Genomic DNA, 1,056,611 nt, shown 5'->3' on the forward strand with positions numbered 1-1,056,611 from the left:
CCATTGGAATGCCATTTTCAGAGAGTTTTCATCCCAGACTCTCCGAGGGTGGCAGGCTCTTGCATCAGCCCTAGGACATGTGTCCTCTAGCAGTCAGGTTGTTAGGCAGGCACCTGTCTATCAATTTGTTGTTTTTCTTCTCAGTTTTCCGGTAAGACTGCCCCGAGCTCTTCAATGTTTTCTTTGCTTTTGTTTACATTAAGTGTATGACGCGGGATGGGCTTCGTAGGCTGGTTGGGGGTATTACAGCTTCCCAGGAAGAGGAGAAGCCTAGGGAAGAAGCCCAATTCTTGCCAGCACGTGGTGGGCGCAGGCGCCCACAAATACTTAGGAATAAATGAATGCAGAAGTGAGTGCATGAATGGGTGAGTGGACACGAAGCTTTCAAGGTGGGTGCAGGGAGGTGGGGGTGTGAAGGGCCATCGAGGCCACCCTGCGACCCCTGGCCCCCAGGCTATCCCGCGACGCGCGTCCACGCCGACCAGCGGAAGGTGCCCAGCCTGTGGGGGCGGGGCGAGCTAGCCGCGAGGACGCGCCCGCGGTGGGGCGGGGCTAAGAGGACGGGCCGGGAGCAGCGGAGCGGCGAGGCCAGGCCGCGGGGAGGGGCGGGGCCAGGCCGCGGGGAGGGGCGGGGCCACGGGGTGCGCCGGGCGGAAGGGGCGGGGAGAGGGCGGAAGGGGCGGGGAGAGGGCGGGCCCGGCGCGCGGTAGCGCGGACCCTTCAGTGCACAATGGCCAGAGCCCGCGGCGGAGCCCCAGCCCCACCCAGTGCGGAGCGCGCCGCGAGCCCCGCCGCAAGCTGAGCGCCTCCGCCCGCCAGGCGCGCCGGCGCCGGGCCATGTACTCGGGGAACCGCAGCGGCGGCCAGGGCTACTGGGACGGCGGCGGGGCCGCGGGCGCTGAGGGGCCGGCGCCGGCGGGGACACTGAGCCCCGCGCCGCTCTTCAGCCCCGGCACCTACGAGCGCCTGGCGCTGCTGCTGGGCTCCATTGGGCTGCTGGGCGTCGGCAACAACCTGCTGGTGCTCGTCCTCTACTACAAGTTCCAGCGGCTCCGCACTCCCACTCACCTCCTCCTGGTCAACATCAGCCTCAGCGACCTGCTGGTGTCCCTCTTTGGGGTCACCTTTACCTTCGTGTCCTGCCTGAGGAACGGCTGGGTGTGGGACACCGTGGGCTGCGTGTGGGACGGGTTTAGCGGCAGCCTCTTCGGTGAGTTGGACTGGGAGGAGAAGGCAGCCTCCCCTCTGCAAACTTCCACTCCCCACCCCGCTGCCCGCTCCGTGCGTCCGCCCCCCAGCCCGCCCCGCACCGCTTCCCGCTCGGCCCCGCGCCCCCCGCCCGACACCGCCCTGCTCCCCGCTGGCCTCCTCAACGCTGCTCGACCCCAACCGCATGGCGGGTGCCTTCCTCTTCCTCCGTCCCCTCCCGCCCCCACGCTGTCCAGGACTCCATTCCTGTGACATCTGCCCCCCACGTTGACCCCAAACCCCAGCCCGTCTCGTTTCTTCTCATTTGTTTTTACCTCCTAAGATCACTCAACAAGGCACGAAACCACGGCTTTTTACACCTTGAGGAAAGAGACGAGGGCCTGTAGAGTGAAGAGATTCAAGAAAAAAAGTGATTAACTCGTGAAAGTTGGAGGGAGTGATGAGATTACATTCATATACTACTATTTGTTTCCTAAAATGAGAGTAGAAAACTAAAATAGCAATGTGTAAAAAAAAAAAAAATTCTCATTAGTACTTGTAAACCTTTGAATGCTTTCTAGGGAGTGAGACAGTTTCATTCAGCTCCTCAGAATGCAAATTGGCATGTGCCCTGTAAGCTGTTTTTACTATTTTCCTTCTTATAGATGGGTTCCAGCACACCAGAATCTCGGGTGAGATTACAAATGGCTCAGCCAATACCATCTCAGGTGAACAAATACTGTAATTAGCTCTGCAGTCGGTAGATCTCATTAAAGTAGAACTTGATTGTTGAAGATTTATTTTGACAATACTCCTATTATGGAAGATTTAAGTTTCACTGAGACATGACGTTTTGAAGGATGATCAACAACTCAGCAAATCATTGAAGGAAGCGTAGGAAAGAAATTATTTTTTGTGTGCCTCAGGAATTTCATTTGTAGGGAGATTTGAAATAGAAATGTGTATTTCTCAAGGCTTAAAGTTCCTTTTTTAAATCCTGAAATCCGTTGATACTTTATTGCTTTAATCTTGGTAGGTTTGGGAGAACAAAATCTTTGTAGAATTATCAAAAATATTTTCTTATTCAGTAACCTCTATGCTATGACAAACCCAAATATTAAATTTGTAATGATTCATTTTTTGGTGTTTTGAAGGAGATAAGAAAATAGATTTTATTTCATTGCTTCAGAGGTTATAATATTTTCCTCCCTGCCCCTCATAAGCTTTAATCTGATAATTTCATTGAACAAACATTTGAAATTTAGGGAGGGGACTGCAAGTGTATGTAGGCTGTGGTATGGATGGCTATGGGATTACACTCCTTACATTAATTAAAAAATACCTATCAGGCAGTTTCTTCGGCAATGCTAAGAAGGTTATTCAAGCCCAAGCCTAAAGTATCATCAGTAGTGTTCTCCAGGGTAGTCAACAGGTGTTTGTTCACAGACATCAAAGTTCTTTTTTCCTTGAAGTGCCTTTTCTGTGCTGGAAAATTCTGTTTTCATGCCCGGGAGTTTGAACACAAGGTTGTACTGAGTTCTTTATAAGTGCTAGCTGTCATCCACCCTCTTCCTCACCTCTTTCCTCTGCTGATCCCACCCTCCTGTGTCTCCTAGTCACTTCTGCCTTCCTGTTTTTCTTCTTCACCATCCCTCCTAGGGTCCCAGCCCAGTGATTTTCTAAGTTCACTTAGATTTTTGCCTGAGGGCTGCCCTATTTTTCAGGGCATTTAGTGCTTTCAACCATGACTTTCTCCCTGTTTTTAATGTAGAGGTGGAAACCCTGAGATAAGAGATTCAGAGACTTACTTAAGCCCTGGGGGGCAAGTTAGTGGTGAAGTTACTACAGAGTGTAAAAAGTTTTTAGCAAAGATGATTTCTTTGCCTGGAGTAAATTCCAGAGTTTGTGCTTCTAGATCCAGGTTAAGAATGAAGAAAAGGAGGGCACTTCCTGAGTTATCCCTGAGCAAGAACTACCTAACAGTGGAGTACTGAAGGGGAGGAAGTTAAAAATGAGGGAGGTAGCTTCTTGATGCAGAGGCTTTTGGAGAGGCTTGCCCTATCTGTTGGAAAGACCATTGGCCTGATGGCACAAGAGTGGATCCTGTTCCTGATCCTGCACCTCATGCATTGTGTGGGCTTTCTCAAGTCACTTAATCTCTCCAGCCATCAGTTCTCTCTTCTCTATTATTGGGTAATTCAGCTTAATGCTCTGTAAGGCCATCCTACTTGCTTTGCATTTTGATGACCCCTTTGATATCTGTAGGTTAGAACGTGCCTGATCTTAGCGCTTGTTGATTGTGTCTTCTGCTCCTACTCCTACCCTGAGCCCTATCTTTCTAAGCCAAGAAGCAGCATGTACTATGATTACACCTCTTCAGATACCATCATAGATTCAGTCTCCGTCTTCACACCCTGCTGGAAGAAGCAGAATAAGTAATTCAGACATACTTATATTTATACTTGAGTGGGCCAGGCAACTGCTGCATTCTGTACTTAGTTCCTGGCTTCTTAGGGAATGCCAAAAATGAGTGGAATCCTTGATATTTTTGAGACAGAGGCTTTGACTAGACAGGACTGTTAGGATTGCCATTTTAGTTAAACTAAAGGTCAGTGCCCTACGCAATTTAATCTAAGTTCCAATTGAATGGCTTGTTTTACCAATATCCAGGATTATTAGTCATCTTGGGCTAGACAGGTACAGCTTGTACTGATTTATATTTCAGTAGGTTTAACAGTAGTGAAAACCAGAGCTCAAAACTGTGCAATGATGAATATTAGAAAGTTTAGCAGTATTGTGTATATAATGCTTTAGCGTAAAGACTTTCAGGTGAGTATGCTCTTCAGCACCTTGGCCGTTCTACCTCTGGCCACACAGGGCATCACACAGATGTCTTCCGCACATGGAACGTAACCAGCATTATGCTCAAAGTTAACAAGAGAACCTTTTTTTTTTTTTTTTTTTTTTTTTTTAACTTCCCCTTCAAAAATAAGAACAAACAGTGTTAGTCTTGGCAGAGGATGTTTAGATAGACCTTTTGCTTGGGATGCAGAGATTCAGGGTTGCAGAGACAGTGGCAAAATGCAAGCATCACTGTATTCAAATGTTAGAAGTAGGTATTATTTATGTTAAGATATTTTAATATGAAATCAGAAGTTTTCATTTTTTACTTATACTTACACACTTTTTTTCTTTTTTACTTATATGCATGTGTACATTCATATACATATTTTTAATGCATTTTCCTCCTCAGGCCTATTATGAGCCTAAATATTTTTAAATGGCCAGTTGTTTTACTGAATTAATCCTTTTGTAATAATCTGACTAAGTAATTGAGTAGAAATAGTCTCATGTTGCTACCATGAGATCCTAAGGGTGGTTGTGGCATGGAAAGGTCTTATATTCAGCTGTTCTGGAATCACACATAGACGGTAATGGCCACAGAAATATTTTTAATCATGGCAGTATGCACATAGTGTATAATCTGTTTCTATAAACAATGGAGCCACGTGTTCCTTTTAGTCTAAGCTCACAGCTGTGTATAGATTTATTCACATGATAGTTTTCTTAAAAGCTAAAGTTAGAGAATTGTATTATGTTATTTCTTCTTTATTTTTGTGGAACATTGTGTTCATTCTCTATTACTATGTTGCCTGATTCTTGGGAGGGCTGTTATGTCTCTATTGTCCATTTTCAAGAAATTAGAAAATATGTGAGAAAGCATTTAAGACATGCTTTAGTAGAGGTTTATGTCCAAATAAGAAGTCACACTCCAATGGATTGTCATTGTTGCATGAAATTATTTTTCTCTTATATTGTTTACAATGTATTCTTTCTTGAATTTTCTTCTTTCAGAGAAGAGTTCCAGTCACAAATGCATATATGATGCATTTTGACATTTACTGCTAAGATGAAATGCAGAAATGAAACCACACATCCATTTTAGTATTCTCAGATGTGATTAGATGTACTTGCTCATGTTTTTATGCTACTGACTTATAAGAAAAAAAATATTTTAAAAGGGTAACCATTAAACAGCTAGGACCTGCAACTTCAGTGCTTCTGGGATAACTGGAACATCAGAAGGACAGATTTTATTACAGCGTAATCACACCTCATTTCTTTCATCAGCAGTTGTCACCAGACGCTGTTACTTCCTAGAATGGCGGACAATCTTCCCACAGAGTTTGATGTGGTTATAATAGGGACAGGTTTGCCTGAATCCATCCTTGCAGCTGCATGTTCAAGAAGTGGTCAGAGGGTTCTGCATATTGATTCAAGAAGTTACTATGGAGGAAACTGGGCTAGTTTCAGCTTTTCAGGATTGCTATCCTGGTTGAAGGAGTATCAGCAAAACAATGACACTGGGGAAGAAAGTACTGTTGCATGGCAGGACCTGATCCATGAAACAGAAGAAGCCATCACTCTTCGCAAGAAGGATGAAACTATTCAACACACAGAAGCTTTTTGCTACGCCAGTCAGGATATGGAGGACAACGTTGAAGAGATTGGTGCTCTGCAGAAAAATCCTTCTTCGGGGGTGTCTAATAACTTCACTGAAGTTTTGGATTCTGCATTGCCCGAAGAAAGCCAGTCATCATATTTTGATAGCGACGAAATGCCTGCCAAACACACTCAGAAAAGTGATACAGAGATTTCACTAGAAGTAACTGATGTAGAGGAATCAGTGGAGAAGGAAAAGTATTGTGGAGATAAAACTTGTATGCACACAGTTTCAGATAAAGATGGAGATAAAGATGAAAACAAATCTACAGTAGAAGATAATGCCGATGAACCAATTAGAAATAGGATTACTTACTCTCAAATAGTTAAAGAAGGCAGGAGGTTTAATATTGATTTGGTATCAAAACTGCTGTATTCTCAAGGATTGCTAATTGATCTTTTAATCAAATCAGATGTTAGTCGTTATGTAGAATTTAAAAATGTCACTAGGATTCTTGCATTTCGGGAAGGAAAGGTAGAACAAGTGCCTTGTTCCAGAGCAGATGTCTTTAATAGCAAGGAACTCACCATGGTTGAAAAGAGGATGCTAATGAAATTTCTCACATTTTGTTTAGAGTATGAACAACGTCCTGATGAATACCAAGCTTTCAGGCAGTGTTCATTTTCAGAATATTTAAAAACTAAAAAACTAACTCCCAACCTTCAACATTTTGTTCTGCACTCAATTGCAATGACATCAGAATCTTCCTGCACTACAATAGATGGTCTTAACGCAACTAAAAACTTCCTTCAGTGTCTCGGACGGTTTGGCAACACTCCGTTTTTATTTCCCTTGTATGGCCAAGGAGAAATTCCCCAGGGTTTCTGTAGGATGTGTGCAGTTTTTGGTGGAATCTATTGTCTTCGTCATAAAGTACAATGCTTTGTAGTCGACAAAGAATCTGGACGATGTAAAGCAATTATAGATAACTTTGGTCAAAGAATAAATGCTAAATATTTTATTGTGGAAGACAGTTACCTTTCTGAGGAAACATGCTCAAATGTGCAGTATAAGCAGATCTCTAGGGCAGTACTCATTACAGATCAGTCTATACTAAAGACAGATTCAGATCAGCAGACTTCCATTCTGATAGTTCCTCCCACAGAGCCAGGAGCTTGTGCTGTACGGGTCACAGAATTATGTTCTTCAACCATGACATGCATGAAGGACACCTATCTGGTACATTTGACATGTTCATCTTCTAAAACAGCAAGAGAAGACTTAGAATCAGTGGTGAAGAAATTATTCACTCCGTATACTGAAACAGAAATAAACGAGGAAGAACTTACAAAGCCAAGACTCTTGTGGGCTCTTTATTTTAATATGAGAGATTCCTCGGGAATCAGCAGAAGCTCATATAATGGCTTGCCTTCCAATGTTTATGTCTGCTCTGGGCCTGACTGTGGCCTGGGAAATGAGCATGCTGTCAAGCAAGCTGAAACACTTTTCCAGGAGATCTTTCCAACTGAAGAATTCTGCCCTCCACCTCCAAATCCAGAAGACATTATCTTTGATGGTGATGATAAGCAGCCAGACGCTCCTGGAACCAATAATATAATAATGGCCAAACTAGAATCCTCTGATGAAAGCAAAAACCTAGAAAGCCCAGAGAAGCATCTTCGAAATTAGAAAAGAGCAATCTGGAAATGCTGTTTTGGACCTCCTTCATGGCATCAGAATTTTCTCATTTAAAGGACAGTTTCCCATATGAGTAATTAGAAGTGGTTATATATGATGAATGCTATGCAGATGTTGTCTTTAACTCTCAGACATTCAGCGTTGAATATCTTTGTTAACCTATCAATGAGTGATTTATTGATTATTGAACATTTTGTTTAGAATGGGCTACATGACCCAGAATCTTAAAACAGAGTTAGCTTTATTTTAGTATTGGGTATGTATGTAAGAGTTCCATATTAGCAACTCAGCTTAAAGTAATGTATTTGCTAATGATCTTCAGATTTTATGTTTGTCTACAGAATAATTAGTAATACCCAAGTAATATTTTAATTACTTTTGCAGCTATTACAGTTGCTGCGGCCTGTTCGAATAGTGAAACACACACAAATGGTAAATTGTGTGGATCTTTTGCATATAATATAAATGTATAGACATGGTGGTAGGAATAGCAATTAATACAAATGCCAATATGATAATAAAATACATTTGTCTATAATCGTTAAAAGATTAGCTTTGCATGATCCTTTATTCACTGTGAAGGTCTGAAGTTTATAATACCCACTTGACCCTTGTAACTGATGAGGCAATAATGCCACCACAGTGTTCTAATTTACAAAAAGAATTGGAGTTCAATTAGTGGTTGAAAACCTCATTTTGGGGAGGTTGATTGCAAAGGAAATTTGAAAGATGAGATTTATTCTTATTTAATATGTCAGAAAATTTCTGCAGTCCTGCTCTGGCACTTAAAAGAGCTTCCAACAAGTAACTTAGACCAAAAGGAAAAATGAAGTGCCCTAGGAGAAGATACTTCAGAAGGGCTGCTCTGAAATTTCTAAGGAGGAATTCTTAGGAATTCCTAAGGAGAAACAGAGTGAGGCCTTTTTAACCTGGGATTACAGATAGTTATAAAACCCTCTATAAATAGATTACCCAAGGTTTTTCAGTGAGAATGAAACATACCACCTTGTTGGCTCTACCACTTTAATTAATATCACTATAACATAACTGATAGGAATGAATCAGGGGAGGATTTACCATGTCCTTTCGGTTGTGTCCCACTTAACAAATTGTGAAGTAACAACCTTCTGTAATCTCTCTTGCCTCTTAGCTGTTATCCAGAGTATAGAAACTTTTTTTCTCCCAGAGCCACCCAACGTCATAAAACTGGTAGTACTCTAATGGTGAAAACCTGTGGAGCTGTCAGAAGACATGAACTTGCTTTTCCTCTAGTCCAGTTTCCATTCTTCAGAGAATGATGATCCCTGTGACAGTTTTTGCTCTGAAATAGTATTTATCATGTGCTTGGTACCTAGTATTATGCTTTCTCATGACAGTTTCTCAACAGTCCTGTGAGGCAGATTTGCATATACCTTCTGTATTAGTCTCGTGCTGTTGATAAAGACACACCTGAGATGATAATTTATAAAGAAAAAGGTTTAATGGACTTACAGTTCCATGTGGCTGGGGAGGCCTCACAATCATGGTGGAAGGTGAAAGGCATGTCTTACATGGCGGTGGACAAGAGAGAATGAGAACTAAGTGAAAAGGGAAACCCCTTTTAAAACCATCAGATATCGTGAGACTTATTTACTACCATGAGAACAGTATGGGGGAAACAACCCCATGATTCACTTATCTCCCACCAGGTTCCTCCCACAACACGTGGGAATTATAGGAGCTACAATTCAAGATGAGATTTGAGTGGGGACACAGCCAAACCATATCACCTTCAAAGAAGAAATAAGAGAATTATTAGTAATTTGCTTAGAATCTGGTATGTGGAAGAGCCAACATGGGGACCCAGCCTTCTGTGATTCTAAAACCTTTGATCTTTCTACTAACATTCACTGTTAGAAGAGTGTAGGCGCTGCAGGAGAAAGAGAAAGTGCCCACGAAAATTAGTCTGGCATTGCCGGGGGTAAAAAGCACACACTGGTCCTGCAGCTTACTGAATCAGAGAAATGTGAAGATAAGATGAACTAGGCAAACCTATTTTAGAGCATGGATCTCGAAGCAGAATTTGGCTAAATTTTAACAAAATGTTCTTCAGTAACACATCTCTTGATCTGAAGATTCTGTTAACAAAAAATATTATCAGGCCAAAATTTGTTCGGAATACACTAATTTTTGCTCCTCTATATGTGAGGAAAATGAGACTAGACAGATTTAAGTAATTGACAACTTACTTAAAGTAGCAAAGTCATGGATTGTATTGACTTTTAAAAATATAGTAAAGTCATATTTAAACTTTATCCTAAAGTTTAAATCTAACAAAACAACTGAAATACTTGAAATAGACCTATAAAATAGTAATTAAAATGAGAAATACATAAGATGATAAATAAAATGAAGGTGAAAGTATTCCAGATCTACTGAAAAGATTTTCAATATCACAGATTATTCATAAGAAATTGAGAAAAGGAACAATCAGAAGTTGCAAAAGATGGTATAGCCGAATATAATGGAAATAGGAAAAATTAGTCCAAAATAAAGGTTGACTTAGAAATGAAGAAAATGAATATATTTCTTAATACAAAATAAGTGGGAAATGAGAAGTTATACCAATAAAAAGCATTTAAAAATTTAGGGGATATTGTAACCCAGTATAATTTTCTGACAGGTTGGACTTTGACCCTAATGGACTTATTGGTGAACTTTTTCAAATGTTTAAATAATGTCTATCCATGTATCATGAGAGACAATATGCTTCAAATTGTCTTTTGAGGCAAACATGTTCTCAATACTAAAAGACATTTTTAGAAGGATTTTATTCTCAACAGATGCAAAATGCAAAATAAAATATTGGCAAACAATACAGCAACAAATAATTTACTATCACTCAGGAGTATAAGGCTGGTGTTAAGCAGAACAGCCATTAAATCAGCATCAAAAGAACAAATAGTAAAAATCCAAAGTATTAACTACAGATAACGTTTCAAAAATTCATCATTCACTGTTGATTTAATTATTTCTCTGGCAATGATTTAATAGACTTCTCGGAGTCTGTTAAGTACTTAAACCAAGAACTACCATTATTCCTACTGGGAAAACATAAACATTTCTCAAGTGGAAAGTAAACAGTGTTGGCACCATTTTTATATATGGTTAAAGAGACCTGTCATTGCAATAAAAGCCAGCATTCACAAAATGAGGAAGATAAGGAAAGTAGCATAAATATTTTCTATTAACGTGGCTTTACAACTGCTAAAACTTATAGTATAAAAATTTACTAACAAAGACTAATTCAAAAAGTTGCAGGATATACAATTTTTAAAAATCTCATTTCTACATCTTAGCAGTGACAAACTGCAGTGTAAAAAGTGTGTTTGGTTATTAATATATATGAGACTCCTAAAGAAAGTTATATGACTACATTGAGATAAATTAAGACAGATGCCTAAATAGAAGCAAGTTTAAAGAGCTATATTTTTAAACATGAGGAAACTCCCATGGGAGCTATGCTCGTGTAATGGAAAAGTAGTACATGGGGAGATAGGGAGTTTTTTGAAAACCAGAATTACAGTTCTCATTTCACTACTTACCAGTTGTATACTCTTGGGAAAGTCACTCCTAGTATCTATTTCACCATCTACAGAAGAGAAATACTTCACAGAATTATTGTGAGGATTGTTAGATAATGTGTTTTAAAATATAAAGCTACATCCAAAGGAATGCCAATATGTGACATTAGTATGAAATTTACTACAGTTCCATTTAACATTCCAACTGGTTGCTGTGTGGAATATGGCATAATTGTAATAAATTATTTAGGAAAGCAAGCAAAGATGTAAGTTTTTTTTAATTTAGGGGGAAAAAATGGGAGCCTTGCTCTCCAAATTCTTAAAACATGCTATTAAGCAACCTTTCTGCATATTCTGTGGTGCCAAGTAGAAAGTTTAGCTAAAACTAATAAGCCAATGGAAAGAAAGAAATATTAATAACTGCTGGTGGAAAGACTAAGCTAGATGTCAGTGTGGAAAGATTAGATCCACTTAACATGTGATATTCCAAATGAATTAAAATGTTAAGTATAAAAAAAATAAAGACTACGAGTCTCACACCAATAGTGGTATAAAGGAACTTCATGGCAATTGGCAAGATAGATCAACTAAGAGAAAAAATTTTAAATGTGTAGTAAATAGGAAAAAGACAAAACAAGATGGAATTTAAAAGAAGCTATTTGCATTACACATGGATGCACTCAGTTTTTGTAAAACTGTATGCATATCCATAAGGGTTTGTACTCTTAGGCAAATTTATAAAGAGATCATGTATAAATGATATAAAAAATCAATTTGAATGGTATTCAAATTTCCTAATATTAAAAATGCAGCTTTGACTTAGTTCATGCTATTGTATTAGCAAAATTGTTTTAATTGCATGTGTCCTCATAGCAGCGGCATTGTATATTAGTAGCCTTTAAAGAGAACTATGTAGAAGACTATAAAAAGGGCTTTATAACTGATCTTTTGACATGCTCACTTTGAGTGGCATATGCCCAGGAAAATATTTAAAAGAAAGAAAAGCTATTTGTACAAAGTTTTCTAGCAATTCCACTCAGATAACTTTAAGGGGAAAAAAAGCCCAACGATTGGGAAATGGTTAAGTAAATTTTGGTGTATTGCTAGTGCTATCACAGAATGTTATATAGCCATTCAATAATATTGATATATGTAAAACTGTATGCAAAAAAGTGAGATTCAAAAATGTTAATAAGAACATAAATTGTGTTTACTGATACATGTGAAAATTTAGGTCGACATTGAAAAGAATCAGAAGATAACATGTAATTAACTTCAGTTTAACATTAGGGGTTCTTTATTTTTCTTCTGTTAAATATTGATGTATGCAATAAAAAATAAAAGATTAATTGGTAAAGTGGTTTACTGAACTGGTGAGAAAATTACTGATTTCTTAGAAGTTTCTAAAATTCTATTTTAAATTAAAATATACATTTCTAGGTGTTAAAGTCAAAAAAGATCATCTTCAAATATGTGTGGCAGAAAGTTTTACAAATCTTGGTGGGAAGGAATTCTTGGTCAAGATGGACTTCATAATTTATTTTTTCTTAGTTGATCACCATTAAGGAATAGTAATAGAAATATTAGTAATACATTCTAGGACATCAGCATGAAGACGTCATATACTAATTAAAGTATGCCCCTAAATGCAAACATGTCACTTGGGAATCTTAAAAACCGTGGAGATGAAAGTTGGATTCATAGACGTGACCGAACCTGGTTTGCAGAGAGACCTGTGCGAAGGCCAGATCTTGGGGGACTGAGGATGCAACAGACCCTTTCTTCCAGTCAGCGTGAGAGATCCAAATCGAGGTGATTTAATTTAATAAGCATCCATTGAACACCTACTGTGGGTTATGAATTGGCATTATTCTGGGAAATTAGAGAGATAAAAATAAGTGCTCTGTACCTGACAAACATTGTGTTGGAATGTTTTCCTTAAGGTAAGGTACCTTTTACCTTAATGAGCATTTAAGACATTTTTTACCCATCTCACTCCCCACTGTAACTAGCACTTCCTGTTTCCTGGCAAAAGAAAAAACAAAACAGAAGTCTCTGCCTTGTGCACGGCATCCCTTTTAAAAGGTGGCAAAACTTACTACACAGTTGAAAACAGGTGGCTTAAAGGTTAAAAGCCGAATCATTTAACACTCTCCGAAATCTATTTCGGATGACATTAAGTGAGTTAAGTTTTTCACATTAATCAGAAACTTTTTCTTTTGCGTGGGGAAGGAGCCAAGAGGAGCTCTAGGGGATTGGGTCTAGAAGCCCAGGACATCAAGGGCTTAGGGAGAGGAAGTATAAAGAAATTAGATCATAAAGTTTCAATACCAAGAAATTCTGATTAAGATTAATTTTATTTGCCTTCATCTTGATGGATCAAGTGAAAGGCATGCTCCTATTGCATAGAGGTGGCTGCTTCCTCTGAAGATTTTCAGATTTTTATTTTAGTATTTTTACCTTCATTATAAAGAGGCATTTGTAGTGTAGTTCATTTCCTTTTAACCAGCAACCAACTGTATTCACATTTCAACAGCAGGGGACACAGTACTTCCAGCTTTCTGTAAGGCATGAACAGTACAAAAGCTGAGTGATTAACCTGAAAGAATTTGGCTATAACAAAAATATATGACAACAGTTCTGCTCCAGCATTTGTAGGAATGCTTTTCTCTTGACAACTACATTTTCTTACGTGATCCTCAGGACAACTGTGTAAGGTAAGAAAGGGCAGGTATTTATACCAGTTTTTTTGTAGATAAAACCTGAAGGAGTTAAGTGACTTGCCTCGACTCTCCTACTTTGTATTGAGACCCATTAATGAGAAATGAAATGCTACTGTTTCGCTTTGCTTGCATCTCAAGAGTGATTTATTACATGTAAGAGTATGTAACACATAAAGCACTATTTAAAAAGTGGTGGCTTCTGGAACTTTAGATTGGCTTTTCAACAAATAGCAAAATAATCCTATAAATTACAGTTTTTATAATTATAATAAACGGGCCAACTGCGATTGAAAGAGAAGGGAGTTAAGTTCACTCCTGAAATCAGAAAAACGATTTCTTTGTTCTGATATGTCAAGAGCTTAAAATCTTTATGTATAATACCTTCATTGGTCCCTGCTGGTGTCCTGTGATTCTTGGCATTTGCTTGTTGCTAAATATATATTTAATTCTACTACACTCTGGACAACTATTTAATATTAATAAAGGCATACACATCAGAGGAATGACTGGATTCAGAGGTGCAGGGTTGACAAAGTGTAGCAGGAAGATGAATACCTGATTATAATTCAGTCAGAATGAGATACATATTTAGGCATTTTATAGTTTAATCCTTGAGGATACTAGTACAGTGTGTTTTATGCCAGTTCTTTTTATTACACATCATATAATTAAAGCCCTTGAGTCCTCTATTTCTGCTCATTTGAGACTCTTACTTGTTCCGTATTCATCTCTGACATAAAAATAAATATTACCCAGTGTGGGGAAACTTTATTTTTTATCATTACTATAAGTTAATTTTACTATATTTGTAAGTTAAGTTTACAGTTAAAGCTTGTGTAACCATTGCAGTATTTTACCAGCTGTAAAGGAAAAATTTGGGGGAATCTGTTGGCTGAGGAGGTGCTTGGAGTCTTGTTTTTAGGCAATTAATAATACAGTTAATTTCCTAAAATGATTTAAGTGAAGTATTATGGAGAAATGAGCTGTACATTGTTCTGTTCTCATTTTATAAATACATAACATTATTTGTAATGACCCCTGCTGTTGAAACATAAGTACCAACCAGATACTAAAAGTAAAAAGCAAAAGACAAGAATTGCACTGGAAATAGTTTGTCAGGAGATTGTAATCTCCTTTCAAACAAAGACCGTGTGTATGGTCCCTCTGCATTCCCTAGAATTGCCTACATTTCACAGGTATCCCCACAACGATTTGCTAATTGAAAGACCAGCTAGCAGTTTCCAGTGGCTCTTTTCTTCCATGTCATCCTCTTGCCTGCACACTGTTCTAGGTTCCAACCTGAGGAACAGAGGACCACTAGGACCCATCTCTGGTAAAATATATCACAATCATAGTCCTGGCTTCTTGTATTATTAGTACAGATCATTAGTTTTAGGGTAAGCCTATATGAGTCAATAAAGCTACTTAAAAATAGTACACATTTAAATATAAGAGGTTCCATCTAAATAATTCTGCTAATTTTCTCCCATTAAGGCAGTGATTCTTAAACCAGAGTGTCTGGCCTTGTATTGGCAAAGTGTGGGGACATTCTGGTTTTCACATCTGGGAATCAGATGCTACTGGCATTTAGTGGGTCGAGGGCAGGGGTGTTGTTCAACATTCTGCAATGTGCAGGTCAGCTCCCTCTTAACAAAGAATTATCCAGCCCCAAATACCGATAAGTGCCAAGTTGAGAAAAACTGCACTAGAGCAAGTGTTGAATATTCATAAGGAGTCTGCTTGCCTCAGGTTTTCTGACCTGTATCAGTGCTCCTTCAACAGGGTCATTGTTGATGGGAACTGCTGTCTTTGCTGCTTCCATGTAGATCCCCCAGTTCCCCGCTCCCTTCCCTCACCAATCCACAGGGGCTTCCTTCTGGTGGTTTATTATAACACAGATTCCAAGACAAACGTCTGAGAATTCGAGAATATTTTTCATCCTGCCCCAGTTCGGTATAGGTAGAAATTTGCAAATTTTGGTATTTTTAAAATAATTTTATCCAGAAATACAGTTCCTCTGCAAAGCAATTATATTAATAGAAATGAGAGGTAATCTTTCTATGCATGGCAACTACCTCAAAATCAATGTAAAAATATTTTAGCATACTGTTTTTGGAAGGGGTGCTATTCACTTGACAGACTATTGGCAAATTAATCAAATTACACATATATAACAATATTATGGCTTCAGAGAAGCCTATTCAAGACTAAATAAACCATCCATAATTGTACACACATTTGCACTCACTGGTGGTTCACCAAACAATGAGATAGGCAGCAGCTTGGCATTTTGTAGATGGGTGTTAACTGTAGAAAATACTTAATTGCAATGGAATGAGTCAGTATGCTTAATGCAGATAAGAACTTTAACTAGACACTGCCAAGTGAAGCATAGGGTTCACTACAATGTAATATTTATTGAGCATGAACCTTGTCCCAGTTTCTGTGCTAGACTCTGGGATACAGAGATGAAATTGTAACTAACACTTAGCACTAACTGGATGCCAAGTACTGCTCTGCATGGTTGCTATATTTATTTTAGGTTATCCTCATAAAAACCCAATTGGGTAGGTATTTTATTATCCCCATTTGCAGATGGGTAGACAGACAATGTGAAGACAAAGAGCTTGACCAAGATCACACAGCTGGTAAGTGGTAGAAGTGGGCTTCAAACCCAGACAGTTTGATTCCATAACCCCCAAGCTTAGTGCACATGATATACTGAGATGTGATGTGGTGCCTTCAGAGGTGTCCGCTGAAGTCCAGGAACACTAGTAACTGCTTACGTGCCAGGAACTGTTCTGATTTCTTCACACGTTTTATCTGAATTTTTAAAGCAACTCTGTGAGGTAGGTATTAATGTTTCCATATGTAGATGAGAAATAAGGCTCAGTAATTCTCTGAAAGTCAGAATCTGTAAGTAGTGGAACGCTCAAGCCATTGGGCCTGACTGATGCACAATTAACCACTATATTAATCAGGCTGTGGTCATTTCTGCAGTATATAAACAGAGTAGTCCTACTAGGGAAATCTAGGAATGCGTCAAAAAAGAAAAGGTGTTTCTGCTTGGCCCTGGTGGTTGAGAAGGATTCCTGTGGGCTGATATGAGGAACAACACCCTACGTAGGAAGAATAGCAGAAACAGGCATGGAGGCATTGAGGACACAGTCTGCATGGCTGGAGCATGGAGTGCCTGACCTGGCATGGGGAGTCAGGACAGGTGGAAGAGGGTCCACAGTGTCCGGAGCATGGAGTACCTGGCCTGGCGTGGAGAGGTAGGACAGGTGGAAGAGGGTCCACAGTGTCTGTAACCTTGAATAGCTTGCTAAGATTTGGGGGCTTTTATTCAGTGGATGAGGTACTGTGGAAGGTTTTTCTTGATAAGACTTATGTTTCAAAGGTTAGCCTGGTGACAATGGAGAGGATGCTGGGAAAAAGGTGTGGATACTGGAGGCAAGGGACTGGCAAGGAGGAAGAATGTGATAAGGCCTGGATAGGGCAGAGCAAAGGGAATGAAAGAGGCAGAGAACAATTTGAAGACAGAAATACAGGATCTGGAAAATGTCTACATTACAAGTTAGGTAGAGAAGGAAAGGAATCGAGAATGTCTAAAATTTCAGCTTTGGTGTCTGAATGTATGTAATTCATTTAACTGGAAACAGGGTTTGAGGAAAAGCAAATGGATTTAGTTTTGGTCATACAGGGTGATCAGTAGATGGCTCTGGAAGATCTTGGAGGGCTTTGTATGCCATTCTAGGGAATTCTGACTACTTTATCCTAGCGGAGAAGCACCTAATGGTATTAAATAAGGAAACAGATTGCATTTGCTTATCTTTGTGTCCATGTGGAAGATGAATCGAGGAGAGGCAAGAATGGAGAAGGTTGATCAGACAGAAAGCTATTAAAATAGTTTGGCAAGAGATGGTGAGAGTCTGAATTAGGGCGATAGTAGTCAGGACAACAAACGACAGATTTGAGAACTGTTGAGATAAATTAGCCTGACTTAGTGATTGACTGAGTGGGAGTACTGCAAAAATTGAAGAGAAATCAGAAGAAAATTAATAACTGTGGACTTGGTAATGCAAACATGGTGCCCTGCCTGATTTGGCATAGTAACTCCCACCCCTGGATTAGTCCTCAGCCAGAAAGAGTTCTTTTTTTTTTTTTTTTTTTTTTAAGATTTCTAGGTATAGACTCTTTAAAAAAAAACAAACTTCCTGGGCTTCTGAAAGCTCAGGGATTTGAGTCAGAGCGTGCCAGTACTTTGATTGCCAGGGAGTCTGTCCAAATACAAAGAAACTAAGCCAGTGATGGGAGGAGAGAGCCGAAGCCCTGATGACATTGCTTCAGGCCCCTGGATGACGCGGCCCATATATTTCTACTGGACACTATGCTTGAAGCCAGTACCACTTTGGACTTGCCAGTTACATAAGATTACCCACTTACTTGCTCCTTAAAGGGAAAAAACATACGGTATAGAAATAGCAGATGATGCAGAAGAGAGAAGTGTTATAGAAGCCAAGAGGAATTTCAACAAAAGCGTGGGCCAAAGTGTTAACATTGCAAAGAGGCTGGGTGAAACCAATGTTTTAGCAATTGATTTATCAATTGATGAAATTCTAGAACAATGGTTTTAAACTGAAGAGTGCTAATGAATTGAATGGGCACCTCTTTAAAATGTGGATCACCAGGCAGCACTCCTGCATTCTGGGCCAGTAGGTACACAGAGGACTATTGTAATCGATTGCTGGGTGAGTGGTGGGTTGTCCTGCATTGTGACATAAATAAGAGGGAATCAAACAAGTGTCAGAATGAGATTTAATTTCTCTCCTGGTGAGTATTTTGGCAAGTTATATGAAAGCATTAAAATTTTGCACACCTTCTTACCTAACAATTATATTGTCAAGAATTTAACCTAAGGAGATAATCATGAATGCATATAAATATATAGCTACACTGATTATAATGTCCATAGCTAACACTTAGTGTGTACCATATGCCAAGTACTGTGATAAGAGCTTTATGCATATTAATGAACTCTATTTTTGTCTCAACTCCATGAGGTAGTTAGATATATCAGTACTCCATTTTACATTTAGAAAATTAAAGCACCAGGAGATTAATTTGTTCAAGGTCACACAAAAAGTGGAGGATATGGAACCTAAACCAGTGCCCTTGATCACTGTGTCTCACTCTCTGTCCCCACAGCACTGTTAGAAGAGTGAAACATTGAAATAAATTCAAAAGTCCACAGTTTGAAGCCTGAGAGAGCACATATTCCAGAAATCAGCATACCACCAAGCAAATCATTCAGGACCTACACCCTGGAAACACTCTTTACCCTGCCTCTCCCCAGAAGATGATCAGAACTGATCCCATAGTACCTTACATCCCTGTGAAAATCAGTTGATGCCAGAAGGGAAAACCTCTCCAGTTGGCCATGCCTGGGCTCACATCTCTTTATGACCCATTATATTTATTGATCTGTTCCAATCCTGAGCTTCCACTGGATCCTCCCTTCATGAGCAGTACACTTCCCTGTAACTTCAACATCTTTGAACATTTCTCTGCCTCCTTACTTTAACTTAACCCTGGCTGCCCCCAAGAACCCTACTTTCGCACCTGTCCCAGCTGTGTTTTCCTTAACACCAGGTATACCCCAGGACCAGGTAGTAGAATAGGTGACTCATTAAGTATCACTGCAGCTTCTGAAGCATTACTCCCTCATTCTATAAAACCCTTTGCTTCATCAACACTCTCCCAAGGTGAGGTTGCAAAATTGAACTCACGTTTGTCACACAGATGTGCAGGGAACATAAAACTTTAGCTGTCACCTCTCGTTCACAGGCTTAACTCTCCTTTCTGGATCATTCCCATCAGTTGACAAGCCGAGTCACCATCCCCAGTTGTCCCTTGACTTATGACTGTCTGTATTCTTTCTTCAAAGAGCCAGTCTTCTGATTGTCTACTACTTGCACCTCCATATCCTTAGTTAATTTGATTTGTAATTTACTTAAAAGCTTTTAAATACAGAAAAATGCGAAGAATAATACAATAAGGGTCCATGTATCTACTACCCATTGAGCAAAGACCGGTATTTCTATATTTGTTTTAATCTAAGTAATTAAAATATTGCAGATAAAATTCACATCTATGTATTTCCTCCATTCCATTTTACCTCCTTCCCCCAGAGGTCACCATCAGGGATTTAAGGTGAATCCAAGCAGTGCTTCCATCCTTTTGTTCACAGTTTATTTACACATTTTTCCCTTTTGACGGAGGTCCATTTCCTGTTTTTCACTATAATATGATAAACAATGCTTCAGAGTATATCTTTATAACATTTCTTCCTGCCCAATATGCACAGAGTTTCTCTAGGGTCATGCTGTCTAATGTGATAACTGCTAGTCACATGTGTCTCCTGAGCTCTTGAAATGTAGCTAGTTTATACTAAGATATAAGTGTAAAATATTAATTATATTTCCAAGACTTCGTATGAGAAAAATATAAAATATCTCAATAATTTCATATTGATTACAAATTGAAATAATATTTTGCATATATTAATGTGTTAGTTCAAGCTGCTATAACAAAATACCCTAAAGTGGGTGGCTTGTAAACACAGAAATTGATATTTCACAGTTCTGGAGGTTAGAAGTCTGAGATCAGGGTACCAGCATGGTTGGGTTCTGGGGAGGGCCCTCTTCCAGGTTAGCGTGCTTACTTGTGTTATCCTCACATGGCAGAAAGAGAACTAGAGTTAGCTCCGTGGCCTCTTATAACAGCACTACTTCCATCCACGAGGGCTCTGCCTTCATGGCCTAATCACCTTCCAAAGATGTCACCTCATACCATCACTTTGAGGGTTAGGGTTTCAGCACATGCATTTGGGGGGCCACAAACATCCAGTCCATACCAGTTGGGTAAAATAAAATATGTTATTAAAGTTAATTGCATCTGTATCTTTTTACCTTTTAAATATTTAAATAATGTTTGTGGCTCACATATTTCTACTGAACAATGCTGCTCTAGGGTTTATAATTAAACCTGAAATTGCTAGGCACGTACATGCTGGGCAAATTTTCAGATTGATTATTTTCAACTTCCCTCAGTCCCACCCCTTTATTTAACACCCCCACCCTCCCACCCCGCCCCACCCCCTCCCCCACCCCGTATTCCCCAGTACTTGGTGAACTTTCCTCTGTCTGGGTTCCTCTGGCACTTAACATCTGTATGTCTCATTTGGCATTTCAAATATGCAATTTTGTATTTTAGTTTGTTCTTTCATATTGCGTTTTCCCCTTTACATCAAGGACCATATTTTACGACTTTGCTTCTCCAGAACTAAGCTCAGGGCCCTATACGTTAGAGCCACTCAAATATTTAAAGAAGATTTAGACACGCCGGTCTGGTGACTGTCTGCTGTTAGGCTGTGATTTGTCCTGGAACAATTTTATCTGATTTACTTAGAATATGCCACAAGTTTCTTGTACAGCCAGGCTTCTGCTCTCCATAATGTGAGAGAATTCCCTAAGAAGTAACATCAGTCTGTTTCATGATGAAACTGCCCATGTCTCCCCAACAAGCTTCTCACTTCGTGATGGGTCTGGAGTCTAGGGAACTGGTGAGGCCAGGGTGAACCTCAAGGGCATTTAGTTAGATTTTCAAGAACTTTTCATATGACATCACTTTCAGCCATTTTATGATATGCTGCATCATGTTCTATAAAATATGGCATTATTATAGTTTATTGGACTATAAGAAGCAGCAGAATTGCAAAAGACAAGGAGATAGGTAAAGAGGAATAAAAGCTAGAAATGAGTAAAGTACAGAAATCAGAGCTGCCTATATAAGCTAGAAAAGATGCCCTTTCCTCAGGGCTGGCTCAGCCTGGTACCCGGACATCCATACTGACTCTCTCAACTAGGGAGTTTTGTGCATAACATTGTCTTTGGTGTCCTGTGCAGTACTGTTTTGTGAAATGTTAACGCAAATGAATGGTTCAGTTCTTATGTTGGGGCAATTTCCAAATTCCTAATATGCAGCCACTGAGCAGCAGATAGGGACAAAGGCAAGCAAGTTTTAGAGCCCAGTATGAAACAACCAGAAGGTTTTCCTGAAAGTTCTCAAGTTCCAAAGGATGAAAGAGTGTTGATGTAGAAAGATCTGTGAAGAATGAAGGATTTCACACATAAAAGGCACCATAGCACTGAATTGTAAGTATGTACTATTTCCTTGCCTGGAGTGATCCTTAATTATATCTGAAATATATATATATATATAAACTAGCCTGCCCACTGGAGGCTTGAGGCATATCTCTTTATTCTCTTTCTTAAAGATGTAGGAGAATTCTTAGATAAGATGAATTAAGCAAAAATAAATAAATACAAAAGTGGGTATGCAAAAAAAAAAAAAAAAATGATACAATGAGAAAAGAAGAAAGCCTTAAACCACTGAAACCCTAGCATGCACATGAAAGTCTTCTCATTGAACAGAACTATCATAGAACATTAAGGTCCTTAAATATATTCCCAATTCTGTGCGGCCTGGACAAAGAGACACAGAATGATGGTATTGTTGCTTTGCTAAAAACGATGGAGGTGCGCACGGACCAGAAATGGGCTGGCTGCGGAATCCGTCAGAGACAGGAGAGGGGGCCACCCCTCTGCGCTGCACCTCTTGGTGTGGGATTGAGACTGAAGGCTTCAGAGGCATCTGGAGTGGTTTCTTGTGCTCCTGCACCAGTGATGGGAATTGAGGAAAACCTGGGAAATGAGCAAATAGTCATAGAGATTATATTAAAGGAAATCTGATCTTAATCTTGACCCATCGTTCTGAAAGTCAGTTAGAATCATCCGTGGTAACTTTTAAACTTACAGATATTCAGGTTCTGTCCCAGGCCTGCTGGATCAAGTATTTTCAAGGGCAGAGCCTTGGAATCAGCATTTTAAACCATCTCCTCAGGAGTTTTGTATGTAGCTATTTCAAAAGCTGGCATTTGGAAACAGCATTCTTATTAAGGGAAAGAGACACGCTGCTCTGATCCGGAAGGTGTTAAATTGAACATCAAAGAGATGAGTTAAATTCATGTTAACCCCAATTTGTCAGTGTGGAAGAGAAGCTTGAAATAGCAGAATGTGAATGGGTCTGGGAACTAGCCTTGTTCTAACACCTACTTTGTGGTCTTGGGGAAAATATCTCATATTTGTAAAGTTTCCTTCTCCCACCTTCTTTTTTTTATTTTTATTTTTATTTTTAGTTCTTCGTTACTTGACATTCTCAGATCAGGATGACTAAGACTTCCAAGGAAATGAGATTTTTCTTGCCTGTCCAAATTGTTACACACTGGTCACCTACACGGGTTTTGCTTTATACTCCAACGCCTCCACCTCACAAGTTTGTTTTCAACTTAAAGCATTTTGCCCAAGTATAGAACTGCACAGGCTATATAGCAATTATGTTTTTCCTTAGCACGTTATATATGACAAGCTGCTTCTCTCATTCTCCTCATATGGTCCTGAGGTGTCATATCACATTTTCTGGTTGATTAATTACTCACACACAATTATAGTGGAGAGTGTGATATTCATTCTTGAGAGAAGAGTCCCACTCGCCCTCTGTGTTGCTGTGCTCTCCATTTGCATCAGCAGCAGGGTAATAGAAAATGACTTAAATGGAATCAGTGTTGTTATCACCTGCTCTAAAACCTAAACCCTGAGCTCCCTTGAGAGCTTTGTAAATTATAAATGATGGAATGAAGGTTTAATTCAGTGCCTCTGAGATTCCCTCGTATTTTTCATTTGCTCTTCTGGGACATCGGATTTTTTTCATTTGCTGTCAGGTTAATAATCTAGGAAGGAACACTTAGAAACTAGACTCATCACTGCGGGTCACAGAGCTATTCCACAATTTATTCATGTGTTGAATGTTTTCATAGAATTAAAAAGACCTCAAGCTTCGCCATTGCTGAGAAACAACTTGCTTTGTGTAATCTTTTTGGGGAAAATCCAAATAGAGCTCCACACTAGCAGTCAGAAGATCTGGGTTCTCATTCAAACAGAACCTTCCTAGTCTTGTGACCTTAGGCTAGTCACGGATATCAGCCCCTTTTCTCACACTCTCATCAAATGGGGACGATGAGACTTTCCTGCCTGACATGTCTGGAAAGATCTAATTAGAAAAATACATTAAAAAGTACTTTTGAAAATTATAAAATATCATATGAAATAAAGTTATTATAATGTATTATTTCGATTAGAGAATAAGAGATGATAAATCTAACAGGATTATCATTTGAATTTATAACACTCATAAAAATGAATATTTTATAGATTTTTAATGGCCAAAAATTATCATGTAAGTACTGTCAAATCATATTTTTTGTTGAAAAAGTGATCCTTTAGGTAAAAATAGCAGGGAGTTGGCCTTGTTTTACGTTCTTCTAACCTGTGTATTGCTAGTTCCCTGAGGAAAAAAAAAATTTTTCATTGAAATGTCACTATGGCTGTTTCTAAGCAACATTTCACCTGAGTGTTTGGTTAATTACAGGGATGACCATGTTTACTCCAGCATTTTTCCTTGTTATTTGGGAAGAAACATGGTCATGTGTATATAACTTTTATGAGCAACAAATACATAATAATCCCTTGTACTATTCTCGGTGCCAAAATGATGTCAAAATACAAAGACATACTTAAGTATGTCATACTTAAATTTACAATTTAATTGGAGAGGTAAGACATAAGTACACAGAATTGTACCAAAATATAGTATGTAGGAAATGGCAACCATGAAGATAGTCTGCTTGTGTTGTGGATGGACAGAGTGAGGTATGCACTAAGGAAGTTATAAATGGTGAAAGAGAAAGTTGACTAGGTAGTGCAAGAAATACACAGAGTTTCTTAATAGCCAGCATGCTATGCAAAGGGAGCTTTGCAGGTCATTATTCCAGAAAGGGCTTTGTGAAAGTAATAAGGTGATTATCTTAGCACACGTTCCCCGCATATAAAGCCTAAGGCAAAGCATATATGCTAATGCTTTATTGGGGAGCATAATCCCAGGGAATCAAAAGTAAGGGAACAGAGGAAGAGACAGGGAAAGGAGGAGGCCAAATCTTAGAAACAGGATGCACCACCGGGCTGGCCACAGCGGGTCACTGGGTCTTGCAGGACATCTTCAGAGAGACTACCTGATACTAGTGCAGCTTGAAACAACCCACGGGATGAGAGGAGAGTGCAAGCAATCTAATCTCTGGCTTCTTCCTGTCTCCTGGCCATTGGTCCGACTCTGCTCCACGAGGTGTTAATGTCCGTTTGCCTCTAGGTTGGATCAGCCAGCTTCAGGCAGCCACTAGGGAAGCCAGAGCCTCCGTGGGTCCAGTGCAGCAAGGCACTATCTGCATGCAGGTATGCAATGGTGGTGACAGTGGCAGCAGCTGAAGCTTGGTAACTATAGTCATAGAGCCACCGCTGCTGGGAAGCAAGGCAAATAGGGCACACAGTTGGGAGTAGGAGCTTGTGAGTGGGGTCACGGAGATCTGGGATGGCACATGAATAGAGTCCAGTCAATGATTAATCTGGTATGTGGTGCCCAGGAGAATGACAAAGGCTGTACAAACAAAAGAAATTTTAATCATAGATGGATGACAGCAATCATTTATGGAATATGAACTTGCACTAGAATAGTGGGAATGGTATGAGGCACAGAAACGAATTTAGAAATGTTTCCCAAGAAAGGCTTTCTGTTTGTTTTAAAAGCAAATATGAGATAGGGGAGAGAGGAATGGGAAAACTAAGCAAAACAATGTGTTCCTAAAGTGGATCAGAGTCTGATGCAGTTTTCTTGAGCATACTGTGGTAGGTTATCATAAAACCTAGACTGCTGTGTTCACAAAATAATTTTAAGTGTTGGAAACAAAGTGTATGCCTCCCATTTCATCTGTGGTACCACACTTCACACTTTTATTCTATGAGTGCAGTTGATTTAGGATTAGAATTTAGAATTCTCAGTTCCTGTTAAGTGCTTTAATCCAACTTTTTGTTGTTGTTGTTGTTTGCTTTTTAGACTTTGGCCCCACTGTGCTTATGTTTGTTATTCTTCTGAACCTTAATTAATTTCACAGAGAAGTTACTTTACATTCAAACTGTTTTTTCCCACTCAGCCCATAGACTCTGGTCATACTGGATATTTCTTGGGTCTCTTAGTGTAATAATGATCCTTTTTTGCATTGTTAACCATCTTGTTCAATATCCTTTCCTGACGAGCAGAGGCATAAGTGTGGAAAAAGTTCTAATGAGGTCCTATTCCAAAATAGGGCACTCCTTTTCCTTGGTTATGGTTTGTGGAGCTTAAGCAATTATTGGGGGGAAACAAATGCCTAAAGCTTTGTCAAATCAGAGGCAAGTCAAAGAGTCTAAGGCTAGGATATCTGTCCAAATGGGACTATAGGCAGAAAAGAAGCCAAGTTTGAAGCCAGAATGGTCAGACAACAAGGGGAGCCGATATTAAAAGAACCAAAGATAACAGAGGGGAGATAAGCCTGGCACGATTTCCAAGCTACGCACAGGGGCCTAACGTAGCCTAGGAGGAGATGCTCATGGCGAAAAATGTCCGTATGTTTTAACAACTGTCAACTATTTGCCCCATGTACCCTATTTTTTAAAAAGTCACTAAATTTAATAGAAAAAAAATGCAATGCATGTGACATACCAGTGAAGGATAGCATGAGTGAACACAATGGAAACAACAGTGCAGCATTTTAAACTGTGACCAGTTAGCCACGGACCACAGCATGTGGCCTGCCTCATTCAATCGTTCTCTTCTGGTAGTTCACTGGCCCTCTCTTAAGGGGGCTCTCAGTTTTAAATGCACTGCAAGCATTTGGGTAGCTATGACACACAATGGTCAGAAATAAATTTCTAAATAAGTTGATTACATGAAATCATAATTTGTTTGTTTGTTTTTTTAAATTTTGAGACGGAGTCTCACTCTGTTGCCCAGGCTGGAGTGCATTGGCATGATCTCGGCTGACTGCAACCTCCACCTCGTGGATTCCAGTGATTCTTCTGCGTCAGCCTCACAAGTAGCTGGGACTACAGGTGCGCACCACCAAGCCCAGCTAATTTTTGTATTTTTAGTAGAAACAGGGTTTCACCATGTTAGCCAGGCTGGTCTCAAACTCCTGACCTCAGGTGATCTGCCTGCCTTGGCCTCCCAAAGTGCTGGGATTACAGGCATGAGCCACCACACCGGACCCGAAATCTTAATTTTTTAACCCATGGAAAGGGTTTTAACTTTGATGTTGTGCTGGGTTTCCTTTGAAACTGAGTCATTGTGCACGAAATATGAAGACTACTGAACATGAAAAATTTAATAGAATGCAGTTTCCACATCCTGATGTGGAAAACATATATAATAAATAAAAACCAACCACCACTTTGGTTGTTCTAGCAAACTGCTTTTATTGGTCAGATGGAAATCACTCATTCTAACAGCTGAGAGATATTCAAATGAAGGTAGTCTTTCATTTTCTCTAAAATTCTTCAATTTAAGAATATTGAGTTTAAAAAAATGACTTCTTCTGATATCAAAGGTAGACATGGTTACAGAACATGTGTAGCAGACAATGGATTAAATATGCTTTCTGTAGAGACTCTACATCACTAATTAAAATTTTTGATAATTCTCAAAGAAGAATTAGAAAACAAGTATAGCACAGCATGGACTTTGGAAGCAGACTGTGTGATTCGAGTCTTGGCTCTTTTATTTTTTAGCTTGTGACCTTGGCAAATGACTAAACCATTATTGCCTCAGTTTCTTCATCTGTAAAATGGGAATCGTAATTATAATTTCCACATGTCTCACAGAGTTGTTATGAAGATTAAATGAGATAACACAGGTAAACTGCTTAGAACAGTCCCTGACTCATAGTAAGTACTCTCTATAAGTGTTAGTGGGCTGAAATTACTATTGTTAATTAAATAAAAAGGAGAAAGGAAACTTCCTCAACAAATAAGCAATATAAACAAGATTTCAAAGAATTGGTTACCTGCTTAAAAGAACAAACTTTTTCAGGCATATTAAATATACTGGTTTTCTTTAATATTGTTTAATATGAGTAGATATTATAGGAGCAACAGGATGGTATGCCCACTGCATGGTAACAGCCATGACTGAGTGGGTGCTGAGTGAGGAGATGGGAGGAGACCCTAAAATTCATCTCCCTGAGGAGTTCTGGGCTGGGATTTTTAAGGGGACCATGAGGAGAAAGGGGATGGGAAACTGGGGCCATTGATTGGTTGGGTTACAGGGGATGAAATCATCAGGATGTGGAAACTGCATTCTTTGGTGAGTCAGCTTCTCGTGGGATCCTTCAGGCAAGCTGATGTCAGTAGTTTCACTGGTACGTAGGACCTGAAAGAGTATCTCAAATGGAAAACTTAACATTATATAATGTTCAAGCTGTTATCCATAGAGCAGTTAAGGGGAACTATAATTTTGTCACAGGGTCTACATGATTCTGGGACAAAAGGCAAACAGCTATGAGGAAGCAGGTCAGAGAGCAAGCTGACCTCATAATCCATGCTGAATGTACCACAGGCTTGGTTTATTTTACATTCCCCTTGTCCTTTTTTCCTTGATTAATTTTATAAAGCTTCTAGGGATGGTTTCATAAAGACCACTACTTAGTAAAGTAGTATCTTTATTAAGCAATCTTCATAGAGTTTTGTTTCCATTACTATCTGTGAACAAAAATAGTTAAACTGCATCTTTTAAAATTTCTAAAAATCGATATATTTTTGAATGAGCAAAATTTTCATTAATTTGAGAAAAATGCATCCACTTAGTTTGGAAGATTTTACTGTGTGCTCATCCACCCAGCCAACTCTGAAGACCACAGGTCAGGTATTTACAGTTGCCCTATTTTATAGGTAGAGACTTTGAAACACAGTCCACCCAGATATTGTTCAAAATGATCCAGAGAATCTATGATGACATGTTATCCCCTAATCATCTTCACTTCCAAATTTACTTCTCTCCCATTTCTTTTCTAAGTCAATGCAACATCAGCTATTAATTATAACAAACCAGTAACCCAAGACTTCCTTTGATTCTTCTTCATTCACTCCCACAACCAACAAAGATTAACTTCCTTAAATATGGTGGACCTTCCTCGTCTCTCCTTCCCTAGTGCCACTGCATCAGTTTCATTCCTCATCACAGTAACCATATTTCTTCACTAGGTTTCCCTAGAACCAGGCTTGGCTCACAATCCATTTTCCTCATTGCAGCCCAAGGGAACTTCCCATAAGGAAAACCTCCAAAAGCAAAATCAAAAGAAAATAAAATTCTCTAGAATTGTATAGTAATGGAAGTGAACAAAGACAGCTTAATGGCTCCTTAGAGCCCTTGGGACACATTCCAAGCTCCACGCATGGCATTTAAGGGTTTTCCTAGGAGAGTCTTCAGTCTTTTCATTCTCTGTTTAGAACTCCGTCCTACCATTTTGAATTATTTGCAGGCACCCAAAGGGTGCAAGCTCTATCAGATTTCCATGTATTTACATAAGCTGTTTTCTCTTCCTGGAATAGGATAAGAGGATTGGCTGTCACTTTTCCATCATTTTTTTTTTTTTTGGCCTTGTTAAAGTGTGCTTAAGCTTTAAGACTCGCTCAGGTGGTACCTACTTCCCACAGAAAATCTCCTGAGTTGGGTATTCCTCCTCCCACTATAGGCAGAGTTTCTCCTTCTACCTCCTTCTCTGGATTGTGTGCTCCTTGAAGGCATGGGTTTTGTCATAGTAACCTTTTCATACAACAGATAAGGATTGACAGGTCTGGGTCATGGCCTTTATCGAAGCACGCTCTTCTGTTTAGTGTGAACTTGCTTACCCCAGTCTAGATACTTGAACTATAAATAAGCTATTCAATGTGGCCATCTAGTGGCCAAAGTGAGAAAATAACTGCATTATTGGGTAGTTGTACATTGATAGACACACCTTGTATTAATATTTAAGCTCCAGAGTTGTATTGATATTTAACCTCCAGAGCCCTGTCCACTCCCATGCCTTCCACTCACTTTCTACTACTTAAAGCAATTTTGCTCCCAGATATTCAACTATTCAGTAATAATAATAATACCTTATGCATTACAACTTTACTAAACATTTAATACACCCACACACCCACACAATGAGACAGCATTTTGGTACTATTATCTCAATTTTACTGGTGAGCAAATTGAGATTCTGGGATGTTAATTAATTTTCCCATGGTCACATAGTAATTATGTGAAAAAAAGTAAAATTGATCTGAAGTCAGACGACTTATTCATTAGGTAATATGGAGAAAACTGGAATTGAATACAGGACTTTTGGCCTCAAACATGTTTCTCTATTATTGAATTTATCACATTGTTTTATAGTAGTTTACTTCTCTGTTTATAATTCATCTTTTTTTCTTATTGCCTAGCACAGTGCCTGACACACAGTATGTGTACGACACGTGTTTGTTGATAAATATTGCAAATGAGTGTATAATCATTAAGTTATAGCGGAAAGAACTATTTGACTCAAATTGATGCACAGAGTAGACATTTAAATAAATATTTTCACTTCTGTGCTTTTATACATACTGTATCCTTGGCCTTGAAATATCCTCCCTCTTGTCAACTTGATAAAATTCTCCTGTTCATCAATTCAAATGTTGCTTTCCCTTAAAACCTTCCCCAGTGTTTCCCCAGGCAGAGATAAGTACTTCCTCCATTGCATTCTCCAGCTCCCCGACACAGCTTTGTTTAACTCTTATCACATTCCTGTAATTATTTGTTTACACATCTGTCTTCTCCAGACTGTGAGATCTTTGGCAGCAATTCAGGCAGAAGGAACAGCAGTATCAAAGCTGCCAGCTCTGAGTGAACATGCTGGGCAGTTTGCAGCCTGGGCATGGTGTGTATCCCGATGCAGCAAGCTTAGGCAAAGCCTAATGATATGCCAACGAGATTTGATTTTACAGACTGCTGTCTTCAAATCCGCTGGGGGGTACATAAGCCCTTTCCAATGGTTCCAATTCTGAAATGTTTATATTACACAATTCTTTAAACTTAAGACAAAAAACGTAGATGTCACAGTTTAAATATGGTTGTATACATAGTTTTTCAAAATTCTATTAGGGAAAACAGTAAGAAAAAGACAGAATATCCCTGCTGTGGACCATGGACAGCCATGGATCAGCTTTGCGCCATCCCCTGTAGTGACTGACCTTCCCATCTCTTGGTCCTGGCTCCACACCCAGAGTCCAAGGCACTATTGCAATAATTCAAGGAGGCTTCAACTAGAAATGCCCATTTCATTCCCTTTCATTCCTTAACACCTATTCCATCTTTTATGACCCAACTTAAGCTTTATCTCTGAATGAAGCCAGTAGTCCACTGGGATTTTACTTTTTCTGGATTGTTTTTGCACCATAACTTTGACATATGATCACATATCATCTTACATTGTTCTCTAATATTGTGTGTGATATAAAAATACAGTATTGCAGTCTTCTTGAGGGTAGGGACAACGTGTCTCTGGTTTCTCCAAAAGACCTACTCAGCACAGTGATAGGCACATACCTGATCCATCTGCAGCTTTGCAGCAAAGGCACAGACATCACTTTACCACTGGTAGAATTTGTGGAGAGGTAGAAGTCACCCTTTAGTGGCAGCAGGTGGTATTAAGACAAAATCACAGGATTTAGAGTAAGTCTTGGGTTCTCAAAACTGTCTCCACCACCTGTTGGTGGAGACATCAATTCCTTAACCCTTGGAGCCACAGACCTTCTTTCCAAAAGAGTGCATATCATATGTGGAGTGATGATCATGGGACCTGGTGTATAACCAGCACCCAGTTTGCAGCACTCGTCATTCCCATTGCTTTTCAGTGTTCACGGAAATGGATGCACCATTTGAAGTAGAATTTGGTTGTCTTCCTCATATCTGCTCATATACCATGTAGTTTTTATTTCTGTTAATAAGGCTCAACATCAGTTAAAGGTCTAAAGTAGTTGTAAGACAGTCCTTTCATTCTCATCCTCCTGGTGGAGTGTTGTGGGAATCAAATAGAATACAGCAATTAATTCCAACTCAAGACCAAAATTTGTTAGTAAATAAAGCATTGATGGGAGAAGGGCCGCATATTTTGCAAGGAAGATGTAGATTAGATCATTTCAGTTGGGTTACCCTCGAAGGCTAAGTCAGTCTGACTAACGCTGCCACTCAGTTATATGCTCGTGCTATCAGGGAGGACTTAGGAAATACAAAGTTTGCTAGATCTGTACTAACATGTCATGGTACATAACAACTGAAATCAGGCACCTGAAACTCATTGTGCTTGCTAAGACACAGGCTTGATCAAAATCGATATTAGTAAATGTTAAAGTCTCTTTGACCAAAATAACCAGAAGGAAAATGTTACTAACCTCTTGCACCCTGACTTATCACACTGGAGTGTGATATCAGGCTGGAGTGCAGTGGCACAATCTCGGCTCACTGCAACCTCTGTCTCCAAGGTTCAAGCAGTTCTCCTGTCTCAGCCTCCAAGTAGCTGGGATTACAGATGCATGCCACCATGCCTGTCTAATTTTTGTATTTTTAGTAGAGATGGGTTTTCACCATGTTGGCCAGGCTGGTCTTGAACTCCTGACCTCAGGTTGTCTGCCCACCTCAGCCTCCCAAAGTGTTGGGATTATAGGTGTGAGCCACCACGCCCAGCCTTATACTATTATTCTCTGAAGTATTTTCTTCCACTCGATTCCAAAACCCAATCTTCTTCCGGTCACTTGAGTATTTAGTAAATATTCGCTTATTAATTCAAAGAACATTTATTGGATGCCATGTGTGTGAGACACCGGGAATAATACTGCTCCCCACCCTCCAACTCCCACAGAAGAACAAACCTGCCATGGAATAAATGAATATTAACTATGTTATGCCAATTGCTTTCTGAGTCCAACACCTCTGTATTTCATACTTACTAACTGCAGAATCACAAAATGTTAAAATATGAAGGGATTTTTAATTTTATGAAAACAAAAAGGTCTAAGAGATTGTTTGATTTGTTGAAAGTTACAGAGCTATTTCATGGGGAGCTGGGACTTGCCTCCAGGCCTCTTAACCTGTTTGCCGCCCACACCCTTTTCTCCCTTACTTCTCAGAAGACCAGTCTTCTTTTCATTCTTCATTTGAACTGCTTTTCTTTCAATCTCTCTGCGTCCACTCATTCAACAAATGTTTATGCTCCAGGAAGCTCACGATTTTATTGTCTTCCCCACATCTGTTCATACACCTTGTGGTTTTTACTTCAGTTCATGTAATCACTCGCTATTCCTTAGGCAGGTCAGAAACCTCCAAGTTATTTAATTTATTTATTTATTTATTTATTTATTTATTTATTTGTTTATTTTGAATCAGAGTCTCACTCTTGTTGCCCAGGCTGGAGTGCAATGGCACGAACTCGGCTCACTGCAACCTCCGCCTCCCTGGTTCATACGATTTTCCTGCCTCAGCCTCCCAAGTAGCCAGGATTACAAGCTTCTGCCACCACGCCCAGCTAATATTTTGTATTTTTAGTAGAGACAGGGTTTCGCCATGTTGGCCAGGCTGGTCTTAAACTCCTGACCTCAGGTGATCCACCCGCCTTGGCCTCTCAAAGTGCTGAGATTACAGGTATGAGCCACCGTGCCCAGCCAAAAACCTCAAAGTTACTTTTAACTCCTCTCTCCCCTCACGCCTCACATTTGATAAGTAGATAGATTCTGTTGATACCAGTTGCTAAATGTTTCTGGAATCCAGACTTTGTTGTTCATGCCTTTTAATGTCATCCTAGTTGAGGTCCCATCATGTGTTGCCTGCTGTTGCAATAGCCTTCAAGCTGGTTTCCATGGCCTCCAATCGTGTTTTAAATTCTCTACTACTGCTAGAATGAGCATCCACTACTGAATAAAAAGGAGGAGGAGGAAAAGGGGAATCTAATTGTGTAAAAGGGACAAGAGAGTAATAGATTTATAATTTACTATTTCATTGAGGAAAAGGTTAAAACCAAAAAAAATTAAAATAACAAAAACGTTAGCTAGAAATTAAAAGCCTTTGTCAGTGTGGCTCTCTCTAAATTTCTCTTTCCATCTCCTGTGAGCCCTGACATCTTTGAATCATCGTTTATAGACCTCTTTGTGTCCTTTTACATCTCCATGCTCTGGTACATATTTCTTCACTCTTCCTGGAATGTGCTTCTGCCTTGTGTGCAAATGCTTCCCTTTCTGTGTCTCCAATCCATTGTGTGGCAGTTGTAGCATTCACACATTGCATGGTCATTGTCAGTGTTTACAGACGTACATTCCCTTCAGACATCTAGAGTTCTGTCTCTTAGTCACCATTGGCCATCCACTGCACAGTGCCTGGCACATAGTAGGTGCTTGTTAAGTGAGTACCTTACTCTCTGAACGTGACAGAGAAGTATGCAAACAGTATCATTAAAGTGGACTTGTTGCAAAATAGCAATATACATGAAGACCACGGAAGCCCAGAAGACCCCCCCGGCCCTTGTCAGCAATCCTTGCATGTGAACAGTTTGTATGCTAACATCTGCTGGTAGTAGGCAGGTTACGGCAGTCCTCTGCATCATTTTACTGCGACTTCATTCAGTTTGAGCTTTTGCAACCCCCTTTGACTTTATCTCTAATAGCTGAGTCACAGACAGCCAAGAGAAGGTAAACTAAAAGAGACACTTGCTCTAGTGACTCTCCCTTACTCGTTCTGGAATTTCTCTTCAGGAGAAACATTAATACAATAGCGGCATCTTTGGGGTGGGGCTGATTTAGGGCTTTTAATTTTTGTCTAATCTTTTTGTAATCTGCATGGCATTTTCCATTTTATTATTATTATTATTTTTTTTTTTGAGTCAAGGTCTGGCTCTATTGCCCAGGCTGGTGTGCAGTGGCGCGATCTCAGCTTACTGCAACCTCGACCTCTCTGGGCTCAAGCAACCCTCCTGCCTCAGCCTCCTGAGTAGCTGCCACCACAGGTGTGTGGCACCACATCTGGCTAATTTTTGTATTTTTTGTAAGACAGGGCTTGCCATGTTGTCCAGGCTGCTCTCGAACTCCTAGGCTCAAGCAATCCTCCCACTTCAGCCTTGCAAAGTGTTAGGATTACAGGCGTGAGCCACTGACTGCCCTTCTATGGTTCCTTTTATGGATAACTGTTTTCAGTAGAATTTCCTTGGGACTATAAGACACTATTACTCTTGGCTTTGAGAGCACTCTATCAGTCTCAGATACTCTGTAAGGTATTTCCAGTGGAGAATGTATCACGTCTCTTATGCCTGGTTTCCCCCTGCACCATGCTATACTTCTCCACTTTCTCTTCTTGCAGGAATTGTTGCCATTGCCACCCTAACCGTGCTGGCCTATGAACGTTACATTCGCGTGGTCCATGCCAGAGTGATCAATTTTTCCTGGGCCTGGAGGGCCATTACCTACATCTGGCTCTACTCACTGGCATGGGCAGGAGCACCTCTCCTGGGCTGGAACAGGTACATCCTGGACGTACACGGACTAGGCTGCACTGTGGACTGGAAATCCAAGGATGCCAACGATTCCTCCTTTGTGCTTTTCTTATTTCTTGGCTGCCTGGTGGTGCCCCTGGGTGTCATAGCCCATTGCTATGGCCATATTCTGTATTCCATTCGAATGGTGAGTTGAAGACTACAGATGCCCCCCTCCTAAACCACATCCAGGGTAGAAAATTTTGTGTGGAAAATAATGAAAGTCTTCCTATGTCATCAGTAGTTGCCCAGAGGTAGAGCAGTTCTAGGGGACTTCCCATCTGGTTGAATTTTATGCTATGAGTCACTTTCTGGAAAGATCAATGCAGAATAGCATTTACTCTCTCTCCATCCCTCTCTCAACCAAAAGAAGGAAAGAAAAAGCTTCTGACTGGCAAAATCAGCAACCAAAAAACCCTACATTACCCAACACTCTTAAAATTTAAGAATTTAAAAAAGGGAATTCAACACTTCCCATAACTTTGTTTATTCAAAAGTCATATGAATTTGACTAGAGAACAGCACAGATGTTTTGTTTGGCAATCACACCAGAGTCATAAAGGGTAAGAACTGACCACAAACAATTTCACGTTGTGCCAACAAGAACTTTCCAGTTTGAACTCAAACCCAGTGTGGAGCAGGCTCCACTTCCCAGTCTCTGGCTTTGGCCATGGATGTTTCCTTCCTCATTCACTGATTCTTCCAATTCTGTTCTCTGCTTCCGTCTCTAGTCTCTTGCTCACTCCGTCAAACCCTTCTAACTTTCATCTTTTAAAAATCAGACTCAGCTACATGCATCACTTTAAATCATTTGTTTCTACATTCTTCACACATGCCAACTTTGTTAAAGACAAAATCCCTAGATCAGTTCAATCATCTATTTTCTCCATGCCTGTAGTCAAACTGCAAGGAGGAGCTGGAAAAAAAACAAAACACATCTGTCTACACTTAGATGTCCTCTCAGCCTTGTTCTAGCAACCTTTCTATCCCTGTATGTGTGGTCTACTGTCTCCACACTGTGACTATTACACAGCCTCATTTCTCATTTTAATTTCTTACCCTACTGTCTCCTCTCATTCTTTTTTTTATTTTATTATTATTATAAGTTTTAGGGTACATGTGCACAACGTGCAGGTTTGTTACATATGTATACATGTGCCATGTTGGTGTGCTGCACCCATTAACTCGTCATTTAGCATTAGGTATATCTCCTAATGCTATCCCTCCCCCATTCCCCCACAACAGTCCCCGGTGTGTGATGTTCCCCTTCCTGTGTCCATGTGTTCTCATTGTTCAGTTCCCACCTATGAGTGAGAACATGCGGTGTTTGGTTTTTTGTTCTTGCGATAGTTTGCTGAGAATGATGGTTTCCAGTTTCATCCATGTCCCTACAAAGGACATGAACTCATCATTTTTTATGGCTGCATAGTATTCCATGGTGTATATGTGCCACATTTTCTTAATCCAGTCTGTCATTGTTGGACATTTGGGTTGGTTCCAAGTCTTTGCTATTGTGAATAGTGCCTCAATAAACATACGTGTGCATGTGTCTTTATAGCAGCATGATTTATAATCCTTTGGGTATATACCCAGTAATGGGATGGCTGGGTCAAATGGTATTTCTAGTTCTAGATCCCCGAGGAATTGCCACACTGACTTCCACAATGGTTGAACTAGTTTACAGTCCCACCAACAGTGTAAAAGTGTTCCTATTTCTCCACATCCTCTCCAGCACCTGTTGTTTCCTGACTTTTTAATGATCGCCATTCTAACTGGTATGAGACGGTATCTCATTGTGGTTTTGACTTGCATTTCTCTGATGGCCAGTGATGACGAGCATTTTTTCATGTGTTTTTTGGCTGGATAAATGTCTTCTTTTGAGAATTGTCTGTTCATATCCTTTGCCCACTTTTTGATGGGGTAGTTTGTTTTTTTCTTGTAAATTTGTTGAGTTCATTGTAGATTCTGGATATTAGCCCTTTGTCAGATGAGTAGATTGCAAAAATTTTCTCCCATTCTGTAGGTTGCCTGTTCACTCTGATGGTAGTTTCTTTTGCTGTGCAGAACCTCTTTAGTTTAATTAGATCCCATTTGTCAATTTTGGCTTTTGTTGCCATTGCTTTTGGTGTTTTAGACATGAAGTCCTTGCCCATGCCTATGTCCTGAATGGTATTGCCTAGGTTTTCTTCTAGGGTTTTTATGGTTTTAGGTCTAACATGTAAGTCTTTAATCCATCTTGAATTAATTTTTGTATAAGGTATAAGGAAGGGATCCAGTTTCAGCTTTCTACATATGGCTAGCCAGTTTTCCCAGCACCATTTATTAAATAGGGAATCCTTTCCCCATATCTTGTTTTTGTCAGGTTTGTCAAAGATCAGATAGTTGTAGATATGCAGCATTATTTCTGAGGGCTCTGTTCTGTTCCATTGGTCTATATCTCTGTTTTGGTACCAGTACCATGCTGTTTTGGTTACTGTAGCCTTGTAGTATAGGTCAAAGTCAGGTAGCGTGATGCCTCCAGCTTTGTTCTTTTGGCTTAGGATTGACTTGGCGATGCAGGCTCTTTTTTGGTTCCATATGAACTTTAAAGTAGTTTTTTCCAATTCTGTGAAGAAAGTCATTGGTAGCTTGATGGGGATGGCATTGAATCTATAAATTACCTTGGGCAGTATGGCCATTTTCACGATATTGATTCTTTCTACCCATGAGCATGGAATGTTCTTCCATTTGTTTGTATCCTCTTTTATTTCATTGAGCAGTGGTTTGTAGTTCTCCTTGAAGAGGTCCTTCACATCCCTTGTAAGTTGGATTCCTAGGTATTTTATTCTCTTTGAAGCAATTGTGAATGGGAGTTCACTCATGATTTGGCTCTCTGTTTGTCTGTTATTGGTGTATAAGAATGCTTGTGATTTTTGTACATTGATTTTGTATCCTGAGACTTTGCTGAAGTTGCTTATCAGCTTAAGGAGATTTTGGGCTGAGACAATGGGGTTTTCTAGATATACAATCATGTTATCTGCAAACAGGGACAATTTGACTTCCTCTTTTCCTAATTGATGCCCTTTATTTCCTTCTCCTGCCTGATTGCCCTGGCCAGAACTTCCAACACTATGTTGAATAGGAGTGGTGAGAGAGGGCATCCCTGTCTTGTGCCAGTTTTCAATGGGAATGCTTCCAGTTTTTGCCCATTCAGTATGATATTGGCTGTGGGTTTGTCATAGATAGCTCTTATTATTTTGAGATATGTCCCACCAATACCTAATTTACTGAGAGTTTTTAGCATGAAGGGTTGTTGAATTTTGTCAAAGGCCTTTTCTGCATCTATTAAGATAATCATGTGGTTTTTGTCTTTGGTTCTGTTTATATGCTGGATTACATTTATTGATTTGCATATGTTGAACCAGCCTTGCATCCGAGGGATGAAGCCCACTTGATCATGGTGGGTAAGCTTTTTGATGTGCTGCTGGATTCGGTTTGCCAGTATTTTACTGAGGATTTTTGCATCAATGTTCATCAAGGATATTGGTCTAAAATTCTCTTTTTTGGTTGTGTCTCTGCCAGGCTTTGGTATCAGGATGATGCTGGCCTCATAAAATGAGTTAGGGAGGATTCCCTCTTTTTCTATTGATTGGAATAGTTTCAGAAGGAATGGTAGCAGCTCCTCCTTGTACCTCTGGTAGAATTCGGCTGTGAATCCATCTGGTCCTGGACTTTTTTTCGTTGGTAAGCTATTGATTATTGCCTCAATTTCAGAGCCTGTTATTGGTCTATTCAGAGATTCAACTTCTTCCTGGTTTAGTCTTGGGAGGATGTATGTGTCGAGGAATTTATCCATTTCTTCTAGATTTTCTAGTTTATTTGCATAGAGGTGTTTATAGTATTCTCTGACGGTAGTTTGTATTTCTGTGAGATCGGTGGTGATATCCCCTTTATAATTTTTTATTGCGTCTATTTGATTCTTCTCTCTTTTCTTCTTTATTAGTCTTGCTAGCGGTCTATCAATTTTGTTGATCTTTTCAAAAAAGCCAGCTCCTGGGTTCGTTAATTTTTTGAAGGGTTTTTTTGTGTCTCTATTTCCTTCAGTTCTGCTCTGATCTTAGTTATTTCTTGCCTTCTGCTAGCTTTTGAATGTGTTTGCTCTTGCTTTTCTAATTCTTTTAATTGTGATGTTAGGGTGTCAATTTTAGATCTTTCCTGCTTTCTCTTGTGGGCATTTAGTGCTATAAATTTCCCTCTACACACTGCTTTGAATGTGTCCCAGAGATTCTGGTATGTTGTGTCTTTGTTCTCATTGGTTTCAAAGAACATCTTTATTTCTGCCTTCATTTTGTTGTGTACTCAGTAGTCATTCAGGAGCAGGTTGTTCAGTTTCCATGTAGTTGAGCGGTTTTGAGTGAGTTTCTTAATCCTGAGTTTGGTTGCACTGTGGTCTGAAAGACAGTTTTTTATAATTTCTGTTTTTTCACATTTGCTGATGTTTCCTCTCATTCTTACCAAATAAGCCTGCTTCTGATTTATCAGACAAAACAAAGCCATTATCAAGGGTTCCTTTGACTCCTTACCTCTCTTTACAGAAACCACTGATTCTTAGGACTCTCTCTTCAGTTACAGGGTGACAGGAGAGGTCTCCCAGGACCAACTCGATTCTGTATTCTGATTGCTCCCCCACCCCCTTCCATGCCCCAGAGACACTTCTTAATAATTTTCTCTTTCACTTTTATCTTCACACTCTCCCTTACCACTGGCCCTTTCCCTTTAGCATTTTACCAGGCTATTTTTTTTTAAATCACAATCTACTCTCACCTCCCTCTAGCTATCACTTTATTTTTCTCCTTTTTGTCACTGCTAACTCAAAGAACCATTGGTGACTCTTGGTGCCACATTGTCACTCACTAACCATTCATTTACCCAATATTTATTGAGCATATAAAATGTGCCAATTTCTTGCTGTTATAGACTGAATGTTTGTGTCCCTCTCAGATTCCTATGTGGAATCTCTAACCACCGATGTGACAGTATTTGGGGATGGGGCCTTGGGAGGTAATTAGGGTCAGAGGAGGTCATGAGGATGGGGCTCTGGTCTGATGGGATTAGGGGATTAGTGTCCTTGTAAGAAGAGACACCAGAAAGCTTGCTCTCTCTCTCTCTCTCTTTCTATCTCTCTCTCTGTCTCTCTTTCTGTCTTCCCACGTATGCATAAATAAGAGATCATGGAAGCACACAGTGAGATAACAGTCAAGAGAGGAGGCCTCAGAATGATACCTACCTTGCCAGCTACTCTACCTGGGACTTCCCAGCCTCCAGAACTATGAGAAATACATTTCTGTTGTAGTTCAGGGAGTTGGTAGTTTAGTAAGTTTATCTAGCATTCAGTCCTCAACTTAAGGCAAACTGGTGACTCCTTCCTCTACCACACTGCCACTAATACAGCCCTCATTTCAGGTCACTGATGAGCTCCCAGATATGTGATCCCATGGACACATTTTTATTCCTTTCTAGTATCCTCAGCGTTTGAGACTATTGGCAACTTCTACTTTCTTGTGATGGTCTCCTGCCATCGATTCTAGGGCGCCTTTCTCTGCTGTCTTTGTTGCTGACTCTCTGGCCCCATCTTCTTATCTCTTCCAAGGGCTTCTCTTCTTTGGGCCTCCCCAGCATCCTATGTTTAGCTCTTGTTCCATGCTACACACTGGCCTCGGGTGGTCTTTCATACTGCCAGGATTTCTCCTTCTGACACAAGCTTGATAACATCTCCATTTCCAGTTCAGATCTTTCTTCCAGCCTCTAACAGATCCTTGTAGTCAATTGCCTATTGAACACCTCCACTTGGATGGTCCACAGACTCATCAAATTTAACAAATGTAAAGATTAATTTGTCATATTTTCCCTAAAATCTTCTGCTCCTCTATTTGCTTTCTCATTGAATAGTCATCATTCTTAGCTACCAAGACCAGAAATTAGAGAGTAATCTTTGACTATGTGTCATCCATGTCTCCCCCAACACACAACTATTGATCAGTTCTTATCCATGCCACTTAAATGTTTTTTTGTTTTGTTTTGTTTTTGTTTGTTTTGTTTTGAGACAAAGTTTCACTCTTATTGCCCAGGCTGGAGTGCAATGGCGGAATCTCGGCTCACTGCAACCTCTGCCTCACAGGTTCAAGCAATTCTTCTGCCTCAGCCTCCTGGGTAGCTGGGATTACAGGTGCCCACCACCATGCCCGGCTAATTTTTAAAATATTTTTAGTAGAGATGGGGTTTCACCATGTTGGCCAGGCTGGTTTCGAACTCCTGACCTCATGATCTGCCTGCCTTGGCCTCCCAAAGTGCTAGGATTACAGGTGTGAGCCACTGCGCCCAGCCCTATATTTTTTGGTGTATCCAGTTTTTCCTCTCCCACTGCCACAGACTCAGTTAAAAAAAAAAAAAAAAAAAAAAAAAAAAAAAAAAAAAACTTAGTTCTCCTTTTTAAAATTTTTGCTTTCCTCTATTCCATTCTTTGCACACTGCCATCAGAGTAGTTGTTCTCAAATATTACCTTCAGAAGTTCCACTGTCTTTGTGATTAAAAATAAAGCCCCTGGGTGCGGCCGGCAGGTCCTGTATGGCATCTCCTGTCTACCCGTCCAGCCTCGTTTCTTGACACTCCCCTCTTCTTGCCACCTCAGGATGCGGCCATTGGTAATATTTCCTGTTTTCAGAAACTGACTTGTTATTTTGCCTCTTGTCCTAGCACACTTTCTTTCTCTGGAACATTCTGACTCTCCTCTTTACTTGACTAATTCCTCCTTCCCTCAGAAGGCTAACAGCATGATTTTCTTGCTCTAACCCACCCTCAGAACCAGTTACCCATCCCGTGTACCACCGTATCCTCCCTGTTTACCTCCCTCGTGGCTTCTACCCGCTCAGTGCGCATCATCCTCAGCAAATAGTGAATTCCTCAAGAGCAGAGACCGGGTCTTATGTATTTTCTCACCTGTGACTGGAACAGTGTCTGCATGTGATCAGTGACTGTTTTTGGAATGAGTTACAAGCAGAGGGCATAGAAAGGGGAAGACAGGAGAAGGGGTGAAAGTGTGAAGAGATTTGACTTTAGCTGCTACCTAAACAGAGAGCTCACTGAAAGTAATTTGCCTCAGTTTCCTTATTCAGAGAGAGGTGTCTCATAACAATGATGGAGACATAGCTACACACTTGAGAATGAAGATTCACAGTGAAATTCTTTGAAAATCTACAGATGTCTTGGATTAAGGAGCACTAGGCACCAGCCATTTATACAGCCAGAGAACAATTTGATAGAGAATTCTGAAGAATTTTTTTAGCTGGTTCATTCTTTAGGACAAATTTGTGCTTGTGCCAATCATTTCAAAATTGCTTAATCCATAGCAATTTTGAAAACTATCCTCAAATGAATGAATAAAGAGGGTAAGACATGAAATCGAGTTTTTTATTTGGAAAATATTTAATGAGCAGAATGAAGGAATAGAAAGTAATGAAAGAAAGAGGCCTGAAAAAGATAAATAAAAAATAATCATGAAAACTTTCATATATAAACCCAAATAATCTAAAACATTAGTCAAGATCTTCTCTTTATCCCAAAGAGGAACTGGGGACGTATAGACCAACATTTATTTAAATTAATTTCTCCAGCATGCATGTAATTCCAAGATGGATAAATGTGTGCTCTGCTTTCATAAATGGCGAGAGGGGATAAAGACTGACCTGCCCAGAAAATGGTACAGATAAAACGATTGGACCTAAATACTGGAGGTTTGGGAGGCAGATAACTGAGATGTGGTTATGTTACTTGTTAATTGAAACTCTGAAGAGTCAATAATGATTCCAAGTATCCTATAGTATCATAAATGTATATATACATACAAATGTGTTAGTCTCACATCTAGTTCAAATATAAATAAGTACTTAACCTCAAAAACAACCCCACAAAGTCATACGCGTGGAAACGGAACTCAAGTTCTGTTAATTCTAATAGGTTTTTTGTTTTAACCTCCTTTCTTCTTTACTCTTAGAGGTTATTGACTTGCTCAGTATCACACTGTGAGCAAAAGTGGTGAATCTGGGATATAAACTTAGATCTTCTAATTCCAAATCTAGAGCTTTTATCGAAACCCCACAGCCTTCCTATAAACTTTAGGGAAGCTCCCCCAAAATGATGTTTTGAAAACAGAAAAATATTCTATCCCATTAAATAAAACAGTTTCTTTTAAAATAGAATTGCACACACAGAATAGTAGTATTCGGTTGGTGCAAAAGTAATTGTGGTTTTTGCCGTTAAAGGTAAACCTTTAAAGGTAACCTTATTTAAAGGTAAATTATTTACCTTTCTGCACACCAAAAATAAGTTCCTAAATAAAAAATAGTTATCTCTGAACATTGTAATAAGTTATGCTAATTTTACTACAAAAATACAAATACTTTATATATTGATTTTTTAAAGTAATTGGCATACTGGTAAAGGAATATTATTTACCTTTAAATAAGGTTACCTTCAAAGGTTTACCTTTAATGGCAAAAACCACAATTACTTTTGCACCAAACTAATGCCAGAAATTTAGAACCCACTCTTCCCCACACATAGTCTCTCTACCCTAAAAAAATCAACGATTTAAATTTTTCCTATTTCTCTCTATTCTTTGCTAATCTGAATACATGATTTTGATAAGAATATAATTTCTTAAATATAATTTTGGATATCAGTAATTTGAGAATTTTAATTAAAATATATTTCTAAATACTCTAAGCATATGTTCTAAATGATTTCTTTGGAAATTCTTTCTCTTAATTTTTATGATAATGCTAGAACTAAAAGGTACACTTAGAGTTCATTGAAACACAGTAAATTTCCCGGCATAAAGTAATCAATGCTAAGTATTAACTATATGCTAACTACTTTAAAAAATCAATATATAAAGTATTTGTATTTTGTAGTATAATTCGTATAACTTATTACAATGTTTAGAGAGAACTATTTTTATTTAGGAACATGTTTTTGGTATGCAGAAATATTCTTTGCCTGTGTATTATTATGACACATTTATAATAACAGGAGAAACAGCAAAAAGAAACTTATATTCAAGAAACTCAAAGAACTTTCAGACTGTACATCATTACTCCTCCATCCCTTTAATGGGAACAGACTGTGAGTAGACAGGCTGATTTTAGAGGAAGGAGTTTTACCAAGTGCTGTTCTCTGCAAGTGAGCCCCTCATGAAGCCAATCACAAACAAATTTCTCCTGAAATTCTACTTTATAGTCATTAGCAGTGAATTGAAAAGCTGGTTTTCAGTAAGAATTCACTTGGGGATTAAGTGCTCATCAAGGCCAGCTGCAGGCTTAATCATGCAGAACACCTGACATGACATGGGCATGCGGTCTGATTTGAGAACTCGAGGACTAACACTCTAGAGTTTCCAGGATGGTGGGGAAAGTCTTTCCATTTGATCATGACTCTTTCAGGCTGTCTTTTAGAGGCTTGAAGATCTAGGCAAAATAATTTTATTCTTATTAAGTAAATTAGAGAACATTAAAAAAACACTGAAGGATGTAGGAGGCTATGTAGCTCAACCACCCTATGTTGTGAGTGGGGAGACTGAGGCCCGGCAAGGTTAAAGCTGGACTCAGCTACGAGTCTCAGATCAGAAGTCAGCCTGCCAAGGTGCCATTCAGTTCTCTTTCCATTTAGGTGGGGCCAAGAATGATGTCTGAATATCTGTTATAAAAACAACAAAAGAAAGCCTTCTTTTGTTTTTTTAAGACTTTTCCTTTCTTTCTCCTTTCTGCAGCTTCGTTGTGTGGAAGATCTTCAGACAATTCAAGTGATCAAGATTTTAAAATATGAAAAGAAACTGGCCAAAATGTGCTTTTTAATGATATTCACCTTCCTGGTCTGTTGGATGCCTTATATCGTGATCTGCTTCTTGGTGGTTAATGGTCATGGCCGCCTGGTCACTCCAACAATATCTATTGTTTCGTACCTCTTTGCTAAATCGAACACTGTATACAATCCAGTGATTTATGTCTTCATGATCAGAAAGGTAAGCTTTGCAATTAACTGATTGTTTTCACCCTGGGGATAGAGTTGGAAATGACAGTGTAATACTTTTACAGAGGTGATTCAGAGTCGCTTCAATTAAAAAAAAACAAGAATTTTGTAGGAATGTAAAGGGATCTGGAAGAAATGTAGAATATTTCCAAAGAAAATCATAACAATTCTAAGAACTACCCATAGGGATTCACACTTGTTAGGTAGAATTCTAGTAAAATTAATATTTAATTCATCAGAAAATAGTTTATGCCTAGTAATAACAGCTACCATGTTAATAATACATTTAAAATTCCTACTGTACCAAACAAGTTACAAGCAAGTCACAAACAAGTTACAAGCCAGTTTACAAAACTCCACAAAATAGGCACTAATATTATTCTTTGTTTTATTTATGGGTTATGAATAGGTTCAGAGAAGTTAAATAACTTGCCCAATCCAGGAAGTAGTGGTGCTAGGATTTGAACCTAGTTTGCTCAAATCCACAAATCCAGTGCTTATAACTCCTCACTTGGGGTTATAGATACTTGTAGCAATTGGGCTGGGTTGTTATTCACATGCCATAGCAAATGTCTAGCCTAAATTAATTTGGTTCAAGAAACTTCCTGGGCCTGGTGTGGTGGCTCAAGCCAGTAAACCCAGCACTTTGGGATGCTGAGGCAGAAGGATTGCTTGAGCTAAGAGTTCAAGACCAACCTGGGCAACATAATGAGACGCCCCTCTCTCAAAAAAAAAAAAAGAAAAAAAATTAGCTGGGCGTGGTGGCATGTGCCTTAGTCGCAGCTACTCAGGAGCCCGAGATGAAAGGATCTCTTGAGCCCAGGAGGTCAAGGCTGCAGTGACCCATGATCGCGCCAGTGCATTCCAGCCTGGGCGACAGAGCGAGACCCTGTCTCAAAAAGAAGAGGAACTTCTTTATCATCTGTTTCTGTAGCTGAAAGGTTTTGGCTTGATGGCTATGAGTCATGGCTAGGAGAGCCCACAAAATGATTATTATAAAGCTGAGCCTCTAAGTTTCAGAGAATTTAAAAGTTAAAGATAATGCTTAATTACTCCATTGGAATTTTAAAGATAACAGGTCATAATAATAACAGGCAATAATAATCACAGTGACTTCTACTACTCAAGAATGTGGAAGAAGAGGGCACTTTTGTAATAACCTTATTATGTTCAGTGCTAAATCTCTCTGCCTCTTCTTTTGCCTTTCCTTTTCTTTGAATATTATTGGCTTACACTCTCCATAAACTCACTTTCACGTGCCTTAATCTCCTCTGACAGTGTTTCTTTCCCTTTTCTGTTGCCTTCAATTGGTCTATTTCCTTTAACCCAGAGATTTTAAACTTTGGAGTCCGTAGGACCTAAACATTCCTTGAGTTGGCCTCAGAAGAGCCATTGAAACCCCGGAAATTGTTTATAACAATTTTTTAGTATGCACACATGTGAATTTTTCTAGTGAGATGGTTTATAACTTTAATTTTCTATCAGAGGATAAGATATCTTAGGGACCACCCTCTCAACAGACAAAATTAAAATACATAACTAACAATTATTTGTTGCACTGTTTCTCTCAGCCAATGGGCTATAAATTAGTGCTTCTAGAACTTTAATGTGCATTCCCCACACCTGGAAATCTTGTAATAAATGAATATTCTCCTTCAGTATGTATGGTTGCCCAATATTCTGCATGTCTAACAAGCTCCCACATGGTCCCGATGTTTCTGGTTCTTAAGGGCATACTTTAAACAGGAAGTCTAAAAGATACAAGCAAAAACAAATAAATAAAAACAACAGTCCTTGTCCTCAAAGAGCTTACCATTTATATGGAAAAACATTTTTTGGCATACATACTCTATTTAACCTTTATAGTAATCTATCTTTAACACTTAACCAAACAATGGTTTAGTGAATAAAGTCTCAAACAAATATTTTTATTTTTTAAATTTTTGAATCAGATAGAAAAAATAAATATTTTTAAATGTGAGTATAAACTAAATGCTAACTTGCGTAAGATTGGAGCTCAAAGAAGACATTATCAGGCAGTGTCAGCTGTAAAACAAAACAAAACAAAAAACAAACAGAAAAGACAGAAATCAATGTAGCTATTTATTATATTTATAATTGGTGTTTCCTGATCTGAGAAAGTCCATATATTCAACATTTATTTCGCTCTAAATAATGGGATAACAATTACATTAACTTTTGATTTATGTTTTACTGGTCATGATGAACCGACTACTATAACAAGCAACCCCAACATTTCAGTGAATTAATACGGAGTTTATTGCTCATTCAGGTCACAGTTCAGTCTAATAATGTATTGGGTGGAGGAGAGAGGATCTGTCCTATGCAGTCATTTAGGGATCTAGGTTCCTGCCACTGTGTGATATTATGATCTTTAGGCGTTGGCCTCCCAGGTTCTTGTAGAGAGGAACAGCAGAGAGGAGAAGCCAAAAGGAGGCCAACAAATATTATTCGATCTTGTACCCAGGACACGGAGAAGAATTATGTTTGTTGACGACATTAGTGCTGTCTGCTATAGTATTTTTTTCCCCAACTGATTAGTAATTTCGATAGAAAAAAAAAAAAATTCTTCACCTAATTAAAGAGACATTAGCAAGTACACCAGGCTGTAAACCCTGCCAGGAAGAGCCTTGTCTGTTTTTGTTGCTTACGGTAAAAAATCTCTAATTATAGCACAGTGGCTGTCACCTAGTAGATGCCCACTGAATATTTGTGGACTGACTTAATGTTCAAAGTCTCTTAATAGTTGTACCTGCCTTCATAGAATATGTGTGCAGATTGAAGCTTGGAGGATTACAAGGTATTGAAATGGTTCTACATATTCCGGTTAATAAGAATTAGAATGAATAAAAGACAAAAAACTCTGGGGTGATTTAGGTAGATCTGAGCATGACCACATAACCCCACATCCACACCTACTAACAAACAAAAAACAACTTAAATTCAGCTCAACTGATTTCCTTGAATGTTAATCCAGATCAGTGCCCAACTTTTACTTAATATTCCACTTTATTTTTTCTCTGCTCAGTTTCGAAGATCCCTTTTGCAGCTCCTGTGCCTCCGACTGCTGAGGTGCCAGCGGCCTGCTAAAGACCTACCAGCAGCTGGAAGTGAAATGCAGATCAGACCCATTGTGATGTCACAGAAAGATGGGGACAGGCCAAAGAAAAAAGTGACTTTCAACTCTTCTTCCATCATTTTTATCATCACCAGTGATGAATCACTGTCAGTTGACGACAGCGACAAAACCAATGGGTCCAAAGTTGATGTAATCCAAGTTCGTCCTTTGTAGGAATGAAGAATGGCAACGAAAGATGGGGCCTTAAATTGGATGCCACTTTTAGACTTCCATCATAAGAAGTGTCTGGGATACCCGTTCTATGTAATATCAATAGAACTTTGTGGTCCAGCAGGAAATCCGAATTGCCCATGTGCTCTTGGGCCTCAGGAAGAGGTTGAACAAAAACAAATTCTTTTAATTCAACGGGTGCTTTACATAATGAAAAAACCACTTGTGGCACACGATGGGCATCTAACATCATCATCTTCTAATGTGTTGGGGATTTTCATTTCAAATATATTTTTTAAATTACTCTATTTTCCAAAACACGTAATACATTTTTCTCGAAAATACCTTACTGTAAAAATAACTGTCACATACACATGTGTGAAGTAGCTAGAACATACTGAATTTTTTTTGTACTGTTGGACTCTATTCAGTGTCATGTCCTATATCTGATCAAGTTATCAAGGAGATAATTCTAGAATGAAAAAGAAAATCCCTTGTTGGAAACAAAAGACGTTTTATATGTGCAGTATGACAAAGAGGAGTTTCAGAGACAACTTTGAATCCTTGTCAGCCTGGAGACCAGCACCAGAGGAATCTACAAGGCAAACTCCCATATATTTGCTTCCCCCAAATTGCTGCCCCTACAGACTCAAAGCTCTTTTTCTTTGTTTTGTTGTTTCTCTAAAAATTTACTGTTCCTTGCCGATGCTATACAAGCCAGGGAGTTCTAAGACGCCAGCTCTTTGAGATTTGCTCATTCCCCTGTATTTCCACCTGTATTTCCCACATATATATTATATATACCTGCTAATAAACTTATGTTTGCTTTTCTCTTGTTAACCTGTCTTTTGTTATAGGGGCCCCAGCCAAGGAACCTAAAGTGGGTAGAAGGAAAAATTATTTTGTCTTTCCCTACAAACTAAACATGGATTATTAGAACTCAAGGATTTCACTGACAATATAGAAAAGAAACACTGAATCATTTTATTTTATTGCCCAATTTTTATTTCTTATATGACTCTAGTGTTTCATCTTCATAATTAATCATGTTTGAAGGACTTCTCTGTGACTTAGCAGCCTGTTAAAGAAGGATGAACCAAAGAAAACATTTTCACTAAATGTGCTTTTAAAAATCAAGTGTATTGCTGGTTCTGCTGCAGTATGTAGTCGAAGAATAAATTAGTAAATTGCTTCTGAGGGTCTGAAATTGAATAAAATAATGCCTTTGTATTTCTACAAAAGTTGTCTCCCCTTGTTTCCTTTCCACTCTTGCATATGTAGACATTTAATTTATGAATAAAACCCTTTCCTGTCCTTCACTTAGTATGATATTAATAGCCTTTTTCTTATCTTTAGAGGGTAACTCTGGGCTGGCAGCGGTGGCTCACAACTCTAATCCCTTTACTTTGGGAGGCTGAGGTGGGCAGATCACATGAGGCCAGGAGTTTGAGACTGGCCTGGGCAGCATGGCAAGACCCGGTCTCTACTGAAAAATACCAAAAAATTAGCTGGGTATGGTAGCCCCAGGTATTTGGGAGGCGGAAGTGGGAGGATTGCTTGAGCCCAGGAGGCAGAGGCTGCAGTGAACCAAGATCTCACCACTGCACTCCAGCCTGGACAACAGAGTGAGACCTGATCTCTAAATACATAAATAAATAGAGATAGATAGATTAGATAGATAGATAGATAGATAGATAGATAGATAGATAGATAGATAGACAGATGATAAACAGATAGATGATAACACTTGTATTTGAAGATGGGGAAAATAAAATGAGTTCATTTCGTAAGTCTCTGGAACTCCCCTGAATTCCTTATTTACATTTCTGGTTTTATCTAGTAAGTCTGAGCCCTGTGGTTAGGTGAGTTCCATTCAGGTAATGAAAAGTGCAGTTAACATGCCAGGTAAGTTGTGATTTTTAGTCCCAGGTGTTGAGTCAATGCTACTGTGAGTCCTATTGTGTCTTTTAAAGAAAAGGCATGATTACTGTCTTCCCTGAGGCATCTAGGGCCTTACTTTCTGAGAAGTGAAAGATCTTAGTCATTGCACTTTTATAGTTAGAATGACTCAACCTGAGTGTGTATAATGTAGGGAAGCTGCATGTTTCAACTTTTAAAATATTCCCCCCACCAGTAATTGCAGTTAACATACAGAGATATTCTACATTCAGTTTAATTACAAGCAGACCACTGTCTTCCACTAGTGAATCAAATATGGCAATGGAAACTTTTTTTTCATGCTTAATTTTGGTCACAGAGAATCATGCATTTGCTACCTCAAAACCTTTCTATCACCTGCTAATGAGATTGGAAATTTGTTCTAGGGAGTCCATGGCCTTTGCGGGGAAACATGTTGTATTCCAGAAGTGAGCTATCCAGTTCCATGGTCTTCTCAAGCGGAGGAAAGGTCGTGGTGACATGTAGTGCATAAGTAGGTAGGTGCTGCTGATGGCTATCAGTGATCCCAAGAAAAAGAGTCCTTTGTTTATCACCTGTAAGACAGCAAGAACTCTCATTTCATTTGTCCAGAGATTAAGATCTGAAAATAGAGTTCATTTTTTAACAACAAAGGGGTAAACAATGTCCTCTTTGTTCTTTAACGTGAAACAACAATTTAATTGCATGACCACCAGATCAGGAATTGATAAGATCAAGATAAAGTCAAGGATTGGGAGCCTCCCTTCTCCCTCTCTCCCAAGAAACTCATGAATCCAGGTCTTCTGTATGAAAAAAATTTAGCAGTTAGCTTTTGTCCAGCCATTAAAAAACCTTTGCAGTTTAGAAAAAGAGCTGTGAATTCTTAGAAGAGTACTGCTGTGCTGGGGCCACACATCATTCATTCCTTCTCAGAAGCTTCCCAAAAGTCTCCAGGAGAAGAGTGGTGGCCTGGTGGCCTCTGTGACTAAGACTCACATGGAGACTAAACACCAGCTGTAAACAGTGGCCTGAGGCTCATTCCAGCCTGAGTCAGGTGCTTTCCCATGGCATCCGGGCCTATTCCTATCCCCGCACTTACTGTCCTGCACTCTAACTGCCTGCTGGTATCTTTTCCCCTTTTAGACTTTCAGCTCCTTAAAGGTGGGGGCCCTGTTTTATTCATCTTGTAGAGATAAACCTTGATTTCTTCCAATCCATTCTCCATATAGACATCTTTCTAAAATCCATAACTGAGTCTGTCGGCCTCCCTGGACTCCCTGTTTCTCTCAAGATAATATTCCAGGTGTTTAAAGCCCTGCCTCCACCCTCTGATCATTCTCACACACTAGTGCTGCCTTCCAGCTCCACTGAAATATGTTTCTCATGTGTCTTCCACCTTCCCCTGTCCTGGCCCCTCCTGTTCTCCTTGGGGGCAGTTTATCCCTCTCCAGTGCAACTGTCTCTATCCCCCACTAGCCTCTGAGCTTTGTGAAAGGTGTGAGCTGGTCGTGTTCATCACCATGCCAGCTCAGTGCTATGTACTAAATAAAACTCTCTGCTGAATAAATGACGTTGTAAAATCCCCAAAGTAGAAGACTAGGGAATCAGAATTCCATTTAATGGCATCTCTAGGCCAACTGCCCAAAATGAATGTATTATAGCATTCCATTGGAATAGGTCTTTTAAAAGTGATTCAGTTCTGTCTAATTTTACAAATTAAACTCATAAGAATATTGCACAAAGCAAAAATCAAGAACAGTACATCTTGCTAAAATAAAGTAAAAAGTTGAGAAATATTAGCATCAGTTTCTTTCTTGAGATTCTTCCCTTCAAAAGCTCTCTTTGCCACCTCCTTGTAATGTTGTTCAGTAAGCACTGTTCCCTCTCTGTACTCAGGACAGTTTCTGTTTGGAAGGCAAACAGTTGGTGTCTGTCCCGTTATTTCTGTATTTGTCGGAAACAAACATAATCATAATACGATGACATTTCAACACATCACATTAAAAAATAAATAAAATGTAATCTGTTCCAACCTTTTTTTGCCAATGCCAACGCTGCACAGCCTCATGGTACCTTATTCTGGAAAAAGTGACCTGCAGGGAAGTTTAAAAAGTATTCTTGTGTATTCTTTAACACCTAAACAGAAAATCAAAATGAGGAAAAGTCTTCAGTCCAGACCTTACCATTGTATAGAGAGGGATAAAGGTTGATGGCATAATAGCATGAAGAAATCTCTCCATGTTCTTCTGAAAAATGAACCAGCTTGAGTTGACATGTGCTCGCATCTGCAATAATGAGAGTCTTAAAGAATGCTTTTGAACAAATACAGTTATTTCTCACTGCGACTTAGTATTATTCTTCATTCCCACTCATCGCAATGCCAAACACAAAGTAGTCAAATAATTTTTTGTTTCCATAATGTCATTCCCAATCCATTTTGGTAAATGTTGGTCATATAGGATGTTGCCTCGAAAATGTATGGCAATTACACGAAACCTGCTAGAGAAGTTTATTTTGCTCAGGGGTCAATAGAGGAAGTCGATTTCAGCAGAGGGTTTGTTTAACCAGATCTGCAGGCAATCTGTGAGCTCAAAGATCTGTCTAATTTTCTGTTGCTTCCTGGTTGGTTTGTAATATTGCTTACGGCAAAAAGAGATTGTTTAAAGCTATGTTTGTCAGGACCTACTCTTTTTTTTAGGACAGATACTGTGTCGTAGCCATCCTGTTTTTAAAGGAGAAGACAAGATACATCAATAAAGCCTCCAATATCTTGTAGGACATCCTCTACCACATCTGATGCAGTTTTGCTCAAGCTGAAGTCCAGTTTCTTTCTGTCTTCAGGAGAGATGGCAAATAGCTGGTCACTCTGCTTTAAATTTATCTTGTAAATCCTTTCGTTTTATTATTTTAAAACAATAATCACAATCACTTACCATGAGCTTTACATGTGACTGGTTCAAAATGGAATTAATGTGTTTTTCTTCAAAGTACTAATCTTCCTGAACATGAATTTCTTTTTGGTATTATGCATTTTTTTTTTTTAGTGCATAAGTTTCCAAAGGATAATCAATGCTACTCTACATATGCAAGTTATAATATTATGAGTGAAAAGGCCATTCAACATTTCTTAGATTTTCTAAATATGTTGACACATCTGAAAGTTGTATTTTCATTAAATTAACATATTGCTAAATGTCTAAGATAAAAGCATGTGAATTATCAGAGGTTTTGTTACCTCCTAAATGTCCTTAAAGTGTAGATAGAGATAAAGTGTGTTGGTCATTGCCACTGGCCAGAGTCACAATCCACCCAGGTCTAAGGAATGCTATATGTGTGTGTGTTTTCTTATCTGTAGGTATTCTTATATAACATGCATGAGATGGGGGCTGAAGCAAAGAAAAAGAAAAGAACACTTGTTAGAATATCAGTGAACCATCTCATGGAATAAAGCCAAACCTTCTCACTCACCTCTATGTAATTGTACATGGATAGGTCTGAAATCGCGTGATCATCTGGGATTCTCAATCTTGAGAATGCAGGAAGACACAAACCTGTAAGTTAAATAATAACATCTTTCCAAAACCTTCTATAAAAATGTGCTGAACTCTACACAGGTCAAATTAAATGGTATGTTTACTACCAATGCTCTCGCTAATTTTTGTAAACTATAAATAACCATTCTGTATAACCAACAATCTATGACTATCGATAATACACATAGAGCATTTCCTGTTGTGATTAAATAAAAATTACAACAAAGTTAATCTATAGTATTGCTTTATCTTTATTCTCTAGTGCCCCAAACCAGCGTTGACAGTGTGTTCTTATGCATAAACCCTCTATCCACCTCCAACGTCATGTGTAGACCAGTCACACGAGCCCTAGGAAAGGAGGAAACAAAATATCTCTGGCTCCTGAGCATCTGAGAGAGATGACTGGGAAATAACCAAAAAAAAAAAAAAGATGAGAAAATTTGTCCTGGAACTCTATAATCTCTTCAGGCCCAGGCATCAGCGTTCTTGGACTTTCTAAAACACCACAGCAAACATATACTATGAACTTACTTTACGGTAGGCTTTTTTTTTTCTTTTTAAAACTTTATAGAAATTATTCAATGTTCACAACTCTGAAGTTGAGAGTATCATCCCCACTATACAGATGAAAAAGAACGGAGGCTTTAGAAAGATGAAGTGATTTGCTCAAGATCACACAGTTAATAAGTTGGCAAGTCAGGACTTGAAACTGGGTGTAAGTTTAAGGCCAGTTCTCTAGTCTATCCTTTACCTGAAACAAGTGTAAAATCAGAGGTGGCCTTTGAAAGCACGTGATGCTGGGAAGCAGGAAAAGGTTATCCAGTTCTTAGGCTGTTGTTTGCACCTTCTTTTATATATGTAATATACAAACCCTCCATCCACTTCCACGGTGATGTGCAAACCAATCACACCAGGGCTAGGAAGGAAGGGAGGGAACAAAATGCCTCTGGCTCCTGAGTATTTGACACAGATGACTGAAAAATAATGGAAAAAAAAAAAAGAATTTATGCCGGGCACGGTGGCTCAAGCCTATAATCCCAGCACTTTGGGAGGCAGAGGCGGCTGGATCACTTGAGGTCAGGAGTTCGAGACCAGCCTGGCCAACATGACGAAACCCCGTCTCTACTAAAAATACAAAAATTAGCCGGGTGTGGTGGTGTATGCCTGTAATCCCAGCTACTCTGGAGCCTGAGGCAGGAGAATCGCTTCAACCCAGGAGGCGGAAGTTGCAGTGAGCCAAGATTGAGGCCACTGAACTTCAGCCTGGGCAATGGAGTGACTCCAACTCAAAAAAAAAAAGTATTAGATGCAATCTTTGATAGGGCAAAAAACACTGGAGCTTCTAAGTGTTTCTGAGGATGTGTTGAAGGGTGAATGTCCCCAACCCTCGGTCCATGGCCTGTTAGGAACCGGGCCGCACAGCAGGAGGTGAGTGGCAGTTGAGACCGCATTACCGCCCAAGCTCCGCCTCCTGTCAGATCAGCAGTGGCATTAGTTTCTCATAGGAGGGTGAACCCTATTGTGAACTGCACAGACGAGGCATGTAGCTTGCACGCTCCTTATGAGAATCTAACTAATGCCTGAAGATCAGAGCAGGAACAGTTTCATCCTGAAACCTTCTCCCCCCACCCCGTCTGTGGAAACATTGTCTTCCATGAAACCCGTCCCTGGTGCCAAAACGTTGGGACTGCTGCTAGGAGACGCAGGCGGAGGGTGTTACCTAGGTTGAAAAGGGAGAGAAAGCAGCGTATCTCTGCCAAGCATGGGAACTCTGAGCTTTTATCTTTGAGTGAATCACTTCATGGACCTCCGCATAGCAACTTCAAAAGAAACTATGTTTCTTTTTCTGGGTGCTAGTTGTTGCTATGGGAGAACGGTGGCATAGACTGTTAGTAGAAAAATATGTAATCCTGGGGAGATAATATACATTATACATCACAGGTTTGTGATCATTGAGGATCAGAAATAAGCCCATAATTAGTCAGAAGGGCTAGTCCATGTCCAGTTGAGAAATTGACCTTACTTACTAAGGTCATTATTGAATTTATCCATTAACTCATCAAATACCAAGCAGTCTTCAAAGCCCTGAAACAAGAAAAAAAAAATGAGAAATAAGAAACTAGAAATAATAATAATAATAATAAACCCTTATTATTGATTTTGAACAGATCTTCCATTGGTGAAGATAATTCATAGACTGTTTATCCTCAACTAGTACATAGCAGTTGAGTTGTCACATGGTATTGAATTATGGTTAAAAATGACCATCGGGCCTGGGCGTGATGGCTCACACCTGTAATCCCAGCACTTTGGGAGGCCGAGGTGAGTGGATCGCTTGAGCTCAGGAGTTTGAGATCAGCCTGGGCAACATGATGAGACGCCGTATCTACTAAAAATACAAAAAAATAGCTGGATGTAGTGGTGTGTGCCTGTGGCCCCAGCTACTCAGGAGGCTGAAGTGACAGGATCACTTGAACCTGGGAGATGGAGTTTGCAGTGATCCGAGATTGCTCCACTGCACTCCAGCCTGGGTGACAGAGCGAGACCCTGTCTCAAAAAAAAAAAAAACAAAAAACAAAAAAAAAACCCATAGACTTCATGCTTGGAGGTGTTATCTTTGTCCAATTTACATATATATGATACAGTGATTTGAAATTTGACCAAGATTTTACATTACTGTTTTAATTTTGATAGATTCCATTACTTCTTTGAGAAGAAGAAATCATTATATTGCTCTACCATAAGTTTTAGAATTATATTTAAACTCATTCAAGTCTTTAAGATTCACATTTAGAGCAATTTAATGATAGGATAAAACTACTTACATATTAATTTAGTTCCTATAACTCAAGATTAAAGCAATATTAAGAAGTCCACAAAATTAGTAATGTACTATGCTAAATACAGAGAGGATGGAGAATTGAAAACAACGTTTCCTGTTTCCTAGGAATTCAAGCTACAGCTTTAGAGGTAGTATAAAGATTTTTTTCTTTTTGTTCTTTTTTTTTTATTTTAGATGGAGTCTTGCTCTGTTGTTCAGGCTGGAGTGCAGTGGCGCGATCTCAGCTCACTTCAATCTCCACCTGCTAGGTTCAAATGATTCTCCTTCCTTAGCTTCCCAAGTAGCCAGGATTACAGGCGTGCACCACCACTCCCAGCTAATTTTTGTATTTTTATAGAGATGGCATTTTACCACATTGGCCAGACTGGTCTCAAACTCTTGACCTCAAGTGATCTGCCCGGCTCAGCCTCCCAAAGCAGAGGAGGAATTACAAGCACGAGCCACTGTGCCCGGCCTAAAGATATTTTTTAAATAAAATAAAATATTTTTCACATCAATTATAAAGATTACATCTGAAACAAGCAGATTTATTTGTCAAATCAATTATATAGTCTCAATACTATAGAAGTGAGAGATACCATATGGGGCTGAGAAAACAGTTTTATATTCTTTTGTTTAAGTTAATTCATTTACTCTTCACAACTCTCTGAGGTAGACACCATTAAAATTCCAATTTAATTTAATTTCATTATTAATTAATTAATTAATTAATTTTGAAATGCATCTTGGTCTGTCACCCAGGCACGAGTACAGTGGCACAATCTCGGCTCACTGCAACCTCCACCTGCCAGGTTCAAGCGATTCTCCTGCCTCAGCCTCCCAAGTAGTTGGGACTACAGGCACCCAACACCACACCTGGCTAATTTTTTTTTTTTTTGTATTTTCAGTAGAGATGGGGTTTCACCATGTTGACCAGGCTGGTCCCAACCTTCTGACCTCAAGTGATCCAGCTGCCTCAGTCTCCCAAAGTGCTGAGATTACAGGCGTGAGCCACCACACCTGGCCTAAAATTCCAATTTTATAGATAAGAAAGTAAAGATAAGGTAAGTAAATTGCACAAGAATATATTTGCAGTAAATTCTGGAGCCAGGATTTAAAACCAAGTATTCTAATGCCAGGTCCTGGGCACTTATCCACTGTGCCACATTAATGTCTTATGTTTTTATAAAACAAAATGTTTGCCACTGCTTCTTGGAGAATATAATTGATTAGATTCAAAAGCTATTTTTACTTGGAATATATGCCAATAACCAAAATAATATATGATTAATGATTATGAAGTTATTAGCACATACACACACACACACACACCCACACACACACACAAATTAGTTTAGGATTCCTTGAAATGAATGTTCAACTTTTAAACACTATTGCTTTTCTGAATTCTTTTTCTAGCCAAAATAGTAACATTTCCATGAAGGCAGCAGTGCTCAACATTTAATCAGCTCATAGTTTTACTTAACCTTGTCAATCAGGTTTCGCTTTCCTTTGGAGAGAAAAAGTAGAAAAGAAAGAGATCCTTGAGGAATCGCCACACTGTCTTCCACAATGGTAGAACTAGTTTACACTCCCACCAACAGTGTGAAAGTGTTCCTATTTCTCCACATCCTCTCCAGCACCTGTTGTTTCCTGACTTTTTAACAATCACCTTTCTAACTGGTGTGAGATGGTATCTCGTTGTGGTTTTGATTTACATTTCTCTGATGGCCAGTGATGATGAGTTGCAAGGACAGAAAACCAAACACCGCATGTTCTCACTCATAGGTGGGAATTGAACAATGAGAACACTTGGATACAGGGTGGTGAACATCACACACCGGGGCCTGTCATGGGGGGGGGGAATGGGGGAGGGATAGCATTAGGAGAAATACCTAATATAAATGACGAGTTAATGGGTGCAGCACACCAACATGGCACACGTATACATATGTAGCCTTTTAATAAACCTAAGAACTTCAATAAATAAGAATCTTTTGAAATAACTTTTTTAAAAAATAAAATAATTATTTGATAGCACAACAGGGTAACTGTAGTCAATAATAACTATACATTTTAAAGTAACTTAAAGAGTGTAATTGGATTGTTTGCAACTCAATGGATAAATGCTTGAGGGGATGGATACCCCATTCTCCATGATGTGCTTATTTCACATTGCATGCCTGTATCAAAACATCTCACGTACGTTATAATATACACACTTACTATGTACCCACAAAAATTAAAAATTAAAAACATAAATAAATACGTCTTTAACATTTAAAAAAAAAAACCTGCACATTGTGCACGTGTACCCTAGAACTTAAAGTATAATAAAAAAGAAAAATAAATAAAAGAGATAATTTTTGATTATTTTCTTTCTTTGAGGCTAATGTTACATATTTATGCATAGCACCTAGAAAAAATATATTTAAAAAATTAAGTCTTGAATTGTTGATAGCCAAGTTTTCAAATTTTGAGCTATTGGTACATTTTTTCTAACTGAACAGAATACTATATGGTCAGCCACATATACCCAAGTTCTGGATATATGGATTCAGTCAAGTTTGGATTGGAAGTATTTTTTAAAAAACAATAAAAAATAATGCAACAAAAAAGAATACAAATAAAAATACAGTATAACAGTTATATACATGGCATTTATATTGTATTAAGTATATGTATTATAAGTAATCTAGAGATGATTTTAAGTACCTGGGACCCTCTTCTTCAACTCTAAGCAGTGCAGCTTGGGGAAAATCTCCCTTCACTTGGGGAAAGGAGAAGAAAAAGTATAGAGGTCTTTGTCTTACTACTTAGTTAGGTACCAGCTAAGCCACAATAAAGTAAAGCACCAAGTAGTTTCCTGAAGCCCCTGATTCCAGGCCTTATCTCCTGGATGGCATTTCTAGACTCACCCTGGGCCAGAAGGGAATTTTCTGCCTTGAAGGTGATGACTGAGTCCTGGCAGGGTTCACCACCTGCTAACTAAAGAGCCCTTGGGCCTTGAATAAACATCAGTGGTAGCCAGGCAGTAGTCATCATGGGCTTTAGGCAAGACACAGTACTGTGCTAGCTTCAGGTATGACCCAGCACAGTGCCAGCTGTGGTGACCACAGGAGTGCTTGTGTCACTCCTCCCCCAACTCCAGGCAGCCCAGCATGGGGAGAAAAACTCCTTGTGGCTCAAGGAACAAAAGAGAAGAGACTGAGATACTTTGCCTAGTAACCCAAGGAATTCTTCCTCTAGGAAAATGCTTCATTTAGAAGCATCATTGTGCCTCTAGGACTTGGCAAGAGTTGTAGCATTCCTGGGCTTAGGGCACTTCCTAATACTGATACAGCTGCAGTGACCATAAGCTTAGATTACAACACTCATTCCCCTTGGAATACCTGGAAAGCTATCTCAAGAAGGACAGGTACAAACAAGCCCAGACTGTGAAGACAAAATAGACAAAGTAGACACCTAATTCTTCAACGCCCAGATGTCAACAAACATCCACAAGCATCAAGAACATCCAAGGAACATGACCTTACCAAACGAACTAAATAAGGCACCAGTGACCAATCGTGGAGTGACAAAGATATATGACCTTTCAAATAGAGAATTCAAAATGCTCGTCTTGCAGAAGTTCAACAAACGTCAAGATAATACAGAGAAGGAATTCAGAATTGTATCAGATAAATTTAACAAAGATATTGAAATAATTTTTAAAAATCAAGCAGACATTTTGGAGCTGAAAAATTCAGTTGAAAAGTGCATCAGAGTCTCTCAATAGCAGAATTGATCAAACAAGAAAAAATTAGTGAGCTGGAAGGCAGGCTATATAAAAATACAGTCAGAGGGAAACAATAAGAATAAAAAAGAATTAAGCATACATATAAGATCAAGGAAATAGCCTGACAAGGGCAAATCTAATAGTTATTGGCCTTAAAGAGAACGTATATAGAGAGAGACATCAGGGTAGAAAGTTTATTTGAAGAAATAATAATGAAAACTTCCAAAACCTAGAGAAAGATATGAATATCCAGCTACAAGAAGATCATAAAACACTAAACAGATTCAAGCCAAATAAGGCTACATCAAGGCATATATTAATAAAACTCTCAAAGGTCAAGGATAAAGAAAGGATCCTGAAAGCGACAAGTAAAAATAAGCAAATAACACAAAAGGAGCTTCAAAATGTCTGGCAGCAGACTTTGCAGCAGAAACCTTATAGGACAAAAGAGAACGGATTGGCATATTCAAAATGCTAAAAGAATAAAAGCTTCCAATTTAGAATATTGTATGCAGCAAAATTATTCTACAAACATGAAGGAGAAATATGTTCACAGACAAACAAAAGCTGAGCGATTTCATCAACTCCAGATCCGTCTTACAAGAAATACTCAAGGCAGATCTTCAGTATGAAAGAAAAGGATGTTAACAAATGAGAAAAAAAAAATCACCTGAAGGTATCTAATTCACTGGTAATAGTAAGTATACAGACAAATACAATATACTATTAACACTGTAACTGCAGTATGTACATATCTTTAGTAGAAGGATCAAAAGACACATTTATCAAAATTAATAATTACAAGAACTTTTTAGAGATAGTATAAAAAGATATATAGAGAGACAGCAAAACGTCAAAATGCCAGGGGGATGGAGTTAAAGTGTAGAGTTGTTTAGTTTTCTCTTTGCTTGTTTGTCTTTTCTTTTCTTTTCTTTTCTCTTTTTTTCTTTTTTCTTTCTTTTTCTTTATAACCAGGGTTAAGTTGTCATCAGTTTAAAATACTTCGTTGTAAGATGTTATTTGCAAGCCTCATGGTAACCACAAAACAAAACCCTATGATAAGTACACAAAAAATAATAAGCAAAAACTTAGAACATACTACCAGAGAATATCACTTTCACACAAAGGAAAACAAGAAGGAAGAAGAAGAAGAGGACCAAAAAAACAACCAGAAAAGAAGTAACAGTATGGCAGCAGTAAGTCCATACCTATCATTAATAATACTGAAACTAAATGGAATAAATTCCCTAATAACAATACATAGAGCAGTTGAATGTATAATAAGATAAGACTCAACTATATGCTGCCTACAAGAAATTCACATCACCTATAAAGACACACATCGACTGAAAATAAAGGGATGGAAAAAGATATTCCAAGCAAATGGAAATCATAAAAGAGCAGGAGTTGCTATACTTATATGAGATAAAATGGATTTCAAGACAAAAACTCTAAAAACAAACAAATGAGTTCATTGTATAATGACAAAAAGGTCAATTCAGTAAGAGAATATAACTGTAAATATCTATGCATCTAACACAGAAGCACCCAGATATAGAAAGCAAATGTTATTAGAACAAAGAGAGTGATAGACCCCAATACAATAATAGCTGTGTACTTAACACCCCAGTTTCACCTTTGGACAGATCATCAAGACATAAAATAAAGAAACAGTATGTAAGAAATGGACATAATATGTATTTACAGAACATATTATCCAAAAAAGGCAGAATACATGTTTTTTTCCTTAGCACATGAAACATTCTCAAAGATAGATTGTATGTTAGGTCACAAAAAAAATCTCAAAAAAATTGTAAAAATTGAAATCACATCAAGTATCTTTTCTGACCACAATGAGATGAAACTAGAAATAAATAAGAGAAATTTTGTAAATTATACAAACACATGGAAATTAAACAATATGCTTCTGAATGACCACTGGGTCAATGAAGAAATTGACCAATGAGGGAATTTAAAGATTTCTTGAAACAAATGAAAATGGAAACAGAACATACCAAAACCTATGGGATACAGCCAAAGCAGTACTAAAGTTGAAGTGTATAGCAATACATACCTACATCAAAAAAGTAGAAAAACTTCAAATAAACAAGCTAACAATTGTACCCTAAAGAGCTAGAAAAGCAAGAGCAAACTGAATCCAAAATTAGTTGAAGAAAAAAAAAAATCTTTCCCCCTAAGACAGTGAATTGGAGGCAATGTTAGCATGCCTCTCCCACTTGGGAAGATAAAATATGGTGTAGGGATATGTAGAGATATATGTAGAGAATATGTAGAGATACGCACTGTGAACTTTTTTCCAGGAGGCAACACAGGAACTTAACAGGAAAATGGAAGGAAACCATAAGACCCTTTAAAAGAAGAGATAGGCTGCAACCTATACTATAAGCCATGTGAAAAATTGTAAGTCATCAAAGTGTGAGAGGGTGAGAGCCTGCCTCCAGGATATAAATCCCCACTGGGGAACCTGGCAATCCAGCCCATGGGGGAAGGCATTAACCCTACCAAGCACTGGAACTGATTTAGTGAGCAGTGGGGGAATTATAAAAGCAGGAGCAGCAGCTGGAAGAGACTTTTGGGCATTCCCGGTCTCCAGTACAGACCAAGGGAGGTTATTCCTGATGCCACATCACTGGGAACCTCATGGAAGTCTGCAAGCTAACTCAGGCAGCAGTCACAGGTTGAGAGAAGCTCCCAACTAAAATCTGTGATATAATCTCGAGTGGGGATGAACTCTCTTGGCCAGAACTGGGAGGTGAATGGGAAGTGTGCTACAGCCACGAGTGCAGAAGCTAGGTGCCCTGGATTTGTGGGTGGACTGGGAGGGGAGTGGCCTGAAAGTCACGGTTGCTGTCTCTGAGGAGAAGGCTTATGGCCTAGGACAGTTTTGAGCATAGACTTCCCGGAACTTAGCTAGCTATTGCCAGCAGAACACTGTGGGTGTAAAACCTGCCTTGCCAAGCGCGTGGAAGCTGGGTGGAGCTTACTGCCGCCTGCTACTCCCTAATTGCTGGGCAGACTCTTCAGTGAAGCAGAGGCAGTTGTCCTCATCCCTGAATCATCACCCTAGTGGCCAGAGAACTGTCTCCTGGCCCCCACAGGGAATGCTGTTTGCATGGATGTGCCCAACGCAACTCTGACCTGGCTTCACCCCTCCACCTACCCTGGTAGCTTAACACAAAGGACAGAAACTTTTGGGAGCTTTATAACCCTGCCCGTCACGTAATAAACCAGAGTACCTCCCCGAGGTAACATAAGGCAAGCAGAAATCCCACTGCTACCACCACAGCTGGTGCTCTTTTGCAAGTACCACCACCTGGCAGAAGCCAACTGACATAGTCCATTACAGCATCTGCAGGTAGAATAACCTGCACCCAGGAAGGAGAAAATTTGTGTGTGACCTCAGCTATCACTATGATATGGTTTGGCTGTGTCCCCACCCAAATCTCATCTTGAATTGTATCTCCCATAATTCCCAAGTGTTGTGGGAGGGACTTGGTGGGAGATAATTGAATCATGGGGGCAGTTTCCCTCATACAGTTCTCGTGGTAGTGAATAAGTCTCATGAGATCTGATGGTTTTATAAGAGGGAAAGCCTTTCACTTGGTTCTCACTCTTCTCTTGTCTGCTACCATGTGAGAAGTACCTTTCACCTTCCACCATAATTGTGAGGCCTCCCCAGCCATACGAAACTGTGCATCCATCAAACCTCTTTTTCTTTATAAATTACCCAATCTTGGGTATGTCTTTATCTGCAGCATGAAAATGAATTAATACACACCATTACCTGAACCTCCCTGGCTAACCAGGAAGTCCTAAGTCTGTCCACATGACCAGTTAATTACTCCTACAACCAGCATATGAAATAGCCAACACACTAAGCCTATTTATAGCCAAAGAATCACAGAGTCTATGTCACTCCCCTCCATCTGAGCTGGTACTGGTACCCACTGCTGGAAGACTTAAGGACAGGTCACATTACTGGATCCCTTGCAGACATTCTCCACAGTGGCCTCAAGTGTGGCAGCCCCACTGTCTGGCTGGACCTAGAGGAGCAACAGCATTCACAGTAGTCTAGCTCTCAGGGACTTCTATTCCCAGGGGAAAGAGGAGTGTACCCCATCAATGAAACATGCCATGGGACAAAAGAATCTGGAGAGCAGGCCTTGAGTCCCAGATCTTTCTGCTTGTGGGAAGTTTATTTCATCAGTCATGTTTGCAGTGCTGGGCTCAGCAAGAAAAGTCTGCAGTTCTAACCCAATAGTCAAACAGCCCTGGTGCTCATGAAGAGTCCTGGAGAAGAGGACTTCTTTTCCTCCTCATCCACCACTGCAAACACAGTGGGGATGGGGCTTCTCCCATGGAAGTTTGGTAAGAGTGCCCTATAGACTGCCATTCTGGGACACTTCAGGGTGACTGCAGCCCCACATGAAGGAGCACCCTTCAGGCTCAGGCTTGCACAAAAGGTAGAGTCACAGCTCTTCTCTACTTGGAAAGTCAACATTCCTGCAGATGGAAAGAGTTGCCTGTCTGATTTGAATAGCCGGAACACTGGGTCAGGGATGTATCTGGGAGGTGGATCACTTTCCGGCTGGCCTGGCAGGGGAGGCCAGAAGGAAAGGGGGAGGAGAGGTGGCTTCCACCCTTTCCCCTGAAAAGACATCAGTGTGTTTCACTGAGAACTCCCCTAACCACCTCTGTCAAGGCTGGGGCCTCTGCCCATCATTTCATATTGCATTTACCCACCTGCTTTAGCCATAAGTAGTTTCTGCCCAGGGACTCCTTCTCTACTGTCCTGAAATCTGAACTATTCAGCCCAGTAAATAAAATACTGGGGAAAAAATAAATAAATAAATAAGTGCACAACATGGGAAACGAGATGAGCTTCAAAATATCTCTACCAGTCCAACCCCATAGGAGACAGTGAACTTGTACACACACCAAGCACATTGCTACTACAAGCAGCATCTGAGAAAGCTAGTCATCAAACAAAGACTCTCCATAACCAAGGAACCCACAGAGTCTTCAACTCTGAAAGCACCAAGAGCTGAATTAGGCTACAATAAACTATAACCATTAACATCACATCCTTAACAGGGTAAAAAGGAAATTAAAGAAAAACACAGTTGAATCAAAAATAAATTTAAAAATAATTAGAAGAAATAGTCTATCCAAATTAGAAGGAACCAGAAAAAATAATTCTGGTAATACGACAAAACAGGGTTCTATAACAACCCCAAAAGATCACACTGGCTTTCCAGCAATGGATCCACACCAAGATGAAATCTTTGAAATACCAGATAAAGATGTCAAAACATTATTAAGTTACTCAAGAAGATGCCAGAGAAAGGTGAAAAACAACATGAAGAAATTTAAAACATTCAGAATATGAATGAAAAATTTTCTAAAGAGATAGATATTTTACAGAAAAACCAATCAGAATTTCTAGAAATGGAAGACAAATTTAAGGAGTTACAAAATGCAGTGGAGCATTTTAATAACAATAGGCTAGAGAAAGTAGAAGAAAGAATTTCAGAGCTCAAAGACAAGGCTTTTGAATTAACCCAATCAGACAAAAATAAAGAAAATATAATCAAAAGAAATGAACAAAGCCTCAAAGAAATATGGGATTATGTAAAATGGCCAAATCTAAGAATAATTGATGTTCCAGAGGGAGAAGAGAAAGTAAAAAGTTTGGAAACTAATTTAAAGGAATACTTTTCTGACCCTGCTACAGATTGAGATATGTAAATACAAGAAGCTCAAAGAAGTCCTGGGAGATTCATTACAAAAAGAACATCACCAAGGTGTATAGTGATCAAGCTATCTAAAGTCAACATGAAGGAAATAATTCTAAGAGCAGTGAGGCAAAAGCATCAGGTAACTTACAAAGGAAAACTAATGCAGACTTCTCAGCAGAAATCTTACAAGTCAGCAAGGACTGGGGTCCTGTCTTCAGCCTCCTTAAAAAGAATAACTGTCACCCAAGAATTTTATATCCAGCAAAACTTAGTTTCATAAATGAAGGAGAGATAAAGTCATTTTCAGACAAATGCTGAGGGAATTTTTTACTACCTAACAAGCCATACAAGAAATGCTAAAAGGAGCTCTAAATCTTGAAACAAAAGGTTGATATTCACCAGTATAGAAACTCTTGAAAATATAAAACTCACAGAGCCTATAAAACATAATACAATGAAGAAAACAAAGTATCTAGGTAACAATTAACATGATGACTGAAACAGCACCTCACATCTCAATACTAACGCTGAACGTAAATGGTCTAAATGATCCTCTTAAAAAATGTAGATTGTCAGGATGGATAAAAACATCAGAAACCAAGTGTCTGCTGTCTTCAAGAGACTCACCTAACACGTAAGGACTCATACAAACTCAAGGTAGAGGGGTGTAAAAAGATACTCCATGCAAATGGAAGCTGAAAGCAAGCAGGGGTAGCTATTATATCAGATAAAACAGACTTTAAAACAACAGTAAAAAAAAAAAAAGACAAAGAAGGCCATTACATAATGATAAAAGGATTGATCCCACAAGTAGATATTACAATCCTAAATTTATAGGCATCTAACACTGGAGCTCCTAAATTTATAAAACAATTACTACCAAATCTAAGAAATTAGATAGAAAACAACACAGTAATAGTGGGGACTTTAATGCTCCATTGAGACAAAAGTCTCAATGATCTGTCTAGTGCTGTCAATGGAATTAACCACACTCTAGAAAATATAGATCTAACAGATATTTACAGAACATTCTATCCAAGAACTGCAGAATGTACATTCTTCTCATCAGCACATGGAACATTCTTCAAGATAAACCATATTGTAGGTCATAAAACAAGTCTCAATAAATTTTTAAAAATCAAAATCATATCCAGTTATCTTTTCAGCCCACAGTGGAAAATTAACTCAAGATTAATTCCAAAAGGAAATCTCTAAACTATACAAGTACATGGAAATTAAACAATCTTCTCTTGAATGATTTTGGGGTTAACAATGAAATCAACATGGAAATTTAAAAATCCTTTGAAATGAATGATAATAGTGACACAACGTATCAAAACCTCTGGGTTACAGCAAAAACAATGCTGAAAGGAAAGTTTATAGCATTAAATGCCTACATCAAAAAGATCACAAAAATCTTTTTGTGATTGACAACATCATGTTACATCTCAAGGAACTAGAGAAACAAGAACAAACTAAACCCAAAGTCAGCAGAAGAAAATAAATAACAAAGATCAGAGGAGAACTAAATGAATTTGAAACAAAAAAATACAAAAGATCAACAAGACAAAAAGTTGATTCTTTGAAAAGAGAATCAAAATCAATAGACCATTAGCTAATAGACCAGATGCACTAAAATCTCAGACTTCACCACTATATAATTCGTTCATGTAACCAAAAACCACTTGTACCCCAAAAGCTATTGAAATAAAATATATACATTAATTTAAAAACAAAATAATCTCAATAGGGATTTTCAAAAGTTTCTTTAAAGAATAATAAAGATCAGAGCAAAAATGAAGTTGAGGCTAAAATATAATACAAAAGATCAATGAAACAAAAAGTTGGTTTTTTAAAAAGATAAACAAAATCAACAAACCTTTAGCTAGACACAGAAAAGGGAGAGAAGACTCAAATAAATAAAATCAGAGGTAAAAATGGAGACACTGATACCACAGAAACTCAAAGGATCATTAGAGACTATTATGAGCAACTATATGCCAATATATTTGAAAACCTAGAAGAAATGAATAAAGTCCTAGACACACACCAACTTACCAAGATTGAATCATAAAGAAGTTCAAAACCTGAATAGACCATTCACAAGTAACAAGATAGAAACAGTAATAAAAAGCTTCCCATCAAAGAAAAGTCTGGGACCTGATGGCTTCACTGCTGAATTCTACAAAACATTTAAAAAGGAAATAATATTGGCCGGGCGTGGTGGCTCACGCCTGTAATCTCAGCACTTTAGGAGGCTGAGGTGGGCGGATCATGAGGTGAAGAGATCGAGACCCTCCTGGCCAACATGGTGAAACCCCATCTCTACTAAAAATACAAAAATTAGCTGGGCGTAGGGGTGCATGCCTGTAGTACCAGCTACTGGGGAGGCTGAGGCAGGAGAATCGCTTAAACCCGGGAGGTGGAGGTTGCAGTGGGCAGAGATCATGCCACTGCACGCCAGACTGGCAACAGAGCGAGACTCCATCTCAAAAAAAAAAAAAAAAAAAAAAAAAAAGGAACTAATATAAATTCTACTCAAATTATTCCAAAACATTGAGGAGGAATACTTCCAAACCAATTCTAAGAGGCCAGCCTTACCATAATACCAAAACTAGACAAAGACATAACAAAAAAAGGAAACTACAAGTCAATATCTCTGATAAACATAGATGCAAAGATTATCAACAAAATGCAAGCAAACCAAATTCAATAACACATTAAAACTCAGTCATTATGATTAAGCAGGATTCATCCCAGGGTAGCAAGGATGGTTCAACAAATACAAATCAATAAAAGTGATACATCATATCAACAGAATGAAAGACAAAAACCATATGATCATTTCAATTGATGCTGAAAAAGCATTCTGTAGAATTCAACATCCCTTCATGATAAACATTCTCAAAAAACTGGGTATAGAAGGAATATATCTCCACATGATAAAAGCTGTATATGACAACCCCACAGCTAGTATCATACAAAATGAGGAAAAACTGAAAATCTTTCCTTTCCTCTAAAATATGGAACAAGACAAGGATGACAATTTTCACCCTTTTTTATGCGATATAGTACTGGAAGACCTAGCCAGAGCATTTAGACAAGAGAAAGAAATAAAGAACATCCAAATTGGAAAGGAAGAAGTCAAATTATCCTAGTTTGCAGAAAATATGACCTTATGTTTACAAAAACCTAAAGACTCCCCCCAAAACACTATTAGAACTGATAAACAAATTTAGTAAAGTTACAGGATACAAAATCAACATACAAAAATAAATAGCAATTCTATATGCCAAGAGCAAACAATCTGAAAAAGAAACCAGGAAGGTAATCCCATTTACAACAGTTACAAATAAAATAAGATACCCAGGAATTAACCAGAGAAGTGAAAGATCTCTACAATGAAAACTATAAAACATTGATAAAGAAATTGAAGAGGACACAAAAAATGGAAAGATATTCCATGCTCATGGATTGGAAGGATCAATATTGTTAAAATGTCCATATTACCCAAGGCAATCTACAGACTTAATGCAATACCTGTAAAAATACCAGTGTCATTCTTCACAGAAATAGAAAGAATAATCCTAAAATTTATAAGAAATCACAAAAGACCCAGAATAGCCAAAGCCATCCTAAGCAAAAAGAACAAAACTGGAGGCATCACATTACCTGACTTCAAATTATACTACAAAGCTAAAGTAACCAAAACATCATGGTACTGGCATAAAGACAGACACATTGACCAATGGAACAGAATAGAGAACCCAGTAATATATCCACATTCAATTTTAGCAAAGGTGCCAAGAACATGTACTGGGGAAAAGACAGTCTCTTCAATAAATGGTGCTGAGAAAACCAGATATCCATATGCAGAAGAATGAAACCAGACCACTATCTTTCACCATATACAAAAATAAAATGAAAGTGGATTAAAGACAAATCTAAGACCAGAAACTATGAAACTAGTAGAGGAAAACATTGAAGAAACAGTCCAAGACAGTGGTCTGGGCGAAGATTTTCTAAGCAAGACCTCAAAAACACAGGCAGCCAAAGAAAAAAACAGACGCATAGACCTTTGGAACAGAATAGAGAACTTGGAAATAAATAGGACAAATGGGATTGCATCAAGCTAAAAAAGTTTCTGCAAAGCAAAAGAAACAATTAACAAAGTGAAGAGGCATCCCACAGAACAAAGTAAAATATTTGCAAACTATCCATCTGACAACGGATTAATAATCAGAATATATAAGAAGCTCAAATAACTCAGTCAGAAAATAACGAATAATCCAATTTAAAAATTGATATTTTAAAATTGATAAAATCTGAGTAGGCATTTCTCAAAAGAAGATAATAATATCTGATTACTAAAATAATAAAATAATAAAAGTAATATCTGTGTAGGCATTTCTCAAAAGAAGACATACAAATGGCCAGTGGGTATATGAAAAATTGCTAAACTTCACTAATTATCAGAGAAATGCAAATCAAATCTACAATGAAATATTATCTCACTTCAGTTATAATAGCTTTGATCTGAAAGACAAGTAATAACGAATGCTGGTGAGAATGTAGACAAAAGGGAACTCTCCTTTGGTGGAAATATAAATTAGTACAACCACTATGGAGAACAGCATGGAGGTTCCTCAACAAACTACAAATAAAACTACCATATGTGGCAGCAATCCCACTGCTGGGTAAATATCCAAAAAGAAAGAACGTCAGTATATTGAAGAGATATCTGCACGCCCATGTTTATTGTAGCACTATTCACAATAGCAAAGATATGGAATCAACCTAAGTGTCCATCAATGGATGAATGGATAAGGAAAATGTAGTACATATTCACAATGGAATATTACTCAGCTATAAAAAAAGAATGAAATGCCATCATTTGCAACAACATGGATGGAACCAGAAGACGTTAGTGAAATAAACCAGGCACAAAAAGAAAATGATCACATTATTTTTTACTCATATGAGGGAGCTAAAAAAATTAAACTTATGGAGCTAGAATGATGCTCCCCAGAGACTGGGAATGGTAGTAGGGTGGCAGTGTAAAGTGGAGATAGTTAATGGATACAAAAATAGTTAGATAGAATGAATAAGATCAAGTATTTGACATCACAATAGGGTGAATGGGGTTAACAATAATTTATTATATATTTTTAAATAACTAAAAGAGAGGAATTGGGGTGTTTCTAATACAAAGAAATGATAAATGCTTGAGGTGACAGGTGTTTCTAATACAAAGAAATGATAAATGCTTGAGGTGACAGATACCCCAATTACCCTGATATGGTCATATACATTGTATGCCTGAATCAAAATATTGCATGTATCACATAAATATATAAAACTAGTATATATCCATAATAATTAAAAATTTTTTTTAAAATTACATGTAAAAATGGATACGGGAGATTCTCTGTAGGTTATATACAAAAACTATGCCATTTTACACCAGGAACATGAGCATCCATGGATTTTTGTATCCTCAGGGGTCCTGGAGCTGATCCCTTGGTGATACCAAGGGATGAGTGCATTATGCTTTCTGCTTTTTTCTACTATGGATTACTGGATTGATTAATCCAAATTCTGATTAGAGTTGGTGATCAATCTAGCTACACAGCTGGTATGATTGCTGAATTGATTGTGCTTTCAGGGATTATTTGGGGATAGTCTTAGACATATTTTTTATGTAAGACTTGTTAGCTGAGACTGACCCAGAAGTATTTCAGGGACTTACCTAGGGAAAAAGAACTTACCGCATTCATTCCTTGCCCAAAAAACGGCACTATAGCATGAGCTGCATCTCCCAGCAGTACACAGTGAGATTTAAAGTGAAATGAAGAGCACTTTACAGATATCATGGGCTGAGCAGGCAACAGGAAGAAATCTTGCACTAGAAGTTTCCTTCAAAGGAAAATAATCCAAATATAAAGACATCAAATTAGGTATTAAATCCTGCTAAATTCTTTCAGATTTACTAAATTAACTATCACGAAATTTTGTTGAAAAATACACAAGAATGCCAAGAAGAAAACAGAAAAGGAAAAAACTGAAGTTTTTCCAGTCCTAAAATTCCATTATTCTAATTACCTTCTTGGTCTGCAACAATGTTAATCACATTAAAAATAAAAGTTTGGCTGCATTTGAATAATTTAAATATTTCTGTATCATACATTATTAAAACTTTGTTATCATGCACCTGGCCATGAGATTTTCAAATACAGCAGTGTATTTTAGGTTTCCATAAAAGATTGAGCAAATGCTACTGTGCATTTGATTAGAAGACAATAAACCAAAATTGAAATTAATGTGAATCTTTTTGTATTTGGAAATAGATAACAGTAATAAAACTAGCATTTGGGGGATGGGAATAATTTGGTCAAATGGTACAAACTTTAAGTTAGGAAGAATAAATTCAAGAGATTTGTTGTACAACATGGTGCTTACAATAAAAAACAAACAAAAAACCTAATATTTGTAAAGCATCTGTAGAAGTGTTGAGGAAGCTCTAAGTAGACAAATAGTACCTAGCTTCAAGAATCTTAAATCTGGCTGGAAAGGCAAAAGATAGCCATGAAACCAATTTGAAAGCACCTAAGGGCTAATTCTGGTGTGCAGAGATTTCTCTTCACAGTTGGAGAAGGAGGGATCCATAGAGACTAAATTAGTCTTCAGGAAAGAAAGTGACTAGCAATTTTTAAAAGACCTGCTATGGGCCAGCAGTGGGTTATCCCTTTTACATAATTAGCTCATTTAATTTTCACAAATGCCCTATGGTAGATACCCACTTTAAAGGTGAAACTCAGGGAGGTAAGGGGCAGAAGCAGTATGAAAATCTTGCTCTGCTATAGACTGAATGTTTATGCTCCCCTAACATTCGTATGTTGGAATCCTAATCTCCAATGTGATGGTATTTGGAGATGGGGCCTCTGGGTGGTGATTAGGTCTTGGGAGTGGACCCCCCATTAGTGGGATTAGTGCTTTTATAAAAGGGACCCCAGAGAGATCCCATGCCCCTTCCAGCATGTGAAGACACAGCAAAAAGACTGTCATCTATGAACCAAAAAGTGGGGCGTCACCAGACACCGAATCTGCTAGTGCCTTGATCTTACACTTCTCAGCCTTTAGAACTGTGAGCAATACATTTCTGTCATGTAGAAGCCACCGAGTCTATGGTAGTTTTATTATGGCTCACTGAACTGACTAAGGCATACTCTCTGTAGCATTGCACTGCCTTCATGAAGACATCATTGGAGGTGTCTAGATAGACAACTTAATATGTGCTAAGCCTTGTGCTGAATGATTTATAGACATGATCTCATTTAGTCCTCATAACAACCCTTTGGGATAGGTTCTATTATTTATCAACCTTTTCCCATGAGTGGAATATGGGAAAGCTTACATGTCTAGTAAGTGTAGGATCCAAGACCTGAGGCTGCCGGATGTATCTGCTGTGCCAAAGATTTGTGTATCTACCAGTAGAAAAAAGTTCAGCCAGTTCCTGTGGCCCGCCAAGCCCCAAGGAGCCTGAGGAGCCTGCATAAGTTGCACAAAAGCCTCAGGACATTGGTGGCTCATCTTTCCTGGAGGAACTGACCACAACAAGGGTGTTTTTCAGAATTCCTGCTCACAGCACAATATCCACTTAGACTTTTGCTCTAACGTAGGTTTCTGTCCAGGTTACTGCAAGATCCATCATGTTTAACCCAAACTGAAATCAGGTGCATAACCTTTATTTGAATTTGGAATAATTCAAACAAATGGAGCAAAAGGCACATCTTTCAACTTACTCTCCAATTAGAGGGATGGCATCCGGAAAGTATTTCTGGAAGAAATCTACCACATCATTACTGGTTAGAAGTTTTTCAAACTCTTCAAAGGGCATGAACAAAGTACATGTGAATGATTTGTTCTGTGAGAAGAAGAGAAACAGAGTGAGAGGGGATACGGGGCCAAGTGATGCTGGCACTGTAGGTGGGTCCCAAAATCACAAGACTTCTTGCTGTGACCAGGGAGCTTTTGGAAGGAATGTCCAAGCAGACAGGAAAGGCAGTGTCACTTTGTTCCCCTGCTCCCAAAGAAAAGCTCTGCCAAGTCCCAGGGGTGCTCTCCAGCTTCTTTGATTATTCGGACAATTTCTATATTGTAAACTCTCTATTTTCACACAGCAAATACTACACTCTTTTTTTTTTTTTTTTTTTTTTTTGAGATAAAGTCTCACTCTGTTGCCCAGGCTGGAGTTCCGTGGGGCGATCTGAGCTCACTGCAAACTCTGCCTCCCGGGTTCAAACGATTCTCCTGCCTCGGCCTCCTGAGTAGCTGGGATTACAGGCACGCACCACCATACCCGGCTAATTTTTTGTATTTTTAGTAAAGACGGAGTTTCTCCATGTTGGGCAGGTTGTTCTGGAACTCCTGACCTCAGGTGATCCACCCACCTTGGCCTCGCAAAGTGCTGGGATTACAGGCATGAGCCACCACGCCCAGCCTACACTCTTTAAATTACTAGTAGGTTGGTTAGATTTGACATCTCTTTTTATTCCTTTTAGGATAGTATTACTAGGCCCTGGATCCCAGGACAGATACCAACAGAAGGAAAAGGACCCCAACCAGAGAAACAGCTGTATCTACCTAGGAAAAAAGTCTCTAGGGTCTAATGAAAGAAAAGCCATGCTCTCTTTTTTTTTTGAAACAGGGTCTTGCTTTGTTGTCCAGGCTGGAATGCAATGGGATGATCATGGCTTACTGCAGCCTCCATCTTCGGGGCTCAAGCAATCCTCCCACCTCAGCCTCCTGAGTAGTTGGGGATGTGCGTGTCACCATGCCTGGCATTTCTTTTTTTTTTTTTTTTTTTTTTTTTAGTAGAGGCAAGGTCTTGCTATGTAGGCCACACCAGTCTTGAACTCCTGAGCTCAAGCAATCCTCCCGCTTTGGCCTCCCAAAGTGCTGGGATTACAGGTGTGAGCCACTGCACCCATCCCCATGTTCTCTTTTGATAATGCATATTCCAGTGTACTACAGACCTTAAAGGCTGAATCGCTTCCTAATAGATAACCTGAATCTCTTTGGCTTTACTGGGAGGGCCATTTCCTCCTAAATTGTCTTTGGTGGAGATGACAGGCACCACCACACATAAACTCTTCTTATCCATTCATGTAAGTTAAATCTCCTTTCCAAAGTAAATAATTGGAAATCCTTCAGATTTTTCCTCAATAATCCCAAAGTTTCAAAACTATAATCACTAAATAGATTAAACAATGAAGAGATCAATTAGGTATATACATTCTAAGTACAAATGTAAGTAATAAACAACATTAATTACAAATGCAAAATTACAGTTGATAAAAAATTCTATACTACCATGTTAGGAAGTGCAATCATCATAAAGGTATTTCTAGGCCAAATATGCAGATAATTAGGTTCCATGGCATACTGCAGAAAAAAGAATATATGATTGATTAGTGCATTCATATAGCAAACCTATAAAACGGACTCAGCTTTATAATAGTTTCCACAGTAATTAAAACCAGTAGCATCTACACGATGATATGCACATCTGTTGCTACATAAAATGAAGTTGTCTTAGAAAACACTTTGTGTTCTGTCTTTATAAACTCAACCTTAGGTAGGTTTTTGATACCAGGTGTAATTCAAGATTTCAGAATACGTGCATGTGTGTGTATATGTAAGGAAAAAGACAGAGAGAGATAGAACATCATATGTTCTCAAATCTTGAATCATACCTGGTATAATTATACCTGGTATATATGTACACACACATGCACATATCTAGATGTGTACATGTGTATATATGCACACATATATAAAGTATGCACATACATTATATATATTTATGTAATTTTTTTTTACTTTATATTTTGCCTTATTTCAGAACTTATCTATACTGGACAGAAAGGTCTTACATTTAAATTTCATGAGCCAAACCAAAATTTTAGAAACAAGCTTCTTATCATTTGTTTCCTATAACATAAATAATAGAGAAGAGTCATCTCTTTAGTGGGTCCTCTGTAATTACTATTAATACAATAACAGCCTGAATAAGTATTAATTGCTTGGGTAGATCAATTGACCAAAAGACCCAAGTGACCCACATTTTTGAAGGTTCCCAGGGGTATTATATACATAGAAATATGCAATCAATTTTCCACTTATTTCAAATTTGTATTATTTTCTACAGATGTTTTGAGAGCACCTTCCATGTATAGCTTACATAGTAAGAATACCGAAAAAACAGCATAGTCTTGGAGCTAACATTATTACACTGTATCATAGTTATTTGTGTCTTAGGTGAAGGGACTGTGTCTTCCTTGTTTTTTTAGCCTCAGACTCCCAAAGAAAGCCCAACACACAGACACAGAAATGAGTACGTGCATAACTCGTGACCTTACAGAGCAATCCAATAGGCAAGAGGAATACATATGAAAAGCGATTACTTCACTTTGACAGTAATACTAGTGGTAGAAAGCCATTTACCCAATCTCTTGCCCCCACTCCAACCATCAGAAGAGTGCAAGTGTCTATTTCATACATTACATTAAGAACAAAAGAAAAAAAAGACACAAAGAAAAATAGAGAAATTCTCACAAAGACTGTTTTTGGGCCATGTCAAAATGTTCCCATGTCTGAGTCACATTGCTATGCCTAAACAATGTTCTTAAAAGAGTGGAGATATTTTTTAAAACCATCAATTATTACTATTTATTATGTATACCTAGAAAATAAAGGGCTTTCTTAAATCTACTTTAGCAAGCACAGTTCTTCTTAAGTCTGGAACAATTTTTCAACAGAATTCTGTGATCCTGTATCCAGAGTTATCAGATTCTGGGCCATGAGAACAGAAGCTATCTGAAAACCAGGACAATAAGCACTAAAAAATTCGCGAATACATTTTGACCATGAAGATGAAACAGAAAGGTAATGAAATGTGAAACTATGGATTTTACTGGCGGATATTTAGTGTTTAACAACAGTATCCCATATTGACTAGCTATTTTACACTTGTCTGGATTTCAGAGGATAGATTAAATCAGCATCTTAAAAATGTATGCTTTATATGCAAATCAAGTATTTAATGTTGTTTGCACATCCATACTTATAAGCCAGTATCCTTATTGTTTCTGTTAGCATTTTTTTCCTTAACAAGTTCCTATACTTATTTGCTTATGACAACATGAAAAAATTACATACCACTTATTTGCCTCCAGTCACATATGGTTTAACCAGGAAATGAGAAAAACAATAGAAATCACTTTACAACAATTTTCTAGTCTTTTTATTTAATAACTATTATTTGATTTAATTATGCTTATAAGAATACTGGATTCTCAGTATACTGAAGGATTCATCATCAACCTGTTTTTTTCTTCCAAGAGAACATAGACAAATATTATTCAAATCCTTTATGTGTTTCCAGTAGGAGGGTTGTAACTTCCCCCTTCCCTTCCCTTCCCTTCTCCTTCCTTCCATCCTTCCTTCCTTCCTTCCTTCCTTCCTTCCTTCTTTCAAGACAGGATTGGGCTATGTTGCTCAGGATAGAGTGCAGTGGCATGATCTCGGCTCACTGCAGCCTTGACCTCCCAGGCTCAAGCAATCCTTCCACCTCAGCCTCCCAAGTAGCTGGGATCACAGGCGTGTGCCACCATCCCTGGCTAATTTTTGTATTTTTTACAGAGACAGAGTCTCCCTATGTTGCCCAGGTTGGTCTTGATCTCTTGGGTTCAAGTGATCCTCCTGCCTTGGCCTCCCAAATTGCTGGGATTACAAGCACGAGCCACTGTGCCCAGACGGCTCCTTTCTTTTTCACTCCAGAAAGCATATCAAAAAAGAAAGGACTGAGAATTGTGTTATTAAAAAGATACCCATGCATCCAATTTATTATTAATTACAAAGTTCTTGTGATAGGCCTCAAAATGGATCAAGACAAGCTGCTGAGAATCACTGCATTAGAATATGCATTTGCGCTCATGCAACAAGGGTTGTGGGAAGGGGTTGAGAAAGGGCAAGGACTTACATCTCCGTTCTTAGGTGAAATAGTCAACTCCATGTACCCATGAGGAATGTACTGCTGACTGTAATCAAAGCGAGGTTTCTTCATCAGGTGAGATCTGACAGTTGAATAGGCTCCATCACATCCTACAATGAGGTCACAAGTGACATCTTTGGGAACTTTGTCAGATCTGAAAAATAGAACAAAACATCCAAAAGAAAAATATGTCTAGTGGTGAAAATGATGATGTACCTCTGGGTATGAGAAGTAGTGGCTCCACAGATAACTTAGAAAGCTCACTTTTACATGTTTGACTTGGAGCTTTGAGTTAATAGACGTAACATTTAGATGAAAACACTTGTCCCAGTCGTTAAGTTTGCTTATGAGAATAGCACAGCACCATACTGATTCATAAAGACGTGGTAGACCACAGACGTGTGACAGGATTTGAGATTTCTGCATGAAGGAGGAGAATCTTGAAAACAGGGCAAGTGTTCCAAGTGTACGAATGAATGTATGAACAACCACAGGATTTTCTAAGAACAATACATTTGGCTTGAGCACAGGTATTAGAAGAAAAGCTTAAGAAAAGAATACAAGGTAGGGAGAGAAAGGAAGAGGAAAAGAAGAGAATCTTGAATGTTAAGATAAAAGATTTTAAAACATTATTCTGACAAAAAGGAAACTGAAATTATCTATTAGGGGAATGATGTGTGAAGAGTTGCAATTTAAGAAAACTTCCTTGGCAGTTTGAAGAGAAGGCAGAATGCCAAAGGGAGCAGAAAACACGGATGAGGTGATGGCAACACATTATATTACATGTGCAGGGATGAGAGCCTGACGTACTGTCCTGCAGCTAGAAGGAGGAAGACAGACTCTGAAGCCAGTAGAAAGTAGGAGAGACTGGGGAGTGTTGTACATTTAATGGGAGAGGACAGGGGAAAGAACACATCATGAATGATTCTAATTCTTCAGGCATTAGTTCTGGGGAAGTCAGGAATGGGATGTGATTTGGGAGAGGTAGGTGATCAAGGTTTTAGATATGTTTGAGATAATGGCAAGATGTTCCAGCAAGGATGTTTGATGAGAAGTTAACATAAATTGATTTGAGCTTCTATAAGGATTTAGAACGAAGAAAGAGGCTTGGACTGGAAATGTTCATCTTAGAGATGTGGTTGTTGAACCCATGAGTGTGGATCCATAGCATATCGCAAGAGTGGGATATGAGGCTTGGAACCTTAGAGGAAATAGAATCATCCAAGGAAAGGCAGAGAAATAGCACCTGGAAAGAGAACAGGAGGAGAGCAGTGGAGGGTCACATATATTTGAGAGAAGAGAGAGTTTGAAGCACATTAGAGTCACCAGTGTGGAATACAGTACAGTAGAAAGGTGAGCGAGTGTGAGAATTAAGAATTATTGGCATTGGTGTTCAGATGGCCACCAGGGCCTATTTGCAATCTAAAATTCCTTGAATCTAGAAACTATTTGGATGATCCTTTCAATAATCTTTTAACTCTTTCAAAAGAGCCAAAGAACAAAGTTTATGGATACAATTCTCCACTCCCAGCTTTCACCTCCGAAGTCCAAAACCTGACCCATAGTTACCCAAGCACTGTGATCATTCTTTCCTCTGGATTACATTTCAACAGCCTGTGGTTAAAGTGCATTTTCACATTGGGGTATTTCTCAGCAGCTGAGGAAATGGAGAAAGAGGCAGACAGAAATGAAATCTCAATTCTTACTTCACTTAATCAAATTGAAATATTAATTGTTTTCTGGGAACAGTATGGTAGAGAATTTTATTCATAACAATGTAAAAATAAGTTCACTTAAATGGTAATTTGACAACTGTTTGGTAACGATTTCAGTATAATCTGGTAGTAAAACAGATGAATAAAAATCAATTATCCTCATCTCAAAAAGAAAACATCCAACTGATTCCATTGTGCAAACTCTTGCATTGCTGTAATTATTAGCACCCTGGGAAAGAAGCAAGCATCACATATTTAAGGAGTCGCCTCTAATCCGAGGCTTTGTTGTGATTGGAAATATTCAGTCAAACTCCTTTCCTCATATTATGCATGTCTCTATATCTCTTTTTAGCTAGTTTTCTGGAATTCTGATTGAAGTTGTCACAAATAGAGATTGTTGATTTTAAATCTCTTTGAAATCAAACACTGGAATAGTTAGGGGGAAAATGAGTAAGAAGCTTTGAAACCTCTCAATAAACTGAAACAAATTATTTTCGTAATTTTCTGTTTTGCCTGCTAGCACTCTAGAGAATTGAGTGAATTTCAATTTATGAACTATTAATTATGTCCTTGTTACAACAGTAAAATATAATTTTGTCCCTATTAATGCTCATGTATTCATCTATAAATATAGCCTATTTATTGTTCTTAAAGCTATAAATCAGAATACAGGTGTTACAGCTGGAATAGACCTCAGAGATGATTTAGCTCAAAATCCTTCATCTTAAAAAGGGAGTAGCTAAGATTCTGGAAGTAAAGGTAAAATGCCTGAGATCACACAAAGTGAAAAAATTAAGGACCAAACTCATCAAGTTGTATACATTAATTATGTATAGTTTTTTGTATGTCAAAATTAAATAAAAAGAATGTTGAATTTGAAAAAAATGGGGAAAATAAGGCAGAAGTTCTATTCCTGCCTATACTTATCTCCCTTCTTCATCTCAATCTTGTCTTATTTTACTCTTTTTTGTTTCAGTTTGATTTGGGGTTTGAAGATTTTAACTTTCTTGCAAAATCTGAGAGACCCTAAACCAAAGAAATTCATCTATGTATAAGAAGTAGTTTGGCAAATAACTTTCAAGTAATCAGAATTGACCTGATATACCAAGGATATATTTTAGAAACATAACATGTGTTTGTGAAATAAGCTTTTTAAAAAATTATGTTTATTTTTTACGTAAGTGTATAGTATTACATCCTAAATAATTTTCTGTAGAACGTTAGTCCTGGGATATACTCCCTAAAAAAACTGTCCCATTGCCAAAGATTAGAGTAATGCTGAATACTTTGTCTTGGGCTGTGCTGCCCTGGTGTCCAGCCACATGTAGTGTTTGAGTGCTTGGAGTGTGGCTATCCTAAATTGAGATTTGTTGCCTGCATTGGATTTTGGCAAAGTAGAACAAAAAGCGTATATAAAAAGAATGACAGTGAATAAGTTTCTGATATTGATTACATATTGAAATAATATTTTGGATATATTAGGTTAAAATATCTTTTTTTTTTTTTGAGACAGAGTTTCACTCTTGTCGCCCAGGATGGAGTACAATGGTGTGATCTCAGCTCACTGCAGCCTCCGCCTTCAGGAATCCAGAGATTCTCCTGGCTCAGCCTCCTGAGTAGCTGGGATTACAGGTGCCCACCAACACGCCCAGCTAATTTTTATATTTTTAGTAGAGATGGGGTTTCACCATGTTGACCAGGCTGGTCTCCAACTCCTAGCCTCAGGTGATCCACCCCCCTTCGGCCTCCCAAAGTGCTGGGATTACAGGCGTGAGCCACTGGGCCTGGCCTAGGTTAAAATATCTTATTAAACATAATACCACGTGCTTCTTTTTTTTTTTTTTAACATGGTTAGCATAAATTTGAAAAGTATACACATGCCTGGTATTTGTGGCCACATGTTGGACTGTGCTGCTCTGGAAGATCCGCAATGCAGACCAAGAATATAATAAAAGCCCCGAGAAGTACTATAAGAAAAAAGACTGAAAACTTGTTTAATGCAGGATTTGTCAAACTTATTTGGCCACACATCCTTTGTCTGTTTGCTTTGGCTTAATAATTATTAACATCTCACAGAATAGCGGATGAACCGTGAAACAATCCCGCATGAAATGCCAACGTAGGGAAATCATGTAGCAACAATGTTTTCAGAGAGAAGGTTGTGCAGCTGGGGAGAAATGAGCATTTACAATTGATTAAATGTGTGGAATGAAAACCTCCCACATTTGATGCCTCGTAAAGAAAGAATGAACTACATATGCCCAACAAAGTTTAAGAGTGAAGAGATTCAGCATTCATTTTATTGATGTATTTATGGCATTTATGAAATTGTGTGCCATGCAGCACATTCCTAGTGAAAGACAATTTGGGGAACTTCTGGTGTGTACACCAAGATTGTACCTTTCCCATGTTTTAAGTTCCTTAGTATTAGCAGATGTTTCATATATAATATTGGAGGCAGAAGTCATAATAATTAAAAGCATGGACTTTGGAATAAACAGACTCAAATTTAAATCCAGATTCTACCACTTATTAACAGTGTGATCCAAGCTCTCTAAGCCTCCATTTCACCATCTATAAAATGGAAATAAAAGTAATTTCCCCCTCATAGAGTTGTTGGAAGGGTTATGCAAATCTATGCATGTAAAACACTTAAGATAGAGCTTTGTGCTTCGATGAATGTTTGCTATTATTCTTATCTTGATAAATTAAGAGGATTTTTGAAAGACGGTGTCATAGGTCTGCTATACTGCTTTTTGTAAAAGCTGTTTATGGAGTTTTCTTGTTGTTTTGTTTTGATTTTTTTAGAGTTGACATGTTGCTCTGTGGCCCAGGGCTGGAATGCAGTGGTGCAATTATACTCCTGGGCTCAAGCCATCCTCCCTCCTCAGCCTACCAAGGTGCTGGGATTACAGATGTGAGCCACCGCACCCGGCTGGTTCATTTGCTTTCTTGAGATCAACCTGAATATACCTAGAAAACTGGCTCCACTCCACCCATCTACCCATCCAAAAGGCAGTCTGACAAATATAACTAAAGAAATACAATTAATAATAATACTAAACTCTCTTTCTTGTATCTGGTGAATCAACTAAAGTGAAATTCCTCATAGCCCTCCTCCTCCCAGTTCAATCCCATTAGATTCAATTACATTCAGTAGATATATTGAGGAGATTGTGGAGAAACAAAGATAAATCATGTACAGCCCCTGTTTAAAAATCAGAGTCTACTGGGCTCCAGCACGAGGGACTAGTTTAAAAGATAGTAGAAATATTAAGTGGCATGCTTTGCTGGGGATAAATCTGTTTAATACAAATGCTGAAGGGAGGAAAAGCAACTACAACGTAGGCTTAAACTTAGTAAGGGATACATGGAGTGTGACTGGATCGACTATGCAAGCTACAGATTTAATTTGTAATCCAGTGGCTTTTCCTTGAATAGGTAGGCTTTTTTTAGTTACACAAATTCAAAACTTCAGGGTTATATTTTACACCTTTCTCTTTCTCAACTTTCTATATCCCCTATCGATTTGTTCTCTTACACATATCATGAATCTACACTCTACTCTCCAGCCACATTACTATAGCTTTATTCTTGGTTCCTTCTGTGCCCAGAGATTATGGAAACGCCTTGAAGATTGCAACTCTTTCTCAGCCTTCACACTATGGCTTTTCATCTCTCTAAAAGACAAATCTTTATTATTATTATTATTGTTGTTATTATTATTATTATTTTATTATTGGGACTGAGTCTCGCTCTGTCACCCAGGCTGGAGTGCAGTGGCATGATCTTGGCTTACTGCAACCTCTGCCTCCTGGTTTCAAGCAATTCTCCTGCCTCAGCCTCCCGAGTAGCTGGGATTACAGGCATGTGCCACCACACTCAGCTAATTTTTTTTTCTTTTTGTATTTTTAGTAGAGACAGGGTTTCACCATATTGGCCAGGCTGGTCTCGAACTCCTGACCTTGTGATCCGCCTGCCTTGGCCTCCCAATGTGCTGGGATTACAGGCGTAAGCCACCACGCCTGGCCCAAAAGGCAAATCTAATTGTGTCACTTTGCAAATTGTTTGAGTTTGTCTATCGTTCCATTAGAGTGTGAGTTCTTCAGCGTGAACACTCATTCACTCAGTGCCTAGCAGACCATGGGGATTCAGTATATGTTGAACAAATGATTTCAATTCAGAGAATTGTCAGTGAAGTGGGTGCTAGCACCTGTAATCCCAGCTACTCTGGAGTCTGAGGTAGGAGAATCACTTGAGCCAGGAGTTCAAGACCAACCTGGACAACATAGAAAGACTCTGCCTTTAAAAAAAATTAAAAAAATTGGTCGTATGTGGTAGCATGTTCCTGTAGTCCCAGCTTCTTGGGTGGCCAAGGTGGGAAGATAGCTTGAGCACAGGATTTCGAAGTTACAGTGAGCCATGACTGCACCACTGCATGCCAGTCTGGGTGACAGCAAGACTTCGTCTCTAAAAACTTTAGGCAATTGATATTTTCAAGAAGGATTTTGTTTATTTATTTCTTTTTTTGAGACAGGGTCTCACTCTGTTGCCCAGGCTGGGAGTGCAGTGGCACAATCACATCACTCATATTTCACTGTAGCCTCGACCTCCCTGGCTCAAGTGATCCTTCCGCCTCAGGCTCTTGAGTAGCTGGGACTATAGGTACATGCTTCTACACCCAGCTAATTTTTTATTCTTTGTAGAGATAGCTTCTCTCCATGTTGCCCAGGCTGGTCTCAAATTCCTGGGCTCAAGCGATCCTGGCCTCAGCCTCTCAGAGTGCTGGGATTACAGGCATGAGCTATCATACCTAGCTTCAAGAAGGACTTTGTAATGTACATAGTCTTGCTCTTCATAACCCATAAAAAGGAGCAGCAAACAAATCCAATAAATCATACGACAAGATTAGTGTCATGTGCTTTACTCAAAATGACAACTGGTGAATCAAAGCATTAGACTTACCAGTCAATAGATCCTTGTTTAGATTTTCTCTGCTTACAGAAAGAATATACTGCAAGAAAAGTAGAGTAGGATACTGTTTGTTTCTGGTGAATGGACAAATATAATTCTAAGTTATTCACTCAGCAATAAAACATATTTATTATTTAGCAGAGGGTTGCAAGCTTAGTTTTATAACCATTTCACTAAGTGAACTTTGTTTTTTTTTTTTGTTTAAAAAAGAACACTTTAACCAAACACATATAATACAATATCCAAGTTTACACTTAGGCTTATTCAAAGTTTAATACTTTAAAAATCAAATCCTTCTCTTGTAGCTAAAATATAATTTTCATCAAGAGAGTTCTGTTTTAAAAACACATCATAAATTTAATATTTTCAGCTTAGGTCTCCAAATTTAGCTCTTAGAAAAACTTCAGTCATGACAGTATCACTAGAATAAAAGTGCTATTTCCTGAAGAGACAACTTTGAAGGCTTTCATTTCAATGTAAAAGGTGTGAGTGCGTGTGTGTGTGCACACACGTGTGCGTGCATGTGCGTGTGTGTGTGTGTGTTGGTTGTGGTAGAGATGAAGATTGATAGGAATAGGACCAGTCCTTGCATGGAACATGTGTTGGTTGTTTCTGACTTTATAGGACAATTCAGCAAAGCTGACCCTCCCTTGAGGCAAGGTAGGCACAGTGCCTACGGGCCTACAATACTTTTTTATTTTATTTTTTTGAAACAGAGTCTTGCTCTGTTGCCCAGTTTGGAGTGCAATGGCGAGATCTCAGCTCACTGCAACCTCCACCTTCCTGATTCAAGTGATTCTCCTGCCTCAGCTTCCCAAGTAGCTGGGATTACAGGTGCCTGCCACCACACTCAGCTAATTTTTTTATTTTTTATTTTTGGTATTTTTAGTAGAAATGGGGTTTTGCCAGGATGGCCAGCCTGGTCTCAAACTCCTAACCTCAGGCAATCCACTGACCTTGGCCACCTAAAGTGCTGGGATTACAGGGATGAGCCACAGCGCCCAGCCACTTTTTTCCTCCTGATTTAAAAATAAACTAAAATCAAAACATTTTTATGGACTCTTAAAAGTATTGTAAAAATGTTTTGATTTTAGTTTATTTTTAAATCAGGAGGAAAAAAGTGGCCGGGCGCTGTGGCTCATCCCTGTAATCCCAGCACTTTGTGAGGCTGAGACAGGCCGATCACTTGAGGTCAGGAGTTTAAAACCAGCCTGGCCAACATGGAGAAACCCCGCCTCTACTAAAAATACAAAAACAAGCCGGGCGTGGTGGCACATGCCTGTAGTCACAGGAAGCTGAGGCAGGAGAACTGCTTGAACCCGAGAGGCAGAAGTTGCAGTGAGCCAAGATCGCGTTACTGCACTTCAGCCTGGATGACAGAGTGAGTGAGACTCTGTCTTGAAAGAAAGAAAGGAAGGAAGGAAGGAAGGAAGGAAGACGAGGGAAGGAGGGAGGGAGGGAGGGAGGGAGGAAGGAAGGAAGGAAGGACGGACGGAAGGAAGGAAGGAAAGAAAAGTATTATACAATAAAAAATATGTAATAATAAATCCAGCCTGAATTTTATTAATCTTTATACCAATGAACCCATAAAATCTAATTTTTAATATTTATCATTTTTCTAGAAAAGGAGCCCATGGAGGCCAAAGTGCCCACCTGGGGCCCATTAAAGTCATAATGCAAGCTGGTAATTCAGGGTGAATCTATTCTTTAAAACTTTAAAGCATATAATTTTCCAAATTATGGGATATAACAAATATTTTTAACACATATATACTAATTTATAAATCTTCACCTCATCCAAAAATAGAAGTATACATTGACAGCTAAATCTATACTTGGTGTAAAAATGACTTGGTTAGTGGCAATGACTGAAGAGGAAATTCCGGTCTTTGTATAATTTAAAATGAACAGAAACATCTTCATTCTCTGCCTCAAAGCTAAGTTATTAATAGACTGTATTTCAACAGAAATCAAACTTGCTATTTAAATTATGTTAGGAAACATTCAAATTATAAAGGTTTTTTAATTTTTAATTTTTTTTAAATTTTTGAGACAGGGTCTTGCTGTTCCCCAGGCTGGAGTGTAGTGGCGTGATCATGGCTCACTGCAGCCTCAACCTCCCAGGCTCAAGCGATCTTCCCACCTTAGTCTCCCAAGTAGCTGGGACTACAGGTGCATGCCACCATGCCCGGCTAATTTTTAAATTTTTTTATAGATACACAGTCTTGCCATGTTGCCCAGGCTGGTTTTGAACTCCTGGGCTCAAGCAATCCACCTACCTTGGCCTCCCAAAGTTCTGGGATTACAGGTGTCAGCCACTGTGCTTGGCCCAAATTATGAAGATTAATTTACATGGGGAAAATATTTTCTTTCCACATCAGTCATCTGGGAGCTGACAGACTTGTCAGCCCTACAGGAACACCAGAATGTCCCTTTCTAGTCTACTCCATATCTTTGGACAGTATTATATCATAACTAAATATTTGAGTCATTCCCATCAAGTCTTACTTCTCCAATATTTATTCTACAAGATTGGTCTGATGAAGAATAAATAAGAATAAACAAGTCAAGCGCTATAAAGTGGCCTCTATAACCAAAAAGATAATAGTAAAACCTAAAAAAGTTTAGATACATCCTTTGGAGACCTGTAAGACATTAGTTGTAGTACTGACTACCTCAGACATATTAGGAAAAAAAAGTTTATTTTCTCTATTCTCAATGCCTTCAAATGAGAATGTTTTCTGCTAAGGGGGAGCCATTTCTCTATTTTGAGCATAAGAGGTTAGGATTAAGAACTGAGGAACTCTGACCTGCTCTGTATATTAGGGAATATTTTGACAGTTTCCAGGGCAATTTGGGGAGAAGATGGGAGGACCCAGCAAGACAAGAAGAATCTGGACATCACATTGGAGAAAGTTCAAAAGAAAAAACAGCTGAAGGAGGGAGGCCAGGGAAGGGAGTCCGAAAGGATTTTGGAGGTCAAAATTTGCAGGTTAGAGATTTCTAAATCATTGCCCGTGCCATCCACAAGGAGGTCTCTTCATGACCCGTAGGTCTTCAACACACTCATGCATCTTTTGAGCGAGTGTTGTCTGTGGGAATTGGTGGAGGAGGTATATTTCAAATCCGGACCAACATGGTACATGGCCAATACCAAGTGAGAGGGAGTGGGGTACCAAGAGGCAAAGGAGGCCGAGAGAAGGTGGGCTCCTCAAGGATGTGAAGAAATCCCGGAGTCATGGGAATGGCTCTGTGCTCCCACAGGCTGTGGAACTGACCAGGTAAAGCAATTTTATGCAGTTCTTAAAGGGCAAGGAGGCCGCCATATTTAACTGAGATACAAAAGTGACGGTAAAGAAAAACTGAAGTATGTGGGGCCCCTGTAAATTTTGCATAAACTCGGTTCTTAAGAATTGAGAAGTAGCAGGAATGATGCGGGAGGGGCCGTTTCCTCCTTGTAATGCGTTGAAGGCCACAAAATGGGAACTCACATCAACGCTTTCACTCTCTTGGGGAATGTATGCACGCTCTTTCTCTCTCTCTCTCACACACACACACTCACACTCACACACACACAGACAAGGTGGTGGGGGTGATGGTGTCAGCTCCAAGTCCCTCTCCTCATTTAGCTTTTCTGATATTTGAACCGTATCTTATCTATGGATACATTATTGGTTCAGTCTCTGAAGCGGGGGCGGCTATGATGAGTTGGCCTTCCTCAGGACATTCCCTGTTAATACAAGTGAACAGTGAGACGATTACGTTGATTTCACTCTCAATTCAGTGAAAGAAGTAAACACCCGGAAGCTCGTTAGAAATGTTGAACCTCCGCCTCCATCCCAGTCCTAATGAATCAGAATCTTCATTTTAACAGGATCCCAGGTGAGTTTGAGAAGCACAGGTCTAGTTTCAATGAGAGCTCTGCTGAGGGTCAGAGACTTAGAAGAATATGAATCTCACTCTGACTCTGCACTTCATAAAAGGAGGCATAGCTGGTTAAAAATAAAGCAAGTTAGAGTTTTTCTCCTGTCGATGGATGTTTGGTGCATTCATTTTCTCTCAAGAAACAGAATCAGAAGGTCTAATTAGATAAAATACAAATACATATTTCCCCCTGTTCTGTGTGTTACTGTGTGAAAGATAAGGAAAACACAGAGCAGGATAATGAGTCTCCTTTCATAAACTCTCCATCTTCATCTGGCCTCTGTTGTTTTAGAAATCATGTAGTACTGAAAGCATTTCTGGATCATTCCATACATTCTATTATAAGCCCAATTTTGAGCAAGAGGGTGAGTTAGGGAAGGGCAACAGCATCATGAAACCTTCTAGATTGTTCTTGTACATTATGCTTGATGACAAATAAGATAGTCATCTTCTCTATCTAATTGAAAAGGAGAAAAGAAGGAAAGGCTGTCCCAGGTAGCAGGGCAGTGCAAAGGCAAGAAATGACACAATAAGAGCAGTAACAGCTAATTCTTCTTGAATGTTCTGGGCTGGAGCTTGTTTTGAGTATCTCCTCTGAATAAACTTGCTAACTAGTATCTGTATTCCTGGGGTCTAGACTGAGCCAAGCAATGTCAGAGATAGGGCTGGAGAGAGAGGGGCCATCAAGCAAGAGGCAAGTTCCAGACGTTGACTTCCTTATAATCAATGCACAATGATCTCAGGGGTAAACCTACCTGAGACTTTGTCCCATAGGGAATTGTAGACTTTTTTCCTGAAAGAGAGTGGATCATTCTTGCTCTCATGGGAATACCTTGGGATACAATCTGAAATGAAGCCAGAAATATTGACTTCAATGACAGTAACATGGCATTATGCAAGAAATATAGAAGCTGATTTTTAAATGTAATTTCATATATTCTCCAAGAAATTTTAAAAATTGTGAAAGATCATAGAAGCCCAACGTGGTAGAAACTCCTTCAATGAAAATGGTGGTCCTGAAGCTCTTAGAACCAGCTTAAAATTTATCTGATCTAAATCAAATATCACAGATTGAGGAAAGTGATTTGTTGTTACAGAGGTTAAGTAATTTTCTCATCATGACAAAAAGGGAGATTATGAGGAGTAAAACCCAGGGCTCCTAACATTCAATGCAAAGTGTTTTCTTACACATGGCTGCTGCTATCTGGGAGAAAATAATAGGAATGCAAATAGCACTCATATTTACTTGTATTATCAGCTCAAAGACACATTGTCACTGAAAGTAGTATCAAGAAAAATACATCTATCACGTCTGTTTATATTACCAAGTGACACGTAGACGGTGAAAAGTTCTACAACATTAAGCTCCTATGATGAAAATCTACTATAGGCCCACCATTCTTTATCCAAACTCATGGGGCTTGATGGTTTCAGAATTCAGAATTTTTCAATTTTAGAAAGTAGTGTAGTACACATATGCTGGATATCACATAAACCCAACCCATAATCAAACACAAAATTTCTGTAGCAAAACATATTTATGCTAAATGATATTTTTAAAAGACTACAAAGAGTCTCATGTCAGGTCAGGTTTTGCTACTCAATGAACGATGAGAAGCTTTCTATTTTCAGAGTTTTTTTGGAGTATAGAGTTGTAGATAAGAGATTATGGGCCTGTGCAACTGAAAAAAAAGGAATTTGGCTCCTTTTATCCTGGATGCCATCTTGACTCTCACTTTCTACAGGCAGTGATGCACCATCCTGTTGAGAAGCAATCAGTATTGGAAGCAGTATTGGAAGCAATCATCCAGTTGCAGGGTCCCCCTCGGGTGCCTCGAGTGTCCAATATTCACCCTCTTGCCAAATTTCGAATTTTAAAAGCTTTAGTAGAATGAGTTTTCATGCAGAGATTCTTGGTATTAAATGGTACTTTTTAAGCCAGGATGAAATCAAATCCACGCAATTGTTGAAAAATACCAGGCATTATCTTCCGTAAGAAAGACACATTAAGTACCTGATCTTCCAGGCCAACAGCTTTCAAGGCTTGTCGTCCTCTATGAGAAAGGGCTAAGTTAATGCTTCTTCCACGTGTGAAGTTAGCCACTCGAGTATCTGAGACATTGGAAGCAGACTCCATGTTACACACACTTTATATACTAGTCCAGGATGAGCAAAATTACTGCACCTGGACAATTGGTTCATTCAGAACCAAATTAAAGAACTTCATAGCTCTTCTAAAGAAAATGCTAATAGCAGTAAATTTATGTTAAATTAAATTTAGATAGTTGGTGTTTTTTTTAAAAAAAATATTTTTTTAAAAAAATTGTTTTATTAAAGAAACTTTTTAAGTTCAGAAAATCTAAAGAAAAATAAGTCAAAGAATTAGAACCACATCCTGCAATTAATTCTTTCTCTTTCCTTTTCTTTCTTTCTTCCTTTCTTTCTTTCTTTTTTCTTTTTTTCTCTCTCTCTCTCTCTGTCTCTCTTTGTCTCTCTCTGTCTCTCTCTCTTTCTTTCTTTCTTTCTTCTTTGGGTCTTGCTTTTTCACCCAGGCTGGAGCGCAGTGGCACGATCTCACTTCACTGCAACCTCTGCCTCCTGGGTTCAAGCAATCTTCCTACCACACACCACCACACCAGGCTAATTCTTGTATTTTTTGTAGAGTTGGGGTTTTGCCATGTTGCCCAGGCTGGTCTCAAACTCCTGGCCTCAAGCGATTCACCTGCCCTGGCCTCCCAAAGTGCCGGGAGCCACTGTGCCCAGCCTTCATCCTGCATTTTTCACCATGGACGTACCTTCCCTAGCTTCATATACATCAATCTGGAAATTCCTCTTTGCAAGAAAGCATGCTTGTAATGAGCCAACCTAGAAATTTAAACAAAATTAAATATTTATCTGATTCCACAAATATAAGGAATTTTTAGCAGCAAAATGAAACATCATGTATGGCTATATTGTACTAGCCTCACATCTCATGTGGTCATATTTTACTAGCCTTATTTATCACATTGATTTACTCAATTTCTACTGAAAAGTATCAGTGGCAAAAATAGCAATATTTATTCAAGATTAAGTAATATAATTTTAGAAGTAGTTTTTTTTTTTTTACTTTTTTATAGTGAGGTAATTTTCAAACAGAAAAAACATAAACATATATATCTTACGGAATAATTAGAAAGCAATTCTTTATAACCTTATATCCCTTATAACCACTACTCTGGTCAAAACGTAGAATAGCGTCATTCCTCCAAAACTACCCCCACCTCCTCCCCAGTTACAGTCCCCTTCCTCTCACATAGACGTAAACATTATTCTGACTTTTGTGATAACCCATTCTTGCTTTTTTATATTTTAGCCTTTAGGTGTACATATTTCTAAGCAATATACTTTAATCTTACCCATTAAAATTTTTTTTAAAGTTTTTTTGGAGAGATGGGGTGTCACTATGTTGCCCAGGCTGGTCTCAAACTCCTGGGCTCAAGTGATTGTCCCACCTTGGCCTCTCAAAGTGCTAGAATTATAGGCAAGAGCCACTGTGCCCAGCCATTTACCCATTTTTTTTTTTTTTTTACCATATCGTTAGAATCACACTGTGTGTGTGTGTGTGTGTGTGTATGTGTTTAGTTTGTTTGTTTTTGCATCTTGCTTCTTTAAGGCAACATTATGGGATTCATTTACATGATTACATGTAAACTTAAGGTCATCTTTTTTTTATTACTGTATGATTCTTCATTAAATAAAAGATCACAGATTATCTATCCTACTGTCAAAGGACACTTGAGTTGTTTCTGGTCTGGGAATATGTTAACAATGCTTCAAAGAACACTTTCTTGTGGGTGCAGGAATTCTGGTACATATATGATGATTTTTTTTGAGGGTTCTATACATGGAAGTGGGATATCTGGTCAAAAGTTTATGTACCTTCACTTTTATGATGCCAAACTGTTTCAAAATTTGGTCGTAATGTGTTTTCCCACCAGCAGCTTCTGAGAATTTATCTTTGCCAGCACTTGATGTTCTCAAACTTTTCATTATTGTGGAGTGGAAGGGTGGGAGCTGGTAAGTTGGAGAGGAATATAGTTTTACTTTGCATATGCTTAATTACTAAAGAAGTTGAGCAGTTTTGTTTTTTTTGTTTTGTTTTGTTTGTTTGTTTGTTTTTTGAGACAGAGTCTCACTCTGTCACCCAGGCTGGAGTGCAGTGAGCTCTTTTTCATATATTGATTGGCTGTTTGGATCTCCTCTTTCACCAAATGTCTGTTTAGGTCTTTTGCCCATTTTCTGTTGGGTTGCCTATCTTTTTTCTTTTCTTTCTTTTTCTTTTTTTTTAGTTGTTCATAGAGTCTGAATATAGAGTCTTTGTCATTTTTAAATATTAAAAATATCTTCTTCCATTCTGTGCCTTGCTTCTTAAATGCTATAGTCTATTTTGAGGATGAGAAGCTGTTTATTTTAATGTAACCATATTCATCAATCTTTTGCTTTATTATTAATGCAATTACAATTGTCATTTTATTTTTAATGCAATTACAAATGTCTTGTTCAAGAGATCTTTGCCTATTCTGAGATCATAAAGAATTTTTTCTGATCTATTGTCTTCTTCAAGCTTTAGAGTGTTGCCCTCCCAGTAGCTTTATATAGGCTGTGGTAGTTTACTACCTCATCACTAGCAACTTGTATTTGGCAAAGTCATCTGTATATAATTATCACACTTGAATTTTCAACAGTAGTCAACACCGTTAACTAGACCTTCTGGAAACAGTAACCTTCTCTCATTTTTTGGTTTTCTTCATACGTCTCTGGCCAGTCCCACTTTTCCTCTGTCACCATTGCAAAGACAGACAAATATTGGAGTTTCTCAAATCTACATCCAAGTCTGTCTTCTCCACCCATGATTATGTGAAAATTTATATCTCCTATCCAGATCTGTGCTTTGAGCTCATGCATACAAATGTTTAAGTGATATAGCTTCTTGTATGTCTCAAAGCACCTCAAAATCAACAGATCCAAATTGAAACTTGCGATCATCGACTCCCATCTCATCAACTCTCTCCACATATTCCCTATGTAAGTGAATGATATGCCATCCATCCAGTTGCTCAAACTAGAAAGCTAGGAGTCACCATCTCTGCTTGATACTCCAGTCCCAGTTCTGCCAATTCTACCTTACAATGTTTTTCCATCTACCCATCTCTTTTCATTTTCACCTTTCTGCCTCTAGTTACTGGAATCATTATGCTTAACTAATATCAAATTTTCTGTGTATTCTACCAGCATTCATTTTGGCTCTTTCCAATTTATTTTCTGCAAGCAGTCATTTAGGGTGATGGTGTAATAGGTCATTTGAACTAATACCTCTACTGAGAGGAAAAGGAGACGCAGAGAGATGACCTGGCATTTGGAGCCATGCCTACAGGCATCTACAAATGCAAGAGAGGCTGAGGACTTCAGCAGAACTTTTGACAGACTCATGAAACTAGAAGTACAAAATTTGGAGTCTGGGACACTCCTGCACCCCTTGCTCAGGAGGGCAGGTTCTGATAAACCCCTTAGGTTTTAGATCAGGACCCTAAACAGGTACATCCCAGGAGAAGGGCACTGGAAGGAAACCAATGATCCAAGGGCCTGTCTGGAAATCAGCTCTAGTCCTGATCAGATTGCATTAATTTTTGATTGCTGGTAATCACAGCCACCCAACAGAAACAAACATAAATCCTCTCTGGATAAAAATGACATCACCATAGGCCTCAGATTTTCCCCACATTTTAAAATATACAAATCCGATCATGTCACCCTTCTGCCCCAGCCTTGCTATCCTTCTTTTAGCCGTCGTATTCGCCATGCTGCCTCTTGCTGAGGGGTTTAGCATGTATTATATCCATGGCCAGAAATGTTATCTTTCTTCTTTACATAGTAAACTTCCATTCATCCTCCAGGTCTCCACTCAGCTTCACTCTCTAAAAAAAGATTTCCTGGGCCACCCTACCTCAAATCCTGCAATTACGAGTTCTCACAGCATTTTGAACTTTATCTTTGGGGTAAATTGCATCCTTCCAACTTCATATGTTCAAGTCCTAACCCCCAGTACCATAAGAATGTTACATTATTTGGAGATAGGATCTTAATATAGGTAATCAAGTTAAGATGATATCATTAGGGTGGGCCTTAGTCCAATATGACTTGTGTCTTTATAAAAAAGAGAATCAGACATGCATTGAGAAAAGATGATGTGAAGAGACACAGAGAGAAGACTTCCATCTACAAGCTATGGAGTGGGACTCGGAACAGATCTTTCCCTCACAGCTCTCGGAAGGAACCAACCCTGCCAACACCTTGATTTTGGACTTCTAGCACCAGAACTGTGAGACAAGACATTTCTGTTTCTTGAGCTACCTGGTTTGTGGTAATTTATTTATTTTGGCAAGCCTAGAAAACTAATACAAAGAGCTTACAACAACAGAAAATTTACATCTTTAGAGTGATTCTATAATCAATATCTGTCTATCCTTCTAAGCTATCAACAGGTTTTGCTCACCATTTTATTCCTAGCATCTACCATTGTGTTTGTAACATAGTAAGTGCTTCATATATATTTGTTCAGTGTATAAATAATGGTAGAGATTACATTTTTAAGTAAAGTTTGTAACCAAGTGAAGCCAAAATTTATTGAGTGCCTACCAAACATAACTTAATCTGCTAAATTTTAGGGACTCAAAGGTTACCAAGATAAGTCCTTGTGCCCAGTAAACACCCTATTTAGTAAAAAGAGACAAACACATAAATGTATCAATGCTTAATGAACCACTTTTGAGTATGGAGGCCCACTTCTTACATTAAAAATTTGCAGATTATTTTATATTATTTGAATTTCTAACATGGATTGTTTAAAAATGTATAATAAATTTAGTCACAAATCATCTACATATACTTTAAAAATAATTATGTGTTTAAGTCATATAATTTTATCCTACTTGCTCAAAATTTTGTATGCATATTATTTCACAGACCCCTTGCAAAATAGCTCTGGGCTCACAGGTAAAAATCAATGTAAAAAACAAAAAGAATAAGTCAATTTCTAGAAAACACACACGAAAAAGATTAATTTTTTCTTGACAAATGTGGCAAATTGTATTTTTCAAAGATGGTCATGATGATATCCTTTATCCTACGTACTCTTCTCCAGTGTGATCTTGATACTCCTTCATCAACACATGGGGTTTATTTCTACAGTCTCTTAAATCTAGAAGGGCCTGTGGTAGCTTTGATCAAAAAAAAATGCAGTAGAAGTTACCCTTGAGCCATTTCCAAGCATAGTCCTTAACTGGTCCAGATGCTTCTGCTTCTTTCTTTTAGGAAGTCAATTATCACAAAAGACAACAGGGTCAGGAGAGTTGGAATGAAGACACAGGAGGTTCATTTATTAGATTGGTGCAAAAGGAATCACGGTTTTTACCATTAACCGCAATTACTTTTGCATCAACCTAATAGAAATGAGTCTCTCTTACTGAGAAAACAGGTAGGGAGAAAGACAAGTAGGACACTAAAGCCACAATATAAAAAGCAAGTGATCAGTGAAAATCTAATGTAGGGAAATGGCCTAAAAGGAGAGATACTGGTATTCAGAAGCAAGAAATCCATTCATCCATCTCCTAAAAATTCAACCACAGTAAAGGAGCTACAATATATAATGCTGCAAACAAAGCTCTCAGTGACTGTGTTGGAATAAGATCAGCTCTAAGCCAATGATGGGCCAATGGTCTGGTTGCATGGGTTTGTCATGTTCCTTTTCTTTGATGAAAATTGATTCCAGGATCTCAGAGGAGGAGGGCTGACCAAGGTGGAGATTCTGCCTCAATCCTTCTAAGGTTGGAAGATGCCAATTCATACCTTTCCAACACTTAAATGTTTGCCAACTAAACATGTATTAATGGTTTTTATGGGAGAATAAGGGATCTCGGGTAGTGTGGGCACAGTAAGATTAAATCTAACTTAGGTTCATGAAAATATTAAGGGCTAGAGAAGATGAGACCTAATGGAATCTCCTACACATTGCTTGTAATTATCTTTTCAAGTGGGATATTCACATATTGAACAAACCAGCAATTCCTCTTAAAGGCATATACACAAGAGAAACCTTTGCTATATGTATATTGGGTGACATGTGCCAGGTTGTTCAGTGTAGTACCTTTCGTAACTAAAATAGACAAACAAAAAAGCAGGGAATAGCCCAAATGACTTCAGAGAGGAATGAATGAACACATTATGGCATATTCACACAGTGAAATATGATATGAATATATTAGCAAGACTATAAGTGAAAAAATAAGACTCAGATAATTTTATACTGCATGATACAAAATAAAAACAATCAGGACTAAACTATAGACATATGAAAATATATAATTTTTGAAACACATAAGTAGTATTCATATGTACATGTATGTATGAGATAAATATGTAAATAATAAATGATAAAACTATATATAAAAAGGCAAGGGAGTGATAAATAAGATTTGGCATAATGCTTCTAATGGGTGGGGGTGAAGTACAGAGTTGATGAAGTCACTGGCAATCTATCACTTCTTGTGTTGAGTAGTAGATTCATGGCTGCTTATTATTATTATTATTAATAAACAAACAAGGAAGTAAAAGTGTTTTCTCCAAGACCAGTCATAATAGTGTGTAATGAAATAAAGCTTGTATAAATATGATCCCAATTCTGTGTAACAGAGGTTCAAATAAATTTAAAGAAAAAATACAATGGTAGATGTTACGTCAGTTCAGCCAGAAGGGGTAGTAATGTGCATGGCTGACAATATAGCTTTCAGACTGTAATTTTCTTTCCCTTCTCACTTTCTGTAAAAAGTGCTTAATTGGGAATAACTGTCAGTGCCATCTTGAGTTGTTATGCTGGCAGGAAGGACTAAGACATAAATACGTAAGTGGAAAGAAAATGTGGTGTGTAAAGCATGCTAAGTGTACCACAAACTCTTGGTTAAGGCACAGCTGGGTTCCTGAGCATAAATAGCGAAGGAGGATAGCACAGGAGAGAAGAAATTGGGCAGGGTTAGACAGCTGGGAGAAACAAAACGATTTTTTGATTCTGGTTCTGAGGGTAAAGCCTTAATAGAGACAGGACTGTTCCCAGTAAGGACATGAACAATTATGAAAAGTTTCTGTATTTGTTCTGAAGCACCAAACGTTCACGATAGTGAGATGTTTGCTCACAAAATAATTTTGCAAATTAAACATTTTATGAATAACCAGTCTAGCCTGTTTGTGTGTACAAGACTCTGAGGGCATTCCTTGGTTACACAATTATGGATTTACCCAATGTATCATTATCTTGCTTTTCCACTTTCTTCTTCTATCTCTTCATACTTCCTTATTTACAGCTCATGTGCTGTGTAGGGATGCCTAACCTACCACTTAAAAATATTATTTGAATATTTCCTTTCTATAAATGCTGAGATATGCTTCTCCAGTCTTCCGTTGCTGAGCTTTTCTGTCAGTTCCCATGTGACCCCTCTAGCAGCAATTGTTCAAGTAGCCAATGATCATGAGAAAACTGTAAACCATTTAAATTTATAAATGTTGACCCTTGAATCTTACATTGAACTGATAAGCAACAAAAAAATAAAAAGAAAGAAGGAAAGGGAAAAACTGTGATCCTATTAGGAAGAGGAAACAGGATTATAAAAATTCCATACATTTTATGTCTTTTGATATAATATGTTTGAAATTAATCTAATAGTGCAATATTAAACATGTGTCAACTACTTTTGACTTAATGAAGCATATAACACCTTCCCTAATCCTTAAGAATCATGAATGTTTCTGAGTTTTCTGTCTATCTAACTTTTAAAAAGCTTGTTAATAGTGTTTGAAATCCATATTTGGTCATGAAACTATAGTTTGATGTCTCAAGAATTTGATCTTTGGGTATAGATCAAATGCAATGAGAAGAAGCAGACTGTTAACTCTACTTACAATGCAATAAGCACATCAGTGTCTTCATACTTTGTTAGTAAATATTACATCTTCCAGAATTGCATATGTTATGCCAAATATTGTTTTATTATTTAATCCTTACCCTGAGTTCTCTAATCTGTGTCATCTGGAATTGGTCTCTAAAGCCAAGCAGTGGTCTTGATTTTCCCTCTTATGAGAAGGTGAGTGATGCACATTCCTGCATGCTTTTAAGAAAATTTATGACTTTTACTCTAGTCTTGATCTTTGTCCTGAACTCCATCTGTGACTACTGAACCTGTCTATAGGCATCTCCCTCTCAACATAGCTAAAATTTGACTTATTCCCATTCCTCAACCTTCTCATTCTCCTTCTTCTGTATTCTGTATTCCATAAACTTTCTTCCTCCTTATATATTTCATATCTTAGAGAAGAGCAATTGCACTCACTAATTCACCCAACCAGGATAGCTCAGTGAATATTTAACACCCCTCTCTACCTACCAGTACACATGAAATTAGGCAATATGTCCTATTGATTGTTCCTCTTCAGTCTCTCTCACAACAGATCTTCTGCTACCCACAGCCCTGTCCTTACATGGGGCCCTCATTAGCTTTTACGGGCTACTGCAACAGTTTTCTAATAACCCTCTTTCCCCAGTCTGTATGCATTCAATCTGTACTCTGCACTAGAACTAGTCATCTTCTTTTTATTTTCTTTTTAGACAGGGTCTTGTTCTGTCACCCAGGCAGGCATGCAAGGCTGAGATCATAGTTCACTGCAACCTTGAACTCCTTGGCCTCCCAAGTAGCTGTGATTACAGGTGTGCTGCTATGCATGGCTAATTTTTTAAATTTTTGTAGAGACGGGATCTTGCTATGTTTCCAAGGCTGGTCTCAAACCCCTGGGTTCATGTGATCCTTCTGCCTCGGCCTCCCAAAGTGCTGAGATTATAGGCATGAGCCATCATGCCCAATCACTAATTATCTTCTAAATCAGACATTGAATGATTGTTTTTGTCTTACAGTTGTTTATTAGCTCCTCATCATTTCAGGATAAAATTCCAAATTTTCAACATGACATAATAGATTCTTACATGTGATCCCGACCTCTTTCTCCAGTTCATTATGCACTATTCTCATGCACTATCTCATGCACTATTCTCTTGCACCATCTGTAATAGGCATACTAAATTTACTATATGTTTTCTGAATATGCCATGCACTTTTATTCTTCCATGCCTTTGAATACTATCCTTCCCTGCCTTATATTCAGTTTTTGGAAAATGTCTACCTTTCCTTTAAGACTCCTATCCTCAGTGTAGTTTTTCCTGATACCTCTACTCCTCCAAAAGACTTGTTTGCCTTTTCTTCTGTAATTATGTATATTTACATATATATATGTATATAGATGTGTTTTAATGTCTCAAGTACATTGAATTATTTATTTATAGTCTTGTCTGACTTCCACCAGGTAGTAAATTCCCAGAGAGGAATAATATTTGTATGGCTTGTATTTTGTCTATCTTTTTATCTCTGATACAAACCACAAATTCTAATGAATTAGAAAATACAGGTAAATGTGAAGAAAAAAGTAATTTCTCACAATTTGACCATCAATGGCAACCAATATTAACATTTTCTATGTATATAAAATACATGATATTTCTTTTCAAAATGATAACAGGTTGTATATTTTCTTTCATAATTTCTTTAAAAAAAATGAAAAGTGTACCCTAAATACATTTCCATGTCAAAAGATGTCTGAAGTAAAAGTATTTAATACTTGCATTACATTTTATTGTAGGCAGTGTGCTTGTATTTGGATATTCAAGTTATTTTAATTCTTTAGCATTATGGACGATTATATGATGCATACATGTTTCTTTTGATAAAATCTCACTAATGAAAGGGCCCACCAAAGGGCAATTTTGAATAAAAGGGATTGAAACACCAGCCAATTCTGAGCTCCACACCCTCTTTCTATGTGCCCCGTTGGCTCCTGGGCCTTATTACTAGTGGGGGAATGGAGTAAGGATAACGGGGGAATGAGAAAACAAAGAGGGAAAGAAGAGAGTCTGAAGTGAGCTGGGGAAAGAATATTGATGGTCTAGAGTGTAAGAGGAGCCTGCTCAATCTTCCTTTGTCTTGCTTTTGGAATAACTGCAAAGCACATGAAAGAGATTCAGATTGAGTGGGGAAAGATCATTTCAGAAGGTTTTGTTGCGAGTTTTGAATACACTCCAGATTTGATGTTTTTGAGAGCCCACATTAGATTCTATTTGCTTTTAATTTCTCATTGGCTGAAGGACAGTTGTTTCTCTGAATGCAATGCCATGCTTAGGCCAACTTCAAGGGTGAAGTAGCTATTGCTGCTTTCTGGAAATCTTTTTTTTTGTTTTGTTTTGTTTTGTTTTTGAGATGGAGTCTCACTCCGTTGCCCAGGCTGGAATGCAGTGGCACGATCTCAGCTCACTGCAACCTTTGCCTCCCAGGTTCAAGAAATTCTCCTGCCTCAGCCTCCTGAGTAACTGGGACTACAGGCACACACTGCCATGCCTGGCTAATTTTTTTGTGTTTTAGTAGAGATGGGGTTTCATCATGTTGCCCAGACTGGTCTCGAACTCTTGAACTCAGGCAATCCACCCACCTCGGACTCCCAAAGTGCTAGGATTACAGGCCTGAGCCACCGTGCCCAGCCAAATCCCCACTATTTTTAAGACTACAGATGTGTATATTTTCAAGTTGTTTTCCAAGAAAAAAATACCGGCTTATATTACCATCAACAGTGTATGAGGGTGCTCTTTTTCTTTGAGTGGACAGATAGAGGACTAGATGAATGCATGAGTGAATATAGACAGAAGGGAAATAATCTGAGAGTATTTGGGAGGAGAATGGGCCAAATGAGAAGGAATGAAAGACACACTCTTTGCAGGCACTTAACAAAGTTTGGAGCTGTCTAAAGTTGTTGGTTCCATTCCAGGTACTTCCCACCAGATAGCAAATGAAGGAATCTCTGAGGGATGAATTCCCTGAGGTGAGAGTGGGATTTATGAGGCACAGCCACAAAGAAATCCATTCCACCTCTGTTTTTAGAAGGTGCTAGATATGGGCCACTAATGAGAGTTTTTCATACTTAAGAAGGCTCAGAGCCTATGAAATAGAAAACTGAAACCCAGGGCTAACATGGTGAGGCCCACCAAACAGCCTGCCTTGCTTGCTTTTTATTGCTTCCTTCTAGTTGATCTCAAAGCCCATATAGCTAAAAGTCATGTAGGCAAACAATATACATCTAATCTGTCACTAGCTTCCTTATAGACAATGTCTCTGGCATGTATGTCACTATGGTAATAGTTGCTTAAAGTTTTTGTTTTTGTTTTTGTTTTCAGGAACTAGGCAGGCAGCTCTTACCCAGTATAAACTACTTGAAAGAGACCACCAACCCTCTTTCTACCTCCCCCATTGACTCCTGGGCCTTATTACTATGAAGTAAGGATAATAGGAGAATGAGAAAGCAGATAGAAGAAGGAAAGAAGAGAGTTGCAGACCCTTCAATTGGGCCTGCAAAAATGCCCAAGAAGTGACTTTCTGATACCAGAAGGCCAAAAACTTCACCTTCAGAGCATGCTAATGCCACCATTTTCCGAACATGTGTCCTATGAAGAGTAGTGAACCTTGATTATGCATGCTCAGACTCCTATTCATTTTTCCCCACTGCTAATCACCTTTCCCCACACCTTAGGCCACCCCGCTTCTTTGCCCCATAAATATCTCTAAGCCCTATCTTCAGAGAGGTGGATTTGAAAGCTGTTCTCCCATCTCCTTGCTGGGCTGTCCTGTGAATAAAATCTTCTCTTTACTGCAAAACTTGTTGATATGGTTTGGTTGTGTCCCCACCCAAATCTCATCTTGAATTGTAGCTCCCATAATCCTCATGTGTTGTGAGAGGGACCCAGTGGGAGGTAATTGAATCATGGGATCGGGTCTTTCCCAGGCTGTTCTCATGATAGTGAATGAGTTTCATGAAATCTGATAATTTTATAAAGGAGAGTTCCCCTGCATGCCCTCTCTTGCCTGCCACCATGTAAGACATGTCTTTTGCCTTTCACCATCATCATGAGACCTCCCCAGTCACGTGGAACTGTGAGTCCATTAAACCTCTTTTTCTTTATAAATTGCCCAGTCTCAGGTAGGTCTTTATCAGCAGCATGAAAACGGATTAATACACTTGTTATCTCAGTAACCGAGTTACTGCATGCTGGGCAGAACAAGCCTGGTTTGGTATCAAAACAAGAGTAGAGCGAATAGAGCTTAGTTTATTTTCATATTGATAAAATAATAACAATAAAGGTTAACAGTAATTATGTTTTTTTCATGGTATAGTTCATTAATATTTGCAAAAAGTAAAAAGTATGCACTTGAATCAAATTCTATGTAGACCTCAACCCAGGATTATAAGCCATTTGATGGTTCATATGCACTGAGGACGTTTACCTCAGAGAAAGTGAAAATTCTGGGTGACATTTGATTTCTTTTTTTAGAAACGAGTAGGTTGAGAACAAAGCTAGAGATCTGTGAGCGAGAAAGTGTGAAAAAGAAGCAGTAGAATTTTAGTGTTAAAAAACTAGCAATCTAGTTTTAGCCCAAGAGGAAGAAACTGAGACCCATAGGGTAAGATTTCCTGAGCGTTCAGCTGGTTGCAAACTCTGCTATTCCCAGTCTCCTCACTGAATGACGCTTTTTCCATCCCATGAAGCTGAGTGAAGAGTAAGTGGTGAGGTGGAAAAATCCTAAGAAGAACAGAACAGAAACACCATTTGGGGACAGTTTGGCATCAATACCATTTTGAGCCTATAAATCCATGACAGGATTTAACATCTATAGCTGTGAGACATAAACCCTCATAGAGTCAAGGTCAAGTTGCCTCAAAATCAATTTCATCAGGAGAGGCCACTGACTTGACTTGAATTCCAGGGGGCAGGGCACAATTATCAACAATAAGTCAAAACATGTACAAATCTCCTCACCCTCTAAATACTACTAAATGGAGAACTTTGCTGGGTCAAACATAGGCAGAGTAGATCACAAAACTCTCTACATTGGGGTTTCTTTTTTGAAGAAAGGAACAGAATAAATATTTGAATGATATCCTAAAATACATCTCCAAAATACGTGCTAGAATAGTGGACATACATTGCAACAGCAGGAGACAGCTGAGACTGGAATGCTTAATAGCCCTCTCAGCCAAGGCTCTTGGCTTCAGTCAAAAAATGATGTCTTGAGTAGCTTTAGCTGTCACTGAAATGGTGCCTTTTTGCTCTGATCACTTTCGTCATATCTGTAAACACTGAAGACAGTTATCAAAAGCAGTATTTTCTGAGTCTCAAGGACTGAATTCAGACGTGGATTAAGGACGTCTGTTTAGGTTAGATGGCCTTTGTTTACTTCTCTGGCTTGTCTACTTCTCTCTCCCTTCATAAAGAAAAGAAAACGTATCACTCTAACATGAAGTAAGGCAGTTTGTATGGCAGTTTTTTTGTAATGTAGGTTTTTTTTGAAATGATGTGCTAGAATTGAAAAGCTACACCTGTAGAACTCCTTCCAGCATGCAAAATTGAGATTATTTTCCAAATCCTTTTTTAAGTTACTCACTGAAAGGACTACATTCCTCATGACATAATTGTGTTAAAAAAAACCATTTAAAAATTTCCCATAACTTCTAAAAGAGTGATTCTCCACTTTGTTCTGAAATCAAACTCATGCACAGAAAATATTTTAGTGTGGTTCACATTATAAGGCACTGGGAAACCTTTATAAAGGTAGAAGGAGCCAAAGATAAAATAATCTTTAGACCTACGAAGTAAAAAGCTTCTATGGGGAATAAACTATGCATAACAAAATTTTAATAGAAGGCAGAATTTGATAATAACAAACAAAGCCCTGTGGGCATTTAAAGAGAGGAGAAGCCTTCACAGGTTGATTGTCCTGCAATTACCTTCTGGAACTAGCAGGAGGTAATCCCATTGGCTAGAGAAGGGATGGGGGAGTTGTAATTCACACAAGGAGGAAAATATCAGTCAATACAGTGGTTTTTCTAAATATTTAGGTCAATGTTCTTGAAATGCTATTTTAACATCTTTTCCCACTCGTTTTTCAATATTTAAACTTTACCTGGTTTATGATTATAGTTTAGCTTCTTTTACCTTTTGTTTCTCATTAGGAGTTTCTTTACTGATTTGTTGATCTCTTTGACTGAACATGTCTTCAAAGAAAGGAAATCAATTGGTTTAACCCAAGATCAGAAGATCACTACATCAGAGCAAGAACAACTTCTTAGGGTGGCTTTTCATTAGACAAGGTTACTAGACATGGTAAGCTACCACTGATAAGAACTGAGGGAAGTTCACTATATTTTTTGGACATCTAAGTAAAAGTTCTCAACTGTCATTTTTTTTTCTAGGGGCCGGGGAGAGCCTTTAATGTGTTAGACAGTGTAAGGTACTGGGATATGGTTTATGGAAAGGATGAGGTAGGAAGGGAGGGTGGAAAAAAAACAGAAGAAGATGGGCAAAAATGTAATCTTGTCCTCTATGTAAAGACATTAACCTTCTTGAATTGCTCTATTTAGTCAATACTTTTAAAAATAATTTTCTCAATATTCAAACATGCATCTGTCATTATTTTTTCACCTTTATATCATTAAGTTTTCTCATTCCTCTCATTTATTCATCCACCGAATACATAATGTTAGGCATAATTCCAGCCTCTGGAATACATTGGTTAATAAGAGTTTATATCCTAGTTGGAGTAAATATCTAAGAAACAGGTTAAAAAAAAAAAAAAAACCCAAAGTGTGTAATTTCCAATACTGGTAGATAAGATTAACGAATAAAAAGGGAAAGGGGTGAAGCCAGAAAGGCAGACAGGCTCAGTTCAGACAAGACCTTTGGTAAAGAATTTGGGTTTTATTTTATTTGTAATGGGAGACCATTGGAAGATTTTAAGCAGGGGATGATAATGATCAGACTCATGTTTTAAAAGGATGTTTCTGGCTGTGGTGTGTAGTACGGACTGTAAGAGAACAGGAGTTAAAGCTGGGAGACTAATTTGGAGCTTGTTGCAGGAATAAGGATGGCGGATGATAATGGCTTGGGCCAGGATGGTTGTAATGGCTAGAATTTAAATGTATTTTGGATATAGAGCCTCAAGGCTTACTGATGGAGTGAAAGAAGAATAAGCGTTTGCACAAAATGACAAAAGGAATCAAACATGATGCCTAAGCATGGACTTGAGCAATAGGATGGATAGAATTCTTTTGCGGAGGAATTTTAGTTGCTTCCTAATACACAAGTAGTAATTTTTGTCTCCTATTTTCCAGCATATGTATGATGTGGTTACATGATGACGATCTCATGTTATTCAGGGAGAAATCCATGGATGACACCCACATTTTTATGCCCCCCAAAACCATATATCCAATCGCATATTTGTTATCTCTCCCTTGGATTTCTAAGAGACAATTTTTAAAATGAGACATCACTGCTGTCACCTTAGTCCAAGTCTTGAACTAAGGTAACAGCCTTCTAACTGGTCTATCTTGTCTTCTTAAAATGTTCCTAGTCATTCTCCACATAATGGTCCAAGGGACCTTTTAAAATCACAACTTAATTTCCTGCCTAAAATCCTCCAATCGTTTCCCATTGTAATTTGAACAAAATCTGATCTTCTTGCCTGGACCTCTAAGATCCTACAAGATCTGGCTCTGTCAGCTTCTCTGGCCTCATCAGCTACTCTTCTCTGGCCTCATGCAGTTCCTGCCTTTCTTTCTGCTCCTTGAACTTGGGCAGCTCATTATTGCCCGAGGGTTTCTCTTCCCGCTGTTCCCTCTGCCTGAAATGCTCTTTCTCAAGATCTTCACGTAGTTAGTTCTATCTGATCATTCAGGTCTCCGGTCACATGTCCCTTCAGCAGAGCGGCTGTCCCTGACCACATTCTAAACAGGTACTCCCAAAGATACTCTCTACAGCATTACCCTGTTTTCATTTCTTTCATAGTGCTTCTCTTTAACTGAAATTATCTTATTTGTTTTCTTCTTCCTTGTCTTTTTCTTCTCTGGAATTCTCACCCTTGCATCCCTACTATCTAAAACAATATTGGTACATAGTAAGTAATCAGATTTTGTTGAACACATGAATTCTCATTTTGTGCAACATTTTGATAGGACAGATTGGACACAAGCCTAGTATGAAGCAGTGATGACACATGTCCCAACCAGTGACCGACACATCATGTGATAGCATTTCTAAATGAAAATTTAGAATCAGAAATGTTAAAAGAACTGTTCTAGCACTTTGGGGAAAAGACACTAAGGAAGGCAGAACAAAAGACAGCATATACTGTATAAGTACATGTGTGGCATAAAATATACCATCTATATTCAGCCTAGAACAGTGTTACATACACCCTCAATAAATTTTTTGTTGAGTGGATATATGAATAATTAATGAAAAGTCTCCAAATGATTTGACCAAAGGTGATAGGGAAATGATTTAACCTTGACTAATTGGGATGTTTGTATTCTGAAACAGAAATTCTGCTGAGAGGGGAAAAAGCAAAGTTGAATCGAAGCAGACCCATGTTAAACAGAATTACCTTTGGCACCATAACTATGAAAGCAGAGAGTGACCTCTCCTTCCATCTTGCTAGGTGTGGGGCAAGTCCCAGCACCTTTATGTCACTTGCTCAGTGAGAGGTGAACACCTCACTCCACTGCCTTAGGTGCTCCACTGGAAGAGTCAAATAAGTCAGGCGACCACATAAATCTTATTCCAAATTACTCATATAACTAGTGAACATTCAACATGATACTTTGATGTTAGCTTCATGTTTCTTGACCTTTTTATTCTCATTAGACAGCATTAACTGAGTTATTCAACAAAGCGGGACAAATGTTTTTATTAAAATGAATATTGAGACTAATTCCTGTTTCTAAAAACATAGCCAATTTGGGGATAAAATCAAATTCAATTTGCATTATTTTTGCTTTTTAACAAATCCTAAACCAAAATGATGAGGGAAAACAAAAACCTTTGTATTTAATAGCTATAAAATACCTTTCCTGAAAAAGAACAGATTAAAACTCATACTATATTAAATCTATGAAAATAAAAATATTTTAAAAATAAACAAAATAGCTGTATTTAAATATCAGAGTTTTCACAAGAAAATTAACAATTTGCAGAAGTGACAAATAATAATCATTACGAGTAATAATAGTTAATATAATACCACCAACAATAGTAATCCATCTGAAAATTCTTACCAAGCCACCACCAATGACCGCTACTTTTTTCCTTTGAATGACAGATGAGTCCATAACTGCTGAAGTATTTTTCGCAATTATTGTTGCTTCTGTCACTGAGTGACACTGATTTGTGTCTCTCCTACACACTGATTTCTCTGAGTTTTTATACCGCCCCAAGCCCAGTGCATTTATGAGCCAGAGGCAATGTTTAGTCAGGGCTAATTTCCCTTGACAGTGTTAACCCATTGGTTGGCCAAAGTACAATCAGCTCAGCTCTAAGAAAAAATAAATTCATTACAATAACCAAATTTTTTAAAAAATCCATCCAATTGGAGACACTCTATTTTTTCTGTCTTCTGTGTAAGACACGGAAATTTTTAAGCAGTCTTATGGCTTTTCTTCTTCTTTTTCTACAGCATATATTCTTAGTTTCATTTTCATTCATGATTAACCATGAATGGAACCCTTCTCATCTGAAGTCCGAAAACATCTTATACCTCCCTTAGAGAGTAAGATGACATGGTTTCATAATTCATCTGTGGATCATTTTTGTGATTAAGACCAATCAAAAATTTCATCTAAAGGGTCCTCATGGATTGTTTTTAACAGGCTCTACCAGGGAAAATTTTTTGCAAGGTCTTAATATTCTCCTGATCAACATTTTGAATTGTGTAACTGACCATACTTCCCCTTTTTCTTTTTCAGCCCAGATGCTAGAAAATTTAGAATCTAATTTTAGAATTGAAAATTTAGAGTCTAATTACCACTAGGGGAGATGACTGACACAATGCTTCTGTAAACTCATTCCTGACTTCATATTATCTATTCACTTTTTTGTCTTTTTCACTTCATTTTAAATGTTATACTTTTGTGCATGCTTTGCGAATTGCAGTTGTTTTCTGGAACATGATGTGGTGTAATGTAAAATAAGAACATAAATGAAGTTGTTTCTTCACTTCCTGTTAAGCACATAAAGAATTCAGAACGTTTTTTCCCCCTGGTTAGGAACTGGAGTTAAATGGCATTCAATAGTGACCCCTTGTGGATAAGCATGATTAGGTATTTTATTTATTTTGAATACGTAACACATTAACATGGTATGAAATTAAAAAGACACAAAAGAGTACACAGTGAATAGTAATCCTGCTAACCTTGATCCTTGGCCACCTTTTCCTCCTGCCCAAAGACAACAACTGTTTTGGTGTGTGGGTTACCGTATTCTTCTACATGTTGATTATGTCTTTCTTGTTCTTTCCTTGTTTTCTATCTTCTCCCTCTCTCTCTCTCCTTTTCTCTCTCTCTTTCTCTCACTCCTTTTCTCTCATTCCCTTCCTTCCTTTCTTTTTAAACATACATTTAAAAACTTTTTCCACACCATATTTCTCACTTTTCAACACATAGCTTGAGAATTCTTCAATATCAATATGTAAAGAACTGTATCATTGTTAAAAAATCTTTTAAAAATTATGAACTATAACATAAATGAACAGTATAATAAGTTACTGTAAAGCAAGTATCCATGTAACTACCATTTAGGTGCAGACAGAGAATATCGCCAGAATCCCAGAAGTCTAACGTGCCCTGTGTTAATCACCCCTCCTTCATAGAGGTAACTGCCATACCAACTTTCTTTGCTTTTACGTATAATTGTACCATCATAGATGCATCCCTAGAATAGTTTAGTGTTGACTTTTTTGAACTTTCCTATAAATGAACTTGTATGGTTTATTTTTTTACAACTTGCTTCTTTTTCTCAATATTATATCTCTTAAGATCCATTTGTGTTGTTGCATGTTTTTCCAGTTCATTCATTTTTATCATCATATATTATTTATCCATTGTACTGTTGATGGACATTTGGGGTGTTTCCAAATTTTTAATATCATGAATAATGGTGTTGCCATAAACAGTCTTGTGTATACAATGTCGTGTACATATGTATGGGTATCTCTAGGTTTCACATGCTGTTTATGCTTTTTTTTTTTTTTTTTTTTTTTGAGATGGAGTCTCACTCTGTCACCCAGGCTGGAGTGCAATGGTGCAATCTCGGCTCACTGCAACTTCTGCCTCCCAGGTTCAAGTGATTCTCCTGCCTCAGCCTCCCGAGTAGCTGGGATTACAGGTGTCTGCTACCCTGCCTAGCTAATTTTTGTATATTTTTGGTAGAGACGGGGTTTCACCATGTTGACTAGGCTGGTCTCGAACTCCTGGCCTCACGTGGTCCACCCGCCTCGACTTCCCAAAGTGCTGGAATTACAGATGGGAGCGACTGCGCCCGGCCATGTTTATGCATATTTTTAAGCTTTCTGAATAAACGAAAGTTACATTCCAAAGTAGTGCATTAGCTTTTACTTGATGCAATGTGTAAAATTTCTCTTCTGCTGTATCCTCACCAATGTATGTATTGCCAAGAATTTTTAATTTTTGCCGGTCTGGTAGAAGTGCTTTATATTTCATTGTTCTTTTAATTTGCAGTCCTTTGATTATTAATGGAGTTGAGCACATTTTTACCTGTTCATTCACAACTTATTTTTCTTCTTCTGTATAGATAGTGTTAATTTTTTTGCAGGGGTGGGTGGGAAGTTTTTTTCCTTTTTTGAGTCCCATTGCATATGAACTTTAGTATTTAGATATGTCGCAAATAACATTTCATTCACTCTGTGGCTTGCCTTTTTGCTTTCCTAGTGGAATATTTTTCATTTAATACATTCTCTTCCCTTGTGGTTAGAGTTTTTCATGTCATGTTTTATCACTTTTTTTGGTATAATCTTGAGGTCATGAGGATATTCTTCCATGTTGTCTTCTAAAATACTTATAATTTACCTTTCATTTTTAGGTCTATGATCAACATGGAGTTAGTTTTTTTGTTTTTGGAATGCTGTGATATAGATGTCAAAATTTTATTTGTTTTCCAAATGAATACCCAATATTCCCCTGTACCAATAAATGAAGACTTTCCTTTTCCTGCATTGCCTTCGATGTAGGTCCAGTGTTCATATATGTGTGGGTCTCGTTCCAGGTTTCTATTCCATTTCATTCCATATAGTCTATACTGCCCATACCATACCTACTAATGCCAGTTCCAAAGCCAAATTACAATAGCTTTAATACAATCTTTAATGTCTTCATCAACTCACTCACCTTGTCCCTCATTAATAATGTATTGACTATTCTTGGTGCTTTGTATTTCCATCTGTTTTAGAATCAGCCTGTTAATTCCGTTTTAAAAATCCCTAAAATAAAAATATGGTTGGGATTTTTGACTGGGATTGCTTCGAAGTTATACATCTGGAAAGAATAACTATTTGGACTACTGTGTCTTTCCATTCAGAATATGATATGCCCCTCACCGCCATCTGCTTGTCATCTCCAAGGTTTACAAAGTTATATTCTTTCCCTGTAGAGGTTTGATCCCCTATTATTATGTTTAGGTAATTCATTTTTTAAATTTTATTGTAAATAATATCTTTTATTTTATTTTCTACTCTTAATAGTATTTAGAAACACATTATTTTCCATTTTGTGAGCTTGTATCCAGCAGCATTGCAAAAGTTGTTAATTCTATTAATTTTGTCTGTAGATTTTTTTGATTTTTCTTTTCACCCAATCACAACGATAGTCCGTCCTTCCTCCCTTCCTTCCTTCCTTCCTTCCTTCCTTCTTCCTTTTTGTCTTTCTTTCCTATTGACTGAATGGTGGATTTTTCTCTCCACCACAATCATGGTAGTTTCTCTCTCTCTCTTTTTTTTTTTTTTCTCTCTCTCTCTCCCCGCTGCTACTGACCGATTGAATGATTTCCTTCTGTGCTGGCTAGTACCTCCAGTACAGGGTGGAATAGAGGTTTATTTCTTAAGTTCCAAATGCATGGGACATCCTAGTTTTCTTATTGTTATTGGTTTTTAGCAAAATTCCAGTGAGGCCAGCTAATATGTGCTATAGATTTTCAAACATGTGAAACTGGTTAAGACTCACTGTATGGCCATAAAGTGGTAAATTTGTGTGAGTGCTTTGTGTGTACTTGAAATATATATATATATATTCTGAAATTAGTGTATATATTTTCCTATACATATCCATTAGGTCAAGTTTATTAATCATGTGTTCAAAACTTTTGTATTCTCGCTAACTTTTGGTGTACTTGTTTTGTCAGTTACTGAAAAAGGTATGTTAAATAATCTCACGCTGTGATTGGTATTTGTCTGTTTCTTCAGCATTGCTATCTATATGGAACAATCCACATTTAAAGCTGCTATCCATTACTAGTAAACTAAAGCTTTTATTATTATGAAGCAAATAATTATTTTTGCCTTAAAGTTTATTTGATAGTACTATTAGCTTTTACATTTAGGTTAGCATTTACATATTATATCATTTCCAACCTTTTGGTTTCAACTTTCTTTTATTCTTATGTGGCCTTTGTAAACAGCATTCTGTTGAACATTTTAAAGTCCAGTCTAGTCTTTAATCTTTATCTTTTAACTTGAGTCTTCAGCTTTCTGTCGTTTCACTAAGATGTATCTGTACAAAAATTTATTTTTATAGATCCTAGCAGGAAATCATTGGGTTGCTTAAGTAGAGATTGGTTTCTTCCCTTGTCTCTTATCCTTTTATCTGTATTTTCATTGCTTGTCCTTTTGTGCTTCACTATGGATAGTTATTTTAATGCATTACGTATTTTAACATATTATTCAATTTCCCAATTCTTTTTTCTGCTGTCTAGTCAGCTGATAAACTCATCCATTATGTTCTTAACTTTGATTATTGTAATTGTTTAGTTCTGGAATTTTTATTTTATTTTTCATATGTACTACAATATTTTTAGTTTCCAGCACCCTTGCCAAAATCCTCAAGCTTATGTTTATTACTTAACATAATAAACATGAATGTCTTATGGTCTGTGTCTGATAATTTCTACTGTGGCTTTGTTTTGATGGTTATTTATCTTTTATAGATACTTATGTCATCTAATTTCCCTGTGAGCATTTTAAACTTTGAGTGCTCAAAATGGTAGTTGAAAAAAAAACAAAAAACAATTTGTAAGTAGTTTGAGGCTTCAGGCATCAGTGTACTGCTTTAGAGAAGATTTATTTTTGCTTCTGCTTTGTGCTTATGGGTGATTCAGCACTCACTCCGTGTGCAATATCAGTGAGGTCTGTCTTAGGAATAGCTGTTCCTTTGGTATCTACATAGCCCATATGGGACAAAACTAGAGATCGTCATGCTACTTGCTCTCTTTAAGCCTAGAAGTTCAAAAGCCTTTTCCACAACACATGACACATTTCATTTTCAATGTTATTCATCTGAAAGATGAACTCTCATGGAAGTACTAATATTAGCAGTTTGGGCACAGATAAGATAGCCTGAAGTTTACATACAATTCCCTGCTTAATAGCTAGAAACTTACCCTTCTGCTTTGACTCAAAGAAGCACACATATTAATACTATATTATCTGAGAAAAAAAGTATTGCACCTGCTTTACTTATTTTTAAAATAAATTTCAAATTTTGATACTTTAACTCCTATGTATAACAAATTGTGACCCACCTCACAAATCATCTGACTAAAACAGTGTTTTATGACATTAAAACTGACTATAAGGATGCTGATAACTATTGTTCTATGATGTTTCTACATCACTTATTAAGTGGGTCAAATAATTCTCCATTTATGGGCCAAAAAATTATGTCATGTCAATAGTTGAGATAAAAGAGATTAATAATGAATCATGAAGTCTATGCAGCATGTAAACAATATGCTAATAGACTGATAAGTAATGATTATTATTACTTTTATAGTAAGTCCCGGTTTTCTCAGTTCATTCTTAGAATAGATAATTTTGTTATTACCTCTCAGAAATGTCCTCAATTTCTGTTATAGGGAGAGTCAGTAATAAATGACTGTTTCTCCAAAAAAGTGACAATTTTCATATCTCATGTTGCTTTTTTTTTTGACAATCCAAACTAAATGAAACTTAAATTGATAGATATATTTTATTTTTTAACTTTATTTTATCTTATTTTAACTTTTAGGTTCAGGGATACATCTGCAGGTTTGTTATTTGGGTAAACTTGTGTCACAGGGGTTTGTTGTGCAGATTATTTCATCCCTCAGGTACTAAACCTAGTACCCAATAGCTATTTTTTCTGAGCCTCTCCCTCCTCCCATCCTCCACGTTCAAGTAGGCCCCAGTGTCTGTTGTTCCCCTCTTTGTATCCGTGTGTTCTCATAATTTAGGTCCCACTTATAAGTGAGAACATGCAGTATTTGATTTTCTCTTCCTACGTTAGTTTGCTAAGGATAATGGCCTCCCCAGATCTATCCATGTTCCTGCAAAGGACATGAGCTCATGTTTTTTTATGGATGCACTGTATTCCATGGTGTAAATGCACCATATTTTCTTTATCCAATCTGCCACTGATGGGTTGATTCCATGTCTCTGGATAGCTACATTTTATAATATCTGAATAATTTGAATTTGATGATCTTTGAGTTGGAAGAGGAAGGAAGAGGTAATCAACTTTTGTATAAGATTAGGCAGGAGAAAACAGATCTCAGTAGAATGATCCAGTTGATAACTTTTAGAAATTGTAGGATAACATGAGAGTCCAGAGTGCCTGAAAGAGAAAGGGCAGCAAAAGCTTGAACAAAGCTTAATTATTTTAAACTTACAATTTTGACCATGGCTACTTATCCCTCTGTTCTTCCTAAAAGTCAGGTAGAAAGCATTGTGTTGGAGGAGCCTCAGGAAGGTTCAAAATCACAATAACTTCTTTCTTTGGATGATGTTCTTGAGGGACAGAAGAACTGATAGACTAGCTTCCCCCATTCTCTGAGCCTGAAGAACTTGAGACTGTAGGATAAGTAGGGATTTATAGGGCAATTTGTGTCAATAGCAGTAAGCAATTCATCCTCATTGGGATTCAGCTATTTGTTAATCCCTAAAACTGGCACTTTTACAATACAATGACTCCAAGAGGAGAATATTTTACATCAGACACTGAATATTTCCACTTTACACATATTTATATATTTAACAAATCAGCATTATTGGAAATAATAAACATTTATGAAAAGAAATTAAAATTTAGCAAAGGATTAATTAAAACAATATTTACTCCGATGTTTTCATCATTCTCAGACTGTTGAAATTGACAGAATATTATCTCCCTTTGACGACATCGGCTTGCTCAACAATTGTTTATTCGTTTAACCAAGTCCTTTGTACTTGCAGCTGTCTGCCTAGAATACTCTTCTATCATTGTATAGCTGGCTCTCATTGCTTAGTTCTCAGCTCAGATACAATATCCTTAGCTTGATCACCTTATCTAAAAGAAGCAACCTCTCAATCATTCTCTAAACGTCTTATTTGTTTCCTTTATTGTGTTCACTATTCTAGGAAACTACCAGGCTTATTAGTTTACTTGTTTTATTAAACAAATATATATTGGTGAAAGTAAAAAGAGAGGAAAGTGAATGGATTCAAGACATAAGTTTGTGGTAAAATGACCAGGATCTGCTGGTAAATTTGGCATAGTGTACGCATATGTTTGGGAAATGGGGGCAGAGTTCAGCAATCAACGAAGACTTGCAGGTTTCTAGCTTGACTAACTGGTAGTAGTTTATTGAGGATGAAAGACTAGGGCGGGGTGCCAACTAAGATTTATCATTTAGGGTATATTAAGTTTGAGATGTGAGTATTGAGTTAGATAGAGATACTAAGCACACAGTTGGAAATGTAAATCTGGAGCTTGGAGAAACCTAGGTTGGAAAAATAAGTTTGGCATCATCAGTATATCAACATAAAGATGGTACTGAAAATCATGGGAATGAAGATTTCACCTACGGAAAGATAACTGATTGAGAAGATAGTTAAGAAAGGGAATAGCATGCATAATTCAATACCATTTACATAAAAATTTAAACTGCACCAAACAACTGTACAAATTTTACAAGAATACATCTAAACAAAAGGATACAAAATAAACACATTATAATAGTTTTCTAGGGGTTTGAAAGGAGAAAGGGTATAGGAGAATAAGAAGCTAAGTGAGGCTAAGCTATGAGGATTCAAAGTCATAAGAACCATATAATGGACTTTGGGGACTCAAGGGGAAGGATGGGAGGGGTGAGGGATGAAAAACTTACACATTGGGTACAGTGTACACTGCTTAGGTGATGGGTGCAACAAAATCTCAGAAATCACCACTAAAAAACTTATCCATGTAGCCAAAAGCCACCTGTTCCCCCAAAACTACTGAAATAAAAAAAGAGAGTAAGAATATGAATAGAAAATAGGAATAGAAATGAAATACTTAAATAAAACAAGAATGGATCTTATACTCCACAACATGTCATAAGGTCAGTGTATTTACTCAACACTCTGTACCTGAGGTCCCACTATATTTTCTAAAATGAATTAAAGAGGAAAGACTATTTAGGAGTGAGCCCTGAGGCCCTTCCCTATTTATAAGTGAAAATCTGTCAAAGAACAGTGTGAAGGAGTAGGTAGTGAAACAAAGTGGAAGTTTGGGAGAGGGAAATAAGGAGAGTTTGATATTTCAAAGAGCGAGAAAGAGGTATTTCCAAGGAGAAGGGGTGTCAATTGTGTCAATGCTGCTGCAAACATAGGAAACTAATTGTTCATTGTATTTGCACCTTGCAGGTCACTGGTGACCCTGGAAAGGGCAGTATCAATGGAGTGACATGTACTGAAGGCAGATTGTAATAGGATGAAGAAAGAATGAGAAGTGAAGTGAAGATGGTGATCAAATATGTCCTGGAAATGAGGAGGGAGTTGAAGTGGGATGCAAAGTCAGAGCAGCTTTTGTTTGTTTTTAACATGAGAGCTGAGACAGCAAAGTTACAGTATTAACTTATTCTATGGGTCAATTAAGAGAAATAACCAGACGAAGTAAGAAAAAGAGTGGGTAGTGTCTTTGAGGGGTAATGGAATCCAGCACATTGAGGAATTGATGTTTTTCTGGAGAATTGAGAGAGAGGTTGGTTAACTTTTTGAGTTGGTAATTTTAGTGTTTTGCAAAGTTTCTGTATGTGCACTTAGTCTTAGGAATAAAAAAGTTCTGCAAGACATCCAACCTAAACAGTCATCACCCTTGCTACCTCTCCGCCACTTACCCTTGCACAGAGGCATCCCTTCCAGTTCCTGGGTATATACTTCCACATCTCTAAAGATTACCTGTTGGTTTTTGTTTCTGTCTGTCCAGTTTATGGTTTTAGGTATTAGATCATGACTTCTCACTACTGAAGACGAAGATTAATGTTTTTTCTTCACCGTGTCTGAATCTCTCCAAACTTCCACATTCTTTCCATCTCCCTATCCTTTCAGTATAGTTACATCAACATTTCAGTTAGATCAATATTCAACGTTTGATTTATTATAACTATGGCCATTCAAATTTGATAATGATTATTTTTCCTTTCCTGCAAAATACAACTATCTTTATTTGTCAGTTTAATAACTGTCATGGTTTTTCCCTTTGGTTACTTTTCTAAGACTTATCATAAATTTAACCCTCAAACTCTCCCCCAATCAGCTAAATTCCTTCTCAATATATTCAAGGCATTAGCAATTTTATCTTTTTGAGTAAATCTATTCCAGAGGCTGTGACCTGCTTCCATCTGAGATGGTTGCTCTCTAAGGTAAGTGCACAGCTGTCATAGCCTCCTCCAGGCAATATGCCACATCTGTCTCTTGTGTTGAAGACCGTATTTTCTAAGTCCGTAATTTCCTCTTCCTTTGTTTACTCCTAGTTACGGTGGAGCACTTACTTGAGGCATTTTCTTGAAAAGTGTAGAAAAGAAGTAAATTTTTTGACATCTTGATCATGTGAAAACATTTTAATTCTCTTCACACACTTGATTTCTCTGGGTATAGAATATAAAGTTGGAAATAATTTTCCTTCAACAATTTGAAGACATCATTCAACTGTTGTCTGGCTTCCGATATTGTTGTTGTGAAGTCTAAGGATTTCTAGTCCTTTGCTTATTTATTTTTCTCTCTGAAAGATTCCAATCTCTTCTCTTTGCCCTTGGTATTCTAACGTTTCTTGTTGACATAACTCATTCTGGCTAGTTCATATCTGCTAGTTCTACAATATTTTTTTTGAATTTATTTTTTTAAGGTTTATTCCATTTTTTCCTAATGTTTCCCCTGCATTATTCACATGTTGGACATACTGAACTGTTTCTCTAATTTTATTTACTTCTTTTATTTTCCTTCTCTTTGAATGTTTGCTCTACTTTCTGGGAGACTTTTATGGCTGTATCTTGCAAACTTTCTATTAAGCTTCCTCTAGGAAACCCTCTGGTAATCTCCCAGGCTGGGAGGTATCCTAAATTAGAATTTGAAAAAGTCTTTATTTTGAATAAGGAGAACATTTTGATTGATACGATTTGAACCTTGCAATCAATTTTGTCAGCCAGGTGTTGAGATTTAGAACACAGGCAAGAAAAAACCATTGCACTTTTCCCTTGTCCCTCAGCAGGACACCAATCACATCCCCTACCTTAAACAGAAAGCAAAGTAAAACAAACAAGAACAAACCAGGCAAGTATCAACAAGAAGAAAGCAGGTCAATATTATTATCAGACAAGTCCAAAGTTAAAAAAAACACCCAAACTCTAAGCAAAGTAAAAACATTATTTCAAATAGACAACATAAGTCATTCTAAAATGAAGATGTCTAGCCTTTATTAATTTAAAGGCTTTATGTACATTTTATTACTAATTAATAAAAATAAATTAGCTAAGTTAACATTTCCCAAATTTTAGTCATTTATATAGCATCTTCATATTATACTGAATATTTTACTTCAAACAAAATGAATAATTAAAAATGGAACTTTATATTACTGCTGCAGATAGAAAATCAGTTTCACTAATAAATCGAAGTAAAACACACAAATAAATACTTGGATGTTCCTGGGCATCAATTTTTCTCTTCTATGTACAGGAATAATAATAGGACCTATCTCATAGGGTTGTTTTTGAGTGTTCCAAGAATTAATACATGTAAAGTGCTTTGAAATATTCTAGAACATAATATGTGTCATAGGTGATTTTCAAAAGGGATTAAAATAACCTATTTATAAAAAGGCTATTAATTTGGGTTACAGTTAAACTGTATGGTAGGAATAAGAGACATGCTCGAAAGAAAATGAAACAAAAAATAAAATAAAACGAGAAATGTACATCAGGCAAATAATAGCCAATACAAAATTGGTAGAGAAATATCAATATTTAAAAAGTTTAAAATGACAAGCAACAATAACAATAAAGAGGGGCACTATCCAATGAAGAAAGAGATGATCTATGAAGAAATGATAAACATATGTTCATTAAAGAATTTTGTGTAATAGCAAAGAAAAATGTTCTTTATTAAGAAACTGGATAAATAAAATATTTCGTATTCATGTGATCCAATATGATTAATTTTAAAAGATCATGGCTATATCTTAAAAGCATAGAGTTCAATTATACAACAGTAAAACTTTAAAGTAAAATATTAAAACCATTGTTTGTATATTAGTGTACGAAGCAAAAAATACACAGAACTGAAAGGATGCATCAAAATAATGATATACACAATAATGATACCTGCTGGGAAGGTGGAGAACAAAAACAAAATGTCATTCCATTATTAGCAATGTTGTAAAGAATTTGCATTCAGTTTTCTAGTGTGTTTTGATTGTAGTTCAACTATTACAATCTCATTTGAATTTTTATATTTTAAATATGTGTCAAATTTATAAGTCACAAAATAACATAATGTTACCAAAAGGTTTGGCAAGTTTATAAGTTTGACTCATAAATTTGGCTTTGCAGGTTCTGGACTTTTGATTTTAAGAACATCCGATCGCTCTCTCTTTACTGTCATCTGGTTCCAAGCAATAGAAAAGAGAAAAGTTAAAACTGTGGTTCGATGCAATTTTATATCAATTCCTGCTCTTCTGTAATCAACTATTATACTAAAACAATATGCCTTTAATTTGAAAATGTATAAATTAGCTATGCAAAAAACTGGGAGAACTATATGCAAATAATAAAAATTCCGAGGTTCCCTACAATTGTGTACATCTTCCACAATACATTAAAAAAAAAAAAGAGTTCTGAGGGTACAGGCTAAGAAGAGAAAGGAAACTGTAGAGATCTCAGAATGATAAGTTAAAAGAAATAAGTAAGTATCTTATTTTTCAGTTGTGGGATTATGAATAATTACTATTTCATTATCTACACTTTGCTGCACTTCCCAAAAATTCTACACAGAAGATACAATCTGGAAGAAACGAAAAAGGATTTCAGTAGCAAGAACGTGTAATGAGTGATTACATGATAAATAAAAGAATAAATATTTCTTTCTAGGCTATTTCACCAACCAAACACGACCTGATTCACCAGCTAATACTCCCGCCTTCTAACAGCCACACGTAAAAAATCAGACCGGCTCCAAGAATAACCTGAGCCTTCTTTCCCATAATTCCCTTCTTTCTAGTTTCCCATGAATCCGAGGGCCTTACACCCCACACTACTACTAGAAAGTTAACCCGCCCCCTCATTCTTTACTGGTCATTCACGATTGGTCCCGTCCCACCTGTTGGTGTGAGGCTGTTGATTGGATAAGACGGAGGCCGGTGGGCGGAACGGCTTCTGACAGCCGGCGTGGAGGCGTGGCCACAGCCGCCCAGAAATTCTACCCAGGCTGCCTCAGCACCATGTACCGAGCACTTCGGCTCCTCGCGCGCTCGCGTCGTCTCGTGCGGGCTCCAGCCTCAGCCTTAGCTTCGGCTCCCGGCTTGGGTGGCGCGGCTGTGCCCTCGTTTTGGCCCCCGAACGCGGCTCGAATGGTGAGCGCTGTTGCCATCCCCCGACCTCCCCGCAGTGACCTTCAGCCCTCCTGCCTGCCGACCCGGGCGCCCGCGGCTTGGCGGGAGAGATTCCCCGGGCGTCCGGGCCGCGCCAGACTCTGGGCTCAGCGCCCGCGCCGGCGTGGCTGGCCTCCCGGCCTCGGGACGCCTCTTCCAGCGCAGGGATGGAGCCGCAGCCCGGGAGAGCGCTTGGGGAGGGACGGCGGCTGTCAGAGAGGGTCCTACTGGGCTCGCTCCCGGCGCCTCCTCGGAGCCGTCCATGGCGGGCCGAGGCCGGGGCGTTTTGGGGTAACTTCGCTGCTGCTGGCGCGCAGGCCCCCAGCCGTGGGGCGCTGCTCTCAAGGACAGTGCCGGCGTGGGCGGAGGGTGCCGGGAGAGGGGCAGCTCCCGCACCGTCCTGCCCCGTAGCTGGGCCTTGCTGGCCGGACACTGGCCGTCTGTGCATCTAGTGGTTTCTGAACTGTGGTTTTTTCCCCAAGGGGCACTGCACTGCTTTCAGGCCCTCCAGGTGGGGTAGAAGCTTCTTCGAAGATTTTACTTCTTTTGAAATTGCATGTTCAGTTTGTTAGGCTGACTATGGTTTCACCCGTAACTTTTGTAAAACTCTTCAATTCCGAATACCGCGGGCATAGAATTCTGAAGCATGTTTGAGCAGATTGGCTAGGAGCTGAATCAGTACTTTTTATTCAGAAAGACAGCTAAGAACTTAAAGATCCAAGTTCAGGTTATGACATGCTTACGTAAGTCCTTTTGCTCTTTAGAGTGTCACCTTTAGTAATGCAGGCTTTTAAAAAGCTTTAAATACATATGTATATTGTTAGGAAACGTTTGAGAAATGATAGTTGAAGAGTAACAGTTGTGCACTCTGGTGTAGCATGAGGTTTGCAGTCTAAGAGATGTGATTTCAAATCTTGCTCTGCTTCTTCTTTGAGACTTTGGGCAGGTTGTCTTTGTGCCTCGGTTTCCGTATGCAAAGTTGAAATACTTAACAGCTACTCAGCAAAACTGCACATGTGAAAATACCATGTAGTGAGTGCTCATTAAATAAATGCTCCATCTAGGGTATTTCAAAGGGCCAATACTTTTTCTGGACTGTAAACTTGAAGATAATTTGATTGGGTCACTATACCTACGATATACCACTATACTACAGAATCAGAGATGTTTTGTATTCCTCGAACTCCCTGCTCGAATAATTTTAGGGCATTTTAAAACCTTTACATACTTTTAAATTTATTTATTATTCATTTAGTGTTTTGTAAAGGGAAGCAGACTGGAGAACATCTGAATCTATCCTGTTGATGCAAATGTCAAAAAATAGCACTACCTTGCTCTTAGAATTGTAATGTTAGCTAAAATCAGATGGAGGTAGTTTTTGTTTTTTCTAGTTCTGATATTTTTTGCCCTCTAACCATTCTCAGGTCCAAAATCTCTGTTGGTTTTGTTAAAAGTTCTTCCTGTTGCTAATGTTGAGAGTTTCACATAACCCTAGATGCCCTAAGTTACCTTTTATTTAAAAGAACACATACAAATTCATTCAATAGTAAGATACTGTTTATTGAGTGCCTTCCACTATCAGGCCCTGTAAATAAGACAGTCCCTATGGGGATAGGGTTTTACAGACAGTGTTTTATTCTTGTGTTTAGGGGAGATTAAATAAGCAAAGCAGTTAAATAAGCAAATAAATCACACATGAATAATTCGTGTGATCATTAATTATTAAAAATGCATTAAAATGTGCATTGAGAATGAGAATATTTAACAGGCAGACCAGCTGTGATACTGACTTGGTAGCATGATGGCATATATATAAATAGTGTTTATATATATAAATAATGTTTATACGTTTCTCATATAAATGAATATACATATGTAATATATATGAATAATGTTTATATATAAATAATGTTTATAAATTTCAAATCATCATTCTTAGACCATTTTCAAAAGTTCCCAGTAAAATAAGCATTAAACTAAGTACATTGAATTGGCCAAATCTTGACCAGTAATAAGCATACTCTTGAAATGGAAAAGATTACTATTTGTATTTCAAAGTCTTTATGTTTATCACCAGCATAGTATATTAGTTCTACAATCTGTCTTTAACGCCTGAATTAATAAGTTTGTGTGACAAAGAGCTCTCAAGGAAAGACCTGAAAGTGAGGAAGAGAATGAGAATCCAAATAGTATTTTTTTGTCTTTGTGATACTTATTCAGGTTTCTTTCTCTTTAACAGCTGATAAGATGCAATTACTTTTGATCCTGGGTTTCTTTTCAGCTTGTAACAGTGTTGTATTCTTGTCTTTAGGCAAGCCAAAATTCCTTCCGGATAGAATATGATACCTTTGGTGAACTAAAGGTGCCAAATGATAAGTATTATGGCGCCCAGACGGTGAGATCTACGATGAACTTTAAGATTGGAGGTGTGACAGAACGCATGCCAGTAAGTGGCATTTGTGGAAATGTTGGCTTATTTTGGATGAAGTAGGCTGTATTCATGACTCACTTTACTTTATAAATAAATATTTTTCAGAGTTAAAATGTAAAGTTATTAGAAAAGATGGCTTCATGAGTAATAAGATGTTCTCTTTCACTAAAATGTTAAAGAAGTTTTTGAAGTTTTAGCATGCTATTATTTTGAGCCATCGCTTTGAATATTTTGGATTTTTTAAAAATTTAAGGCCGGGCACAGTGGCTTATGCCTGTAATCCCAGCACTTTGGGAGGCCGAGGTGGGCAGATCACGAGGTCAAGAGATCGAGACCATCCTGGCCAACATGGTGAAACTCCGTCTGTACTAAAAATACAAAAATTAGCCGGGCACGGTGGCACGTGCCTGTAGTCCCAGTTACTCGGGAGGCTGAGACAGGAGAATTGCTTGAACCTGGGAGACAGAGGTTGCAGTGAGCTGAGATCGCACCACTGCACTCCAGCCTGGCGACAGAGTGAGACTCAAGTCTCAAAAAAAAAAAAAAATTTAATTTTAAGTTCCGGGATACACGTGCAGGATATGCAGGTTTGTTGCATAGGTAAATGTGTGCCATGGTGGTTTGCTGCACCCCTCAACCCAACACCTAGATATTAAAACACCACATTAGTTATTCATTCTGCTGCTCCCCCTCCCCCCACAGGCCCCTGTGTGCTTCCCCTCCTTATGTCCATGTGTTCTCATTGTTCAGTTCCGACTTACAAGTGAGAACATTCGGGTTTGGTTTTCTGTTTCTCTGTTAGTTTGCTGAGGGTCACAGCTTCTAGCTCCATCCATATCTCTGCAAAGGACATGATCTCATTCTTTTTTATGGCTGCATAGTATTCCATGGTGGATATGTACAACTTTATCCTTTATTGATGGACATTTGGGTTGATTTCATGTCTTTGCTATTGTGAATAGTTATTTTGGATTTTTATTTGACAGAACTAAATGATTGTCTTTTCATTCTTGCTGGGTATTTACAGATTTTTACTAGGATTTTACAGTTTGTAAACATTTTTATTTCAATACTCATTCTTTTTTCCCCCACTAATTTAAAACTGGGATTTTTTAAAATTACACTTTGTATTTTGGTTTCAGTTTCCTAAAAAGTATATAGTACACAAACACATCGAAGTATTACTCTTAACCATGTCTGACATATAATAGATAATATATAAGTATTTATTCAATTCCATATGAATGATTAAATGATAGAACTTTCTACCACATTCAATTAAATTTAAGATGCCATCAATTAGAAGATGCACCAATAGGCACCACTAAGAAAGAAAAATGCTACCAATTAAGGTTGTGACTTACCATTGATTACAAGATACATCTTGATTTCAGAGATGTTAAAGTGTGAAAAGTATTGAGAAATGCATAACATATTCTACGGGAGCCCAACCGGAGTATGAAAAATAATCAATGCAGGATAGGCTAGTAAGCCTAGAAGTAGCCAGGCTTCATCCCGTAAGATATTGTTTAACACTTATCTTATAAATATGCTTTTATTTTCAGTAATTTTAAGTCATTCCTAAGCCTTCAAGACTGCCTCTTGACAGGTATATAGAACTTTACAACAGGCAGCTGAATCTTTGATGAGAATATCTTTGTCATTGCCATCTACAGCCTTCTTGGTGGTGAGGTAAACATAGTTTGACTATGTGGTTGGGTGAAAAAGGGTAGTGACCAATCCTAAAATAATCTCATTTTATTCAACTCCAGAGACTAAGGAGGAGGTCAGCCCCAGCCAGTGTTGGTGGGAGTGAGCATGGCTGCCGTTTTCACTGATCTGTGTCACCAGCATGTTTTGTAGTTCTGGTGGGGCGTGATTCCTGCTGCTGCTCCAGAGACAGCACAACCATTGGGATTGCACACCTGTGAAAGGCAGACACCTGGGGTCTTGATTTTGTCATATTTCCTGAACTTTATTACATGTAAAACAGTCTGTATGTACTCTAAACTGAGTAGTATGATTAAACTCAATCCTTTTTACTTGAGGTCCAGAGGAAAACAAAGCTAAAAAAGATTATGAACATCTAAGGTGACCTGTCTTTTCTTTCTAGTGATACATTTTGCCATTTTATGGTGTTCGTTGAACCTCTTCCTGCTGTGAATGACCCTTTTTTATTTTTATAGTCTGTAAACACTGGGGGTCATTCACTCCATTCAGATGGCCAGCGTTGATTGGCATTCACCTTTGCCCTTGGTAGTGGTTCAGCCCACTACCGCAGTGTTTGTTACTGTGGAGATTTAAATTCCCATTTGTTTTCATATTTAAAGTTTTGAAGTTTCTAATCCTGTGTGCCATCTGTCCCCATTTCGTTTGAGTAAAACATTTCTAATGTTTTAATTTTAGTTACTTAAAATTGAAATTTAAAATTTTCTGGTTTTCCTTTTCTATTTGCCCCTCAGCTTATACTTACTCTGGTCCAGGTTTATGTTTTTAATGTGTCTTATTTCTTACTTTTCTTTGTTTTTTCTACTTTGATTCCAGAGATGACAGGTTCTCTCTTATACATTCATCATTCTCTTCCTTTCTTCCCTTTCTCCCTTCTGCTCTTTCCCCATTCAAACCTGGTGTGGGATCTGTACAACAAACTGTATTATTAATTTTGACAAGAACTCACAATTAACTTGTCTTATAAAAACTAGGTTTTCATTTCAGTTTATCCTTTTCAAGCTTGATGAGGTGATTTGGGATAGACAATGAAAAGATCTGCACTAACGGGGTTTTATATGTATCGGAAGCTGTCACCTTTAGGTCTGGAGAATCTTGGATTTAAAAAAATAATTCTTCTGAGAGAAATGTCCAGGGAGTTACTGAGTATTAAGGCTTTACTAGCTAAGTAGAATAGATTGCTTTTTGGCCTTGGGGTGAAATGATAACCCAGTCAGTAACTGGTAGTCTCATACTGATTGGCAGTTAAATATATCCCTTATTTGTTTATTTTTTTAAGAGGGGAAGGAAACAATTATAATGTAACGTGGGATCCAGTGAGAAAATAATGGCTCTTGCTGGTGAAAAGATTGAGTACTATTTGTTTTTATTTATAGTATATGAAATAAACACATATAATTTATTGTGTGTATTTGTGCATAGGATTGTATACATGTGAATATGTGTGTATATGTATATGTATGTAGGAGACATACACACATATATATATGAAGAGTCAATGTATTTGTTTTTATTTGGTTCCTTAAACAAATAGATCTATGATAATGTTGATTCTTGGTTCATGAATTCCTGTCTATAATCTTTCTCTATAACCTAAACATTTTAGAGCTATAGTGTTGCTGTTTTATTTCATTGTTTTATGTATAGCTTTTGCATCCTCCAAAATAATAAACTTCCATGCTTAAGTAAAATTGCAAATTTGAAATATTTTTCTGATTAATTTTAGACCCCAGTTATTAAAGCTTTTGGCATCTTGAAGCGAGCAGCCGCTGAAGTAAACCAGGATTATGGTCTTGATCCAAAGATTGCTAATGCAATAATGAAGGCAGCAGATGAGGTAGGAGGTGCTAAGTGTGTTTACTTAATAACATCAGACCCATGCCATACTCTGGATGACAATATGCTCTGGCAGAAGGAAAGGGGAACTGTGAATTCTTGAATTAATGAATTTCAGGGGAGGGTGGTAGCATTATTTTTAGTGATGATATAGTGCTTAAAATGTTACATTGTGACAAAATTTCTGGATGATTTTATACCTTTTGTTTTTAAGCCTTTTGACTTTCCTTAATTTATATAGTTTTAAGAAAATTTTTTGAAAAGATATCATTTGAACTTTACTTGATTTTTTATTTTATATATAAATCTTTTTAAAACCAGTTGATTATTTGATAGTGCATATTGAGAATGTAATTTTACTAATATGCTAATAACATTGTCTTAAAGAAGCAATCAGAGGTAACAGAACTGTATGTATAGTATTGTTAATTACAGCACTATTTATAATAATGAAAACAAATTAGACAATATGTAACTATAATAGCTAGTTATATAAATTATATTTATATGGTAAATTATAGAAAATTACTTTTTTGAAGATTGGCATGAACAAAGCCTAGCCTATGAGAAATAGGGAGGAAAGTTTGCAAAAATATATGTATTTTACGATCCTAATTTTGTTTAGGAAAAAATGAACAGGAAATGTGTGTTTCTCACACACACACACACACACACACACACCCCCCCCTCATTGCATGAGATAGAGACTGGGGATGCCAACATGCTAATAGTCATAATTACTGAGCAGTAGAACTATAGTGACTGTTTTACTTTTTTCAGTTCTCAAAATTTTCTACGCTAATCACATATTTTTATATAATTAGAAAAAAGTTTTATTTTAAAGTGGACCAGTTGTTCAAGGTAATAGATTTCTCAAGTGCATTCTGATTTTTTAAGCTAAAATCATTCCAGAAGATTGTTAACCACCCACATTTTACAAAGCACACCATCCAAAAACTAACACATAAGCTGAAAGTATAAAAATACAACAAAAATAGGGGCAAATCTGGGCAGTGTTTATTTCTACATTTGGTGATTACTGCTCATTGGACATCTGTGCAATGAAGTAGCTATTAGTGAACTCACATTTTCAAGTCACTAGCTCATTATCATGCTGACTCTGGCAATAACATCTGTTGGATATTCCTGCTGAGCACCAGCAACAAATATATCTAAAGACTAAACGTATTTGCCAGCCCTAACAGGTGGCCCTCTATTAGAGGAGGCAGTTGGAGAAAAATAAGAAAGATAGCTCTGATTCCCTTTTCATTTGAAACCAGTGAATTGTCATACCATTCACTATAGATAATATTTCACTTTTTAAAGTATCTGTGGTTGGAGCAAGTGATGCTTCAGAAGCTTAGATATGTGGGTCAACTGTATTCAGACTCTGGCATAATCAGCAGGTCATTTAGCATATGAAAACAATGAACATATTTAAAATAGTTTTATAAATGGAACTTAATTATGGTTGACTAAAATAGTGGAATGAATATTATTTCCTTTTTTAAAATACTCATTTTTAACATTTTTTCTGCAGGTAGCTGAAGGTAAATTAAATGATCATTTTCCTCTTGTGGTATGGCAGACTGGATCAGGAACTCAGACAAATATGAATGTAAATGAAGTCATTAGCAATAGAGCAATTGAAATGTTAGGAGGTGAACTTGGCAGCAAGATACCTGTGCATCCCAATGATCATGTTAATAAAAGCCAGGTCAGTATGTGAGCTTTGCTTTTTTTTTTGTTATAAATTGAAAAGCATACCTGAGATTTTTCTTGTAAAAGAAGCGTTCACTTTTTGACAAGAAGAGTTCATTATTTAATGGATAAGGCTTCTTATGGTTCTTATTTCTTTAAGGAATCTTGGCTTTATGTTTCAATCCTTATAAAAATTACTTTTAGGACACCTGAATTTAGTATATGTTTTTTTTTATTGTTTAAAACTCTATTTTGAAATAATTTTAGATTAATAAGGGAATTGCAAAGATAGTTCAAATAGTTTCTATATCCTTTCACTCAGCTTCCCTTAATGTTAACATTTATGTAACCATGGTACATTTATCAAAACTAAGAAATTAACATAGATACAGTACTCTTAGCTAAACAACAGACTTAAAAAAAAAAAAACTGAGGCTTTCCTCAGTTTTTCCACTCACGTTCTTTTTCAGGATCCAATCAATGCTATACATTACATTTAGTCACATGTCCCCTTAGTTTCTTCCAATCTGTGACAGTTTCTTGGTCTTTTGCGATTGTCTTAGTCCTTTGGGGCTGCAGTAACAAAATACAATAGACTGAGTGGCTTATAAACAATAGAAGTTAATTTGTCACAGTTCTGGCAGCTAGAAGTCCGAGGTCAGGCCACTGGCCAATTCATTGGCTTGGTGGGGGCCCACTTTTTGGTTTGTAGATGGCCATCTTTTCTGTGTCCTCACATGGTGGAAGGGACAAAGGAGCTCTCTGGGGTCTCTTCATAAGGACACTACTTCCATTCATGAGAGCTTTACCCTATGAACTAATCACCTTGCAAAGCCGCATCTCCTAATACTATTACCCTAGAGGTTAGGATTTCACATAGCAGTGACCTTGACACTTTGAAAGCAGTGGTCAGGTATTTTGTAGAATGTCCCTCAATTCTGGTGTGTCTGATGTTTTCTCATTAGACTGAGACTTTTGAATTTTTGAGAAAACTATCACAGAAATAAAGGGCCCTTCTCATTGCGTCATATCAGGGGTTCATGATAGCAACATGACTTTTACTGGTGATGTTAACCTTAATCACTTGGTTAAGCTGGTAACTTGCCACTTTTCTCTATGGTAAAATTATAATTTTTCCTCTTCTATGCCCTGTTCGTTAGAAATAGGTCACTAAACCCTGCCTGCATTCCAGGCACTGTATTTCAGTTTCTAGAGAGAGGAGTATCAAAAAGTTTTTGGGCTTACATTAAAATCACTGTAGTAATTAATAGCGCTACCTTGAGGCTAGGCAAACATCTTCTTTTTCGTTAAACTTTTTCCCACTATTTTTAGCATTCATCAGGGAATCTTGTCTACAGCAGTTACTGCTGTGGTATTTTAATAGTGATTTTCAGTTTTCTTTATTCGTTCTACATTTGTTAGTTGAATTTTTCTGCAAGGAAGATTTGTTCTCTCTGTCCCATTTATTTATTTATTCAATTATTTGTGTATATCAGTATGGATTCATGGTTATTTATTTTATTCTTCAGGTTATAATCCCATACTTTTGTTTATATTGTTGCTTAAATTCTTTCAGCTCAGGGAACCCAATTCATTTGGCTCTTGTGTCCTTTTAGGCATGCCACCATCCTTTTACTTTTCTTAAGTGTGTTCTGACTTTCTGGTATTTTAAGATGCTCCAAGCTCATTGTCTTGTATTGTTTCTGCCCCAGCCCTAGAAACAGCCATTTTTCAAGGAACTGTTGGAGAATTTTTATTGGAAAATGATATTTAGAAACTGAGATCTGGGTGCTAGCTATAATTTAATATATTTTTAAGTAGTAAGGAAGAAGTTTTTTTCATATACATTCATTGTATAAGGGATTTTCCCAATCTAATACTTGCCTTTATGAATTTATGTTTTGTGTATACTGAAGTCTGAAGTCTGCCTCAGAAAGGTAGAGTTATAGATGAAACGTGATTGGCTACATGTTGATAATTATGTAAACTATTTTAATTCAGGTGACAGGTACATAAGTGTTTATTATACCATTCATCCTACTTCTTTTGTAAGTACTTTATATTTTGCATAGTAAACGTCAAAATATATAAATAACGTATCTTTTTAAATGACAGTATACTTTTACATATATCTGTGTGTGTGCGTGTATGTGTGTGTGTGTGTGTGTGTGTGTGTATTTAGAGATGGTGCTTCACTCTGTCACCCAGGCTGGAGTGCAGTAGAGTGAGCATAGCTCACTGCAGCCTCGAAATGCTGAGCTCCAGGGATCCTCATGCCTTAGCTTCCTGAGCAACTGGGACCACAGGCATGCACCGCCATGCCTGGCTAACTTTAAAAATTTTTTTAGAGACAGAATATTGCTCTGTGTTGCCCAGGCTGGTCTTAAACTCCTTGCCTCGATTGATCCTCCTGCCTCAGCCTCCGAAAGTGCTGAGGTTATAGGCATGAGCCACTGCACCCAGCTTGATATTATGTTTTAAAAGTATAGGGTCAACAGTTGAGGAAAGAGCACTGAGTGTATACTACCTGGTTAGGTCTCAGGTTTGCCAGTTGCTAAATATTTTGGCATTTATACAGTCTCTTTGAGGGCTTGGCTTTCCTATTTTTAAAGTGGTAATATACCTCACAGAATTTTTCTAAACTTAATAAAGAGCTGTTTATGAAAGACTGTATGCACTGTATAATTGTAAGATATTCAATTATAAGATTTTATAAGAATATATAATTCAATAATTGATGTAATTTGATATAAGATATTCAACTACATTGAAGGTACTACTGCTGTCTTCAAGTGTAGTTGTTAACAATACTTCTCTGTATTTTGCTGTCATTTATTAGCAGGCAGATATAATATGTATTCTATATAATACGTAATACATTCAGTATACTTAATGTGTATAATACAATTCTGAGTATGTGTTAGAAACCAGGATGCTGCTTATTTGGTTCTATAATAACTTACCTATGACATGCCACACATAAATGTAACTGAGCTGGGTTTTGAGTAGTTAGTTGGAGAGTTTTTTAATTGAGAAGTTTAATTCAGAAGTTTGTTTTTCTTGCCTCTGATTTAACATTTTATATTTCTTTTGAAAAATTTCCAACAGAGCTCAAATGATACTTTTCCCACAGCAATGCACATTGCTGCTGCAATAGAAGTTCATGAAGTACTGTTACCAGGACTACAGAAGTTACATGATGCTCTTGATGCAAAATCCAAAGAGTTTGAGCAGATCATCAAGATTGGACGTACTCATACTCAGGATGCTGTTCCACTTACTCTTGGGCAGGTATAGGAGTTTGACTAATTTTATTCAATTTAGAGCTTGGTACAAATGGCCAATGTGTCATCCTTGAAATCCTTGAAAGGCCAAATTTGTAACCGTCAACTTCAGTGACAGAAGTTGTTCTGTTCAACCAATCAGTAATTTTCATTGACATCCACTTAGAAGAAAAGCAGAGTGTACTGGCTGTAAGTCAGATTCAGTCAGACTGCTCGGGTTCAAATCTTAGCTTTGCCGTGTACAAGCTACAGGACCATAGGAAAATCATTTAGCCTTTCTGTGCCTCAGTTTTCTGAGCTACAAAATGAGGAAAATAATTTCTCTTTCATAGCATAGTTGTGAAGCTCTAATAAGTTGATTTATGTAGAGTGCTTAGAAGCATGCCTGGCACACGTAAGTACCCGTTAACGTTAGCTCCCATCATCACCACCGTCATCGCTGTCATCTCCATCAGTATCATCATGGTTTTTCTTTTGTCTTTCTTACCTAAATTAGTAGATTATTTAAAATTTAATCTTAAAGTGATTAAATAAGGTAGATATTTTTAAGATGGATCTGGCCGCATGTGAAGGAGATACTACTCTCTTCTCCAAGATATTAGAAAGCATTTTCATGTTTCTTTTTCAATGCCTTAAGGAATATCTAATAGTATACATTGTGAAGGAAATGTAAAGAAATACAAGGAATGACTTTTGTCTTAGTAAACTCACACTCCAACTGGGGTAGCTTAATTTCCTTATGGAAGGAATGAGAAAAACTTGAAATGAGTAATTGAAAAACAAATGATGGGACTAAATTGAACTCACTGGATTGAGTTGCTTCTTAAGGCTGTGTCTCATTTCTCTTTGCATCATTAGTACTTAGGACCATGCATAATTTCTAAGGAGGACCAGTATGTGTGTTTTGAAACTTTTGAATATTCCTCAAGTTTCTAATTTTAACCTTTTTTTGGTGTTGAAAACCACAATACTAAATACCGTTTGGGCCATGACTCAGCCTCCTGTGTAAAATCATCATTCTTCCTGTTAAGACAGAAAATTATATTTTTCTGTTTGACTTTATCAGAAGCATTTATACTTGCTTTTATTGGGATTGTCTTTTGAGTTTGTGCATTGTTCCCTGTCAAAGTGTATTTTATAAGTGAATCTATCTAGTGTGTTTGTTTGTGTGTGTATACATACAGTCATGTGTTGCTTAACAATGGGGATATGTTCTGAAAAATGCATCCTTTGTCAATTTCATAGTTGTGTGAACATCACAGAGTATACTCACACAAACCTAGATGGTATAGCCTTCTATACACCCAGGCTATATGGCATAGCCTTTTCCTCCTAGGCTACAAATCTGTGCAGCATGTTATTGCATGGGATACAATAGGCAATCGTAACACAATGGTAAGTATTTGTGTATCTAAACATATCTAAATGTAGAAAAGGTACAGTAAAAATATGGCTTTATAATCTTAGGGTCCCACTGTTCATGTGATCTTTCGTTGGCTGAAACATCATTATGTGGTGCATGACTGTATATGAATGATGTTACATCAAATGCATCAGGTCTACCTATAATGAGTTATATCTTTTGAAATGTTTTCTTTAGAACAGTATGGCTTCCTATCACTGAAGGTTTTTTACTGTTTTCAGGCAGGAAAAAAGGATAGATTTAGTGTAACCATGTATCTTGGCTTGCCCAGTGAACTCCCAGTTTATGCCTTTTGTTTCTGCGTAACTATTAATAGAGCCCTTTCTGTGTTCAACACATACATTGTGTGGTTGCCGTAATTAGGGCCTGTCACAATTTGGAGCCAGCGTTGGCACTGGCACATCGATGCTGCGATCCGACTCCACTGTTACCTCCTGTTCTTTTTGGAAGGTCCTTGAATGCAAACTGTTACCTTCCTGTGCTATTCAGTGAGTCGTTAGTTTCCCAAGTCTCTGTAGAATGTCTTCATATTTCCTGTAAGGTTTACGCACTGAAATTGTATGGAGAATATTTCTATGTTTGCATTTTTTGGGGGGAGATGAGTTACTATTTTTTCTTCTACCAAAGTTGTCTGAGACATCCCCCAAAAATAAGAAATCACTTCAGTTTCTTTAGTAGACTGCAAGTAAACCAATAATTTAGTGTAGTAAAGTTGTTCTTTTTAAAGTGTATTTCCTGTGCTGTTTTTCTTTGCTTCCTGTTAAAAGACTAGATTATAATAAATAGGCTGCATGTTATCATGGCATTGTCGTACCTTATGGTTCTATAAACCCTCATCCTTCCGTATACTTTGCTCATCATAAGATTTGAAGTAGTATAAATAAAACTTGATTAGCTTGTAATTTAGTATTCTGAAAGACATTTTAAAAAATTTCTATTTAATGCAGTTAGAGTAACTTGTAAGCTATTAGGAATTACTTATTCTTACCTTAATTTTCTTTTCTTTTCAGGAATTTAGTGGTTATGTTCAACAAGTAAAATATGCAATGACAAGAATAAAAGCTGCTATGCCAAGAATCTATGAGCTCGCAGCTGGAGGCACTGCTGTTGGTACAGGTTTAAATACTAGAATTGGCTTTGCAGAAAAGGTTGCTGCAAAAGTGGCTGCACTTACAGGTTAGTGATCACATGAATGATTTCTCATTTTCATTTCTCATTATACGTGGTCTGTATATTTTCTGAGTGTTCCTGTCTTGAATTCTTGTGAATTTAAAGTTAGAAATGATATTTTTCCATCAAACATGTGTTTTAAGTCGTTTCTGAAGTTATAATGTTAATTATTTGCCTTTTAAAAAATGTTCCATATAGGAGTTTATACAGCATGCCATTAAAATCTACCAGTGTTAGCTTTGTTTACTAGTTAGTTTTCAATTATTTTCCCTTTAAACTTTTGAATAGCAGTTTTCAAAATAGGCAGAAAAAAACTGAGCGTTGAGTAAGTTATTTGAATAGTAAATATGTTGTAGACAGACTTAATTTCTTTTTTTTCCTATGTCATGCTGTGATAATTCTTTGAATTATTGACCTTTTTTAACTATGTCTTTCCTTTAGTAGAGAGAGTACTATACTTTAGATAATGATAACTGTTATTAGGGTCAAGTTGTCATCTTCAGAACTCTTATTAAGATGTAGATGTTACCAGACGGTTAGGATAGAGATAATTATACACTGCACATGATAGCTTACCAGCTGATTTGTCTTTAAACCATATTTTAATAGAAAAGAACTCTACTTTTAGGGTTTGGCAAATGTAGATTTATAAAATTTTTAACATGGGGGTTAACTGAGAACATCTAACTCATTTTAGCACCCTGTTTTTACAGGGGATCTTGTGGGCTCCTGGCTAGGGGAGAGGATGAAGCACAGTAAAGTGGACAAAGAAACTTTAAAAAATTGTATTGGGGCCAGACATGGTGGCTCACACCTGTAATCCTAGCACTTTGGGAGGCCAAGGTGAGCAGTTCACTTGAGGTCAGGAGTTCGAGACCAGCCTGGCCAACATGGCAAAACCCTGTCTCTAGTAAAAATTTTAAAAAATTAGCCGGGCATGGTGGCGGGCGCCTGTAACCCCAGCTACTCGGGAGACTGAGGCAGGAGAATCGCTTGAACCCTGGAGGAGGAGGTTGCAACAAGCCGAGATTGTACCACTGCCCTCCAGCCTGGCTAACAGAGCAAGACTCTGTCTCAAAAAAAAAAAAAAAAGTATTAGGAAAGAAGTGCGGAATAAACTAGAATGAATTCCCATATACTTTTTACTCAAGCATAGTCAGGCGTCATATATGTGTGTTTGCAGTAGGATTGTGTTTTTTCTTTCAGTACATTTATTGTACTTGTTATTTCACCTTTTAAATGTAGTGCCTGGCTAAGCACAGTGGAATTACACACCTGTAATTCCAGCACTTCGGGAGACCAAGGTGGGTGGATCGCTTGAGCCTAGGAGTTTGAGACCAGCCTGGGCAACATGGCGAAACCCCATCTCTACTAAAAATTAAAGAATTAGCTGGGCGTGGTGGTGTGCACCTGTAGTCTTAGCTACTCTGGAGGCTGAGGTGGGAGGATTCCCTGAGCCATGGAGGTTGAGGCTACAGTGAGCTGTGATTGAGCCACACTGCATTCCAGCCTGGGCAACAGAGTGAGACTCTGTCTGAAAAAACTTAAAAAACTTTCTACTCCTTTAGGACTTCTTTTAAAAATGTAGACAAAATTTGAGTCTTAAGTAAACATTTTTTTCTGAAGTACAATTTTTATTTTTTCATATATTGGAACTTTCTGTTTAACTTGCTAATAGTAGAAAAATGTTTAATTTAACTTGTTCACCCATATAGGATATTTTTTCTTTTCTTTAGGCTTGCCTTTTGTCACTGCTCCAAATAAATTTGAAGCTCTGGCTGCTCATGACGCTCTGGTTGAGCTCAGTGGAGCCATGAACACTACTGCCTGCAGTCTGATGAAGATAGCAAATGATATTCGATTTTTGGGTTCTGGTCCTCGGTCAGGTCTCGGAGAATTGATCTTGCCTGAAAATGAACCAGGAAGCAGTATCATGCCAGGTAATCACATAGCTAGTAAATGTTGGAGCTAGAACTTGACTAGGTCCTAGGCATTCTTAGCTATGGAACATGTCTCTTTTTGTTTAAAGTTATCCCAAAGCTGGATACGCAAGGCACGCTGTTTGAGCATGTCTGTGGTCCTCTGATCAGGACTTCTGGGCACATCACGTAACAAGATAGGAAAAAAGAGTCTGACTTAGCAGCAAGTATTTTGAATCCCACATTAGAAAATGTAGAACAGGCTGTTAAAGTGATCAGCATGGGTTGAATAAAAAGAAGTCATACCAAACTTCACTTATTTTTTGCATTGCGTTATGTGACTGTTAGATATAGCGAGTGACACAACAGTGTATGTCTGGATTTCAGCAAGTCATTTGATAGATTCGCATGATAGTCATTGATTCCAGTGGAGAAGCGTGGGCAGTGCTGGCAGATGAATGTAGCTGGGTGAACAGTGACATTTCAGAAGTGACTAATGAAGTGACTTCAGTCTAGAAGAATATATTGGTAACAAGCTGAAGGGCTCTGCCCTTCAACACTTTACTGGTGACTGAGGGTGAAGGAAGAGAATACATGCTAATCATATTAGCAGTTAACAGAGTTGAGATAGCAATACTGTGGATGACAGAACTGAGATCCATAAAGGCCATTGTAGCTTGGGCTAAAACTGACAAGGTAACTTTTAATAGTGGGAAAGAAAGGCCTGACTCTAGATTTTTATAAAAATTATGGATCTGTAGAATAAGAAGGGATGAAATTTTGTTTTAAAGTATTTCATGTTGAAAAATGATGTAAGGGTTTAGTTGATTGCAAATCCAGGGTGATTGCCAAAAGAAAGAGAAATGGGGAGTCACAGATAAAGGAAATAATCCACCCAATAATCTTTCCAGTGTGTTAACTTGTACTGGTCAGAGGAATCTGGGTTGTTTGATTCAAACTTGGAGCTTGTCCAAGGAGTATGAACAGGGTAGTGGGGTTCCAGAGACTCATGTGATAAATAGGAAAATTTTAGCTTAGCATCACCTTCCCCTAGGAAGCCTCCCAAGTGTTAGTGAAGGGTCACTTTTATAAGTGTTCTGATAGCAGCATGCCCTTCTCTGTATTTACCCCTTATAATTGCCAGCTCTTTCTCCCTAGCCTCTAAGTTCTGCGAGGGCAGGGCCTGCATCTTTCTTATTCACTGTTGTATATTGAGTGCCTGGCTCCATAAATATGTATAGAATGAATGAAAATTATGAAGGCGGAGAACTATGTATAATGTGTAGTTGTGGCTACTCGTTAGCCTTTGAATGATTCAGTTTGTGGCTATCCATCCCGCCTTCCTTGGTTGATTTGTTTCATTAAATTACACTGATGGTTGGGCCTTGCTTTATTGTATATCTTACTCTATTTAATGAAATTAGACTTCTTTATTCTCCTGATTATTTGCATAAATTCTAGTCTTACTCTGTCATTGGTGGTTTTCTTGAAGGCAAGGTGAACCCTACTCAATGTGAAGCAATGACCATGGTTGCAGCCCAAGTCATGGGGAACCATGTTGCTGTCACTGTTGGAGGCAGCAATGGACATTTTGAGTTGAATGTTTTCAAGCCAATGATGGTAAGCTTTAAATCTGATTTTTAATGTTTTTTGACCAAAGGCTTATTATCTTGGTTTTGTATTTCATAAAGACTTCTAATGATTCCACAGTGGGTAGCTGGGTGACATAAGTAGCAGTTGGAAGTCAAGCATTTATGAAGTTACCAGAATAACCCTAGATAATAGAAATTAGTTGACTTTTAACCTAAGCAATTTGATGTTTTTTTAATAGCCCCAGTTTAAGAAAAATAAAACGCCTCCCTACAAGCCTGTCTCCTTCTCATGCTGCTGCTTTCTTCTTCAAATTCAGTCTTCTTGAAAGGATAACACATACTCACTTTCATTTATGCTATAGTCACCACAGCCCAGCATGGCCCCCTCCACGCTTGAATTATTCTCCCAGTCATTGGTGACTACCTCAGTCCAGCTGCCATTGCACAGTTACTTCTTCCCTTACTAATAGTTGATGTTGACTGTCCCTCCTTGAAACATTCTTCATCCCTGCTTGCTTGAACATTTTTTCACCAGTTCTCTTTCTGCCCCCTGTCAGACTTTCTTTCATTTACCTTTCCACATACTTGAAAACATTGTGTCCATCCAAACTGTTCTTTTTCTTTCATCTTTACAAAGATCGTTAGATGCATCGCGTCATTTCTCATCAGTTTCCTCAGCTTCAGATAGTGGAGCTGTTGCCATAATTTAGAGTCCTTCATTTGGACAAAGTGTTATAGCTAAAGTATAGTAGGGGCTTACTTTCTCTTGGAATCTGTTGTAAATTCTAATTTTAATTTTATAAGAATATGCAAATGACAAATATTGAGTATATTTAATATATTCACTAAATATTTATTGAGTACCATTTTCTATCAGGCACTGTACTGGATGCATAATAGAAACAGAGCAATGAAAAGACAGATTTCTTGCTCTCATGGAATGTATATTCTAGTGGTAAATAAAAACACAGGCCAGAGCAGAATTCAGACTGTTAAAATTTTGCTCTCAGGTCAGATTCCAAACAGTTAACATGAGATACCCAGCATTTATAGGTGCATAACAATAAATGGCTTGTTAATCTTTTTAAAATTTTATTTTTAATGTAAAATAAAGATAATCAAAATTTGCCTTATTACAAGGTCATTAGTAGCAAATTAAAACTTAGATTATGTGTCTTAGAGTCCATTGTTGGAAGTCTAGTTTTCAGACTGTGGAGTTTTAGACCAGAGGATATTAGGATGTGGATATATCTTAATAAATATTGGAAATGTTGCCCAAAAAAAAAGAGCCAAAACAAGCTAATTGATTTTATACTGTTTTTTAATATTATATGAAAAGTTATTTTACAGTGACTGGAGTATTTGTTAAAGCATAGAAAACCTAGAAATTTGGTGATCATTAGATTTTGCCTTGACTTTACTAATTGCCTCACACTCATGCTGAACTTTCGAACCTCTGCATCTTTGCTCCTCTTCCTTCTGCGTGGAAGATTCTTTTTCCTTCTCTGGCCAAGTCCTCTCCATAAAATAGAATTTCACCAGTTCCAACAACTGGAGTTAATTTCTCTTTCTCTATGGTCGCTAACACTTCAGACCTCTGTTCTAAATACTTGCTATGGGCTATTTTGTGTTTTAGTCATTTGTATTTATGTCTTTTTCACCTTTTTTAGATTTCTGTGCCTTCAAATGTTCATGATTTCTTTCACATTTGTTTCCTTGGGTATAGTGCCTTAAAATTTGTAGGAGATCTATATGTTTATTGAATTGTATATTTACTAACAACCAGAAAATAATATGTTATTGGACAAAAAACATGTTGCCTTAGTAATGTCTCTCTCTCTCTCTCTCTCTGTCACTTACTCAAAGATTAAAAATGTGTTACACTCAGCCAGGCTGCTGGGGGATGCTTCAGTTTCCTTTACAGAAAACTGCGTGGTGGGAATCCAGGCCAATACAGAAAGGATCAACAAGCTGATGAATGAGTCTCTAATGTTGGTGACAGCTCTCAATCCTCATATAGGTAAGTGTTTAAGGAATAATAATATCATTTTGAATGCAAAATTAAAAAGCTAAAACATTTTTAAGAGACAAGTGGATCAATGTTTGAGAACAGCGAATTTCTTTTGAATATGGTTTTAGTAAAATCTCAAAATATTTGAAACCATGTGGAAAGATACTATATAACTTGTATGGTGTCATAGTTCTTTCAAAACTTGATCTATTATGCCTCATTTTATTTGAAATGTATTGAGAAGTAGTAGTTCAAACTTATTTTAATTTTAATGGAATTCAGATGCCAAATATTCTATGCAGACCATTGGGGAAGGTTGGAAATCATCATTCTCAGTAAACTATCGCAAGAACAAAAAACCAAACACCGCATATTCTCACTCATAGGTGGGAATTGAACAATGAGAACACATGGACACAGGAAGGGGAACATCACACTCTGGGGACTGTTGTGGGGTGGGGGGAGGGGGGAGGGATAGCATTGGGAGATATACCTAATGCTAGATGACGATTTGGTGGGTGCAGCGCACCAGCATGGCACATGTATACATATGTAACTTACCTGCACATTGCGCACATGTACCATAAAACCTAAAGTATAATAATAATAATAATAATAATAATAAAAGAAAAAAAAAAAAGAAGAAAAAAAATAAATAAATAAAGTGTCTTTGCCCAAAAAAAAAAAAAAAAAAAAAAAAAAAAAAAAAAAAAGACCTTCAGTGGGTAGTGTCACTAGGTGGCACTGCTGATTAGCGACATTGAATGAACTCATTTTTCTACCTTCCCTAGATCTCTACAATGCTTTAATTTTGTTGTTTTATTCAATTCAGAAATGGAAAGTTACAATTAAAAGAAAAAGTTTATGTATTCATTGCTTATAGTGAAAGGGAGGAAGGAAAGTGCAAATATTTTGTCTAAAACCATGCTATTGTATTATAAGTCTTTTTTGGAACTGTAAATATTTCATTATGTAGAATCAAACGTACAGATTTGGGTAGTAGACTGACCATAGAGATCCCCATTAAATAAACTGTTTACACTTTTGTAGATTTTGAGGCATTATGTTGCAGTATATTATGATGTGTTAAAAGCCTTTTACCCATTCTTCCTTTCTGCTAAGCAGAGGTTAATATATTTTCTGACTTTCTATTATAGAACAAGTTATGATTCACTTATTTGGCATAATATGGTTATTGCTTCTTCTATAATCTTGAACTTTCAAGGCAAATTTTATATTCCTGGTTTCACATCAAGCTATAATTTCAGTGTTTTAAAATTAGAGCTCACTTGACTCTTTTAGGTAGCTCTGAGCCCAGTATGATATCAGTTTTTTGGTATGGCATTGAGATTGGTAATAATGTTTGATCCATTTAAAATTATGGTACATCAACTACATCTGGAAAAACACAAAGGGGAACCCAGAGGCTCGTGTGAGCAGTTTTCATCAGATCTTTACTTCAGAATGTGTTGCCAAAACTTTTAAATTAGAGGTGTCTCCTAAAGTTGAATGATTGGTAAATCTTTATTGGAATCAACTTATTGTGACATAAAAAGAATTGTTAGAGGCCATATGAGAATGAGATGGGTCAACACCACCTCACTAGTTGACTTGGTGTGAGCCTTACAACCCTCTGAATCATGGGTTCCCTATATTCTCATTATGGACCAGGCTGGTTGCCAATAATGTCTTGTTGGACTTGACAACTGAAATGCTTAGACTTTAAAGCCATTATTAAAATAAAAGTACTGGATATATATTGATCTCAAGAGTTTAACATGCAAATTCTTTCTCAAAGCATTTCTGCTTTAAGAAAGATGCCCTTTTCAGTAAATGGCATCAATAAATGCCCTTTCAGATCAATAAATGCCCTTTTCAACATATTTAGCATTCACAAATTCAGTTAAGTAATAAAAGTAACTATGCCCATGCTTTCTTTTATAGCTGATTAATAATTGCATATTGACACATGCCATCTTGTTGATGATGTATACTGCCTCAGCAAGCTTCTTCCTTTTGGTCATATTTCTCTGATCTTGTTTTTTTTCTCCCTCATTGGTTTCATTTTCATTCCTGCTTTTTCTTCTTGACTAAATATATATATGTTAAGACAAGACAGCTTGCAGAACTGCCCTGCCCCCACTTTTATTAATTTGAAAAGCAAATAACTCTGAAGTAAACAGTATGCCTGTGATCTTTTGTGCAGTCTGTATTTCTGCCCAGACTCCCCATTTGTGTCCCTGTAACGTCTGGGAAGAGGCCAGGGTATAGAAGACATTGCAGTGGAGAGCCACATAGAGAAGAGCCACTGGAAGCAGCTCTGGAGGCACCTCTCCCCAGGCCCTGCCTGCCCCTGCCTCACTGCGAGGACTTCTGCCCTCTCAGCCACTCACCACAGTTGCCAGACGTGCAGTGCTATATTTTCTGCTGGACTGGAGCATTTAGCTTGTTAATGTTTCTTTAGAAAGATAATTGTTTCTAGTTAAACATGTTGTTTGAAAAATATACCCAGATGTATATTTTTATGTCTTGGTGCTATAATTTCTACTTTTTTCCCCTTCAAAGTATCTAAGTTAGTGGAAAATTTCAACTTAGGAACAAATCTTTTGGAGAAAGTGAGGTATGTTTAAGTGTTTATTTCTTAAGAAAAGTAAATGTTCTATGTAAAAAATGATTATTGAGATAATCACTGTTAACTATTTTTAAAAACAAAAAAATGTCACTTAAGAGGCCCATATAGCATCAATATCAAGTAAACAATTATGTCACCTTTTGCTTTAGGAAACCAAATATCACTACTAACCCATATGTCATCTTTTTATTTTTTCTTCAGGGTATGACAAGGCAGCAAAGATTGCTAAGACAGCACACAAAAATGGATCAACCTTAAAGGAAACTGCTATTGAACTTGGCTATCTCACAGCAGAGCAGTTTGACGAATGGGTAAAACCTAAGGACATGCTGGGTCCAAAGTGATTTAAATAAATTTATAATGAAAATAAACATGTATAAAATTTAAAAAAACAGACTCCCATTTCTTAAAAATGGATAAGTTTGAAAGGAAACTGCTATTGAACTTAAGTATCTCTAGCAGAGCAATTTGATCAGTATATAAAACCCTAGGATGTGCTAGGTCTGAGGTGGATTAAACAAGTGTAAAATAAAATACATTTATAAAATAAAAAGGAAAACAGACTTAAATTTTCTCCTATGTTAATTGACTTGTATTATAGTTGAATCCATGATATTTGTGCATGTTGTCTTTGTGACTTCATAAGTTACCAATTTCTAAAGGGTTTTAATTTTGGAGGTTATTGGTGGTTTAAAAAATTGCCCGATTATATCTTATTATTTCATTCCCAAACCATGTCCTTAGCCGTCTTTTATTTTCCTTTGATTTGGAGACACAGTGACCAAGCCCTTCTGAGTGGAGATGTGTATATGTGTGTGTGTGTGTGCGTGTGTGTGTGTGTGCGTGTGTGTGTGATAGAATAGGTTAAGAAAATTGGGACATACATATCCTGTGTGTTAAACACACACCTATCCCTCCAACCTTGTTTCTGTTACCAAAGAGGGACCAGATCAAGGCCAGGCGTGGTGGGTCAAGGACACTGACTTTAGGAGACTGTGCTTTGGGAAACTGAGGCAGAAAGATCATTTGAGCCTAGGAGTTTGAGACCAGCCTAGGCAACATAGTGAGATCCCTATCTCTACAAAAAATAAAACAAAAATTAGGCAGGCTTGGTAGTGTGTGCCTGTAATCCCAGCTACTCAGGAAGCTAAGGTGGTAGGATTCCTTGAGCCCAGGAAGTTGAGGCTGCAGTGAGCCAAGATTGCACCCCTATACTCCAGCCTGGGTGACAGAGTGAGACCCTGTCTCAAAAAAGCAACAAAAAGACTGGGTTAAGAATTACAGGACAAGGGTTAGAAAGATAAAGGGAGCAGGCAGGAAGATTGGAAAGAAAGGAAAGATGTCCTGAAAGTGAGTCTTGTTCATCATCTCAAGTGCTGAGATTCTTTAGCAGAAATTCATTTGAAACAACCTTAGGGGATTTTGAATTAGCAGTTACAGGGAGATGCAGAATAGGGTGACCCAAATCCAAAGCTAAGGAATGTATTTAAAATAGAACCAACCTCTACTATGCAGGGAGTTGGAACAGGTATTTGGTTTATTTTTTCTTCTACCTCGTATAATAAATAACAGGATCATAAGAGGAACTCTCATTAACTAAAACATCTCATCTGTAAGTATTACTCTATCAGGAAAATTTAAAAAAATGGGATATTTACCTCCTAATATTCTTGGGAAATCAGTCACATTAACACCAGCTCCTCTGTCGTAGTTTGAAGTAGTTGCTTTATACAGAATTTAAAAGTGTAATTTAAAAAGTTCTAGAAACATTGTGATGAAAGGTGAAATTTATATTTTTCTAATTTCTTAAGCGTGAATGGTCACTATTAAAAGGGGGTTCAAACTTTGAAAAATGAACTATAGAGAACCTATAGGATCCACTTTTTAGCTCATGCAATACTGTTTCTGCCAGTGTTTTTCAGAGGGTGATGCGATGATGCTTGTGTAGCTTGCTTTAAAACAAAGCATACTTTCCCTTGGCCCATTCTGTTTGGTTTTTTTTAGAAAAAGATTTTTATTGGAAAATAAAATCAATTAGACTGCATAGCTGTGCCTGGACCCCAACAACCAGACTGGCAACTGATCTGTAGTTGTGAAACAATTTATCCACTATGATGCTGAATGTTTTGCCTTAGCAGGCATTCTCAGTCTAAATAGGCTGTCATTTGAGGGTCACTAGAAACACAATGACTTATGTAATAAAGATTACAGCAGATCAAGTTCCTAGCCTCAGACAGTCTTTGCACAGCTGTCTGATGTATCCCAGCATATTACAGGGCATCATGGAATCCTTTGAGTTGGCAGTCATCTTTGTGTGATGTTAGTGAAGTGAAACTGCTTTATGATGCAATCTAAATAAGGCTTTTAGAATTCCCTGTTGGAGGGTTGTTCTGAAAGTCAACTTCCATGTTTTTTCACTAGGGGCAATTTTGTCTCCCAGGGGACATTTGGGAATGTCTGGAGACATGTTTGGTTGTCATCACAGAGGAGGGGGGTGCTACTGGCTTTAATTGGACAGAAGCCAGAGATGCCGCTAAACGTTAATGCACAGGAGAGCCCCCCCCACCCCCCGCCCACAACAAAGACTTTTCTGGCTCAAGATATCAATAATGCCAAGATTGAGAAACTTAAAACCAAAAGTATGTCTCTGTAAATGCCATTCAGTTAGGCTTCACTCCTTGTAGGGAGAGTAGGGACAGGAGAGTAGGGACTGTCCTGGAGTTGCTGTGACTTTATTCATTGAAATTCTAAGGTGTCTTAGAAATGAGCAAGAACAAGCAAGTGAAATATTAGCTATCATGGTGCTCATGTCTTAGAATGACTTATTCCCAGCAGATTTGTGCCAGATAAGCTCCATGGGGGTCAACGCCTTGAAAAATGTCATGCTAAAGATGGAGACAAAGATCATTCATGGATCCCTGTAAGCAAACCTGAAGGACCAGGGGCTTTCTTGAGCAGACAGATTTCAAATGGGGAAAGTCTTGGGATTTATGAATGAACTGGTTGGTCTGGGACTACACCCAACTCCACACACAAGTAGCAGGGCATTCATAGAAAGCAACCAGCCAAATTTACTCTTCTTTTTAATGGTTCAGTTCGGTAACAAAAAAAAAAGGAAAAAACATACATACATATATACATACACAAAATTTTTTGAGAATATTTCATTCTCAAGATTATGCTTTTGTGCATGGCTGTGTTTTACTTTTCTTCCTCTTCATTGTGCTTTTGGTCTTTGCAGCAGAAAGAAATCTGGGAGAGACAAATGTAATAACAGAAAAAGGGTGGTATTATAAAGACAAGATTAAAACTGGTAAAGTGAATTATTTTTCTTTTTGGAGTAAATTTATTGAATTGGCCACCCAGCAATTAACTTTTGAGCAATTGATGTAGAGCTTCCACATGCAATCTGGGTTAGGAGAAAGAAACTGGCTGATTATCGTCTGCCATTTATGATGTTAAGAAGCGGAGCGCTGAGGTCATCTGTGTCGGGCCAGGTAGGTGAGAGACCCTTGTATTGGTATCTTCTGATCATCCTGGAGATACCTGCTGAGATTTCACCTTGCTTTTCAGGGCTTTCCCTAAAAGACTAACATTAGGCTCCCAGCCACAGGCCAGGGTGCTCAGACAGGTACCACAACAGCTCGTTCCATCCCCGCTGTTGTTTCAGCATCAAACATAAGCCTTTGGAACCAGAGCATGAGAAGCCCTGGGTCCTTACGGTTAAGAGATAGAAGAGGAGATATGGCTCCTACAGCAAACATTGCTCTCTCATAGATGAGCCTTCTCTTAAGAACTTGGGGTCATGCATGCTTAATTGGGCCTTAATCTTAATCAGGTGAGGAAGTGAATTTAGAAAGCCGAGTTCTTGATGAGAGCTACATGTTTTCATCAGTAACCCAGGGTGATTCATTATATCAAGACTTTTAGACACGGGTGAGATTCGAAGGTGAAAAGAATGGCCAAGGAAGAGGCAGAAGGGAGGTGAGAGATAACCACTGAAGGAGAGAGACGCGGCCATGGAGGTTAAATTGGAGTGGCTCATATTCTAGATGCTAAGGGAAGACGGGGAAAGAGCTGGTAGATTGGCTAATCCCAGCACTTTGGGAGGCTGAGGTGGTAGAATCGCTTGAGCCTAGGAGTTCAAGACCAGCCTGGGCAACATCTCCATTTGTAGAGACCCCATCTCTACAAATAATTTTAAAAATTAGCCGGGCATGGTGGCTCATGCCTGTGGTCCCGGCCACTTGGGAAGCTGAGGTAGGAGGATTGCCTGAGCCTGGGAGGTCAAGGCTATAGAGAGGCATGATCGTAACACTGCACCGCAACCCAGGCAACAGAATGAGTGAGACTGTCTCAGAAAACAAAAACAAAAGCTGGTAGATCCAGTGGACTTAAATTCCACCTCTACTGCCTACTAGTTATGATTTGGGGCACCACTTTAGGCCTATAAACCTGTTTCCTTGTCCTCACAATAGAGCTATGGGTACATATTTCATACTCATATTCCTAAGTTCCTATGTATATCTAAAGTACTCAGCACAATGTCTGCCCCAGTTAGCTTTCAATTCCCTGGAGACAGTGGGCAAAATTGCTAAATGCTAAATTGATTTTAAGAGGGTGAAACAGGTAAAATGGGATTAGGCCATTTTTTTTTTCTTCAAGAAGAGACTATATAATTCTTCAAGAGAATTATAGTTATATTACTTAATGATATAATTTATCATCCAAACTTGAAGCCTTTGAAGAATAAAAAAGAATAATTCAAGTTGTATAATTTTTAAAACTTATTGACCAAAAAATTGGTTTTATCACATTAGTGGTGCTCTAAATAGTGCTGCTCAAAAGCTAATTTCAAAAATAATTATCTCCAGGTTGAGGTGGGAGGGTTGCTTGAGCCCAGGAGTTGGAGGCTGCCGTGAGCTATGATCACATCACTGCATTCCGACCTGGGTGACAGAAGGAGACCTTGTCTCTAAAAATAACAACAAAAAACACCAGTTTTCTCTCCAATCGGGCCTTAATATTTTCACTTCTTCCATAAAACTGCCTACAATCTTCTTTAAGTTGCATTTATGGTTAATAAATGTAAAATGTTGATATTTTCAATGAACTCCTCTGTAGACTACAATATTTTTAATTGGGCAATTAGTCTCTCTACAGTTGCTGATGTACCTGAAAACCTCAGAGAAAATTCTACTAAATGAAAGATACTTTCAGTACCATTTTTTGTGCTGAAATGTATAAATAACTTAATATTTTCTTTTTGCTTCCACTCAGACTAACTTAACTTGATAACTAAAAAAAAAAACAACAACAAAAAAAAAACAAAAAAACCCCAGAACTTGTCAAATAAAGTGTTCCTATTTATGGTTAATTTGCCATATTGAAATGCTGCAAAATTGTAGGGCTTCTTAAGTGATTCTATTCCAATAGAGAACACAAATTTGCACAACATTACAAGTCAGAATTTCATCAAATAATTTTTCTCAAACGTAGAAATTTTTCAAGTTAAATCTCATGCGTGATTTGACCTCTCATCATTTACTTTGTTCAGTTCTTGTTTTTGTTGAGACAGATTTCAATGTCTTCCTGTTTGCAAGCTTTTTCTCAATCATTGCAATTCAAATTTAAGAGATAAAAAACCCCTGAAATTTTGGTACTACATTTGTTAAATACCTAGATTAAAGATTTCCAACTGTGTTAGTTTCCTGTGGCTACCATACACATCACCACAAATTTGATGGCTTAAAACAACAGAAATTTATCATCTCACAGTCCTGGAGGCCAAAAGGCTGAAATCAGTTGCACAGGGCTGGTGCTTGCGGCAATCCTTCACCCATGTCTCTATCACTCCAGTCTCTGATCTCATGGTCACATTGCCTCCTCCTCTTCTGCCTGTGTCAAATTTTCCTCTGTCTCCCTTATAAGAATAAGGACACATGTGATGGCATTTAGGGTCCACTAGGATAATACAGGACAATTGCCCAGTCTCAAGATCCTTAATCACATCTGTGAAGTCCTTTTTGGCCATATAAAGTAACATTCACAATTTTTAGGAGTTACGACTTATGTATCTTTGACAGCCATTATTTAGCCTGATACACTAAATAATATTAAACAAATTACTGCTGGGCACCGTGGCTCACGTCTATAATCCTAGCACTTTGGAAGGCTGAGGTGGGTGAGTTGCCTGAGTTCAGGAGTTCGAGACCAGCCTGGGCAACATGGTGAAACCCCCATCTCTACTAAAATACAAAAAATTACTTGGGCAAGGTGGTGTGCACCTGTAGTCAGCTACTTGGGAGGCTGAGGCACAATAATTGCTTGAACCCAGGAGGCAGAAGTTGCAGTGAGCCGAGATTGCACCACTGTACTCCAGTCTGGGCAACAGAGCAAGACTCTGTCTCAAAAAAACAAAACAAAACAAAACAAAAAAACCCCACAAAACGAAAATTTAGAAGATACATTCACAAAACTATTCCACTGTAGGATGCTTAAGATGTTATGAAGTAATTCTAAAAGCTGGAGGAAATGTGTGTACCACCAACCTATTTTATTTTTGACATCAGCTTTATCACAAAGCTTTTTGATTCAGTTACTCTAAAATTGTATATAAAAATAGTGATACACGTTGACAAAGACAGTCTCTATTTCAACTGGGAAAATATCACAGTTTGTTTGAATTGTTTGGACCACAACCAGTTCCAAATACACTTTTGTTCCACTGGCTTCTTAATTTAGTAAAAACATTGCTTTTACAACAACTGTGTGCTCCACCAAAATAAGTCTCTATATTACTTCTATATCAAATTACTTTATCTTCAGTATCTTCAGTGTTGAAGTTTTTAATAGAACTTAACAATAACATTCACGATATTGTTTCACCTTCAACACCTCAACAAAAATAACTTCTAGATATTACTGGAAATAATTGACTTTCTGTTTGAAACGTGATGACTGATATAAAGATGGCATTATTTAACTCTTCTACTAATGAGTAAAACATCATGAATTAGACCATGAACAGGACATGTATTTGTAGTCTAAAAGCTGACATAAAAGGGCAGAGCCTCGCCTTGCTTGACCCTGGCTGGGAGTGTGCACGTCAAATGGCCCGCGTTTCTTGGCACTCTGTGCAGTTCACAAATGACTGCAAAAGCGCCAGAAATACTGATTTCGGGGTAACATTTTTGTGAGTAAGTGAATTAGCAAATATGGAATCTGCAAATTTTGATGATTGATTGTATTACTGAGCTCTTTTCTAAGAAACAGGTATAAATTGATGGTGCTACTAGCAATTGTATGAGGATTCTTTTTCAGCCAACGATTATCATTGTCATTTCAAAAAATTGCTGAACTAAAATTTTAAGTACCTTACGGTTTTATTTGAATTTCTTTGATTACTATCGTAGTGACAAATTATTTACCTATTTATCAGTCATTTATTTTTCTATAAATTTCCTGTTCCTCAACTTTATTTTTCTCTTAGGATGTTAGTGTTTTTATATGCATTTGAATGAATTTTGTATGTGTCAAGTTCATAGACCCTATGACATATTTCATGTAAATATTTCTTTCCCAGTTTTCTGTTTGCCTTATAACTGGGTGTGCAGAATGTTTTGGCATGCAGAAAATTTGCATTTTTTGTAGCATCCTCAAATCCATCAGATTTTTCCTTCAGCTCTTTCATGATATTTGGAAAGAAAGGAAAGAGGCAGGTCTTTAGCTTGAAGGACTAGGAAAGTCCAGGAAAGTTTTATTCCTGCTTATTTTCTCTCTTCCTTTCCTTTCTTCCTTCCTTTCTTCCTTCTCTTCCTTTTTTAAAAAGATACTAAATGCTGAACTTTTTATTGACAAAGAGACTTGAAGTGAAAATACACCGAAGAGAGAAGAGAAGGGATGTTTGGTGGAGTATGTCCCAGAAGAAACAAGAATGATTACCACAGAGAACTTAACTTCAATTCAGCAAGAAGCATGACTTTTATTTTAAACTGGGGATGCTGAAGTAAGGATCAATGAAGTGACCTAAGGATAGGTATTTTATTATCTTCTGTAGTTGCTGTGCCTCAGAGAGCCTGGAGTGTGGAGGGTGCTCAACAGTTCTTCAGTAGCTGACATTTGGAGGCATAGCTGGGATCATAATCAAGAACTCTCTTCTTGGGAGGCTGAGGTAGGAGAATCGCTTGAACCTGGGAGGGGGAGGTTGCAGTGAGCTGAGATCTTGCCACTGCACTCCAGCCTGGGTGACAGAGTAAGACTCTGTCTCAAAACAAACCAAAAAAACCTCTCTTATTACACCTTTTCTTTCTTTCTTTTTTTTAATGTACTACAATGAACTTTTAGTTTCTTTGAGTACCATGCCTTACCAGTACACATCTGAAAGAGTATTTTTCTGGTTGAAACAACATAATAATAGACAGGTACACCTTTAGCCCAGTGATACGAAGAGTCTTGGTCTCTATTGTTATCTCCTAAAATTTTCTTTGGAAATCAAGAATGAAGGAAAACACTTCTATTTAGGCCATGTCTGCTCAATGGCAGAAAGTTAACTGCCTTTCCTGTCAGAAACTAACTTAAAGGACTTTAATTTTGTGTTGAAAACTGTATTGAAGACTGAATTGCTGAGAAAACCGCAACCCAGAATTTTTGTGGATCAAGCCAGATTGACTTATCATACCAACCAATGCTTTGTGGTGTACAGGGAGGATGCTTGTTTGAATAAAACTTGTATGTTCTTGTGATTGTCAGACCAACCAGTGAAGGTGATATAAATGGTCGCCTTCTCACAATAGTAGCTAAAGATGTGTTAATTTTTTTTTTTTTTTTTTTTTGAGACGGAGTCTCGCTCTGTCGCCCAGGCTAGAGTGCAGTGGCGTGATCTTGGCTCACTGCAACTCCACCTCCCGGGTTCAAGCAATTCCCCTGCCTCAGCCTCCTGAGTAGCTGGGATTACAGGTGCATGCCACCAAGCCCAGCTAATTTTTATATTTTTAGTACAGATGGGGTTTCACCGTGTTGGTCAGGCTGGTCTCGCACTCCTGACCTCATGATCCAAGATGTGTTAATTTTAGTTAGAACAACTTCAAATACATTTCACAGTTTTTACAAGGTGGAAAGTGCTTTACCAGAAAGTATCTCAATAGAGAATTGGTTTTTGTTTGCTTTTTAAAACACTGATGCATTAATCAAGAAAATTGTCAGGGTAATTTACAAATTTTTTATTTTTGATGATACAGCTATATATGGTTTCATCTGGTGTGTGAGTAAACACACAAAACAAAAATACAGGTTTAGAGTTACACTTTGTAGTCATCTTTTTAGGGGGAAAGAAAAATTAAACCAAAAACGTTTCTTACACCAAAATAATCTTAAATGAAATTAGATGAATTTTAATTCTACTTGGGATGAGATGACAATAAACTAAATCCTTCTGATTTTGTTATTTTTGGTTATATTTATAATTATCATTATTCAGATTCAATTTATTTAGTGTATTTTCTGGCATCCATTTCTATTAAAGATTAAGAATTCTGCTTCAAGGACTGAATTATATATCTTGCCAAAATGTAATTTTGATTATAATATTTATCTTGTATATCCAGTGACAGATATGTTTGAATAAAAAGCACCTGTAACAGTAATTCTCACCCTAGTTGTTGGAGAGGGACACACTAGAATCTCTTTGGGAACTTTTAAAACATTGATACTGAGCTTCACTTGTCGTGAATTAAGTCAGAATTTCTGAGGGGAGGGACCAGCTACTGGCATTTTTATAAAAAGCTCCCCAAGTGATTTTTATGTGGTGTAGCCAGGACTGGGAACCAGAAATCTGTGTAACACAATGGTAATTTTTTAATACATAAATTAGCAGTTCACTATATTCAAGATAAAATGGTAACCATTTTTGGTACATCTCATGAATGTACATTGTATCATTCTTGTTATGAAGCTATTTAGATCATCTGGGCAGAATTTCACATTGTCAGTCTCTTCTGTTCTTTTAAGTTCTCTAGTTATTTCTCCATTATTTCCTTGAAGTCTTAAAAAAACTTTGATTATTAAGAAGGAAAATCTTCATTGCCATTTTATCCTAATAATCAAACATTTGTTTCAAAAGTGATTTTCCTGTATCACTAACAGTCTTGTGGTGAGAATAGTAAGATCATAATTTCCTGGAGTTTTGTGTTATTTTCCCCAAAATAATAAAGCCCTCCTTCAACATACATACTGTTAGCAAATATTCTCTACTGACATTCTGATTTTAATGTAAGCAATATTTGACTTTATACTTTCATAATCATTGGATGGAATTTTATTGATTATTCATCAATATCCCTTTCAACATTCCCCAATCCTAAATGAGCATGCATTTCAGAAAATTACCTAACTGTATAAGTTCAAAAACTAAAACACAGTAAATATATCACATAAGATTTCCTATTCTGTGTAATTGTCCTTGGCATTGAACTTCCTGCCTATGACTTTAGGATATACTAAGAAGTCTAGGAAGACAACCTGAGCTGAAAACTAGAGTGTGTGTTTGTGTCTGGGTTGCTTTCATTAAATTATGGAACATTTCTCTTTCTCAATTTCTTTGAACTGAAAAACTGGATTAAAGACTTCCTGTCACCTAACTTCAGTTTTTTTTTTCCCAGCTATAAGACTAACACCTTAGTGTTTGCCTCACTGACCAACCACTTTTTAAATTTTGATTCGTTTTATTAAACTTTTTATTTTGACCTATTTTCGACATACAGAAAAGTTGGAAAAATTGTACGAAAAATTCCTTTATGTCTCACCAGCTTACTTACCCTTATATGAACATCTTACATAACCATAGCACAATGGTCAAGAACAGAAAACTAACATCAGTATAATATTAATTACAGATGTTTTCCCAAATTTCACCGATTTTTCCATTATCATCCTTTCTCTGTTCCAAGGTCCTACCTGTGATCCTACATTGCATTTAGTTAATTCTCCTTAGTCTCTTCCTGTCTGTAACAGTTTTTCAGCCCTTGGTTATCTTTTATCACTTGACACTTATGAAGAGTATTGATCTGTTGTTTTGTTTTAGAGATGAGGTCTTGCTGTGGTGCCCAGGCTGGAGTTCAGTGACTAGTCACAGGCGTGATCATAGCTCACTGCAGCCTCAAACTCCTGGCCTCAAGACATCTTCCTGCCTCAGCCTCCAAAGTAGCTGGGACCACAGAGTGCAACATGTCTGGCTGGATCAGTTGTTCTATAGAATGTCTGTCAATTTGAATTATTCTGATACTTTCTCATAATTGGAATGAAGTTACAGATTTTTGGCAAGAATACCACAGAAATGATGTTGTGGTGTCCTCAGGGCATCATACTAAGGGGTTGATAATCTCTGTGTCTTATCATTGATATTTACTTTGATTGCTTTGGTTAAGTGGGTGTCTGCCATGTTTTTTACTGTAAAGTTAACATTTTTCCCTTTGTAGTTAGTATGTATCTTAGGGAAATATGTTGAAACTGTGCAAAATCTATTCTCAAACTTTCAGCCACAAATTTTTGCATCCGTGAGAGTACCTTATCTGTCTGTGACAGTTACTATTGTGGTAGTTGCCTAATGGCGATTATGGTTTTTTATCTTCTACATTTATTTAAATTCTACTATGAGGAAGAGCCATTTCTTTCCCTGTTTGTTTGCTAATTTTATTATTTATAACAATTTGGAACCATAGATATTTATTTTATTCTATGTGTTCAGTACTACCATTATTTACTTTGTGACTCAATTTGCTCTAACATTAGCCAGTCAAGTGGGCACTTGTGCTTAAACAAGCCTTAATTATTTTTTATTTTTATTGATTTTTTTTTAGTGTTTCCTTTATTTTCTGGGACCATAAGATGTTCTTTACTTTCTATTCCTATGACCTCCAAACATTTCCAAAATAGGACTGATCCCATGAGGCACTCTATGAACTTTGAAGTGGTAAGCTAATGAGTTCATGTGACTGGTAGTATCTACTCTGTGAATTAGTTCACTTCTATGTCGCAAGCTACACAATTGTCAAATAAGAATCACCTGTGCCTACTACTGTTCCATACTAGTCGTGGCTGAATATTTGCCAAATACCACACACAAATGAAAAACAATAAGCTGACTTCATGCTTTTGCTTGGGGAATTGTATGTATGTTGTGTGTGTCTTCAAGTGAACCAAGGAAATTTTAGATTGTTGTAGATGCTTCGAGGGATATGGGGGCTGATTTTTTAAAAAGCAATACAGGACCACAAGGTGGCAATAGCACAGATAAGCTTTATTTCCCTTTGACAGGTTTGCATGCAGGAGAAGTCCCTCATAGCAGGAGAAGTCCCTCAGAGCATGAGGTCTTCCAGAGTTTAAAGTACGGGAAGCCACCACTCAGAAAGAGTGGAGGGCAAGGGGACTTCCAGGGAAGAGGGAAATTTGATAGAGGGCTATGTGTCTAGATAACGTCATTAGCAGCATGGCAAGAGTCTGACTCAGACAGCTCCAAAGGGCAGCAGCAGCTTGGGGTCTTTAGGGCCCAGAACTTATCTATTGCTAGCAGATGTTTGGTGCAGTTTTACTGAGTACACAATACAGACAGGCTCTAAGTGGCTACAAATATGCTTATTTAGACTATCTGCTTATTTGGACCGATCTAACAATTGGATGTGTAAAAATTTGAATTTGGAGCTGTCAGATTTTTGAGTTAGTGGGTCTCTGCCTGCAGTGAAGAAATAAACAATCTAGGGCCCAATACACAGATGCCATTGTTGACTCATTTATATAACATTCATAAAGTAGCACTATGATTTTTCATGCTACATTAACTCTCAGTTTCAGGAATGTAATGAATGATTATTAAAGGTGAGCTGGATGGCTGAGCAGCTTGTCAATCTTGATTTACACAGTAAGAATGATACATTATTAGCATAGGACTATTATAGAAGTAAGACCTTAAAACCTGCGTTACAATTCTATTCCTCCCAGCATGTGGGCATCCAATGAGAAGCTGAAGATGGCATGCAAATCCTGATAATCTACTCACTCCATATCCAAGGGGACTTGGGGAGAATCTGAGGTGGCACCTGTGGTGGAGTGGACAATGTTGGACTTGGAGTTCAAAGTCATCTCCAGATCCTGATACTGTTATTTGCTTGTCCCATGACCCATAGGTAGAGGATTTAGTTCTGTAAAGCCAGTCTTCTCTGCAAAATGGGAATAGAACTGTCTAACTCACATGGTTATTGTTGGTGCTAAAACAATACCAACAACATTACATCCTGAGTCCCGGAACATAAATGCTACCCAGAATGAACTTTTATAGATTGTTTATAGTCAGTGTGATGACATAGTAGATGCTCTCCCTACCTGATGTGACTGGAATGGTGTGGAGACAGCCACTCTGCAACGTTGACTCAAAGATCCACTACATTATAGTGCTCCAAGAAGATACGGAACACATGTATTTTGTCTACTTCTGAATATCCAAGATTTTACCGGGTACCTGACATACAGTAAGTGCTATATAAAGACATTATTTGAACAACTTCTTTGAGAAAACCTCAGTTGAACGCATTTATGGAAGATAAGTTCTAGACATCTATGTACAACATTGTGCCTAGAGTCAGCAATGCTATGTTGTGCACTTGAAAATTTGTTAAGAGGATAGATCTCATGTTAAGTGTTCTCATCAAACAATCCCTGATAAATGCAAATATCTATTAAATCATTAATGTCTTGGTTTATAGTAATCAATCAAATTAACTTCACTTAGCAGTATCCTAAGGGAATGGGGCATAATTTTGATGAAAGGAGGTTTAGAGCATGGGATATTGTTGAGTAATGAGAGCATGGCTAAGGTGCTGGGGCAGGTGGTCGCCAAACAGCCAGTAGGGAGTCAGAAGAGGTTAAATGCACTGGGAGGGAAACACTCAAACCTAAGAGAGGGCTTATGAATATGGTCACTTAAAACAAACACGGACAACTTCCTAAGGATGAGTTCTGTGCCTATACAACTTTTCATGTAAATGAAGCTCTAAATGAAGCTCTATCTTGCTGGGGATAATATATGATGGAATTAATTGTATCTTGGACATGGTTCATATTTCCTAGAGGTGCTATAGAAAGGGATAGACAAGGCCGGGCGCAGTGGCTCACGGCTGTAATCCCAGCACTTTGGGAGGCCGAGGGGGGTGGATCACGAGGTCAGGAGATCGAGACCATCCTGGCTAACATGGTAAAAGCCCGTCTCTACTAAAAAAATACAAAAAATTAGCTGGGCGTGGTGGCAGGCGCCTGTAATCCCAGCTACTTGGGAGGCTGAGGCAGGAGAATGGCATGAACCTGGGAGGTGGAGCTTGCAGTGAGCCAAGATCACACCACTGTACTCCAGTCTGGGTGACAGGGCAAGACTCCGTCTCAAAAAAAAAAAAAAAAAAAAAAAAAAAAAGCATGAGAAAGGGATAGACACCCATTTTTGCAGACTGCACAACCCAGTTATCTCTGAAGGCTGGACAGTCTTCGGACAGCTGCTGTGTGCGGACAGCAGCACAGGAAAAGGAAGACAGAGGAGAGGGAGTGGAGGATGGTAAGTGACAGACACACGGATCCAGGGAAGAAGAAGAGAAGCAGTGAAAAGAGAGATAAAGAGAAAAATGAGACACCTGCAATGCTGAGAGTTGATGTCATTTGTTTCCAGAGCTCCTAATTGACTCAAAAACTTCTCGGTATAGGCCAAAGTCCTCATGACACTTTTTTTTTCCTATCTTTCCTACTCACAAATCTCAACATTTGTCTTTGAAAGGTACTCATCTACTTCTCAAATATTGTACTTACAGATAGAAGTCTTTAGAATCTGCATACTATTTTGTGTCTCAGCCACCAAAAAAAAAAAAAATTATGGAGACTAATTGGGCAAATTGAGGATATCAACGCCAGAAGAAACAATGTATTTTGACAAGAAAAATTGGTTGGCAAATGTTAAGGTTTTTATGAGTAATCACAATGATTCTTTAAGTAATTATAATTTGTTCCACACTCTGTCACAGTTGTTTTGATTGTGGCTTTTTATTAGTGAATAAAGTTATTTAGTTGTCCTTATTTTTAGGAGGAGATTCACAGTATTGAAATATTTCAAATACCAATGATGTTAAATTTCTTGAATATTTTCCCTTTCTACTGTCTGATGAGTCATTGGACTATCATTCTGTCCCAAGAACATTATAGTGACACCAGTCTTAGTCACAAAATCATTACTGTCATAAAGTGGGGGGACAGGATATGGGAAGAAATCTACACAATGAGACAAACCTGGCTTAATCTTACAGTTGCAATTATTACCCACATTTTTAAAGCAAATTTATTTTGAAGTAAATTTTCAAATTTCCCAATGCTAAATTGCCTGTCATTAGCTTGTCTCCAGATGAATGAAGTCTTGGGGCTGCAGGGATAAGTAGTTTGGATGCTGTGGTTTCATAATTGAATTTTCTTTTTATAAGCATGGAGAATGAGGATTAGGAGTATTATTCTGCAGGAACTGAGTGCAGCCATTGATGTAAGCCCAGATGTGCTCTGTTGTACCATAGAAACATAAAGATAGAGCACCTCTGCAGGCTATGTGGTTCAGTCCCTAGCTGAAGTATAAAACTCATAATAATAATGCTCTTATAAACTTTCACATGGAGGAGACAGACACTGAATATTGGTTGATTAGTAAGGCATTTGCATTGGTAAAGCATTGCATACTGTTGAAAAGTCTAAATAAAAGATCTGTTTTCAAATATAAATAAAATAGTTCATGTGTAAGAAGATAGGATACATAAGAAATGATATATGTAAGAAATATAAATAATCAAAAGTTGCTGTGTAAGAATTAAAGCAGGTAGCTTTCCTAGTGATGTTACAACACATCAAAATATAACACAATATTGTGACTTTCACTTTTCAGTGTGACAACGAATTACAAGTGGAACAACACATAGAACCGACTGTTTTTTCCTCTATTTCACAGAACTGGGATGGCCGAGGATTTGATAATAGGTAAGAAAGATGACCTGAATGGTCAATGCTGTAAACTTCTCTCCTTTATTAATAAACAAATTCAAACTCAGAGATACTGGTGAATAATATCTATGCTATTTAACAAACATTCTTTCAACAATTAGTATTTAGTCTTTACTTTGTCTTTGGCTTTCCATTAGGCCTAAGGTTCAAGAGAGAAAAGAGACAGCCTCGATCTAAAGTCTAAATGATTGGTCAGGGAATTATGGGACACAAAAACAGTGAGGAGAAAATATTCTTGGCAAAGAATACACTAATAGTGATTTTCACATTTCCCTGCAGTGTCTCTATTTACTCATAGGTAAAATTGTTGTTTGGAAAAATCCTCAAATAGGTCATCCTTCTGCTGGACCCACATTTAACTGTTCAAAATAACTGATCTTTGTTGGCTTTATTAAACTATCAAGTATCAAAATTCCACAACTTTTCAGCAGAGCTTGCTGCTTCCATCTTCTTCGTACAGGGATTATTTTCTTATTTCTCTCTAAATTGTTTTGGTGATCTAAGGTCATTTACTCTGACTTTGTCACTAAGCAATATCTTCTGCTGGCACAGAAAATCATTCTTATGGAAACTTCTCTTTCTTCTTATCAGTCAAAATGTGCTTCCTTTAATCTTTTACTTCAGGCCTATTTTTCATCATGCTGTCTTTCCCTGGAAATTTTCCTTTATTTGAGGGGGACAGGTGGTAGGCACAGAAGCCAGTCATACTTGCTTTAAAATGGACCCAACCATTACTAAGAATAGCATTCATTGACGAACAACAACTATTAAAATGCCTGTTCTGTGACAGGCACTGTGCTAGGGACTGGGTCTGCACACACAAATTATACATGATCCCTGTTCTTGGGTCTAGTGGTGTAGGAAAGGTCACCAATAATCAGAAAAATGTGCAAAAAAAGTGTGATAAGGCATTGTGAGTGTCATAAAGAATATGGAAGGTTGAAGGTAGGCACAAATTGAGGGGTCAATTTTGGGTAGTGTTTATTAGGGCTTCATGGGAGTAGTGACTCTTGGGCTTACTGGAGTTTGAAAAGATGGACAGAAAATGAGTGGGACAAAGTATCACCTGTCCGTATCTTGCTACCCATTTGTAGAGCTTTTTAGATATGCATAGAAGACAAGACAAGGCAAGTTTATTTTCCCCTCAATTGTTCGAAATTTATTGCCTTATCTATGTGCAATTTGGTGAACTTCCATGTGCGCTTGAAAAAAAAAAAAAGCAGTGTGGTGATTCCTCAAAAAATGAAAAACAGAATTACCATTGGACCCAGCAATCCCATTACTGGATATAAATCCCCTAAAATACAAATCATTCTACCAGAAAGCCACTTGCATGAGTATGTTCATGGCCGCACTATTCATAATAGCAAAGACCTAGAATCAACCTAAATTCCTATCAATGATACACTGGATAAAGAAAATGTGGTACATAAATGCTATGGAATACTATGCAGCCATAAAAAAGAACGAGATCATCCATCTCTATCCTTTGCAACAAATGGAGCTGGAGGCCATTATCCTAAGTAAACTAACGCAGAAACAGAAAACAAAATATTGCATGTTCTCACTTATAAATGGGAGCTAAACGACAAGAACACATGGACACAGAGGGCAACAACAGATGCTAGGGTCTACTTGAGGGTGGAGGGTGGGAGGAGAAAGAGGATCAGATGAAATGCCTATCAGGTACTATGCTTAGTACATGGATGAGGAAATAATCTATATATCAAACCCCCATAACGCAAGTTTACCTATATACCATACCTAAGGCACATGTACCCTGAACCTTAAGCAAAAGTTAAAAGAAAAAAAAACTTTAAAAAGTGTGTTCTACTGTAATTGGATGTAGTGTTCTGGAAATGTTGGTCAGGTCAAGTTGGTTAATAACAGTATTTGGACCTTTCATCTATTCTTGTCTACTTTATTTGTTCAAGATTTTAGTTTCCAACTTTGATTATGAATTTATTTCTTCCTTTAGTTTTCTCAATTTTTTTTGTCATAAGTGTTTAAACTATATTATTATGTGCATTAGAGTTGTATGTCTTCTTGATGAATTTCTCCTTTGCTTATTATCAAACATCCCATTTATCTCTTGTAATATTCTTTGTCTTGAAGTCTATTCCAGCTTTCTTATTTTCTGCATGGTATATTTTTTTCCATTCTTATACCTTCTAACTTATTTGTATTATTTGATTCAAAGAGCATGTCTTGTAGGCAACATATAGATGCATCCTCCTTTTTTGAATTAGATACTCTCTGCCTTTACATTAGTGTTTTAGTTCACTTATATGCATTGTAACTATTGATATGGCATGGTTTAATTCTTCCATCTCACTGTTTTTTAAATTTCTCTTTTCTGTTTTTTGTTCCTCTGTTTTTCATTTCTTGTGTGCTTTCGGATTGTTTGGATATTTTAGCATCTCGTGGTATTTCTTCCGCTGACTTGTTACCTATGTCTCCCCCTGTGTTTGTAATGGCTGCTCTGGGGCTAATAATATGCATCTTTAATCTATCAAAGTCTCTTTAGAATCAGTATCTACCACTTCACACTTCTCACCTGACACTTCCTACTTCATATTACTCATTTCTCACCTCACTTCTACCACTATGCACTTCCCATTTTTCACTTCCCAAATAAAGCAACCTTAGAAGAGTGTAACTCAATGTAATTTCCCTATGCTTCATGCTATGTCTTAAATTTTACTTCTACATGTATCATAAATCTCACCTTGATATAAACAGTGAATTGCCTTTTAAGAAATTGTCTTTTAAGATAATAAGGAAACAGCTTTTTGTGATATTAATCAATTTATTGACTATGACGGGCACTTTCCTTTATTTCCTGTAGATTTAACTTTTCATCTTCTATCATTTCTTTTCAGTCTCAAGAACATTCTTTAGCATTTCTTGTAAGTTTCTTGGTGATGAATTTTTTCAGCATTTGTTTATCTGAAAATGTGTTTATTTTACCTTCAGTTTTGAAATTTTTTTTTTTTTGACAGAGTCTTGCTCTGTTACCCAGGCTGGAGTGGAGGGGTGCAATCATGGTTCACTGCAGCCTTGACCTCCTGGGCGCAAGTGATCCCCCCGCCTCACCCTCCCAAGTAGCTGAGACTACAGGTGCACGCCACCATGCTTGGCTAATTTTTCTTTTCTTTTTCTTTTTTTGCTTTTTGTAAAGATGAGGTTTCACAATGTTGCCCAGGCTGGTCTTGAACTCCTGGGCTCGAGATCTGCCTGTCTCTGCCTCCCAAAGTGCTGCGATTACAGGCATGAGCTACCACACCTGGCCAATATTTTTTATGGTTATAGAATTCTGAGTTAGCATCTATTTCTTCTGGTACCTATTTAAAGTGTACAATTGAATAGTTTCCTCCTTCTTGATGCCTGGTCCTTTTTTGTATATGTGGTTAGCAAATATTTTTTCCCAATGTGTAGCTTATCTTCTCATCCTCTAAGTACGGTCTTTAGCACGGCAAAAGTTTTTTTTTATTTTCTTTTATTGTAATTATTATTATTATTATTATTATACTTTAGGTTTTATGGTACATGTGCCCAATGTGCAGGTAAGTTACATATGTATACATGTGCCATGCTGGTGCACTGCACCCACCAACTCGTCATCTAGCATTAGGTATATCTCCCAATGTTATCCCTCCCCCCTCCCCCCAACCCACAACAGTCCCTGAAGTGTGATGTTCCCCTACGGCAAAAGTTTTAACTTTTGATGAAGCCCAATTTATAAAGGATTCTTTTTATGAGTTGTGCTTGTGAGTTGTGCTTCTTTATGAGTTGTGCTTGTGTCAAATCCAAGCACACTTTGCCTAGTGCTAGATCCCAATTCCAATGATATTCTCTTATTTTTAAAATATTTTTATCGTTTATGTTTTACATTTAAATCTATGGTCTATTTTAAGTTAAATTTTTTTTTTTTTTTTTTTTTTTGAGATGGAGTCTCACTTTGTCACCCATGCTGGAGTGCAGTGGCGTGATATCTCAGCTCACTGCAAGATCTTCCTCCTGGGTTCACACCATTCTCCTGCCTCAGCCTCCCGAGTAGCTGGGACTACAGGCACCCATGACCACGCCCAGCTAATTTTTTTTGTATTTTTAGTAGAGATGGGGTTTCACCATGTTAGCTAGGATGGTCTTGATCTCCTGACCTCGTGATCCGTCCACCTCAGCCTCCCAAAGTGCTGGGATTACAGGCGTGAGCCACCGTGCCCAGTTGAGTTAATGTTTGTACAAGGTGTGATGTTTAGCTTAAGGTTCTTGTTTTTGCTTATGGATGTTCAATGTTCAATTGCTTTAGCACCATTTGTAGGACAGACTATCCGTTTGAACTGCTTTAACCCTTTGTCAAAAATCAGTTGAGCTTGTTTTCATGGGTCTATTTATGGATTCTCTATTCTGTTCCATTGATCTATGTGTCTTTCCTTCCACGAATACCATACTGCCTTGTTTACTGTAGGTATCTTCTAAGGCTTAATATCAGGTAGAATGGCTCCTCCTGCCTTACTCTTCTTTGTCTAGATTGTTTTAGCTACTCCAGAGTGTGTGACCTTTCATATAAATTTTATTTTATTTTGTTTTATTTATTTATTTATTTATTTATTTATTTATTTGAGATAGAGTTTCACTCTTGTTGCCCAGGCAGAAGTGCAATGGCACGATCTCGGCTCACTGCAACCTCCACCTCCAGGGTTCAAGCTATTCTCTTGCCTCAGCCTCCTGAGTAGCTGGGACTACAGGCGCCCCCCACCACACCCAGCTAATTTTTTTGTATTTTTAGTAGAGACAGGGTTTCACCATGTTGGCCAGACTGGTCTCGAACTCCTGACCTCAGGTGATCTGCCCACCTCGACCTCCCAAATTGCTGGGATTACAGGAATGAGCCACCATGCCAACCAAGCCTCATATAAATTTTAGAATAAATTTTTCTCTGTGCACAAAACACCTTACTGGGATTTTATAAAAATTGCATTAAATCTATAGATAAATTTTGGCAGAATTGATACATTTACTGTTGTCTTCCAATGCTTGGAATTGGTATATGTCTACATTTATTAAAGTGTTCTTTGATTTCTTTCATCAACATCTTGTAATTTACATCATGAGATCCTGCACATGTTTTGTTAAATGTATACTTAAGTATTTCATTTTCTTTGTAATCAATTATAAATAGTATTGTATTTGTAGTTTCAGTTTCTGCATGTTCATTGTTAGCATGTAAAATGTGATTAATATTTGTGTGTGTATGTGTTGATCTTGTCTCCTGTAACCCTGCCGAATGTGTTCTATTTTGAACATGATGAGTATAAGGGTTTTGGGGAAATTCAGGTGAAGATGTTCTACAGAAAATTAGATATGTGTAAGCTTGATACTTGCTCAGGGTTGGGGAGAGAGATTTGAGGATCAGTCATATGTAGGTGGTAACAAAAACCAAAAAAAGTGGAAGAGGTTGCCTGGAGATTGCACCAGGAGAAGAGAAGCCCAGAGCTTCCTGGGAGCACACGCATCAGAGAGTCAGGTCAGAGGAGCCAGCAAAGAGCTGATAGAGACCAGAGAGGAGTGGAAGAACACTGAGAAAAAGTGGCATCTTAGAAAGCAAATGGAAAGAGGGTTTTAAGAGAAAGGAATTTTCAACAGTATTGGATTCCTCAGAAAGTATACGTATTAGTCTATTCTCACACTGCTAATAAAGACATACCTGAGACTGGGTAATTTATAAAGGAAAGACATTTCATGGACTCACAGTTCCACATGGCTGGGGAGGCCTCACAATCATGGCGGAAGTCAAAGGAGGAGCAAAGTCACGTCTTGCATGGCAACAGGCAAGAGAGAGAGCATGTGCAGGGGAACTCCCCTTTATAAAACCATCAGATCTCATGAGACTTATTCATTATCATGAGAACAGCAAGGTAAAGACCCCGTCCCCATGAATCAATTACCTCCCACCAGGTCCCTTCCACGACACGTGGGTATTACAGGAGCTACAATATGAGATTTGGGTGGGGACACAGCCAAACATTATCAGTGTAGACTTAAAATATTAGCACTTAATATAGTTTATTGAATTTGACAAATATGACCTTAAATGACCCCAGAAAACACAGTTTCAGTGTGCATGTAAGTGCAGCAGATGTGGGTAGAGTAGAAATAATAAGCCATTATTTTGAGGACCTTAGTTGCCAAAGGAAGGAAAGTGATAGGGCAGGAACACAATTTAGCATGGGCTAAAAAGAGAATATGGTGAGACGTGAGTATAATGTCCTTACAGGGAAGGAACCAACCAGTGGATACTGAATGGTTAAACACAGAAAGATGGGAGTCAGATAGGGAGGGAAATGGGAGAAGGAGGAATGTTGTGGGGAGACAGGCAGGAAATATGAGGGCAAAGATCAAGAAGGAGGAAGGAGACAGGAAGGAGAGGAGGAAGAGGTGGAGAAAGTAAAGGCAGTTGCCAGGCACAGTAACTGATGGCGAACGGAGACGCGAGGGTGACTGTTCAAAAGCTCAGCAGAGGAATAACCCTTGGAAAAACCCTTTCTCTGTGATTAGTGCAAAAGTGGTGGGGCTGGATGCAGAATAGGCAAATTTGTTTCGATAAATATGAAAAACTGTGGAATTTCTCACCTGCTAAGATGAAAGAATTATCTCTGTGAAAGAGACATCTTGGTCATGAGGCTCTGGGGCTGCCCTGGGGAAATTGGTTTGAGAAGAGTGGCAAAATTTTAGAAAACTTGCTGAGGAGGATGGGAAAAGGACAAAATAGGAGATGCCAAATATTTCAGAGGAGTCATGACAGCCCAAGTGAGGTTGAGTTCTATGATACTACTGTGGCGCTGATATGAACCGTGCACAGTGCAGTGAAGGAGATGCTTTTCTTGAGCTGAGGTTGGAAGGTAGGGTAACATCGTGGGGCTGGGTGATTCAGCCATGGGAGTGGTGATCATGGCGGTTGGGGTGGTGGTGATGGGTTGTTGGTTGTTGGTGGTGATGGTGGTGTTTTTCATTTTTAAAGAAATTTTGTTGGTAGTATTAGACAACAGTTGCTAGTGATTGGTAGTAATGATCATAAAGGAGTTACTGATTATACAAAATGTGTAAGGTGGTTGGAGTCAACAAGATTAATGAATCCAGTTAGATAGTAAGGTGACTAAGTAAATCAATTGCATCCATTCTGCACAGCTAATAAAGAATAGCCAGGCTTTGTGCTCTCAATTTCTAGGCTAACTTTGATCCCAGAGAGCTAAAACAGTCTTTTTGTGGACAAAAGCCTAACAAAGAAAAGCAGAGAGGTGGGACTAAACCACCCCAAAGATGAATCTTATACAGATCCTTGTTTTCCAAGATCTAGACCTCTTAAAGAATTAATATAGTTTGTCCCAGAGGAGAGGGGCTCCAGGCTTGCTTCTTAGGGGGAAGAAGATGGAAGGGCCCCCACCAACTCAGAGTTTTCCAGATCTGAAGACTTAGGTCAAAGAGAAGGGTGAGAGGACCCAGAAAGTACGTAGGCAACTCGGTCAGCTTAACTATAGTCTCTGGAGCTCTGGAAAGAATCCCAGTGGCTGAGCTTGGCACAGGGAAATGAAGCCAGAGGGGCAAGGAAGAGGCAACTGCCTTAGGATGAAGGCCAGTGCACACCATCATTTTTCTGAGCTTCACTTTAAAAAAAGAAAATTAAGTAGTAAAATATCTACTATAATTTCTGTTGTTTTACTTGCTTTTAATTACCTTTCATAAATAATTGAAATAATCTCAAACAATATTACTCACATAGTCGTATTTGATACATAATATTTTGATTCATGGGTATTCGAAGCTGCCTAAGAAATAAGCCATATGTCCTTAGTTTTATTTTATAACCAAGAAATATGTGTAAAATGAAACCCCAGCTCACCGCTGACCTCCATCTGCATCTGCAGGGTTGGTGGTGGGAAGGAGGTGGTATATGCACTTTCACTTTGCTCCATCAAACAGGAGGTCCACATTCCCACCCCCGTATCTGCAGACTGGTGGTGTCAGATGTCTAGATTAACATTACTTTGGGCTTTGAATAATCTTATTTTTGGTATTATTTTGTTGCAATATTTTAGTTTTAGGTGGATTCAGAAGTAATCAACATTTTAATTTACTAAAGAGCTTTAGAAACTGTTAAAATAAAAGTCCTCATCGAAACTCTACAAAGAACAGTTAGTGCTATTCTATGTAAATTGCACATAGAGAGATTGAAAAAGACCCCCAAAGACAGGCTATCTAGAAAAAAACTCGCCATTTAATCCAATTAAACAATTAGTTCACTTGATCAGTTTTCATTGTTTTTCAGGAAATTGACTGAACCTGCCAACTGCTTTGGCCTTTTTGTAGATATACTATTATGACATATAAGATGGAACTTTTTACCTGTTTATGTGCATGCACGTCTCAGAATTCTTTCCATTTTTTGTGTATAGATAAATTGTTAATGAGCAAGTATTGTTTTACTTAGTTCTGATTATTAAGGTTAGCAGATAAAGTTGGAGGGAGGAAAATAATTTATCTGACTGGTTAAGTCTCTACTTAATATTATAAGAAGTTTTTTGATGCTTGAGAAAATCTTATCTAAATCAATATTATTTTACAATAGAGAAAACAAATTTTTAAAATTTAGATATTTTATTTTTATTTGTAATGGAAATTTCTGATTCTGATAAAAATTATTTACGGATTTTTATTTGTGAATGATTTATACCACTTTGTGACTTATTTAAAATGTTTTTACTTACCGTGAAAAATTTGAAAATTAAAATATATAGAACTGTAAACATTCAACCATAAGAAAACCAACAACCCAGCTAAAAAGTGGGCAAAGGCCTGGACAGACACCTCAACATAGAAGATACACAGATGGAAAATTATGAAAAGATGCTCAACATCATATAGTACCATCATTAGAGAATCACAAACTGAAACAACAATGAAATACCACTGCATACCTATTAGAATGGTGGAAATACAAAACATTGACACACCAGATGCTGGTAAGGATGTGGAGCAACAGGAACTGTGATTCATTGCCAGTGGAAATGCAGAATGGTACAGACACATTGGAAGACAGTTTGGCAGTTTCTTACAAAGCTAAACGTAATGATTTCCATGTGGTCCAGTAATTGCACTCTTTCATGTTTATCCAAATCAATTGAAAACTTATGTCTACACAAAAGTCTGCACACAGATGTTCACAGCAGCTTTATTCCTAATTTCCAAAAATTGGAAACAACCAAGATGTCCTTCAGTAGGATACACAAACTCTAGTACATCTATGCAATGGAATATTATTTAATGACAAAAAGAAATGAGCTATCAAGGCATGCAAAGACTCGGGACAATCTTAAATGCACATTGCTAAGTAAAGGAAGCCAGTCTGAAAATACCACATACTATATGAATCCAACTATATGTCATTCTGGAAAAGGCAGAACTATGAAGACAGCAAAAGGATCAGTGGTTTCCCAGGTTTTGTGGGGAGGAAGGGACAAATAGGCTGAGCACAAGTGTATTTTTATGGAGTGAGACTACTCTGTATGATACTGTAGTAGTGGATACAGGACATCTTTAAAAACCCATAGAATGTATAGCACCAAGAGTGAACTGTAATGTAAACTATAGACTTTAATGATAATATGTCAACATTAGCTCATCAATTGTAACAAATGTACCACACTAATGCAACATGTTAATTAGGGCAAACAATGGGCATGGGAGAGAGGGGTATATGGAAACTCTGTACTTTCTGCTCAATTTTTCTGTAAAATTAAAACTGCTCTAAAAATAGAGCAGTTTAATATTTTAATTAAAAATATAGATAAGTTCATGGAATATAAATGGATTATATTAATGGATTTTCACAAAGTAAATACTATAGAATCATTAACTATAGACTAAGCTTAATATAGAAGACTTACTATAGAATAAGCAGCTAATTAAAGGAGGTGATCAAAGCTATTGAGCTTGGCATGGCTCTTGATATCATCTGAGAGTAAGAATAAAATATCTTGGCCAGGCGCAGTGGCTCACACCTGTAATCTCAGCACTTTGGGAGGCTGAGGCGGGTGGATCACCTGAAGTCAGGAGTTCGAGACCAGCCTGACCAATATGGTGAAACCCCATCTCTACTAAAAATACAAAAACTAGCTAGGCGTGGTGGCATGTGCATGTAATCCCAGCTACTCGGGAAGCTGAGACAGGAGAATTGCTTGAACCTGGGAGGTGGAGGTTGCAGTGAGCCAAGATTGCGCCACTGCACTCCAGCCTGGGTGACAGAGGGAGACTCCATATGGAAAAAAAAAAAAAAAAAAAGAATAAAATATCTTGCCTGGATAAGCTTCCAATTTATTTAAGAACAATGAAAATTTTTATTACCACATTTTCTCAATTCTAAGATTTAAAAATATATTTTTTAAGATTAAAATTATATACATTTACAATTAAAAATACGTTATTTAGCATGTCTACAATTGTATGCATTTTACAATCAATGGCATTTTATAATTGGCAACTTTTTTTTCTTAGTGGTACATAAAATATATGACATCCTGGAATTCAATAAAATGTGTCTGCTTCTTGTAGTCTCTTAGAAGCGAGCTTTTTCTTCCAACTTAAAGAGAGCTGTTCAAAGATCTGGGAGAGCAGGCTCCTAGTCTTGGCCCTCTCATTAACTGGGTGTTGACCTTGGCCATGGCCGTTAACTGTTCTGATTCCAAGTTTCATTATCTGTAAAATGGTAGAAGTTAAAAAATCCCTTAGGTTCTCACCAACTCAGCATTTGAATCTAGGCCACCTTGGTAGAGTAGGGCAGGGACGGTGCTGGGGTCACACAAATGAAATTGAATTGCTCTTCTCTCTCTGTGAAGCACCTGGGCTGTTTCCAAATAGAAAATGCAGCTTAGTGATTGTTGTGAGCAAGAAATGTCCCAGCCAAGCTTAGTGAGGAAATAGCAGCAGAATTGCAGGACTCGGGCTCTGCAATCGCACATTTTATATATTTGGCACCACCTCGGACTTTCATATGAATAGAAACCAAAGACTTTTTAGTTTTTGAAAGTAAAATGCTTCAGATTTGATTTGCCTCTGAATTATACTTAGGAATATGGGAAAATTAGCTAAATCTCCAAGACACCCTCCAACCCTCCATCTGCCTGCTCACCCCCGTGCCTCCTCAACACCTTCTGTGCGCCTATTCCACCAGCAGTGCCCACTGGCTTTTGTTCCCATGGGCATCTCCCCAAGGCTCCAGTCTCTGCATACAGGTCTGTAGCCACAAACTACCTTCACCACGCAAAACCACTGTAGACTCCATCCTTCTGAATACTCCATGTAAGCTTGCGAATTACACTCCAAACACAACACAGTAGCTAATGTCATAAGCCAGTGAGCCACATTTAGGGCTGATTTTGAAAGCCTGGGTTTTATGTTTCCAATAGTTGTGATTCGTGAGCAAATTAATAGACCCAGAAGGGCTGCTAATCTTTGCTTCTTGCCTGTATGAGCATGTTGTCAATAACGTAACTATATTATTTGTTAATGATAATCATGTATTTTGTTATGGTAATGAACAATTGTTCTTTCAGATGAACTCCACAAGGTCATTAGTTTAGTCTTTAATTTTGCCTAAATCTGTTCATTAAGTGGCCAGAGTTATCTCTACAAATCAATCAGTTCACCCATCACTGAAACCTAACAGCTGTCTATGTGACACAGAACTGTTGTTTACTTTGCTGGGATGCTGTCTCCCCACAGTTCTGGCCAGAAATGAAGATGAGTAACATAATGAATAGGCATCAAAAGAGGAAATTTGGGACAATTTAAATTGTACCACTTTTGCTTTGCTGAATTGCCCACGTATGGTGTGACACAAAAATTAATACATGATTTGAAATACCAAAGACATGAAAGCCTGCCATTTGCTTTCTTATCGGAACTTGAGGATAGATACACAGATTTGCCTTCTTCTTCAGCTTATTATTATTATTTTTATAAATCTCATGCTTATTACTATCTTGGTGTTTGGAGGACAATAGATATTGAGGAAAGCTATTTATTTATTATTTCTACTTTCAGATCTCCCACACTCCTAGCCCTTGACAGTTTAAACAGATAAAATATGATCACTCACTTCTCTCTAATTTTCATTCTTTCTTTCCCATCATCTGGTCCATATCCATAATTACTCTCTTAGATTCAGATAATTACAGAGATTTCAATAAGCATGTCATGATATTTGTGCATTCACAACAACCCAAATCAATTTGATAACAGCATTCAATAAATATGTTAAGCATCAACTAGTAAACTGGCTACCAGAATTGCTTCTCCGAGTTTTTTTTCTAGCATGCTTGCCACTGAGTAAAATACATAGAAATTACTTTTCAGCAAGGTGGTGGCATGAGGAAAAAACATTTTTGTTTCTCCTCTCAAATTTTCCCTTAAATGACCAGTAAAATATGCAAATATATTTTTAAAACAGCTGAAAACTAGAGATGAATATCATCCATGCACTATACATTTTGGTTTGGAGGAAAGCTAACCTGATTGTCTGCTTTCCAGAGATCGGAATGTTAAGGAAGTCAACGAGAAGAAAGCCTTGAAGAGTTCCCTGACAAGTTAGAAAGTTCAAGAACTGGAGGCAGAATTGGGCCCTGAGGCTTTAAGCTCCCCCTTAACATTTCCCACCAACAATATTTGGACTGCACTAGTAAGCCCATAGGTCCCCCATTTTCTCCTGTTTCATGGGGCCTAGGAAGTAGAGAGCAGATATAGTTCAAATTTGCTCCTTAAAACTCGGGAGACTACGAGGAGAAAAATGACAGGGACTTCTCTCTAGTGACCTGACAATATTGGTGGCATAGACAAATGTGCACTAAAGGAGAATCTATCATTAATGTTCTCTATTCCATGCCGCAGGCTATTAGATAATGAAAATCGTTTGAATCTGTAGACTGTCCAGTAAATAGTTGGGACTGGGACTGAAATAATTCATCCTAATTCCTGCTTGACTCAAAATTTCACCATGAGATGAGTTAAACTGAAATATTGTAGGATCTATGAAAATATGCAGTTCACATAAAATGGATCACTGAAAAATAATTATATCCACTGCCTTCTTCTGAAGAAGAGTGTCTGCCTGATTGAGAAAAGAAATTCTGACTCCTAACAAAATGATGAACTCATTGCATGTATGGTTTTACAATAAGTATTGGTGGAGTGAAGATGTGTTTAGGACAGGACGGATTACATGGAGATGAAAAGCACAAATATTGAAAAACAAAAGGTGGTTAGAACATAGGCAAACTAAAAACTATGAATTTATTAATTATAGATAATAGGGAAAGAAACCAAGTTAGTCTTCCCTCTCTGATGTAAGAATTAGGAAAAAAAAAACTATAGAACCTCTGAGGCAGAAACAGTTTCCAAATCACAGTCTATATAGCAGTATATGAAAAAGACAAGAGCATAGACATTGTTTCCAAAAAGAAAGGGGGCAAAAATATGATAACTGGTCTAACTTAAACATATCGTTTTGACAGTGTAAATGGATTACATTCCATGACTACAGAAAAATTTTCAAATCGGTTAAAAACAAAACCAAATAGCCCCAAATCCCATACTATATTGCTTATAAGAAATAAACCTAAAATAAGGAAAATGAGCTGTTAAAGGTCACAGATTTATTAGATAAACACAACATTTTAAACAGCAGGGACTTTGATATTAGTATACCTATATTCATCCTTTTTATTACTATTCATTCATTTTCATTATTATATACCTCCTATGTGCCAGGCAATTTTCTAGGTGCTGGGGATATAACTGAATGAAACAGAGCAAGTTGCAACTCTAATTGAGCTTGCTTTAATGGAGAGATATTAAACAAATAATTACATAATATAAAGTTAAATAATGATACATGCTACAAAGAAAACTAAAAGAGAGAGGGACTGAAGCCAGCTGTTTCAGAAGGGTATGCTTCTCTGAGGACATGACATTTGTTCAGGGACCTGAATGGAATGAAGAAGAGCCGTGCAGTTACTTGGGGTTGCTTCAGTGATGCTCTAGAATTTTACTTCTCAAAGTATGGTCTGTAGTATGTTTGTTCCAGTTAGTGGTGAGGAGGTTGCAATTTCCTCAGAACGCAAACCAGCTCCATCATGAAGGACACTGTTCACTGCAGCTGACATTTTTCTCTTTTATTGCAAGACTTTCTTGATGAAGGAAGCACTGTGTTCATTTGCACTCTGGCTCTTGCTCTTTTTTTGTTTGTTTGTTTCTCAAGAAAAAGTCTCGCTCTGTCACCCAGGCTGGAGTGCAGTGGCGCGATCTCGGCTCACTGCAACCTCCACCTCCTGGGTTCAAGTGATTCTCCTGCCTCTGCCTCCCGAGTAGCTGGGACTACAGGCATGTGCCACCATGCCCGGCTAATTTTTTTTTGTATTTTTAGTAGAGACGGGGTTTCACCACATTGGCCAGGCTGCTCTTGAACTCCTGACCTCGTGATCCTCCCACTTTGGCTTCCCAAAATGCTGGGATTACAGGCATGAGCCACCATGCACGGCCTGGCTCTTGCCTTTCATCTGGTTGCACTTTGAGTAACTCTGGTAGACAGAGGGAACAAAGTGCAAAAGCTTGAGGCAAAAGCATAGTCAGCATATCAGGCAAAACAGATCAAGTAGACAAAGCTAAATAATATTTGGCTTAACAATAGTCAATCATTAATGAAATAATCGTTTGACTTAGTTAATTGTCTTAATTGTGTAAATAATTAGAAAGAGTCCTTTCAGAGATATTAACATCAAAAATCTGTAAAGATCTCCCTCCCAAAGTCACAACTTCTCTCTCTCTCTCTCTCTCATCTCTCTAATTTCCAACTAGAAATCTCCACTTTGATGTGTAATAAGCATAAAAAGCATAATGTGCTCCAAACTCAAGTCCTGATTCTGATCTTCCACACCTTGCCCTTCCGCAAGGTCCTGGTCACCATGTTGGTCCTGGTCACCATCTTCCCTTGCACATATTGTTGCCGTAGATTCCCAAATGGCCTCTGTGCTTCTGTCCTTGGTCTTTCTCTAGCCTATTCTCCACGTAGAATCAAGAGTAGATCTTTTAAATTGTTAGTCAGATCATAGCACTACTACTCAAAATGCTTGTTAGTTTTCCATCTCATTCAGAGTAAAAGCTGAAGTCTTTACAATAGCCCACAAGCCCTGTGTGACCTAGAACACACTGCCTCTCTGATTTTATCTCATATCCCGTGCTTACTATCTTCCAGCCACTTCAGCCTCTTTGCTCTTTTGTGAACACCCCGAACGCACATCTCAGGGGCTTTGCACTTGTTAGTGGTCTCTATGACTGCTTTTAGGTCTGATATGTTTTGAGTCTGTGTCCCTGCCCAAATCTCATGTCCAATTGTAATCTCCAACGTTGGAGGTAGGGCCTGGTGGAAGGTGATTATCCAATCATGGGGAGAGTTTCTCCTGAATGGTTTAACACCTTCTCCCTTGGTGCAGTTCCTATGATAGTGAGTGAATTCCTGTGAGAGCTGGTTGTTTAAAAGTGTGTAGCACTTCTCCTTCCCTCTCTCTCTTCCTTCTGCTCTGCCCACGTAAAATGTGCCTGCTTCCCCTTTGCTTTCCACCATGATTGTAAGTTTCCTGAGGCCTCCCCAGAAGCAAAAGCCACCATGTTTCCTGTACAGCCTGCAGAACTGTGAGCCAATTAAATCTCTTTTCTTTATAAATTGCCCAGTCTCAGGTATTTCTTTATAGCAGTGCAAGAACAGACTAATACAAGGTCTATGGTGTTCACGAAATCTTATCTGATTACCATATTTACAATACCAACTCATCCCCAAGCCCAGATACCTCTTCTTACAGTGGTGCCCCCTTATCCACTAAGGGTTTTGGTTTCCATGATTTCAGTTACCTGCAGTCAACTGTGGTCTGAAAATAGTAAATGAAAAATTTTAGAAATAAAGAATTCAGGCCAGGCGCAGTGGCTCACACCTGCAATCCCAATACTTTGGGAGGCCAAAGCAGGTAGATTGCTTGAGCTCATGAGTTCGAGACCAGCCTGGGCAACATGGCAAAACCCTGTCTCTACAAAAAATACAAAAATTAGCCTTGTGTGGTGGCATGCAACTGTAGTCCCACCTACTTGGGGGGCTGAGGTGGGAGGATTGCTTGAGCCTAGAAGGTTGACGCTGCAGTGAGCCGAGATTGCACCACTGTACTCCAGCCTGGGCAACAGAGCAAGACCCTGTCTCAACAAAGAAAGAAGAAATAAACAATGCATAAGTTTTAAATTTTGTGCCGTTCTGTGCAGCATGATGAAACTCACACTTTTCTGCTTTGTCCCCCCAGGATGTGAACCATCCCTTTGTCCAGTGTGTTCACGATGTCTATGTTACCTGTCCATTAGTCACTTCATAGTTGTCTGGGTTGTCAGACTGACTTCACATTATTGTAGTGATTGTGGTAAGTTATCCTTATTTTACTTCATGATGTCCCCAAAGTGCAACAGTAGTGATGCCGACAATCAGCACATGCCAAAGAGAAGCCATAAATTGCTTCTATTAAGTGAAAAAGAGAAAGTCTTCGACTTAAGGAAAGAAAAGAAATTGTGGCTGGGCATGGTGGCTCACGTCTGCAATCCCAGCACCCGAGGCGGGTGGATCACTTGAGGTCGGGAGTTGGAGACCAGCCTGACCAACATGGAGAAACCCCGTCTCTACCAAAAGTACAAAATTAGCCAGGCGTGGTGGTGCATGCCTGTAATCCCAGCTACTTGGGTGGCTGAGGCAGGAGAATCACTTTAGCCCAGGAGGCAGAGGTTGCAGTGAGCCGAGATCGTGCCATTGCACTCCAGCCTGGGCAACAAAAGTGAAACTCCATCTCAAAAAAAAAAAAAAAAAAAAGAAAAAAAGAGAAAAAGAAAAAAAGAAAAGTAATTGTATGGTAAATCTTATCAAGTTTATCATATAATAAACTTATCACAGGTACATATGTGTAGGAGAAAACAGAATATATATATATATAGGGCTCAACACTATCCACAGTTTCGGGCATCCACTGTGGGTCTTGGAATGTAACCACCGTGGATAGGGGGCACTACTGTACTTTGCTTTACTTTTCTCCAAAGCACTTCATATCATTTGACATTTATTTTTTCCTTATCTGTCTCCCACCCACTCCCCTAATAGGGTAATGGTTCATGGAAGAGAAAGCTTGTTCTTATTTTATCTCCAGCACGAAGAGTGAGCTCGATATATATTGATATATGGGTATTTGTTTAATAGATGAATACAAGAATAAAATCATACTTAGAATTCTAAGACTAAAGATAGAATAAAATGTGTAGCTTTCCTCTGTCAAGTGAAAAAACAAATCTGGACTTAAGTCAAGAGACAGTCCATTCATAAATTCTATTGCAAAAGGAAGAGGGTCACTATTGCCTTACGGAGAATGCTCTGACCATAGCCTCCGCAAGTGTCTCAAAGCTCAGGCAGAAAAGGGATTCTCTTGTTTATTGTTTTTTTTTTTTTGAGACAGAGTCCCACTCTGTCATCCAGGCTGGAGTGCAGTGGCGCAATCTCGGCTCACTGCAATCTCTGACTCCCACATTCAAGTGATTCTCCTGCCTCAGTCTCCCAAGTAGCTGGGTTTACAGGCACACACAACCACGCCCGGCTAAATTTTTTTGTATTTTTAGTAGAAACGGGGTTTCACCATGTTAGCCAGGCTGGTCTTGAACTCCTGACCTCAGGTGATCCACTGACCTGGGCCTCCCAAAGTGTTGAGATTACAGGCGTGAGCCACTGTGCCCAGCTAAGGGCTTCTCTATTTATATGAAGGAGTAGAGAACACTAGAGAGGAGTGGCTGTGCGGGAGTGGGATGAGCAGGTGGTGTGAAAAGACAATTTGAACAGGGAAGGATCACTGAGGAGAGATGTTCTGTGTTTTAGTGCTTGCTTAAGCTCAGGGGCTAGCCAAAGTTCAATGGCCTGGGGGTGGGAGAGAAGCCTCATTAAGTTTGAACAAGTTAAGTTGATGAGCAATTTGTTCAGATTAGTCAGTGAGGACCAAAGAATGAAAATTTGGAGGGTTGGCTTAGTCTGTTCAAGCTGCCATAACAAAATACCATAGACTCGGTGGCTTATAAACAACAAAAACTTATTGCTCACAGTGCTGGAGGCTGTGAAGTCCAAGATCAAGGCATCTGTAGGATTGGTGTCTTGTGAGGGCCAGCTTTCTCATGGACAGCACCTTCTTGCTGTATCCTCACATGGCTTAAGGAGCAAGGCAGCTCCCTGGGGCCTTTTTAAAATCACTAATTCCATACATAAGAGCTCCAATCTTATGACCTAACCACCTCCCAAGGCCCCACTTCCTGATACCATCACCTCGGGGGTTAGGATTTCAACATATGAATTTGGAAGGACATAAACTTTCAGACCCTAGGAGGGGTTGTGTCTGGCTTCATCATAGGTTCTCAAGGAGATCATCCATGAGTCTTCTCCAAGTCACATGGGGAAGGGTGGCTCTGCCTGGAACACAAAAGGACAGGAAGGATTTCTTGACCATTACTGTTTTCCACATTGTTAGCCCATAGGGGGTCGGTCACAGTGAGGTCATACACCAACTTCAAGACTGGAGAATGGCAGCTGTGGGGACCATCACTGAGCTGTTTCTTCTGCCACAATGTGTTGTCAACAACAGACTTCACAAAGAGATCATTCCCCATCAACCCATTCACATGTCTCTTAACTGTTAGAGTTATGTCCTCCATCTGCTGTCAGTGTGCCTCCATCTGCTGTCCAGCTCACAGAGTCTTGAATCTCATGTTGTCACTGTTCCTCTGGGTCATTGAAACAGAGATTAAAGGTGGTTCAATAGGGAAAGTTAGAATGTATGGTTCTTACTTTATTCACTGTTCTGCCAACCAATATAATATGATATTACTAGAGATGAAACAGAAATGATTTCACTTATAAATAATTTACTATCCTCAAAGAAGGTTAGAATTAAGTTGATTATGTTTTCTTTCATTTAAATAGCTTGCTCTGGGAGCCTGTTATGTTTCCTAGACTTACTCTGGTCCTGAATTCCAGTATTCTGTAGATCTTATTAAATACATAAATCTTGTTTATTCTAAGGCACTGCTTTATGTGAACAAACCACCTCAAGTTCTTACTCTGATTTTAAAGGACAAGAACTTTAGGGAATACTAGAATATATTGGTCTTACCTGGAAAATGCTAACATTTGTAGCAGAAGGGCCTCAGAGAGCCCACACTCAGCAACCCAGATAATGTCCAAGTTCTCTATTTATAGAGAAAAATCTCAGGGTACTAGCCCTAGGAACATTTTTTCTCAGGTGTCCCTGTGATAATCCTAAGGTATGAAGAAAAGTAAGGTAGTCCCACAAAACAAAGGTTAAATTGAAATGGTTTCATACTCTAGCACTGAAAATAACTGTTTTTCAACAAACTGTAAAAAATAGTGCCTTACATTTGTCTGGAATTTATACTTTACAATATGCTTTTAAATATACCATGTCATTAAACTTCACAACAATTTGGCAAGAAAGAAATGATAATTTCCATTTTGTTGATGAGTAATAAAAGCTATTATCTATTTCACACTTACTTCTTGCCAGGCACCATGGTGAGCACTTACTCGATCCTTGCAACACTCTTATGACGTATGTGCTATCATTGTCCTTGTAATACATACATTGAAAGTGAGGCTCAGGAAATTTGAAGATTTTGCCTAAGGTTAGGCAATAAGTAAGTAACAGAGTAGAAATTTGAACATGTTTTTCCAACTCATAATGCTCTAAACCAGTGGTCTTCACACTATTTTGGCCACACAATTTTTAAATTATCTATGTACCACTGTATTACCATGTACATTAACATATATACAAAAATAGACATTGAAAAAGAGAACAAGATAAAAATGCAAATAGAAATATAAGTTATTTCTTCTCATACTCTAATAGAATATCTTCTACATCCCATAAACTTAATCTTGCAATGATGACTCTTCTAAGTTATTACCCTCTGTGGACTGTGCAAATGGCAACCAAATTTCAACTTGAGTTTTGGAGGGAACGTTCAAACCATAGCACCCTTCACAGTCTGAGGTTATTACCGTTGAGAGGGGTAGGTCTTTGAAACCAGGCTTGGGATTCTAGCCAAGAGCATGATATGAAATGTGATATAGAATGTGGTGGTTTGAGGCTGACCAAGAGGCAGTAGAGTGGCATTGGAAAGGATCTGGAGTTATCAGAGGAGAGTGGAGGGTCTCACTGAATCCTTTATTGATTGTGTGATTATGGACAAGTTGCCAGGACACAATGGGCTTTGGTGTCCTAATCTGTACCACGTTAAGAGGTGAGACCATAAAGAGGTGATTAGGCAGATCCTCTCATGAATGAATTAATACCATTATTATGGGAGCAGGTTAATTGTCATGGGAGGGGGTTCCCCATAAATGGGTGAGTTGGCCCAATTTTCTCTCTCTTGCAAGTCTTGCAAGCTTGCTTCCTCTTCCGTTCTTCTGGTATAGGATGACACTTGCCAGATGCCAGCATCATGCTCTTGGACTTCCAGCCTCCAGAACTGTGAGCCAAATACACTTTTTTTTTTTTCATTACTCAGTCTATGGTATTCTGTTATAGCAGTAGAAAATGGACTAAGACAGAGTATGAGAAATGAGTGCTCTAGCTATTGTAATTGTTTGGATGACTCAGGCCCAAATCCTCTTTAATCCCAATTTTTCTTGACAGAGAACATCTGCTTTCATTGGACAATTGTTACCACCCCCGGCTCACTTGATGCCATAGAGGGCTGCCTGTTTCTCACAATTCAACTTAGATGTATTTTCTTTTCTCTTTTTCTTTCTTTCTTTTTCTTTTTTTTTTTTTTTTTTTTTGAGACAGCATTTCACTCTTGTCACCCATGCTGGAGTGCAATGGTGCGATCTTGGCTCACTGCAACCTCCACCTCCCGGGTTCAAGAGATTCTCCTGCCTCAGCCTTCTGAGTAGCTAGGATTACCAGTGCCTGCCACCATGCTCAGCTAATTTTTGTATTTTTAGTAGAGACAGAGTTTTACCACTTTGCCCAGGCTGGTCTTGAACTCCTGATCTCAGGTTATCTTCCTGCCTCGGCCTCCAAAGTGTTGGGATTACAGGCGTGAGCCACCACGCACGGCCTATTTTCTTTACTGGAGTTTGCATTTGACTGTACTCACATTTGGTGTCTGGACACTCCAAAATTTAATATTTATCACTTTACTTGGCATTTGTTTTATTTTTTGCTAACTTCCAATGATTCTGTGAGTTCACTTTAATATGAACAATACAAACTGTTGCTCTAATCATTTATAAATTCAAACAATGTCATTGTGCCAAACATTGTAGATATCCTCACCATACAAGATTTATTATGTCTGGCCCTGAGTGCTTACCTGTTTTGTGGTCAAAGGTAGCACAGTAAGGTTGCCAGGAGGTGAAGTCTCCATGTGTGGGATGAGATGGAGTTGGAAGCCTGGTATAGTGTTTCTCCCAGAAGGGAGTATGAGCCTGAACAAGTAATGTCTCATCACTAAGTGTCCTCAGCAAGAGTCCTCCAAGGACTACTGTGCAAACACAGAAAAGGGAAAGTGAATCCCAAAGGTACAGGACTCTGGAAAGCCACCAAGGGGAGTAATTGCTTTATTGAGCATTTCATTCCAGGGACTCAAAACCTTTACCTTTAAGAGTTATTTTAAAACTCCCCAGCCCTAGCCATTTATTTTATAAAAAGCAGTTCACTTTCACCAAATATAGTACAAGACAGATTATAACAGAAATTATATCACCATTTCTTCCACTTTGTTTGCCTCAAAGAGAAGCCTATCAAGGACAAGGAAGTCAGTGCTGTTACAAATAATTTGATTTGATTTGATCTTACTTATTAAGCAGACATATATGAAGCAGGCATGCATGAAATCAGCTGCATTACAACCCCAGAAGTGGTTTTGTGTTCACTGTATTGAAGTTGACACAAAGCACAGCATTTAACTCCCTGATCTCATCTACTTGAGACTGATACTGAGACTTCAGGTGGACTAGACACATCAGATAAGGATAAAAATAAGTATCTGGCATCAATCTAGAATAGGACTGGGGTCTCTGGGTGGCTAGACTGATGCTCTCCCCATTTGGCAGCACTGCCCTCCTATAGGGCATTATGATTGGATCACTTTTGAAAGATGTGTCAGGGGTCCTTCAGTGATGAAATCTTTAATAGGAATGACAAAGACTAGATACCTCACTTAGCTTCTTTAAGTGATCTCTGAGGGAAGCTAGAGAAAAGGTTCTTAAAAGCTGCCACACCTCTGTAGCCCAGAAAGGAAATTTTCATATTTACTTGTTTAGAGAAACCAACTCCAGTCATCTACAGTGCTTTCTTTCTTTCTGACCCTTGGAAAAATGTTATTTGCCACATTTTAGCTCATACTGCTGGCCTAAGTGATAATGACCACAAGATAATATGTGATCTCCCTGAATAGTATCTGAGATAACATCCACCCTCCCTTGCTTTATTTCCCCCTGAACTTCACAGCTGATATATTATGTCTTTATATGCCTCTGCTTGTTTTCTGTCTCCCAGTGGGATATAAGTGCCTCAACAGCAGGGCCCTGGTCTAGCTTATCAGCCGTTGTGTTCTCAGTTCATAGAACCCTGCATGGCCTGGTAATTGTTGGTTGGTTGAACAAATAAGCAAAGCAACAGACGAACAGATGACTATCTTGCACAAAGGCTAATTCTATTAAATTCTTACCAAGGAGGTCTTACCAACAGCATATAGCCAAGGTCATCACATGTCATTTTGCTTAGAGTTGCAGATTCTAAGAATCTTACAAAACAAAAAACAACAACACAAAAAACCCTTTGTTTAAGACAATCAAAGATTGCCTTTCACAAACCAGAGCTACTATATTTGTGATCCTTCATTCACCTGAGGACATTTATTTGCATGCATATAACACGGCGTAGGCCCTTTTTAGTATGGTCAGAGTGATCCTGAATCCACAGAATGACCTTCCCATGTTCCGGATGTCAAGGTTCCCCAGGAAGAGTCAATTTTATCTGGATGACAGTGTGTTCAGCACAGTAGCATCCCAGGTTTTCCAGAAAGCCCTTCAGGAAAAGCTATTTCCATCATGTTTTAAGCAAACACTTTTTTAGCCATGAAATGAAGACCCACCTCATGCTACTTCAAGTAATGGTGTGTATAGGGAGGAAGGGAGTGGTGGTTGTTGTAATAATATATACACAGGGGAGCTCAGGGAAATCTGGACAGCCAAGCCTGGAAAGTGGTGGTTCCGTATTGAAGGCAACTGCAACAGCAAAGTGGTGAATTTGCTCAGTCTCAGTGGCTTGCCACATGCCTGCTTCTCACGCATCTCTATTAGCACTCTCTCAATTGTAGATCTTTATATGGATCTTGAGATAGGTGACTTCTATCTACCTTATAGTTTCTGCTTATTCGTTGTTTGTGTTCCCACGTAACTCCAGCTCACACAGGTTTCTCATGACCCCTCCAGCCTCTACAACAGAACCTTTTCATGAAAATGCAGCGGGTCCTAGCATAACTTTGTTTCATTTTAACATTGGAAGAAAAAAATAGATTCCCATCTGGGACCACTCTCTGTGTGAAGTTTACACATTCTCCGCATGTCTGTAAGGGTTTGCTCTGGATACTCGGGTTTCCTCTCACATCATGGAGTGAAACGGTGTGTTTATGTGGTCCCAGTGTGAGTGAGAGTGGGTGTGTGTGTGTGAGTGTACCCTGCAATGGGATGGTGTCCTGTCCTGAGCTGGTTCTGGCCTTGAGTCCTGAGCTGCTGGGATGGGCTGCACAGCCACCCATGACCCTGAACTGGAATGAATGGGTTGGAAAATGAGTAAATGAGTAAACGTAAATCATTGCCAAATAAAAATGTGCAAAGTATACAATAATCATACAAAGGCACAACAATAAAGGATGCAGCAATAAAGCACTCAGTGAGCCACCATATGTGTGATTGTTGGTTTTTTAAGCCACGTGGTGCCTGGGGGTGCTCCTTATGATTTTAGCTGTGAAAACATTTATTCCTTGACTGAAACTACCTATGACTGCCTTCACTCACTGATTCCAGAAATTGGGTAAATAATTATCTTACTTGTTTTTATTGATCTTTCTTAAATGTGTGTGTACATTTATTTCAAGGTTTAATATTAGAAGTATTTTCAGTCTTTTGTTAGAGGTTTGGTAATGTTTTTGTGACCAGAAATGTCATAGAAACTTAACTCTTTTTTTATATTAATTAGCCTATGGTAAAATTGGTTTTATTATCATTTTGCTTAAAGTCAGTTTCCAAGAACCTATCCACTACATTAATTGAGGACTTACTATGCACAAACTAAAATTAAAAGGCTTAATTATTCCTCTTAAAAATAAGAAAAGAGATTTTCCTCTCTTCCTTTTTCTTTAAGCATTTACCTTAGAAAACTTCTAGTTGTAAGTATTTTCTTCTCCCTTTGAAATGTATTTAAATCCTTTTGAAGATTAACTAGGACTTTCCTCAGCTTTGTTATCCTGGAATGTCTTTCCCAAGGACCTGGCAGCCATCTCTTTGAAATGTAAACATCAAAGGACTTAGCACCCCCATCTCCCAGTTTCTGCGTCAGGGTAGAAGTCTGACTTCAGTGAGTATCTTGCTCCAAGTTGCAAAACTGCCTCCCAATATAAGACATGAGAAGTTGGTTTCTTCCTTTGGATAAAGCCAATTAGCTAATACAGGTGGTCAGCCCCATGCCTAGGTAAAGTTAGGATGAACTTTGTGTGACAGTTGGTGCTGTCAAGTCCTCTTATTTGAGGACCAGTTATTGCTTACCTTGAAAACACATACGTAATGGATTGTGGCTGCTTGGCTATATAAAAATGTGAGATTTCTTTCTGTCTTTGCAATCTCCTAGTGGTGCACATTACATTCTGGTTTAATGCTATTAAATAATTTATGGAAGTCTGTAGGTTTGGATTGAGCTTCTGCACTCGGCCTCAACAGACCAAACCAAAATGGAGTCATTCATGCTAAGCGCCACATAATCAAACAAGAGATTCACAGCAACGAGTCAGAAAGGGCTCAGCCAACCTGAGCCAGCACTATAGGAAAGAATGAAAGTAACCTAAAGTAATCTGATGTTAACCAATCCACTTTTTTGTCTTATTCTGTTTCCTTATTCTGCAAGATAGCACCTTACAAAAACCAACTGTTCCACCTTACCCAACAGAGCTTCCTCTATTTTTAGACAGGATGCTGCCTGATTCATTAATTGCTAATAAAAGCCAATTCAATCTTTAAACTAAATTTGTTGAAGTTCTGTTTTTTGCCAATACTTATTCAATAATAAAAGTGATATTTTTTCCCCCTTCAACTATCTTTAGGGAGAAGATTTCTCAGTAGAGCAAGCTTTTCAATCTATAAACTGGCTGCCAGTAGATGAAGTACCCTCTCCCTCTCCCTGTCCAATGTGTGAGGCCAGAGGTGAAGTAGGATCTTCTGTACCGTACATGGTGCTAAAGACTGCTCACTAGTAGGTATTGTGTTGTGAGCTGAGTGACTCTCTATATGAACATTTATGGAAAAATAAGGAATATAATGATGCTGGTTGGTTGCTCCTAATGTTACTGGATGTGTGGTGGAAAAAAAAGAAATAAGTTCAGTTCAGGGAGTTGAATTCCCAGGTGAAGAATCACAAATGACCTAAGAGCTTCCAGGTGTGCCCCGAAGGACAACCTTATCTCCAATAGTTACAGGGCTGAAAAAGCTGAAAGCTGAATGCAGAACCTTATCTGATGATTGGCTAAATTACAGCACAAGTTGAAATCCCAGCCTCCCAGGGTGTCTACTGTTAAAGTGAGGGCATTGATTGGGAAAGAATGGGATCCTGTAATTTGAGATGGGGCCATGTGGGAAGACCCTGATGAACCTGGAGATACTGAGCCCCTAAATTCTGATGAATCTTCTTTGCCAGAGGGAGATATCTCCCCAGCCCCAGTAGAAGAGGCCTCCCCAGCTCTACTGACAGCAGCCTCCCCAGTGTCAGTGGTATTGGCCTGTCCACCTCTGTCTGAGGGGTTTAACCCTGCATTGCTTAAGGAAATGATAATGGCCTTCCCTGAGAGAACTGCCATGCAAGACAATTCTGATTCGCTACAGGACTCACCATGACCACTCCTCTTTGCTTCTAGACCTATAACTGGACTCAAGTCCCAGCAGGGCCCTAAAGGTGAGGTACAAAGTATGACCCATAACAGGGTGCACTGAATTCCAAAAGAACTACTTGGGGTTATTAGTTCTTATAAGCAGAAATCCAGGAAACATGTATGGGAATTATGGATGTGGAACATGTGTGGGAATTAAGGGTGTGGAACAGTGGTAGAAGGAACATAAAATTGGAGCAGGTTGAATTTATTGATATGGGCTCAGAAAGCAGAGATTCTGCGTTCAGTGTTGTGGCTTGGCAGAAAGGGCTCTAACTGGTTGCATGAAGCAAAGATGAAAAGATGGTCCACCATAAATGAATTGGAAAAGCCTGACCTCCCTTAGTTTAATAGAGAGGCAGAAATTCAAAGGCTAAAGGAGACTGGAAGATTGGAGTGGATTTGTCATTTACCTTACTCATCTATGCTGGAAGGGTCCAGAAGACATACCTTTCACCAATACTTTGAGAAATACTTTGAATAAATAAATAAATAAATGTTGAGGGGATACCCAGCATCTTTGTCGAGCTTTGTGGTTGCTCTTTTTTGTAGGCCCCACCTTACAATGGGAACCACAGTCATTCAGCTGGAAAACCTAAATGCAATGGGAATAATTAGATCCCAGAATATGGCAGGAGTCAAGTGGTGGCGGTGGCACTTAACCACCAAAGGCAAAGTGGGCATGGTTATTATAATGAACAGCAGAGTCAAAGCAGCAACCAGAATAGTCTGACTCCAGGAGATGTATGGTGTTGGCCAGTTAATCATGATGTTTCTCAAAGTGAAATAGATAGGAAGCCTACTAAATTCTTAATTGATCTGTATAAGCAGAACATTTCTAGGCCAAAAAACAAAAGTCTAACTCAAATCATAAAAACAGAGAGATGTGGCCCCTCAATCAATTCCCAGATGAGCCAGTTTATAGACCTGGAACCCCATGAGTGAAGGGGAGGTTAGGTCCCCTGGAAGAACCACAGCATAATACTAAAAATTTATACTGTTAAATCTTTCTCCTATCCTTCTTCAAAGGGACCTATGGCCTTTTACAAGGATAACTGTACACTGGGGAAAAGCAAATAATCAGACCTTTTGGGTCTACTGGACACTGGCTTTGTCTATCCACTGATTACAGGAGACCTAAAACATCACAGTGGTCTTCTCATTAGAGTAGGGGCTTGTGGAAGTCAGATGATCAATAAAATTTTAGCTCAGATTTGTCTCACAGTGAGTCCAATGGGTCCTTGAACCTATCCTGTGTTTTTTTTTCCTCCAGTTCTGGAATGCATAATTAAAATAGACATATTTAGCAGCAGGCAGAATTCCTCCATTCATTCCCTGACCTGTGAAGTGAGGGCTATTATAATAGAAAAGGCCAAATTGAAGTCATTAGAACTACCTCTACTTAGAAAAATAGCAAATCAGAAGCAATTCTACATGCAGAAATTAGTGCTACTCTCAGAAACTTAAAAGATGCAGGCATGGTGATTTCCACCATATTTCCATTCAACTATCCTGTTTGGCCTATGACAGACAGGTCTTGGAGAAAAACAGTGGATTATCATAAACCTAACCAAGTAGTGACTCCAATTGCAGATTCTGTACCAGATATGGTTCCATTTATTGAGAAAATCAACTATCTCCTGGCACTGATATGCAGCTATTGATCTGGGAAATGGCTTTTTCATCATCCCTGTCCATGGGAACCAGCAGAAGGGACCAGAAAAGCAGTTTGCTTTTAGTTGGCAAGGCCGGCAACATTCTTTCACTCTCCTACCTCGAGGGTATGTCAACTCTACAGTTCTATGTCATAATTTAGTTTTCATGGATCTTGATCACCTTTCTCTCCCACAAGATATCACACTGGCCCATTACATTAATCACATTTTGCTGATTGGACCTGGTGAATGAGAATTAGCAACCACTCTAGACTTATTGATAAGAACTTTAAGTGTCAGAAGTTGGGAAATAAATCTGACAAAAATTCAAGGGCTTTCTAACTCAATGCAATTTCTATGTGTCCAATGGTGTGGGGCATATGGAGATATCCCTTCTAAGGTGAAGGTTAAATTGTTGCATCTGGCACCACCTGCAACCAAGGAAGAGACACAGCACATATTGGGCCTCTTTGGATTTTGGAGGCAACATATTCCACATTTGGGTGTGTTTTGCTGAGCCATTTACAAAATGACCTGAAAAGCTTCTAGTTTTGACTGCAGCCTAGAACAAAGCAAGGCTCTGCAATAGGTCCAGGTTACTGTGCAAACTGCTCTGCTACTTGAGTCATAAGATTTAACATATCCAATAATGCTTGATATATTAGTGGTGAACTGAGATGCTGTTTGAAGCCTTTGGCAGGTCCATATAAGTGTATTGGAGTGCAGGCCTTTAGGATTTTTGAGCAAGTCCCTGCCATCATCTTCTGCAAATAACTACTTTTTTTTTTTTCTTGAGAGACAGTTCTTGGCCTGCTACTGGGCATCAGTAGAAACTGAATGTTCAACCATGTGGCACCAAGTTATCATGTGACACCAAGTTACCATGTGACTTGAGCTGCCCATAATAAACTGGGTGTTATCTGACCACCAAGCCATAAAGTTAGGCATGCACGCAGCACTTCATCTTCAATGGAAGTGGTATATATGTGATCCAGCTCTAACAGTCTCTGAAGGCATAAGTACCTTACGTGAAGAAGTTGCCCAATTGCCCATGATCCTCCCTTCTGCTACACTGCTTTCTCTCTCCCAGACTGTACCTATGGCTTCATGGAGAGTTCCCCATGATCAGTTGGCAGAGGAACAGAAGAATTAGGCCTGGTTTACAGATGTTTCTGCATGATATGCAGCACCACCCAGAAGTGGACAGCTATAGCACTACAACCACTCTCTGGGACACTCCTGAAGGACAGTCATGAAGGGAACTCCTCACAGTGGACAAAAATTCGGGCAGTGCACCTGGTTGTTCCCTTTGCTTAGAGGGAGAAATGGCAAGATGTGTGATTAAATACTAATGTATAGGCTGTAGCCAGTGGTGGTTTGGCTGGATGGTCAGGAACTTGGAAGGAACTTAATTGGAAAATTGGTGACAAATAAATTTAGGAGAGAGAAATGTGGATGATGTCTCCAAATCAGCAAAACTTGTGAAGATATTTATATTTCATGTGAATGATCACCAAAAGTGACCACAGCAGAGGAGAACTTTAATAATCAAGTAGATATGATGACCCTTTCTGTGAATGCCACTCAGCCTCTTTCCCCAGCCACTCCTGTCATTGCCCAATGGGTTTATGACCAAAGTGTCCGTGGTGGCAGACATGGAGGTTATTCACAGGATCAGAAACATGGACTTTCACTCCCAAGGCTGACCTAGCTATGGCCACTGCTAAAGGTCCAATCTGCCAGTAGCAGAGACCAACACTGAGCCTCCACTGTGGCACCATCCCTAGGTGATCAGCCAGCTACCTGGGGTCATGTTTATTACATTGGCCTGCTTCCATTATGAAAGGGCCAGTGTTTTGTTCGGGAATAGATACTTCTCTTTGCCTTCCCTGTACACAGTGCTTTTGCCAAAACTACCATCTGTGGACTTACAGAATGCTTTATCCACCATCATGGCATTCCACACAGCATTGCGTGTGATTAAGGAACTCACTCCACAGCAAAAGAAGTGCAGCAATAAATGCACGCTCATGTAATTCACTGGTTTAACCATGTTCCCCACTATTCTGAAGCAGATGGCTTGATAAAATGCTGCAATACCTTTGTGAAGAGTCAGATATAGTGCCAGTTAGGTGGCAATACCTTGAGTGCTGGGGCAAGGTTCTCTGTGCTCTAAGTCAGTGTCCAATATTTGGTGTTGTCTCTTCCATAGACTGGATTCATGGGTCGAAGAATCAAAGGGTGGAAATGGAAGTGGAACCACTCACCATTACCCTTAGTGACAAGCTAGCAAAATTTTTGCTTCCCATTCCTATGACTTTATACTCTGCCAGCCTAAAGGTCTGCTAAAGGAGAAATGCTTTCACCAGGAGACATAATGATGATTCCATTGAACTGAAAGTTAAGACTGCTGCCCAGTCAGTTTGGGCTCCTCCTGGTTTTCAGTCAACAGGTAAAGAATGGAAGTATGGTATTGACTGAGGTGATTGATTCAGACCACCAAGAGGAATTGGACTATTATTCCATAATGGAGACAGAGAAGAGTATGTCCAGAAAACAGGAGATCCTTCAGGTATCTTTTAGTGTCACCATGCGCTGTGATTATGGTTAATACAAAACTATAACAACTCAATGACCAGGACTCAAGGGCTACTAATGACCAGGCCCTTCATATTTGGATCACACTGCCAGGTGAAAAACCATGACCAGCTGAGGTGTTTGCTGAAGGCAAAGGGAATACAGAATAAATAGTAGAAGAAGGTATTTATAAATACCAGCTAAGAATAAGTGACCAGTTACAGAAATGAGGGCTATAACTGCCATGAGTATTTTCTCCTTGTTTTGTAATGAATATATTTGTGTGGATATATATGTATATATATATTATATTTGAATATATATGGAATATATATTATATATTATAAATTAATTTATATACATATAAGCAAATATTTTTCACTCTCTTATTCCCTTATGTAACATAAGATGCATTGACTTTATATCATAGTATTTAAGTATTATTAATCTTACATAGAAGTAAAGTTATAAGATATCAAGGGGAAGAGTTAACATCACTCAAATACTTTACCTCCTCTTCTGGGGAAGGGATTAGTGTGTTTTCAGTTGTATGCAGGATAGTTGTATCACGTTAGGCAGAATTATGACCCTGTTAGTGTCTTTAATTGAAGATTAAGTATGATTTAAAAAGATGTGTATGGGTTGATTGATAAGAGGTGGAATTGTGGTAGTCATTTTATGTGTCAACCTGACTGGACTAGGGGATGCCCAGGTAGCTGGCAGAACATAATTTCCAGGTGTGTTTGTGAAGGTGTTTCCAGAAAAGATTAGCATTTGAATCAGACTGAGTATAGAAGATCACCCTCACCAATGTGAGTAGGTACCATCCAATTTATTGAGAATACAAATAGAACAAAACTTCAGAAGAATACATTTTCTCTTTCCTTATGGAGCCGAGACCTTAATCTTCTCTCTTCTTTTTTCTTCTTGCTCTGTCACCCAGACTGGAGTGCAGTGGCGCAACCTCAGCTCACTGCAACCTCTGCCTCTTGGGTTCATTCTTGTGGCTCATCCTCCTGAGTAGCTGGGACTACAGGCACACACCACCATGTCTAGCTAATTTTTGTATTTTTAGTAGAGACAGGGTTTCACCATGTTGGCCAAGCTGGTCTCAAACTCCTGACCTCAATGGATCTGCCAGCCTCAGCCTCCCAAAATGCTGGGATTACAGGTGTGAGCCACCGCACCTGGCCTATTCATCTTCTGTTAACATGAGTGTTCGTGGTTCTTGGGCCTTTAGACTCAGATCAGGACTTATACCATCAGTACCTCCACTCTTGGGCCTTTGAACTCAGACTAAATTACATCATTGGCTTTCTTTGTTTGCTGGCTTGCAGACATCAGATTCTGGAACTTCTTGGCCTCCATTGTCCCATGAGCCAATTCCTATATTAACTCTCTCTCTCTCAACTCTAGAGAGAGAGTCTGTTTCTCTAGAATTCTGTGGAGAATTCTTGCTAACGCAGCATTTTAAGAATTTAAACACGATCATGCTTCTGTAGCAGAAAAATCCTGAGATTCTTTCCTTTGATGGCAGAGATTCAAAGTAGTTCAGTTCCACTGCACAGCTGTGACCACTGGGCTTTGTGAAGTCTCTCTCTCTAGAGAAACTTCATGCAGTTTCATAAAATTACTTTTGTCTTCAGGATGGAGGTTTATTGGTTCTCTGTACAACTGGGAAATCATCCCTTTTGGACTATGGAGAGTCTTGATTAGCCCTTCCAAATTAGTTTTTCCTTCTTCTGTTGTAAGTTTTAATCAGTACAGTTTGCCAGACATAAGGCAATATATCCAGAAACTAGAATGCCACAAGTCTTTGCAGATAGCCATTTCCCAGGGAGCATATAATTTCTCACTTCATCTTATAAAGGAAAATGGTAGAGGAATGGAAACAAACATGTATTTAGACTTACTATGTTCCCAGTCCTTTGTGAGGGGTTTCATATGGAGCATTTCACTGAATATCAGCAACACTTTTATGATGTAGATGACATTTTTGAAAGGCCACTTGAAGCTCAAAGAGACTGAATAACTTGCCCAAAGGTAACATTGTATGAAGTGATGAGACTTGGATTTGAATCTAGCTCTGACTCCAAATGGTTGCTTTTTGTATTATAGCTGGTGGCTATCTACTCTTCTCCAATGAGACTTGAGCTAAAACCAGGACTGAAATGACGCTAAATTCATGAGATTAATGTTAATGCAGTAGAATCACTCCTTTGCTATCTACAGGAGGAGATAGTATTAGTCTGTTCTCACACTGCTAATAAAGACATACCTGAGACTAGGTAATTTATACAGGAAAGAGGTTTAATTGATTCACAGTTCCACATGGATGGGGAAGCCTCACAATCATGGCGGAAGGTGAATGAGGAGCAAAGTTACGTCTTACATGACAGCAGGCAAGACAGCTTGTGCAGGGGAACTCCCATTTATAAAACCATCATCTCTCATGAGACTTATTCATTACCATGAGAACAGTATGGGGAAAACCACCCCCATGATTCAATTATCTCCACCTGGTCCTACACTTGACACATGGGAATTATTACAATTCAAGGTGAGATTTGGGTAGGGACACAGCCAAACTATATCACCCAGTATAAACCACCCAGCTCTAGTTTTGCTTCTGTGATGGAGAAACTATTTCCAAACATTCCTCTGGGTGTATATTCTCCCATATTAATACATTTTTTATTTTTACTCTCTCTCTCTGTAGTCTTTTCTACCATTAAAGCAAATCAGTGACATTTATTGTCATAGTGAAAGGCAGATAGATATATCTGAAGTCCATAGGGCAGGAGAGAAAAAGGTGATCCCTGGGAATATTACTTCTGGACAGGAAGGGGAAGTAGAAATTCTTCCTGGGTTATAGGGCAGGGACTGGATCCTTCAGCAACCACGTGTTCAGCCCTCAGGAGTTATATACCAAGCTGAGGAGGACAGGAACCAGTGAGAAGAAACAGAGGCTCTTCTACAATGCTGAGAGACTCCATAAATTTCCATGTGCACTCACATCTATGGGGAAAGATAAGGAAGGCAGATACTTTGGAGGAAAGAAACACTATAGGTAAGAAGTTAAAACTTAGATTGTGAGATATGAAATGCTATTTACCAGAAAAAATAAAATGACCTTATACAGGAAAATTCCAAGATTTCTTACCAGCTGCTATAAGTGAGGATAGGGCCTCCAGATTAGGATAAGAGAAATTATAGAAAGAGGAAAAGTCTACATTTGTAACTTTTCCTCTTTCTATAATTAATTAATAAACCATAGTAAATTAATACACTATAAATAAATCCTTCATTTATAGTGTATTAAATAAATCCTTCATTTATGGTGTATTAATTTTAGATAAAGCTGTGCTTTCATAACTCATTGTTTTGAGTTATTAATAATGGCTCCTCTTAAAATACAATGAGATTTTATGGGAGGCATTGAATGTAAAGCTATGCTAAGTATCAAGACCATGATATGAATCTGGTTATTGTGGCTCATCTCATGTACCTAGAGAGACCTGCAAGGATACAGAAGATACTGATATCATAGTGTCATGGTCTGTGGGATAAATCCCTGATGAGAGAAGACAGGACTAGGAAAAACTCTGTTTTATAGAAACCTAAGTCAAGGCCCAAAAAGTGGACACCTGGGCCTTGGGTGCTTGGGAAAGGCTGCAGAGAGGACAGGGAAAGGTGTGCCAGGGGGTGGGGTTGGGGGAGGGACCTGCAAGCAAACTTCTCCTTAGCTCATCATGATATTGCAAAAATGTGTGAATTTTGGCTCCAGACAAATCTGAGATTAGATTCTCCCTGGCCACTGGTGCCTGGTGCCTCTGGACAAACTCATCTGCATAAAGGGAGAGCATTGCTTGAGGATGTTGTGAGAATTAAATGAGAAAACATTTGTTAAATGCCCAACACTATGCTTGTCACATGGTAGCTACTGTGCCCATAACTGTCGATTTTAATGTCTGAAAGTGAGGGCTACACTAATTTGCTCTGGAGGTTTCCCTGAGCAGATGGCAAATAAGAAGTGTCAGAAAATGAATGATACACTGTGTGTCACGGGTGGCCCAGAAGCATGTGGTGGCACGTGTGGTTTATATCTCTTTATGAGTGTTCTGAGTCACTCTGAGCCCAAATGACAGCTGTGTGTAAGCAATTCCTGCTGGCAGGCTTGCTGGTCTAGAAAGCCAAACAGCAACAACAATGCCCACCCCCCAACTGAAAAATAATTCCCCAAACCTCATTACCATTTGGACTTGTTAGCTTTGTACCTTTCTGTAAAGATGATTTGATTTGTGGCTCCTCCAACTGATTTAACTATGGCTTTGCCAGTCCGTCCTTTCTATTAAGTTAGAGCAAAAATCTTTCAAGTGTCAGCCAGGGGAATCCATCTGGAGTTCTGGAGGTCCTGGCAGCACTAATTGGGAGAAAAGAGGAATGCATGTTTCTTCCTGAGACTGTGACTTAGTCCACTGGTGTTGCTGTAACAAAATACCTGATACTGGGTGAGTTATAAAGAACAGAAATTCATTTCTCACAGTTCTGGAGGCTGGGAGTTCAAGGTCATGGTGCCTGCATTCAGTTCTGGTAAGGGCGGCTCTCTGCTTCCAAGATGGTGCTTTGTTGCTGCGTATGGCAGAAGGACAAAAGAGACCTAAGTTAGCTTCCTCCATCCCTGTTACAAGGCACTAATCCGTTCATGAGAGCAGATCCCTCATGACTCAATCACTTCCCCATAGGCCCCATCTTTTAATACTACAACAACGAGGATGACATTTTACCATAAATTTTGAAAGACAGGCAAATTCAAACCATAGCATTCTGCCCCAGTCTCCCCTAAATTTGTGTCCTTCTCACATGTGAAATACATTCATTCCATTCCAATAGCCCCCCAAATTTTTACTTATTCCAGCATCAACTTAAAAATCTATGTCCAAATTCTAAACTAAATATCATCTAAAATATCATCTAAATCAGGTACAGATGAAACTTGTGGTATGATTTCTTTGATTCAAATTCCTTCTCCAGCTGTGAGCCTGTGAAATAAAGCAAGGTACTTTTAATATACAGTAGCGGGACAGGCATCAGATAGACATTCCCATTCTAAGAAAAAGTAATGGAAAGGCAGAAAGGGGTAATAGATCCTGAGTAAGTCTAAAACTCAACAAGGCAAACAACATTCAATCTTGAGGCCTGAGCATAATATTCTTTGACTCCATGTCCCTTATTCCAGACACACTGGGGCAGGGATTGGGTCCCCAAGACTCCAGGGGATCCTATTCCCATGGATTGTCTGAGCTCAGCTCATGCTGAAGCTGTTATGGGTTAGAGTCAAGTGCCTGTGGCTCCCCAAGGCTGTCACTGAACACTGGTGGCCCTACATGTCTCAGATCTCACAGGTCACTCCAACCTCACGCCTCTGCTGGGCATTGCTCTGGTGGGAATTTTCAGTGGCAGTCTTCTCCTGGTAGAAGTTCTCTGCCTATTCTCCAAGGCTCTCCAAGGCATCTTTTGAAATCTAGATGGAGGTAGCCATGCTTCTACAGCTCATGAACTCTGTGTGCCTGCAGAGTTAGCATCTCATGGATGCCACCATGTAATACAGCTTGTATCCTTCTGAGTGGCTTGAGCAACAGCTAGGGCAGCCAAGAAATGCTGCACCAGAATGCAGGGAGCAGAGATTTGAGATGGCCCTGGGCAGTGAGGCCACAGGCACCTTGGTCCCTCTTTTGAAACTGTTCTGCCCACAAGGCCATGGCACTTTGGGCCTGTGACAGTAGGGTATTCACAAAGATTTCAGAAATGCCTTTGGGATCATTCTTCCATTGTCTCGGTGAATAGCACCTGGCTTCCTTCTATCCATACTAACCTCCATTTCAAACAGTTGCTTAGCCACATCCTTAATAGTCACTCCAAAACACACTTTCTCATTCTTTACATGGCCAGGCTGAGAATTTTCCAAATCTTTAAGTTGTGTTTCCATTTTGATAATAAATTCCATCTTTAATTAAGTTCTCTCTTTTTGCATTTTTCTATAAGTAGTCAAGAGAAGCCATGCAGCACTCGGAGTCGTTTCATCAAATATTCTAGTCCATCGTCCTTAGATTCTGCCTTCCACAGAGTACCAGACATGGATAAAATTCAGCCAAGTTATTTGCCACTTTATAACAAGAATGGCCTTTCCTCCAGTTTCCTATAAGATATTCCTCATTTTCAAATAAAACCTCAGCAGAATGGACTTTACTGTCCATATTTCTACCAACATTCTGATCACGACCACTTAGAAAATCTCTAAGAAGATTTAGGCTCTTCCTACAGCTCTCTTCTTCTAAGCCCTCATTAGAATTGCCCTTCATTCACAACAGTCTAGGCTTTTTCTAGCACGTACCTTCAAACACTTTCGGCCTGTATGCATTACCCACTTTCAAAGCTGCTCCACATTTCCAGGTGTTTGCTAGATAACACCCCACTTCTGGTACCAGTATCTGTCTTGATCACACATTCAAAGCACAGAACTGTGATTTACTCTTCTATCAGAACCCTTTGTTCTACCACTTATTTCCTGTTTGGAAGTGAAAGAAGTAGACCAGACTGGAATGTAAAACTTCGAGTTTATGAGAAAGGGTGATTTGGATTTTCTTCTCGTGCATATGTAACCCAAATATCTCTGACTCTCTGTGCATTTACACTTGCTGTTGCTCTTGCCAGCACCTGATTTAGGTAAAGTTTTAGCTGTTGTCCCATCCTAAATGCCCATCTCTTCTGTCCACTGCATACTCCCCCACCCCCACCCGTATTTATGTCTCAAAGCAGTCAGAGTATTGGAATTTTTTTTTAAGTTCGAAAGAGGAAATTGAAGAAGGACATTGCACAAAATATTCCAGTTTTGCTCTTTATTTAAAGTTGCTTTCCACATGGCAGTTGCCCAATTTCTTTCTCTTTTCATTGTTCCTCTTCCTTACCATAAACCTCCTACTCATTCACTTGAGACCATGAACTCCAAGTTTTCCTCTCTCTTCTAAATCAAACTCCCCAACTACTAGCATATACACCTAGAAAAGAGCATCTCTAGCATGCCTTGGTTTCTCTTATAAGTGTATTTTAAATTTTTTATTTATATTATTCTTTCTATGTAATAAATGCTAGTCAAATTAGAAAGAGAAAATAGGCAGCTATGTGATAAATACAGACCAATATAAACTGCTGGAAAAGCCTACCATCTATGTTAGAAAAGTGCTTGCAAAAATAAATGCTGTTTTGAGTGGAAAATGCAGCTCTATAAAGGAATCACTTCTCAGTTAAAGGATCAGAGTTGAAGGTTGCCAAGGTTAGGTCTTGGGATGAATACACCCAGAGGAGAAGCCTGTCCTTCAGGCCAAGGCATTCACACGTTTCAACTTCCAGGAGAATTGACTGATTGATATGGTGAGGGGACAGGAATAGAAGCTTGATACTATTGCCTCAAGTCTGGACAACTCTGTGGTGCCATTTATATGCCTGTCTGCCCATGGGATCAGGCTGGGGTTACACTTTAGGTGAAACTACATCTTTACTGAACTTCTTTCCTCTGCCCAATCCTTTGTCTCTCATTTCTTTAGAAGGTCTTTTTGAGGAGGATCCCACAATAAATCACAGCACAAGAGTCCCCATCTCAGACTTCTGGGAAACACAATCTAAGACACTTGCTGTGGTATATGCAGAGTGATGGAGTGGCCAGCCAGCTGGGCTGTGACTTATTGGTCAGTGGTCAGCTCCTTGCAATTTTTCCCTTGTGGTTGTGGTTTTTACTACTAGATTGATGGTTATATGTGGTATATTGCAAAAATGACCACCACTTTCTCTCTTTACTTCATGAGATGGCATCTACTTGTCTATTTATTGAGTTTGGACTGGCCAAGTGACTTGTTTTAACTAATGAGATATTAGCAAACAAGGAAGTTTGGAAAAGCATGCGCACATTGAGCTTGCTCTTTTGCTGTTCTTGGAACCCAGAGCTACTATGTGAGGCTAACCTGCTGGATGAGAGGCACAAGCCCATTATCCCCATTGTCTCCAGAAGCAAAGCTGTTCAACTAAACAGCACTGTACCTTAGATACATGAGGAAGCTGAGATCAGCAGAACCATGTAGTCCAAATTGCTGACCCATAGAATCATGAGCTAAATGAATGTTTATTATATGAAACCACTAAATTTTGTTTGTTAGGTAGCATATGCTGATTGATACAGTATAATAAGTTGGATGGATTATATTCTTTTATGCATTTTTGCAGATAGCTACTTTAGGCTCAAATTGCTGCCATGCAAATATATGGAACATGATGTATGCATTAAAAATATAAGCACGCACACACACACACACACACATATATATGCTGCAAAAATGTCTTTTTAAATCAATGTGCTTTCTTGATATTTAGACAGATAAATGTTGGAATTACCACTAACTTACATAATAGGTAAACAATTTATATGGCAGAATGAAGGAAAAAAATCTTACATTTATTGAGTGCTTTCTGAGTGTTAGGAGTCCCCATCTTAGACTTCTGGGAAACACAGTCTAAGACACTTGCTGTGGTATATGCATAGTGATTGAGTGGTCAGCTGGGCTGTGACTTAAGGGTCAGTAGTCACATTCATGTAATCCTTCCTTTGTGGTTGTGGTTTTTACTACTAGATTGATGGTTACATAATGTATATTGCAAAAATGACCACCACTTTTCGAGACTACCATCACTTGTGATGGCGAATGACTTCTTGCGAGATCTGGATGTTTAAAAGTGTGAAGCACCTTGCTCTCTCCTGCTCCTGCTTTTGCCATGTGGCATGCCTGCTCCCCCTTATCCTTCTGCCATGTTATTATTTGGATCTGAGTCCCCGTCCAAATCTCATATCAAATTGGAATCCCCAGTGTTGGAGGTGGGGCCTGGTGGGAGATGATTGGACCATTGGGGCAGTTTCTCATGGTTTAACACCATTTTCCTTGGTGCTGTCATCATGATAGTGATGAGATCTGGTTGTTTAGAAGTGTGTACCACCACGCCCCCTTCCTTCAGCTCCAGTCATGTGAAGTTCTGTCTCTCCCTTTGCCTTCACCATGATTGTAAGTTTCCTGAGGCCTCCCCAGAAGCCAAGCAGATGCTGCCATGCTTCATGTACAGCCTGCAGAACTGTGAGCCAATGAAACCTCTTTTCTTTAGAAATTACCCAGTTTCAGGTATTTTTTACAGCAATGTGAGAACAGACTAATATATGCCATGACTGTAAATTTCCTGACGCCTCCTCAGAAGCCAAGCAGATGTCAGCATTATGCTTCCTGTATAGTCTACAGAACCATGAGTCAATTAAAACTCTTTTTTTAATAAATTACTCAGTCTCAGGTATTTCTTTATAGCAATGCAAGAATGACTTAATACACATGGTCAGTTAGTTATATCTATTTTTACAAAAGAGGAAACTAATGCTCAGAGAAGGAATGTAATTTGCCCAAGGTGTAGATAGCAAATGGATTTGAAGGTAAGTTTGCTTCACTTCAAAGACTATCATCAGGCACCTCCTGGAAATGTAGGCTTCTTGTCACAGTATGTACCTTTCAAAACAGTATGGTTGGACAAATCTATGCATATGATTTAATATTCTTTTAATCTTGGCCTCCAAGTCTTATATGGAGCTTCAGATCCATAAGAAATTTCTGAGCAATTATTATTTCCACATTTCAGTTTAGAACAGCATTTCCCAGTTTTTATATTAGGGGACAGACTTCTAAATTTTCAAATATGCCCTTCAGATGTCTGTCTTCTAAACTATATCCTCCAGCATAAACTATGTCCTCAATACAATCTATTACATTTTATACAAATATTTCTGCTGCACCTCTTTGTGTCCTTTGTGTCCTAAGCTCTGGAGAGGCAAAGAAGAATAAAATAGTCTATTCTTTCAAGGAGCTCTCATTTTAGTGAAGGCAAAAAATATACACATTTTTTAAAACCAAATAAAACTCATAAATTAAATATGGAAGTGTTAAATGGAATACTAAAACTAGTCTGGTGAGTGAAGGGGTAAAGTGATCAGAAAGTTTTCTTGGAGGAGGAGATATCTAAACTAAGTCTCAAAGGAGTTCACCTGGCTGGGTGGGGTTGAGTGGGGTTAAGTGAGTACAGTAGACAAGGGTCAATAAATACTGTAATGTATAAACTCTCAAAGTTCAGTAGCCAACATAGTAAAGGTTTATTTGTTGTTTATGTTAGAGTTTGATGCAGAGGTTTCTGTTGAGAGGATGGGTGTGAGACTCTGTCCCTAAAGTCATTGAGAGATCAAGGCTGACAGATGGTCTACATCTTTGGCACAGACACCTTCTGATGTCTCATTGACATCCAGTAGGGAGAGAAGACAGGTTGTAGAGGGAACATGTGCATCTTAACCTCTTCCCTATGCATCACTTCTTTGAAGGCTGCATTGGTGAGCCTAACCACATGGCCTGACCATGAGGATGGGGACTTTGTTTTGCTAACTGCTGTATTCCCTGCAAAAGGAGCAGTAAACACATTAAATGCACAAGAAATGTTTGTCAAATTTATTTGTGATTGAATGTATCTTTGCACTATTAGTACAGCATCCACCACACAGTGCCATTCTATAAATATTTGTAGAAATAAAGTATACTTTTCTATCTTTTCTTTTTACCTATGTTAAAAATTATTAAATTGTACTAAAAATCTAACACACTGGAATATATGAACTTCTCAGTTATGAACCCAAGAATTATGACAGGTTAGAAAAATTCTGGGAAATATTTGTTTGTATGGGCACCAAAGTGGAACTGTAGCTCTATCAGCAATAGAATCCTTCCTTCTCTCTCTTTCTTCCTCCCTCCCTCCCCACCACTCTTTCTCTCTCTTCCTCCTTTCCTTTCTTCCATTTCTATAGACCTGAACATATCCCATAGTGCTTCTGTCCTATGTGTTTGGGGGAATACAGAGATTTGCCGGACACAGCTTTTGCTTTACGAAAGGAATCTAGACACATCACCAAGAACAAGAACACAAGGCAAGCAGTGACAAACACCACATTAGAGCCATAGATAGAACCACCCACTTGCCTAGTCTATGTGGCTGAAGAGGGGCTGGCTCTAAAACACCTCCCACATCAGCTGTACCTTTTCCCCATCTGGAGTATCTGGTACACCTACAGTTCAGGTGCCACACTCCACTTCTAGTTCCAGTGAGAAGAAAGTGGCAGAGGAGATGACTGGGTGAAAGCCTTCTACAGGCAAAGCCATAATTTTCACATCAACATCTTACACTTCCAAAGGGATGTTTCTTGTCATAAATATGTATCTGAAAGCAATACTTCTCATAAACAATCTTCTTGGTTGCCAGGCCCAAGGATTAGAATTGCACATATCAGAAGGACAATTTTCACTCTCCCTTTAAAAAGCAAATTAACTATAATGCATATAAATAGCTGTTCCCACAGAGGCAGCTGAGTTTGGAGGACATAGTACCAGCAGGGGTTATTGATATTTTTATGTGATCAGGGAAACTGCCTTAAACAAACATTGCTTCCTAGTGAGATATTCATCAGTCAAGCCGTCAAGTCAAAAAAGCCCAAGTTCTCGAGAACCTTGTATTACATGTTTCATGCACGTCCATGTGAAGAAACCACCAAACAGACTTTGTGTGAGCAATAAAGCTTTTAATCACCTGGGTGCAGGCGGGCTGAGTCTGAAAAGAGAGTCAGCAAAGGGAGATGGGGTGGGGCCGTTTTATAGGATTTGGGTAGGTAAAGGAAAAAGGGGGGATGTTCTCTGGCAGGCAGGAGTGGGGGTCACAAGGTGCTCAGTAGGGGAGCTTTTGAGCCAGGATGAACCAGGAGAAGGAATTTCACAAGATAATGCCATCAGTTAAGGCAGGGACAGGCCATTTTCATTTCTTTTGTGGTGGAATGTCATCAGTTAAGGCAGGAACCGGCCATCTGGATGTGTACGTGCAGGTCACAGGGGATATGATGGCTTAGCTTGGGCTCAGAGGCCTGACATTCCTGTTTTCTTATATTAATAAGAAAAGTAAAATGAAATAGTGGTAAAGTGTTGGGACGGCAAAAATTTTGGGGGATGGTATGGAGAGATAATGGGCGATGTTTCTCAGGGCTGCTTCGAGTGGGATTAGGGGTGGCGTGGGAACATAGAGTGGGAGAGATTAAGCTGAAGGAAGATTTTGTGGTAAGGGGTGATATTGTGGGGTTGTTACAAGAAACATTTGTCATTTAGAATTATTGGTGATGGCCTGGATACAGTTTTGTGTGAACTGAAAAACTAAACGGAATAAGAGAAGGAGAAAAACAGGTATTAAAGGACTAAGAATTGGGAGGACCTAGGACATCTAATTAGAGAGTGCCTAAGGAGGTTCAGCATAGCTTTGCCAGCAAAGATTATTTATTTACTTTAAGAGTTAAGAATGGCGGTTTGGGGATAGCACCAGGAGATATCAGCTGTGATGGCTTGGAGAAACAGTGTAAACTGGCAGTGTAAACAAGAGCAGGGCATGTATGAGTAGTTGAGAATGGTGAATAGGAGTATGACTAGACAGAAGACAGTAGGGATGACAAGTTTTTTGGGGCACAGTCCAAGTTGGTCTGGTGTCTGGAATGAGACTGGGACCTAAGAAAAAGGAGCATCTATACGGGAGCTCAAATGGGCTGTACCTTGTAGCATTCTGAGGACAAGCCTGAATTCTGAGAAGGGAAAGTGGTAAAAATATTGTCCATTCCTTTTTAAGTTGGTGGCTGAGCTTGGTGAGGTGTGTTTTTAAAAGACCTTTAGTCTGTTCTACTTTTCCTGAAGACTGAGGACTGCAAGGGATATAAAGGTTTCATGTGAATACCAAGAGTCTGAAAAACTGCTTGGCTGATTTGACTAATAAAAGCTGGTCTGTTATCAGACTGTATAGAGGTGGGAAGGCTAAACTGAGGAATTATGTCTGACAGAAGGGAAGAAATGACTGCGGTGGCCTTCTCAGACCCTGTAGGAAAGGCCTGTACCTATCCAGTGAAAGTGTCTACTTAGACTAAGAGGTATTTTAGTTTTTCTGACTCGGGGCATGTTGAGTAAAGCTAATTTTCCAGTCCAGGGCGGGGGAAAATCCCCGAGCTTGATGTGTAGGGAAGGGAGGGGGCCTGAATAATCCCTGAGGAGTAGTAGAATAGCAGGTGGAACACTGAGAAATTATTTCCTTGTGGATAGATTTCTACCATGGAAAGGAAACGAGAGATTTTAAGAGGCGGGTTAGTGGCTTGTACTATAGCATAGCCTGCCTTTGCTGCTGTGTGGCAATTAGGCCTGGTGGAACTGCCATCAATAAAACAAGTGTGATCAGGGTGAGGAACAGGGAAGAAGGAAATGTGGGGAAATGGGGTGAACGTCAGGTGGATCAGAGAGATGCAGTCATGAGGGTCAGGTGTGGTATCAGGAATAATGTGGGAGGCCGGATTGAAGTCCTGGCCAGGAACAATGGTAATTGTGGGAGACTCAACAAAGAGTGAGTACAGCTGAAGGAGCTGGGGAGCAGAAAGTATATGCGTCAGGTGTGAGGAAGAAAATAGATTTTGGATATTATGAGAGCTATAGAGAGTGAGTTGAGCATAGTTTGTGATTTTAAGGGCCTCTAAAAGTATTAGGGCGGCAGCAGCCACTGCATGGAGACATAATGGCCAGCTTAAAACAGTGAGGTCAAGTTATTTGGACAAAATGGCTACAGGACACGATCCCGGTCCTGTAGTATCCCAGCTGTGTGTAATGAAAAGGGTTGGGATGAGTCAGGGAGAGCTAGGATGGGGGCAGTCTCTAAAGCTGTCTTCAAGAAACAGAAAGAGGAGTGGGGAAAGGATTTAGAATATATGGGGTCAGCTAGGTTTCCTTTTGTGAGTTTATATAATGGTTTTGTTAGGATGGCAAAACCAGGTATCCAAAGGCGAAAGTATCCAACCATGCCCAGGAAGGAAAGGAGTTGTTGTTCTGTAGAAGGGGTTGGGGTTTGAGAGACTAGTCGGACATGATCGGCAGGGAGAGCATGTGTGTTTTTATGAGAATTATGCTGAGATAGGTAACAGATGAGGAAGAAATTTGGGCTTAACTGAAGTAACGGGGGCTGTCTGTGAAGCCTTGAGGCAGTACAGCCCAGGTAATTTGCTGAGCCTGACGGGTGTCAGGGTCAGTCCAAGTGAAAGTGAAGAGAGGCTGGGATGACAGGTGCAAAGGAATAGTAAAGAAAGCACATTTGAGATCCAGAACAGAATAATGGATTGTGGAGGGAGGTATTGAGGACAGGAGAATATATGGGTTTGGCACCATGGGGTGGATAGGCAAAACAATTTGGTTGATAAGGCATAGATCCTGAACTAACTTGTAAGGTTTGTCTGGTTTTAGGACAGGTACAATGGGGGAATTGTAAGGAGAGTTTATGGGCTTTAAAAGGCCATGCTGTAGCAGGAGAGTGATAACAGGCTTTAATCCTTTCAAAGCATGCTGTGGATGGGATATTGGCATTGAGCGGGGTAAGGGTGATTAGGTTTTAATGAGATGGTAAGGGGTGCATGATCGGTCGCCAAGGAGGGAGTAGAGGTATCTTATACTTGTTGGTTAAGGTTGGGGGATACAAGAGGAGGATGCAAAGGAGGCTTTGGATTGGGAAGAAGGGTGGCAAAGAGATGTAGCTGTAATCCAGGAATTGTCAGGCAAGCAGATAATTTAGTTAAAGTGTCTCAGCCTAATAAGGGAACTGGGCAGGTGGGGATAACTAAAAGGAGTGCTTAAAAGAGTATTTTCTAAGTTGGCACCAGAGTTGGGGAGCTTTAAGAGGTTTAGAAGCCTGGCTGTCAATACCCACAACAGTTATGGAGGCAAGGGAAACAGGCCCTTGAAAAGAAGGTAATGTGGAGTGGGTAGCCTCCGTATTGATTAAGAAGGGGACGGACTTACCCTCCACTGTGAGAGTTACCTAAAGCTTGGCGTCCATGATGGTCTACAGGGCTTCTGAGGTGATCAGGCAGTGTCAGTCTTCAGCTGCTAAGCTGAGAAGATCTGGGAAGGAGTCAGTCAGAGAGCCTTGGGCCAGAGTTCCTGGGGCTCTGGGAGTGGCTGCCAGGTGAGTTGAACAGTCCGATTTCCAGTGGGGTCCCACACAGATGGGACATGGCTTAGGAGGAATCCCAGGCTGTGGGCATTCCTTGGCCTGGTGGCCAGATTTCTGGCACTTGTAGCAAGCGTTCTGGAGGAATGCACGGCCACTGTGGTTTAGGCGTTTGGAAGTTCTTGTGTGCTGGAGATGTGGCTGGGGTTTGTCTCACAGTGGAGGCAAGGAATTGCAACTCAGAAATATGTTGCTACTTGGCTGCCTCTACTCTATTATTGTACACCTTGAAGGCGAGGTTAATTAAGTCCTGTTGTGGGGTTTGAGGGCCAGAATCTCATTTTTGGAATTTTATTTAATGTCAGGAGCAGATTGGGTAATAAAATATATATTGAGAATAAGACAGCCTTTTGACTTTTTAGGGTCTAGGGCTGTAAAGCGTCTCAGGTTTGCTGCCAAACAAGCCATGAACTGGGCTGGATTTTTATATTTGATGAAAAACAGCCTAAACGCTATCTGATTTGGGATAAAGAGAAAGGAGCATTAACCTTGACTATGCCTTTAGCTCCAGCCACCTTTTTAAGAGTAAATTGCTGGGCAGGCGGGGGAGGGCTAGTCACTGAATGAAACTGTAAGCCGGACCAGGTGTGAGGAGGGGAGGTGATAAAAGGATTATAGGGTGGAGGAGTGGAGGCTGAGGAAGAATTGGGACCTAGCTCAGCCTGGCAAGGAGGGGAGAGATCAGATGGGTCTCTAGAAAAGGAAGATTAGAAAGACTCAGCGACACTTGGGGTTGGGACTGAGGGGACAGGCGGGAGGGAAAGAAGGAAGATTTGGGACGAGTTGCCTTGGGAACAGAGACTAGGGAGGGACTGATGTGTAGAAGAATGCCTGGACGTCAGGCACCTCAGACCATTTGCCCATTTTAGGACAAGAATTATTTAGATCTTGTAGGATGGAAAAAATGGAAGTGCCGTTTTCTGGCTATTTGGAACTACTGTCGAGTTTGTATTGGGGTCAAGCGGCATTGTAGAAGAAAATAAGGCATTTAGGTTTTAGGTCAGGTGTGAGTTGAAGAGGTTTTAAGTTCTTGAGAATGCAGGCTAAGGGAGAAGAAGGAGGAATGGAGGGTGGAAGGTTGCCCATAGTGAAGGAAGCAAGCCCAGAGAAAAGAGAGAGTAGAGACATGGAGGGAAGGGGTTCAGGGGTTCTTACCCTCCAGAAAAGTGGGAAAGGGGTTGGGGTGTGGAAATAAGGGGTTGGGGTACAGAGATAAGATGTCAGCACGCAGAAATAAGGGATTGGGGCGCAGAGATAAGAGATTGGGGTGCAGAAATAAGGGATCAGGGTACAGAGATAAGAGGTTGGGGCATGGAAATAAGGGATTGGGGTGCAGAGATAAGAGGTTGGGACACAGAAATAAGGGATTGGGGCACAGATAAGAGGTCGGGGCACAGAAATAAGGGATTGGGGGTTCTTGCCCCCTAGAAAAGCGGGACTTGCCACTAAGGGTGAAGGAGAAGGGGTTGAGGGGTTCTTGCCCCTCCCCCAGAAAAGCAGAGAAGGGGTAGAGACATGGAGAGAAGGGGTTGGGGTACTTACCCCTCCCCCAGAAAAGCAGGACTTGCCACTAAGGGTGAAGGACCAAGGCAGGCAGCCCTGTGTGGTCTGACACCTCTGAAACATGGGTGAATAATCAGAGAGGCGTCCCTGCAATGATTAAACACCAAGGGAAGGCTGCCTTCCCAGTCCGTGACTGGTGCCGGAGTTTTGGGTCCATGGATAAAACATGTCTCCTTTGTCTCTACCAGAAAATGAAAGGATTGAAATTAAGAGAAGGGAGAGATTGAAGTGTGGTGCCAAGATTGAAAGGAAAAAGAGGTTGAGGGATAGTGAGGGAGGCTGGAGAAGAGAGTAAAAAGAGGCCGCTTACCGGATTTGAAATTGGTGAGATGTTTCTTGGGCTGGTCAGTCTGAGGACCTGAGGTTGTAGGTGGATCTTTCTCATGGAGCAAAGAACAGGAGGACAGGGGATTGATTCCCATGGGAGGTCCCCTGATCCAAGTCACGGTACCAAATTTCATGTGCATCTGTGTGAAGAGACCACCAAACAGGATTTGTGTGAGCAATAAAGCTTTTAATCACCTGGGTGCAGGTGGGCTGAGTCTGAAAAGAGAGTCAGCAAAGGGAGATGGGGTGGGCTGTTTTATAGGATTTGGGTTGGTAAAGGAAAAAGGGGGGTTGTTCTCCAGCGGGCAGGAGTGGGGGTCACAAGGTGCTCAGTGTGGGGGCTTTTGAGCCAGAATGAGCCAGGAGAAGGAATTTCACAAGACAATGTCATCAGTTAAGGCAGGAACAGGCCATTTTCACTTCTTTTGTGGTAGAATGTCATCAGTTAAGGCAGGAACTGGCCATCTGGATGTGTACGTGCCAGTCACAGGGGATATGATGGCTTAGCTTGGGCTCAGAGGCCTGACACATGGATCATGAAATTCTTCAGTGACTTGAGGAATATGATGTACTTGTAGTTCTGGGAATTTATACTCTGTAACAAGTAGTACAGGGCCCATTTATGGTTCCCAAGAGCACCAAGGTTAATGTCAAGTTAATGTCATTAGAAAAAAATAAACAAGACTCCCACATTTATTTTTTATGAATAAAGGCAGTTTCATCAGTAAGACAATAAGGACAGAAAACGTATCTCACTGACATATTAGTTGAGTGGTTGTCTGCATTTTTAATTTCTAAGAAACTCAGAAAGAACATGGAATATCTTCAATTTTGATTATTCAGATAGCTGTAGGGGAGTCAAAACTCCACCTCCGTCCTCTTTGGGTTCTGGCTGGACCCTAAAGTTCAATCGGTATAGACAGATTAACAGGAGAAAAGCATACAAATTTATTTAATACAAGTTTTACATGGCACAGAAGCCCTCATAAGGAAATAAAGACCCCAAAATGCATCTAGAGCCACTCACTTGTATACTGAATTGGACAACGAACACTGTTGCAAAATGTAATAAGGCAAAGGGGCTTCAGCTAGGGTAGTTAATTGGGTAAAGAAGCGACTAAGAATATAAGGGTTAGTTTAACAAGGTCAGCTTGTGGAGCTCTCTCTTGGCTTCAACTTTCTGTTCTCGATGATAAGAGCGTTGCTTTTATAGGGAGCTCATCTTTCACATGGGAATGGTGCCTCCTGCTTTTAAGAAACACAAAAATGGTCAGAGAGATTTTTTTGCACCTACTGTTTTTTAAGTACCTTGAACAGCAATAATCATGATGCCAGAGCAGCATATTTTGGGGATGGTGTATTCTTAACTCCTTCATCACCAAAAACTACATTTCAAGCATTTCAAAGAGGATCTTCATTGTTTTCATCTCTAGCCTCTTTCTACTCTTCCAACTGAGTTGTTTGACTTCTATTTTTATGATGTTATTGTTTTCACTATGTGAGCCAAATTATTGGTGTCACTCATGAAAAGCCATCTAAATGGCATTTATTTACTTTAATGCTGATAGGAAATACAAATAGTAATCTGGCTGAAAAGACATATGTCTGTTTTCCTGCAAACTGTTGTATAATAATGGTCAATTGGGAGGCAATGGGTAAACTGCAGTCATTCCTTCAAGAAACCCAACCTGCCTTCCATGGACATACTTAGCAAAAGCAGTAAGAGCTGCCCATTCCTTGAACCTCTGGCTCCTGTGACTCTAAGATAATTCTTCCTGGAACTTGTTTCTCAGTTGTCCTCTAATCCAGGATACTGTTGAGATGCCCCTGAAGGTTCCTTAATAAACAGTCTAAAGGTACTCATTTTATTAGGATTAGAAAGTGAATCTACATTTTAGGAGCCAGGCTAAGTAATGACAAACATTCAGAGTCATATTTTTCATCTATTAGAATGACAACATTCTAGGTTATGTGGCGATTCAGAGACCTGAATCTGAATTTCCATTCTGCCACTTAACAGCTCTCTGACTTTGGACGTCTTGCTAAACTGCTCTGGGTTTCATTCAGGTGCTGACTTTTAAAGTAAAGAAAAGAATGTTTTCCTTTTTGACTTCAAAGTATTTTTTATGATAAGAAATAAGATAACGAATGTAAAAATGACATTTAAGCTATAAAAAGCTATAAACTATTATTAAGATAATCCAATAAATAGGGTGAATGGATTATTGCTTATGTTTACATCTGTGTGGTGATAAATCCTATCTGCTCTATATTTTTAAAATAACTAAGACTAGATAAAACAAACGACAATACCTTTTTGTCCCCATTATTTTTAGCTCCAGAAGTATGTTGATTTGGAAGCAAATCAACTTGATGCTTATTAGATCTCAATGACTGCTTGCTGTGTTAAAGTGGCTTGGGATAAAACTTGAGTTAATACTACTCAAGATTTCTCTTCCTCTCAAGAAAGAGAAGATGATCATTTTCAGAGACTGCACATTTGGAGACAATGTCTTGCCTCTTCATTAAAAGCTTGGACAAAATTTTCATAGACTTTGTGTTCAGAAAGCACAGATGCACAGACATTATGAGGACAAATAAGTGTCTTTCACTGAAGAGAGCCTTTAGTGTGTCTCAATAAACTTCCTCAGTAAATTAATTTAATAACATTAATATATAGATTCCTACATGAGATCAACAAAGTGACTTTTTGAAAAATGAAAAGAATCAAATTTGGTCTACATTCCTCTAAATGATGAATTTTACTAACTTTTAGTTACTGAAATAACCAGTTTTGGGGTATCAGATAACTTCAGTCAGAATATAAATTTGGTAGAGCAAAGATCTGGCTCTTGACAAAGTAGGATAAACAAAGATACAAGCTCTTTAAAAAGAGGTCATTATATCCAGAAGATACTTGCATTCATATGTTTCTCACAGTACTATTTACAATATCAAAAATAAGAATCAGCCTAAGGGTCCATCAACCATCAACGGATGACTGGGAAAAAAATGTCATATAGGTGGCTGACAAGATGGCCGTATAGGAAGAGATCCCGTCTGCAGCTCCCAGGAAGATCAACGCAGAAGGAAGGTGATTTCTGCATTTCCAACTGAGGTACCTGGCTCATTTAATCGGGACTCGTTAGACAGTGGGTGCAGCCCCCAGAGGGTGAGCCAAAGCAAACCCAGGAAGTGCCAGGGGTCGGGGAACTCCCTCCCATGGCCAAGGGAAGCCATGAGGGACTGTGCCATGAGGAACGGTGCGTTCCAGCCCAGATACTATGCTTTTGCCATGGTCTTTGCAACCTGCAGACCAGCAGATTCCCTCGGGTGCCTACACCACCAGACCCCTGGGTTTCAAGCACAAAACTGGGCAGCCGTTTGGGCAGACACCAAGCTAGCTGCAGGAGTTTTTTTTCATACCTCAGTGGCACCTGGAATGTGAGACAGAACCATTCACCACCTTGGAAAGGGGACTGAAGCCTGGGAGCCAAGTGGTGTAGCTCAGTGGATCCCACCCTGATGGAGCCCAGCAAGCTAAGATCCACTGGCTTGAAATTCTCGCTGCCAGCATAGCAGTCTGAAGTTGACCTGGGATGCTTTAGCTAGGTGGGGGGAGGGGCATCTGCCATTACTGAGGCTTGAATAGGCTGTTTTCCCCTCACAGTGTAAACAAAGCTGCCAGAAAGTTCAAACTGGGTGGAGCCCACCAGCTGGGCAAAGCCGCTGTAGCCAGACTGGCTTTCTAGATTCCTCCTCTCTGGGAAGAGCATCTCTGAAAGAAAGGCAGCAGCCCCAGTCAGGGGCTTATAGATAAAACTCCCATCTCCCTGGGACAGGGAGCCGCCACACCTGGCGGCTGTGGGCACAGCTTCAGCAGACTTAAAGGTTCCTGCCTGCTGGCTCTGAAGAGAGCAGCATATCTCCCAGCACAGCGCTCGAGCTCTGCTAAGGGACAGACTGCCTCCTCAAGTGGATCCCTGACCCCCATGCCTCCTGACTGGGAGACACCTCCCAGCAGGGGTCGACAGACACCTCATACAGGAGAGCTCTGGCTGATATCTGGCAGGTGCCCTTCTGAAACGAAACTTCCAGAGGAAGTTTCCAGAGGAAGGAACAGGCAGCAATCTTTGCTGTTCTGCAGCCTCCGCTGGTGATACCCAGGCAAACAGGGTCTGGAGTGGACCTCCAGCAAACTCCAGCAGACCTGCAGCAGAGAGGCCTGACTGTTAGAAGGAAAACTAACAAACAGAAAGGAATAGCATCAACATCAACAAAAAGGACGTTAACACAAAAACGCCATCTGAAGATCACCAACATCAAAGACCAAAGGTAGATAAATCCATGAAGATGAGGAAAAACCAGCTCAAAAAGGCTGAAAATTCCAAAAACCAGAACGCCTCTTATACTCCAAAGGATTACAACTCATCGCCAGCAAGGGAACAAAACTGGATGGAGAATGAGTTTGACGAATTGACAGAAGTAGGCTTCAGAAGGTGGGTAATCAGAAACTCCTCTGAGCTAAAGGAGCATATTCTAACCCAGTGCAAGGAAGCTAAGAACCTTGAAAAAAGGTTAGAGAAATTGCTAACTAGAATAACCAGAATAGAGAAGAACATAAATAACCTGATGGAGCTGAAAAACACAGCATGAGAACTTCGTGAAGCATACACAAGTATCAATAGCCGAATTGAACAAGCAGAAGAAAGAATATCAGAGATTGAAGATCAACTGAATGAAATAAAGTGGGCAGATAAGATTAGAGAAAAAAGTGAAAAAGAACAAACAAAACCTCCGAGAAATATGGGAACTATGTGAAAAGGAGAACCTATGTTTGGCTGGTGTAATATAAAGTGATGGGGAGAATGGAACCAAGTTGGAAAACACTCTTCAGGATATTATCCAGGAGAACTTCCCCAACCTAGCAAGATAGGCCAACATTCAATTCAGGAAATACAAAGAACAGCACAAAGATACTGCTTGAGAAGAGCAACCCCAAGACACATAATCATCAGATTCACCAAGGTTGAAATGAAGGAAAAAATGTTAAGTGCAGCCAGAGAGAAAGGTCGGGTTACCCACAAAGGGAAGCCCATCAGACTAACAGTGGATCTCTCTGCAGAAACTCTACAAGCCAGAAGAGAGTGAGGGCCAATATTCAACATTCTTAAAGAAAATAATTTTCAACCCAGAATTTCATATCCTGCCAAACTAAGCTTAGTAAGCGGAGGAGAAATAAAATCCTTTACAGACAAGCAAATGTTGAGAGATTTTGTCACCACCAGGCCTGCCTTACAAGAGCACCTGAAGGGAGCACTAAATACAGAAAGGAAAAACTGGTACCAGCTACTGTAAAAATATAACAAATTGTAAAGACCATTGACACTATGAAGAAACTGCAACAACTAATGGGCAAAATAACCAGCTAACATCATAATGACAGGATCAAATTCACACATAACAATATTAACCTTAAATGTAAACAGACTAAATGCCCCAAGTAAAAGACACAGACTAGCAAATGGGATAAAGAGTCAAGACCAATCAGTATGTTGTATTCAGGAGACTCATTTCATGTGCAAAGACACACATAGGTTCAAAATAAATGGATAGAGGAAGATTTACCAAGCAGATGAAAAAAAAAAAAAAAAAGGCAGGGGTTGCAATCCTAGTCTCTGATAAAACAGACTTTAAACCAACAAAGGTCAAAAAAGACAAAGAAGGCCATTACATAATGGTAAAGGGATCAATGCAACAAGAAGAGCTAACTATCCTAAATATATATGCACTCAATACAGGAGCACCCAGATTCATAAAGCAAGTTCTCAGAGACCTACAAAGAGACCTAGACTCCCACACAATAATAGTGGGAGATTTTAACACCCCACTGTCAATATTAGACAGATAAACAAGAAAAAAAATTAACAAAGATATTCGGGACCTGAACTCAGCTCTGGACCAAGCAGACCTAATAGACATCTACAGAACTCTCCACCCTAAATCAACAGAATATACATTCTTCTCAGCACCACATCACACTTATTCTAAAATTGACCACATAATTGGAAGTAAAATACTCCTCAGTAAATGCAAAAGAAGGGAAACCATAACAAACAGTCTCTCAGATCACAGTGCAATCAAATTAGAACTCAGTATTAACTCACCCAAAACCTCACAACTATATGGAAACTGGACAACCTGCTCCTGAATGACTACTGGGTAAATAACAAAATTAAGGCAGGAATAAGTAAGTTCTTTGAAACCAATGAGAACAAAGACACAACATACCAGAATCTCTGGGACACAGTTAAAGCAGTGTTTAGAGGGAAATTTACAGAACTAAATGCCCATGGGAGAAAGTGAGAAAGACCTAAATTTATACCCTAACATCACAATTAAAAGAACTAGAGAAGCAAGAGCAAACTAATTCAAAAACTAGCAGAAGACAAGAAATAACTAAGATCAGAGCAGAACTGAAGGAGATAGAGACACAAAAAATGCTTCAAAAAAATCAGTGAATCCAGGAGCTGTTTTTTTGAAAAGATTAACAAAATTGACCACTAGCCAGACTAATAAAGAAGAAAAGAGGGAAGAATCAAATAGACACAATAAGAAATAAAGGGGATATCACCACTGATCCCACAGAAATACAAACTACCATCAGAGAATACTATAAACACCTCTACACAAATAAACTAGAAAACCTAGAAGAAATGGATAAATTACTGGACACATACAGCTTCCCAAGATTAAACCAGGAAGAAGTCAAATCCCCAAATAGACTAATAACAGTTCTGAATTGAGGCAGTAATTAATAGCCTACCAACAAGCCCAGGACCAGATGGATTTACAGCCGAATTCTACCAGAGGTGAAAAGAGGAGCTGGTACCATTCCTTCTGAAACTATTCCAAACAATAGAAAAAGAGACTCCTCGCTAACTCATTTTATGAGACCAGCATTATCCTGATACTAAAACCTGGCAGAGACACAACAAAAAAAGAAAATATCCAGCCAATATCCCTGATGAACATCAATGCGAAAATCCTCAGTAAAATACTGGCAAACAGAATCCAGGAGCACATCAAAAAGCTTATCCATCACAATCAAGTCAGCTTCATCCATAGGATGCAAGGCTGGTTCAACCTACACAAATCAATAAATCTATCACATAAACAGAACCAATAACAAAAACCACATGATACTCTCAATAAACTAGGTATTGATGGGACATATCTCAAAATACTAAGAGCTATTTATGACAAAAACACAACGAATATCATACTGAATGGGCAAAACCTGGAAGCATTCCATTTGAAAACCAGCACAAGGCAAGGATGCCTTCTCTCACCACTCCTATTTAACATGGTATTGAAAGTTCTAGCCAGGGCAATCAGGCAAGAGAAAGAAATAAAAGGTATTCAAATAGGAAGAGAAGAAGTCAAATTGTCTCTGTTTGCAGATGACATGATTGTATATTTAGAAAACCCCATTGTCTCAGCCCCAAATCCCCTTAAGCTGGCAAGCAACTTTGGAAAAGTCTCAGGATACAAAATCAATGTGCAAAAATCACAAGCATTCCTTTACACCAATAATAGACAAACAGAGAGCCAAATCATGAGTGAACTCCCATTCACAATTGCTACAAAGAGAAAAAAATACCTAGGAATACAACTTACAAGGGATGTGAAGGACCTCTTCAAGGAGAACTACAAACTACTGCTCATGGAAATAAGAGAGGACACAAACAAATGGAAATACATTCCATGCTCATGGAAAGGAAGAATCAATATCCTGAAAATGGCCATACTGTTCAAAGTAATTTATAGATTCAGTGCTATCCCCATCAAGCTACCATTGACTTCTTCACAGAATTAGAAAAAACTACTTTAAATTTCACGTGGAACCAAAAAAGAGCCTGTATAGCCAAGACAATACTAAGCAAAAAGAATAAAGCTGGAGGCATCACGCTACCTGACTTCAAACTCTACTACAAGGCTACAGTAACCAAAACAGCATGGTACTGGTACCAAAACAGAGATATAGACCAGTGGAACAGAACAGAGGCCTCAGAAATAATGCCACACATCTATGACCATCTGATCTTTGACAAACCTGACAAAAACAAGCAATGGGGAAAGGATTCTCTATTTAATAAATGGTGCTGGGAAAACTGGCTAGCCATATGCAGAAAACTGAAACTGGACCCCTTCCTTACACCTTATACAAAAATTAACTCAAGATGGATTAAAGACTTAAATGTAAGACCTAAAACCATAAAAACCCTAGAAGAAAACCTAGACAATACCATTCAGGACATAGGTCCTGGCAAAGACTTCATGACTAATTCACCAAAAGCAATGGCAACAAAAACCAAAACTGACAAATTGGATCTAATTAAACTAAAGAGCTTCTGCACAGCAAAAGAAACTATCATCAGAGTGAACAGGCAACCTACAGAATGGGAGAAAATTTTTGCAATCTATCCATCTGACAAAGGGCTAATATGCAGAATCTACAAGAGACTTAAACAAATTTACAAGAAGAAAACCCCGTCAAAAAGTGGGTGAACGATATGAACAGACACTTCTCAAAAGAAGATATTTATGTGGCCAAGAAACACATGAAAAAAAAGCTCATCATCACTGGTCATTAGAGAAATGCAAATCAAATCCACTATGAGATACCATCCCACGCCAATTAGAATGGTGATCATTAAAAAGTCAGGAAACAACAGATGCTGGAGAGGATGTGGAGAAATAGGAAAGTTTGTACACTGTTGGTGGGAGTGTAAATTAGTTCAACCATTGTGGAAGACAGTGTGGTGATTCCTCAAGGATCTAGAATCAGAAATACCATTTGACCCAGCAATCCCATTACTGGGTATACACCCAAAAGATTATAAATCATTCTACCATAAAGACACATGCACACGTATGTTTATTGCAGCACTATTCACAATAGCAAAGACTTGGAACCAACCCAAATGCCCATCAATGATAGACTGGATAAAGAAAATGTGGCACATATATCCTATGGAATACTATGCAGCTGTAAAAAAGGATGAGTTCATGTCCTTTGTGGGGACATGGATGAAGCTGGAAACCATCATTCTCAGCAAACTAACATAGGAACAGAAAACCAAACATTGCATGTTCTCAGTCATAAGTGGGAGTTGAACATTCAGAACACATGGACACAGGGAGGGGAACATCACACACTGGGGCCTGTCAGGGGATGGTGGGCTAGAGGAGGGATAGCATTAGGAGAACTACCTAATGTAGATGACGGGTTGATGGGTTCAGCAAACCACCATGGCACGTGTATACCTATGTAACAAACCTGCACGTTCTGTACATGTATCCCATAACTTAAAGTATGTTTTAAAAAGTGCTTTTTGGTACCCAAGGTCCGGAGGCGGCCGAGGTGGCAGGTGACTGGCATATCAGCACTGCCCGGAGTGTGCACACACCTGGCCGGGCTGTCAGTGCTGGGGCTTGGCCCCAACCCTGCTCCGAGATCCAAGCAGGCACCAGGAGTGGGGAGAGGCTAGGCGGCGGGAGCAGATACCCACGAGCCTGCAAGGGCAAGGGGGGCCCCCTGGGCCCCTGAGGGTGCAGAGTGCAGAGACTCCCGGGTCCTGCACCTGGGAGGGTGGGATCCCACCTGCTCCGTGGAGCATTCAGGCAGCTCCGGTCAAGTCTCCTCACAGCCTGGGGCAGGGGCTCCAGGTCCTCACTGCACCCGGGTGGCACCTGGGGAAGGGATGATGTCGCCACAAGTTCTTCCTGTGGCCCTGCCACTCGGGGGTGGCCCGGGGCTTTCTCTCACCCTGCTAGCAGCCCTGCCCAGCGGGAAAGCCTCCGGAGTAGATTGCGGGCCCCAGGCCCAGACTTCGACAGCGTCAGGCTCGGCGATCACTCCGATGCGGGGCAGACCCTGCAGTCCCGCGCAGAGCCTCCTTCCGAGGCGCAGGAACACGGTGCCATCGGCCGGGTGGGCGCGGTGGCCTGGCCGCCGGCTGGGTCCCCGAAGCGGGTGCCGCTTCCTCTTCCTGCCTCTGCCCCGAAGCCCGGCCCCAGCTCCAGGTCCCAGGCCTGGCCCCCCACACTCCATGTGCAAGTGCGGCACCGCCCCAGGCCCGGCTCCCCCTGAAGTCCCCTGGAGGCTCGCCCCTCCGTGCCCGACTGCCCTGCTACCCCGCTGGCAGGTGACTCAGCCCGGCCCCATGACTGCAGCCCCCAGGGCGGCGGGCTCCGGAGACGGTCTGCTCCCTCCGTACACCCTCCCCGCAGCGGCGGAGGGCGACAACGGTGGCAAGTGGCCAGAGTCCGGAGTGGAGAAGGCTCCGGGCCTGGAGGGGTGGGTGGGGAGTCCCGCTAGGTGGGATCCACCCTGCTGCAGAGGGTGGCGGAGGTGTAGTCAACTGCCTTGGGGACACGGCGCACAGGGGACGCGTGGCACAGGGGTCCCACTGCCGCCACTGCTGCTCCTACAGCCGCTCCTGCCGCCACGGCTTGTACCTTTCCGCTGCAGCCGGCGCGATGGCAGCGGCCGCTCAGGACTGCCTGCTGCTGCCATATCAATATGACCCAGTCATTTCACTTCTAGGTGTCTAGAAGGGAAACGAAAGTACTTTTTCACAAAAAGACGTTAATGCTTCTAGCAGCATTATTCATAATAGCCAAAAACTGGAAACAAATGTACAGTAGTGGTTAACTAGATAAACAAATCTAGCTAATTTTACAATGAAAGATTATTTGGCAATGACAGAACAACTAATACATGCCATGAAAATGATGATACTCAGATACATGCTAAATTAAAAAGGCATGTGGAAAATAGGAAATACTGTATGATTGCATTCATATATAATGTCCCCCAAAGGCAAATAAATATATAGAGACGGAAGGCAGATCAGTGGTTACCTGAGTATGTGGTCAAAAGGGAGATTGACTCCAAATGAACACAGGGAACTTTTAGGTAGATGATACAAACGTTCTAAAATCAGATTTTTGTGATGGCCGTGCAACTATAAATTTACTAAAAATCATTAAATTGTGCAGTGCAGTGGGTGAATTTTATGGTATGTAAATTCTACCTCAATAAAGTTATATATACATTAAAAAAAAACAGTAAGGGGTAGTGAGTAGGTGAGGCAGAATAGATGAAACAAAATTGACATTGTATTTACAATTGTTGAAGCTGGCTGATTTATAACAGGGGCCCATTCTACTAATTCTTCTACATTTATGCATGCCTGAATATTTTCATAATGAAAAAGTTTATTAGAATTTAATACTAAAAATTGATAAAAGCATTGGGAGTGGTGGCTCACACCTGGAATCTCAGCACTTTGGTAAATTAAGGCAGAGGAATCTCTTGAGCCCAGGAGTTTGCGACCAGCCTGGCAATATAGTGAAACCCCATCTCTATATTAGAAAAAAAAAAATTAGCCGGGTATCATGGCACTCACCTATGATCCCAGCTACTCCAGAGGCTGAGGCGGAAGGATCAGTGAGCTCAGGTGTTAGAGGCTGCAGTGAGCTGTGATCGCACCATTGCAATCCAGCCTAGGTGACAGAGTAAGACCCTGTCTCAAAACCAAACAACAACAACAAAAAAAAACAACCACATAAGCCTGACTTTCCACCTTCTGCTGTCTAAAGTGTAACTACCTATCTTTAAAGAGACACAATAGCAGCCCTCGAGTGTCTCATTACATAAATCCACCATGAGTTAACAAAGCCAATTCAGTTTCACAAATTTTGATTGAGCATCAATGAAAGGCAGGGTTTTGTCTTGATGCTTTACATGTTTTTATTTCTTTGTTTCTTCATTGGTTGAAGCAGGTATTCATGTTGTTGTTTTAAATTTCATGATTTTTGCTCTTTTTCCCTGAACTTTTATTATTGTCAATAGCATAAATTTAGAAACATTCTGTTCTATCTCTTTCTCTAGATTATCTGCTCTTCCTGCATTTTGTCTGTAAATAATAGAAAATTTTACCTCTGTAATTCAAAACATCTAATGACTAAGTAAAATACTTTGTGATGTGGTAAGATAATTAGGTTTTGAAAAAAGTAATGAGTAACATGAAGCGATGTCCAGTAGAGGCAGTAATTCATTGCTACCTTCTAACAACAAGGTCTCACTTTGTAAAGCTGATTTACTCTATCTTAAGACGACCTGGGTGAATTCTGCCCATCAAAGGGCAATATACTCACTGAAGTAGCCAGTCCTAATTCTTGCTTCACCTATTTGAAAATCTTGAATGGAATAGAAAGAATGAGAAACAGTTTTAGAATGTTTTATATTACCTGCTACCTGTGAAAATAGAATCACCTATAATAAGACATTTGGGATATTGCATGCATAGACTTCATAGAGATAATGTATTTGGGGAAGGTGGTTAGAACCAACGGAAGGCTAAATTATTTCTCTTGACAGTCCCTATTGATTACCTGGCCCCAAATGGTAGTAACTTCTGGAATTTAGGTACAATGTCAGAAAAATTAACATAAATTAAACATACTAACTCTCTATAACCAAACATAAAAGATAAAATTATGAAAGCTTCCAAAAGCTTATAAAAGGCATGGGAGAATCTCTGAAACATTTATCAAAAACAGCTCAGGTGTTCCTGAAATTTCCACCCCTCTTACAGTACCTGTCAAAGAACAGGGGCTTAGAACTGAATGTTGAATTTATCAGCATTAACAAAGACTAATGTAAGATAAACTGTTAGCCTATTAATGATGTTATGCCTCAGGCTATAAGAATATACAAGTATTGTGATATGTTTAATCAAGGACAAAGAAAATTAAAGAGTGTATGTGTGTGCATATGTGTGTGTGTGTGTGTATCTAGTGACTAAAAAAAAGACACCATCCCTAAGAGATATGAGAATTTATGTTACTAGAAAAGTGGACTACATAGTAAACTAGGAAAAATATTCAGGTTACCTCACAACCTAGATGAAATGTCTTCCAAGACTCTCTTAATCTCTTTGCTTTATTTCACCAAATAACCATCTGATTATTTAATCTGTATGGAAAAATCTTCTAACTTAGAAGGTACAAGGCAACACATACAAGCACATTGGTCATTGAAAAGACAGCTTCCATTAAAAATTAAAATTGAAATTCTGCTTTGTAGATCAGTATTTGTTCTCAATTTAGCCAGCATTAGTTGTGTGACCTTGAGAAAATCAATTCTCTATGAAGAAAATCAATTTTTTCTCTTGTACAATTACAACATGAAATTCAGTCAGTATTCCCCCAACTGTCCCTCTCACAACAAAAGTCTTAGCAAAGGGGCCAATCTATTAGAACAACTGGACATCCACCTGCAGTAGTGTGACTATTCTGTAACTATTCTATATGATACTGTAATGGTAAATACATGTTATTATGCAACTGACAGAACCCATAGAATGTACAACCCAAAGAGTGAACCCTAATGTAAACTATGAAATTTGAGTTAATAATAATGCATCAATCTTGGCTCATCAATTGTAACAAATGTACCACACTAATGCAAAATGTTAATAATAGGGGGAAGCTAGGGGTGGTGGAAGGTTAAGAAGATATATGAGGCTGGGTGCGGTAGCTCATGCCTGTAATCCCAGTACTTTGGGAGGCTGAGGCGGGCAGATCATTTGAGGTCGGGAGTTTGAGACCAGCTTGGCCAACATAGTGAAAACCCATCTCTATTAAAAATACAAAAATTAGCCTGGCGGTAGTGGCACACACCTGTAATCCCAGCTACTCAGGAGGCTGAGGCAGGAGAATCGCTTGAGCCTGGGAGGTGGAGGTTGCAGTGAATGGAGATCGCACCACTGCACTCCAATTGGGGGTGACAGAGTGAGACCTGTCTCAAAAAAAAAAAAAAGAAGAAGATATATGAGAACTCTGTTCTTTTTGTCCAAACTTTCTGTAAATCTAAAACTGCACATACACACACTATTAATTTTTTTAAAAGGTGCTCAATGTAAAAAGAATTTTATGGCCAAGTAATTTTTGGAGACACTTCCTATAGTTTGTGATTTTCTTTGTGATTCATATAGAATACCAGGTATGACTGGAAAATTCTGCAGTAAAAGAAGTATGCTTAATATTATTCATCCTAGCATTTCCTAAACTTATCTGGTCATGGACATTTTTCCCCCAAGGGAAAATGATTAACATCCTGGGGAACCAGTGTTTCAGGAGCATTCTTAGATTCTTTCCAAATCTGGAAGTCTGGTTTTGTCTGTATTATGAACTTCTTTAGCAGAAATCAGACATCTCCAAATGATTCTATGGAATCAAAATGAGAGCCAGACTGTAGGCCCCAGTGGCTCCAGGAGAGCATATTGGTGCCGTGTGAACTGTATTAGTCTGTTTTCACGCTGCTGATAAAGACATACCTGAGATTGGGCAATTTAAAAAAGAAAGAGGTTTAATGGACTCACAGTTCCACGTGGCTGGGGAGGCCTCACAATCATGGCAGAAGGTGAAAGACACGTCTCACATGGCGGCAACCAAGAGAAGAGAGCTTGTGTGGGGAAACTCCCCTTTATAAAACCATCAGATCTCATGAGACTTATTCACTAACATGAGAACAACATGGGAAAGACCTACCCCCATGATTCAATTACCTTTCACTGGGTCCCTTCCACAACAATGGGAATTGTTGGAACTACAATTCATGATGAGATTTGGGTGGGGACACAGCCAAACCATATCATGAGCCCTACCTTTTCAGCATGCCCGTGCCTAGTTTTACCACCTCCAAGAGCACCAAGTTTATAATTTCGTAAATGCCTTTAAGATAACTTAACAGGTCAGCTACTTATTAAAATATGAAAGATGTCACATTCATATCTAAGGTAAAGAAATCTAGTAGCAGTCCACATATCCCATTGGTTTTTTAAAAATTTGAGAGAATTTCTCAATCAAAATCACTCCTAATGGGGAAGTTGAGAGGTCAAAGCTGGTGCTGCTGTTTGCATGAAAGGTGGGCAGCACGGCTGTGCATCTTGAGAGCATTTGCTCAATAAACACTCATTTACTGACTTGCTGTTGATTGTTCATTGTGTTCATATAAACAGTGAAGCACTGGTTTAAACTTACACTAGCACATTTTTTCACTTCAATTTTTATTCTGGCTTCAGAGTATGCAGTAATACTCCCTCTGACTCAAGGAAGAGGAGAGGTGATATTCCCCAGTCCTGCCTCTTCCCCCCCGCCACCCCCGCCCACAATTTTCCCAAGCTGAAAGCTTCCTTTAGAAATAGCAGCAGAGTGTCAGTCAAGGCAAAAGTCCCCAGGTGTCCAGAGAAGGCCCTGGCATGACCATGGTGGCTTCTGTTCATTCTGTGCAGGACTTTTTTTTTTTTTTTTTTGAGACGGAGTCCTGCTCTGTCACCCAGGCTGGAGTGCAGTGGCGCGATCTCAGCTCACTGCAACCTCCGCCTCCCAGGTTCAAGTGATTCTCCTGCCTCAGCTTCCCGAGTAGCTGGGATTACAGGCGCCTGCCACTGCGCCTGGCTGATTTTTGTATTTTTAGTAGAGATGGGATTTCACCATGTTGGCCAGGCTGGTCTCGAACTCCTGACCTCAGGTGATCCGTCTGCCTTGGCCTCCCAAAGTGTTTGGATTACAGGCATGAGCCACCGCACCCGGCCTCTGTGCAGGACTTTTAGGGGACTTCCAGAAGCACTTTATGGCATCCTATCCTTTCAGACCAGCCATAGGACATAGCCACTTGGCCACTGGTAATGGCCTTCACCAAGTCCATGTTCCCTCTAGCCATTTCCAACCTTCTTGTGCTTGATCTCTTTATCCTTCTAATCCTTTCATTTAGTACTTGGCTTTTGACTCCAGGTTCAGGCTGTTTTTGCTTTGATATGTTGACTTACGTGTCCATGGTTCTCACCCTCCAGCACTCTCCACTGGCATCTTGTCCATGCCTGGTCTCTGACTCCATCCACCATAATCATGGGTAAGAGGTGCTCTTTTCATTTATCCTCATTCTCAAGTATGCCCACTGGCCAGAGCCTCCAGCAAAGAACTAGAAAATATTTGATACCTGCCTTATCAACTTTCCCCCAGTCTCCTGCACAATTTCCTGTGTAGAGAGGTTTAAGGATCCACTATGGAGCTTTGCAAATTGAAGCCTGACAAGGGCTGAGAGACAAAAGGAGAAACTCACAGTTATCATGTGCCTGTTGCACCAAAAGCTGTGTTTGTTTTTCATTGAATACTTATAACACCGCCGTTTCACAAAGGAGATAACTGAAGCTCACAGAAATTGACTTAACTCTTCCATAGCTAGCAAGGGGCAGAACTACAATTTGAACATCACTGTAGTTGATTCCCAAGCCTATTTCTTCTCTCTCTATCTCAGTGCCTCATTAGAACACTTAATTCTAATATATAGACATATGGTCCAAAGTATAGAGAAGCAAATATAATTAAACTTACGTTTCACATTATTTTTGTTACCGCTTAATAAATGATCATGAATATTGGGCATATTCTTTCCTTTCCTCATTCATTCACTCAACAAATATCTATTAACTACTAACTATATGTCAGGCACTATTGAACTAAGCACTTAGAATACCTCAATGAAAAGCATGGCAGAAATGCCTGCAAAGCTCACATTCTAGTGTGTGAGGAATAGAAAATAAGCAATAAACACAATAATAAAAAAGAAAATTGTATAGTATATTGAAAAGTGATAAATGGACTGGAGAGCAGAAATAGAGCAGAGAACGGTGTGGGTTAGGAGGTGATTCTGTCTCTAAACAGAGTGGTGATTGAGAAGATGTCATTTGAACAAAGACTTGGTGGAAGACTTCCCAAGGACATTGGTGTGACTGGAGGAGAGTGAGCCATGTGTGCTAGGGGGAGGGACGGTGAGTAATACAGAGACACCGGCCTGTGAAGGCCTTTGAAAGGGCTTTTTCTTTTACTTTACTAAAATAGGGAGCCACTAAGTGTGCTTGAGCAAAAGAGAGATGGATGTAATTTAAAAGGATTGCTGCACTGAGAACAGACTGGGATTGTCTGAACATCTAATTTATGGTTGCACATTCACTGTATCTCATTAGGTTAAGATTACAGAGAATTTAACAAGATCAAGATAATGGCAAAAGTTCATTATGCTGAGATGGGCCACGGAGAAGAGCTGGCTCTAAGTTAAGCCTGGAATTAATGTAGTGATGGATGTAGGATCCAAGGAAAAGAACAGTAATTAGGAAAGAAAAGTGTGGCCTCTGATTGGGGAATCTCAATTTATAATCTCAGCCTGTCTTTTCAGTTTGATTTCCTGGATGTACATCTCTCTTTTCTCCAACTTGTGGAAAGAGTTCAGCTTAAGAAATGAAATTTTCTCCAAAGATTTCATTTTTAGTTACACATTTAAATTCCAATATAAGTGACCAAAAGGAATACCACTTTGGGCCCAATTCATATTTTCTAAGCAGATGCCATTAGTTACATGAAAGTCTTTCGATATCTGCTGATTGATTCTCTTGTAGTCACTGTTTTCCTTCTCTTTTCACTTAACTAGTTTCACTTAAAGAATCCGACATAAGATGAATAGAATCACTTTCCAAATAAATCTGAGAATTTTCTCTCTTGTCCTCTTTCGATCGTGCCGGTTCCCTTTCCTTCAACTTAGAATTCAGAGAGTGAAATAAGAGATGTTTCTCTCTTGAATAGCCAGACGTATTGCTTTGATGCTAGTTTCCCTCTTATTTAAATGATGAATCTTGTTTATATTTTTTGTGTGTGTGTGTGTGTTTGCTAATTTATTTTAATTATTTAGCAATAACCAAACATACTCCTGCCTCTTTTATAAAGAATTGCATAAAATTGCAATTTAACAGATAAAGCTTGAATAATGATCACCTGGATTGTTGATTAAAGTACCCGAAAGAAATAAAACCAAATTCAAAAGAACATCCTATTATTCACCTTCTATTTCATGCCGACTCAACATTCAAATATTCCCAGATAATGTAGTAACTGACCCTCAAAAAAAGCTTATGATTTTATTATTATTATTATTATTCTACTTTAGGCTCTATGGTACATATGCGCAACGTGCAGGTAAGTTACATATGTATACATGTGCCATGCTGGTGCGCTGCACCCACTAACTCGTCATTTAGCATTAGGTATATCTCCCAATGCTATCCCTCTCCCCTCCCCCCACCCCACAACAGTCCCCAGAGTGTGATGTTCCCCTTCCTGTGACCATGTGTTCTCATTGTTCAATTCCCACCTATGAGTGAGAACATGCAGTGTTTGGTTTTTTGTTCTTGCGATAGTTTACTGAGAATGATGATTTCCAATTTCATCCATGTCCCTACAAAGGACATGAACTCATCATTTTTTATGGCTGCATAGTATTCCATGGCGTATATGTGCCACATTTTCTTAATCCAGTCTATCATTGTTGGACATTTGGGTTGGTTCCAAGTCTTTGCTATTGTGAATAATGCCGCAATAAACATACGTGTGCATGTGTCTTTATAGCAGCATGATTTATAGTCCTTTGGGTATATACCCAGTGATGGGATGGCTGGGTCGAATGGAATTTCTAGTTCTAGATCCCTGAGGAATCGCCACACTGACTTCCACAAGGGTTGAACTAGTTTACAGTCCCACCAACAGTGTAAAATTGTTCCTGTTTCTCCACATCCTCTCCAGCACCTGTTGTTTCCTGACTTTTTAATGATTGCCATTCTAACTGGTGTGAGATGGTATCTCATTGTGGTTTTGATTTGCATTTCTCTGATGGCCAGTGATGGTGAGCATTTTTTCATGTGTTTTTTGGCTGCATAAATGTCTTCTTTTGAGAAGTGTCTGTTCATGTCCTTCACCCACTTTTTGATGGGGTTGTTTGTTTTTTTCTTGTAAATTTGTTGGAGTTCATTGTAGATTCTGGATATTAGCCCTTTGTCAGATGAGTAGGTTGCAAAAATTTTCTCCCATTTTGTAGGTTGCCTGTTCACTCTGATGGTGTTTCCTTTGCTGTGCAGAAGCTCTTTAGTTTAATTAGATCCCATTTGTCAATTTTGGCTTTTGTTGCCATTGCTTTTGGTGTTTTAGACATGAAGTCCTTGCCCATGCCTATGTCCTGAATGGTAATGCCTAGGTTTTCTTCTAGGGTTTTTATGGTTTTAGGTCTAACGTTTAAGTCTTTAATCCATCTTGAATTGATTTTTGTATAAGGTGTAAGGAAGGGATCCAGTTTCAGCTTTCTACATAGGGCTAGCCAGTTTTCCCAGCACCATTTATTAAATAGGGAATCCTTTCCCCATTGCTTGTTTTTCTCAGGTTTGTCAAAGATCAGATAGTTGTAGATATGTGGCATTATTTCTGATGGCTCTGTTCTGTTCCATTGATCTATATCTCTGTTTTGGTACCAGTATCATGCTGTTTTGGTTACTGTAGCCTTGTAGTATAGTTTGAAGTCAGGTATTGTGATGCCTCCAGCTTTGTTCTTTTGGCTTAGGATTGACTTGGCGATGTGGGCTCTTTTTTGGTTCCATATGAACTTTAAAGTAGTTTTTTCCAATTCTGTGAAGAAAGTCATTGGTAGCTTGATGGGGATGGCATTGAATCTGTAAATTACCTTGGGCAGTATGGCCATTTTCACGATATTGATTCTTCCTACCCATGAGCATGGAATGTTCTTCCATTTGTTTGTATCCTCTTTTATTTCCTTGAGCAGTGGTTTGTAGTTCTCCTTGAAGAGGTCCTTCACATCCCTTGTAAGTTGGATTCCTAGGTATTTTATTCTCTTTGAAGCAATTGTGAATGGGAGTTCACTCATGATTTGGCTCTCTGTTTGTCTGTTATTGGTGTATAAGAATGCTTGTGATTTTTGTACATTGATTTTGTATCCTGAGACTTTGCTGAAGTTGCTTATCAGCTTAAGGAGATTTTGGGCTGAGACAATGGGGTTTTCTAGATATACAATCATGTCATCTGCAAACAGGGACAATTTGACTTCCTGTTTTCCTAATTGATGCCCTTTATTTCCTTCTCCTGCCTAATTGCCCTGGCCAGAACTTCCAACACTATGTTGAATAGAAGTGGTGAGAGAGGGCATCCCTGTCTTGTGCCAGTTTTCAAAGGGAATGCTTCCAGTTTTTGCCCATTCAGTATGATATTGGCTGTGGGTTTGTCATAGATAGCTCTTATTATTTTGAGATACGTCCCATCAATACCTAATTTATTGAGAGTTTTTAGCATGAAGGGTTGTTGAATTTTGTCAAAGGCCTTTTCTGCATCTATTGAGATAATCATGTGGTTTTTGTCTTTGGTTCTGTTTATATGCTGGATTACATTTATTGATTTGCGTATATTGAACCAGCCTTGCATCCCAGGGATGAAGCCCACTTGATCATGGTGGATAAGCTTTTTGATGTGCTGCTGGATTCTGTTTGCCAGTATTTTATTGAGGATTTTTGCATCAATGTTCATCAAGGATATTGGTCTAAAATTCTCTTTTTTTGTTGTGTCTCTGCCAGGCTTTGGTATCAGGATGATGCTGGCCTCATAAAATGAGTTAGGGAGGATTCCCTCTTTTTCTATTGATTGGAATAGTTTCAGAAGGAATGGTACCAGCTCCTCCTTGTACCTCTGGTAGAATTCGGCTGTGAACCCATCTGGTCCTGGACTTTTTTTGGTTGGTAAGCTATTGATTATTGCCACAATTTCAGCTCCTGTTATTGGTCTATTCAGAGATTCAACTTTTTCCTGGTTTAGTCTTGGGAGGGTGTATGTGTTGAGGAATTTATCCATTTCTTCTAGATTTTCTAGTTTATTTGCATAGAGGTGTTTGTAGTATTCTCTGATGGTAGTTTGTATTTCTGTGGGATCGGTGGTCATATCCCCTTTATCATTTTTTATTGCATCTATTTGATTCTTCTCTCTTTTTTTCTTTATTAATCTTGCTAGTGGTCTATCAATTTTGCTGATCCTTTCAAAAAACCAGCTCCTGGATTCATTAATTTTTTCAAGGGTTTTTTGTGTCTCTATTTCCTTCAGTTCTGCTCTGATTTTAGTTATTTCTTGCCTTCTGCTAGCTTTTGAATGTGTTTGCTCTTGCTTTTCTAGTTCTTTTAATTGTAATGTTAGGGTGTCAATTTTGGATCTTTCCTGCTTTCTCTTGTGGGCATTTAGTGCTATAAATTTCCCTCTACACACTGCTTTGAATGTACCCAGAGATTCTGGTATGTTGTGTCTTGGTTCTCGTTGGTTTCAAAGAACATCTTTATTTCTGCCTTCATTTCGTTGTGTACCCAGTAGTCATTCAGGAGCAGGTTGTTCAGTTTCCATGTAGTTGAGAGGTTTTGAGTGAGATTCTTATCCTGAGTTCTAGCTTGATTGCACTGTGATCTGAGAGATAGTCTGTTATAATTTCTGTTCTTTTACATTTATTGAGGAGAGCTTTACTTCCAAGTATGTGGTCAATTTTGGAATAGGTGTGGTGTGGTGCTGAAAAAAATGTATATTCTGTTGATTTGGGGTGGAGAGTTCTGTAGATGTCTATTAGGTCCACTTGGTGCAGAGCTGAGTTCAATTCCTGGGTATCCTTGTGACTTTCTGTCTCGTTGATCTGTCTAATGTTGACAGTGGGGTGTTAAAGTCTCCCATTGTTAATGTGTGGGAGTCTAAGTCTCTTTGTAGGTCACTCAGGACTTGCTTTATGAATCTGGGTGCTCCTGTATTGGGTGCATATATATTTAGGATAGTTAGCTCTTCTTGTTGAATTAATCCCTTTACCATTATGTAATGTCCTTCTTTGTCTCTTTTGATCTTTGTTGGTTTAAGGTCTGTTTTATCAGAGACTAGGATTGCAACCCCTGCCTTTTTTTGTTTTCCATTTGTTTGGTAGTTCTTCCTCCATCCTTTTATTTTGAGCCTATGTGTGTCTCTGCACGTGAGATGGGTTTCTTGAATACAGCACACTGATGGGTCTTGAGTCTTTATCCAATTTGCCAGTCTGTGTCTTTTAATTGGAGCATTTAGTCCATTTACATTTAAAGTTAATATTGTTATGTGTGCATTTGATCCTGTCATTATGATGTTAGCTGGTTATTTTGCTCGTTAGTTGATGCAGTCTCTTCCTAGTCTCGATGGTCTTTACATTTTGGCATGATTTTGCAGTGGCTGGTACCGGTTGTGCCTTTCCATGTTTAGCGCTTCCTTCAGGAGCTCTTTTAGGGCAGGCCTGGTGGTGAGAAAATCTCTCAGCATTTGCTTGTCTGTAAAGTATTTTATTTCTCCTTCGCTTATGAAGCTTAGTTTGGCTGGATATGAAATTCTGGGTTGAAAATTCTTTTCTTTAAGAATGTTGAATATTGGCCCCCACTCTCTTCTGGCTTGTAGGGTTTCTGCCGAGAGATCCGCTGTTAGTCTGATGGGCTTCCCTTTGATGGTAACCTGACCTTTCTCTCTGGCTGCCCTTAACATTTTTTCCTTCATTTCAACTTTGGTGAATCTGACAATTATGTGTCTTGGAGTTGCTCTTCTCGAGGAGTATCTTTGTGGCGTTCTCTGTATTTCCTGAATCTGAATGTTGGCCTGCCTTGCTAGATTGAGGAAGTTCTCCTGGATAATATCCTGCAGAGTGTTTTCCAACTTGTTTCCATTCTCCCCGTCACTTTCAGATACACCAATCAGACGTAGATTTGGTCTTTTCACATAGTCCCACATTTCTTGAAGGCTTTGCTCGTTTCTTTTTATTCTTTTTTCTCTAAACTTCCCTTCTCACTTCATTTCATTCATTTCATCTTCCAGGGCTGATACCCTTTCTTCCATTTGATCGCATCAGCTCCTGAGCTTCTGCATTCTTCACGTAGTTCTCGAGCCTTGGTTTTCAGCTCCATCAGCTCCTTTAAGCACTTCTCTGTATTGGTTATTCTAGTCATACATTCTTCTAAATTTTTTTCAAAGTTTTCAACTTCTTTGCCTTTGGTTTGAATATCCTCCCATAGCTCGGAGTAATTTGATCGTCTGAAGCCTTCTTCTCTCAGCTCGTCAAAGTCATTCTCCATCCAGCTTTGTTCCGTTGCTGGTGAGGAACTGCGTTCCTTTGGAGGAGGAGAGGTACTCTGGTTTTTAGAGTTACCAGTTTTTCTGCTCTGTTTTTTCCCCATCTTTGTGGTTTTATCTACTTTTGGTCTTTGATGATGGTGATGTACAGATGGGTTTTTGGTGTGGATGTCCTTTCTGTTAGTTTTCCTTCTAACAGACAGGACCCTCAGCTGCAGGTCTGTTGGAGTACCTGGCCGGCCGTGTGAGGTGTCAGTCTGCCCCTGCTGGGGGGTGCCTCCCAGTTAGGCTGCTCGGGGGTCAGGGGTCAGGGACCCACTTGAGGAGGCAGTCTGCCCCTTCTCAGATCTTCAGCTGCGTGCTGGGAGAACCACTGCTCTCCTCAAAGCTGTTAGACAGGGACATTTAAGTCTGCAGAGGTTACTGCTGTCTTTTTGTTTGTCTGTGCCCTGCCCCCAGAGGTGGAGCCTACAGAGGCAGGCAGGCCTCCTTGAGCTGTGGTGGGCTCCACCCAGCTGGAGCTTCCCGGCTGCTTTGTTTACCTAAGCGAGCCTGGGCAATGGCGGGCGCCCCTCCCCCAGCCTCACTGCTGCCTTGCTGTTTGATCTCAGACTGCTGTGGTAGCAATCAGCGAGACTCCGTGGGCGTAGGACCCTCTGAGCCAGGTGCGGGCTATAATCTCCTGGGGCACCGTTTCCTAAGCCCATTGGAAAAGCACAGTATTTGGGTGGGAGTGGCCTGATTTTCCAGGTGCCGTCTGTCACCCCTGGAAAGGGAACTCCCTGACCCCTTGCGCTTCCCAAGTGAGGCAATGCCTCGCCCCTGCTTCGGCTGGCGCACGGTGCACTCACCCACTGACCTGCACCCACTGTCTGGCACTCCCTATTGAGATGAACCCGGTACCTCAGATGGAAATGCAGAAATCACCCATCTTCTGCGTCGCTCACGCTGGGAGCTGTAGACCGGAGCTGTTCCTATTTGGCCATCTTGGCTCCTCCTCCTATATTTATTAAATATAAATTAAAAATATGTTTAATGAGCACCCATTACATTTAAATCACCACGTTGGAGATTGAAGTATGAACATGAGCCAGGGACTGTGACACACATTATAGTCCCAGCTACTTGTGAGGCTGAGGTAAGAGGATTGCTTCAGCTCAGGAGTTCAAGGCCAGCCTGAGCAACAGAGAAAAAAGCCATCAAAAAAAAAAAAAAGAAAGAAAAGAAAAGAAATATGAACATTGGCAGGCATACCCTCTGAGTTCAAAGAGCTCAAAAGCCAGTGGTAATCTCACGCCAGTGGGAACTTTGTCACTGGACTCTAGTTAAAGGGATTTTCTAATTATTTAACCTATAGCATGGTCCTGCAGAATTAACTGAATATGAAAGGAGCATTAACCACCTCTCCTTATTGCACCGGTATTAAGAAATAGGTGAAATAAGACTTTAGAAATATTTACATGTCTAGATACATTATTGCTTGGAGTCACCTTTCACTCTTGGTGACTTTTTTTTAACAAGATCATCCTGATCTTGTAAAATCCTACTGGAATTTCAACTTGCAGGACTATCTTATATATTTGAATGATTTATGAATAAACCCAGTACATACAAATCCATATTTAAGTAATAATTCAATAACTAATCATTCATTTTTCCAAAAGATTCATAAATGAATACTCTGAGACAAGATCTTCTTAAGCATTAAAAAATATGATTCAACCCTTTAAATATTCATAATGGACACACTCCTCTCTAGGGATACAGGTATTAGAGAGAGGTATAGTTATACCTGGGATATAGTATTAACTCCTATTAGCTCGGCAAAGTCAAAAGATAACAGCATTGAAATTGAAGATTCTATGAATATAAAATCCGTATCACAGAGACTGAAGGCAGTGCATTGTATCATATAGAGGCAGACAAGGAGAAATTCATTGTTCTTCCTCAAGGGCACACTGCGAAGAAAAAGGAGCTGTACTTTTCCACTTCCTCCAACAAAAGGGACAGCTTTTAGATGATACTGTATTTTCTTAAGGTCTCTCCTATTTTCTGTGATTATGTTCATTTTTGTGTATGAAATAGATAAACATACTTGTGGTAAATGTTACTAATGTATAATTTTATCTATTTGCATCTATTATCTCTCTTTGTGTATATATACAGCATAAAAACTCTGTTCAAGATATGTATTTTACCCAGAAATCTATCCATTTCTAATTCTAGCCCACACTGCAATCTAGTGTTGTAACACATACATCACTTCAAAAGTGAAAGATGATTATGGGTCTCTTCCACTTTTCCATATATCACATTTTAGGGCACTTCAACAAATGAAATGGCAAAGCCACTGTTGCTGTCTTAGAGACTGCAGGAAATAAGCACGCCATGTACGGGCATGCACGCACACACACCCCTCTGCCTTCTTCAAGTTTATCATCAATTGATGAGACAAAAACTAAATACGTGATCTAATCGCTTGACAAGGCTAGATTCAGATAAAGCTGCTCTGTCTGCAAAAAAAACAGAAGACACAGGGCACAGCAGGTGAGAGCAGGTGCCTGGATGTCTTGGTATTTCCAAGTAGCAATACCCTCAAACCAGTTTTATCACCAGTGTCCAGAAGCAGACACTTCCCTTTCCTCTTTTTCATGCTTTTACTTCATTTGGAAGGAAACAACCCTGCCTAGCTCCTTCTCTGAAAAATCCACCTGCAAGTCCAGGCGTCTGTGGAGCTAGTGCCCCTCAGGTGTCTGTGTCTTCAACACACTCGGCTCCAGGGCCCTTGCGACCAGCATGACTCAGCCCTGAATAAAGGTATGCCTCCCTGCAGACTTCCAGCCCGGCTTGGACCCCTCAGGATGTGAGAGGTCACGAAATGCTCACAATGCATCAACTTCCTTTATCCCGTGAATGCCACACATCGTCTTTTAACTGAAGGGAATTGTAGGGGAAAAACAGTAACAAAATATTTAAACCAAGAGAGAGTGCCTCGTTTCCAAAGAGAGCAGGTGTCACAATTTTAGAGGACCTGGTCTCTCAGCCTCCACCAAGGGCACTGCTGAATGGGTCCCCAAGGTGAGGCAAGTGAAAAAACCCATTTGACTTACCTGTAAGAATCCCATCAACCACCTCAGTCAGATCCCCGGGCACTACTTGGGTCCTGAAGCTATGATCTTACTATGGTGATGTAGTGGCCTGAAGGAGCATTTGGCAGTGATGACACAGCCTTGGCTCTGAGATGAGGCATATGGCTCGGGAGAGCCTGACTCATTATTTTCTGATAATGTTTACATGTTAAACCGTCGACTCAGATCTAAAATATCACACGCTCTGTGGTGGCATCTGCATGTGATTGTAACTCAGTACTGGAGCTGTGGCTCCATACCAAGACAACCAGAAGGACACAGCTGCTTGCCACATGGGAACCACTATGCCACAGCTGTGCCATGACTACAGGCACCTGGACTTGCACTGTAGTTCTCCTTTTGGTCCTCTGTGGTGCAGTTTTACCTCAATAATAGATTAAATGATTAAAGTGGTTAAATAATAAAAAGGACCGACTTCTGTGTCACTCGGATCTAGGTTCAAATCTCAGCTCCACAGCTCAGCAAATGTGAGAACCTGAGCAAAGTACCTAGGCTCTGAGCCTCAATTTACTCATCATAAAATGGGGATGATAATATACCCATATCTTATCATATACCCATATATATCATAGTCGCATCCCATATCAATATTATGAGGAATAAATTAGATCATGTACCCAAGCTAGTCTTCATGGACAATATCATGATTGGAGTGTAAGAAATGATAGAATTATCAGTGGCAAATCTGCATTCAAACACCTTTCTGTGAGCTGGGTTATAGGGCACTGTATTCTGGCAGATTTACTTAGTAGCTGCAGCTGAATGCATTATACCTGAAGTAGACTTTCTACCTGAAAGAGGATGCAGCAAATAAGATTCTAAAATGTGGAATTGGCTGAGTGGAAGAGGTGGGGCTTTGGATAGTGAGGTCTCAGGTATTTCAGGCTACAAATCTGGTGACTCTTATGTGGTGGCCGAACATTTGGTCAGATTGTCACCCGCTGTTCTTTGGGATACAGACCGTGTGCCGTGGCAGCTTTGCTATTAGGATAAATAGTGGAAAAAATTCAGAACCCTGGCATATGGCTATAGATTTTTTTTTTTTTTTTTCTGAAGGAGTGGTCTGTACTTAGATCCAAGTTAGCCAGTCTGCAAGTGGAAATGAGAGATCAATGCCTTACCTGTGGCCTGCATTCTAAATTCACTGAAAATCCTATATTTTGGGTACTGCTGAGTTTTAAAAAAGAAATTTTTTCCTACTAAACTGAGCAGACAAGGACAGTGACAGGAAGTCTGCAGCCTTCATAGATTGGTAACTTAAGACTTTTCTATCCAGGCTCTTAGGATTTCTTTAGACAAATGCACATTGGCATTACACTTTCTATCTCTCTATCATTATTTTGAATGACCTCAAGGCATTGGCCATTAAGCTATGGAATAGAGGACTGGGAAAAACCCAGAGATCAGTAGGTGTATTAGTTTGTTCTCACGCTGCTAATAAAGACATACCTGGGACTGGGTAATTTATAAAGAAAAGGAGATTTAATGAACTCACAGTTCTACATGGCTGGAGAGGCCTCACAATCATGGCAGAAGGCAAAGGAGAAGCAAAGTCACATCTTAAATGGTGGCAGGAAAGAGAACATGTGCAGGGGAACTCCCCTTCATAAAACCTCAGATCTCGTGAGACTTATTCACTATCACGAGAACAACAAGGGAAATCCTGCCCTCATGATTCAGTTACCTCTCACCGGGTCCCTCCCACAACACATGGGAATTATGGTAGCTACAGTATAAGATGACATTTGGATGGGGACACAGCCAAATCATATCAAAAGGTAAAGGAAAGGAATCTTCCAGCTAAACACCATGTCTAAGTGAAATCTTAGTCTGTGGTTATTTGCGTATGGAATTAATTGAGAAATTATTCCAACACTGGAAATTCTGTAAACTTTTGAGGACATTGTATTGCCGGAGGCTAATAAGAGCCTGTCATTGTTAAACCTCTAAGGTTATTCCTTACCTCAAATTAAGACCAATAGGAAGTGGGCCAAAAATATCTGTGGCTTCAAAGGAAGTGATCTTCTATAATATCCATTTCATATGTGGCCATGGATGAAAACAGACAAGGAATAATCTCCCCAAAAGCAGGATGGGAGGATGCCAGAATGGGTAACCGAGGATAGCACCCCTGACAGAGCACAGGAGTCTTGAGTTTTCCTGCCTGGCAATGTTTGGTGTTGACTTTGGCACTGTCTCTCCTATGTGACTTCCGTTGTTCTCCTTTCTGAACAGGGGTTAGTATTGCTCCGAATTAAATATTAAATAATGGTTGAAAAGGAGCAGGATAAGTGCATTATTAGTAGGTGCAGCCAGGTAGCCAGGTAGCATTTGCTTCATTTACCTGTCCTTCATCCTTTCTCTCTTCTTTTTCTTCTTTTTTTTCTGTTCTGGAATTAAAATTTGCTTGGGTGCAGAGTAGTCATCCTGGAGATCATTAAAACAGAAGCCACATGCTAAGGATGATGGAGGAGAAGCAAGCTAGAAAGAATCTGGTTCCAGATGACTTCCTTGAGTAGTTTCATCAGCTCTGGACTGACTCTTAACTTCTAGATTCCTTGCCATCTAAAACATTTTTAGTTCCCTGAAGTTGAATTTTTGTGTAAATACCTGTTCGTGACCAAATTCTAACAAACCATGGCTTGGTTGCCAAGTAAAATCAGAGGTCGTGAAAAAGAGAAGAAGGTCAAATATTCTTATTTTGGGAAGCAGTAACTGAATTGATGGAGATGGCAGTGTGGTAGTACAGGAGGCAAATGTGAGGTTTAGAAGGTAGAGGGTATGGTGCCTAGACAAGTTGAGGAGGCAGAAGAATGTGACCGTGTCTGGGGTCAAAATGGCAATTGAGAGGCAGGAATGATGGTCAAAAGGATAGATAAGGCCAAGGAGGGGGCAGTAATGCTCTCTTAGCTAAAAGACCCTCAGGGCAGACTAGGACCTGTCTCCAGCAAGACACACTCTACTGTAGCTCAGCTCCATTCTAGCAAACATCCCTTAGTGCAAGTTGGCAACCATAGATGGAAGAGTCAGAAGGACAACTCCCTCACCTTCCTGTTATCCTGTGTAGAAGCATGTCTGAGTTGATGTGCAGCTGATCGTATCATGGGCCTCCTGTTCTGTCTTTTTGCTGAACAAGCATGAGAACAGTCATTCATAGTGAAGAACCATCTGGGTTTAGGCTTGGGTGCCTGCTGTTGAGAGGAGCTGTCTGGGTATGCATTTGTTTCTCACTTCTGGTAAATTAGAGAAAAGTTAGGCTTAGGGATTCAGGGAAGCCACTATCCAGGCCTCCAAAATCATCCACAGTTAAACCTGTTTGGCTCTTCTCAGCCTGGGAAGCCATTTATTTGTCTTTCATACATTTTTTGATTTGCTAATTGCATTTCTGTTGATCAGATGCACTATTAGGAATAGAGTCTCTTTGCCTAATGAAGCTATAATGAAATTCTAGTCAAGAAAAGCAACAGCATCTTAGTTACCTATATAAATATCTGAATCATTTTATTGGTCTCTCTAATGTTTCCTGATTTCTGTTCTTGCATTTTAAGAAACTGCAAAGAAAGAAGCCCTCTCAGACATAGCAGTCATCCCAGCCTCAAGTGGACCTAAATTTGGAATGCCTGAAATTGAAAGCTCCGATAATGGATTTGCTCAAATCAAGGAGAATAAAGTCCTTCCTCCTGGCATGAATAAAAATGATCGCAACCTTTAATTTAAGTGGCATGCACTGGATTTTGTAATTTTCCACCCGCCTTTAATCTACTGGAAAGAAAACACAAAATGATGTAAGAAAATGGGAAAATCTGCCCATTGATATTACATCACCCTTTTGCTTCTGTATTAGCCACAGTTCTCTAGAGAAACAGAACCAATAGGATATAGACATATAGGGAGACATAGATATATATAGAGAGATAAATGTAGACATATAGATGTCATATGTGTCATAAATATATAAATATATATGAATATTTTTAGATTTGATGAACATATTAATTAAATTAAAATATTTTAAATTTTAGATACTATATATATATATATATATAGAGAGAGAGAGAGAGAGATTGAGATTTATTGTAGAAAATTGGCTCACACAAGCTAGAGGGCCAAGAGAGCCAATGACATAGTTCTGTCTGAAACCCAAGTCTTAAAACCCAGGAAGAGCCAATGTTTTAATTCAAGTCTAAGAACAGGAGGAAACCAATGTCTCAGCTTGAAGGCAGTTAGTCAGAAGGAGTTCCCCCATTCTCAACCTTCTCGTTCTATTCAAACCTTCAACTAACTGAATGAGGCCCATTCACGTAAGGGAGGGCTGTCTGCTTTACTCAGTCCACTGTAAATGTTCACTGCATGCAGAAACAGCCTCACAGACACACCCAGAATAAAGTTCAACTAAATATCTGGCCACCTCATGGCCCAGTCAAGTTGATACATAAAATTAGCCATCACACCTTAACTGAGATTGAAAAGTAGATGTTTATAGCCTAGATCTAGCTCAGAAGTCAGTGTTTTTAAAAATTGTTTTAAATTACTTGTTGTCAAACCAGTGGATCAGAGACTACCAGGAACACATCTGTAGTGAAAAAAAAAATAGTTTTACTTATATTGTTTCAGAAAGAGTGGTCTCACTTTGGGGAAACCCCAGGAGCATTTCAGGAGGGAGTTGTTAAAGGGGTCTTTTAGCGTTGGGGCTTATGTTAGATGATTTGAGGAGGGATTAGGACACAGAGACTAGTATTAGATTTCAGACTGCTAAGAAGATAGGAGGTGAATCAGACCACCTCCTTCCCATAGCAGGTCTGGGATCACATATGTACTGATTCTTAATTTTTCTACTCACTTTATCTAGTATTTCTTGCTAATCAGCCCAAACTTCTATCTTTACAAAACGTTTTTGGCTGAGCGCGGTGGCTCATGCCTGTTAATCCCAGCACTTTGGGAGGCCAAGGCGGGCGGATCACGAGATCAGGAGATCGAGACCATCCTGGCTAACACGGCAAAACCCCGTCTCTACTAAAAATACAAAAAATTAACCGGGCGAGGTGGCGGGTGCCTGTAGTCCCAGCTACTTGGGAGGCTGAGGCAGGAGAATGGTGTGAACCTGGGAGGCCGAGCTTGCAGTAAGCCAAGATTGTGGCACTCTACTCCAGCCTGGGTGACAGAGCGAGACTCAGTCAAAAAAAAAAAAAAAAACAAAAAAAAACACAAAAACGTTTTTAGGACAAACCTTCTATACTTTCCAAGATAGATTGTATCTTCCTTTACTTATACTAAGAAGGTAGGTCAATGCAGAGATTGGGTATCTGAATGAGTTTTATCTAAGAGATGAGAGTATTAAAGTCGGTTTAGGGGTATTGTTATGGAAGAATTACCCACTCACACTGGTGACGTTAGTCAGAAGAGGGGGATATTGAGTCATGTTTGTGTCACAGGGTGGCCTTATCTGTCTTTCTCTAAATATGGCTATGGAGTGACCTTATCTATGTGTTGTTTTGAGCATTATTTGTGATCTTTTGGGAACATTGTTGTCTGGTTGTCAGCAGAGCCATTTTTCACTTTCTCATTACCAATATTTAAAAATCGAGGGAATTTTGCCTAAAATATGGACTTGTCTTCTCTTGAAAACATTTAAAATATTGGGCTATGTTGGGCTTTTATTTCCAGATGATTCTAATAGGCTATCTCATCTCCAGTTTGTCCTAGATCTTACCCACTTATTATTATTTGATACCAGACATACTCCGTTCTTTTATGATACCTTCCAGGCATTTGTAGACATATGCATTTTCAATCTCTGGTGTAGGTGATGAGTTAATCACAGATTTGGAATGGCCTGGGCCTTTCCAATTATTAAAAATGTTCATTTTTCATAATTTCTTCACAGTTATTAAAATGAAAGCATTTACCATCATTTAACTAAATCATTATACATTAAATTTTGGTCTATCTTACTTGGGGAAAGTAAAATGAAACCTCAAAACATCATATATCATATTTCAATGGACTGATCAGTCTATAAGTGGCTCAGCTGATTTACGTTAAATTTAAACGACAGTAAACTAAAATACTCCTTGTCTCTTTCTAGCTAAACCTCATAGAATGTCTATAACTTGTCTATCAGTGGGACTCTTTAGTATGAGTGACAGAATAATCTCACTCAAACTAGCTTAAACCAAAATAATTTATCGACTTTCATAACTGGAAAGCTAAGGGTAAGATTCATCTGTACAGCTTGATTCAGGCACATAAATAGAGCCATCTGTGACTGTGATCTGTTCTATCTCTCGTCTGGTCTCTATTATGTTGGTTTTAGTCTCAAGCTTTGCATGGAAGTGGCATGGCTCCCAAAATCTACATTCTTACATGCTTAACAGCCATGGAAAGAAGGACTTCTCTTTTACGAAGTGAGTGAAGGAACGTTCTTGGTCTGAATACCATTGGTCCAATTTGGCTAAGATGTTCATCCTTGAAATAATCATCTTGCAAATAATAGAATATAATAATTGTCTCAACTCTGTTTCTTACACCTGGTCCTGGAACTGCAGGTGGTCAGCCCCGCCCACTGATACAGCAGTGGATCTCGAAACAAAAGCTAGAGTACTAGTAATGGAAAAAGGTGAATGGCAGGAGAGAACTTCAAACAATAAATATTCGGGATTCTCATGCAATAAATATCTATTGCAACTTGATAAGGTCACCACCTTTTAAGAGTCTGATCTTCATTTTGATAGGTTCAGAAACAGTATTTGCAGACATGATCACGCCATTGGTTTTAAATCCCTGTAAACCTATTGGAAACTGATTTGTGTATTTGCCTCAGGCTTCCTAGGAAGCAGACTCTGAAATAGAGACTTGTGTGCAAGAAATTTACTGAAGAATTATCTCAACACATTTGCAGAGGAGTGAAGAAAGTAAGAGTGGGAAGAAAAAAAAGTTTGAATGTAATGAAGTCACCAAAAAAGGTCTTTAGCTGGTGTTACGGGAAGCTGTGGATCAAGGATGCTCTTTTATGAATGGGGGCTAAGCAATTATATTCTCCTCTTAGCTGTAGGTTTCCCAGAAAAGAGGTGGGAAGGGTGACTGTCTTCCGATAAAAGAAAATCTCAAAGAATGACTTCGCTGGGAGATGCCAGCTGTCAACATTCCTGGCAACTGGGAGAATGACTGCTTTGGTTTTGCTGTGGAGGGCAGGTCTTGGTAGCATGCCACAGCATCCACTGCAATAACGTATGACTCCATCCCAGACATGTATCTGGTAAGGGAAAACAAATACGGCTGGGTGCAGTCACTCACTCCTGTAATCTTAGCACTTTGGGAAGCCAAGGTGGGAGGATCGCTTGAGCTCTGGAGTTTGAGATCAGCCTGGGCAATACAGTAAGACCCCATCTCTAAAAAGAGAAACATAGTCAAGTGTGGCGGTGCATGTCTGTAGTCCCAGCTACTCGGGAGATGGAGAGGTGGGAGGATCACTTGAGCCTAGGAGGTCGAGGCTACAGTGAGCCGTGATTGGGCCACTGCACTCCAGCCTGAGTGACAGAGCAAGACCTTGTCTCAAAAGAAACAAAGAAAGAAAATAAAAGAAATACTTAACGTCAGTTCATCAGATAATGCTATTCAAAGAATGAAAGTCTTTCCTGGAGAATAAAATAACTATCAAAAACTCACTTGGTGAGTAAGGCAGTAAAATAGAGTGGAGCATGTGCTTTAAAGGAGCTATCTCTCTATAGCCTTGGAATGTCTTTGCCTCCACCACATAAATACACCTGGCCATAAGGCAGAGCAGAAAGCTCACATCCTGTGGAGGTGACTCAGACAACCTCCATCCCACAGCAAGTCTGGGATCACGTATATACTGATTCTTAATTTTTCTACTCACTGTATCTAGTACTTCTTGTTAATCACCTGAAACTTTACAAAATGTTCTCATGACAAAAATTCTATACTTTACAAGATACATCTTATCTTCCTTTACTTATACTAATGGAATGCCTTTCTCTTTAGGAAGGCAACTGAGGGGTTTCTCACAAAGCTTTAAGAAGCACCCCCTTCTCATCACCAACACTGACAAATTAAATCTCACTTTGTCTAGCTAATTCATCTGTTTATGTGAATTCCTTTTAGTCCAGCCAAAGACTCATTGCAACCTTGTCTTCCCAGTCATGTGATCTCATGAAATTATCTAACCTTTCAAATTCTCAATGTTCTCATCTATAAAATGAAGTTTATAGAATATAGTCTTTAAGACGGTTTCTAGAATTCTAGGATCCTAACGTTCTACGATCCTTTTTCTTTCATTTACTTATGATAAAAATGAAACAAATCCAGTGATTCATATGATCACTGGATCCATATAATCACAGCATTCAAATGTTCTGTCAGTCAGGGGCTCACTAGGAGACAGAACAGAAAATTCAAATCTCTGCTAGTACACAGATGTCAGTGGTAATGTACAAATACAGAGTCCCAACAACATAGTTATAACTGGATCAATTACCCTGTTTAAAAATTTCAGGTAGATAAACCACTTGTGTATTTCTCATAAAATCTGTAAATTGGATTGGAAAATAAATTTGATCCTCCAAACTGAGGCCATTTCTTAATGCCAACAGTATGTCACATGTCTTTCATGTCACAGGCAAAGTAATTTATGATTTATAGAAATAGGCTTTTGGCTGTTATGAATCAGAGACTCGAGTTCTAACTCTATCTGGCCCTGTTCTAAATGTTTTATGTGTATAATCTTACTTAACCCTTATAACAACTCTAAATTTACAAATGAGTAAACTAAAGCTCAGATTAAATGATTTTCCCAAGATCCTAAGTGGTAGAGTTGGAATTCAAACCCAGGAATTCCAACTCCAGAAACTATTTGCTAAACTTCTTCATAGAGCTACGCCAAAACTGAGTCATAAAACTATTTATTTCTCTTCCTAAATAAGAGACAAAAAGAGAATGATAGTACATATTGTTAGAATACCAGAAATATATTTTCACACCCATTATATGTAAATGAAAATTTATCTTGTAATTTTCTTTTTGTAAACAATTTTCATCTTTCTAATATGTATATACTCAAACCTTATGATATATACATTACAAAGATAGTTTGATGTCTGGGTATCTCTTCGCTTTTTGGAAGTTGCACAATCTTTAGTTTTTAAGTTCTCAATTCAATTTACCCATCTCATCACTTCTATGAATGTATTAACGAACTTGCCAAAAAATCAGCAGTATCTGCAAAATATTAGACACTGCTGGATGGTAGAAATACAAAAGCAAACATAACACATCCTCTTCCGTCAAAGAGCTCATCGTTCAGTAGGGGATGCAGACAAATAAGTAATTACAATCTAATGGGATGAACACTACTATATTATATCTGTATGTACATGTTGCTATGAGACAACAGCTATTAGATCTAACTCTGCTTGAAGTGGGATGTAGGCAGACAGAAAAGATTTCACACAGTAAATATTTAGTGGGTACCTACCGTGTTCCAGATACTATGCAGAGGGCTGTAAGTACAGTAAAGATGAGATGGCCCTGAGAGAGCTTATCATCCGTAAAAGATAAGGAGGGGTTTGTTAGATAGACGTTGGCTAGTGACATTCCTAGCAATGGAATAATAATGTGCTAAGATAGGAGACATTAATTTGTTCAGAAAACTCCAATAATTTCAGTGCACCTGGGAGAGGGGCAGAAGGTGAAAATAAAAAGATAGGAGGAGGCTAAATTATAAAAATTCCTGAATGAGTGAATGATGTACTGTAAAAGATAAAGAGCATTTGAAGTATTTTATTTTGGGTTGTAATGTAATCAAATTTTTATTTTATGAAGATAGTTCTAGCATCTGTGGAAATGGATTACAGACAAATTAGAAACTATTATGTATGTTAATTTTTGAGTTAAGAGTTTGGACTAAGGCATGAGCAGTGGAGGGAAATTTCAAGAGATCTTCTAGAAGTAGAATTAAAGAGACTTGGTGTCCAACATATGGGAGGAGATCACAAATGAAGGCTGAAGGTGATTATTGGGGTTTCTAGGTAATTAGTGGTACCACTAATAAAGACAATGGAATTAATTAAAGACAAGAGAATACAGGACCAGGTAGATTTGGTGTGGAGGAGAAAACAATTATGTTTTGTACATATCAAACTTGAAGTACCTGCTAGATATTATAATGCCAGAAAGTAGTTGGATGCATGGATCTGAAACTCAGGAAGCTGGAGCTGAGATATATAGATTTATAACACATCAACAGAAGACTGAAGAAAGGAGGAGATTGGGATTACTCAGGGAGAGTGTTTAGAAATTTTAGAGGGAGACTAGCATGGTGCCTGGGGTACACCAACATTTTGAACGTTATTGGGCAAAGGAAGCCAATGGGAAAGACAGGCAGGTAAAAAGAGTAGCACTTTAAAGACAAGAGAAGGAAGTGTTTTAGACAGGAGAGTGTGGACAATAATGTCAACAGTTGCAGAGAAGTGAAGTAAAATAAAAACAAGAAGTAGTTTTTAGATTCAGCACCTTGATGATTGAAATAGTTTTCAGCATGGATAGGAAGATACATTTTAAAAGCCAGGTGGATTGAGGAATGAATAAAAGATGAACAAAGGGTGTGTGTAGGTTGACTTTTCCAGAAGCTTGGTGTCTTAGTCCCTTTTGTGCTGCTATAACTGAATATCACAGACTGAGTAATTTATAGTGAACAAAAACTTGTTGGCTTACAGTTCTGGAGGCTGGGAAGTCCGAGATCAAGGCACCAGCAGGTCTGCCAACTCTGACTCCAAGATAGTGCCTCCAATGCTACATCCTCCAGAGGGGAGGAAAGCTTCGCTTTCACGTGGCAGAAGATGAAAATGCAAACAGAGAAAGGGGGCTAAACTCACAGAGCTGAACTCACACTTTTTAAAGGGTATTAAGACAGCAGAGCCCTCATGGACTAATCACTTAAAGGTTCCACCTTTTAATACTGTTGCAATGGAAACTAAATTTCTACATGAGTTTTGGAGGGGAGAAACATTCAAGCCAAAGCACTTGGCTATTAAGAATAAAGACAGGCTAGCTAGAGGCGCTCTTATGGCAGAAGGCTAACATTTTTTTAGTGTGTTTGTTTGCTTTGTTAATTTTGTTACAGGTGGGGAAGAAGTGAGCATGTTTGTATACAGACAGGGTAAAGCCATGGAGAGCAAGTTCCTAAGAGCTTGTGGGAAGATTTATGGAGTAGAAACAAAATGGAGACAGGAGATAATGAAATGTAAAGAATAGCCAGAGGAAATAGCTCTCTGGTTCTCAAGTCTGGCTGTGCATTAGATGCATTTGGAAAACTTTCACAGAACAACAATGCTGAGACCCTGCTCTAGGCCAATGAAATCAAAATTGTTGTGAATGGGACCCAAGCATGAATATTCTCTAAAAGTTCTCCAGATGACTTCAGTATATAGCTAGAACTTCCTCAAACAAATAAGACATATCTAACCTTATCAGCAATGTTGATGGGTGAGGAATATTTTCAAGGCTAGAATATCAGGAAAGGAGATTGAGATGACCCACTTCCAATTCTGGGCCTTTATTTTTATATTTCTTCCTGGCATCTGACAAGTTACAGAAGTAAGATATACTGGACTTGAAATGAGTCCAGAGAGGTGCAACAGTGGTGACCAAAAAGGTGGAAGTCTGTTAGGGTCCAGATTTCAAGAAATTGAATTAATTTGTCCAGATGAGAAGACTGAAGAGGCATTTAGTTACAGCCATTGAGGAGTGAACAGATTTTGTCAAGGGAAGTAGAATATCTGTTCACCCTATTCAATGAGGCCAGGACAAAGGGGAAATGACTTATAATTCAGCAAGATGCTAATTAAATACTAAAAATCTCTGGTCATGTATATGAGCTTTGAAGTGATGGGAAGTATGTCTGAAGATATTTTCTTTAGAAAATACAGACAATGTAGATATGGAAATGGATTAAGTGAATTCTAGAAATCTTTTTGATCCTTTGGAAAACTTTTATATTGACATTATCTCACAAACTTCCTATCTTTTCTGTGAGAAAAATGACAGGCTCTAATTCCTTCACCACATTCCACCAACACACACACACACACACACACACACACACATACACACATGCAGAAAGGAAGCTAAAACCAAACCAAATGACCGATATTTAAGACTTATATCAGTTATGAATATATTTGCTTATAGGGCAGCAAAATATGTGACTGCAGGTGATATGGTTTGGATTTGTGTCCTCACCCAAATCTTATGTCTAATTGTAATCTCCAATATCGGAGGAGGGGCCTGGTGGGGGGTGATGGATTTCTCTCTTGCTGTTCTCATAATAGTGAGTGAGTTCTTGTGAGATCTGCTTGTTTGAAAGTGTGTAGCTCCTCCCGCTTCTCTCTCTTCCTCCTGCTCCACCCACGGAGGATGAATCTCCTTCCCCTTGGCCTTCCGCCATGTCTCCTCAGCCATGCTTCCTGTACAGCCTGCAGAACCGTGAGCCAATTAAACCTCTTTTCTTTATAAATTACCCAGTCTCAGGTAGTTCTCTGTAGCAATGCAAGAATGGACTAATACACTAGTGATTTAACACATAAAAGTTTTTCACAGAATAAGATCATTGAAGGCAAGTAGCTGTTAGTGTTGGCTCAATGGCTCAACAATGGCAAGACCAGAAACCTCTGTGACTTATTTGGCATTTATCCTTCCTCCCCATGCTCATTCCCTTGGGTTGCAAGATGGCCATTCCACCTCTTGGTGTCAACCCACTTTCAAAGCTAGGAGAGAAAAGTACAAGGGCCTCTCTTCGGGCTGCAACTTTTCTTCTTTAGGAGAAAAACAAAAGCCTCTCAAAACCTCCCTCAGGCTTCCACTAAGGGCTCACTGGCAGAGATTTATGGTTGCTTATGCAACATTTATTTTCCCACAGTCTCCAATAGGAACCCAAGTTTATTTGGGGTGTCACTGTGCTCAGCATAGTGACTACATTTTCAGCTATCTTTGTGTCTAGGGGTTGTCAATGACATGGCATGGAACTTCTTGAGTGTGGCTCTCAGGAAAGTTCTTTAGGAGCTGGCTGGAACATAGCTTTCTTGTCCTTCAGTTGTTATTCCCTGTCCCAGTCCCCTGAGTCCTGCCTGTAATGTGGTATCATGGCTGGGGCCCCAGCTGACTTCCTTTTTTTTGAGATGGAGTTTTGCACTTGTTGCCCAGGCTGGAGTACAGTGGCGTGATCTCCACTCACTGCAACCTCTGCCTCCTGGGTTCAAGTGATTCTCCAGCCTCAGCCTCCCGAGTAGCTAGGATTACAAGCGCCCACCACCACACCCGGGTAATTTTGTATTTTTAGTAGCGATGGGATTTCACTATGTTGGACAGGCTGGTCTCAAACTCCTGACCTCAGGTGATCAGCCTGCCTTGGCCTCCCAAAATGTTGGGATTACAGGTGTGAGCCACTGCTCCCAGTCCAGATTTTCTTACTCAGTCACAGGCAGTGGGGGATCACCAGAGTGGTCTCTTTCACTTTCTGGCAGAATACTGAGCAGAAATGTCTCCTCGGGCAACCCCATTCCAAAGAGAAATAGATAAGCATGTGTCTGGATGGCACATTCACAGTTTTTTATCCCATGCTTACCACCCTTGATTGGTGAGTGAGAAGCCAGAGGTGGCTCACTGCGGAGCTCCCTTCACAAGGAGGGAGGCACCAAGAGCAGAGGAGAAGCATTCGTTCACCAACCTCTCGAGTTTTTTATTTTCTAAACCCACAAGGCTTAAAAACTCAGTGCATGAATGACCATCTCCAGGAAGAAAATCAGTGGCTTTTTAGGACAGTTGTGTTCTCAGCACTGTCCCTTTGTGCATCCTCTTAGGATCATGGGTGGACAGTTTATTATTTAACTTCAAGGGAGTTTGAAATGAACCAGAACAAATCGTTAATCAAATGAGTTCTAAACCCACATTCTAAGGCAGAAAATCCATTCCCTATTCTGTATTCTATTCCCTGCTCTACTTGCTACCCCAAACCATGCCCAGCCATATCTTCAAACAGACTTTTGAAGTTCTACAGTAAGACTGGATGACAACATTATCACACTTTAATGACAAAATGTCAACAAAGGGATGTCTTACGTATGGATATAACTTCCCTTCCATTATCACATTTGCAGGGCATAATTAAAGCTGATAGATTCCTTTCCCTTGCCCTGATAAGTGAAAAACCAAGAAAATAAAAGCCAAAAGTCCCTTTTCTCCAACCACTTATTCTGCTCTGCCTCAGCTAGATGGGCTTCAGGCAAGGTTGGGACAGCCTCGGCAGCTGTAAGCCAACTTGTCTCTTACTGAACTCAATCCTTTAAAGCCTCAGAAACTACATTAGTTTTACATCAGTTCTTCGATGTACCTACTTATTAAAGAGGACAAAAAGCTAATAATAATAGTAATATCTAGTCACTAATTCTGTTCTAGACATTTTTCTATGTATTATGCTATTTAACTATAACTACATTAACTCTTTACATAGTGTTATTCTCATTTTTGATGAAAAAAAAATTGAAGCCTGGAAATTAAGGAACTTGCCCAAGATGCTTCAACTGGTTTAGGAACAAGCCAAGACATAAGTGCAGGAAGTTCCGAAGTCCACTCTTCTGCTGCCCACCTCCAAATTTAGAAACAAGAATCCCCAATTCGGAGAAGAGTTAATCCAGACAAAATTATTTTCTGAGAACTCCATTCTCAGCGTTGTCTAAGACCAGGGAAAATGCTCAACAGTTTCTAAAGAAAAGAAGGTAGGTGGAGGAAACAATTTCAAATTTTGCCCTTTTCATACATCCCAGTTGTTTAGAGCCCAAACTGGTAAATTTAAACTGAGTTGGAAGAAATTACCCATCAAGTGTTTAATTTTGGTCCAAGGCATTTACCATGACTGAAGTTGGGACAGATAGACCTCCGTGCATGCCATTTTTCTCTCTCAGCAAGAGTAGCATTTGAGGCATTGCTACATTTATGCAAAGTTGAGCAATTTGCCAGGGTGACCATCAAGTAACCAGGTCTTATTTGAAGTGCTTTTATTACTATTTTGCCTATTCCCTAGGTCTTCATTTTCATTTCCTTTCGGAAGCCCATGGTTTTGAGCATAATGCTGACCTAGGGGTGGGCTCTGCTCAGTGGTCTGGCCTCATTGGGGTGTCTCTGGTCACTCATCACATGCTGCTGCCACTCCTCTCTCTATGGAGTTAAGTCTGTGAATCCCACCTGCCGTGCAACAGTTTTTCCTCATCCCCTGTCTTTCATTTCCACTGGAGAATAAATGGCTCAGCAGCTGCTGTAGATGATTTCAAAGTTCTGGAGTATAACAAGGACCAAATTTTCTGCTGTGTTGCTTCAATAACCCAGGCTCTAAGTAGAACTTCCTTCTGCTATGCCTTTTCTTGCAGGAGTGGGAGACAGCTCTGGCATTTCTCGTTTCTTTTTACAACCAATCCAGTTTTTGTAATGGTTTAACTTACTGCTTTAATCTGTCCCTTTCTTTCTCTAAAACTCACAGGCCCTTCTTAGCACAGAAAGTACCTGAATGCCCCTCAGATGACTACACCTCCTTGCAATTCATTCAGCAACTCTTCAAGTATTTTAAAACTTTAGCCTTTGGACAAGCTACATGTATTCAAGGCTATCCATTCCTGCTTTAATGGAGATAGAATTTATTGGTTATTTTAGTGCAGTAATGCAGAACTAGGAAGGTACTAATTATCTCAAACAGTGTGTGACATTCTTAAAAAACACTCACAGCCCCCTTTTAGCATAGAAAATATCTGAATGCCCCCAAGATGACTACACCTCCTTGAAATTCATTCAGCAACTCTTCAAGTATTTTAAAACATAAGCCTTTGGACAAGCTACGTATATCCAAGGCTATCCAATGAGCAAAATCATTCAAGTTTGCTCCTTGATCCAGAAAATAGGATAGACTATGGGCAGCCAGATCTTGCATTTTTCACCTAGGTTTGACATTAATAATTTAAAGGCAAGGTCTCCCTCGTGTCTTGAGCATACCTGGAGTGCAGCTGCCTCAAAATTTAAAAAACAATAATTATTATTTTTTGCCCACTAATGCCTTAACAGGCTGAGTATGTAAAGGTTCTCTTTATCCTAAAATGGAATCCTTACCTCAGCTACAACTGCTTAGAAAAATCATACCTTCTAGTTTAAGGTCAAGCTGCGGTGACTAACACCCCACAGCACACGGTATTTTTCCTGAGGCATTTGTACTGTTTTTCCAAAGCTCTCGTACTTGCAGCTCTGTCTCTATAGAGACAGCCACTCACTGTGGACAAAGTTGCCATAAGCTGATGTAAACCACCAAGGTGAAAAATCCCATATGGCTGTGCCTGAAGCCTAAAGCTTCTACCTTGGTAAGGTCAGCTGAAAGCTAAATAAATACCGAGTTGTAGGCAAGAGCTGTGTGGCTCAAGGTAGCCTCTCTAGGTTGTCAAGGTCAAAGCTATGTGCTTACTGAAGTCTAAATTCCTGTATCCTGGCCTAAAGTAAAGACTCACCATGTGGTATTTCAGTCTCATTCTCAGATTTCTGGCCCAGTATGATGGATACTGAACAGAGTATCTTCTCTCCTGTCCAACTGAGAACCAATTAAACCAATTGAGAGGAAAAAATAGGGTCTATGGGAAACACACATCAGTTTTGTGAAGCTATTATTTATAATATGGCATAAACCTGTGGTCTTCTAATAATGAGTTACAGCAACTTTCGCCTTTACAAACCATGCTGGTCCACTGCAGTTCCCACTCCTAAATCAAAAGGGACAGACCTCTGTCACCGTATGGCAGGAAGTAGTGGAAATTCCTGGCTCCTACAAACAGAACTCAAAGAAAAAGGAAAGAGGGAGGGGCTGGCGCAAACACCTTCCTTATGTCCCAAATTCACCAATTAAATGAAGGGACTTTTCCTTTTTTGGGAAGGAGTGAGTGTTACACCAAGGAAACCCCTTCCCAGGGGAAGGAAATATTAGGCTCAGACAATTAGGTAACATGTGCAAGATCGTAGCATTAGGTAGTATTAATGCTGGATTCTGAATCTGGGCTGAACCACTCCAAAGCCACTGTACATTGAGGCCTCTAAGAAATAGCTGATCACCAACTCCTTTGTACAGCTCTGTTTCTTGCAGATACCACTCTTACTACACCTGTTATGGCACTCTGCTATAGTTGTTCCTGACATGGCTCACTATCCTACCAGGAAGAGACTGTGACTTTAACATCTTGGTATCTCCAATCCTGCAATAGTGCATGACATGTAGTAAGAATTCAATACAGGCTTGTTGAGCCCAACTAGACTGAACTATTGTCTTTAGAAGAAACTCATGAGTGTTCTGTTCTTGAAATCACTGCATAATAAATTATCCCTCAAAGTAGAAGCTTAAAATAACCATTCTATTTTCCTTATGATTTTGTGAGTCAATAATTCTGGAAGAGTGAGGTGAGGCTGTTCTTGCTTGCAGTCTCTCTCTCTTTTTTTTTTTTTTTTTTTTTTTTTGAGATGGAGTCTCGTTCTGTCGCCCAGGCTGGAGTGCAGTGGTGAGATCTTGGCTCACTGCAAGCTCTGCCTCCCGGGTTCATGCTATTCTCCTGCCTCAGCCTCCCGAGTAGCTGGGACTACAGGCGCCCACCACCACGCCCAGATATTTTTTTGTATTTTTAGTACAGACAGGGTTTCACTGTGTTAGTCAGGATGGTCTCGATCTCCTGACCTTGTGATCTGCCCACCTTGGCCTCCCAAAGTGCTGGGATTACAGGTATGAGCCACCGCACCTGGCCTGAAGTCTCTTGGGTAATTGTAGTCCGATGTTGACTACAGTCATTTGAGGGCTTGACTGGGATGGCCATCCAAGATGGTGCTCTCACGTGGCTGGCAGTTGATACTGTCTGTAGGATGGATGGAACTCAGCTGGGACTGTCAACAGAACTGCTGCCTCTTCAGCCTGGTGTTCTCTGCATAGCCAGACATCATCCCTGGTGGCTGGTGTTCCCCAGCAAGCATCTCAAGAGAACCAGGAGGAAACTGCAAGGCTTTCTCTGGCCTGGCACTAAAAGTCACACAACCTTGGATGTCACTTCCACTGCATTTTATTGATATGAGTTAGTCACTAAGATCAGCCCAGATTCAAGATGAGAAGAGATAGCCCCTACCTTTCGATTAGAGCAATGTCAACAAATTTGCGGACAAGATTTGAAATTCCCACATGACCTTTCCCATCAATTTTACTGCCTTCTCTCTCCCTCGCCCCCTTATAGGCAATCCATAATTTATACCCCTTGTGTTCCATTCCTCTTTCAACTGATAAATGAAATTTTTCTTAACTAATTCAGTGAACACTGACGAATGAATATGTTGCTTCTTTAAAGCAAAATATTAGAGAGGAATTTCAGAACTCAAAGAACAGCTTGAATAGTTCTTAATTTTTAAGAACAATGCTTTGTGAAGAATATGTTTTTGAAAAGACAAGCTGACAGGACTGAAATCACACAGGATGTAGCTAACTACATGTAGAAATGTCAAAATATGGGGATTATGTCCTAAGTACACAGAATTATACAAAGTTGGGCCTTAGAATATCAAATGCAATTGAACAATTGCCAGCTTTAATGGAGATAGAATTTATTGGTTATTTTAATGCAGTAATGCAGACCCAGGAAGGTACTAATTATCTCAAACAGTGTGTGACATTCTCAAAAAACATATTTTAACTTGAAAAATATATGCCCTATGATACTCTTCAGAAGAGAAAACTCTGGGGAGAGGGGAGCACAGTAAGAGAATGATATTTGAGATCACTATGATGGTTTGTTTAGGTTGTTTGCTAACCAGGAGCAAAGGATACTAGGACTGAGATCATACTCAGTGAAAGGAGCAAGATGCTATTTTGGAAAGTGGAAAAAGTAACATTTTAATATAAAACGGGTGTCTATAAACTTTCCATTTTTGGCAATGTATCAGAGATTATCTCTATATAAAACTTCCTAGTAGAAAACTAATAAAAGTATACAAAACATCTGCTTCAGGGAATTTTTTTTTTTTTTTTGAGACAGAGTCTCTCTCTGTCTACCAGGCTGGAGTGCAGTGGTGAGATCTCAGCTCACTACAACCTCCATCTCCCAGGTTCAAGTGATTCTGATGCCTCAGCCTCCCAAGTAGCTGGGATTACAGGCATGTGCCACCACGCCCCGCTACTTTTTGTATTTTTAGTAGAGATGAGGTTTCACCATCTTGGCCAGGCTGGTCTCAAACTCCTGGTCTCGAGTGATCTGCCTGCGGTGGCCTCCCAAAGTGCTGGGATTACAGGCGTGAGCCACCATGCCCAGCCTTGTTTTGGGGAAACATTTTTGGTTGAAATATAATCTATATGCAGAAAAGTTCAACAACTGTAAATCTATTGCTCTAAAGCTTTTACAATTGGTATTTTGAATATAATACCATGATCAAGAATAGGATTGACATCCTTGAAGGCTCTCTCGTGCCTCTTTCAAGCTACTATTCCCCCGAAAGTTTGCTACCATTCTGACTCCTACAGCCAGAAGTCAGTTTTACTTGCTTTTGAACTTTACATGTGAGAATGTTGTAGTATGAGCCCTTCTGTGTTTGGCTTCTTTTGTAAATGTTGTGAAGTACAACGTTAATGTATTTATTTTCACTGCTGTATAATATTGTAATGAATGAACATGCTTCCCATTATTTTTTCATACTATTGTTGATAGGTTTTTTGGATTCTTTTCAATTTAGGACAGTGGTTTTCTTTTCAATTTAGGACAGTGGGATGATTTTCCTGCCCCCAGGGGATATTTGGCAATGTCTGGAAACATGTTTGGTTGTAATGACTGGGGGATGCTACTGGAAGCTAGTGAATAGAGGCCAACGATGATGCCAATCATCCTATAAAGCACAGGAAATCCCCCACAACAAAAATTATTCAATCCAGTGTGTCAATAGTGCTGTGGTCGAGAAACCTAGTTTAGGACAATTCCAGTAATCCTACCACAAACACCGTTGTATGTGTTTTTTGGTGAATTATATATGCATTTCTCTTGGATGCATACTTAGAAATATAATTTCTGGGTAATAGAATAGGCACATGTTCAGCTTTAGAATATATGGCCAAACAGTTTTCCAAAAAGATTTTACCATTTTACACTCACCACCACCGGTATAGGAGGGTTTCAGTTGCCCTACATCCATCCACCCCAACTTACGAATTTTGGCATTCTGGTGGTTGTATAATCATATCTCTTTGTGATTTAATTTTCATTTTCATGATGACAAACAACAATGAACACTTTTTCATATGATTACTGGCCATTTAAATATCTCCTTTTGTGAAACGCCTATTCAAGTATTTAGCCCAATTTTCTGGAGGGTTGTTTGATGTTTGCTTATTAATTTGCAGGATTTATTTATACATTTTTTATATGTGTCCAGACCCAAGATTTCTCTCTCCACGTCACAATGCGCCCATAGATATGCAACCTGGAAGTGCAAGGAGCTGCCACCGTTTTGGGTGAAAATTTGACCACTGGGGGACAGAAATTGATGGATTAATAGTTACCCTTTTTATCCCACCCTGGACAAACATTCTGAAAGCCTGTTATGTGTTTACACAGCCAGTCCTATTGAATTGAGCAACCAGTTGCCCATATCAGAGGCCAATTCAATAATTTATCCTTTAACTTCAAAATGAAACATCTTTCTAGACTTTCCTGATAAATGATCTGTTCAGATTCAGAGTTTGGGATACCACAAAACTACAGGTGCTGTTTTTAAGCTGATCTTGATGGATCATTTAAACAACAAAGTTCTTGTCTCTCTGAGAAGAGGTCTCAAGAAATCCAACTATGTCACAACCTTTGAGGGAATATAATATTAATATGTGGAAGGAATGGATGCTAGTGATTATCTTGCCTGCCTGCAATGTTCATGTCAGAAGCTCTCTCACACCTGTCTGCCTCTGGAACTCAGCTTATCCCAGGTTGAATTGCTCTAAACATCATACAATATTTTGTAAATAAAGAGCCCAACTTCGTTCACCTCTAATTTCCATGCATTAACAGATAACTTTAAGTATGTATTTGCCATATTTATAACACTGTGCTAAAACCTTTATATATAGATCAGCAAATCCTCACACACAAAATAGTAAGTCTATCATTAGCCTCATTTGACAGGTGAGAAAATTGCACATAGCAGTTTAGCAACTCACCCAAGATTACGTAGCTCGAGTGTGTTGAAACACATTTGTGGGTTTTTGGTTCAAAATTCCTGTTTGATTAATTGCAACGTTCCACTGCTTCACTTTGATCATAGTTCTCAATCCAAACATCATATATTGGTTGCCGATAGCACATGACATAATTTCAAGTCCCTGGATATCGCCACTGTGTTGTTCCTTAAGGCTGCTTCTCAGTGTTTTCCTATTCATGAGGAGGAGGAGGAGGAAGAAGAAGAGAAGGAGAAGGACAATGAATCACCTAGTTTGGCTTCCCTTATAAAATACAAAGTAGGGAAACTGGGGAAAAAAGTGTCTTCCAGTCCACTTCGAGAGGAACAGATGGCTCAAGCTTATAAGGAGCTAGGCAAACACAACTAGGAAACTGGAGCCTGGTCCTAAGCATACAGTGGGCTAATAAAAGAAAACAAACATTTAGTAACCAGCACTGAATGAGATAACAAGAAAAATAATCACAGCTATAATCACAGGGCTTAAAGCAAGCCGGGGAGAGCATAAAGGGAATGTCATCCATATAGCACTGTGGTTGTCTTCCTATTTTCTCATCCTGAGAATGTTTAATTTGCTTTATTCTTACTGACTGACTCGATGAAGGCAGAGATTAAAGTGGAAAGACCATGGGCTTTGGGGCTGCACATACTTGAGTTTAAAATCAGACTTTGCCATTTACCAGCTGTATGTCTTTGGGGACATTGCTTGATCTCTGAGGCTCAATTTTCTCATCAGGAAAATGAGATGGATAGAACAGCGTCTTTCAGGGATTTTGTGAATGTAGGTGTCTGGGATGGGTTTTCTGGGAAACGTGATGAGATGGCAATTTGCACGTAAGAGTTTTATTGAGCTGTTCTCAATATTGACACCTGCAAGGGGAGGGGAAAATTAAGGCTTGTTATGCAATGACAGTGGAAACCTCATCTGATGCTGTAAGAGCTCTGGAGATGAGATGAGCCCTCAGGATAATCCTGCCTGTGGCCAAGCCTTTATGCTTTTCCACTATGGATCAGACATTGGATGTGAGCTGCTTCCAGGGAGGCCGTGTGACCTTGGGCTGGGTGGCTCTCCTTAGCTTAAGCAGATTCCCTGAGAGCTGATTCCCCAAGGGCTTGGGGAATGAGTGTTTCAGTTTTGAAGGGGGATCTAGGCAGTGCCCCACAGTGTCCACTAGAGCAGGTATGCCCCCCACTGCATGATTCAGTAGATACCTCCTTACCTTACCTCTCCTTCTCAGAGCCTTGTGCTTTTCCTTAAGATGTTGTAATTGGACTTCAAGCTTCCACTGTCGGGGTCCATCCTTGGCTTCCTCTGTCTTCTTGGTCCCAGCCCCAGCTTCCTTCTCTGCTAGTCTTTCAGGCAAGACCCAGCCAGTCAGTTCAGAGACTTTGAGAGTTTCCTGAAAGCTACCAGCTTTTCGAGCTCAGGTTCTAGAGTTATTTATCTTGGACGTCTTTGTCCATTACTATTCATCTCTGCTTAGTCTAGATACTGGAGCTTAATCTCCAAATGTGAATCTGGCTCAAATCTGAAAAATTGCCAATCACCAGACAGTTCAGGTAGAAGCCGACAAAGGAAGCCCCACTGAAAGTGTTGGTATGAAGGTCAGGGCCTTTCCCATGATGGGTGGGTGGGAATAATTACCTAGCTGCCACAAGGTGCTTCCCACGTAGCCTGGAGGATGATTGAGTTTTATTTTGTATGATATGCAAACCCTTCCAAAGCATCAGTGCTGGCTTTGATTGGTAGCAGCTAATATTTATTGAGCCCTAGTCATGGGTCACGTGCTGGGCTAAGTGGTCCACGTGGATTATGCCACCTTGTTCTCACTGCAACCTGATGAGGTTCCCATGTGGAGGGCTGTATTTTCTCCATTTTGTAACTGAGAAAACTGAAGCTTTGAAATGATTTATTTATTAAGGGTCAATGTACTTTGAATCCAGGCAGTATGACTCTTAACATCTATGCATAAATTATGGTCTAAGGCACTGGGAGAGGTGCAGAATCCATACCTGCTCCCTTAGATCCAGGAATGACCCCTTTGTGTTAAGGAGGAGCCATGGGGTTTGTAGTGGATTGAATAGTGTACGCTCAAATTTATGTCCATCTGAAAGCTTAGAGTGTGATCTAATTGGAAATAGGGTATTTTCAGATATGATTTAAGATGCAGTCATCCAGGATGTAGGTTGAGCCCCAAATCCAGTGACTGGTGTTCTTAAAAGATTAGTGGAGGACACAGAGAAATAGGCAGGAGGGAAGACCATATGAGATAAAGGCAGAGGCTGGAGCGAGGCAGCCACAAGCTAAGAAAGGCCTGGGACCACCAGAAGCTGAAAACAGCGTTCTTCCCTAAAGACCAGAAAACGTATGACCCTGCTTAACCTTGGATTTCAGACTTCTATGTTCCAGAACTGTGCAAGAATAAGTTTCTGTCGTCTTAAACCACCATATTTGCAGTCATTTGTTATGGCAGACTTAGGAAATTAATAATAAGGTAAATAGAAATGGCTAAACTGGGAACCATTGGCTTTCTTGTTCTCAGGGCCAATTTCTTCTACAAAATGAAGCTTTCAGTCTACATGACCTTGAGGAGCCCTTCACCTTTGATCCTAAATCGTGCCATTCCCTAACACAATCTTGGTGCCAGCTATTCTATTTGTCACATTCGTTAAGACCAGGCAGTTACCCAGCTCCTACATATGCCTTTTTAAAATGGCTTTTCTCCCACAAAAATCTTAAATAAAATGCAGTCTAAAGTGACTTCAATTTTGAAAGTACCCTTCATTCGTTCTTGCTGTTTGCTCACCTCCCGAGCCAGGCACTTAGAGCACAAATGACAGCATCAGAGGTTAATGCGAGCATTTAGATTTGCCTGAATTAGTCATTTTTTTTCCCAATGGCCTGTGTCAGTAATGTCTAGGCCCTAGAGAGAACGTGTCTCTCAGAAGTGGAGGATCATATTAATCACCTGAAAAAGGCTGAAAAAGTGCAGCACTTTTTACAGCAGAGACAATGCCTGTGTGATTGGTTTCCTTTAAACTTTCAAAAGACAAGGCTGGGACTAACATCTTCTCATCATGGAAACAGCAAAGTTGAAACAATATAAAGCAGTTTTTTACCCCTAAAGTTCTTTGCTCCTTGGTCATTTCAAAACTGGATCTAGTCATGGATCATGTTCCTTCCCTTTGGAGATCCTTTTAAGATGCCCATGGCGGAATCCTAAAGACAACAGGAAATTGAAGCAAAGAAAGGTTAATTAACTTGCTCAAGTTCACCCAGACAAAAAGTAAAGGAGCTAGATCCAAACTTAATGAGGTCTGACTCCAAATTTCTGTCTCCCAGGCTGGAGTGCGGTGGCGCGATCTCAGCTCACTGCAAGCTCCACCTCCCGGGTTCTCGCCATTCTCCTGCCTCAGCCTCCCGAGTAGCTGGGATTACAGGTGCCCGCCACCACGCCCAGCTAATTTTTTGTATTTTTAGTAGAGACGGGGTTTCACCTTGTTAGCCAGGCTGGTTTTGATCTCCTGACCTTGTGATCCGCCCGCCTCAGCCTCCCAAAGTGCTGGGATTTCAGGCGTGAGCCACCGCGCCTGGCCCAAGGTGTGGGTTCTTAATCCCTACCCTACTTCCACGGTATCTCCATTCGCAGAATGGAGTAGCTGGAAGTAAGAACAAAGAAAATGAAACCAGTTAAGACACTGTTGTAATTGTTATATTGTTTATTTCAAAAAAATTCACACTGGATTAAAGTAGGAGTAGCACCGTAAAGGGAGTGGATTGCAATATTAGGAAGAGAGAAGTTAGACATGGAAATGAATTTGATGTAGAAGATGCAGGAGATAGAGGGTTGAGATAGATGACACCTGCATCGTGTCTTGGTAAATGAGTATATGATGGTGGTAGTCACTTACATAAGGAACACAGGAGGAGGGATATGTTTGGGTACAGATCGTGGATTCAGTTTTGGACATGCCAGTTGTACCTCTATTCCTGTGGAGGTGTTCAGTAGACAGTTGTCTAAATGGTAAATGTATTAATCCCTCCTGTTTTTGCATTTCTTCAGATTTGCTTGGTTACTCCCACCTTCCAAGCACTTGGCCACTTCCTTGGTGGACAGCCCCAACTGTTGCCACCCTGACTGTCAACAATACTTGCAGTCTCAGCCACTTCTAGAGAAGACCAGGCTCTTGCATGTTCCATTATCCCCAGCACAGAGAAAGTCACTGCAGTTCTGGCCTCCAAATCTGGCCTAAATGGAACCAGTGGCTCTGGCTTCTCCCGTCACTTCTGGACTCATAAAGAGCCACCCTGGGAGATAAGCTGTCCAGTCTCCCAAATCCTGGAACACAGTGAAGTAAACATTCTATGTGGTGAAATTTGACTGATAAAAGATGAAGAGAGGCAGTAGATCTATTTTCCTTTCTTCTTCACTGTTGACTGTTTCACAGCACAGTGATGCTAGCATTCTGCCTGGAGACATCCTGTGTGAGAGAACAAAAGAGCTGCCCTTTCCTGGAGGCTGTAGCCAACTTCGATGTGTAAAACTTAATATTTGTTTCCCCTATTTTTCTTTTCCTTTCATTCTAGATTCCTGGATTGTGCCTCCTACCTAAACAAAGCATTAGCTTACAGCTTTTTCCTTTGATTCTGTTTTCCAGGGAAATTAGGTTATGACAATGTGTACAAGGAATGGCTCCAGAAAGCAGATTCTCAGCATGGGGTTTTGAGAGTGGTTTTCCTGTCTGTCTAAAGGCAATAAAAAGCTGGAGTAAGTGTGATGGCAAAACCCCTCTGGCATAGAGAACATGACACATACTAAAGCTTTCACATTTGTTTAATTGGGCAAGGTGCGGGTGAAAGGGAAGGAGATGAGAGACCAAGTGAGCACCGCGCTAGATTGATATAAGGGCAAGAATAATGGTAAGAGTTGTAGTATGGGGTGAGTATTTTTGACAGTACTGAAGATCTTACAAAAATATAAAAAACAGTAAGTTCAGAGTAGTTAACTGCCAACTTAAGGAATACTGTACAGTTAGAGATTTCTGTGGCAGCTTTAAAGGAAAGTATTGTCATCTGCAGCCTGAGGGCACGCTCTGTTGAAATTTCAGATTTACGATCTGATTATAAGTGTGGCTGAATTGCAAAGGAGGCTGAATGCATAGCTTTGACAAGTTTCCTATGTCAAAGTCAAGGCCCTGATAGGAAAATAGTAGACCCCAAGACCTGGCATGGAGACATTGGGAAGACTAGCCTAAATCTCAAACCTATAAATTAACTCCAAGTAGTTCTGGCAGGAAAAGCAACTTTCCTCCCCTTGCCGAAGAAGAATAGATTTTCCTTGACTGGAAACTGTACAAAACCTGATATAAATGAGGTCACTTGCAATATGATTTTAGGTCCCAAGCTCCACTCTCTCGACATCTCATTGACTTCAGGCCAATAAACAGGGTCAGACCTTAGCACAGCCTGAGCAAGGAAATACAACCTCTGTTTCAGAAAAAAAAGTAGCCAAAATATGCCAAAGGAATTGCAGGGCAAGACTAACATGTACCAGCAGAAAGTGGGAGAATATGTGTGAAAGGGAATACTGAGGATGTTAGACTTGGTGGTGAGCATGCTGGAGCATGATGAATAGAGATGAGTTTATTGACATGGGAAGGACTCACTCATGGCTTGGGATTTAATATTTTTCTCTGGAAAGACACATGTGTAGGATATAAACCTGGTGAATATTCATGATCCTGGCATATTCGTGAAATTAAGCTATAACACCTGCCTGAAACTGGGTCTTAAATTTTGTTGGAACAGCTTGAAGCATGGACATGGCAATGGGCTAGAATTAATAGGATGGAGATGCCAGAATCTCCTTGGCCTAAGATTGAGGAAAGAGTCAGATGGCTCATGAATGTGGAGTGTTAGGATGGATTTGTATGTAAAACCCAAAACCCACCACTTGGCAGTTTCCCAAGGAAAGTCAGTGGAGGCTCCTTTCACCAAGGCAATCAAGAATGTGCTGGCAAAGGAGGGGAGGAACCAGGGTCTTTCCAAACCTTGGTGGTGCTTTCTTCTGAGGCCAGGCTTGAGAGTGGAAGATGCTGGCATGGAACTGGCTTCCTTTCTATCAATGGGTGTGATAGAATTCTGGAAAGTCAGAGACCATGTTTAGCATTTGACTCCCAGAAGTGAAGTAAATATATGTATTAATTATATATTGCTAAATGCATTTATTAATTCTAATGGCTTGTGAATTCATTTGTATTTACATATATAATCATATTGTCTGTACATAATGAGAGGCATATTCCTTCCTTTCTCATCCTTTTATATATGTTTTTTCTTTTTGTTGCCTTATTGCTTTGACTTGGACCTTTCTTACAAGGGTAATGTCTTCATCTCACTTGTGATCTTAGAAGAAAATATTTTGATATTTCATAATTAACTATGATGTTTGTTGTAGATTTTTTGTAGGTGTATCTTTTCAGGTTTAAGGAAGTTCCTTCTCTTCCTAGTTTGCTGAATTTTTCTTCTTATTATTACTATTATCATCATTATTATTCATGGATGTTGGAATTTTAATTATTTTTCTGACTTTACCAAAATCATTTAATTTTTCTTTTTTCTGTTAATGTAGTGAATTATCTTGATTGCTTTTTGAATTTCAAAACACCTTTACATTCCTGTAATAAACCCAATATTTTTGTGATATATTTTTGTTTCGTATCACTGGACTTTATTTTCCTATTTTGTTTAAGATTTGATATCTAGGCCAGGCATGGTGGCTCATGGCTGTAATCCCAGCACTTTGAGAGGCCAACGCTGGTGGGTCATCTGAGGCCAGGAGTTCAAAATCAGCCTGGCCAACATGGTGAAACCCTGTCTCTACTAAAAATACAAAAAAATTAGCCAGGTGTGGTGGCAGGTGCCTGTAATCCCAGCTACTCAGGAGGCGGAGGCAGGAGAATCGCTTGAACCTGGGAGGCAGAGGTTGCAGTAAGCTGAGATTGTACCACCGCACTCCAGCCTGGATGAGAGAGCGAGAGTCTGTCTCAAAAAAAAAAAAAAAAAAAAAAAAATTGATATCTATCCATGAGAAACACTGACCCTAACTTTCCTTTCTAGTAATGTCTTTGTCAGATTTTGGTATTCAGTTAATGCTGACCTCAAAAAAGTGGGGGGGAGGGGGTATTTTCCTTTTATTCTAATCTCTGAAAGGTTTTGTGTGAGATTGGCATTATTATGGCAATCCATATTTATGCCTTAAATATGGCATATCCGTATTTGATGGAGTTTGGCTGTGTCCCCACCCAAATTTTATCTTGAATTCCCACATGTTGCGGGAAGGACCCCTTGGGAAGTAATTGAATATGGGGGCAGGTCTTTCCCATGCTGTTCTCATGATAGTGAATAAGTCTCATGAGATCTGTTGATTTTTAAAAATGGAAGTCTCCCTGCACAAGCTGCCATCCATGTATATGTGACTTGCTCTCCTTGTCTTCTGCCATGATTGTGAGGATTCCCCAGCCACATGGAACTGTACATCCAGTTAAATCTTTTTCCTTTGTAAATTGCTCAGTCTCAGGTATCAGCAGTGTGAAAATGGACTAATAGAATAAGGATATTTGGAAAACATCATCAATAAAACCATCTACATCTGTGTATTTCTTCTGAGAAAAATTTTAATAACGAGTTCAATTTTAGTAATGGTTTTATGATTGTGGCTGTTATTTTCCAAGGACTGTTTTCAATTCATTGTCAAATTTATTAGGTTTAAACTGTTAATAATATACTATTATTTTATTGTCCATAAGATCTGTAGTAATGTTTTCTTTTTTATTCCTGATATTGGTAATTCATGTTTTGTCTCCTTTTTCTTTTTTCTTTTTGCATCGGTCTTACTAGAGGCTCTTCAGGTTTTTTGTTTTGTTTTGTTTCCAAGACAGAGTGTCATTCTGTCACCAAGGCTAGAGTGTAGTGGCAGGATCTTGGCACACTGCAACCTTCACCTCCTGGGTTCAAGTGATTCTCCTGCCTCAGCATCCTGAGTAGCTGGGACTACACGTGTGCACCACCACGCCTGGCTAATTTTTGTATTTTTGGTAGAGATGGGGTTTTGCCATGTTGGCCAGGCTGGTCTCAAACTCCTGGCCTCAAGCCAATCCTCCTGCCTCAGCCTCTCAAAGTGCTGGTATTACAGACACGAGCCACCATGCCTGGCCAGACCCTGTAGTTTGAATTGTATTTTCTTTCTGTTGTATATTGGATTTCATTTTATTGATTTTAGCTCTTAAATTAATTAATTAATTTTGAGACAGGGTCTCTTTCTGTCACCCAGGCTGGAGTGCAGTGGTGAAATCATGGCTTACTGCAGCCTCAACCTTCCAGATCAAGTGATCCTCCCACCTTGGCCTCCCAAGTCGCTTGGACCACAGGAGCATGCCACCATGCCTAGCTAATTTTTTGTATTTTTTTTAGAGATGGGTTTTTGTCATGTTGCCCAGGCTGGTCTTGAACTCCTGGGCTCAAGTAATCCTCCTGCCTTGACCTCCCAAAGTATTGGGATTACAGGCTTGAGCCACCACACCCAGCCTATTTATTATTTATTTGTTTTGATTTGTTATTTTTTCTATTTATTGTAATAAATTCTTAGATTATTTTCTGGCTTTGTTTTTTGGTATATTTAAATACACATGTATTTAATGTATATTTAAATACATATATTTAGATCTACATATTTTCCTTCTGCAGGCACTGTTTCTGCTTTATTTCACAAGTTTTGTCGTATTCTATTTTCATTGAAGTTAAATTCAGAATATTTTCTGATATTCATTTTAATTTCTTTTTTGAATTATATGTTATTTAGAAGTATGTTGATTGATATTCTTAATATTTGGAGATTTCCAGTTGTCTTTTTAAAAATGACTTTTATCTTTATTGTATAATTACAGAAATAATCTCAATTATTTCAGTTTTTTGAAATGTGCCAAGTCTTGCTTTCTGATGCAGCATATGAAGAGTTTTGGTAAATGCATACGTGTATTCTCTCATTCTTGAGTATGGTGTTATCTGTATGTGAAGCATGTAATGTTCACACTTTCCATATTGTTACTCTTATTTTATTTCTTAATTCTAGCACTTATAAAAAGGAATGTGTTAAAATCTCCCAATTTGATTAAGGATTTCCATATTTAGTTTAATTGTCCTTTATTGTAATGTGTTTGTGTGGTTTTGATGCTAGAGTAATGCTGGTCTCATAGAATGAGTTAGGAAGTATTCCTCTGCTTCTATTTTTTGGACTATATTGTAGATAATCAATAGCATCTATTTTTAAAATATATTGTAGAATTTACTGGTCAAACTATATGGGCTTGGTTGCACTCTATTTGGAGGGTTATACATTGTTGATGCAACTTCATTAATAAATACAAGCCTATTCTGCCTGTAATCCCAGCACTTTGGGAGGCCGAGGCAGGCAGATCATGAGGTCAGGAGATCGAGACTATCCTGGCTAACACGGTGAAACGCTGTCTCTACTAAAAATACAAAAAATTAGCTGGGCGCGGTGGTGGGCACCTGTAGTCCCAGCTGCTCGGGAGGCTGAGGCAGGAGAATGGCGTGAACCCTGGAGGCAGAGCTTGCAGTGAGCCAAGATCGTGCCAGTATACTTCAGCCTGGGTGACAGAGCAAGACTCTGTCTCAAAAAAATAATACATAAATAAATAAATAAATAAAATAAATACAGGCCTATTCAGATGATCTATTTCTTCTTGTATGAGTTTTAGTAGATTGTTTCTTTCAAATAATTGTTTCATTTGTGGGCTTAGAATTGTTCATAATATTCCTTTATTATCTTTTTAAAATATTTGTGGCACCAATAGTGATGGTCCCCCTTTCATTTCTGATATTAGAAATTTGTGTCCTCTCTTTTTGTGGTTAGCTTGGTTAGACGTTTTTCAATTTTGGTTTTGTTGTTTTTCTCTATTAATTTCCTATTTTCAATTTCACTGATTTCTGCTTTGATATTTACTATTTTTCTTCTGTTTACTTTGGATTTAATATGCTCTCCTTTTTCTTATTTCCCAAAGTGAAAACTTAGGTAATGATTTTTAGATCTTCTTTTCTAATACGTACATTCAGTGCTATAAATTTTCCTCTAATCCCTGCTTTTGCTGCATTCCACAAATGCTGATAATTTGCATTCTCATTTTCACTTAGTCCAAAATACCTTTAAACTTCTCTTGAGGGATTTTCTTTGGCCTGTGTGTTATTCATATGTGGGTTGTTTAACCTCCAAATATTTTGGGATTTTCTAGCTCCCATTCTGTTATTTTCATTGTGGTCTGAAAGAATACTTTGGGTAATTTCTATTCTTTTAAATTTGGGAAGGTGTGTTTTATGGACCAGGATGTGATCTACTTTGATGAATGTCCCACATGAGTTTGAAAAGAATGTGTATCTGCTGTTGTTGGATGAAATATTCTGTAAACATCAATTAGATCCAGTTGATTGATGATGCTGTTTGGTTCAACTCCATTCTTATTAATTTTCTGCCTGCTGGATCTGTTATTTATGGGTAGAGGGGTATAAAAGTTGTAACTATAATAATGGACTTTTCTATTTCTCCTTGCTATTCTCTCAGTTTTTGTTTTATGCTGTTTGATGCTGTCTTGATAGGTGCATATATATTAAAAATTGTTATGTCTTCTTGGAGAAGAGAACATAAGAGTATCATTATGTGATGCCTCCCTTTATCCCTTATAATTTTCCTTGCTCTGAAAACTGCTTTGTCTGAAATTAATATAGCTACTCCAGTTTTTTTTGATTTGTGTTAATACAGTATATCTTTTCCCATCCCTTTTTCATTGTACTCTACAAGTATCTTCCATCCTTTTCTATATTTCCTATTCATTTTCATCTCAGTGTTTTTATTTGATTATTTTCTGTAGATATGTCTTTCAGTTCAATAATCTTGCCTTCTGCCATGTTAAAACTGCTGTTAACACCCCCGTTAAAATTCTTAACTTTAGTTATTTTATTGATCTGTTATAAAATGTAATTTTTAAATAAACTGCAATTCTCTGAAAAAAGTCTTCATCTTTTAATCCATTTTCTCCATATGCCTATGTTCTTGCACATGCTAGTTACTTTCAAATCCTTGTTTGCTAATTTACTATCTCGATTGCTTTTGGATCTGTTTATTGTCTTTTTTACCTCTCTTGGCTTACGATAATATGTTCTTGTCTCTTGGCATGCTTAGTAAATGTTTTTACTTAAAGGTAGATGTTATATATAAAAAAAATTGTGGAGACTCCAGTTAATATTTCTCCAGCGGCATTATGTTTTCTCTCTGCTGGGCATATACAGAGGGGCTTGTAATTTAACCCCAGAAGCTGTGCTGAATCAAAACTATGTTTTATTTATTTATTTTTCCGACATATGCATGTTTTACTTTTTGAAAAGTTCTGTCTTCCTTTGGTTCATCTACAATCCTGGGATATATTGTTAGTGTTTTCTTCTGTTCACTGAGGGTCTTACCCTCGGCAAATCCTGAACTCAAATTTGTATATCGATATCACAGTAGGACTGCAGAAAGCAATGCTTTGCATTTAGGATGACTTCTGCTGAGTTGTATAGCCTCCCAAGTCATGCAGCTTCAGAAATTGGCAGATTCTTTAGAGAGAACAATGGCTCTCCCCCAGGATCAACCTTCTACTCTTCCTCTTTCACTGAAATGTTGCCTCCTTAAATTTCCAATTATATCTCTTTAGTTCTGTGAGACTTTCACACTCTCTGGTTTCTGTCCTCCAGCTGTGGCCCTCTGCTTGGGAAAAGTTCACATTCTCAGCCTCTTAGTTTGCAAATAGAGTTGACAAACATCCTCAGTTGCAAAGTAAAGCTGCCGAACATCAGCTTACGTTTCTGCAGTTTTTTTACTTTCCAGAATCTTGGCTTCTTTAATGTCTGCTCATTTTGTTACCAGAAAGGGCTACCAATCCAGACCCCAAGAGAGGGTTCTTGGATCTTACGCAAGAAAGAATTTGAGGCGAGTCCACAGAGTAAAGTGAAAGCAAGTTTATTAAGAAAGTAAATGAATATCCTGGCTAGCATGGTGAAACCCCGTCTCTACTAAAAATACAAAAAAATTAGCCAGGCCTGGTGGCAGGCGCCTGTAGTCCCAGCTACTCGGGAGGCTGAGGTAGTAGAATGGAGTGAATCTGGGAGGCGGACCTTGCAGTCAGCCAAGATGGCACCACTGCACTCCAGCCTGGGCGACAGAGCGAGACTCCATCTCCAAAAACAAACACACAAACAAAAGAAAATAAATGAATAAAAGAATGGCTACTCCATAGGCAGAGCAGCCTCAAAGGCTGCTGGCTGTCCATTTTTGTGATTGTTTCTTGATTATATACAAGAAATAAACAATAATAAATAATAAACAAGGGGTGGATTATTCATGATTCCCCTTTTTAGACCATATAGGGTAACTTCCTGACGTTGCCATGGCAGTTACCATGGCGTTACCATGGCAGTTGCCATGGTAAATTGTCATGGCACTGGTAGGAGTGTAGCAGTGAGGATGACCAGAGGTCACTCTTGTCACCATCTTGGTTTTGGTGGATTTTGGTGAGCTTCTTTACTGCAACCTGTTTTATCAGCAAGGTCTTTATGAGCTGTATCTTGTGGCAATCTCCTATCTCATCCTGTGACTTAGAATGCCTTAACCATCTGGGAATGCAGCCCAGTAGGTCTCAGCCTTATTTTATCCAGCCTCTATTCAAGATGGAGTTGTTCTTCTTCTAATGCCTCTGACACTTTGGCAACTGTCTCATGCCATTAAATATTTTGAAAATTTTATTGCATTTTTCTAGTAATTCTCATAGGGACTATGAGTCTGCTGCAAACTACTCTATCTAATGCGGCAACAGAAATCCAGGTTATCCTTGTTTGAAGTGAAAAATGTCCATCTAGGATGTTTTCAAGAAGACCTTTGTGTTTCCTAAGGACCAAGAAAGCACACTTGAGCATGAATGGTGAAGTAGTTCACTTAAGAAAGGAAAGTGATCTCAGACTCTGAGTCCAAGGAAAACTGTTTTGAGTAAAAGGAGAAAGAGCTACATAACACATGGACTAGATATTAAAATACTGTAAATTTTAATAATACCAAATGAATGACATGAAACTTCAAAACTTGTAATAGCCTCATTATTTTTGCTTGTATTATGAAACCCCTTTGAAATATAAGAATAAGTGTTGTTTAAATGTGTAGACTCCTTTGGACTATCGATATAGGAGGGGATCCCACAAGACAGTGTAAAGGATCAGGCAGGAAATATTAATGGTCTCACCCTACTGAGTCCTTTGGGACATGGGGATAGCAGTAGAATGTTACTTCAGAGAAGTGGCAAGAATCCAACTGGAGAAGCCTCCCATTAGGAGAGCTCACTTAGGTTTCCTGCTGCTCCATAGGTAATGCCTTTTAAGAGTGTTTATCTTATAAAGACATTTACAGGTAAGGTAGTGCAAAGGAAAACCTCTGTGATGATGGAATTTTTGGTACTCGGTAGCCCTTCAAATTTCTCTTGGTATATGTAAGGATAGCTTTGCTCACTGGTCTTAAGAATTTGTGTTTTTGGTTACATATGGGAGTGGGAGATGGATCTGATTTGATGCCATGACTGACACCTGCTCTTACTTCCCCTAGGTGGAAAGAAGTGAATTTATGGTCCCTTGCTTCTCTTCCATTTCCCTTCACCAATGGAAACTCTCTTTTCTGGTTTCCTTCACCAGGAAAAAGTATAGTCCTAAATGACCGAAATAGCTCTCGGTGTCAGATTAATGGATGATTTTAATGCCATTGCCTTGAGAAAAACAATTTCCGGCTTTTAAAATATGAGTAAATGAGAGAGCTACTGGAGACTGGTTTTGGGGACGGGGGATAGGTGGAGGGGAAACTCAGCATGATTGAAGTCCATTTGTAGATTTAAAATTCTTGTTGCTGAATGTATAAGCCTAAAAGTTACTCAGAAGCAATCCCAGGCCGGGAGTGGTGGCTCACGCCTGTAATCCCAGCATTTTGGGAGGCTGAGGTGGGCAGATCATAAGGTCAGGAGTTCGAGACCAGCCTGACCAACATGGTGAAACCCTGTCTCTACTAAAAATACAAACATTAGCCAGGCATGGTGGCAGGCGTCTGTAATCCCAGCTACTCAGGGGCTGAGGCAGGAGAATCGCTTGAACCCAGGAGGCAGAGGTTGCAGTGAACTAAGATCGTGCCACTGCACTCCAGCCTGGGCAACAGAGCAAGACTCTATCCAAAAAAAAAAGAGGCAATCCCAATATTCAGAATTCATTATCAGCTGCTGCCTAGTGTATCAAATGCATACATTCCACTGGTTTCCATTGGTTCCATTGTTTTCCATTGAATTTTTGTTAATGATTTTGTGGTAGTTTCTGGGAAACCTGAAGGCAAAAACACAAATGTGAGGCAAACTCATTATTACTCCAAGAAAAATACCTCAACATTCTCATCTTGTGAAAGCAGCTTAGTGAAATTATCTTCTTACAACTAGACCACAGGATAAATACTTCTGAAATTTTGTAGGTTGACTTTAGCTTTGTGTACCTTAGTTAAAATAAATTTTGTGGTAATTTATTTCCAATCACTTAGTTATCAATAGAATTTTTAAAATGATTTGAGATGACTACTTCCTTAAAATTTATCTAAAACTCCCATTTATTTAACAATTGAAGATAGTAGGCCAAAAATAGTTAAACACCTTACCAAAAGATACACAGCTGGTTTGTGATTGGTGGAGAGGCTGGGAACCAGAAAGCTGTGTTTGGGGTTTTCCACTCTATATCACCTGGCCTGTGACACCAGCTCTCGGGTGGCTACGTAAGTTTCTACCTCTTCTATCAGCTTCTTGTTTTTCCCTAATTTTATGTTCTTAATAGCCTCTTGGACTAATTCTGCCATATGCTGTAAGTGACTCAAATTGATAACACTATTTTATTCAGAAGAATTCCTAGAGATGATACCTTGTTGTATAATTTTTTGAAGAAATACTTTGCTCTCATATTTAATAATTTGCAACAAAACATGTGGAAAACTGTCCTGTGGAGATATTCCATGTCACCCTGTCACTCGCTCAGCTACCCAATTCAGCTCCCTATGGGCTACCTGTGTTATTAGATTCTCATGTAGCTTTGCAAATGTATTTTATGAATATACAAGGAAATAAATTTTATATATTCTTTTAATGCCCTTTTTAGTAACAACTTTTATTGTGACAATAAAGACCTCCAATGTCAATGTCTGATACCAAGGTACTTTTGCTCGTGGGTCTGTGGATTGACTGTGACTCTGCTGGGTTCAGTGGGAATCAGCTGGGCTCAGTTGTGTTCAAGTCAGGTCTACTCCACCTGTTTTTTCTGGGATCCAAACTGAGGGAGCAGCAGCTACGTGGTCATGCTCATCTCATAACAGATGGTGAGGGTGCCCTAGGGACTAGCAAATGCACGTGCTGCTTCTAAATCCTTTCCTTGCAATTAGCACACTCTCATTTCTACTTGCATGTCATTGTTTAAAGCAGATCACATGGCCCAGTCAAGAGTTAATGGGGTAGAGAAGCATATTCCTCCCACAGCGTAGTTGGAGGAGTGACTATTTGATGGCTAATGATGCTGATTATTAACCTAGTATGGGCTTACAAACTGTATACTCTGCACTTTTGTTTAACATATCTTGGAGATATTTGTCTGTTAGTATATAAACACTTAAAATTTTTAAATAACTGTACAGTATTTCATTTTATGGATGTCTATGATGTAACTCATCAGTTCTCTATTGATGGACATTTTGATCATATGTAGCACTTCGCTATTACAAATATTACTGCAATGAGTAATATCATACATATATCATTTTGCATAAATGCAAGTTCTATCTGCAAAATAAATTCCTTGAAGTTGAATTGTTGGCTCCAAAGACAAATATTTAATTTTGCTAAATATTGCAAAGTTCTTCTCTGTAGACATTGTATCCATACACATCTCCAATAGCAGTATGGGAAAGGGTTTATATCACCACATTTTTGCCAACTCTCTGTGTTACCCAGCTTTGAATCTTTTCCAGTCTGGTGGAAAATAACGTAGTGTTGATGTTGTCACTCTTTTTATTTTGTTTTGTTTTTTAACCACAGTTACGTTGGCATATAATTCACTTATCATAAAATTTACCATTTCTAACATGTACGTCTCAGTAGGTCTTAGAATATTCACAGTACGGGCAACCATCACCACGATAAATTACAGAGCACTTTCATCACCCCAAAAGTAATCCTGTACTCATATTAGTCATTTTTCCTTCTCGCTCCCCCTATCCCTCAGCAGCCATGAGTTTACTTTTTTCTCTAAGAATTTGCAGAGTCTGGAGATGTCATCATAATTGGAATGAAATATCGTGGGTTTTTTCACTTTGCATACTGTTTTCAAGGTCCATCTATTGAACCTCATCGTGGCACGTATCAGTACTTTATTCCTTTATGTTACTAATTTTTCATTATATGAACATACAGCATTTTATTTCTTCATTCATCAATTGGTGGACACAGGTTGTTTCCACTTTTTGGCTATTATGGATAATGCTTCTCTGAACATCTGTAAACAAGTTTATGTGGACATACACTTTCATTTCTCTTGGATAGATACCTAGATGTGGAATTCTGGGTCATTTATTAATTCCATGTCCAACAATTTGAAGAACCAATGCACCGTATTCCAGAATGGAAGCACAATTTTATAATCGCTCAGCAATATATTAAGGTTCCAATTTTTTCACATCTTCACCAATACTTTTTAATTTCAGACATCCTAGAGGATGCAAAGTTTTATCTCACAGTGGCTTTGATTTGCATTTCTCTAGACCTAATCATTTTCATATCTTTCCTCGTGCTTATTGGCCATTGACATAGCTTCTTTGGCAAATACCTATACCTCACTTTTTAGTTGAATTATTTGTCTTTTCATTGTTTAATTGTAAAAGTTGTTTTATATTCTTTTTTGTTTGTTTGTTTGTTTGAGATGGAGTCTCGCTCTGTCGCCCAGGCTGGAGTGTAGTGGCACCATTTCAGCTCACTGCAACCTCTGCCTCCCAGGTTCAAGCAATTCTTGTGCCTCAGCCTCCCGAGTAGCTGGGATTACAGGCATGCGCCCCACACCTGGCTAATTTTTGTATTTTTAGTAGAGACGGGGTTTTGCCATGTTGACCAGGCTAGTCTCAAACTCCTGACCTCAAGTGATCCTCCTGCCTTGGCCTCCCCAAGCGCTGGGAGTACAGGCGTGAGCCACCACACCCGGCCTGTTTATATATTCTTGATAGCAATCCCTTATCAGATACATGATTTTGAAACATTGTCTTTCATTGTGTGAGTTGTCTTTGTTGAAGAAACTGTTTTTTTCCCAGTGAATGATCTTGGTTCCCTGGCCAAAAATCAATTGGCCATAGGGATATAGGTTTTGTTTTGGACTCTCAACTCTAATTCCTTCATCTATGTGTTTATCCTTATGCCCTTGCCATGCTGTCTTGATTTCTGTAGCTTTGTAGTAAGGTTAAAATAGGGAAGTGTGAGTCCTCCAACTTTGTTTCTCTTTTTCAAGATTGTTTTGGACATTCTGGGCCCCTTGAATTTCAATATGAATTTTAAGATCAACTTGTAAATTTCTCCGCAAAAGGCAGCTGGGATTTTGATAGGAATTGTGTTGAATCTATAGTCAGTGTAGTTTTAAACTGTATCTATTTATGAATTAGGTAGAACACATTTTTAAGGCCATTTGCTTTTCTTTTTCTAAACTAGGAACTTACATATATTTGGCTCTTTTCTTGTGGGTGTCAGTTCCAGTTCTGTTCTTGTACCACTCAAATTATGTTTGGAAACAAGACTAGAGGGATGGGCATGTTTCATAATTATATTGGAATATTGACTCATATACACTTTTCTCCACGATCCCCTCAAAAGGATTGGGTGCACTGGTGTTATGATAGAGAATATGTGTTTGAAACAAACAGACCTAAGCAATTAACTTAAATTAACAGGAAAAAGAAATTCTAAACTTTTTTTTCCCTCTCCTCAGAAGACAAAGTGGTATTTATTGAAATATCCATGGATTGAAAAATGTTCAAAAATAAGTTTCCTTAAAATAGCCAGATAACTCATCCTTGAAAGAAAGTCATTTCACAAGATTACCAATTTATTCTTAATGTATATTTTTCTATCAGTATTATTTTTCTTCAGATGTTTTATTTCCCTGTTCTTCATGCAGATAATTTGTAGAATTCTTGTCTTCTCTGTTTTGAAAGAATTTTCTTTAGTTTTGTGTGTGTTGTCTCTCTCTTTCTCTTATCTAATATGAGCTTACAATTATTTATGCTTCTCTTGTATTATCCAATTTTCTACCTCTAATTTATAGGTCTTAAATTTAGCCCGGTCATGTCGCTTGGAAGAAAATAGCTTAGGTATATAGCCATGCCTTGGTTAGGGAAACAAATAGCTCCTGGATGTGTCAATGCCAGAAAATGAAGTGTCACCACAAGGGCATCCAATGACAGACAGGGACCACTTTCTTAATCCATTTTGTGTTGCTATAAAGGAATACCTGAGACTGGATCATTTATTTTAAAAAAGAAGTTTATTTGGCTCATGGTTCTGCAGACTATGCAGGAAGCATGGCATAGGAATCTGCTTCTGGGGAGGGCCTCAGGCTTCTTTCACTCATGGCAGGAGGTGGTGAGCTGATGTGTGCAGAGATCACATGACAAGAGGGGAAGCAAGAGAGAGGGAGGAGGTCCAGGCTCTTCTTAACAACTACCACTCTGGGGGAACTAATAGTGAATTCATTCATCCCCATAACCCAGGGAGGGCATTAATCTTTCATGAGGGATTCATCCCCAGGACCCAAACACCTCCCATTAAGCCCCACCTATAACACTGGGGATGAAATTTCAACATGAGGTTTGGGAGTGACAAATAGCCAAGCTATAGCAGCCATCTTGCATACTGATCAAGGGTCAGTGGTCAGTGATTTTGCTGCTCTCTCAACAATGGTAGGAATGAGATTACAAATACAGGCCTTTGAGGGTTTTTGTTCAAAATATGAAGACCTCTTATTCTATTCACCTGGGGTGCTGAAAGGGCCCATTTTCATTCACTCCAAATTGGCTCTCCATGCCAGTGGCCATTATTCAATTCTTGATCACTGAAGGGCTCTGTAGATTGCTAAATGGCTCTGACTGTCCTTGATAATGCATTAGAGAAATGAAAAAGGCAGTGGCATTACAGCATAATTAAATTCAACTCATGAGCAAGGTAAGATGACCATGCTTTTTAAGCAAGTTTGCTCTAAGAGCCTGCTGCTGTCTCTTCAAATCTGTCCCTGGGAGCAGCTCATGTTTTACATCTGTCCAGTCTCTCTCACCTCTTTAACGTGTGTTGTCCTGGATGGTGTCCCATCATGATTTTTGGTGACAGGCACAGTCTTGCGGAACATGGCTAAAGACCCACCCCTTGGGATATGCCATAAGGAAAAAAGTCATACATTACAGAGCTTAAATGTGGCATTTCTGCTGGAGGATGGTATGAATGAAATTTTGTTCATTTTGATTTAACATCTTTCTCCTAAAGAGGCCAAAGGAGGCCAGCTTTGTACATGTCACTGCGAATCATCTCAGCATCACTCAGAAGTGGCACCGAATTCAGAAAAGCATTTTAATGGTGCTTTTGGCGCCATTGGCAGACAGTACTGATATTTGGCATTTCTGGGTAACCACGTTCTCTAGGCATTTTCCGTGTAGTAGTTTCAGAGAAAAAGAGTTACTTCAGGTATGGCTGCAGCTATTTTTTCCAGAAATTGAGGAAAGAGAGGAACTAACCTCTGTATAGGTCCTCTCGTGTGCCAGACACTGTGCTAGATGATCAACAGGTATTATCGCATTTGATCCCATGACAGTCCTGTGAGGTAGGTTTTATTATTCCCCCCTATTTAAAATAAGAAAACTGAGGGTCAGTGAGATTAAGATCACACAGCTCTGACACTACAGAAGTGGGCTCTGAGTCCTGGTCCAACTCACAGGCTGAACCCCCTCTTCCACACTCACTATCCCACCTTCATGGAGGCTGAATGAAGAGTCTAACTCAGGATACCCAAAAGGTGACATAAGGTTTGGCTGGCCCAAGAGACTCCTGTTTCATACGATCACACTTCTATTATATGCCAAAGGGCCTGTTTTCCCCTATAAGGTTTTAGAAAATGCTTTTCAATAACTTTATGTTTTCTAGAACAAAGGCTATTTATTTCTCACACTCCTAGCCAGGGTTCACAGGAAATGGGTCTTTTGTCAGAAGAGGCTAACCATGACAGAAGCCCCTGTTATAAGTGAGATTACCATGGATCACTTGCGGATGGTATTTTTGAGCCATTTCACTCTTTAAAAATGGATCCCAGACTAGAATGTTCATTCAAGGACAAGCTGTGCTTTATGCTGCTCTATAAGCATGAGCAGAGAATGGGAGTAGGAGAGAGCAATACAGGAGTAGCTGAGGTCAAAATAGAAGACAGAAAGCCAAGCATGTCTTGGAAATTGTCTTGGAAATTGATGGCTGTATCACGTCAGCTTCATTGATGGTGCTGGGACTGACCCATCACAGCTGCCAGAGCTGGAAGGGAGCTCAGAGATCACCCCGCATAATCTATTCATTTCTCAGATGGAAAAATTGAGCCATTGGAGATAAAGTGACTTGCCCAAAGTTAGGCAATTAAGACTCCCCACTTCTAGTCCAATGCCCTTTCCATGACACCACAATTATTTCAAGGTTGTGGAATGGTAAATGGCTTATAATTTTTCTATTTTCAATCTAATAGATGATCTATTTTACACATATCATTTTTACTAATGTGAAATTTTCTTGAGCAAGAAATAAATTGTTTTATTTTAAGCCAGTGAGATTTTGAGGTTTGTCTGTCATCATAGCATTACCTGTCTGTCCTAAATAATGCATGTGCCTATTGAGATGATTATGTACTTTTTCCTCTCTTAATGTATGTATTATATTATGATATAAGATTTTCTGATGTTGAGTTATCCTTGCATTCTTGAGATAGCCTTTATATTATGGCATAGGAATATATATATATGATGTATTTGATATATATATGTATATACGTTACACTTAATTAACTAATATTTCATCTATTTTTGACTCTAAGATTACAAGTGAGATTGGTCTATCATTTGCTTTTTTGTCCTGTTCTTGTCCCGTTTTGATATTCTGTTATTCTAGATTCATAAATTGGCTAACTTTTCCTCATTTTCTATTCTCTGAAACAGATTGCTTACGATAGAGATGGCATATTCCTTGAGTTTTGAGCAAAGGGGAATTGTAGCATAGAATGAAGTTGGAGAGGTGAGGAGGGGCCCGATAATTTAGGGTCTTGAAGGCCACCATAAAAATTTCAGATTTTATTCTAAGGTCATTGGGAAGCTATTGAAGAATTTAAGCTGCTGAACAGCATTATGCTCTTTTATGTACTTTAAATACAGTCATACATTGCTTAATGATAGTGATATGTTCTGAGAAATGCATTGTTAGGTGATTTTGTCGTTGTGCAAGCATCATAGAACGTACTTATGCAAACCGAAATGGTACAGTCTACTACACACCTAGGCTTTATGGAATAGCCTATTGCTCCTAGGCTACAAACCTGTACAGCGTGTTACTCTCCTGAATACTGTAGGCAACTGTAACACAACAGTAAATTTTTGTGTATCTAATCATAGAAAAGATACGGTAAAACTATGGTGTTATAATCTAATGGGACCACTGTCATATATGCAGTCTGTCATTGACCAAAATATCATTATATCACTGTGTCCATTATTTGAAGAACGCATTAGGGTGTTTACAATGAAAGCAGAAATATTTAGAAGACTACTTAAGCAGTCGAGGTAAGAGATGACAGTGGCTTGGGCTAAGAGGTGACAGATGAGGTAGGAGAATTGAATTGTCTTGATGTGATATTTATTTAAATATATATTGACAAGATTTGTTAATGGATTATATAAAAGAGTAAGGAAAAGGGAGAGATTACAGTTTGCTGGAATGAAACCTAGGCTTTCACCTGTGTAACTGGGTAGAGAATGTCCTAATTGCTTATATGGAGAATTCTAGAAAAGGAATAATTTTGGGAGTGTAGGTAGAGAAACCAGTAGTTCTGTTTCAGAACTGAATAAATAGAAATGGCTATTAAAGGAAATTTGAGTTTGGAGCTCAGGAGAGAAATCAGGATATCATAGGTCTATTGATGGCATTGAAAGTCATGGAAGTGGATGAGATCACCAAAGGAGAGAGGTGAGACAGAGAAGAGGTCCCTGGGGCAGGAAAAGAAGGTGAGCCAACAAGAGATAGAGCTCATCCTCCATAGGACTTGAGTTGTTCTCTGGTATTCCTATTTGGAGTCTGGATGATTCTCCACATACTTGGGCTGTGAGCATTCAGAAACTTGTTAATTTTGTTAGGCACAATGTTGGTGCTTAATAAGTAAAGGTTTGATTGATTCATAAAAAATACTGTTATTTTTGGGGCAGATGCTTTGGAATCAGCAGGAGCTCTTATAGACAACTTCCCTGGCCTCTCTCTCTCTCTGCAGTGGCTCGATAGGGAGATGTCAGGTCCTCTTCCCTTAAGTATATCCTGGCCTAAATGTTCTGCTTGTGGTCAAGGCAGAGTTGTGTCATCCATGTTTGGGAGTCCATATCATGCTTATAAGGGGTAGGGAATTGGGTATTCAACAGGACTGCATCTGGTACACATCACATACAGGTCCCATGAGGGAGAGGAAGCCTCGGGCCAGGACAAATCTGAAGGCCTTGAATATCATATCCCTCGCCCAGGGAAGGGATGGTTAATCGGTCTCAATATTCCTTCTGCTGATCTTTCGGGTGCTTTCAGCTCTTTCTCAACAAAAAGTATTCTGGTTGGCTGAACCAAAACAAAAGCAAAAGCTTTTTTGTCAATCAGGGAATAGACAGATGGTGGATTTAAGAGCTGGGCTGTTTGGGGGAGTTCAGTGGTATGTGTTTAGCTGCTCAAAATGATCAAAAGATATACCTCCAGGGTTTTGGCATGCTGCAGGGTTGAATCCCAGGCTAGCCTAAGAACCTTGAAAAAATCTTGAGAAGACATCTTGTCTTCCAAATATCTTGTTAATGGGTTGGTTCTATTGGTCAAAGATAAATAACACTGATTTTTATACCTTGAAAAATTAGCCCTGGAATTACTCATGATAAGAAAAAAAAAGTATTTTCTGAGAGTCTAATATTTAAGGATATTGGAAAACACCACCTGTGTCAAGAAGATTGAAAGCTGCAGAATGGTTGGATAAAGTACAATGAGAGAAAACTTACACAGTGCAGATAGAAACTCAAGTTCCTAAGCTCTTTACCACAGATTGTGTATAGCCTTTCAATTACAGAGTTATGTGTTGGTGGTGACTTCTTATAAAATGCAAAGTTGATAGGCATAATTAACTAATTCAAGAACGAGTTCCCAAATGTTTTTCTATAAATTTCAGAATTCTATAAATTAAGTAATTTAAATAAACATTTTCATTCCTTCCTCTTTTTTTCTTTTTGCTATTTGTTTCTTTTTAAAAGCAAGTGTTAGGTTTGTAGAAATTCGGTAGTGCTAATTCTTGATTAACTGGAAGAGCTCAGAAATATTTATAAGTAGAAATGATGGAGAATCAAATACATGGAGAATAAAATAACTATAAATGACTTCTTTTCTTGGCATGAACAGATGCCCTCTTACTCTAAACAAGGTAGACTTTGCATCTTCTGAGGAACTTCAAGGTGCTGACCAGCAGATACATTTAAGACACCATGTGACAAAGACCTACCTCGTGATAGGTAATCCATGATAACACATACTAAATGTTTCTTGGTGTGCAATGAAGGCTAAAGCAGCTTTTCTCATAGTCACACTTCAGCAATGACCACCATAGCCCCTTCTGTCTCTCCAATGTTCCAAGCTCAATAAGTCCCCTCTGCGACAGAGGTCTTCCCTGGTACCACCATAACTCAAAATGAACTCAATGAGGGAATTTATTCTTGGTATCAGTTATCTGTCATTTTTCCTACTTCATGCCAATCTTGTCCCAATTTACATTAAAATCATATTTTAAGTCCTCTTAGGAAAATGGTAGCATTCAGTTTTCTTTTTCTTTTTTCTTTTTTTTTTTTTTTGAGACAGAGTCTCTGTCTGCAGCCCAGGCTGGAGTGCAGTGGTGCGAACCCGTTCACTGCTACCTCTGCCTCCTGGGTCCCAGTTCAAGCAATTCTCCTGCCTCAGCCTCATGAGTAGCTGGGATTACAGGCATGTGCTACCATGCCCAGCTAATTTTTGTATTTTTAGTAGAGGCAGGGTTTCACCATGTTGGCCAGACTGGTCTTGAACTCCTGACCTCGTGATCCACCTGCCTTGGCCTCCCAGAGTGCTGGGATTACAAGTGTGAGCCGCCGTGCCCGGCCGGTAGCATTCAGTTTTCAAATGATTTTCTCGTATGTCATCTCATTTTGTAGTCAAAGAATATAAGAATTGGAGGTAACTTTTGTGGGCACCTAGACAAGCATCCTTAGTGTAAGAACATCCCCTCTGCAACTTTTCAAACTGGGGCCATTCAACTTCCCTCAGACACCTTCACCGATGTGCACTCATCGGTGCACTCCTCAACTAAGGCCACTTTGAACTGCCCTAATTGTAAGACAGTACTTCCTTCTGTTGAACTGAAACCTGTCTGCCTTAAACTTTTATCTATTAAATTTAAATTTGTCCTGTGGGGCTTGGCTGTTATGTTTGATTCTTTTCCCACAGAAGAGTCTTTTAATGTTTTAAGAAAATGATTGCAAATCACCCAAGTGTTCTCTTTCAGGGACAAAATATCTTTTATTTCTTCCAGTCATCAGAGTGACTTTGAGCACCTTTGCCATCCTTATTGCTTTCCTTTAGCTTCATTAAGTCACTCCTTTGGTGAATACCTACTTTGCTCCCGCTGTGTGCCTGGCACTGATCTAGGCACTGAGTGTACAAGAAAGGTGCAATAAGTAGTGGAAACAGCACAAAATCTCTAGGCTCCTGGATCTTACATCACCGAGGTGGGGTCGGAGCATAAATGAAGGATTTATATCCTTGGCATGTGCCATCCAGGATGTTCTAGACATGTCTGCACAAAGCATTGATGGGCCCATTTTCTAACACCTCCATTCATTTTGTTGGTACTTCTCCATCACTATATTTCTAGAAATGCAATTTGTGCTTATATTATCTTTTTTGGTAGATGTGTGCTCTTTTTGAACAATACTGAGTTTGCTCTCAACCACAAACAAAAACCCAGTATCTTTTGTCATTCAAACTGATGTTCAGTTATATTTTGTCCATGCTGTTCTTAGTGCTAATCCAGCCCTCTCTGTTTGTCTTTGTCAGTTCCAGCTGCTATAACAAAATACCATAGAGTGGGTGGTTTATAGACAACAAATATTTATTTCTCACATTTCTGGGGGCTGGGAAGTCCAACATCAGGCTGCCAGCATATCCAGTGACTAGTGAGGGCCCAATGCCTGGTTCATAGATGACCATCTTTTTGCTATGTCGTCATGTGGTAGAAAGGTTGCAAAGGAGCTCTCTGGGGTCTGTTTTATAAGAGCACTAATCTCATTCATGAGGTTACCACCCTCATGACCTACTTACCTCCCAAAGGCCCCATTTCCTAATACCATCACTTTGGGAATTAAGATTTCAACATATACTTTCTATAAGGATACAACATTCAGACCATGCACCCACCGAAGTATAAGTCTTAACATTTATTCTTGCTAAATTTCATCTTACTTGTTTCAGTTCATCTTTTCCGCCTGCCCAGATCTTCCTGGGTCCCCATGCCATTAGCTATTCCTCATAGCTTTGTGCCACTTATACATCTGATTGACCACGTGAGTTCACTGTGCCCAGGCCCAGATAGGACAGGGGCATTCTGAGGGCAGTGCTTCGAGTCCTCCTCATGGAGCTCTCCTTTCTAGTGTGTCCTGCTCAGCTCATCAGTGCTCTTTTTGCCAGCCTCACTCAGCCTGTTATGAGTCCAATGAACTGTTACTCAACCCTGTTTTACCAGTACGTTTTCAAAGCTAAAGCAAAATGTCCTGTCAAGTGCCTTGCTGAATAATATATATTGCCTTAATATAGCCCTCATTTGACAGTTTAGAGACCATATTTAAAGAGGAAACGAGGTTAGTCTGAGATGAGGTGTGACTGGTGAACATTCAGAGTGGCTCATTGTTCACCACTTTTCTGTTTAAGGGTTTAAAACTCATCCAATTACTGACTGGTTAAAGCTCATACTTCCTGGCTGGGCACAGTAGCTCATGCCTGTAATCCTAGCACTTTGGGAGGCCAAAGCAGGTGGACTGCCTGAGCTCAGGAGTTCGAGACCAGCCACGGCAACATGGCAAAACCTTGTCTCTACTAAAATACAAAAAATTAGCTGGGCATGGCAGCGTGTGCCTGTAATCCCAGCTACTAGGGAGGCTGAGGCAGGAGAATTGCTAGAACCTGTGAGGCGGAGGTTGCAGTGAGCCAAGATTGCACCACTGCACTCCAGCTTGGGTGACAGAACAAGAGTCCGTCTCAAAAAAAAAAAAGAAGCTCAAACTTCCCAGCATAGGCTGTAGGTCCTGCATAATCTGTCCACAAGCTATAGACCACCTTCATTTCCATCCTCCAATTCCCATATGTCACTTCTCTTTGAAATCAGCCATGCCAAAATTTTGCAGTCCATCAAGCCTTTGCCTTTATTCATGCTTCTGTGATTTGGCACATGTTATTCCACCTACCTGAAATGCTGCTGCGCTCTTCCTCCTTGTAGTCCATCTGGAAGGTCCCTGATCAATTTTTAAAGACCCTGCCAAAATGTCCCCTTTCATGGAAAATGTGCTTTTCTAACACTTTGTATGCACCTGCACTTAACACATTGCACTACAGTGATTTATAGATCTGTCTCTCCTACCTGCCTCTGCCATGGGAAAGGTCCATTCATTCATCATCAAAGACTACCACGATGCTTGGTGTGGTGCGGGAGCTCAGTAAACATTTGTTGAATTCTGTTATAGAATTTTCCCATGGATGGGTTCTGGGCACCAATCCAGTTTGTGCATCCATGTTCTCCCTCATTTCAGGCAAATTGACTCTATTTTGCTATCTTTTTTCTCCACCATGCTTTAAAAATTGCTAAGGATTTCATTTCCAAATTCTCTCAGTGCCAATGGCTGGGACTGCTCTGATTCTGGTGACGAACACCATTGAGCACCCTTTTACTATTTCTTCCCTTATTTGGGGTCTCAGTTGCCTCTGAGAGAGTTGCCTCTTCTCACATAATGTGAAGAACACCATATCTCAATCTAAAGACTAGGGTTTTAGGTCCTGGCTCTAATTCTGTCTCAGTGTGTAACCCGGAGGAAGTAAATTCGCTTCACCAAAGCCCAATTTCTTCATTGTAATTTGAGGGTAATCCCCTTCATTTTTATATTTTATTATTCTAATTATGTCTTCTATCATCTTCAATCTAGACTGTCCTCCTTGGCTAGGAATTTGGAAACCAAATAGGAGATGAGTTCCTCTGTGGTTTTTCACCTTCAGGGGAAATGACTCCTGTCGTCCAGCTGCTGGAGCTCTGCTCCCATAAGCTGCCTGGTAAAAGCCCCAGGTACGGCCTGTTCTTGCTATGCCTTGCCCTCCTATGGGGACACTGCTTCTCTCACCTCTCACGGTGTCATTCAGATCCAGTCATCTGGCCTACTTCTACACTCTGGACACCAAACACTACTTGCTGGATGGACTGTTTTCCATCATTGTAGCTACAGCTGCTCCCAATATCTGCTCCACAGAATTGGTGGTTAATTTCTAGGTCACTGCATCTCTCGATATGGGCAACATGACTACTGCCAGACCGTCTTTCCAAATATGCCTTGGAATAAAAAGATTTTCACAGCAGAGCAAGACAAGGCAGATAATACAAATTTTGTTTTATGGCTAAGGAAACCGAAGCTTAAAATGGTCAAATGACTTGCCCAATGCTACCTGGATTTTAAGCAGTGGAGACAGGTTAAAGCTCAGACATTTTGACACCTTCTCTAATGGCATTCCATCATGTCAAAAGGGCAGGAACAAAGTTTCAACATCTTCGGTATTCCTTCACAAACATTATACCACAACTCATTCATAATATGTGCTCAATGAGGCCGGGCACGGTGGCTCACACCTGTAATCCCAGCACTTTGGGAGGCCAAGCTGGGCAGATCACCTGAGGTTGGGAGTTCGAGGCCAGCCTGACCAACATGGAGAAACCCCATCTCTACTAAAAATACACAAGTAGCCAGCGTGGTGGCGCATGCCTGTAATTCCAGCTACTCAGGAGGCTGAGGCAGGAGAATTGCTTGAACCTGGGAGGCAGAGGTTGCGTTGAGCCGAGATCATGCCATTGCACTCCAGCCTGGGCAACAAGAGCGAAACTCTGTCTCAAATAAATAAATAAATAAATAAATAAATAAATAAATAAGTAAGTAAATAAATAAAATGTGCTCAATTAATTTGCCAGTTAATTAAAAAGTATATGACATTTTAAAATTGGGTAATTTTGGAAATACTCCAGATCAGAATTTAAACATGTCAACTGGAATGAGCGAGGAATAAACTCATGATGAAGACAAATCTTAATTTTTATTTCTTTTTTCTTTATCAACTCTCTGACATTAGTATGGAATTTCTAATTAGAAGAAAAATGGCCACGAAATGGACAAAAGGATAGTAAAAGCAAAGAATAATTCATTAATGAGGACATTGTGCTGTAAATAATTGAGAGTTGATTACAAAAAAGAAGATATTTCTTTAAAACCTGTCATTTGGGGTAATATTTCCCAAACTATTTTGCTTTATTCCATGATGCTTATATCAATCTTAACTCAATTATCTCATACAATTCCAATGTAGTATTGTGAACACTATAATCCCTTTAACATTGTTCTCATCTCTGTACTTGCCCCTGTGTCACTTATAATTCTTTCGCACAATAAAACCTCAAATTAATAAAGTGCTTCTCTTAGAAAATCAAAATGCTTTCTCCACGTTACCGTTTAATTATGTCTCAAAGCATTCCTCTGTGAAGTGGGTGTGTGTTAGGAAGAGGAATTAGTCTTTCCCATTATGACACATAGGAAACAGCTTGGAAGAGCAGATCATTTCCATCCACAGGGGAACTCGATGCTAATTCAGTTCGGTTTGAGGTTGTTGACTGGGTTCTTCCAGTATACCCAGTTTTCAAACAGAATCATGCTAATGGACTCAATCACCCAGTAACTCAGCACATAATTACTGGATACCTACTATATATCAGACTCCATTCTAGACATTGAGGATATAGCAGTGTGAACAGAAGAAGAAAAATCTATGACCTTATGGAACTCAAATTTTTCTAGGAGGAGACAGACGTCAAACATAGATAAATTGTACAGTATGTTAGAAGGAGACAAATGCTCTGAAAGGCAAGTAAATTAGTGTAAGGAGAAAGCAGAGTGTAGGGAAGGTACATGGTTTTCTACAAAGTGGATAGAGTAGCCCTCACTGAGAGGATGCCATTGGAGTAAAGCAAGAGCATTCAAAGCACAGGGATCAGCCAGTGCAAATGCCTGGAGGTGGCAGCATGCTTGGAATGTTTTACAGAATCCAGGAGGGCAGTGTGGCTGGAACAGAGTAAATAAGACGGAAAGGGGCACAAATTGAGGTCAGATGTGGCAGAGAGTGTTCCAGAAGTGCCTCTTTCACATTTTAAAGACATCTTGCCCTTTATGCAACATGGGGTGTTTTGGAGGATTTCAAGTAGAGAAGGGCCGTGATCACTCTGGCGGCTATGTTGAGAACAGACATAGGTGGGAAGGGATGCAAGCAGAGACCAATTAGAACGTTACTGCCTTCAACCAAGAGAGATTCAATGGTGCCTCAAAGCAGGGAGGAAGCAGAGGAGATGTTGAGCAGTGACCAGATTCTGGATACAGTTTTTAGGTAGACCCAATGGGACTCACTGATGGAACTCTATGTGAGCTGTGAGAGAAAGGAAGGACTCTTATCTTCTGAATGAGACTGGGAGCTCCTTGAGGACAAAAATCACCTGTTATATTTCTTTATGATCTTTATAGAAACCTAAGAAGGCTTCATGCACAATAAATACGTGACTAAGTTTTTGTTAAATGAAAAAAAGAGGGAAAAAGCAAGTCTATATCAATAGACTTGGGGTTCCTATACCCATAACGATTTGCAAAAATAGACACTATTTCCTGTATTTCTGCAAATGGATGAAATTGGAAATCATCATTCTCAGTAAACTATCGCAAGAACAAAAAACCAAACACCACATATTCTCACTCATAGGTGGGAAGTGAACAATGAGAACACATGGACACAGGAAGGGGATCATCACACTCTGGGGACCGTTGTGGGGTGGGGGGAGGGGGGAGGGATAGCATTGGGAGATATACCTAATGCTAGATGATGAGTTAGTGGGTGCAGTGCACCAGCATGGCACATGTATACATATGTAACTAACCTGCACATTGTGCACATGTACCCTAAAACCTAAAGTATAATAATAATAAATAAATAAAATAAAATAATAAAAAAAATAAAATTAAATTAAATTAAATTTAAAGCAAAAAAAAAAATTGACTATTTTTCCCAAGGTAATGCTACTGAAGCTAAAAAAAATCTTGAAATGTCTTTGTTTGGGCTGGAATTCATTACCTTGATGAAGTAACAGGTCTTTTATCTGCTATTTAGAAGTTCTGCCTGGCATGTAAAATGGATGTATTATTACCATTTAATTTGTTTGACAAAAATACTAATAAAATACAGGGCTTACAAGAAAAATAGTAACATGCTTTGGATATAATGATTGAGAATCATATATTCACACAGTTTTTAAAGAAAGAACTGCCCCCCACAAAAAAACTACTCCACAATATCTATACTTTCTTTTTTATTCTTGTTTACAACATAAAGGTCTCCATTATCTAGAAAGAAAGCACAAAAGAGAACATGTTGAATCTTATGATGGGTTTTTGGAGATGATCTAGTCTAATTCACTAAGTTTATATTTGAAAAATATCAGTCGTAGAAACGTTAAGGTGATAGACATAATTTTGTTTCCAATACACAGTAACACAAATTCTGAGTTGTCTAATGAGGCCTAACAAATAACAGTAGAAAAATTGTGAAATATGCTATTTCTTGAATCTTCCTTCTTCATATTTGCTTGGCAACAGTAATTAGCCACAAACAATCTTGAGTCATAACTGCCCAGAGAGCAGGTGAGAGGTAGGTGTGTGGAAGGATGGCAGATGAGGGAGAAAATAGAATGAGAGGCACCTTGATGGGAGAACTCTAGCTTTTTTAAACTCGTACTGTTGCTAGGAGGCATTTGTGCATAATTTTTCACAGGGCTTTACAGTCACACACAGGCAAATTTGAGTCAAGAGTCTGATATTTAGAAGGTGTGACCATGGCCAAGTTTCCTAACTAGGACATTGGTGTCTTTACATACCTTATAGGGAAGTTTTGTCAGCTATGGTAAGACTGTTTTTAATACGGTTAGAGATAGCAGGAATTCAATACATGATGTTTTTATTACTAGTAATTTTCCTAATGGGTTTCAGCATTTCTTGCCTTTGTGTTTGAACAGAAACTCCTTCACCCTTCATATAGTAGATATCCTGCTAGTCCTTGAAGAGCCCAGTTTGAATGTCAATCTCTCCTTCAGCAGTTCATACACTGTCATTCAGTTTTTCACTTTCATGCAGCTATTTGTCTCAAGATCTTATCTACCTAAGTTGGATTTCTTGTAGAATAGTGAAAAGAACCCAGAAGTCTGGATTTGAGCTCTGCCAGCCACTCTTTCATGAAAGTGGAACCATTATGAATATAATGGAATGAGGGATGTATTATGAGAACTTATACAATTGTTGAGAAAGTTATTTTCCAGAAGAAGGAATTCACAGATCTGAGAAAAGTCACTATTGGATTTCCTGAGGTCCTTGTGTGGATGGGCAAGTCAGAGCTTCCAGGGGAATCTGGGAGGCCCGCCACATCCAGGAGGGGGACCCTGAAAGAAAGCTGGAAGAATACTCAGTGAAAAGCTTTTGTCTTTGCCTGGCTCCTGCCTCTTTGGATCCATGTTAAGGCCCTTGTGATGGGTGTGTGGCTACTGTTGATCAGCTGTGCTAGAAATTTGGAAGATCTGGGTGTGAAGTGGGGGAGGGCCAGGACATGCTAGAACCCTCCAGGTCTCTGCATGTGTTGTCACAGCAAACTACAAAGATCTTGAGAGAGGAATAGATACTGTTTCACTCCGTTTCCCAAATCTTGCAAAAATTCCTCTTTGGGCCAACTGTACTTACATGCATACAGGCAAGAGGATCCTGAGAAACATTGTTCCAGCTAATGCAGTCGATAGAGTACAAACCACCACTGCCACTTCTTGGCTATGTTGGTTGTATTGGGAAGTTGACCCAACCTTTCTGATCCTCTCCTTCCCTATTGTTGTATTGATGTAAATGAGATAACTATTATAACTATAGGGTCATTAGTAAGAATTAAATAAGATAATGCAAAAAAATCCATTACAAAATACATAGCTGGATGCGGTGGCTCATGCCTGTAATCCCAGCATTTTGGGAGGCCAAGGTGGGCAAATGACCTGGGATCAGGAGTTCGAGACCAGCCTGGCCAACATCTCTACTAAAAATACAAAAATTGGCCAGGCATGGTGGCACGTGCCTGTAATCCCAGCTACTCAGGAAGCTGAGGCAGGAGAATCACTTGAATCTGAGAGGCAGAGGTTGCAGTGAGCGGTGATTGCGCCACTGCCCTCCAGCCTGGGTGACAGAGCAAGATTCCATCTCAAAAACAAAAACAAAAAAGATTGCAAAATACAAAAGAACCTATCAGATTACTGTTACTAGATACATCCATTCATTTCACTAATGTATGTTTATTGTGCATCTACTATGCACCAGCAACTATACTATGCCTAGGATCCAAGGCAGTGACAATATCCTTGCTATCTTCAAGCTGAATCAGACATAATTAGATATTCAAGTGGAGATGTAAAATGAGCATTTGACAGACTGGATTTCAGGGGATAGGTCCTGGTTAAAAATATACACTTGGAAGTTATTAGTGTTTAATAATGAAATACTAAAATGTATGAGCCTGAGTTAGGTCACTTTAGGTACAGTGCATGTAAATTGAGAGGAGAAGAGGCTTAATGTCTAAGATCCAAGACGCTTCAGAATTTGGGGGTCAAAAAGACAAAGAGGAACAAGCAATGAGAGTGAGAAAAAGCAGCCAGTAGCGCAGAAAGAGAAATAATAGAGAGTGGTGTCCAGGTTAATTTATGCTGAAAAGTCAATTCATATGACAATTGAGAATTGACCATGAGCTTAGCACCATGGAGGTCATTTGCCAAAATGGAACAGGTTCAACATGGAATGGAAAGATTTTGGCATAAAGGGAAGAAGGAAAATAGGGTGGCAATAAGTGGAAAGGGTGTCAAGAGATATTTTATATATATATGTTTATGTGTGTGTATTATTTATATATATAAATTAAATAGAGCCAATTATATATATGATAAATAGAGCTATATATATGTATGTATATATATGTGTATATGTGTGTGTGTGTGTATATATATATATATATATATAGGCTCTCTATATATAGAGCTTGGGTACAGCTTCCTATGAGGATGGAAACTTTACCCAGAGATGCAAAGGAGGAGGAAGACTGCTTCCTTCAGGCGGTTGTCTCTTAAGAGGAAAATGGTCAAACTGAGTGAGCATGCCCAGTTGTATTTGCAGATTTATTAATCCAAGTCATGCAAGTCACATCAACTTCTCAGGAGCAGACTGAGCAAAAGGGAAGAGAGAGGGGTTAAAGGAGGGATAAGTAGATTTCAGCGAGAGCAAGAACATTAAAGACATATTTCGAGAAGTTGAAAACGAAGAGAATTTTGCTGAAGAAGATTCTAAGTTCCAGAGGCTACAGCGGAAAGATGTGGGGAGTTGGAGTGGGAGACAGGTCAGACTACAGTGTGTGTAGTTTGGGACAATGATATTTCTCCTGTAGTACTTGGAACAGGGGCTAGGCTAGATAAATATTTGTTCCTTGAGAGAAACCTGACAAGACCTGCATGGGGCTGGGGTAATACATTGGTCCACATGGACCCCTGTTTGAGTAGAAGTGTTATCTCCAATAAGGTCTACTCTGCTTAGACCAAGGGGTCAGGAAAGGCTGACCTTGATTATCTTCTCCTTCTGTCCCTCCCTCTCCTCCACACCTGGCCCAGTAGAGGAAGGAAAATTAGATTTACAGCTGATCTTGATTACCTTCTCCTTCTGTCCCTCCCTCTCCTCCACAGCTGGCCCAGCAGAGGAAGGAAAACTAGATTTACAGCTGCTCAGCCCTTCCCCCTGAAAGCCAGAGGCACGGGTTGCTTTACTACCACCGAGATAAAAGTGATCTGTCTCCTTTATGTCATTCTAATCCTTACAGAAGAATTTGTGGCAGCAATACGAAGACTATAGCTAGGAGGATCAGCACCTCAAAACTCTTTGAAAATTGCTACAGGATAAGGGCAGTGGGCAAGAGGAAAGTTCCTCTGAGCACCTTCTGTTAAAAGGAGAAGCCAGGCCTTGGGGATGTTCCTTCAGTTTCACAAGTGGCAAGATTTTCACCTCCGGTTGGCAGCTTTCAAATCGTTTCCCATTTCTCCAACTTAGGAAGAAGCTGTGAAAACCGCAGGCAAACGGGGATGAATGATTCATTTGGTCCTGGCCATTTCCTTCATTCCTAGGATGTCTCAATATCTCTCTACTCTGTTATTTAAGCATAATAATAATAATAATTAATAATAATAATAAATCATCTGCTTCCCTGGGACTTTCAGCGGAGTCGTTAGGCACGTGATAAAACCTTGGTGCACGGGGCTCCATCCATCCATTCATCCGTCCATCCGTCCGTCCATCTGTCCATCCATTCACTAGACCACCGACTCACCTACCACCCACCCATCCATCGCAAAGCCTTCCTCCCTTTCCGGCTTACACTGGGCGTTAAACTCCGGTCTCTCCAGGCCTCCGGCGCACGTACACACGCGCGGGCGGGCGGGCGGGGTGTGCGGAAGCGCGGGCTGGCCGCGCCGTGGGCAGGACTACAGCCTCCCGAGGGGCGCGAGGGCGGGAGGCCGGGGAGGCCCGGGAGGCCCGGGCGGTGTGGCGGCGGCCGAGCCGAGCCCATCCGAGCCGGCACCTTCGGACGCCCCTGTCCCACGTGACTGTCCCCTCCTCCCTCCTCCCAGTCGCGCGCACGGGCCGGGCGTCTCGACTCCCGCGCGCGCTCGGCTGGTCCCAGTCCCCGGGAGAAGAAGCGGAGGAGGGAGAGAGCCAGCGAGGCGGCCCAGGGGAGCGGGCGCGAGTGGCGGCTGCCGGAGCCGCCTGTGCACGGGCGGCGGCGAGGCGACGGTGGCGGTCGCCTGAGCAGCTAGAGCCGGGGCGGCGCGGAATCCGCATCCGCCGCGAGTGTGATGAAGCTACCCTGCCTCGCTGCTCCGCTTGCCGCCAGCTGACACCGCCTGCACTCAGCCCGCCCGGGAGGGGAGACGCCGCGGGGCCGTGACCTTGGCGGAGGAGGTAAATAGGGGAGGCGGGCGGGGAGGAGGCAGCGCCACCCAGAGCCCTCCCGGCCCCCGGCCCGCACCCAGCCCTCGCTCTGCGCAGCCGGAGCGTCCGCGGGCGCAGGGCGGCCGCCCCTGGGAGCCCCGCGCCGGGGCTGGGCTACGGGCGCCGCGCGCACCCCGCGGTCCACGGTGCTGAAACTGCTGCCCGGCTCCGGCGGCCGCCGCGGCGCGGGGCACAGGCTCGCCTGCCATTTGCTGCTGCCGTGAGAGCGAGGAAGGGGAGCAGGGGCTTGCCTGTTTTCTCCTCTTTGGCTGGTTGCTCTGGAGGCTTCTGCAGTTAGGCTTTTACCCACGGTGACCCGGGTAAAATGGCCTGAAGGCTTGACCTCCCACTAGTTCTTGTTGCCGGGACATATTCTGGTGTCTTCTTGCAAAAATTAGGCATGATTACCTCCAGACTTCTGAAGCGAAGTGGGGAGAAAGGAGAGCAGCCGGTGGCTGGCAGCGCAGGCAGGTGAAAGTAGGCGAAGCATATACTCCGGCTCTGTGTGGGAGACCCGGGGGAATAGAGAGGAAGCCCATGCGCTGGAGAATGACACCGGGAATGGGCCTCTCTGATGCGCTGCAGGTGGGGACACTAGACAGATACCTGGGAGAAAGTGTGCTAACCCGCCCCCCCGCCCCCCCACCCCCTCCCCCAGGTGTTGCCTTTCCACCCTTTGGGGAAAACATCACCAAGTGCAGATGCAAGTATTGGGAGAGAAGAGAACTCTGTACTAGGAAAATGCTACCCATGAGTTTTTAGGGTGAGCATCAAACACTTCTCGAAATGAGTATCCAGAAAATGAAGTCAGCTAAAACAATAACCAAATGGCTATTTCTACCTGGAAGATTGTAATTTCTTACAATTCCTTGAGGGTATTGTAGGTGTCAACTCACTTTTTAAAAAATCCATGTCCTGTGTCACTTTCTCCAGCCAGCCCCAGTTTGTAAGAACGCGCCATGGGGGGTGGGTGCTGTGAATGATGACGATGAATCAGGGGAGTCCCACTGGGATCTCACTGAAGTCTCTCTAACCCTTTGCAGGGCACACTGATAATTCTTGTATCTTGAGAGTGGACCAAGTTTTGGGTGACATGGCCCAGGGGAATAATTATGGGCAGACCAGCAACGGGGTGGCCGATGAATCACCCAACATGCTGGTGTACAGAAAGGTAAGAATGTCTTCGGTTTCTTGGAAAACAGGAAACTTCTGGCTTTCTCGATTTTTTCCCCCTCTAGATCAGAGTATGTATCAACTTTGTGGCCTTGTGGATTTCCCAGATCATCAGTGATTAGGTACTATATACGTGAAAGTGATCTGACGTTCTCAAATGATGCATACGTGGAGAAACACACTGAAGTAAATGAGGCCTCCTCACGTGTTCCCTGCTGGTTTTGAATAGATTATTCTGTCCTGAGCAATAACAGCACGTTTGGGCATTCCAGATATTTTGGTTGTTATACACATGATTTAGTAGCGTCCGTAATAATTTTAGAAGCTTTTTCTTATACCCCCTCTAAACATTTAGGTTATAATAATGATATAAGCATATCACATTTTAGAAATAAAAATAGACCACTTTGCAGTTTTGTGGCAAGAGAGACTGTGTCTGTGTAAATGTATGTGGTTTACTAATTTTGTTCTTGACTAAACAATTCTAGTCTTTTTTTATCTTAGCCTAAATTATTTTTTACTTTCTGTTATTTTTATGACTTGAGGTATTTATGGGTATTTATATTCTAGTGCCGTACACCTATGAAATCATTAAATAATATTTATCTTGCAGAATTGCTTTTTTTGGCCACAAATAGGTTTGACAGCCTTATACATTTAATAGCAATGCTACTGGCAACAAACTTTTAGACACTGAGCAACCATCATAAAGATGCATTTAAATATTACATGTGCTTTTGAGTGATTGCTTAGGCAGCTTCACTCTGGTTATCATTAACAATCTTACTAAAATTAAGGATGCAGTGTTCTGCCCCAATCATTTTTATTGCATTTTATAGATGATTTTTTAAGTATATTAACTGGAGTGCTTATTGGGCAATATTTCTTTAGTTAACACTAACGATGGTAAAAAGGAAGTCATACTTTGAAACACCCCAAAATTGTTAAAGGCTTTAATTAGAGAAAAGCCTATTGAAGAGTTCAAGATGTTTGCATTTCTTTCTTTTTAACAAGGGGATCACAGCTGATTATGAGTAAAGATGAAAGACTATGTGCTACTTTAACCTGCACTAAATCAAAACTTTTCATCTGTGTAGCCCAGAATCATTAAAAGGTAGTGATGAATACGTGTTTGAGGGAATATTGCTATGGCTTTAATGGAAAGATGCACAGGCATCCCAGTACAATGCTAGCTCTTTTATTCTCTAGCCTTGGTGAACAGTACTATATTGTGTACCTATGAGTGCATTTATATGTGTCTGAGATAAAACAGTATGATGGGAAAGATAAATCAGAACTTAGTTTTCTATGTTAGTCTTAAAGCATTCCAACTGCATAAATCAGGAAAGTAATCCACTTGAGTTTAAATTATTAGTATTGTATTTTTAAGTTAATTGAAATAACTGGATACTTGTCTATTCCATTTAGAGTTGGTTTTGAGAAGAAATATTTTGGGGGGAGTTAGATGGTTTCAAATAAGTCATAATATTTTGTGTTGTTTGGTAAGACTCTGAATATTGTAATATGCAAGCTGTGAGAATTTTGACTTCTATCTTATGGGTGTATACAATGTGAAGAGTTAGACTTTTGGTTGGAAAATTATAGTAGTAAGCTATTTCTGTTAGGCTAAACAATTGTATTCCCTCTCTGTTTCCCTTTAAAAGATTAAGGACTGAGTAGATTGGACACCTAATAGTTATCTTCATTAGAAATAAACTAAATATGCAGCAACTAGTGTATGTCATTCAGTCAGTTATTTTGAGAACAAAAAAAGAAAAAATAAGAAGACGGGGCTTTCAGAAATAGTTATTTGACTGTTTAGTGTACCTGAGCCTCATATTGGTAATTTTGGGTTTACTCTACACAGTATTGTATAGCATCGAATCGCCATTAATTTTACTTTTAAGTTAACAGACTGTAATGATTTCAGGAAGAGAATGTACTACCTCATTTTTTAAAGCATGATTATTTTGTTGATTAAGCTTGGAACTGCTTGTGCTACTCATTTTTCCCTTCTTTTATTAGCTCTTTGCTTAGGATTAGTGACCACATGTAACTTACTTTTCAAAGAAAGATTTTCCTGATAAGTCATTATTGGAAAAAGTAACTCCTTTCAGTACATTTTACTCTTAATGCTTACCTGTGGATTGTCTGTCTATTCTTGTATTCTCTGAGCATATATTTTTTGTTTTTCTTTGTGATAGAAATAACAATATATAAATAATATCAGATAATGTATAAAGAGACACAGCGTCCTTGCTTATCATTCGCTAGTTGTCAGGTCAAATGGTCTTTATCTATGTGTAGACATAGATTGTGACATCACATATTTCGTGTGTCCATTATGCTTCTATTTTTTCTATCTTATGTGGGCTTTCCATTCAATATCTTCTCAGTAGAGGCCAAATTTCAATGTGAAGAACAACACAATAATTGGAGAGGGGTGTTGGTTGAATATGTGTGTTAGGATATTTCAACTGCTCCGCCTTCATAAAAGAATAAACACTAGATTACAATGCTTATTAATCAGGAAGTCAATCGAAGACTTAGAAAAAAACTTCAGTTCCAATAGGACATTGCTTAGTAACACTGGAGAGAAAGGATAGAGAAGTTGCTGTTCTATTGACTCATGCCCATTTTCCCTTCTACTTCACTATTGAAGCATCATTCTTGAAAGTGTGTTCTGAACCGGGAGCATTCGTGGTGTTTTCCCTCCTCATGACACCTCCTGTTTACTTATTGCGTATGACTCTGATGATTTACACACACTCAAGATATGTATGTGCTGTTTCCATTTTATCTTCATAGGCTGTTGGTTTCCAAAGTGGAATACACAGAAAAGCTGGGATGTGTAAATTTCTTGTGTTTGTTTGATGTCTCTCTCGTTATCACTATCCTCATACAAATTACAGGAGTTCCTCCAAATCACAGAAAGATTCCAGGGATCTGTTTTCCATGGAGAAGTCCATAGGAATCTTATGGAAAAAATGTACAGCAGATAAAACTCTGATTGTTAAGGTAGAGTGGATATCACCCTATTGAAAGGTACAGGCGATAGTAATGTTGCTTCATGATCCGGATTAGGGTTGGTACTTGCAAGTCAGTCTTGGATGTTGGCCAGTAGGTTTTTGGCATAATACAGGGAGTCTCAGTAGAGTTAATTTGATGTCAGAGACACATTTTAAAAATCCGTGTAGGCAAAGTATTTCCCTTATCAGTTCTTCTGTTTAGAGTGCTGTCTTTTTCATAAGCAGATGATTAGATTACAATGGCTATGGTGTTTTATGTACTTGAGGACGTCTTGTTTAAAAACACATAAAATTATGAGGCTTGACTGCTTTTATTCCTGGCACTATTTAGGCCTCCTTCAGTCAGGCCCCTAACTAGATTAGAACTAGTAGTAATCAACTGCCTTAGGAAGAAGAGACCCAACTAGCTCCAAGAGGTGTTGGATTCAGATCAGCTTCTTGAAGAATCTGTGGAGGTGACAAGTCAAAACTCAGTGTTATTTGGTGTTGATGGATCTTAAACACTACCCCCATTTTTGGTCGGCTTTGGATAAAACTCTCCTTTGTGGGGACAGCACTGGCCGTAAAGAACAACTGAGTACAGGGAGAGACACTCCAAATTTGGTGTCTGGCCAGCATGCTGTCCACTAGACAGTATACATCACTTTCAGTCCAGCAGCTGACATTCCTGCATTTGAAAAACAAAATTTCTAGGGCACCTTGGGGCCAGAGCTTCAAATTGGCTGGAATGCTGGCTTCTCACTAGCAAGACTCCTCAAAATGCCCAATAATTTCTGATATTATTGCAGCTATCATTTATGCTCAAGCTGTCAGAAAAGAAAATGAAAATGTTTTCCTCATTCATTATCTTACTGCAGTAAACATGGTTTTGGAAATAGCAAACTTACCAAGTTCACTGTTCCTCACCCCTCTCCCCCTTTCCCTCACCTTTCTCCTACGCCCATTCTCTCCCCCATTCTCCTGTCCTGTCTCTTCATCCTTATATAGTCTCTTGCTTTGCATTCGTTTGTTTTTATTTTTTCTTTTCAAACCTGACTTAAAGTTGAGGACATAATTTGCACTGTTTATTTAGTTGTAAAGGAGGAAACAGTGCCTTTTGGAGAAGAGAATAGATGCCAGCCTTGTTACCTGTGAAGCTCAGGTACCTGAATAAATCTTTCAAATATGGTATCATATGGTGGTAGTGGCAAAAGGTTGTTATTTTAGGGTTAAGATTGCTCCATTCTGTTGTTTTTTTGTTTGTTTGTTTGTTTGTTTTTTAATAAAGTCAGGGTATTGCTCTGTTGACCAGGCTGGAGTGCAGTGGTGCAATCATAGCTCACTTTAACCTTGAACTCCCAGGTTCAAGCTATCCTCCCACCTCAGCCTCCCAAGTAGCTGGGACTACAGGTGGGTGCCATGATGCCTGTATAATTTTTTTGTTTTTTCTAGAGATGGGGTCTCACTATGTTGCTCAGGGTGGTCTTGAACTCCTAGGCTCAAGCGATCTTTCCCCCTCAGCCTCGCATACTGCTGAGATTACAGGGGTGAGCCACAGCACCCAGCCGCGACTGCTCCATTCTTGAAGAGCAAAACAAGACCACTGGCTTTTCTTATATGAGGTCACAGTGAGAGCTATCACCCAACCAGGAAGAGTACTTATGCTGATTGGCTTGACCTAAGCATTGTCTTTGAAAGCTACTTCTGAAGTCAGCCTGTTCTGTGAGAGGAGACATACTTGCCAGAAAGAGGAGTGGCTTCATTTCTTCTTTGGAAGAGACTGGGCCACAGACATTACTAGTCTCTTAGCGTTGAGCTAGCTGACATTTTCTACATTAACTCGGTGGATTTGTCAGTGCAGGACTGCCCATCTGGTCAACCCTGAGGGTGCTGATGTTTCTCGCCTAAATCCCCGTTGTGAAAAATAATCTTTGGCTTTTTTTTTTTTTTTTTTTTTTTTGAGATGGGGTCTCATTATATTGGCCAGGCCGGTCTTGAACTCTTGGGCTGAAGTGATCCTCCTGCTTTAGCCTTCTTAGTAGCTGGGATTATAGGTGTGCACCACTGTGCCCAGTTGATCTTTAATATTTTTGAACCTTAGTTTTCTTAATCCGTCTGGGTTTACTACATGCATGTTAGCAGAGTGAGGAATATATATAAGGGACAACAAGACAAAGACCCACTAGACAACGAAGGAATGTGTGTAAAAGATCATTATGAAAGGCATGGTCCTTTTAAGCCCTCAGATTTCTAAATTAAGGGCTCAGATGGGAGGCAGGCACTGAGAGAAGTATCTTGCCATTTCTAAAAAGTTTTTAAATGGAGTGTCTTTTGTAAATCAGATTATTTGAAAGAAACTTTCTGGACTGAGAGATGTTGTCTACCCTAAACATATCCAGACCTGTTTTTTCCTCAGTGATACTAATACTGACATGTACCCTGAGATAAGATAGGACCATCATTGATATTTCCATGATGGTATTTCTTGATGAGAAGTAGATAGAAGGATTTTATGAGTAATCATTTAATGATGAATTTTGGGTAATAATTGAGTTTAGAGCAGGAGAGTCTTCCAGGGCTGAGCTCTTTCCTCGCCAGTTGTTGTTTGTCAGTGCTATTTGTGGGATTATGAGAAGGATTTGTGGCCTGAATTTTATTTCTTTTATTTCCCACTTCCAATCTCCCTGAATCTAATTGATCAGAGGAAAGTGCAAACGTGCAAAAGAGAAGTCCTCGAGGGATTTTATTACCTTCTAATAGCCTCTGTGGTTCTAGTGAGTGATGGAAAGCAGGGTATTTTTAGGAAGTGTGGGTGACAGAATGTGATCACTGCAGAGAATGTGGAAATATTTTGAATTTGGACAGTTTAGTGACTTTAATGTTCAGTCTCTTTGAAAACAGGATTGTGGAAAACAAGCAACACAAATAATTGGCCCTTGCTTTCCACTTCATAACAGTGATAAGGAGGCATATGGATGTCAGGGTTACGCAGGCTTCTATCCTACAAAATATCAACCTAATTATAAAATAATTATAAATGATAGAGTGGGTGCCCAGTTCCTTAGGAAACAAAGGCCCACTTCTTTCTGCCATTTGCCCACAGCCATGCAAATTTAACTTGGCTTCTTTTTAACGCCCTTTGTCTTGTGTCTAATTAACAAAAGTCTCAGGACATTGGAACACTAACAGGCAATCATGAACTCAATTCTAGCTGCACTGAAATTGCCACCTGGTCTAGACTAGAAAATATTTTGGCTGAGTGGCCTATCTGGAAAGATACATTGTTGTTTTGTCATCTGGAAAAATATATAGGAAATGGCAGCTTTGTGAAATTAGCTGGGTTCCTAAAAAGTTTGAGAGCCTTCTTTGGTCCTTTCTGGTGATTAACAGGTAAAAGTTTTCTTTTTTTTTTTTTTTTTTTGACGTTTCTCCCTATATTTCAGGGACATTTATTTTATTTTATTTTTATTTTATTTTATTTTATTATTATTATACTTTAGGTTTTATGGTACATGTGCGCAATGAGCAGGTAAGTTACATATGTATACATGTGCCATGCTGGTGCGCTGCACCCACTAACTCGTCATCTAGCATTAGGTATATCTCCCAATGCTATCCCTCCCCCCCCCCACCCCACAACAGTCCCCAAAGTGTGATGTTCCCCTTCCTGTGTCCATGTGTTCTCATTGTTCAATTCCCACCTGTGAGTGAGAATATGCGGTGTTTGGTTTTCTGTTCTTGCGATAGTTTACTGAGAATGATGATTTCCAATTTCATCCATGTCCCTACAAAGGACATGAACTCATCATTTTTTATGGCTGCATAGTATTCCATGGTGTATATGTGCCACATTTTCTTAATCCAGTCTATTATTGTTGGACATTTGGGTTGGTTCCAAGTCTTTGCTATTGTGAATAATGCCGCAATAAACATACGTGTGCATGTGTCTTTATAGCAGCATGATTTATAGTCCTTTGGGTATATACCCAGTAATGGGATGGCTGGGTCGAATGGAATTTCTAGTTCTAGATCCCTGAGGAATCGCCACACTGACTTCCACAATGGTTGAACTAGTTTACAGTCCCACCAACAGTGTAAAAGTGTTCCTATTTCTCCACATCCTCTCCAGCACCTGTTGTTTCCTGACTTTTCAATGATTGCCATTCTAACTGGTGTGAGATGGTATCTCATTGTGGTTTTGATTTGCATTTCTCTGATGGCCAGTGATGGTGAGCATTTTTTCATGTGTTTTTTGGCTGCATAAATGTCTTCTTTTGAGAAGTGTCTGTTCATGTCCTTCACCCACTTTTTGATGGGGTTGTTTGTTTTTTTCTTGTAAATTTGTTTGAGTTCATTGTAGATTCTGGATATTAGCCTTTTGTCAGATGAGTAGGTTGCGAAAATTTTCTCCCATTCTGTAGGTTGCCTGTTCACTCTGATGGTAGTTTCTTTTGCTGTGCAGAAGCTCTTTAGTTTAATTAGATCCCATTTGTCAATTTTGGCTTTTGTTGCCATTGCTTTTGGTGTTTTAGACATGAAGTCCTTGCCCATGCCTATGTCCTGAATGGTAATGCCTAGGTTTTCTTCTAGGGTTTTTATGGTTTTAGGTCTAACGTTTAAGTCTTTAATCCATCTTGAATTGATTTTTGTATAAGGTGTAAGGAAGGGATCCAGTTTCAGCTTTCTACATAGGGCTAGCCAGTTTTCCCAGCACCATTTATTAAATAGGGAATCCTTTCCCCATTTCTTGTTTTTCTCAGATTTGTCAAGTAAAAGTTTTCTTAAGGAGACAATGGGTGGAAATGGAGGAAGCATGTGCTCTAGAATTGGGAAGTCTTGGTTTTAAATCTCAGCTCTGCCACTGTTTAATTGTGTGGCTGTGGTTTGGCAACCTAACTCCTTTCACTGCAGTTTTTTAAATCTATAAAGTGATAAAAAAAATTAAAAATGTTTTAATGTTTTCTTCGTAGGGCTGTTTGATGCTAAAATGGGATAGCCTGGGGAAAATGTCTTGCATAGAACTTAGTATATATTAGGTTTCCAATAAATGCCTGCTAGTATAATTAATATTATTATTATCATTGTATCTTATTACTATTATTTAACAAAAATTATTAAACATCCGATATGTGCCAGGTGGGGTACCCTATGTTACCATATTTTTTGATAATGAAAGAAAAGTGAATGTTTCCACTACCTCCAGTCATATTTTTCTGGTAAGATAAAGAGGAGGATTCTGTAAGATGCGTTGGTAATACCATTTTTATGATACTTACAATGTCCTGTCTTATATTGTTTAGCCCTATCTAGCTAGCTTCCTCTACTCATTAATGGGAAAGCCTTTGGCATCTTGTCTTATATATCTTGGAAGTCTGCACAGTTCCTTGGATATTATGCAAACTATATAAAGCCTTAGAATCCAGGAATTTCAGAAGTGAAAGGAAACTCAGAGTTTATCTACTTTTTCATTTTGCAGATTATGAAATTTAGGATCAGAGAAGTAACACAATTTGCCTGAAGTCACACAGCTTGAATTCAGGTCTTATTTATTTGTCTTTCTATGGCCTCTCTTTCTTTCTCTGTCAATAAATCCACTAAGACTTTGTGTTTGTAATTTAGTGTCAGTGAATAATCAGCGTCCTGATTGCTTCATGGACATCGTGGATTATACCAGGATGTCTAGTCAACCCCTCTAAATAGATTAGATGCTTTTTTCCTCTGACCTGTAGTTTAGCTCTTGGAACCCCAGGAACTATAAGATTGGGAACTTAGTCTGACCTATTCTGGGGGTCGTTCTGTTCATATCTGATCTTAGCTGGAAGTCCTGGATTTGATGCCCTATGGCGATGCTGTCCAATAGAACTTTCTATCATGACAGAAATGTTCTATATGTGCACTGCCTAATATAGTAGCCACCAGCCACGTGAGGTAACTGAACACCTGAAATGTGGTGAGTGTTATTGAGGACCTGGATTTTAAATTGTAATTAATTTTAATTAATTCAAATTTAACTTTAAATAGTCTTGGTGGCTAGTGGCCATTGGATTGGACAGCACAGTGGCAGGAAGTAAAGGACTTTGAACAAATAGCATCAAGTCCAAGACAAGAGATAAAATAATATGCTGTACTTAAACAGTTGCATACAGTGCTTAAAACAAAGTAGAGTTCAACAAATTATTTTTTTTTTCAAGAGAATACAACAAAACTTTTAAAGGAAGACCATAGACCATGGCCTCATAAGGGAATGGTAGATATCATGGTAAATGACACTGAATATTTACTTGGTTTATGACTTTTTTTCTCTTTTTTTTGAAACTTCCAGTGGTCTGAAGTGAGTGGCTCTCCTAACATCAGATGACATGGGTTGTCTTTCAGTAAGACAAAGGCCTGCATGTACCATGAATGTACTGTGCAGGGTGTTTATGGGGCCTCAGATGATTTGCTGATGTTGAAAGTATTTCAATTCATCTCTATTTCATAGCATCTCAGAGATGTATCACAGCCACTCCAATTCCTAACAAGACTGAGCAAAAACCAGAAGCTTCTGGGTAAAAGGGATTTAAAGTGTTTAGAACCCTTTCTGAGAATTTTAAATTGAAGTATAAAAGGAATCTGTTTTTTATAATCTGTCTTCTCTTGTCTATGTCTCTGAACTTTTAAAGGAGGGCGATAGCCCATGCAGAGGTAGTAGTCAGGAAGGGTCAAAGGACCCCGAGTCAGAAGAGCTGGATGTGAATTCTCACCCCACCCCTGAGTAGCTATGCAAGCTTGGGCAAGTGTCTCAACTTCCCTTAGTGTCCTTGCAAAAGCCATCTTTGCAAAACACTTCCTGACCAAGTCTTCCTCTGCTTGCTGTGTGTCCCCATGGCTGTAGGTCATTTAGAAGCCCAGTTGACATGATTTCCCCTATTTACTCATTGCTAGAAGATGTCAAGAACAATACAAATCTACATGACCTTCATTGTCCACACAAAGCTCTCCATGTCAGCCAAACTGGTTTCGTAGAAATTTTTTTCTCTAGTACAGAAATCTATGGACATTTTTTCATTGTTAATACTTAAGATGGTGTATGCCAAGGGATTTTGAAGAAAATTTGGTACCCTATAGAGAGAATAGATTCATACTAATATGGCTATTAACACATAATTAATATTATTACAATGTTTTTTCTCTGAACTTTTCTAGGTGCATTCGCTGTGGAAATCAATGTCATTTGTCACTGGTTCTAAATTTTATATTTGGTATTTTGTCTTTAGGCTTTTGGTTGATTGTTAATTATTGAGTGTTTACTTACCGTGTGCCAGGTCCATTATGTATATGACTTGTTTTCTTTAAAATAATCTTCCATATTGGTTATTAGTATTCTATTTTTCTAAAAATAAAAAGCTGAAAACCAACTTACGCAGACTGAGTTACCTCCCAAGATTAGTGGCAGAACTGTAGAGCTCCATGAGGCTGGAAACACCTGTTTTTCACTGCAGTGTCTCAGGACCTAGAACAACGGCACAAAATAGGTGTCCTCGAATATTGGTTGCATAGATGCATGAATGAATGAATAAAATAGTGAATGAATGCCTGGTCCAAAGTCCCTACTCCTGCCTCTTTACTGTGTTGCTCTCTAGATAAATGAGTGAATGGACAGGACATTCGAATTCAAGTCCATTCATTACATATGCATTTGGCCTTGGCTGTGTATGGGGCAGCTATGTATATGGTAAGTGCTGAAGATAGAGTTTTGGACAGTGCAGACAGGTCTGAACCATCACAGAGCTTGTTTTACCATGGCAAACACAGATGTCAAGCAACTCATCGTAGGATGATTAATACCATGAAAGAGGAAGAACTGACTGATATAAATTATTTAGTTTCGGTTTTCTGGTTTCTAAAATAAATACTATGTTAACCTCTATTTTCTGTTGGCAGTTGTTTTTTTATCAAATTTTATTTTTATTGCTCTCTGATAGCAAATAATGTAATAGAAGCACATATTTTAAGTATGTTTTACATTTGTATTGAAACTCTGCAAGTTGAAAAATAGAAACATTTAAGTATTTATTTTATTTTATTTTTGAGATGGACTCTCGCTCCATCACCAGGCTGGAGTGCAGTGGTGCGATCTCGGCTCACTGCAATCTCTGCCTCCTGGGTTCAAGTGATTCTCCTGCCTCAGCCTCCCGAGTAGCTGGGGTTACAGGCGTGCACCACCATGCCTGGCTTATTTTTTATATTTTAGTAGAGATGGGGTTTCACCATGTTGGCCAGGATGGTCTCAATCTCCTGACCTTGTGATCCGCCCACCTCGGCCTCCCAAAGTGCTGGGATTACAGGTGTGCCTGGGCTTAAGTATTAAATTTTTTATTGTCATTTGTTGCTTCTTTGATTTGGAAATCGGAATTTGTAATTTTTTCTTCTCCAAGATGCCATACCAGGCCTTGCAGTTTACATTGCAATAGTCTCTAATTCAATGTATCTTTTAAGTAGCAGCAATATTCATTTTACACATTTTTATAATAGAAAAATAGGCATTGAGAAATGTAGGTATTTCCAGATAAATATACAATCATGTTAATATGTTGGTTTTTACCTTTATAAAAACTCTTCTCAGGGAATTCTAGTATTCCACCTTCATGATTATATTTTAGTTTCGATACAGTATCATGTCGTAGTTCACTGTCTACCTTTTTAAACTTTTATTTTAGGTTCTGGAGTACATGTGCAGGTTTGATATATAGGTAAACCCATATCATGGGGGTTTGTTGTACAGATTATTTATTCACTCAGGTAGTGAGCATAGTTATAACCCAATAGTTATTCTTCCTGATCTTGTCCTCTCTCCCATCCTCCACCCTCCGATAGGCCTCAATGTGTGTTGTTCCCTTCTATGTGTCCATGTGTTTTCATCATTTAGCTCCCACTTATAAGTAAGAACATGCAGTATTTGGTTTTCTGTTGCTGCATTAGTGTGCTAAGGATAATGGCCTCCAGCTACTTCCATGTTCCCACAAAAGACATGATCTTGTTCTTTGTTGTGGCTGCATAGTATTCCATGGTATGTATGTACCACATTTTTCTTTATCCAAACTGTTATTAATGGGCATTTAGGTTAATTCCATGTCTTTGTTATTGTGAACAGTGCTGCAATGAGCATTCGCATGAATCTGTCTTTATAATAGAATAATTTATATTCCTCTGCAAATCTGTGTGCCTAGCACAGTGCCCAAGGTTTAACAGCCTCTGACACTTAGTAGGTGCTTAGTGACTGAACTAAATTGACCTAAGCTAATGTTGAAACTCCTCAGGGATTTACTGTGACAGATGAGGCAAAGGTATTGATCATATCCCTTAAAAAACAAAATACCTCTTTTCATGGGTTCTCAATCAGGCTTTTCTAATTCTGGCAACTCAGGATTGTTGAGGCTGTCTAAATTGGCTAGCAGGAAAGAAGAAAAAAATACCCTCGTAATTCAAGAAATGTACTTGTTAAGCTGAAGGGCTTGTAGCCAGACTGTCTGGGTTAAAATGCACTTAACGTGAATCCAGTTACTTTACCTCTTTGAGTCTGAATTTTCACATCTGTAAAACGGTATATTGTTGTATAAGTAACAGTTCTTCAGTGTATGTTAACTGTTCATTGTAATTGTCCAGAAAAGGGACATGGATTTTCCTACCAATGGAAGTGATGACATCTAAGGAATATTTTCTTTTAAAAATTTTCTTCACCTTATTTTAGAATTCGCTGCTCTTCAGTGGCTTGATATTTTGTTTAAAACTGTTGTATATGGTAAATATAAAGCAGTATTTAAAATTTTTCATTGTGGCATAGTTCAAACGAATACAAGAGTGGAGGAAATAATATAAAGAACCTTCATGCACCCATCACATAGTGTCAACGATGATTCACCACAGGTAAATCTGGTTTCATTTCTACTTCCCCACTTCCTCTATGCCCCAGTTGATTATTTTGAAGCAAATCCCGTATATCATTTAGGATATAAATTTTTTTAGTATGTACATAAGGCACTTTTAAAGAAGATAAAGGTATATAAAAATGTAAATAAAATTACTCTATTATTTGTCTTGGATCCTTAGGTTAGGGACACATCTTACTCAATGTGCTTTAATTTTTTTTCATATTTACACAAAGAAGTCTTTTGTTCTTTACTTTTTCTTTTTTTGTTTTTCTATTGTGGTAAAAATATATATCATAAAATGTACCATTTTAGCTATATTTAAGTGCACAGTTTAATGACACTAAGTACACTGTACATTGCTGTGCGACCATTATCACCATCCATCTCCAGAACTTAATCTTCCCAATCTGAAACTCCGCACCTGTTGGACAATGATTTCCCATTCCCCTACCAGCCCCATTGCAATCACCATTTGACTTTCTGTCCCTATGAATTAAACTGCTCTAGGTACCTCATATAAGCGAAACATGCAGTATTTATTCTTTTTTGACTGGCTTATTTCACTTGTATTATATGTGACTGGCTTATTTCCCTAGCATAACGTCCTCAAGGTTCATCCATGTTGTAACATGTGCCAGAATTTTCTCCTTTTTAAAGGCTGAATAATATTCCTTTGAATGTATTTACTGCATTTTGTTTATTCATTCATTTAACAATGGGTAGTTGGGTCTTCTACCTTTGACTACTGTATATAACAGTGCACTGAACATGGATATACAAATATCTGTGTGGAGTCTCTGCTGTCAGTTCTTTTGGTTTACATCCAAAAGTGGGATTGCTGGATCACCTGGTAATTGTACTTTTAATTTTTTTTTTTTTTTTTGAGACACAGTCTCGCTCTGTCGCCCAAGCTGGAGTGCAGTGGTGCGATCTGGGCTCACTGCAAGCTCCACCTCCCAGGTTCACGCCATTCTCCTGCCTCAGCCTCCCGAGTAGCTGGGACTACAGGTGCGCACCACCATGCCTGACTAATTTTTTGTATTTTTAGTAGAGACGGGGTTTCACCGTGTTAGCCAGGATGGTCTCGATCTACTGACCTCATCATCTGCCTGCCTCTGCCTCCAAAAGTGCTGGGATTACAGGTGTGAGCCACCACACCCAGCCTATACTTTTAATTTTTTGAGGAACTGCCATACTGTGTTCTCTAGTGGCTGCACCATTTGACGTCTCCACCAGCAGTACACAGAGGTTCCAATTTCTCCACATGCTCACCAACACTTGTTATTTTCCATTTCTTTGGTAATAGTCATCCTAATGGGTGTGAAGTGGTATCTTATTGTGATTTTGATTCACATTTCCCTAATGATGGAGCATCTTTTCAAGTGCTCATTGGCATTTATATATATTCTTCAGACAATCTATCAGCTTTAAAAGGCAGGTCGGATTGTCCACAGTTTAGGAAGGGCTTTGGCCTATGGACTATACAACCACTAAGATTTCTGTCTAACCAAAACTCTGTTGTTTTTGTTGAAACTTCTGAGCTAGCTTTTTCATCATGGGGAGGTCTTTAAAGTCTGTGTAAATTTTGTAATTGCTTTTTACATTTACTTATTAGCTCACTATCCACTGAGAAAAGATGAACTCAGCTCCAAAGGCTAATTTGTAATTTCATTAGCAATTGAAATAATCTCATGGAGGTTTTTTCTCTTCTTGTAACACTGTTTGACCTTATTAGAGTAACTGATGTTACTTTCATGTACTGAGATCTCCTTCATTGCCACTGAACGTTAAAATAGCATGTGCTAAATCTCTGCCTGGGGGTAATAATATTTTTAGCTGCTGGTGTGCCGATGGGCCTAATATTTTCCTATTCCTGCTTTTATAGTGAGATTTTTATGAAATTCGCTCTTTCCCATAGGACTGTTATTTCTAGCTGACTAATATCCAGGCAGTATAAAAGTTGAAGAGTACCAGAGACCAGGTGTGGTGGTTCATGCCTGTAATCCCAGCACTTTGGAAGGCCGAGGTGGACAGATCTCTTGAGGTCAGGAGTTTGAGACCAGCCTGGCCAACATGGTGAAACCCCATCTTTACTAAAAATGCAAAATTAGACAGGCGTTATGGTACATGCCTGTAATTTCAGCTACTCCGGAGGGTGAAGCAGATGAACTGCTTGAACCAGAGTGGCGGAGGTTGCAGTGAGCTGAGATTGCACCACTGCACTCCAGCCTGGGTGACAGAGTGAGACCCTGTCTCAAAAAAAAAAAAAAAAAAAAAAAAAAAAAAAAGAGTTGAAGAGTATCTACTTCTACCTGTGTGGATTTGAATCCAGGCTCTCTTGCTAACCAGCTGTATAAATTGGTCAGGTTACTAAACCTCTTCAAGGCTCACTTTCCCTATCTGCAAACTGAGGTAATAATAGTACCTGCCTCTTAGAGTTACCACGGTGATTAAATGAGCAAAGACTTAGTACAGGGCCTGGCACACAATAAATGCACAATGTTAGCCATTGTTACTGGGTTTGTTTCCTTGTCTTCCTCTCTTTCTCTCTCTTTCCCTCTCTCCTTCCTTCCTTTTTACTTCCTTTCTTCCTTCTTTTTCCTTCTTCTCCTTCTCCTTTTCCATCATTTTCAATCCTAATAGTTTAAAGTACTAGCAGCATGTATCTCCATGTAGCCTTTTACACTGAACATTTTAGTTTTAGTAAATATGACAAATTATGTTTTTCATTTTACCAAGTATTTTTACATGTACTTATATATATTCCCATTTATATGTGAAAACCTGTGGACTCATTATTAATTATTTTCACTTTACAGACAATTTTTATGGAGGCTAAGTGACTTTTCCACAACACACCGAGTAAGTTGCAGACCTGGGACTCACATTGTTCAAGATAATCTTAGACAAGTCAGTTTCTCTCTCTGAGCCTCCATGGGAAGTAGGGATAATAATTTCTGCTTCGCAATGGTGTTGTAAGGATCAAATTCAATGACAGAAGAAACCAAACCACTTCTACCGTTTCGTGATTGTGTAACTGGGGTGGAATATCTCCATGAGCTTTTGTGTTTTAATATGGAAAATCAGGGTCACACAAAAATAGGGCTTAATGTCCTCCAAACGATGGTTAAATTTGAATACAGTTTCTTCTACTGAATAATGCTGCCTAGATGGTGCCTCCCGTTTCAGAGATCTCCATGGCAGTCCCAGTCCTGTAAGAGGATTTCTATCTCCCTGCTAAAATATCCTCTTTGCCTTTTGTTCTCTTTGTGTGTAACTCCTTCTGTCACTAGTGTTTTTGCTTTTGCTTTCATCTCTCTCTCCTTTACTTTCTTACTTCTCCTATTTTCCTCCAAATTCACCCTCTACTTCTCTGAGTCACTATCTAGTATTTTCTTTTTCTTCTAATTTAGTTTTCTTTTATCTTCTTTCCATTTGAATGTTTCTCTTATCTTTTGCTTATTCTTATCTTTCCATCCTTAGTTTTCAGGGTTTTAGTTTGAATGAAACCTCAATAATTGACCCTTTTGGGTGATGATAGTGATGAAGCGTAATTAAGAAAAATACTAAGATAATAGTACAGTGAAAATAAATTCAGTTTTAGTTGTTTTAGATCTATGAAATAACTGCTTTTGGAGTTTTCGGATGGGGCAAGCTACCCATATCTCCTGAAGAATCTTATAAATTCTTTAAGGAATATCCCAGATGCTCTCAGAATTATTTTATTATTATTATTTTCTTTCTTTGGCTTTGTTTAGTCTCCCCATCCTTTTATTCCTAATGCACTTAAGTTTGGACAGCATTAGTGACTATACAGCATTCCCTCTATTCTGAGGGTAAGAAGAGAGATGTATTTGATTATAACCAAAAAAGTTACCATTCACTTAGTTTTGTGTGAAAAGATTATTTCAACCAGCTCTCTCTTTTCACCTGAAATCTTAGTCTCAGGCAATTATGCATTCTTTTCATAATATTTCTTTTAATCGATGTGGTGTGGCTTAGTATTAAGTTTTAGTATAGATCATTAGGGATGGGAATTTGAATGGATTCCAACAAAAGCAGTTTATCTGTTGGAAATAGGTTCTAACTCTCCTCATTAACTAGAATTATCTACATCCTTAAAACACATGTGATGGTCTTGCCCTGAAAGTTTATTAGAAACAAATTAATTTACTTGCTCTGTATTGATTTGACTCAAAGCTCACTGTCAATTTATAAAACTGTGATAAACCTTTCTGTCCTTGGTATTTTTTCCCTCTTTTTCTGTAGTAATGGCACTCACCATTTATCTAGGAACATGGCCATCAGAATAAAGATTATAGCTCCCAGGCTCCTACACAGCTAGGCATGGCAAGATAATATATTCCAGCCAATGGGATGCAAACAGCTGGGATGTAATATTCAGAAAGTGCTCTTTAAAAAAGGGCATGCACCTTTCTTTTTTTTCTTTTGTTTTTCTTGCTGGCAAGAATGCAATCATCTTGGCCAGGAGATAAAAGCTGAGAGTTTATGACAGTAGAACAACAATGGTCCCTGATGATTACAGGGTCACCATACCGGCCTGCCTACATAAACTTCTTTGCTACAGAAAAATTAGCTTATACTTTCTTTAAGATATTACAATCTGTGTTTTCTGTCACTTGCATCCAAACTGAATTTTAACCAATTCAACAGCCATAGCCAGTGCCTTTTAAGAACAATCTATTTGCTCTCTAGGAATAAGTCTAGTCCTTTAAACAACTTAACAGCGAGACTCTGACTTTGATTATACATATGGTTCAATTTAATGTAGCAAACATTTATTGAATAATTATTATATGCAAGGCCTATTCACAGTAGCAAAGACATGGAATCAACCCAAATGCCCATCAGTGATAGACTGGATAAAGAAAGTGTGGTGTGTATACACCGTGGAATACTAGGCCGTCTTAAAAAGGAATGAGATCATGTTGTTTGCAGGGGCATGGATAGGGCTGGAAGCCATCAATCTCAGCAAACTAACACAGGAACAGAAAACTAAACACTGCATGTTCTCACTTATAAGTGGGACTGAACAATGAGAGAACACATGGACACAGGGAGGGGAACAACACACACTGGGGCCTGTTGGGGTCGGGGGAGAGAGAGCGTCAGGATAAATAGCTAATGTATGTTGGGCTTAATACCTAGGTGATGAGTTGATAGGTGTGGCCAACCACCATGACACACATTCACCTATGTAACAAATCTGCACATCCTGCATGTGTATCCCAGAACTTAAAAAAAAATTATTATGTGCAAGGCGATTTGCTAAAAGTGGCTGGGGATAAGGAATCAGTGATGATGATAATATGTTCTTTATCAGAGTACTGTACAATCTCAAGATTGAAGGGTAAACAGATTTACAAGTAATTTCCAGTGTATATATATAATATATATTTAATATATAAGATATAAACATATTTGTATATAATATACTATATATATATCTTATAACAACCTCATAAAATTAATAGGATAGTTGTTCAAGTTTTTAAAATTGCCATTTTCCTATAGTGAAAGCCTGGAAAGGTTGTCATTTGCCTATGTCAGAGAATAAGTGCAAATGAAAATGTTCTGATTCATTATACTGCCAGCTCAGTATGCTAGGGGTAAGAGGAAACATTTTTTTAAAATATTTGAGCTTATTTTCTTACCCTGGAAATTGGTTCCTCATGTGACAGGTTCTGTAGCTGAAGAATCTTTTCTTGTAATGTCTTTGCTTGCTTGGAAGTTTAGCTGATTTAAAAATGGAATGCTTTTACATAATAAAGCAAAAGCTGCTTAAAGTTGTAGAGATAGGCCAGTACTGGATAGATTTATTTCAATGCTATATTGGATACACTATTTTATGTTTAGAATCATTTGGTTTAGCATATTTATGAAAAGTAGTATGAATTTTTCCCCTCGGTACTATCTTTGGTGGAAATTGTACATTCTTAACCATGGAGATGAGTTCCTCCTGAGTTGGATTTTAACAGAGTCAAATAAGCACATCAATTTGTGGCACCTCAATGTATAAAAAATAGCTACACAACAAAGCAAAATATGAGCATTCCTGCCATCACATAATGCATGTATTCCTTTTAAAAATCTCACATTCTGAAAAATCACTCACTAAAAATAACTGACGTTTTGAGGAAAATAGAATTGGAACAGATCACTCAAAACATTTTAAACACTCAAAACATTTAATGTTATAATTAAACACTAACCAAAACAATAGCAAGCTTATGAAAAATACTATCACAATTATAAGAACATGTTAATGTCCCTACAAATAAATAATCCAGTAAATAAAAGAGTTTACCTTTCAAATGGAAGGGGAAGGTAGGTTGGTGGAAGAGTATGTACGGAAGTACTGAGTTGCCTGAGTTATGAAAGTGAAGTCAGAGGGGAATTGGTACCAGAATTTGCAGGTGGAGGAGCAGTGACAGGTTTAGTATCAAATGGTTCTGGCTCCTTGTTTGTTTTGTGCATTGAAGTGTGCAATAAATACTTTGGAAACCATGCATTTAGCAAGATGGAGCCAAGAGGAAGAGCATGGTATAATGGGCAGCACGTTCAGTACTGTATCTCTGCATGACTTGTCCATCCTCGTAGCTGTGTGTGCTTTGCGTTCAGCTGCTGTGTCTTGGTGGAACAACATACAGTATGATAAGAAAAATTGTGTGGGAACCAGTGGGGCTTCCATGTTAGACTGCAGTGATTCCCTGATTTCCCAATTGTGTGGGGTCTAATTCTTGCTACAGCAATATACTCTGGTAGAACACACTGTCCATTAAATGACTGTTCAACTTCTGGTTGTTCAACTGCAGAGGCTGTTCGAGTCAGGGCAAGAAACAAAATGAGTGTGTTTGAACTAAGGATGGTACAAGGACAAGAGGCATGAACAATGGAGTACAGAATGGTAGAAAAGAGAAAAGAAATATTTTAAGAACCTATCTTATGCCAAATTTTATTTTGTTTGATTTTCCTAACAGTCCAGTAAGGTGAGTGTCATCTCTCCATGCTACAAATGAGGAAAATGAGGCCTAGAAAGTGTAAGGATTTTACCCAAGATCACACAGATGGAAAATGGTGGTGTCAAGATTTGAAATCTAGCCTGCCTAACTCCACATCTTGTTTTTCTCTAAACTATACCAAGCTACTTCCCTACTGGGTTGGAATATGGATTCTGAAGCCCATGTGTTTAAGGCAGTGAGTGACCAGTCTGTGGCTTTGTGAACTTGAGTGAGTCTTTTAAACTCTCTCAGCCTCTTTATCTTCATGTATGAAGGTGCCAGGAATATCCTATTCCAGAGGATTATTGTGATAACTGTGATAAGTTACATACAATTGCTTCATAAATGTTAAAACATTATGCAAGCAATAAGGCGTTTTATTTTCCCTCCACAAAACTTCCACTTCTTTACATTAAAAATGATAATAAATAACCTTGAAGATTGCAGGGTTAATTCATTTATATAGTTCTAAGAAAGAAAAGAGTTTCTGGAATGGGACAAAGATGTTTGGTTCCAAAACAGAGTGCATCTGCGTGTTAAGAAAGCTGAAGGAGGAAGCACGAGTTACAGCTGCAGACACTGTTGAAATTTAACCATAAAACCAAACAGGTGGTGAGTCATTCAATCCTGTCCTAGGGTTTCTGCAGAAGCAATAATATTTCTGTCTGGATTCCTATGTTTTAGGGATTATCCTTCTCTTAGTCTCTACTTCCTCCCCTTCTTTCACATACATCCTGTGATTGAATATTTCAAAATCTTAAGAATGTGTGGAGGTGGCATGCTCTGCAAATATATTTTGTAAGATCTAGGTAGTCATATGGTTACATAGGTGGGGCTCAGGAAGGCTTAGTGCTAAATGAAGTCTGATGATGCCTCTTAGAAGTTGGACACTGTCTGCAGCATTTCCTTTCTTAGTTCTACTGGGACATGTGGCTCTAAAGCTAATCTTATGTGCCATCAAAATATTTTAGCCTCTCTACTCCTCAGATAATTTTGGTTATACCAAGGCTATGTAGAAAAAGTGGTCTGGGATAAGAATCTTGCTACTAGTACTTACCTGTTACGGGAAGTCAGGGACCCCAAACGGAGGGACCGGCTGAAGCCATGGCAGAAGAATGTGGATTGTGAAGATTTCATGGACATTTATTAGTTCCCCAAATTAATACTTTTATAGTTGCTTATGCCTGTCTTTACTGCAATCTCTAAACATAAACTGTAAAGATTTCATGGACACTTATCACTTCCCCAGTCAATACCCTTGTGATTTCCTATGCCTGTCTTTGCTTTAATCTCTGAATCCTGTCAGCTGAGGAGGATGTATATCATCTCAGGACCCTGTAATAATTGCGTTAACTACACAAATTGTACAGCATGTGTGTTTGAGCAATATGAAATGTGGGCACCTTGAAAAAAGAACAGGATAACAGCAATTGTTCAGGGAATACGAGAGATAACCTTAAACTCTGACCGCTGGTGAGCCGGGCAGAACAGAGCCATATTTCTCTTCTTTCAAAAGCAAATGGGAGAAATATCGCTGAATTCTTTTCCTCAGCATGGAACATCCCTGGGAAAGAGAATACATGCCTGGAGGTATAGGCTTATAAACAGCCCCCCAAGGTGCGCCTGTCTCTCATGGTCGAGACTGCTGGGGTGAAATAGACCCCAGTCTTCTATAGTGCTCCGAGGCTTATTAGGAAGAGGAAATTCCCACCTAATAAATTTTGGTCAGACCGGTTGATCTTAAAACCCTGTCTCCTGATAAGATGTTATCAATGACAATGGTGCCCGAAACTTCATTAGCAATTTTAATCCTGTGGTCCTGTGATCTCGCCCTGCCTCCATTTGCCTTGTGATATTCTATTACCTTGTAAAGTACTTGATATCTGTGACCCACAGCTATTCACGCACTCCCTCCCCTTTTGAAACTCCCTAATAAAAACTTGCTGGTTTTTGCGGCTTGTAGGGCATCATGGAACCTACCGACATGTGATGTCCTCCCCGGATGCTTAGCTTTAAAATTTCTCTCTTTTGTACTCTGTCCCTTTATTTCTCAAGCTGGGCGATGCTTAAGGAAAATAGAAAAGAACCTACGTGAATATCAGAGCAGATTCGCCGATGCTTATCTTTAAAAAAAATCTTCTTCATAAAAAATATTGGATGCTATAAAAAAAAAAAAGGAAAAAGAAGAAGAAGCAATCATAATCACACTACTCTAACATAACAACTCTAAAATATTTGATTAGTTCTTTTATATAGTGAAACACACACACACTTATATCAGCAGTGTATCAGTAGTGGTGCACTAGAGCCAGTTTAGATATCTCCCTGAATCCACAACCCCACATTGATGTTGAAAAATTGAAATTAGCCGTGGTTGGAGTATTTGTATCATGGGAATTGGCAAATGCTGTAAATCAAGGCTCCTCCTCCAGCCGCTGGAAAACTGGTTGATGAAGAGCATCTACCAGCACATCACTCTGCTTGTGTGTGTGTGTGTGTGTGTGTGTGTGTGTGTGTGTGTTTTAAAATCTTTTGAGCTCTTTAAGAACAGGATTGCTTTGTGATTTTTGTGTGTTCCAATAGGACCTAACACATCACTTGATAAATTCAGTGGATATTTATTAAATGCCTGACAGATTAAAGAATGTATGAAGGAAGAAAGGGTTAGAATTGTGGATAACATTTTAACAACAGATTTGATACATTGGTTGACTAAGATTTTATTAATAAGTAGTTCCTCAAACCCAGAGAAAAGTGGCAGTTTTGCAGTTTGCTGTGGAACTTGTTGAATTAATAGAAATTGTTTTTTCTCCAATTCCAGAATCATTAAACATCCATTGAATTGCCCACAGAGTGGAAAGTACATAGGACTAATCCAAAGATCCTGGTCCTGACATTATTACTAGGGGCTTGATTTGGACAATCTGTTGAATCTTAATTCTTACATTTGTGAAATGTGCATGTATCTCTGTGTGTTAAAGGCGTATAGTGGATGTAAGGATCATGCTAGATTCTCAAGATACCATTTAGGGTGCTGGAATAATTTCCGCGTCTCCCCCCGTAACTTAGGAAATACAGTTTATCTCTCAAGGTTACAGACTCCCCTTTACAAGTGGGAGCAGTCTGTAGTTTTGTGCTGTGCTGTTTTGATTTTACTTGGTTTAGCCCACTTATTAGTGTGGAGATTGGAATAATCAATGTGCAGGAAATTAATTGCCCCATGGATATTATTTTTGATTGTTTAGAACATTAAACTGGCAGAACCCAGTGCCCTTGCCTGCTGATTGTTAATGACTTCTAATATGTCATAATTTAATGATGCTTGCAGAAATAAATATTTGGTTTATTCTGTATTCGCATTTATTTAAAAAGTCTGTGTAACACAATGATTCTTGAAGGGATTCTATAACTAGAATTACTGATGGGACCTTTTGCCAAGAGATGCTCTTTTTTTTTCTATTTTTTTCTTGCAATTTCTTTGGTAAAGGTAAGGAATGGTCACTGCATTCAAAGGAAAGTGAAAAATCCATGGATATTTTTATGTTACTTTAGAAAACTACAGTATAGAAAGAGAACTTCATGAATTGAGTGGGTACTACTGTTTTGGAGGAGTTTCACTGGATAGTCCCTTCCCACTGTATTGCCCTGCAAGGTAAAAAGAACTTTCCAACTAACAGCCTTTCACTGTGGAATGGGCCCCTGCGGGATAGTAGGTTTCCTCTTCTGAGAGGTGGACTGGCTCAGAGGCCCTGAGCATTTAGGCTGGGGGGAGTATCCCTGAGATGATCAAAGAATCCCATGTAGTGGAATGATCTTTATGACCCAGCCAATCCCAGGACCCTAGTACTGAGAGTTTCCCCTTCCCCATTGCTCTCCAGCAACAAGACAGTGCAAGCCTGAGGATGAATCTTGCTATTTCAACCACTGGCCTTGTGATTAGTGGAAATCTTGATTACTCTTTATGGGAAAAAGATTTTTAACTTTTTAATTAACCACGATCTTCATAACTTCAGTGCAGAAGCTAAGAATTGTGAAAAAGCTTTTACTCTTCTTGTCCATTATCTGTTTATCCTAGGTAGAGATTTGATATCTAGTTTACCTTTTTGGAGAAGGGATGGAGTACTAAAACACTTTCAAGAGTATACATGTACATATACACATACATATACATATACATACACATACTATATATGTATGTATATGCTATATATGTATATATAGATCAATATATTAATTTGGTTTAACATCACAGAACCAAACAATGTTTATAAAACTATAATATTATAATTGCTATTACAATAATATTAATTACTATTTGTAAGGAAGTCATCTAACTTTCACAGAAACTTATTAACATACTGAAATACAAAGGAACATTTTTCTGTTAAGAAGAGACAACTAAGATGCAAAAATAAAGAGAAAAGTTTTGTACTGAAGAAGATATCTAAAGCTCAAAATTGCTTTTAAATAATCTTGCTAATAGAGTATATTATCTATACAAAGAGTTTTAATATCCTTAATGAAAATAAGAAAATACAGTGAATTCCCTTAATTTGCTGTAAAATTGTTGAGATTTCAGTCAAACCATGACCATTATGCGTAGCAAAAGAGTGCCGTATCTAAGACTTACACAGTGTTTTGGACTTTACATAGTGTTTCCAGAGATATCATTTCCTTTTAGTCCTCGCAGCAGTCCTCATTGTGTATGGTAGATGAGGAATATCATTTACAGACTTAGCCAAGATTATAAATATGGAAACATGAACCTAATTTTCTAACTCACAAAGTAGTTCTTGTCCCAGCTGAAGTCTCTTCTTATCCACCTGGCCTTATCTAGATGTCATTTTGAATACATCTGTTCTAACAGACTTGAAATAAAAATTGGAATGACCCAAATGGGACATATCTAGTTACCACTAGATTCACCATGGCCGATTTCCACATGTGAACTTTCTCTCATTTAAACAATCCCATCTCACAACAGAGTGTTACTCTATCAAAACCAGTAGTCTAGCAGGGCTTGAGAGGAAAAGTGGTAGAGAAAGCTAAGGGGGGCAAATGACAATATTGTAGCAGTCGATGCCTTTAAGGAGCACCTGGGTCTGGCTCTCTATTGATCTGCTTTTGAAGTCTGTTCTAAACTACAACAACTGCTTTTCCTGTCTGTGAAAGACCCTTCAAAAGCAAAATAAGACCTTGTATTTGTTATCCCTTTCCCTCCAGGTGGGGAGTGAATTGAGACAGAGTGGAGGGCTCAGCCTGACATCACTGTTCATCATTGTGAAATAAAACTCTCCATCCCTTGCAGGTAGCAGGGAAAACAAAGGCTACTGGGGAAATGGGCCTGTTCATTGTTCATTGCCTGTTCAATGTCAGACAGCCTCCTAGGTGGTTCTGAAGGTGGAATTCTAATTTTTTTTCTTCCTTCTGTTCATGTCAAATTGCATGCAGAATTGAGAGGCTTTACTGTATTGACAATACTAAACTCGCCAAAGAAGGTGAAGCTGCCAGTAAGTTTCTGCTTTTGGTTTGCTTACAGATATGCAAATGGGAAATATAAAACACAATCAAGTTTTCCTAACAGCTTTCCACAATTAATTAGGTTTTCTCTAAAAAGGAAATGTTTCATTGTGTTAGATACTGCGTGGACTCTTAGACTGTGAGGGGGCTGTGGAAGTTGTCTCATTCTCTCCTCCCTCCCCCACGTGCCAGAATTTTCTCCCTCTCTATGACTTCTTTTAGTGGGAAGGAGTCCACATCTTCAGGAGGAAGTCTTGGTTGGACACCTCAAACGATTATAAATTAGTTCCTTCCATTAATATAAAATCTATTTTTCTGGCGTTCTTTCCCATGGTTCTAATGTACCTTTCTGGATTTACATAGGATATCTAATCTCCTTTCACACAAGATCACGTCACCTACACCAAAACATCAATCATGGCCTCCCTAAGCCTTCTCTTTTCCAGGATTAATGTTTCTGTTTCATTTAATCATATGTCACATGATATGGTTTGCAGATCCATTATCCTTCCTGTGGGCCTCCTCTAGACAGCCCCTAACTGGTTGATGCTTCACTTAACTCCAGTCCTGTGCTTACGATTTCCATTACTGTTCCTTGCATGATTACTTTTAAAAACTACACGGTGCTCTTTGGAATAAATGTTTGAAAGTCAACCTCTTAAAAATGTAAAGACTAACAGAGGTCGAGGGGGCAGTGGGTGGAAAGGAGATTCAGCAATGAAAGTAGCCAAAGTACAATTCTGGAAACTGGATTGTTCTCTTAGTCCATTACAAGTTAAACATTCCCAGGCCAGCAGGTTTCCTCCTGCATCTGCTGAAATCCCTCAGCATGTTATTGATGCTTCTCTAGTGACACTGATATTTTTCATCTCTGCATTACCATACATCTTTCTGCTGTGAATGAATGAATAATCACCTTACGCCTCCCTAACTCTGGATATCTGAATAGAAGCTGTATTGCTCATTTTGCTTCTCTCTGAAACATTCCTGGTCAAATTTCCAGCTGACAGTAAAATTGCCAAGAGCTCTACCCCTGAAGAGTGGCTTATTTACATTTCTCCTGTTAGAAATACTGCATTAGGTGTAACTAGTAAGTAAATACAGAACTAGGGTAACAAACACAATTGCTAAATCTCAAGTCTCAACTTTGTCTCAGTATGCAAGTGAATAAGTAATAATAATAATATAATATCAATGGCAGCAACATAATAGTGAAACTATATTGTACCTTTATCATATGTGAGTCACTGTGCTAAGCACTTTACATACACTATATATTAATAACTTAATCCTTAAACTACTCACAGATTTGGAGAAGTTAAGGAACATGCCAAAGCTAAGTTGCATGTAGCAGAGCCAGGATTCAAACCTAGATTTTTTTTTAAGCCCATTCTCTCAATCATTATATTATAATACTTTAAATTTAATAGATTCTAAGTAAATTTTGATTAGCATTTCTTCTTCCTCAAAATGAAGTTGAGAGGTTTTGCAGACCTTGTGGTTACTTCCAGTTCAATAATCAACAGCACAATGGGTGAGTGAGTGGAAATACCCTCTTTCTTAAATTAGACTTTCTTACATTTTTGATAGAGAGGATCTGAAGTTGGCAGCATCTTTAAAGTGCCTCCTTAGTTGGCTTTTGACATTTGCTGGAGCAAACAGTTTAAATAAATAGAAGGAAAATTTTACTGAAGAACACATTTAATATAGGAATCATGGAAAAGTCAAGCTAAATAGAGATGTACTAATGGATCAATGAAAATCAATGCTGCATGTAAATACAAACAGGGTTTTTAAAAATAGATTTAGGGGGTATGGGTGCAGGTTTGTTACATGAGTATATTGCATAATGCTGTGGTTTGGACTTTTATTGAAAGCATCACTCAAATAGTGAACATAGTACCCAATAGGTAGTTTTTCAACCCTTGCCCCTGACACCTCCCTCCCCGCTGTTGGAGTCCCCAGAGTCTGTTGAGAAACAGGGTTTTATTTTGCTGTGTGGTGTGGAAGAATATATGCCTTTAGATTCTAGGGTGAAAGAGAGTTTCCATAAACAAATAAAACTATAGGGGTAGCTTGACTAATAGAGTGTACAGTGGAACTTTTACAACCCGCTTTCTGGATACTCTAATTCTGCTAATGCATGAGTGTTTTCAAGAGCTTCATTGTTTTATTGTCCCCTTTACACTTTCAGGTCACACTGAGCTTGCAGTCAAAGGGAAACTTCAGGTTTGTTTCAGATAAGCTTCTGTATAACTGGTATGTCTTCAAGTGATGGGTTATTTAAACCCACACACTGGCTTTATATATAAATCTACTTAATTACATGTTATTAAATTCAATTTGGCTTTTCATCATGTTGTTTCTTGAATCTGATAGATCATGTGATATATTCCCTTTCACCCTCAGATATGTGACATCTACCACTAATAGCAGGTCATATCAGATGAGAGAGTTATGGGCCCTCACTTGAGCTAGAAATTGCCGTCAAGGGCTGGGCGGGGTGGCTCACACCTGTAATCCCAGCACTTTGGGAGGCTGAGGCGGGTGGATCACGAGGTCAGGAGATCGAGATCATCCTGGCTAACACAGTGAAACCCCGTCTCTACTAAAAATACAAAAAATTATCCGGTGTGGTGGCAGGTACCTGTAGTCCCAGCTACTCGGGAGGCTGAGGCAGGAAAATGGCTTGAACCTAGGAGGCAGAGCTTGCGGTGAGCCGAGATTGCGCCACTCACTCCAGCCTGGGTGACAGAGTGAGACTCCATCTCAAAAAAATAAAGAAAAATTGCCATCAAGTTTTTATTGACTTATTGATTAGCACTTGCTGCTATACAATGGGAAAGCCTGGTTATAAACCATCATGTATGTTTTATATCTATAATCCATCCACCAGCAGCACACAAGAAACATTGTCAAATGTTTTCCAGGATTTCACCTAAGTTCCTAGAGCTAAAAAAAATCTTCCTTTTACCTGGTACTGAGGACAGCACCACATTATCCAGCACTTAAGGACCCAAGAGAACCTGTTTCTTAAGTGGTTATTGACAATTAGGCGCTTTATGGTCATTATGGAATAACATTAAAGGGAACATATGGTATTCTGATATCACCGAGCCCTTTGTAGAGGATTAGCTCTTCATTGCATTATCACAAGAAGAACTCTTTTGTGTAGGATAATGCTGGAAGGAGACAGGTTTTATTACCATCAATATTAATATTAGTGATGGGTATCCCATCTATGAAGACTCCCAGGCAGTATAACTGGGCTCTAAAGCATTTGGAAACTTTAAACTCCGTAAGCAACCAACTGACTATTGTACATGTTCTGATCTTATTGACAGAATGCTTTTCTTCCCTCTCAAACAGACTTTTCTCACTTTTCTAATGATAGTATCTTTGTATCCTGTCAAAGTAAATATGCAAAATTTCTGTAATTCTCTTAATACCTATTGGTTGTTTGTAACTCACTAGTATCTTGGGTATGGAAGGTTTTGGTGTGGATACAAGTTCAGTCAACCCCTGGAAACAGTAGGGGATAAATGAGATCTCGAAGTTGGAAATGAGGAAGGATACACTGAATGTTATTGGCATTTTACAGATATGAAGGCTTTTTATTAGATGGAACCTACCAAGTGCATAACAGCAATGGTTATTTTCACTCCTTTATGTTGCCCATATGGAAAATGAAAGAAAGCATTATGTGTGAAGGTGAGTGGTAATGACCTATTTCACATTTATTGTTGATTTCTAGATACAAGTTTGTGCGTAGGTATTGTAGAGAAGAAAAAAAAATCATGCTATCCCTGGTAGACCAGTTGCCTGAGCATCAACTTTGTTTCCAGAGTATTTTTGTAAATGAAATGACCCCACTGTAGATTTATTTGGGGGTAGGGATAGCAAGTTAAGATAGCATTTTCTGACACGTTTCTATAGAGACACAAGCCTTAAGAAACTGTGTTACAAGATGACAGTGTAAGGTATTAGAGCAAGCATCCCAGATAGTAGCTGTGCCTAGGAGATAAAAAACCATGCTGGAGTCCCTAGCTGTCAGTCACCAAACAGACAGCCGTGATACCAACTGGTCATGGGAAGGTGAAAATTAGAGGAGTGAGCAGGCAGAAGGATAAAATTTAGACAGATTAAATTAACCTGGTCAAAGTGCTGGTCATCAGAGTGTGGTTATGTGAGTTTGCATTGGCACAAAGACTTGATTTCCAGTCCACTAGGACAGATATGAATCCCATGTTAGGAGTGGAGCTGGGCCTGTAGTTTTTTGTAGCTAAGCAGCTGTACTGTGGCTGAAAGTGGACAAGTGAGCAGTGTTCTTCTCAAAAGTCCACAGAGTCACAAAAGTGTAGGGCATGCAGTGGACCAGGTCGTCCTTTATTTTACACATGTGGAGATAAAACTTTCTAGAAGCTAAATGATTGGAACAAGGTTGCTGGCGAGTGGCAAAGCCAAGACTCCAAATACAATCCCTTACCACATATCAAAAAGAAAATGTGAACAGGAATAGATTCCTATGAAAAACTTGGGTGAGACTTTTTTTTAACAGTCCTTAAGAGCATCCACCTCTAGCGAAATATACATTCCAGATTTTTCTGTAACAATCCTGACTTCATAAAATTTTCCAAAAAGCCATTAAATGTAAAATCAAATGTAATTTAATATGTACATAAATTGTACTTTTATAAAAACAAACTTCCAAATTCATGTATTATTTTTCAAGCCATATGCTATTTCTGCTTTGAAAGTATGGTTACTTTATTTTACAGTCTGTACTAGAATGTGGTAGCTGTACTCTAAGAAGCCTTTTTCTATCAAAAATTGAGTTTTAAGCATAATTATTTTATTGGGAAAAAGGATAGTAAGGAGTTTTAGATCTGTAATTATAGCTATTTTTCCTGTAGGAATTTCAATACTAAGAGTTTTTTAAAAATCTGTAAATGTATAGTCATAAAACCTTAACATACCTACATACATTTATTCTTGATTATTTCTAACTTTTGCACTGGAGTAATGGCTTGTCTTTTCTTTCCACCATGAAAACTATTATCAGTGTAGCATTCTTTCACATTCTTATCACATTTGGCAATGAATGATACAGGCTCTCAGACAGATGTGTTGTGGGGATCTAGTTCTTGATGCTGCTACTTCTGTCATTAGAATAATGACACATGATGGAGCTCAAGTAACAACTGATGTCCCTATACTTGGTTGAATTATGAAAACTTATGCTCTTGGCTTTTCTTCTTGCCTGTTATGTATTATTTAATAAGGAATCCCATAGAAACATGTTTTTACTCTTTAGGCTATTTAGTTCATTGCCTTCATCATTGCAGTATGAAAACATTCATAATAAACAGTTTTATGAAGTTTATTTCAGGTGCTATATTTCCTATACGCATGTTTCCTTAAACACCAGGAGGTTCAGAAGTTGGTATCTATGGCCTGCCTCTAACAGAGTATAAGGGCCTACATGGCAGGTATTCTAATTTCTAGTTACCTACCTATACCTATGGCTTGATCTTAGTTTTCTTTTTTTCTTTCTTTCTTTCTTTTTCTTTCTTTCTTTCTTTCCTTTCTTTCTTTCTTTCTTTCTTTTCTTTCTTTCTCTCTCTCTTTCTTTCCTTCCTTCCTTTCTTCTTCCTTCCTTTCTTCTCTCTCTCTCCCTCCCTTCCTTCCCTCCTTCCCTCCTTCCTTCCTTCCTTCCTGTCTGCTCTCTCTCCCTCCCTCCCTCCCTTCCTTCCTTCCTGCTTATTTCTCTCTCTCTTTCTTAATTTTTTTTCTCTTTTTTTTGACGGTGTCTCACTTTGTTACCCAGGCTGGGGAGCTGTGCCATGATCACAGCTCACTGCAGCCTCAACCTGCTGGGCTCAAGTGATCCTCTCACGTCAGTCTCCTGAGTAGTTGGGACTACAGGTGTGTGCCAGATGGGTTTCAACATGTTGCCCAGGCTGGCCTTGAGCTCCAGAGCTCCAGAGCTCAAGCAACCTGCCCACCTTTGCCTCCCAAAGTGCTAGGACTACAGGTGTGATCCACCACACCTGGCTTAATCCTACTTTTTCTACTGTTATTTTTGATTCTCTGAAATTTGCTAATTGTTAACATTTAATGTGTCTTTCTAATTGGCCTTCCATGTTTTTAAGAGATAAAACGTAAGGCAAATAATAATGTAGGTAAATATTAAACACAGTTTTTAAAGAACAAGGTGCAGTACAGACAATAAATAGACACACAATTTGGTAATGCTGTTGTAGACAGGCCTACTGATACATGGAGAAACAAAGAAAGCAGGTGATATAGCTGGAGGATTCTCTACATTTAATAAGCTGATGTGAAAATGAAGAAGAGGTTATTTAGAGCAAGAAGGTAGCCTATGGTTTATCCAATTCTTTCTGGAGGATCTTGAGAGAAAGCCAGGTTAACAGTGGTCTTCCTTTGCTTCTCACTAAGGAGCTGATGTACGTACACAACCAGGATCCCAGGAGGAAACTGCTGAGGGATTTCTTCTGTCCCTCAGTCTTTTCCAATTAGTGGTGAAACCGGAGATGAGATTCCTAGAGACACCTCTGTTTGAGTACACGTCCTAGCGGGGGAACGTGAGTGCTTTGGAAAGTATTATGACTTTCCTGGGGAAACTGAAAGCCACTGGGAAAGTGACCTTTGCTGGGTGAAGCAACAAAGAGCTTACTTTGTTTTATCAGTAGATCCGTTCACTCTGTATTTTAGTTTATTTAACAGTGTAGCCTGTTGAGTAGAGAGCAGAGGAGCATAGTGAAAAAAAAAAAAAAAGTAACGGTTGTTCCAAGTCATCCTGTTTGCCTGGAAAAGTGAGAAAAATTACATTTTCCTGTGAGAGACTTACAGATATTTTATTCTATTTCCTCCTCCTCTTCCTCCTCCTCCTCCTTCTTTCCCTTCTGTATGTGTCTCAATATTTGATGATAATTGAAAAAAAGGAGAATAGTTTGCGATCAGAATGTTGTCCTAAAACATGAGAGATGCATGCACAACAAGTTTCAGATCTAAAATCTCTGCATGATGTCATGGAGTCTGCCAAATGGTCTCTATATAAAGGTTGCCAGTAACCCAAATGGAGCGAGAACCTCTTGCCAACAGGCACATGTTTCTCCTTTCCTACAGGAATGAAGTGAAAGTCAGTAGAGATTTATTTGAAAGCAGGTTTAAGTGTGTGCACCTGTGTCTGGCAGTGTGTTAGGCATACATGAAAGATGCCTTTCATATCATCAATGTGAATACCCTTTACTGTCCTATGGTCATTTTTCATTTTTATATTTATAGCTTAGCGTGAGTAACTGTGGAGAGCCAAACTGCAGATTCAATCAGCAAAATAGTACCTGGCTTATGAGTTCTGTGTAACTAATAGGCACAAGGATCCTCTGGTAGTTTGGATCACTGTGATCGCTCAATAAGAATTCATTGAAAAGGGTTTCAGTGCCTCCCCCTTATATCTAATTTCATCTTTTTGTGCTCAAGAGCACTAACTTATTAGGAAGTTTTTCACCTTGAACTAGAGAAAATCTTTGTTGTTTAAATAATTGGGTTTTTCCCTTAGCAACAGGATTCTGTTTTATCTCCTTAGAGTCAGGTCGTGGATGGGGACATGGAGGAATTAAAATACATCCTACAGAATAGTTTCAAATGTGTTTACCAACAATTTTCCCATATCAGGGTTACCTTGTTTATGAGCTTCACAATTATTTTTTATCAGTTTATTTAAAATATAGCTACTGCTTTTTTGGAAAGATGTGTCCATAGCTTTATAGTAGAATGTGATGTCTTTTAATAGAAATACAGAATACTCTATGACCAAGGAAAAGAAAATCATTAGGTCAGAGTATAAAGATAAGAGGCATTTTATTAAAAAAGAGCATTTGAACTGAACCTTAAGACTTAGGCCAAAAACTTGTCTTTATCCAGACCTGTAAGTCAGAAAAAGATCCCAGGCAAGGAAAAAAGCCAGAGAAAATGAATAGATATGAGGAAGGACCATGAAAAGCTGGTAGGGATGAGTAGGGGATGAATTGAGGAACTGAAATCAGATTGTAAAAAGTTGCAATGGTCATTCTAAGGAAATCTGGTCTTTATTCAGCAGACAGTTGTGTGTTCCAGAAGAGTATTTAATTAGAGGTGACTGTGAATTAGAAGTTTTTCTTCTGATGCAATGCAAAAAGGGTACACATATTAGAAGACAGAAAGTTCAATGAAGAGGCCCTCATAAAATCTCCATGAGGGGAATGAGTGCATGAGTTATACTTTTTGCGGAGAAAATGGATTATACATGAGATTTAGAATCCATTGTAGTGGTAGAAAGAAAAATAAAGCATCTAGGTTTTAAGTAAAAAGTTTTTTTTTCTTTTATGTATTTTTCTTTCATCCCAAACTGTCTCCAAGGCAAAACATCTGAGGTTTAAAATCTTAACTATAATAGTCTACCTATTTCTTAAGTGAACAAGCTGGTAATAAGTAACTAGAGTTAGCTTAAATTTAAAGCTAATTTATTTCTCTATTGAGCTACTATGCCAGTGTGGAAAAGGAAACTATCATCATTGTTGTCATCATCATGCTCATGATCATCATCTAACATTGGAGCTGTCTGTGCTAACCACTACACATTCATCATCTCATGCATTTCTCTTAATAACTCTTTGAGGCATTGCTATTATATCCATTTTAAACATGATAAATTGGAGACTAAGAGAGACTAACTTGCTTAGGGCCACAAAGGTAGTAAATGACAGAGCTGGGCTTCAGTCTCAGGCAGCCTGGGCTTTTAAAAATTACTGTTTGCCTAGGCTTTTTTGTCACAGGTCCTATCAGTAGGTTAAATTATATTATTATGACTTCTGTGTCTGTCCAAATAATTTAGGTACGTTGTGACTCTGTGAAACTGGAGTTGGGTTGCATTTCGGGATAGATGTAAGCCTGCAGGTTGACTGGAATCAGAACCTCAGGGTATCAGGACCTCGGACAGCTCTCGCGTCTGTTGTCTGTTGGCAGCTCTGCTTCTCTCCAGGCATCTTCATTTGCCTGTTTTCTACTGATTAGCTTTCCCCCTCTACTTCGTCTCTTGGACTCGTTTATATCATTGACTTACACTAGTTCATTCTTCTGATTTCCTAATCCAGAGTTTTGAGATTCGAATCTGATTGCCCAGTTTATCCTTTAATACTTGGGCAGAGGTTTGCCACTGGTTTGTCTGTGCATGGGCTGACTCTGAGTGAAGATTTACTTCTTATTCCTACAACGGGGTCAGGGAGGAAGGAGAAGACTGCAGTTGTAAGCCCTCTCCTCTTAGGCCTGCACAGGCGCTGACAGGTGTCTCTCTAGTTTAAAGGAAGTAGACTGTATCTTGCAAACATACATCACAATTTAAATGGAAAAAATTGTCACAACATTCATTGGTATTTAAAACATTGCATATTATTTAGAACTTGATATATTCATTGGCACTTATAGCCACAAAAACATATTACCAAGAAATTTTCTATTATCACAAAATCAGATGCCTTCATGTTTTCTCTCTTATTTTTAAGGGAAAATATCAAAGCAGTTTGGGGAGTTTGCAGTGTATGATAATAAATATGATATTTAAACGATTAAACTAAATAATGCTCTTGTTTTTTATTTTCTGCCTTAATAAGATTTATATTTCTGTTTTTTACTCTTAGTAGAATTTAGAAATTATTTTATTTCCTGGCCCTACCAATTTGATTTCTGTCCTTCAGAGTATTCTTAGATTACAGTATAAAAATTCAAAGTCTGGGCAATATTCATGATCCTATTTTTATTTGTCCTTTATGTGAGAATTCATGAATTACAGTACCTGTATTTTACATTTTGTTTAAAAAAATCTTGTGGAAAAGGTAAGGCTATTGGTGATATGACTGTGTAGCACTTAAGCACTCCACGATCTAAAAGTATTTCCAAACTAACATCTTCAGTATAAGCCATGTTGGTACTTACCATTCTATGCCATAGGACCCTCAAATTTTCTGACATTGGAACTTAAAGAATCTTTGAGGGGTGGCTTAGCATCAAGGCCCAGGTTACACATGAGGGCAACACATGCAGTAGATAATTGAATTCATGGTGGCAGATATGCTAAACCCCTGCTTTTCTTGAATTTATGTAAGTAGGATATTCAAACATCAGATTTTTAATACTCCTTATATGAGAATCAAATAAGTGGCAGATAAGCTGCTATTAGAGATTAACTTGCTAAAACAACTTTTAATATCAGTTAAAGAGTGAATATATAGTCAACCAATATCTTGAAAACTCTGAATCCATCAAATAATGGTAGTCGATATGTGTGATTATGTGGAGAAATGAAATAATCCTGAAATGCCTTCTGAATCATTTTGTAAAAAGATTCAGCCACTCACTTATAGGTGTGGTGTTGTACACCTAGTATGTGCTAACAACAGTTACTTATAAAGGTGAGCAAGGTGAGGTTTACTTATAAAGGTGGGCAAGATGTGGTAGAGGTGGCAAGAGACATATATGCCAGCAGAGTGAGAACGTAGAGGACAGAGACATTGCTCTCAGGTGGGATAATCTAGACAGGCTTCAGAGAGGAGGGCTTCTGATGAGTTAGGTTTGAATAGATGAAATGGGAGGAAGGTTAGTCAAGTGGGAAAAACCGTGAGAGGGCAGACGTGGAGGTGGAAGAGTTCTCTGAATGCTCAGAGAATAACACAGAGTCTCTTGGGGATGGAGTGTAGATTTTGCAAGGGACATGTGGTTAATCAACAATGAAGGCAGATTGGAGCCAGTTTGTGAGGAGCTTGAATTCTAGAACGGCGGTTTGGACTTTATTCCACAACTAATGAGTGAGAATTATACATTGTCAATCAGTGCCACATTTTTGAGCCCTGACTGAGCTATGTTTTTAGAAGTCTGTCTGGCTACTACGTATGTAATAGATTATAGAAGGTTATTTAGAATTATGGTTATTAGATCTAGGTGCAGTTTATTCTTTAAGGTTGGTAGTAAATATATAACATATGTCTTAATTCTCAGATATAATTGAAGCAACCATAACCTCCCATCTTCATGTTGTTCTGCACAAATAATAGTGTTCTATGGTTTGAGAAAGAGAAGTTTGGAAGATATGGAAGCTGAAATAGTTAAAAAATCTTTTAATCTGCATGAAGATTTTTCGGTGTGCCTTTGGAAAGTGAATCTGATGTGCTTACCCAACCTCGTATCTGTGGGAGTGCATAGAGCCCGAGTGAGGTGGAAGGGAGATCGAATTTGAATCCACCTGGGGACTCCAAATTGCTTGAAAACAGAAAGCTGTAAGGATAAAACAAAAAACAAAAAACTACTTGTGCTTTTTGGTTCTTATGTAGAGAGACAATTTTATTTCTGCAATGCATTTCTTTGGAAGATAGGAAGAGCAATAATGTTCAAAGTTGAGATATCTAAAAGTGACTTTGTTAGTCCACAACAATGGAACCCTAAGGAACGCTTCTCTGTCATGACACAATTTAAGAAGAAATTTCTGCTACCTACTCCCCCCACCCCAGCTACAAACTGAATTTGGGAAATAATACTTTCACAACAGTTTTAAAAGTTTATTAAATCTTCATAAAATTATCTTTTCCAATTCTATCCTTTCTGTAGTGAGTGACAGTCAGTGTGTCTTTCAATATTCCAGTGGGAATCATTGTTAATAACAGCAGATTTTCTTATTTTTTATGCCCATTCTAATCACATAACATTGGGTATTTACATTGATGATATTAGTCAATTGTCCAGTGCAGCCTTTATTATGCTTTGTATTGTAAATACAACTACATTTTAGTTTAACACATTGTTGGAACCAAGAAGGCTTGTCCCCACAACCCCACAGCACCCCTTTTTGTTCCTGCTACAGAAAGTGCATGCTTCAACACTGCACTTCATAACACTACTGCAACTGTGGATTTGCCTGACTATTCCTCTTAGTCTCAGTTTGTTGAGGAAAGAAGCGCTGTTCCTCCTCTCCACGTTCTAGTGCCTAACACCAAACCTGGCACTTACAATGCCATCAGTTAATGCTTATTGAATGATACTATTTAATTAAATGTATAGATTGAATTTATGTAGATAACACTCACCCTTTATAGGGTGTCAATACACCTAGTTTGTTTTTACTACTCTAGTCAAACAGCCACTCACTTAAGTGAGAGAAAACAAAAAGGTCAACCATTTGTTTAAATTATGGAAATGTCAAAGTTGCTTATCCATTCAGTCATTTCTTTATTCAGAAGGCACTGTGCTTTGTTAAATCACTTTCCACAGTTATTATAGTGTGATAGTGCTTACTGTTGATAAATGCATTGAGGGCTGTCTCCGAAGGATGAGCATTTATATTGCAGTGGAGAACTCAGAAAGTGTTCCTGGGGAAGGTTTTGAAGGAAAACTCATAGTTACATGAGGAACATAGAGCAAGGGGCCTAATATATCAGCAACAGCACCTATTAGGGCACAGAGTTGGAATTAGCATGATGCTTCAGGGAACTACAAGTAATTCAGCATGGTTGGGAAAACACAGGGAGAGTAGTTAGCTTCTTTTGGACATTTTCAAACTTTTTTTTTTTGACATGGAGTCTCGCTCTGTCACCCAGGCTGGAGTGTCGTGGCACAATCTCAGCTCACTGCAACCTCCGCCTCCCGCCTCCCGGGTTCAAGCGATTCTCCTGCCTCAGCCTCCTGAGTAGCTGGGATTAAAGGCGCACACCACCAGGCCCAGCTAATTTTTGCATTTCTAATAGAGACGGGGTTTCCTCATGTTGGTCAGGCTGGTCTTGAACTCCTGACCTCGTGATCTGCCCATCTCAGCCTCCCAAAGTGCTGGGATTACAGGTGTAAGCCACCACACCTGGCCGTCAAACTTTTTAAAAACAAAAATTAAATTATAAAACATTTTCTGGAATATGTTTAATGAGTAAAGTGAGATATGATTATGTATCTTTTTAAAAATAAACTTTTTGGTCAGGCATGGTGGTCCGTGCCTGTAATCCCAGCATTTTGGGACGCTGAGGCAGGAGGATCACTTAAGGCCAGGAATTTGACATTACGGTGAACTATGATGGTGCCACTGAACTCCAGCCTGGGTGACAAAGCAAGACCCTGACTCTAAAAATAATAATATTATTAATAAGGTTTGATTTCTCCATCCCAGGAGTATTTCACAATCATTATGTAAACTTGGAAACATCACCTTTAATCCCTCCATTTAGAGGCACTACCACTATTAATATTTTGGTGTATTTTCTTAGGGTATTTTTATACCAACATTTAACAGGCACCATTAACAGTAAAATCTATATTCTTGTATTTTTCTTTTATATTAGCATTTCATGTTTACATTTCATGGATGTATAACATGGGAAAATCAGTCAAGTCACATTTTTGTAATAAATCATGATTTAATGGCTTTTATTTTAGAAAAGGAGTAGAAAGCTAACATTTATTGACACCCCATGAAGATTTTTATATTAAATATTATCAGCCAACCAAGTTAAAGATGCCAGAGGCAACCATACTACAATGTCGAGAGGGTAAGAAATGGTTATGGTGCTATCACATCTGTATGGATTTCAGGTTGAGCTGAGGTTGTTCATTTAATCATTTTAACAATCTGGTGAAACATTTGAAAAATCACACATGATCCACATGTCTTCCTGAGGAGTAATTGATGGATCAGTGTCCTTCGTTTGATCATCTTTTCCTACTTTTTTGTTAAAAAAAAATTAAGTGTCATGCATTTTTAAAGGGTTAAGTCCAGGAAGCGTTTTGTAAATGAAGCAAATCGAATATGTATTGCTTTATAATGATTAAAATATAAATGTTGATCATTTTTGCTTATAAAACAATAGTTCTACATTGAAAGTTCTCAGGATAGGCTGGGCATGGTGGATTATGCCTGTAATCCCAGTACTTTGGGAGGCCGAGGCAGGTGGATCACCTGAGGTCGGGAGTTTGAGACCAGCCTGGCCAACATGGAGAAGCCCTGTCTCTACTAAAAATACAACAACAACAACAACAACAACAAAAAGAAATTAGCCAGGTGTGGTGGCACATGCCTGTAATCCCAACTACTCGGGAGGCTGAGGCAGGAGAATCGCTTGAACCCAGGAGGCGGAGGTTGTGGTGAGCCAAGATTGCACCGTTGCACTCCAGCCTGGGCAACAAGAGTGAAACTCCGTCTTGGAAAAAAAAAAAAAGAAAAAAGAAAGAAATTTCTCAGGATAGAAGCCTTTTCGAAGCCGGCAAGGGCATATATGCACATAGAATGCTTTAAAATGACGTCAAATATGAGAAATGACTTTTTACAGTGGAGAGCTCTTTGATGTCATCTACGTGATAGAGTCCAACCAAGTCTCATTTTATATTTAATGTGAAATATTATAGATGTCTATAATTTTACCATTATCTTAAAAACTGAGATACTTCCATTAGTGTGTGATTGCTGGATTCCAGTATTGACCAAACGATTTTAATGTTTTGTCTATATATGTCTTCACTTGCCCATTTCTATCCGAATGATTACTCTCTGGTTAGGACCTTCTGAGTGACGGGATATGTCTATAACACATAGACAAATGTATTATTCAAGGAGTAAGTATTATGCTCAACCTCTCAGTTGAGAAGGTGAAGTGAGTGAGGGGCACCAAGATGGCAGGAGATGGTTTTCATGTGGGAAACCCAAGACAGGATTTTGTTTATATGGAAAAGCCAAGGCCTTGAAAGGAAATCTCGGAAGAACTGGGAAGGCGTATGATTCAGTGTTTACTGCCAAATGTTATCTTCTGCTTTGGCAAAGGAGATGATGATATTATTGTCCCTGTAAGATATATTTAGAACCTAAAAATATATCCAACAGCAGCAACTGATGAGTGGCCAAGAAGCTGAAGTCTGAAACCTTGATAATCCAAAAAGATACATCTAATGATGTCAGCAACAGAGATGTTTATTCCATGATGTTTTAAAAGGGTGCATACTTTTGATGTGCAGGTAACCACTGATGATCTTTCCTCCCCAAATTCATTACTGGAATCCTGGGTGGCTGGGAATGGAGTCCTGATTGTCATGGGTTCTCAGTGAGACTTTAAGAAGCCTGCCTCAGGATGTGGGGTTTGATTCAGCTGAAGAGTTGACAGTAGCTTCCTTCATGCACATAGGGAGATGTAAGAAAAGAGGAATGCAGAAAGTAAGGGTAAGGTCCTTTCCCCATATTTGGCTCCAAATAATTCTAACAAGTTGTTTTCTGGAGTCCAAGCTACAATGGTGTGCTGGAGCTGGCTTGTACTATTTCACAGGAGCCAATTGCTAAATTCTCAGGAATTCACGTGTTGGCTGTTAAACACAGTATGTATTAACTATTCAATTATATAAACTTATAGTTCATCAAGTTATATTAAATGGAAGTAATACTCAAAACTTGTAACTTTCTAGTTTTTTACTCCATTTACAATTATCTGTGCTTTTGAGGTTGTTTACATCTTGTAAATAAACTGCTTATTTCTTCTCATCTCTGGGTTCCATATCAAACATTGGAAGCTTGAAATCAGCTTCCAAACGTGCAAATACTTTTGTTTGTATTTACCCCAGGGAAATCAGCAAACACTACAAGTCAGTGCGTGATTGATTATTTTATTAGCTGTCAAGACTTCAGAAAGTGATGGAGAAAATGTTAACATTGCAAATATAAACTTAGAAGTGCATAATGCCTTTCACTATTACATATTACTTTACATAATAGTAAACACATGTATTATTCTGTATTTGAAAACTATTAAACTATCTGACTCAACAACAAAAAAGTGGCTCACATCATTGATAAACAAATGGAATTTTGACATTCATCTTCTGAAAAATTGAAGAAAAGGGGACACTTCTAAACTCAGTTTATGAGGCCAGCATTAACCCAATACAAAAACTAGACAAAGATATAACAAAAAAAGAAAACTACGGGCCAATATCTATGATAAATATGGATGCAAAAATTCTCAAAACAATACTAGTAAACCGTCTTCACCAGGTCATTAAAAGGATCATACACCAGGACCAAGTGGGATTTATCGTTGGGATGCAAGAATGCCTCACCACATGTTTGGTATTGTGAAATACATACATTTGGTCTTCCATCAGTCTCCTGAATACAGCTCCTCAAATCCTGGAAGCTCCAAAGTATTAAGTATCTCTTTATGCTAATGAGTTGACTGATGACTGGCTACCCTATGTAGCTTCAGGATGTGGGGACTGGTCACTGGAAAGACCAAGACATGATTAGAAGGTAGGGACTTTCAGCCCCGTCCTTGCTCCCCCACCTCCAGGGAGAGGAGAAGGGCTGAAGGTTGAGCTGGTCTTCAGTGGCCGGTGATTTAGTCAACCATGACTGTGTAACAACACTCTCCCCAAACCCCCAAAACCTGGGTTCAGAGAGAGGTGAACACTTGGAGGTTCCTGGAGGGTGGCATGCCTGCAGAGGGCATGGAAACACTATCTCTAGGGAGATAGTGGCAGGACTGTACTGGAGGATGGCTAGTGTCTACTCAAGAATTGATTGCTTGCTTGATGTGTGGGGAAGAACCCCCCACAATGAGTGTCAGAAGCATGTTATGAAAGTAGAGTGGGAGAAACTAAGTTTGTTTTTCTACTTCTATACCACATGCAGATCAATTAATGTGATTCAGTATGTCAACGGAATGAAGGAAAAAAAATCACACAATCATCTCAAAAGATACAAAGAAAGCATTTTATAAAATGTAACAACCTTTATTGATAAAAATGCCTAATAATATATGTGTAGAAAGAATTTACTTCAACATAATGAAGGTCATATATGAAAAGGCCACAGCTGACATCATACTCAATGGTAAAAAACTGAAAGCTTTTTCTGTAAGATCAGAAAAAAAGATAAGGATGCCTACTGTTGACACTTCTATTCAGCATAGCACTTAGAAGTCCTAGCCAGGGCAATTAGGCAAGAAAAGGAAATACAATGCATCCAAATCAGAAAAGGAGTAAAATTCTCTCTTTTCACAGATGACATGACCTTATATATAGAAGATCCCAGAAACTTCACAAAAATTATTAGAACTTGGAGCAGGAAAATCAATAAGTGGGAGTTGTTGGTATTATGGAATGTATTTAGCTAAAATTAGTAAAAAGTAATAACATTACAGACTACATTCAAATGTTTAGTACCACAAGAAAGTGGCTTGGTTATCACTTTTTTTTTAATCATTAAATTTTTAAAATGTATTTTCCGCCTATTCTGAAATTTCAAGGCTATAGGGATTAGCTATTATCAGACATCAGACAGTTGTTGACAGGAGAACATGGCTGGGGAAAATGCAAGGTGTAGGAGGTCCACTTTAAATTAATTACAAAAAACAAAAATTGACCACTATTCAACTTCAAATAATTCAAGGTGAAGCTTCCCTTTTCATTCTTAGGTTGATCTTTGGCTATTATTAAGACTATCTTGACTTCTGGCACTCCTCTCTCCCTCAGCTCCAAGTCAGTTCTTGCCATTCTCTGCATCTCAAAAAAAAAAAAAAAAAAAAAAAAAAAAAAAAAAGCTACTACTGTTTCATTGTTTGAATAAAACACCTTGAAGCTATTCTTGATGCCATCCTTTTTCAACATCAACAAGTTCCCCTGGCTCTAACTTTAAAATATATCATGACTCTATTCACTTTAAACCATTTCTACTGCTACTACTATCATTTCTTGCACAGACTATTGCAAAGGGCTCCCAAGTGGCTCTCATAGTTCCTACCTTCTATCTGTTCCCTACAGTACAGTGAAAATAATCTTTTAAACATTTGAGTTAGCTCATGCTACAGCCTACACAAAATTATCAGTGAATTCCCCTTCCTTTGGCCTACAAATTCCTATGGTGTCTGGGCCCGACCGCTGCTCTACTTCTCTTACCAAATCCCTTGCAAGGAAGGGGATTTATGTATTTCTGATACCCACTGCGCTCTACTTTTGTTCATAACATTTATTACTTTCTAACATTATATATAATTTATGTGTTATAGGCATAGCTTGGATATATTGCAGGTTTGGTTCCAGATCACCTTGATAAATGAATATCACAATAAAGTGAGCCACACAAATTCTTTGGTTTTTGAGTGCATATAAAAGTTAAGTTTATACCACACTGTAGTCTAATAAGTGTCAAAGAACATTATGGCTAAAAAAACAATGTACGTACCTTAACTTAGAACTTCTTTATTGCTAAAAATTGTTCACAATTATCTGTGCCTTCAGCAAATCTTTTTCCTTGTGGAGGATCTTTCCTCAGTGTTGATGGCTGTTGACTGATTAGGGTGGTAGTTGCTGAAGGTTGGAGTGGCTGTGGCAATTTCTTAAAATAAACGACAGTGAAGTGAGCCACATTGATTGACTCTTTCTTTCACTAAAGATTTCTCCTTTGCGTGTTATGCTGTTTGAGAGCATTTTATCCACAGTAGGACTTTCAAAATTGAAGTCAATTCTATCAAGCCCTACTACTGCTTTATTAACTATGTTTATGTAATATTTTAAATCCTTTCTTGTCATTTCAAAAATGTTCATAGCATCTTCACTAGGAGTAGATTCCATCTCAAGAAACCACTTTTTTTTGCATGTCCATAAGAAGCAAGTCCTCATCTGTTCAAGTTTTTTCATGAGATTACAACAATTTAGTCACATCTTCAGCCTCCCCTTAAAATTCAAGTTCTCTTGCTATTTCTACCACATCTGCAGTGACTTCCACCGCTGAAGTCTTGTACTCCTTTAAGTCACCCATGAGGGTTGGAATCAACTTCACGCAAACTTCTGTTAATATTGTTATTTTGACCTCTTCCCATGAATTATGAAAGTTCTTAATGACATCTAGAATGGTGAATCCTTTCCAGAAGGTTTTCAATTTTCTTTGCTCACATCCATCAGCGAAATCACTATCTACATAGATAGATGTTATTATACATCTGTCTAGGTATAGACTTACAAAATGTATTTTGTTTTTGACTTATAAGACTTAAAGTAGAAACTACTGCTCGATCATGGGCTGCAGAGTAGATGTGTTAGCACGAAAACGTTAATCTTTTTATAGATCTTCATCAGAGCTCTTGGGTGACTGTGAGCATTGCCTGGGCCTTGTTGCTCCATTGATAGAGCACAGGCAGAGTGGATTTAGCATAATTCTTAAGAGTCCTAGGATTTTTGGAATGGTCACTGAGCATTGGCATAAACTTAAAGTCATCAGCTGCATTAGCCTCTACCGAGAGAGTCAGCCTGTCCTTTGAAGCTTTGAAGCCAGGCAATGACTTCTCCTCTCTAGCTATGAAAGTCCTAAATGGCATCTTTTTCCAACAGAAGGCTGTTTCATCTACATGGAAAATCTGTTATTTAGTGTAACTACCTTTATCAATTCTCTTGGCTAGATCTTTTGGATAACTTACTGCAGCTTCTTCATCAGCACTTGCTGCTTCACTTTGTACTTTTATGTTACAGAGATGGCTTCTTTCCTTAAACCTCATGAACCAACCTCTGCTAGCTATCAGATTTTCTCCTGTGACTTCCTCACCTCTCAGCCTTCATAAGATTGAAGAGAGTTAGGGCCTTGTTCTGGATTAGGGTTTGGCTTATGAGAATGTTGTGGCTGGTTTGATCTTCTATCCAGACTACAAAAACTTTCTCCATGTCAGCAATAAGGCCGTTTCACTCTCTTATCATTCATGTGTTCACTGGAGTAATACTTTTAGTTTTCTTCAATAACTTTTCCTTTGCATTTGCAACTTGGCTGACTGTTTGGCTTATCTCAGCTTTCTACATGCCTTTCTCATGAAGCTTCATGCTTCTAGCTTTTGATTCCACGTGAGAAATGTGTGACTCTTCCTTTTACTCGAACACTTAGAAGTCATGGTAGCGTTATTAATTGGCCTAAATTTAATGTTGTTGCGTCTCAGGGAATAGAGAGGCCCGAGGAGTGGGAGAGAGACAGGGCAAAGGCTGGTTGGTGGAGCAGTCACAACACATACAACATTCATGGATGAAGTTCACCATTTTAAAGGAGTGTGGGTTTTGGTACCCTAAAACAATTTCAATAGTAACAGCAAAGATCACTGATCACAGATCACCGTCACAGGTATCATAATAATGGAAACAAGTTTGAAATACTATTGGAAGAATTACCAAAATTTGACACAGAGACACACAGTGAGCACCTGCTGTTGGAAAATGGACTGATGGCCTTGCTCAGTGCAGGGTTGTCACAAACTTTCAGTTTATAAAAAATGCAATATCTACAAAGTACATTAAAGCAAGCACAAGGCCTGTATAGATATCAATGTGTCATTGTTTGTAGTCTGTTTCTCTCACTAGAATGTAAGTTGCGTGAAGACAGTGACCTTTTTGTGTTTTGTTCACCAGTGCATCTCCAGTGCCTAGAATGGTGCCTGACACATCACAAATGTGCACTAAATATTTACTGAGTGAATCAAGATTGGAAATGAAAATTTGATGAATGATTGGAGAATGAAAGTAAAATCTCCCCATATTTGGTAATCTACTAGTTATTGATCTTAATTTTCTAATCAAATGTCCTTTGTGAGGTTCAGATAATATGCTGAGGAAGACAGAGGTGTGATGAAATTCATGTTTGAAGCCATTGATTTTTCAAACCATCAAATGTTCATCTATTTGCTGATAAAAAGAGAGAAGCTCAGAGCTGCACTGAGGTGCTTCTTCCGTGTATATACTCCTTTTAAGTAGCAGGAACAAAGAGAACCAGCTGATTTTCATGTAATTATTTTGGGGTTTTGTTTTCCAATTTGGGGACACATTTCATGATAGTCAGTTCTGCTATAATGCTCATTTGAAAACACAAATTTGTTCCAACACAATTGATATCTTAGGGAGCAATTCTCATGCAATGTGAATTTCGTGATTGTTTATGCGTGGTTTCATTTGTGAGTGAATGAAAAAAACTGCACCCAGCTGAATTGAGCCCTATAGAAATACATAAAATGCCCATTTCTCAAACATCTACCGGCTACCTCACAGTTCAGGCCTTGGATATGATCATAGCACCTCCTACTGGCATTACAGCTCTCCAGCTTCAGACAATCCTCTTTCTACCACTTTCCAATAACTCACAAGCTTTAGCTCTTCCGGTGCTCACTTCCATGAGCCAACTTTCAGGTCTTTGTCAGGATAGAAACTATGTATTGTCTTGAAAATACAAAACTATTGTAGTGTGTGTGTATTTCTTAGCCAATTAACTAGTGAAACACCGTGCTACCGTTTTTATTAGGTTCCTATCTTTGTTTTTATGTGGCACAGATAAAATTTTTAGAGCGTTGCACCGTTTCTTTTCTCTTAAGCTCTGTGGTTTTTATTGCTCAATTTTCTGTGGTGTGTGATTTTCAGGAATGCCTAAGTTATTATAGAAAACAAATTGTGTTTTCAAAAGGTGCTAACAAAATATCTAACAGTAACAATACTTTTAATTGTCTTATGCTTTTCAACCTATAGTTTCATTTTTATCTCGTTTTAAATTTTTATAACTGCTTTGAGGAAGATATTTTATAAGCGAGGAATCAAAAGATGACAGAAGATTAAAACCTTGTTGGTCAAAAATTAGTCTGTTTCAGAACCATAGTCAGATTCAATGCTCTGTCTTCCATTGCATTCCACCAACTCCAGGGATCGAGATGAGAGGATCCTGGCTAATTTCTTTGACCACTGTCTTGCAAATGTGCATTGCATAGCCTTCTTTGCGGAAAAATATTCCTGATAGCCGAGTGAACCCCTTTGATTGAATAGTGAATTTTAAAAAGCAACACAAGGATCTTAAATTAAGGATTTAAAAATTGCAGGTTAACAACACATTTAATAGGAAATAGGACAGCTCTGAATTGGGTAAGAGAAGCATTTAAGGCTGAGAATGATTCACTCATCACTCACTGCTATAAGCTCATTTACATGGGCAGTCATTGACTCCCTGGTAATTTTATGATACCCATCATATTGTTCTGGATTTTCATCACTTCCGTGACTGTAGTGGGCAGTACATTGGTAAAAAAAAAAAAAAAAAAGACATAGTCCTGTCTTCTTGTGTTGCATATATTTTTTTCCTCCTCTCACCACACACACACACACAGACACACACACACACAATCTGACACACAGAGACACACACACACACTCACACACACAGACACACATACACTCATACACATACACAGACACACACACTCATACACACACATGCACACTCACACACACTCACACGTTCACACCTTCTTCTCTAGGTCTTTATATACACTGTTTCCTAAGATAAATATACTTAACAGAACGTGGTAGACTTGACTACATTAGAAGATAAGGTGCTACTTAGAGTCAATTTCTCAAGTTCTTGACTTTTTTTCATAAAGAGAAAGATGACCACAAGTATTGGTTTATTGTCTGCTTGTAATGAACGTTTGACTGGAAAAAAATGACCTTTTAGACATCTAGAAGTAGCAAACATGTTGTCTTCCTGGGCAATATACCTTATTGTAATGGAATATTACTTACAAAACAGCATTAATGTCGTTTTTGAGCTGACACATTTCTTATCCTGCTCTGGAATGCTGTCTTGTGAATAGCACCGACCATAGTGTTCCAATGCCACTCACTAGAGTTATTCAGGGTACTCTGCCAGTTTGACAAATTGATTCTTTTACATTAAATTAAAAGGAATCTGGGCACTGTGTCATAAGCTGTTGAACGAAGGCAGTCATGGTGATTCTTGAATCTGTGCTACTTCAATGCACGTGTTAAGTGCAATGCTGTAAAATGAGATTAATTCTAACATTTGCATTTTGCCTTGCCTCCTATGCCAGAGAAGCAAATGTCACAATCTGCATTCCTTTCCTAAATTTTCAATAAACCAGGACTCTCTTTATAGGAAAAGGTACTGCAAAGTATAACATTATAACACAATGTTCCTCAGACCTTTACATTCTACCAAGTTTACGTAGAGCATTCTAGTAACGCTTTAAAGGATGAGTTTATTGTCTATATCTTCCGTGTCGAGTGGCAAATGTCAGATGCCTGGAATCTTAACACCAGATGCCACAGCACTTGAAGAATTTCTTTTGGTAGTGAACTTTCTTTACAGCAGCCTACAATATGGCCAGGGCAATTGGGTGATTTCTGTTTCTCGTAGACACCTTATGTTGTTTATTCTTGTCATTTTCTTCTTCTTTTTCCTTTTTTTTTTTTTTTGAGATGGAGTTTCGCTTTTGTTGCCCAGGCTGGAGTGCAATGGTATGATCTCTGCTCACTGCTACCTCTGCCTCCTGGGTTCAAGCAATTCTCATGCCTCAGCCTCCCGAGTAGTTGGGATTACAAGTGGCTGCCACCATGCCTGGCTAATTTTATATTTTTAGTAGAGACGGGGTTTCACCACATTAGCCAGATTGGTCTCGAACTCCTGACCTCAGGTGATCCACCCACCTCGGCCTCCCAAAGTGCTGGGATTACAGGTGTGAGCCACCATGCCTGGACTTATTCGTGTCATTTTCTATAGACGACTTGCATTCCTTGAATATTATGGGAGAGGTTATTGTGAGAGATGCAAAGAAAATACCATGACCAGTTTGTGTGTTCCTCTTTTGGCCATGCGTTCATTCATGAATACCACTGTCACGTAGCTGATCGCTGTCCTTGGTTTAGAGACAATGACAGAGGGCAAAAAGACAAGGGAGACCTGATGTGCTAAGAAGTGAGTTCCTGCAATTTTTTAAAAAATTCAAACATTTTGGGGGGAAAAAACTCTGCATTAGCTAGCTTTCTATTAATGAATCCTCCTTTCTTTTCTTTGCTGAACCAAGTGTCTTTCCTGTGTGTATTAAGCTAAGAGGGCCCCCTGCACAGTAGACTCACTGTAAGTACTTGCAGTGTGAATCAATGAACAGGCCCGGAGAGCGTGCTGGGAAAAGCAGCCAGACTCATGGTCAAATCTGCTAGATTAAGAGCACTTGTATCCAGGCCATGATGGAAACCTCAAAGAATACTCAGCAGCTGTCTAGCCCAAGCCCGCTGAAGTATTCACACAGCTGGGCACAGTCTTCTCTGGGTCTCTCAGGTAATAGACCAGCTGATAAAAGACAGTTTGCTCTGGTTCTCTGTCAGGCTTGTTGCTGTCACCTTGCAGAGCAGATGCTTCTCCCAGGTGCTTAGTCCATATCCGTGTCAAAACACAAAATTGTCCCCATGCTTCCTAACAATTTACAACTTAAATAACATGGCAATATTTGGAATAGAGTTGTTTTAGGCTGATATTTTTGGTGGTTCAAGGCTAAATACCAAAACGTAATCATGACTACTTCTATTCTCAATGGACTGTAAGGGATTTGATTGAGAGAACAGGCTGGCCCTATTTCTCCATTCTGGTCACTGTGCCCTGGCCTGCAGGCTAAAGAAAACACTCAATGTCCCCCTCATTCCCCCCACATTCTCCGTATCTCCCTAGCAACAGCAAAGCCAACCGTTTCTATGTGGTATCATTGCCTGAAACGGGCCCTTAAAAAAGAATGAAGATCATTGTCTCCAGAGTTATACCTGATTTCCCCTTGGTAAGGCTGTTTGCATCCAAATGCACAAACATTTTAAGTATAAAATCATAAGAATGAAGTCAGTCGATGGAATGAGGTGAAGAGCTGAGTATCAACATATAACCGAAATCCTCATTAAACACATTTCCTTATTGTCTCCTATTTCTGTACCCTGAGGCGATGTGATTTTGGCTGAGGACACCCACCCAATGTTATGGAGCTTGGGACTAACCACTTCTCTGGGAAGACATCCCATTCATTCATTCATTCAGTCATTCATTCAAAAGTATTGACTGAGCATCTGTTGTGTGTCAGATACTGCAGGTGCTGAGCGATACATCAGAGAAACAATGCTCTTACTCCTGTCAAATTTCTGTTTCATGGTGGAGACGTTCATGTGTTGACCTCACTTATAAATAGGGCCTAATAAAAGGCCCGTCGTAGAATGGGTGATCAATAATCAGTATCCTCTTTTTATCTTCTCTTTACCTAGATTTTAATTTTCTAAAGGATACCTATGTATTTTAGTTGGCTTGAATGAATACCTAAAGCTTTTTTAACAGTTTGTTGAGATCGCTCAGTGAATTAATAAATAGATTTAAAGGGCCTACTCACTGCTTTTACTAAGTGGGAAGTACCAGGATAGTTGATGCACTCAAAAAGCCTGATTTTTAAAAATATAATATGCATTTGTTATTTCTCTGCCTTGACAGTGGTTACATTGAACTCCCATTAGATTCTTCTTCATTGTGGAACTATTAATAGGCGCACGAATTTAGTAAGTTTTTCTTCAAACACTTAAATTCATTAGGAGGGAGTAGAAAGAGTGCATTTTCAGGGCTCACTCATAGTATTTTGGATGGTCTCAGGATCCTCTCTGTAAATGACTCATTCAGTAAGTTGCAAATAGAGATTGGGCGGGAAGAAGAGCATTTTCTATGGTCATTTATAGCAAAGCTGGAAAAATATCTAAACCATGGGAAACACAATAGAATCTTTCAATAAAAATCTATTCAAACAAAACACATTCAACAGGTGAACAAATACTGATTTGCCTGCAAGTACTTTTCTTTCATTTTTACAGCCTTTCTCCCTTGCAAACTATCTCATTACCTGGTTGTTAGTGTGATTTGAAAGAAAATACTGGGACACCATTCACATAACATGTTTTGCCAGTTAACTGCCTCTGTTCCAAACTAGGTATCTAGGGTTTTGTGTGTATGTGAGTGGATATATGTGTGTGTATGTGTGTGCACACAGGAGGGTGTGTTCATGTGTGAGGATGTGTGTGTAAAGGTGTGTGCATATGTGTGTGAGTGTGGGGACATGTGTGCGTAAGTGTGTGAGGGTATGTGTATAAGGGTGTATGCATGTGTGTATGTGTGTGTAAGAGTGTGTGCATGTGTTGTGTGGACATGTATTTGTGCATGAAAGGGTGTGTGCATGTGTGTGGACACGTGTGTATATATGCCTGTGAAGGTGTGTGTAAGGGTTTGTACGTGTGTGTGGACATATGTATATGTGTGTAAGGGTGTGTGCATATGTGTGTGAATGTGTGTATATGGCCATGCGAGGGTGTTTTTGTAACAATGTGTGCATGTGTGTGTGAGTGGACATGTGTGCATATGTGCATGTGTGGGTGTGTGTGTAAAGGGTGTGTGGACGTGTGTGTGTGTGAGGGTGTGTGTAAGGGTGTAAGGGTGTGTGCGTGTGTGTGGACATGTGTGCATATGTACATGTGAGGATGTGTGTGTAAGGGTGTGGACATGGGTATATATGTACATGTGAGGATATGTGTGTATGTGTGTGGACATGTGTGCTTATGTATGTGTGAGGGTGTGTAATAGTGTGTGCATGTGTTGTGTGGACCTGTGTGTATTTGTGCATGGGAGGGTACGTGAATGTGTGTGGACGTGTGTGTGTCTGTGTGTGTGTGTATGTGAAAAAGAGGAGAGAAAGAATATAGCTACTCATGGTTTCTTGGAAAATATATTAACCTCTCTTCTCTTTACTCTGATGTGAATTCCGTGCTTCAGCACCCATAAACCTTTCCAAATTCATTTCTACTGGCTACTCTCTACTTTAGAGAAAGTCACTTCACCTTTCTGCACCTTTTTCCTTCTACGAAAGAGAAGGTGGGTCCCCTGCGGCAGCCCTCGGAGAGCAGCAGCCATGGTCCAGCACTACCCCATGGCCGTGGGCCTCAACAAAGGCCACAAGGTGATCAAAAACGTGAGGAAACCGAGGCACAGCCAAGGCTGCGGGCGCCTCAGCAAACACCAAAATCGCGCAAGACATGTCCCGAGAGGTGTGTGGCTTTGTCCCATAGAGCGGTGTGCTGTGGAGTTGCTCAAGCTCTCCCAGGACAAACAGGCCCTCAAGTTCATCAGGAAAAGGGAGGGGGGCACACATCCCCCCCAAGAGAAAGTGAGAGAGCCTGTGCAATGTTCTGGCCCCGCCCTGAGGAAAGCAGCTGCCAGGGACTGAGCCCCTTCCCCCTTGCATAAGAAAACCTTTGCAGAAAAAAAAAAAAAAAAAGATGGGAAGAGTAGTTTGTTGGAAAACCTTCATGGCCCACCGAGCTGTAAGATTATGCTCTTCTTTTTATAAGTGTCTCAGGGGAAACGTGTCCTCCGATTCTGTGCATCCCTTCCCTAAGAAGCTGACATGCTCATTAGCAACAGTGGCGTTGCTGATGCCTGAACTCACGAGGGCATGGGTGACCGACGATATTAAACTCCATCAAGAAACCGGAGATTCAATATGATGTGGAGTTCAGAATTTGTGTTTTTCTGAATGTGTTTCTCCATCGACATGTTTTCTATTCATAAGTTAGAGAAAACTAGTCAGTGGCGTTAGAGGCACTGGAAAAGAAAATACATTTGTAAATTATTTCATAAAAACTTGGGAATGGAAATTAGCCAGTGAAAGCAGTTAAAAACTTGTAAAAGAATCTACCTGAGAAAATGTGTGATGTCTTCAAAGAAATGAAGCATATACCATTTAAAAACAGATGGTCTGAAAATTTTAAAATCTTGAAATAATATACTAGCTGAAGTTTCTTGTCAAATTAGGTTGTTAAATAATACAACAGCTTTTTTTGACAGATCAAGAGGGTTACAACAGATTATAATTACTACAATTAGTAATTGTGATTTAATCATGAACCACCTAAATATAGGTAATAACAGAGTGCTGATGAAAGTGTGTTAAGTAGGTCTTTAACATGGTAATCTCATGACTTCCTCAAACCTCACATATGTGCAAATATATTTTTTCTTAGACTTCTGTACTTTTTATTTATTTTTAAGCCAGCGCAGTAACTATCATTAATGTCCACTGCAGTCTTTCAAAAGTACATAACTGGAATTTTAACTAACTGCTTGTTTAGCATTAAGTATATAACTCAGAGCTTTGTTAAGACAAGAAATCTGTATGATCAGTTCTCTTCACAACACCTGCTCCCGGCCCCTACCTCACCCTGCTGCTGAGTGATTTGCTTTTATACCCAGCTGTAGCACCCAGAGCCCAAATTCCTGTCTCAGCTATGATAAAACCTATTAACCATCAGGAACCTACTGAGCCACTTGCAAGTGGAAAAATCTATAACTCCAGTACACTCACAACTCCTGTTGGCTGTGCGTCAGCTCAGTCCTTGGACCTCCCTACTTGCTTCTGCTTCTCCCTACTTCCAGAGTTATGCTCTGGTTTTAGCCATGACCATGGCTCTCCCGGGTAGCCATAACACCCTCCTAGATTATTTCTCTATTTTTACACTTGCATACTTGCCTCTAGAATCTTTTCTACCACAGCAATCAGAGTGATCCTGTTAAAATATAAATTAGACACAGGCTTGTAGTCCTAGTTACTCGGGAGTCTGAGCCAGGGAGAATAGAGAATGACTTAAGCTCAGAAGTTTGAGCCCAGGCTGGGCAACGTAGCAAAATCTCATCTCTCAAAAAATAAATAAAATAAAGTGTAAATTAGCCAAATGATTGATTAATATAAATTTCTCTTATAGATGTATTTAAAATAGTAAATGAAGAATAAGTGATAGAATGCAAAATGTTATCATTTTGAAAGAATCATCAGTAGGCTATTATTACTACAAAAATGAAACACAACCAGCATGACGGTTCCTTCTGATGGACATGCACCACCTGCACCTATGAAGGAGTCTTGCCCTCCAAAATAAATCCTACATCTCAGCAAGGCACTAAATCTAATGACCAATTTATAGGAAACAGAGGAACATGTTAAATGAAACCATAGGCATACAATTAGCAATTGCAGACTGTGAAGAACTCCACAGGGCAAACAACCCAGTTCCCTTAATAACAATAAAAAGCAAATGCCAGAAAAAAGAGAGATGTTGGGGATCCTATGGATTAAAATAGATTTAAGGGATATCAAACAGTCACAGAGTATAGATTTTATTTTGATTGCTATTCAAACATACAAACTGAAAAAAAAAAGGTTTAACAAGGAAATATGACCATTGTTTAGAGTAGACATCTAATGGTATTAAGTAAGCATTGTTAATCTTCTACGTGTGAATCAGAGGTGTGATGGTGCATTAGTCCGTTCTTGCAGTGCTATAAAGAACTACCTGAGACTGGGTAATTCACCTAGAAAAAGAGGTTTAATTGACTCACAGTTCTGCAGACTATACAGGAAGCATGGCTAGGGAGGCCTCAGGAAACTTACAATCATGGCGGAAGGGGAAGGAGGAGCAGGCACATCTTACGTGGCTGGAGAAGGAGGAAGAGAGAGCAGTGGGAGGTGCTGCACATTTTTAAACTACCAGATTTCATGAGGACTCACTCATTATCACAAGAACAGCAAGGGGGAAATCCACCTCCATGGTCCAATCACCCCACCAGGCTCCTTTTCCAACACTGGGGATTACAATTTGACATGAACTTTGGGCAGGGATGCAAATCCAAACCATATCAGATAGTAAAGAATTAACAATTTTATTACTAGAAATAAAAGCCCTGCTGTTAGTATTTGTGGATTTTCATGGTGTAGACACTCCCTTCATGGTCAATTTCAAGCCACGTTCATGAAGTCATGGATCCCTGAGTGGGAAGAATGGCATACGCTGTTTCTCTTTGGCTGAGCAGGTATGAGCTGCTTTAACCCCTACCGGATGTGATAATAGTATTACAGTGGTGTTAAAAAAAAAAAAAAAAAAAAGAAAAGAATGCCTGTCTTTTAGAGATCCCTACTGAAATACTTATGGTTGAAATGACATGATGTTGGAAGATTTCTTCAAAATGATTTGGTGTGAGGGTAGGGTAGAGAGTGTAAATGAAACAGTAATGACCATGAATCAGTAATTTTGAGACTGAATCATAGGAACACTAGAGTATATTATCATTTTTCTCTACTTTGCTCATGTTTAAAATTTTGTATGATAAGAAAAATTTTTCAAAGTAAGTAATTTCTTTTACTGAAAATTCCCAAGGTGCTCCCTATCTGAGTAGAAGCCAAAGTTTTTTTTGTTTTTTGTTTTTTGTTTTTTGTTTTTAAGACAGAGTCTCACTGTGTCGCCCAGGCTGGAGTGCAATGGCGTGATCTTGGCTCACTGCAAGCTCCGCCTCCCGGGTTCAGGCCATTCTCCTGCCTCAGCCTCCCAAGTAGCTGGGACTACAGGCTCCTGCAACCACGCCCAGCTAATTTTTTGTATTTTTAGTAGAGACGGGGTTTCACTGTGTTAGCCAGGATGGTCTCCATCTCCTGACCTCATGATCCGCCCACCTCAGCCTCCCAACGTGCTGGGATTACAGGTGTGAGCCACTGCGCCCGGCCGGCCGAAGCCAAAGTTTTAAGATGCCTGCAGCTGATCCTCCCCCTTCACTTTGCTCCACTCACCCTCCTGCTGTTCCTGCAATGTGCTAGGCCTGCTCTCACCTCAGGGCCTCTGCACTAGCTGCTCTCTCTGCTCAGAATACTTTCCCCCAGATAAACCATGAATATTACTTCCTCACTTTCTTCAAGTCTTTGCTCAGATGTCAACTTCCTAATAAGGGCCCCATTTAATGTCCCATTCTGCCCACAGCTCTGGCCCAGAACTGATCCACAGTGCTGATGATTTTCTAACATATTTGACGTCTGTGAATGTCATAGTATTTTTCTTCTTTACTCGATACTTCTGATATATCATCTGCACTAACTACTACATTTAAAGTATATTTTTGGAAGACTGAGCTGTTGGAAATGCCTTTTAGAATTGATAAAGGTAGTGCACATTGCTTTAGATTCTATTCAAAAAGTCAACATAAGCTTGTTTCTACACTGAAGTGCAGAGGTAGAAAACTTTTAAGAGATTATGCTATCGTAAGTATCTTAAAATTGGTAAGTTTCAAGAGGAAAAAGAATTATAGTTGGATCAGTTTACTTCCAAAATAACTTTGCCATTATTTTAATAAATTCACAATTTTTAATGAGGATGCTGGTTCTTTTGAATTGTAGCACACTTGTAGAATGTCTCTCACTCCATTTCCCCATTGTCCTTCAGCAAACACTTACACAACTTAACATGCTGCTCTCTCTACCAGTTCATCTTGACCTCCATAACCCTTAACCATCATCCCTAAATATTCAGGGTAACATGCTGTGAAAACTTCAAGCAAGAATAAATCTCCTTGCTTTGTGGACTTTCAAGCAAACACGGATGATTCTATGTGAACCCCTCAATGTCATGACCTAAGCAGAGAATTTGAGAACTCGTCTGATGCTTTTTCATATATGTAGTTGAGGTGCATGGGTGTAAATGCTGTGTTAAATTATCCAGTCATTGCATTACTTTACATTTCCACACAGCTTTCTTTGCTCTAGCATTTATTTGCTATGAGCTATTTCAGTGACCCAAGAATAGTAGCTCTGCAGGGTGGAATGTGAAAACCATGGCTGGTTCATTGATTAAATCAGAACTAACTCATCATTGAAGAGCTTGTTTTTATTCTGTTGCACAAGATTCGGTGGGACTTGGGCTTTGGCCTAGATATGGCTAAAAGGAAAGGCCTGGCAAATAAGAATATGAAAAGGTGCTCAATATGTATGTCACTAGGGAATTGCAAATTAAAGTAACAATGAAATACCATTAACACCTATTAGAATGGCCAAACTCCAAAACACTGACAACAACGAATGTTGGCAAGAATGTAGAGTAACAGTAACTCTCATTCATTGTTGGTGGAAATGCAAAATGATACAGCCACTTTGGAAGAAAAGTTGGCAGTTTCTTACAAAACTAAACATATTCTTACTGTACAGTCAAGACGTTATAATCCTTGGTATAACCCACATGAGCTGGAAACATGTCCACACAAAAACTTGTGCACAAATGTTTATAGCAGCTTTGTTCATAATTGCTAAAACTTGGAAGCAACCAAAATGTCTTTTAGTGGGTGAATAGATAAACTGTGGTACCTCCAGACAATGGAATATTATTCAGTGCTAAAATGAAATGAGCTATCAAGCTATAGAAAGACATGGAAGAACCTTAAATGCATGCTAAGTTAAAGAAGCCTATCTGAAAATGCTACATACTATATGGTTCCAACTACTTGACATTCTGGAAAAGGCAAAACTATGGAGATAGTAAAAAGATTAGTGGTTGCCAAGGCTTAAGGAGAGTGGGAGGGATAAATAGATGGAACACAGGATTTGATTTTTGATACCCTAATGGTAGATATATGTAATTATAAATTTGTCCAAACCCACAGAATATATAACACCAAGAGTGAACCCTAGTGTAAACTATGAACTTCAGGTGATATGATGTAGCGATGTGGGTTTGTTGATCGTAATAAATGTACTGCTTAGATGCAGGGTGTTGATAGTGGGGTAGGTTGGGGAGGGGACAAGGATTATATGGAAACTGTACTTTCCAGTTAATTTTGCTGTGAACCTAAAACTGCCCAAAAAATTGTCTTTTTTTTTTTTTTTTGAGACATGGTCTTGCTCTATCACCCAGGTTGGAGTGCAGTGGCGCGATCATGGCTCACTGCAACTTTGAAAACCTGGGTTCAGGCGATCTTCCCACCCCAGCCTCCTGAGTGGCTGGTACTACAAGTGTGTACCACCACTCTTGGCTAATTTTTACTTTTTTTTTTTTTTTTTTTGTAGAAACGAGGTGTCTGTATGTTACCTAGGCTGGTGTCAAACTCCTGGACTCAAGCAGTCTTCCCACCATGACCTCCCAAAGGATTACAGGCATGAGCAACTGTGCCCAGCCTTTTATTTATTTTTTTTAAAGGCTTAATAAAACTGGGAAGAGACTACCTAAATGATGCTTTAATGTGACAATTAAGGACTAAAATGAAAGACTCCTCCATCATGCTCATATGTAATCGTACTAGGTTATCTATTGATTTGCAAATAGAAGCATAAATAGATTTCAAAAATGAAAATTAACGCTATATTTTGAAATTTACAGTGGATTGGATTTCATAGTCTTTTCTGTTTCTTGCAAAAGATGCTGGATATGTAGTGATACTCATTTCAAATCATTTCCGAAATATTCTAGTTGCCATAGCAGCCAAAGCTGATGATGAAATTTCTATACAAAGCTCTCAGAAATGAGATTTGCTAAGAAAGTCTTTTGAATTGTTCAAGATAGTTGGCTTTTTCGTATCTCACCTTCAAAACATTTTTTTTACTTTTAAGTTCTCTACATTTATTCTAGCACTAAAACTGTAGTATTTTTAGAGCTAAGAAAATGTATGAATCATCTAGGAGGCACACAAGATATGGGCAGTGTATGATAACAGGAGGGAATAATGGAAACACGGATCTTCCTGGACGTTGTGAGGACTATTAGCAAGCCTAGAAATGTCAGAGTGAGAAAGGGAAACTTGAAAGTTTTCATAATTGTACTGGCTCAGATTCGTTAGCCCCGTGTCTGCTTAAATATGTATTATTTCTTTGTGATTGATTCTATATTTAAGCTTGTACACAGTAGCGTTAAAATTAAAGTGGGTGAGCAGAGTTCCTCATGTCTGCAGAGATTATTTTGCCAGCTCTGGGCTTCCCTGGGGATGCAGTTTTGCAGCCTCTTGTTCTTTAGGTGCTAAATTATGTGACGGCACATGTTTTTCCACACATAGCAGGCACAGCTCAATTGACCTTGTTACATTTGTTTTTGTATTTTTTTTCACTAGAAGCTTATCTTGAGATAGTCAAAATACTGTGAAAAATAAAAATAAAAACATTGGACACTGATCTTAGTCCAGGAGATGCTGGAAGAGCGTTGACTTTACTGATATTGCCACTGCCGATTAATGGCCAGCATGGATCTCCTGTGACTTGTGCTGCTCAAGTGTTTACTTAATGCTTGACATATAGAGAAAGAATAAGACTTATTTGGGGAGGATTCATTGTGAGATGCTTCTCTGGTCTACTCTGTAGGCTCCAGAATTTTCTCTAAAGTTGTATCTTGGTTTGCATTTAGACTAAGCATCTGTATAATCATACCCGAGGGTACAGATAATTCTTTGAGTTCAGTGAAGCAACGGTAGAAGGTGTCATCAGGGAATGTAGTGTCAGAAGACGTGATTTAGTTGAAAAGATAAAGTAGGGAAGGGCTCTCTGAAGTGGTTATGTGTAAGCTGGGGACCTGAAGAACTAGTAGGTGTCAGTCAGGAAAATCCCAGTTTGGATTAAGACACTTTATTTCAATCTTTCAGACATAATATGAGCTCCAGCAAAGTCTTCACACAGATTACTACTTTGGCTTGGAATACTGGTCTCCTCCTAGCTTCTAATTAATTCTTTCTGCGATTAGTTAATATCTGTCTTCCCTGGTAACCCTCAATCAAGGGATTCATTTTTTAAAAAACCATCGTGGGTTTTATTAGTTGGACGTTATTTGTGATTCTTCTTTTGTATCTCACTGGTCACTGTCCAACTAACTTTTTCTTTGAGGGGAGCAATTTAAGGTTCTTGTAGCAGATTTAATGGGAAATGAATGAGACTTGGCTTGAAGATCTTCCTGTGCCACTTGAGTTCCCTTTAATAAATGATTTTGGTGGTTTTCTCACTGACTTTTAAAAAAAGTATTAATGTATTGATTTGCCAGTTTTAGTGATGCACACCTGTGTTCTGGTATTTAGTTTTGATCTAGTGGTGATTAAACTTTGCAACATACTAGAGGATGCCCAGGTCATTCGATGCCTCCAGACCGAAGCCAGTGTGTGGACATGCTGCCATTTTGAGGCAGGTTGTTTGATTTTACTTTCTCTGCTACGTTTCTTTAGAAAACGATTGAATACTTAGCTCTCAGGATTAAGATTTTTAAAAATACTGTAACTCCTTAAATCAGCCAGTTATTGAAGACTGGATTAATGGGAGACTTGAGGGTTTATAAGCTCAAGAGCTACCTATGGTTCAGCACTGAAATTGTTTTCATGTAGATCTCATGGCAACCCCAAGCTTTGTTATGTCATTCTTCGAGTGTTGGCCAATTACGCTGTTGGGTTTTTACCTGATGCTGATCCGCTGGTGACATGGCCTGTCTTATTTGCTTAATAAATTTCTAAATTTCTGAAATGAAATTTGTAGGATCACAGAGCTTATTATGGATTTTCCCCTCCCCATCCCCTTACAGTAATGCTGAAGAATCAAAGCTGCATCCAATCTGGTTATAAAGAAAGCTAATTAATTATATTCCTATATCTCATTACAGCAATTCACATCTTCTCCTCACATAGGTGGGACACTCATCATATCTTCTTCATATTCAATCTCCTCACCTTCACCTGATTCTGTAATGGTGCTGCTATCCTTCTGAGGATTTATTCTTATAATGTGTATTTTCTTTCCATCCGTTCTTCCATAAATTCATTCCACAAGCATCCATTTAGCTCATTCTATGGCCAGACCCTGATTTAAGTTCTGGGGATGCAGCAGTCCATTACATGCACAAAAATCACTTTCTTTATGGAGTTCACATTGGAAAGGCATGAGGCAATGGATAAGACAAATAAGTAAAATATACTTAGGGGCCAACAGGGACATGAACAAGACCCAGCGAGTTTGTCTTTACAGGAATATTTTAGGTGTGAAAAGTTTCCTCTTTAATATTAAGGAAGAGTCAGTTTGATAAAGGAGCTGCGAAAATTGTGACTTAAAAAAAAAAACCCAGCTAATTAAAACAAATTCAATTGGACTTGATAACTATTTATTTTTAATTCAGGAAGCTAGGAATGAATTTGTGTCTCCTGCCTGCTACCTTACCGCATGACAGATTTCATCATTCCAGTAATTATAGAAAATATCTCAAATCAGACAGAGCTTGCAGGCACCTGCAGCCAGACTGAGTCCCACACAGCAGTGTCTGAAAGAACAACTTCATTTCCATGCAGGCCACAGACTAGAATGTAGTTAGTGCTGGGCAGAGTTAAAGTACAACAGTTGCTCTGTTGGTTGCCGTGGTGATGGCCTCAAACTGTTAGCACTCAAGAGATGAACGTCTTCCGTCCATCTGGACAGAGGAGGAATGACTTGACGCTTAGGATATTGGACTCCAGATGTGTTTTTAAAACGGTAGTTCCCACAGGAAAGTGTCTATTGCAATGACATTGGACATGTTGATTTTATTTCTTATTTTTTACTTGAAATTTTTTTTATGTCACTTGAGCGCCTAATCACTATTTCCAGTAGCGACTTGTCAGTGTGCAGCCTCTTTGAACTTGGCACAACATTTCACATCGAGGGTGACTCTCTTGTTGGTGTTTGGTTCCTACTCTGCAGTGTTGAAATATGCACTCCTCTTTCTGTTTGCTGCTTCTGGCTGTGTCAGCGGCTACTTCTCTTCTGTAGTGTGGTCCTCTGGTATCTTCTCCTATCTTCTCTCTCTGTCTTATGTGCATCCCTTCTTCCCCTTCTTCCTCCTCCTTCCTCTCCTGCTCTTCCTCTCCTGGTCTCCTCCTTTATTATCTGACCACCTCTCTTGTCTATACAGATAATTCCCAAATCCATACCACCAGCCCAGGCTTCTCTCTTAAGTTACAACTTCTCAGATTCTTCTCAAGATACTCCATGGACACTTTAAGCTCAACGTGTTCAAAATAAGCTGCACATATTCTTCCTCCAACTTTTGTGACTAATATTGATCTCCGATTCATCACCCAGAATCTAGCCTTCAAGGCCGCCTTCAGTCCTGTCTTCTCCCAGGTGGTTTATACCCAACCATTGGCTGAGTCTTGTATTCAACACTCACATCTACCGTGTCCTCTCTTTTGTCACTGAGACCACATAGTTGGGCTGACACTGCTTGACACTTGGACTATCACAATAGCCACTCACCTCTAATCCATTTAATTTTAGATGCTATTTGCCAGAGTAATCTCTAGAAAGACAGCTCCAACAACAGCCCTTTCTAATTCAAAATATGTGCTACAGACAGAAGAAAATCTCTGCCCCAAACATGGCATTCAAGGCCCTTTCTTTGCTCTCACACATCCCAGTTCTCCAATGCCTTTAGGACGTGGCCTGCGTTTTCTTACCGACTTGTCTTTTGGGACATTTCCCCTTTGCTTTGAAGGCTCTTACCCTCAGACTCCATTATTAATATCTGTATATTTGTAAACATATCTTTTTTTTTTTTTTTTTTTTGGAGACAGAGTCTTGCTCTGTCACCCAGGCTGGAGTGCAGAGGCCCGATCTCGGCTCACTGCAACCTCTACCTCCCAGGTTCAAGCAATTCTCCTGCCTCAGCCTCCCCAGTAGCTGGGATTTCAGGCAGGCACCACCACGCCTGGCTAATTTTTGTATTTTTTTTAGTAGAGACAGGGTTTCATCATGTTCGTCAGGCTGGTCTTGAACTCCTGACCTTGTGGTCCGCCCACCTCGGCCTCCCAAAGTGCTGGGATTAGAGGCGTGAGCTACCGCGCCCGGCCATAAACATATCTATTTTTAGTAAAACGTTACAAGTTTTAAATTATGAAAGTAACTTCACAGAAAGGTTGGAAGAAAATAGAAAAATAGTAGGAAGGAACTAAAATTCTTACATAATCACATCACTCAGATAGAAGAACTATTATTTCACCTCCGTTTATTTTTGCTGATTTATAGTCATACATTGCTGAAAACCAGAGTATGTTCTGAGAAGTGCACCTAGAGGTGATTTCTCTTCTCTCCCCACTATTTGTTTCTTTAGTCGACTAACACCATAGAGTGTACTTACACCAACCTAGATGGTGTAGCCTCCTACACACCTGGACTATATGGTATAGACTGCTCCTAGGCTACAAACCTGGAAACATATTGCTCTCTTGAATACTACAGGCAATTGGAACACCATGGCAAGTATTTGTGTATCCAAACATAGAAAAGGGACAGTAAAAATACGGTATAGAAGAGGAAAATAATGGTACACTCATGGAGGGCACTTGCCATGAATGGAGCTTGCAGGCCTGGGAGTTGCTCTGGGTGAGTCAGTGAGTGAGTAGTGAGTGAATGTGGAGGTCTAGGACATTACTGTACCCTAGGGTAGACTTCATAAACCCTTGCACTTAGGCGATACTAAATTTATTTTTAAAATTTCCTTTTCTTCAATAATAAATTAACCTTAGCTTACTGTAGCTTTTGACTTTTACATTTTTAAAATTATTTTATTTTATGTTTTATTTTACTTTAAGTTCTGGGATACATGTGCAGAATGTGCAGGTTTGTTACATAAGTATACATGTGTCATGGTGGTTTGCTGCACCTATCAACGCATCGTCTAGGTTTTAAGCCCCACATGCATGAGGTATTTGTTCTTGCCCCCCACCTATGACAGGCCCCGGTGTGTGATGTTCCCCTCCCTGTGTCCATGTGTTCTCATTGTTCAACTCCTACGTATGAGTGAGAACATGCGGTGTTTGGTTTTCTGTTCCTGTGTTAGTTTGCTGAGAATGATGGCTTCCAGCTTCATCCATGTCCCAGCAAAGGACATGAACTCATTCTTTTTTATGTCTGCATAGTATTCCATGCTGTGTATGTGCCACATTTTCTTTATCCAGTCTATCACCAATGGGCATTTGGTTGCTTCCAAGTGTTTGCTATGGTAAATAGTGCTGCAGTAAACATACATGTGCATGTGTCTTTATAGTAGAATGATTTATAATCCTTTAGGTATATATCCAGCGGTGGGATTGCTGGGTCAAATGATGTTTCTGGTTCTAGATCCTTGAGGAATCGCCACACTGTCTTCCACAATGGTTGAACTAATTTACACTCCCACCAACACTGTAAACATGTTCCTATTTCTGCACAGCCTTGCCAGCATCTGTTGTTTCCAGACTTTTTAATGATGGCCATTCTAACTGGCATGAGATGGTATCTCATTGTGGTTTCAATGTGCATTTCTCTAATGACCAGTGATGATGAGCATTTTTAAATTTCTTAACTTTTTGACTCTTCTTTACAAAAATATTTTCTTTTTTATATTCTTATTCTATAAGCCTTTTTGTGCTTTAATTTTTTTCTTTAAAAACTTTTTTTATTAAAAACTAAGACACAAATGCAGCCTTAGCCTCAGCGTACACAGGGTCCGGATCATCCATATCACCGTTTCCACCTCCACAAAGGTCTTCAGAGGCAGTAATATGCATGGAGCTCTCATCTCCTATGACAACAATGCCTTCTGGAATACCTCCTGAAGGAACTTCCTGAAGCTGTTTTATAATTAACTTATTATATACTTCTACTTACATAAGTAAAAATACACTCTAAATAATGATAAAAAGTATAGTATAGTAAATACATAAACCAGTAACATAGTCATTATCATTATTAAGTATTATGTACTTTATGTAATTGTATGTGCTACACTTTTTTCAGCTAGCAGCTTAGTGTGTTTGTTTACAACAATGACTAATGCATTGTGCTACAACATTATGACAGCTACAGTGTCGCTAGGCAATAGGAAATTTTCAGCTCCATTATAATCTCATGATACCGTTGTCATATCTGCAGTCCGTCATTGACTGAAATGTTGTTAGGCAATTGATGACTTTATACACACCACATGTGCAAAGTTTCGTAAAGTTGATATATACACTCTGCACCCAGCTCTTTTCACTTCATATTACATTCTACGAATTTTCTGATGCGTTTAATGGTATTTGAGAACATGAGTGAACATCTGCAAAATATATGAATGCATTGTAATTTATTTAAACTCTTCTGATTTGTGTTGTAAACAATTTTAAAGAGCTATGCTTTCCTCTACATTTTCAGAATAATTGTTTCTGTGCTATCTTTTTAAGACTCATGGTTTCCTTCTTCCCTCCCTTTCTCCCTTCTCTTTATTTCCTCTTTATTTCTGGGGGGAAGGAGAATGTTCACGACAGGTTAGGCTGCTTGGCCATAGTAGGGTAAATGGCTTGTGCACAGATCTACCCGCTGTTAACCTGAGTGCTCACAGTGTTTTCCCAGGAGGTGGTGCTGTGAACAGCCTAAGCTCTGTGTTCTGTACTCTGTTAGATTCATGGGATCCTCTTTTATCCCAGCTGTTTGTCTCTCTGGTTGACTAAATGACTAAGTACGTGAAAACCACAACTTCCAATCTCCAGTGCTACCAGGGCTCTTCTCCAAAGCCCACTACACTACACAAGCTGCCCTATTGCTTGTTGAGATTGTGTCCCTTTCCCGGGAGCAGTTTATTTCCTAAATGATCCCCTTTGAGTCCTCTCTTTTTATTTTACACTAAGCTGCTAGTTGAATAAAGTGTAGTACATACAATTACATACAGTACATAATATTTGATAATGAGTATGTTACTGGTTTATGCGTTTACTATACTATTCTTTTTATCATTATGTAGGTGTATTTTTACTTATGTAAGTAGAAGTATATAATAAGTTAGTTATAGAACAGCTTCAGGAAGGTCCTTCAGGAGGTATTCCAGAAGAAGGTATTGTTGTCATAGGAGATGACAGCTCCATGCATATTACTGCCTCTGAAGACCTTCCAGTGGGACAAGATGTGGAGGTGGAAACAGTGATATGGATGATCTGGACCCTGTGTAGGCCGAAGCTAGAGCTGCATTTGTGTCTTAGTTTTTAAGGGAATTAGTCTCTGTAGAAGGAATAGTATGGATTAAAGAGGCCATGACACAGTTTCTGGCTTGTTCGGTGATTGTACTACAAATGGAAAGCTCCTAATGCTTTGGTTAAAATGTTGGGAATTCTGGCTGGGCATGGTGGCTCACACCTGTAATCCCAGCACTTTGGGAGGCTGAGGCGGGCATATCACCTGAGGTCAGGAGTTCGAGACCAGCCTGCCCAACATGGCAAAACCCTGTCTCTACAAAAAATACAAAAAGCCGGGCGTGGTGGCGGGCACCTGTAGTCCCAGCTACTCGGGAGGCTGAGGCAGGAGAATCACTTGAACCTGGGACACGGAGGTTTCAGTGAACCGAGATCATGCCACTGCACTCCAGCCTGGGCAACAAGAGCAAAACCCCATCTCAAAAAAGAAAAAAAAAAAGCTGGGAATTCCCTGAGCCACAAAGGGAAAGATAAGGCTTGCCCCTCCCTTCCCTTCAGTAGGCAACATTGCCCCATTTTATATTAATAGTATATTTGGACAATATACTGTTTTCCACCCTAGTTGTCATCCTCAATGTAGATCTAAAAGTTGGTGACCAGTGAAAATTCCTCTAAGGATTTTTAAACCAGAGTATCATCTGCCTTAACTTCTGTCTTCTCCTGTGTTTACATGTGTATTGTAACTGTGAGTCTTACTTAGGAAATAAAAACCACACATTGACAAGGTCCCTACGAATTCTGTGAGACCCATTTAAAATGGTCTCTGCATGAAGTTGATCCTGATGTCCTCAGGGAACTTGGCACATGGTCTTCCTCCTTTGTGTTCTTATATCACCTGGATTCATTCTGCTCTCAAAATGTATATCCTGCCTGGCTTAGTCTGTGTTTATTTTATCCTCTTTACCAGTCTAAGTTCCTTAAGGACAGAAAAGTATCTCGTTTCTCTTATCATTTGCCCAGTAGAAATTCTTTAAATCGAGAAAAGAGGTGGGGCACATGGAAACAAAATGTGAGTGTTCACTCTGCAATAGGCTGTGTGCCTGACACTTTACTGGTGCCATTTTATGCTGCCGTTGTATCATGGTTAATTGCATACATACATACAAATCTTGTAAGCTGTAATGCCGTATTAAAAAGTAGAGTTCGTATTTACAGGTGTTTGTAAATGACAAGTTAGAAATCTGTCTCGCCATTTCATGAGATGTTTACTGTCAACAGAGTTGACAGTTGAGAAAATTGAGATTTGGAGAGTTTATGTAGTTTGTCCAAACTTACATAGCTACAGAGTGACAAAACTGATATCCAAACCCATGCCAAACTAATTTTAAAGTCTTTTAGCTATACTTCCACCTGATCTCCCTGCTTTGTTAATTTATGCTGGAGTGTTCAGTTAACGTGCAATTGAGAGGATCGTTTATTATTCTAGGCGAGTTCATTCTCTTATTTAATCAAGAAGCAACCTAACTTGAAATGAGAACAGGACACAATTTCCTTTCTACTTAGCATAAAGAAAAATGAAACGAATGATTTTTATTTTGTACTCTGAGGTAGTGGGATGATGGGAGAGATATACGGATCGCATATAACCATGCTAAATTTCTAAGTCATTGCTGTATTTTGGTAAGCTTTTGTCAGAAAAGTTATTCATATATTTTAAAAATTCAATCTGTTAGCTAGTAGACTATGTCTGAAGGAAATACGCACATGTTCTTTGGAATGTCTCTTAATTTCCAAATCATCTGAATCACACATTTTGGCATCAGCTGCTGCTGTTTTTCCTCCTGATCATCTTGCCTATAGCAGTTCTGGGTGAGACACTATTACATAGGTACTCCCTAAATTACAAACTTCTTATTTACAAACACCTGTACATATAAACCCTACTTTCTAACATGACGTTTGAATTTAAAGGGAGATTTGCATGCACGTATACCACTAACCAGAATATAAAAATACTGAGAGAGAGAGTGTAGTATTGCTTTAGCCTTTGCCTCAATTCTGATGATCTCTCTTAGAGCGATAAGAAAGTTTGCAACAGAAGATTCACTCTAAGCTAGAATGAGTGATGGAACCAAGACTTTCCTCTTCCCACATGGGGGCACTAGGTGATGCTGTGGACCACGTGCTTCTGCTTGCCCTCATCTCCATCTTTCCTCTTCTCACTCAGGTAGCAGCAGGCAGTCATGCTCTCCCTCTATCTTCCCTCGTACCACTTCCCACCTCTCTTCAAGCACCAATTGTTTGAGAGTCTGTGAGGTGACCTCTCATGTGCCCAAGAGATTGATGTGAGGAGGGTTTCTTCAACTTAGGGTCAGTGCTCAGGAACTCATGTGCTTTCTAAATATACCTTGTAGTTCCTTTGTAAATATTTGTTCGGTGAGTGAACCGGGTGTACCTTTTCGTTAAGCATTTATTTAACAACTATGTTATAGAATTGGAAGTTCCGTAAATTCTCATACAAAATTGAATGAGAAAACTTCCCCAAGGTATGTAGAACCTGATTTTCGGTTGGGGGGACACAAGTAGATACATCAGCTATTACTATAAAATGTGGTGAGCACTATCAGAGAAGCATGGACATGCTATTCAGGGAGCACAAAGGGAGGACCACTAAATCAAGGTTGTGGATCAAGGGGAGTTTCCCAGATGACTGGATAATTGCACTAAATTTGAATAATGAGTGGGCGTTTGCTAGATAAAGCAGGTCTGCAGGGCAGAAAGAGGGGAAACTGTGCTTAGGGACCTACAAATAGTTGGAATTGACTGAAGAAGAGAGAGTGTTGGACACTGAGGCGTGATGGAGAGGCAGGAGCTGGATCACAGAAGGCTTGTGTGCTAAGCATCTCATTGAAAGGCTGACTTGCATTGTCCCAGGTATGGGGGCTGCTCCAGGAAGAGCATTCCTTACTGGAGGCAAAGGTTAGTATAGTGACTTACTTTGCGTTTTAAGCCTTGTACAGCCAAAACAGCAGTAGCAGTAACAAAAGCCTGGGCATTTGCAGAGACTGAATGGGTTTATATAATCACTGAGCAGGCGAGTTGTTTTGGTTTAGGCTGATGTCAGAAAATGTGGTCACTGGGAGGGATCCTTGTGATAATCGTGTTCCAGGAAGGCTTAGTTCCTGCTGGAGCAGGTAGGGAACATTTCTGTGGCCAGAATCTCTCATCGAACATGGAACACAAAAGCTTGAGTTTGAGGAGGAGTCCTATTCTGCAAGTCCTCAATTTCTTGACCAGAGGCTTTGGGCAGGGCACAATGAAGACAACTTTCAACTTTCTAGAAATGAATTTATTTCTTGGGATTGCAACTGTTAGGCGCCCTCAGTTTGAAAATGGAAGTAGACCTTGTGGCCTCCCTTACTTTTGCTTCCAGACAGATAACCTTGGGCTCTGCAGCAAAGCACCTTTTCCCATCTCGGGTGTGTGGGGATCAGAGAGAAGATTCCCTTTACTCACCATGTTGTATAGTAACAGCACCCCATACTTCAGCACATTTATCAGATTTGGGTGGAACTTGGAGGACTTGCTGAACTCGTCAGACTACTCATGTCCTCCAGAAATCCTTCTCTGAGGAACAGTAACAGGCATACTTGGTCTCCATACCCACTCGGAGATGAAGGAGCCTGAACTAGATATGTGAGAAAGAACAGAAGCTTTGGAGTAGCACAGCCCTGGAGTCGAATCCTGAATCTTCTCATCACAAGCCACGTGATCTCAGGCAACTTGCTTTACCTCACTTAGCCCATGTTTCACACGTGTAAAATAGAGACACTACCAACCTCATGGCTGAAGAAACATCAAGTTCTTGGCCACGTGAAACATATGATCTGCCAATGTTCATTTCTTATGCATTGCCAAAAACTTCACAATTTTTGTGTTGTGGAAATTCTCACTATTTGTCATAAGGTTCTATATCAAATAAAATGTTAATTGATTTGCTACAAGGTGTCCCCAATTTTCTAGGACACCTTGAAAGAAAAAGAGTCTTCTGTCTGATCCCCAGATAGTCCAGATGGGAAAATTACTTTGCTGCAGAGCCCAAGGTTATCTGTCAGCAAGCAAAAGTAAGGGAAGTTATAATGTATACCTACATTTTAAATAATTTGTCCAGTGTCATATATTTTTATTTTTTCATTAGAAAATATGGCCACTGCATTTGCCCAAGCCTGACAGTTATTTGCTTTAGAAAAGGGCAAGATCTTGATTCCTCATAATGTATATGATATTTACTTAGAAGTCCCTCTGTCGTGTGTGTGTGTTTGAATGTGTGTGTGTGTTTGAATGTGTGTGTGTGAAGTAGGTATCTATAGAATTAAGGATAACCAGAGAGGTCTTCCTTTGCCTAAGACCATTACACGAGGCAGGACAGCTTGTGGGTTACAAAAAAATAAAACCGGGAAAAGTAGAGCCAGGGCATGTTAGTCTGTTTTCACACTGCTAATAAAGACATACCTGAGGCTGGGTAATTTATAAAGGAAAGAGGTTTAATTGATTCACAGTTCCACATGGCTGGGGAGGCCTCATAATCATCGCAGAAGGCAAAGGAGGAGCAAAGTCATGTCTTAAATGACAGCAGGCAAGAGAGAGCTTGTGTAGGGGAACTCTGCTTTATAAAACCATCGTATCTCGTGAGACTTATTCACTATCACAAGAACAGCACAGGAAAGACCTGCCCCCATGATTCAATTACCTCCCACTGGGTCCCTCCCACAACACATGGGAATTATGGGAGCTACAATTCAAGATGAGATTTGGGTGGGGACACAGCCAAACCATATCACAGGGATTTAAATGTCATAAACTCTACTGATGACCTCATTGCCACTTGTCAATTACGCCCTCAGAAATGGTTTCTACTTTCACTGAAGTTCATTATGTTAAAGGGCAGAGACTGCCTTTGGAGCTGAGACTCCTGACACATCATGACTTTTCTCAGCATTGATCAGTTTAGAATAATTTTGTGATGTCTATATTTGTCATTGTCCATGGGCTTTTTAAATACTGCAGCCAGTTGTACTTTGAGCTTTAAGGACCGATTATTTCCTTATGACACACAGAAATCTATATTCTGCAGGCTTTCACAAAAGTATGTTCAGACAGAGTCTTTGCAGGGATTTGGCCCTGAAATCTAGATGTCCCTTGTTGATTGTAGTGTGTGGTGTAGGCCACCAGACAGAATAAGAGGGCTGCAAGTGGCATGTTTATGGGACTGTGAAGTCACTTTAATGATATTCCTCTTCCTTGAGCAATGTGGCATAACCAGAGACTTCTGGAAAATTACTATAGTTGGGCTGGCAGCAGCAAGCCACAGGGTGCTGGCACTTGTTCAGAAAGCCCAAAAGACCTGAGAGAAAAACTCTAGTTTGGGCCAAATGGAAAGGAGGAGGAGTTCCGAGGTTGAATCAGACCGATTCCTGGTGAGGCAGGTTTGATATAATCTCTTTGTTATGGAACAGGCAGATAGTTTGTGCAGTCAGGCTTGTTGATGGGATGACACCACTGTTCACTTCCTTCTCTTCCCCCATCCGCACTTTTTTTTGAGGTGCGAATTCTTAGCGGTGTTTCTGAAGTAGGTTTAGATGGAAGGAATGGAAGTGGCATGTATGTGTAATAATAAGAAACAATCTCTCATCCCTTTATCAGAGCTGAAGAAGGGAGTCAGTGTGTAGGATGTCATATGTAGTAGTATTCCAGTCTCAGGTTTGTCACGAAGAAGCAGTGTAACATTGTCCAAGTCACTTAGTTCTCTTATCACCAGCAAAATGGTCCCTAAAGTTTCTTTTCATCTCAATGCTTCTGTGACTTTTGCCATAGCAGAACATTCCAGAATTGGTGAAGTTTTATTGAAAGGGATGGAGGTGACTTGGGCTAAAGGCTGAGAGAATGGAAGTGACTTAAAGAAGATCCCTTGAAAGAATGATTACCTTGTAGATAATGCAGCAAGAAGTTGGCAGAAAATAAAAAGTGTTGAATTCAAAAGGATCTGATTAATAAACACAGGGACTATGATTACCTTCACGGCTCTCATTTTGAGGTTGTTATGAGCACTCATGATGGACTTTCAAAAATAAGGGATGTGGTTGATCATGACTGATCATTTTTATGCTTATAACCCTGCACCTTTAAAACTAGGTATATACTTGTGGGTAAGAAGTGGGGAAAAGGTGGGGCATGTAACCTGAGGACTGTGTTCCACAGAGGGGACTCTCAACTATTGTACAATAATCAGGAGTCCAGCCCTGCAGGGAGAGATCAACCAAGACAAATGGGGAGCTTCGTTGTGAACATTTATTACTTGAAAACAGTTCTAATATACTCTTTGAAAGCACTGACTCTGGAGGCTGACTTCTTGGGTTTGAAATGTGGCTTTGCTACTGTTAGCATGTCACCATAGACAAGCTACTTAACTTCTCTGTAACTCAGTTTCCTCAAATGTAAAATGGAGACCTTAATAATTCTACTTTAAAAAGTTATTGTGAGAATTAAATGAGTAAGTGTAAAATATCTAAGACAGACTCCTGTTTCCAAGAAGATGGAGTAGGAATAGCTTCCTCTATTAGATCCTCTAATTACAATAAAAAACTATATATTGCATAAAACAAATACAGGGAGGCCATGAAAGAAGAAGAGAAGAAGGCAGATTAGTAGGGACTCAGGACATGAGGAATAACATGCTAATGAGTTCCCTGTGTTTTTTTCAACTCATATCCCAGATTTGGAGTAGAAGAAATCCACAACCCAGCAATGCCAATGGGCACAGACAAGACAAATCCCCAACAAAAGCCTGGTCTCTCTAGTCAAAGCCCTGGAAAAAGGGCAGCATAGAAAGACAGAAACTTGGCCAGGCGCAGTGGCTCACGCCTGTAATCCCAGCACTTTGGGAGCCCGAGGCGGGTGGATCGTGATGTCAGGAGATGGAGACCATCCTGGCAAACACGGTGAAACCCCGTCTCTACTAAAAATACAAAAAATTAGCTGGGCATGGTGGCGGGCACCTGTAGTCTCAGCTACTTGGGAGGCTGAGGCAGGAGAATGGCGTGAACCCAGGAGGTGGAGCTTGCAGTGAGCCGAGATTGCGCCACTGCCCTCCAGCCTGGGCGACAGAGGGAGACTCCGTCTCAAAAACAAAAACAAAACAAACAAACAAACAAAAAACAAAGAAAGACAGAAACTTTTGGATAATAACCACTTTACTCCAGCCAAACACCACAGAAAAAACTGTAGCATCACTCCTACCCATATCAGCAAAGGCTGAGTGGGGAGGCTAGACTTCTACCTTCACAGGCTATAATGGGGTTCCCCAGCACTCTCACTAGGGTGATGTCAGAGAGGCCAAGTAGGGAGCTGGGACTTTTGTTCCTGTCACTGGCATTGAGACTCCCTTCACTTTCCACCACAATGTCAGTAGAGACCATGTGGATAGCTGGACTTGAACCTCCACCTGACAGTAGCAAGATGCCCCATTCTCTCCCTGCTGGGGTGTTGTCAGAGGAAAGTCAGGACTTTCACCATTGTTCCTGGGGTGTTACTTATTGGAGAGTCAGGACTTTATTGCCCAGGTTAAGGAGGACATCACCACTCTGGTATCATTGGACACCAAGTAGGGAACCCGAACAACCACCCCTGCCAAACACTCCCCGCACCCCTAGGTGGCATTGGAGGCCATGTTGCAAAACTAGACTTCTACCTCCAGCTGGTAGTCATGGGGTGGTTCCTCTTCTCTTCCCTGCCAAAGAAGTATTAGAAAAGCCAATTAATACATAAGGTTTAAATAAGTTTCAAAGTTTCATAACATATGACCAGAAAAATCTGGGTTTCAACTGAAAATCACTTATATGGAAGACAAGAAAAATCTCAAAAAGAATGAGAAAAGACCATCAATAGATGCCAACACCAAGATAACAAAGATGCTAAAATTATCTGACAAAGATTTTAAAGAAGCCATGAAAAAAATGATTCAATAAGCAATGCAAACACACTTGAAACAAATGAGAAAATAGAAAGCCTCAGTAAATAAATACAAAGTCTTCTCAAAGAAATATAAGGTACAAAAAAGAACCAAATGTAAGTCTAAGAACTAAAAAATACAATAACCAAAGAAAAAGCTCAGTGGATTGGCTCATCAGTGGAATGAAGAAGGCACAGGAAAGAATCGGTGAACTGGAAGATAGAACAATAGAAGTTACTCAATCTGAAAAATAGGAAATAGACTAAAATTGAATAAGTAGACTCAGGGATCTGTGGGACTACAATTAAAGATCTAACATTTATGTCATTAGAGTCCTGTAAGGAGGAAAATAAAGAGGTTGGATAGAAAAACACTCAAAGAAATAATGACTGAAAAATTCACGAATTTGGCAAGACTTAAACCTACAGATTCAAGAAGCTGAGTGAACTTCACACAGAAGAAACCCAAAGAAATTGATGTCAAACACACCATAATTAAACTTATGAATATTGAAGAAAAAATATTAGAAATTTTCATTAAAAAGTGACATCTTACCTACTGGGGGAAAGATTAGATTTTTCATCAGAAACATTGGAAGCCAGCAGGAAATGACACATTTTTTAAGTGCTAAAAGAAAAGAATTGACAACTCAGAACACTATATCCAGCAAAAATATTATTCAGGAATGAAGGAGGAATCAAGACATTCTCAAATGGAGGAAAACTAATAGAATATACTGCCAGCAGACCTGCTGTAAGAGAATGGCTGAATGAAATTCTCTAAACAGAAAGGAAGTGATAGAAGACAGAACCTTGGAACATGAAAAAGGAGCAAAGACTATAGTAAGTGAAAGTATACAATAACCTTTCCTTCTCCTCTTGAGTTTTCTACATATGTTTGACAGTTGAAGCAAAACCTACAGCACTGTCTGATGTGGCTCTAAATGTATATAAGGGACATATTTAAGACAGCTTTTTATAAAAAGGACAGGATAAAAGGACATGAAGGGAGGTAAGATTTCTGTACTTCACTCAAACTGGTAAAATGATGACACTAGTAGATTGTCATAAATTATGTATATATAATGTAAAAACTAAAGCAACAGTATTACTTCTATAAGGAACTGACTTCGAATATAATGATAAGCAGATAAGAGGTGAAGGATGGAAAATGAAATTTTATACACATATTAGTTAAAGGAAACAAAGGAGTTGTTTAGAAAGCGAAGGAGGAAAAAGCTCATGATCTTATCAATCTATACAAAAGAAGCATGTGACAAAATTTAACACCCATTTATGATAAAAACTCTCAAGAAACTAGGAATAGAAATGAACTTCTTCAACTTAATAAAGAACATTTACAGAAACCCTACAGCTAGCATTATTATTAATGGTGAAAGACAGAATGCTTTCCCCCTAATGTTGGGAACAAGGCAACTATGTCTATCCTTACCACTTTTATTCAACAGAGTGCTTGAGGTTTTAGCCAGTGCAATAAGGTAAGAAAAAGAAAGGACAATTAGATCAGAAAGGAAGAGATCCTTATTTGCAGATGACGTGATTGTCTATGCAGAAAATTCCAAGAAATATACATAAAAACTCTCAGAACTAACGAATGAGTCCAGCAAGGTCACAGAACACAAGATACACATCCAAAAATCAATTTTATTTCTATATTATAGTAATGAATGTGAGGACACCAAAATTAAAGATACATACCACTTACAATTGTGTTTTTTAGCAACATGGATGCAGCTGGAGGCCATTATCCTAAGCAAATTAATGCAGGAACAGAAAACGAAATACTGCATATTCTCCCTTATAAGTGGGAGCTAAACATTGTGTATGCATGGGCATAAAGATGGGGATGATAGACACTGGGCATTGGGGACTCCTAGGGGAGGAGGATGGGAGAGAGACAAGGGTTGAAAACCTACTTATAGGGTACTGTGCTCACTACTCAGATGACAGGATCATTTGTACACCAAACCTCGGCACACATAATTTATCGATGTAACAGACCTGCACGTGTACTCCTTGAGGGAAAACAAAATATGAGTATAGCTATTGACTCTCACAAAACTTAACTACTAATAGACCAGAAGTTTTACTGATAACATAAGTAGTTGAATGTTTAACTAAATATATGGATATTTAACTAAATATATAAATATATGGAGAGACATGCCATGTTCTTGGATTGGTTGAGAACATAGTAATGATGTCAATTCTTGCCAAGCTGACATGTAAGTTGAATGCAATTCATAACATAAAAGTTGATTAAAGCATATTTTGTATATATAATACATATTATATTCTTATAATAAAGTAAGCTAGAGAAAAGGAAATGTTACTAAGAAAATCTTAAGAAAAAGTACATTTACAGTGCCATGCTGTATATATCAATGCCTTAAGTTTATGTTGTCTGTTTACAAGATGAATTGTCTGTTTGAAATGGTTGGCAACTGCAGCTGCAGGGCTCAATCTATGGTACATATCAAGCAACTCACATGACTTTTCTCTGCTTCTTGGGAGCACTTCTGACATCACTAGTGATATTTCATGTGGGTCCCATGGTGTTATTCAGGGTTTACAGTTTGCACTAAACATGATGAAAAATACACAAGAACCAGAAACTATCACTTTTTGCTGTGATAGGCAATTTACTGGAGAGACGAACTGCCTGTGTGGGGATAAATAGCATTTTAAGTGGATACTCACAACACTTGAGCTCACCACAATAGCAACAGAAGGTGGCTACAAAATTATCACAGCAGTACAGTATGGAGTACAGTTAATTTTATGCAATTATAATTTAATACTGCATCTTTAAGTTTGTTTACATTTCTTTTGACTGAAAATGGTGCCACGTACCATCTGTAAGTGTTTGTGTGGGCAAATTTTGATAAATTTCAACTTTTTTAATAGACTTGTGTATATTTTATGGTAGTAAGTGATAAAATAGACTAGTATCTACATATATTTTATGCATTTATGACATACCTAACTTTTTCTTAATTTTTTTTTATATTTCTAGACTATGTGGTTCATCTGTGAGCTTTCAAATTGTCACAAATCTCTAACAAACTTTGTAGTATATTTATTGAAAAAAATCTGCATATAAATGGACCTGAGTAGTTAAAAACCTTGTGTTTCAAGAATCAGCTGCAGTTTGGCAGTTTCTTACAAAAGTAAACTTGCAACTATCATTTTGTCCTCCCAGCATTTGCACTTCTAGGCATTTAGCCCAGAGAACTGAAGACATATATCCACAAAAAGTCTTGCACACATGCCAGGTGCAGTGGCTCATGCCTGTAATCCCTCCCAGCACTTTGGAAAGCTGAGGCAGGAAGATTCCTTGAGCCCAGGAGTTCCAGACCAGCCTGGGCAACACAGTGAAATCCTGTCTCTATCAAACAAACAAACAAAAATAGCCGAGCATGGTGATGTACACCTGTAGTCCCAGCTACTCAGGAGGCTGAGGCAGGAAGATTGCTTTAGCATGGGAGGTCCAGGCTGCAGTGAGCTGTGATCGCACCACTACACTGCAGTCTAGGTGACAGAGTAAGACCCTGTCTCAAAAAACAAAAACCAAAAACTTGTACACAAATGTGTGGCAGCTTTACTGGCAATAGTTCTGTGTTCATTTGCTAGAACTACTTAAACAAAGTACAGCAGACTGGGTGGCTTAATTAACAGAAATATATTGCCTCATAGTTTTGGAGACTAGAAACCTGAGATTGAGGTATCAGCAGGCCATGAGGAAGAATGTGTTCCATTCCCCTCTTCTGGCCTCTGGAGGGATCCGGCAATCACGGGCATTCCTTGGCTTGTAGGTGCATCACCGTGATCTCTGCCTTCATTTTCATATGGCATTTTCCCTGTGTGCCCACCTGTGTCCAAATTTCCCCTTTTTATATGGACGCCAGTCACACTGGATTAGAGGCCCACCCAACTACAGTATGACATTATCTCAACTAATGATATAAGCAACAACCCTATTTCCAAGTAAGATCATGATCTGAGGTGATCTCTCAGGGAAACTGGGAATCAGAACTTCACCATGTAAATTCTTGGTGCACAACTCAACCCACAACAAACCCCAAACTGGAAAGAATTCAGATGTTCTTCCACAGGGTATTGGTTAAACACATTGTGGTACCTCCATCCCATAGAATACCACTCAGCTATAAAAAGGGATAAACTGTTGATACACACAGCAACCTGGGTGAATCTCTAGAAAACTGGGCTGAGTGAAAAAACTAATCTCAGAAGTTTACATATCATATAATTCTATATGTAAAATTCCTGAAATTACAAAATTATAGAAACGGAAAACAGATTAGTGGCTTTCAGGACTGATGTAGGGGATGAAGTAGAGGAAGGTGGGTATGGTGATAAAAAGGGCAATAAATGGGATCTTTGTAGTAATGGAAAAATTCTCTTTACTATGCCAATGTCAGCATCCTGGTTTTGATATTTTACTATACTTTTGCAAGATGTTAGCATTGGAAGAGGTTGGCTAGAGTACAGACGCTCCCTCTGTATCGTATCTTATAGCTGCATGCCAATCTATAGTTATGTCACAATAAAGTTTTAATGCAAAAAATATACAGGACATAGGTACATGATACATAGCTAAGTGCTCAGCAGATGTTATTATTATCTTTGTTAGAAGACTATTTTTGTCATACAGTTTCAACACTGAGCGTGTTTACACAAAATACATTTATTCTTTACCTTCCCTCAAAGAACATAGAAACAGTAGGAAAATCAAGGGAAACCAACACCCATTTTTCACTGTAACTGAGCTCTGCCCATCTTTCTGAGCCCTAAGTGATGCTCTGTGAGCTCTCGTGGATACTGAAAGAAGTAAAATCTTTTTTCTAATTCTTTTCCGTGTTCTCCAGTGTATTACTGTGTAATTATATTATGTTACATTATAAAGTTACATGTTATATTATATATATATTATATATGTTATATTATGAAGAAGTTATGAGATCTTTCTGCCTTTCACATTGCCTATTGTCTTCAATGGCGAAGGAACCACTTAAAGTGGGCACTTAACTATGGGGAAGGTGTGTATATGGTTGGAAGTCCCCAGATGAATAGTTGTGGGTATGTGTTCCTTTTATGGTAAAGGGATCCTCCTTCCATTCTTTTCTCCAGAAAATAAGGAGATTAGAAACAGGAAACATAAGATTTATTTTCAGTGGAACTAGAAGGCGTGTGCCATCCTAAATGTCAATGTCTGAACAAGAGTGGGCAAGTGCAGTGAAAGAAGTCAAAAGGAGGTGCACAGAGATGCCGAGTCAGGATGCGCCACGTGGCAGTTCATAGACAAAGCCAACAGAACGTAGATCTTCAATGCTGGTGGCGCAACAGGAGGGGCAAAACAACCACCCACTGTTGGGAGCAGTGGTGAGGTGTGTGGGCTGGTGGAAAAGGGATACTCAGTGGGTTTGGGTGAATGAGAAAGGACACAGCCATTGCCATAGTTGTGAGCTCTGTGGTGAAAGAGGATCTGCCCTTGAGCCTCCTGTAGCTGTCTTCACCCAACTCTGCACCACAAAGAACCTCACTAACAACAACAATGGCTGCGCCTGAAACAACTCACTTTGTGCAAAGACAAGTGATAAATTGAGTGGTGGGGTAGGGTGAGGAGAACAAAGAACAGGTCCTGCCGGGAAGTAGTGTAGAATAGATTAGAAAAACCAAAAACAAATGGCAGATAGAAAACATGCACCTAAAAAATCTTCCCGATGCAAAATATCTGTGTTTAAAATACTGGCTTATGTTCGTTTTTTAAAGAAAGCAATAATTTCCAGAAAACAAAAACTTAAGCCATGCATATAAGAGGTCATGAAAGATGTGGTGAAGCAATGGAAGAAGATTAAACATGAGCTGATCAAGCTCAGGCAATAAGTAGAAGAAAAAAATACAAACATCAAATATAAAGTCCTGTTTGGAAATAACCCGAGGGAAATTAAAGATTATTGAAAATATGGCATGAGGTATCGCTGTGACAGCACTGAGAACAGCGGGCAAAACAAAGACAACGTGAGCAAAGAGTTAAAATGAGTTTTTTAATGGTATTAAATATGGAAGACAAAGTGAATCGACAAACAGATATTTGCTATTTCTGAAGAAGAGAATCAAATAACAAAATGGAGAAAAACTAAAGATGCAACTCAGTAAAACTTTACAGAACCAGAAGATTCATAAAAGGTTTCAAATAAATGACTAAGTCTCTTTCAGAATTATCGGTAGGTTTTGCCTCAGCTACTAGACTTCTACTAAACAAATGCATCTTTCTTCTACTGGTTTGATTTCTTCTGTTGCTGTATCTCTTTGAGTAATGTACATACAAGTGATGGTTAGAGACGAGTGAAAAGTCGCAGCTAAAATATCCCCTGGGATGGCAATGCTTACACCCTGGCTTGTTCAAAGTACATGCTTGATTTTTTTTTTTTTTTTGAGATGGAGTCTCATTCTATCGCCCAGGGTGGAGTGCAGTGGTGTGATCTCGGCTCACTGCAAGCTCCGCCTCCCGGGTTCACACCATTCTCCTGCCTCAGCCTCCTGAGTAGCTGGGACTACAGGCTCCCATCACCACGCCCGGCTAATTTTTTGGATTTTTAGTAGAGACAGGGTTTCACCGTGTGAGCCAGGATGGTCTCAATCTCCTGACCACGTGATCCGCCCGCCTCGGCCTCCCAAAGTGCTGGGATTACAGGTGTGAGCCACCGTGCGTGGCCTGCATGCTTGATTGTGAGTGCCAAACTAATGTTTACATAAAGATCAAAATACAGATATATATTGCAGTAAATTTATTTGACTTCAAAAATTGAAAAAATAATTCTTTGGGTATAACAAGATGAAAAAGATGAGCTCAGCCTTTGGTCTTTCAACAGAATTATGTAGATCAGAAATAGAAGAAATTGGAGTAATGCATACAATAGGAGAGTACATAGCTATTTTAAAAACGTAGCAACTCTAACAGGAGTGATCTGGAATGTATTTTAAGTAAAGATATATTTTAAGTAAAAAGCAGTAGGATGCTATTTTGTATGCACATCTTAGGATGTATTTTAAAAGCTGATGATGGAGATTGTCTCTGGGCAGAGGTACGAAGGATACCTGAATCAATCAATCCATTTTTTTCTCTCTTCCTTTCTGTCTCTTTTATTTTTAACTGTCGCCTGTACTATTAAAATTAAAAAGAACGAAAAGACATAAAATAGACTTGTTTATTCAAGAAAAATTGTTTACTGGAGCCTGGAAATTCACCATTAGTTTTGGTCTATGATTTTATTCACTGCTTTTCATTTTAAGATGTAAATACTTGTATGCCAGGTAGTACATTTTAAGTCCCTTGGGAGAGAAGGAACATTACATTCTTTTGTTTTTCTTCAAAATACTTTTATCAGAGAAGATGCTTAATACACCCTGATTGTCTGGACGTTGACTAAGCTAAAATGAAGCAACAAAAGAGGACGCTTGCAATGATTCATAGTGTTGCTTGAGTATGCAAATCTTAGCAGATTGTCGTCGTTGCTCCTTAAACCCATTTAGCAAAATGAGACAGGGAATTGAGAATTGAAAATAAAACTATCACTTCTAAGCCATTTCCTACTCTTCTTTAAGAACTATATTTTTTCTTTTTGGCTAGGAAGATATATCTCTGCCTATGAATGGTTGTCTAGAATCATATTAACCTCTCAGGCTTTCTCAAGAGCTAAATATACTAATGGCAAGAGTTGCTCCATGTTAATTGTGTTTAGGCTGAACCCTTGATAGACTGTTTTGATCGTTGATCTGTATTAGGATGAATGAGGTCCCAAGGTTCTTCTGAGCTCTCATCCATTCTGAGCTAATCTCCTAAAGTCTGACTCATACTTCGATTATTTCCAGGTTCTTTAGGACAAAGCTCACTGTTACCTCTATGTTGCCACTACCAACACAAAAGTTAAGAACAGAAAAAAACTTTAATAGGAGGCAGATGATAAATATAATTGGATGCCCTAGTATCTCTGATACAATCACATACTCTCTCATCTATTAGCATGGCACTTTACAGCTGTGATTTAACCCACACAAGCCTGTATAAAGTACCTACTTAGATTCATTAGAAGCTCCAAATAAATGATTGAGTCTTCATCAGAATTATTGGTAGTTTTTGCCTCAGCTGCCAGACCGCTATTAAACAAATAAACCTTTCTTTTACTGGTTTGATTTCTTTGGTTGCTGTATCTCTTTGAGTAATGTTCATACAAGTGATGGTTAGAGATGAGTGAATAGTTGCATCTAAAATGTCTCCTGGAATGGAAATGCTTGCAGCCTGCCTTGTTAAAAGAGCTTGCTTGATTCTCTCCCAGCTGTTGTTCAAAATAGGGCTCTGTGGAATCATTAGAAAAAGAAGTTCCTTGACATGCTTATATGAATAAATATCCTGCCTGCTCTTAACTCCTGTTTTCCCATCTGAATCCATTAGTAAAGATCTACCAGTTGATCTTAATTGCTATGAGAGAGAGAAGGACGGCCTCCAGGGTTACCAGCGTTTCCTACCATAGAGGATTTTAAAGAATCAAGTCATAGGATCCTACCATAGGATGCAAAAAGGAAGCCAAGGTGACCAAGTCTAAGAACGTCTAAACAAGTATCCTGTTAGGGGTGTTCTATAGTGCATATTTTTATGGAGGAAAATGACTCATTGCACAAACTGCTCCTACTAAATATTACCTTTCCTCGCAGTGAAAAAATAGACAACTTTCTTAGCTCATAATCTAAATTAGTAGGTACTCCACCATGTTTTATCAGCCTCAGGTCAAAGCATTATTGCTGGACTGTGGCTATTAATATGGGGCTGTGGCCACATCTGAAGTGTTTTCTTAATAATCCACTTTTCCCCCAACCAGAGCTGAACAGGGGCTAGCTATATTCAGTCTTTATGGGGAGGGATGTCTCCAAAATTGCTCTGCTGAACCAGCCTTGGCTTGCTTGTGGTATTTGATGCCATAAGTGCACTCATAGTACACTGACTGTTCTGACCCTGTTCCTCATTTCTGTCAGTAAAACCAAGTAGCTATTCAGATAATATAGAAGCATGTTTACTCTGCCAAAGTTAATTTGAATAATCAGTCCATCCTGGATAAGGAAATATCTCCTCAGTAGTCTGGTCGTGATGTTATCTGAAAGCACATGTTTAAAAGGGAGATATTACAGATAATTCAGTCTAATTTCTCAGCCTAATATGAACCAGGGAAAACCTAGACTTGCAGTTTTCCATAGTCAATCATGAGATTGGGAGGAAATACTGAGTGTAACCACAGGGCATTTCCATGGGCCGTAATGAGGTTTTACTAGTAATATAATTGTATTCATTTTAAACCTGGAAAAGTCATGAATAGTGAACCAGTTCTACTCTTCCATTAAAATTTTTTTAACTTAATTTGTGTGTTTTCCACTTAAATACATTAGAGTTTACTTTTCCTGCCTCAGCTAATGTCATAATTATATCTCCATAGATTATATTATTTTTCTTCATCTGCACAATTCAGATAGGCATCAGTGTTATAAGATCATAATACATAATATTGGTTCCATGTACATAGTTGTGTTAGAGTGGCAGCATTACTGTAAATTGCTTTAAAATTCTTTTATTTGTGTAATCTTTGCCTCTTCAAAAAATTCTGGGCATATTTAGGTTTAACTAATCTTTTACCAGTTAGGTGTCTGGTTAATACTACCAATTAGGTATCTAGTTAATATCACTGTTCTCTTTTTACATACCCAACAAAAAATTTATTGAGTGACTACCAAGTACTAGTACCAGTACAGATGCTGAAAATATAAAGATAACAAAGATGTAGTGGGAACTTTTCTATCTGGATAGATGTAGGAAGTACAAGAGACTATCACTTCCACTCTAACCTTAATAGCAAGCCAGACACTCTACAGCATTGTAACATCTCAAACCCCATCAGAGCTGAGTATGCAAAAAGAGACAATTAACTAATTTCCAGAAAGTGGCAAGACATTTCCATGAGAGAAGAGATCCACAGTTGCTTTTATTCCTGGTGGACTAATAGGAGAAGAGAAACCAGCCCAACTTTCGGTGGCTGCATGTGAGCTGGCAGGAAAGATCAGAATCTCAAGGAGCTCCAGACACAAAAAGTCTGCATCTGTCTGCCCACTCTTTTCCAGGGACCTTCACTAAATGCACAGGGTACAGTGCCAAATGATGGAATCAGAGCAGGTTTGCTGAACTAATTTACCCTGAGGTGTGAGGGACTTTTTTTTTAAGGACAAGGCAGAAGGCTGCTGAAGTCTAGGGGTAGAGCAGGAGAGAGGAAAGAAATCCCTTTGAGGCACTTTAGGCCTTCACCAAGTACACTGCAGAAGTCCTATGAGGGCTAGAGTTGGGCAGGAAAACTGAGAGTAATTCCACCAAAGTAATATTGGTCTTCACAGAACACACCATAGAGACCCTAAAGGCTGGCAGTCAGACAGTAATGCTAAGAGAGAGCACTACTTGGAGGCACACAAAGCTACAAGTGGTACTAGACCAAAACCAAGCAAACAAACAAACGAACAAAAAACAATTCCCTGAGAACCCCATCTCCCTCAAAAAAAAAGCTAACAAATGGACTGACAAGTAGATAGAGATTTCCAGAGCTTAGAAGTTTGGTGGCTGGGCTGTTAAGGAGAACAATATTTTCAGAGTCTTGACAATGTGCAGATACCCAATCTTGCTAAAGAGAACGTCCTATCATGTCTTCAAACTTACAGTTAGTGGTCAACTGAATCTAACTAAAGCTAGACTAAGTTCAGACACATCTCAGCTGCAGATTAGCTAACTCAGCCTTGAGAGAAGGCTCTTGGGGGTGTTCATTATTATTTACTTTAGTCTGTAATAATACTTTACCTATAATATCTGAACCACAATAATAATTGATGAATTATGTAAAGAAACATAAGGTCAAGAGAGAAAATAGTCAACAGAAGCAGACCAAGGGATGGACCAGATGGAATTATTGGACAGATTACGCACACACAGACACACACACATACATATGTATATATGTTAAAGATCAGCAGAAAAATGGACAATAAAAAAGTAAAAAAGTAAAGGAAATCTTGGAGAGATAGAAATGATAGAGAATCAAATAGCTGTGCTAGAAAAAAAGTACAATATCAGAAATAGAGAATTTTTTTGATGGGTTTAATAGCAAACATGGCATAGCAGAGGAAGGGATTAGTAAATTTGAACAAGTGAATGGAAATTATCCAATTTGCAAAATAGAGAGGAAAAGAGTGAAAAAATGAAAAAGGCTACTTGAGACCTGAGGATAATATCAAATTATCTAATCACAGGTAACTGGAGTCTAGAAGAGAGGAGAATGGGAGTTGAGAAGAAAGAAATATTTGAAGAGATAGTGGCTAAGAACTTAAAGACCTCAACCACTGGAAAAACAGCTAGAGAGAGCCTGGATACAGATGGGTCTAGGAACTTCTTTTCAAATTGGCTGTTCAAGGAAAGCACATATAAGATGCCATAATTTGAGCAGAAATCAAAAGCCATGACAAAATATAGCTGAAGGCACTCTAGGCTTAAGAAACAAGTGTAAAAGCCCTAAATTGGTAGTAATCCTGGAATGTTTGAGGACAGGAGGAAGCTGGGGAGGGGGAAGCTGTAGGAAATAATTTGGGGAGGTCTGCAGGAGTGAGATCATAAGTGACCTTGGGTAGGCCATTATAAGAAATTCTAGTAGTCAGGCCGGGCGCGGTGGCTCACGCCTGTAATTCCAGCACTTTGGGAGGCCGAGGCGGGTGGATCATGAGGTCAGGAGATCAAGACTATCCTGGCTAACATGATGAAACCCCGTCTCTACTAAAAATACAAAAAATTAGCCAGGTGTGATGGCAGGTGCCTGTAGTCCCAGCTACTTGGGAGGCTGAGGCAGGAGAATGGCGTGAACCCGGGAGGCAGAGGTTGCAGTGAGCTGAGATTGCGCCACTGCACTCCAGCCTGTGCAACAGAGCGAGACTCCATCTCAAAAAAAATAAAAATAAAATAAAATAAATAAAAGAAATTCTAGTAGTCAGGGTTCTCCAGAGAAACAGAACAAATAGTGTGTGTACACACACACACACCTACACGTTAGAAAGATTTGGCTTGCGTGATTGTGGAGGTTAAGTCCCATAATCTGCTATCTGCAAGCTGGAGGCCAGGGAAGTTGGTGGTGTAATTAGTCTGATTCCAAAGTCATGAGAACCAGAAACGGTGCTGGTGTAAATCCCACTCCAAGGCCAATGTCCTAGCTCAAGCACTCCAGCAGAGAGAGAATCCTTACTTCTTCCACCTTTCTGTTCTGTTCAGGCCCTCAACAGGTTGGATAAGCCACACCCACAGTGGAGAGGGCAGTCTGCTTTACTCAGTCCACCATTCAAATGCTAATTTCTTCCAGAAAGCCTCTCACAGACACACCCAAAAATAATGTTTAACCAGATACCTGGGCACTTCTGTGCAACAGTCGAGTTGACAGTAAAATGAACCGTCACAGAAGTGTTGGACGAATCCCGCTATGGGAGGCCACTGGAAAGTCTTAATGCATTTAATGGGAATTGTTTGAACTATGGAGCATCCAGATAAATTTTCACATTTGATTTCCTTTTGTAAAAAAATGTTGAGGCATAAAAATTTCAGTTCAGTACAGATTTTTTACTGGTCCTCATGTGACACCAGTCTCCCCCGTCAAGTATGTCAGGAAACTTGGAGGTCATTCTTGGGTGAGGATCATATTACATAATACTTTAAAGGTGGTAAGATCTGTTCAAGATTTTGAACTGTTTAGCTCCACATTATAAAGGAGACATTTTAGCCACGTAAGTTCCCACCAACAGAAAATACTCAGGTTCACATTCCACACAGGCCGGCAATGATGAATGCTTTAGCCACTGCAGCGATACTTAAAGTAGGACCCATGCAGAAATTAAAAGGGATGGGACCTGTAATCTCAGCACTTTGGGAGGCTGAGGCGGGCGGATCACGAGGTCAGGAGATCGAGACCATCCTGGCTAACACGGTGAAACCCCATCTCTACTAAAAATACAAAAAATTAGCTGGGCATGGTGGCGGGCTCCTGTAGTCCCAGCTACTGGGGAGGCTGAGGCAGGAGAATGGCGTGAACCTGGGAGGCGGAGCTTGCAGTGAGCCGAGATCGTGCCACTGCACTCCAGCCTGGGCAACAGAGTGAGACTCCATCTCAAGAAAAAAAAAAAAAAGGGATGGGATGTGTCTGCACAGGGGGTTTTATTTCTATGAACACTGCTTCATAGGCATTCTACATGTCAGGTCCTCTGTGTTTCTCATGACGCAGGGCAACAACCTCCCCTGGAGAGAGAAAAGAAAACTTACTAGAGCTCCAATTGGTGCTTATTTTCTTTAAACAAAGACAGATACTTGATCTCTGAATTACAAGTTCAATTTCCAAGGACATCAGGATGGAGAAAACCGCTTCAGTTTTCATGTCAGCCACAGGAGTATGGCTTAAATTTTGTCTTGTTAAAAAAAAAGTTCAAGTAAGTAGATTTAGGATAAAAGTTTTATCCTTGTAGGATCTGCAATGCAAGGAACAAAATGACCTCAAGATCATTAAAAGAGAGTATTTCTGCATCCCAAGGTAAATGGAAGGAATGTATTTCTATTGTTTCTTGGGTCCAATTTTAAAGACAGTGTTAGTCAGACCAAGGGCATGAGCTTGCTTTTGTCCTAGACCGAGAGCCCCACTCTACCTGGACTAACTGAAGTTCAATAGGAATTGGCCCCATGGGAGAGGAAAAGCCACTCTAAGCTTAGGATTAGTGAGAGGATCAGGGATGCAGGGGCCAGCATTAATAAATGGAGCCAGTGGAGGCGGGCAGAGCTGGCACCAGGTCTCTCAGAGGGGTGAGGCTTAAGCAGAGTTCCAAAGGAAAAGAGGTGGATTAACTAAGATTTTGTGATACTCAAGGTCCCTGAGTTTATTCTTAAAAACATATATCTGCTCCTGTACTACCCAAGTCATTTCACTTACCAATAGAGGCACTGCCAAAAGTAATGAGGTTCAGGAAGAATGAGCTACAGTTATTTCAGGCTCATAATGCCCTATGTTTGCCAACCGATTTTGAGTGCACAGTCCTAAATGGCTACACTATGTACAATGCTGAAGGACTTGCTCTTGTGTTGTTCAGACAGCAGTGTACAATTACACTTGAAAATTCATAGATTAGGTTGTGGAAAACCAATACATCGAATTGAGAATACCTATGATGCATTTAGATAGAGGAAATGTATTTATGTTTCAAAGAGTAGCAGATCGCCCACTCATCAGTGGAATCACCTTTCTTTCTTTTTCAATTTCTTCCCTTTTCAATTTGTCTCCTTCTTTTTCAATTTTCCTGACTTAATCTTTTCTCATCCCTTTTCCCTGCTTTCTAAATCTTACCAGGAGCATATGGACACACAAGCGGAATGCACACTTCTGGCAATTATTCTTGGAAAATGCTTTGGCAAACTGTGTGATGACTGTATTACTGCCCTTACCACCTAGAAGAATCTATTATGATAAAAACATGTGACTGGGCAGGAGGCCTTGCTCGAGGGCCCTCTGGGATGGATGGAACGTGGGTTTGAACCCAGTGCTCTTCTAGGTTTATTTTTACTTGCTGGCATGCTCCAGGTATTGCTGTAGGCATCCGCCAGGAGGCGTCTACCCACGTTTCCACAAAAGGGAGGCTTGGACTAGAGCTTATGCCACCTCCATAGCCCTCCTATCGTGTTCAGCCAAGGCGTCTAGGCTGGTTACAAAAGAGATTTTTTAAAAAGAGAACCACGAGTCTGTCAACTCTTCCATACTTCTTAAACTGTTAAAACTAATCTCCTGGAAGCATGAGATAGTTGATCTGAGTTGGGAGAAGAAAAGATGATATAAGTGATCAATATCGCTCTGTATAGTCAATCAGAATCTCTAGAATAACTACTGAAGGAATTCATTATACACTTACCTAAACCAATAAACGAGGAATCACATTTGTAAAGTAACAGTACAGATTTCTAGTTAAACATGGGGCACTGGGCGTGTGGCTTCTCTCTGCCCCCTTTCACAAGTCCATGTAAATGCCAGTAAAAGTCACGAAAGACAAGGCCAATAGTGAAGAGGTGAGGAGTCAGGAGTGGGCTAGAGGTGTCCACACATTTTTGGAATATGTAGGGGTTGGAGGAGTGGAGACTGATCCAGTGGAGGGACAAAGCTGAACTCAGCGTCTGCAGGTGTCGTTGAGCAGCAACTGTTAGAGTCCCATAATGGCACATGACTGGGGGCTCCAGATACCACGGAGAGCAAGGATAACACCAGGCAAAATTGCAGGAAAATCTTCATATTTTCCTGCATTTACAGCCCCACTTTCCCTCCCGTATCTCCTAGCTTCAGGCAACCACACCTACCCTTTGCTTCTAGAGGAGCTTAGAACTTTGTAACTGGAGAAACAGTTGGAAGAACTCAGACCTCAGGGAACCCAAGCACCCTGCAGGGCAGTAGCGCACCCCAGGGAACATTGGCCCATGTCTAGAGACATTTTTCATTGGCACAACTTGGGGGTGCTCCTGGTGTGTAGTGGGTAGATGCCAGGGATCTGCTAAACGTCCTACAATGCACCGAACAGTCTCCCACAGGGCTAGAGCCCAGGATGCCAATAGTGCCGAGGTTGAGAAACCCTGTTCTAGGGTGAGGAAACAGACAGGGCTGAATGCAGGAGATGAAGCTGAGGTCTACGCACTGAATTATGGAAGCCTCAGCTCTCTTCCCAGCTCTGCTCCCAGAATGCTAAATGGCAGGTGGGCTTGGGCAGTTCTTTTCCACCAGAAAGCAGAAAAGTCCTCTAGACAGTGACTTTGGGTGTGTCCCAATAAAAAAGCTCTCACTGCCCAGTCATCCAACATTAAGGTCCACCAGCTAGCAAGACCCCTAGTGTACTCAAAGCTCCAGTCAGCTTTTTAACGGCTTTGTTTTAAATACGAATGACTAGAAAGAATTTCAGAAACATTCTAGAATCAGACATTTTAGAACGACCTCTAAAAGGAAAGGCATATTCTAAAATAAACCAACTGAAGTTAAATTTTCAGAAGTGTAAACAGAGGAAAATTAAAAAGTATAGAAAAAAAGAATGCTTCAAAAACCTCGTAGTTAATATCCTTGGAGAGATAACGAAAGATTCAATAGATTCTATGCTAAAGAGAGAAATCAGAGGACAGGATAGTGCTATGTGAAATTAAAAATATGTGTGCTAAAAAAATACATAGAAGAATTTAACAATAAAGTTGAAATTGCCTGGAGAGTAAAATAAGAGGCAAAGAAATTGACAAGAGGAGAGAAAAGATAAGAAAATGGGGGGCTCTAGCATGTGATTACTGGAAGTTCTATGTATAGAGAGAGATAATAAGGGGGAGAAATCAGTGGAAACAATGCAGGAATAATTCCTCAAACCAAAGAATATGCACCTCCAGAGGGAAAGGGCTGCCAAGTAGCCAGCCCCAAAAATTGAAAGAGAGAGAAAAAAAGGCAAATTATTGTGAATTTTTAGAACATCGAAGAGAAAAAATAAGTCCAAACAGCATTGGAAATAGGAATGGGCTCCAGCTTCTCTGCAGCATCCTGGTACCCTAGAAGGCAACAGAGTAGTCTCTTCGGAGTCCTGAAGAGCAAAGGAGTAATCAGGTGCAGTCATCTAAAGAAGGATTCTACACTTACTCAGACCCCTCCATACAAGGTGAGGAAGGAACAAAGACATCTCAGGCAGCCAGGAGCACCTAAATCTACCTTGTATGCGTCCTTTTTTGAGGAATACACTGGGAAGCGGGAGAAACTGAGAGAGATGGAGCTAGGATCCTGAAGTAAGACACCCAATCTCAGGGCACGTCTGAGGACAGGTACAGACCACCTGTGCAGGTAGCCTGGCAAGTGCCCAGTCTCACCTGGAGATAAAGGCAGAGGTTAGAAGGCAGGGGTCTCCAGGAAAGAAAAATGAAACTGAATGATTTCCGGATTTGTAGGACTAGTAAAGCACTGGTTTTAACTCAGGCAGACCCAGACTTTACTTGCTTAATCACGGTACATACAGAGGCCAAATGTCTGAATTATAGGATTGGTCTTGTAAGTACAATCCTAGATCCAGAATCCGAGGAGGTTTTAGGGAAAGGAAGAAAAAGAATTTGCCTTGGTTTTGTTGTCACATTTTGTATCCAAAAGGAATACTTACACTCCGTAAAATAAAACTACGTTCTTCACTAGGTTCCTGAAGTTTCTATCCAATTCTTAGCAAGTTTTAGGTGTGCCACAAGTAAATGTTAGTTGAATGAATGAATATTTCAAATATGGATCTTAGTCCTACAAAGTGTGGAAGAATACGGAAGACCTCCCAGAAATCTTTATAAAATACATTGAGGAAAGGTAATACAAGTGGAATAGGCCTGGCCCCACATGGAAAAGCTCAAGCAATGAATGTGTTCTATAGAGACTAAGAACTGGATAGAGATTTTAAATTAAAGGAAATAGAATGGAGAGATTTAGCCAATTATGGAGCCAAGATAATCCTGATAAAAGCCACTTTCAAAAATTAAAGAATGGAATAAGTGTGTGATCTTGGCGATACCCAACTCCATGATCTTAGGGGGTTTAGCTAACAGATTTAATGAGGCACCCAATTATTTTGAAAAATCACAAAAACCTGGCATGATGCCAGAGCTACACAGAAGCTGCAAAATAGTTTTAAAAATAGGTGAATAACAGTCTTGAAAATTTGGTGTTAATCCTCGGAACAATAACATGATTAAAATGAGATGAAAATGGCAAGTAGCCCTCGTTCTGATTTTTTTGTGACTCACAATTCCCCTTGAGCTCTTCTAAAACTTCCTGGACAGATCAGCTCTATTCAGCCTCTGGAAACAAGTCTGTCTTGAATACTAAAAAGCAGGGAGGCCAGGCGCAGTGGCTCATGCCTGTAATCCCAGCACTTTGGGAGGCTGAGGTAGGTGGATCACCTGAGGTTGGGAGTTCGAGACCAGCCTGACCAACATGGAGAAACCCTGTCTCTACTAAAAATACAAAATTAGCTGGGCATGGTGGTGTATGCCTGTAATCCCAGCTACTCAGGAGGCTGAGGCAGGAGAATTGCTTGAACCCGGGAGGCAGAGGTTGCGGTGAGCCGAGATTGCGCCGTTGCATTCCAGCCTGGGCAACGAGAATGAAACTCTGTCTCAAAAAAAAAAAAAAAAAAAAGAGGAGGAAAAGGGCAGTAACTTGAGATCAAGGTGACCTGGCTGCTAATATTTTATCCACTGATTCAATCTGAGTAATCAAAGTTCTGTTTTTTTCCTTAGATTGAGCATCTATTGACTCATTTGTATCTGCCCTCTGTGGCTCAGTCTTTGTCTTGATAATTGGTCCAACTCCTTCCTTTAGTTTGCTTGTCTGACCTATGTAAACTTTGGAGCCCTGTCCCCAGCCCCAGCCGTCTTGCCTGGAGGCTGCATCCTGTGGTTAGATGTTGATCTCATAAGACTGCCTCTGGCTACCTACACCTCCTGTGGCTGTCCTCCACCTGCCTACAGAAACCTTCCTCTGTGTATTCTTGGTCTCTCTGTTGCCTTGCACTCACTTGGATGCCATTTACCTTACTATTTCCTGTATACTCAGAATCAACTGTGTGTTTCAAGTTGACCCATGAACGAGTTTGTTTTGATTGCCTTCTCTGCATCCCATTGGTTGAAGGAGGGAGGGATTATGGAGATGGCCAAGTAAATGGCACCTGCTGTTGGACAGATAACATTGACAACAGTTTATTAATCACATACATTCACAGCCTACAGGAGGAGGCCACTGCAGGAACAGCCACACAAAGGCTGCACTTGGGAACACAGTGAACAATCAGGGGATGTAGGAGGCAGGCTTTGTAGCAACAAGAGGTTGAGGTGAACCCTGGTTCCGTGGGAGAATGTGACTGGCTTATTTGAATAACTCCATGGGCTGGAAGGGAACTGAAGGCTGCCACTCAGAGAAAAGCAGGAACTGGGCCTGCACTTCTTAATAAGGAGGGTTGTTTGGCTATGGGATCTATGGGAGCCCCATGGAGAGGGAAACTTGCAGTTAGGCCACTGGAGGCTCTCCTGGTTTTTCCAAGATGTCAAGGCACATATCATATTGAGGCTTCATTTTAGGCCTTCATACCACAAGTCCTCCCTCTATCTCCTGACCTGTTTGTGTGTTTATGTCTATCTCTTCCTTTTCTGCTCCAGCCACTGCATTTAGCCTTCTATCTTTTACTGCATCATGGGGCAGAGTCAATCCACACCAACTGCACTGATCTATTTAGCATTAAAAGATCATGTAGCTTACTGGAGACTTCATGATTATTCACCTGAATACATTCATTTCATAGCTGAGGAAGCTGAGGTTATTGAATGCCCTGAGCCCAGTCACGTAGCTAGTTATGACCAGAAAGAGCGTTCTTGAAAACATGACGTTCAAGGTTTTTCATCAATATGTAGAATTAATGTCTTTTTTTTTCTTTGAGACAGGGTCTCACTCTGTTGCCCAGGCTGGAGTGCAGAGGCAGTGTCTCAGCTCACTGCAACCTCCGCCTCCCAGGTTCAAGCGATCCTCCTGTTTCAGCCTCCAAGTAGCTGGGATTGCAGGTGCATGCCACCACAGCCAGCTAATTTTTGTATCTTTAGTAGAGACGGGCTTTCACCATGTTGGCCAGGCTGGCCTTGAACTCCTGACCTCAAATGATCTGCCCACCTTGGCCTCCCAAAGTGCTGGAATTACAGGCATGAGTCACTGCGCCTGGCCTAATGTCATGTTTTTAAAAGGAGATATGTTCTTGTGAGAATTTATTTGTTCAAATTATTTGGAAATTTAAAAAATACTCAAACATAAGTTAGAATATTAATTGCTCAGTGAATAATGCTATATATTGGATGAGGTTTTAAGACCTCTAGAAAGTCAGGGTGGTGCACGGTGGTTACTATTAAGCAACATGAACAACTTCTGGATTATCAATTATTTCTTATAATTTGGAAATGACAGTGATTTTCCTACCTTCTATTTAAAACCACAGAGGTGCCATTTATTTGAATAATCACTGGCATGAAGTTCTGTGACTTCTGAGTAGTTCCTGCTGTGTTTCCAGGGATATAAGAGCACCCAGGCCTGGTTTCCTCTTTCTGGTTCCCAGAGTTTGCAATGTCAGGATATGCAACAATTTGGTAAATGAAAGGTTCATGAGGCCGGCATTTTGGACTCTTTTCTAAAAATTTGATTATTTTTAAAGTTGACACATTGTAATTGTACATATTTATGGGATACAATTTGATGTTTTCATGCATATAAATGGTGTATAATGATCAAGTCAGGGTACTTAGCGTGTCTGTCACCTCATACATTTATCATTTATTCTCTGCTATAACCTTAGTACTTCGCATATGCCAGACACCCTGTAAATAAATGCCTGCTGAACAATGATGCAATAAGGAGTGGTTTCCACACAGGTCCACCTGTTGCCAAAATAAGCCAGAGAAGCTCCAGAGACGAGCCCTGTTGGTTTTATCCACCATGCTATAGTTGTACCCTTTGGAGCGACCGCAGTTCAAAATATAAATTCCTAACCAGGCACTGCATGTTCCCCAGAGACAGAGCTGTTGGCTGAAAGCAGATTGATGGAGTTGTAGGAAGTGTGCCCATTATAAGCTATTGTTAATATTTTATTTTATATATGTATTTTTTTCTTTTGAGATGGAGTCTGGCTCTGTCACCCAGGCTGGGGCGCAGTGGCGCGATCTCGGCTCACTGCTACCTCTACCTTCCAGTTTCAAGTGATTCTCCTGCCTCAGCCTCCCGAGTAGCTGGGATTACAGGTACATGCCACCATGCCCGGCTAATTTTTTTGTTTGTTTGTTTTGTTTTGAGACGGAGTTTTGCTCTTTCGCCCAGGCTGGAGTGCAGTGGCGTGATCTCAGCTCACTGCAACCTCAGCCTTCCGGTTTCAAGGGATTCTCCTGCGTCAGCCTCCTGAGTAGCTGGGATTACAGGTGTCCGCCACCATGCCTGGCTAATTTTTGTATTTTTAGTAGAGACGGCGTTTCACCATGTTGGCCAGGCTGCTCTCGAACTCCTGACCTCGTGATCCACCCGCCTCGGCCTCCCAAAGTGCTGGAATTACAGGCATGAATAACCACGCCTGGCTGATAATATTTTAAATAGATGAGGTATTGTGATATTTTCTTAGTGAAATGCAGATAGAAACACCAAAAGCAGAGGCTACCTGTAGCCATGACTCTTTTGAAGAAGTGCAGTATCTCTGTTTAGAAATTGGGAAATAAAGACTTAGGGAGTCTTCACTTGGGAATAACTGACACACAAATTTTAAACTGTGATTTTATAATTATGTTGCTACGAACAATAGTAACAATGTGAGATGTGGCCACAATTCTGAGCTATTGATTCAGAGGTTGAGCTAATTTTCCATTTTGCTTCAAAGCTCACAAACAAATCTCTCTTCCCACAGAACTGTGCATTAAGGACAGGTAAAACAACCTTTCTCATGAGGCTTATTGAGATTATTGATAGTGCCCATGAACTTCTGGCATCTTTTTTGTTGAAAGCTGTTGCTGCCTTGGATATGATGCTATGAAGATGAAATATTCATTTACTTGATTGACAGTGAGATACTTTGCAGTTCTCATCCAAGTGTCACAGAATGCCTTGGTCCCCACCAGCTGAAATGGGACCCTACCTATTTTAAGAACTGCAACAATGGCGTATTAGCCGTAGACACGTGGATCTCTTCTGTAGCCTCTGCAGTATTTGGGACCCATACAGAGAGGCCTTCTTCTCTTCCTTGCCTGGCACACTGTGAATCGCCAAGACCTTGCAAGGGGGAATGGGGAATGGGGTAGGGTGGAACAGTTCCAGCCTTTCATGTGAGGGTCTGAAATTGAGACTTTGAGGACATACATATGAGTTGTGTCTTCCTGTTGATAAAAATTTCATTTCACTTTAAAAAATCCTTTTTTCCACCTGTTCTTAAAACAAACAAAAAACAAACAAACAAACCTGTTTTTCCTGGGCCACTCACAAAGTATATATGTAATACATATTTATTATTATTTTAATCTCCATCAGCAAATTTCCCTCATTTTTCTATCTGCAACCAACCATAAAAAATCTGGGGAAATAACATTTTTTATTTCTTGCTTTACTAATCATCATGGTTTTTCTTCAGCTCTAGTATCACCAGATGAATAAATATGGGTTTTTTGGTTAAAATTAACATTATGGCTCCTGATCCTTACTCAGCATCTGTCTTCTTGGTATGAAGGGTTAGAATATGATAGTAGAGCTGGAAAGGATTGGGGTGACCATCTAAATCATTGCCCTCATTTTTTTTGTTGTTGTTGTTGTTGTTTTTTTTTTGAGATGGAGTCTCACCCTGTCGCCCAGGCTGTAGTGCAATGGCACGATCTCGGCTCACTGCAACCTCCACCTCCCGAGTTCAAGTGATTCCCCTGCCTCAGCCTCCTGAGTAGCTGAGACTACAGGCACATGCCACCACACCTGGCTATTTTTTTTTTTTTTTTTTGTAGTTTTTAGTAGAGACCGGGTTTCACCATGTGGGCCAGGATGGTCTCGATCTCCTGACCTTGCGATCTGCCTGCCTTGGCCTCTCAAAGTGTCATTGCCCTCATTTTTAAGAAGAGCAACTTAAAATGTAGCAAGAGCTGAAACTAGAGCACAGGGCTTCTAGTCCCAGCTGCATGCACTTCTGTTCCCAGCTGCATCCACTTACCAAGACACTCCGAGGCTACTGCTTCTGGGGATGATTTGAGGAGGCGCCGGCAGGGCCCTCTTCCCCAGTGCCTGTCCTCATCTGTGAGAACGGCAATCCTGTGAGGTTCGAAGAAGCCTTTTGTTAAAAACACTGCCTTTTGTTTAAAAAACTGTCCTAGGGAGGAGTCTCACCTTAAGTCTGTTTTAACCAGCTCCTTAGATATCTGCTAGCACCTTCCCAGGATTTAGCAGAATGAGACAAAGGATAGGTTTGGGTTTTAGAGACTAGAGCAGTAGGATGGAAAAAATGGGCATTAGTGTGGTATGCTCTTGCCATTCACAGTTTTCTTTAATTTTCACAATAAGCATGTGTACTTGTAAAGTAGATAATATTACCCTTATAGAAAAGGTGAGTTCAAGATTCAGTGAAGGTAAATGCCTTATCTAAGGTCTACACACAAAAACTGAGAAACAAATATGTGAAAAAAGCAACTGAATCACACTTTACTCTTTTTCCTTATCTTCACCTGAGCTAAATTTATTTAGAATTTTAAAGCACAAATTGGCTGCCCTGTGTAAAGCAGGTGTGTCAGTTTGAAGACAGGTGTGGCTTTTTCATGTAATAGCAAGTATTTGATATACCCAATATAGTAAATGGAGGTGAGGTTACATTAAATGATGATTCAACCACTGAGCAGGTATTTAGAGCTGCCTTGACTATGCCCGACAGAAGCTAGGATCAGAAGAACACTATTGAGGATCAGTCTCTATCTTCAAGTGACCTACTGTGCACTTGGGAGAGTTTCCTACGAGAAGCAGTAAAGTAATTGATAGGACAATTGTGGCTTAGCCTGTGAGTGTTGTAGGAGCTCAAAGAAGAGTGAGATCAGTGGAGACAGTGGTTAGAAGAGCTCCATGGTGAAGGCAAGACTTTCTGAGACGAAGCAGTGAGAATTTGGGTGGGTATAGGACAAATTCCATGTGGATAGCAGACAGTGTGGTGTAGCTAAAGAATATAGGACTGGAAGGTAAATGACTTTCATTCATTCTGGTCTTGATGATTCAACAAATTAATTATGGGGATAAAAACCAATGTTTTAATCTCCAGGCTAGATTCTGAAATGAAGAAATAAGCCTAGATGATCACTAAGGTCCCTTTTACTGCTAATATTTTATAATTTTAAGCTGTGACAATTAGGTATAGTGGCATCAGTTGAGGCTGGAACATGTCATGAGAATCAATGATGCAGTGACAGATGCAGGTGGCACAGGGACCCCATGTCCTGCAGGATTTGTCCTGGACATGTTCTCGAGCATCAAAAAATATTGTTGTTGCTGTTAGATTAGTATTTTAATTATATATATATATATATACACACACACACACATATACACGTATGTGTATATATATACACACACATACACGTATGTGTATATATACACACACATATACACGTGTGTGTATATACACACATATACACGTGTGTGTATATACGTATGTATATATGTATATACATACGTATACATACACATACATCCATACATATATACACATATATACATACATATATACATATGTGTATATATGTATGTATATATATATACACACATATGTTTTTTTTTGAGACAGAGTTTCGCTCTTGTTGTCCAGGCTGGAGTGCGATGGCGCGATCTCAGTTCACCGTAATCTCCACCTCCCGGGTTCAAGAGATTCTCCTGCCTCAGCCTCCTGAGTAGCTGAGATTACAGGCATGCACCACCACTCTTGACTAATTTTGTATTTTTAGTAGAGTCAGGGTTTCTCCATGTTGGTCAGGCTGGTCTCGAACTACCGACCTCAGGTGATCCACCCGCCTTGTCCTCCCAAAGTGCTGGGATTACAGGTGTGAGCCACCATGCCTGGCCAGTAATATATAATTTGTTCCTAATTTTGTTCTTTGTGGTGTCTTTTTGGCCCTTATACTTATCATACCTTTATATGCCGCACCCAAAGGTCCATTAACTAGTGAACTTCTTGAAGATAGGATAATGCCTAATTAATACCCATGGCTAGTATAGTGCCACATTATTTGCTGCTTGATAAATATTTGCCAGAGAAAACTGAACGGATGTTCATGTGCTCGTCAATTTTTTGGAACATGTGAAAGTTGTAGTAGTATTTGAAATTGATGCTATTAACTGGAAGTATGGGGAGTGAGCAAAGAAGGGAAAGGTGGTCTTTCCATTGTGGGAAAGGGAGGGGCAGAAACTGGGGCGCATACCTCTATCTCTCTACAATTTTCCTGCTTGTGAAATATGGCCCCCTGCTGTAACTGACATTGCTACACCAGTATTCCTAGTTATATGAAGAAATTTAAAAGCAAAGGTGTAACTTTTAGGCTAATTGTCTATTGTCTTTGAAGCCTGCAGTATAGTACTCTGTGAATTATCATGTTGCTAGGCAAAGTTCGTTGGTGTAGAAAAGTTTCCTTGTATTTTGCCTCCCGTAGAAGACCATCTGAGTAGTTTTTCCCTCTTGAATTTTTGCTTGTTAAAATTCAGGCTTCAGTGATGTTCATAGAGTTTCTAGCCCAAATCAGTTCAATTAGAACCTACGAGGGTGTCTGTTCCTTGTTAGGACTGTAAGTGGTCTGACTTGTGTGACCTTGGTCTTTGCTAATAGAAGCATAGAATAAGAACAAGCTGTGGCTACCTGGGAAAGGATGTTAAAATTAATGATTTCCTCCTTTTATCTACTTAATTCTGTTTCTTTAAAGACCTTGGTATGCATGCATGACTCCTCCTGAAAGCTTGATGTAGCTCCCAGTAAATATGTAACTGAATTAATTGCTTTGGAAAAGGTCACCAATAGCTTTAAACATTATAAATTATGAAATTCAATAAGTTCTGCCAATAAAAATCCCTCTATTCTCATTCCTGAAATGTGTAAGACCTTTAGTCTAGAATGGTTTTCTCATTTCTCTCCTATTCACGTCCCATGTCAATTTGTTTTATCTACATTATGTCTAGGTCTCTTTCCTCATTTCCCCAGGGGAAATGGGTTTCACTGAGATTATTGAAGTGCTGCAATTAATTCCATTTCCATAAGAGAAGGGAAATCTTTCCAGCTTCCATAAATCTAAATGAATGTGATGAAATAAAAAAAGAAAGAAACTTCTTGCCAATCCAGAATACTATATATAAGAATTATCAGAGATAGTCTCATTATATAGTCAATAGACTTTTCTTTACTCTGAGGTTTTCAGGAGATCTAAATTTTTAGGAGGTTGGAATTCATAGTGTCTACATACTACATTATAATATCTTTATACTATATGAGTAGCTTTACATAATTCACATCATTCTACCTGCCTTGTGATATAGATTTTAAATCTTCACTGACAATAAAGGAACTATATAGTCTATTTCGTGTTTGGTCTTGTAGAGTGAAAAGTGAATTCTAATTCTAGCAGACACTTTCTGCATGAAATACAGTGAAGCATTTCAGTCCTCTGTGCCTCTGGTTCCTTATCTATGAGGCAATGTAGACCACAATTTTTTTTTCCTTTGTGTGTGCTTGCAAAGAGGGTAGGAGAATGAGAGGTGAGAGAAGAGAAGGTGGAGATAGAATCTCCTTACCGTTGGCCTTCTGAATTAAAACTTGATGTTTTACTCACACTTTGAACAGAATTTAATTCCCCAAAGGGAAGTGTTTTGTTTCCCCTTAAATTAGATAAAAACATTTTGAAGGCAGAGACTCTACCTTCCCCATATTACCTAAGACTGTGCAGGGCACAGTGTTGCAAATTTTTATTTCATTAACTGGTTCATTTTGGCACAATCTCGGTTGGTTTAAGTTTTTTGGAAAGTATTCCTAAGTGTCTATTAGGAGACAGTAATTTCTATGGTTTAAATGTTTATGTCCCTCCAAAATTTATGTTGAAACTTGACCCCCCAATACGATAATATTAAGAAGCAGGGCCTTTAGTTGGTGGATAGATCATGAAGGCCCTACCCTTATGAATGGCATTAATTTTCTTATGAAAGGGTTTGGGGGACTCTGTCAGAGAATAAAGAGGTGCCATCTATGAAGCAGAGATTATACCCTCAACAGACACTGAATCTGCTGGCACCTTGATCTCGGGCTTCCCACCATCCAGGACTGTGAGAGAAATAAGTTCCTGTTGCTTATAAATTATCCGGCTTCAGATACTTTGTTATAGCAGCCCAAATGACTAAGACAGTAGTCTTAGAAGAGCAATGTGTGTGTGTGTGTATGCAATATATATATTGTATATATACACACACACATATATACACACATATATATACAATATGTATATATACACACACACGTATGTGTGTGTGTGTGTGTGTGTGTGTGTGTATTTCTAGTGATAGTTTAAGAATAACTGGGGTCTTGGCCTATGGGGGAAGTTGACAAATGTCCTTGCTATGGACTGAACATTTGTGTCTCCCCAAAACTCATGTGTTAAAATGAGATATTAGGAAGTAGGGTCTTTGGGAGGTAAATCGATCATGAGCGTGAAGCCCTCCTGCTTGGGATTAGTGCCCCTATAAGAAGAGACACAAGACCTCGTTCTCAGTCCGTCTGCTCTCCACCACGTGAAGACACAGTGAGAATGCAGTCATTGGCCAGCTAGGAAGGGGCCCCTCACCACACGCCAGATATGGCAACACCTTGATCTTGGATTTCCAGCCTTCAAAACTGTGAGACATAAATTTCTGTTGTGTCAGCCACCCAGTCTATGGTATTCTTGTTATGGCAACCTGAGCTGAGTGTGACAGTCGCTTGAAGAAATTGTAAATAAGTGACCAACAGGAATACCTCACCGTTACGGTGGATCCTCATCCTCAATGATTGACAGTGAAGTGTTTCTGTGGATATCAGCTGTTTGGTACTTTCCTGTACAGGATCACTCTTTGAAATCATGCCAGGTGTTGACAAACATTTTTTTCAGAGCATACTCTTTTTAATAATTTCCAAAAAGATCTTTTGAGAGGGAATTTAAATTTTTACAACCACCCAGAGCCTTTTAAAAAATGTATAATTTTAAATTATGCATAAATTTTAAAATATTGACACCCTAATTTTCTATATCCTCTTACATAAATAGGAAATTGATGGTTCGGTCTTGCTGAAATGAATTTGTTTTATTGGGGGAGGTGTGGCTAGAGAATTACAGAACAGGGATTCCCAATTAGTTAACTGGTATCTTCAAAGATCTTGAAACTTTCCCTGATCTATGTGCAGTTTTATTATTGTTCCAGATCTCTCTTCTTTTCAGTTTGTCATTTTCAAGGACTTCTCAGTCTATTTCTTTGTTTACCTCTGGTGTCCCAAAATTTCCAGAAATATAGATTATTTTCATAAACATATTGTGGAGCCCCAGTCAGAATTTCTGGTTTCTCTTGCTAAGGGAATTACCTAAGTTCTTTTTGAAATGCATGTTTACTTAGTGAACACCCATTTGGGAGTTTTAGGAAAGTACATCGAGGTAGGAAACACCATATTTCCAGTCGAATATGAATTCAGAATTCTCTGAATTCCAGTTGAATACGAATGCAGAATTCAGAATTTCAGTTGCATATGAATTCAGAATTCTCTCCACATTTATCTAAAGAAGGAAATACATTGCAGATCTCTCAGGAATCAAGCCCTGTCTGCTTCAACTAGGATGGTGGGCTCCCTAAATGCTGACAGCAGTTTCTCTTTACCCCCCTCACTTGGTTTAAATGTAGGAATTGTTGTCATTCTTGTGTTCGCTCAAGTTCAGGCCTGCTCATTTTTCTGTGTGACCTTAGAATGCCTTTTGTTTAGGTAGGATTTCCTGTCATGGACAATCAGTTCCTAGAATTCTATTTGGTCCTGGTTAAACAACATTGTGTAAAAGCCATGGGTATCACTAACTACACCTGTCAATGATGAGTTGGAAGGATTTTAGGTGGTGATTAATGCCAGTCTCTCTTCTATAAAACCTGGTTTCAGGAGTGAAACATTATAGATGGGCTCTCATTCCCAGGAGAAGCTCAAAATACATTTATTTATACCTCATAAATTAGGACTCAGCTGATTCAGAACTGGCGATAGTCTGCTTGTACTATTTCACATTTATCACCCGGATGAATTAAAAAACAATAGTTGCCCACTAGTAATGACATAATCAGGATCAGAGAATGATGTTCCCTTATTTAAAAGAACAGTATGAACTTTAGCAAGCTAGTTTCTGAGATTATATATCTTCAGGGTTAGAAAGGACTTCAACAGTCATCTTCTATTCTCCATGAGGCCTATGTTTCTTCATCTGTAAAAGGAGAGTTGGATGGGATACTTGCCCAGTTCTGAAATTCTGTGATGCTCTGTAGTGGGTGTTTCAGCATAGAGTTGGTTGGTGACTTTTGGCATCAGCCTCAGGAATAAATTAAATATTTCTTGGGAAATGTCAGAAATGTTGATTTCTAGCACTTTCCAGGTGGTAAAATCCCAAACAATGTGGTTTTTACTATATCATTATAGATTTGCAATTTACTCAGTTAAACATTATTATGAGACTAAATAGTTGACATCTTGTAACTTATTCATAAGAATTATACAGTTGAAACCTCAAAAAAAAATCTTTCTATGGACTGAATGTTTGTGTCTCCTCCAAAATTTATATGTTGAAACCGTTATCCCCGAGGTGATGTTATTTGGAGGTAAGACCTTTGGAAGGTAATTGAGTTTGGATAAGGTCATGGGATTAGTATCCTTATAAGAAGATGAAGGAACCAGAGCTCTTTGTCTCTCCAGCATGTGAGGGCACCACAAGAAGACGCCATTTACAAACTGGGAAGAGCCATGATGGCACCTTAACCTTGGACTTGCCAGCCTCCAGAACCGTGAAAAATAAATTTTGTTGTTTAAGCCACCCAGTCTGTGGTATTCTAGCATCCCAATCTGACTAAATCACAGCTCAAGAAAATTTCTTCTCTGTGAATTCCATTGTTCACAAACAAGACCTTGCCACATCTTCAAACTACTCCCATATTCTTCTCAGCTGTTTACAGCATGGCTTCACCACTAATTTCTTTTCTTTTTCTTTTTTTTTTTGAGATGAAGTCTTGCTCTGTTGCCCAGGCTGGGTGCAGTGGCGCCATCTTGGCTCACTGCAAGCTCTGCCTCCCGGGTTCACGCCATTCTCCTGCCTCAGCCTTCCCAGTAGCTGGGACTACAGGCGCCTGCCACCACATCCGAATAATTTTTTGTATTTTTAGTAGAGATGGGGTTTCACCGTGTTAGCCAGGATTTTACCACTAATTTCTTAACAGAATCTATCACCATCAAAACCAATGACCTCTACCTACTGCTCTCCTCCCCAATTTCTTCACCGCATTGAACACTGTCCTTCTAGAATGGGACATTCCATTGCTAGAATCATGATTTCTTCATCTATCTCTGACTGCTCCTTTTCTATTTCTTTGACAGAAATAAGAAGAGCCTTCTCTACTTCCAGCTTCTAAATCATTAGTTGAATACCAGGGAAAAGGGAGGGGACTGTAAAATCAGAAACCCTGGGGGAACTTTTCGACATTGTTCTCAAGCCCATGCAGCATGAGTCAGAATTGTGGAAGGAGAGAAATGTGTGGTTGGCCCATGTGTACAGCTGACACAACGGTGGACATAAAGTACCAAATAATAATTCTACTGCCTGCTGTCATTTAATGGAGGGTCAGAGGGAGAGCTATTTCATCGTTGCCTCTTGCACAGTTAGGGATCCATTTTCATTTCCACTTCAAGGAGGGAGTGACTCTTCCTGTCAAAAGGAATTGAAATTCTCCCTTTTATCATCAGAATACTCCAAAGGAGCTTCATGTCACAGAGATCTATAGCCACCAGGGAGCCCTCAAGAAGCAAGAAGTGGGCACACGTTTACAACAAACTACATAGAATAAAAACCCACAATATGGAGGTTTAAGCCAGACCAAAACCAGTCTTCTATCCCCACTGGCTTTTATTTCTCACCTCTCTTAGTGAGAAGACATGTACACAGACTGACATCATAATCTACTGCTTATCTCCTACTAATAGCATGCTACATGTAGATAATCTGGGGAAATGATAATAGTTCTCATCCAATCTATTAACAGTATTGTGTGTCTTCATAAATTCTGGAGTTAAACTGCATAGGCGTAGCATCAAGAATAGGTAGAAACCTTCTTGATAGTTGATATTTGGCTGCTCAGACTAGAAAGAAAATATGTAATCACTGTAGAATTCTGTCTCAAGACATACTTCTGACCTAGGATGCTATGTATTACATCAGCTTTCCCCAAATATCTGGAAAGTCTAGCATCTTCAGAGAATGAGTACTGCTAACTTATCAGCAAGACAGCAAATCTTAGAAGCAAGTCCGAGGATAGGGGGGGCAGTGTGCTTTGGGGAGATATGGATGACTAGGTCTTCTGCCTCCAGGCCTGTGCAAAGCAACCTCCCCTTCCTTACAAAGGCACCACACTACTTCTGCCTAGAGGAGGTGAAAATGCCATAATACCTACCCGCAAAAAACTTACTCTTAATTTATTTGTGAAAGCTAAGTGTGGTTGCATGTGGGTGGAGGGAGTCCTGAGGCTTAGCAACATTCAGGCAGGAGACCTGAGGATGGTCTCAAGGCGTCCTCTCCCTCTGAATTCTATGGTCCTCCAGGAAAAAGGGCATCACATCATAGAATTTCTCTACAGGTTACTTGGGAAACCGAGAATACACTGGGCTGTGTGTGACATGTTGCCCAAATATAGTGATGTTTCTCAAAGAAAGAAAACCACATGTATTTGTTGCAGGGTGTGGGAGGGTGTCAGTTCAGGGGCAAGGTGAGTTATTGAGAACTATGGGCTCTGGCTCATTGTAGTGAGTTCTTCTTTCATCATCTGTTTCCGTTGCTTTTACAGTCATCAAGAAAGAAAGTCAAGGCCCGGCGCTGTGGCTCACGCCTGTAATCCCAACACTTTGGGAGGCCGAGGCAGGTAGATCACCTGAGGTCAAGAGTTCAAGACCAGCCTGGTCAACATGGTGAAACCCCATCTCTACTAAAAATACAAACATTAGCCAGGAGTGGTGGCGGGCGCCTGTAATCCCAGCTACTTGGGAGGCTGAGGCAGGAGAATGGCTTGAACCCGGGAGGTGGAGGTTGCAGTGAGCTGAGGTCACACCATTGCACTCCAGCCTGGGTGACAGAGTAAGACTCTGTCTCAAAAAAAAAAAAAAAAGAAAGAAAGAAAAAGAAAGCCAAAAGCTGGCCTCTTCTTGGCCTCTGCTTATGAGGGACTGTAAGTCATGCTTGGACTTCTAGGCTCCGCAGCCCCACCATGCAAATCTGTGTGTGGCTGCGGAGGGCTGTTTTACTCTTTACAGAGCTCCAAAGTGATTTACCTCAGAGTGGCAAAAGGATTTCCTTCAAATGATCTAAAAGTTTGGACCTTGAGTATACATTCTTGAAAAAATCCCAGCTGGGCGTGGTGGCTCACACCTGTAATCTCAGCAATTTGGAAGGCCGAGGTGGGCAGATCACCTGAGGTCAGGAGTTCGAGACCAGCCTGGTGAAGGTGGTGAAACCCTGTCTCTACTAAAAGTACAAAAATTAGCTGGGCGTGGTGGCAAGCGCCTGTAATCCCAGCTACTCAGGAGGTTGAGGCAGGAAAATTGCTTGAACCTGGGAGAAGGAGGTTGCAGTGAGCCGAGATCGCGCAATTGCACTCCAGCCTGGGCGATCGAGCAAGACTCCATCTCAAAAAAAAAAAAAAAAAAAAGAAAGAAAGAAAGAAAAGAAAAAATCCAAACCACTTAACTGGTAGGACCTTCTTCACTCCAGGCAAACTTGAGGTGCTTAACTCTCACACTGCTTTCCTTCTTTACTTTCTTCCTCACAGTCATATTTTCTCTACAGTGAGTACATAATAGTAAGATGTTTTGGGAGAGTTTCTTGTCTTGCTAAACTGCAACAATAAAGCAAGACGTCTGAGCAATCATGTCTTTGAAGCCCGGGCTTCAAAGTTAAAGGCTTCAGGTACTTTTTCATTAGCACTAAACACAAAAATTAATTAAAAGCATCCAGGAGTTAATTTGTATCTATGCCACTGGTAGTATTTTTTCAGTATCAAAATAGTTATTTGAATAATGCCTCCAAAATATTTTAAAAGTGTGTAGATACTTTCAAAAGATTCACGATTTAATGTGAAAACAGACGATTTGAAAATATACCATGAAAGATGGCTTTAACCTGTTTTTATTTGGGATCAATAGGTATCATTTTCCATCGATTAAGGACACTTATTGAGCACCAATGCTAAGTGTTAGGGATTTAAAGATGAGCAAGTCATAGTCCCCACTTTTTAAATGAGCAGAGGAGACAAACATGTAAATAACAAATACAGCAGAACCACTCACTATTCGGAGGGGCTTCCAGAGAGCCTCAGGGCTTAGCCTTATCATCTGTTGAACTTCTTATGGTACCAGTATTTCTTGATTTGTACAGGTTTTCTCCTGTTTAGTTATCAGATTTTAGATTTGTTACTTGACAAATGACAGGAACCATTGACAGGTGTGCAAACACTCCTTAAAGAGTCATTTGTCAAGAGGCCTAGTGCAATAAAGAATAAAGGCACAGTGCTTACCTGAGTATGGATGACTCATGCAAGCGAAAGGCCTGCAGACCCAATGGGAGGAGTAAGAGAGAAAGGTGTGGCCTGTGCTATTTTCCCTGGTATTCTTCTGCAATCAACAACATTTATTCTCACATTTTAAAGTGCTTTTGTTACTTTGCAGAAGGTGAGTGTCAAAAAAAAAAAAAAATCCCACAATATTAACAGGTTTACATTGGTGACTCCTAGTATTTATTCAGGACACTGTTTTGCAGTTCATAAGCTGAAAGTGGAATAGGATAAATGAAGAATCGATTACACAATTGAACCATAAATGCTTGTGCCCTGTTTCACTAGTGTAAGATTTACGTTTACTCTGATTCCTCCCCCTCAATAAAATTCTCTATCTTTCCTTTTAAAAATGATTTAGATATTAAATATTAAATAGAAAAGGATATACTAAAATACATATATGCTGTATAGAATAACACTTCGATAACATTCTGTGTACTCACCATCAAGATTAAGAAATACAACTTTGTGGCCCTCCCAAGTTTATTGCTTTCCCCATCCAGTAAAAAGCTCATTATTAATTTTATTATGAATTTCGTATTTATAATTTCCTAATTCTTCTGTATAGTCTTAGCACATATATTTGCTTTCTCAAACAAGATGTCATTGGTTTTACATATTTCTTAATGTAATATTGATATGATAATAATATATATATTCCTTTTTTAAGATGTAACTTATGTTTATGAGTCAATTCATTGTTAATTGCCATATGAAATTCCAAAATTTTTTTCTGTATAAATATGCCACCATTTTTCTATCTTCTCAAGTGATAAGGAAAATGTTCTGTTGTCTTTCTGTTACAAGCAGCAGTACTAGAAGCATCCTTGTATATATCTCCTTGTTCACTTGTCCAAGAGTTTCTAAGACATACTTAGAAAGAGATTGCTAGATCATAATGAATGCATATGTTCAGAAGAGGTGATATGATTAGTATGTCAGTGCTCCTCCAAAAGATCTATAGATTCATGCAATCTCAATTGAAATCTCAGCAGGCTTTTTGGTAGAACCTGACAAATTGATTATAAAATTTATATGGAAATGAAAAAGGTCTGGAATTGCCAAAATAATTTTGAAAACAGAGGTCAAAGTTAAGTAATTTATACTACTGATTTCAGGACTTATTGTAAAGTAAGCAAAACAGTGTAGTATTGGCATAAAAACAGACCAATATTTCAAGGGAACAGCAGTCTAGAAATAGATGGCATATATGAGCAATGACTTTTGACAAAATGCTGGGACAATTCAATGGGGAAAGGATAAATTAGGTATAGTCAAATGCCAAAAAAAAAATCTTGACCCTTACCATAAACCACAAACAAAAATTGACTCAAAGTGAATCATATAGTGAAAATCAAAACCTGAAACTATAAAACTATAGAAGAAAATCTTACAGTCCTTAGGTTTCACAAAGTTTTCCTACATGCAACATGAAAAGCACAATCTATAAACGAAAGAAAGTCAATAAGTTATACCTCATGAAAATTAGAAACTTTTGCTCAGTGGAAGACCCTGTGAAGAGGATGAAAAGACAAGATATAGATTGGGGGAAAATCTTTTCAAAATACATATCCAACAAAGCACTTGTATATAGACTATACAAATGACTCAATACAATTTAGTTAAAAATAGGGCAAAATGTTTTCAGACAAATATGAAATCTAATGACTGAAAAGGAAAAAATAATCTGTACAACCAAGAAATACTGGTAGCAAGTTCATTGAATGATAAGATTGAGCCTTGTGGCCATCCAAAAGGTCCTCTGAATAGTGAGAGGTTTTGCTGTATTTATTACTTACATGTCTGTCTTCTCCACTCATCTGGAAAGGAGGGATATGCCTTGCTCGTGTTTGAATCCCTAAGATTTAGTATTGGTGCTCAAAGTAGATTGTGACACTTTAAGGATGCATATGTTCATTCTAGGAATGAATTTAAAAATACGAAGAGATGTACCTTAAAATGCAGTGGAGGAGATAGAAAGAAATTTTTTTTAAAATACCACTTAACACAAAAGAATACAGGAAATGCAGAAGAAATAAGGGACAAAGTAACGAAGATCAGAGATGCCAAATATTAAAAATCCAGCAGGATGGGAGACTTAACCACAGTCATATCAATACTTACATTAAATGTAAATGAACAAAATATATTTTTCCAAAAGGCAGAGATTATTTGATTATATATATATGTATATGTATATAAAACAGGACCCAGCCATAGGATTCTGCACATATATAATTTAAATACAAAGATGCACACCAATTAAAAAAATGAAAGTAAATTCATGGAAAATACACATCATTGCAAACACTAAGCACAAGAAGGTGTATATGGTTGTATAAATATCAAAATAGGCTTCAAGACAAGAAGTCTTATCAGACATAAAAAGGGTAAAATCATAATGATTCACAATCCTAAATGTTTATGCACCTAATAACATACCTTCAGTATCCATGAAGCAAAAATTGACGGAAAGGGAGAAAGATATACCTTCACAAAGATATTTGGACATTTTAACATTCTTCTCTCAGTAATTTATAGAACAAGTGATGGACCATTAGTGAAGATACAGAAAACTCAGGAAACACTATCCATCAGCTTGACCATATAGAGAGTTATTTACATCATCCAATTACTGCAGATTACGTACTCATTTTATGTGTACATGAAGCATTTATCAGGAAAGCCTATATTCTGGGTCATAAAACAAATCTATCAATACAAGACATTAATACATTCATTTTTAATTCCATCACAAGGACATATATCTTATAATTATTTTCTTAATCTTTCTAAGAGTATTTAGAGATTTAGCATCACTATACTTATTTTTTTTTTTTTTCAGTTGAGAAAAGGAACCTTGGTTAGTCCCCAGGTTATTCTAGTTAAATCCAATCTGTGTCTCCTTGGCGGCCGTGCATACCACCTATATGATTGCATTACATTAAGAAAGTTGTTACAAAGCCTTACTACCCTTTGGGCCTCTGTGGCTAGTTATCCCTGGCATTATTGGTAAAAAACAACAGCATGCAACCATCTCTTTCAACCTGTGGGGGAAAGAAAGAGAGATCAGACTCCCCTCAGTCTCTCATCTCCACGTTGCAGGAAATACCCACAGGTGTGGAGCGGCAGGCCCCCTTCATCAACCAAATAATTTATTACACAGAACTACTTTCTTCCTACGATTTCAACTCCAGGCTCATTTAAAAGCCATTACTTCCAAATAATAATAGCATTGTAATTCACAATATGTAAATGAGGAAGTAGAACTTGGTGCTACTGTAAAATAAATCGAGTTATTCAAATTAAAAGGCTTGATACAAGGATACCCTTATTCTTTCATTTGTAAATAATTATTAAGTCTTTCTGACATGATAGGTCCTTGTTTTGAAAGAGCTTATAGCCTACAGAAGGAGACAGACAAATGTGCCAGGTGTGTCTCATTTTTAGATAAAATGAGAACATATTCCCTTTTAAAGAACATATGTACAATGGTCCCAGCCTCCCTCCTGCTTGAATGCAATAATTTTAGTCTTTTGCAAAATTTTCTTTCCGTGTATTTCTGGGAGTTTCTAGGAGATGGTAACCGTTAAATTAATTCCTTCTCTTGCTGCTATGTTCCTCAGCTAGCCAGCACTGTCAGTTCTGCGCAAGGGCCACAGCTGACGTTCACGTATCCCCTACTTCCTGAAATGGCTCCCTTTGGATTGCTACTGCTCTCCCCCATGATGCTTCATCCAAGCATGGGCCTCTAATTCTACAAGATTTACAGTATGTTCAATAATAGAAGAAAAAACAACAAAGAGGACAACTTATAATAGCAACTAGATATGGTAACTATTAAAGCCAACATACCCAGACCCTTAGCTTCTAGCCTAATGCCTTGTTGCAGAATCCACTTTGCCTACCCCCAAAGGACTACTCACAGGTAGATAGCACTCAATCGAAATCCAGAGCCATGCTTCCTCTAAGTCTCTTAGGAGGAAGATGTGTTCTTTTCGTCTTCAATTTTTTCTAGTTTAACACATGCCTTCTTAAACTTCATATTAGTACTGGAATGGATCTCTCCATTGGAACACAGACAGTAAAAATATCTACTTCCTTTGGAAGGAATTTTACCTTCTATCCACAGGGACATGGTCTGGTCCCAGGATTTCAATTTCACAACCATGCTGAATCATGGTTCACTACCTTAGTAGTGAAGCATTGGTATATATATGACAAGTGGAAAAAGACAGGTAGACTTTATCAGTCCAGGTTTCCTTCCCTTCTATAATTATATCTCACCCTCAAGCAGGCTCTGTGGCCTACATAGCTTTCCTGCTATTTTTGGATTTTGGGGGGAATATCAATTTCTGATTGCCTTCGAGATAGCTTGCCCAGTCTTCATCCACACCCCATCATCACAGACACACAGACGTTTTCGGTTTTTTGTTTGTTTATTTTTGAGACAGAGTCTCACTCTGTCCCCCAGGCTGGAGGGCAGTGGCGTGGTCTCAGCTCACTGCAAGCTCCGCCTCCTGGGTTCACGCCATTCTCCTGCCTCAGCCTCCCGAGTAGCTGGGACTACAGGCGCCTGCCACCACGGCCAGCTAATTTTTTCTGTTTTTAGTAGAGATGGGGTTTCACCGTGTTAGCCAGGATGGTCTTGATCTCCTGACCTCGTGATCTACCCACCTCGGCCTCCCAAAGTGCTGGGATTACAGGCATGAGCCACCACATCCGGCCTGTTTGTTTGTTTTTTGAGGTGGAGTCTCGCTGTGTTACCCAGGCTGGAGTGCAGTGTCACCATCTCAGCTTACCGCAACCTCCGCCTCCCAGGTTCAAGTGATTCTCCTGCCTCAGCCTCCCGAGTAGCTAGGATTACAGGCACTCACCACTATGCCTCGCTAATTTTTGTATTTTTAGTCGAGATGGGGTTTCACCATGTTGGTCAGGCTGGTCTTGAACTCCTGACCTCATGATCTGCCCACCTCGACCTCCCAAAGTGCTGGGATTATAGGCGTGAGCCACTGTGCCAGGCCCGAACACACACATATTTTCTTTCTTTCTTTCTTTCTTTTTTTTTTTTTTTATAAGGAAAAGAGGTTTAATTGGCATATGGTTCTGCAGGCTGTGCAGGCTTCTGCTTCTGGGGAGGCATCACCAAAACTTACAATCATGGTGGAAGGCGAAGGGGAAGCGAGCACACTTACATGGCAGGAGCAAGAGGAGGGGGCTGCGGGGAGGTGCTATACACTTTTAAACAAGCAGATCTCTTGAGAACTCTGTCATAAGACAGCACTAGGGGGATAGTGCGAAACCATAAGAAAGCATCCCCATGATCCAATCACCTCCCACCAGGCCCCTCCTCCAACACTGGGGATTACAATTTGATGTGAGATTTGGGTGGGGACACAAATCCAAATTATATCACCTTGCATTTTTACAGTTCTTAAGTCCAGCTTTCTTTTTTATTATTATTATACTTTAAGTTTTAGGGTACATGTACACAACGTGCAGGTTAGTTACATATGTATACATGTGCCATGTTGGTGTGCTGCACCCATTAACTTGGCATTTAACATTAGGTATATCTCCTAATGCTATCCCTCCTCCCAGCCTACAACAAGCCCTGGTGTGTAATGTTCCCCTTCCTGTGTCCATGTGTTCTCATTGTTCAATTCCCACCTATGAGTGAGAACATGCGGTGCTTGGTTTTTTTGTCCTTGCGATACTTTGCTGAGAATGATGGTTTCCAGCTTCATCCATGTCCCTACAAAGGACATGAACTCATCATTTTTTATGGCTGCATAGTATTCCATGGTGTAATGTGCCACATTTTCTTAATCCAGTCTATCATTGTTGAACATTTGGGTTGGTTCCAAGTCTTTGCTATTGTGAATAGTGCCACAATAAACATATGTGTGTGTGTCTTTATAGCAGCATGATTTATAATCCTTTGGGTATATACCCAGTAATGGGATTGCTGGGTCAAATGGTATTTCTAGTTCTGGATCCCTGAGGAATAGCCACACCGACTTCCACAATGGTTGAACTAGTTTACAGTCCCACCAACAGTGTAAAAGTGTTCCTATTTCTCCACATCCTGTCCAGCACCTGTTGTTTCCTGACTTTTTAATGATTGCCATTCTAACTGGTGTGAGATGGTATCTCATTTTGGTTTTGATTTGCATTTCTCTGATGGCCAGTGATGATGAGCATTTTTTCATGTGTCTTTTGGCTGCATAAATGTCTTCTTTTGAGAAGTGTCTGTTCATATCCTTTGCCCACTTTTTGATGGGGTTGTTTATTTTTTTCTTGTAAATTTGTTTGAGTTCATTGTAGATTCTGGATATTAGCCCTTTGTCAGATGAGTAGATTGCAAAAATTTTCTCCCATTCTGTAGGTTGCCTGTTCACTCTGATGGTAGTTTCTTTTGCTGTGCACACACACAGTTTTCTAAGAAAATAATAATATGTACCTGGATAGGTCAGTTTAAGTTCATACTTGGAAAGGGAATCTTGCTCTAAAGAAAATAATATGTAGGCATTTCACTGCCCACCAGAAAGGATCTCTTTTTTGTTACCTTGCTCCATTACTTTTAGCTTCTAACACCTGTGTACCCTGAAAAATCTCTGCTGTATATTTGCATATCTCATGGTCCTTCTGAAAAAAAAATGTTCTTTGAATAATGAAATGATCTGTTTGTAAGGCAAAATCAAGTGTTTACTTCTTGCAATAGAAATTTTCTCTGCTGGATGTTCCAAGATGACTAGGTTTTCAGGTTGCTGCCTTCCCATTAAAATAAGGTGACCACTTTCCTTCATTTCTATTTGTGTGTTTAGTAGGTATCTGAAACATAATGTGGCCAAAATAGAACTTTTTATTCCTTCTCTCTCCAAATTTCCTTTATCCCTCTGTACCCTGTTTTGTTAAAGGGCAGCTGCAAGGATTTAGTTGCTCAAGTGAAAACCTGTGAATCTTCTTTGATCCATCTCTTTCCCTTCATGCCTCTTTTCCCCTCCTTGCAAGCCATTAATTTTTGTCTTGTTGGCTGCACACAAAATATATCCCAAATTCATCCATTTCTCTCCCCCATAGTCATGTGACCCTGTCATTCTTGCAGTAAATCCTTTTACTGGTCTCTTTGCTTTCATTCTTCTATTTCCCAGAAGCCTGAGTTTTTAAGTGAAATTCAAATCATATCACTTTCCTGCTCAAAACTCAAACATAGTTTTCTATAGCACTTAGAATAATGTCTAGATTGCTTTCCATGGCCTACAAAATTCTATATGATGAAGAAAGAATTCTTCATTTCTGGTGACTTATTGGCTCTGGACGGAGAGGAGGTGTCAAGATTAAATATCTGACATGCAATATGACATGAAATGTTCAAGATAGTTCAGGTAACACTCATCAATTCTGCTTCTTCAGTTAAATGTGAAGTGCAGGCTTCTGGTTAATTCCCATTCTAGAGAATAAAGAGAGAAATCAAAGTTGGGTTGGGGGATAAGAGTGGGAGAGGAGAAAAACAAAAACACACAAAAACAAAAGCAAATGCAATAAAAACAGAGATAAATAGATGGGACTTAATTAAACTAAAAAAATCTGCCCAGCAGAAGAAATAATCAGCAGTGTAAACAGACAACCCGTGGGAAAAAATCTTCACAATCTATACATCTGACAAAGGACTAATATCCAGAATGTGCAAGGAACTCCAAAAATTAGGAAGAAAAAACAAACAATCTCATCAAAAAGTGGACTAAGGACATGAATAGACAATTCTCAAAAGAAGATATAAAAATGACCAAGAAACATATGAAAAAAATCCTCAACGTCACTAATGATCAGAGAAATACGAATCAGAGCCACCATGTGATGCCACCTTACTCCTCCTGCAAGAATGGCCATAATCAGAAAATCAAAAAATAATAGATGTTGGCAGGGTTGTGGTAAAAAGGGAAACCTACACTACTGGTGGGAGTGTAAACCAGTACAACCACTATGGAAAACAGTGTGGAGATTCCTTAAAGAACTAAAAGTAGAACTACCATTGAATCCAGCAATCCTACTACTGAGTATCTACCCGGAGGAAAAGAAGTCATTATACGAGAAAGATACTTGTACACACATGTTTATAGCAGCACAGTTCACAACTGCAAAAAATGTGGAACCAACCCAAATGCCTATCAATCAACAAGTGGATAAAGAAATTGTATCTATCTATCTGTCTATCTATCTATCTATCTATCTATCATCTACTCATCCATAGAAAGGAACGGAATAATGGCATTTGCAGCAGCAGCAACCTGGATGGGATTGGAGACCATATTCTAAATGAAGTAACTGAGGAATGGAAAGCCGAACATCGTATATTCTTACTTATAAGTGGGAGCTAAGCTATAAGGACGCAAAGGCCTAAGAATGACACAATGGACTTTGGGGACTCAGGGGAAAGGGTGGGGGGCGGTGGGGGATAAAAGACTACAAATTGGGTTCAGTGTATACTGCTTGGGTGATGGGTGCACCAAAATGTCACAAATCACCATTAAAGAACTTACTCACGTAACCAAATACCACCTGTTTCCCAAAACCTATGGAAATAAAAATTAAAAATTAAATAAAAACACAAAAAGAGAGTGAAAGAGTAGCAAATGGTTTTACAAATGTTCAGAAAAGAAATTTCAAAAAGCGAACACAGTATTACTTGTAAGAAAACAAAATAGGTTAGATTCACCTGCTGCTTCTTAAGTGGTAACCATGTAAAAGAAAAGGCCTCATAGAAACATGGCGAGTGGTGGTCCATTAATGTGCATGGACACATGTATACATGTGTCCCTCTATCTGAGTCATTGGTAGCAAAGTTGGGAGTGTAGGGATCTCCTATGGCTCATGCCACCTGCCAAGTGAAGAGAATACTTTAAGGTCACAAAATCCCCAAGGTATTTTGTGAAGTGTGACACAGCTCTGGTTACTATTCCATGTGATCATCACACACTCCCAGGAGGCAGAAGGTGAAGGTCAAAGCAGCTTCCTTGGAAAGGGGGCAGCTCCACAGACACATGCTGCCTTTGCTCTGTGGTGTTTAAGCCCGTGGAACATGGAGATGAAACGGAAAACAGCACAAAACAATTTATGCCCCAAGAAATCTTGAGCCCAATTTATTTTTTAAGGCATTGCTAACACTAGTTGGTGCAAAAGTAATTGTGTTTTTTGTCATTACTTTTCATTGCAAAAACCACAATTAGATTTGCACCAACCTAATAGTAGTCATAGAAAAACATGACAACTTCTACTTGGAATCAGAAGGCCAGAAGTTGGGCAAGAGGTCCAAGAAGGCCTGCTTCTTGTAGTGGAATTGTCAAATGGAAACGTTCTGCTCCTGTTGGATAAATATGTCTGTGCTGAGACCTCACCCTCTAGTGATGGTTTCCTCACTCTCTGGAGGAAGGCAGGGGGTGTCACTGCAGAAGACCTGGAGGGCAGCAAACAGGCAGTTCTAGCTGATGAGGAGGGTGGGGAGAGTGAACCTGGGCTGTTCTCTTCTTAATTAGCTCTGGCCTCCCGAGGAGGGCAAATGAACTCTCTGTGATGAAGAAGCAACAGCAGCTATCAGAAAGAACCTAAAGGCATCTTGATGTCGGGTTGTCCCGAAGCCTGGGAGGCCAACACCAGTCCTCAGAAGAGTGCAAAATATGAGCAGAAAGGGCTCAGGGAGTAGGGCAGTGATTTATTTACTTTAATATTTGCTCCCCGATCCTAGCCCTTTTTACCTATATTTTTAATGTTATAATTTAAAACTATATGTCATAAAACACTGTAGTTTAATTGCTCCATGTTATGATTAACATTATGATGTAATAATTTCACTGTTTAATGTTATGATTGATTATGTTTTTAATTATACATACAATTTCTAACTATATGTATATGATGAAATATGTGCACACAACACCAACAGGTACACATGCATTGGGCAGCCTCATGTTTCTATGAGGTTTACTCTCTTACACGTTCACTACCTTAGAAGCAGCAACCTAGTTTGATCTAATCTAACAGGTTTCATTTTTTACAAGTAATGTTTCTATACCCACACACATACATATTTATAAGTGTAATATTTGTGGCCATTTTTAAAGGATAAACTTTCCAGCTCCATCAAACCTATCTACTGCTGACGTCCAGTGCTGGTCAGATCCACGTAAGTCTAACTGAGTCGTTGCTTCTTCCTGTCAGCAGGGTGCCTAGACTGCAGGATCAGTCCACTGAGTTATTAAGAACAAACATGTCGTGCTTCTCATTCTGCCTGGGTGCCCACCGAGGCACTTGCCTGTGTCAGTGTCCATCAGATGACTCAGCTGTTTTTACCATGCAGCTTTTTCCTTCTAAAACACTTTGGTTTCAGTGTTCTCTTGGCCATCTGTCTCACACTGAGTAAGTCATTTCACCTTTCCAGGACTCCTGTTTATCCTCTGTGACTTGATGAGACTGGACTATTTGACCTCCTGGACCCCTGGGTCACTGACAGTCTCTGTTTCTATAATGTCTATCTGACTCCTCAAGCTACAGGGGTCCCTGCGTATACTCCATTTATTCTCCTTGAGCCACTTCTGTTTTATGAATAGCTTGACTAAGTGACCTAGTGGTCTTCACTTCTGCTGCATATTTGCTGAACTGCAGGCAAAGAAGTCATCGATGGCACGCTAGTTCTTTGCACGCTGCGTAACTTTTCTGTGGTATAAGATCTACAGTCCTTATTTGCAGATTGCTGGTCCATTCTCCACAATTTCTGACTCAGGAGATCTGAGATGAAGCCTGATCATTTGCATTTCTGACATGTCCCATTTGCTGCTGTTGCCACTGTTCCCTTGAGAACCTTGAGAACCATGGATCTAGACTGAGAATGGGAGGCAGTTCATCCCTGGTAAGGAGTAGAGAGTAAAAAAGATGAAGGCACACAAGACCATGACGTGCTTGGGGTATGACACAGTTCATTTGTCCAGAGTACATGTCCCAAATTGAGCAAGTAGCAAGAAAAGAGTCAGATTATGGAGGGCTAAAAAGTTTGGATTTTATCCTGAAAGGCTGTTTGGGGAAGATATCTAAGTGTTTGAGTGAAGCGGGGACATGATGAGATTTGTAATTTACAAAGACTCCTCTGCATGTAGGGTGGAGAGCATGCTGGATGGGATCCGCATTGGACCAGGACACCGACCAGCAGATGCCGTCATCTAGATTAGAACCAAAGAGGTTAATAGCAGGGAACCAATGCATGGCAATGTGGATTAAGAGTTAGAGAGAGGGAGGGCCGGGCGCAGTGGCTGACACCTGTAATCCCAGCACTTTGGGAGGCCGTGGGAGGCAGATCACGAGGTCCGGAGATCGAGAACATCCTGGCTAACATGATGAAACCCGTCTCTACTAAAAATACACAAAATTAGCCGAGCGTGGTGGCACACACCTGTAGTCCCAGCTGCTCAGAAGGCTGAGGCAGGAGAATAGCTTGAACCTGGGAGGCGGAGGTTGCAGTGAGCTGAGATCGCACCAGGGCACTCCAGCCTGGGCAACAGAGCAAGACTTTATCTCAAAAAAAAAAAAAAAAAAAAAAAAAGAGAGAGAGAGAGAGGCAATAGCTATTTGGAGACTCATTGGCCAATTAAATATTGAAGGAAAATTTTAAAATGTTTTATAACAAATCAAAAAGTTCATCAGGCTCTTTAGTGTCAAATTACCATATTGTCTTTCCATCTTTGATTCTTCTAGACATTATACATATATTTGCTTTGTGAAATTCTTAATTTTATTTTATTTTTCATATTGTTTCTTCCTGGATCATTCAATAGATTTAGTAGATTGTATTTAAGAGAGGGTTAGTAGCTTAGTAGCTGGGACTGGTGACACACATGTGTAATCCTAGCCACTCAGGAGGCCGAGGCAGGAGGATCACTTGACCCCAGGAGTTTGAGGCTACAGTGAGCTATAATTGTACCACTGCACTCCAGCCCTGGGTGACAGAGTGAAACTCCCCTAAAAATTTTAAAAGGAAAAAGAGAGAGAGGGCGAGTAAAGTTGCCGCAAAGGAAAATAGTATTTATAAAAATTCTTGGGGCAATTGTGTATGTAATAAAGGTGTTGTTGAGGTCTGTTTTGGTGGCACAGTGTAGCTTGTTCCAAAGTAGTTGGTCCTCAGTTAGCAGGACTCAGATGGTGGGTTGCAAGCAAGGCCAAGTGATAGTCACAAAAGCATTACCTATACAAGTCATAGTATCTGTAGGCAGAAGTTGCAGCCACTATTACTTCCTTTTATTTCTTTTTCTTCTCCTCCCCAAATTTCTATATGCATGTACCCACACACATGTCCAGTATAAAAGACTGTCTGGGTTGGTCAGCCCTGGGCATTCCCAATCTGAGCTTCTACAATATCTGCACAACACTTCCTCACAGCACTTTGCATGCTTCACTGTTGTCTCTCTGGTGTGTCTGCCTCCCTATCTAGCCTGTGAGGCCTTTGAGGGAAGGAATTCTTATGAGAGAGGAGCAGAGGAAGCAAGTGATCGCTCAGCTTCAGGGCTTAGTCCCAGGGACGGTCTTGGCGGATGGAGTTTTAGACTCATGCTGAGAGACTGTTTATTTCAGGATATCTGCAAAACCCCTGATAAATCTGGTTTTGCCTCAGTCGGAATTCTCAGAGGAACCCAAGAAAAGATTTATTTCCCAAAGGATTCTAGAACACAGTAAAAAGCTGCACTGACAGCTTTCCTGGTTCAAATTATACTTGAACGGTGGTGTCTGGAGGCTTTCTCCTGTCCTAACCTTTCCTCGAAGACAATATTCAGAAATGCACTGCATAAACCAGGTACAGGTGGAACTGCTCTGGTTCCCTGGCCACACTCCCCTTTCTTCTTCTGGTGAAGGGTGTGTTTCTCAACATTATTTTAAAAGTCTCATTTTTTAAATTACATGGCTTAATTTAAAAAATTAAGTCCTTCAATAAAACTTTTACAGTTTAACTTCTGTGTATTCCCTTGTATCAAGGAAGTTTGGTGGAATCTCAGTTTCTGTGGTTAATTTTTTTTTAAGCGTAAAATATGCTTCTTAAATATACTTGCCCCTCTAGACATTCTGGTGCGGACTCCTAAGGAGTTTCTGGTCCCATAGCTGGAGTTTGAAATAACTCACTGCTTGTGGTATATGGTCCTGTGCACAAAGCCCTTGGCCAGGCAGAACCTATGGCCTGCCTAGGACCATGTTTATGATCATTCATCTGAGCAAGGGTGGATGTGAGCTGAGACCCTACATTTTATTATTTCTTAGATATGTTCTCTGAAAACAAATTAGTTTTGAATTAATTATTCTGACCTGGGATTAAGAATTTTGTGTTCCAGAAGTCACGTGTAATTCTTACATGTTTTAGTAATATGGCAAAAAGTTATTAAGCTTCTATTTTTTGTTGTCCTTATAAATGGATTATTGGCTAATTTTAAAAAATATTTTCTTTTCTTCCTTCTCTGGCTTGCACAATCACCTTTGACCCAGCATTTGTCTGTGCACTTAAATCATTTTCTCCAAAGACCATTAACAAGTGCTTGCTGTACATTTCCCTTGTCCTGCTCTTCATGGATAATGCCACGTAACAGACTAAAATGGGCAAAGCAATGCTGTTGGGAAGAAAGAAGATTGCTTTACTTTGTAATATTAACAAAGCATAGGTTTTACTCCTAGAATGTACACACATTGAAGATCAGATGGATTTTTTTTTATAGATCCTAGAATTATGTTGAGTCCTTGATCCATGGAAAGTTTTCTTTCTGCTCAATACTATATTCAAGTTTTAACCGTTCTCAGCTGCAAGTTTAATTCAAGCTCATATTGCTTCTTTATCGAACTTGGGTGTGACAGTAAAACTGGAAACTTTCACTTGGGTTTGATTTGTCCTAGAATCTTTATATTCTGTCAGATTAAACTATGCTTAGCACAAGTTTGACTTAGCTTGTGGTTTCGAGGCAAATCATGTGAGTCATTTAATAAGACAGAAGGTCTTTCTTGTCTATAACCAATGTGTTTATATATTAAAAATATAAAATCAAGAAATAAACACCATACTATACATGTGATGGGTGCACAGAAGTCCTTAGAGTCAAGCTACAAGGTGTTAACGGAGATATTAGCATCCGTGGAAGATTTAACTAGGTCATTCAGTATCTGTAAATTTGCTTTATGGCTAACTCTACACACTGAAAAAGAAAAACCTTGAATTGTGAAATTGCATGTCATATAATATTCCTGGATGCATTTTGCTTTTTATTAGTTTCCAGATAAAAATACAAGGTGGTTTCTCGTTTCTCTAAGTGCTTACATGTGTGTACTCATCTTCCTTTATGGTATGCATGCATTCAGTTATTTGTTTCTAAAATATGGGGGGGGGGGGCGTCGTCATTTGCTCAGTGATATCGTAGAAGACTCAGGCACTTGGTAACTTTCCCTTCAAGTATTCTCAAAAGTTTGGCCTTCAGTTCTCTCCTTGTCATCTCATAGTCTCGAACTGCAGACTTTAAAATCATGTAAACAAATAAAATGCATATAAAAAACAGAAAATGAGAGGAAGCCAGGAAAGCCAGAGAACTAACTCTTACTCTCTACTCTCCTCTGTCTCTGTCTGTCTTTCTCATTCTCTCTCTCTCTCTTTCTCAAAGTGCATCTTCTAGGGATTCGCCCTTGTATCTCACTCCCTATATTAGGTTGAGGGAAATGGGAATGAGAAAATTGGTGCCTAGGCTTCTCATCAGCCACTGTTCTGGGAAGCAGATTCAGTAAGCAAAGAATAATGGTGGAAAGGAATGAAGAGAGAGAGAGAGAGAAAGAGAAGGGAAGGAAAGGAAAAGAAAGGAAAGCAAAGGAAAGGAAAGGAAGGGAGAGAGAGAAAGAGAGAGAGAGGGAAAGAGAGAGAAAGAAAGAGAGAGAGAAAGAGAAAAAAAGAAAAAAGAGAAAAGAGAAAGAAGAAAGGAAGAAAGAAAGAAAAAGAAAAGAAGAAAGAAAGAAAGAGAAAGAAAAGAATAGAAAAGAAAAAGCATTCTACAATCAGAATGAAAAACAGAACAATAACCGTTGTTGGAGTTTATTCATTCATTCCGTCAGCTAAATCAGTATGAGCTCTGTAGCTGATATTGCCATGGAAACCAGGCAGGAACAGAGCTGCCTGGTTCCTGCCTGTTCCAAGCTTTGGATCCTGTAAATTCTAAGATTTTAAAAGGATTTTTGCTTGTGTTAGTTAGTCTGCTCTTGACAACCAAAGGCACTCTAACTGATTCTGAGAGTACCAAGTTGGAAGTCAGATGATCTGGGTTCTGACATCAGATCTGCCATTCAATGTTTGTGTGGCCTGGAATTAGTTGTGTCACCTCTCTGAACATCAGCTTTTTCATCTGTGGAATCAAAATTGTTTAATTGCTTGAACCCCATTGTTACTATCAGTTTTATGATTTTGTGAGATCTATTATTATAGTCAATTACAGGCCTTCTGTCTCTTGAATATCCATGGAATCATTGTATAAATTTGCTTTTCCTTCTACATGAAAAACCAAACATCTTATTAACATCATGATGAATAAATTAGAATAGAAATTGGATTTAAAAAGCTGGGAGGCCTTTGAAGGCCAAATTGTATGCCTAAAATGTTATGATTTTATTACCCTGGAAAGAGATTTGGTAACCATGTGGAGCAGGATGGATTCGAAGGTAATATTCCATAAAGCTTTTTTTTCCTTTTTTTTTTTTTTTTAACTTTTGCTATCCCTTTGCAGTAAATTAGCAAACATCAATTAAGTAACTACTATGTGTTTGGCACAGCACCAGGTACTGAGGATGCAATAGGATGTGGTATAAACCTCTTTCGACTAAGTTTGGCAACAGGTAAGAGAGACCCATGAAAATAACAGCCTAAAGCAGGGAGAATTATGTGTCTTTCTCATGGAAAGCCCAGAAGTAGGCAGACCAGGGTGGGATATGGAGACCCAAGCTCCCCTCCCATTGTTGCTTTGCCCCATGTGGGTCTCTGTTCCCACAGTCACTTCACTTTGGCTGGTCTAGCCTCATTTAGCAGATCTGGTTTAACTGGCAAGAAGGAGAAAAAAAAAGAAAAAGAAAAACAAGATATGCATTGGCTGTTTTTGAGGGAAGGTTTCTGGGAGCTGCCCGATGAGCTTCTCTCACTGGATGCAAGATAATCATACCACTGCATTTAATGTCAAGGGGGGCTGGAAATATGGTCTTTATTTCTTTTGCTTTATGCCTAGCAAAAAATTAGCGGTTCTATTGTTTTGGAAAGAGAAGATGGATATCGATAAACAACTGGCAGGTTTTGCTATACATGGTGACACAGGTTTCTCCAGATGAACATGTAAGTAATTAGTTAAAATTTGGTATAGAAATGACAGTGTCCATGCACACATGCATTCCCCAGTGTATGCAGCGTAGCGCAAGTAGAGAGAAAATGGGAAAGGCTTCTAGGATGAGGTAATGCATAAACTGAGACTTGAGGCTGAAATTAAATTTAAGTAAAAACATCATAAGGTTGCAGGGTACTGCCGAAAGTTCAGTGCTCACGATGAAAGAAATGCAAATCAAAGCCAAAGTGAGATATAATTTCATCCCAGTTAAAATAAAAAAGAGGGAATGACAGATGGTGGTGAGGATGTGGAGAAAGGGGAACCCTCATACATTGCTAGTAGGAATGTAAATTAGTACGGCCACTGTGGAAAACAGTATGGAGTTTCCTTAAAAAAAAAAAAAACTAAACTAAAAAATAGAACTACCGTATGATCCAGCAATCCCACTACTAAGTATATATCCAAAAGAAATGACATCAATATATTGAAGCAATATCCTCACTCACATGTACTTGGCAGCAGTGCTCACAATAGCCAAAATGTGGAGTCAACCTAAGTGTTCATCAGTGGGTGAAAGGATAAGAAAAATGTGGTAGATGTACACAATGGAATATTACCCAGCCATAAAAAAAGAATGAAATCCTGTCCTTTGCAGCAACATGGATAGAACTAGAGGTCATTATGTTAAGGGAAGTGAGTCAGGCACAGAAAGACAAATATCACATGTTTTCACTCATATGTGAGACTATGAGAGCTAGCAAGTGGATCTCATGAAGATAGAGAGTAGTTTGGTGGCTACCAGAGGCTGGGAATGGTAGTGTGGAGGAGGGAAGAGAAGTTGATTAATGGGTACAGATACACAGCTTGAAAGAAGACCTAACACCTGGTGTTCCATAGATCAGTAAAGTTAATAGAGTTAATATTAGCTGATTGTACATCTCAAAATAACTAGAAGATAATAATTTGAATGTCCCTAGCATAAAGAAATGGTAAATAATTAAGGTGATGAATATCCAAGTTACCCTGATTTGATTATGTAAATGTATGAAATTATCACATGGACCCTGAAAATATGTACATCTAACATGGATCAATTTTTAGAAGTTCAGTGCTAGGGAAACATACATTCTGAGTTACGGGTGCTGGGGAGTGATGCTGGAGTAGCAGGTGGGGACTATATTATGGAACCCTTTTCATGTCACCATATGATTCCTGTAAAAAGATAATAAGATTTTTTATATAAGCCAATGACCTACAAAACTACAATAATTTAATCCTGTATGCTAGCAATGGACAATATAACAATAAAAATAGCATCAAAAAGTACAAAGCACTTAGGAATAAATGTAAGAAAAGAAGTGCAAGAAGTACACACTGAAAACTACAAACATGGATGTGAAAAATTAAAGATCTACAGAAATGGAGAGACATTATGTGTTCACAGATAGGAAGATTCTATGTAGTTAAGACTGTCATTCTGCAGCGGATCTGCAGATTCAACCCAATCCCTATCTAAGCTCCCCCCAGGCCTTTTTTTTTTTTTCCAGAAATTGACAAACTGCTCCTAAAATATATATGGAAATGGAAATGACCTAGAACAGCCAAGCAACTTCGAAAGAGAAGAAAGTTAGTGGATTTACACCACTCGTTTCAAAACTTATGACCAGCTTACATTTATCAGGCAATGTGGTTTTGGCTTAATAGACATATAAGCCCAGTGCAGTGGCTCACACCAGTAATCCCAACACTTTGTGAGGCTGAGACAGGAGGATTGCTTGAGGCCAGGAGTTTGAGACCAGCCTGGGCAATAAAATGAGATCCCTTCTCGACAAAAAAACAAAACAAAACAAAACAAAATTGAAAATTAGCTGAATTAGCTGAGTACAGTGTCTCAAGCCTGTGGTCCCAGCTACTCAGGAGGCTGAAGTGGGAGGATCACTTAAGCCCAGGAGTCCAAGGGTGCACTGAGCTACTGTCTCACCACTGCACTCTGGCATCTCAAAAGAGAGAGAGAAAGAGAGAGAGAGAGAGAGAGAATAGACATACACAACAATGGAACAGAAGAGATCCCAAAATAAGCCTTTATATGTATGGTCAGTTGGTTTTCAACATAGGTGTAAAGGCAATTCAAAGGGGGTAAGCATTGTTTTTTGAACGAATAGTGCTGGGACAATTATATATCCATACAAAAAGCAGTGAATTTAAATCCTTACCTTACACTATACATAAAATTACCTCAAAATGACTAATAGAACTAAGCAGAGGAGCAAAAGTTATAAAACGTCTAAAAGAAAACATGGTAGAAAATTTTTGTGATCTTGAGTTAGGCAATGAGTTTTTAGATATAACACCAAAACCATAATCTATAAAAGAAACATTGATAAACTGAACTTTGTCAAAATTAAAACCTTTTGCTCTTCAAAAGATACTGTTAAGAAAACAACCAAGCCATATCTTGAGAGGAAATATTTGCAAATCATTTATCTGATAAAGACATGTATTCAGAATACACAGAGGGATCTTACAACTCAATAAGACAAATGACTGATTAGAAAATGGGAAAAGAGGCCAGGCATGGTGGCTCACGCCTGTAATCCCAGCACTTTGAGAGACCAAGGTGGGTGGATCGCTTGAGGTCAGGAGTTCGAGACCAGCCTGCCCAACATGGCAAAACCCTGTCTCTACTAAAAATACAAAAATTAGCCAGGCGTGGTGGTGCATGCCTATAGAGTTTGAGACCAGCCTGCCCAACAGGCAAAACCCTGTCTCTCCTAAAAATGCAAAAATTAGCCAGGCATGGTGGTGTGCGCCTATAATCCCAGCTACTCAGGAGGCTGAGGCAGGAGAATCACTTGAACCCAGGAGGTGGAGGTTGCAGTGAGCTGAGATCGTGCCACTGCACTCCAGCCTGGGTGACAGGGTGAAACTGTGTCTGAAACAAACAAACAAACAAACTTTTTTTAAAAAGTGGGAAAAGACCTGAACAGATACTAGCCAATGAAGACATACAGATGGCAAATAAACACGTGAAAAGATGCTCAATATCACTTGTCATTAAGGAGTCACAAATTAAGACCATAGTGTGATACCACTTCGCCTCCACTAGAAAACCTATCATCAGAAAGGCAATGACAAATGTTGGTGAAGATGTAGAGAAAAATGAATCCTTAAGGCATTTACCTAAGCTGCATTGAAAATATATATCCACCCCAATATATGTACCAACATATTTATAGCAGAATTATTCACAGTCGCCAAAGATACGAACAATCCAAATGTCCATCAAGCGGTGAGTGACTAAACAAAATGGGCCATATGCATACAATAGAATATTATTCAGCAACAAAAAGGAGCAAACTATCTGGTGTGCTACAAAATGAAGGAACCTCGGAAGCATAATTCTAAGTGAAAGAAGTCAGACTTCATAGATTATATATTGTATTATTACATTTATATGAAATGGCCAGAACAGACAAATCTATAGGAAAAGAAAGCAGATACAGTAGTCCCCCTGACCCTCCACAACCCCAGTCCCTTGTTGGCACTTTCGCTTTTGACAGTTTCAGTTACTTGTGGTCAACTGTGATCTGAAAATATTAAGTGGAAAATTTCAGAAATAAACAATTCATAAGTTTTCAATTGTGCACTGTTCTGAGTAGCATGTTCTCTCTCTTATACCTGTCTTTATTTAATCACTATATTATTTGTAAAAGTAGATCACATCTTACTGTCTCCCTAAGATGTGAAATAACTCTCAGAAGGCATATTCTTGGTCTACATTATAAACAATCACCTAATCAGGCTGCTCTGTTCTGGTTTTCAATGATCTCCCAGGGTTAGCATGAATCAAAATGTGATCTTACCACTAGAGTTCCAGAAAATCATTAAGAGGAAGACGCTCCACATTTATAAAGATATTGTCATAATAAATAAATTTTTTATTAGAACTAGGGGATACTATTAATTTTTATCAAATAGACTATGTCATCAAAAGCTATAAATAGATGCTCTTTCATTTTGTAAAATGAAAAAACAGTGGCAGAGTCCTCCCCAGCTAGCTTCAAGGAGTGTTTATATCATCTCTTGCCCAGTTTCACAGTATATTGTATGAACAAATTAATCAACTAGAAGTCATTTCAGATCTAGTTTCATCAAAGGCAACTTGAGAACATTTTGGCCTAAAGAAAAGGAGAAAAGGGTAGAGAACTTAGGGAGGAGTGATTTCTAGACTAGTCAAGGGTAATAGGAGGGAGTGCGACCAACAACCAACAGAGTTATCATGATCAGAGGTAAAACTTGAAAAGATGAGGAAATATAAATTTATAAAGCAATAAGTTGCATCTTGATGTCCACTACAATGTCCCTCTCAGTAGACAAATTTGCTCTCTCCTTCTTAGAGCACCATGAGGGGTCCAGAAGCAATATGGGGACAACCAAAGTGTCTGTTTCCTTCCCAAGCTTCCTGCCTCCTCCCGACCTACAAGCACACCTAAGACTGCAGCTGTACTCACGGTCCTAGGACAGAACACTAGGGTGAAGGGGGCCTGGTGCCAGCCTTCTTCCTGTCCTCTCCTTGCCTGTGTCATTGTACTTAATGATTCAGAAAATGCTCAGGCATTGTACAGGCCTTGAGGTTAATGTTTTTGCTCACTCAGAGCACAGAACTGTGAGTCAAAGTGGGCTTCCTTGTTGATGGGCCCCGTGGCATACCCAGCAGTTGTTTGTAGAAAAATTAGTTTTTGTGCCCTGGCCGGGTATGGTGGCTCATGATAGTAATCCCAGAACTTTGGGAGGCTAAGGTGGGCAGATCAGTTGAGGTCAGGAGTTCAGGACCAGACTGACTAACTTGGTGAAACCCACTCTCTACTAAAAATACAAAAATTAGCCAGATGTGGTGGCACACACCTGTAGTCCCAGCTACTCAGGAGGCTGAGGCACAAGAATCGCTTGAACCTGGGAGGCGGAGGTTTCAGTGAGCCGAGATCGCACCACTGCACTCCATCCTGGGCTATGGAGTGAGACTGTGTCTCAAATAAATAAATAAATAAATAAATAAATAAATAAATAAATAAATAAAAGTGAGTTTTTGTGCCCCAAAATTAATCATGTTTTCTGATTATATGGACTCATATTAAGTAGGAATTTCCAAGAAATATAAGGCAAGGTTAGAAAAGTCAGATTCATATTAGAAGGACAGAATTATTCAGTGAAAAAAAAAACTTAAATATAAATTGATGGAAGTCATTGGTTTTGTGAACTGATGGACTCATCCTCTTGTAGCCAGAAGCTGACTGGTGCAATAGCTTCCAAGGTTATCTGTTTCCTGTTATAGATCCTCAATAATATATTTTAACATAGTCAATCTCTATGGTTTTAAGGTAGGAGGCCAAGCCCATTGCTATTCTTTATGTTCAGTCTTTATCTTCATAGATAAGTTTTATGAATGTTCCTGGAATTTCAAGATTTGCACTGGCAAAATGATTTTAAAATAGTTCTGATCAGTTCCCGGAAATTTCTCCTTCACTCTCCCACGACGGTGTGGCCGATTTCCCAGACCAGTTAAGTTCAATTCGGATAATAAACTGATAAGATGCATATTTCCCTGGGGGAGGAAAGAAGGAAGTGGACTACTACACCATTAGAAAAAAGCTCTTTCAATATTTTATTAAACCATCTCTGATATAACCCCATTTCTGTCTCTTTAGATATTTAGAGCAGCTCAATTAGCTTGAGAAGGCGGTTTCGGAGAGCTTTCAGCTAGTTCATGGCCACAGACAGATGGCACCGGATGACTGGAGTGTGGAGGAAGTCTACCCTGTAAATGAGGGCGAGGAGATGTGGAAGCTACACGCGTGAGGACTCTTGGCAAGAACGTAGCTTGTGCCTGCCAAGAATTCAAAGGTCAGAGAAGAGGTTTAGAGATTTCACTACCGTGGGAAGTTTCCCATCATCTGCTTCCTCAATTCATTTTCTCAGAAGTGTTCTAGCTGCAAAGTGCTGGCATATACCTGCAGTATGAGGGGACTTTTTCTTGGGGAGCAAGGCCTGAACCAGAAGTCAGTGGGCCATCTGTTCTGGCTTTATCAGAAAGTTGGAATGAGGGTAGCAGAGGAGAATTATATCTGAAATCTTTTTAAAGTACCAGGCATTGCATTTTCCAACTTTGTTTTTTAAAACCCCACAAGTTAGGTATGGTTTTTCCTTCTTTTTTTTTCTTTTTAATTTTTTATTTTGATCTAATTTTAGACTTACAAAAAGTTGCAAAAATAGTACAGAGGTTTCCTATTTACCCCTCACTCAGCTGCTGCTGCTATTAGCATTTCATGTAATCATAGTTGAATAATCAAAACCAGGAAATTAACATTAGTACGATCCTATTAAACTACAAGCCTGTTCCAAATTTCATTGTTTTATTCATATTTTTCTTTCTCTGTTTTCTTTCTATTTAAAGATAGGGGCACCCAGGCATAAAGTAAAATTACCTCAGGGATATAATCAGCCCAGATCTGATGCCAAAGCATGTGATTTTTTTTTTAACTACCCCGTGCTTGATCTAATATTTTGGAAAGAGCTTCAGACTCCAGCACTCTTCAGGAAATCTAAGCTCTTTTCCTGGATCTGCCTTTATTAACTGTGCATCTGGATCCAAGTCATTTTTCTATGAATGTCAGTGTCCTCACATGTACTTTTATGATCATTTTATTGCTGCATTTGTAAGATTCTACTTATGATTCTATCATCTAATTGGGTTTATCTCTCTGTACCTTGGGTTTCTCATCTGTTCAGTGGGCTCAATGCCCATAGTAACCTTTATAGAAACATAATATAACATTTATTTCAGTCATTTTTTTTCTGTGTAACAAGCTCCTTTTAACCTAGTGGATTTTATCTATATTTATGTGATTTTGTTATGTGTAGGTTTCTGTGTGTTAGCAATTTAGACAGGCCATGTTATTTTAGCTCCATGATTTCTGGGGGCTCAGGTGGAAACGTAAATGGCTGGAAGGAGATCACTTCTACAGAGGTTTCCTCATTCACGTGTTTTGGCATTGTGGCCGGGGTGGACAGAACACTGGGCTCACCTGATGCTCTGTTGACTAGAGCATCAACATGTGGCCTTTTCAAAATAGCAGCGTCAGGCTAGTGAGTCACCTGCCGTGGTCAGTGGCTTCCCCAGAGCCAGTGTCCCAAAAGAATCAAGCACAAGCCCCATGGCGTTTCTGGCATAGCCTGAGAAGTCACTCAGTGCCACTTCCACCACCACCTCTTGTTGGTGACCAGCAACTCATAAGGTAGCCTAGATCCAAAGAGGGAGGCAAGTTAGAGTTCCCCTCTTGATGGAGGAATGGCAAGGTCACATTGGAGAAGGGCCGGTGGGATGAGAGAGATTGAGGGGGAACACCTACCTTCAGAAAACACAGTCTGCTGCAACACTAAGTAAAATAATGATAAGGAGTCCCCAGCCAAATAGAATATTCCCTCAGGGTACCTTCACTTCTGTTTGTTAAGGCTTTTTTTTTTTTTGGAGGTGACACAAGGTCTTGCTGTGTTACCTAGGAGTGCAGTGGAATGCAGTGGAGCAATCATGGCTCACTCTCTGCAGCCTTAGCCTCCTGGTCTCAAGCAAACCTCCCATCTCAGCCTCTGGGACTACAGGTGCACAGCACCATGCCCAGCTAATTGTTCTTTTTTTTTTTTTTTTTTTGTAGAGACAGAGTCTCACTGTGTGTCCCAGGCTGGCTCTGAACTTCTGGATTCAAACCATCCTCCCATCTGAGCCTCTCAAAGTGCTAGGATTATAAGTGTGAGCCTATTTGCTCTTGAAAGCAAATAAAACTCTGTCCTGGGCTTTCAGGCTCCATACCAATTGCCTGCCACTTCAGAGACCTTACCTCTCCCTCTAGTTGTTGCCATAGGCTTTTTACCTGTAGATGGATTCCATTACATTCCAGTATTCAGCACTCCCAGCCTTTGTCACTTCCAAGCTGGACAACCTGAGCAATCTCTTTAATCTCTATGAACCTCTCACTGTAGGCAGGAGATGGTCAGGATCCTACAGCCCCCTACAACTCTCATTTTCTCTCAGTGCACGTGTGCACGTGCGTGTATCCTGTACAAGGGTTTTATTTTGCTATCGTAGATTCCTCCTTTTCCCCTCTTGACATAAGTGAATTTTAAGGTCCTTGGAGTTCCTCATCAGAGCCAACCAACCTTTGTATTGTTAGTTCATAATTATTGCTGCTTCAGATCCCAAGTGTGCCTTCTGCAAGCAAAAACCACACATATTTTTATATATTTTAAGGTCCAAATAAGTAACATAAAAAGATCATGAGAATTTTTAATGAAAGGATCAGAGAAGAAAAAAGGGGAGTACCTATTTTCAATTACAATGTAGTTTCTGAAACTTCAGACTTCAGAATTTAAAAAAGCAAAGCCAAAACACCCGTGTGGAGAATAATTTGATAACATAAAGAATTTGGGAAATAGTTATTTCTTATTCCTATCAATGGTGGCAATGGCTTCCTTTTGTCAATTTCTGCTTACACATCAATGTTCAGCTCGGTGTCACCTGCTCATGGAATTAAGTAGGTCAGATTTCACCACTATGTAAATTCCTAGTACTATTTCTTCTTCTAACACTTATCTTCATTGTAATGGAATCAGTCCATTGTTGATTGTCTTTTACCTCTGTTTTTGTATAAGATCCATGAGTACAGGGGTGGTCTGGCTAACTGATTATCTCCTCATTCCTACTACACTGCCTGGCTGCTAACAGGTGCTCAGAAAAGGTGGACTGTTTGAAGGAAGAATGTGTAGTACTTCCAATCCTTTAGACTGAGATAGAGATATCTCTCTATCCAATCATCCTAACCACCGGACCCTTTGAGATTTGCCTTCTCTCCAGCATGGCAGAAGCAGGTGCCCATAGACAAGGATGCTCCTTCCTCCAGCCTCCTCTCAAACGTTGCACACCAGGACAGTAGGAAGCTTATTGTTTTGCACATTTTGGAAAAGCATTTAATATTCCCGCAGACATTTTATTTGTGTTTTTCACCTAGAGGGTAAGATGGATTTCCTTTTTTTCTTTTCCTTTTTCTAGGAGAACATCTTTCTTTGGCCAATGTTGTTTTCTTCTTTTACAAATGAACATATTAGGGAATTTTTATGAACTTGGGTGCTCTCATCTCCATCACTCTTGGTTTACCATCTAGCTACAGGAAACTGCTTTTGCAGATGCAGCAGTGCCCTCTTGATTGTGTGTAAACTTTCTCCTGGCTCCAAGCCCAAGTTTCAAGTGGTGTTGAAAATGTCAGCTCCCTTGAGTAGGTCTCAACTGTTTAGTACCAAAGGATCAACTTTTTCTTACTCTCACCACTGCTAAATGGCACTCTATTCAGTGGCAGCAAAACAGAGCCAGCTTATCATGGAAACTGCAATTTGAAAGCTGGCATACAGTTCTTGTTTATATCTAGCTCAGGCTGGACTGTTATCACTGTTGATAACTGTACCTAACAAGTTAGAAATAACCAAGCTCAAGAAAGTATTCATACTTTCACCCTGTCTGGCAACATGAACTTTAAGATGCTTACTAAGTCATATGCTCAAAGAGAAGCTTGGTGAAAATACCATAGTCACTCAAAGGCCTGTAATATCTCTCTAAAAGGCATATCAAACATTTCACATCCACAGCCTCCCCATTCATTCATTCATTCACTGATTCATCCAGCCAGTATTTGTGATGCAAACACTATGTAGCAAGTGCAGAGGATACAGCAGTGAACGTGAGAAGGGTCCTCCCTACCCTAGTATATCTTGTTCCATTTTATGAGAGAAAAAGCTAAGTATTGAATTTAAATATTTGTTTAAAGCTCTTATGCTATCAGCAATGAGGTCAGGTATATTATACCTAAAGAGAGTTGATATATTTGCCACATGTGGAAGAAATGCATAAATTATTCCAGTAATTTGAGACTGATTATTTTACTTTTCCTTTCATTACAGAGATATATCTAACATGTATTTTTCTTACCACATGTTCTCACTTATAAGTGGGAGTGAAATAATGTGTACATATGGATTCAGAGAGTGGAATAATAGTCATTGGAGACTTGAAAAAGTGGGAGGGTACAAGGGGGATGAGGAATGAGAAATTACTTAACGGGTACAATGTCCACTATTTGGGAGATGGGTACACTGACAGCCCAGGCTTCATCACTAGGCAATATATCCATGTAACAAAACTACACTTGCATCCCTTACATTTATATAAACTTTTTTTAAAAAGAAAAAAAACCACATTTTTCCTTGCACATTATCCCTCAGTTATCATGCTGTGAGTGCAAGACCACAAACAACTTTTGTAGGGTCTAGGTCATCTCCAAATCAAACTTTTGTTGAGCATCTATGGTGTGGCAATCAGTGCGCTATACTGTGGAGAGAATGCCAAAGCGTAGTGGGCCTGTTCAGAAAAGCTTGCCATGGAGAAGATGAGACAATGCAGACTGAACAACTCAACAGAATGATTGACTATGGGAGGGGCTAAAGGGGACAGACGTGGGCCTTCGTGCTGTCTCAGGAAGGCCCCTGTGGATATACTCTATCCACTGTATGTACTTTATGATATTTATATTCAAGTAAAGTGAATATCTCAAAGTTAGCCTCCTAGTAAGTTTTCAGTAAACCACAATTGACCAAATTATTGCTGTAGATTTTCTTTAACTTTTATGGTGGGAAGAAAGAGACTGCATATCCTGCCAAATGGCTTGGGAAACTATATGTTATTTAAATGTCCATCAATAATAGACTGGATAAAGAAAATGTGCCACATACACACCTTGGAATTCTATGCAGCCATCAAAAAGGATGAGTTGATGTCCTTTGCAAGGACATGGATGAAGCTGGAAACCATCATTCTCGGCAAACTGTCACAAGAACAAAAAACCAAACACTGCATGTTCTCACCCATTAGTGGGAGTTGAACAATGAGAACACATGGACACAGGGAGGGGAACATCACACACCAGGGCCTGTTGCGGAGTGGGGGGCTGGGGGCAGGGTAGCATTAGGAGAAATATCTAATGTAGGTGACGAGTTGATGGGTGCAGCAAACCACCAAGGCACGTGTATACCTATGTAACAAAACTGCATGTTCTGCACATGTACCCCAGAACTTAAAGTATAATTAAAAAATAAATTAAAGAAATATATATATATATGGTATATATATATGGTATATATATATATTGGTCACCAGTCATTAGACAAGGCATTTTATAAAACACTTTTTTTTTTTTTTGGAGGGACCCAAGATATGTGAGGATAAAATCTTAGGATTAGAATGGACCTTAATGACCATCTAACTTATTCCTATCTTGTGCAGAACCACCATTTCAGTATGTACCTGAACATTTCAATGAATGGAACACTCACCTACATGATAATAGCAACAAAAATACTCAGTGTTTTATATGCATTTATGGAACATATTTTCTCATTAAATTCTAGCAACCCTGCTAGTCTTCAGAAAAGCTCTAATTATTAGAAAGTCTTCTTTATACCAAGCAGAATTTTCTTTTTTTTTTTTTGCAATGTCTAATTTATGATCTGATTTAACCCTCTGGACAAAGGGAGAACAGGCTAATTCCTCTTTCACATGTCAACCTTTACAATATTTGAAGGTGCTATTATGTTCTCTTTCTTTAATCATTCCTTCTTTTTTAGCATTGCCTTTCTGGGATCTAACACTTCCTTTCTCTTCCACTTATTCCTGCTTGCCAGGCTTTCCAACAACCTACTTGCTCCTCTCTGAACACAATTTTACTATCTTCTTCTTTAAACTGGGACTCTTGGAATTGAATGCAATATTTCAGGTATCTGAGCAGCAAGTTGCACAGTGTGATTCTTACTTATTTTGAGCAGGACATTTTCTTTATCAGGACAAATCTTGGCAAATCAGGACATTTGCCAACCAGGGACATCCACATGGACTTAGCATGAATGGGAAATAAACTTTCATTGTGTTAAGCTACTGAAATTTGTGGTTGTGATTGTTATAGCTGCCAGCATTACTTGATCTAAGTAATATAGCAGATGTTGAATGAGATGGTTGTTAATTTCCGTTTATTGCTGACATTCTAAAGCAGTGGTTCTCAATTATAGTGGTTCTCGATCTGTAGCAGGTTCTCCTGCTAAATGGCTTGGGAAACTATATGTTATTTAAATGTCCATCAATAATAGACTGGATAAAGAAAATGTGCCACATATACACCTTGGAATACTATGCTGCCATCAAAAAGGATGAGTTCATGTCCTTTGCAGGGACATGAATGAAGCTGGAAACCATCATTCTCAGCAAACTATTGCAAGAACAGAAAACCAAACACTGCATGTTCTCACCCATAAGTGGGAGTTAAACAATGAGAACACATGGACATAGGGAGGGGAACATCACACACCAGGGCCTGTCAGGGGGTGGGGGGCTGGGGGTGGGATAGCATTTTCTTTAGGATAATGGGAGGTATTACAGGTTAGAGTTGGGAGCATGGGCTCTACTCCTTAGCTGTGTGACTTTGAGCAAGTTATCTTAATCTCTGTTTGAGCTTTGCTTCTTTCATTTAAAATGTGAGAATCATAATATTTATGGAAGAGTTTTATTGTGAGAATTTAGCGAGGTAGTAAGATAATGCATGTATCCTCTTGGTACTATTAATAATAACAATAATTATATAGCTCAAGAGCTCTGCTTTGAGGCCAGAAAATCATACCATTCATCCAGATGAAGGCTTTCACCAACAGAACCCTCTTGGTTTCTCTTATCCGTGAACTTTTAACTCTGGTCTCAGTCATCCTGTAGAACAGTAGTTCTTCAAATTATCGGCATATTAGAATCACCTGGAGAGAATTTAGAAATTCCAGTGCCTGGGCTATACCTCAGAAACCAATGAAATCATAATTTTGGGGTGAAGACCAAATATGAGTACTTTTTCAAAGCTTTAAGATTTTTTTATGCACAGCTAAGTTTGAGAACCACTGCTTTAGAATGTCAGCGATAAAGGGAAATTAACAACCATCTCATTCAACATCTGCTACATTAGTTAGATCAAGTAATGCTGGCAGTTATAACAATCACAACCACAAATTTCAGTAGCTTAACACAATGAAAGTTTATTTCCCATTCATGCTAAGTCCATGTGGATGTCCCTGGTTGGCAAGAGGACTTCCAACAAAGAAACCCAATTCTTTCCTCATTCTTAAGAGTTGTTCCTAGAAATTCATTGTATTAGTCAGGGTTCTGCAGAAAAACAGAACCAATAGAATATGGGTGTGTCTATGTGTGTGTGTATAAAGTGTATATGTGTGAGTATAAAATGTATGTGTGTGTGTATAAAGACAGAGAGAGAGAGAAAGGAAAGAAAGATTTATTTTAAGGAATTGGCTTATGTTTATGGAGGCTAGCAAGTCTGTAATTTATAGAATAGGCCAGAACTTTGGAAACCCAGAGAAGAGTAGATGTTTCCATTCAAGTTCGAAGGCCATCTCCTACAGAATTCTTTTTTGCTTGGGGGTGGTCAGTCTTTTGTTATATACAGGCCTTCAACTGATTGGATGAGGCACATTCTTGTAGGCAATCTGTTTTATTCAAAGCCCACTGATGTGATGTTAATCTCATTCAAAAGTACCTTCACAGAAACGTCCAGAATAATGTTTAACTACTTATCTGGGCATTGTTGCCCAGCCAAGCTGACACATAAAATTAACTATCACAGTCATGTATGAGTAGGCTTCATTAACCAGCTCTGGATGTGATATTTACATCTGCCCATATTCCACTGACTATTCTCAGTCACGTACCTGTATCCATGGACAAAGGAAGCTGGGAAATGTTCAGGCACATGCTCAGGAAGAAAGGAAACAGGTGGGTGAGCATCTAGCCAGTCTATGCCACATCTGCATTTTTAAGACATGGAGACATAAATATTTGCTCTCATTAAATGATAGATTTGTGTACTTATTTCTTCTTTTTTAAACTGAAGTGCAGAACCTAATCTTTGTCTCTCTAATTTTTTAGCTTAGATTCATGTCTCTTTTTCTTTCTCTTTCTTTCTTTCTTTCTTCTCTCTTTCTCTTTCTTTTTTCCCTTCCTTCTTTTCTTTTCTTTTTTCTTTTCTTTGTTTCTCTTTCTTTCTTTTCCTTCCTTCCTTCTTTCTCTCTCTCTCTTTCTTTCTTTTCTTTCTTTCTTCCTTCCTTCCTCCCTTCCTTTCCCTCCCTCCCTCTCTCTCCCTCTCTCTCTCTTTCCTTCCTTCCCTCCCTCCCTCCCTCCTTTCTTTCTTTCTTTCTTTCTTTCTTTTCTTTCTTTTTCTTTCTTTTCTTTCTTCTCTCTCTCTCTGTCACCCAGGCTGGAGTGCAGTGGTGCAAACATAGCTCACTGCAGCCTCGAACTTCTTAGCTCAAGCCAGTCTTCCTGCATCAGCTTCCCAAAGTGCTGGGATTATAGGCGTGAGCCAACCTGCCTGGCCCATGTCTCTTTTTTATTGCAAAAGAACCTTAATTATTAATATGATTGTAAAAGTATTAATAATACTAATAATTACATGTCATTATAGGAAGAGTCCACCTGCCCCAAGGTTAGAGCAGTTCTTCTGATAACCCAGGAGTGTTTGTAAAGAAAGCTATAACAAACCCTCATAATTACAGCCTCGGATTTCTTTCCCAGTATTTTCTTTCTTAAAAAAAAGGAGAAGGGGAGGAAGGGTGACAGGAAGGAAAAATAATTTTCTCTCAGTGATAGACTTTAGTTTCAAAAGTTCTTAACACTGGCTCTACATTAGAATTACCTGGGGAGCTTTAAGAACGTTCTGCGCCTGGACCCTATCTCTCTAGACATTGTGATTTAATTGGCCTGCAGTATGGTTCAGGCTTCGGTATTTTTAAAAAGATCTTTAAGTGAATGCAACCAGGGCTAATAATTACTTCTTTAAGATCTCTAGGTTTATGTAACAAGAGTAAGAATGCCTTACTTAGGCCAAGATTGTTTCTTTTAAAAGTTTCTTTTATTAGCAGAGTTAAAATCTGGAGTTGCAAATTTGGGTATTTATTTAAATAACAAATACGTTTTCTCCATGGTCTTTTCAAGTAAGCAACATAACAAAATGAAGCAGACCATATAGCAGTCAGGTGAAGAAAAACTAGATGATAGAAGCTCTGAAGTAGAAATTTACTTCCTATTTACAAATTAGGTTAGAGATTAGCAAGTCCTGTGGTATCATGTACAACAGAAACAGACAATATGGATTGTCACAGAAACAGCAATTTAGGATCTAGGTGATTTTTTTAAGAGGCCCAAAGCAAGCCATCTACTTCCTTGATTGGCGTGATCCTTCCAACTGGTGGCTTTGAGATTCAGCTAAACCAAGAATGAAAAATTGAGGACCTTTTTGACATAATGTTTACATTTCTTAAGCTTTTAAAATAGGGGCATAATGTGAGTAAAGATATGTACCTTGTGAATAAAGGCTTAACAAAGGAATGCTTTCTTTCCCCTTCTGCATGAAAATTTGACCTTATCTTTCTAGCTCTGTTTCTCTGCAAACATACAAAGGTGGTATGGTTCTACTTTGTCACTAGGCAACATTGTAAAGTGACCCCTGATTGGTACTAATGGGTGTCATTCCTGTACTGGGTGACCTATAAATACCTGAAAGGAAGCCATAACTCTGGCCTTCTCAGACTGTGACTCAGGTAACTGGCACATCTCTAGTGGGGTCCCTGCAAGCTCTGTGTGTTAGTCCGTTTTCATGCTGCTGATAAAGACACACCTGAGGCTGGGCAATTTACAAAAGGAAGAGGTTTAATTGGACTTACAGTTCCATGTGACAGGGAAAGCCTCACAATCATGGCAGAAGGTAAGGAGGATCATGTCACATCTTATATGGATGGCAGCAGGCAAAGAGAGAGAGCTCGTGCAGGGAAACTCCTCTTTTTAAAACCATCAGATCTCATGAGACTTATTCAATACCACAGGAACAGCATGGGAAAAACTTGCCCTCATGATTCAGTTACCTCCCACTGGATCCCTCCCACAACATGTGGAAATCCAAGATGAGATTTGGGTGGGGACACAGCCAAACCACATCACTATGTCTATGAAATTATTACAAGAGATGTGAGGCATGTAGCTTTTAAGTCATGATGCCCTCACACCAGCTGGATGTGAGCCTTGTAGCTCCTGGACAGTGGGTGAACTACTGCAAAACTCCCCCAGAAAGCAGAGCACTTAATGCCTTTCCTGCTGGCAAGCTGCCTCTCTTGTCCTATAGCTTCTTAGCCAATGGTTCTCAAAGTGTGGTTCCCCAGTCCAGCAGCAGCAGCATCCCCAGAAAACTTGTTAAACATTCTAATTATGGGAGTTCAAGACCAGTCTTGCCAACATAGTGAAACTCTGTCTCTACTAAAAATACAAAAAAAAAAAATTAGCCAGGTGTGGTGGTGTGTGCCTGTAATCCCAGCTACTTGGGAGACTGAGACAGGAGAATCATGTGAACCTGGGAGGTGGAGGTTGCAGTGAGCCGAGATTGCGCCATTGCTGTCCAGCCTGGGTGACAGTGTGAGACTCCATCTCAAAAAAAAAAAAAAAAAAATTGTAATTCTGGGACCCCGCCACTTAAGTCTAAGGAGTCAGAAACCCAGGGGAAGGGGAAAGGACCCAGAGCAGCAGTCTGTTTCAACAGCCCCTCTAGGTGATTCCGACGCAGGCTCAAGTGTGAGAGCCATTTCTCCGAGTGAACCCAATATCAAATGCAACTTATGTGGAGTTCAGTGTTTAGCTGAACACACAAAAATGATTTTCTCTCTTAGGCACTGCGTGTTAATGATACTCTAAAATACGTTAGGGAAATGCACTCACTTTCCCAATGGGTGTGAAGTGCTTTTAGCATTTACTGGGGGCTCCATTTGACATGTATTGTACAGATTATAATAATATAAGGTTAGAGATATGGTTCCTATTTTGGTGAAACTCACTGAGAATAAATTTTACATATTAAATCCCATTTCCCCTAAAACAAAGATTCTCCTCTGGACAAAGGGAAGGAAGAGAGGTGAAAAAAGATACTCGGGGCTCTTTTGCAGGAAACACATCTGTGCCCTTCCTCCTTAGAATCTGTCAGAATTTGAGGGTGAGGAAGAACATCATGCAATTATACACACACACACACACACACACACACACATGAACACAGACACACAAATATATCTATTTATGTATAGTTTCACCAGATATTTGATTCTCAAATGAGTCCATCTTTTTATTAATGCTTCAAGATCTAGAAAGAAATACACCAGCTAGTTAGCTTTGCTCCTTTGAGTTTTGGAACCTGCAAAAATTGATTGAAAGCCTCCTGAAAGCTTCTCCTGCAAGAGAGAATTCTTTATTGTCAGTTTTCAGTGCTACCCTCTTGTGCCAAGTTTAAATGCTCTTGAATGGCCTGATCTGAACTGGCTCTGGTTTGAGAGAAAGGCAATTAGCTTATGCTTCACACATACATAGTTAAATGAGTAATTGGTGCCAACCGTGTGATTGGATAGCCCTTCAGATTTAATTAGAACCTTGATTTTGCCAGTGAGCCAGTTGAAAAGGTAAAAGGAAAGTCTAAAACATGCATTTAGGAGGCTTTTGTTGGCACCGTGGATTTTCAGTCTTGGTGGAGTCTCTTGCTGATCCTATTATGGGGTGTTTTGAAATCATTTGGGTTTTAATTGAGGGAAATTTTTGCCAGTAGAGTGAATTGCCATGACAGGGTCACAGTATAAATCTGCCTTTGCACCCCTACTTCCTGGATGACTGGAGACTCATAGTTTTAAGTGACCCCAGCTGAATTAGTCTGCTCAGCTGCCACAGCAAAAACCACAGGTTAGGTAGCTTCAACAACAGACATTTATTTTCTCACAGTTCTGAAGCCTAGAAGTCCATAATCAAGGAGCCAGAAAATTCTGTTTGTGGTGAGGGGGTCCCTTCCTGGCTCATAGCAGGTGGCCTGCTCACTATGTCCTCATGTGGCCTTTCCTCAATATGTGCGCCTGGAGAGAGAAAGCAAGCTCAGTGGCTCTTTCTATAAGGACACCAATCCTGTTGGATCAGGGCCCCACCCCTATGACCTCATTTAACCTCCATTACTTCCCTAAAGGCCCCGTGTCCAAATACAGCCACACTGGAGGTTAGAACTTCAACATATGAATTTGTGGCAGGACACGAATGTTCATTCTACAACACCAACTCAGCTGAAAATGCTGTAAGGGCAATTAACAATAATGAAATGGCTCAAATAACTAAGCAATCAGGGATAGCTATCAGAGTTGCTGGATTCAGGTTTAACTGACATTGTCAGGACTCCGTCCTTCTACATTTCTCAGCATTGATTTTCATTCTTAGGCAGGCTGTCTTCAAGAGGTGACAAGATGGCCATACCAGTTCCAAGTTTATATTCTACTGTCTACCTCAGTGAAAAGAAAACTTTATCTTACCAATTATTTCATTCAGATTCCCAGGATTATATCTCTTTCCATTTGTTTGGGCCACAAACTCATTCCTAAATCAATTACATTGAGAAGAAGGCCAAGTGGTCAGACCTGGATTATGTGACCAGAAAAAGGGTTGGGATAGACATGTTCAATAGCACGAATAGGGAATAAAGAAGGAAAAGTAGTGCAAAGAAAACCATATATTTTCTTAGAAGAGTGGGCCTTTCCCCAGAAAACTCTATCTGTCTTCCCACAAATATAACTGGTGTTGAGTAGGATACCGTTTGGGTTGGTAAAAATGTTTTTCTAAAAGTGAGCTGGATTTAGAGTCACATCATGAACACTGTTTAAAAACTTAGTTATAATCAGTACCAAATCAGGTATATTTTAAATTTATAAGATGAAACACCATGTTTTACCTCTTTTTATTCTCATTTTTCTTTATTTATTTTTATTTTATTTATTTATTTTATTCTGAGACGGAGTCTCGCTTTGTCACCCAGGCTGGAGTGCAGTGGCACCATCTTGGCTCACTGCAACCTCTACCTCCCAGGTTCAGCCTATTCCCCTGCCTCAGCCTCCTAAGTAGCTGGGATGACAGGCGCATGCCACCACGCCCAGCTAAGTTTTTTTATATTTTAATAGAGATGGCGTTTCACCATGTTGGCCAGGATGGTCTCGATCTCCTGACCTCGTGATCCACCTCCCTCGATCTCCCAAAGTGCTGGGATTACAGGCGTGAGCCACCGCGCCCGGCCTTTATTCTTATTTTTCAGTGTTCATTGAGGTTCAATGAGGTTTGTCTATTTTTTGAAATAATTTTGTTCACTCATGGTTACACATTCAACCAATGGAGCACTCTGGTCTTGGAGATGGTAGAAGTGCTTGTATAAGATTAAGCCTTCTACTGATAACAATTATAAACTCTGGGGAAAAATAGAAAAAGAATTTTCAAGTTACTGAAAGCAACCAAATGCAGATGGAATTAGAGGGCATTTAACGCTTCAAACAAGGGAATGACGTTGGTTAAGATTCACACTGTTTTCCCCTACAAGGACTTCCCGAATAATATCTCTTGGGTGGCTAGAACTGAGGCCAAAAAAAAATTTCGAAGTCATATTTGCCTGAGGAGTCAGAAAGGAAGTTTAGAACAGCCAGAGCAGCTGGAAACTGGGGGAAGAAATACTAGAAAAGAGAGAGACATAGAAGGAGGGGGTGCAAAATATGAACGTAAACTCCTCTCAAGTCCTTGGTTGACTCCTGACCTGCTCATTTGTTGGGGAAATATTCAAGGAGCCCTAGAGGAAACCAACAGTCAGAAGGCTGAAAGAGCCTAACAGAGATTTCAACTACTTCCTGATGTTAAGAGCCAGTGTTTGAAGTTTGAATCCTGTCAAGTTAGAGGGCATTGATAACTATGTTGAACTTTTCACTGAAAACCTATAAGGGCCACTCCTAGTAATAAATACCATGTATCAAGACTGAGAGATTTGCCCTAAAACTAAGGGCATAACTAAAATAGACATATTCTCATGAAACACATCAAGTCTCAACATAGTCAGGGTGATTCATTAGTAATTTAATTGCCTGCTAGTACAAGACTCGATACTCTTCAAAGAGAGATAATGGATTCTAAAATTTTACAATGAATCATCCACAATGCCACTATACAATCAAAAGTTATTTTGACCAGGGCACACTAAAAATTATTAGACATAGTCAAGAAAAAATAATTTTATAGAAATATTTCTGATATTGGAGTCAGCAGACAAGTACTCTAAATTAACTATGATAAGCACATAAAGAATCCATAGGAAAAGATAGATATAATGGTTAAAGTTATAGTATCCATAGTTAGGATAAAGAATTGGGGAACTTCAAGAAAAATAAGAAAAATATAAAAATAAAGCAAATGTAAATCTAAGAACTGAAATATATAATAGGTGAAGCTTTAAAAAATGCACTGGATGAGATTAACAGCAGACCAGACACAACAAAAAGAGCAGTTTAGTTGGTCACAAATCAATAGAAATTACCTAAAATGAGTCACAAATTTAAAAAAAGATTTTAAGAATGAACACATTCTCAATGATCTGAGGGACAGTATAGAGTGATCTGATATACTTTTATCTGTAGTCCTTGATGAAGAGAGAAAATGAAGAAGAAGAAAATAGTTGAAGAAATTTTGGCTGAAAATTTTCCAAATTTGGCCTAAAACAGTCACCCACAGATTCAAGAATCTCAGTCAATAAAGAAAACCATACCTAAGCAGATCTGCTGAAGTCCAAAGGTTGAAAGAAAAATTTAAAAGTCAGCCAAAGAAAAAAGAAACATTATATATTGAATAAAAATGACAAGAATTGTTTAAGCTAGCTTATACAATTGACATGTCATTGGATAATTGAGACCAGACAACATGGAATGATAAGTTTCTAGGGCTGAAAAAAATACCTTGTCAATCTTGAATTCTATATTAAAGAAAATAATGTTTTTAAAATGAAGGCATAATAAAAAAATTAAGATAAATAAAAACCAAGAGAATTTGTTGCTGATAGATCTATAACATGAGAAATGCTCAAGGAGGGGGTCTTCAGGCTGAAAGGAAATGATACCAGATAGAAAATTAGATCTACTGGAGAGGCAAGTAAAAGACATTGTTAATACATAGATAAATATAAAGGCTATTTTTCTTACTGGGCATGGTGGCTCATGTCTGTAATTCCAGCACTTTGGGAGGCCCAGGCGGGAAGATCACTTGAGCCCAGGAGTTTGAGACCAGCCTGAGCAACATAGTGACACCCTGTCTCTACTAAAAGTAGAAAAAATTACCCAGGCATGGTGGCACACAGCTGTAGTCCCAGCTAATTGGGAGGCTGAGGTGGGAAGATCGCTTAAGCTTGGGAAGTCAAAGCTGCAGTGAGCTGTGATTGCACTGCTATACTCCAGCCTGGGCATCAGAGTGAAAAAGAGTATTTTTCTTTTTAAAAAATGATTTAAAATTAACTGAATCTTCATACCTGATAATGTACATTAATGACAAAGTATTGTGGCGTTTATAATCTAGGTAGAAGTAAACTTTAGCTACAACAAAAGGATTGTGAAGTCTGTATGTGAAATTACACTGTAAGAAGTTCTTACATTATATATCAAGTGGTCTAATGTGAATTCAGAGTAAACTGGTAAGTTAGGAACGCATATCATAGTCACTAGGGTAACAACTAAAAGACTAATACAAAAAAGAGCACTAAAAATTCCATAGAGATGTTGAGTACGACTGTGAGTAAGCAGGTGGGATGCTGACTAGTTCTTAGGCAGACTTCAATGACGTTCTCCCATTTCCAGTTCTACGGCCAGCTTTCACCTCCTGTCATATTTGGTTCGCTTTTATGTGAGTTCCGACAGCCTGAGTCAGCTAACTTGAAAGGAGATTCGCATTCAGAATTTGTTCTGATTTGTTTGCGATGAACATAAAGTAATGACCAGAGCAGAAGGCATTTCATATGCTGTGCTACTGCCAGTGAGATTTACGGTCAGTCATGACACTGCAGAGTCTCATAACCAAGGACATGCTTGTAAACAAGACACTATCTATCAGTGAGTCGTCATCCTTTGGAAGCATTCTAATAGACAGATGACACAACACCCCAAATGTGTTCTGAATCAGCACCATCAATGCAGAGCCCACTGCGTTTGTCTGAAGGTTATTCTCAGGAACATTTCACAAGCAGGTTGGCAATCATTGAGGATGAATAGAAAGCAAAATGAAACACACGCACAAGGACACTCAGACTGATGTAAAGGATCAGTCCATTTTCTCTGTGACTGATTTCAGGGACTTTGAGAAAAAGTCAAAGAGTTACCATCTAACCGGACCTGTGGCCCACACAGCAGTGGGAGGAGGTGTTGATCATGAAAGAGACATCTGTGATCTGGAACACAAAGCTGTCCTGCAACAACATGTAAGCCCTACTTATGTTCCAGGGCAGGACATTCATTCATTAGACAGAATGTAGAGGACACACTGCTGGTGAGCTGGGCACCTTGGGCAAATGGCCGAAATTCTGGGACTCTTGATTTCTTCAGTTGAAATGAGAGATGGGTCTGAATGATATCCAAAGTCCCTGAGATTCTGATTCAGCGCTGCAGTCAGATGCAACTGAGTACTGCCCTCCTGTGCAGACAGCTAGGAGCTTCCTCCTGTAAGCCCACCTTTTCCTCCAACTCTCCTACCCTGGCAGCTTCAGATTCAGCTTTTATTCACACCACAGGACTGCCTACATAATTTGTGAGGTCCAGCACAAAATAAAAATGCGGAGCCCCTTATTCATACGCTAATAAGAATTTCAGGATAGAAGCGGCAGAGCATTAAACCAAGCACAAGGCCCTTTAAGCTTGGAACCCTGTGTCACCGCTCAGGTGACACTCCCACGAAGTCGACCCTGTTCCTGGGTTTTGGATACAAACGCTTGACTAGTGATACAGATTATTCTAAATGACAAAGAGGCAAATATTACATATCTGATGTTGGAATATTTATAAACCATAAATGAATACACTTCCTTCAGTGTATCCAATTATTACATGTGTATTTGTTATTATTACTCAATTAGTACATATATTCACTTATTACACATGTAATAATTAACTGTTATTTATTAATTATAATTGAATAATTTATTATTATTCAATTATTACATGTATAATAAATGAATACATATAATAATTGACTAATAATCATAATACACATGTAATAATTAATAATGATTGGTGATTAATGATTTATGGGTGAATACACTCATTCAACTAATAATAATGTAATTGTTAGTAATGACATTGATTATTTATACTTGTATAACTTGTCACCGTACACAGAATGCTTTTCACCTAACACGATTATATTGGATTTTTAGAATCTTGTGAAAAATAAAATTGTTTTCCACATTAGGAAACTGAGGCATTGAGACAGACCATGATTCAAATCCGTTTTTGTTTTAACTCTTTGTCCAGTTTCCTTTCTATGATACCGTAACGCCTTGCTACATCAATGCCTTGGACTGTTTTTTAAGCTTGATGAAACATACAGACTTCCTTTTAGAAACTTCGAAGTGCTCGAAGTTCAATTCCTCGTGGAAGATTGATTTGACTGGTTTTTATAAACAGGACTGGTGCCGCAGCTAGAAAATTAGCCTCAATTCAGCCAACCTTTATGAGTACCAACTATATACTAGGTCTTTGGTGATGTCTTCTTTTGTCAGGTACAGAGGACACTTAGAGGAATGGCTTTTGTCCCTCCACCTCGTGTTGCTCACTACTCGAGCTAGGGTGATGGTGACGGGTCTTCAGTTGCCACAAAGCTCAGGGATTTCTAAACCTCACAATGAAGTTGCTGTTTCAGAAATAAAATGGCATGGTTCCCACATAATATGAGACTTTATCTGACTGATATTATGCTATGCCTGCCTTTCATTTCATGATGGAGTCTGAGTGGGCAAGGGAATAGCCTACTGAATAAACACACACAGTCTGGAGTGCAGTGGCGCCATCTCAGCTCACTGCAACCTCCCCCTCCCGGGTTCAAGTGATTCTCCTGACTCAGCCTCCCGAGTAGCTGGGATTACAGGCATGCGCCACCACACTCAGCTAATTTTTGTATTTTTAGTAGAGACGGGGTTTTACCATGTTGGCCAGGCTGGTTTTGAACTCCCCACCTCAGGTGATCCACCCTTCTCGTCCTCCCAAAATGCTGGGATTACAGGCATGAGCCCCACACCTGGCCAATGTTTACTAAATTTTATGGAAACACTTAGAAGTACAGGTGGAGGCCTTTTCAGAGGACATTTAGTTTGGTTACCACAATTGACCTCTAGCCTTAAATTTTCTTATGTTGATCTATTACCAAAATAGTGTCTGCAGTTTATTCCTTATAGACTCTCAGAGCAGAGATCCGGGGAGGTCCCTTCGCCCTGTGTCATCTGATTTCAGCCACTGCCTGCACGTCCTCAGTGAGGCATGATTCCCATCTCACAAAGCAATCCCACTAGAAAGCTTTGCTTTTTATTGAGCTTCTATTTATTCTTTTTCACATCTAATCCTTGTACTTTGTAATCTGGGGAAGTCATAGTAAATATTCCATGGAATGTGTTTGCTATTATTTTCATGGCCACACTCCAAAGCAGCAGGGCATATGTTTCATGCTATTTAAACTGAACTTTACTAGGGGTTTGAAGTCCTCACTCAAACTCTCATGTTCTACCCTTCTTTCTGTTATTTAGCCATAAATCTATCAGACTTTTCCATTCATTGTTCCTCTTTAAAAATGGTTGCATTCCTGGAGCCAGGTGAGGTGGCTCACGCCTGTAATCCCAGCACTTCGGGAGGCCGAGGTGGGTGGATCATGAGGTCAGGAATTCGAGACCAGCCTGGCCAACTTGGTGAAACCCTGTCTCTACTAAAAATACAAAAATTACCTGGGCATGGTGGTATAAACCCGTAAGCCCAGCTAGTCAGGAGACTGAGGCAGGAGAATTGCTTGAACCCAGCAGGCAGAGGTTGCAGTGAACTGAGATAGCACCACTGCACTCCAGCCTGGGCAACAGAGCGAGACTCCATCTCAAAAAGAAAAAAAATATATATGTGGTTGCGTTCCTGGTCATGCTAACCTTTTTCCTCAAGGCTCCATTTTGCCCAAAACAGAGTACAGTAATTTAAGTGCAGTTAGAGGAGCTTTATCAATTCTCATGTTCTGGACACTATTCTCTAACATCTAAGATCACATTAATACTTTTTGACAATGACATTACATTATTGATTCATTTTAAGTTACTTTACATCTGTTCTTCACCTATAGAATGGGAATGCCAATAAGATACGCTAAAGATTCTGTCGAGATTAAATGAGTTAATAATATATTTTATTTTAATTTTCTTTATTTTATTATTTGATTTTTTGGAGACAGGGTCTGGCTCTGACACCCACGCTGCAGTGCAGTGGCATGAACACAGCTCACTGCAGCCTCAGTCTCCCAGGCTCAAGCAATCCTCCCACCTCAGCCTCCTGAGCAGCTGGGACTACAGGTGCATGCCAGGCTGCCCAGCTAATTTTTAAAATTTTTCGTACATACATGGTCTTGCTATGTTGCCCAGGCTGGTCTCAAATTCCTGGGTTCAAGTGATCCTCCTGCCTCAGCCTCCCAAAGTGCTGGGATTACAGATGTGAGCCACCACGCCCAGCCTCTAATTATATGTTTTAAATTATTAGAACAGTGCTTGGTACATGATAACCTCTTGATAAGTGCTACCTACTATTATCATTATTATAATTACTATTATTAATGGTAAATTAAAACTCCTAAGTCTTATTTGTACTAATGTTTATTACATTCTCCCCATCCATTCTCATGGGGATTTCATTTTTATTTTTAAGTTAAGCTCAGGGTTTGTTAAATATCACCTTGCTAAATTTCCATTATGCCCACTTATCTGAATCAGATCCCTTTATTCAATACATTCTGTGTTCTTCTAGGCTGAGCGTTATCACACATAGATAAGTGTGTCATCTGTGTGCCCCAGGCCATCAAAGCACTGTTAAAAGTGGCAGAGTGGACAGTGCCTCAGACAATGCCCTGCGGCAGACCACTAGAGAGATCTCTCTAAGTTGACACTGATTTAATAATTAATTTTCTTTGGGAACAGACACTCCACCAGTAAATAGCCCACCGAAATTTACTATCATCAGCCTATATCCATGAGAACATAGTTTCTGCATGGACAGATGCAGGCGCAGTCCTTACCTCCACTGGAGCACCTGTTCTGCCTGAGCGCTGATAGGTTTCTGTCCGTCCCTCTGACATCTCTTAGGTAAGCTGTTACAGCACGGGATAAGCAGTTAAAACAGTCAAGCATTCTCTTACCTTGCCTAGCCATCTCTCTGTTAATTGTGTTTATAATCTCTTAAGGTTTCTCTTAAGAAACCTTAAGAGAAATCTCTTTGTTTGCCAGACCACATCGGCAAATTAGAAGGAATACAGGGATTGTTTGAACAGCTTCTGCAGTGTTGCCGACGATGTTTGGACTCTTGTTTCTGATGCTGGCGGGAAGATGGGGAGGGGGACACAGGTGTAATAGGGAAACTGCATTAGATTTGCACCTGGGATGTCTGGGATGTTCCTCTTTGTCATGATGGAGGTAACTACATGGGGGGTGGGGCTGACTGAGAAGGGCTGAGGATTAAAATTAGACCAGCTCATTGAAGTGCTTATTTTTACCTAGACAACACATCTGAAGTAGGTGTTGGGAGGAAATTCAATCAGCCAGGTAGAACACACACACAAAGCACAGCAGACAGAATTGCTGCCGTTTTCCCATCTTTCTTGCCAGCAGTATTGTGGTGGTTCCGAAATGCCTCCTGTCCATCCGTATGCATTACTAAGCCTGGCGTAGTCATCCCAACCCTATTGTCAGGGTGTGGCTTAGACACGGGCATGAGACTCATGGTATGGGGTTGGGATTATGCCACATTCTCAATGCAAGAATTACTACTCTTTCTATTTTCAAAAAAGGCAAAGATGGGCCGGGTGCGGTGGCTCACGCCTGTAATCCCAGCACTTTGGGAGGACGAGGCGGGTGGATCACAAGGTCAGGAGTTCAAGACTGCCTGGCCAAGATGGTGAAACTCCATCTCTACTAAAACTACAAAAGTTAGCCGAGCGCAGTGGCAGGTGCCTGTAATCCCAGCTACTCAGGAGGCTGAGGAAGGAGACTCGCTTGAACCTGGGCGGCAGAGGTTGCAGTGAGCAGAGATCGCACCACTGCACTCCAGCCTGGGCAACAGAGTGAGACTCCATCTCAAAGAAAAAAAAAAGGCAAAGATGTCAGCATTTCTCCACACAACCCCAAAACAAAGCAGAAAGTGTCAGCCTGCATTTTAATCTTGAGCATTGAGCCATTCTTTTCTTTTTCCAGTGGCAGCAATTTAGTGGATGTTTCATTCGAAGGTAGTTTATGGACAACTGCTTCCAAACGTGTGGAAGATTTTGGAGAATAAGATATTTAAAAATTGCAAAATGTCTTCTACTTGAACATTTCAATTGATTCTTTTGGTGCATTTGGTTAATGAAGCTTTTTGAACAAGCCCATTATAACTCTCTTTGATATTACCTTTTTAATTTTATTCCTAGCAGTTATTACAGCCTGAAATTTTCTTTTGTTTGCTCATTTGTTTGTTAGTTCTCTGTCTCCCTGAGCTAAATGTGGGCTGCTTGAAGACAGTAGTCTTGTCTGTCTCATATTCCAGTGCCCGGAATATATAGGTGTTTAGTAAACCTTCACCGAATGAATAATCAGATTTCATAGCTATCTGTCTGTATGATATCAACATGTAAACTATATGTACATGCCTGCATATTTACACACACACACACATATATATTTTTTTATATATATATATATGCATTTTAAAGTGCATACTCCATACCTGGCACAGTGATGAACAAAGCATGCATAATTCTTGATCTTTAGAAGGGAAAGCTGGAAAGAAAGAGAGAGAGAGTGAAAGAAAGAAAGAGACTTTGGGAGGCCGAGGCGGGTGGATCACGAGGTCAGGAGATTGAGACCATCCTGGCTAACACAGTGAAACCCCGTCTCTACTAAAAATACAAAAATTAGCCGGGCGTGGTGACAGGCGCCTGTAGTCCCAGCTACTCGGGAGGCTGAGGCAGGAGAATGGCGTGAACCCAGGAGGCGGAGCTTGCAGTGAGCCGAGATCGCACCACTGCACTCTAGCCTGAGCGACAGAGCGAGACTCCATCTCAAAAAAAAAAAAAAAAGAAAGAAAGAAAGAGAGAGAGAGAAAGAAGGAAGAAAAGGAGAGAGAGAAAGAGGGAGGGAGGGAGGAAGAAAGAAGGTAAATTGAGACAGCCCTAAGAGCTATCGAGAGAATTAAAGGTGAGCCATGTAATGTGGCTGAAGAATTATGTTAAATTGGGCGTTCACATGGCCTAAGGGGTGACATTTAAGTTAGGGTTAACATGGAGAGGTGAGCAGGAAGAGAGTTTCAAATCATGTGAGGGCTAGCCCCAATGACCTAAGGAGGAAATGGGATTGGTGTGTTTGAGGAACTGAGGAAGGGCAGCTGGGAGTATGGTACATGAAAAAGACAGTGACAAAGAATAAGATTGGGCACATAGATGGCAGTTCCATCTTCTCACGTTGTATGCCAACGAAAGAAGTTCCTAATTTACTGATAGCAATGTGAACCCAATGAGAAACTTTTAAAAGAAGAATGAAGCCCTCTGGTTAAGTATTTAAAAGTTCATTCTTTGGGAGGCCGAGGCGGGCAGATCACGAGGTCAAGAGATTGATACCATCCTGGCCAACATGGTGAAACCCTGTCTTTACTAAAAATACAAAAATTAACCAGGTGTGGTGGTGAGCACCTGTAATCCCAGCTACTCAGGAGACTGAGGGAGGAGAATAGCTTGAATCCAGGAGGTGGAGGCTGCAGTGAGCCGAGATCACGCCACTGCACCCCAGCCTGGTAACAGTGAAACTCTGTCTCAAAAAAAAAAAAAAGTTCATTCTTTAAGTCACGGGGCAAATGGATCGTAACTGGGTAAGAATGGCAACAGGGAAACCAGTTAAGAAGCTGTTGCATTAGTTCAGGCCGGAGATAGTGGTCCATGGGACCAGGGTGATTATAATGGGGATGCCTAGAAATAGATTATCTCAGGTGTGTTTTGGGGGCTGAATCAACTGAATTTGCTAGTGGGTTAAACATGGGGGCATAAATGTAAAAAAAAAAGCACTTATGAAATTACTGTCTAGAAATTACTGCCAAATTTTTGGCTTAAGTAACAAACTGCACAGTTCTAACAAGTCAGCTGTCTTGTACCTCTCCATAGGTCTATTAATATTTGTCTAGCCTGGGAATTACCAAGACTCTTTACCCTTTGTTCTCTCTCATTACCTGGGACCTTATTACTATTATTCATGGGAGCATCTTTAAAGTTAAGATTAGGAAAAAATCAAGATAGTATACCCTGGCCAGGTGCAGTGGCTCACACCTGTAATCCCAACACTTTGGGAGGCTGAGGTGGGTGGATCACCTGAGGTCTAGAGTTCAAGACTGGACTGGGCAAGATGGCGAAACTCTGTCTCTACTAAAAATACAAAAATACAAAAATTACCTGGGTGTGGTAGTTGCATGCCTGTAGTTCCAGCTACTCAGGAGGCTGAGGTAGGAGAATCACTTGAACCTGGGGGGTGGAGGCTGAAGTGAGCCAAGGTCGTGTCAGTGCACTCCAGCCTAGGCAACAGAACAAGACTCTGTCTCAAAAAAAAAAGTATATCCTACAAATGCTAATTAGTTTTGTCCCCACTAGCTAATTGGTTTATGAATAAGAAGAATGTTAAAAAACAATGACAAATGCAGTCGGGCTCAGTGGCTCATGTCTGTAATCCCAGCACTTTGGGAGGCCTAGGGGGGCGGATCATGAGATCAAGAGACCAAGACCATCCTGGCCAACGTGGTGAAACCCCGTCTCTACCGGAAAAAAAAAAAAAAAAATACAAAAATTAGCTGGACGTGGTGTGCGTGGTGGGGTAATCCCAGCTACTTGGGAGGCTGAGGCAAGAGAATCGCTTGAACCCAGGAGGCGGAGGTTGCAGTGAGCCGAGATGGTGCCACTGCACTCCAGCCTGTTGACAGAATGAGACTCCATCTCAAAAAAAAATAAAAATAAAAAAAAAAATCACAAATGAATTTAGGGGATCTATGGATTCTATTACTGATTCTTGAATTTTATGACCACAGATAAAAAGGGATGAATCTATTAATAAATAAATTTACTTTTGTGTAACTATGTGTTTATATAATATGAGTATACATATACATATGTGTATATTATTTTAAACTCAACAGTTCTGATAGCAAGATGTTCAAATATGAATTAGTCCAAAGTATTTTGAGGTGCTCAAATGGAATATGTTATTATCGATACTGTTTAACTATATCATCTCACATAATTGCTGCTCTATGTAAAGCCTATTTAAAACATTAGTGAAAACCCCAGAGTGTGCCATCATTAACATTGCTTTTCATAGGCTCATTCTTTTTTTTTTTGCAGAAAATAAGAAGAATAAAGAAACAACAAAGACACTTGAGACAATGGTTTCTTCTCTTTTGTTGATAAATTTGTCTGACTTTTAAAGAGAACTCTCTAAATTTAATTCTTTTGTTTTTAAACATTTCTATTATAAATTGGCAGATATCACAATTATTACCTTTTCAGAGAGAAGGGAAAAAGAATGCTAGAGTTACCTTAATTTTGATTTTTGCTAAATGAGTTTCATCTTTATTCACTAAGAAAATTGTACAATACCCACCTAAAATATATGATATGCAGTACATATTTTAAGAACTTGCACACCACATCTCATCTACACACCCCCTCCAGCCCATCCCTGTGACCTAGAGGATAAAATAATTCTCTAGAGCTTGGTGAGCAAATGCAACAGTTTGGTCTTTTCTTCTACAACTTTTTATTCCTCTGGGATCCTTTCAATCCAATGAATTACCCTCTTCCTTGGGTGTTGACTGTGATTCTTGAGCTCCTTTCTTTGTGCCATTTCTGAGAAAATTTCACCATAAATGGTTCCATTTCTCCTCCTCTATACACACCTGTGTTCCTCCCATCATTTCAGGCTCATTCTTTCTAAAGTTTCCTTTAAACTCTCACCTAACAAACTGGGCAACTCGTGTAGTATTTACTTTTGGTAATATTTGGCATTCAGTTGATATCTTCAGATTGTTGGCCATTTGAAAGGGCAAGAGTAGCTCCTGTTGTATTTGACCTTCAGGTTATCATTTCGGGAAGATAAGTTTTAACTGTTTCCAATTAACTTCCTTATCTGGACTGTACATGTTACACCCTTTGGTTGCCAATAACAAAGATACGAAAATTGTAAAATCCATCAAAATTTATAACTGTATCTTCATTATCTAGAAATGTACCTGCCATGAACGAATGAATAAATGAAAAGAGAGGGGATTTATTATATTTTAATTTTTAAAAATTGAGTTGTGGGGTTATGGCACTGGTTTGGTGATTGCCTATTTGTGTTTATCAAGAGACAGGGATTATGTCAGGCAGGATTCTTAATTTCAAGCCATAGGATCTTACTTTGATTGGTTTAAACAGAAAACTGTTTGTTGAAATGATATTCTTTGGAGTACCTGGTGCTCACAGAATCAACAGAATACCAGAGGATCTGTCTTGGAAAGAAGCAGAACTCAGGCCGGGCGCAGTGGCTAACACCTGTAATCCCAGCACTTTGGGAGGCCGAGATGGGCAGATCACAAGGTCAGGAGATCGAGACCATCCTGACCAACATGGTGAAACCCGTCTCTACTAAAAATACAAAAATTAGCCAGGCGTGGTGGCAGGCACCTGTAGTCCCAGCTACATGGGAGGCTGAGACAGGAGAATCGCTTGAACCTGAGAGGTGGAGGTTGCAGTGAGCCGAGATCACGCCACTGCACTCCAGCCTGGTGACAGAGCGAGACTCCATCTCAAAAATAAAAAAGAAAAATCAAAAAAGAAGCAGAACTCAAGGTAAGTCTCGTGGCAGCCAAAAAACGCACATGTGATCGAGTGAAAGGAAGATAGTGCAGGATGAAATTTATGGCCTGGGTTTCAGTGAGGAAAAAACACAGGTGAAATAATTTTCTAGGTAGCAAGATCACATGCTAAGTGATCAGAACAAAGCAACTCAGGATGGACCCCTCAAGAGCTGCTAGATTCCTTCTATTTTTAGTGCTGCACCTCAAATTAGTTGTCATGATTCTTACAGAAATGTTAAAGCTCAGAAAATGATATCCCAGTATGAGGGACTCAGAAGCATGTTTCTCTGACCTCGTTCCACCCTGTCTCTGGCCTCTTACTCTCCCCCAAGGTTAGGCATAGAAACTAGAATTCCCCTTCCTGAAGGCGGGTCATAGAAGCCAGAACCCCTTTCCCCTAAAGCCAGCCATAAAACCTAAAAATACTACTCTAACTGCCCCCCACACTCCTCCCCACTTCTGTATAAAAACTAGCCGTAAAGAACTTATCTGACTTGTTTGACTGTAGGTCGTAACACCCGCATTCCAGAGAGGGGCCTGCCTCATACCCAGAAGGAAGGAAAGCTGCAGAGAGGCCCAGAAATCTAAACAGACAGGCGTTGCTGAGCTTCCCCACTCAGTCTATTACCATTAGATCATTTCCTTTTTGCCCAGTCGTGTTTCTACACAGCTGTTCATCCTTTGTTGAATCTAAGCATAAAAATGGACAATTTCTCCTGTCTGTTTGGCTCTTCATTCTGAAGGCTCCCGTGTCATGCAAAACTATGACCAGATAAATTCGTATGCTTTTTCTCTTGTTAATCTGCCTTTTGTCAGTGATTTTCAGTGAACCTTCAGAGTGTGACAGGGAAGTTTTCCCTTGGCCTCCACAGAAAGAACTATTTTCCTATTAGGGGATGGGGAAAATGAATTAAAATTGTGTTTGTTTCATAGGTGAGCTATTTCTGGACTAGTAAATGCTACAACTGATGTTATTTTGTTATTGTTCTTTTCTATGTTTGCAAGTCCCACAGAGACAGGTACAGAAATACCTCTTCTGTCATTAATAGCTGTCATAAGATCTGAGTAGGTATTAATGTAAGAACCTTGATAATTTATTCATTCACCTCCTCAACATTTACAGAGTCAAATTGTTGTATCTCTCTCTCTCTCTCTCTCTCTCTCTCTCTCTCTGTGTGTGTGTGTGTGTGTGTGTGGTTGCAGGTTTGAGGTAGTGGGCTGAAATAGATTATTCACATTCTCAGCTGAGAGCTTGCAATCTTTTAGGGAGACACGTATAAATAATTAGCTGTAGAAACTATTTTGCAAAGTATAAAGAAAATTGACTTTGGAACCCCAAAGTCTTGGATTCTGATCCTGGCTCCTACATTAACTTCACTTTAGTAAAACCTCCGGTGAATCATTCAGTCTTAATTAGACCAAGTTTCTCATCTCTAAAATGTAAAGTTGCTGTGAAGATTAAACTAATGAGGATTAAATGAATTATAGCATATAAAGTACCTATTCAAAGGCTTGACACAAAGTAGACAAAAGTAGTTTAATTTTTAAGTTCTTATATATGTACTAAAATAAGTGCTGTTGGTTCTGAAATGAAGGGCTACTTTATTCTGATTGTGAAGGCCGGGGAAGAAATTTAAGGATACATACCACTTTGGTGAGTACAGAAGAGGCAGAAAGTTAGAGAGAAAAGCATGGGTTCATGGAAATGCAGGAACGGTGCACCCTCTGGTGAGGCTCCAGTGTAATTTGTATGATGCTATTTCATGGTGGATGGTTCTGGAAAGGAACTGTCCTTTCAGGTTGACAGGCAAAGGAGTTTGTTCTTTATTCTGCTTTTATGTAGGATGACTAAAAGCAGGAAATTTTCATGATCTGACACACCTTTAGGAAAAGAAGTCCACTAGAGAATGAAAGATGCATTGCAGAAATTAGATCCATGAGTAGCAAGCAGATCAGTCAGGAAACTCTTGAAATCCCTCAGGCAGAAGATGAACTGAATTAGAGAAGTGGGGTAGGCATAGTGACAAAGGGACATTTCAAAGGATATTGGGGTGGTAGATTTAACAGGATTTGGCAAGTGAACCAGAGAAAGCTGATGATTCCAAGATGTCTTACAGAGGTGATCAGAAGTGGTAATCAAAGTAAGGAATATAACATAGGGAGAAGCTATGGGGAGGAAAGATGATTTCTCTTTTAATAGATTGGGACTGGTGTATCAACAGGACTTGAAGATATCAGCAGGTAGTTGAAAATCTTGGACTGGAGTTGGGGAGAAAAATTAGGGTTGGATTTTACACTTGGAAGTCTTGACATGGAAGTGATCAGATGAAACTAACCAGGAATTAAATGAGAAAGTGCAGTGAGAAATTTAATGAGAAACTAACGAGAGTTGGGGGCAGAACAGAATCTTGGGAAATGTCTGCATTCAAAGATGAACAGAAACTAAACTAAGCAATAATCCGGGGACAGTGGATGAAATTCAGGAAGGTCTAGAGGCATGGAAGCTAAAGGAGAGGGAGCTTTAGGAAGACGGTTTTGGTTGCCTACAGTTATGGTCCTGGAACTCCACTGTGAAACCAGAGGTTGGAGGGGCAGGGGAATGTGTTGCTCTTAGTTTCCACATGAGAAAAATTAGGATGCAAAGGATGTAGGGAAGGAGCTAATTTAAGTCAACCAGTGCATCCCTATTAGAGCCAGAATTAGCATCTGGGTTGTCTGACTCCAGCTTGAGTTTGTCAGCCTCTTTGTCAAAGATTTTCTGTATGATCAAGTCATGGGAAGAATTTGATCTGGGTGTTGGTTACATGGACGTGTTTAGTTTGTGAAAATTCGTTGAGCTGTACCTTTAAGATATAAATAAGTATTTTTCTGCCAGTTTGCAGCAATTAAAAGCTTTTTTAAAAAAATCATGGGAAAGAGACAGAAAAGGAACACTTTGTGAAAAAAGTAAGGTAATATTTAAATATCTCATTATTGTAAGCTTCATTAATTTTTTGTTATTATTTTCGGTTCCAGATCACCTGTTACCGTTGCTTGTGTTAAATTTGGGGTACAGGAGCCTTGGGTAGGGCTGTCGGGGAAGGGGACTGTCAGAGTAGATGGGTGGCCAGCCTATCATGGTGGACAGGGTGCCTGTTGTGGTCAGGGGACCTTTCATAGCAGTTGGGGAACCATCGTGGTGGCTGGGGGAGCCCACTGTGGTCAGGGGACTATCTTGGTCAGTGGTGGGATTTGGGGTCTTCAGAGGAGGAGTGGGAGCTCCTGGGTAGTTCTCTGACTGGCAGCTGTAGAGGGGCCATGACCACACCCAGGCATGGCCACGGCGCATTCACACCAGAGTCCAGAAGGACCAGGACTCTAGATTAGGTATAATTTATTTTCACATGAGATTAACTTCAGTGGTCACCTTAACTGAAGGAACCAAGGCTTTGGAGTTGTGACTAATAATTTCAATAAAATTTATCTAATGGTTATTTTATATTTGTATGTTAGGGTTATTACATTGTGTAATTTTATTTAATCCTCATACAGGCAGAGGAAGCAAGTACTTCTGCCACCCACATTTTGCAGATGAAAGATCTAAATGCTAGACATGCTATGTGACCTGCCAAAGGTCCTACAGCTAGCAGGCAGTACAGCTTGAATTCTGACCCCTTCTGTGTGATGATAGCAGTAGGTTTTCTGATTGATGGACTGAGGTTCATCAATATCCTGACACTGACTAGTTGTCAGCTAAAAACAGAGTAACTATATTTATTTTCATCTAGAGAAACATAGTAGATATCTGCTGTTGTTTTCATTCCCATCATCCTTTCTCTCTCTTTTTTTTTTTTTTTTTTTTCTGGAAGCCACAGCTTATTTTGAAAGGGAAGAGGACTAGACTTCTGTCATTCATGCCATTAAAATCCTCACATGTTTTGGCTTTTTCTTTCCTTATTGCATTGACTAGGACCTCTTGTACATGTCAAATGTAAATAACATGGGCATTTTTTACTTTGTTCTTGATTTTAGAGGAAAAATTTTTAATATTTTACCATTCTGTCTAATGTTTGCTGGAAGATATTTCTAGATACTGTTTACTAAATAAAGTCCTTTTTTTTTTTTTTTTTTGAGACAGTCTCACTCTGTCACCAGGCTGCAGTGCAGTGGCACAATCTCAGCTCAGTGCAACCTCAGCCTCCCGAGCAGCTGTGACTACAGGCGTGCCACCACACCCAGCTAATTTTTGTATTTTTTTAGTACAGGTGAGGTTTCACCATGTTGGCTGGGATGGTCTTGATCTCTTAACTTCATGATCCGCCCATCTTGGCCTCCCATAATGCTGGGATTACAGGCATGAGCCTGGCCAATAAGATCCTTTTTTTATTCTTTGTTTGCTAAGGGCTTTTATCATAAATAAATCAGATAAATAATCAGATGACTTCTTTTTTTTTACATTTCTTGAGATGATTGTTTCCTTTTATTCTCTTAAGATGGTGAATTACATTAACTGATTTTACATGTTATACCAATTTTCCATTCTTGGAATAAACCAAACTAGGTTGTGATATATTATCTTTTTTCTATATTAATAGATTTGGTTAGCACACATTTTTAATGTTTTTGCATATGGGTTTATGACAATGATTGGTGTTTGATTTTTCTGGTAAAATCCTTGTCAGGTTTGGTATGAAGACTATGGTAACCTCAAAAAAACAGCTGCAAAATGTTCCACGTTTTTTTCTGTTTCCTGAAAGAACTTATGTAAGATTGGTATTTTGTTTTTCCAAATGTGTTTAGTAAAATTTACCAGTAACAACACTGAGGTTATAGATTTTCCTATGAAAAGTTTTTAAATTATAAATGTATTTTCTTTCACAAATATAGAAATATTCATATTTTTAGGAATGATACAAGTTTTCTTGTGTCAGTTTGGTTAGCTTGTGTTTTTTCAGAAATTTGTTCATTTTATGTCAGTTTTCAAATGCATTGGCATACAGCTATTCAAAATATTCTATTACCTTTTTAATGCCTATGTGATCTGTAATAATCTCATCGTTCATTATGGATTTTTTTCTGCCTTTTTTATGATCAGTATTGACAAGTTATCAACAACTATATTAGCCTTTTCAAAGAACCACCTTTTTTCTTAGTTATTCTTCTATTATGTGTTTGCTTCAGTTATATTGATTTCCACTCTTATTTTTTATTGTTTTCTAGTTTTCACTTTAGTTGCATTTAATTTGCTCTTTGTTGATTTTTTGAGTTTAGTGCTTAATCGTTGATTTTTCAGCCTTTGTCTCATGTATATATTAAATATAAATTTCTTTCTAAGCATGACTTTATCTGAACCTTACAAGTATTGAGATGTTACCTTATCATTATTATTTCATTCAAACTATTTTTAAATTTCCCTTGTAATTTCTTCTCTTGCTCATGAATTATTGAAAAATAGTCTATGTTCCAAGTCCATGATATTTTCTACTTATTTTTCTCACCCATTTCTAGGTTAACTCCATTTAGGTTGGAAAATATACTTCACATTTCCAAACCTTTGAAACTAGGTAGGTAGGTAGGTAGGTAGGTAGATAGATAGATAGATAGATAGATAGATAATGTTTAATTTTGGTAAATTATGCATTTTGGAAGAATATTATTATACAGTAGTAATGTTTTGAATATTTCAACTAGATCAAGTTTGCAATCTTTTTTTTTTTTTTTTTTGGTCTTTTATCTCTTTACTGATTGTTTTTTTCTGCCTGGTCCATCAGTTAATAAGTATATGTATGGAAATCTCTCACTACAATTTTGAATTTATATATATCTCCTTTTACTTCTGATAATTTACCTTTGTATATTCTGACACTATTTATTAACTGTGCACAAGTTTTAAAATGTGTCTTCCTCATGGATTGACTGTTCTATCATTTTGGAAAGCATCTAGTGGTGCTTCTTGCTATACCATCTACTTTGAGATTAAGATATTTTGATTAGTATTTTTATGGTATATATATTTTCTATTTTTAGTTTCAACTTTTTTATATTCTTATATTTAAGGTGAGTCTCTTGTGTCATATAATTATTTTTTAAATCCAGCATGAAAATGTTTGTTATTTAATTGGAGTGTTTAGTCCATTTACATTTAATGTTATTGATATATTAAGTTTAAAGTCTAGAACTTTACATTTATTTTCTAATTAACCCAGCATATTCCTTCTTTCTTTTTTTTTTTTTTACACTCTTTTGGATGGATTCAATATTATTTATTTTTCCCTTTCTCCCCAGTACTAGCTGGTCAGATACACATTCTTTTACCATTGTATTAGTGCTTACCCTAGCTTATGAAATATAATACATCCCTGAAATTCAAGTCTAACATAAATTACTATTTTTACCAACACCAACTCAATGCAAAAGTTAGAATACACTTTAGCCTGATTTACCCATACTCTAATTTATGTTCTTATGTGTTACAATTTTCTAAATACTTAAGAATCCATAAGACTTTAGTATTATTGTTTTATAGTCAATATTCACTTGTGTTTATCCACATATTTACTCCTTTTAGTTACTCTTCATTCCTTTCTGCATCGTCAAATTTTTGTTCTTCAATAAATTGTATCACCTTATTTAATCTTTTAAATATTTTAATCACTGTTATCTTAAAGTTCCTATCAGATAAATACAATAACTGCATTTCTCATGGATATTTGTGTGCACTGTCTGGTTTTTCTTTCCCTCTTGTTAGCTGGTCAAATATTTTTAATATGCTATTAATTTTTCATTGAGTGTCATATATTTTAAATGAAAACTTGCAAGGTATTTTGAGGCTTAAATGAATGGTTTTCTCCATGCTCTCTGATGACTTCAAACAGATGGGGTTTTTTTACACATTTTTTAGTACAAATTTACTTCTTCTTGAATATCCTTTAGTATTTTCTCTGTTCATCTGCTGCTGGTGCATTCAGTTTTTATTTGTGTGAAAATGCTTTTATTTTGTGACTTTTTGTATTGCATTTAATACTAATACATAATTACAGGTTGACCTCTGCCCCCACCCCTTTCTAAAGATATCTTTCTACTGGCTTCCATTGTTTCAGTTAAGAAGTCAGCTATTAGCTGTCATTCTTATTGTTCCCCCTTTGAAGTTAATACACTTTTTTCTCTATCTCTTTCTTTTTTTAAGATTTCTCTTTGACTTTGGTTTTCAGAAATTTAACTATAATGCATCTAGCTACGTGGTTTTCTTTGTACTGATTCTTCTTAAGGCTCATAGCACTTCTTGAATAAAGTATTCGATCAGTTTGGAAAAATCCTCAGCAACTACCTTTTCAAATATTGCTTGTGCCCCATTTTTCTTTGCATTGTCTTACTGAAATTTCAATTACATGTGTATTAGATCTTTTCATTGTGCCTGTCCCATAAATTTTGCGTGCTCTTTTCTTTATTTTCTGTAATTTTTTCTCCCTCTTTTGTTCTCAATATTTATTTCTGACCCGTCTTCCAATTCACTCTTTTTTTCCATAGTCCTGTATGTCCTATTGTTACATCTACCTGGAAAGTTCTTAATTTCAGTTCTAGAATTTATATTTTCTTTGTTTTTATAATTTTTTGTTCTTCACTGAATTGTATTGCCTTATTTAATCTTTTAAACATTTTAATCACTGTTATCTTAAAGTTCCTATCAGATAAATACAACAACTGCTTTTCTCATGGATATTTTTGCACTGTCTTGTTTTCTTTCCCTCTTGTTAGCTGGTCAAATCTTTATTTATTTATTTATTTATTTATTTTAGATGGAGTCTTGCTCTTTTCGCCCAGGCTGGAGTGCAATGGCACGATCTCGGCTCACTGCACCCTCTGCCTCCCGGGTTCAAGTGATTCTCCTGCCTCAGCCTCCTGAGTAGCTGGGATTACAGGTGCCTGCCACCATGCCCAGCTAATTTTTGTATTTTTAGTAGAGATGGGGTTTCACCACATTGGCCAGGCTGGTCTTGAACTCCTGACCTCAGGTGATCTGCCCACCTCTGCTTCCCAAAGTGCTGGGATTACAGGCATGAGCTACCACACCCAGCCGGTCAAATCTATTTAATATGCTATTAATTTTTCACTGAGTGTCATACATTTTAGATGAAAACTTGCAAGGCATTTTGAGGCTTAAATGAATGTTTTTCTCCAGGTGGGACTTCAACTTGCTTCTACCAGGCAGCTAAGTGAGATGCCAATCACCTTAATCCTTTAGGAATTGAGCTGACCTAAAACTTTTCTTAAATCTTTATAAGGCTTGTTCTATTTTCTGTTTACACTCACTTGCAGGGTGAAGCCCTATAGATTCCAGACTGATATCCTAAGTCTTTATCCAAGGATTTTTCATTCCTGGAAGGCACTAAACTCAAATTTGTGTTGTCCTTCTCAGTGCGACTTTTAAATACTCCTGTCAACCTCCAAGCCTTTAGTAACTGCTTTGGGGGTGAACATCTCTTGACTTCCCTCTCTCAGATTATTTGCCCTGAAGCCCCTCTTTACCTTGATGGCTCTCTGATGACTTCAAACAGATGGGTTTTGGACATTTTGTTCAGCCTTTATGGTTATTTTCAGTAGGAAATTGGTGCAAAATAAACTGATCTCCATTGCCATAAGCAGAAGTTAGCTTCATTTCTTTTTTTAAAGAACAAAACCCTTGCCTTTGCAGTTTTTTTAGATTATTCACTTTCTGAAAGTCAATGGCTTCATTTTAAATTTCCATTACTGAGTTTAGGGAATAAATTACATCCAGAGGCATGAGAAAGTTGGAGGCTCCATTGCTGACTTGTTAGAATATAGCTTTTAGTTAGAGCTACACTGCAGACATTTCTTCACAATTTCATCTGATTTAGCACCAGTTGTTAGGCTTCATAATTCAAGTCCAAGAGTCTATTATACTGATAAAATTCTTTAACAAATCATGTTTCAGTTGAATGCCCATTGGTGCCCAGAAGTAGCAAGCTGTAGAATGTGGGATGTGAAGTTTTGTCTTTTCTCAATGTAGTTTTTGCCTGTGTTGGGTTTCAAGGAAAGCTGAACAAAAATCTAAGAGAAAGTGATGACGAAAATGTAGACAAAATTAAGTAAAGAAAATTAGGAAATAAAGTTAGAAGAAGAAAAAATGTAGGTTTGGTGTAGGTGAAATGAATTAAAGACTGATATGTATTGTGCTGTCTAACAAATATAGACAGTGCTTATGTTCATCCAGAACTAGAGATTTCTACATAACAGCGGAAAATCAACAATTTAAATGGTGATGAGGGAACTTCTAAGAGAGTATTGCTGGCAATGTTGTATTTGTCTTCCATATCAACTAGCATGATTTACTCACATGTTCCAAGCATATTCCAGGAACATTCATTCAGATGCTTCTTCTCCTAGAGTGAAAATTAATAGTGAATTATATCAAAGGAAATCTGAGTTTCTTGGAAAGACAGTGTTATTCTGTGGCAGAGAGAATCCTTCTTTGCTGATCTCACCTGAAAGTCACGTTCTTTCCTCTGACTTTCTGTAGCAGAAGTCTCAGTCTTAACATACATTCAAGTGTTTGTATACTGCCTGTTTCCAGACCCTGCCCCTACTTGGTATGAAACCCAGTCTTCTCAAATTGTGTAAGTACTCTAGGTCCTTCCGGAGAAGCATGATGAAGACTGCTCTAGACCATTTGTCTATATGTGTTTAATTTATGCTTATTGAGCATATGTTAAACAACTAAACACTATATCCAAATGTGGTATTATAAATTCAGGCAGGATGAATTGATTGATAATATCAGCTAGATGAGACACAGTAGTTGGAAATCACATTAGCTAGTTTTCAGGATCCAGGATGTTAGAAGTTATCATTCTAAGAGACCTGACCAAACATGGCGGGGACCAACTCCATGTGCTAACACAGGAGGGTGGCAAAGAGAGTCTGAGGCCCAGGTCCAGGGGGATACTCAGGACCATCTTCAGGAGCAGTAAGCAATGGATGAGGTCTTGAGGGAGAATTAGGCTAGAGTAATTCTTGGCTTAGCCATGGGATTATGGGCTTAGGGAGGACAAATGACTCAAAATTAGCTTAGGAGTTTACCTAAGTCTGATCTTATAGGTTGTAAGAAAGGGAAGCAAGAAGGCCTTAGACAAGGACAATTTAGAGTTCCCAATACAAACGTTTGTGTTATATTTAAATGGCATTTTAAATCCTGTCCTAGAGATGTGTGGCCCATTCTATGTCAATCTTCAGAACCTGCCCATTATTATAGTTCTTTGGATACAGGTTTTATGGATTTTCTGAAAGAGGCTATGCCTTTGTACCTTAATTTTCTCCATTGTGTTTAGCGTAAGAGTACTTAAAAAGTAGGTGCTTAAAATATTTTTTCAAGTCAGTATATATTTATGATTTTTACAATATCTCTACTGGCTAGATGGATGTTGAATTCAGCCCTTGGATTTTCCTAAACTCTTGGTACTGTGGGGTTCTGAACTTGCCTTGGGAGTGAGGCAGGAATGAAGTGAGGAGTGAGAAACAGAAAGTCCTCCTGATTTTCTGTTTTCTTCTATTTTCTTCTTCTCTCACCTGGGCTATTTTCTGATGGAGAATAGCAGATTGGTCCACCAAGGGAAAATGTCACAAAAAGGAATTTGTTTCATGGATAAATATTCATGTTTTGATTAGGCCTACTTTATGTACCAGAAATTCATCTTGACCAATTCATTTAAAACTAAACCTTGAATGACTTCTGTTTCTAGAAGCTGAAGTAGACATTCTTTTCCTTTTTCATCCTACTAAGTACAACTTTGTATACTAAGTAAAAATTCTGAACATTATGCATAAAACATACATAAAAGACTCTGAAAAGTGGAGAAAAGAAACATTCAAGCTGGGGTCTTTGGGACCTGAAAAACCAAATAGCAGTGAGTTCTTAATGCTGAAGAACTAGAATCCTGGAAATGCTGACAGGTGCAGACAGAAAATAAAACCAAGCCAAATCAAAATCAAAGCAAACCAAACACACACACACACACACACACACTCACACATCTGTTTTCTCTAGCCAAATGATCAGGAAAGGGACAGGCTGGCAAGATAGAGAGCTTTTAGACAATAACCTTTCTATTCCAGCCAAACACCACAGAAAGAAGTGTGACCCCACCTCTACTCATGTTAGCAAAGCCTGAGTAGAAAACGTAGACTTTGACCCTTGTGAGGCTCTGATGAGACCAAACACCCTCACCAGGGTGATGACAGAGGAAGCCCAGGAAGGAGCCTGAATTTACATCTCTGCTCCAGATGGTAGTGAGGCACCCCTGCCCGCATATGAACAACTCTATACACATGAATTTGGCAGCTTAGATGAAGCAGGCCAATTCCAAACAAATTACAAGTAAACCAACACGAAATAGAGAATTTGAATGACCCTCTGACTATTAAGCAACTTAAATTTATAATCTAAAACTTCCCAAAAAGAAATATCTAGGTCCAGATGGTTTCACCAGAGAATTCAACCAAAAGCTTAAAGAAAAATTAACACCAATTCTACACAATCTCTTCCAGACAAAAGAGTAGAAGACACCTCTCAAATCATTTTACGAAGTAGTATTACCTTGAACCAAAACCAAAGGCAATTCAAAAAAGGAAACTAAAGTCCCATATATCTCCTAAATATAAATAAAAATATCTTTAACAAAATATTAGCAAATAGAATTCAGCAACATATAAAGAGTTATATATCATAATCAAAGTGGGATTTCTTCTAGAAATGCAAGGATGATTCATTGTTTGAAAATCAATCAATGTGTTTAATTGTATTAACAGGCTAAAGAAAAAAAGGCTTACATGATCATATCAACTAATTCAGAGAAAGCATTTAACAAAATTAAATACTCATTTATGATAAAAATTCTCATAAAAATAACAATAGCCCGTTGGGAGCCCAAGGAAGGTGGATCACAAGGTCAAGGGATCAAGACCATCCTGGCCAACATACTGAAAACCCATCTCTACCAAAAATACAAAAATTAGCTGAATGTGGTGGTGTGCGCCTGTAGTCCCAGCTACTTGGGAGGCTGAGGCAGGAGAATGGCGTGAACCCAGGAAGTGGAGGTTGCAGTGAGCCGAGATCACACCACTGCACTCCAGCCTGGCAACAGAGCAAGACTCCATCTCAAAAAAAAAAAAAAAAAAAAAATAGCAGTAGCGGAGAATTTTCACAACATGATAAAGAACATCTATCCCCTCTGCAAGAAAACTGCAGCTAACATTACACTTAATGGCTAGAGATTGAAAGCTTTTAACCTTCAATTAGAAACAGGTTCCACCACTTTTATTCAACATAGTGCTGGAAGGTATTGCTAATGCAATAAGATGGGGGTGGGGGGAAGGCATACAAACCAGGAAGGAAAAAAAACAAACTATTTTCAGATGGAATAATTGTCTATGTAGAAAATGAAAAAAATCTACAAAAACATCCACAGAACTGATAAATAAGTTCAGCAAATTCATAAGATAGAAGATAAACATACAAAAATCTATTGTATTCTTTATCATAGCAATGAACACATGAAAATCAAAATTTAAATTATAACACCATTTACAATAATCAGAAAAATTTTAAAGTAAATAGGTGGAAATCTTACAAAATGTACAGAGCTTGTGTGCTGAAAACTACAGTACTGACCAAAGGAAGCATACAAAATATACATTAATGGACATAAATGCAATTTTTACTGATTGGAAGACTCGACATAGTAAAGTGTCAGTTCTTCACAAACTGACATACAGATTTAACATAATTCTTATCAAAATATGAGCAAAATTTTTATAAATATTGAGATTATTTTAAAATTCATATGAAAACTCAAAGGAACTAAAATAGCTAAAACAATTTTGAAAAGAAAAATAATGTGATAAAAATAAATCTGCCTCATTTCAAGACTTACTATGTCACTATAGTATCCAGATTATCAGTGGAACAGACACATAAATCCACTAGTGATCAGAATAGATAGTTTGGAACACAATAGATGGTATGGAAGTATACCCATACAGATATGACCAATTGATTTTTTTTTTGAGACGGAGTCTCGCTCTGTCGCCCAGGCTGGAGTGCAGTGGCACGATCTTGGCTCACTGCAAGCTCTGCCTCCCAGGTTCACGCCATTCTCCTGCCTCAGCCTCCCGAGTAGCTGGGACTACAGGCGCCCACCACCACACCAGGCTAACTTTTTGTATTTTTAGTAGAGACGGGGTTTCACCGTGGTCTCGATCTCCTGACCTTGTGATCCGCCCGCCTTGGCCTCCCAAAGTGCTGGGATTACAGGCGTGAGCCACCGCGCCTGGCCTGACCAATTGATTTTTTTGACAAAGATTCAAAAGCAATTCAGTGGAGGAGACATCACCTTTCAACAAATGATACTAGAATGATTAAATGTCCACAGACTAAAATAAATGAACCTCAATTTAAGTCTCACACTTTACACAAACTTTAAATATATTAACTCAAAATTGAGCATGGACTTAAATATAAAATGTAAAACTTTATATAACGTGTAAAGAAAAAGAAAAAAATCTTCAGAATCTAGGCCTAGGCAAATAGCTCTAAGACTTGATACCAAAAGCATGATTTATAAAAGAAAAAAGTGAATAAATTGGACTTTATCAAAATTAAAACCTTTTGTCCTGTGGAAGACTCTGTTAAGTAAGGATGAAAAGACAAGCTAGAGACCAGAAGAAAATAATGGTAAACCCCATATCTAACAAAGGACTAGTATCTAGAATATAGACTATAGAACTTTCAACACAACAGTAAGAATGCAAACAATTAGACCAAGGGCAAAGATATAAATAAACATTTTACCAAAGTTATACAGATAGTAAATAAGCACATAAAAAGATGTCCAACACCTAGGGAAATAACAATTAAAATCACAATGATATATCACTACATACCTACCTATCGGAACAGTAAAATAAAAATAGTTCAGCCTGGGCAATGTAGCGAGACTCTGTCTCTACAAAAAAATAAATAAATAAATAAAATTAGCTTGGTGTGGTGGCATGTGCCTGGAGTCCCACTTACCTGGGAGGCTGAGGTGGGAGGATCGCTTGAGCCCAGGAATTTGAGACCATAGTGAGCTATGATTGCACCACTGCACACCAGCCTGGGCAATAGAGAGAGACCCTGTCTCAAAAAAAATTCAAAAGTGACAAGACCAAATGTTGGTGAGAATGTAGGGGAACTGGAGCACTTGTATATTGTTTGGTTGATAGTTTGAAGTTCTGCTGAATTTCCAAGCATTCAAAGTATTTTGGTGTGTATTTCCTCATATAATTTGGCAATAATTATTTGAGGTGGTAATAGGAAAGGAATTCTTACTACTTCTCTTCCTAAATAAGTAAACAAATTTGTGGAGTGGCTAATTTACTACCTAAGGTCACACAATAATGTCACAGAACCATTGACCATAGAAGTCAATTAATATCAGTCTTAGGACTTTTTCTTAGTGTTCCAAGACTATTATGAGGTGGTTTTCATTGTTTCTGTCATGATTTATAATCTCAAGCATTTTTTTGTAGTAAAACGTCTGAGGATCGTTAATAAACCTATGATCATAAGATTTTGTAAATAAAATGTCCATGGATTAAAAGAAAAAAATTGTATTTTTTCTATTACCATAGTTTAACACTCTGCTGAAAAGAAATATATAATTATAATTAAGGTTCTCTTTTTATTCTTGCACATATTTCCTGTTTATTGAATACTTTTTTTTCTGAAAACCCACTCAACTATTTAAAAAGTAGATTGGTTATTAATCTTAACATCTTTGTAGAAAACTTTCTGTATAATTGTTTAAGGTCTGTCTGTTTTGTGTGTGTGTGTGTGTGTGAGAGGATAAAAGAAAAGGACTATAATAGAAGTTATATAAAACTCTAACTTTTTTCATTATTGACACATAATAATTGTATATATTTAAGGGGTACCTGTGGTATTTTGATGGCATGCATACAATGTGTAATGATCAAGTTATGGTAATTTGGATATCCATCTCCCAAAACATTATCATTTCTTTGTGTTGGGAACATTGCAAATCTTGTAGATATTTTGAAATATACAGTAAATTATTTTGTAACTATCATTACCCTACTCTGCTGACACTACAACTTATTCCTTCTATTTAGTTTTATGTTTGTACCCATTTACCATCCTCTCTTCATCTCCCCCTTCTCCTTCCCTTCCTACCCCACTTTCATTTTCAGATAATGTTGCAATGCAATCAATGACGTAGATCTTTGTTAGCTTGTATCTTGTGCTCTAACACCAAAATCAGTAATGGAATTAAGTTAAACAATTCCTTTATTAGATAAAACAAACATGCTTCAAGGTGAAGCTAGCCATAGAAAGTAACTTTCAGGTTTCTTTATTGAGAAATGAGGCAAGAGAGATAAATGGCAGTATATACTTGGTTAATGTTAATTTCTTTATAAAGCCATTTTGTGTCCCTTAAGTGGGACAACAGCCATGAGGCTAGAAGATTAGAACTTTAGCATTCCACCTTTATTAAGCTGTACTGCATATAGAGCTGAGACTGAAACGAGACTTCAATTATTCTAAACAACTGGAGTACCTTTTTAAGGAGCCTTCTTTCCTCAAAATAATACTTTTATACTGATATTTAATCATTTTTTTCTCCCAAAAGTGGCACTTGAAAAAAAGTGTATAATCTCTAATTCTGAGAGTAAATCTTACCTCCTTCACTTAACTAGCAATATAGCATTGGACAAGTCATTTATCACTCTAAACTGAATTTTCCTCATCTATAAATGGAGAGCTATTACCTGCTTCACAGGATTCCTAGGGAAATGAAATGAGAGTAAAATGCTTGATTTCCAGTAGAATCTTGGTGGATATTCAGCCTAAATTGAGATTTTATGTAACACTACACTCTCCCTTTTTCTCTTTTCACTCCTTCACAACATCTGCCTTTCCTTTTTCGCCTGCCTTAAAAAAAAAAAAAAAAAAAATCACAGAGGTTTATACTGGGTCCTTTCCTCTGATTATAACCTTTTCAGTACTTCAAAAATTGTCACAATTTTCTCATTTCTAAACTAGAAAATCTATTCTTGTTTGGCATTCTGGAGAAGTATGTAGGATTTGTTATTAAGGGAGCTGAAGTTTCTATGAGAATAATATGAGTGAATCATGTTACTTGGCAAATGAACAGTTGACGCAAAAGACCTCAAGACCCATCATCTGCTTACATTTCTGTCTTATCCAACACTGAATCCATTGTCATAGCCATATGCTAGTACTGGATAAGAATTACGGTTAGATGGCTGGGTGCGGTGGCTCACGCCTGTAATCTCAGCACTTTGGGAGGCTGAGGTAGGTGGATCACCTGAGGTTGGGAGTTCGAGACCAGCCTGACCAACATGGAGAAACCCCGTCTCTACTAAAAATAAAAAAAAAAATTAGCCGGGCGTAGTGGTGCATGCCTGTAATCCCAGCTACTTGGGAGGCTGAGGCAGGAGAATTGTTTGAACCTGGGAGGCGGAGGTTGTGGTGAGCTGAGATCACACCATTGCACTCCAGCCTGGGCAACAAGAGCAAAACTCCATCTCAAAAAAAAAAAAAAAAAAAAAATACGGTTAGGAAATGTAATTTGGGGGAAAAGAAGTTTGAAGAAGAACCATAGCAATCAGGTAAAAATGCTAGAAAAAAAACAATCTTAAATGTTGTTTCTTGTGGTCTTTTGCATCAGTTGATAAATTGGACTTAATCAAAATTTGAAACTATTTTACTTTATGAATGTATCAGTGTTTGTTTATCTGTTTGCCAGGTGAAGGATATTTGGGTTGTTTTCAGATTTGGGAAATTATGAATAAAGCCTCTATAAACTTTCATAAGCAGGTTTTTGAGTGAGCATAAAATTTTTTTGAGTGAGTCAGAGTGGTTAAGTATCTAGTTTGTGACATTCCTTTATTATTCCTTAAATATTGATGATGTCTTTGTGATGTTTCCCATTTTTTCCCTGATATTGATAATTTGTAATTTCTCTCTGTTTATCTTGGTCAATCTGGCTAGAAGTTTGTCAGTTTCATTCATTTGTTTCTCAGAACCAGATTTTTATTTTCCCGTTGGTTCTTTTGTTTGCTTGCTTTCAATTTTATTGATATCTTCAGTTAACTTGTTATTTCTTTCCTTCTGTTTGTTTTGGGTTTAATTTGTTTTTCTTTCTCTAGTTTATTAAGATGGAAACTTAGATGCTCTTTTAAAAATTTAGGCATTTGGTGGTATTAATTTTCATCTAAGCTGTGTCTTGAATGCATACCACAATACTTAATATGTTGTGGTTTTGTGTTTATTTAATTCAAAATATTTTCTAATTTTTTTCATGACTTCTTCTTTGGCTTATGGTTATTTAGAAACGTGTTTTTAAATTTCATAACATTTGAGGACCTTCCAGCTATTGTTCTGTAATTGAGTTCTATTTTAATCTTTCAGGCAGGAAACATAATTAGTATGATTTTTAGTTTTCATGATTTGTTAAAGTTTGTTTTATAGCTCAGAATATGGTCTAATTTGGTGAAAGTTCTAAAAGCACTTTAAAAAAATGTATATTCTGTTCTTGCTGAGTAGAATATTCTATAGACATTAGATCCACTTGATTGGTACTGTTGTTCAGGTCTTCTATATCCTTACCTATTTTTTATTTGTTCTATTAACCGCCGAGAAGTTGTGGTTGAAATTGAAATCTCCAGTCATCACTTTGGATTTTTCTATTTCTCTTTTCAGTTCTATCAGTTTTTGCTTCATGAATTTTGAACCTCCGTTGTTAGGTGGCCATAGAGATTTCATATTAAAATAAAATAGAGTAAATCCTTCAGACAAATAGAAACAATAGAAATTTCTGTTCATTTCTTGTTAAGAAGTTATCTTAAAAACAGAATGATCTTTATACGTAGACCATGTGGACAGTTTCTTGTGATGTCCTTAGACCTGACTAGTGGTTCTCAAATTTTAATGTTAAAAATCCTATAAGGTTATACACCCAAATTCATGTATATTTCATGGATGATTTAAGGAATGTACAAGAATAAACTTTACCTGATTTTTCTGTTGTGGACATACTGAATATTACCTCCTACAAAATCCACTTCCATAATATTTTCTTTTGCCTTTATTCTGCTTGAGAATGTCCAATTCAAAGGTTGCTTCCTCAGTCAAACTATGAACTGCTGTTTTCCTCAGTAGATTAATTCAAGCTTTTATAGCTCTTCAAATATATTTCTATCATGGAACCTGAAATTCTACTGTACAGGTTGCCTATCTGTTATCCAAAATGCTTCAGACCAGAAGTGTTTTGAATTTGGGTTTTTTTTGGATTTTGGAATGTTTGCACATTCATAATGAGATTTCTTGGGGATGGGGCCTAAATCCAAACACAAAATTCGTTGATGTTTTGTATACACCTTACCCACATAGCCAGAAAATAATTTTTACAATATTTTAAATAAATGGAAATGAAGTTTGTGTTACATACTTATGAAACAAAGTTTGTGTTAAGTACTTATGTGTGAAACAGGAAATAAAGTGGAACTTTCTACTTGTGGCCTCATGTCAGCACTCAAAAAGTTTTGGATTTTGGAGCATTTGCGATTTGGGAATTTCAAATTAGGGATGCTCAACCTGCATATCATTACCTATGAGATGCCTTCGGAGAATAACTTAATCATCTGTTTCCACATTGCTTGTCATAGCAACCTGATGTGCAGTTAGGTACTTACAGGTTATTTTTAAATGATGAATAGATGAATAAATGAATATAATTTTTCTGCTATCGTCAACAGAGTGGCTAGGTAATCATGTTTTTATTGGCTCTTGACCTCAATTAATAATTGTGGAGTCATGCTCCCTAGACTACTTCACTCATTTTTTTTTCCTGCTGATCAATTAGGCAGGATGTTTATTATCACTGAGTGCAATAATAATCCAGTCATTGAATAAGTGACATTCATTATTTCTCCACTTTTCCTGGTATAATCTTCCTTTCTCTGTTGTTGATGGATGCAAAGTTGCATGAAAATGCCTCGCCTTTGCTTCCAGGATCCACAGGTGAGCTACTCTCAGAGGGTAGTTCTGACTCCCATCGACTCCTGTTCTGTCCATCTGCCTCAACAGGGTGCTGCTTTCACTTCTTTTAGCTGCTGCTGTCTCTTTCCTGACGATAATGCCACCAATGTGTTTTGAATGCCTAAGAGATGCCAGGTTCTCTGATGTCTTTGGTGTGCCAAGGCGGTACAGAAGTAGAGGGAATACCCCTCTCTCCCTACTGGTTACTTTTCCAAATGTTTCCCATGTGGCCCTGCAGTGCATTCCACTGTTTTACTACATAGAGCCTCTTTCTCTTACTCTCTTACTAGAATTCAGGTGGGAATATGTGGGAGGCCTAGACTGGAAAACAGATTTGAACTCACAGAAGCATGTCTCTTCTCTGTAGTGTAAGTTTTGTACTTGACCCAGTTTGACTCCTTTTTCTTTGAGAGTGATTTTTCCGCACAGGAGACTTTTCAATACCATGTATATGTAGATAGACTTCTTGTAGACCTGACCCACCCATCTACTTGATATATCTAGACTGTTGAATTCCAGGGGTCATGTCAGCTGTGAGACAGAGCATGATTTATTGTACTTTGGGTATCTACAGGGCCTGTTTAGTTATTTGCAATAGTATGGGCCAGGCCAGAAAGGTTCTAGTCCTGCCTGTTCAGATGGAGCACGTGGTGACTGAGCTGAGCCTTTTGCAGGTGCTGATAGTGGAAATTGAGTGCCACAGATAGGCACGCAACCAAATCATACTGCAATCATTGATGCGGGGAAACAATTAGTAATGGAAATTTTCAGAAGAAATAGTGTAATAGGGTATCTTACCATACGAACGAAGTTCAAGGATTGAGAGGTGGGACGTGGTCTACTTGTATGTCCAAGCGATGGGAGTGGTATTTGGGCGATCTCTAATGAGGAGAAGAACCCAGCCAGCAGACTCTGTTCTGAGTCTGGGCTTCAGGCTCTGGATAAGGGACTAGCAAGCACACAGCAGAACCCAGAGGATTACCAAAATGAAAGCAAGTAAATGTGGACCAGAGCACGGTATGTATGCATTTTTCCATTCTTTCTTTAAGAAAAAAAAAAAAAAAAAAACGTTTGGGAGGCTGAGGTGGGTGGATCATCTGAGGTCAGGAGTTTGAGACCAGCCTGGCCAACATGGTGAAACCCCGTCTCTACTAAAACAAACAAACAAACAAAAACAGAAAAATTAGGCCGGTGTGGTAGCATGTGCCTGTAATCACAGCTACTTGGGAGGCTGAGGCAGGAGAATCACTGGAACCCACAAGGCGGAGGTTGTACTGAGCTGAGATCGCGTCACTGCACTCCAGCCTGGTGACAGAGCGAGACTCCGTCTGAAAAAAAAAAAAGTGTGAGATACTGGGTTAGGAAGAAGCCAGTTCATAAGACCTGGAAAAACTAAGGCTCAGGAACGGGATGAATACTCAATTTTCAGAATGGAGACACAATACCCAGGTCAGAATAGTAGCAAGTGTAGCTCTATGCTGGCACCTGAGCGTGTGAATTATCATTTAGAAAACATTCATAGTCACACTAACATTGATGGAGCTGGGAGTTGTGTGTCCCAAATGCTTTGTAAGCCATGACTTCATTCAATTCTCTCAGTTGCCTGGTGAGGTGCATACTGTCTCCATTTTTAGAGTTAAAGTGAGTGATTATCACAGCTGTGACAAATGGAGTATGATTTTTTATTCTTTGGAGTCCTATGGGGCATGCTTAGTTATTTACAACAGGATGGGCTGGGCCAGAAAGGTCCTAGTCCTGTCTGCTAAGGTAGAGTGGACAGTAGCTGAGCTGTGCCTATTGCGCATGGTGATGGCAGGGACCCAGTTCAGGGACATTAATGGACTTAGTCAAGGACCCAAAATTAGCACGGGGCCAACAGAGGGCAAGAATTCCAACCCAACCCTTCTTAGGCAAATGTTCCTGCTTTTCTTACATCACAATGCTATAGGTTGTGGCTCTGCAGTGTACTAATGCTTCCTGATCTGTTAAGATAGAGAGCAGGCCAGGAATGGCTCACATCTGTAATTCCAGCACTTTGGGGAGCAGGAAGATTGTTGGAGGCCAGGAATTTGAGACTAGCCTGGGCAGCAAAGCAAGACCCTGTCTCTACAGAAAAATTTAAAAAATTAGCTCGGCATAGTGGTGTGCACCTGTAGTCCCAGCTACTTGGGAGGCTGAGGTGGGAGGATTGTTAGAGCCCAGGAGGTGGAGGTTGCTGTGAGTCATAATCGTGCCACTGCACTCCAGCCCGGGTGACAGAGCCAGAACCAGTGTCTAAAACAAAAAACAAAGAGACCATTATTTGCTCCCTCCCTGTATAGCCTTGGAAGAAACGTTTCCTGAGTTCTGATGCTTCCTTCCTAGCATTCTTCTGTATCCTCCTGTAACATCTGGCCACCATCAGTATAACTTCTAGCAGCTCTGACCTTTAATTCCAATCAGCAGCTTTTGATCTGCTGTAGGCTAAGAAACAGGATCAGAGTAATAGCTGGCATTTATTGAACATTGACTATTTAGGGAGCTCTGTGCTGTCCTTTACATATTTATCGCATTTAATTATTACTACTCTATGGCCGAAGTACTGTTCTTTTATGATTGTTTTAAATGTATTTTATTTTTTAGAGCAATTTTAAGATCACGATAAAATTCAGGGTAAGTTATAAAGATTTCTCCTATACCCCGTATCCGTATATGTACATAATCTCCCCCATTAACAACATACTCCACCAGAGAGGTACACTTTTTTCAATTAATGAACCTACATAGAGGCATCATTATCACCCAAGGTCCATGGTTTACATTAGGGTTCCCTCTTGGTGTTGTACATTCTATAGTTTGGGCAAATTTATACTGACGTGTGTCCACTGTTATAGAATCATACGAGGTAGTTTCATTGCCTTAAAAATCCTCTGTGCTCTGCCGATTCATCCATCCCTCTCCTCTAACCCCTGACAACCACTAATCATTTTATTGTCTCCATATTTTTGCCTTTATCCAGAATGTTATGTAGTTGGAATCATACAGTATGTAGCCTTTTCGGATTGGCTTCCTTCACTTACTAACATGCATTTGAGTTTCCGGAGACACTGTTCTTCCCAATTTATAGATGATGAAATAAAGTCTGAGAAAGCTGAAATGCCTTGCCTACAATCACACAAATAGTGAATGACAGGTATGTCTGGAGACCTCTTGACTCACATGCCCTGCTGTTCTATCCATGGCAAGGACACACATCAAATTCACAGCGGAGTCAGGAGTTCTGAAACCCTTTGACTCTTGATCTAGTGCTCCTCTACAACGCCATTCTATGTGTCAAAGGACATCTTACTATAATAGAAGAGTAATTACAGGGATGGAAAATGTATTCTCTGTTTGGAAACACTGTCCCACATGGAAGCTGTTCTCTAGAGATCCACTGTTCAGCATTATACTTCTTTGTAGTTGCCATACAATGAGAAACAGGTGTCAAGGTGGGTTTCTCACATAAAATAATCTAGGACTGATAATTTTTTATTTTGAGGAAGAACAAAACACACACACACTTTATGTTACTCTGTTTATCCTTCACTTTCTGTGTTTTTGTTGTTGTTGTTGTTTTGGTTTTTTTTGTTTTTTGGTTTTTTTTGAGATGGAGTCTCACTCTGTTGCCCAGGCTGGAGTGCAGTGGCGCGATCTCGGCTCACTGCAATCTCCGCCTCCTGGTTTCACGCCATTCTCCTGCCTCAGCCTCCCAAGTAGCTGAGACTACAGGCACCCGCCACCAGGCCCGGCTAATTTTTTGTATTTTTAGTAGAGACAGGGTTTCACTGTGTTAGCCATGATGGTCTGGATCTGACCTCGTGATCCACCCGCCTTGGCCTCCCAAAGTGCTGGGTTTATAGGTGTGAGCCACCGCGCCCGGCCCACTTTCTGTGTTTATCAAAGATTCCACTAAAGATTCATATCCACCTCATACCTGGCCCACATCAATAGCTGTCAATTCTATAGAACCTCATAACATTTCGTTTTTCTCATTTCAATGTCTAACTATTAGTTAGCTTCTCATGTTATGAACAGCATCTACCGAACTAGATTTTAGGACTCTTTAAGATCAGGAAGTATGTCTTATATTTTTCAGTGCCTATCAAAGTGCCTCGTGTGTATGATTTTATGTATATTTGCCAAGTACCCTATCACTAAAACTAAAATGTACTAATGTTTATGGAAACTCTTGGTAAACTATTTCTTGGAAGTCAACAGGCTGTGATGTTATATTTTCATGGAATTTTGTGGAGAATTGGACTAACAGGCTTTTTAGATTGACTGGGTATTATTACATTTCCCTCTACAATTACTGTGCAGAGGAAAACTGTAGGTCACATGTTGTCCATCTGAATCTGTGCAGTAATTAATCATGTGCTTGTGGGGACTAAATATGCAGTAAATATTATGAATAACAAAGGGTCCTTGGAGCTAGACTGTGATTTAGTGGAGATGTTCTGCCTGTGAGACTTTGCTTAGTCGCCAGCTGCCTTTTTTCAGCATGTCAAATGGGAGGGCTAATCTCTTAACACTGACTGATTAATGATTAAATCACTTTATCAGCCAAAGTTTTAAAAATCTGCCTGGTGGCTCACACCTGGAATCCCAGCACTTTGGGGGGTGAGGTGGAAGGATCACTTGAGGTCAGGAGTTCGAGACCAGGCTGGCCAACGTGGTGAAACCCTGTCCCTATTGAAAATGCACAAAAAATTAGCTGGGCATGGTGGTGCATGCCTGTAGTCCCAGCTACTTGGGAGGCTGAGGCAGGAGAATTGCTTGAACCTGGGGGTGGAGTTTCTAGGGAGTTGATATTGCGTCACTGAACTCCAGTCTGGGCCACAGAGTGAGACTCTGTCTCAAAAAACAAAAAACAAAAAACAAAACTACTAAACATTAAACTATTGTTTGATTGAACATATCAGGCACATGCCCACCATGATAGAGCTTATAGTTCAGTAGAAGTACAGCCAGTGCAGGCACCATGATGGAAGATAATTAGCATGTGTCTTGAGGCTGGGCTACAGTGTAATAAGCCCTTTAGTATCTTACACAGTGAACATTGAAGGTATATAGCACAGTTTGGCCGCATATCAATCTTACAATAGGATCTATAACTGATGCACAAGTTATAAATGGAAATGGTAATTGATAAAATGTTTCTTTCTATAATCACACACATCTTGGGTAAATAAACTGATTACATTTTAACTGGATTCTGGTATCGTATCAAACCTGATATGTAGTTTTTGGAAACAATATCAAAACAAAGGAAACAGATACCTTTGGAGGAGCTCAAAACTGCCTTTATCTTAGGCCACATGTCACCTAGTAATTGGCTTTAATCACTCTCTCTACCCTGTTGACCATGTCCTCCTTCCTTAAACAACACTTTCTTTTCTTGGCTTCTGTGTTCTTGTACACTTTTGGTTTTCCTTCTACTTTCTGGGCCCTTGCTGACTGTTCACCTTCTACGAACCTACAGGTGCTGAATGAACGCCCTGGGTTTGCTCTTGGGGCCTGGTTGTTTCTCTATGTTTAATCTCTCCCTGAGTGGTCACAGCTGGTTCTATGGCTTCAAATGCATCCGAGTTTTTATGATTCCCAAATTTATATCTCTAACCCTCAACGATCTCAACTGTCTCCTAGAATCTTTTTTCTTTTTTATTTTTTACTTTTTAATTTTTTTAGAGACAGAGTCTTGCTTTGTTGCCCAGGGTGGAGTGTAGTGGCAGCATCATAGCTTATTGCAATCTCAAACTCCTGGGCTCAAGTTATCCTCCTGCCTCAGTCTCTCAAGTAGCTGGGACTACAGATGCCTGTAACCACACCCAACTAATTTTTTTCTATCTTTTTTGTAGAGATAGGGTCTCACTATATTGCCCAGGCTTTTCTTGAACTCCTGGCCTTGAGCAATCCTCCTGCCTTGGCCTTCCAAAGTGCTGGGCTTACAGGAATGAGCCACCATGCCTTTCCTGTCCTAGGCTCTTGACTTATGTATCCAACTACCTAATTCACATATCTGTCTTTTTACCAGTAAGCATCTCAAACATAAGGCAACTCAATTGGACCTCTGGATTTTTCTCGACCCTCCTTTTCCTCCCCACTTTTCCCTAACTCAGCAAATGACACTCTCCAATCAGTTGTTTAAGCTTAAGACTAAGACCTAGTAATTGGCTTTAATCACTCTCTCTTCCTCCATTCCCACCTCCCTTTCAGCCACCTAGGAAGTCTTGTTGTCTTTGTCTCCAAAAATGTATCTTGAATCTGCTCATTCCTCTACCTCCCCATTGCCACCTTTATTCAAAACCACCAGGCTTTTTCACCTGAACTTCTGCAGTACCCAGTTGAGTGTTCTGTCTCCACATTTGCTTCTGTGCTATTCATTCTGCACTCAACATGCACAGTGCTATTTTAATACTACTACTACCATTAATTACATCGCTGTTTATAACCTTCAAGGGGCTTCTTCTATTTACAATAAAGCCCAAATTTATAAATATGGCCCTAGATGGTCTGGCCAGTGGGGCCCCCTTTACTTCCGTTTTCTGTTGTACATGCCATCCCTGTCTAGGCTCCAGGCTCCTGTTCCTTATTTTCCTTGAACATGGGAAACACATTCCCTGCCTTGAGGCTTTTATACTTGCTGAACTGTCTCCATCAGATGCGCTTGCCTGGCCCTTTGCATGCTGGCTTCTTCTCGTCACTCTGGTGTCTGCTCACACGTCACCTCTTCAGGGAGGCCTTCCTTGGCAAGCTCTGTGGAGTAGCCTACTGCTCTGTTACTTTATGACCTGATCTGATTTTACTCTCACAGGCATTTTATTATCTCTTGATTGTTATAGTTGTCTTTCCTTCTGCACTAGAATGTAAGACCCTTGAGGGCAGGGCACTTGTTCATATCGTTCATGATTCTCATCCACATCAATCAAGCAGAGCACACACCAGGTGCTCAGTAAATGCTTCTTGCATAAACAGTTTCACTCCATGCGTGGCCTTAGGAGTCCTCTTCAGTTTTTCACTTCTTTGGTGAGATGGTGACATATCAATTTTACTCATGGCCATTTTAGTGCTGGAAAGGCAGAAATGTCCTTTTGCTGAAGAGTGCCTCACATCCAACCTCAGTATTTCTGAAGAGGAAAGCAGCACAGGAGGCTATCAGAGGAGCCCACCATGAGGCCTCGGTCTTCTGTTTGTCCATCTTTCCCTCAGGTCATAAGTCTTCAGAGCAGAGTCTGTTTCCTCATAAAGCTAATATTATAGTCAGCCATAGCCAAGGCCCACCATTTCCTGTAACGGGGTGACTGCAGAATGTGTGAGCTTTGACTACCCCAAATGCAGCATCTTTATGTAAAAATATAAGCCCCAGTGCCTTGTTTCCTGTGACATTGATTGAGCCCAAATCTCAGACTTTCATTTATTGTTTCTGGGTTTAGGATCCTCAGCCAATTAGAAAGCTTGATAAAACTCTTCTAGGCAACTAAAATGAGTCTAGAGGGAGTGAGGAAATGAGCTTGAGGATTCTGGCTCAGAAGACACTGACTCAGAAATAACTATTAGCACTTTTCCCTTCATCCTTGAAGTGCGGGCTTAAACAAGCAAGCAAACCAGTAACTCAGTTTTTAAAACAATGTCCTGGGTAGCTTCGGTCTTTCCAAAGCTCAGCTCTGATCGTATCTAACCCTGTTGAACACTTTCAAGGCTTTCTGTGCTTCTCGATCCTATCTTAGGATAATGTTCCAGGACTCTTGACTTCTGGCCACAACTCCCCTTCACAACCTTATCTCCCATATTGTACTTTAAAGGAAGTCATAATAACAAAGGGGACCTGGGAGCAGGCTGCATCTGCTCTGTTACTGTCTAGGCACATTAGCCAGTTGACTTAAGTGTTCATCATACACTCACAGGACCTCCTCTCATAGAAAGGTGTTAAGTCTGAGGTCCTATTTGTAAAGTGGCTATAGTGATAGTTCTTGCCTTATACTGATAGCACCTACTTTATAGCAGACCAAATAAGATACTGCATGTAAATTACTTGCAGAAAGAATCACTGCTCTTTAAATTTTTAGCCATTCTTACTCGTTCACTATTCTTCTTAGCTAAATGGGCCTCTGCACTTGTCCCATACATTCCGTCTTGATGTGTTTTATTGTAGCTGTTCCTTTTTCCTGCAATGCTTTTTCCCCCTCCCCAACTATTGCTGCTCCCATCGCTAAATAAAGTTCAGTCTTCGTAGACATCTGATTTTCCCAGGTTTAACTCTGAGTGACAGCTGAAGCCCCTCTCCCCGCTCTGTGGTGGATTTCCCTCCACCGTCACTCTGCACACTCCTTTCTGTGAATGCTTGTATTTCCCTAGTGCCCTTTTATGGTATTTATCATGGTCTGGCTAGCATTATGGCACTGGCATTGACACAGATGTCCACTCCCCTTCCTAGTCTCCAAGCATCTTGAGGCCTGCAACAACTCATAAACCTTGGAATAAAGCCTGGTCTTCCCTCTGCAGTGGTTGACCTCTTCTGTATGTGTGGAGTCCTGGGAGGCTATTCATGGAGCCTTGACCAAGGAAGCTGTCACTCAGAGAACCAGACAAGTCCCATCCAAATCTGTGATGGCTGAAGTATCTACACTGCAGCAGCGAACTCATCTCCCACCACTGACTTCTGAGCTTTGCTTTCAGTTATGATATAAAAATGCTAGACAATGTTATATGCTTCCAATGTGTAATAGGAGACAAGGATTCCTTCTCTTTTCTCATATATCTCCCTTCTAAGATTTTCTGTGAGCCGGAAACAGTGGCTCATACCTATAATCCCAGCGCTTTGAGAGGCCAAGGGTGGTGGATCATGAGGTCAGACATTCAAGACCAGCCTGGCCAACATATTGAAACTGTGTCTCTACAAAAAATACAAAAAATTAGCCAAGCATGGTAGTGGGCGCCTGTAATCCCAGCTACTCAGGAGGATGAAGCAGGAGAATCACTCGAACCTGGGAGGCAGAGGTTGCAGTGAGCCGAGATCGTGCCACTGAACTCCAGCTTGGGTGACAGTTCGGGACTCTGTCTCAAAAAAAAAAAAAAAAAAAAATTCTGTGAATTGGAGTCTAGTAACACAGAAAACATTTTCGCTTCTGAACACACTAAAAGGAGCTTTACAGTTTGTTTTTAAGTGTTCATCATGCGCTCACAGGACCACCTCTCATAGAAATACTCCTGACCATAAAGGCATAGGGGAGAAGGATGGAGTTGTCCCCAGGTATGCACTTTTTGCTAACTTTTTGCAAATAGCCCAGTGTTGGGGTGTGTTCTAGCTTTGGATACACTAGCTGTTTCCTCATGTGTAAAATGATAGCCCCCACATAACAAAGTGTTTGTTAAGGATTAATTAAAATACTTCATAGAAAGCTCACAGCCCAGTGCCTGGCAAATAGAATGATTGAGTTGAGATCTTTAAAAATAAACATGTGCTTTAGGTGTGACATGCAATGCGCTGAGTTCTCAGCAGTATCAGTGCCTCCTCATTCTCATTCTGTGGATCTGAACCAATCAATTTCTTACTCGGTATTGGGAACAGAAGCATTAACCTCTGACAAAATCACACTTTGGACAAAGTCAAGTTTTCTTGTCCTGAAGTTTCTCGCATCCTGATTCTGGTTGTAACACATAGAAACTGCATTTGTGAATCAAGGTGGTGGGGTGCTTCAGTATCTGATTTTTAATTTTTTCAACCTGGGACCTCAAACAAGGCTGCAAGTAGAAAATTGGGTCTTGTCCTAGAACTGCCAAGAAATATTGGGCAAGCTTTCAACCTATTCATGAAAAAGAGCTGTTGCTCGTATTTTTCTTTGGTTTATCTCCAGCAGACCTCAAGGTGGATAGCAAGTCCTATAATTCTCATTAAACACAGGAACCCAGCACATTTGGGAATGATTTACATCTTTGACTGGTCAAACTCTGTATATCATGAGTGTTAGGTTAAAATGCAATCAGAAGCATGAATGGTGCTTTTGCACTCATCCTTCTTCCAGGTAAAGTATGGGTAGGCATGGTAGCTGAGTGTGTCCTGGAAGAACGAGAATATAGGGAAGATTTACTATAAATCTCTGGAATTCTCCAGCTTAACTATGGGAGGGCAATAAGTGGTGGTAGGGGCAGGAAGCAAAGGTTAGTAATTTTCTTTTTATTTTTTATTTTAGAGGCAAGGTCTTGCTCCTTGCCCAGGCTGGAGTACAATGGTGCTATCATGGCTCATTGCAGCCTCAAATTCCTAGGCTCAAGTGATCCTCCTGCCTCAGCTTCCTGAGTAGCTGGGACTACAGACACACAGCACCATGCCCAGCTAATCGTTTTTTGTAAAGACCAGGGTCTCACAGTGTTGCACAGGCTGATCTTGAACTCCTGGGCTCAAGTAATCCTCCTGCCTTAATATCCCAAAATTATAGGATTACAGGTGTGAGCCACTGTGTTTGGCAGGTAGTTTTCAGATTACCACTAAAATAGCTGCTCTAAATCCAAACAACCAGTTTCAGACTAATCAATCATGCTTTCTATATGCATTAAAATAAAAACTCTTCACTATTAAATTCCTAAACCATGTTTACATACATTATGATGTTTGATATTTGTAACAACTCCATGACCTGAGTAAGACAGGCAAGGCATCTTTATTTGTACAGTGCAGGCAATGAAAGTATGACGATTCACTGGAAGAAGTGAGCTAGAGGTCAGAGGATGGAGTTTACCGAGTCACAGAGTAAGGCTCAGATCCTAGACCCTCACCTTGGAAACCAGTCACTTTGGCAAGCAATATGAAAACCTATGGGCCTCAGTTTATGCACCTGAAAAATTAGGATAATAATATTCATCATGAATTATGTATTACAAGAAAAATAATTTGGAAACTATTGACGATACCAAGGTGGTCTAATCATGTCTTTAAAAAAACTGCAATAGCTGCTTTATGCTTTCCTTTCTAGTTATGCCAAGCAAATTCCTCGGCTTTCTCTTGTTGCAAAAATTTGAGAGAAAGAAAACCTGACTTCTACACGTATTCTTAAAATTGTTTGCTTTTTGTGTTCCTTAAGAGAGTACTTCAAACTCTTGAGAAAAACAATAGCACCGTTACTGGTAAATCATCTCCAGTACTTATTGCATTCTCTTTGAACTTTGAAAATAAAATTTTCTTTCTTGCTGATTTTGTCCTTTTCTACTTTACAGAAACAGATGACTCATTTCTCAAGGGTTAAAGATGGCAACAATTTTAAAGTTTTCAAAGTCACAAGCAAATTAACTGACATCAAAATCAAGGCTGACTTTAGACACACAACCAGATTTGTTTTGTCTTTGGGCTATCAGTTCAAAGCCTGGACAATTCTTTCTAATGTGAGTCCAAGTTCCTATCCCCCTAGCCTTAAACTATGAATGGTATCTTAGTTTAGTCTGTGAGTTTAAAAAAAAGGTACAAATTCCAATAGCTGTTTCATGCTGTTCTTTGCCCTCCTAGTCCTGTTAGCTAATGGATTTTAAGATGCTCTTATTTTTTTCCTGAGTGACTTTAATTATTTCAAATATTGAACATAATACTTCTCTTATTTTACCATTTTACTATTTTTCTTTTGCATTTTCCGTATCCAAGTTGGTTTGTTCATTCATCCAAAAGCATAATCGGTGATGCCAAGAAAAACTCTGGATTTTAGATTGCCACGTGTGCTGTGCCTTTTAAAAAAAAAAAATAACTTGGCAGAATTAGGAAACAGAAGACAAAATCAAAAAGTGCCTTGACAACACAGAGTGACTGCATAAACAATGGGAATCATGGAAAAGCAGCTTCTCATGTAATCTCTGGTAGAGAAATCCTGTGTTGCTAAGGACTTGTCTGAGCATAATCAGCTCACTTAACCTTTCTATTCCACAATTTTCCATTTATTAAATTGTGAAAGTAATGCTCTTCTTTTTGGGTCGTTAAGTGGAATATTTTAAGAAGAGCATAGACACTAAATCTACACAATATCAAACAGCCCATTGAAGAAAGAAAGAGTCAATCCTTTTGTTTCTCTACAGGATGTGTTAGGTCTGACTGATTTGATTTTTTTTGTTTTGTTTTGTTTTTTCACCTGCTGAACTGAGAGATGAACAAAAAATTACAAAGTCATTTAAAGCATCTGGTTATGTGAGGAACATAGAGAGAAAGCTGGAGTTCTTCCCATTCGTGGACCTGTGTCACTCACGGATAGGGTACAGACTTAATCCATCTATCTCTCAAAATACCCAAAGTATTCCCTGGTGTAATTCAATGGCAGGTAGTATTTCATTATAAAGTGAGTTAAAATCCTCTAGGAATCACTTGTTACTATAAAATCCACCTCCAGAAAAATTTTGAATCATGTTACAATTGTAGATTTACAGGCTTACCTAAACTGTCTGCCATTTTATTTTATGAAACCGTGGGTCATATGAATGCTCAGTAAATGAGTTGATTGAATTGATAGATGGATAAATGAAAGAGCATTTTTAGGAGTTAAAAGAACTGGGTGACTTACATGACTAAGGTTAAGTGACTGTGTTAGTTGCTTCAATGGCACAATGGAAACAATGTCTGCCTTATGGAATTATGGTGAGAAATTAGGAAAAAACTTTAGAGACCACTATCAACTATTTAAATGTAATGTGATTTTTTTTAGTATGTTGGCATTTTATTTTTCCAACATTATGAACAAATGACATATTTGATGAATGAAATTTTGAAATGGTCACCTATTTAGGTAGTATTTAAAGATAACTCATTGGACAGAAACATTTCTAAACATGGCATGTTTCTGTTTTAAATAGAACATAATGAACATAATTTAACCTTACTTTAATGACTCATGGCTATTATCACAAAGTGTGCAGCAAAGCAATAATTTTTTTCTTGATGATTAAAGTTTATAGGACTGATGGCTCCTACATTGAAATATTAAATGACTCCATAGTGTTTTGCTTTTCTAATTAGATTATTCGTATCACCAATCACGTCTCACTATCCTAAAATGATGATATTATTACTTCTACCATTGAGTCCTCTGTAGGCTTGGATGCAATAGAGTTTAAAGAAGAAAACAGAAATCAAAGCCTGTTAAGAATAGTATTGGTTTACCTAAAATGCAACATAAATAATTTTTACCCCAGGAACTGGGGTGATTCTGTGTTTGTGCTACAAAAATAGAGTGAAATCTTTCCTAGTGCCCAGCAAGTCACTTTTTGCACTGCTCCCCCCAGATCTTCATCAGCCTTTTGCACATCAGCTCTTATTTGTAATTGCATCATCGCTCTGCCAGGCTGCCTCTTCCATGACCACATGGTAGCCTTGAGGTCATAGACTATACACCCCACCACGGTGCCTCAGATACATAGTAAGTTTATAACGTATGTTTATAAAAATAAATGCATAAGAGATTTGCAGGCCCTCTTTCTCTGTTTCTGTCTCCATATAAGGCTAATGTGTATCTCTTTAGGATGACTGAGAACTTATCTAGAATCCAAACATATTAAATCATGATTGTACCTAATTATAAAACTCAAGGTTGATTCTTGCAGATTTTACTTGTAAAATATGTATTTTTTTAATTTTAAAGAGTTATCATCCATTTGACAAATAAAAGGAAGTAGGCAGTAGAGAAAGGCATATAAATGAAAATTAAGTTTATTTGTTATTTCAAATCTTTGGGAAATAATTGAAAGCAAAAGTCAGAGTGGTGACTGGAACACATTGTACAGAAAAGTCTAAATGATACCCGTGATATATTTGATAATATGGAATTAGCATGTCAAGAGAATTTCAAAAGCCAAATATGAGATTGCTGCTGTTGTCTCTGTTAGTCAATGGGCCATAGTGATCTCCCGCCATGCTGATGGACAGTGGCCCTTCTGAAAAGAGAGCCCAGGGTGGCTATCCCAGAGTCATTGTGAGATTTCATCAGGGATGTCTCTAAGAGACCCACCGAGATTTGAGTATATTCTTTTATTGCTGCAGCTCTCTGTTCTCAGTTGAGGTAATGCGAGAAATTGGCTGGTTGAGAACCCTCCTAAGCATTGAGGATGCTCGTTATAAATGCACTCACACACGCATACAAACATACATAGGAAGAAGCATAACTGATTTCTTACAAAGAAACAAGTACATATATGAAACACAATTGAATTTCTTCTGTTTAATAGGTAAATTCCTAATTTTATAGCTAAGAAATGACCTCATCTTATACTAGCCATCAGTAAAGTCAAAGTAGCAATATTCTGTTCTCAATTATAGCCTAAAGAAACACACATACAGGCCAGGTGCAGTGGTTCCTGTAATCCCAGCAGTTTGGGAGGCCGAGGCAGGTGGATCACGAGGTCAGGAGTTCAAGATCAGCCTAGCCAAGATGGTGAAACCCTGTCTTTACTAAAAATACAAAAAAATTAGTCGGGTGTGGTGGCGGGCGCCTGTAATCCCAGCTACTCGGGAGGCTGAGGCAGAGAATTGCTTGAACCCGGGAGGCAGTGGTTACAATGAGCTGAGATCGCGCCACTGCACTCTAGCCTGGGAAGTAGAGTGAGACTCTATCTCAGAAAAAAGAAAGAAACACACATACATAGACATACATTGTCACATTCACAGGCACTTGTGGATGAAAACATGACTTGATTTTCTTAAGGAGGATAAACTTAAGGAACATACACATATAGATACATGTATATAGTTTTCTACATTGACATTTACATGTTAATGTATATAACATATATATTACATGTGTGTATATATGCATGTATAGTATCCTATTGCTGCAGAACAAATTACTACAAACTTTTTAGTGACTTAAAACAACCCCCGTTTATTACTTCACAATTTTTGTGAGTCAGAAGGTCAGGAGTCTGGGGACAGTTTAGGTCCTCTGTTTAGGGTCTCACAAGGCTGAAATGAAGATGTCAACCAGGTGGCATTCTTATGTGAAGGCTCTGAGAGGAACGATCCACTTCCAAGCTTCTTCAGGTTATGGGCACAGTTCATCTCCTTGCAGCTGTAGAAGTCGTGGTGGCTTGCTTCCTCCAAACCAGCAATGGAGACAGAGTATCTGCTGCCTGCAGTCTCTGACTTCTACGTCTGCTCATTGGGCTCTTGGCCTAGTGCTCTCTCTCTCTCTCTCTGTGTGTGTGTGTGTGTGTGTGTGTGTGTGTGTGTGTGTGTGTGTGTGTGTGTGTGTTGGGGGACGGGGAGGTGGGGGGAGAGAGAGAGAGACAGAGAGAGAGAGAGAAAGATGCTTTTTAAAGGGCCTGATTAGGTCAGACCCATGCAGTATATATTCCTTTTTATTAACTCTATAGGGGCTTGAACAAAATCTGCAAAATCCCCTAACCTTTGTGATATAACATAACATAGTCAAGGGAGTGATAGCCCCGTCAAGTTTGCCATATTCTCTTGTTGAAAGCAGGCCACAGGTCCAGTACACACTCAAGGGGAGGAGATTGCACAAAGATACTGATGCTGGGGCGGGAATCATGGGAGCCACCCTAGTGAGTATCTGCCATGCATATATTTCCAATTTCCCAGAGAAATTTCTATTTGTCAACTAACTTGATAAAAATAAAGTATCACTTGTATTATCCAAGAGATATAGATAATATTTTATTTTCTCTTCTCTTCAATCTCATCAAATTTATCAAAAAATACTATGTTACGTCTAAAACCTATCAAAAATGTCCTCCCTTCATCCCTCCTGAATCCACCATATTTGCCAGTGCCATTTTCCACGTGGCCTATACACCCATCCTCTTTCTCATCATTCCTTGCAGAGTTAAAAGTATTGTAACACAGCAGAGCCTATTGTGCTCAATGCGCAAAACCCTCTCATGGGTTGCTAGTGCATTTGGAGTAAAATTGAAGCACTTTTAGTGGCCAAGAGTCCATATTGGTTAAGATAAGGTAATTTGCAAATAACAGAAACTCCAAATAAACAGTTTTCATTTTTTTCACAAGAGTCTTGAAGACATGCAGTCTGAAGGCTTTGCTCCAAGATGTTTTCAGTTGCCCCTTCCAGCTTCCATGACCATACCACCCCAGGAGTACAGACCTGGCTCTTTGTCCGAGGTAGTATTTGGGTAACTGACAGCAGGAAAGAGGGAGGGGAAATATGAAAGGAGGATCAGGCTGGGCGTGGTGGCTCATCCCTGTAATCCCAGGACTTTGGGAGGCTGAGGTGGGAGGATCACGAGGTCAGGAGTTTGAGACTGGCCTGGCCAACATGGTGAAACCCCGTCTCTACTAAAAATGCAAAAACTTAACCGGGCATGGTGGTGCACACCTGTAATCCCAGCTACTCATGAGACTGAGACATGAGAATCGCTTGAACCAAGGAGGTGGAGGTTGCAGTGAGCCGAGATTGCACCATTGCACTCCAGCCTGGGTGACAGGGCGAGACTCTTGTCTCAAAAAAAAAAAAAAAAAAGAGGAGGACCAAAGAGTACAGCTGTCCCTGTGGAAATCTCCTGGATGATGCCACATGACACATTCGTTTTTACATTGGCCAGATCTTAGTCACATGACCCCACCTAATCTCAAGGAAGGCTGAGAAATTCGGCATTTATCCCAGGTGGCGTATGCTCAGTCAGAAGTTGGTGACTTTATTTACATTGAAAGATGAGACGAACGAATACTGGAGGAAATCCAACCATCTGCTTCAGTCTGCCCCTGGCCAAACACGTATTTGTATGTATTCTTCACCCCACACATAACACACTCACCTGCTCCTAAAAGGAGGCAAGCCCGAAGATCTAACCAGTTACTGCATCTGAACTGAAGTCCAGAATGCCTGTGTCATTCACATCCTCTCCCCCAGCTCTGTGTATTGCTTTTCTTATTTTGGTGACTGATAAACTAAAAGACAGGTTATCCGTGGCCTGTATTACCCCATATTCAATGGAGCAGTGGCACAGGCAACTGTAATAAAAACTCTCATTTGGAGAGGAAGAGGATGGGAAACAGACCAGAAAGTATTTCATAGCAATTAACACATTTTACTGGTCAAGAATAACAGATTCCCATCGCTGGCAGTAGAGAATATGGAGTTTACTCCATGGGGCCTGATTCTGCCTTCTGGAAGGAATTCCGTTGTTCACTATCTTTGTGCCCTCTGTGGCATCCCTTCAAGAAATTGTTCTTAGCACATTATTCATGACTTTACCCAAAAAAGGACATTGCAGAATATGCCGCTCTTGGCGCTGCATAGTCAGCATAAGCTTTGGGGCCCAGGGTTCTCTTGCAATCTGAAGACTGGCAGGGGCTTGAAGCTTGGAAATGTGGTTTATTGGATAATACAGTCTTTCACAAACTCAGAAGTCTTCTGATTAATTATTCACGATAATTCCATCTGCAAATAACTATAGCTAAAGGCACTCTCTAGGAAGTTTTTACACCCAAAATCTCTGGCCCTGCCTATCTTAGCCTCGGTCAGCTACAGAGTGACTCTCTTCCTTCTGAAATCATAAACTTTTCCCCATTCTCAGCCTCAGCTCTTGTCAGTCGGGGTCATCCTTTCACCTCCTGCCATCTCTGCACCTCAGACCTACTCCAGAGTCATTGATTCAATCTTATCTTATTACATTCTCTTCTCATTTGCTGGGCTCCAGCCACAAGGTCTTTTGATCAGTTCTTTGCATACGCTGACTTCTTTGTCTGCACAAGCTCACTGCTGTGTGCCGCTTCTCCCTGAAATGTTTTCCCCACTCGTCCTGTTTTCTTCTTCCTATCCTTCAAGGACCGACTCCATTTCATTTTTCAGGTTCAACTGTCACCTATTAAGAGATGCTTTTCTGGCCACTGTGTGTAAATCAGTCTCCTGTGTTTTTTATTTGAATTCTACCCCTGTTCCCCACTCCCAACTGTTCTCCAGACATGAGCTTCTCAGACATGAGCTTCTCAGACATGAGCTTGCATCGGAATCACCTGGAGGGCTTATTACAACAGATTGCTGAGCCTGGTTCCCAGACTCTCAGATTCAGTAGATCTGAGATTCTGAGGCAGGGCCTAAGAATTGTGTTGCTAACAATTTCTCAGTGGCTGATGCAGATGCTTCTGATCTGGGGGCCAAATTTTGAGAACTACTGCTGTTGGGTAAAAGCGTTTGAGGTTTGGTACCAGGTTGTCTTTTTCAATATTGTGTGCTCGACCCCTAGCATAGATTCTGTAACATGGTATGCAATCATTAAGTATTTGGGGAATGAATTATTAAATCGGTAGTTTAAGAAATGCATATTTGTGTATGCTACTTATCTTATGTAGTCTACTTCTGGAGTAAGTGTTGGTTAAAAACATAAACTGCTGTGCCCAAGAATCAAGTCATATATCAATTTAGTTCCCATCTCATGATGTGGTGTCAAGAGCTAGGTCTTCTAGCTCCTTGCCAAAGTAAGTTCATCAAATGATGAGAACGCACATAGGGAAGGAGTGAGCCCTTACACAGGATCAGCTGAGGATTTACTTGGAATGAGTTGGAAATGTGATGGATATGACAGCATGTGAATGACACAGTTCAGTTCTACGATTATGGTTATAGTCATTTGAGATAGATGTTCTCTTGTGATGTTCAGATTATATAAGACCTTATGGGCAGTTCTGAGAATAGTTCCCTAAATTTAGATTACTGAGAAAAAAGTTGCCTCGGTATTAGAATGTATTGATCCGAAGTACATATGAGCACATGCCACTTGCAAACCGGTGGCCTATGTGCAGAATCTGAGTAGGGGATGTGTTTTGTTGGCCTGTGCAGTATTTTTTAAACATGGAAAATTTCACATTAATGTTCAGATATCTGACTTCTCTAGAAAAGTTGAAAGATGAGGTAAAGCTAGCAATAGTCTGCCAGACCTGGCCTATCTAGTTTGGTCAAGGACTCCTGTGATACTGTAGAATATATATTTGGTCTTTGATCCCATTTCCTAACATACAACTCCTAAAATCCTTAGAATCTCCGAAGTGATGTCTTTTTGTATGCTAATGAGTTGGCTGATGGCTGGCAGTCCCTAGGTGGCTTCAGGATGGGGACTGGACCCTGAAAAGACCAATGCATGATTGGAGAGCTGGGACTTTCAGCCCCACCCCTCAACTTCCAAGGAGGGGAAAGGGGCTGAAGGTTAAGTTGATCACCAATGGCCAAATGTTTAATCAATCATGCTTACATAATGAAGCTTAAAAAAAAAAAAAAGAGGATAGGGTTCTGAGAGCTTCTGGATAGCTGAACATGTGGCAGTTCTTGGAGGGTGGAGCCATTCAGGAAGGGCACGGAAGCTCCACAACCCTTCCCCCATACCTCACCCTATGCATCTCTTCACCTGTATCCCTTGTAATATCCTTTATAATAAACCAGTAAGCCTAAGTGTTCCCTAGGTTCAGAGAGCCACTCTAGCAAATTAATTGAACTCAAGCAGAGGATCATGGGATTTCTGATTTCCAGCTGGTCGGTCAGAAGCACAGGTGAAATAAACTGGGACTTGCAATTCACGTCAGAAGCAAGGGGCATTCTTGGGGACTGAGGCCTCAACCTGTGGGATCTGACGCTATCTCCAGGAAGATAGTGTCAGAATGGAACTGAATTAGAGGACATCCAGCCTCAGTCTGCTGCAAAATTGATGGCTTGCTTGTTGGTGAGGAGAAATTCCCATACATTAGATCAAAGAAGTTATCTGTGTTAATTGTTGTTGAGTGAGACAATAGAAAAAAACAAACAAAAAACAAACAAAAAAACACTTCTCATGTGTTTTTTCCACTCACAGCTTCTCAGAGGGACAGTCACCCCACTCCTCATCTTATTCCTGGCTTTCATTAATTTGTTTCTTGCCTGGCCCTCCTGTAGACAACTGAGTTTTCAAGCTGTCATCGTGTTGCATAATAAACATTAGTGAACACATGCTGTGTATCAGGAACTGAAATTGGATATGAGGAGTAGATTGAGACAATCCTAGCCCTCCACCAGCATATAGTCTATTGGGAGAGACAGGCAGTGAAGCAAATAATTATAATGTTAATAGCACTGTAATGGAGATTTGCATAAAGTATTATGAAAGTTACTGCTAATTAATTATTGCAAAGAATCAGGAGAGAAAAAAAATGATCCAAAGATTTATTTTATGTTTTCTTAGATGAGATGTCATAAATATGAGGGAAGATAAAAAATACAGAATGAGTCTTAGCAAAGTGCATGATTTCCACTGGGCTTTTTCTTTATTATTTTAAAATTATTTAAAAGTAGGTATCTTGCATATTGAAAACATTTAGTTTCTGCTCCCCTTTATCTTTACCAACGAGTATTGCAATAAGATAACAAGGCTATCGGTTCTGTTATTTTTCTTTCTTCATGGTGTCAAGCACATGATACATTATTTTGTTTCAGATTATTGCTTTATGAGTGTCACAGAAACAAATAATAATTTAAAAAATTGAAGAAACAAAGCACTACCACCACCGTCATCAATAAGAATTATATTTGGCCAACACTGTTTTTGTTTTACCTGAGTCTGACCTACGAGACACTCCATCAACTATTTGTTTTCCTTTTCAGGATCATTGTTTTTAATCTGAATGTTTGAAACATGACAAGTACCTGGGTAATTATGACAGAAGTACTATTTCATGTACGATTTGGTGCATATAGGAACATGTAGGAAAACTGTAATTTAGGATGATAATCAGGCTCCTTTCTGCTTCTGACCTCTGCCCAAAGGAATAGTCATTACCTTCTAAAATAATGCACCTGATTATCTATGCGAGTTACTGATGGAAAAAGGATGAAGCACCAGAACCATCACTTAGAAGTACTCAGGATGCTTAAAGTCTTTGGATGTTATGCAAATAGATTTTTCTACTTGAGGATATCTTGAGCAATATGGTAGTGTAACCACCCAGTGGGTTTATTTTGCCCATTGCCCAGATAGAGCTTATTTATCAGGACAGGAGAATTGAAATTGAGAAAGAAATTGATTAATGCAGAGCCGGCTGAACAGGAGACCAGAGTTTTATTATTACTCAAGTCAAATTTGGAGACTAGGGTTTTTCAAGTATAGTTTGGTGGCTAGGGGGCCTGAGAGTGGGAGTGCTGACTGGTTGGGTTAGAGATGAACTCATAGGGAGTGGAAGCTGTCCCCTTGTGCTGAGTCAGTTCCTGGGTGGGGACCACAAAACCAGATGAGCCACTTTATCTATCTGGGTGGCACCAGGTGATCCATCAAGTATAGAGTCTGAAAAATATTTCTAGTACCAATCTTAGGTTTTACAATAGTGACATTACTTAGAAACAAATCTAAGAATAAGGAGAAAACAAGAAGAATGTCCCCCTTTCAGGTACTCTGTAGGTTTTATGGCACCTCTGCTTGCCATAGTTTATATAAAATTGAAATAATATGGTCTTTGTGCACATTTACATTAAGGGAAAAAGTCATAAGGTCTACCTGCAAACTATAGAGTTCCTAGGTTCTATTTCTTTTCTGTTTTCTTTTCTGCCTGATTTAAATCTGTTGTTACTTTTCTACTGAGATTAAAAAACCACTGTTATCTAACAGTGATTTTTTTGGCAAGCTGGTATTTGTCTCATCGCTAAAGTACTGAAGTAATAGCTATGAGAACTTTGTGTGTGTGTGTGTGTATGTGTGTGTGTGTATATTTAACGGCCTTTATAATAGACTTATACAATTTTATGTTCAATTGGCAATTGAATTCATTTTAATTTCCCTCTAGCTCACCAGACTTTCTCTTCTTACTTTATGATGTAATCTTGCTATCTGATTTTCACCTGAGTTGCCTTTAATTTGCAAATTTAAGGCTATTTAGCTGACAACTGCCTAGGGTAAGATTTAAAACAAAGTGGAAAAAAAAGAGGTCTTCATCAGTCCCTGTGATGTGCTTCTATTGGCATGCCTAATACGTCTGTATGTTTATATGCATGTACATAATATTTTCAATACTAAAAATATATAAAGAGCTCTAAATAATGGGCTTAAAAATATATAAAAGTGTTTAAAGTCAGATACTTAAAAGACTCGGCAAATGCTTTTTCAAATTCACGTGACTTAAGTAAAACCTTTACCAAATAAGCCGGCTTTAAAATTATTGGTAAAATAATATCAGCAATGTCTTTAGAGTTGTTAGCATTTTGTTTGCATCTATTGATCAAGTAGTTTCATGTTTTATTCCCACAGAATACTATACGATTTGCCATAAGGGTTATAAACTATAAAACCCAGCCCCAGACAGAATGATCTTTGCTTGGATATGCTTATGAAATATTATTGGCTTAAATGAAGACAGCTAAATACTGAGTTATTGGTATAAGTACCCTTAAATTTGAGCATAAATTTTATTACTTAAGTACCTGAAATTACCAGCTATAAAAATGCTAATTAGGAAAATAGCTGTAAACATCAGTTATCACAGTTTTTTTTTTTTTTTGGTAAATAATCTAGGTAGACTACTAAATTAATCAGGTAAATGTAATGAAATAAATGCTTCTAAACAAACTTGTTATAATTTAGGATCTAAGGTTATTAATTGATATTAAGTATCTGGGCAATTTCCAATTTAATAATTATAGGAAAACATTTTTAAAAAACTGTTCTTATTAAAGGTAAAATATCTTTGTCTAATTTAAAGCTTATTTAAGTGTCATGTATAAAACAAGGTAAAGAAATCAGGAAATAAGAGATGTAAAGAAAGTTAAAGACATAAAGAGGTATTTTTGGTAAGAAAGGTAAAAGGAAAGTAATTTTATATAAGAAAGAATCTTGTATAGTGAATTTTTGCCCTAAAATAAGATAACTGGGTTATTCAAGAAAGAGAGATATTTAAGGTAAAACAGAGAGTCTAACCATTGTGAATAGTCTATGTAAGTCATAAGGGTAGCAAGAAGGAATTTTTAAAACGGTTGTATAATTTGGTTGGGCATGATTAAAGGAAATCATAATCTTTCTAGAGATGGGTCTTTAATATTTAGAAAAATGCACTAATACAAAATTAAATAATTGGCTAAAACAAGATTTTATTACAAAGTTTGAATTTTTTTTTTTTTTTGAGACAGAGTCGCACTCTGTTACCCAGGCTGGAGTGCAATGGTGTGATCTCAGCTCACTGCAACCTCAGCCTCCCGGGTTCAAGCAATTCTTCTGCCTCAGCCTTCCTAGTAGCTGGGACTACAGGTGCTTGCCACCATGCCCGGCTAATTTTCGTATTTTTAGTAGAGATGGGGTTTTGCCATCTTGGCCAGGCTGGTCTCGAACTCCTGACCTCAGGTGATCCACCCGCCTTGGCCTCCCAAAGTACTGAGACTACAGGCGTGAACCACCGTGCCCGGGTATTGACTTATTTTTAATGCAAAAAGTTCTTAAATTTTAAAAATCTATAATCTGTTTCCTTTAACGTTCTACAGGTTGACATCTTAAACTCTTTCAATCTTTTGAAAAGGCCTTAAATGATGGCTCTCTCCTTCACCTTTTCTTGGTTCCTGTAACTTTTACTACGTATCTAAAGTAAGGGAGGAAAATTATTTTCGAAAACAGGCAAATAAAGTATCTTTTGAACATGCTTTTATTCTGCATGCCTGTTATATCTCTGTCTTTATATGTGTCATGTAGAAGTGATATTTTACTACCAAAATACATAAAAGAGCTCTAATGAAGTAACTTAGAAAATGTAAGTGCTTATCAGATTGGAAAAAGCTAGCTCAGATGCTTTTTAATTTACATAACCTTGGTAATCTTTGGTAAACAGTTATTTGGTAAACTTAATCTCACAACTCCCCAGTAATTTAAAAATCTTAAAGTCATGTTTGAAACCCTCAGGTTTTTTTTTCCCCCTCACTGGAAATTTGGCTTACTAAAAGTTAAAATAGCAGAAGCATAAAATAGGCTTTTGTTAAAATTTTATAAAACACAAGGATGTCACTTTTCCAAAAAAAATGTAATGTTTTTAGTTAAGAAACTGTTTAAGAGTTGCTTTATAATGAAGGAAATTATACAGAGAAACCTAAATGGATTAAAAAAAAAAAAAAGCTACAGCAACAGAAGTTAACTCTGAGTCCTATGGTTACCAAGAAAATAGTCGCTATGGAGGAAGGATAAAAACAAGTAACTATTTAAAACCAAAGGGTGTAATGTAAAGGAATTGCTCCATTTTGTAGGTTGGTATCATTTAGCTTTATTAAAAAAATTCCTTACTATAATGGATTATAAAAATAACCACTTTAAGGACAAAATTCTTAATTTTAAATTCTACAGAATTAAGAGCTTGTTTGAATTAATGCAGGGCCCACAGCTCAATACTAAACAGTCACTGAGTATATGTGATCCAAATGCACAGGGGGTTGTCCCTGAGAAAGCAATCAGCCTGGTGGGCCAGATAATGCCATTATAAGGACTGTTTGCCCTGAGAAGGGGACTGCCCAACTCTCCCTATAAAATACCAAGTGAAGTACCACAGATGATGCATGTTTCATATGCATGCAATGTTGGACTAGCTTTTTGATAACTGGCATATCCTCCCATGGCAGGCCAGGCCTCATTAACACAGGCCTCCGTTACAACTGTCCCAGCACTGACTGAGCAGCTAGGTTAAACATCAAAAGCTGATTGAGCCAGTGTCCTCATACAAAGGCTGGAATGTAACAAAGAGCTCACCAAGAGTTTCGCCTAGGCTTTTCCTGGGCCTTGTAGCATGAGAAGATAACGAAGAAACTCTTAACAAGCCCCTTTTAGGATTAAACAAGTTTTATTGGGGGTCTGAAGAAACTCCCCAGGCCTCCGCAAACAAGTTTATTGGGGTCTAAAGGAACTCCCCAAACCTTTATAATTTAGCAGGTGACAAGATAAGGGTAATCACCCCAGCAACTAGACCCATTTAGATTAAGTAAATTTAGTGAGGCTCCAGAAGAAGATCTTCAGGACTCAGACCTTAGTTGTACATTAAAAGATGTTAATCACTTATGTCTTTAGATGAGTGCACACTTACACGCAGACATATAGCTTAGACGATATATAAGCTCTGGAAGACTTTGTAATTTTGAGTTGGCCTGGCAATAATTTCCAGGCCTTCTCCCTGTAACCAGTTACAGAAAACAAAAATTCTCTTCCTCTCCTAGTTCATCTGCATCTCATTATTGGGCCACAAGAAATAGCAACCCAACCCTCAGTTTGGTCCAGGAACACTCCCACCAAGTAATGTCCATTACCCAGGTCCTAGTAAATTTGGAGGTTAAGGGAGCCCCTTTTGCATGGGTGCCCCTCCCACAGAATCATAGGTCTGTTGAAGAAGCTTTATCAAATCTGCTGTCCCTCACAGATCTTACAGATACAGCTTCCTGCTGGGAACCAAACTCTTTTCACCAGAAAAGGTAAAATGGTCTTGGGGTAAAAAAGGCTTCCTGGGACCAGAACATGAAAATATACAAGTTAATGAAATTATAAAATGTGAGATGTTTAAACAAGCTTTATGCAAGGTAGTTGTAAACCCTTTTACCTAAATGTTTTATGAAAATGGGTGCTCTATCTAACTGGGGGATGCTTTCCCCTTTCTGGTACTATAAAACTGAGGACATGTAAATCTGCTCATGGAAATCCTCCACTGCATAGCCTTTTGTGTGAAGCTTTTATCGGGGCTGATGGCAAAAACTGTGAGTGCTTTTCAATAACAATGACTGAGCTAGGGAAGTTCTACTTGATAGGGCATTTACTGCCTTGTTATAGAATATTAACTGAAGCTACCCCTATACTAATGGAAATAATGTTTCCCAAAAGGTTCCATCATAAAATAAAAATAGTTTACATAAAATCTTGCTACCTAATAAGCAGAGAACCTCTTTTGTAGGACTAATTGTGAGGAGCTGCTAAATTCTACTTAATGGCATTTCCAAGGTAAACAAACATCTTGTTTTAAAAGCTGCTGCTCTGGTTAAAGAAAGGTCAAGGAAATCTTTTTAAGTTAATTTGGGTAAAGTATGTTTTAGTAAGCAAATTTACCTTTCTGAGTCCTCCAAAATTCAGATTGTAATTTTATGGCAATATAGTTGTCTGCATAAGTTCAATAATAGTTTTTTTAAACAAGTGGAGACGCTGGTTATTTCGCCAAGACTGAAACTAAAATAGCCTATTTTTAGGTAAAGTTCCAGCAAAACCAACTTTAAAAGGAATCTATATGGCCAGTTTCTTGCTGCATTTTATGCAAATAATCAGGCAAGCATAATAAGCCTAAAACTAACCTTGCACACAAATTGACCTTGCTATCATATTCCCTTTAATAAAAAAGGCAGCTAAAAATATTCTTTCAAGGATAAAGCGTAACACTTAATACTAGATTTCAGCTCTTTTTGAGTGCAGATTAAAGCATTATTTCTTGCCAACAATAATCCTCTAGAAAGTGCCAGTTTATAATTTTTCATCATATTTTTAGTTGGTGCCCGAATGGAATAGTTCCTTTTTCTGTTCTGACATACAAACTACTCTTAAAATTGTCAAAGTATAAATATTAGTTATCTCTTTTCGTTATACTTCCAAGGAAACAAAAATCATGGTATTCTGAAGACCAGAGATGTGAATCTCCCTCATTGGGCATCCCACTGGGCCTGAATCTGTTTCACTGCTAATGCTTTGCTGCTAAAACTATACAAGCTGCCTCCCTCTAGGCCCAGGGACTATCGCAGAAGAGATGGGCATGTAAGACTGTAAGGGCCAGTTTTGAAGGATAACGTTAAGACACGATCAAACCCTCCAAATCATGAAGGGGGTACAACAAAAGCCTAAACAGCGGTAAAACAAGTTTAGTTGCTTTCTAAACTATTATGTGTCACTTTTGCCTCCACCCCAACCATAAAAATTTCCTGTTTATTATAAAATTAAAGGAAAATATTTACTAACAGGATAAAATACCTTGTAACAAAGCCTCCTGGGTATAATACTCCCAATTATGAGTTGTGAAGATAAATCTGTCTATTTTTTTTAATTTTTCAGAACAATGGTTATGTTTTGTATAGCTAATTGCTTTAAGTCTGTAACAAAAACCAAGCTCACAGCAGCTCAACACATAGAAGGTAAAATAAGTCGATCTTGTAACTTTTCCTTTTGGTTTTTCTGTTGGCCTTCTTACTTAAAATAATAATTATAGGTATTTCTTACTTTAAGTACATTCTGTTACTACAAATGCCTATCCACATCCATTCCTATCTGGCCTCGAACAATTAATTGGCTATAAGTCTTTTGACTCTGACGGCCCTCAGCCATAGGGAGTCCTGCCAGGGAAAAAAAAATGACACTGTAGAATTAGATGACTTGTCCTGTGACAAAACCTCCTCCCTCCCAAATACCAGCATATAGTGCAATACAAAAGTGGTGGCAAAAATAGATTTGTCTATTTTAACAAGTTTATAACAATTTAAACACTGAGGACCAGGTGTTTCTCACATTTAATTTACACCCCCCTCTGGATGCTATACCTATAGAGATAAATTGGCCATAAGAGATTACATTTATTAAATTCTAATTTAATGTTGGTCCCACAATTTCCAGGATTTTTCATAGGGTTCAAATAACCCTTAATAAGGAGGGTAAACACATTAAGTCTGATCAAAGAATATGATGATGCATGCAGATTTTTTTTTTTTTTTCTGGCTGATCGGGTTGTTTACTGCCCTCTGATTCTACCTATAACCTTGGATGCCCAAATCTTCACTATCTTTATGACATTTGTTACTATGTAACATTAGATATTTCTTGTAAATATTATACCAGATACAGCAGAAGGAAAGACAATTAAAGACCTGGATCATGATAGCTCAGAAAATAGATCTGATCTGGGATGTTTTCTTAGACTAAACCCTAGGCCTGACTCCATCTCACCCCTTAAACAATTGGCTATGACATTAGGTCAGACAATGTCCTCCCTGCATTATCCAAATTGCTAATATCTAAAACTATGACCATCAAATCAGAGGACTCTAGGAACAAGTCTTCCTAGCACATGGGACCCTACCAGATGGCCAAGTCAGACGACTCTAGGAATGAGCCTTCCTAGCGCCATCGGACGTGCTGCTGTTGTTGGCCTGCACATGTGTTCTATGGAATGCTTTTTGGCCGAGAGAGGGAACTGAGGACTAAGCTCTGATTTTTTATCTTGCCCAAATTCCTTTCTAAGGGGTCTGGGAAGTCATGCCCTACAAACCATAAATTCTCATCAGATGGGTTTTATTTAACCCTTTATATAGTGACTTACTTTTCAATCTGACTCTGGCATAGCAAGGGAAAAAATCAAAATGTTTTACCCCAAAATATATTTTCTTGCCATACCTTGGAATTGCCCTGCAAAGTCTCTTGTGGGAAAAATCGAAGTTCTACAGAGAATTCCCTTTCCCTTTTGTTTTCGTCTCTTCCTTTCCAGATCCAGGAGATAATCAACCAAGAGCCAGGCACCCTTTTAAGTCTGATAAGAAACATTTTACAACCTGCTCTCTCTGAAGTCTGCTATCTGAGAGCTTCCTGTACACAATAAAACTTGGTCTCCACAATCCTTTGTCTTAATCTGAACACTTCCTTTGATCCCAGTTCTTCAGATAAACTCAACCAATTGTCAGCCAGAAAATGTTTAAATTTACCTGTGGCCTGGAAGCCCCAACTTTGAGTTGTCCCACCTTTCTGAACAAAACCAATGCATTTCTGAAATGTATTCGATTGATGTCTCATGCCTCCCTAAAATATATAAAACCAAACTGTACCCAGACCAACTTCGGTAGATGTTCTCAGGCCCTCCTGAGGGCTGTGTCACGGGCCATAGTCACTTATATTTGGCTCAGAATAAATCTCTTAAAATATTTTACAGAGTTTGACTCTTTTCATCAACAGGCCCACCAACAGAGAACTTTTACCAAAATGAAAAGAAGATATTAAGTGTAATTCCTAGGGTCCGAGCATTTCGATGTATTCTTAAAGTGATTACCCATGCCATCTTCTTGATTTTGTATGTCTCTTAACTGCCTGTGCTTCAGACCCCCCTACACGAAAGTGTCTCTCGACTTTTTTAACTTCCTTGCATCATTAGTCATTGTTTATACCTTCAGCCAGTGTATTCTCTTAGTCATGAATACTTGTTATTTTTGCTTTATGTCCCTTTTTCTTTATAAAAAGAATCATTTTTTTCTTATGTGAGAAGATAACAATAAGAATCTAATAAAGGCCAATAAATAAATATATATTGTTATTAGATTATTGTTATCAGTTCAGTAGAGACCATCCCTTAAAACTTGAGAAAAGTATGGCAAATATTTCTGCAAAGTCAAGCTCTTGAAAAATGGAAGGTACCAAGCATTATTTCGTGCTTAACATTTTCAAGGCAGTGTACACTCATTTGATGTAACATATTGCTTTAAGAGTTAGTGATATCTGGTGTGTCTCGGTGCCCTGAGAACCAGGGAGCCTGTCAATCTGATAAGGAGATCCCACTGAGTGTGTTGTTCAAAGTCCTCCTGTGCCTTTCATTCTTTTATGGTCAGCACACTGGAAGGACTGTTATGACTAGAATCGACCATTGTGTTTAAATTTCCAAAGGAGCCAGTATTCTTTGATGTTCTGTTGTCCAGTTCACGTGTAACTGGTACCTGACCAAAATGGTATTTTATTTAAAGAAAGGTAAGCCTTCAGCAAACCCTACCAATAGCAAAGTCATTGGTTAAAAAAAAAAAAAAAATCATTGACCTTCAAGATATCTATTCTGGCTTGTTCAAATAAAAGTTCCAATTTGATTTGAATTGGTTTCAGAAGATTTGAATGGGAGGCAGAGCAGAGTGCCTGGGGCTGCCAGGGGCTGGTTTGTCTTCCTCTCAAGAAGTTAGTGAGTGTGGCTTCATTGTGGTCCACCTGCAGTGCTCCAGGGCCTGGCCTGGCCTTGCAGACTCAGACCCCTGATTTGCTTAACACACTGAGAGTCATCCCATCCCTCAGCATGTAAATACACATCCCAGCTCATAATCATATCATCCCAGCTCTGCTCTAAAGCAGAGCAGAACATATTAATTTGGAGTAAAGAAAGTAATTGGCAAGGGTGCCAGAAACTTGTGTCTTTCAGTCAAACTGTCTCTGCAGAAAAAAATACTTAAGAAGCAAGCAGGTTGGTGACCCTTTTAGGGGCCAGGAGAAAACTTCCTTCTTGCCCTCTGAAGGTGTGCTAAAAAAAAAAAAACAGTGGACAAAAGGCAGATTCATTGGAGGAAAAGCGGACAAATTTTTTAACATGTGCATGGGGGAAAACCGCAGAGTGATTGTCCCAACTCCCCAGTGGGATTCAGAAGCTTATATACCATCTTGACGTAGCAGAAAGAATGGGGGCTTGGATTGTGGCAAAACAGGTTGTGATTATGGGAGGGAGAGAAGAGGAGCCCTGGCTAGCAAAGATCACTTGTTATGTAGATGAAATCTCACAGGTAGCCACCCTCAGAGAGAATAGATGGTAAATGTTTCTTTCAGACCTTCAAAGGTGTCAACTCTCAGTTAATCTTTCCTAGATCTGCAAGAGGACAAGGGAGGCCCTCGGAGAAAGCCTGGCTGCATCAATGCAGATTTTCTCTGCAGATGTGTATCTCCCCCACAAAGGACAGCTTTGCATGGCTACTTCTATCTGCTGGCCCTCTGAACATCCATCTCAAAATATGTCCAAGAAGGATGTTTTGGGGTGAGATATTTTGATTTCCTTCACCCTGTATTTGAAAAGAGGGCTGCTATGCAGTCATCTCCACAAAAAGCTACTCTTAGCCCTAGGACTGAGCAGGCTGAGTGAAATCACCTTCTTTTCACTGATAAAGTTAGGAGGTCACTGCCAAGGCTTGCTTCAGGCCCCCCGTTTCCTGGCTCCCTCTAATTAACCCCCTTTCTGACCTTTTGTCTGTGTTAAGCGGCAAATGGTTATGCCTTCCTGGCCATGGAGCCTGTCTCTGTTTAATCTGACTTTGCTCCTATCTGCCCCTATTATATAGTTTATGTAGTGGCAAATTCCAAAACAATTAAACTTCCATCTTCAACACATTTTTGAAAGTAATACTGTCATTTCCAATGTGCCAACTCTATATCTGTATTCTAAATATGTCACGGGCTTTAACAATGGCAACAGTTATCAATAGACTATAAACTGTGGTTTAGAACCAGAGTCAGACTGCCTTACTTCCAATTCTCCTCTTGTATTTATTAGCTGTGTGAACTCGGGGAAGAAAGCTTATAACTTTAAGACTCAGTTTTCCCTTCTGTAAAATGGGAATAATGATGATAATGCTTACTTGATGGTGTGACCCGTGGAGAACCTGTATGGGTCTGCAGAAACTCGATCCTTGCCTCTTCAAAGGAAAGAATTTGGCCAAGGGGAAGAAGTGGGTTTAAGGCAGCGGGAGAGATACAGGCAAGTTTTAGAGCAGGAGTCAGAGTTTTTTAAAAAGCTTTAGGGCAGGAACAAAAGGAAGCAAAGTACACTTGCCAGAAGACGAAGTGGGTGACTTGAGAGATCCAGTGCCCCATCCGGTCCTTGACTGAGGTTTTATACCTTGGCATGGTTTTTGGGCTTGTGTTTCTTCTCCCCTGATTCTTCCTTCGGAGTGGGCTGTCCGCATGCACAGTGGCCTGTCAGCACTTGGAAGGGGCTGCGTGCGCAGTGTGTTTACTGAAGTTGTGTGCATGCTCACTTGAGGCGTTTTTCCCTTACCAGCTGAGTGTTCCTAGAGGAAGGTCATATACCAGTTAAACGCCACCATTTTGCCTCTTAGTGCTCATGCTTAGCCTGCTCGCCCAACTTCTGAGATCTTATCTGGAAGCTGCTGATCACCAGTTTCAGGTGTTTTATATTTGTTGGGAGAATGTCTTTCTTCGGCACCAGCTGCAATCAATTATTATTTTAGAGAAATAGTTTAACAACCGCCTGGCCATTACCTAGTGGTCACCTGGCATTCCTGGGGAGGGAGTGGGGGGCCTCTCCTGCCCTGCTCATGTCCGCCTAGCTACCTGCTTTAACAATAGAACAGTTGGCCGGGCACGGTAGCTCAAGCCTGTAGTCCCAGCACTTTGGGAGGCCAAGGCAGGTGGATCACCTGAGGTCAGTAGTTCGTAGACCAGCCTGGCTAACGTGGTGAAACCTCATCTCTACTAAAAATATAAAAATTAGCCAGGCGTAGTAGGAGGCGCCTGTAATCCCAGCTACTCGGGTGGCTGAGGCAGGAGAATTGCTTGAACCTGGGAGGCGGAGGTTGCAGTGAGCCGAAGTGGTGCCATTGCACTCCAGCATGGGCAACAGAGTGAGACTCTGTCTCAAAAAAAAAAAAAAAAAAAAAGCAATAAAACAGTTACAATTACATGAGATGTAATGTACATGTATTGCGTGTATATATACAATGTTAGCAAATTTCCTGGCACTTATAGAAATGAGAATTAAATTGAATATTAGTTATTATTATTAATGTGTCATAGACTGTGCCATTGTGCAAACAGTTTTAATTATCTCTTAAAAACACCAGTTAGGTGAAGAGTGCTGACCAGATCTGAATGGAAATTTTGCATCTGTCAAACACAGTGGTCTTCCTGTGTCAGTGTAAGAACTCACGGATTCTCTGATGGCTACTTTTGGATACATTCATCACTATGGCCCTTTCTTCTGGCTTAGTTCCCTCAAAAATTACATTTAAGTTTTTTGATACAACTGCATATGCAGACTCAACCTTGGAATGATGTAATTTCTATTTTAAAACTCCTCCTGAAAGAAGGCATTTGAGTTGAAGATTTCTTAATGATTTCTACAGGTGGTTTGGGTGTTATTAGGTTGGGGCAAAAGTGATCATGGTTTTTTAGTGGCAAAAAACACTATCACTTTTGCCCCAACCGAATAATTCATGTCTAACTGGATTCAAAATGCATTATCCACCATACTCCTCCTGATTTCACACCAGTAAAATGCAGCAAGCGACAGGAGTCCACTTTGCAAAGTCCTGCTGTAGATGACAAGGCCTGGATGGTTTGATAAGGTCAGGAAAAGATGAATCATTTCAATAAAAAGATTTAATAAGCTGGAACAGTACCCCAAAATTTGCAGCTTCTCCATAACCCCAGGGCAACGTAGATATCAAACTGGCGAATCGCCATTTGAATTCTGAATTGATTGGTTGCCATTATGAAACAGTTCTTATGTGAAGGGTACAATTGATAATACAGGGAAAGAGCCAATGTAGAAAAATGACTCTGAGTTTTGGAAGCATGAAAGTTACAAAATCCAAACATATATTCTCCAGCCAGTTCTAGACTGCTACGTGTTTCACCTTATTCCACACACCGTTCAGGGGATGAGTCCAGTTCTTGATTGCTGCGTGTTTCACCTTATTCCACACACCGTTCAGGGGATGAGTCCAGTTCTTGATTGCTATGTGTTTCACCTTATTCCACACACCGTTCAGGGGATGAGCCACTCATTGTTTCTCACTTGGAAGAGGAACAGAATAATGTCTATTATTCAACATCTGACATGAATTTTATAAGGAAGGTGAGATCCTACCCAGAGCTCTTTGGACTGTTGAGAATGAAGGCATTTTGTTGATTCATGGGCTGAGTCTGTATCACAAGATGACAAAGCAAGCGTAATGGAATATTTCTTTTCCAAAGTTCCTTTCAGGACAACACTTAGCCCCAAATATTTCCAGATTAAAACCCTATTTCTTTTTTTTTTTTTTTTTTTGAGACGGAGTCTTGCTCTGTCACCCAGGCTGGAGTGCCGTGGTGCTATCTCTGCTCACTGCAAGCTTCGCCTCCCAGGGATTAAAACCCTATTTCTGACAGGTAATAAAAGGTAGAAGAACCTCAAGTCCATATTATCTAAAGCAGAACCTCAAGCCCATATTACTTAATATAAAGTTGTAAGTGCTCTACCAAACGCATGATGAAATGGCCCAAGGAGCAGGTTTTCTTTCTGCCATATTGATTTAACTTTCCTAGTGGTGACTCAGTTTCTTACCTGCTGTGTTTTTGGCTTTAGAACACCCTCTCCCTTTCTCCTCTTCCCATCCCTCATCCACCTGGCTGCATAATTCTTGTCCTGTGTATACTTAACTCAGTATCACCTCTTCTGGGAAATGCTTTCCAAACTGTCCTACTTCCAGTTTGACTTAGATGTCTTTCTTTTATTTTCTTCTTCTTTGGTCCATAACACTTTGCTGATATCTCAGTGTCCTTATAAACCAAGCAGAAATAGCTTATTTGTTACACATTTTTGAGCATCTAATAGATGCTCAATATGTTTGTTCAGTAAAGGATAAATTAGTGAGTGGGTGAGTGGGTGGGTGGATGGATGGATGGATGGAAGGAAGGAAGGGCTATATTTCCCTGGAGAATTTGGAAAGTTCCTACATTTAGGTTGTTCTAGAAGGATAAGTAGGTGTTTTTCAAAAAGAGGAGAAAAGGGATTTCTTTGTAGAAAGAACAACACATAAAAGGAACATGGAACTAATGAAAACATGGCGATTAGGAGGAGTAAGGGCTTTAGTGTGTAGGAAGACAGGTGGGTGAGATACAGTGAAATTGGGTGTGTAATGTAGAATGTAATATTGAACAGATCAGGTAAGATTAAATTCTGAAAGGCTTTTAAGCCAGAATAAGCAGAAAAGGAAGCATTGTAACTTCTTAGGCAAGCAATTGATATAGTAAAAATGACTTATGTGTTCATAAACAATACAAAAAATAAAAAATATTTATTATACCTTTGTGAACACCATATGGAGTTTGTGAAGTTTATGGAGTTTGTGAACTTGAAAAAGCTCAATATATCTTGAAAAATAAGAATTGGCACAAACTCTTGGGTGCTATTTTGAGACATATTGCAGAAATAAATTGATGGATGGATAGACAGATAGACGGTTTCATGGGTAGATTTGTAATAAAATTGATTTTTATGATTTTCAGTGCATATGAAAACCCCAGGCATTTTTGTTTAATTGAACTTCAATGTGGCTTTTGGGATTGAAAATCACATTTCTAATCTTTTGATATTTTGACCATAAAATTTTAGGCATCTGAAGAGTAAGTGCTATTGTGTCAAAGCCACTGACTCTCTGGGATGAATTAAAATTCTAAACTGGTAGGGAGAAGGTCAGGGAAACTTTTTATACCTGAGTTTGGGGCAGATCTAAAATACCCTTCACACTAACACAAGTATTATCGTTGCTGGCATATCTTCTCCATTGCTTGTATGTTAAAAGATCCATCCATGCATTCATCTATTTAACATTAACACGGCTGCACTTACTTCACAAATGTTGTTTTTCCAGTTCTTTTTTAAGGCAGATATTTTGAACTAAAAAGATGTGAAGAAAGATAGCGCTTGGGTTTGAGCATAACCTGGGGTCTCTACATCATTGTGCACTTCTGTGGAAGGTGTTTAGTGTTTTGTGAGAGGCTAGATACTTACAAACATGTATAGGTAACAAGTCTATCTGTGTGAATATCCACCCATTGGATGTTCACCAATAAGCAAATGTGTGATATTGTGTTGTATAATCCTAAATCACATAGCTCTGTGGTTGGCAAAGTTTTTCTGCAAAGGGCCAGATAGTAAACATATTTGGCTTTCAGGTATCTGTCACAACTTCCCAACTATGCTATTGTGGATCAAAAGCAGCTATAGACAATATCTAAATGAATTAGCATGGCTATGTCCTAATGAAAGTTTATTTATGGGGACGGGCATGGTGGCTCACACCTGTAATTCCAGCACTTTGGGAGGCTGAGGCGAGCGGCTCATAAGGTTAGGAGATGAGACCATCCTGGCTAACACGGTGAAACCCTGTCTCTACTAAAAATTAAAAAAAAAATTAGCCGGGCGTGGTGGCGGGCACCTGTAGTCACAGCTACTCGGGAGGCTGAGGCAGGAGAATGGCGTGAACCCGGGAGGTGGAGCTTGCAGTGAGCCCAGATGGCGCTACTGCATTCTAGCCTGGGCGACAGAGCGAGACTCAGTATCAAAAAAAAAAAAAAAAAAGAAGAAAAAAAGAGAAAGTTTATTTATGGACACTACAAATTAGATTTTATATAGTTTTCACATATTATGAAATATTATGCTTTTTATTTTTTTTTTTCAACCACTGAAAAGCCTGAAAACATTCTTCACTCCTGGGCCCAACAAAATCTGATGGCAGGCCAGATTTGGGCCATGGTCAGTGTTTGCTGACCCCTAGCAGAGATGATGGTCTCTGCATCTAGAGCAGCTGTCTGAATTTGCCTGATAGATCTATATTCAGGTTACACGGAAGAGAAGTATCTGTTCCTTTGATACACATTTTTACTTGAGTGTAGATGACAATGATTCTCACACCAGCAGTGAACGACTTTTCGCAGCAGGTGGTTGACCACAGGGAGCGAACCAAAGAACACACTATGAGTCATGGAGGCAAGCCTATGTAGGGGGACCCCTTGCCTATTCTAAAGGTTTCCCAGCCTCAAGTCCTCTCCCCGTTCACTGAAACAGGTCAGAGCATCAGCCTTTTCAGGAGCTGACACTGGCCAGCGCTCCTGGAGGTAGGTAGAAGCAAAGGAGGAGGGCATTCAGCAGGAGCAGAGTGGAACTTGTCTCCAGGTTCCATATTAGCTGTCTCTTCCTTCTCTTCCAAGAGCTACCAGTGGCACATTGATATGAATTGCACCAATAAAAGTGAAAGTCTTTTTTTTTTTTAAATTCCACCAGACAACTGGAGAAAGTGGAAGTTTTAACAGCTGACTGACCAAATAACATACTTACTCTTGCTAGGGATTTTTAAAACATATATGTACACTCACACATATGTATGTAATGAATGTATGCAAGTACAGGAAGCAGACTGTGGTTAGAGTTTGGAATATAGGATGCTAATTAAAAAGGATCCTTGGTAATGACATCTGGAAGGGAAGAGAGGAAACAGTAGTGAGGAGGGGGAGAAATTGAGCTGCAATGCAGGCCCAACCACACAGACCTCACAGGGAACTCCACAATCAGAATGGATCTTCAGAGTTGTGCCAACTTGGCTCAAGACAGACAGGTTTTATTGATTGTGTCAGTTGACTGTGAGTCACCCAGGAAGGGGTGTGACCTTGTATGAGGCAGTTCTCTGCAGCTGGGTCAATCCCTGATGTAGTTGACAGCTGAAGGCTGACTGCTGGCTGCTCTTTGAGACCTGACCTACAAGTCTTTAGTGAAGGGATTTCCCCTCCCCTCCCCACCCCTCCCCTCCCCTCCCTTCCCCTCCCCTCCCGTTTTCCTTCCCTTCCCCTTTCCATCTATCATCTATCTAGCATCTATCTTTCTTTTTTTTCTTTTTTTTTGAGACAGTCTCTCTCTGTTGCCCAGGCTGGAGTGCAGTCGCACAATCATGGCTCACTACAGCCTTGACCTGCTGGGCTCCCGTGATCCTCTTGCCTCAGCCTTCCTAGTATCTGGGACCACAAGTGTGTGTTACCATGTCCAGATAATTTTTTGTTTGTTTGTTTTTCATAGAGACAGAGTCTTGCTTTGTTGCCCAGGTGGTCTTGAACTCCTGGGCTCAAGCAATCCTCTGGCTTCAGGCTCCTAAAGGGCTGAAATTACAAGTGTGAGCCACCACTCCCAGCCTAGCATCTATCTTTCTGTCTGTCTGTCTATCTATCTATCTATCTATCTATCTAATCTATCTATCTATCTATCTTTCTATCCTCTATCTCAAGTGTATGTGTGTGTGTGCATGTGCGTGTGTAAATTTAGGAACTCTAATATTATAGAACCTAGACAGTGCCTAGCACTTGACATCATTTGTGTGTAGGACTAACTATGACTGATGTTTGACTAGGAATCATAATCCCTGTGGTAGTTACTATAATTTTATCTAGTCATAAAGAAAGGACTAACAAGTACTTGAGGCTTACGGAGAAGAGACAACCCAAAAGAAGGATTTCTGATTCTCAGCCTATGATCCATTTGGCCTATTTTTAAAACCAGACAGTATCTAAATATGAGATTTAAAAAAATCACTCTACTTGAGACCCAATGTTCAGTTGTAAAATGCAGTTTCTTTGTGTATGTTTGTTTTCCATAATTTTTTTTTAAAAAAAGTCTACTGGAAATTTCATTTTGAGACTGGGGAAATAATTTTACCTCAAATATACTTACCTTTGACAACCTTATTTAAAAGGTGCTCAATTTGGGTTTAACTTTCGTAACAGTCTAGGTCGTTTCCTTTTTTTTTTCAAATGAGCATAAATTTTGAACAATGTGCTTCTCAGGGCTTTCTTACAGTTCTCAAATCTCTTGTCCTTTCATTGATCCCTAAAAAAGATAAAAGATGTCGTATCTCTTTTCCCCTTCTACTATACTAATTTATGCAGGTCTTCATTTTTATTTTTTAAAGACACATAATCTGGCCAGGTGAGGTGGCTCACGCCTGTAATCCCAACACTTTGGGAGGTAGAGGAGGGGAAATCACTTGAGGTCAGGAGTTCACCAGCCTGGCCAACATGGTGAAACCCATATCTACCAAAAAATACAAAAATTAGCTGGGCCTGGGGGGTATGCACCTGTAATCCCAGCTAGTTGGGAGACTGAGATGGGAGAATTGCTTGGACTGGGAGGCAGAGGTTGCCGCTGCACTCCAGCCTGGGCAACAGAGTGAGACCCTGACTCGAAAAATAATAACTAAAATAAAGACACATAATCAAAATGATTGTATTGCAATATTAACCAATTGAAAGGTTTATTTTGAGGCCGGGCGCGGTGGCTCAAGCCTGTAATCCCAGCACTTTGGGAGGCCGAGGCGGGTGGATCACGAGGTCAGGAGATCGAGACCACGATGAAACCCCGTCTCTACTAAAAATACAAAAAATTAGCCGGGCGCGGTGGCGGGCGCCTGTAGTCCCAGCTACTCAGGAGGCTGAGGCAGGAGAATGGCGTGAACCCGGGAGGCGGAGCTTGCAGTGAGCCGAGATTGAGCCACTGCACTCCAGCCTGGGCGACAGAGCGAGACTCCGTCTCAAAAAAAAAAAAAAAAAAGAAAGGTTTATTTTGTTCTCATTACTAAGCATGAAATTTGCCTTTTTCAGTTTATCTTGAGAATAGTGAGTTTGTAATACAATCCCTTTTCTTGATTTTATTTTTCATGTCTGCATGACATTCTTTTTTTAAAAAATGGTTCTTGGAACAGTATTTTTTTTTTTTTTTTTTGCAAGTTGCTGTCACTGTTGACTACATAACCCCTGGAAGTGAGCATTTTTAGATGGCCTCCCCTCCAATGTCTGCCATCGCTGACAGTGAAAGTCAGCCAGTGACCCTGAATTGTCTGTCATTTCTCTCTCCTCTTTGCCCTTGTCATCCAATATGTCTCCCAGCTCTGCCAATTTTCCTCAGTTTGAGTTTTCAGATTTTAGCACCTGTAATAACTGCCCAAGGCTAGGTTCTAATTATCTCGCACCTGCAATATTTTAATGACCTCTGGCCAGTTTTCCCGACATTCGGGGAGACACCCTAACCCAACAGCAGATTCATTTTCAAGAGTGTTCTAATCACTTCGCCTTCTCTGGGCACAGTCCTGGCTTTCGCTGGCCTTTTCTTTCATTTCAGAGCCCCTGACCTTAGACATTGGGGTCCTCCTCCAGCTGCTACTTGCATGTTATCACTTTGTTCCCCTGGACTCACCCCTCCTGATCCCCTAGGGCCACACTGGCCTCCTCCACAGCCAAACACGTTTCCCCTCAGGGTCTGTACTATTGCCTTTCTTGCTGCCTGAGATTCTTCCCTTCCCGTTTCTCCTTGGGGCTCTTTGTCTCCTTGCAGTTAGGACTCTGCTCAAAGACCCATCTTCACAGACCAGACCTAACCAACTGCCCAAAAGAGCGAGCCTCCACTATCCTGTCTCCTTAGCCTCCCTTATTTTCATTCATGGCACTAATCAGTATCTAAAAATACTTTATATATGTACTACTTGCTTCCTGTCTAACTTCCCCACTAGAATCTCGCCACAAAAACAGGATACATGTCTGTCTCCTTCACTAGGAGTCCAGGGCTGCCAGTGTTTGGGTACAGAAGAGAGCACAGGATTTACACTGACCATCAGTGCCATTACACATTTTTATCATGTATGTGAAAGCACTTTACAGAACTCAAAAAATAGACAGATAAGGATTTAGTCCTTGATTTTGTGCCATAGTACTGTATCCTGGAATACTTCCCATCCTCCTCACGTCCAAACCCCATTCCTTCCTTCCCGTCTCAGCCTAAGACTGGCTTCTCCATTAGGACTTTCCCTTGCTGTATTTGAAGAGACCAATCAACAGCACTTGCTTCTCTGTCCCTTTTCTGGACAAATTGAAACACAGAACAAAGTAGTAAGGCCAAGGAGATCAGGTTTCCACCATTATTACTGAAAAAGGCTATGCTGCGGGATGTGGTTTAGATCTGCAGGTAAATGTGTTATCCAATGCTGAACACCCAAAGAGATGGGCTTACCTGCCGGACACAGGTGGCACCAGACTGGGGCAAGCCCCGCTCTGTTGGGGAAGGTCTTCCTGGAGGAGCAGCACAGAGTATTTCCCTTTACACATTTTCCTTCCATGCCTTTTGTAAATCTAACCACTTTTTTTTTTTTTTTTACATCATCTGAACTCATAGATATAACTTGTATAACTCTCCTCTTCACCAAACTTTTCAGTGCCTCATAATATATGTTATAATATGATTTTCATGTTAAATGCTCAGCAATGATTACTCATGTTAAAGTGGATTGATTGCATTGCATCCAGCTTGAAGGCAGTGCATTTGATCTCACAGTACCTGCACGAATGCTGTGTCCTCGTGGCAGGTGTCACCACTTCTAATGTGATGCTCCATGATGCTCCCACCCTCAGTCATCAGCCTGACAAATGCATCTAATTTCTATCTTACAAAATGAACAAAACCTACCTTTGGGTTTATGTGCAAATCAACAATGACTATTCATTGTCAGTCCATGTTTACTCTTAGTGATGCTTGTATGGGAAATGTATTACTTATATTACCCCAAGTTCCAATCATAAAACAGCGCATCGATCTTTATAAATAAAAATGGGCACTGAGTTGCAGTCCAGGCATATTCAGTAAGTGACCTGATCAGTCAATATCAGTAAGGAGGTAGACAATAAGACCTTTGTATCAGTCAGGGGAGGTTAACAGGTGGTAACAAATAACCCCTGAATCTCATGGGCTTAAAACAAAGTTTTCTTCCTCACTCATACCACGTGGCTGACTCTGGCAAATGCGGGCACTGCTTCTCAGGGTGCTCAGCCCCTGGAGCCTTGCTGGCCACCGTGGGAGGAGAAGGAGAGTATACTCACACCCACACATATATGAAATGCTCGGCAGAAGCAGCAGGTCTCTTCCACTCACAGCTCATTGGCCAGAACCAACCACATTGCTCCATTGAACACAGGGGGTCCAAATGACATCCTCCTACCATTTTCCCACATCATAGAGAGCCAGAAGTACCTGACGAGGAGCATGACTGACTATTGCTGGCTACAACTGAGTCAGCAAGACCTATGCCCGCACAATATTCTGGAGTGTTCAATGGGCTTCAGGAATGAGTTGCATTCAGTGATGGAAAATAGCAATTGCTATTGATGAAGCGCTCAATTATTGTTGAATAACTTGAAAGAGTTTTAACTAGGATACCACTGCTCTATCTTCAATGAATGATCATATTGTCAACAGTGATGCAAAAGACACACTGTCTGCATTTTCCTACTTTAAAATAATAAACACAAGATTATATTATAATATGGTGTTTTATACATATTTTTAAACCTGGATGGGGTTTTGTTGTTGTTGTTGTTGTTGTTCCAGAGTTACAGTTAAGAGTATCAAACATACATGGCACTGGTCTTTAGCTCGTTATTCCCCTTCTCCTTAGAACTTTGGTTTGCCCAAAGATCTTTTTTTTTTTTTTTTTTGGCTGCTAATGAGCTAGAATTATTGGCTTATTTTGTCCTCTTTTTTTCATTTTCACTCATTGGAAGCATTGAGAATGCTGCTTAAGTGGCCAAGAATCAGGTTATAAGAAGCAAATGCTTAGAATGTTCTGGACTAGCTTTGTTGATGAAGTGAATATACCATGGGCATAGTTTGCCGAGGTGGCTCAGTCCATATCCTACAAGAGAGGAATCACGTAGTACCATGGAGCTTGTATTCCATTCATGATATCGATGGGTGCCAATGTGAACATTTATTTCTCCCTCTGTGATTAAGTTCTTTAACATTAATTGAAGAGGAATTCTACTTCATATTTTCCTGGCTCTTCTAATGCAAACTTTATACTATAGTGCATCTTCTCACTAACCAGAATAGCAATACGATGGAAACGGAGTCACCTCATTAGATGTAACCCAAGTGTTGTGGCAGCCTGGTGTTGTAGGTGATGGGTTGATGGGTGCAGCAAACCACCATGGCATGTGTATACCTATGTAACAAAACTGCATGTTCTACACATGTAACTCAGAACTTAAAGTAAAAAAAAAAAAAAAAAAAAGAATTCCTAATCCACCCTGTCAGTTCACTTGACATCTCCTATCTGCAGTGTCTTTGACAGAGTTGAGTGTTTCTCCTCTCCTGGTTGTTTACGATCCCATCTTCAGCCCTTCACCCCCCGCATGCAGGTGGCACCCCTTCATTTTCCTTCTGCTGGAGTCTCCTTGCATGGCTGGACAGGCTTCCTGAGCAGAGTCTAAGGAACTTGGGCTTTCTTTGCTCTGACTCTCTGTGGGGACAGGTTGTTGCCCTCTCTTCAGGCCACCATCAGAACTGCGTATCCGCCACCGTCTCTCTTTCCATAGATGTTATAGCACAAATCAGACATCAGTCTGCGTGATAGCTAATTTTAATTGTCAACTTGACTAGATTGAGGGATGCCTGGATGGCTGGTGAAACGTTGTTTCTGGGCACGACTGTTAGGGTATGTATGCAGGAGACTGGCATGTGTGCCAGTGGACTGAGTGGGGAAGATCCACCCTGATGTTGACAGGCACCGTGCAAAACAGCTAGGGGCCCAGATAGAAAAAAAATGGCGGAAGGAGGGCAGACTCTTGCTCACCTTCTCTTTTGGAGCTGGGATGCCCTTCTTCTCCTGGGCTTGGACATCAGGATTCCAGGTTTTCCTGCCTTTGGACTCCAGGGCTTGCAACAGTGGCCCTCTGGGTTCTTGTGCCTTTGGCCTCAGACTGAGAGCTACACCATTAACTTTCTTGATTCTCAGGCCTTCAGACTTGGACTGAGCCACTCTCCTGGCTTCTCTGGTTCTCCAGTCTGCAGAAGGCCTATGAGGGAGGGATGTCTCAGCTTCCATAATTGTGTGACTCCATTCCCCTAATAAATTCCCTCCATCTATCTGTATCTACATCTATATCTGTATTCTATTGATTCAGTCTCTCTGGAAAACACTGACTAATACAGTTTCCAAACCCCAGGGGCTACATATCAAGATGTCTAAAACCTTTCTCTAGGATTGAGGTGAGAGGCGAACTCCCCCACACTCCCTATGGGAGGGGGTTTATACAACAATTTATCCAAATAAGCCTCATTTTAATTTCTAATCCTACCATTTTGAACCCTTAATATACACATCAGATTTATATCCTCAAGATGACTGAGGGACTCAGAGTCATAAAGTTTTTTTTTTTCTGGTTATCTTGTTTTCAAATCCTGATAAATAAGGACTTGGGGCCTCAGGCAAAACTGAGATTGAAATAATTCTATTTTAATGTTTTTATGATACAGACATTTCCTCTCAAATGTCCCTGCAAATTAACATAGAGTAAAAATATACATCTCTATGAATGGGTTAAATACTGCACCAAATGTGATTTTATTGATCACTATAGTTTATATTCTCAAATAAATCGCAACCATTTCATCATCTCTCTTCGTTGTATAATACAAATGATTATTATTTTTTTGCTCAAATACGTTGCAGCCAGGATCTCTTTAGCTCATGAGCATTGTACCCTTGGTCCGTGTATGCCCCAGGTACAGGGAGGACAAGTTGTATGATTCTTATGAAATGCCTATCTTGGGAAGCCGAGGCAGGCAGTTCACTTGAGGTCAGGAGTTCGAGACCAGCCTAGCCAACATGGTGAAACCCTGTCTCTACTAAAATACAAAAAATTAGCTGGGCATGGTGGCATGCACCCATAACCCCAGCTGCTCGGGAGGCTGAGGCAGGAGAATCACTTGAACCCTGGAGGTGGAGGTTGCAGTGAGCTGAGATCCCACCACTACACTCCAGCCTGGACGACAGAGCAAGATTCCATCTCAAAAAAATAAATAAATAAAAGAAATGCCTATCACTCCCTCCTCTCCACTGTCAGTCACTGTTGAACATGCAGCAAATGTTTCCACCAGCCTCTTTAGTCATCTCCCAGAAACATTTATTGCATGACATTGTGGGTATGGGGTGTGGTTAACCAAGAGTTAACAGCTACTGCTGGTTTAAAGGACATGGCCCAGCCATTTACTGGACACAGGGAAAAGGGTCTTTCATGTGTAAAACTTACTCTGGAGAGCAGGACCATGCCAGTGTACCTTGGGGACAGGGGAGTGGGAGTGTCATGATAAAGCCAGTCATGGCAGCAGCTTTAGTAAAAAAGAAAATGAGGCTGGGTGCAGTGACTCATGCCTGTAATCCCAGCACTTTGGGAGGCCAAGGTGGGCAGATCACCTGAGCTCAGGAGTTTGAGACCAGCCCATCTCTACAAAAAATACAAAAATGCAAAAACATTATCTGGGCGTGGTGGCATATGCCTGTAATCTCAACTACTCGGGAGACTGAGGCAGGAGAATCACCTGAACCTGAGAGGTGGAGGTTGCAGTGAGCCGAGATCGCGCCACTGCACTCCAGCCTGGGCAACAAGAGCAAGACTTCGTCTCAAAAAAACAAACAAAAAAAAGAAAATGCTCACATTTTCTACTTGTAGAGTTCATTGGCTGTATTTTCTGCTTTCCACTTGGTTGTTTGCTGTGTATAGAGCTAACCCTTGAGAAATATTTTCTGCTTGCTGTTGAATTTTCTGCTTGCTGTTGAATTTTCTGCTTGCTGTTGAATTGGAACCACAGATATTTGTGCTAGATAGGACATTGAAGACCATTTAATCCAGTGATGCCCTGTTGGAGTGTGAAGGTGTTTTAGAAAGTCAAAATGGTTGTAATTTTACATTTTTGTGTGTGCTTATTAAGGAAATACATAGTAGCCAAAAGATGTTATAAACTCTACAGTGCTTTTAAATGATACTGGTTTTCTTAGACACAGTAACCTACATACATGTAAAACTGTTATTTGTTTTACATGTGGTGTGCATACACACATACATATATATATATGACAAATAGTATATTCAGTTTCTGTGTAGGACTTATTATAGAATGTATATGCATTTTCACATCTTTACAATAACACCAGTCTTGACTCAGCTGGTTAGCAACCACCAGCCTTGTCTATTATTTTATGAATGAAGAAAACATCAGATGAAGTGACTTGCCCGAGGTCACCCCGTAGTAGAAAGGCTGTTTGTCATTTAGCATTATGATCATTATTTATATTTCAACTAATTGTTATTTGAGCCTATTTTGTGTCAGACACTGGGGCACTGAGCTAAGGTCTGGGAATAAGGTATTAAGATATAGCCCAGCAGAAATTTAGAAAGACATACATAAGGAAACAAAAGGGTTTCTAACTTATACTGACCATAATTATCAGCAGAACCAATTCATTACTGTCTGGCTATATAGAAATGAAGTCAATAGAAAATCTGAGGCCAGTCATGGTGGCTCATGCCTGTAATCCCAGCACTTAGGAAGGCCGAGGCGTGTGGATCACTTGAGGTCAGGAGTTCAAGACCGGCCTGGCCAACATGACAAAATTTTGTCTCTTCTAAAATTACAAAAATTAGCTGGGCATTGTGGCACACACCTGTAATCTCAGCTACCTGGGAGGCTGAGGCAGGAGAATCACTTGTATCCAGGAGGCAGATGTTGCAATGCGCCAAGATAGTGCCTGGGCACTATCTACACTCCAGCCTGGGCAACAGGGTAAGACTCCGTCTCAAAAAAAAAAAAAAAAAGAAAAAAAAGAAAGAAAGAAAATTTGAAAAAAACCATATAGTCAAGGCAAAGCTATCCTGTCACCAGGCATATAGATGAAATGAGAGCCTGTGATGCCTAACATACTTCTTGGAATATAATAGCCACTCAGTAAATATCTGTTGAGTGAAAAAATGACTTAATGAGAAGAATGTAAACAAGGAGTAAGAAAATAACATATTTTGAAACCCTATATGATATTGCATTGATTCTCACATATACATATATTATATATATATAACTTAATCTAGATGGGATATGTAATCTGCACCTAAAAAGGGGAAAAAAATCAAAATTCTGTTACCTTGTGAATTGATTGAAAGTGATTTAAAGATGTGCTTTACTGATGACCTGCATAAAAATTACATGTTGAAACTGCGATTTACTGGTACTATTGGCATGATTGCATGAATGATGTGTGCCTATTATTTTCTAACCATCTTCTATTTTTTCTTAATCATAAAATATGGAGAAGGAAAAACTGTACTATATTTTACAGATGGTAGAAGACCAAGACAAAGAAGGTAAAGTGAGTTACCCAAGGTCATATAGCAAGTACATTCATACAAAACTGTGAAAATAGTCATACTTCCACATGAAGGCACTAGGTTAAGGTTTGCTAATCACAGCAAACTGTAATGGTGGTGAAACTCTACAACACGTTGGAATTAATTTAGATTATGCAGTTTAGTTGCATAAGGAATGATCACACTGGCTACAAATAAGTGTGGGAGGAAAAGAACTTGGGACACTGAATTTCTTCATATTATTCATTGCCTTTCCTGATTTTTATAATAATCTCTGCACCTTTCTCTGACTAGTCAAAGAGTAATTTCTTTCTGGAAGATGGCCTTGATGAAAAATGGAGTCGTGTGTGTGTGTGTGTGTGTTATTAATTTCATGTGACAGGCTGGAGGTGATTATTATAAACACCAGGGATGCCTCAAGTGTGAAATAAATGTGCACACAGAGTGACCTTAGCTATCAGCAAGGCAAAATAAAAAGAGCATTGCTATAGGCTGAGTGTTTCTATGTCCCCAAAATTCACATGTTGAAATCCTCACCCCCAATATGATGGTATTAGGAGACTGGGGCTTGGGGAGATGATTAGGTCATGAAGGTAGAGCCCTCGTGAATGAGATTAGTGCACACAGCAAGAAAGCATCATCTATGAATCAGAAAGTGGGTCCTCAGCAGGCACTAAATCCACTGTCACCTTGATCTTGGGCTTCCCAGCCTCCAGAACTGTGAGCAATACATTCCTGTTGTTTATAAGACACTCAGTCTATGGTATTTTGTTATAGGTGAATGAACTAAGACAAGCATATTTTGGAGAGGAAAAGCAATGAGTGACTTCTGAGGAGAAAGAAGATAATACTTTATTTTTTTCCTTTGCCATGTTGAGTAGGTTGGGAATCTTGTCCCTAAATCCTTTATAGTCAGAGGTCAGCTCTTGTGAAAGAATCAGGTTTTTCCGTTGTTTCTTCTGATGCTGGCATTTTGTTGAGCAAGGATAAGGGAAAAATTGTGTGGCTCTTCTGGAAGTACTTATGCCCAAAGCATAGCATTATTTCTCAGTATCTGCAGGGAATTGGTTCCAAGAATCCCCTCAGATACCAAAATCTGGAGATGCTCAAGTCTCTTATATAAAATGGCATAGGATTTGCATATAACCTATGCACATACTCCCATATACTTTAAATCATCTCTAGATTACTTATAATACCTCACACAATGTAAATGTTATTGAAATAGTTGTTGTGCTCTATTGTCTTATTAGATTGTATTGTTTTTTTCATTATACTGTCATTTTAATTTTATTTCTTATTTTGGGGATATTTTGGTCCTTGTTTGGTTGAATCCATGGAGGCATGGATGCCAGTGTGGAGGGAGGGCTGACTGTGTTTGCTTTTCCTTCCTTCACCTTCCCATCTGCCACCCCTACTCTCCACAGAGCTGAGCTGTGGTTACTTCTTCACTTTGCCTTCAGCCAAGAGATGAAAAACGGTTTATTTTTTCCAAACTTTGAGATTCAGATGCCATTGCTTCTCCCCTTAAAGGAGAACTTTCAGTGAGAAGTATCTTGTATCTTCCTCAAAATGGAAAAAGCATCTTGGGAAATATGCAAAGTAGGAAAATATTCAAGGAAACTATGAGTTTCACTCTAAAAATCACCATCAGAACTGTTCATTAAACTGGGAGTAAGATCATGGCATCATAGAATATTTTTGTATTTATTATTTTATTTATTTGTTTGTTTATTTTAGACAGAGTCTCACTCTGTCGCCCAGGCTAGAATGCAGGGGCGTGATCTCGGCTCACTGCAACCTCCACCTCCCAGGTTCAAGTGATTCTCATGCCTCAGCCTTCAAAGTAGCTGGGATCACAGGCATGTGCCACAACCTTGGCCAGGCTGGCTTTGAAATCCTGACCTCAGGTGATCTTCCCGCCTCTGTCTCCCAAAGTGCTGGGATTACAGACGTGAACCATCACGTCTGACCCATAGAATTTTTAAATGGCAGAGGATCTTCAAAGTTATCTGATCCAACCTTGATCCTAAAGTGGAAATCTCATGTTTAAAAATCTGGCTTGAATACTTCCAGTGTTGGTGGGAATGCTTTTGTTCATGTCACCTCACTGTCTTTTATGGATCTTTAACTGATATAAGTCTCTGCCTTCAAACTCTGCCTGCAGCAAATAGGTATATAAAACATTTCTGTAATCTCAGCACTTTGGGTGGCTGAAGCGGGAGAATCACAGGGGCAGGAGGTCGAGACCAGCCTGGCCAACATGGTGAAACCCCATCTCTACTAAAAATACAAAAAATTAGCTGGGCATGGTGGCAGGCACCTGTAATCCCAGCCACTCGGGAGGCTGAGGCAGGAGAATCGGGAGGCGGAAGTGGAAGTGAGCCGAGATAGTGCCACTGAATTCCAGCCTGGGCGACAGTGCGAGACTCCGTCTCAAAAAAAAAAAGAGTTTCATCAACGACACCCAAGGCTGAGGTGGGAAAACAGGAACAGGGAGGAAGAATGAACACACACACACACACACACACACACACAGACACCCACACACACAGACACACACACAGACACACACACACACACACACCATCCTGCCCTGCCAACACATACTGACTCACATCAGTTGTTGCTTTGGGAGGTTAAGATTTTAAGAAAGAAAAGGCAGCAAGAAAATGAAGAGGAGAAATGATCTTCCCTATGTTCCTGCAACCTCAACGAGTTCCAGGGTTCCTTTGCCCAACAGGCGGCTGTGGGGTTGGCTAGCTGGCTGGTAGCTCTGTGCTGCAGGCTTGTTTCTGCCGTGAGGAAAAACAGATTTCAAATACCAAGTTTAGCATCCCTCCATTGCTATCTTGAAAATACAGCCAGATAAACAGCACTTATTGAAGCAGGCCCAGGACAGCACATCCACAGAGATGATTAGGCTTCTGCTGAGGAGTGCTGGCTCTTTGAAAGCAGTCACACAGCAGGTTAACACCCTGCCTCCATGCTGCTCAGTGAAACATTGCATTTATGGCTTCCCAAGGAAGGGGAAGTCTTTATATAGGTTTACAAAGCTGCTTCCGTGAACCGCAGTAAGTAATAATGGATCAGGTTTTTGGCCCAACATCACTGTGAAACTGTGAGAATAGTAGTAGTGGGTCTTACCTGCAGCGTATTTGGATGTGTGTGCGTGTGCATGTCCACATGTGTGTGTGATGGATGCGTTTGCAGGAAAAGTTTGGTATAAACAGCAGAGAAATAAACAACATATGCGCCAGCACATGTATGTCAATTTGGATGAGGATTTGAATTTTTTTAACAGGAGACACTGTTGTTCAGCTTCCAGAAGTACTCTGTTTGAAAATGCTCATATATATATATATATGAAGAACAAACTAGAAAAGCTAGATTTTTACTATAAAAGCTAGTAAAATCTTTACATTACTGCCTTAGTCCACTCAGGCAGCTATAACAAAATATCATAGGCTGAGTGGCTTATACACAATAGAAATGTATTTCTCAGAATTCTGGGGGCTGGCAAGTCTAAGATCAAGGCACTGGCAGATTTAGTCACCAGTGAGGTTTCATTCTCTGGTTCACAGATGGTTCCTTCTCGCTGTATTTTCACATGGCAGAAAGGACAAACAATCTCCCTCAGGCCTCCTTTATAAGGTCACTAATCTCATTCATGAGGCTTTGCCCTCATGATCTAATCAGCTCTTGAAGCCCCCACCTCTAAATACAGTGGTGATTTCATTTCAACATATGAATTTCTGGGGGGACACAAACATTCAGACCATAGCAGTGGCAGTATTTCACATAAATAAGTGGTTTAATTCTACTAAAGATACATCCCTCCTTGTTTGCTGATATGGTTTGGCTGTGTCTTCACCCAAATCTCATCTTGAATTCCCACATGTTGTGAGAGGGACCTGGTGGGAGGTGATTGAATCATGGGGGCAGGTCTTTCCCGTGGTGTTCTTGTGATAGTGAATAAGTCTCGTGAGATCTGATGGTTTTAAAAAGAGGGCAGAAAAGCCGTTTAAAAAGAGGGCTTGTCTGCAGCCTAGGGACTTGTCCTTCATCCCAGCCACTCCAGCCGTGGCTGAAAGGGGTCAACATAGAGCTCTGTCCATTGCTTTAGAGGTTAAAGCCTCAACCCTTGGCAGCTTCCACATGGTGTTCAGCCTGAGAGTGCACAGAAGTCAAGAATTGAGGTTTGGGAACCTCTGCGTAGATTTCAGAAGATGTATGGAAATGCCTGGATGTCGAGGCAGAAGTCTGCTGCAGGGGCAGGGCTCTCATGGAGAAGCCCTGCTAGGGTAGTGCAAAAGGGAAATGTAGGTTCAGAACCCCCATACAGAGTCCATACTGGGGCACTGCCTAGTGGAGCTGTGAGAAGAAGGCCACCATCCTTCACACCTCAGAATGGTAGATCCACTGACAGCTTGCACTGTGCACCTGGAAAAGCTGCAGGCACTCAGTGCCAGCACATGAAAGCAGCCAGGAAGGAGGCTGTACCCTGCAAAGCCACAGGGGTGGAGCTGCCCAAGACCATGGGAACCCACCTCTTGCATCAGCATGACCTAGATGTGAGACATGGAGTCAAACGAGTTCATTTTGGAGCTTTAAGATTTGACTGCCCTGCTGGATTTTGGACTTGCAAGGGGCCTGTATCCCCTTTGTTTTGGCCAATTTCTCCCATTTGGAACAGCTGTCTTTACTCAATGCCTATACCCCCACGGTATCTAGGAAGTAACTAACCTGCTTTTGATTTTACAGGCTCATAGATGGAAGGGACCTGACTTATCTCAGATGAGACTTTGGACTGTGGACTTTTGAGTTAATGCTAAAATGAGTTAAGACTTTAGGGGACTGTTGGGAAGGCATGATTGGTTTTGAAATGTGTGGACATGAGATTTAGGGGCCAGGGGCTTAATGATATGGTTTGTCTGTGTCCCCACCCAAATCTCATCTTGAATTGTAGTTCCCATAATTCCCACATGTGGTGCGAGGGACCCCATGGGAGGTAATTGAATCATGGGGGTAGTTACCCCCATGCTGTTCTTGTGATAGTAAGTTCTCAAGAGATGTGATGGTTTGTAAGGGACTTTTCCCCCTTTGCTTGACACTCACTCTGTCTTGCCACACTGTGAGGAAGGTGCCTTCTTCTCCTTTGTCTTCCACCATGACTGTAAGTTTCCTGAGGCCTCCCAAGTAATGCAGAACCATGAATCAATTAAACTTCTTTCCTTTAGAAGTTACCCAGTCTCAGGTGTTTCTTCATAGCAGTGTGAGAATGGACTAATACAGTGAGTCTGTAGGGGCCCAGGGATCTGCATTTGAGTGTGGCATTTGTGACAGTTACAGCACTTGGGGATTCCCCCAGTCTCAGGTGTTTCTTCATAGCAGTGTGAGAATGGACTAATACAGTGAGTCTGTAGGGGCCCAGGGATCTGCATTTGAGTGTGGCATTTGTGACAGTTACAGCACTTGGGGATTCCCCCAGTCTCAGGTGTTTCTTCATAGCAGTGTGAGAATGGACTAATACAGTGAGTCTGTAGGGGCCCAGGGATCTGCATTTGAGTGTGGCATTTGTGACAGTTACAGCACTTGGGGATTCACAGCTCCTTGTCCCTGGCTTGGCTAGGCAGATTTGAACTGCCTCATGGCTGTTTTCTCCTGGGCTGGCCCTCTTAGGAAGCTTTACACAAGTCGTTATTCCTTTCTTCCCCTCACTCCTCATCTCATTCTCCCAATCAGTAGAGAATTTAGACAGCAATTCATAACTCCAATCTGAATAAAGAACATCTACTAAAAAATGCCTATATGGACAGGCTCTTAGAGTAATTGCACTCCTCTGGGTTAGGGAGAGCTGCTCAGATGACTTTAGGGAAACTGGAAAAAGCTTTTACATTTTTATGCTCTTTGGGGTGAAGGTGGTGGGAATTGTCTTCTACTGCAAGTGAGTACAAAGCAAGGTAGAGGGTGACAAGTCCTTGTGAAAAGCCCAAAGTGCTATAAGATCAGAGGTGAACAGACACTAGTGGGTAACGTTGTGTCAAATATGTCTGAAGGAACTACTTTAAGTTAATCATTAGCACTAACCCTTTGTTTTATGCATAAAAGTGCTGGTCTTAGGTTTCACAAAGGAGTTTTGCTTATCCCCTGTATCAGAGTCCCAGCAAAAAGGAGAAGACACACTCGAAAAATGAGAGTTAAAGATGCTCTGTCCAGATTGGGCATAGTGGCTCATACCTGCATTCTCAGCACTTTGAGAGGCCAAGGCAGGAGGATTGCTTGAGCCCAAGAGTTCAAGACCAGCCTAGGTCACATAAGAAGTAGGAAGACCCTATCTCTACAAAAAATTTAAAAATTAGTCAAGCATGGTGGCACTTGCCCGTGGTCCTAGCTACTCAGCAGGCCAAGGCGGGAGCATCACTTGAGTCCAGGAGTTTGAGACCAGCCTGGGCAACAAAGTGAGATGCTATCTCTATTCTATTTAAATAAATAAATAGTTAAAAAGAAGCTCTCTCCAGAAGGGTCGACAAGGTTAAGGGACCCATCAGTGGGTGGAGAAAAATAAGGGACCAGTCACCCAAAACAGCCCTTACCATCTCTAACCCTGAAGGTATGAGAGGAGGGAGCTCCTGGTAGGAGCTTTCAAGGGTATTCAGCCCCTGGAAAGGGTCTGCTTGGCCAGAACTGAAAACTAGGCAGGGAAAAGCAGTAGCTACTTCCAAACTGCAGCCCACAGTGAGGGAGCAGAGGAAAAATGCTCTTCAATGTTGCTCTCTACCTGCCCGTGTCTCCATCCGAAGCCAGACACAAGGGATCCTGGTACAAAGTCGGCCTCCAGAGCACAGATGAGGTGAGACAAGAGAGAAGAGCAGGTCTGGAGGGCCATCAGGAACATCCAGCAGGCTTTTCCTCTGCAGGGCTGTTCACATAAAGGGGTAGCACACAGAAACAGGACAATTATTGGGTGCTGTTCTCTAAAAGAATCCGTGCAGGCTGACACCAAGGTGATGGTTATAAACACTGAGACAATACTCTTAAGATCAGAAGAGTTTTTTCTAAGTTGGGGATTTATAGTGACAAGAAAAGATTAGTTGCGAATAGTCAAATGAATGTATTTTGAAATGAATGCTTTATTAGAAAGCATGGCATAAATGCATGAAAAGACGATGAACATCAATCGTTGTTAGGGAAATGCAAATCAGAACTACAGTGAGATACCACTAAACACTCAGAACAATGGTTATAATAAAAAAGACAGACAATAAGGAATGTTGGCCAGGATGTGAATAAGACCCCCTCACACTTGCTGATGGGAATATGAAATGGTGCAACCATTTTGGAGAATGGTTTGGCAGTTTCTTAAAAACGTCAACCTAAGTTGACCATTCGATCCAACGATTCCACTTCCAAATATTCACTATTTACCCAAAGGAAATAAAAACATATTTGTATCCAAAGAATAGAATATTAATGTTGGCTGAAGCATTATTCACAGTTATTTCTAAAGTGGAAACAACCCTAACGTGTGTCACAACTGGTGAATGGATAAACAAAATGTAGTACATTAGTACAATGCAATGCTATCTGGGAAAGAAATAGAGGAAGAATAGAAGGAAGGAAGGAAGGAAGGAAGGAAAGAAGGAAGGAAAGATGGGGAGGAAAGGAGAGTGGGAGGAAGAAAATGGAAGCAGGAAGGGAGGAAGAAAGGAAGGAAAGAGAGAGAAGAAGGGAGAGAGAGAGGAAGGAAGGGAGGAAGATGGGTGTGAATGAGGAAGGGAACAATCTACTGACACATGCGACAACATAGATGAACCTAAAAAAAAAATCTGCCAAGTAAAAGAAACCAGACACATATTGTATGGTTCCATTTATATGAAATGTCCAGAAAAGGCCAATCTGTAGAGACCGAATTTTGAGACATTTTAAATTTTTTATAATGTCTCCCTTCTCGTTGGTCCTGGAGTTGAGTGTTACTGATTGTTTTGTATCATGTATTACAGAAAAAAGCCTGGAGTTTGTAATTTGCTTAATGCCTGGTGCGTTTGTTTAGCTTTAATCGGGATTATGGGGATTTGTTATATTTTTTTTTAAAAAAGCATATATTATGAGGAAAAACATGGAAAGCTGTTAACAAAAATGAAGATAGCAAAAAATGGAAATAGCCCCCAAAGCTTTTAAAGAAATATTTTTGAAGAGAACTTCTAATCATAAGTGGAAAGGGTCGAGATGAGGATTAAACAGAGGATATAGACAACAAGCAAGACAGGTGAAATAGAGGAGGCACCGGCTATGCAATCACCTTAATTCTCGAACTCTAAGTATCCATGGCTCTGCTACAGCTGGACCAAGTCAACAGATGTGGTACTTCCAGTACCCAAGTTCCACAGAAGCCAGGCGTGTGTGCAGTGGACTCTCCCTGCATGCTGTGTGCTGTGTGGCATTCGTGTTGCCCTCTTTACTCTCCCCTATACACATGTGAGGTGCTTGGCTCCATGTGTTCAGCTATGTTCAGCTGGTTCCTGATCCTGAAGACATTCCTCTCCTCTCTTTCCTGCATCCTTTCCACCTCCTCACTGAAGATCTCCCCATAATTTTGGTTGACTGTGACATCTCCCATTTCTGATACTTGTATCACTTATCTGTGTTATAACTTTTGGTTCTTGATTATATTAAATTTAGGGCTTGATTATAGTTTAGTTTGTTATTCCCTAATTTCCTCTTTTTTTTTTTTTTTTTTTTTTGAGATGGAGTCTTGCTCTGTTACCCAGGCTGGAGTGCAGTGGCATGATCTCAACTTACTGCAACCTCCACCTCCCGGGTTCAAGTGATTCTCCTGTCTCAGCCTCCCAAGTAGGCTGGGATTACAGGCACCTGCCACCATACCCAGCTAATTTTTCTATTTTTTGTAGAGATGGGGTTTCGCCATGTTGGCCAGGCTAACCTTGAACTCCTGACCTCAGGTGATCTGCCCGCCTCAGCCTTCCAAAGTGCTGGGATTACAGGCGTGAGCCACGGTGGCCGGCCGTTATTCCCTAATTTCTTTGTGTTTATTCATACGATCTTTTCACATGAAGGCCTTCAAGTTCCTTTTGGGTAGCATGTAAGCACACACCTTTGCAACTCATTAGAAGCAGTGATATGATTTGTAGTATTTGCCAGTTGCTTTGGTATAGATACTCCTGCCATTGACAATTTCAAGCTATCAATTGTTTAACAGCTTCTCACATAATTCCTGAAAATTTAAGAACCAGCTCTTTTGAGCAGGTGTGTGCCAACTCCAGCACATACTGCATCCCGAATTGAGCCTAATGTGACTGGCATCCAGCAGCCTGCCGGGACAGCCTGAGTTGGCCTGTGATGGAAGTTGTGGCAGTTGAACATTCAGGATCTGATAATGAATATAAAATTTGGAGCTCAAAGTCATAAAACACCACAGGTAAGCTCTTACATATTTATATTCCCTAAAACAACAATAAAAGGAACACAATAAATAAAGATATCAATAACATTCTACATATCTTAAATCATTAATAATAGGTTCAGTGTTTTTAATTTGGTTATAATTCATTAAAGTTGTTTAATGTAGACTTTGTGTCACTTTCTGATTGAAGCCGTAGAAATGCAAAGACCTGGGAAACATAAATTTCCCTCAAGGAGCTCACAGCAGGAAAGAAAGAAAAGGAAAAAGAAATGCCAATAAAATACAGTCTTTGATGGTACAACATTGAACAACATAGATCCCAGAGTTGAGGGGAGAGAGGAAGGAGTAGGAAAGAATAAGGATAAATTTCCTGAAGATATGATGCCTAAACACAGCCCTCAGGGACCATACATCCCTTAGAAATGTCTTCCTTAGCTAAGGTGGCCACAGCAGCTGAATGTAATGCACATTGTTTAAGAATTAGCTTTATAATAGAATTTTGCATTTGCTTCAGTAGGCTTCATCCAATGATGATGCAAGCCACCAGCAGATTAACAGAAAGCTCATCTTCATGGCTTCTTTGATGCCCTTCTAGCTCTAACATATGAAAATCATACATTTTTTAATGCAAAGGAAGGGGAACATAGCCTGGATGCCAAAGCATTGCGAACACTAAGCAAGAATAATATGATGCTCATTTGCAATTTTTTTTACATGTGAAATCACAAATGCACTTGAGCTGAACTAAGGCAGTGTCCAAAAGAACTGAAAATGAAATCAAGGTAGGAACAAAACACGTAATCTTCTTTGTTCTCTACAAAAGAGAGGATAGCCATCTTCGGGTTTCCAGATGGTTTTGTTCTGCCATCACCCGGCCTTTCGTGGGTGCTGCCTAGGAGCTTTGTGACTATAGCTCAAGATCGGTGTGCAGTGCCACGTGGCCCCTCACTGTGGGACTGTGCTGTGGCCACACAAGGCAGGAGAGTGCTCCAGAGTGACACTCCTCTCTGTGCCATGAACATCCCCTTCCCCTTATCTCCAAAACACCAGAGCAGGTTTTCACAAGGTGCCATCCAATAAAAGTCTCCACTGTGATTCCCTGTGGAGTGGGTGAAGACCGATGTTCAAACATGAGGCTTCCTGGACCCCACCTTAGAAAAAGACTCAGGCAGAATCTCTGGGAGCTGGGCCTTGAAATCAGTATTTTTATCAAGCTCCTGAAGTAATGAGGAGCGCAGCACACTGTGACACTGTAGACTGTCTATACATGTTTTTTAATTGAACAAAACTTATCTTTCCTCCACCATCCACCCTCACCCACTCGAAAGAGCTTCACTTACCAGCTAGTGAAGGGATTTGGTGGACGATAGATCTGATTTGATACATTTTATTTCCCCTTAAAAAGACTCATATATTGTTTGTAACACTCTCTATTTGTCTTTTATTGTCCACAGTCAACAAATTTTCTCATTTTTCAAATATGTCTTTCTTTAGAAAAACAAACTAGGTTTTTTTTTTTTTTGTCATTATCATGTAACCACCCAAGGGATTCGTCCTGTCACTGCTTAAAGAAAGGCCACTGGTCGGGTGGCTGAGGCAGGAGAATTGCTTGAACCCAGGAGGCAGAGGTTGTGGTGAGCTGAGATCCCGCCATTGCACTCCAGCCTGGACAACTCTGTCTCAAAAAATAAAAATAAAAAAAGGCCACTGACATTGTAGTAGAGAGTTTAATAGACACGAGGCCGGCCACACCACGTGGGAGATGGAGTTCCCACTCAGATCATCTTGTTCAAAGCTCTTTGGTTAGGGGTTTTCCAAGGGCAGGTTTTTTCCACAAGAGCCTGCCAAACCTGGGAGCCCCAGAGTTTAGTATCTTTTCTCCCTAGGTAAACACAGTGCCATTATTCCCTCAAAAAAGAGTTGCAAAAAGGTAGGGGAGGCATCCCAGAAGTGGTGAGTGTAAGGTTCTCGGCTAGAACCCAAGAGCACGTCAACAGACAACATGAGGCCGTGTGGAGCAACATGCTGCTTTTTTTGTTTTTTTTTTTTGTTGTTGTTGTTGTTGTTCAGACGGAGTCTCGCTGTGTCGCCCGGGCTGGAGTGCGGTGGCGCGATCTTGGCTCACTGCAAGCTCCGCCCCCCGGGTTCACGCCATTCTCCTGCCTCAGCCTCCCGAGTAGCTGGGACTACAGGCGCCCGCCATTACATCCGGCTACTTTTTAAATAATTTTAGTAGAGACAGGGTTCCACTGTGTTAGCCAGCATGGTCTCGATCTCCTGACCTCGTGATCCGCCCGTCTCGGCTTCTCAAAGTGCTGGGATTACAGGCGTGAGCCACCGCGCCCGGCCGCAACATGCTGTTTTAATGAGCGCCTGGGTGCAGGCGGTCTGATTCCTAAAATGGCGTCAGCCCCACATGAGGACACGACAGGGGTTTTATAGTCCTTTGTAAACAGGAAATGTCCCAGACCTGACTGCTACGTAGTACCCGGACGGCCTCCTTCTCCATCTGCAGGGGTACGTGTCTTCCAGCCAGGGTAGGTGTCTTCGGCCAGCTGTCGTCCTGCTTCTGCTGTATTGCTGACCGACGTTGCTGATGCAAGTGGCCTTGCGCCTTGGGACTGGGCCTGAAAGGGGAGGAGTTACTCATCCCTTCAAGCTTTCAGGCCCCGGGGACAATATTTCAGTGAGGAGCTAGTAAAACTCCTTTTCCTTTCTAGTTATGGTAAATCTTTCCCTCTTCTCAGCACTCTGCTTCAACTCTCTCCCATTCATTTCCCGCAAGCCCCTCCCCTCTCTGGGAAAAAGTAAGGCACTTTCCCTTGTGGGCCTTTTATAAACACAAGAGTGACTTCTGCTTCTACGGCGTAAGTGTGGGGATAGTCATCTAATATCCATTCTATTCTCAGATTTCTCCAGATTTCCTCCTAATTCAGTATTCAGTCAAGATTCACGCATTACCTTTGGTTGTTACATCTCTTGCATCTTTGTAGTATACAATAATAATTGCATTTTATATGCATATGTAGATGTTCAAACACCACACACACACAAACACAATTTACTTTTGGAAGAGTTTAGGTTAATAGTCTAGTAGAAGTCCCACAGCATTCTGTCAGTCTGGATTTGTCATATGGTTTCCCCGTAGTGTCATTTAACTTGGTTTCTTGGTTTCCGTATAATTTGGAAGTTAGGTCTGGAGCAGCACTGCCCGACAGATCTTGCTGTGAGGATGGCTGTTCTTCGTTGGTGCTACCCAATACAGTAGCCACCAGCCATATGTGAGAGGGCTAGGATGATAGAGGAAAAGAAATTCTAACTTATTTAACTTAAATTATTCTAAATTTAAATCTAAATAGTCACATGTGGCTAATGGCTACCATATTGGGCAGTGCAGGATGGGATGCTTTATTAGATCCAGGATAGACATTTTGGCAAGGATAGATGATGTCGTGGACTTACTGCTTTCCTTTGCTGGAGGGCATCTCATTCATTCTCTGTCTCCCTTTCTCCCTTTCTTTCTCTCCCTCTGCCTCTCTCTCTCCCTGTTTCTTATTGTGAACTCATGAATGCTTTTTGAAGCTAGTTTTTGAATTCTTTCATATAGTTTGATTTAAATTAGTGTTTGGCACAACAAATTGTCACCAGTTCACCTTGACCAAACCTAGACTTGGTATTAACTGGTTTGTTTCTTGTTTGTTTGTTGTTTCTGGTAAGGAATGGTATTTAGAAACCAGGATCAGGGAACTAAATTTGCTTGTTGCTACTGTGTCAATGTTTCTAAACCCTTTCAGTAGAAACCCTAAGGGAAATTACGTTTATAATCTTTAGTTCACACTAAATTTTTCAATTCAAATTTAATATTACAGAAAAATTAAGTGGGAGAAAATTAATATTATGAGTGTTCTTTTTCTTAGTTTCTTTTTTTTATATTTGTATCTCCTTTCCCTTAGAAAAAAACATCGTGGTGGCTAATATTATCAACATGTCTCTTTAGTTTTTTGCAATATTGTCTCAAAATTAGAATATCACTACTAACAAACCCATTAATAAATTTAAGGTATGCTTTCAGACCTTTTCTTTTTTCTTGCCCTTAGACTTATACATCCCATTAAAATGAGTCAAAGAACTATTTTCAAAAATTATTTGAAATAATTTTTTTCTCTGTGGTTTATCAAATTGATATATAGTCGATTTCATTTATTGCTGTTTATATTCAATTTTATGTAAAAATGGTTTTATTTTTCTCTTTTATTTCTAATGATTACATTTTCTATTCTTTGTGAATGTAAATAAAAAGAATTTCAGTTGTATTGTAATTTTTACAATGTACTACAATACAATTATATCACTATTTTTCACAACTTTTTCTGTAGAAAATGTATTCTAGTATTAATAAGTTGAATTGCTTGGCGCGGTGGCTCACGCCTGTAATCCCAGCACTTTGGGAGGCCGAGGCAGGCGGATCACGAGGTCAGGAGATTGAGACCATCCTGGCTAACATGGTGAAACCCCATCTCTACTAAAAATACAAAAAATTAGCCGAGCGTGGTGGCAGGCACCTGTAATCTCAGCTACTTGGGAGGCTGAGGCAGGAGAATGGCGTGAACCCGGGAGGTGGAGGTTGCAGTGAGCCGAGATCGCGCCACTGCACTCCAGCCTGGGCGACAGAGTGAGACTCTGTCTCAAAAATAAATAAATAAATAAATAAATAAATAAATAAGTTGAATTGCCAGGTGCAGTGGCTGACGCCTGTAATTCCAGCACTTTGGGAGGCTGAGGCAGGCGGATCACGAGGTCAGGAGATCGACACCATCCTGGCTAACACGGTGAAACCCCATCTCTACTAAAAATACAAAAAATTAGCCGGGTGTGGTGGTGGGCGCCTGTAGTCCCAGTTACTCGGGAGGCTGAGGCAGGAGAATGGCGTGAACCCAGGAGGCGGAGCTCACAGTGAGCTGAGATGGTGCCACTGCACTACAGCCTGGGCAACAGAGCGAGACTCCATCTAAAATAAACAAACAAATAAATAAATAAATAATAAGTTGAATTATTGACAGACTTTAACAGTAAAACCCATTTTTTAACTTTGAGATTGCATGTATTCTATGAAATTTGAGGCTAATGTATCTCCCCCACTAAAAAATGGAAGCACCTCTTCTCCAAAATACGTGTCATGGGCTTTCATGGTGTCCTGCACTTGTGACAACTGTATTGATTATTTCGTTGTGGGATTTGTTTTTTTCCTTTAAACAAACATTGATGGAAGCATTCCTCTTTGTCAAGTATTTTAGTTCTTGTTAATTACTGATATAGCCTGTAAACTGCATGGGGGCAGGGGTCCTGTCTGTCACATCCATCCTGTCATCCCCACTCATAGTACCTCTGGCCCAGCATAGGTGCTCCATAAGTGAATATTGAATCATGGATACATGATTAAACAATTCTCTGGGCTCCACTCTTCATGTGGAAATGGGAGAATCATTCAATCAAATCCGTGTTACATTCTAACAAAATTCTGATGCATGGCCACCTGGAAAAAAATTGGGCCTCCCTGCCCAGTTCTTTTACGTTTTAATGATCTCTGTGTATGCCACATAAATACAAAATTGCCCTCAGGTTTTCAAAGAGGATTAAACTGTGTTTATGGGAGCCTCTCATTAAGGAAAAAGTGATCAGAATACTTGACTCTTGGAGCCTGGTGGTCCTTTGCGAGACATACCACACGAATAGACTAGCACTCTTTCTATTAAGGACAATCCATCACATTTTCCAGTTGGGATGGATGATAATGCCACATTTAGTTTTCTGTATTTTTAAGCATCATCTCTTTTTAACAGGATGTGTAATGTGATTCAAGCTGATGTGATGAGGCAGACCATTAACAAAATGTGTTTCAGTCTCTGCTTGATTAATAAATATTTCCTCTGCATTTTATTATGGGCAGCTTGCAGAGGGAGCCAAAGTTTATTGCTTTTTTGTTTTTAATCAGTGAAGTAACATCAGCTATTATGCATAATCAGTTCCAGCTTGTACATTTGTAATGTTTTGATTTAGAATAGTAAAAAGGAAAGAGGACAGTGAAGGCTGCGACGTTATGAGAGAAAATTCTGGTAAATGCATAACAGTTCAGGTGTCTCTCATTTTTGCTTTTTAAATGCTTTTCTACTTTGCCCCCAACTCCCAGACATATATCGTAAAATAATCTCTTTCTTACACTCACCAATTTTTACCAGTCTTCTAGAAACAGTAGTTCTCAAAGTGTGGTTCCCAACCAGCAACATCAGCCAGTGTAGCCTGAGGAATTGTTAAAAATGCAAATTTTCAGGCCCTACATAGTTCCACTGACTTGGCAACTCTGGAAGTTGGGTCCAGCTGTCTGATTTTACTGGCCCTGTTGGTGATTCTGATGCAAACTCAAGTTGGAAAACTATTGTTCTAGAAAGAGTGAAATAACATCCTCATCTTAATGATTAGATTGAAGTAAATGAGTAGACATTCAAATTCCCTTACATTTCTAAATTGTCATTTGGCTTTTTTTTCCTATGTGCTATGGGCGTTTAATTCGAGAATCAGTATGACTCATGCATGACACTGGAAAGGTATTTTTATTTTCAAGGTACAGAGAGTAAAGTCTAATGGAGAAAAACATATTTTACTCATTAAAAAAAATGAATCATGTCATCGGCATAAAGACGTCATTCTTCAAACTGGCGTTAAATAAATCTCTGTAACAAAGTTAATGTGACTTTCTAAATTGCTGCCATCATCATGATGTTACAGCCAATTCTTCCAGAGTAGAATTATCTGGCCTCTTGGTTTTTTTTTTTTTTTGTAATTAAGCCTTTTATCCTATTATTTTGCATTTAACTGTTATTAACACATATCATCAAAGATGGATAGGACAGAGAAAGGAGTTGTCACCTTTAGATTATATCTGGAAGGGATGTTAAAAAAAAAAAAAAAGAAACCAAACACCAAATCCAACCCTTAGTGGTTCAGATAAGAAAGCAATGCTCAGGGAGGTTAAGTGACCTGTAAAGTTCAGGTATTTTGTGTTTTAGTTCAGTACGTTTTCCACTGTTTGTTATTAGTAGTTCTTGTCCCTACTTAGAAGAAGATTTTAGAGTTATCAACTCAGAAATACCTTTTTTTCGGCATGAAGCCATGAGTGAATTTGACCTTGGCATTTTTCTTACTGTGCCTCTTCTCACTAACAGACATGGACAATTGAAAGCTACCTAAAGGATTTGTAGCAGTGTTTACTTCCTCAAATGTTGCCAAGCAGAATAGCAAATTCATTCCAGGACATTTTTTAATCTGTCAAAATCATCCTAGTTTTTAAAAGTATCGGAAATGAATGATGGTCCATCATACAGTTAAAAGCATTGGTTCAGAGCCTGATGTTTTTTTTTTGTTGTTGTTGTTGTTGTTTTTTTTTTAAATTGATGTTAATCACTTAAAATAGGTAATTGACTCTCAAATTAATCCCTGGAAAATTAAAGGAACATCTGGTGAAGTATATTATTTTTGGGCTTTTTATCTAAAAGTGGTTACCAAGTGGGTTCTTGCTGGGCTAGAAAAATTCTAACCTCCACTTCCATTTTTTTCTCCTTTTTAAAGTTAGCCAAACAATTTTCATGCCACATAGAAGTTTAATAGCTCCATCTACAATGACACATTGGCAGTCTAAAGGATGCACTTGCTTAGCAGTGACAGAAACTTTCTCACTATATCCTTGCCCTAGTAATGGCTTCAGAGAGGTGGAGCATAGCGATGATAGAATATCAAAATTTGCAATTCTAAAATACTCAGAAGACATTCAGTTACATCTTTAATTTGATGTAATAGGAATTATTGAAAAGCAATTTTAAAATAATATTAGATCTCAGATGCACTTTGGTTGATTACCTGAGCCACGTCCCCCACCCCTTTGCTAAGATGCTCCCCATGTGCTTTAGGGCAGTGCAGGGGGTTTGTAGAAGGACCAGCAGCATCAGTAACACGTCGAAGTTTTTTTGAAATACAGACTCGTGGGCACCACCCTATACCTACTGATTTCTGGGCTCCACCCAGAAATCTCTTTTAATAAACTCTCCAAGTAACTGTGGTGCTCACTCAAGTTTGAGAACTACTGCTCTTTAGGGGGTTGATTATGTCTGTTTTATTCTCTCTGCCAGTGATTATTGGCTTATAAAATATACTTAACGCAATTCTAGCTGATGTGACCTAAAGAGATTTCTTCTGTGAGGGTGCTGGCAATGCTTTTTTGCTACTTAAAGGAAGGAAAAGTAAGAGGTTGCTATTTTTGCCTTTGGGCACCCGCATGTAAAAATGTGATAATGTTGTGGCTGGGAAGGTCCCATGCTGATGATGTAGAGTCAAAATATGGAAAGAATCTGACTTAACCAAATCTGAAATCATCCTGCCTCGGGACTTTACTTCATTTTGTGAAATTTAAAAACAAACAAAAAACATTTTACTGCTTGAAGTGTTTTGAGTTCCGTTTTTTTTGTTTGTTTGTTTCTAGTAGCCAGTATCCCCTCAGTGGTACACTTGAACACGCAAGGTCATTTATAGCATTTTGCAAGAAAATCTTATGGTGTATTTCAGTGTTACTTATAGCATGGAGACTGAGGGTAAGAAGCTCACGTGTTTTTATATCACTTCTGTTTTAAAAACTTTTTCAAAATGTTAGAGAAGTCTAATTTGGAGAAATTATCTAAAGTTATGTTTAATTACATCTCTCCTCCATGCTAATTGCATATAAATAGTAGTTGTCCTTCTGTTAACATTTTGAAGAAGGAATATCAATATAACAACCAATTTAGTTGTTCAACTGGTATTTAATTTGCTTTCTTTCTAGCCCCAAGGGAGCATATCATTATGGGGTAGGGAAATGTAAATTAATCCAAAGCTGAAATATCTTAAGAGTTATCACCCCTTTATATGAAATTGCCTACTTATTACTCTGAAGAGTTTTTTTTTTTGCCTATTATTCTGCATGTCCAAATAGCATATAAATACTCAATTTCTGGGAAGTTGCTTTATAAAATAATTTTGAAATATTTTATAGAGATGTAAATTATCTGTATATATTTACATATATACATATACTGTGTAATTTATATTTTTGACATTATAAAATATTTTCTGAACTTTTTAAATTTATTTATTCATTTTGAGACGGAGTCTCACTCTGTTACCCAGGCTGGAGTGCAGTGGCACGATCTCGGCTCACTGTAACCTCCGCCCTGGGTTCAAGTGATTCTCCAGCCTCAGCCTCCCTGGTAGCTAGGACTACATGCTTGCACTGCCACCATGCCAGGTAAATTTTTGTATTTTTAGTAGAGACAGGGTTTTACCACGTTGGCCAGGCTGGTCGCAAACTCCTGATGTCAAGTGATCTGCCTGCCTTGGCCTCTCAAAGTGCTAGGATTACAAGCGTGAGCCACCGCACCTGGCCATTTTTTGAACTTTTTTTTTTTTTTTTTTTTTTTTTGAGACGGAGTCTTGCTCTGTGGCCCAGGCTGGAGTGCAGTGGCGTGAACTCAGCTCACTGCAACCTCCACCTTCCGGGTTCACGCCGTTCTCCTGCCTCAGCCTCCCGAGTAGCTGGGACTAAAGGCGCCCACCACACACCCAGCTAATTTTTTGTATTTTTAGTGGAGACGGGGTTTCACCATGTTAGCCAGGATGGTCTCGATCTCTTGACCTCGTGATCTGCCCACCTCGGCCTCCCAAAGTGCTGGGATTACAGGCGTGAGCCACCACGCCTGGCCCATTTTCTGAACTTTTTAGATAACATACTGCTCTATATTCCTCTTCAAATCTATTCAACTGTACTTTTTTTTCAAGTATACTTTTAAAAGCTCAGTGTTATTATTTTTGGTTGAAATTTATCATCCTCTTATCTTTCTGAAATATGCTAAATCATTTGTAGAGAGTAATCTCCAAAACTATGTTTTTACATCAAATACATACATCTATATACTAATATTTGTAGTCAACACTATTTAAACTTTTACTTCTATTAATTTCAATTGATAAAATGGAAAGTTATTCTTTTTTTAATTTCATTATTATTATACTTTAAGTTTTAGGGTACATGTTCACAACGTGCAGGTTTGTTACATATGTATACATGTGCCGTGCTGGTGTGCTGCACCCATTAACTCGTAATTTAGCATTAGGTATATCTCCTAATGCTATCCCTCCCCCCTCCCCCCACCCCACAACAGTCCCCAGAGTGTGATGTTCCCCTTCCTGTGTCCATGTGTTCTCGTTGTTCAATTCCCACCTATGAGTGAGAACATGTGGTGTTTGGTTTTTTGTCCTTGCGATAGTTTGCTGAGAATGATGGCTGTCGAGTAGGGATTATTGACGGATTTAGTAATTTATTTTTAGCTTTATAGAATTGTGCTTTCTGTATGACTTCAATCCTTAAAATGTGTTGAGACGTGCTTTATTACTAATATATGGTTACTTTTTATAATTGTTGTATGTGAGCTTAAAAAATATGTATTCTGAAAAAATTGCCCAAACATTTCAAGGATTTTTTATTTGTCAGAATAACTCCTATTTATACTTCAAGACTCAGTTACCTCCTCAGGTAAGGCTTTCCTGATATAGTATCAAGCAGAATTAGATGTTGCTTCTTCTGGACTGTCTCTATGATATTACCTTGACATTGAGTTGAAATTTAAATGTTTATGTGCATATTCTCCTTAGACCGTAAGATGCTAAGGCCAAATTTATCTTCTAAATTACCTTAACTACTGTACCTAATCTAATACTGTACCTTTCACATAGTAGGCACTTGGAAAGTGTTTCTGGAATGAAGGAAGGAAGGAAAGAAAGAAGTGAACAATAGTATGGTGATATATTAGGTTTAATTATATGCTTAGGACTCTATAAGGTTGGTTTCTATAGTTAGGCAATGCTGTCACCTAGACCAAAAAAAAAAAAAATCAACTTAAGGTTGCTAAATAGAGAATGCGCAGTTCGAAAAGGAGAAATAATTATAGCTAACATTTATGTAGCATTTCTCTGTACCAGGCACTTTCCTAACCTCTCTAGTGGGTGTATGGGGGGCTGGAGGTAGGAGGGGTAAACTCATTTGATCCTCATAATAACTCCATGAGAAGGATATTGTTGTATTTAGCACATCTGTTTTTCAGATGCTGAAGCTGAGGCAACAAAATGCTGAGTAACTTTCCCAAGGTCAGTAACTAGAGAGTAGCAGAGCTGCACATTTGACCCAAGCAGGCTTGATCTAGAGCCCGTTGCATGAACTCCCGTGCCCCATTACTGTGCGATAAATATAAATGGGGCCAGGCACGGTGGCTTGCACCTGTAATCCCAGCACTTTGGGAAGCCGAGGCGGGCGGATCACCTGAGGTCGGGAGTTCGAGACCAGCCTGACCAACGTGGAGAAACCCCATCTCTACTAAAAATACAAAATTAGCCAGGCATGGTGGTGCATGCCTGTAATCCCAGCTACTCAGGAGGCTGAGGCAGGAGAATCGCTTGAACCCGGGAGGCAGAGGTTGCGTTGAGCCGAGATTGCACCACTGCACTCCAGCCTGGCAACAAGAGCGAAACTCTGTCTCAAAATAACAATAATAATAATAATAATAATTAATAAATAAATATAAATGGGAAACCTCGATTATTCCCATTTTAAAGAGCAAAAGCTGTCACATTTGAAAACTCTTTGTAAGACAACATTATCTTCTAACTCTAGAACGGGGTCACCAAGACTCCAGGTCCCAGCTTAGCTGCTTCTCTGTGCTCCCTGTGGGCAACCTTGGGAGTCACTTAACTTCCATCTCTCTGGGCTCCATCTGCGCACTGGAGATAAGGGCATTTTTTCCTCTCATCGGGGGAAGCTGCAAGGATTACTGAAATAATGTCTGAAAGCACTTTCAGTTCCTAAGAGGAAATAAGATCGAGGTAGAAAAAGAGATTTAATGTATGCCTGCCCTGATCCTTTATAAATTAGATGGGGAGTATCTCAGCCCCAGGCTGCTTCTGTACAGGGTCACCCTGAAGAGGACCTTACTTAGAGTAATAAATATTTACACACTTATTATTTTCTAAGCACCTACTATGTGTCTAAATTAGTTTAGAAAAAGAGAGTGTTTTTTTTGTTTTAGCAACTGGCATGATAATTTTTTTCTAACTAGAGAAGTGCCTTTGTTGGGAAAATTCCTTGCAGAGCATATTTAGGATAGAAGCTGAAAGCTGAGTGGGAGGGATGCTGTTCCATGGGAGAGCAGAGGAGGAGCCCTTGGTTTTCTGTGGATCAAAGGGAGGATGAATTCAGCGTATGCGTGTGTGTGTGTGTGTGTGTGTGTGTGTGTGTGTCCCCATGTCATTGTGCATGTCGGGTATCTGGATGATTGGAGGAAAAAGGGTCAAAGACCTAGAGAAATTGGAATACTGTGCAATGAGATATAGCCCTCTCATTGTTATCCCCTTAAATATTACATGAATTCCAGGAAACCTCATAAAATGCTTAGAGCGAGTAGCATTGTTATGGAGATGGTGGAAGAACTGAGTTTGGACTCTGCACGGTGCAGGCACAGAAAATGACCGCCTGTGTGGATAGAGCTGAGCCATGAAAAGAATGACCACGAATCTCCAGTTGGCTTAAGACTTCTTCACACTGTCCAATGGGAGGGTCAAAGCAATCCTACATATACCATGAGGACACAGAGTCCCCAGCTGACATCTAGATTACAGCTCATGAAGTAAAAAGGCATGACCATGCAAAACAACCTGCCATCCCAAGTAGTATTTTCTGCCTAATGTCTTGGGAGGGAGCAAATGCTTTAGTCTCCAAGGGAGGCCTCACACTTCTGTATATAACCAAGTTTCTTCAGGCCTCAGCAGTTAGTACAGAGAGAATCCATTGACGAGTAACAAGTTCGCTGGCTTTTGCCTCTGCCTACCTGCAGCGCCTGCAGTGTCCTATCACTACTTCCATAGCTCTCCTGGGAGGTCCCGAGATATGTCTCACGTGTCCACACAATTGGCTCAGCTCCCAGGGGGCCCTTCCTGTTTCTGCTGGTGACCAAATGGGCCCTGTGCACTGGGCATCTCCTGCCGCGATTCACGTCCCAGCAGACACCACTCTGCAGGAAGCCCAGAATGGTTCTAAAGCATTACTGCTGGCTTCCATCTAATGCCTCCACAGTTTTAATAGAACTGCCTTGTACTAAAGGTAGAAGTTTTCCTTTGAACGCCACCCCTAACCCTCTATCCCAGCCTTAAGAGGGAATAGGGCTATCCTCAAAACCACTATTCCATCTGTTGACCAATGCTTTTATAAAGCTTGATAGAGGAAAACAAAAATGCATTTTCTGGTTCTTGTTTTCTTTCTTTTTTATTTTTTTCAAAGAGACAGGGTCTCTCTCTGTCACCCAGGCTGGAGTGCAGCGGTGCAATGGAGTTCACTGCAGCCTCAACCTCCTGGGCTCAAGTGATCCTCCCACTTTAGCCTCCCAGGTAGCTGGGACTATAGGCATGCAGCACTATGTCTGGCTAATTTTTTTTTTTTTTTCTAGAGACAAGGTCTCACTAATGTTGCCCAGGCTGATCTTGAACTCCTGGTCTCAAGCAATCCTCCCGCCTCAGCCTCCCAAAGAGCTGGAATTAGAGGCTTGAACTACCATGCCCATCCTCGTTCTTCTTAAGAGGGATACTCTCTAAGCACATCCCCGGCTTTTCCCCCGCCCCCCGTTTATTAACGCTTGACCTAGGAAATTGGAGTGATTCATTTCATCAGTAACTTTCAGAAAAATATCTGAGTATGTTTGGTTCATTTTTCTTCCTCTTTTGGTCAAACTTTCCCCGAAGGGAACACATTCTCCTGCTTCTCCAGGGGCAGGCCCTCTTCCAAGGTGAGGGTGGACAGCATGGCGGGGATGCCCAGTCCCGTGCTACCATGACTGGGACATAGGTCTGCATAATTCTGGGTTGAGCATTATTCTGGGCTTATTTGATGCCAAAACCTGAAGCCATGTTCTCTTTTCTTTTTTTTTTTTTGAAATGGAGTTTGACTCTCATTGCTCAGACTGGAGTGCAATGGTGCAATCTCAGCTCACCACCACCTCCACCTCCCGGGTTCAAGCGATTCTCCTCCTTCAGCCTCCTGAGTAGCTGTGATTACAGGCATGTGCCACCACACCTGGCTAATTTTTGTATTTTTAGTAGAGACGGGGTTTCTCCATGTTGGTCAGGCTGGTCTCAAACTCCCAACCTCAGGTGATCCCCCCGCCTTGGCATCCCAAAGTGCTGGGATTACAGGCGTGAGCCACCGTGCCCGGCCCATGTTCTCTTTTCTTGCCCCTGAGACTTTGATTGATTGTTTCTTAGGAAGAATCCACTTGCCAGGGTGTGGGTCATAATTAGAATGGTGGGAATAGTGGCATCGTCTCTGCTTCATCTAGCCATAACTGCCTGAACTAAGGCAGTTATTTTATAGACAGAAAGGAGCAGCTGGGTTGGAGAGGCCTTGGTGAGGTAGATAGGCTGATTAAATAATGAATGAGTGATGAAAAAGAGGGAGCTGTTGATCCAGCCAGACTGAAGGCCTCAGAGCCAAGGGTGTTGCTGAGGCTAAGGACCTGGGGTCTGCAGCAGGGCAGGCTCTGGGGCAAGTCATCAAAAAGCCCTGATTGACACCACCCCTGTTGATGTCCTCTAGGGTTCCTGAGCACTTGTGAGAGTAGCTATGTTGAATTCCAGAGGTCTCTGTGATTGCACAAAAGCAGGAAATTTTCCTCATTTATTCATGTGTCTGACAATCACTTATCAAGCACCTATGTTTACAGATGGTCCCCAACTTAATGTGGTTCGACTTAGGATTTTTCAACTATACCGTGGTGTGAAAGAGATACACATTCAGTAGAAACCGTATTTTGACTACCCATACGATCACTGTGTTTTTCACTTTCAGCATAGGAGTCAATAAATCAAGTGGGACATTCAACACTTTATTATAAAATAGGCTTTGTCTTAGATTCTTTTGTCAAACTGTAGGCTAATGTAAGTGCTCTGAGCACAGTTAAGGTAAGACTAGGCTAAGTTATGATGTTCGGTAGGTTAGGTGTTTTTTTTTTCTTTTTGTGATGGAGTTTCGCTCTTGCTGGCCAGGCTGGAGTGCAATGGCGCGATCTCAGCTCACTGCAATCTCTGCCTCTCAGGGTTCAAGTGATTCTCCTGCGTCAGCCTCCCAAGTAGCTAGGATTACAGGCATGCGCCACCATGCCTGGCTAATTTTTTGTATTTAGTAGAGATGGGGTTTCACCATGTTAGTCAAGCTGGTCTCAAACTCCTGATGTCAGGTGATCCACCAGCTTGAGCCTCCCAAAGTGCTGGGATTACAGGCATGAGACACCATGCCCAGACAGTTAGGTGTATTAAATGCATTTTTACTTAGAATATTTTCAACTTATGATGAGTTTATCAGGGCCTAACCCTGTGGTTAAGTCAAGGAGCATCTGTGGTACACACTAGGCATCCAGATTGGGGAGAGTAACGAGAATGCTAAATAGAAGGTATAAGTACTAACTACAGATCACATATTCATTTAATTTTTCACTCTCTACTCCTTCAGCTTGCCAACAGGATGAATGTACTGCCAAGGGTTGAATTACTTTTGTGTGAACCTATTGAACAATGTCACTGAAGATAGCAGCTGCATTTTCATAACAAAAGCAATGTATAAGTGATTTTTCAAAAAAGTAATAAAGCAGTCTTGGAACAGAACTTAATAATTACCTTCAGAAAAAGAATTAAGGCCAGGCACAGTGGCTCATGCCTGTAATCCCAGTATTTTGGGAGGCTAAGATGGGAGAATTGCTTAAGCCCAGGAATTTGAAACCAGCCTGCACAGCAAAGACCTCATCTCTACAAAAAATTTAAAAGTTAGCCAGGTGTGGTTTCACGCACCTGAGGTCCCAGCTACTAGGGAGGAGAATCTGCTTGAGCTGGGAGGTTGAGGCGCAGTGAGCCATGGTCTTGCCACTGCACTCTAGCCTGGGTGACAGAGTGAAACCCTGTCTCAAAAAAAAAGAACAATTGCAACACAGGTGGATAGACTAGCATATATATAAACTCTTTCTTCTCTAAACTTCAAAGTTGCAAGTTTATCATGATAAGAAATTTAGAGCAGTATATTCTCCTATAAGCTTCCAAACAACCCTCTCTGTCATCCATCCTCACTCCCAGACATATACTGGAATCATAGCTTGTCACCTTTTATGTAAGGCTGCATCAATTATAACATACATATTCAAACAAGTTTTCAAGTGATGATTTTATTGTTGCTGCTCTTTAGAGACTTTGTTTTTGTTCCTTTTCCTTTTGTTGTCCTTTCATCGCTCAACCTAGACGCATGCATACCTCAAGGTCTCTCCCAGGTGTATTGCACTAAACCTTAGCCCTTGAAATTCTCCTGCAAAACAAGGTTCTGCAGCTATGCTCTTTTGGAAGCACTGCAAACCATAATTCCTTTTTAGAGATATTTGGAGCAAGTTAGAAAAGTAAAATCTCTGAAAGGTTTTTGACATCTGTCCGGTACTTTTTTTCACCCAATATTTTACAATTTGGCCTCTGAATTCTTTTTCCTGATATCATCTATTTACTGTTGAAATCTGTGAAGCAATCTTCAGAGTCAGGAGCCCAGGCAAGGAATGGAATAAGGAGTAAGTGAGATCATAATCCAGAGAGAAGTGGAGGCTATCTCATGGAGAGATAACCTGTTAGACCTGGAGCAAAGCTTTCTTCTGGGGTCTAAATATAGGTACGGTGTCCTTGCCTTGAGTCTTTCTCCAAAGTCCAAATTGTAGTGTGAAGCAGGCTTACTTAACCTATTTAAAATGTGCCTCATTTGTGCACCTCCACTCTAAACCCTCTATCCTCCATTTCTTAAACTATGGACACCAAACTCCATAGCCTGCTGCTGTGTTATCAGGAGTGACCCTTTACTTGTCAGCTAGTTTCCCTATTTTCTTCTCTATCTAGAGGCTGTGGCTTTTCTAGGCCTGAGATCATTTTGGACACATATGTGTACTGGTAAAAAGATCTCTGTACAGTACAAAATTTCCACCTGTAAGAATTTCACAGTTTAGGCCACGCACGGTGGCTCATGCCTGTAATTCCCACATTTTGGGAAGATGAGACAGGTGGATCACCTGAGTCCAGGAGTTCGAGACCAGCTTGGGCAACATAGCAAGACTCCATCTCTACAAAAGATAAAAATTAGCCAGGCGTGGTGGTGCACATCTGTAGTCCCAGCTACTCGAGAGGCTGAGGCGTGAAGATTGCTTGAACCCTGGAGTTCCAGGCGGTAGTGAACTGTGATCGTGCCGCTGCACTCCAGCCTGGTCAACAGATCAAGACCCTGTCTCTAAAACAAAACAAAAAAAATTACAAATACAACATTAATTGATAAGTAGACCTATGATGATAGTGGTATGTAGAGAGCAAGGTGTGTGAGAAAAGGCTCCTCAAAGCCCCTGCACTTGAGCAGAATCTTGGAAGGTAAGCCCATTTTCACCAGGTAGGCAGGCAATGCCTTGGAGGCCTGAGGATGGCTCACCTGGGAAAATGATTAAAAACTCCAGCGTGGGAAGGATGGGGATTGCATTGAGGATGGACAGGGCCTCATAATATGCCAAGTACTTTGAGCTTTATCCTAAAGTCAAAAGAGAAAACCAAAGTATTTTCAATAAGAGAGAAAAATGAGGAGATTTACTTACAACACACCACTCAGACCACAGTGTGGAAGATGGCTTTGAAGAGATCAAGGCGCTGCATACGAAAGTGTGATGTGCTATTATTTGAGTTGCAAACTGAGCTAGTCATTGTTACTTGAAAGAATAACTGAAAGACAAGCTCTGCTGTTTCAGACACGAATGTTTGGCAGACTTTTTTTTAATGGAAAAAAATAAGACTGTCATTTCAAGGAAAACAACTGACAGTATTAGTTGCCAATAACAAACTTGTGAGTGAAAGTTATGATTTTGGAAAACTTGTAATTGTCACGATGAGCCTGGGAGCTTTCCAATAGCAAAAGGCTTTTCTTAATGTATCAGTGGTAATATTAACAAATGTCATTTTGGATATTGTATGATGAATTGTGTCAGCATTTAAGAGATCTGCATAACTCAGTGAATCAGTATTTTCCAAGTCATCAGTACATGCCATTCCTGGGTAAAAAGATCCATTCAAAGTCCAAAATAGGAGAATGAATTTTAATACAGTAGGAGTATGAAAAGTTCATTGTCAAAAGTTTCAGATTCTACATCTTAAGTAATCACTGACTACTACCTGTGGAGTTTTGGTATAGTAGCAGAGAAGAGTATCATTAATTGTTTGATAAGGCTACTAAAAATCCCTTCCTTTTCAAAGCATTTTCTATGCAAGGATGGATTTTCTTCAACTAAAACAACATATTGCAACTGATTGAATGCAGAAATAGATGGGAAAATCCAGCTGTCTTCCAAGCCAAACATTGAAGAGACTTACAAAACTGTAAAATAACGTCATTCCTCTTACCAAATATGTTTTGAGAAATATAGTTAGTTGTGATAGATATTCATGTTACCATGTAATGTACTTATTATCATTTTAATGAAGTAATTAATATATATTTTTACTGATTATTTTTAATTTTTTATTTCATAGCTGGTAAATTTTTAATTTTTAATTGTTTTATTTTATTTTACATTTTGGGGGAGCAGGGGGAGCATGTGCATGTTTGTTAAATGGGTATATTGCGTACTGATGAGAGTCGGCTTCTAGTATACCCATGGCTCAAAGAGTGATCATTGTATTCAACCGGGAATTTTTCAACCCTCAGCCTCCTCCCCTCCTTTTGGAGTCCTCAGTGTCTATTATATTTTCATCTTTATGTCTATGTGTACCCATTGTTGAGCTCTCACTTATAAGTGAGAACAAAAGGTATTTGGTTTTCTGTTTCTAAGTTAGTTCACTTAGAATAATGGCCCCCTCTCCTCCATGTTGCTGTGAGGGACATAATTTCATTCTTTTTTAAGACTGTGTAGTATTCCATGGTGTTTATATACCACGTTTTCTTGATTCTGTCAACTGTTGATGAACACTTAAGTTAGTTCCATGACTTTGCTGTTGTAAATAGTGCTGTGATGGACCTATGAGCGCAAGTGTCTTTTTTATATTAGAAAATGATTTCCTTGGGTAAATACCCAGTAGTAGGATTGCAGGGTCAAATGATAGTTTTGTTTTTAGTCAAAATTGGTTAATATTAATAGGTACAGCCTATTTGATTTTTTTAAAAAAATCTCTTTGGAGTTCTCAATAATTTTTAAAAGTGTAAAGGTGTCCTGAGACGAAAAAGTTTTAAAACTATGAGGTTAGACAGCTCTTTGCAGAAGGCAAGAGGTTTGGCATTAAATAACATGAGATAAGATGGTTGCCAGAGGAGGACTGTGATTGGTTGGTTTGTTGAATTGTTTAATTGGGTGGATCTTAAGGATGGGAACTTCTTGCGTATGTTTATTTCCTCATGGAATGTACCCAATAGTCTCTTACGAACTGCTGGTTGAATCATGTTCCAGTTGTGGGTTGTAAAAACATTTAAGAAGGTTGTAAAACCTATTTTAATTTTTATTTAATGGAATAGAATAAAAATAGTAGGCTTCACTACCATAGGAAGAATATCTATTGTTTTGTAAAACTTTTGTTTCAATTAAATCTACGTATGTCGGAATACACATGTATGTGCTGGGTCATGATGAAAAATGTTTATTTTAGTGCAGATTGCTATCAGAAGTTTTACAGATTTTGCAGGAAAGGATTGTGTTAGTCCAGCCTATGCCTGGATTCTGACTTCATGCTTATCTTGCTTGATTCTCTGCATTACTGGCTATTGTCCCCAGTGCCATTGTCTGATTTCTTACACAAGGTTCTTTATGTCTCTGTTGGCTTCTCCACACTGATCTTAGATTAATCTGATAAGAATTATATTGCAGCTTTACTTTTTCCTAGGGTTGTTTCTTCTTTGTTATCCATGTTCTATTTCCACTCAAGCCTGTACATTACACTCTTCCACTTTATCCCACAGATACCGCTCTGCAAACAATTTTTCCAGTCAAATTAACCAGGAGTTTTCTCATTGCTGCAGTTCTGCTTAAGTCCCTCCACTCAGTTTATCTGATTTGCACTCAGTGTTCAAAGCACAAATCAAAGTTCCCTCCCAGGGGAAGTCATTCCTTACCTCCTTTCCTGTCTCCATCCACAATCCACAATAGGCATTCAGCACTTCTACATGGTAGATTCACAATAAGTACTAGCTACTTTAGTGAGGTATTTAGAATCACTAAACGTTTATTTCAACAACTGCCATACAGAATGAATGATGTAGGTTCTGCATAGTTTAAAAAATCCTGTACACCCAGGCAGCAGTTCCCAGAAAGTGCATGTGAACAATCAGAACTTGAAGTAGGAGCATTTCAGTGTTTTGGTTGAAATGTAAAGGATTGTATCATTGTGTGCAATCAAATGGAATATAGTCAGTATGATATGTCTTTTCCTCAAATTTCCCCTGAGAGTAGACTGTGTTCAAGGACATTTATATTTTATTTGAAAAGAAAGCTGACATGCATTTTTGCCGTGTTTTTTTTGAAATATAATCTTCCACTGTAATGCTTTGCAAGTATGCCCCCGTATACTACCTCGTAGAGGGCCCCCTTCTTACCAACTGTGTAACCTTTAATCTATCGGTTTAATTCTCAGAACCCTAGCTCTCTTATCTCTAAAAAGGAATTAACAATGATTGCATTATCTATATTACATGGTGGTTAGGAGTAAATTAAATAATGTGTATTAGAAGAAATAAGTTACAGTGTTCTATACCACTGTCAGATGACTATAGTTAACAATAACATATATCATATAATTTCAAATAGCTAGAAGGAGGATACTGAACATTTCCAACACAAAAAAACTGACAAATGTTTTCGACGATGGATAGCTAATTACCCTGATCACTATACATTACATGTATTGAAACATCACTGTGTACCCCATGACTATGTACAATTATTATTTGTCAACTAAAAAAATTTTAAAGAATGTATATAAAAATAGAGGTCAAATTTTACTTTATTAGTATATGAACTGTTGTCTCTCACCCTCTTTTTTTCATAAGTTTGGAGTCTCATAGGAAATAAAGAAGTTAGACAGGCATTAAGGAAAGCCAGGTCTGGTGTCACACGTATCCACAGCATTGAGGGAGGCCGGGAAGCCAGCAGCCAGAGCCTGCTAGGAAAGAGCAACCACTTTATGCGTGGAAATTCACACTAATAGAAAAACCAATATACGGTACCTTTTCCCAAGTCATACTTTTCATAGAGAGAGTTGGTATTCCTTTTAAAACATAAATTGGCATAATAAACTGAAGATTTTTACAGGTGGGTGATGAGTACCTGTGGCTCAGTGTATTCTATTTATTTTTGTATCTGTTTAAGATTTCCCACAATAAAAATTTCTAAAATAACATGTATAATGCAAGTTTTAGAGTAGTCTAAATATAGGTGTATTAGTCCATTCTCATACTGCTATAAAGAACTACCTGAGACAGGGTAATTTATGAAGAAAAGAGATTTAGTTGACTCACAGTTCCACAGGCTTAACAGGAGGTATGACTGGGAGGCCTCAGGAAACTTACAGTCTTGGCAGAAGGCAAAGAGGAAGCAAGCACCTTCTCCACGTGGTGGCAAGAGAGAGCAAGAGCGTTGGAGGAAGTGCCACACACTTTTAAACCATGAGATATTGCGACAACTCACTCACTAGCATAAGAACAGCAAGGGGGAAATCCCTTCCCATGATCCAATCACCTCCCACCAGGCCCCTCCTCCAGTTCGACATGAGATTTGGGTGGGGACACAAATCTAAACCATATCAATAGGTCACATAAGATTTGGTTTCATATGACGACTTACTCAGTTCACAGATTTCCCACATAGGTCATAGTCATTGTCGTCCATGTCAGTTCATTCCTAACATCAACTAGAAGACAAGGATGGCCTTTCAAGAAGTGGGATAAAGAATGTTTATATTCGCCAAGGGAAATGGATCCCAAAACAAGGGACCAGGGTTGGCAAGAAGAGAAGGAGAAGCCAGGCTCAAACCATTCACCCCACGTTATGTTACAAATCAATACACATGCAGTGGGGGAGACAATTGTTTATTCCCCTACTGAGAATTCTTAGTGTTCAGTTCCAACAAAGCTGGACAAGTGGATTTTTGAAAAAATGAACTTATACTTAGTAGAAGGATAAATGCCTCCTGAAAGAAATCATGTAATTTTATACCCATGGCTCTTAACTGGGCAGTATAATATTGCTAGGTATGATGTGGTGGGAGTTTAATTTGGTCTTTTAGAACTTGTACAAAAATTTAAACCAACAACTTAATTCGGAGGTTCAGCATGAACCATTCTGTCAACCTGAAATAACTGCAAGGATCAGATCTAGTTTTAAAGAGTTTATTCCAGTGCAAATGTGGGAATGGCCATCAGAAAATAGACTCCAGAGAAATGGGGTCAGTGCTCAGAAGTAAAAAGTTAAGGTCTTGCTTAACTTTTTACTTTAACAGAAAACAAATTTAACAGGATTACAGCATTTTCTATACAAGGCTGGTTTATGGGTTACAGCAATGTAATGATTGGTTACAGTTTGTTTTCTTTTCTGTAAAGCTTGTTTTCATTTCCTTTCCAATTTAAAAGTATGTTTGGCATTCCATCTTAGACAATGTGATAGTTAAGTAAAGTCCTTGTGTGAGAAAGGTAAGAAGAAAGTCAATCTGTAATGAAGATCAGCAGTGTAGAGGGAAAGGGTCTTCCCTGGTGCCTTTCAGTCATTTGCAACATTTTACAAAACAATATAGGAAGAAGGCTAATCTATAATCACAAAAACAAAGGTTACAGCTGCCTAGGTTACAGCTGCCTGTCACATGACTGAGGCCCCATAATCATATTCTTTTAGGGCTCAAAATAAGGGAAAGTTTCAACAGTTTAGATTTTGAATTACTTATTTTGACAATTCTTATACACAGGAATAATCTGTTTCTGAGAAGTTGTTCAACTAGTTACCAATTCAGCATTTTATTCGACCTCAACATCTATTAGTCACAGAATATTAGAACTGGAAGGAGACTTTGCTTCTATAAAAGACATAATTTTGGAGAAGGATTTACCCCAAATTCTTCTTGGGAATGTAGTGAGATGTACGTGAATTTTTTTTTTAACGTGGAAATAAATGAAGATCACCAAAATGAAAACAAAGAAAAGCTATGTATTCAGCGCTTGCTGTAGCAAGGTAATCATCCACCACCACTTGTGTCTAGCAAAGACTCAAAGGCAGGCAGAGGAATGGGAAAGCTTTATAATAAAAAGACAGAGAGAGAAAGAGAGAGAGAGAGAAAGAGAGAGCAAGCTCTGACTGGAGGTTGTTGCATGGGGAAGCTGAAAGTGGGTATCTAATGTAACTAGATTGAGGAGTGTCTAGCTTTCTCTGGTTTGTCCAGAGTTACAGGCAGAGGCAAAAATTAGGGAAGCTGGTTGTCATTGCCTGAGTCTTGACCATTCTGGACTTACTACTGCTGAGCTTGTGGTTTGGCTTCCCAGGCTGGTTGCAGGGGCTGTGGGTCAGAGTTCTGTGCTCATATGTGGTCTAGCCATTGTCTCTGTATACTCGGTTTCCCAGAAGGTACTATTCAGGATACAGTGATTAAACCAGTGTAATTAAACTAATATTAATCCTGAAGAAACTTTCATAAAAGAGAACAAAAGAAATTAGACATATACACATATGACTGTAATGTAATACAGAGTGTGTCATAAGTAGGGAATAAAGAAAATCTTAATAGCTCCAGAGAAAAGAAGACACCGCATTTCCGAGTGTTGCACTCTTAGAAATAGCGTCATCTCAGAGTTTGCACAGAAAGAAGGAAGGGGAACATATGCTGTAAAGTACATGTTTTATCAAGGAAGTAGCATTCTCATTTTATAGGGAAGGAGTACAAAGACCTAGCCCAGAGAGGCTAAATTATTTTCCTAACATCATTCATCAAATGACAGACCTGAGATTTGCACATGGCTCTGTTAAGCAACAAAGGCCACATTCTTTACACCAGAGGTTATCAAAGTTGTTTATCCATGTGAGTATCAAAATGTTAAGGGAGCAGGTGCAGTTTTAAAAATATAGTCAGTATTTTAATTTTTTCTTTAAAACAATAAAAAACAAAGCTATTGTTTTTCATTATTCCAGCCTTAGAAAGTAAAGCTCTACAGGGTCCTCTTGGCTGGTGGAGACCCATAGAAATTGCTGGTTTTCAATGGAGGGCATTTCAAACTACCTAGGTGTCTCTATGAGACTTTAACAATTACCAAATGGGGAAATAGTTTTAAATAATTCAACATCACTGCCATGACCATCTGGTGTTCGTGTTCTAGACATAAGATAATAGTCACAGATATCTAGTAATAAGTAAGGCACACTTTTTTATTTTTCATTCATTTCTTCATAGGATCATTAAGAATTGTTGTCAGGAAGAAGGCAACTAGACATTCTGATTTTCTTGGCACTCATGGGGAAAACAAAATTGTGGTGGATATAAAAGAGCCAGTTATTGGAGTAGAAGTTATATGTTTGTGTGCCAAGGCTTCGACCTACTTTGCCTTAGGATTTTGTATGAATTCGTCCACCATTCATCCTAATTTCTCTCTTGAGAACAGTGTGGAATGAACGAATAGTTGAAACTGGGTCCTGTGCAGAACCTTCTTTCATAGATGGACTAGCAAGGAGGAGGTGTTTTTTCCAAATCCCCATATAAAGGGAAAGTCAGAAAAGTCACAATGAATTTTCCCTGCTTTAAAACTAACTGTTCGGTGGGTTAGAAAGATCAATATCGCTGTTCAAATACTTCTGAAAAATAAAATCCATCTTAATGTTGTAGTGCCTTGAATCGGCAACACTAGCAAGGGTACAATTAAAGTAGAAATCTTTTCCTTTTGCCCTTTTACAGTTTACTCATTGATCTTAAAAGAATTCTAGGAACTGGAAATTTAAAAATCATTGTACAAAATAAGTAAACCAAGAGTGTTACACAGAGAAAAAGGTCAGATTCAGCAGCTGCAGAAACCACTTTAAAACTTTGAAAACCATGAAACACCTAAGACAAATAAGTCACCATACTTATATTTATTTTTAGTGTGTACACCTGAAATAAATCTTCTTCATTGGCATGAGGATGCCTTCATCCTTTTAAAGTGCTTTTGCCCTACCTTCAGGTTATAATCCCTTTTTAATTTCATTTTGAAAATGATAATTAGAAACATGGTATTGTTTCATGGACTAAGCCAGCTGGATGGAGCCAGGCAAAGCACTATCATATATACGGTGGGGGTGGCTGTGAGGTCATCCCTTTAATTACTCCCGGAAGAACTCTACTAAGACCATCCCAGAGACATCTCTGGGCTGCATTTTATAAGTATGTTATCATAAAAATAAATTACTTAAGTAACGTTTATTGATATCACGTCGTTAAAAATATATATTTTTAGCCCTTCTGCCTACACTTAATCCAAAGTCCTCATGTTTCATCTTAGCGGAAGCAGAGTACTGCTGTCTCTTGTGGCTTCAGATAGAGCATTTCATATTCTGACAGGTCCTGCCCAGGTTTCATGAGACTATTAAGCTCAAATGACCTGAGGCATCTATTGTGTGTAATAAATAAACTTCTCTCCTATGCATTTGGAATGCCACTAGTCCTGTACCAACCTTGAAAGAATTGAGAGAAGAATCACCTACATGATACTCTGAAATGTTCTAGGCTCTGCATCACTGAACACGTGATGACAGAGCCTTATTTTCAACAATGGGTACGTTTATTGTTTTCAATCAGTTTATGGGAATAACAGAGATGCTTTTAGTCCATAGTGCATGTTCAGTCTTATTTCTTGGTTTGCAGTGTAGGATTAGGATGGAAGTAAGCATGCATAAGGCTGTTCTTCCCACCATCAGTCCTGGAGTTGTGTGAAGGTGTTGGAGGGAGAATATCTGTAACACAGGTATCTGGAAACGGGTCTGTGATGCCCAGTGGCCATCAATAGACTGGGTTGTTTTTACACTTGTCTTTTCATTTTTTTTTTACTTGTAGAGGGGGGAGTCTTGTTATGTTGTCCAGGCTGGTCTCAAACTCCTGGCCTCAAGCAATCCTTCTGCCTCAGCTTTCCAAAGCACTGAGATTACAGCGTGAACCATGGTACCTGGCCTCGGCCAGGTTTCCCTTACAAATATCAAGTGGGGCAGACAATTGTAGAAGGATGTGCTCCATACAGAACTATGAGAATGACTGGGTCTGTTGCTCACGAAAAGGAGGATGAGATAGTGCGGATCAACATTTATGGATGTACGAGTACCATGAATAGGATAAACAAGGTGTTAGTCACTAAATTCTCATACTGTAAAATGGTGGGGCTTCTTTTGAGCTTGAATGAGGCAAGAATTAAATAATAGGAACTAGATATGAATTCAACTAGCAGATAATTTACATACAGAATTTATTACCCAAGAAGCTGGGAAACTTAAGTGGCTTCCATAATATTTGTATGACTTCATAAACAACAAAGACATAAATGGCTACAAAGAGAAGCTGGGATTTAAATCAAATAATTGAAACATTAGAGTAATTCCTATGTTCCAAAGCTATTTTAAATCTGTTGTACTCCGTGGAGTTATTGTGAGACCCCTTTCCTTTAGTAAGAATGTTTTAAAATGGCAAGCTTGGCCAAGTGTGGTGGCTCACTCCTATAATCCCAGAGCTTTGGGAGGCTGGGGCAGGTGGATCACTTGAGGTCAGGAATTTGAGACCAGCCTGGATAACATGGTGAAACCCCATCTCTACTAAAAATACAAAAATTAGCTGGGCATGATGGCGGGCGCTTGTAATCCCAGCTATTCGAGAGGCTGAGACAGGAGAATCACTTGAACCTGGGAGGTGGAGGCTGCAGTGAGCCAAGATCGCACCATCATACTCCAGCCTGGACAACAGAATGAGACTCTGTCTCAAAAAAAAAAAAAAAAAAAAAAAAGTGAGTGAGTGAGACCCTGTCTCAATAATAAAATAAAATAAAATAAAAATGAAATAATAAAATAAAATGGCAAACTCAGCCAAGAGCCCTTTGACTTTTTTTATGTCCTTCCTGCCAGAATCTCAGAGATTAGCTAAATCCCAGGTATCTTCTGTGTTCTCTGCCTTTTTCACTCATCCAAATCAATGGCTGTCTTTAGGTATTTAGTTTGCTAAATATCATTGTTCATTTATTTTTTAGAGGAATGATTGGTCCATTTTTGTTACACATAGAGGTTGCTGAATTTCAAGTTGATTCCAGAAGCTAGAATAGAAGGGCTTGTCTGAAATCAAGCACCTGCGTCAATTAAAAAAAGTCCCAAGAGAAGCCTTTCATCTATCAGGAACTGTGGTCTCTCCATCTGAAAGGGGGTTGATGATAAGACTATTGATTCGGACTTCTAGGGTCATTGGAGATGTGACTAAGAAAAAAGGGAATGTAAACAATTTCGTTCATTAACTCTGAATTTAAAAGATTGTAAAAAAGAGATAATTTGGGGGTAGACTAGTTTAGTTGTTGAACGTTAATAGCAATTATACAGAATGTTTACAGGGAGTATACTATAAAGAGCAGCTGGCGATATTTAACCCTCAAATGTGTTACAACAGACATTTGAATAAAGAACTTAACGTTTAATATTTTAATACTATTAAAGTGGGAATTCTTAATTATTATTATTATTATTTTTTTGAGATGGAGTTTAGCTCTTGTTGCCCAGACTGGAGTGCAGTGGCATGATCTTGGCTCACTGCAACCTCTGCCTCCCGGGTTCAAGCGATTCTCCTGCCTCAGTCTCCTGAGTAGCTGGATTACAGGCACCCAACATTAAGCCTGGCTAATTTTTGTATTTTTAGTAGAGAGAGGGTTTCACCATGTTCGTCAGGCTGGTCTCAAACTCCTGACCTAAGGCGATCCACCTGCCTCAGCTTCCCAAAGTGCTGGGATTACAAGTGTGAGCCACCACGCCCGGCTGGAATTCTTAATTATTTCAAATAGAAAATAATATTAATTATAAAAGTCATACATCCTGTTGGTGAACATACAAACACAGCAAAGAAGTATGTAAAGTAAAAAATGGGGGATGATAATTCCTCAAGGACCATGCCACAGATAGCAAAACTAATGCAAATTACCAAAGCCTTTATAATCTAAAGAGAATGATATTTATGTTAATAAGTAACTTATATATGAGTCATGTAAAGTAAGGTAGGGTAAAAAAAATTTAAACTAAAAATAAAGATCTCATGTAGTTTAACAGGGACTATGATCATATCCAGTTGGGATGAGAGACGTGAGGGGAGGGATAAAGACAGACATCAGTAGGAAATTACAATTTGGAATGATCCTAGAAGTATAACTGAATTTCCACAGGCACAGATGGAAAAGGGAAGGGCGCAACTGGCATGAGGAAGAGTATGTGAGAAGGTGAGGCAGGCAGGAGCAATTGCTGAGCATGTGGGAAGCAAGTTATAACGCTAGAATGACAGTTGGGCGTCATATCGTGGACAAATTTGAGTGGTCATTTCGCTTACAGAAAATTCATGGGGTTGTCAGGCCAATGAAAGTTTTAAACAAGAGATGAAATATTTAAACTTGTTCCCAAGTTAATTCTGGGGTTTGCTACTTGAGCGAACTGATGTGAGCTCAAGTGGGATCAGGAGGTAAGGAGTTCATATAAGAGAGAATTTCAAGCAGGCAGTATGTGAAGTAAGTTGATAGCAAAGGTGGAATTGTGTTTGAGAATGACTACAGTGACACCTTCCAGAAAGGTTAAAATTGTCAAGTTGGAGAGGCAGAAGGAGAAGGATTCTGACAGAATTCATTATTCTGTGCAGGAGTCTTATTCATTCCATCTTGACGCCGAAGATGAAGCAATTGATTAAAGTATTCATGTGCTCTGCCTCCTCCTTTCCTTTATAGCTGTCTATCCTGCCTACCCTCTAGGATCAGCTTAATCTGACTTTTCCCATGAAGCCTTTCCCAAATAGTTCAGGGGACATTGACAACTCTCCTATTTGAACTTTGACTGCAATAAAAAAATAGCCATGAGGCTCCTTTTGAGAGTTAAAGATGTGATACCTCCTAGGAACAAAAAAGAAATCTGGAAACCTAAGTTGCTCTGTCACACACATTTAGCACCGTTGGCGTTTTCTACCTTGGGGCAAATACTTACCATGGCCGAAGAGTACAATGTAGTTAACCAGGTGGCCTATTTGGTCATGCTGCTTCTGTCTTTCTGTCTTTCATAGCTGTGAAATCTCATTCAGTTGTTTGGCTTGTCTGTCCAACGTTCTTTTCTTTTTCTGCGTCAATTTTTGTCTTTCTTTGGCGCTTTTTTTTTTTTTTTTTTTTTTTTTGAGACGGAGTCTCGCTCTGTTGCCCTGGCTGGAGTACAGTGGTGTGTTCTCGGCTCACTACAGCCTCTGCCTCCCGGGTTCAAGCGATTCTTCTGCCTCAGCCTCCCGAGTAGCTGGGATTACAGGCACGCGCCACTACGCCCAGCTAATTTTTGTATTTTTAGTAGAGACGGGCTTTCACTGTGTTGGCCAAGCTGGTCTCGAGCTCCTGACCTCGTGATCCACCTGCCTCAGCCTCCCAAAGTGCTGGGATTACAGGTGTGAGCCACCGCACCTGGCCCTTGGGCTCTTTCTCATTATTCAGCAACCACCCACTCTTATTTTTTTGAGACTGCTTTTCTTACACTTTGTTTCTGCTGTATAACTCTATCCATGTATTGTTCAATGGGTTTTCATATTGAATAAGGTGACAACGAATGCCTTTAGTTTCTCTGCCCAGCACCCCTTCCAACTCCCACCTCCAGTGTTATAAATCAAAGTTTTTGCCCCAAAATTCAGGTATGGAAATTAGAGGAGGAATTTCTCCTTGAGTTCATGTAAACTTGTCAGCATTAAATAATGAGATTCAGAAAATATGATTAAGTGTAGAATTTATTTAAGCACAAAGTTTGAGGCTGTCACTACCTGGGTAACACAGACTCCAAAAGAATGGGGTTAGTGCATCCAAGTGTGGAGGTAAGGTTTCACTTATATAGGTAGAGACAGAGAAATGCAACAGAGTTGCAACATTTTTCATGCAAGACCAGTTCTTAGATTATGTTACAGGAGTTTGACTGGTTATAGTTTACTACATTCCAAGGAAGACTGATTCGACATTTTATAAGGAGGGGTAATGGACTCTTATTTATGGCAACTTTCAGCCTTTCCTAATCCTCTACAGCACAAGAGTAACATACTGTAATCTGTAATCGGAGACGCAGGAGTTGCAGCTGCATGCTATGTGACTCAGGCCATATAGTCACATTTTTCTCAAAGCTCAAATAATTTAAAGTTCCAACAGCTTTAAATTTGAATTATTTAATTTTACAAACTGTAAAGCTCAAGCAGTAAGGGCAGCCATTTTTGCTGTTATGTGCATTGAAGAACTAAGAGAGGACTCTGGACCGAGAAGAAAAAGTGGGATCACCACAAGAGGCAGAGTGGAGGGGGCAGTAAGCATGCCCTAAAGGCAGGCTGGTTATGAGACCCACTCATGTGCCCATCTTCGAGTTCCAGAAAACATCCCACAGTACTTACAACACAGTTCTTTGTTCATGACAATTGAATTTGGGATTCTGTCAACCCAAGTAATCCCAACAAACACAGTGAGCATAGTTGTTTATTTATCTGTTTATTTATTTTCAGTAGAGGTTATATTCCTTGAGATGAATGACAGAAATGCTTTATTAAAAAAAAAAAAAAGCAGAAACGTCTATAAATTAGAAAAAAATACCTCTACTTTATTTCTGCAAAATCACAAAAGGATAAAATTTCTAAGCTTCTAAGCTTTCAAATGAGTTGTTTTCTTGTGTGTGTGTGTGTGTGTGTGTTTGCGTGTGTGTGTGTGTGTGTGTGTGTGTGTGTGTGTGTGTGTGTGTGTGTGGTGGTGGTGGTGTTTTTTTTGTTTGTTTGTTTTGTTTTTTTTTTGGGAGACGGAGTCTCACTCTGTCACCCAGGCTGGAGTTCAGTTGCGCGATCTCGGCTCACTGCAACCTCCGCCTCCCAGGTTCAAGGGATTCTCCTGCCTCAGCCTCCTGATTAGCTGGGACTACAGGCACCCGCCACCACACCTGACTAATTTTTTTGTATTTTTAGTAGAGACAGAATTTCGCTATGTTGGCCAGGCAGGTCTCAAACTCCAGACCTCAGGTGATCCGTTGGCCTCGGCTTCGCAAGTGCTGGGATTATAGGCGTGAGCCACCACGCCTCACTGAGTTACTGTTTTTTAAATAAATAAATCTATATTTAAGATAAACTAGGACAGATTTACATGCAATAAGATTTTACTAGTTTCTATTTTTAGTCAATTATTCATGAAAATGGCAGTTTTTTAATATGAAAAGAGTAATTAATTCTGAGTTAAGATACTGACTGCAATCAACTATAACATGGGGAAAAATCATATCAAATAGAAGCAGCTTTAATTGAATTATTACAGCAGAAAACAGTTTGTGTTGCAAATTTTAATCTCATTATTCTTAATTTAACTTTCATTAGAGACTGACTCCACTTTCTCTGTTTTCACTGATGAATTCAGAAGTGTAAATGATTTTCTGCATTCGAAAGGCTTTCTGAAGTAAAAAGAATTATAGGCGGATTTAAATTATGAAAACCTGCCACCACCTAATTGCCCAAGAAATCCAAGAAGCACTTTAGTGATCATTTCTCCCATTTTCATAGCTAGCACTTAAAATGACAGTACACACCATAATTTGAAAGTATGTGCACATAGAAAAAAGCCATTCAATCTGCCCATTTAGTCTCCCATTTATATCTCCAAATGCCTGTGCTTAATGGTGGTTGTAAGGCAGAGTTGGAAAACTTCTTTTGAAATTTTGATTGATTCATTTCTTTTTCAGAATTACAGAGTACAAAACGTTTTAGCTTTACTTCATACAAATGTTTTGCCTACAGTCATGGTGTCTCTATAAAGCGATTGGCTTAATGAAATCAATAATAATGATATTGTGGTAAAGTTCCGGCAAATATAGCTGCAAGTTAATTTAATTAAACTCCCATAATTGTTTAGAACATTAGAGAACTGGAAAGGTTTCAAGGCAGTGATTTTGTTTTCATCAATATGTGGGAGCCCTGTCTGGCAGCCCCTCTTGAATAATTAGTAACTCTCTTCAAAGAAGATGGACCTGCATAATATGCTCCTTCTTTCATTCCGCCAAGTGTTTGGGTGGGGACTGTTTAACCTGAGCCTTTTTGAAATACATCACAAGCTTGAAGTGACATCTAAACTATTCCAAAGGAAATGCTAATTATGAATTCCTGGGAAAAGAGCAGGGTGTTGAAGTTCAATAGTGCCTTTCATCTTGAGGGCTTACACATGGCAATGAACTTGAGTGTCACATCTACAAGCAAGAAGACAGCCTCATCAACAGCCACTGATTTACTCTGTTGCATTAAAGGAAGAAATTCCTCTAACAAGTAAGCTGAAGAATCTCTGTGCAAAAAATAAGAGAGAAAAGAGTGTTTTAACCTGCACTACGTTGAGCTACTCTGTGTCACTATTTCTGACGCTGATAATGTATTTTTTCACAAAAGTTACATACAAAGAAAAAAACATATCAAACATCTCAAGACCAAATCTTAAATTAACTTCCACTTTTGTTTTGAGGCTCTCAGAAAAAGCAAACATATGCCTTAAACAAAAATACATCAATCCCCTCTCCTCTTTTTAAAGTGAGCCTCCATTATGGACCAGGCACTTTATATATTAAGAATGCAAAGATGAGTAAGGTAAGAATTTTTTCCTCCAGAGTTTACATCTAAGGGAAAACAGATAGTTTTACTAGTTAATGAAACATGGAGGGTTCTGTAATAGAAGCAAAAAAAGTTTTGAGTGAGTTCAGCAATACATATTCTGAAAATTACTTTGCAAAATACAGTTGTTTAACTTTTACTTTTATCACACATAGTGAATCAATTTGCATTAAAAAATTAAGTCTTGCAAACAGCACTCAATTTAATTCAATTTTTAATCTTCTAAATAACTTCAAGAGGCAAATTTGTCAAGAAAAGATGAGAGCAAAGACATTTTCATTTTGTTTAAAGTGAATGCAATCTCATTTCCCCTTCTAAATATGATTTTTTCATAGCTTACATAGCCTTTGCTTATATGCACAAATATTTCCCCTGACATTTCTTCAAATCAAATCTCCTGTCTTGCAGGGGCCAACATGAACTCAGTTTTTTACAAGAAATCAAAGACAGAGCTTATGTATAAGCAGCTCTGACTACTTATTGCTTGACAATTTATTGCATCTGATAAGTATTTGCACTTAACTGCAGCATCTTTGCCGGCTGAATTATAAAAGAAAAAGAGTCCGTATCTTCCTAGTACAATGATGAAGGAAGAAAATTATGTTGATGATGATGATGATGATGGTGTTGGTGGTGGCATCATAGTAAGCATTTAATTAGCATTGTTTCACTAATTCTCACCCTTGATAAGATGTGTACAATTTATGATTATCTCCATTTTACAGATGAGATAACCGAATCTTTGAGTGTTAAATTAACTCACCTGTTTAGATAGCTCGTAAGTAGTACAGTCAGGATTCAAACTCAGGTCTAACGGGCCTAAATGCAGGCTTTTAATAACTACGACTTGCATTGAAACTAAAATGTGCTGACAATTGGAAGCAAATACAGTTGTATAAGGTCTTGTTTGATTTATTATTTTATTTTATTTATTTTTGAGACAGAGTCTCATTCTGTAGCCCAAGCTGGAGTGCAGTGGCAGGACCACAGCTCACTGCAGCCTTGACCGCCCGGGCTCAAGAGATCCTCTCGCTTCAGCCTCCTGAGTAGCTGGGATCACAGGTGCTTGCCACCACGCCCAGTTCATTTTCGTATTTTTTTTCAAGAGATGGAGTTTTGCCATGTTGCCCAAGCTGGTCTCAAACTCCTGAGCTCAAGTCATCCTCCTGCGTTGGCCTCCCAAAGTGCTGAGATTACTGGCGTGAGCCACCGAGCCTGGCCTGGCTTTATTTAATTTAATAGCTTCATCTATTTGTCTGTAACAGGGAATTGGCTCTTTGACCTAGTGTGGAAACTTACCTCCTTCTGAATGCTGATGATTATTTCCAGACTTCAGTCATTTTGTAGCTAGGAGAAATCTTACAGATCATCTGCTTTGAACTTCTTAAGAGTAAAGAAAATAGCCTTCAGAAAAATCCTCAGTGACCCAAGGCATGCCAACTCTCCTGTCCATGTCCATCGTCTAGTGTTCTCTTCTCCCATGCCCAGTTTCCTCATCCTCAGAAACAGGCTTATGGAAGTGAAAACACACAACTCAATGGCATTTTAATGAATATATGCATGTATATATGTGTATACACACACATATATGCACATGCATATATATACATGTGTGTAAGTATATATATATATATATACACATACATATATACACACACACATACATATATATATGGGATACTTGAGGTACCTGAGTCTTTTGGCCTTAGACTAAATTGCCGCAAATATTTTCATATTTATTGGAGTTGCTTTTTACTATCCCTCATACCTCTTACTGTCTAACTTGCTCTGTTTTTTTTTTTTTTGCTTGCTTTTAGCATTTTTCTTCTCATCCAATTGCTGTTGCTAATAGTGAGAAAACAGACCATCAAGCATGTTCAACTCATGCTTAAAATAAAAATTAATAGACTCTGAGTGAATGCTTGAGGAAACGTCAACAGATAAGATGCATGTGTTTTTTTTATGTGGCCTTGGTGACTGTGACAACCAAAATGAGTGATTGAGACATAAATCTCAATCATTGAAGCTTGTTGAGCCAGCTTGAGGACAAGTTACAGATGCCTGTTTGGCTGTTTTTCCCAAAGAGGTTCTTAGGAGGTTTAGTATTTATACATTTTCCTTAAAAAAGAGGAGGCAACAGTGAGAGGAATGATTACATACTTGCGAGACTTTAATTAGTGCCCTTTAAGTTTACATTTTACGTAAGATAAGGTGAATATTTGAAGAAAAAGGGAACGGAGGGAGCAGACATCCCAGGGAGGAGTGGAGGAATGACTAATCTCATTTTAGCTTTGTTCTGTACCGGGAAGATAAGTCATTAATCAACATTATCAATGTGGAGCCTTTCAAAAGGGTCAGTTTCTGTTTGCCCCTTAGGGAAGAAAGCCTAATAGTGGTTAGTGAGGAAGGGGTACAACGAGGTGTGTCCCACCCCCCATCCCATCATGGCCATGAACTTAGCTTCCAGGGTTTCCCTGGGGTCCCCTTAGCCAAGAGGTGGTCCCTTCAGTCATTTGAGTGCTAGAATTTTCTTTTTCTTTTTTAATTGATTTTAGTTTTTAGAAAGCAGGTTTTTTTTTTTTCGCATGTCTTTGTTTTTTTATTTTGTTGTTGTTGTTGTTGTTTTCTTTTGTTTGTTTTTGTCTCATTCTAGGCCATGGGAAGGTTCATGGATAAATTATGTCTGGATAAAAACATAAAAACATGGATAAATTGTGTCTGGATAAAAAAAAAAAACAGCTGAATGCATGTACATGTTCACGTTTTCAGTCTAGAACACCAATCCTATTTTTACTTGGAGTTAAAATATTGTTCTCTTGTGGAAATTATGACTCAGAAAAATGGAATATTTTGAAATACAACCACAGAAGTCACTTTTACTCTCCAGCCTCCTATTCTCACTCCTTTGGGATCCCATGAACTGAGAGGGGATGAGACTGTACAAAGAAAACACTGCCACTCATAGCTACGCACCTTAATTCAGCCCGAAGCAGAGGTGACTGTTTCCACACCTCTAGGTACTGAGATGAAAGTGTGAGTCAGAGAGGTTTCTATGTCCCTCTAATCCAGCCTGCTTTAAACCATTAAGCAGATAATACAAGGGTTTAGAGGCTGATATGAGGCAGGACAAAGCAGCTTATTCTGCATTTCTGAACATCGTGGCAGGTCAATCATGAACAAATAGTAACAAAATAAAAAGTCATGAGAGTATATCTATTTTCATGTTTCTATACTTAGAGATCTTTATTACAGATCTTTATTACAAAAGAAGTGGGGTATTTGGTATTTGGTTATTGTTGGGGTCTTTTACAGGCCTGATAAAAGCATTTTTTTCTTTTAGTTTTTTTTTTTGTTTTTGTGATGAAGTCTCACTGCCTCCCAGGCTGGAGTGCAGTGGTACCATCTCGGCTCACTGCAAGCTCTGCCTCTGGAGTTCAGGTGATTCTCCTGCCTCAGCCTCCCGAGTAGCTGGGATTAAAGGCGCCTGCCACCATGCCCAGCTAATTTTTGTATTTTTAGTAGAGACAGGGTTGCGCCATGTTGGCCAGGCTGGTCTGGAACTCTTGACCTCAGGTGATCCGCCTGCCTTGGTCTCCCGAAGTGCTGGGATTACAGGTGTGAGCCACCACACCCAGCCTCATGTTCTTTTTATACTTGAATTCTGAGCCAACTGAGAACCATAACCATAAAGACAGGCACATAGGGGTCACAACGTCACCCTGATTGCTGATAAAGGTATTATGGAAGAATGTTTGTGCACAAGTCACTGTAAATCCTGAAACACAATCCTGAATAGACTTGCTCACCCACTAGGGCAGGCATCTCTACATCAGCAGAGTTAGATGTGGGCTTCTAGCCGAGAGAAAAAGAATGGGCCCTGCAGGCCAGTTTCTCATTCCCAGCTCTTCTATCTGATAAGTCAGCTCAGCTCCCCTGGAGTAAATTAGGGGGCAGAGACAGGCAAGGGGATTAGGGTAACGGTGCTCCTTCCACATGGAAAGAAACATGAAGATGGAGAATAAGCATCCCCAGATATCATGGGTGTGCATGGACATTTGGTCTAATATTTGTTGTTCTATATATGTACCAGGCTTTATATATGTTGTATCATTTGCCCTTAAAATACTTTACCCCACCCTAGGCCCAATGCAATCCCATGAAGAACGCTATGAAGAAATTATTACAAGTATTATTATCACCATTTTATGGATCAGAAAACTGAGCCTTAGAGAGGTTATTTAACTTACTCAAAGAACATAGATAATAATTAGAAAAGCTAAGAGTCAAATACAAACCTGTGTTTCATTAAAACCCATTCTTTCCACATCTCCAGTTATTTGTCATAGTAATACATCTGTTCATAGTGTGATTACAACATAGTAATACATTCGTTGATACCAAGCACATTAGATTTCTTAGCTGAAAACCATTCTAAAGCTGTGTTGATGGAAATTTTTTTTTTTTTTTTTTTTTGAGATGGAGTCTCAATCTTTCGCCCAGGCCGGAGTGCAGTGGCGCTATCTAGGCTCACTGCAAGCTCCGCCTCCTGGGTTCATGCCATTCTCCTGCCTCAGCCTCCCGAGTAGCTGGGACTACAGGCGCCTGCCATCGTGCCCAACTAATTTTTTGTACTTTTAGTAGAGATGGGGTTTCACCGTGTTAGCCAGGATGGTCTCGATCTCCTGACCTCATGATCCGCCCGCCTCGGCCTCCCAAAGTGCTGGGATTACAGGCATGAGCCACCACGCCCAGCCAATGGAAATTTGATAATTCATTAATATAAAGTTTAGACTGTGTTTTTTTTTAAACTGTTTACTTTGAAATAATTTTAGGCTTACAGAAAAAAAGAAAAGATAACAGAATTCCCATACACCCTTTACTCAGCTTCCCTTAATGTTAATATCTTATATAGCCATGGCATAATTATCAAAACAAGAAATTAACATTAGTACAACACTATTAGCTAAACTACATACTTTACTCAGATTTCACCTTGGTTGTCACTATTGACTGAATTTTTTGAGGGTAGGAACTGTATTATATGCATTTTCATATCCACGGTGCCCAGTCATATATCTGGTCTAGAGTTAGTGATAAGTGGTTGTGGAATGAGTAAATGGATGAATGGATTTTAAGTCCCATACTACCACTTGGGTATGTTTGTGTGTCTCTGCATCTCCCAGGTTTAGAAGCACATGAGTAAAGTCTGTGGCTATGATTTGAATGAATGAATGTTCTTCGAAACTAAATTCCACATTGACTTTGTGAAGCACAGCCCTTTAGAATTACCAGCAATTTGTAAAAGTAAAAGAGAGTGTACTAATGAGATTGAAACAAAGATAAAGGGGAATCTAGTAAACGGGCAGAAGGCTGTGGTGTTACATTCATTTTATTCTATATATATGTGTGTGTGTGCATGTGTGTGTACATGCACGTGTATGTGTTCTTGTGTGCATATATGTGTGTGTGTACATGTGCATGTGTGGAGTGTATGTGCACATGCATGAGTGTGTGTGCATGAGAGTGTGTATGTGTGTGTATTTGTTTCATAACACACTTCAGTAAGTACCCGGGCAAGAGATGTAATAGTAGTTGGCAATCAGTCCTGGATTTCTAGGCAGGTTTTAGAACTTTATTGTAAAACAAAATCACAGCAATTCTCTTGCTTGAAGAAGCAATTCAAGCAGATGCTTTTAAGGCTCTACTTGCTTTTGCACTGATTTCAGTAGAGGTAACATTAATGAAGCATGAATGTGCTATGACAATGGTTTCTAAAACCTTGTGAAATAAACACTCTTTGATCTTAACCTTTATAACCAGGTACATGAAGTCAGGAGAAATGCAATATTCAAACCACAAAATTCCTATTGGTAGCTTAATGGACCCTAACATGGCTGTTTTTCTTGCTGTTTCCTCCATCTCTTTTTAACAGAATTTAAACTATTAATGTGGCAAAAACTAGAAAGGCAAGAATACGGCATTGTTCTTAGTTGGGCAAAACTGGAATACAAAATTGTTATGAGAGCGATTTTTTTTTCAAAAAAGTTCAACTTCATAAAGGTTTTAATTATGTTATTATTGTTGTTTAGATGGAAGACGTCATAGCACGGATGCAAGATGAAAAAAATGGAATTCCTATTCGTACGGTCAAAAGCTTTCTTTCCAAGATACCTAGCGTCTTCTCTGGTAAGTCTGCATGGAGCACAGTTCTATTTTCTCCTGTACCTCTTAGATAACTCTTTAAAACCGATTCCAGCTGTTCACTATTGAAACTCTCTCTCTAATCTATTATTCAGTAACTACTTATAAAATGCCTGTGGCATGTTTATCATGTGAAACACTTGAAATGATAGTAAAACAAAACACCAAAAATCACGACCCTGCTCTAGGTTAGTTTGTAAAGACAGAATGAACAAATGTGAAGTAAAACAATATTAAAATAAATAAAGACATATAAAAACAATGTTATGAAGATTGTATATGGAAATTAGGAGGGTGAAAAAAATCAATGATTTCTTTTTCCTGACTGATGGGAAGTCAGGAAAGGGTTTCTACAGAGCAGTGGTGAGCTGTTTGAAAGATGAGGAAGAGCCATACTCGCTCAAGACTGCTGTCACCACCAGCTGTGCTCACCAAACTCGACAGTGACCAAACTGTAGAGAACTTGGGTCAGGTTATGAGGGTCTGTGAAAGCTAGCCAAAGAATCTAATTCTGATAAAAGGGGAAATATGGAGACATTTAAAATTTTTGGCAGAGGATATTGTGATGAAAGTGCTCAGGATAAATTGGCATTCAGTAAGGGCAATAGCACTGTGACAAGGGTAAGGCTCTTGCAGGAACAGGTTTGGGTGCCCAGGTCCTGATATCCAAGGGCTGAAGGAATAGAGAGGAAAGAGCGTGCGGGTTTAGTGAATAACTAGGCATGCAGAGTAAAAGACATAGCCCAATGGATTTCATTTTTTTGTTGTTGTTGGTTTATTTTAAAATGGGGAGACTGAGAGATAAAAGAATCATTATCCAAAATGAGGAACCCCCGCGGGTTTGATTGGCAATGACTGGAGAAACGCAAGACACAAGGAAGAGTAATAAGCTAAGCATCTGTGCTCTGACTCCAGGAGGCAGTGAAAGTGCCAGTTTTGGGGCCTGGGATGTGCTGGGGCATGGCCTAGCACAGCTTAGGGAAGAGGTAAGATCAGACAGCCTGAAGCCTCAGCAGCGAGGAGGGAGAAGAAGGTGGCTGATGCTGAGTGTGGGTGGGAAGGGTGCTTCATGGGATTCCTGTACAAGGGTTGCAGGCTGCTTCCTCATGACCAGGATCAAGAGAAGATTCATGATCAGGAAGCTGTCAAGCCTGGGAAGAGGGTAGAGATGAGGACAGGAATAACAGGGAAGCAGGCCTCCGCATTGGGGTTTGAGATCTGTGTTGCTCTCAGAGAGAAGAGAGGGAGCTTGGAGCTGAGGACAGCTACTGTGGAATGACATTTTGCTCTAACAAAATGTGTCTTCTTTTTTCCCTGTTACTCCCTCTTATGCCCACTTTGTTCTAGATTCTTGCTTTTTCTTAATGATGCCTTGTACTTTTTACATCTGTGGCTTCACTCCATTTCTCTTCTCCTCACCGTCCCACTTACAGGCCATTCTGACTGTTAAATTCCATCCCTTCTTCAGTAGTCAGTTCAGAGAGCTCATTGGTGAAAACTCTCCTGAACCTTTTGTCTCTGTGCTCTCAAAGACCTTGGTTTTTGCATCTCCTATATGCTCCACTTTGTCTTAAGAGTTATTTTGCCTATGTCTTATATCCCTAGCTAAACCTTAAGCTCCATTTGGTCAAGGATTCAGAGTTAACTCCACATCTAAACACACATATAAAAATGTTACTCATATATATATAGATGAGCTAATGAAAAGGATGAACTTATCTCCTTTAGAATTCAGGCAGATAAATGCACTACGTTGTCATCCTGCACTGGGAATTGTGGTCAGTGCAACTGTGTATGACCTGCTTAGAGGCATTCTAATTCAGGAATTATGAAAATACATGGGCTAAACAAAAAACCTTTGCTCATCTGATTAAGTTTGGCTGCAATTTTGTGATCTCAACTCTAGTGGAGTCTAAAATTTTTGATTGAGTTCTTCAGATAGCAAATATCTCAACAGCAAGCTGTTGGAAGAATTCTTGGTTGACAACATTAAGATTTTAATTGAAAAATAAGATTGGACATATAGATTGAGAATTAACCTGGGAATCTCTGATAATTGTTTTAGTGTTCACTGCTGTAAAATAACAGTGGTAGCTATTAAATAAAGAGAATATCAATGACATTTTTCGCATTAATGTAATTAAGTCCAAGTAATCATTTTATGTTCCCTGGAAACTTTGCAGGCGCGCTCTGCCTCGTAGGTTCAATTAGATGCTTCGTCATGGATTTAATTGGTATATCTAGTATTATGTCTAGCACTTATCAGCTTCTTCATATTAATATTCCCAAATTGTAATATTCTCAACTCCATTCACTTTGCTAGAAGTTTTCAGTCTTTTCTAGTTAATATCCCTCCCCAGATTTTTCTTATAATCTGTGAGGATTGTTAATTCCTCTGTTCTTTTGTGGCCCAACTCGCAACCGACTGCTGGCTTTCCCAGCTCTTTCAGCTTCCCCCTTCTCTTCCTGAGCGTGTTTCATGGTCTACTGCAGAGCTTCTAATGAAACAAGGAATCCGCTGACTTTATGGCCCTTGTTAGAACCAGAAACCATTGTGATGGAGTCCTGCCATATGTGAAAGGAGGGTAGTGCAGTTGTTGCGGACTAGAGTCCATCTTTGCTATGGACTGTTCCACACGGAAGGAAGGATCTCAAATGTTGTAAACCTAACTTTCTCAAGTTACCAATTTGTGCTCCTTAAAGCCTCATTACTTCCATGGACCGTCAGTATCAGAATCACTTGGAAACTTACAGGGAGAGATGTGTTAAGGAATGCAAAATTACAGCCACATAGTTCCAGTGTTCTATGCCACTGTAGAGTGACTATAGTTAACAGTAATATATTGTGTAGCTTCAAATAGCTAGGAGGACATTGAGCCGTCCTGACAGAAAGAATTGATAAATATTTAAGATAATGGATATGTTAATTACTCAAAAAGGATAAATGTTTATCATTTCTCACTTTTCATTATTTGTCACCATACATTATTTGTTTCTTGTTTTGTTTTGTTTTTTGAGACAGTCTTGCTCTGTCACCCAGGCTGGAGTGCAATGGTGCAAACATGGCAGCCTCACCCTTCTGAGCTCAAGCGATCCTCCTGCCTCAGCATCCCAAGTAGCTGGGACCACAGGCACGTGCCACCATGCCTGGTTGATTTTTAATTTTTTTTTTTTTTTTTTGGTAGAGACAAGATCTCACCATGTTGCCAAGGCTAGTCTCAAATTCCTGGGCTCCAGTGATCTTCCTGCCTTGGCCTCCCAAAATGCTGAGATTATAGGCATGAGCCCAGCCATCATACATTATTTGTATCAAAACATCACTACGTATCCCATGAATATGTATAATTATTATTTGTTAATTTTAAAAGAAAATATAGTATCTGGACCCACCCCCAGATGTACTAAATTATAACCTCAATTTGTGCACTAAAGTTTAAGACATATTGCCTTAAAATGCACCCAGAGAAGCTGGGCAGCTCCGGGGAGCTTGCTTGTTTTATTGAGAGCTCTAGGATCAGTGGCCACCTTGCTTGTGCCGATCTTTTTCTTTGAAGGGCTCTAATCATCTCTGCAGTCTGGCCTCAATCAAGGCCACCCCAGTCTATCTAATGACTTTTTTAAAAAAATTTTACTTGGGGAAGGAGAAAGCAGTTAGGAAGAATGATCTAGTTCTTTCTCCTTCCTTTACTCCCAAGCTGAAAGTCTCTGTTGCCCGTAAGATTGATAGCTGTCAACAGCTTTGTGGGAGAATGAACACTACCCAACTCCACCAGACAACTCCCATGCTTCAAAGGAAAACATAGGTCATGGTGGCCAAGTAATGCCCATATCCACCTCAAGTGAAAACAGCTGTGTTGAGAAAGTGATGCTATAATCCAATTCCCCCTGCAACATCTGCAATCCAGACCCAGATCATGTCAAAGAATGCTATGACAAATATAATCTACCTAATAATAGGGTTTGTGTTTTGTTTTTGTTTTTCCTGCTAAATGCATTTTGTCCAGTGAAACATCTAAGACTTTTCTTTGTTTTTTTTTTTTTTTTTTTTTTTTTTCGGTTTTAGAGTTGTTGATTTCAACCTCCTGGTTTCCATAGTCCCAAGACCATAGGACAGTATCTTTGGATAATTCCTCTATGTCGGTTCCTTGAACTCTGAGATGAGAAATGTCCTTGAGTAGATCCAATCACAGCATTGCCTTTTTCTCCAGAAGTGCCTTCTCAGCTGCAGAGATAGCTCAGGCAGCTGCAAAGGTCGTATGTGACCTGGTGACTCAGGCTCAGGGAATGAGATCAGTGGTGTATGTACACTATAGAACTTGGCTAATAGCTCTCTCCCCTGGGATTCTGTTGAGATTCCCAGAACTTTGGTGAAGTGTGTGTGTGACTCTGTGTGTTTGTGTGTGTCTGGCACTGAGGCAATGTAACCTAGGAGCTGGGTAATGCCCCTGTGCAGAGAGCAGCAAAGGAAGCCTGTCTGCAGTTGAGAACAGTGAAACATGTAAGGAAGGAGAAGCAGAAAAGATGAGGCAGAGAGTACTGGGTTACTGGTAGCTTTGCAGCTCTTGCCCCTGTCCTCAGGCACAGTCCTGCAATCTGCACAAACTTCCTTCTGATTTCTTCATCTCCTTCAATCCTCCACAGTAAAACATCTACCTTTTGTTTCACTATGTTTTCGACTTCAACTTCCCTTTTCTAGTTTAAACTTTTCCCATCTCAATATTTCTTCTAATTATACCTAGGAGTCATCCCCCATAGCACATGTATTGGACACAAAGTACTTATGGTTGCAAAAAAAAAAAAAAAGGAGTATACATAAAAAATGTTATAAAAGGAGAATATTTGGGATTGATGAAATGCCACTCTGGAGTATGGCTGCAACGAATTCTCTGGAGAGGGTCTTAGGAATGCAGATTTCAAATGCAAACCACAGATATTCTAATTCATTAGTGCTGAGATGGAACCAGGGAATCTATAATTTTTGTTTTTATTTTACTTTATTTTATTTCTTTTTTCCCTTGATTAAATATTAAGCTCAGATTATAGAAATATGTATTTTTAAGCTGATTTTAAAAATATAGGATTTGTGTCTGCTGGTCTTAGATGCATGCTAACTACGTTTTTCTTTATATTTTTAATTCAATGCAATGAACATTGATCAAATACTCACTATGTTCCAGTAACTATACCGGGTTTTGTGGGCTAGTATTTTACCATTGCTGGGGAAATAGATGACATATACATTAGCAATAAATGTGTAACTAACTTGTATGAGGAACCAAGGTAAGTTCCTTTAGCAGAGGCTAAAAAAGTCAGGTGTAGGAACAGAACTGTTTAAAGGCTATCACTTTGTAATCTCATCTTCAACAAAGAACTTGAATTGTCTGTCCTTAACTACAAAAAAAAAATACCTTTAAGAAGTTTGAGTATAATAGTATCAAAGCCTTTAGAGCAGGCAGATAGATGATTATTTGTATCTTATTTTGTGATTTCTGCAAAATTATACTAAAAGACATTTCCTTCATGTTCTCTAAGTTTCTAATAAAAAAACAATAAAATAAATGTATTTTATAATAAACTACTAAAAAATTGTGTCTTTGAAGATGAACTTGACTTTTTCCTTTTTAAAAACATAATGTATAACCTGTATTTTCCTTTTCCTTTTTTCTGTAGCTGCCAAGTTCACTACTAAATTTAATGTTCCATTCTTTCTTTTTCTCATGTGATTCATCACTGACATATCTACCTTTCTTTGTCTTCTAATTGTTTTTTTTCTATCTTTTATTGTTCTTTTAAGTTTGTTGGGGGGCTATATTGTAAATTGCTTCAAGTCATATTTTGAAGGCAGGTAAGGAATAAATCCTGAAGAGGCATCTGAGAAGTGTCTGCTTTGTGGTAAGGAGTGGTTTTGCCCGGAATCTGCCCCATTCAAGTGGGGATACATCTTGGCTTTGAACAAGTGCTCTACCACAATAGAAAATAAAAGATGAAGTTCAAATATTATTCCATGAGCGTTTCATAAAAGTGCTCAGTCACTGTTAACACCATTATGTCTTCATATTGAAAAAATAACTATATAGCTAAAAATATATTTGTAGATTTTGCTGAAGATTTTCTGTAAATGAAATCCATAAGTCTTATTCTTGCGTGATAGCTCTTTCCCTGGAATTCATATCCTGTAACTTATAATGTTTATTCATTCTCTCATCTGAAAATCTTTGGTAAAGCAAACTATTAACACTCATACCAGCTAAAAATCCTTTGTACTTAAAATTCTAAATTTTAGAAGAATAGAGATCCAAATCCAGATGAAGCATGAAAGTTTATGAATAAAAGAGGAAATGATTAATTTTACATTTGTAAGACAGTTGCTTCATTTGTGATACTGTTTTAAACTGTACCATTTACCTTGGCTACAGGCATATTTGAATGAATTAAAACTGACAACACAGGTTTTCAGTTGCTTAACAAGATATTGAAATAGCACGTGGTTTCTTGTGTGCTCTATTCTAGAAAATATATTACATTATAATAATATCAAGTACTATTTGGATATAGATGTTTTGATTCATAGTCATGGGTGCTTTATAAATTTTAGGTGCATTATATAGTAAATAGGCTTTAAATCCTGATGACTGGAATAATTGCTTTTTTAATATTTTAAAGAATATTTTAATGTTTCCAAATAATTTCAATGAGTCCCTGAGATTTTTTTAAATAACAAAGTTGGTTTTTGGTTTGTTTGTTTGAGGCAGAGTCTCACTCTGTCATTCAAGCTGGAGCACACTGGCACAGTCATGGCTCACTCCAGCCTTAAATTCCCGGGCTCAAGCAATCTTCCTGCCTCAACCTCCCGAGTAGATGGGACTACAGGCATGCACCACCACATCCGGCTAATTTTTTAAATTTTTTTGTAGTGATAGGGTCTCACTGTGTTACCCAGGCTAGTCTCAAACTCCTGGGCTCAAGAGATCCTCACGTCTCTTCCTCCCAAAGTGTTAAGATTACAGATGCAAGCCATTGTGTCCGGCCAGCTTATTTATTTATTTATTTTTGAGACAGAGTCTTGCTCTGTCGTCCAGGCTGGAGTGCAGTGGTGAGATCTCAGCTCACTGCAAGCTCCGCCTCCCTGGTTCACGCCATTCTCCTGCCTCAGCCTCCCGAGTAGCTGGGACCACAGGCACCTGCCACCACGCCCAGCTAATTTTTTGTATTTTTAGTAGAGACGGGGTTTCACTGTGTTAGCCAGGATGGTCTCGATCTCCCAACCTCGTGATCCGCCCGCCTCGGCCTCCCAAAGTGCTAAGATTACAGGCATGAGCCACTGTGCCTGGCCGGCTTTATTATTTTGATGACATCTATTTTTTTTTCTTTACTTTGGAGGAAAATATTAGTTAGTAATTTGGAAACCTACTATATGGTTAGTGGCTTTAAATACATTAGTTTTATTCCTTTCAACACTTCAAGGTAATTATTGCTCTTCTCCATTTCCTAGAGAAGGAAATAGAGGGTCAGAGAGTTCAAGCTTTTGGCCCCATTTTGAACAGTTTACTACTATGTAAACCACAGTGGGTCCGAGGCAAAATCCCATTCTGTTTCTCACCACCTCATGGGTAACCCCATGTTAGTTGTCCTTCACATGATGTCCTGTGTTGTTTCATTATGACAAGCACACACATGTCAGAATCGGTAGGATTCCGGGTACCTGGGACTCTTAACATTCATCTCCCAACATGCTCCTGTTCCAGATGTAGTCCTATGGGGTACTCATCAAAAACACCTGAGCTTTTGTCTTCGTTTTACCTCTGAGGAGCACTGTGACCCTGAGTAACCCACTACAGTTTTTTCACTTGTAAAATTTGGAGATTATATCTGATGATCTCCAAGTTTGCTTTCTGCATAAATTCTATAATTCAGAGAACCCAGTGAAGGAGAAAGAGTGGAAGAACAATTAATAGGATAAGATAATAATAAACTAGACTATTTACAAGGTAATTGAAATAGCAACACATCAATGGAAATCTCACTCTACTTTTTTTTTCTCAAGGCAATGCCATCCGTCTCATGGCTTAAATTAAGTATTTCTAAATGTATGTTTCTAATTCAGACCTTTTCTCTGAATTCCAGTAAATTCAACTGTGTATACAGTATTTTCGTTTGGGTATGTCAAAGAAGTCTCAGACTGCAGATGTCCAAGATGAGAGTCATTGTCTTACCCTCAGCCCCTTCCCTGGTTTCTGCCTCAGTAAAAATTGCACATACCGGAAATTCTGGGGTCGCCTTGACTCTTCGTATCCCCCTCTTCTCATATCTGTTCCATCCACAAGTGCTGTCAGCTTAGCTTGGACCATATATGCTTATATTTCTCTACTGCAAAATATTATCTCCGCTTACCTGAACTATCTCATTGATTCCTAACTAGTCTCCGCATTCACTCTGCACCTCATCCTGTCTTTCTCCAAAGGGCAGCCACACTGCTATTTTCAAATTGCAAATCTGTCCAATTAAAATCCATCTTTGATTTTAGGATTGAGACCAAAATTCCAAACAAGATCCCTATGGAAGAAAAAAACTTTTCCTCTTCTCTCTTTTTTTTCCCTTGAGACGGAGTCTCAGCCTTGCTCTGTCGCCCAGGCTGGAGTGCAGTGGCTCAATCTCAGCTCGCTGCAAGCTCCACCTCCCGGGTTCATGCCATTCTCAGCCTCCCAAGTAGCTGGGACTACAGGCACCCGCCACCATGCCTGGCTAATTTTTTGTATTTTTAGTAGAGACGGGGTTTCACTGTGTTAGCCAGGATGGTCTCCATTTCCTGACCTCGTGATCCACCCGCCTCGGCCTCCCAAAGTGCTCCTGTTCTCTCTTATGGTCTATTTATGGTTCTTACTAATTAAGATAACAAAAGACAGATTAACAGGAGAAACATATACACATTTTCAGAGGGATATGCTGAAGGTATTAGTATTAGGGTAGAAGTTTAGTTATATTTGTTATACAAAATGGAAGATTAATTTAGTTGGAGGGTCTTAAGATTTTTAGGAAAATTACGTCAATCAGGGGTAATTGTTGGGGTGTTCATGGTTAGAATATGATTTCTGGGCTCTGACTGTGTTTCATTTTAGTCTCTGGGTTTTGGGGTTTGGCAAGGGTACGTTTACCTATGTCCTACTTTTAGGCAGAAAAGGGAAAGGTGGAGAGCCCTTCATGCACTTTCTGTTTCTCAATTGCCTTTACCTCAGAATAATCAATATGCCAAAATGGTATGTTTTTTGGTGGCATGTTCTGATTCTCTTCACCCTTAAGCAGCAACCTGGATCAGTCCCTCCCTGCCTCTCAGACCTCATATGGTATCACTTCCTCTCTCGCTCTCTTGATTCTAGCGGTAGAGGTGACTTTTCCATGGCCACTCTGGTCATGGAGACTTATCCCTGCTCTGCTTTTTCCTCCATCTAAAATGCTTTCCCTCCTTTTCTGCTATGCCCAGTTGAGACCCACTCACCTTAGGTCTAAGCCAGTTTATATATATATATAGAGAGAGAGTTTATATATATATATATATATATATAGAGAGAGAGAGAGAGAGAGAGAGAGAGATGGAGTCTTGCTCTGTGGCCCAGGCTGGAGTGCAGTCGCACGATCTCAGCTCACTGCAACTTCTGCCTCCCAGGTTCAAGCGATTCTCCTGCCTCAGCCTCCCAAGTAGCTGGGATTACAGGCATGTGCCACCACACCCAGCTAATTTTTGTAGTTTTAGTAGAGACAGGGTTTTGCCATGTTGCCCGGGCTGATCTCAAACTCTCACCTCAAGTGATCTGCCCACCTTGGCCTCCCAAAGTGCTGGGGTTACAGGCTTGAGCCACCGCACCCAGCCTCTTATATGGTTTTATAAAACCACACTCTTCTCTTTCAGAGTATTTCCCTCCATTTTATAATTATAAACTCATGAACAGTAAGTAGTATTTGATTAATCACCTTCCAGATGATAGTGTAAACTACAGGAAGCTTCACTCTGCTAACCCCTGTACCATAAAGAGCATCTAACACCAGAGGGGTTCATTAATATTTGTTAGATGGGTGAATAATAATTATACTTTTTAGAAGGAATATTTGCATTCCTATGGTCACTTTTGTGATTGTATAGCTTTATCAACAAATGTAAATTATTTGAATTTTTAAAAAGACCTTTTGTTAATTATTTTTGCCCTTTAAATATTGTTCAAGTGAATAAAGGAACTTCTCTGAAATTATTTTATTCACAGTGTAAATCATAGGAACAAGAACCTAGGCATTACTCCCTTGTTTTCTTTGAAGTGGGTATCTGAAGTCTGCTGTACCTCAGGATCTGTAGAATCCTATGTGTTAATAATAAATTAAACATGCCTCAGGAGCCTACTGTGTGTGAGTGTTTTGTCAGGCCTAGCGATACAGAGAATTAAGCCATGCTGTCTGTCCTCGAGGGGATCACAGTCTAGGGAGGAGAGAGACAAATCAAGAAAGTGAGATAATTTCCACAATAGAGGTAAACCCAGAGGGCTGCAGGAGTGTGTGGAATTTCACTCAGGTTCCCGGGGTCAGAGGCTTTTCTTGGAGATGGTGACATCAGAGCTTCATTGTAAAGCCTGAGTCAGACTTAGCCAGAGAAAAGAGGAGCACCTGTGCAACAGCTCGAAGGTGTGAAAGTGTCTGGCGAGCTCTGGGAACTCCAAATATTGTCGCATGACCTTTGCACAGGATGAGGTGTTTGGAAAGTGCAGAGAGATGTCTCCAGAGAGGAAGGCAGAAGACAACAGTTAGAATCTGGAGGAGTTCAAATTTCATCCTGAAAAGAGTAAAGAGCCGTTGAAAATTTTGAGCAGGGAAATAGCAGTATTTGTTTTTCTTTTTTTTTTCCAAACAGATTCCTCTAGGGGGGAAAAATGTAGAGAATAAACATCAGATGGTAGAAAAGGGAGACAAGGCTGGGGGCTGTGGCTGCAGTCTAGAGCAGAGATGATGAAGGCTTGACCCAAGGCAAGCCAGTGAGATTTAAGAAAAAATAGGATGCATGGGAGACTTTCGGGACGTAGGAAGGACTTCATTACTAACTCAATGGGAGGATTAGGGGTGGTGGTGCGGGAAGTGAGGGGGCAGGTGAGTTAAGGGAGAAGGCGCTACCAACAATGATGTCACCCATATGTATGACTTTGACAGTGAATGCACCACTATGCCTTCCACATTGGGAAACACAAGAGATTCTCTCTTCCTTTCTTTCTTCGTGGAGAGAATGACGAAGGCATGATATGTTTTGGCTATATTCAGTTTCAGGCAACGTACATAGAACAACCAGATTAGATGCCCTGGAAACTGTTGGATATACAAGTCTGAAATTTAGAGGGATTTATTCACACACATATTTAAAACCAATGAATACATGAGATTCCTGTTGGAGTTGTGTGTGGAATGAGAAAATCAAGTAGGTAAAGATGATGAGCCTCTATGGAACAGAAACACCGAGGGGAGCACAAAGCCCACAGTTCCTATGTGCTTGCTGTTAGTTTCTGGCCTTAGTTCACTTGGAGCAGCAAGGGAAGCAGGCTCAAGAGAAGATGTTCTGGGGAACCATAAAGACCGCTTGTAAGTAACCAGGAATCCCGTTTTGCTGTGTCTTGAGATCTAGCATTCAGTGGATAGGACTCCAGTGGTTTTATTTGAGTCTTAACAAAGAGAACCAGTCAGCACATGAAGTCCAAACCTTCCACCAGTCTGCCTCGTTCAAAATGGGTCATGATTGGTGCGTAAGAAAGTATGAGGGAGGCCGGGTGTGGTGGCTCACGCCTGTAATCCCAGCACTTTGGGAGGCCGAGGTGGGCAGATCACCTGAGGTCAGGAGTTCGAGACCAGCCTAGCCTGGCCAACATGGCAAAAACTCGTATCTACTAAAAAATATAAAAAATTAGCCGGGCATGGTGGTGCCGGCCTATAATCCCAGCTACGCGGGAGGCTGAGTCAGGAGAATTGCTTGACCCTGGGAGGTGGAGGTTGCAGTGAGCCAAGATCATGCCACTGCAGTCTAGTCTGGATGACAGAGAGATTCTGTCTCAAAAATAAATAAATAAATAAAGTGTGAGGGAGAAGCTGTCCCCGAGTTCATGATGTACAAGCTTAAAACCAATGTTTCGTTAAACTTCAGGTAATATCTCTGGAAATATCCACCACCACTGCCCCCAGCCTGTCCATATTAACCTAGCTAGGAATGAAACGTACTTACCAGCAGGATGTCACAAAATGTTCTCATGTTCTTGATATTCATTAATTCTACCATCCTACCACAGAGAAAAATGAGGCTTTCCCTATTGGATGAATTCCATTCTCCTGCATGGATTCACTGGAAAGTTACTATGCTTCCAATGTAAGCCATCGCAGAAAAGAAACCAGAATTCCCTTCTCAGTTCCTTGTAATGATGTAGGTTTTCATTAAACTTGAATTTGACTTGCCTGTAAAGCAGCCCACTGTGATTATAAAAGTCTGTGGGACTGCCTGTTGGCAGCGATCAAATAAAAAGGCCCCTATTAAATCAGGTCACTGAATGTGTTTGAAGATGGAACTTCCTGAACTAATTGGCAGGAGCCAAAAAGGCAGGTGTTCACTCCAGATCATCAAGCACTGTTAATAGGGAAAAAAATGGTCAGAAATTAATAGGGAGTTCTTGTCAGCCATTCCTGTGTTTCATCTGTTTCTGTCTTGTATCTTTCATTAGTTTAGGAAGGTTCTTCGTCATAAAAATGTTGATAATTAAGACACGGAGTCTCTTTGCCCTCTTCTGTTGAAATTTGACTTCTAGTCCTTATCTGATTTGGTTGCTTTTAACATGCTCTCTTACCAAAGGGTTATCACCAACTGGCAAGAGCAAAATTTGTGGTCAGAAGAGTTGTCTAATAGTCCACATGTCATGTGAGTGTGACTGACCTTAAGTCTTAGGGTTCATAAGAATGTCTTTAATTCTGTAGAGCTCAATTCCTGCCATTTTTTCCTCACTGTTCTATTCTTCTCAGCAAGTTTGATAACAAAGGAAGCCCTAATTAGTGACATGTTGACTTCAATTACATAGACATAGGAACTGTTATATTTAATATCATTAAATATGGAAGAATTATTCATATTTTATTATTTTGGTCCTCTAACAGTGTGAACAGTTCTCTGTGATGACTTGTTTTCAGCCACGTATATGAAAACTGAGCAGTATATGAGTTTTAAAGTCAAGTTGACCTTAAATGTCACAATTTGAACATATGGTGCCTGTTACCCCTTATCCCTCTCAGGGTGGTATGAATATGTCTCAGTGTCATGGAAAGATGATTAATTAATGTAGGCTTAATCTTGTCATACGGGCAGTCGTACACGTAAGAAGGAGCAAACTTGGTAAAATGGACTGGGCCAATGCAAGTTTTACTGAGGATGTAGTCTGCATTTAATTGTTTTTGAGAACAACTTTTAAGGAACCTTATATAACTTAACCCTGCTTATTATATTTGGAGTCAGCTTGAAGAAGATAAGAATAAGTAAGGTGGAATATTTTTCTGTGATGCCTATAAGACCGCCTAGGTAGTTCTAAGATGCTTCTGAGACTCTAGTAAGAGACTCCTTTCTGAAACTGACAACTAATTGTGAGATTTTTTTTCATTCATCATAGGAATGACTAAAATGGGTTCTATAGAAATTAAGAGAGAAATAGATTGCTTTTGAAAACAGTTATAAAACATTGTGTCAGAAATTATGCTTGTAATATTTTTCTTTTATAACATCCCAGAGAAAATTCAAGGATACAAACAGATAATGTATAAATAAATGAGAAAGAAAGAGTATACTAAAAATATTGGTAGTTCTTAAAGTTCATTAGTAAAAAAAATTAATTCTTGCAGAAAACAGGAAATGTTAACTAGATCCGCAAGAGACATGACCAATTTGCAAAAAGCTAATCCCTTCTTTTTCATCATCTTCACACATCCTCTCTGACAGAACTGAGTAACTAAGCAACTTGCACATAATAACTACATAGCCAATCGAGCTGCGGAACAAGAGGGGAAAGTGAGGTGTCACATAGTCAAATAGACACTTCGATTAACCTTGCTATGAAAGAGTCTGTATTCCCCTATTGGTTGTTACTCTTTCCTTATTGTAAATTAGCACCTTGAAGTGGTTAGAAATAGTAAAGAATGTTAATCTCAACCACTTGGGCTCTGACATAATACTTTTTCTTTTCTTTTCTTTTTTTGTCTTGTTTTCTTTTGTTTTGTTTCTTTTTTTTTTTTTTTTTTTTGAGACAGAATCTCGCTCTGTCACCCAGGCTGGAGTGCAGTGTCATGATCTTGGCTCACTACAACCTCTTCCCTCCCAGATTCAAGCAATCCTTCTGCCTCAGCCTCCCAAATAGCTGGGATTACAAGCAGGTACCACCACACCTGACTAATTTTTGTATTTTTAGTAGAGACAGGGTTTCACCATGTTGGCCAGGCTGGTCTTGAACTCCTGACCTCAAGTGATCCGCCTGCCTTGGCCTCCCAAAGTGCTGGGATTACAGGCATGAGCCACTGCACCCAGCCTAATATAATTCTTTTTCTAATAGCTAAATCCTGCTGGGCAATGACAAAGTTCTCATTGTATTTGTAGAGAAATAATTTATCTTATCTTATATCATAGTTGTACATATTTTGGCAGTACATGTGATATACTGATACATATATAAAGTGGGTAATGATCAAGTCAGGGTAATTGGGATATCCATCACTTTAAACATTATCTTTTCTTTGTGTCAGGAACATTACAATTCTTCTCTTCTAACTATTTTGAAATACACAACAATTATTGTTAACTGGAATTTCAATAATGTACTATTGAATACTAGAACTTATTCCTTCTATCAAACTGTATTTTTGTACCTGTTAACCAACTTCACTTCATCACCCCCCACCCTTTCCAGCCTCTAGTAACCATCATACTAATTAGAGAAATCATTTGTTTTTAAATGTGTTTGGATCCATGTGATATGACCAAGATGAAAAACAAGCTCTGACTTATTTTCACCAGAATGTTCAAAGGAACAGTGCAAAATTGGGAATATCTAAATGCTTTGATGTGAGCTTTGGTTTTCTTTGTAGCCATGTATTCTAGTCCCAGGGACTGTTTTCTCTTCCTAGATAGCTGTTGCTTGTGGTGCTGCTTCTGTGTAGTGCCTTCTGAACATGTGAATTTGCTATTTTATATTTGGAGTGAATACTATTGGGACTGGAGGTGATTTTGGATTGGGAAAATAAAACCTTCACAGCTTCCATTGACTTACAATATCTCAAGGGAATTACAATAATTACATGATTACAATAATTCCTTTGAGATATTTCTGTGCAAGTAACTCCGGTATATCGACTTATTCCCAAACTTAGCTGAAAATTCTTTCCAAATACATAAATATGTTTATCAACATCTACAAAGAAGCCTTCTTTCTGACTACCAACTGTGTTGATTGACTGAAATGGTTCTATTACGCTATCCTTTACCTGGAACACCATACCTTCTCCCTGTGATGGCCTTGGTAAAGGGAAATTCTTCTCAGTACAACCAAATCATTTTATTGCTGTGTGGCCAAAAGCAGTAAATAAATCTCTGGAGATGAATTATTTTACTTAAGATTGTAAACTGTACTCAACAGTAAATCATTAATGATGGACCAAAATGCACATTTTTCTGCAACATATATCACTGTGTCTACAGAATACTATTTGCCTATCCTTAAGTACTCTCTGAAAAAGATTCCAAGAACCGTAGGAATGAACTTCCTGTTCTCACATCCCTACATGGGAACCTGACGTGATCCATTCATTGTGTAGGCACAAGGCCAAGAGTCTATGAAGAAATATTGAACTTCACTAAGATTGTAACTTTGTTTCTTGACTTTGAGGAAAGGGGAAATCGATGTACTTTATTTAGTGTTTCCCCAAACCTCTAATACATTTCTACCCCAAATAGGCCTCTCCATGGCAGTGTTTGGGACTATTTTGGCATGGCTAAGGAGCGGCATAAAAGGCGGCAAACATAGTGCAGTCATAAACAAACAACTTTCTTGAAGTTTGGGGAATCCCAGCTGGTGTTGAATTTTATCTTAGCATTTAAATGTTATCTTTATAGGCATCTGGAATTTTCAAACTTGCAGATTATGTCAGGCTGTACTAAAAAGTGGGGATCTAAGCCAAGAAAGAAAAAAAGATGAGAACATTGAGATATGTGAAGAACAGAAAGTTATCAAGAGAGATCCAGTTGACCCACCTAGAAAATAATACATTTATGAAAAATAATGCAAAGGTGACTTTTGGGAGGGCAGGTTCAGCACTAACAGTTAAGGCCCATTAAAGGGACCCAAGGGTCGCAGATAGCCTAGTTCATAAAGTCACCGCTCCAGTGTGCTCCCGTGGTCAATAAGTGCACGTAAGGTCTTGAATGAGGTAGGAGGATATTGGACAGAAACGGAAAACAATCCTACCCATATTCGAAACCACGTGAATATGGGCTCCTCAGACCATAAATTAAATTAGGACCATTTTATGCTATTTTTAAATCCAGTCTTCAGGCAGACTTCACAGAGCTTGAGAGGTTCCATAAGAAGGCATTCCTTGAAAAGGAAGCTTTCAGACATAAAAGAGATGTTAGCAATTTACTTAGCTTATGTAATTAAAAGGTAGAACTTGTTACCAGTCATGTGTTAAAAATATATATGGTTCTAAAAGAGTGACTCTGGATAACTCATACACAAGAGATGAACAAGAAAAAAGTGGTATATTTGGACTTTATCCTTATTTTTTATGGTGATGTCACTGGACAATTCAGTATTTCTAACTGGTGTATGGAACACATAGAAGGTGAGCAAAAACTGAAAAGATTATTATAGTTTTTACCATTATTATTAATGACTTTATTACCACCTCCAGAGGCTTGGATTAGGCCCAGATTTAGACATTTTCTTACGTCCTAGGTAGTTAATCTATTGCGAGGCCAAAAAATTACTTATGTTACATTTGCTATAGTATCGGCACAGGTTTTCTTATCAGATAGCCAAAAGGTATTTTTTGAATGCTTAGCTATCATTTTCATTAAATAATAATTATTTTCTACATTCTCAAGCTACCGTATAGCCTTTTACACTCTTTAATGTGTCACTTTTTTTTTTATTCCTCACAACAAATGACTATACATATCAAATGGAAATCTTCTAGGAAGATAAAAGTTTTATTAATTGTTTTTTTCATGCCTCATCCTTTAAATTTAAGATCATTATCTATTGATATTAATTTTTGTCCTAAATAAATCCCATTTTGACTTTCGTAGCCTTTTTGTATGATGATGATGTCAATACTCATTGGATGCCATCTGGACTGTTACTGAAAGAATAAAATCATCAAAGTCAGAGGCAATATTACAAATTTGTTTTGGGAGATTTAACAGATGCAGACATACTACATTTTCATTTTGTAGTAATCTTCTCTTGAAATTGTTTCTCACAAATATTGGCTATTCTTTAAAGCAACAGACCTGAGAAGTTTAATCCTGTTCACTGGTGACTTATTTTTTTAAATCCTAGAGATTATAGGCTGCTAAAATAAATAATAAATAAATAAAGCCCATGGGGTGAGGGTGGGGATGGCTTGCTTTCTTTGAATTAATGCATTAACATTGCTTTCTTCTGAATTCTAGTCCGGATGTGTTTTTGTAAAATGCTGATTTATCACACAGCACATTCAAGGTGCACGTATAATCTACTGTTTTGCACTGCCTTTTTATTCTGATGACATCATTTGGTTTTCTCCTCATGCCTCTTTCTCTTGAAACACGAGTAGAAGAGCTCCAAATTTTTACCTGCTAATAATTCTAGGAGAGAGAACTGTCCCTGTCTCACTGTCCCTGTCCTTAGCCTTTCTCTCATCATAGCCCCCTCCCCAAGCTAGCTGGCATTAATCATTCCTTTTCTTTCATTTTCCTAGCACTCTGTTCTTCTTCATGGAATTTTTCTTACCTGACATTTTATTCTCGATGGACATGTGATATGATTCTTAATAGCGGCTTTAAGCACCTGGAGTACAAGAATAATCTCTCATTTCAATTTGCATCCTCTTTAGTACTCAGTGTTTGGCACACAGTAGACATTCAGCAAATGTTAATGACTTCTCATAGGACAGCTGATGTCCCCAGCACTCAGGTGCATCCACAACAAATTTCACTTTCCGATTCATTGGCTGTGGAAAGAGCACTCAGTCTAATTATTTGCTCTGTTGGCATCCGGTGCTGCACGTCGCTTTTATCTCAGCAGGGAACACTAGAGAGATAGGAACTCGGTTTTGCTGTCTGTTACTAGCTTAGATGCATTTCAGGATGAAGAGCCAGGAAATTAAATACAAGTTTCAAATTCCTCCAGAGCCCCCCAAACAATCTCCATTTAAATTTTATCATTTGGTTTACAGTTAATTTTTAGAAGATTGGATATTGTCATTCAAATGTAAGTATTCCTCTGTCTGAGTAGTGCTAAGAGTACATACTGGTGGTAGAGGGGCCTGGATTTTCGTGCCATTTCTCCTGCTGCAAATGAGAACATTATATTTTAAACAGCAGCCCTGGCTCTGATGCGTATATGATTGTGAATGTGTTTTGGTCATAAGTGCTGTCAGCAACTGCTAGCATTTATTAAGCGCTTACACTCTACCAGCATTCAGTAAGTATTCCTTAAATGTATTAATTTATATATTTATGGTCTTATAAGTAAAGAGAAGTTAAATAACTTGTTCCAGGTGTTACTGTTAGTAATAGAGCTGATATTTAAATCTTGGTTAATCTAATATATATGGAACAAGGAAGAATAAATAATACAGATTACCTGCACATGTACCCCCTGAATCTAAACAACAACAACAAAAGTGCTACCAGATTAGGATATGTATATGTATGTGTATATACATACACACACACACACACACACACATAACTTACGTGTGTGTGTGCGTTATGTGTGTATAGATATCTAGGACCACAGACCACATATTATATAATATATAATATGCTGAATATATATTTTATATAACTATTTTGGTGATCTGTGCTTTTGTAGTATCAGTTTATGCCACACACACACACACACACACACACACACCAGAAGCACGTATCACAGAAATATATGTTATATGTTTTTATATATATTCTATGTTATCTATATTTCCATGGTCAGTGCTCCTCTGGTCTCTCCATCTAAACAACATATATATTATTTATATATTAATATATAATATTTCTATATATGCCTATAGATGCATACACAACAATTCGATTCCGTAGAAGCACAGCCATGGAGATCTATAAATATATATTATATATAATTAAATATATTTTATATGATATATAATATTATATATACATGGTGTATATATCTCTCTCTCCAATAAGTCAGTGGTCTGTGTTTCTGTTTCTTTCCACCTTGTAATTCAGCATCATGTGACGTCATAAAATAATCTGAGTTCTTTACTGTTTTTTGCTTCATTCTGCAGTTTGGAAAATGCTCTTTTCTTTAAAGAGAAATGACCCCAGTAAGAGACTTCTCAGGGTAGGGGTGACATGGATAGTGATCAAGAAGCTTTTCTTTTCTTTTTTTGGAGACTCAGTTATTTTACAGGCAACAGCTTTTTCACTTTACCCAGTGAACAAGTGGCATGCTTATTTAGCAGAGAGGAGTCATCAGTGGAGGAGAGTCAGACAGCATACAGAGCTGTGCTGAAGGATAACAGTGTGAAAACAGAACAAAAACAGAGAACAATCACTGCAGGGCTGAAGAAGTGTGACTATGGCTGGTCCTTGTGGCTTCCAGAGGCCCAATTCCTGAGCCAAGTACACTGGACCATGATCCCTTTTTCCTCCCCTTCCACTGTCCCTGAACAGCAGAGAGGAACAAAAAGATCCAGTGTTCCCAGAACCCAGGCCAGATCTTGACACATCCTGAATTCCATGGTAGTATGCCCATCCCTTCTCTCCAAATACCGTGATTTGGAGACTTATTATTGATCACACAGAACATATTTGTATCCAGTTAGCCATTTTTGTGTCATCCATTCATTCTTTATTCTTTGGGTCAAATTTCTGTGAACCCTTATCCATTTTCATGACAGCCCAGCTTGTTTGCAGGGAAACAGTTTTACTTTCTGTGTAAATTAAGATTTTGTTCTAACTTCCTTTTGTCACATTCTGTTATGGAGGAATATTTGGGCTAGCTGTTTATTTTTAAATGTATTATCTTGAAACCTTTTCTTACAAAAATTATGTGTAAAATTATTATTCTGAGGTAATCCTACTTTTACCCTGTACATAGCACTCAAGTGATAAAAAAGAATAGTTGGTATAAGAGAGTTTGTTGTGACCAGGGAGAGGCAGAAAAGCAAAGTTATAAGGTTGGACTTTTAGTTTTGTCTCTAGCTTGTCATCTGTAATTAATGTAGAGCATGACCTCTTTCCTCAACTGAAGATTTAGGGAATGATTGACACAAAGTCAGATTTTTACCATGAGAACAAAAATGACAATTTCGAAAGCTATTATTTCTTTTGAGGCATTGGAGTTTCTCACCGACTAGAATTTTTCCCACTGCTTATTGCAGAGGGCTTGATTCTTATATGAAATAATCTAATAAGCAAAGAATTATCAGAATGTAAACAGAAATCAATTGGCCTTTGGGTGCACCAGTGATCACGGACAAAATACTCTTCCTTTAAACAGAAACTATACACTCAGTTTGTATCTAAATGAATGAACACTAAATTAAGTCCAAAGATCACTAGTGTGATTTTAGGTCTAATTCTTATTGATATGAGCAACGAATTCTCACCTCTTTTATTAATATCACTGGGAATTTAAACTTTGGTATTGATTCAAACTGAACACTATATGAGAATGCTGTATATCTAGCTTCAGATTGTCTGTTCAGAGATTGCTCCGAGTGAGGAGCCCACAAGTATTTATCATAGCCATACTAAAATTCCAAATGTGAGAGCAAACTTTCTATTTGAACTAATTAGGGAGGAATGTAAGACAGTTTATCATTAAATCCAGAGTTGTTCCTGTCTGTGGATTTCAAAGTGAAGGGAAGCCATCAGGAGGGCTGGGTTAACCCGGGAAGGACTCAACCAGGAAAAGGCAAAGAGAGAGAGAGACGTGGAAGTAAATGGATAGCATCCTAGAAGAGGCTCAATCTGAGAAACGTAAGACCTGAATCAAACAGAATAAGCCACGCTGCATACATCATGCCAGGTACAGCTCCCTCTCATGCTCCATGGCCTCTCTGTGGGGTCCTCCAGGAGGGCTGCCCTATGTTCAGTGCCATCTTAGGGAGGCCTGGAGTGTTCAGCCATCGCAAGTTGGAACCTGAAAATTGCCAATTTCAAATGAATTTGGAGTAGAATGGGGTGATGGATGTATCACTCCAAGAGCCAACCTAGAAGATACGTTCAAAAGGAGTTGTACTGACAGTTTAAAAAGTTTGGAAAGCAAAGCTTGGTGTAAACTTGATGTAAAGCACCTGATCACTTTCACTCCACGGTACCTTAAGGTGATGAGCTATTGGTAGCTCTTCCTAGTAGGACAATTCTCATAACCCAGACATCTTCATGAAATTGTGTAAAGGTATCACTGACTAGTGTCTTTCAGAACAAATTTCCTTTTAGAAAAATCATCTAGGGCAAGCTTGTCCAACCCACGGCCCACAGGCTGCATGTGGCCCAGGATGCCCAACACACATTTGAAAACTTTCTTAAAACATGTAGAGCATTTTGTTTTTTTGCATTTTCTTTTTCTTATCAGGTATTGTTAGTGTTAGTGTGATTTATGTGTGGCCCAAGACAATTCTTCTTCCGATGTGGCTCAGGGAAGCCAAAATATTGGACACCCCTGATCTAGGGCCTGTACATGGAAAATTCTGAGATGACTGAACCCTGAATTGCACGCAGAAGGGCCTCCTTTCTCTCTCTTTTTCTCCTCGTCAAAAGGGGGTTAGGGTTAATGTTAATAAAAGGTTAATTCCCAAGTATAAAATCTTTTGGTTTTCAAGTTTTTGTTGCTTGACCTATTTCTTCTTATGTTAGTCTTAAGCCTTAGACAACCCAAAAGTGAGTTAAAAATAGAACTAACATTTTCTTTAAAAGTTTAAAGAATCTTCCACTTTTGGATGTGAGTGAGATTTTCTTTAATATTCGACTTTTCCCCCTTCTTTTTTTGGCAGCCTTTAAATGTACAAATCTCATTGAAGTCATTCCAGGCTGAAAAGCATTTAAGAACAAATATCATCAAGCTAAAAATAAATATTCTGCTCTTTCTGTAGAGGCTGTTGGATATTTCTCTTAACCTTTCTGGTCAGGTGGCCTTTTAGCAAGAGATGGATGCTAAGAGTTGTGGGGGGCAAATGCAGTGGGAAGCTCAGTAAATAATTCAAAAATAGCTACACTCCAAACCAGCCCTCTGTGCTAAGCAATTTGGCTTGTCTCAAAACTTAAATATTTTTTTAAGTGGTGATGCAGCCAAAACTCCAAGGCCAGTATTATCTTACACTAATTGTAGCTACCTCATATACTGGTTTAAAAGCCTTCTGCCCTTTTCCTGGCACCATTTCCTTGGATTTCCTTTGTGTAACAACCTGACCTGACTCTCGGTTCATATGGTTTGAGCAGGGCAACCCAGTCCTCTGGAGTGAGGGTGAGGAGGAGGAATGTGACTCAGGTTTGGCAAGTCAGAGACTTGTGGCCAGTACTTTCGCTAGAACTGTTGGGGAAAGAGAATATTTCTGCACTGATTGCTAAGCTATGAGGTGTAAACACGAGAATGAAATCTGTCTCAATGTGAAGCCAGTACAGAAGACGGAAGACCCTAACAATTGTGTTTGAATACCTGGCTCCAGCTGTACCTGAAGCTTTACAGCTACTGAGACATTAAATTCCCACTTCCTTTAGTTTAACTTGGGTTTCTGGTAATTGAGTTTTGAATAATAGATCCCTCTTAAGTATCCTTCTCTATTCCTCAATCCTCACCTATTTTCAAGGGATTCTTTGCATCTGACACCAATTTGGTTATTTTTATTTTTATGTTTTTACCCTTGGCTGAAAATTTTCTTTTAAAGTTGCATACTTCTATTTCTTTGGGTGGCAAAAACCGAAACAAAGCACCGTTTTTCCTCTTAAAATTAAAACGAACTAAGAGACAGGAGGGCATGATGGCTCAAGCCTGTAATCCCAGCACTTTGGGAGGCTGAGACGGGTAGGTCACTTCAGGTCAGGAGTTTGCCAGCCTGGCCAACATGGCAAAACCCCATCTCTACTAAAAATACAAAAATTAGCCAAGCCTGGTGGCGCATGCCTGTAATCCCAGCTACTCGAGAGGCTGAGGCACGAGAATCACTTGAACCTGGGAGGCAGAGGTTACAGTGAGCTGAGATTGTGCCACTGCACTCCAGCCTGGGCAATAAAGCAAGACTCTATCAAAAAAAAAAAAAAAAAAAAAAAAAAAAAAAAAGAACAACGAAGAGACAAAGACAGAAAGACAGTTAATCATCTCTACTTTTATCGCTAAGCTACGGCATAAACTTGGTTTGCCACAATTGCAGAGATTCAAAGAAGGAAGATGGCATTTATAATGAATATTGAAAGGTGAATTAATTCCACAGGGTGTTGTCTGTTAACTTATTAACTGTATGACTGTAATCAGGTTTCTGTATCTTTTTCTTACTCCCAGATCCTGGAAAGACTAGAACATAAGCCTGGGTAGTACATGCTCTTGTTCCCACTGAAATTTTGCAGATTCACCCCATTCCAAGGGAGTTTCAACACATTACTGACAATAAAGAATAAGAATTGTGTTTTATCTGCCCTGGCATCCAGTGTCAAGGATCCTAGTATAGAATACTATACTCTGAAAATGCTTGCTGAACAAACTAGTTTATCTAACTTTGTAGCCAAAGTGTACATTTGTTGTATGTAGCCACCTCTTCAATATTGATTTCTTTTTGAGCACCTTCTGTAGTCAGGTTCTGTGAAATGCTCTAAGAATACAAAAAGGAGGCATATTCCACCCACCTGTGCTGGGAATTTATCATTACAGATGGAAAACTGGCCAATAGAGTTAGTCTCCTGTTCTTCCCCAAACCCATAGAAGCTGCAATAAAGAAATGTTCGAAAGGTAGTAATCCACAAGGACAAGGAGAAGGGGACAGAAGGAAATAATGAATGAAAGATGTGGATTTTTTTTTTTTTTTTGGAATAAGGGAAGGGAAGTGATGGAAGAGCAGTAATTGCCTTAGCAGAAAGGATAGAGCTACAACCCAGCTCTCAACATGGAGATACCTGTGATTAATGAACCAGTTTGCCCCCTGGAACTCAGCACCATGAGAAATGAGATTGAGGAACAGGGCTGGAAACAGATGGATTTATTGTAAGAATGGATCTAAAGGAAGCTAGATATCCAGGGTCTTCCCCTACTCCATGCAGCCTCCCAGGGAGGCCACAGAGGTTTATTACTTGAAAATACTGAGAAGCTCCTGACTTGAGAACACCAGACAGTGGCAAGACCTGGGATAGAAAAGGTATGTAAATACATGCCGATATTACTGAACTTGGAGAGCTTGACCTCCTTTCTCCAGCCTGCCTCTGGTGCTATCATGTGCATACTACCTGGCTGGGAGCTTAGGGAGTCCCCTCGAGAAAAGACAGGTGCATAAATACACACACCTGGAGAAAAGCATTGATTCAGCTTCAGTAACCCAGCATATACTTCTTCAGGGTCACATCCCTGTTCCCACAGGACACCATCAACCTGGAGGGACCGGAAGACACACAACACAGGGAGTGAGCCACTCTGTAGTTGAGAAGTCAATTTCATACTAGAGCTGCATGGTTTTACAGTCTGCAGCTGTATCCAAGAAGGGCGAGGGGGAAAATTCCATGCCTCACTGGTACCAGGTGTGTTGATGGGAAAGAGCCTCATGACAACCTTCGGCAGGACACAGAGCCTCCTGCAAGATAGGGAGTTGGATGTGAAATGGCCTGCGACAGCCGTGGATAGCTTGCTCATCATGCCATGTTCCAGAAAGGAAAACAGAGCATTCTGCCCAGACACGGCTCCAACACCACTGAGTCTTGCCTACATGGCTTTTGTGGGAGCATGCAACGCCACAGGCCACTTTGGCCGGGCCATCCCCTACAACTATCACCACTCAAGGTCTTTTAGAAATTTCTAGCACTGTGGTATTCTAATGAAAAATGTAGCTTTTACCTCCACCTGGCTTAACTCATCAGATGTGCTGTGTGTTTATCAGATGTCTTTCAATGTATGTGTACCAGTTAGATCACTTGGTGGTTGATCTATAATGAGGGATGTCATAAAGATGGCTTTCTAGCTCTCTCTGTTTCTGAAAAACTAATAATTCCAACTTACTCTAGTAAATTTGAAAGTGAGAAGAAATTTTTCAATAAGACAAAATAAAATTCTAATTAACAACTATCACATAGTATATTCTTTCCTTTTCTTTCTTTTTTTTTTTTTTTTTTTTTTTTTTTGACAGGGTCTCGCTCTGTCATCTGTCAGGCTGGAGTGCAATAGTGTGATCATAGCTCACTACAGCCTTGAACTCCTGGGCCCAAGGGATCCTCCCATCTCAGCCTCCCAAGTAGCTGGGACTACAGGCACATACCACCATGCCCAGCTAATTTTTTTTATTTTTTTGTAGAGATAGTAAAATTATACCTTAAAATTAACTGAACACCTAAGGCTTAACAAAGATTCTACACAGTGTTTTATTGGAGTCTTTCAAAAGACTTGTGAGATAAGCAGAGCTGACTTTATCTTCATTTTACAGTAAAGTGACTAAAGATCAGAGAATAAAAGTGTTTTGACAAAAACATCACTGCTAGTAAATACAAAAAAAATACTTAAATATAGGCCTGACATATTTTTACTTATTTGTAATGATATTTGAACTCATACATGTTCTCTAAGGCATAAAAACAGAAACTGAGGAGTTTGGTAAACCAGATTCTACATTTTTGTATTTTTTTAGGCTGATCGAGCTTTCTATTCAGATCAGTTCCTAACAGAGACCATAGAATGTCTACTAAATTACTGCCATGAAAGGTGAATGGATTTCTTTTCATTTTTTCTTTTTATTTTCGATGAATCTCAAAATACCCAGCAAGACATGCTGGCTCTGAGAAATATCCCGTTACCTAAAATGTAATCAGTTCAGTCCAAAACCACCTGCCCAGCAAGGCAGATAGGAAAATTAAATGAAGAGTGTGTTCCTCCAGCTATAAACTAAGGTGAAATTTCTATAGAGGCAGAAAAAAAAGTAAAAATACTAGAGGAAGCTAGGTTTTTATAGAAAATGCTACCCGCCACCAAGATAGTTAGAAAATAGAGGTTTAGTAAACATCAGAAAAAGGAGGACAATCATGTTCTTCTTCTTCTGTTTCTTGGTGCTTGCTGGTATTAGAAACCCAGTCCTCTTGGCAAGATTTCTGAGAAGCAATGGATATATTTTTATGCCCATCACTGACCTCTTTGAGTCATGTTCTTATGGTGGATTCTTTCCCATTTTCTCTTCCAGACAGGGCACCTCCCACATTGCACTTGACGGCTGGCTACCCAAACGTGGCCTTCTGTTGGGCTGTCGTATTTTTATGTAGTGGCCTGCCAAATCACGTGCCTAATTTAAACTTGACCCATTCCCAGCCTCCCTGCACTGTCTCTGGGTTTGCTGTTGTGCCCATGGGCAGGGCAGCCGGGCCTGCAGTGTAGTGTAGCCATCATCTGTTTCAGGCTTAGCTCCACCTAGCCCTAATCAAGGCCTCAAGAAGCTCTTTCTATTCACAAACATGTGGAATGCAACATTTTCACAACTTTGCAAAGCATTTTGTGAGGTTGCCTTTAGGTCAAGGTGAACTTATAAAGCAGTCGTGCAGTGAGGCTAGAAAACAATTGCTGGATGAACATTAAGAAACCACTCATTCCCCAGCTTATGAAAGTGAAAAGTCATAAACGAATTGATTTTGTTCAGCATAAACGAATGACTTCTTGGCTAGTGCTTTTTTTTTTTTTTTTTTTTCCATTTCTCCTCAGCTGTGGAGAATTCCGCAAGTTATTTGGGTTACCAGCCTATCTGGAATAGCACTGCAAGCTATCAGCAAGCAACCCATCAATTTATCTTTCACGAAAGTAACCAGCTCTGCTGCTCCTGATGGACTTTCTTCTATTCATGTTTCCAGATGTTATGTCCTCTTCACCTCTGTCCACCTGACACTTGGCATCAGAGCACAAGTGCGGATCACACCTCTGTGAGCAGGTGACTGCTGTCCTTCTTAGATGAGGTGACATCCTAGGCAGAGGCTTTGTCATCTGAACCTCTTTGAAACCTGCCTAACTTGTGTGTGACATTGAGCACCTACAGTATCTGAAACCCAATTTTCTCGTCAGTAAAATGAGGATACCAATACCTTTCTCACAACATTGTTGCAAGTATTAAATGATCAAATAAGGTACCCAGTAAAATAGAAGGAATTCATGACATACAAATTCTTCTTAATAGAGACTCCGATTGTTTTTCCTCTTTCATTTACTTTTGTTTCAATTGAATTTTCTATTATCCTGTTCCAGTCAACAGCGGTTTTGATTAGAATATTTTCTGATATTTCGGAAATATGTCAGCGAAGGACTAGGGTGTGCTTCTCCTGCATTTTTGTACATAAACTAAACATCCCTTTCAGCCACACCCTCATGGATGGTTTACCATTTCAGTAGTACAAAAAGCCACATATGAAAAATTAAATAAATGAGAAGGGTGTTATGCTACTATCCACCCTCCCCAAGGAGATTGATATCACTGTATAACTTCTTCTCATTATGATTATTATTCATATAATGCTTTTATTTTTCTTTTATTGACTTATATAGGGAAGATTTACCAAGATGTAAATGGTTCCACTTATAATTTTTATTAGCAAATTTTCCCCCATTCTTCTTTATTGCTCTGAGCTATTGGAGTATCTGGCAGTTTCTCAAGGTACCCACCACTAGGTGGTAAAGTGCTTTTAAATTAGGGATGTGTCAGCATTGTATCTCTGGAGAAATGGAGTAAGTGAGAATCAATTACTGATTTCTTATTTATACAAAAATATGCTACTAGTTTGAAAACACCTATATGTCTCTGATAACTTAAAGGACATAACAGTGGCCAAGATTGGGGGAAAAAGGTATCCACATCTCTATAGGACATTCTTGCTGTAAAGAAATACCTGAGACTGAGTAATTTGTAAAGAAAAGAGATTTAATTGGCTCACAGTTCTGCAGGCTGTAGAGGAAGCATAGAGGCATCTGCTTCTGGGGAGGCTTCAGGGAGCTTCCAGTCATGGCAGAAGGCAAAAGGGGAACAGACACACACAGGTGAAAAGCAGGAGCAAGAGGAGGGGGAGGTGCTACACACTTTTAAACAACCAAATCTCATGAGAACTCCCTTCCTACTGCAACAACAGTACCAAGGGGATGATGCTAAGCCACTCACGAGAAATCCACCCTCATGATCCAGTCACCTCCCACCAGGCCCCACCTCCAACACTGGGGAGCACATTTCATCATGAGATTTGGGGAGGGACAACATCCAAACTATATCAATGTCTAAGCTGCATCTATATTTTAAACATCTTTCTCCCACTCACCAAGACTTTAAAATAAAGTACACTGCTTTCCTCTGTCTTCCATTTCCAAGTCTCTCTCGAGAAAAGATGATGTGAGGCAGGGATCAGGATTCAGACTCAGATGCCACACTCCCTTGATCAAGCTCAGCTCCTCCACTCATAAACTTTTTGATCTTGGACTGGTTCCCCAGTTTTATGGTGCTTCTGTTTCCTCATCTGCAATAAAAAGAGTAATAACAGTTGTTATAAATCTTAAATGAGTTAATATAGGTAATGTATTACTGTAGTACCTGACTGCTGATAGAAGATGCTCAGGATGTTTTAGCTATGGTTATGAGCTATCATAGAGCAGAATAAGGAGAAGAAGCTAGAGGAAATTCACAAGATCCAAATTTCCTTAGCTTTGATTATTTAGTGCAACTAAATATAGGTCTTTAAAACATGATTATACAAGTAATATTATATATATATACAATATTATATATAATATACATACACACACACATGCACACACACACACACACACACACACACACACAAAATTTATGGATAGAACCCAAAAGCAAAGTAAAGTTTACTCTCCCTGATAAAAATACCGACCCACTGAATTAATGCAGCGGAGTATTGTGTTATTAGCTTTCATCCCACTTCTGACTGCTAGGGTGCTTGTGGTCAGCAGGAAAACTCATGCTTTTCAGTCGCTCTGTTCCCTTCTGTCTTGCTGCTTTTTAAAATTTTAAATGTAAGACTTTGGTTTTATGGTTTCATTTTCTTGGACTCAGCCCATCACGTACTCTCTGTCTACATTCAGATGGGAGCAATTCCTTATGCATCTAAACTATTAGGCCCGAAACTAGTTAGAAAACATAAATTTTTATTGTTCTGATTAAAATTATGCCTATAATAATTAATCTACTTGCAGGTATTATTCTTAGAAAATATCTCATTGTAGGCCGGGTGCAGTCGCTCATACCTGTAATCCCAGCACTTTGGGAGGCCGAGGCAGGCGGATCACCTGAGGTCAGGAGTTCGAGACCAGCCTGGCCAACATGGTGAAACCCCGTTTCTACTAAAAATAAAAAATTAGCTGGGGTGGCACACACCTGTAGTTCCAGCTACTCAGGAGGCTGAGGCAGGAGAATCACTGGAACACGGGAGGTGGAGATTGCAGTGAGCTGAGATCGTGCCAGTGCATTCCAGCCTGGGCAACAGATTGAGACTCCATCTCAAAAAAAAAAAAAAAAAATCTCATTATTCAGTAGGTTTCTGTATTTTACTTGAATGTTCTACTAGATGAGTATAGAGGTGTTTAAAGCCCTGGAAAGATAGGTCTCAGTGGTCTTCATACTAGCCCACTTATCTGACAAACACTGATTATTGATTGAATGCCTACTACATGTCAAGCTAGGATCGTGGAATACAGAGTTAAGTCAGGCACAATCCTTATACTTCAAAAGCTTCCATTGTAGTGGGGAAGAGAGAGTTGATCTTCATAGCACCGTGTCGTAAGTGATGTAATAGAAGTAAAAAGGAGGCCACAAGAAAGACAAGCCCCAAACACATAGTAGAGATAATTTCTTTTGCGTCATGTAACTATTACAGCTTTTTATGAGAAATGGGAATGTTTAGGCTTAAGGACACACTATGGGCAACTTCACACAGCTAATTAGCCACTAAGCCCTTTGGAAAATTCAACCTTTCCGATGCTAACTTATGCAAACTAGGGCACACTGTATTTCCGGCCCAGAGGGAAACATTTCTTGTCCTCTCTTTCCACTATAAATTAATTATTTGTTTCACTGGTCCCAGAGGCTTCTTGACAACCAAGCTTCTTTGAAGATTCTATCTTATTTCCTCATATAGCAAGCTAAAGGGCCAAGTAGGTCAGTGTCACCTGAACATCTAGGAATGTTCTGCACAAATGCATCTAAATAGATTTGTTTTGTGATTCCTATTTCTAAGTCATTCAGGTACCTTAATTTAAAAGCTTCAGTGAGTGCCTTTTAGTGGGTCTTTGATGTGATGGTGATTATAATTTGAGGAGCGAGAGGAAAGAGTGTGAATAGTTGGGCTCATCTAAAGAGATGGGGTTTCTTAGGAAAAAAGAAAGAAGTCTGCAAGAACTTAAGAAAGATACGTTGAGCACACAGTGTTGCTAATTGTATATATTAAGTTAAGATTACATGTTGTTTTATTTTTAATGGTAATGAACTTGGAATATGGCTAAGGAGAAGCAAACAGAAATTGAGATCTTCAAATAAGCATTTAACGAAAGTCCTATGACTATAGTTTCTTTCTTTGTGTTGCTTATGCTATGGAGATCAGAGCAAACCTGAGCTGGAAGGGTCTCCTTTCTTCAGCATGATCCCTTTGAGCGGGGGCCATCTTAGAATGGGGTAGATGCTTCAGAGGTCTATATCCACATATCAGTGAGCACACATTTCTGATTGCTCATCCATTCTTGCATATAGACAGACTCGAGGAGGGAGAATGAGGAACACCTTCAGGGAGAGTGAAAATAGAGTTAGGAGTGATATCAAATCAAAATTCCATAATGTTGGTAGTTGAGTTTTCTTGCATTAGATGAGATGAATGAGAATTTCATTTACTCCATTATTCATTTATAAGATATACTTTATACTACACTTAACTTCCACTTAGGTAAGTTTATATACTCTTTTTACCTTTTTAAGATGCTTTTTTACTGTGTATCTTCAGTAACTATTCTTTGGTAAATAATACTAAATAACATTGCTATAGTGCATGCCAAATGCCAGATATTGTTCTAAGTATGTGATTTATGTAATCCCCACAACAATCTTGTGAGATACTATTATTAGCCTAATTTAACACTTGAGGAGTTTGAGGCTAAGAAATATCTTGTCCATCATCACTCAGTTAATAAATAAAGTGTATTACATGCAGGCAATAAGACTTAGCTCTTCCTCTTGAGGATATACCCTCTCAAGAAATTTATTGGATGGCCAAAGTGATTTGTTGAACAAGTAAATGGATGATTTGTTTTTAAAAATAACTATAAATAATATAGAGAGGAGAAACTTTTTTTTATTTTGCGCATTAATTTCACATCTAAATTTTCTGATAATTTAAGCTGAAAAGAAATGTTGTGGTTTAAATAACTCCCACTGATATAAAATAGAAAGATAATGTGTTAACGTAAGTATTGAACTTCAACCTGGCATCAAGGTGTTTCCTACAACATAAGGGCCAATGTCTTAAGAAGAGCATTTAAGAAAACACATAAAAATAATTTTTATATAGCTACTCTATAAAATTTGGCAGAATTTGGAAGGGGTGGGGGTAAATTCTGGGGAGTACCCAGTGTAAGCCCACTCATTTGCCAGGTGTTTATCTATATCTGTAATATATCTATTATATCTATATCTATAATATATCTTTTAATCTGATTATCTTATCATTATTTTTTGCTATTGTCCCCATTTTATAGCTGAGAAAATCAAGACTCACACAGACAAATTAGTTTGTCAAATTTACATAACTAGTAAGTGGTGGAGGTGTATCTTCCCGATTCTAAAATCCGTGGTTTCTCTGTGAGGCCACATTTAAAATACAATCATGGGGCAGCTAAAGAGTCTCATAGATGTGACTTTCTAATGATGCTACACTTAAAAGAAGTGATATTTTTCTTGCATCCTTTTTTTTTTGAAGACATCATACAGGAAACCCAATAAATAAAAGACATGAATGTGGAGGTGTTTCTATTGGAGAGAATGTGTGCGTCTTTTCTCCTTCTTCATGAAAGGGATGGATATGGCACTATGGATGCACAAAGAACATCCAGAGTACTGCTAAAAATGCAGATTCCTGGGTTCTGACTTTTTCTTTCTTTCTCTCTCTCTTTTTTTTTTTTTTTTAAAATGAGGTCTTATGTTGCCCGACTGGTCTGGAACTTCCGGGCTCAAGCCATCCTACTGCCTTGGCCTCCCAAAGTGCTGGGATTACAGGCATGAGCCACCTCACCTGGCCAAATGTTTGGTATTTTTTATTGTTGTTGTTTTTGAGTCAGGGTCTTGCTCTGTTGCCAGGTATGAATGCAGTGGTGCAATCACTACAGCTTTGACCTCCCTGGCTCAAGCAGATCCTCCCACTTCAACCTCCTGTGTAGCTGGGACTGCAGGTGTGAGCTAGCATGCCTGGCTAATTTTTTTTTTTTTTTTTTTTTTTTGTAGAGACTGGGTCTCTATATCTTGCCCAGGCTGGTCTCCAATTCCTGGGCTCAAGCAATCCTCCCACCTCGGCCTCCCAAAGTGCTGGGATTACTGATGGGAGCTGCCACACCCAGCAGAATCTGCATTTTAAATGGGTGCTTCCAGGGATTTCAACATAGGTGTCTTGTGAAAAACACTGACCTACAAAAAGCACAGCACCTTTCTCTTATTTGATTTTTTTTTTTTTTTGAGACAGAGTTTCACTCTTGTTGCCCAGGCTGGAGTGCAATGGCACGATCTTGGCTCACCGCAACCTCCACCTCGCAGGTTCAAGCGATTCTCCTGCCTCAGCCTTCCTCATAGCTGGGATTACAGGCATGCACCACCACGCCCGGCTAATTTTGTATTTTTAGTAGAGAGGGGGTTTCTCCATGTTGGTCAGGCTGGTCTCGAACTCCCAACCTCAAGTGATCCGCCCGCCTTGGCCTCCCAAAGTGCTGGGATTACAGGCATGAGCCACCGCGCCTGGCTTTATTTGATTTCTTTCATGTGGCAGTGGCCTTAGTTTCCTGACAAGATCCTCTACATTCTTCAATACAGGTAAATTTTACTTGGATTGCAAAAACAAATGCTTATTTCATTCATTATAATATCACCATCATTTTTACATGCAAGAAAAAAAACCAGAGCAGTGCTTGGTACATAATAGGTTGTCAATAATGTTAGCCAAATGGATGGATGGGTGAATATTGTAATTGTAAGGAATTGTTACATGTTGGAAAATAGGACAAGATACAATACCTGAGTCCATCAAAAGCCAGTGAAAGCAGGAAATTTTAAATGGCCCTCAAATAAATAGATCCTGTACCTTTAAAGAGAACAGGCCCCATGTTTAAAATAGCTGCTCTGGGGCCTATTGACTAAATCACCTGCCTCTTGGGATTCACATGCTGAGAGGCTGTAGTGCTGCTCTGAATCTCTGTTTGGAAGGCTGCACTTCTCCTGACAGTTGATAGGCCTTCATCTAAGCCAAAAACAAGACATTTACTGCCTTTTTTAGAGGAGACTATTGAGTAAGTGTGTGTAGTGATTGAACCTCCACTTTATATTCACCGTCAACCCAGTAATGTAATGCCTGCTTAGACTGCGGCATTAGAGTGCAATGCTAATGCTCCTGCTCCTTAGAAGTCCTATTTTTCTTTTTGCTTCTTTTGCATCCCAGTGGTAACTACTGTCATTATAAAAGTTGGGATAATCCATACTAGCTTTATGCAAGTAAAGAACTGTCATTGAAGAACTGTCTACCCTGAGCTTATTTTCTGCAACCAAACAAAGCAAACATCAAAAAGCAGTTTGCTACTTTGAATTACTATCCAGGGTTGAAATGAATGCCTCAGACTACACAAGACTTACCGTATGTGTGTGAATCCAGTGGAGGAGTAACATGGCTGTTTCCAACTCACCTTTGTATGGAGTGGTGTTGATAATATTGCGGGAAGAGGAAACTTGATCTGTGCCCAAATACACTTGTGAAAGGAAGAGTTAACGAAGTAAAACTAGGCTATTTACAGAAGTAATAGGGTCTTTAACACGTTAGTGTTCATAGTGAATTTTCAAACCAGGGCTACACTCTACAGTGTTTCCCGAAGTTATTTCATCCAAAAAGCCATTTTTAGGCATCTCACAGGGTAGGTGGGTTAAGGAGCACACTTTAGTATTTATAGGGAAGCAAAGACCTTTGGGGAAAAAAAGGGGTATTGCATTTATTTATTTTTCTTTTCAGAAATAGCTGGAAAATATGAGCAACCTCGGGAGTCAATTCAGTAACTGCAGAGTCTGGGGAAAACTACTTCAGTTCTAGGTCATCTATTTTGATATTGCTCCCATATGAAATGCTCCAATTCTTCAAAACCATTAACTTCCATTGAGAGATTTAAATAATTTGCGTCTCTCCTACCTCAGTCTCTCTGATCAAATTTTCACTGGTAATCTGATGTTGGTGAGAAATTGTGATGGAATAAGGTTGAATAAAAACTAAGTGAGGACCTGATGAATCTTTGTGACTGTACAGTATGGTTGTTGGCCGGCCAAGCATTTGAGGGGTTAGCAGGATGATGTGAAGCAAAGAGAGATGGGATGTGGTCAGCTGAGGAGTTTGCAGTCTTGGTTAAATCATCCTTGTGGGACTTGCCATACAGATGCCTGTTTTTAATGGATAAATATTTATGAATACACAATGCTAAACAAAGTGCATTGGTCACTTTTCATGAGAAGGAAGCCCTTTCCATGTGGGTATCTAACCACTCGAAAGATTTCCTATAGAAGATCACTTTTTTTTTTTTTTCTTTTATTGTAATTATTATTATTATTATTATTATTATACTTTAGGTTTTATGGTACATGTGTCCAATGTGCAGTAAGTTACATATGTATACATGTGCCATGCTGGTGCACTGCACCCACCAACTCGTCATCTAGCATTAGGTATATCTCCCAATGTTATCCCTCCCCCCTCCCCCCAACCCACAACAGTCCCTGAAGTGTGATGTTCCCCTTCCTGTGTCCATGTGTTCTCATTGTTCAATTCCCACCTATGAGTGAGAATATGCGGTGTTTGGTTTTTTGTTCTTGCGATAGTTTACTGAGAATGATGATTTCCAATTTCATCCATGTCCCTACAAAGGACATGAACTCATCATTTCTTATGGCTGCATAGTATTCCATGGTGTAGATGTGCCACATTTTCTTAATCCAGTCTATCATTGTTGGACATTTGGGTTGGTTCCAAGTCTTTGCTATTGTGAATAATGCGGCAATAAACATACGTGTGCATGTGTCTTTATAGCAGCATGATTTATAGTCCTTTGGGTATATACCCAGTAATGGGATGGCTGGGTCGAATGGAATTTCTAGTTCTAGATCCCTGAGGAATCGCCACACTGACTTCCACAAGGGTTGAACTAGTTTACAGTCCCACCAACAGTGTAAAAGTGTTCCTATTTCTCCACATCCTCTCCAGCACCTGTTGTTTCCTGACTTTTTAATGATCGCCATTCTAACTGGTGTGAGATGGTATCTCATTGTGGTTTTGATTTGCATTTCTCTGATGGCCAGTGATGGTGAGCATTTTTTCATGTGTTTTTTGGCTGCATAAATATCTTCTTTTGAGAAGTGTCTGTTCATGTCCTTCGCCCACTTTTTGATGGGGTTGTTTGTTTTTTTCTTGTAAATTTGTTGGAGTTCATTGTAGATTCTGGATATTAGCCCTTTGTCAGATGAATAGGTTGCGAAAATTTTCTCCCATTTTGTAGGTTGCCTGTTCACTCTGATGGTAGTTTCCTTTGCTGTGCAGAAGCTCTTGAGTTTAATTAGATCCCATTTGTCAATTTTGGCTTTTGTTGCCATTGCTTTTGGTGTTTTAGACATGAAGTCCTTGCCCATGCCTATGTCCTGAATGGTATTGCCTAGGTTTTCTTCTAGGGTTTTTATGGTTTTAGGTCTAACATTTAAGTCTTTAATCCATCTTGAATTGATTTTTGTATCACTTTTGAATAAGGTTTTGAAAGTTGGTGATGATGCCAGCTGCCATTTGTTTAATGACTAACAGAAGTGTAGGTGATCACTGAAGGAAAAACAAAAATAGAAACCATGAGCAAATTAGCCTTATTGGAATGGAATAAATATGTTGTGATTCTTGAATGTTGAGATACGACCAAGCATGGAACTTGGGGCTAGGTAGACCTCTTAGGAGGTACAGACTCAGAATTTCACAGACAGTGAAGGTTCAATGGGGCAGATGTAATAGATAATAGGGAGCTAACAGATGATGGTCTAGGCTAGCAGGAAGTATTGGGAGGTCTAGCTCAGAGGGGTGAGTGGGTTCCACTGGAGGAACAGTATACCTCTCCTAGCTTCCCAAACCTTCACCTGGTTAATTTGCCCCTCAAGACTTAGCTCAGGCATCCCTCCTTTTGACACTGCCTTCTCCTCACCTGTTCCCTACTTTCCCCCACCTTAGCCTATTTAATTGTCCTCCTGTGTGCTCCCAAGCACCCTATTTATGTATCTATTTTAGCACTTATTAGGAATAGATTAAGATTTAAGAGGTCCTTTTTATTGGGGAGACCAAACTATTGTGTAACCCCACATAATAAAAATCATATTAAATTATAACATAAGGGTAAGGAGATCATAAAGCTCTGAACTTGTCCATTGGTGATTGCTTTGTTTTTTTATATCAATTCTGTCGAACTCTTCTACATTTTTCTTGATGTCCTCAGTGTCCTGCTATGCTGATATCCTAAATATGAGTTTAGTCTGCCTGTTGGATAACACAGCTTCAACATTTATTTACTTAAATGACTCAAACGCATGTTTATTTCCACCAAAATACAGTGACCTTTACAAGAGAAAGAGGGTGTGACTCATTCATCATTATAATTGCTAAAGATTGTCAATGAACATTTGTTGAGCTGGACTGTCAGTCTTGGGGGTCTTGGCTGACTCTAGGTAACCAGCTTTTCTAGTGGAAACTTCTTTCCATTGGTTTGATTCCCATCAAAGCTGAGTCTTAGGCACCATCTGATGCTCATGCAGTTTATTCTGGCAGAACCCTTACAAGACAGGTAGCGGGAGCAGGTGGTGGCATGGGCCTGGCACAGCCTGAGGGGCAGGTGACCCATTGACCAGGAGAGTTTCCATCCAGAGACCATTCTTAGAGTTTTGGGGATTCTTCCCCTTTCCTTATACCTGTATTCCTTCTGGGTCAGTTACAAGGTGTTTCTTTCACAAAGGGAGTTTAAGCTATTCTTGTAATGCTAAGCTTTGTTTTAAGGTTTGTGAGAACTGCATCTGTGCTGAAGAAGTCTTGTCTCCTGGAAATTCCCAGGCCAAGGCTGCAAATCCCTGGGCCAAGATGCATCATACTGCTAAGTGACACAGAATATAGGGCCTGTGAGAAGTGTGACTGGCCCTATAACTATCATTAACCTTATAGCAATGATACGTCTCATGTACTATACTATGTGGAATTAACTAAACCTTGGTAGAAAATCAAGAAGTCAGTTGCTTCTAAGTCCAGGGTACCAATCAATAGGATTTAGGGAAACTTCTCAGTTTCTTGGTTTGAGGCGTACTCCATCCTTAAGAGGAAAACTGGGAGTGGAAGTTGGGGGGAGAAAAAAAGGTTGATTGATTGAATTTTTTCCCATTCATATTCTTTCATTTTTTTCAGTAAGAGCCTGCTGTCTGTCAAGCATTACTTGGTGTAGAGGAAACAAAGGTTAACAGTGATATGCCCAATCTACAGCATAACAAAGTTAGGATAATTGCAGCAATAACCTGGCTTGTTTAATGTGGTGTTTTATAACTATTTTTCACTGTAAGTGGTTTGGCATTTGTTTTGACTTGTTGGTACCTAATACTATTTAATAGTTGTTAGATATTTTCTCTATCAGCCTTTTTTTCCTATAAGTAACTACAATATATTAATTAAACTACAGATTTCCATTTCCTGAGTCACTCTGGCTGATGTATAAAGAATCGAGAAGAAGGGGTCCAACTGGGGACAAGAGAGAGGAACTGGTGGCCTAGGTTTGGGAGGTGCCTGTGGAGTGGGAGAGAAATGGGTGAATTTGAGAATGACTTGGGTGATGATGTTGATGGAATTCGGTAATTGACTGACTGTGGATATGATGAGAATGGGAGAAGTTAAGACTAACGTCCAGATTTCTGACTTGGCCCATTGAGTGAGTGTAGATCCATTTACTGTATAAAAGAACATAGAAGGAAGATCAATTTTGTGCAAAGAGGATCAGTTCCATTTTGGACCTGTTGAACTTGATGTGTAAGGTGCTATCCAATAGATGTTCAAGATACAGTGAGCCTTGAGCTTTGCGTGTGATAGGACCAATCAACCACAGATAGCAGAGTTCTTTGTGAAGAGAGAGACACATAACCAGGAAGCCAGGTGCTCAGTGGTGCTTCAAAGGCATAGGCTGCTGGGCTTCCTGGGTCTTTACACCCCCTTCCTATAGCCAAACATATAGTTCATGCGTCACTCATCCACAAACAGAAAATTATGTCTAACATTGCTGTCTAATTTGGCCTTCTGGGAGAGACTATTAACACAATATGAAGCAGTTTTGAAGCCACCTCTGAATATGGATCCCTGATTAGGTACTGCAAATTCCTATCCATTCCTAGAGTGTGGATTCCAGATTTAGATATTTCAAATGCTGACTAATATACTCTAAATATATATACTGTTTATATGGAAGTATTTTAAAGTAAGTTATCACTTTTTACCACTATACCAAGTCTGAAGCTCAACAGAAAGATCTGGGCTGGAGCTATAGATTTAAAAATCCTTAGCATATGGATGGGAAAGCCCAAGGAGTATAGTGTGGAAAGCGAGAAGAGAAGGACCAGTGACGGACCCTTGGGAGATCCCAACATTGTAGATCTAGGTAAGGAAAGCAGATCCTAAAATAAAAACGAAGGATAGTACCCTGAGAGATAGATGGAGAGAAGTCAGCAGCACTGTGTTACCCAGTTCAAGGGAAATGAGTGCTTTAAGGAAGAGGGGATAGTTAACAATATTAGATGTTCTCAGGAGATGCAATAGATTAGGACAAGAAATGCCTTTTGAAGTGTGTTGTTGACTTTGGCAAGCAGAGATTCAGTGGCATCAGTGGGGCTGAAAACCAGATTGCAGTAAGTTGAGGAGCAAATCAGAGGTGAATCTGTGCAGACACAGCCAATTCCTTCAAGAAGAGTATTCAATCAATGCCTGAATCACACACTCTCAGAAAGGACCTTAGATTTCACCTGGTTAATGTCAAAATTGTTGCATGAATCCATCTCAACTCCTCGTCATTTTAAAAGTAAATCTTGAATGCCTACTGCCTGCAAGGCGTGGAGCTAATTGTCTCAGATTATTCAAAGATGGACATCGTCTTTACACTTAAGTAGTTTCCAGCCTGCTGGTGAAACAAGATACAGACAAGCTAACATTGTTATAGGTGGAAGTTATCCGAGTCACATGGCAACAAAATATGTTAGCTGTGGCGGGTACGTGAGTTACCGGCTGTAAATCCATACAGGTTTGCAGCAACCTCGATTATTCCCTCCTCTGAAGAAAGAATTCAAATAAAGCAAATGAATTCAAAGAAAGCAAAGTACACTTAGAAGAGGGCCAAAAGGGCATCTCGGAGGACAAGTGCCCTATTTGAACTTGGACTTAGGGTTTTCTATGCTGGCATGTTCCCGGTGTCCTGCATCCCTTTTCCCTTGCTTCTTTCCTTGGTGTGAGCTGCGCACATACACAATGGCCTGCTAGCACTTGGGAGGTGAACGTGCGCAGTTTGTTTACTGGAGTTGTACGCATGCTCACCTGACACATTCTTCCCTTTACTGGTGGAATGCCCCCAGATGGACATACCAGTGAAACTCTGCCATTTTGCCTCTTAATGCACATGTTTGAGCCCACTTGCCCAACTCCTGAGATCTCATCAGGAAATTGATGATAACCAGTTTCAGGTGCTTTTTCTATCTATAGGGAACCTGCCTTTCCTGGTGCTGGCTGCGACCAATTATTATTTTGGAGAGGCAGCGTGACAACTATGTGACCATCACCTGATGGTTGCCTGACATTCCTAGTGGGGTGAGGGGAAGCCTCACCTCCCCTACTCATGCCTGACTAGCTACCTACTGTAACAACGTGAGATCCAAGGATTCACAACCTATAAATTTAACTCTTTTTTTTAATTATTACTATTTTTGAGATTGAGTCTCACTCTGTCGCCCATGCCAGAGTGCAGCGGTGTGATCCCAGCTCACTGTAGCTGGGACTACAGGCGCATGCCACTATGCCCTGTTAATTTTTTTTGTATTTTTAGTAGAGACAGGGTTTCAACATATTAGGCTGGTCTCGAACTCCTGACCTCAAGTGATCCACCCACCTCGGCCTCCCGAAGTGCTGGGATTACAGACATGAGCCACCGCGCCCGGCTATAAATTTAACTTTTAGAGATGAATAGGAACAGAGATCCTACAGTAAGACAGGTGAATAAGAGTGTGAATTCTGGCTTTAGACTACCTAGATTCAAACCATCTCCATCACTTAAAATGTGTATTATTTATTCTCTCTGCCTCATTCTCCTCATATGTAAAATAGAAGAAATAATAGTACCGACTTTGTAAGTTTTTTGCAAAGATTAACTGATAATTAATTTATAATAATGCTTTGAATGTAATAAGTCTGAATACATAACAGGAATTTTTAAAGCCTAAACTGGCCCTCTTATTGTACAAATGAGAAACCCAAGGCTCAGGGAATTTAAATGACTTATCCAAATATTTCAGCTGGTTAAGGTGAGAGGTAGGACTGGAACATTAAATAACTGACTTCTAGTCTGGTGTTCCTATTTCTTACCAATGTTCTATCTATCTATCTTCAGTGAAAATTCAGGGAAAGCCATACTCATACAGCATACATAATATAAAATTATCAATTTGGCTATCTCTCCCCAGCTAAAAAAAATTACTTTGTGTTTTAAATACTATTAACTAAATCAGTAACGCCAGAAAAAAAATAAATAACTGTCTTGGAAATAAATCACCATGAATAAATAATCATATATCAATGGTGTGCATATTGGCAAGAGCTGGGAAATAAAGTGAGAGGAAGGACAAAAAAGGAGTGTGTATTCCAAGCAGGTAGTACCCAGGACAGTAAGAAAAGTGGAATCCATTAAGTTGGTCTGTCCTAATTTTAAATAAATGGCTTTATTTATGGACGTGTTTGTGCAATTTTAATAATGGTTGCCCTAAAAGAAACCACTGCCTATTAAATGACTATTTAGTAATAACTATTTATTCTTTCCACATAAAGAAAGGAGAAGCCAGACTCCATAATTAACAGTTTAATGTGCTGAAATGAATGGTCTCTTGGACTGAACACAAAGCCAAAGGGAGGAGTTTTGAATACTAATTTTATAGCCTTGACTTTTCTACACAGGGCCCTGAGAAGCCCAGGAGAGACCAAAGATTTCCCATTATACCTCAACAGAGGGGAATTATGTCTTCAATTTTCTTTATTCTTTCAACAAATACTTACTGAGCACCTGTTGTGTGATAAACATTATTCTTTGCACTGAAGATACAGTAGTAAACCAGAGAAATGTGGTCCCTGAACTCATGGAGGTTTACATTCTAAGAGAAATATGTAGAAAATAAAGACGCACACAAAAACGTAAATAAATGAGATGAGATGGGCACAGTGCTAAGAAGAAGCTGAAACAGGGTGGTGGGATAGCTGTGGTGAGATGAACAGTATGGAAGGTGTTACTTTAGAGATAAATGCCTGGCACGAGGTAATACTTGCATTGAGATATGAATGGTAAGAAAGAAGCATACATACAAAATGTCTAAGGATAAATTATTCCAAGTAGAGAGAATAATGTATGCAAAGGTCCTGAGGCAGGGGTGAGCTTGCCTGCTTGAGGGCTAGAGTGAATGTTAGTGAGGTTGTAGCACAGTGAACAAGGTATAGTGTGGTTTTAGAAAAGATCAGAGAGGTAGTCATGGGCCAGATCATACAGGTCAGGGGCTTGCAAACATTTTTTGAACGTAACTCATATTAAGAAAAATGTTATGTGTTGCAAACAAATACACACATAGCCTAACTTAATATGGTGATTTATAATAAGATAAATATATTTGGCATTCCCATTGTTTTCTAGCACACAGCTCCTAAAACTCTTGGAATCTCCAAAGTGACAAGTATCTTTTTGTATGCTAAGGAAATGACTGGCGGCTGGGGGCTCCTGGGTAGCCTCAGGATGGGGGCTGGTTTCCAGGGAAACTGAAGAAGTAATTAGAGAGTTAGAACTTTCATCTCCACTCCCCCCTTCTGTGGGATGTAGTCAATCAAGCCCATGTAATGAAGCCTCCATAAAAATCCAGAATGACTGAGTTTGGGTAGCTCCTGGATAACTGAATACGCAGAGCTTTCTGGATGGTGGCATGCTTGGGGAGGCCATGGAAGCTCCATGCCTCTTCCTGCCTGTCTCACCCTATGCATCTCTTACCTCAGCCTGTTCATCTGTATCCTTTGTAATATCTTTTATAATAATGAATGACCGTAAGTGAAAGTGTTTCCCTGAATTCTGTGAGCAGTGCTAGCAAGTTAATCAAACCTAAGAAGAATGTTGTAGGAACTCCAATTTATAGTCCATTAGTCAGAAGCCCAAGTCACAACCTGGCATTTGGGATTGCCATCAGAAGTGGGGGGCAGTCTTGTGGGATCTGAGGCTACTACCAGGTACATAGTGTGAGAACTGAAAGGACATCCAACTGATGGCTGCTGGAGAATCTGGTGTCAGTAGTCGTGTGTTGAGTGGTGTTGGTTTTTCTTATCTTTTACACCTTAATATTTAAAATTAAAAAGCATCACAAACTACTTCCCCTTACTACATATGGTGCACTGTGGAATTTTTATTCCACTCTATTTTTTTAATGTTGTCGTGATCTACCAAACTGCATGATTAATAGTTCTTGATTTACTAGACTGGGTCTTTCAGACCATAGTAAGAAAGTTTGGATTTTATTCCATAAGCATTGAAAAACCACTGGAAGATCACTGGAGTGTTTTAAGTAGAGTAATGATATAAGTTTTAGGAAGATAACTCTACTTGTTGGTCAGGAGAAAGAGGATGTTGGCTTATACAAAAGTGGAAACAGTGGAAAGGATAAGACATGATTGGATTTGCTGACAAATCAGATATGGGCAAGAAAGAAAATGGAAGAGTCAAGGATGATTCCTAGGATTTGGTCGAAGCACCTGAGTGAATATTGGCACTCTTAATGGATGTGTGGTTGATTGAGGAAGTAGCAGGTCAGGAAGCAGGGTATAAAAGTTCTATTTTGGACATGTTATACATTTGAATTACCTATTACATATGGAAGTTGAGTTGTCAAGTAGGTGGTTGGATCTTTATATCAGGTGCTCAAAGGGGATATTGGTATCCATGACATTAACTGAGAACCATTCATTCTATGAGCTCCATGGAGCTGGATAACATCACCTGAGGAGACAATGGAGATGGAGATGAAAAGAGAAATGAGAATCAAACCCTGGGAAACTCCAGCCTTTAAAGTATTCAAAGTCTGTCTGAGAAGGAAGGAGATGCACAGGAGTTTGGCTGCCTTCTGTGTTATGAGATTCGCATTTTAGACAAAGCCATCTCTCAGTGTAGCTCCTTTTGACTCTTCTGTTGCGCACTGGTCTCCTCCTCTGCTAAACTATCATAGTTTAACACTTAGTTGCCTTTAATATTGTTCTGGGGTTGTTTATGAATTCTCAGTGTTATGTGTTCTTTCCTTAACTTCATCATAAATCTAGTGAGATCAAGGACTCTATTCTACTTATTTTATTACTGTCAGGCCATTAATTCATGCATATTTATTGGGTGTGACACCCATAGGTCATAGAGCACTTCTGACCACAGAGGAGTAGATGTTATATTAGTCCATTCTCATGCTACTGATAAAGATGTACCCGAGACTGGGTAATTTATAAAGAAAAAGAGGTTTAATGGGCTCACAGTTCCACATAGCTGAGGAGGCCTCACAATCACGGCAGAAGGCGAAAGGCACGTCTTACATGGTAGTGGACAAGAGAGAACGAGAACCAAGCAAAAAGGAAATCCCTTATAAAATCATCAGGTCTCATGAGACTTATTCAGTACCATGAGAACAGTTTGGGAGAAACTGCCCCCCTTGATTCAGTCATCTCCCACCGGGCCCCTCCCACAACATGTGGGAATTATGGGAGCTACAATTCAAGATGAGATTTGGGTGGGGACACAGCCAAACCATATCAGATGTCTAGTATATACTTTCTGCACCAAAAATCTTACGATGATAATAGTGAGCACCTTATTGCTAAGTAAGATCTATGAAAGTGGAATCATTTAAATATATTTGCCATCTAGAGTTAACAGGTGGTCAAATGAAACAGTGTAATATTATTAAAATTTGCTATATTCTTCGTTGATAGTGATGAAAATTTTGTTTTCAAATTGCCAAAATTAGCTTTGTGACTTTCCCCCTCCATAGGAGAAACTCTAGGAAAACTCTCCTACTTTGAGGGTCAGTATTTACAATATTTACTAAAGCAAATTAAGCAAAGATCTACAAGGCCACGATAAAGAGTGCAAGGCCTATAAGGGCCTGCTTGCCTTACAGCATGGGTGTCTGTTCAGAATAACCTCTGTTCAGATATTTGAGATAACAGCTGAGATTTTGTTTAGCATGGCCAAGAAATGAGGAGGGACATCTAAGAACAAGAAGAGCTGGATAGGCTTTTTTGATTGCAAAGTTTCCTTGGCCCCAAGTTTTACTGGATTCTGGTGAACCACTTCACTGTGACATCAATTTTCATTTTATTCCTGAAAGTCTAAATGTATGTCAAGAGATATTTTCAGTGTGATTGCTTTAGGATAAGGGATTCCCCTTCCAAATTCATATTCCTTTAGGAAGAAACAGTATACATTTTTGAAGCACCCAGAACTTAGTCAAGTATATGTAGGTGTCTTTCAAATCAAGCAGAGGATGATGGGAATTAGGGTGGAAAAATTATCTTGTTCTGGCACACAGATGACATGATTGGGCTACATTTAAGCTCAGCTATACAGCTGCTTTCTATTCATTTTCAGAAATCAGTGTTCTGTCAAAAAAAAAAGCATCCACGCTATGCAGAAAAATTCTAAGATCATTTCCTCTGAGAAAATTGCTTTGCATCAGGGAATAGCTATTAGTTCAATACTTTGGGGGGGAATTGTTAAGAATTATATCAGGCTCATTAGAGAATCCTTAAGGCCAAATCAACTCAGAAAATTTGGAAATACAGTAGACGGTTTTTCAACCTTGACATGGGTCATCAGAGGGAGGAGTGATTTCGCTTTTTATAGAAATAGAGAAGGTCAAGCTAAGGCATACAGCATTCCAGAGTGTATTACGGCAAAGCGTTCAGAGTAGTAGGGTGTGGTGTAAATAGACACATGACGCTATTCATGGGCCGTGCCTTCCTATACTGCTGGCCTTCACGTTGCTCTTATCCCTGACTGGAAATACCTTCCCTGCCCTCTTCATCTGGCCTATTTGTATTCATCTGTTAACGTCCACTTCAAATGTTTTAATCCTCCCCTCCTAGCCTGTTTGTTTTCTCCTTAACAACCTTGATCGCTTGCAGCCTTCTGCTGGGCTTCTGTAATGCCTTCTACCATAGCACTTCACTTGCTGCATTAACATTTCCTATTTCCATTTTCCCCAGGAAACTGAGGTTCTGAAGGGCATGGGCATTTTGTTATTTATATTTGTATCCCTAGCATTGAACACGGGACCCAACACATGTTAGGCTCTTGGAAAATGTTCAACTGATTTGAACAAGCTGTGGTCATGTCTGCTGTGTATAACATGTTTATGGAAGGTGTTCACATCTCTGGGGAAGCTTAGCAAGGATTTCTAGGTACGATCATGGTGGTGAAGGGGCTCAGTGCAAAACTATAGAGGCTGGGTTTGAGGACTGACTGCGCCACATAATATGTGTATGGTTGTGGACAAGTTCTTTAACCTCTTCAAGCTTCAGTTTTTTCTTCTGTGAAATGAGATAGTAATAATTATAGCACCCACCAAATAAGGCAATTAGAAGGAGTGAATAAGACAACACATGTCAAGTGCTTAGTATAGTATCTCAGACAGAGAAACACTCAATGCAAGTTAGCCATTATCTGTTGATGCAAGCAAATGCATGCATCTTGGTTCTCAGATTTTTTGTGTGACTTAGAAAATCTATTTAGTTTTTGTACTTCAAGTTCTCTCTACCCACGGAAGTTATTTAAACAGTGTGAATCAGTTGTTAAGCAAGAGAAGGAGAGGAAAGGCAGAGGAGAAGAGGAGAGATGGGGCGGGTTGGGGGCTGCGGGGGGAGAGAGAGAGAGAGAGAGAGAGAGAGAGAGAGAGAGATTCTTTGACCAAATAAAGAAGTCAAGGGAAAAAGCTAAGACATGAAGTCTGTGCTTTACTATTAGTTGGTTGGCTTCTGCAATCCCTTTTTCGGGGGTTCCTTTCAAGGTAACTACAGAGTGTAATTCATTTAAATCACTGCTACCTGATAAAGCATCTAAAATGAGTTTTTATAACCAAGTTGCAGGTGATTACAGCCTGTAGCAGAGAGAATAATGGCCCTCCAAAATGTCTGTTTCCTTATCCCCAGAACCTGTGAATATGCCAGTTTCCATGACAAGGCAGAATTAAGGTTTCAGACAGATAAGTGACATAACTTCATTGAGCTTCCAGTGTCTCATCTTGGCTGCTTCTCTACTATTCTTCTCTGTGCTTCCTTGGATCTGCAGCTATTGCCTCCCTCCCACCTGGCCTCTGGAAATATACTTTGATGGACAGGCACCCAGACCCACCCCTAACATTTATAGGGCAAGAGTACAAGTAGAGACCCTCAGGACCTAGGTTTTTACAGTTGACCTTTGAACAATGTGGGGGTTAGAAGTGCCAATCTCCCTCACCACCAAAAATCTGCATATAAATTTTGACTCCCCAAAAGGTTGGCTACTAATAACTTACTGTTGACCAGAAGCCTTACCAATCATATAAACATTTGATTGACACATATTTTATATGTTATATGTGTCATATACTATATTCTCCCAATAAAGTAAGCTAGAAAAAATAAAATTAAGAAAGTCAAAAGGAAGAGAAGATATACTTACTATCCGTTAAGTAGAAGTGGATCATCATAACAGTTTTAATCCTTTTCATTTTCATGTTGAGTAGGCTGTGGAGGAGGAAGAAGAGAAAGAGGAGGAGGAGGCATTGGTGTTGCTGTCTCAGGAGTGGCAGAGGTGGGAGAAAATCCAGGGATAAGCAGACCTGTGCAGTTCAAACCCATGTGGTTCAAGGGTCACTTGTACTTCAGAGTTATGAATCAAGCTAAGAAAATGTTCAATAATATATGTACTATCTTCCCTCTTTGACAAGCCTACCTTCATAATTACAAGAAAGATCACATTCATATTTGGAATTCTTGGACTCCTCAGTGTCCCATGATGGAACATGGTGGCCTGGGAGAGCCAGCCTCCAGTACCTGCCCCCAGCCTCTAGCCCACTCCTGTTTCCCTTTCCACCTGAGGATTTTCCTTGTGTGCCCAGCAGCCTCTTGGATAAGTGTATGGATGCTCCAGTCTGCATGCCCAAGCTCTATTCACACCATCCCCACTAATAGGCACCCCTCAGGCACCCCTTGAGCCTGATCTACACATACTGGTTGAGCCATCTATCTTCAGGATAAAAAACCTGGGGAAAGGACCTGGAAATTCTTTATAATGGGATCATGTTCTTTAAGGAAGGAAATTTCTGGATTCCAAGAGTGTGTGCGAGAATTGGGGGCAAAGATGCTAGGTGGACACAGCCCCTTAGCTGTGTAGAACTTTTAACCTTTGGAGAAGGCTATAACTAGAGGAAGCTAGAAAAGGCCCTACAAAGTGTAGGTCTTGGCCAGGTTTGAGAAAAGTACTGAGGGCACTCAAATAATAAGTACTTTCTATGTTTTATTGTCTTGTAGAGCATCTCTTGGTGTTTACAAAATAGCTGTAACCTTTTTGGGTTAGTACAGTGTGACCTACTCTGACTACCACAGATTTCATGCATCTGTCCCAAGGGCCTGGAGACAAACCAGATACATTAAACTTATTGAGATGTTCAACAGCTCCTCAGCTTTTACATGACCAAAGCTTGACTTCTGTATAAGTCCATGATGCCAAATTCCATCTTTCCTTGCAAGAATTTCTTACAGGAAGATCCCTTAGTTCCTGGTGGGTCTGCACCAATAGTTTGTCCAACATACCCATTAGCATCTTATTTATGGTCAAGCTGAGGCTCCTACAACATTGGGATATATTACAAAAGTTGTCCACAGACAATTGTGATTAAATGTAGGGGAAAGCCCTTTCTCTTGACTACCCACTGTAGCAAAGTCATGAGGAAAGTTTAACAAAAAGATAATGACTACAAGATCACTAGAGATTGAGTTGACTACATAGTTCTTTCGTCTTTAAATGTATTCCAAAGGTCAAGGATTTTCAAACAAAATAAAGTTTTTTTGTGTGTGTCTAATGCATCTATGTTGTAAATAAGAATTCATGAAGACAACTCAGAACTCTGTAAAGAGGGGTATGAGATAACACCAGTAATGTCCAATTTAATGTAAAAGGCACCAAAACCAGGTTTGCACGAACACACTCAAATGTATTTAAGTCAATGTTGCCAGGTTTTCAATCTTAGTGTTATGGCTTGAATTGGTCCCCAAAAAAGATATGTTAAAGATCTAACCCCTAGTACTTGTGAGTGTGGCCTTGCTTGGAAATAGGGTCTTTGAAGACGTAATGAAGTTAAGATGAGATCACCGGGGTGGACCATAATACAATAAGCTAGGTGTCCTTACTCAAACAGGAGATGAAGACACAGACAGAAGAGGGGAGAACACTGTGTGACAACAAAGGGAGAGACACTGAAGTGCCGCAGCTGCAAGCCGAAGAGTGTCAACGATTGTCAGCAAACCCAGTGAATCTAGGAAGAGGCAGGGAGATTGCCCTTGCAGATTTCAGAGGCAATGTGGTCCCGTTGACACATTAGTCTCAGACCTGTGGCCTCTAGAACCATGAGACAATAAATGTCTGTTGTTTTATGCCACCCAGTTGGTAGCACATTGTCATGACAACCCTAGAAAGCTCATACAGTGCATAAGAATGGAATGAAAATACCAGGGAAACAAAACTTTACATACGCAATCCTCAGGAGGCACAGAGGAACCTCAGAAGAAGAGCGTCAGTATTTTCCCTGGGCTTCTTAATTGGTTGGTGAGAACATCGCAGCCCTGATTTATCTATTAAATAAAACAGATTTATTTAATATCTTCCAGAGAGTTTGAATAGAAAAATGAGCCGTCACATAGTATTATTAGTAAAACTATAGTCACAGTGACACCGTGTCCTGTGGGTGAGAGGCTGGAAGGCCCAGCACTCATGGAGGGCTTCTCTCCCCAGATTTATGCCAGCTTCTACTAAAGGTTAGGGGTGGGGGAAATATGAAGAAAACAGATTCATTTCACTCTTTGTAAAAGAGTATTTATTTTTTCCAATTCTTACTATTTCTTAGGAGGGTATAAGATTTGGTATTGAACTTACTTTTATATTTTATTTCTGTGCCTCATTAGGCTCACCAGGGGGAGGCTGAGCCTGGTTTGCAGATCATTGATCCTGTCCCAGGGTTACGAACATAGACGGATCTAAAGTGGAAATAAGGTGACAACACAGGGACACTTTCCTCCTGAGTCATGGGAAGTATTTTTAGACTCTTTCCTTTTAAACTTGGTAATAATGCCTGTGACCCCGCCATACACACATACATACACATCTATACCACTGACAGGCAATTAAGAATTGTAAACAGGCCAGGTGCAGTGGCTCACTCCTATAATCCCAGCACTTTGGGAGGCTGGGGCAGGCGGGTTGCCTGAGGTTAGGAGCTCAAGCTCAGCCTGACTAACATGGTGAAACCCTGTCTCTACTAAAAATACAAAAATTAGCCAGGCATGGTGGTGCATGCTTGTAATCCCAGCTACTAGGGAGGCTGAGACAGGAGAATTGCTTGAACCTGGGAGGCAGAGGTTGCAGTGAGCCGAGATCGCGCCACTGCACTCCAGCCTGGGCAACAGAGCAAGACTCCATCTCAAAAAAAAAAAAAAAAAAAAAAGAATCGTAAACAATTGTTTGACAGAGAAGGTTTGAATAGTGCGTGGTTGCAATGGCATGAATATTCAAGTGTATCATGTTTACTTGCTGATAGGAGAACATTTCCTTTCAATTTAGTAAGTACTAATAGTGACATTTGAAAGTCAAGTTCCCTGTTGAAGTACATTATGTTGTATTTCATAATGCTGAAGTACATTAGAGAGTATAATAAAGATTATAATGTAGATATAGGAAGCATTTGAATTGTATTGTCATAAAAGCATGTTTAAACATGTTTAACAGGTGATCCTGCAGTTCTAACCCCAAGTGAAAGAGAGAAGAAAGGTGGGAGGGAAAGAAAGATAACAGGAAGCTGGGAAAGACAAAGAGGAAAAGAAGGGGAGTTGGATGGAAGTATTTTAGATTTGTGCACAGCTCCAGGAGAACTTCAGCAAGGCTATGGGGAAACTATGAAGCTAAAATCACCATGGGAGCATCCTGTGTTTCCCAGAAATAGCCCATTTTAGTCATTGGGCTGTGCTTCATCATTGGTTGGGAGCAACCTGGGAGATACGTGGATTCAGTGCAAACCTCAAAGCAACTGGTTGTCTATATAACATCTCCTTTTGCCCTAGCCAAAAGGTAATTAAGATAATAAATACAGGCTTTAAGTCTCTACAGCCCCCTGCAATTAGGTAGATCTGAGACTGATCTCTCAGACTTGGGGTTCATGGACTGCTCACAAAATTTGCTGCTGTTGGAGGAACAAGCCTTTGGAGGAGGTCCATTGGCATTTCCCTTCACTCTAAGTTCCTCATGAGCTCATTTGGGGATATGTGGGCAGTAAAAAACATTTATGAATTGAAATTGCACTACTGGCTGGTGTACATTTCATGTATAGGAAATTGCCAGATTGAAGAAGAAAAGACAAAATGTAAGAGGCTAAGGACAAGCAGAAAAATCTTCTGTCTACAGATGATGTATACGACATTCAAATTACCCTTTAAGGGAGAATTTATCTGTACGCATAGCACCTGGGCACCAAGTGTACAAAGATTAGTAGGGTGTTTTCCTGCCCATGAGAGAGTCACATATATTCAAATACTCATCATCATTGACAGGTATTCTCAAAATTTGTAAGACCAAGAATGGAGATGTTGGCAGTTGAAAAAAAGATGTAGAATAACCCACTTGCAGTTCTTTTTCCCCACTGAAGACAAATGGTTTTTCAAGGCCTTCACTTGAATGATATCAAAAGTTTGGCCACTTTTCCCCTTTGGCCAACTAAGGAAATAGACAAATCTTTGAGGATCAATGGCTCTACTCAGTTATAAGTGAGAACGTGTGGTATTTGGTTTTCTGGAAGTGGGAGCTATACATTAAGTACACATAGACATAAAGATGGGAATGATAGACACTGGGGATGACTAGAAAGGGAGGAAGGGGGTCAGAGCTGAAAAACTACCTATTAGGTATTGTGTTTACTCCCTGGTTGATGGGATCATTTGTACCCCAAACCTCAGTGTTATGCAATATACCCACGTAACAAACCTGCACATGTACTACTGAACCTGAAATAAAAGTTGAGATTTTTTGAAAAATGGCTGTACCCCAGATCTCAGCAGAAAAAAAAAATGCTTGGTAGGAAATATGAAAAACAAAACAAACAAACAAAAAAACTCATAAACCACAAGGATCTCACAGGAAGCATAACAGCCCTACTCCAAAGAGAAAAAAAGTCTAAATGCCAAAGGTACTTTCCATAGACCAGGGCACACCTTCAGTTGTGTGAAGCTGGCCCATGTTACTGGGGATTCAGACCAATTGATGGAGGGGAGAGAAGAGATGAATCCCCTGAATAGAACTCCAGGGCTCCTTTGCTTTCCCTGACAACCTCTCTGTTGAAATACTTTAAAGAGAATAGAAACCACAGGGAGCCTTCCTGGTCCTGTTCAAATGAGATTTTTCAAGCAAGGTACAGGAAAACAAGGAGGAGTTGCAAGAAGAATGCACCTATTTTATGTTTGGGCAAAAGGCAAGCCTGCGTAGAATAGTGTTCACTGTTCAAAGATACCTAGACAGGCCAGGCGCGGTGGCTCACGCCTGTAATCCCAGCAGTTTGGGAGGCTGAGACAGGAGGATCACATGAGATCAGGAGTTTGAGACCAGCCTGGCCAACATAGTAAAACCCCGTCTCCACTAAAAACACAAAAATTAGCCTGGTGCGGTTGCAGGCACCTGTAATGCCAGCTACTGGAGAGGCTGAGGCAGGAGAATCTCTTGAGTCTGGGAGGCGGAGGTTGCAGTGAGCCGAGATCGCACCACTGCACTTCAGCCGGGCGACACAGTGAGATTCTGTCTCAAAATAAATAAATAAATAAATAAATAGGTAAATACAAAGACACCTAGACATAAAATATCTTGTCTATGTTAAATTTATGCAAAAGAGAAGGTATCCCAAGGGTAAAAGAAAAAAAGTCTGGCATGCAAAAGATTAATTCAGGAACACATTTTGGAGGAAAGCACACTCAAGGAATTAGAAGAAAATTTTAGACAAGTGTTTTCCAACATGGAGGAATTTAATAAAATTTAAAGTGTATCATCTACTGTTCTGAATGAAGAGATCAAAGATGAGACGACAATGTAAGTGAATTCACTTTAAGGGGAGCTAGCCATGTTAAGGAATGAAACTGAAGAGAAAGTAATTGCCATCATGGAAATTAAAAGCTCTTTAGAAACTCGAAGTACAGAATCAGCACTACAGAGCTGAGTCAGTGATAGGAAGGAGAAGACTGAGAAAATCAGCCAGAGTTTAGGGAAAAAAGAGTTAAACAATTAATCAATTATAATAATTCATATTTTGAACATTTATTCTGTGTAAAGCAATGCTCTAAATTCTTGTGTTAACTTATTTAATAAGGGAGAAGATTATAGATATGGAGGCATGAAGTAAATATCAAGCTTATGGATCATTGTTGTACCTGAAGATAATATCAAAACAACAACAGAAACAAGCCAGGTGTGGTGGCTTACCACCTGTACTCCCAGAACCTTGGGTGGCTGAGGTGGGAAGATTACTTGAGGCCAGTAGTTCAAGATCATCCTCAGCAATATAGCGAGACTCTATCTCTACAAAAAAAAAAATAAATTTTAAAATTAGCTGAGCGTGGTGGCATAACCTGTAGTCTTACTTACTCAAAAGGCTGAGATGGGAGGATTGTTTGAGCCTAGGAATTTGAGGTTACAGTGAGCTATGATTGTGCCACCGCACTCCAGCCAGGGCAATAAAGTAAGACTTTGTCTCAAAAACAAAACAAACAAACAAATAAATGAATTCAGGGCAGGGCACAGTGGCTCACGCCTGTAATCCCAGCACTTTGGGAGGCCAAGGCGGGCAGATCACTTGAGGTCAGGAATTGGAGACCAGCCTGGCCAACATGGTGAAACCCTGTTTCTAAAAATACAAAAATTAGCTGGGCGTGGTTGTGTGCACTTGTAATCCCAGCTATTCAGGAGGCTGAGGCACAAGAATCGCTCGAACCCAGGAGGCGGGGTTGCAGTGAGCCGAGATCGCACCACTGCACTCCAGCCTGGGCAACAGAGTGAGATTCCATCTCAAACAAAAAAAGAAAGAAATGAATTCAAACCCGAATCTGCAGATCAAGATGAGGCAAGATGTTCTAAGCATGTGTATTACAAAGCAAGTAGCACAAAGATTGTAGTAGGTTGTTGAAATGCAAGGATTTAGAAATATTTCTACAAGCATACAGGCAAAAGAATATATATCGTCCCTCAGAATCTGCACAGGTTGGTTCTAGGACCGTGGTGGATACCAATATCTGTGGATGCTCAAGTCCTTTTTATAAAATGGCATAATGTGTGTGGATAACCTACACACATCTTCCCTTATACATTAAAACAGCTCTAGATTACTTATAATGCCTAACACAATGTAAATACTACATAAATAATTGTTATACTGTACTAGGTTTTTGTATTTATATTTTTAAATTGTGTTCTTTTTTGTTTTTTCTCATATCTATATATAGATATAATATATAATATTATATAAATATAACTATATATTATAATATGTATTATATAAAATATAACTATATATTATAATATATAAAATATAACTAATATAATATATATTATATAAAATATAACCATATAATATTACAATATATATCTATATACACATTAATACCATATCATAGTTGACCCTCCATATTTGCAGGTTTCAACCAACCATGGATTGAAAATATTAGGGAAAAAATAAGAACACAACAATGAAAAATACAAATAACAAAAATACAAAGTAACAATATAGGGTCAACAATATCATAGAGAAAAAAATTAGCCTGGATCCAGACCTTTTCCTTAGCAGCACTGTGTCCCAAAGACGATGAAGCAACAGCTACAAAATTTGAGGCAAAATAGTGTAACAAAAGTATTATATAACCAGTTAAGTTATAGCTCATATAAAAAGAAAATAGAAATACATGAATAAATATTCAAAGATTCAGAACATTTTAAAGACTCAGGAACTAGATCAGATATACCCTACTGCACTGGAAAGTGACAATAATTTTAAAAACCCATCATGTGTAGAATGAATGGACTATTAATGAGCATTAAAGTCATTTGAGCAAACAATTATTCACAATATCTATTGGAAATATTGGCTATACAAAAGAAAGCAAGTATACCATACAATATAAAGTAATAATAATTACACTAGGATAAAGGGACATAATCCTTTTTTTTTTGGAGACGGAATCTCGCTTTGTCACCCAGGCTGGAGTGCAATGGTGCGATCTCGGCTCACTGTGATCTCGGCTCACTGCAACCTCTGCCTCCCAGGTTCAAGAGATTCTCCTGCCTCAGCCTCCCAAGTAGCTGGGATTACAGGCGTGTGCTACCATGCCCGTCTAATTTTTGTATTTTTAGTAGAGACAGGGTTTCACCATGTTGGCCAAGCTAGACTCGAACTCCTGACCACAGGTGATCTGCCTGCCCTGGCCTCCCAAAGTACTGGGATTACAGGTGTGAGCCACCACACCTGGCCAAGGGACATAATCTTGAAGCATGCTCCAATAAAATGAAGATGAGAGAAAGTAAGCTGTTCCTGGTCTTTTATGTGCCTTTTTTTCTGTATGTATTATTTTATGTCTGTATTTAATATATTAAGAACTTTGTTAAAATATGCTATTTAAAGTTATAAAAGTGACTACAAGTAAAATAAAAAAGAGGCATATCTCTATCATGTCATAAAGGGTGAGAAAAAGAAGTGATACAGCAAAAACATAAATCAAAATAAATTATAGGAAGCATAAACACAGACATACCCAGAAAGATTGACCTTGGATGATCCCCATACAAATGTTGATGGGAGAGTTTTTCTGAGTGGTGAACTTTTAGGGGATTTTAGCTTTATTATAATCCCTTTTTATATTACCTGAATTTTCTACAGCATGCATGAAATATCTCTGTAAACAAACTACATGCATAGATTGTAATTAAGAGATGATACATATGTGCAGGAACCCCACACATGTGACAGGGTTCTTTTGGAAGAAACCACAGCCATTATCCCCTTCTTCCTTAGAGTTATTCTTTCTCTACATACTATGGGAGATCCATATTTACTTAGTTAACTTAGGAACAGCAGGTGTTCCATTGCAGTATCTTAGTCACTATGGTTGGTCAAGGATGTCTCGCCTTCCTCATTTACTGAGTCATCCCACAGACATTTACAGCCAGCCCACGATGCTCTAGTACTTGGTAGGTTCCAGGGACACAACAACAAATAAGATATGCCCCCCATCCTCAAGAAATTCAAAGTCTAGCAGGGAACCTAGTTCTCAAAGGTGGTACTACCAAAAGTAGTACTGAGTTAGTTCATTGTAAGAGTCCTGAGTTAAAACCCTGAACCTGGGTGCTAAGAGCCCCAGGTCCTAAATGTAATGGGTAACTTGAGTCCCTGTTTGTCCTGCTTGTGATAGAAAATGTGTAAATGCGACCTAAGTCTGCTTTGGGGTCTGATGCCTGATGGCTTCATTTCTGCAGACAACATCTGCATGGGAAGATTGGGGGAAGTGGGAGTTTTGGGGTCAAAGGAATGGGGGCACCTTTGCCACTAGACAGGGAGAATTTTTACTTCAGAAAATGTCAGCATTTGGAGCTTACTGTTAAGGTAGAGACAGGGCCACATCTCTTCTCTGGATCATTCCTATGTAAAATACTCACGAGAGAGAGTGCCTGTACTCCTGCCCAGGGACATAAGTACAGACAAGCTTTTGCGAGTATTTCTTTCAAGCCTCAGCTTATCAAGTAAATAATATACGAAATGAACTGACAAGGAAGACAAAAACATGGACCACCAAACTCTGAATTTTGAAATGATTGGAATGAATTAGACTTTAGTGAAAGATCATCGCAGTAAAACTTACTTTACAGTAATATGTTGTGGTTGAGAGTAATTCATAAAACTAAAAATTGAAGCAATAAAAATAATAAGCCGCTTGTCAATATTTCAGAAGTATTTCTATTTCCTGAGTAGGTCTTTTTTCAGTTCATTTTCAAAAGGTAATAGTCAGAATAAATATATACATTTAAAAGCATTTTACATTTTCTGAGAGTCTCACTATTTAAACTTTGAATTCATGACCTTAGCACAATCTTATATTTACTATTGCCTCTGAACTACATATTTAATTGAATTATGCACACATACACACTCTTCTTGGATAATATGGCAATTTTTACATAAGAGAGAGTTGCAGGTGCATGTTCCCATGGAAGAGTAATACATTCTGTTGGTTGGATAGAACAGGGAAGATTTATAATAGCCAGGGGAAGAGCACTTCTGAGAATAGAAAGCTGTTTGTTTGTTAGTTTGTTTTTAAGTAAAGAAGGCTGGGTGCAGTGGTTCCCGCCTGTAATCCCAGCACTTTGGGAGGCCGAGGTGGGCGGATCACCTGAGGTTGGGAGTTCAAGACCAGCATGGCCAAGATGGTAAAACCCTGTCTCTACTAAAAATACAAAATTAGCCGGGTATGGTGGCACACGCCTGTAATCCTAGCTACTTGGGAGGCTGAGGCAGGAGAATCACTTGAACCTGGGAGGCAGAGGTTGCAGTGAGCCGAGATCGCGCCACTGCACTCCAGCCTGGGCAACAAGAGCGAAACTCAGTCTTAAATAAATAAATAAATAAAAAGAAAAGTAAAAAGCGAGTCTACATATATTCTCATAATCATCTACACATTGTCAAGCTCCTTGTAAGAGAACCTTGGAAAAAATGATGTTTAGCAGAAAATCTGTTCATTAAACACCCGATGCCTATGTATGTCAAATATATTTAGAAGTACATTTATCAAAATCGATAAACCTCTTTGGAAAAGAACCTTGGTCTAGTGGTTAGAGCATACATGATTTTTCTTTTCTGGTGGCTCTATCTCATCAAAGTTTAGTTGAAAGTTTTCTGAAGAATGGAGTTTATTTACAGAAAACTGAAAGGCTGAGAGGGGTCTAAAGGAGATGTGGCCACCTCAGGTGATACTTTTCCCAGTTTCCCTGCAGGGAAAAACTGTCTTCAAGAGTCCATATGACTGATCTCTGTCATTCCTAGTGTATCATCATGATGAGACTTAGGATAGCATATTAAGAAATTCAGCAGTTGGGCACTTGAAATCATTTTACATTCAATCTTCTATTAAACCAGGTGTGGGTGTGTGGTTAAGGTACTCCCATCGATTCTAACAGCAAAGTCCCTGAATCTTAGTGTCTTAACACGGGTTTATTTATTGAACATATAATTTCCAAAGCGGGTGTTCCTGAACAGCACGTCGGTTCTCCAAGTGGCGATTCATAGCTCAAACGTCCTTCCATGTTATGGCTGTGCCATCGTCACCAGCTAGCCTTCAAGGTCTCTGGCTTGTTTGCATCAAGCTAAACGGGGAAAGAGCATGGAGAATCGTGGGCAGGGGATTTTCCTATCCAGGCCTAGGAAGCAGCCCATTTCATTTCACTTACTTCCAAGTGTTGAAACTCGGTTGTACATCACAACTAACTGTGAAGGAGCATGAGAAGTTCTGTCTTGCTGCATGCCAAGGGGGAAAAAAAAGGAAATGAGTTCGGTGATCAACTGACCAATCTCTTCTAAATCTACCTTCTGGTTTCCATATATCTATTTCATTTTTCTTCTCACACGTAGAACACACCTATAAACCACCCATGTGCCAAAGATAACCCCAACTCCCATTCTGCTTCTGTGTCTAATTCAACGAATAGGATCCTCCCAGGGATGTGCAGCTGTCTGTCAGAATGAGATATGGCTCCTTGTGGTTTATCTATGAACACAGAAGGACAAGTTAGTTACTCTCTCCTCACAACCCACACCTCATGCCCAGTGTTTGATCCCACAGTAGAGAAAGGTTAAGCAAACTAATAAATTCCAATTAAGAAAAGTGAAGAATGGGAGGGAGACAGCATTCCCTGGACCAGTGCAACTACTGGTTCTTGCTGGGCAGGTGTCCTGAATGTGTCAGCTTCAGAAATGGGGGAAATCTGTTGATTAGATCTTCACACGCAGATGTATTCTTTTGTCTGTCCTTCTCTATGGTCACAACATCAGAAGTGGGCATTGTGGTACATTCTCTCCTTGACGAGCTGCCTGACTTTCATTCTTTTTTCTTTTCTTTTCCTTTTCTTCTTTCCTTTCCTTTTTTTTTTCTTTCTATTTCTTTTCAACAGGACCTTGCTCTGTCTCCCAGGCTGAAGTGCAGTGGTGCAATCACAGCTCACTGCACCCTTAAACTCCTGGGCTCAAGTGATTCTCCTGCCTCAGCCTTCTGGGTAGCTAGGACTACAAATGCATGCCCAACTAATTTTTTATTTTTGTAGAGACAGGGTCTCGCTGTATTGCCCAGGCTGGTCTTAAGCAGTCCTCCCACCTTGGCTTCCCAAAGTGCTAGGATCACAGGCATGCGTGGATCAGGCTGGCTACCCTATTTTCATTGCCCACTTCTCAGGCTGGTACAAATTGGCAGACCTAAGTGTTGTCTTAGAGTTCAAGAAGTCAACTGCTTTGAAAATCCAGGCTCAGGGATTTTCTCACAGCATAATTATCTCAAGAACTTAGGAATTTCTGATGTTTGTTCTTTCAATCAGCTCCATATATCAGCAATTATACCCAAACTTTCTATTAACTATACTTGTCAAATCTGCTTTCATTGCTTCTTTTGCCCAGTGCTTCTCTTTCTCAACTTAATTATGGATATGTTTTGGCCTTGTGAAAGTACAAGCTTGAGTGGGAATGTAACGTTTTTACATGAGTCTTTGTTGCAGGGCTGAATCATTTCTTTCAACTGAAATATCTTTTTACTCCAAGATACTATTTGCTATTTGATATATATAAACAGTCTGGATTTTCTAACCCTACAAGGGGCTTGGTCTCCAATCACTTCTAACCTAACTGGAGAACTAGCCAATTCTTTCCTAAGAACATCTTTATTTTTCGTTTATCTATTTTTATGGCAATAACATACCAATAGCAGCCAACTGTAACAAATACACACTGATTTTTTTTTAAATTTTAATAGTTTTTGGGAAGCAGGTGGTTATTACATTTTATTACATTGATATGTTCTTTAGTTGTGATTTCTGAGATTTTGGTATACCCATTATACCCAAGCAGTATACACTGTACCCAAAATGCAGTCTTTTATCCTTCAATCCCACCTCCTCCCATGTCCCCAAAGTCCACTGTATTATTCTTATGCTTTTGTGTGCTCATAACTTAGCTCTTACTTAGTGAGAACATACAATATTTGGTTTTCCATTCTTGAGTTACTTCACTTAAAATAATGGCCTCCGACTCCATCCAATTTGCCACAAAAGTCATTATTTCGTTCTGTTGTATGGCTGAATAGTGTCCCATGGTGTATGTATACCACATTTTCTGTATCCACTTTTTTTTTTTTTTTTTTTTTTTTTTTTTTTTTTTTTTTTGAGATGGAGTCTCACCCTATTGCCCAGGCTTCAATGGCATGATCTGGGCTCACTGCAACCTCCACGTCCTGGGCTCAGGAGATTCTCCTGCCTCAGCCTCCCAGTTAGATGGGATTACAGGGGCCTGCCACCACACCTGGCTAATTTTTTTGTATTTTTAGTAGAGATGGGGTTTCACCATGTTGGTCAGGCTGCTCTCGAACTCCTAACCTCGTGATCTGCCCACGTTGGCCTCCCAAAGTGCTGGGATTACAGGCGTGAGCCACCGGGCCCAGCCTCCATTTGTTGATTGATGGGCATTTTAGGTGGTTTCCATATTTTTGCAATTGTGAATTATGCTGTTATAAATATGCATACAAACGGATATTCTAACTTTCCCTATCTACTTCCCCCGGAGTTAGAGGCTAATTGAAGATTTAGTTGGTCAATACATGTAGGAACATGTATTGCAGATGATAGACTTAACAAATGTTTTGTCTCCAAATAACACATCTCTATCTTACCAGCTTCTGATACATATTTCCTAGCCATCTACTCCATAATGACTAAGCCTATTGAAGGCTTTTATTAGAGCAACATTCTACTTCAAGATAATCATGTCCATATTAGTTAATATACCTTAGCTACTTTAATAGGTAAATCCTCAAATCTTAGTGATTTATTATGACAGAAGCATATTTCTTACTTATATAAAGTCTTAAACCTATGTCCCTAGTCAGTTCTCTTCCAGGTTGTGACTCAGGGGCTCAAGCTTTTTTCATCTTGTGGATCATTTCAACTTAAGTATGTAGCTCCCACAATCACCATTCTTGTTAGTGGAGTGCAACAGGCAAATGACTGGAGGTTGACACATTGGAGGTTTTTTTATAGAGAAGGACTAAACATTTCTGTTCACCTTACATTGGCTGGTACTCAGTAATATGGCCCCATCTAACTGCCAGGCAAGCTAGGCATATGCAGCCTGTGCATCCAAGAAGATAGTTTCAGCTAGTCTCTACTACAGCATACTTAGGCAAACCACCTAATCCTTGTTCCTAACTATCCCTTTGTAAAGTGAAGTAATGAATTACTTATCATGTAATTTAACAAGATTATTAGAAAAACTCTGCTGGTTTCTCAAACAGCACTGGACAAAGGTATTTTTAGAATGAGAACCATGCTAATTTTGTAAGCATGGGACTTAGACAGATCTTGGCACTGCTCTATATTTTGGATGTAATAAATGTAGCTAAGGCCAACAACCACCACCACAGCAAGCAACCAACAACTACAGCCGAAATATTTCCTAGGTGATATTTCTTTGCCTTTATACCAGCAGTGGCAGGACTTATGAATAAAATCTGTTATAAATCAAGAATATTTTGTAGAAATATTTGATAATGCAATTATTCTATACTTGTGTTTCTTTCAATGTGTAAATGATCATCTGATATTTTTGCATCACAACTGACATAAGGTTTATGTATAACTTGTCTTTCTTTTATTTTCTGTGAATTTTAAAGACATAGTTTGACATGGATGAAGGTAGATAAACTCTTGCTTTGTATACAATGTCATGTTTGTATTCCAAAATGAGTGTCAATCTTAAAAATAATGTATCCTTGGGAATTATCTTTTTATTTGTTCATTAACACAAATAAGTTTATTGAGCAATTAGTAGTAAGCAATGGGCTGGGTACTTTGAGAGGCTTGAAGTGGAATCAGGCATAATCTGTCCTTAAAGAAGGTAAATAAGTAACTTATATCTATAGTATAATGATGTGGAAAGTGATTTTTCCATTAAAGAACTTTACAGAGAAAGAGAAAATTTCATTGAAGAGAAGATAATTCAACGAAGTGGGGCATATCCAGAGAAAATAGCATTTCACCTGGAATTTTGAAGAAAGCTTATATTTGGTTATTCATGTAAAGGGGTTAGAATGGTGTTAAGCATACAGTAAGCATTCGACAAATGTTAGCTGTAATGATGATTATAATGATGGTCGTGGTGATGGAGATAATGGTGATAGTGGTGCTGATAAGGGTGGAAGTGGTGGTAGTAATGAAGGTGATAGCAGTGTTCGGGTGGTAATGGTGATGGTGATGGTGATGGTAATGGCAGTATTGGTGGTCAAATAAGTTGATTTGGCCGTAAATTTTAGTACAGAATTTTGACACACCTTAGAATGCTCAGCCACTCTGAGAGATGTCATTGAGAAAGCCCACCACATAATTATTTTGAGTGTATTTTGAGCTATATCCCAGTTCCGAAATGTTTCATAATTATCCCAACCAGAAATGATGTTCCCTTCTCTGAATTCCTATAGATGTTTCCTTGAAATTATCTCAGAGTACTTTATTTTTTTTAAACTTCCTTATGCTGTTTATATACCTGGAGAAATTTTGCATCCCTGCATTCTTCCATATTTTAACAAATTATCTGGCCTAGAAATTATAGAAATGAACTTAGATATTCCTTTTACATCACTTCACTTGATTTCAGAGCATTTTCGAGCTTCAGACTTTCTGATCCCTGTATTCTTGCTGTTAATCTTGCTAACCTTAATCTTGCTATTCTAGCTCTATACTGCCAGTGTTACCCCAGAAAGGATGATGCCTCTTCTCATTGTATCCTGAGACCTACAGCCCCTCTTGCATCCTGAGTCCACAGCATGAAAAAACCTTCACAATCTCTCCTGTTCAGTGCTTTCTCTTTTAAAGAGCATCCATTCTACCCTGATTATCTATTAATCTTAAATACGAGAAAAAGTGGAGGGTTGGAAGAAGAGAATAGGACGGATGCCTCTAATTTCCTAAATAAGTTTTGCTCCACTCTCTCAAAATCATTTTCTATCAACAATGTGATATTCATCAACTGATTCATCCTTGTGCAGGTTGTAAATTTCCCATTATTCAGTCTATTTAACATTAGTATGATGGCGCTCTCACTTCTTCATATGGCCTCGATAACTTCTATCTGAATGAATAGCCATCAGAACCTCTTTTGCCCCTCCATGCATGGCAGAGTATAAGACATCTATAAACAAGTGCTAATTATAAATCTACTTGCATTCTGTTATATAACCAGCATACTTTTAGAGCAAGAAGTGTAATGTTATTTGGTATTTTTTAAAGTTTTCATTGTTTCCTTTTGAAGAAGAGCTGTATAGCTGTCTCATGACTCTTAGTCATCAAATGGACCTTGTTACCTCTAATTTACAGGTACAGGAACAATAGCTTTGTAACATCGTGTTCCATCGCACATTTCTAAGCCTCTTGCTTTATTCAGTGCTTGATAACTGAGAGGATATTTTTCTGCCTTCCCCTGCCCTGTGATACTTGTTAGTTACTCTGGCAACAGTAACATAACTTCAGTAAAGGTCTAAAGATGCCGTTTCAAATTCATACAATGGCTTGACATTTCAAAGTCATTTGGGAAAATATAAGCATATGAATGGGGCTTATTCTTTCATAACTATGCAGACAGAGCTAAGAAACGAGTAAGTTGAACATACTAAGGCTGTAGTCGAGGATGACATGGTACAAATCTCTGAATTCTCATCTTAATTTCTTTTATGTCCCTTGGATTCCACTTTCTATAGAAGTGTAATTATGCATTTCTATTTGCCAGCCAATATTCAATATTTGATGAAGTATTTTGTGAGTCTCTAGATTAACACTTCCCAGGACAAGTCTCTAAGATGCTTCTTCGTGCAAGAGTTCCTTGGTCAAATAATTGTGGGATATGCTGTATAGTGTATCTTCATTTTGGAGATTCACCATGTACATTAGCATGTTTAAGGCTGTGAGAAGTTCTGTGGTAAGGTTCCTTTTTTTTTTAAGTTTCTTGTCTCAGCGTCCTGAGTATATCCGACAGTAAACTTCTCCCACCCTCCTTTCCTGCAAGCAATCCCTATTGCAACTCAGGTGGCATTTTGGTAAAATGTGCTCTAGATTAAGGATTCCCAAAGGTTTGGATATTCTGAACAAATAAATTTAAACAATGTATTAGGAAACTGTCATAAAGTTGTTAACCTTACTTTGCCAAGTAAAGACATAAAAAGATAACTGTAAACTGATATCATCATAACATATTAAATGAAAGGACGTTTTATCACCAAAACTAAAAAAGAATAGTAAAGGGCAGTAAAAAATAAATATTTAAAAATTAACCCTATTTAGCTTCATAAAAATTTTAAAAATATCATTTTTTATATAAAATATAAAAACTCATAATGAATTTTATAAAAATTTTAATATATCATTTTTATATTTTTCATTTCATTTCGGACCAATGAGAATTTCATCATGAATATATAATAGAGACTTATTGTTTTTGCCTGTGGAACTTTCCTCCCCCGCTCCCCCAGCCAGCTTTTTTTTAGATGGACTCTCGCTCTGTCACCCAGGCTGGAGTGCAGTGGGGCAATCTTGGCTCACTGCAACCTCCACCTCCTGGGTTCAAGAGATTCTCCTGCCTCAGCCTCCCGGGTAGGTGGGACCACACGTGTGCATCATGACGCCCAGTTAATTTTTGTATTTTTAGTAGAGATGGGGTTTCACCACGTTGGCCAGGCTGGTCTCGAACTCCTGACCTCAAATGATCTGTCCGGCCTTCCAAAGTGCTGGGGTTACAGGCGTGAGCTACCGCACCCAGCCCCCTTTTCTTTTTGATATAGCAGAACTTCCACTTTTCCATAAGAAGAATTCATCAATATAGTACTGTAAGTCCTAGCCAGAGCAGTCAGTCAAGAGAAAAAAAATAAAACGCATCCAAATTGGAAAAGAGGAAGTCAAATTATCTCTGCTTGCTGACAGTATGATCTTATACCTATAAAATCCTAAAGACTCCTCCAAAAGACTATTAGATTGTATCAATGAATTAAGTAAAGTTGCGGAACACAAAATCAACGTGCAAAAGTCAGTAGCATTTCTATAAGCAAATAATGATGAAGTTGAGAACCCATGAAGAAGTCAATCCCATTTACAATAACTATAAAATAAAATAGATAGGAATATATGTAACCAAGGATGTGAAAGATCTCTGCGAGGAAATTACAAAACACTGATGAAAGAAATTGACACAAGTAAATGACACAAACAAATGAAAAACTATCCCATGCTCATAGATCGGAAGAATCAATATTGTTTAAATGACCATACTTCCCAAAGCAATCTACAGATTCAATGCAATTCTTATCAAAATCCCAACATTATTTTCCACAGAATTAGAAAAAACAATTCTAAAATTCATATGGAACCAAAAAAGAACCCAAATAGCCAAATTTAATCCTAAGCAAAAAGAACAAAGCTGGAGGCATCACTATTACCTGATTTCCAATTATACTGCAAGGATACAATAATCAAAGCAGCATGGTACTGGTATAAAAATAGACACATAGGTCAATGGAACAGAGTAGAGAACCCAGAAATAAAGCTACATACATACAGTCAACTGATCTTACACTAAGTTGACAAACTTATGCACTAGAGAAAGGACACCCTATTCAATAAATGGTGCTAAAAAATTTGGTTGCCAAATGCAAGAGGATGAAACTGGATCTCTATCCTTCACCATATACAAAAGTCACCTCAAGATAGATTAAAGACTTAAATGTAAGACCTGAAACTATAGAAATACTAGAAGTAAACCTGGGGAAAACTCTTCTAGATATTGCCATAGGCAAAGAATTAATGACTGAGACCTCAAAAGCACAAGTAACAAAAACTATTTTGGACAAATGAGATTCATTTAAACTAAAAAGCTCCTGCATAGAAAAAGAGATAATCAACAGAATGAACAGACAGCCTGCAGAATAGAAGAAAGTATTTGCAAACTATGTGACAAAGCACTAATATCTGGAATCTACAAGGAACTTAAATAATTCAGTGATGACAAAGAAAACACAAATAACCCCATTAAAAAGTGGGCAGAGGGCACAAACATTTTTCAAAAGAAGACATAAAAATGGCCAACAAGTATGTGAAAAAATGCTAAACATCACTAATTATCAAATAAATGCAAATGAAAACCACAATAAGATATCATCCTACACCAGTCTGAATGGCTATTAAAAAAGTCAAAAAAATAAGAGATGTTGGCGAGGATGTAGAGAAAAAGGAACGTTTATACAATGTGGGTGGAAATGCAAATTAGTACTTCCATGGAAAACAGTATGGAGGTTTTTCAAAGTACTAAAAAATAAAACTACCATTTGATCCAGCAATCCCAATACTGAGCATCTACCGAAAGGAGAAGAAATCACTATATAAAAACGATACCTGCATTTGTATGTTTATCACAGCACAATTCACAACAGCAAAGATATGTAATCAACCTAAGCATCTATTAAGGAATGACTGGAGAAAGAAAATGTGGTATACTATAAAATATACACAGAGTACTACTGGTCCATAAAAATATATAATAAAATAATGTCTTTTACATCAACACAGATGGAACTGGAGGCCATTGTCTTAAGTGAAATAACTCAGAAATTGGAAGTCAAATGCCACATGTTCTCACTTGTAAGTAGGAGCTAAACAATGTGAAGACAAGACTATAGAATTCATAGATATCAAAGACTCAGAAGGGTGGGAGGAAGCAGGAAGGGGAGTGAAGGATGAGAAATTACTTAATGAGTACAATGTACCTAATTTGAGTGATGGTTCTACTAAAAGCTGGGGCTTCACCACTATGCAATATATCCATGTAACAAAACTGCACTTGTACTCCCTAAATTTATACAAATAATTTTTAAAAGAAGTTGTTGAATATTTTGTGTTTGCGGGTGTTGTGGGGCAGGGCATTCCCTATGCTCCTTTCAAAGGGATGTCACTTGGACTGGCCCAGTTGAGCCTACTATCGCCTGATCACAGCCTTGGAGTGTCAGTTTCCATCTGTAATACCATGTGGGGAGGATTTTTTTAAGAGGAGTGTTTTTATGTGATTACTTCGGCTGCTATACAGAGAAAAGCTTGAGGAGGAATAATGGAAGCCAGGAAACCCATCGGTTCCCAGATTGCAGTGGTGTAGTCCAGGGGCAAGATGATAGTGGCTGAGACTAGAATGGTCGACAGGAGAGTTGAGAATGAGCCAAGTTTTAAGATTCTTTGAGTAACAGAGGAAAAGAGAAATAGATCAAGGCAATTCTAGATTTGGGATTGAGCAATTGGATGGGAAGTGGAGCCATCAAAAGAGGATGTGTGTGTGTGTGTGTGTGTGTGTGTATACATCTATATACATACCAGGCATATATATGTTTGTATATGTGTATATATATTGCACATATATATTTATATATTTTATGTGTGTGTGTGCGTATATATATGTGTATATATATGTGTGTATATATATGTGTATATATGTATATATATGTGTATATATGTATATATATGTGTATATATGTGTGTGTATATATATATATATGTGCTATAAGTTCTGGAAAAAACAAAGCAACTCAATCATTTTATTCCATGCTCTGTGGGAGGGTAGAAATCCATATTTATCAGTCAGTTTTGGCTGCACCTATTGTATCTCAACAGCCCATGGCTGATGTAAAAGAAAAAGGAAACCACTTCTAAGCCTTACTTACTACCAGTCAATATTTGCCATTGTCTTGATAGAGCAAGGGGTGCAAACCTACACCTAGTTTATTCCTTTAAGTAAATTGCCAAGCATCAGTGAGAAAGTGACAACCTAAAAAGAGTAATCTTTACTCTCAATGTAATAGTTTAATCAAATAATCTTGAACAAACACGGAAGCTATAATGTGTTGTGCGTCATTCTAGAAAGGCTTTAGGAGAAAACTGCAGAACCGTCATCGGTGTAATGGAGGTGCCTGTTATCTGTGCCTCTCTGCTTTACTTATTGCCACAACTGATTATTTTTAAAAAGGCAAATATCACCGAAAAGAAATGAAATAAGAAGAGAAATGAAATAAGATCAGGCTAATTCAGTCTTTTTGGCAGCTGTTGTTTACATCAGATCTAATGCACATAAGCAACCATTTCTATATTGTATATTTGTGTACCGATGTTGTGAAATCCGGGAGTTTAGGGACAAGCTGTCAGTAAGAGTATGTTATCTCCTTTAGGCGGAATTATTCAATTTAGCAGTAAATAGATCGGCATGCTGAGAAAGCTGATGGTAAATAAGACCCTGGGATGCAAGGTAATTGAATAAGCATGGCATTTATTCTTGTTCAGATGTTGTAACATTCATCTTGAAGGCTTAAAAATATTAAATTTCTTATTTTGCACATGTCACTACACCCAGAATATTCTGCTCAAAGGGCAACAAAAGGTTCTTTAGCAGATGTGTGGAAACTCATTTCCAAAATGTTTGACTTGTCACCAAACTCATCTATAACCACGATTCCAAACCCCATGTCAGATTTTTTTTTAATTACAAAGCTAGATTTTGAGGGGTTATGTTTAAAATGAATGAATATAATTACATGGGGTTTTAAATTTTTATAAAAGGGTGCTGAAAATAAGTATTGGTGGCTGTGCCTGAAGCTAAAAGAAAGTGGGTGTAATGTACTTTGCTAGATGGCTACTTCCCTTCCCCTCCCCCCATGGTAATTTTGTGTCAGGAAATACTTGGATTTGTTCTGCTTTATAGAAGGACTTCCTCTAGTTTCTGTTTTTGTTTTGTTTTTCTTTTTTACATTAACAGCCTCAACCTACAACCCTACCGAGCCAGCCTCCAGAAATCTCTTTGTCCCTTTGATTTTCGCCTCTTCGATCGTATTGATTTCTCCCACCTGCCCACGTTGGTCCAATCTCTTGGCTGGAACATCCTTTCTTCCTCTCACCATTCATCTTATTCTTAGTTTCTTCAAAATACGAACACAGTATCTTTTGAAGCCCTTTCTGGCTGCCCCAGTTCGCATTCCCTTTGGGTCTCCTGTGTCAACAAGTGGACTTGGTAGTCATCGTCGCGTCGGTTTTATGATTTATGTCATTATGATGTAGCTCATCCTGCCTCACTACCCAGATGGTGATCCCCTCAAGCATAAGAATATTGTTGCGATTATTTTGTGTCTCTTGACTTGTCCTTTGCTTTTCAACCTATCCTAAGGATGTCTGTGCCCTCAGCTCCAGTCCCTGCACCTCCCTGGGCCCTCGCTGATCTCCATGGCTCTGCCTGCATCTTGCCTGCCTCTTCAGCAGCATCCCTCAGCTGAAACACATTCTTTGATGGGCTTCTTTCATCCCATGCTCTCCTGGCTCTCCTCCTCCCTGTTTCACCAGCATCTCAGTCTCTTTCTCCAACAAAATCTAATGATGACGTGAACCCAGTGGCATGGGGCTGTGTACTGTGCGTCTTGTCTCTAACTCTGTGTCCTCTCTCACTGCATAATACCATTGCAACAGTAAAGCTTTGGATAGGCACAAGCTATAATTGTATTTATTTCTACAAACTGAATATGAGTTCCAAACTCTTTCCTAGCAGACAACTTAGTGTTGACACTGTCAGGTAAATTCAATTCACAAGCGGATTTCCTGTATTTTTTATTTGCATTCCCAATCCAATTCAAAACTCTATCCATCGGCATCCTCTTCAGAACTCTGTGGTTGAGTCTATATGGCCAGGAATTTATGTAACTACAACATCCAAACATTGAAATGGAGGGAAGGCTGGTGCCTGCTTAGTGAACATCACTGGCTTCTTGGTCCTCTGCTGTCCCAATCTTCATTTTCTGAAGTCCAGCACTCAACATGGCTGATGCCCAGTAGTCATGCTTGTAGAGCTGATACACGTTTCTCTCCAGTGGTTCCACAAGGTAAAGCTATTTCCTCTCATCTTAATTCAAAATGAGCCAGCTAGCCTACACTTGCACTAAATTAATAAATCACATATTTCCTGTCACAGGTAATATAATCCTGTAGCTTCAAATGCCGTCTTGATGCTAGTTACTTCAGTATTTCTATATTCTCCTACACACTTGACATTTCTACTTGGTTATCTAATATGTGCTGCAAATTTAAGTTTCACGAAACCCAATTCTTGATTCCCATTCTCTCCACCTGTTTTTCCTCCATACTTCTCCTTCTCAACTGCTGGCTCCTCCTCTCATTCAGTTGTAAAAATACAAACCTAGGGTCTCCTCCATCTGTCTCTCTTTCCCTCACTTCACCCATCATCAAGTCCTATTGGTTCTGTCACTAGAAGAATCTCAAAACCAGGCTCATTCTCATCTCCCTTTTCATCACACTAGGCTAAGCCACCAGCATGTTTCCCCTGAAGTACATATACCATGCACCCTGGGCACCAGTGGGTCTCCTGGCTTTGATTCTTCTTCCTCAAGCCATTCTCCACATAGCAGCCAAAGTCATCTTTTAAAAATGCAAATCACATTACATTATTCCCCTACTTATGATCACTCACCAACTTCCTACTGCAGTTAGAATTAAAACGAATTTCTTATTATGAATCTTTCTTATTATAGGATCTTATTACAGGATCTTATTACAGAATCTCTGCTCACTTCCCAAGTTTCTCCTCCAGTTTCCCTCCCCACCCCCTGCCACCACACTCTACATGAACCTTCTTTTTTTTTTCTTCTTCTTTTCTTTTGTATTTATTTGAGACAGGGTCTCATTCTGCCACCCAGGCTGGAGTGCAATGACATAATCATAGCTAACTGCAGACTGGGACTTCTGGGCTCAAGTGATCCTCCTGCCTCAGCCTCCTGAGCATCTGGAACTACAGACGCGTGCCACCCCGTCTGGCTAATTTTTTTTTTTTTTTTTTTTTTTAATTTCTGGTAGAGATGAGGTCTTTTTATGTTGCCGAGGCTGGAACTTTGTTTTTTCTTAAAACATGCCAAGCTCATTCTAGCCTCAGTACCTCTCCTCTTACCATTTCTTATGCATACAAAACCCTTTCCTTTGATTCCTTTGAAGACATCATGGATGTCTTCTTATGATCACTCAGAGAGATCCTCTAAGCCCACTCAGTTTAAAACTGGATGTCCCCAACCCCGCTCACCCAGTAGTCCCTCTCACTCACCAGACTCTTTGATTTTCTACACAGTACTTAACAATATCTAGAATGATTTGATTTATGCATTGGTCAAGGTTGTGTCTCTTTCTTACTGTAATGTAAGTACCCCCAGAGCATGGCCCTTCCTGCCTGGCTCACTGTTAGCTGTCCAGTGCCCAGTGTAGTGCCTGGCAGATAAACAGCACTCAATAATTTTTTTTTTTTTTTTTTGAGACAGAGTCTCACTCTGTCACCCAGACTGGAGTGCAGTGGCGTGATCTCGGCTCACTGCAACGTCCTCCTCCCAGGTTCAAGTGATTCTTGTGCTTCAGCCTCCTGAGTAGCTGGAATTACAGGCATGTGCAACCATGTCTGGCTAATTTTTGTACTTTTAGTAGAGACAGGGTTTCACCATGTTGGACCAGGCTGGTCTCTAACCCCTGACCTCAGGTGATCCACCCGCCTTGGCTTCCCAAAGTTCTGGAAATACAGGCAGGAGCCACCGCACCCGGCAATAAATTATTAATAGCAGAATAAATTAACAAGTCTGCATTATGTAGAAAATACCTTACATTTATTCAGTCAACAAATGTTACTGAGTTCCCTCTGTGTGTGAGGCACACCACTAGACACTGGGAAGGCAAACTATAGTAAGAAAAATGTGTAGTTGCTGGCCATGCAGAGCTTGTATTCCAATGCTGGAAGCAGGCACTAAATAAATAATTGCTCAGTTAATTATACACATTGTGTTGAGTGCTATGGAGAAGTTAAACAATATATTAAAGAGACAATTTGCCAATATACATTCATATTGCTGCCTTTAGAAAGTATGTCTACATTACTATGTTCTATTAATGCTGTGTGCTGCACAAACAGCATGAAGATTTAGACTGTATTTCACCTGAGGGAATATATCATTCCATTATGATTCAGTTTAGCACCAGCCTGCCCTAACTTCCAGAAAGTTAGTCCACTGTCAATCATATTTTGTGAATTATCTGTTAGATAATTTGGATTCTGCATTTCCCTCCAGTACCTTCATCAGGTAACTGAATCCATTGAAAATGATTCCTGTGGTAGCTTTGTTCTTATGAACTGTAATATCCTTCATTTAAAAAAAAAGCTTCTAGAATTTCCCATTTTTGTACATGTTTCATCTCTGTGGTTCTTGAGGCATGGATAAAGCAAAAAGACAATCTTCCCTCCCCATATTTAGTTTCATCAGTTCTCAGCAATGTGGAATATGAAAAGCTCCCTGCACAGCCCCTAGGCAGTAGGCATGCCACGTAGTTAGAGCTTGAATCTGGAGGTGGTGGTCACAGTGTGGCTTCAGATCTCAGCTTCTCAGCTCTGTGACCTTGGACAAATGACTGAACTTCTCTTTGTTTTATATTCCCTGGCTGTAGACCAGAGATAATGATAATATCTAAAAGAATTTTTGTAAGGACTAAAATGCCTAATACATATAAAGCCCATGGATCTGTCATAAGAACTTAATAAGCATTCAGTAAAGCTTAGATAGCACTATCTAATTACTACACTACCCCCCTATTGATGTTGCTGCCACTACTTCTGCTAACCACTGACCTGTCCTCTTCAACACCATTGTGTATTTTGTACTTTCCTTGAAAGCCAGTATCCTCATCTCCTTGTTTGCACTGGAGAGCATATTACATAACCTAAAATACTTTGCCTTTCATAAATTGAAATTTGTCCTCTCTACCAAGGGTGGCTTTTGCTTTTCCTGATAGCATTTAATATTTCTTCATAATGGAGGCAGAAAGCAATTGGCCCCAAAGGCAAATTCCCAGGGACTCAATAGACTGAAAGCTATTACGGTACTTGAAAGTTTCTAAAATTAGTAGCTCTCAATAAGAATTTATCAAAAATTAAAATGGATAGAAATTAACATTTTAATTTGCAATCAGCAATCTCTTTGACTTACTCTCGTTCTTGATAAAGGGGTGGGAGAATCACATCTGCTTTTCTAATGTGGGCACAATACAAAACAGGCCTAAATTATCCATAGTTAATATTAATACATAAGTGTTTCAAATCGATGATCTGCAGTGTCTTTTTGAGCATCAATATACATCTCTCTCCACAATTTCCTTTGTTCTCCCTATGTGTGTTAGTTTCTGTGACTAACCTTGACTTTCTGCTCCATAATTTATTCTTCCATTTGGCGTCCCTAAGTCTATTTAATGACATTTATATTTGATTTGTCTTTAAAAGAGTCAATTCACATTTCTTTCTTGCCCTTAATAATAATATAATGAGATATTATTCCAGAATGTCACTGGTATACTAGCTCATCATCCTTCAAAGATGTTTGTGCTTCCTGCTGGATAATCAAGAGTGGGTGCAAAACCCACCTAGACAATGAGAACACTTGTACTTCTATTCAGCTACAGGGAAATAGCATAAGCACAAATCTCAGGTACTATTACTGTAATCTCCCAAGGATACAGGATTACTAAGAGGTATTGCCTGGATCCAAAATAGATCTGCTTGTCCTGAGTCGTGTTTTCCTCCTTCCTCTCCATTATCACAGCTTCCAGCTTTTGAGCACCTGTTAAGTGAAGGGGCTAGGCTTCACATGCCTCCTTATCACTGTGTGAATATATTATTTCCCTTTGAAGTATGATGATTCAGACATGACCGCTAAAGCTAGGTGGCCTGGGTTACAGTCCTGGATAAATTAGCTTATTTCTTTGTGCTTCTGTTTTCTCATCTTTGAAACAGTTATTAAAAAGCATTGTCAGCCGGTGCGGTGGCTCACGCCTGTAATCCCAGCAATTTTGGGAGGCCAAGGCGGGCGGGAGGTCGACCACACCTGAGGTCGGGAGTTCGAGATCAGCCTGACCAACATGGAGAAACCCGCCTCTACTAAAAATACAAAATTAGTCGGGCATGGTGGCGCATGCCTATAATCCCAACTACTCGGGAGGCAGAGGCAGGAGAATCTCTTGAACCCGGGAAGCTGAGGTTGCGGTGAGCCAAGATTGCGCCATTGCACTCCAGCCTGGGCAACAAGAGTGAAACTACATCTTGATAAATAAATAAATAAATAAATAAATAAATATAAAAAGCATTGTCAAAACAAAAATGGCACTCGACAATGTAAACAGGCAAGGAAGATGTTATTTAAGGCTATTGCAATAAGGAAGATAAATCAGAATTAAGACAGAGCTCAAGGAATAAAGGATGGTAGAGTTTTTAGAGTTTTAAGAACTGGAGTGGGGGAGGAGCCAAGATGGCCGAATAGGAACAGCTCCGGTCTACAGCTCCCAGCGAGAGCCACGCAGAGACGGGTGATTTCTGCATTTCCATCTGAGGTACCGTGTTCATCTCACTAGGGAGTGCCAGACAGTGGGCGCAGGTCAGTGGGTGAGTGCACCGTGCGCCAGCCGAAGCAGGGGCGAGGCATTGCCTCACTCGGGAAGCGCAAGGGGTCAGGGAGTTCCCCTTCCAGGGGTGACAGACGGCACCTGGAAAATCGGGCCACTCCCACCCAAATACTGTGCTTTTCCGACCGGCTTAGGAAACGGTGCCCCAGGAGAGTATAGCCCGCACCTGGCTCAGAGGGTCCTACGCCCACGCCCACGTAGTCTCGCTGATTGCTAGCACAGCAGTCTGAGATCAAACAGCAAGTCGGCAGCGAGGCTGGGGGAGGGGCGCCCGCCATTGCCCAGGCTCGCTTAGGTAAACAAAGCAGCCTGGAAGCTTGAACTGGGTGGAGCCCACCACAGCTCAAGGAGGCCTGCCTGCCTCTGTAGGCTCCACCTCTGGGGGCAGGGCACAGACAAACAAAAAGACAGCAGTAACCTCTGCAGACTTAAATGTCCCTGTCTGACAGCTGTGAGGAGAGCAGTGGTTCTCCCAGCACGCAGCTGGAGATCTGAGAACGGGCTGACTGCCTCCTCAAGTGGGTCCCTGACCCCTGACCCCCGAGCAGCCTAACTGGGAGGCACCCCCCAGCAGGGGCAGACTGACACCTCACATGGCCGGCCAGGTACTCCAACAGACCTGCAGCTGAGGGTCCTGTCTGTTAGAAGGAAAACTAACAGAAAGGACATCCACACCAAAAGCCCATCTGTACATCACCATCATCAAAGACCAAAAGTAGATAAAACCACAAAGATGGGGAAAAAACAGAGCAGAAAAACTGGAAACTCTAAAAAGCAGAGTACCTCTCCTCCTCCAAAGGAACGCAGTTCCTCACCAGCAACGGAACAAAGCTGGACGGAGAATGACTTTGACGAGCTGAGAGAAGAAGGCTTCAGACGATCAAATTACTCCGAGCTACGGGAGGATATTCAAACCAAAGGCAAAGAAGTTGAAAACTTTGAAAAAAATTTAGAAGAATGTATAACTAGAATAACCAATACAGAGAAGTGCTTAAAGGAGCTGATGGAGCTGAAAACCAAGGCTCGAGAACTACGTGAAGAATGCAGAAGCCTCAGGAGCCGATGCGATCAAATGGAAGAAAGGGTATCAGCCCTGGAAGATGAAATGAATGAAATGAAGCGAGAAGGGAAGTTTAGAGAAAAAAGAATAAGAAGAAACGAGCAAAGCCTCCAAGAAATGTGGGACTATGTGAAAAGACCAAATCTACGTCTGATTGGTGTACCTGAAAGTGATGGGGAGAATGGAAACAAGTTGGAAAACACTCTGCAGGATATTATCCAGGAGAACTTCCCCAATCTAGCCAGGCAGGCCAACATTCAGATTCAGGAAATACAGAGAACGCCACAAAGATACTCTTCGAGAAGAGCAACTCCAAGACACATAATTGTCAGATTCACCAAAGTTGAAATGAAGGAAAAAATATTGAGGGCAGCCAGAGAGAAAGGACGGGTTACCATCAAAGGGAAGCCCATCAGACTAACAGCGGATCTCTCGGCAGAAACCCTACAAGCCAGAAGAGAGTGGGGGCCAATATTCAACATTCTTAAAGAAAAGAATTTTCAACCCAGAATTTCATATCCTGCCAAACTAAGCTTCATAAGTGAAGGAGAAATAAGATACTTTACAGACAAGCAAATGCTGAGAGATTTTGTCACCACCAGGCCTGCCCTAAAAGAGCTCTTGAAGGAAGCGCTAAACATGGAAAGGCACAACCGGTACCAGCCACTGCAAAATCATACCGAAATGTAAAGACCATTGAGACTAGGAAGAGACTGCATCAACTAACGAGCAAAATATCCAGCTAACATCATAATGACAGGATCAAATTCACACATAACAATATTAACTTTAAATGTAAATGGACTAAATGCTCCAATTAAAAGACACAGACTGGCAAATTGGATAAAGAGTCAAGACCCATCAGTGTGCTGTATTCAGGAAAACCATCTCACGTGCAGAGACACATATAGGCTCAAAATAAAAGGATGGAGGAAGATCTACCAAGCAAATGGAAAACAAAAAAAGGCAGGAGTTGCAATCCTAGTCTCTGATAAAACAGACTTTAAACCAACAAAGATCAAAAGAGACAAAGAAGGCCATTACATAATGGTAAAGGGATTAATTCAACAAGAAGAGCTAATTATCCTAAATATATATGCACCCAATACAGGAGCACCCAGATTCATAAAGCAAGTCCTGACTGACCTACAAAGACACTTAGACTCCCACACATTAATAATGGGAGACTTTAACACCCCACTGTCAACATGAGACAGATCAACGAGACAGAAAGTCAACAAGGATACCCAGGAATTGAACTCAGCTCTGCACCAAGCGGACCTAATAGACATCTACAGAACTCTCCACCCCAAATCAACAGAATATACATTTTTTTCAGCACCACACCACACCTATTCCAAAATTGACCATATCCTTGGAAGTAAAGCTCTCCTCAATAAATGTAAAAGAACAGAAATTGTAACAAACTGTCTCTCAGATCACAGTGCAATCAAGCTAGAACTCAGGATTAAGAATCTCACTCAAAACCGCTCAACTACGTGGAAACTGAACAACCTGCTCCTGAATGACTACTGGGTACATAACAAAATGAAGGCAGAAATAAAGATGTTCTTTGAAACCAATGAGAACCAAGACACAACATACCAGAATCTCTGGGATGCATTCAAAGCAGTGTGTAGAGGGAAATTTATAGCACTAAATGCCCAGAAGAGAAAGCAGGAAAGATCCAAAATTGACACCCTAACATCACAATTAAAAGAACTAGAAAAGCAAGAGCAAACACATTCAAAAGCTAGCAGAAGGCAAGAAATAACTAAAATCAGAGCAGAACTGAAGGAAATAGAGACACAAAAAACCCTTCAAAAAATAAATGAATCCAGGAGCTGGTTTTTTGAAAGGATCAACAAAATTGATAGACCGCTAGCAAGATTAATAAAGAAAAAAAGAGAGAAGAATCAAATAGATGCAATAAAAAATGATAAAGGGGATATCACCACCGATCCCACAGAAATACAAACTACCATCAGAGAATATTACAAACACCTCTACGCAAATAAACTAGAAAATCTAGAAGAAATGGATAAATTCCTCAACACATACACCCTCCCAAGACTAAACCAAGAAGAAGTTGAATCTCTGAATAGACCAATAACAGGAGCTGAAATTGTGGCAATAATCAATAGCTTACCAACCAAAAAAAGTCCAGGACCAGATGGGTTCACAGCCGAATTCTACCAGAGGTACAAGGAGGAGCTGCTACCATTCCTTCTGAAACTATTCCAATCAATAGAAAAAGAGGGAATCCTCCCTAACTCATTTTATGAGGCCAGCATCATCCTGATACCAAAGCCTGGCAGAGACACAACAAAAAAAGAGAATTTTAGACCAATATCCTTGATGAACATTGATGCAAAAATCCTCAATAAAATACTGGCAAACAGAATCCAGCAGCACATCAAAAAGCTTATCCACCATGATCAAGTGGGCTTCATCCCTGGGATGCAAGGCTGGTTCAATATACGCAAATCAATAAATGTAATCCAGCATATAAACAGAACCAAAGACAAAAACCACATGATTATCTCAATAGATGCAGAAAAGGCCTTTGACAAAATTCAACAACCCTTCATGCTAAAAACTCTCAATAAATTAGGTATTGATGGGACGTATCTCAAAATAATAAGAGCTATTTATGACAAACCCACAGCCAATATCATACTGAATGGGCAAAAACTGGAAACATTCCCTTTGAAAACTGGCACAAGACAGGGATGCCCTCTCTCACCACTTCTATTCAACATAGTGTTGGAAGTTCTGGCCAGGGCAATTAGGCAGGAGAAGGAAATCAAGGGTATTCAATTAGGAAAAGAGGAAGTCAAATTGTCCCTGTTTGCAGATGACATGATAGTATATCTAGAAAACCCCATTGTCTCAGCCCAAAATCTCCTTAAGCTGATAAGCAACTTCAGCAAAGTCTCAGGATACAAAATCAGTGTGCAAAAATCACAAGCATTCTTGTACATCAATAACAGACAAACAGAGAGCCAAATCATGAGTGAACTCCCATTCACAATTGCTTCAAAGAGAATAAAATACCTAGGAATCCAACTTACAAGGGATGTGAAAGACCTCTTCAAGGAGAACTACAAACCACTGCTCAAGGAAATAAAAGAGGATACAAACAAATGGAAGACCATTCCATGCTCATGGGTAGGAAGAATCAATATCATGAAAATGGCCATCCTTCCCAAGGTAATTTACAGATTCAATGCCATCCCCATCAAGCTACCAATGACTTTCTTCACAGAATTGGAAAAAACTACTTTAAAGTTCATATGGAACCAAAAAAGAGCCTGCATCGCCAAGTCAATCCTAAGCCAAAAGAACAAAGCTGGAGGCATCACGTTACCTGACTTCAAACTATACTACAAGGCTACAGTAACCAAAACAGCATGGTACTGGTACCAAAACAGAGATATAGATCAATGGAACAGAACGGAGCCGTCAGAAATAATGCCACTTATCTACAACCATCTGATCTTTGACAAACCTGAGAAAAACAAGAAATGGGGAAAGGATTCCCTGTTTAATAAATGGTGCTGGGAAAACTGGCTAGCCATATGTAGAAAGCTGAAACTGGATCCCTTCCTTACACCTTATACAAAAATCAATTCAAGATGGATTAAAGACTTAAATGTTAGACCTAAAACCATAAAAACCCTAGAAGAAAACCTAGGCAATACCATTCAGGACATAGGCATGGGCAAGGACTTCATGTCTAAAACACCAAAAGCAATGGCAACAAAAGCCAAAATTGACAAATGGGATCTAATTAAACTCAAGAGCTTCTGCACAGCAAAGGAAACTACCATCAGAGTGAACAGGCAACCTACAAAATGGGAGAAAATTTTCGCAACCTATTCATCTGACAAAGGGCTAATATCCAGAATCTACAATGAACTCCAACAAATTTACAAGAAAAAAACAAACAACCCCATCAAAAAGTGGGCAAAGGACATGAACAGACACTTCTCAAAAGAAGATATTTATGCAGCCAAAAAACACATGAAAAAATGCTCACCATCACTGGCCATCAGAGAAATGCAAATCAAAACCACAATGAGATACCATCTCACACCAGTTAGAATGGCGATCATTAAAAAGTCAGGAAACAACAGGTGCTGGAGAGGATGTGGAGAAATAGGAACACTTTTACACTGTTGGTGGGACTGTAAACTAGTTCAACCCTTGTGGAAGTCAGTGTGGCGATTCCTCAGGGATCTAGAACTAGAAATTCCATTCGACCCAGCCATCCCATTACTGGGTATATACCCAAAGGACTATAAATCATGCTGCTATAAAGACACATGCACACGTATGTTTATTGCGGCATTATTCACAATAGCAAAGACTTGGAACCAACCCAAATGTCCAACAATGATAGACTGGATTAAGAAAATGTGGCACATATACACCATGGAATACTATGCAGCCATAAAAAATGATGAGTTCATGTCCTTTGTAGGGACATGGATGAAATTGGAAATCATCATTCTCAGTAAACTATCGCAAGAACAAAAAACCAAACACCACATATTCTCACTCATAGGTGGGAATTGAACAATGAGAACAAATGGACACAGGAAGGGGAACATCACACTTCGGGGACTGTTGTGGGTTGGGGGGAGGGGGGAGGGATAGCATTGGGAGATATACCTAATGCTAGATGACGAGTTGGTGGGTGCAGCGCACCAGCATGGCACATGTGTACATATGTAACTTACCTGCACATTGGGCACATGTACCATAAAACCTAAAGTATAATAATAATAATAATAATAATAAAAGAAAAAGAAAAAAAAAAAAGAACTGGAGTGGGGTGTATCACAGGGCATCCATGTTTGCCAATTGGCCTGATCCCAAAACAAAGTTAATTTTCTCATATCTTTGTGACAGGAGGTAGTTTTACAACTTGGACAAGTTAAGCCTGTGCCCTCCCTGGGAGACTGGGAAGCACTGTCTTCACTGATGATGACTTTTCAAAGGAATGGTTCTCAGGTCCTTGAGAAAGACAGTGCTGGGTTACAAAACTGGCAAGAGGCTTTTAAAAAGATTTACACCTAAAGGAGCAGAGAGAAAATGTACAACTACAAGTTTTCTAAAGTAAACGTTGTAAAACCGAGGGAGTTCAGGGGCCTGAGTCCAGAAGAAGCTGAACTAAAGCTTAGTCAAACAGGAAAATGTTAAGGCTGTTTTGGTGAGCATTTTACACGATTTTACCCATTTAATCATTATGACAACTATATCTCATAGTTGTTATTTTACACGATTTTACCTATTTTACACGATTTTATTCATTTAGCCCTAACAACCATATCTTTAGTTGTTATTCTACACAATTTTACCCATTTAATCATTGTAACAACTATATCTCATAGTTGTTATTTTACACGATTTTACCCAGTTAATCATTTTAACAACTATAGTTGTTATTCATTATCATTAATTATTAGTAGTAGTATCTCCATGGTAGAGAGCATGGAGTTAGTGAGGTTTAGTGAGGCCACCAGCAAGTTACCTAACCTTTTAAGCCTCACTTTGATCATATTGTAACTGCCCAATGGGTTCTTCCTGCACACTGCACAAACAAAATCAACTCACTAAGACCATGGGATTACAGTAAAGGAAGAATTTAAGTGTCGCGATGCTGGCCACGCCATGTTGGAGATGGAGTTAATATTCTAATCAATTTTCCTGAAAACTCAGGGATCAGGGTGTTTAAGGATAATTTGATGGGTAGGGGGTCAGAAAGTCGGGAGTGCTGATTGGACAGGTCAAAGAAGAGATCATAGGGAGTCAAAGCTGTCTTGCGCTGAGTCAGTTCCTGGATGGGGGCCATAAGACCAGATGAGGCAGTTTATAGATCTGGGTGGCATCAGCTGGTGCACTGGAATGTAGACTCTGCAAAGTATCTCAAACACTAATCTCAGGTTTTACAACAGTGACTCCTAAACTATAATTTCTAGTCCTCTGGCTAATTTGTTAGTACTGCAAAGGCAGTCTAACAAAGGCAAGAAGAGGGTTGGTTGCGGGAAAGGACTGTTATTTTATGTTTCAAAGTTAAACTATAAACTGCGTTGCTCCCAAAGTTAGTTCACCCTACACCCAGGAATGAACGAGGACAGCTTGGAGGTTAAAAGCAAGACCAAGTTGGTTAGGTCAGACCTCTTTCACTGTAATAATTTTATCAGTTATAATTTTTGCAAAGGCGGTTTTAATACATGATGAGAGATTGAAAAGGCCTACCTAATAGGGCTATTATGAGGAATAATGAGGTTTTGAATAGTAAACCCCTTGTATATAATCAGTTTTCAATCAATGGCAGATAATATTGTCATTGTAGGACCCTGTACTGCGTTTGAATCTGCTGTCTTAACAGCACAGCTAAACATGCAGTGATCAGAGAACCCAGGAGGCAACTGGTCACTTTCCTTTATCATTCTTACCATCCTCACTTTAGATGGGCGAGGTGTTCAACTGCTGGTCCTCTCCCACCATTTTTCTCAGGTTGAACAGAACACATTCTCCTATATTGATAAGTAAGCCAGGGCTATCAAGATAGGACCCCGAGTGCTTAGTGCTTCAAATCTCAGCTTGTAAACTGAGTAAACTAAGTAAATTTGTTTTTATAAGGTACAAAAGTGGTATATTACCATACCTATTAGGAATGTTTCCACGTAGATTTTTAATAGTAAAGGAAAGGCATTAGATTCCAGCCAACAGTTTACCCTTCCACCTCCTCCCCTTGACCGCCCTCCAGAATAGGTTTGAAGGTTATGGATAGAGAATTTAAAACAGTCCACATGACACTCAGTCAGCAAATACTTGGTTCTTATTCTGAAACTGGATATGTATTCTTGTGAATCCGTGTTTCCAGTAAGCTGTGCCATATGCCCATAGCTGTGCACCAATCGGAGATGTGTTCACTGTCTAGATGTCACATATATGTTCAGAAGCAAAGCCAAAGGGTTATGTCCAAACATTTTGAAAATGAATTACAGAATGAAAATAAAAACAGTAAGCTGGATTTTTGAAACAACCTTTGTTGTTTGTTTGGAAATGATAAATTATTGTCTCCTTGCTGTCCTCTTTACCCAGCCCTCCACCCCACCCCTCGCATATGCACTGAATCAGAGAGGAATAAAACAGCAAACCTGCTTCTCACAGTAGAATGAGGACTCACAGACAGCTGCTGTGTGACAGAGGAGGATCGCTAAGTGTAAATTGCTCATTGTTACTGATGCATGCAAAATAGAGCTTCTTTGATTCTGGGGATTGAAATTTGAGAAAGAAAATAAGAAGATGAGGCAGTACAGCTATGTTGACAACACTAATAAGAAGCTCTACCAATGTTGCGAGTCTTTCTGTCAGCATTTTTAATTAAACCATAAACATTAACTGCATTACCCTTCTGTCTTAATTTCCCATTTACAACATAAGAACCATATTATTTGCTTCCTCTCTATTCAAAGGAATGATCCCAAATTGCTTTTGTGGATAAAATATTGTAATCTCCTTGAAGGAAAAACAGTAAGTTGATACAGTTGATCATGTTTGCTTGACTGTCTGGCACTGACGGTTGTATTGTGGAATCTATTTTATTGGACAAAGAAATTAAAACACTACTCTCTATTCTTCTAGGGCAATATAGAAGTTTATATGGAACTTTAAGATTAATTGTTTGGCCAAACTGATAGTTGGGTTCAGTCAACAGCTGACTTAACTAATGCATTATAGAAGGTTGAATGGTCTTTCCCTCAAAAAAGAAAAAAAATATGTTCATGTCCTAATTTTGAGAACCTGTGAATGTGACCCATTTGGAAAATTCTATCTTTGCAGATGGAATTAAGTTAAAGATCTCAAGATGAGATCTTCCTAGATTATCTGGGTGGGCCATAAATCTTAGAAGGAGAAGACAGAGAAAGCCATGTGAAGACTGAGGCAGAGATGGGAGTTATGTAGCCATAGGGAATGTCTGCAGCCACTAGAAGCTGGAAAAGGCAAGGAGGGTGTTCCCCAAGAGCTTTTGAAGGGAGTATGACCCTGTCAACATTTTGGGCTACTAGACTCCAGAACTCTGAGAGAATAAACTCCTGTTTATTAATCCACCAAGTTTGCAATAATTTTTATGACAGCCCTAGGAAATGAATATGTTTGTGTTTTATTAGACAAATAGCACTGATTGAGCCCCTACTTCATACCAGACTTTGCAGTAGATGTTTTTTAGAAGTTATCCCCTGTAGCAACTTCATTAGGTAAGGCATCTTATACCCATTTTTTCAGATGATAAAAACTAATGCACATAGAGATTTAGTAACTTGCTGACATTCTCACAGATTAGAAGAGCTGAGACTTCCACTTTTATTTCCAATATGTAAAGAACTTAGAAGTCATCACTCTTTTTAAGTCATCACTTGGAAGTCTTTGTTACAGCAAGAAAAATCTGGACAAACCAAAATTCAATGACTTTTCTTCTACCCATCAGAGAACTGAAGTCATAGATTTGAAAACAATCATTTTCAAATCTGTAGCAACACTATAGACACATGCACATGCATGTTTACTGTGGCACTATTCATAATAGCAAAGACTGGGAGCCAACCCAAATGTCCATCAATAATAGACTGGATAAAGAAAATGTGGCACATATATACCATAGAATAGTATGCAGCCATAAAAAAAGGATGAGTTCATGTCCTTTGCAGGGACATGGATGAAGCTGGAAACCATCATTCTCAGCAAACTATCACAAGGACAGAAAACCAAACACTGCATGTTTTCACTCATAAGTGGGAGTTGAACAATGAGAACACATGGACACGGGGAGGGGAACATCACACACTGGGGCCTGTTGCAGGGTGGGGAGCTGGGGGAGGGATAGCATTAGGAGAAATACCTAATGTAGATGACAGGTTGATGGGTGCAGCAAACCAGCATGGCACATGTATACCTATGCAACAAACCTGCATGTTGTATACACGTACCCTAGAACTTAAAGTATAATTTAAAAAAATAAATAAATAAAGTTATAATTCTTCTAAAAAAAGAAAAAAGTCTGTAGCAACAGACTCCTTCAGAGAGATACAGTACAGAAAGAATTGTTTACTTGGAGCAGAAGATGCTAGACACCAGAAGTTAGTAAGAACATTTAAATGAAGATGCTAGACACCGTAAGTTAGCAGGAACATTTAAATAGTAAATGTGATGAATTTCTGGAGGCTGAGGGCAGACCAGCATTAGAATGAGTCACTCCTGGGGGCCCTGGTCATGGGATAGCCTCACATATTGTAGGCTTTCCCTTTAAAAACAGCACCAGATTTTCATGGTTAGGCTCTGAGAAAAATCCCCTCTTGGCCTTCACAGGGGAAAGGAAAGAGAATGTGTTCTATACTCTGTGCCTAACAAAGGCCTAGTCCCCAGGGGAATAAATTTTCCTGAGGGCAATTTTGAAACCTTATCCCAGCTTGTGAAGTGGAATTCTGCCCCACTTGAGCATATCTCACCTAAAGAAAAAAGAAAAATCCTAATTATCAGGGTATATGACATCCAGGAAATGGATTGAGAACACTGAAGCCAGGAATGGAAGTAGGGAAAGTAGAGGAAAAACCTCTACCCCTTGAGGAGGGAGGGACAGAAACACCTGTGAAGGCCACAGCCCCAAGAAAAAGTCTCAGTAAATGAGACTTATGCAGAAGTTTATAGAATGCCCCCCACCTCCGCTCCACCTTACCATCACACCAATAAGCCTCCAGTATAGTAACAATGTATTACAGCTGAAAGACCTGCAAGACACATTCTTGAAGACTTGTACCAAGAATATCCCCCAAATCAAGAAAAAAGACAAAAAAATAGAAACAAAAACAAAAACAAAACAAACACTAGAGGAATTTAAAGCCTCTGGTACCTATAGCTGCAACAAACATTAGACATGACCCAACTGCTAGCCAGATAAATAAAGGTAATTTCATACTAAAGGTATATTTACCTTAGTCCCTATTACCTGACATGATATACCTGGCTTTCAACAAAAAATTACAAGGCATGCAAAAACACGAGGAAAAAACACAGTCTAAAGAGACAAGGCAAGGTGGGGTATGGTGGCTCATGCCTGTAATGCCAGCACTTTGGTAGGCCGAGGCGGGCAGATCACTTGAGTCAGGAGTTTGAGACCAGCCTGGCCACATGGTAAAACACCGTGTCTACTAAAAATACAAAAAAAAAAAAAAAAAAAAATTAGCTGGGCGTGGTGGCGCATGCCTATAATCCCAGCTACTCCAGAGGCCAAGGTAGGAGAATCACTTGAACCTGAGAGATGGAAGTTGCACTGAGCTGAGATCATGCCACTGCACCCCAGCCTGGGCAACAGAGTGAGACTCCACCTCAAAAAAAGAAAGAAATAAATAAAGAGACAAAGCAGTCATCAGAACCCGACTAACATATGAAAGAGATGTTGGAATTAACAGACAGGAAACTTAAAATAACTGTGATTACCATGTTAAAGCCTCTGATGAAAAAAATAGACAACATAAAAGACCAAAAGGGTAAATAGGATTAAAAGCAAAACAAAACCAAAAACCTTAGGCTTATCCTATTCAAGCTACAGTATAACATATCAAGAAAAAGATAAAATCTTGTAGAAAACCAGAGGGGGATAGAAATCACCTAAATTATAGAAGAACATCCATAAGAATTACAGAAGACTTTTCACCAGAAACTATGCAATCAAGAAGAGAATGGGGAAAAATCTTTGAAGAATTCAAAGAAAAATCTGCCAACCTATAATTCTATGTCTGGCTAACATGTTTCAAAGGTGACAGAGAAATAAAGACTAAACTCGTATATACACAAAGAAGCAACATAAAAAAAAAGGCATAATTGAAGGTAAAGTTAAATATTCTCTTTTTTTTTTTTTTTTTTGAGACAGAGTGTTGCTCTGTCACCCAGGCTAGAGTGCAGTGGTGTGATCTTGTCTCACTGCAACTCCACCTCCTGAGTTCAAGCAATTCTCCTGCCTCCCTGGTAGCTGGGATTACAGGTATGTGCCACCGCGCCCAGCTAATTTTTGTATTTTAGTAGAGACACGGTTTCACCATGTTGGCCAAGCTGGTCTCAGACTCCTAACCTCAAGCAATCCACTTAATTAACCTAAAATATAACTATATTTAAAGCAATAGTAGTAGCAATGTATTGGGTGAACTGAATGACAGCAATGCTGCAAGGGAAGGGAGGAATTAGGAAGTCTTTTTTATTAGGTACCTGCACTTGTAATAAACGAGTACAGAGTTATTTGAGGATAGATTTAGGTCATTTAAAAATATCTATTGTTGATCTATGGCAACTCCTTAAAAAGTTATAAAAATCAGCATAAATTATACACCAAAAGAGGAGATAAAATAGAGTCATATAAAATGCTCAGGTAAATCAATGGAAGGCAGTAAAAGAGGAGGAAAATACACAACAAATGCAATGAGTGGAAAACAAGTGGACAGATGATAGATTTTGATCTGAATATAGCAATAATCAATTTAAATGTGAATAGTATAAACATGCTACATAAAGGTAGAGACTGGCAGATTGCACTAAAAAATTAGACCACAATATGCTGTCTCCAGAAAAACCCACTTCAAATTTAGACTCTGATAAATGCTACATGACGGAAGTATTACAGTAGAGACATTATACTCTAGTCCCAGGTCTCACCCTAAATTGATATAGATTACACAGTCACTTTTCTGGTACTTGTTTTCTTATTTGTTCTCACGTCGTTATGGGTTTTTTTTTTTGTTTGGTTGGTTGGTTTTTGTTGTTGTTGTTGTTGTTGTTGTTGTTTTTTGAGACTGAGTCTCACTCTTTCACCAGGTTAGAGTGCAGTGGCGCAATCTCGGCTCACTGCAACCTCTGCCTACTGGGTTCAAGTGATTCTCCTGCCTCAGCCTCCCAAATAGCTGGGACTACAGGCGCATGCCACCACACCCAGCTAATTTTTGTATTTTTAGTAGAGACAGGGCTCACCATGTTGGCCAGGATGGTCTTGATCTCTTTACCTCATAATCGGACTGCCTTGGCCTCCCAAAGTGCTAGGATTACAGGCATGAGCCACCGTGCCCAGCCATGAGTTTTTATGTAAAATTTTTTCTAAGGAATTTAAACCTGGTTTGGTGTGAGGCAGGCTCCAAATCTTCATAATTTTTCATATCCATGTTATCCCATCGTACCTCACACCCCACACATGATTTTTGCCAATATTCTTATAAGGTAAGTTTGCCAGATTCTAGGTTAATTATTTTTAGGTGAGCATTTTTCTAGTAACCTACGAATTAAACAACAAATTAAGACCTAGTTGCAAACTGAACAAATAGCTTAATTAAATTACACACTAAAGTGAATTGGTTTAATGGGAGTTATCTTAATGTAGTACAGTTCTGCAGTGCAAGCCACAGAACTTGGCAAATATTCAACTTAGACAACTAAAATGTGGGAGATCAGAAAAAAGTCAATGCCTTACTTTGATCTGACTTGATTCTTATAATAGATATTATCTTATATTGATCACTGGAAAGAGAATATACTTAGTTTTTAAAAGAATGAAATATCTAAATGAAATTATCCTAAAATATCATTGCCATTTCTTAGATTAACTTACATAAATTCACTTGATAGTAATGGTAAAAGCAGTGTACCAAAATTTTGTTAAAATTGGAATAAAAAATTGAGGTTGACATTTATTTGTTACCATCAATCAGCACAAGACCAATCATTTACTCTAAAATGCACAAGACTGTAAACTTTTGGGGGAGCAAATTCAGCTTCTAGTATGTACTTTGTTTATAAATGCTTCTATGAAATCAAGCTATAGTGGTCAATAGGTTAAAGGTTTATATATTAGATTTTTAAGTTACGCAAATTACTAACAAATTGCAAATTTAAACAAATGGGCAAATTGAAAACATTAGCAACCAAGAAAAAATGGTAAGAACCCTAACTGTGAAAATGAGAGGTTTTATTGAATAATTTCTGCATTATATTTTTTGTTCTAAGCTACAGCAGAACAATTAGCCCAGAAAGTACATGACAGATGAACATGATGAAACTTGAAATTTCGGGTACAATAAAAATCTGTCATTGGAAGTTATAGCTATTTCTCAGCTTCCAAAGGATTATCTTAGAAGATCTTGGACTTTCTTTGACAGCCTGGAGATGAAAACTAAAGCTTTTTGAAACTGTGAAACTTTAGATTTAGAAGTACCTTAATTGTGAATATGAAATGGGAGAATTTTTCAACTTGTGATTCAATGCTCATAAACGCACCAGAGACTGAAGAGGTTTTCTGAAACCTGGCAACTTTTTTAGTGTTACCTCACACTATTTCCCTGTATCTAGGCTGAACTGGATGACTTGTCAATCCCATGAAAAATTTTTCCTTTGATGTAAGTGATGGAGAATCCTTTTCTCTATGTAAGAGTCTCGTCTCTCAGTCTGACGGAAACCAGCCTATTCTTCATGGCCAGCTGAAATGCCTTTTCTGATCACCAGATCCAGGAATGATGTATTTGTCCTCAAGATTTTCATAGTTGTTTCTACCACTTATGTGGAAATTTTAACTGTAGTTATTTATGGAAATATTTTACTTCTCTCTTGATAAGTATCATGGTGCTTCCTGGAACATAATGAACATAATACATATTCAAAGGATGATAATAAATGAGTTGAGCAGTTTCCATGTTTAGGGAATGACTGGTTAGTTACATGACTGATCCAGTAATTTCTGTTGTCTCAACAGTCCTGTGATATCATTGGGCCACAGTCAAAATGACTGGAGAGAGCTTGCAAAAGTTTAGTTCTGTAGATACCTGTAGACAGGTAACATAGAGTGCCTTATTCCAGGGGATTTCAAATTGATGAAGTGCTGTCTGAACTATTAATGTTTAAAATTTGGCCTTTAAGTAACATTGCATAAAAGGAATAATATTGTAAATATATAGAGATACTATCGAACCAATGCTACCTGGTTGTTGGACAGACTCATGTTTTATGTATTGAAGGCTGGTTGTAGACATAAAGCATCCAATGAAGGAGATCATTTGGATTTTATAGAATCGACCATGGGACTCTCTAGTCTTTGCATTTCAAGACTTCAAATTCAATAAAATGTAGAAAATGAAAGGTTGTGAAAGAAAGGAGAAATTATTTTCATCAAGAGAAGAAGATGAAAACATAGGCTTGATCATGTAAATCTGCTATTTGGACAGCTCAGACCTTTTTAGAAACTGTTTAAAAGTCTTTTATCAGGAATTGACCATCACCACCATTTCTCAAGTGAATGCCCTGATGCTAGTAAGGTTACTTGAAAAGGACATTATTCTTATAGCTTTTGCTCCTTGGAATTTTACTGAGAGTAGAATTTAAGAAGGTTAATTACATTATCAAACTGAAAGGCCCCATTAATACGCTGACTCTTGGGAGCGACATTACCTTGCTTTGTCCCCTCCTGTCATTATGTCTTTTACTAACAAGATATGGTGGAGTCATTTTAATTATGTAGCCTAACACTAAGAGAATGGAGATAGGTAATGTCCTTATTGTTCCCCTTTTAGGTAACAGCTTTTTAAATTCATTGACAGCGGTCATTTCTTTTTGCTTTGCCTGCGTGGGAAGAGACATATTTGCTGAGCTGATTTTCTCACCAGCAGAGTGAAGGCAACAGTCAAGCTTTCTGAGCTATGAAATGGAGGAGGGGCCCTTTCAGATCCCTAGTGCAGCTTGTTTAAAATTGACTACAACAACACCATGACAACTAGCAGAGGGTACATCTTTTTATTTCTGTTGAAGGGGAGAAAAAATACATAATTTATTTTCTTAACCCTTGCAAGTTCTTAGCTGGGACACCTTTGGAAGAAAAGACATAGTCACAGGAAGAAAAAGGTATTCAAATGTGTTAACATTCATGTGGACACAGGAGCCATACACAAAGTGTGAGACTCAAAGCAGGGATCAGGGCCAGGTGCGGTGGCTCATGCCTGTAATCCCAGCACTTTGGGAGGCTAAGGTGGGCAGATCACTTGGGGTCAGGAATTCAAGACCAGCCTGGCCAACACGGTGAAACCCCATCTCTAGTAAAAATACAAATATTAGTTGAGCATGGTGGTGCACACCTGTAATCCTAGCTACTGGGAAGGCTGAGGCACAAGAATCGCTTGAACCCGGGAGGTGAAGGTTGCGGTGAGCTGAGATCACGCCACTGCACTCCAGCCTGGGCAACAGAGTGGGACTCCATTTCACAAAAAAAAAAAAAAAAAAGGAGGGGTCAGATGACTGACATTTTTATACCAGCCTGAAGTTACAGAAGAGTAGGGGCTTAGGGCTTCTGGAAGAAGGTGGCATCACAGGTTATGTAAGAGTGAGAGAGGAATGCATTGCAAGCAAAGGCTATCTTGTTATGCAGATGAAACCTCACGGGTCCAGCCCAGCCATTAGAAAGAACAGTTAGTAGCCAGTGGTAAAAGTTTCTCTGCTAGACCTTTAAAAGTCCCAGACTTTTAGTCTCCTTTTACTGTGAGTTAATCTTTCCTAGAGCTGGTTAAGGGGGACTCAGAGAGAGCCTGGGTGTTTATTTCACCAATGTAGATTTTCTCTACAGATGCAAATCTCGCAGCACAAAAGGCAGCTTTGCAAGACTATTTCTGTCTGCAGCCTTTCGGAATAGCCATCTTGAAATATGCCAAAGAAGTATATTTGGGTGACATATTTTGGTCCCCTTCACTGTATAACTGACCCGAATGTCCTCATGAGCCCTATTTTATTGACTGATGAAGGGCCAGGAAGGGGGTTAATGAGAGATTTTGGAAATGTGGTTTAATCTTGCCTATTATGTATAACTGAACACTTCCTTGTTATTCTGCCACTGTCTGGTGACTTACTGTCATCTGGGGAAAGTTTCTTTCCAGATCTACTTTCCCTCTGCCTTCCTTTTCTTGCACAGCACTCTGGTGTAAGGCAGGTAGGTTGTGTGCCCTCTTGCCTTTGCGTGAGGGACCTTGGACCTTTCCCTGGCTTCTGGTCCTCATTTGGTCCTCCGGTCTCACCGATCTTCATTGAGATGTCATGTCCTATTGTGTATCTGCGTGTTGCCCTCTGCCCTATTTGCATTCACTCTTCAATATTCCTGCGTTGATATAGCTCACAGTCTGTTCTCTGGGTATAGTCAATGTAAGGTCTCCCTTCCTCCACACCACCCCATTACTACTGTTGTCTATAACTGGCTAGTGATGTTACCGGAAAGGGGTCCCAATCCAGACCCCAAGAAAGGGTTCTTGGATCTCACTTAAGAATTCAGGGCAAGACCACAGTGCAAAGCAATAGCAAGTTTATTAAGAAAGAACAGCTTTATTAAGAAAGAACAGCTACTCCATAGACAGAGTAGAGCGTTCCCAAAAGTAAGGGGAGGAATGCATCCACCTTAGGTACAATACTAGTTTACAGATATATATATATATATATCAAAAGATCATGTGTTCTGCTACATGGGTTTGTGATATAGGATTAATTTCTTAATTACTATGTTTTGCAAGAATCGATATTATTACCTTTAAAGCAAAATTAATAATGCTTCTGTTCTCAAGGTATGGGGCTATCAGGACACTCCTAAGAAGGGGTCTGTTTAGTAAATGTTATCAATCTGTTTTCTTAACAGTAAGCACCTAGAGGCTAGGAATACCTAACTTTGTGAGAACACAGCCCAACAAGTCCCAGCCTCATTTTTTCCTAGCCCTTACTCAAGATGGAGTCGCTCTGGTTCGAACGCCTTTGACACCATCATCTAAAGGTCCCTCAGTCCGCACTGTGGGGAGCCCCCAGCAGACAACTTAATTCTTACTTTTTACTTGGTTTTCATTTCTAACACTCAAGGGGCCACAGGAACTTTCTGCTTGAGACAAACTTTCTTTTTATTTCACTAGAGTTATGTATTCAGTTTAGTTAAAATAAAACACATATAGTCTTGGTTAGAGGTCCAAAAAAATCTGTGTGTTGATTGCACGTGATTTACGAAAACCATCCCATTATGCAGATTTACCAGGCACGGGGCCATATTGACAGAGGGGAAAACCCATGTAGGAAGAAAAATAGTGACAGCCTTTCTGATGAGAGGATCAAGCCTTTGATGGAGCTTATCACCTCTTCCACCAGAGACATCTGCATATTCTCCCTGTTGACATTGTAGGTGCTGTGATTCCCAGATGAGACTCGTTGATAGGATCAGCAGGAAATTAGTGCATTGGCTGAGAAGACGTTAACTTGAAAGTCACAAAACCACAAAGGGCCTGGTCTTCTGAATGTTAACTAATGTGAAGCTGCATTTTCAGCTGAGAAGTTATGCTTTTGATCTATGGACTTTAATTTAATTTCTCTCTTGGCCTCTAAGGAGGAGAGCAAAATAAAGTATCCTAAAATGCAGTTTCATTCTTGGCATGTTACAAACGATCAGCAATGATTCCTTTCTGTGTGCTGAATGTGTCCGGGAGAGATCATCACAGAGCAGCGTTCTTGATCCACTTGGGGCTTTCTCCTGGTGTATTTAGGTTAGTGACGTGAAAGCATATGTTGCTAAACGCTTTTGCCTTAACTGTTTAAATCCATGTGTATTATGTTGGAAATGTCAATCCATAGAGAAATTCTAATTCTTTGGCTCTACCACAAGCATCCAGACTGTGGACTGGTACCATGATCAGGTGTTCATTCACAGCACCAGCACAGCCATCACTTCAGAGCCATTTCCTTCAGATACCCAAGCCCAGAAAGTCGTACCATGTTTCTTTTTTTTTTTTTTTAATTATACTTTAAGTTCTAGGATACATGTGCACAACGTGCAGGTTTGTTACGTAGGTATACATGTGCCATGTTGGTTTTCTGCACCTGTCAACTCGTCATTTACATTAGGTGTTTCTCCTAATGCTATCCCTCCCCCATCCCCACACCCGCTGACAGGCCCCGGTGTGTGATGTTCCCCTCCCTGTGTCCATGTGTTCTCATTGTTCAACTCCCACCTATGAGTGAGAACATGCGGTGTTTGGTTTTCTGTCCTTGTGATAGTTTACTGAGAATGATGGTTTCCAGCTTCATCCATGTTTCTTAAGTCATCTTTCTAGGTACTACCCCAAATACCATCTCAACTTAATGTTTTGTTATTGAACTTTCATCTGACCTATTTCTTCCACTTTCTAGTTTGTCCCTCATTGTTGACTCTCCTTCCAACAATTTGCAGTATGCCTTCTAACATGCCCATTCAATTATAACAGTGAGAGAAGTGTTCACTTCCGATTTCTGGGTTTACAGTCGTGTGTCAGTTTATCTACAGGGTACCAGTTGATGCCACCAGTTTTCAACTCAGTAATGGCTGAGAAATCTGAATGGCACCTCCTATTTGAACTCTAACCTCCAAGGCTATGGGGCAGTTTCATAATTCAGATCACTGTAGACTCCTTCACCACAGGGACCCAAAGGACCTTCTCTCTTCCTTTTGCTCTTTATCTGAGATCTGCCAGATTCTCTTCCTACATTCTGTCAACCTGAAATAAATGAAAGAGTCAGAATCCATGTGAAAAGCTGAGAATGGTCATCTAAGTAACCCAGATTCCAAAGGAATGGGGTCAGTGCTCCCAAGCTGAAAAGTTAAGGTCTTGCTTATACAGGCAGAAAACAAAGAAATTTAACAGGATTATAATATTTTCCATACAAGGCTGGTTTATGAGTTACAGCAATTTGATTAGTTACAGCTTGTTTATTTCCCTTTTCCAATTTAGAAGAGTATATTTAATGTTTCAGACTGTGTGATAGTCATGATGAGGTCTTTGTGTAAAAGAAGTAAAAAGGAAGTTAATCTATAATGAAGATCCAACAGTGAAGAGGCAAGGGGTCTTCTCTGGTGCCCTTTAATCCTTTGCTACATTTTACCAAACAATGTAAGTAAAGGCCAATCTATAATTAGAGAAACAAAGGTTTCAGCTGCCTAGGTTACAGCTGTCTGTCATATGACTCAGGTCCCATAATCACATTTCTTTTTTTTTGGAGACAGAGTCTTGCTGTGTTGCCCAGGCTGGAGTGCAATGGTACAATCTCGGCTCACTGTAACCTCTGCCTCCCAGGTTCAAGCAATTCTCCTGCCTCAGCTTACTAAGTAGGTGGGATTACAAGCATGTGCGACCATGCTCAGCTAATTTTTGCATTTTTAGTAGAGATGGATTTCACCATGTTGGCCAGGCTGGTCTCAACCTCCTGGCCTCAAGTGATGGGCCCACCTCAGCCTCCCAAAGTGCTGGGTTTACAGATGTGAGCCACTGCACACAGCCACATTCCATTAAGGCTGAAAAAAATTTACAGTTTCGACAGCTTTGGTTTTGAATTATTTATTTTTATAATTCTCAAACACAGAAGCCCCATTGAGTCACTCAGAGTTGATTTACACTCCTCAGGTGATCTAAATCCTTGCTACTCAAGGAGGACCAGCAGCAGCAACATTACCCGGGAGCTTGATAAAAAGCAGAATCTCAGGCTCCCAACCCAGGTTTACTGAATCAGAATCTGCATCTGAACAAGATTTTAACAATGTGATTTATATGCACATTGAAATGTGAGAAGTTCATGTCTAGGTAATGTTCTGGCATCTCCATTTTTTTAAGAGGAGAAAAAATAGAGTTTTATCTCAGTTGCTGAATCTTTGCTATATATAGAAACTCTTTTACAGGCTCAGTCTCTTTTTAGAATTTTTTTTTAGATTTTTGGCCTTAAAAGAAACTTGGTCTTTTTTGAAGGACAGTTTTTGTTATTGTTTGTTTGTTTGTTTGTTTGTTTGTTTGTCTTTTGTTGCCATATAAAGCAGGGATGGATCTTTGCATACAGGTCACATATTTGTATATTTGAGGTGTGGAGGCAGAAAAGGCAGAATTTGCCTAACTTTATTTCCACTTCAAGACTTTTAAATGTCCTCATTCTTTTAACAATTTTCTTACTTCCCCCTCCCATTGAATAGACTCCAGGGCCTTTGCCAGACACACCTTAAAACCACCTGCTGTCTCTGTGAGCGTGTGTCCGCACAGTTGGGTGTCGCAGGTACAAGATGCAGAGCCTTAATCACAGGTGCTTTCCACCCTCACCTGGGCCCTCAGGACCTCTCAGCAAACCTTTTACTAATTCCTTGCCAGCAGCCTCTCTCATTTCTTATAGTAGCACTTCTAACTTCTCACCACTTCCTTCAAATTTCAAATACCATCCTCAGCTGCCTCAAAAGATTGTCAGGCCTCCTGGTTCATAGGAAAAATAAGGAATAGACATATTAATACCACACTTTTAAACTGATTTCACTTTCTAGTGAAATTCTTTCTTTCTATCTCAGAAAAAGGGTTTTGACTCTGTTTCTACCTAAATCAAATTCCTTACACCGTTGACTCTTGAACCACGTGGAGTTTAGGGGCACCATCCCCCATGCAGTCAGAAACCCATCTGTAACTTTTGACTTCCCCAAAAACTTAATTACTAATGACCTATTGTTGACCAAAAGCTTCACTAATAAATAGTTGATGAACATATATTTGTACATTACTTATATTACGCCCTATTATTATATATCCAAGAATAAGAGAGCATTCAACATACTTGAAGTGGTAATAAAGTACCACTGTGTTCTTACAATAACGTGTTCTTATAATAAAGTCAGCTAGAGAAAAGAAAATAGTGTTAAGAAAATCTAAAGAAAGAAGGCTGGGTGCAGTGGCTCACACCTGTAATCCCAGCACTTTGGGATGCTGAGATGAGCGGATCACTTGGGGTCAGGAGCTCAAGACCGGCCTGGCCAACATGGTGAAACCCTGTCTCTACTAAAAATACAAAAAATAGCTGGACATGGTGGCATGTGTCTGTAATCCCAACTACTCAGGAGGCTGAGACAGGAGAATCGCTTGATCCCAGGAAATGTGGGTTGCAGTGAGCCAAGATCACACCACTGCACTCCAGCCTGAACAATAGAGCAAGACACCATCTCAAAAAAAAAAATAATAATAATAAAGAGAAAGTGCATTTCCTATGCATTAAATAGGAGTGGATCATCATAAAGGTCGCATTATTATTTTCAGGTTGAGTAGGCTGAGGAGGAGGACGAAGAGGAAGGGTTGGTGTTGCTATCTTTCGTGGCAGAGGTGGAAGAAAATCCACCTATAAGGGAACTCGTGTAGTTCAAACCTGTGTTGTTCAAGCATCAACTGTACTTTGATTCTAATTCTGTCCTATCTCCTGAAGTACTTTCCTTATTTATAATTCTCTCTCATCTGTAGTTTCAACGTTTTCTATCCAAGTGTTCAGAGAAGTCTCTTGAGCTTCCAAACTAAATCAGGATCTGTTGTTTTAATCTTTCATTGTTCCCTCTAGTTTTCCTTTATAGAACTTTTCACTTTATGTAACTGTTTGTAGGATTATTTATGTATTTCTTGTTTACCAGATTGTGTGTGCCATGTTCTTGTCTAGGGAGCTTGATATAGACATTTCTTTAATATGAAAAAGACTTGAGGCCAAAGTACAGTAAAGCTCCTGAGGAGATGGTAGAAAATAAGGTGAAGATGGATTTGCCTTGGACAGGAAAACAGAAACCTTTTCCTCAAAGTCCGACAGAAAACAGGAGAAAGGAGCTATAAAGACAGATAAATGTGTATGGAGGCTGTATATTGATGGCATTAATATTTGCTAACCTTCATTTTCTAATTGAAGTGACAGACAAGGGAAGATTATAATTGAGGCCACCTAAAAATCAGAGTGAGAACTATTGATACAGTTTTACCACTGGGTTTTTTTTATCCTAAACTTCTAACTTTTAAGACTCAGAATACTACGTTCTATGTCTACCAAAGGCAGAGGGAAGGGATTTACCAAAATAAACGAAAATATATGTCTACAATAAGCTCTGTGCAAGAATGTTCATAGCATTTTTTTATAAGAGCCATAAACTGGAAAAAATTTGAAGGTCTATATACAAATTGTAGTAGATTCATACAGTGGAAGTGACTCAGCAACTTGGAACACGAATACAGGTAATGACATGGATGACTATCAAAAGCAGTATGTTGAGCAAAAGGTGCCAGACGTGGCCAGGCGCGGTGGCTCACACCTGTAATCTCAGCACTTTGGGAGGCCAAGGCGGGTGGATCACGAGGTCAGGAGTTTGAGACCAGCCTGGCCAACATAAGTGAAACCCCATCTCTACTAAAACTACAAAAAATTAGGTGGGCATGGTGATGGATGCCTGTAATCCCAGCTACTCGGGAGGCTGAGGCAGGAGAATCGCTTGAACCTGGGAGGCAGAGTTGCGGTGAGCCGAGATCACACCACTGCAATCCAGCCTGGGCGACAGTGTGAGACTCCATCTCAAAAAATAAAAAATAAATAAAAAGAAGCCAGACGCTAGCAAGCGCATAGTGTGAGATTTCATTTCATAAAAACAAAACTAAAACATGGTGACAGAAATCAGAATCCTAGTTTTTTTTTTGTCAGGGCATGGGGTAATCTTGGTGTGAACAGATCAGGAGGGCATTTACATTTTTACCACAATGGAAATGTTTTGTATCTTAATTGAGGTGGTGCATACATTTGTCAGAACTTTGCAAGTTTTGGACTAAAATTCTGTGCATATAATCTGTGCGAAACTGTATATGTAAATTATCCCTCTGTCAAATAGGGCTATACATTTTAGTTAAACTTCTGTATATTGCTTTTGTTTTGAGCAACTTCATAGAAGTGATTGAGAAATTGAACCATGGTGAAAGATTGGAACAGTTACCATAAAGAATGGAGGAGGAAGCTGACCATAAACTCAAGTTCCTGAGTGTTTCCTCCCTTTCCTTCTCTCTCAGTCTGTATTGGGCACCTCATGTATGTGAGCCTGTAGGCGGCTGTTCTTAAGTCTGTCCTAGCACTTACCACATTGGAATTGTTGGACTAAGAATGCAATACCCTGAAGTAGCCTCAGAAGCAAACTTTTTCTCTGACCTTCTCCTGACCTATTCCATTCTCCCCAGAGACTAGAATCCCTCTGCCCCGAGGCAGGTCATGGAAATCAGAACCTCTTTTCCTCAAAGCCAGCCGTAAAAGTAGTCATAAAGAAATTATCTGACCTGCCTTGTTGGACTGTAGGTCATAAGACCCCCAGTCCAGAGAGGGCCCTGCCCCATACCCAGAAGGAAGGAATGCTGCTCAGAGAGGCCAGAAGAATCTAGAGGGACAGGCATTGCTGGGCTTCCCCACTCAGTCTAGTAGCATTAGATCATTACCTTTCTGTCCAGTCATATTCCAGACTTTGTTGAATCGAAGCATAAAAATGGACAATTTCCCCTATATCTTTGGGTCTTCATCCAGAAGGCTTCCATGTACACATTAAGTTCGTGTGCTTTTTCTCCTGTTAATCTGCCTCTTGTCAGTGATTTTCAATGAACCTTCAGAGGGCAAAGGAGAAGCTTTTCCTTCATGCCTATATGATCTATTTATCTGTTTCCTTGCTTCAGATACTGTTCAAATAGGTTTCTTAAGAGTGACCCCTCCATTCTTTTTACCATGTCTCTCCACAGTGCCAGTATCCCCATTATTACATGATGTGTGCTCATTATTGTGGAATGAACAAAAGGAGAGAACAAATTGGTGGAAAATGAATTACTAAGCAGCAGTAAGAAAGGCTGGGGATGGCAACTGCAAGTTTATAATGGAGGTCTAAGCATTTTGTAAATTCTTCAGGATTTCAGGCCTTAGTCTTGGATTAAAGGCAGTAGTCAGAATGATTTAACTTTCTCCTCTATACACAGCTTGCCTTAGTAGGTGGTGAAGTCCTTCCGGGTAGAAATGATGCTTCTGTTGTGTTATTCCCTCGCAGTGCCCAGCAGAGTCCTAAATGAATCTGGTTTAATAATCAGGTGAGTGGCCGGGCACGGTGGCTCAGGCCTGTAATCCTAGCACTTTGGGAGGCCGAGACCAGCCTGACCAACATGGTGAAACCCCGTGTCTACTAAAAATGCAAAATTAGCTGGGCATGGTGGCACATGCCTGTAATCCTAGCTACTTGGGAGGCTGAGGCAGGAGAATTGCTTGAACCCAGGAGGCGGAGGTTGCAGTGAGCCGAGATTGTGCTACTGCACTCCAGCCTGGTGATAGAGCGAGACTCCATCTCAAAAAATAAATAAATAAATAATCAGGTGAGTGGATCCCAGTAGTGCTTTGCTGGAGGCAGATACAGGAGTGGGAGAGCCCCTTCATGAGGGTTTGGAAATGGGTCCTGATGCTTTTTGCAGTAATTGGGTTTTGATGCAAACTCAAAATCTTTAGTGAAGATAAAACACTTGATGGAATTCCATTATCCTTCCCATCCAAGTCCTCTTCTGATAGTAAGGTTGGCACTTAGGGAAGTGCTCACATCATCAGAATAGCATGATATCCATTATATTGGCACAGCACTTTTTTTTTTTTTTTTTTCTTGAGACGGAGTCTCACTCTGTCACCCAGGCTGGAGTGCAGTGGCGCGATCTCGGCTCACTGCAAGCTCCGCCTCCTGGGTTCACGCCATTCTCCTGCCTCAGCCTCCCGAGTAGCTGGGACTACAGGCACCTGCCACCATGCCTGGCTAATTTTTTGTATTTTTAGTAGAGACGGGGTTTCACTGTGCTAGCCAGGATGGTCTTGATCTCCTGAACTCATGATCCACCTGCCTCGGCCTCCCAAAGTGCTGGGATTACAGGCGTAAGCCACTGCGCCCAGCTGGCACAGCACTTTTTTTGTTGTCATTATAAGCAAAGATAAAATAAGTATCTTTGTGTATGTGTGTGAGTATATATCTTTGTGCACATTTATTTGCGAGTATACCAATAGTGTAAATTTTTAAAATAGTGCATGTGCTGAGTTATAAGTGATAACTATAAATTTATAAGTATTGTAAAAGTATCCTACAAAGAAACTAACAAGTGTATGAAAACTCTTGTTGCCTATCTCTTCTTCAGAGTGGTGGATTATAAATTTTTTGTTTTCATGTTACCAATGTATTGAGTGAAAACTTGTGTTCATATGTTTTAATTAGAATTTATTGAAGTATGAATGAGATTATTCATCATTTAATATGAATCATTTGTATTTGACTTTTACATGAACATCCTGTTTACATTTCTGCCTGCTTTGCTATTGGTTTTCTGGTCTCTTTGTCAATTTCTCAAAGTTTTTCCATTCATTCACCAACCACTTATCATATGCCAAGCACTACTTTGGGCACTGAAGATACAGCCATAAGCAAGACAAATAAAATCACTGCTCTCATGAACTGTGTCTAAGTGGGCAATTAAAACAAAGATACATAAAATCTAATTAATATCAGTAAATATAAAATGTGACAGTAAAATGATGAGTGCTGGGGAGACAACATGGAAGAATACGCTTTCCATTTTCAGTTGATTGCAAAAATGTCTTCACAGACTTTTTTTTTTTTTTTTTTTGAGACGGAGTTTAGCTCTTGCTGCCCAGGCTGGAGTGCAAAGGCTTGATCTCGGCTCAGCGCAACCTACGCCTCCCAGGTTCAAGCCATTCCCATGCCTCAGCCTCCCAAGTAGCTGGGATTATAAGCATGAGCCACCAAGCTCGGCTAATTTTTTTTTTGGCGTTTTTAGTAGAGATGGGGTTTTACCATCTCGGTCAGGCTGGTCTCAAACTCCTGACCTTAGGTGAGCCACCCGCCTCGGCCTCCCAAAGTGCTGGGATTACCGGCATGAGCCATCCCGCCCGGCCTATTTTTTTAATACTGTGCTTTTCAGAGGAGTTTTAGGTTCAGAGGAAAATGAAAGAAAGGTAAAGAGATTTCCTGTATACCTCTTACCCCCGTATACCTCGGTCTCTTCCATTACCAACACATCCCAACCAGAGTAGTACACTTGTTACGGTTCAGTGAACCTACACTGACGCATCATTATCGCACAGGGGCCATCATTATCGTACCGACGCATCATTATCACACAGGGGCCATAGTATACATTAGGGTTTATCGTTGGTATTGTGCATTCTATGGGTTATAATGACAAGAATCCACGATTGGAATATCATATAGAGTCGTTTCAGTGCCCTAACAATCCTCTATGCTCTACCTGTTCATCTCTTCCACCCCTGGCAACCAGTGATCTTTTTACTGTCTCCATAGTTTTGCCTTTTCCACAAAGTCGCATTGTTGGAGTCGTACAGTGTGCGGCCTTTTCAGATTGACTTCTTTCACTTAGTAATATGCACTTAAGGTTCTGCCATGACTCCTCATGGCTTGGTAGTTCATTTCTTTTTAGCACTCAGTGATGTTTTGTTGTCTGGGTGTACCAGTCATTTATTTATTTTTTGTTTTGTTTTGTTTATAGTGCCTTTTCTTCTTTTCTGTATAGAAATTTTTAAATTTATGTGAATTCATATTTATCAGCCATTTGTTTTATGGCTGCTAGGTTTTGTATCTTAATTAGAAAGCCTTACTATTTTACTATTTCTATCTTACTTTTAAAATTGTTTCCTTTTTTATACTGTACAGTTCATTTAAACCTCAATCTTTTGTTTTTGCTTTGGTACATCTTTTGGAATTCTCTCAATTGACTTCTTACTCTTATTTCAAATAAAAGATTTTCCAAACTGGATGGAAGAGATGCTAACATTTTTGTTGTTGTTGTATGACTATATTATGTTAGGTCCTGTACTATTCAATTTCACATTCATAATGTCATTTTGAAAAAGTAAAAATTAGCCTGTGAAAACACACACACACACATATCCAGATAATTATTCCCATAATATTGTAATACCTGAACCAATGCTGTCCAAGAGTTTCTTAATGATGTAAGAGTTCTATATCTGCAGTGTCCAGTAAGGTGGTCACTAGCCACATGCGGGTAATGAGCACTTGAAGTGTAGCTAGTGAAAATGAGGAACTAGTCAGGCACGGTGGCTCACGCCTGTAAACCCAACACTTTGGAAGGCTGAGGCAGGTGGATCACCTGAGATCAGGAGTTCGAGACCAGCCTGGCCAACATGGTGAAACCCCGTTTCTACTAAACAAAAAAAATTAGCTGGGTGTGGTGGCACGCACCTGTAATCCCAGCTACTCAGGAGGCTGAGGCATGAGAATCACTTAAACCCAGGAGGCAGAGGTTTGCAGTGAGCTGAGATTGCACCATTAAACTCCAGCCTAGGTGACAGAGGGAGACTCTGTATAAAAAAAGAAAAGAAAAGAAATAAATGAGGAATTAATTAGCTACATGTGGCTAGTGGCTAACATATTGAACAATACAGTTCTGGACCATTCAGTGCTGAAAAAAAGAAAGTCTTACCATCTTACAAACTAATTCACATTGAAGACATGAGTAAGGAGACTTAAAATATTTCCTTCTTTGTTTTCAGATGTTTTGAGTTTTATACCTATTAAGGGATAATTAATATGCAACCTGGATAGCTGTAAAGTATAAAATTTTGATGCATTTGGACACATGAATATATCCCTAAAACCATAGCCATAATCAAAATAGTAGAAATTTTTATTCTCCCCAAAAGTTTCCTTGTGCCTTTTTGAAACCCATTTTTCTTCATTTTCCCTCACCCCACCCCATCCCTAGTCACCACTGGTCTGCTTCTTGTCGGGAATGAGACCTCCTTTCCCCCATCCACATTTCAGTGAAGATCACGAGAGGAGACTGGATATCCCGCACCAACCTGGTAGTAATAACACCCCACTTCTCCACCCTGGAGTGGTGTCAGAAGAAGCCTAAGGGAGCATCAAGACTTCTGCCATCAAAGAGTGGTGACCAGGCCACCCTCAACTGCAGTGTCAAATTTCTACCCTCAGCAGGTGGTCATGAAACAGCATTTCCCTCTTCTGGAGGAGTGGTGTCATCAAAAGCCAACTACAACAGAGGTTTAAATTAAACCCAGAATCGCATAACAAAATACAAAGATGTCCAGCTTTCAATTTTAAAAAATATTCATCAGGCCAGGCTCAGTGGCTCACGCCTGTAGTCCCAGCACTTTGGGAGGCCGAGGTGGGTGGATTGTTTGAGGCCAAGAGTTTGAGAACAGCCTGGCCGACATGGCGAAACCCCGTCTCTACTGAAAAAAAAAAAAAAAATTAGCCGAGCATGGTGTCACATGCTTGTAGTCCCAGCTACTTGGCAGGCTGAGACATGAGAATCATTTGAGCCTGGGAGGTAGAGGTTGCAGTGAGACAAGATCACACCACTGCACTCCAGCCTGGGTGACAGAGTGAGACGCTGTATTAACAACAACAACAACAAAATACTCATCATACCAAGAACCAGGAAGACCTCAAACTAAATGGAAAAAATATATATATCAATAGTTGTCAAGATTGAGATGACAGAGATAATAGATTAGCTTACAAAGATTTTGAAGTATCCGTGACAAACTTGTCCAACTTGCGGCCCAGGACATCTTTGCATATGGCCCAAAAGCAATTCGTAAACTTTCTTAAGACATTATGAGGGTGGTTTTTTTTTTTGTGATTCTTAAAAATCTCATCAGCTATCATTAATGTTAGTGTATTTTATGTGTAATTCTTCTTCCAGTGTGGCCAGGGAAGCCAAAAAAGATGGACACCCCTGATCTATGATAAAAATTATTTAATAATAATAATAATATGCTTTAAGCATATTAAAAACTAGAAGGCCTCAGGAAGTAAACTGAAATTCTCAGCAAAGAAATAGAAGTTATAAAAAAAAATGGAAACTTTAGGACTGGAAAAAATGGAAAAGGACAATACCAAAAAGAAAAACTCAGTGGATGGGCTCAATGACAAAATCGATAAGACAGAAGAAACCACTAAGTCAGTGAAATAGAAGATAGAACAACAGAAATTACCTAATCTGAACAGCAGAGAGAGAACAGACTGACAAAAAGGAACACGGCCTCTGGGATGGAGATCTTTTGTGGGTTTATAACAAAAGATCTAACATTGGTGTCACTGGAGTTATGAAAGGATAAGAAAAAGATAAGGGGACTAAAAAAGTACTTGAAGAACCTTTCTTCAGCTGCCGCCAAGGTGCTCGGTCCATCCGCCTCCGGCAGTGCCAGCCCCACACTTGCCTGCACCACGGCCTTCGTCTCCCAGCTCGCCTGCATCTACGGGCCCTCATTCTGCACGACGATGAGGTGACCGTCACGGAGAATAAGATCAATGCCCTCATTGAAGCAGCTGGTGTAAATGTTGAACCTTTTTGGCCTGGCTTGTTTGCAAAGGCCTGGCCAAAGTCAACATGGGGAGCCTCCTCTGCAATGTAGGGGCTGGTGGACCTGCTCCAGCAGCTGGCTCTCTCTGCACCAGCAGGAGCTTCTGCCCGCCTCCGCTGCTGCTGCTCCAGCTGAGGAGAAGAAAGTGGAAGCAAAGAAAGAAGAATCCGAGAAGTCTGATGGTGACATGGGCTTTGGTCTTTTTGACCAAACCTTTTTTATAATATGTTCAATAAAAAGCTGAACTTAAAAAAAAAAAAAAGTACTTGAAGAAATAATGGCTTAAAAACATCACAAGCATAGCAAAGATATAAACCTTCAGTTGAAGAAGCTGAGAGAAGCCCAAATAGGATAAATAAGCCCAACGAAATGCATTCCAAGCCACTTAATAAACATTTGGAAACTGCAGACAACCACAAAACATCTTGAAAGCAGTCAGGGAAAAATGACATCTTAACTAGAAGAGAAAAATGATTCAAACCACAGCAGCGTTCTCATGAGAAACCATGGATGCCAGAAGAAGGTGCCACAAAATTTTTCCTTTCCTGCTGAAAAGAAAGAATTGTCAATCCGTAATCCTCTGCCCAGCAGACATTTTTCCTGAGGCGTAACGGGGAAATCAAAACATTCTCAGATGAAGGAAAACTAAGAGAATTTGTCATCAGCTGACGAACTCTAACAGAATGATTAAAAGGAATTTTCTAAATAAAAGGGAAACAATAAGAAAAGGAACCTTAGAATATCAGATAAGAACAAAACGTGGTAAGCAAACATGTAAGAAATACAATAGACTTATCTTCTCTGATTTTCTGAATTTTTTTTTTTTTTTTTTCCTGAGACAAAGTCTTGCTCTGTTGCCCGGGCTGGAGTGCAGTGGCACGATCTCCGCTCGCTGCAACCTCTGTCTCCTGGATTCAAGTGATTCTCCTGCCTCAGCCTCCCGAGTAGCTGGGATTACAGGCATGTGCCCCCTTTTCGACTAATTTTTGTATTTTTAGTAGAGACGGGTTTTCCCCATGTTGGTCAGGCTGGTCTCGAACTCCTGACCCCAAATGATCTGCCCACCTCGGTCCCCCAAAGTGCTGAGATTACAGGTGTGAGCCACTGCACCCAGCCTTCTGAATTTTTTTTTATTGTTTTGATTGTTGAAGAAAAAATGTAACAACTTCTGATGTGATTCTAAATGTACATCGAGGAATTAGCTAAAAAACATTAAAATTTGGGGAGAGTAAAGGAACATGAAGAGACATAGGGTTCCATACTTCACTTTACTCAAATTGGTAAAGTGATTACACTGGAAGGCTATAATAAGTTGTGTGAATATAATTTTATCATCAACTAAAAAGAGCTACACAATAATGCATTCAAAAATATTTAGAGCTAGGTGCAGTGGCTCACACCTGTAATCATACTTAGCACTTTGGGAGGCTGAAATAGGAAAATTACTTGCGCCCAGGAGTTTGAGACCAGCCTGGGCAACATAACAAGACCCTGTCTCTAAATAATAACAACAACAGTAATAATAATAATGATAATAATAATAAAAACATAGTTGGGCATAGTAGCATGTATCTGTGTTCCCTCTTCAGGAGGCTGAGCTGGGAGGATCACTTAAGCCCAGGAGGCTGAGTCTGCAGTGAACCATTTTCATGCCACTGCATTCCAGACTGGGTGACAAAGCAAGACTGTAAAAAACAAACAAACAAACAAAACTTAGAAAATTGAAATGGTTTTTAAAAAATATTAATGCAATCCACTGGAAGGCAGGAACAAGAAAAAAAACCCACAAAAAATAAAATGGCATACTTAAGCCCTATCAGTAATTACATTAAATATACCATCACATATCGGTAATTACATTAAATATAAGTAATTATTTTAAATATACTATTTAAAAGACAGAGGCAAGCAGAGTGGATAAAATCATGGCTCAACTACATGCTATCCCCAAGAAACTTGCTTCAAATATAACAGCATAGGTTGTAAGTAGAAGAATAGAAAAAAGATGTGTTGTGCAAAATTGATTAAAGGAAATCTGGAATAGGTACATTAATTTCATATGAAGCAGATGTCACCACAAGGAAAAGTGGAAGCAATAAAGGGAATCATTAGATAATAATGAGGAGCTCATTTTTCCAAGAAGACATAGCAAACTTAAATGTGTATGTATCTAACGAGAGATTCAGAATACATGAGGCAAATGGATGGAACTGAAAGAAGAACTAGACTATTCCATTATTAGAGCTGAGACTTTAACACTCCTTTATCAGTAATTGATAGATCGGTAGATCAAGCAGGCAGAAAAATCAGTAAGGATGTAGATGACCTGAACAACATGATCAATCAACTTGACCTGATTACAGGATATTCCAACTAACAGCAAAAAGCATGATCTGTTTTGCTTTTCATGGTCTCAAGTTCCCATGAAATATTCCCTAAAACCATATTTTGGGCCATTAAACACATTAAAAAATAGACATTATACCAAGTATGTTCTCTGATCATAATGGAATCCAATTAAAATCAATAAGGAAAAACTAAAAGGAAAATCTCCAAACATTTGGAAATTAAACAACACACTTTAAATAATATCATTGAAGGATCTTCTGGAAAATAAGAAAAAATAACAAAAATAAAATGTAACATGTCAATTTGTGGAACACTGCTAAAGCAGGGCTGAGAGAAATATTTATAACATAAATGTATACATTAGAAAAGATGAAAATTTCCAAATCAATCATCTAAACTCCAAACTCTAGAACATAGAAGAAGAGCAAAATAAACCCAAAGCAAGCAAGAGTAAGAAAATAATAAAGAGCATAAATCAATGGAGTTGAAAACATTCAAATAATTTAAAAACCAGTGAAACAAAGAGCTGGTACTTTATAAAAATGGATAAATTGACAATTCTGTAACAAGACAAAAAAAAAAAAAAAAGAAAAGACACAAATTGCCATTTTCGGGAATGAAGCAGGGGAAATGACTACAAAACCTGCAGACATCTAAAGGATAAAAGAATACCACAAACTTAAACACATAATTTGACATCTTGTACAAAACTGATCAGTGTCTCAAAAACCACAAACTATTATAACTCATCCTGTATGAAATGGATAATTTGAATAGCCCAATCAATGACTATTAAGAAAATTAAATTCATAATTTAGAAATTTTTAAAAAAGAAATCTCCAGGTTCATGGTTTCACTGGAAAAATCTACCAGACTTTTAAAAAATTCGATTATACACAGTCTCTTCCAGAAAACAGAAGAGGAGAGAATATCTCTCAATTCATTTTATGAAGCTATTATTACCCTGATGTCAAAACTAGAAAAATAACGTAGAGAAAAGAGCACAACAAACCAATATCCTTCACTAAGATGTAAAACTTCTTAGCAAAATATCACAAATAGAATTTAGCAATATATAAAAATAATTATACACCATAACCAAGTGGGTTTATTTCAGAGATGCAGGCTGGTTAAATATTCAAAAATTAACCTTGTAATCCAGCAAATTAACAGGATAAAATAGAAAAATCACATGATCATATTAGCCAATATAGAAAAGCTAGTAGACAAAATTCAAAACTTATTCATAATAAAAACCTTCAAAAAACAGGAATGGAAGAGAAATTCCTCAACTTGATAAAGAACATCTACAAAAACTTTAGGCCAGGTGCTGTGGTTCATGCCTTTAATCTCAACACTTTGGGAGGCTGAGGTGCAAGGATCACTTGGAGACCAGGAGTTTGAGATCATTGGCTGGACAACATAGTGAGACACTATTTCTACGAAAATTTAAAAAATTAGCCAAGCATGGACAATAGAGGGAGACACAGTCTCAAATAATAATAATAATAATGTTTACTTTGTATGTAGTTGTAAAAGACTGAATGTTTTCCTCTAAAATTGAGAACAAGACAAAGATTTATTTAACATAATGTTGAAATTTCTAGTCAGGGCAATAAAGCAAGAAAACGAAATAAGAGATACACAGATCAGAAAGGAAGAAATTAAAGCTTCCCCTCTTTGCAGATGATATTATATTTGCCTGTCAAATCCCAAAATATCTGCAAAAAAAACCTTCTAGAACTAAGAATCGAGTCCAGAAAGATTACAGGATATGCAATAAATATACAAAAGTAAATTACATTTTTATATACTAACAATGAACATGTGGATGCTGAAATCAGAAACGCAATACCATTTAAAATTGCCCAAAGATTAAATAGGTGTTAATCAAATAAAGTTTGTTCAGGACTTGTATGCTGAAAACTGCAAAATGCTGGTGAAAGGAATAAAAGAAGATGTAAATAAATGGAGAGACATACTTCAAATCCATGAAGAATAACCTTATATAAAAGCCAATTCTCCCCAAATTGATACACAAGTTTAATGAAATTCCTTTCAAAACCCCAGCAAGCTTTTTTTGTAGATATAGAGATAATTCTAAGATTTATAAGTAAAGCAAATGAAATAGAACAGGTAAAACAATTTTTGAAAGAAAAATAATATAGGAGGAATTTATTATATGTTTATATTATATATTCAAGACATTATATAACTGCGGTAAACAGAACTGTGTGGTATTGGTAGAAGGATAGACGTGTAGATCAATAAAACAGAATAGAGAATCCAGAAATAGATCCACACAAATAGACACAATGGATTTTTGACAAACATGGAAAAGCAATTCAACTGAGGAAAGATAGCTTTGTCAAGAAATGGTGCTAGAGCTATTGGACATTCACAGGCAAAAAGGAAGTTTGACCTAAGTCTCACAACTTATACAAACACTAATACAAAATGGAAAATTAAAAGAAATTTTAGGAAAATAGTAGGAGAAATTATTGGATTTCTTGGTCTAGGCAAAGAGTTCTTAGATTTAATACTATAATCTATAAAATGTTGATAAATTGGACCTCATCAAAATTAAAAACTTTTTTTTTTCTGAAAAAGACCTTGTTAAGAGGGTGGAACAACAAGCTACAGAGTAAAAGAAGATATCTGTGAACCACATATCCAAGAGAGGACTAGTATGTAGAACATAAAAAGAACTCTGAAAAAGCAATAGCAAAAAAAATTAATTAGAAAATGGTCAAAAGACATGAAGAGACGTTTCACAGAAAAGGATGTACCTACACCAAAAAAGCATATGAAAACATGTTCAATACCATTAGCCACCAGGCAGACACAAATGAAAATCAACACATATATCAGAATGGTTGAACTAAAAAATATTAACACTAATGTTAGCAAGGATGAGAAGAAACTGAATCACTCCTACCTCGCTGGTAGGAATGTAAAATGGCTCAGGCCCTCTGGAAAATAGTTTGGCTCTTTCTTTCTTTCTTTCTTTCTTTCTTTCTTTCTCTCTTTCTCTCTCTTTCTCCTTCCTTCCTTCTTTCCTTCCTTCCTTTCTTTTCTCTCCTTCCTTCCTTCCTTCCTTTCTCTCTCTCTTTCTTTCCTTCTTTCTTTCTCTCCCTCCCTCCCTCCCTTCCTTCCTTCCTTTCTCTCTCTCTTTCCTTCTTTCTTTCTCTCCCTCCCTTCCTTCCTTCCTTCCTTCCATCCTTCCTTCTCTTTCTTTCCTTCCTTCTCTCTCTCTCTCTCCCTCTTTCTTTCTTTTTTTAAATTTCATTTTAATTTTTGAGATGGAGTTTCACTCTTTCATCCAGGCTGGAAGGCAGTTGTGCAATCTCGACTCACTACAACCTCTGCCTCTCGGGTTCAAGTGATTCTCCTGCCTCAGCCTCCTGAGTACCTGGGCCTACAGGTGCCCACCACCATGCCCGGCTAATTTTTTTTTTTTTTTGTATTTTTAGTAGAGACAAGGTTTCAGCACCTTGGCCAGGTTAGTCTTGAACTCCTGACCTGTTGATCATTCAATACCTCGTGGTATTGAAATTACATCTTCAATAATAGAAAACATTTTAAATAGAACCCCAAAAATGGCATCATTAATTGGTATTTTCGATATTTTGTCACAGCAGGAAATATTTAGGGTTATGTTAAAAAAGATTCACTCTTTTCGATCTGGGCCTTGGTCTATACGTAGCACTATATAGAGCACGTTCAGTGCCAAAATAATTAGGATTGGCACAAAAGCACTTGGCCTTAGCTGTAGTTTTTTTTTGGTTTTGTTTTTGTTTATTTTGTGAGACGGAGTCTTGCTCTGTCACCCAGGCTGGAGTGCAGTGGCGTGATCTTGGCTCACTGCAACCTCTGCCTCCCAGGTTCAAGTGATTCTCCTGCCTCAGCTTCCCGAGTAGCTGGGACTACAGGCGCACGCCACCACACCTGGCTAATTTTTTTTTGTATTTATAGTAGAGACAAGGTTCAGCATCTTGGCCACACTGGTCTTGAACTCCTGACCTTGTGATCCACCCATCTCAGCCTCCCAAAGTGCTGGGGTTACAGGCATGAGCCAATGCGCCCGGCCTGAGCTGTAGTTTTGACTATGCATAAGTGCATTCATTTTGTCAATCTTTAATGAATTGGGAAATTTCCGGAATTGGAATCCTCTTTGATCTACTTGGACTTTCTGCCTCATCCACCTCTTGACCAATGCTGGTACTCTCTGCTAATAAAGAATAAAAAGTATTATCTCTACCTGTCAACAGATACAGCAACTGTGTCTGGACTAGATTGATGAGGTGCAGGCCTATCCAGTCAAGAGCAAGTTTTTTATTTATCAATCAATAAACATTTTCTTTATCTCATATGTCCTTCATAGAGGCAGTTAGACAGTTAGACATGGCCTGTGTGTAGCTGGAAAAAAAAAAATGTGTTGAGGGCAAGAATGATCCACTAGGATTTTCTTTATGCCTACCAGCTAGCATATGGAATTGATTAATCGATTACTAAATAATTTCTTCTAATGTGTTCCAATATATTAGCTGACCCAAAATTCATAGTTATATCTGAACATTTTACACACTTACTTATTACTTATTTTATTTTCTTTGAGTCTAAAGAACCATAGAACTAAAACATAAAAATATAAAATGTTCTTTAAAAAGGGATCCAATATCCCCATCCTAAGGAAACACTGCGGACTTAGTCTTCTCTTGATTTTTCTACAACTTGCTTTATCAAAATAAAGGCTGCACATCAAGGAACCCTATTTTCCTTCCTTCTCTTAACTCCGCATTTCCCACACTTACTGTCACCATCCCACACAAGAGGCAGACGTGGTGTTTCTCTGAATGCGATTTGGGAAAAGCTTCGCTGGCTGGTAAGGAATCCTCCTGAGCTCCAGCAGAGGGCAGGAGATAATGCTGGGGGTGGTCTCCATTACCTTTTATCTCCTCATTATTGTCATCTTTGCTGCCTTGCTGTTTTTGCTGTCTATGTTTAAAGCTTCTTAGGCTTTGAAGAGACACAAAATGTCTGCTTTGCGTCTGAAGAGATATTTTTATGATTTCTGGAACTTACACAACAAAGATTAAAAATCTAGTTAAATCCCCATGATCTTGAGAAAATGTCTGCTCAAGGAGCAGCCAAGGAGCTCTACCACAGAACTCTAATTTGTTTTCATTGTACCTTGCCAGAGGGTAGGGAAATATATTTTTACTTTTCCTATCCTGAGAACACAGTAGTAGTAATTACAATGAATATTGGGCTTCTATCCTGTTGATTTGAAGATTCAGGTTATATCAACAAAACCCAACATTTTCTGTGACTCTGCTCTTAGGGCAAGGGGCAGAGAACTCTAAAGAGCAACAACCTAGAAAGAAAATGTAATCAACCAGATAATTTGCTTTTTGCCATGACATCTGCAAATGCATTTAAATGACTGCTGAACAACATTTTTAAAGTCTCATAGGCAAATGCTTCAAATGTATCTCAGGTTTACTGAAAGGAAACATATCTGTTTTGATTGTTTTGTTTCCACTGACCTTTGAGATTTCATAGGTGTTATTAGCTATGGAATATTGGAAGAAGGGCTTTATATCATAAGTTTGATCCAGTTTCAAACTGTGAGCAGAAGTTAATCTTTTTAATTCTATGAAAACTGAATAATTTTCTCTAGATATACCTGATGTATAAAAATCCAGAAGTAACAATACTCAATTACATGTTATTCGTTTTAGAAAGTGAATTATTTACTTAAAAATATACCCACTCATAAAAATACACAATCATATACACATCACGAAGTTTCTTTGAATAGCTGTTTTAGTGCACATAAAGTGTAGTTTCATTCACATACACAAAAACAATGTATTCCTACTCTGCTTTACAGGACTATAATAAGTTCATAGAACAAAACACATTTATATTCATAGCAAGGCAGAATAATATATTCATTTCATTCAAAATTTGACATTTTGCTTTTGAATTCCACTTTTACTCTCTTTTCTGCATTTTTTTAAATGATGAAACATAAAAGCTTTACAAACTGGAAGGAAGCTGTAGTTTACACCCATTGTTATGTCTGCAAAGCACTCATTCTGGAAAATGCCTCCATCGATACCTCTCGCCAGCATGACCATTTTTATGCACAGTGATCCATCTTTTCTTGCCACAGTTGGCTGATACAGGAATGAGCACCTCCCTGCAGCTGAGACCCTTCATCAGGAGTTAAGACTTAGGACTACAAGATTTCAGCCTCAAATGGCTTGCTGTCTTCAGTGGCATAGATTTTAACCCAGGAGCCGTGAGCCTTCATGACCCACTTTGTGGATGGAAAATAGCAAAGGTTGTTTCCTAGAGAGAAATGAAGATGTCCAGAAAGGAACAAGGATGACAGTCTCTGCCTTCAGGAGTCCTTGAGGCTCAAATACATCCTTTCCCTTTAGTTCTGGGTACCTTTTTGCAAATTCCTTCTTTGATAAGTTTATGTTTTTATACTTCCCTCAAAGATCACTCTTTACAACCAAAAGTGCCCTGATGAAGTAACTTAAATTTTGTTGTTGTTGTTGTTGTTGTTATATTAATCTTAATAGATATTAGCAATTTTTTTTAATTAAAAAAATGTCAATTCCTCTAGCCCAAAACCACCAGGAACACGCCTATAGTCGAACAAGTCAACTTTATTCTTTCTTGAAGGTAGGGAGAATGCACACCATTGGGAACCACGGGGTGTCTCAGTAATAGGGTGTTAGGAAGAATCTATTATAGGATTTTGGCATTGGTAGTCATGGAGAGGATCTGAGGAAGTGGGCCTTTGCTCTAGATTGGATGCTGTCAGGAAGTAGGGACAATTCCATGATCCGGTATCTTTTTTTTTTTGAGACAGAGTTTCGCTGTGTCGCCAGGCTGGAGTGCAGTGGTGCCATCTCAGTTTACTGCAACCTCGAACTCCCTGGTTTGATTCTCCTGCCTCAGCCTCCCGAGTAGCTGGGATTACAGGCATGCGCCATCATGCGCAGCTAATTTTTTTTTTTTTTTTTTTTTTTTTTTTTTTTTTTAAGTAGAGACAGGGTTTCATCATGTTGGCCAGGATGGTCTCCATCTCCTGACTTCGTGATCCACCTGCCTCGGCCCTCCAACATGCTGGGATTACAGGCGTGAGCCACTGCGGCCGGCCTGATTGGGTATCTTAATACATTTTTTCTACAGGAGGACAGATTAGACAAGACTAAATATGGGATTGATAAAGAAGCAGCAGTCGCTCATGTTATCCAGGATGGAATTTGGTATTTTATGGCTCAGCCCATGTTCATGTTTTGTTTGTGTTCACATCTGATTACAGAGTGGTCTTGTTTTTATCTTGACCTATGAGGGTTCTAGAGCGGCCTTGTCCAATGTTAAGTTATGAAATTGTTCAATTTCATAATATGAAATTGTTCAATTTCATAATATGAAATTGTTCATATTTACCAGGGAAGCACCAAGACATAGCTGTGAGTGCCCAGCCAGTTCATGGAAGCCAGTGGCTGCTTTTCTCTTTTTTCAGTACCCGCTTTTGGCCAAAGGCAGACGGAACTAGGATACCGGCCATTAATTGGTGATATCCACATTTTTGCCATTGCTGAGATTTCTTAGATCAAGGGGTTAGAGAACATAGTCTGTAGCTGGCCTGGAGTTCATCTCTCCTGCTCCTTTGGTTGCAGGTTGCTTTGTTGAACCCTCAGATGTGACAATGGCTATGCAATCATATTTAAGGCTCTGGACAGGACACAGGTACTCAAATAAACAAAATGTTATTCTTAGATATTAGCAATTACTTATTTGAAAGATTGCAGAGAAATTTAGTTCATTAATTCAGCTTTACAAAAGGGTAATATGCTAGCTTTAAGCAAATCACTTCATTTCTCAAACAGAAAGTCTTCAGTGTTTTAAATTAAACTGAAATTCTGCAGTGTTTTAAATTACAGAAATTCTGCAGTGTTTTAAACTGAGTTTGATTTAAAAATTAAAGAAATTAAATTGAGTTTAATTTAAATAAATTCTGCAGTGTTTTAAATTAAATTGAGTTAAAATTATAATTGCATGAAGAACTTTTTAAATTATGATAATGAGAGATACACTGTGGTGTCATAACATACTAGATGGAGTCCCCATTAGAACTGACGTTTTCAGCATTTTGAGTCTTTTCTGCATAGAGTATATGTCCATAAATAGTGACTCATGCCTTCAGTAAACATTTAATGATGATCTGTGTTGAGGCACTTTGAAGAGAATGGTGGAAATGTGATGAGTATGATGTCGTTTCTTCTCTCAAGGGACTGATAGATCACTTAATGTGCTTCGCTTGACATTCTTTCTTTCTTGTTCCTAAAACTGCAGATCCTCAGCCAAACTTCTACAGAAACACAGTAGATGCTTATTACATGCTATTTGATGATAATAAACATTTATTGTGCCTACTTCAAGGAACCAAGAATAATGTTGGAAAAATGATTTTTAGTATATAGAAAGTCTTCTATTTAGTGAGAGGTTCTAAGAATAGTTGGCTGTGCATGGTGGCTCATGCCATGTAATCTCAGTGCTTTGGGAGGCTGAAGCAGGAGGATCACTTAAGGCCAGGATTTCAAGACAAGTCTGGGCAACATAGTGAGACCCCATCCTCCAAAAAATAATAATAAAAAAAAATTGCCAGGAGTGGTGGCTCACACCTGTAATCCCAGCTACTTGGGAGGCTGGGGCAGGGCGAATTGCTTGAGCCCAGGAAGTTGAGGCTGCGATGAGGTGATTGTTGCACTGCATTGCAGCCTGAGTGAGACCCGTCTTAAAAGGAAAAAAAAAAAAAAAAGAGAAGAATAGTTATAACATCAAAAATCATGGATTATGGATTATTTATGATATTCACTAAATACAAATATTTGTATTGTCAGCACTGTGTCTATGTGGTTCTGAGGCTTCAGCAAAGGTATTTGGGCAGTACAAAGAGCTTTTCCATTTCCCTGAAAGAGAAACATTGCAAAGGTCAGCGTCTTTGCCTCAGGAATAATTTGCGCACCTTCTATGGTGATTAAGAGCTAAAGTTCTCACTAATGTCTTTAGCTGAAAATTATGAAAATACTTTAGTTTTGTGAAGGATACAAATCAAATGTGTTCTATTTTGCTTGCTTACAAAGTCCTCATATCTTATATTTACAAATATTTTGCAATTTTTTTCATGAATGCTTAATATTTTTGTGCACCTGTAATTCAGATTTAGTTTGTGGATAGCTGTAGGTGACACTTGTAGCTGAAGATATGCTCTAATCCTGGGGCGGGGGGTGGGGGCGCGTCGGACGTAGACTGTAATGGAAGTAATACAGGCTTAGGACAGAGCCTGGTCCAGGCCTTTGCACTCTGCAGGGGTCACAGGTAAGGAAGTTCGTTTGCCATTCAGATCTGTGGCATGGGTGAAAAAATAATGTTGAAATTTAAGATCAATTTAACATCATGTTTAATAATATTGGTGTTTAAATTACATGCCAATAGAATATTCTTTGCGTGAAGGATACTATTCTTTTTAAACTCTCTCAAAATAGAATATGGGGAGGGGAGTCTTGCTATTTATTCATCCAATCTTTTGTTGACATTTACTGATCATCTTTTACATGTCAGGCACTGGTCTTGGTGTTTGGGATCCAAAGATGAATAATACATGCTCCTGGTCTTCAGTGGACTTACATTGCAAAGAGGAAGACAGAGAAAAATAAAGACAGGATGATAAAACCATTGATAAGTAAAAAGAATGATAAAGATGTTAATAGAACATAAATAAAAACCACTTTCCCTAGTAAGATAGGGTGGGGTGGGCACAACAGGCTTCCTGGAGTAAATAATGTTTGAATTGAACTTTTTGGCCTCAGGTGGGATTCACCACAGGAAAAAGAGACGAAGATAGAACAGCGTTAGCAAAATCATGGAAGGAAGAAACAGTATAGCAGGTAGAAAACTATGAGCAGTGTGATGAGGAAGAATTCTGCTTGTCTGTTTTTGCTTGTTTTCATTTTAAATAATAAACTGCTAGGATTCAACAATAATAAAACCTCTACTGCTTCTGCTGAGCAGACGGAGCACAAAGCTCTGCAACTCTGAAAGTGACATGTGCCTGTATAAACTTTCCATAGGCTACAGTCAAAGTGTGATTTCAAAAAATTCCACAGGTTACTTTGAGGGCTCCAAAATCAAGGTAAATAGAATGCTACAATATTCTACATATACATTATATGTGAAAAACTTTAGCAGACCCAGCCATTTATTTATTTATTTATTTATTTATTCATTTAATATAAAGCTGGGAAATTGCTGTAAAGGTGGCATTCCTACTACACTTCTCTGGACTGTAATGCTCCATTTTAAATTTGAGTCATGCTTCTCAAGATGGTTCTATAGGAGCACGTTTCTCTTTCAGTCTTCTGATTCCAATAAGATACTGGATTTTTTTCCCTCTTTCTCTCTCTACCTATCTCTTCAAGGAGTTGAGGTCTTATAGATGCAGCATAGATTAACATGGTGAGTCTGGGTATGAATTTAACAATTTAAAAATCCGTAACCTAAAACCATAAATATGTTGAGGTGATCACACAATAAAAAAACTACTACAGCATCTGCTAAGTGACACTAACAGTTGGTCAAGGCCAATTAAATTGACTCCTTCAGAGCTGAACTGAGAATACACTTGTGACAGAAATACTCAAAAGTAGGCTAAGAAAGAAAGTTTCCTATTCTCTGAATTAAACATACTTTTAAATTAGGCTTCTTTGTATTTCTTTCTGCCCAGGAAAAAAAAGAAAAGGAAAGAAAGCATAACAGAACAGAATATTTTTAAAAACTTAGTCTTTAAGAGCATATTTCAAGTCATTTTTCACAATAAAAAATATGTATAGTCCTGGAATGAATGTTTGGCTGTCTTCAAAAGAATGGAAAATTTCCAGTGGCTGCTCACATATGTTCCACAAATAGATGCTCAACTCTGAAAAATGAGCAGGGTGCTTGGGGCTTGTGCGGATTTGTGTATCTGGGAATCGACATTGGTCAAGGATCACTACATGTATATGTGAAAAGCTGAGTTCTCCTTTTCTTTTTCAATGGGAAGATTGTGCTTCAAGATAACTTAGACTATAAGGATGAACACAACACCGGGACACGGTCAACTGCCTTCTGGAGAATGATCTCCTTTCCTTTTGACCCTCAGAGCTGTTTTAGTAAAACTTCCTTTAGGATCTGGATGAATCTGTCTTCCCAAATGATTTAAATCCATGGCAGCTGTAAAAGGAACACAAGTTCAAGTCAATACTTGGAGTTGTTTTTTAAATGCATGCATGCTGAAATTGACATTGAGTATGAATGTTCGCATAACTTTTGGGACTTTATTGTCAAGTTTAGTAATCAAATTTATTCTTAAATTGATTTTGAACTGGTTTAATTCAAGCAGTTGGAATTATTTTGCCAATGTTAATGTAATTAATTTGCCAAATCTCCGAGGTGGGTAGACAGCAACTCTAGCCAGCCTCCAGGAGAGGCTGAAATGGAATCTTGGTTCACACTGAAGTTTGATTCAATTCACGCAGGCATAACACGGTTTACTATGTATGCAAACAATTCACATACATATTTTTCCTATTTTATGTAGAAAAGAGTTATGCAGAAAACCAATTTTAAATACAAATGAATGTCTCAAGCAAATCAGTTGCTAAATCTCCCATTTCTGCTCTTATTTTCATCATTCTATTCATCTATGCTTCCGGGCTAGAAACCTTGACTTCTTTCTTAATCTCTCCTACTTATATCCTTTATACCTAATTAGTCGTAAAGTCCTGAAACAAGTCTGTAATTTTTTAAGAAATTCCTTTGTACACTGAACTAAGACCTTTTTCCTTCATTCTTGGATTGCAACTAGTAGACATGTCGACTGCCTTGCCTTCTTTTTGACTACAAGGCATTTCATATATATTGCCAGTCATACTCCTCAAACTTCCTTTGATAATGTCATTCTTCTGCTCAAAATTATTGCATGTCTCTTTCTCTGCTTTCCTTATGGGAAAAAGAAAATTTAATTCTTTAGCCTAGAATTCAAGACCTGCTGAATATACTGTGCACTCCATTATTACTTTCAAGTTTCTATTATTCCCAGCACTTACATATAGACAGTGTACAGTATATTATTTCTGTTGACTGCTTTTCCACCTTTTAATTTTTACGTAGGCCCCTTCAGCAACTAAATTTCTCTCTTATTCATAGATAAAAATATATCCTTCAAAATCTAGCTCAAACATTATGTTTTCTGCAGACCCTCTCTTGTCTCTTCTGTGTGAAGTAGAAACATATTCGCTCATACTTTGTATTCATCACACATTGTTAAGCACTTACTATGCTCCAAATAATCAAAGATGAATGTGACACCCTGCTTCAGGGTTCTTACTTTGGGGCATTCATCAAATAAACAGCTGGGGCAATGGTGTGTGATCAACATGACAATAAAAGACTACATGGTTTCCAATGAGGTTTCATGGACAGTACTGTAAACTCAGTGGACAAGGGGAAGGGCTAAGGCAAGTTCTGTCATGTCAGTGAATCTTGAGTGTCTTAAAAATAGTGGGAAGACATTTCTGTCAGGGAGAATACTGCTATGGAGACACAGAGACTTGAAATACATAAGAGGGTTTGAAAACCAAAAACAAATTTGGTTTGACTTGAGAGGGGATACAAGGATGAGGTGGGTACAACCAAAAATGCTACAGGAACCACCTTATAAAGTACTGGTTATGCTGTGCTAAGACTTGTACCTGAAATATAGGAGATGCTTAATAAACACTTATTTAGTAAACAAATCACTTTCTACTAGTACAGTAAATTTTATTTACATTTAAATATTTCATATTTAATAATTTACTAGTTTACACCTTGGCTTATTGACGGACAGCTAAGTATCCATACTCTGTGTTTTCAGCATTCCATCTGGGGTAGATCCTTAACCTGTTATTGTAACAATTAGAAAAGTTATTTCTAATATGAGCACCAAAGGTGGAGAATTCTTAATATGTATAAACAAAATGTTCACCTCTGTTTGTGTTTTTCTTTTTTCTTTTTCTAGGTTCAGACATTGTTCAATGGTTGATAAAGAACTTAACTATAGAAGATCCAGGTAAATAAATCATTTTCCCATTGCAAGAACTTTTTTCTTAGTGGTTTTAAGAAATATGTTTCTTCAGGGATATTTTAATATGGCACGCAAACAAACCTCCTGAAAAATTATAATTCAGTTTGAACTGTGCTTTTAACATTTATATAAATTTTATGGTAGTCAAAACATATTTCACTAAAAGTTAGCATATTTGGACAATTTTTCACATCCTTAATTCTGAGGTATTATTTGATTCAGGTCATCGGTGATCGTTAGACTGGATCACTTGTATACATGTCCATAAAATAATTGTACATATAATTTATGGCAAGTGATTATGAATTAATGAACTTTCGCTCTATAAGACACATACATCTCACTAACTTATAATTTTGCCTTAACTACATCTTTAAATGCAGTTTGAAATCAGTATTTTATTTGTAATTCTGATTTTTTTTATCATGCCTACATGATGTGTGTGTGTGTCTGTGTGTGTGTGTGTGAGAAATGCTCTATTTAAGTCATAAACCTTTTCACCGTGTTGGACATTATGTCTATTCTGTAGCAGAAAACTAATTTCCAAAGTAAGGAAACAATTTTTATGAGTTCACACTTTGCATTGCCTGGAACAAGATCCTACATATGCAAAGCATTTAATGACTTTTTTTTTTTTTTTTTTTTTTTTGAGGCAGAATTTCACTCTTGTTGCCCAGGCTGGAGTGCAATGGTGCCATCTCGGCTCACTGCAACCTCTGCCTCCTGGGTTCAAGCAATTCTCCTGCCTCAGCCTCCCGAGTAGCTGGGATTATGGGCACGTGCCACCACATCAGGCTAATTTTTTTGTATTTTTAGTAGAGTCGGGGTTTCACCATGTTGGCCAGGCTGGTCTCAAACTTCTGACCTCAGGTGATCCACCCACCTCGGCCTCCCAAAGTGCTGGGAATACAGACGTGAGCCACCATGCCCAGCTACATTTAGTGGCTTTTTAAAAATATGTAAAACCTTTCACACGTGGCAAACAATTCACATCACTGAAAGAAAATAAGATGCATATTGTTCAGAGAAGATTCTGAGAAAACAATAGTTATGAAAAGCTGGCATTACAGTCACTGCAGAAAAGGTCAGTGATATGCCAACCTATGTAACACACCCTTCCATCGATAGAGAGGAACTTGGCATGGCTGTGGTTCCTGCCTCTGGTAATTATCGCCTTAAAATGGTTTAGAATTAACAGTATATGAAGATGCAAGGTTTTAATTTTTTCTCATTTTAAGCTAGCTTTATAAAGCAATATCATCAAAAGAGGCAGCTCAAATTCTGTCCATAAAGGCCTATGTACACCCCCAGCTCATTTGCTACATGAGCTTTTAAAATACTCATTGTTGAAGATTAAATGGTATTAAAACAATTAGGTAAAGATAAAGCAGCTATTGCCAGCATCATATTATCACCAGGTGAAAAGGGGAGATAATTAATAGGAAAGGAAGCTACAGTCTTACCAAGTTCGCGTTTCAGCCTCACCTCAGTGGCATGCCTGTTTTTTTAAAATTATAGGACCAGACAAATAATCCCAGGGCTAAAAATAGATTGACACAGTCATGGCTATCAGGAAACTGCTGATTGGCAAAGACTATTAAGGATCAGAGGTGAAGTTGATTTAAAAGAGTATTATTTCTGTAAGGTAAAGACTGGGTCAGGCGCGGTGACTCGTGCCTATAATCCCAGCACTTTGGGAGGCTGAGGCGGGTGGATCACGAACTCAGGAGTTCGAGACCAGCCTGGCCAATACAGTGAAACCCCGTCTCTACTAAAAATACAAAAATTAGCTGGGTGTGGTGGCACGCGCATGTAGTCCCATTTACTCGGGAGGCTGAGACAGAAGAATCTCTTGAACCCAGGAGGCGGAGGTTGCAGTGAGCCAAAATCACACCACTGCACTCCAGCCTGGGCGACAGAGCGCGACTCCGTCTCAAAACAAACAAACAAAAAAACCTGAAGGTGTAGTTCAGTAAAAATCTAAGAAACAGGAAAAATCTTCACAGATATCATAAGCTAGTAAAGAAACAGTCATTGTTTATAATTTACAGGTAGGATCTTGTTTTAGCTATAATGTGTATGGAAAACTGATTTTATTTGCTTGCTCAACACTTTGAGGAAGTTTTTAAGATTCATTAGAAGCTGTTATGAAGAGATAAAGTCAAATGTATCCAGGAAGGAACATACATGTTCTTTAGTCATATTTATGACAGGCTGAAAAATTAGTTTCTGATTTGTTGATTTGTTTTTTTGAATGAAGTAATTCACCCTAGACAAAATCCAAGGCTCTGTACTGGTTTCAAGAAGAGTTAAGAGGCATTAATGATTGTTCTGAATATGTAACAGATTGTGCACATGGAAAATGAATCATTCTGGTGGCTATTCTGATCCCAATTTGATGTGGTTAATAATGTAGCTGATATTATGAAAGTTACTTTGATGGCTGCCTGTGTGAAACCAATCATGCCTTTTGAAACTGGTCACGAAGGGAGACTAAGTAGTTATAATGCTAAGTCTAGTTTTAACTCTATCAAAAACTCCCTCAAGATGTTTAAAAATAAGAAAGAAACCCATGCCTAGTTTCTGTCTTGTGTGCTGTCTGGTAGCCAAGTGGTCGTTTGAAAATCTCTAGGGATCGTTTGATGTTCCAGAAGTCAGTAATTCGCTGAAAGAGGGTTTTGTGGCAAGATGGAAGAAGAGACTAATTCTGGGTGTGGGAGCAGATTCTGATGGCCCATTTGGAGACAGGACGAGAAGGTTGAATGATCTTCAGGACCATGCTTAAGACCAATGAGTCTATATTATTTGCACACTTAGTATTCAGTATTTTATCAGTGAGCACTTAATAACTCATTTCTATTACAGCAATCCAGGACACATTTGGCTGAATATTTTACCAGAGATTTTGGTACCATTAGACATGTAGTCATATTTTGTTATTATTTTAAAATACAGATGGATTTGAACTTTATGTTAAAATTTAGGATTTTTTTAGTTCATATATATGTATAATACACATATACAGAATTAGTCTAAAATGTTTTTCTTCTGCTTTGTGAGTACACTTTTATAAAATATATCTTTCTAGGAAAATTCCATTTCTTCTTTCACACTTCCATTCATCTAACAAATATTTATTGAGTTCTTACCATGGGCCAGGCACTGGGAATACAGAATGAATATTCTCTCTTTGAACAAATTAATTGTCCTTTCCTTCCAGAATATCACACTCAGACTCTTCCATCCTTTTCTCTGGCCATTTGGTTTGGTCTCAGTCTTCTGTGCTGGCTTTTCACTCTCAGCTAATCTGTAAATGTTGGAAGCTTCAGATTTCTGTCCTAGGTTCCTCTCCTTTCTGCCTCTACACGCTATTGCTAAGTGACATATGTTGAGAACACTCCAACTCATAACTTTCATGCTGACCTCTCCACAGTGCTCCATACTCACTTCTCCAGTGCCTAAGGCCTCTCCCCTGAAAGGTCAAACTCAACACAACCAAAACGGAACCCCGATTTCTCCACTTCTCAAACCTACTCCTTATTGTAATCCCAAGCTCAGTTACAGAGTTGAGTCTTCTAATCAAGAATATACTCTATCTTTTCATGTCTTCAATTTTGATATGTGGTCTTTCAGGAGGGCTTTAAAGTTTTTAGAATATAGACTTTGCACTTTTCTTACTAGGCTTATTTCGGTTATTTTATCATGTGTTATTATTATATGTGGGTCTTTTCTTCCTATATATACTAACTTTTTATTTTTTACATATATGAAAATGATTGATTTATATATGCTAATTTAATATGTCATTTCTTTGCTACACTGTCTTTTTTTAAGAGAAATCTTAACTAACTTATTGGAAAACTACAGTATTTTTCCCAGCAGTTTGTTAGGATTATATGTAGTTGTTCAAAGCCTTTAATTATTTGGCAGAATGTTTTGTTGCCTGTGCATATGCTGTTTTTTAAAACTGATTTTTTATCCTGCCTAGATCCCTGTAATGCCTTTTCTTCCCTTGAAATTCAAAATATAAATGGGCCATTGCCATTTCCTTGCTTGTTCTGTGATGTATTTACAAATTTGGTGACTGATTTAAGTCTGTTGATTCAGGTTTTTCCTAGTTGAAGAAAATTTTTTTCTGTTTTGTTATTTAAGCTCATTTTCTACATTTATAAAATGCATATAATAATAACATCTACTACTTAGTGCTTTCCTGAGGGTTTAATAAGTATTACATACAGTGTAAAGCAGTTATTACCACATCTCTTACATAATAGTTCAGAAAATGTTGATTGGCAATTGTAGGTATTTTTGTATTTTTTATAATAATTGTAACTAATTATTTGCCTGCCTATTTGTTCTCATTTCCTGTTTTGAAACAGCATTTACTGATATGCTTCACTCTTTTCTACATCTCAATTATTATTTTCTCTGTTTTAAAATTCATTTTTTAGCTTTCTCTCTGCCTTCTCCCTTCCAGATTAAGTTTTTACGTTTCTACATCATAGCATTAATTCTAATTTTCTTCACTGCCGATTCAGCCCTTTACAGATGCTAATAGAAAATATATCTATTATCGCATGTTTAACTTTTCATCATTTTCTTATTTTTTTCTAGTTCTCTATTTCTACCTTCCTTTAGAAAGTTCTCTTCTAATCATAGACTCTAAGCATTAAATTCTCTCGTAAGTTATCTTTCGTCGATTGCTTTATTACATCATGTCATTTAAGTTGAGTATTTTAGGTATATATAGATACTATTATAACCTTACTTTATGTCATTGCATGTCTTAGAAATATTTGTGAATTTGTTTTGTGAATTTTTCTCATTTACTTTGTCTCTGGCACGAAGGACTCTACATGGAACTGATCTTTAGTTATTGACAGGGTAGATGGATTCTTCTTAGATTACTTAATGTATGTATATGTCAGTGGGATTGTCTCCACTTTGCAGCTGGAGTTGGTATTGTGGTTAATATAAATTTGCATTAATAAGTTAGCTTTTTGACAGACTAAGTATGGTGGGGAGCGAGCTGGACCTGGGAGTAATCCTTGCCTCAGGATGTCATCATGATATCATATTGTCACTGAGTGTGATGGACTTACTTCGTTGGAACACATTTCTGTCCTATATTCAACATTGTCCATTGCCAAGCTGCCTCCAAGACATGGCCATGGCTGATTTCTTCTGTGGTGTTTGCCCTCCACTGCGGGGAGAGAAGCTGTCCATATTTGCAGTGGTTTGCTTAGTGCAGCCCCACTGCAGCTGTTTTTGGGTACTGTTGATCTACTACAATGAATGGGATTGAAAGTGTTGTGCCGCCTTCTCACATATATTCTGCTGTTTCCACCCTGGCATTGAGGGTTTTATGAGTAATCTCCTAGAGTCTTCTCTACTTAGTACTGTGGTGCTGTCTCAGGAGAATGTTGCAATCTCGTCTTATATATGGAATATTGGTTAGACTTTCAGACTACGTGCTGCCCTAATTTATAGTGCCAATGCAGATTTTTATTTGTGTCAATTATTTGTTTGTGGCATTGATAGTTAAACTTCATGTTGCCGTCATGTCGAAAGTTTATATTTTGATTTGTACCTTTCAATCATGTCACTAAGAATCTAAAAGACGTGTATTTACGTGTGTGTGTTTGTGTTATATATATACACACACACACATATGTGTGTATATGTATATAATTCACATGCAAATGCAAAACACAGAATAAATTGCATTAGTCTTACAATTGGACTGTGGCTGACAGATTAAATAAAATGGCTACTTTGATTTCATAGGGAGGAAAATTAATGTGCGGCAATCATTGGATAAGGGCAGGGGGATTGGAAGGAAGAATTTAGTCCTTGGTGAACATACGTCTACATTGTTGAAATCTGTACTAGTTAAGGTTCTCCAGAGAAACAGGACAAAGCAGTGTGTGTGTGTGTGTGTGTGTGTATACAGATGGATAGATAGATGATAGATGATGGATAGATATAAATAGATAAATGATAGATAGATGATACATAAATGATAGATGACAGATAAATGATAGACGATAGATAGAAGATATAGATAGATATATATAGATGGATGATAGATAGATGATAGATAGATGATAGATAGATGATAGATAAATGATAGATGACAGAAAGATAGATGATAGACGGATGATAGATGATAAAGAGATAGATGATGGATGATAGATGACAGATAAAAGATAGATGATAGAAAATATAGATAGATAGATGATAGATGGATAATAGATGATAGATGATAGATAGAGAGATAGATAGATAGATAGATAGATAGATAGATAGATAGACAGATAGAGATTTTGAGGAATTTGCTCACACAATTTTAAGAACTGGTACTTCTGAAATTCATAGAGCAGGACAGCAGGCTGGAGACCTAGGCATGAATTCATGTTTAAGGATGTCTGTCTGGCGGCAGAATTCCCTCTTCCTTGGAGAAAATCTGTTTCTTTTCTCTTAAGGCCTTCAGCTGATGGGATGAGGCCCACCCACATTACGGAGAGTAATCTGCTTTACTCAAAGTCTACTAATTCAAATGTTAATCTCATCCAAAAATACCTTCACAACAACATCTAGACTGGTGTTTGGCCAAATATCAGGGTACAGTGGCCTAGCCAGGTTGACGTATAAAGTTAATCATTACAGCACCCATTAGGAAGCATACCATCCACCACTAATGTCTTCTGTTGACAGTCCACCCCATTGCTTCCATGTTGTTACATGTTCCCATTGGCAGAGCCCCTTCCTATCTATTGACACTCTTTGCTTTAGCCAGGCTCACTCTGGGGGCACAGCAGCTAATCAGACCTCAAAGTAGGAAACTGTGCTGTGCTTCTGAAAGCCCTGTGCTATTTTGCTATTTTACTCTCAGTTATATGAAAGTAACTCCGTTGCTCTGTTAGATTTTTGGCATATCTGGAACTTGGTAAGCTGTCAGCTAAATATTTTTCATTCTCTTGCCCTTCAGCCTCTAGCACTGGCTTCTTACAATGGTATTCTCAGGGTTACAATCACAACGTGAGTTTCTGTTTGTGTCACATTTGCTATTGCCTCATCCACTAAGACAAATCCCCTGGACAAGTCCAAAGTCACTGTAAGGAAGGACTATACAATGCACAGACGCAGGACTGTGTGAACAAATTGGGGCCGTTACTGGCAACATTCTTCCACGTTCGTATTTCCTCTGCCTTTTAAACCTGCCCTTCTGTGGTAAGTCCTACTATCCTTCGGGTTGAGTTTGCAAAATTTATCTTCCAGAACAGATTTATTGTTTTCTTAGTAAACATGCTTTATGACTAATGTCATGTCATATTAATTATGGATAATATTTTGAGCAAATTTATCAAAATAAAAAGCTTCAAGAAAGTCTGGATCCTTCACAAAATTATTGACAGATATCAATAATTCCTTGACATGACCTTGCTCATTTGTGCCCCTTGCTGCCTCTCACTGTAAGAGTCATCCTTACTAAGCTTATCTAGTGTTGCTGACCAGGGTGAATAGTACTTTAAGACCCTCAATCTAATGAGTGGCTAAGATTTGAAATGAGTCTTGCTGCCACTCCTGGGTATCAAGGAACGTTATGCATTTATGTGTTCTTTTTTTTCTTTTTTTAAAGACGAAGTCTTGCTGTGTTGCCCAGGCTGGAGTGAAGTGGTGTGATCTTGGCTTGCTGCAACCTCCGCCTCCCAGGTTCAAGCTATTCTCCTGCCTCAGCCTCCTGAGTATCTGAGACTGCAGGCACACGCCACCATGCCCAGCTAATTTTTGTATTTTTAGTGGAGATGGGGTTTCACCATGTTGGCCAGGATGGTCTCGATCTCTTGACTTCATGATCCGCCTGCCTCAGCCTCCCAAAATGCTGGGATTACAGGTGTGAGCCACCGTGCCTGGCCACATTTCTGTGTTCTTTGAGTGGCAGCTATTTGCTCCATCTTTTTTCCTTCTCTCCATCATCCCTTGCTTCTTGAGTTTTCAGCATTCCTTGAGAGGAATCCTGGCATTGAAGAGGGTCATGAGCTTTGCAGACATGCTTGAGCTTCAATCCTGTTTCAAGCACTTACTGGTTACAGGCATTGGGCAAATTAATTTCTCTGTTTTTTTTTTTTTTTCCTTCCTCTGAAAAGTGCTTTTAATACCATGTTTTGTGATACTTAAAAGAATCAACATGCAAGTGGGCCAGAATCTTAATTGTATTTTTATGTAGGCCAAATTTTTAAAACTCTGAATATGTGCAAGCACATTTAACTGAATTGAATTTTTTAAAAATGCATACAATGTTTATACTAGTCTTCAAATACAGCCTATTCCATGAGCCTTTCTTCCATAATTCAGCCCCCAGTGGCTTTTCTTTGCCATGAGCTGAAAGAATATTTGCATTTGATACTACTTCATCTGTTGCTTAGTTTAATTATCTTTTATTTTTTATTTTATGTATGTTGGTCTCATCACTTCAGTTGAATCTGAGCAACATAATGGCAGAGGACAGAAACCCTCTCCAGCCATCAAATGAAGTGCCATAGTCAATCAATTCTCAATAATCACTTGTTTTTTTGATTAATGGGAATTCACTGAAGTGGCATCAGATTTATGGTAGCTGATGATTCAGTTTGTGCTCTCTTAAATGGATGTGAGAAAGTGAACAGAAAGAAATTTTAAATGAATTGTTCTTTATCTAAACAAAACCCAGTGTAAACAAAATGGCTTAAAATGCAGATAGAAGAATAAGATTAAGGATAAATATAATTTATCTAGGATAAAAACTTAATGACAAATACCTGCAAAGTTTCTTCCTCTAGAAGCAATATCTGTTGTAAAAATACCAGTGAAAATCAAGATTCAGGCAAATCAACCAGATGTTTTGCTTACACACCATCAAACAACTGGATCAAGTAACTTAATTATCACTGAATTAATTAAATCAATCTATTGTGCACACCATTATATAGAGTCTGTCATCTGCCTCCCAAGCCTGCCACAAGTCTTCTGAAGAAGAAAGTGCTCTAAATCTTGTTAATTAATTTAATAAAATTCCATTACAAATGGCCTTTGTATTCCAGGAATTTAGTTAAACTGCCAATGAAATTACAGCCCAAAGAACATGAGGGTGCATCAGAACTGAGAAAGTAAAGAATGTCTCTGGCCGGGCGTAGTGGCTTACCCCTGTAATCCCAGCACTTTGGGAGGCTGAGGCGGGTGGATCACAAGGTCAGGAGATCGAGACCACAGTGAAACCCCGTCTCTACTAAAAGTACAAAAAAAATTAGCCGGGCACAGTGGCGGGCGCCTGTAGTCCCAGCTACTCCGGAGGCTGAGGCAGGAGAATGGCGTGAATCTGAGAGGCGGAGCTTGCAGTGAGCCGAGATCACGCCACTGCACTCCAGCCTGGGCGACAGAGCGAGACTACGTCTCAAAAAAAAAAAAAAAAAAGGAATGTCTTTGTTATCTTTGATAATGTTTTGGACTTACAAAGTGTTTTATGCTTTTCCAAATCATTTAATTAGATTTTTTTTTTTTGAGAGTCAGTCTTGCTCTGTCACCCAGGCTAGAGTGCAGTGGCGTGATCTCGGCTCACTGCAACCTCAGCCTCCCGAGTTCAAGTAATTCTCCTGCCTCAGCCTTCTGAGTAGCTGGGATTAGCCACCACGCCTGGCTAATTTTTGTATTTTTAGTAGAGACAGGGTTTCACCATGTTGGCCAAGTTGGTCTCAAACTCCTGACCTCAGGTGATCCACCCTCCTCGGCCTCCCAAAGTGCTGGAATACAGGCGTGAGCCATGGGCCCCAGCCTTAATTAGATTATTTTATTTGATTATCATATCAAGATCATGAAGTAGCCAGGCAGACATCTCATCAATTTACAACCGGAAAATTAACAGGAGAGAAACTTGTGAATATCTAAAGTCACACAAAAACCTTGAAATAAAAGCACAGTAGGTACAACCTCTATGCTGTGTGCCTGCTCCTTTTTTTTTTTTTTTATTTGGAGTCTTTCTCCTGTTGTCCAGGCTGGAGTGCCGTGGCACCATCAGGGCCCACTGCAGCCTTGACCTCCCAGGCCCAGGTGATCCTCCCGCTTAAGCTTCCTGAATAGCCGGGACCACAGGCATGTATCACCACACTCAGCTGATATTTGTTCGTTTAGTTATTTGATTTTAATTTTTTTTTTTTTTTTTTTTGAGAGGCGGGGTTGTTGCCCAGGCTGGCCTCAAACTCTGGTCTCAGGGGATCTCCCTGCCTTGGCCTCTCAAGGTGCTGGGATTACAGGTATGAGCCACTGCAGCAGACTCCTGCACCTTTTTGAACAACTATTTCAGAGCTGGATTCTGCTTTTGCATAAATGGTGGGCAACCATAAGAGAGGCATGGACCCAACTGACCCAAAGGCACATTACATAATGTCTTTTGGAATAAAGTATTGTATTTCCTTGGATTTGATATTATATTTACCTGTTGCATTCTGGGTACACCATTTTGTTAGAGCAATTTCCTATGTATTTCAACTCGTATATTACAGGTCAATAAAAACAGGTCTTTTCTGTATGCTCTTCAAATTGTTTCAAACAACAATCTTGCTTCAGTAGAGGGAAGGGGTAGAAGCATTTAAAATATCCCTTGCAAATAACCATTAAGACCCTTACAAACCTATAAACCTATAAAATATATATTTTATTGTCCACTGAGCAAGCTGTCATGTCCATAGGAAATAAATAAAAATGACCACTTTATTATTGTTCCAGTGCTAGTAAACCACTATATAAAAACATTCTGGGTTTCTGAGATATATTTAACACTCTGATGATAATATGCAAGAAGTCATAGTTTGGAGCCATTAAGTATAAATGTAACAAGATTGATTGATTTGACCTAGTTTCAAGATAATAGATATTACCCAAGCATTCATCTTGCAAACGTGCATTTTATATTATAAATAATGCTTAAGAAACAAACAAAGTCCTCATATCTTTGGGTACCTGCTCTCATCCCACACCCTGGCTACTGCAGCCAGAGCTTCATAGTTGTGTACATGGGGAATCTTATATGTAGTTCTACTTATTTCATGTGAGAGGAGCAAGAACTATAGTTTTCTTTGTGTATTCATTTCAGTGTATTAGGAGCTTTTCTTTAGAAGGGATGAATTTATTTTTGCCTATATTCTGTTGGTACCCTATCTATGTTCATTCAGGGTACTGTAACAGAATGCAGTAGACTGAGTGGCTCAAACAACAGAAAGATTTATTTCTCACAGTTTGGGAAGCTGGGAAGTCCGAGGTCAAGATGCTCATGCCTTTGTGTCTGCTGAGGGTCTGCGTTCTGGTTCATGGCTGGCTGTCTTCTCGCTGTGGCCTCACATGGCAGAAGGGGAGAGCGAGCTCTCTGGAGCCTCCTTTATAAAAGCACTAACTCCATTCATAAGGGCCGTGCCCTCATTACCTAATCACCTCCCGTATGAATTTGGGGGTGATACAGACATTCAGTCTACAGCAGATCCACCAAAATTATGGTATCTTGTACATTTATTTTTATTTTATTTATTTATTTATTTTATTTTGTTTTGAGACGGAATCTCCCTCTATCATCCAGGCTGGAGTGCAGTGGTGCAATATCAGCTCACTGCAACCTCTGCCCCCTGGGTTCAAGCAATTCTCCTGTCTCAGCCTCCTGTGTAGCTGGGATTACAGGGGCACACCACCATGCTAATTTTTGTCTTTTAGTAGAGATGGGGTTCCACCATGTTGGCCAGGCTGGTCTTGAACTCCTGACCTTGAATAATCCACCCGCCACGGCCTCCCAAAGTGCTGGGATTACAGGCGTAAGCCACTGTGCCCGGCATATCTTACACATTTAATAACACCAGGAATCTCTCTTTTGGCGGCCTCTTGCCCCTTGGGAATGCTCTAGTATACAGAAAGTGAGAAGTCTGCACATGTTCCTCTATGATGTCTGCCATTCAAAGTGATCAATGCCATCCAGTGCAGTCCTGTCACATCCAACCTGTTGGGACCAACTGTCTTATTTAACCTAGAAGCTAGCCGCACTCTTTTCTTTTACTCCTCACCTTATTTGTTTTTGGTGTTGCATTTGCATTTAAATACTGCATTCTGTAATGCAACAAGTGACTGTTGTTTCCACTGACTTGTATAATTATCCAATTGCTCTGCACAACAAAGTCCCCAAACCTAGAATGTACTGAAAGGTCTTCATGAAGGCCATACGTTGAAGTTTTCATTGCCAAAGTAGGGGGTATTTCCCCCAGGATGTCTGCCATTATTTCAGACCATCTTTCCCGTTGATAAAGGCTTTTTCAGGTTTGAGTTTCTGGCTGCCTTCACTTCCCACCTCTATCACTATATTGCAGTTACAGCAAAAAAGAACTATCACACATGAGCATTAATCGGTTGGGTCCCCCCAGGTACCATGCTGGATGTTTTCCTCTCATTTAGTTCTTGTAAGTAGGAAGGGGGCAAGAAAGCTCACATTTACTGAGCATCAACTATGTGCTGAACATCATGTTGAGAACTTGATATATGTTATTCTGAACTCCAAGAGAAAAGAAAGAAAATTTGAAGAAATAGACTGTACATTTAAAAATGTAAGTCTCAGATCATGAAGCGAATAGGAGAGATAACCAGTATTCAAACCCAGATACATTTGATTTAAAAGCATGAACACTGCTCCAGGCGAGGGATGTCAGCTTCACTTCACAGATGAAGCCCCTGAGACTCCCAGCAGAACTGAGGAGCAGAGCTGGGATTCATACCTGGTGTGTCGGCATCATGCCAACACAGTACGTTTGTTAGAGACCAGTAGGTGATCTGTCTGTCGTAATCCCATTTTTGGTTTTTGCTGGACAGCACATGCATCTATAAATGCCAGTCCCAGAGTTTTGTGACCTCTCTCATTTTTATCTGATTGGTTTTTTAAATATATATTGTTTATTAGAGTTGTCAGCTATTAAGGAAAATACAAAAGGCAGCTGGAAATCTAATTAGAATTTCTGTCTTTTATCTTGTAGAACTTGAACAAACATAATGAGGCCAGGGTTCAATGGACATTTGAAGATGTGTTTAATTACACATAGGAACATCTCCTATTACAGCAGAGCTTGATATTTCTACACTATCCACTAGAAAAAACAAAAATGATGATTGCTACACAGACCAAATGGATGATGCACAATTGTCCTGTGGCATTGTCTGATTCTTCCAGTAACTGGCTGGCCTCTTTGCTTTCTTCTTCTTTTTAGAGCCTCACTTTCCTTTCTGCATATATGTGTTCCTTTTATAAGCCGACTTGAATTTTGTTTGGCAAAGAAATAAGACATAAGCAACTTTCCTAAAAAAGGAAGAAGGGAAGAAGAATAGAAGAAAAGAAAAGTAAAAAGCACTGGATAAAGCTAATAAGGCCTAGAGCAGAAGATATCATCTAAGGATATGCCTATTCATCAGGGTAGCCACTCAGAAAATGACAGAGAAATGTACGATTATATCTGTTACCCAGAAGGGGCCAAAGATAGTTGTGTAAGAGCTGTCTGAAAAGTCAGATCCCTTTATCTTTTATTAAAGATAACACGGTATTTCTTATTTCCCAGATGAGGAATGAGTTAGGTTTTCCCCCTCCTATATTTCAGTTGAGAACAATGCTGCTTATTCTATTTTTATGTCATATTTCATGAAGCAATTTCCTTTATCACAGCTAATAATGATAGGAGATGCTAACTACAGCAGTACAAAAAGTGTGATAAGGGCACTGATAGATGTTTTATAGCCTAAATATGATCCTAGGAACATATCCATCTCTTCATTGTCATTTGTCCCAAACCACACAGAGAGGTTCCTGCTGTACAGTAAAAGGTCACCCTTTTAAAAATAATGAGTCTAAAATCCTCAGTTTTAACATCTGATGTGATTTTCAAATTTTGAAAATTCCCCTTTAAGTGAGGGAGGCTGCAAGTCTAATAAGACTAAAATGCTTTTTTTTTTTTTTTTTTTAAATTTTGCAGTTATATTAAATTCAAGTGATTGGGGCCTCTTGAATTATCCAGAATTCCTGCTTCCTGCTGTGCTCACTAATACCTGGGCTTTGAGGCCCATTACAGTACATTATGCGCACCATGTTGAATTCTGATTATCTCCATTTCACAGGAGGCACATGCTCAGATTGTGATTTGTGTTATTTTCGGGTAATAACTGTTCTTTTGATTTAAACCAAATCTTGGAAGGGATCTGCCAGGCATCAGTAGCATTTTGCTTCTACTGAATGCCCATAGGAAGAGGGAGTGTCTGGTTTTCAAAGGACTGAGGCTTACTCATTTGTTTTAGCAAACACGACATTCACCTCTTCCTCTGCTGGGGTTCATCCGTGAACACGGGTGTGTCTGGATAGTCATGGGCTTCTTGTGTGAGAAGTGATGGGTGCACCCCATCTTTATTCTTACTTCTGGTAGCACCATCAGTGAACCCTTGGCCCTCACGAACTGATCCACCAAGTCTTCCTGGGATATTGGATATTGGTTGGTTGGGTATTGAAAGTTTGGATATGGATATTGGTTGGTAGATGTTTCAGCAGTCCCTGCCTAGGGACAGGAGTCAAATGTCACATGTAGTTACTTATAATGTACACATTTTTCTTAAAACATTTTGGATTCTTTAAAAGCAATAACTCTAATTTGCTTTTTGTAATTTGGAATTTGGGAAACATGAAAAAATAAAAAGAGGAAAATTAAAAGCACTCATAAAAAGCTCCCTGAGATAGCCATAGCTTAAATTCTAGCACATCTGTCTGTCCAGTCTTCTTTGAAGGCCTGAGCCCACTCTGGCTTTATCCCTGGAACGAGCCCCACTCAGTGTCTTTCCTACTCCCCATATGTGATCATGTTCTTGGACCTCTCGTGAACCAGTATCTCATGTCTCTTTGCCCCCACCGGCTTGTGAAGCCCATGCTCTTGCCACAGCCTTTTTTTGTTTTTTTTTTGAGATTTCCCACTTCTTGGCACAATCACTTTGACCCTAGCCAAGGGCACTGCTTGTGCCTGGGATATTATGCAGCCTGTACCACTTCACAGACTTCCTCCGTGATCTCTCAGACTCTTAACTTTTCACAAGGTTTTGTTGAGCTCCAGGGATAGAAGAAGAAAAACACAGCACACAGGGTAACTATGACCCTTTCCCAGCCCAGATCTATCCTTGTGTCTTTTAGAAGCTACTTCTCTGAGGCTCTTCTCATGTCTCAGGACAGTGACCAATATCACTAAAATCTTCTAGGTATATTTAGGCCCAGAGTCTGGGCTCAACTGACTCCTACTGGAAGAAAAAGAGTATACAGTTTCTTCATTTTACTCTTAGCCACACTTTCTAAAGTCTCATATCCGACTCTCAGATTGACCTCAAGAACGTTTTAAGATTGACCACATCCAAGGATATCTTGACATGACAAACACCACCCCTGTTGACAGGGGCATGGGCTGTCCCACACTGACACATCACGGTCTGACTTAGGACATTTCCCGAAGTCTGAGCCACATATTCACTAGAATATGAGCTTTATAAGTAGAAGGACTTTGTTCTTTGTTTTGTCTCTAACCCCTACATAGTGTTTCACACATATTGGGTAACCAGTAAACATTGTTGAATTGAATACACTTAACAGAGAATATTAACATTAAAAACATAGATCGTTTTATCTTGCATATTTTACTTAATTTTACTTAACAATATGGGAGACATTTCCACATTCATAGTTTAAGCTGTAAGTAGAGGTTTACCTTAAAGTGAAAAACCCTAGGTTTCCATGACCCTTCATGACACAGAAAATGTTTAGTTACAAATAGAACATGAAACTTCCCAAAGCTATTATCCATAGGTTTCGATTAATCTATTTTTTCTCTAAGTAAAAGCAAGGAGAGAGGTTGCCCAACTACAGGAAAATGTTCTAAAGGTTCTGAATCAGCCTAAAGAGGCTGCTTTTATTCCATGGAAAATGAGTTTTATGAGCAAATAGTAGCTCCTGTTAGAAACAAACCATCATTTGTTGACTGAAATGGTGTGGCGTTCTGGAAAACCCAAGCAAAGGAACAGCAAGGCCATAACAAGAATTCATACAAATCATAAAGAGACAAATTCTTCTGTTGGAAATTTATCTCTAAACCTAAAATAATGTCATAGTAACTGAAACAACTGCTTTTGGTTATACTTTGATTTTTTTTCAAAAATTTAAGCCATTGTAAAGTGTCATGACATCCTGCAGATAATCTTTTTTTAATCACAATTCAAGGTCAAATCATTTACTTCCAGCTTAGAAAAATAGCATTTCTAGACCTTTTTTTAATATAGTATAGGGAGAATGAGTAGGTTAGTGTTTCTAGAATGACAGGTTCATGCCTGTGAAAAGTAAGAGATAAGACAAAGATGGTAGGTGGTTGCATCACATAAATCCCAGAATTGCTCCACTGAGATATTTCTGCTCAGTCTGGTATACAATGAACAGCTATTAAGGACAGAGAGCACCTCCTCCCTCTACAATAGGTAAATTTCCACTGCCTTGCCTTTTCGTGAACATTCGCTGCGTTTTATTAATGCTTTCCAGCTCCCATCTGGGGCCTCACAGTTGATGAATGTGCCTGATTTACTAACAGATGTCCAAGAGCAGCCTAATAAATTTTTGGTCACTGATGTGGTACTGTAAATGGAAACAAATTATTAAAAGAGTTTTTATCCAGTGTCTTGTCTGTCCAGCTTAGAGCCAACAGGAGCTAAGATTTCTGTCACTGGGAATCATGTCATCACACTCCTGCTGTCCCACTGAGCCCTTTACAAGAGAAATGGGAGCAAACAGTGGAGTGTGAAGTGTCTGGCAGCTGACAGCCTCTCCACACTGCTGCCGGGAAGGAAGGGCTGATGGCAGCCACTTGTGAGCCTTGTTCACTCTCCACTGGTGTCTCCTGCAGATTTTGTCAAATATTCATTCACTTTACATGAGCACTTGCTGTAAGGAAATACTGGGGACATGTCTTAAGGAACTACTACTAAAAGTCAAATAATGTTGTGCGGTTAGGGACACTTCTGTACCTGGAAGGTAAGGCATTTTACCAAGTAATCAATTTCAAGCATGCAAAGTCAGAGAAAAAGATGCAAGCAAACTGGCAGGGAGGTGCAAAATTTCAAAATAAAGAGTGGGACAGAAACATAGGTATTACTTACACTCTATCATACAAATTATGTGAAAATTCTCCAGCATCATAACGGGGCCTCTGTGGAATTACATTCTGCAATTAATGAGGACAGTAGAGGCCTAGGAGAGAGTTGATTGAGAGGCAGTGACATCATTAAAGAGTTAAGAAGCAAACCTCTGAGAATAAGGAAATAGGGCTATAAACATTTTCTTGAGAGAAGCAAAAGTAAAGAGTACAGTTCAATGCAATAATCTTCTCAACTTGAAGTTGAAACATTAACTTGTTTGAAGTTGAAACATCTAATTAGTCACCATCAATGTATCTGATAAAGTTCCACAAAGAAGGAGGAGCCCCGGGTTTAAACCCCACATGACACTTACCCAAGAGAACAGAACAGAACAAGTGTCTGAAAGGAAAATGTATGTATTATAAATGGAGTGTCAGGAAAGACAAAGGGATGTTCTTTTCATGACCTCTTTAAAAAATAGATTTGATATCTCTTCATCTCTGATGTCAAAATGTTTTGCCCTAAGTTCGAATAAAATTCACTTTTTGGTTGGTCACGAGGTAAATAATCTAGAAATTCTGTCTGCAATATGATAGAGTGATAAAATAGTAATAAAATAAATCAGGTTTGCAGATAGGACTGTGATGCGTTTAATAAATTGTTAATGCACACAAAAAATGTCCCCATCCTTGCACTGGAGGTGCAGTCATGATTAATAAACACATCACTGCCCCTCTTATGGGCAAGAGTGACATTGAAGAAATCATTACACCAACAGCAAAGACGATCAGACACTACAACTCACAAATGCTCTTAACTTCCTCCAATCTTGATTTCCCAGTGCATCCACCAAGAGAGTTTCTGATCCTGGATCAATCTTATTGTATTCCTGTGTCTATCTGAAATTGTGCACGTCGCTGTTGAAAAGTCACTCAATCCTATAAATTATTGCTACCAAGATGTCATGGTTCCCAACCTCAATCAGGCCTTCCTGACTTCCTGGCAATCCTTTCTGTAATCAGATCTATCTCCTATTTAGCGGGATGATTATTCAAAGCTTTCTCCACTTCCTCTACTGGCATGCTACATTCTCAGTCATTCTCAACATCAGACCATAATCTTTCAGGGGAAATAGAAAGCAAGGAGGAAATGTCTCTAATGTTTTAACTCGCTCTGCTTTACAAATACACTTTGACTCTGTGTGCACCCATTCTTGCTTCTCTTGCTGCCTGTGTTGAGCTTCCCTTTACTTCTTACCCCATCCTCTCTCACCACCTCAGTGTTGTTTCATCCCTTTTTATTTTTATTTTCATTTTGAGACAGGGTCTCGCCTATAACCTAGGCTGAAGTACAGTGGCACAATCACAGCTCACTGCAGCACCAAACTCCTGGCTTCAAGTGATCCTCCTACCTCAGTCTCCTGAGTAACTGGGACCACAGGCACACACCACTATGCCTGGCTAATTTTTGTATTTTCTGTAGATACAGGATTTCACCATGTTGCCCAGGCTGATCTCAGACTCCTGGGCTTAAGCCGTCCTCCTGCGTCAGCCTCCCAAAGTGCTGGGATTACAGGCATGAGCCACCACACCCAGCATTTCATTCCTTATATTTCACTTTTTATGTTTGAGATGGAGTCTCGGCTCTGTTGCCCAGGCTGGAGTGCGGTGGCACGATCTTGGCTTACTGCAACCTCCACCTCCTGGGTTCAAGCGATTCTCCTGCCTCAGCCTCCCGAGTAGTTGGGATTACAGGTACCCACTACCACTCCCAGCTAATTTTTTTTGTATTTTTAGTAGAGACAGGGTTTCACCATGTTGGCCAGGCCGATCACGAACTCTTGACCTCAAGTGATCCACCCGCTTTGGCCTCCCAAAGTGCTGGGATTACAGGCATGGGCCACCATGCCCAACATTTCATTCTTATATTTCACTTTTATATCTTAACCAGCCATATCCGTATAGGCTTACTCACCACAGTTCTCTCCCATCATAATACACTCTTACATTGATTCATGGTCCACGCTAGCTATTCTCCTGTGTCTCTCCTGTTTTCACAAACTCAGCTGCATATGTTATTGTCTCTAATTCCTCTCTCAAGTTTATTTCTCAGTTCACTGGAATCTGGTGTGTATCCCCCACTTATACACTGAAACCTTATTTGCTGTGATCACTGATATTTTTCTTGTTGCTAAATTCAATGATTACTTCTCAGTCCTCAATTTGGTCTCACTACAGCATTTTTCACTCCTTTTTAACTTCCATTACTCTCTTCTCTGTTGTGCCATAACTTCATCACCCTCCATCTTAGTACCTTTCACAGATTTCTCTATTTGCCTCTTAACTTTCAGGGTTTTGGAGACCCAGGCATGGGATTTATTTCTTGGCTCTTCACAGTTTATGCACTTCCTTATTTTGCCCATCCTTGGTATGATAACCACTACAAATATACCTCTGGACTCTCTTCTGAGCTCCTGGCCAACTGTCTTGTCTGCTACAGATCTCTACTTGGACGTTTCATGGGCATCTCATAGATTGAACAAATCTAAATGGACCAAATTCTTCTATCCCCAAATTTGTGCAGACTTTGCCTCCTAAATATCAGATCTGTCCACCTCTCTCTACTCCCACTATCTCACTCCTCATTCCAACCATCAACACATCTCACTAGGAACTGCCACTGTTTTCTACCTCATATTCCTTTTCCTCTTGTCCCACACCAGTCAATTCATTTCACTGCATCTGTAATGATCTTTCCAAAACTCAGATCTAATCATGTCTCTTCTGAAGTTCAATAACTAATGGATCCCCCCATTTTCCTCAGGATAAAGTTCAAACAAGCGTTTTAGCTTAAATTTAAAACCCTTTTTGATATAGCCATATTTATATCATTGCATCTGCTCAGATCACTTTTCAACCCATGCTTTGTCTTCAAGCCACCCAACTGATAGTGGTTTCTCAAATGACATTATATCCCTAATCACAATAATTTGCATATGCTGCTTTCTTTGCTTGGAACCTTCTCTTGCTTCATACTCCTGTCTTTTTACTTAGAACTTGAATTAAATGTCAACTCCTCCAGGAAACCTCCCTGAGCTCCCAAGATTAGATTGCATCTTCCTTTAATGTGTTTCCAGAACACACTGCATTTTTTCCCTGTTGAAATTATTAGACTGTGTAGTTAAGTGTCTGTTGATTTGCCAGTTTGACCTATTAAATAGACTACTGACTTCCTATAGACAGAGCTGGCACCTTGTCTAGTGGGTTTTGTTTTCCCATACATTGAATAAATGATGACTGAGGTACACATTTGGTAAGCAGATCTTTTAAATTAGATGAGCTTGCCAAGGAAGAAAGAATATAGAAAGAAACAAAGGAAAGGGGGAGCTACAGCAGAGATAGATTTTTAAGAGACTTTTAACCATAGACAGCAGGAGTCAGAAGGTAGGGAAAACTAGGTCAGGAGCCAGAGAGAAAGATAGCAGAGTAGATAGAGTGTGACAGCAGCCACATAGAGGGCTCCAGGAAGGGAGATTCACCAGAGCTTAAGCAGGGAAGACTGGGAGAGAGTGGGGAAGTGGTAGAAGTTTTCTACTAGGAAGTCATTGGTGACCTTTGAGAGAACAGATTCAGTAGACTTCTGCCAGAAGAAGACAAGTACGGTGAGCTGAGGAAGGGGTTGGGAGTTGAAAGTAAGGAACATACGTGTGTAATACTCTTTCATGAGGCAAGAACTCAAAAGGAAGGGGAGCAAATTGCAATAAGGTCGTACTTAGGAAGGTAGCAAAATTAAGGGCAGTTTCTTTTCTTCTCTCTCTCTCTTTCTTCTCTCTCTTTATTTTCCTTCCTCCCTCCCTTCCTCTCTTCCTTTTTCCCTCCCTTACTCACTTTCTTCTCTCTTTTTCTCTCTGAGCTTGCATAAAGTGAAAAGTTTTGAACAATATAGTCATCAATTAAAGATAGAATGTGGAATCTCAGAATCAATATTGATAAAACTTCTGAATTTGCAACTCTCTGCTGCCTCTTAATGTCCTTGAAAATGTTCTTCCCCCTATAAACTGTTATCCTCAGAAAGATACCAGTTCAATTCCAAATGCCATTTAAGCCATTTTGCATTCCCCATTGCGCATTGCCGTTGTAGACCTCACAGGGGTTGTTAAAATTTAAAGTTAGCTAGAGTACGACAATAGGTAGCAAATTGCTTCACATATTTCTGGTCTATTTCTGGTATATTTTGGCACCTCAATAGTTTGAAAAGCAATTTTCATTTGAAGTGAAAATAAACATGCACATATTAATAGTAAATTTCTAAAGACCCCAATAAGGCTAAATTGAGCTCCTTGATAATAGATTATTTTACATAAGGTGGATACATTGATGTTATTCATCCATATGTACAAACTGGCACCCCTGCATGACATCACTTTGGATTATCTGGTAAGGAGGAGGAGATGGCAGAGGAGATTAAAAAAGGAAGTACAATATTGATGTGAAACTCATTTCTCTGTTATAGTATGTTTTTCTACCATTGCATAATCTTTAGCTGAAAGAAATGGTAATATTTTAATTTTTTTGATGGCATTATTTCTTCCAGCAACTTTGCTTTTTTTTTTCCTAATTAGCTACATTTATATGCATTACTTTACAGATAATTTTTATTACTTTTACCATTTTAATCAATAAGAACTAAATGATCCAAATAATTAGCTGTCTTATTCATTATCTGAATAAAAATTTCTGTAATCAACCATTTGTTTTTCAGAGCTTTTGTCCTTTTATCCCAGTTTCATAATTTTACTTAATTACAACAGATTCTGGTATCCAACTTATCTATATTCATAATTGCACTTGGCATGCTATTCCCTTCAGATAGCTTTGTGATCAGACTAAAGTTCATTAGTAACATTTTTAATGTGAAAAAAGATACCTGCATTTTTTCCCTACAAAGTTAGGTCTCAAGCTTTATTGCTTTTATAAATTAAGTTTCCACTTTCAGAATTTATTATAGCTACTTTCTTTTAAAAGTGTTTTCAGCTGTAAGGAAATGCAGCATTGCTTTTCATGGGCAGAATTAAGGGACTGTGCATAGTTTAAGGAATGTCATCTAAGTAGGTTAGGTAAGGAATCAAATTCTATGAGTCTCATCTCAGGCTTCATTCGTTTTCTGAGCTTTTCACTTGGCTTTTAAAGTTTGATTCGAAGACTTCTGAAAACAACAACAACAACAACAACAACAACACCAGCCCAGGCTCAGTGGCTCACGCCTGTAATCCCAGCACTTTGGAAGGCGGAGGCGGGCAGATCACTTGAGCTCAGGACTTCAAGACCAGCCTGTGACATGGTGAAACCCTATCTCTACAAAAAATACAAAAATTAGCCGGGCATGGTGCTGTGCCCCTGTAGACCCAGATACTTGGGAAGCTGAGGTGGGAGGATGGCTTGAGCCCAGGAGGTTGAGACTGAAGTGAGCCATGATTGTACCACTGAACTCCAGCCTGGGTGACAAAGCGAGATCCTGTCTCAAAAAAAACCCCAACAACAACAACAACAAACAAACAAAACAAAACAAGCAAAAAAACAAGAGGAAGAAGAAGAAAAGCAAATCAATATTTTGGACTTTTTGTATGTGGGGGGAGGGGGTAGGGGGATGGAGTCTCACTCACTCTTTCACCTAGGCAGGAGGGCTGTGATGTGATCTCGGCTCACTGCAATCTTCACCTCCCAGGCTCAAGCCTCAGCCTCCATAGTGGCTGGGACTGCAGGCACGTGCCACCACACCTGGCTAATTTTTGTATTTTTAGTAGAGATGAGGTTTCACCATGTTGGCCAGGCTGGTCTCAAACTCCTGACCTCAGGTGATCCGCCCACCTCAGCCTCCCAAAGTGCTGGGATTACAGCCATGAGCCACCATGCCTAGGGTGTTTTAGACATTTTTCACTCCAAATGTATTTAAGTGTGAACTTGTATTTTAAAATATGGACTGGTAGGTTGAAATAATGTTTATGCTCTCACTAGGCATTAATTAAAAATAGAGAAGATGACATTTGAAATTTTTTATCCTCGTATGTATTTGCAATTTAATAAATTATCAAGATGTTATGGTGAACAGTGTCCTTTTTAAAATAGAAAATAAATGTAAAATTCTTACATAAAAATTATATATAGTCATGTATCTCATAACAATGTTTCGGTCAGCAATGGACAGCATGTATGACAATGGTCCTGTGAGATTATAATGGAGCTGAAAGTTTCCTAGTGCCTAGTGATATTGTAACTATCATAATGGTGTAGAGTAATGCATTGCGTTTTCTATGTTTAGATATGTTGAGATACACAAATATCATTGTATTACACTTGCCTACAGTATTCGGTACAGTCACATGCTGCACAGCTTTGTAGCCTTGGGTTCTCTAGAAGGACAGGACTAATAGAAAGATGTATCTATGAAAGGGAGTTTATTAAGGAGAATTGACTCACACGATCACAAGGTGAAGTCCCATGATAGGCCATCTGCAAGGTGAGGAGCAAGGAAGCCAGTAGTGGCTCAGTCGGAGTCCCAAAGCCTCAAAAGGAGGGAAGCTGACAGTGCAGCCTTCAGTGTGTGGCCGAAGACCTGAGAGCCCCTGGCAAAGCACTGGTGTAAATCCAAGAGTCCAAAAGCTGAAGAACCTGGAGTCTGATGTTTGAGAGCAGGAAGCATCCAGCGTGGGAGAAAGATGGAGGCCGGAAGACTCAGCAAGTCTGCTCTTCCACCTTCTTCCACCTGCTTTTTCTAGCAGCACTAGCAGCCGATTGGATGGTGCCCACCCAGATTGAGGGTGGTCTGCCTCTCCCAGTCCATTGCCTCAAATGTTAATCTCCTCTGGCAACACCCTCACAGACACACTCACGAACAATACTTTGCATCCTTCAATCCAATAAATTGACACTTATTATCAACCATCACACCTCTTCTGGTCCTCTAGACTATGACAGTTTCTCAAACTTTCGCTTTTGACGGCCTTGACCATTTTGAGGAGCACTGCTTGGTTATTTTGTAAAATGCTCCTGAATTAGGATTTGTTTAACGTTTTTTTTTCTCCTAATTAGTCTGAGGTTATGGGTTTGGGGGAGGAAAATCACAGAGGTAAAGTGCTATTGTCGTCACATCAGAAAACCATGGATCCTTTTACCATCTCTTTTTACCTTTTTCAGAGTGTCATGTAGATGGAGTCATACACTCCATAGGCTTTTTAGAGTGGCTTCTTTCAGTTAATAATACACATTTAAGTGTGTACACTATAAACATGGCATCACTGCTGATGTAAAATATATTGTAAAGTGACTCATATTTTTCCCTTTGTCATGGTATACCTTTTGGAAAAACAGTTACTAAATGTGGCCCCCACTGAAGGAGTGGAGGGTTATGCTCCACCTCATTCAGGGTGAAGTATCTACGTAAATTATTTGGAATTCGTGGCAGGAAAGATGTTTCTATTTATTTATTCAATTATTTATTTACATCAGTGTGAACCCATAGTGGGTTTTTGTTTTTTTTTTTTTTTTTGGTACTTTGGGATATAATCTCAAAGTATAAAATTACTTAATACAATTTTTTTTTTTTCTGAAATGGTTTTATCTTTGGCCATTGGGAACTCTTGGAGTTGGCTCCTGCTTCTCTTCCACAGGAAAGGCAGATAGGGCAACCCATTGTTGCTTTTGTTTCCAGCCCTTGCTTACTCATCAGGGAGCCAAAGGTAGAGAGTGTGTGCATCAAGTGAAATGAAGACAATTGCGTTAGCTTTGTGCAAGTGTTTCCACTGTTCTGGTAAGAATGAAATACATACATATAAGGGTTCATTTTGTAATACTGGTAATTCTAAATTTTAGTGCTATCTCTACAAACTCATCATGGTATGTAAGGTCATGTTGCACTAGTGATTTTAGTGCTATACCTAACAACCCATCGTGGGCTGCAAGGTCAGGCAGATTCCCTCCTATGTTTTCTTCTAGTAGGTTTCTGATTTTGCATTTTGTATTTAGGTCTATAATACAATTTGAGTTAATTATTGTGAAAATTAATAAGGCCTGCGTGTAGAGTCAGGTTTTCTTTTTTACGTAACAATTGGTTATGTTGTGTTAAAACAACAAATAATGATGGAAAACACTATCCTTTTTCTACTGAATTGTTTCTGCTCCTTTGTCTAAGATCAGTTGACTCTGTGGGTCTATACCTGGACTCTCTATTCTGTTCTACTTATATATTTATCTGTTCTTTTGCCAGTACTCACTGTCTTGATTACTACAGCCTTAAAGTAAGTTTTGAAATCAGTGTGGATATTCCAACTATGGTGTTTTTTTGTTTGTTTGTTTGTTTGTTTTTGAGACGGAGTCTTGCTCTGCCACCCAGACTGGAGTGCAGTTGCGTCATCTCGGCTCACTGCAAGCTCCACCTCCCAGGTTTACGCCATTCTCCTACCTCAGACTCCCAAGTAGCTGAGACTACGGGTGCCCACCACCACGCCCAGCTGATTTTTTGTATTTTTAATGGAGATGGGGTTTCACCGTATTAGCCAGGATGGTCTCGATCTCCTGACCTCGTGATCCGCCCACCTAGGCCTCCGAAAGCCAACTTTGTTTTTATCCTTCATTATTATGTTGGTTATTCTGAATCTTTTTCCTTTTATGTGCACTCCACAATCATTTTTTAGTATCTATAAAATAGCTTTCTGTGATTTTGACTGGTATAGCGTTGAATCTATAGTTCAGTTGTTCAGTTGTGATAAATTAGCATCTTTAAAACATTGAGCATTCCAGTCCATGAACATAGACTCTCCATTTTTAAATCTTTTATTTCTTTAATCAGTGTTATGTAGTTTTCCCCATAGATTTTGTATATATTTTGTTAGATTTATCACTATTTCCAATTTTGCTGCTATTGTGACTGGTATTGTTAAATTCAAGTTCCAATTGTTGATTTTTGGTAAATAAGAAAGCAATTAACGTTTATTTATTGAGCTTGTATCCTATAAACTTGATATTCTACCTTTTAAATTTCAGGAATGTTTTTGTAGATTCTTTGGGATTTTCTACATAGACAATTACATCATCTGCAAACAAAGGCAAATTTAACTATTTCTTCTTTTCCAATGTGTATAACATTTTTTCTTTGCCTTATTGAACTAGCTAGAGCTTCTAATACAATGTTGAAATGAAGTGTGAGAGAGGACACTCTTGTCTTAGTTCTGATGTTAGAGAGAAACTGTCCAGTTTCTACCATTAGCAATGATGTCAGCTGTAGTGTTTTTGTAGATGTTTTCATCAAGCTGAGAAAGTTCTCCTCTGATCCTAGATTGCTAAGAGTTTTTTTTTTCTTTTACATGAATGAGGTTTGGATTTTGTCTAATGATTTCGTGGCACAAATTGATATGATCATGTAAGTTTTCACCTTTAGCTTGTCCTATGGTGAATTACATTAATTGATTTTCAAATGCTGTATCAGGCTTGCGTATGTGGAATAAGTCCATTTGGTTGTGGTGTATAATTCTTTTTGTTAACTGTTAAATTTCATTTGATAATATGTTAAGGACTTTTGTTTCTATGTCAATAAGAGAAAATGGTCTGTCGTTTTCCTTTCTTGTATTTATCTGGCTTTAGTATTAAGTTAATGCTGGCTTTAGAATAAGCTAGGAAGCGATACCTCTGCTTCAGTTTTCTGGAAGACATTGTGGAGAAATGGAATCATCTCTTCCCTAAATGTTTGATAGAATTCATCAGTAAAATTATCTGGACCCATTGCTTTTTTGAGGGGGAAGTTATTAATTATTGATTCAATCAATAATTTACTAGAAATAGAGCTATTCAGGCTACCCATTTCATCTTATGTAAGTTTTGATGGTTTGTGTCTTTGAAGTAATTTGTTCATTTTTTATCTAAGTTACCAAATTTGTGGGCATAGTATTGCTCATAGTGTTCCTTTATTACCTTTTAATTATATGGATCCTTAATGATGACCACTCTCTAATTTCTGATATTGGTAATTTGAGTCTTCTTTCTTTTTCACATGGTTCGCCTGGGCAGAGATTTGTTCATTTTGTTGACCTTTTACAAGAACCAGCTTTTAATTTTGTTGATTTTTCTCTGTTGTTTTCCTATTCTCAATTTTATTGATTTCTGATGTAATTTTATTATTTATTTTGTTCTGATTACTCTAGGTTTAAATTGCTGTTCTTTCTCTAGGTTCTAATATTGCTAGCATATAATCTTAGGTTATTAATTTCTATCTTTCTTCTAATAAATGCATTAATGCTTAATAATGATAGGAATTCCCTTTAACCACTGCCTTTGCTGCAGTCCACCTGTTTTGATCAACTGCATTTACATGTTAATTTAGTTAAAAATAATTTTCAGTTTCTCTTTAGACATTTTCTTTGACCTGTGGGTTACTAAAGATTATGTTGTTTAATTTCCAAATAGTTGGAGACTTTCCAACTACCTTTCTTTCATTGATTTCTAGTTTAATTCCTTTGCATCTGAGAATATACTTTGTATGATTTCTATTCTTTTAGATTTGTTAAGATCTATTTTATGACACAAGATGTGTTTGATCTTGATAAATATTTCATGTATGCTTTAGAATAATGTTACTCTGCTGTTATTGGATAGAACATTATATAAATGTCAATTTATATCAAGTGATTGATAGTACTTTTCAGGTCAACTATATTCTGACTGCTTGATTCTCTGCTGCTTACTTGGTCTGTCAATTAATGAAAGAGTGGTGTTGAAGTTTGTAACTGTAATAATGAGTTTATTTTTCCTTTCAGTTCTATCTAGTTTTGCCTTACGTATTTTAACATTCTGTTGTTAAGTGCTTACACATTTAGGATTGTAATAGAAAACTGATCTTCATAATCAATTTATTGTTGTTGAAGAATTGATCTTTTTAGATAATTCTTTCCATTATCCCTGATAACCTTGCTTGTTATGAAGTCCGCCTTGCCTAAACTTAATATTGCTTCTGTATTAGATACTATTTCAAAAGATTTTGATTAGTGTGAACATGATATCTCTTTTTCCCTCTTTTCCTCCCTCTTTTAACATATATGAGTCTTTGTATTTAAAGTTAGTTTATTATACACATGTATAGTCAGGTCTTTTTCCTTTTAATCCACTTGGATAATCGCTGCTTTTTAATTGGTGTATTTAGACCATTATTTTTAAGGTGATTATTGAGATATGTGGATTCTTATTACATATTTGTATGTATTTTGTTCATTGTATTGCAATGCATTTGGACAAAACATGCATTTTGTCCATTGCATTTGTTCATTTGTGTCTTTCCCCCCTTCTTTTTTAGCCAACTCTGGTTTTAATTGAGCAGTTTAAATAATTCCATTTTGTCTCTTCTCTTAGCATATCAATTGTACTTATTTTTTAAAGTTTTAAGCAGCTGTTCCAGAGTTTACAAAATACATTTTAATTCAGCTAACTCTGTGTTCAAATTACACTATACTGTTTCATATGCCATGAAGGTACCTTGTAACAGAATATTCCCAATTCATCCCTTTCTTCCCTTACAACACTGCTGTTGTTCATTTCACTTATCCATATTTTATAATCACCTAATACTCTGTTACTGTTATTTATTTAAACAAATAGTTATATTTTAGATAAACTAAGAATAAGAAAAATAAGAGATTTTGTTTTACCTTTATTTATTTGTTCCCTGATGTTCTTTCTTTATTTATGTATATACAAGTTTCTGGTCTATATTATTTTTTTTTCTCTGTGAAGAACTTCTTTGTAACATTTCTTGCAAGGCAAGCCCACTGGTGATGTATTCTTTCAGTTGTTGTTTGTCTGAGAAAATATTTATTTCTTCTCTACTTTTGAAGGGTAATTTCACTTGATGCAAGATTCTAGGTTAGTGGGTTTTCTTCCTTCAACACTTTACATATTTCACTGCATTCTGTTTTTTGCCTGCATAGTTTCTGATGAGAAGTGCACTGTCATTCATATTTTTGTTTCTCTATAGGTAAGGATATTTTTCTGGCTTTTTTCAAGATTATTTTCTTTGATTTTCTGCAGTTAGAATAAGATACGTGTAGATTTAGTTTTTTTGTTATTTACTTTTCTTTCTCTCTGAGTGTGGTGTGGCATTTGTTATTAATTTTGGAAAGTCTTCAGCCACTATCATTTCAATATTTCTTCTGCTGCACTGTCTTTGCTCTCCTCCTGGTATTCCAATTATGTTAACGCTACATTTTTAGATATTGTCCCACAGTTTTTGGATGCCTTTGTTGTTGTTGTTCTTTTTGTTTTCCTTATTATTTTTTTCTTTGAATTTCAGTTTTTTTTTATCTTTGTGAATTGTTTTATTTTTCTTTTTTTTTCTTCTTTCTTTCTTTCTTTATTTATTTCTCCCCCCTCACCCCACCCCACAACAATCCCCGAAGTGTGATGTTCCCCTTCCTGTGTCCATGTGTTTTCATTGTTCAATTCCCACCTATGAGTGAGAATATGCGGTGTTTGGTTTTTTGTTCTTGCGATAGTTTACTGAGAATGATGATTTCCAATTTCATCCATGTCCCTACAAAGGACGTGAACTCATCATTTTTTATGGCTGCATAATATTCCATGGTGTATATGTGCCACATTTTCTTAATCCAGTCTATCATTGTTGGACATTTGGGTTGGTTCCAAGTCTTTGCTATTGTGAATAATGCCGCAATAAACATACGTGTGCATGTGTCTTTATAGCAGCATGATTTATAGTCCTTTGGGTATATACCCAGTAATGGGATGGCTGGGTCAAATGGAATTTCTAGTTCTAGATCCCTGAGGAATCGCCACACTGACTTCCACAAGGGTTGAACGAGTTTACAGTCCCACCAACAGTGTAAAAGTGTTCCTATTTCTCCACATCCTCTCCAGCACCTGTTGTTTCCTGACTTTTTAATGATTGCCATTCTAACTGGTGTGAGATGGTATCTCATTGTGGTTTTGATTTGCATTTCTCTGATGGCCAGTGATGGTGAGCATTTTTTCATGTGTTTTTTGGCTGCATAAATGTCTTCTTTTGAGAAGTGTCTGTTCATGTCCTTTGCCCACTTTTTGATGGGGTTGTTTGTTTTTTTCTTGTAAATTTGTTGGAGTTCATTGTAGATTCTGGATATTAGCCCTTTGTCAGATGAGTAGGTTGCGAAAATTTTCTCCCATTTTGTAGGTTGCCTGTTCACTCTGATGGTAGTTTCCTTTGCTGTGCAGAAGCTCTTGAGTTTAATTAGATCCCATTTGTCAATTTTGGCTTTTGTTGCCATTGCTTTTGGTGTTTTAGACATGAAGTCCTTGCCCATGCCTATGTCCTGAATGGTATTGCCTAGGTTTTCTTCTAGGGCTTTTATGGTTTTAGGTCTAACATTTAAGTCTTTAATCCATCTTGAATTGATTTTTGTATAAGGTGTAAGGAAGGGATCCAGTTTCAGCTTTCTACATATGGCTAGCCAGTTTTCCCAGCACCATTTATTAAATAGGGAATCCTTTCCCCATTTCTTGTTTTTGTCAGGTTTGTCAAAGATCAGATAGTTGTAGATATGTGGCATTATTTCTGACGGCTCTGTTCTGTTCCATTGATCTATATCTCTGTTTTGGTACCAGTACCATGCTGTTTTGGTTACTGTAGCCTTGTAGTATAGTTTGAAGTCAGGTAGCGTGATGCCTCCAGCTTTGTTCTTTTGGCTTAGGATTGACTTGGTGATGCGGGCTCTTTTTTGGTTCCATATGAACTTTAAAGTAGTTTTTTCCAATTCTGTGAAGAAAGTAATTGGTAACTTGATGGGGATGGCATTGAATCTGTAAATTACCTTGGGAAGGATGGCCATTTTCATGATATTGATTCTTCCTACCCATGAGCATGGAATGTTCTTCCATTTGTTTGTATCCTCTTTTATTTCCTTGAGCAGTGGTTTGTAGTTCTCCTTGAAGAGGTCCTTCACATCCCTTGTAAGTTGGATTCCTAGATATTTTATTCTCTTTGAAGCAATTGTGAATGGGAGTTCACTCATGATTTGGCTCTCTGTTTGTCTGTTATTGGTGTATAAGAATGCTTGTGATTTTTGTACATTGATTTTGTATCCTGAGACTTTGCTGAAGTTGCTTATCAGCTTAAGGAGATTTTGGGCTGAGACAATGGGGTTTTCTAGATATACTATCATGTCATCTGCAAACAGGGACAATTTGACTTCCTCTTTTCCTAATTGAATACCCTTTATTTCCTTCTCTTGCCTAATTGCCCTGGCCAGAACTTCCAACACTATGTTGAATAGAAGTGGTGAGAGAGGGCATCCCCGTCTTGTGCCAGTTTTCAAAGGGAATGCTTCCAGTTTTTGCCCATTCAGTATGATATTGGCTGTGGGTTTGTCATAAATAGCTCTTATTATTTTGAGATACGACCCATCAATACCTAATTTATTGAGAGTTTTTAGCATGAAGGGTTGTTGAATTTTGTCAAAGGCCTTTTCTGCATCTATTGAGATAATCATGTGGTTTTTGACTTTGGTTCTGTTTATATGCTGGATTACATTTATTGATTTGCGTATATTGAACCAGCCTTGCATCCCAGGGATGAAGCCCACTTGATCATGGTGGATAAGCTTTTTGATGTGCTGCTGGATTCTGTTTGCCAGTATTTTATTGAGGATTTTTGCATCAATGTTCATCAAGGATATTGGTCTAAAATTCTCTTTTTTTGTTGTGTCTCTGCCAGGCTTTGGTATCAGGATGATGCTGGCTTCATAAAATGAGTTAGGGAGGATTCTCTCTTTTTCTATTGATTGGAATAGTTTCAGAAGGAATGGTAGCAGCTCCTCCTTGTACCTCTGGTAGAATTCGGCTGTGAACCCATCTGGTCCTGGACTTTTTTTGGTTGGTAAGCTATTGATTATTGCCACAATTTCAGCTCCTGTTATTGGTCTATTCAGAGATTCAACTTCTTCCTGGTTTAGTCTTGGGAGGGTGTATGTGTCAAGGAATTTATCCATTTCTTCTAGATTTTCTAGTTTATTTGCGTAGAGGTGTTTGTAATATTCTCTGATGGTAGTTTGTATTTCTGTGGGATCGGTGGTGATATCCCCTTTATCATTTTTTATTGCATCTATTTGATTCTTCTCTCTGTTTTTCTTTATTAATCTTGCTAGCGGTCTATCAATTTTGTTGATCCTTTCAAAAAACCAGCTCCTGGATTCATTTATTTTTTGAAGGGTTTTTTGTGTCTCTATTTCCTTCAATTCTGCTCTGATTTTAGTTATTTCTTGCCTTCTGCTAGCTTTTGAATGTGTTTGCTCTTGCTTTTCTAGTTCTTTTAATTGTGATGTTAGGGTGTCAATTTTGGATCTTTCCTGCTTTCTCTTGTGGGCATTTAGTGCTATAAATTTCCCTCTACACACTGCTTTGAATGCATCCCAGAGATTCTGGTATGTTGTGTCTTGGTTCTCATTGGTTTCAAAGAACATCTTTATTTCTGCCTTCATTTCGTTATGTACCCAGTAGTCATTCAGGAGCAGGTTGTTCAGTTTCCACGTAGTTGAGTTTTGAGTGAGATTCTTAATCCTGAGTTTTAGCTTGATTGCACTGTGATCTGAGAGATAGTTTGTTATAATTTCTGTTCTTTTACATTTATTGAGGAGAGCTTTACTTCCAAGTATATGGTCAATTTTGGAATAGGTGTGGTGTGGTGCTGAAAAAAATGTATATTCTGTTGATTTGGGGTGGAGAGTTCTGTAGATGTCTATTAGGTCCGCTTGGTGCAGAGCTGAGTTCAATTCCTGGGTATCCTTGTTGATTTTCTGTTTCGTTGATCTGTCTAATGTTGACAGTGGGGTGTTAAAGTCTCCCATTATTAATGTGTGGGAGTCTAAGTCTCTTTGTAGGTCAGTCAGGACTTGCTTTATGAATCTGGGTGCTCCTGTATTGGGTGCATATATATTTAGGATAGTTAGCTCTTCTTGTTGAATTAATCCCTTTACCATTACGTAATGGCCTTCTTTGTCTCTTTTGATCTTCGTTGGTTTAAAGTCTGTTTTATCAGAGACTAGGATTGCAACCCCTGCCTTTTTTTGTTTTCCATTTGCTTGGTAGATCTTCCTCCATCGTTTTATTTTGAGCCTATGTGTGTCTCTGCCCGTGAGATGGGTTTCCTGAATACAGCACACTGATGAGTCTTGACTCTTTATCCAATTTGCCAGTCTGTGTCTTTTAATTGGAGCATTTAGTCCATTTACATTTAAAGTTAATATTGTTATCTGTGAATCTGATCCTGTCATTATGATGTTAGCTGGTTATTTTGCTCGTTAGTTGATGTAGTCTCTTCCTCGTCTCGATGGTCTTTACATTTTGGTATGATTTTGCAGTGGCTGGTACCGGTTGTGCCTTTCCATGTTTAGCGCTTCCTTCAGGAGCTCTTTTAGGGCAGGCCTGGTGGTGACAAAATCTCTCAGCATTTGCTTGTCTGTAAAGTATTTTATTTCTCCTTCACTTATGAAGCTTAGTTTGGCAGGATATGAAATTCTGGGTTGAAAATTCTTTTCTTTAAGAATGTTGAATATTGGCCCCCACTCTCTTCTGGCTTGTAGGGTTTCTGCCGAGAGATCCGCTGTTAGTCTGATGGGCTTCCCTTTGATGGTAACCCGACCTTTCTCTCTGGCTGCCCTTAACATTTTTTCCTTCATTTCAACTTTGGTGCATCTGACAATTATGTGTCTTGGAGTTGCTCTTCTCGAGGAGTATCTTTGTGGCGTTCTCTGTATTTCCTGAATCTGAATGTTGGCCTGCCTTGCTAGATTGGGGAAGTTCTCCTGGATAATATCCTGCAGAGTGTTTTCCAACTTGTTTCCATTCTCCCCGTCACTTTCAGGTACACCAATCAGACGTAGATTTGGTCTTTTCACATAGTCCCACATTTCTTGGAGGCTTTGCTCGTTTCTTTTTATTCTTTTTTCTCTAAACTTCCCTTCTCGCTTCATTTCATTCATTTCATCTTCCAGGGCTGATACCCTTTCTTCCATTTGATCGCATCGGCTCCTGAGGCTTCTGCATTCTTCACGTAGTTCTCGAGCCTTGGTTTTCAGCTCCATCAGCTCCTTTAAGCACTTCTCGGTATTGGTTATTCTAGTTATACATTCTTCTAAATTTTTTTCAAAGTTTTCAACTTCCTTGCCTTTGGTTTGAATATCCTCCCGTAGCTCGGAGTAATTTGATCGTCTGAAGCCTTCTTCTCTCAGCTCGTCAAAGTCATTCTCCGTCCAGCTTTGTTCCGTTGCTGGTGAGGAACTGCGTTCCTTTGGAGGAGGAGAGGTATTCTGCTTTTTAGAGTTTCCAGTTTTTCTGCTTTGTTTTTTCCCCTTCTTTGTGGTTTTATCTACTTTTGGTCTTTGATGATGGTGATGTACAGATGGGCTTTTGGTGTGGATGTCCTTTCTGTTAGTTTTCCTTCTAACAGACAGGACCCTCAGCTGCAGGTCTGTTGGAGTACCTGGCCGGCCGTGTGAGGTATCAGTCTGCCCCTGCTGGGGGGTGCCTCCCAGTTAGGCTGCTCGGGGGTCAGGGGTCAGGGACCCACTTGAGGAGGCAGTCAGCCCGTTCTCAGATCTCCAGCTGCGTGCTGGGAGAACCACTGCTCTCCTCAAAGCTGTCAGACAGGGACATTTAAGTCTGCAGAGGTTACTGCTGTCTTTTTGTTTGTCTGTGCCCTGCCCCCAGAGGTGGAGCCTACAGAGGCAGGCAGGCCTCCTTGAGCTGTGGTGGGCTCCACCCAGTTCAAGCTTCCAGGCTGCTTTGTTTACCTAAGTGAGCCTGGGCAATGGCGGGCGCCCCTCCCCCAGCTTCGCTGCCGACTTGCTGTTTGATCTCAGACTGCTGTGCTAGCAATCAGCGAGACTCCGTGGGCGTAGAACCCTCTGAGCCAGGTGCGGGCTATACTCTCCTGGGGCACCGTTTCCTAAGCCCGTCGGAAAAGCACAGTATTCGGGTGGGAGTGGCCCGATTTTTCAGGTGCCGTCTGTCACCCCTGGAAAGGGAACTCCCTGATCCCTTGGGCTTCCCGAGTGAGGCAATGCCTCGCCCCTGCTTCGGCTGGTGCAGGGTGCACTCACCCACTGACCTGCGCCCACTGTCTGGCACTCCCTAGTGAGATGAACACGGTACCTCAGATGGAAATGCAGAAATCACCCGTCTTCTGCGTCGCTCGCGCTGGGAGCTGTAGACCGGAGCTGTTCCTATTCGGCCATCTTGGCTCCTCTCTCAATTTCAGTTTTTGAGGTTTCTATTGGCTAATCTTCAAGCTCACTGATTCTTTCCTTAGAGTTGTGTAGCCTGCTAATGAGCCCAGCAAGGTATTCTTTATTTCTTTTTTAGTATTATTTCTAACATTTCATTTTGAGTCTTTCTTAGAATTATCTTTCTTAGAATCTTTCTGCTTACATTATTCATCTACTCTTCCATTTTGCACTTTTTCTATTAGAGTCCCTAACATATTAATTATAATTACTTTAAACTTCCTGTCTGATAATTCCAATTTCTGTGTCAGATTCGAATTTGGTTCTCATGATTGTTTTGCCTCTTTACACTGTGTTTTTCTTACTTTTTTGCCTGCCTTGTAATTTTACATTCAAAGCTGAACATGGCCGGGTAGGATGGCTCATGTCTGTAATCCCAGCACTTTAGTAGGCCAAGGCAGGCAGATAGCTTAAGCCCAGGAGTTCAAGACCAGACTGGGCAATGTGGTGGGACCCCATCTCCACAAATAAAAAAAATTAGCCCGGTGTGGTTGCACGTGCCTGTGGTCTCAGCTACTCGAAAGGCTAAGTTGGGAGGATTGCTTGAGCCTGGGAGGTAGAGGCTGCAATGAGCCATGATCACACTACTACACTCCAGCTGGACAGCAAAGTGAAATTCTCATCTCAAAAAAAAAAAAAAAAGAAAAGAAAAAAAGAGAGAGAGAGAAAGGAAAGAAAGCTGCACATTTTGTATTAGGTAATGGGAACTCAGGCCTTCAGTGTGCTAATTTATGGTTTAGTACTTGGACCGTGCTTAATGTTTGCTGTGGTTATAAATGACAGAAGCTTCAAATTCCTCTAGTGCTTTTATTTTTATTCTTCTGTGATTTTGAGCTCCTCTAAGTATTTCACCTCAGAGAATGTTTGTGTCTTAACAGCTCTTTCAGCTGTAATCTGTTATTATACCATAGCCTATAGATATGGTGGATAGTTGTTAGGGAATGAGAGAATTATATAATTTTTCAATGAAATCTCAGCATTTCAGAGTCTGTCCCTTGCAGCTGTGACCTTTGCAAGTGTTCTCCAGAGGTATAGATCCCCTGTCTCCCATCACTATCTTCCTTTCCCAGCTGTAGCTTTCCCAAACTATTTTGTAGAAGCTCTGCCCCTGTTAATGTTGTTTGCGTTTATTCCTCCCTTCGGTGAGAGACAAAGTCTAGAGGGGAACTGTAGTTGGAGAAATGCCTTTTCCCTAGTGAGAATAATGTCTGACAATGTCTTTCCTTTGGGGTAGAGGCCTTTGTTATAGAGAGGGCTCTGGGCATTTTTCGCGATGATTACTTTTCCCTCTTCTGCCAGAGCCGTGAGGGATCTTTCTTGGATCTTCACCATGAGAATCTGGTGGGATTTCTGGAAATGTAGCTCATGAAGGCATGTGCCCCATTCCTCACCAACACTATGAGCCCCTCGAGTTCCTCACTGTCAAGCTAGTTCACACTGAGTCTCAAGTTCTTTGTCAGAAGAGCCATTTTCATGTTTCTATCAGTTTATGGATCCAAAAGCTTCTGCTCCAAGTAAGTAGATCTTGGTGATGTCTCTGGATGAGCCTGTCTGTGCAGATCTTGGAATGGAGGTGTGTCCTACAACTTTACTTCCCTGAATGGTCCAGGAAAAATAGTTGAGTTTCAGCTTGTTCAGTTTTCTTTTGTTGAAAGGATGAGAGTGACAGCTTCTAAGCTTTTTAAATGTCTCAGTTAAAACCAGAAGTTATTGTTGGCTTTTTTTTTTGCTTTTTTTTTTTTTTTGAGTCAGAGTCTTGTTCTGTCACCCAGTCTGGAGTGCAGTGGCCCAATCTCAGCTCACTGCAACCTCTGTCTCCTGGGTCCGAGCCATTCTCCTGCCCCAGCCTCCTGAGCAGCTGGTACTACAGGCATGCACCACCACACCCAGCTAATTTTTGTATTTTTAGTACAGATGGGGTTTCACCATGTTGGCCAGGCTTGTCTCAAACTCCTGACCTCGGGTGATCCGCCCACCTTGGCCTCCCAAAATGCTGGGATTACAGGCATGAGCCACCACACCTGGCCCATCATTGGCTTTTTAAAGCACAGGATACTCCACGGCACTGTGAGTCTCTTGAGGGTAGAGGGAAGGAGAGTGTCATCTTCACTTTTACATCTGTGGCTTGTAGTTAAGCACCTAAAACCAAGCAGACAGTGAATAGTTATCTGTTAGATGGACAGCAGATGGGTGGATGGATGATGGATGAATGGATAGCAGATGAGTGGATGGATGACAGATGAATGGCTCAAGAAATGAAGTCTAATAGGGTAAATTAATAAAACCTGGTATAAGTAAATAATGGAGCAAAGAATTTGAAAAATAAAAAGGGAATGCATTTTTATTAATTAATTACGTAAGATAAGCCTAGGAAACAAATCAAAATTGAGGGGTGAAAAAATAAGAAAAGAGAGCATTTTTAGGAGAATTGGGGAGAAATTGAAGGACCTCCCTCTTGACCAACAGTCTAAAATCCTTCCATTCCTAGTCTAACCTACCCTTTTGTGAAACCTTCCCTGTCAACTTGAAACGTCTTTTCTTTCACTCAGTGTGTATTAAAAGACTGCATTTTAGCTGAAATTCAATATAATATAACTCCAGTTAAATTAAAGCAAAATACCATTTTTTCCCAGCAAATGAAGAATGAGAAAAATAATAATTCCAGGTGGTTAACTACTTTACAGGGATACCAACACATTTATACCCTTTTGGTGAGAATTTAAATTATGTATATAATATATATGTATATTATACTATATATGTATTATTGCTAATAATGCCATCTGGAGATGGAACAATATTACATTTAAATAACATAGACATACATAGGCTGGGCATGGTGGTTCATACCTGTAATCCCAGCACTTTGGGAGGCTGAGGCAGGCGGATCACCTGAGGTCAGGAGTTTGAGACCAGCCTGGCCAACATGGTGAAAGCCAGTCTCTACTAAAATTACAAAAATTAGCCAGGCTTGGTGATACGTGCCTGTAATCCTAGCTACTCAGGCTGCTGAGGCCAGAGAATCGCTTGAATCAGGGAGGGGAGGTTGCAATGAGCCAAGAACGCACCAATGTACTCCAGCCTGGGTGACACAGACTCCATCTCAAAAAAAAAAAAAATAAATAAAATAGCAACACTTAAGAAATATGTGCATCTTTTGGCTCCTCTATTTTATTTCTAAGAATTTGTGCTATGAAATAATGTAAGATCCTTTTATCCATTTCCACTCTCATATTTTTTAGTTGGTTGCAATATCTCAGAAATTAAGTCATGGTCAGAGAGCAGATCAAGCAAACAAACCACTAAAACCAACCAAGCAAACCAACAAAAATGTCCATACTTACCTAGAGCTTAAAATATTCACTAGACAAGATAATAATCAATAAAAAATAGGTAAATATGTTATATGGTAAGTGGTGATGAGTACTAAATAAAAATGGTTTTTATGAAAGCCAACTAAAAGATATGCGGTCTTCTACACCAGTGTAGTCAGGGCTGGTGTCTCTGATGTAGTGGCTTTGGCTAGAATCCAACTGAAGGAAGGAAGTGGGGTGTTCTGCTCTCTGGAGGAAGAGTTCTGAGCACTCCAGGCAGAGAGACTAGCAAAGCCCAAGGCCTGCACATGCTTGGTATGTTTGAGGAGCAACAAGGAGGTCTGTGAACTAGAGGAGGATGTGTAAAGATGGGCAAGGAAATAGGAAAGGGAGACAGAGAAGTAACTGGGGTGGCCAGATCATATAAGATCTTGTAAAGCCTATGACAAGGAATTTTATTTCTACCCTGAGAAATAGGGGAAATTGTTGAGGGCTTGCATAAGAGCGACACGATCTGATGTATGTTTTAAGATAATCATCATAGCAAAGGGCAAAGTGTGAATGAAATTAGTTTGAATGTTGTTGCAGTGACTCAGCCACAGGATGCTATGAGGTTGGACTGGGGTGGTGGAGGTGGTGGAGGTGGGTGGCTGATAAGTGGGCAGATTCTAAGAACATAGAGCAAAACAGGATCATCAGAATGTGCTTCTGGACTGGAGTCGGTGAATGGAAGAAAGACATCAAAGACGATCCAAGCTTTGGTCCAAGCAGTGGAATGAAAGTCACTGATATTAACTCAGATGAGAAGGACTGCGAGAAGAGTGGGTTTCAGATGAAAGCCAACAATTCAATTTTGACATGATGAATTTGAGATGTTTATTCAATATTCACGTGGAGATGTCACAAAGGCTGTTCAAAATACCATACACGAATTTAGGAGAGAAGCCAGTCTGAACATACGTGTTCTAAGAATGATAATCACATTTATAGGAAAGCTTATTACATAATGAAAATGGTAAAAATTTGAATTTTGAAGACTAAAGAACTGCTAAGATGCAGCGGGGCCAGGGCAGTCTGGCTCAAAGGCCAGGCTCATAACCATTGCCCCATATAATGCAGTACTCCTTCCACCAGGGGGCATGTGTGTGTTGTCCACCAAGATTACTGATCCACTGAGGCTCCAGACATTTCTTCTCGTTAATATTACCTACAGCATCTAGAATTTCTTTTCTTATTTATAATTGGCACCTTATAGTTGTATATATTTATAAGGTATGATGTGATGTTTCAATGCATGTATATATAATATAATGAACAAATCAGGGCAATTACCATATCCATCACTTTAAACATTTATCATGTCCTTGTGGTAACGGCATTCAAAATCTCCTCTTCTAGCTATCCTGAAATATACACTACATTGTTATTTGCTATAGTCACCCTACTGTGTAATAGAGCACCAAAATTTATTCTTCCTGCCTAAGTGTAATTTTGTACCCATTGACCAGCCTGCCCCAGTCCCCCACCTCCCCTAGAATTTCTTTGAATTCTGGAAATAAAGCTGTCTATGTACTTTATTAAAAGAACCTTATGAAACCATATTTTCTTAGAAGCTAATTGATTTTAATTCTTTTTTAATTTTTGTCTTACTCTGTCACCCAGTGCAGTGGCATGATCATGGCTAACGGCAACCTCAAATTCCTGGGCTCAAGCAATTCTCCCACCTCAGCCTCCCAAGTACCTGGGACGACAGGCGTGCACCACCATGCCCTGCTAATTTTTTGAGAAACTTTTTGTAGAGATGGGGTCTCACTATGATGTCCAGGCTGGTCTCGAACTCCTAGTCTCAAGCAATCCTCTCAGTTTGACCTCCCAAAATGCTGGGATTACAGGTGTGAGCCACCATGCCCAGCCTGATTTTAATTCTTTAAAAACATCTGATGTTTAAATTCTGGCTCATTACACAAAATAGTGAAATTGGCAAGCAGAATGGTGAAGAAAAGAGGGGGGGATTTTTGAGGGGAGTTGTTAATACTTTTAATAACTCATCTGAATTTACTCATTATGGATTCTGAACCTGCCTCATTGTTATTGTTAGGCAGTAGTTATAATTTTAATTGTGATATTTAAAATTACAATCAAATTGTTTATGAAAGACTGTGCTGGTTTTAAAACAGCAAACAGAAAAAATGTTTTAATACATCTTATTTAACAAATTTACCCATATCTAGTTTCCAAACTAATTTTGAGAAAGATGATCTCTATCCAGTAGGTTCATGGAAAGCTTGTGTATTAGATTTTAGGTATTCTAAAACCTAAAATTCTTATTTTCAGATTATTTTAATTACTAAAACTCATACACCAACATATACACACAGAGATTTTAAAAATAAAAATTGATAAATACATGTGCTTATGTAAACTAGGATTTTTAAAATGATACTTTGCTGTAAAGATTATTCAAAAGTTGCAAACATCAGTCCTGATGTCCTACACGCTTTTCTCAATTCAAGCATTTGTTTCTGCAAAATACAGATCAAAGTGCGTTCCATCTGATTTTGTTTTGAAATTTCATAAAAACTGTGACTGTTTCAGTGACCAAGGCTGTGGCTTTGAAATTAGACTTATCATTCATTATGGTTCAAATATTAAGGAATAGTGATTTTTAAAAGAGATACCATTAGCAGGTATTATGAGAAGACTATATTGCTTATTCCTTGGGAGTGATAATTGATTTTCAAACAAAATGCATTCAGGTTATTTTGGCACGTGGGATGTGTTATTGGCTAATCCCAAGGCATGTGTGCATTTTTACAACTAGTTTTTGGAAATGTGTAAATAGAACACACACATAAAACCAGTTCCTATTTGGAATAAGCATTCATTTGCTCTGTGTACACAAAACTCTATACTATAGCAGCCCTTGAGAATCATCAGGATTGAGTTATAAGCAACTGAAATTAAAGTCAGCTTTTATATTTCATTTTGGGCTATTTTTCTCTTTCGTGTTAGAGTATTGGGACATGGGAAATGGCAAGAATGTCTGAGAAATAAAGAAAAATCCATTTCCCTTTGACACAAGGAGGCAAAAATAAGGATGGCGGCTACTCTGCCACAACTCCTAGCTAGTGTTTTGACTGCACATCTTGTCATGGACTCAGAACTAAAAAGTCTTTAGTGATCCCGGCTGCATTTACAGATGCCAGCTCTAAGAAAGGAAGTGACTTGGCTGGACGCGGTGGCACACGCCTGTAATCCCAACACTTTGGGAGGCCGAAGCAGGCAGATCACGAGGTCAAGAGATAGAGACCATCCTACCCAACATGGTGAAACCCTGTCTCTACTAAAATACAAAAATTAGCCAGGTGTGGTGGCGCATGCCTGTAGTCCCATCTACTTGAGAGGCCGAGGCAGGAGAATCGCTTGAACTTGGAAGCCGGAGGTTGCAGTGAGCCGAGATCGCGCCACTGCACTCCAGACTGGTGACAAAGTGAGACTCCATCTCAGAACAAAAGAAAGGAAGTGACTTACTCCTGACATGCAGTTACAGACACTAGGATTAGAATTTAAGCCTCATGACTTGCAGTTGAGCCTTTTTTTTCCCATGATTTCCACATGTGCTTGTTTGGCAGTGTGTGCTCCCTCTGGTTTGAAGAACTACATGCTGTAGAAACTCCTCTGCCTATTAAAAAGTTAATTCAGTGCCCTACTTTCTTCCAGCTCATTCAGCCAGATTAACTAATGGAAATTTTGCAGAATGTATACTGAATTTTAGATGGAATGTTGTTTTCCACTGTAATTTATTATTGCCCTGGCTCTTGCAATTGTGATGGTTTCCTCACACTGTACTTAGATGAAGTAAGCATGATTTTTATCTCATCTGAATACTATTCTATGCATGTAACCCATATATATATATACACATATAATAGAATCTTGTTAAAGGATTGGCTGATGGAACTATCTATCTAAATCTGGGGAATGAACATGCTAATATCATATAGGCTGTATAATGTAGATCTGAAACCAGTTATTCACACCAGTATTACATGGATCATTTTTTTCAAATTTCAGCATGATTTTTCATCTATGCAGAATGCCTAAGGTGTCATAACTGCCATTAGGCAGCTAGACTGGTCTACTCTGTGTATGTAAAAAAGATCGTTGACTTATGATTATCTGTTGCTCTCACTGCCAATTGCTTTATTATTTTAATGTCGATTTTCTTTTTTTTAGTCCTAGGCAAATATTATGCTTCCCTAAGAATTCATCTCCCATTCTGATTGCTGTCCCCGTGCTCTCTCTGTCCCTGTTATTCTTCTACTGTCAGGTTCAGGGTGTCCTCACATCAGTCCTCCTCTAAAGCAGGCAGGTCTCTCATTGGCATCTGGTATTCACAGTATGGTTTTGTAAACCTAGTGTGCGGAGCATGCTGCCTTTGGAAATCTGTGGCTATCCCCGTGAAATATAATAAGTTTTTCTCTAATTTCTTTTTGGGATTTTGTTAGTGTTCTTTGCTGTAGGGAAAAACATAGGCATATTTCAGCACACAAAAGACTCTGGTTTGATCACCTGGGGTGTTTAAAATACAGTTGAATTGGAAGTGTTTAACATGACTGGGAAGCCCAGAGCAACACTAGCTACTCATGTTTCCCATCGCCCCTTAAACTAGATTAAGTGCTCCTCAATATGACACTTCAGAAGTATCAACTGATAATAACTCTCATCTCAGGAGCATGTCTGTGTGGCAGACTGTGTTTTAAGTGCATTGTGCATGTTATCTCAATGGATCCTTACCACTAATCTTTGGCATTAGTATTTTGTCAACTTCTTACAGATGAGTACAGATGAGGACACCAAGGCCCAGAGAATCCAAGTCTCTTGCTCAGGTCACACAGCCTGCAAATGAGGGACCCGGGATGTGAACCTAGGCAGGGGGCTGGCATAGCCTTTGTACTCTGCTCCTTTTTTGGAAATAGCATTTACTTATATTAATTTCCTATTGCATTCCTCAATGTCGATATAAATAATGATTCTGTTTTTATTTCTCCCAAATAGAATCTCTTTTAGCTTATCTATTCTATGTCACCTTATTATTCACTTCTCTATCCCGAATTATGATTGCTGTTGAGAAAGTGGCACTTGATTTTTCTTACATGCAAATGATGTTTTTTTAAAAAAGATGAAAGCCCAGATACTTCTTTTACTAACTCCTACTGTTGAGAAAATAAACTTACTTCAGAAATTTCTAAATATGGTAATAGTCCATTTTTACTTGGTTTTGTCGGAGAATAAAATGTTCCGCGTATGAGATTTTTCTACATGACTAATCTTACCTTTCCAAATGCCAGTTCTAAAAAATAAAGCATAATATTTTGAAGGGTTTCTAAAATGACCACTTCCATGTCTTCTTAAACAGAAAATAACAAGTCTAACATATCTTCTTTTTATGGCTCAGAATTGTCCTGATGAATGCCTGTTATTTTATCATTAAGTAACTTACCTTTGTCTTCATTTTAGCATCTCTGTTTCCTTAATATAATCAGCTGCCATCTTTTTTCTTCTTAGATTTTCTTTTAAAATATTTCTCCCCACACACTAATCATACTTATACTGTGTTGGAAATGAAAAAATTTTAATACATGCACATAAATAAGAGTAAATAACATGATAGTGATAAAAATACAGGATTCAGTGAAGTTTTTATTTTCTTGACTCAGAGGCATTTTATTAATCATTTCAAAATTATGCGCTGTATTTAAAAGAAGAGGAGGCTGCAAGAAGTTGAGCCTCTGGGTAAGAAAAATATTACTGAGTTTTAAAATTACATTGTAAATATAGAGTACTTTACACTCAAGTACTCAAGCCTCTTTTATAAGCACCGTGAGCTAACCGATTGCACCACTGGAGTTCCACAAGCCTCTTTTATGCTGTGGTTTTCGTCCTGTTAACTTTTTGAAGTCGTTGTGGTCAAAAGCAAATTATGCTGTGGAGAATTCTCTTCGCTATCAGAGGATGTTGATAATACCATTCCTTTAGAGTTTGGGGTGAAATCATCCTATGTTGGTATCAAAGCTGTTCTAGGCTGTTCACATCAGAGGTGTTTGGAGATTGATTTTTGTTTCTCAGTTTGCTCATGGCTTGAATATCCAAACAAAAAAATAAACTGGAATTTTTTAGTAGGTTTATTGTTGAACTTTAGCTGTGTGGGTGAAGAGAATAACACACGTACGAGAAGATTAATTAGCGATTATTTTGCCGTGAAGCGTGATGCTGCTGAGCCATCTGGTGTGCCGTTATTGGGAGAGTGATTTTGATAGATTACTCATTAAACTCTTTCAACACTTTGTTCCAAGATTGTCAGCGGTCTTACGGATTCTTACTAGATTAAGATGGTGCTAAGATTTAGGAGCAGTGGAACCACAGGGAAGTGTGGCGCCATGTTTGTCCCTAACAATAAACAAGTCTATCTTGAGAATACTGCCACAAGTCCACTCTTACTGGCATTTATCTTGTTAATATCACTCTTATCTTTTCTCACAACAAAATAGCTACAATAGCCCCACCTCAACAGCTTATAACACACAATAATTAGTCTGGTGTTTTTCTATGCAGTGTTAGGTTTTTAATATTCTTGGTGTGTCATTTACCCATAAATGTCCTTGTTCATTGATTCAGCAAATATTGATTCACTTGCTACTTTTGCCGTGGGTATGCTGAGTGCTAAACTTGTCATCCTAAATGAAGCAAAAAAATTCACCCCAACTTTCTGATTTTTCATCTAGGCATTTATCCTGCTCTGGAGCTATATTTTCTGGAGATCCTGTAATGAACACAAAATGTCTATTATTATTTCAGTACCTCTAGATTACTATTGGACCAAAAATCTTAAAACCATTTGTAAGCATTGTTAGAAGATCAATCCTCTTAACTATTAAGTCAAAAGGTTGGTTTCACCTTGACATATGAAATGTGTGTGACTCACATAGAAATTAAATCTAGTTCTTACCTGTATCACCACCAGTATATTTCTACTAAATTCATGACATGATGCAAAAGTATCAAAACAAATTTTCCTCAATTGTAAAATTATGGAACATAAGTATCACTCGGAAGAGAAGTAAAATGAGAATGCATATGATCAAATCAAATGAAAATATTGTACCTCAAAAAAGGAAGGAGAATTTTACTGATTCACTCATTCTCATTTGCAAGCATTTATTAATGACTAATTATGGTAGTATTACATGAAGAAGAACCTGCCAACATGCACTTTGCACTCTATAAGTATATAACTTGTAAATTAGTAGTTAATGAGATGCAGGAGCCAAGAATAGTCTTATGATCATTCACTTCTGTTTTTCTTTTTTGTAGCATCCCTATATTTACTTTCACTCTATTTTTCTAATCCTCATCAACACTTTAACACCCAATTGCTTTTTGTTGTTCCTTGGCTTGGTTTTAGTCACACTCTTTCCTATGCTTAGAACTCAGAAGCTCCTCTTACTGTCTATCTTCCTGGACATCTCAGTTTTCCCTTCTTGTATCTATACTCCACAGATTTCCTTATGTGCCATAACTTAATTTTTCTTCCGGGAAAGTGTGCTAACACTATCTTCCCAGGCCACAGACTGCTGGGACTAAAATAATAAAGATGGCTATACGAAGACAGATGGGCCACCTGCAAAGGATGTTACATGTTGCCCCACCCTATATTCCCTGACAGGTGTAAGGAAGTCAGAGATCATCTGCAACCACCCTAAGCTCTTCTGTGGATCTGCAGACCAAATGGATACCAGGCAGATTAATAGAGAAAATCATACACATTTTATTAGTTTTACATGTACATGGGGATCTTCACAAGAGAGTGAAGTCTGAAGAAATGGCCAAAGTAAGACACTTCTATACTTTTTAGACAAACAATAATAAATTTAAGAAAAAAATGACAGAACAAAGAAAATCTGGCTGAAGGCAATGAATTTTCTAGCAGAATCACTAGGGAATACATGGGGGGCATAAAACTAGTGGAAAGTAGGGGTTACTTGATTAAGTTTATTTCTTAATTTAATTTAATTTAATTTAATTTTTTGAGATAGAGTGTTGCTCTGTCGCTCAGGCTGGAGTGCAGTGGTGTGATCTCTGCTAACTACAACCTCCACCTCCCGAATTCAAGTGGTTCTCGTGCCTCAGCCTCCCAAGTAGCTGGGATTACAGGTGCCCCCCCACCATGACCAGCTAATTTTTTTATTTTTATTTTTTTTAGTAGAGACGGGGTTCGCCAGCTTTGGCCAGGGTGGTCTTGAACTCCTGGCCTCAAGTGATCCATCCGCCTCGGCCTCCCAAAGTGCTGGGATTACAGGCATGAGCCACTGCACCCAGCCCTTTATTAGGTTCATTGCAGGCCCCAACTTCCAGTCTCTGGTGATAAGAGCTATTTTCTTGCCCTGGCAGAGGGAAGATACTCCTCCCAGAGGAATCTTTATGGCTTGCTGCATATAGGAAGAAATAGGCCAGCTAGCCCTTTCTGAAATTACAATTTCTCCAGTGTTTTCAACTTGAAACAATCTGGGGTATTTTGGGATGGCATGTTCTTCACTCGTCCACAGGGGTACTTAGGGACTCAGAATTTAGCCAGGACTATAAGCACCTGCTCATTTGTTACGGGCCAACTATCTTTATACATCCTCTTACCATTTTAATTTTACAGACAGTCAAAAAAAAAAGAGAATAAGATGATGTTGATGAACATGGCTGCTTAGGACTGTCAGGTTCCCTTACTCAGCCTAGCTTTTTAAAACTTTTGTTACATATTTATAGGGTGCAGAGTAATATTTCAATACATGAAATGTGCAATGATCAAATCAGAATAATTAACATATCTATCACTTCAAACATTTATTTTTTTGTGTGTTGGAAATATTCACTCAACTTAGTAGAAGGCAAATGTATGGAAGTAGATTCTCTGAAGGTGGTTTGTAGAAAAGTAAAAATTATTTTGTGTGTAAATAATGAAGCACGGTAGCTACCATATACAGAGTATCTACTAGGCTGGAAGTGTGATTCCAATTTCATTACGAGTGTGCTTATGTCATTCTCACATCAATCCTGCCAGGTACGTTTATGACCTTTATTAATAGATGGGGGAGGCACAGAGAATGAAAGTAACAGAAGACAGTGGGTGTCTCCAAAGTTCCTGTTCTTTCCACAATGACACCCTGGCACTAAAGTTTTAACTAGGATAGGTAGGCATGTTGCTATGAGCAATGCATGCTTTGAGAAGGTCTTGACTTTGAACTGAAAAGATGTTGAAATGATGGAAATACACACACACACACACACGCACAAAATTGATGAAAAAAAAATGCTCATCTGTACAGAAAACAACATTCTATACAGAGAGACTTGACTGGGAGTTTGGAGATGATGGCTGGAGCACTTAGTAACAGTCTTCCAAAGCCAGGGCAAAGAATGAAGAATAATTGGCAGTTGTTCTTTATTATCAGCAAGAACAATGCAGGGAGAGATCAGAGGTAGAAGTTATCAATCGAAATGTTTGCAAAATGCTAGATAACAATTTCAAGGGGCATCATAGTACCCCACAACAGATAAATATTTAACAACAAATTGTTTATTTATGTAGGTGTGAGGGGTAAAAGGATGGGATTCTTATGCTTTGCTGTACCATAGCTAGCTGCTTAGTTACTCAGTTCTTACTGAGGTGTAAAAGCTGCCCATAGTTGATGGCTGGAGATATAGATAGATCCATGTTGTCCTGGAACTGCTGTAAGAATCCTAGCTTCTTGACTAAGAAACAGAAATAAATTTATAAATGAATTATACATAAAGATACATAAACAGATAAATAAATCTAACTTTTTTGGTATTTTCTACATACAGTAGGCCCTCTCTATTTATGACTTCGACATCTGTGGATTCAACCACCCATGATCAAAAATCCACAGATGTGGGAGGGCAAACTGGGGAACTTGAGCATCCTTGATGTTTGGTATCTGTGCGGGTCCTCAAACCAATCCCCTGAGGATACCAAGGGACAACTGTATGTAGATTTTTTTGTTGGGGTAGAAAACTATTTTGCATAATTTCATATTTTCTAGCCTTTAAGTTAGAAAACTTTATGTCATCTCTGCACAAATGCAGTAATAACTATTGACCAAATTTTATTAACCCTTTTGTTGGGAGAAATTGTTGGCAGCTATAGACAGTATGAGTATTACAGCCTTAGTTTCAGACTATATGTTTCCATTGTCCAATAAATCTCTTCTTACTCCATATTTAGAACACTGTATAGAATAGTAAAAGCTAGAACAGTCTTTACAATCACCAGTCTGTAGATTCAATAGTGCAGCGTACATGGTCCTTGATGCCTTAACATTCCCTCATAGCATCACAAAATAATGGTCCATATCATTAGAAACATTACTGATGGTACTAGATAGCTATGATATGGAGAATGAGGTGATGCAAGTGAAAACTTTTAAAAGTTTAAAGTGCTATATAAACGCCAAATGCAACTGCCTGTGAGAGAACATTAACACATGGGCCAACACATGTCTATAAAATGAGGGAGACATACTCTACAGATTCAGAAGAGCCTTCCCATTTTAACGTTTCTTAACTTTATCCTCTCATGGACTGGTTGTCATGGGATGAGGTTGGTCATGGCAATTGCTACCAGGAACTAGAACCATCTTAGTATCTTGTGAGAAAGAGCTGAACAAAGAAGAAAAACCACAAAGCCAGGTTTTCAGAATGCCAAGAATGTACTCTAAAGTGTTAGAAACAAGAGCTCAGAGTCGCAAGGAAAACGAGCACTCAAACAAAGGATTTCTCAGCCAGGCAAATTTACTTCTGCAGAAGGGTGCCACTCGCACTTCTGGCCACTGCGAGAGCACACTGAACAAAGGAGGGAAGGGGTTTTTATCCCTAATGCTATTAGTCCCTGCTTCTGTGTCCTGTCCCCATTGGCTGGAGTCGTACCACACAATCTAAACTGACCCGATTGGCTACTGTTTAAAATTGAATATGGCTAACTAGGTGGGAAGGGAGAGGCTGTCCGTTTCAGTACAAGGCATGTTTGGGCACGTCAGGGCACGGCAAAGGCAGGAAGCGTAGTTTTGGCGGGAAGACCTGTTTCAATGGGAGGGGCAGTTTACAGAATGGGTAGCCAGGAGTAAAGGAGGACTGTTTCCAAATAAGGAAGAGATGTGAGTTACAGACTGGAACTGGTAGGAGAAGTTGTTCACAGAGCAGGTAGCTTAGGAGAAGCGACAAGGAAGTTGATCTCGAGAACAAAGAACAAGGAAGTCAGAAATTAAATCTTTGAAGAGGAACTTACTGTATCTGACAAAAGGAACCACACAAAAACGTTACATTCCTATAAATGAATACATTTAAAAGGCTTTTTTATGTTCTTTGTTTGTTTTCATAAAACAGTGGAGGCGCTCCATTTGGGAACGTTAATGGCTGCCCATGGCTACTTCTTTCCAATCTCAGATCATGTCCTCACACTCAAGGATGATGGCACCTTTTACCGGTTTCAAGTAAGTTTATTAGAAATGTTCTTTCACAGTAAACTAGAAGCCCACATTTCATTTGTTAGTTAGATTTCTTTTGAACAGAACTTTTAAAAACTATGACTTATTTTACTTTGACTTAAGGCTAGTTAGAAACTGATTAACGTTAAACTAGACATAAAAAGCAATAAACACAGAGAAAGATAAAGTATGCTTAGTCAAGATGATGTGTGAAAGCTAAATTGTGTGATGATTGAAGTTCTATTTTATATGAAAAGCTTAAGGGAAATTCAGAAAGTGACTTAATGGCATTCGGGAGGACCGGAGAGTCTTCCTCTGTCTGACCCTTGCCTGTGATCCAGACCATCGTCAGCCCAAGTAAATTTTAACAGGAATGCTTGAAGCTCCAGATAGGATTCAGCTAATTAATAAACTCTCAGCATCCGAGGCTCGTCTACAAATCTGTGAAGACAGACATGATGATATATTGTGTGTGTGCACTCAACTGCAACAGGACACCTCAGATAACTTGCAAACTGATAAGAGTCATTCTAGGTCATTTGCAAATGACACAGATGCTATTATTCTTTCTGGCAATGGTTGTGGACTCTAATTTCAGTCATTGTAAGTATATTTGACACTTGAGTTCACATTGATTTACCTAAAGTATATTCTACATTTCAGTAGACATTATGGCTCATTAATAACTGACTAGCAGATTCTAGCCTGTAAAATTAAGGCACATAAAATGCCAATGTCAAACTCTAACCCATTTCCAAGAGGTTCTCCCCATAGTCCAACTTTCAGACTTCGGAGCCTTCTTCTCACTTGTTCTAAGTATTATTAAATGCTCTATGTCTATATAAATGACTGAACAGTAATCAGAGTGCCTAAAATTTGTTTGGGAAAACTGAGAACAAAGAGGAAATATGCTTTAAAAATCACTTTAATCATTTGCTTTAAAAAATCATTTTAAAGATTATTGTCCTCATAGAACAGTCTCCCTGCCCCTTCCTTGGACTCATTTCTTCCAAGGCAAATAATCGTAGGACAGTTTTGGACTTAAGAGCTAGGAGGAAATAAAGCTGTATCCTGAAACTGTGATACTGACCTAAGTATTCAAGCGCTTAGCTAAATTACTTAACTTACAAAAGCTTTACATTAATGGAGCTTTATTCTTTATACAGCAAAACTTACACTAACGGCAGCTTAAAATAGCATATTATTAAAGTAATTTCTGGTCCCAAGGTTAAATTTTTAATAACTAGGAATTATTGGTGATCAGCAAATAAATTGTTTTTATGTGACTAATGCTTCCTGATTTTTTTAAAGAAATCTCTCTTCCCAGAAAAAAAGTAGAAGACAGACAAGGTTTACATGTCTTAGTCATGCTCATGGGTCTAAACTGGCACATGAGGCCGGGCACAGTGGCTCATGCCTGTAATCCCAGCACTTTGGGAGGCCAGGGCGGGCTATCACTTGAGGTTAGGAGTTTGAGAGCAGCCTGGCCAACATGGTGAAACCCCATCTGTACTAAAAAAAAAAAAAAATTAGCTGGGCATGGTGTCATGTGCCTGTAATCCCAGCTACTCAGTAGGCTGAGGCAGGAGAATCGCTTGAACCCGGGAGGTGGAGGTTGCAGTGAGCCGAGACTGTGCCACTGCACTCCAGCCTGGGTGACAGAGCGAGACTCTGTCTCAAAAAAAAAAAAAAAAAAAAAAAAAAAAAAAAAAAAAGCCATGTGAAGGAAGGGATCACCATACACACAGGAGAAAAGGAGAGAATTTTTAAAAGAGCTTTAGAACAAAGCAAGGGAATGGGTACAAATGACATATGAATTATGTAACCACTAGGGATAGACAGAGAGTTGTCAAGTTCAGTGTGCTGAGATAGATAGGCAGATATAAAATAAACATTATCTATGCATATACACATTAAAATTACATTAGTGCTAAATAGTAAATGTTACATATTTTAATGATACATCCATATTTGAAATAGTATCTAAATATAACACATTTATAAATCTAATAATATTAGAATTCTGAAATCAAGATTTTAAAAAACACCAGAAAACTCAGAGGTAACTGAATTTCTACTATAATGTCTACCAAGTCATTAACCAGTCCATATTTGAAGAGTTCTAATAATAGAAAACAAATTATTATTCAGGGTCTTTACTTCTATTTTTACGTTGGTTCCAAGCAGTGAAAGTTCTTTATTACACCGAAGTGAAATTCAACTCCTTGGAAGGATATTTTAAAATCATAAATTAAAGTAGAAAAGTTGGGATGCCGTGTTTACAAATCCTCCAGTGAATAATTGGGAATCTAACCATCATTAAGAATCTAGGCTGGGCACAGTGGCTCACCCCTGTGATCCCAGCACTTTGAGAGGCAGAGGCAGGTGGATAATGAGGTCAAGAGATTGAAACCATCCTGACCAACATGGTGAAACCTCATCTCTACTAAAAATACAAAAATTAGCTGGGTGTGATGGTGCGTGCCTGTAGTCCCAGCTACTTGGGAGGCTGAGGCAGGAGAATTGCTTGAACCCAGGAGGTGGAGGTTGCAGTGAGCCAAGATGGCGCCACTGCACTCCAGCCCGGGTGACAGAGCAAGACTCCATCTCAAAATAATAATAATAAAATAATCTAAAGAGTCTTCAAAGCATTAATTTGAGACAAACAGAAATCTTTATTTCATTGGCATGACAGTTTATATATTTGTCTCAAATTTGTAGTACATGTCTTAATCATGTGATTTTTAAAATTTACCATAAAGTCACAATTGTCTAATCATCCTCTCTTAGCTAATAGAAAATGAGATCTGATGAGATTCTGTAGCTCTCTTTCGTGACTTTCAATACATTAGTATATGCTCCAACAGTTATTGAACAACAGTTGAGCAGTTTTGGATGAGTTTCATCCTAGCTAAGGAAGCCAATATTGAAAAATCAAGAAACTTATGCATTAAAATGTCCTAAAGTATGGTAGAACTATAAAAGTATGTATTTAAATTCCAAAAAACTATAAGAGTTTGTTATTCTCTTATATTATTGTTTACTACAAATCAAAACATTACTTCTTAGAAAAAAATTTTCCAATATTAGTGAAGAACATTGGTTTAGTGACATTTCCACATAATATCACAATAAAAAATTATGCTTTAATTTTACAGTCATTAAATTCTCATTAAAGTAAATGATGAAGAATGAAGAAAAATATAAGAATGCAGTTGAGAATATTTTTTCTGCTTTTGTGGAAAAAAAAGTATATGTCTGGTCTGAGTAGAATAGGTATTTTAAGGTTAGATAAATAGATATGCCTGCACACACACCTATACATACACATACATACTCCCCAAAATATAGAAACTACCCAAAGGGAACTGCGCACTCCATAAGAAGCATCTCAAAAAGTAACACCGGCTGGGCGCGGTGGCTCACACCTGCAATCCCAGCACTTTGGGAGGCCGAGGGGGGCAGATCACGAGGTCAGGAGATGGAGATCATCCTGGCTAACACGATGAAATCCCGTCTCTGCTAAAAATACAAAAAATTAGCCAGGTGTGGTGGCGGGCGCCTGTAGTCCCTGCTACTTGGGAGACTGAGGCAGGAGAATAGCATGAACCCGGGAGGTGGAGCTTGCAGTGAGCCTAGATGGTGCCACTGCACTCCAGCCTGGGTGACAGAGCGAGACTCCGTCTCAAAAAAAAAAAAAAAAAAAAAAAAGAAAGATACCAAAGTAGAAAGATATCTCTTATAGAAAGATATCTCTTATGAAACCTAGGAAATAGATAGCACATCAGAAAATCATTTTTAGGCCGGGCACAGTGGCTCACACCTGTAATCCTAGCACTTTGGGAGGCCGAGGCGGGCAGATCACAAGGTCAGGAGATTGAGACCATCCTGGCTAACATGGTGAAACCCCGTCTCTACTAAAAATACAAAAACTTAGCCGGGTGCAGTGGCGGGCGCCTGTAGTCCCAGCTACTTGGGAGGCTGAGGCAGGAGAATGGTGTGAACCCGGGAGGCGGAGCTTGCAGTGAGCTGAGACCGCACCACTGCACTCCAGCCTGGGCAACAGAGTGAGACTCTGTCTCAAAAAAAAAAAAAAAAAAAAGTGACACCCTACATGAAAGCAAAGTTTTAACTACTTTGTCCCCCTAGGGCTATCCTAGAATCCTGATTCAATTTTATTTTTAAGAAATCGAATTCTCAAAGCCTCATCTCCCATGGAGTCAAGTGAGATTGGGGTGATGAGGGTGACCCATATAAAGTCTTACTATCCTCTTTTGTGTAGCAGTTCAGTCTTTTTATCTTTCTTCAGAATTCCTACGATGATTTTGTTCTCATGTTCACAAAACTACTATTAGTAACCTTCTTTATTTTACTACTATAATTCCCAAGAAAGAACAGAGGGTAAGTCGAAATCCCTGGGTGATGGTGGTCGGGGGGGCCTCTGAGACAGTTTGGAAAGACTTTTCTGTAGAGATTCAAACAGTTCTCCCTACCTACCCATTTTCCCTTCTTTAGAGTCTCCCTTCTAGAGGGGAAAATGATCAGAGAATCAGAGATGACTCCAAATATGCTCATTGCACATGGTAGTTAGTATAATTAGCTAACAGATAGAATTAAACCCACAGGACTGATGTTTGCCATCACTGTTACAGTGAGTCCTGCAGGCCTCATCATTCCAGGAACTAGGGGTTGATAAGGAGACAAGTGATCATCAGGTTTCTTCGTGGTCAGGAGCCAAGCATGTTCAGCTGGCAGGGCTAGGAAAGTCCTTTTAGAAAATATAAATGTTAATGATAATAATAAAGTTTTTCTCGGTCAGACATTTTCTTTGTAGTTTAGTCAATCAGTTTCTAGAATTCTACAGAATCTGGATTCTGCCTCTTATAGATTGTATCACTCAATTAAGACACTATTCCTTTAAAAAAAAAATCTCTGATTTGTGCGGTTTAAAACTTTAGAGCAACAGGTGTCTTTGTAAGGAAATGTTTCTATTTTTATTTATTTATGTTTTGTAGGTTTTTTTAATTTAAATTTTATAATTTTAATTTCTGTGGGTACATAATAGGCGTATATATGTATGGAATACATGAGGTGTTTGGATACAAGGATGCAACATGCAGTCACCACATCATGGAGAATGGGATCTCCATTCCCTCAAGCATTTATCCTTTGTGCTACAAACAATCCAGTTACACTCTTAGTTATTTTTAAATGTATAATTAAGTTACTATTGACTGGAGTCACCTTGTTACACTACTAAATGGTAGAAATTAGTTACAAGAGGAATTTAGGAAATGTCTTTAAAAGTGAGAGTAAAAAGTTGCTTTAATCTCATTGGACAATGCTGAGAACTGAATTATATGACTAATGGAGCCAGGCAAATCATTGTCAGATCTCAGAGAAAGAGTCTATCAGTTGGTTGAGCTTTTTGGAGCTACTAAAAGCAGTGGTGAGATACATGATTCATAGAAAACAATTTGTTATATTTAAATATATTTCATCCTGAGTCTTGCTGAACATAAATACTCTTTCAGTCCTCTCTGTGGATGAATACTTTTTGTTTGAATATACAATCAGACCTTTTTGCCTTTATGTCAGTTGGTGTAAAATTACAGCAAAGGGATGACATTCTAAATACCTGCTTGCTGGTACTACACATATTTAGAAGCTGAGCAATTGGTCAGCAAAGTACATGTAGACAAAGAGTTTTCAATGTCTCTCTTAGAACATGATCTGTATTATAAAACATATAGCAAACTAATAAAGAGAATTGTGGAAGATAAATGCAGCTCGCCAGCCAGAAACTCCACTAATTTTTTATTTGTCTAACCTGGGTTCCACTTCTTTTCATTCCACAGACGCCCTATTTTTGGCCGTCAAATTGTTGGGAGCCGGAAAACACAGATTATGGTCAGTGCCATCTCTCATTATTTTATTATTGACAGCCTGCATGTCCAGATGGATGTGTACTTGCGTTTTATTGCTTTTTTCATTAAGAAAAGGAAACCACAGTTCTCAGGATGGGACCAATATTTTTAACATTGAATTGATAAGCGGCTTTGGAAAGTCATCAAACCTCGTGACAATTTTCTCTGTGGTATGGTGCCCTCTGCAACTATTAAAGAAAGCCTTCTGATTAGGTTAAAGAGCTATAAAGAAGCTTAAAGGGGTTATTGTTTTGTCATAGCAACCTGGCCTACTAGAAAGAATAAAAAGTAGGCCCATAGAACCAGAGTTCTAGTTCAACTCTCCCACTTAGCTGTGTGATTTTTAGTAAGTCCCTTGACTTCCCAAGGGTCCGCTTTTCTCACTGTTCTATGAAGCATCCTATGATTTTTATAAGTGGAGGGTTGTGTTAAACATGGAGAGGCCAATTACAAGCAAAAACAAAAAAAAAAGCTAAAAAAGAAAATTCAATGCTAATAAATCAAGTTCAGTGAACTTAGAACAAACTTGGTTGAACAACCATTATTTCACTCAAGCTCTTCAAGGAGAAAAAGAGCCCCTAGTAAGCATTCATCTTCTTAGATCTTCCTGAACAGCACAGTTTTCAAAGACAAGATTGCATGGTTTTTAAATGTCATTTCTGCAAGTGTTTATTGAGTATTTTTCTTCCTTTGCCGGTGCAGTAGAAGATGCTAGGTTCGCAAAGGTGACTGAGTTCATTGACACCATCGGGTAGCTCACAGGCTAGATGGGAAAGTAGAATTATACAGAAGGAGTTACTGTGGAGTATCAAGTGAATAGGAGAGTGATATATGCAAAATTATATGAATGTTTAAAAGAATGAGAAATTGACTTTCCCTGGGGTCTTCCAGAATGATTTTCAAAGGAACTGATAGCATTTGAGCTGGATTTTAAGAGGAATGATTTTTCAGATGAGAAGGCAGGGCAAGTGTTTGAGGCAGAGGAGCCAGCATAATATACAAAGGCAGTGGGAAGCTTTGCAGCAGCTTGGCTGTCTTTGGTATTGCTCCTGGAGAGACATTTTTGTAAGAAGAAAAAATAAGAAAATTCATAGAAAATCAATAAAGCTATCTCTCATGTGTGTCATTTCAGAAACTTGAATTTAGTAGATCATCCAAGAATGGTCAGGCTCTAGTCAAAAGAGTCAAAACTAACATAACTCATGAAAAAAAAATCTAAAAACCAGAATACTGAAAAATTAATACGGAGACAAAATTCTTTCTTTCCAGTAGTGAGAATGCCAGCTTCTTCATCCAGGGCACACATTCCTCAAAACTGAGGTCCTTGGAGAAAGAAGTTATTTTACAAAACGACTACTGATTTGTAGATCTGAGTTGGAGAACTTTCTGGAGCATTTTATTCAACCTAGGATAATGCCTGGAGATTGTCTCACTAAAGAATATGAAATTCTGGTGGAGGAACACTGGAACAGCTAAGAGGGAGCTCGTAGAGAAAAACCCAGGCATTGGAGGCAGACAGACCTGAACATAAGTACTGTCATAACCACATACCAACTGTGTGACTTTAGACGTGCAACATCTCTGAGCCTCAGTTTGCTCACTTTTCAAACAGAAATCATAATATTGACTTTCTAAAGTTGTTAAAATAATTCAAATAAATACACCTAAGGAAACTAGTATTGGTCCTCTCACATACTCAATACATTGAAATTAGTGTTTTGTGCTTGTCGTCATTATTGCCTGGCAGATACACTGCCTCTTTTCCCTGTTGGAAAGCAAATTCCCAGCCGGGCACAGTGGTTCACGCCTATAATCCCAGCACTTTGGGAGGCTGAGGCAGGCAGATCACCTGAGGTCAAGAGTTCGAGACCAGCCTGGCCAACATGATGAAACCCCATCTGTACTAAAAATACAAAAATTAGCCAAGGTGTGGTAGGGCACACCTGTAATCCAAGCTTACCTGGGAGGCTTAGGCAGGAGAATCGCTTGAACCTGGGAAATAGAGGTTGCAGTCAGCCGAGATCGTGCCACTGCACTCTAGCCTGGGTGACAGAGTGAGACTCCATCTAAAAAAAAAAAAAAAAATTTAAAAAGAAAATAAAATTCCCATTCTCAGTGTTTCTTTCTGCCCATCTGTTGTGTCTTTCATAAATATGTTAGAGTGCTCACATTTAAAGCTCATGTTTTATCATTTTATAGTAGGTTGATGTTTTAGTGGTGAGCCTAAGGAAATGTCATGGCCTACACAGCAGATCATTTACAGAACATCTCTTAAAGTAGATCGTCCCAAAATGCTGAATGTTTAAGTTTCACATTGTTCCATGAAAGGGCCATATATGCAAAGTGTCCACCAAATGCAGAAGGAGCCAAGAAACCAAAGAATAGAGCAGAAAAATCCAGTTTGTTGGAAAAGGGTGATTTATTGGGGAACTTACAGACAGAAGCGTGGTCTTGGGAGGCCCCAAGAAAGGTAGGCCTTTGCACTACAACCTTCCAGACCCAGGGTTTATATATCCTGAAGGAAAAGTATATTTGCTATGGAAGGAAGGAGTGGGTGGCTGAGAGAATGCTATGGGTGTCAGAGCTACGGGTGATGTATGCAACAAGATCAAGGATTGTTGTGGAGGAAAGGTGTAACTCAGAGTAAATAAGTGTTTCTACATAGAGAGTAAATCATCAACTAGACATCTTGGAGGCATTCCCAGACTCAGGGTTAATCAGGAGCCAACATGGCGGATTAGCATCTAAGATGGAATCACTCTTGTTCCCACACACGTTACCATCCATTGGTGTCCACTTCCGAGGGGATCATCTCCTACACTTTCTCCCCAAACCTGGAATACTTGCTACTTACAGTAACTAATTTATTCTTTAATTATTATGTTTGGGTTTTTTTCCTCTGAAGAAACATATTATTGGTTGTGCTTAGCTTGCCTGAGTTATATACAAGTAAATTACAATAATGTAATTATTCCGTTAAGAGAATATGTGAGAAAAATGAGAGGAAGAGAATAACAATGATCTCAGACACCATACGTGTCTGTACCTGCAGGCAATGATGCTTCATTTTCTACGATTTTTCTTTTTAGGTGCAAACAAATTATAGCAGCAATATGAATTACCCAACTTTGAATTTCCTGCTGCCATTTGTTTAAAGCGTACTTTTATAAAACCTCACTCCTGGCTTTTAAAGAGGATATTGATGGTGTGATGTACTTGGGCTGTGAAGTCCAAAGCACAGTAACTACTTAGGCTGTCTTTTCTAAGACAACTTTGGGGCACAGGGACTTTATTGCATAAGGCAGGTTAAAGAAGAGTTTATTGGCTGGGCGTGGTGGCTCACGCCTGTAATCCCAACACATTGGTAGGCTGAGGCGGGCGTATCACAAGGTCAAGAGATCAAGACCATCCTGGCCAACATGGTGAAACCCCGTCTCTACTAAAAATACAAAAATTAGCTGGGCATGGTGGTGCACGTCTGTAGTCCCAGCTACTCGGGAGGCTGAGTCAGGAAAATTGCTTGAACCTGAGAGGCAGAGGTTGCAGTGAGCTGAGATTGCACCACTGCACTCCAGCCTGGTGACTGAGACTCCATCTCAAAAAACAAACAAACAAACAAAACAAAACAAAAAAAGTTTATTTCATTTTGTTAGTATCCTGACCTGTTTCCATCCCCAGTTTAAACTTACCAAGTAGGTTCTGCTGAACATAAGCCTCAATAGATCAGTTGATATGAAAAACTACTTTTTCATAATTATCTTGGTTTTATAGAAAAATGGAATGTTTTGATTCTGTTCATAACTAAGACAAGCCAATACGGACTAAAAGGCCTATATCTTTATAAACTCCATTCTTTGAAAATCAAGTTGGATAAGATTTCTGATATTTTGTGTGCAAATACAGAAAGCATTCTAATTCAAGCCAGTTAAAGTGGAGTCAGAAATGGGCTTTCCCAGATGTATTTGCTCATCAAGAGAGATCCAGCACTAAGGACTTGCACTGTGGGCTGGAGACAAAGGCACAGGAAAGCTCAAGAGAGCTTTGGTAAGAAGTAGAGACAGTGTCAGTTGTAGCAAACTGAAACAGAAGCCAAGGCAGGGTTTTTACTGGTACCTCTGGACACACACATTGCACACAAAGGGTCCTAGAAATGACCATTTTATATACATCACAAAACAGACACATAAACTAATGAAACAGAATTGAGAGCCCAAAAGTAAAGCTGCACATCTATAACTATATGATCTCTGGCCAAGTCAACAAAAATAAGCAATGGAGAAAGGATTCCTTATTTAATAATGATTCTGGAATAACTGGCTAGCCACATGCAGAAGAATGAAGCTGGACCGCTACCTTGTACCATATACAAAAATTAACTCAAGATGGATTAAAGATTAATATAAGACCTCAAAATATAAAAATCCTAGAAGAAAACCTAGGATATACCATTCTGGACGATGACCTTGGTAAATAATTCATCACTAAGTCCTCAAAAGCAATTGCAAGAGAAACAAAAATTGACAAGTGGGACCTAAACGAAATAAAACTAATTAATTAAACTGAAGAGCTTCTGCACAGCAAAAGAAACTATCAACAGAATTAACAGACAACCTAGAGGATGGGAGAAAATATTTGCAAACTATGCATCTGACAAAGGTCTAATATCAAAAATCTATAAGGAACTTAAACAATACAACAAGCAAGAAACAATCCCATTAAAAAGTGGGCAAGGGACATGAACAGACCCTTCTCAAAAAAAGACATACAAGCAGCCAGCAAACATACAAGAAAATACTCAACATTACAGATCATCAGAGAACTGTAAATCAAAACCACAATGATATACCATCTCACACAATTCAGAATGTCTGTTACTAAAAAATCAACAAATAACAAATTCTGACAAGACTATGGAGAAAACAGAATGTTTATACTCTGTTGGTGGGAATGTAAATTAGATAAGTCATTGTGGAACGTTGTCTGGAGATTTCTCAAAGAACTAAAAATAGAACTACTGTTCATCCCAGCAATCCCATTACTGGATATACATTCATAGGAAAATAAATTATTCTACCAGAAAGACATGTGCACTTGTATGTTCATCACAGTGATATTCACAACAGCAAAGACATGAAATCAACCTAGGTGCCCATCAATAGTGTATTGGATAAAGAAAATGTAATATATATACACCATGGAATACTACACAGCCATGAAAAAGAATAAAATTATGTCCTTTGCAGCAACATGGATACAGCTGGAGGCCATTATCCCAAGCAAATTAACACAGGAAAAGAAAACCAAATACCACATGTTCTCACTTATTATAAGAGGGAGCTAAACATTGGGTATACATGGACATAAAGATGAGAACAATAGACACTGGCAGGTACTGGTGGGGGAAATGATGGAGGGGTGCAAGGGCTGAAAAAGTACCTACTGGGGACTATGCTCACTACCTGGGTGTTGGGATCAGTCATACCCCAAAGCTCAGCATCATGCAATATACCCATGTAACAAACCTGCACATGTACCCCCTGAATCTAAACTAAAAGTTAAAATTATTATATAAAAAAAGAAATGAGTACAAATGGAACAATGTCTTTAGGCTGGCTCCTTTCAAGGATTGAATCTCTAATATCCAAATAGGATTTCAACTCCAAGAAATTGAAATGTCCAATAAAGACAGGAGCCTCCCTTGTACTTACTTGTATGACTCATCTCACCCATCACACCCAAATCCTTGTCCATTTGAACTTTTTGCATTTTTATTTTTTCAAATATTGCACTAAAATATTTTTTTGATTAATGTTATTTTTTCAAATATTGCATTAAAATATTATTTATTTTGATTACCGAGTTTTTTGACACTCCCTTAGATTTTGCACCTGAGGTGACTGCATCACTCACGCCATCCTAGTGGTAATACAATTAATATTACATTTGGTTCTTGGGCTATCTTAAAAGACCTTAATGACAATGTAGATTTTGTCAAGATCATGGTAACCACATTAATTTTTGAATTGGATTAAATTTTGAATTTGAAGGACAAGGAATATTTAGCCAGAAAAAATATATATTTAGTATGGAAGGGAGAGATGTGTGTGGGAGAGATGCAGACTTTCTGGTGTGTATGGCAAAACCAACATATGACAGTTGCAGAAGGAAAAATTTGTTCCCCACATAAGAACCTCCCAATTTAAACAATTAAAGTTGTTCAAAACGTCACATTATATTGTAGGGTGATGATTTATGCCTCAGTAAATATTCAACCGAAGGCCTGTCTTTTCTCCAGTATGTTGTGAAGGTTTTCAGACCCATGGAGAAAGATTGTACTTAGTGCTCCCAAACAACTAGACAAGATGAAATTCCGCTTGCCAAAACCATACTAAAGTAATAATAAAAGGATGTTGAGAATCAATACATCTTTCATACATGATAATAAGAGGCCAGCAAAAAGAAAGTATTCTAGCTGGCCAACCACAGCAATTGTAGGCTGACATAAAATAATTATAGCAGATTGGGACAGATTTTAAGTTGGTCAGTTACCATTGGTAGAAAGCTTGCCATATCCAAAGTTTTGTTTTGGGGAAGAGATGACAAGGGATTTATGACCAACTAAAGAGATCAAATACACGGTGAACTAATTTAAAAGAATTTTGAAATAAACACATAAAACAAAACCAAATTAATAGCCTATATGACTTTAGAACTGTGTCTTGAACCTTGAATAGCTGATAAAATAACAGTGCTTTAAATATCTGCATAACCCATTAATAATTTCATTATCTATAATATCAGAAAACTGAGAATTTAAGATATTGGGGAAAATGAAAGAACTTCATTTTTCTAAAAGTAGACATTATTTATTTCTTTATCTAAAACATTGCAGCGCTTTCAAATATATCCATTTCGTTAACACAGATTGTGTGTGTGTGTTTTTTTTCATCTGGATTCCATCTTTGGCATTTAATTTACACAGTTGCTTGTTTTATAAGAGCTTTAAGAGGGCCTCTACAGTTCTATTTTATTGTCCTCTGAAGAACTTTCCAAGCCTTTGTCATTCACTTTTAATGAATCCATCCCTGCATGTCTGTTTTTGAAGCCAGGTGTTAGTGGCTCCTAAAATCATGTTCTAGGGAGCAGAGTTTTAAAAATTAATAGACTTCATTTTTTTCAGAGAAGCTCAAAGTTTACAGAAAATTAAACAAAATATGCAGAGAGTTCCAATACAATGTCTCAATACCACCTATACTTTCCCCTATAATTAAAAACTTACCATAATACGGTACGTTTGTTACAATTAATGAGCCAAGATTAATACATAATTGTTAACAAAAGTCCATAGTTTATATTAGGGTTAATTCTTTGTGTTATACATTCTGTGGGTTTTCAGAAATGTATAACATTTATCCACCATTTAGTTTCACTGCCCTAAAAATTCTCTGTGTTCTGCCTATTTATCCATACCCCTACCCTAACCCCGGCAAACACTTATCTTTTTACTGTCTCCACAGTTTTACCTTTTACAGAATGTCATAGGGTTGGAATTACACAGTGTAGAGCCTTTTCTTCTTTCACTTAACAAGATTTGTTATAGTTTCTCCATGTCTTTGCATGGCAGGATATTTCATTGCTCTTTATCACTGAATATTCCATTTTATGAATATACCATAGTTTATCCAGTCACTCATTGAAGAACATCTTAATCGATTCCACATATGGCAATTACGAATTGAGCTGCTATAAACCTTCATGTACAGATTCTTTTTGAAGACATAAGTTTCCAATTCATTTGAGCAAATACCTAGGAAAGTGGATCATATGGTAAGAGTATATTTAGCTTTGTAAGAAACTTCCAGTCTTCCAAATTGGCTACACTATTTTGCATTCCCACCAGCAATGAATGCAAGTTCCTGTTGCTCCACATCCTCACCAGCATTTAGTGTTTTCAATGTTTTGGATTTTAGCCATTTAATAGGTATGGTATCTCATTGTTATTTAAATTTACAATTCTCTAATAACATGATATTCAGCACCTTTTCACATGCATATTTGCCAAGTGTGTATCTTCTTCGTTGAGATTTCTGTTCAGATATTATATTTTGCCCATTTCTTAATTGGGTTGTTGTTTTCTTATTGTTGAATTCTATGAGTCCCTTGTATAGTGTGGATATCAGTGCTTTATCAGGTATGTTTTGCAAAGATTTTCCCCCAGTCTGTAGTTTGTCTTTCATTGTCTTAATGGTGTATTTAAAAGACTCAAAGTTTTAAATTTTAATAAATTCCAACTTACAATTTTTTCTCATAGATTGTGCTTTTGATGTTGTCTCTAAAAAGTCATTGCCAAACTCAAGGTCACCTAGATTTTCTCCTATGTTATATTCTAAAGGTTTTATAGTTTTACATTTTATTTTTAGGTCTATAATTTATTTTAAGTTAATTTTTGTGAAATTAGTAAAATCTGGAGTCTATATTTATTTTTTTGCATGTAGAGGTCTAGTTGTTCCAGCACCATTTTTTGAAAATAGGATCTTCTCTCCATTCGATTACCTTTTCCACCTTGTCTAAGTCTCTTCCTGAAATCTCTATTCTTTTTCCTTGATTTATTTTTTCTCTTCTTTTGCCAATACCATACTGCCTCGATTACGATAGATTTATAGTCATTTTTGAAGCTTGGTAGTGTCAACTCTCTGTCATTGCATTTCTTCAGTATTGTGTTGTCTAATTTGGGTCTTTTGCTTTCCACTTCAACTTTGGAATCAGTTTGTCAATATCCTCAAAGTATGCTAGGATTTATACGGAGATTGCACTGAATTCACAGGTCAAGTTGGGAAGAACTCACATCTTAATATTATTGAGTCTTCTTATTCACATATTTGGTATGTCTTTCCATTGATTTTGATCTTTGATTTCTTTTAAAAGAATTTTGTACTCTTACTAATATATATCTTCTATATACTTTGTTAGATGTATGCCTAAGTTTTGCTGCTTATGTAAATAGTATTGTGTTTTGAAATTCATATTTCAATTTTTCATTGCTGGTACATAGGAAAACCACTGACTTTTTTTGTACCCTGCAACTTTGCTATGATCACTTAGTTCTAAGAGTTTTTGTTGTTGTTGTTTCTTTGAGATTGTCTGCCTAGACAAACATGTCTTCCTGAACAAAGATTTATTTCATCCTTTTCAAACTGTATACTTTTTTTTCTTTTTCTTGTCTTATTCCATTACCTAGGACTCCAGTACAATGGCAAATAGGAGTAGTGAGAGGGGACATTCTTGCATTTTTCCTTATTTTAGTGGGAAGTCTTCTAGTTTTTTTTTTCTTCAAGAGAATTAAATCATTTATTGATTACACATGATAATGGATGATACACAAGCTTCATTCCCATCTATAATTTTATCTGGTACCATTATTCAGTTTAGTATATTGCATAGGATGTGCCAACACTCATTTTTATAACCAATAATTTTATGATTTTGCTTGGGTAATTCCTTTTAATGGTGAACTTCAGGTCACAACAGTAACTATCAGTTCAACTATACCAAGGTTTCTGAAGACAATGGCTTCTCCACCCAAGCAAGTTGGATAAAACTCCAAATAGAACCTGGCATCACCCTGAAGGAATTCTAACTTCACAATGTTGGGGGAAATTTACCAAGATGGCTTCAGAGCAGACTAACTTTACATGTACATTTAAAAAAAAAAGACATTTATTCAGCATCACGATCAAACTATTACATTTAGCAATCAACAGCATGGGTGCAAAAAAAAAATCTACATTAAAACCCTTTGTTGGAATGCTTTACACTTTCCACAGAACAGAAACTAAAATAACCTGTTATACAATTAGTCACAAATACAGTCCTCAAGTTTTTTGCCCATTCACATGAGTGTTTGTCTAAAACATGTCTTCTTTGTAGCAGCTAGGCCCTGCCACCACTGTGCTTGGCTGAGTTCACAAATCTGTGGTAACCTGTAGCTTCCCTGTCACTTCTCTGGCTCTCCTCTTCTGCTAAGCTTTGTTTCCTAATTAAAATCTTCTGCCACTGCCGTAGCTACTGCTGTTACTGGAACCGCCATAGCCACCTTGGTTTCATGGTTTGACAAAGTATTGGCCTCCATCACTATAGAGGCCAGAGCTTCTGCCTCCAAAGTTTCCTCACTTCATGGGTCCAAAATGTGAAGATTGATTGTTGTAATTGCCAAAATCATTGTAGCTTCCACCACCTCCAAAATTGCTTCCATCATTACCGAATCCATTATAGCTATCCCCACTGCCACCGTATCCACCACCACAACAGCTGCCACCAAAGCCACCATGACCACTGAAATTTCCTCCACCACCAAAGTTGTCATTCCCACCGAAACCACCACCACGATCACCACCAAAGTTTCCAGAACCACTTCAACCTCTTTGGCTGCATGAAGCACTAGCTATCTCTTGCTTTGACAGGGCTTTCCTAACTTCACAGCTGTGGCCATTCACACTATGGTATTTCTGAATGACGGTCTTATCCATGGAGTCATGGCCATCAAAGGTTACAAAGGCAAAGCCCCTTTTCTTGCCACTGCCTCGGTCAGTCATGATTTCAATCCCTTCAATTTCTCCAAACTGTTCAAAATAATCTCTTAGGTGATGTTCTTCTGTGTCTTCTTTAATGCCACCAACAATGTCTTTTTCACAGTTAAGTGGGCACCTGGTCTTTGAGAATCTTCTCTTGAGACGGCTCTCTTTGGTTCCACAACTCTCCCATCCACCTTGTGTGGCCTTCCATTCATGGCCACATCCCCATTCTCCACAGTGGCCTATGTGACAAACTCAGAGCCCATGGAGCGCTTGGTGTTTGAATCTCTCATTACCACACAGTCCATGAGTGTTCCCCATTGCTCAAAATGGCCCCTCAGGCTCTCACCTTGTTTCAAAGCTCAGCCCTCCAAGGAAGAGCTTCCTCAGCTGTTCGGTTCTTTAGGAGACTCTGACTTAGGCATGAGGGCAGGGAGAAGAGAGACTTTTCATTTGTACTATATTAGCTGTAGGTTTTTTGTAGGCATTTTTTTTTAATCAAGTTGGGAACATTCCTCTATATTTCTAGTTTGCTAAGGGTTTTTATCATGACTGGTGCTAGATTTTGGCAAATGATTTCTCTGCATGTATTGATATGATTGCATGATTTTTCTTTAGCCTGTTGATGTGATGGGTTACATTAATTGATGTACAAATTGTCAACCATTCTTGCATATATGGAATAAATATCACCTGGTCATGATGTATAATATTTTATACATTGTTGGATATAATATGCTAATATTTTGTTGGTGGTTTTTGCATCTATGTTTATGAGAGGTATTGGTCTGTAGTCTTCCTTTTTGGTAATTTTTTAATGACTTTGGTATTAGAGTAATGCTGGCCTTGTAGAATTAGTTAGAAAATATTCCTCTGCTTCTCTTTTCTGGAAGAGATTGTACGGAGTATTATTTCTTCCTCAAATGTTTGGTAGAATTCCCCAGTGAAGTTATCTGGGCTTGGTGGCTTTCTGTTTTGGTAAGTTGTTATTGTTGATTCAATGTCTTCAATAAGTATAAGCCTATTTAGATTATCTATTTCTCCTAGTGTGAGTTTCAGTAGATTGTATCTTTCAAAAACTTGGTTCATTTTAACCTAAGTTATCAAATTTGTGGGGTTGAGTTGTTCGTAATATTCTTTTACTATTTTTAGGATAAAGGGGATCAGTAGTGATGGCCTACTTTTCAGTTATTATACTAGTCATTGGTGTCTTCTTTTTTTTTTCTTAATTAGCCTGGCTAGAGGCTCATCAATATTAATTGTTTTAAGCACCCAGATTTTGGTTTCGTTGAATTTCTCTATTGATTTTCAATTTTATTGATTTCTGCTCTGATTTTTATTATTTGTTTTCTTCTATTTGGCTTAGATTTAATTTGCTTTTGTTCTTCTAGTTTTCTAAGATGTTTAGATTATTGATTTTAGATCTTTCTTTATTCTAATATATGCATTCAATTTCCTTCTAGGCACTGCTTTCACTACATCCTGTGAATTTTGATAACATGTATTTTCATTTTCATTTAGCTTGAAATACTTTAAAATTTCTCCCGAGACTTCTTCTTTGGCCCGTGTGTTATTTAGAAGTGTACTGTTTAATTTTTAGGTACTTTGAGATTTTCCAGCTTCTTTCTGTTGTTGATTTCTAGTTTAATTCTATTGTTTGAGATCATACTTTGAAAGACTTCTACTCTTTTACATTTTTAAGGTGTGTCTTATGACCTAGAATGTGGTCTATCTTGGTGCATGTCATGAGAACTTGAGATGATTATAGATTCTGCTGCTGTTGCATTAATTATTCTATAAATGGCCATTAAATTCAGCTGATTGATGGTGCTGCTCAGTTTGATTCTGTCCTTCCTGATTTTCTGCCTGCTAGATCTGTCAACCACAGATATCTGTGTGTGGAAGCCTCCAATGATAGTAATTATTCATCCATTTCTCTTTGTAATCTGTCAGTTTTTACCTCAAGTATTTTGATGATCTGTCGTTAAGCATACACACATTAAGGTTGTTATGTCTTTGTGGAGAATTGAACCTTCTGTTGTTATGTGATAAAAGAAATTTATCCCTGAAAAATTTTTTTTCTAGAGTCTTTGTCTGAAATTAATTTATCTAATTTAGCTTTATTTTGATTAGTTTTAGCATGGCATATCTTTCCTCATCCTTTAACTTTTAATCTATCTGTGTCTTTGTATTTAAAGCGAGTTTCTTGTAAACAGAATATAGTTGGTTCTGTTTTATATCCACTCTGATAGTCCCTGTCTTTTACTTGATGTATATCATTCACATTTAAAGTGATTATTAATATAGTTGGTTTAATATCTATAACTGTTACATTAATGTTTATAACTGTTTTATATTAGTTTCCTTTTGTCTTCCTGTCTCTTTCTGCCTTCTCTGATTTTAAATGAACATTTTATATAATTGTTTTCCCTTTTTGCCCAGTATCAATTATAATTCCTTTTAAATGTCTTACGGTTTTTCTAGAGTTAGCAATATACATTTACAACGAATCCAAGTTCATTTTTAGGTAACACTGTACACTTAACATGTAATGCAAGTATCCCGTAACAGAGTATTCCTACTTTCTCCTTCTTATCTCTTATAGTATTACTGTCATTCCTTTCCTTTAGTCTATAACCACCGATTGCATTGTTGCTGGTATCATTTTGAACACTTTTTTATCCATCAGATCAATTAAGAAACTTTCTATAAAGAGATTTTTTTTGATGTTCATTTATTCCTTCTCTAATAGTCTTCCTTTCTTTATGTAGTTTCAACCTACATCATTCTCCCTTTTTCTGAAGAACTGTTTTTAAACATTCTTTTCAAGGCAGGTCTCTTGTCAACAAATTCTCTCAGTTTTTGTTTTTCTAAGAAAGTCTTTATTTTTCCTTCACTTTTGATAATTCCACAAGATATAGAATTCTAGGTTAATGGGTTTTTTCTTTAGAGACTTTAAATCTATCGCCCCACTCTCTTCTTGCTTGCATGGTTTCTGATGAGAAATTCAAAGCAGTTATTCTATTTTTTCTCTCCAGGTAAGGTTTCCCTCATCCCATCCACCCTTGCTCCTTTCAAAGTTTCTCTTCCTGTTTGGTTCTCTAAAGTCAAAATACAGTATGTCTGTGGGTGCTCTGATAGTTATCGTGTTTGGTGTTGTTTGAGTTTCCTGGTTGTGTGGCTTGGTGGATTCATTTACTAGAGCCTCCATAACAAAATATAACAGACTGTATGGCTTAGACAATAGAAATTTATTATCTCATCAATAAATGTGAGGATAGAAGTGCTCTGGATACTGGAAGTCCAAGAACAAGGTGCTGGCAGGATTGATTTCTCTTGAGGCTCTCTCCTTGGCTCTCAGAAGGCTACCTTCGCCTGTGTCCTTACGTGGCCTTTTCTCTGTATAGGCCCATCTCCTGAGTCTCTTCCTCTTAGAACAACACCTGTCGTATTGGATTGGGACCTCACCCTTATGATCTCACGTGACCTTCATTACCTCTTTAATGGCTTTATCTCTAAATACAGCCACATTCTGAGGTTACTGGGAGTTAGGGCTTTGACATAAGTTGAGGCTGGGGGAAAAGGAGGACATAATTAAGCTCATAACAATATCTATCATTAACTTGGGGAAAATCTCAGTTATTATTGCTTCAAATATGTCTTCTGTTCTTTTCTCTCTTTCTTCTCTGATTTTCCCATTACGTGTATGTTATGCCTTTTATATTATAATTACCCCACAGTTTTTAGACATTCTGTTCTGTCCTCTCTTTCTCTCTCTATTGTTTTTTTTTTTTTTTTTTTTGAGAGTGTCTCACTCTGTCACCCAGGCTGAAGTGCAATGGCATCATCTTGGCTCACTGCAACCTCTGCCTCCCGAGTTCAAGCAGTTCTCATGCTCAGCCTCCTTAATAGCTGGCATTACAAGCATGCGCCACCATGTGCTAATTTTTTTTTTTTTTTGTATTTTTAGTAGACACAGGGTTTCACCATGTTGGCCAGGCTGGTCTTGAACTCCTGGCCTCAAGTGATCAGCCCGCCTTGGCCTCCCAAAGTGCTGGGATTACAGCATGAGCCACTGTGCCTGACATGTCCTCTCTTTTTTATACATTTTTTTCTCTTTGTATTTCAGTTTGGAGGTTTCTTTTGACACATGTCCAAACTCTACTGATTCTTTCCTCAATCGTGTCCAGTCTATTGATGAACTAATTTTTCATTCTTCATTTCTATTATGTTTTTTATTTCTTGAATTTCATCATAGTTCCTTTTCATTTCATATCTGATGATTCCCATATATTTTCCATATTTAGTCTGGTTCTCATGCTTGCTCTGACTCTTCAAACTGTGTTTTTTGTCTTTTAGTGTGCCTTGGAATTTTTTTTGTTGTTGACAGTAGGATGTGATGTACTAAATAAATGAGGCATACAGGCCATTACTGTGAGGTTTTATGTTTATCCGGCTGGTAATTGAGCTGTGTTTACTGTTTGCTGTAGCTAGAGGCTTTAGAGGCTAACATCTCCTCTGATGTCCTTGTTTTTATTCCCCGCTGTTGTCTTTGGGTTTTCCTAGAAACTTCTTAAATAAGGTATGGGTCATACAGTTCTTTCCGTTGCATTCATCTGTTATTATACAGGAGCCCTACTGGTATTGTGGTAAGGTGCAGGGGAAGGGGGATGCTTTGTATAATCTGATGATTAGGACCCAGTCCCACAGTGAGCCTCTACCCCTGGGCTGTGATCTCCACATGTGCTCCTTGGGTTTTTGGGGTTTTTCCTCTTTAGGTGCAATGGGAAGGACAGAGGGGCTGGAGTTGGATATTTCCCTACTCCCAGGTGGTTTAGGCTCTGCTATAATCTCAGTCTGTTGGGCTCTGGGTAATATAGTTTCTTTTGAGACAGGTCATTGTTAAGAACAGAGTGACCTGGGTGTATTTCAGAATGTTTACTTTTTCCCTCTCCCTTGTTGGAAGCATCAGGAAATTTCTCCCTGACTCTCATTGTGCAAACCTAGTAGGGCTCCTGGAAGTAAAAGTCACAAATGTGTGTTAGCCCCCTTAAAACTGCTCCCTGATCCTCAAAGGAGTTTTTAATGCTCAAATTAATCCACATTGAGCCTCGAACAACTAATCAGTTGCAGTTTAAGTTTTTCTATCCTGATGTTGGTTTTCCCAAAGGTTTCTGTTACACTAGGTCATGATTCTCTGTACATTCCTGTCTTCGTCTCCAATCATGGGGTCAATGGTTTGCCCTCTGACATCAGTCCTCTGAGGGATTTAAGAGGAATTGTTGGTTTTTACTTCTTCAGCTTTTTTTTTCTTTGTGAGATTGGATGGGAGGGATGACTTCCAAGCTCCTTAAATGCCAGAGCAGACTCCAGAGAGCAGATTTTTGCAAGGGAAAGAAGGATAAACAAAGCATGACTATGTTGTTTTTATTTATTTATTTTGTTTCTGCTTTTCTTTCTTTTTTACACCCCCTTCAGTATTTCTACATGGAATAGTCTCTGAGTCAACCTCTGAGAGTAATGGGATACTTAAAGTTGGTTGTTTCTTCTCCATGAGTTCTCCCTTTCCAATGAGCTTTGGAAAGTATCTGAAATCCAGCCATTAGTGTCATGGAAAATGTCTCTTTTGAGGTAATTATTTTCCCCCTTGGTTTCCCTTTAGCTTTGGAGTTGCTGTGAAACAGAAAAGGAGAGAAACCTGGCACTCTCAATTGGCAGGGCATGGATAAAAGGAGAGAGAAATAAAATAAGATTGTATTTATCTAAGCAGAATGCTAATAAGACTTGCATGTTTTTAAACTTTATACATTTTCTACCATCAACCTGTAAAGAACAAAATTAGCATGTTAATGTTCCAATGTTTGTTCTCAAAGCTATCATAATCGATGAGTGTTTCTAAATTGATGTGCCCTGGAACAAGATCAGAGATAGATCCAGGAAGAAAAATAAAACATTACATCTTACCAGGAATATCTCATCGTCATTCAAAATTACAGATGCTCTGGGATAACTGCAATTTTAAAGCACAAAATAAGCAACATTAAAAATATCCACTGATTCAGCCAAATTGCAGTAGTATAGTCTCCTAATTTGTGGAAGTGATGGACTTTCATATAACTTCTTTAATAAAAAGGAGCTAATTTTAGCAAAAACGAACAACAACAAAACCCATTTTAGCAAAAACGAACAACAACAAAACCCATTTACCTAACACGACAGTGAGAACCAACTCATTGTGTAAGACTATTTATTAAAAGGAACTAAAACATTTAAGGCATCTTAAAAATGAAAATTATGGCCGAAAGTATTCTACTCCTTTCGAAAATATTCCAAGTTTTTGTCATTTCAAAACACAAAACTTCCTGATCAAATGTGTAAGTCATTAAAAGGTCTGGCTTTTACCTTATTTATACAAGGACTGAAACATCTGATTTACTCTCTTACCCAGATTTTTACATGTAGGTATGCATGTATATGAGTAATGCTCGTGCATATAACTGTATTATATGCATACTTATATCATGCATACATACAAAATAAAAACAGTTGTTCACATGGAGATTAAAATATTCTGAAACATGGTATCTGTAAAATAAAATTAAAACCGTATTAATATGTTTGGGATGTATCCCTGGTTTATAATCTCAATCTCTAGAAAGGCTCTCTGTTGTACTAAAAATAGCTTCACATATTAACTGAGCCAACAGCTTTGAAGTGTTTTGCTGGTTGTCTCTCCAAATGCTGAAGCAAGCCTGCTGAGATTAATTCCTACCGACCTGTGCTACTGGTTTCCAGTTTGGCTCCTTCCTCCCTGTAAGTATGCAGGCTTGTAGTCTTTTCGTCTAAACCCATCAGCAGAGATATGAAAAGAGAAATAGAAAATGTTTGGTAGCAACAGATATTCAAACATGCCTAATTAGTGTCTGTTTTATTTTGTGTCTTTACATTATTACATAGTATACAGGAAAAAAATTCCATTAATGAAAACAGAATATGCAAATGTAAATATATATATTTATTTATATATTAAAAATTATGTGTGTGTGTTGGGAGTGAGGAAGGAATGATTGCTTTATGTATAAAGCCCAGAATTGGAATGAAATGTATAAAGCCCAGAATATGTAATGAAATTCATTACAATTTGAACTCAGAGAAAGAAGCAATGTGCTTCCCAAGAAGGAACTAGTTCTGAAGCCTTTACCAGTCTTTAGAATATTTTGAGGATTGGCCATCTCTCAAGTGCATTATATTTCACTATTTCTTGAAGTGTGGCCCTGACTTGCCTGTGACAATCGGGATGATTTTGAAGTACAGATTACTGGCCTCTTTCCCAACCAATTAAATCTGGGCTGTAGCTCAAGCATTGACATTATTAATAAGCTCTTCCAGATGTTCATTAAAGTGTAAAAACCATTATATATTTAGTTTACTGGGACAAATTAATTTGTTATTTGCATTTCTGGTGGTTTGTACTTTTTGTCTCATTTTAAATGTTACTCCTGCTTGTCCAACTACATTTTAAACAATAGCATATCAGAAATTGGAATAACACTTACCAGCTTACATCACACCTTTACATACATTATCTGATTTAATCCCTCACAGAAAATCTTTTTTTTTTTTTTTTTTTTTGAGACGGCGTCTCGCTGTGTCACCCAGGCTGGAGTGCAGTGGCGCGATCTCAGCTCACTGCAAGCTCCGCCTCATGGGTTCACGCCATTCTCCTGCCTCACCCTCCCAAGCAGCTGGGACTACAGGCCCCTGCCACTTCGCCTGGCTAATTTTTTTTTTTTTTTGGTATTTTTAGTAGAGATGGGGTTTCACCGTGTTTGCCAGGGTGGTCTCCATCTCCTAACCTCATGATCCGCCCACCTCAGCCTCCCAAAGTGCTGGGATTATAGGCGTGAGCCACTGCGCCCAGCCAGAAATCTTTAAAGTACAGTAAGCCGTACTCTATAAGTGAAAATCACAGTCAGATAGATAGAGGACCTGCCCTATGACTAAAAACAATTGAGCCGGGATTGGAACCCAAGGTTTCTGACTGGGTTTTATGCTTTTCTCACTCCATCAGACTTGCCTTAAATTCATGGTCCACTGGGCATGAGTGTTTTTCAGTTGGATTTCCATACCATTGTTGTGTTTACAAGACTTACAGATAGCTGGATGTTTAGCTATAGGCACCCAGTATGCAGTGGCTATCCAATTCTAAAGTAAAGACAAGAGATTGGTGTTGGACAGAAAGATTTTTGAGTCACTAGAGTCAGGTTATAGTTAAAGCCATGGTCATGGATGAGATCATTCAGAGAGGACATGTAGACTAAGACAAAAAGAGGGCCCAAGTTGGAACCTAGAGAACATTAACATTTAAGAAGAAATCACCAGAAGAAGAACCAAGAGAGAAAATGAGAGATGTAGGGAGATCAGATTTCAGGGAGAGGATAAGAGGTGAAGCAGCAAAGGCAGCAGTAACCTTGGACTGCTTTCCCAAATATTTGGCAATGAAATGAGAGAAAGAGATGGATGGATGGATGAATAGATAAGGGGAAAAAGAGAGAGAAAGAACCTCCCTGCAAGATGTCAATGATGCTGAGTCAGTGGTATGGTGTTCAATATGGAAGGGAGTTGGATTTATTTGGGAATTAAAGGGAAGCGTCAATGAAAGGAGAGAGATAGAAAGACAATAAATGCATCTGGCACAGATGTTTAGCTTTTGCCCAGGATATAGTAGGAATGAACTAGAGAATTCTTTAAAAAAAATTTTTTTTTAATTGGCCAGGTACGATGGCTCAGGCCTGTAATCCCAGCACTTTGGGAGGCTGAGGCAGGTGGATCATTGCCTGGCCTGACCAACATGGAGAAACCCCATCTCTACTAAAAATAAAAAAAATTAGTTGGGCGTTGTGGCACACACCTTTAATTTCAGGAACTTGGGAGGCTGAGGCATGAGAATCCCCTTGAACCTGGGAGGCGGAGGTTGCAGTGAACTGAGATCACACCACTGCACTCCAGCCTGGGCCACAGAGTGAGACTCTGTCTCAAAAAAAAATTAATTGACACATAATAGTTGTATGTATTTATAGGGTACATAGTGATGTTGCAATACATATAATGTACGGTGATTAGATCAGGGTAATTAGCATATTCATTATCTCAAACACTATTATTTCTTTGTGCTGGGAACATTCAGTATCCTCTTTCTAGCTCTTTGAAACCATGCATTATTGTTAACTATAGTCATGTTACAGTGCTACAGAACTCTAGAACTTATTCCTCCTCTCTAGCTCTAAATTTCTATCCTTTAACCAATCTCTCCCTAACCCCTCTTCCTCCTGCCTATCCCAGTCTCTAGTTTCCTCTGTTCTACTTTTTGCTTCTGTAAGATCAACTATTTTTTAGCTTCCACATATGAGTGAGCACATGCGTTATTTAACTTTCTGTTTCTGGCTTATTTCACTTACTGTAATGTCCTCCGGTTTCAAGGGCCAAACGCCCCACATTTATTTACATACAAACCGTGTTCCATAGAACTTTGATGGATGGAGTACATCACACCTGACAGCAGCAAGACCTTTTGAGGAACGGAACCTTGATGACAGTATATCATGCAAGTATCTATATATACACAAAAGAATTTCTTTCCTTAAAAAAATGTTCAAAATATGTTCAGGGATAAATACAAGATATAAAAATACGAAAGCAAGCACAAACAAAAGCAAATATCAGAACTTTCCCGAAGAACCACAAACAGAAGGGACAGAAGAGCACATCTGCTGCACTTTAATAAAGCAGGGCTACCAATGCTAAATACACTTACGGAAGTGACTGAACTAAACCCAGGCGGCTCGGTGTTTAATTTAATGGCCAGTTGCGATACACAGGTGGCTGCACTGATAAGTCAGTGGTTGAAGCTGTGCATCCCGACTTCACGTACCAGAACATTTGCCAGTAGCACCCAGAGCAGGAAAGCCTCAGTTCCTTAGACAGCAAAAGGTTAAGTCAACTGTGTCAAGAGCCAGAGAAATATTTGATATTCTTTTTTTTTTTTTTTTTTTTTTTACTAGTACTATAATTTTATTTATCTCCATGCTTATTATGCAGTCAGATGATTTTCATCACAAAGGTCTAATATACTTTCACCTTCACAGAAAAATATAAATGTCCTTTGAAATCAAACAGACCTTCCAAAGACATCAGTCAGTCCATTGTGAAAATATTACAGCTTTGTCACTTTCACCCAAGAGATTTCTGTCAGTCACCAATGTGGTGTCACTATAGAATTACAGCTACAGTACACTATCAATGCCTGCTGTGTCCTTTGGGAAACAAAGCTTTTTTGGTTGAACTTTATGATTTAGTCCCAAAAGCAGAAGAACAAAGCTTTGAAAAGCATATTTGATATTCTTAAATGCATTTCTATCATAGTTAGTAAGTTACATGACAAAAACCTGACTCTACAGATCTATTGGCCTACTATTGTAGTCCAGCCCTTTCATAACTGTATCTCCTTGTGCTCTGTAAGCCAGCCTTGCAAATTGGACCATAGTTTTCCATCCACGCTAGCATTTAGAGCTGCGTTTCGAAGACATCTGATTATGACACATTTAGGTAGGATAAAAGATTCCATGGCTGAGTTATCTTACTCTAGGTAAGTTATAGGTAGAAAAATAACTTAGTGATAATAATAAAGTGACACTATAGAGGCAAAATTGTAGACTGGGGTGGGAATATACAAGGAAAACAGACATATTTGTTTCAGAAGATGGGGTATGGATAACTTGCATTTGTACTATAAAGTATACATATTTTATTGGTGAAATAATTGGAAGTTTATAGTCTAGAAATGTCATTGATGCAAATATGCTTCATTGTACTGTATGGGATTCACCAAACAACTTATAACAAACTAAATTGATGAGGATGACATAAACATAAATTTTCAACTTAAATTCATAAACATCAGTCTCTGAAAATCATGACCAACTCACAACACTGAGGAGCAGTAATAAAACATCCTCTTGGAATACAAAATTACTGGGATCCCAATTATCCAAGGACGTGTGCATTCACAACTTTGTGATTCTGCTGAATATGATGTGACAGGCAGACTTTCTAGGAAAGTCCGAATTAGAGGCTTCAGGAAATTTTATTAACAAGCGAATTTAGTTCATGCGTTCCAAATGATAGCATAACCTTTTTGCATGTTGTTTCCCTGCAACCTGAAGGAAACACTTGCAGCCCTGGGCTGTTTTCTAGTACTCAGAGCAGTGGACCTCAGGTCTTTCTTTGAGAATCACAGATTTAGGTAGCTTGTTCGCATTAACAAACTTTCCTAGTCCCAATTCCTTGGGTAAACCAAGCGGTCCTCCTAGTTTTCTTGTGAATTAATTGAATCAGGTAAGCAGGTACCTTTTTCAAGTGACAAGAGAAGCACTTAGAGGATAATAATTCTGGTCATTCACAGGTGAGGGAGAAATTACTTTGGAACCTGGGTTGCCTTCTGTCTTAGGTGGAGCTTTTACCTGGCAGGGAGGGAGTGGAAGGGAGGTAGAGGGTTTTGACAGTGTCAGTGTAAGAGCAACTCCCCTTTATGTAAATGTAGGCTTAACAACTACAGGAAAGACATTGATTCATTCATTCATTCATTCATTCATGTGGGCTTAAGAACTACAGGAAAGACATTCATTCATTCATTCATTTCTGTGGGCTTAGTAACTACAGGAAGTGCATTTGTTTCATTGAAAATTTTTCTTTTTTTAATTTTTATTATATTTTAAGTTCTAGGGTACTTGTGCACAATGTGCAGGTTTGTTACATATGTATACATGTGCCATTTTGGTGTGCTGCACCCATTAACTTGTCATTTACATTAGGTATTTCTACTAATGCTATCCCTCCCCCGTCCCCCCACCCCACGACAGGCCCCGATGTGTGATGTTCCTCACCCTGTGTCCAAGTGTTCTCATTGTTCAGTTCCCACCTACGAGTGAGAACATGTGTTGTTTGGTTTTCTGTCCTTGGATATCATTGAACATTTTTCTTTTTTTTTTTTTTTTAAGAAACTTTCTTTTATTATTATTATTATTATTATTATACTTTAGGTTTTATGGTACATGTGCGCAATGTGCAAGTAAGTTACATATGTATACATGTGCCATGCTGGTGCGCTGCACCCACTAACTCGTCATCTAGCATTAGGTATATCTCCCAATGCTATCCCTCCCCCCTCCCCCCACCCCACAACAGTCCCCGAAGTGTGATGTTCCCCTTCCTGTGTCCATGTGTTCTCATTGTTCAATTCCCACCTATGAGTGAGAATATGCGGTGTTTGGTTTTTTGTTCTTGCGATAGTTTACTGAGAATGATGATTTCCAATTTCATCCATGTTCCTACAAAGGACATGAACTCATCATTTTTTATAGCTGCATAGTATTCCATGGTGTATATGTGCCACATTTTCTTAATCCAGTCTATCGTTGTTGGACATTTGGGTTGGTTCCAAGTCTTTGCTATTGTGAATAATGCCACAATAAACATACGTGTGCATGTGTCTTTATAGCAGCATGATTTATAGTCCTTTGGGTATATACCCAGTAATGGGATGGCTGGGTCGAATGGAATTTCTAGTTCTAGATCCCTGAGGAATCGCCACACTGACTTCCACAATGGTTGAACTAGTTTACAATCCCACCAACAGTGTAAAAGTGTTCCTATTTCTCCACATCCTCTCCAGCACCTGTTGTTTCCTGACTTTTTAATGATTGCCATTCTAACTGGTGTGAGATGGTATCTCATTGTGGTTTTGATTTGCATTTCTCTGATGGCCAGTGATGGTGAGCATTTTTTCATGTGTTTTTTGGCTGCATAAATGTCTTCTTTTGAGAAGTGTCTGTTCATGTCCTTCACCCACTTTTTGATGGGGTTGTTTGTTTTTTTCTTGTAAATTTGTTGGAGTTCATTGTAGATTCTGGATATTAGCCCTTTGTCAGATGTGTAGGTTGCAAAAATTTTCTCCCATTTTGTAGGTTGCCTGTTCACTCTGATGGTAGTTTCCTTTGCTGTGCAGAAGCTCTTTAGTTTAATTAGATCCCATTTGTCAATTTTGGCTTTTGTTGCCATTGCTTTTGGTGTTTTAGACATGAAGTCCTTGCCCATGCCTATGTCCTGAATGGTAATGCCTAGGTTTTCTTCTAGGGTTTTTATGGTTTTAGGTCTAACATTTAAGTCTTTAATCCATCTTGAATTGATTTTTGTATAAGGTGTAAGGAAGGGATCCAGTTTCAGCTTTCTACATATGGCTAGCCAGTTTTCCCAGCACCATTTATTAAATAGGGAATCCTTTCTCCATTGCTTGTTTTTCTCAGGTTTGTCAAAGATCAGATAGTTGTAGATATGTGGCATTATTTCTGAGGGCTCTGTTCTGTTCCATTGATCTATATCTCTGTTTTGGTACCAGTACCATGCTGTTTTGGTTACTGTAGCCTTGTAGTATAATTTGAAGTCAGGTAGTGTGATGCCTCCAGCTTTGTTCTTTTGGCTTAGGATTGACTTGGCGATGTGGGCTCTTTTTTGGTTCCATATGAACTTTAAAGTAGTTTTTTCCAATTCTGTGAGGAAAGTCATTGGTAACTTGATGGGGATGGCATTGAATCTGTAAATTACCTTGGGAAGGATGGCCATTTTCACGATATTGATTCTTCCTACCCATGAGCATGGAATGTACTTCCATTTGTTTGTATCCTCTTTTATTTCCTTGAGCAGTGGTTTGTAGTTCTCCTTGAAGAGGTCCTTCACATCCCTTGTAAGTTGGATTCCTAGATATTTTATTCTCTTTGAAGCAATTGTGAATGGGAGTTCACTCATGATTTGGCTCTCTGTTTGTCTGTTATTGATGTACAAGAATGCTTGTGATTTTTGTGCATTGATTTTGTATCCTGAGACTTTGCTGAAGTTGCTTATCAGCTTAAGGAGATTTTGGGCTGAGACGATGGGGTTTTCTAGATATACTATCATGTCATCTGCAAACAGGGACAATTTGACTTCCTCTTTTCCTAATTGAATACCCTTGATTTCCTTCTCCTGCCTAATTGCCCTGGCCAGAACTTCCAACACTATGTTGAATAGAAGTGGTGAGAGAGGGCATCCCTGTCTTGTGCCAGTTTTCAAAGGGAATGCTTCCAGTTTTTGCCCATTCAGTATGATATTGGCTGTGGGTTTGTCATAAATAGCTCTTATTATTTTGAGATACGTCCCATCAATACCTAATTTATTGAGAGTTTTTAGCATGAAGGGTTGTTGAATTTTGTCAAAGGCCTTTTCTGCATCTATTGAGATAATCATGTGGTTTTTGACTTTGGTTCTGTTTATATGCTGGATTACATTTATTGATTTGCGTATATTGAACCAGCCTTGCATCCCAGGGATGAAGCCCGCTTGATCATGGTGGATAAGGTTTTCGATGTGCTGCTGGATTCTGTTTGCCAGTATTTTATTGAGGATTTTTGCATCAATGTTCATCAAGGATATTGGTCTAAAATTCTCTTTTTTTGTTGTGTCTCTGCCAGGCTTTGGTATCAGGATGATGCTAGCCTCATAAAATGAGTTAGGGAGGATTCCCTCTTTTTCTATTGATTGGAATAGTTTCAGAAGGAATAGTAGCAGCTCCTCCTTGTACCTCTGGTAGAATTCGGCTGTGAATCCATCTGGTCCTGGACTTTTTTTGGTTGGTAAGCTATTGATTATTGCCACAATTTCAGCTCCTGTTATTGGTCTATTCAGAGATTCAACTTCTTCCTGGTTTAGTCTTGGGAGGGTGTATGTGTCCAGGAATTTATCCATTTCTTCTAGATTTTCTAGTTTATTTGCGTAGAGGTGTTTGTAATATTCTCTGATGGTAGTTTGTATTTCTGTGGGATCGGTGGTGATATCCCCTTTATCATTTTTTATTGCATCTATTTGATTCTTCTCTCTTTTTTTCTTTATTAATCTTGCTAGCGGTCTATCAATTTTGTTGATCCTTTCAAAAAACCAGCTCCTGGATTCATTTATTTTTTGAAGGGTTTTTTGTGTCTCTATTTCCTTCAGTTCTGCTCTGATTTTAGTTATTTCTTGCCTTCTGCTAGCTTTTGAATGTGTTTGCTCTTGCTTTTCTAGTTCTTTTAATTGTGATGTTAGGGTGTCAATTTTGGATCTTTCCTGCTTTCTCTTGTGGGCATTTAGTGCTATAAATTTCCCTCTACACACTGCTTTGAATGCATCCCAGAGATTCTGGTATGTTGTGTCTTGGTTCTCGTTGGTTTCAAAGAACATCTTTATTTCTGCCTTCATTTTGTTATGTACCCAGTAGTCATTCAGGAGCAGGTTGTTCAGTTTCCACGTAGTTGAGCGGTTTTGAGTGAGATTCTTAATCCTGAGTTCTAGCTTGATTGCACTGTGATCTGAGAGATAGTTTGTTATAATTTCTGTTCTTTTACATTTATTGAGGAGAGCTTTACTTCCAAGTATGTGGTCAATTTTGGAATAGGTGTGGTGTGGTGCTGAAAAAAATGTATATTCTGTTGATTTGGGGTGGAGAGTTCTGTAGATGTCTATTAGGTCCGCTTGGTGCAGAGCTGAGTTCAATTCCTGGGTATCCTTGTTGACTTTCTGTCTCGTTGATCTGTCTAATGTTGACAGTGGGGTGTTAAAGTCTCCCACTATTAATGTGTGGGAGTCTAAGTCTCTTTGTAGGTCACTCAGGACTTGCTTTATGAATCTGGGTGCTCCTGTATTGGGTGCATATATATTTAGGATAGTTAGCTCTTCTTGTTGAATTAATCCCTTTACCATCATGTAATGGCCTTCTTTGTCTCTTTTGATCTTTGTTGGTTTAAAGTCTGTTTTATCAGAGACTAGGATTGCAACCCCTGCCTTTTTTTGTTTTCCATTTGCTTGGTAGATCTTCCTCCATCCTTTTATTTTGAGCCTACGTGTGTCTCTGCACGTGAGATGGGTTTCCTGAATACAGCACATTGATGGGTCTTGAGTCTTTATCCAATTTGCCAGTCTGTGTCTCTTAATTGGAGCATTTAGTCCATTTACATTTAAAGTTTATATTGTTATGTGTGCATTTGATCCTGTCATTATGATGTTAGCTGGTTATTTTGCTCATTAGTTGATGCAGTCTCTTCCTCGTCTCGATGGTCTTTACATTTTGGTATGATTTTGCAGTGGCTGATACCGGTTGTGCCTTTCCATGTTTAGCGCTTCCTTCAGGAGCTCTTTTAGGGCAGGCCTGGTGGTCACAAAATCTCTCAGCATTTGCTTGTCTGTAAAGTATTTTATTTCTCCTTCACTTATGAAGCTTAGTTTGGCTGGATATGAAATTCTGGGTTGAAAATTCTTTTCTTTAAGAATGTTGAATATTGGCCCCCACTCTCTTCTGGCTTGTAGGGTTTCTGCCAAGAGATCCGCTGTTAGTCTGATGGGCTTCCCTTTGATGGTAACCCGCCCTTTCTCTCTGGCTGCCCTTAACATTTTTTCCTTCATTTCAACTTTGGTGAATCTGACAATTATGTGTCTTGGAGTTGCTCTTCTCGAGGAGTATCTTTGTGGCGTTCTCTGTATTTCCTGAATCTGAATGTTGGCCTGCCTTGCTAGATTGGGGAAGTTCTCCTGGATAATATCCTGCAGAGTGTTTTCCAACTTGTTTCCATTCTCCCCGTCACTTTCAGGTACACCAATCAGACGTAGATTTGGTCTTTTCACATAGTCCCACATTTCTTGGAGGCTTTGCTTATTTCTTTTTATTCTTTTTTCTCTAAACTTCCCTTCTCACTTCATTTCATTCATTTCATCTTCCAGGGCTGATACCCTTTCTTCCATTTGATCGCATCGGCTCCTGAGGCTTCTGCATTCTTCACGTAGTTCTCGAGCCTTGGTTTTCAGCTCCATCAGCTCCTTTAAGCACTTCTCGGTATTGGTTATTCTAGTTATACATTCTTCTAAATTTTTTTCAAAGTTTTCAACTTCTCTGCCTTTGGTTTGAATATCCTCCCGTAGCTCGGAGTAATTTGATCGTCTGAAGCCTTCTTCTCTCAGCTCGTCAAAGTCATTCTCCGTCCAGCTTTGTTCCGTTGCTGGTGAGGAACTGCGTTCCTTTGGAGGAGGAGAGGTACTCTGGTTTTTAGAGTTTCCAGTTTTTCTGCTCTGTTTTTTCCCCATCTTTGTGGTTTTATCTACTTTTGGTCTTTGATGATGGTGATGTACAGATGGGTTTTTGGTGTGGATGTCCTTTCTGTTAGTTTTCCTTCTAACAGACAGGACCCTCAGCTGCAGGTCTGTTGGAGTACCTGGCCGGCCGTGTGAGGTGTCAGTGTGCCCCTGCTGGGGGGTGCCTCCCAGTTAGGCTGCTCGGGGGTCAGGGGTCAGGGACCCACTTGAGGATGCAGTCTGCCCATTCTCAGATTTCTCAGATCTCCAGCTGCGTGCTGGGAGAACCACTGCTCTCCTCAAAGCTGTCAGACAGGGACATTTAAGTCTGCAGAGGTTACTGCTGTCTTTTTGTTTGTCTGTGCCCTGCCCCCAGAGGTGGAGCCTACAGAGGCAGGCAGGCCTCCTTGAGCTGTGGTGGGCTCCACCCAGTTGGAGCTTCCCGGCTGCTTTGTTTACCTAAGCGAGCCTGGGCAATGGCGGGCGCCCTTCCCCCAGCCTCGCTGCCGACTTGCTGTTTGATCTCAGACTGCTGTGCTAGCAATCAGCGAGACTCCGTGGGCGTAGGACCCTCTGAGCCATGTGCGGGCTATAATCTCCTGGGGCACCGTTTCCTAAGCCCGTCGGAAAAGCACAGTATTCGGGTGGGAGTGGCCCGATTTTCCAGGTGCCGTCTGTCACCCCTGGAAAGGGAACTCCCTGACCCCTTGTGCTTCCCGAGTGAGGCAATGCCTCGCCCCTGCTTCGGCTGGCGCACGGTGCACTCACCCACTGACCTGCGCCCACTGTCTGGCACTCCCTAGTGAGATGAACACGGTACCTCAGATGGAAATGCAGAAATCACCCGTCTTCTGCGTCGCTCAAGCTGGGAGCTGTAGACCGGAGCTGTTCCTATTCGGCCATCTTGGCTCCTCCCCCATTGAACATTTTTCTAAGGAAAAAGTTAACCATGGTGGCTATGGTAAAAACAAAAACTGTTCTGACTTCGTAAGGAGACTCCTTAAAAATCAAAGAATGGAAGGGAAAATCAAAAAGTAAAAATAAAAGAAGACCATGGGTAAGATTATTTATAATTTAAATCAAAACTAATGGCATGTATTTTATGAATCAGCACTCTTATTTCATGAAAATTCCATTTTCTAAAGTCTAGCAGTTAAGGCTGACAAGACGCCATGTTTAACTTGGTTGGTAAATGTGTCTACAGGAGAGGACTTATCTTTTCATTGCTTCAATGTTGAGGGGTGAGGGGAAACAGAACATTGCTCACTTATTACAGGATAAGATTTACTTTTTGATCAAACATTGAAGTTATCTCAACGTGGGATGTTTAGAGACAGGGCCTTTCACTAACACCCTAGGTGGTAAACATTCTACCTCTGCTGCATCCCTTGTTAGGGAACAGCTTTTTGTGCTATTTCTGAAACAACAATACTGCTTTTAAGCTCAAGTGACCTGCCAAAAAAATTCTTTCATGAGAACCTGCTTAAAAGGAAACACATATCTAAGTTCATCTTTTCCTTGAGCAAACTTTAGTATTTTAGTATTTAGTATTTTATTTCTACTATTTAGTATTTAGTATTTTATTTTATTTCTATTTACTATACTAATACTATTTAGTATTTAGTATTTTATTTATTTTATTTCTACATTCTCTTAACAGAAGGGAGATTTATACTATTTTATTTGTAAGATTTATACTAGCATATTTAAAATGTACTATTTTATTCTCCTAAACAAGGGAGACTAAACCTGAGGAACCCTAACCATGTTTTGACATTTTTTCAGGTATGACAATTGCATACACTAAAACTCTCCGTTGCCCCAGGATGTCAAGGTCAGTGTTAAACCTTGACTTTCTTTAGCCATTGAATGTCAGAGCTGAAGGGAATCTAGGGGGTCATCCCATTCAACAGTTTCAGGTAAAGGTGAGGCAGCCAAAGTCCAGAGATCTACAGGAATCTCCAAGCCAAGATCACACCTCTCCTTCCTGGCCAAGTGTAGCATACACTAAAAAGTTAGATAAATAGGAAGATGCCTGAATCCTTCCCTAGAGTATTTAACAAAGATTTTCTATAACTTATTCTTAAGCAGCTGTACCTTTTCTCAGGCTCTTAAGTGTACCAAATTTGTTACACCGTTGTATTTCTAGCTTTGTTGTGGGACAGATTTTGTGAAGCTGTGTTTTATGTGATTGACCTGAGCTATGCTTTTTTGCTAGGTTTGAGGTGTCAGGTTCTTGTTAAAGAGGCTCCTCTTTGAGCCAAGAAATGTTTTTCTAAGGCAGCCCAGTGCCTTGCTGTTGCTTTCTGGTTTCTTTGCAAAGCTTTGGCCAGCTCCCAGCTGTTATAATAAAAGCAACAGTGATAACACATTGTACTCCTAGATCACTGTGCTATTTGTCAAGGTCCAGTGCTATACCACAGGTTGGATTCCCTGGAGGGAGGTAGAAATGGCAAGGCTTGCAAAGACTGCTTATACTTATTTCTGTTTTAGGCATGTTTTCCTAGCTTGGAAAAGAAAAATGTCTTTGCTTAGGTTATACGGAGGACCTAGAATTCCTCTGCCCAAGTGACTATTCCAATTCTTCGTTCAAACCAAGAGATGAAACGTTCTAGAGTTAAAGGTGTCAAGAGGGGTGTCTGGGAATGGACTCACCAGCACACTACTTTGCAATTGCTGAGTGCACTCTGAAGGTTAAATCGTGCTCAAAGGCTGGTGCAGTACCCTGGGAGGGCATTTAATGATGTACCTGTGCGGGCTATCCAAAGCACAGATACGCAGACACAGGAGGAGTTATCAAAGAGAATAGTTTCACCACCTCTTTCCAGAGTGATTAACACAGCCTTGTTGTGAACTTTATAGATATTTGCTTAGAGTTCCTAGTCTCCATCTAGTATTACTATGCCTCAAGCCACTGTAGCAAAAATACTTACAGAGGATTGCCCTGCTAAAACCAGTGTGGCAATATGGGTGGTAGGACTATGCTGGGCAGATGGTGTGAGATGGAACCTGGGAAATTAGTAGCTCCAGGTTCAAAGCCCCAGCTAGCATTTTCACTGAGGAATTTCACATCGTAATTGACATGACCAATTTTTAAAATGCACATTTACAAATACTTGTTGAGCATCTAATCATGTGCAAGGCATTCTGTTCATGCAATGGCGGGATTAGAGGTAAGATCCATGGTGCATGTCATCTTAGAGCCAAGGAGAGGAAATAGGTAGAGTCCAAAAACAAACTTTACACTTCAGCGTAGCTCCAGCATGACCTTTCCCTGATGACTAATTCTTTATCCAGGAATATATTCACTCAGGACTTGGAACTCCACACTCCAACGCTTCCACTGAGTGCCCTGAGTGCACTGCATTTTCCCATTCCTTCTGTCTGATCCACCAGGAAGAATATAAGTTTTGGAATCAGACTAACTGGGCTTCATATCCTGACTCAGCAATTAATAGTCGATACCTTGTGTCAATGACTTCACTTTTTTGAGCCTCAGTTTTCTCTGATTTTGAGATCCCATTTTATACCCAATCATACATAGTTACTCAGTCAGTAGTTTCCTCCCTTCCTCTCTCTGCCTACCTTTTGGTGCTTCTTTTTGGTTCTTCTATTCTCTCTATTGAAGATATTGCAAAATCTTTGTTGGTAACAAGAGTTCTTTTACATATTCTTCATTATGTTTGACATATATCATGTTAACAAGGCAGACGGGTAAGAAAATCAGAGTTGCAGTCTTAGTTATTGCTGGATTCATGGAACATAAGATTTTTTTTTCTGACTTCCTAAAAAAATATGGCAAGCACCAATTAACACATAGTGCTGTGGCAACAGTCTTAAATGGATTTTGATTTGCAAATCATATTATTCTTATCTTAAAATATATTCATTGGTTTCCTTGGAAACTTTAAGTTGATTTTAAGGTGTACATTGTAAGTTTCAAAGTTTATACCCATAGTGACATGGATCATTTTAGCATCTCCTGGTCTTTATTTTTTTTTGTACCCTGAACCGGCAAAAGTGTTAGCTACTGGTAATTTTTAAGGGCAAGCACCCTATCATGCTTTAGAATCATTTATGATGTTTGTATATTTAGCCATGCATGGAACATTGAAAATACCATGCATTGTGAACTGAAATTGAAAAAGATCTGAATTGTCCCTTATTCAACATTTTAAAAATATGTTTATATCCATATACCTATATTATTCTTCTGTGGACTAAGTATAATGTCCAGTATCATCTGGCTTGATTGGCTAATGATCAATAGTCCATGCTTGGCAATTCATATAAACTTTTCCAGACCTACTTTGCAAACACCCATTGAAAGAACAGTTTCATTTATCCCATAAACTCAAAATAGAGAAAAAGTACTCTTTTAAAGCAGGTTTTCTAAAATTTAGATTTCTTCTGTTGATTAATCCATCTAGGCAATTTGAGAGAGACAGAGGAAGGGAGAGAGAATAAATGCTATCCTTTTACAAAACTGCAGGTAACAAGCATATATTTCAATAAAAATACAAAACATACGACTCTAAATAAACTTATGCCAAAATTACATAAGAAAATAAGTTAATTTTATTCTCACTTGAGTGTGTGTTTGTGTGTGTGTGTTGAAGATGAGCTATTACACATAGACCACACACAAAATGCAGCAGAGTGTACTTTAAGAAATGTCAAAGCTTTGTAACACTCCCGTCCTGATCTTTTCTGGGAGAAGGTATTATATTACTCACTTTTAGTTCACATATTTAATTATCTTAATTATAATTTTCAATAAATTTTATTCTTTTCTCCATCCTGACTCTCTCCTCCCAAAAACAGGGAATGACTTATGTTGTGTCTTGGAACTAAGAGAAGCCAAAACTTAAAATTTACTTACCTAGAATGAAGATGAGAATGCAGAGTAGTAACAGATGCCACCGTTGTAATGAAAAGCTATCTTAGTTCATTTAGTGTTGCTATGAAGGAATAGCAGACTCTGGGTAATTTATAAAGAAAAGAGGTTTATTATGCTCACAGTTCTGCAGACTGTACAAGAAGCATGGCACCAGCATCTGCTTCTGGTGAGGCCCTCAGGCTGCTTCCTCTCATGGGAGAAGATGAAGGAGAGCTGACATGTGCAGAGATCACATTGCAAGAGAGGAAGCACAAGTGAGGTGGGAAAGTGCAAGGCTCTTTTTAACAACCAGCTCTTGTGGTTGCTAAAAAGAGAATTCACTCATTACCACTAGGATGGCACCAAGCCATTCGTGAGGGATCTGCACCCATGACTCAAACACCTCCCGTTAGGCCCCACCACCATCATGGGGATCAAATTTCAACATGAGGCTTGGAGGGGTCAGATATCCAAACCATAGCAAAAGCCAAATGTTGCGAAATCTTGGACTCATCATAGGAAGATCAGCATTGTTGTGGGGAAAATAACTAGGCCAGTTCTGCCAACTATAATTATCTAAAATTATTTATTTTTAATACATAATTAACATATCATTGATATAAATATATTGTTCTTCCTACTAATGAATAGGCAATAACCCTTAAGTGACCAAGTAGATTTGTGCTGTCCAACATGGAAGACATTAATTACATATGACTATTTAAATTTAAAAATTTAAATATCACTTAAATTAAATGAAAAATTCTGTTCTTTCATCTCCTAGTCACATTTCAAGTGCTCTATAGGCACATGTGGCTAATGGCTACCATATTGGACAGCATAGACATACCACATTTCTGTTATCACAGAAAGTTCTAGCAGACAGCACTGATGAGCAAATTTTCTGGCCTACTTTGATATATTTGTTTCCTCTTCTTTTTGACAGCTGATTCTTTGTTGCATAACCCATGTTCTTATCACTCATAATTCTGTGCAGCATAGTCTTGAAAAGTTTGAACTCTGCCTTTATGATTATTTAAACTTTGCTATCAGAACACCAATATGTTTTTCTTGGATTTTTATTATAAAAGTAATTTTTATTCCCTGTAGAAAACTTTCAAAGTATGGAAAGAAAATACAAGATAACAAGAGACAACCTAAAATTACCTAGGAATTATTAGCATTTCTAAAATTATAGTATGTTGCATTTTGCTACTTTTAAACACATATACATATTCTTCAAAATACAATTGTATGTCCTATTATTTGCTTGATATTATGTTATGATAAGTTACTAATATCATTTAATTCTCTACAAAAACATCATTTTAATAGTTGCATAACATTCTCTCATTTAGATGTCCCATAGTTGTTTAAATATTTAGTTTTGTTTCCTAGTTTCTCCCTATTGTAAACAAACCAGTAATTGACCATCTTGGAATCAAGTAATTGCATTTGTCTGATTTAAAGACCAGCCTGGGCAACATAGTGGAAGTTTGTCTGTATTTTAAAAAAATAAAAATATATGAGCATATATGGCAGTTGAATAGAAGGGACAGCATCAAACATAGAAACATCTTGTCTTTCTGGTTTTGTGGCTTAAAATGTGACCCAGGGCTTATGCGTATAATCATGTCCTAAAATTTCCCTGTTAAAGGTGCAAAGAAATGTAATGATAGTGTACTCCAGAAAAAAAAAGAAATAACAATGGTAGCCAAATAATGTATATTTATTTTAAGTTAATATTTTATTTCATCATCTTAGCAAAATATTACCATGAGATTAGCTCTTCACAGCAAAGGTTCTATAGTAAGTAGAGATACATCTAAACAGTTGTAATGCTTCTTATTTGTAGTTTTTTGTAGTTTAAACTCAACCAATTGTTTACAAAAACATATTTTTCTATATAGTTGACAAGAAACATTAGATTTTTACCTCCCTGATGTTTTTAGTAGTTTGCATTTGAAATAGTTTTCAACTGAGACCTTCTGTCTTACCAATTGATTGAATTTATGGAAACCATTTTGTGGGACAACTTCCTAAGGGAAAGCAGCCTTTCTGATGAATAAAATCTGGAGAGAAAAACATTTCGATGGCTCTATTGACCCTTAACATAAAGGGTTGTCAGAACTAAAACAAATGCCCTATTTCTTTAGACACAAAGAAATGGTGGCTAAAAATGTAACAATACATTACTAGGTGTATCGGAGAAAATATATAACTAGATGTGAGAAACAAAGAATGAATTTAAATGAAGAGTGATAAGTTTGAAAGCCTGCAGAGGTCTGGGAGAATACTGGGTTTAATATTCCACTAGGAGTGGGAATGAGGAGTAATGCTCCCAAAGTGACAGTGAAAATGACTTGGAGACCATACATAGTGAGGAGCAGTGACTGAGACCCCAGAAGAAAGACAGGACCTCAACGTCAAGCCATTATAACTATGCCAACCGTCCCAGGGAAGCAATAAGGAAGTGGAAAGAGAAACAAGTTAGTATCTTAGGAGAAGTAAAACCCCAAGCCTATGCTATGCATAAGTATGATGTCAGGAATCACCAAGCCAATAAATAAACATAAAAACTGGATTCAGGCTTTCGAGACCTTGGAATACTTGGTGTGGTAGGTTATTCTTGCATTGCTATAAATACCTGAGACTGGGTAATTTATAAAGAAAAGAGGTTTGGTTCTGGTTCCAAGATGGCTGAATAGGAACAGCTCCAGTCTACAGCTCCCAGCATGAGTGACGCAGAAGACGGGTGATTTCTGCATTTCCAACTGAGGTACCAGGTTCATCTCACTGGGGCTTGTCAGACAGTGGGAGCAGCCCACGGACCATGAGTCAAAGCAGGGTGGGGCATCACCTCACCTGGGAAGTGTAAGGGGTCGGGGAATTCCTTTTCCTAGCCAAGGGAAGCCGTGATAGACAGTACCTGGAAAATTGGGACACTCCCACCCTAATACTGCACTTTTCCAGTGGTCTTAGCAAATGGCACACCAGGAGATTGTATCCCATGCCTGGCTCGGAGGGTCCCACACCCACGGAGCCTCGCTCACTGCTAGCACAGCAGTCTGAGATCGAACTGCAAGGTGGCAGCAAGACTGGGGGAGGGGCGTCCGCCATTGCTGAGGCTTGTGTAGGTAAACAAATCCGCCAGGAAGCTCGAACTGGGTGGAGCCCACTGCAGCTCAAGAAGGCCTGCCTGCCTCTGTAGACTCCACCTCTGGGGGCAGGGCATAGCTGAACAAAAGGCAGCAGAAACTTCTGCAGACTTAAACGCCTCTGTCTGACAGCTTTGAAGAGAGTAGTGCTTCTCCCAGCACAGAGTTGGAGATCTGAGAACGGACAGACCACCTCCTCAAGTGAGTCCCTGACCCCCGAGTAGCCTAACTGGGAGGCACTTCCCAGTAGGGGTCCACTGACACCTCATATGACTGGGTGCCCCTCTGAGATGAAGCTTCCAGAGGAAGGGTCAGACAGCAACATTTGCTATTCTGAAATATTTGCTGTTGTGCAGCCTCAGCTGGTGATACCCAGGCAAACAGAGTCTGGAGTGGACCTCCAACAAACTCCAACAGACCTGCAGCTGAGGGTCCTGACTGTTAGAAGGAAAACTAACAAACAGAAAGGACATCCACACCAAAACCCCATCTGTACGTCACCATCATCAAAGACCAAAAGTAGATAAAACCACAAAGATGGGGAGAAACCAGAGCAGAAAAGCTGAAAATTCTAAAAATCAGAGTGCCTCTTCTCCTCCAAAGAAATGCAGCTCCTCGCCAGCAATGGAACAAAGCTGGATGGAGAATGACTTTGATGAGTTGAGAGAAGAAGGCTTCAGATGATCGGTAATAACAAACTTCTCCGAGCTAAAGGAGGATGTTCAAACCCATTGCAAAGAAGCTAAAAACCTTGAAAAAGGATTAGACGAATGGCTAACTAGAATAACCAGTGTAGAGAAGACCTTAAATGACCTGATGTAGCTGAAAACCATGGCACGAGAACTACGTGACACATGCACAAGCTTCAGTAGCTGATTTGATCAAGTGGAAGAAAGGGTATCAGTGATTGAAGATCAAATGAATGAAATAGAGTGAGAAGAGAAGTTTAGAGAAAAAAGAATAAAAAGAAATGAACAAAGCCTCCAAGAAATATGGGACTATGTGAAAGACCAAATCTGTGTCTGATTGGTGTACCTGAAAGTGACAGGGAGAATGGAACCAAGTTGAAAACACTCTTCAGGATATTATCCAGGAGAACTTCACCTACCTAGCAAGGCAGGCCAACATTCAAATTCAGGAAATACAGAGAACGCCACAAAGATACTTCTCGAGAAGAGCAACTCCAAGACACGTAATTGTCAGATTCACCAAAGTTCAAATGAAGGAAAAAATGTTAAGGGAAGCTAGAGAGAAAGGTCAGGTTACCCACAAAGGGAAGCGCATCAGACTAACAGCTGATCTCTCAGCAGAAACTCTACAAGCCAGAAGAGAGTAGGGGCCAATATTCAACATTCTTAAAGAAAAGAATTTTCAACCCAGAATTTCATATGCAGCCAAACTAAGCTTCATAAGTGAAGGAGAAATAAATCCTTTACAGACAAGCAATTGCTGAGAGATTTTGTCACCACCAGGCCTGCCTTATAAGAGCTCCTGAAGGAAGCACTAAACATGGAAAGGAACAACTGGTACCAGCCATTGCAAAAACATGCCAAATTGTAAAGACCATTGATGCTAGGAAGAAACCACATCAACTAATGAGCAAAATAACCATCTAACATCATAATGACAGGATCAAATTCACACATAAAATATTAACCTTAAATATAAATAGGCTAAATGCTCCCATTAAAAGACACAGACTCACAGACTGGCAAGTTGGGTAAAGAGTCAAGACCCATCAGTGTGCTGTATTCAGGAGACCCATCTCATGTACAGAGACAACACATAGGCTCAAAATAAAGGGATGGAGGAAGATCTACCAAGCAAATGGAAAACAAAAAAAAGCAAGGATTGCAATCCTAGTCTCTGATAAAACAGATTTTAAACCAACAAAGATCAGAAGAGACAAAGAAGGCCATTACATAATGGTAAAGGGATCAATTCAACAAGAAGAGCTAACTATCCTAAATATATATGCACCCAATACAGGAGCACCCACATTCATAAAGCAAGTCCTTAGAGACCTACAAAGAGACTTAGACTCCCACACAATAATAATGGGATATTTTAACACCCCACTGTCAACATTAGACAGATCAATGAGACAGAAAGTTAACAAGGATATCCAAGAATTGAACTCAGCTCTGCACCAAGCAGACCTAATAGACATCTATGGAATTCTTCACCCCAAATCAACAGAATATACATTCTTCTCAGCACCACATCACACTTATTCCAAAATTGACCACATAGTTGGAAGTAAAGCACTCCTCAGCAAATGTAAAAGAACAGAAATTATAACAAACTGTCTCTCAGACCACAGTGCAATCAAACTAGAAGTCAGGATTAAGAAACTCACTCAAAACCGCTCAACTACATGGAAACTGAACAACCTGCTCCTGAATGACTACTGGGTACATAACAAAATGAAGGCAGAAATAAAGATGTTCTTTGAAAGCAATGAGAACAAAGACCCAACATACCAGAATCTCTGGGACACATTTGAAGCAGTGTGTAGAGGGAAATTTATAGCACTAAATGACCACAAGAGAAAGCAGGAAAGATCTAAAATTGACACCCTAACATCACAATTAAAAGAACTAGAGAAACAAGAGCAAACACATTCAAAAGCTAGCAGAAGGCGAGAAATAACTAAGATCCGAGCAGAACTGAAGGAAATAAGAGACACAAAAAATGCTTCAAAAAAATCAATGAATCCAGGAGCTGGTTTTTTGAAAAGATCAACAAAATTGAAAGACCACTAGCAAGACTAATAAAGAAGAGAGAGAAGAATCAAATAGATGCAATAAAAAATGATAAAGGGAATATCACCACCAATCCCACAGAAATACAAACTACCATCAGAGAATACTATAAACACCTCTATGCAAATAAACTAGAAAATCTAGAAGAAATGGATAAATTCCTGGACACATGCACACTCGCAAGACTAAACCAGGAAGAAGTGGAATCCCTGAATAGACCAATAACAGACTCTGAAATTGAGGCAATAATTAATAGCCTACCAACTGAAAAAAGTCCGGGACCAGACAGATTCACAGCCGAATTCTACCACAGGTACAAAGAGGAGCTGGTACCATTCCTTCTGAAACTATTCCAATCAATAGAAAAAGAGGGAATCTTCCCTAACTCATTTCATGAGGCTAGCATCATCCTGATACCAAAGCCTGGCAGAGACACAACAAAAAAAGAGAATTTTAGACCAATATCCCTGATGAACATTGATGCAAAAATCCTCAATAAAATACTGGCAAACCGAATCCAGCAGCACATCAAATAGCTTATCCACCATGATCAAGTTGGCTTTATCCCTGGGATGCAAGGCTGGTTCAACATACGCAAATCAACAAACGTAATCCATCATATAAACAGAACCAAAGACAAAAACCACATGATTATCTCAATAGATGCAGAAAAGGCCTTTGACAAAATTCAACAGCCCTTCATGCTAAAAACTCTCAATAAACTAGGTATTGATGGGATGTATCTCAAAATAATAAGAGCTATTTATGACAGACCCACAGCCAATATCATACTGAATGAACAAAAACTGGAAGCATTCCCTTTGAAAACTGGCACAAGACAGGGATGCCCTCTCTCACCATTCCTATTCAACATAGTGTTGGAAGTTCTGACCAGGGCAATCAGGCAGGAGAAAGAAATAAAGGATATTCAATTAGGAAAAGAGGAAGTCAAATTGTCCCTATTTGCAGATGACATGATTGTATATTTAGAAAACCCCATCGTCTCAGCCCAAAATCTCTTTAAGCTGATAAGCAACTTCAGCAAAGTCTCAGGATACAAAATCAATGTGCAAAAATCACAAGCATTCCTGTACACCAGTAACAGACAAACAGCGAAATCATGAGTGAACTGCCATTCACAATTGCTTCAAAGAGAATAAAATACCTAGGAATCCAACTTACAAGGGATGTGAAGGACCTCTTCAAGGAGGACTACAAACCACTGCTCAACGAAATAAAAGAGCACACAAACAAATGGAAGAACATTCCATGCTCATGGATAGGAAGAATCAATATCGTGAAAATGGCCATACTGCCCAAGGTAATTTATAGATTCAATGCTATCCCCATCAAGCTACCAATGACTTTCTTCACAGAATTGGAAAAAACTACTTTAAAGTTCATATGGAACCAAAAAAGAGCCCACATTGCCAAAACAATCCTAAGCCAAAAGAACAAAGCTGGAGGCATCACGTTACCTGACTTCAAACTATACTACAAGGCTACAGTAACCAAAACAGCATGGTACTGGTACCAAAACAGAGATATAGACCAATGGAACAGAACAGAGCCCTCAGAAATAATACCACACATCTACAACCATCTGATCTTTGACAAACCTGACAAAAACAAAAAAAGAAATGGAGAAAGGATTCCCTATTCAATAAATGGTGCTGGGAAAACTGGCTAGCCATATGTAGAAAGCTGAAACTGGATCCCTTCCTTACACCTTATACAGAAATTATTTCAAGATGGATTAAAGACTTAAATGTTAGACCTAAAACCATACAAACCCTAAAAGAAATCCTAGGCAATACCATTCAGGACATAGGCATGAGCAAGGACTTCATGTCTAAAACACCAAAAGCAATGTCAACAAAAGCCAAAATTGACAAATGGGATCTCATTAAACTAAAGAGCTTCTGCACAGCAAAAGAAACTACCATCAGAGTGAATAGGCAACCTACAGAATGGGAGAAAATTTTTATAATCTACCCATCTGACAAAGGGCCAATATCCAGAATCTACGAAGAACTTAAACAAACTTACAAGAAAAAATCAACCCCATCAAAAAGTGGGAAAAGGTTATGAACAGACACTTCTCAAAAGAAGACATTTATGCAGGCAACAGACACGTGAAAAAAATCTCATCATCGCTGGCCATCAGAGAAATGCAAATCAAAACCACAATGAGATACCATCTCAAGCCAGTTAGAATGGCGTTCATTAAAAAGTCAGAAAACAACAGGTGCTGGAGAGGATGTGGAGAAATAGAAACACTTTTACACTGTTGGTGGGACTGTAAACTAGTTCAACCATTGTGGAAGACAGCATGGTGATTCCTCAAGGATCTAGAACTAGAAATACCATTTGACCCAGCCATCCCATTACTGGGTATATACCTAAAGGATTATAAATCATGCTGCTATAAAGACACATGCACATGTATGTTTATTGTGGCACTATTCACAATAGCAAAGACTTGGAACCAACCCAAATGTCCATCAATGATAGACTGGATTAAGAAAATGTGGCACATATACACCATGGAATACTATGCAGCCATAAAAAAGGATGAGTTCATGTCCTATGTAGGGACATGGATGAAGCTGGTAGCCATCATTCTGAGCAAACTATCGCAAGGACAAAAAACCAAGCACCGCATGTTCTCACTCATAGGTGGGAATTGAACAATGAGAACACATGGACACAGGATGGGGAACATCACACACCGGGGCCTGTCATGGGGTGGGGGGAGCGGAGAGGGGGGAGGGATAGCATTAGAAGATATACCTAATGTAAATGATGGGTTAATGGGTGCAACACACCAACATAGCACATGTATACCTATGTGACAAACCTGTACATTGTGCACATGTACCCTAGAACTTAAAGTATAATTACAAAGAAAGAAAGAAAGAAAAGAGGTTTAATTGGCTCATGGTTCTGCAGGCTATACAGGAAGCATGGTGCTAGCATCTGCTTGGCTTCTGGTGAAGCCTCAGGGAGCTTTCAATCATGGTGGAAGATGAAAAGAGAACAAGCATGTCACATAGTGCAGGAACAAGTGGGAGAGAGTGAGGGGGAAGGGCCACACGCTTTTAGATGACCAGATCTCATGAGAACTCACTATTATGGGACAGCCCCAAGCCATGACGGATCGTTCCATCCTCATGGTCCAAACACCTCCCAGCAGGCCCCATCTCTGGCATTGAGGATTACAATTCAACATGAAATTTGGGTGGGGACAAATATCCAAACTATATCACCTGGAAAAAGTAAAGTTAAAATTGCTATAGAACATTGTGTCCTAGTCCATTGCACGCATAATTCCCATAAGAAAACCTATTCTGCTGAAGGTGAGCTGGCAACGAAAATGAGAAACCACCCAAGAAAACACTATATCATAAAGAAAAGTAAACAGATTGACAAGAAATTTATATTAGAATAATCTAAATAATATTTTTAGACCATTAAAATGATATAAAATTACCCACAAAAAAATGATATGAGAGCTAGATAATATTAGAAAAAAAATCAGGAAAAATTCCAGGAAGATTTGATAAACAACCAAAGAGGCCTCGTAATAATACAAATATTACACAAATGAATATGGTCATTATAATTAAAACTTCAATGCATAAGTAAATTGGAAGAAAGGTCTAGAATGCTGCACAGTTGCATAAGGAGATGGAAAATATGGAAGAGAGGTTAAAACGCATAGAGAAAAGGATCTTAGACCCAGAAGAGAACACATTAGAGGGGTTTCAGTAGGAGAGCAGAAGAAACAAGCAGTATTTACTGAAATCATAGTTGAGGTAGTTTTTAGAAGTGAACAAGGACATAAATCCTCAAATTTTGAAAGACACTGAGTGCTAGTTACAGTTGGTGAAAATGTAAAGTCTGCCAATAGATGCACCTCCCCAAACTGAAGAAACTCAAGGAACAAGAGATTTTACTTTTATAAAGGAGGATTTTAAAGCAGCAAAAGAATAAATACATACCCTATCTCCAAAATTGTATAAGCACTCATGAAGTTCAGAAATGAAGAATAGTTTCAAGGCACTGAGAGAAAATATCGGTTAACTTATAATTGTATAGCCAGATATGATATTATTTAAATTTGACAACCAATATTGAAAGAGTTTTCCATTCACAGACCATCACTAAGAGATCTACTAAAAATAGCCTTCTATAAGAAGGAAATTAAACCAAGAAAAAAGGAATGAGATTTGAGAAGCAGTTTGGATAAAAGAAATTGATCAATGCCCAAATAAGCATTGATTGTTTTAAAATGATTAATTTTGAAGTTTAAGCCAAAGTGGAATTAAAATGACACACAACAATAATATATCAGTTATGAAAAACTCTTCAATCTCATATGCTTAATAACTTTTAATCTCACTCAAAATAATTAAAAATTTCAAGGAAGAAATCGCAATGGAAGTTGCAAAATAGAACTGGGTTTCATTTTCCTCTGTGGGTATTCACAGAATTTTTTAGGTTGTTCAGTGGAACTGTATATTTAAGGGACTATATATTCTCAAGTTTTGAAGTTTTTTTTTTTTTTTAATGCAGCCTTTCTAAGCATCATGAAGATTTTTCTATTAAGGGAAGGCTCTCATTTCAAATAGAAGGATATTAAGACCTATTCCTAAATAATTTTCAGAGAAATATGGTTAAATATTTGTTTTTAAATACTATGGGAGAAATATGCCTGGTTTAACATAAGCTAAATGAATCAGGGAAGAGAAAGAATATTAACTCCTGCCGAGCTCTTACATATAAAAACTCACCTGCTGCTTTACTTAAAAGTGAAATCGTTTTCTTAAAGATGTCTTTACTGCAACTATTCGTTATTAATGGATTTATCTTGATAATGCCATGGATAAGATAATCACAGAAAAACTGAGTCATGTAGAAAGTTTATGGCCACGTTAACACTCTACGTCCTTTAAGACTCAACAACCGTATTGCCAGTTTAGGAAAGCCTTCTTCGACTTTCGCTGGCCCCACAGTAGATGATGGTCATGAGGACTGGGTCAGTCAGCTGTCTATTTCACTGGATTGATCCTCTTGGGAGTTCAAGAACTACATCTTATTTATCTTAGTGTTCCTAGTTCCTAGGACAGTATTTATCACTTAACTAGATATTCGAAAAGATGTATTGAGTGAATGAATAAATGAATGTTCTTGATGCTTGAAATTTATTATGTGATCTAGTTGCAAAACATTTAGCTCTAAAGACACCAACTATCTATACTCAAATTGATAGTTAAAAGAAAAATCTTAGAGAAATAATTCAACAGAGTTTAATTGAGCAAAGAACGATTTCCAAATCAGGCAGCCCCAAATCAGAATAGGTTCAGAAAGACCGTAGTTGAAAAAGATTTATGGACAGAAAACAGAACACGGCTCACGGAAAACAGAAGTAAGGAAAAGAAACAGCCAGATTGGTTCAGCTTGACATTTTCCTTATTTGACACAGTTTCAACAGTGAGCTGCCTTTGATTGACCAAAACTCATTGATTGGTACAAGAGTAGGTTGTTTACACATACAGTTAGGTTCCAGTTTATTATGTATGGAGAAACCCCTAGGCCCAACTTAAAATATGTAAGAAGACAGCTTTAGGCTCAACTTAACAACAGTAAGAAAAAAAAATGCAGGGCTGTGAAAAGCAACATTTTAGATGACCATTTCTGAATTTCATTGAGGAGCTTTATGCTTGTCCTACAGGGCTCTTGGCTTGGGAGAATATTGATCACTTATTTCCACAGCTTGAAATTACAGTCAAGTGAGCATACAAAAAAATAGCCCTTGTTCTAGAACCTCTAGAGAAATTTTAAGGGACATAATTGTAAGATGTCAAAAATACATCAAAATTTCCAGATGATGAAAGCAATTTAGAATACTTGGTTTTAATCTCATATTCTAAAAGGACACACCATTACTAGGGGCCTCAGAAGAGAATGCAAGCAAAGTACATAAGAGAAACATAAGATATGCTAAGGGAACTATTAGCATAGAGTTATGTGATGCATTATACATACTCTGATATAATTAACTTACATGCACACTAAATAAGGAAGCAGTGTGAGGAATAAAAACCACAAACTACCACCCCTGGGGCAGTATCTTGCTCAATGATGATAAGATCCTCCCATCCTCTCAGAGTCTCTGGGGTCTTCTCAGAACTTCTTGCCCTAAAGCCTCTATTCCAGCCCTGGCTCTGTCACTTTCTAGCTCTGAAAACTTCCGCTAACCCTTTTCCATTCTGAGCCTTACATTTCACATCTAATAACAAAGCAACAAATTGAACGTGTGGTTCTTTTAACTCACACCGCTATTCTGAACTTCACAGGAGATAACATATATGGAAGTGTCTGACACACTAAATTTGAATTGCAAAGTCATGGGGGTTATCCACTTATCTGTGAAATGTATAGCAAAATATTAAAATTAATTATTGTTTACCTACTTATTTGTTCCCTCCATTTAACACAAGGAATTAGGAGACTAAGAATGTTGGTCTGAATTATATATCTCTATCTTAGTGCCTGGAATATTGCCTGGCACATTAAACAAATTAATCACTGAATGAATGCATTTAGCTTTAAAATTTAATATAAAATTACATCCTACATTTGAAAAAAAAGACTTCATTTTAATTTCTTACTTAATGTATTTTAAATATAGCTTGAAGAAATAGATGCATTATAGAGAGATTCTGAACATAAATATATGGTTGGTTATTAAAAAGAAAGTTATGACCAAGGCCATGAGGCCAAATTCTAGTTTATTTCTAAAATTATACGTTCATTTGAATCTGAAGTAACACTTAGAATTATCATTACACTTCACTAAAGAGCTGATAATCAGTTGCATTGCAGATATAGTTAATCTTACATTTGCATAATATGTTACAAGCTTTCAAAAAGCTTTTTTATTGATAATTTCCTTCAATTTTCATAAGCACCCCAGTGATGTTGGGAAAAAAATAATTAAAATACCTGTTTCTCAGAATCTGGCTCAGAGAGGACAGATGACTTGCTTGTTACTCAACTAAGAGCAGGTAGCAAATTTGATGAAGTTAAAGCCACTGTTTCTTAAGAGTCTTGGAAAGTTTTGTCTCACTATAATCCTTTCTTTCTGCATTGATCAGGTGATGTCACTATTCTTTCCTTGCACTCTCAAGAATATCATAGGCCTCTTTTTTTCAGCAGGAGTATGCATTAGGTTGGTGCAAAATTAATGGTGGTTCTTGCCATTGGATATTAAACTGCTCTCCAAGCTACATTTTAGGATTTGTCCTTGATCAGAGATTGTACTAAATATTTCTCCAAATTAGAATGACTCTTCCCAGACAACTGGGTTCAAATTCCAACGCAGCCATTTATTAGCTGTGCAACAAGAACAAATCCTGTAAACGCCCTGTGCCTCAGTTTCCTTATCTGAAAAATAGAAGTAACAATAATACACCCACTGCACAGGGTTGTTTGGAGAAATAATTAATCTATAAAGCACTATCACAGTGCCTGGCACATGGCAAATGCTAGTGAAATGTTAACTATTATTATTATTGTTGCTGTTACTGTTTTCATTATCATTCTCTTCAAGCATTATTTATTTTCATTATTTTTAACTTCAAGCAATATTTATTTTCATTATTCTCATTATTATCTTCAAACTATTGTTAGTATTATCATAATCTTCTTCTAAAAAGGAGGGCAAGGCTGGGTATGGTGGCTCACGCCTGTAATCCCAGCACTTTAGGAGGCCAAGGTGGGCGGATCACAAGGTCAAAAGATCCAGACCATCCGGGCCAACATAGTGAAACCCCATCTCTACTAAAAATACAAAAATTAGCTGGGTGTGGTGGCGCACACCTGTAGGCCCAGCTACTCAGGTGGCTGAGGCAGGAGAATCACTTGAACCCAGGAAGCAGAGGTTGCAGTGAGCCGAGATTGCGCCACTGCCCTCCAGCCTGGTGACAGAGTGAAGACGCCGTCTCAAAAAAAAAAAGAAGGGCAGAAGCCCCAGATATCATGGAAGTATGTCCACCAGGAAACGGAGATTGTTTCATTTGACACAAGCTCCATTTTGCAGGACTGAATATGGGAGGGCAGAGTGTGGGGAGGGAAGTCTCTGCAAACCGGTGACTGTTTTGGCAAAGAGGAGGAGTGAAGAAATAAAAGATGGAAACCCTGAGAGAGGATTGTACACGGGTCAGACAAATCCCTGTAAAATCAGCTTTTTGTACCTTCTTGGTAGCATCCGTGAACCACCATCAGCCTCTAATGTACGCACGCGATGGAGGAGGGGACACTACAAGAACAGGGCCAGGGCTCTTTTCAGATCACCATCATCTCAGGGATGTTCTGCGCTGGTATTTCAAAATCACCACTCGTCATATCAGACTGATCTCTAGTTAGATAAGTAACAGAACCAGGTGGGCTGATTTGGAACAACAACAAAAAACTAATGTTTTTCACTGATCAAGATAACACCAATGCTGTGTTGTTTTCCTATTGTATCATTACCATGATTATTATTGTTATTTAAAAGTCTGCTACCTGCTCTTGCTTTTGCCATCCAATCACCTCACAGAAGTGGAGAAATAATTCCATGTAAATCCCATCATGTCACTGCTCTCACAGCTCCCAGGAATTTCCATTGCGGTAGCGAACCTGAGCCCCTAGCCAGGGTTCCCTAGGCTCCCGGCTCAGCCCTGACATAACCTCTTCCTTCCCTCCAGCTCCAGCCACCCTGCTGCTGGTGTCCCATTCCTGGGCTTTTTCTGAAACATTCCCTGCTTATTTTCTGCTCAGGGAAGTCCCCCTTGCTGTATCAATGGTGCTCTCTGCCTCTAGATATTCCTGGAGTTGATTCCCTCTTACAATTTAGATTTCAATTCAAAAGTTACCTCTCGCCAGGTGCAGTGGCTCACCTCTGTAATCCCAGCACTTTGGGAGGCCAAGGCGGGCAGATCACCTGAGATCAGGAGTTCAAGACCAGCCTGGCCAACATGGTGAAACCCCGTCTTTACCAAAAATACAAAAATTACCCGGGCGTAGTGGCGGGCACCTGTAGTCCCAGCTGCTTGGGAGGCTGAGGCAAGGAGAATCGCTTGAACCCAGGAGGTGGAGGTTGCAGTGAGCCGTGATTGCACCACTGCACTACAGCCTGGGCAATAGAGTGGGACTCCGTCTCAAAAACAAAACAAAACAAAAACAAATGTTACCTCTTTCTTCATTGAGGCCTTTGACTGTCATAAAATCTGAAGTAGCTCTGCCCTTTGCACCCGCTGCCTCCCTCTCCCTGCCTCCCCTTTCCCTAACCTCCAGCTGTCACACACACAGCCTAGTGGTTAACTGAGTCGATTCTGGTCTAATGCCTGGCTTTGACTGTCGCCTCCACCAAGAAAGTACTCAATCTCGTCCTCTCATCCTGCCTAAATTGCCTCATCAGCAAAATGGGAAAGTTGATAGCACCTCTTCTCAATGCGAGGCTGTGCAGTTTAAACAAGATAATGTATGTGAAATTCTTGAATAGTTCTTGGCTCATGGAAAGCATTCAACAAATTTTGGACATTGTTATTACTTTATTCATATTATTCTACATTGTCATACCACAGACCAGTACGAAGTAAGCCCTCTGAGAGAAATGATAGCCGACTGTGTTCATCGCTGGGTCTCCAGGCCTTAGGAAAAGCTGGGCACAAGGTGAAACAAATGAATACATCCAGTATCCACACACACCTGTCTCACTTTTCCTCCTTCTTCTGTTTTCTCCCCTTAAACGCAGAATTTCTGCTTTTCTCCAGCAACTGAAGATACTTAAGTTCACCACCTCATGCAATTAGCCCACATAAGACCCCTTTACCGTTTTAGGATTCTTAAAATTCTTTGTAAAGGGGCCATCTTCTGGTTTTACCAGGTGAGACTGAAAGAGTACCTGGTGCAATGGCGCCCTCTGCAGGTAGACAGAAGAATTAACGTGGTCCCAGCTCCAGGAACTGCGTTCTTGAGGGACATCACCTGTGGGGGTGCAACTGAAGTGCTGTCTTTTCTGCCCTGTCCAAGACATTTGTTTGTTTAGTATTTTTCTATAATGTAACCTCATTGAGGATAGAAGCTTTGTCTATATTCCCAATCCCATCACCAATATAGTAGGCACCCAGTGCATGTTTGTTGAATAAATACGTGAATAGAAAAAGAGTAGTTTTCAATCTTTTGTATCCCCAAGTGACCCAGCAACATGGGGAAGCTACTGATAGAAAATAGTGATCAGCTGATTAATTGTATGCAACGTTTGGGTAGCAAGATAAATGACAACACAAATAAAAGGAATGAGGGAACAGAAAGAATTAATAATTAAATAGAAAATTAAAAATATAATTTAATGACACTGAGGTATCCATTAAACACTTAATAAAACTAGTTACATGTTTTAACTTGAAATATATTTTGAGATAATTTTTAAAAAATATTTAAAAATGATTGGGCAGTATATTCAAGATGCAACAGACACATGTAATTAATCGATATTGTTTACAAATCTTGGCAGTGCAAATTTATTGCAGTTCTACAAGGAAGAGACACTTGACAAATGAGACACTAAAATAACTCTAGGTCCAACCCTGTGGTATCTCACTTAAAAAATAACTCTATATAAAACTATATACTCTCACGCCTGTAATCCCAGCACTTTGGGAGGCCGAGGCGGGCAGATCACGAGGTCAGGAGATTGAGACCATCCTGGCTAACACGGTGAAACCCCGTCTCTACTAAAAATACAAAAAATTAGCCGGGCGCGGTGGCGGGGGCCTGCAGTCCCAGCTACTCGGGAGGCTGAAGCAGGAGAATGGCGTGAACCCGGGAGGCAGAGCTTGCAGTGAGCCGAGATCGTGCCACTGCACTCCGGCCTGGGCAAAAGAGGGAGACTCCATCTCAAAAAAAAAAAACCAAAACAACAACAACAAAAACAAAACAAAACTGTATACTCAAAATGATCTTCAAAAGGATATTTCATTTATAAAAGAACTTGCTATAATTTTCTTTTGAGTAGAAATTTATGCAGTGACCTAAAAGTACAATATATCTAGTAATTCCATACATTACTTTCCCTCTGTAGTTAACACAGAACTCTCCAACACATCATCTCCAAGAATTCTTACCTCAGGCCTATGGAATAGACACACCAAGTATCTTTAGTCTCATTACACAGGTGAGCAAATCAGGATGGTCTAGAGACTCATTCAATATCACAGTTAACAGGAAGGCCAGAACCCAAGATCTTCAAACTCATGGGCCATTGTTCCTTCTACTACACCACATGGCATGTTCTAGAATATCTGTGAATGTGTCTTTCCACATTAGTGATCAGAGTATCAGACAATTAAGCAAATGATCACTATTTTCTTCCCCATGTTGCTGGGCCTTTTGGGGAGAAAAAGATTGAAAATTACCCTTTTTCTATTCTAGGCATAGTCTGACTCTAATGTCCTGAGTGATTTAGCTAGCAGTTTGGGACTCTTAGTCTCGTATTGGTTAGATCATCCTTTATTTTTAACACTCTGCTTATGTCTCTCTCTTTTTATTTGAGAAAGAAGAAAAAGAGAGAGAGAGTGGTGAGGAGTGGGAATGGGAAGGAATCAAGTGGAAACAGGTTCAGATATTCAATGAAATATGCGTTTGAAGATCATTTGGGGTTTACATTTTTATAGACAGTTATTTTATTAAGCGAGATGCCACAGGGTTGGATACAGTTATTTTAGTGTCTCATTTGCCAAATTATTCAACAAATAATTCAACCATGATTCTTTTAGTCCAGATTCAATGAACACAGATTTGAATGACAGAACTTTCCTTTGAAAGTCACACGGCTCTGCTGGGCTTATCCATTGGGTGTCGTGTTCCACTGGATGGATTATTGTGGTACTTTAAAAAGGTGCAAACTCTCAGAACTTGTCACTTTGGTTGATACGTTTAAATAAGAGACAGAGAAATTAAGAACCCTTGACCTAGTATTATGGGAGATTTACATGAAAGTATTACATGAACATTTACATGGAAATATTTTAACCATTTTGCTTGGAACAGTGGCTCAGAATTATAATTATCATAATAGTTAAAGTATGGTATTTCTTACTCTATTACATTTTTAAAAATAGATATTGCATTGGTTTAAAAATAATACTATAAGCAAAAGAGCAAATAATGTTACCTATGAAAGAATGAAGTTAGGAGTTATAAAATATGAGAGTTTTGTATGTGTTATTGTTACAGAAAACATCCTTTTTTAAAACTTTTATCTTAAGTTTGGGAGTATGTGCACAGGTTTGTTATACAGATAAACTCGTGTCACAGGGGTTTGATGTACAGATTATTTCATTACCCAGGTATTAAGCCTGGTACCCAATACTTATGTTTTTCTGCTCCTCTTCCTTCTCCCACCCTCCACCCTCAAGTAGACCCCAGTGTCTGTTGTTCCCTTATTTGTGTCCATGAGTTCTCATCATTCAGCTCCCACTTATAAGTGAGAACATGTGGTATTTGGTTTTCTGTTCCTGCGTGAGTTTACTAAGGATAATGGCCTCCAGCTCCATCCATGTTCCCTCAAAAGACATGATCTCATTCTTTCTCATGGCTGCATCATATTCCATAATGTAGCCGCACCACATTTTCTTTATCCAATCTGTCCTTGATGTGTATTTAGGCTGATTCCATGTCTTTGCTATTGTGAATAGTGCTGCAGTGAACATTTGCATGTGTCTTTATATGAGAATGATTTCTGTTCCTCTCAGTATAGTCCCAGTAATAGGATTGCTGGGTCAAATGGTAGTTCTGTTTTTAGCTCTTTGAGAAGTTGCCATACTGCTTTCCACAATGGTTGAACAATTTACACTCCCACCAACAGTGTGCAAGTGTTCTCTTTTCTCTGCAACCTCGCCAGCGTCTGTTGATTTTTGATTTTTTAGTAATAGCCATTCTGACTGGTGTGAGATGGTATCTCGTTGTGGTTTTGATTTGCATTTCTCTAATGATCAGTGATATTGAGCCTTTTTTTCAAATGATTGTTGGCCACATGTATGTCTTCTTTTGAAAAGTGTCTGTTCATGTCCTTTGCCCACTTTTAATGGGGTTGTTTGTTTTGCTTTTGTAAATTTAGTTCCTTATGGATGCTGGATAGTAGACCTTTGTCAGATGCATAGTTTGCAAATATTTTCTCCTATAGGTTGTATCTTTACTCTGTTGGTAATTTCTTCTGCTGTGCAGAAGCTCTTAAGTTTAATTAGATACTATTTGTCAATTTTCGCTTTTGTTGCAGTTGGTTTTGGGGTCTTTGTCATAAAATCTTTGCCCATTCCTATGTCCAGGATGGTATTGCCTAGGTTGTCTCTTTTGGGTTTGACATTTAAGTCTTTAATCCATCTTTAAGTTGAATTTTGTATATGGTGTAAAGAAGGGGTCTAGCTTCAATCTTCTGCATATGGCTAGCCAGTTATCCCGCACCATTTATTGAATAGAGAATCTTTTCCCCATTGCTTGTTTTTGTCAGCTTTGTCGAAGATCAAATGGTTGCAGGAGTGTTCCCTCATTTCTAGGCTCTCTATTCTGTTCCGTTGCTCTATGTGCCTGTTTTTGTACCAATACTATGCTGTTTTGGTTACTGTAGCCCTGCAGTATACAAAAACATTCATCAGTGTTCTCCAACAGAGGGAATAAGACACAAACACATATTTGATTCTTCTTATCCAGAGTAGCAATGTTTTATAAAGTTACCTTGAACACTGAATTAGGGAATACTGAATCATTGATCCTGGGGGAAATACAGGATAAGCTTCCTGCAAGCCCCTGGTCACATTTTTTTGTCAATGGATCAACACACAATCTTCATGCGTGTGTGTTTCTGTTTAAAGACATCCTATTTAATATATATTGTTAATTCATTAATACTGAGCTCACAAGCAACAGCACTATACCTTATGCCTGAATGAAGCTTATCTAACACATTAATTTTTCTGTAAGGCAGGCCACGGCCTTCCCTGATTAAGAAACACTAGACAGCACTTCAGTACTACTCTCGGGGCCTTTTTTTTTTTTTTTTTGAGATGGAGTTTTGCTCTTGTCACCCAGGCTGGAGTGCAATGGCGTGATCTCAGCTCAGTACAACCTCCGCCTCCCAGGTTCAAGCGATTGTCCTGCCTCAGCCTCCCGAGTAGCTGGGATTACAGACGTGTGCCACCACGCCTGGCTAATTTTTGTATTTTTAGTAGAGACAGGGTTTCACCATGTTGACCAGGCTGGTCTTGAACTCCTGACCTCAGGTAATCCACCCGCCTCAGCCTCCCAAAGTGCTGGGATTACGGGCATGAGCCACCATGCCCAGGTGCCATTTTAAATAGCAATATTGTCAACCAAAAGCATAAATGCAAAAAATGCGGCACTACATGTCCCACAAAAAGGACGTTTGTTTACAGTATGAGAGCTGGAACAGGAGGCTGAGCATTGTCTTGGTTGACATCAGCTGGTCATGTGACTGTCAGGTGACTTGAGAATTTGCCACTCTGTGAATGGCCATGAATAACCATGAAAGCTCCTTGAGTTATTGATTTGAGGGCTACAAACAAATTTTAGTAAGTAGGCAATTTCCAGGCAGGGAATCAGCAAATAATGAGGATTTAATATGAGGTTTAAAGGAGATGAAGAAAGTACATTTGGGAAGAAGAAAGTATCCACCACACCTTAAGGAACTACAAGTTGCCAAAACGCATGAACGTGAGAAAAGCAGCCACACCTTTCAGATTTGTTATAGTAACATTGTTTTTTTTTTAATTTTTATTATTATTATACTTTAAGTTTTAGGGTACATGTGCACAACGTGCAGGTTTGTTACATATGTATACATGTGCCATGTTGGTGCGCTGCACCCATTAACTCGTCATTTAGCATTAGGTATATCTCCTAATGCTATCCCTCCCCCCTCCCCCCACCCCACAATAGCAAAGACTTGGAACCAACCCAAATGTCCAACAACGATAGACTGGATTAAGAAAATGTGGCACATATATACCATGGAATACTATGCAGCCATAAAAAATGATGAGTTCATGTCCTTTGTAGGGACATGGATGAAACTGGGAACCATCATTCTCAGCAAACTATCGCAAGGACAAAAAACCAAACACCACATGTTCTCACTCATAGGTGGTAACTGAACAATGAGAACACATGGACACAGGAAGGGGAACATCACACACCGGTGACATCGTTATATTTACAACAAAAGGGTAAATTAAATGGCTCTATTTTGTTCCGTCAGCAATTTCCACGGTGGGAGTAACATACAATCTAATGTAGTTTAGGGATGAATGCAGAGAGCTGACTTCAATCAGTAAACCTTGAGAAAGACAATAGCAGTTCTTACAAGGAGAAGTCATATTCTCAGAAACGAAGAAAAATGGACGCTTCAAAGAACAGAAGCATATTTCTCCCTTTTCAGCACTGACAGCCAGGGTGGAATTGTCTCCTTCATTGCCACTGCCTTCATGTTTTGTGTGTCGTATCTGTTTTGTGATCGCTGAGACCCAAGAACCCCCGACTTGCCGACATACTATGTGGCCCCGAGAGAGGACTTGAGCTCTCTGGGTTTCATCATTACCATCAATTAAATAAACAGGACAGTAGCTTCTTTCTTGAATTGTTAATTTAAGGCTCTAGATAATACATGTAACCACCTTATGACAGAGCAGAATCGTAAGTAGGCTCATGGCAGAATCATTCAATGACATTTCCCTTTTCTTCGGGAGAAACAGAAATTCACAGGTCTAATTCTTTTCATATTAATAGTTCCTGGCCATTATTCCAGAACTGTCCTAAAGGAATTCTTTCTCCTTAAGGACACCACCTCCTAGGAGGGTATTTAAAGATTTGCACAGGCCGGGCGCGGTGGCTCATGCTTGTAATCCCAGCAGTTTGGGAGGCCAAGGCGGGTGGGTCACTTGTGCTCAGGGTTTCGAGACAGGCCTGGCCAACATGGTGAAACCCTATCTCTACTAAAAACACAAAAGTTAGCCAGGCGTGGCTATGCATGCCTGTAATTCCAGCTACTCGGGAGGCTGAGGCTGGAGAATCCTGCCGCTACGGCACGCCAGCCTGGGTGACAGAGCAAGACTCTCTTTCAAAAAAAAAAAAGATTTTTATAGTCCAGGTATTCAATGTTCATAGTACACCTTTCTTATCCTAGTAAATCTGCTTTTATCAAGGTATATGATCCCATATAGTAGTTAACTCTTACTCTTACTTTATGATAACACAGTCTTTATTATTACTATGTATCAGAAAATTAAATAATTAAAAATAATTTTTATAATATTATCTCTAGTTGTTTTTATTAAGATTCAGTTTCCCTTGCACTTAATAAATGTTTCAGTTGCTGTTGAGTCATAAATTTTAAAAATAAAATTCTCCAAATTATTCTTTAACTTTTCATTCTTATAAGTGCATTGCTAACGTCTAAATCTTTAAATGAATGCTAGATTTTAAAGTACTCTATTAACATTAAATTTAAAATACCTTTATTTGAAGAATTATTTTGAAAACCCTGTTTTTTTTTTATTATTATACTTTAAGTTCTAGGGTACATGTGCACAACGTGCAGGTTTGTTTCATATGTATACATGTGCCATGTTGATTTGCTGCACCCATTAACTCATCATTTACATTAGGTATTTGTCCTAATACTATCCCTCCCCTAGCCCCCCACCCCATGACAGGCCCACATGTGTGATGTTCCCCTCCCTGTGTCCAAGTGTTCTCATTGTTCAGTTCCCACCTATGAGTGAGAACATGCTGTGTTTGGTTTTCTGACCTTGCGATAGTTTGCTCAGAATGATGATTTCCAGCTTCATCCATGTCCCTACAAAGGACATGAACTCATCCTTTCTTATGGCTGCATCGTATTCCATGAAAACTCTGTTTTTAAAGCACATAATTATCTTTTTCTTTAGCATGAAAATAAGAATAATTGTAGTATGTGTTTTTTAAAATCCAAAAATCACTGTGGTTCTAAATATATGTCTATTCAGCATAAATATAATTACAAAATATATTTGAGTCTTGGGGTTGATGTTACAAGTAACAGTTGACTAATACATGACACTTTCCAGAAGTTTACCAAAATTTTTCCCTCCCTCTTCCTGCAAAGAATAAAAAGAAAGCAAAACCAGAGGAAAAGGAATTATTAGAACAGAGTGGAAATTAGAATGGTACCACACACTACTCATTTGAAAAATTAACATTTTTCTGGAATCAATAAAATGTAGCCAAATGGAAGGGACATGGTGGTGTCAGACTTTCTGGAGAAATTAGCATTGGATGGAATTCTGACCAACCCAAGTAGGAATTCCCCATATCGATGCATGAGGGCTGGAAATGAGTGGGTCCTGGGAGGGCAGAAAGGCTTTCCCCATCTTGGAGCAAGGTTTCTTAGGCATGAGCGTGGCACCAGAGGAGAAAGCTTTGTCCGTGACCTCAGTTTATAGAGCAGCACAGGCTCTCTCAGACACTGGGGAGCAAGCTCGAGGGTAGAGGGGAGACACTGGGAGGAGAGCAATGCAGTGGCCTTGAAGGATTGTTGCAGTGGCTGGTCAACAGCTGTAATGGGAAACCCAAGATTAATAGCATTAGTCTCTATTTCAGCTTCACCAGTTTAGCAGCCTCACTTATAAATGAGCAAGCAAACTCCAAAGACCAGAAATAAGAGTAACTTAAAATAGGGCCAGGAGCGAAGGCCCATGCCTGTAATCCCAGCACTTTGGGAGGCCAGAGCAGAATTGCTCCAGCCCAGGAGTTCAAGATCAACCTGGGCAATATGGGGAGACCCCATCTCTACAAAAAATTTTTTAAAATTAGCCAGGCGTGGTGGCATGTGCCTGTGAGTCTCAGCTATTCAAGAGGCTGAGGCAGGAGGATTACTTAAGCCCAGGAGGTCAAGGCTGCAGTGAACAATGGTTGTACCACTGCACTCCAGTCTGGGTGACAGAGGGAGGCCCTGTCTCAAATAAAATAATAAAATAAGATAGGAAGTGCCCAATTTTGGAGCATCTGAGATTTGATAAAATAATTTCAGCAAATGTAGACTTTTTAAAAAAACCACTGTTCCAAGACAAAATTTTCAGCCTTAATTTTCCAAGGCACCAGCTTTCTCTGCATGCCCTGCAGAATCTAAATAATTGTGATAAAAATATTTTCTGAATGGAATGTGAATGCTATAATTATTTTTTAAAACTATGACAGAGTTTATGATAAATTCTAGTAATTAAAAAAGTTGGAAAGACTGGAGGGAGTGAAGATATGCTAATTTCTCCATCATTTATGGAGTGAAGCAATAATAAGCAGTGTTCAATTTCTGAGATTAAAATTCAAGAAATACATATTTAAGCATTTGTACAAAGTTATGAGCATGGCCACTAATGGAATGGTAACAAATTTTGTCACTTTCCAATTATAAAAGTAGGAATTAAAGAAAACTCACTCCATCTAACAAAAGGTAGAAAACAAAAGAAATACCATCAGAGAGAGGGAGAGTGATGAAGACTTGAGAAAAGGAATACAAACAACTTTCAAAAATGAATGGGGATTTTCAAATTCATCTGTAAAAAGAACAAGTATCCTTAGGTTAGATCCTAAATAAAATCCACGAATGTCTTTCCAGAGGAAAGAGAAGTAAAATACACTGACTCATTTAAAATAAATGGTGAGGCAAAGATATACCAGGCAAATACATGTAGAAAATAAAATTTGAACTTGCAATATTGGTCAAGTAAAAAATAATCCAAGGTAAAAATTATTAAATTGAGCCAGATTAGTGAAGGGGACAATCGATTCGTAGACATTTTTGAAATTAAAATCTGTGATATGAAAACTGTTGGAGATACAAGAAAACAGACACAGAAATCTACTGAAAGGGTTAGACTTTAATGCACCTCTCTCAAGCCGGATTGGCAAAAATTCAAGTCTGGAATGGAGGTAGGAATATTTGTACATTACTGGACAAGTATTATGGGACAATTTTTGCAGTGTCATAAAATTCAAACTGTGCCAATCGCCACAACCCCTTGATACCATTTCCAGGAACGTATGCTTAGAGAAACTTTCCCTGGATCATTCTTTGTAATAGAAAAAGGAAAAAAGAAAAAGAAAAAAAACTTGTGTATTTAGTAATAAGGATATGACTAATCAATATGAGCTACATTCATAGGATAGACTACAGCAATTAAGGGAAATGAGCTACATCTATTGAAAACAGCCTGGGTAAATCTCAGTAATGTTATTTTAAGTGAAAAAAAGCAGATTGCAGACCATGTACTGTTGATCTTCTCTGTGTGTGTGTGTGTGTGTGTGTGTGTGTGTGTGTGTGTGTATACACCAAATCAGTATTCTCTTAAGTATGCTGAATATTGTCTGCATTGTTTAGTAAACTTTTCCCCCAAAACCTGGGGAAAAAACATATTTCCTCATATATACCTAACATTAGTTTTTATCTCTAACGTATTAATGGTCCTTAAGTCTAATTTAAAAATGTTAAATATCCCAATAGAAAAATCAGCAAATTATAGTTAATTCACCAAAGCAAAAAAAAAAAAAAAAAAGAAAGAAAGAAAGAAAAGAAAACACAAAACCTCGAATGACCAGTAGACAAATGTTTTCACTCCCCAACTATGTTTTGAGCATCTACTATGTGCCAGGTACTCTTCTAGCCATGCGGATTGATTGGTGAACAGAATAGGCAAACCTCTGTCCTGGTGGAGGTGATATTCTGGTGGGTCGGTGGAGGGAAGAAGAATAGGGGGAGAAAAACTAAGAAGTTAACTACATAAATGAATGCATAAGTTGTACATTAGGAGATGAAAAGTTGTGTGGAGAAAAACTGGGAGAGGAGCTGGGTGAAGGGGGAAGATATTCTGGAGAGAATTCAGTTCAGCTCTGGGGTAGGGCTCTCCAGAGACGGAGAGGAGACAAGACATAGGGGACATCTGGTGTGAGGCTCAGGCAGGGTGGAAGGTGAGTGGGAGATAAGCCCAGAGGGTCACTTAATGGAGAAGCAAGGACTGTGGCTTTTCCTAGAGAGAGATGAGATGGGAAGTAGTTGATAAAAGGGAGGGTTTTGAGTACACTGACTATCTGACTTATGTCTTAACAGAATAATTCTGATGGCTTTACTGAAAATAGACTCTCCAGAGTTGAAAAGCATCTGAGATACTCTCATGTCTAAACTTTCTGAAATTTGGTTATAAAGATCACAAGTCTTGAAAGGCGCATGGGCCCTGACTCAGCAATAACCCTTTCCGGAAACTGGCAATTTCAAAAACAAATAAAGATGTGTACATAAAGACACATATACATACATGCGTGTATGTTCACACAACTGTTAACATATAATAGCAAAATAATAGCTATCACCCAAATGTCCAATAATAAGAACTCATTTAAATAAATTACATCTCAGCACTGGATTACCATGAAATAATTTTTAAAAAAATATTATAGACCAGCACTCATTGATATGAAAAGTTAGCCACAACAGACTATTAAAGAAAAAAGTTTATAATACAGCATATGTGGTACAGTTTTGAGCACACTTAAAATAAATATATGCATATAGATTTTGTATATAAATAGATATTCATATGTGTATTAGCAGATGTATATATAAAAGAAAAAATCAAGACTATATACCAAATAATGACAGAAATGGTATTATAATGATTTTTTACTTTATATATTTTTTCTGTATATATTTTACTTTATATATTTATATAAATACTTTACATATATAAATATATAAATACTTTAGAAATATATGTTTACTGTGTATTTCTTACTTTATATATTTTTCTGGACTTTTACAATGAGGAAGAATTAAGAGTTTTACAAATCAAGTTATTTCAGCTTTTTAGGTAGAACAATTTGTACACATCATTTTGAATGATGATCTAGTATCTTATTTAACAGATATTCATGATTTTCTTGCAATTTCCTTTGTGTTTCCGTATTTAATATAGTGGATTCTTAGCCCTCTAGCTTTCCTGTTATTCCCTTGGGTAATACTCCTAGAAAAGCAAGTCCTAGAATTATGGCCATAAATTTTTGGGGGGTTTTTTGGAAACAAAGTCTCATTCAACTGTTGCCCAGGCTGGAGTGCAGTGGCCTGATCTTGGCTCACTGCAACTTCTGCCTCCTGGGTTTAAGCAATTCTCCTGCTTCAGCCTCCCAAGGAGCTGGGATTACAGGTGTGCACCAACAAGCCCAGCTAATTTTTTGTATTTTAGTAGAGATTGGGTTTCACCATGTTATCCAGGCTGGTCTTAAACTCCTGAGTTCAAGCAATCTGCCTGCCTCAGCTCCCAAAATGCTAGGATTACAGGTGTGAGCCACTACACCCAGCCTATGGCCATGAATGTTCTAAGGCTTTATTACTCACTCTCATGTCCTTTCCAAGGAGACTTTTCCCTGTTTATTTGCCCACCAGCAGCTCTCTTTCACTCTTCTTTTGCCAGAATGGATTATTCCTCTTTAAACTCTTTGCTGTTTTGCTGAGTGGAAAATGGTTTCTGTAACAGGATGTTAACATGGAAACCCAGCCAAAGTGTTAAGTGGGTCAAGATCAGGTGTAAAGGGGCTGTGTTCCACTGACATACGCATGATCCCAGTAATTGCTTTCTGCTCACATCGGGGGTCTAAGGGCAAGGCATTGTCTTGAAGACCGATTCTGTAGTCCATAGGATGTTGGGAGCCATTGCTTCCACCAGCCCTGAGTGGATGGAGCCAGGGGTGACTGCCCCTTATCTCACTCCTGATAAGAGACTTCAAGGGGCTGCTGAGAGTGCTTGATGAGAGTCATGCACCCCTGGGAACACAATAGGCCACAGACTTGCAGGCCTTGGGATTCTGAAGGGCAAGAGGCGGGCTGTCTAGCTATGGGTGGAAGAGTTGAAAGGGAGGTGGCTGTGTTCTGCAGCCTTCTATTAAGGCAAAAAATAAAATGTGTGAATGTTTCTCTTAGGCATCATCTAAACCCTGTGTGAGACAGTCCTGTCCTACATGACAGACTGGAGGGGCAAACAGCATCTTAGAGAGAGGCTAAAGGTACCATAAAAATCATAAGGAGCTTTAAGCTTTTGCCAAGTCTAGAGAGTGGCAAGCTAGATCACCCTGGTGGTATCAGTGAAGCAGGAAGACGAATAAGCCAATTATATAATGAGCAAAAAACCTAAAAAGACATTTTTCAAAAGAAGACCTACAAATGGCCAACAGGTATATGAAAAGGTGATCCCCGTCACTAATCATCAGGGAAATGCAAATCAGAACCACAGTGAGATATTGCCTCACACTTGTAAGAATGGCTTTGATCTGAAAGATGAAAGGTAACAAGCGTTGGGGAGAATGTGGAGAAAAGAGAACTCTGATACACTGTTGCTGGTGGGAATGTAAATTAGTACGGCCATTATGGAAAACTGTACAGAAGTTCCTCAAATAATGAACCTAGAACTACCATAGGATCCAGCAATTCCAATTCTGGGGATCTACCCAAAGAAAATAAAATCAGTATTTTGAAGCGATACCTGAACTTGCATGTTCATTACAACATTATTCACAATAGCCAAGATACAGAATCAACCTAAGTGTCCAGCAACAGGCGAATGGATAAAGAAAATGTGGGATAGATACACAATGAAATACTATTCAGCCTTTAAAAATACAAAAAATCCTGTGTTGGCAGCAACATGATGCGCCTGGAGGACAGTATGTTAAGTGAAATAAGTCAGGCACTGAAAGACAAATACTGTGTGATGTCACTTGTGTGGAATCTGAAAAAAGTTTATCTCATAGAAGCAGAGAGTAGAATGGTGATTACCAGGGCCTGGGGACAGGGAGCGGGGAGATATTGGTTAAAAGGTGCAAAGTTTCAGTTAGATGACTAAGTTCTAGAAGACTGGTATATAGCGGAATGATGATAGTTACCATTAATACTTGAAAATTGCCAAGAGAGTAGTTTTTTGTTGTTTGTTTTTTTGTTTTTTGTTTTTTTGAGACAGAGTATCACTCTTGTCACCCAGGCTGGAGTGCAATGGTGGGATCTCAGCTCACTGCAACCCCTGCCTCCCGGGTTCAAGCAATTCTCTTGCCTCAGCCTCCCAAGTAGCTGAGATTACAGGCACCTGCCACGACACCCAGCTAAATTTTGGTATTTTTAGTAGAGATAGGGTTTCACCATGTTGGCCAGGCTGGTCTCAAGCTCCTGAGCTCAAGTGATCTGCCTGCCTCGGCCTCCCAAAGTGCTGGGATTACAGGCGTGAGCCACTGCGCCCGGCCAAGAGTAGATTTTCAAAGTTCTCATCACAAAAAGTGGTAAGAATGTGAAGTGATGGAAATGTTAATTAGCTTGATTTAGTCATAGCAAAGCATATAACCTATATTAAAACATCACATAGCACAACATAAATATATGCAATTTTTCATTTATCAACTAAAATATTTAAAATTTTAATGTTAAAATAATAAAGGAAAGCTCCTGTGAAGCACATATTTATTTTTGTTACATACCAGATTTAATTTTTTATCTCAGCAATAAAATTCAGAATCTCCGTCAAATATAATAAAGTTCTATTCCAATGAAAAATGTAATAAAAATGTCAGTCTTCCCCTTTCCTCTCCTACACTGCAGCCCCAGGAGGATCAGAGGCCTCGGTTCATGGTTCTTGGTGAGAGTCACAAAAGGGAGTCGGGGCGGGGGGAAAGAAGCCACTCACACTTCTCACCGACAATTTGCGTGATTATTTGATCATTACTTGAGATGAACATTCTCATTAATAACTTGGTACCCTTTTGTTTTGTTTTGTTTATAAACAGCAAACGTTTATTTCTCACAATGCTGGAGGTTGAGAAGTCCAGGATTAAAGTGCCAACTGATTTGATGTCTGGGGAGGGCCCACTTTCTGGTTCATAGACGGCACCGTCTTGCTGTGTCCCCACATGGTAGAAGGGTGAATCAGCTCCTTTGAGTCTATTAATAAAAGCGCTAATCTCATTAAGGAAGATTCCATCCTCATGACCCAATCACCTCTCAAATAACTTGGGACTCTTTGAATTACCCAAGCATTAGAAGGAAGATTGTACAAACAGCTTGACTGTTTAAAATTCAGGAACAAGGGAAGAATTAGCCACAAACTAAATATTAAAAGAGAAAAAAAAAAAGAATAGCATGACAGTGTGAGTTAATTTGCATTACCTGGGTTGTAAGTTGGGTAATTTAAAAATATTTATTGGACTTTTGTAGTTCTAGTCTTGGTGAATGATATATTCCTACTCTTTCCACATTGTGATACTGGGGTCTTAGTGATTTTCTCGCTGACCTGTGTGATGTGCCTTCACACCTTTGTCATGGGCATCAGTGTTGTCTAAGAGACCGCTCCAGCTTCTCTAGAGCTTTATAAATTAAAGGGGAAGATTTGACATCAGCACTCACTTTCTATTCCATTTCTACTCAAAGATGTGATCCAGAAACTTTGACTTTCCCATCTAAGTTCTAAGTTGCATTTGGGCCAAAATCTATGCCTTATCTATGCAGCTTTTTTAGCCAGAGTAGCACTTCAGGCCTGCCCAAACTTTCTCCCACTTAGTGGCATAGCCTCCTATTAAATTATTTGTTTGACCTCCCAAGTCTTCCAAATTGTCTCCTGATGATCTCCCAGAAAACTACTGCAGGGAAATATATTTAAACTTGGTATTGCAATTACATCTTTAATAATAGAAAATATTTTAAATGGAACCCCAAAAATGGCATCATTAGTTGATATTTTCAATATTTTGTCACAGCAGGAAATATTCAGAGTTATGTTATAAAAGATTCATTCTTTTGGATCTGGGCCTAGGTCTATACCTAGCACCATATAGAGCATGTTCAGCGCCAAAATAATTAGGATTGGCACAAAAGCACCTGCCTTAGCTGTAGTTTTTTTGTTTGTTTTTGTTTTTGTTTTTGTTTTAGACAGAGTCTTGCTCTGTCACCCAGGCTGGAGTGCAATGGCATGATCTTGGCTCACTGCAACCTCTGTTTCCCAGGTTCAAGCGATTCTCCTGCCTCAGCTTCCCCAGTAGCTGGGACTACAGGTGCCCGCCACCACGCTTGGCTAATTTTTTTTGTATTTTTAGTAGAGACGAGGTTTCAGCATCTTGGCCACACTGGTCTTGAACTCCTGACCTCGTGATCCATCCATCTCGGCCTCCCAACGTGCTGGGATTACAGGCATGAGCCAATGCGCCCAGCCTGAGCTGTAGTTTTGACTATGCGTAAGTGCATTCATTTTGTCAATCTTCAATGAATTGGGAAATTTCCTGAATTGGAATCCTCTTTGATGTGCTTGGACCTTCTGCCTCATCCACATCTTGACCAATGCTGGTACTCTCTGCTAATAAAGAATAAAAAGTATTATCTGTACCTGTCAACATACAGCAACTGTGTCTGGACTAGACTGATGAGGTCTAGGCCTATCCAGTCAAGAGCATATTTGCTGTATCTTCAACAGTTACCAGATTATTCTCTACACTGCTAATTCAGACTTGTACCTTTTGCCTCTTTCTTTCTTATTTTATTTTATTTTTTTAAGAGACAGAGTCTTGCTCTGTTGCCCAGTCTGGAGTGCAGTGGTGCAATCATAGCTCACTGCAGCCTCGAACTACTGACCTCAAATGATCCTCCTTCTTCAGCCTCCCAAGTGTGGCTAAGACCACAGAAATAAGCCACCATGCCCCACTTCCTGTCTTTCTTTATACCAAAGAATCAAATAGACATTTAGGGAGATTTTATCACTTAAGTTGATTTGACCTCGAAATAGCTCCTTCTGATGATATCCTGTTCCTTCATTTATTAATTCACTCATTCAACAAATATTTGTGATACCAATATTTTATGCCTGGCACTGTCTGCCCGCACCTTCATTTTGTTCCCTAGAGAATTAAAGAACAATCACATCATAGGACACCTGTATTACAAGATACATAATGTGTTTGTGAGCAGTCATGGAAAAAATAAAATCATCCCACTCTTGCTTTAATGCATTAGGGTACCTAATGGTGAGAAACATTCCCCCAAAGGGAGCTGATTTTGCAAATAATAAAGATTAGATGGGCAGAACCAATAAAGCAAGGAGAAGCTGATGCAGGAGGACACAGGAGGTGTGACTGATGGAGGGCATAGCTGGGGCTTGAAATTTCATTAGAGGTAATTCCGCAGGAAAGCTGAAATTATTCAAATAGATATTTAAGAAGATTTGATCTTTCTCTCATGAAGAGACACCCTCAGGGGTATTTCACTTACGCTTCAATTTCTTTTACAACTGCTTAGAACATTTTAGATATTTTATTCAAGTCACAGTGGCCTCTATAGTAAGAGATCCTTCGGGAGTGAGCATCAGTTATGATGAATTAGGAAATGAACACATCATGTCACTTTTGTTTATGAAGTCTGACTTTCAAAAATTACTAATATTAGTAGAACAATAAAATTATTATGGTAGATTGTACAAAGAGGTGTTCTAATACTATATACTGGGTTCTTAGCATTTGTAGGAATGTCAGCATCAATCTGTGGTTGGCTCTCTCCTTCGTCTTGACTTTCATACAAGAAACCTTACAGAAATTGAGTAAATAGTATTCCTGTTTGCACCGGTCTCAAATTTTCTGTGTAGTGTGTTTCCTTAATGATACCAGCTGGACGTCGTTATCCAAAACTAGGGGTGGTACAGTGTAGTGCAAAGGTGATATTTCCCAGGCAACCTCACAGAGGTAGCCTTACAATAAGTAATATTTGACAGTCCTCATCCAATGCATTTACTCAGCATCTAGAACAGACACAATGTATCTTGAGTTTCATGAGACTCAAATATCATGCATATTTAGTGAAAAACAATGACAAAAATTTTCTGGCAATTGGGACTCTACCAGAGGGCTGTGAATGCCTTGAGTTTGTCATGAGAGTCACTAGAATACCCTGAAATAACTGAAGACATTTGCTCAATTGCAACACTGCTGTCACCACCTTCTCCTATAAATCTGCTGCCCAGATGGACTTTCCATGGTAGCCCAGGCCATCGACTCCTCAGGAAAATGGAAATACTGTGGAAGGTAGGTAAGACGTTATACCCTTCTCCTAGTGACAAAACAATGGAAGATTGGCTCTTGTGAAATGAAGCCAAGAAGATGTCAAGAAGTCTTCAGTGTACATGAACAGATTGTTTCAGTTGACAGTAGAGTCTGGACATCATTGAATGTGCCACTAATTCATAATTTCCTTTTCGCAAAATGATTTTATTTGTATATATAGATTTTAAAGTTCATTTGGTGACCCTTTTAGAAGGTTTTATTTTCTCCTCTTATTTGTTGAAGATGCTAAAAACTGTGATGACCATTTAATAAAAATTTTTAAATGATTGTGTCTCATGTCTATAATCTCAGCACTTTGAGAGGCTGAGGTGGAAGGATCACTTGAGCCCAGGAGTTCAAGACCAGCCTGGGCAACAAAGCGAGAAGCCTCTCTACAAATAATAATAATAATGATAAAATTAGCTAGGCTTGGTGGCTCACGCCTATAGTCCCAGCTACTCAGGAGGCCGAGGCGAAAGGATCAATTGAGCCTAGGAGTGTATGGCTGCAGTGAACAAGGATCTTACCACTACACTTGCTTCAGCCAGGGCGACAGAGTAAGACCATCTCTGAAAAAAAAAGTTACCAAGTTTCTTAGCATATTTATTTTATTAGGATACCATAAATACTATGATGCTTGAATTTCAGTAATAAAGTTATTACATAATTATTTTTTGTCTAAGAAAATGATCAAAAATTACAACTTGGGAAAAAAGTGCAAGTCCCTTGATTTGTAGTTTTGTACTTTTACTTATAGTGCCATGATGTTGATAAGCAGGCAAAAAATGATTGATTTTTTTTTTTTTTTAGCCGTTTACCTCTGCAAGAGAACAATGCAAAACAAGGCACGACTGGAGCTCGCAGACTATGAGGCTGTAAGTACCAAGGACCTTCTGGCAAAGATAGTCATAGAATACACAGCAGTAAGGCCCACAGTCTTTTCTGGGCAGGCTGTTAACTCTTCGTTCATGGATCTCTTTCTTTTTTTTGAGGTGGAGTTTCACTCTTGTGAAGTGGAGTGCAGTGGTGTGATCTTGGCTCACTGCAACCTCTGCCTCCCAGGTTCAAGTGATTCTCCTGCTTCAGCCTCTGGAGTAGCTGGGATTATAGGCGTGCACCACCACGCCCAGCTAATTTTTGTATTTTTAGTAGAGACTGGGTGTCATCATGTTGACCAGGCTGGTCTTGAACTCCTGACCTCAGGTGATCTACCCACCTCAGCCTCCTAAATCGTTGGGATTACAGGCGTGAGCCACCACGCCCAGCCTCATTCATGGATCTGAAGGGTCAGATTTCTAGGGATCTGGCATCACAGTGGGTGCATGAATGCCTGTTTGCTTACTTCCTCTCTTCATTCACATTGCATATGACAAAACTCTAAATACATAAACTCAAAGTATAAAAGGGAAGCATATCTTATTTTCTAAAATCGACTTAACTGTCGAAATGTCAGATACATCCTACATCGTGAAGCTATCCAAACTCTGAGGATTAAAGACCGTTTACCCTGGGAAAGAGTGGGTTTTGCCAAAATTGTATCTGCTGACGGTGATCATCAGCAGATAAAAGTCATCTGCTGTCATTTGTGCAGATGGTTGCTCTGTTAGATTTTCTGAATTCAAAGAACTGTGTAGGAATAGGTTGTGGGCCGCCAGGGTGTTCCATGTATTGTCAGGAACTGAATAGGCTGATTGCGTGCGTAGTAGGAATGCACTGATGATCTGTTCCCCTATAAAGTGGGTACAGAAAATCCAATGGGTTCATCTGGAACACCTCCTTATGTACCAGGTAATTTTAGTATTTTGCAGATACATATTGGATTTTTAGTCCTGTTCTCTGAAGTCAGTAATTCAAAAAATCGATATTTGTAACAGGTTTTTCTGCTTCCTTTAAGACTGCCAATATGAAGATGAGCTGAATTCAGGGAGCATGACTTATCACTGCGAGCCACAGTACACTTAAGACTTTAGAAACTGTTTGTTTCCTTGACAAATACAAGTGGTAACTAAGCTAGAAGAGAGCAGTGACGATGAACACCGAATGTCTTCACCTGGGGTATGTTTTTCAGGAGAGCCTGGCCAGGCTGCAGAGAGCGTTTGCCCGGAAATGGGAGTTCATTTTCATGCAAGCAGAAGCACAAGCAAAGTGAGTCCTTGTGAGTCTTTTGGAAGATTTGTTCCAGTTGTGGCCTTTTTGTCCAGAGAGGCACTACAATTAATACTAAATGTTATCTATTGTTACTGTGTTGACAGAGTGGACAAGAAGAGAGACAAGATTGAAAGGAAGATCCTTGACAGCCAAGAGAGAGCGTTCTGGGACGTGCACAGGCCCGTGGTAAGCAGGCATCGCACTCTCGTCTTGAATCCATCTTCTCCGTCTGTGGGAAGTGAGGGGTGCCCTGCCAAAGGAAGGGAAAGACTGTAGTGACCCCATGCATGCCCCATGGTGTCTTGGTGAATTCGTTAAGAAAAGATCACCACTTTTGCGTAGAGTGACTAGATCTCAATAGCATCATATTTAATTTACAAAACCATGCATTTTCCCACCATGATATCGCTTGCTTACTCTCTTGCTATTTGAAGGTATCTGATGCTTCTGTATACATTTGAAAGAAAAACTACTGCAACAAAACAGTTTTTCATGTTTTATTGTTTACATTTTTCTAGCTTTATAGTACAAGTGTTATTCCTGCCCTGATTTTCCTTCTCTCCCTTCATTCTTTCCTTCCTTCCTTCCTCCTTCCCTCCCTCCCTTCTTTCTCTTTCTCTTTCTCTCTCTCTCTTTCTTTCTTTCTTTCTTTCTTTCTTTCTTCTTTCTTTCTTTCTTTCTTTCTTTCTTTCTTCTCTTTCTTTCTTTCTTCCTCTCTCTCTCTTTTTTTTATGGGATCTGGCTCTGTGGCCCAGGCTGGAGTGCAGTGGCATGATCTTGGCTCACTGTAACCTCTGCCTCCCAGTTCAAGCCGTCCTTCCACCTCAGCCTCCCAAGTATCTGGGATGACAGGCATGTGCCACCAAGCCTGGCTAATTTTTTGTATTTTTGATAGAGATGGAGTTTCACCATGGTGCCCAGGCTGGTCTTGAACTCCAGAGCTCAAGCAATCTGCCTGCCTCAGCCTCCCAAAGTTCTGGGATTACAGGCATGAGCCACCGTGCCCAGCCTGATTTTCTTTCTTAAAACCTATTAGTAGCCTGCTTTGGTTGTTGACTTTCACAGACTTACATTTCCTGTGGCTCAAATTCAAATCAGCTCACACTTTTAATGACATAACATTGGATCTCTAATAACTTAGCTGGCTTTCTTCCTTATTAATGTTAAACTATGTGCCTCAGAGTAATATTAATGAATATCCTTAATTAATACCAGAAAATTTTATGGATGAAATTAAACAGTGGTTACCAGCAACTATAAGACAACCTCATATATTTCCTTCTATTTTGATGCTGTATCGTTTTCTTCTGTAGATTTATTTAAATACAGACAAGGCAGTAGAGAATAATATTTATATAAGTATTATTAGAATAAATAATAGGTTCATAGCATGAAAGACAAATCAAGATTGATAAGAATACCTTACAATTTTCTCTCAACTACCTTCAGAGTCAGACCAAAATAGAAAGTCTCCAAAGGTTTGTTTATATATGTACATATTTCAGCTTCAGATAGCAATGCAATTGTTAAATGCTATATTGAATTTGTTCTCTCTTTTGAATTCTGGAAAGATTAGAATTGAGAATTAACTGGCTTTGCTACTGAAAATTCAGTGTGAGTTTTATTGTTCATGAAGAAAAAGGATTATGAGGTCAGGTGCACAGCTATTGCAAGGACATTAAGTAGGATTTTTATTTTTTTGTTTGTTTTAAGCAACCTCTAGAAACCAGTCAATGTGTTATGTTCCTGTGCTTATCCACTTTGTCCCCTGGACATCTGGTGGCTCATCGCTAGCCTCGTTTAGCTTCCATGGCCTGGATCCTCCTGGCAACCCAAAAGGACTCACACCACGCCAGCTCCCCTGCACTGCCCACATCTATTTCATGCTCTGAGACTCTCATGCTCACAGAGATGACACATGATCCCACCTCAAACACTCCCCTGCTCCATTGCCTCAGCCCTTTGTGTGCCTCTGTTGGAGGCAGAATCTGATCACAGTTGTCTTTCCCTCTATCCAGTGCAAGTCAGGCACTAGTCTTTCGTGTCTCCCACCAGCAAGGAGCAATGTTATTCAAGAGGCCTCTACCACATCCTTCACTAGGCTTCCAACTAGAAAGTCATCCCAAGGAGGATCTGGAGACAGAAACCACCCAGAAGCCACTGGCTCCATCTCCCTTGTTGAACTTTTTTTTTTTTTTTTTTTTGAGATGGGAGTCTCGCTCTGTCACCCAGGCTGGAGTGCAGTGGCTCAATCTCGGCTCACTGCAAGCTCTGCCTCCCAGGTTCACGCCATTCTCCTGCCTCAGCCTCCCGAGTAGCTGAGACTACAGGCGCCCACCACCATGCCTGGCTAATTTTTTGTGTTTTTTAGAAGAGACAGGTTTTCACCGTGTTAGCAGGGATGATCTTGATCTCCTGACCTCGTGATCCACCCACCTCAGCCTCCCAAAATGCTGGGATTACAGGCATGAGCCACCGCGCCCGGCCGTCATCACTTATTTTCTAGAGGAAAATAGAGCTTCGGGTTGTCATGAGCCTCTGAGAATGGCATTCGCCTAAAACCAATCCTACCTTCAACCATTTATTTTTCTTACATTATAACTTCCTCTATTACTTTAGAGGTAATCCCTCTTGGCATTTTTAAAATTTAAACATTTTGAAGTGATCTCAGGCACTTGTGAAATGCTGACACTTGTCCAAAGGCCGTGTCTGCCATACCGGTGCTGGTGTTTATCTTGTTTTTAGCCTTTTGGGTCCTTACTGTGAGTTAATAGACAAAGATGATGATGACAGGGACATTAACAGAAAGGTTCTCCTAAGAGAGCTCCTATGTTATTTTCTCAGCCAAACACATAAGCTCTATCTCTATTTGCTGGCTGTAGTGTTAGCTAAGCAATGACAAGAACTTTCTAAGGTAACTAGGCCACCTCAAGAAAAAGTGGCATAGGAGAAAACAGCAATATTGTGATAATTTCTAAGAATGTCTACACTTTCACATTTGTCCCTAGAAATGAATTCTGCAGTTGTCATAATCAATTCTAATATGTTTAGACCCTAAATCCTATATCCCAGAGTTAAAGTGAACAGGTATTTCTATGGCTCAGTTTCTTCTTCATAGTCTGTCCTGACTGTGGCTGTAATGAAAGACTCCTTGTACCTTGTAGGATTCACTGTAAAATTCAAGTGTCTTCTAGATAGGATCTGTGAAGCTAGGAAGCTAGGTCTTCCATGTTAACACCAAATTACTGCCACCTGAGCAACGTAGAATCCCAGACCATGTGTAGGAAAATACCAGAGAGTATCTCAAACTGTCCAGAGGCTTAATCTGGTATGTCCTGGGGCCTGATATTGCATACCGCCCCTCACCAGAAGATGTCCATATCTAAGAGACTGTCCTATTGTGTACACTTCCAGTTTTTATTATGTCAGCCAACAACCAGTAAAAAAGGGAATAGGGAGACCTGGGGCAGAGTGGGAAGCAGGTGGGCTTTGGAATCAGATAGACATGAGTCCGTTATTTACGAGGCCCACCTTGCACAGTGATTTGCCCTTTCTGAGATTTAGCAGTCTTACTTATAAAGTGGATATATATCTACCTCCCTTGCAGTGTTGATTGAACATTAAATGAGATTATATGGGTAAAAGCAGCTGGCAGATCACTTTAGCATTTCACTTGACAGGTGAAAGACAATACATTTTCAGCTTTCTTTGTGAAAAGAAACAGAGAGTAGCACAAAAAAGGATAGAGCAAAAAAAAAATGGAATATGGAAACAGATAGTGCAAATGCAGCTCCTATACTTCATGGTTTTAATGACATCTGTGAATCTTGCAGAGTACAATCAAGGAGCGTCACAACCTTTGTCTTCAGTTCTGAGGTCCCAACCAGAATAACTCTGAAGACCACTCTCATAGCCATCTCTTTATTCCTCCAGCCTTATCATTCCACTCTTCCATTTAGGGATACCTTGCATGAAATAGGCTGACCTTGACTTAAGGCTGATGTGGTCACCATGGTGTTAATTGCTAATCTATGACCCCTGTCTCTTAGTACCCTTTATTTTTGAACTCTTTTATTTCCTGTATGCTTGCATTTTTATTTAAGCCTTTATTCTGGAATGTGGAATCTGTCCTCTAGGTGCAGGAATGCAAGACTTAGAACAAAGCAGCCTTTCTTTGTCTTTATCAACCTGTTTACCTGAAATAATTCAGACTGTGTTGACTTTCCTCTTCAAAGGGATGGTTCCTTTACCCACCTATGGAACTTTTTGAACTGTGTGAGGAATACTTTTATCCCCAACATTTTTGTTATTTAAATATGTAAGTCCTGGAGCCATCTGCCAATGCAATGACTAAAACATATTTCCTTCAAAAGTTGAATCTGAAACTCGTGAAACAGGGCGTTGCCACCCTTCCGATAATATGGAACATGGATCATGGGATACATGTGGATACAATATGGAAAGGTATCATGTAATGATACCTTTTATTCTGTATCAATATGTGCCGGATAGTATACTAAGGCCAGTCATAAAAAGTGGACTAAAACACACTTCTTGATTCCTAAAACTCATAGTCCAGTGTCGCATTTTATGAACACAGTCATTAACACAGCAGGATGAGTATGACTGCACCATTTGTTTTCTGAAGGGAGATACAGATGCTCATGTTGTTTATAGGACATGCTCAGGTTCAGAGCTAGCAGTGGGAGAGCCAGGCCTGGAACTAGGGGGTGGTGTGGGTCCAGGCAGATAAGTAGCTCCAGCAAGAGTGAGATCCTGACTTTATGTATCTATCCTGCAAAAAGAAAGAATAAATAGTTAGAATGCAATAGTCCGCAGAGGATATAGCTGTATTTATAGGTGTCTTATTATATTTTACTCGTGGTTTTCATGTATCCTTTTGCTTTTTAAAAAATAGCTGTATTTATAGGTGTCTGGTTGTATTTTTAAATGGTTTTCCTATATCCTTTTGCTGTTTTTAAAAGTCCAGAGTTCAGGGCATTTTTCATATATTGTGGACCACACACCCCTGACCTAGGGGAATCCAACTAACACGTGTACAATACCCCTGCCAGGGATGTTTATACAATATACACCCTAGAGGGCTATTGCCAACAGGGCTGCCTGGTAAGTCCTATCTTCAATATTTAGATATGATAATATTGTGTAACAACCTGTATATGTTATTATTTCAAAAAGGATCTAAATTTTTATTTTTATTTATTTATTTTTTTTAAGACGGAATCTCACTCTGTCACCCAGGCTGGAGTGCAGTGGTGCGATCTTGCCTCACTGCAACCTCCACCTCCCCGGTTCAAGCAATTCTCCTGCCTCAGCCTCCTGAATGGCTGGAATTACAGGCGCGTGCCACCACGCCCAGCTAATTTTTTATATTTTTAGTTGAGACGGGGTTTCACCGTGTTGGCCAGGCTGGTCTCAAACTCCTGGCCTCAGGTGATCCTTCTGCCTCAGCCTCCCAAAGTGCTGGGATTATAGGCATGAGCCACTGTGCCCGGCCTAAAATTTTTAAAATATATAAACTATATTTAAGCCTGGGCGAGTTAGTGAGATTCTATCTCTACAAAACATTAGCCAGGTATGATGGTGCATGCCTATAATCCTAGCTACTCAGGAGGCTGAGGCTAAGAGGATTCCTTGTGGCCAGGAGTTCGAGGTTGCAGTGAGCTATATCATATGACTGTACTCCAGCCTGGGTAGCAGAGTGAAACCCTGTCTCTAAAATACACACACAAACAAACACACACACACACGTATTTAGTTTACAGAAATTATTCGTTAAAAAAAAAAAGAGATAAGAAAGTAGGGTCTTATTTTTGTTATGGTTTTTCAGAAGGTTAATTGAAAAAACATGAAGCAATCACTATCAATTTTAAAAGTCTTGAGATTGATATTCCCATTAGAATAAAAAGCTCTATGCTTAAATGTCACAGATCTGTGACACGATCTAACTGAAAGACTTTTAAGTTATGTAGTTATATTTTCCTGAATCGATTTGCCTTCATAAGTATATAAAGTATCTTTATTTTCAAAAGCCAGAAATGGAGTTATCCTAACAGCATTTTTGTTGAATGTTTTTCATTTTGTTTTCCCTTTCACAGTTCTGCTACTACACCTTTCAATAAAAAAAAAAAAAGATCACATCTGATCCTTATAAAACTTTTAATTCAAGTAAAGGTGATATGCTGCCTTGCCTTTTGAATACTTTTATTTGGTCCGATTTGACACGAGCATTTATTATTCCAACCTCAAGAACAGATTGGAAGCCATTAGCCAGAAATGTAGTGAGGAAGGGGAAATTTGAAATAACAGTTCAGCATCTTTAAAATATACTTAAAGTCAATTTAACGTAAAATATGATATATTATGTGCATTTTACCTGGAGTGTAAAAAATATACATAAGATGATTTTTTACCTTTCAAAAAACCGTGAGGTCACTTTTAGGTCGGACTGACACAGAATAATCATTCTAGTACTTAATATCTCTATAAAATAAAGTTAGCCTCCTAAGTATGTCAACATTTACTCCAGAAAAAAAAAATTAAGATCATAACACTAAAAAGGACTCTTCACTTACTAAGGACTCCAGACAGAATTGCCAGAAACTAACTACTGAAGAATATAGTGGGAAAAATACACCAAATTGTAGTATGACAAAGATAATATAGTATTTGGATTGACTTGTGTATTTAATGTTTCAGTAATTTAATGAAGCCCCACACATATATACACACAAAGAGTAATGCATTAGTAGCTTGTATTAACAGGATTTTAACATCTAGCTAAATTGCAGTGAAACTTCTACTTGTCAAAGTGCTGAAGAAACTCAGTTTTAGCATTTTGTGCCCAATCCTCTACACCATACTTTAAAAAGAATGTGGATGAGCTGGAGTTAAGTGGTGAATGGATGGACGGTAAGGAGGCAAACTAAAAAAAAGCAAGAGCAAAAAAAAATTGTGAAATTATTAATAAGATTAGTGACCCTAGGAATGAGAAGTCCCATGGAAAGTGTCTTCCTATTTTGAAATGTTATTAAACAGAGTTGGAATAAAGTTTATTGGTTTACCACACATTGGGTTCTGTATGACTACTATGAAAACGACTGGAAAATAAAATATCAATATAAAAGCTTCCTAATACTCAAAGCTATCTAAAGGTCATTGCCAACTTCTAATGATGCAAATGATAAATTCAAGTATAGATTAGAAGTCATGAGCCAGAAATAGAATGGAGAAAAGGCAATCACTGGGATAGAAAATGAGATTCATAATTTTTAGAGTTCTTTCCAGCACTGAAGCAATAAGAATTAGATCACCTTCTTTGCTTCCCCAGTCTATTAGTTTAGGGTTGAATGCATGCCAAGCATTCAACAAAGATGTCACGGATAAAAATACTTAAGCAGAGAAATGGAAATGTACTTCATCAGGATATTCAATATAGAAACAATAATCATTGAATTCTTCCTGACTTCAATTTAAGCAAATCCGAATCACAAAGTAGTGAGAATAGTTGATTTACTTATGCTTTTTAAAACCCATATATAATCAGCATTTTGTAGTATTTTTGTTGACACTGACCAGAGCACTTGTTTTAACATCTGTCAGACCACGATCTCTTGAAGAGCAGAAAGTCTGTCTTCAATTCCCTATCCTAAACCTAACATTTTGTAGCATACAACTTAATGCAAAATATTGAGTCTGAGTAGTTGAGAAAATCGTGGACATATGAAATTTACAAAGGATTTTGCTAAGGGTTCGTAGCAGATTTGGAGCAGTGAGTTTGTTTTAGGGCATGCTGAGTGTGATGACATGACATTCAGATGGAGCGAGATCTTGTCAATAGTTGTAGACATGAGACCAAAATTTGAGGGATGTTTTGGGATATAGAATTGATTCTGAAACTCATTAAGCTAAAGGTGATAGTTAAACCCTGATACAAGGTCAGTTTGTTAGAGGAAGGCATAGAGGGTGAAAGAGGATTTGTTATTCGTTTGGAAGGTCTCTTGTCTTTCTTCTATCTTGCCTGTAGTCCCATAAATGTCCCTACATATCTTTTTTTCTTCAAATAAATTTGTATAGAATAGCCTGGCGAAGCAAGAGTGTGTGTGTGTGTGTGTGTGTGTGTGTGTGCCTGTGTGTGTGTACAAATCCATTAAAATATGAAGTTAAATGCTAACAGTGATCAAAAGAAAGCTGAAGTAGTTAGATTAATTTCAGACAAAGCCAACATCAGAGCAAGGAAAATTATCAAAGATAAAGAGGAATATTACATAATGATAAAAAGATCAATTCTTCCTAAAGACATAATAATATTTGATGTCTATGCATTTAACAACAGAGCATCAAAGTATGAGGCAAACACTGAAATAAGTGCAAGGAGAAATGGATAAATACGCTATTTTATTTTGAGACTGTAATACCCCTCTATCAGTAATTTACAGTTCAAGCAGGCAGAAAATCAGTAAGGAACTAAGAACAAGATTTAACTGAAGTTCACCGTCAATCAACTGGATCTAACTGACATCTATAGAATACTTAATACAACAACAGTAGAATACACATTCTTCTCAAGCTTCCATGGAGCACTCACTAGAAGAGATTGCACTCTGTGTCAAAAAACACACCTTAACAAATTTAGAAGAATAGAAATCACACAAAGTATGTTCTCAGACCAAAATGATATAAAGCTAGAAATCAAAATAGCTAGAATATCTCAAAATACTAGTAGATTAAACAACACACTTCTAAATAACACGTGGGTCATAGAAGCAGTCTCAAGAGAAATGTAAAAATATTTCAAACTAGTTTAAAATAAAAATATACTTTATCAAAATTTTCAGGATCCAGTGAAATCAGTGCTTGGAGAGAAATTTATAGCATTGAGTACATGTACTAGAAGAAAGAAAGATCTAAAATTAGTAATCTAAACTTCCACATTTGGAAACTAGGAATAGGAGAACAAGTTAAATCCAAAGTAAGCGGAAGAGAAGAAATGATAAAAATTGAAGCAGATATCATTGAGAATGGCAAGAGAATATAGAGAAAATCAATAAAATCAAAACTTTTTTTTGAAAAAACCAATAAAGTCAATAAACCTCTAGCCAGGTTAACTAAGGAATAAAGGGAGAAGACACAAATTACTAATATCAGAAATATAAAAGAGTCTATATCTACTGATTCTGTGAACACTAAAAGCATAATAATGAAATATTCTAAACAACTCTATGCCCAGAAATTTGAAGGCCTAGATGAAATGAACCAAAAGAAAAAAAAAAAAAAACAGGAAAGAAAGAAAGAAAAACACAATGTTCTAAAACTTACCAAGAAAATAGATAGTATATATGGGCCTATATATATTAATGAGAAGGCCTACATCTTAACATCTATTATTAAAGATTAACCTGTTCAATTAAAGAAATTAGGCCAGGAATGATGGCTTATGCCTGTAATCCCAGCACTTTGGGAGGCCGAGGAAGGAGGATCAGTTGAGCCCAGTTGTTCAATACCAGCCTGGGCAACACAGCAAGACCCTGTCTCAAAAATTTAAAGAACATTAAATTAAATGAAGAAATTGAATCAATAATTAATAACCTTCTAAGACAGGAAGCACCAGCCCAGATGAGTTCACTGATGAATTCTAGCAAAGGAGGGACAAATTATATCAATTCTTTACAATCTTTTCCAGAAAATAGCAGAATGGCTACCTCCTAACTCATTCTATGAGGCTAGCATTACCCCAATACCCAAAGCAAACAAAGTCATTGCAAGGAAGGAAAACTACACACCAATGTCTCTCATGAACAAAGATGCAAAAATCCTCAACAAATTATTGGGATATCACGTCCAGTGTTGTGCAAGAATAATTTTACACCACAGTGAAGTGGGAATTATTCCAGGTGTTCAAGACTGGTTCAACATTTGAAAATCAATTGATATAATCAATTACTTCTACAAGCTAAAAAGAAAAAATCATATATCCATATTATAAAAATTAATGAATTGGACTTCATTAAAATTAAAATCTTTTACTCTATAAAAGGTGTTGTTATGAGAATTCAAGCCACAGACTGGGACAATATTAGCAAAACAACTGATGTTTTGGACTGGTATCCAAAATATACAAATAACTCTTAAAACTCAACAATAGTAATAAAACAGCCAGTTAAAAATGGACAAAGGATCTGAACAGACACTGCACCAAAGAACATACACAGAGGGCAAAAAGACGCTCAACATCACATGTCATTAGGGCTAAATTAAAACAACAATTGGATACCACTGCACACCTATTAGCATGACTAAAATCCAAAACACTAGCAACATCCAATGCTCGTGAGGATGTGGAGCATCGGGAGCTCTCATTCTCTGCTGGTGGAAATGCAGAATGGTACAGCTACTTTGAAAGACAATTTGGGAGTTTCCTATAAAACTAAATGAACTGTTACTGTACAATATAGCATTCACACTCCTTGGTATTTACCCAGATGAATAGAAAAGTTCTGTCCACACAAAAACCTACAGATGTTTATGGCAACTTTATTCATAATTGCCAAACCATGGAAATAATCAAGATGTCCTTCAAAAAATAACTATGGTATATTCATACAATGGAAGGTGTATTAGTTCGTTCTCATGCTGCTAATAAAGACATACCCAAGACTGGGTAATTTATAAAAGAAACAGGTTTAATTGACTCACAGTTCAGCATGGTTGGGGAGGTCTCAGGAAACTTAACAATCATGGCAGAAGGGGAAGCAAACATGTCCTTGTTCATACGGTGGTAGCAAGGAGAAGGGCAGAACAAAGTGGGGGAAGCCGCTTATAAAACCATCAGATCTCCTGAGAACTCACTCACTATCATGAGAACAATGTGGGGGTAACCACTCCCATGATTCAATTACCTCCCACCGGGTCCCTCCCACAACACGTGGGGATTACGGGAACTACAATTCAAAATGAGACTTGGGCAGGGACACAGCCAAACCATATCAGAATGTTTTCAGTGATAGAATGGGATGAGCTATCAAGCCACAAAAAGACATGGAAGGACTTTAAATGCATCGTACTAAATGAAAGAAACCAGTCTTAGAAGGCCAGTTATCATATGATTCCAACTCTGTGACACTGTGGAAAGGGCAAAACCACAGAGCCAGGAAAAATGAAGGGTTGACGGGAAAGCAGGGATGATGAAGAGGGAGAGCACAGATTTTTAGGACAGTGAAAATATTTTGTAAGATACCTTAATGGTGGATACATATTGTTATACATTTATCACAGCCTATACAATGTATGTAGCACCAAGAGTGAACCCCAATGCAAGCTCTGGACTTTAATTACTATTAATTATCAATATTGGCTCAACAACTGAAACAATGTACCACATCAATATAAGATGTTAATACAGGGGACTTTGGGGTGGGATGAGGGGACATACGGGAATTCTCTGTTGTCTGTACTCAATTTTCTGTAAACCTAAACTACTCAAAAACAAAGTCCATGACATAACAAAAAAAATAGAGATATAACTTTTTTACAAAGTGAAACAGAGGGCACATCATAGGAGAGTATAATGAACTCAACAAAATATCTGACCACAAGAACAAAACAGTGTCATGTGGTGATACCAGCAGATAAAAGTGAACTTTACCTGCCTAACATCAGGTCCACCTATCTAGAAAAGCTGATGGTTGTTCCGTTGTGTGTCTTTGTATGCCATATAGACAAGACCTTGAAGTAAAATCCAAAGCCCATGTATTGGTTCTCTACTCAGTGTGCTTGGCTTGGTTTGTCTTCTTTGGTGGATTCATTCTTGACATGATCAATGCAATTGAAAAAGAAGCAGAGTCCCACAAAAATGACTCAGATATTTTTTTCTCTGAAAAATCACACTAATCATAAGAGAAATATTTTTCTCCTTATGATTATTATGAGAACTCCTGCCAGTGATTTCTCCTGGATGAGAATTGATACATGCAAAATATTTCTTCAGAGAATGCTAAAAATTCAAAATTATCTTTTGAAGGACTAGTTGCACCACGGTTGTATGGACACCCCACATGTTTTTCTGAGGCATGATTGTATATTAATTGTGTGCTTTAAACAAACAAGTATATGATAAAATATCGTTATTCCTGTGGAATACATTTTTCTAACTATACTATTAATACAATAGTTTGGCAAGAAAAAAAGGAATAAGGGAAGTAAAGTGGTACATTTCTTTGATTTTCACTGAAAAAGATCTGTGCATTACACAGTTGATTCATTCATTTAGTATGTCTTTCAACCAACATTTATAGTTTCCCACACTAAAGGCTAAAGACAAAAAGATGAGAAATACTGCCCCAGTGACTAAGATACTTAGAGTCCAGAATAAGTAGAACGGGGGTGTAAATGAATAATTATTATGCAAATACTATAATAAGATCTATAGTAGAGCTATGAATATAGCTGTTTTAAAACAGAGGTTTACATTGAGCTAATGTTAGGATCTAGAGAACTTTTCACGCATAAAGACGACAGAATAAATCACAAAATAAGCGGCTAATACATTTTATTAAAAACTTGTTTTTGTGTTTAAAAATATAATTGAAAGGCATAGAGATAATCTGAAAATACTTGGAGCAAGATATATAAATTTTGATATTCTGAATGTATAAAATAATTAAACAATTCAGAAATATTGTGATTTCACATAAAATAGATAAAGGGCTTACACTGACCATGTATAAAAGAAAATATATAAATGGCTATTAAAAATTGGGAAAAGAGTTTAACCTTTCTAGTCATAAATTAAGACAAAGAGATGACAATTTTTTTCAATGTATTTTATTTTAAAATTTCAAATTAATTGTGTGAAATCCTGGCAAGAACAATAGAAAGACAAGTGTTTCTAAATGCTATGGTGAGTGTGTGCATTGGTATTATCTGTATAAAAATTAATTTGACAATATGAATTAAAAAGTTAAGATCTTTTTCACAAGTAGATTAACTTGTCCAGAGCTATACAATAAAATTAGAGTGGTTAAACATAGGGTAGCTAACATTTGAAACTGCATAGCTATTCAACTTATCGGGGTGGTTAAATAAGATATAGCCACAAGACAGTATATTGTATAACTCAAAATGAGAATTTTAAAGAGTTGGAAAGATGTGGAGAAAAACTGTGCTGAAACGTGAAATAAAATCACTCGAGCCCGGGAGGTCAAGGCCGCAGTGAGCCGTGACCATGCCGTTGCATTCCAGCCTGGGCGACAGAGTGAGACCATGTCTCAAAAAAAAAGGAAGAAACAAAGAAGAAAAGGAAGAAATTATCTAAATATAAAATTATATGTAATTTAAGAAATTACATATTAAGAAATTAAATAAGAAATTTAGATAATTTCTTCCTTTTCTTCTTTGTTTCTTCTTTTTTTTTTTTTTTTTTGAGACATGGTCTCACTCTGTCGCCCAGGCTTGGAATGCAACGGCATGTGTAATCTATGGATGTGCTTGTTAAATAAGTGAGTGACTAAATAAATATTATATTGTTTGCAATGATTCTACCATCCAAAAAAAAATTATATGTAATATGATCCCAATTTTGTTCATAAAAATAGATACCTAGAGAAACAGTTAAGAGACAATATACTGAATATTGATTGTAACTATTCTGGGATATTTGATATCATAGGCAATTTTAATTTTCTATAAAGAGAAGATGTCACATTTATACTCTGAAAAATTGTGGATAAAATATCCTTAAATCCTCATGGTTGGCCCATAACTTCCGAGATGAAGGTAGGCATGCTTTTGCCATGCCTGGAAATAGTCAGAACACACAGAGTGTATGGTATCCCATCCCAGGCACTGCATACTCCAGGGGATAACATATAGAAACTCTGCCCATCTTTTGAGCAGAGTGAACAGAACAACCGGTGTGGGCCGGGGAGGGGATGTGAAGTACTAAAGTAAGTGAGAGGACATGAAAAATTAAGCTTAAGGCAGAGAAGTTAGATGCTGTTACTCATCTGTCTTCAAGTATTTAAGCAGCTGTCACTGGAAAAAGGAGTAAGATTAGCCTGCTTTACTTTGAATAAAAGGAGGCAGATTTTGTCTGAATGAAAACTGTTTTCATCCTTCTAATTGTCCAGTGGATGGCATCACATGGCAGGGAGATCTCTGCCGTCTGAAAAGTCCAGACGAGGCGTAGCGTCTCCTCTCCTGAGTCATTACTTGGATCTTCTCCCCTACTATTCAGTGCTTTGCATTAGGAGAGGGTGAGATTGGAGTGTTATTGATTAAAGGAACTCGGATTGAAATTTGAGAGCATCATATTCCAGCCAACTTAATAAAAAGAGATGGTGCATAACGCTTTTGTCTGAATTCAAATTTTTAAATGGGATACATTACAGATTTATATGACATTAAGCAAACTGGGAATAGATGACCAAGAGGGGAGAAAAAAAGTTTGAGATTTAAATTCTAGTTGTATTATCAAGAGAGAAGCTTGCTCCTTGGTAGACCGTCTTTTCCCATGATCAAAGTCCATGATTTTGCACGTGCAATTAATGCCTGATTCTCTTTTAGCCAGTGATGTGGTATTTAATAAGACCAGGGTGTGACTTTCACACAGTGAAAGCAATCATCTAAATTGTCTCTATCAATTATTATCTTTGTTCAGCCTCAAAAATGTATATGTGACATTTCTCTTAAATAGCTCCAGAAAGGAGGTTCCAGAAGTGTTCCCAAGAGAACATTCCTGAATGTTTTTTGTATGTTTCATAATCAGCATGGATTTTCATAGATTTGCCATTTCTAAAATGAAGAACATGCTTTTTTTTTTTGAGACGGAGTCTTGCCCTGTCTCCCAGGCTGGAATGCAGCAGCACGATCTTGGCTCACTGCAAGCTCCGCCTCCTGGGTTCACGCCATTCTCCTGCCTCAGCCTCCAGAGTAGCTGGAACTACAGGTGCCCGCCACCACGCCTGGCTAATTTTTTGTATTTTTAGTAGAGGCGGTATTTCACCGTGTTAGCCAGTATGGTCTCCTCCTGACCTCGTGATCCGCCCGCCTTGGCCTCTCAAAGTGCTGGGGTTTCAGCCGTGAATCACTGCGCCCAGCCAGAACATGCTTTGAAATCTGGTAGTACATGTAATGAATGACTGCTGCCTTTTATCAGTTCACAGATTGAACCAATTTTTGCAAGTGATATTGTCTGTTCTTCTGACTATTGTTACTGTGAGGAGTGGTGTTAAATTTTCAAATGATTCCCATCATTGGCTTCATTATCTCAAATGTTGGGAATGTAGCTTTCGTATTAATCTGGACCAAGAAGTTGTATCTTATGCTGTCGTTGAGAGAGTGTTATCATAATGTAAATAATAGAATTTTTGCTATAATTATTTCCTGTTGCTAACATGCTTGGTTATCTTGAAGAAGCAATTCCTCTGAAAATGTCTGTATTTCCACTGTAGTCGTTTCTGATAAAACTATTCTTTATTTACTACTTTAAGAGAAGTGATTGCAACTTTGATACATTCTCCAAGACAGACAATATTTTCCCTGGGAAATGATGTATTTATTTTTTTCTGAGAAAATCAGGCCTAGAAATTTCTTTAAACATGCACGTAGTTGCATTACCTTAGTTATTCATATGATGTCCTACATTTTACCTCATTATTTAAAAATACTCAAAAATGCACTTGAAAAGATTTATGTAATTGTGTGGTTATTTAGCAACCTTCATTAATACTTGGTATTTCACCACCAGTTCTTAACACACGCTGACAAGGGTAATCACAGACAATGTTGCTTGTGATCCAGATGACTTAAAATTAGTCTTTTCCTTCATCAAGTTTCACCGTCCAGAAAAGTGCCACTTAGAGCAACACAAAACCCCCAGGAATCCCTTAGCTTGAGTTGCTGCTTGTGTGCCTTAGAGCCAGGGGAAGGTAATGTTTATGTTGATAATTTCCTTTTTGTCTTGTTTGGCTCTTACTTACCTTTGATTGTGAGAGGAAAGGGTGAGGTTCTATATTCTTGGGTCCCTGAAGTTCTTTTCCACAGAGCAGAGGCAACATTGGAGAATCAATACTTCTGTCTTCACCAAGTTGGGGAAAAAGATGGGCAGTAGATAATAACAGTTAGTTTATTAGTGCCTAGAGAACATTCACCAGGTACCAGGTTTTATTCCTGGCACTTTATATAAATTACCATATAATAATTGCAACAACTACAGGAAGTAGAGGCATACCTTGGAGATATTTGGGGTTAAATTCCAGACCACAGAAATAAAGCAAATATCACAATAAAGTAAATCATGCACATTTTTTGGTTTCCTAGTGCATATAAAAGTTATGTTTACACTATACTGTAGTCTACTAAGTGTGCAATAGCATTATGTCTAAAAAACAATGTACATACCTTAATTTAAACATACTTTATTACTGAAAAATCATAACAATCATCTGAGCCTTTACAAGAGTTGTAACCTTTTTGTTTGTGGGAGATCTTGCCTCGGTGCTGATGACTGCTGACTGATCTGGGCAGTGGTTGCTAAAGGTTGGAGATGCTGTAGCAACTTCTTAAAATAAAACAACAATAAACTTTGCCACATCAATTGACTCTTTTTTTGGCAAAAGATTTCTCTGTAGCATGTGATGCTGTTTGATAGCATTTTACCCACAGTAGAACTTCTTTGAAAATTGGAATACATCCTTTCAAACCCTGTCCTCGTTTTATCAACTAAGTTTATATAATATTCTAAATTCTTTGTTGTTATTTCAACAATGTTCACACCATCTTCACCGGAAGTAGATTTCATCTAAGAAACAACTTTATTTGCTCCATAAGAAGCAACTCCCCCTTTGTTCGAGTTTTATCATGAGGTTCAACAATTCAGTCAAATCTGTAGGCTCCACTTCTAATTCTAGTTCTCTTGCTATTTCCACCACATCTGCGATTACTTCTTCCAAACTCTTGAATCCCTTAATCATCCCTAAGGTCTGGGATCAACTTCTTCCAAACTCCTGTTAGTGTTAAGATTTTGACTCCTCCCATGAATCATAAATGTTGCTAATGGTATCTAGAATGTTGACCCCTTTCCAGAACCTTTCCAGAAAGTTGTCAATTTACTTTGCCCCGTTCCATCAGAGGAATCTGATCACCTACAATAGCTGTAGCCTTACAAATGCATTTCTTAAGTAATAAGACTTGAAAATCAAAATTACTCCTTCATCCATTGACTACAGATTAAATGTTGTGTTAGCAGGTATGAAAACAACATTATCTCCTTGTACATCTCCATCAGAGCTCTTGGGTAACCAGGTGCATTGTCAGTGAGCGGGTATATTTTGAAAGGAATCCTTTTCTCTGAGCAGTAGGTCTCAATACTGGGCTTTAAATATTCAGTAAATCACGATGTAAACAGATCTGCTGTCATCCAGGATTTGTTGTTTCATTTGTAGAGCACAGGCACAGTAGATTTAGCATAATTCTTATGGGCCCTAGAGTTTTCAGAATGATCAATGAACATTAGCCTCAACTTACAATCACCAGCATCATTACCTGATAACAAGAGAGTCAGCCTGTCCTTCCAAGTTTTGAAGCCTGGCACTGACTTCTCCTCTCTAGCTATGAAAGTCTTAGATGGCATCTTCTTCCCGTAGAAAGCTCTTTTGTCTACATCAAAAATCAATTATCTTAGCTAGATCTGGATAACTTGCTGCCACTTCTCCATCAACACTTGCTGTTTCCATCTTGCACTTTTATGTTATGGAGATGGCTTCTTTTCTTAAACCTCATGAACCAACCTCTGCTAGTTTCCAACTTTTTTTCTGCAGCTTCCTTATTTCTTTCAGTCTTCATAGAATTGATGACTTAGGGCCTTGCTGTAGATTAGGGTTTGGTTTAAGGGAATGTTTTGGCTGCTTTGATCTTCTATGTAGACCAACCACTCAAACCTCTTCCTATCAACAGTAAGGCTGTTTTGCTTTCTTATCATTTGTGTGTTCACTAGAGTAGCACTTTTCAAGTGCTTTTGAAGAACTTTTTCTTTGCATTCACAACTTGGCTGTTTGGCTCAAAAGTCTTAGCTCTTATCCTATCTCAGCTTCCAACATGCTTTCCCTCACTAAGCTTAATATTTTCTAGTTTTTTGTTTAAAATGAGAGACTTGGGACTCTTCCTTTCACTTGAACACTTAGAAGTCATTGTAAGGTTATTATTGGCCTGACGTTGATATTGTTGTAGCTCAGAAAATAGGGAAGCCTGAAGAGTGGAAGATGCAGCAGTCAGATCACACACAATATTTATCAGTTAGGTTTGCCATCTAAATGGGAAATGGCCTGTGGCATCCCAAAACAATCACGACAATAACATCAAGCCTCACTGATCACAGGTCACCATGGCAGATACGATAATAATGAAAAGGTCTGAAATATTACTAGAATTACCAAAATCTGACTCAAAGATACAAAGCAAGCACATGCTATTGGAAAAATGGCACCAGTAAACTTGCTGGACACAGGGTTGTCACAAACCTTCAATCTGTAAAAAGAACAAAACAAAAAGCCCACAATATCTGTGAAGAACAATAAATCAGAGCACAATAAAATGAGATATGCCTTTACTGTTATCTTTTCTCTTTACAGATAAGGAATCTCAGACATGGGACATTTAAGTTGTGCAAAGTTCCACAAGTACTAAATGAGGAAGCTGTTACTGAAGGCAGGTGTTCTGGTCCCAGGACCCATACTGTTTATCACAACACCTTCCTGCCTCTTGGTAAATCCAGTACAGGTGTGGAATGTGATCATATATAAACTTTCTTTTTAATTTCACATTACTCTGTTAGGTTGGTGTGTTCGACCATTCTTGCATTGCTATAAAGGAATACATGAAACTGGATACTTTATAAAGAAAACAGGCTTAATTGGCTGATGGTTCTACAGGCTGTGGCAGCATGGCTCCAGTATCTGCTTCTGGTGAGGCCTCAGGTAGCTTACAATCAGAGTGGAAGGCGAAGGGGTGAGCAGGCACGTCACATGGTGAGAGCAGGAGCAAGAGAGAGGAGGGGAGGCACCACACACTTTTAAACAACCAGACCTCTCAGGAACTTACTCATCACCAAGGGGAGGGTGCTAAGCCATTCATGAGGGATCCACCCCCATGATCCAAACACCTCTGACCAGACCACACCTCCAACACTGGGGATTCCCTTTCAACATGAGATTTGGAGGAGACAAATATCTAAACCATATCAGTTGGCATTCATTTTGTCCTCATTTCATAAATAAGGAAACTGAAGTGTAGAGAAGACTGAGTTTTGTTTTATTTCCCCCTAGGACTTATTTTTCTTTGAGAGGAGCCAGGAATGAACCCAGGTGTTCTGAATTTCAGCTCAGGATTCCTTCCACTAACTCAGGATGCTGCTCAAAGCCAGGCCCTGAGGTTAACATAACAGATCACAGAGGAAAGCCATTAGGATGAGTAAGGTAGAACTTACAATAAACCAAGAAAAACGAAGGGGATAACTTGTTGAATGAAACATGTAATTAAAGGTGAAGTAGAATAGATCTGTTTAAGAGATACACCTCTCTGGAAATCTCACACCACATGATAGAATTATTCTGGAAAAAATTAGGATGAAAGAAAGGAGGGAAGAATTAGGGAATTATCATTGAAATATGCTAGCGAGGCCTGTACTAGGAAATGGATGATGACTTCCTTACACAGGCAACAAATGGTTCAAAGGCATCATCTGGGTTGGAGATATCATGTTCTGCCCATCACTGTTTGGATTTTAGTGTTTTATGTCTCATAAGTCTAGACCCTCTCAATCCCAATACACCTTTTACTTGTTGCTCTTCATTTTAGGTTTTTCCTAGTTATTTTGCTGTGTGATCTTTGGAATCAATTGTCTAGCACCAGAAAAGAACCTTTTTGGCATTCGAATGTTATAAATTTATAGAAAACTTGGGAGAATTGAGTTTTTTTCTGAAGCTGAGTCATCCTAAGCATTTGTTCTTACCAACTTCTGTGTTATTCAGGAGCATCTTAGATTTTTCTTGGGCATGTCTCATGCATTTCTTGTTAGGTTTCTTTCTTAAAAAAAAACTCTTGCTATAAATGAGAGTTCCTTTTCTGTTGTATCTTTTATAAAGGAACTATGTATAGAATTAAGAAACTGGACCTTACATTTGTATCTTACATAGCTATCATTTTCAAATTTTGAAAATTTGAAAATGGTCTTATTATTTTTTGGTCTTATTATTCCTTTTCACTCCTAAAAATTATTGTGTATCCTGAAGTGTCTTCGCTTATACAAGTTTTATCTATTAGCATTTATCAGACTCAACAGTAAAACCAAGGAATGTTTAAATATTTATTTTTTCATGTAAGGTAGCAATAAGACACCAATCACTTAATAAAATAATCAGTGTAATTTTCATGAAAAATTGGCACATTTTCCAAAGGAAAATTAGCAGGAAGAGTGGAACTGTTCCATACTTTTGCAAATTACTTTAATCTTAAGCTTACTAGAAGGAAGCTCCATTCACCTATCTCTTTCTCCATTCAATTCCTTTGCTATATACATGTCATCACAATATCTGGGAAAATCTACTGCATATTTCTGAGAACAAGGCAGTGATGTCTTCCTATCTTTATGGAAATAATTTTGATCTTGCAGAACTCCTGAATAAGAACCACTATTGTGGTATATTTACTTTTACAGGTAGAAATGATTGATAAAACTATTTTCTAAAGCTTTTTATACATTTTTGTCCTTATATCTATTAGTAATATGTGAATTATATGAATAGATGTTCTAATGTTGAGTGATCCTTGAAATCCCAGAATAAATAAACCCCACTGGTCATGTTGTGTTATTTTCTTAATGTGATATTGGATTTTGTTTGTATGTTGATTTAGAATTTTGACATGCATATTCAAAGGTGAAATTGGCTTGTACTAGGCTTCTTATTGATTTCTATAACAAAAACTTGACTATAAAGAAGGGTAATGTTATTGATTTTTGGCATACTCTTCCATGATTTAGAAAAGCCTCATGCAAAATTTATGTTATTTCTTTAATCTAAAGATATCCAATGAGACAGAAGTTGGGGAGGGCAACATTGTGTCATGAGCTAAATGCCCAAATGATGGATTACATAAAAATTCTCACTTCTCTTCCCACTCCTGCCACTGTGCTTACGCTCTCTCCATTTATATTTTCCCTGTCTCAGATACAAAGACTTCAAGAGAACTCGCACAGCTATGACAGTTTTATGTGATGTAGTGTTCAAGGGATGCAACTGCAGCTAAAAAGATTTGGCTCAAACACCAACTTCCTTCTTGAGTGAGATTTTACTAAATGCCTCCAAGTCTCAGGCTTCTCATCTGAAATGGGAAAAATAAATACTTACCCTACACGACCCTTGAGAACACATGGAAATAATATTTGTACATTGCTTAGGACAGTACCTGGCACACAGCCGTTGTTCAGTAATTGGTAGCTGAAGTTATTTTAGCAATGATGCTTTTAAAAGGAGACGAGGAAGTGGGTAAAAAGGTTAGCAGATAGCTATGACCTGGTATAATCAGGAAAAATACTTTTGGGGATCAGAAGAGTTGGAGTTGAAGTTTGAAGGTTAAGTATATTAGTTATCTATTGCCGTATAACAAATTATCCCAAAATTTAGCAGAATAGAACAACAAATATTCACTATTTTACATAGCAACTGAGAGTCAGGAATCCAGGAGTGGTTTTCCTGGTGATGCAGGCTCAGGTTCTTTCATGAGGCATCAGTCAAGCTGTTGGCCAAGGCTATGGTCATCTGAAGGGGCTGATGGTTCACTTCATTCAAATGGTGGTTTGCAGGCAGCCTCAGTTCCTGGCCACACGCACCTCTCCATAAGGATGTCCAAGACAGTTTCCACCATGTCATCCCAAAATAGAAAGATAGCCCCATGTCAAAACCTCATGTTTGTATATCCTAATCTCATAAGTCGTATGTCATCTCTTCTGTCATAGTTTATTGGTTACACAAACCAACCCTGGTGCAGTGTGGGAGGGGACCACACAGAATGGGAATACCAGGAGAAGGAGGTCAATAGGGACTGTTATGGAGGGTACTCGCACAGTAGAATCTGGGAAAATAGAATTTGGAAAGGGTGGTGGAAAAAATAAAACTAGGTTAAGCCCTAGCATGAATGAAACCCTTCCCAATGAAAAGGGTGACCCACGCAGATGCTGCTGGAACCATCTTACAGTAACCTGTAAGCAGGAGGAATAGAACAAAGCCCTAGATCAAGAGGTGAATAAGGGGATAATCCTGTATACTCCTCACAGCTGTGGTGCGTGATTTCTTTGCCGAATCTCCCTCCCAAACTAAAGAATGTCTCTCACCACTCATTTATATTTTAGGCTAACTTCCACAATATTTAAGCAGAGCTAATCATCTCTTTCATAATATTAAGGAAAAAAAACTTTTGAGATGAACATGAAGGTACTTTCTATGAATGATTTTTATACTGGGAATGACATGGTAAATATGAGGTAGTAGCTGTTCCCCATAAGAAGACAGAGACAAGGCTTCACTTGTCCCTGACTCTGTATTTAGGCCTCAGTCAAGTACCAGGAACACAGCGGACACTCAATGGATAGATTTTGAATTCATGAGTAAATTAATAATTCTTGATTTCCCTCATCCCATCTACATCCTTTTGGATGACATTAAACACATACTACTTAGTTTCAAAAGCACACAGATTTTTCTTTTCCATGGGGCTCCAATATTTGAACCAACCAAGACAGCAGTGGCCAGAGATGAGGCAACAGGACTTTGTCAGTTATTGAGAAGTTGTCAATTTGTCAGTTGTCAATTTCCAGCGTTGTCCCTTTTACTGTTCGAGCCACTTCTCTGTTCAGATTACATTACTCTAAAACACATGTTAAATGCATGCCACCTGGATTCCTTTCTACAAAGTGTAAGAGAACAGTAATGCATGTGGATTACTATCTATGACAATAACATTGATTGCCTGTATAGCAGTTTCTGGCGGCAAAAGCTTTTTAGATTTATCATACCACTTATTCTTTACAATGACTTCGTGGGGTGGGTAACTATTTTCCTTAATTAACAAATAAGAGAAAGCAAGACTCTGAAGAGTTGGGTTTTGTTGGTTTTGATATGGTTAAGAGTCAAATCCCTAATGATGACTAAAAACCTAGCGTTTGCTCCAAAACCCCACGCGATCTCTATTGCATAGGATGCAAGCTTTGTCAATTCATAAGGCACAGCAGGCTATTATATCGCGCCAGGACTGGCTTTGTGCATGTTAACTAGTTGTTATTTCATATTAGTGAAATGATTAATTGAGTTTCTTATGTATGAGATGGTCTACTGCACCTTGCGTGTCTGCTTGAACTCTGAGACAGGCAAAGGGCAGTGTATGTCCATTGTCCCAACATCTCCGAGAGGCGGCTGCATATTATCAGCCATGTTAGGCTGCTGGAAAGGAGTTGCAGCATGGATTGTGTCATGTAAAGGCAACAGGTATAACTATCCCTTAGAAATGTTCATGTCTGCCTCTGGGTTTGAGCCAGCAGGTATTCTAGAGATTTCAGGGAGATTGCTTTGCAATTTTGTAACTGATGTGCAATCCACATGCATAATTCCATGTGCTCATCTGGAGCTTAAGCTATAGCAGAACCCTAATATTTTCCCTAATATTTCCCTTGGAAGATATCAGTTACATACCTATTTTAATCTTTGGCATTGTCAGTTTTGTGGTGTTCATGAGAAACAAATTAGGTTGAAATCAATAGGAACTGTGCAAGTTTTTTGTTCTTAAGTTCAAATCAGCCCATACTCATGATGCTGCCTGTCCTATCAATAGTCCATGATCTCATTACTGATACCTTGGGCTGTTTTAGAAAATCCAAAATGTGTTCATCCAAATTTAAATATTTCTTTTGTGCTCTGAAAATGGAACAGCGTTTCTGTCTATTATTCCCATCTGTTCCTTTGGATTGAAAAATATTTTGACAATCTGGCTATCACAAGCCGCTATGAGTGAAACTGTTCTTTTTTGCTTCCTGGCTATATCTTTCATCTTCTGTCTGCTCTTTCTATCCCTGAATAGATTTGTAGATACAGTGTCCTATTATTATGTAATATCTGATGCTATTTATGTGAGCCACGGGTAGAATGAGAATAAAAACTGCTTCCCCTATTATTAAGTTGGTGCTTTTATCCCTTGTGGATTGGCGACTTTTCAAAATCATGAGCCCAGATTTCTGTCCTGTTTCTTCTGAAATGATGAGGATGTGGATAGGGGTTGGGGTGATGCTAGCAGGAAGGTCTTGAGAGCCAACAGCTAACTCTCAGGGAAGTGGATAGAGGATAGTATTGATCTCAAGTACTGATGGTATCTTGCATAGTTGTGGGTGTCTGGGCAGGTGTCGGGGAGGGAAGGGGAGCGTCTAACCCTGATACTCTATTGAGAAGCCAGCCTCTTAGGCCGTTCCTACTATAGCTGAACTTCTGTTTGCCAGTAGTTTAAATATAGACAAGGGAGGAGAGAAAATGGGGCCAAATGTTAACAATTGGAGAACCTGGATAAAGAGTCTATGGGAGTTCTTTAAAACACTCTTGCAATCCTTGTAGGTTTGAAATCATATCAAAGCGAAACTAAGATTTAAAATGTGTACAAACACACTCAGGCATGCACGTGCACACAGGCTTTGAGGGGCTGGCTGAGCTAACAACATGGGCTCAATCTGCCAAAACCCTGATGGGACCAGCATGGACTCTGATTTCACAGGGAGCGGTCATTATTTGAGCTTGTTTTTTGTTTTGTTTTGTTTTTCCTGTTCATTTGCTTTTCCCCAGATGCACGAATTGTATTTTTAAAAAAGAAAGAAAGAAAAGACAGGCTGTCTTCCCTTAATAGGACATCAGCTGTCTTCTTCAAATGAATTTTCTCTTTCCTGAGAAAGACAATTAAATTAAAATTAAAAGCAATCTAGATTAATTTAAAAGATAGCAAATCCTCTCTCAAATACAAAAAACTCTAGATTTCTCCTCAGCTCTGCTATTTCCCTCACAATAATTTCATATACCTCCTCACAATCAATAACTGGATTTTTTCAAAACAAATTACATTTCATTAAGAGAAAACTCAACATAAAGATATGTGTCAGGCCGGGCATAGTGGCTCATGCCTGTAATCCTGACACCTTGGGAGGCCAAGGCAGGAGGATCACTCGAGGTCAGGAGTCGAAGACCAGCCTGGGAAACATAGCAAAACCTCATCCCTACAAAAAATACAAAAATCAGCCAGCCATGGTGATACACACCTGTAGTCTCAGCTACTTGGGAGGCTGAGGCAGGAGAATCACCTGAGCCTAGGAAATTGAAGTTACAGTGAGCTGAGATCACACCATTGCATTGCAGCCTGGGCAACAGAGCAAGACCCTGTCTCAGAAAAAAAGAAAAAAAGATATTTGTCCTTACATATGTTCGTTCTTTCTTTCTTCTTTCTTTTTCTTTCTTTCTATCTTTCTCCTTCTTTTTTTATTTTTATTTTATTTTTTTTGAGATAGAGTTTTGCTCTTGTGCCCGAGGCCGGAGTGCAGCGGCATGATCTCGGCTCACTGCAACCACTGCCTCCCAGGTTCAAGCAATTCTCCTGCCTCAGCTTCCCGAGTAGCTGGGATTAAAGGCACCTGTCACCACGCCTAGCTAATTTTTGTATTTTTTTAGTAGAGATGGGGTTTCACCATATTGGCCAGGCTGGTCTAGAACTCCTGACCTCAGGTGATCCACCCGCCTCGGCCTCCCAAAGTGCTGAGATTACAGGCATGAGCCACCGCGCTTGGCCACATATTTTCAAATGTTAGCAGTTACCCCTTATGAGAAAAAAAAAAAAGGAAAACTGCCATTGAGAAAATGGAACTTCAAAAAACAAAAACAAAAAAAAAAAAAGAAAGAGAAGCAAACGCAACTCCAATGTATTGGTCTGGCTTGATATATCAGAAGAACTTTGAAATGAACTGAGTTTTACACTCTTGCCTCCACACTTACCCTATATTTATTCCCCCGAAAATGCTTACTTTTTTAAAAGTTAAATCTGATATTTGGCCTAAAATTACTAAAATTTATTAGCTTTTTGCTTTTCCTCCATTCAGTATAGTTCACCTTATTTACTTTCAATTAGCAACTTCCTCAAATCCTGACAAACAGCCAGGCATGGTGGCTCACACCTGTAATCCCAGCACTTTGGAAGGCCAAGGCAGGTGGATCACCTGAGGTCAGGAGTTTGAGACCAACCTGACTAACGTGGTGAAACCCCGTCTCTACTAAAAATATAAAAATTAGCTGGGCATGGTGGTGCATGCCTGTAATCCCAGCTACTTGGGAGGCTGAGGCATGAGAATCGCTTGAAACCGGGAGGCGGGGGTTGCAATGAGCCAAGATCTTGCCACTGCATTCCAGCCTGGGTGACAGAGTGAGACTCTGTCTCAAAAAAAAAAAAAAAAAAAAAAAGATCCTGACAAACATAATCTGAAAGCATAGAAGACCCAGTCCCTTGCTTCTATGGGATTATTTTATTGATGTCAAATTATACTGCTAATAGTATTAATACTATGGGAAACTAGTATGTGCTTTGCATATTCTGTGTGTCAAGAACTGTGCTGACCCCTTTTACATGCAGTATTTCATACATTGAGGAGGTTGGAACTATTTTTATTGCACTCGCTCTGAGAGAAGAGACACCAAAGCTTAAAGAAGTTGCTGCTTTTCCAAGAATCTTAACTCTTTTATCATCATGTTATTTGTCTTTTTTAGGTATGATTATTAACATGTTTTAAAAGTGGCATGGCCCTTTAAATAAGTGACATATTCAAAAATTTTCTTTAAAGTGTGATGCAGATGGAGGTATTTTAGGGGAAAGGAGGCAACAAGCATTCGAGCTAAGGTTGAATGACTCTTGTTGTAGAAGTTGCCAGAAGAAATCATGAATTGGATGCTAGGTTAGATCAGATAATATTTATATTCTCTTCCAAGGTATGAATCTTTGATATGCTTCAGTGAAAATTAGGTTCATAGTGACTAATCTATATAGTTTAGAGAATGCTTATGAAACTCATATTAGATGATGGTTATAGTTGAAAAATGTCAAAGTACTGCACAATAGAAGAGCCGTTATTAGCTTTATTTTTTCTTGCTTTATATCTTGAATCCAGGTTTTTCTCATATGGGGTTTTAATCTTCAGCTTCATAATACGGCCCAGTGGAGATGTGCTGGTTGTATAATATGGCTCAGTTGTGTTGTCTGAACTCTGCTGTGTCATTGCACACCCAGGTAAAGAAATGCATAGGGGCACAGCTTTCGTTTGTCCTTGGATAATTGTAGGTCAAGATGGAAACTGCTTTAAACAAAGTTATAAAGGCAGGGACAGAGAGGCTTGCTGTATTCTATCTTGACTTCTGTAAAACGGAGCCTTTGTAAAGTTCCCAGTGTCTTCCTGCTTTTTAACTACTTAACCCCCATCAAATCTGGAAGCAATCTGCTATTTACACTTATCAACTGATGGGCTAATTACATTGCACAGGAAAAGAACATTTGAGCTAAATTTTTCTGCACTAGAAGTGTTTCTTTTAAAGCTAACTGAAGAATTGGAGTATTTGTTTTTTGTTAAATAAATGTATGATAATAATGAGAGGTGATGATCAGTTGGCCAAGAGGTTAAGTTATAGGTACCAACATTCTCAAGCACACACAAATGCACACGCACACATACACACCAGCAAAAAGAAAATAAAACTCATTTTGTATTTTTAATAGATGGGTAGTGTTCAAGAAGTCTTTCACATTCATTCATTCAATAAACATTCATTGAGCACCTACTAGGTACCAGGAAATTTCATTCTCCAGTGACAGATACTAAACAAGACATAGAAAGTCCCTGTATTTGAGGAGTTTACCCCTCTGTGGTGAAAGACAGAGAAAACAAACAAGCGTAATGTGCAAAAACCCTCCAGGTGGAGGTAAGTGGTATGATAAAAATAAAAGCAAGGTGATGTGATCGAGAGGGACTACATAGTATTTGGAGAAAGAAGTAGCAGCTAGTACAGGGAAAAGGGCCTGGTACAGAAAGAAGGCCAGTGAGGCTGGGCGCAGTGGGTCACGCCTGTAATCCCAGCAGTTTGAGCAGCCAAGGCGGGCGGATCATGAGGTCAGGAGTTCAAGACCAGCCTGGCCAACATGGTGAAACCCCATCTCTACTAAAAATACAAAAATTAGCTGACATGGTGGTGCATGCCTGTAGTCCCAGCTACTCAGGAGGCTGAGGCAGGAGAATCGCTTGAACCCAGGAGGCGGAAGTTGCAGTGAGCCGAGTTTGTGCCACTGCACTCCAGCCTGGGCAATAGAGCGAGACTCCGTCTGAAAAAAAAAAAAAGAAAAGTGTAACACCTTGTAGAGCATGGCAAGGTGTCTGCCTTTTATCCTAAGCATGATGAGAGCCCTTTGGAGGTTTGACGAGGAGAGTGATGTGATGTTGCTGTAGTTTAAAAAGGTGACTCTGGCTACTGTGTGGAGAATAACTTGGGGAAAGGGAGGACAAAGCAAGAAAAGAATTAGAACAAATAAGAAGGCTGTTGTGATAGTCCAGATGGGAGATAATGGCAGCTTGGAGCAGGGTGGTAACAGTGAGGGTGGAGGGAAGCCAGTAGATTCGGGGTGTATTTGGAGGTAAAGTTTGCATGATGTGCTGATGAATCAAGTGTGGGAAGTAAGGGGAAAAGAGGACTCAATGATGCCTCCTTGGTGATGGCTTGAGCCTCTTGATGGATGGTTGGAGGCACTCACTGAAAGGCAGAAAACCAAGAAAAGAATAGGTAGGAGGGGAGAGAAACTAAAAGTTCTGGCTTGGACACTTTATCCTTTTTAGGAAACTAAACCAAAATTAGCACTGAATCTGGCAGGCTTTTTCCGAAAGAATCTGGGTGTATACAAGAGAGTGCATCATTGTTCACTCAGGATCTGGGGAGATGCAACCGAAGAATGCTGCCCTTCACCTGAGTTAGCTTTTCTCCCCACCCCTCGGAGCACAGAACAAATTTCTAGCTCTCAATATGCCATCCTCTTTCTTAGAACTCCAGATAAATGTTTGATGTCATCTACTTCTGACCCCCTTTAATTGGCTTCTATGATATGTATGTACCGATAAGTTTTCCTAAATATATCATGAGAACTTGTCCACATTTTATTTGTTACAGTTTTGAGACTTTTTCTTACCTCTCATATCTCCAAGTCTAATTCTATCCAAAACTCAGCCAAGAAATAAACTCAAAAAGTCTTAACCGAAGTAGCTGTTTCAACTCTCACACTCTAACTCATGTGCTTTGATCAGTTCATTTGCTAAAATGTGAGACCCTGTGGCAAAGGAGCATTTGTATAGTTTCCTGATCCACATCAGAAGCAAGCAACGAATTAGAGAATAATGAGATGCGCTGGAGTCAAGGATGCTGAGAGCAGCAAAAAGTGACTGCTAACTGCTAACTGGATAAGGCAGAGGAACTAAAAATGGCATAAAATCACATAAAAGCTCAAAAGGCATTAGGAGTTGGGATCATCTAGCCTCACAGGCATTGCTGGCTTAAAGACAGCAAAATAGGCCGGGCACAGTGGCTCACGCCTGTAATGCCAGCACTTTGGGAGGCCAAGGCGGGCGGATCGAGGTCAGGAGATCGAGACCATCCTGGCCAACATGGTGAAACCCCATCTCTACTAAAAATACAAAAAAAATTAGCCTGTAATCCCAGCTACTCGGGAGGCTGAGGCAGGAGAATGGCGTGAACCCGGGAGGCAGAGCTTACAGTGAGCTGAGATCACGCCACTGCACTCCAGCCTGGGTGACAGAGCAAGACTCTATCTAAAAAAAAAAAAAAGACAGCAAAATAAGCATTGTCCTCAAATAATCATGACCTCGAATCATCAAGGAAAGACTGTGTTGTTTTGGATATGATTACGTAAGAATGCAAGGATGCATGGGAATTATTTTAAAAGATATTTTTTCCCTAGCAGTGAAAATAAAATTTTGGCTCTTAGCAATAAATACGAAATCTAGAAGAGAACTTTATGTAAAACTCTCTTTTCTAACACCACTACATCTTTTTCTCTTTTTGGAAATCAAGTTGAATGCAACAGAGTATATCTTTGAAATTAATCTTCTTTACAGAGATTTTGCTAAACCGAGGTATGTGTTATGGCCTTTCTCTGTATGTGTGTCCTGTAAAAGGAGGGCTCTGGTCTGAACATTTGTGTCCTCCCCAAATTCATGTGTTGAATTCCTAACCTTCAAGGTGGTGGTATTAGGAGGTAAGATCTTTGGAAGGTGACTAGGTCATGAAGGTTCTTTCCTCTTGAATGGGATTAGTGCCCTTATAGAAGAGGCCAAGAGAAAACTATTATGCCTTCCACCATGTGAGGAAACAGCAAGAAGGAACCTTCTATGAACTGAAAAGTGACCCTCACCCAACACAAAATCTTTCACTGCCTTGATCTTGAACTTCCCAGCCTCCAGAACCGTGAGAAATAAATGTCTATTGTTTATAAGCCACCTGGTTTATGGTATTTTGTTATAGAAGTCTGAAGAGACTAAGACAGGGAGGTGCACCCCTTTTCTATTTGGGAACTTACGATTTAGGAGCCCCCCATATCCTTTGTAATTCAAAGCTATTGAATTCAAGGCAGCTATTGTAATTCAAGGTTAATTCCAATATGTGATGATTTTCACAAACTTATTTCCTAGTTGTCCCATTGCTATCTGTTGTAAAAATTATTGTAAGCCTTTGAACTTACTGTGAGTTATTTATGCTATACGAAATTTTATTTGGTTCTCTTTAGCCTTTACAGCATACCATTTAAGTCACCAGTATTAACAATAGCACCGTGTAAAAAAATAAAGATTGTTTTCTCCAGTTCAGTAGCTAGTTCGTTTTCCTACTTTTTGGCACCTCACTTTTACACTGGGGAAATTTATTGTTGTCATCAGAGACATAGTCTAGATTTCATGTCTTAATTTCTGCATTCAAGAAACATGTTAAGTGTTAAAGTAAAAATGTTTAAGGTGTTTGATGACCCATTTAAGCCCACGGACCAGGAATCCTAAAATTCTGTGTTGCTACTCACCCTCCCACCAATGAAATACCAAAGGAACAGTATAATGCAAATCAAAATGCCACTTCAATTATGGGTATATAAGTACCCAATATGCCAACCCAGGATATAGAACAAGTTGGAGCACACATGTTCAGTCTCAAATCTAAGAGGGACTTTTTTTCTCATCCAATTGAAAATCTTTGCATGTCCTCACACTGCAGCCAGCTTTTTGTAGGGAAATAATCATAGAAAGTGAAGGAGATCAATCGCTCATGTGTGCACAGCAGGCCAGGTGTCACAGAAAAGTGTCCACGCACACTTGCCTCAGGCCTTTTGTTTCTTCCTGCAGGAGCCCCTATTTTAAAGATAATTATGACAACGTAGCTTCTGCCCAGTGATTTTTAAATTTCAAAGCAGTTCTAGCTGGGAACATTTTAAGTATTTTAAAGCTGAACATTAAACATAGGTAATCCCAGTGACCACAAAGAAGCTATAGCAAATGTACTGGTTAGAGTCCTCTTGGTTGCTCTTTTGAGAATGGTACCTGCAAGGCAATTCCTAGTCTATAAAAAGGGAATATCATTGAAGGATGCATAGATAGTTCCTAGATGTGAGGCTGAAGTGGTCTGATTTCAATTAGAGCAGATTAATAGAATGTGGTAGGACTACAGAAGAAGAATTTAGGAAAGTGTAACAGAGACTCTGAGTAATGAGACAGCTCCACCAAATTCTCAGGAATTGATCATCATGTTTTAATGTTGCAGATTCAATGATATGTTCATACCACCAATGATAATGCAAAAATGCAATGGCACAAAAGGACAGGCCAAGGGCAAATGATTATACGGGCATTTGTGTTGGAAATGCTCTGATTCATGATCTTCATAGAGACGGCATAAAGCGCTGCATTCCCTTTGGAGACTTCAGCAAATACAAACATTGTATGTAAATATAACCCAGGGATCGTTTTGGATTCTTCTCTTCTTTTTACAGGCTTTCCCATCTCAGCAGATGGCATGGGAGTCATCCTTGATATTCTGTTTTCTTCAGCATGCCCACAGACACAACCCATCAGCAAGTTTTGTTGATTATAGCTTCAAAGTGCATCCCAGATGCAACCACTTCACACCATCTCTAGTGCTGGCATGCAAACCCACGTCACCGTAATCTCTTGCCTGGATAATTGCAGTAACCTTCAAACTGGGCCCCTTGCTTCCGCTTTGCCCTGTTCCCACCCTGATAATCCACTCTCAAAGTGCTCAATATTCTTGAATGAGTTGTTTGTTTGGTTGGTTTTTAATCAATTTTACTTTTTTAGAGCAGTTTTGGTTCACAGCAAAATTAAGTGGGAAGTACCAAATTCCCCAGCAACCTCTCCCCGGCCCACAGCCGCCCCCATTATCAACCCCCCACCCCCAACCCCACCAGAGCGGTACATTTGTTATAATCGATTAACCGACACTGATATATCATTATCACCTGCACTCTGTAGTTTACATTAGACTTCACTCTTGATGTTGTACATTCTATGGTTTTGACAAATGTATAATGACATGTATTCACTATTGTAGTATCATATAAAATAGTTTCACTACCCTAAAATTTCTCTGTGCTGGGCCTATTTATTCCCAACCCTTGGCAACCACTGATCTGGAAAAGGCAAAACTATTTGTCTCCATCGTTTTGCGTTTTCCAGAATGTCATATCATTGGAATCGTACAATCTGTAGCTTTTTCAGATTGGCTTCTTTCACTTAGTAATATGCATGTAAGGTTCCTCTGTGTCTTTTTGAGGCTTAATAGCCCATTTCTTTTTAATGCTGAATAATATTCCATTGTCTGGATGTACCACAGTTTATACATTCACCTACTAAAGGACATCTTGGTTGCTTTAAAGTTCTGGCAATTATGAAGAACAAGCTGCTAGAAACATCCGTGTACAGGTTTTTGTGTGAACATAAGTTTCGACTCAATTTGGGTAAATGCCAATGAGGATGATTGCTGGATCGAGTGGTTAGAGTGTTTTGTAAGAAACTGCCAAACCGTCTTGCAAAGTGGCTGAACCATTTTGCATTCCCACTGGCAATAAATGAGAATCTCTGTGGCTCCACATTCTTGCCAGCAATTGGTGTTTTCAGCGTTCTGGATTTTGGCAATTCTAATAGGTGTGTAGTGGTATCTCGTTATTTCAATTTGCGTTTTCCCAGTGACATACGATGTGGAGCATCTTTGTATAAATGTATTTGCCATCTGTATATTTTCTTTGGTGAGGTGCCTGTTCAGATCATTTGTCCATATGTTAATTGGGTTGTGGTATCTTCTTATTGTTGGGTTTTAAGAGTTCTTTACTTATTTTGGATAATATCCTTGCATATTTTTTTTCCAGTTTGTGGCCTGTCTTCTCATTCTCTTGACAGTGTCTTTCACAGAACAGAAGTTTTTAATTTTAATGAAATCCAAGTTACCAATTATTTCTTTCATGGATTGTGCCTTCAATATGGTATCTAAAAAGTCATCACCCAACTCAAGGTCACCTAGATGTTCTCCTGGCATTTTCTAAAAATTTTATAATTTAGCATTTTACTTTTAGGTTTATGATTCATTTTGAGTTTGTGTGTGTGTGTGTGTGTGTGTGTGTGTGTGTAGAGTGTAAGGTCTGAATGAGTTTTTAAAAAGAAATCATATGAAGTCACTCTCCTGTTTAAAACTCTCCAGTGGCTTCCAATTATGTTTAGAATTAAGCCGAAGTCGGGCAGGGCGCGGTGGCTCAAGCCTGTAATCTCAGCATTTTGGGAGGCCGAGGCGGGCGGATTACGAGGTCAGGAAATGGACACCATCCATCCTGGCTAACATGGTGAAACCCCGTCTCTACTAAAATTACAAAAAATTAGCCGGGCATGGTGGCGGGCACCTGTAGTCCCAGCTACTCGGGAGGCTGAGGCAGGAGAATGGCGTGGACCTGGGAGGCGGAACTTGCAGTGAGCCGAGATTGCGCCAGTGCACTCCAGTCTGGGCGGTAGAGCGAGACTCCATCTCAAAACAAACAAACAAAAAAAACCTTAAAAATAAGAATAAAGAATTAAACCAAAGTCCTTACCACCTTATCATGGTCTGTGATTTCTACTCAACCTGACCACTTTCCACAGCTTCAGGCTGACTTCATATGATTCTGTTTCCTTCTGCCTCTTGGACGTGTGGAGTTCATTCATAGCATACACTGAAGCACGATATCATACCCAAGAATCTGTAGCTAGCAAATGAGGCCTAATAGGAATCAAATGAGTAAATATTATAGAGAAGAGTGAATGGAAGAAATTTGGAGCAATTTCCTCAAACAACTTTCTTCAGTTTGTGTGTAGGACTTAGTAGGTAGATGGGTCAGGAGGAGGAGGGCTGAAAGGATCAGAGGCTGAATCAACTGACAACTGGCTAAGAAAATGAAGAAAAGCTTGAATTGGATCTTTAAAAAAAGAATCCTGGCTAGGCACAGTGCTTCACACCTGTAATACCAGAGCTTTGGGAGGCTGCGATGGGAGGACTGCTTGAGGCCAGGAGTTGGAGACCAGCCTGGGCAACATAGCAAGACCCTGTCTCCACTAAAAATCATGTAAAAATTACATGGTGGCACTCACCTGCAGTCCCAGCTACTCAGGAGGCTGAGACAAGAGGATTGCTTGAGCCCAGGAAGTCGAGGCTATAGTGAGCTGTGATTGCACCACTGCATTCCAGCCTGGGCCAAAAAAAAAAAAAAAAAGTCCTGAGATTGAACACTTTAAAATCTATAGTTACTTCATGTAAGTGAACACTTTAAAATCTATAATTACTTCATGTAAGAATAAGGGATCATTTTTACTGGGGTACTATGGATCATGCATGCAATTTTTATAACTTGTACTGTATTACAAAGCGGTGACTCTTTTTCATTAATTTACTTCTATTTGAATTAATAATTATATATACAGATGCTCCTTGACCTACAATGGGGTTATGTCCCAATAAAGCCACTGTAAGCCAAAAATATAGTAAGTCAAAAATGCATTTAATACTCTAATAAACTCACAGTAAGGGTGAAAAATTTTAAGTTGAGCCATAGTAAGTCAGGGATCATCTAAATACAGTAGCTCCCCCTTATCTATGGTTGCACTCTGAGGTTTCAGTTACCCATAGTCAACTGCAGTCCAAAAATATTAAGTGGAAAATTCAAGAAACAATGCATAAGTTTGTAATTTCGTGCCATTGTGAGTAGCATGATGAAATCTCGTCTATCCCATTCTGCCCCACCTGGAACATGAGTCACCCCTTTGTCCAGCAGATCCACGCTGTCTATGGTACCCACCTGTTAGGAACTTAGTAGTCTTCTAGATTATCAGATCGACTGTCCTGGTATTGCAGTGCTTGTGTTCAAGTCACCCTTACTTTACTTCAGAATGACCCCAAAGCCCAAGCATAGTGAGGCTGGCATATTTTATTATTTTATTATTACTTATTGTTGTTTTCTATTTTATTATTAGTTATTGTTGTTAATTTCTTACTGTTCCTAATTTATAAGTTAAACTTTATGATAAGCATGTGTATATATAAGAAAAACAGCATATATAGGGTTTGGTACTATCCGTGGTTTCAGGCATCTCTTTTGTGGGGGTGGGCAGTAGTAAAACATATCCCCCAAGGGGGGACTATGCATATTTGAAACCTGAATTTTCCCAGAATCATGATTTTTTAAAACTTTCTAGGGTGCACTTGATGTCTTGCTATCAGCTCTATTTGATGGTGCATTTCTAATCCTCCACTCACCTGTCATTTAGGACACTGTTCTCCCAGGTACATATCAGCTGCAGTGATGGAACTTAAACACAGCTGTTCTGTATTCCTCTCTCTCACTGTTGCTCTTCACCACAGGCTTTGCCGAGTTGTCCTGAACACAAGTATGCCTTCTGCTATAACTAACAAAAATGTACTATCGCATGAAAGGAACTAAATGGCATTTAGACACTTTTACTTAAAATATCAATAATGAAACCAAAAACTCCAGCTTCTCTTTTGCACCTCATGAGGACACTCACGTAAATGTTATGACAGTAGTATTTCTCAATGATATGCTCCGTTTACTCCCTCAGGAATGGCTTCCACAATGTTAAATCCTACTTTATAATAAATAACGTTATAATAATGTTACAACCCAGCTTAGTTCGGTTGAAAAGAAATTCATCTTTGAATCACTAGAAATAACACAATTCTCTTCCAGGCTGATGTAAATAGCATTTCATTATTCCTTACATCCAACAATACTATGTGCTTAATACTGTATCCAGCAAATAGTATATATTTGAACATTTTAATGGAATGTCTACTTGGTAATGGTAATGTTATTTATATCTTATTGGGAAGATAGATTTGTTTAGCTCTGCAGAAACCAATTTTATGAATTTCATGAAGGTCTGGTGCCAGCTAGTGGTACCTATTATATATGCATCAAAAAGATAATTGACTTTTTTTTAAATAACCAAAGACAACATGGTCTCATCGAGATTGAAAAATTGCTTAAAAATAACGTTTAAAGGAATATTGTTTGCCATGTTGAGGAGAACCAACAGACTGTGCATAAAAATGGATGTCTGTCTTGGCCATGCGCAGTGACTCATGCCTGTAATTCCAGCACTTCGGGAAGCCAAGGCGGGTGGATCACCTGAGGTCAGGAGTTCGAGACCAGCCTGGCCAACATGGCAAAACCTTGTCTCTACTAAAAATACAAAAAATTAGCTGGGCGTGGTGGCACCCACCTGTAATCCCAGCTACTCAGGAGGCTGAGACAGGAGAATCACTTGAACCCAGGAGGCAGTGGTTGCAGTGAGCCGAGATCACGCCATTGCACTCCAGCCTGGGCAACAAGAGTGAAACTCCATCTCAGGAAAAAAAAAAAGGATGTCTGGAATGTTCTGTTGTCATATAATGCTCTGTGACAACTTCCACGTAGTCATTATGCTCCCATATTCTGATTATTCATGTGTCTGTCATTCTTATTGTATCAGGAAGTTACTGGGATACAGCTCATGCCTTCATTTCTGTAACTCACCATTTGTCACAAGATCCGACAATTAGATGCAGAAAGAAATATTTATTGAATACATAAGAGAATTCAAGAAAAATTATTGCCATATTTCACTTGCCACAGTGCATGACTTCTGAAAGCAGCTATTAAGGGGTTATCAGCACTGGGTCATGACCTTAATTATTCAGAAGTATACCAGACAACTTTGGGCCTCTAAGCTTTTTTAATCTTCAAGAATTTCCTAGTTGACTTAGATATCATAGATCTGTTGAACCATTAGCTGTCCCATGAGGCCTCCTTAGAAATTACAGGGCCTCCAAGACAAGCATCCCAGATCCAGCTTACTATTTTAACCATTTAGTCATTAGTAACAAATTTTGAACTGGCAGATTTCATTTTCCTAGGATGGGAGCCGGGTTATAAAACATATCTTACAGTTCAGTCTCTAATGACATTTACTTTTAAAACCAATGCTTTCTTATTAATTTGCTGATTAGTGGTGTTAATAATTGGCTCAAGTGGGAATTTCAGATGTAAGCTAATGGTTCATTAATCACATTTAAAAGGCCATCATCTTTTAAATATGAGGATGAAACTTCTAATTTCCTTTAGGAGTGACAGATATGTTCCTCTGGGGAGGGGAATCTTTCCACTTTATGCCTTCAATGGTTGACACAATTTCCAGGGCCATTTGTTAATTATCCCCCCGGTATGAAGTAAAATTGATTTGGAATCCTAGCTCGTTATGGAAGGAGTTTTAGAGTTCAAATTAGTTCAGCTTCCTCAGATGTATAAAGAAAATACAGTTTCTGTATTTTCTATAATTGACATAGTTTTCTCAGAAACCTATTTGAAGTGTAGGTTTCAATGCATGTGCTCTGCTTGCCACCATAATTGAAATAGTTGGTTTAGATGACTCGGTCATTTGTGGATAAATGATCACATTTTCAGTTTTCTCGGCCTTTCTCTGCTGCTATCCAGGATTGGTTTTGGAAGGGAGTTTGGGGTCTAGAGGTTTTGTGTATACAGTCTTGTGCAGTGGGGACAGAGGGCCAAGCACCCCCAGAACATCTTCCAGATCCTTGTTGATTTCTGCTGTAGACAAGTTGGCATGGGCTGCTCCCAGGACAGCTGCAACAGGTACCATCTCATCACCTGGAACTCACTGCTGAAGTCTGTGTTTCAGACATCTGCTTCCAGCATAAAATCCCTGCACACTGAGGCCTTTGTCCCAACTTCAGGCTCCCATCCACCCACTATTCTTAGATCTTCTGTGCCTTTTACTACTGTGGCATGCAAGAAATTCTGGATGGCTTGACTGCCACATAAGAGGCTTGGGAAGCATTTTCTTAAGCTCATCTTTCTTGCTAACACCCATATGATATAAAATTCATGTTGGCTCTGATTGCATGTGGGGCTTCTTCTATGAGAATGGGACTGACTACTTCACAGGCTTCCTCATACTTGTCTGGGATTTTTTATTCCTCCCTGTCACCTCTTCTTCTTCAAGTTTCTTCCACAGAGGAGAAAAATGAAATATCTGCTGAGCTCAGTATCTTACCTTTATCTTTCTTTGCTTCCAGGTCGTGAAGAAACATGCTTTCCTTTTCCTGGATATTATATCCTAGTTTTTCCCACCCCTTAACATATGGAAGAAAATCTCCATGACGTATCTTATCATACTTGGCTCTTTAAAAAAAAAAAGAGAGAGAGAGAGACAGAATCTCACCCTATCACCCAGGCTGGAGTGTGGTGGCTCAGTCACAGCTCACTGCAGCCTCAAACTCCTCAAAGCAAGTGATCCTCCCACCTCAGCCTCTCCAAATGCTGAGATTACAGGCATAAGCCGCTGCACCTGGCACTGTGCTTGGCTCCTGATATGCTGATAGGAGTTTAAAGAATTTTACTGCTTTCCCTTCCGTTATGGCTCAGGCTTAGGGATGGAAGGCTGCAAAGAAATAGAAATTGAATCGAAAATGAAAACTTGATCCTTTAATGTTTTAAAACCCTTGTCTTTGTTACACCTAGATCAATGGTTGTGAACTCTGGCTGCATATTAAAATCCCCGGGGGTCTTTTAAAAAAATAAATGCTTAGACCAACCATAAAAAAAAAATCAAACCAGAATATCAGATACTCAGCAACCAGATGCTGAGAGAGTTTAGTGAATTGCTCAGTGTCACTTAGGAAATTAGTCCCACCCAGCTGGGTGCCCTTCCTCCCTCTTACACTGCCAAGCTGACCACTGTGCTGAACCAGTTATTTCTATTCCTAAATAGATATGCAAACCAAACTCATAATTTATTTAATGTTTGTAGTACACTGTGTGTGTGTATGTGTAGTATATACATATTCTACAAAAAAAAGAAAAAAGAAAAAATGTTTTCCTCATTTACTTCCTTATCTATTATAATATGGTGGAGTTTTGGCCCAGTGGCTATACTAGCAGGAGATGGTTCTTTAAGGAAAGTGTCTTCTGTCCTCATTACACAATGAACTGATTCCCATTACTGTAGTGAACAGCTGAGTCTGCCAATCACATCAGCTCTGCCTTTTTGCACTTCCTTCCCAACCCCATCCCAACTCCACAGAAGACTTTTCCACACTCACAGTTTCTCTGGATTCACTTCTAAGGACATCTAATGCTTTAATTTCTTGCAGTCTGTGGGAAGAAATAGAGAAATTGAGCAGAGACATGCAACTTGATGGTTTGTTTGTTTGTTTGTCTGTTTTGAGATGGAGTTTCACTCTTGTTGCCCAGGCTAGAGTGCAGTGGCGCAATCTCAGCTCACTGTAACCTCCACCTCCTGGGTTCAAGCGATTATCCTGCCTCAGCCTCCAGAGAAGCTGGGATTCCAGGCGTCTGCCACTATGTCCCGCTAATTTTTGTATTTTCAGTAGAGATGGGGTTTCACCATGTTGGCTAGGCTGGTCTTGAACTCCTGACCTCATGATCCATCCACCTTGGCTTCCCAAAGTGCTGGGATTACAGGCGTGAGCCACCGCGCCTGGCCGATGTTTTTACTAATACCAGAGATCCTTAAATCCTGCACCAAAAGTAAAGGAAACCCAGTCCATGTAGCCATTAACTTCTCATCACTTCTAAAGGATGTGTGATGTCTAAGCCCTTTCTACATTTAAGCTGCTATGTATTTTTGAATCTCCTATCTTCTCTGTTCCATGATTCATATTCTCTCCCTTCCCCTCTTCTTCCCCCCTCCTCCCCTCTCCTCCTCCAAATATACAAGAAGCTTGCAGCTATTTGTTTCTGTACAACAGAACAATAAATCTGACAAGATGAGACACCTGAGGTTGTCAGGAAGCTAACAGCAGGCTGCCTATACTTCATCAACCCCTCTGTTTTAAAGGGGTTCACCTGCCCTTAAGGAAAAGGAAGGTTGGGAATTTACCAGAAGAAGCATGGCATCTTATTTACCAGTTTCTTTCTCCATCTTTCACATTTTAACCATGAACTCCATTGCACATTCTGTCTATGCAAACAAAGATTCCTAGTTGCTGGGTTTCACAATCCCTGTAAGACAGTTCATTCTGGGAGGTGAGCTGGCTCAACTAAATGCCGTTTTAGTCTTCCCGCCTGGGAAAAGCAAGCCACCCATCTAATAACAGCCTCTTTTTTCTTTTTCTTTTTTTTTTTTTTTTTGCCGTGGAGTTTTTCTCTTGTTCCCAGGCTGGAGTGCAATGGTGTGATCTTGACTCACTGCAACCTCCATCTCCCGGGTTCAAGTGATTCTCCTGCCTCAGCCTCCTGAGTATCTGGGATTACAGGCACCCGCCACCACACCCAGCTAATTTTTTGTATTTTTAGTAGAGAGAGGGTTTCACCACATTGGCCAGGCTGGTCTCGAACTCCTTACCTCAGGTGATCCACCCACCTCAGCTTCCCAAAGTGCTGGGATTACAGGCATGAGTCACTGCGCCCGGCCCAGCCTCACTTTTTATAAAGAGAGAACTCTGCAAGAGGCTGTCTGCAGATAACCAGCAAGGGGTATCGGCCCGTTTGTCCAGGAGCGTACTCACTCTGTCTGTCGGGTTTGTCGCTATACATATTGACACCACTTTCACATGTGCAGTCCGAGTATTTCTTTTTCTTGTTTCTCTGGGAGTTATTTGAGGATGGCATCTGAAGGCTTTTAAGTGTGAAAGAGTTAAGAAGTATCATGTCTTTTATGACTGGCTACTGCTGATGGGACTGGCTGTGGCCATCTAGAAAACACTTTCCTTGATTTGTGTCATTGTGGCATTTGCTCGGGCTCTGGAGAGTGAGTCATTCATGATTGTCCTGGTCAGAAATTTCACACCCAAAGATTCATTTGTCTCTCTGTTTTTCCATTCCCAGCCTGGATGTGTAAATACGACTGAAGTGGACATTAAGAAGTCATCCAGAATGAGAAACCCCCACAAAACACGGAAGGTAAAACTGTCATTTGTTGTGCTTATCTTGGTGATGAATTGCATTGTTTACAGGACGTCAGCCATAAAAACACTTTCTTCCCATGTCATGGAATATCTTCCCCACTCTTCCCAGCCTTCCACAGCCCTCCCTTCCTCAAGAATAGCCCCACCCTGATGCTCAAGCACACCAGGGCCCAAGACAGAACGGTGGTACTGACTGACAGGAGAGGAACAGGAAGCGGAGGACCCCCTCCTCTCCCAGAGAAGGGTGTGGCCCAGGAAAGGAGGAAAAGAAGATGGAGGTTTCCTAATCATCCTTAGAAATCATCCTTAGAAAACCTGATAGAAATCATCCTTAGAAAACCTGATACTGATGAGAGAAGGGCATTTTAAAACCCGAGGGGAGGGGGACATCTAAAAGATATTTAATTACAGAGAGAGTGCAGGGACCCCCTCTTAACACTAGAATTTTGTGACACAACTATAAGACAGTGGTTGTATTTCAGTGTTTGTTATCTGAGAGAATATCGGTGTGCAGGGTGTGGGGGAAGCTATTCCGAGTTCAGTGACATTTTAAATAAACCTTTGAAAATGCACAGCAATAGTTTCTACATATTTTTTAAAGCAACACGTACAACTAGAAGGCATTTTTATTCATTCCATAAAACACGCTTGATGTACACAAGAATTTCTGGCCTGTAGTAGTTGCTGTAAGCTGAGAATACAGCTTATAGATTGGTGCTGCTGGATTAATACATTCCACAAAGTTCAAGATCTTCTTTTCTGTGGCCATTTCCTTAGTATTTCGTTAGCCATAGTGTTTTCCAGAGTCTGTGTCCCTGTAGTAAGCACTCAATATTTTTTTCTAGTCTTATTTTGTGTTGCCTTTTTCTCCCATCCGTAGAAACATAGCATCATGTTCAAAGGCCCCAATATGGTCCAAGTACCTTTTCTTTCTTTTAAGGCAGTTTACCTTGATGTTAGCATAAAGAAGCCGAAGCAAAGCACCACAAAACCCATTCGGATGCGGTGCTCAAATGCTTCTGCCCCTAGGAACTCTCCGAGAGAGAGGCGAAGCCAGACCAAAGCAAGCCTTTCTGGTCTTCTCTCTGGTGGCTGGCCCTACTTAATTGCTTTCATCCTCTGCTCACAGCACATCCTGAGGGCACCAAGAACTATTTTTGCAGAACAAGATTCAAAAATGCTATCGGCTCTCCAAAAAGTGCATTAAGCCACCTCTTTCCACTTTCTGAATAGTGAAATTACTCTTTGAAATACTTTATTGGGTGTCCTGTTTCCCCCAACAGACACTAACCCAGACATGCTGTGATTCAGAAGAGAAAGCATGTGGATTAACAAGATAGCACTTAGACACAATAAAGGGATCATTTATACTCTGTCTTCGGCACCATATTCAGTATTGATCATCTTTCTCGTGTTTCACATGGCACCCTTCTTTTTGAACATTTGAGAAGCATTAGTTTACAATGTTGTTCTTTACATACCATCAGCCCTCGTTTAATGATGAAAAGCCCATGAGGCATTGCAAGGTGAAATATTGTAAAGAAACAGAATCATTGAGATCTAGCTCTCTTTGTCTCGATAACATCTAATTTCTTGTGAATTAGTAATGATAGAATGACAGGGCCTCACTCCAGAGCTGTCTAGTGCTAACATTTGCCAGAAGAAAACAAAAGTCCTGAAAAATCTGACAGCAAATAACAGGTATACCCTTATTTTCCACAGTTGGAGAAAACTGATTTTTCTCACCTTTTGATAAATATAGCTTCTCACAGTCAGAAGTGTTCAATTTGGTAGAATCTTCGCAGATGATAATATTATTTTACATGGAAGGTTATCCGACTCCAAGCCACATACTAATATTTTTTAGAAGTATCACCACTGATACTTTAGCTCATAGTTGTTTAGGAACTGTAATGATCCACTGAATTAGCAAAATTAAGGAGTGTCTACTCTATGCCAGACATGTCCTGGGCTTTAGGTACTCCACAGTAAATGGGACAGTCAGGGTCTTGCTCCCCTAATTCATGGTCTCATAAGGGTGCAGGTATTGAGCAAGGAGATAAATGTCTGTACATGGATATATGATTTTGTTAAGCTTTATGTAGTCTGCTGGGGCCGCCTTAACAAAATACCACAGACCAGGTGGTTTCAACAGTAGGAATTTGTTACCTCATAGTTAGGGAAACTAGAAGTTCGAGATCAGGGTGGTGGCAAGTTCAGTTCCTGTGGAGTGTCTCTTCCTAGCTTGAGGATGGCTGCCTTCTTCTCGTATCCTCAGTGGCTTTTCCTGTGTGTGCGTAGAGACAGAGAGAAAAACAAAACAAAACAACCAACTCTGGGGTCTCTTCCTCTTCTTAAAAGGACACCAGTTCTATTGTATTAGTTCCCACCCTATAACCCCACCTAACCTTTATTTCCTCTTCACAGGCCCGATCTCCAAATATAGCTACGTTGGGGGATAGGGCTGCAACATAAGAATTTAGGGGAGGGGACACAACTCCGTCCATGACATATGACAAAGGGAGTGTGAGTGATTTGTGCTTGTGATTGCCACTGCATTTTATCAATGAATACCTTGACAGCAATAAGCAAGCTGTTTCACCACCCTCTGAGGGGTCCACAGCTCTGTGTCTGCCGAGCAGGTGACCCTACCACAGAAATGGGAGAGGCCAGCCAGTCGCCCCTGGAAGCTACCCTTCCCTTCCGCCATAATTGAGCCGTCTCTGTAGCGCCTCCTCCTGGCTGTGTGGTCGGCCTCCATCTTTCTACCGTGGCTGCTCAGGAAGTGGAAGCTGTGGAACATGCTTAATCTTTGAAAGCAGATAATGCTCGTAGCAAGGAGAGCTGCTGTTCATTTCTTTGGGAGTGAGCTATAATAATTTTTCCTGTGATTACGTGCCGTAACAAGAATAAAGGACCCAGTAAATCCCTAAAGTGACAATCTAGCATAGGTGCCTGAAGAATATCAGAATCATTTCACATTTCATTTGGGAATGTTGTATCTAATTGTTGAATGTTTGACATGTTTATCAAATATAGGAAGCGAAGGCTTTGCTGTATGCATGATTTGAGATATGTTAAGAATCTAAAATTAGTCCATTTTCAAGTCTTTCTTTTTAATTAGAATATACTTTACTACAATATAAGGAAATAGGTAAAAATGTATTATCTCAAGGATCTGTGAAAGAATGATAATGTAGCGTAGCCAGAAAGAAATCAGCCTAATCTAAGTAAGTTTGAAGGGGAACTGTCTGTCTGATGTTCTTGAGTCCGATACTAAAATTTTTACTGTAATAGATTCTGTATTAGCCAGAGTTCTCCAGAGAAACCGAACCAGAGACAGAGTGGGGGGCGGGAGGGGGGAGAGAGACAGAGACAGAGACTTATATTAAGGCATTGGCTCACAGGATTATTGAGGCTTGGCGAGTTCAAAATCTGATGGGGGAGGCCACCAGGCTGGAGACTAGGGAAGACTGACAGTTCAAATCCAAAGGCAGTCTGGGGAGACACAGCTCTTGAGTCGCCGGGAAGCTTTTGTTGGGTTGGTAGCCTCAGGGACCCACCGCGGCGTGTCGTCTTGTCGCCAGGCCCCTGGTGCGCCCCCGCAGCAGGCAGAGCTCACGGCCATGTCCCCACCCCACCCCGTGCTGATCCAGGGTCCGGGCACCGCGTCGATGGCGGCTCCGTAGAAAGCGCGGACCCGGCCGCAGCCCGTGTCCTGAGAGGACTGGACTATAACGAGGCGTCTGCCCTGCTTCTGCCAGGCCCAGATGGTGCGGGGCTTCGGCCGTGGCTGCAGGCAGCTGGGCATCTCCGCAGCTAATTTTCCTGAACAAGTAGTAACTAATCTTCCAGTTGATGTATCCATTGGCATTTATTATGGTTGCGCCAGTGTCGGAAGTGGAGATGGCCTTTAGGTGGTGGTGAGCATAGGATGGACCCTCTGCCACAAGAATACGAAGAAGTCCATGGAAACGCTTATCCTGCATACCTTCAAAGAGGACTTCTATGGGGAAATCCCCAATGCGGCCATTGTTGGCTACCTCAGACCAGAAAAGAACTTTGATTCTTTAGAGTCACTTATTTCAGCAATTCCAGGCGACATTGAGGAGGCTAAGAAACGACTAGATTTACCAGAACATTTGAAACTCAAGACAATTTCTTCCAGGTTTCTAAAAGCAAAATAATGAATAGCCCCTGATGAAAAAAACATATTATTTATTCATTCACTGTTTTCTAGTATTTCAGTGTTTACTACTATCCAGCCTTATCTTGGTTATATTTTAAAACTCAAATGTTTTCCTACAGCTGCAAATTAAACAGTACAATGTAGTTACCATATCATGCTTCAGCTCTTAAATTAAGGCCACCATGTCATGGCACTAAAAAGATTCTTTTAAAAATCAATATTTAAAAAATATATATTGATTAAAATGTACCGCTAGAAATGTATTACATGTCTTATGATGGAAGTGAAATGTATATAAGTATGGGTAAAAAGACAAATCACTGGTTTGAGATGAAAAGTAAAATTTTCGTGGTAAAATACCAGCATGTATGTACTTGCATAGTTTGTACTTCTAAACAGAGAAGGCTTATAAAAGTAAATGCCTTAAACAGAAGTTTAATAGTTTATCATAAACCTACAGGGAAGAAACCTAGACTTTGTAATTTTGATATTTTGTGCATTATTATTAGAAACATGAAGATGTTTGTGAAATTTTGTTTAGTCATTCTCTTTGAAGTCACGTCATCGTACCGTCTTTATTTTTGTACAGAGCTGCTTCAATTCTGTCATCTAGACGTCCCCTGCCTGTTTTGCTGTTTGTTTTTTTTAAATACAGTAAAATAAGTGTTTTTCGAATCTGTACCTCTTTTTGTGGGATAGCACTTCTTTTTTAAGAGTAAATATCCTTGTTCTTCAAAACAACAAACAAGAACAAAAAAGGCAGTCTGGAGGCAGAATCCCTTCTTGCTCAGGGGAGGTCAGCCTTTGTTCTATTAAGGACTTCAACTGATTGGGTGAGGCCCACCCGCATTGTGGAGGGCAACCTGCTTTATTCAAAGTCCATTGATTTAAATGTTAATCCCATCCAATAAACACCATCATAGAAACATCCAGAGTAATGTTTGTCCACATATCTGAGTCCTATGAGCCAGCCAAGTTGACACAAAATTCACCATCACAGGCTGTATCCTTCTGTAGGACAATAGCTAGAGGGGTCCTAGGACACAAAACCTGAGGGAAATGATAAGAGCATCTGCATGTGTGTGTGACTGAACCCACACTTTGGGCTCCCTCCTGTAACTTTAGCACCCATGTTTCAAAATAACAGTAAGCTATTTCCTATCCTGTTCTCCTTTTCCTCTGTCACCTTCATTTGGACATCATGGCACTAAATATTACAGTTAACAGCATCAGTGAAAAGCTAATGTGCACATCCTAGAAAAACAACAGCAAATGTATAATTATCTGTCTGGTTTTCCTGCTATTAATAATCCAGTGGTTCTAGCTGTTTCTGCATAAAATATGGACATGTCTTCAACTCCATATACAGCATGTGTACATTTAAATTTTAATGTGTTACTGAACAGAATAAACTACTCGTATCTTAGAGCAACACAAAAGTGTGTCGAGTACAGGGTATAGTAAAGGTGCAGGCAATAGAAACTGCTCAAATGAGAATGAATAAAGAGGGAACTTTTCTTTTTTTGAAATGGAGTCTCACTCTGTCTTGCCCAGGCTGGGGTGCAGTGGCAGGATCTCGGCTCACTGCAGCCTCTGCCTCGCAGGTTCAAGTGATTCTCCTGTCTCAGCCTCCCAAGTAGCTGGGACTACAGGCATGTGCCACCACACCCTGCTCATTTTGTATTTTTGGTAGAGATGGGGTTTCACCATGTTGCCTAGACTGGTCTCAAACTCCTGACCTCAGGTGATCCACTTGCTTCAGCCTCCCTAAGTGCTGGTATTACAGGCATGAGCCACCACACCCGGCCAAGAGGGGACTTTTCTGATTCATGGTCTGAAACCTTGTGGCAGGCAGAGGTCAAGCTGGCCCAGGGGTGTGAGTGGACCCAGCTTTCTCATGATCTGTCTCTCTGGTTGCCTTCTCTCTGCTTCTTTCTGTGTACTGACTTTCTCCATATTGTGTCAGATATGGTCACAATCTGTTCTCTAGCTCAGCTGAGCAACCTTGAAAGAAAGAGAAATATTACCACACCAGTCAGTCAGAAAAGCCCCAGAAATTACATTTCACATAGAAACACAGAAAGTCTTCTTGTACTTTGTGGTTTCATTTTACAGTCTCTGACTTAGTTCTTGGTCTGTTTGAGTTGCTGTGACAAAATATCTTAGACTGGGTAATTTATAAACAACAGAAATGTATTGCTCACAATTCTGGAGCCTGAGAAGTCCAAGATCAAGGCACCAGCAGATTTAATATCTTTCGTGAGCTCACTCCGTGCTTCAAAGATGGTGCCTTCTCACTGTGTCCTCACATCGTGGAATCGGCAAACGAGCTCCCTCAGGCCTCCTTATAAGGGCACTAATCCCATTCACAAGGGCTTCACCCTCATACCTAGTCACCTCCCAAAGTCCCCACCTTTTAATACCATCACATTAGGGGTTGAGGATTTCAACATATGCATTTTGGAGAGACACAAACATTCAGACCATAGCAAACCCCCACCCCTGTCTAAAAAAAAACGGGATAATTTTTCTAGTTCTCTTCTAAAATGTCAAGGGAAATCACACATGAACAGATTTATGTAGGAAGCCAAATCTATTTTATTTAATGAATAAATAGATGGCACTGCATATGAAAAAGTGCTTGTCTTAGCACCATAGGAATAAAGGAACATGTTAATCAAGCCAAAGCACTGCAAATAAATGATCTTGCTATTAAAACTAAAAATGGATCTCAATTAGTTAATTTGATTTTCCCCAGCTGCAAATATTAAGACATTAAGAGATTTTATTTCTCTTCCTCTCTAACCTTACCTGTTTCTAGCTCCATGCCACACCACCCTGTACCACGATTTGAATACATTTTTTTCTAAAACATGCAAAGCCTTTTACATTGCAAATAATTTTCATAACTTGCCTGCCAAAATAGGATAAATCTCTTTGCCTCCTTTGTCCATAAAATAATCCCCATATATAAAATTATATTCTTCTTGGATGTTTTCATTGTAGCCAACAATCAAAGTTAAAAGCTATCACTATCCCCAGGAAATGAACAGTACTCAGATTGGTGAAAGCGAGACTTCCTGATGTTGACTTTTATGTAAGACAAGAAATGGAAACTCTGCAGTAACTTCAGAGCAAGTAGCCAGGCTCCTGGAAGATGTTTTAAGCAACACCTCCCAATGGTTTGGGTCATGGTCTGTTATGGGACCTTTTTGTTTTTGTTTTTGTTTTTTTTTTGGAGATGGAGTCTCGCTCTGTTGCCAGACTGGAATACAATGGTGCGATCTTGGCTCACTGCAACCTCTGCCTCTTGGGTTCAAGTGATTCTCCTGCCTCAGCCTCCCAAGTAGCTGGGACTACAGTACAGGCACATGCCACCATGCCTGGCTAATTTTGTATTTTCAGTAGAGATGGGGTTTCACCATGTTGGCCAGAGTGGTTTCTATCTCCTGATCTCGAGACATGCCTGCCTCGGCCTCCCAAAGTACTGGGATTACAGGCATGAGCCACCACGCCTGGCCTCGTATCGGACCTCTATGAAGTTTACAGGAAATGCATAAATGTTGAAATCATTATAGAAATGTAGAGATAAAAGATAATTTATAGATCATTTTACTTTCATGATACCACAAATTGCTGTTTTTCTAGCAGTCTTTTACGTTATTTTTTTAATCTTCGCCTAAAAACTTACTGTTAAAACCATCAGCTATTTTTTATAAGCACTGTTTACATGACCTGTAGATTATTATTTAAAAACTTTAAATAATTAAACCAAGTTAAAAAAGAATGGAAACTTCAAGTCTCAGAGTCTTTTTATTTTTCTTCTCAAAAATTAAGGTGATACAGTTGAAAAAATAGCAGATACTGAAAGGTAGAACTATTATATAAGTGGTGATCTTTCTGTTGCCTAATTTTAATTGACAAATAATAATTGCACATATTTATGGGGTAATATTCAATAAACATATATACCATGGAATGAACAAATCAGAGTAATCAACATATTCGTCACCTCAAATATTTATCCTTTTTGTGGCAAGAACATTTAAAATCCTTTTTAGTTACTTCGAAATATGGAATACATTATTATTAACAATAGTCACCTTGCTGTCCAATAGAACACCAGGGCTTATTCCTCCTAACTAACTAACTTTGTACTCATTGACCAAGAGCTTTTTTTTCCTCACCCCCATCCCAGCCTCTGGTAACTGTCACTCTACTCTCTACTTCAGCTTTTTTATATTCCACATATAAGTGTAATTCTATGGTAAATACCTCTCTGCCTAGCTTATTTAACTAAACATAATGTCCTCTAGGCTCATCCATGTTATTGCAAATGACAGAATTTCTTCTTCTATAAAGGCTGAATAGTGTTCCATTATGTATATATACCACATAATTTTTAAAAAATCAACCTCTACTGTTATTTCAGAATTCAGAAGATTGTTTTATTTCATCATGTTCAAATATGGCTAGTATCAGTTTGGGCCATTTCCATTCCTTCAGTGTAAATTAAATCACTTTATATTCCAGGCCCTATGTTTGTTATTCTTTTTTGTTTCATAATACTGATCCCTTTTTGAGTCATATGTTTATTTGTGTAATTACACAATTACCTGTGTAACTTCTTTCCCTTCCACTGGATTGTGAGTTCCAGTGCAGAAAGAAGCACATCTATTTTGTTCATTTGTATTTCCCTAATGCTTAGTACTATATTTAGTATATAGTAAGTGTTCAATAAATGTTGAATGAATGAATGAATGAGTGAAAAAATAAATGAAATAAAAGGGCTAGTTTAAGACATTCAGCTCCATCCTGTTCAGAGTAAATTCAAAGCATATGAGCAAATCCTTGTGTTGAAATGGATAGCCATTTCCTGCCTCTTGTTTGGCAATATAAAAAAAGAAAAAAAAGAAATGGATGTCCTCAGTGGTGGGAATTGGGTTCCAAGGGTCTGGTGGTAGAGCAAGAGAAGGACATTGAAGAGCCCTACCCAAGATAGTCTGGGAATAGATTATTCCAATGATTAAATCCAAGTTAAAATCTATTAAAGAAAGGATAAGAGCACCAAAAAAAGGACGGCGGCGAGGCGCGGTGGCTCACGCCTGTAATCCCAGCATTTTGGGAGGCCAAGGCAGATGGGTCACCTGAGGTCAGGAGTTCAAGACCAGCCTGGCCAACATGGTGAAACCCCATCTCTACTAAAAATACAAAAATTAGCCGGGCGTGGTGGCACGTGCCTGTAATCTCAGCTACTTGGGAGGCAGAGGCAAGAGAGTCACTTGAACCCAGGAGACGGAGGTTGCGGTGAGCCAAGATTATGCCACTGCACTCCAGCCTGCATGACAGAATGAGACTCTTTCTCAAAAAAAAAGGACGGAGGGCAGGAGACAAAAGGGCAAAACCACATCCAAAAGGCGCAGATACAGAGTCAAGACAGATACAGAGTCAAGGCATAGTGTTAAGTGGACGTAAGGTCCTAGTGAAAGCAGTTCAGGAACAAAAATACATTGAATTTAGAGATATTGGCAAGCTTGGTGACCGGCCTGAAAATTGGCATCATTAGGCATCTGGATCTAACCTCATCTAATTTCAAAAGTGTCTTTGTAAACTTTATCTGGTACTAATTTTGTGGAGCTCATGCAGTTTTATTATGCCCTCATCCTTCTTGCTCATGTCCAAAGAAAAAGTGCTCAATAACACACATTAAATTCTTTATTTTAAAGGAATAATACTTCGATATCCAAGAAAAAATAATTTGGCTTCTTCCTTGAGTTGACACGTGAGATGTCTCACAGTCAGTTACAGATAGTTTTTTATCCCTTTAGTCACCAGATCTTTATTTATACTTACTAAGCAATGGGCCTTTCTCAAAAAAGAGTCTTCCTAAGTAGTAGGTCTGACCTTTTGACAAGTTAATAAAAAAGTACAAGGGTATTGAGAATTCCAAAGATGCATGATGCCTCTGGGGTCACTGATGTTTGCAAATGGCACCCGATGGCAAGGCTAGTATTGTGAAGTAAATAACCCACTGTTGATATGGAGAGTAGGAGTACCCTGGTGTCTTCTATTGCGCCATCAGAAATCAAATCAGCAATAGAATTCTTGACTTGTCACTCTCCTCAGCGCCCCATTTAATTCCTATGTAAAATATCAAGTTATTTTTAAATCTTCTTTTGAGTTATTACATTCCTATTCTATTCTGCATCCACCTCTCTATTTTCTTAAATCAATGCTTATGAAATGTTAGTTAGTGTTGACATTCTCCAACTTGGTATTCCCAGCCTGCTCTCAAATTTTATCACATGCACCTTGTTCTCTACATATAACCAATTATTCTGTCAAAGTTAATAATCTAACTACGTATTTTTTCCGAGCTGTGCTTCTATTTTATATGCATTTGATATTTATCATAGCAGTGCCTTTTGAATTTTGTTAAGAAGCTTAATCAAATAAACTTTGAGCAACCTTATTGAATTTATGCTAGAGTTACTTTTTAGAAAGTCTGTGACTATAAATGGTATTTTGTCCTAAAATGTTTATTTTTTATTTTAATATAGTCTGTCTATGGTTTACAAAATGATATTAGAAGTCACAGTCCTACCCACACACCCACACCAGAAACTAAACCTCCAACAGAAGATGAGTTACAACAACAGGTGAGTCAACCTATGAGATGACCTGTTAAAGGTTTACAGAGTAACAGCTATGAAAACCAGAGGGTAAATGTTAATAGTGGGTATTTTTATAGGTTATTTGTATGACTGACTGTTTCATGTGGAAGATTTGCAGTTAAAAGATAATAAAATGTTGTAATTTTAAGTATTGTAATCACTTGAAAATGTATCAATATATGGTAATGATTTTCAAAACCTCTCACTCTTTATTTACCCAAATCCTTGTTCCTCTAACCAATTGTAAAAATCACATATGCTGATTTGTAAGTGACTCCATCATCAGTAGTTACTTTGTACTCCAAAGCTCTGTTTTAAAGAGTAAGAGGACAAGAGGTTGAGAACATTGTCACACTTCCCATATCCAATGATAGGACATTTTCTTCACAAGAGTGCTTATTCTTGCTTTCTGCGGTGCTGATTTCTCTCTACCTCTTGAAGTTTTTTCTTATCAACACTGGCGTACAGTCATGGAGTTATGCTATACACTACCTCTTTTTTTTTAGCATTTGATCAATAGTGTTGGCTCCAAGTAATATTTCAAAGCAAACTCCAGTGTCTGAAATCAAATAATCTCATGATTGGTTCAGTCATGGGGCTTTATTCTCATTTTGACTCTTTTCCTCTGATATTTTATTATAATATAGTTTATCAAGAGTGTAAAATATACTTTTCTAGTATATTTACAATAATCAGGAAGGAAAAGTCATTCAGAGAGTTTTTAATTAAAGTTTTCTGTGTGTGATTATTCCATGTGAGCATTTGTCATGAATTGTTGGTAAAATTATTCTCAAAACACATATCATTGATACTTTCTTGGTATTAGGAGATAGGATTTATTTTGAAATGATGGTAATAAATACATTTATTTTCTAAATTTGGAGGGATTTAGGTATTCACCATGAATGAATGTTTAAAATCTCTACAATTTTATTTTTTATTTTTTTGAGACAGAGTCTTGCTCTGTCACCCAGGCTGGAGTGCAGTGGTGTGATCTCAGCTCACTGCAACCTCTGCTTCAAAGTCCCAAGTGATCCTCCTGCCTCAGCCCCCAGAGTAGCTGGGACTATAGTACCTGCACCACTACACCTGGCTAATTTTTGTATATTTTTTTTACAGACAGGGTCTCACTATGTTGGCCAGGCTGGTCTCGAATTCCTGGGCTCAAGTGATCCACCCACCTTGACCTCCCAAAGTGCTAGGATTACAGGCATGAGCCACTGCACCCAGCAAAATCTCTATAATTTTAAAATAAAATTACATTTTGTTAAAGTAGGCAGAATGGTCAAACTCATTGCTGTTCTAAAGTGATATCAATTGTGTTCAAATTCCAACATTTCATTTTGTTAACTCTTTAAGAGCCCCCTGCTTTTATTTTTTTAACCAACTTTGAAATTGTACTGACGTAGACAATACTCTTGTTCAGAATTGCCCAGCTGATCATGATTTAGAGTGGAAAATTGTCAAAATGTCATTACTTATGTAACTCCTTCTCTAACCCTCTTTTCAGATAAAATATTGGCAAATACAGTTAGATAGACATCGGTTAAAAATGTCAAAAGTCGCTGACAGGTAAGTATTTCAAAGTGTCTATATAAATTTTAAAATTTCATATGACAATGAAATGTGTTTAAAAATGAAAGAGAACTGTTGGGACAGGAGTTGGGACAGATAATTGGAATCCTATAAGTAATGTGATTTTGTTTTCCTTTTTGCACATAGAAAAACTTTCAAAGAACTCTTTTGATGTAGTTTAAATGACAGAATGATTATAATTGTCTTAAATGCCTAGACATCCAGTCCTTGTTCAACTAAGAATCAGATATAGAGGATAATTTGCAGATTCTAGCCTTTTCACTCCTGCCGGAAGACATGAAACTTTCCATTTATCGATGACCTTTGGGCAACCTGGAGCCTCTCTATAAACTTATTTTAATAGTAACAATTGACACTGTTCCTGCCTGACTTCAGAATACGAATGAAACTCAAATTTTAGATATTTTCCTTTTCTTCATTTAAATCTATTCTTAATGCCATTCATATTCTTCACTTTTGGGCATTGCCAAATCCTACCTCCCCAACTTCTTTCCCTTCTCCCTTTTTAAAATTTGTATATACATTTAAAAAACTTGTCAGTGGCTCCCATTTTACTTTATTCCTGTAAATACTTTTGACAAAATTTCTCTTTTAAGCCCTTCTCTAAGTTGGCTAAAATCTGTTCTGCTGTGGGTGGACTGATTAACCAAAGATCGGAACTGACTCTTAGCGGTGCCCTTCACACACTGACCTCTTCCATAGTGCTTCATGTTAACCAAGGGATACTGATTTATATGGCTTAGGCATGGGGAGAGATGGAATCTTTAGCCACAGTTGTCTGCCGAGAAGCACAATAAGTTGTTGCATGAAAGTTACTGAAGCGTGAAGGTTGCCATTGGATTTCATTCTTCAAGTGAACACGGATTCTTTGGTCCCACATTTTTATATTGTTTTCCTTGTTTTGGACTGGCTGCAACCCCAGTCAGAAAACTAAAGAAACTGGAAATGTTTTTTCTCCTTAGTCTACTAAGTTACACGGAACAGTATTTAGAATACGACCCGTTTCTTTTGCCACCTGACCCTTCTAACCCATGGCTGTCCGATGACACCACTTTCTGGGAACTTGAGGCAAGGTAGGTGGCATTTTATCTTTCTCGCACATATGTTGCTTTATTTCAGGGTCTGAGTGAAATGGGAAGGATTTTATTGTTGGCTAATTGTGAATGTAATTTTGTTCTTTATCTACATTGGCCCATATCTAACATTCTTGTTCGAGATCATGGTTTTCGAACCTTAGACATTTGCATTTGCATTAAGATTTGCATTGCTGGAAAGACTGTCCCGAAATTAGAAGTGCAATTGTCAGAGTTAGGATCTTCAGCTCTTGAAATTTAGCTCATTGCTATTATCTTCCTGGAAAATCCACATAGCCACAAAGTCTCATGTAGTCAAGTAAAATGAATGCTAAAGCCATACATACTTAAGCCCAACACAAGTATGTCTTTATACATTCAATTTTAAGACAGAATGAGCTTACCATAAACACTGTAAGAGAAACTGGCAAGACACTTCCTAAGAAAAGCAAAGCACCACTTAGGACTCCCTAGTTTCTTTCATGAGCTATCTAGGGAAAGAATTACATCATCAGTCTTAACAGAGTCATAAGAAGACCATGGCATATCACTTTACAAAGAAAAGACTGGTACTCTGTCACACTTCCAGCAGTTCTCTAGATTGCATTTCTGGACTATCTCTCTTTTGCATCCAGCCATGAATCTCAAACACTGGACATGCCCAGAACTCTTCATCCACAAGCTAAAGATTTTATAGACGAGAAAGCTGGAACCCCAAAATGTTGTGACTCAGCTAGGATTAGGTCACAGATTTAATTGACACCAGAATCATTTGCTAGTATTGAGATCTTTTGGTTACCAATACATTTTCCCCAGTTCAATATACCTGCATGACCCTGTGTGGCATAGTGGTTAAGAAATGTGTGCCTGGCATGGTGGCTCACACCTGTAATCCCAGCACTTTGGGAGGCTGAGGTGGGTGGATCACCTGAGGTCAGGGGTTCGAGACCAGCCTGACCAAAGTGGTGAAACCCCATCTCTACTAAAAATACAAAAAGTAGGCAGGCATAGTGGCAGGTGCCTGGAATCCCAGCTACTCGGGAGGCTGAGGTAGGAGACTCTCTTGAACCCGGGAGGTGGAGGTTGCAGTGAGCCAAGATCACGCCGTTGCACTCCGACCTGGGTGACAAGAGCAAAACTCCATCTCAAAAAAAAAAAAAAAAAAAAGAAAGAAAGAAAGAAATGTGGCATTGGGGTCAGAATATCTGGATCTTTACCCCTTATGACTTGCCTGACATTGGCAAGTGATAACACTGTGCCTCACTATCCTCATCTAGAAAATAATAAGATTAATAGTGCCTATCTCATAAAGTGGCTGGCAAAAACTAAAAGAGACCATTTATGTAAAGTGCTTAGCACATAATGCTCAATAAATGTTAGACTTTATTATTAATACTAATGTACACGATGATTTCATGCAGAGCTGTTAATCAGATATATATATTTTTAAAGAAAAGGTAAAGATGGAAACTTCGAGGCACACATGATTTTGAAGGGGAATGTAATAACAAAAAAATGGGAGTTCTAATTAAAGGAATGTATTTGCCTTTGTTTTATCTTCTATAGCAAAGAACCGAGCCAGCAGAGGGTAAAACGATGGGGTTTTGGCATGGACGAGGCATTGAAAGACCCAGTTGGGAGAGAACAGTTCCTTAAATTTCTAGAGTCAGAATTCAGCTCGGAAAATTTAAGGTAAGACAGGTTGCTTGGATCTTATAAGCCAGAGAAATACTGTCTGTGATGTGTCTGGTTATTTTGGGGGTAATAGATCAATTATTCTTCCACTAACATCATAATGATGTCATGAACCGATTGAATTTCTGCCACCTAATGAAGGGAAAAGAGATAGCAAGGCAAAGGCTGTCCAACGTATCAATTTCTTATAACTTATTTTTATACCGTCTCTGTGTCTCCAGATGTTTTCACTATACAAATTTGGTGGCTTTGAAATGGACTCTGTAAAGAAATGCAGTACAGAGAACAATGTTTGGCAAAGTGGAGATTGGCCAACAACATTTATGAAGTTCAATTAAAATATCACCTATTTGTCATTGTTGACTATCTTTGCGTATCACTTCTCAAGCAAGTTAGAGAAGAAGAGACTGGGCAGCTATATCAAATAACTTGAAACCAAACTATTGGGCTGTCTCATTCTCTTTGCATGTTTAAATAATAGCCACAGGGCAATTGAGAGCAGCACAGCATTGAGCTGTTCGTGAGAGAGCGACACCCGTTCTGCCCATCTGTTGTAAACATCATCTTTATATATTTTTAAAACTTGCTAACATAAGGAGGATCTGAAAATTGCATTTTTAAATATAAGACATTAGAGTGGATTTTAATAGCTCTATTTAACATCATTGAAGGGAGTGATAACTTTCCACTATATAAGACTGTTGTTTCATGAGCTCTTTCATTCATTATTCTTTTGAAAGCTGATGCCCAATTTTTACTTTTCCATGACTTATGCAGTCCTGTAAAATTCATTTACTGAAAGTTCTCTGCATTCATTTATGTTCATTGGAACGAAGTAGTGCCAGGCATGGTCACATTCTTTTCAGGAGATTTAACACGTAGGAATACCAAACCATTCAGAAAGATGTAGGACACTGACACATGTCGCATGGATGAAGCAAGATGACCACAGACAGAACCCAGAGGAGTGTAACTCTCTATGTGTGCCTGGCATGGATTGCTGGCATGCAGCTTCCTATTCTCCTTCCAGTTTATGGGAACCCTTCATGCTTGGGCTTTTGCAAGATCTTGCTGCTAAAGTTCCGTATTGAGCCTACTAATAACATTTTCTATATTAGGTCACATTGTCAATAATTGAGTGTAAGAATTCATTAAAAGGCTAGGTGCGGGGGCTCATGCCTGTAATCCCAGCACTTTGGGAGCCGAGGCAGGTGGCTCTCTTGAGGCCAGGAATTTGAGACCAACCTGGCCAACATGGCAAACTCCATCTCTACAAAAAATTAAAATTAAAATTAACCAGGCATGGTGGCACACGCCTGTAGTCCCAGCTACTTGGGAGGCTGAGGAATGAGAATCGCTTAAACCCAGGAGGTGGAGGTTGCAGTGAGCCGAGATTGCACCACTGCACTCCAGCCAGGGCAACAGAGCAAGACTCTGTCTCAAAAAAAAAAAAAAAAAAAAAAGAATGCATTAAAAATAAAGCAGAGATAAAGGATACTTGAGGCATTTTAGTGGCTGGGGAGATGGACGTTCCTCTCATTTTCTAAGTTTTTGAAAACATGCTGATATCATTTGTATCATGATGAGTAAATAAACAAGTAATAAGCCTTACCAGCCTCGCCTAGCCAAATAGAAACATCTCCTTCTCTCATTAAAATTACAGTCTATTGGTAGATACAGACAAGAAAACAAATCACAGCACAAAAACATGGGTGTTTAGCTGGGAGAAGCACAGAGGGATGCCTAGCCCAGAGTTAGAGATCAGCAAAGGGATACTAGGGGAAATCGCTTCTAGGCTAAGAGCTGGACAATGGGGAGGAGATAAACCATCGAAACAGGAAGAGAGAAGATGCTTTTGGAAAAAGAGGATAGCATGTGGATACTAGGTTTCAGGCATGAATTGAATTCCTGCCAATTTCTTAGTTCAAGCTTTAATCATTTCTTACCTTAATCATTCTATGCCATACTAGACTCTAGGCTAAGTAATTATATCTAAGAAATATTAGATTATCTTATATATATATACACACACATTATATATATACACACACACATATATGTATTTCTTGAGTATCTACTATATGCCTATCATATGTTTCCTTAGTAAGTATAGATCAGTAGATAAATGAAAGATGTAGATTAATTCTTGAATACCTACAAGACACCAGAATATATTTTATATCTACTACTTTTATAAGTATGCTATGTTATATTTTGCATTCATTATTTCTGATCATCACACATCTAACCACCAAAACAACATAAAATGTAAATATTGCCTCATTTTATAGATGAGAAAAGGATGGCTGAGGAAGGTTAAGCCGAGAAAGTATGGCTAAGGAGGTCAGATTGCGTGTAAGTGGCATTCTTGGTTTCCTACAAACCAGTACCAAGCTACTGTCCACTGCTCCCCAAATCTGAGTCCTACTCTGATTCCACTGACATATCTGTGTCACACGCTGAAGGAGACAAAATGGTCCAGTGGTCAACAGGGCTGTGAATTGCACTTAAAATAAAATAACGCTCCGTGCATCTTACCTAAACAGCTGCCCTCCTGCTATCAGTGAGAGTGTGTCACTCATCTGAGCATTTTTTTCAAATATTAGGACAGGAAAAAAATAAGAAGCACTGTTTCTTGATAACTACTTATGCTTCAAATATACCCTCTGCTCTCCCTAACAGAGAGCAGAAACTTGAAATTTTATGATGGATTTCCCTCATTCTTTTTTTCGAGCAAAACACATAGCATAGAGCAAGTGCTAAGAAAATGTAGTAATATCACAAGTTTTTATCTTAGAGTGACTAAAAATATGCCAGGTACTTTTCAGTGCCTTCTATATAATTTATATCATTAGTATACATTAATGGAATTAATTGAATCAACTAATCCAATGGAAACCAATTACTCCAATGGAAACCCAGTGAAATAGGCATTATCATCCCATTTTACTGAGGAGGAAATCAAGAATCAAAGACATTAAAAATACTTACTTAGGTTCCAGCTACCATGATATAAAGGATATGGGATTTTTTCTTTTTTTAAGAGAGATGGGATCTTTCTCTGACACCCAGGCTGCAGTTCAGAGGCACTGTCATAGCTCACAGCAGTCTTGAACTCCTGGGCTCAAGTGATCCTCTCACCTCAGCCTCCTGAGTAGCTAGGACCACAGGTGCACGCCATTGCACCCGGCTCCTCCATGCTATTAAGCTATTACAATAACTACAGTAATGGTGAGAATAAGAAAGGCAATGATGCTGTTAGAAAGACCGTGTAAGGGAGTGGTTGTGAGCATGTCATCTGCTGCAGATTTTCTGGGAGCAAACCTCAGCTGTGACACTAATAGTAAGCAACCTTAAATAAGCAACTTAATCTTCATATGCTCAGTTTCCTCTTCTCTAAAATGAGGGAAATAATAGAACTTGCTTTATAGAATTACTGTGGGAATTAAATGAGTTAATATAGGTGAATCACTTACAGCAGTGCCTGCACCTACATATTAGTGTGGGTGTGGTTATTAACTTCTCAACCCTTTTATATTTTATGCTTATTTCCAGGCCCATTTCAGATGTCACTGGATTTAGAATAGCTTTGTCTAGATCCCCCTTTTCCAATCCAGCACTTGCCCCAGCAGAGGGGCTCTTTCCTGCTTGCCATTCCCAGACGGTCTAGTTCGCTCTCTTCCTAGAGAGCCATTCATGTACTTCCTGGTGTTATGGCCATTTAAATGGTTTATCTTTTTCTCTACTCATTCTTTGAGGACAGAGACTTAGTTTTGATTGATGTGTTCAAAGTGTGCTGGAATGAACTTGACTGAGCGTATGTTAATTTCAACACTCCTGCTCCCTCGGATTACGCATAGTATTCCTTTTTTTTTTTTTTTTTTTTTTCCTGAGACAAAGTTTTGCTCTTGTTGCCCAGGCTAGAGTGCAATGGCATGATCTCTGCTCACTGCAACCTCCACTTCCCGGGTTCAAGCGATTCTCGTGCCTCAGCCTCCCGAGTAGCTGGGACTATGGGCATCGGCCACCACACCCAGCTAATTTTTGCATTATTAGCAGAGATGGGGTTTCACCATGTTGGCCAGCCTGATCTCAAACTCCCGACCTCAGGTTATCTGCCCGCCTCGACCTCCCAAAGTGCTGGGATTACAGACGTGAGCCACCGTGCCCAGCCTCGCATAGTATTCCTATTAGAGTGCACAGTGTCTAAATCTGTGTTTTAAGAGGGAATGGTCTTGAGCCTTCCTTTCTAAAAGTCATGGTGGTAGTTTCCTGTTTGAGGCGTTGTCAAAGTTAGATTATCCAATGTTACATATATTTATAAAAAAACAAAATCTGGAAATGAAAACTCAAACATCACTAGACTGAGTAGCAGTTGATATTCTGATTCTAGCTCATGCACTTCATGACTGATTTCTGATTATTTATTAGTGGTCAAGTTAAAGTTTAGTGGTTACGCAGGTACTGCTGATCACCTGTGCCTCTCTTAAGACTCTGTAGCCTGAAGTTTGCTGTCTCGGTGGCCGTCTTTGCCTTTCTTTGACTTCGTCTACTATTAGAGCAGTAAGAGTGTTTATGGAGGATAACACAGTCCTAGCAGCTCCTTTTTCTAGTAGAGTGTTTGTTTCTATTAACAAATTATGATATACTCATTTATCTTTTAAACATTATTTCTGGAGATCTAACCAGCAAGCTCTAGCCTAGAGCAAAATATTGAAGAAATGCAACCGATTAATACAATATGGCCCCTTCTCACTAGACTTTACCACTTGCTATTATCAACCAAAACACACTCCCAGGTTCTTTCAGTATACATATGGTATAAATAAGTCTATATTCAGAAGTAAGTCAGTATATATTATTCCGTGGCTTCTGAATTGCAATGATGCCTCTACACATTTAAACTTTTCAAATAATTCCATGTGAAAGGTTGCTGCTTTGGTCATTCCATAACTCTCTCAATTAAATTAGCTTAACATTAGTTAATTGTTTTTATTTTTCCAGCCAGAGCATTTTCTGATCTTATGTCCAGGCCTCTTTTAACTCCAGCAAAGCTTCTTTGTAATTCCCTTACCAGCTAGAACAGAAAAGCCTCTCCATACTAGCCCCCAGTTTTCAAATGGACAGAACATCCAAAGAACACAGTGTAATGCATGGCTTTGTCTCCCAATTGGAGGCTCCATGTCCCACACCTTTAGTTCCTTTCAAACTCCTCTTCGTTTTCAATAAACAGTTAGCAGTGCTACTTTCCTTAGGTAAAATCAATGTTATACAGGGCTCTGACAGATCTGCTTTTAACAACAAACACTTAGAAGAGATAGTTTTTCATAATTCCTTCCAAAGAAGATTATACCTTTGAATACAGTTGGTGCCACCCTGATATTGGAAGCCCTCAGAGAAAGTGAGTTGGCTGTGAGTCATCATGATGAACTGCATGATCCGTAAATGTCACAAGAATTTGCAGATGATGGGCCATCAGAGTAAACACCTGATCTCACATTTTGCATAGATTCTGGCTGGCAGTGGAGGACCTGAAAAAGAGGCCTATTAAAGAAGTGCCCTCAAGGGTTCAGGAAATATGGCAAGAGTTTCTGGCTCCCGGAGCCCCCAGTGCTATTAACTTGGATTCCAAGAGTTATGACAAAACCACACAGAACGTGAAGGAACCTGGACGATACACATTTGAAGATGCTCAGGTGGGTATACGGTGAGCCTCACATCACAAACGTGCTTCTGAGAAGTTGATCGTTGGATATATTCATTTTATTTTCATTATAAATGGCAGCTATTTCTAACATTTTCAATTTAGATAACTGTAAAATAACTCTAACTGATCTAGGAAGGAACAAAGACACATTGAACAGTTTTTTAAAACCTGGGAATATTTTCTACATTTGAATATTTTTATATGAAGGGGCATATTTGAAATATTTTTAAACTTTTACTTCATTTTCTACTCTGTCCCCCCAATAAGTGAGCAAACACCATCTAATAATGACTCCATCTCAGTAAAAGATTTTTTAAAACTCTTTTTAAAAAGATTTAAAATCTTTAAGGCATCTTCAATGTAGAGATTCTAAGACTCTGACATTCCTGCATTATTCATTATTATAAATTATTCAAACTGAATTAGCTTAAAGTTATGTCAAACTCAAACCAGTTTTATCTCTGGTGAAAAAAAATCAAACATTAGATTCTGACATTTCTTAAATTTTCAAGTTAATTTTTTAGCCTACAGAAAGAAAAAATAAAGAAAACTGATTCTAACTTCCTAAGACAAATTTTTAGTCATCTTTTCTCAAACTGGATCTTAATTCCCTTTGTAGAAACAACTTGAATTTCTGCCTTCTCTCAAAAAATGTTGATACTTAAGAAGAAAAATAAACTTGTAATGAGGGGATAGTGTTTCCTAATAATGTGGTATTTTATTTTATTTTATTTTATTTTATTTTTGGAAACAAGTTCTCTCTCTGTTACCTACAGTGGCATGATCATGGCTCACTATAGCCTTGGCCTCTCAGGCTTAAGCAATCCTCCTACCTCAGCCTCCCAAGTAGCTGGGACCACAGGCATGCACCACCATGCCTGGCTAATTTTTTTTAATTTTTTTTGTAGAAACAGGGTGGGTCTCCCTATGTTGCCCGGGCTGGTCTTCAACTCCTGGGCTCAAGCAATCCTCCCACCTTAGCCTCTCAGAGTGCTGGGATTACAGGCATAAGCCACTGCACCCACTCCCTAATGATGCGTTGAAGTTGGTTTTTAAATCAGAACGTGCATACTTCATAACTTCTTAAACTTCTTTTGGAGAAGAATATTAATTCTAAAAAGTACCTTTTAAAAAACACACATTACTAAAATAAAATATAGAAGATGAAGAATGAGATACACGAATATCCGTCCTTATTTCCACTCTCTAGAAAACATATTTCTCCTTGGCTTTCATTTAAAGAAATCAGCAACTGTGTAGTAAACTAACAAGGATTTTAACAGCTAACTGGATACCTATCCCATGTGGTTCAGCCATGGTCTCCGATGTAGAAATAATTACACTCTAGAGAGACACAGGACAGAGAGCAGGCTGGAAACTCTGGCCCTGCTGCTCACTTCTCTGCTGATTTTTCTTTCTTTCAGTCCAAGATAAAATGTCGAGCATCTTTCTAGAGCCAACAATGTGGAAAATGTTTGGAATGCCCTTCCTGAGGTTTAAAATAGAACATTTTTTTAGTTATCGGTGTCATTTAAAAATATTCTTACCTAAGAGGATCCTCTTTTCTTACAGAAAAAAAAAAAAATTCTATAGAAAACAATACCACTTGGCCCTAGATTTCTTTTTCAGTTAAACTCACATATTTAATTCTAGTTTTTTTGTGGTTTTTAAAAAAAATCCGATCGTAAGGTAAATTGCCTGGGTTCTGATTTCAGCTCTGCTCTGTGACCACTTCTCCACGCCTCAGTTTCTTCACTTGTAAAATGGACATAATGGTTACCAACCCCATAGGGGTTTTGTAAGGCTTACATTAACTAATACAGGAAAGCACTTAAAAGAGTACCTGCCATATACCCAAGTATATTTGAGCACTTACTATCCACACCCCATGCTTCGCTACACATTTATTATTCCTTTAATCATCACAACAACGCTATTTTATAGATTAGAAAATTAAGGATCAGAGAGATGAAAAAGTTGGCCTATATTTACCCTATTTGTAAGTGGTAGTTCTTGAGCAAGGTAGAATCTGAATCTCAAAATGCTTAACTCCAAAACCAGCCATTGCTCTACTTTTCAAACAAATTCCCATACAGTTTCAAACTTAACATTCTTTGAAGATCACCCTTGGGCTGAGTCTTGAGACTTAATCCTGAAAGTCTTTAAACGAATTTAAAGTAACTTCAAATTATTGCTGTTGTGTTTAAGACCAGAGAACTGGAGTCATTTCTTGAAACATGTATTTTCTTCAAGAAAAAAAAAGAAAAGAAAATTGGGACATTCAGAATACTCTCCAATAGTTCCAAGCTCTACACCTAACTGATATTTTACTAGAGTGGGAAGATAAGGCACATGTTAGCTCCCTGAGCTGTGGTAGACCAGAGTGGAACCTCCCTAGATTGGGTCAAGATTGAATTGAATGAGTACCTCTTTCCTTTTTTTTTGACTTCTTTGTCTACCAAAATTCATCATCAAAACAGAATATTGCAAACTTCTTAGGGGCAAATGATCAAATATTTACCTAATCTGTCACTGAGTAAGTAATAAGAAAGAGCACACAAATTTGGAGATTTAGCAATTAAATATCATAAAATTTATTTTTGGACTTGTGCTCTGACCCAAAGTGGGTGTGGAAGACAGTTTTCCTTGCAATTTGTACCAAAGAGATGATTTGATTCTTCTGGGCAGTTGGCACCCTCCCAGTAAATGTTGAGGCCAAAGGTATCCAGGATGATTACCCAGTCTGAGTTAACATTACCCACTTCAGGCCTGGAGTAATTTTAAGAGACAGCAAATTTAGTTATATTCTCTAGTGATCTATATAAGTGAGTTGAGGTTATTTTATGACATTTTATTAATCAAATTCCATTTTTTTGATGACTGGATGTGATTTGCCTCCTCAGTAGCTACTAAACCAATTTAAACAATGATCCATGAATGAGATAATGAATTTGAAGCTCTAAATATCCTGTAAATAGAAGGTATTCTAATCAGCATTGTTATTACTATTTTTAGCTGCTACTAGATTTGTTCTTTAGCCATGTGTGACATCATGATATTTTACTTTTCCCAAGAAATCATAAAGAAGCACCTCAACCATTATTTCTTTTTAGGAGCACATTTACAAACTGATGAAAAGTGATTCATACCCACGTTTTATAAGATCCAGTGCCTATCAGGAGCTTCTACAGGCAAAGAAAAAGGTATTGGTTTTTTTGTGAGTTGTTTTTTCTTGACCTAGTTCTCAGTTATAATTATTTGGAGTAATTACCTCTGCTGAATCCAGGGTATTGGACTAATGGTAAGTGAACATACTCCAAGACCCTCCCCCAAACCTTTGCATTTTATAAGGGCCATTTAAGTTGTTTCTGTTTGTTTATTGCTTATTGTATTACTTTCTGTTTGTTTGTTTCTGCAAATGTTCATGCTTTGCAAAATTTATTAGAAGCGGTTTTCATGTTTCATGTTAGTCTTCTGTATGCCTAGTTTCATGGAATCAAAATTACAATAAAGAAAAGAAAGTAACAAAGTCATTAGGTCAAAAACTTGAAGAGAGATTTCTTTGTTTATTAAGCTAGAATGTATGTTTTGAACCACAGGCCTCATAACTGAAAGTAGACTCACCTTTTTCAATAATAGATGACAAAATGTAGGAATGTTTGCTTCTGAATATTTTTATTTGGCATTTATCCTGAATCACTTAATATCCCTGTGATGAATTTTATACACCTAGCATGGTAGCCAAGCACATTATGGGAGTATTGTAGTAGACCTCATTATTCAACAATATTAATAATCAACATCTCTCTGTTCATAACTCCTTATGTAATCTATATAACAGGGAAGAGAAAATCTGGACATAAACATCAATGTCATTCATTATTTTTAATGTTAAAATAGTTCATAGCTTCTTGAAACTCTGAGTTTAAATTATAATTTTGTGTAGTTCATGATCATCATGTAGGCTAATAAGATTTTTAAAAGTCCATTGCCTTTACAACTAGAAATGGATACTTTGTAGTAACACTACCCAGTACAGCAGTCACTAGCCACGTGGGACTGTTTAAATCTTAGTTAAAATTATATAACGTTCTAGCCAAATTTCAAGTGCTCAATAACCACAGCTAGGGGCTTCTGTATTGGACAGCATAGAATGAGATTTCCATCCTTTTGGAAAGTTCTATTAGACATTAATGCTCTATATAATTAATGATGTTGTCAACAGGAATTTTTTCTGATAAAAGTTTTGAGGAAATTCTGAGGATATGCTGCTAGATTTTTAAATATTTAGGCTCTGCAAATGTCAGTATAAAGGCTTCACATATCCACTTCATTTTGGCTGAATTTGATTTTGCTTGAATCACACCATTTTGTTTGTACAAGGAAAGTTTTTGGTGTAAGCAGAGCCCATGTCCTGTGAGAAGAAGCCTCCCTCAGCAGCTCTCCAACCTCTATGGGCCTTCTGATTTAGAACATGGATTTGGTGTTGCATCATTTCATTATCCTGTCTTTTTCTGCTCTGTTTTCCTTGCTTTCTTTCTTTTTTTTAATCTTCCCTTATTTCCCTTCACCCTATCCTACCCCACATACGTAAGTCTGGAAACTCAATGGATCGCAGAACATCTTTTGAAAAATTTGCACAGAATGTGGTAAGTTTAATTTTTTGAGGAATTATGAATCATTAAGTCCAATGAAATTTTTCCAATTTCCCTATTTCTAGCCCTGTTACCCACCTTGCATTCTTGATGTAACAGCAAAAGTTTTTCTTTTATTCAAATTCAGAACTTCATGTTTTCTGCTTATCTTTCTGTCCCATCCCTTTCCAGAGTAGAAAAAGATGTTATATATGAACAAGTATCTGTACAGAATTAAAGTTTGAAAGAAGTTTATATTACAACATATAAAAGGAAGGAATAATTATTCTTTATATTTTATTTTTATTCCTTGTATTCCTTTCTTTATTAAAGATAGTGCATGTATTTCTATGCTCTTTCCCTTAGCCCTTCCTGAGGCTTAAAATATTAAGAACAATGAGGGTTCTATGTGTTTTACTTCTGCAGAGAGAAAATGATCTACTGAGCAGTTTAAAGTTAAAAATTTTATATGAGTGCTGGTTGGTAACAAGATATGCCCCACCGAAGACCCACTAGCCTGCCTTTCTTATTCCTTATTTTTCAGGAAGGTGTTGAAAACTGTTGCATAAATCACCTGAGAAACCAGTAGTTTTCCTACCAGTGTTTTCTTAGTATCTTGCCATGTGTTTTGATGATATATATTTGTTTGTAAGATTCTTTTTTTTGTATTGTGCCAGTGCCTTTGGAACTTTCTGACATTGTGTAAGCTCAAACTAAAGCCTTCAACACATTTATTTTTATAGGGCAGAAACATCCCTATTTTCCCATGCCATAAAAACTGTACACCAACACTGAGGGCCAGCACTAACCTGTTATGAAAAGAGGTAGAAAAATCTTGGTTTATACTCAAGTTTGTCTGCATTGTCTGTTGAGTTGTGTGGTTTAGCTCCATGCTGCTGTGTGTGTGTGTGTTGTGGCTTTTGCTGTGATGGCCAGTTCAGTGGAGTTATGTGTGTTGAAATGTGAGCAAACTGGATTCAACAAAGATATGGCTTTTGTTTTCAGTTTCCTTCAAGGATCCTTGTGGTGGGGAATGTTATTCATTTCTACTTGTGAATTACCATTGCAACGGTACACAGAGTATTTGAAAGAATTTGAACAGTAATATATACTGTGCACATTCAATGTGATTGCATGAATTAAAGGGATGGAGAATGACGGACTCCAGGAATTAATCACATTGTAAATAAACTTTATGAAATTTTGGCTGGCACTATTGGAACCTCTGTTCTTTAATACAGAATTTTCTGAAGCATGCTTCATAAGTCACCATGGGGCAATAAAGACAATGTCAAACAATTCTCCAAGATTTTGCTGGAGAAAGTGACTATCAGATAATGTAAGGTACTCTGTGTATTGTTTAAGAAGCATTTCAAGTTAATCCTTTTCAAACGTAATGCTGACAGAATATACTGTTCTTGAAATTACAATGGAAATTTCTGTGATATAATTTAAAATAGTGATGTAACCTGGGGAAGATGGAAAGGGGAAGTGAAATGGTTGTCTTTCTTCCAACATCATAACTAACCCACTTCTCAAACTCTTAAAATAGTACCATGTGGTCACACACTGCAAACTTTAAGAAAGGGCCAATAGGAAATAAGGGGAAGGGAGGACTGATCATCCACACCTTCAGTCAAAATTCACACAAATGCCACCTTTATTCTAAACCGTGCGCTATGTCTTGGGACCATGTAGAAAGTATAGACTTGCAGCCATGTCCAACCCTTTGAATGCAAGGACTTTTCTGCTTATCTGTGGTGGTAGATGTTATAAAAATTATGCACAGACCTTTTTTTTAAGATTATTTGTCATTACTGTTAGTGTATTTTATGTGTGGCCCAAGATAATTCTTCTTGCAACGTGGCCTAGGGAAGCCAAAAGGTTGGATATCCATGGTAGAGCTTGATTTCAAAGGTACCCAATGGTATAGACAAAATGTTAGGATGTACAAGGGAAAGATAAACAATTTCTACTGGGTGTTAGGGTGAGGAGGGAGGGCCCATATGTAATCTGAGAATTCCCAGAAGTTACATTTAACTGAATTTGTAGGATTTCACTAGACCAAGAAGAGCAACCACCTTTTTAAAGAGAAGCAAAAAAAAAGCAAAAAAAAAACTGGAATTACTGAAGGAAAAAAGTTGAATACCATCCACACACACACACACACACACACATAGACACACACACACACACACACAAATCATAATAATAACTTTCAGACACTGTTGCTTAGTGTTAATCCTTTTCCATCCAGGAAAATAAAATGCAATCTTTTTTATTTAATACTTTTATTTGGGTGTTATTCTGAAGAAATGGAGTAAGGAAATTAGAAAGGTTCTCTGAATTTCCGCTTGGTTTAGTGTTCCGTATTTTACAACTTAAGGGTCGGCAGCTGTATCAAGCATCTTAGATCTTTACATACTAAATTTTATGAGACACCTTTATAGGATCAATAAAATAATTTAATGGAAGATAAAGAATGAGTGATTTTATCATAATCAGATAGACTTACTGGAGTAAAGATGGAATTTATGTAAATATTTTAAAGGAATCCTCTACACAGGTTGCTCTGGTACATACAGGGAGGCTACAAGGTCAACAGTATCCAAGAAAGAAATGGAATAGGGGAAAATAGTAAACAAGTATGTAGTCTAGGAAAATAATGGGGAAAAACTCACATTCGTTGAATATCTGCCATGTACCAGGCTCTGCACTGGGCGCTTTATAATATTATCTAATTTAATTCATATACTGACTCTGTAAGGTAGGTATTATTATAGCCATTATTTTACCCATTTTATAGGTAAGAAATTTAAAGGGTCAAAGGAGGTGCATAATTTGCCCAGAGTCACGTAGTTAGCAGAGGAGCTGGGACTGACTCCAAATAGATTTTGTTCCCCAATGCTATTTCCACGGATCCACCCTGCTCTTTGACATTCTCCCAACTGACAAAAAATAAATAAATCTTGCCACCTGATAATACCCTCCTCCCCAGTCTGAGTCCGTTTCCAATGTGTGCCTATTTTAGTAAGTTGATTTACATGTTCTAGCCTAGAGTTTTTATAACCGAGGTTAGAAAAATGGCATTGTTGTTTTTGTTTCACCCCAGAGACAAAAATATTTTGCTAGCCAGCTTTTGCAGGGGAGTTTTTGTTAGTTACCCAGACTCATAAACACTTACTAGCACTTTAGAGAAAAATTATAATAAACAGCTGAGGATTGCATTGCACTTTCAGTCTTCCAAAAAATATAGTCTCCTTTTTGTGTGTTTTGTTGTTGTTTTGGTCATTGTTTACATGCACAACAATCCTGGGAGGTAGTCAGGCAAGTATCACCTTTTTTCACAGACAAAAAAATGGGGAAATAGTGAAGTGAGGTCACCTTCACCAATATCTCTCAGCTGTTGAGCGTTAGAGCTGGAACTGGAAGCACGCTTTTTCTTTTACTTTAAATGCATTACTCTTTATAGATTATTCTTATTCTTTTCATTAATCCCAAAATGGGTAGAATAAAAATAACTCACATTTGTGTAATGCCCGCATTGTGGTTTGTTGTCTCAAGAAAGCTCCTTTTCATTTCTTGTTGTTTACTCTTTTATTTCTTTATTTTTCTTGCTATCAGAGAAGTCTCTTAAGGTTGGTCTTCCAAGGGTTACTATGTCCTCTCATACCTTTAAATGTTATTAAGTTGACTTTATTCTCTTTCAAAAAAGTTCATATGCTTTAAGAATTATGGAAATTATTTTCTTCATCAACATCATCAAATCTGACACCACTTTTTCAGCCATTAAAATATCATAGCATCTGCTGGGCATGGTGGCTCACGCCTGTAATCCCAGCACTTTGAGAAGCCAAGGCGGGTGGATCACCTGACATCAGGAGTTCAAGACCAGCCTGGCCAACATGGTGGAACCCCATCTCTACTAAAAATACAAAAATTAGCCAGGCGTGGTGGTGCACACCTGTAATCCCAGCTACTTGGGATACTGAGGCAGGAAAATCACTTGAACTCAGGAGGCGGATGTTGCAGTGAGCAGAGATCATGCCATTGCACTCCAACCTGGGTGACAAAAGTGAAACTCTGTCTCAAAAAATAAGAAAAGATAACATGATAAGATAAGAAAAACCATAGCATCTGTCTGCTACACAAACATTAAGGAGGGACAGATAGAAAACAAAGAAAAAACAGGGTAGGATGACTGATTAGCCACACCTTCAATCAAGATTCATAATCAAGTGCCGACTGTGTGACTCACCTTCTGTCTTGTCTTTGTGTGAAGTGGAAATTAAATCAGCCTGGCTCTGGGCTACAAAAGTAGAAAAATAAAAATGAATATTAGAGATTATTGATGTTGAACGCCCAGGGAGTCACCTAATCTAATCTCTTTTTGGAAATATTTTCACCCTATCTTAATGAAGACAATTATCTATAGAGGCCTTAAAAGAATCCATAGAAAAAAGATGATGCCTTCTTGGCTATCCCATTCTCTCTGTCCTGGTGTATTTGTGCTGGTGCACTGAGCTCCTAACTTTGCTCTGGAGACCGCAAGGAATGACCGGAAGTTGTGGAGACTGCATGAGAGAAATTTAACAGGACTGGGTGGGCTCTGAAATTAGTTGATCTTTAGGATCAGATCTGTTTTGTTGTTGTTGTTTTGTTTTGTTTTGTTTTGTTGTTGTTGTTGTTGTTGAGACACAATTTCACTCTGTCACCCAAGCTGCAGTGCAGTGGTGCGATCTCAGCTCACTGCAATCTCTGCTTCCGTGGTTCAAACAATTCTCCTGCCTCAACCTCCTAAGTAGCTGGGACTACAGGCACCCGCCAACACACCTGGCTAATTTTTTGTATTTTAGTAGAGATGGGGTTTCCCCATGTTGGCCAGGCTGGTCTTGGACTCCTGACCTCAAGTGATCTGCCCACCTGGGCTTCCCAAACTACTGGGATTACAGGTGTGAGCCACTGTGCCCAGCCGAAATCTGTTTTTAACTCTGTAACTCAATTGTTTAAATGTTGATAGGAGCAAATGTAAATGTAAATCCTCTTATTTGAAATAGAAAACAAAGAAGATACAATACTTAGTTCTTTTAGAATGTTCTTTGGATTAAATAAAATTAAATGATTTATCTAAGCCCACTGTGGAATCACTGGTTAATACAGCTTTATGCAGATTATATATAAGTGGTAACATGGTAGAAAGAGCCAGGGCCAAGGAATTTGATGTGTTTCTATTTAGGTTTGAAACCTAGTCCTATATATTCTAGCCATGTGAATTTAAAAAAATCATTTAAGGCCGGGTGCAGTGGCTCATGCCTGTAATCTCAGCACTTTGTGGGGCTGAGGCGGGAACATGGCTCTAGGCCAAGAGTTCGAGAACAACCTGGGCAACATGGCAAGACCCCGTCTCTACAAAAATAATAATAATTATAATAACAATAAAAGAAAAAATCATTTAAACTGCTGAACCTCAGTTTCTTCACCTCTAGACGACTCTCTGTACCCAGACACAGCTCCAATTAGCATTTTGCACAAATAAATATAAATATTTAAGAATTTGAATTATATTTAAATATTCTTTTGAAACATTCTTTATTCACTTAAAATGCATTGTAAATGTCTTCCAAATAATTGACTATTCTTCTACATGATTCTACTTATTAACCACGCAAATTCTTTTGAATGGATATGCCCTGTAATTTTTCTGATCATCTATTAATGGACATTTAGGTTGTTGCTTATTTATTATTCGTTGCTTTTATAGGTCAAAGTACAATAAAATCCAAGTTATATATTGATTTTCTTTTCATAAAAAATTGAACTGCTTAGTTAAATGGAATGTAAATTTACAAGGGAAGAGGTATCTATTTATCTCTTTTTATCTCTTTTGTATCTTTATTTTTTCCTTCATGCAAGAGCATACACTAGAGGGAAAAATAACTTATTCTGGAAGGCAGGAATCAGATGTTGTATTCCTGATTTCCAAATCCAGTGTGTTACACATTAATGACAGACCTCCACCACCAATTAGTCTTCAGTCAGTGGAGAACTGTAGCTACTTTCTGGGAAACTTATATTGTTTTTTTTTAAGACACTGTTGAAAACTCGAAGGATACTTTCTAGTCCCTGGTCAAATGATTTTTAACTTGATTTGTTTTTTGTTGGTGGTGGTGGTGGTGGTGGTGGTGGTGGGTTTTTTTGTTTGTTTGTTTGTTTGAGATGGAGTTTTGCTCTTGTTGTCCAGGCTGGAGTGCAATGGTGTGATCTTGGCTCACTGCAACCTCCGCCTCCCAGGTTCAAGTGATTCTCCTGCCTCAGCCTCCAAATAGCTGGGATTACAGGCATGCGCCACCAGGCCCAGCTAATTTCTTTGTATTTTTAGTAGAGACGGGGTTTCTCCATGGTGGTCAGGCTGGTCTCAAACTCCCGACCTCAGGTGATCCGCCCGCCTCGGCCTCCCAAAGTGCTGGGATATAGACATGAGCCACCATGCCCGGCCTTACTTGGGTTTTATTAAATGTAAAATCTAGTGTGAGATTTCCCTCCATATTCTAATAACCTATAAAACTTATAAAACTATAATCTGGGAACTCCCCTCTGCATACAGTGTAAACCTGTGAATAACACAGGTGCCACGTCTGGGAATCACAGCCCCAGCCCAGCTATGGAGCCCGGGTAGGAGCAGTGCAGTACAGTGTCGAATCTACTTGGGCAGTCCCTCAACTGCCCGTTCCTGGCACGTTTGGGATGGACCTTGGTTCTGTTCGGGATTGAGCCATGTCCCTCCTGGCTGAACACTCTGGACTTTATTGATTGGACCTACATGCACATTAGTGTAAACAGGCTATTTTGGAAAGGGTCCTAGGACAACTAAAAAGAAAACATATAAACTTGCCACTGGATTTGTTCCCCATAAATAATCCCAATAGAGAAAATCGACCTGGTGGCCTGGGGTCCATGCATCTGCTACATTTATACCATTGTTTTTATATACCACTATACTAGTTTCTAAATCATTCATTCATCAACAGGTAGTAAGTTTTGACTAAGTGTCAGGTTATGTGATACTCTTTGTGGTTAAAAAAGACAGCTTGGCTGTCCTTACTTTCACTTCCCTTGGTGTCAATTTCTACCACAATAAAGTAGAGACAAGCCTTAGAGTATTCAGAAAGGTCATTTTCTAGATTAAATATATATTAATGAAGTTGTGGGCATGGTAAGAGCTCTATAGAGTGAGTCAGATCCTCAATTGACACAAACACCCATCATAATGAGGCAGATTATCTGGTTCACAAAACATTCATCATAGGACACAAGCAGACTTGGAACCTACGAGAAGGAAGATTTTGATTTTACATCTCTGCCCTGTGAATTTGCCTTAAAGAAAGCCTTTGTGCATATTATTTTAGGGTTGAGTGCTATGGATTCTGTTGCTTGGGATTACAGATACACTAATATAGGTAAACTACACTTAAAAATTCCTACTATGGCTAGGCACGGTGGCTCACGCCTGTAATCCCAGCACTTTGGGAGGCCAAGGCGGGCTGATCACAAGGTCAGGAGATTGAGACCATCCTGGCTAACACGGTGAAACCCCATCTCTACTAAAAATACAAAAAAAAAAATTAACTGGCCATGGTGGCAGGCACCTGTAGTCCCAGCTACTCGGGAGGCTGAGGCAGGAGAATGGCGTGAACTGGGGAGGCGGAGCTTGCAGTGAGCCGAGATCACACCACTGCACTCCAGCCTGGGCGACAGTGCAAGACTGTCTCAAAAAAAAAAAAAATATATATATATATATATATATACAGGAATATATATATATATATATATTCCTACTACACCTTCAGTGAAAATAATTTATAAACTGGCCATTGAGTTTCCCCACCATAGATATTACCAGCAAGCATATGAAGTGTGTCTGCTCAAAGATGAACTATTTTCTCGTCTTTCTTCTGCTATGGACCTGAAACCATCTCATTTGTCATTTTGTAGTTGGCAGATATGGCTATCCATCTTATTTTATTGAAACTGGTGGTGATGATAACTTGCCTGAGAAAACAATTTTAGTTTCCCTGCAGCATGATGTAAATTGATTGGTGTGCTATGTATCAGACCTTGTAGCCTAATTGAGTTCAGACAATATATCTTCATTTTCCCTTGGTAGCATCGTTAGTTCTTAAGTTGCTGCTCAAGTTCTGTGAGCTCTGAATTGTATCATGGGTTTTTGTCAGTGTCTGATACAGCCCTGGGGGTTCCTAAGGAATGCTGTGGGGCTGCTGAGTAGACACTCTCCACAGTAGGAAATGTCACCCCTGCTGCTACATATGCCAGGGGCAGAAGTTTTTACAGCATTTCCCAAAGTATTGTGTTCCAATGAATATGAAGTCTTGGGTTTATGCCAGTAGCTATGAGGCTTCAGCCAGAGACCATCCTGGGAGCTCTGTATGATAAGTTTACAAACCAAGAGCACCCATGTATTCAAGCACTACTAGATTCTTATATCCAACAACAACAACAAAACAGTTATTGGGAACCTACTGTGGGCCAGGCAATTTGTTCTGAGAATGGATAGATAAGACAAAGCCCCTGCTCATAGGAAGCTTATACTTTGCAAAAGGACAGATATGGACACAAATTACTACTTTGGGGATACTACTAACAGTTGCACCTAAGTTGGTTCATTCTGCTCATGCAAGTTAACTGTTCAGTGAACAGATTTGGCTTTCCACTAACTTCCTTAATATAAATTGTGATAGCTTCTCTTAAAACAGTGCAGAGTAGGCAGGGAGAGGAAGAGTTAAGGCCTAAGCAAGAGACCTGCCCACTAAACAGTGGGGCCCTGCAGGAGAGAGAGAGACAGAGCAAAGGTGGCACAAGAAAGAGGGTCTGAAGATGGCAAATTCAGGCAAGGACTACTGTGGAGGTTTCCAGTTAGGGAAGCAGAGTACAGAAGAAGGTAATCAAGAACATATCCTGTGCTCTGGATTTACATATGAGCCATCATTATCTACACAGCAGATGAGGGCAAGCTAGGAAAATCTAGAGATAGGAGGATGTGTTTGCAGCATCAGCAGCTACTGTAGTCATCTGCACAACAGATGATAACAACAAAAACTTGGGTGGTAAAATAGAAGAAATGAAAGAAGAAGAAGACTTGTAGCACCAATAAACTTTTCAGAACATTTTTGAACCAAGTTTACTGGAAGACTTGACAGCAGAAAAATAAATGTCACACTGTCTCACTTTAAAATCATGTTATATATGACCATTAGCTCATTATGTTGCATTATCACTTTTATTTGATGATATTTGAACTTGAATTATTGTTCAAAATGATCTGAATCTCATATTATGGTACAAAATTGTAGCTCAGTAAAGCAAGGAGATATGGGACTTATATCTTATATATAATGTAATCTTAGCATTTCAGCATTTGGCACAGTACCTTGCAGATGGTCAACTCTCAATCTCAATTTATGTCATTGAATTAAACAGCGTTGAATAGAATGAAAAAGAGTTAAGCAGAATTCCATCAATGGTCTAAAGGGTAATATTTGCACATTATTTTTATAAATTTGTTTTAAGTATCTAGGAAAAAGATGAATGTAAGTTGTTGATGTAAAGTTTGGGTTTATTATGATGTCCAAATTTAATTTCCACCAAAAGTGGAGTCATATATTAATTATTTCTAGTTGTGAGGCCACTTACTAGGCAGCCCTGGGCCATCAACAAGGCATCTCTTACTCCTTTTCTCTTGCTTATTCTAAAGACACATGTAGCATCATATATATTCATTAACATTCTTTTATGAAACATCTTTCAGAAAAGAAAGCCATTTTTATACTGATGACAAGCTGTGGTTGTAATTTTTTCTTTTCCATAATTTTTGCTAGTACCCAGAAAGCAATGACATTAAAATAGACAATTTAAAATAGCAATACATTAGACATCTTTATCTAAATTGCATCCATCTATAAGCACGGATGTATTATGTGTATATCTACAGACACCTTGGTGCATTTTTCATATGTTTTTGGCTGATACTGTACACAATCCCAGATTGGGCAAAATCTCCTGCCCTCTTCATTGTGCACCATATTTTGATGGCTGTTGTCATTGTTTTTGTCAATGGCCAGTACCTAAGAATAATAGGAACACACATTGGACAATCCTAAATACACCACTTATACCTGTAATTTCAACCAGCAGAAGCCATTACTAAAATAGGCTGTGGCAGTTGTTGGAAATTTAAAGCACATTCTCTAGAATGCTCTATTATTCCTGCGGGGAAAAAAAGTTCATCCATCAGTTTTTTGCCTCTTTGAGTCATGCAGATTTTATTTTGGTATTAAAGAAGTTTTTCATCTATTTCATCAGCCAGATTACCCAATAGACATGGGCTCAGTTACTGCAAAGGAGAATAACAAGTCCCTATTATCAACACTGTTCACCTGAAATAGACATATTAATATCTAACAAGAATATATTCCTGACATGAGATAGAAAAGATTATTGGGAGAGCTTTCTCTTTTCTGATTGTAAAATATAAATCTTCAAGGTACTTTCAGGAGATCTGGGGAATGACAAAATTTTTGGAGTTTCAGAATTGAAAAGGAACTTAGAGGTCCCTATTTCCCTGGGTCCAATCCCCAGCCCATTGCAAGAATCTTTTCTGTAGGCTCAGCAACAAATGGGTATTCAGCATTTGGCAGTTCCTGAGTATCTGAGATGTGGTACCCATAGACAGCAGACCATTCCATCTCTTAGAAATCCCTTCCATAATCCGCTTTTCTGTAACTTCCAACTATTAATCCTAGTTCTATTTCCTGAAGCCACTGCAGAATAATACAAGCCCTTCCTCTAGATGACAACTAGTGAATTGCTTGAAGGTGTGATTTACATCACCTCCCCCAAGTTTTCTTTTTCTTTCCCTTAGTTAAAATCTCTATGTTGGCCGGGCACAGTGGCTCGTGCCTGTAATCCCAGCACTTTGGGAGGCCGAAGCAAGGGGTTGTAGGGATCACTTAAGGCCAGGAGTTCAAGATCAGCCTGGGCAACAAAATAGATCTGGTCTCTATAAAAAACAAATTTATAAATTAAAAAAAAATTCTACTTCATTTTATTTTTTCTTTCTTTCCTTTTTGTTTTTGTTTTGTTTTTTGAGACAGAGTCTCAGTCTGTTACCCAGGATGGAATGCAGTGGTGTGATTTCGGCTCCCTGCAACCTCCACCTCCCTGGCTCAAGTGATTCTCCTGCTTCAGCCTCCCAAATAGCTTGGATTACAGGCATGCACTATTGGGTGAAATTCACCCCCGATATTTCACATAGGTTCTTTTCTATTTTCCCTAAGTGTTGGCTGGTCTGAGAAATAAAGGGAAAGAGTACAAAAGGAGAAATTTTAAAGCTGGGTGTCCGGAGGAGACATCACATGTCGGCAGGTTCCGTGATGCCCCCCAAGCCGCAAAACCAGCAGGTTTTTCTTAGTGATTTTCAGAAGGGGAGGGAGTATATGAATAGGGTGTGGATCACAGAGGTCACATGCTTCACAAGGTAATAAAATATCACAAGGCAAATGGAGGCAGGGCGAGATCACAGGACCCAGGTGAAATTAAAAATGCTAATGAAGTATCATGTCCCACTGGGCACGCATTGTCATTGATAACAGGAGACAGGGTTTGAGACAGGGTTTGAGAGCAGACAACCGGTCTGACCAAAATTTATTAGGCGGGAATTTCCTTGTCCTAATAAGCTTGGAAATGCTACAGGAGACCGGGGCTTATTTCATCCCTCCACTACGACCTCAAAAGACAGCCACCCCAAAAGCAGCCATTTCAGAGGCCTCCCCTCAGGGACACATTCTCTTTCTCAGGGATGTTCCTTGCTGAGAAAAAGAATTCAGCGATATTTCTCCCATTTGCTTTTGAAAGAAGAGAAATATGGCTCTGTTCCACCTGGCTCACCAGCAGTCAAAGTTTAAGGTTATCTCTCTTGTTCCCTGAACATTGCTGTTATCCTGTTCTTTTTTCAAGGTGCCCAGATTTCATATTGTTCAAACACACATGCTCTACAAACAATTTGTGCAGTTAATGCAATCATCACAGGGTCCTGAGGCGACATACATCCTCCTCAGCTTATGAAGATGATGGGATTAAGAGATTAAAGTAAAGACAGGCATAGGAAATCACAAGGATATTGATTGGGGAAGTGGTAAGTGTCCATGAAATCTTCACAATTTATGTTCAGAGATTGCAGTAAAGACAGGCATAAGAAATTATAAAAGTATTAATTTGGAGAACTAATAAATGTCCATGAAATCTTCACAATTTATGTTCTTCTGCCATGGCTTCAGCTTGTCCCTCCATTCAGGGTCCCTGACTTCCTGCAACAATGTGCCACCACCCTCAGCTAATTTTTGTATTTTTAGTAGATAGGAGGTTTCACCATGTTGGCAAGGCTGGTCTCAAACACCTGACCTCAAGTGATCCACCCACCTTGGCCTCCCAAAGTGCTGGGATTACAGGCGTGAGCCACCACACCCTGCCTACTTCATTATTTTTCTAAGTGTAGTCCAACTATCCATACCTCAAAAATCACCAGGGGCTTGGCAAATGCAGATTTGTAACCTCATCTCTGATTACATTAGAATTATTCTGTCTTTTTCTCTGCTCCGCATTGGTTACAAGCATCCCCAAACCATACAGTTTAAAAATCATCACACAAATAGAAGTATTCCCAGCTGATCTCTCCTTACTAAACATCCGTGGTTCTCACTTGAGATGCATCAGAATCACCTGGAGTGCTCATGATAACACAGATTGCTGGACTCCATCTTTCAGAAACTCTGTGTAAGTCATTTTCTGATAGATCCAACTCAAGAGTTTTCATGTTTAACCAATTCTCAGTGATACTGATGCTGCTGATTTTAAGACCACACTTTGAAAACCACTGCCCTAGACGTACCAATTCTCTCCACTTCCTCCACGGTGAATGTCAAGAGCACACAAATGTCACAGCTGAGAGGCTGCTGTCCAATTAGGTCCTCACATTTCTGCAACCACCCGTTGAACTGTATAGTATAAGAGTCCATTTTTGTTTGTTTTGTTCCATTTGTTCCCATAGCTGTTTATAATTAAATTTATTACATATTGCATTTAAGTACTTTATTAAAATAAACCTGTTGAAATTTGAGTATAAAAAGAAAAAGATATTTCTGTGAAAACTAAGCTGAACACAAAAAGACTTGATAAAGTAAAGATGTCTTAAATGTTGCTAGCAAATTAAATCTGAGTGACACTTAAAATGGGAAAGTGAGCTTCTAATGTTGTCCCATTTAATAATTTCCTGTTCTTTCATCCTCCTGTTTGCTCACTTCGTACATGTGCTCCAGTTCATCAATAGGCCTCATAATCATAACCAAACACAATATTTGAGATATGGCCCAGCCAGCATATACTATAACTTTTAAAATCTAACCTAAAAATTGCATCAGCTTCCCCACTGTAGCCCCCAATCAGAGCAACATGTAATGTCATTTGGGGCTTAAAATAAAATACTTTAAAAATTGGATTTTTTTTCTCATGTGCTGAGATTACATGTCCCTAATTTTGTGTTTTGCTGCTAGGTTTCTTTGTTCATTGTTTACTTATTCACTTTAGTGTACATTGGCTCTTTACCCTTCTTTCTACTAAATTTATCTTGTGAGTTATAGCTCATTTTTATAGCTTTACATAATTTTTTGAAGTATTTCTTTGTTACTCTGTCTTTAAACCAAAGTTATCATATGTAGATCATACATACATTTTATCAGAATTTCATCAGTTTAATCATTCAAATTACTGATTAAAATGCCATAAGGAACAGAGAGGAAGACAGAATTCCACTGCCCTAATAGCACACTTTGAAGGTAATTGTTTGTTTAGTTATGAAGCACATCTTTCTCTTTTTCAATCACAGAGATACTGCAAATACTGCTGCATGCCTTACTTAGCCGAAGATCTTTTGTTTAAAGTAAGTTTCTGTGCTCAAATCTGGTAAACTCCTTTTAAAAATGAATAAATGAGCATCTCTATGACAGACAAAAATGTAATATAGGGTCTACAGGGAGTTCCTTGCAAACATAATGTCGTAAGAGCAACACACCATTAGAAGAATGAGGGAGGGACTTAGGCACTTTTAACAAAAGAAATACAAACAGTAAATTGATATATGAGAAAACAAAAAAGAAAACCTATTGTTATTAATACCCAAGTAAAATTCAGAAAGCAGCACAATCACTTTTTCCTCCAAATAGATTTGTTTTGTTAATATGATAACATCTAGTATTAGAAAGGGGTTAAGAAAATAGGTGATCTCATACAGTGTTCATAAAAGTCTGAATTGCTATCACTTTTGTCGAATAGAATTTGACAGAATGTGCCAGAAGGTCAAAAATCTCTCACTTTGAATCAGTAATTCAAGTTCTAGTAGTTTAATCCTAAAAAAAAACCCAGGTGTTCCCACATATAAAAAATATGTGTTGCATTATATAATTGTCAAATATAGAACACAATCTCAAAGTACAACAATTGTGAATTTCTTAACTATATCAAGACATATCTACTGTTGGAATGTTATACAAATATTAAAAATTATGTTTTAAAGCATTGGCTTTTGTTTCTTTTAATGATACCCATATTTGACACATTTTAAAAAAAATATTAATTTTTCTATTGTTCCTTGCAGAGAAGGGCTAATCCCTAGGCAGTGTGCCCAGAGTAGCCACATTTGATCGACACATACATGTGTTTGTGCGTATTCGTGTGTGTGTGTGTACATATATATGGTTACTGTGTAAACTGTATTTGTGTGTGTTTATATGTACATAGAACTGAAATAACAATACATTCCCTTATGTGCAATGCAATCTGATTTTTAAAATGTATTCTGTACTTAATTTTTTTCTAAATGTTGGTTGCATCTTTCTAAATTGATTTCCTTACCAACTAATGCATTTAGTTGGTAAAACAATATTATTTTTGAAGAAACATCCATAACATGGGTAATTGAACAAAATGTAATCTCTTTAATATACATGTTACTCAGAATATGACATAGTACCATGCACAGTATAATTTCAGTTTTGTAAAAAAAATTTTAAACATGTATCTGTGTATAAAAAGGTAGAAGGACATAATAGAATGTAAATGATCATATTTAAAGTAATATTTATTTCTTCTCTTTTTTCTATGTTTTCTTCATTTTCTTTAGTGAACATATACTGGTTTTATTATGGAAAAATATTTTTAAGAAAATGAAAGTATTTGGCTATACTTATTCTTTCTCAATTCTCTTAGGAAGCTAGTGACCAGTACTTAAATGTATATGTGTTCATAAGCTATCTCTTTTTAGTACATAATACTAGAATATTTTTCAGCATTCAACGTTAAATATGACAGTTTCAAAACTAACTACAGAATCCTCTTCCTCTTATCCTTTCCATCTTAAATCTCAAGAATGCGAGCTTATATTTAACATTCTAGGAACTCACCCACTCTCCACAGTTTTATAAAAATTATTCACTGTGTTTCAGTAAACTCACTTGTAAGTTTACCTGGAAGAACTTATTTCATTTAAATCGTGCAAAAGCTTCCCAAACACCTAGCCTAGCTTGAATTCCTTCTTAGCACCTGCCTACTTGAAAATATTCTGATTCTATTAGTCAATCTGTTAACATTTAGTGTGTGACCAGTGACCTCCATCCCTCTCTCCACCATGTCTCTCCTCCCCCAAATTAAAAGTTAATTTTCCCAAGACTTTGGAATCTCATTACCCTGATTTCTAGAAGTTTATTCCATTAATGAGATTTGCAGCCAAGGAGCTCAACTCTTGCAAATAATCAAGTACTTATTTGGAGAATGCTATAATGTTAATGTTGTTTAACAGCTGTCCGTTATCACTGCATCACGCCAGATGACTTACAAAATCATGTAAGAAGGCATATGAAAGCACTAATGTAGGTTCTACCAGCAAGAAGAATTCAAAGAGGGAACTGGCAGAGTTTAGGGATAGTTAGAAGTCTTCAGCAAGGACATAGATAAGAAGTTCATCTTTGAAGAGTGGATAGGGTCTGAACAGGTACATGCACAAACAGGTGACTAGCGGAGAGAGCAGCAGGCACAAAGGACAGCCAAAGAACCACTTCGTGGGTAACAGTAAAGAGTCTGAAACGCCATGGAACCCAGGTAGTGAAGGATTTGGAAATCCAGGCAAAGATGTTTATATTTATAAGTGAAATGGGAATTTTCAACATGAGAGTAAAATAACAAACATCTAGCATCCCTTAGTTTAGACTCTGCTAAGAGCACTCCCTATCCCTTGTTCAATAAGTGGAAAAAGGCATTTTTCAACATGAGAGTAAAATAACAAACAGATAACATCCTTTAGCTCAGACTCTCCTAAAAACATCCCCTATCTCTGATCCAATAGCACCTCATTTTACCACCATATGGTCAGCTCTTTTTATTAACATAGCTGTGGGGTTGAGCATCTGGTGAGACAGTTGGATCACATAAACCAGTGGAAAGGCAATGACAAGATTTTACCTTTCTTATTCCCAGTCCCTCTCCATAGTCTCTGCAGCCTACAAGGCACTCAAGAATATCCATCTGAGTCTACAGCAACATATGGGAGAGACTCGGAGGCAGTGGCTGGAGACAAACAAGCAGGAATTGCAAAAGGATAGCGAAAATGGAGGTTAAATTTTTTTTTTTTTTTTTGAGACGGAGTCTTACTCTGTCGCCCAGGCTGGAGCGCAGTGGAGAAATCTCGGCTCACTGCAAGCTCCACTTCCCGGGTTCACGCCATTCTCCTGCCTCAGCCTCCTGATTTACTGGGACTACAGCCCACCACCACGCCTGGCTAATTCTTTTTGTATTTTTTTGTAGAGATGGGGCTTCACTGTGTTAGCCAGGATGGTCTCAATCTCCTGACCTTGTGATCTGCCTGCCTCCGCCTCCCGAAGTGCTGGGATTACACACATGAACCACCGCGCCCGGCCTCAAAAAAAATCTAAAAGATGCTGATAACTTTCTATTCTTCTCTGTAATCTGTTTCATAGCCACCCTCTAAAAATCTGCCCCTTTATTTCTGCTCAATCTCTTCAGTGTCCTGTAGACTAGAAAAGACTACTGTGTTTTTTTGTTTTGTTTTGTTTTTTGGGTTTTTTTCGAGACAGTTTCGCTTTTGTAGCCCAGGCTGGAGTGCAATGGCGCAATCTTGGCTCACTGCAACCTCCGCCTCCCGGGTTCAAGTGATTATCTTGCCTCAGCCTCCCGAGTAGCTGGGATCACAGGCACCTGCCACGACACTCGGCTAATTTTTTTATTTTTATTTTTTATTTTTTTTAGTAGAGACAGGGTTTCACCATGTTGGCCAGGCTGGTCTTGAACTCCTGACCTCAGGTGATCCGCCCACCTCGGCCTCCCAAAGTGCTGAGATTACAGGCATGAATCACCGCACCTGGCCATTCTGTGTGTTTTTATGACAGCAATAAAATAAGTGGGCTTAGTAACTCAAGCAAACATAGCTTCTCTCTATTTCCTTTGTGAAGAAGGGATTGCAGGAGAAGAATGTAGGAAGTTGCTTCCATCTCCCTAATGCCCGGGGCTCTCAGGCTATAGCTAAGAGCCTGGCCTTTATCAGTTCCTACTGCCTCAGAGCTCCTTACCATCAACTTTCTGTTACTACTTTAAGACCAAGAACGATTTTTTTTTTTTTTTTTTTTTTTTTTTTTTTTTTTTTGAGACAGAGTCTCACTCTGTCACGCAGACTGGAGTGCAGTGGCGCAATCTCGGCTCACTGCAACCTCTGTCTCCTGGGTTCAAGCAGTTCTCCTGTCTCAGCCTCCTGGGTAGCTGGGATTACAGGCATGCACCACCATGCCCTGCTATTTTTTTTTTTTTTTTAAAGTAGAGACGGGGTTTTGCCATGTTGACCACGCTGGTCTCAAACTCATGACTGCAAGTGATCCACCCACCTCAATCTCCCAAGGTACTAGGTTTACAAGCATGAGCCACCGCGCCCAGGCCACGAATGATGTTTTTAAAGTCAGTTAAAATTTATACCTTTGATAGCTCACTTGGAAAAGTTAAGGACAAATACATAAGCTGTTATTTTTGTTTTGAGAGTGTTGTCCCTAATTATAACAAAATCTCTACAAACCATTTAGGACAGAAAGGAATTGGTTTGGTGGAGGGGAAGTTTTATTGTGACACACTAGAGAACTCTCTTTGTTTATGTAATTATTGTATTATAGACTAGGATGATGCTCTCTGTTCACTTACGTGCCAGCTGAAGTCTCAGGTTTATTTTGTCCTGAAACTGATTATATGCTTCTTTTTCTAGCATATTTCCGTTAACTAGATATTATGAAATCTTACAGGATTTTGCATTTTTGTTATGTTCTGAGTATATTTGTCTTTCTCTATAGATTTCTGTTTCCACTATAATCTGTTTCCTTTAGAATCTGACAGGAAGAGTTTAAATCACATAACACATATGTAATCATTGGGTTAAAAATAAGTATTATTCTCATAGAATTATTGAATTATTGTAAGCAATTTGGTTTTTTAAAAGTGCCATTGATAGGGTTTGTTAGCCCTTTTAATTTCTGGAATGAAGACTTTAAAACTTAGCTATAAAAATTTCTCAGATTTGGTCGGGCACAGTGTCTCATACCTGTAACCCTAGCACTTTGGGAGACTGAGCTGGGAGGATCACTTGAGCCCAGGAGTTTGAGATCAGACTGGATGACATAATGAGACCTCATCTCCACTAAAAATAAAAAATCAGCGAGGCGTGGCAGTGCACACCTGTGGTCTCACCTACTCGGGAGGCTGAGGCAGGAGGATCACTTGAGCCTGGGAGGTCAAAGCTGCAGTGAGTCATGGTCACACCACTGTACTCCGACCTGAGTGATAGAGCAAGACCCTCTCTCGAAAAATTTTAAAACTAGTTTTAAAAAACCATTTCTCAGATTCTTCAATTTGGAAAAATTGGGAAGAGATCATTGGCAGGGGCTGGTTCCATACAGCATCCAAGGAACTGCCCTGAAAATGATTGTTCCAAAATGGCTGACATGCAAATATCATACCATGTGTACTTCCCTGGAAGTTATCATGTTCTTTTTAACTTAATACATTGCAATAGAGTGAGCAACCAAAAGCATACACACAATCTTTTCTTTGTGCACTAGAGTAGGGCTTATGCATTTTCCTTTCCAGTATGTGAATAAGGCAGGATTTGCACATGGTTTACAAATAGATCTAAGTGTAAATCTTCCAATCCAGATGGCCTATTGGGCATCCATGCTGTCTGCTTTGACCTCAGTGCTGCACTTAAGATTTTTTTTTTTTTTTGAGACGGAGTCTCACTCTATTGCCCAGGCTGGAGTGCAATGGCATGATCTCGGCTCACTGCAACCTCCACCTCCCAGGTTCAAGCGATTCTCCTGCCTCAGCCTCCCGAGTAGCCGGGATTACAGGTGACCGCCACCACGCCCGGCTAATTTTTGTATATTTAGTAGAGACAGGGTTTCACCATGTTAACCAGGCTGGTCTTGAACTTCTGACCTCAAGTGATCCAGCTGCCTCGGCCTCCCAAAGTGCTGGGATTACAGGTGTGGGTCACCACGCCCAGCCCAAGATCTGTTAACTGTTAGTTGTACCCACATTTGCCTTTTAGTTGTCTCAATATACAAAACAAATATCCTTATTGCACATTTGATAAATCTATACCACATACAGAGGTTTTGTTTGTTTGTTGAGACAGAGTCTCACTCTGTCACCCAGGATGAGTGCAGGGGCGCAATCTCACCTCACTGCAACCTCCACCTCCTGGGTTCAAGCAATTCTCCCTGCCTCAGCCTCCTGAGTAGTTGAGATTGCAGGCACCTGCCACCACACCTGGCTAATTTTTGTATCTTTAGTAGAGATGGGGTTTCACCATGTTGGCCAGACTGGTCTCGAATTCCTGACCTCAGGTGATCCGCCAGCCTTGGCCTCCCAAAGTGCGGGGATTACAGGCCTGAGCCACCTCGCCTGGTCCACACAGAGTTTTGTTGTTAAAATACACCTGTATGTTTTCTCATTTTTGCCCACTGTTATGCTAATATCACAAAGACCCGGGTTTACTGTGGGCCTGTATTTCTCTCTGGGCTTCTGTGAAAAAGTGTTTTTTAATTATTTCCTGGGACAAGAGCTTGTCGGGCTTAACTTGCATCATCCAATTTTTAATGAAGTCCATATCTAGCCAAGTAGTAGTGGCTTTGAGGATTTGAGGATATTTGAAAAAATAAAAACAAAACCATAGAAAGAGAACCATGTTTTTTTTATATAAATTGATAAAGACAACAGTAGATGTCATCGTTCAAATAAAAAAATGACTGTATCTGAGTTTCAAATGGCTTCCAATTTCAATATAACTATTTCACTCTTTTTCTTTCTTTTTTTTTTGTTTTTTTTTGAGACAGAGTCTCACTCTGTCACCCAGGTTGGAGTGCAGTGGTGCGATCTCGACTCACTGCAACCTCTGCCTCCCGGATTCAAGCGATTCTCCTGCCTCAGCCTCCTTAGTAGCTGGGACTACAGGCACGCACCACCATGCCCAGCTAATTTTTGTATTTTTAGTAGGTATGAGGTTTCACCATGTTGGCCAGGATAGTCTCGATCTCTTGACCTCATGATCCACCTGCCTTGGCCTCCCAAAGTGCTGGGATTACAAGTGTCAGCCACCACACCCGGCCCACTCTTCTTCCCAGAATTTTGAACCAAATCACATTAATCTGTAGTTTTAAAAGAAACAGTTTTATATTAGCATCTTTCCCCTAGTCTTCTACTATATAAGAATTCATTCCTGTGCCTCAACCAACATGTACTGATGTGTACCTTCCTTCATCCCACAAAGAGTAAGCACTTTTTTTTTTTGAGACAGAATCTCACTCTGTAGCCCAGGCTGGAGTGCAGTGGCCTATCTTGGCTCACTGCAACCTCTGCATCCCAGGTTCAAATGATTCTCCCACCTCCCGAGTAGCTGGGACTACAGGTGTGCCCCGCCACACCCAGCTGATTTTTGTATTTTTAGTAGAGATGGGGTTTCACCATGTTGGCCAGGCTGGTCTTGAACTCCTGGCCTCAAGTGATCCACCCGCCTCGGCCTCCCAAAGCGCTGGGATTACAAGCATGAGCCACCATGCCCAGCCAAGTAAGCACTTTTTAAATATAAATCGTTCAGTCTCAGAATAGGTATATATGCACATGTGTATACAATTCTATTCATAGCACGGAGACTACAGTAGCAAACACAGGAAATAGCATCGTATTGAAGAACTGAATCGTTTTTATTTCAACATCATTTGATTAGCTTATTGCCCAGGATTGGGATGGAAAAGCAGTATGATTTTAGCTTTTAATTTATAACTTTCTGTCCTTCTCAGAGTCAGAATAGTGACTCTGGGTTTGGGTATCTTAATGAAGAGAGCATATAATGATAGTATTAATAATTATAATGATAGTATAATAAGGTAATAGCCAACATAAACTGAGTGCACAAAATGATCCATAAGTAGTTTTAAGCAATTTACTTGTATCAGTCTTCAGAACAAGATTTGAAAATAAGTACTATTATTATCCTCATTTTACAAATGAGGAAATAGGCATAGAAGTGGAGGCAGCATTTCAGTCCATTATAGTCAGCTGTAACAAAATGCCATAAACTGGGTGGGTAGCTTATAAGCAAAATCAATTTCTCTCTCACAGTTCTAGAAGCTGAGAAGTCCAAGATAAGATACTGGCAGATTCAGTGTCCGATGAGGGCCCCCTTCCTGGTTCATAGACGCCATCTTCCTACTGTGTCCTCACCTGGTGGGAGGGGCAAACAAGCTTCCTTCGGCCTCTTTTATAAGAGCACTAGGCCTGACGTGGTGGTTCATGTCTGTTATCCCAGCACTTTGGGAGGCCGAGGCAGGTGGATCACTTGAGGTCAGGAGTTTGGGACCATGCTGGCCAAAATGGCAAAAGCTGGCTCTACTAAAAGTACAAAATTAGCCGGGCGTGGTGGTGCATGCCTGTAATCCCAGCTACTCAGGAGGCTGAGGTAGGAGAACTGCTTGAACCCAGCGACTCAAGCGATTTGAGGCCCTCCAAAGGTAGGGGCCTTTGGAGGCAGAGGTTGCAGTGACCTGAGATTGCACCATTGCACTCCAGCCTGGGCAACAGAGTGAGACTGTCACACACACACACACACACACACACACACACACACACCACTAATCCCATTAATGAGAGCTTCACCCTCATACCTGGTCACTCTGCAAAGCCCCCACCTCCTAATAGCATCACACTGGGGAGTAAGCTTTCAGCACGTGAGCTTTGAGGGGGACAGACAGTCAGACCAGAGCAGGCAGGAGTGCATATTTTATTTATAAAGCAGGGTCTCTTGTTAATAAACTGTTTTCTCTTTTATTGTTGTTTCTCCCATAAAGTGAATAAACATAAGCCTAGTGGGAAATGCCAACATTAAACTTTTATATCAGCCGGGCACAGTGGCTCACACCTGTAATCCCAGCACTTTGGGAGGCCGAGGCGGGTGGATCACGAGGTCAAGAGATCGAGACCATCCTGGCCAACATGGTGAAACCCCATCTGTACTAAAAATACAAAAATTAGCCGGGCATGGTGGCAGGTGCCTGTAGTCACAGCTACTCTGGAGGCTGAGGCAGGAGAATCGCTTGAATCCGGGAGGTGGAGGTTGCAGTGAGCTGAGATTTCACCACTGCACTTCAGCCTGACGACGGAGTGAGACTCCGTCTCAAAAAAAACAAAACAAAACAAAAACCACTTTAATATCTTCTACTCTCAGTTGCTGAAAGCTAAGTTGTGGACCCTTTTTCCCAATTAAGAAAAAACTAAGAGAAAATGGTGCATGATTTTCATTGCTGCTGTTCATATCAGCAAAAGGGCCCTTATCAGTAATTATATGGTGTGTAAAGAAAGGTTGATTATGGAATTATTAATCTTTTCTTAAACATATTGTCTTTTTCCAAAAACGTGGCTGCTATGAACTGAATATTTGTGATCCCTCCCCACTCAAGTTCACATGTTAAATCCTAATCTCAAGGGTGATGGTATTAGGAGACAGGGCCTTTGGAAGGTAATTAGATCATGAAGGTGAAGCCCTTATGAACAGGAGCCTTTATCAGATAGGTCCCAGGGAGCTTATTTCCTTCTTCCATTATCTCAGGACACAATGAGAATGCACCATTGATGAACCAAGGAGAAGGCCCTCACTAGACAAAGAATCTATAAGTGTCTAGATCTTGGACTTACCAGGCCTATAAGAAATAAATTTCTGTTGTTTATAAGCCACTTAGTCTATGGTTTTCTGTTATAGCAGCCCAAACAGACTAAGGCAATGGCCATGAGTGATGATGTATCTCCCATCACCGCTGACCCCTTTCTAAAACTGAGCCGCATTAGGTAGCAAATCAAGAGTATTGCTATGACTAATTTATTACTAAAATATATGTTTCCAATTTTTTATTTTTACTTATTTTATCTTCTGAGATGTACAAAAATTCATTAAATAACTGGCCCATGTAATTTTATAATAGAACATATAAAATAAGACATGAAATGAAAACCACCAGTTTTGTATTCTGATCAAACATTTCAAATTTCTTTTTGAGGTGGAGTCTCGCTTTTGTCACCCAGGCTGGAGTGTAGTGGCAAAATCTCGGCTCACTGCAGCCTCCGTGTCCTGGGTTCAAGTGATTCTCCTGAGTAGCTGGGATTATAGGTGCCCGCCAGCACACCCAGCTTATTTTTGTACTTTTAGTAGAGACAGAGTTTCGCCATGTTGGCCAGGCTGGTCTCGAACTCCTGACCTCAGGTGATCTGCCCACCTCAGCCTCCCAAAGTGCTAGGATTACAGGCATGAGCCACTGCGCCCGGCCTCAAATTTCTTATCTCTCTAGAGTACTTGTAATTAACAGCAACAGTGTTGACTTACAAGATTTCTAAAACATAAGTATATGCTTCATGTAATCGTATGATATGTGGAATCAGAATAGATCAGATTTTGTCTTGGATTAGGGTTGGAAGAAGTCAGGTAGGAAAGAACAGGAAGACGTCAGCAGCTGGAAATGGAATAAGTAGACTTTTATCTTCAGATGTATAATTGGCACCTTTTTATCCATTATTATGTAAGATAGGGGAAAGACTCAATCTTGAGTTTCATGAATCACACCCTCAAAAACTGCATTTTATTTAATTAAATCATATCCTCTACATTTCTAATATTTATAAATGTGACATTAATTTCAGCCATTGAACAAGAATGCACTCACATTAATATCTTTCAGAGCAGCTTACTAAGATTCGTTGTAACATGTTTATAATCAGTTGGGAATCTAGGTGTTGCTTCATTGCTAAGCCTTGATGGAGCATTTATGGATATGTTTTATGATTTGCTAATCTGTGCTGTGAAACCATCAGTCTGTTTGCAGTGGGGAGGAAGGATTTGGGAGGGGTAGGAGGGTGGAGGGAGGGAGGATAGTTTTGTTTGACGTGTCAGCGGAGGGAGGGGGCGGGAAGGCAGGTTGGTCTTGAGGTTTGAACTAAGATGGACTTAAAGGGTTCAGTTTTGACCCTTGCACAAAAATCAGCGACAGTAAATAGTTGCTACTACTAAGCAGGTTTTCAGTGATCATACTTGATTTTCTTTCTTTTTTCTTGTTTTGTATATTTTCTCAGGGGAAATCTCTCACGTCCAAGAGGTTAACAAGCCTTGTTCAGTCTTACTAAATGGATCATCTTGTAGCATGAATGCAGACTGGAGTCACTGCACACACTTTGTAGCTCGCTGTTGTGACCTGGAGCAGAGGACATTAGAACAAGATGTTGCATGAGCAAAGGACCTAAATTGTTATTTTTGTGTGTACATTCCATCTCCAATGGACTCTTCCATCTCAATGCCTCCATTCCAAATTGTTGTCTGCTTTCTTTCTCCTTCTACTACGCTGGATCTGTGTCTTTTCCTTTTTAACAAGTTCAAGTGAAGTAAAACCTTTTTTTCCTTCTTTCTCTCTCTCTCTCTCTCTCAAAGCTTCAGCTAGACACACAGTTCACTGAAAATTCAGTCAGTCAAAAACTGGAAGAATTGTAAAAGAAAAAAGTATATATCAATAAGTATACCTATGGCTTCACATTTATTAAACAATAAATTCACACAGAAAGTTTCATTTCACCAATGTGTCCACAGTCAGAAACAAACTCATGTCTTCGTCTGCTGTCTGTACATTCTCCGTTAATGTTTCTTGCATTTATTTTTATACCATATTTAAAGAAGAAACACCTTTTACTCCAAATGTATTAAAGTTGATCCCTTCTCTGTAAATTTGTGTATGTTTATATTGTTGTTTTATCTTTCATTAAAAGATGCAGAATCTCATTGCTTTTGTAACTTTTGACTTCCATGCTAACTAAAAAGGAAAATGCTGAGAAATCCACAACCCACTACCGCGAGTTAAATTTAGATTGTCACCTTAAAATTTATTTCAGGGTTTCAAGACAAACTTGGATAGTGCAGAAGCCAGGGGCAGATGGAAATATCTTTTGGAGGCTTACCTGAGACTTGGTAGATTCTTTTTCTCCCGTGGAAGAACAACACAAATTGAAATTCCACATTTTCAAAGCTATTTAAAAGGCCTTTCTGCCTCATGATGAATGTTTGAATTAAGCTTGAGTGTGACTTATTAAATCAGGTACTGATTTGTTCTTTAAAACTCAATTCTGAAAATATCATAGCTCAGTGCCTCTTAACTTTTTGGAGGTTACAGATTATTTTGAGAATACAGTCACCTCTTGGCATCCCTGGGAAATTGGTTCCTGGACCTCCTCAGATACCAAAATCCACAGATGCTCAAGTCACTAATATAAAATGGTGTAGTGTTTGCATATAACCTACGTAAATCCTCCCACATACTAAGTCATCTCTAGATTATTGTAACATCTAATACAATGTAAATGCTATTAGTTGTTATACTGTATTTTTAATTAATACAACTTTAATTGTTGCATTATTATTTTTATTGTTGGAAGGTTGCTTGAATCTAAAGCTATGGAAACTGTGGACGTGGAGGGCCGACTGTGTGGTGTAATTAGTAAAATTTAGTGACGCTTACTAAGTACCTGCCACTTCATTGAGAGTTTTCCATGCCCTCAGAATTCTCACATTTAATCATCACAACAGTCCTATAAGATCATTTCTGCAATTTTGAGAACACTGAAGCACAGAGCGGTTAAGTAACTTGTTTGAAGTCACCTAGCTAAGTAGTGGATTGGGATTATACAGGAGGAAAAAAATCTTTTGCTTCTACCCTTCTAGGTTCTTAGCTGTGGCTCTGTAACAACAACAGAAAAGCATACAAATTTATGTAACACATGTATTTTGTACCAGGTGCGGTGGCTCATGCCTCTAATCCCAGCACTTTGGGAGGCTGAGGCGGGTGGATCATCTGAGGTCAGGAGTTCAAGACCAGCCTGGCCAACATGGTGAAACCCCGTCTCTACTAAAAATACAAAAATTAGCTAGGCGTGGTTGTGGGCACCTGTGATCCCAGCTACTTGGGAGTCTGAGGCATGAGAATCACTTGAACCCAGGAGGCAGAGATTGCAGTGAGCTGAGATCGTGCCATTGCACTCCAGCCTTCGCTACAAGAGCGAAACTCCATCTCAAAAAAAAAAGTATTATGTGACATGAGAGATTTCATTAAGAAATGAATACCTTAAAAAATGATTAAACCTGAGTGTTTTCTTATACTAGGTTTGATGAAGAGTTGTGGGAAAATGTGATAGGGCAGAGGGGTAGGCGCTAAGGGCAGTAAATCGGGGGAAACTGAGCAAGGCCAGTTCATTCAGATTCCCTTCAGCAACCCTCCATCTTCAGGGAGAAGAATGCTCCATTTCTCTGGGTATAGGGAGAGCATCTCTCACAGGAGGGTCTTATGACCTGCTTCAAGGGAAGGCCAGAGAGTCCTTCCTGAACCTGCCATTTCTCAACTTCAGCTTAAAATACTCAATATGCCAAGGTACCGTATTTTGGAATAGAACTCACAAACCCCATCATCATATAAATCTAGGCAGTCTGACTGCAAGGCACACTATACTGCCCACCTATCCATTATACCACAAACTTCTTTTGATAAAAATTATGTGAAAATTTACATAAACTCACAGTTGTACTGAATTTTAGGACATTCACAGACTAATCTCTGTAGCTCATCCATGGACCCCCAAGTAAACAATATGACTCACTGTAAGGGCTGGATCAGTGGCAAAAAAGGGTTACCCAGCCAGGAGATGGGCCTGACGTGTCTGCTTTTGCATAAACCAAGGCATTGCAGACTCTGGTTATTTAAAAAAGAAACCAAGTTATTAATGCCTGTTACTTACTGTAGATAAATTTAAATTCTGAAAAAATTTATTATCATTGGTGATAAATCAGCAGTGGAGTCTGTTGGTTATTTAATAAAACTGTCACAAAATGGAAGAGACTTGATAGGAGAAATTTGTATATAAGCTATAATCTAAACTGTAAACATGTTTTTTTAATAAAAAAGAAGAATCCATAAAATGCAAATAAATTAAATTGATAGATTTTATCCCTCAAAATGACTTAATTCAGGACAGTCTTGGACAGACAGCACTGAAGTTAGGTTAAAAGTCTAGTTAGTAGAAACATTCTTTTAAGGAAAACAATCATCCTATAAGAAGAATATGGTGTTTAAACAATAAGCCTTGCACAAATACAATTGGTTATTTCAGTGGTTATCTTTCACAAGCTATCAGTCCTTAGAAGTCCGTCCTTCCTGGTAATTCCGAATCATGGAAAAATTCGTCCCTATTGCCATTTTCAATCGTAGAAAAAGACGGCAGAAAAGAGAAACCCCAAGTCAAGAATTCCTAATTTAAAAAGTTACTCAAGTTACTCAAGCCTAATGACCATTTAATGTGGTCTAGACACGACTCACATACAAAGCAAGAGTATTTCAGGAGAAGCACAGAAAAGTTTTGGAGTTCCTTGCAGTTCACTCCAGTAAGCCCTTGGCATCTGCCACCCACCCCATGCTAAAACCATTTGATCTATAAGGCATAGAATAAAAATCTCTCAAGTTTCTATTTAATAAAATTGTTTTTAAGTTTTTTTTTAACTTTGAGAACATCATCAAAAAAGTTCTCCTCCAATAAACCAGAGTTTCTACACTCACGTTGCAGAGCTATTTTCATCCTCTAAATTGCATTGGCCCAATTCTCCTCTGAGCGATGTTACAATAATGTGTTCCATGGATCTGCACAGGATTTTCTGCTTGAATCAAAATAATAGAAATATGGCCAGCAACCTTATCTAAGCTGTGTCCGAAAATAAATGAAGGCAGAAACCCTCTCTCTTCGTAATGAGCGCGTGAGACTTGATCTTGCTACTCAGGACTCACAGCTGTGCCCTTGGTTCTCCTGGTTGACTGCTCGCTTCTCTTTACATGATGATTTATGAATAATTCTTGTCTACTGAGAGAGGCAAGTCTTGGCTGCTAGCACGAATTTAGTCTAGCTGCATGCACGGATTGTCTCCACACAGAAGATTCTGTGTCCTTAAATACACATTTGAAAGAGCACATTGAATATTTAGTTGTTTTACTGTTGTCTGTAACTACCTCTTTGCACATTTTAGTAGCCCTCTAAAACGTCAGCAGGAAACAGCCAAAGCTACCAATCCATTCCCTACGCCATTTTAAGAAATAGTGCATAATAATGAAGACTTTAAAGAGCATAAAGAATAAAGAGGAACTACATTCATGTATTACACACACGCACACAAAAATAGGTATCTTATACATTTTATTGTACAACCATACATTTGTACTTTTTATTGAAAACGTTGTGCTCTAGAACTCATTTTTTAAGAGACATCAAATTATGTATCAAACATAAGATGCTTCCATTTAAAAATCAGATTAGAAGAAAAACTTGCAGATGCCCTTAGATATTTTGAGGAGTTTCTGGAGCTGAAATGTGTAATGTGTTTGCAACTTCATTTTCAAAAAGGTCATTAGAGGCTGGGTAGACATGAATACTTCTTGATTAAAAAATTGATTAACAGGCATTGTGGAAAGGAGGCGGCAGCGTCCCGGGCGGGTGGGAGATGCACCAGAGGCAGTGGTGGCGGCGGTAAGTCCTCCCGGCCGCTCACAGCGCTGTGGAGCAGCGTTCCCAGCCTGGCCTCGGACCACGGTGCCCCTCCTCGAGGCCTCCCGTCAGCATCCTCCAGGTTTCTCGTCCGCCCGCCTCTCCCCCGCGCGCTGGCCGGCCTGGCTGCTCTCTCCGGCCCCAACGGAGGGGAGGGCTGGGCCAGCAGGCCGGTGGGGCAGGCTGGTGACGATGCAGAACTTCTGCGCTCCCCACAACTGCACGCGGAAGAGCACGCAGTCCGACCTGGCCGCCTTCAGATTGCCGAGGGACCCGGCCAGGCACCAGAAGTGGGTGAATTGTAGGAGAGGAGACTTAGAAGATAAAACACCTGATCAGCTAAATAAACATGATCAATGAGGTGCCAAACATTTTGAGCCGTCCAGGGTCTGTAGAACTGGTCCTTAGAGGACAGATCTATGAGATAATGCGATACCAACAATATTTGCTCTTACTGGTCATTTGAACAACCCACCTAGTAGACCCAGAAAACGAATAAAAGAATTGTTGATGAAACTTCTGAACAGGAACAAAAACATACAGAAACCAACAACAGCAATGCCCAGAACCCCAGTAAAGAAGGGGGTGAAGGGCCAGATGAGGACATTTTACCTCTAACCCTTGAAGAGAAGGAAAACAAAGGATACCTAAAATCTCTGTTTGAAATCTTGATTCTGATGGGAAAGCAAAACATACCTCTGGATGGACAGGGGGCCGATGAAATCCCAGAAGGTCTCTTTACTCCAGATAACGTTCAAGCCGTGCTGGAGTGCTGGATAAATTCTGGTCAAGAGGTCCTGAGAAAGCAGTTTGAGACAATAGCAGTTAACACGTTGTTTTATTAAAAAACACAGCAGAGGCAGATGCTAGAGATCTGTGAGAGCTGCATTCGGGAAGAAACTCTCAGGGAAGTGAGAGACTCACACTTCTTTTCCATTATAACTGACGATGTAGCAGACATGGCAGGGGAAGGGCACCTACCTGTGTTGGTGAGATTTGTTGATGAGTCTTGGTGAGGTTTGTTGATGAGTCTCAAAACATAAAGGGAATTTGTAGGCTTCTTGCCTTATGAAGCTGATGCAGAAGTTTTGGCTGTGAAATTTCACACTATGATAGCTGAGAACTGGGGATTAAATATGGAGTATTGTCATGGCCAAGCTTACGTTTTGTCTACTGGATTTTCTTCCAAAATGAAAGTTGTTGCTTCTAGACTTTTAGAGAAATAGCCCCAAGTTATCTACCCACTCTGCTCTTCCTGTATCTTAAATATGTGGTTGGTAAAATCAGTACCTGTTATGGGAGTATCTGTTGCATTAGGAACAATTGAGGGAGTTTGTTCTTTTTTTCCATCAATCACCACAACTGCTTTTAGAATTTGACAATGTAATTTCTGTTCTTTTGCAGAACAGTAAAGAAAGGGGCAAAGAACTGAAGGAACTCTGCCATTCTCAGTGGACAGGCAGGCATGATGCTTTTGAAATTTTAGTGGAACTTCTGCAAGCATCTGTTTTATGTTTAGATGATATAAATAGTGACACAAATATTAGATGGAATAACTGTGTAGCTGGCCGAGCATTTGTACTCTGCAGTGCAGTAACAGATTTTGATTTCATTGTTACTATTGTTGTTCTTAAAAATGTCCTGTCTTTTACAAGAGCCTTTGGGAAAAATCTCCAGGGGCAAACCTTTGATGTCTTCTTTGCAGCCAGTAGCTTGACTGCAGTACTGCATTCACTCAATGAAGTGATGGAGAATATTGAAGTTTATCAGGAATTTTGGTTTGAGGAAGCCACAAATTTGGCAACCAAACTTGATATTCAAATGAAACTCCCTGGGAAATTTTGCAGAGCTTACCAGGGTAACCTGGAATCTCAGCTAACCTCTGAGAGTTACTATAAAGAAATCCTAAGTGTCCCAACAGTGGAGCACATTATTCAGGAACTTAAAGATAGAACCTCAGAACAGCACCTCAAAGCTCTTAAATGCTTATCACTGGTACCCTCAGTCATGGGACAACTCAAATTCAATACATCGGAGGAACAGCATGCTGACATGTATAGAAATGACTTACCCAATCCCGACATGCTCTCAGCCGAGCTTCATTGTTGGAGAATCAAATGGAAACGGGGAAAGACATAGAGCTTCTGTCCACCATTTATGAAGCCCTCCACCTGCCTGACATCAAGTTTTTTCCTAACGTGTATGCTAAATGACCTATTGCCAAAGGTCCTGTGTATTCCTTCTGTGATGAAGGTTGAGAATGAGCAGTATGAAAATGGATGAAAGCATCTTAAAGCATACTTGAGGAACGCTTTGACAGACCAAAGGTCAAGTAACTTGGCTTAGAGTAACATAAATTTTGATATAAAACATGACCTGGATTTATTGGTGGACACATATATTAAACTCACAGATAATTCAGAAACCATGGAAAATACCTAAGAGACTTTTAAAAATAGTCTTCCTTATATTTGATATTTGGAAGGAAAGCCATAAGGTGTATGTAGGCCTTAATCACTTAATATCTTTGCCTATAGGACTCCATTGAATACATTAGCCATTGATAATCTACCTGTTTAAATGGCCCGTTTGAACCCTCATGCTTTGAAGACCTGTCTATTCTTCCAGAACAGAACATTGAAAGTGTCATCTTTCACTTCCGCATGATCTCTGCGGGTGGCACTCTGCAATTGTTTAAGTCATTTGAGACACAGCATTTATTATCACTGTGGATCTCTTGTCCTTGGGTGTTGAGTCACCAATTCTTTGAAGAAACATATTTTGAAGAGGTATGAGAGGAAGGAATACATTTTATAAAATGTTACAGTGAAGCCCACAATTGACCTTTGACTAATAGGAGTTTTAAGTATGTTAAAAATCTATACTGGACAGTTACAAGAAATTACCAGAGAAAGAGAAGCTTGTGAGCTCACCAAACGAGGATTTCAGGGTAGATTTTTATCTTTCACAAATGAACTTAAAGGAACAAATGACAGTTAAAGTTTGAATGGAACAGCCTGCTGTTGTTCCACATCTAGTTGTTGCTGTTTATATTCCTTTGTGGAGCCTACATCTTCCTAAGCTTTTTAGTAAGTATATGGTGAACACCTCTGTTTCATGGTTAAGACAGAATCAGAGGCTATGGATACTGACAACTGATTTATCTTTTTTTTTCTGTCTTTTTTCATGACTCTTACCTACTGCCTCATCTTGATTTATAAGCAAAACCCGGAAAACCTACAAATATAAGTGTTTTGGCTTATCTAGAAAGATATGGAAAATATTGCAGTTATTTTTTGGTGAAGAAAATAAACTATAATTTATATCAATCTAAATAAAATGCAAATTTTGTTTTAAAAAGTTGATTAATAAATCTTGATATCTTAATCAGATTATAGGACCTTAATCATTTCACATTCATTGGGAAATAAAGCCGAGCATGTTTGATATCTTTTAAAGGTAATATCATCTTCCTCCAGTATTGGTTGAAAGGCTGAAGATAATGTAAATCATCAAGCACAGTGCTTGATACATAATGGATAAAGCAATGTTTATCTTACCTGCTTCCTTTCTTTTTCTCCAAAAGGTCATCGTTGCAGAAAGATAAAAGAAATATCCACACATCTTTCCTACCTGGGTGGGGTCAAGGATGAAGTTTAGGAGGCCAAAGTTGAGTGGTGCGGATCAGGATTCCAGAGATCACAGGAAACACCTAGAGCACAGTCAGATATGGTGGTGGGTTGGAAACCGATCAATTAGAGTCCATAAAGCACCAGGATGAAAAAGGTGACCAAAAGGTGATAATGAGCTAAGTCAAGGACACAGCATCCTTGAAGAACTGGAGTCTGGAAACTCCACTTCTAGAAGGCAAAGGCAGAGGTTGTTTTGAAGACATCTACAGCCTCATGCTATGGTGTGAATGTCAGCGTCCTCCAAGACTCATGTTGAAGATGGGGTATTTTAAGAGGTGGCTGAGTTATATTTGCTCTTCTGTCTTGAATGGAATAACTCATTCACAGATTAGTAGACTAATGGGTTATCACAGGAGTGGGTCTGTTATAAAAGCCAGTTTGGCATTTTCTTGTCCTCTTGCCATGTGACACCCTGAGCTGCCTTAGGACCCTGCAGAGAGTCCCCACCGGCAAGAAGGTCCCTATCAGATGCAACCCCTCAACCTTGGACTTCCTAACCTCCAAAACTGTAAGAAATAAATATCTTTTCTTTGTAAATAACCCAGTCTCGTGCATTCAGTTACAGCAACACAAAACAGACTAGGACGTGTAGAATGGAAAATCCTATGGGAACCTAGCCATTATGAGCTGGAGGTGAAGAAGAGAGTAGATGACAGAGATTGATAACGTAGCAGGGATGAAATCATCCCATCTTTCCCAGTCCAGGGTGTCCAAAGCTATTTTTGTCTGGCTCCAAAAGTATTTTTGTCCTACAAGTATAGGAACTTCTCTCGCCACCCTCTGCACCCACACACACCAAGTTTCCAGCAGTCTCCTGGACTACACAGGGAAGGGGTACTCATAACCCCATAGAAAGACTGAATGATTTGGCATGGGAGGTCTTGGAGACCCTGTAACCTATTGATTCCATGATATAATGGCTGGAGAAATTGCCAGGTGAACTCTCAAATCCAGGCTGGTGATGGTCCCACTCAAGTGGCAGCAGACATTTGGTAGGTGAGGTTGCAATTCACAGGTTGAGGGAGACTGAATTCAGGAAATAGAGAATAAACTCACAATTGTTGCCTTCAGGCCACAGAGTCTGAATTGCCTGTGTGGAATGATGTTGCTATGAGGAATGTATTCATATACCTAGTTACCATATCATTCCACACAAACTATATCACTCCACTCCATATAAACTAGGATGGTTCCTATCCTAGTTTATGTGCCCTGGAACCGTCTGCCCTGCAGACTTATTACAGGACTAAGTTCAGGAGCAACTTGCTATGCTCATTCTCCATCCTATCCCCTGAACTTCTTCCTGCCTTTGCAATCCTCTTCAGTGTTCAGGCACAGGAGCATGTCTTTCTGCTTGTTTTTCATAGTAAACTTTAATAGCCACAGCACAAGATTCACTGGAAAGAATTTCAGCTTCATCTAGGCTAAAGACATTATATAATAATATTTATAAAGGCAGGCCAGGTGTGGTGGCTCACACCTGTAATCCTAACAGTTAGGGAGGCCAAATTGGGAAGATCACTTGAACTCAGGAGTTTCGAGACCAGCCTGGGCAACATAGTGAGACCTCATCTCTATAAAATAATAATAATAATAATAATAAAACAAAAATATATATAATTATAAAGGCAGATGAAACATATTCTAAACCCTTCACTCTCTCCAAATGGGAATGATTTCTAAAATTTCAAGACTAGCAAACACATAGTTCCTTAGGAAAAGAAGAAAAGTGACTATTTTCTAACAAGAACATAACCAAAGGGGGTATTTGGTAATTGTCAAAGACTAAAATCACTTTGCCTGGGAGAACAGGGCATGGATCTCAAGCAGAAAGTTCAGAAGCCAGAGCCAGGATCTCTTAGATCCCTTTGAATGCAGTCCCAATAAACACTATCTTCCTGGAGCTCAGGGTGGGAAACACAGAACTCCCATAAACAGAGACTAACTGGACAGCCTTGCACCATTCCCAAGGCCACAAAGGAACTACAGTGGCCATGGTTTGCAGTGGCCATGGTTTCTGGTATGATCCCCTGTACATGAAGGTGAGTGAGGTCATGCCATTAGCAGACACGGGGAGGAAATACATCACTATGCAGGAGCATATTCTGAGCATAAATATATCACTATGCCGGAGCATTTCTGAGGATAAATATATCAACACTATGCAGGAGCATTTCTGAGCAAATGCATCCAGGCGTGGACCTGGGAAACAGGCTGCGGCTTTCCATGAAAGAGAACCACAAGAGGACTGTACAGAATGTGAGCTCACAAAACAAGAATCCTAAAAATGTTTAAGAAGATAAACATTATGAATAACAGCGAATGGAAGAGTTTACACCAAAGGAAATAGATGAAGTCAACCTGAAAAGTATCCCAAGGTAAGTATCTTTAAAATCCTTAAAGTGTTTAGGAATGGAAATGTAAAACAAAAAGAAGCAGGAAAAATATTTTAGGTTCACACCTACACAGAGTGAAACTTCCAAAATCAATGGTAGAGAATAGAGAAAAGATCCCAAAAGTTATTAGAGAACACACAAAAAAACATAAATCTGATTGAGATTACATGTACCTTTGGAAATGTGGAATGTTGGAAGTCAATACATGGTTACTCTGATTTTAGAATTTTATAGCCAGCTGAAGAATCATCCAAGTGTCAGAGTGGATTCCTCACAACTTCATACAGGCCATGTTTTAAACAGAGTTTCATTGACAGGACAACTTAGAATGGACTCTATCAAGAGAAAGAAAAAGAAGTCTAAAGAATGAATTAACATGTGGTAGCCGGGCATGGTGGCTCACACCTGTAATCCCAGCACTTTGGGAGGCAGAGGCAGGCAGATCTCTTTGAGCCCAGGGGTTTGAGACCAGCCTGGCCAACATGATGAAACCCCATCTCTACCAAAAATACAAAAATTAGCCAGGCGTGGTGGTGCACACCTCTAGTCTCAGCCACTGGGACGGCTGAGGTGGGAGAATAGCTGGAGCCCGTGAGGTGAACGCTGCAGTGAGCTGAGATCACGCCACTGCACTCCTGTGTGGGCGACAGAGCGAGACCCTGTGTCAAAATAAATAAATAAGGAGTGTGTGTGTGTGTGTGTGTGTGTGTGTAAAGAATTAATGGTAAGCAAAGAAATTAGTAAACAAATATTAGTGAATCTAAATGTGTATCATTATTAAAAATTATTACAAAATTGAGTATCATTAGTTATGAGCTGGAAGATAAACTTGGAAATTAGAAGGTAAGATGAGAGTGAAAAGAAAGTATTTCAACTATTTTGTCATATTTGTGAGGAAGACTGAGGTACAGAATAGCTTTATGTTTAACTAGAAAAAAAACACATCTTAAATTTTCATTAACTCTAATTATAGAACATAGAATATAAATATAGAAATGGAAAATTATAATATAGATTATATATTATATATATTATGTATATATTATACATATAAATATATTATATTATAATTATTATATATTATAAATATAGAAATGGAAAATTTTTGAGACAGAGTCTCCTGTCTCCCAGGCTGGAGGGCAGTGGCATCGCCTCACTGCAATCTCTTCCTCCTGGGTTCAAGTGATTCTCATGCCTCAGCCTAAAGGGGTAGCTGGGATTACAGGTGTTTGCCACCATGCCCAGCTAATTCTTATATTTTTAGTAGAGACAGTGTTTCACCACATTGGCCAGGCTGATCTCAAACTCCTGACCTCAGGTGATCTGCCTGCCTCGGCGTCCCAAAGTGCTGAGATTACACAGGTGAGCCACCACACCAGGCCAGAAAATATAACTTTTTAAACAAATAGAGGGAAATGAAACAAAGAAAACTTCACCTACACAATTGGATATAAGAAGAGAAACAAAGATAATATTAAATTGCAAACACAAAATAATATAAAAGAAATAAATTCAAGTATATTTGCAGTTGTAGTACAGGTAATGGTTTTAAACTGCCTCTTAAAAAATTCTCAGAGTAAAGATATATCTAGATATAGTATGTAAGAGACACTTAAAACAATACTACCCCAAAAATTGGAACATAAAGAATTTGGAAAAAGAGATTAAGACAAATACTGACCAAAATGAATTTATATATCTTTCCAAAAAACAACTTAACGTGAAAAGAATTAGAAGCTGCGAAGATGGCAGAGTAAGGTGTGCCGTTGTAAAATGGCCTCTGGGCTGGGGGCGGGCACCCCCCGGGAGGCCGAGTGCCAGGAGTGTCTGTTGGACCCTGCCAGGGAAGAAAAAAAAAAAGATCGGGCAGAGGAAAGGAACTAACCGAACATTCTTCCTCCCTGCCTTACAGAGGGGACTGGTCATCTACACTAAAGCAAAGTGTCATGCGCGTCCGTGTGAAGAGACCACCAAACAGGCTTTGTGTTCCTTTTCACAGGAAGAACATCTTCTTTGACATTTAGGTGTTTCTATATTCATCTCAAAAACAAAATTCTGAACTCAGGACTTGGTGTGTCCGGAATTGGTGGGTTCTTGGTCTCACTGACTTGAAGATTGAAGCCGCGGACCCTCGCGGTGAGTGTTACAGCTCTTAAGATGGAGCATCTGGAGTTTTTTCCTTCTGATGTTCAGATGTGTTCCGAGTTTCCTCCTTCTGGTGGGTTCGTGGTCTCGCTGGCTCAGGAGGGAAGCTGCGGACCTTCACGGCGAGTGTTACACCTCTTAAGGCGGTGTGTCTGGAGTTGTTCCTTCCTCCTGGTGGGCTCGAGGTCCCCGCTGGCTTCAGGAGTGAAGCTGCAGACCTTTGCAGTGAGTGTTACAGCTCATAAAGGCAGTGTGGACCCAAAGAGTGAGCAGCAGCAGGATTTATTGCAAAGAGCAAAAGAACAAAGCTTCCACAGTGTGGTAGGGTACCCAGCAGGTTGCCACTGCTGGCTCAGACAGCCTGCTTTTATTCTCTTATCTGGCCCCACCCACATCCTGCTAACTGGTAGAGCTGAGTGGTCTGTTTTGACAGGGCGCTGATTGGTGCGTTTACAATCCCTGAGCTAGACACAAAGGTTCTCCACGTCCTCACCAGATTAGCTAGATACAGAGTGTGGATTGGCGCATTTACCAACCCTGAGCTAGACACAGGGTGCTGATTGGTGTGTTTACAAACCTTGAGCTAGACACGAAGGTTCTCCACATCCTCACCAGACTCAGGAGCTCAGCTGGCTTCACCCAGTGGATCCCGCACCAGGGCTGCAGGTGGAGCTGCCTGCCATTCCCTCGCCCTGCGCCCGCACTCCTCAGCCCTTGGGTGGTCGATGGGACTGGGCGCTGTGGAGCAGGGGGCGGTGCTCGTCCGGGAGGCTGGGCCGCACAGGAGCCCACGGAGGGGGTGGGAGGCTCAGGCGTGGCGGGCTGCAGGTCCCGAGCCCTGCCCCGCGGGAAGGCAGCTAAGGCCTGGGGAGAAATAGAGTGCAGCGCCGGTGGGCCGGCACTGCTGGGGGACCCAGTACACCCTCCGCAGCCGCTGGCCCGGGTGCTAAGCCCTTCATTGCCCGGGGCCGACAGGGCCGGCAGGCTGCTCTGAGTGCGGGGCCCGCCAAGCCCACGCCCACCCTGAACTCCAGCTGGCCCGCAAGCACCGCGCACAGCCCCGGTTCCCGCTGGCGCCTCTCCCCCCACACCTCCCTGCAAGCTGAGGGAGCCGGCTCAGGCCTTGGCCAGCCCAGAAAGGGGCTCCCACAGAGCAGCAGTGGACTGAAGGGCTCCTCAAGTCCCGCCAAAGTGGGAGCCCAGGCAGAGGAGGCACCGAGAGCGAGCCAGGGCTGTGAGGACTGCCAGCACGCTGTCACCTCTCATTGGCAAGTGTCTCTATGTTGGCTCCTAGAGTGGGTAGTCCTGCTTCTTTTACCCGGTTACTTTCCCTATTCTTGAAATGTGGCTATCACTTCTCTACACATTACCTCCGTGATTTGCAATGGAAAAGGCCACTTTTCTTTTTGTTCTGCCTCTCAAATTCAACACAGAGGAGCTCCTAGGATTCCAGTTATCCTGCTAACATCTCCAGGAAGAAAGAGGCAACTCGCATGGGTCTTCTGCTGTTTGCTTAATTATAAAGACATCATTTTGCAAGCTAAAGGCTGAGTTTCATTTGAAACAGGTGCTTAGGTGGTGGTATTTGTGAATACTTTTCATTCCAAGCAAGAAGACTGAAGAAGTAGCAAGTATGGGTGACTTCAGGGTTTAAAAAAAAGTCTTCCAGTTTCAGCCACTGCCATGATAAGCACAGTTGAGACTACAGCAGTAAATTCCAAATATGTGTTTCTAATTTAACGTGAAAGATACTAAAAATTTATATTTGTATATTTAAATCCTGGTTCATCCTGTGACATAGATTTACTGAATAAGAACAAAGACCCAATTTTAAACAAAAACCTAGGCTGGGTGCAGTGGCTCACACCTGTAATCCCAACACTTTGGGAGGCCGAGGCAGGCGAATCACCTGAGGTTGGGAGTTCGAGACCAGCCTGACCAACATGGAGAAACCCCATCTCTACTAAAAATAGAAAATTAGCCGGGGGTGGTGGTGCATGCCTGTAATCCCAGCTACTCAGGAGGCTGAGGCGGGAGAATCGCTTGAACCCGGGAGGCGGAGGTGGCAGTGAACCCAGATTGCACCACTGCACTCCAGCCTGGGCGACAGAGTGAGACTCCATCTCAGAAAAATAAATAAAAAAAAAACTTTGGACATAGAGCAGTCAGGGGCGGAGAGGGGAGGATGAGAGAATTTTCCATAGAACTCCTTTTCCTTAAGAAAAAGAAGCAAAAATGCCTCATGCAGTGCCATTTGACTTTATGGTGTTTCATATTATACAGTTACATTTTTTTGTAAACACATAAGATTAACTCTTCCTGCACCCCAAGGTGGATACTTGGATGTGTTTTATTTTTTTATTTTATTTATTTATTTTTTGAGGCAGAGTCTCACTCTGTTGCCCAGGCTGGAGTGACTGGTGTGATCTCTGCTCACTGCAGTCTCTCTCAGCTGGGTTCAAGCGATTCTCCTGCCTCAGCCTCCCAAGTAGCTGGGATTACAGGCATGCACCACCACGCCCAGCCTGATTTCTTACTCTAGATATTAGGTATAATGTTAGGCTGAAAAGGCTGGGACTCAGGTACTTCCCCCAGTTGGGACTGTACTTTCTCATCAGAGAATGGGCCTCAGAAGCAATGTTCCCAAACTTGTGGTTGGGTCATCGTGGAAAAGAAACCTCAAACAAGAAAAATAATTACAATAAGAAATTGATTTTCTTTTTTCCCACAACAGTTATACGTTATAAAGAACAGACTGTTGTAGAAAACTGTCCTTGCTTCCAAATCAGCAGAGGACCATTGTATGTATTGTCAGGTCTTTATATGAGTGAAACCTTTATTTATGCTTCTTTGTGAGTAGAGAATAAATTTTAAAACTAATTAGATGAAATTAAGAACAGAGAGTTTTGGAACATCTCTGTGTTTTCCGGAATGTTTACTCAGGTCCATCAATGCTGTGATGCTAGGAACAGGGAAGATTCACCAAAATTTGAGAGTGATAAAAATGGCCCAAAATTGGAAATGTTGAGCACTCTTACTATTAGTGAGATTGGTCAATCAACCCATTTGAAATGGGTAAAAAATACTTTTAGTAAAATAATTACATATTATATATAAAATATTTCTTTTTTTGAGGGCAACTACTGAGTGAGTGATAAAAGCATAGTAAAAATCTTCGGTTAAAAGTAACTCAAATTTTTCTCTGAGTAATCTACCTACTTCCTGATGTTTTTCTTTAATATTTTGGAATTGTTCAAGACAGAATGGAGCCTACATATATGAGTTCCACTAGTATGTTGAAAATGTCATATCATGGAGAATTTGTACCTTCCAGGTGTCTGTTAACCCATCTTCTCTGTGTACTTCTGACATCTTTTTTGGTAGGATCATTTGACGGGGGGTAGAGTACCTGTACTTTTGGCACCATTGAAACCGGCTCTGGCCCACTTGTTTGAATAGCTATCAGACTCAGAGTCTCTATATGCTTTATATTTTTTTCATTCCACAGTTGAGAGAACCAGTGTTTAATGCTCTTGAAATTGTTTCTGTATCTTCCATGGTTCAGACAAGATGCCTTTAACAAAGTGGATATATTCCAGCTGTAGTTGCCCAGTGTTTACTTAATACATCTACATTTTTTTCTTGTCTATTTTGATCCCCTTGATAGGAAAAGCTATAATTTTAGGCAGGACTATACGTCAATTTGTAGCCATGCTTCCTTCCTTTCCCTTGCTCATCCATGTTAGCTGGCAGTTTTTCTATTGAAAAGTTAAACAAAAACAGGATATGTGCAATAGAAAGGTATATATATATGTATATTTCAATACTTGTGGACAAATGTTAAAAGTTGTTTAAGAACAACAAAATCACCAGTGTCTTCCGCTTTAAGATGTGTATAGTTTTGTAAGCATTAGTGCTTGGTAGCATATTGTAGTGCCATGTTAGGGGTTAGTGCATGAGCCTAGTGATTTTAAACTTCAGGATGAATTATTGGTAATAACAAATAGTGTAAAAAGAGTGGAAAATCTGAACCTTTTCTTTTTCCATAATGTCTAAATATGTTATATTCTCCCTGGGGAAAAGAGGTTAAGGCCCAAAAGACTCATTTATGAATAGAAATGTGGGGTCAAAATCTGAGATACTATGTTTGAGGACATTTCAGCTTTCCATAAGGTATCTGGAAACCAGCTGTCTTTGTGTCTTATGAAACCTCAAGTCAAAATGAGACCCCATTTAATTATTCTGCTTTGCTCTTTTTGGGGGGGGCGGGGAGATGGAGTCTCACTCTGTCACCCAGGCTGGAGTGCAGTGGCACAGTCTTGGCTCACTGCAACCTCTGCCTCTTGGGTTCAGGCGATTCTCGTGCCTCAGCCTCCCGAGTGGCTGGGACTGCAGGCATGCGCCACCATGCCCAGCTAATTTTTGTATTTTTATTGGAGACAGGGTTTTGCCGTGTTGGCCAGGCTGGTCTCAAACTCCTGACCTCAAGTAATCCACCCGGCCTGCTCGTTTCATGTCTTAACATGGCATGTCTTCTAGGTTCATTCTTTTCCTACTCTTTGTACGTCAAGAAATTACATTTTGCATGTCTTATGGAGATGCTGTTAATTGCTTCAGTGAGTGCTTTTCTAATCTGCAAACCATTTACATTTCCTGTTTGCAGCATGCTGTGTGCAAACACTCAGTAATTTGGAGTATTCAATTATTTGTTAGGGCTCTTCCTATTTCCAAATGCGCCGAATTGTCTATTGATGGGATTTTCAGACCTTTTCATGAGAACTGGAAATGTAGCTGGGTGGCACCTACCTAGGTTGCTACGTAATAAGTAGACTCTTTCTCTTGGGTATAGTAAACCTCAGACAGCTTCCACTTTTATCTACTTTACTTGTGGAAATAAAACAGTTGTTTTGTTCTGAAAGAATAAGATAGCTTTCTGTAGAGAAGGAATTCCTACCTCTAAAAGCTGCCTTGAGAGCTCAGAAGTGGCAGTTTTCTGAGGTGATTTTTAAATTTCAGTATTAGGGAGAGTCCAGCATTTGCTGACACAGATTCTACATAACTGATGTATGATAGCACATGCAAAAGTATTATAATGTGGTGTATCTTGTGCATACACAGATTAGAACAAGTAGACTCTGGCAGCAGGTCTCCAGAGACCCAAGTTTGGATTCTCGTAGTGTATTTGGTGTAGTTATACTCTTGGCTTACGTAGTTTAGTGCCTGGGAGAATCCATTACTGAAAAGCATTTAAATTAAAAAAATTTTTTTTAAAAACTGAAAAGGTAATGAATACAGAATAGCACAGTATATAGGAAAGGATATTTCCTGTTGCCAAAAAAAAAAAAGCCATAAAATGAATAGTAATTTTCAAGAGGTAGAATTTTAGTAGCAATAAGTTTGTACATGTATAGTAATTTGCATTAGCAAGGTTGTACAATAGAATAAGTGATACTACTTGAGTTTGTAGGGCTCTGCAATCAAGATTTGCACAAAGGCCAGGTGTGATGGCTCATGCCTGTAATCCCAGCACTTTGGGAGGCCGAGGCGGGCGGATCACAAGGTCAAGAGATCAAGACCATCCTGGCCGGCATGGTGAAGCACTGTGTCTACTAAAGGTACAGGGGTTCGCAGGGCATGGTGGCGCATGCCTGTAGTCCCAGCTACTCAGGAGGCTGAGGCAGGAGGATCGCTTGGACTTGGGAGGCGGAGTTGCAGTGAGCTGAGATCACACCACTGTACTCCAGCCTGGTGACAGCAAGACTCCACCTCAAAAAAAAAAAAAAAAGTGCTGCACAAAAGGAAAAAATGTTCTGGATAAAGAGCATATGAAAGGTACTTTCTTTTTTTTGAACAGTATGAATGTATATGAATTTATCTTTGTCTCAGAAATAATCAACTTTTGTGTAAGTTAAAGGTTAGAGATCCTGTTTGTTCCTAAATCAGAGGGTTAGAGCTGTTGAAATTAAACCTTTATAGTGCTTAACCTGGAAACAAATGTACCACGGCCCCACTGAAGCCACTCTGTGGGTTTTTTGCTTACGATGTTTCAGCAACAGGCATTTATTTTGTAGAATGCTATACTTTCTGCTTTGTCTCCTCATCTTTCTCCATTGGTTTCCTGGGTACATTTTTTTTTTAAAGGGAGAGAAGTTTGTGAGTTTAATATTTTTAAAAAACTCCCAAGAACATGGATAAGCCGGATTTCTCTCATGCTTATGATTAGGGAGTTAGGATTTAAAGATGCAAAGCAGAAGGATTGAAAGGAATAGCCAGTGAATATGTTTAGGTGGGCGAGGTGTGAAACCTTGTCTAATACAGATGTGTCCTGTGGCCTGTGACTGCTTATTCTTTATCAAGGAGAACCCAGCAAACTAGTTTCTTTCTTGATCTGAGGAACCACACAGCTCACTTCAGAATATAATAGTGGAACTAGGGTGACTTCACTCCCTTTCACCTGATGTCTATCTTGGCCTTTTAGCACCTTGACTATCCCTGAAAAGACTGGGTCTACATTTCCTTGTTTTCCCAGGGAAAAAACGAAAAGATAAGTGATGTAGAGCTAAGAAATAGTGCCTCTTGAATATTTAATTCTTACATGACAACTGACACACAGGGAAAAGGCTATGTTAAGTTGATTATAGCTCCTCTTGAAATGTCCTATGCTGTCAGTTGGTCTTAGAGACATTGGAATAACCAAGCAATATTCAGACATCTGCATTATATGGTGACAGCGCTACATATTACAATGATGTCAGCAGTTCGGTTACTTGGAACAATTAAAGATTACCCTTAACAGCCATGTTAATACATCTAAATGCTAAAATATACTATGAGTTTTTCATAGTCTTAAGAGTATGCAGTTAATTACTTTTCAAAGTTACTGTGGTCTCATGTTGACTCTTCATGTATCTGTGATATGCAAAAATATGAAGAGATTCTTGGCCTCCAGGAGTTTACATTCTCATGGTACTGTTGGTTCAAGCAGATTGCTTCTAGTTTATTAATGAACATTGCTTGGCTATTAATTATATCCTATTTGGAAGGATCCCTTGGTGAACAGTTTTAAAAAGCAGAGGGCTGTGCTAAATTTGAGGGTATTAATAGCTTGAGTTTACATTGTATTAGCCCTGCTGTTTATCATTTTTTCCCCAGGGAGCTATGCAGGTAATGCTCATTAGCATGAATCAGAAAAGAAACCATTCTGCCTAAGAGCATCTTAACCATCCCCCTAAACCACCTATGCTCTCCTGTTATAGTTGTCAGTAAATTGTCAAGAAAATTAACAGCTCCTTAAGACTGTACATCCCTCAATTCTCTTTCTTTTCCCAGAGTTTGTACATCATTCTCTACTCAGATGGACCAGGATTTGCATATAAGCCTTTTAAAACTGATTAGTGGTCCTAATTTTAACATTTTTGTGTATGACTCTTATCCCTGTTCTAAAGCAGCATTGTGATAGATGTGGAGCTTCTACCTGCATTTCTAAGCAATTATTAACCCAACTTTTGAGTTGAAACTTGCGTGGATCCTTGTTATTTCCTATAATTCCTCTGAATCAAGGAGTTTATTTTGCATGCTTATTAAGCTCAAACTGGGTCTGATTGAAAGTGCAAGCAATAGTGGCAGGCCCTTAACTCTGATTTTAGAGTACGAACATTCTAATGCATGACTCAAAATGTCCAGTGTTGTGGTTACTCGTTATTTTATATATGCATTTGTTAATAATGAAGCAATAGAGACTAAAACCAATAGCTTGAATTTATTCAGATTATTTTCATGTTTTAATAAAGGATTTTTCTAAAAAAAAAAAAGAAAAAAATTAATTGAACTCAAATGGGTCATTCATATGGATAAAATGACAAAAAAAATCCATCAAGAATCTAAAATAATTATAAATCTATATTCACCTAGTAATATAGCCTCAAAATATAAAGTTGTCAAATTTGACATAATTACAGTGGGAAACTAATTATTACAAAACTTGTATTAACTAAAACTTTCCAGAACTAATACAAAACTTGTTAAAGCTATAGAATATGTGAATAACATGATTAATAAGACATGTTCATCATGTTATTCACACGTTTATGTTACACACACGTTTGTGACCACATAGACAGATATACCCAATAGGAGAGATAATAAACTTTGTTTTCAAACACTTGCAAAATATGGGGGGTTTTCTTGTTTGTTTTTTGAGACGGAATCTTGCTCTGTTGCCCAGGCTGGAGTGCAATGACACAATATTGGCTCACTGCAACCTCCGCCTCTCAGGTTCAAGCGATTCTCCTGCCTCAGCCTCTTCAGTAGCTGGGATTACATGTGCATGCCACCACACCCGGCTATTTTTGTATTTTTAGTACAGATGGGGTTTCACCATGTTGGCCAGGCTGGTCTTGAACTCCTGACCTCAAGTGATCTGCCTGCCTCGGCCTCACAAAGTGCTAGGATTACAGGCGTGAGCCACCACGCCCAGTTAAAATATGTTTTAAAATACTGGTCAAATACTATATGCAAACTAGGCTTAATAAATTATGAAAACTAGTATCCTATGGATTATACTGTTTGCCAAAATACAATAAAAGTAGAAATCAACAATAAAATGACACATAAGTAACATTTCTCCATTATAAAAGGAATGTAAAAAGGAAACTGTTATACTACTTATGGGCTAAAAAGGAAATCAAAATGATAATATTTGATACCAAATGTCAACAAAAGTCTTATCCATTAAACTTATGGAATTACGCTGAAGTGGTACATAAAGGAAAATTTATAAACTTAAATTCATTCATTACAAACAAAAAAGTGTTCAATTGAAATCTAAATAGAGGATAACAAAGTAAACTCAAAGAATGCAAGAACAAGGGAAAATAAAGATCAAAGAAGAAATGAATTAACTTGCAGGGAAAACAGATCCGATCAACAAACCAAATCTATTACTCTTACAAAGGCCAAATAAAATAGAAATCTTGACATAAGCCATAAAAAGGAAAAATGCAGAAAAGAATTAAAATTAAAGAACGGCTCTTTCTTTTCTGTGTTATTTTCTTCTTCCTTTTTCTTTTTCTTTCCTTCTTGAATAATTCAAACCACAAGCCAGTAGGTGGGGCTGAACAAGGTAGGTGTTGTGGGGAGAGCCACAGAGGCTGCATGAGGTGTCAGAGACCACGAAGGGTAAGGAGGTGTCCCCATAGGGAGGCAGCCTGATATGGCCTATCGAAGGCTGAGCAGGGCAAGAAGAGGGTCCACAAGGAGGCGCACCATCTGCAATAACCCGGAGACAGCTAGGGCGTCAGAAACCAAGCAGACTAAGGAGGACATTGCCAGAGCCTGTTGTACAGGTTTCTGGAGACTGAGCAGAGGGAAGAGGACCTCCATCCAGGGGACATCCCAGAGGAGGGTGCACAGGGTGTCAGAGCCAGAGAAAGTTGGTGGGGGTGCCGGGCACGGTGACTCACACCTGTAATCCCAGCACTTTGGGAGGCCAGGGCGGGCAGATCATGAAGTCAAGAGATCGAGACCATCCTGGCCAACATTGTGACACCCCGTCTCTACTAAAAATACAAAAATTAGTTGGGCGTAGTGGCGGGCACCTGTAGTCCCAGCTACTTGGGAGGCTGAGGCAGGAGAATCGCTTGAACCCCGGGGGCAGAGGTTGCAGTAAGCCGAGATCGTGCCACTGCACTCCAGCCTGGCAGCAGAATGAGACTCCGTCTCAAATAAAAAAATCAATTAATTAATTTAAAAAAAAGAATACTGGTAGTGGGGGCAGGGGGTGTCTGTCTAGGAGGAAGGCCCATCAGGGGGTCTAGAGGCCTGAGCAGGTTAAAGATAGTGTCCACTCAGTGAGAGGGCTGGCATGAGATGTCAGAGCCCAAGATGGGAGAAGAGAGCTTCCATGTAGGAAATGACCCAGCTCAAGGCAGGTGAGGAAGACATTCATGCCGAGGGAGAGGGGTAGCAGGGTGGCGTAGCCCAAAAGAGGTGAGAAAGACATCAACACAGGTTAACGGAGGGAGGAGAAAAGAAAGGAAAGGGCAAAGGCAGTGAAAAGAGTACCGTGCAGGATTCAGTCAGTAAATATATTAACGGTAAAGGCAGCCAGCCTTCTCCCTGTTGGAGAAGGAGTTTAGAAATATGGAGAGGGGCCAGGTGCGGTGGCTCACACTCTAATCCCAACTCTTAAGGAGGTTGAGAGGAGCGGATCACATGAGTTTGAGACCAGCTTGGCCAATGTGGCGAAACCCTGTCTCTACTAAAAATACAAAAATTAGCTGGGCGTGGTAGTGTGTACCTGTAATTCCTACCACTTGGGAGGCTGAGCTACTAGAATCATTTGAACCAGAGAAGCGGAGGTTGCAGTGAGCCAACATTGCACCACTGCACTCCAGCCTGGATGACAGAGCAAGACTCCGTCATAGAAAGAAAGAGAGAGAGAGAGAGAGGAGGAGGGAGGGAGGGAAGGAGGGAGGGAGGGAAGGAAGGAAGGGGAAGGGAAGAAAGGAAGGGAAGGAAGAAAGAGAGAGATTGATAGAGACAGAGAGGGAGGGAGGGACGGAGGAAGGGGAAAGAACAGAGAAGGAGAAAACTAGAAAGAATCCTGGAACATTTGATTAGAATTGGAGATATCGGTATGAACTTGTATATTTTTAATATATAGAGATGGATTAGAAATATAGATGTAATGTATAAATACACACACTTAATCAAATTCTCTCGCTATGTCCACGAGAAAGCCACATCCGAGTAGTAATGAAAAAAACAAAGACCAAAGTCATGGATTCTAAATGGCACTACTCACCAAAAGGATCCAGGGCTACCTACAGAAAATGGCCAGTTCCAGGACTGGGGCAGGGAAAGTGAAAGATGAAGCTGAAACATCTGACTGTACCAGAAAGTAAGGACATAACACAGAGAATTTTGGGGACATGTAAAAAGGACACAGAACTGAGCTTAAAGGCAGTCTCACTGGCCAGTTTGAGCATCAAAATTAATGGTAATAACAGATTCCGTAATGAACAAATAAAAACCTAGTGAATGAAATAGCAATCATTGAGGCTGGGTGTGGTGGCTCACACCTGTAATCCTAGCACTTTGGGAGGCTGAGGCTGGAGGATCATCTGAGATCAGGAGTTCGAGACCAGCCTGGCTACATGGGGAAACCCTGTCTCTACTAAAAACACAAAAATTAGCCAAGCATGGTGGCAGGAGCCTGTAATCCCAGCTACTCGGGAGGCTGAGGCAGGAGAATCACTTGAACCCAGGGGACAGAGGTTGCAGTGAGCCAAGATCACCCCACTTCACTCCAGCCTGGGCAAAAGAGCAAAACTCCATCTCAAAACAAACCAATAGCAATCATTGAGTATAAATGAATACAAATTGAATGAATCCATAAAGGGAAAGTTTGATAAGGAATGCAATATTTACATGTTCTCTGTATTTGTCCATTAGTCCATTTTCACACTGCTATGAAGATACTACCTGAGACTGGGTAATTTATAAACAAAGGACATTTAGTTGACTCACAGTTCCACATGGCTGGGGAGGCCTCAGGAAACTTATCATCATGGAAGAAGGGGAACCAGGCACCTTCTTCACAAGGAGGCAGGAGAGAAGTGAGCAGGCACAACTGCAATTTAGAAAACCATTAGATCTCATGAGAATTCACTCACTATCATGAGAACAGCACGGGGGAACCACCCCTATGATCCAGTTACCGCCCACCAGGACCCACCCTCAACACCTGGGAATTACAGTTTGAATTACAATTCAAGATGAGTTTTGGGTGGGGACACAGAGCCAAACCATATCACTCTCAAAGCACCTCCCCACAAAATAGTATTAATTACAAAAAGAAAATTAATTACTTTACAATGTATAAGCCTGGCAGACACCACCCGCATTAGTCTCACATATCTATACATCCTATTGGGCAGCTTCTCTGGAGAACCCATATATCTCAATATAGGAGAGGAGATTTATTATGGGAATTGGCTCATGAGCTAACAGAGGCTGAGAAGTCCCGTGCTATATGCCATTGCAAGCTGGAGAATCAGCAAGGTCAGTGCTGTAATCCATTCTGAGCTTGAAGGCCTGAGAACCAGAGGAGCCAACAATTCAAGGCTGAAGACCTGGAAACCAGCAGATGAGAGTGGAAGCATGCTAGTGAAAGCCCCAGAGTCCAAGGCCCTGAGAACCGGGAGCTCCAGTGTTGAGGGTAAGAGAAAATGAATGTCTCATCTCAGGAAGGAGGAGAGCATTCACCCTTCCTTGGTATATCTGTTCTATTCCAGTCCTCAGTGGATTGGATAAGGACCACCCACTGGTGAAAGTGGGTTCTTCTTACTCAGTCCACTGATTCAAATGCTAATGTCTTCTAGAAACATCCTCACAGACACACTCAGAAATAATGTTTTACCAGCTATTGGGGCATCCCTTAGCCCAGCCAAGTTGACACATAAAATTGACCATCACACTCCCTTAATCAAATCCCAACATGACAAATCAAAATCAAGTGCCCATCTGTTAGGTTGCAATAGAAGAACACAGCATCATTTCTATGATATTCCTGATAAAGATGCACCCCTTAATCTAATCATGTGGAAACATCAAACTCAAATTGAAGAACATTCTACAAATTACTGATCTGTAACCTTCAAATATATCAAGGTCCAAAAACATCAAGAGAACGCTGAGGAACTGTTCCAAATTGAAGGAGACCAAAGCAACACAACTCAATGCAATGCATGATTCTGGACTGGATCCTTTTTCTATAAAGCACATTGAGGGGCAATTTGCAAAGCTTGATGGGTGTTGTGAAATAGATTGTAATAACAAATCAGTGATAATGTCCTAATGTTTATGGTTTGATTGTTGATATGTAAAAGAATGTTCTTGTTTGTAAGAAATATATACTAAATTATTTGGGAGTAGTGAAGTTTCGTGTTAACAAATTACTCTCAGATGATGGAGAAAAAGTTCTTTGCGTTTATTTGCAACAGTTTGAGATTGTTTCCAACAAAAACAGGAAAAGAGAGATGATTGTTTTAAATAGAGATAAATAAGGTTTGGGAGTATTTTTTAGAAAAAGAAATAACAATTCTAATATCTGGGCAAAATGAATAAATTTCTGGAATGTAATTCAGAGCATTTAGGTAGAGCACATAACTACAACTTCTTCTGAAGTACCTAGAAATGCTGGATAACATTTTTTAAAAGTATTTTAAATGCATAACTCAATTCACAAGAATGTAGAATATCCTCAGAAGAAAGAAAACATAGAAAAACAGAGAGGGACTGTTAGCACTTTCACATAGAAAATTTAAAAATGTCAATGAGCAAATTATTAGCACTCATAAGAGATTTCAGCAGGTAACACATATTTATCTTAGATACATTGCCGATGGGAGGATCCACATATAAAACTGAACACATTTCTAAATAACAATGATTTATAAGAAAAATGAGGTACAAAACATGCCATTGAAATTAGTTTCAAAAATTGAAAAGTAGTTAAGAATAAAGTTAGAAAAATAAAGTTAGAAAAAAAGTTAGAAAAAACCATGGAAATTAGTTTCAAAAATTGAAAAGTAGTTAAGAATAAAGTTAGAAAAAGTGGAAGAACTTCATAAAGAAAACAAGGAATCTTGTTGGAGGGCATAAATAATAAATAGGAAGTGGGAATTTTCAATATTATATACATATTGATTATTTGTAAATGAATTTATAAATTCAATGCAGTATCAAAATCTTAAAATTATCTGTAGAACTTTTCAAATTGATTTTATGTTTATATGGAAGCATAAATGCAAAACAATAAATGGGACAAAAAATAAAATAGACAAGACAGGGCCACTTAATCTACCATTTAGCAAGATGTTTATTAAAGCTATAGTAATTTTATATTATTGACACACCTATTTGCTTTATTTCAGAATGAAAATATGTTACATTTACAAGAAGTGGAAATAAAACTAGTTTCATTTCACAAGCAACAAACATAAACAAACAATATATGCCACCCACATGAGATCTTGTTTTTCTCTCTCTCTCAGTCTAGATTCCCTACAGAATTGTATTTATTTTTAAATTAACAAATAAGGCCAGGCACCGTAGCTCACGCCTGTAATCCCAGCACTTTGGGATGCCAAAGCGGGCAGATCACCTGAGGTCAGGAGTACGAGACCAGCCTGGCCAAAATGGCAAAACCCCATCTCTACTGAAAATACAAAAATTAGCTGGGTGTGGTGGTGAGCACCTGTAGTCCCAGCTACTCGGGAAGCTGAGGCAGGAGAATCGCTTAAACCTGGGAGGCAGAGGCTGCAGTCAGCGGAGATCACGCCATTGCACTCCAGCCTGAGCAAAAAAACAAGACTCTGTCTCAAAAAATAAATAAATAAATTGACAAAATTGTATGGTGTACAACATAATGTTTTGATACATGTATGCATTGTGGAATGGCTAAATTAAGCAAATTAACATGTACATTACCTCATATACATTTTTGTGGTTAGAACAGAAAATCTATTCTCATAGCCGTTTTGAAGTACACGATATATTATTAACTATAGTCACTACAGTGTACAATAGATCTCATTAAATTATTTATAAGTAAATGAAATTTGATATCTTCTGACCAATATCTCTTCAATCCCCACCTTCCTCCCCTCTCCCATCCTCTAGTAACCACCATTCTACTCTCTGCCTTCATAAGATCAACTTTTTTTTATTTTTTTGAGATGGAGTCTCACTCTGTCGCCCAGGCTAGAGTGCAGTGGTGCGATTTCGGCTCACTGCAACCTCCGCCTCCCGGGTTCAAGCGATTCTCCTGCCTCAGCCTCGTGAGTAGCTAGGATTACAGGCACGCACCACCACACCAGGCTAATTTTTGTATTTTTAGTAGAGACAGGGTTTCACTATGTTGGTCAGGCTGGTCTCAAACTCCTGACCTCATAATCCACCCGCCTTGGCCTCCCAAAGTGCTGGGATTACAGGCGTTAGCCACCACGCCTGGCCAACATCAACTTTTTGTAATTCCACGTGTGTGCAAGATCATGCAGTATTCGTCTTTCAGTGCCTGGCTTATTTCACTTAACATAATGTCCTCCAGATTCATCCATGTTGTCTCAAGTGACAGGATTGCATTCTTTTTAAGGCTGAAGAGTATTCCACTGTGTGTATATATACCACATTGTCTTTATCCATTCATCCACTGTTAGGCACTTAGGTTGGTTCCATAACTTGGCTATTGTGAATAATGCTGAGATGAACCTGGGAGTGCAGATATCTCTTTGACATACTGTTTTCATTTTCTCCGAATAAATACCCAGTGGTAGGTTTGCTGGGTCATATAGTAGTTCTCTTTTTAATTTTTTCAGAATCCTCCATACATTTATTCATAATGGCTGTACTAATTTACATTCCCATTAACAGTGTACAGGGGTTCCCTTTTCTCCACATCCTTGACAACAACTTGTTATCTTTAGTTTTTCAATAGTAGCCATTCCAACAGGTGTGAACAGGTGTAAGGTGATATCTCATTGTAATTTTAATGTGCATTTCCCTGATGATGAATAATGCTGAGCATTTTTCACATACTCATTGGTTAATTGTATGTCTTATTTTGAGAAATGTTTATTCAGGTCCTTCATCCAATTTTTAAATGGATCACTTGTTTTCTTATTATTGAGCAGTTTTGAGCTCCTTACATATTTTGGATATTAACCTCTTACCAGGTGTGTTTTGCAAATATTTTCTCCCATTTCACAGGTTGTCTTTTCACTCTGTTGATTGTTTCCTTGGCTGTCCAGATGTTTTTTACTTACATGTAATTCCACTTTTCTATTTTTACTTTTGTTGCTTGTGTTTTTGAGGTCATATTTTAAAAATTATTGCCCAGACCAATGTAATGGAACTTTTCACCTAAGTTTTCTTTGGTAGTTTTACTTTCAGGTCTTACATTTAAGTCTTTAATCTGTTTTGAGTTAGTTTTTGTAAATGGTGTGAGACGAAGATCTGATCTCGTTCTTCTGCATGTGGATTTCTGGTTTTCCCCAACACCGTATGTTGAAGAGACTTTTCTTCCCCCATAGTGCGTTCTTGGCATCTTTGTCAAAAATCAGTTGACCATAAACGCATAGATTTATTTCTGAGCTCTTTATTGCTCTATTGGTCCGTGCATCTGTTTTCATGCCAGAGCCATGCTGGGTTTTTTTTTGTTTTTTGTTTTTTTGTTTTTTTTTTTTGAGGCAGAGCCTCGCTCTCTCACCAGGCTGGAGTGCACTGGCGCGATCTCCGCTCACTGCAACCCCCACCCCCCAGATTCAAGTGATTCTCCTGCCTCTGCCTCCCAAGTGGCTGGAACTACAGGCACGTGCCACCACTCCTGGCTAATTTTTGTATTTTTGGTAGAGACGGGGTTTCACCATGTTGGCCAGGATGGTCTCGATTTCCTGACCTCGTGATCTGCCCGCCTCGGCCTCCCAAAGTGCTAGGATTACAGGTGTGAGCCACCGTGCCTGGCCAGCCATGCTATTTTGATTATTATATCTGGTAGTAGGTTTTGAGAGCAGGTAGTGCGTTACTTCCAGCTTTGTTCTTTTTGCTCAAGATTTAGGATTGCCTTTTCTATTTCTGTGAAAAAAATCATTGGAATTTTGATAGGGATTGAATTGAACCTGTATATATCTTTGGGAGCATGTATATTTTCACAATATTAATTCTTCTAATCCATGAACACAAAGTATCTTTCCATTTACTTATATATGTCTTCTTTAATTTTTTTATCAATATTTTATTATTTTCAGTATACAGATCTTTCACCTCCTTGATTAACTTTATTCCTAAGTACGGTATTATTTTCGTAGCAATGTAGAGTTTTTTTTAATTTCTTTTTTTGATACTTTATTGTTACTTTACAGAAAGGCTACCAGTTATTTTATGTTGATTTTGTATTCTTCAACTTTACTAAATTAGTTCTAACAGTTTTTTGGTGGAGTAGTTAAGAGTGTTGTGTATACAAGAATATGTCATCTGTGAACAGGGACAATTTGACTTCCTTCTTTCCAATTTGGATGCCTTTTATTTCTTTCTTTTGCCTAATTTCTCTCAAGCTATAGTAATTTTAGAGAGTGAAATTAGCCTAGAAATACATGAATAGGTAAATGCAACAGACAAAAAGCCCAGATACAGACAGAAGCATAAATAGAGGTATAGTTGTATGATAGGGAAGCATCACAAATCAGTGGGGGATAATGTACACTATTAATCAAATGGTAGGGAGACAGTTATCACTATGGAAAAAACATAATTGGAAAAAAATGTGAAATATAAAATAAACTCAATAAATTATACACAAAACTATGGAAAAAGTAAACTGTTTGAGTCAAAAAGTTTATGACCTTGGGTTACAAAGAAAATAATTATATTAGCCCAAGATAAGAACAATAGAATAGAAAGTCATAAATGTGGCTATGTCAAAATTTTAAACTTCTACTTAATGAGAAACAGCATATACAAAGATGAGACAACATGTAGGATGAAGAACATATATAATGGAGAGTTACTTTTAATGATATGATACCAGGCCAGGCGCAGTGGCTCAAGCCTGTAATCCCAGCCCTTTGGGAGGCCGAGGGGGGTGGATCACTTGTGGTCAGGAGTTGGAGACCAGCCTGGCCAACATGGTGAAACCCTGACTCTACCAAAAATATAAAAAAATTAGCCGGTGTGGTGGCACATGGCTGTACTCCCAGCTACTCAAGAGGCTGAGGCAAGAGAATTGCTTTAATTCTGGAGGCAGAGGTTGCAATGAGCTGAGATTGTGTCACTGCACTCCAGCCTGGGTGACAGAGCAAGACTCCATCTCTAATAAATAAATAAAGATATGATACCACAATAACTAAAATTTACAAAGACAAAGATGACTCAATAGAAAACTTATGGAAAATATATAAAGGGGCAATTTACAGAATCCAAATACACAACAAACATATGAAAAGATGATAAAAGTCACCAGTAATCAGGAAAGTACAAATTAAAATAATGCTATGCCATTTTTCACCCATTGGATCAGCCAACATTTTAAGATCTAACAGTATTACGTATTGTTGAGAGGTCAAAATAAAGTTCAGGTAAGTTGCTGATGGAAATCACCACAACCATTGCGGAGGGCAATTTGATTGCATTTATTAAATGTGAAAATATACATACTCTATTTCTCAGAGATTCTTTTCAGTCTCTAGGTTAAATATGTGTGGATATGGAAATATGTGAAGTTGAGTATTACAGCATTCTTTATAAGAGAGGAATGGAGGAAGGTAGAAAGTAACCACATAATTCAACAGGGGAATGAGTAAATAAGTGAGCAAATGAATTGAAATCACATGGGTGATTATTCAATAGCTATAAGAATGAACTATATTTATAGGTATCTATATATATAGTTCCAAAAATAACATTGAGTAAACAAGTAAGCTGTCAAATAACGTGTACCAATGTGTATAAAATCCCAGAAAGAGAGTATTTTCTCTGGTTATATGTGTGTGAGTGTGTGGGGGTGAAAGTATATAAAAGAACTCTGATAATAGTGATTGCTTCTGCTAGGAGGTTGAGTCAATATGGATTATGATAGGGGTCAAAGTAAGAGTTTGTTTCTAACCATAACATTCTAGTTTTTAAAGTAATTATCATATATTCATATATAATTTGTGCAATTTTTTGTTGTTGTTGTTGCTGTTGTTGTTTTTTGGAGACGGAGTCTTGCTCTGTCACCTAGGCTGGAGTGCAGTGGCCTGATCTTGGCTCACCGCAAGCTCCATCTCCCAGGTTCACGCCATTCTCCTGCCTCAGCTCCAGCTCCCAGGTTCACGCCATTCTCCTGCCTCAGCCTCCCGAGTAGCTGGGACTACAGGTGCCTGCCACCATGTCTGGCTAATTTTTTTGTATTTTTTTTTTAGTAGAGACGGGATTTCACGGTGTTAGCCAGGATGGTCTCAATCTCCTGACCTCATGATCCGCCCACCTCTGCCTCCCAAAGTGCTGGGATTGCAGGCGTAAGCCACCGCTCCTGGCCAACTTGTGCAATTTTTTAAGACATAATAAAAAAACCAAAAGCTAACATGCTAATATCTTAACACTGGTTAATTCCAACTGGTGCCAATATGGATGAGTTTTCTTGTCTGACTTCAACATGAAATCTTTTACCTATTCCAGTAGGAGTGAAATTTCTCATATTAAAAATACATAAGTACTATTATTCATTGATTTCAAATAATTTTATAATTTTGTCATCCCCTGAGAAACCCAAAATTTCTCTAAGTCCTGGCATTAAACCAAAAGTCTAAATTACCAACAGATTCTATTTCTCTTGGATCTTTTTTTCTATCATATGCTTCCACTAAAGATCAATTTGAGCCTGAATGTTAGTGTTCAAATATATTGCATTTCAGATGAGTTATAAGAATAAAAAGGGAGAATTCTTTATTATTACTAATAAAAATAATTCATTAGCTGCTGCAAGAAGAAAGCATGCTATTTCCAAGGGACTGGGGGAGGAGAATAGAGGCAATTATCTATTAAATGTACTTTCTATAGAGGAGCAAATTAAACTAGTAAAGATAAGGGTGGATTGTATCCTGAAGTTTCTTTAATCCATTTACAGCGTATGCCTGGCACTGGAGTACCTAATACACTAAATCTTTGAGTAATCTAATGCCCATTTTGCTCTTGGCTTCTAGCTCTGAAAGAAGAGTGGCAAACTAATTGTGAAAGCAACAGAGCCTCTTACGGTCTTCACAAAGCTTGGTGTATCCAAATGCAGATTAGTCTCAGGGATGCCATGTCAGTTAAGAGTAATCTAGGGTCCTTTTAAAACTTTTGGTGGGTTTTGCCTAAGAGTCGAAGCCTAAAGCTCTGAATTCTGAGCTCCCTGATTACTGACTGAGGAAACAATATCCCCAAAATGGAAAGCTCCAGGTCTGTGTGCTTAGATTTAGGCTCCAAGGACTGAAAACCTGCATGTAAGCTGTATGTCTAAGCAGTATTTATGACATAACAAACCAGCCAAGAGATGGAGGTTCTGATCAGCAAATAAGGAAGGAACAACATCTGACATCTTTACCCGCTTTAACTGTGAGTATATGAAATCTAGGCAACCAAATAAATAGAACAGAGACTGGAAGACGTGATGCTTCCTGGGAGAACATGTGCTGGTAAGGATGAATCTCATGGGATTCTTCGGCAGGTCTTGCTAACAGAAAATCTGTGGGTGCAAACAATATGTATTCTATATTATATATTCTACATTATATTATATATAGTCAGACCTCATTTTCCCACTGTATCTGGCATCAACACCCACCACCTATTTGAAGCACAAGTTTCTAATATTGTATTTACAGGCAAAAAGTCAGGACCATCAAATGGCCTGTGTGCGAACTGCTGTACACACTAAGCAAAAACAGATTGAACTTTATCAATTTGCTGTTCGTAAAATGACTTCAAGATTCAAAGGTCTAAAGTTTTCTCCGGTGACCACACCTGAGGGTATCAACATTCAAAGCTTTTCCACGTGACTTTCTAACATTCTTTTCATTGTAGGATTAAAAATTGCATCACTGACTCAGGGAAATACTAATAACCTGGTTTTTTTTCTTTTGCTCAGGAAAGTTCCCACAATAATTTCATCATGAGGCTCACTCGTTCTCACCTCCAGAGTTCTGGGGGGTAAAATAATACATAAATGCAAGGATTATCTTATATATACACCAAGGGAAAGGAAATACTGCCTATTAAGAATTAGCAGCTAACAGCCAGGCACGGTGTCTTACGCCTGTAATCCCAGCACTTTGGGAGGCCAAGGCGGGCGGATCACGAGATCAGGAGTTTGAGACCATCCTGGCTAACAAGGTGAAACCCTGTCTCTATTAAAAAAAAAATACAAAAAAAAAAAAAAATTAGCTGGGCATGGTGGCGGACGCCTGTAGTCCCAGCTACTCAGGAGGCTGAGGCAGGAGAATGGGATGAACCCAGGAGGCGGAGCTTGTAGTGAGCCGAGATCGCACCACTGCACTCCAGCCTGGGCGACAGAGCAAGACTCTGTCTCAAAAAAAAACAAACAAAAAAAAAGAATTAGCAGATAACGGGCCAGGCTCAATGGCTCATGTCTGTAATCCTAGCACTTTGGGAGGCCGAGGCACGTGGATCACCTGAGGTCAGGAGTTCGAGACCAGCCATAGCGAAACCCTGTCTCTATTAAAAATACAAAAATAAGCTGGGCCTGGTGGCGGGCACCTGTAATCCCAACTACTTGGGAGGCTGAGGCACTAGAATCACTTGAAGCTGGGAGCCAGAGGTTGCAGTGAACCAAGATTGTGCCACTGAACTCCAGCCTGGGTGACAGAATGAGACTCCATCTCAGGAAAAAAAAAAAAAAAGAATTAGCGGCCAACAAATTAACCAGGAAAAGCTCCTATAAACTCTCTGCAATCAGGAATTTCAGAGAAATGATAGAATGTAGAAAAAGACTAAAGTCCTAGGCTAGAGTAGGATATTGTAAGTCCAAACTCAAAGTCCAAATGGGATTTACACACTGTGGCACGTCTATAAAAGAGCTGGGTCTTCATGGCAGACTCCAAGTTGTCTGTTCTACCAATAGCTAAACTGACATATCTGTCAAACCTAAGAAATCTTTGCCTAACCCAAGGTCACAGAATTTTTTTCTATGTTTAGTTCTAGAAGTGTTATTGTGTTGGTTGTATATTTAGGTCTATGACTTATTTTGAGTTAATTGTTGTGTATGGATTGAAGTTCAGGTTTATAAGCTTGCAACACTCCCTTATTGGTACCAGTAGCTTTTACGTAGGTTCAATTGGTCCAAAATGTGGATCATTGAAATTTCAGCTTCTGACAGATCTTTTTAGTCTCTCCTCATTCTCTGGGAAGAAGAGCATCAGGGTAAACAAAAACTAAAACTGTTGGCAGATACCTTGGCTCCAAGGCAAGGACCAGGATTCCTCTGCTTTCTGTCTACCTGTGATAAACTCCTCTGGGAAGAGCCTCTTCTCAGGGAAAAGCCCTTCCATTGTTGCAAGACTTTGGTTAATTTGCAGAGTTTTGAAAAAAAATGATTTTGATAATTTTCACAAGTGTTAGATCTTCATTATACTTTAAAAGATGAACATTATGATGTGTGAATTATAACTCAAAAAAGTTGTACTAAAATTAATTATATTTCTGTATAGTAGCAATAATCAGAAACTAGAATGTTAAAGTCAATGGTATTTACAATGGCATAAAAAAGATGAAATTAGAATAAATTTAACAAAATATGTGAAAGATCTGTACAGTGAAAGCTTCAAATATGACAGAGAAATTCAGGAAGATCTAATTTAATGGTGAGATATATCTTGTTCATGGTTTGGAAGAAATAGACTCGCATACATTGACAACTGATTTTTAACAAAGATACAATGATAATTCAATGAAGAAACTATAGTCTTTTCAGCAAGTGATGCTAGAACAATTTGATACTCATGAGCCAAAAAAAAAAGAAAAAAACGCAAAACTGAAACTTCAATCCAAACACAAAAATTAACTCAAAAAAGTGTTCATAGACCTAAATATAAAACTAACACAATAGGACATCTAGAACTAAACGAAGAAGAAAATGTTTATGACCTTGTGTTAGGCAAAGATTCCTTACATATGACAACAAAAACATGATCCACAAATGGACAAATTAGTTAATTACATTTCATCAAAATTAAAAACTTCTGCCCTTTGAAAGATACTGTTAAAAGAATAAAAAAAAAAAAGTCAGAGTGGGAGAAATATTTGCTTTATTAGCTACTTGGTAAATCCAGCCTTACAGCTAGCAATTGGTAGAAGTTAGGGTTCAAATTAATGTACGGCTGACTCCAAAGCCCATGTTCTTCACCTTACTCAGACAAGGCTCCTTCTATAGCACTGAACCCTGTCCCTGCCCATGGTATATGCTTAATAGATGGTTGTTGTATGAATAACTACTAAATTAAATAGAAGGGAACTCAAGTGTATGTATATGATCCAAAAGAGTTTTATTAGAGGCCTTATAAATAATTACATAATATATATTGAGAGAAAATACAAACAGATTACAATTTTTAATTCATAAAAATTAAAAATTGAAAGAGAAACATATAAGATACAGTAAATCAAGGGGCATTCCAAGAGTAAGATCCTAGTGAACAGATCCGGATTGGAGAATTATCACTTTTTTAATAGAGTGTGGACTTCATGGGAGTCCCAGAATTTAAAGAACAGCTTCAAATAGGGAAACAAGCATTATCTAGGCATTTGACTTCACAGACAGTAACAGCCACTTCACATTTACAAGACTGAGTTTGGGGTGATGCCTGGGGAAGAGTTAACTTAATGAATTGGCTTCAATTTAACATTTAAAAGAAATAGTATGCTTGTTTCTTATCCAATAGATGTTTAAGATTATAGACTAGTTAATTTCCAAGGTTAAATGAAATAGATTTTTTAAGGTCTTATATTTCACATAGGGCAGCCAGCTTCTTTAAAATACATACACATTTCCAAATGGAAATCACTCTCACCAAAGCAAAAACCTTCACTAGGCAAGTTAACATTCAACTTGGGTAACTAAAGAATGCAGGCAAACTTACTGAAATAAAATTGCTTTTTTCTGGTTAAAACAATAATTTCCCTCTGTTTCCTCATAGATCATGAGGATTTAGCACATATTTTTGGCCTTGGAAGTCCTTCCCAATGAGCTCTTGGCATTCCTTCATCTTAGCATCATAGATGCACTATATCACTATTATTTATTTTCAGTGCCTGTTTCTCTATTTGGACTGCTATTTAATCTGTCTTTCTCTATCCAGCATCAAGCAAAGAACTTGGAATACGCTGAATGCTGCATAGAAGGTTTTGAAACTACTTACCTGCTGTGGAACGCCTGTATAACTTTAAAATGCATCAATCTCGGGAGTATGACCATGCTTCCTGCTTTTTAGGATCTGAAGTTAACTGCAACTCCAAGTATACAAGACTTCTTTGGGACCCATGAAAGCATCTCTACATGCTCATGTTTTCCAGACTCAGTGGCCTGCTGAAACCTGGCCCTAGCTAATAAGTTAAAAAGCTCTAAGTAATCCTGAGCTGCATTGGAATCTCCAAGATCACTTGTTCATGGGTTGGTAATACTTTAAAGAGCCATTTGTTTAACTGCTAATCTGGATCTTATATTCTGAGCCCCAGCTTTTTTCTAAAGCAAAGAAAATACAATATAAAAGTAAGACCAAATGCCTTTGTACCATGGAGAGAGAAATGACTCATTGGAATGCTTCTGTTTTTCATCACATCAAAGATGCATCAACATAAATCAACCATTATATCATGCACCGTCATAAAAAAGGAGGATAAAAGTCCCCAAACCACTGCCAATTAAACCAACACAGTGCCTTTGTATTATTCAGAATTTTTATCTTAGCCTTATTGAAAGAGCTTTTTTAGAACATATTTAAACAATTCTGTCATATTTCATTCTTGCATACTCATTAAAAAGGAAAATATGAGAGATACAAATGAAAGGTTTCCAAAAGTTTCCTCTCATTCAGAATCCAATTCTTCAGAATGATTTTGCAACCCAGACTCTTTGATGTCCTCGTTTTCCCACCAAATATGTTATCAAGAGCATGGTAGGGCAGAGTTTCTTAGAAGAAGGCAATGTTATTGTCATTGAACACTGGCACTCATCCTACAAGTTTTGATTTTGGCCTCTTTTTTTCTGTGGGTGGTGGGCAGGGTCTCACTCTGTTGCCCAGGCTGGAGTGCAGTGGCACAGACATGGATCACTGCAGGCTTGGCCTCCTGGGCTCAAGTCGTCCTCCCACCTCAGCCTCCCAAGTAGCTGAGACCGCAAGTGTGTGCCATTTTTTAAATTTTTTTACTTTTATTTTTTTAATTTTATTTATTTTTTGTTTATTTATTTATTTATTTTTGAGACAGGGTCTCACTCTGTCACCCAGGCTGGAGTGCACTGGTGTGATCTTGGCTCACTGCAACCTCCGCCTCCTGGGTTCAAGCATTTCTCCAGCCTCAACCTCCTGAGTAGCTGGGAGTACAGGTTTGCACCACCATGCCCAGCTAATTTTTGTATTTCAGTAGAGACAGGATTTCACCGTGTTGGCCAGGCTAGTCTCGAACTCCTAGCCTCAAGTGATCCACACACCTTGGACTCCCAAAGTTCTGGGATTACAGGTGTGAACCACCAGGACCGCCCTAATTTTTTAATTTTTTTGTAGAAATGAGGTCTCACTGTGTTGTCTAAGCTGCTCTCAAATTCCTAGTCTCAAGTGATCCTCCCACCTCGGCCTCCCAAAGTCCTGGGATTACAGGTGTGAGCCACCACACCTAGCCATCTTTTCTTTGTCTTACCAGAAAGTGTCAGTGGAAAGTTTTTCAGGCAACAACCAATGATCTTATTACTTCCTCAAACGGTTCTCCAGTGGTCTATTGGCCCGAGTATTGAAGTATGCAGGTGGTTTAGTCTTGCACCAGAATAGCAATGGACGACTGCATGTACAGGCAGGGCCAGCTAGGGTATGAGATAGTGATTGCAAGATGTGCCCCAATTTCAGAGAGGTAAAATACGGGTGGAAATGTCTGTATTGGAGCCCTTGCTGGGATCTGCTGCTTTCCACTTGTGTCATCTTGGGCAGGAGAGCAAAAGTGTTTCGAGCCCTGAATTTGGAGTGAGAAGAAAGCCACATTCTAATCCTGACCCTGTGACTCATTAGCTATGGGGCTTTGGGCGAGGTGTTCAAGCTTCTACGGATTCAATTTCTCCATCTGTTAAATGAGGATAATGGAAATACAAAGTTATTGAAAATACCTTTGTAAGAAATTAATTCCAGATACCTAGCGAAAGTTCAGTGAATCTTAGGTATTATTATTCTTATTACTTTATATCTTTGAATCTGAGCTCCCTCAGGTGTATTACAGGGAGAATAATAATAACATTTATCTTACTCTACCCACAGAATTATTCAATGAGTATCAAGTCAGCCAGAATTTTGAAATCACTATGTAAAGCACTAGGCAAATATATAATATTTCAAGGAATTACTATGACTTTGTCTTTGTTTCCATTGCTCTATCCATTATTACAAAAATTGGCTGTATGATTCACATGCAAGAGTCAGAAAGAGATGAACTTCTGTACATGAGACCCACCTTGTCACCTTCCAACCAAAATGGGCTAAATATTCAAAAGTATCTTGGCAGAATGTTTTTATGGCTAACACAAATGGCTTTATTTGTAAAAGTGAATCATCATCTCGTACACTTGAAAGTTAGAATACAGTCTGCTTTAGAGTATCAGAAACAGAATACAGGGATGCTTTCGCTCCCCTTTTACACTACACTGGCATCAGGATATCAGGATAGTTTTAAAAAATATATTGCGGGGACTGGATAGTTACCTTGTTATTATTTGTCCATGTTAATGGTGTATCTCTTCAAAAAATGATACAGACTTTTTAGATTTTTACTTTCTATTCTGGTGCAGGAAATTAAATTTAAATATACTTTGACAAATCCTTTTTCTGTTTATTTCAGCTAGATAGGAATTTTGGAACCATTGGTGTGTCCATTGGAAAGGAAAATGTGTCCATTATGCCAGCTGAATGTTGGAGTTGATATTAACAATAATTTTCTGTTTAAAGCAGAGAAAACAGAAATATAGGTGAATCACTAAGTCATTTGTGAAAAAATATGAACTAATCCATTGTTTTATTTATTTATTTATTTATTTATTTATTTTTTGAGACAGTCTCACTCTGTCACCCAGGCTACAGTGCAGTAGCTAATCTCAGCTCACTGCAACCTCTGCCTCCCGGGTTCAAGTGATTCTCCTGCCTCAGCCTCCTGAGTAACTGGGATTACACGCCCAACTAGTTTTTGTATTTTGAGTAGACATGCAGTTTCGTCATGTTGGCCAGGCTGGTCTCGAACTCCTGAGCTCAAGTGATCTGCCCGCCTTGGCTTCCCAAAGTGCTGGGATTACAGGCGCGAGCCACCATGCCGGGCCGATTGTGTTATATTTAAACATATATCCTAAAGTCTTCAACAAATAACTCAGAACATTAGTTTGAATTCTTCAGTTGCAACCAAAGAAACCCATTCTAGTTAACTCGCAAAAAAAAGAATTTTGGAAGCCTGTCGGGACTCACACACCTGAGGGGAAACTAGAACATCAGGTTGGATCTGAATCCACTAGGCAGCCTTGACAGCAGGAGCACAGGCCCTGCACCTTGGCTGTAAGGCAATGAGAGAGAGCTCCACCCATCTGCCCACTCTCCAGCCCTCTGCACCATGATCCTGGCGGAATGTTTCCAACAACCTGAGCGGAAGTCACAAGACTGTCAGGTGGCAATTTGGGAGTTAATGAGAGAAAGCACTTATTTGGGGTGCTGGGCTTTAATTTGTGTTTTTGGAAATAAAGAGGTAAATCTGCTAGAATGAGTAGCCCAAATGAGGTCCCGGTCCCAGTCAAGACTCCTCCAAGTCTTTTTTTCTTTTCTTTTTTTGAGACAGAGTCTCACTCTGCAGCCCAGGCTGGAGTACAGTGGTGTGATCTCTGCAAACTGCAACCTCTGCCTCCTAGGCTCAGGCTATTCTCCTGCCTCAGCCTCTCGAGTAGCTGGGACTACAGGCACCCGCTACCATGCTTGGCTAATTTTCGTATTTTTAGTAGAGACAGGGTTTCACTATGTTGGCCAGGCTGGTCTCGAACTCTTGACTTCAAGTGATCTGCCCACCTTGGCCTCCCAAAGTGCTGGGATTACAGGTGTGAGCCACTGCTCCCAGCCATCCAACTCCTATTGTATCTGGCTATGTTGACCAGAGAAGGCTGCCCAGAAGCAGTGAATATAATATTTCTTGTCTGGGCTGCCTTCACTGCTTCTGGGCCACGTCTTCAGGTGAACATAGCCACATAAATATAGATGGGAGGTTTCAAAAAATACCTAATCTGATTATATGAGGTTCCTAAAATAAACCTCTTCATGGCTCCTAGCTGTGTTCTGGGTAAAAATCCAAGACTCTTATTTGGCTCTTCACAATCTCTGGAGTCAGAATGTTTACGGCTCGAATCCTGGCCCCACCATTAGCATCTTACTTCCTGTGTCTCAGTTTCACTTTGTAAAAAATGAGCATAATGGTTGCTGTGTGATTAAAAGAGTGAATACAAATAGTACAGAACAGTGCCTGGCCCAGAGTCAGGGTTTTGTAGGTATTATTTTTCATCTTGTTAATGTTTTTACCTTTACAATTATCTAATGAAAAAAGCATCCAGTTTAGTCTTGGTAATAGGATTGCAGGCACCTGAAGTCCCACTGTGATTGACTGCATGTATTATGGGTGAGGTAATTTCCAAAAAAGAGAGTAGGTTACTGTTAGGAAGAAGAAGTAAATGCCAGATGGTGTATCATTAGTCAGGGCCCTCCAGGGAAAACAAAAAACCAGAACCAATAGGAATGTGCGTCTATAAAAAAAAAAATGCATGAAAAAGAAATTTATTTTAACGAATTTGTTCCCACGACTTCTACACAGTTGGTGGGAATGTAAACTAGTACAATCACTATGGAAAACAGCGTGGAGATTCCTTAAAGAACTAAAAGTAGAACTGCTATTGGATCCAGCAATCCCACTACTGGGTATCTACCCAGAGGAAAAGAAGTCATTATATGAAAAAGTATACTTGCACATGCATATTTAGAGCAGCACAATTCGCAATCGCAAAATCATGGAACCAACCAAAATGCCCATCCATCAATGAGTGGATAAAGAAACTGTGGTATGTATACATGGTGGAATACTACTCGCCCATAAAAAGGAATTAATTAGTGGCATTTGCAGCAACCCAGTTGAGATTGGAGATTATGGTTCCAAGTGAAGTAACTTGGGAATGGAAAACCAAACATCGTATGTTCTCACTGATAAGTGGGAGCTAAGCTATGAGGATGCAAAGGCATAAGAATGACACAGTGGGCTTTGGGGACTCAAGAGGAAATGGTGGGAAGGGGTTGAGAGATAAAAGACTACAAATTGGGTGCAGTGTATACTGCTCAGGTGATGGGTACACCAAAAATCTCATAAATCACCACTAAAAAACTTATGTAACCAAATACCACCTGTTCCCCAATAACCTTTGGAAATAAAAAATTAAAGAAAAAAAAAAAGAATTTGTTCACATGATTACGAAGGCTGACAAGTCCTAAGATCTGCAGGGTGAGTCAGCCATCTGGAGACCAGAAAAACCAATAGTATAGTTCCAGTTTGAGTCTGAACACTTGAGAATCAGGAGAGCTGATGATAAAATTCCAGCTCAAAGGCTGATAGGCTCAAGACTCCAGGAAAAATGGATGCTTCAGTTTCATTCCCAAGCCACAAGAAGAAAGCTGATGTCCCAGTTCAATGGCCGTCAGGCAGGAAGAATTCCCTCTCACTCAGGGGATGGCCAGCAATTCTGTTCTACTCAGACCTTCAACTGACTGGATGAGGTCCTCTCGCATCAGGGAGAGCAATCTGCTTCACTGAGTCTGCCAATTTAAATGTTAATCTCATCCAAAACATCCTCACAGACACATCCAGAATGACGATTTACCTGGGCATCTCCTGGCCCAGTCAGTTGACACATAAAATGAACCAATTCAGATGGCAAACAAATAATAACAATGTTCTACATGCAGTAATTTGATTAATTTGGTAGAATATTGCAATTTATTTAAATTGCTCAAATTCATAGGGCGTCAGCATTGAGGTGCCATCATTTAAGCAAATGGGAAACTGAAGATACCATCCTCTTAATAAGGCTAGTCCCCCTGTTACTGGTGGAGGGGGTCCATATTTAAATGATTTTCTGAACTAGGGACTGAAGTAGCTAAGCATAGGCAATTATGTAAGTAATACTTTGAGACCCGATTCTTGAACCAGATTAAGAATTCCAAATTTACATCCCTACTGCCCAGCTTCAGAGTCCCTGTGCAATTAAAGGAAAAGAAGAGACCTTTTATTCCAAGAGCCTTGATGTCTAAGACACAAAGTTAGGTGACTTTTTAATTTTTTTTTGAGATGGAGTCTGACTCTGTTGCCCAGGCAGGAGCGCAGTGGTGCGATCTAGGCCCATTGCAACTTCCACCTGGTTCAATGATCCTACTGCCTCAGCCTCCCGAGTAGCTGGGATTACAGGCACCCGCCCCCATGCCTGGGTAATTTTTGTATTTTTTTTTCTTTAGTAGAGACAGGTTTTCACCATGTTGGCCAGGCTGGCCTCAAACTCCTGACCTCAAGTGATCTGCCTGCCTTGGCCTCCCAAAGTTTGCTGGGATTACAGCAAAGTTAGGTGACTTTTTAAAAAATCTTAGTCAGTGTTTTCTTTTAGATGTAGCCTCGGATCATCACTCTAATTGGACCACTCTCTAAGCCTGGTTTCTCTTGTCATCACTTGATTTCCTCAGGACTCAACAGTTGTCTTTATTCCTCAATATAATCTGAATCCACAGAGAAGTGTGTACCCACAGTGCCATCACATGAGTGCAAAGACCGCACAATCTATCCTTCAAATGTTATCTCTGAATATTTAAGGTGAGGATATCTCAACTACTCTGACTTGATCATTACACATTATGTGGATGTATTAAAATATCACATGTAGCCCCAAAATATATACATATATTATGTATCAATAAAAAATACAATTTAAAAATGTATCTTTGAACAAAACAAATTATATTGGCATGAATCACAGACTCTCAGACAAAGTTGATCCACATATTAGCACATTCTAAACAAGTGATAGGTGAACCATTGCCAAAGTCACTGAAAGCTTCTTACAAAGGAGAGAGAAAGCCAAGAAAGGTGGTTCACACCTGTAGTCCCAGCACTATGGGAGGTAGAGGTAGGGGGAATGCTTGAGCCCAGCCTGAGCAACATAGTGAGACCCCATCTCTACAAAAAAATACAACAATTAACCAGGCATGGTGGCACGTGCCTGTAGTGCCAGCTACTTGGGAGGCTGAGGTGGGAGGATCACCTAAGCTCAAGGAAGTCGAGGCTGCAGTGAGCTGTGATTGCATCACTGCACTCTAGCCTGGGCAGCAGAGTGAGACCCTGTCTCAAAAAAAAAAACTGGAAAAAAAAGTGGTTTTCAAGTCCTAAGGGTGATGATGTAACACATTCCTAACTATTTAACAAGCCTGACATCTAGTGGTCAACCGGTGTATCTAAGGTATCTAAAGGAGACAGATTGACCCTTATTCAAGTTAATTGTGATGGAAGTATTGTGTAGATATTGGAAGTGTACTTCTGACTGTCGGAGTCAGTGAGACTGCGTTAAAAAGGGAAGAATGGAAATTATTATGCAAGCCACTCCGATGTTTGTTACACCTAAGACAAAGTAATTGAAGTGGACCAAGAGCCGGGAGTTCCGAGTAATCACTTCACAAGGGAAAGGGAGACAGAGAAAAAAGAATGAGGCAGGGCGTAGTGGCTCACACCTGTAATCCCAGCACTTTGGGAGGCCGAGGTGGGCAGATCACTAGGTCAAGAGATTGAAAAAAGAAAAAAAATTAGCTGGGCATGGTGGCGTGCGCTTGTAGTCCCAGCTACTCGGGAGGCTGAGGTAAGAGAATCACTTGAACCCAGGAGGCAGACGTTGCAGTGATCCAAGATCATGCCACTGCACTCCAGCCTGGCAACAGAGCGAGACTCCATCTCAAAAAATAATAATAAAATAAAAAATATAAATAAATAAAAAGAATGAGCCTGAGGCAGTGCATATTTGCATGTTTCTTAATAATAATCACAATAATAGCTATTTGACATGATACTATATGATGAGTCTTACACTAAATGTTTCATACATTGCTGTCTTTCCAGAAACTGAAAAGTATTATAATTCCCATGTCATCAATGATGAAATTGAGGAGCAACGTGACTTGCTGAGTTGCCCAAATTCTTACAAACAAGACTTAGTAGAGCTAAATCACTATCTTAGATCCGTTTGTTTGTTTGTTTTAATGTGAGTCAGGGTCTTACTCTGTTACCCAGGCTGGAGGGCAGTGGTACAATCAAAGCTCACTGCAGTCTCGACTTCCTGGGCTCAAGTGATATTTCCACCACAGTCTTCCATGTAGCTGGGACCACAGGGGCACACCACCATGCCTGGCTAATTTTTTGTAGAGACAGGGTTTCGCCATGTTGCCTAGGCTGGCCTTGAACTCCTGGGCTCAAGCAATCCCCCTGCCTTGGCCTCCCAAAATGCTAGGATTACAGGTGTGAGCCACAGTGCCCAGCCGATCCTAGATCTTTTACATTCCAACTAGGCCACCACGCCATATTGTCTCTATTATTCAACAGGCAGAAGAAGAGAGCAAAAGCAATTTATCCTCTCTGAATTGACAAATTATTATGGCATCATATTCATCCATACATTGAAGACCAGTTTTTAAAAGCATCATACAGAATTCTTGAGTGTTTCTGCTATTCAACTGGTGTGTGTGTGTGAATCATATTGGACTCTCTTTGATCCTGTTTCATGTTTGCTTTTGTTTTTCCTTTAGAATGTTATAATTTCCATCTGGAGACTATATTAGACCAGAAAGGGCAATCAAAGAGATTTTTACTCCCTCCATATCCCCATTTTCTGGACAGAGAACAAATTCCCAATAGACGTGGATAGCTTGAAGCACCACCAAACTTTCACTCTTGCAGAAGCCTTTCAACCAAGGACAGTGGTTTAGGTGTTTTTCCAACCTAAACCCAGCGTTCAGAAATTCAGTGACCTGCTCAAAGATTTTTAAATTTAGAGATTAGAGGGCCCAGGCAATAACCGTTTCTGGACTTTACATTGCTTTGTAGGCTAAGTTTTGTGTCACTCTAAATATCTTAGGACATTATTCAGTTTGTACCTCATAATTTCTGGAAGAACTCCTCTGAATCCTCCAGATGACAAGGCACTTACTCAGAGCTCCCAGATCCCCTGTCTGTGTCAGACACCCCTACTGGAATCGAGCTAGAATAAGGGTTCTAGGGGCAACGTGATCCAAAAGCACACCAAGCAAGTGACCTAGAAAATGTTCCAGCCGGGCGCAGTGTCTCACGCCTGTAATCCCAACACTTTGGGAGGCCGAGGCAGGCAGATCATGAGGTCAGGAGTTCGAGACCAGCCTGACCAGCATGGTGAAACCCTGTCTCTACTAAAAATACAAAAATTAGCCAGGCGTGGTGACACGCACCTGTAATTTCCAGCTACTTGGGAGGCGGAGGCAGGAGAATCACTTGAACCCGGGAGGCAGAGGTTGAAGTGAGCTGAGATCACGTCACCGCATTCCAGACTGGGTGACAGAACGAGACTCTGTCTCAAAAAAGAAAAAGGAAAATGTTCCTATGCTTGAAAACAAGGAAGAAAGTGGATGGTGATGTACACAAATGAGGTCTGGGGGGCCGGGCGGGTATGCACAAATTGATAAAGCTGGCATGCTCTCACTGCTTACAACAGTCATTGGCCATTAAACAATGGACTGCTTGTCCTTGAAAGAAATGTCGAGCAGGAAATGGACAGGCCTGGGATCAGATTTCCTCTCTTGTCTAAGGCCTGGATGTTGCTTCACTCAAGAGTTGGACTCTGGGTGCTGACGAGCCACCTGACTCTCAGGGTGGTGCATTGTAGACAAAGACTGAAGTCTATGTGCTAAAAGAGCTGGGTAACCAGATATGCTAAGTTTGGAAGCCCAGGCATGTGGTCAACAAGCAGTGTCGGCCAAGTTTAATACCAATAGGAAGGGGCTTCTCTTTCTTTCTTTTTTTTTTTTTTTTTTTTTTTTTGAGACGGAGTCTCGCCGTGTCGCCCAGGCTCGAGTACAGTGGCGATATCTCGGCTCACTGCAACCTCCGCCTCCCGGGTTCCTGCCATTCTCCCGCCTCAGCCTCCCGAGTAGCTGGGACTACAGGCGCCCGCCACCACGCCAGCTAATTTTTTGTATTTTTAGTAGAGACGGGATTTCACCATGTTACTAGGATGGTCTCGAACTCCTGACCTCGATCCGCCCGCCTCGGCCTCCCAAAGTGCTGGAATTACAGGCATGAGCCACTGTGCCCGGCCGGAAGGGGCTTCTTAATCCGCTACATGCTGAGAATTGATTGCTGGCCCAGTAGTGTCAGAACACACCCAGGGCTTTCAGCTGCAGTCGGGCCTCTGCACCCAAGTCTTGATGGCATCGTAATCAGGTCACCTGCGGCCTAACCTGGGGGACAATGACTCCGCCAGGCTGTCAGCAATAGTTTCAACAGCAAGACCACGTGGCAACAACAGCCAGAACAGTGAAAGCACTGACATTGCTCCAATAAAATGGGTAACACCCAGGACTGACCCTTTAAAAATATCCATGTAAGTAGATGCAGGTTTTATTTTATGCCTAAAGCGGGTGAACGGGATTATAGTTAGAATCCTGCAAGGTGTCTTAAAAAATCAATTGCTTTGATATATCACCTCTCTGAACTTTTTTTTTTGACACAGAGTTTCGCTTTTGTTGTCCAGGCTGGAGTGCAATGGTGCAATCTCAGCTCACCGCAACCTCTGCCTCCTGGATTCAAGCTATTCTCCTGCCTTAGCCTCCCAAGTAGCTGGGATTATAGGCATGTGCCACCGTGCCTGGCTAATTTTGTATTTTTAGTAGAGATGCGGTTTCTCCATGTTGATCAGGCTGGTCTGGAACACCTGACCTCGTGATCGGCCCGCTTCGGCCTCCCAAAGTGCTGCGATTACAGGCGTGAGCCGCTGCGCCCGGCCACCTCTCCGAACTTTCTGTGTCCATAGCTCTCTCAGAAGAGCTATAGTTGAGAAGGTTTTCAACTCTAATCACCATTTATCTTCCAACTTGGGTGGGGAATAGGAATTAAAACCTCAGGGTCCGAAGTTTTTCACTCTAATAACTTTTCAGGAGAGGGGAATAGAAGTATAAAATATATTTCTCCAGATGTATTTGTCTTCCTTGGAGATTTTTTTTTTAATGATTTTCATTCTTTTAAAGTACCAGGGATATTCCTTTATTCTTGGGGCATGCATGTCTGACCCTGGCCCTGACTAAATGCTGGAAAAAGATACTTTGAAGAAAGCAAGATAAATTGAAAAATTCCCTTGTGGTGTAATCCCTTTTTCCCCTTTACAATGACAGCACAGTATAAATGAGATGGTCTAGATCTTTGTAGACGGTTTGTCTTATTTATCTTCCCACTTCTCCCCAGTTTTCTCTGCTTTCTACAAAGGACCTTAACACACTTTTTTTTTTTTACCTTGTGTCTCCTTCTTCATGCTTCATTTTATACATTCTAAGTTTTTTTAATTCCTATTTTTGCTAGCTAATATTTAAGATTTGCAGAATCAAGGCAGCTTGAATCTTATCCTGTTTTATATCCTTTGATAAGGAAAGTAAATGTATCGTGCCACTGCACTCCAGCCTGGCGACAGCAGAGTGAGACTCCATCTCAAAAAAAAAAAAAACAAAAAAAAAACTAGTGAATAAGCTTGAACTGAGCACTTCTTCTCTTCTCTTTGTTTCATTCTTAGGTGATCTACCTCATGAAGTTTCCTGGCTTTTTTCTTTTCTTTTCTCTTTTCTTTTCTGCTTTTTCTTTTGAGACAGTGTCTTGCTCTGTTGCCCAGGCTGGAGTGCAGTGGCGGCATCACGGCCCACAGCAGCCTCAACCATATGGGCTCAAGCAATCTTCCCACCTCAGCCTCCTGAGTAGCTGCAACCACAGGTACGTGCCACCACACCTGGCTAATCTTTTTAAATTTTTTCTGTAAAGACAGGAATTTGCTATTTTGTCCAGTCTGGTCTCAAACTCCTGGGCTTAAGCAATCCTCCTGCCTTGGCCTCCTAAAGTGCTGGGATTACAGGCATGAGCCACTACGCCCAGCCAAGTTTCCTGGTGTTCATTTGAAGTATATATTCGAGCTGCACATGGTGGTGCGTGCCTGTAGTCCTAGCTACTCAGGAGGCTGAGGTAGGAGGATTGCTTGTGCCCAGGAGTTCCAAGTATAGCCTGGACAGCATAGTGAGGCCCCATCTTTTTAAAAAAAATTTATATCCAATAACAGTCAAATATATGAATTCCTGGTTAAACTCCCCAGACAGATTCCCAGCCCTAAATCCCAATCTCAACCGTTTATGCAGATGTCTAACATATCCAAAATCCATACTCTTGATTCCCATAGGGCAACACCTGCACCATGTTGACATTGCAGTTATCAGAATCCATCATGTAGGCGAAGGCTTGAACCACAGCTAAATCTGAGTTTTGGCAGATGCCTTGTGATTTCCCCAGAACACATGAGGATGGTAGGTCTACAAGTTACAGCTATGAGACCATCCCTCACTTGCCTCCTTGTCTTCCCTTGGATGCTATCAGGAGATAACTCATTGGCTCTCTAGTTCTGATGAAATGTGGGGTGTCCTGACAACCACCCTCAGAAGAGAGCTGCAGAGGCCACTGTACTATAGTCAAGAATTGGCTCCTCAGCAACAAGGAGGCAGCATTCCTGCTGCCGTCACTGAGCCCTTTTTGTTTCAGGTCATTATTTGTGTGTGTGAGACAAGAATCAGAGGGAACTGGTCTCTTTCACTTACTCCTCTGTTCACTACCTGTGTATGTAACAAGCTGTGCAAAAGTGTCTCATTGTATCTTTACCAGGAAGATCAGCCAAATCAAGGCCTTGACCTTGGCCAGCCTTGGGCTTATGACCTTGGCAACTCTCCCCACAGCCTGCCTCCTTCTTCTGCAGTCTTCTCCATCTCAGTACATTGCAACACCAGCATTCAAAGCCCAGAAGTTTGGAGTCATCTTTGCTTCCTCCTTTTCGCACCCAATCCATACTTTCCAATATATCCTAAATCCTGTTGACTCAAATTCCAAAACAAACCCAGAATTGGACCACTTCTCACCATCTCCAGTCTAATTCCCCACTGCAGGCATCTGTTTCTCTCCCAGGGAAGATTGCATGAGCTTCCTATGTGATCTCCCAACTTATTCCTCCTTCTGCTTCAGTCTGTTCTCCACACACCTTCCAAGGTGATTCTTTTAAAAAGTGTCAGAGCATGCTATCTTTGCACTGTTCACATCCGTCCATTTTCACATTCTATCAAAAATCTCTATGGGATTTGGCTCTGTCCTCTCTGATCTCAGCAACCACTGTTCTGTACCTTGTAATTGCCTGATGGGTTCTTCCTGCCTGCTGCACGGACAAAACCAGTTCACCGAAGACCATGGTATTTCAGTAAAGAAAGAGTTTAATTGGCATCAAGCTGGCTTTGTGAGAAATGGTGTTACTACTCAAATCAGTCTCCCTGAAGCCTTGGAGGTTAGGTTTTTTTGAAGGATAGTTTAGTGGGTGGGGACAAGGGAATGGGTGCTGCTGATTGGTCAGGAATGCAATTGTCGGGGTGTGGGAAACGGTCCTTGTGCACTGAGTCCACCTCTGGTTGGGGAGTCCACAGGACCGGTTGAGTCATCAGTCAAGGGTCTGGGTGGAGTCTACCAGTTGCTAGAATGCAAAAGTCTGAAATACATCTCGAGAGACCAATCTTCAGTTCTACAATAGTGATGTTATCTACAGGAGCAATTGGAGGAGTCACAAATCTTGTGACTTCTGGCCACATGACTCCTGAGCAGTAAGGGATTACAAAAACTATGCCTGCATTGGCCAGGGGCGGTGGCTCACACCTGTAATCCCAGCACTTTGGGAGGCCAAGGCAGGCAGATCATGAGGTCAGGAGTTCAAGACCAGCCTGACCAACATGGTGAAACCCCATCTCTACTAAAATACAAAAAAAAAGAAAAAAAAATAGCTAGGCATGGTTGCACGCACCTGTAATCCCAGCTACTCAGGAGGCTGAGGCAGGAGAATCACTTAAACCTGGTAGGCAGAGGTTGCAGTGAGTTGAGATTGTGCCACTGCACTCCAGCCTGGTGACAGAGCAAGACTCCATCAAAAAACAAAACAAAACAAAAAACTAAGCCTGCATTTTAGCAGAACTTAGATTCCTCCCATAATCCTCATCTCCTGGTCTTTTATTAGTTTTACAAAGGCAGTTTAGTTTGGGGAAGGGCTATCATCATCCTTACTTTAAGGTTAAACTATAAATTAAATTCTTCCCAAAGTTAGCTTGTCCTACACCCAGAAATGACCAAGGAAAGCTGAGAGGTTTGAAGCAAGATAGACAACTATGTCAGATTTCTCTTACTGTCTTAATTTTGCAAAGGAAGTTTCATCCTCTTCTCTCCTTCCTCCTTCTCAGAAGGCATATTCTTACCTTACGGCTGTCACAGTGCTTATGCCTGGAACAGTTGCCCTCAGATGCTAGGACAGCCACCCCTCCATGCTTCTATTCAAGTATCCCCCTTATTAGTGAGGCCTTCCTTGTCTGCTACACAGCAGGCCCCTGCCCTCTGCCCTTGCATTTAGTTTTCTTCTTTCCCTGTTTTATTTTTCTCTACAAGAACTATCATATGCTATAGAATTTATTTATTGTCCAATTGTTAGTTATTAGACTCATTTATTTATTTATTTATTTGTAAACAGGATCTCGTTCTGTCTCCCAGGCCGCAGTGCAGTGGCACAATCTTGGCTCACTGCAGCCTCCACCTTACTGGCTCAAGCAATCCTCCCACCTCAGTCTCCCTAGTAGCTGGGACTATAGGTGCACACCACCGAGCCCAGCTAAATTTTATTTTTTAACTTTTTGTAGAGATGGAATCTCACTATGTTGCCCAGGCTGGTCTCAAATGCCTGGGCTTAAGCAATCCTCCTGCCTTGGCCTCCCAAAGTGCTGGAATCACAGGTGTGAGTCACCGCACCTGATCTTGATGCTCAATAGAACGTAAAATCCATGAAACCAAAGGATTCTTCTGCTCTGTTTCTCTTGCACCTGAAACAGTGCCTGGCACCTAGTTAAGCACTCAACTAATATTTCCTGAAAGTATGAGCCACAAAAAAGTGTCAAACATTCTTCAATGAAACAATGGAACCCAATGTTTACTACATTATAAATGTGTGAAGTTGAATCAATCTGTCTTGGACTTACGAATGAATTTCCCTACTTTGAAAGGATAATATCTCAATACTTACTTGCTGTATGTTTTATAATGACAACTAAACTTAATTAATATTTGGTAAGTATATAAAATAGACAATATATCAATGTAGTAGAACACAGTATACAACCTTGAATTAAGTATCATCCCTGATTACAGGGAGTTCAAAATCTATTAGAGGAAACAGATCCAGACATAAATAGTTCCATTTTAAATATATTTAACAAATATGTTGTGTTTGACCATTAGAAGGTGAACATTAAACATTATTATCCACTTCATCAGTTGCTGGTGTGTGCTGAGCACTCTGTAAATAGTAGCTGATGTTATGGTTGTTTATCATGAAAGAACAAGTGAATCGTTCTGAATGGTGAGAAAAGAAGTCTTGTGAGACTTTTCGAGCCAGTCTTCATAGGGTAAGCAGATACTTGCTGTTGGAAAAGCAGAGGAAGAAATTGCAGGTTCCACTGCCCAGCCACGCTGCCTGAGGCCATTGGGTGTGTAGCGAGTGGGGAAATAGCTGTCTCAACTGGGGATGAGCAAGAGTGGGAGATCAGAAACAAAGACTGGGCCAGGCACAGTGGCTCACACCGTTGCACTCCAGCCTGGGCAACAAGAGTGAAACTCTGTCTCAAGGAAAAAAGAAAAAAAAACATAGGCCAGGCGGGGTGGCTCACACCTGTAATGCCAGCACTTTGGTAGGTCAAGGTGGGCAGATCATCTGAGGTCAGGAGTTCAAGACCAGCCTGGTCAACATGGTGAAACCCTGTCTCTACTAAAAATACAAAAATACAAAAATTAGCCAGGCTTGGTGGCATGTGCCTGTAATCCCAGCTACTCAGGAGGCTGAGACAGGAGAATTGCTTGAACCCAGGAGGCGGAGATTGCAGTGAGCCGAGATGGTGCCACTGCACTCCAGCATGGGCAACAAGGGCGAAACTCTGTCTCAAAAAAAAAAAAAAAAAAAGACTGAATGAATTTCTTATTATCTTTGCTTTAAGAAAGGTAGGATTTGGGGATGCTATGGCTTCAAAAAAAATCACAAGTACTAAAAATAAGGGTAAAATTATATCAATGGATAATCTGTTTTACTCACATAATACAAGTTTCCACTGAGTGAGAAAATATCATCTTTCCTTAATTCCATTTCCCTTGAAAATAGTGGTTTCAATTAAATGGAGGAAAAAAACTTGAAAAACTTAAGCTTCAGGAAATAGGACTTTTTAAAGAAAATCAAAATATACAAAGTAGTTTGGTGAAATCAAACCATTACCAGATTTCTTTTTTTTCCCCAGAAACAGATTTGATAGTTAATCTAATTGGCTATTAAATGTATTCCTTTTATAAAGCCCATTATGTCGTACTCTGTTTCAAAGCTTTGGAAGAGAAATAGAAATAGTATCTCATCCTAAGCAAAATTAAACTAGCATAATTTCATTTGGAAATAAATAGCTAGAAAAACTTACAAACATTCAAAAAAGTTAAAATCTGTTAGACTGACAAAATCGTCTACAGTGAAAAGGCAGCTTCGGGAAGGAAGATTACCTACTGTCAAATTAGAAAACTACAATTAAACCATTGATATTTCCCTGAGAAGAGAAAACTAGTAACCGTGAAGAAGTGAGGGAAAACAAATGATGACGTCATGTTAACAACAGGAAAGACATGTCCTTTTGTAAAAGATGCTGTCACCCATCACAGACTGTTTCTTCCAATATGGATTTGCAAAACATGACAGTCGAGCTCACTAAATCTCTCGTGGTTGCCGTGGAGCAGGGCGAGGTGGCCCACACCTGTAATCCCAGTACTTTGAGAGGCCAGGGAGGGAGGACTGCTTGAGCCCAGGAGGTCAACGCTGTAATGAGCTATGATCATGCTCTACACTCCAGCCAGGATGACAGAGCGAGAGCCTGTCTCTAAAAAAAAGAAAAAACAACACAAACAGTCGTCATTCTCCCACAGAGGAAACGATTTGAGCCCTCTTCTGCCTTCTTAACTACAACTCCAAACCCATCTGCCGTATGAGAGAATGAGGCTAATTAAAAATACGTATCAGATGACACTAGGCCTGCAGAGATCCTGGAATTTGTCCTACCACTTTGACATAGCTTGTTAGGTAGCCTCACATACTTTGTTACATCTCTTAAGAATACATTCTGGCTGGGCGGGCGCGGTGGCTCACGCCTGTAATCCCAGCACTTTGGGAGGCCGAGGCGGGTGGATCACAAGGTCAGGAGATCGAGACCATCCTGGATAACACGGTGAAACCCGTCTCTACTAAAAATACAAAAAATTAGCCGGGTGTGGTGGCAGGCGCCTGTAGTCCCAGCTACTCTGGAGGCTGAGGCGGGAGAATGGCGTGAAACCAGGAGGTGGAGCTTGCAGTGAGCGGAGATCTCGCCACTGCACTCCAGCCTGGGCGACAGAGGGAGATTCCATCTCAAAAAAAAAAAAAAAATACATTGTGGCTGGGCACGTTGGCTCATGACTGTAATCTCAGCACTGTGGGAGGCTGAGGCAGGCAGATCACCTGAGGTCGGGAGTTCTAGATCAGCCTGGCCAACACTAGCCAAACCCTGTCTCTACTAAAAATACAAAAATTGGCCAGGCATGGTGGTGCATGCCTGTAGTCCCAGCTACTCGGGAAGGTGATGCACAAGAATCGCTTGAACCTGGGAGGTGGAGGTTGCAGTGAATTGAGATTGTGCCATTGCACTCCAGCCTGGATGACAGAGCAGGACTCTGTCTTAAAAAAAAAAAAAAAAAAAGAATACATTCTAATATTGTCCAACTCTTTCTTTTTCTTTTTTTCTTGTCGTTTCTTTTCTTTTTTTTTTTTTGAAACAGGGTCTCATTCTGTTGCGCAGGCTATCGTGCAGTAGTATGGTCGTGTCTCATTGCATCCTTGAACTCCTGGGCTCAAGCCATCTCCGGCCTCAGCCTCCTAGGTAGCTGGGACTACAGGCATGTGCCACCATGCTGGTTAATTTTTAAAACTTATTTTTGTAGAGACAGGGTCTTACCATGTTGCCCAGGCTGGCCTCAAGCTATTCTCCTGTCTTGACCTCCCAAAGTGTTGGGATTACAGGCGTGAGCCACCACACCTAGCTATTTTCCAACTCTTAATGTTAGGAATTCTACTGAAATGTTTACCATGATCTAGGGCTGCAAGCAAATCATTTCTTCATTCTCAGGCATTGGGAAGATAACAAAACCTTCCCACAATCCCCCCAAATTCTGTGCCTTTATGTACATAACCCGTCTTCCCTCCAACCCAGTCTCCACAGAGATGCTCGTGTCTGCCTCTCCTTACGTCTTTATCATCATCATTGGTCTCCTATGAAGTGACTGTAATTCACTGTTTAGAAATTAATGCAATATTATTGTATATTGCACTGAAGTACCATAGAAAACTAAGCTGCCTGACATCAACTCCTTAAAGGAGACGATCACCCATAGTCAAGATATGCACCCAATGCAGGGAAGCCTGAAATGATTCATTCCAAGTCATACAAAGAAGTGTATATGTTGTAATTGCATAGTCATTTATTTATTTAAGTCTAAACGTAATTGTATGACTAAATGCAATTAAATGCTCACGATTTACTAAGACATAGCCACTTGGATCTGGTTTTAGAGAGAGAAAGTGACTCTGGAGTCTAAAGAACCAAAAATGTGTGTGCGTGCTCATGTAATCTAAGTGTAAGTATTTGTGAGCTGCAAAGAGGACTCCTAAGTCTTGTTGAGAGGGCCAAATGACTCTAACAAACAAAATTTTGATGAGTTAAGTGTAAATGAATCAGAAACATACGGATTAAATTTTCATTAATGCACAGGGATTTAAAAATTAAGGGAAAAATATTTGGCAAAGCTAATTTTGGCTTTTGCCAAACCCAAAGCTTTGGAAAAATAGTTGGAGACATTCAATGATCCAACTAAAGAAAACGTGGCCCACTTCCCCTCTCCTTTTTATAAAATCTTTATTTGTTCACACACATGGCATCAGAAAAGTTCATTTCTGTTGGAGACGACGCCTGCTTCTAAACAAGACTGTGAGAAAATCCCTTGTTTATTAGTGAACTTGCCAGGCATTTATGTTTATGGAGCATAATTAATTCGCGAATCTTCTGAAGATGTATCACTCTTCCTCAGCCTTCCGGAGAGAAAGGACATCCGCTTCTGCCTGGGCACTACTGTCTGCCTGTCTCTACATCATAAATATATTTCCAAAGGATTCTCAATAGAAAGTATCTTCTCTTAATTCCTTCCAGATGTTGTTCTTAGTAGGGATGATTCTTCTGACTGAGTGTCTCCTAAATCCTGCTGGGTAATTCTGCACATGGTCATGGTTAACACAAGCATGTGACGAATCCCAGATGTGGAAGTAATCAAAGTGATCTACAGATCTAAGGCAATACTCCAGGGAACAAATGAGGGGTATTGTGAGGTCAAAGCAATTAAGGAGGGTCACACTGGAAAGCCTGGGAGTTATGGAGTAAGGGAAAGAGTGAGCAGGGGGTCGGGGGAAAGAACGGAAATCCCTCATAGTTTAGAGTTATCGCTTCTGTCTCAGAAAACAGGGATAGGTAAGAGAGGATGAATATGAAAACCCCTTATAATTTAGTTATTGTTATGTGGACAGATATTCTGCTTTTCTATGTGTCCTGAAGGCAAAGGATGACTAATTTTCTGTCCTTTATCCATAAAATTGTGCTGGATGTGATTGTTTGATTGAAACCATTAGACCATGGTGTCAAAGACAGATAAAACAGAAAGACCTAAGATAGTCATAGAAAGTTAATAGAAACAAAATCTGGCTTACATATGGTGGAGAGAAACACAGCAGGACTGTCTAGGTGGTGTGGAATGGCAGAAAGTGGATTTGCAATGGGAAGACCTTGAACACAAATGCCAGCAACATCTATGGCTGGAGACACAGGGAACAATTCATTTTTTTGACTTGTAAAACGATGGTAATACCACCTATCTTAGAGGTTTGGATTGAAGGAAAATAAGCTTTATTTTAAATATTTTTTTTAGCAAGAAGTGTCAGAATAGAACTGAATTTAGGAGACTTTAGTGGGGAGAAATGAAGTTGTTGTGAGTATTTTATTTAATTTTGCCCTTCTTCTTCTTTTTTTTTTTTTTTTTTGAGACGGAGTCTCGCTCTGTTGCCAGGCTGGAGTGCAGTGGCACACTCTTGGCTCACTGCAATCTCTGCCTCCTGGGTTCAAATGATTCTCCTGCCTCAGCCTCCTGAGTAGCTGGGATTACAGGCATGCACCACCGCGCCCAGCTAATTTTTGTATTTTTAGTAGAGATGGGGTTTCACCATGTTGGAAAGGATGGTCTTGATCTCCTGACCTCATGATCTGCCCACCTTGGCCTCCCAAAGTGCTGGGATTACAGGCGTGAGCCACCGCATCCGGCCTTAATTTTATCCTTCTTAAATGAATATGTTGTGCTTTTTTATTATAGAAGTAATACACAAAGTCACATATTCATTCAATTCAAACAATGTAGAAGTATATGAAATAAATGAATATAGTCCCCCTTCTACTTTCTAATTCTCTCTTAGCAAGCAGAATTAAGATTTGCTTAATTTTGCAGGTAAGCAAAATTAATGGTTTGATATGCATCCTTCCCGACTTTTTCCTAGATTTATGCACATATATTCATGTTATAGGGATTTTTTCAAAAGGAAAGTGGGATCATATAATAAGTAGATAAATCATCCTGCAATCTGCTTTTCTTTCACTTAATATAGCAGGAGCAAAAGGCATTTTAACTTTATTACAATGTTTGAGAACTGTGCATTCTTTATGAACATAGATGCAAACATCAGGATTATTAGGTACTATAATAAAAATGTGAGTATAATTTAATGAAAAACACAATGATGTTTCAATATTATTTAATATATGCCTATTTCCCATCACATCAATAAATCAAAGCAGACAAATCATATGCTCACTTTGAAAGATGAAAAAACTCTTTTGATTAAATTCAATATCCATTCATAATTCTAAAATATATCTTCATAAACCATAACAAAATGATATTTTCTTAATACAATAAAGCATTAAGAAATTAAATAATAGCCAAGCTCACATGAAACAGTAAAAGCAATAGAGCCAACCTAAGTGCATAAGGAAGAATACAAGAGTTCTTGATATTACTACCTTAATATTTTGCTGAAAATCACGTCATAATACAATGAGAAAAAAATGAAAATATTTGTATACAAAAGGAAGTGAAATGTAACAGAATGCCCATGAAAATCATCTTAAAAATTATTATAATAAATAACACAGGGTTCAGTAAGCTGGCTAATTACAAAAATATGCTAAAATCTCAGTGATTTTTTTCTTTACAACTGCTCCAATTAAAAAAAAATAGAGCATATAAGACAAGGTGATGCAATTCACAAGCATAACAAAAAATACCAAATTATTGTGAATAAATTTAAGAAAAATATGTACAACTTTTAGAAATAAAACATATTTATTAAATAAGAACAACAACACAATAAAATGTATTTCCTAAAAGATAACATTCACAAGTGAAGAGGCATACTATATATTAGAGATAATGAATTAGTACTGGAAACATGGTGGGTCTTCCCTAATCAATCTATGAATTAATACAATTATTGTAAAATTCTCAATATGTTTTTAAACTTAATTTCGCCAAGACTCCAGGAGAATAAATTCCTGATGATAATAAAGACAACTTACAAAAAGGAAGATTGATGTATATTAAAAGACATAAATAAAGCCATAATTATCAAGACAGTATTCAGTATTGTACTGATGCTGATACAGGCAGAAATTAATGAAATAGCATGGATAGCTCAGAAACAGATCCATGTATATTTAATATCATGTTAAATGATAAAGATGGTATCTAAGTTTGTTCCAGGCTGCCATAATAAAATAACTTCGACTGGGTAACTTACAAAACCAGAAATCTATTTTCTCATAGTTCTGGAGGGAAGGAAGTCCAAGTCCGACAGATTAAGTGTCTGGTGAGGACACATTCCTCATACCTAGTGCTTCTGTGTGTCCTTACGTGGCAGAAAGGGCAAACAAGCTCTCTCAAGCACTTTTATAAGGGCACTAATCACCTCCCAAAGGCCCCATCTCTTTTTTTTTTTTTTTGAGACAGAGTCTTGCTCTGTCGCCCAGGCTGGAGTGCAGTGGTGCGATCTCAGCTCACTGCAAGCTCCACCTCCTGGGTTCACACCATTCTCCTGCCTCAGCCTCCCGAGTAGCTGGGACTACAGGCGCCCACCACCACACCCAGCAAATTTTTTGTATTTTTAGTAGAGACGGGATTTCACTGTGTTAGTCAGGATGGTCTCGATCTCCTGGCCTCATGATCCACCCGCCTCGGCCTCCCGAAGTGCTGGGATTACAGGCGTGAGCCACTGCGCCTGGCCGGCTGCATCTCTTAATGCCATCACCATGAGGATTAGGTTTCATCATACGAATTTTGGAGAGACACAAATGTTCAGATCATAGCAAGTGGCATTTCTTAACAGTAGAAAAAGTAGGAATTATTCAATCATTGGTTGTGTAATTACTGGCTATTAGAGAAGAGGGAAGAAAGAAAGGAATGAGAATGAGAAAAAGAGGAAAAGGAGAAATAGAGAAAGAAGGAAGGAAAGAGAGCAGGAAGAAGGAAGAAAGTCTGACTTTAACATCAGCCACAAAGTTAATTGCAGATGCAATCACATTTTTAATGTACAAATGAAAACTAGGCCCAGTGTGATGGCATACGCCTGTAGTCCCAGCTCCTCAGGAGGCTGAGGCAGGAGGATTGCTTGAGCACAGGAGTTCAAGGCTGCAGTGAGCCGTGATCATGCCAACAGAGTGAGGCTCTGTCTCAAAAAAACAAAAACAAAAAGAGAGAGAGAAAGAAAAGAAAACTAAAACTAAAGAGCGTTTGAAGAAAGTGTAAGAGAGTATGTTTTTCATATTGGGGGCAACTTTCCTAACATGAGTTGATGAAGGAAAAGACTGATTCATTTGCCTAAATAAAACTTGAAAGCTTCCCACATTTAAAAAAAAAATGCGTTGGCCGGGCGCAGTGGCTCACGCCTGCAATCCCAGCACTTTGGGAGGCCGAGATGGGCAGATCATGAGGTCAGGAGATCAAGACTATCCTGGCTAACACGGTGAAACCCCATCTCTACTAAAAATACAAAAAATTAGCCGGGCGTGGTGGGGGGCGCCTGTAGTCCCAGCTGCTCTGGAGGCTGAGGCAGGAGAATGGCGTGAACCAAGGAGGCGGAGCTTGCAGTGAGCTGAGATCAAGCCACTGCACTCCAGCCTGGGTGACAGAGCGAGACTCCATCTCAAAAAAAAAAAAAAAAAAAAAAGCATCACAAATAAATATTTGCAGCAAAAGTGACAGAACTGGTGAGCTGTGTTGACATTTCTGTGTGCTTGATCTCCTTGCTCATGTCGTAGTGAGCCTCTTTCTTTTAATCAAATGCTCTGCACTCTGTCAATCCTGGGCTTCTACAAAACTGTTCTCTTCTGACAGGAGAGGTGTCCCAGCCTTTTTGAAGGGCACTCTTTTAGAGTGTATCAGAAGCGTTTTGCACAGTCCCTATGCCAAAAATTTACACTTTCCTTTCTAAGGAAAGAACTTTATAGACACACAAAGACATGATTTACAAAAATATACATTGCTACTATGCTGAAAAAGTCTAGTGCTCAACAATAGGCGATAATATGTTTTTTCTTTTTATCAGTTTTCATCCACAAAATAAAATATTATGCTGTCACCTAAAATGATATTTTAGTAGAAGGATCAAATCTGGCCTGCTGCCTGTTTTTGTAAATACAATTTTATTGGAATGCAGCCAAACTCACTCATTTACATATTATCTGTGATTGTTTTCTCAAAACAACAGCAGAGTTAACTAGTTGTGACTAACCTTGTGGCTCGAAAAGCCAAAAGTATTTATTATGTGCACCTTTACAGAAAAAGTTGCTGACCACGTTACAGTAGAATATTTGGTATCTGGGTAAATGTTCAAAATTTATTATTAAATTTGTTAAAGTAGAATACAAAATAGAAAAAAGAGCTGGGCTCACTGGCTCACGCCTGTAATCCCAGCACTTTCGGAGGCCGAGATGGGCGGATCACTTGAGGTTAGGAGTTCAAAACCAGCCTGGCCAACATGGTGAAACCCTGTCTCTACTAAAAATACAAAAAACTTAGCCAGGTGTGGTGGCAGGCACCTGTAATCCCAGCTACTCGGGAGGCTGAGGCAGGAGAATCACTTAAACCCAGGAGGCAGAGGTTGCAGTGAGCTGAGATGGGGCTACTGCATTCCAGCCTTGGCAACAGAGAGAGTTTCCCTCAGGAAAAAAAAAAAAAAAAAAAAAAAAAAAAAAAAACTTAGTTAATTAAATATATTAATAAATTTTATTTAAAAATAAACTTTTTGGCCGGGTGTGGTGGCTCACACCTGTAATCCCAGCACTTTGGGAGGCCGAGGTGGGCGGATCATGAGGTCAGGAGATTGAGACCACCCTGGCTAACACAGTGAAACCCCGTCTCCACTAAAAAATACAAAAAATTAGCCTGGCATGGTGGCGGGCACCTGTAGTCCCAGCTACTTGGGAGGCTGAGGCAGGAGAATGGCATGAACCCGGGAGGCGGAGCTTGCAGTGAGCTGAGATCGCACCACTGCACTCCAGCCTGGACGACAGAGCAAGACTCTGTCTCAAAAAAATAAACTTTTTGTATTACACGAGAACACCAGTTCAGATTGAGTTACTCCGAGGTACAATTTTATTTTGGACTGAATTTTAAACCCAAGTCCAATTTTCAGAGTTTATGCAAACCTCCCTCCATTTCCCCTCTGCACTCACACATTGCATCCAGCTGTATGAGTTGGTGATGAGCATCAATCTTTTGACGGAATCTCAGAGGACACATAAAATTTCCTGTTTTCTCTTAATTTAATTTTTGCTCCATTCTCCAACTTTCTCAAGGAAAAAAGTTAGTCTTCTCCAGGTTTATGGACTTTGTTTACCTACCTCTGGCAAGGCAAAATGCCACAATGTTTCTGGAGGTTTGGCAACATAAATCAAAAAGCTATTTCATACAGTTGATGGGGAAGAAGAGGAAAAGAAGACTATATGCAGTTGCTATGGTAACAGGTAGGACCACAGCTCTTACGCACCTCCTCCTCCATACTCCATAATTAGTTTTACCTTGAGGCCATTAAATGGAAGCTTGCTCCTCACAACCAGCTTTTAGAAAAAGCAAATTCTGGCCGGCATGGTGGCTCACACCTGTAATCCCAGCACTTTTAGGAGGCTGAGGCGGGCAGATCACCTGAGATCAGGATTTCAAAACCAGCCTGGCTGACATGGTGAAACCCCGTCTCTACTAAAAATACAAAAATTAGCCAGGCGTGGTGGCTCATACCTGTAATCCCAGCTGCTCAGGAGGCTGAGGCGGGAGAATCACTTGAACCTGGGAGACGGAGGTTGCAGTGAGCCAAGATCACACCATTGCACTCCACCCTGGGCAACAAGAGCGAAAATGTGAAAGAGAAAGAAAGAAAGAGAGAGAGAGAGGGAGGGAGGGAGGGAGGAAGGAAGAAAGGAAGGAAGGAAGGAAGGAAGAAAGGAAGGAAGGAAAATAAAAAGCTAAATCTGTTCTCATTCACCACCAAAATCCAAGAAGACTGATTCAGAGTTGGCACCCAACTTCCTACTGTTATACAGAAAGGGAGGAGTTAAAGAATCTGCCTCACAACTATTAAACACTTATTAAGTAAACACTGAATTGAGCATCTGAAAATAAGCTTCTTTCTCTCCTGGGGACCAAAGTGCTTTAAGTTTTGAAATATATTAATGTTTTGTATTTGCATAAAAATCTTACGCCCCAAAGCAGTCTGCATTTCAGAAACTCTTTTTTTGGAAATGCCAAGTTGAATTTGGCATCAGTTTAATAATATGCAGAGACAGCAAAGAATAATAATAATAATGCTTGCCTGGTCACACAGCAGAATGTGAGGAGATTAGGAAAGACTGCAGTGTTTTCTTCCCCTCAGGAAAACAGAATTAAATTCTTACTAGAGTCAGGAGATGAGTGAAGTCTTGCAATTTCTGAAAGTTTCCGGTGATTCCCCCAGTAACCCTATCGACACCTGGCTGGAGGGGAGAATTCCAGGGCTGATGACATCAACTTGAAGAATCTCAGAAGGTTGAAGCTGAAAAGGACACTTCCCTATAGGCTAATCCTATAAGACTAATCCCGTATTTTCCAGAATGAGAAACTGATCCCCAGAGAGGTGATGTGAATTGCCCACCGCCACCGGATGAACTGATCACCAAGTGAGCTCTTGAACACAGGTCTCTATATTTGTAGAAGTGCTGCATCTTAAACCGGGCTTCTCCTCATCCCTCTTTCACTCCTGGGCCGTGTTACTGCTAGAGTAATCACAGTGTGGCAGACAATGCGCTACCCTGGCAGCCTTTATTTCATTTAATTCTCACTGCAGTACTATGAGGTATGGTTTTCACCTCTTTCACAAATGAGGAAACAGAGCCTCAGAGAGGTGAAGTAATTTAGACACAATCTGGAAGCCAATTGTATTCAACTTCGAAGCCTATGATCCCAAGTATTCCTGTTGGCAGAAAGCAGTTCCATCAGGCCTCCTCCCCGTTTGCCTGTTATTTACGCATTGGGTTATCTGGAATAAGGTTTTTTGTAAAAGGTACTTATAACCACACCCCCGTGTTTGGGAAGCAAAACTTAGTTCTCACTCCTTTACCTCTTTTTTTTCTTTTTCTTTCTTTTTTTTTTTTTGAGACGAAGTCTTACTCTGTCACCACTGGACAGAGTAAGACTGCTGGAGTACAGTGGCTTGATCTCAGCCCCTGCAACATCCTCCTCCCAGGTTCAAGCGATTCTCCTGCCTCAGACTCCTGAGTAGCTGGAATTACAGGCATGCGCCACCATGCCCAGATAAGTTTTGTATTTTTAGTAGAGATGGGGTTTCACCATGTTGGCCAGGCTGGTCTCAAACTCCTGACCTCAGGTGATCTGCCCGCCTTGGCCTCCCAATGTGCTGGGATTACAGACGTGAGCCACCGCGCCCGGCCTATACCTCTTTTTCTACCTACACATTTTGTAGGGCACATGGCAATATTTCCCTCTGTATCTAAAAAGTGAATAAGCCTAGTTCACATATATATCATTGAGATTTTCAAACTCTTTTTTACTGAGTGTCTGTTGCATATCACAGAATTTCATTATATTGTCTGTAATCTGTATCGTAATCTTGAAAGTTAGAGATGGCATCATTTGCTTGTTTTGTGTCTTCCCTTCTCCAATGTACTTAGTTCAGTTACAAGTGCCTCATAGAGGCTGAATATCACGTGATGGGTTTAATTGAATTGGCATCAGCTTCCCCGGAGACCACAGAGCACTTGCATAAATCTAAAATATCTGGATCCCACCACTGATCACTGGCTTCAATGGCAAAAGAAGGGGAGAACGAAGGTCCAACTGAAACGTGCAAAGTGCCATCTCCAAGCAGCAGGTACAATTTCCACCTGGCTCTGTGGTGTTTAGCAGCTGTGGAATCTGCCATCCGTCACCTTGGAGCCAACACTCTTGCCCCTCCAGGGCTGAAATATTGGCTTCCCCTTGTGTGCTTGTCTCCTACATAGAGACTGCCTTGTTTCTGTCAGCCTCCCCTTGGCAACAGGCTTGGAGCCTGCCTGCTGTGCTAGGAATTGATGTGACTCCGGTCCCAAAAACAAGATGCAAAGTCTTTTATGGCCAACTTTAGAGAAAGGAGTGAATAGGATAGAGGGGGAGAATGCAGAGGCAAAGGGAGAAGAAAGACATGTTGAAAGGTGAACAAGACAAGGCTGGGCATGATGGCTCACGCCTGTAATCCTAGCACTTTGGGAGGCTGAGGCAGGAGGATCACGAGAACAGGAGTTCAATATCAGCCTGACCAACATGGTGAAACCTTGTCTCTACTAAAAATACAAAAATTAGCTGGGCGTGGTGGCACATGCCTGTAATCCCAGCTACTCGGAAGGCTGAAGCAGGAGAATCACTGGAACCTGGGAGGCAGAGGTTGCAGTGAGCCAAGATCATACCACTGCACTCCAGCCTGGGCAACAGAGCAAGACTCTGTCTCAGAAAAAAAGAAAAAAAGAAAGGTGAACAAGACATAAATGATTCCATTAACAAAGGCTTTGGGGAAAATTATTTCTCTGTTAGCCTTGAAACACAAAGGCAGGGGCTCTGAGGGTACCTGGCCCGTGAGAAACTGAGGCCTATTGCTCTGTTCACTCCCCTTTCTGTGTTTTGCTTAAAGCAGTGAGGAGTATGAAACAAGGAGGAAAGCTGGGCACCTGTACTCTCAGCTACTTGGAAGGCTGAGGCAGGGGGATTCCTTGAGACCAGGAGTTTGAGACTAGCCTGGGCAACAGAGGGAGACCCCCACCTTAAAAACATATATATATGTGGCCAGGCGCGGTGGCTCATGTCTGTAATCCCAGCACTTTGGGAGGCTGATGCACGCAGATCACTTGAAGTCAAGAGTTCGAGACCAACCTGGCCAACATGATGAAACCCCATCTCTACTAAAAATACAAAAATTAGCCAGGCATCGTGGTGCATACCTGTAATCCCAGCTACTCTGGAAGCTGAGGCAGGAGAATTGCTTGAACCTGAGAGGCAGAGGTGGCAATGAGCTGAGATTGTGGCACTCTACTCCAGCCTGGGTGACAGAGCGAGACTCCAAAAAATGTGTGCGTGTATGTGCGTGTGTGTGTATTTGCATGTGTGTGTGTGTGTGAGGGCTGAGGGCTTAGGGCTTCTATCAGCTTTACTTGTGTCACAAGTAAACAAAACAATATTTCCTGAGGATATTCACAGCCTAGTCACTTAAAAGAACTTCTGAGGCCAGGAGCGGTGGCTCAAGCCTGTAATCCCAGCACTTTGGGAGTCCGAGGCTGGTGGATCATGAGGTCAGGAGATTGAGACCACCCTGGCTAACACGGTGAAACCCCATCTCTACTAAAAATACAACAAAAAAAAAATTAGCCAGGCGTGGTGGCGCATGCCTGTAATCCCAGCTACTCGGGAGGCTGAGGCAGGAGAATGGCGTGAAGCTGGGAGGCGGAGCTTGCAGTGAGCCGAAATCACGCCACTGCACTCCAGCCTGGGTGACAGAGCGAGACTCCGTCTCAAAAAAAAAAAAAAGAACTTCTGTTTTTGTCTGGAAAGATGCTTCCTTTATTCTGAAAGAGATGATCTATTGCTGTGTTTTGACTGCTGTTGTTGGTAGTTTTGCTTTAATAAAGTGTATCATCATCCTTACCATATCACTTTCTTTCTACCCCAAAAGAGGATTGAGTATACTTCTGTCCTCAGTGATTTATTGAACATGGTACCATGTAAATAGAAATGCACGGGCAGGGCACAATGGCTCATGCCTATAATCCCAGCACTTAAGGAGGCCATGGCAGGAAGATAGCTTGAGGCCAGAAGTTTGAGACAAGCCTGGGAAACATAACAAGACCCATCTCTACAAAAAAAATTTTAGAAAGTTACTTCGTCATAGTAGCATGAACCTGTAGACCTAGCTACTCAGGAGGCTGAGGCAGGAGGATTGCTTGAGCCCAGGAGTTTGAGGCTGTAGTAAGCTGTGATGACACTACTGAACTCCAGCCTGGATGACGGAGTAAGATCATGACACATACACAAAAAAAAAAAAAAAAAAAAGAAGAAGAAGAAAAAGAAAAAAAAGAACATAGTCTCATTCAATGGAAACCAAGGTGATAATGCCTATATGTAAAAGCAGCCAGTACAGTGCCTGGCACTTAGCAGTTTTTCAAGATTTATTATAGCATACCTTTTTGCTAGGGAGATTGCCGTAACCTAAGACAGGGAACTCATATTGAAACAGATGAATTCCCTGTGAACTCTATGAATGGATCACAGAACAAAATAAATAAATGCTACACTTAACTTATATCTAAGTAAAAGAACATTTGTGGAATGGAAAAAAAAGATGAAAGCGTAGCATTTATTGAACCAGGATGAGATTGCATGAGAATAAGTAATCACATCTTTTATTTGACCCGAACGTTTTCTGGTGAAAGTTCGGAATTCAAAGTTGTTTGGGAGACGGAAGGAAGTGATAAAGCAAGCTTGGAATGGGAGAAGTATGATTAAAAGCAGCTTGTACAGAGGTCCACTAGTATGGGTTTTTGGAGGACCAGGGAGAGAATGTGAGAATTTTTCTCAAAGAAGACTGCCCTTCCTTTAGTTTTCCAGAATTAACAAACTAATCGGGAGGATGGGAAATCATGATGACTTCATGGTGATAGCGGCACATGGATGAAATAGTACAGGCTGCAGATGGACAGAGAAGCTGATCTGATTTGGAGAAGGGCAGTGGGTTTTGTTACTAGACTAGAATCTCTCTCTATACAACCTAGTGATGTGCCTCCCACTCGAAGTCAAGTTGATGTTGACACAATTATTTGACATCATCCAGATGACTGAGAGACTGGTTAGAAAATCTAGATGGAGAGCTTGTGTGCAGACAGCATGGGAGCCCCACCAAGCTGATCAGGATGACCAGGGACGCACAGCCCGCCATCTTGGCCAGCATGCCGGGCGTGCCGCACTTCTCCTTTGTCGTTCTCTATCGCTCTGTGGCCATCAGCAATCCCAGGAAGCAGGGATGAAAATAGCGCTTCTCCACCCGAGGGTTCCAGAACATAATCTAAGGCAGGATGCAGGGGGCGAGGGGCCTTCACACTTCATCCTTTCTACCCATCACAGCATGCAAAACAACCACACCAGGATTTTTCCAAACAACCTTTATTTCCTCAAAGTCTTCCTTAACCCTATGGAACAAGAAGCTGCCACTGAATAGGGCCCACCATAGGGGCTGCTTTCTTTTCTGCTCCTGCCCCTCAATATAAAAATATGTTTTGTGGTCCCCAAGCCCCAAAAAAGAAAATCCAGACCCAATAGATTCTTCTTTGTCAATTATCCAAGCTGACCGTGTAGAATGCTTAACTCACTCTCGGTTGATACCATGCTTGACTGCCTTTCAACCCTACAGTGACAAGTCCCTCAAAAGCCCCTTGTGCCTGCCCTTACAGTGCGAGGGGTCAGAGGATGCTGGAGGTAGAGCCCCCGAACAAGCAGCAAAGAGCGCTGTGCACAGCAGAAACCTACAGATGAGGGTGCCATGATGGAGGCGCTCAGGGTGGCAGACAGGAAGGAGAAACATGGTGGGGAGAGAGGGTGGGGTGAAGATGCGTGATCACAGACTCCACCTGAGAGCTGTTGGAGGTGGGAATCTCTACTCCAGAGGATCAGAACATGGAAAATGTGCTGATGACTAACGTTTGTTTTTAGAGCCCAATATTTATGGATTAATTTATCCTAGGACATGGAATGTGGAAAGCTCATCTCCTCCTCAATATTTCCACCGTGTGTTGTTGTGCTTCCTTTTTATCTGATTTGTCTTATTAAAATTTGTTTTAGAGAATGATAGGAAAAGAGAGATGAGAAAAATTAGTCTGTGGTGTTCTTTAATGTTCGTCAGTAAAGTTTGAAAATAATGGCATAGAAGAGATTTGGAGATCGCCGCGAAGCCAGAGTCGTCAACCAATTTATGTTTAGAAGGTATACGGTATACTATATATTTAGAAAAAAAACTATTTTGAAATCAATAGGTCTCATAATTGTTACGGAGGCTAGGAAGGGGAGTGGGGGTAAGGGGGAGGTGGAGATGGTTAATGGATACAAAACATATACTTAGAAAGAATAAATAAGACCTGCTATTTGATAGCACAACAGGGTGACTATAGTCAATAATAATTTAATTGTACGTTTAAAAATAACTAAAAGAGTATAATTGGATTGTTTGTAACACAAAGGATAAATGCTTGAGGGATGGATACCCCATTTTCCATGATGTGATTATCATGAATTGCATGCCTGTCAAAACATCTCATGCACCCCATAAATATATATACCTACTATGTACCCACACAAACTAAAAATCAAAAACTTTTAGAAACTAATTCATGTGGCAAACATAAGCATAAAGTGACTGGAAGAGAGAAGAAAAGCATTGACATTGAGTAAAATATAAGAAAAAAGAATGAATAACGATTGCACGAGAAGTAAGAAAGAAGTGATCAGAACGGCTTTCTTTCCCAGGGAAGGCTTCTGAGTGGAGGCAGAGCACACCTGAGCATTACAGACATGGTGGACCAGAGAAAGACATGAGCAGGTGTGTGTAGGTGATTGTGCCCTAGATATGTGGAAAGGCACTGGTGTGGGGACAGGAAGGTGTGGGGGCTGGAGGCACGGAGTGAGGATGTTCAACAGCATGAAGAGTAGAGAATGAATAGCCTTCACATCCAGACTTCATGAAATTTAAGGTAGGTAGCCATTGTTCTGTATTGATTCATCAAACTAAGAGTGGAAGTGGAACCAGGGCTGGTGGTATGAGCCTGTAGTCGCAGCAACACAGGAGGCTGAGCGGGAGGATTCCTTGAGCCCAGGAGTTCAAAATCAGCCTGGGCAATATAGAGGAATCTTGTCTCTTAAAAAAAAAAAATGGGAAAGATGAAAGATTGGAGACTGGACTCCAGACTGGAATGAAAAAACAATACTTCAGTCATGAAATGATGAGAGGCTGACCCTGCACAGATCCGTAGTAATGGCTGTTGAGAAAAGCTTCAGTTGCTGGAGATAAAAGCTAGTGTACTGGATTTACTTTATGAAATGGAAATTCTAATAGCATCTAAATGTTTCTTTTAAATCTGGGATTTGGCAGTGTGCATGTTTTAATCATGCAAAACGTTTGATTGGTTGGCTGAACCAAAGGATTGTTATTGTTATTTTTGTATCCAGTAATTTATTTTAAAGCTGTGAGTAGAATTTCTGTGTTATGTTGCTTCTGGTTTAGTGGGAAAGAATGTACTATTTAACTTTCCTCAGTAGGAAGGGTAAAAAGAGAGACAGAGAGGAGACTGATAGTTGTTTATTTTAAATTCTGAAGTTTAGAAAACTAAGGCTGGTGCCTTCGTGTTCAATGTTTTCAGTAAAAGCCTGTCTGGAAAGGAATGGAATGGAAATTTTGCCTTCTAAAAATTATGTCTGTCTTTTGTTCACTTTATTCAAGACACCATCAAGTGAAAATACATGAAGCTTTTCTTGCATGTCTATTCTGAGGATAGAAAAACTTCCAAAGAAGAAGTACCTTATCCCAGATAACTTCTTCCCCCTAGAGATGGGTTTAATAGTTGACTTAGGAGATTTTCCGATCTTGTGAACACAACTTACTTTGGCCTTGGAGATAGGGAATCTGTCGCCTAATAACAACTGAAGGTCGTTGCTTGATATATGACAATTTGCACCCAGCTATCCATGCAGACACCAGCTTCTCTCAGTCATGCTCTCACCAAAGACTTTCAATCCACAGGACTGGCCTTGAATGAGACTCCTGAATCCCTCTCCCATATCCAGGAGATAAAATAGGGCTTTTGTGCAATAAGGCCAGAGAGATGGGAGGACGGTGTGTGTAGGTAACACAAACCTGTTCTCAGACTTGTTGCTATGTATTTTTAAGGGGTGATCTGGAGGTTTTAGGTTTAAATCTAGAGATCTTATGGACTTGGTGATTCAGTACCATGAGGGATCCTGAGGTTGCCATCCTGGGAAGTTGCCACTGACTTTCCAGGGAATAAGGAGCAAGACTTTTTTTTTTTTTTTTTTTAACTATAAGTCCCTGGCTATAGCACTTTTAAGTACCTCAAGATGTTACTAGTCTAGCCAGGCATGGTGGCACTTGCTGTAATACCAGCTACTAGGGAGGCTGAGGCAGGAGAATTGCTTGAACCTGGGAGGCGGAGGTTGCCGTGAGCCGAGATCGCGCCATTGCACTCCAGCCTGGGCAACAAGAGTGAAACTCCGTCTCAAAAAAAAAAAGAAAAAAAAAAGGTGTTACTAGTCAAGGCTTAGAGTGCCAAGAAAGATCTCTGATTAGGGTCTGACATTCCATGATGGGGTCAGTTTTTTGTTTTTTCAATTTGTCTGTTAAGAAGTCTTGCTACTGAACAACAATTCCTCTGTAGTTGAGCATTCATCATGTCCTCTCTGCTCCTGTCTTTCTTCTCATTCTTCATGGTACTTGATTCTTGTCTCATTGTTTCATTGATTATCCATTTGAAGTACCTTGTCCTCTCTGAAAATATATCGCATCCTTTATAAACCAATTAAAATTGCACCTCTCCAATAATCCCAGAATGACCCTTTTCTCAGCACCCAGGTATTCAGTATGAATCTTAAAGGACGATGAGTTTCTCTGGAGAACAGGATATTGTAAAAAGCAATTTGTAAGGGAAAATGGAGAGTTCTTGCAAAGATTCGGAATAGAGAAATGCATGTTGTATTGATCTGGTGTGATCTGATTGCAGGATGCTTGGAATCAATATGAGTTGATTATGAGAAGGTAAGTAAGTTCTAAGGATGCTGAGCATCTTGTACACTGTGCTGAGGACTTTATTCCATAGTCAAGTTGATGGTTTCCACCAGATATTCAGATATTTATTTGTGATTGAAAATTCTGGCATCTGTCAAGATTTCTAGGCAATATAATTGGTTGCCTGGTTTGGGTGATAACAATGACTCTTCTCAATCTCTTCAATTTTCTCTTCTGTTCGTGTTCAAAGAAGCTTCACTGAATAAACTCTGGCTTTATCCAAGTATCCTAAACCTTGGTCCTTTGTATCAATCTGGAAGGTCCTCAGGATCCTTCGGGATTTTTGAAAGTTCAGACCTCTTTTCTTTGTATGCTGGTTAAAAGGCAGCATACCTGACCTAACATCAAATTAAACTTAGAAAGTGAGAAATCAGGCAGGGCGCGGTGGCTCACACCTGTAATCCCAGCACTTTGGGAAGCCGAGGTGGGCGGATTATCTGAGGCCAGGAGTTTGAGATCAGCCTGGCTAACATGGTGAAACCCCGTCTCTGATAAAAACACAAAATTAGCTGGGCATGATGGTGTGCGCCTGTAATCCCAGGTATTGGGGAGGCTGAGGCAGAAGAATCACTTGAACCCAGGAGGTGGAGGTTGCAGTGAGCTGGAATTGTGCCACTGCACTCCAGCCTGGGCGACAGAGTGAGACTCCATCTCCAAAAAAAAAAGAAAGTGACAAATCAATCATGAGGAACTGATATGAGATTTTCTTATGTTGGAAGTCACATAAAAGTGAACATATATAGTTTACAGTCATCATATATTCTAATGAACTGACATGAATTCTGTGAAATAAACATTTTCCTTTTCACAAAGGTAGGAAGCCTATGATCCACATAAAAATGGGGTCATTTAACCATGTCCCTATTTGTAAGACTGACATATATTGCCTATCTCTTCAGCCTCACAGCTCTGCCAGGGAGATAAGTGATTAAAAGGACATGGGAGAGTTTCCTTGTAATTCATAGCACTGTTAAATCTTTCTTCTGTATCTATTCATTTAGTTGCTCATGCACTTACTAATTCATACATTAAATCAATACTTATTAAGGACTGACCATCTGCCAGTCAGATGTGTTAGGTGCTGGGGTTTCAGCACTGAACAAGTCATGGAATCTGATATTATGCATCTTATAGTTGAGCTTATAAGGGGGCTGGGAAGTTCTACGCTGAGTCAGTCATTATAAGAATGATGTGTATTACTAAGAAAGCAGGCTGCTAAGGAAGCATAAAACAGGTGGTCCTAACTTAGCCAAGGGGGACCAGAAAATCCTTCCTGGATAAAGTGACATTTAAACTGAGACTTGAAAGATGAGGGGAAATTAGGTAAAGAGCTATAAAGAGTCTGGAATGAATGCTCTTCTAAGAATCTACCATTAGTCAAAACGCTTTCTGACATCATGTAAAAAACAGTTTCAAAGCACTGCCCTTTGGAGCAGCCATCCGTCTCTGGATCTTGGCTGCAATAAGTTCATCTTAGTGATTTCACTAAGTCCAGTGATTAAATATTGCACGGGGAGAGCAAAGAGATGTGACTCTTTGACGTGCTTGGCTCCATCCCAGATTTATGTCTACGAAGAGGGATAAACTCAGGAAAGGCCAAGCCAGGAAAAATGTGCTGGCATCTCCTCTTGGCAGTCAAGGACTTTTGAAATCATTGGCGACTAGATTAAATCAGAACAGGCAAATTTGATCTAAAGTAATTCCCAATACCCTAATTACATCCAAATTATCAAACGAAAATTTAAAAATTGATGAAACTCTCTGACCTCAAGAGAGTCCAAACATCAAATAGCAACAACGTTTGTGGATGACAATACTATATCTAACTTTTCATCCAGGTGCATCATCAGAGGGGCTCCAGATAATTTCTTTAAAAAAAAAAATGTAAAAAGAACATTTGACAGTCTACGTTTAAAAAAAAATTTTAAATTTCCACCTATAAGGCTGTTTATTAGCACAATATTTTAAAAATGTCTTTTTACCTCTAATCCTTGTTCTGAACCGCTTTCACTGGTTTTCCTATTCTTACCCAATTATTCTGTTCCAGTAGTTTTTCTTTCGTGAGTCCCGTTTCCACTGGCTTCATTCCATTTCTCTTAGACATGCTCTCTCCTCTCATTGTGCCAGACTGTTTTGTGGTCTCTTCTTTCTGTAGTATGCATTTCCTTCCTTCTTTTCTTTTGCCATTAATGTTCTGTTTTTCCATGAATTTTCCCAGGATTCTGATTTTTCTCTATTTACTCCTTTCCTTATTTTCTGAGTTATTTGATCTCCATTTCCATCTTCATACTAACTTGTTTGTTGTTACTTCATTGGCAAGTATAAGTATTTTCCTATTTCTACTTCTGGCACATACATTATATATCAAAGAAACCTATTATCTGTGCCACTGGAAAAGAAAATACCAACTCTGTCATCACTTTAGGCTACATAGAAATCACTGCACTTTGGTGGCCAGTGATTACTATTCATTTTTATATTCAACAATTTATATTTCATTATTATATGTATTTATACATCTTTATACACACGTATAAAAATAAACATTTTCATGCCAGGCACGGTGGCTCATGCCTGTAATCCCAGCACTTTGGGAGGTCAAGGTGGGTGGATCACGAGGTCAGGAGTTCAAGACCAGCCCGGCCAAGATGGTGAAACCCCATCTCTACTGAAAATACAAAAAATTAACCGGCAGATCACCTGAGGTCAGGAGTTCGAGACCAACCTGGCCAACATGGTGAAACTCCATCTGTACTAACAATACAAAAATTCACCAGTCATGTGGCATCCACCTGTAGCCCCAGCTACTTGGGAGGCTGAGGCACAAGAACTGCTTGAACCCGGGAGGTGGAGGTTGCAATGAGCCGAGATCGCACCACTGCCCTCCAGCCTGGGTGACAGAGCAGCACTCCGTCTCAAAAAAAAAAAAAAAAAAAAAGGAAAAGAAAAGAAAAGAAGTATTGTGTAGAAACAATGTGTGCACCAAGACAATTTTAACTAAAATAAAAAATGCCCTTGGATATTTGACTCAAGAGAGTGCCACGGAGGCTGGAAAGCTGTGTTTTTTAATAAAACCAACTGAAATGTGGAGACTTCCGTGGTCAGCTATATGTCTTAACAGAGTGGCCATTGGAATTTTCATTAGCTGCACTCATTTCAAAGGGTTATAATAGGATAATTGAACAGAAAGATCCCTTTGGACCTGAACTTGGCAGAGAAAGGCTTTCCCAGAAGATCATTTCACCCAATATTTGTATTACATAAGTGTCAAAATATGTCATTTGGAAGATGATACTTTCAATTCATACAAGAATAGTTTTTAGAGATAATTTTTACAAAATAGAAAGTATGTAATTAATTAGCTTGATTCCCAAGTTAGAAAAATAAGACACACATGTGTGCTTTGCTGTGACTGCTAAGCCCTCTAGTTTTACAATATCATTCAATTCTGCAATTCTCACTATCCTCCTACTGTATATTGTAGTTATCAAAGAGGTTAAAAATATTTGTTTTACAAATTTTATGAAACATTGAGCACCTCATTATTATTTTCAAGGAGTTTTGAAAACTTGCCATTTCTTTTGTCTGGTTCTTGGGAGAAGCATATTTCTATTAGGTTGGTGCAAAAATAATTGTTTTTGTTATTACTTTCAAGGGCAAAAACCACAATTACGTTTGCACCAACCTACTGGTTATTATTATTTTTGTTCTTAGGATTTTGATGAAAGTAAACTTACTTTAATTTAGCAGTAAATCCCATCAGTTGAATGGAGAGAGAAGTGGATAGATAGAAATGTGTAGAAATGTGAAGAAGCAAATATATTAAAATTTCCTAAAATGTCAGTGTAGAACATGGGTGGGGGGTGTCTAAGTGTTAGCTGTAATATTTGAATATTTCTATTTCTTTAATTTTTTCATAATAAAATATTTTAAAACAAATTATAATAAGACTAATCCATACGATATTCTTTATGTAACAGTTTTCAGTTTTGTGTTCATTATACCTTGCTTGGTTCAGATGTCATGGGATTAATTGTATAACCAAAAGACACAAATACCTAAATCTTGAGAGAATATATTTTCCAGTCATTAGAAATAAAACCTAATGATATGGACTCTTAGTTGATGACTCTATAATTGGCTAGATTTGTAAGAAGAATAATTTGCTCAAGAGCTTATGAGAAAAAAGAAAATTTATTTTTTAGCAACTTTTTTTCTTTTTAAAAGACTAGTCAAGTGCAGTAGTGAAAAGGGGGTAAAGAATAGAACAGGAAGTTCAGTCTGTAACTGACTGTGAATCATCAATTGAGATAACTCACAAACTTCACACCGGCCCCTAGCAATTTTTTTCTATGAGACAAAGCCCAGGAAGGTGTGTATCACGTGTGCCCCCTTCCATGTATTTATATATACATGCAAATTGACTTCCATGTACACACAGCATTTCTGAAAACAAACATGAGAGGCTGGGTCCATTGGTTGCTTCCAGGGAGGAACATTAGCCAGCCGGCCTTCAGAGGTGGGAGAGAGACTTCACTGTCTGCTCTTTTATATCTTTTGGATATTGATCTGGATGAATGTCATGCTCGTGCCAAAAATAGAATGAGTTACTACCTGTACAGTTAGCAGGCAGTAGGCAGGGATTGTGAGTAAAGGCTGTTCTCAAATGTAGTGGGCTGTTTCTCAGCAGAGACCCCTCTCCGGGCCTCTGAGAAACAATCGTTTATTTGGAATTCATTATATGTCGGATCCATATGTGTTAATGGCTATGCATGCATTCTTTATTTAATATACATGGCGATAGAGTTGCGTAAGGGACTCACTCTATTTTATAGAGGAATCTGTGGCTTAGGAATTTGAAGTTTGTCACTGAAGTTCATACACTTAGGAAGTGGCAGAATGGGGCTTAAACGCAGGTTTCTTTGAATCAAAGTTGCACTACTGTCACTCTGTCACCTCGATTACTTGTTGGATTATTGAAAATCAGTCACAATATCTCTATTATTTGATTTATTGGTCTTTTTTTTTTTTTTTTCCGAGACAGAGTCTTGCTCTATCGTCTAGGCTGGAGTGCAGTGGCACAATCTCGGCTCACTGCAACCTCTGCCTCCCTGGCTCAAGCAATTCTCCTGCCTCAGCCTCCTGAGTGGCTGGGATTACAGGCACACACCACCATGCCCAGCTAATTTTTGTATATTTAGTAGAGACGAGGTTTCATAATGTTGGCCAGGTTGGTCTTGAACTCCTGACCTCGTGATTGGCCTCCCAAAGTGCTGGGATTACAGCTGTGAACCACTGGGCCCGGCTGATTTATGGGTCTTTAACAGAACACTAAGAATTTCCCTAATATTTTACTCTGAAAGCTTTATTAAACACCCCATGTCCTTTGATAAAGAATCTGAGAGCTAGTAGAATCCTCAGAAATCATCCCTTACCAGGCCGGGCGCGGTGGCTCATGCCTGTAATCCTAGCACTTTGGGAGGCAGAGGCGGGCGGATCACAAGGTCAGGAGATCGAGACCATCCTGGCTAACACAGTGAAACCCCGTCTCTACTAAAAATACAAAAAATTAGCCGGGCATGGTGGCGGGCACCTGTAGTCCCAGCTACTCAGGAGGCTGAGGCAGGAGAATGGCGTGAACCCGGGAGGCGGAGCTTGCAGTGAGCTGAGATCACGCCAGCCTGGGTGACAGAGTGAGACTCTGTCTCAAAAAAAAAAAAAAAAGAAATCATCCCTTACCAACACCTTTAGCTGATGGAAAGGGAAATAATGTACAACCAGGTTAAATAATGTATTCAAAGCCATATAGCCTCTGAGTAGCATTGCTAAGAAAGATTTATATGGCTCTTCCATTGTATCATGATGCTATTTTATTGTAAAATGCAAAATTAGAGGTGTAAATTAATTTAATTTGATTGGTTAAGTACTACATTGAGTTTAGCATCAGCATATTGTGTCTGCTATGGGATGCCTTGATTCCTTATATCAATATCAACTCTTAGTTTAGCTCATTAATCTAGAATACATTTAGCCCAACTTCTTACAAGGCCAATGTCTTTACCCCAACCTTGTTGTTGGCGCTATTCCACTCAGGGATGGATAGAGAACAAGCAAGCAAATAATGCTTTTCTCAATAACATGTCTTTGTTCTTTCAACACAGGGTGAAGTTATGTTATATAAAGTCATTTCACCGATATGTTTCAAGTTTTCATGGGAATTACAATTTCTCTTTTTTAAAAATGTCCCAGCTGACTGCACTGATAAGGAATTAAAATTTCTAGTGGGCAAATTTAAATGAAGGGGAAATTGACAATGACATCACCTGATGGGAGAATTCAGGGACACATTTCAAAGCAGCCTCATGGTAAACAGGTTACCAGGACCTCAACTACGTAACAGAGTAATTCTGAGATGTGTTAGAATACATTAGTATTGATGCTAAATTCAATGTACACTATATCAAAATCCTATAAATATTGATTGATCTCCCACCAAGAAGACCTCTTAATCACTGTGATATGTTGGCAGTTTCGAAAATGGCATAATAGGCCGGGCACGGTGGCTCACGCCTGTAATCCCAGCACTTTGGGAGGCCGAGGATGGGCGGATAACAAGGTCAGGAGATCGAGACCATCCTGGCTAATATGGTGAAACCCCGTCTCCACTAAAAATACAAAAAAATTATCCGGGTATGGTGGCGGGCACCTGTAGTCCCAGCTACTTGGGAGGCTGAGGCAGGAGAATGGCGTGAACTCGGGAGGTGGAGGTTGCAGTAAGCCGAGATCGCGCCACTGCACTCCAGCCTGGGCCACAGAGCGAGACTCTGTCTCAAAAAAAAAAAAAAGAAAGAAAGAAAGTGGCATAATAATAGGTAGAGAAACTCAAACAGAGACATCCAGAAAAGAATGGAAAGAGTCAAATTTCCCCTTGTTTCCAAGTGCTAGAGCTCTTCACTAGTGGACATGAATCTGTATGGCAGAGAGTAAAGGGCACACTCAACAGGTGGCATTTCTTTCAGGATCTAGTGACATTTTCAACACCAAGCCTGGTGAAGTGGAAGAGGAGGTCAAGGAGTGGGCTCCAATGAGAGTGGCCAAGCGAGGGCTGTCATTACCCTAAGAGTTTCATGAATAGCAGTGCATACATAACTCCATGCTGATTTATGGCCACCTTTAGAGGCCTCATGATTACTTATTTATTCCTTCCTTGGGCTTCCCACATATCTAAACTTTGGGACTTGTTGCCTTGTACTGTGTTCATTTATGTACCACCTTCTTCATTTTGGTGGTGAAAACTATGCCTGATTTGAGGGAGGGTACATCCTAGGAGTCAATTCTTTTGGTTCCAGAGCTAGATGATTTTGATTGAAATCCTCCTCTGACATTGATGAGATTGTGATATCGGCCAATTCACATAACTGCTCTGTGCCTCAGTTTCCTCATCTTTATATATTTGAGTAGTTGCTAGGAGGATTAAATAAATTTATATATAAAACATTTAGAAGAGTCCCTGGCACATGGTGAGAGGTAAGCCCTCCATAAGGTAAATTATTATTATTTTATGTCAATGAATGTCATAGCAATAATTTTATTATTTTAATTTAATTTAATAAAAACAACAATGTTTAATTAATGATTAGTTAGTAATTATTTTAATTAATCATGACATGTATTCACACTTCACACAAATTCATAAGGAATAAATCATAGAGGTAAAGCTATAATAAATATCACATTGCAAATACACAATTAGAAACATGAAAAGTACATGGAATTTTTGAAGCATGAAGAAACTTGAGTGCTAACTCTAAACAGATAAAGCATCTGTTTATCTTGGATAAGTCTTTTAAACTTTATAAAGAATAACTATGCAGAGATAACATTTAGCACTTAAGAAATAATAAATTTACATGACTTTCTCTCTCTTTCTGTGAAATAAAGATATTAGACCAGATTATTATTTCTTGCTAAAAGATTCAATGACTCTCAGACAGGAGATGAAAATATAATAGCAATTGCCTTGGGGTTCCAATCTTGACACATACTGTCTACAGAACTTGGCACACTTTGTTGCTGTCCTCTATTATAATATATGTGTTTGAATCTTTTCTGACCATCTAGTTTAAGATTGGAAACCATTAACTTAACTTATTAATTAAATGGACATGTATTAAGCATCTGCTATATCCAAGTTAATAGGATCTGGAAATACATGGTGACAAAAGTAGTCTCTCACCTCCATGAGTTTACAGTCTAATTGTGAGAGAAGAGTGAAAACAAAGAGTTCAATAATCATTACATATCCACAGTGGAAGTCTATACAGAGCACAATGGGAGCACAGAAGAATGAGAATGTGTTTATACTGTGAAATGGCCATAGTAAGTAAAAGTTGCACAAAGGAAGTAAAAGCTGTTTAGATTTTTATCATTCTCTTCCCATCAGTCCCTATTATACTGCTGGCACTTTTTGAAATAAGCAGAAACCCAATATGCAATTTCCAAAGATTGTCTTTAAAGATGTACCTTATTGAACACATGTGGATATATAGCTTGGGGCACATGCTACACCTTCTTATCACTAAGTACGCACATTGCAGGAGCCTGCCAGTCCCAGCATAGTTTCTCATTTCCATTTCATAACACTGTCTACCAGATTTTACAAAGAGATCAATTGCTCATTACGTTACTGGTATCTTGTCCTCAGTTTGTCCCACATGCAGTGAGAGAAATATTTTATACCATCCTATGGAAGACAGAATAAAAAGAACATATCCTCGCTGTAAGTTAAACATCTAAAAATGGTATGATTCTTTTCAGAGTGTGCTGCCAGATGCTGCTAGATACTGGGTATGTGGCCAGAGGATGTTAACCCAACACTAACAGTCATATAAATCATGATTCTCCAAAGGTCAGATGCTACCACTGCATGGTTATTTTCTTCAACTTACTCTGTAGTCTCTCTTATAGAATTTGTATGGTTTATGCTATACACATTATGGGACAAATGGTCTTTATCTCATGAAACAGGGCTAGGGAGTGAGAAACCCAACAATGAGAAGGGCAAAATTAAGATTTCCTATGGACGTCACCAGCAAAGTCATTATTGAAATTGAATAAATGAATGGAAAAAGCAAAACAAGCTCTGAGTTAGAAAAACAAATTACATATGGCCAAGCTCAGATTCATTCCTATTACCTACAATTAGAATTTTTAAAAATTGAGCCTTTCCTTTGAATTTCCAAAATTAGTAGGAAGGGGGAAGTGAAAAGGCCATTAAAGGAAAAAGGAAGAGATCAGAGTTTTGAAAAGACCATCAACAGATGTTGTTTCAGAAATTGGATTTGGAATGAGTCCAAAAGGATTATTTCCAAGTCAAGAGCTAAGTAGACCATGGGTGAATTTCATTTTATGGATTTCATCTGAGAATTGATACTGGAAGACACATTAGAGTGGGCATCTGGAAGTTAGTTTACCAAAAGGAAATAGGATCACTTAAGGAGTCTAATAATGAGCAAAAATAAAGAGATTGAGCTATTGGAACAAAGGCAGAATCATGTGATGGTTTCTTTAGAAAGTCTTGATCATCTTTCAATGTATATCTTAGAGACTCACTCCTAGAATCTTACACACCAGTAATTTTTTTCTTTTTTCTTTTTTTTTTTTTTTTTGAGATAGAGTCTCACTCTGTCACCCAGGCTGGAGTGCAGTGGCGTGATCTGCAACCTCTGCCTCCCGGGCTCCGGTGATTCTCCTGCCTCAGCCTCCCAAGTAGCTGGGATTACAGGCATGCGCCACCACGCCCAGCTAATTTTTCTGTATTTTTAGTAGAGATGGGGTTTCACCATGTTGGCCAGGCTGGTCTCGAACTCCTGACCTCAAGTCATCCACCCACCTTAGCCTCCCAAATTGCTAGGATTACAGGTGTGAGCCACCACACCCGGCCACACCGGTAATTCTTTACCCTCTATTTTGATCCAATGTTTATCCAGAAGTAGTTCAAGATTAAGAAGTAGTTCAAGTGAGCAGACAACTTAAATTCCATTGAGCCTAATCTGTATTTATTTGCATACACAATTTTTCCCTCCATAGTTACAATATGGAAGACGTAATCACGTTAGTGTAAAGGAAAGTATATTCTACATCCTGAAAAATCACTGTGGTTCATTCACGCTGGAAAAGGTGGCCGCTTTTCTGACATGAATCCGTAGCTGCATTGTCATGGGGGTGTCCTGGGTAAAGAGGAGGCTGCTGGTCTCTTGCTTCCACCACTTTTCCATTTTTTCTTCTTTTGCAGCCAGCCATGGTCCCATGCTTGCTAGCAACAGAAAGTACAGCAGATGGCAGCAAGCAGCTGCTGCGTTTTCCAAACCTTGGTTAGCAACTGTTTTCAAGCCAGCACAAGGCAGGTTGAATGGAGGCAAAGATGGATGTGGATTTGTTAAGAGTCCCCCGTCCTCCATCTCTTGTTCTGTGTCTACCTTTTTGCCCTGCCCAGTGATAAGCAAACACCTCATTTCACAGAAGCAGAGCAAACTGGAAACAAGAGGAAGAGACAAAAGCTGGGGCTTGGCGGGACACACTGAACTGGACTCAAGCCTGAAGTGACCTAGTCAGGCGTGGCATTGATGTCGTGGCAGATCTTCCTTGGCCTCCATGGGCTGTTGAGCAATTCCTTGGACCCACATCTGTGAATGCTAATCCAACACCAAACAATATTTTGCAGAATTATTCCATCCACTTTGCAACTTCCAGCTTTGTAGGGGCTTCACAGGGGCTGCAGGTAGCAGGAAAGACCTGAGGGTGAACTGCGTTGTGCTGAGAGATAAGCCTGGATTTTACCAATTCAGGCTTGGCAGACCACATCAGAGCTGTCAAAAGACTATGAACTGCTCTGAGCTCCTGCCTTTAAACTTGCCCTGTTTAGTTCAGCTCAGAAGCCTGGAATTTGTGAAGGTAAACAACTCTTATCCCATGGATAAACTGGATAATACAATTTAAAATACAGACGTATATTCTTCAGACAAACGTAACTACCCTGACATTAATGGGGCCATTTATCTATGTTGAAGTCAGTAAGCCATAAGCACTGTCAGTGATGTGGGGATTTGGGGATTTGATTAGGTTTGGGTTTTCAGTGGCTTAACAGGAACAGAGGGTGCGAGGTGAGGTAGCTGGTCTTATCTTCTTGAGTTATTAGATAACTTGTGTTCTTTCTCCTTTGTGCTAAAACCTAAAAGGTAAATTTGTTCTTTTGTGTTTTCCATAATTCAACAGATTGTTAACCGGGTTTATTTTTCATAACCAGCAAATTGTACCTATGCTGATCATTCAGTTTTGTGGTCAAATATTACAAAGCTGGGTTATGTAAGCTTATATTTTTCATGAAATCAGCCCTATAAGAAATTAGGATTACAGGTCCTAACACTTTTTTCTTTTTGAGACGGAGTCTCGCTGTGTCGCCCAGGCTGGAGTGCGGTGGTGGGATCTCTGCTCACTGCAAGCTCCGCCTCCCGGGTTCACGCCATTCTCCTGCCTCAGCCTCCCAAGTAGCTGGGACTACAGGTGCCTGCCACCATGCCCAGCTAAAGTTTTATATTTTTAGTAGAGTTTCACTGTGTTAGCCAGGATGGTCTCGATCTCCTGACCTCGTGATCCGCCCGCCTCAGCCTCCCAAAGTGCTGGGATTACAGGTGTGAGCCTCCGCGCCTGGCCTACAGGTCCTAACACTTTAACTTCCAGAGTTCAAGATTATTAAAGTAACTTCAATACTGAACGGCATTTGTAAGCTTTACATGCTCCTAGCTTGTTCGTTGACATGGAGTTCAGACTTGGCGTGCAATCACCCTTGACTATCTTTGGCTGTCCTTTCTCAGAAACAGGGCAATCATGTTAACAAAAACCTGGCCAACAGATTTCCAAATGTTGGGTTCATAGAAAGAACACTGGTTTTGAGAAAAACTTTCACATGTATTTTCTTTTCCTTTCTCTCTCTTTTTTTTTTTTTTCAGACAGGGTCTCGCGGTGTTGCCTAGGCTGGAGTTCAGCGGCATGCTCACGGCTCACTGCAGCCTTGACCTCTTGGGCTCAAGAGCTCAAGCAATCCTCCCACCTCAGCCTCCCAAATAGCTGGAACCACAGGCACATGCCACCACACCCAACTAATTTTTGTGTTTTTAGTAGAGGCAGGGTTTCGCCATGTGTCTCAGGCTGGTCTCAAATTCCTGGGCTCAAGGGATCTGCCTACCTTAGCATCCCAAAGCACTGGGATTACAGGCATGAGCCACCTTGCCTTGCCTCAAATGTATTTTCAAGTGGAGCAAAGTTAAGGGGCTCACAGTCACTGGAAGTTTTAGCAAAACTTGGGAGCAAGCGAGAATGTTCTTTTAAGCAACTTTTCTGCCTCATTGGTAGGATGAGCCATCTGGCTGCCTCTGCTTTCCCACTAGCAAACATTAACTGATTAGGAAGATGAATAGGATTAGCTAAATGATTAATCTCCAACTGCTCTAATACATAAATTATGAAATCATACTCATCATACCAATTTTTGCCAATTCAAAATGTGAACCCATTGGCAAAAAAAAAAAGGAAAAGAAAAATTTCCAGTCACCGAGAGATGTTCCACTGCAGTCTTTCAAAATGTTTTTAAAACAGTTTGAAAAATCTTACTTTCAAAGTTTGAATTTTATCCCAGTCCATTGTCCTCCTGCCCAATTGTTGACAAATCATCACCACAGGGGATCTGGTGAGAAAACCATGGGTGGCCCTAGGCTGCTGTCTTTGGCTAAATCAAGTATACATTTGGCGAATATGTCCAGACTGTAGGCTACCTGGGTGGCTTTGTGGTCTCATGTGATTGAAATCGGGAGATAGATTAAGGAGACTAGATCTTTCTTTAGTAGATGGAATATAGCAATTCCAATTACTGACATCCTAAAAGCTTCTCTGGAGATGCAGAGCAAATTCTCTATACATTTAATGTTTTCTACATTAAAGGATATTTTGCTTCCACAACTGAAGTGAATTATGGAAACAAAACCTCCTTTAAGATAAGCCTGAAATTATCATTGTATTTGACAATGGGAGGAAAAAAGCTGAGACGTTTTCAGAATCTACCAGCATGCATCCCCCAGAGAACACACAACTTGCATGAACTCCCCTGAGCTAGGGAAGCTGAGGATATTTGAAAGAGAAGGGGGGAAATGTATTTTAAAAGCTTCCCAGAAACAGGTAAGAGTTAAGAAAAAGAAAAATCCTGTTAACAACTGGGATGGGCAGACACCGCTCTGCCAGCCCTAAAAGAGTCAGATGAGAGGCCAGACACGGATTTCTGCTTTTCTGAAAGTCAACCAGACGTAGACAAGGATAAAGTAAAAACGAGAAATGTAGAACAACATGATCCCTTTAATTTGATAATTTAGAAAATAAAAAGAAATGATTGCAGTGTAGGCAAGCAGCAGAGGCCTAAAACTTCAATACTTTACATGGAAAAGGAGACTGGAGGTGTTTGAAGAAAAAGCAATTGCAATTGCAGTGGCTTTTAACCTTTTGGGAGCATTGAATTGCCTTGAGAATCTGGAAAACGCTATACATCCTCTTCCCCCAAATATAAATACATGATTTTCCATTCCATTCATGAAATTTCACTCGTAATTATTTTGCACATATGACAGGTTAATAACTCTTACACAGAATAGAGTTTCTGGCTTTGTTCTGTTTTGTTTTTCATCTTGTTTGGTTTGTTTGGTAATGTGTTTTGCAAACCTTGGGAAGGTAGTGTGAGGCAAGGTTATTGGTGAGGGACGGTGATTAACTGTGTTCTAAATAAATAGTAGTTATGGTGAATCATTTCCCTCCCATCCTACCTCAAAGAAAAAATTTGGATAAATAAAATATCTACGAAATTACAATGACATACCAAGAATGGTGAATTCTTAATGCTCCTCAATGTAAACTGGCATGTAAATACATGGACATTTTTCTTGCATCTCTACTTATTGGTTGGATTTGTTTCAATCATTAAGATCTTTGAGACTGGGCGCGACGGCTCATGCCTGTAATCCCAGCACTTTGGGAGGCCGAGGCGGGCGGATCACTTGAGGTAGGGAGTTCAAGACCAGCCTGACCAACATGGAGAAACCTTGTCTCTACTAAAAATACAAAATAGCCAGGCGTGGTGGTGCATGCCTGTAATCCCAGCTACTTGGGAGGCTGAGGCAGGAGAATCCCTTGAACCTGGGAGGTAGAGGTTGTAGTGAGCCAAGACTGTGCCATTGCACTCCAGCCTGGGCAACAAGAGCGAAACTCCATCCCCCCCAAAAAAAAAAAAAAAAAAAAAGATCCTTGGAAAGCATCATATCATTGTGTCTTTCTTATGTCTTTTACTTAAGACAGTTACCTGGTGTGGCATGACGCAATATCTCCCAGCCTCTAAAATATTATTTCTCAATCATATTTTGCCATAGGAATGATCTCGTCTGGTCACATTCCAGAAGCAGGAGAAAAAAAATTGGCATTTCTGAAGCCAATGAGTGAGTGCCAGTCACTTGAAGATGGTAATCTGAACAGGAAGAGCACTGTGACTTACTACTGTCCTTCATAGAAAAAGGAAGAGGCGCGCGTCACAGACGGGAAGTCAGTGAACCAGAGGCAAAGGTACCGAAACTTTATTTGGCAAATATGAAACATCCGTTGTGCCTAGAGCACAGATCCAGTTTTTGCAAGATGCAAATTTCATGGCAAAGCAGCAAAAGCCTGAAGAACCACTTAGCTAATAACTGACTTTGTACTCAGCATCCCTTTTCTGTTTTTCTGCTGTGACAGGCCTTTATTGAAAGCCAGAATATATAGATCAGTCAAAACCTCAGAACCAAAAGGTTGTGGGCCTGAGCTCAGAACGTCAGGCAATTAATGCACTAGTGTTGGCATCAGCCTCCAAATCCTTGAAAATATAAAATACTTGAACACTCGTCTCTCTTATGAATGAGTTCCCCATCGATATATTGGTTTCCTTAATGAGGATCAGAAAGCTGTTTCCGAAAATGATATGCTTAGCCAATTTAACACCAGCTGTTTGATTCTCCAAGTTTCCTTCCCCTAAATGACATTACAACAAAGTCAAGTAGAAACGCCGCTGAACAATCCTGTCATCCTTTCCTCACCCTGGCCGAATGAGGCTTTTTTGTTTTGGATTGCAAAAATGTATTAAAATTAAAAGACATTGTTTAATTAATCTTCTGTGCCATGAGACTCCATCAGGCTGTCTACAAAGACCACTGGGAGGCTGAGGATCACTTGAGCCCAGGAGTCTGAGGCTATAGTGAGACTCAAACACACACACACACACACACACACACACACACACAAAGACTTTTAGCCAAATTTCCAGATTACAATGTAAATGGTACTTGGGGAATGCTTTTTGACCCAAGAAAGGTAACTAGGTCTGAGTGTTTATCATTTGTAGATTGGTGAATAGATTCAGAACAGCTAATAACACAAATTTGAGAGGGGCATTTTGTGGGCATAGATTTCACATTAAAACTGAGACGAAAAGAGTAGTGTCTGTTATCTTGACATTTTGTGGAGTTAAAACTAAGGACAAAGGCTAGCTACAGGTAGCATGGTAGATCTGGATAGCTGGGATTTGACAGGCTTGCTTGCACACAAAAACAAATCTTTTGTTTGGCTGGAAATATAAAAAAGCATGGCCTTCAGATCAATTCAGAGACTCGTTCTGACTGCCAACTGAGATATTTCCCAGTCTTTTCTCCTTGTACCACCTAAGGAAACTATTTGATTCAAAATTGTGAAAAATTCAGTTTATCAGAAGATATATAAATGACTAACACATTTGATCTGAATTCCAAGTGTGTATACCACCTTCAGAATAGAGACTTTTTTTTTACATTTTGTTTCATTCCAAAGTGTAACGAGGGCATCATTTTAGCTCTGAATGTCCTTTGTGTGTTACAGAGAGGCTGCCTTGCCCCGCCTTGTTTAGAGAGCACAGCGGTAATCTGTACTTATGAAATTTAGTGACCCTCAGTTGCTTGGCAAAACTACAAAAAAAAAATTGTGACCTGCTTTTTATACAGGTGAATAAACAATTCAGGTATCAAACAATGAACCCCTTGATTTCAAAGGACAGTGATGTGTTTGACGATAAGAGACAATTCCTATAATTCTTTTGTGTTCCAGTGAAGTTTATAGCATGAATAACTTGTTTTTTTGGTACAATCCTGTACATTAATTGTTACCAGCACTTATCTCAGAGCTCCTGTCCACACAATAGTCATTACTAACACCTGAGTTGATCTGCACAAGGGCACGGATTACATGGGTAAGTGAAATAGCATCCATATTCATCACTGATTTCAGTTATGTCTAAGAATATAGGATCAAATTTTTATATTCAGGCTATAATCAAAAAATATTTCTAGAGGATACTTTGTTACTACACAGGTGTGATAGTAATCAGATTATCTAATGACTATAGGAAGAATTGTGCTTTCAAATTCAGGGACTGGCCTGGGCGTCATGGCTCACGCCTGTAATCCCAGCCTTTTGGAAGGCCAGAGTAGGAAGATCACTTGAGACCAGGAGTTTGAGGCCAGCCTCAGCAACCTAGCAGGACCTCGTCTCTATTTCTAAAGAAATTATTTTATATATACATATTTTATATATATCATATATATTTTTACAATGTATATATTTTTTAATTTAGGGACTGGCCCTTAATTTAGCAGTGATGTCATATAAGGGAACAAAAATCACATCATCTGAAGTAGCATAAGAAAAAAATGGCTCTGCTACTGTTTGTAGGAATATTATATGTGTGTATATATAATATTTAAAAAAACATATTAAAATAATGTTTTATGTCTGTAAGTACAGATATGTTGCTATATGTTATATATATGTACACATATATACAGATTATATTACATGTATATATGTATACATAATATATAATAATGTTATCTGTATATATACATGAAATTATATTATATATAATTTTATCACTGCATTACTTATATCTTGGCAAAATTTTATTGAAATATAACTCACACAAAGTGCACAAATGTTAAGGGCAATACAGAGCTCAGTGAATTTTACAAAGTGAATACCTCTGTGAAACCACCTCCCAGATCAAGACACAGAATATTAATAACACCTTCGAAACCTTTCTCATGTCTATTCACCTTTACTACCCTATAGAAAAAGACAAGTGTTCCCACATTTGCTATTACCTGGAGAAGATTCTTCCTTAAATGTTAGAAGAATTGGTGAGTAAAAAAATCTTGGCCTAGAATTTTGTGGGGGGGAGGGATGGGAGTAGTTTGTGGAAAGGTTTGTCAGATTTTTTCTTCTTATTTTGATTTTATTAAATAATCTTTTTTATTTGAAGAAGTGTATCCATTTGACAATAACTCTTTAAATTTTGGTGTAAGTTGCTCATTAGATTCTTTTATTAACTGCTTTAATATCTGTAGGTTTTGTGGTCAATCTGTCAATTTGTGTTTTTCTATTTTTATGATATCAGTTTTTCTAGTAATTCATATCTTATTAGAATTTTCAAAATCAGCTTTGGCTTTATTGATTTTCTTTTTATGTTTGCTGTTTGATATCTGCTATTAGCATTATTTCATTTCTTATTTTTCTTTGGGTTTAATTTGCTATCCTTTTTCTAGCTTATTTGATGAATATTAGACCTCCTTTTTATTTTTTATTTTTATTTTTTTTGAGACAGAGTCTTGCTCTGTTGTCCATGCTGGAATGCAATGGTGCGATCTCGGCTCACTGCAACCTCCACCTCCTGGGTTCAAGCGATTCTTCTGCCTCAGCCTCCCAAGTAGCTGGGACTATAGGCACCCGCCATCACACCTGGCTAATTTTTGTATTTTTAGTAGAGACCAGGTTTCACCATATTGGCCAGGCTGGTCTCGAACTCCTGACCTTGTGATCCGCCCATCACGGCCTCCCAAAGTGCTGGGATTACAGGTGTGAGCCACGGCACCTGGCTGAATATTAGACATCTTTTAGATTTTTTTTTTCTTTTCTAATATGTGCATTTGTATTTCACTCTAGGCCTTCAGATGCATCCCTTACATTAAGTACCATTTCTCATTATCATTCATTTCAAAATATTTTCTTATTTACCAATATTCTTTTTTTTTTTTTTTTTGAGACAGGGTTTCACTCTGTCCCCCAGGCTGGAGTGCAGTTGCACGATCTTGGCTCACCTCAACCTCCGCCTCCCTGGTTCAAGTGATTCTCCTGTCTCGGCCTCCTGAGTAGCTGGGATTACAGGCATGCACCACCATGCCCAGCTAATTTTTGTATTGTTAGTAGAAATGGGGTTTCGCCATGTTGGCCAGGCTGGTCTCGAACTCCTAACCTAAAGTGATCCTCCCACCTTGGCCTCCCAAAAGTGCTGAGATTACAGGTGTGAGCCATCACGCCTGGTCAGTTGTTTTCTTTTTAATTTTATCCAGCTTTTATAGTAGTTCCCAATATGGGAATTAGTTTGATTGAAGCCATGTCCTCATGGCTAGAAGTAGTTTCTTCTTCTTCTTCTTTTTTTTTTTTTGTTTGTTCTTTGTTGTTGTTGTTTTGGTTTGTTTGTTTTTTGAGACAGAGTCTCACTCTGTTGCCCAGGCTGGAGTGCAGTGGCACAATCTTGGCTCACTGCAATCTCCACCTCCAGGGTTCAAGCAATTCTCCTGCCTCAGCCTCCTGAGTAGCTGGGATTTACAGGTATGGGCCACTATGCCCTGCTATTTTTTGTATTTTTAGTAGAGAAGGAGTTTCACCACATTGATGGTCTTGAACATCTGACCTCAGATGATCCACCCACCTTGGCCTCCCAAGGTGCTGGGATTACAGACGTGAGCCACCACGCCCGGCGGAAGTAGTTTCTTCAACCAGCATTTAAACCTACTGAAGTGTCACAGATTCAATTCTTGTTCAAAAAGTTCTCCTCCTTTTAACCTCCTAACTGCTATGGGAGAAAGCTGCTTCCCTTCCTTCTTGGCCTTGAGTTTGGCCTTGTGGCTTTCTTTGGCTTTGGGGATATTAGCAGACATGATGCAAGCAGGGACTTTCGATGCATTTGCTTGGCTCAGCGTGCCTTCTCAGTCTCTTGCTATGCCATTGGAAGAGCTCGCCTAGTTGGCCTGCTGCTCCAAGAAGGATGAGAAACATGTGGAGCCGCTTCCTGACCAATCCACAAACCTACAGCTTAAAGCAGAACTGCCCGGCTGTGCCCTGGCTACATCGAGAAACTCAAGCCTTCCCACAAACTCATGAATGAGCTCAGCCACACACAGGGAGTCACGATAGTCAACGAGCATGTCCTGGAGAAATAAATTACCATGGTTTTAAGATACTGATTTTGGGGGTGTATGTTATGTACCATTATTTCAATAAGAAGAAAATACTAACTGATACACAGAACTTCTCTTTCAAAAGTTTATAACTGCCCTCCCTCCCACCTACAGCATAATCAGCTTTCAGTGAACATACCTTAGAAAATGGGGACAGTTGCCTGGGCCTAATGGCTCACACCCATAATCCCAGAAATTTGGGAGGTCAAAGTTCGCAGATCACGAGGTCAGGAGTTTGAGACCAGCCTGGCCAACATAATGAAACCCCGTCTCTACTAAAAATACAAAAAATTAGCTGGGCGTGGTGGCGGGTGTCTGTAATCCCAGCCACTTGGGAAGCTGAGGCAGGAGAATCGCTTGAACCCGGGAAGCGGAGGTTGCAGTGAGCTGAGATTGTGCTACTGCACTCCAGCCCTGGCAACAGAGCAAGACTCCATCTCAAAAAAAGAAAGAAAGAAAGAAAATGGGGACAGTGAGGTCAAGGGTACATGCACGTTTGACAGCTCCACACTCCGTTCCTCTCTCTCTCTCTTTCTCTCTCTCTCTCTCTCTCTTAATACTGGAAAGCATTATTCTTTGGCAGCATAAATTCCAGTGACACAAATACTAACACAGACATTTTAATCAATTTGTTCTCACTAAAGGGGGAAAGCTGGACTCAATATTCAAGATTCATTACTTCTATATAACATTAGAAAAATAAATGAGTTGGACAAAAAGACAGCAAGGCAATCTTTAGTACTGCTAACTTTGAAAAGAGAAGAGTTATTGTCCTACCATAGTAAGAAAATTCTTATTCCACATGTATAGAGATTAACTATGTTAACACAAGTCCAATTTTAGCCCACTGATGTGGAAAAATGCAAATCAAAAATCTGGACACCTTCTCGTGCGTATTGCATGTCTGAGAATAGCCTGACTTATCTTGAAACATAGTTGTTTCTCGTAAGTGCAAATAGCAAACTGCCTACAAGCCAGTGAAACCACAGGGCACCATTGGCATGATATATATATGTAAAAAAAAGGTCACAGTATTACTGAACTTTAGTAGGTTTCTTGAATTGGAAAGACTAAATGTTACCACAAATACCATAACAATCTCCTATTTGAAGACAAGGTGTGCCAATCATAGAATCCCTGACAAAGATTATTGCTCGCAATAGGCCCCAGTGTTCCTCAAAGGAATCTAGTGCTTTTGCCAAAGCACGAGATTTCAAATACAAAACAGGCCCACAGGAATCCTGAGTTTGGACTTACTGAAAAAAAAATTCAAACAATAAAACACAAGCCTACATAGGTTTGGTTTTTTGTTGTTTGTTTGATGGGGGGTAAAAAAAGCACATTTAATAAATTGTCAATTTGTTTTAAAAATTTCTTGTTATAAAATAATAAAGAGCATTTTGAAAGTCAATGTTTTAATTTTTAAGTTTACTTTTATTTCTTTTATTTCCTACTTTTATTTTCAGGGTTACATGGGCAGGATGTGCAGGCTTGTTACATAGTTAGATGTGTGCCATGGGGATTGGCTGCACAGATCATCCCATTACCTATGTATTAAGCCCAGCATCCATTAGCTATTCTTCCTCATGCTCTCCCTCCTCCCATCCTCAACCCCGACAGGCCCCAGGGTATGTTGTTCCCCCCGCATGTGTCCATGTGTTCTTATCATTCTGCTCTCACTTATAAGTGAGAACATGCAGTACTTGATTTTCTGTTCCTGACTTAGTTTGCTGAGAATAATGGCTTACAGTTTCATCCCTGTCTCTGTATAGGAAATGATCTTATTCCTTTTTATGACTGTATAGTATTCCATGGTATGTATGTACCAAATTTTCTTTTTCCAATCTATCATTGATAGGTATTTAGGTTGATTCCGTGTCTTTGCTATCGTGAATAGTGTTGCAATGAACACACGCATGCATGTATCTTTATAATAAAATGATTTATATTGTTTCGGGTATATACCCAGTAATGGGATTGCTGAGTCAAATGGTATTTCTGGTTCCAGGTCTTTGAGGAATCGCCACACTGTCTTCCACAATGGTTTAACTGATTTACACTCCCACCAACAGTGTAAAAGCCTTCCTTTTTCTCCACAAACGCACCAGCATCAATTGTTTTTTTGCTTTTTAACAATAGCCATACTGACTAGTGTGAGATGATATCTTATTGTGGTTTTGATTTGCATTTCTCTAATGATCACTGATGTTGAGCTTCTTTTCGAATGTTTGTTGGCTGCCTGTATGCCTTCTTTTAAGAAGTGTATGCCGAGGCCGGGTGCAGTGGCTCACGTCTGTAATCCCAGGACTTTGGGAGGCTGAGGCGGGCAGATCACGAGGTCAGGAGATTGAGACCATCCTGGCTAACATGGTGAAACCCCATCTCTACAAAAAAATACAAAAAAACTAGCCGGCCGCGGTGGTGGGCGCCTGTAGTCCCAGCTACTGGGGAGGCTGAGGCAGGTGAATAGCGTGAACCTGGGAGGTGGAGCTTGCAGTGAGCGGAGATCGCACCACTGCACTCCAGCCTGGGTGACAAAGTGAGACTCAGCCTAAAAAAAAGTAAACAAAATAAATAAATAAGTGTCCACTTATGTCCTTTGCTAATTTTTTAATGGCATTTTTTTTCTTGTAAATTTAAGTTCCTTGTAGATGCTGGATATTAGACCATTGTCAAATTGGTAAATTGTAAAAATTTTCTCCCATTCTGTAGGTTGTCTGCTTACTCTGATAATAGTTTCTTTTGCTGTGCAAAAGCTCTTTAGTTTCATTAGATCTCATTTGTCAGTTTTTGCTTTTGTTGCAGTTGATTTTGGAATCTTCGTCATGAAATATTTTCCCATGCCTATGTCCTAAGTTTTCTTCTAGGGTTTTTGTAGTTTTGGGTTGTACATTTAAGTGTTTAATCCATCTTGAGTTGATTTTTGTATATGGTTTAAGGAAAGGGTCCAGATTCAATTTTCTGCATATGGCTAGCCAGTTCTCCCTGCACCATTTATTAAATAGAGAATCCTTTCCCTATTGCTGATTTTTGTCAGGTTTGTCAAAGATCAGATGGTTGTAGGTGTTTGGTCTTATTTCTGGGTTCCCTATTCTGTTCCATTGGTCTATTTGTCTGTTCTTGTTCCAGTACCATGCTGTTTTGGTTAATGTAACCTTGTAGCATAGTTCGAAATTGGGTTGTGTGATGCCTCCAGCTTTGCTCTTTTTGCTTAGGATTGTCTTGGCTATTTGGGCTCTTTTTTGGTTCCACATGAATTTTAGAGTAGTTTTTCTAATTCTGTGAAGAATGTCAGTGGTAGTTTAATGGGAATAGTATTGAATCTATAAATTGCTTTTGGCAGTGTGGCCATTTTCACAATATTGATTCTTCCTATCCATGAGCATGGAATGTTTTTCCATTTGTTTGTGTCCTCTCTGATTTATTTGAGCAGTGGGTTGTAGTTCTCCTTGAAAAGGTCCTTCACTTCCCTTGTTAGCTGTATTCCAAGGTATCTTATTCTTTTTGCAGCAATTGTGAATGGGAGTACATTCATTATTTGGCTCTCTGCTTGCCTGTTGTTGAGAAATGCTAGTGATTTTTGCGCATTGATTTCGCATCCTGATACTTTGCTGAAGTTGTGTATCAGCTTAAGAAGTTTTGGGCTGAGACGATGGGGTTTTGGATCATGTCATCTGAAACAAAGGTAGTTTGACTTCCTCTCTTCCTATCTGAATATGCTTTATTTCTTTCTCTTGCCTGATTGCCCTGGCCAGAACTTCTATGTTGAATAGGAGTGGTGAGAGAGGGCATCCTTGTCTTGTGCTGGTTTTCAAGGGGAAAGCTTCCAGCTTTTGCCCATTCAGTATGATATTTGTTGTGGGTTTGTCATATCTAGCTCTTATTATTTTGAGATATGTTCCTTCAATATATAATTTACTGGAAGTTTTTAACATAAAGGGATATTGAATTTTATCAAAGGCCTTTTCTGCATCTATTGAGATAATCGTGGTTTTTTGTCTTTAGTTCTGCTTATGTGATGAGTCACTTTTATTGATTTGCATGTGTTGAACCAATCTTGCATCCTACTTTATCAACGAAGCCTACCTTATCGAGGTGAATAAGCTTTTTAATGTGCTGCTGGATTTGGTTTGCCAGTGTTTTTTTGAGGATTTTTGCACTGAGGTTCATGAAGGATGTATTTTACTTTTTAATAAGAGACAGGGTCTCCCTATGTTGGCCAGTTTGGTCTTGAACTCCCAGACTGAAACAGTCCTGCCTCAGCCTCCCAAAGTGCTGGGATTATAGGCGTGAGCCACTGCACCCAACCTGAAAGTGAATTTTACTAAGAACTCAGAAGAAACAAACTGCTAAGGTACTCACCCTGTGCTCAATACAAACTGCAACAAAAGGCAAAATGTCAAATATAAGACAATTTTTACAGCCTTTATCTTTAGACTCAAAGGGCTGAAAAGGGGCTGAAACTGGGCTGGAGATCAAGTTTCTTTACCTCAGCCAATTACTTAATATTCTTTTTTTTTTTTTTTTTTTTTGAGACGGAGTCTTGCTCTGTCACCTAGGCTGGAGTGCAGTGGCGCGATCTCGGTTCACTGCAAGCTCCGCCTCCTGGGTTCACGCCATTCTCCTTCCTCAGCCTCCTAAGTAGCTGGGACTACAGGTGCCCGCCACCACGCCCGGCTAATGTTTTGTATTTTTGGTAGAGATGGGGTTTCACTGTGTTAGCCAGGATGGTCTTGATCTCCTGACCTCGTGATCCTCCCGCCCCGGCCTCCCAAAGTGCTGGGATTACAGGCGTAAGCCACCGTGCCCCACCGTCCTTAATATTCTTATCAATCTTCTTAAAAGCTTTTTTCAGCCAGGTGTTGCAGCTCATGCCTGTAATCCCAGCACTTTGGGAGGCTGAGGCAAGCAGATCACCTGAGCCCAGGAGTTGAAGGCTAGCCTGGGCAACATGGCAAAAAATGAGCTAGGTGTGGTGGTACGCGCCTGTAGTCCCAGCTCTTTGGAAGGCTCGGAAGGATTGTCTGAGCCTAGCACTCCAGCTTGGGTGACACAGTGAGATCTTGTCTCAAAGAAAAAAAAAGTTTTTTTTTCTATTTTCTGGATATGAAAATAAGACCTGTTAATTATTGAAAGATATATAAAAATATACAATGAAACTAAAAACAACCTATAATTTTATCATCTAAGTATCTGTGTATATATTTAGGTATCTATGTATGTATATAATTTTTAAATGAAATTAAGTTCATAGCATGTATATAGATTTGTGCTCTGATGTTTACACTTAATATCATATCAGGAACACATTAATATGTGATTTAACATTTTCTGATTTTTGATGTTTTTCTGCTGTTTCTGTGTGTGTCTTCTGTAACAAAGACTGTTTTATTTTATTTGTCTTGTTCACAAATTCTATTCATAATAATTTTGAAGGCACTGAAAGATTATTTTTTAAATTATCTTAACAAAATAGTTTACCTTTCAAGAATACTTACAATATATAGTTTTGATATATACTTATGCTATATACTTATATACTTTTGAATAGTATGATACATCCTTTTGTAATGAAATATACAATAATCGTCTAGACTTCATGGTTTTCAATACTTACTTCAAAATCTTTCAAGCCATGGCATGTCTGTTTTGATGTCTTTTTTTAGGTATTCTTCAAATACACTAATAGTATATTTGAAAATGTATTTCAGGTTTCCTCCCACATAAAAGTTAATGATGTAATGAATGAATGTCATAAAATTTTAAATCACAATTTTTTTTTTTTTTTTTGAGACGGAGTCTCACTCTGTCGTACAGGCTGGAGTGCAGTGGCGCAATCTTGGCTCACTGCAACCTCCGCCCCCTGGGTTCAAGCAATTCTCCTGCCTCAGCCTCCCTAGTAGCTGGGATTACAGTTGTGTGCCACCACGCCCAGCTAATTTTTGTATTTTTTGTAGAGACGGGGTTTTGCCATGTTGGCCAGGCTGGTCTCAAACTCCTGACCTCAAGTGATGCGTCCACCTCGGCCTCCCAAAGTGCTGGAATTACAGGCGTGAGCCACCGCGCCTGGCCTCTAAATCACAATATGTTTTAATTAAACATTTATAAATACTTCCATTGCATGGAGAAGTTTGAGGTCAGTCTAATACATGTACAGCACTTTTCAAAGTAGACATGTTATTCTCTCTGCCTATTTACCATTTTTTCCCTTTGTCTCGTTTCCAAACAATTTGCTTGAATTTGTCTAGTGTGTTTCTCTTATGTTTTTTTTCCTAGAAACATAGCCAGACTGAAAAGTGTACATACATAGATTTCAATCACGTTAGATGATTTCCTCAAATACATCTTTGAGTACTGCTTATTATTTGGGGTACGGGGGCGCATTTTCCTCAGGGCCGCTCAAAATTCCCAGCTATCTCTCTGTACTCTGTCTCACAACGTCTTCTCTTTCATCATTTTCATACATTTTATTTTTCTCTGCTTCATGGAAGGGAAAAGCTTGTCCTCTGCATCACTGATTTGTTTCTCTGGAGTCTCATTTCTGTCTTTCTCTCTGCAATATAAATTTCAATCCAATATTGGACCTTCAGTTTCTTGTCTCTCTTAGTGCTCTCACCTAGCTTTTTAATCTTATTCTGCAACTGCTCATTTTAAATCACTCTCTCCTTATGACTTTCTGCTTCTGTTACATACAGGTTGTATCTTCTTACATTCTGCCAAACTGTTCAGCAGTTTTCCAAAAACTTTTCCTGGACCTAGAGTAAGGCCTGTTCTGAGGTCACCTCTTAATCAAATTCTTTAAGATGCTAATAGTTGCCAGGTGCGGTGGCTCACGCCTGCAATTCCAGCACTTTGGGAGGCCGAGGCGGGCGGATCACGAAGTCAGGAGATCGAGACCATCCTGGCTAACACAGTGAAACCCCATCTCTACTAAAAATTAAAAAAAATCAGCTGGGTGTGGTGGCACGTGCCTGTAGTCCCAGCTACTCGGGAGGGCGAGACAGGAGAATCACTTGAACCCAGGAGGCGGAGGTTGCAGTGAGCCGAGATCGCGCCACTGCACTCCAGCTTGGGTGACAGAGTGAGACTCCGTCTCAAAAAAAAAAAACAAAACAAAAAAGAAAGAGAGATGCTAATAGTTCTGGTCCCTGACCCTATAGCATTTTATCACATATCCCCCCTGTTTTATCCCCTTTAACTCTAGAATGACAAAAGATCTCACCATTTCAAAGTCAATGGCCTGCCTGGATTACTCTTGGCTCATTCTATTCATGTTGATTCTGGTGGAATCTACTTTTCCTATCTTTTGAGGGAAGGTGGGTTGACGTGAGAGTCTCTCAACCAGCTCCAAACTCTGAAAAACTTTCATTCAGCTGGAATGACAGCGGATCTTCTATTATATTGCCTGGTGAACTGAGAGAACACGAAGTACCTGACAACCATAATTCTCAACAAGTACATCCGTCAACATTTTCCTTCATCTACTTCTTGCTCTTTGCATGGGAGGCCTTCCTCTGTAAGGCAACCTAATGCACTGATGTCTCCTCTGCCTTCATCTTTCTGCCTACTTCTCCTCTGAGAGTCCCTGGTTGGGTGTAGGGAGAAAGAAAGGAACTGAGAGAAGAGACAGCATATTATCAGATAGCTAAAGAGAGGCTTTTGAATGTTCTCACCAAAAAGGAATGATAAATGCATGAGATGACGAACGTACTAAGTACCCTAATTTGATCATTATACATAATATATATGTATCAAAACATCAAGTCGTACTTCATAAATATGCATAATTACAATGTGTCCATTTAAAAAAAATAATTGTTTTTAAAAAAGAGAAATAAAATGTTTCCTGACCTAATTTCAGGCAATCAGTCTTGGTCTGTTTTGGTAGAATAACTCTACATCTGCATGCTTTTTATTTTTTATTTTTATTTATTTATTTTTTTGGAGCCAGAGTCTTGCTCCATCACCCAGTCTGGAGTCTCAGCTCACTGCAACCTCCACCTCCCGGGTACAAGCAATTCTTATGCCTCAGCCTCCTGAGTAGCTTGGGACTACAGCCGTGTGGAGGCTGAGGCATGAGAATTGCTTATACCCAGGAGGTGGAGGTTGCAGTGAGCTGAGATGCCACCGCACTCCAGCTTGGGTGATAGAGCGAGACTCTGTCTCCAAAAAAATAAATAAATAAAAATAAAAAATAAAAAGCATGCAGATGCTAAACTACGCCCAGCTAATTTTTTGCATTTTTAGTAGAGACGGGGTTTTGCCGTGTTGGCCAGGCTGGTCCCAAACTCCTGGCTTCAAGTGATCCACCCACCTTGGCCTCCCAAATGCATGATTTTTTAATTAGGCATTTTTCAATTAATTTAATGTGGTTGATTTTTCAGGTAACAATTCCATTCAGAATTGTATTTTTTTGGTATGCTAATTTGTCCCTCTTCTTTGGCATCTTGATGGGATGACCATCAGGAGCAGCTGGATTAGAGACTGCTAATTTAGGTCCTTTTAACCTAAGCCCTCTCTTCCTTTTTTTTTTTTTTTTTTTTTGAGACAGAGTCTCACTCCTGTCATCCAGGCTAGAGTGCAGTGGCACATCTCGGCTCACTGCAACCTTCACCTCCTGTTCAAGTGATTCTTCTGCCTCAGCCTCCTGCATAGCTGGGATTACAGGCACCCATGACGGCACCTGGCTAATTTTTTGCATTTTTAGTAGAGATGGGGTTTCACCATGTTGGCCAGGCTAGTCTTGAACTCCTGACCTCAGATGATCTGCCCACCTCAGCCTCCCAAAGTGCTGAGATTACAGGCATGAGCCACTGCTCCCTGCCCTCTCTTCCTATCTTTAAGTGTGAACATTTTCCTTCATAACTGCCCTGACAATACCAATACCACAGCTGATATTTGTAGCACAAATATTTGATCAATGCAAACTTGATAGAAATAGCCTTACTATGAAAAATTCAAGCCAACCTCCCAACCTCAAAAGAAGTCTCCTCACAACCTGGTAACAGCTTCATTTTAGCCACTGAAGAGCAGATGACACCTTACTATGATCTACGGTTGCACTCCTATACCTAAGTGTATAGAAGCAGCATTTGCTATTGAAATTTCTCAGATACATGTAAGGGAATCTCCTGAATCTATATTCTGTGTTATCTATAAAGCATCCCATTATGTCAAACAAAACCTGTTTACATGAATGAATTCAAATTGATAAGAAAGAGGGCCAGGCGCAGTGGCCCATGCCTGTAATCCCAGCACTTTGAGAGGCCAAGGTGGACAGACCACTTGAGCTCAGGAGTTCAAGACCACCCTGGCCAACATGGTAAAACCCTGTCTCTACTAAAAATGCAAAAATTAGCCAGTGGTGCATGCCTGTGATTCCAGCTACGTGGGTAGGTGAGGCAGGAGAATCACTTGAACCCAGGAGGAGGAGGTGGCAGTGAACTGAGGTAGCACCAGTGCACTCCAGCCTGGGGGGATGAATGCAGCTCTGTCTCAAAAAATAAATAAACAAATAAATAAATAAAAGAAAAGAAAAGAAATTGGCTGGGTGTGGGGGCTCACGCCTGTAATCCCAACACTTTGGGAGGCCGAGGTGGGTGGATCACTGGAGGTCAGGAGTTCAAGATCAGCCTGGCCAACATGATGAGACACCGTCTCTACTAAAAATACAAAAACTTAGCTGGGCATGGTGGTGTTCACCTGTAATCCCAGCTACTCAGGAGGCTGAAGCAAGAGAATCGCTTGAACCCAGGAGGCGGTGGTTGCAGTGAGCCAAGATCGCGACACTGCACTCCAACCTGGGCGACAAAGCAAGACTCTGTCTCAAAAAAAAAAGACAGGAAGAAATTGATAGGAAGAGTTGCATTATTTTTGACAGTGATATAATAGGAATCAAAAACAATATTTTGCAGTGTGTGTTAATTTTACTCTTATTGTAAGTCAGTTATTTTACTTTATAACAATTATAATCATCTTCATAGTATTCATACATCTTTATGTATAAATAAATCATATCATTTATTGAATAATCACATTATTTCAACTGTTATTGATTATCTAAATTGATTGAAATATAGAAATATAATTAGGCAACCATTGTTCTGATAAATATTTGTTAACACATAAATGAATCTAGAATTAAGGGTTCAGGAGTCTACGGATTCTATAAAATGGATTGTGAATTTCTGAGTGTATGTGAGTCTTTTTTATCAAGAGGGTTTGAGTTTTCAACAGATTCTCAAAGCAATTTATGACCAAAAGAAGGTTAAACATCATGCTTTAGGGATTTTTAAAAATATATATTAATAACATTTCCTCTCCATGCCCCATTATTTTGAAATGATGAATCCAGTGCTCATGAGGCCAAAGACTTAAATATTATCAGAAAAGCTAAGAGGCTTATCTTGGAGAAACATACCACATTGTCACTAACAGTCTCTAAGTCCAGAGTATGGCCCTTACAACCTCCCAGAACCTTCGTTTCCTTATCTGTAAAATAAGAAGTTTGGGCTAGAAAGATGAATTCTTAGATCACTCCCAGCTGTAAAATTGTAGGATTAGTATTGAAGACTCACACATAAACTTTAAAAAAATAAAATAAACAAACAAGACACATGGTTATAACATCCTTGCAACAGACACGATTTTATTAACATAATCAATGAAGTATTTAAACAGGAAGTTAAACTCTTTCTGAGTTCTCAGAATCTCATAAAATCCATTGTCTCTCAAATTCAAGCCTCTTGAAAGCTAGATATTTGATCTCAGATGAAATGACTTGATCAGTTTGTATATTCTACTGTTTAAATTCTTGTCTGTTACAATGTTTTGCATGATGTTCAAAAAGCTTAATGAACAAAAGCAAACATTGTGGTGACCTATTGAGATGAAATAAGCAAAGTAAGGAGCAAAAAATGGTATAAACACATTGGCTCATATAATCTAAACATGTGGTTGAGAGAAAAAGAAAACAATCCTTGTTCCCTGTAAATTAATTGTTATAATTTAACAGCAGGACAATCAAAGTGTGGTTGGAAATGAGTGGTATATAATCATTGTGAAGAGGAAAGAGAGAAGCTGGCTGACAAATACTGGACGGGTTTAAACATTGCAGAAGATCCTTGTTTATTTGCTCTAAAAGGCAGTCCAGGCACTCTGTTAGCCAGCACCCCAGGATAAACCTATAAATATTTACTACTCTTGGCTCAACTGCTGGACAAGTGACTGAAAATTACTCACTTCACTTGACTAGAGCTTGAACCACACATCTGATATTTGCAGACTATTTTGAATAATGGTCACATCACAAAGAGTTATTTTTTTAAAATCAAGCAGATTTTTAGTTTGCAGATCAAACCATTGCTCCATGTGTATTTGATGGGCTAAGAATGGAGTCCACTAGACATGAAAACAGAGGTGTTGATTTTTTTATCTAATAATAGAATTATTTGGCCAGGCATGATGGCTCATGCCTGTAATCCCAGCACTTTGGGAGGCCGAGGTGGGTGGATCACCTGAGGTCAGGAGTTTGAGACCAGCCTGGCCAACATGGTGAAACCTCATCTCTACTAAAAATACAAAAAATTGGCCAGGTGTGGTGGCAGGTGCCTGTAATCCCAGCTACTTGGGAAGCTGAGGCAGGAGAATTGCTTGAACGCAGGAGGCAGAGGTTGCAGTGAGCTGAGATCGGGCCATTTCACTCCAGCCTGGGTGACAAGAGCAAGATTCCATCTCAAAAAAGAAAAAAAGAAAAAAAAAACACCTTGAATTATTTGCTTTAAAGTGGAGGTATTAGGCTAAAACATATTGCCAGAGGCAAGATTTGAGTAAAAAGACCTAAGCAGATAATAACTGTCTTCAGGTGAGAAATGAACATGCACATAATTGAGTTACCTCTGAAGCCATACAAATTGGTTTGTTGCTGATTATTGGGAAGATTGTTAGAAAATCATAATTTATTTTCCTATTTTGAAGTTTTCCTAATAATTTATTATTGTAGTCTTCTCTACAACCTTAAGAGAGATGGAGAAGGGAAATGTGGTTGAAAAGAGCCAGGTTATTTTCTAGGGGTCAAAATTTGTCTATTACAGATGTTGACATGGATGTGGTGAAAAGGGAACACTTAGGCCGGGCGCGGTGGCTCACGCCTGTAATCCCAGCACTTTGGGAGGCCGAGGTGGGCGGATCACCTGAGGTCAGGAGTTCGAGACCAGCCTGACCAACATGGCGAAACCCTGTCTTTACTAAACATACAAAAAATTAGCTGGGTGTGGTGGCAGGTGCCCGTAATCCCAGCTACTCGGCACGCTGAGGCAGGAGAATCACTTGAACCTGGGAGGTGGAGGTTGCAGTGAGCCAAGGTCGCCCACTGCACTCCAGCCTGGGCAACAAGAGTGAAACTATGTCTCAAAAAAGAAAAAGAAAAAAAAACAAAAAAAAGGAAAAGGGAACAGTGATGGTGGGAATGTAAGTTAGTACAACCACTATGGAAAACAGTATGGAGATTCCTTAAAGAACTAAAAGTAGAACTGCCATTCCATCTAAAATCCCACTGCTGGGTATGTACCCAGAGGAAAAGAATTCATTGTATGGAAACGACACTTGCACATGCATGTTTACAGCAGCGCAATTTGCAATTGCAAAGATGTGGAACCAGCCTAAGTGCCCATCAACCAATGCATAAAGAAAATGTGGTTTATATACACAATGGAATACTACTCAACCATTAAAAGGAATAAAATAATATCTTTTGCAGCAACTTGGATGGAGCTGGAGGCCATCATTCTAAGAGAAGTAACTCAGGAATGGAAAACTAAATATTGTATGTTCTTACTTATATAGGTGGGAGCTGAGCTATGAGGATGTAAAGGAATAAGAATCACATAATGAACTTTGGGGGCTTTGGGGAAAGGTTGGGAGGGGTGAGGGATAAAAGACTACATATGGGGTGCAGTGTACACTGCTTGGATGACTGGTGCACTAAAATCTCAGAAATCACCACTAAAAGAACTTACCTGTGTAATCAAAAACCACCTGTACCTCCAAAAACTACTGAAATAAAAATAAAAAATAAAAACAATAGAAAAATAAAAAGTGAACAAAGGATTTGAATAGACATTTCTTAAAAGAAGACATAGAAATGGACAACAAGTATGTGAATAAATGCTCAATATCACTACTAAGAGAAATGCAAATCAAAACCACAGTAAGATATCATCTCACCCCAGTTAAAATGGCTATTATCAAAAAGACAAAAAATAACAAATGCCAATGAGGACATGGAGAAACAAGAACTCTTATACACTGTCAGTGGGAATGTAAATTAGTACAGCCGTTATGGTAAAACAGTATGGAGGTTCCTCAAAAAACTCAAAATAGAACTACCAAGGGATTCATACATACCACTGCTGGACATACATACAAAATAAAGGAATTCTGTATATGGAGGAGATATCTGCATTCCCTCGTTTATCACAGCACTATTTACAATAAATGTCCATCAGCAGATGAATGGATAAAGAAAATGTGGTATATACACACAATGGAATACTATCCAGCCATAAAAAAGAATGGAATCATGTATTTTGCACCGACATGGAGGGAACTGGAGGTCATTGTCTTAAGTGAAACAAGTCAGGCACAGAAAGTCACACATCACCTGTTCTCACTCTAAGTGGGTGCTAAAAAATTGTGTACACATGCACGTAGAGAGTGGAATGATAGACGATGGAGACTCAGAAGGGTGAAGGGGTGGAAGGCGGAGGATTATGAGACATTAGTTGATGGGTACAATGTGTTATTTGCATGATCCATACCTTAAAAGCCCTGACTTGACCACTGTGCGATCTATGCTTGTAACAAAATTGTATGTTTCCCCCAAAAAACAAAAACAAAATGTGTCTATTGTGAAGCCACAACTTAAAGCTACTTCAGTCATAAGCTGAAGGAAAAGCTCTTTCCAATACATCATTTTACTGATCTACTAACCATGCTGCTGTCCAAATTTGGACCTTGCAATAACCAAAATAACACCTTTTATAGAAACACTTTTGTGGGTATGATATATATAGCCGATAAGTATAATACTCTCTGGATCCCAGAAAAGAGAGAGTAGAAATGGCAACATGCTCCTTTTAGAAGTAAATGAGGATGACTGGTCTGACAGCATTGCAAACTAAAGTAATTGCCAAAAATATATACAGTATTCTATAAACATGCTTATTATTTATAGTGCATTATGATTTGTTGCTTTAATTATATGTGATATTATAATTACTCACTATGATAATCTGTCCTAAAATATCATAATTTCAATTATATATATTTGATCTACTAGTTTCTTGGAAGAAATAAAAGCTAAGTGTCTTCCATAATCCCATGTTCTATCCATTGATTGTATAAAAATAATATGCACTATAATATGTGCCATTTTGTGAAAGTCGTGTTACATAGAACAGCATAAAAATAAAAAGTACCACTGGGGACCAGGCGCAGTGACTCACACCTGTAATCCCAGCACTTTGGGAGGCCGAGGCAGGCTGATCACCTGAGGTCAGGAGTTCGAGACCAGCCTGGCCAACATGGTGAAACCCTGTCTCTACCAAAAAAAAAAAAAAATTAGCGGGGCGTGGTGGCGGCCACCTATAATCCCAGCTACTCGGCAGGCTGAGACAAGAGAATTGTTTGAACCCAGGAGGCAGAGGTTGCAGTGAGCTGAGATCATGCCACACTGCACTCCAGCCTGGGCAACAAAGACAGAAACTCCATCCCAAAAAAAAAAAGTACTACTGGGTGGGTGCAGTGGCTCACACCTGTAATCTCAACTTTAGAAGGCCCAGGAGGGAGTACTGTTTGAGGGCAGGAGCTTGAGACCAGCCCTGGCAACATAGTGAGACCCCCCATCTCTAAAAAAATTTAAAATCAGCTGGGTGCGGTGGTGTGTGCCTATAGTCCTACCTATTCGGAAGGCTGAGGCAGAAGGATCCCTTGAGCCCCAGAGTTCAAGGTTGCAGTGAGCTATGATCACACCACTGCACTCCAGCCTGGGTGACAGAACAAGATTCTGTCTCAAAATAAAACATTTTTTTTTTTAAAGTACCACTGCTGTCCTCAAGAGTTTTACAAATCATGAAGGGGAACAAGCCACACAGTCAACTAAATTCAACAGTTATCTTTATTTACCAGTCATCTTCTATTTGTCATACTGGGCTAGGCACAGAGGAGTTGTGATGCTTAATAAAAACAATTTCAGCCGGGCATGGTGGCTCATGCCTGTAATCCCAATACTTTGGGAGGCCGAGGTGGGCGGATCACTAGGTCAGGAGATCGAGACCATCCTGGCTGACATGGTGAAACTCTGTCTCTACTAAAAATACAAAAAAATTAGCCAGGCGTGGTGGCGGGCGCCTGTAGTCCCAGCTACTCGGGAGGCTGAGGCAGGAGAATGGCGTGAACACCGGAGGCGGAGCTTGCAGTGAGCCGAGATCGCACCACTGCACTCCAGCCTAGGCGACAGAGTGGGACTCCATCTCAGAACAAAACAAAACAGAACAAAATAAACAAACAAAACAGTTTCAACATTTTAATATAATAGCATGCATGATATCTGTTATTCATTCAGTGAAGAAAACTTTCTCCCAAGCCTACCTTTTGATATTCACAATCTATAGGAGAAAGACGTAATAAGTAGGCAAACAAATGACATCTTGAATTACACATTAGGAAAAGAGTCACACAGGGTGAAGACGAAGAATGAAGAGGGACATCTGCTTCTATGAGCTTTATTAAAGGAGGCCTATGTGTGGTATCCCTCAAGGACTGAGACAGCTCCTGCCTGGCAGGAGAGAGAGGAGAGTGATCAAAGGCTCCAAGGCACAAAGGAGCACGGTGTTCCTGTAGATGGAAGGAAGCCAGTGTGGCTGGAGCACAGTGCACTGGGAAAGACCTCTTGAAATGAAAGGAAAACTGGAGTGAGATCAGCACTTGAGAGGTGTACGCTACACAAGAATGCAGAGGGCAAAGCATGAAGCAGGATCCAGAAGATACCATAGAGTAGGTGGTGTTTTTTTTTGTTTTTGTTTTTGTTTGAGATGGAGTCTCACCCTATTGCCTAGGCTGGAGTGCAGTGGTGCAATCTTGGCTCACTGCAAGCTCTGCCACCCAGGTTCAAGCGATTCTCCTGCCTCAGCCTCCCGAGTAGCTGAGACTACAGGCGCCCGCCACCGCGCCCGGCTAATTTTTGCATTTTTAGTAGAGACGGGGTTTCACCATCTTGGCCAGGCTGGTCTTGAACTCCTGACCTTGTGATCCACCCGCCTCGGCCTGCCAAAGTGCTGGGATTACAGGCGTGAGCCACCGCGCCCAGCCTGAGGAGATGGCATTTTAAGATGAGATTTGAAGGCGTGGTATGTTTCCCGTAGGCCGTGATAGCATAAGAGGGAATGAATAACACTGTGATGAAAAGAAAACTTCCAACAGTGGCATTTATTCTCAGAGGATTCAAACATTTGTGCAGGGAGATGCAATAGATACATTTGTAATGGTGAGGTCTTAAATACTAAGATAAGATTGATGCGTTTTATTATTCAAGCAATAGGGAAACTATTTGAGCACTATAAACAGGAAGTGACTTGATCAAGGGAGGTTTTGTGAGGCTCATCGGGAGGAGTGTGTGAGACAGGTTGGAGGCAGAGATGCCCACAAGAAAGCCAATGAAATAGAGTAAGTGTGAAGAGGTGGCTCTCCACAGGGGTGGTGGCAACAGACATATGCATAAGGTGAGGAGTACAGAGACAACTATATTGTCACTAGTCACTAGGTACTGCATCATTGATTTCAACCCACTCCTGAGAGATCTCAGCTCACACAACATCTATAAACGACCATGGAGAGAAGCAATGTTCAGGATAGGTATGTAGTTTTAATACTATCTGTGGCTGGGCACAGTGGCTCACTCCTGTAATCCCAGCACTTTGGGAGGCTGAGGCAGGTGGATCACAAGGTCAGGAGTTCGAGACCAGCCTGGCCAATATGGTGAAACCCCATCTCTACTAAAAATACAAAAATTAGCTGGGCATGGTGGTGTGCGCCTGTAGTCCCAGCTACTTGGGAGGCTGAGGCAGGAGAATCGCTTGAACCCGGGAGGCAGAGGTTGCAGTGAGCCAAGATTGCGCCACTGCACTCCAGCCTGGGCGACAGAGTGAGACTCTGTCTCAAAAAAAAGAAAAAAGAAAAAGACTATACACTTAATCGTTTCTCTGGTTACTCTGAAATTCACCCCTTTACGGAGGCAGGGTTGCCAGAAGATAAGGATTCTGAGCTGTATCACCTTGGCCTGAATTGCACTAACTGAATTTCAGTTCATGTGAGACCGCCAATGGGAGCGAGGTGTATCAAAAGAGAGTTCTGTGGCCTGCATGAACACACTGATGCTAAGAACGATGCTGCAGGTAGGATTCACTATATCACACTGGACGATCTTTAGGATAATCCTAGGCAGACATCTCATTCCAGTCTCTTAGGAATGTTTGTAACAGCTGTGCTTCTTCAGAGTATTTGATTTGTTTTCTTCTGATTATTAATTATGAAGTTTGTGATTAATCAGGCTCTCCTTTTAGGAGTTACTACCAGAAACTTTAGAGACAATCTGCGGCCCTTGTTGATTGATTACATTTGTGTCTTAACCTCCATGTTACTCTCTTGCTTCTTTTCTCTTTCCTCTTTTAAATTTTCCTCCTTTTATTTCATGAGATATTACTGAAGTTTATAAGACTTTGTAAACCACTTTAAATATTTTCTAGAACAAGTAACAGTAAGAGTAGGAAAATGGAATAAAATGCTGAATAAGGGCTAATTCTTTTTCTTTTTCTTCTTCTTTTTTTTTTTTTTTTTTGAGATGGAATCTTGCTCTGTCTCCCAGCTGTAGTACAGTGGTGCAATCTTGGCTCACTGCAACCTCCGCCTCCTGGGTTCAAGCAATTCTTCTGCCTCAGCCTCTCAAGTAGCTGGGACTACAGGCACGCGCCACCACGCTTGACTAATTTTTGTATTTTTAGTAGAGACAGGGTTTCACCATATTGGCCAGGCTGGCCTCGAACTCCTGACTTTGTGATCCGCCTGCCTCGACCTCCCAAAGTGCTAGGATTACAGGCGTGAGCCACCACGTCTGGCAGGTGCTAATTATTTTTCTTGTAGCCAACCTTTCCTACCCTCTATGGGTAGAAGTTTGTTTTTCTTTTGTTTTGTTAATTGACAGGAGCAAAATCTGTCTTTAAAAAAAGCATAAATTGTGTTTGTTCATTTATTTTGTCTGCCATTTTGAAAGCATCCCAATAAAAGGCCAACAGTTGCAAAACCAAAAATCTGAAACTTCAGACAACTCTTTCCATTTATAGAAGGTGGATGACTTTGTTATAGAAGATGCCAGGTGTGGTAGCTCACGCCTATAATCCCAGCACTTTGGGAGGCCGAGGCGGGCAGATCACAAGGTCAGGAGATCGAGACCATCCTGTCCAACACGGTGAAACCCTGTCTCTACTAAAAATACAAAAAAAATTAGCCAGGCGTGGTGGTGGGCACCTGTAGTCCCAGCTACTTGGGAGGCTGAGGCAGGAGAAAGGCATGAACCCAGGAGGTGGAGGTTGCAGTGAGCCAAGATGGTGCCACTGCACTACAGCCTGGGTGACAGAGCGAGATTCCATCTTAAAAAAAAAAAAAAAAAAAAAAAGAAGATGATTCCTCCGTTTATAGAGGAGACTGGATGACATAAGACTAAGAGAAAATAAGTTGTTAAAGAAACTAGAACAAAACTAAGGAAGGAGAGGAAAAGGAGCAAAGACCCAATTTAAATTTAAATACTGCTGATCGGAGAGGTTGATGAATGAGTACAAATACAGAGTTCTACAGAAGAAATAAGACCTAGTGATTGTTAGATGAGTAGGTAGCTGTAGTTGACAATAATCTATTGCATATTTCAAAATAGCTAGAAAAGAATAATTGGAATGTTTCTTGCAGAAACAGAAGACAAATACTTAGGGTGATGGATATCTCAAGTACATTGGTTTGATCTGCGCAAATTACATGGATTCATTAAATTATCACTGTACCCTGAAAATATGTACATCTATTACATATCAATAAAAATAAATAAAATTGAAAAATAAATAAATACTTCTGATTTTAATCACTAGATGAAGTAAAGCCAAAACTATATAATTGGTATGGAAATTGTGAGACTACCCAGTTTCCTCTGTCATAAAGCGCTCTCACTGACATGGTCAAATTTATTCAGATAAGAAGTTCTAGATTTGTTCTCTGTCATGTCCATGATGTCCTAGACTGGCAAGACATTCACATAAGAAGGATGTGATGTTGCTTTTTTACAGGTGATAAATAAGAAACCAGCAAGATAAAAAGATCAACCAAAGATCCCAGAGGGACTTATGACAGAGTTGATGTTGGAAGCCACCATCCTATGCAGCGAGTTGACAGCCGATTCAGACCTGTATCGTAGATTCTATTGGATTCATGAGAAATATAAAATGATATCACAATGTAAGTCTCTTTAGTCACTTGTGAGTCTCTCATCCCTAATGAACATACACAAAAAGTAGCTAAGATGCCCCTGTCCTCAATCAGGGAATCACCCCCACACGCTTGTGATTTAGAGTGAAAGGACCACAAACATGAGCAGAGTGCCATGATTCCACAAGCCAGAGAAAGTCTGTGATATGACAGAGACTACTGATATTTTAGCCAGGCTTTCAGATCATTGAGTCATGGCCTGCTATGCACTGGGGAGCGGTGATGAACAAGACAGATCTGGCCCCTGCCCTGGTGCCTCTTAATAATAATACTCATTGTGAATTTACTACATGCCAAGGTCCATTCCAATCACTGTACATCACTTAACTGATTTAAGCATCACATCAATCCTGTGAGTTAGGTATTATAGTTATCCTCATTTTACAGACGAAGAAAATGAAGCACAAAAAAAGTTAAAGTACCATAACTTGAATGAAGTTCCAGTTTCTGTTCCCAAATGTAAGAAGCTTAGGAGTCATTATTTCCATCCTCCTAACAAGAAAAAAAAATGCTGAGTAAACGAAAAATCAACAACTCTTCTTAGATCCACCAGAGAATTGAGGCAACGGGGCAAACTGCTGCCCTGAAAGCTAGAAAGACAGGCAGGTGGATACAGAGAATCACAGCTTTCCAGCCAAATCCCCACAGCTAGACCTAATATGGCAGGAACACTTAAAACTGTGATTAATGAATTGGTGGGTGCTCAGTGTAGATTAACTTGAGGCCTAAAGCTTCCAGGGGGCCCAGTCTTAAGGAGCCATCACACTTCTGTGAGGTTTATCTCCAGGAGCTCTACCAGGTTCTTGCGGTGATGATCTGAAAAAAAGTCCTCTCCTAGTTCTGGCAGGGGAAGAAGAGGGGCCATTTTGAAATATGACCAGACACCTCTGTTCTCTTGAAAAAGGGGGCTACCCTCAAAGGAAAACTATTTTCTTTTTTTTTTTTTTTTTTGAGTCAGAGTCTCACTCTGTTGCCCAGGCTGGAGTGCAGTGGCGCCATCTCGGTTCACTGCAACCTCCAACTCCTGGGTTGAAGCGATTTTCCTGCCTCAGCCTCCTGAGTAGCTGGGATTACAGGCACATGCTACCACGCCCGGCTAATTTTTGTATTTTCAGTAAAGACGGGGTTTCACCATATTGACCAGGCTGGTCTCGAACTCCCAACCTCGTGATCTGCCTGCCTTGGCCTCCCAAAGTGCTGGGATTATAGGCGTGAACCACCGTGCCCAGCCAAAGGAAAACTATTTTACCAGAGCCTCTGACTGGAGTTTTTACCAAAGCTTAACCAACCTATAACAAGCGAAATATTCAACTCTAGTACATTGCAGACTACATTGTAGTACATAGTAGACTTCCACATAGGGGAAAGAAAACAGCCAACTCAGACTCCCCAAAAGACTGAGATCTAATCATAAGACTACAAAATATTTTCCATCCTCCTCACCCTACCACCATATCAATAAGGCTCTAGTGTAATAACAGAGGAATACAGCTAAAATAACTGGAAGCCTCAAACTCTATTTAAAGAGTCTCTAGAAAAACCCAAAGCTAACAGAGGAGATAAAAACAATGACACTGGAAGATATTTTAGCTTCTGACACCAGAGCTAAAGAAACAATATGCATAGACTAACTCTGAGCCAGAAAAGCATGAAAACACAAACCCTCAGATTACCTCTGTTCCTCTTACCAGGTGTATTATGTCCAGCTTGCAACAACAAATTTCAAGGTATGCTGAAAGGCAAAAAACAATCTGAGGAGGCAATGCAAGCATCAGACCAGATTCAATATGGGAGACATTCTGGAATTATCTGACTGGAAATGTAAAATAACTATGATTAATATGCTAAAGGCTTGAATAGAAAAAGTGGACAACATGCAGAAAGGGAGGTAACCTGTAAGCAGAAAAATGAAAACTCTAAGAAAGAATCTAAAGGAAATGCCACAAATCAAAAAGTATAATGGAAATAAAGAATGTATTTTGCCAGGTGTGGTGGCTCATGCCTGTAATCTCAGCACTTTGGGAGGCCAAGGTAGGTGGATCACCTGAGGTCAGGAGCTCGAGACCAGCCTGGTCAACATGATGAAACCTCATCTCCACCAAAAATACAAAAATTAGCCAGATGTGGTGGTGCATACCTGTAATCCCAGCTACTCGGGAGGCTGAGGCAGGAGAATAGCTTGAACCCGGGAGGTGGACATTGCAGTGAGCCAAGATCGTGCCGTTGCACTCCAGCCTAGGCAACAAGAGCGAAACTCCATCTCAAAAAAAAAAGAGAATGCATTTCATGGGCTCATTAGTAGACTAGAGACAGCTGAGGAAAGATCAGTGAGCTTAGGGCTCATCAGTAGACTAGAGACAGCTGAGGAAAGAATCAGTGAGTTTAGGGCTCATCAGTAGACTAGAGACAGCTGAGGAAAGAATCAGTGCGCTTAACAAGATGTCAATAGAAACTTGCAAAATGAAAATGCAAAAAAAAAAAAAACTGCAAAAATAAAAAGAAAGGAAGACACAGTACAGAATATCCAAGAACTGTGGGACAATTTCAAAAGATGCAACATGTGTGTAATGGGAATAGCAGAAGGAGAAGAAAAAGAATGGTGAAAGGAGAGTCATGAAGACTTGGGACGTAATGAGAGTGTATAACTGAAAAATCTAATGGAACCTGGGCTTCTCTGGAGTGTTAGGGACCAATTGAAAAATAGACACAGAAATCAAATAGGTTTCAATATGTCAGCCTTGTTGCTGATATTGGTTCAGAGAAAGTGGCTTGGACCCAAAGGCAAAATGACTTCCAACTCCTGCTCATCACAAATTACATTTAGCCACTCAGTCGAAACAGAGATGCTACACCATTAGTGCTCCCTGGGCTGGGCTTGTTGCCTGAAGAAAGTAGAAATCCAGAACAGGTGTATCTTGTGGGTGGTTGGTAACACAAGAGAAAGCCAGAGATGGAGATTTGCACACTCACTCATCCTTATCCCGAAGTTTTCAACCAGCTAAGTTACTTCCCCTGTGGAGGGAAGCCAGTAAGGAATAGAGAACGCAATTGAATGAAAAAATATCCTCCTCCTCTGGGAAGGGAGAGTGCTACCGCTTGTTAGAAATGTGAGGCACGGGAAATATGCGTGTAGCCAGGGAGAAATCAACCTCTAAGCCGACCCCTGGAAAGTATACAAGAACTGACATGAGGGGTGGAGCTGCAGATTGTGGCTTTTCCAGGCATCAGAAACACACTAGATTTAAAAACTAATATTTTAAAATGATACTTGTTCTGGTACATTTTTTCAGATCTACCTTGTGAGCAAATGAGGAGAAATGTATATTTTAAAAGACTATGGAAGGAGAAAGGAAAGAGATACTCCATAAATAAAAGAAAAATCATGCCTTATTCATTTTTGTTTTCCTAGATCCTACCAGAAACAGTGCCTTGGTCGACACAGTGTTTATAAATGAATGTTACGGTGGAAGACAATGAGGCACATGTTAAGCAATTATTTATAGCTACTGTAAAGAATCATCATTATAAGTCTTTTAAAATGTTCTTGAATTCGTGGTTATCAGATAATACTGATTTTTTAAAAAAATCTGGGTCACTGAACTGCTGTCAGCAGAGCCTGTTGCAAGCTGTATCCACTGGCTGTGCTTGACTGAATTCCTTTCTAGCCCTGGGCTGAGCGTCATTGATTTAGGAACCTCACTGGGCTGTTTTTGTTGTTGTTATTTCCATTGCTTGCACACTTTCCTGACTATAACAACCAACCTAGTTGCAGTGGTCATTTCTTCCCTGTCCATTCATTCAGGGTATTCTTGGATTATATGTCAGATATCCATAAATTGCAAAAATGCATAAATATCAAGTGTGAGCCTTTAGAACCAGTAACAATAAATACCTCATTGTTGGACCAACACATCCAGTGCCACTAAATCAATACTGCTAATAGAAATGTGTCTCTCCCTCTTCTAATCTTTCTCACCAATAAAATTCTGTCTCTCTCTCTCTCTCCTCATTAATTATGAAATCAATAGACCGGGTAGGGTGGCTCATGCCTGTAATCCCAGCACTTTGGGAGGCTGAGTTAGGTGGATCACTTGAGGTCAGGAGTTCCAGACCAGCCTGGCCAAGGTGGCAAAGCCCCATCTCTACAAAAAAAATTAACCAGGCATGGTGGCGCCTACCTGTGGTCCCAGCTACTCGGGAGGCTGCGGCATAAGCCAAGATCGCACCACTGCACTCCAGCCTGGGCATCAGAGTGAGACTGTCTTAAAAAAAAAATTATAAAATAAACAACTTCCAGAAATTAGAGAGGCTTTGTCCAAACCCTGCATGATTCACTCTTGTTTATTCTTTGAATAACTTGTATGAGCAGAAATGGCCTTATAAGTAGGTAAAAGAGAATATTTACTTAGGAAGATTTTCGGAACATTGAGAATACTTGCCTGCAGTAACCAGCCTCCAACATGAACCCCAATGATCCCCACTTTCTGATATTCCTACCCTGTGTAACTCCCTTCCATACTGGGCCAGGGTGGGTCAGTGTGTCCAAGAGAATACAGCAGAAGTGATGACATGTCACTTCTGAAATTAAGTTATAAGAGACACCACAGCTTGCTCTTGATTGCACTTTCTCTTTGTCTCTTAGCTCGCTTACTCGGGGGAAGCCAGCTGCCGTGTCATGAGTGCCCACTGTGGAAACGAACTGAAACCTCCTGCCGACAGCCACCCAAGTGAGCTTGGAATTGGATGCTCCAGTCCAGCCAAACCCTCAGTTTACTATAGCCCCAGTTGACAGCTTGACTACAACCTCCTGGGACACCCTGAAGCAGAACCACCCAGCTAAGCTCCTCCTGAATTCCTGACTCACAGAAACTACGCGAGATAATAAATATTTGTTGTTTTATCCCTTTAAGCTTTGCGGTAATTTGTTATGAAGCAATAAATAACTAATAGACTACCCGGGAATTAATTCTTTTACTAATTCATTTATTCAACAAGTACCTGTTAAAGTCTACAGTCTTTCAATCTCTGTAACACACTTCAGTGCCGTAATAAAACAATATATCCCTTCAAGGAGCTAACAGAATCATTTGGAACACAAATACATAAATAGTGTTAATTCAAATTGGTGAGTGCAATGAAAAAGTTACATTAAAAACATGCAAAACGAGAAAGTTTATCCAGGAGAGTTTGGTAAACTTCATAGAACTATCATACTCACATTGTGTCTTAAAGAAAAAGGAGAATCAGTCAATGAGGAGGTAAAATGTATTCCAAAGAAGAAACAGCCATTAGCCAAAGCTGAATTCATGAGGTAGCATGCTGTTGCAGCGATTTGGAATCAGTGTAGTGCTTCCGGAATGGAATACTGGAAGTAGAGAATGGCAGGAGATATATCTAGAAATGTATTACAAAGGGCCCTAAATGCTATATTAGAACACTTAAAGTTTATCCTGTAGGTCCTGAGGAGCCACTGAGCACCCATAAACAAACAAAAAAAATGTCATCGTCAAATTTGCATTTGGTAACAGAATGAATGGAGGATGGATCTGAGGTCAAAAAGGCTCGAAGCAAGGACTCTAGTTGGAAAGCTGGTCTTGCAATGATCAAATAAGAGAGGATAAAGGCCTGGATTAGGGCCTTGGTGGCAGGAATGGAGAGGAGTAGATGACTGTTTGGACATGGGGAAAAGCAAAGGAGGAATAAAGGACAATGTTCTCCTTCACAACTGTGTGACATGATGGAATGTAATTCCACCACAGGAGAAAATAGAGGGGAGAAAAAGATTATCGGGGAAGTTTCTAAGTTCAGTCTGGGCTATGCTAAGGTTGAAACTGCTTCCCTTTGATAAGAAACATCACATAATTGGTAATAATACCTTTGTCTGCAATTAAAGTCCCATCATCCCTGGTAGGGAGGTATGACATGCCATGCACACCATAATACGGTGACGTGTAAAGAACTGAGAATCAGGAAATATGCACACATCAAAATGACAATCTTTCATTGATAAAAGAAACAGGACTTTATATAAATCTTGGCAGTCTTTTGGGTACAGGAGCGCCTGGCAAGGGGGTGGTGATTCAGTGGGAAACTGGTGAATAATGGGGAAATTCTATTACACGCAGTAAGCCAAATTTCAGATTTAAAATAGGACCTCCCTGACTCAAATTTCCTTTTTGAACATGGTATTATCAAGAGTAATTGGATTATTTCAAATGTTATTTCCAGAGTTTCATTTTAAAATAAAATTATATTGGCCACTCAAAGCACAGACTGGATTGCCATCTGTTTCCTACTCCAGTATATTCTTGCCGTCTGGGTATTTGCCTTCTCAGAGAAAGAAAGAGAAGGCAAACGGCTTAGGATGTGAGGAAGAATATGCAATGGGACTTATTGAAGATGGCAGCATAGCCCGGGGCTTTTTCTTCTTATTTGGGAAAGCTGTTGCTGGAGGAGAAAAAAAAAGTGAGAATGGGAAAGAAAGTAACTTTTTTTTTTTTTAGCACTTACCAGATGTCAAGCTCAGCTAGGTGTTTTCCATATACTGTCATTTAATCCTCATACATTTGTAAGGTGTGTATTATTAAGCCTGTTACAGAAATCAGGAAGCAGGTTTTCAGAAAGGTTAAGTAATTTGCCCAAAACTGCACAGGACACTGCTTTCAAAATCTATCTGTTTTCCCCCTTAATTAAATGATGAGTCACCTGTTCATTCATAGCTAATGTATATTGCAAGGAGAAAGTGATCCTTTTGCTTGATAAAACACACTTTTTGAGTCATCATGGAAAATGTGCTGTACCCCAAATAAGCCATCCAGAAAAGGCAAAGAAGACGTGGTAGGATAAGACTTTCTCTTCCCTAGTCTCAACATATGGATAATTTCTCCTTTTGGAATTGAAGTCATCACTACTGAATTTTTCATAAATATTTTAAATGGAAAAATCCTCATTGCCCTTTTGAATTATAATTATAATACTTGTTCATGTAGGGGAAGAGAAAAGAGAGAAAGAAAAATGGGTAAGGAAAAACTAGAGTTCCTTGGTAGTCCCATGCTGCCCAGAAATGATCACTGTTCAAAATTCGTATAGTATTTCTATGAACTTTTTTCTAGGCAAATGCATATGTGTGTCTAAGTATGTGCACACAGACACACACAAATATGAGATTTTCCTATAAGGGCTTCTGTGCAATCTGTTTTTCTCATTTATTTAACAACATATTGTTTAAATATCTCATGATGCATATAGCTACCCGATTCGTTGAAAGAGCTTCACTCTATTCTATTATTTAGAAATGGTTACCAAACTTGGCCAGGCGCGGTGGCTCACGCCTGTAATCCCAGCACTTTGGGAGGCAGAGGCGGGCGTATCATGAGGTCAGGAGATCGAGACCATCCTGGCTCACATGGTGAAACGCCATCTCTACTAAAAATACAAAAAATGAGCCAGGCATGGTGGTGGGCACCTGCAGTCCCAGCTACTTGGGAGGCTGAGGCAAGAGAATGGCGTGAACCCAGGACGCTGAGCTTGCAGTGAGCCGAGATTGCGCCACTGCACTCCAGCCTGGGCGACAGAGCAAGACTCTGTCTCAAAAAAAAAAAAAAAAAAAAGAAAGAAAAAAGTAAAAAGAAATGGTTACCAAACTTAAACAGCATTTCAAGAGCAAAACAAAGTTATTGAAGAGTGGAACAACATGCAAATCTGAAACTACCTATATTGTGTATCTCTAGTGCATTTGTTCTCTAGTGTCCATCTCTGTACCCTACAGCTAGCTGGCTCAAGAAGCAGACACTTTCAGATGAAATTTTCCTGGAGCAGAAAAAAAATTAAAAACCTTAATTGGACCATCGATTGCTGGAGTCAGAACTAGACCCGTAGTTGCTCCTCAATCTTGCTTTGCACACTGGCAACGTCTCACCCACTCCCAACATCCCAACTCCTCTGTCCTGGGGCTCGTTCCCATGGTACATTATCTTCTTTTACACCAGGAACATCCTACAGAGAGTTGCCTACCTAAGAAGCGGCAGCCTGATGCTGATGAAAATCCAGCTGGGGCTCACAACTGAATAAACTGTTTATCTGTTCCTGTTGTGTGATACAGTCACTACATACTCTAGAAAATAATCTCTCTCTTTCTTTTTATTTTTGTTTTAGGCCCATGACATAGTTTTACTGCAGCTCCAATCTGACTCTACCCTACTCACATTCTATTCTCAGGGGTTTGGGGAAGACCACCCCACTAGAGGTCCTGTCCCCACCAGAGCTTGGACATGGGATCTCTCTCAAGTAGGGGGCTTTGTCCTTCTTGGAGGCTTCTTGTCTCTCTCAGGACTGTACGTACTGTGAGCTGGGCTTGGCTGACACTTGGCCCTGAGGCCATGACAATCTGGGAAGTTCCGGCTGTCCATGTCAGTGGGGCTTGGGGATAAGGCAGTCCACGTAGAAGTTCCTGGCATTCTAGGGCAGACTGAATTCTGCCCCTTCCAGCTCCAGCATCAGCATGATCTGCCAGCCCAGCAGGGAGTTCTCCTGGAGGAGGGAGGCCATGTCTAGCATGCTGTCTTCCCTCTCTTTGGGAGGAGGCAGAAGGTCCAGGTCTTTGCTCACATGCACATGGCAGGTGGAGCATGCCAGGAAGGCTTCACAGGTGCCTTCCAGGTTCACCCCAAGGCATTGAGTCAGGTGGAGAATACCGTCCTCTGACTCTGCAGCTCACTGGATCTGCCAGCCTGACAGGTCTACAAACACCACGTTCACCACATCCCTGGGCCGCTCAGGGCCGCTGGGCTCTTCCTCTCCCGCCTGGCACATCAGCCTGTCTCCTGAAATGTCCTGGCTGTCACTGGCGCCTACGCCTCCCTGGACCCTAAAGAGCTCCTGGGTCTATTACACAAGGTGTCCCTGGCAGCCCACAGCAGAACCCTGGCACTCATTCAACCCCGGCCCTCGGAGGCGGCCGTGAAAGGGGTCAGGTGACCCGGTCAGACAATTATCTCTCTTATCTTTCATCATGGCTCACCAAAAGGGAATTTTTTCTCAAAGTATATATCCAGTTTTTTATGTCTGACCATTATAAATAAATCTTCCAAATTTGATGAAAAAGTTATCTAGTCATTTTCAAGTTAAATCATAATCACAAAAAAAGAAGAAAATTGAGCAAAACATGATGTCATTTACATAGATCGGGAGTCTGCAAATTAGAGCCATGGTCCAAATTCAGCCCATTGCCTATTTTTATAAATAAAGTTTTGCTTTTTTTTTTGAGACAGTCTTGCTCTGTTGCACAGGCTGGAGTACAGTGGTGCAATCTTGGCTCACTGTAATCTCTGCCTCCCAGGTTCAAGCAATTCTCTTGCCTCAGCCTCCCAAGTAGCTGGGATTACAGGCATGTGCCGCCTCGCCTGGCTAAGTTTTGTATTTTTAGTAGAGACGGGGTTTTGCCATGTTGGCCAGGCTGGTCGTGAACTCCTGACCTCAGGTGATCCACCTGCCTCGGCCTCCCAAAGTGCTGGGATTACAGGCATGAGCCACTGCACCTGCCCTAAATAAAGTTTTTTTAAAAAACTTTTTATTAGCCCTGCCTAAGCAAGACCTCAAAAAATTTGATTATCAACTCACACTGTTCCTCTCCGTGGAAACTTTCAGTAAATGGCAAAAAATTTATTCATTCTAAAGAATGAACATTATAAATAAAGTTTTATTGGAACACAGCCACACACATTGATTTATGTATTGTCTATGACTGCTTTCACTCTATAATGGCCAAGCTGAGAAGTTGCAGCAGAGATCATATGGCCTTCAAAGCTTAAAATGTTTACTATGTGGCCCTTTAGAGAATGTTTGCCAACCCCTGATATAAATCAATACTCAAGAATCTTTCAAATAATTTGATATGTTTTCTCTGCTAGAGTTCCAATTTGTTTCATAGAGACACAGTGCCTTATGTCAACAAAATGTCCCAGTGGTAACAATTCTTAGAAGAGCAGCTGTTCAGTGAGACTGGTCTTTCTCTTTGGGGACAGTGAAACATTTGTCTGCCTCCTCCAGTGATATCCCTCTAAGCCATGCCTTCTCCCCTTCATTCATCCTTAGCACCACAATGACACTTGCAAAGAGTCCTACCATGCTACTCAGCAAGTTCTCTCCCTGCTTACCAGAAAGGAAGAAAGAAATTCAAGAAAACAAATTAAGAAAGAAAATGTGGGTGGAGGACAGATGACTTACTGGTATCTCCTCCACCCATCCTGTCTCCTGTCCCTACTCTGATCACCAGTGAGACGCCTGAGGTGTGGGAGGGGCTGTCGACAAAGCGTGAGTGCCTGCAGATGTGGGTGTGTGCCTTTGAAAGCGAGACTGTTGGAGAATGGCCCTGTGCTCAAAGGAGAGAGAATTTGTCTCCTGGGACAGAGAGCATCTGTAGGAAATTACAAACTTGAGGTCATGTGTATTTAAGAGTGAGAAACTCAGTGTGGAAGAGACTTCCACAGAGTGAGTGATAGAGATGTGAATGTACCCAGGACAGTGAGGGTGTGAGACAGTGAAGAAGGCAGGGATGAATATGTGTCCCAGAAAGACACCAGATGTGTGACTAAGTGTGTGTGTGAACAAACAGAGAAGGAAAATAAATGAAATAAATGAGGAGGGATACAAAATATGGATGAGACTGAGATTCTTTCCAGCAAGAGGGGATTTATACATATATGATGTCACTTTGGTGTGACTACATTGCATGTCAATCCAGTACCACCAACAAGAAATTCAATCTTAATCCAACTCCTCTGGGTTGTAAAGCATAGTAGAATTGGATGACAAGATGGTTAACTATATCCCTGCATTTTCATGAATTGAGGTAATTTTAAATGATGTAGGCAGGAAAACCATTTAAAGACAGAAATCAACTATCTCACAAAATATGTGTTCTTCCAGGGTTTTGTTGAGATTTCCATTCCACCAATTATAATGTATTGTAATCATCAATTAATCACTTATTTCATTTGTATTTCCCACTTCATTCTGGGTCTCCCACACAATGTTTGGTGCATGGTTTACAATCATTAAATATTTGCTGAATGAACGTATTAATCAGTGAAATAGGTTAGCTCTAAATTGAAAATTACAACTCCTGCCATCGATACGCAGGTAAAAAAGACAGCTGCTCATAGGTTACTTCCGTAATCCCTTCAATGAGACGAAAACTGATAGCAAGGATCACAGTTATTGTCATTGCCACAATTGAAAGACAATGATATATGTGCACCAGTCTTCACTACAATCTTTTTAAACACTTTAAAAAAAATTTTTGGTATTCAAATAATTTGTTTGTTTGTTTGTTTGTTTGTTGTTGTTGAGACAGGGTCTCCCTGTGTTGGTAGGGCTGGTCTCAAACTCCTGGGCTCAAGCAATCCTCCCACCTCAGCCTCCCAAAGTTCTGGGACTGCAGGCGTGAGTCACCATGCCTGGCGAACATCACTCCTAGAACAACAAAGTATTAGAACTGGCTCATGATCAGCCAGGTCCCCAGTTGTGGAGAAAAAGTATTCTCTCTCAGGACTTGAATATCAACCCTTGTGGGAGAAGCTTATGTCTGGAGTTGGATTTCACTCAGATAATACATGGCAGAGCTGACTATTCCCCAGCAGCAACCCAAGTCTAAGCATTTGCCTCTGCTGTAGCTAAGGGATAGATAGACATTTCTGTTAAGTTGAACTATTCCCCAAAACAGAATAAGCATATCCTGCCCAAAGGGAAGTTTATAACATCAAGACCATCTTAAGGATTGGATTTGGGTGCAGACAATGAACCTGAGAACCATACAGTTTTAGAGCTTCAAAGCTTCTTAGAGAGAGATGACCAAATGTCCCAGTTTCTCCAGGATAGTCCCAATTTATGCCTGTTGCCTTGGTGTAATTTCAAAGGCACCCACTTTCACTCTAGAAAGTTAATTATATGGTCAACCTGCTCAGAAATGATCTAATGCTCACTTTACGTAAGAGATGCTTGTAACCTGGAGCAGTGAAGTGACTCACCCAGTCACATAGCTAGTGGGACTGTGTGCCCATTCGCTGTGGGACTTTCACCATTGCAAGTGGTAACAAACATTTTCTTTTTGCAGAAAACTCAGGAGAAAGCCTTCACCTCCCTATCATGTAATTCTCTAATGACATGAATAAAAACAGAAGGAAACTGTCTTAGAGACATTCACTTTCCTAAGGCTTAAACTATGGAAGGATTTCTTCATTCATAAAGGAAATGCATATGTTTAGAGAAAACATTTCAATCGGAAAAAAGGGTCCAGATTCAGGCCTCGAGAGGGTTCATGGATCTCTCGCAGGAAGGAATTCAAAGTGAGTTGCAGAGTACAATGAGAAGAGATAGTTTACTGAAAGCTACTCAGTTACAGAGCGAGAATGTCCTCAGAAAGCAAGATGAGGAATGCACCATCTTTGTTTTAAACTCTTCTTATATAGGGATCTTATCTATGTAAAAGCTAAGCTATGTCTACATGCGGGTAAGCCGAAAAAATGACATTTATTACCTTGTTGATTTAAAGAAAGTTATCCTTGGCATTTTAGTGCGTAAGTACATCAAAGCACGACTATAGGCACCTTAAAAGCACATATTGTTTTGCAATATTGGGACATCTGGGCATTTTGTTGTCACAGGAGTTTGTCCTTGCAGGCGTTATTAAGCTGTTTCCTTGGTGGTAAACATCTTACGACCGTGGGTCGTGCTGGCAAGGAATGCGTCTTGCTAGTTTTAAGATGCAGTTGATTTGAAAATGATGTCACCCTGGCTCTCCTATGTCCCTGTTTCCCTAACAATTCCACCATCATATTGGCCTCATCTCAAGTACAACTCAAAATCCTTGATTGTGGGTATACTGAGGGTGGTGAATTTCAGCTTACACTTAACGCTGCTGGGTAAAGTCCAGCCAGGATTGTGCCTATTCCTGGCATGGGGATAGGAGATGGGTGTTGTGGCTACAAGGTCAGCACTAATTTGTTGACATATGATGAATCTGTACACTGCATTAGACATTAGACATTTATGGACATTTAAAAAAGTATTTGTATAAAACACTTTCCATTCCTTGCTACATAATGTTTTGGATCCTAAAACAACTCAGTACAGAGGTCAAATTTTGGAGTTCAGCAAAGGCTCCAGTAATGTTACGCAATATATGGGACCTTCGCTGACGAAAGAGCTATTGGGTAATTTCATGATGTGACGACCTACCTCTCACATACCCAATTTGTCACCTCCTTTCTTCCCTCTCTGTCCTACCTCGGCTCAGGCTTTGTCACTTTTTATATGGTTGTCACTTGGCTCCATTCTAATGCATCCTGGAGACCACTCTTCTCCATTCTAATGCACCCTGGAGACCACTACAATCTCTGTTACTTACTAGGTGAAAAATCCTTTAATAATTCTCCATTGTCTGTAAGATGAAAGTCAGGCCGGATGTAACGGCTCAAACCTGTAATCCTAGCTCTTTGGGAGGACAAGGCAGGAGCTGAAAAGTTCGAGACCAGCCTGGGCAACAGGGCAAAACCCTGTCTCTACAAAAAATACAAAAATTAGCCAGTGTGGTGGCACATGCCTGTGGTCCCAGCTACTCAGGAGGCTGAGTCGGGGGATCCCTTCACCCTGGGAGTTCAAGGCTGCAGTGAGCCATATTGCATCACTGTGCTCCAGCCTGGGCAGCAGAGGAGACCCTTTTTCAAAAGAAAAAAACTGAAGAAATGAATATGTGAAAGAATGAATTAATTCATGAAAGAATAAAACTCTTAGCATGGTGCAATGAAAGCTGGCGGTTATTGTACCTGCCTGTCCACAAAGCTTTCTCATGGTTCACAGAGCAGGAATGTGACACAGGGCTGGCCTATCAAAATGCCCCTTTCCCATCGTCATGTGATTCAACTAGGGTGGTCGTGTGACTGAAGCCACAGAAATCAGAGCTCCACCCTTGTATTTTTTTTTTTTTCTTTTTTTTTAAGACAAAGTTTTGCTCTTGTTGCCCAGGCTGGAGTGCAATGCCACGATCTCAGCTCACTGCAACCTCTGCCTCCCATGTTCAAGTGATTCTCCTGCCTCAGCCTCCCGAGTAGCTGGGATTACAGGCATGTGCCACCACGCCTGGCTAATTCTGTATTTTTAGTGAGATGGGGTTTCTGCATGTTGGTCAGGCTGTTCTCGAACTCCCGACCTCAGGTGATCCACCCGTCTTGGCCTCCCAAAGTGCTGGGATTACAGGCGTGAGCCACCGCATCTGGCCCACCCTTGTACTTTTTGTTTGGAGCTGTACAAGAGGCAATTTCGCCTCTGAAATCACAATAATAGAGGACTATGAAGTTGGGGCTGTCTGGTGAGGTGACTCATAGTTACAGCACTTTAGGGGGCCAAGGCGGGAGGATTGCTTGAGCTCAGGAGTTTGAGACAAGCCTGGGCAACATAGTGAGACTTTGTCTCAAATAAAATATAAAATAATAAAATATTAAAAATCAAACAAAATAAAAAAGTTTATTTTTTTATTTTTGTTTTATTTTTATTTTATTTATTTTATTTATTAAAAAACAGGCAAAGACTTGCATATTAGAAGAGAATATGAATAAACAAAGGAAAGAAAGTAAAAGAAATAGATGGCAGTTTGGAGTATGAGAGCCACCGAATCCCTATTACACCCTCTCTCAGGGTTCTCTTGATACCTTGAACTGCCTCAGTGTGTGCCAAGCTAAATGATTCTCCCCTCCCCTTACTTTCCTAAAGCTTGAGAGTTTCTGTTTTGTTTTGTTTTCCTGAAGGATGCTAAGTCATTAATTCATTAGTTTTATCTTTACCCACTACAAACTAATGAGTCCTGTTTAATACTACTGCCATTCTGGTCTTTTCTTAGACACTCTTGTCCACTTTGCAAAATTTCCTCCTGTTACTTCCCAGTGTAAAAGCTCTACTGGAACAAACAGGCCTGAGTGTATCCCTGAGTCACCTTCCAGCTCTGTTCTTTGTTCTTGATCTGCCTTCCGGGAACGTTCTTCCACTGTATCCCTTCTACTCCACTAATGACAAAACTCCCCATTCTTCAAGACTCAGTTCAAATTTCACTTCCTTCTGAAGCCTTTCCAGCTCATTCAAGCCAGAAATAATCACTCTTTATTAAACGCTATAACCAGCATCATTTCTGTCTTTTCTTGTATTTTGGATAATCGTACACAACTGGACTCTTACCCATCCAGAGCCTTTTTCATTTTCTAGAATGTTTAGTAGAGTCCTGTGTACAGCAGTGCTCAATGAATATTTGGTGAGCAAATATCCCTATAGGCATAAGTGATTGGTTTTTCAGGAACCAAACAAATCTTTCCTAAATGAAGATTATGAGATACATGACCTACTTCTAGAATCCGTGAAATCTTTTGCTAATTCACCCATAAGTGCTACCTTCCCACCTCACACACACATGTGCATGCACAAACCAATACACTTCCTTTCTGAGGGTAACAGTGTAGGAACCTCACCTCATAAAGAGTATGAGTGGCTCACGCCTGTCATCCCAGCACTTTGGGAGGCCAAGGCTGGCGGATCACCTGAGCTTAAGAGTTCAAGACCAGCCTGAGCAACATGGTGAAACCCTGTCTCTACTAAAAATGCAAAAAATTAGCCGGGCGTGGTGGTGCCTGCCTGTGATCCCAGCTACTTGGGAGGATGAGGCAAGAGAATCACTTGAACCTGGGAGACTGAGGCTGCAGTGAATTGAGATCACGCCACTGCACTCCAGCCTGGGCAACACAGCGAGACTCTGTCACAGACACACAGCAAAAAGAGTACATGTGAATTTAGAAAAACTGGAGGGTTTCCATGGAAAATGTGGAAATTTTTTAGATAGAGAATTGTGCTTAAATATTTAGAGATGTGATAATACACACATAGTTCAGGGGGTCTTACCCGACACTTGGAAACACCAACCCTAAAAGAATGTGATTGAGATAGGAGAGATTTTCACTGTGAAGGTGGATATACTTGTTTGCAGGCTTTTCTTACTCCAGGCACATCCATTTGGGAATTTTTTAAATGTGCTTCCAAAAGTCATTTCTGGAATCCTTTGGGAATCGGCTTGGCTTTCTTGTTGTTCAAGTGAATCCACATGTCTGTAACACCTCAGGCAAAATGTGAACTAAACACCATGATGGCATGTCCACAGAGCCATGAGTTTGAGAGCAGTCTTCTCGCTTTGGTGGTGGGGATAAATTAGAGAAACAGACCATGAGCAGAAGGAAGGCAAGACATTGGACAGGGTAGTTATCACAGCGATTACTTGTTGTTTATAAAGTACATAGGGATAGGAATGAAGCGTGGCTGGCTTTCTGTCACCTAATGTGATATATCTGGAAGGTATGTCATCCAGTTCTCTCTCTCCAAGTTCACGGGGATGCTGACAACCTGTTGTCCCAGACCTACATGAAAGAAAAACCTCTGGCCTTATCCCAAACTCATTGCATACTTTTCCTTTTTAAAAAAAAAAAAAAAAAAAAAGCATACAAACACATTTTCCAGCAGGGACACTTCAAAGCAATTGCTGATTCATTGATCCATTCATTCAGCAAACAATTATGGAGTGTCTATTATGTGCCAGACATCATGGTAGATGTTCAGGAAAATTAATAAAAATAAAATATGATCCCTGCTCTCCAAAGCTGCTCAGAGCTTTATAGGAAAGAAATACCAAGGAACACAATAGCAATACAACAAAGTAATGATAATATCAATAATGATAGTGGGTAGCAATTATTAAAAATGTAACACATGCCAGGCATGAGGCTGACTGCCTTTATACATTATTTAATAATTTTTTTTTTTTGAAATGGGACTTCACTGTCACCCAGGCTGAAGTGCAGTGGTGCAATCTTGGCTCACTGCAGCCTCCATCTCCCAGATTGAGGCAATTCTCCTGTCTCAGTCTCCCAAGTAGCTGAGATTACAGGCACACGCCACCATGCCTGGCTACCTTTTTCTTTTTTTTTTTCTTTGAGATGAACTCTCGCTCTGTCACCAGGCTGGAGTGCAGTGGCATGATCTCGGCTCACTGCAAGCTCCACCTCCCAGGTTCATGCCATTTTCCTGCCTCAGCCTCCTGAGTAGCTGGGACTACAGGTGTCCACTACCACGCCCAGCTCATTTTTTGTATTTTTAGTAGAGACAGGGTTTCATTGTGTTAGCCAGGATGGTCTTGATCTCCTGACCTCATGATCTACCCGCCTCGGCCTCCCAAAGTGCTGGGATTACAGGCGTGAGCCACTGCGCCCGGCCCATGCCCAGCTAATTTTTCTATTTTTAGTAGAGACAGGGTTTCGCCATGTTGGCCAGGCTGCCTCAGCCTGCCTCAGCCTTCCAGAGTGCTGGGATTACAGGTTTGAGCCACCACGCCTAGTCTACGTTATTTAATTATTACAATACACTATGAGTTTTACAGATGTGGAAACTGAGGCTTAGAGAAATTAAACAACTTAGTGAAAATTAGAGAGGCAGTTAACTCTAGAACCAGGAAACCTAAGTTTACCTGCCTCTAGAGCTTATGATTTTAACTACTAGGTCAAAGAAAGCACAGAGAAAAGTGGGTATTGACTCCCTGGATCATGAACCAGATCTTGGAAATAAGTGGGAATTTGCCTGTGGAATCAAAAGAAGCTGGGTGGGGTAAATGCTGTGAACCTCCCTCGGAGGAGCCACTTGGGCGGCCAGCGTGGATAACCACCTAGCATGGCTCAATCGCCACCATCTCTGAGTAGTGTGAGTCCCTAGGCCAGCACAAGAAGGCCTCTAGTGAAAACACCTTTGCAAAGATTCTAACAGTGAAAGAAGTATAGTGTGGCTGATTGCACCTTGCTTCTAGTCTCACAGGCTGGCTGTCCCCACTCATTTCTGTGCATAGGCCAAGCTAACCATGGGAGAAATTTAGTCCATAATTCAACTTTAAAGCAATGATGATCATAGTCTCTCCCTAAAACTGATCCCTTCCTTGTTCTGGGACTGAAACTGCCTTTGTAAGACTAATGAAAGCCCACAAGATTAGGATTAGCCTGAATTCTGCTAAAATGGTAGATGTAGCTAAATGATAACCAGTCATGTGGCCTAGCCTGTTTTTCTGTGATCCCTTACTGCTCCGGAGTCACGTGGCCAGAGGTCACAAGGTTTGAGACTTCTCCAATTGTTCCTATAGATAACATCACTATTGTGGAACCTAAGGTTGCTCTTTTGAGATCTTTTTCAGACTTCTGCATTCTAGCAACTGACGGACCCCACCCAGACCTGTGACTCCTGGCTTGATCAGTCCTGTGGCCCCTATCCAGAGGCTGACTCAGCACGCGGGTTCCCTTTCCATAGCCCTATGATTTCACTCTTTTTTTTTTTTTTTTTTTTGAGATGGAATCTCTCCCTGTCACCAAGGCTGGAGTGCAATCTCAGCTCACTGCAACCTCTGCCTCCCAGGTTCAAGCAATTCTCCTGCTTCAGCCTCCCAAGTAGCTGGGATTGTAGGACGTGCCACCACACCCAGCTAATTTTTTTTAACTTTAGTAGAGATGGGGTTTCATCATGTTGGCCAGACTGGTCTCGAACTCCTGACCTCGTGATCTGCCTGCCTTGGCCTCCCAAAGTGCTGCGATTACAGGCGTGAGCCACGGCACCCAGCCTTACATTTCTTAGAGTCTGTTAAATTAAATTTAGTCTAAATCTGCCTCCTTACATATCTTAAGTTCAGCCTAAAGTTTTATCTGTACATGGTGAACTATACCCTAAATGGAGGTATAAATAGACTATAACCTACTCTTGTGCCAATCACTAAGTTTCAGTCAGTGAAGGATAGCAAACTGTTCCAATTGGGTTCACAGAAGACAAACGCCGAACTGTAACCAATCCGGCGGTTTCTGCACCTCACTTCCGTTTTTCTGCATGTCCTTTCCTTTTTCTGTCCATAAATCTTCCATCACATGGCTGTGGAAGAGCCTCTCTGAAGGTATTCTGGCTTGGGGGTTGCCTGACTCTCAAATTGTTCTTTGCTCAATCAAAGTCTGTTAAACTTAATTTGTCTAAGATTTTTCTTTTAAAAAGCCCCATAGACCAGATTATTGGCTACAGCTCTCTTGATAATCCTATTCCTCAATATGCAGACTGAAGAATGGGGCAGGCTACTTTTCAAATTTACTTAGATATGGCCAGGCATGTTGGCTCATGCCTGTAATCCCAGCACTTTGGGAGGCCAAGGCAGGCGGATCACTTGAGGTCAGGAGTTACAGACCAGCCTGGTCAACATGGTAAAACCCCATCTCTACTAAAAGCACAAAAATTAGCATGGCATGGTGGCATGCGCCTATAATCCCAGCTACTCAGGAGGCTGAGGCATGAGAATCACTTGAACCCGGAAGGGTGGTCGGAGGTTGTAGTGAGCTGAGATTGCACCACTGCACTCTAGCACTCCAGCCTGGGCCACAGAGTGACACTCCATCTCAAAAAAAAAAAAAAAGACATTTACTAAGGTAGGCTGGCTCTGGACTCACTGCCTATGGGTTAGCCCTGCTTCACACACACAAAAAAGAAATGTACTTACTTAGATAGGAGTTTGTGGAACACACACAAAGCTTTACATTATCTCTATAGCCAAAGTGACAGAATCATTTTGGAACGATTCTTCTTGTATCTTTATGAAGACCTTTAATTCTCTATATCTTGTCAACTTTACGCCCTCAAACTGACTCTCTCTTTAGCTTTCAATCCTTTGTGAAAGCTCACTTCTTTTAAAAACTCTTCTGTAGTACTGAGCAAGGGAATCCCTCTCCAACAGAATGGCTTCCTTATTCAGAATATGAAGGAAAAGATAAAGGAATGAAAAAGCAGAAAAATGTAGGTTTTCAGAAATATCCATGCCCTACTTCAGGTATTTTATTCAACATTTGTTGGTTTAAAAAAAAAAATTTTTTTTTTTTACTGTCACCCAGGCTGGGGTGCGGTGGCATGATCTTGGCTCACTGAACCTCTGCCTCCCGGGTTCAGAGGATTCTCATGTCTCAGCCTCCTGACTAGCTGGGATTACAGGTGAGTGCCACCATGCCTCGCTAATTTTTTTTGTATTTTTAGTAGCAACAGTGTTTCACTATGTTGGCCAGGCTGGTCTAGAACTCCTGGCCTCAAGTGATCTGCCTGCCTTGGCATCCCAAAGTGCTGAGATTACAGGTGTGAGCCACCACACCTGGCCATCATAAATCTTACTGATGGACTGGTTTCTCTCATACATTTGGCAATCAAGTAATAATTTAAAAAAAATACGTGACAAGCTTTGAAAAAAAAACAAATAAATACTAGGCATATTCACCTTTTCTTGTTGCATAAGAAAGTGCCGCACACCTGGGCAGGGTGGCTTGTGCCTGTAATCCCAGCTACTCTGGAGGACAAGGCTGGAGGATCAATTGGGACCAGGAGTTCAAGATCAGCCTGAAACATAGCAAGATACCTCCGTCTCTTAAAAAAAAAAAAAAAGGAAAAAAATTTAAAAAATTAGCAGGGCATGGTGACAGGCACCTGTAGTCCTAACTACTCAGGAGGCTGAGGCAAGAGGACTGGTTGAGGCCAGGAGTCTGAGACCAGCCTAGCAACATAGTGAGACCCCCATCTCTACCAAAAAATTAAAAATTAGCCAGGCATGGTGGTGCATCCCCGTATACTACTCAGGAAGCTGAGGTAAAAGGATTACTTGAGCCCAGGCATTGGAGGCTGTAGTGACCTATGATTGTGCCACTGCACTCCAGCCTGGGCAACAGAGAGACCCTGTCTCTAAAAAAAAGAAAAAAAAAAAAGATATCACTAATTTAGCAGCTGAAAATGATGCTCATAATATTAGCTCATAGTTCTGTAGGTACAGAGAGGTTCAGCAGGGTCCTAGGCACATGACAGCCAAAGGCAAAGGTCAAGATGTTAGCTGGGGTTAGTTGTTATCTGGAGACTGGAGAAGAAACTATTCCAAGATCAGCCTGGTTTTGGTAGAATTTGAGTTCTTGCAATTGATGTGCCGAAGTGCTTTTTTCCTTGGTAGCTGTCGGTAAGGGCTGTTCTTGGTTCCTCAAAGTTGCTTACATTTCTTCTCAGCAGCCTTTGCCATCTTCAGAGTCAGCCGTGGAGCACGGAGTCCTTCTCACTTTCTGAGTCTCTGTGATTTCGTCTTCGGCCCTCTTTTCTGCCCCCTTCTTCTATCAGCCAGAGAAAGTTCTCTGCTTTTCACGGTCCATTTGCGTAGATCAGGCCCACCGGAAAACCTTCCTCTCTTAAGGTAAACTGTGTCCTACAGAGCTGTAAGTAAGAATTTAACAACGGGAGTGGTAGCTTCCCGGATTCACAGACTCCAGAGATTAGGATATGGAATCCTGGGGGGCTGTTTTTAGAATTCTGCCTACCACATTAAGGTGTCAGTAAATAAAAGTACAGAATTTCCAGTTAAATATTAATTTCAAGAAAACAACAAATGTATATATTTTTTAGCCTGAATATGTCTCATGCAATATTTGGGACATACATAAACATTTTTGTTGTTTACCTGAAATTCAAATTTAATTGGCCATTCTATACTTTTACCTGACAACTCTAATAAATACAATCCACTATTATCACATTTCTTTGCTTTAGTATGCCAGAAATGCTAATTTCCACATGTACAGAGACAATCATTTAATAATATTACATGTTCTAATGAATCCACTTTCACACAGAAACTACTTAATTTATATCTACTGATTCAAAAATATTATTATTATTGAGATAAAGTCTCATTGTGTTGCCATTATTATTATTATTATTATTATTATTAGAGATAAAGTCCCACTCTGTTGCCTGGGCTGGAGTGCAGTGGACTGCCTCAGCCTCCCGAGTAGCTGGGATTAAAGGCATGCGCCACCACACCTGGCTAATTTTTGTATTTTTAGTAGTGACAGGGTTTCACCATGTTGACCAGGCTGGTCTCAGGCTCCTGGCCTCAAGTGATCCACTCACCTCAGCCTCCCAAAGTACTGGGATTACAGGCATGAGCCACCACACCTAGCCAAAATTATTATATTTAAACGTAAAGGGAAGAAAATGGGACACTTTTGAATGCCCATTATGTACCAAGCACCAAACTAGGCATGTAAAGAGGAGAAGGAAGAGGAGAGAGAGAGAGAATACGAATTATGGGCAAATATCTACTTTTTTTTTTTTTTTTTTTTTTTTTTAGACAGAGTTTCACTCTTTTTGCCCAGGCTGGAGTGCAATGGCACAATCTCAGTTCACTGCAACTCTGCCTCCTGGGTTCAAGTAATTCTCCTGCCTCAGCCTCCTGAGTAGCTGGGATTACAGGTATGTACCACGACGTCTGGCTAATTTTGTATTTTTAGTAGAGACAAGGTTTCTCCATGTTGGTCAGGCTGGTCATGAACTCCCGACCTCGGGTGATCATCCTGCCTCGGACTCCCAAAGTACTGGGATTACAGGCGTGAGCCCCTGCGCCCAGCCTAAATATTCTACTTTTGCCTCACAATAGAACAAGCACAGAAAAACTGTATTGGTCAGATACTCTATCTCCATTTCAAAAACTGTTTTAATCATGTCTTTTTTTTAGTTTTTATTTTTCGTGTAGATGGGGCCTCACTGTGTTGCCCAGGCTGGTCTCGAACTCCTGGCCTCCAGCGATCCTTTTTTGTATGTTTGATGCTTTGACATCTTGGGGCCTTACTGACCCTGGAAAGAGGCCTCCTCTCCGGGCTAACAAATTCCTAGAGGTAGGGAACATTTTGCCTTGCAGCACACCTCACATGTGCAAACCAGACAAGCCAGGGCCCAGACTCCCACCCGCCTCCTTCCTTGGGCTCTCTCAAGGCTCTCACACTCAGGGCCACTATCCACCATGTGTCCTGTTTACCTCAGGACCAGTTACCAAAACTAGGGGCATCACCCCCAACCCCAAGGCCCACTGAAATTATTCAAACCAGCTGACCCTGAACCTGCTCAGCCTACTTACCCTGCCTAGCCTGTTCCTTCCTGCAGAACCACAGTAAAGTCTCTTGCTCCTGTTTACCCCTCGCTCCCTCTGTGTCCCTACAGACCCCAGTGCTTCCCCATGTGGCCCTGTGTGGCCTGCTGTAGCCCGTTTGCAGGGATCTGTGAGTACAAATAACTTCTTCCCTTATGACAGTCATTTCCATGTCTGCGTGCCTTACCATACCTGATTCAGACACATTTCAGGTATCCCTGAAACACCTTTAATGAAGTACCTAATTTATGCCTATGGCTTTGAAAATCACTGGGCAGTAGGAAGGATTGAGAACACAAGGATAAATAAGACTCAAGCTTGGCTGTCAAATTTTTCAGCATTCTGGTCGGAGGGTGTACTTCTGTCCACGTATAGCCCCAGGAAGCAAACGGTTTAGGTAGGGAGAGAGAAGTGCTGAGACTGTATATTTCATGCTGCAAGTTTCCAGGCGAAAGCCTTGGTTCTTAAAGCAATGCCTTGACATTATCCTCCCACCTCATCGCTTCCTTCTCACCCAGAAGCTGGAGACGGGACATCAGGCCTTCTGGAACATTGTGAAGTCTTCGCAACAGCAGGCCTCAGGGTTTTTTTCACTAGAACCCATGGGAGAGGAATATAATAGTACATAGCCACTGTGTGTACATATACAAATACATAATCATATACAAATAGGAAACAAAAGCTTCCACAACAAAATTTACCCTTACACACTTTTTTTTTGAGACAGTCTCTCTCTGTTGCCCAGGCTGGAGTGCAGTGGTGCAATCTCAGCTCACTGCAACCTCTGCCTCCCGGGTTCAAATGATTCTCCTGCTTCAGCCTCCCAAGTAGCTGGGATTACAGGTGTCTGCCACCATGTCCAGTTAATTTTTGTATTTCTAATAGAGACAGGGTTTCACCATGTTGGCCAGGCTGGTCTTGAACTCCTGACCTCAGATGATCCACCTGCCTCGGCCTCCCAAAGTGCTGAGATTACAGGAATGAGCCACCGCGCCTGGCCCCCTTACACACTTTGGTATTTTCTCCTTGTTTATCCTTTCTTTTGTTCTATTTTGTCTGCTTTGTTATTTTTAATCTTGCTGATCCTAATCCACCAAATTGATTTTATGATTTACTAAGGGGTCAGGGAATAGAGTCTGGAAAACATTGCTCTGAATATTGTGGATGAGAGAAAAATGGTGGCTGCAGTTTTCTCTCTGAGCTAATGAACAGATGAACAATCCCAATTAGGAACACACAATTTTCAGAGTTTGAGGCCCAGTTATAAATTTTTCTATCCTTTATTCATTGTCGTCTTCCTTTACTAGCTCTCAAACAGAACTACCATTTTGAAGTTTTGTCCAAATGGTAAGCCCCTGCCAGAATTTTCATTTTGAGATGGAATAAAGGTGTGTAGGACTTTTTAGATTGATGACCCGGGAGAGGTTTAGGGGATCGTGTATAGAAACTTTCAGGTTTTAACTATGTTTTGTAATGCGTTTTGTAATGCTTTGTAAAGCATGTAGCCATAACCTACCCGTAATGTAGGTTATGGGTACATGCTTACTAATTGTACTGTTCTCCATACTTTTTATATGTCAGAATTGTTTCATAATAATAAAAAGAGAATGGCAAAAATGGGAAAGAAATATCAAACACATTCATATAATAAGGATGAGCTAGGAAAAGGGATGAGCCATCTGAAAAAGAATTTTAGGCCGGGCGCGGTGGCTCATGCTTGTAATCCCAGCACTTTGGGAGGCCAAGGGGTAGGGGGCGGATCACCTGAGGTCAGGAGTTCGAGACCAGCCTGATCAACATCATGAAACCCCTTCTCTAATAAAAATAGAAAAAAATTAGCTGGGTGTGGTGGTGGGTGACGTTAATCACAGGTACTCAGGAGTCTGAGGCAGGAGAATCGCTTGAACCCAGGAGACACAGGTTGCAGTAAGCCAAGATCGCTACACTCCAGCCTGGGTGACAGAGTGAGGCTCTGTCTCAAAAAAAAAAAAAAAAATTCACAGCTGGGCATGGTGGCTTATACCTCTAATCCCAGCACTTTGGGAGACTGAGGTGGGAGAACCGCTTGAGCACAGGAGTTCACTGGAGACCAGCCTGGGCAATCAGTGAGACTTTATCTCTAGAAAAAAATATTTTTTTTAATTAGCCAGTTGTGGCGGTGCATTCCTATAGTCCCAACTACTTGGGAGGCTGAGGTGGGAGGATTGCTTGAGCCTGGGAAGTGGCGGTTGCCATGAGCTGAGATTGTGCCATTGTACTCCAGCCTGGGAGACAGAGTGAGACCCTGTCTCAAAAAATAATAATAATTAATGAATTATTTATTTGTTTTGTAATTTTAGATTCACGGGGTACATGTGTAGGTTTATTACATGAGTCTATAGCTTGATGTTGAAGTTTGGGCTTCTAATGATCCAGTCACCCAAGTAGTAATCATAGTACCTGATAGGTAGTTTGTCAAAGAATTTTATATACGACATATCAAGTTGAAAACTTAAGACCCAAACTCCAGTTGCTTGGTGGGAACCAAAAGCTAATTCTCAGTTACTTTTCCCATGTTCATTCCCATCCTCCTCTAAGATGTATACTAACGATAATAGCTAACATTTATTGAGTACATATTCTGTCTCAGACTACACAACTAGTGTCACCTACATCTTTTCACTTAATCCTCACAATAACCTTCAGGAGAAGACTCTGTTATTATCCCCACTTTAGAGATAAGAAAAACAGTATTAGGATGGCTAGGTAACTTGCAAAACGTTATACACCTAGTAAGAACAGGCGGAGCCAGAAATCCAAATCAAATTCCCTTAACCTCCAAAATCTACTGTCTCACAGAAGACAATGAAGAAAGAAGTGTATGTTAGTCCATTTTCACGTGGCTGATAAAGGCATACCCGAGACTGGGTAATTTATAAAGAAAAAGAGATTTAATGGACTCACAGTTCCACGTGGCTGGGAAGGCCTCACCATCACGGCGGAAGGTAAAAGGCACATCTTACATGGTGTCAGACATGAGAGAATGAGAGCCTAGTGAAAGGACTTTCCTGTTATAAAACTGTCAGACTCTTTTTTTAGGTGACCAGGAAGACGGCAGACATTCAGACAGACGGTGCCTACTAAAAGCAGCTGACCATCTTTGAAAACAAGAAGAGGGTCCTGCTGGGAGAAACTAACAAGGAGAAGTCCGCGCTGTACTACAAGAACATCGGTCTGGGCTTCAAGAGGCTATTGAGGGTGCCCACATTGACAAGAAATGCCCCTTCACTGGGAATGTTTCCATTCGAGGGTGGGTTCTCTCTGGCGTGGTGACCAAGATGAAGATGCAGAGGATCATTGTCATCTGCCGAGACTTCACTACATCTGCAAGTACAACCGTTTTGAGAAGGGTCACAAGAACATGTCCGTACAACTGTCCCCCTGCTTCAGGGATGTCCAGATCAGTGACATCGTCAACAGTGGGCAAGTGTCGGCCCCTGAGCAAGATGGTGTGCTTCGATGTGCTCAAGGTCACCAAGGCCACCAGCACCAAGAAGCAGTTCCAGGAGCTCTGAGGCTGGACATTGGCCTGCTCCCCACAATGAAATAAATTAATTTTCTCATTCCCAGGCAAAAAAACAAAAAACAAAAAACAAACAAAAAACCCATCAGATCTCATGAGACTTACTCACTACCACGAGATCAGTATGGGGGAAACTGTCCCTACGATTCAATTATCTCCCACTGGGGCCCTCCTATAACACGAGGGTATTAGGTGAACTGTAATTCAAGATGAGATTTGGGTGGGGACACAGCCAAACCATATCAAAGTGATATACTGTTTAATTTAATCCCTTGTAATAATAGATCACCTGTTTAGAATGAATGTATTAGAGCAGCAGAATCTTTTACCTCCAGTCATTAAGAATTAAGACAGAGATGGCTGTGTTTATAGCTACTGGAAACTTAATGAGGGAGACAGTCCAGCAAACAGAGTCTTTGGGGAAATCTGGCATCTTTGAGGCAATCTGTATGACAGAGAAAGTTTATTAATAAGCCACATATGGCCACCCTTGCCACATCAGGAAGGCACATGTGTGGTACAGGCAGCTGTGATAGCAGCCGTGGGGCCTGGAGAGTTCCAGTCCCAGGTTTTATGAGGCGTTAGTGGAGATTTGAAGCAAGCACACAGTAGCAAGCAGTCCTCTTGGGACAGCCCCACCCTTTTGTGTCGTTGTTATATTTTTCAATCTCTCTTGTAAAACTGCCTATGTCTCTGCCTTTCAGCCCCAGGGAAATAACAGCTCTATTGAATAAAGCATCCAATCACCAGAAGCTGTAAGAATCATTCTCATATACGAAGAGGCGTGCAAACTTAGAATGACATGCAGAAGTGGTGCTGAGGAATAGGGGTGGGGGGAAGTAGATAAGAATGTTGGGTTAGAACTCATTGGAATTCCTTACCACTCATTAGCTATCTAAACCTAAGCAAGCGGCTGGCGCGGTGGCTCACGCCTGTAATCCCAGCACTTTGGGAGGCCAAGGCAGGCAGATCACCTGAGGTCAGGAGTTCAAGACCAGCTTGGCCAACATGGTGAAACCCTGTCTCTACTAAAAATACAAAAATTTGGATGTGGTGGCGTGTGCCTGTAATCCCAGCTACTCAGGAGGCTGAGGTAAGAGAATCGCTTGAGCCTGGGAGATGGAATTTTCAGTGAGCCGAGATCATGCCACTGCACTCCAGCCTGGGCGACAGAGCAAGACTCTCTCTCAGAAACAAACAAACAAACAAACAAACAAACAAACAAGCTAAACCTAATCAAATCTGGGTGTCATCACTCTGAGTTTCTGAGTTTTTCCTCTAACGGAAACTTTTAGTCCTTTAACATGCTTCAAAATTTGCCTTCTTAAAGAATAAAATATAAATAGGGTGCCTTTTCTTGGTCAAAAACACCTGTCATGGGACTGGGCATGGTGGCTCATGCCTGTAATCCTAGCACTTTGGTAGGCCAAGTCAGGTGGATCACTTTAGGTCAGGAGCTTGAGACCAGCCTGGCCAACATGGTGAAAACCCATCTCTACTAAAAATACAAAAAGTAGCCAGGCATGGTGGCGGGAGCCTGTAATCCCAGCTACTCAGGAGGCTGAGGCAGGAGAATCACTTGAACCTGGGAGGCAGAGTCTGCAGTCAGCCGAGATCACGCCACTGCACTCCAGCCTGGGCAACAGAGCGAGACTCTGTCTCAAAAAACAAAAACGAAAACAAACAACAACAACAACAAACACATCTGTCATGGGACAAACTCCAAAAAGTTTGTACATTGACATCCTCACCCCCAGTATCCCAGAATATGACCATATTGGGGGATTGGGTCTTTAAAGAGTTAATGAGGTTACAACAAGGTCACTAGGGTTCTAATACAATATGACTGATGTCTTTACGTGAAAAGGAGATTAGAACACAGACACAGAAGAAAAGACCATGTGAGGACACAGGAAGCAGATGGTCATCTACAAGCCAAGGAGAGAGGCCTCAGAAGGAACCAACCCTGCTGACACCGTGATCTCAGATTTTAGCCTTCAGAATTGTGAAAAAGTAAATTTCTGTTGCTGAAGCCACTCAGCTGTGGTATTTTGTTATGGAAGCCCCAGCAAACTAATACAGCTAATACAATACCTCACCTAATTAAGATAAAACGTATACAACCCCAAATTAAGAAATTGGTGCTTAATCATGGATGCTTGCTCAAAAAGGCATGGAGCAAAATTGATAAGAGCAGCAACTCCTTTGTATGTTGCAAGGTGCCAAGTACTGTGCTGAGCACTCGGCATGGATTGAATCATTTCACCCTCATAGTAGATCCTACAAACAGTATTGTTATTCTCACTTTACAAATGAGAAAACAGAATCAAAGAGCTTGTGGCACTCGCTTGGAATCACACAGCTAATCAGTGGCAGAGCTGAGATTAAAATCCATAGGCTGGGGCTGGCCGCGTTGGCTCACACCTATAATCCCAACACTTTGGGAGGCCGAGGCGGGCGGATCACCTGAGGTCAAGAGTTCAAGACCAGCCTGGCCAACATGGTGAAACCCTGTCTCTACTAAAAATACAAAACATTATCTGGTCATGGTGGCAGGCGCCTGTAATCGCAACTACTTGGGAGGCTAAGGAAGGAGAATCGCTTGAACCTGGGAGGCAGAGGTTGCAGTGAGCAGAGATCGTGTCATTGCACGCCAACCTGGGCAATAGGAGTGAAGCTCAGTCTCAAACAAACAAACAAGCAACAACAACAAAGAAATCCATAGGCTGTGCTCCTAATCCTTAGGAGATCCTGTAGATTCTTCAAGAAAAGGATGCAACCTTTGCAAAAGGACAGTCTACCCCCAATGCTTCTCTTCCTTCTTACTCTTCATTTCTTACCTATTCAACCTGCTTTTTCATCTTCCCACCTTACTAAAACTGCTCTCTCATGGGTCAAATGTAACCTCTTAATTCCAAAACATTGAATAGGTCAATTGGCATTTGGTATCCATTCTTTCCCCTTCTACGTCCCCCCAAATCAGTATTTCAGGGGATTAAAGGATACAAACTGGAATTTCCAGGATCCATTATCATTAGAGTTCTAGGTACAATTTAGGAAATTCTGTCTCGGATTTTGTTGTCTTTATCTTATTTGTTGGGTTTACTTTTTCCTTCCAACCCTTAAATGTTATCACCCAAGTCTCTGGCTTCGATTCCCTTCTTTTTTCCCACATGTTGTGTTTCTCGAGTTCATCTCCCAGGACATCATGCACAAATTTTAAGTAGGTAGCTCTCAGTGTCACCCAAGCCCCAGACTCACATGTTTTATATCTGCTGGGACCTCTTCTATCTGCCCTGCTGTCACCTGAGACCCAGCAGAACTCCACACCTACCTTTGCCCACTCCATCTTGACCCTCTCACCAATGCTGCTCTTCCCATCTCCTCCCAGTGCCTTTCCCATCTCCTTTCCAGTGCCACCGTTCAGTCCCATCGTGGGTACCAAAGGGCTTTTGGGTCCTGTTTCTCTTATTTCCTCTATCCAAACCATGCCACAGATCTCCTTTATTTCTCCCCTTTTTTAAATTCTACTGTTCTGTTGACACAGTCTAGGTTCTTACTGATTTATCTAGGAATCTGATGTGTTATTCTTTCTCTATAATTTCTTTTTACAAACTTTTCTGGTATACCTATCATATACAAGGCACTGGAGAAGCAAAAATAAAACGTATAAGGTCATTGTCTAAAAGCGTTCATATTGGAGTACGGGAGACAGGCGCATGCATCTATGTGAAATACCCACGGGCATGTGTATATTTAACTGCAATAGGAAATAAATTGACATAACAGTGATCTGAGCAAACTGCCTTGGGACAAACTAGAGAGGAGGAATCAATTCAGTCTTTGATGACAGAAAGGGATTAACAGAGGAAATGATATTTGAACAGGGCCTTGTTGAATGAAGAGGATTTAGACAGGTGAAAAATTGGACGGAGGGCATACCTAGGCTGAGAGAAGAGGATGAGGAAAGGGCGGAAGCCATGTGTGTGCTTGTTTGAGAGGAGGTCAAATTGTTTGGAGGAGCTAGAGAACAGGTGTGTGTGTGTGGTCAGGACGTGTCAGGAAAGAAGACTGGCAAAGTAAATTAGAGTCATGTTGAGAAGAGCTCTGACTATAATGTTACAGAAATTTATACCTTGTCTTGTAGGCAGTGAGGTATTCATTCAAAATTTTAAGCCACAGCCATGACATTTTTATATTTGTTTTTTGAACAGCCTGTCAGAAGGCTTTCTGGAGAATAAACGAAAGCTATGGTTTTCTACCTGCATTCCAATAATTCCAAATAGAGTCATGGACACCAACAATTAGATATAAATTTAAGTCGTGTATGTGACTGTGCATTTATCTGAAGAAAGTCTGTGCTGACACTCTCCAACAAAAATATAATGTGAGCCACACAAGTAGTTTTAAACCTTCTGGTAGCTACTTAAAAAATAAAAGGAAACAGCTGGGCGTGGTGGCTCATGCCTGTAATCCCAATACTTTGGGAGGCCGAGGTGGGTGAATCACTTGGGTCTAGGAGTTCAAGACAAGCCTGACCAACATGGTAAAACCCCTCTCTCCTAAAAATACAAAAATTAGCCAGACGTGGTGGTGGGCGCCTGTAATCCCAGCTACTCTGGAGGCAAAGGCAGGAGAATCGCTTGAACCCAGGAGGCAGAGGGTGCAGTGAGCAGAGATCGTGCCACTGTACTCCAGCCTGGGCAACAGAGTGAGACTCTGTCTCAAAAAAGAAAAAAAAAGAAACAGATGAAATATATTTTAATAATATTTAAATAATGTCTTTAACCCAATATATTCAACACATTATTATTTCAACATGCAGTCAATATCTTAAAAATTAATGGATGTATTTTACATTCCCTTTTTATCCCCTCATATGTGATCTTTGAAATCAGCTGTGTATCTTACACTTATAGCACATCTCAACTTGGACCCACCACAATTCAAGTGCCCTAGAGCCACCTGTGGCTAGTGGCTAGCATATTGGATAGTGCAGGTCTATATATTTTGTTTGTAGAAATGGGGACTCTCTATGTTGCTCAGGCTGGTCACAAACTCCTGGGCTCAACCTATCTTCCCACCTTGGTGTCCCAAATTGCTGGGATTACAGGTGAGAGCCACCACACTCAGCTGTCTATACATTTTTTTTGAGACAGAGTTTTCACTCTTGTCGTCCAGGCTGGAGTGCAGTGGTGCAATCTCAGCTCACTGCAATCTCCACCTCCTGGGTTCAAGCAATTCTCCTGCCTCAGTCTCCTGAGTAGCTGGGATTACAGGCGCGCCACCACGCCCGGCTAATTTTTTGTATTTTTAGTAGAGACGGGGTTTTGCCATGTTGGCCAGGCTGGTCAGGAACTCCTGACCTCAGGTGATCTGCCCACCTGGGCCTCCCAAAGTGCTGGGATTACAGGAGTGAGCCACCACGCCGAGCCGAGGTCTATAGATTTCAAAAGATTCTCAAATGGGTTCATGGTCCACCAAAAGATTAAGAACTACTGAAACAAGGGAGAGAAGCTCATCTGCTACCTTATCCTCCTGTTCTCCAACCAAGGAGCCTCTGGAAGTCTCCTGGCATGCTTGGGCCTCTCTCCATTGGTTGCTTCCGATGCCACCCAGCACTGGCCCTCGAGAGCCTGCTGGAGCCTCCTGTGCCTAACACCCTCAGCTATGTCAGCTTCATACTAACAGGATAAGAGTAACTGCAAGAGGGGGCTTGCTATCCTAAGTCCACCCAGGAGTAAGCATGGGTTCCACTGCAATATCTGCTTGGGGGCCTGTTCTGAGGGATGCTAAACAATTCTCAACTTCATTGCTTTTCCTCAGACTACTCTGTCTCTTGCAGCTCTGATCATTTTTTTCTCTTCAGCAAGAAAAACGTCCTCTTGCGTGTTCACGCATTATTCCAGCTCTGTTGTTTGTGGCTAGGGTGACTGTCTCTCAGGCCAGGTTTACGCCTGTTGTCCCAGCATAATTATTAATGGTGCCTCCTTTCACAATCAAAAGTGTTCTGGTTTGGAAGACAAATGAAGATCTATTTTGAAACTCAAAAGCTGGGCTCTGAATAAATTCTTTCTCTCCTCTTCCTGTTGTTACAACCCTACCCGAAAGCAGGGGTGGCTCTTACGGAATGAGTGTGAGAAAGAGAGCACACTGACTACATGTTCAAAATATTCTCTTATCCCCCAAAACCAGAACGTTGTCTTATCATAATTCACAAATATCCATTATATGAAACCAAGAGCCCACTCTATACTTAATGGGGGAAACACTGTCTAGTGGTAATGAGTCATTACCGTTAAACCAGGAGGAAAACAACCAAAGCTGCTTACTAATGTCAATGTTACTGTGAAAGTCCTCATAGCCAGTAGGATCAGGATCAGTATTTGGTTAGATAAGGGCTGATTAAAGCAGGGAAATTGTATTGATCTATATATATATATGTGTGTATAAAATAATCTATATGTATTCTATATATAATCTAGCACACATATAAAAATCTAATCAACTATAAATCAGTGGTGAAGTATTATTCAGGATACAACACTCTTACCTTGTACTAAGTAACAAAACACATTTCACTTAAGTTAAATTCATTTAAATTATTTTTTTTTTTTGAGATGGAGTTTTGCTCTTGTCATCCAGGCTGGAGTACAATGGCATGATCTTGGCTCACTGCAACCTCCACCTCCTGGGTTCAAATGATTCTCCCGCCTCAGCTTCCTGAGTAGCTGGGATTACAAGCATGTGCCGCCACATCCGAATAATTTTTTGTATTTTTAGTAGAGACAGGGTTTCACCAAGTTGGCCAGGCTGGTCTCGAACTCTTGACCTCAGTTGATCCACCTGCCTTGGCCTCCCAAAGTGCTGGGATGACAGGCGTGAGCCACTGTACCTGGCCAAATTCATTCAATGTTTTATTAAACATTACTTAAAATCTACTTTACCTTAATAAATTACTTTTATTAAATTAAAATGTTAAATGCTATAATTAAAGTAATAAATAGAAGAAAATATAGGCCCAAATTGACTTCAACCTTGGATGAGAAATTGATTCCAAATTGTAAAACAATAAAATAAACAATAAAGAAAAATATTGATATATTGACAACAAATGCTTTAAAACCTCATGCTATCTTTTCAATTCAGCATAGGTAAATGTATAGACAAGCAATATACTGGGAAAATATAATACATGTGGCAAAAGGTTAATATTATGATATAAAGAGCTTTTGCACGGCCAGGAGTGGTGGCTCACTCACGCCTGTCATCCCAGCACTTTGGGAGGCCGAGGTGGGCGGATCACTGGAGCCCAGGAGTTTGAGACTAGCCTGGCAACATAATGAGACCTTGTCTCCACAAAAAATAAAAATATTAGCTGGACATGGTGGCATGCGCCTGTAGCCCCAGATACTCAGGAGTCTGAGTGGGAGGGTTGCTTGAGCCCAGGAGCTCTAGGCTGCAGTGAGCCATGATTGCACCACTGCTCTACAGCCTGGGCGATAGAGTGAGACTCTGTCTCAGAAAAAAAGAGCCACTGCATAGATTTGGGAAAAATACTAAGATCTTAAGAATTAAAGGAGTAGAGCATACACAAATAAACAGTAAGTAAACAGTTTGCAAAATAGCAAACAGATGGCTAAGATAAACTTTGCGGAAAATGCTCTGAGGATGTGGATGCAAACAGCTAACTTGAGGCAGTTTGCCCAGGGTCTTCCCTTGGGATATCAGAGTGTGCATCTGAACCTCAGCATCCACACTCTTACTCCTCCAGGATGGAAGAGTGGATGGCAAGAGGAACTGATAAGCAAATCTATTGGTAAAACACAACCATTGTTTTTCTTTTAAACACACACACGTAATTGTCAAGTCATTCTCATTAAAACAACTATGACAAACACAACAACAAACCCTAAATTGGGCGAATGACGAAAACTTCCATTTCAATGAATGATACTACTGGGCATCTCATACATGATGGGATGGCAATATGGGAAAATACATTTTCAAGCAATTTGAATCTGTGTATGAATAGCCTTTAATCGCGCTACGTACTATACAGACATGCCTCGAGTTTGTTACACGTTTCTGAACAAAAGCCAAACATGTTACACTCAAAAGCCAAACATGTGAAGACTGACCCCTAGGAAAATAAATATTAAGGGCAATTTCTCAAATTTTAAAGTGGCTAAGGTCCCTCTGAGGAATTTGTTTAAATACCATTTCTGGTTCCAGCCCTTATCCCTGTTGAGGCAGAGGAATTTACATTCTTGGAAAGCACCACAGGTAATCCTGAGGCAGACAGGCTACAGGACACCATGCTAATAAATAGTTCTGAGAGGAAGTTTCTATTACCAGGTTGCTAAAATCATGTAACACCCCTAAATTACACCTCACTTTTTAGATACATTTTTTACAATGCATTTTCGGCATTTCACACGTCTCCTGATTTTAGTTTTTATTATTAAGCACATAGTCAAAGAACTGAAATATCGTAAGGATCAGAATAAGGGGTAAAAATTGCTGGTAGACATAATGCTTAGGGAATAATTCATTAATTTGTGTCTTAGGGACTCCACCTGGCACTTTGGCTGTATCTAATAATTTCTTTTTTCTACCTTCCATATTATTATTTTTTTTACATTCTATGCATTTCAGTAAAATAATTAGGATAAATTCCATAAAATATTTAAATCGCTCATGAATACTTCCTGTCATGGAGATGAATAAAAGCTCTCATGGAAATGTGCTGGAGTTTGGAAAATATCTGGAATTTTTTTTCTGGGCAAAGGGGATGCGGAATGGTGCACCCATGCAGAATAGCAGAGGACCAAGGTGCTAGGCTTACAATGTGATTTGTATGAAGACCTTGTGGTTTCAAACTATGCTTGGATATGTCTTGTACCCCCTCTGAGGGGTATTAACAAACAAACAAACAAATAAATGTAAAACTCAAGAAGATTTTGCCAGAACCAAGAAGCCTGAAATATTTGTGTGGGTTTGTTGTTTGTTATTTGTTTGTTTTTGAGATGGAGTCTCAGCCTGTCACCCAGGCTGGAGTACAGTGGCGTGATCTCGGCTCACTGCAATCTCCACCTCCCCATTTCAAGTGATTCTCCTGCCTCAGCCTCTCGAGTAGCTGGGACTACAGGCGGGTACCACCATGCCTGGCTAGTTTTTGTATTTTTAGTACAGACGGGGTGTCACCATGTTGGCCAGGATGGTCTCAAACTACTGACTTCAGGTGATCCACCCGCCTTGGCCTCCCAAAGTGCTGGGATTACAAGCATGAGCCACCACACCATGCCTTGAAATATTTGTCAATTGATGTATGAAATTCCCAATTTAGCTTAGAATAGGTGGCTAAGAAGGTGAACATGAGAAAATTAGTATTATATAAAAGTTGGATATCTAAAAATCTAGGGCCACCCCTCATAATGTATCTTTTGTTTGTTTGTTTTGTTTTGTTTTGTTTTCTGGAGACAAAGTCTCCTCTCCCTCTGTTTCCTGGGCTGAAGTGCAATGGCATGATCATGGCTCACTGCAGCTTTGGCTTACCAGGTTCAAGCAATCTTCCCACCTCAATCTCTTGAGTAGCTGGGACCAAGGTGCACACCAACACACCGGAATTTTTTTTTTTTAAATAGAGATGAGGTCTCCCTACTTCCTATGTTGCCCAGGCTGTTCTTGAACTCCTAAACTCAAGCGATCCTCCCACTTCAGCCTCCCAAAGTACTGGAATTATAAATGTGAGCCACCATAACTGGCCTTATTTTTGAAAATATTCAGAATATATGGATGTTTTTACATAATAATTTTTTTTACATTTTCTTTATAATAGTTCATCTCTGACAATAATTGAAATGTCTAATAAGAGGGGTTGGTTAAAATAGTCATTAAATAATTTAGTTGTTATATAGTCATTAAATAATTTATAAATAATTTAATTTTATTAAAATATTTAGATATAATATTAAATAAGCAATATGGAAAATTTACATGTAGATAAGCAGGAAAAAAAGGGAATACTAAGATGGTAATATGGGTTGAGGAGCCCTAATCCAAACATCTGAAATGCAAAACTTTTTTGAGCACTAACATGATGCTCAAATAAAATACTCATTGGATCCTTTTAGCCTTTGGATTTTCAAATTAGGGATGCTCAAACAGTAAAATTCAAATATTCCAAAATCCGGGTAAAAAAAATTGAAACTCAAAGCACTTCAGGTCCCAAGCGTTTCAGATAAGGGATGCTCAATTTGTAGTGGTGGGATTGTGGCTGTTTAGTTTGGCATGAGCCTGAATCTATACCTTCAGTTCCTAGGTAACAAACTGCAACTTAATTTAGAACATAAACAAATGGCAAACCTAATTTAGGAGTATAACAAACGGCAAGAGTCTCAGCCAAACACTAGCGCCGAACTTCAGCCAAGGAAAGGCGACCAACTTATCAGACCATGTCTAAGTAAGACAAACACCTCACTACAACCAGTCAAGCCATTTCTTTCTTTTTTTGTTTTTTGTTTTTTTTTTTTTTTTAGACGTAGTCTAGCTCTGTTGCCCAGGCTGGAGTGCAGCGGAGTGATCTTGGCTTACTGCAACCTCTGCCTCCTGGGTTCAAGCCATTCTCCTGCCTCAGCCTCCCGAGTAGCTAGGATTACAGGCATGCGCCACTATGCCCAGCTACTTCTTTGTATTTTTAGTAGAGACCAGGTTTCACTATGTTGGCCAGGCTGGTCTCAAACTCCTGACCTCAAGTGATCCACCTGCCTCAGGTTCCCAAAGTGCTGGGATTACAGGAGTGAGCCACCGCACCCAGCCTAGTCAAGCCATTTCTGTACTTTACTTCCATGTTCTAGCTGTAAATACTCAGTGCTCACATTTTCTCTCTCTGTTTCTTTCCTTCTTTCTTTCCTTCCTTCCTTCCTTCCTTCCTTTCTTTCTTTTCCTTTCTTTTTCTTCTTCTGCTTCTCATTTTGTTTATTCAGTTTTTTTAGAGACAGGGTCTCACTCTGTTGTCCAGCCTGGAGTGCAGTGGTATGATCATAGCTCACTGCAGCCTCAAACTCTTGGTCTCATGGTCTCATGGGCTCATGGGGTCCTCCTACCTCAACCGCCAAGTAGTTGGGACTACAGGCACCTGCCACTGCACCTTCCTAAATTATTTTAAATTTTTGGTAAAGACAGGGTCTCACTTTGTTGCCCAGGCTGATCCTGAACTCCTGGCTTCAAGTGATCCTCCTGACTCAGTCTCCCAAAGAGCTGGGATTACAGGTGTGAGCCACTCACTGCACCTGGCCAGGAGTTCAAGATCAGCCTGGGCAAAAAAGCAAGACCCTGTCTTTACCAAAAAATTTAAATAATTTCGGAGCCCACATTTTAGAGAGGAGCTCTCTGAACCTCTTTCAGTTGTGAGTCCTGCCCAGTTAGGTATTTGCTCAAATAAACTCTGCAAAATATAGGTTGTCTAATGTTTTTCTTTTAGAAATAACTAACATGCATTTTTTAACCATATATTTCTACATTGTAAAGTGCTTTACAATAAAAATACATTACTTTTTTTTTTTGAGACAGAGTTTCACTCTTGTTGCCCAGGTTGGAGTGTAATGGCACGAACTTGGCTCACCACAACCTCCTCCTCCCAGGTTCAAGCGATTCTCCTGCCTCAGCCTCCCTAGTAGCTGGGATTACAAGCATGTGCCACCATGCCTGGCTAATTTTGTATTTTTAGTAGAGACAGGGTTTCTCCATGTTGGTTAGGCTGGTCTCAAACTCCCGACCTCAGGTAATCCGCCCACCTCAGCCTCCCAAAGTGCTGGGATTATAGGAGTGAGCCACCGCGCCTGGCCCAAAAATACATTACTTTTATATGGGAAAAATGTTTATTGTTAGTAAGAAAGTGTGAGTTTTGGAGTATGGAACTTTCAAATCTATATTCTAGTTCTTCAATTTACTGGTTGAACAAGGCTCAGTTTCTTCACCTGCAAAATGAGAAAAATCATATCTAAGTTAAAGTGTTGTTGTGAGACTTAATGAGCTAACCCATTGAGAGTGCATAGGGCTCCACAGACCCTTAAAGGGATACTAGTTCTTTCTTTTAATTTATCCCCATTCAAGTGAGGATGCAGGGAGGTATTAGTAATGTTCCCATAGAACAAAGGTTTAATAGACATTGAATCCAGGTAAGTATTTGATAGAAACTGAAATAAAACATTTGATCCTGTTTTTTTCAACACATCGATGGACTTGAGATTTGGAATGCATTTCTTTATTTTTATTTTTATTTTTATTTTTTTTTAGACGAGTCTCGCTCTGTGGCCCAGGCTGGAGTGCAGTGGCGTGATTAGACTCACTGCAAGCTCCGCCTCCCGGGTTCACGCCATTCTCCTGCCTCAGCCTCCCTAGTAGCTGGGATTACAGGCGCCCCCCACCACACCCAGCTAATTTTTTGTATTTTCAGTAGAGACGGGGTTTCACCGTGTTAGTCAGGATGGTCTCGATCTCCTGACCTCAGGTGATCTGCCCACCTCGGCCTCCCAAAGTGCTGGGATTACAGGCGTGAGCCACGGTGCCTGGCCTTGGAATGCATTTCTTTTACAAAATACACTGCTGCACATATGATATAAGAACTATAGGCCAGGTGCGGTGGCTCACACCTGTAATCCCAGCACTTTCAAAGGCCGAGGTGGGCGGATCACCTGAGGTCGGGAGTTTGAGACCAGCCTGGCCAACATAGAGAAACCTTGACTTTACTGAAAAATACAAAATTAGCCGGGCGTGGTGGCACATGCCTGTAATCCCAGCTACTTGGGAGGCTGAGGCAGGAGAATCGCTTGAACCCAGGAGGCAGAGGTTGTGGTGAGCCTAGATCATGCCATTGCACTCCAGACTGGACACCAAAAGCGAATCTCTGTCTCAAAAAAAAAAAAAAAGAACTGTGACAATGCAGATGTCTGCTGAATTTCAAAGTCAAATGCCTTCATGGAGCACCTCAAGCCGTCTGTTCAACTGTTGATGAAACTGGAGATATAGCCTACAAACCAAGCAAAACTCTTATGATGTTAAAGAAACATATTACATCATATTACAATCTACACAGGATTGGCTAACCTGAAGTTTGCAGTCTTTTGGGATTTCCCCCAAATAAAATAATCTCACAATATAACAGGTTTAGATGCAAGAAAATCATTCTCACACAAAAGATATATTCTTGGTGATTTTTTATTACCATCACTAGGACTGAAAATTTAATAGTTTGTGACATCTATTATCAATTGAAACTGTCCTCGTCACCATTACCTCCTTTTCCGTCATCCCTGTTTATTTTTCTAGCTCTGTTGATGAAATAGTTTTCTGATCATTTGTTTTCTAACTCCCAGACATTGTCTAAGAAGCATCCCTTGCCGGGTGCGGTGGCTTATGCCTGTAATCCCAGCACTTTAGGGGGAAGAGGTGGGCGGATCATGAGACCAGCCTGACCAACATAGGGAAACTCCGTCTCTACTAAAAATACAAAAATTAGCCTGGCGTGGTGGCAGGTGCCTATAATCCCAGCTACTCAGGAGACTGAGTCAGGAGAATCACTTGAACCTGGGAGGCAGAGGTTGCAGTGAGTCGAGCCGTTGCACTCCAGCCTGGGCAACGGAGTGAGACTCTGTCTCAAAAAAAAAAAAAAAAAAAAAAAAAAAGAAGCATCCTTATTAGAGCAGAGGCAAGAAAGTAAAAGAAACAACTAAACAACTACTGGATCTGAGGTTTCTGTATGACTCAAAGATGAAGGTATGGGATCAGATATGAGTGAGTGGGTGGGGCATGGTGGCTCACGACTGTAATCCCAGCACTTTGGGAGGCTGAGGTGGGAGGATCACTTGAGCCCAGGAGTTCAAGACCAGTTTGGGCAACATGGCGAAACCCATCTCTACTAAAAATACAAAAAATTAGCCAGGCTTGGTGGTGCATCCCTATAGACTCAGCTACTTGGGGGCTGAAGTGGGAGAATCACCTGGCCCCAGGAAGTTGAGGCTGCAGTGAGTCGTGATCCTGCCACTGCACTCCAACCTGAGCAATGGACATAAGACCTTGTCTCAAAAAAAAAAAAAAAACAAGAGAGGTGAGTGAGTGAAGGTTGCTCACTGGATTGGAAAAGGCCTTGGGAAAAGCCAGGGAGATATGGTGACAGACAGAATATCAGTTACCGCTTGTTACAGGTCAAATTATGTTAAATTATGTTCCTCAGGACATGTTGAGGTTCTAAACCCTGGTTTCTGTGCATGTGAACTTATTTAAAAATAAGGTCTTTGCAGATATAATCAAGTTAAAATGAGGCCAGTAGAGTGAACCCTAATCTGATAAGACTGGCGTCCTTGTAAGAAGAGGAGGAAACAGAAACACACAGAGAGGAGAATGCCATGTGACCACAGAGACAGAGATGGAAATGCTGCAGCTGCAAGACAAGGATGCCAAGGATTGGCAGCCACCACCCAAAGCAAGGAGGAGGCAAGGGAAGATTCCCCTAAGATTTCAGAGGGAGCACTGCCTCCACCAACCCCTTGATTACGGGCTTCTAGCCTTGGGAACTCTGTGAGAAGAAATTTCTGTTGTTTCAAGACACCCTGCTTGTGATATGTATTTTGTCATGGCAGTGCCAGGAAATTTATATACTAATGAAAGTAAAATAGGCCAAAGGAAGCTAGAGCATGAAACCTGTCTCTGGAACTGTCTTAGTGTTGCTGGTATTCGACATCTGATGGCAGCTGGTAGACATAATATTTAGGAAATAACTCATTAATTTGTGTCTTAAGGACTCCACCTGGCACATGAGATCACTGCCTTCCAGAAGTCGTGGTATGTTGGGCTAATAAGGCAGACAGAGTTGGATGCTAATATTACGTTTATGTAATACCAAGTATTTTTAAATGAAGTAATGCCAAAAGATAGGACATAATGAAGAGAAACCGCTAAGGCCTGAAACAGATAGGAAAGTCTGCATGGGAATGAGGTGGAACTTAAAAATCTCTAGAATGTTTTCTTCTGGTTGAATAAGGTGAGGAGTGGTGCAACCACTGAGAATTGCAAAGGATCAAGGTGCTCGGGCTTATACGATGTGATTTGTGTGAAGACTTTAGGGTCTCACACCAAGCTTGACTCTGTTTTGCATCCTTTAAAAGTGATTTCTAATAAATACATACATATACATATACATAGATAAATAAATAAATATTAAAAGGCCGAGGCCAGGTTTGGTGGTTCACGCCTGTAATCCCAGCATTTTGGTAGGCCAAGGCGGGTGGATCACCTGAGGTTAGGAGTTCGAGACCAGCCTGCTCAACATGGTGAAACCCTGCCTCTACTAAAAATACAAAAATTAACCAGGAGTGGTTGCACATGCCTGTAATTCCAGCTACCTGGGAGGCTGAGGCAGGAGAATCACTTGAACCTGGGAGGTGGAGGTTGCAGTGAGCAGAGATCATGCCACTGCACTCCAGCCTGGGCAACAAGAGTGAAACTCCGTCTCAAAATAAATAAATAAATGAAATAAAAGGCCAGGTGCAGTGGCTCGCACCTGTAATCCCAGAACTTTGGGAGGCCGAGGCGGGCAGATCACCTGAGGTCAGGAGTTCTAGAGCAGTCTGGCCAACATGGTGAAACCCTGCCTCTACTAAAAATACAAAAATTAGCCAGGCGTGGTGGTGCATGCCTGTAATTCCCAGCTACTAGGGAGGCTGAGGCTTGAGAATCGCTTGAACCCAGGAGGCAGAGGTTGCAGTGAGTGGAGATCGCGCCATTGCACTCCAGCCTGGGCAACAAGAGCGAAACTCCATCTCAAATAAAATAAAATAAAATAAAAATTAAATTAAAGAGTCTTCTTGATAATATAAAACCAAAGAATAGACTGACTTCAGAGCTATTCACAAGGTCATCAGGTGCTTCTACTAGCTTTGACTTATTTACCCACCCAAGGTCTAATTCTACTGCCTGAGTCAGAGATCAATGTTACCTATCAATTTAGTTCACTTTATTAACTCCTAGTATGCTGACAGTTGGGTAAAGAAGTTTAATCGATATCTTCTTGCGGGGAGCCATGTGCATTTCTTCAATATTCATGAATTCCTGAATTCATGAGCCTACAGTACAGAATCTCGTTGTTACCAAATCCCCATGGATATGTCACTCCACCACGCTGGCTGTGTAATGACTCTTGATGAGAAAGTCCCCACAAAGGCACCAGCTGGGGAGGAGCCCCTCACCGTTGCTTTTCTAACTGGACAGCCGTGCAGTCCTTATGGGGCGGAGCTCGTTCTGAGGCCGGCCAGCTGTCTCCCTGTCACTGATCCCACAGGGAGATATGTCGCTTTCGGAAGTGCGTGCAGGGCAGCCTAAGATTCACATTGATACAAGACAGAGGTCAAATGCTGTTCCGTACTAACTTTTGTTCCCTTCCAAATATATCAGGAACGTTTGCTTCGGGTCCTTCCAGACGGCAGGAATGTGTGTGCGGGGGAGAACAGAAGTTGGAGTGAGGATTGTTTTATTTTAGTTCTGGCTCTGGGCTGGAAAGGGGTGACCTGACCTATTTTGTAAATAACCTGAACCAGAGTTTAAGAAATAATGGCACTGTGTATTGCCATGGTTAACAAGAACTTACGAAAAATTAATACGTCCTATTCTTTAAAAGCACAAATGGTGAAAATAATTTCTCCAGAGCATTTTAAATTCTTCCTGCTTCCCTAGAAACTGCTTTGAGATGCGATCAATGGATCTTCTGTAGCATCAGGCAACACGCCCGTCAGTCATGGGCTCCTTCCAGTGTCCTCCACACCTTGTCCTCTGTGGCCACCTGTTGGGAAGTGAGCTTTGGTCACGGTCACCAAGTGATTCCTGGGTTCTGAAGAACTTTATATTCAGAGAATAGGCACTGGGGTGAAGACAAACTGGGAATGAAAGGAAGCCAGGAGCCAACCCTGAAACATTTTTTGTTAGTTTTTTGGATGGGAATTTCATGACATAGCATACGCAATTATACAATATCCAGTATAACTAAGATAAATGTACATGTATCTGTTAACAAGCATGCTGGATCTTATCTATGAATAAGAGTTCTGGTCTCCAAAAAAGTGACTGTAGAAACGCATAGCATCTGTCAGTTTAGGTTGCATTACGTTACAGTCAAGAAAAGACCCCAAATCCCTGTGGCTTATGACAGCTAGGTTTTATCTCTCTCCCATATGATGAGTCTGCCTCACATCACCTGTGGCTCTGCTTCATGCCATTCTTATTCAGGGAACCACGGACCTCATCGGTTTTCTGGAAGAGAAAAAAGAGAAGTGGTAGACCACACAATGGCTTTTAAAGCTTTGTTTTGGAAGCACACACAGAACTTTTGGACACATTCTAATGGCTACAATAAGCCAAAGTGCCAAGCCTCAGTCAGGGGAGTAGGCCTATATTATCCTTTCTCAGGAATGGGTCCTGTGGGCAGGGAAGTGAATATTTTGGACAATAATACAATCAACCACCATCAAACATTTAATTCAAACAATATTTCTATTGGATGAAACAGACTGGGATTCCTTCTTTAGAATTGTGTTCTGTGCCAGTTTACAATCCACATAAGGAAGTCATCTTTCCTTTAATAAATTCATCAATCAGTTAATTTTTTTTTTTTTTTTTTTTTCTTTTGTGAGACGGAGTCTCATTCTTTCACCCAGGCTGGAGTGCAGTGGCGTGATCTCAGCTCACTGCAAACTCCGCCTCCTGGGTTCAAGCGATTCTCCTGCCTCAGCCTCTCAAGTTGCTGGGATCAGAGGCGCCCGCCACCACACCTGGCTAATTTTTGTATTTTTGGTAGAGACGGGGTTTTACCATGTTGGCCAGGCTGGTCTCGAACTTCTGACCTCAAGTGATCCACCCACCTTGACCTCCCAAAGTGTTGGGATTACAGGCATGAGCCACCACACCCAGTAGTTAATTTTTTAATAGATCAGTTTATAAATTGTTATTCAACTAACCTTTACTGAGTGCCAGCTCTGTACCAAGAATAGTGGTAAGCACTGGTTAGAAAAACTCAAATAAGATACAGTTTCTGCCCTTAGAGAGCTTAGAGGCTTTTCATATAACACATTGCTTTAATTGTACTCTAAAATGGAAATAGCCAGTTTAGTCTCCCTGGTGAGGAATAGCTCTGAATGATTTGGGCTTATTTCTAAAAGCCAAATCAGTATACTTCTCTATGGGAGCCCAAAACAATCCCAGAGAGGACACTCCCCCAAACCATCTTGAACACATAGATTCTCCCTTCCACATTGAAACGCTGGTCACTGAGCTTCAGTAGCCTTTGCTATTCCTGGCATGTGAAATGCCTGCTCTATTGAGCTTGGATCCTGGATTTTATAGAGTATTTTCTCCAGGCCAGACATTGTGTAATCCTTCTAAACGAAAATCTAATTTAATCCTCCTAGAACCTACATCGTTGTCACGTAAACTTTATTTTATATATGCAAAAACCGAAACCCCAGAAAAAAAGCAAGGAGGCCAGGCATGGTGGCTCATGCCTGTAATCCTAACACTTTGGGAGGCCAAGGTGGGTAGATTGCCTGAGCTCATGAGTTCGAGACCAGCCTGGGCAACACAGTGAAACCCTGTCTCTACTAAAATACAAAAAATTAGCCAGGCATGGCGGTGTGCACCTGTAGTCCCAGTTACTAGGGAGACTGAGGCAGGAGAACTGCTTGAACCTGGGAAGCGGAGGTTTTAGTGAGCCGAGATCACACCTCTGCACTCCAGCCTGGGTGACAGAACGAGACTCCCTCTCCAAAAAAAAAAAAAAAAAAAAACAAAAACAAACAAAAAAAGCAAGGATATCCAAGCAGTAAGTGACTCAGGATTCAACCCAATGTTGACATTGAAGTCCAGGCACCAAACTACAATGCAATAGTGTTCATCATCTGAAACTTAGCCTGAGGCTAAGTTTCAGACTTCTTAAATTATGGTATCTGCTTTGATTTTCTATTGGGCTTTTTTCCTTATGTACACTTCAAGAAGGAGAACGTCACACAGATGACCTCAAACATTGAGAGATTTGGTGTATGGATACACACAGAAACAAAGGAAATACAGGCAGGGCCAGTGGAAGCTCAGAAAGATTAAACAACTGGACCTCATCTTTTCTTGCTCATATGTGAGACATACATTAGAGGTCTATTAGATCTTCGTAGACACCTATTCTAACCATGACCATAACTAGTACACTCTCTCTTCTCTGATTTTCTGACTTTTTTTTTTTTTTTTTGAGATGGAGTCTCACTCTGGAATGCAGTGGTGCAATCTCGGCTCACTGCAACTTCCACCTCCTGAGTTCAAGCAATTCTCTTGCCTCAGCCTCTCAAGTAGCTGGGATTACAGGTGCGTGCCACCACTGGCTAATTTTTGTCTTTTTAGTAGAGAAGGGGTTTCACCATCTTGGCCAGGCTGGTCTCGAACTCTTGACCTTGTGATCCATCTGCCTTGGCCTCCCAAAGTGCTGGGATTACAGACTTGAGTCACCACGTCTGGCTTGATTTTCTGACTCTTTAAGCTTATGTTATTGCTATCAAATGACAAAGTTAGATAGATACAGATAGATGATAGATAGAGAGATGATAGATAGATAGATAGATAGATAGATAGATAGATAGATAGATGATAGATAGATAACCCTAGTTCAAGCTCATCAAAAGGGGAAATCTGATGGACAGCCAACTCCCATTATCTCTGCATGGGTGGCAGATTGGCTCCCTTTGAGTCCAGCGTGCTCTCCTAGTCTGGTGTCTGTAGCTGTAGGGGCAGATGAATGTGATACTTCTACAGCTATCTATACTACTATCTAGGTCTCCTTCTTCATCTGGGCTATCGGGTCTGGGAAAGAGTTAAGGAAGTGGCAGGTGCCATGATGGAGCCATTCTGGCCGCTCCTTCAGCTACATTTGTCAATCTGAATCTTAGTTTAACCATCTCCTGCATTCACCGCTTATATGATGTCATAAGCACATGCAGGTCAAAGGTGGCTCTGCCTTCTCTTCACTCTCGTTTTGCCCTCTTCACCTCTACCCATCCATATCTCAGAAGTAAGAGTACAGCGCAGAGGCCTTGCTGATATTTAATAAGCATGGGCTAATGAATCAAAAAAACCCACAACCACCTGCTCCCTGGGTCTTAAGGGAAAATACAGGGATTGAGCTGAATACATGGTCATTCCCTTTCCTATTAATTTCCCCAGCTCATCTGTGGGTTGTGCTCTCTGCTCCACTGGGGTGACACAAACATGACAGATGGCACTCTCATGGACAAGGAGTTTATTCTGCGACACAGTGAGAGCTATATATTTTGCTATAAAACTCTGATAAATCACTCATATATTCTGGGTAGAATCACCATGACACAAGAGAGATAAATGTTATTTAATACATACGAACAGTTGAAATTTGTGAACCGTAAGAGCATAGATTCATATGTATCAGTGAATCATAAATACAGATTTCATTTTGAGGTTTTGATGTAAACATACAGTATTAATGAACAAAGTTAATGACTTTCTAGAAAATAAAGGTTTCTTATAT

At 39.4% G+C, this 1,056,611-nt stretch overlaps 6 protein-coding genes, 3 long non-coding RNA genes, 1 other non-coding gene and 5 pseudogenes across 19 annotated transcripts; 8 read left to right on the forward strand and 7 right to left on the reverse strand.

Annotated features, from left to right (window-relative positions):
- The first annotated feature begins 690 nt into the window (after nucleotides 1-690).
- Nucleotides 691-49,399, forward strand: OPN3 (opsin 3). Of its 2 annotated transcripts, XM_002809252.6 has the most exons (4): nucleotides 691-1,210; nucleotides 35,025-35,344; nucleotides 44,999-45,250; nucleotides 48,308-49,399. In XM_002809252.6, the coding sequence occupies exons 1-4, from the start codon at nucleotides 838-840 to the stop codon at nucleotides 48,569-48,571; spliced, it is 1,209 nt and encodes a 402-aa protein (XP_002809298.2). In that variant the 5' UTR covers nucleotides 691-837; the 3' UTR covers nucleotides 48,572-49,399. The 2 variants fall into 2 exon arrangements, with proteins under 2 accessions (XP_002809298.2, XP_054416890.1); XM_054560915.2 differs by lacking the exons at nucleotides 35,025-35,344; nucleotides 44,999-45,250; nucleotides 48,308-49,399 and adding an exon at nucleotides 5,044-12,263 and having other exon boundaries at nucleotides 701-1,210.
- CHML (CHM like Rab escort protein) lies at nucleotides 5,351-12,263 on the forward strand. The gene has a single exon (XM_054560904.2). It carries the CDS (start codon nucleotides 5,351-5,353, stop codon nucleotides 7,319-7,321), a length of 1,971 nt encoding a protein of 656 aa, XP_054416879.1. The 3' UTR covers nucleotides 7,322-12,263.
- A 1,326-nt stretch (nucleotides 49,400-50,725) lies between the features above and the next one.
- KMO (kynurenine 3-monooxygenase) lies at nucleotides 50,726-108,669 on the reverse strand. 3 transcript variants are annotated; one of them, XM_063714257.1, is made up of 15 exons: nucleotides 108,335-108,669; nucleotides 91,840-91,909; nucleotides 91,059-91,156; nucleotides 89,800-89,889; nucleotides 85,112-85,160; nucleotides 80,001-80,088; nucleotides 78,420-78,585; nucleotides 75,749-75,820; nucleotides 74,179-74,300; nucleotides 72,145-72,292; nucleotides 56,046-56,103; nucleotides 53,954-54,036; nucleotides 52,669-52,731; nucleotides 52,519-52,578; nucleotides 50,726-51,060 (listed from the first exon to the last, which is right to left on the reverse strand). In XM_063714257.1, the coding sequence occupies exons 1-15, from the start codon at nucleotides 108,386-108,388 to the stop codon at nucleotides 50,860-50,862; spliced, it is 1,422 nt and encodes a 473-aa protein (XP_063570327.1). In that variant the 5' UTR covers nucleotides 108,389-108,669; the 3' UTR covers nucleotides 50,726-50,859.
- Nucleotides 108,670-121,016: 12,347 nt separating this feature from the next.
- Nucleotides 121,017-143,494, forward strand: FH (fumarate hydratase). Its single transcript, NM_001132068.1, is given in 10 exon segments — nucleotides 121,017-121,180; nucleotides 123,510-123,644; nucleotides 127,084-127,194; nucleotides 128,734-128,910; nucleotides 132,003-132,185; nucleotides 134,612-134,777; nucleotides 136,508-136,711; nucleotides 138,183-138,310; nucleotides 140,149-140,302; nucleotides 143,127-143,494. Coding segments are annotated over 10 exon segments (1,533 nt in total). The 5' UTR covers nucleotides 121,017-121,048; the 3' UTR covers nucleotides 143,270-143,494.
- Nucleotides 143,495-218,115: 74,621 nt separating this feature from the next.
- Nucleotides 218,116-232,935, reverse strand: LOC134761466 (uncharacterized). Its single transcript, XR_010140106.1, has 3 exons — nucleotides 232,816-232,935; nucleotides 230,609-230,705; nucleotides 218,116-220,511 (listed from the first exon to the last, which is right to left on the reverse strand). It is a non-coding gene; the product is annotated as an uncharacterized LOC134761466 (long non-coding RNA).
- Nucleotides 232,936-285,203: 52,268 nt separating this feature from the next.
- On the reverse strand, nucleotides 285,204-290,209 carry LOC134760927 (5E5 antigen-like). Its single transcript, XM_063721410.1, has 3 exons — nucleotides 290,009-290,209; nucleotides 289,387-289,821; nucleotides 285,204-289,157 (listed from the first exon to the last, which is right to left on the reverse strand). Exons 1-3 carry the CDS (start codon nucleotides 290,207-290,209, stop codon nucleotides 288,876-288,878), a joined length of 918 nt encoding a protein of 305 aa, XP_063577480.1. The 3' UTR covers nucleotides 285,204-288,875.
- On the forward strand, nucleotides 289,500-899,678 carry RGS7 (regulator of G protein signaling 7). Of its 6 annotated transcripts, XM_054560931.2 has the most exons (19): nucleotides 289,500-289,970; nucleotides 291,044-291,171; nucleotides 561,636-561,732; nucleotides 682,685-682,735; nucleotides 733,028-733,134; nucleotides 738,987-739,038; nucleotides 805,633-805,697; nucleotides 806,891-806,967; nucleotides 807,075-807,156; nucleotides 848,548-848,622; nucleotides 859,377-859,475; nucleotides 861,001-861,062; nucleotides 862,049-862,159; nucleotides 863,726-863,851; nucleotides 869,364-869,550; nucleotides 872,675-872,764; nucleotides 874,157-874,210; nucleotides 874,939-875,019; nucleotides 898,982-899,474. In XM_054560931.2, the coding sequence occupies exons 2-18, from the start codon at nucleotides 291,094-291,096 to the stop codon at nucleotides 875,011-875,013; spliced, it is 1,488 nt and encodes a 495-aa protein (XP_054416906.1). In that variant the 5' UTR covers nucleotides 289,500-289,970; nucleotides 291,044-291,093; the 3' UTR covers nucleotides 875,014-875,019; nucleotides 898,982-899,474. The 6 variants fall into 6 exon arrangements, with proteins under 6 accessions (XP_054416906.1, XP_054416928.1, XP_024091469.1 ...); XM_054560953.2 differs by lacking the exon at nucleotides 874,157-874,210; XM_054560947.2 differs by lacking the exon at nucleotides 682,685-682,735 and having other exon boundaries at nucleotides 289,617-289,970.
- On the reverse strand, nucleotides 298,123-306,468 carry LOC134761468 (uncharacterized). The gene is made up of 3 exons (XR_010140108.1): nucleotides 306,405-306,468; nucleotides 301,584-301,673; nucleotides 298,123-299,102 (listed from the first exon to the last, which is right to left on the reverse strand). It is a non-coding gene; the product is annotated as an uncharacterized LOC134761468 (long non-coding RNA).
- Nucleotides 665,607-668,132, forward strand: LOC100457260 (large ribosomal subunit protein P1-like; annotated as a pseudogene).
- LOC100939275 (heterogeneous nuclear ribonucleoprotein A1-like) lies at nucleotides 748,754-750,051 on the reverse strand (annotated as a pseudogene).
- On the forward strand, nucleotides 851,133-852,879 carry LOC103892372 (riboflavin kinase-like; annotated as a pseudogene).
- A 3,761-nt stretch (nucleotides 899,679-903,439) lies between the features above and the next one.
- On the forward strand, nucleotides 903,440-907,704 carry LOC100457986 (52 kDa repressor of the inhibitor of the protein kinase-like; annotated as a pseudogene).
- Nucleotides 907,705-951,071: 43,367 nt separating this feature from the next.
- Nucleotides 951,072-1,022,937, reverse strand: LOC129060769 (uncharacterized). 2 transcript variants are annotated; one of them, XR_008527663.2, is made up of 5 exons: nucleotides 1,022,652-1,022,937; nucleotides 1,015,926-1,016,004; nucleotides 1,014,634-1,014,780; nucleotides 952,619-952,786; nucleotides 951,072-951,301 (listed from the first exon to the last, which is right to left on the reverse strand). It is a non-coding gene; the product is annotated as an uncharacterized LOC129060769 (long non-coding RNA). The 2 variants fall into 2 exon arrangements; XR_008527659.2 differs by lacking the exons at nucleotides 951,072-951,301; nucleotides 952,619-952,786 and adding an exon at nucleotides 1,011,532-1,011,650 and having other exon boundaries at nucleotides 1,022,652-1,022,737.
- On the reverse strand, nucleotides 1,018,989-1,019,103 carry LOC112130902 (U5 spliceosomal RNA). Its single transcript, XR_002913070.1, has one exon. It is a non-coding gene; the product is annotated as a U5 spliceosomal RNA (small nuclear RNA).
- A 4,105-nt stretch (nucleotides 1,022,938-1,027,042) lies between the features above and the next one.
- LOC100438126 (small ribosomal subunit protein uS17-like) lies at nucleotides 1,027,043-1,036,010 on the forward strand (annotated as a pseudogene).
- The last annotated feature ends 20,601 nt before the right edge of the window (nucleotides 1,036,011-1,056,611 follow it).

This window comes from Pongo abelii, chromosome 1 (genome assembly GCF_028885655.2).
Source record: "Pongo abelii isolate AG06213 chromosome 1, NHGRI_mPonAbe1-v2.0_pri, whole genome shotgun sequence".
In the NCBI taxonomy this organism is placed as follows: Eukaryota; Metazoa; Chordata; class Mammalia; order Primates; family Hominidae; genus Pongo; species Pongo abelii.

What these genes read in the sequence shown, in the direction of transcription:
- OPN3 (XM_002809252.6), top strand. Translation starts at nt 838, where the DNA reads ATGTACTCGGGGAACCGCAGCGGCGGCCAGGGCTACTGGGACGGCGGC. An exon ending in TTCTGTATTCCATTCGAATG is followed by an intron (nt 35,345 to 44,998) that starts GTGAGTTGAAGA and finishes TCCTTTCTGCAG; the next exon opens with CTTCGTTGTGTGGAAGATCT. An exon ending in ATGTCTTCATGATCAGAAAG is followed by an intron (nt 45,251 to 48,307) that starts GTAAGCTTTGCA and finishes TTCTCTGCTCAG; the next exon opens with TTTCGAAGATCCCTTTTGCA.
- CHML (XM_054560904.2), top strand. Translation starts at nt 5,351, where the DNA reads ATGGCGGACAATCTTCCCACAGAGTTTGATGTGGTTATAATAGGGACA.
- KMO (XM_009248693.4), bottom strand. Translation starts at nt 108,388, where the DNA reads ATGGACTCATCTGTCATTCAAAGGAAAAAAGTAGCGGTCATTGGTGGT. An exon ending in GCCATCCCTCTAATTGGAGA is followed by an intron (nt 72,293 to 74,178) that starts GTAAGTTGAAAG and finishes TTTCCTTTGAAG; the next exon opens with GAAACTTCTAGTGCAAGATT. An exon ending in TAAATTCAATAATGACCTTA is followed by an intron (nt 54,037 to 56,045) that starts GTAAGTAAGGTC and finishes TTTAACTTACAG; the next exon opens with GTTTGTGTCTTCCTGCATTC.
- LOC134760927 (XM_063721410.1), bottom strand. Translation starts at nt 290,209, where the DNA reads ATGGCAGGCGAGCCTGTGCCCCGCGCCGCGGCGGCCGCCGGAGCCGGG. An exon ending in GGGGGCCGGGAGGGCTCTGG is followed by an intron (nt 289,822 to 290,008) that starts GTGGCGCTGCCT and finishes CCCCGGCTCTAG; the next exon opens with CTGCTCAGGCGACCGCCACC. An exon ending in ACCGGAGTTTAACGCCCAGT is followed by an intron (nt 289,158 to 289,386) that starts GTAAGCCGGAAA and finishes CTTAAATAACAG; the next exon opens with AGTAGAGAGATATTGAGACA.
- RGS7 (XM_054560931.2), top strand. Translation starts at nt 291,094, where the DNA reads ATGGCCCAGGGGAATAATTATGGGCAGACCAGCAACGGGGTGGCCGAT. An exon ending in GCACCTTTTACCGGTTTCAA is followed by an intron (nt 733,135 to 738,986) that starts GTAAGTTTATTA and finishes TTCATTCCACAG; the next exon opens with ACGCCCTATTTTTGGCCGTC. An exon ending in TTCTACAGGCAAAGAAAAAG is followed by an intron (nt 872,765 to 874,156) that starts GTATTGGTTTTT and finishes CACATACGTAAG; the next exon opens with TCTGGAAACTCAATGGATCG.